The 1,153,433-nt window shown below is 45.4% G+C and overlaps 3 protein-coding genes across 6 annotated transcripts in view; 1 reads left to right on the forward strand and 2 right to left on the reverse strand.

Moving 5' to 3' along the window:
* Window positions 1-272,878: 272,878 nt before the first annotated feature.
* On the reverse strand, window positions 272,879-929,656 carry MRPL11 (mitochondrial ribosomal protein L11). Of its 2 annotated transcripts, none has more exons than XM_069207960.1 (6): window positions 929,570-929,656; window positions 876,446-876,576; window positions 401,378-401,473; window positions 365,638-365,731; window positions 299,995-300,154; window positions 272,879-273,656 (listed from the first exon to the last, which is right to left on the reverse strand). In XM_069207960.1, the coding sequence occupies exons 2-6, from the start codon at window positions 876,566-876,568 to the stop codon at window positions 273,536-273,538; spliced, it is 594 nt and encodes a 197-aa protein (XP_069064061.1). In that variant the 5' UTR covers window positions 876,569-876,576; window positions 929,570-929,656; the 3' UTR covers window positions 272,879-273,535. The 2 variants fall into 2 exon arrangements, with proteins under 2 accessions (XP_069064061.1, XP_069064060.1); XM_069207959.1 differs by lacking the exon at window positions 929,570-929,656 and adding an exon at window positions 929,362-929,407 and having other exon boundaries at window positions 273,395-273,656.
* On the forward strand, window positions 755,981-816,445 carry LOC138259953 (transmembrane protein 121-like). Of its 2 annotated transcripts, XM_069207958.1 has the most exons (4): window positions 756,159-756,709; window positions 758,938-759,104; window positions 761,183-761,266; window positions 814,343-816,445. In XM_069207958.1, the coding sequence occupies exon 4, from the start codon at window positions 814,469-814,471 to the stop codon at window positions 815,429-815,431; it is 963 nt and encodes a 320-aa protein (XP_069064059.1). In that variant the 5' UTR covers window positions 756,159-756,709; window positions 758,938-759,104; window positions 761,183-761,266; window positions 814,343-814,468; the 3' UTR covers window positions 815,432-816,445. The 2 variants fall into 2 exon arrangements, with proteins under 2 accessions (XP_069064058.1, XP_069064059.1); XM_069207957.1 differs by lacking the exon at window positions 761,183-761,266 and having other exon boundaries at window positions 755,981-756,709.
* Window positions 929,657-1,097,502: 167,846 nt separating the features above from the next.
* Window positions 1,097,503-1,153,433, reverse strand: part of LOC138259955 (actin-related protein 2-like) — a 110,637-nt gene continuing 54,706 nt past the window's right edge. For both annotated transcript variants that reach the window (XM_069207961.1, XM_069207962.1), the window contains exons 5-9: window positions 1,135,417-1,135,553; window positions 1,134,876-1,135,025; window positions 1,113,991-1,114,136; window positions 1,112,977-1,113,109; window positions 1,097,503-1,101,211 (exon numbers count right to left, since the gene is read on the reverse strand). In XM_069207961.1, coding sequence (XP_069064062.1) covers window positions 1,101,041-1,101,211; window positions 1,112,977-1,113,109; window positions 1,113,991-1,114,136; window positions 1,134,876-1,135,025; window positions 1,135,417-1,135,553 — 737 coding nt within the window. In that variant the 3' untranslated portion in view covers window positions 1,097,503-1,101,040. The remainder of the gene's footprint in view (window positions 1,101,212-1,112,976; window positions 1,113,110-1,113,990; window positions 1,114,137-1,134,875; window positions 1,135,026-1,135,416; window positions 1,135,554-1,153,433) is intronic.

Consider the following 1,153,433-nt stretch of genomic DNA (forward strand, 5'->3'; position numbering starts at 1 on the left):
ATGATGGAAGATAAGTAGGGATGAGAAGTAGGGATGATGGATGAGAAGCAGGGATGATGGATGAAAAGTAGGGATGATGTATTATGGATGAGAAGTATGGATGATGGATGATGGATTAGAAGTAGGGATGATGGATGAGAAGTAGGGATGATGAGAAGTAGGTTTTATGTATGATGGAAGAGAAGCTGGGATGATGGATGTGAAGTAGGGATGATGTATGATGGATGAGAAGTAGGGATGATGGATGAGAAGCGGGGATAAGAAGCAGGGATGAGGAGTGAGGAATGAGGATGTCCTAAAATGGATGCCGTACGCCCATTAGTAAGATGACAAAAGTTTAAAGACAGGGATTTCCTTTAACTGCAATCCGTTTCTCTCTGCAGGTGTTTTCCTTCTCTGTCAAAAACGGAGCGAACACGAAATCCACAATCCACCTGGGACGTCCATTATTCCCCAATGAGGACAAAAAACAGTTCACTACTGCTTTAACTTGCCAGATGTAAGCTTGATGCTGGAGCTGCGTATGATGACAGCCCTGCCCCTTTGGAAAAAAATTCATTTTCTTCAAGAAACAATTATTTTATTCTTAGAGCTGTAGGGCAGTACAATTGGGCCTGTGCTAATGTCCTGGGCAGGATATGAAGGTTTGTGTAACTGTGATTCTGTGCCTTGCTTCAATGCTAAATAGCTCAATAATTGGAGCAAATAGGCCCAAGGTAGCTGTATAGAACTGTCAAGAGACAGACTGACCCCACCCCCACATATGAGTGCATTCTGAGTAGTGCAGTCTCACTTTTAACATTGAATGAACTGACTATAACATGACAGCATGTGAAGTGCTACTGGTCAAAAGCCATGGATGACATGAAGGGTCTTAACAGCTACAATCTTTAATAGTTGTATATTTCCTTTGGGAGCACACTCCCAAGCACTACAGCAGATATCACCAGCTGTAGGAAAGTACCATCTTGCCTGGCATGTTACCCCCATTTTTCACTGTATATATGTTGTTTTAGTTGTATGTGTCACTGGGACCCTGGTAACCCAGGGCCCCAGTTCTCATAAGTGTGCCTGAATGTGTTACCTGTGTAGTGACTAACTGTCTCACTGAGGCTCTGCTAATCAGAACCTCAGTGGTTATGCTCTCTCATTTCTTTCCAAATTGTCACTGACAGGCTAGTGACCATTTTTACCAATTTACATTGGCTTACTGGAACACCCTTATAATTCCCTAGTATATGGTACTGAGGTACCCAGGGTATTGGGATTCCAGGAGATCCCTATGGGCTGGAGCATTTCTTTTGCCACCCATAGGGAGCTCTGACAATTCTTACACAGGCCTGCCACTGCAGCCTGAGTGAAATAACGTCCACGTTATTTCACAGCCATTTTACACTGCACTTAAGTAACTTATAAGTCACCTATATGTCTAACCTTTACCTGGTAAAGGTTAGGTGCAAAGTTACTTAGTGTGAGGGCACCCTGGCACTAGCCAAGGTGCCCCCACATTGTTCAGAGCCAATTCACTGAACTTTGTGAGTGCGGGGACACCATTACACGCGTGCACTACATATAGGTCACTACCTATATGTAGCTTCACCATGGTAACTCCGAATATGGCCATGTAACATGTCTATGATCATGGAATTGCCCCCTCTATGCCATCCTGGCATTGTTGGTACAATTCCATGATCCCAGTGGTCTGTAGCACAGACCCTGGTACTGCCAGACTGCCCTTCCTGGGGTTTCACTGCAGCTGCTGCTGCTGCCAACCCCTCAGACAGGCAGCTGCCCTCCTGGGGTCTAGCCAGGCCTGGCCCAGGATGGCAGAACAAAGAACTTCCTCTGAGAGAGGGTGTGACACCCTCTCCCTTTGGAAAATGGTGTGAAGGCAGGGGAGGAGTAGCCTCCCCCAGCCTCTGGAAATGCTTTGTTGGGCACAGATGTGCCCAATTCTGCATAAGCCAGTCTACACCGGTTCAGGGACCCCTTAGCCCCTGCTCTGGCGCGAAACTGGACAAAGGAAAGGGGAGTGACCACTCCCCTGACCTGCACCTCCCCTGGGAGGTGTCCAGAGCTCCTCCAGTGTGCTCCAGACCTCTGCCATCTTGGAAACAGAGGTGCTGCTGGCACACTGGACTGCTCTGAGTGGCCAGTGCCACCAGGTGACGTCAGAGACTCCTTGTGATAGGCTCCTTCAGGTGTTAGTAGCCTTTCCTCTCTCCTAGGTAGCCAAACCCTCTTTTCTGGCTATTTAGGGTCTCTGTCTCTGGGGAAACTTTAGATAACGAATGCATGAGCTCAGCCGAGTTCCTCTGCATCTCCCTCTTCACCTTCTGATAAGGAATCGACCGCTGACCGCGCTGGAAGCCTGCAAACCTGCAACATAGTAGCAAAGACGACTACTGCAACTCTGTAACGCTGATCCTGCCGCCTTCTCGACTGTTTTCCTGCTTGTGCATGCTGTGGGGGTAGCCTGCCTCCTCTCTGCACCAGAAGCTCCGAAGAAATCTCCCGTGGGTCGACGGAATCTTCCCCCTGCAACCGCAGGCACCAAAAAGCTGCATTACCGGTCCCTTGGGTCTCCTCTCAGCACGACGAGCGAGGTCCCTCGAATCCAGCGATGCTGTCCAAGTGACCCCCACAGTCCAGTGACTCTTCAGCCCAAGTTTGGTGGAGGTAAGTCCTTGCCTCACCTCGCTGGGCTGCATTACTGGGAACCGCGACTTTGCAGCTACTCCGGCCCCTGTGCACTTCTGGCGGAAATCCTTCGTGCACAGCCAAGCCTGGGTCCACGGCACTCTAACCTGCATTGCACGACTTTCTAAGTTGGTCTCCGGCGACGTGGGACTCCTTTGTGCAACTTTGGCGAGCACCGTTTCACGCATCCTCGTAGTGCCTGTTTCTGGCACTTCTCCGGGTGCTACCTGCTTCAGTGAGGGCTCTTTGTCTTGCTCGACGTCCCTTCTCTCTGCAGGTCCAATTTGCGACCTCCTGGTCCCTCCTGGGCCCCAGCAGCGTCCAAAAACGCCAAACGCATAATTTGCGTGTAGCAAGGCTTGTTGGCGTCCTTCCGGCGGGAAAACACTTCTACACGACTCTCAAAGGCGAGAGGGATCCGTCCACCAAAGGGGAAGTCTCTAGCCCTTTTCGTTCCTGCAGAAACCTCAGCTTCTTCTGTCCAGTCGAAGCTTCTTTGCACCCGCAGCTGGCATTTCCTGGGCATCTGCCCCTCTCCGACTTGCTTGTGACTTTTGGACTTGGTCCCCTTGTTCCACAGGTACCCTAGATTGGAAATCCACAGTTGTTGGATTGCTGGTTTGTGTCTTTCCTGCATTATTCCTCTAACACGACTCTTTTGTCCTTATGGGAACTTTGGTGCACTTTGCACTCACTTTTCAGGGTCTTGGGGAGGGTTATTTTTCTAACTCTCACTATTTTCTAATAGTCCCAGCGACCCTCTACAAGGTCACATAGGTTTGGGGTCCATTCGTGGTTCGCATTCCACTTTTGGAGTATATGGTTTGTGTTGCCCCTATCCCTATGTTTCCCCATAGCATCCTATTGTAACTATACATTGTTTGCACTGTTTTCTAAGACTATACTGCATATTTTTGCTATTGTGTATATATATCTTGTGTATATTTCCTATCCTCTCACTGAGGGTACACTCTAAGATACTTTGGCATATTGTCATAAAAATAAAGTACCTTTATTTTTAGTATAACTGTGTATTGTGTTTTCTTATGATATTGTGCATATGACACTAAGTGGTACTGTAGTAGCTTCACACGTCTCCTAGTTCAGCCTAAGCTGCTCTGCTAAGCTACCATTATCTATCAGCCTAAGCTGCTAGACACCCTAAACACTAATAAGGGATAACTGGGCCTGGTGCAAGGTGCAAGTACCCCTTGGTACTCACTACAAGCCAGTCCAGCCTCCTACTTTGGTTGTGCAGTGGTGGGATAAGTGCTTGAGACTACTTACCACTCTTGTCATTGTACTTTTCATAAGAGAAAAATATACAAAACAAGGTCAGTGTATATACACATAGCCAAAAAGTTTTGCATTTCCTCTTTTCACTCTTTTCTAAGTGCTGAAAAGTACTTCTAAACTTTCAAAAAGTTCTTAAAAGTTTAAAAAGTTTTTTCTGTCTTTCCAAAAAGTTCTGAAAACTTTTTTCTCTTTTTCTATCACTTTAACTCTCTCTAAAAAATGTCTGGCACAGGAAAAAATGTTGAACTGTCCAAACTTGCATATGATCACCTTAGCTGGAAAGGAGCAAGGAGTCTCTGCATAGAGAGAGGTTTGAGAGTAGGGAAGAATCCTTCCTTAGAACTGTTAATTAATATGCTTAGAGTACAGGATAAGGCCATAAGTGCCCAATCTGTAGAAAAAGTAGCTAATGGTTCTCAATCTGATCCAGGGACTCCCCCAGGAAAAGGTTCAGGAAAGAAACTTCTCAGCCTGCCCATTACTAGACAGTCTAGCATAGTTGGTACAGAGGTTGAATCACACCATACTAATGGTGTGCTCTCACATTATACTGGTAGCCAAGCTGTTAGGGTGCCCTCTGTAAGGGAGAGGTCTTCTTCTGTTCATTCCCATCATACCTCTGTATCTAGAAATGTCCCTCCCACCCACCCTGATGACAGATTGTTAGAAAGGGAGCTCAATAGATTGAGAGTGGAACAAACCAGACTGAAGCTCAAGAAGCAACAGCTGGATTTGGATAGACAGTCTTTAGAAATAGAGAGGGAAAGACAGAAGTTGGGTTTAGAAACCCATGGTGGCAGCAGCAGTATTCCCCATAGTAATCCTGCAAAAGAGCATGATTCCAGGAATCTGCACAAGATAGTTCCCCCTTATAAGGAGGGGGATGACATTAACAAGTGGTTTGCTGCACTTGAGAGGGCCTGTGCTGTACAGGATGTCCCTCAAAAGCAGTGGGCTGCTATCCTATGGCTATCATTTAGTGGAAAAGGTAGGGATAGGCTCCTTACAGTGAAAGAAAATGATGCCAATAATTTCCAAGTTCTTAAGAATGCACTCCTGGATGGTTATGGCTTAACCACTGAACAGTACAGGATAAAGTTCAGAGAGACCAAAAAGGAGTCTTCACAAGACTGGGTTGATTTCATTGACCAGGCAGTGAAGGCCTTGGAGGGGTGGTTACATGGCAGTAAAGTTACTGATTATAACAGCCTGTATAACTTAATCCTGAGAGAGCATATTCTTAATAATTGTGTGTCTGATTTGTTGCACCAGTACTTGGTGGACTCTGATCTGACCTCTCCCCAAGAATTGGGAAAGAAGGCAGACAAATGGGTCAGAACAAGAGTGAACAGAAAAGTTCATACAGGGGGTGACAAAGATGGCAACAAAAAGAAGGATGGTAAGTCTTCTGACAAGGGTGGGGACAAATCTAAAAATGAGTCTTCATCAGGCCCACAAAAACACTCTGGTGGGGGTGGTGGGCCCAAATCCTTCTTTAATCAGAACAAGGAAAAGAAACCATGGTGCTATTTATGTAAAATAAAAGGCCATTGGACAACAGATCCCAGTTGTCCAAAGAAAGGCACCACAGCTCCTACCACTACAACCCCTACTGCTACACCTAGTGTCCCTACTAATAGCAGTGGTGGTGGGAGCAAACCTACTAATAGCCAATCCAAGGGAGTAGCTGGGCTCACTTTTGGTAATTTAGTTGGGGTTGGTCTGATTAGGGAGACCACAGAGGCTACTTTAGTCTCTGAAGGGGCTATTGATTTAGCCACTTTGGTTGCTTGCCCCCATAACTTGGAGAAGTACAAGCAACTAACCCTAATAAATGGTGTTGAGGTCCAGGCCTACAGGGACACAGGTGCCAGTGTCACAATGGTGATTGAGAAACTGGTGCACCCTGAACAACACATACTTGGACACCAGTACCAAGTAACCGATGCTCACAACATAACACAAAGCCACCCCATGGCTGTTGTAAATCTCAACTGGGGGGGGGTAACTGGTCCAAAGAAAGTTGTGGTAGCTTCAGATTTACCTGTAGACTGTCTATTAGGGAATGATTTGGAGACCTCAGCTTGGTCAGATGTGGAGTTGGAGGCCCATGCAGCAATGCTGGGCATCCCAGGGCATATTTTTGCTTTGACAAGGGCTCAGGCCAAAAAGCAAAAAGGACAGGGAAGCTTGGATCCTGGAACAATGGACCAAGTGCTCCCTAAAGCTAGGGCTAGTAGAAGCAAACCACTTCCTACTATCCCTCCCTCTACAGTGGATTCTACTTCTGAGGAAGAAGAATTCCCTCCTGTGCAGAACCTACACCAGAGGAGCTAGAAGCAGACACTGCTGAGCTTTTGGGTGAAGGGGGGCCTGCCAGAGAGGAGCTGAGTGTGGCACAGCAAACCTGTCCCACATTAGAGGGTCTCAGACAGCAAGCTGTCAAACAGGCTAATGGGGATGTCAGTGACTCTCACAGAGTTTACTGGGAGGACAACCTCTTGTACACTGAGCATAGGGATCCTAAACCTGGAGCTGCCAGGAGATTAGTGATTCCTCAGGAGTACAGAAAGTTCCTCCTAACACTGGCACATGACATTCCCTTAGCTGGGCACCTGGGTCAAATGAAAACTTGGGACAGATTGGTACCATTGTTTCATTGGCCAAGGATGTCTGAGGACACAAAGGAATTTTGTAAGTCCTGTGAAACCTGTCAAGCCAGTGGCAAGACAGGTGGCACTCCAAAGGCACCCCTTATCCCACTGCCTGTGGTTGGGGTTCCCTTTGAAAGGGTAGGGGTTGACATAGTTGGCCCCCTTGACCCTCCTACTGCTTCAGGCAATAGGTTTATCTTGGTGGTAGTGGACCATGCCACAAGATATCCTGAAGCTATTCCTTTAAGGACCACTACAGCTCCTGCAGTGGCAAAGGCCCTCCTAGGAATATTTTCCAGGGTGGGCTTCCCAAAGGAAGTAGTATCAGACAGAGGAAGCAATTTCATGTCTGCATACTTAAAGGCCATGTGGAAGGAGTGTGGTGTAACTTACAAGTTCACAACACCCTATCATCCACAAACAAATGGACTGGTGGAGAGATTTAATAAAACTCTCAAAGGCATGATTATGGGACTCCCTGAAAAACTCCGCAGGAGATGGGATATCCTTCTACCATGCCTCCTTTTTGCCTACAGGGAGGTACCCCAGAAAGGAGTGGGCTTCAGCCCCTTTGAACTTCTTTTTGGACACCCTGTTAGGGGTCCACTCACACTTGTAAAGGAGGGTTGGGAACAACCTTTAAAAGCTCCTAAGCAGGACATTGTGGATTATGTACTTGGCCTCAGATCAAGGATGGCTGAGTACATGAAAAAGGCCAGTAAAAACCTTCAGGCCAGCCAAGAGCTCCAGAAGCAATGGCATGATCAGAAGGCTGTTTTGGTTCAGTACCAACCAGGGCAGAAAGTGTGGGTCTTGGAGCCTGTGGCCCCAAGAGCACTCCAAGATAAATGGAGTGGACCCCACACAATTGTTGAAAAGAAGGGTGAAGTCACCTACTTGGTTGACTTAGGCACTGCCAGGAGTCCCCTTAGGGTGCTCCATGTCAACCGCCTGAAACCCTACTATGACAGGGCTGATCTCACCCTGCTCATGGCAACAGATGAGGGACAGGAAGAAGACAGTGATCCTCTACCTGATCTCTTCTCTTCCACAGAACAAGATGCTCTTGTGGAAGGTGTAGTTTTGGCTGATTGTCTTACTGCTGAGCAGAAAGATAATTGCATAAATCTCCTAGGACAATTTTCAGAACTCTTCTCTACTGTGCCAGGCACCACTTCTTGGTGTGAGCACACTATAGATACTGGAGACAGTTTACCTGTCAAAAGTAAGATCTATAGGCAGCCTGGCCATGTCAGGGACTGCATAAAGCAAGAAGTTCAGAAAATGTTGGAACTAGGAGTGGTTGAGCACTCTGACAGTCCATGGGCTTCTCCTGTGGTACTGGTACCAAAACCCAATTCTAAAGATGGAAAGAAGGAAATGAGGTTTTGTGTAGACTATAGAGGTCTCAACTTGGTAACCAAAACTGATGCTCACCCTATACCCAGGGCAGATGAGCTTATAGATACACTGGCATCTGCCAAGTATCTAAGCACTTTTGATTTGACTGCAGGGTATTGGCAGATCAAATTGTCAGAAGATGCTAAACCTAAGACTGCATTTTCTACCATTGGAGGACATTACCAGTTTACTGTAATGCCTTTTGGTTTGAAAAATGCACCTGCCACTTTTCAGAGGTTGGTGAACACAGTCCTGCAAGGGCTGGAAGCTTTCAGTGCAGCATATTTGGATGATATAGCTGTCTTTAGCTCCAGCTGGGATGATCACCTGGTCCACCTTTGGAAAGTTTTGGAGGCCCTGCAAAAAGCAGGCCTCACTATCAAGGCTTCAAAGTGCCAGATAGGGCAGGGTAAGGTGGTTTATCTGGGACACCTTGTTGGTGGGGAACAGATTGCACCACTTCAGGGGAAAATCCAAACTATTATTGATTGGGTTCCCCCTACCACTCATACTCAGGTGAGAGCCTTCCTAGGCCTCACTGGGTATTACAGGAGGTTCATTAAGAACTATGGCTCCATTGCAGCCCCTCTTAATGACCTCACATCCAAGAAAATGCCTAAAAAGGTATTATGGACAGCAAACTGTCAGAAAGCTTTTGAGGAGCTGAAGCAGGCCATGTGCTCTGCACCTGTCCTGAAAAGCCCTTGTTACTCTAAAAAAATTCTATGTCCAAACTGATGCATCTGAATTAGGAGTAGGGGCAGTCCTATCACAACTTAATTCTGAGGGCCAGGATCAACCTGTTGCTTTTATTAGTAGAAGGTTGACCCCTAGAGAAAAGCGTTGGTCTGCCATTGAGAGGGAGGCCTTTGCTGTGGTCTGGGCTCTGAAGAAGTTGAGGCCATACCTGTTTGGCACTCACTTCATTGTTCAGACAGACCACAAACCTCTACTTTGGCTAAAACAAATGAAAGGTGAAAATCCAAAATTGTTGAGGTGGTCCATATCCCTACAGGGAATGGACTATACAGTGGAACATAGACCTGGGAGTAGCCACTCCAATGCAGATGGACTCTCCAGATATTTCCACTTAGACAATGAAGACTCATCAGGTAATGGCTAGTCTTATTGTCCTTCGTTTGGGGGGGGGTTGTGTAGGAAAGTACCATCTTGCCTGGCATGTTACCCCCATTTTTCACTGTATATATGTTGTTTTAGTTGTATGTGTCACTGGGACCCTGGTAACCCAGGGCCCCAGTGCTCATAAGTGTGCCTGAATGTGTTACCTGTGTAGTGACTAACTGTCTCACTGAGGCTCTGCTAATCAGAACCTCAGTGGTTATGCTCTCTCATTTCTTTCCAAATTGTCACTGACAGGCTAGTGACCATTTTTACCAATTTACATTGGCTTACTGGAACACCCTTATAATTCCCTAGTATATGGTACTGAGGTACCCAGGGTATTGGGGTTCCAGGAGATCCCTATGGGCTGCAGCATTTCTTTTGCCACCCATAGGGAGCTCTGACAATTCTTACACAGGCCTGCCACTGCAGCCTGAGTGAAATAACGTCCACGTTATTTCACAGCCATTTTACACTGCACTTAAGTAACTTATAAGTCACCTATATGTCTAACCTTTACCTGGTAAAGGTTAGGTGCAAAGTTACTTAGTGTGAGGGCACCCTGGCACTAGCCAAGGTGCCCCCACATTGTTCAGAGCCAATTCACTGAACTTTGTGAGTGCGGGGACACCATTACACGCGTGCACTACATATAGGTCACTACCTATATGTAGCTTCACCATGGTAACTCCGAATATGGCCATGTAACATGTCTATGATCATGGAATTGCCCCCTCTATGCCATCCTGGCATTGTTGGTACAATTCCATGATCCCAGTGGTCTGTAGCACAGACCCTGGTACTGCCAGACTGCCCTTCCTGGGGTTTCACTGCAGCTGCTGCTGCTGCCAACCCCTCAGACAGGCAGCTGCCCTCCTGGGGTCCAGCCAGGCCTGGCCCAGGATGGCAGAACAAAGAACTTCCTCTGAGAGAGGGTGTGACACCCTCTCCCTTTGGAAAATGGTGTGAAAGCAGGGGAGGAGTAGCCTCCCCCAGCCTCTGGAAATGCTTTGTTGGGCACAGATGTGCCCAATTCTGCATAAGCCAGTCTACACCGGTTCAGGGACCCCTTAGCCCCTGCTCTGGCGCGAAACTGGACAAAGGAAAGGGGAGTGACCACTCCCCTGACCTGCACCTCCCCTGGGAGGTGTCCAGAGCTCCTCCAGTGTGCTCCAGACCTCTGCCATCTTGGAAACAGAGGTGCTGCTGGCACACTGGACTGCTCTGAGTGGCCAGTGCCACCAGGTGACGTCAGAGACTCCTTGTGATAGGCTCCTTCAGGTGTTAGTAGCCTTTCCTCTCTCCTAGGTAGCCAAACCCTCTTTTCTGGCTATTTAGGGTCTCTGTCTCTGGGGAAACTTTAGATAACGAATGCATGAGCTCAGCCGAGTTCCTCTGCATCTCCCTCTTCACCTTCTGATAAGGAATCGACCGCTGACCGCGCTGGAAGCCTGCAAACCTGCAACATAGTAGCAAAGACGACTACTGCAACTCTGTAACGCTGATCCTGCCGCCTTCTCGACTGTTTTCCTGCTTGTGCATGCTGTGGGGGTAGCCTGCCTCCTCTCTGCACCAGAAGCTCCGAAGAAATCTCCCGTGGGTCGACGGAATCTTCCCCCTGCAACCGCAGGCACCAAAAAGCTGCATTACTGGTCCCTTGGGTCTCCTCTCAGCACGACGAGCGAGGTCCCTCGAATCCAGCGACGCTGTCCAAGTGACCCCCACAGTCCAGTGACTCTTCAGCCCAAGTTTGGTGGAGGTAAGTCCTTGCCTCACCTCGCTGGGCTGCATTACTGGGAACCGCGACTTTGCAGCTACTCCGGCCCCTGTGCACTTCCGGCGGAAATCCTTTGTGCACAGCCAAGCCTGGGTCCACGGCACTCTAACCTGCATTGCACGACTTTCTAAGTTGGTCTCCGGCGACGTGGGACTCCTTTGTGCAACTTTGGCGAGCACCGTTTCACGCATCCTCGTAGTGCCTGTTTCTGGCACTTCTCCGGGTGCTACCTGCTTCAGTGAGGGCTCTTTGTCTTGCTCGACGTCCCCTCTCTCTGCAGGTCCAATTTGCGACCTCCTGGTCCCTCCTGGGCCCCAGCAGCGTCCAAAAACGCCAAACGCACGATTTGCGTGTAGCAAGGCTTGTTGGCGTCCTTCCGGCGGGAAAACACTTCTGCACGACTCTCCAAGGCGAGAGGGATCCGTCCACCAAAGGGGAAGTCTCTAGCCCTTTTCGTTCCTGCAGAAACCTCAGCTTCTTCTGTCCAGTTGAAGCTTCTTTGCACCCGCAGCTGGCATTTCCTGGGCATCTGCCCCTCTCCGACTTGCTTGTGACTTTTGGACTTGGTCTCCTTGTTCCACAGGTACCCTAGATTGGAAATCCACAGTTGTTGCATTGCTGGTTTGTGTCTTTCCTGCATTATTCCTCTAACACGACTCTTTTGTCCTTAGGGGAACTTTGGTGCACTTTGCACTCACTTTTCAGGGTCTTGGGGAGGGTTATTTTTCTAACTCTCACTATTTTCTAATAGTCCCAGCGACCCTCTACAAGGTCACATAGGTTTGGGGTCCATTCGTGGTTCGCATTCCACTTTTGGAGTATATGGTTTGTGTTGCCCCTATCCCTATGTTTCCCCATTGCATCCTATTGTAACTATACATTGTTTGCACTGTTTTCTAAGACTATACTGCATATTTTTGCTATTGTGTATATATATCTTGTGTATATTTCCTATCCTCTCACTGAGGGTACACTCTAAGATACTTTGGCATATTGTCATAAAAATAAAGTACCTTTATTTTTAGTATAACTGTGTATTGTGTTTTCTTATGATATTGTGCATATGACACTAAGTGGTACTGTAGTAGCTTCACACGTCTCCTAGTTCAGCCTAAGCTGCTCTGCTAAGCTACCATTATCTATCAGCCTAAGCTGCTAGACACCCTATACACTAATAAGGGATAACTGGGCCTGGTGCAAGGTGCAAGTACCCCTTGGTACTCACTACAAGCCAGTCCAGCCTCCTACACCAGCCCTCTTAGGAACAAATCGATTTCCTAATGAGAAGAACATGTACTTACACCTCCACCACATAAAAAGTCAAGATTTGCATTGTTAGACCTGGCATCCAAGCGTGGTTCCCCTATCTTTTTGCCTATGCTTCCTGTAGTTTTGACTGTGTGCTGGACTTTGTTTTTTCTGGGTTTGGTACTCTGGGCACTCTGCCACTGCTGACCAGTGATAAGGTGCAAGTGGTTTTTAGTGTAAATTGTATTGGTGATTGGCTTTCCCATGATTGGCATTTTTGGTTTACTACTAAGTCCCTAGTAAAGTGCACTAGAGGTGCCTAGGGCCTGTAAATCAAATGTTACTAGTGGGCCTGCAGCACTGATTGGGCCAGGTCAGGGCAAGGCAGGATCTTGTCAACAACAGAGACTTTCCCTTGAAGTTTTTCTACTTCAAAGGCAGAAATGGGTGCAAGTACTGAACCCCAAACCCCAGTCTTTTAGAATACTTCTGGATCAAGAGGAGCCTCTGTCAAGGAGAAGAGCTGAAGAGCTAGAAGAGGAGTACTGCCCCTTTGCTGTGTGTGCTTTGCTGGGTGGGTTGGCCTGCAGTTGCTGCTTCTGCCTTAGAGAGGACAAGGACTGGGCTTTGCTGTGTATCCTGCTTGTGAAGTTTCTCCAAGCGCTTGGACTGAGCTTGCCTCATGTTAAGAAGTCTTGGGGACAGTAAAGGCTTCACCTACCATCCTAACTCAACAGGCAGTGCCTATTCCAGTTTCCAGGCCCTTGGGAGAGAAAGCTGGTTAAACATCAAGAAAAACCAAGAGCACCGAAGCCAGCGACGCCACCTCCAATGAAGCCGTAGTCCCCATTGGAATGTAACGACCCCGACTGACATCCCAAGCCTGACATCGCCGCAGCCCCACTGATGTCTCGTGAGTTTGTGAGTCCAGAGTACCGTGTCACCTACATCTGTGACACCCAACTCTGCCATGGCCCCTGCAGTCCCATGGCATGACCGTGACCCCGTTAGGTCATCCAACCGTGTCTTGGCCCACCAGACATCAACCTCACCGAAGTGTAAGGACACAACGCTTCGCACCGATGCCACCTCATCTCCACTGCGCTGCAGCAAGGACCCGACGCTTTGCACCAACGCCTCTGCTCCACTGCTCTGTAGCTGCACCGGATCCAGTGACACCTCGCTTCCCCGACTACATGCACCGGCTTGTTTCTTCACTTTCAAAAAGTAGGGTACCTGGGGGTCCATGCGACTCCGGGACCGGCGACATTGGCATCAGATTGTTGGGAATGACTCCATTACAACATCATGATAACACCAAATTGAAGCATTTGTGTTTCCAAGTGCTATATTGAAGTTTAATTTTTGAAAATTCATAACTTTGCTTGTGTATGTTGGATGTTTGTCGTTTTGGTCTTGTTTACTCAGATACATTTTGGCTCTTTTTCCAAACTGTTGTTGAGTGCTTTTGTGGTGTTTTCACTGTTTTTCTGTGTGTGTTGGTACAAATACTTTACACATTGCCTCTGAGATAAGACTGACTGCTTGTGCTAAGCTACCACGGGGATGAGCAGGGTTTATCTGAGCTGTGTATCTCCATTACACTGACTAGAGTGATGTCCTTGCATGGACAGAGTGCAGACTGACTGCCAACCAGAGACCCCATTTCTAACACTCATCATTTCTATAAGTCCTCATATAACATAACTCAAAAATAACTTACTAACTTGAGGGTGAAGGTTCAGCTGAACACTGTAAATACATTTACTTACAAATTAATTAGCAACTCCTATGCCCAAGTGGCACAACTTAATTAATAATTTATACATATTAGTGAGTCAGTAATGTATGAACACTATTTAAGAAATGTTGTACTTTACAACAGATTGTTCCCATTTTTAGGGTGTTGCAACACATCTTCCTCTCTAGATACTCTTTCCTCATTCACTGACACTGCTCTCTTACCCATGCACACAGTATTCTTTTCAACATCATCATCCATCAGCCAAAGTTGATTATTTCTTTTACCTCACTACAGCCAGGTCCTTCACCTCTATCACTTATAGTTTTTCTGCAACATTTAGTCAATTTGCTAAAATGCCAAACTTTACCATCCTAAAGTTTGGCTGAATTATTATAAGTCTCCATTACTCTTTCAGGTCCAATACATCTGCTACTACCTTTCTCCATTTTCCTCTAACGTTTGACCTTCACATAGTCACCAACGATCAATTTTACCTCTCTCACACCATATTTACTATCATATTGTCTTTAGTACATGTTCCTTGTTTTACTAATGTTCTCTATAGTTGTTTCCCATGATACTTCTTATTGCCTCTTTTCACTCTTCAAGGCTTAATTAACCTTTGTTACAGGATCTCTTCCGATCTATAATTTAAAAGGAGAAAACCCTGTAACTGTAGGCATGATGCAGTAAACCCAAATTAATTTGGTCACCTGCAATCTCCAATCTTTTTGACTTTTAATAGCCAATTGTTTTATCTCAACCAGTCCAATATTAAAGCGCTCCACAGCACCATTTCCTGCAGGATGATATAAAGACGTACGTTTCCAAATAATGGTATTGCTTGTTAAAAAAGCACTCTGAAACTCCTTTGTAATAAATTGTGGACCGTTGTCACTTAATATTGTTTTCAGTATACCTTCTCTCTAAAACAGATGATCTAAAAACATTACTATACTAGTGGACTCCACTCTCTCCATTACTCTTATTCCAGGCCATTTCGAAAATACACCTACTAAAACAACAATGTACTGTGCTGCACCAGAACAATCTTGTATCCGTCCCAGAATGGCTTCACTCAGGGCTTCCCATGGATTGTCTGGGCACTGTCATTGAGATAATGGTGGATGAATTGTTTTCAAACTACTATCTGCATGTAGACATTCCACACACTCTTGTACTAAGTTTTCAAATCCTTTGTAAAATCCTGGCCACCAGTAATGTAATTTGACCATACTTTTACATTCTACGAAACCTGAGTGTCCCTCATGGGATATTTCCAACACTCTCCGTCTCAAATTGTATGGTGGTACCACTTTCACTCCTCTGAGAAGGAACCTATCACCTTCTAAATGTTACTTCTCTGGAAATCCCTTCAACATGAAATCTTTAACTAGTGTCAAGGTTAAATCTGCTGCATACCATTCCTTCCATTGTTCCCTAGTTATGATGTCAGTTTTGATTTCTTCAAAGATTTGTAGCACAGACATCTTCTGGCAGTCATCCTTCATGCAGGGCACTTCTGAAGGAGCTCTACTTAACCCCTTCGCTGCCTGGCCTGTTGCCCCTCAGGTGCCAGGCCTTTTTTTTGGCAATTTGGGTCAGTTTGCGCTTAGGCTCTCATAACTTTTTGTCCACATAAGCTAACCACGCCAAATTTGTGTCCTTTTTCCCCAACATCCTATGGATTCTAGTGGTACCCAGAGTTGGTGGGTTCCCCTGAAGGAGACCAAGAAATTAGCCAAAATTCAGCAGAAATGTCATTTTTTTCTAAAGAAAATCGAAAAAAAGGACTGCAGGAGAAGGCTTGTGGTTTGTTCCCTGAAAATGGCATCAACAAAGGGTTTGCAGTGCTACAATTACCATCTTCTGAGCTTTCAGGAACAGGAAGACTTGAATCAGAAAACCACATTTCTCAACACAATTTTGGCATTTTACTGGGACATGCCCCATTTTTACTATTTTTTGTGCTTTTAGCCTCTGTCCAGTTAGTGACAGAAATGGGTGTGAAACTAATGCTGGATCCCAGAAAACTAAACATTTCTGAAAAGCAGACACATTCTGAATTCAGCAAGGGGTCATTTGTGTAGATCCTGCAAGGAGTTCCTACAGAAAATTACAGCTAAAACAAAAAAATATTGAAATTGAGGTGAAAAAACTAGCCATTTTTCTCCAAGTTTTACTCTGTAACTTTTTCTTGCGATGTTAGATTTTTTAAAGCAATATACTGTTACATCTGCTGGACTCTTCTGGTTGTGGGGATATATAGGGCTTGTAGTTTCATCAAGAAGTCTAGGTACCCAGAGCCAATAAATGAGCTGCACCTTGCAATGGGTTTTTATTGTATACCAGGTAAACAGCAATTCATTTGGTGAAATATAAAGAGTGAAAAATAGGTATTAAGAAAACCTTTGTATTTCCAAAGTGAGCACAAGATTAGGTGCTGAGAAGCAATGGTTATTTGCACATCTCTGAATTCTGGGGTCCTCATACTTGCAAGTGAATTACGTGGCATTTCTCAAATAGATGTCTTTTTCACACACTGTCTTACATTTGGAAGGACAAAATGTAGAGAAAGACCAGGGCCAATAACACTTGTTCCAACAAGTCTCCCCATAAAAATGGTACCTCACCTGCATGGGTAGGCCTAATGCCCCCGACAGGAAACGCAACATGGAACATCACATTTTTACATTGAAAACTGACATGTTTTTTGGAAAGTGCCTAGCTGTGGATTTTGATCTCTAGCTCAGCCTGAACCAAGGAAAACCTACCAAACCTGTGTATTTCTGAAAACTAGACACCTAGAGGAATCCAGGCTGGGGTGCCTTGTAGGGCTCTCACCAGCTTCTGTTACCCAGAATCCTTTGCAAACCTCAAACTTTGGCCAAAAAAACACTTTTTCATCACATTTCGGTGACAGAAAGTTCTGGAATCTGAGAGGAGCCACAAATTTCCTTCCACCCAGCATTCCTCCAAGTCTCCCGATAAATATGGTACCTCACTTCTGTGGGTAGGCCTAGTGCCCACAACAGGAAATGCCCCAAAACACAACGTGGACACATCACATTTTCCCAAAGAAAACAGCGCTTTTTTTTGCAAAGTGCCTAGCTGTGGATTTTGGCCCCTAGCTCAGCCGGCACCTAAGTAAACCTACCAAACCTGTGCATTTTTGAAAACTAGATACCTAGAAAATCCAAGATGGGGTGACTTGTGGGGCTCTCACCAGGTTCTGTTACCCAGAATCCTTTGCAAACCTCAAAATTTGGCCAAAAAAACACTTTCTCCTCATATTTCGGTGACAGAAAGTTCTGGAATCTGAGAGGAGCCACAAATTTCCTCCCATACAGCATTCCCCCAAGTCCCTCAATAAAAATGGTACCTCACTTGTGTGGGTAGGCCTAGTGTTAGCAACAAGAAATGCCCCAAAATACAACATGGACACATCATATTTTCCCACAGAAAACAGAGCTGTTTTTGAAGTGCCTAGCTGTGGCTTTTGGCCTCTAGCTCAGCCGGCACTGAGGAAAACCTACCAAACCCAAACATTTCTGAAAACTAGATACCTGAGGGAGTCCAGGGAGGTGTGACTTGCCTGGATCCCCCAGTGTTTTCTTACCCCTGAATCCTCAGCAAACCTCAAATGTAGCTAAAACAAATCACACTTTTCCCACATTTCTGTGTGGGATCACCACACCGGGACAAATTTCATACCACCCAATGTCCCCTCAGTCTCCCAGTAAAAATTATACCTCACTTGTGTAGGTGGGCCAAGTGCCTGTGACAGGGAAGAGCCAGAAACATGTCAAAGTTGAGGGGGACCAAAGGGGGTCCAAAAGGGCAGTTTGAAAAAAAACATTTTTAGGCTGCCAAGTGGGGCAGAATTATTATCGGTATAGATGAGAAAATGCTGGGTGGTAGGAATTTTGTGGATTCCTGTAGATTCTGCAAGGTTCCATCACAAAAATGTGGGGAAAATGTGTGATTTCCAGCAAAATTGGAGGTTTGCAGGGCATTGTGGGTAAGAAAATGGTGTGGGGTGCATGTGAAGCACACCACCCTGGACTCACCCAGATGTTTAGTTTTCAGATGTGTCTAGGTCTTGTGGATTTTTCTACATTGCAGCGCCCCAAAGTCCAAAAAGTGCAGCCCTCACCATTCCAAGTGGGACGATTTTGAGAGTTAGCCAAGCTCTAAGGGCTCAAATGTAAAACCAAAACCCAAAATAATCAAAAGTTCTCCTACTTGCCATGTGATAAGATGTTTTAGTGTGCAGGGGAGAGCTGAAAGACTGTTACCCCCTTCAGTTGGGGTGGGGGCATAACCATGCCCATACTGGTTGGTAGCCACCACCCCACTATTTATTTTTATTTTTTATTCCCTGACATCTAGTAGGTTTTCTGCCCCTCCCCCTGGGAGTGGATTGGGGGTAATTGCCCCATCTGCCTACCGTTGGGCAGAACAACCTTGGCCCCATTTATTTGGGGTGAGGGTATGGCCATACCCCCACTCTTCTAAAAAAAAATAAAAAATCTTCCCTGGTCTCTGGTGGGCATTCTGCCCTCACTGGGGGAAGATGGGCCTTCCAAAAATAGGCCGATCTGCCCTCAATGGGGGCAGATATGGCCAACAGTAATGTGCACCTAGGGGGAGCGACCCTTGCCCCCCCCCAAACAAAACACACACACCAATCCCTGGTGCCTAAGTGGTTTCTTCCCCCAGGGGGCAGAAATGGGCTAAAATAAATTTGTCCTCCCAGGGGAGCGACCCTTGCGTGAAATTGGTGCAAAAAAAAATCTCTGGTGCCTAGTGGTTTCAGCCCCCTTGGGGGCAGATCGTCCTAATAAAATTAGGCTGATGGCCTAAAGACTATTTGCCCCAGAGGAGCTGAGCTTCCAGCGCGGTGGAGGCAGCCTCTGATGAGATCAGCGCACGATCACGCGCTGACGTCATCAGACGGCACAGGGGGGTCAGGGAGGGGTAGGGGTTGAAAGGGAAGCGATTCCCCTTCCATCCCTGCCCAGGGGAGTGGGTGCTTGGCTGTCGGGGGGAGCGCTAGCACTCCCCCGAGGGCCGATAGCAGGACGTAAAGGTTACATCCTCAGGACCCGAGCGATGCAATCGAGGACGTAACTGTCACGTCCTGGGCACCCAAGGGGTTAAGAAATCAACTACTTTGTTTTTTGTGCCAGGTAAATATTGTCCCTTGTCAGTACAATCTAATAGTCACAAGGACAATCTGACTAATCTGGGTATTGCTTTTTCCATCCCTCCAGTAGTAAGTATTTTAGTCAGACTCTGACTCTGACTGTACGAACTGGAAAATTTGAACCCCACACATAGTGGCTATACTTTTCAATTCCCCATACACAATCTATCATCTCTCTTTCATTATTAGAGAACTTTTCTTCTGCTAATGTAAGAACATGGGAAGCACAAGAAATAGTATATTCTTGATTATCTTCTCCAATTTGAGATAGAACTACTCCCAACCCTCTTTCACTTGCATCAGTTGTTACAATAGTTGTAGCTCTAGAGTCAAAGCCTTGTAATGGTAAAGCTGTACAAATGTCCTTTTGTATGCTCTCAAAGCTCCCTTACAATTTGAAATTGCATTCAAATGTATTCGATTTTGATTAATTAGTTGTCTAATGCCATACGTTTTTGCTGCATTTTTTGGGGCAAACGTTGCATAAAATTCAGAAAACCATAAGAAGAACCTTACTTCATCCTTAGAATTAGGAGAGGGTACATTCCGTATGGCATTTATCATTTCTTTCTTTGGAAATATGCCTGCCTCTTAATTCTCAAGCCCTAGGTACGTAATAGATTTTTCTGCAAAATGACACAATCTTCTGCACTCAATACACTGTTATTTTAGACATTCAGTATGCTTCTCACTCTTAGGTCATGTTCCTCCCTATTCTTCCCCATGATCAATATATCATCTTGAAAGACCATGACCCTTGGATGGTTTTGCAAATCTGAAACATGAAGTGTTGAAAGACTGCTGCCACAGACAGAGGCCCAAATGGCATCCATTTGTACTGGTAGCAGCCCAATGGGATTATGAACACTGTCAATCCCTTGGTTTTAGGATGTTATGGTATTTGGAGAAACACTGACTTCAGGTCGAGGGATGTAAACCATTTCACCCCTTTTGTCATTGCAAGCATTTCGCTAATTTTGGGAAGAGGAAACTTATCTATAATAATGTTCTGATTTGGACTCCTCAGATCAATACATAATCTCACTTTCCCATTGGCTCTGTGAGCCACCACTAGCTTTGCCATCCACTGGCCTCCACACTTTCTATGATTCATTCTCTTCCTAATTTGTCTAACTTTTCTGTGACCTAGTCTTTTATACATAGTTGTATATTCCTAACTTTATATGACACTGGTTCGTAATATTCCTTCACCCTGATCTTGTGCTGGAGACCCTTTGACTCTCCAACTTTCACTGAAAATACATTGGGATACTCATCCTTTATTTTCTGTGAAACAATCTAACAATAGAACTTGCCTGGGGCTATTGGGGTCCAATATAATTCCTAACTTCCTCTGATTCTTCCATCCCTATATTGAGGGTCCTTTTTTGTCATAAACAGGTTCCCCATAGCTTTCCGTCCTCTGAATTCAAATTTGACCACTCTATAATCCTCCATTGGAATCGATTCCCCTTTGAAGTTTTCAGGATCGATATCCGAGTATAGTATTTTTTGTCATAAAACCCTTTTGAATTTGTACTCCCCTAATACTCAATTCACTATGGTGTACAGAGATCCTGAATCTGTGAATATGTCTACTGTGACACATCCTAAGGTGACAGAACATAAAGGCTTAGGTGTCACATTCGACTCTAATGTCAAGATGTTGACTCTACACACAAAACACAGGTTTTTTCTTCATTGGTTTCACTTTCAGATGAAGTATACTGTTCAGTAAGCATTATCATCTAAGAGTCAATATTTTTCCCTTTCCTTCAGCATACTTTTGCATAATGTCCCATTAGGCTACAAAATGAACATTTCTGTTTCCACGTTGGACATCTTTTGTCTTTGGCAAAATGGCCTTTCCTTCCACACTTTTAGCACACTCCTCGGTATTCTCGTGTGTTCTTTTCCATACTGTTACTCTTTTACTGTAAAACTTGTTTTTCCTCTTTTTTCTTGGTATTAGACGAGTCGATTTTGCAAACATTATCTTTTTTTCTCCACTGTACAGCCACAGCTTTTGTGCATCTCTTTGATGATTCCACTTCCTTAGTACTTGCTATGGCTTCTTCCATATACCCACATTGCATGTAAATTGCCAAATCTGCAAGATATCACCAGTTTTTTAAATTCTCCAACATATTCTTCTATGGAGTCTTGAGCCCCTTGCTTTCTTTGAAAAAAATTAAAGCAATCAATGGATATGCACACAGATAGTGAAAAATGATTATCTAAATCCTCAATGGTGTTTTAAATACATCACTTTCTGCAGACGGGCATCGATTTTTTTTCCATTTGTTCATATATTCTCAGCCCTTCTGGTCTGTAGGTATGTAGTAATATTCTATTTTCCCTATTAGGCGTCAACTCTTCTCCCACATCATCTTCAACTGTGGCAATGAAATTTAAAAAATACGCTGTCCATTGTAGGCATTTCATAATGGGCTCTCCTGTACCTGGTAAAAATAGTTGTGGTGGAGGGAGGATTACTGTTGGAGCACACATATCCTTTTATTAAGTCTGAAGGATAACACACCTTTTAGAATATAAAACAGTCTTTAGGGAATTAAAAACTTCAAGTTCAATGAGTAAATATACATTTGTCGCGTATAACACAGTGTGTCTCACATATAGGCCCTCATTATGACCCTGGCGGTTGGCGGTAATATGGTGGAAAGTACTGCCAACAGGCTGGTGGTTCCACCATATTATGACATTGGCGGTTTGGTTGAAGCCAAACCGCCAATGTAACACAGAAACCGCCACGGCGGTAATGGCCGCCAGGCTGGAGATATCAATCTACAGCCCGACAGCTGTCACTGTACTGCCTGCAGGATTATGACCCTGCCTACTGCCATGGTTTCCGTGGCTCCCGTACCACCACAAAAACCATGGCGTTAGTCACTATCAGTGAAAGGGAATCCCTTCCCTGTCACTGGTAGAGGTCTTCCCCACCCCTACTCCCTCCCCAGATTCCCCCTACCCAGCCTTCCTCTCCAACCCCCCCTCCATTCACGCCCCCTTTACACACACACACACTCATACACACACCCATTCCCACATTCATCCATGCATGCATACATTCATTCACACACACATCAGCACACACTTTCATACATACACGCAGACACGCATTCACAGAACACAACATACACGCACTGACACCTCCATACATGCACACACATTCAACACGGAACACACACCCGCATACACACACGCACAAACATTCACACACACCCCCACACACACACACAACACCACCAATCCCCTCCCCTATCGGAGCACCCACTTACATGTGTTTAGGGGGTCCTCCGGCAGGAGACAGGACGGGGCACTGCTGCTACCAGCAGCGTCTGCCAGCAGAACACCGCCAGGCCGGATTATGGGTCATAATACGGCTGGCGACAGTCTACTGGCGTGGCGCTTTTGGTTGCAGAAGCGCCACCTTACCGCCATCCGCTGGCAAGGCCACTGCCAGATTTCTGACGGAAATCTGGCTGTGGTCATAATACGGCGGACGGCTGGCAGCCACGGCGACGATCTTTTGGCGGCCGTCGCCGCCACTCCTCGAATCTTCTCACAATGAAGTAACTGCTTTGTGGGTCCTTCGAGATCTTGTAAAAATCATTGCCAAATTCTGTAGTTTGCTTCTTCAGTAATCAATACCTTTTCTTTTGTTATAATAGAGTTTATTGGTGAAATTACAAGGTGAGGTATTACACTTTTTCTCCACAATTCTGCCCACCTCACCAACTCCTCTCAACTGTTCCCCATCTTCCCCTTGTCATTGCATTGTAGATCCTTAGAATGTGATGAACTAGGACACCACACAAGCATGCAAAGTGCTATATATTTTTGTTATATATCCAAGGCCGGCTAACTATGTCACCTAGGATGTAGCTCAGCTATAAGCAGGAAGTAGTGCTTAAGTTTGTCCAGGATGATAGCAGTTGTTGTGATGTTATGTATTATGATGTCACTCCAGAATGTATATTTATTGAAGGGGTTAAGAACATTGTGGAGAGTTCAAGGGAAGGCAGCACTGCGGCGTGAGTTGTCCGATGTACTCTCTCCTGTTGAGGACAGATGCATCTACAATAAACGCTGTTTAAGATATTATACGGTGTACAGCTCATAATTACAGATTTTGGCGATGAGCTGACCCCGACACCGAACCTACGCGATCTCCCAATGGCATTTAGGAGTTTGCCGACTGCTGCAAACCAAGGGAGTGGATGCATCTCTCCACTGGTTCTGGAGGGGGCTTTGTGCCCAGTGATGCTGCACCTGGGGTGTGGCAGTTCCCATTCCCTCACCTGGGTGTCTGAGGCACGAGATTTTCAGGGAACAGGTAGCATGATAATCCATGGAGGCCGAGCCACACTCCAAACTGTGGCGACTTAGGCTGCAAACTGCTGGTAGTGCCAGTGCTGGTGGTGGTGCCTCATGTGGTGTGTGCAGGGTCCATTACGTCTCCTCCAGCCTCAGACGGCTGCCCACTGGAGATGCTGCTGATGTCCGATGTAGTGGCACTGGCTGGGCACGTGGCGGTGCAAATGGCGGTGCAGGTGGCGGTGTCTGCGGCGGTGTCTGCTGCGGAGATGCTGCCGGTGCTGCCCGTGGTGCAGGTGTCTGTAGAGGTGGAGGGAGACACCAGGCCATCTCCAGCAGTCTCGGACGGCTGCCCACTGGGGGTGATGCTGGTGACTGTAGTTGTGGCAGCGGCGGTGATGATGGCAGGGCAGATGGCGGTGCAGGTGGTGGTTGTTGTGCAGTGCTTGCCGTGGTACAGGTTGCTGGCCTGTCAGGAGAAATGGTGGTCACCAGTCTCTCACCAGGAGGCTCTGTCCCCTGAGGTGACTTGCCCTTTCTTTTGTGTCCCTTTCCCACCTTGGTAGTCGCTGCTGGTACCCTGGCACTGTCCTCTTTGGTTTTGGATGAGGCCTTGCTGGGTGGGTGGTGCGTCTTTTCCCTGCTGCATGCCGGCCCCTTCCTTACCTTGGCAGGTGGCGGAATCAGGTGGTCCTTAGCTTCGGTAGGTGGCACACTGGCAGCCCTGACGGGTGCCCCCTTCGATCCTCTCGGACTTGCAGGGACCACATCGGACGCCGATTTGGTGGCTGAGGTGCTGGGCTGGGATCTAGACATCTTGGCCCTAGGGGAAGGACGGAGGGAGGTGTAGGGAAGAGGTCAGTGTTAGCCAGGAAAAGTTTCTTTGACACACTGGGACGGGAAGATAGAGGGAGTGTGGGAGTGGAGGAAGAGGTAGTGGTTGTAGGAGGTGTACGTCTGCTGAGTTTGGGTGAAGGTGCATGGGCTGGTGGCTGTTGTGAGGTGGATGGCTGTTGAGTGGGTGTGTGCCTGCGTTTGTGTACTTTGGGAGGAGGGCTCGCAGACACACTGGGAGAGGACACAGGGGACGTGTGCATGGTTGAGGGGGTAGTGATTGCACATGAGGGGTGTGTTGTGATGGGCGTGCTGGTGATGGAGGCAGTGGCTGATGATGTAGTGCATGCAGGTGTGAGTGGAGACGATACTGGGAGGGAGGTGGACGAAGAGGAGGAGGGGGACACAGTGGAGGAAGTGGATGTTGGTATGTGTGCATGGGTATGGTGCTTGTGTGAGTGCCTATGGGAAGATGTGTGGTGCTTATGTTTTCCTGAACCACTTTTATGTGTTGATGTGTGTGCATGCTGGTCTGAAGGTGTGCTTGGGATAGGCTGAGGTAGAGGGGATTAGGGCTGGGTAGTGGAAGTTGGAGGGTGGAGGCTGGACACAGGGACAATGGTTGTCATCAGTGCTGAGGCCAGAGCCTGAAATGCTCTCTGTTGGGCCACCACACCAGAATGAATGTCCTCCAGGTATACATTTGTTTGTTGCAAATTCCTCTCGACACCCTGGATGGCATTCAGAATGGTTGACTGCCCAACAGTGAGGGATCTCAGGAGGTTAATAGCCTCCTCACTGAGGGCAGCAGGGCTGACTGGGGCAGCAACACCACTACCGTTGGCGTACACAACACACACTGAGCTGCCCTATGCACTAGGCCATGCCCAACCACTTACTAAAGTAGTCACCAGCCCATGGGGTACAATGCCTAACGCCAGCACCTGCACACCTGACACCCACAGGACCCTGCCCTGTAGTAGTTGGCCACTTGTACCATTGGAGTAGGGGTGCTTCAGAGCCTGCAGACAAGGGACCTACCCTGGCATGATCGCCCTGGCCTAGCCACACCCACATCCCCTGCCCAGCTAGTTCGTAAAGCGCGCAAAGTCAGCTTTCTGAAACGGTACTCACCCCCTTGTGGCTGCTGTGATTCCCTCAAGCGCCCATCCAACTCCGGATAGGCCACCGGCAGGATGCGGAACATCAGGGGGGTCATGGTGCGATGCGCACCCCCTCCACGTTGGGAGGCCAGCCCCAGCTGGGCCTCCACCGTCTTCTTGGTCCAGCGGTGCAGGTCCTCCCATCTCTTGCGGCAGTGGGTGCTCTGCCTGTGATAGACCCCCAGGGTCTGCACCTCCTTGGCGATGGCACGCCAAATACCCTTCTTCTGGTGGGCGCTGACCTAGAGGAAAAAGAAAGCGGAAAATGTAATTACTCACCCGTCTGGACGGTCATACTCATTGCCCACCAGTTCCCACCCATGCCCTGATGCACATACACTGGCCACCTCTCATGCAACATTCAGGCCAGGATGCCTCAGCCCCTCCCCCTACATGTGGTTTACATACACAGCACTCCCTACATTCATGGCCCACACATCATGCTCATAGTGTACTCACCTGTTTGTCTGGAGGACTGTAGGGTAACGTATACTGGGGAAGACCCCACCCACCAGTTTCTACAACTCCTCCGCAGTGAAGGCAGGGGCCTTTTCCCCAGACACTCTAGCCATTGTCGCTTCCAGACTCAGGTCACAGCAGCACTTGCAGTGTAGGTCCTCTCCTGATGATGGTCAGGTAGCAAGTGAGTGAATAGCTAGAAAATGGCAGTGACGTCCGCGGCGGTGAGTACCGTCACCGCTGGCGTACATCGCCAATGGCTCCTGGAACCCATAGGACCCAATCATAACCAATGCGGAGTTGCGCGGTGATCTTCGACCGCCTACCGCGACGCTGCACAACGCCAGCGCAGTTACCTCATTTCCCCTTGTCCCTCGTCACAGGTCAGGCAGACGCCATTTCGGGGGGCCACATGGCATGGCTCCTAACTGCACCACAGCACATATTGGCACATATACTGACTCTAGATTACACACACTGCTTCTGTGACATTAATGCAAACACAGTTGTGCTATCTATGTGGGAAATGACCTTCTGCTCACCGTTCTCTTCCATAGGCTACAACCACTGAGGCAGATCATGAGATGGCGGCATCCTCCGGTGTGCAGACCCCTGGTGGACCTGTCGACAATGGAGGACAGACACATTATAATCACATACAGACTTGATCGTGCCACAATCCAAGAACTGTGTGCCCAATTGGAGCCTGACCTGATGTCAGCTATCTGCCACCCCACCGGAATCCCCCCTCTGGTGCAGGTCCTGTCAGTGCTCCATTTCCTGGCAAGTGGCACCTTTCAAACTACAGTGGCCATGGCATCAGGAATGTCTCAGCCAATGTTCTCTAATGTGTTGACCAGAGTGTTGTCTGCCCTGCTGAAACACATGCGCAGCTACATCATGTTCCCCCAGGTGGAGGATTTGGGCCACAGTGAAAGCTGACTTCTATGCCCTAGAACATATCCACAACATCATTAGTGCCATTGATGGTACACCTGTGGCATTTGTTCCCCCTCCCGCAGAAATTAACAGGTCTACAGGAATAGAAAAAGCTATAATTCGATGAATGTGCAAATGGTGTGTTTGGCAGACCAGTACATCTCCCATGTGAATGCCAAATATCCTGGCTCTGTGCATGACCCCTATATCTTGAGAAATAGCAGCATCCCTTATGTGATGGCCCAACTCCAGAGACACCGGGTGTGGCTAATAGGTGAGGCCAAGGTCCCAACACAGTATATGTAGGTGTCTGGGTATGGGGTTGTCCCTAAGGGTTAGTTTGTGTCTCACTATTGTCCCTCAATATTTACAGGTGACTCTGGTTACCCCAACCTGTCATGGCTACTGACCCCAGTGAGGAATGCCAGGACAAGGGCAGAAGAACGTTACAATGAGGCACATGGGTGAACAAGGGGGATAATTGAGCGGACCTTCGGCCTCCTGAAGGCCAGGTTCCGGTGCCTCCATCTGACAGGTGGATCCCTGTACTACTCACCGAAGAAGGTGTGCCAGATCATCGTGGCATGCTGTATGTTGCACAACCTGGCATTGAGACGCCAGGTGCCTTTCCTGCTGGAGGATGAGCCTGGTGATGGTCTTGCGGCAGCGGTGGAGCCTGTGGACAGTGAGAAAGAGGAGGCAGATGAAGAAATGTGGACAACATTATCCAGTAGTGCTTCCAGTGACACACAGGTAAGTGACTGTAACTCCTCTTCACATTTCAGTATACTTTAGGACATTGTAAATGGCATCCTCTAACTCTCTGTGTATGGCCACTAACTGTTCCCTTTGGGTTTCCTTTTTTCAGATCTGTGTAAGCCATTCTGGCTTCTGCTATGTCTACTGCTGCCCACCAACTGTCATATATTGCTATAAATCAATGAACATGGACGTTGCAATGCTTTGAGAATGTTGTAAAAATACATCTTTCCAATCATTACTCTGAATCAAGTATAGTTTATATTTCAATGGTGTTTATTTTTTGTGCTAAATAGTTTGGGGGTAGGGGCAAGGGGCTGGTGTGATGGTGGACGACGGTCCATGGTACAGTCCAGTCTCTTGGTATCACAGGTGCATTGTCCAATGGGGCATAGGAAGGGGAGTAATGGCAGTTCAAGGTGGAAAGGGGAACAGAGTGGGACAGAACGGTGACAATCAGGAGAGTCCTTTTTCCTGGCGGGGGTCTTGGCAATGTTTTCTGTCTTCTGCCTGGATCGCAGGGACCGTTTGCCGGGTGGTTCTCCTTCTGCAGGGGGTGGGGTGCTGGTGGGTAGTGGGTCCTGTGGCGGGCCCCCTGTCCACTAGCGCCAGCGGAGGTGGAAGGCTGTTCCTCGGTTTGGCTAGTGTCAGGGGCCCTTTGTTGTGCCACTGCCTCCCTCATGGTCTTGCCCATGTCAGCCAGCACCCCTGCAATGGTGATCAAGATGGTGTAGATGTTTTTTAGGCCATCCCTGATCCCCAGGTGCTGTCCCTCCTGCAGCCGCTGGTCTCCTGCAACTTGGCCAGTACCGTGCCCATGGTCTCCTGGGAATGGTGGTATGGTCCCATGATGTTTGAGAGTGCCTCATGGAGGGTTGGTTCCCTTGGCCTGTCCTCCCCCTGTCACACAGCAGTCCTCCCAGCGAACCTGTTGTCCTGTGCCTCTGTCCCCTGAACTGAGTGCCCACTGCCACTGACCTCAGGTGCCTGCTCGTCCTGGGTTAGTGGGGTTGCCTGGGGTCCCTGTAGTGGTGGACACACTGCTGATTGACGTGTCCTGGAGACAGTGGCATGGGCCCGCTGGGTGGGTGCTGTGGTGGTGTTTCCTGAGGGGGGAGGCTCTGTGGTGGGTTGGGACTGTGGCAGGGGAACCAACTGTCCAGACGTCCCAGATGGGCCAGGTTGGTCATCGTGATTCAGGCCTGCAGAGCTGCTGTCCTCACTGTGGGCCTCTTCTGTGGGGGGACTGGATGTAGCTGGCACCTCCTCTCTGGTGACGTTGAGTAGGGGTCCTCTTGGGATGCAAATGCATTGTTATTGCACCTGTGTGTGCCATCTTGTGTGATGGGTGTGTTTCCTTATATAATAGTGGTTTCCCTCTCGCATTGGCCTTGTGTGATTGCTGATTCTGTGGGCTGGGTGAGTCTCTCTACTGGGCATGCTGTGGCGATGGGTGTCCATGCATTGGTGTTGCATGCAGGGTTTGGTATTGGGATGTGTGGGTTGTGATGGTGGGGTAGATGTGAGGTGATGGAGTGATGGGAGTGAGGGTGAGGGTGGGGATATGTGATGGAATGCAGGTAGGGGGATGAAAGTAGTAAAGTTTTGCCTTACCAGAGTCCAGTCCTCCTGCTACTCCTGCAAGGCCCTCAGGATGCATGATCGCCAAGACTTGCTCCTCCCATGTTGTTAGTTGTGGGGGAGGAGGTGGGGGTCCACCGCCAGTCCTCTGTACAGCAATCTGGTGTCCTGAAACTACGGAACGCACCTTCCCCCGTAGGTCATTCCACCTCTTCCTGATGTCCTCCCTGGTTCTTGGATGCTGTCCCACGGCGTTGGCCCTGTCCACGATTCTCCACCATAACTCCATCTTCCTTGCAATAGATGTCTGCTGCACCTGTGATCCGAATAGCTGTGGCTCTCTACCCGGATGATTTCCTCCACCATGACCCTTAGCTCCTCCTCAGAAAACCTGGGGTGTCTTTGAGGTGCCATGGATGTGCTGTGAGTGATATGTGTGAGGTGATATGTGTGGTGATGTGTTGGGATGTATACTGTAATGTGCATGGATGGTGTATGAGTGATGGTGTTCTGTGCCTCTGTTGGGTGTGTGCTGTTTGCTTGTCTCTCTGTGCTTGGTCTCTTTTTTTCATTGAAAGGGTTGTGGGTAATGTGGGTGTGTGTTTTGTATTGGATTGGGTGTGTGGGTGTGGTGTGTGTATGTATGTCAGGTGTGTGTATTTTGAATTGTCCAATGTGGTGTAGTTTTGTAAGTGTGTGTATTTTGAGCACCGCGGTATGTACCACCAATGGTTTACCGTGGTTGAAAGACCGCCGCGTTGATTCGTGGGATGTGATACTGTGGGCATATTCCTGTTGGGGTAACGGTGTGGGTTTTGGTACTGCCAGTTTATCACTGACCTTTGGTGTGGCGGACTTGTCTGGGTGTCTGTATTGTGGCGATATCCTCTGTGTGGGTCTTAATACCCATGGCGGATTACCGCCGCCGGCACGGTATCTTGGTGGCTGTCGGCACAGCAGTAAGCGGGATTTACTGCCATGGTTGTAATGAGGGCCATAGTGTCAAAATATATACTCAGCTTAGGTGACTGTTTGACTATATATTTTCTCAGTTTGAGGTAAAGTGTTAGTAGGAACATATGTTCCTACATAAAAAGCAATAGGGCTTGTAATATAATTGGATTGTAACAGGTACATTTTGTATATTTATTGAGGAAATGAATAAAAAAACAGTTTGATTACAATTTGATGTTTCTATTGTAGATCAACCCTGTGTGAGAACTTTGCTTCCTTTTAAAAAATGATGTCACCAGTGGGGGTCCTGAAGAAGGTGGGAGCGGGAAATGTGATCCACCAAAATGCTGTGTCCACATTTTTTTAAATGTCTCATAATTAGAATTCCGCTACTCGAAAAAATAAATATGTAGCAGTTACATGCTTGAAATGCGGTACAAAATATTTATGGTGAGTATGTTGAGTGGATGTTGTTAAAACCTGGATACTAGTTCTCTGTTTTTTATTTTATGAATAGTTTGAAAACACAGTGGAAAAGAACTGTATTTTTTTAACAAACAATTTTTATTGATTTTTGAACAAAACAAAGCAAAACAAAAGCCAAGCCAGGCATTCAGCATACAAAGAACAAAATCACATTGGTGTTATCGTTCCACACAGCAATCCATAGCGTTGTGCATATGTTCCATTGTCGAACAGCTCATACCCACTGGCCACAGCAAAGCAAGGGGCTGCCATGATCCAAGAAATCAAGACATCTCCCCTACAAATCTCAACCCTATGTAAGCTCATAGGAGCACAATTCTTTGTGAAGGAGCCAAGACCTAGATGTGGAGGGTTCCATCTGAATCCCTCTATGATCTTCCCAGGCCTTCCATATTGGAACATGTTTGTGAGGGCAGCCTCTTGCTTGATGAATTGGGCGTTCCAGGCCCATACAAAAAGCCATGCCCTTAGCCCAGCCCTCTCTAGAGGGGGGCATCAACACTTTCCACACCCTCGCGATATCTCTTTTATCCACCATCAGGCCCAACCAAAGTAGCGCGTTTTGGTATCTGTTGCCCCCCACATCTGTGACATGCAGCATGACCATCTTCGGGACTCCATCCAAGCACAGATCCCAAGGTCCACAGCACATCCTCCAAAAAGTGTGAAAGTGCAGGGAAAGCCCAAAAATGTGTGTACCAGATCCCCATTGTCATGGCTGTGGCTTACGTAATGCCCAGAACCAATGAGACCCACACATGAGTGTCATGTCTGAGTGAGGTATGTGTGGTGAAGTATTTTAAGCTGAATGAGGTGGAATTGTGAGGATATCACAGCCTCCTTCAGGGCTGCCACTGCCTCCCTCCAGTCCTCATTATCCGACTGACCTAGGTTTCTTGACCAAATCATCCTCACCTTCTCCATGGGGTCTGATTGTTGGTGTAACAGTGTTTGGTAGATAGCCAACAATTTATGTGCACTGACATTGGTCAACAGAATCTTCACCTGCAAAGGGTAATAGGACGGAATCTCAGTGTCTAGCAATATATATGGGGTGCGGGCATGTCAGAGGCGGAGGTAGCAAAAGAATTGTAAATGGTAGAGTTGAAACTCCATCTGCAAAAATAGGTCTTAAGGGACCCCTTCTTGAGGTCGTCCTCAAGTGTTGTGATGCCAATAGCATCCCACTTGGTGAACCAAGTGAAGTGCTACCACTTGAGACATTCTTGTCCTTCACCACAATAGGACCTGTAGTGTCAGCCTGCCAACCCATCCAACAGCTTTTGTGGCTTCCCTTAATGTAGCTAGCGTCACTTGTGTGGGGCCCAACATGTTGCATGATCCTTTGCCACCATACAGAAGGTGTAGGAGACTGTTGAGTCCAATGTATACTGGATCTCCAGCCCCCTCAAACCACCAGTCATGGATCACCAACAGGTGTGCTGCCCTATATTATACCAGAAAGTCTGAGGTATCACCACCCTCGAAAATAGGTCTGCAGCATTTTGCAAGATCTATCTGGGGTGCTCCACCATTCCATAAGAATTCCTGCAAGAGGGTATTCGAACTTTCAAAGAATGGTTCGTTACCAGGATGGGGAAATTCTGAAGTAGGTACAATAATCATGCAGGGATACCATCTTGAAGATCGCTGAACGACTGAGCAGAAGCAGAGGAAGGGATTTCCAGAATCTAACATCACTAGCCAGTTGAGAGAATAGTTTATGGTCACATATCTGGGTATTGTCTTCTATTATGTAAACCCCAAGGCATTGAAACCCCGGCAACAATACACAGAGCTTCAAAGTCCACAGCATTGCAGCTGTGGGACGAGAGACAGTATAGACTGCCGACTTATCCTTGCTACAAAGAAGGCCTGAGTAAGACCCAAAGATATCTAGAATTTGTAGCGCTTATGGCCCAGAGTTGGGGAGGTCATCAAGGAAAAGCAACACATCATCATCATATAGCGAGATTCTGTTGTCCACCATTGATGACCATTGGAAGCCACAGAACAGTATATCCACTCTCACCCACCCAGCTAAGTGATCTATTGCTAATGCAAAATGCAATGGGGAAGACGGGCAACCCTGCTGGGTGCCCCTCTAGATGGGAAATTACTCCCAGTCTTACCCTGGCATGAAGTTGAGTATATAATGGTCAAATATATAGAAGGATTATATTCTTAATTAAAAATAAAATAATTGTTGATAACTTGGATAAGGTTAGTGATTATTTGATGTACAGTGAGAAAGTTTTTTTCCTTGTCTTACTCCTACTGTACAATCCTTCGAAACAATGCAGTCAGTTGTCTAGTTGTAGATGGCATTTGCGAATTATGAAAAGAGTTGGACGAGCCACAAAAGGCTTGAGCCAGATGCATGGCCATGAATCAGGTTGAGGTCCTCATGGACTCTCAAGCCCAAACGAGCAGAGAATCTCAAAGCCCATAACCATCATCCCACCACCTGTGCTCCAGATGTGGTGCCAGCCAGCTGCAAGGTGCCAATGTCTTTCTGCATTTCTTATGACACCATGGGGGAATCAAATGGGCTAGTCATAAATATGTGATGAGAGCTTGATAAGATGTAATCCATAGCCACTCCTAACTAGTCCATCAACAGCTACCAAAACTCTCAGTTGGTCATCAAGAATATAAAAAGCCTGATCAGCTCATCTGAACCACTGTATGTTTGCTATTGAGCACTGCACTTTTACTTTGCTTCTGTTAAGACTGTCATAAAGAATTGAAACTGCTCCAGATGAAATCTTCTAGTCATGTATTTACCATCACACTTCCAGTCAGCTGAGGGGCATAAATGTGACAGTTGGAATGTTCAGGTGACAGGGGCATTACATCATCAATGGAGGGAAGCCACCATAGGAAAAAGGATGGCGGGGGAAAGCAGAAAGGGGAAAAAAATGTTTTAGATAAATAAAATACAACACACCTCCTTATCAAAGGGAACATAACAAAATGGCTTAGTTCTTAACCAATATATACAAAAAAAGGAGTTATCTAATGATACCTAACTACAAGATGATGAGAAAACGGTAAGAATGGAATTACTGCATTCCAATGCAGAAAAGAGAACATTTGTGAAGAAAGAAGATAGTGAATCAATCAGCTCACGAAGAAGTCCTTGTGCCACGTAGGTGTGCACAACGTATTCTCCTCAATCAATTCCCTATCTCTATTTTGCTTTCTGTCACCACAGGAACTTGATCGGGTAGTAAAGGACGAAAGCTGGTGGTACACCTAGAAATCTTATCCATTCCCCATGTTTGTCCATTTTCTAGAGTGATGGCATTCCTACCCACAGTTTTAGTTTTCATATGGTGGGAAAAACTGTTAACTTTCACAATTCTCTTTTCTGCCAAATTTACTTTTAGCCATTCTCCAATCTGCAAGTTAAGGTTGTTGACACATTTTTGACAATTATATTTTTTCCTGCATTTGTTTTAGTGAGTGCTTATTCTTTGCATAATGTCTTGCCTGTTCACATTGACAAAAGTATTCCCTGTACCTCATGAGGCTGACATCTTTGTTCTCGGCTTCCTCCCCTTCAGCGAAATGAACAGCGATACACGATAGTGGTGCTATAGGCCCAGATGGTGTCTTGTATAACCTTGGCTATTGGAAATGCATTTACTCTGCATGCAATTTTTTAATAACTAATTAACACGATCAATCAACCCATTCGCCGCTGGACAATACAGTGCCGTTATGAGATGTTTTATGGACATTTCATTAAGAAACTCTTGCATCTGTTGAGAGGTGACCTGCACCCCATTATCTGTAATGTCGGTCTCTGGTATGCCTTCATCGCAAAATGTACTTCTCAATAAATTGATCGAGGTGTGTGTGGTGATATTGTGGACAAATTTGGTAACTATGCAACGCATATGATAATCAACTAAAACCGACTATATCTAGTGCCAGTTTTGACCATAGTATACTTGGGACCTCAACTGGTGACAAGGGAGGCACTCTGGTTTTAAGGGTTTTGTCACTGCTTTCACAGTCTCCACAACCCTTCACCCCATTCTCAACCATGGTGTCAATGTTGGACCACCAGTACTCTGACCTAACTTTATTATTCTTGAGACTACACCCAAGATGGCCCTCATGAGGAAGGTCAATTATTTTCTCTCTCATTCCACAAGGAGGGATTGTTTTTTTTCTCCTCAAGGAATGAATTCTCCAGAATCGCTCAGTTCTAGCCTTGCTTCCCAATATTTTACAATGGAGCTGGGCAACTTATTCTTATCAGTGGGCCAACCCTTGTGAATGTGCATGATCAGACTCATCATTTCCTCATTGTTTTTTGTTTCCACTCACTGAAATTTATTCTGGTTGTTTTTACCTCTAGTAAAAATCCCTCAGATGTTTCTTCTTGATTCCCTATATCAATGTTAAGAGGACAGCATGAAAAGTAATCTGCAACTACATTCTGTAAACCAGAAACATCAAGTTCTAACTTTCTAGTACTAGAATCCTAGAAGAGATTCTCAGTGTAGTTCTCTCCGATCCTTTGGTAGTGAATGCAAAAATCAGGGGTCTGTTCTAATGGGTAATGGTATTCCCCATAGGAAAAATGTAAAGTGTTTGACAGCCCAGTAGCATGTCAGAGCCTCCCTTTCTATTACTGAGATTCTGGGTTATTCTCCTTATAGTGCTTTGGAAGCAAACACAACTATCTGTTCAACACCATCTATCTTTTGAGCTAGTGTTGCCCCTATTCCTTTGTTGCTGGAATATGTGGTGATGTGTGTGGGCCAATTAGGATCACATTTTCCTAAGGGCGGAGCTCTTGTAATAGTAGACTGTATGCAGTCAACTGCTTTTTGACAGTTCTCCTCCTATACATATGGAACTTTGATATTATGTAGGCTGCATAAGAGTTCTACAATTATTGCAAAATTTTTGAAAAACTTAGAATAGAAGTCTGTTAACCTGAGGAATGACCTAAGCTCTTTCTTATTGGAAGGCACTGGAGCTTTATTGCTTCTACCTAGTAGTACTTTGGTTTGATCTCTTCGTGCGCAATGGTGTGTCCCAGGTACTCAACTGCTCTCATTCCTGTATGGCACTTTTCTTTCTTAATATTTAGGCCTGCATCACTAAGCCTAGAATTCTTCGAGAGTGATGTTGTGGTTTTCTTCAGCGGTGCCATAGATTAGAATGCTGCCCTGAAGGCACATGGTGTGCTGAGCCCCTCACAGTAGATGTTGCATGATTCTTTGGAAAACAGCCACCACTGACACAAGACGGAAAGAATGCGCTTGTATTGGAAGGCCCCCAGGGGTGTGATGAAATATGTCAGATTTCTCGATTGGGGGGTCTAACTTTACCTGATGACACGAGGCAGAGCGGTCTAGAACACTAAAGAAGGAAGCATCCTCAATCAATGTGAGCACCTCGTAAATAGGGGGCAACTTGTGTCTGTCAACAAAAATGTTGGAGTTATGGTCACACAAATCGACACAAAGTTAGATTTGCTATTTGGTACACTTGTGGGCAATTACTATTGTGGCCAGCCATTGTGAACTTTCTATCACACCCTGGCTTAATAATTTTTCCAATTCTTTTTTTAGGGTTGTGTGCAACAATAAAGTTATGGGTTTTACTTTATGTACTACAGGTCAGGCATTAGGTTTTAGATGAATGTGATGTTGGTAATATTTCAGTAACCCTTTTGTATCCAAAAACACCTCTGAAAATTAATTGCACACTTCTTCTCCACACACTGTAGGATTTACAAGCAGAACAGGTTCTAATCTGTTTGTGGTCAGCTTCATTCCTAATTCTTTTTTATGCTTCCACCCAAGCAGATTCAACCCTTTTTCTGTTACGTAACCCCCTGGGTTGATGTCTGGTCTTTCTAGTTCTTCGCTGCAACCTCGAAACATACTTTTAAAAGAATTCTTACCTAAAAGTGTATATGGGGAACAGGAATCCACAAACACAGTAATAGGCTCATTATCTAATGATGGAAATTTCACATCTTTTCCCTCCTCTTTTGCTTGAAATACAAACTTCTTTTCTTCCTGATCATCTGGTCCTACCATGTGTATTTGTTTGTTCTGTGAGTCTCTGTATAGTATCACATAATGTAAATTTTCCACATTTTCTGCATGTAGAATCACAAACTTTACACCATACATTGTTTGCTTAGTGTTGTGTACTCTCACAACGGTAACATTTCAGTCTTTCATTGGAAACGCTTGTCCTCGGGGGTTCATCTGTTCTGTTTCTTGAAGGATTTCCTTGCTTTTTCATCCAATTGACATCACTGGTATGATGCTGAGTATATGTATTTACTTTTATTTCCTCATGCATTCAGCCAAGTGTTCCATTCCTAAGCAATGTCAATAGCTTGTTTCAGGGGTGGGGTTTTAGCCAGTAGTTTTTCTTGCACCCTGGAATCGTTGGTGCATCACACCAACTGATCTCTGATCAATGGATCTGTTAATACACCAAAGTTGAACATATTGGACAATCCCTTGAGTACTGCACCGTATGTTTGCACTTTATCTACCTTGCCTTGTACTCTTGTAAACAATTTATGCCTCTCCAACACTACATTGCTTTTTTTCCCAAAATTTTCCTAAAGCTTATTAAATGTAGCATGACATACATCCAATTGTGTGTCTGAATCATCATCATTTTTCATCATCCTCTTGCTAGAATAAACTTTCATAATTTTTCCATCCTTCTATTCCTAAATTATGAAATAAAATATGTTGCTTTCTTAACGGAGAAAATGTTTCCCCTCCTAAGGCTATTAAATAAGATCCAAAAAGTCTTGTCCACTGTTTCCAAGGGAAAGCATGGTCCCTTTCCTCATTTAAAAATGATGGGCAACACACTTCCAGTCAGCTGAGTGGCATAAAGGTGACAGCTGGAATGTTCAGGTGACAAAGGCATTATATGATCAGGGGAGGGATGCAACCACAGGGAAAGATAGGAAGAGGGGAAGCAGAAAGGGGGGAAACATCTTAGAGAAGTAGATACAAGAACTTTAACTCTGCACAAGACCATTGTTTTGCTTTCTGTTACTGGGGTGTTCAACATGTTCTGTGTCTGCTTTTTTGCTAGGTATGTGAAGCAAGTGATGCAAAATAAAAAATAAACTAACTACTTTCCCTTATTTTAGTACTTTTTCTGTGAAACAATCTTGTGTCGGCTCACTCTTTTTTTCTAACCAACTTTTATTGGGTATTTTAACAACAATGTCACATAACAGGAAGACATGCCCCAGATTCTCTTTTACAATTCTAGTGCGGATATACGAATAGACAGATCCATAACAATTCTCAAGTAAGTACTGATTACAGTCACACAAGTCCCAGCCATCTATCCCACATCTTATGGTACTTGCCCTCACAGCCCCTTGCCTGATAAATGGGTCTCTCCACTTGGGCACACCAGTCTACTCCCCTCTTCCACATTTGCACCAATGGGGGAGTCTTAGAGGGCCAGAGTCTAGCAATGTCTCTCTTTGCAATTAATAGGGCCGTGCCCACTAGTGTTCAGATCGCTCTGGAGTTTCCGACCCCCTCCATCACCCCCAGCAGGGCCATCTTGGGGGAGGAGGCCAGTGAGAGGTCTAACAGTGTGGAGAGTTCATTTAGGATTTTGCACAGTACTGTTGGATCAGAGGGCAGGACCACACCACATGGAAGAAGTCCGTTGGTGAGTATGCGCACCGGTTACAGCAAGGGTCCAGTTTGACCCGGGCCCGGAAAAGCCTGGCCGGGGTCAGGTAGGCACGGTGCAGGTAGTAGGTCTGCGCCATGCACAGTCTAGTCGAGATTTTAAGGACTTGCGGTGCCATCAGTGCGCCCCACCAGTTGTCGTCATCTAGGGGACCAATCCAGGATTCCCAGCGAGCCTACAGGGGTTGAGCGGACGGTGAGGTATTTAACAAAAGTGTGCAGTAGATTCGAGAAATTCCCCCGGCTCCCAGGGCCCCTATCATCACCTTGGCCTCAAGAGGGCTAAATTCGGGGAGGGGGGTTGCCATCACCAATGTACGTTCTCAACATGTGCCTGAGGTGCAGGAATTTATGAAATTGTGTCTGGGCCAGGGCATTTGTTTCTTGAAGTTGCTGAAAGGACATTATGTGCGGGTTTTTCCAGATATCGCTTACCGTTGTTATACCTATGCTGTCCCATTTCGAAAACCATTCTAAGCTGGCAGCCTCCCATAACCATTGTCCGCCATAGGGGGGTAAGTTGTAGGATTCGGTCCCACCAACCCGTCAGTTTCTGGGTGATCCTCCAACCATGGAAGACCTGGCTAGTGATTTCAGGGATGGTCTTAGGGATGGGGCTTCCATTTAGCATATTCATGAGGCGTGGGAACCCCATCGTGGATAGCTCAAGACGATAGGTTGGGTCATACCACCCCCCAGTAAGCCATTCATTGATGACAAGCAGTCAGGCAGCTAAATAGTACCAGTAGAGGTTGGACATGGCTAAGCCACCATCGTATACATCACGTTGGCATGTTTCCATGATAAGCGCCACTGGCCATCTTGCCATACAAAGGAGCGAGCCATGTTATCCATCTGTCGGAACCACTGGTGAGGGAGCCAGAGGGGAATGTTTTGGAGAATATAGAAAAATCGGGGTAAAATGAGCATTTTGTAAAGGGCAATACGATCCATCACATTGAGCGGCAGCGTCTGCCAGCGCCCCAACTCCGCCTTCACTTTTCGGGTAAAAGGGGTGAAGTTAAGGGCCCATGTTAAGTTTGGTTCGAGCACCACCTTTAAGCCCAAATACGTGAAACTTACGCGGCAGATGGGGATGGTCTGCTGCCAATCAATTTGGTCATGAAACTCCAATAGCGGGACCAGGAGGGATTTCTTGAAGATCACATTAAGGTCCGAGGCCTCCCCAAATATGCACGACAACTGAAGGCATCTGGGTCCGCTCGGCTTTGGCCATGACAGTTAGAGTAGAACATCTACATATAGCACGATGTGGTCCTCCTCTCCCCCCCTTCGCCACCCCTGTATGAAGGGGTCTCTACAGATCAACTGTGCAAGCTGCTCAGTGGCGAGGGCGAAGAGGAGAGGGGACAGAGGACAACTCTGCCTTGCACCCCCTCCCATTGTGGAACACCTCAGAAAATCTCCTGTTCACCGAGACATGGGCAGTAGGCGCCCGGTATTAGAGGCGGACCATGTGTCGAAAGGGGCCTCCCAATCCCACCCTGCGAAGGACACCATCTAGGTAACCCCAATCTACTGTGTCAAACTCCTTCTCAAAATCAATAAGGAGGACGGCCAATGGGGAGCGGAGCTTGTGTTTTTGTGCCAGGGCAATGTACGGCCTCCGTAAACAGGTCCTAGTGCTGCAGGTGGGCATGAAGCCACATTGAACGGGATTGATCAAGTGTCGTAGGGTTGTCTTTAGGCGGGCGGCCAATATGTGAGCGAAGATCTTAATTTTGCCGTTTATAAGTGATATCGGTCGATAATCTGCACATGATGTAGAGGGGGGCTGAGACTTGGGCAGCAACACTATCGTGGCCTGGTCCAAGTCTCGGGGGAAGGCACCTCTCTCCAATGCCTCTGTATGAAGGCCATGCAGACGTGGCAGCAAAAGGTCTCGTAATTTTGTATAATATTCTGCAGGGTACCCGTCCGGGCCTGGGGTCTTCCTTGGTCCAGGCTCGTGATAGCCTCCCCAATTTCCTCAAGTCCTCCACTGACTGTAGCCGGGAGGATCGTCATGTCTACCTCATTTAAGAGTGACATTTGCTGCTCAACCGTGGGTCTGGGCATTGCCATGTAGAGGGTGGAATAATACTGGGCAAACCTATTCGCTATGTCCTGCGGGCCGTAGAGATAGACCCCAGATCATCTAATATTTCCGGGATCACGTGCCCCATCCACGGTCTAGTCGCCAGCCAGTAGAGAAGTTTACTGTTTTTGACCCTCCAGCCATAGATCTGGGCCTGGGAGGCCCGCCAAATCTGCTTCACGCTCTAGCTGAAGTGCCCGGGTATCCCTGTGACATGACCCGGACCCGTCTCCTCTCTGCTGCCATCTCAGTAGGCCCTTGGCATGGCCACGAATTGTTACCTTGCCCGCGGACCAAAGTGTGATGTGTGATTGGACCGAGTCCTCATTGTCTTGGAAGCAATGATTGATCTTGTCAAGGAGATCAGTGTAATATGACTCATCTTGCAAAAACCAGGCTTTGATCTGCCATAGGGGCAAGGCACAAGAAATGTCTCCTGTGCACATCAGATGTAGGGCCCATGGTGTCTAGGGACGGGTCTAAGACCGCATTCATATGCCTGCCGAGGAAAGTGGGCCCACAGGAATTTGAGTCAGTAATGTGGTAAGGGTGTGGAAAAATGTATCTAGTTCTGTTGGAGGGGCATATACACTGAGTAAATTAATGTTGTGACCATCTACCCTGCCCGCCAGTGCCACAAATCTTCCCTGTGGGTCTGACCATTTCTGTTGCACTATAAGGGGATAGTCGCGGTGTAGGAATATCACCATCCCCTGGCTCCCCTGGCATATCCTGAGTGGTATACCCGGTCAAAACCATAGCGGGCCAGAAATGGGCAGGTGGCTCCCATCAAGTGTGTCTCTTGGAGGGGTAGGACTGAGGGACGGAGGCGTTGGGCCTGGTGCAGTACAGCTGTTCGCTTAATGTAATCCAGGAGACCATTGACGTTCCATGAGATTATATTAGTGGAACCATGTGGCATTAAGGAAAGAGGGAACTCCACACTCGTTCATGCCATGGAGGGTTTGGGATGTTCACCCAAAGGACCTATATTGAAAGAGGTCTTGTGTGTACCTAGTGCCTGAGGTGTTCATAGGCACCCTCCCGCCTGTGAAATCAAGGTGTAGAGAACAATAAACAAACAAAAACATAGCAATGCAATCGTGCAGCGATATAACCCTCCCAACTCCCCCCTCCCTATACTTCCCCTCCCAACTTGAAGAAGCATCTGTCGCTGCAAAATCCCCAAAAGAACCAAAAGGAAAGGAGTAGGAAAAAAACCGAGTCTCTGTTGGCATGGAGTGGTGGACCCCTCCCGTGGATTGGATCACATATATATGCTGCTGGTGGGCGCACGCAGAGCCCGCTAGTCCGGTGTCAGATGTTCAGATAGGAGGGGTTTGGCTCAGTCTATCCGGTTCCTCCAGAGGCTGCTGCCCTGGAGTCATCGACTCCTGGGAGGTGCCCTGCCGCTTCGTGGTGACGGGAAGGGGAGGCCCTCTCCAAGGGATCGCGAGGTCCTCCGGGACCTGAATCTCCTGAAACAGGAGCCAGCCCGAGGGTCCCCAGAAAAGCCTGGCTCCCACACTGACTTCTTGAGGGCACTGGCAGTTGTTCGGTCGGAGAGAGGAGGAGCCCCCCGCATCTCCCCAAAGCGGGTGTTACTCCGTGGCCCATTCACATGCCACCTCCGGTGAATTGAAGAAATAGATTCTACCAGCATGCTGCACCTGAAGTTGAGTCAGGAACAGGAGCATATATTTCAGATGCAGCGCCTTTAGTTTCTGCTTGAACTGTTCATAAGAGTACCTTTTGGATTGGACCTCCCGGGAGTAGTCTGGAAATGTCAATATCTTCACGTTTTGGTATCGGATTTCCGGATGGACTCTAGCCTCACGAAGGATGGCATCGCTGTCTCCATAGCTGAGGAAGCGAGCAATAAACGCCCACAGTGGTGCCCCATGAAGGGCCTGGCGAGATGTCCCAATGCGCCCATTCAATGGCAAACCAGGGGGACAGTTTGTCCTGGGGCATCCATGATTTATGCCATTCTTCAAGAAAGACAGCAGGCCAGGGCCCTCGGAGGACTCCAGGAACCCCACAAAGTGCAGGCTATTCCACCTTCAGTGGTTTTCAGCATCATTAGTGCGTTGTTGCAATTTGTGGGTGTGCGTTAGGAGGCAGGACACCTTTGTCTTAAGGTCGCGGACCTCATCTTTCACTGTAGAAACACACGTTTCCGCTTCCGTAAGCCACGCCGATGCATTTTTGAGGTCTTGCCTCAACAGTGACATGTCAACTATTACCTCCTTTATTTTAGTTTCAACCACTGCCTGGGATGACTGTATGGCCTGGAGGATCTTATCAGTATCGCCATTGCTGCTCTCCACCCGGGCAGCATCTCCAGATGCATCTCTCCCGGGACCCCCCGTCTGGACAGGGAATTTGTCAATGCAGGGCTGGGAGGACATTGGCTTCACCTGCTTGTCTCTCCCCATGGCGTTAGGAAGGCAAGTAACAGATACAGTAACTGGTGCAGTGATTCTCCACAGTTACTGCGAGGATCAATGTCTTAGCGGAGGGTCCCCGGGGCGACTCTGCAATCACTCCCCGTCAGTCAGCAATGGGCCGCACTCTCATCAGATGCCCACGGACGTCGGGCACCTCCAGACGCAGGCGCAGGCTGGGCAAAGTGCTCTGTCTCTAGGGGCGTGGGGCACCTCTGGTGGTCGCCTATATGCTGTATTTTTTGCATGGTGACTCTTGTCTTGGCTTGGCTCATCTTAGGCTCATAGACACAATTCAGGCCTTTGTCTTGGCTCTGACCCATCTCTTTCTATGAATTTCCTGGCTCACCCACCTATAGCAATGACATATCTTGTCTGAAGCTATCCTTTCTTAACTATGGAGAGCCGCTCACATGGATCACTGCCTGCTGTCTAAATCCGGCCAATGAGTCTATTGACTGGGCACATTAGGTATCTTCCCAAACTGGAAACACAGTAGGGTCATAACTGAGGGTCAAATCATAAACATGATAATTGGTTGCAGAGATTTAAATAGGGATCATGTCAATCTTTTGAATGTAAATCAGCTCTAATGGCATTCGATTGAAAATGGTGTAATTCAAGGTATATAAATACATTTCCCTGTGCCTTAACTGTCTGAAATATCTGATATAATGCACACTGCTAATCCCAGCATGGTCAGTGTTAGAGGAGATGCAAGTTTTAGCTTGGATTTAAGACTCTAGGAAAGGCCAGACAACCAGGTGTGGAGAGGAAAGAGCAAGATAGTGTTCCAGGTACATTAAACTCTTTACAAGCCTGATGTAAAAAAAACTTTGCGGTCCTCAACCCTACCATTTATAAAACCACAAGGCTGGCAAGTGCAAAATAGTGTTTTGCGATGTACTAATCCCATTTTGTGAATTGGAAAAGTCTTTTCAACACACACAAAGGGGATTCTGTGATTCATTCCAAATCAGAATTAGGAGGGGGTGTAAAAAGGATGTTACCTGATAATTGCAAGACACAATAACATGTAGTAGTGATTTGTGACACTTGAGGTCGCACGCCATTAATCAGAAATTGACACGTTTAGGGATGGTATCTAGGGCCAGATGCAGGAAACGATTAGCGAGTCGCAAACGGCAAAAATTGCCGTTTGCGACTCGCTAATCGCATTTCCCGATGCAGAAATGCATATTGCGAGTCGGAACCGACTCGCAATATGCATTTCAGAATCGCAAATAGGAAGGGGTGTTCCCTTCCTATTTGCGATTCGGAGTGGCATGCAATACCATTTGCGACCGCATATGCGGTCGCAAATGGTATCGCAGTTACCATCCACTTCAAGTGGATGGTAACCCACTCGCAAATTGGAAGGGGTCCCCATGGGACCCCTTCCCCTTTGCGAATGGACCCAAAACCATTTTTTCAGGGCAGGTAGTGGTCCAAGGGACCACTACCTGCCCTGAAAAAATACCGAAACTAAAGGTTTCGGGTTTTTTTTTAAGTGCAGCTCGTTTTCCTTTAAGGAAAACGGGCTACACTTAAAAAAAAAAACTGCTTTATTGATAAAGCAGTCACGAACATGGAGGTCTGCTGACGACAGCAGGCCTCCATGTTTGCGAGTGCTTAGACTCGCTATGGGGCCGCAATTTGCGACCCACCTCATTAATATTAATGAGGTGGGTCTTTGCGACCCAATAGCGACTCGCAGACGGTGTCTGAGACACCGTTCTGCATACCAATTTGCGAGTTGCAAATTGCGAGTCGCAGGGACTCGCAATTTGCAAGTCGCAAATTGGCATTTTCCTACATCTGGCCCCTAGTTCTTAACTGTTTCCATGGACAGCTTCCCTTTGTGAACCTTGCCGGGCATCCTTAGAGGAGCAAACGTTGGTTCCTGGAGCACTGCATCGTCACCTGATCATTTACCAAATGGAAACATGTTTGAAAACATTACCTAACAGTGTAAGGAACACAGGCTGCATTTTATTTTAAGAATTGCTTGATAGCGCAGCGGCTGTCAGACCTTATGTGATAAAAATAAAAAGAGCTTCAAGAAGAACCACTGAAAAATGGGCTTTGGCTCTATCCAAATGTTGACTGCTGTGAGTACAGAATATGATTAGGCAGAAATTGGGGGGTTCTGCTGAACGAGTGCTTGCACTGCCCTCTTATTGGCTTAAGGATTGCCCACACCCCCGTAATATGGCTGCTGTGTTAAAATAATGATGCGGTATCATGCATAGAGACACCCTCCACGATGCTTCAATCCTTCTCGCAAAGACAGTTTTACCCTCACTGGGGGTCATTCTGACCCTGGCGGTAAAACCCGCCAGGGCCAACGACCGCGGGAGCACCGCCAACAGGCTGGCGGTGCTCCCTTGGGCATTCTGACCGCGGCGGTACAGCCGCGGTCAGAAACGGAAAACCGGCGGTGTACCGCCGGTTTTCCGCTGCCATGGGGATTCCGACCCCCATACCGCCATCCTGTTCCTGGCGGTTTTGGCCGCCAGGCACAGGATGGCGGTATGGGGTGTCGTGGGGCCCCTGGGGGCCCCTGCAGTGCCCATGCCAATGGCATGGGCACTGCAGGGGCCCCCGTAACAGGGCCCCACCAAGATTTTCAGTGTCTGCCATGCAGACACTGAAAATCGCGACGGGTGCAACTGCACCCGTCGCACCCCTTCCACTCCGCCGGCTCCATTCGGAGCCGGCATCCTCATGGAAGGGTGTTTCCCGCTGGGCTGGCGGGCGGCCTTCTGGCGGTCGCCCGCCAGCCCAGCGGGAAACCCAGAATACCCGCAGCGGTCTTTTGACCGCGCAGCGGTATTCTGGCGGTCCCAGCCAGGCCGGCGGCTTCCGCCGCCGGCCGGGGTCAGAATGACCCCCACTGTGTTGTGTGAGGCAGTATCAGTGTGGCTGGTTCAACGCAGCATTATCTTTCCTTAGTTCTTTCTAGTCGGTTGCATAATTTCAAAAAAGTGTTCCCTGCTATCCGAAACATGCGGTTCCTTTATGTCATTAAACGCTCTTTACATTGGTACTGGAGGGACTGTAAGCCCCATCATGCTCAGAACTGCCATGCTGACGTCACTACCCAACTAGCCATGCATGCCAGCATTTTCAGAGAGCACTGACTTATTTCTGACTCTAAGCTGGGGTGGTGTGTGGGGGGGGGGGTGTTGAGCCTTTGTTTAAACTAATGTATGTGTATAAGAGCAACAATAAAATAAAGTCGAGATAATTTTAGTGATTAATGTCCCTGTTGGAAGGAAATCGGAGTTTGTTTCTACTGGAAGGTTTGACTCATCATAAAGTAGCAGCGAGGGTTAATGTGCCTGGTGCAAAGAACGTGTCCCATCCAGATCACAAAGCTGAGTGTGAGTTAACTATGAGTACCTCTATAAAAACATGAAATGGGTGCCAGAAAGGGGCTGTGGAAAGATGAGGGGCTCTGTTGAAGTCTGGTGGTGAGAGAATTCGTGAAGAAGTAGGTCATGGGGGTGCCGAAAAAGAATGTCGCACTGGGCGCCATCAGCACCAAAGCCGGCCGTGTGTGCACACGTGTAAGGTTGGCTGTTCACTGGGGTTTGTGTGAAGATAGACGTTATTAAAAGATACCCAGTGACACCTTGTCCCTACTCGAAACTTTTATCAAACTCAGAAGGACAAATGGCTAAATCGATTCTAAGCTCCTGGCATGGAAATTTCCCATTATTTACTGTTGTCTTCAACGTGCCTTATGTTAAAGAAAACTTCGCGTTTTCATGAAAATGCAGACAGAATTTTCGCAGATAGCCCGCTAATCAGAGCAGGGAAGACGAGCCTTTTGGCATAAGCAGTTGGTCCTTTGTGTATTTTTGAAGTCAGGAAATATGGCTTTGAGACATACATTTTTTCTGTGGAAGCTGAGGTGAACATAGTTTCTTCCTTGTGGTTTGTCTAGCTGACATTGTGGCATAGCACGCTACCGCTGAGGTTTCTTGTCATAGGCTGTTGCCAATGGCACCACTTACGTCACTGCTGGTATGTAATTCTGAAGCCTCTTAAATGTCCTATGCTGCCATCAAAATCATTTATCGTAATTTCGCAAAAATTTGAACAGCAGAACACTGGGGTATTTCGAGCGCATTTTCAGTTCTACGTGCTTCAATTTCTCACCCTTTTGGACGTATCTATTTATGCATATTATTGACCTGACCTCATGCCTCTGCCTAATTTTATTAGTTTAGTTTATCATGAGATTTGTATAATTCACAAATTACTTAATATATATATATACAGTATATATATATATATATATATATATTTTTTTTTTTTTTTCACTTTCTCTCCAAAATGTCAAAGGACAGCACCGTTTAATGGTCTTCGGAGTGCTATCCTCTTTTGATGTTTCGAAGAGAAAGTTATATATATATATATATATATATATATATATTGAAAATCACTGTAAAAAACAAAGGTTACAGGGACGTCATAGTTAGCTTCTGAATTAACTCGTACAAAACCATAGAAATTCAGCTGTTATAGTCGTAGTTATTTCAAGTAACTAGAACTCGCTCCCTAAGGTAACTATCACTCTCCCCATGCCATGCACAGTTTTCCTATCAATAACTTTATTGCAAATGTTGCAGTGATAATATCAAAGATACCACAGAAGATGTCATCAGTGATACAGTATGTGGAGTAATTAGCTATGCATGGCGAGGACGCAAGTTATAGTTACCTTAGGGTGCGAGTTATTAAGTAACTTTAGGCAATGAGTTATAGTTTTCCTAACAGAAGTGTAACTATAACTATGACTGCTGAATCTATATGGTTTTGTGTGGGTAAAAAGTGAGCCTAACTATACGGTACCTGTAGCCTACGTTTTTTTCAGTGAAAAAATATATATTTCAAACAAGATCTTTGTCAATGTGCAAAGAAAAGCTCTAGTTTAGTCATCAAATTATTAAGATAGTTATACAAATAGCATTGCACATCTATTTAAAGGACATTAAATGGCCAAAGGTCTAAATTTCAGATTGTGGAACAGGGACACATGGGCTGAAATCCCAGCTTTTTCCACTTGCGTGATCCTAGGAATAATCATTTACCTTGCTGTGCTCTATTTTCCTTAACTCACAAAAATGGGAACAGATGTGATTTCGTTCACAGAATGGGCACCACAAAAAGTAAAAAAAATGCTTTTGTGGAGCACACCAAAAACTGAATTGTCCACGGACAGCCTCAAGGCAACCTCATTTAAAGATGCTGTCATTCAGGTCTTATTTGAATACTTTTCAATGGAATTACATAGATAGCATAAAATAAGCACATGCACTTAATTAATCGCACCTTTGTGCACTGTGAGTCATAATATATTGAAGACTAGTGCACATATGAGATAAACGGGTTGAGAAGTAAAATATGCATTGTGTTGCAACATGTATATAGCACTTACTGATCCTAAGTGGGGGACTGATCTGCCTGCCTGCATGCTACTCCATGTAGGACATGTGGTTGGAAGGAGTCATTTTATTTTTTTGCTCCTGTCTGGGAAGTGTTTCCATGTCATGCGTGATGACTGCCAAGGTGCAGTTATCGTGTTTTGGGACACAGAGCTTAGCAGTGTGGTGGATGAAGAGGTGTGAAAGACAGGCATGTACTTTATGGTTTTCAATAAGCTGGCAGTTTTGAGAAGCTCTGTCGGTTCCTTCATTGCATTTATGTTCATCGTTTACTTAGCTGTTTGCACTGAGTTTTCCAGTCGGAGATATTTTATTTAAAAGTCGGCCTCGCTTTTGGTTCCAAAGTATCTTGAGGCAGACCTAGGGGCTGCAGTGCTCAACTCTAAGTTTCAGGTATTTCAGCTGTCACTGCCATGGCCTTGTTTGGATGCCTGACTTGAATAGTGCAACCTCACTGACCGTTCCAAAACACCATAGCCAATGTCTGGAGCTTACTCTGACAGGCTGCTGCCCTCCCACTATTTTAGCTACACACAGTACCAAAGTGCCCTCCCTGCTTCAGACACTCAGAGACTCTTTGGCCAACTTCAACGTGCATGTAGTTCTGTGAAATTGTTAGTGCGTAACACTTTATCAACCCCTTCGCTGCCAGGCCTTTTCCCCTCAGGTGCCAGGCCTTTTCCCCTCAAGTGCCAGGCCTTTTTTGGCTATTTGGGGCAGTTCGCGCTTAGGCCCTCATAACGTTTTATCCACATAAGCTACCCACGCCAAACTTGTGTCCTTTTTTTCAAACATCCTAGGGTTTCTACAGGTACCCAGAGTTTGTGGGTTCCCCTGAAGGAGACCAAGAAATTAGACAAATTACAGCGAAAACATTGTTTTAAAAAAAAAAAGGGAAAAAAGGGCTGCAGAAGAAGGCTTGTGTTTTTTCCCCTGAAAATTGCATCAGCAAAGGGTTTGCAGTACTACAATCACCATCTTCCCAGATTTCAGGAACAGGCAGACTTGAATCAGAAAACACAATTTTCAACACCACAATTATGGCATTTTACTGGGACATACCCCATTTTTACTGTTTTTTGTGCTTTCAGCCTCCTTCCAGTTAGTGACAGAAATGGGTGTGAAACCAATGCTAGATCCCAGAAAGCTAAACATTTCTGAAAATTAGACAAAATTCTGAATTCAGCAAGGGGTAATTTGTGTACATCCTACAAGGGTTTCCTACAGAAAATAACAGCTGAAATGAAAAAATATTGAAATTGAGGTGAAAAACAGTCATTTTTTCCACGTATTACTCTGTAACTTTTTCCTGTGATGTCAGATTTTTGAAAGCAATATACTGTTACTTCTGATGGACTCTTCTGGTTGCGGGGATATATAGGGCTTGTAGGTTCATCAAGAACCCTAGGTACCCAGAACTAATAAATGAGCTGCACCTTGCAATGGGTTTTCATTCTATACCAGGTATGCAGCAATTCATTTGCTGAAATATAAAGAGTGAAAAATAGGTATCAAGAAAACCTTTGTATTTCCAACATGGGCACACGATAAGGTATTGAGAAGCAGTGGTTATTTACACATCTCTGAATTCACATTCAGAGCACATACTACTATGTGAATTACAGGGCATTTCTCAAATAGATGTCTTTTTCACACACTGTCTTAAATTTGGAAGGAAAAAATTTAGAGAAAGACAAGGGGCAATAACACTTTTTTTGCTATTCTGTGATCCCCCAAGTCTCCCGATAAAAATGGAACCTCACTTGCGTGGGTAGGCCTAATGCTCGCGACAGGAAACGCAACATGGAACATCACATTTTTACATTGAAATCTGATGTGTTTTTTGCAAAGGGCCTAGCTGTAGATTTTGGCCTGTAGTTCAGCCGGCACCTAGGGAAACCTACCAAACCTGCGCATTTCTGAAACTAGACACCTAGGGGAATCCACGATGGGGTGACTTGTGGAGCTCTCACCAGGTTCTGTTACCCACAATCCTTTGCAAACCTCAAAACGTGGCTAAAAAACACTTTTTTCCTCACAATTCAGTGACAGAAAGTTCTGGAATCTGAGAAGAGCCACAAATTTCCTTCCACCCAGTGTTTTCCCAAGTCTCCCGATAGAAATGGTACCTCACTTGTGTGGGTAGGCCTAGCGCCCGCAACAGGAAATGCCCCAAAACACAACATGGACACATCACATTTTCCCAAAGAAAACAGAGCTGTTTTTTGCAAAGTGCCTAGCTGTGGATTTTGGCCTCTAGTTCAGCCGGCACCTAGGGAAACCTAGCAAACCTGCAAATTTTTTAAAACTAAACACCTAGGGGAATCCACAATGGGGTGACTTATGGGGCTCTCACCAGGTTCTGTTACTCAGAATCCTTTGCAAACTTCAAAATGTGGCCCAAAAAACACTTTTTCATCACATTTTGGTGACAGAAAATCTGAAAGGAGCCACAAATTTCCTTCCACCCAGCGTTCCCCCAAGTCTCCCGATAAAAATGGTACCTCATTTGTGTGGGTAGGCCTAGCGCCCCGACAGGAAATGCCCCAAAACACAACGTGGACACATCACATTTTCCCAAAGAAAACAGCAGTTTTTTGCAAAGTGCCTAGCTGTAGATTTTGGCCTCTAGTCCAGCCGGCACCTAGGGAAACCTAGCAAACCTGCGCATTTTTTAAAACGAAACACCTAGGGGAATCCAAGATGGGGTAACTTATGGGGCTCTCATCAGGTTCTGTGACTCAGAATCCTTTGCAAACCTCAAAATTTGGCCCAAAAATCACTTTATCCTCAAATTTCGGTGACTGAAAGTTCTAGAATCTGAGAGGAGCCACACATTTCCTTCCACCCAGAGTTTCCCCAAGTCTCCCGATAAAAATGGTGCCTCACTTGTGTAGGTAGGCCTAGCGCCCATGACAGGAAATGCCCCAAAACATGACGTGGACACATCACATTGTCCCAAAGAAAACTGACCTGTTTTTTGCAAAGTGCCTAGCTGTGGATTTTAGCCTCTAGCTCAGCCGGCACCTAGGGAAACCTAGCAAACCTGCACAATATTGAAAACTAGACACCTAGGGGAATCCAAGATGGGGTGACTTGTGGGGCTCTCACCAGGTTCTGTTACCCAGAATCCTTTGCAAACCTCAAAATTTGGCCAAAAAAACACTTTTTCCTCACATTTTGGTGACAGAAAGCTCTGGAATCTGAGAGGAGCCACAAATTTCCTTCCACCCAGCATTCCCCCAAGTCTCCCGATAAAAATGGTACCTCACTTGTGTGGGTAGGCCTAGCGCCCGCGACAGGAAATGCCCCAAAAACCAATGTGGACACATCACATTTTCCCAAAGAAAACAGACCTGTTTTTTTGCAAAGTGCCTAGCTGTGTATTTTGGCCTCTAGCTCAGCCTCCACCTAGGGAAACCTAGCAAACCTGCGCATTTTTGAAAACTAGACACCTAGGGGAATCCAAGATGGGGTGATTTGTGGGGCTCTCACCAGGTTCTGTTGCAAACCTCACAATTTGGCAAAAAAAACACTTTTTCATCAAACTTCGGTGACAGAAAGTTCTGGAATCTGAGAGGAGCCACAAATTTCGTTCCACCCAGCGTTCCTCCTAGTCTACCGATAAAAATGGTACCTCACTTGAGTGGGTAGGCCTAGTGCTCGCGACAGGAAATGCCTCAAAACACTATCTGGACACATCAAAATTATCAAATACAAAACTACCTGTTTTTGTGGGGGCACCTGCTTTTTTTGGTCCTGGACTCAGCAGCCATCTAGGGAAACCTACCAAACCCAGACATTTCTGAAAACTAGACACCCAAGGGAGTCCAGGGAGGTGTGACTTGCGTGGATCTCCCACTGTTTTCTTACCTAGAATCCTTACCAAACCTCAAATTTAGCTAAAAAAACACATTTTCCACATTTCTGTGTGGGATCACCAACCTGGGACAAAATTCCTACCACCCAACGTTCCCCTCAGTCTCCCAGTAAAAATTATACCTCACTTGTGTAGGTGGGCCAAGTGCCTGTGACAGGGAAGAGCCGAAGACATGTTGAAATTGAGGGGGAACCAAAGCGAGTCCAAAAGGGCAGTTTGAAAAATCATTTTAGGCTGACAAGTGCAGCAGAATTGTTATTGGTATAGATGAGACAATGTTGGGTGGTAGGAATTTTGTGCATACATGCAGATTCCGGAAGGGTCCATCACAAAAAATTGTGGGGGAAATGTGTGATTTCCAGCAAATTTGGAGGTTTGCAGGCCATTGTGGGTAAGAAAATGGTGTGGGGTGCATGTGAAGCACACCACCCTGGAATTAACCCAGATGTTTAGTTTTCAGATGTGTCTATGTCTTGTGGATTTTTCTACTTGGCAGCGTCCCTATGTCAAAAAAGTGCAGCCCTCACCATTCCAAGTGGGACGATTTTGAGAGTTACCAAGCTCGCATGGCCCAAATGTAAATCCAAAACCCAAAATAATCAAATGTCCTCTTGCTTGCTGTGGGATAAGATGTTTTAGTGTGCGAGGGAGAGTGGAAAGACTGTTGGGGTGGGGCATAACCAGGCTCATACTGGTTGGTAGCCACCACCCCACAATTTTTTTTTTATTCCCTGGCATCTAATAGACTTTCTGCCCCCCCCCAGGGTGTGGATAGGGGGTAATTGCCCAATCTGCCCACTGGTGGGCAGAACATCTTTGGCCCCATTTATTTGGGCTTGAGTTATGGCCATACCCACACCCTCTTATTTTGAAAAAAAATTCTTACCTGGTCTCTGGTGGGCTTTCCTTGGGGGGCAGATGGGCCTTCCAAAAATGGGCCGATCTGACCCCAACGGGGGCAGATATGGCCAACAGTACTGTGCCCCGATGGAGAGCGACCCTTGCCCAAAGGGCTGCCCCTCCAAACTAAACACACACATACACACACACACCAATCCCTGGTGTCTAGTGGTTTCTGCCTCCCTTGGGGACAGTTTTGCCTAAGAAAAATGGGCCGATCTGCCTCCAAGGGGGGCAGAAATGGTCTAAATACAATTTCCCCCCCAGGGGAGCGCCCCTTACCTAAGGAGTCACTAACTATACATAAAAACGTAAAGTAAATAAAAATGTATATATATCCCTGGTGCCTACTGGTTTCTGCCCCACCTGGTGGCAGATCGGCCTAATTATTTGAGGTCGATCTGCCCCCGGGGGGCAGAAATGGCCTAAAAATAAATTGACTCCCTGGGAGCACTCTTTTTATTCGTAAGTATTGATAAAAAATTCCCTGGTGTCTAGTGGTTTCTGCCCTGGGGGGGCAGAAATGGCCTAAAAATAATTTGGCCCTCTGGGATCGACCCTTGCCTAAGGGGTTGCTCCCCACACATAAAAAAATAAAAATAAACCAAAAAAACTATCCATGGTGTCGAGGGGTTTTCTGCCCCCCTGGGGGGCAGATCGGCCTAATTATATTAGGCCGATCTGCCCCTGGGGGGGAAATGGCCTAAAAATGATTTGCACCCATGGGGAGGGTCCCTTGCCCAAGGGGCTGCTCCCCTTATTGGAATCTACAAAAAAAAATGCCTGGTGTCTAGAAGGCATTTCTGCTTCCCGATCGCATCGCTATTGGGCAGCAGAAATGCTTTGAGAGACATGTAAGGAAAGGTCTTTCCTTTCATGTCCCTCCCGCCCCACCTCCCGGTCGGAAGAGCAATGCTTTCCGAGGTGACCTCTGATGAGGTCAGTGCCGACGTCATCAGACGCAACGGGGGGAGGATGGGTGGGGTCCGGGTAGAAAGGGAAGCGATTCCCCTTCCAACCCTGCCCGGGGGGATGGGAGGGAGGCCCTCGGGGAGTGCGCCAGCGCTTCCCCTGAGGGCCGGGTGCAGGATGTAACAGTTACGTCCTGGTCACACGAGCGGTGCTGCCCAGGACTTAACCGTTACGTCCCAGGCACCCTAGGGTTTAAGTAAACTACAAGGAGACGCGTATAGGCTGATGGACCGTTTGACTGCGCTTCGAGTAGTTCCCACCATGTGACCCCTTACCACAACAAATCAATAACAATAACAATCAATGACATCAATAATTAACATGAGCCAGTAATTTTCACACACCACGACCTCACAGCCATGAATAACCATACCTTTATGTAAAAGTTAGAATGTTTATTTCCCTATATTAACAACGCTAATGTCATGTAACTTGGTCTCAAATCAAATGATACACATTCAAAAAACAATACTGGCTGCCCAAAGCATTGAAAGAATCGCAACCTAATCAAAGCTTGAGCCACTATGCAATCTAAAGTTCCAGTGCAAATTAAGTGGCAGTTGGTACCTAGAACCAAAAGCAAATAGACATAATAATCAGTAACATCGTCTTATACCTGACCTCAGTATGGTTCAGCAAAATGTGACAGTCTTCGTTAATAGGACATCAGTTCGGTCAGCAAGACATCAGGATTCAGCATTATAGTTCAGAACAGCAAAGTCTCTTCATGCAGTTCGGAAAAAAAAAAATCTTTAAATGCTCAAGAAGACTGGGGGGGAATGGCCTCTCAGGACCGCTAGGAAGAAAAATAGCTAATGGCCTCTCTCCTCTCGGTGCAGTCTGGCTAAGTTAGGTTTCCCAATATTACTTCCCACGTCCATATTGGTCAAAGAATCGCATGTTTGCATTTAGTCCAATTAAAATAGACCCACAAATATAAATTTTTACTAGTAGAGGGTTCACATGTCAATGATTGGCTCCTCTTTTGTTTGGCTTGTCAGGTATCAATATTGTTGCATTGTATACTCCAGTCAGTGCATCCATTGTCTTCTCCTGGGAAGGTCAGTCTTACACATACTACCTTAAACAATGTATCCCTAGCTAGTACAACATCTTCTAGCAAGCAGTTCTCATGAGTAAGAATTTCAGCTACGAGCACTTGGTCAGTACAGTGTAAAATCACAATTTAATTCTCTAAGCAGCCATTTTATAAGTAGCCAGAAAAAGCAGCTTGACATGAGGCCGTGCAACACAGCCCAAGACCTCGCAAAGTTAAGGCCTATGATTAATAGAGCTAATACATTATACATAACCCTTAATATGACATATTACTACTTTAATCAAACATAAGCTCAACATTTTACATTACTAAGCTATTAATATGTATACTTTGTGAACAATGGTGGCCACTCAGGTGGGCGCACCTTCAAATGCGTGCATTAATTTTCTAAGTTAATTCATTTTCTATGAAAATTCAACACTCAGAGTACATGAATATTCATTGGTAAAATTCACCTTTAACAAGATCTACAATCAATCAATGAGACTTGAGTGCCGCAATGGTGTGTTCTATTGCGTGGCTGTACTCGGGGGCCACTGTAATTATGACCCAAAGGGGAACAAAATTATGCAGCAAGGTTGACTAAATTGTGCAGGAAGAAAAGATAAATCATGCGGCGTAATTTGGCCAATTTTCTGTAATACAGCATTATTTGGCATATTTGCAGGTTAACACTTTCTAGGCAAAGGTTTCACCTCGCTAGTACCGCCCTCACGCCCAAATAGCAAAAAAAGGTGGCCTGTCAACCTTTGTGAAGGGTCTTACACTGCACAGAAACACACGTTGTTGCGTTTTTAGGAACGTTCAATCTTTTTAAATTAGAAACATTCTTTTTGGCTGAAAACTGCAGATTATGCAGCAGATGATGTATTATGCGCCAAAATGCAGCAAATACAAAATTTTGCGGAAAACTCAGTGGCAGCAAAATCACATAATTCCACTGGCCCGGCTAGACAGCCATTACCACCTCTGGAGGCAGTTTGTCACATTAACAATGTCACAAAGGCCAGCTAAATGCTCATGTATAAATGCGGCCTTCGCTCATCCTGCACTTCATAATGATGGATTCGAATTTCCACCTACATTACAGTAATTGTTTTCACCGTTTAAGGGCAGAGGTGTAACAGCTGCCCGTGCGTAGATAACAGTTTTGCTGAAAGCAAGAGCAGTGTTTTAAGACCACGCCAACTCCTTTCATTCTGTGTGGGAGGCGTTGTCCAGTTGTGAGTGGTAGGAAAATTCACAGTGTCCTGTTAATCCCGGTACAAAAATACCACTTGGAATGAGTTCTAGAGTGGAAGCAAACCCAATTAACATTTCAAATCAGAGTCGCTTTCTGTGTTTTCCATTAAAGGTGCCGCCTCAGGCCCGGTTCCAGGAATATGTATCTGGATGGGCCAAGGGTGCGTTTGGGTGGGCCAATGTGTGCCAAATTTTCAACAATTCTGGAGGTAGCCTGAAATCTGGGCTCTGGTGCCACTGCACCTGCTGCGTCACTGGCAGGTAAACCCTTGCCTCTCCTCTTTCCCAACACACACCTCCCCACTGCAGCTTGCCTCAGACATGAGCTAAGGTCACAACCGGGCTGTTTTCTTTTCACTGGCATGTCTCAGACAGTCGAAAAATAAGGAAAACATCTAAAGGTGGTGTATTTCTCCCTATCAGTAGACAAGTAAAACAACTATTTTTAAAAAAATGCACTATAAAATATATTCCACAGGTTTCTCGTCGACCCCCTGTCTGATAATTAAAGTAAACAAAAGTGAAAAAAATCATATTTGCGGGCATGGAGGAAGCACTTAACGTGCTTTCGCTCTGGCATCTTTTGCTGTTACTGGGAGGGCCAAAGGTCATGTTGGGTGGGACTGGCCCACCCACTACAACCGGACCTGTGCCACCTAATACCTGTTTCAGAGTATTTTGGTTTATAACACTACAAGATGGATGCCAAATCAGTTCAGATCAACACAATTAAATGGAGTGGTGGCTCCTCCATAAGTTTGGAAGAGCAGCAGCTGTAAACCTTTCGCCAAAAAACGATCACTATGTTTATGATCGTTTTTTGGGAAAAGGGGCAGGGCCACGGGGTGACGTGGACTGAGGGAGAGTGCACTCCCCCTTAGAGCGCATGTGTGTTTGGCCGCCGTCTCGGGCACAGGGCTTTCTACTGCCCAGCAACACAGTTGCTGGCCTGCAGAGAGCCTGTACAGGCTCCCAGTCTGCCTGGTAGTACCCTGGCTGGGCACTCCCAGCCAATCCTGACGCTGCTTTGAGCAGCGTCAGGATGGGCCACAGGGCAGGCTGGGAGCCTGTGCCTGCAGTCAACGAGGGACAGAGGAGCGGTGCGCGGCGGAGGAGGTAAGTGTTTTTTTTTTGTTTTTTTTAAATAATTTTTTATTTATTATAATTCTCGCCCCCCTCCCCCTTCTGTGTGTGCCGCCCGCCCCTGCTGCTTAGGGCGAGCCTCGACTGATTAAATGTCCTCAGTGGTAAACAATGCCTCCTTTTTGGAAACACATATTACCACTGTACTGTGAAGGCGGTGTTGTAGCACTGGTATTGTGTGATAGTATTGTGCATGTTTGAGGAGACGGATTGCATGGTACAAGATTAAAATAATACCACAGCAACCCATCATGTTAATATAAGAAAACACCACAATAACACCTTAAGCAAAACAACATGAACCATACTTTATAAAACAATAAACCCAAATTTTACAACCCAGTACACTACAAGTATGGATCAACAAATGAACAACACGGCAGCACACTACAACATAACAAAACAGAACAACACCACAAAACAGCAAAATAACATAACAGTACACACTTACAGCACACCTCTTCAACACATCAAAATAAACACAATAAAAACAACATACCCAGCATCACTCCAACAAAAATATAAAGCACCACAAAAATATTTTTTTTATTGGTGTAGGTATTGTGCTAGATTGGTTTATTGTTTGGGCTAATTTTTTTCAGGACATCATTCAGCCCCAAACCATTGCCTAGATTCTGGCAGGACTTATTTTATGTGCCAACCAGAGGTAATGAAATAATTCATTATGACTGGTAGGCCGTCTTTCTTTTTTTTTGATAAACCATTTTTATTAGTTTTATGTGAAATGTGAAACAGCTTGACAGGCCAATAAGTCACTGATCTATACAGCACAGATAACATGGTACAACATCGATCATCACAAGGTACTCTACTGCTCTTACAGGAACCACTGCCTCCAATGCCAGTTCATATAAGTCCCCTTACTGTAAACCCAGACCTCTTGCCCCATTCCAGCTCCCCTATACCTTTGTATATTTTGCCAGGGGCCCTCGTACCTCTGTGACCAATTTTTCCTGTTGCTCACACCAGTCCACTCCCTGATGCCATCTTGTGACCGAGGGAGCGGTCTCAGCCTTCCAGTTTGCTGCGATGTCCCGTTTAGCCACCAAACAGGCCATCCCCACAAATGCTCTCTGCGCTCTGCTGGACCCCACCCCATCAAGGACCCCTAAGAGAGCCAGCAAGGGAGCCATGTCAATCTCCCCCTGTATAACTCTTGAGATTTCCACCAGTACCGCCCTCCAATAACAGGCTATCTGGGGGCAGGCCCATACCATATGAAAGAAGTCTGCCCTGGGCGTTGCACAACGAGGACAATCCGCATGGGGCAGCAGGCCCGCTTTACACATCTGGTCAGGCGTGAGGTATGCTGTGTGAAGGAAATATATCTGCATCACTCGGAGTCTGGAAGTCGTAGCTAGGGACCGTGGAGCCATCAACGCCTCCCTCCAGTCTCCCTCATCAATCGGTCCCACCCATTGCTCCCATCGTTCTCAGAGTTTGTCAGGCACCTGGGTGGTGTTACTAATCCGTAAGTGGTAAATGCATGACACCTCCCCACCTAGCGCGCCCATCGTAACCTTGGCCTCCATGGGGCTGAATTCGGGGAGTTCTGTCCCTGTCTGAATGTGAGTCTGCAACGCATGTCTAAGCTGTAGGAACTTGTGGAATTGGGAATTATGTAGTTCATAGTGCTCCTGAAGCTCTTGAAACGATCGCATGCGGGAGCCGATCCAGACGCCCCAAGTTGGGAGATACATGTGAGGTCCCATTTATTGAATCCACACACCGCGGAGACCTCTCCAAGCCAACGGCCCTGCCGCTGCGGAGTCTGCTGGGAAAGGCAACACCACCACCCCATTTTCTTCTGTATGGTTCTCCACCCCACCAACACCACCGAGTCACCTCCGAAATACTTTGTGGCAGAGGGTCCCCCTACAATCTCCCAAGCAATCCAGAGAAGACCATCGTCAAAAGCTCCAGCTGATACGCCGGGTCCAACATCCCCCCCAACCAGTCATGGATAAACAATAGCTGCATGGCCAAGTGGTAGAAGTAGAGGTTGGACATTCCCAGCCCCCCCTCATAAACGTCCCCTTGACAGGTACGGAACGCAAATCGGGGGCGCGAACCGTGCCACAAGAAGCGCTGTGCCCCCGCCTCCATCTCATTAAACCACTTTCTAGGAATATGATGTGGAAAATTTTGAAGGATGTAGAGTAGCCGGAGAAGCACCATCATTTTATACAGCACAATTCTGCCCAAAATGTTGAGGGGGAGCGATTGCCAACGCTGGAGATCCTCCCTGACTCTGCGGGTCAACGGTCTTACATTGAGGGACCACGCCAACTCTCGTAAGAGTGACACGTGTATCCCAAGATACAGGAAGCTATTGCGACAGAGGGGGATATCCTGCTGCCAGTCATAGCTATCTCTACCTGGGCTCCGCGGGACCAGAAGGGACTTACTAGGATTCACCAGTAGGCCCGACGCATCAGCAAAGAGCCCTAGAAGTTGCAGCACCCGCGGCCCGCTTCTAGCAGGGTTGGCCAGAAACACCAGTACATCAACCGCACATAGTGCAATGCAACCTTCCCGTCCGGTGGGCCAGGCCCACCCATCGATCAAGGGATCCTCCCTAATCAGCTTTGCCAATAGCTCCATCACTAGGGAGAATAACAGCGGGGAAAGAGGGCAACCCTGACGAGTTCCCCTCCGGATGGGGAACACATCTGACACTACTCCATTCATATGCACCCGTGCCGTAGGGCCAGAGTAGAGGAGCCCCACCAGGGCCTGAAATCGTGGGCCAAACCCTGCCCTCTCCAGCCCCACCCTTGGAGATAAGAACAGTCCACTGTGTCAAAGGCTTTCTCGAAATCCACAAGAAGAAGTGCCAGCCGGGGGGTCAGGAGGGCCCCATTGGCCAGCGCCACGTGCAGCCGCCTGATGCAATGCCTAGTGCCCCTATTTGGAATGAAACCACATTGGTCCGGATGCACCAGTGAGGGCAGCACCTTACGTAGTCTAGCCGTGAGAACTGTAGAGAAAATCTTAACCCCAGTGTTGAGTAGTGAAATTGGCCGACACTCGACAGCGGGTTCGACTTGGGGATTACTACAATCGTTGCTTGATCAAGCTCTGGCGGAAATCCCCCAGTCTTTTCTGCCTCCACAAACAGGGCTAGCAGGTGCGGGCGAGTACGTCTCGAAACTTATGATAGAGCTCAGCTGGAAACCCGTCGGGCCCGGAGTTTTAGCCACCGCTAACTCGGCTTTGGCAGCCCCAACCTCCTCCACACTCACCGGCTCGTCCATTTCCCGTCTGGCGGCCGTCGAAATGTTAGGGAAGGACACTTCATAAAAATAGCGGAGCGTTTCTCTCCGCCAACGGTCTGGGGCGTTCCTCATATAATCTCTCATAATAGTCAGCTATCTCGCAAGGCGAGCTGGATACCGCCCGACTCAGTGACGAGCTCCGGGACAATCCTCCCATCCAGAGGACCAGCTGCCAGCCAGTGCAGCAGCTTGCCATTCTTATCTCCCCACCCGTACACTCGGGCCACTGACGCTCGCCACATGTGCTTTGCTGTCTCAAGCGTTGCATGTTTGATCTCCTGCCGGATGAGAAGGAGCTGAAGTACTTCATTGTCGGCCTCAGCAAGCCGGCCCTCCAGGCGCCCCGCCTGGGCCTCCAAGACTGACACCGCCTGATTACGCACCTGTTCCTTCACACGAAGAAGGTGATTTGCGTGCCCTCGACGGGTAGCCTTACAGGCAGCCCAAAGAATACCCGGGGACGACACTGAATCAAAGTTGGCAGAGAAGTACTCTGATAAACGTTCGCCTATAGCCTGTACATATTCGTCATCCTGTAAAAACCACGCATTAAGCCACCACAGCGGGCGGCGTCCTGCCTCAATATCATCTAGTCATAGCAAGAGCGGCGCATGATCCGAGACCCTGCGCGGAAGCATTTCCACACCCGCAACCCAAGAAGCATCAAGGGCCGGAACCAGAAAGAGGTCTATCCTGGCGTGTGTGTGGTGTGCTGCCGATGTGTAGGTGTTGCACCGCAGCCGCGGATGCCAAGTTCTCCAGATATCACAGAGACCCAAGCACTCCACCCAGCTGCGCAGCCCCGAGGCTCTGACTGACCGACTTGAGGACAGGGGCCCCATGACATCCAGCTTCGGGTTTAGCACTGAATTTAAGTCTCCGGCCAGAATAGTCAGCCCCGGGGGGGAGACCTACCACCACATCCCAAAGGGTCACAAGAAAGCTTTGCAACGCCCCGGGGGGGCATAGACACTAAGGGGCATATTTATACTCTGTTTGCGCCGAATGTACGTTAAAGATTTTGACGCACATTCACCGCAAACCATGCACCATATATAAACTTTGTCGCCAGAGCCCGCGGACGTCAAAATTCCTCTGTGTGCGTCATTTTTTGGATGTGGGAAACTGCCTTGCATTAATGACATGCAAGGAAGGCGTTCCCGCCCAAAAAATGACTTTAAGGCCTGTGTGCCTTATTTATACACCTGCGTCATTTTGAAGCACAGGAGGGGGCGGGCCTTAAAAAACAGCGCACAGCCTGATGTGCGCCGTTTTTTAACGCCTGGGTCAGGGCAGGCGTTAAGGGACCTGTGGGCTCACTTCTGTGGTCTCTGACCATGGAAGAAGTCCAGAGGTGCTCTTCCCTGCCCCCAGGGACACCCCCTGCCATCCTCGCCCACCCCTGGAGGACACCCATGGATGGGGGGACCCATCCCAGGTAAGTACAGGTAAGTTGAGTTAAGTATTTTTTTATATTTTTTTAAGTGTCATAGGGGGGCCTAATTTGGGCCCACCTACATGCCACTTTGCCCAATGACCATGCCCAGGAGACAGAAGTACCCTGGGCATGGCCATTCGGCAAGGGGGCATGACTCCTGTCTTTGCTAAGACAGCAATCATTTCAATGGGGGTTGTGCGTAAAAAAATGGCGCAAGTCCGGGTTGAGGCATGATTTTTGCCTCAAACCTGACTTGCACCATTTTTTGACGCACAACCCCCATTTTCCCCTACGCCGGGGCTGCCTGGTTTGAGTCTTTTTTTTAAACTCTGACCAGTCCACAGCGCCAGCTAATGTCATTCCTTAAATAGGGCCCCCGCATGGTGCGTAGGAATGGCGGAAGCCGGCGGTAAACTTTTTGACACAAACCAGCGCCGGCACTGGTTTGCGTCAAAAAGTATAAATATGGGCCTAAGGATGTTGAAAGGGCGACCCCTCACCAAACCAGTGACCACCACATAACGGCCTTGAGGGTCCAAGCAAGAGGTAGCCACCACCATCGCCAGCAAACGGTGCAGTAGAATGGCCGCCCCCGTGAGCCCCTGGTAAAGCTTGCATGGTAAACCCTGTTGTATCCTCCTCTCAGCAGCACAGGGCATCGAGTGCCAAGCAGGTGAGTCTCCTGCAATAGGACCACAGATGGTGCAAAACGACGGAGGGTGCCAAACACCTCTGTGCGCTTAATTCTATCTAGGAGACCGTTAACATTCCAGGATAATACTCTTGTGGCAGTTCCTGACATGGACAAAAGAACAAGAACAGTGCGTTACCTGTGCCCACCCAACCCTTCCATTGTAACCTGTCAAGCCGACCCTGAAACAAAGAGATACCTTGCATCAACCTTAGCACAAAACTGCTAAACAACCCAATAACTCACCCCAACTGCCCCCCTCCCCATACTTCCACCCCAGAAGCATCTGTCGCCCCAAACAACAGGAACTGACTATCTACAGTGAACGTGGAATGGTGGACCCCTCCATTTGAGTCGGAGCTCTACATTGTGGCCTGCTCTATCCCTCGCCGCACCTCCGCGACGGAAACGCCCGCCCATACCTCCCCAAAGAGCCGAAGTTCCCGGAGTGAAAGTCAAGAAAGCAGGGGAGATTGGCTCAAGCGCTCCTCCTCCACCGCTCGATTCGGCCTCTTCTCCTCGGGCCATCCAACACCGCCCCTCCGCTATCGGGGGCCAACTCCTGTCGCACCTTCTCTGCCGAGGCTCAACGGAGGCCACTCCTCCCCCTCCGGCGGGACTGAGTCCGCCTGCGGCCCCCCTCAGGCCCGAGGGGCCTGCTCTGTCCGTCCCCGGCAAATCACCCCTCAGCTCGGGATGCTCTCCTCGAGTCACCCGGTGCTCCTCCATGAGCCACATCCCACGCCGCCTCTGGCGAGTCAAAGAAGAAGGATTTCCCATCAATTATAACTTTCAGCCTCGCAGGGAAGAGGAGCATGTACGTCAGCTGCACAGCCCGCAGTTTCTGCTTGACTCCTTCATACGAACGGCATCAGGCCTGCACCTCATGGGTATAGTCTGGGAATACAAGGATCCTATGGTTGTCCCAGTGGAGATCTGCCTGGGCTCTAGCCTCGCGAAGGACACCATCCCGATCTTTAAAGTTCAAGAAACGGGCTATCATCGGCCTCCCCCGGCGGTGGCGGTGGCGTCAAAGCCCTATGGGCACATTCTATGGCAAACCAAGGGGAAAGCCGCTGATCCGGGACCCATGAACAAATCCAACGCTCCAAGAAGTCAATTGAAGAACTTGCTTCCACGCCCTCCGGGAAGCCCACGAACCATAAGTTATTACGTCTGGAGCGATTTTCTGCATCTTCAGCTCTACGGTGTAGCTCACCGGTACAGGTCTGAAGTTGGGCGACCCTGATCTTAAGGTCCGCAATCTCATCCTCAGTCTGTGACACATGGTCCTCAACCTCCTTGATGTGACTCACTGCCTTTCGCAGGTCCTGGCGGAGGAGACCCACATCCTCTTTCACTTCACCGACCTTGGTTTCCACCGCTAGCTGTGAGGCCTGGATCACCTGCAGGATCACATTCACACCCCCGGCCTCTGTTTCAGTCTCTGGGACTCCCAATGCCCTACAGGAGCCCCGTGTAGTAAATTGGTCTATGCGCTGCTGCGATGCCGGCGGCTGCTTGCCCGCTTTGTCTCTCCCCATCTCAGTCCGGGGTTTAGGGCAACACCACGATGGCTGGTCTCACCTCATCAACGTGGTCCCAAGAGAGTTCTAATTTTGGTCCCCAGCAGCACTCTCCAATCTCCTAGGATATCGCAACGCAGGCAGACAATGTACAGCACCTCACCCCTGGGGGCGTCGACACAGCCCCGCGCACCGGCCCTGCAGGCGTCCTCCACGGCCTGGGCAAACTCACTCGCCCCTCCAGGTTCGACCGCCGTCCTCCACTCCAGAGGCCGATCCCAAAGCCATCCACCTCACACCACACCCCTCCAGGATCTCTGCCTCCACACCTGTAGCTCTCCGAGGGTCGCCTCCGACTGCGCACTGCCCTCAATCACACTTTCTTGGCGGGGGCGGGAGAGAAACATCCCAGGTCACCTCCAGACATCCTTGAGGGCACCCTACCGGGCACTCCGTCACCTTGTCTCTCACTGCCAGTCCCACACTGATCAGTCTTTGCCTCCTTAGGGCCTTTCCTGGTCCCGTGCCATTTCGCCGCCTCTCAGGAGGTCCATGACCACCTCAGGTGTTCTTCAGGCACTCCTGGGGCCTTCACCGCCGCAGGGCCCTGCCTCCGTAGCCGCCACCGCTGCTGCACCAGCCGCCCGAGCTCCTTCCGCGGCACTGACCACTCCTTGGGCCCAGGCTGATCCTCCTCCCTCAGAGGCCCTCACCCCCAAATCCACTGCGTGAGGCCCGGCAGGTCAGGGGGCCCACAACTCATCTGCCGATTCTGCAACTTCAGGGGGGGGAGGGCACCAACAGGATCCAGGCCCGGGCGCGGGAGCGTCCAATTTCCTCTCCACTCTGCGCCCTACCCCACCCCGGCTACTCAGATCCCTCGCCACGGCCCGGAGGGTCCCAGCCACTGAGTCTCTCGTCCACCCAGCGCAGCTCACCTGCTCTCCTGTAGGGGCCGCCCCAGCTCCAGGTACCCCTCCTAGAGTCTTGGCACTCTCCTCAGCCCGAGGCCTCACCGCAGCCCGCTCCGCCCACGCAGCCGCTTCCAGGCCATGAGATCGGCCCCAGGCTGCAGGGCCCTTCCTCCGCCCCACCGCCGCCTTCCGGCCCAGATTCGGGCCCCCCGCTTCCTCCTCGCTCTCCAGCATCCCACTGGCAGGAATGGGGGCACGAGGACGGCAGGCCTCGCACCGGCGGATGACGGAGGGGTCCGGAGCACTCCTAGAGTGCGACCGCTATCTTGACGCCGGTGACCACGCCCCTGCAGGCCGTCTTTCTACTATTGCAGTTTGCTCCAGAAAAAAATCATATTAGTTTCCAGCACAAAATGTTGGAGATGAGGTCAGTCATTATTCAATAAATGCTTTATTGTTACATGGAGCATGATACATTGGTTGGTAAAGTACTTGTTTGAGTTTTAATATGTGCTTCAAACTCTTAAAACACTGCTCTTGTTTTAAACAAAACAGTTATCAACGCACAGGCAGCTGTTGCCCCTCTGCCCCTAAATGGGAAAAAAGTACTGTAATGCAAGTGGATATTCAAATCAACCATTATAAAGAAGTGCATGATGAGTGAAGGCCCACACTTATACATGAGTATATGGCTGGCCTTTGTGACATTGTTAATGAGTTTGGATATCTGTGAGAACGCTTTTCAATATGCACATTGGGGATCGGAGGGCATGAGAAGGCTGCATGTGATATTTTCTCTATGAACTATGGCTAGTCTGCCATGTATGCTATCCTCTTTCTCTCTCCATGGAATTCGATATCCTGAGGGGCCTGCATATAGATGAAAGGTGAACTATCATGTATATAAATTTGTAATCTGTCATCGAACATCAGTGGACTGGAGCACAGGACCAGCTTCACTACAGCCACTCAAATTGAAGCTCTGGTTACATTAGCCTTTACACAGGGGCCCTCCATCCTGTGATATCAGCATTGAAATCTGAAGACGAACTTTGTGGGACCCCGATGGCACTGAGCTTACCCCACACAAATTCTTCTTCTCCGGTGTCAGAGATAGTTGCCTCTTCAACTTCTCTTGCTGCTCCTCATCAACTCAGGACATTGGAGCTGGGGGCAGTCCCTCGCATCACTGCCACTACTGAGTCTGGCTCTCCTACTTTATCTGCCATTTACAATCTCTTACAACAGCATAGAGAGAAGTATTGCAAGAACTCTTTCATACTCAAAACTGCACAATAAAAGATGCAAAATTGTTTTGTGGAATCTTTCAGGAAGTATGGATATTCTCTACACGCTTCTTGGCAATGTTGAGACAACTCAGACGGCACTGCAGGCAATCATGGGGGAAGTCAAATTATCCTCCCTGCAGCACAAATCCCTGTTGCTTACTCTCTCTTCCAGGGTTGAAGACTTGGAGAACAGATCTTGCCAGGATAATGTCAGGCCCTTGATATTCCTGAAGGAGCTGAGGGTAATTATCCCCAAGGGTATATTGTCTGTCTTTTCAGGGAGTCCTTTCCTGTCCCAACCAATTGAGACATGGACAGTATGATCTAAAGGGCTAATCGCTTTCTGTTTCTCCCACCCAAATGCAGAGGAGGATGAGGAGCTGGATGAGGTGGTATTGGACCAAACCTTACAGGAGAGTCTTGGACTGCTACATGTGGAGGAGGGAAGCAACATCCTTCCGGTGGTTGTGATTGCACCCCAACCAGGGAGCAATGTGTCATCCAGAGGCCTGTCACCAGAGGAGTTGGAGGACAGGAGGGGGGGCAGAAAGTGAAAATTGGAACATGCAAAATTGAAATTGGAGAAAGAGAAAGCTGAGGCTGAGAGAGCCTTAGAGGGGAAGAGTCTAGTCATAGAGGAAAGGAGAATGACCCATGAGCTACATCTAAAAGAATTGGACATCAGATCTAAGCAAGTAGAGTCAATTGGTGTAAGCATTACCCCAGTGCCCTCTGGGGACAAGAGGGTCCACATTTTAAAGGGTCTTGTGTCTGACTTTGTGGTGGTAGATGACATAGATAGATCATTTGAGGCTTATGAGATTGCTCTGCAGATTCACAGGGTCCATGAGGGTGTCTGGGGGGCTAGCCTGTGGAGGTACCTCCGTAGTGAAGGGGAGGGTAACCTGACTGGCCCTAGATGTGGGTGACATGATGAGGTATCCCCCATGAAAGAAGCCCTGATCAGGAAATTTAGTTTGACCCCCAGAGAAGTACAGTCAGAAGCTATCCCAACCAACCTGGGTGGAGTGTGTTGATGTCTTTAGCAAGTCACTGGATGGTTGAGTGAAGGGCAGTTAAGTGTTATATCATCAAGAGCTGTATAACTTCATTGCAAAGGAGCACATGTTCAGTCTTTGCTTTCTAAATCTGTGCCAAAACCTTGTTGACAGTAAACTGTCTGACCCCATGGACCTTACTAAGGAGTCAGACCACTGGGTCAGCAATAGGAGCCACACGAAGTATCTGGGAGATCACCACAAGGATGGGTAGGGTCCTCACCAGAAGAAGGAGAAGGGGAGAAAAACAAAATCAGGGGGTTCTGTAAAGATCCATAAATAATTATTTGGGTCATGTCCCTTATTGAGAAGAAAACAAGATGGTTCCATGACAGTAGGTCTGAGGGGAAGGCACTCCCTAAGTGTTACGAGTTTCAGAAGGAAGGACACAGCCCCCCACCAGTAGGCAGTCATGGAGATTGGCTAGTGTAGCGCTTGGGGTGGAGTTGTCTCAGATAGTATGGGGACAGCGTAGAGGTAACCGTAGTGTCTCAAGGTAGTGGATAAATGATGCAGAGAACCCACTTGCCTAGTAAAACTAAGAGCTACAGGCAATGGGTCACCATTAATGGGCACAGGGTGGGGGCCTTGAAAGACACTGGGGCCAGTATGACAACCATCTAGTCTCATCTGCCGGCCTTGGAGAAGGGAGTCCCTAATGTGTTTCACCAAGTTGTTGGCAACCATGAGAGGTACTACTCAGTGGCTCTGGTTCCTTTTGAATGGGGGAAGGGTCTCAGGTTCCTTGAGGGTATCTGTGAGTCTGATCATGCCCATGGATTGTCTGCTTGGCAAATACCTGGAGCATACCACCTAGAAGGATTGATTGGTTGATTGATTGACTGAAGGAGGTGGAACTCAGGTGCCACTTGAAGATGTTAGGTTTGCCTGAGTGGGTATGCCAGACCACATGGTCCATGGCAGTGCAAAAGGGTGGTCAGAAGAAACTGGAGCCTGGAAGAATAGCCTAGGGTTCTGCCAAGAAAAGGAAACACAAGGGGTGTGGGAAACCCACTCCTGACACTCCCACGATCTTGGAGGAGGCTGACCATGAGGGCGACACTGCAGAACCTACTGGGGAGGATGTGACTGAACTGGGGAGCCTGCCTTAAATGTCGAACAGACAGCAGGGGAGGTCTCCCCAGGGAGGAGTTATACAGGGTGCACAGGGAATGACCTACTCTTATGGGTCTGTGGCAACAGGCTGAGACCCAGGCTGCTGGTGGCGGCGCTGGCAAACACATCATTTGCTGGGAGAATGGTTTCTGTATATTAAGCCTTAGGCTACAGAGTCTGGTACAACCCATGTGTTGGTGGTACCCCAGTGCTACAGGGCCTTCCTAATGGGGCAGGCTCATGATGTTCCCCTGGCAGGTCAATTGGGGCAGGACAAGACCTTTTACAGGCTTGTCACCCACTTTTACTGGCCTCAAATGAGGAAGGCCTCAGATGCGTTCTGTAGGACCTCTCCTACCTGCCAGTTGAGTGACAAGACAGGGGGAAGTGCAAGGCCCCCTACAACTTTCTCCTGTTATTGGCACTCGCTTTGAAAAAGTGGCCATCAACATGTTTGGGCCTCTGGACCCCAAGATAGCCATGGGCAACAGGTCTGTACTGGTTTTAGTGAATCATGCCAATCAGTACTAGGAAGGTGTGCCTCTAAGGACTGTGCCTGCACACATGGTGGGCAGGGCACTGAAGAGGTCTTTAACCATGTGGATTTCCCCGAGGACAGAGGTACCAACTTCATGTCAGGGAACATGAAAGCCATGTAGAAAGAGTGTGGGGTGACCTACAAATTCTCCACTCTTTACCACCCACAAACTAATGGGCTCTTAAAAGGTTCAACAGGAGCCTAAATTGTACGATTATGGGTCTATCAGAACCTATGAGTCGTAAGTGGGACGTCCTCCTGCCATGACTTTTGTTTGAGTACAGGGAGGTACCGCAGAAGAAGGTTGGCTTCAGCCCCTTTCAACTTCTGTGTGGGCTAGCTGTAAGAGGACCTCTTAGTCTGGTGAAGGAAAGCTGTCAGCAAATGCCTGAGAAGGCCCATCAGGATGTGGTCAACTGTATGCTGGCACTCTGCAACTAGACAACGCGCTTTGGGAAACTCTTACAGGAGAATCTGGAAGCCAGCCAGGAGGACATGAACATTGTGTATGACCAGGATGCCACGCTGACTGAGTTTCAGTCAGGCCAAAACGTGTGCGTGATGGAGCATGTGTAGCCCAGGGCCCTGTAGGACCACTGGTCTGGGCCTTGTGAGGTTAAGGAGCACACAAGTAATGTCACCTACCTGATGGACCTCAAGGCTCAAAGGAACGCTTTGAGGGTCCAGCATGTTAATCTCCTCAGGCCCCACTTCGAGAGGTCTGAGTTTACCATGCTCCTGGTTACTGACCATCGGGTGGAAGATGAGAGTGAACATCTCTCTGACCTCCTATCTGCCAAGGAGCAAGATGGGTCAGTGGAGGGTGTCAGCCTCTCTTCTACACTGACCCTAGACCAACAGAGAGACTGCTGCCATTTGCTGGGGCAGTTTGCCTCTTTATTCTCAGTTACCCCAGGACTCACTAAATGGTGCAACTACAATATTGATGCTGAGGACAGCACACCTGTGAAAAATAAAATGTACAGGTTACCTGACAAAGTGAGGGCAAGAATCAAAGAGGAGGTCTCCAAGATGCTGGTATTAGGAGTTATTAAGCCCTCAAACAGTCCTTGGTCCAGGCCAGTGTTCTTGGTCCCCAAGGCTGCCCCTCCTGGTGTCACACCTGAAATTAAGCTCTGCGTGGACTACTGTGGACTCAATGTGGTCACCAAGACTGATGCGCACCCCATCCCCAGAGCTGTTGAGCTCACAGATCAGCTTGGAGCTGTCACGTTCCTCACAAAGTTTGACTTAACATCTAGCACTGGCAAACTGCCTTGCCCGAGGGGGGCCAAAGAGAGGTCTGCATTCTCTACCCCAAAGGGCACTTCCAGTTCTGGGTGATGACCTTTGGATTGAAGAAGGCTCCTGCTGCCTTCCAGAGGTTGGTCAAACAGGTCCTGGCTAGGGTGGAGATCTTCAGCGCCACCTACCTAGATGCAGCTGTGGCTGCCGCATATGTCAAAAGGGGGCGGGGTGGACGACAGGGGAAACAGGGAAAAAAAGAAAACCCACCTACCAGTTCTCCATGTCGTCCCCGCCTCCCACTGCATCCTGCTGCCTTGCTTGCTCCTCTTCTTCTGCTGTCCCAGCATTCACTGGGACACTACCTCAGGCTCCCCAGCATCCCTGGTACTGCTTTCATGCTAAACATAGCATGAAAGCAGTGTCAGGATAGGTCTGAGTGGCTTGGACTGCCGACCAGACAGAAGCCTGGGGTATGTGCTGTTTCTCCAGCCCAGCTGTATATATAGCTGGGTTGGAGAAACCTAAGCGTGCATGTGTGTTTGGTCGGCCTCAGATGGCTAGCCAAACACACATGCACACTTAGTGCACTCTCCCCTCCCCCCTCCTGTGGCCCAGCCTTGCCCCGCCTCTACACACTGCTTGCTGAGCCAGTAGATGAAAAATGATGAAAAATAAAACGTTTTATTTTTCATAAGCTGGCTCCGCTAGGGGTGGCAACACCCCTCTGCCACTGTGGATGAGATGCCCCTGCCTAGATGACATTGCATTCTTCAGTTCTTGCTGGGAGGACCTGTGCCACCTCAAGAAAGTGCTTCAGGCTCTGCAGAGTGCAGGCATGACTATGAAAGCCAGTAATTGCCATGTAGGGCAGGGTTCAGTTCTCTACTTGGGTCACCAAGTAGGAGGTGGCAAGGTGCAGCCCCCTGGCCAAAACTGAAACCATTCTGGCTTGGGATCCCCCAAGCCCCAGACAGAGGTGAGAGCCTTTCTAGGCTTCACTGACTATTACAGGAGATTTGTCAAGGTATATGGCACCATTGTCGTCCCTTTGACAGAGCTGATTTCCAGGTAGCAGACATGTCTAGAGGTCAGGATCGAGGCATGCCAGAAAGATTTTGACACCCTGAAGGAGGCCTTCTGCATAGCACTCACGCTCAAGGCTCCTGACCTATCCCAAGAATTCATTGTGCAGACACTTGAGAGCATGGCATAGGGGCAGTGCTCTCATAGCTAAATGGAGAGGGTCTAGATCAGCCTGTGGCCTTCATCAGTAGGAGTCTACTCCTCAGGGAACAGGGGTGGAGCTCAATAGGAAGCGAAGCCTTTGCTCTGACGTGGGGTCTGAAGAAGCTGAGACTTTACCTGTTTGGTACTCACTTCTGGGTTCAGATAGACCACAGGCCCCTCTAATGGTGAATGCAGATGAGGGGTGAGAATCCCAGGCTGTTGAAGTGGTCCATCTCCCTACAGGGAATGGATTTTACAGTGAAGCACAGTTCTGGACCAGTCCACTCCAATGCTGATGGTCTCTCCAGGTTCTTCTGCGTTAGTGAAGAGAACTCCCAAGAGACTGGGTAGCTCTCTCCACTTGCAGCTGGGGTGGTGGGGGCACGTGTTAGACCTGTCATCCTTGGTGTGGTTTCCCCTAACTGTTTTGCCTTCTGACCTCCTGTTTTGCTGACCTCCTTTTTGCTGGCTTTAGGAATCTGGGCACTTTACCACTGCTAATCAGTTCTAAAGTTCATGTGCTCTCAGCTCAAAACCCTGTAACATTGGCTTATCCACAAGTGGCATACTTAATTTACCTATAAGTTCTTAGTAAAGTGCACTATCTGTACCCAGGGCCAGTAAGCTAAATGCTACTGGTGGGCCTGCAGCACTGATTGTGCTTCCCACTCCAGTAGCCCTACAAACAGGACTCAGGCCTGCCATTGCAGAACCTGTGTGTGCAATTTTAAACCACACACATAAGGTAACCTCTTGCCCGACCCAAACCGTTATTTTTAATACATTTAAGACACCCCTACAGTAGGCCTCACACAGCCAAGGGTAGTGTACAGTGTACTTTTAAGGTTTACATGTCCTGGTAGTAAAACGCTCTTAAATTCATTTTTCACTACTGCAAGGCAAATCACTCTGATAGGATAATATTGGGATTGCCTTATTACATTTTATAAGTGTCATTTTCTCTTGGGAACAGATGGGACACCAAAGTTTGGAGTCTCTGGAATCACAATTAAAATTCACAACTTATGGTGAAGTTGGATTTTAAGTTGTAATTCTGAAAATGTCACTTTTTCTAAATTTGCCACTTACTTACTTTAACCATCTGATGCCTTCTGCCTATCTCTGAATACACGTCTAAGTGGGTAACAGCTGGGCTGTTGTACATTCCCTCCAGAAAACCATACACAAAGAGAGGTTAGGTATGTCTGATGGACCATACACAGCCTGATGGGCCATCTGGGGCAGGATCGGAAGGGAGACCTGAACCGTATACCTGAATAGGCTGTGTCCTGATCCCTCTGTAGTGAGTCTGGAGCCAGGGCTGGAATGCAGGAACTCTGTGCACTTCAAAGGCCTCTCTTTGAAGTATCCCCACTTCAGAGGCACCACTGGGTAGAAGAACTGGACCTTAGGACCCATCAACTCAGTACACTTCTGAACCTGTGGATAATCTGCCAAGAAGAAGTGCTGCTGTGCTTCTGAAAGGACTGTCACTCTGCTGGACTACTGTTCTGCTGTGTTGACCTGCTGCCCTCCTTGCCTGGTAGTGGGAATGACTGGACCTGAATCTTTCCAACCAAGAACAAAGTGACTCCAAAGGACTGCTAACTTGCCTCCTGTTCTTCTAAGGGACACAAAATACTTCAAACTCACCTGCTACCACTCTTGGACCATCTCAACCTCCTCCAGCCACCCAAGAGGCACCTCTCCAGTCCTGGGCCCCTTGGAAGTGGTTTTTGGCTCCTGAAATCAAGCTTTTGGGCTCTGTGAACGTGCCCGCTCGTGCCAGAATTGTGCCACTTGTCCAAAGAATCAGGGTGAGCCGCAGCAAGTTTGTCTCTTCGCACAGCAAGCATTGCCGCTTGCGACCGTGACGTTCGAGACCGCCCATCTGCGATGCCTGCCCGGTGTGCAGACCACTACCAGCAATGCTTTCCTTGCTCCTGTCAAACTTTTTCCCCATGAATGGGACATTCCTTGAGAAGGTAAATCTTCAGCGGAAGTTGTCTGGGACTGTTTCCGAACTGCTCTCCATCGCAGTTGGCCTGAACGTTTGGATTTAACCCCGTCTAGCGAGACCAGACAAGCCCAGTTGGCGCTTTATGATTATAAGCACTAAGACCCATATTTATACTTTTTTAGCGCCGCATTTGCGCCGCTTTTTGACGCAATAACGGTGCAAACTTACAAGATACAATTGTATTTGGCAAAGTTGCGCCGCTTTTGCTTAAAAAAATGACGCAAATGCGTCGCAAAAAAAGTATAAATATGGGCCTAATTTTTGTTTATTCTTTAAAGATTCATACCTAGAACTCTACTTATTTGATTTTTGTCATGTTGGTCTTGTTTTGTTCATAAAATAAGCTCTATTTTCGGAGTTGTTTGTGGTATTTTTCACTGTGTTACTGTTTGAAGTGTTGCACAAATACTTTGCACATTCCCTCATAAGTTAGGCCTGCCTGCTCTGTGCCAAGCTATCAGAGAGTGGGCACGGGTTAATTTATGGTGTGTATCTGACTCACCCTGACTAGGATTGTGGTTCCTGTAGGGAAAGGGTGTATACCATTGTCAACCAGAAACCCAGTTTCTAATATGGGGCTACAATCTGGCTAATGGAGCCTACTACTTTGCGGGTCAACTATGAGGGTCAAATTTACTTTAGTTTTGATGCTGTGAAGGTTGTAGAGCTGTTGCAAAATAGGCATCCGGTAAAATGATGATATATTGTCTGATCTGTTTCTATTGGCTGGCCACCGATTTTTCTCTAATGGACTTCTCGAGCAGACATAGGACCTATAATATGTCTAATGTGAGCAATAATGGTGCTCTTTCTGCTATATCTATTTTCTCCCTTATATCCGCTAGTAGCTTAAAATCAAGCGAGAGTGGGGAGCTTGTCTTCCTCTCTGTCTTTGTTCTCATTTTCTCATTTTGGTTTATTTTCAAATTTCTAGTTTATCTTTAACGTCTATCTTTTTTTCCTTTTGTACCCTTGGCTTGGGGGCTCTTTGGCACGGCTTAACTCTCCATGGCTACTTACAGGTTTGGATTTTTTTGTGCTTTGGGGGGAGTGCAGAATGGCCCATGCTTGGGGCTTTGGCTTGAGGGGTGTGGATTCTTTTGGGGTGGAGCTGATGGGAGAGTTCCTTAAGGGGGATTAGGCCACGGTGTCTGCATGTTTTTTTTGCAATAAAATGAGAATCAAAAGCTGGGAAGGGTTTGCAGGAAGAAAATTGGAGGAAAAAATGTCTTGTGACTACAGATGGTGGTCATCTGTGGAGTTGGAGACTGCTTCTTAGTATTTTGCGGGTGCGTCAGGTCTCGGACAGACTGCGACAACATCTAACTTTGTTGATAGTCATGATCAGCATATACACATCCTCTCTTGGAATGTGAATGGCACTAAGGTGCCACATAAACACAAATTAACAAGGGAAGAATTACATTATTTATGCCTGTATATTGTCTGCTTGCAGGATACCCACCTCTCCAGGATGCAAATCTTGGTTCTCTGTACCACTTGTTTTACTACTGCTCAGAGAGAAGTAGCTCTTTTGGCATAGGGAAAGAGCTGGGCAATTGTGGGGTATAGCATGGATCCGAATGGTCATTGGCTCATCACAAGAAATATCCAGCAGAATGTTCAATTTACTTTAAGTATAGCTGGCAGTCCTAATGGGGATGACCTAATGGTTTTCAATTGTCTTTTGGCCGATTTACATCAATGGATTTACCTTCTACTCAGCCCCTCATAACTCACTTTCATGAATCAATATGTTCCTAGTCAGCCATTCTTTGTTTTCACTTCTTAATATTCAGCTGAATCTGAGGGGAATCTCTGATCATAACTCATTGTCTCTTCTATCGGCCCGGTATCTGGACTTTTGACAGGAGACGTCTTCTTGATGAAAGGATGATGTAAGGGTACCTGCATTGGTGCTGCAGCACACTGTGTGCCAGCACAGGGAAAATACAGGATTGTGTTGTAGTGTTAAGTACAGTGCATTCCTGCCTTTTCCCTATCACTCAGCACTGGGCTGCATGATTTTTTAATAAATATGCCCCCTAATTTCAACGGATGGAGCAGAGCAAGGTGGAGGCTCACATACTTTCTTCCCTTGGCTCTGTTGAACAGCACTTGGCACAGAACTTAATGAATCAGAACTGGAGGATGTTCGCATTATTTTTAAATCAGCTTGCAACCTTTCAGGCTGCCCTCGGAGAGACTACAGGAAAGGTTGGTTTGGAAAATTCAAGCTAAGCAACTAACCACCTTTGAGAACAATAAAGAGAGGGGTGAATACTTTCCTTTAGGGTTAAGGATCGAGCTATTGCAAATATCATTGAAAAAATCCTTACCAATAAGGGAGATCAAGTTAACAATCATGAGCTTATACAGGAAGAATTCCACTGGTTCTCCCAAAGGCTCTATTGTAAGGATGAGATTACATCCATAGATGGTATACATCCATAGATGGTATTAATCAATTTATTGGGATGTATTACCATTGGGAATTGACTGGACCACAGTGGTCCAGCTTGGAGGACCCAATTACTCTGCTCAAAGTTGAGGCCACAGTCAGCCAACTGGCGAGTGAAAAGCCTCTGGTATGGACCCAATCCCTCTTGAATTTTATGTGATTTTTTTGCATGTTATTGTATCTCTCCTCTGTGATCTCTTTAATTCCTTCGAATCTGTTGGACAGGTCCCTGAATCTTAGCCAGAGACTAACATTGTTATCTTCCACAAGAAAGCGACAGGTCCCCTGCTGTGCAGCTCCTATCACTCAATTTCATTGTTTAACACCAACTCCAAGTTCTATACTAGGGTCTTGACCAACAGATTATCCTCTGTGATCTCCTGCTTGGTTGATGCAAATCAGCATGAGTTTATACCAGGACGAGACACCACCACGCATCTTAATACGGCAGTCACTGTTCTTAAAGTTGGGTCAACGGATGAGGGCCCAGTCAGAATGATAATGCTCCATGCAGAAAAAGCATTTGACCGGGTTATCTGGTCATTTCTCTGAGTAATTATGGGTGCTTCTAAATGTGGCCCCTGGTTTATGACTAGGATTCAGCAATTGTACAAATGCCTGAAGGCTAGGGTTTTTCTCTTGGGTAATCTCTCGGACCCCATAACGAATACTAGGGGTACCCAGCAGGGGTGTCCTCTCTCAACACAGCTCTTCAAACTCTATTTTGATCCTTACATCTAGGCTTTGTAAATAACTGCCTCATCTCAGAAATATGCTACTAAATGCCACTCTCGACAACGCATACACCTACCTGGGTAACAACTCTAGTCTGCCTCTGCAGGTTTATGAGAACTTCTTAAAGTGCTGGGAGGGCTCTAAACATCTTACATTGGGGCAATTAGATAAGGGCGGTTTTCTTCTCTCATATGAAACTCTTCAGCAACGCTGTTCTCTCCCCGGTGTTGGATTCTTTTGATATTTACAGCTTTGATACATCCTTGGTAGTCTGAAAACAGATGATATCTGCTGCTGTTCAAGCAGCTTCTTGGATTACCTTGAGAGGCCCCCTCATAAGAAAATATCAGCTTCACCTATAGAATGATTCCTTTGGCCGAGGTTGGGCGGAGGGCTGATCCCTTTCAACTTAAGCAAAATGTAAGTTAAATAAGCATCTTAAGGTGGAGGTAACTTTGGACTGCATCAGGCGCACTAATTTTCTTGCACAGAGTGTTTTAAATGTTCCTATTCCCACTTCTGTTTCAACTGGACACAACTGGACAAGACCTGCCGCTGCTGCTGCCCCTGGACAACGGAGAACCACCGTCACCAGACTCAAAGGTAGGGATTTTGTATCACCGGTGTACGTTGTGTGGTTACTGCATATGAGCTCAGGACCACTGCAGTCAAATGCTTGTCACAGTAATTCTTTTGATATACCTGTGACATATATATGTCGGGAAAACATGCCTCAGAGATTGATGAGGACACACCGGTACAAGAAACATATCGATCACATACACAATTGTTACTTTGGTGTCAGTATTCATTGCCAAATGAATGCTGGCACCACATTAACGAGGACATCACACTTGTCACATTGTCACTTGTCTATGTGTGCACATTGCAAGAGGACCTTTACCTGTAATGTTGTGCTTCCAGTAATGTATGTGAGTCACTACATGTATGTGTGCGTGTGTGTGTGTGAGATTGGTTTGGCTGGATGAGGTGGCGAGAACTGGAATGGGTGATGTGGTTGTGTCAGTATGTATGCCACCTGCATATGTGTCTAATGTATATGTTTGGTTGGGTGTTGTGTTGCTGTGAGCAACATTCAGGTGTGTGATGTGTTCTGGTTGTTGTGATGGGTGTAGCTGTGCTTTTGTGTGAGCATGTTTGTGTAGATGAGTGTGTAGTTGTGTTGGTTGTGTTGTGTGTGAGTTTAGTGTCCATAGTGTGTGTATGTTGTGTCATGGATATATGGCAATGTGTGTTTTTGGCATATACATGTTGTTGTAGAATGGAAATGGATAACAGTGTTTATGAAGTGATTTGTGTAGTGTGTTGTGCAGGCGGACACATATGGCTAAAGTACAGTGTGTGTGTGTGTGTGTGTGTGTGTAGGAGGCTGGCCTCGTTTGTAGTGGGTACCTTAGGTACTTACACATTATCTCAGGTCCTGTTATCCCTTATTAGTGAAGTAGCAGTGTTCTAGCAGCTTAGGCTGATAGAGGTAGCTATAGTAGAGCATCTTAGGCTGAACTAGGAGACATGCAAAGCTCATGCAATACCTCTTATAGTTACACAGTACCTATACACAAGTTTTAAGAGGAACTCCTTATTGGGGTTCTTCCCAACCTGTAAACTCCTCCTAATACAGAGACCCCTCAAACTTTTAAAGGTAAGATTCTCATATGTTATTTTCACAACTCTAGAGGTAGCTTCTACAGAAGACATATTGAAAGAGAAAAAGTTTTGGAAAGTGAGTAAACAGTTAGTAGAATAACAGAGCTAACTATTTAGAGAAAAGAAGAAAACATTTCAGAACTTTGTAAAAACTTTTGCAAAGTTTAAAGAACTTTTTAGAAAGTTAGAAAATTACTTCTAGTTATATACTATGTATGCTCCAAGTATTGGAGCAAGCTTTTCTAGTGAAAAGCACAAGTAACAAAATGGTAAAGCAATTACAAGTACTTATCCCACTGCTGCACCACCAATGTAGGAGGGTGGCCTGGTTTGTAGTGGGTACCTGGTTTGTAGTGGGTACCATGTCCAGTTGTCCCTTATTAGTGAAGTAGTAGTGTTGTAGCAGCTTAGGCTGATAGAGGTAGCTATAGCAGAGCAGCTTAGGCTGAACTAGGAGACATGCAAAGCTCATGCAATACCACTGATAGTTACACAGTACTTATACACAAGTAAAGACAATACTCAGTGTTACCAAAACTAAAGGTAGTTCATTTGGATGACACCGTACCAAAAATATCTTAGAGGCAATACTCCTTCTGGAGGTAAGTATTATACACAATATATACACTAGACACCAAAATAAGGTAAGTAATTAGACATAGGATAGTGCAAACAATGGTAAATGCTAAAGAATGCAATGGGAGAAAATAGGTCTAGGGGCAACACAAACCATATACTAAGAATGTGGAATGCGAATCACGAATTCCCTCCTAGACAAGTGTCATGTGTGCAAAATTGCTGGGAGAGTAAGAGTACAGTAAAGGTAAGTAAATTACCCCACCCCAGAGCCCAGAGAAGCAGGAGTAAAGTACTGCAAGTTTCCTTAGGACACACTATACCTCGTGATATGGATTATTGCAGTAACCAACCAAGTCTGCAAACAACAACTGCTGGATTCCTGGACCTGAAGACCTGCAAAAGAAGGAACCAAGTCCAGAAGTTGAAAGAAGTTCCTGGAAGGACAGGAGCCCCTGCCAACCCAGAAGAGGGTTAAAAAAGAATAGTCCACGGTTGGACGAAGACTGCAGGAATGCACCCTAGGAAGATGCCAGCGGGTCCCTGCATGATGCAAAGGATGTCCCAAGACATGAAGATGGATGCAGATGTGACTTCGTGTTGGAATTCGCCAACAAGCTTTGGCTACGACAAAGTTGTATTTTGCATCAAAATGGCACTGGCTGGACCCAGGAGGGACCTGTGGGCCTCAACTCTGTGTGAGGAGGAAGAGGGGGCTCTCAGCACTTTAGAGAGCCCTCAGGATGCCAGGCAGCACCCACAGGAGCCCCAGGACATGAGGACAAAGGAGGTGCAAAATGAGGTTGGTTCAGCACTGCAAAGAAGGGTCCCACGCCGCCAGAGGTCAACTCAGCTAATTGAGCGTCGCAGGATAGAGTGCTGGGGACCTGGGCCAAGCTGTTTTGCAAACAGTGCACAGAGGCCTCAGGAGGTGAAGAAGACATGGTGCACCGGGGTACTGTCGCTCTCAGGGAAGGTAAGGTCTTACCTCCTCCAAACTGCATCAGCAGAACCTCAGGAAAGTCTGTGTCAATAGGGTCCACCCTCTGTGTTTCTAGGAGCACGCTCGTTGCTGTGAGAGGAGTCCAGGAGAAGCGGTCGTCGAATTGGAAGGTGCCTGCGTGAGCAGGGGAGTGACTCCATCACCCCACGGGAGATTTCTTTGGCCCTTCTGGTGCAGGATGAAGACAGGGAAACTGTTGCAGTTGCTGGCTGGAGCTGAAGTTGCAGAAGAAAAGTATTCCTTGTGGATATTTTGTTGCTGTTACAGCGGTTCCTGGATCAGGCCACGGTTGATCCGAGGTCAGAGGATGAAGTAGTAGTTGCAGAGGATTCCTGCTGGAAACTTGCAAGTAGAATCTGAAGAGAACTCACAGGAGAGACCCTAAATAGCCCTGAGAGGGGGATTGGCTACCTTATCAGGTAAGGACCTATCAGGAGGAGTCTCTCACGTCACCTGCTGGCACTGGCCACTCAGAGCCATCCAGAGTGCCCCCACACCTTGCAAAGCAAGATGGCTGGAGTTTGGGACACACTGGAGGAGCTCTGGGCACCACCCCTAGGGTGGTGATGGACAGGGGAGTGGTCACTGCCCTTACCTTTGTCCAGTTTTGTGCTAGAGCAGGGGACAAAGGGCCCCTGAACTGGTGTAGACTGGCTTATGCAAGGAGGGCACCATCTGTGCCCTTCAAAGCATTTCCAGAGGCTCTGGAAGGCTACCCCTCCCAAGACTATAATGCCTATTTCCAAAGGTAGAGGTTGTAACACCCCCCTCCCAAAGGAAATGCATTGGTCTGCCTTCCTGGGACTGAGCTGCTCAGACCACAGGAGGGCAAAAACCCATCTGTGAGGTGGCAGCAGCTGGAGCTGCAGTGGAAACTGGCAATTCTGGGGGTCGATGGTGGAGCCCCCAGGATGCATGGGATTAGCCCCCCAATACCAGATTTGCAATGGGGGGACAACTCCATGATCCTAGACACTTCACATCGCCATATTCGGAGTTACCATTGTGAAGCTACATATAGGTATTGACCTACATGTCGTGCACACGTGTAATTGTATCCCTGCACTCACAAAGTCTGGGGAATTGTCCTGGACAGCGTGGGGGCACCTTTGCTAGTGCAAGGGTGCCCTCACACTTAGTAACTCTGCACCTAGCCTTCAGTAAATGAAGGTTAGACATATAGGTGACTTATAAGTTACTTAAGTGCAGTGAAAATGGCTGTGAAATAGTGTGGGCACTATTTCCCTCAGGCTGCAATGGAAGTCCTGAAGAAAGGTTTGTCTGAGCTCCTTACAGGTGGCAAAAGAATTGCTGCAGCCCATAAGGATCTCCCAGAACCCCAATGCCCTGGGTACCTAGGTACCAAATACTAGGGAATTATAAGGAGGGGGGTCCAGAGTGCCAATTGGAATTGGAATAGGAAGTCACTAAACTATAGAGACTAATTTGGAAGTGGAGAGAGCATAAGCACTGGAGATCTGGTTAGCAGAACTTCAGTGACACAGTTAAGCACTACTGACAACACACACATTAGGCCACAAACTATGAGCACTGGGGTCCTGGCTAGCAGGATCCCAGTGAGACAGGCAAAACACACTGACAAATAGGGTTTTAACTATGAGCACTGGGGTCCTGGCTAGCAGAATCCCAGTAAGGCAGTAAAACACACTGACACACTCACAAACAGGCCAAAAGTGGCGGTAACCATGCTAGAAAGAGGCTACTTTCTCACAGTCAAAAACATCCACAAACGCAAAGTATATGACCCATGGGCCCTTAGCGTGAATTCCAACTTCGCACTTACCTCAATGCTGATTTTCAGCTAAATCGACGCATAAAGGTGATGGGGCAGAAAAAAGACGCACATAGGTCATGCGTCTAAAATACTCATGCAAATGTCACATGCATCGAATAAATACACGCATAACAAAAAACTTGACACATGGTGACAGGAAGTGATGTAATAGGAAATCCTGTTTACAGGCATGGTACAGTGGGTGTACTTTCACTTTCTCTTAAAAGTGTGTGCCTCTTTTGACGATGTGTTTGTGTCCTGGAGTTGGTGGTGTGTTTTTGCTCAGTATTGTATCTTGTGGTGTCCCTCCTGTTGTGTTTTTCATATTTTTGACTGTAGTTTTTCCCAGTGTCACTAAATTTGTGTGTTTTTTGTCTAGCATTGTACTTGTACTGTGGGGTATCTCTCCGGATAGCTGATAAGTTGGGTTAGGTGGGATTCATTTTTTTGCCTTAAGTTTCCTTTTTATTCAGTTTTTCATTTATATATTTTTTTTGTCAAACTATATCTGGTATTTATATCTGGTAGGGGAGGTTGACAAGGATGGGAGAGAAGTAGTTGGGAGACTTCGTGTGGCTGGTAGGCCACTACCTACCATTCATTTTGAAGATGGGGGGCCATGTAATCCAAGGTTACTGGACAGAGGCGAGGTGGCTGCGGCGGGGCAAGGTGCTCCACCACCTGAAGAGGATGTTTAGCAGCACTCGCAACAAGCACCTGCTCAGGCATCGCTAAGCATATCTGGTGGCCAGGGAGCAGGATCTGCTTGACCATCTTGGTGTGGTGATCAGTGGCCCTGTTGGTGAGTCTCCCATTGGCATACTATTTACTGTTCACCGCTCTTGAATGACAGTAGCAGATGTGTTGGAGTGCTGCATGCAATGCTTGTGGACAAGTTGCATGCAACCAGAATAAAGCGTAACTGCACCAATCTAGACATTGAGTACACATGTCCTACCATTTTACAAATGTAGGTCAGATGTCTGGTGAGTCATGCACAACCATCACTAAGTCACACATTTCAAGGGCCCTGGCAACACCTGTGCCCCATACGCCAAGACACCGCCAGCATACCATGTTCAACTGGATAGTGTCAACAAAGTAGGACAATCCATACATAGCGCTACAATGTCATCATTTCACACACATAATCCCTGCTAATATGTTAACAAAGGGGGCTTACCCACCTTAGGGGGCACTGGCAATGGGGCATTTGATACCATCAGACAACTTTGCCACATCAGTCATGGATTACGCATGATCATTGCAGACTAATAATTGAGCCGCATGTCCATCACAAAGTGCCTCTGGGTGCCTTGCAGGAGAGGCCAGAATACCTGAGTCAATTGTGTCATGTATTTGTCACCCAACTCCCCCTCATACCATGGAGTTCCATCTTCTATAGATTGGCCACATATGGTTGTTGCAGGGTGTAGCACTACATGAGTCTCAAGCCCAGTGTAAGTGTGCAGATGTATGGCTCTCACTCACCTGAGTGTCAGTGTCATTGTGAGTTTGCAGAGGTGTGTCTGTGGCACTGTTTTACACCAGGATAACTAGCTCACTCCACTAAAATAGTACGCACTGTAATGTGTTGTCCACTAGTAGTGACAGTGCTATGACACTAAGCTTGGTTTTCCATCCGTATCTTACAGGTGAACCTGCCCCCTACACTATCGGAGAAGTGGCAAGATTTGAGGACCCAGATGTATCCAGTAAGTATGATAATGTCTGCCCTGTGTAGTAATTGAGAGTTTGGTGTGAGTGAGTCATGTGTGTTGCACACAATGCTAGAAGTGACGAGCTGGCAAATGATCAAATATCAAAGTAGGCTGGATGGTGACATAATGTCCCATTTAAGGGTTCCCCATGCACGAGCAGAGAGTCATATCTTGTGAGATTTGTGGTGCTCAATGGGCAGCATTGTTTAAACAAGGTGATGACAAGCCACGTGTAGGCCCATATGTGACTAAGAAGTGCACAGCTGTGAGAATATAGGCACGGAGACATACTGTCATTCTCACAACACACTGATGCATAATTTTGTTCACAATTTGGTGCATCCCTGTATTATAATGCATATGTAGGACTGGGTGGGCAGTTGTCCCCAGCATGGTGATCCATATTTTCTATTCCATTTACGTGACACTTGTGTGGAATGTAATAGGCGTGAATGCAAGTCAGGGCCAAACGGGTGCTGGCATGGACATGAGTGTGTAAGGAAGATCAGGTATTGTGTCTACACCTGGACACATGAATGTAGATGTGATAGACCAATGGATACCAGCGTCCTAGTTGGCATCAATCTTAACATATGGTCCACTCCCTGAGTTCATGTATGAGTGGGCATGCCTTGGTAGATGACCTGGACAGTTGAGATGATGGATTGCATGGCCATCCCCCCGAGGCACAGGGGGAGAGGAACAACAAATCTGTAGGTAGATGTGATACTCACAGTGTATGTGACAGTCATATTGATCAGGCTTGCATGTGTACCTATCAACACAGACCCCTTATGGTTACCAACTGCATCCCATACTCCCAATAACATATTCAAGTTACTGGTTATGTATGCTTGAAAATTGACACAGATGATGAGGAATATTGGCCCTGATCTATGTGAAGTTGATGCTGCCTTCGCATTGTTACACATGGCACAAAATCAATGCACACCTAATTTAGTTTTGTTACAAATCTTGTGCGTTGCTTTGGTGTCAATGAAATAATGCTAAGGCAGCATTGTCGTATTTATCTGGGCCATTACTTTATCCGGAATGTGAGTTGGAGTGCATATGCAATTAGATGTAGAGTGTAAGCTAATAATCTGCACATAATCCACACAATGCTGACACTGATGGTTGCCTGTCTCAATTTAACAGCTGCCAACATGAACAATGAGGAACTGCAGGCATTTCAGAAGAGAGCAGTCCGCTATAGGCACATCCAGGTAGTACAATCTGGGTTCTGGAGGATGGTACGTCGCTATCGCAGGGAGCGATCCACTGGGGAAAGGCGGGCATTCACCCAAGGGGGACCCACACTGGCCACACAGAGAGGACCAAGCTCCACAGCTGTGCAGGGAGCACAGGTGCCACCATCACTACTTCCCCAGGTGCTACACCATCAACATCTGTGCTGACACTGATGGTTGCCTGTCTCAATTTAACAGCTGCCAACATGAACATTGAGGAACTGCAGGCATTTCAGAAGAGAGCAGTCGCTATAGGCACATCCTGGTAGTAGAATCTGGGTTCTGGAGAATGGTACGTCGCTGTCACAGGGAGCGATCCACCGGGGAAAGGCGGGCATTCACCCAAGGGGGACCCACACTGGCCACACAGAGAGGACCAAGCTACACAGCTGTGCAGGGAGCACAGTTGCCACCATCACTACAGCCCCAGGTGCTACACCATCAACATCTGTGCCACAGCCCACCCCACCTGCTGCCATGGACATGAATGTTATGAAGGAGCTACAGAGGGATGTAATACTGGTCCTTAAAAAGTTGGACAGTCTGGAGAAGGAGGTAGAGAAAAACACTAAGAGACTGAAGTTCATAAAAAAAACCTCAAGAGGGCCAATCTGTAATTGGCTTAATGATTGTCACCCCCAGTTCTGCCCTCTCCCTTCTCATTTGTTTTAATGTTTTATAGTGGGTTTTAGGGGGTTAGTGTCAGGTTAGATTAGGTTAGTAGTTTAGTTAGGATAAGTAGGTTTGGGGGGGTGGGTTTTCTACTTCTTACATGTTACTTTGTGGGTGGGTGGGTGGGGGGTAATGTTGGGGCATTTGTTTTTTGTATTAAAAAATAAATACCAAAGAAATATATCTTTGTTTAGATATAGGTATATGTGTATTTAGTATATGTTGTCCTGCATGTTTCTCGTAATATAAAGGGGGTGGGGGTCCAATGTTTAGAGTGTGTTGTTAAATGTGTTAGGTAAGTGTAGCATAGGGTAGTTAGGGTCAGTTGTTGTTAGGATAGGTTAGGTTAGGATAAGTGTTACTCATTCTTCTTAGTTTAGTTTACTTCTAATTAAAAATATTTACGTACTCCCTTACTTCATGTGTCATATGCTTGGGTCTCAGGGTCTTCCCATGAGTGTACAGTGAAAACTGTATGTTGGCCTAGGGGTTCCGTTCTGCCTCCAAATCCCTCTCTTGACATGTTCATCACATTCTTACAACTGAGCTGTTACATTGGCAGCTATAATATATCTACTTGTCTATGCATCTGCCATCTAGGGTACCCACCACTCAAGGTGACTATGTTAACTTTGTATTGGACAAGTAAGTGTGGTAGTTCAGCTGTCATTGTTTGGGTCCTGTGTAGGAATGTTGGGCACTGACAACAGCCTACATTTCATATCTATCCTGCTAAACTGGCCAGTGCCAATTACAAATTAGGTTAAGTCCCTCTGTTTCACACCAATGTGTTCTACTGGTACTCCCAGCTGACAATATTGCCCGAGAACTGTTTCACAGCCTTCCTGCTGTATGTATTGGGTGAGGCATACATGTGTTCAACATTTTTTGACATACTCAGTGAATTGCTTGTAGGGGATGAGACCAGCATCCGCGTTCATCATGTAGGTACCTTGTGCGTAGATTTGTGCCCCCATATTCCTGCTCTCTTGTACTGACACTCTGTGACTAAACACATGTTACACACATCACAATTCCTAAGTGTAGTAGATGTGTCACAATACACAAATACATGCTGGTTGTGTCGGTGGTGTTTACTTACAAGTGTCGTAGTGCAATTTTTATAATATCCAGGTCTGTGACCCCATCAATGAAATCCATCCAATTGTGACACAACACAAGTCCAGGGTTGGGGACATGTCATGGGACATGCTTGGGTAAAGTGTCATTCAGTGCAGGGGAACATGAATTGCCAATTGAAAAGTGAGAGACAATTGCAGTCCATAGCAGCAAGGTTAACAGTATGTCGCAGAAGAGTGCATATCTACAACTGTGCTATCACTGGCATGATGTCAAGCACAGGACAAAGTAAAATCACTGCCAATGTGGCATGGGCTGGTGCTACCGGGAACTCCTACAGGTGAAGATGATCTGTTCCACATCTTCATCCTCCGAAGTGTGTGGTGTCTACTCTGCCATTGATGGTGGTGGTGGGGAGGTAGTGGGGGCCACACACACTTCAGTGGTTGGAATTGTGGACTCCCAGTTCCCAGCAGCTGCCATCTGTGGAACTACATATAGCATCACTGCAGCAAGGAGGAGCTGCTAACTTTTTAGGATAGCAGCAACATCCCTGTGGTAGGCAGCAATGTCTGCCCTGAGGGAGGCCACTCCCCGGTGCACGAAGTCCAGCTTGTCCTCAATCCCACTGCTGCCAGTCTGGGAGGGCAGTTGTTGTGGCCTCTCCCTCATGGCAGCAGCTATGTCCCTCAGACACTGCTGGCCTCCAAGCATTGGGGAGTGTGTGCCTCATTTCTCTGTTGTCTGTTCAGTGGCCGTAACGATGCATGTGCGCGTACCCTCTAGGCTGGCTGCCATAGTTTGGATCCCCACCCGCACCTCCTTGGCTAGCTCCCTCTGAACTCCTACCACTGTCCTCTTAAAAAGCTGGTCCCTGGGTCCTCGGAGTCCTCAGCTGTGTCGGTGCTGGCAGGTCATACTATTGGGGTGTTGGGTGGGACCTCTGGAATGGCCGCTACATTAATATTCCTCCTTGGGACTGGAGGTAGTGTCGGGGGGGATATGAGGACTTCTTGGAGGGTCTCTTGGCTGATGGTTGTCAGATGGTCATCCAGGTCATCGGGATACTCCAGGACAGGCAGATCCACAGGAGAGCAATCATCCTCTGCAATGAGATGGTGTAAAATCAGTCTATCTGTGTTTTGGCAGTTGATATGTCACGTCACTGACTTGCCATTGGAGGCTCATTGTCATCTTTGTACCCAAACATTGTTCCTGTACATAATGTTTGCAGTCTATCAGCCCTATGCCTGACCTCCGTGTCACATGAAGAGAAGCCCAGTTGGCGTAATTGGCTACGTCATATCTTCTAGGTGTGATGTATATCCTGCTTTGTGGCTTGACACCATCTTGCCATTGTCAACCCTCCCTATGCATCCATTTGCATGGTGAGGCCTTGCAATGGGTGTTGCTGTGCTCATGCCACAACACCACACATGGCAATTTCCCCCTGTCCCAGTCATACATGTTTCACATACACCCATGAGGTGCTGAGAACTTGTACCACCCCAGGGATGGCATTGCCAGGACACTATGCTCTTGTTACCATTGATAGCTCTTCATGTTGATGTTTGTGTATGTGTGCTACATTGCATAGCATTCATGGACTTAGCAGAGTTCAATGTCATCTTCGGTCTGTGCAGCTCTCCTTGCACTATGAAACATGAGATGCAGCATGGTGGCATTGCAGCTAATTTGACACAGGCACAGGGGTTGACCCAGGGATGGCCAGCATGGGTATAAGATTTCTGCTGTGTACTTCATTATGTATGTGACAGTGCCTGATGTTCAATGAGTCTATGAACATAGCCAGTTAACAGGAGTTGATCTCATGTCAGGGCCTAAAGCTAGTTTGATGGTGATTGTGCAGGTAGTCATACTGGTCTCTCATTTCAAGTGCGTCAGTCCTATGGGCACCTAAATGCCATTGTCTAATTGACCAGCCCCAGCAGCACAGGTGGTAGTGCCAACTGTTGTCAATGGGGAATGCCCCATGGGCCAATGGCGTGGCACTGGCAGGTTTCCAGCAGCTTACAGACTGGCAATGCCAGCTGTCCTGTGACACCAGACCAGTATTACGTTCAACACTAAACTCCAGGTCTGTTTCCGCATTTCCACCAGACTTTGCATGGTGGTGAAAGTCCCATGCAAAGGTTGGTGGTGATGTGGTGTGGTGTGACCCTGGGTGCCCCTGCACAGCCAATGCACCTGGCATGGGCAGTGCAGGGGGCCCCATGCCCTAGCCCTTTCCACTGCCTGATTTGCATGGCTAAGTGCAGCATGTCCTGTCACACCCAATGCACCCCAAAACTGGCACTGACTATATTTGATCCAGCAACAATGTTGTACTAACTGCCCCACAGAGCTACCATGAGCAGACAGTTTTCCAGCTGCCATCCCAATGTGTGACTCATACTGCCAACCGCAAAGGGTACACTGCACTGGCAGTCTTCCCAACACCAGACTTGCCCATGCACCACCCCCCACCCGTCAATGTGGAATTATACACCATTATGTTCACAGTCATACCCCATGTGTTATTTGAGTGTGTTTATTTCCCCATTTATATGTGTCCCACATGGTTGTGTCAGAGTAGTTGTGGGCTCAGCCTGTGACTGTTGTGACCTACTGTTTATTATCTGTGGTGCATATTATCTGTAGTGGCACATTTCTGTTCAGCATCAAGATGTGTGGTTCAACACTACAGCAGTTTAGTTGGTCTGGGTAGTGGCATGTTACCAATGATACAGGACCAGCCTGCTATTCCCCCAGCGCCTGTTCAGTTCATTGTTCCCTGCACCCAGGGGGCATCCTGACTGCATGAAGGAGTGGTGGCTGCCTTATGTGGATGTGTTGTCAATGTGCGGGGTGGTGGTGCTACTGGCCCATGTCTGGGTACTGTTGGGACAGTTGCAATGACTTGTGTGCTGTGAGATGCAGCACACATGTTATTGGGCAATGAGGCAAGGCAGTTGCAAGGTGTTACTGCAAGGGACACCACCATGATGTTACCCCAGGAATGGTATTGATTGACTACCTAGTCTCTGAAGTCTTGGTCGTGTTGGTAGGGTTGATATGACTATATGCAAGGGATGTTGTGATGACACAACCAGAGACACAGTGATTATACATGCCATCCATCCCATGTGCTGCATATGTACATGTAAGTATTTAGGCCTGGTGATCAACATATGTCCAGGTTGTGTATGTGTTATGGCGCATGGCCTTACCAAGGTGTAGGTACATGTGTAGCTTACGTCAGCATTGTGCAACTCGCTTCATATGCAATGTGTCCCTCTGCACTCCTTTGACATGCATTGTGTGTGTCCTATGTGCCTCCCCTTTCTTGCACTTGACATTTTAGCATCAATTTCCCCCATACAACTTACCCTGCATTTGTGGTGTTTCCTGGTAGTCTGCACTGTACTGCGATTCTTGTGATGACTTCCTCCAGGATAACCGCTGAAACCATCTCCTCCATCTCGTTGCCGTCCTCTTGTGGTGCTGGACTCCCACCTCCAGTCTGAGATACTGCCTTCCTGTTCCTTGCCTTTTTTACCTTTGTCCTTCGCTTGAAGTCATGCCAGCGTTTCTTCCACTCTGTTACGGTTCTCTTGACCTCTGCCACACTGTTGATCTTGTCTACTATTTGCTGCCAAATTGCCTCTCTCCTTCACATTGGCAATTTTTAGGTGACGAAGAGTTGATTTTGATGCTCCGTCACCTCTCTCACCAGTATTTCATGCTCTTTCACAATGAAACAACACTTTCGCTTCTTCTTGTCCCTCCCCTGGGTCTTGTCTGTGTCCTCCTGACTGGTTCCTGGTTGATTGGGGTGTCCCTGGGGTCTCTCCTGGCTTCCTGGGTCCATTTTGGCACACCTCTGCACTGTTTTCTCCGTTAGCGTCTGTATTTAATGCTATTGTGGGCAAAAATGGTGCATTTCCGTTTTGCTACATGTTTACATGTCATAAAACTCATTAGAGTTGTTTTTCCTTTAACATAATTTTGCCTTACAACAAGGGGCAATGGTTAACATCGGGAAATATGATTCTGAACTATCTTTAGTGCCACCCAGCGTCTTAATATAAATATGGCACCCAGGTGGCGTTAAATAATGGTGCTAGTCGGCTCTATACTTTTTGACACAAAACTGTGTTAGCACAGTTTTGCTTCAAAAAGTATAAATCAGGGCCTATGTTTTTAATTTTTTTCATACTGGAACAAGCCCAAGTAAGCACTGTTTAGGACAACTGACATTTATAAAAAAAATCCAACTTTTGCTTAGTTATTACTCTATAAACAAGCTATTATTACATATTATATTGTACTGCCCACCAGAGCTGGGATTGCTTGTGTTTGATAAAAAAAGACATGTTATGGACTGTGTAAAAGACAACAACACTTCTTCATAAGTTTCTATAATAAACCTCCGTTTGCCACCGGCTTTCTTAAAAAAAATACAGCCATCACACTTGAGAAAAAAGTCTTTATGCCACTGTTGAGCTTAATGGGTGTCATGTGAGCAGAACATGTGAAGCTCATTCTGATGGGTGAGGTGCCTCCACCAGACGGCTCATAAAAGCCTGGGGCCCTGGTTCAAGTGCCCTCTTGGCCAATGCTCCAAAGAGCCTCAAGGCTAGTCCCGCAGCAGTACCTTTATGGTACTTTCTTTAGGTCAACAGTCTGTGGGGACACTGCCATGTACAGAAAGTTAGAGGCATTCATGGGATTGTGGGATTTGGCATTAAGGTTTCTGCATAGATGGAATGTGAACGGTGCTTTTATGCAGATTTTTATAGGGCAAACGTGGCTGAAAGGTATTAGAGCACGTTACATGCGCATCAGTTACGTTACACAAGGTCACAGTGCTTGAAGTCGAAATATAGAAATGCTGATACTCACCATCCCAGAGTTCCTGTTTGTTCCTAAGAAGGGCTGGTACTCTCCTTTCAGAAATATTGCATCAAAGCTGAGGAGTGCTGGTACTCTCCCTTTCAAATGAAAGAGAAGGAGTTGCTCAGAAGCAGATGGCTAGTGCCTGCCCATTTAAAGCACTGAGGGGCATATTGATGAGAAAGTGACACAGCGCAGCAAGTCTCCTTGCTGCGCTGTGTGACAGGGAAGGGGCAGAATGTACCATCTTTAAAAGAATCCCCCTCATTCCTTCCTTTTTCCTTGTGCTGGTGCCTTTTTGGCTTCCTAACGCCAACGCAGGCAATCTCGCACCATGGTGCAAGGGTGCCACCGTTGTAGGGAGGATTGTTTTTGAGCAATAAGGGGAATCTTCCTACACAAAAAGAATTCCCTGAGGCACTTTCCTCTCTCAGCACACATGGAACGCGGAAAAAAGAGGAGAAATAAAGCTATTTCTCCTCGTTATGCCTTACCTGGAGAGGCGTAGATTTTTGCTGCATTTCCAGGTCTACCACTTTTGGTAAATCTGGGAATGTGTCAAATCCATGGGGGTTGCGTGGGAACACCCACACAACACAGATGGAACGCCTTCCTGGGGCAGAGCAATGCAACGTAGTGATTTGCACCATATTTTATTACTCTGGATTTATCAAGCCACTCAGGGCCACCCAAGGTGGCATTGCGTAGATTGATAAATCGAATTATGGAGTTGCATCATGCATGCCCCATGTTGTGTGTTGCAAGAGTGACGAAACCCCTCTCATAAATTTGCTCAAGTGTGAAAAACCATCCCTCAATCAGAAACAGTGAAATGAAGGACTGGGATTTTCAAGTTTCTTTCATAAGTTTTCAAGTTTCTTTCATAAGTTCCATCCATAAAAGAATGTCAACAAATAACAGATGGGCTTCTACACAAGAAAGGGGGCTGAGGCTGAAGAACTGTTAAGAAGCATTGCAGGAGAGAGGAGAGGGCAAGAGACATCTGCAGAAAAATAGAGGCAAGGGAACTGTAGGTGGAGAGTTGGCTGGGAGAGCTGCCAGAAAGATGAGAGAGGTGCAGGCGAATTGAGCCAGCTGGGAGAGTTGCCAGAGATGTAAGCTAGAGAGCTGCAGAAGAGAGGCAGTGAAGCATAAGAGGGAGAGGCAACTGGGAGGGATGCCGGAAATATGAGGGGGTTTAGAAGGTGCTGCTAGGGAGGGTCAATGGAGGCAGTGACATAGCAAGGGCACCATGTGCCCTAGTACAAACAAAGAAAACGCCCCTTATCCCCTGGTTTGGTACTAAAAACAGCCACTAATTGAGGTGAAGTGGCTTTGATGGGAAGGTAAGTGGGACAGATGAGGGAGAAGGGAAAGCGACAGGAGATGTGAAAGGGCAAGAGACTACCTTAGAAGAAGAAAAGCGGGCGGAAGGCAAAACGATGAGGAGTCAACCTACTGGAGAAGTGAGGGTGACAAGTAGGAAATTAAAGAACAGCAGCAGGGCAGGAGAGAGAGACCCAAACTCAGGTAAAGGCGCCCAAGAAGAGTGGTCAGGGAGGGCTGCCTAAGAGCTGAGAAGTCCACGGAGAGCTTCAGGAAAGTGACATGAAGAACTGCAAGTGAGAAGAAAGGAGAGAGAAGCAAGAGAAGTGAGCGTGAGGCAGCCTCAGGGGGAAGATAGAGAAGGGAGTGGACAGTAAATAAATGGAAACAGAGGGTGAAAGGATAGGAGTGGACTGCAGGAGGAAAAGTGCCCGGGGAGCTCCAAGTCAGATGAAAGAGAGGAAGAGCTTCATGTGAATTAGAAGACAGAGATGTAGGAGGTGAGATTGAGAATGGAACGTACTAGGCGAGTGAGAGAAAAAGGTAAATCGAAGGTGAATAGATTAAAGAGCATAATGGAGGTATTTTAGAGGGAAATGTCAGATTAGAGAGAGAATTCCAGAGGCGGAAAAATAAAGGGCTTCAGGTAAAGTGAAGTATTAGAAAGCTGGAGAGAAGTGAGAAGAAAGCCTGTCAGTGAGAGTTGAAAGTGAGAAGATCTGGGACACTATGGTGCACTGAATGTCATTGGAACAATGGGAGAAGGAGGGTATTGTTCAGGTATTTCACAACACACGTCAGGGTGCGCCTTTAGAGCCAAGCATTGACAAACCCAATAGGTCTCACCTTTGGGATATATTGACTTAGCCAATAGTGCAAGCCATGCTGCACAGTATCCTGGATAATTTGCAATATAACATTTAGGAAAAAAAACAGAAAGCCTACGACACGACCGGCTGCCATTTTCAATGTGCACGAATGAAGCATGCGCATGCCTACAAAATGACTCAAGCATTTTTTTTTTCATTTTGTTTGCTTATCTGAGTTGGATCGGCAAACATTTAAAAAAAGGTAGTTTGGGTCTGGGGAAGCAACATGGATGGGCAGAGAAAGCAATAAAGACAGCAGGAGGAGGGTGAAGCAACAAGGAGAACTGGGTCGCAAACAACACGGAGACTCGAGGGCTTGTGTGGGTCGGGGAGCAAATGGATGAGAGTGGGCAACGTGGAACTTGTGGGGAGAATCACACAGGTGAAGAAGAATTGTGGTTCGCGGGGGGGATAAGCATTCAAGGGCGGTGGAGCAGCACACAAGAAGGACAACAGCAACACAAGCACAGCAGAGGGGAAAACGTATACTAGGAATGCTGCTGGAAAAGACGTGCACTCTAGTTGAGTGCTCAGAAAAAAAAGTAGTACCCGACAAAAGTAATGAGTCTATTCTCCAAGGGCGGGTCAAACACATGAAGGGGAAGAGAAATCTGCACATCTTAACAAATATGAAGCTTGCAAATGCGAGCGACAGTGAAGCCAGCCAATCGTTAGCAATGGTGAGCTCTAAGCCCACTGGAAACTAACAAAATATTTTACAAGCAACATCGCATGAGCTGTCTGAGGCAAGACCTAAAAATGAACATCAACGTGGCACTCCGCTGTAGTGGTTAATGATGGGAGCAGTAGAATGAGGAGGGAGAAAGTGCTAATATGTTAAAGTAAGAAATGGAGGGTAAGACTGCGTGGCACTCCGCTATAGTGGTTAATGATGGGAGCAGTAGAATGAGGAGGGAGAAAGTGCTAATATGTTAAAGTAAGAAATGGAGGGTAAGACTGCGTGGCACTCCGCTATAGTGGTTAATGATGGGAGCAGTAGAATGAGGAGGGAGAAAGTGCTAATATGTTAAAGTAAGAAATGGAGGGTAAGACTGCGTGGCACTCCGCTATAGTGGTTAATGGTGGAAGCAGTAGAAAGAGGAGAAAGAAAGTGATAATATGTGAAAGTAAGATATGGACGGTAAGACTGAGAAAGGGAGAGGCAGCACATTAAGCTTGGGAGGTGGGAAAATAAAAAGGAAGGAGAGGAGAGACGGAAAAATAGTGGGAGAGCTGGTTTTATGAAAGAGAGGCCTTTGTCCATTTGTAGGTGTGGACTGTGTAAATGAAATGATCTTCAAGCACTTCCTGCTCCTCCACGTGAATGATGGAGGGTGCTTGTGAGAAGTGGGGGAAGTGGGGTGGCAGAGTGGCATTTCGGGATGTGTTGCTCAAAAAGTAATAGAATGCAGGGTAGGGTATCAACTGATGGAGGTGGGGGGGTCATCATTCTGATTTCCGTTAGGTGCTGTGGAAAAAATACTACATTCTTGTCCTCTAGTAGCCATCAGTCGTGGCTCTTGATGGTCGAAAGGGGTGGGGTGGTGCAGGGGGATGGGGCAGGAAGAACAACAAACAATTAATAAATAAAACACTTACCTGATGCACTACCGACGCCTCGGCCGCACCACTCCTCGATCCTCGTCACAGCAGGAACAGGCTCCCAGCATGCCCTGCTGCCAATCCTAGCGCTGCTTTTATGCTGCTGGCAGCATGAAAGCAGTGTTAGGATTGGCCGGAGCCACTCTGCCTCGGAGCACCAAGCTCCGAGGCAGAGTGGGGGGCCTCTGTGTGCTGTGTCCAACCCAGCACTGTTCAACCGACAACACAGTGATGGGTTGGAGAAAGCCCAGTGCACATGTGTGTTTGGCCGGTCTGAGACAGCGGGCCAAACATACATGCATACTGAGGGGATTATTGTGCATTCCCCCTTCATCCCTGTCATCGCATGTGGCCCCACCCACTGAAGAATTAAAACAATAATAAAGATAGGGGCTTATTTATAGGCCCCTGTCGCCACCTTGTGCCACATTAACGTCATTTATTTTGATGATATGCGGCCCAATGAGGCCAAAATCCCCGCACCGTATTTACAGTGTGGCGCAAAGTATGCATTGCGCCACTCTGTAACCCATTGCGCTACATTATGCCTGCGCCAGGCATAATTTATGCAAAGGGGAGTTCCCCCGTTAGGGGAGCCAGAAAAATCGCATAAGGAAATCTCTGAGATTTCCTTACACCATTTATTACGGCACTTTTAACGCCTGCTCAAGAGCAGGTGTTAAAAAGGGGCTTCCATTCTTTAGAATGGGCCCATCTGTACTCTGAAGGAATAGCACCAATATTTTGGCGCTACTCCTGCAAAGTACATCAATAGCGTCATAAAAATTTACACTATTGCCCTGTACCCTGCGCCATGGTGCGCCGTATTTTAAATAAGGCGCACACATGGTGGGGGTACGGCGTGTTAAAGGGCGCAAGGAAAGTGGCGCGGCACTCGGTGCGGTGCCACTTTCCATAAATCTGCCCCATAGTTTGTTATCGTTTTTATTTTTGGGTTTGCAGCTGCAGCTGCTGGCAGGGACGCAACACTCCTCCGCCTTAGCGGAGGAGCCGCCGCTGGTGGCCATCCCTGGAATATAATGGCAGAGTGCATGTAAGTTTCACCCTGAACACCAAAGGCTGCATCAAGAACTTTAATGATTGTACCTAGGAACATTGGGCAATATTTATCCATGTGAGTCAAGATTAAATGACAGCACTTGCAATTTTAAAAAATTGATGGAAAGTAGGTATTTGGAGATAGGTTTTTTTCAACTGCAAGGAATGAAGTGGCATTTGGGGACAAGGTGGTATTTGCAGAAAATGGGAAACAAACTGCTGGACTAAAATCTGAGTGATTATTCATGCCGAGTTAAGTACATATGTGGCTGAAAGTATGGCACACTTTCCTTGGTTCAGAGGGCACTTTGCTGCTACGACAGCGAGCTTATGACTCATGTGGAACATTTCATGATCTATATTGACAGCTTTTATGACAATAATATCACTATATATAGCTGATGTCCCAGGCCTGAAATTGTACGGTTGCTGTAACGTAAGGGGTAAGTCAGCTTTTATGAAGCTGTAACGTTTTGTGTCACTCGAATGATAGATAGCTCTGTGTCTGTAAATTTAAGATCTGTCCATAGTGTGACCAGCTCTGCTTTCTGAGGCCTGAGAGTCCAAGATAAGTGAAACATTTTCCTTTCCCAGTCTGCCCAGACCGAGTAGATTTTCAGCAATAATATTTGCGTGTTAATTGGGTGGAATGAAAATAAGTGAAAATGATTGAAACATGACCATGGGACGTTATTTAATTGTCTGTGAAACCAGAGAGAAATAATGCTGTAAAATGTATTATTTGGTCCCTTTTTTTAAAATAAAATAATTTATAATTTTCATACAAGGATGCTAAACAACACTATCCAACACAACAATGATGACAGTCGCAATTACTCGACACAATCCATCAGAACATGCCTCGGGCCATTCGAAATTGCCCGTTGAACCCGTGGCTTTCTAGAACTATGGATAAAGCCACAAAAGGTTGGCTTTTTGCTAGTAGAAATGTCTGGAAAAAATTGAGTGAATGAATGTTGCACCCAGCTATCGTACAAATAAAAATATAGGAATAAAGCAACATGATGATACATAACATTCTGGAAGCTGAGGGCTGGGGCTCTTTTCTGAACAGATAAAATCAACAGACCTTAACGTGTAACCTCAATGAAGATTTTTATGAAAAAGGGCGCAATGATGGAGTTTTTGCTGGAAGTGGTGAACGTAAAATGAACGCAATGCAAAATAATGCATGGTAGACATTTTTGGAAAAGGGGCTATTATTTTCTGTTCATATTTAAGTAAGTCTCTGTACACGTGCATCTTTACTTTATGAGCTATAAAAGGCGTAAATCAAAAATGTATTCACAACTGTGAAATGAACCAAATGAATGCTTAAGGGTGATTAATGAAAAGAGTGCGCATTGAAGAGAGGTTAAGGTGTCTAACCAGTAGCTACATCCTAAACAAAAAACAATAAATCAGAAATTACAATGACATTGTGTCAACAATGTTAAAATGTCAAGGAATGTCAAAATATAATGCCCTTCATGTAAGCCTCACCAAACAATGCAGGCGATGAAAAAAAGCACGAACGCCAATGGCTGAAGAAGTTTACCAAAGTTCATTATCTCTCTGGGGACATCTTAGGGTACGTTTTTGAGGCATGGGTTCAACACGCAGCTGAAGACAGACCTAAAAGTGATGAGTACATTTTCCTAACTAGTGTGTATATAAAGGCCTTCCAGCTGATCTCTCTAAATGTTATTTAACAGTGGTGCAACGGTTAGTAATATTTAATCTATCTCGGTTTCCCAAACAATGCATAAAGTTAAGTTTCTTTTGTTTATTGCAGATCTTTCTATTTTAAGTTTTCAAATTCTCTCTTCACCTGTAGCTGCATTTAAAAATAATTACAAAATAAATGTAAAACGAAGACACATCGCAGTTTAATGTAGCACTGCAAAACTGGTAGAGCAAACCGCTTGGTAAAACTTTCCTAATTGAGTTTAAATGTGAGAACTGCTGATTGCAGGGGAAACTGTTCCGGCTCTGCACGGGTTGGTTCTGAATGCTGAGGGGCGGGGTTTTGTGTGGGGATTAGCAAATCAGCATAGTGGCCTTCATCACAAGAATGTTGAGAATAGATTTGTGGCATCCTTCCTCCCAAAATTAAAATGCCACCTCTATTGGTAATTTGTGGAGGTTGGAAAACTATTACATTCCACCTTTGCTCTGAGAAACCACTAACAAATGGTTAATTGGTGGGGGAAATAAAATGCATTGAACATTTTAGGACTGTTTCTCACCAGGGGAACTCCCCAGCTTAGATATAATGACATTTCTGTGATAGAAGAGAAAGTGGAAATAATGAATCCTTGCAGCCCATGTGAATTCATTTGCTTTAAATTGGGAATGGCTGGCCCTCGTATGAAGGGGCAATGTGTCTTAATACATGTACAGTCCATGGAAGACACTAAATACAATACTTAATGTTTATGGCATGAAATAAATAATTACAAGTTACCTTCATATATGCACAAAAATCAACTCAAGAAGAATATACGAGTGACAAAGACGTAAATATCACTCTTTAATGGGGCTTTGTTAGCTGTTGTTTGTGAATATCTTAAATGCACATTTCGTAGTGTACTGCTTCCTGTTTCTTCTTATATTAATTGTAGGTAGTGTGGTTCCCTGGAAACTACTAGGGGGCGTTTTCCAAGAATCCTCCTGTCAGGCTCAAGTGCACTGAGTTTTCCATAGACACCAGAGGGTCACTCCATTGATATTCTCCCCCAAGCAAGGCTGCTCAGTGCTTGCCTCTTAAGCGGTGTTTGTGGAATTGATTGCACTCCCTTGAGAGTGAGGAACCCGGGAGAAAAGGATGGATTATGCCTTGGGAGAAACCTTTAAACGTGGGCTCCCCAGCCTGACATTGTGGGAAGAAAATCAACGTCTAATTGGAAGAACCTACACTGCCATTTTGTTAACATTTCTTCAGAAGCTGAAGGGCAAGATACCTAACACTGTGTGCTCTTCTCGTCTTTTCTTCTTTCCCTCTCATCAGAGGCAGGCAAGGCAGGTGACTGAAAAAAGATCCGGCCATGTGGGCTACAGAGGTGACTGCTGATCGACATTGCTTTTGCCTTGCAGTTGGAGTCAGACCTGTTTTCTCCCTAATCGTGTGTAGGTGAATAAGACCTCATCCTCATTCCATCTTTGGATCATACTTTAGCAGATCCCCATGAAGTAAGTCTTACTTGACTAGACATCAATCTGCGAAATTACTAAAAGTGTGCAAAGAGCTTATTATTTAATATACGTTTTGCAAACATTCCTAATTATTGTCCTTCCCATTGTTTCTAGAAACTTGCTCTTTTGCTATGTCTATCTCCCGATTTTAGCATCCCCCACAAACCAGCAATAGTTCCGTAGGAGCCTTAGCTGGCATCGAAAATGGATGTGCCATTTTTTCACAAGTTAACCTAAACTGACTTTCTTTCTGATCTTGGTTTCCACAACACTGTAAAAGGGATGCAAAAATCCTGATTTTCACGAGAAAACTCACCAGCAATGAGTTTCAAAACTTATGGCTTCTAAACACAGTGGGGGTCATTCTGACCCTGGCGGTCGGTGATAAAGCGGCGGCCAACCCGCCAACAGGCCGGCGGACAAAAAAATGCAATTCTGACCCTGGCGGGAACCGCCAACACAGCCCGCCGCATTAACACTCCGACCGCCACGGCGGAACAAACAAACAGCGCGGCGGTCACCGCCAACAGCCAGGCGGCAGACAATGTACCGCCCACCCTATCACGACCCACCAATCCGCCACCTTTTCCGGGGCGGGAGCCCCGCCGATAAAAACACGGCGGAAACAGACATTTCCAATGGAAAACGCTCACCTCGAGACACTCCACGCGGAATCCGGACAGCATGGAACCCGAATTGAACATCATACCTGCTCTCGTCTACCTGCTCATCTACCACGAGTACGAACTCCGGCGCAGACGTCAACGGTGAGTACTGCACCTACGACACACGGGAGGGGGGAGGAAGAAAGGTTATGGGCATACACATATGCGACCCCCCCACCCCCCCAATATGTACACACCAATGCAGAGCAGGAAGTCACAGTGACACCACACAAAGACCCTTTAAAAATACAATGACACAACCAAATTTGGAATAAATTTTCATGTACAAAAAAAGCACCTGGAAATAAGTGAGCAACCGTGAAAAATATTTACAAAAAACAAAAAGATATACACATCAGTGTATCACTGAAGTAACAAGTCCTGCACATCCTACGAATCTAACATGTCCGTGGGCCAAGGTTCTGCGAAACAAGGGCAAAGCCCACACACGAGACCTGAGTCCTTTGGAGAGAACACTGCAGGGGCATGTGATGTCAAAACTACAGGCACCTCAGGGGGAAGGGAAGGGGGGGCCACCACAGCCACATGAGTCCACGACGCCAGATCCACGAGGAGCCACCATGCCCACTGTACCATCCTGGGGAGTGCAAAGCCACAGTCTCTCAAGTCTCTGCAGTGGGTGGGTTGCCCACTGGACCATCCTGGGGAGTGCAAAGCCACAGTCTCTCAATGTCTCTACAGTGGGTGGGTTGCCCACTGTACCATCCTGGGGAGTGCAAAGCCACAGTCTCTCAATGTCTCTACAGTGGGTGGGTTGCCCACTGTACCATCCTGGGGAGTGCAAAGCCACAGTCTCTCAATGTCTCTGCAGTGGGTGGGTTGCCCACTGGACCATCCTGGGGAGTGCAAAGCCACAGTCTCTCAAGTCTCTGCAGTGGGTGGGTTGCCCACTGGACCATCCTGGGGAGTGCAAAGCCACAGTCTCTCAATGTCTCTACAGTGGGTGGGTTGCCCACTGTACCATCCTGGGGAGTGCAAAGCCACAGTCTCCAATGTCTCTACAGTGGGTGGGTTGCCCACTGTACCATCCTGGGGAGTGCAAAGCCACAGTCTCTCAATGTCTCTACAGTGGGTGGATTGCCCACTGGACCATCCTGGGGAGTGCAAAGCCACAGTCTCTCAAGTCTCTGCAGTGGGTGGGTTGCCCACTGGACCATCCTGGGGAGTGCAAAGCCACAGTCTCTCAATGTCTCTACAGTGGGTGGGTTGCCCACTGTACCATCCTGGGGAGTGCAAAGCCACAGTCTCTCAATGTCTCTACAGTGGGTGGGTTGCCCACTGGACCATCCTGGGGAGTGCAAAGCCACAGTCTCTCAATGTCTCTACAGTGGGTGGATTGCCCACTGGACCATCCTGGGGAGTGCAAAGCCACAGTCTCTCAATGTCTCTGCAGTGGGTGGGTTGCCCACTGGACCATCCTGGGGAGTGCAAAGCCACAGTCTCTCAAGTCTCTGCAGTGGGTGGGTTGCCCACTGGACCATCCTGGGGAGTGCAAAGCCACAGTCTCTCAATGTCTCTACAGTGGGTGGGTTGCCCACTGTACCATCCTGGGGAGTGCAAAGCCACAGTCTCCAATGTCTCTACAGTGGGTGGGTTGCCCACTGTACCATCCTGGGGAGTGCAAAGCCACAGTCTCTCAATGTCTCTACAGTGGGTGGATTGCCCACTGGACCATCCTGGGGAGTGCAAAGCCACAGTCTCTCAAGTCTCTACAGTGGGTGGATTGCCCACTGGACCATCCTGGGGAGTGCAAAGCCACAGTCTCTCAAGTCTCTACAGTGGGTGGATTGTCCACTGTGCCATCCTGGGGAGTGCAAAGCCACAGTCTCTCAGGTGGATTACAGAGTCCACTGGTCAAGGAGGAGGCATGGTGGACACAGTGAACCATAAACAGTGCCTGAGACGGCGGGACCCAGCGCAGCGGTGCATGACATGGCGATGTCCAGCGGAGCGGTGCTTGACAGGAAGGGTCCAGCGGAGCGGTGCTTGACAGGAAGGGCCCAGCAGAGCGGTGCTTGACAGGAAGGGCCCAGCGGAGCGGTGCTTGAGACGGCGGGGCCCTGTTCAGCGGTACCTGTCTTCACGGCGGGGCCCTGTTCAGCGGTGCTCTTCTGCACGGTGGGGCCCTGTTCAGCGGTACCTGTCTTCACGGCGGGGCCCTGTTCAGCGGGACCTGTCTTCACGGCGGGGCCCTGTTCAGCGGTACCTGTCTTCACGGCGGGGCCCTGTTCCGCGGTACCTGTCTTCACGGCGGGGCCCTGTTCAGCGGTACCTGTCTTCACGGCGGGGCCCTGTTCAGCGGTACCTGTCTTCACGGCGGGGACCTGTTCAGCGGTGCTCTTCTGCACGGCGGGCCCTGTTCAGCGGTACCTGTCTTCACGGCGGGGCCCTGTTCAGCGGTACCTGTCTTCACGGCGGGGCCCTGTTCAGCGGTACCTGTCTTCACGGCGGGGCCCTGTTCAGCGGTACCTGTCTTCACGGCGGGGCCCTGTTCAGCGGTACCTGTCTTCACGGCGGGGCCCTGTTCAGCGGTGCCCTTCTGCACGGCGGGGCCCTGTTCAGCGGTACCTGTCTTCACGGCGGGGCCCTGTTCAGCAGTACCTGTCTTCACGGCGGGGCCCTGTTCAGCGGTACCTGTCTTCACGGCGGGGCCCTGTTCAGCGGTACCTGTCTTCACGGCGGGGCACTGTTCAGCGGTACCTGTCTTCACGGCGGGGCCCTGTTCAGCGGTGCTCTTCTGCACGGCGGGACCCTGTTCAGCGGTACCTGTCTTCACGGCGGGGCCCTGTTCAGCGGTACCTGTCTTCACGGCGGGGCCCTGTTCAGCGGTACCTGTCTTCACGGCGGGGCCCTGTTCAGCGGTACCTGTCTTCACGGCGGGGCCCTGTTCAGCGGTGCTCTTGCAGTATGTCAAGGGAGTCATACCTGGCCTGGACACCCTGCTCACTCGCCCTCCGACCGTGCTGTGTCAGGCCCCTTCGGGGAGTGAGTCCTGGGCCCTTTGGTGTCGTCCCTTGCAGCCGGGATGGGGCTTGTGGGGCCCTCCTGCTCCGCGCTCCTGGTGGTTGTCCTCTCCGCCCTGCTGTCTTTCCGCTCCTTAGATGGGGCTCTCGGGCCCTTGCCTCCCCTGGCTGCTGTGGCCGGTGAAGTGGCCAGAGTCACCTCCTTGGGGGCAGCCGTCTCTGTCCGCTCACGGCGGCCCTTCAATTTCCGGGTCCTCTTGCCTGGGGGGGGGCTGGCTGTCCCCTTGCTGCTCACCGAAGTGTTACTGCCGCCAAAGGGTGGACTCCACATGCCATGCACCACTTGCACTGTAGAAGTTGGGCTGGTGGTGGCTGAGGTGCCCTTGGGACTTTTCCCAGTTGGAGGGGGTTGGTCGGGGGAGGGAAAGAGGTCAAAACTGGAGAGGTAATTTTTCTTGGGACCAAGGTAAGGGGTAGGAGTAGTGGTGAGAGAAGTGGAGGAACAGGATGTGGTTGTATGAGAGCCAGGTGTGCTGTCCTTGGGTGCAGGTGACTGGGACGTAGGCTGTGGTGAGGTGGTTGGCTGTTGTTTGGGTGTCTGCCTGCGTTTATGTGTCTTGGAAGAGGGGGTGACAGACACAGTGGGAGAGGACACAGGGGACGTGTAAATGCCAGTGGGGGTGGTGACTGCAGGTGTGCGGACTGTAGTGGAGGGTTTGGTGGTGGTGGAAGAACTGGCTGATGTTGGGGTGCATGCAGGTGTGAGTGTAGACGTCACAGGGAGGGAGGAGGGAGACGAGGAGGACGGGGACACAGAGGTGGTAGTGACTGTTGATATGTCTGCATCTGTGTGTTGCTTGGGTGAATGCTTGTGTTTTCTGTGGTGCTTATGTTTGGATGAGCTGGCCTTGGGTGTTGAGGTGTGTGCAGGCTGGTCTGATGGTGTGGATGGGATAGGTTGAGGTACAGGAGACAGAGAAAGGGTGGAGGCAGATAGAAGAGGGAGACTGGAGACAGGGACAATGGCTGCCGTCAGTGCTGAGGCCAGAGCAGTGAAAGCTCGTTGATGGGCAGCCTGACCCGAATGAATGCCCTCCAGGTAGGCATTGCTCCGATGCACCTCCCTTTCCACCCCCTGGATGGCATTCAGAAGGGTAGTCTGCCCAACAATGACCGTCCTCACCAGGTCAATGAGCTCCGCACTGAGGGCAGCAGGGGTAACAGAGGCAGGGGCTGAGGTGCCTGGGGCGAAGGAGACGCGCGCCTTCCTGGCCGAGCGGCCACGGAGCGAAGACTGAGGGGCTGCTGGGAGGGCGGTGCTGGTGCGCTGGGTGGCGGCTGTACCTGTTGTTGCGGGGGGCACAGATGGTGCCGCCACCGCTAGGGAGCTCCCAAACGAGGACGTGTCCGTGTCGCTGGTGTCTCCACCGGCCCCCGTTGTGGTGCTCCCCTCGCCCTCCGGATCACTGGTGCCCTCGGTGTCTGTGTCAGTGCCCACCGGGGCCTGGTGACCTGCAGCTCCCTCCTGCTCCGACGCCAAATCTCCTCCGCCTGATGATGCTAAAACACAAGAAGACAAAGATTTAGGGTGGGGGGAGAAATGAAACAAAGTTGAGTGCATGCCTTAGCAATCCCCTTTCCGGAGAGGACAGACACAGGTGCCTCGTGCACTAAGTCGCGAACTTGGGGTACACTACTCAGTACTTCTGACTAGGCAAACAGGTCTAGGGACAACACATGCGCACATGTGTGATGCTGGAGCATGGGTAGCTGCACTTGGCACCCTACAGAGGTGGGGGGCGGGGGCACAGGGCCATGCCTAAGGGAGCGGACTACACTACAGAGAGCGCCCTGGCCTAATGTCACCCACAGCCCTCCTCCCCCACCCAGACGCCTCCAATGCGCATACAGATAGGAGAATGTGCGGATACTCACACCCTTGTGTCTGCTGTGCTGTCCTCAAGCGCCCATCCAAATTAGGGTAGGCCACCGCCAGGATCCGGGACATCAGGGGGGTCATGGTGCGACTGGCACCCCTCCTAGGTCGGGAGGCCATCCCCAGCAGTGTTTCTGCGGTCTTCCTCGTTCCGCGGCGGATGTCCTCCCACCTCTTGCGGCAGTGGGTGCCCCGTCTGTTGTGCACCCCCAAGTTCCGGACTTCCTTGGCGATGGCACGCCAAATATCGATTTTCTGGTGGGCGGTTACCTGTTTGACATGTACAGGGTGGGAAAGAGAAACCGTCACATATCTGCATGTTTGGAGTACATGCCCCCCCCTCCCCAACCTTGTCATGGTTCCCATTCTCTCATCTGTCGTGCGTTGCACTCCTCATTCCCGCCACACCCCACCAACTTACATCCCCCCCCCCTCCACACAGGCATAACCCATTCAATGTGCACTGAGTGTACTCACCTGTTGGTCTGGAGGACCGTAGAGTAGCGCATACTGGGGGAGGACCCCGTCCACGAGCTTCTCCAACTCTTCTGAACTGAAGGCGGGGGCCCTTTCACCAGTAGCAGCAGCCATTGTCACTTCCAGACCGAGTTCACAGCAGCACTTGCAGTATAGGTCCTCTCCTGTGGATGATCAGGTCTCGAATGATTGAGCAGATAGAAAATGGCGGTCACGCCCGCGGCGGTGCGTACCGCGGCGGTGTGTCCCGCGACCGCCGGCGCACATCGTCATTGGCTCCTGAAACCCATAGGCTTCAATGTTAACCAATGCGTCTTCTCACAGCGGTCTTCGACCGCCTACCGCCACGGTGTGCCCCGCCAGCGCAGTGACCTCACATCCCATTGTCCCACTTCACAGGTCAGGCATCGGCCATTTCAAGGGCCCACATGGCTTAATTTCTAATGCGTCACACAGGCCTAGGCCTTGCAATGGCACACATACAAACATATCAAACCATACATTTACCTGTACTGTGTAAACTGTGTTGTATGTACCTGTGAGTGGATTGACTCTGTACTCCATATTCTCCTTCCTAGGCACCGTCCGCTGGGACTAGCGATGAGAAGGAGGAATCCTCGCGTGTACCGGCCGCTGGTGGACCTGTCCACAATGGAAGAACGCAACATAATACTACGATACCGACTTGACTGAGCCTCCATCCATGAACTGTGTGCCCAGCTGGAGCCAGCCCTGATGTCCCCCATCCGCCAACCCACAGGAATTCCCCCTCTAGTGCAGGTTCTGTCTGTCCTCCATTTCTTTGCAACTGGCTCATTCCAGACAACAGTGGCCATGTCATCTGGGATGTCTCAGCCTATGTTTTCCAAGATCTTATCCAGAGTGTTGTCTGCCCTGATGAAACTCATGCGGAGCTACATCATTTTCCCAGAGGAGGGTGATTTGCCTACAGTGAAAGCTGATTTCTATGCCCTTGGACACATCCCCAACATCATTGGTGCAATTGATGGGATCCATGTGGCTTTAGTCCCCCCAAATGACGATGAACAGGTGTACAGGAACAGGAAGAATTACCATTCAATGAATATCCAGGTGGTCTGTTTGGCTGACCAGTACATCTCCCATGTAAATGCCAAGTTCCCAGGGTCAGTGCATGACGCGTATGTTATGCGAAATAGCAGCATTCCCTATGTGATGGAACAGCTACAGAGACAGCGTGTGTGGCTAATAGGTGACTCTGGTTACCCCAACCTGCCGTGGCTATTGACCCCAGTGAGGAATCCCAGGACCAGGGCAGAAGAACGGTACAATGAGGCCCATGGGCGTACTAGGAGGGTGATTGAGCGAACCTTTGGGCTCCTGAAGGCCAGGTTTAGGTGCCTTCATATGACAGGTGGATCCCTAATGTACTCACCAAAGAAGGTGTGCCATATCATCGTGGCGCGCTGTATGCTCCACAACCTAGCTATGCGACGCCAGGTGCCTTTCCTGCAGGAGGATGGTCCAGATGGTGGTGTTGTAGCAGCTGTGGAGCCTGTGGAGAGTGAAGAGGAGGAAGACTCTGAGGACGACACAGACAATAGGGACAGAGTGATACAACAGTATTTCCAGTAACACACAGGTAAGAATCACCCACGCCATTTCACAATTGCTTATAGCCTCCTGCATCTGTACTTTCTGTAGTTCCCCACAGATGTTTTTCATAAATGTTTGCCTTTCCCTTCCCTTCTCAGTGCTGTCTGACTCAGTACCTGACTTCTGCTTGGTTCGCCCATGAAATACAGCGTATTGACATTGGTATGTTGTCATGACTAATTGACAGAACAGAAATTGAACAGTAATATGTAATACATTTGTTAATAATACAGCATGACTCAAAACAGATTTGTGTGCAAAATGTGATTTATTTACAGTGCTAGATATCGGTACATGTGATTCTAAGGGTGATGGGTGGGGGTGGAGGAATATCCATGGCAGAGTCCAGTTCTCAGTCTCACAGGTGCATTGTCCTTTTTCCTGTGGAAGGATGGAGCATAGGCAGTTCATGGTTGGACAGGGTGGCAATGTGGGACAGTGGGAAGACTTGAGGGGGTATGTCCTGCTGGCGGGGGTCTTGACATCCTACTCTGTCTTTTTTTTTGGTCTCAGGCTCCTCTTACGGGGTGGTTGTTCTTCAGCAGGAGGTGGGGTTCTGGGGGGCTGTCGAGGTGTTGGGACCTCCTGTCCACTAGCGCAGGCGGAGGTGGTAGGCTGTTCCTGGTCCGGGCTAGTGACAGGGGCCCTGTGTGGTGCACCATGGTCCCGCAACGCGTCCTCTATCCTGTGGAGGGCCAGGACGATGGTCCCCATTGCGGTCCCGATGATTCTCAGCTCCTCCCTGAACCCCATGTAGCGTTCCTCCTGCTGTGCCTGGATCTCAGTGAACCTGGCCAGTACCGTCGCCATCGTTTCTTGGGAGTGGTGGTATGCCCCCATGAGGGTGGTGAGGGCCTCTTGGAGAGTGGGTTCTCTGGGCCTCTCCTCCCCCCCCTGTCGCACAGCAGCCCTCCGAGCTGCCCGGTTTCCCCCGGCCTCTGTCCCCTGGACGGTGTGCCCGCTACCACTGCCCCCAGGTCCCTGTTGTTGTTGGGGTGTTGGGTTAGCCTGGGTGCCCTGTAGTGGCAGACACACCGCTGATTGAGCTGTCCTAGAGACAGAGGCATGGGCCCGCTGGGTGGGAGCTGTGCTGGTGTTGGCAGAGGGGGTCGGGTCTGGTGTGGCCTGTGGCTGCCTGAGGGGAACCGACTGCCCAGAGGTCCCCGATAGTCCGGGCTGGTCATCAGGTTCACTGTCGACAGAGCTGCTATCCTCAGTGTGGGCCTGTTCCGGTGGTGGGATGGACACTTCTGGACCCTCCTGGCTGGTGTGTTGTCGTTCGGGTCCTGCATGGGGTAAGAGAGTTTGGTTATTGTTTCTGTGTGTGCAATAGCGTGCGTGTTATGGGTGCCCTTGTCCCCCAGTGCAGGCATTCCCTTGAGGGAGGTGTTGTGAGGGTAGTTAGTGGGGGGGGGGTTAGTGCAGTGGTCATGCTTAGGTGATGGGTGCCCATGATTTGTGTTGGCATGCAGGAGTTGGTGTTGGGATGGGTGGGTTGTGCTGGTGAGACATTGTCAGGGAGGATGTGTGCTGGGGGGTTGGGAGTGAGGGTGGGGGTGTGGGTTGGCATGCTGGTGGGGTGGGGGGGATATAGTAGTTGAGATTGGACTTACCAGAGTCCATTCCTCCGGCTACTCCTGCGAGGCCCTGAGGATGCAGGATGTTCAAGACGTCTTGCTCCCACGATGTGAATTCGGGAGGGGTGGGTGGGGGTCCGCCGCCAGTCTTCTGGACCGCAATGTTGTGCCTGGAGACCATCGATCGGACCTTCCCCCGTAGGTCGTTCCATCTTTTGCGGATGTCCTCCCTATTCCTGGGATGCTGTCCCACCGCGTTGACCCTGTCCACGATCCGCTGCCATAGCTCCGCCTTCCTAGCGATACTGGTGTGCTGCACCTGCGAGCCGAAGAGCTGGGGTTCCACTCTTAGGATTTCCTCCACCATGACCCGGAGTTCTTGGTCCGAAAAGCGTGGGTGCCTTTGGGGTGCCATGGGGTGGTGTGGGTGAGGTGTGGGGTGGTGTATGTGATGATAAGTATGTTGGTGAGTGGTGCTTTGTGCTACTATGTGGTGTGTGTGATGGTGTAGTGTGCCTCAGTGTGTCTTGCTATGGATTGTCTGCTGTGTCTCTCTCTCCTTCTCTCAGTAATTATGGTCGCAGGGGTTTGTGGGTGATGTGGGTGTGTGTTTTATAGTTGGTTGATTGTGTGGGAGTGGTGTGTGTATGTGTATCAGGTGTGTGTATTTCAAATTGTCCAATGTGGCTGTGTTTTGGTGCTGTGTGTGTATTCTGACCGCAGCGGTGTGTAGCGCCAATGGAATACCGCGTTTGAATGACCGCCGTGTGGATTCGTGGGTCGTAATGGCATGGGCGTATTTCTGTTGGCATGACGGTGGAGGTTTGGTCATCTCCAGTTTCTCGCTGCCCGCTGATGTGGCGGGCTGCAGTGGAGGACGGATTTTTGGAGGTTTGGCCGTTGTGGGTCAGAATGACCGTGGCGGTTAACCGCGGCCGCGGCGGTGTTATGGCGGTCTTCTGACCGGCGGTAAGGGCCTTTTACCGCCGAGGTCAGAATGACCCCCAGTATTTCTATGAACAATAGAAGCTTGCAAGAGAAAAAAAGTGCAGCAAACCTTGAACTCTCCTAGAAACTGGTATCTATGCATGTCTGCATGATTTGAACTCCCTTGAAATTGGTATCTATGTTTGTCTGCATATATTTATACAATATATCTATTCCAGGAACCTTGCCAAAAGGCAGTAGAGTGATGTATAGGGTCATAGACAAGCATGAAGTAAATGAGTGACAGGAGAAGCTACTTTGTGGATAGTTTATGCATTGTCAGGCAGTGTTCTTCAAAGAGGTGAGTCTTCAACTCTTTCCTAAATTGGAGCAGTGTTGAAGTGGTTCTGATGGATACTGGGATATTGCAGATTCTAGGTGCATGGAAGGAAAAAGCTTGCTGTCTTGTTTTTACTTTTATACACTTCTTAGTCTGCAGTCTGATGGTGCCCAGGCTGCAGGGGTGTTGAGAACCACCAGAGATGGTGAACTTGACTGCAAGATAAGTGGGGCTGCCGGTTGTGATGGCTTTCTATATGATGCAGCTGGGTTTGAAGATTGTGTGGGCCGGCAAGGACAATCAATGGAGTTTCATCAAGATTGCATAAATCCAAGAAAACAGTATTTGCTTCTATTGGCCAACCTTGTTCTCCACTTCATCCTTTTTCAACAAATCCCTCCACTTGGTTGTAGGCATGTTTTCTCCAATGTGCGTGCACATTCAATAGTTATTTCAAGTAAAAAAAAAAAGAAAATAGGTCAGGGTAGGGTCACTCTGAGCCCTAGCTTTGATCTCACAATCGGTTGGGTGGTTACAGGGGTTGGCCGCAGGACCATGTGGCCATGTGCACAGCACAGGGCTGGGTGGTTATAATGGTAGGCTGAAGGCCCTGTGGCTAACCCATGCTGCTCACGACCAAAGGCTGTGCCTAGTGCAGGTTGGGTGGTTATAGCGGCTTGCCCGCAGAGCCTGGCTGCAGGTGGTGGTTGAATTAACGTATAGTAACTAAAATAACTTTACAGTTAAAAAACATTGAAATTCACAGAAAAAACAAAGGTTACAGGGATGTTAATAATGTTCTGAATTTACTTGTACAGAACCATAAAACAAATCAGCAGTTAGAGTTACTTCAAGTAAGGTGGCCTTGAAGTAAGGTGGCCCTGCATGGCCTGATAAATCAAATTATGGAGTTGCATCACACGTGGCCCACGTTCTGTGTTGCAAGAGTTTCGCAACCCCTCGCATAAATATGCCCAAGTGTAAAGAAACACCCCTCATTCGGAAACAGTGACATCAAGGAGTGGGATTTTCAGGTTTCTTTCCTTAGTTTTCAAGTTTCTTTTATGAGTTTCTTTCATAAAAAAATATCAACAAATAACAGCTGGGCTGCTACACAATAGAAGGGACTGAGACTGGAGAACTGTTAAGAAGCATTGCAGGAGAGAGGAGAGGGCAAGAGACATCTGCAGAAAAAGAGAGGCAAGGGAACTGTAGGTGGAGAGTTGGCTGGGAGAGCTGCCAGAAAGATGAGAGAGATGCAGCCGAATTGAGCCAACTGGGAGAGTTGCCAGAGATGTAAGCTAGAGAGCTGCAGGAGAGAGGCAGTGAAGCATAAGAGGGAGAGGCAACTGGGAGGGATGCTGGAGATGTAAAATTGAGAGGTGCAGAACAGAGGCAGGGAAGCACAATGTGGAGAGGCAAGTGGGAGGGGTGCCTGGAAAGATGAGAGGGTTAAGGAGGTGCTGCAAGGGAGGGTCATGGAAGGCAGTGACATAGCAAGGGCATCATGTGCTCTAACACATGCAAATAACAGGCCCTGTATCCCTTTGTTTGGTACTAAAACAGTCACTAATTGAGGTGAAGTGGCTTTGATGGGTAGGTAAGTGGGACAGATAAGGGAGGAGGGAAAGCGACAGGAGATTTGAAAGGGCAAAAGACAACCTAAGAAGTAGGGAAGCGGGGTGAAGGCAAAACGGTGATGAGCGAAAACTACTGGAGAAGTGAGAAGGTGACAAATAGGAAGTTACAGAACGGCAGCTGGAGAGAGAGATTCAGACTCGGGAAAGGCGCACCAGAAGAGTGGTAAGGGAGGGCTCGTGCGAGCTGAGAAGTCCATGGAGAGCTTCGGGAAAGTGACATGAAGAGCTGCAAGTGAGAAAAAAGGAGATAGAAGCAGGAGACGTGAGGGTGAGGGCAGCCTTAGGGGAGGATGGGGAAGGGAGTTTAAACTAAAGAAGTGGAAACAGAGCTGAGGAAGGGTGAAAGGATAAGAGTGGACTGCAGGAGAAAAAGTGCCTGGGGAGCTCCAAGTCAGATGAAAGAGAGGAAGAGCTTCATGTGAATTAGAAGACAGAGATGTAGGAGGTGAGATTGAGAATGCACTGCTTGGGGAGTGAGAGAAATGGGTAAATGAAAGGTGAATTAATTAAAGAGAGCAATGGAGGAATCCTAGACGGAAATGTAAGAATGGAGAGGATTTAAGAGGCAGAGGAAAAGGGGGCTTTGGGTAGAATGAAGGATTGGAAAGCTGGAGAGAAGTGAGAAAAAAGCCTGTCAGAGAGATTTGAAAGTAAGAAGATCTTGGATTCAGGTGCACTGAATGCCATTGGACAATTGGAGAAGGAGTGTATTGTTCAGGTATTTCAAACACATTTCAGTGTGTGCCTTTAGAGCCAATCATTGGCAAACTCAATAGGTCTCATCTTTGGGCTATATTGGCTTCGCCAATAGTTCTAGACAGGTTGCACAGTATCCTCAATGCTTTGCAGTATAACATTTGAAAGAAAAACAGAAAGCCTACGACACGACCGGCTGCCATTTTCTAGGTGCACTAATGAAGCATGTGCATGCCTTCAAAATGACTCAAGCATTTTTTTTCATTTTGTTTGCTCATCTGAGTTGGATCGGTAAAAAAAAGGTAGTTTGGGTCTGGGGAAGCAACATGGATGGGCAGAGAAAGAAAAAAAGACAGCAGGAGGAAGGGTGAAGCAACATGGAGAACTGGGTTATAAGCAACATGGAGAACTGGGGTCAGGTAACAGAAGGGACAAGCAACAGAGGAGGCACTTGGGGCTATAGGAAAGAAACATGGAGGGCGCTTGGGAAATTAAGATGGAGTGCTTGTGTGGGTGGGGGAGCTAATGGATGAGAGTGTGCCACGTGGAACTTGGGGGGATAATCACACAGGTGAAGAAGAATTGTGATGGGGGGGCACACAAGGGCGGTGGAGCAGCACACAAGAAGGGCAACAGCATCACGAGTGTGGCAGAGAGGAAAACATTTACTATGAATGTTGCTCGAAAAGACCTGCACTCAAGTTGAGAGCTTAGAAAAAAGAAAAGAGTAGCACCCAAAAATGGAGCAGTAATGCACAAGTAATGCGCCCATTCTCCAAAGGAGGGACAAACACATGAAAGGGGAAGTGAAAGCTTCACATGGTAACATATCTGACGCTTGCAAATGGGAGTGACAATGAAGCCAGCCAATCGTAAGCCATGCTGGGCTCTAAGCCCTCTGGAAACTAAAAAATATCTTGCAAGCGACATCGCATGAGCTGTCTGAGGCAAGACCTAAAAATGAGCATCAACGTGGCACTCCGCTGTAGTGGTTAATGATGGGAGCAGTAGAATGAGGAGGGAGAAAGTGCTAATGTGTGAAAGTAAGAAATGGAGGGTAAGATTGAAAAAGGGAGAGGCAGCTCATTAAGAGATGGAGGTGGGAAGGAAGGAGAGACGGAAAGATATTGGAAGAGCTGGTTTTATGGAAGAGACTGAGGGAGAGATCCAGTGCGGCTCCTCCGCTAGGGCAGAGGAGCGTCGCCTGCCATCCCCCCTCCCCCCGCCAGCAGCTGCAAACCTTTTACCAAAAAACTATAATAAACTATGGTGGTCATTACAACCCTGGCGGACGGTGTTAAAGCGGCGGTAAAACCGCCAACAGGCCGGTGGTAAAAAAATTGCAATTACGACTGTGGCAGAAACCGCCAACAAAGACAGCCACTTTAACACTCCGACCGCCACGGCGGTACAAACAAACAGCGCGGCGGTCACCGCCAACAGACAGGCGGGAGACAATGTACCGCTCACACTATTATGACAGGCCAATTCACCGCGGATAAAAACACTGCAGAAACAGGAATTTCGAAGGGAAAACGCTCACATCTACACACCCCACGAGGAACGAGGACACCATGGACCCGGAACTCCAAATTCTCCCTGCGATAGTCTTCTTGCTCCTCTACCAGGAGCACGAATGCCGGCGGCGAAGACCACGGTGAGTACTGCACCTATGACACAGGGGAGGGGGGAGGCAAAAATACAGGGACACACATACGCAACACCCCCACCCTCACCCACTACAACACACACAAATGCATATCAATACATCACAGTTACACCCCCCAAACCCCCTGGAAGAATGCAAAGACAATAGAAAATTAGTGTAACCATTGTAATATATTAAAAACAAGTAGGCAGAAATATATATATATACACCATGTACAAAATAAATACCAAGCATAGTAGTCCAGGTAGTGCACTAAGATAGTCCGTGGAACACTGGGACCACACGGTATGGGCGAGGCCAACACAAGATCCCCGACCATGATGGAGAGAACACTGCAGGGGCATCAGATACCAAGAAAACAGGCACCACAGGGGGAGGGAAAGGGGGGCACCTCAGCCACTTGAGTGCACGATGCCAAATCCACGAGGGGGCCACATGCCCATTGTTCCATCCTGGGGAGTGCAACGCCACAGTCTCACAAGTCTCTACACTGGGTGGTCTGCCCACTGTTCAATCCTGGGGAGTGCAAAGCCACAGTCTCTCAAGTCTCTACAATGGGTGGTCTGCCCACTGTTCAATCCTGGTGAGTGCAAAGTCACAGTCTCTCAATTCTCTACAGTGGGTGGTCTGCCCACTGTTCAATCCTGGGGAATGCAAAGCCACAGTCTCACAAGTGGATGACAGTCTCCACTGGTTCTGGAGGGGGCATGGTGCCCAGAGTGCTTCATCCTGTTAAGGACAGAGGTAGTGGATGATAGTCTCCACTGGTACTGGAGGGGGCATGGTGCCCAGCGTGCATCATTCACCCCGTGACGGACTCACTTGCGTCAGTGCCCCTGCCGCTCATGGGCTAGCGGTGCTTGAGATGGCGGTGCCCTGTTCAGCGGTGCTTGAGATTGCCGTGCCCTGTTCAGCAGTGCTTGAGATGGCGGTGCCCTGTTCAGGGGTGCTTCAGATGGCGGTGCCCTGTTCAGCGGTGCTTCAGATGGCGGTCCCCATTGCAGGGTCTCAGCCGCTGGCGGTCCTTCATGGCCCAGCGGGGCTGGCGGGTCTTCATGGCCCAACGGGCCTTTTCCTGGCGGTCCTTCATGGTCCAACGGGCCTTTTGCTGGCGGTCCTTCATGGCCCAGCGGGCCTTTTGCTGGCGGTCCTTCATGGCCCGGCTGGGCTTGTCTGGCGGTGGCCTCCTGGGCAGCTGGGCTGGTGCTGGTGGTGGCCTCCTGGGCAGCTGGGCTGGTGCTGGCGGTGGCCTCCTGGGCAGCGGGGATGATGGCGGTCTTCTCCGCCATGGAGCTCTTCCCAGACTTGCCGGGTTTCTTGTGGCCCTTCCCCACCTTGGAAGGTGTCACAGCTGACTCCACACTGCCAACGGGACCCCTGGGAGCGGCTTTGGTGGCTGGAGTCTTCTCCCTCTCTCGCCGGGCACTGCCCATCTTCTGATGCTTCACAGGTGGGGACTGTCTGTGCTGTGGCTCCGTGCCACACTGGCTGCCCTGGTGGCCGGTGCACTCCACATTCCGGTGACTACAGGCACCGCTGGTCCCGGAGATGTTGTGGCTGAGGTGCTAGTTCGGGACCTATGCGACGGACGGGTGGGGGAGGTGTGGGAAAGAGGTCAAGGTTGGACAGGAAAAGTTTTTTGGACACACTGGGACGGGTAGCTGGAGGAGGTTTGGGAGTGGAGGAAGAGGTGGTGGTTGTAGGAGGTGTACGTTTGGTGACTTTGGGTTAAGGTGCATGCGCTGGAGGCTGTCGCGAGGTGGATGACTGTTGGGTGGGTGTGTGCCTGCGTTTGTGTATCTTGGGAGGGGGCGTCATAGACACACTGGGAGAGGACACAGGGGACGTGTGAATGGTAGTGGGGTTGGTGACTGCACGTGAGCGGCGTGTGGTGGTGGGTGTGCTGGAGAGGGACGTAGTGGCTGTAGAGGTAGTGCATGCAGGTCTGAGTGTAGATGAGACTGGGAGGGAGGAGGGAGACGAGGAGGAGGGGGACACAGTGGAGGCAGTGGATGTTGTTGTGTCTGCATGTGTGTGATGCTTGCGTGAGTGCCTGTGGGATGTGTGGTGCTTCCCTTGTGTGTTGACGTGTGTGCATTTTGGTCTGTAGGTGTGCTTGGGATAGGCTGAGGTAAGGGGATTGGGTCAGAGTGGAGGAAGTTGGAGGGGGGAGGCTAGAGACAGGGACAATGGCTGCCATCAGTGCTGAGGCCAGAGTCTGAAAAGCTCGGTGAAGGGCCGCCTGACCAGAATGAATGCCCTCCAGTAATCCATTTGTTTGTTGCAACTGCCTCTCTACACCCTGGATGGCATTCAAAAGGGTAGACTGCCCAACAGTGAGGGGCCTGAGGAGGTCAATGGCCTCCTCACTGAGGGCAGCAGGGGTGACTGGGGCAGGGCCTGAGGTGCCTGGGGCGAAGGTGATGCCCACCCTCCTGGGTGAGCGGGCACGGGGCAAAGGCTGAGGGGCTGCTGGGAGGGCAGTGTTGGTACGGGGGTGGAGGCTGTACCTGTAGATGTGGGGGGCACAGATGTTGCCGCCACCACAAGGGAGCTCCCATCAGAGGACGAGTCAGTCTCGCTGGTGTCAGCTCCTGTCCCCGCCGTGGAGCTCCCCTCGCTCTCCGTCCCACTGGTGAATTCAGACTCCATAGGGCCGCCCTCCAGGGCCATGTGAGATGCAGCTCCCTTGTGCTCCGGTGCCACTGCTCCTCCGCCTGATGGTGCTAATGCACACAAGAACAGGGAGACCACAAAAAAGGGGGGGAGACAGAAGAAAGACATGTTGAGTGCATGCATTACCGCTACCGTTGGCGGACACAACAGACACAGAAGCCTCCTGCACTACGCCGTGCTCTTGGGCTCCACTGTTCAATTTCTGGGAAATGGCCGACAAGGCTATGGACGACATCTGCACACATAGATGACACAGGGGCATGACTAGCTGTACTTGGCACTCTACAGAGGTGGGCTGGTGTGCCACATAGCCTGACATACGGAGGGGCCTTGCCTACGGAAATCGCCCTGGCCTAGGGAAACCCACAGCCCACCTCCCCCACCCAGACCCCTCCACTGCACGCAAAGTCAGCAGAATGAGAGTGTACTCACCCCCTTGTGGCTGCTGTGATGCCCTCAAGTGCCCATCCAACTCCGGGTACGCCACCGCCAGGATCCTGAACATCAGGGGGGTCATGGTGCGACGGGCACCCCTCCCACGTTGGGAGGCCAACCCCAGCTGAGCCTCTGCCGTCTTCTTGCTCCAGCGGCGAATGTCCTCCCATCTTTTCCAGCAGTGGGTGCTCCGTCTGTGGTAGACCTCCAGGGTCCGGACGTCCTTGGCGATGGCACGCCAAATATCTTTCTTCTGGTGGGCACTGACCTACATGAAATGTACAGGGAAAAAGAGAAGTTATTACCAACTGCACCGTCGAAGTGATTGGCCCCCATCCCTACCCTTGCCATGTGGCACATGCATTCACCGTCTTTCATGCACGCAGCACTCTCCCCCCTTCCTTCTTACATCCAGCCCTCTCCACACAGGCATAGCCCATACAACATGCTCCCTGTGTACTTACCTGTTTGTCTGGAGGACCGTAGAGTAGCGTGTACTGGGGGAGGACCCCATCCACGAGTTTCTCCAACTCTTCCGATGTGAAGGCAGGGGCCCTTTCCCCAGACACTCGTGCCATTGTCTCTTCAAGACCGAGGTCACAGCAGCACTTGCAGTGTAGGTCCTCTCCTGTCGAAGATCAGGTATTGAGGGATTGAACAGATAGAAAATGGCGGTCACGTCCGCGGCGGTGCGTACCGTCACCGCCGGCGTTACATCGCCATTGGCTCCTGGGACCCATAGGGTCCAATGTTAACCAATGCAGCATTTGCGCCGCGGTCTTCGACAGCCTACCGCGACCGTGTACAACGCCAGCGCAGTTACCTCACATCCCATTGTCTCACTTTACAGGTCAGGCAGCCGCCATTTCAGGGGCCCACATGGCTTCATTTCCAACTGGGTCACTCATACATAGGCCCAGACTCAACAGACATACAGGCCACCTTTTGTGTATGATAGGTGTTCTGTGTAAACTGTGGGTACGTACCTCTGAGTTGTTTGACTCTGTGCTCCTTCATAGGCACCGTCCGCTGGGACATGTGAGGAGATGGCGGCATCCTCCGGTGTACCGACCGTTGGTGGACCTGTCGACAATGGAGGAGCGACATTTCATTATCACATACAGGCTTGACCGTGCCACAATCCAGGAACTGTGTACCCAGTTGGAGCCAGACCTGATGTCAGCAATCCGCCATCCCACAGGAATCCCCCCTCAAGTGCAGGTGCTGTCAGTGCTCCATTTCCTTGCAAGTGGTTCCTTTCAGACAACAGTGGCCATGGAATCAGGGATGTCCCAGCCTATGTTTTCCAACGTATTGTCCAGAGTGTTGTCTGCCCTTCTGAAACACATGCGGAGCTACATCGTTTTCCCTCAGATGGAGGATTAGCCTACAGTGAAAGGGGATTTCTATGCCCTGGGACACATCCCCAACATCATAGGTGCCATTGATGGGACACATGTGGCTTTGGTACCCCCCACAGGAGTGAACAGCTGTACAGAAACCGGAAGAGTTATCATTTGATGAATGTACAGATGGTATGTTTGGCAGACCAGTACATCTCCCATGTGAATGCCAAGTTCCCTGGCTCAGTGCATGACCCCTGCATCCTGCGGAATAGCAGCATCCCTTATGTGATGGGTCGACTCCAGAGGCACCGTGTGCTGCTATTAGGTGAGCACCTGGAAGCAAGTCAGTGGGAATGGTTGTGTGGGTCTGGGGATATCCCTCCAGGTTAGTGCGTGTCTAACAGTTGTCCCTCGCCATTTGCAGGTGACTCTGGTTACCCCAACCTGTCATGGCTACTGACCCAGTAAGGAATCCCAGGACAAGGGCAGAGGAACGCTACAATGAGGCCCATGGGCGAACTAGGAGGGTGATCGAGCGGACCTTCGGCCTCCTGAAGGCCAGGTTCAGGTGCCTTCATATGACAGGTGGATCCCTATTCTACTCACTAAAGAAGGTGTGCGAGATCATCGTGGCCTGCTGTATGCTTCATAACTTGGCTTTGCGACAACAGGTGCCTTTTCTGCAGGAGGATGGTCCAGATGGCGGTGTTGTTGCAGCTCTGGAGCCTGTGGACAGTGAAGACGAGGAAGCAGGGGAAGGAGACATGCACAACAGGGACTCAGTGATTCAGCAATATTTCCAGTGAGACACAGGTAAGAATGTAAACCTGCCTACTACATGTACTTTAACACTACTACCTCTCTACTGTGTGTCGTTTTCACCCAGTGTATGGTCACTGAGTTGTCACTTTCCCTTATGATTTCACAGATGTGGGTCCCACTGTGTGACATCTGCTTAGATTCCTCATGGACTAGAGCTGTGTGACATAGGTATGTTGACATTAAACTTGAAAGAGCATTTTGTCACTGTAATTGCTAATACACTATTTCGAAATCACAGACAGACTCCAGATTGTTTTGTGCTTTAAGTGTGTTTATTTAAGTGCTCAATATTGGAGGGGGTAGTGAAATAGTGAGGGGTGATGGCGGAGGAATGTCCATTGCAGAGTCCAGTCTATTAGTCTCACAGGTGCATTGCCCATATGGGCATAGGAAGTGGAGTTGGGACAGTTTCAGTATGGACAGGGTGACAAAGTGGGACAGTAGGATGACAATCAGAGTGGTCTCATTTCTTGGCGGGAGTCTTGGCATCGTGCCCTGTCCTTGTCCTGGGTCTCAGGGACGTTTGCGGGGTGGTTCTCCCTCTGCAGGGGTGGGGTGCTGGTGTGGTGGTCCTGTGGCGGGGCGTCCTGTCCACTAGCACCGGCGGAGGTGGTGGGCAGTTCATCGTCCATGCTAGTGTCAGGGGCCCCTTGTAGTGCCACAGTGTCCCTTCTGGTGTTCACAAGTTCCTTCTGCACCCCTACGATGGTGCCCAGGGTGGAGCTGATGGTTCTGAGTTCCTCCCTGAAGCCCATATACTGTTCCTCCTGCAGGCGCTGGGTCTCCTGGAACTTGGCCAGTACCGTTGCCATCGTCTCATGGGAGTGGTGGTAGGCTCCCATGATGGAGGAGAGGGCCTTGTGGAGAGTGGGTTCCCTTGGCCTGTCCGTCCCCTGTCGCACAGCAGACCTCCCAGTTCCCCTGTGTTCCTGGGCCTCCGTCCCCTGGACCGTGTGCCCACTACCACTGCCCCAGGTCCCTGTTGTTGTTGGGGTGGTGGGTTATCCTGGGTTCCCTGTAGTGGTGGACACACCGCTGATTGACGTGTCCTGGGGACGGAGGTATGGGCCCGCTGGGTGGGTGCTGTGCTGGTGTTTCCAGAGGGTGGAAGGTCTGTGGTGGCCTGTGACTGGGTGATGAGAACCGACTGTCCCGAGGCCCCCGATGGGCCAGGCTGGTCATCTAGATCCAGTTGGACAGAGGTGCTGTCATCACTGTGGGCCTCTTCTGTTGGTGGTGTGGACATGTGGGGACCCTCCTGTTCGGTGACATTGGGTAGGGGTCCTGCAGGGGTATAAAAGGAAGGTTATTACATCTGTGTGTGTCATGGTGTGCAATGGGTGGGTGAGCGTGTACCCCAGTGCTTGCATTCCTGTGTGAGACCTTGTGTGAGGATGGTTTAGGGGGTTGTATGGGTATGTGCAGTGGGCATGGTTTAGTGATGGGTGTCCATGCTTTGTTGTTGCATGCAGGGCTTGGTGTTGGGATGGGTGGTTTGTGATGTTGGGACATATGTGAGGAGTTGGGGTGCTGGGGGTGAGGGTATGTGATAGCATGCAGGTAGGGTGGGGGTTGTAATAGTTAAGATTTGACTTACCAGAGTCCATTCCTCCACCTACTCCTGCGAGGCCCTCAGGATGCAGAATCTCCAAGACCTGCTCCTCCCATGTTGTTAGTTGTGGGGGAGGAGGTGGGGGTCCGCCGCCAGTCCGCTGAACTGGCAGGTGGTGTCTTGAGACCACGGAACGCACCTTCCCCCGTAGGTCGTTCCACCGCTTCCTGATGTCCTCCCGATTTCTTGGGTGCTGTCCCACTGCATTGACCCTGTCCACTATTCTTCACCATAGCTCCATCTTCCTTGCAATGGAGGTGTGCTGCACCTGTGCTTCGAATAGCTGTGGCTCTACCCGGATGATTTCCTCCACCATGACCCTGAGCTCCTCCTCCAAGAACCTGGGGTGTCTTTGCCGTGCCATGGGGTGGTGGAGGTGATGTGTGGGGTGGAGTGTGTGGTGATAAGTGTGCTGATATGTAGTGGTGTGTTGTGTGAGGTGCGTGGAAGTTCTGTGAGTGATGGTGTTGTGTGCCTGTGGATGCTGTTGTTCTTGCTGGTGCTCTCTCTCTGGCCTTCTTTCGGAATTTTTTGTCATGGGTTTTGTGGGTGTTTTGGTGGTGTGTGTTTTAAATTGTATTGGGCGTGTGGGAGTGGTGTGTGTCTGTGTATCAGGTGTGTGTATTTCGAATTCTCCAATGTGGCTGTGTTTTGTAAATGTGTGTGTATTTTGAGCGCAGCGGTGTGAACCGCCAATGGAATACTGCGGTTAAAAGACCGCCGCATGGATTCGTGTGTCGTGATAGTGTGGGCATATTTCTGTTGGCGTGACGGTGGAGGTTTTGTTTTCGCCAGTTTATCACTGACCTTTGGTGTGGCGGACTTGTGTGGGTGTCTGAATTTTGGCAGATTCCGAAATGTGGGTCATAATAGCTGTGGCGGAATTCCGCGGCTGCGGCGGCGTGTTGGTGGTCTTCTGCACGGCGATAAGCGGCTTTAACCGCCAATGTTGTAATGACCGCCTATGTTTCTTATCGTTTGTGGTAAAAAGGGCAGTGCCACAGACGGTGCGAGCCCTGAGGGGGAGTGTACAGCACTCCCAACTCCTCCTCACTGTGCATGTATGTTGGATGGCCAAACACACATGCACAGTAGGCTCTCTCCAGCCCAGTTGCTGGGCTGGAGAGAGCAGACCTGGGAGCACCCTGGCTGGGCACGCCCAGCCAATCCTGACACTGCTGTGATCAGCATCAGGATTGGCCTCAGGGCAGGCTGAGAGCCTGTGTCTGCAGTCTATCTGGAGGCGAGAGGAGCAGCGTGGTAACGGCAGTGGCAGCAATGATTTAGGTATGTTTTTTTTAAAATAAATAATCCTCCAACCCGGGTGCACGCCGCCTCGCCTCTCATTTTTATTGGGAGAGATGTATGTGTCCACTTGTAAGGTGTGGAGTGTGTAAATGGAAAGATTTTCAAGCGCTACCTGTTCCTCCATATGAATGATGGAGGGTGCTTGTGAGTAGTGGGCGAGGCAGAGTGGCAGAGTGGCACTTGCGGGTGGTGGGGTTGGTCAAACAGTAATAGGAAGCAGAGTATGGTATTAACTGATGGATGTGAGAGGTGATGATCCTGATTTCCATTAGGTGCTGTGGAAAAATTACTACATTCCTGTCCTTTGGTGGCCATCCCTGGAATATAATGGCAGAGTGCATGTAAGTTTCATCCAGGACACGTAAGGCTGCATCAAGAACTTTAATGATTGTACCTAGGAACATTGGGCAATCTTTATCCATGTGAGTCAAGAATAAATGGCAGCACTTGCAATTTAAAAAAATTGATGGAAAGTAGGTATTTGGAGATAGGTTTTTTTCAACTGCAAGGAATGAAGTGGCATTTGGGGACAAGGCTGTATTTGCAGAAAATGGGAAACAAACTGCTGGACTAAAATCTGAGTGATTATTCATGCCGAGTTAAGTACATATGTGGCTGAAAGTATGTCACAATCTCCTTGGTTCAGAGGGCACTTTGCTGCTACGACAGCGAGCTTATGACTCATGTGGAACATTTCATGATCTATATTGACAGCTTTTATGACAATAATATCACTATATATAGCTGATGTCCCAGGCCTGAAATTGTACGGTTGCTGTAACGTAAGGGGTAAGTCAGCTTTTATGAAGCTGTAACGTTTTGTGTCACTCGAATGATAGATAGCTCTGTGTCTGTAAATTTAAGATCTGTCCATAGTGTGACCAGCTCTGCTTTCTGAGGCCTGAGAGTCCAAGATAAGTGAAACATTTTCCTTTCCCAGTCTGCCCAGACCGAGTAGATTTTCAGCAATAATGTTTGCGTGATAATTGGGCGGAATGAAAATAAGTGACAATTAGTGAAACATGACCATGGGACGTTATTTAATTGTCTGTGAAACCAGAGAGAAAAAATGCTGTAAAATGCTTTATTTGGTCCCAGTATTTACATTTTTTTAAAATAATTTTCATATAAGGGTGCTAAACAACACTACCGAACAAAACAATGATGACAGTCGGACTTACTCGACAGAATCCATCAGGACATGCCTCGGGCTATTCAGAATTGCCCGTTCAACCCGTGGCTATTTAGAACCACTGACAAAGCCACAAGGGTTAGCTTTTTGCTAGTGGAAGTGTTTGGTAAAAATGAGTTACAATATTGCATCCAGCTATCGTACAAATAAAAATATAGGACTAAAGTAACATGTTGTCATATAACAATATGGAAGCTGAGGGCTAGGCCTCTTTTCTGAACAGATAAAATTAACAGACATTATTCTGTAACCTCAATGAAGATTTTTATGAAAAAGGAGGCAATGATGGAGTTTTTGCTGAAAGTGGTGAACGTAAAATGAACGTAATGCAAAATAATGCATGGTAGAATTTTTTGGAAAAAAGCTATTATTTTCTTTTTACATTTAAGAAAGTCTTAGTACACGTGCATCTTTACTTTATGAACTATAAAAGGTGTAAATCCAATATGTATTCACAACTGGAAAATGAACCAAATGAATGTTTAAGGGCGATTAATAAAAAGAGTGTGCCTTGAAGAGAGGCTAAGGTATCTAACCAGTAACTACTTCCTAAACAGAAAACAATAAATCAGAAAATACAATGACATTGTGTCAGCCATGTTAAAATATTAAAGAACTAACACTGGGTCTTAAGCTATAGCACATCTGCAGTCTCCCCTCTCATCCAAACCTAATGAGTGTATAAAAGAGACAACATAACTATATTCAAAATACAATAACCTTTATGTAAGCCTACCCAAACATTGCAGGCGATGAAAAAAAGCATGAACGCCAATGGCTGATGAGGCTTTACCAAAGTTCTTTATCTCTCTGGGGACATCTTGGGGTACGTTTTTGAGGCATGGGTTCAACACGCAGCTACAGCCAGACCTAAAAATGATGAGTATATTTTCCTAACTAGTGTGTATATAAAGGCCTTCCAGCTGATCTCTCTAAATGTTATTTGACAATGGTGCAAGGATTATTAATATTTAATCTATCTGCATTTCCCAAACCGTGCATCAAGTTAAGTTTCTGTTGTTTATTGCAGATATTTCTATTTTACGTTTTCTAATTCTCTCTTCACCTGTAACTGCATTTATAAATAATTACAAAATAAATGAAAAACGAAGACATCACATTTTAATGTAGGACTGCAAACCTGGTAGAGCAAACCGCTTGGTAAAACTTTCCTAATTGAGTTTAAATGTGAGAACTGCTGATTGCAGGGGAAACTGTTCCGGCTATGCACGGGTTGGTTCTGAATGCTGAGGGGCGGGGTTTTGTGTGGGGATTAGCAAATCAGCACAGTGGCCTTCATCACAAGAATGTTGAGAATAGATTTGTGGCATCCTTCCTCCCAAAATTAAAATGCCACATGGATTGGTAATTTCTGGAGGTTGGAAAACTATTACATTCCACCTTTGCTCTGAGAAACCACTAACAAATGGTTAATTAGTGGGGGAAATAAAATGCATTGAACATTTTAGGACTGTTTCTCACCAGGGGAACTCCCCAGCTTAGATATAATGACATTTCTGTGATAGAGGAGAAAGTGGAAATAATGAATCCTTGCAGGTCATGTAATTCCATTTGCTTTAAAATGGCTGGCCCTCGTATGAAGGGGCAATGTGTCTTAATACATGTACAGTCCATGGAAGACATTAAATACAATACTTAATGTTTATGGCATGAAATAAATAATTACAAGTTACCTTCATATATGCACAAAAATCGATTCAAGAAGAATATACGAGTGACAAAGACGTAAATATCACTCTTTAATGGGGCTTTGTTAGCCGTTGTTTGTGAATATCTTAAATGCACATTTCGTAGTGTACTGCTTCCTGTTTCTTCCTATATTAATTGTACGTAGTGTGGTTCCCTGGAAACAGCTAGGGGGCTGTTTACCAAGAATCCTCCTGTCAGGCTCAAGTGCACTGAGTTTTCCATAGACACCAGAGGGTCACTCCATTGATATTCTCCCCCAAGCAAGGCTGCTCAGTGCTTGCCTCTTAAGAGGTGTTTGTGGAATTGATTGCACTCCCTTGAGAGTGAGGAACCCGGGAGAAAAGGATGGATGGTGCCTTGGAGAAACCTTTAAATGTGGGCTCCCCAGCCTGACATTGTGGGGAAGAAAATCAACGTCTAATTGGAAGAACCTACACTGCCATTTTGTTCACATTTCTTCAGAAGCTGAAGGTAAAGATACCTAACACTGTGTGCTCTTCTCGTCTTTTCTTCTTTCCCTCTCATCAGAGGCAGGCAAGGCAGGTGACTGAAAAAAGATCCGGCCATGTGGGCTACAGAGGTGACTGCTGATCGACATTGCTTTTGACTTGCAGTTGGAGTCAGACTTGTTTTCTCCCTAATCGTGTGTAGGTGAATAAGACCTCATCCTCATTCCATCTTTGGATCATACTTTAGCAGATCCCCATGAAGTAAGTCTTACTTGACTAGACATCAATCTGCGAAATTACTAAAAGTGTGCGAAGAGCTTATTATTTAAGAAAAGACTTCTGTACATTCTTAATTATTGTCCTTCCCATTGTTTCTAGAAACTTGGGGCCAGATGTAGCAAAGGGTTTTACCCAATCTGTGTCTATGGGGAAATGTGTTCATACATATGGCCCCAACTCTTTTGCTATGTCTAGTCCCGATTTTAGCTTCCCCACAAACTAGCAATAGTTCCATAAGAGCCTTAGCTGGCATCGAAAATGGATGTGCCATTTTTTCACAAGTTAACCTAAAATTGCTTTCTCTCTGATATTTTTTTCCGCAACATTGTAAAAGTGATGTAAGAATCCTGATTTTCACAAGAAAACACACATGCAAGGAGATTCCCAGTCTACGGGTTTTAAGCATAGCATTTGTAAGAATAGAAATCTTGCAAGAGAAAAAAAGCTTTGCAAACTTCTAACTCCCATAGAAACTGGTATCTATGCATGTCTGCATGATCTGAACTCAACTAGAAATTGGTATCCAAGTATGTCTGCATATATGTAAACAATATTTTTATCTCAGAAACCTCGCCAAAAGGCACCAGAGTTCTGTATAGGGTCATAGACCAGCATAAAGTAAACGAGTGACGGGAGAAGCTACTTTGTGGACAATTAATGCATTGGCAGGCAGTGTTCTTGAAAGAGGTGAGTCTTCAACTCTTTCCTAAACTGGAGCAGTGTTGAAGTGGTTCTGATGGATACTGGGATATTGCAGATTCTAGGTGCATGGAAGGAAAAAGCTTGCTGTCTTGTTTTTTTCTTTTATACAATTCTTAGTCTGCAGTCTGATGGTGTCCAGGCTGCAGGGGTGTCAAGAACCACCAGAGATGGTGAACTTGACTGCAAGATAAGTGTGGTTGCTGGTTGTGATGGCTTTCTACATGATGCAGCTATGTTTTAAAATTGTGCGGCCCAATCAATGGAGTTTTGTCAAGATTGCGTAAATCCAAAAAAAAAGGTTAGCTTCTATTGGACAACCTTCTTCTCCACTTCATCCTCCTCAAGAAATTCCTTCATGAAAGTATGGTCACTCTGAGCCCTAGCCTTAGTCTAGGGCTTCTGTACAGACCCTGGCATGGCTAATAATCATTTTTCAAACAGAATCGCGGATAAATCTGCAGATTCAGATCCGCAGATTTTTACAAGATATTTTTTTTAATATGGCATCCTTCTCTTTTATTTGGCATCTAGATGGGCCAAGTGCCGGGGGAATTGGGTGATTGAAAAAGGAGGGGTGGGCACATGGGTTCCCCCTCCTAGGGCTTATTTTAGCCCCGGAGACCACCACTTCCCTGAGGCGATTATCCAAAAATGTGCAGGGGGCCGTGCAGCTCCCTCACGGCCCTGGGACCACCAACACCCTGGGGCAAACTCTTTATTTAAAATGGGGGAGGCTCCTATGCCCTGCCAACAGTCCCGGGGACCGCAACCTCCCTGGGGCTAAATACAGAATTTGTACGGGGGCCCACGCGATCACCCCCGCAGCCCTGGATACCGCCACCTTCCCAGTGCAATTTGCTGAAATGGAAGGGGGGGCATGTGCCCCCACCCCGCAGTCCGGGGAACCGCCACCTCCCTGGGGATGAAAATAATATTGTAAAGGGGGTCTGTCATGAAACCCGTCCCTGGGGACCACCACCACGTCCCCGGGCCAAAGTTAAATGTTGGATGGGCGACGCACGGCCCCATTTGTGGAGCCAATAATGGCTCTGGGGACCGTGACCCTGGGGGACAGCTCCCGCTATGTCTGGGAGTGCCCACCCCAGGATATAGCTGTTTGCTCTAATTTGGTGGGAGCTTTGACAGTTCTTGCCAAGTCAGAGCAAACACTCTGCTTCTAGGGGGCGATAGCTGCCAAAGTGCTCTCACCTGCTTGAAGCAGAGGTTTCATCTTTTTCACTGGCCTTGTGGTTCCCTCCGCAATCCCATTGCACACTGGGTGCCCTGAGGGACACCCAGGACAGATGACCTGGGTGCCCTCGGGGGCACACAGAACAGCTGGCCAGGCCCGGGGCCGTAATTAATGTGGGGAGGGGGGTCTTGCAGCCCCCTCCTCTATTTGTTTTTTTGGCCATGCCCTGGGGAACGGGATATGGGCCCTGTGGCCAAGTGTGCCGCACGGGGTTGGGTGTTACAGTGGTAGGCTGCCCGGACTGGCCACAGGCCAGGCCCTCTGGCCAACCCCTGCTGCGCACAACCAAAGGCCGTGTGTGGTGCAGGGTTGGATGGTTATAGGGACTTGCCCACAGGGCCTCGCTGCAGGCGGTGGTTGGATTAACATATAGTAATTTAAATTACTTTACAGTAAAAAAAACATAGAAATTCAGAGGGAAAAAACAAAGTTTATGGGGACGTTATAGTTAGGGAATAGAATTAAAAAAACATAGAAATTAAAAAAAACTAAGGTTACAGGGATGCTATTTATGTTCCGAATTTACTTGTACAAAACCATAAAAATTCAGCAGTTATAGTTAGAGTTAACTTCAAGTAACTTCAGGTAACTATAACTCGCGCCCTTGCCATGCACTCCTAATTACCCCAGATATTACAGTGCTCATGACAATTTCAACAGTGTTATTGAAAATATAAATGAAGCATTAGCAGTTAAATTAATGAAGAAAAAACAGTGTGTGGTGGGGGTGCGAATTATAGTTACTTGAAATAACTCTAACTGTAAGTCCTGAATTTCTATGGCTTTGGATGAGTAAATTCAGAACATAACTATAACGTCCTGTTTTTTTCAGTGAATATATCTATATATATAAATATATATATAAAGAGATGGTCAAGGTGAAAATCTGAAATAGTTTAAAAAAAACATGCAGGGCTTCTCGACTTGGTTTGGATCAAGCAAGGAACATTCACATTCATTGATTCGAATCCAATTCTTGCATTGGGCACCTTCAAAATTTGTTGAAAACATGGTTGTTCTTTCTGTCTGAAATGACCCTTTAAGGTTGAGTGTCAGCAAGAACAAACTAATTCTTGCGTTGTCACTATGCACTTATGCACTGAGGGTTTTATTTATGAGAGGCCGTGCTGCTGGAGCATCACTTTTTCTGATGCAAACCTCTCACTATTGCTAACGCAGGTGTTTTAATTCAAATGTATTAATGAGTGTTTTGTACTTTGAATAATGAGTTTATGTAGAAAATGAATGATGTAGAAAAATAATCCACGCATTTGAAAATGTGATCTCGAAGAATGGCCACCAGTGTTCATGAAATGTACTAATTAATGATTAATACTTATGAAATATTGAATATGCACTAGACTAATGTAGTAATATGTTATATTAAGGGTTATGAAATGCACTCTAGCTTTATTCAATTGTAGGCCTTAGCTTAGCGAGTGTCAGCCTATTTTGCCAGGCCTCACGCAGAAGCTGTATTTCTTAGCGGTTAATAAAAATGCTGACAGAGTGAATTAAAATGTGAAATGTCCATTGTCTTGCTAAAAGTGCTTAACAGAAGCTTTTCATGAGAACTGACTGCAAGGAGATGATGTTCCTGCTAGTGTAACAACTTATGCGTAATGTGTGTGAGATGTACTTTCCCAGGACGAGAACAATGAAGACACTGACTGGAGCTGAAGATGTAACAATATTGTTACCTGATGAGCCGGATGATGAGGACATCGTAATTGAACCAATCAACTGCATGTGACTAGAGAAATAATAGAATTCATAGATTTGGTATAGAATTATTATTGGCTAAATTGTGAACGTATGATTAACTGACCAATAGGGAATTAAGGGATAGTTTAGGTGACTTTGATATAACGAGACGGAGGAGATTTTTCAGAATTAGCCAGGAGAATTATTCAGACATTGAGAGAAGAAGATACTTTAGGAGAGATTTGAGATTCAGGCCCGTATTGATACTTTTTTTAGCGCCGCATTTGCGCCGCTTTTTGACGCAAAATGGCGCAAACCTACAAAATACAATGGTATTTTGCAAGTTTGCGCCGTTTTTGCGTCAAAAAACGACGCAAATGCGGCGCAAAAAAAGTATAAATACGGGCCTCATTCTGTCATTGGGCTCATACTCTCTGACTGAGAGCCTGATGCTTTGCTGATCGACTGATGACCTGAGGACGAAGGCTGATTCTGCTTTGCTGCCCCAAACCGTGGATAGGTAGATATGATGAAAAGTGACTGTTACGCATTTTATGCCTTTTCTTTCTAGGTACCAACTGCGCTGTTTTTGACAGATCCATAGTTAGATGGTTTTCTAAATTTGTGTTTCTAAATTGTTTTTCTTGAAGTCCAACAGGCTGATGCTAATCTGACGTTTAGGTAAGGGACCTCACAAATGACTGTCAATTACAGGGACTAATAATTGATAAATTACCTTGCTGAGTTTCATGTATGCTATAACTTTGTCGCAGCTGACTCTGCTATTGATTTGCACTGTAGCTCTAGAATGTGTTATGGTTCAAGCTTTGATTAGATTGCGTTTTTTCCGCTGCTTTGGACAACCAGTATTGCTCTTATATGTGTTTCATTTGATTTTGAGATCAGTCTACCTGACTTTAGCATTGTTAATATAAGGGAAATAAACTTACTAAACTTTTGCTAAAGGTGTGGTTATTCATGTCTGAAAGGTCATGGTACGTAACATTTAGTGACTCCATTAATTATTGATTGTATTGATTAGTAATGATTGTTGATTATCGTGTATTGATTATTGATTATGTACTGGAGCTATGGAAAGAACTTCTTAATTATGAGTCAAAAGGTTCATCGACCTGTTCCGCGTCCCCTTGTAAGTTTACTTATTAAGCTGTGACGTGCTAACACTATTTCTACGAGGCACTTTGTGTGGCTTTGAATGACCTTATAGATATAGAGTAAGACAAAGAAGCACAAGTCGCTGCGTTACCTTATTTTGCACCAGGGAGGCTGTCCATGGGCATTGCAGTGGATTTTTCCACCGCAACACTCATGGGTTTCGACTCTGTCCAAGATTTACTTAATCACATAAACCTCGGGAAGTGTCAAAACCTTACACCTCCACAGGATAGAGGTAACAAGGAGAATTATTTGTATTTCTCCTCATTTTTCACCTTTCCATGGGTATCTGCGTGCAGTACAAATACAAAACGTCTCTTGGGATTGTTTTTGTGCAATCCTTAATGCAATGCAGACACCCTTGCTCCATGGTACAAGGGTGTCTGTGTTGGTGCTAGGCAGCCAACTGTGCACCAGCGCTGGGGGAAAGGACAGGAATACAGGGAGTGCAGAATTATTAGGCAAGTTGTATTTTTGAGGATTAATTTTATTATTGAACAACAACCATGTTCTCAATGAACCCAAAAAACTCATTAATATCAAAACTGAATATTTTTGGAAGTAGTTTTTAGTTTGTTTTTAGTTTTAGCTATGTTAGGGGGATATCTGTGTGTGCAGGTGACTATCACTGTGCATAATTATTAGGCAACTTAACAAAAAAAAATATATACCCATTTCAATTATTTATCATTACCAGTGAAACCAATATAACATCTCAACATTCACAAATATACATTTCTGACATTCAAAAACAAAACAAAAACAAATCAGTGACCAATATAGCCACCTTTCTTTGCAAGGACACTCAAAAGCCTGCCATCCATGGATTCTGTCAGTGTTTTGATCTGTTCACCATCAACATTGCGTGCAGCAGCAACCACAGCCTCCCAGACACTGTTCAGAGAGGTGTACTGTTTTCCCTCCTTGTAAATCTCACATTTGATGATGGACCACAGGTTCTCAATGGGGTTCAGATCAGGTGAACAAGGAGGCCATGTCATTAGATTTCCTTCTTTTATACCCTTTCTTGCCAGCCACGCTGTGGAGTACTTGGACACGTGTGATGGAGCATTGTCCTGCATGAAAATCATGTTTTTCTTGAAGGATGCAGACTTCTTCCTGTACCACTGCTTGACGAAGGTGTCTTCCAGGAACTGGCAGTAGGACTGGGAGTTGAGCTTGACTCCATCCTCAACCCGAAAAGGCCCCACAAGCTCATCTTTGATGATACCAGCCCAAACCAGTACTCCACCTCCACCTTGCTGGCGTCTGAGTCGGACTGGAGCTCTCTGCCCTTTACCAATCCAGCCACGGGCCCATCCATCTGGCCCATCAAGACTCACTCTCATTTCATCAGTCCATAAAACCTTATAAAAATCAGTCTTGAGATATTTCTTGGCCCAGTCTTGACGTTTCAGCTTGTGTGTCTTGTTCAGTGGTGGTCGTCTTTCAGCCTTTCTTACCTTGGCCATGTCTCTGAGTATTGCACACCTTGTGCTTTTGGGCACTCCAGTGATGTTGCAGCTCTGAAATATGGCCAAACTGGTGGCAAGTGGCATCGTGGCAGCTGCACGCTTGACTTTTCTCAGTTCATGGGCAGTTATTTTGCGCCTTGGTTTTTCCACACGCTTCTTGCGACCCTGTTGACTATTTTGAATGAAACGCTTGATTGTTCGATGATCACGCTTCAGAAGCTTTGCAATTTTAAGAGTGCTGCATCCCTCTGCAAGATATCTCACTATTTTTGACTTTTCTGAGCCTGTCAAGTCCTTCTTTTGACCCATTTTGCCAAAGGAAAGGAAGTTGCCTAATAATTATGCACACCTGATATAGGGTGTTGATGTCATTAGACCACACCCCTTCTCATTACAGAGATGCACATCACCTAATATGCTTAATTGGTAGTAGGCTTTCGAGCCTATACAGCTTGGAGTAAGACAACATGCATAAAGAGGATGATGTGGTGAAAATACTCATTTGCCTAATAATTCTGCACTCCCTGTACACTGCATTGCATAAATAAAATATAGTGCATTCTTGTCCTTCACATTGGCTTAGGGCAGCGATCAAGAATACTTGCTGCGCTGCCCTACACCATTTCTCCATAAATAGCCCACTCCCCACCAGTGACAACACCATGTTTGTAAAGCAAAGAGAAAATTGAGTCACTCAAAGAAGGATGGGGATGTCTCTCCTTAAAAAATCCTGCTAACATATCTAATATGAATATATTTTGAAGCACACATACGCAAATCTGTAAAGCACAGTTGAGACAACATAACTACACAAAGTTAACCTCACAGAATGAAAACATGAAGTAAACTGACTTAGGGCAGCGATCTTATTTTTCTGCAGCAGATATGTCCTGAGTTCAAAAGAGGAAAAACAAACACATTGGAAAGACGGAGGGTGATAAAGATTTAAAAAGTCACAAAAGAAGAAGGGAGGAACCTTCAAGGGTGAGATAAAGGGACAGGGAGTATCAGGTAGTGGATTAAAGAGGAACGAAGTGGATTTAAGACTATCAGCCTTGGTATTAGGTGCACTGACATTTGATTGCACTGGCCGCAGGCTTCTGAGCAGAACTTCAGCTACTGTCACTTGTTCTTGTACAAATTAAGCACCGGCAGTAAGGCTTGAATTTGGTAGCTCGGAAACTTCGGAACTTCTCATAAACAGACATGTGAACCACAATAAGGGCCTTGAAACAAAACTCTAGAGCTAATAGGCAGCCAGTGAAGGGATCAATGCCCTAGGGAAATGTGGTTGATCTAGAAGTGTCAGTAAATGAGATAAAGTAATAGTTTGGACCACCTACAAACACTGAAGAGTCTTGTCCGAGCCAACAGATACATTGGATTTCCGTAGTCCGGTCTAGAGTGAACCAGATCATTTATTACTGCTGCCTGGGGGGGGGTTAGGGGGGGGGGGGGTTGAGGGGGGGTTAAGAAAATAAAACATAGAGTTTGTCTGAAAATCCAGAATTGAGTAAAGAAACGTTTGCCAGTTGCCCGACAGGATAGATCGGAATCTATGAGCACAGCCAGTTGCAGACGACCCTCGACAGAGCAGGAGGAAGTCACATTACGGGCTGTACGAAAGCATCCATCTAGCAGGCAGGGTCAGGCATGGTGATCGAATTCTCTGTTTTGACTGGATTTCATTCCAAGACGTTGGTGGACATCTATCAGCACACGGTTGACTTAATTGGTTGACCGGACACTGGGCCATTTGGATGAGAAAGACCAGGATTGCGTTGTTTGTCATCTGTGTAAGGTGAGGGCCACATAGAACAAACAAGAACAGAGGCAAGACAAAGCCATCTGGCACACCATAGCTTAAGGGTTTCTCTGATACACATGTAAGCAGGATTGCTACACTTGTGAACTATTCTTTCCCATACTGGCCATAGCTTTAGGCAGAATGTTGTGAAGGATGGTGTTGAAGGCCACTGACAGGTCTTAAGGATGCCACCTTCATCTGCTAATCTTGTAATGTTGTTGAGGCAGAACGCCTTAGGCAGTCTTGTGACCTGTTCGGAAAACGTCTTGACAATTGTCCAGCAGGCCATCCTCATCAGAAGAAGGTTGCTGCTGTCACAGGATCATTTTTTTCAGACGTTTTACCTAGAATGGCGAGGGGAAGGTGCGGTAAAGCTTGTTTCAATGTATTCAAAAAAGTGGTTTGACTACTGACAATTTTCATGTTTCTAGGAAGATGTACACTGCTTCAGTAGCCTAAAAAGAGCGAATAATTCATCCTTAACCGTTGGAAACACAGGATTCTTAAATTAGGCAGGACCTCATGACAAGAACTTTAAGAAGCTTCTTAACCAGGAGTGGGTAGAAACGTATTGGGCTAAACAGACTCTTAGCACCAGGCAAGGCAGATTAAAGTGAGGTGGGATCAGCCAGAGAAAATACAAATACATTGTTGAAAGTGGACTGAAATGTATATTAAGGATAGTCATGCTAAACAGGTTCCTTAATTCCCTTGCCTTCTATGTCACAGAATTACATGTGCACCGCCATAAAACAACGACAAACTCAGCCGTCTGTTCTTATATTTGTGCACCTTGTAGGTGCTGTAGACTTCATACTTTGCCATAGCATCTCAACCACCCATGCTTTCTTGCTATTTATGGACAATCAGTGTACACGTGTCGACTGGAGGGAGGTGTTTCTGTGAAACAGAAATATGTGTATTGATCATAAATTAATATTACTCATTAAAACATGTTTGTAAATTACTCTTTATATATTATTCACTTAATCTAGGAAATCGCTAACTGTGGGGAAAAGAGCAGATCATAGCGATGGCTATAAAAGAAAGAAAATGTAACCACCTGCTTTCAGTTTGCTGTGTTGTAAGTAACATTCTGTGCACTATCCTGCCATCTGGTGTTTGGTCGAGAATATTAAAAATTGTTTACTTTCAAAGACTGCGATTCGGTTTGAAGAATGACTCCTGCTTACGTAGCCGAAACCCACAATCATACATGCTGACATTTTCAAACTGGAAAGTGGGAGATTTTGGAAAAACAAGTAAATGTATTTTCCTCATTGGCTTTTATTGAAGCAGTGGCATTTGTAGTGGGAGAGAGTCCCAAAATAAAGCCATTTTCGACTCAGAAATCTGGGTCAAGTAAGCACAATACATCAGCACACAGACTCCATCGTAGATTATTGTTTTTTTCACCCATCTAAATAGATGTCTGTTTCTGTATGTAAAGTTAAAACACATAACTGTTAGGTAAAGTTATTTAGGGTTCCATGTACTTTCCAAATACAGGAAAGGTATGTGGAATGTTTGAATTTAAAAAATGGCATGATGCAAACATTTGGTTACAGGTAAGTAATAGTATTTGTGGCATGCGTCGTTGTAAATTGTATACTGTGACCAACTTAAAACCAGTGCCCAATCTTCTGAAGCAGACAGAAGGCATAGATGGCTGCAGTTAATAATATTTTCAGAACCGATTGGTCCATTTCGGTTTCTTTTCTTGCAGGACTGTCCACACAGTAATCTTTGCTGAACGTACAGAAGACCACGATGCTGCCCTGCAAACATCCACCAGTAGTATATTGCCTAGGAAATCCACAGAGGCACCTTTCGTTTATATGGAATAAGCCCGAGATGCCTGCGCATGCATGCACTGCAAATCTGAATGTACAACACAATTCCAAGTAATGCCCACTTTTGAATTAGGTTTTCCTTAAGTGCTTTATTTTGCATGAAGTTTTAGTTGAGGCAATGCAATACACGTCTGCAAAACTAGTGATTGTAGTGCCCATTCTGCTCTGACTGGTTATGGTTAAATGGGTCTAGGGTCCAGGTCTACAAGGTATGGATTCCTAATCCAGGGGTGCAAGGACATAGGGGCATATTTACAAGGAACCGATGCATCGATCACTATGTGCCAGCTTCCTTGCATCAGCCTGCACCCTCCTAACAATGCCACATCAGTGCTGTATTTACAATACAGTGCACTATGGTGCACACTAGCATCAACATTTCTGATGCTATTGTGGTGCTTTGTGGTGCTTTGCTGGACTAGTGCCAAAAATAATTGACCTGAGTCTGGCAAAGCTCAAGGAGGCCAAAAGGAAATAGCCTAGTGTCGCTTTAATGTCTGCCCTGGGAAGGGGTTAAAAATGACGCTAGAATGACGCAGTGAAATCTTGTAAATTGCACTGCGCCATTATTTTGGGCCTCGTTGTGGGAGAACAGCTCCCTTGCATACATTATACCTGATGCAGGTATAATGTGGCACAAGGGTTTACAAAGTGGCGACATGCTAGCATTGTGCCACTTTGTATATATGGCGCAGGTGAGGGCCTGTTTAGTGTTACCGTAGCGTAAAGAAAATGATGCTTCGGCAGGGTTAAAGGGTGCAAGGGGCTTGTAAATATGCCCTTTAGCTCAGTGCACCATCACTGAGTAAGGAAGTTCAGTTGCTGCAGCCCCACATGAACCATTGAGCATTTATGCAGGTGTGGTGTTTGTGCTTTCTGAGTTGCTAACAGTTTCTTAAAGGATTCAGAGGTGCAGTGGTAATTCAAGCACAATTTCGTTCTTAGATGTGTTTATTTCAACAGTTTCATCCTGTTACTTGGTACGCTCCTGTTCGTAATTCATCAGCCATCTTCTAACAAATGTTGTATGATTAGAGGGGTAAAAGCCAGTCCCAGAGTTTGTATCAGCAAATCCTCTGGATTTGGACCTCTACAATGACCATTAGTGATTCCTTAAAACACTCAGGAGTGAAAGGGCCTGTGTTGCATATTCATTTTTGTTAACTTTGCTGGATAAAGTGCTTACAGGCCTATTAACGTTGTGTAGAGGGAGGTGTTCTCCTCTGGGGTCAAGGCAGCTGGAATGACTGTGGGTGCTGAAGACTAACAATACACTTAGCATTATCAGTGCCTTTCTTGATCTTTTCTAGCGCCTCATTTGCCTGTGAGGAGTAAAGGTGACCATCGAGTCCTAAATATCTCCGCCCATTGGCAAGAAACAGTGAAGGTACTAATTATAAAAATTGTTTACATATGCTCGGGACATTTTTGAATGTGTAGCTTTTGATGCATCCCCATGTGTACAAACTTTGAACACCAAGACAAAGCAGCTTTGTCTACTTCAGGAAGAACCTGCCATTGTCCCTTGCCTCCTTCCCTTGTCCGGTGGAAGTTACCTCACTAAAGACTTTTTTCACAAAGCCATTTGCACATGTAAATCTGCCTTATGCATGCAAATGGCTTGATTTATAAATTCAGTGTATTCATTAAATTTGACCTCACACTCCTTAATGTTTTATTCTCAGGTAATATTCGCCAAAATAGTGTAATCCTACGCATGAATCAATTCCATTCAAGATGTAGGGAGTGGGTGCTCCAGGGTGATGCCTCGCGGTTGAGGGTGAGAATACTCACTAACTGGAGAATTTGTGCATATTCTAAAGATGTTCTCCAACCCCTTTCCAACCGAGAAATGGTCAGAGATTTACTCTTGTTCATTACAGAAATACATTTTTCTAGTGTGAGAAGTGGAACTGTAACCCCACAAAATTGTTACGTTGTAGGGAAAGGGGCTTCTTCAAGGGTAAAAACATTTTCCATATGCTGCAAAAAATGACACTGTCCAAAACTAATTGCATTTCAGTAGACGTAGCTATACAAAACATAACATTTTCCGGCAAGAAATGTAAATAGACAGGTGAGGTGAGGTGAAAACAGGAATTCACAATTGGAATCTTGAAGCACGTCTTAAAGCTGCAATCAATAACACTTTCTGGTCCTACCTCAGAAAGGCTTTGGGAATACCCAAAAATGAAAACTCCTCACACACTCGAGAGTGGAACTCTGCAAGTACAGATTTACCACTTTTTGGAGCATCATGACCCTTTGTGTCCACAGAGCGCGAGCTTGACAGGGTTCCAAAACCAGTCGTGGGCCACTGGCTATTATCAGTAAATGGTTATCATCAATCACATTCTGGCTCTTCGATTCTTCTGGTGTCCAAAGAACTAAGGGGCATATTTACAAGAAAGTGGCGCATTGGTCTCAATGCACCACTTTTCTTACGTTCCTAACAACACCATGGTTGCGCCACATTTACAATATGGCACACCATGGCGGTCGTTACCTTAACAGTGTCAACATTTTTAGTTCTGTTGTGGGGCTTTGCTGCACTAGTGGCAAAAATGTTGGCTCTAGTGCAGCAAAGCACAGGGAGGTCCATAGGCCAATACTGGAGCGTCACTTTAATGTCTGGCTTGGGCAGGCACAAAAAATGAAAAAAAAATGACACAGTGAAATCTTGTAAATTTTACTGCGTCTTTTTTTCAGGCCTCCTTGCGGGGGAACGCCTCCCTTGCATATATTATGTCTAGCACAGGCATAATGTGGTGCAAGAGGTTGCAAGCATTGTGCTACTTTGTAAATATGACCCGGGGAATGGCCTCCTTAATGCTGCCTAAGCGTCAAAAAGAATGATGCTGGGGCGGAGCAAGGCACCTGTAGGGGCTTGAAAATATGCTCCTAAGTGGCTTTGTGGTCCGAAAAACAGCCATTTGCAAAAATAGCTGTTTTCGCAGTCACAAATCTACGGGATTGATATGTAGTCGCAAACTAGAAGCAGTCTTTGAAGTGAAGCTTCCACTTTGTGAATGTGTGCTGTTAGCTCTGGGAGAAACAAACAGCATTCCAGGGAACTGGTGTGTGCCCAACCCCTGTCACTCACAGCATGTTTTTTTTTCATTTATTTTTCATTTTTGCACCTGGCCCTTTGAGCAACAAAGGCTGCAATAAAAACAAGCATTGGCAAATCCAATAAGTCTCCCCTATACACAAGCTATTGGCTTTGGCAATGTATTTTGCCATGTTGTACACCAGTATGGCTGCTGTTAAGCATGTCTAAAAGCTAGTAGCATGGAGTGTCAATGTGGAGTGGGGGAGTAGAGTGTTGTAGAGTGGATTTTTTTGAGTGTGGTAGAGAGGAGTAGGGGGAGTAGAGTGCTGTTGTCATGACCAACTCGCAGTCTGTGTCTGTGACCCACAGGAAGTGTGGCGGAATTCTTGTTTTTGTAAGTTCTGCCTTGGCCCAAATAGGGGTGACCCTTTCTGGTAGCCACGGTGCTGCTGACGGAGAGAACACCAAAGGCAGTCCGTTCCCTCCAGAAGGAGTCCCCGAGGGAAAAAAAAACCAAGGGGGAAAAAACATCAACAAGAGGGAACTCCTGAAACAAAAACAAAAATAAAAGAAAATCAAAAGGAAAGGAAAAGATGACCAGGAAAAAGCTGGAACAAAATCAGAGTTTCAATATCTGATGCAGAGAAACAGGAGCAAAGACCACCACCAAATAGGAAGTGTTGCAGTGCAAAGAGAAAAAGAATCACACACGTTATATACCCCAGGAACAGAAAGTAACCGACAGGAAGTAAAAGGTGCCATCTTGAATTCGGATCCAGTGTTAGAATGCTATAGAAAAACACCATAGTGAATAGGGAACCAGTGCATGCAGGGATAAAAGAAAGCATGCTGGAAAAAGAAAAAGAAACATGGGTAAAACAGTAAGTATACAATGAGCAGAAACAAGCAACAGGAAAGAAGAGAAGAATAAAAAGAGGTGAGTGGGAGGAGCAGGATCTACTGGGGAAGTGCCACACTAAAGAAAAAACGAGGCCCCATGCCCAATTTGGGGCCTCGACAAATGTAAGAAAGGCTCAGGACGCATCGCGTCCGGCTGCTGCGCGCCACGTCCCGAGCCGAACATTGGGCTCGCGGGTCGGACCGCCGCACGACAGTTGTTGAGCACCAGGTAGTAGAGTTCAGTGGTTCAGTAGCAGAGAGTTTGTAGAGTGGAGTGGGGTGGGATGGGGGAGTGGGTTGGAGTGGATTGAGGTAGTGAGGTAGATTGAATTGGAGTAGAGTGGGGTGGAATGGATTGGATTGGGGTAGAGTGGGGTGGATTCAGTGGAGTGGGTGGATTGGTCTGAGATGGATTGGACTGGAGTGGGGTGGGTTGAAATGGGGTGAAGTGGATTGAATTGGGGTAGATTTGAGTGGGGCAGGTTAGATTAGATTAGTGTGGGAGGCTTGGATTGGAGTGATGAGGCTGGGATGGATAGGATTGGGGTAGGGTGGATTGAATTGGAGTGGAATGGATTTGATTGGTCTGGAGTGGGGTGGATTTGATTGGAATGGGATGCAGTGGGGTAGATTGGATTGAACTGGAGTCGGGTGTATTGGATTGGAATGTGGTGGATTGGAGTCAATGGATTTTAGTGGGGTGTATTGGATTGGAGTGAGAGGATTGGATTGGGGTGGATTGGATTGTAGTAGGGTGGTATGGATTGGAGTTGGGTGGATTAGAGTGGGGTGAATTTGATGGATTGAATAGGCATAGGGTGGACTGAACTGGGATGGAGAGAGGTGGGGTGGATTGGATTCGGATAGTGTGAGATGGATTCAAGTGAGTGGGGTGGATTGGAATGGAGTGGAATAGATTGGAATGGTGTGTGTTGGATTGGATTGGGATGCATTGAATGGGGTAGATTGTAGAGGAGTGGATTGCATTGAGGTGTGGTGGGTTGGAGTTGGGTGGGGTGGATGGATTGGATTGTAGTGGGGCAGACTTAACCAAGATGGAGTGGACTGGGTTGGGGAGGGGTGGATTGTAGTGGGGTGGATTGTAGAGGGGTGGGGGTATTGGTGTGGGGTGGATTGGAGTGGAGTAGGCTGAATGGGTTGGATTTGAGTGGGGTGTACTGAACTGGGATGGGGTGGGGTGTGGTGTGGTGGATTTTATTGGGATTGAGTGTGGTGATTGGAGTAGAGTGGGGTGGATTGGAGTGGGGTGAAGTGGAGTGGATTGAAATTGGTGGAGTGGATTGAGGTGGGGTGCACTGGAGGGGGGGATTGGAGTGGGGTGGGATGGATTGGACTGGGTAGGTTGGATTGGGTAGTGGTGGGTTGGATTGTGGTGGGGTGGGGAAGGGTGGATGGATTGTATTGAGTTGAGGTGGACTGCTTTGAGGTGAGGTTGATTGGATTGGCGTAGGGTGGACTGGATTGGGGTGGATTGGATAGGGGTGGATCTGATTAGGGTGGGGTGGGGTGGGGTGGATTGGAGTGAGATGGATTAGATTGAGTGGGGTTGATTGGATTGAGGGGAGTGGATTAGGGTGCGGTGGCCTAGGGTGGGGTGGATTAGATAGAGTGTGGTTGATTGCATTGGCATGGATTGGATAGGAGTTGGTGGATTAGATTGGATTAGAGTAGAGTGGAATGGAGTGAGGTGGATTGGGACGAGTATGCGGCATAACAGCCAGAGCTGCTGACTTTGTCACTAGGGAACCAGGTTTGAGTCTCTGCGTCAGCTCCAACTCCAGTGATTCTGGGCAAATCACTTAATCTCCTGTGCCTACCAACAATGAATGTGTCCTTGTGTATGTAACTGGTGCTCATGTGAAGTGCTCCAATACCTTCGGGTTAAATTCATGCTATAAACAACTGCAAAAAATACAAATTTGGAATGGGGTGGTTTGGATTGGTGTAGGGTGGATTAATTAAAGAGGGGGTGAATGGATTAGACTGAGATAGATTAATGTGGTTTGGAGTGGGGTAGATTGGACTGGAGTATGGTGGATTAATGTGGATTGGATTGGACTGGATTGGGGTGGATTAGATTAAACTGGAGTGGGTGGGTTGGATTGGATTGGAGTGAGTGGATTGGATTGGGGTGGATTGGATTGTAGTAGGGTGAATTGGATTTAGTGGAGTGGAATAGGTTGTGTTTGCTTAGGGTGGGGTGGATTGGATTGAGTGTGGTGGATTAGATTGGCATGGATTGGATAGAGGTTAGTGGATTGGATTGTAATAGGGTGGGTGGATTGGAGTGGATTGTGGTGAATTGGACTGGAGTGGGGTGGGTGGGGTGGATTGGATTGGAGTGGAGTGGATTGGGTTGGAGTGAGGTGGATTGGGGAGAGGATGTGGCAGAGCTGCTGACTTTGTCACCAGAGAACCAGGTTCGCGTCTCTGCGTCAGCTCAGCATCCTGTGTTTCTGGGCAAATCACTTAGGCCCTCATTATGACATTGGCAGTAAATCCCACTTACCGACATGCTGACTGCCGTCAACTTACCGCCACCGCGGAGGATATCCATTCATCACATTATGACACACATACACCAATCCGTCAGTATTCAGCCACATACACATATCCGCCAGCCCAAAGGTCAGTGATAAACTGGCAGTATCAAAACCCACACCATTACGCCAACAGAACAATGCCCATCACATTATGACCCACGAATCACCACGGCGGACATTCAACAGCGGTAAACAATTGGCGGTACATACCGTCGCGCTCAAAATGGACACACACAAACAAAACAACACCACATTGGACAATTCAAACAACACACACCTGACACCCATACACACAACACACCCACCCACCTACACCACTATAAAACACACACACACATTACCCACAACCCTTTACCATTACAAACAATTGCCACCAGAGAGACAGCAAGACTACAGACACAACCAGAGCCACACACTACTCACACCTATACACCACTCACGCACCCCAAATCACACACCCCAACACATTACCCCACACACCCTCACCTACACACCTCAGACAACACTCTTGGCACGACAAAGACACTCCCGCTTCACAAAGGAGGCGCTAAGGGTCATGGTGGAAGAAATCATCAGGGTAAAGCCACAGCTATTTGGAGCACTGGTGCAGCAGATATTGATAGCTAGGAATATGGAACTATCGTGGAGAATCGTGGACAGGGTCAACGCCATGGGACAGCACCCAAGAACTAGGGATGACATCCGGAAGAGGTGGATCGACCAATTGGGGACGGTACGTTCTATTGCAGCAAGACACCAACTCGATGTACAGAGGACTGGCGGTAGACCCCCACCTCCTCCCCCACAACTAACAGCACGGGCCAGAGTAGGAGGAGGACTGGACTCTGGTAAGTCAATTCTCTACTACTATCACCCCCCTACCTTCATGCCATCACATACCCTCACCCTCACTCCCATCATTCCACCACTACCCACACATCCCACCATCACATCTCACTCATCCCAATGCCAAGCCCTGCATGCTCTACCAATGCATAAACACCACTCACAGCCCTGCATGGACACTCATTACTAAAGCATGCTGTCAACATCTGGGAAGAGCGCGCTCTACGGGCGACTGGAATGCAAAAACTCACCACTTATGAGATAACGTAATTCATGCATTATGTTGATATGCTGTTGTTTAACTTTTTGCATTGCTGAGTTTAATCCTGAAGACTTATATTCAAGGTGCTTGTAAATACTGTTAATTTGCAATGTATTACTGCAGGCTTTCACAGTGTGTCAGGGTGTGGTCCCTTTCCAGCGCCTTCTTGAAATTTCCTCTGCAGCATGACTGGGTGTGGTTTGTGCGCTGGGCCAAGACTCTATATAAGGGAGCCAGCCCAGCTCCACGTGCTCACTATTCAGAGGTCCCGGTGCAGAGCAGCAGCAACTTCCTGAGCTCCGGTTCCGGAGGCCTACTTTGATCTTCCAGGCCTTGCCCTTTCACTTTGTTTGGTGATCCTTGATCAGGGCAGTAAGACAGAGGTTGGCTGGGTCCCCGATCCCGTTCTCGAAGGTTTTCGAGTTCTTGGGCCTAACATGCATGATAAAACATTTTGACTCTTGTGTGCGAGAATATGCGCTTGGCGTTTCATGGCATTTACATGCTGACACTCAAATCGGCAAGACGTGCAATTCATTTCTTGTGCTTAATTCGTGTTATTCATTGTGCGCTACCATTTTATGGCATTTACAGGGTAGCATTCGAATCGGCAAAATGCGCGATTCATTTCTTGTGCTTAACTCATGTTATTCATTGTGCGCTACCATTTCATGGCATTTACAAACTCTTGTGGAAATCCGCAATGTGCGCAATTCATGTTCCTGCATTCTAAGAAACTAAAGTGCTAAAATTCTAGACGGTATATTGTGTGTGCATAATAAGTTACTTAAAGACAATTCCTATGGTGTTATAGAATTCATTTGGATTATTTTCTTGTCCTCATGCAAAAGACTATGCTTGAATTTGAAAACGTAATTCTAGAAGGTTCTGATGTTTCTAATTCATGTGTAACATTTCATTGAGAGGTTCATTGAACAGTTGTATTAATCCTTCTTGATTCCTCCACAGGTAACCAGACATCTTGAGGCCTTGCTATTCAGTTCATGCTTAAGTCTTCCATGTTTCCTCAGTCTAAGTATTATTTCATGTTCCGAGTATCACTGAACTCTAGACTCAACAGAGTGTTATTTCATGTTCCGAGTATCACTGAACTCTAGACTCAACAGAGTGTTATTTCATGTTCCGAGTATCACAGAACTCTGGACTCAACAGAGTGTTATTTCATGTTCCGAGTATCACTGAACTCTCGACTCAACAGAGTGTTATTTCATGTTCCGAGTATCACAGAACTCTAGACTCAACAGAGTGTTATTTCATGTTTCGAGTATCACTGAACTCTAGACACAACAGAGTGTTATTTCATGTTCCGAGTATCACAGAATTCTAGACTCAATAGAGTATTATTTCATGTTCCAAGTATCATTGAACCTTAGATTCAACAGAGAGTTTTTATGAATCTAAATGTGGTTTGATTCTGATGTTGTTTTGTTTATCCTTTTGTTTCCTACAGGTCTCCTTCCCAGCTGCTCCCTTCCTAATCCCCTTTTCCCCACTTGGACTCTCTTCGACTCTGTGACATTCTAATCAGAGTATTGGAGCTGTCTTGTGGTGGACATGTTGGGAATGTGCGCAGACCCCGAGGATCTGGTGACTCTGACAGAATAGTGAGCCCACAAATTATTATCCTCCTGGTTTGCGTGTGTTCTCAGCATGGTTACACTGGACGAGCTAGTCAAGGTTATTACGCAGCCCCAAGCAGAGGTAGTGTCATCAAGGGATATAACAGCCAACTTAGCTGAGAGAGTGAGTCAGTTGCAGGAAAGAGTGGGAAAGATTGAGCAGGGTCCTTTGGGTGCGGGTTGGCCTGGTCCTCCTCCTCAAGGTACAAGAGGTCACCCTCCAACTAACATTTCTCTCAACGTTCCCTCAGCCATCCCTCTGGCTCCTCCGGAACGGTTCTCAGGTGATCCTTTGAAAGCGCAATCCTTTCTGATGCAAGTAGAATTGCACTTTACCTGTCGACCAAGTGTTTTCCCTGATGCCCAATCCAGGGTGGCCTTCTTGTTATCATACCTGACTGGGGACGCAGCCACCTGGGCAATTCTTCTTGTGCGTAAAGACAGTCCCCTGCTTTATAATTGGAGAAATTTTGTTTGTGAGTTTGAACAAGTATTTGATCGTAGAACTGTGACATTGTCAACAGATCGTGAATTATTAGACTTGCGACAAGGTAACCAGGATTTAATGTCATATTTAGCCAACTTTAATCGGCTGGTAGCCAAGACATCCTGGCCTGAAGAAAAGCAAGCGGCCTTGTTCTACAAGGGACTCAAAGAGGAGTTAAAAGATATTCTAGCTCAAATAGACCCGCAGCCTACAGAATGTCAAGACCTGATAAACCTGGTTTTGAGACTGGGTCATCGTTTAGCAGAACGAAGGGGAACACGCAAAAAAACGGAGAAATATTCCTGGCGTGTTCATGATAACAGAGAATCACAAGCTCAAGAAGTGAACAATGAGGAACCAATGGAAATTGGAACTATCAGACGGTCCTTAATGACTGCCAAGAAAGACCTACGTCAGAAAAGGAGACAATGTTTGTATTGTGGCCAGGAAGGTCATTTTGTTAAAGAGTGTCCAATAAAACCAAAGAGCAGATTGGCTGCTGCCAAAAAGGTTGAGACAAAACTAAAATCCCCTGAGTGCAAGGAAGGTTTAGGGGGTTATTACAACTTTGGAGGAGGTGTTAATCCGTCCCAAAAGTGACGGTAAAGTGACGGATATACCACCAGCCGTATTACGAGTTCCATAGGATATAATGGACTCGTAATACAGCTGGTAGTATATCCGTCACTTTACCGTCACGTTTGGGATGGATTAACACCTCCTCCAAAGTTGTGATAACCCCCTAAGTAGTGGGAGTTACCTCAGACCTTTCTCAGCAAGAGACACCACCGTTAAGAAAATCATGGTATTTGAAATTGGATCTAGAAATTCAAGTAGAAGGACACACCTACCTAAGAGAAGCTTTAGTGGACTCAGGTGCTACTGAGAATTTCATAGACACTCAATTGGTGGAAGCATGGGGGATCCCGTGTGAGAAAAAGAAAACACTGGGGTTAGTGAAGACCGCAGATGGTAAACTCCTGACTGGAAGTCCAGTGACTCTACAGACCCTGCCCTTGTCAATAACTTGTGATGGACAAACTTATGACACTAAACACGTTGTGTTAGTAACCTTTGATGTTATTCATGCTCCTCAGTATGAAATCATCCTCGGAATGCCCTGGTTGAGTCATCATAATCCTCAGATAGAGTGTTAGGAGAAAGATAATATTACAATCATCCCTTTCTGAGACAAGATGTCTTAAAACGTTGAATGTTCTCAATCTGAGGGAATCTCCATTAGCTATAGTTGCTACCAAGGAAATGACATTGCCTTCACAAAGCGTATCATGTACTGGTGTGGAGGGGGCAAGGAAGAACGGAGAGCCCTTCTTGTGGTCCCCAAAAGCTGATAAAGCCTTTTCGATTTCAAAGGAAGTCTTTTCCAGTACTCCTATCCTGACTCGTTCAGGGGCTGAAAGTTTCATTGTCACAGAAAACTGTCTCCAGACATCCAGTGGTACAGATCCTCAACAAGCCCACACAACCAAGGATGCTGAAAAAGATGACTTCTCCACCGTCCCAGTCTTGACTCATCCTGATCTTGACCATCCAGTCACAGTAGAAACAGGTGCTCCATATGGAACAAGTGGTGGCATGTTATCGCACCGCAATAAAGAGAGACAAAAGCATGCAGAGCATTACGGCAAGAAACACTGTGAAGGACCTCAATATAAAACAGATGATAGAATGAGGCTTTCTACACAACATATTGACTTCAAGAAAAGACACATGTTTAGTCCCAAGTTCACCAGTCCTTACACCGTCTTTCAACAAGGCAACCCAATAACCTATGAACTGCAGCTCTCTCGGAAAGATTATGGTCCTAAGAGAGACTCATGGGACTCCGCTTTAGACATTCATGCTCTACGATTAGTGAGCCGTTTTCATCGCCTAAAACCAGACAAACCAGGTCCTAGGGCGACTGGAATGCAAAGACTCAGCACTTACGAGATAACGTAATTCATGCAGAGTTTAATCCTGAAGACTTATATTCAAGGTGCTTGTAAATACTGTTCATTTGCAATGTATTGCTGCAGGCTTTCAGACTGTGTCAGGGTGTGGTCCCTTTCCAGGGCCTTCTAGAAACTTCCTTTGCAGCATGACTGGGTGTGGTTTGTGGGCTGGGCCAAGACTCTACATAAGGGAGCCAGCCCAGCTCCACGTGCTCACTATTCAGAAGTCCCGGTGCAGAGCAGCAGCAACTTCCTGAGCTCCTGTTCCGGAGGCCTACTTTGATCTTCCAGGCCTTGCCCTTTCACTTTGTTTGGTGATCCTTGATCAGCGCGCTAAGGCGGAGGTCGGGCTGGGCCCCCGATCCCGTTCTCGAAGGTTTTCGAGTTCTTGGGCCTAATTTGCATGATAAAACATTTTCACTCTTGTGGGCGAGAATGTGCGCTTGGTGTTTCATGGCATTTACATGCTGACACTCAAATCAGCAAGACGCGCAATTCATTTCTTGTGCTTAATTCATGTTATTCATTGTGCGCTACCATTTTATGGCATTTACAGGGTAGCGTTCGAATTGGCAAAACACCCGATTCATTTCTTATGCTTAATTCACGTTATTCACTGTGCGCTACCATTTCATGGCATTCACATGGTGGCATTCGAACCGGCAAGACGCGCAATTAATTTCTTGTGCTTAATTCATGTTATTCATTGTGCACTACCATTTCATGGCATTCACATGGTGGCATTCGAATCGGCAAGACGCGCAATTCATTCCTTCTTATTAATTCATGAATATTCACTGTGCGCTACCATTTCATGGCGTTCGCAAGGTAGCATTTGAATCGGCAAAACGCGCGATTCATTTCTTGCGCTGAATTCATGTTATTCACTGTGCGCTACCATTTGATGGCATTCACATGGTGGCCTTCGAATCGGCAAGACGCGCAATTCATTCCTCCGGATTAATTCATGAATATTCAGTGTGCGCTACCATTTCATGGCGTTCGCAAGGTAGCATTCGAATCGGCAAAACGCGCAATTCATTTCTTGTGCTTAATTCATGAAATTCATTGTGTGTTACTATTTCCTGGCATTTACGTGGTGACATTCGAATCGGCAAGACGCGCAATTCATTTCTTGTGCTTAATTCATGTTATTCATTGTACGCTACCATTTCATGGCATTCACATGGTGGCATTCGAATCGGCAAAACGCACGATTCATTTCCTGTGCTTAATTCATGTTATTCACTGTGCGCTACCATTTCATGGCATTCACATGGTGGCATTCGAATCGGCAAGACGCGCAATTCATTTCTTGTGCTTAATTCATGTTATTCAATGTGCACTACCATTTCATGGCATTCACATGGTGGCATTCGAAATTGGCAAGACAAAAGATTCATTTCTTGTGCTGAATTCATGTTATTCACTGTGCGCTACCATTTCATGGCATTCACATGGTGGCCTGCGAATCGTCAAGACGCGCGATTCATTCCTTCTGATTAATTCATGAATATTCAGTGTGCGCTACCATTTCATGGCGTTCGCAAGGTAGCATTCTAATCAGCAAAACGCGTGATTAATTTCTTGTGCTTAATTCATGAAATTCATTGTGTGTTACCATTTCCTGGCATTTACGTGGTGACATTCGAATCAGCAAGACGCGCAATTCATTTCTTGTGCTTAATTCATGTTATTCATTGTGCACTACCATTTCATGGCATTCACATGGTGGCATTCGAATCGGCTAGCCGCAGGATTCATTTCTTGGGCTGAACTCATGTTACTCATGGCGCACTACCATTTCACAACATTCACATGGTGGCAATCGAATCAGCAAGACACGCAATTCATTTCTTGTGCTTAATCCATGTTGTTCATTGTGCGCAACCATTTCATGGCATTTACAAACTCTTGTGGAAATCCGCAATGTGCGCAATTCATGTTCCTGCATTCTAAGAAACTAAAGTGCTAAAATTCTAGACGTTATATTGTGTGTGCATAATAAGTTCCTTAAGTACAATTCCTATGGTGTTATAGAATTCCTTCAGATTATTTTCTTCACAGGTAACCAGACATCTTGAGGCCTAGCTATTTAGTTCATGCTTAACTCATACATGTTTCCTCAGTCTAAGTATTATTTTATGTTCCGAGTATCACTGAAATCTAGACTCAACAGAGTGTTATTTCATGCTCCGAGTATCACAGAACTCTAGACTCAACAGTGTTATTTCATGTTCCGAGTATCACTGACCTCTGGACTCAACAGAGTGTTATTTCATATTCGGAGTATCACAGAACTCTAGACTCAATAGAGTATTATTTCATGTTCCAAGTATCATTGAACCCTAGATTCAACAGAGAGTTTTTATTAATCTAAATGTGGTTTGATTCTAATGTTGTTTTGTTTAACCTTTTGTTTCCTACAGGTCTCCTTCCCAGCTGTTCCCTTCCTAATCCCCTTTTCCCCACTTGGACTCTCTTCGACTCTGTGACATTCTAATCAGAGTATTGGAGCTGTCTTGTGGTGGACATGTTGGGAATGTGCGCAGACCCCGAGGATCTGGTGACTCTGACAGAATAGTGAGCCCACAAATTATTATCCTCCTGGTTTGCGTGTGTTCTCAGCATGGTTACACTGGACGAGCTAGTCAAGGTTATTACGCAGCTCCAAGCAGAGGTAGTGTCATCAAGGGATATAACAGCCAACTTAGCTGAGAGAGTGAGTCAGTTGCAGGAAAGAGTGGGAAAGATTGAGCAGGGTCCTTTGGGTGCGGGTTGGCCTGGTCCTCCTCCTCAAGGTACAAGAGGTCACCCTCCAACTAACATTTCTCTCAACGTTCCCTCAGCCATCCCTCTGGCTCCTCCGGAACGGTTCTCAGGTGATCCTTTGAAAGCGCAATCCTTTCTGATGCAAGTAGAATTGCACTTTACCTGTTGACCAAGTGTTTTCCCTGATGCCCAATCCAGGGTGGCCTTCTTGTTATCATACCTGACTTGGGACGCAGCCACCTGGGCAATTCCTCTTGTGCGTAAAGACAGTCCCCTGCTTTATAATTGGAGAAATTTTGTTTGTGAGTTTGAACAAGTATTTGATCGTAGAACTGTGACATTGTCAACAGATCGTGAATTATTAGACTTGCGACAAGGTAACCAGGATTTAATGTCATATTTAGCCAACTTTAATCGGCTGGTAGCCAAGACATCCTGGCCTAAAGAAAAGCAAGCGGCCTTGTTCTACAAGGGACTCAAAGAGGAGTTAAAAGATATTCTAGCTCAAATAGACCCGCAGCCTACAGACTGTCAAGACCTGATAAACCTGGTTTTGAGACTGGGTCATCGTTTAGCAGAACGAAGGGGAACACGCAAAAAAACGGAGAAATATTCCTGGCGTGTTCATGATAACAGAGAATCACAAGTTCAAGAAGAGAACAATGAGGAACCAATGGAAATTGGAACTATCAGACGGTCCTTAATGACTGCCAAGAAAGACCTACGTCAGAAAAGGAGACAATGTTTGTATTGTGGCCAGGAAGGTCATTTTGTTAAAGAGTGTCCAATAAAACCAAAGAGCAGATTGGCTGCTGCCAAAAAGGTTGAGACAAAACTAAAATCCCCTGAGTGCAAGGAAGGTTTAGGGGGTTATTACAACTTTGGAGGAGGTGTTAATCCATCCCAAAAGTGACGGAAAAGTGACAGATATACCACCAGCCGTATTACGAGTTCCATAGGATATAATGGACTCGTAATACAGCTGGTAGTATATCCGTCACTTTACCGTCACTTTTGGGATGGATTAACACCTCCTCCAAAGTTGTGATAACCCCCTAAGTAGTGGGAGTTACCTCAGACCTTTCTCAGCAAGAGACACCACCGTTAAGAAAATCATGGTATTTGAAATTGGATCTAGAAATTCAAGTAGAAGGACACACCTACCTAAGAGAAGCCTTAGTGGACTCAGGTGCTACTGAGAATTTCATAGACACTCAATTGGTGAAAGCATGGGGGATCCCGTGTGAGAAAAAGAAAACACTGGGGTTAGTGGAGACCGCAGATGGCAAACTCCTGACTGGAAGTCCAGTGACTCTACAGACCCTGCCCTTGTCAATAACTTGTGATGGACAAACTTATGACACTAAGGGCCGTATTTATACTCTGGTTGCGCCGAATTTGCGTCGTTTTTTTCGACGCAAATTCGACGCTAAACTAACGCCAACTAACGCCATATTTATACTATGGCGTTAGAGGCGAATAGCGCCAAAGTTCCCGGAATGTGCGTCATTTTTTAGCGTGAACCCCTTCCTTGCGTTAATGATATGCAAGGGAGGCGTTCCCGTCTAAAAAATGACTCCCAGGCCTTTACGTGGTATTTATACTCCCGGGCAAAAGAGACGCCCGGGAGTGGGCGTGGCTAAAAACGGCGCATTTGCGCCGCTTTTTAACGCCTGGGTCAGGCATGGCGTTAAGGGACAAGTGGGCTCAAAATGAGCCCAGAGTGCCCTCCCCTACCCCCAGGGACCCCCCCTGCCACCCTTGCCCACCCCAGGAGGACACCCAAGGATGGAGGGACCCACCCCAGGGACATTCAGGTAAGTATTTTTTTATTTTTTTTTAATAATTTTTTTTGGAATAGGGGGGCCTGATTTGTGCCCCCCTACATGCCACTATGCCCAATGACCATGCCCAGGGGACAGAAGTCCCCTGGGCATGGCCATTGGGCAAGGGGGCATGACTCCTATCTTTACAATGATAGGAGTCATGTTGATGGGGGATGGGCGTCGAAAATAAATGGCGCAAGTCGGGTTACGACGATTTTTTCGACGTAACCTGACTTGCCCCATTTTAAGACGCCCATGCGCCATTTTCCCCCTACGCCGGCGCTGCCTGGTGTACGTGGTTTTTCTCGCGCACACCAGGCAGCGCCGGTCTGCTTGCGCCGGCTAACGCCATTCAATAAATACGGCGCCCGCATGGCGCTTCAGAATGGCGTTAGCCGGCGCAAAACTTTTTGACGCTAAACTGCGTTAGCGCAGTTTAGCGTCAAAAAGTATAAATATGGGCCTAAACACGTTGTGTTAGTAACCTTTGATGTTATTCATGCTCCTCAGTATGAAATCATCCTCGGAATGCCCTGGTTGAGTCACCATAATCCTCAGATAGAGTGTTAGGAGAAAGATAATATTACAATCATCCCTTTCTGAGACAAGATGTCTTAAAACGTTGAATGTTCTCAATCTGAGGGAATCTCCGTTAGCTAGAGTTGCTACCAAGGAAATGACATTGCCTTCACAAAGCGTATCATGTACTGGTGTGGAGGGGGCAAGGAAGAACGGAGAGCCCTTCTTGTGGTCCCCAAAAGCTGATAAAGCCTTTTCGATTTCAAAGGAAGTCTTTTCCAGTACTCCTATCCTGACTCGTTCAGGGGCTGAAAGTTTCATTGTCACAGAAAACTGTCTCCAGACATCCAGTGGTACAGATCCTCAACAAGTCCACACAACCAAGGATGCTGAAAAAGATGACTTCTCCACCGTCCCAGTCTTGACTCATCCTGATCTTGACCATCCAGTCACAGTAGAAACAGGTGCTCCATATGGAACAAGTGGTGGCATGTTATCGCACCGCAATAAAGACAGACAAAAGCATGCAGAGCATTACGGCAAGAAACACTGTGAAGGACCTCAATATAAAACAGATGATAGAATGAGGCTTTCTACACAACATACTGACTTCAAGAAAAGACACATGTTTAGTCCCAAGTTCACCAGTCCTTACACCGTCTTTCAACAAGGCAACCCAATAACCTATGAACTGCAGCTCTCTCGGAAAGATTATGGTCCTAAGAGAGACTCATGGGACTCCGCTTTAGACATTCATGCTCTACGATTAGTGAGCCGTTTTCATCGCCTAAAACCAGACAAACCAGGTCCTAGGGCGACTGGAATGCAAAGACTCAGCACTTACGAGATAACGTAATTCATGCAGATTTTAATCCTGAAGACTTATATTCAAGGTGCTTGTAAATACTGTTCATCTGCAATGTATTGCTGCAGGCTTTCAGAGTGTGTCAGGGTGTGGTCCCTTTCCAGGGCCTTCTAGAAACTTCCTTTGCAGCATGACTGGGTGTGGTTTGTGGGCTGGGCCAAGACTCTACATAAGGGAGCCAGCCCAGCTCCACGTGCTCACTATTCAGAGGTCCCGGTGCAGAGCAGCAGCAACTTCCTGAGCTCCTGTTCCGGAGGCCTACTTTGATCTTCCAGGCCTTGCCCTTTCACTTTGTTTGGTGATCCTTGATCAGCGCGGTAAGGCGGAGGTCGGGCTGGGCCCCCGATCCCGTTCTCGAAGGTTTTCGAGTTCTTGGGCCTAATTTGCATGATAAAACATTTTCACTCTTGTGGGCGAGAATGTGCGCTTGGTGTTTCATGGCATTTACATGCTGACACTCGAATCAGCAAGACGCGCAATTCATTTCTTGTGCTTAATTCATGTTATTCATTGTGCGCTACCATTTTATGGCATTTACAGGGTAGCGTTCAAATTGGCAAAACACCCGATTCATTTCTTATGCTTAATTCACGTTATTCACTGTGCGCTACCATTTCATGGCATTCACATGGTGGCATTCGAACCGGCAAGACGCGCAATTAATTTCTTGTGCTTAATTCATGTTATTCATTGTGCACTACCATTTCATGGCATTCACATGGTGGCATTCGAATCGGCAAGACGCGCAATTCATTCCTTCTTATTAATTCATGAATATTCAGTGTGCGCTACCATTTCATGGCGTTCGCAAGGTAGCATTTGAATCGGCAAAACGCGCGATTCATTTCTTGCGCTGAATTCATGTTATTCACTGTGCGCTACCATTTGATGGCATTCACATGGTGGCCTTCGAATCGGCAAGACGCGCAATTCATTCCTTCGGATTAATTCATGAATATTCAGTGTGCGCTACCATTTCATGGCGTTCGCAAGGTAGCATTCGAATCGGCAAAACGCGCAATTAATTTCTTGTGCTTAATTCATGAAATTCATTGTGTGTTACTATTTCCTGGCATTTACGTGGTGACATTCGAATCGGCAAGACGCGCAATTCATTTCTTGTGCTTAATTCATGTTATTCATTGTACGCTACCATTTCATGGCATTCACATGGTGGAATTCGAATCGGCAAAACGCACGATTCATTTCCTGTGCTTAATTCATGTTATTCACTGTGCGCTACCATTTCATGGCATTCACATGGTGGCATTCGAATCGGCAAGACGCGCAATTCATTTCTTGTGCTTAATTCATGTTATTCATTGTGCACTACCATTTCATGGCATTCACATGGTGGCATTCGAAATTGGCAAGACGAACGATTCATTTCTTGTGCTGAATTCATGTTATTCACTGTGCGCTACCATTTCATGGCATTCACATGGTGGCCTGCGAATCGGCAAGACGCGCGATTCATTCCTTCTGATTAATTCATGAATATTCAGTGTGCGCTACCATTTCATGGCGTTCGCAAGGTAGCATTCTAATCAGCAAAACGCGTGATTAATTTCTTGTGCTTAATTCATGAAATTCATTGTGTGTTACCATTTCCTGGCATTTACGTGGTGACATTCGAATCGGCAAGAGGCGTGATTCATTTCTTGTGCTTAATTCATGTTATTCATTGTGCGCTACCATTTCATGGCATTCACATGGTGGCATTCGAATCGGTTAGCCGCAGGATTCATTTCTTGGGCTGAACTCATTTGACTCATGGCGCACCACCATTTCACAACATTCACATGGTGGCAATCGAATCAGCAAGACAAGCAATTCATTTCTTGTGCTTAATCCATGTTGTTCATTGTGCGCAACCATTTCATGGCATTTACAAACTCTTGTGGAAATGCGCAATGTGCGCAATTCATGTTCCTGCATTCTAAGAAACTAAAGTGCTAAAATTCTAGACGTTATATTGTGTGTGCATAATAAGTTCCTTAAGTACAATTCCTATGGTGTTATAGAATTCCTTCAGATTATTTTCTTCACAGGTAACCAGACATCTTGAGGCCTAGCTATTTAGTTCATGCTTAAGTCATACATGTTTCCTCAGTCTAAGTATTATTTTATGTTCCGAATATCACTGAAATCTAGACTCAACAGAGTGTTATTTCATGCTCCGAGTATCACAGAACTCTAGACTCAACAGAGTGTTATTTCATGTTCCGAGTATCACTGACCTCTGGACTCAACAGGGTGTTATTTCATATTCGGAGTATCACAGAACTCTAGACTCAACAGAGTATTATTTCATGTTTCGAGTATCACTGAACTCTAGACACAACAGAGTGTTATTTCATGTTCCGAGTATCATTGAACCCTAGATTCAACAGAGAGTTTTTATGAATCTAAATGTGGTTTGATTCTGATGTTGTGTTGTTTAACCTCTTGTTACCTATAGGTCTCCTTCCCAGCTGTTCCCTTCCTAATCCCCTTCTCCCCACTTGGACTCTTTTCGACTCTGTGACATTCTAATCAGAGTATTGGAGCTGTCTTGTGGTGGACATGTTGGGAACGTGCGCAGACCCCGAGGATCTGGTGACTCTAACACATGCACACTATAGAGAAATAGCTATGCCACCATACACCAACGTACACAAGTGAAAGCTGCCAGGGAAAATACAACCAAAGAGGGCAAGCCATGGATGCACAATATGTAAGACACAGAAACCATAACACATAATTTACATCCCCACAGGTACCCCAGCCAATGTCAGCGGAGAGGAGGTGCCAGCAATATCCAGTCCCCCAACAGAAGAGGCCCACAGTGATGACAGAAACTCTGGTCTTCAGGATCTGGATGACCAACCTGGCCCATCAGGGACCTCTGGACAGCTGGTTACCCAGGCCCAGTTGCACACCACCACATAACCTCTCCATCTGGAAACACCACCACAGCACCCACCAAGCGTTCCCATACCTCTGTCCACAGGACACGTCAATCAGCAGAGTGTCAACCTCTACAGGGAACCCAGGGCACACCTCAAACCCATGACAATCAGGGGCCTGGGGTCAGTGGCAGTGGGCACACGGTTCATGGGACAGAGGCACAGGCCACCAGGGACACTGGGAGGACTGCTGTGCGCCAGGGGGAGGACAGGCCCAGGAACCGACTCTCCAGGAGGCACTTGCAGAGATCCTGGGAGCATATCAACATTCCCAGGACACAATGGGCCAGATCCTGGACAATGTGCAGGAGAACAGGCGGCTGCAGGAGGGACAGTACAAGGGGATCAGGGAGGTCTTGCAGGTCATCAACAACAACCTGATCTCCATAGCAGGGGTGTGGCAGACATGGCCAATATTATGAGGGAGGCATTCACACAACAGCGGGCCCCTGCCACTAGCCAGACATCTGAACAGCCTTCCACCTCCGCTGCAGCTAGTGGACAGGAGGCCCCGTCACAGGACTCATAGGCCACCAGCACCCCTCCCCCTGCACAAGGAGAACCACCCCACAAACTTTCCCTGCGATCTAGACAGAAGCCAGAGACACTTGCCAAGACCCGTGCCAGGAAATGAGCCTCTCCTGAGTGTCACCCTTGTGTCCCACTCAGTCACCCTGTCTACCTTGAAGTCATTGCTCCCCTTCCTATGTCCCCTTGGACAATGCACCTGTGCTACAAGCAGACTGGAACAATACCCTGGACTTTCCTCCATCATCACCCCTTCCCCTTGCACTTGCCCCTCAATATTTTAGTACTTCAATAAACACTCTTGGAAAAAGAAAAATTTGTAGTATGTCAAATTTTTCAAGTATGTATTCATTTTAACATGTACAATCATTGCAATTCAACTGAACAGAAAATGAGCATAGATTAATGACCTGTAGCTGGCTGCAGTGATTACACCAGGAGCATATGTGAGGTCACCGACATCTGCAAAATGAATAACCAAAGGGTACAGTAAGTGGGTATAGAAGTGGGAAATAACAGCATGCCAGTGCCATAGATATTCAAAGAAATGTCATTGAAATGTGAAGTAACACTGTCTTACCTGTGTGTCATTGGAAGTATTATCTGATCACTGATGTTCTGTTGTCCTCATCCTCATCCTCTGCCTCCTCATCCTCACTGTCCGCAGGGTCCACTGCTGCCACACGGAAATCACCAGCCTCCTCCTCATGCAGAAAAGGCACATGGTGTCTCAGGGCAAGGTTGCGCAACATGCAGCACACCACTACTATCTGGCAGACATTCTTGGGTGAGTAGCACAGGGATCCACCTGTTAGATGAAGGCATTGGAACTCATACACCAACAGCTACTGGGTGGGAACCAGGGCTCACCTATTAGCCACACCCTGTGCCTCTGTAGTTGGGCAATCACATTTGGGATGCCTCTATTCTTCAGGACAAAGTCATCATGCACCAACCCTGGATACTTAGCATTGACGTGGGAGATGTACTGGTCCGCCAAACACACCATATGTACATTCATAGAGTGGAAACTCTTCCGATTTCTGAACACCTGTTCATTCTGACGGAGGAGGGGAGGAACAAATGCAAAATGTGTTCCATCAATTGCCCCAATTATGTTGGGGATATGTCCCATTGCATAGAACTCAGCCTTCACTGTGGCCAAATCATCAACCTGTGGAAATACAATGTAGCTGCACATGTGTTTAATCAGGGCAGACAACACTCTTGTTAGAACTATTGAGAACATTGGCTGTCACATTCCTGCTACCAAGCCCACTGTCACTTGAAAAGAACCATTTGTCAGGAAATGGAGCACTGATAGAACTTGCACAAGAGGGGGGAGCAGATATCATGCCAGGCTCCAATTGGGCACAGAGCTCTGTGATTGTGGCTCTGTCAAGTCTATAGGTGAGGATAATGTGCCTGTCCTTCATTGTGGCCAAGTACACCAGGGGTCTGTACACAGGGGTATGTCCCCATCTCCTATTCATCCGCACCGGTAGTAATCCATGGGGCAAAAGAGTGAGGAGCTGGTCACAAAATGAACAATGGGGCTACAACAGAAGTTTGCATGCTGTTAACTTGTAATGGGTAAGTGTGGTTTGTACAGTATGCCCTAATTTCACCAGTGATGCAGCAATTATCCAAGGCCTGCTCCCCCACTGAAATGGCGTCCGCCTATCCTGTGTGGAGGGACAGGTGAAAGTGAGGTAATTCCACTGACGTTGTGTGCCGTTGCGGGAGGCGGTCGGGTACCGCCGTGCAACTCCTCATTGGTCAACATTGGGCCCCATGGGTTACAGTGGCCAATGGTGACACTACTGCAGAGGTCCCCTGGTGGCTAGGGTTCAGAAGGGATAATCTTGCTACCTAGCTCGTAGGCATCCACAACTGGCCAGGGCTGGGTGTGTCCCAGGTGTGCTGCATTTGGCGGTGTGTGCCCCTCCCCATGCCTGATAACTATTTCTATGGTAGTGCTATGGCATATTGCATAGGGCTGTTCACTCTGTGTGAGAGTGCTGTGTACGCCAACGGTGGTGTTGGTGCAGCCATTGACCAAGTGTATCCTTTGTCTCTTCCCCCCCATTTTTGTTTTGTCACCCTGTCCTTATTTGCATTAGCATCATCTGGTGGAGGAGCAGAGGCACTGGCGACGGAGGGAGCTACATCCCACAGGACCTAGGAGGCAGAGTCCAACGACAGTGAGGGCACCAGTGGGACGGAGGGCGAGGGGAGCACTTTGGCGTAGACTGGAGGGGACAGTTCTGACACAGATACCTCCTCCGATGGAAGCTCCCTGGTGGTGGCAGACACCTGTGTGACCACCCCAGCTACAGGTACAGCCACCACCCCCGTACCAGCATCGCCCTCCCAGCAGCTCCTCAGCGAGTTGCCTGTGCCACCTCAAGCAGGAGGGTGGGCATCGCCTTCGCCCCAGGCACATCAGGCACTGCCCCAATTAGCCCTGCTGCCCTGAGTGAGGAGGCTATTGGCCTCCTGAGATCCATCTCTGTAGGGCACTCAACCATTGTGAATGCCATCCAGGGGCAGGCAGCCCAGATGCAACAGACTAATGCATTCCTGGAGGGCACATCCACTATTTCCACTGTCTCACCCTCCTCCTCCTCCTCCTCCTCCTCCTCCTCCTCCTTCTCCTCCACCTCCCTCCCAGTTCCGTCTACACTCACACATGCATGCACTACATTATATCCACTACCAGCATAATCACCACACCAAGCAGAACACACACTTCACTGGCAGACACCTCCACAACAGCCATGCACATGTCCCCTCTGTCCTTTCCCACTGTGTCTGTCTCCCCACCTCCTGAGGTACACAAATGCAAGCACTCAGACACCCAAAAGCCATCCACCTCTCAACAGCATACAGCTCATGCACCTGCACTCAAAATCAGCAGACATACACCTCCAAAAACCACTCCCTCTTCCTCCACTCCCATTCCTTCTTGCTCTTCCCGCCCCAATGTCCCAAAAAAACTGTTCCTATCCACCACTGACCTCTTCCTTACCCCTCCCCCCGTCCTGCACATATGGCCAGGGTGGGAAGAACCCAGACAAGCACCTTAGCCACCCAGTCCATGGGCCCAGTCGTCACCACACCCACTCGTGGTGGTAAAGGATCCAGGCCACATGTTCTGAAGGTGAAGGAGCCTGCACCAGGCAGCCTCAAGGGAAAGGAGTCTGCCCCAGCTGCCAGAAAGAGCAAGGAGCCTGCCCCAGCAGGCAAGAATGGAAAGGAGCCTAACCCAGCTGCCAGAAAGAGCAAGGAGCCTGCCCCAGCAGCTGCTAAGAAGGTAAAGGAGCCTGCCCCAGCTGCCAGAAAGAGCTAGGAGCCTGCCCCAGCAGCTGCTAAGAAGGTAAAGGAGCCAGCCCGGGCTGCCAGGAAGAGAAAGGAGCCTACACCAGCAGGCAGGAACAGCAAGGGGACTGGGGCAGGAACTGTGACAGAACCCCCACCACCAACCATGGTGGTGCAGCCATCCAAGGTTGCAGGGGATGGGCAGGAGCCCCCCCCCCAGCAGAACCACCACCTCCAGTGGGCAGCCATCCGAGGTTGCAGGGGATGGACAGGAGCCACCAACCCCCCCCCCACCCCAGCAGCACCACCACCTCCATTGAGCAGCCGTCGCCGACAGCGGACGGTATGTAATCCTGCCTCCATGGGCTGCTGTGTGGCCTGGTCCCTGCAAATCCAGTGGGTATGACACCCGCCTGAGAGTCTGTGACCTTGCACTCCCTAGGATCAAGAGCACAGGGCACAAGGCCCCCTCCAGAACAAGTGAGTAAGACACCTACATAGCCAAGACACCCCAGGATCAGGAGCACAGGGCTCGAGGCCTCCTCCAGAACCAGTGGGTAAGACACCCACATAGAAAAGACACCCCAGGATCAAGAGCACAGGGCACTAGGCCCCCTCCAGAACCAGTGATCAAGTCACCCACTCAAGAGACTGTGGCCTTGCAATCCCCAGGATCAAGCACAGGGCATGTTTCCCCCTCCAGAGCAAGTCACCCACTCAAAAGACTGTGGCCTTGCACTCCCCAGGACCAAGTACAGGGCATGTTGCCACCTCAAGAACCAGTGGTCTTGTTCCATCTCCCTGCTGAAGTGCCCCCCAGTCCCCTGTCCCTCTGAGGTTCCTGCCTATTTACAATCTGATGCCCCTGCAGTGTTCTCTCCGTATTGATGCAGGTGACATGTGTGGCCTTGGACTTTGGCCTGTGGCCATTTGGCCTATGAACATTGTGGACTGGCTTTGTCCCTTTTTGTGTACATTTGTATATATCTATTCTCTTGCCTAATTTTTTTTTTTTATGTGTTGCTCTCATTACATCCACTTTTTCTAAATTATTTTGTCCTTGCATTTTTCATCAGTTACAGGGTAAAAATGTTTTAGTAATGCAGCTGACGGTGTATGGTGTTGGGGGGGCATGTGTGAGTCACTGTCGTTTTCCTCCCTCCCTCATGTGCTAGGTGGCTGTGCTCAGCGTCGTCGTCTTTGCCGGCATTGATGTTCATGGTGGAGCAGCACTTAGAAGATCATGGGGAAGACATGCAGCTCGGGCTCCATGGTGGGGTGACTGTTCCCTGTGTCTCCAATGGTGAGTCCGTTCCCCTCTGAGGTCTGTTTCCGCCAGGCTTTTGATGTCATTGGTACCGCCCCGGAAAAGGTGGCGGTTTGCTGTGTCTTAATATGGTGGGCGGAACATTGACTTCCGCATGGCTGTAGGCGGCTACCACCGTGGTGCCTGTTGTTTCTGCCCTGGCAGTCGGTGTGGTATATTGGCTGTCTATTGGAGATCTTTCTGCCATGGTCATATTTTGGCGGTAATTACCGCTGGCCTGTTGGCGGAATTACTGCCACTTTAACACCAACTGTCAGGGTTGTAATGAGGGCCTTTATCTCCTGTGCCTAGAAAAAATGAATGTGCCCTTGTGTAATGTAACTGGTGCTCATGTAAAGTCCTCCAGTACCTTCTGGTTAAGTTCACACTATATACAACTGCAAAATATACAAATCTGGAATAGTGTGGTTTGGATTGACGTGGGGTGGATTAATTAGAGATGGGTGGACTGGATTGGAGTGGGGTAGGTTAAGGTTGTTTGGAGTGGGGTGGATTGGACTGGAGTATGGTGGATTAATGTGGATTTGATTAGACTGGAATGGGGTGGATAAAATGGGATTGTATTGGAGTGGGATGGATTACGGGTGAGGGTGGATTGGATTAAAGTGAGGTAGACTGGGTAGCAGCAGACTTGTTTGTAGTGGCTGGATTGGGTTGGACTAGTGTAGGGTGGGCTGGATTGAAGTGGAGTGCATCAGACTGGAGTGGAGTGAATTGGACCGGAGTGGGGTTGATTGGACTGGAGTTGGGTAGATTGGACTGGAGTGAATTGGGGTGGGGTGGATTGAACTGGTGTGAGGTGTACTGAATTAGAGTGGGGTAGACTCGACTGGGGTGGATTGGATTGGTATGGGGTGGACTGGATTGGAGTGGGTGGATTGTGGTGGATTGGAGTGGGGTGAATTCGGGTGGATTGGGGTGGTTTGGAATGTGGTGAGGTGGATTGGATTGGAGTGGGGCACATTGTTTTGGATTGGAGTGGGTTAGTTGGGATTGGAGTGGGGCCGGGTGGAGTGGGGCAGGTTGTTTTAGATTAAAGTGGGGCAAATCAGAGTGGTGCAGATTGAAATGGATTAGAGTGAGGCAGTTTGTTTTGTATTGGAGAGGGGCAGACTGGAGTGGGACAGATTGTTTGGATTGGAGTGGGGCAGATTGTTTTGGATTGGAGTGGGGCAGACTGGAGTGGGGCAGAATGTATTACAGTGGACTAGAGTGGGATAGATTGGATTGGAGTGGGGTGGATTTGGTTGCTGTGGGGTGGATTGGATGGGATTGGGGTAGATTGAAGTGGGTGGAGTGAAGATGGAGTGGGGTGGATTTTATTGGAGTGAGGTGGATTGGATTCGAGTGGGGCATATTGTTTTGGATTGGAGCGCAGCAGATTGCGGTGGGACATATTGTTTTGGATTGGGGCAGATCGGAGTGGGAAAACTGTTTTGGATTGAAGTGGGGCAGATTGTTTTGGACAGGAGTGGTGCAGATTTGAGTGGGGTAGATGTGAGTGGGGCATATTTTTTTGTATTGGAATGGGGCATGTCGTTAGGATTGGACTGGGGCAGATTGGATTGGGGCAGATGAGTAGGCCAATTGTTTTGGATTGGAGTGGGGCAGATTGTTTTGGAGTGGTGCAGATTGTTTTGGATTGGAGTGAGGTGAACTGCAAAGTGTCAGAATAGATTGGGGTGGGTTGGACTGGGGTGGGTTGGAGTGGATTGGACAGGGGTGAGTGCTTTGGAGTGGGGTGGGTTGGTGTGAGGTGGGGTGGGGTGGATTTGGGGTGGATTGGAGTAGGGCGGATTGGAGTGCGGGATTGAGGTGTACTGCACAATTGTGTGTTAAAGTATCATTTGAGAAATTACACATAATAAAGAAACAATGGGCCATATTTATACTTTTTGACGCAAAACTGCGCTAACGCAGTTTTGTGTCAAAAACATTAGCGCCGGCTAACGCCAATCTGAAGCGCCATGAGGGCGCCGTATTTATTCAATGACGTTAGCCGGCGGCGCTGCCTGGTGTGTGTGAAAAAAAAATGACGTACACCAGGCAGCGCCGGCGTAGGGGAATATGGAGCTTGGGCACCAAAAAATGGGGCAAGTCAGGCTGAGGCAAATTTTTCGCCTCAACCCGATTTGCGCCATTTTTTTCGACTCCCAACCCCCATTGAAATGACTCCTGTCTTAGCAAAGACAGGAGTCATGCCCCCTTGCCCAATGGCCATGCCCAGGGGACTTCTGTCCCCTGGGCATGGTCATTGGGCATAGTGGCATGTAGGGGGGCACAAATCAGACCCCCTATGCCACCCAAAAAAAATTATTATTACTTACCTGAACTTACCTTATGTTCCCTGGGATGGCTCCCTCCATCCTTAGGCGTCCTCCTGGGGTGGGCAAGGGTGACAGGGAGGGTCCCTGGGGGCATGGGAGGGCACCTCTGGGCTCCTTCCGAGCCCACAGGTCCCTTAATGCCTGCCCTGACCAGGCGCTAAAAAACAACGCAAAAGCGGCTGGACGTAATTTTTTTTGACCCGCCCACTCCCGGGCGTGAGTTTTGCCCGGGAGTGTAAATACGGCGCACATGCCTCGGAGTAAATTTTTTAGACGGGAATGCCTACCTTGCATATCATTAACGCAAAGTAGGTGTCCACGCTAAAAAATGACGCAAACTCCATGGACTTTGGCGCTAGACGCGTCTAACGCCAAAGTATAAATATGGAGTTAGTTTTGCGTCGGAATTGCGTAAAAAAAAATGACGCAATTCCGGCACAATCAGAGTATAAATATGCCCTAATGTTGCTTTGAAATGTTTAGAACCAGATAACCGTCATCTTTTGAGAATAGTGCTCACAAGCAAACACAAAAGAAAACATGAGTGCAAAGTGAGAAAAGGCGACTTGGCAAAATGAAAGAAAGTTAGCTATAAAAAATAAAACTTTGCAATTTTGTTTGTCCTGCTGGCCACGTTTTTGCCAGTCACAAGCCTTCTCTTTGTAGGGCACTAGAACTTAAAAAGAACACAATAGTACCTCAATCACTTCGTGAGCAGCGGACAGGCACTGATTAAGATCCACACAGAGGAATGGAAATGATGCTTGGCCTGCAGTGACAAATTACAAGACTGTAAAGAAGAGAGCCACGCAAGCCGACAAAAGGAAAGTGACAAAGCGGCTCCAATTACTTTACTGTACACAACAGAGTATTGCAAATGAGGCGCATACGCTAGTGCATGCACTCGCAGGCTCGAACCTAAAGAGGCATTCTGCAAATGCGCTCAAAGGGTTCTATCCCACATTTGATGCCCATTAAGTGGAATTTGCAAACAGAATCCGGCCTTATTAATATGAATGGAACATGATTTTGAAAATCATACTGAGCGATCATTTTGCACTGCAAAACACAGCAAACAGATTACAACAGCCGTCACAATGCAAAATAAAAATTGGTTTGCCCAGCAGTCGGTATGCAAAAAACAGCGGTGCCTTACAAACCGACTTTGGTACATAGGCCATCTGGTCCAGTTCTAGACAAGATTGTTTTAGTTCCCTGCTAAATCCATCTCTAGAACCGCTGAATTTGCTCTTTTTTAGGAAAGAGACTGAATGTGATAGAAAAGGCAAGAGAAAGGTATGGATGACCTGCTGGCGCGATAGAGAAACGGAATAGCATAGTGTGAGAGGGACAGAGAAAAACAGAGCACTACCATGGGGATGCATAGTTTTACCAACAACAGTTCGGATTCAAATTAGGTATTTTCCACTTCTGGCCTCTTGCTGCCCTCTCCTGGAAATATTCAGCAAAGGCAATCTGAATTCAACAAGAGTATGGCACCACATCAACAACCATTGATCAACTATTCCAGCAAAGGTAAGACGAGAGTACAATAATTTCAGAGACGCTGGAGACGTGTATCACTAGTATCGTTTTAAATGTGCTGGTATTGTCAGGTACCGAGTACCTGCACTTCTTTAATTTTAAAGGTCGAGTACCAGCTCAGAAGAGATACAATCATCCACGATATCAAATAGGTATCATTGGATAGTGAATATCAAGATTAAATTCTTACATTCCAAACAATGCTCGAAATAAATGGTAATGGTGACTGGAAGTAACTTGTTTTAATAAATGAAAGATGCCGTCCTAAAAAACTGCAATTATTTCAGGCAGGTACAGAGGATCGTGTTAAAAAGATGAGCAAAACAGTAGAAGTGACTCTGCGAAGTGATGGGCTGATATACAAACTTATTTTGTGTTAACAAATGGTGCAATTCAGAAACATGACCGCCCAGTCAACCCCGAGCCAGAAGGACATGGTCAGGCAGGCCTTGAGACCCAGGCCTGAAGCAGCTGATTGACAGATCACAGGTGGGGTGACATGTATCCCATAGACCAACGGTACTCAAAGTACGGCCCGCGGGCCGCCAGCGGCCCCACGGACCTAGCTTGGCGGCCCGCGAAACGCACACCAAACGCCACATCATAATGGCAGCAGTATGTAAACATAGAAGAGGGCCGCGGGAGAATGCTCCCACGGCCCTCCTCTATGTTTACATACGGCGGCCATTGTTTATGGCGTTGCCCTGACGATCCTGGAAGCCAAAGCCCCATAAAAGTCAGCGCTTGCAGCTAACTTTTATGGGGCTTTGGTCGTCTGCTTCCTGTCACCGGCTCCACGTCTGCTGCCCGCCTGCCTGCTGTTCCACATTTGTGGCATCTTTACAGTGCTTTGAGTCAGGTAAGGCTCTTTGGTTTTTTATTTATTTGTTTTTAATGTAGTGTGTGTTACTGGGGTAGGCCTGAGAGCAGATTGCGCTGTGTGTGTGCGCTGTGTGTGTGTGTTACTGGGGTAGGGGTGAGAGCAGATGGCGCTGTGTGTGTGCGCGCTGTGTGTGTTACTGGGGTAGGGGTGAGAGCAGATGGCGCTGTGTGCAGATGGCGCTGTGTGTGTTACTGGGGTAGGGGTGGGAGCAGATGGCGCTGTGTGCAGATGGCGCAGTGTGTGTTACTGGGGTAGGGGTGAGAGCAGATGGCGCTGTGTGTGTTACTGGGGTAGGGGTGGGAGCAGATGGCGCTGTGTGCAGATGGCGCAGTGTGTGTTACTGGGGTAGGGGTGAGAGCAGATGGCGCTGTATGTGTTACTGGGGTAGGGGTGGGAGCAGATGGCGCTGTGTGCAGATGGCGCAGTGTGTGTTACTGGGGTAGGGGTGAGAGCAGATGGCGCTGTGTGTGTTACTGGGGTAGGGGTGAGAGCAGATGGCGCTGTGTGTGCGCGCTGTGTGTGTTACTGGGGTAGGGGTCAGAGCAGATGGCGCTGTATGTGTGCGCGCTGTGTGTGTTACTGGGGTAGGGGTGAGAGCAGATGGCGCTGTATGTGTGCGCGCTGTGTGTGTTACTGGGGTAGGGGCATTGTTTTGAAAAAGGGGGTGGGGTGGTTGTTCCCCCTCTAAGCCCCGCCCCCTCTAAGCCCCGCCCCCCGCTGTCACTTCAGTGCGGCCCTCGGCCGCAAACCATACTGCAATTTTGGCCCCCGAGAAAAAGTTTGTGAGTACCCATGCCATAGACCAATGCACAAAACAGGAAAACCCAGATCAATTCCCCAAATAGGCTGCAATACCACAAAGTTCCTATGAAATTGGCCCCAATAAAATACATTTTGCCAGAGGTGTACGTGTTCCCAAAACACCATAAAGTTAGATGCCACATAAGGTTAGGGACACACAGCTAGTCAGAACACAGCACACACACTGCACACAGTGATCACGCGCTCCCCATGCCGGACATCTGGACATGTTACCTACTGGCCCACACTATGTCCTTGAAAGGTCGAGACCCATCGGGTCGGATTTATATCCTTGTGACTAGGCCTGGATCCCTTTTTTCAAAGAATGTATTTAATTGTTTTATTGCGCCTCAAGACAATGTATAAAAAGATGTTCAAATCTCTGTAACTTTGAGAGACAGTCATCAGACTGCGACTCTGTATTGCGCTCTCCCGGCCGTTGCGTTTAATTAAGCAGACTTTTCCTGCTTTGCCAAATGCCTCTTGTCTTTCATTTATTTAAGGTAAATCTGCATACAAGCAACATAGTTACTTATGCTGTGGCTAAGCTGTTCTATAACAGAATAACCTACTGGTCATCTGCCAATTCTCAAAAAGTGGAAAACTAAATAATTAACACACACAGCAGGTTTCTAATACTGAGTGACAGCAGTGAGGCATTCAAGGTGGGGATGTGGAATATAATCCATGAGAGAATGGTGTCCGATATTGTACATTCATCAACTCATACACACACAGATTAATCTCTGTGAGTTAAGCACCCAGCCAGGCTTCTGTCTGTTACCTTCATCTTTCTCAAGGCTTAATTGTACATCCTCTTTGAAGAAGAGAAGCTTGTACTAGTCACCCCTGCTGAGTCTGTTCTGCAGAGAATGGAAGATTGTACTTGCTGTCTTCAGTGAGAGAGGGAATGCTGCTATGCTACTGCCATGCTTACGTCTTGTGTATGGAAGCAAATCTTGTACTGCTGATGTCCGAATTGTATGTGTCATCTGATGGGGAAAGCTTATGCTGCTGCGGCCCTATCTGTAGCTGTCCTCTGTAGGAAGAAAACGTGTACTGTTTCTGCCCAAGCAGTACCAGTTCATTGAAAAAGGGTGTTTTCACTACTGTTGCTCCATCATATGCAAAAACAAAATGTTAGAATTTGGGTCTTGAGTGGGCAGAGGTATGCACCCTGTCCAAGTAGGGACCACAATCCTAATCAGGGTAACTCAGCTACACAGCCTCTATTAACCTGTGCTCAACCTCTGGTAGCTTGGCACTGAGCAGTCAGGCTTAACTTAAGAGGCAATATGTAAAGTATTTGTGCAACACTCAGTTACAGTAACACAATATAAGACACCACAAAAAGACTCCACATAGTTTAGAAAAATAGAAAATATTCATCTGAGGAACAGAAGACCAAAACGACAAAGATACAATTAATAGATCCTGAGATATGCAATTTTAAAGATTCAGATGAAAATAGCGCATAGCAGCGCAAAGTGCCAACAGTGGTTATCTGGCCATGCTGGACTAGGACAAAGTCACACATTCAGGCCAACTGTGATAGAGCGTGGGCCAGCTACAGGGACCCACTTGGGTCCACTGAACACAGTAACTTAAATCCTGGTGCACGGTCTGCAAGGTGTTCCTTTGCGGGGCTTTACATTGCTTCACAGCAGTTCTGATGCAAACCACAGAAGGCTGAGCTCCTTAGGCCCACTTTCAAGGGTTAAGGACTGGGGTGGCACCGCCTGGCAGGGTAGACTCACAGATGGCAGAGTCCAGATGTTGTAGCAGCTGAGTTGTAGTCAGTCTTTGCTGTCCCTGAAATTGCAGGAGAGCAGGCTGCAAGCTAACAAGACCTTGGAGAATCTTGGGTTCAAGGATGTAGAGAGCAGGTCCAGTCCTTCTCACTGCAAGCAAGAAGCAGCAGGCAGAAGGCCAACATAGCAAAGCAAGTAGCAAAGTGGCAGTCCCTACTAAAGCACAGCACATAGCAAGCAGTAGGCCAACAAAGCAAGTGGCAGTCTCTCCTGGCAGCACAGCAGTCCTTCTTCCTGGCAGAATGCCCTTCGTTTCAGTAGAGTTCCAATTTGGTGGAGTTTGGGGTCCAGTACTTATACCTAAATGTGCCTTTGAAGTGGGGGAGACTTCAAAGAGGCCTTTGAAGATCACAAGGTCCCTACACTTCCTTCCCTTACTCCGGACACTCTGCAGGGAGTTCTGCAGCCCTTTGTGTAAGGAGAGGCATTGTCCTATTCAGGTGTGAGCAGTGCTAAGCTCCACCCACCATCAAGCCCGTTAATGCCCCATTAAGTCACACCTAAGCTCCCATTGTGTGTGACTGTCTAGAGGGAGTGCACAAAGCCCAGCTGTTACCAACCTCAGATGTGTATTCAGAGACAGGCAGAGGCACAGAATGGTTAAAGTAAGAAAATGCCAATTTTCTAAAAGTGGCGTTTTCACACTTACAATTTAAAATCCAATTGCACCATAAGTTATGATTTTAAATTGAATCCAGAGATGCCAAACTCCAAATGTCTATCTTTTCCCAATTGGAAGTTACACTTGAAGGCTCCTTCAAGGTAACCCCAATGTTAACCTATAAAGAGATAGGCCTTGCAGTGGTGAAAAATGAATGTAATAGTTTTTCACTACCAGGACATGTTAAACCTAAAAGCACATGTCCACATTTGTAAATACACTGCACCCTGCCCTTGGGGCTAACTAGGGCCTACCTTAGGGGTGACGTGTGATGTGTGATAGAAACAAAGGTTTGGGCCTGGCAAGTGGGTGCACTTGCAAGTCGAAATGGGAGTTTAAAACTGCACACATAGGCTCTGCAGTGGCGGGCCTGAGGCATGTTTGAAAGGCTACTGTAGTACATGGCACAATCAGTGCTGCAGGCCCACTAGTAGCATGTAATTCACAGGCCCTGGGCACCTACATTGCACTGTACTAAGGTCTTACAAGTAAATTAAATATACCAATTGTGGAGAAGCCAGGGTTACCATGTTTGGAGTACAGAGTACCTGCACTTTAGCACTGGTCAGCAGTGGTAAAGTGCCCAGAATCCTAAAAGCCATCAAAAATAAAGTTAGAAAAGGAGGAGGAAGGCAAAAATATCTGGGGATGACCCTGCAGAAAAAGCAATTTCCAACATAAAGTATATATTAAATGCTCTTGCATAACATGCTCTATGAACCATGTGCTGTTTGACATTATTTGATATGTGATACTAGCACCTATTGTTCTAAGAAAGGCATCTGCCCCATTCAGGGCATCATGTTGATGGAAAAGAGAAGCACAGTCCTTTGCTCCTCCCTCCTGTTTTTAATCTTGTGATGGAGAGACTCCAGTAAACATGTTCTAACCTTGCCAAAAAATGTTTATATAGGTTTAACAGTTTAAAAAAGGGAGACCATAGATGTCAACATAAGGGACATAACCTCACCCAAACTTGGATCCCATAAATAGGAAACTGGACAACAAGTAAACAGTAGTACTCTTAGATATTTCCCAGTGCTAGATGTGGAACTCACAATACAATGTACAACCTGCTGATAAAGCAGTGAGTAATCTGAAGCAACCACCCCCTTATCTCTAACAATATCAGTCTGCTTCATGCACAGCTATACCTAGAACAATTACCAATAAAGCTATTGACATTCATTGCCAATCTCATCACACTCAAGTCCCACCAAGCTACTTGATTACCACTGAGTCCTGTAACAGGATTGAAGCAACAGAAGTGAAAGCTTCCCAAAGGCATTCCTAGACTAACAACCCTCAAGACCTCAACATGCTGTAACCATCAATCAAAGACCTCCATGGCTCAACTAATACTGAACTCAGAAATCAGAGCACTACAATGACAATGGAAGAAATTGTTTAATCAAAATGATATGCCTCTAATGTCACACGAGGAACCACAAATCATCACTAGAGATGAAAAAGGAGACAGGTTTGGCCACGGGCAAGATGGCCATTTCTTTCTGAAGCTCTGTGGGGCCCCCATCTACTACAGACATATACACCCACAAATGACTTCCTTTTCCTACTACCTTTGGCTGTGAGAGGAAGAGATGAGGAGAGGAGAAATGCCTTTTGAGGGGTCATGTATCCTCCAGAACAGAGGTTTTATTGGCCAGTCCTACCCCTGACACATGCTCCATCCGACTTGTTTGGTAGTGAATAAGGCGGCAGTAATGGGAAATAGCAGATCTGCCACATAGTGTACAGAAACAGCTTGTGGTGTGTTGTTTGGCCCACTGTGGCACCTGTTGCTTTAACTGACTTCCACCAAGGATCCCTATGACCCCATGGCCTGCGGGCATGCTACAATCCCACTGCCGCCTTACCTATGTGCTATGACCACGTAGCAATGTCCTGTGGGTGACCAGTCTCCTGATAGCAGACTTTGCAAAGACCTGTCATTGTTCTTTGTTCCTGCTGGTGCAGAAACCTGAGCGCCAGAGATGCTGTGTCCCAATTGAAGGCTTTTTGTAGCATTCCAATCCTTATCTGCTTGAGATGACCTGTTTTAGCATTGTTCATATGTCGATATGCCTCGAATTTGAACAAGGTACACTTTGTACGATCACCTGGCTTGTCACTCCCCAATATTGCTCTCTCTACTATGAGTCAAACTACTTACATCCATATTCGACTCTTGCATATGATCATACTCATCCTTCACTGTGATTAGATTGGATTACATTGATCGACTGTTACACATATCTTGAATTGGTCCTATCACTTTTTCAAACTCACCTGGGTTACAGCTCCCAAAACACTTGGTTTACAGTCACAGACCAGATTATGGGCCTGATTTAGAGTTTGGCAGAAGGGTTACTCCGTCACAAACGCAAAGGATATCCAGTTCGCCATATTACAATTTTTATAGGCTATAATGGAATTTTAATCAAGCAGATGGGATATCAGTCACATTTGTGACGGAGTAACCACCTCCACCAAACTCTAAATCAGGCCCTAAGGGCGTCATTTAGAACTCGGTGGAGGGGTTATTCCATCACAACGGTCACATCCGTCACCGTTGTGATGCAGTAGCCCGTCCTCCAAATCCTAAATCAGGCCCATAGTCTTCAGATGACATTGTGTAGATTCCTTTCACCAGAGAGGATCTTTCTTTGACTGCTCACGGAGATATTTGTTTTACCGATCGTCCTCCAATGGAAGACTGCACTCCATTTTACCACCAACCCATTCATGGATGCCTCTATACTCTGCAGCATCTACCTGAATACCGCCTACATGGTGTTAACTCAAAAAGAGGGCCTGTACTATGTCATTACGATAGACTAAATGTACCTGAGGAACCCCCTTTTGGACTTCAGTTTCCTCCCAGGGCTAAAATGTTTTTATAAATATTCTTCTGATTCTTGGACTCCCTTCTGATAGGACGTACCCTGGGCACAATTCTGGGGTACATGCGGATGGACGGCATCTGCCCACTACTTACACATGGTGGACACTGTCCACCCCACCACGACGTTTGGCCCCCAGTAAAATATGGTGAATTCCGCCCGATGTAGCAGGACACTTTCAGCAGCTCCTGCACGTAGTGTGCTTTCGTTCGTTCTAAGTAGAAACATGCAGGATGGGAAAGGGTTTTCTTATTTTAAATTCCTGCTGGTCCAGGACAAAGGCTGAAAGGCCTCCTTTTGTTTCATTATCCTGGCTAGAAGCTGTTGGGAGCCTCACACCGAGCTGAAATTGAGGAAACAAAGACACACAGCTTGTTATCACTTCACAGGTACTTAACCGAGGCAGGTTTTCAGTCCATGTATATAAGAGATATGCATGCAGTGCAAGAACATCTGATGTGTTGGTCTGTCCCAGCATTTGCACAAATAACTATTCAAATACCACTATTTTGCTTTATTTCTTTTATAGAGCAACTCATCCCAATGCAGGGTGTCTGAGTGCTTTACATCATACGTATAAACTATTCATTGACAAGAAATTACATTTGTGCAAATCAATGTACAGGATGTGTTACATAATACATTAAGGTATTATTATTACAAGGTGTAGGAGTCACATGTCCTTCATAGCTCACTGTGCCATAATAGAAGCGTTACAAGTTGTGAACTGCAAGTTACAAAAGGATCTGTGTTAAAAGCACTAACCCACTTACCTATCTACATAAAATAAAAAAAGTAAAGCAAAGATCTCTCCAGCAAACGTGTTAGCCCACAGAGCTATCTTACCATTATTATTATTCCCCGAAGTTTACTGAGCACACAAAGATATCTGCAGCAGGTGCCTTAACCCTATAGGATATTATAAAATGCAAATTTTGCAACCAGCTAACCAGAACTGATTTGCTGCCACATTTCTCTGCAAAATCTGACCTGTTAAATCGCGCAATGCACTCAAATGTAGTCGTGGTAGAACTGCTATACCTGTGACTGAGGTGCTAAGATCTGCTGCCACTTCCTGTATGGTCATGGGTTGTGATGCCAAGTGCTATGTCACACACCATGATCTCATGTGCCATGATGTCAGTTGCATACTGCCTAACTTGATGAGTCCCCCACTTCTGTTTTTTTTAAGACTTGTGCCCTGGACGTGACATATGGAATACAGTGTTTACTGCCAGTGAAAATTGCACCTAAGAATGCACAAATGTGGCCATCTTTTATAATTTATAGAGCATTGAGGAGTTCATGTCGCACTGGGGCTCCACCACTTCATTGAAAGCTACAAAGGTGTACATCCTCGGACAATGGAAAGCTGAATTGTTTCACCTCCAAGTGAATTGCTAGCTAAATTGATATGTAAGGCCTCCCACAAGAGATTAGTTTACCAGCTACAGGAATAAAATGGTCGGTTGTTTAATGAAATATACCCAATTGACTCTGGTATTGTGTATGTGGTTGCTACTGTTCATTGATGAGAGCACAAAGGATTCCATGAAAGAAAATTCAACCTCTCTCACTCCCCAATATCACAAATACCTTGGTTGTTTTTAGTTATTTTGTTCTGCATTTACTTTCCTCACGTGGCTTGGTTAAATATCAGAAAACCTCATTGGCCCAATCTTAAGGAATAGCATCTCATTCGTGTGAATGCCGCAGACACCTCTTTCATTCACTATCTCACTCTGGTATTTGCCTCTTGTGTATAGCTTCCGATTCTCGCTATTCTCCAAGCCCTTTCGACCCCCATTATCTTCCCAGCCCATGCTTTCCCCTAACGGCGGTCTTTGTCCCCTCTCTGCTGTTGGACTATGCTTTCTGATTTATATTTGTGTGAGCAGATAGCATCTATATGCTTATTCTATGCTCTGTACTACCTTTAAAATGTAAATTAAAAATGCGTAAAAACAATGCACAAGAGAAAAATACTCCATAGTTTTCATCAAATCAGAAATGTCAAATTGCCGTCCAGAGAATCACAAAGAAAGCTCCTGGAGTGCCCAGCTACCAAGACCCTCACTCAAGCTTCTGCAAAGCCAACTTAGACTGTCTCATCCCAAAAGCAGAGATGTGACATAACCTCTTGAGAAAGACACTCAGAAACCCCTCCACAGATCACAATTAAGAAAAACAACTTCTATAGGCAGACAATTGAAACATGGCTCCATCGAAACAACTTTCCATCTCCCAATTTATGGACTGGTCTAAGAGAGCCTTCGGCTGAGTCCTTGGCGGACCCCTGCCTTCCTAAAGCCCTCAAGGACATTGAGGAAACACTGCCATCCCAGCAAGAAACATCATCATCAATTCCTTTACCTCAAGCACCAACCCGGGACCTCAAGACTCCATGCACCACTCGCATCAAAAAGAAAAACTTCGATCCATCAGACCCAACCAGCTATCGTCATGTCTCCAAGGGCCTGTTCTTAGAAAAACTCATTGAAAGAAAAGCCTTCATTAGGCTCTCCAGCGTCACTGAGAAAAACAACCTATTCTCTGACAACCAAAGTACTGACCACCCCACAGAGGAAAACAACCTATTCTCCGACAACCAAAGTACTTTCCACCATGTTAAAGTGATTGGATCCAGCTCGTTCTCCATCTGGGCTTTGTAGCGCTCATGGCAGACCTCTCCTTAACAAAAAGAAATCTCAGACTGAAGAGCAAGAAAACGGTTTGGAGGCGCAGGCAATGACATGCACCTGAAAACAGCAGTAAATGAGAGTAGAGGAGCAGAACAGATGGGCAGAGGCGAGAGGTCCAATCATACAAATGGAGCACTGTTTTCAGGGCCGGCTTTAGGGCAGTGCGACTGGTGCAGCTGCACCTGGCACTGATTTTGGCTGGGTTGAAACATAACTTAAGGGTTTAAAAGCATGTGAACTTCATGAATTGCCTTGTGTGTCCAGCAGTTTGAATTTATCATATCGCTACCGACCTAGATGTCACAACTATGTCTAAAGGAATCCAAATTTCATCTTACTTGCTATGGGGATGATATAAGTCCAAGAGGAGGCACAGAGAAAGTTGGGATTTTAGGGGTAAAGCCAATGCCTAGATGGGCCAGTCCTCATCCCATTAAAAAAAAAATATCATTGGCATCCAGTGGGCTGTCTACCCCAAGGCAGATTCAATGTAAATCCCACAATCTTCTGCCCAGGATGGTGAAAAGACTGTTGGGGCTTTAGGGGTATGAGAACTGATGAGGGATGGCCCTCCACCCTGATCTTTTTTTGTGAGCACCGGAGGGTTTACTGGTCTTCCTGCCCTTCCCGGACTAGGAGCAGATTTGAGTTAAACTACCCCAATCAGCAGACAGACTGTTAGGCATCCCCCATCCTGGCAACCATATTGTGGGCAGTCCTCCCTCAATAGCCCCTCTGGGGAGGAAGGGGCAGAAAGACTTGCATTTCTTTTTAACTGCTTACCCACCTACTTGAACCACCACCTAAACTTCCATCAGCCCCCAGACACCTCTGCTCCACTTCCTTTTCTCTAACCCTCACCCACCCACCCATATAACGTAGCAGATGCTGAGGTTGCTCCTTCTCCTGCCTAGTAGTGAAGACAAGGAATGAGCTACCCTTTCATCTCTGGATCTCCCCATCTCTTCCAGAGTTCCGAACGTTCCTGAAGACATGGCTATTAGGCTTACTGGACCCTACTAGTGCCTCGAAACCCTCATGGGTAAGAAGACGCACTTTACAATTCTACTGATTGATTGATTGTTTTTAATTGGGGTAATACTTGCCCCTACCTGGAGGAGAGGGCACTCCCATCCCCTCCCTGGTGCCCAGTGGTTAGATCCCTTATAGGGGATCATTGTACTATGGTGATCCCTAAGCAGGAATCCACTAGGAAGAGGTACACTTTGAAATGGCTATTCTCACCTTACCAGCAATAATTCTACCTTTTGGATCGGTGCTCGGGGGGCAGTGTTTAGGGGTGCTGAAATATGACTATTGAGCACTGATCAAAATTAAACTAGTTATGCTAATGCTGCAGACTGGTTTCATTTTCAATCAGTGTTACATCAGGAGGATGATTGATTAAAATAATATTCTCAAGACCTGGAAGAAGTGTTCGCTTCGCATACAACATTTTATGAAAAGAAAATCTTTCTGGGGCAGGGACCACAAGGATTTTCTCGCTGAATGCGAAGGAAAAGGCATTCAGGCCTTCCGCATTCCAGGGGTAATATGGATGATGTGACTTACACATTCTCTGCAGTGAAGGCACTTAAGACATATACAAAAACACATCACAAAGGCTTGGGTAGGGATTGCCACCCGAAATTGAGAAGCCAATCTGTAAGGAAATGCCTCCTTGGCATGGTTACCCCCTGACTTTTTGCCTTTGCTGATGCTATGTTTTGAATTGAAAGTGTGCTGAGGCCTGCTAACCAGGCCCCAGCACCAGTGTTCTTTCCCTAACCTGTACTTTTGATTCCACAATTGGCACACCCTGGCATCCAGATAAGTCCCTTGTAACTGGTACCTCTGGTACCAAGGGCCCTGATGCCAGGGAAGGTCTCTAAGGGCTGCAGCATGTATTATGCCACCCTAGAGACCCCTCACCCAGCACAGACACACTGCTTACCAGCTTGTGTGTGCTAGTGAGAACAAAATGAGTAAGTCGACATGGCACTCCCCTCAGGGTGCCATGCCAGCCAATCACTGCCTATGCAGTATAGGTAAGACACCCCTCTAGCAGGCCTTACAGCCCTAAGGCAGGGTGCACTATACCATAGGTGAGGGTACCAGTGCATGAGCACTGTGCCCCTACAGTGTCTAAGCAAAACCTTAGACATTGTAAGTGCAGAGTAGCCATAAGAGTATACGGTCTGGGAGTCTGTTTTACACGAACTCCACAGCACCATAATGGCTACACTGAAAACTGGGAAGTTTGGTATCAAACTTCTCAGCACAATAAATGCACACTGATGCCAGTGTACATTTTATTGTAAAATACACCACAGAGGGCACCTTAGAGGTGCCCCCTGAAACTTAACCGACTATCTGTGTAGGCTGACTGGTTCCAGCAGCCTGCCACACTAGAGACATGTTGCTGGCCCCATGGGGAGAGTGCCTTTGTCACTCTGAGGCCAGTAACAAAGCCTGCACTGGGTGGAGATGCTAACACCTCCCCCAGGCAGGAGCTGTAACACCTGGCGGTGAGCCTCAAAGGCTCACCCCTTTGTCACAGCACCGCAGGACACTCCAGCTAGTGGAGTTGCCCGCCCCCTCCGGCCCCGGCCCCCACTTTTGGCGGCAAGGCCGGAGAAAATAATGAGAATAACAAGGAGGAGTCACTGGCCAGTCAGGACAGCCCCTAAGGTGTCCTGAGCTGAGGTGACTCTAACTTTTAGAAATCCTCCATCTTGCAGATGGAGGATTCCCCCAATAGGATTAGGGATGTGACCCCCTCCCCTTGGTAGGAGGCACAAAGAGGGTGTACTCACCCTCAGGGCTAGTAGCCATTGGCTACTAACCCCCCAGACCTAAACACGCCCTTAAATTTAGTATTTAAGGGCTCTCCCTGAACCTAGAAACTAGATTCCTGCAACAACAAGAAGAAGGACTGCCTAGCTGAAAACCCCTGCAGAGGAAGACCAGAAGACAACAACTGCCTTGGCTCCAGAAACTCACCGGCCTGTCTCCTGCCTTCCAAAGAACTCTGCTCCAGCGACGCCTTCCAAAGGGACCAGCGACCTCTGCATCCTCTGAGGACTGCCCTGCTTCGACGACGACAAGAAACTCCCGAGGACAGCGGACCTGCTCCAAAAAGACTGCAACTTTATCCAAAGGAGCAGCTTTAAAGAACCCTGCAATCTCCCCGCAAGAAGCGTGAGACTTGCAACACTGCACCCGGCGACCCCGACTCGGCTGGTGGAGAACCAACACCTCAGGGAGGACCCCCGGACTACTCTACGACTGTGAGTACCAAAACCTGTCCCCCCTGAGCCACCACAGCGCCGCCTGCAGAGGGAATCCCGAGGCTTCCCCTGACCGCGACTCTCTGAAACCTAAGTCCCGACGCCTGGAAAAGACCCTGCACCCGCAGCCCCCAGGACCTGAAGGACCGGACTTTCACTGCAGAAGTGACCCCCAGGAGTCCCTCTCCCTTGCCCAAGTGGAGGTTTCCCCGAGGAAGCCCCCCCTTGCCTGCCTGCAGCGCTGAAGAGATCCCTTGATCTCTCATTGACTTCCATTGCGAACCCGACGCTTGTTCTAACACTGCACCCGGCCGCCCCCGCGCCGCTGAGGGTGAAATTTCTGTGTGGGCTTGTGTCCCCCCCGGTGCCCTACAAAACCCCCCTGGTCTGCCCCCCGAGGACGCGGGTACTTACCTGCTGGCAGACTGGAACCGGGGCACCCCCTTCTCTCCATTGGAGCCTATGCGTTTTGGGCACCACTTTGAACTCTGCACCTGACCGGCCCTGAGCTGCTGGTGTGGTAACTTTGGGGTTGCTCTGAACCCCCAACGGTGGGCTACCTTGGACCAAGAACTGAACCCTGTAAGTGTCTTACTTACCTGGTAAAACTAACAAAAACTTACCTCCCCCCAGGAACTGTGAAAATTGCACTGTGTCCACTTTTAAAATAGCTATTTGTGAATAACTTGAAAAGTATACATGCAATTGAAATGATTCAAAGTTCCTAATGTACTTACCTGCAATACCTTTCAAACAAGATATTACATGTTAAATTTGAACCTGTGGTTCTTAAAATAAACTAAGAAAATATATTTTTCTATAACAAAACCTATTGGCTGGATTTGTCTCTGAGTGTGTGTACCTCATTTATTGTCTATGTGTATGTACAACAAATGCTTAACACTACTCCTTGGATAAGCCTACTGCTCGACCACACTACCACAAAATAGAGCATTAGTATTATCTCTTTTTACCACTATTTTACCTCTAAGGGGAACCCTTGGACTCTGTGCATGCTATTCCTTACTTTGAAGTAGCACATACAGAGCCAACTTCCTACATTGGTGGATCAGCGGTGGGGTACAAGACTTTGCATTTGCTGGACTACTCAGCCAATACCTGATCACACGACAAATTCCAAAATTGTCATTAGAAATTGATTTTTGCAATTTGAAAAGTTTTCTAAATTCTTAAAAGTCCTGCTAGGGCCTTGTGTTAGTCCCTGTTAGCATTTTCTTTTAGAGTTTAAAAGTTTGGTAAAAGTTTGAATTAGATTCTAGAACTAGTTTTAGTTTCTTAAAAAGTATTCCAACTTTTAGAAGCATAATGTCTAATACAGATGTGAATGTGGTGGAACTCGACACCACACCTTACCTCCATCTACAGATGAGAGAGCTAAGGTCACTCTGTAAACTAAAGAAAATAGCAATGGGCTCCAGACCTTCCAAACTACAGCTCCAGGAGCTGTTGGCAGAGTTTGAAAGAGCCAACCCCTCTGAGGATGGCAACACAGAGGATGATGATAGTGACTTGGAGGGTGATTCCCCCCCACCAGTCCTATCTAGAGAGAACAGGGCTTCTCAAGCCCTGACTCCACAAATAATAGTCAGAGATGCTGGTTCCCTCACAGGAGGGACCAACAACTCTAAAATCACTGAGGATAACCCCAGTGAAGAGGACATCCAGTTAGCCAGGATGGCCAAAAGATTGGCTTTGGAAAGACAGATCCTAGCCATAGAAAGGGAAAGACAAGAGATGGGCCTAGGACCCATCAATGGTGGCAGCAACATAACTAGGGTCAGAGATTCTCCTGACATGTTGAAAATCCCCAAAGGGATTGTAACTAAATATGAAGATGGTGATGACATCACCAAATGGTTCACAGCTTTTGAGAGGGCTTGTGAAACCAGAAAAGTGAACAAATCTCACTGGGGTGCTCTCCTTTGGGAAATGTTCACAGGAAAGTGTAGGGATAGACTCCTCACACTCTCTAAAAAAGATGCAGAATCTTATGACCTCATGAAGGGTACCCTGATTGAGGGCTTTGGATTCTCCACTGAGGAGTATAGGATTAGATTCAGGGGGGCTCAAAAATCCTCGAGCCAGACCTGGGTTGACTTTGTAGACTACTCAGTAAAAACACTAGATGGTTGGATTCAAGGAAATTGTGTAAATGATTATGATGGGCTGTACAATTTATTTGTGAAAGAACACCTATTAAGTAATTGTTTCAATGATAAACTGCATCAGCATCTGGTGGACCTAGGACCAATTTCTCCCCAAGAATTGGGAAAGAAGACGGACCATTGGGTCAAGACTAGGGTGTCCAAAACTTCCACAGGGGGTGACCAAAAGAAAGGGGTCACAAAACCTCCCCAGGGGAAAGATGGTGAGACAGCCAAAAATAAAAATAGTAAAGAGTCTTCTACAGGCCCCCAAAAACCTGCACAGGAGGGTGGGCCCAGGGCCTCTTCACAAAACAATCCTGGGTACAAGGGTAAAAACTTTGATCCCAAAAAGGCCTGGTGTCGAAACTGTAGTCAGTCTGGACACCAAACTGGAGACAAGGCCTGTCCCAAGAAAGATACCACTTCTAACTCCCATCCAGCTAAAACTGGAATGGCCAGTCTCCAAGTGGGATCAACAGTGTGCCCAGAGCAAATCAGGTGTCACACTGAAGCTACATTAGTCTCTGAGGGTGGGGTGGATTTAGCCACACTGGCTGCCTGGCCCCCTAACATGCAAAAATACAGGCAGCAGCTCTTAATTAATGGGACAAGTGTAGAGGGCCTGAGGGATACAGGTGCCAGTGTCACTATGGTGACAGAGAAACTGTTTTCCCCTGGCCAATACCTGACTGGACAAACCTATCCAGTCACCAATGCTGACAATCAGACTAAAGTACATCCCATGGCTATGGTAACTTTAGAGTGGGGAGGGGTCAATGGCCTGAAACAGGTGGTGGTCTCCTCAAATATCCCAGTAGACTGTTTGCTTGGAAATGACCTGGAGTCCTCAGCATGGGCTGAGGTAGAACTGAAAACCCATGCAGCCATGCTGGGTATCCCTGAACTGGTGTGTGTCAAGACTAGGGCACAGTGCAAGGCACAGGGTGAAAAAGTAGAGCTGGAGTCTGGAAAAATGGCCCAGCCTACCAAGAGACAAGGAAAGTCAGCTGGGAAACCAGCTGCAACACAACACCAAAAAGAGAACCTCTCTTCTCAGGAAGAAGTTCTGCCCTCTGAGGGAACTGAGCCTATGGAGCTGGAACCTTATCAGGTTGAGCTCTTGGGCCCAGGGGGACCCTCAGGGGAAGAGTTGTGTAAGGGACAAGAAACCTGTCCCTCTCTTGAAGACCTTAGGCAGCAAGCTGCTGAAGAGTCCAAAGGCAAGAAAAATGGAACACATAGGGTCTATTGGGAAGATGGACTCCTGTACACTGAGGCAAGAGATCCCAAACCTGGTGCCACTAGGAGAGTGGTAGTGCCTCAGGGTTTCAGAGAGTTTATTCTGACCTTAGCCCATGATATTCCCCTTGCTGGGCATTTGGGACAAACCAAGACGTGGGAGAGGTTAGTCAACCACTTCTACTGGCCCAATATGTCCCAGAAGGTTAAGGAGTTTTGCCTCTCCTGCCCCACCTGTCAAGCCAGTGGTAAGACAGGTGGGCATCCAAAGGCCCCCCTCATTCCACTTCCAGTGGTGGGGGTCCCCTTTGAAAGAGTGGGTGTGGACATAGTTGGTCCACTAGAACCTCCCACAGCCTCAGGAAATATGTACATCCTAGTAGTAGTGGATCATGCTACTAGGTATCCTGAAGCTATTCCCCTTAGGTCGACTACTGCCCCTGCAGTAGCCAAGGCCCTCATTGGTATCTTTACCAGAGTGGGTTTCCCTAAGGAGGTGGTGTCTGACAGAGGTACCAACTTCATGTCAGCATACCTAAAACACATGTGGAATGAGTGTGGAGTGACTTACAAATTCACTACACCATATCATCCACAAACTAATGGCCTTGTTGAGAGATTCAACAAGACATTAAAGGGCATGATCATGGGGCTCCCAGAAAAACTCAAAAGGAGATGGGATGTCCTCCTGCCATGTCTGCTTTTCGCTTACAGAGAGGTGCCTCAGAAGGGAGTAGGATTCTCACCCTTTGAACTTCTGTTTGGCCACCCTGTAAGGGGACCACTTGCTCTTGTTAAAAAAGGCTGGGAGAGACCTCTTCATGAGCCTAAACAAGACATAGTGGACTATGTACTTGGCCTTCGCTCTAGGATGGCAGAGTACATGGAAAAGGCAAGTAAAAACCTTGAGGCCAGCCAACAACTCCAGAAGTTGTGGTATGACCAAAAGGCTGCACTGGTTGAATTTCAACCAGGGCAGAAAGTCTGGGTTCTGGAGCCTGTGGCTCCCAGGGCACTTCAGGACAAATGGAGTGGCCCTTACCCAGTACTAGAAAGGAAGAGTCAGGTCACCTACCTGGTGGACCTGGGCACCAGCAGGAGCCCCAAGAGGGTGATCCATGTGAACCGCCTTAAGCTCTTCCATGACAGGGCTGATGTAAATCTGTTGATGGTAACAGACGAGGACCAGGAAGCTGAGAGTGAACCTCTCCCTGATCTCCTCTCATCAGACCCTAAAGATGGCTCAGTAGATGGAGTGATCTACTCAGACACCCTCTCTAGCCAGCAGCAGTCTGACTGCAGGAAGGTCCTGCAGCAGTTTGCTGAACTCTTTTCCCTAACCCCTGGTCAGACACACCTGTGTACCCATGATGTGGACACAGGAGACATGTCAAAAACAAAATATTTAGACAGTCTGACCAAGTTAAGGAAAGCATCAAGGTGGAAGTCCACAAGATGCTGGAATTGGGAGTAATTGAGTACTCTGACAGCCCCTGGGCTAGCCCAGTGGTCTTAGTCCCCAAACCTCACACCAAAGAAGGAAAGAGAGAGATGAGGTTTTGTGTGGACTACAGAGGTCTCAACTCTGTCACCAAGACAGATGCTCATCCCATTCCTAGAGCTGATGAGCTAATAGACAAATTAGGGGCTGCCAAATTCTTAAGTACCTTTGACTTAACAGCAGGGTACTGGCAAATCAAAATGGCCCCTGGAGCAAAAGAAAAGACAGCATTCTCCACACCTGATGGGCATTATCAGTTCACTGTTATGCCCTTTGGTTTAAAGAAATCCCCTGCCACCTTCCAAAGGTTGGTGAATCAAGTCCTTGCTGGGCTGGAATCCTTTAGTGCAGCTTATCTTGATGATATTGCTGTCTTCAGCTCCACCTGGCAGGATCACCTGGTCCACCTGAAGAAGGTTTTGAAGGCTCTGCAATCTGCAGGCCTCTCTATCAAGGCATCCAAATGCCAGATAGGGCAGGGAACTGTGGTTTACTTGGGACACCTTGTAGGTGGAGGCCAAGTTCAGCCACTCCAGCCTAAGATCCAGACTATTCTGGACTGGGCAGCTCCAAAAACCCAGACTCAAGTCAGGGCATTCCTTGGCTTGACTGGGTACTACAGGAGGTTTGTGAAGGGATATGGATCCATTGTGACAGCCCTCACAGAACTCACCTCCAAGAAAATGCCCAAGAAAGTAAACTGGACTGTAGAATGCCAACAGGCCTTTGACACCCTGAAACAAGCTATGTGCACAGCACCAGTTCTAAAAGCTCCAGATTACTCCAAGCAGTTCATTGTGCAAACAGATGCCTCTGAACATGGGATAGGGGCAGTTTTGTCCCAAACAAATGATGATGGCCTTGACCAGCCTGTTGCTTTCATTAGCAGGAGGTTACTCCCCAGGGAGCAGCGTTGGAGTGCCATTGAGAGGGAGGCCTTTGCTGTGGTTTGGTCCCTGAAGAAGCTGAGACCATACCTCTTTGGTACTCACTTCCTAGTTCAGACTGACCAGAGACCTCTCAGATGGCTGATGCAAATGAAAGGTGAAAATCCAAAACTGTTGAGGTGGTCCATCTCCCTACAGGGAATGGACTTTATAGTGGAACACAGACCTGGGACTGCCCATGCCAATGCAGATGGCCTTTCCAGGTTCTTCCACTTAGAAAATGAAGACTCTCTTGGGAAAGGTTAGTCTCATCCTCTTTCGTTTGGGGGGGGGTTGTGTAAGGAAATGCCTCCTTGGCATGGTTACCCCCTGACTTTTTGCCTTTGCTGATGCTATGTTTTGAATTGAAAGTGTGCTGAGGCCTGCTAACCAGGCCCCAGCACCAGTGTTCTTTCCCTAACCTGTACTTTTGATTCCACAATTGGCACACCCTGGCATCCAGATAAGTCCCTTGTAACTGGTACCTCTGGTACCAAGGGCCCTGATGCCAGGGAAGGTCTCTAAGGGCTGCAGCATGTATTATGCCACCCTAGAGACCCCTCACCCAGCACAGACACACTGCTTACCAGCTTGTGTGTGCTAGTGAGAACAAAATGAGTAAGTCGACATGGCACTCCCCTCAGGGTGCCATGCCAGCCTCTCACTGCCTATGCAGTATAGGTAAGACACCCCTCTAGCAGGCCTTACAGCCCTAAGGCAGGGTGCACTATACCATAGGTGAGGATACCAGTGCATGAGCACTGTGCCCCTACAGTGTCTAAGCAAAACCTTAGACATTGTAAGTGCAGAGTAGCCATAAGAGTATACGGTCTGGGAGTCTGTTTTACACGAACTCCACAGCACCATAATGGCTACACTGAAAACTGGGAAGTTTGGTATCAAACTTCTCAGCACAATAAATGCACACTGATGCCAGTGTACATTTTATTGTAAAATACACCACAGAGGGCACCTTAGAGGTGCCCCCTGAAACTTAACCGACTATCTGTGTAGGCTGACTGGTTCCAGCAGCCTGCCACACTAGAGACATGTTGCTGGCCCCATGGGGAGAGTGCCTTTGTCACTCTGAGGCCAGTAACAAAGCCTGCACTGGGTGGAGATGCTAACACCTCCCCCAGGCAGGAGCTGTAACACCTGGCGGTGAGCCTCAAAGGCTCACCCCTTTGTCACAGCACCGCAGGACACTCCAGCTAGTGGAGTTGCCCGCCCCCTCCGGCCCCGGCCCCCACTTTTGGCGGCAAGGCCGGAGAAAATAATGAGAATAACAAGGAGGAGTCACTGGCCAGTCAGGACAGCCCCTAAGGTGTCCTGAGCTGAGGTGACTCTAACTTTTAGAAATCCTCCATCTTGCAGATGGAGGATTCCCCCAATAGGATTAGGGATGTGACCCCCTCCCCTTGGGAGGAGGCACAAAGAGGGTGTACTCACCCTCAGGGCTAGTAGCCATTGGCTACTAACCCCCCAGACCTAAACACGCCCTTAAATTTAGTATTTAAGGGCTCTCCCTCAACCTAGAAACTAGATTCCTGCAACAACAAGAAGAAGGACTGCCTAGCTGAAAACCCCTGCAGAGGAAGACCAGAAGACAACAACTGCCTTGGCTCCAGAAACTCACCGGCCTGTCTCCTGCCTTCCAAAGAACTCTGCTCCAGCGACGCCTTCCAAAGGGACCAGCGACCTCTGCATCCTCTGAGGACTGCCCTGCTTCGACGACGACAAGAAACTCCCGAGGACAGCGGACCTGCTCCAAAAAGACTGCAACTTTATCCAAAGGAGCAGCTTTAAAGAACCCTGCAATCTCCCCGCAAGAAGCGTGAGACTTGCAACACTGCACCCGGCGACCCCGACTCGGCTGGTGGAGAACCAACACCTCAGGGAGGACCCCCGGACTACTCTACGACTGTGAGTACCAAAACCTGTCCCCCCTGAGCCCCCACAGCGCCGCCTGCAGAGGGAATCCCGAGGCTTCCCCTGACCGCGACTCTCTGAAACCTAAGTCCCGACGCCTGGAAAAGACCCTGCACCCGCAGCCCCCAGGACCTGAAGGACCGGACTTTCACTGCAGAAGTGACCCCCAGGAGTCCCTCTCCCTTGCCCAAGTGGAGGTTTCCCCGAGGAAGCCCCCCCTTGCCTGCCTGCAGCGCTGAAGAGATCCCTTGATCTCTCATTGACTTCCATTGCGAACCCGATGCTTGTTCTAACACTGCACCCGGCCGCCCCCGCGCCGCTGAGGGTGAAATTTCTGTGTGGGCTTGTGTCCCCCCCGGTGCCCTACAAAACCCCCCTGGTCTGCCCCCCGAGGACGCGGGTACTTACCTGCTGGCAGACTGGAACCGGGGCACCCCCTTCTCTCCATTGGAGCCTATGCGTTTTGGGCACCACTTTGAACTCTGCACCTGACCGGCCCTGAGCTGCTGGTGTGGTAACTTTGGGGTTGCTCTGAACCCCCAACGGTGGGCTACCTTGGACCAAGAACTGAACCCTGTAAGTGTCTTACTTACCTGGTAAAACTAACAAAAACTTACCTCCCCCCAGGAACTGTGAAAATTGCACTGTGTCCACTTTTAAAATAGCTATTTGTGAATAACTTGAAAAGTATACATGCAATTGAAATGATTCAAAGTTCCTAATGTACTTACCTGCAATACCTTTCAAACAAGATATTACATGTTAAATTTGAACCTGTGGTTCTTAAAATAAACTAAGAAAATATATTTTTCTATAACAAAACCTATTGGCTGGATTTGTCTCTGAGTGTGTGTACCTCATTTATTGTCTATGTGTATGTACAACAAATGCTTAACACTACTCCTTGGATAAGCCTACTGCTCGACCACACTACCACAAAATAGAGCATTAGTATTATCTCTTTTTACCACTATTTTACCTCTAAGGGGAACCCTTGGACTCTGTGCATGCTATTCCTTACTTTGAAGTAGCACATACAGAGCCAACTTCCTACACAATCCCTTTGCAAAAGAAGCACAATGATAGGCATGTGAGGACAAAATAGTAGACTTACTCAACACTAAGACCCCAAAGGAACTCAAGGTGAGGAGCAAGTAGATGACTGCTCCAAGTACATAAGCCCTAGTAAGGCAGACTAAAAAAGAAAGGCAAGCATGGAATTTGAAAGACAAGAGTGAAACTTGAGACTGAACGTAGTAGAGCAAATACAAGGAACTTCATAGATGTAGCAAGCATGCAGGGCAAACTATGAAGTTAAAGTGGAAAATGGCAAGGTAAGAAAGGCACAAGAATACTAGAAGTTTTAAAAAGAAAGGCAGGGGAAAAGCAGGATAATAAATATATCAGGAAGAGCAGAAGGACCCTAGAAACTTTAACAAGCATGACATGGGGTGTAAACTAGAGACTATAAGAAGGGAAAAATGTCTACAGTCAGACAAAACAAGGCAATTGGGGTTTAGATACAGGAGCTTAGGACAGAAACACAAGGAATACACAGAGGGGACAACTTAATTAAAGAAACTGTGAAATAAGAAAAGAAGCAAAGGGAACTGATAGCAGGGACAAATAATCAATAGGAAGCCAATTAGAGATAGTATGTGGGAGCTGCAGCTGACTAAAGACTAAAGACAATATGATGTGCAAACAAAGTGCAGTGAAAGGGCAGGGAGAAATCTGCAGCAAGTTGCACAGGACACTAGCCAGTGGCAGCCTGTGATTTTAGCAGGGAGTGGGGTGGACGGGACACATGCACACATACACGCTCACTCACACCATACATTCATACACACATCCACATACACACACACATCCATTCACAACACTCACTCTCAAGTATTCATACATACATGCATAAACTCACCAAATGGTAAAACAATCTCACCTACCTGCACAACTCTGCCTCAGAGATCCCAGGAGGGTCGAGACTGCTGCCTTCTCTCATTGACTGACTTATGTCAGCTAATGTGGGGGGGTCAGCTGTTCATACTTCCTCACAGAGTAGGATGGGGGCAGGGAGAGTTTCTGATCAAACCTGACTCGACTGATTGAGTTCGCCCAAAAACTCCGCTAGCCCCACCTGCGGAGTGGAGCTCGCCATGTGCGCTCTGCAGCCCAGGTATGGGCCGAACAGCGCAAGCACAGACTGTACACACTCACTCAACCAACGTCAACAGAGCTGCTTGCTGGCAGCTCTGGAATGGATTCTGGGTGCAGGCGACAGAGGGAGACAGAGAACAAGGCCACGGCGCGGGCAACAAGGACACCCTGGGAGAACCCAGGTAAGACCTTGTTTTTTCTTAGGTGCACACTGGTGCACAAGAGGCCTGAAAGGGCAGCTTGCACTGCCTACGGACGGTCCTCTTCTGAATGCGCCCAATCTCGGAAGTGCTAAGCAGGGTCGGGCTGGCTAACCACGGCCAACCCTCCTTAGCGCTTCCAAGACAGGGCGCATTCTGGAGAGGGTGCCACTCCGTGGCATAAGGAACTCCCCCTCCACGGAATTCTACAGAGTTTTTTATCAACTCCACGGAATTTCGCAGAGTGGAACTCTGTCAACTCCACCCAGGCCTACTTTTCATGAGGGGGATGTCGTCGAGGTGCTTTGTCAGGTTTGCCAGGCTGAAGAGGTCACGCCCACAGGAGCTATGACATCTTCAGCCTGACATGTTCAGCTCAGGCAGCCAGGAGCCTGCGCATCTAGCTCTTGGCTGCCTTACCTGAAAATATAGAGTGTCTGTCAGGCCAACCTTTGCTCAGCCTTACAGACACTCTGCTTTTTGGGCAAAAGGTGAGGGTGTGTGGCCCTGCCTCCCATTAGGATGGGCTGCAGTTGACACTAGTTCAGAAACAATAAAGCAGGAATTGGTCAGCAAACAGCAAACAAGAGTTCAGTTACATTGAGGTTCCTCAACCAATGCATGACTACCGAAGACTTCAGAAGTGGCAATTTACAAGCCATTCCATTCAGCAGCAAACCTAAGATGGAGTCACATGATTTGGCAGTACAAATCTGGTCCAAGGCATTTGTAATCCCATTCTCTCAGATAAAAACAAGTTTGAGGACTAGCACTATTTGCAGATTACATAGTAGTTACTGGGTTCTCATCAATGTGTGTCCTGTGATTTAGTCAATGGAAGGAAATGTTTTACAATATGTTCGAGGCTACTGTTGCATGCAGACAGAAAACATACAAGGGTTTTGGGTACGTTTTACAGTTGTTTCCAGGCTGCAGCCTCAACGTGCCTCCAAGACTCTCTGTATCATAACACTGAGATAACCTGAAGGCTAAAGTCAATAGAATTGGAGTTACCACCCTCCTGCTCCTAGACTTGCCTACTACCTTAGGCACAGTTCAACACCCCTACGTCGTTCTGAGACTGGATGAAACATGCATCCTTGGAACACCCCTTAACTGAATCTCCTTTTTCTCTGATTCTCTGAATAATGAACCATCATTTCTCACTCCAATTCGCACATCAGCTTATTTCCACCTTGACTCAGGGGTACTTAAGGCTCAATTATCTCTCAATTTCTCTTCAGAATCGACCTCAGCCCACTACCAGGCCTCTTTAGTCCTTTAACTTATCTTGTTACAACTTTGATGCACAGATCACGTGGGGGGCATAGCTGGAACAGCCAAGATGGCAGATGCAAACTCTTAGAGCTCTGCTCATTCACCTGTGTAATCATGCAACACCTGGGCTGAGCCTCCTTCCCAGCGCACTGGGGACCCACCACAGATGCGGGGACGACTGTCAATCTCAGTTTGGGATGGCGGTGGCACAAATTAGACCCCCAAGCACTGTGCGAAATGGAGCCACCAACGTCCCCCCTGGCTCCCGAACCACATGGGGAGTACAACACCCTGACCCGGCAGAGACTGAGAGATCAGGTGCTCTGATCCTTTTCCCTCTCAACAGCACTGGAGCCTGCTAGAGGAGCAGATGCGGCTGGGAGGGGAGCTCCTGAGGAGAGGCACTTGAAAAGCAGAGAGGGCGGCCCGGGCCACGTGAGTTGCCATGCACGATCTCCACTTGGGCACCTGGACTAATTCCTCGGCCCTCCGCGTCCCTGCAGTTGATTTCACCAAAGTCCCACAGGAAGCCCGAGAACTATGCAGTTGGGCCAAGCCAGATAGGAGAAAACTCTTTCGTGCCACCCTGCTTCCGGAGATCGATGTTTGCATCGGGGCCCAGACAGCTGCCAGCCCAGCATCCCAGCGCATCACACAGGAAGATAAGTGTTGCTGCAGGGCCCAAAGCCGCCACGGACCACAGACGCTGCCCTGACATGGGGCAAAACTCATCACCTCCATGACTTCAAATCACAGGTGAGTCACAATCCCCTTTCTGCCTCTCAGCACAGCAGTGTGTCGGAGCGCCTTGCCGCACCCCCACTCGAGGCCTACTGATCTACCCCTTGCTCCGAATCGGCACTCTCATCAGTGTGAGCTGGAGTGGGCCGGAGCACAAGAGAGCAGATTCCCAGAAAAAGAGAAAGGTGAGCAGGCTCTTCAGTGCTCAGGGGGGCCTCCCTTCCTCGACTTGTCAAATGTTAATGCCAGTACCATAACTCACCAGCACCTCAGTGCATTGTTGGGAGGTAAACAGTCAGAGTACCCTGACATTCCCTAACCTGGACCACACTGAAGGCTGTTGCTATCCACTGCTCCACACTTCCTCTCCCCACTGGCACTCAGATCGGGAGCGCGGGCAGAGGGAGATTACAACACTGCATCTGCCTATGCTCCTACAAGTGACACCCACCAAAGAACAGTGCCAAAGACACATGGGCTTGACCACTCTTCCAACTCACAATTGGCGTTTGGATCAGAGAAAGCACAGAGGGGACTATCCTAGGAGACAACAGGACCCTCCCTACAGTCTATTTCCACACTGGATCTCTGTCAGCCCCCTCACTGGACAGGTGTGCCTACACGCTTGCCACTTTCCTTGGCCACCTAAGACTTCTAATACAACCTGGATGCCCGTATTCAAGGAAGCCTTTACGTAGCGACGTAGTGACTGTGACCCATCTTCTTCTTCCATTGTGACCTACCTTGCACCATGGGTAGACTCCGCTCGGCCACACCGAGCCCCTCCTTCACAGACGCGGCCCCTCCATCTACCATTCCTGATATGCCACAGGCAGGTGCTGCCTCAACAATATCCACTTCTGATAAACTTGTTCAGGTCCTAGCAGCCATTGAACACTCCTGCATTTCAGTTGAGACAGGGCTTGGTACATTGGCCACTGAACTCAGTTTCTTTTGTGATGACCACCAGAAACTGTCAAACAAGGTCGACAACAGCGAAAAAACATCAACCACCTAACAGCCCACCGTAACAGACAACAAGCACACTATCCAGGATCTACAGGACGGAGTACGCAGCCTGGAGGAGAGTTCAGAAAACATTGAGGGACAATCCTAGAGGGCCTCCCTGAGGGAGTGGAAGCCTAAAACCCAATCACTTACCTGGAGACCTGGTTCAAGAAATGTACTCCTAGTCAGACCTCACACCCTTCTTCACACTTGAAAGGGTGCACTATGTACCTGCTCGGAGACCCTTCTGGGTACCCCCACACCCAACAGTGTTGAAACGTCTCCACTTCAAAGACCGAGACACCATCCTTAGAGCAGACCGATATCATGGCCCCCTCCGAGTGGAGGTTAAAGTGGTTATGTTGTTTCTTGATTACACAAGGGTGGTACAACTCCAGTGAGCCTCTTTTCTAGAGATCAAGAAACACTTGTGTCAATTGGAGGTCCAGAACTCACTTCTCTTCCCAGGACATTTAAAAAACTTATTTGAAGATGTTTCACACTTATTCAACAATCACAAGGATGCATGGGACTGGGCGGACCAACACTATGGCACAAATCCCCCACTCTGCTCACCCACAACACCCCCAAACCACGTAAAAACTGACAAGGCAAGACGTCAAAGCATTCCATGGCATGTTCCTGTCTGATGCCTCTCCTGGAATATGTCATAGAAAACAAACAGCAGGCTTTAGAGGCGGCGGTGGCTGTGGGAGCCACCACAGTGGACATGAACTACGATAATGGCCCACACATCTTCACCACAGATGATGGAACTAACCACTCTGAAAACTCCCAAGGGTGCTCCCGCACCCCACCAAGTGTGACTCAACAAACTGCAGGCACGCTAATGTGGCTGCCTTATTCAGTACTCATATTCTTTGGGAAGGTTGTATTTTGCATGTTTTTCAAACTTAGCTTCAATGCAATGGTGAGTTGTTGAAAGTGACTGTTTTCTCACCATGCGTCACTCTCTCTATTTCCATCTGACAGCATGCATACAAAATGCACACTAATTAACCCCTTACCCGCCATGGACGCAATGGTTACGTCCGTGGATGCAGCGCTCAGGTGCCACGGATGTAACCATTACGCCCTGGAACCAGCCCTCAGGGGAAGTGCTGGCGCTCCCCTGAGGGCCTCCCCCCACCCCGCAGGGCTGGAAGAGGAATCGCTTCTCCTACCCCTTCCACCCCGACACCCTTCCCTAGTGACATCTGATGACGCTGACCTCATCAGAGGTCAACTCCTGTTGCGCTGCCGGGGGCAGATCAGCCTATATTAATTAGGCCGATCTGCCCCTAGCGGGGTCAGAAGCCACTAGACACCAGGGATTTTTTTTCATTTATATTGATAAGGGGAACGACCCCTTAGGCAAGGCTCGCTCCATAGTGGAGGAAATTGTTTTTAGGCCATTTATCAGCCTATTTCAATTAGGCTGATCTGTCCCGGGGGAGGTGACAGAAACCACTTATGCACCAGGGATTGGTGTGTGTGTATGTGTGTGTTTTGTTTGGGGGGCAGCCCCTTGGGCAAGGGTCGCTCCCCATGGGGGCACATTATTGTTGGCCATATTGGCTTATTTTTGGAAGGCCTTCCTGCCCCCAAGCGGGGTGGGGTCGGAAAGCCCACCAGAGACGAGGGGAGATTTTTTTTTTCAAAATAAGAGGGCCATACCCCCACCCCAAATAAATGGGGTCAAAGTTTTTCTGCCCACCAGTGGGCAGATGGGGCAAATACCCCCTATCCACACCCTGGGGGGGGGGGCAGAAAGTCTACTAGAGGCCAGGGAATTAAAAAACAAATAGTGGGGTAGTAGCTACCAACCAGTATGGGCCTAGTTATGCCCCCACCCCAACTGAACGGGGTAACAGTCTTTCAGCTCTCCCCCCAAGCAAGTGGACTTTTGATTATTTTGGGTTTTGCTTTTACATTTGTGCCATGAGAGCTTGGATAACTCTCAAAATCGTCCCACTTGGAATGGTAAGGTCTGCACTTTTTGGACTTTGAGACGCTGCCAGGTAGAAAAATCCAAAAGACCTAGACACATCTCAAAACTAAACATCTGGGTGAGTCCAGGGTGGTGTGTATCACATGCACCCGGCACCATTTTCCTATGCACAATGCCCTGCAAACCTCCAACTTTGCTGGAAATCACACATTTGTTCCCAATTTTTGTGATGGAACCTTCCAGAATCTGTACGAATGCACAAATTCCTACCACCCAGCATTGTCTCATCTATACTGATAAAAATTCTGCCCCACTTGTCAGCCTAAAAATGTTTTTTTTCAAACTGCCCTTTTGGACCCACTTTGGTTCCCTCTCAATTTCAACATGTTTTTGGCTCTTCCCTGACACAGGCACTTGGCCCACCTACACACGTGAGGCATAATGTTTACCGGGAAACTGAGGGGAACGTTGGAGGGTAGGAAATATGCCCCGGTGCGGTGATCCCACACAGAAATGTGGGAAACATTTGATTTTGTAGCTAGGAGGTTTGCTGAGGATTCTGGGTAAGAAAACACTGGGGGACCCACGCAAGTCACACCTTGCTGGACTCCCTCGGGTGTCTAGTTTTCAGAAATGTTTAGGTTTGGTAGGTTTCACTGTATGGCTGCTGAGCCCAGGACCAAAAACGCAGGTACCCCCCGCAAAAACAGGTAGTTTTGTATTTGATCATTTTGATGTGTCCTGATATAATATTGGGGCATTTCCTTTCGCGGGCACTGGGCCTATCCACACAAGTGGGGTACCATTTGTATCAGGAGGCTTGGGGGAATGCTGGGTGGAAGGAAATTTGTGTCTCCTCTTACATTCCAGAACTTTCTGTCACCGAAATGTGAGGAAAAAGTGTTTTTTGGCCAAATTGTGAGGTTTGCAAAGGATTCTGGGTAACAGAACCTGGAGAGAGCCCCACAAGGCCCCCCCAGCTTGGATTCCCCTAGGTGTCTGGTTCTCAAAATCCACAGCTTGGCACTTTGCAAAAAACAGCTCTGTTTTCTTTGGAAAATTGGATGTGTCCATGTTGTGTTTTGGGGCATTTCCTGTCGCGAGCACTAGGTCTAACCACACAAGTGAGGTACCATTTTTATCAGGAGACTTGGGGGAACACTGGGTGGAAGGAAATTTGTGGCTCCTCTCAGATTCCAGAACTTTCTGTCACCAAAATGTGAGGAAAAAGTGTTTTTTGGCCAAATTTTGAGGTTTGCAAAGGATTCTGGGTAACAGAACGTGGTGAGAGCCACACAAGGCACCCCATCTTGGATTCCCCTAGGTGTCTAGTTTAAAAAAATGTACAGGTTTGGTAGGTTTCCTTAGGTGCCGACTGAGCTACAGGCTAAAATCCACAGCTAGGCACTTTCCAAAAAACAGCTCTGTTTTCTTTGGGAAAATGTGATGTGTCCATGTTGTGTTTTGGGGCATTTCCTGTTGCTGGAGCTAGGCCTATCCACACAGGTGAGGTACCATTGTTATCGTGAGACTTGGGGAAACGCTGGGTGGAAGGAAATTTGTGGCTCCTCTCACATTCTAGAACTTTCTGTCACCGAAATGTGAGGAAAAAGTGTTTTTTTGGCCAAATTTTGAGGTTTGCAAAGGATTCTGGGTAACAGAACCTGGTGGGAGCCCACAAGTTACCACATCCTGGATTCCTCTAGGTGTCTAGTTTTAAAAAATGCACAGGTTTGGTAGGTTTCCTTAGGTGCCGGCTGAGCTAGAGGCCAACTCTTCCATGTACAAGACCGCTTCCAAGGATTATTCCCACAGACAGCGTGCCTAATTTTAGACCTGGAACCCTATTTGATTTGTTTTGAATTTGATACCCTAAAGTGCCCTAATTCTTTCACGTGCTCAGCTGTCTGGGAGAAGGCCCAAGATTTCAAGGCTACCTACACTAAACCAGACGCTCCATCTCAGCCTCCTTCACAGTCTACCAGGGAACAAGACAGGGATGCCCTCTGTCACCCCTGTTGTTTGGCCTTGTGATGGAGCCCCTAGCCATGTCTCAGGACGAAGGGTTGCAACTGGGGCATATCACTGGAAGACAGGACCCACTGAGTATCCTTCTATGTGGATGATCTATTGATCTATCTTCATTATGTCACAGGTGCTCATACTTGAATATGTGATATCCTGTTGCCATTTGCTGGAGCCACTAGGCTATGAATGAACTGGGAAATGTCAACTATCTACCCTCCTAATGTAGCCCAACACAAACAACCAGTCCATCTGGGGGCACCCCCTAGCTTGCCACGTATCTAGGGATAGGTTATATCACACTCTCGAAGACTAGTATGAATTTAATTTCTGTGTAATATTATCGGTATCAGAGCACAAACCCGGTTCTGGCAATCACTTCCCATGGCCCTCATTGGGCGAATAGCTCTATCAAAAATTATCCTGGTAACCCAACTCCTCTACTACTTTGCAAATCTTCCAGTTGTCTCACCTCGCACCTTCTTCCAGGAATTGAATACCCTAATGGGAAGCTTAAACTGTGGCACTTCGAGACAGAGTGGCCCTTTGGAAGCTAAAACTAACAATTCATCAGGAAAGACTGGACGCACCATCTTTCGTAGCTTATTATTTTGCAGCTCAGTTACAATGGCTTTCCCGATGGACAGCCAGATGATACATATGGGCGAGACTAGCAGCGAAACAGGAATCCTTCCTTTGGCCACAATACGGGGTCTCTAGCTCCCCAAGTATACACCCCTGATGCCCCGTCACTACCCCGTCACTACAGGTTAGCGTGGCCCAAAACTGTATCACCCACACATTCTGTTTAGCTGAAGGGGTATCCACATATGCACCAGCATCCTCACTGATCGGTCTCCCGCAGTTCCCTGGCACTTATACACATGGAACTTCCCCTGACTTCCCTGAGGCACACATGGGAGGACATGTGCAAACAGCCCGTACCTCCAAACTGGGTGGCTCTGTTACTGGAATTCAACTAACACAGGAAGTCAGTTGACAAGCCCCCATAGCCACAGTGCACTGCCCCTCCCTCTAGCCTGAGATCCAGACTAATCTCTACAAAGCAAACCATCATGACAAGTTTGCTCAGTATAGATCTCTCTCATTGCCCTTTGCAACCCCCCCTTGTTCTCTCCTCATTTCACCTCAATTGCCACTATGCCTCGCTGTCCCCCCATCCTCAGTTTGATCCCAACCAGTTACTTAAGAATGTTATTTGTTTTATCTTGAGCATTCAACATCCTCCAGATGACAAGACATACAGTCACTCTTTCTTCTTTGCTCATAGACTTTTTTTTGACGTGCAGTGTGATACATAAGTGTTGTTGTATTATTCTAGCTAAATGCAGTAAAAATGATTTAAAAAAGGATGCACAGATTATGTTCAAGCCGGAAATCCCCTCTGACCTAGATCATTAAATTTGCAAATGGATGTAGAGGGGCTATTTGAAACTCAATGTATCCAAATGTAGATCTTCACCTGGGGAGGATGGAAAAACTACTAGCCCACCACCATTTTGTGGCTTGAACTCAGCCTTGGTCTAGCGGTGCCATACCTAGAAGTGATCATGAACTCCAGTGTATTATTTGTCTCTAAGGTGAACCAAGCACCCAGCAGCTCCTTCTAAGCCATGCCAACCTTTTGACGATCTTGCCACACCTGTGCTTCCAACAGGAGGAGGATTATGTTTGGGCACCACATCAACTTGATGAATCAATCATACTACTTAAAGTGGCTGACACACAAATCGACTTTACATGGCATAATACTCAGCTTTTCCATCGACTCCAAGTCACATCCACAGAAGAACCCAAACCAATCTCCCTCACAAGGATGTAATACACAAAGACATGTGCAGCTATTTCTTAATGCCTTTGCACCAAACTATGCCTAAGCACAGCTAGACTGAGATCCATCCCGGACACACAACAATCAGGTGTACAGGTCTTTGTATGGATGCTATATGGGAATATGAGAGCTGTCCATGAACAGTCAACATGTGAAAGCACAATCACATAAGTACTAGTGGTCAGAAGGAATACCAATGGTGATTAGGCGCAGTACTCTCTAACAAACAGCTCTCTTTATCTGCCTATTGCACTCCAGGTCAGTTTGGGATTAGAAGCCATCTCATGGAATCACTATAAAGGACAACCACGGCCAACTCCTGATTCTCAGTATTCAGAAGCACTGTAGTGTAGACACTGGCAGCACTGATCCTGTTCCCAAAGGATCTAGATTTCAATTCGGTAATCCTGTTTCTGGAGCATTCCACAATCACAGCAGAAATCTATAGAATAAAAGAGCATTCGGTTCAACACCTGGAGCAGCACAAATGTGGTATAAGTATTCTAGGCGCACTGCTCTGATTTTATATACTTCGTGCTCTGAAAAAAAAAATAAGAGTTGAGAAAAGAGGTAACGTGATGAACAATTAAACATTTAACGCATTTCAAAATGAATGACAATGATAGGGAAAAGAGATGATACACATCATGAACAATTAAACAATCAGGCCGAGATTTACAACGAGCTAGTGAGATTTACTAAGTTACGCAAAGCTACCTTGCGTGGCTCTGCGTGGCCGGGTACATACAGAGCAAAGCAAGTTAGCGCAAATCTCTGCCTTGCATTACTCTGTATTGGGAAGGCATTCCATGTGTTGAGCATGGGCATTCCTATGCATTCACCCATAGATTTTGGCACATTCCCAGATTTACAAAGACTGGTAGACCTGGGAATGTGTCAAAATGGTACACGTTACCAAGTGATGCATAGCCAAAAGAAATATCTTTATTTCCGTTTGTTATTTCTTCTATGTATGCTGCATTATGTAGCAAACGTAGAATGAGGACAATGTGTCAAAGGATTGTTTATGTGCAGGAAGGTGTCCCTTTCTGCATGAAAGCTATCCCGACTGTAACACAGGCGGCACCCTTGCACCATGGAACAAGGGTGCCTGCATTGGCGCTAGGCAGCACTCACTGCTCCAGCACAGGGAAAGAGCAGGAATGCATTATATCATAGTAGAAATCAGACATTCCTGGTCTCTCCCTGTCAGTTGCCTTGCTGTGCTGCATGACTTTATAATTAATCTGCCCCTTGGTGTGTTACACATGGTTAGGATTTTAGCATTGATCCTCAATTTGTAGTCCTAAAATTGACCACCTCTGAAGTAAGAGGAAAGAGAGTTTTTTGAGTTCCTCTTACTTTATGGAACCTCAGAGTTAGATTTTGTTGACTGAAATTCTAATTGTAATACCTCTGATGGCTAAAAACATGTTGGGAAAGATAACTGTCAGCAATGAGAGCAATTGTATAAAAGTCTGAAAAGGAATATTAGGTGAATTTTACAGTGTTTTGTGATTTCTTGCAGAACCAAGGGACAAGGTTCTAAGAGGTCCTTATCTTTCAGCCAGTATCATAGGAATCTATTTCTCAGGCAATAGCTCTATACTTGTACATGGAATATAGCATTTCAACTAAAGTATTCCGGCTACTCTCTTAGTACAACTTGATTCATAAGTCTGTCTCTGCCTATTCAGGCCTCCTTCACGGCTGTCCCTTCCCTTTACCGGCCAGTTACATGTATCTGACCAAGTCGAAATTCCGGCCTTCAAAGCAAGCGGTTTCGGTATTTACTGAAGATGGTGTCACTATGGAGAATCCTACTATTCCGGAGGAATCACGTGCAGACAACAGATAAACAAATGCAGCAACACTATAAAAGCATTTCCGCTGGCCAACATGCATGGCCAGCGGAACACCTCCACATTGGCCACATTCCACAACCCACAGCACAAATATTGCACAGCCCCACCAAATATAGCACCTCAGAAATAATGGCTTCTTCTCATGCAGTGCAGAAACACACTCATCATGCCAAACACAGCAGCATCAGGGAGCTGCCATGATACAACATAGATATGGCATGGGTGGCAGCTGTGTAACCAGGAAAAGTTGCAGCACAGGCAGCAGCAGCGCAACCTTCTCTTGTCCTTGAGAGCCTTGAAGACCTTAAAGTAAGTAAGCAATATGACAAGGGAAGAGGAGGCACACCAGGAAAGATGAAGTGAGTGGTCTCAAATTCATAAAGCTCCACGTAGAGTATTGCGTCCAGGACCTGATGACTGAAATAGAGGCATCAACTGCTTTAATGAGTAGACGAGGATTAAGGTTAGATAAAATCCTGCAGAGTGATCTCAGGTGGAGGAAGTATGTGAACATGACCTTCGAAACACGTCTTCCCAGAGATTTTCTATAATCATTGTTCACACAGAAAGATTCAGGGTCAATTACATTAAAACTTGATAGGGAGCAGGTGCAAGGACTTCTTGTTTCTAAAATGTGATTTGAGCACTTTAAAAAACATGATTAAATGTGCTGTGAAGTTCTGAGTACTTTGGAGTACCTGCACCAGGTATAATGTATGCAAGGGGGCGTTCCGATGCAGGGAGGCCTAAAATGGGGAGATGGGGATATAGATGGGTGGGAGATGAGGGCTAGATGGGGATAGATGGGGAGATATATGGGGGAGGTGGGGGAGATGGGGAGATAGATGGAGGAGATGGGGGGATAGATGGGGGAGATGGGAGATATATGTGGGGTGATGGGGGATAGATGTGCGGTGATGGCGGATAGATGGGGAAATAGAAGGGGGAGTTGGGGATAGATGGGGTGAGGGGGGATTGATAGGGTGATGGGGGATAGATGGGGGGATGGGGGAAAGATGGGGGAGTTGGGGGATAGACGGGGAGATGGGGGATAGATGGGGGATAGATGGGTGAGATAGGGGTTAGATGGGGAGATAGATGGGGGAAGATGGGGAGGTAGATGGAGACGGGAGATAGATGGGTGGGGGATGGGTTATAGATGGGGGAGCTGGGGGGATAGATGGGGCAGATGGGGGATAGATGGGTGAGAACGTAGGAGATAGATGTGGGAGGTGGGGGATAGATGGGTGAGAGATGGGGAGATAGATGGGGAGATGGGGAGAGATGGGGAAGATAGGTGGGTGGGAGATGGGGGATAGATGGGGAGGTAGATGGGGGTGGGGTAATGAGGCGCTAGATGGGGAGATGGGGGATAGATGGGGAAATTTGGGATAGATGGGGTGATGGGGGATAGCTTGGGGAGATGGGGGATAGATGGGGAGATGGGAGATATATGGGGGAGATGGGGAGTTAGATGGGGTGATGGGGGATAGATGGGGGAGGTGGGGAGATAGCTGGGTGGGGGATGGGGGAGAGATGGGGATAGATAGGGGAGATAGATGGGGATAGATGGGGAGATGGGGATAGATGGGGAGATAGATGGAGGAGGTGGGGAGATAGATGGGGAGATGGGGGATAGATGGGGACCTGGGGGAATAGATGGGGGATAGATGGTGGGAGAGGGATGGGGAGATGGGGGATAGATGGGGTAGATGGGGGCTAGATGGGGAGATGGGGGAGTTGGGGGGATAGATGGGGCAGATGGGAGAGATGGGGATAGATGAGGGAGATGGGGAGATAGATGGAGGAGATGGGGAGATAGATGGGGAGATAGGGGATAGATGGGGAGCTGGGGGATAGATGGGGGATTGGGATAGATGGGGGAGATGGTGGGAGAGAGATGGGGAGATGGGGATAGACGGGGTACACGGGGATAGGTAGGTAGATAGGGGAGTTTGGGGGATAGATGGGGTAGATGGGAAGATGGGGGAGATGGGGGATGGATGGGGGAGATTGGGGATGGATGGGGAAATGGGGCAGATGGGGGATAGATGGGGTTATAGATGGGGTGAGATGGGGAGAGATAGGGAAATGAGGGATAGATGGGGGAGATGGTGGGATAGATGGGGAGATAGATTGAGTGAGACGGGGATAGATGCGGGGTGATGGGGATAGATGGGAGATGGGGATATAGATGGGTGGGAGATGGGGTATAGATGTGGGAGATGGGGGATAGATGGGGAGATGGGGGAATAGATGGGGGATAGATCGGGGGTGATGGAGGATAGATGGGGTGATGGGGGATAGATGGGTAGGAGATGGGTATAGATTGGAGGACAGATGGGGGATAGATGGGGAGATGGGGAGAGATGGGGATAGATGGGGAGATGGGGGAACAGATGGGGTGATGGGGGATAGATGAGGGTGATGGGGGATAGATGGGGTATGGGATAGATGCGGGGTGATGGGGGATAGATGCATGCTGATGCGGTGATAGATGGGGAGATTTGGGATAGATGGGGTGATGGGGATAGATGGGAGGATAGATGGGGAGGTGGGGGGATAGATGGGGGAGTTGGGGGATAGATGGGGATAGATGGGGAGCTGGGGGAGATAGATGGGGAGAGATGGGAAGATGGGGAGATAGATGGGGAGATAGATGGGTGGGAGAGGAGGATAGATGGGGAGATGGGGGTATAGATGATGAGATGGTGGGAGATAGATGGGGAGATGGGGATAGATAGGTGGGAGATGGGAGAGACAGATGGGGAGTGATGGGAGATAGAAGGGGAGATGGGGATAGATGGGGATATGGGGAGATAGATGGGTGGGATATGGGGGAGAAATGGGGAGATGGGAATAGATGGGGAGATGTGGAATAGATGGGGAGGTAAATGGGGATAAATGGGGAGATAGATGGGAGATAGGGAAATAGATGGGGAGATGGGGGATAGGTGGGGTGATGGGGATAAATGGGGAGATGGGGATAGATGGGGAGATGGGGGAGTTGGAGGATAGATGGGGAGATGGGGATAGATGGGGGATAGATGGGGAGATGGGGATAGATGAGGGAAATGGGGGAGATGGGGAGATGGGGATAGATGGGGAGATGGGGAGATAGATGGGGTGGATGGAGGGATAGATGGGGAGATGGGGGATAGATGGGGTGATGGGTGGATAGATAGGGTGATGGGGGAGTTGGGGGATAATTGGGGAGATGGGGATGGTGGGGGAGATGGGGATATAGATGGGTGGGAGATGGGGGCTAGATGGGGAGATGGGGGATAGATGGGGAGATAGATGGGGAGGTGGGGGATATGGGGAGATAGATGGGGAGATGGGGGATAGATGGGGAGATGGGAGATAGATGTGGGGTGATGGGGGATAGATGCGGGGTGATGGCGGATAGATGGGGAAATAGAAGGGGGAGATGGGGAGAGATGGGGTGAGGGGGAATTGATAGGGTGATGGGGGATAGATGGGGAGATGGGGGAAAGATGGGGGAGTTGGGGGGATAGATGGGGGATAGATGGGTGAGTTGGGGATAGATGGGGAGATAGATGGGGAAGATGGACACGGGGAGATAGATGGGTGGGAGATGGGTTATAGATGGGGGAGCTGGGGGATAGATGGGGAGATGGGGGTAATTGGGTGAGATCGTAGGAGATAGATGGGAGGTGGGGGGTAGATGTGTGAGAGATGGGGGAGATAGATGGGGAGAGATGGGGAGATTGGGAGAGATAGATGGGTGGGAGATGGGGGATAGATGGGGAGAAGGGGATAGGTGGGGAGGTAGATGGGGGTGGGGTAATGGGGCACTAGATGGGGAGTTGGGGGATAGATGGGGAAATTGGGGATAGATGTGGTGATGGGGGATAGCTTGGGGAGATGGGGGTTAGATGGGGAGATGGAGGGGATGGGAGATAGATGGGGAGATAGATGGGGTGATGGGGGATAAATGGGGAGGTGGGGAGATAGATGGGTAGGGGATGGGGAGATAGATGGGGATAGATAGGGGAGATAGATAGGGGAGATAGATAGGGGAGATAGATGGGGAGATGGGGGATAGATGGGGATAGATGGGGAGATAGGGAGACAGATGGAGGAGGTGGGGAGATAGATGGGGAGATGGGGGATAGATGGGGAGCTGGGGGAACAAATGGGGATAGATGGGGAGATGGTGGGAGAGGGATGGGGATAGACATGGTAGATGGGGGCTAGATGGGGGAGTTGGGGGGATAGATGGGAGAGATGGGGATAGATGAGGGAGATGGGGAGATAGATGGAGGTGATGGGGATAGATGCATGGTGATGCGGGGATAGATGGGGGGATGGGGGATAGATGGGGAGCTGGGGGGATAGATGGGGAGATAAGGGAGTTTGGGGGATAGATGGGGAGATGGGGGTAGATGGGGAGATGGGGGATATGGGGGATAGATGAGGGAGATGGGGATAGATGGGGAAATGGGGCAGATGGGGAGAAAGATGGGGGAGATGAGGAGAAAGATGGGGGATAGATGGGGGATAGATGGGGGAGATGGGGATGGATGGGGTTATAGATGGGGATAGATAGGTAGATGAGGGATAGATAGGGAATGGTGGGATAGATGGGGAGATAGACTGAGTGAGATGGGGGATAGATGTGGGGTGATAGGGATAGATGGGGAGATGGGGAGATAGATGGGTGGGATATGGGGGAGAAATGGGGAGATGGGGATAGATGAGGAGATGTGGAATAGATGGGGAGCTAAATGGGGATAGATGGGGAGATAAATGGGGAGATAGGGAAATAGATGGGGAGATGGGGGATAGGTGGGGTGATGGGGGATAGATGGGTAGGAGATGGGTATAGATTGGAGGACAGATGGGGGATAGATGGGGAGATGGGGAGAGATGGGGATAGATGGGGAGATGGGGGAACAGATGGGGTGATGGGGGATAGATGAGGGTGATGTGGGATAGATGGGGTATGGGATAGATGCGGGGTGATGGGGGATAGATGCATGCTGATGCGGTGATAGATGGGGAGATTTGGGATAGATGGGGTGATGGGGATAGATGGGAGGATAGATGGGGGAGGTGGGGGGATAGATGGGGGAGTTGGGGGATAGATGGGGAGCTGGGGGAGATAGATGGGGAGAGATGGGAAGATGGGGAGATAGATGGGGAGATAGATGGGTGGGAGAGGAGGATAGATGGGGAGATGGGGGTATAGATGATGAGATGGTGGGAGATAGATGGGGAGATGGGGATATATAGGTGGGAGATGGGAGAGACAGATGGGGAGTGATGGGAGATAGAAGGGGAGATGGGGATAGATGGGGATATGGGGAGATAGATGGGTGGGATATGGGGGAGAAATGGGGAGATGGGAATAGATGGGGAGATGTGGAATAGATGGGGAGGTAAATGGGGATAAATGGGGAGATAGATGGGGAGATAGGGAAATAGATGGGGAGATGGGGGATAGGTGGGGTGATGGGGATAAATGGGGAGATGGGGATAGATGGGGAGATGGGGGAGTTGGAGGATAGATGGGGAGATGGGGATAGATGGGGGATAGATGGGGAGATGGGGGATAGATGAGGGAAATGGGGGAGATGGGGAGAAAGATGGGGAGATGGGGATAGATGGGGAGATGTTGAGATATATGGGGTGGATGGAGGGATAGATGGGGAGATGGGGGATAGATGGGGTGATGGGTGGATAGATAGGGTGATGGGGGAGTTGGGGGATAATTGGGGAGATGGGGATGGTGGGGGAGATGGGGATATAGATGGGTGGGCGATGGGGGCTAGATGGGGAGATGGGGGATAGATGGGGAGATAGATGGGGAGGTGGGGGATATGGGGAGATAGATGGGGGGATAGATGGGGAGATGGGAGATAGATGTGGGGTGATGGGGGATAGATGCGGGGTGATGGCGGATAGATGGGGAGATGTGGAATAGATGAGGAGCTCAATGGGGATAGATGGGGATGGGGAAATAGAAGGGGAGATGGGGAGAGATGGGGTGAGGGGGGATTGATAGGGTGATGGGGGATAGATGGGGAGATGGGGAAAGATGGGGGAGTTGGGGGGATAGATGGGGGATAGATGGGTGAGTTGGGGATAGATGGGAAGATAGATGGGGAAGATGGGGAGGTAGATGGACACGGGGAGATAGATGGGTGGGAGATGGGTTATAGATGGGGGAGCTGGGGGGATAGATGGGGAGATGGGGGTAATTGGGTGAGATCGTAGGAGATAGATGGGGAGGTGGGGGGTTAGATGTGTGAGAGATGGGGGAGATAGATGGGGAGATAGATGGGGAGAGATGGGGAGATGGGGAGAGATGGGGAAGATAGATGGGTGGGAGATGGGGGATAGATGGGGAGAAGGGGGATAGGTGGGGAGGTAGATGGGGGTGGGGTAATGGGGCACTAGATGGGGAGTTGGGGGATAGATGGGGAAATTGGGGATAGATGTGGTGATGGGGGATAGCTTAAGAAGATGGGGGATAGATGGGGAGATGGAGGGGATGGGAGATAGATGGGGAGATAGATGGGGTGATGGGGGATAGATGGGGAGGTGGGGATAGACAGGGGAGATAGATAGGGGAGATAGATGGGGAGATGGGGGATAGATGGGGAGATGGGGATAGATGGGGAGATAGGGAGACAGATGGAGGAGGTGGGGAGATAGATGGGGAGATTGGGGATAGATAGGGAGCTGGGGGAACAAATGGGGGATAGATGGGGAGATGGTGGGAGAGGGATGGGGATAGACATGGTAGATGGGGGCTAGAGGGGGGAGTTGGGGGGATAGATGGGAGAGATGGGGATAGATGAAGGAGATGGGGAGATAGATGGAGGTGATGGGGATAGATGCATGGTGATGCGGGGATAGATGGGGGGATGGGGGATAGATGGGGAGCTGGGGGTATAGATGGGAGATAAGGGAGTTTGGGGGATAGATGGGGAGATGGGGGTAGATGGGGATATGGGGGATATGGGTGATAGATGAGGGAGATGGGGATAGATGGGGAAATGGGGCAGATGGGGAAAAAGATGGGGGAGATGAGGAGAAAGATGGGGGATAGATGGAGGAGATGGGGATGGATGGGGTTATAGATGGGGTGAGATGGGGATAGATAGGTAGATGAGGGATAGATGGGGAATGGTGGGATAGATGGGGATATAGACTGAGTGAGATGGGGGATAGATGTGGAGTGCTAGGGATAGATGGGGAGATGGGGAGATAGATGGGTGGGATATGGGGGAGAAATGGGGAGATGGGGAGATGTGGAATAGATGGGGAGCTAAATGGGGATAGATGGGGAGATAAATGGGGAGATAGGGAAATAGATGGGGAGATGGGGGATAGGTGGGGTGATGGGGGATAAATGGGGAGATGGGGATAGATGGGAAGATGGGGGAGTTGGAGGATAGATGGGGAGATGGGGTAGATAGGGGATAGATGGGGAGATGGGGGATAGATGAGGGAAATGGGGGAGATGGGGAGAAAGATGGGGAGATGGGGATAGATGGGGAGATGGTGAGATAGATGGGGTGGATGGAGGGATAGATGGTGAGATGGGGGATAGATGGGGTGATGGGTGGATAGATAGGGTGATGGGGGAGTTGGGGGGATAATTGGGGAGATGGGGGATAGATGGGGATGGTGGGGGAGATGGGGATATAGATGGGTGGGAGATGGGGGCTAGATGGGGAGATGGGGGATAGATGGGGAGATAGATGGGGAGGTGGGGGATATGGGGAGATGGGGGTAGATGGGGAGATGGGGGATATGGGGGATAGATGAGGGAGATGGGGATAGATGGGGAAATGGGGCAGATGGGGAGAAAGATGGGGGAGATGAGGAGAAAGATGGGGGATAGATGAGGGATAGATGGGGAGATGGGGATGGATGGGGTTATAGATGGGGTGAGATGGGGATAGATAGGTAGATGAGGGAGAGATGGGGAATGGTGGGATAGATGGGGAGATAGACTGAGTGAGATGGGGGATAGATGTGGGGTGATAGGGATAAATGGGGAGATGGGGAGATAGATGGGTGGGATATGGGGGAGAAATGGGGAGATGGGGATAGATGGGGAGATGTGGAATAGATGGGGAGCTAAATGGGGATAGATGGGGAGATAGGGAAATAGATGGGGAGATGGGGGATAGGTGGGGTGATGGGGGATAAATGGGGAGATGGGGATAGATGGGGAGATGGGGGAGTTGGAGGATAGATGGGGAGATGGGGTAGATGGGGGATAGATGGGGAGATGGGGGATAGATGAGGGAAATGGGGGAGATGGGGAGAAAGATGGGGAGATGGGAATAGATGGGGAGATGGTGAGATAGATGGGGTGGATGGAGGGATAGATGGGGAGATGGGGGATAGATGGGGTGATGGGTGGATAGATAGGGTGATGGGGGGGTTGGGGGGATAATTGGGGAGATGGGGGATAGATGGGGATGGTGGGGGAGATGGGGATATAGATGGGTGGGAGATGGGGGCTAGATGGGGAGATGGGGGATAGATGGGGAGATAGATGGGGAGGTGGGGGATATGGGGAGATAGATGGGGGAGATGGGGGGATAGACGGGGGAGATGGGAGATTGATGTGGGGTGATGGAGGATAGATGCGGGGTGATGGCGGATAGATGGGGAAATAAAAGGGGAGATGGGGATAGATGGGGTGAGGGGGGATTGATAGGGTGATGGGGGATAGATGGGGAGATGGGGGAAAGATGGGGGAGTTGGGGGGATAGACTGGGAGATGGGGGATAGATGGGTGAGTTGGGGATAGATGGGGAGATAGATGGGGAAGGTGGGGAGGTAGATGGCGACGGGAAGATAGATGGGTGGGAGATGGGTTATAGATGGGGAGCTGGGGGGATAGATGGGGAGATGGGGTGATTGGTGAGATTGTAGGAGATAGATGGGGATGTGGGGGATAGATGTGTGAGAGATGGGGGAGATAGATGGGGAGAGATGGGGAGATGGGGCGATGAGGAGAGATGGGGAAGATAGATGGGTGGGAGATGGGGGATAGATGGGGAGAAGGGGGATAGGTGGGGAGGTAGATGGGGGTGGGGTAATGGGGCGCTAGATGGGGAGATGGGGATAGATGGGGAAATTGGGGATAGATGTGGTGATGGGGGATAGTTTGGGGAGATGGGGGATAGATGGGGAGATGGAGGGGATGGGAGATAGATGGGGAGATGGGGAGATAGATGGGGTGATGGGGGATAGATGGGGAGGTGGGGAGATGGATGGGTAGGGGATGGGGAGATAGATGGGGAGATGGGGATAGATAGGGGAGATAGATAGGGGAGATAGATGGGGAGATGGGGGATAGATGGGGAGATGGGGATAGATGGGGAGATGGGGAGATAGATGGAGGAGGTGGGGAGATAGATGGGGAGATGGGGGATAGATGGGGAGCTGGGGAACAAATGGGGATAGATGGGGAGATGGTGAGAGAGGGATGGGAGATGGGGATAGGTAGGGTAGATGGGGGCTAGATGGGGGAGTTGGGGGGATAGATGGGAGAGATGGGGATAGATGAGGGAGATGGTGCGATAGATGGAGGTGATGGGGATAGATGCATGGTGATGCGGGGATAGATGGGAGAGATGGGGGATAGATGGGGAGCTGGGGGGATAGATGGGGAGATGGGGATAGATGGGGGAGATGGTGGGAGAGAGATGGGGAGATGGGAATAGACGGGGTAGACGGGATAGATGGGGAGATAGGGGAGGTTGGGGGATAGATGGGGAGATGGGTGTAGATGGAGAGATGGGGGACATGGGGATAGATGGGGGAGATGGGGATAGATGGGGAAATGGGGCAGATGGGGAGAAAGATGGGGGAGATGAGGAGAAAGATGGGGGATAGATGGGGGATAGATGGGGGAGATGGGGATAGATGGGGTTATAGATGGGGTGAGATGGGGATAGATAGGGAGATGAGGGATAGATGGGGAGATGGTGGGATAGATGGGGAGATAGACTGAGTGAGATGGGGATAGATGCGGGGTGATGGGGATAGATGGGAGATGGGGATATAGATGGGTGGGAGATGGGGGATAGATGTGGGAGATGGGGGATAGATGGGGGAATAGATGGGGATAGATCGGGTGATGGGGGATAGATGGGGTGATGGGGGATAGATGGGTAGGAGATGGGGATAGATAGGAGGACAGATGGGGGATAGATGGGGGAGATGGGGAGAGATAGGGAGATGAGGGATAGATGGGGAGATGGTGGGATAGATGGGGAGATAGATTGAGTGAGATGGGGGATAGATGCGGGGTGATGGGGATAGATGGGAGATGGGGATATAGATGGGTGGGAGATGGGGGATGGATGGGGGCGATGGGGGATAGATAGGGGAGATGGGGGAATATATGGGGATAGATCGGGGGTGATGGGGGAAAGGTGGGTAGGAGATGGGGATAGATTGGAGGACAGATGGGGATAGATGGGGGAGATGGGGAGAGATGGGGATAGATGGGGAGATGGGGGAACAGATGGGATGATGGGGGATAGATGAGGGTGATGGGGGATGGGATAGATGCAGGGTGATTGGGGGATAGATGCATGGTGATACGGGGATAGATGGGGGAGATTTGGGATAGGTGGGGTGATGGTGATAGATGGGAGGATAGATGGGGGAGGTGGGGGGATAGATGTGGGAGTTGGGGGATAGATGGGGATAGATGGGGAGATGGTGGGGAGATGGGGATAGATGGGGAGCTGGGGGAGATAGATGGGAGAGATGGGAAGATGGGGAGAGATGGGGAGCTGGGGGAGATAGATGGGGAGAGATCGGAAGATGGGGAGATAGATGAGGGAGATAGATGGGTGGGAGAGGGGGATAGATGGGGAGCTGGGGGTATAGATGGGGAGAGATTGGGAGATAGAAGGGGAGATGGGGATAGATGGGGGAGATTGGGAGATAGATGGGTGGGATATGGGAGAGAAATGGGGAGATGGGGATAGATGGGGAGATGTGGAAAAGATGGGGAGCTAAATGGGGATAGATGGGGAGATAGGGAAATAGATGGGGAGATGGGGGATAGGTGGGGTGATGGGGGGATAAATGGGGAGATGGGGATAGAAGGGAGAGTTGGTGGATAGATGGGGAGATGGGGATAGAAGGGGGAGATTGGGGATAGATGAGGGAAATGGGGAGATGGAGAGAAAGATGGGGAGATGGGGATAAATGGGGAGATGGTGAGATAGATGGGGTGGATGGAGGGATAGATGGGGATAGATGGGGTGCTGGGTGGATAGATAGGGTGATGGGTGAGTTGGGGGGATAGATGGGGAGATGGGGGATAGATGGGGGCTGATGGGGGAGACGGGGATATAGATGGGTGGGAGATGGCGGCTAGATGGGGAGATGGGGATAGATGGGGAGATAGATGGGGAGATGGGGGAGATAGATGGGGAGGTGGGGGGATATATGGGGTGATGGGTGGATAGATAGGGTGATGGGGGAGTTGGGGGGATAATTGGGGAGATGGGGGATAGATGGGGATGGTGGGGGAGATGGGGATATAGATGGGTGGGAGATGGGGGCTAGATGGGGAGATGGGGGATAGATGGGGAGATAGATAGGGAGGTGGGGGATATGGGGAGATAGATGGGGGAGATGGGGGGATAGACGGGGGAGATGGGAGATGGATGTGGGGTGATGGAGGATAGATGCGGGGTGATGGCGGATAGATGGGAAAATAGAAGGGGAGATGGGGATAGATGGGGTGAGGGGGGATTGATAGGGTGATGGGGGATAGATGGGGAGATGGGGGAAAGATGGGGGAGTTGGGGGGATAGACGGGGAGATGGGGGATACATGGGTGAGTTGGGGATAGATGGGGAGATAGATGGGGAAGATGGGGAGGTAGATGGAGACGGGGAGATAGATGGGTGGGAGATGGGTTATAGATGGGGAGCTGGGGGGATAGATGGGGAGATGGGGTAATTGGTGAGATCGTAGGAGATAGATGGGGAGGTGGGGGATAGATGTGTGAGAGATGGGGGAGATAGATGGGGAGAGATGGGGAGATGGGGCAATGAGGAGAGATGGGGAAGATAGATGGGTGGGAGATGGGGGATAGATGGGGAGAAGGGGGATAGGTGGGGAGGTAGATGGGGGTGGGGTAATGGGGCGCTAGATGGGGAGATGGGGATAGATGGGGAAATTGGGGATAGATGTGGTGATGGGGGATAGCTTGGGGAGATGGGGGATAGATGGGGAGATGGAGGGGATGGGAGATAGATGGGGAGATGGGGAGATAGATGGGGTGATGGGGGATAGATGGGGAGGTGGGGAGATGGATGGGTAGGGGATGGGGAGATGGGGATAGATAGGGGAGATAGATAGGGGAAATAGATGGGGAGATGGGGGATAGATGGGGAGATGGGGATAGATGCGGAGATGGGGAGATAGATGGAGGAGGTGGGGAGATAGATGGGGAGATGGGGGATAGATGGGGAGCTGGGGAACAAATGGGGGATAGATGGGGAGATGGTGAGAGAGGGATGGGAGATGGGGATAGGTAGGGTAGATGGGGGCTAGATGGGGGAGTTGGGGGGATAGATGGGAGAGATGGGGATAGATGAGGGAGATGGTGCGATAGATGGAGGTGATGGGGATAGATGCATGGTGATGCAGGGATAGATGGGGGATAGATGGGGAGCTGGGGGGATAGATGGGGAGATGGGGATAGATGGGGGAGATGGTGGGAGAGAGATGGGGAGATGGGAATAGACGGGGTAGACGGGGATAGATGGGGAGATAGGGGAGGTTGGGGGATAGATGGGGAGATGGGTGTAGATGGGGAGATGGGGGACATGGGGGATAGATGGGGGAGATGGGGATAGATGGGGAAATGGGGCAGATGGGGAGAAAGATGGGGGAGATGAGGAGAAAGATGGGGATAGATGGGGGAGATGGGGATAGATGGGTTATAGATGGGGTGAGATGGGGATAGATAGGGAGATGAGGGATAGATGGGGAGATGGTGGGATAGATGGGGAGATAGACTGAGTGAGATGGGGATAGATGCGGGGTGATGGGGATAGATGGGAGATGGGGATATAGATGGGTGGGAGATGGGGGATAGATGTGGGAGATGGGGGATAGATGGGGGAATAGATGGGGATAGATCGGGTGATGGGGATAGATGGGGTGATGGGGGATAGATGGGTAGGAGATGGGGATAGATAGGAGGACAGATGGGGGATAGATGGGGGAGATGGGGAGAGATAGGGAGATGAGGGATAGATGAGGGAGATGGTGGGATAGATGGGGAGATAGATTGAGTGAGATGGGGGATAGATGCGGGGTGATGGGGATAGATGGGGGATTGGGATATAGATGGGTGGGAGATGGGGGATGGATGGGGAGATGGGGGATAGATGGGGGAGATGGGAGAATATATGGGGATAGATCGGGGGTGATGGGGGAAAGGTGGGTAGGAGATGGGGATAGATTGGAGGACAGATGGGGATAGATGGGGGAGATGGGGAGAGATGGGGATAGATGGGGAGATGGGGGAACAGATGGGGTGATGGGGGATAGATGAGGGTGATGGGGGATGGGATAGATGCAGGGTGATTGGGGGATAGATGCATGGTGATGCGGGGATAGATGGGGGAGATTTGGGATAGGTGGGGTGATGGGGATAGATGGGAGGATAGATGGGGGAGGTGGGGGGATAGATGTGGGAGTTGGGGGATAGATGGGGAGCTGGGGGAGATAGATGGGAGAGATGGGAAGATGGGGAGAGATGGGGAGCTGGGGGAGATAGATGGGGAGAGATCGGAAGATGGGGAGATAGATGGGGGAGATAGATGGGTAGGAGAGGGGGATAGATGGGGAGCTGGGGGAGATAGATGGGAGAGATGGGAAGATGGGGAGAGATGGGGAGCTGGGGGAGATAGATGGGGAGAAATCGGAAGATGGGGAGATAGATGGGGGAGATAGATGGGTAGGAGAGGGGGATAGATGGGGAGCTGGGGGTATAGATGGGGAGAGATTGGGAGATAGAAGGGGATATGGGGATAGATGGGGGAGATGGGGAGATAGATGGGTGGGATATGGGAGAGAAATGGGGAGATGGGGATAAATGGGGAGATGGGGAATAGATGGGGAGCTAAATGGGGATAGATGGGGAGATAGGGAATTAGATGGGGAGATGGGGGATAGGTGGGGTGATGGGGGGATAAATGGGGAGATGGGGATAGAAGGGAGAGTTGGAGGATAGATGGGGGATGGGGATAGAAGGGGGAGATGGGGGATAGATGAGGGAAATGGGGAGATGGGGAGAAAGATGGGGAGATGGGGATAGATGGGGAGATGGTGAGATAGATGGGGTGGATGGAGGGAGAGATGGGGTTAGATGGGGTGCTGGGTGGATAGATAGGGTGATGGGTGAGTTGGGGGGATAGATGGGGAGATGGGGGATGATGGGGGAGATGGGGATATAGATGGGTGGGAGATGGCGGCTAGATGGGGAGATGGGGATAGATGGGGAGATAGATGGGGAGATGGGGGAGATAGATGGGGAGGCGGGGGATATATGGGGAGATGGGAGATAGATGTGGGGTGATAGGGATAGATGCAGGGTGATGGCGGATAGATGGGGAAATAGAAGGAGGAGATGGGGATAGATGCGGGGTGATGGCGGATAGATGGGGAAATAGAAGGAGGTTGATGGTGATAGATGGGGGAGATAGATGGGGAGATGGGGATAGATGGGTGCGAGATGGGAGAGATAAATGGGGAGAGATGGGAGAGATAGATGGGGAGAGATGGGGAGATGGGGATAGATGGGGGAGATGGGGAGATAGATGGGTGGGATATGGGGGAGAAATGGGGAGATGGGATAGATGGGGAGATGTGGAATAGATGGGGAGATGTGGAATAGATGGGGAACTAAATGGGGATAGATGGGGAGATAGATGGGAAGATAGGGAAATAGATGGGGAGATTGGGGATAGGTGGGGTGATAGGGGGATAAATGGGGAGATGGGGATAGATGAGGGAAATGGGGGAGATGGGGAGAAAGATGGGGAGATGGGGATAGATGGGGAGATAGATGGGGTGGATGGAGGGATAGATGGGGAGATGGGGGATAGATGGGGTGATGGATAGATAGGGTGATGGGGAAGTTGGGGGATAGATGGGGATATGGGGGATAGATGGGGGATGGTGGGGGGGATGGGGAATAGATGGGTGGGAGATGGGGATAGATGGGGAGATGGGGGAGATAGATGGGGATATATATAAGGGTGAAGGGGAGATAGATGGGTGGGAGATGGGTTATAGATGGGGGAGCAGGGGGCGGGATAGATGGGTGATGGGGGATAGATGGTTTTCCACAAAAAACTAAAGACTAAACACACCAGATTTGTTTATAGGCTGCTGGGGTAATGTATTCATTTTCAAAGTCTGTAATGCCCAATTTAACTGAGTTATAGTTTGCATATGAGTCTCCACTTGGTGTGGAACATTCAAATCTTCTCTTAAAAGACTGAGTGCAGGATAAATTATTGTTGAAATAGTGTATACCTGCTTTGAAATTGTTCCGAAACCATTGTCAATACCTTTATATACTTTATATGCAGGCTGCTTTATTTCTTTCTGCAGCTTCTCTTTCAAAATATGCTTGTCCCTCTTTAATAAAAGTATATGTCAAGGTGGATATGAATTGCTCATCTTTAGTAAAATGTGGGCATAGAAGAAAAACACTTACATCCATGTCTTCACTAAGTTTTGACAGATGTCCTTTCACAGCACATAAACTGGAATGAGTTAACCATCTGTACCAACACTGTACATGGTTACTGTCATAGGGAATGTATGTTCCATCAAGGGTTGGGTCTGTTTGCTACAGGACCAGCAGCTATGGAAAAAATCTGAATCTATTGGTCACTGGGTTAATTCCATCTGAGTTCAATATATTTAAATTATAAGTCTCGTTCTGTATCATTTCAGTTAGTTCACTATCAGTAATGTTCTCATTTGATTTTCTGACAGAAAATTGAGGTACGTTATTTTTTGGTAAACAACTGTATTTTTAAATCTGTAAAATGCAAAGTTCAGCCTGTTGTTTGCTGTATTGTTTTGTTTCAAAATGTAACTTCTCTGGGAATATGTATTCTCTAAACAAATCAAATCAAATCATTAGCATTTATAAAGCGCGCTACTCACCCGTGCGGGTCTCAAGGTGCTAGGGACAAAGGGGGTGGTTATCGCTGCTCGAACAGCCAGGTCTTTAGGAGTCTCCGGAAAGCGGAGTGGTCCTGGGTGGTCCTGAGGCTGGTGGGGAGGGAGTTCCAGGTCTTGGCCGCCAGGAAGGAGAAAGATCTCCCACCCGCCGTGGAGCGTCGGATGCGAGGGACGGCGGCGAGTGCGAGGCCAGAGGAGCGGAGGGGGCGGGTGGGGACGTAGAAGTTGAGGCGTCTGTTGAGGTATTCCAGTCCCTTGTCGTGGAGGGCTTTGTGTGCGTGGGTGAGAAGTCGGAAGGTGATCCTTTTGCTGACTGGGAGCCAATGCAGGTGTCTCAGGTGTGCGGAGATGTGGCTGCTGCAGAGATTCTATGCCATTAAACTGCCAAAATAAAATTCCCTACACACGTTTCTCATTTATATTGTCTTTCTAGTACTCACAACCTTGCTCTGCAATCGAATCAATGAACGATGTAGAATATATCTGTGATTGGTGATCAGTAGTGTTTTGAGTTTCTTTGATATTCGAGAATAATAAAAGGTAAATGGGTAAGACCTGTCATCATTATTAAAATAAGTAAATCTTGTTTGACAACCTCTAGGACTATTCGAGGGTTGGGGTTGACATTGCTCCAGCTGTGTACAATTATATACTTTTTGGTGGCAGTTTGATCTATGCATGTAATGGTATCCATGATGATGAACACAAAACAACTCCTAATGACTTTTTGCATTTAAATAGAGATCTTCGCTGTGTGAGGAGGCATATGAAAATTTAACTGACAGCATGTATCTCCCATTTCTGTTGGCCCCATGATCTGAGAAGGAACTATCTCCCAAACAATACAGTCCAGCACAGGATACACAGCAATGTTCACATCAAGATAATCCCATTGTGCTCTGTGAGAAGAACAAGGTTGCAATTTCTGAACCACAGAAAATGGCACTGCTTTATTAGGAATTTAATTCCCTTGTACCTAAAGTAAAATTATGATCAGCATAGTAATCCACATTAGGAATAAGAATTAGCAATCGAGATATATGACCATAGTGGAAAAATGTATTTGTCACAGAACCAACTGCAATCAAGAAGCCATCTGTAGTATTGATTGAGAAGGGATGTCTATTTCTCTTCTTTGAAAATCTGCAAGAGTCATTCTCGTACAACACAATTTCTTGTAGTTGTATAATTTCAAATGATGTACGTTCTTTAGGTGGTTCATAATAATCCATTATTGTAGAAGTTTTAAATGCTGATGCTGCCCATCAGGTCCACTTGATGAAGTTGGCACATGGTGTAAAGTTGGGGACATAGAAGACTTATCAAGGAATGGGGTTGAAGATTTCAGCACAGCTATACTCTCCTTGGGGTAGTTCCTCCAGAATTGGGAGAGGATGTGTTGAGCTACTCCAAAGGCACCTTGTTGTAGATGGGGATCGGTTGAACATAATTAGCCACATAGTGCTTTTTGTTGTGATTAATTGACACCTTCCTCTTCTTTTTTGCACCAGGAAGCAGCAGTAAGATTACCGTTCATGTGCCTTCTACCCTAAGATTTGGAACAGGACACCATTCAGATGGTCCAAAGACTTTCTTTCCATGGATCTTTTGCTGAACTAGCTATTCCTCTTTGGGCAGTCACCCGTCAGTTGCTTTAGAAACTTTATCTTTGCTAGTGGCAGGTTTAGAGTTCTTCACATGTTGGAAAATTGAGTTCTCACTCCTTGAAGAATCTGAAACAGATTCAAACAGGAAATCAGATGTTCTCAACTGTGCCACCTTTTCAGGGACTTTGAGGTCAGGCACATACGTTTGTACTCTAAAGAGCAGCTTGCAAGGAGTGTGATACTCATCTTGACAAATTATTTAGTGTGCTATGAACCCCATAAAGGGCATATAGCCAAGTTAATCCTGTATCCATTACCAAAGCAGTCAAGGCTTACTTAAGTGTACCATTTGATGCCAGGCAGAAAGGTGTTACTATATTAGTCATACCCACAAAGCAGAAATAGCTTCCTTAAACACCTTAGTGAGAATGCATGGGTATTGTCTGAATGAAAGTTATGAACTGCTCCTTTTACTACTAGGCACTGCAAGTATTTTATGGCCATTCAAGCAGTGACATTTTTATGTGGCCAAAACCAAAGGAGTCTACAGTGTGAATTAATCACAATCAATATAGTTATAATGATTAAGACCCAAAATTCTTGTGCATATTTTCCCCTGCATTCTTCATGTAGTAAAGAGGAAGATTCTTGCATTATTATGTCCTCACGACAAGGTGGATCCCTTATGAAAACTTGAGGCCAGTCATCCCCTGATAGGATATCGTAGGCATCTGACAAATGAGGCCAAAATATAGCTTTAATTTTGCACACTACAGCATCTTCAATTTTTCTTTCTCCTTCATAAACCCTGCCTTGAGGATTTACACATCCATCTGCTATCTCGACCTATATGTACTGCTTAGTTGGAGTCACCATAGACTGCTATTGGAAAGTATGGCAAACTATTATCACGTCTGCTGCACTTTCCAGAAATGCCTCTGCCCAAGTTCCATTAAGGAGAAGCAGCCATAGTTTGTAGGGCATGTGTTTTTGCTAAACCAGCTACTTTCCTTTTCTTACGATGATTCTTCAAAACAACCCTTTCTCTTCCTTCTTTATGCTAACTTGAACTTCAAGTGTTGATTCACTTGTCAGCTTGCTGTAATTGTCCTTTCTCCAACTCAGTCTGTCCATGCCTCACTGTCCTTTTACTACCCTTCGGGGTCCTGTAAAGAACAGGAAGAACGGCTGTCAAAACACTGATACTAATCTGTTTGTCGGATTTTACCACAGTGCTTCAAATTACGTCCTTCCCTACTGGACTTCTGTCTTGGTGGAGATCCAGTTCTGTTTTTTGTTTCACCTTCCTCTTTTTATTAGACTTCAGTTATATTTTCACCTTAAAGGAGCCCTCAGTCTATTTTTTTACTTTGAGTTATGTTTTTGTGGCTCAAGGACCTAAGGATCCTGTCCCACAGAGGTGTAAATTTCTGTCAATCTTTAGAAGCTCTTGTTCTTAGTCTGTAATGGGATTACCGGTCAGCTTCTGGCGAACTACCAGAACTGCAGCTTTTCCATCAATAATACTAAGAACTATAAAGGAAAGTGGCTCAAAATTACCTTTTAACATAGATCCTAAATCACATGTAGGTAAGGCTCCATCTTCATTTTATATTTGTTTCAACACCTAGGGTGCCACAGCTAATGAGGGTTTGCTATATGTAGTAGTATCAATATTCACAAATATTGTTCTCCAAGTAGTACACTCTTCTACAGGTGGTATCCTTTCAAGTGAAACACACATATTTAACATCCTATTTCTAACCTGAGGATTTATGCTGGTTAGTTTTGCAAGCAATACAAAACAGAATCTCAAATTGTTTTGTGTGCGCTTTGCCCATAATGACATTAATAGTTTGTGGTCTAAAGATTTTCACCGCAGATCGCAGGATGCTCTTGCTGTGGAGGACTGGAAACAGATTTTCTCATACGGGTCTACAGTAAAACATACTTTTGAAGGCACCTATGAATGCCCACTATCTGGTTTGGTAATTCTCTTACTTCTGTAACTGTCGGATTTATTACATCAGGATACAGTGTATACCCAGCTAATTTTGGCAAGGTAGCCCCTTCGTTGCTCAAGGCACCCAGTCTAATATTTTGAACTACATGGCCACCAAACCATGATTGATATTCGTGATAGCCTAACAGGATGTCTAACTCATGATAGGGTTCATACAAATTTCCCATATTGGAGCCACAGCATCAAACCCCACCCAAGAGTAAAATATTTAAGCTGCATGTGCATTTACAACAAAAGTTACTTCACCCCTTGTGGTAGGGAAACCCCTAAAAAAGAGATGTTGTGTGACTGGAGCACTGAAATGTATCCCTTTCGGAACAGATTGCACCAATATAAAACAGATTCAAACTTTTATTTTGCAAACACATATTAAGTTTTCTTTTTTTCGAGGGAATAAAAATAACATTAAATACAACAGTGCTCCTTTACAAATGTATTATATGTTAATGTGTAATGTTGCAAAACAAAGCATTCAAATTTCAATATTACATTTTCTAGCTGCAGAAGTGTGAAATCCTTCCGTATTTAACATTTTGCTCAGCAATAAAATGTTTCATGCGTAGCTTATTTTTAAAAACATTATGGTGTTGCCTCTTTTTGTACAAATAACCAATAACCAAGGGGTAACTGACAAGCCAGCTTTTAATCAAGCCGTTCTGCAATTCTTCAATTCTCAAAGCTGGGAAGAGGGGGAAGAAAACAGCAGGAGAGAGCTGAGGACACCAGGCCCATTTTTGGTAGTTTCTCACAGGGTGTGGGAGTCTCCTTTCTAGCTTTCTTCCACCATCCACAGCAGGCTACTACTTTTCTGCGTCATGGTAGAAGGAGGAGTATCAGTCTCTGTTAATTATATATTTCTGTTAAATAAGTCATTATTGCATCCCATGCCCTTGTGTTGTCCAGTTTGCCACTTCTTCTCCTCACCCCTCAAAGCAGTGTGCTACTTTCATATCCGGACCATTTAATAAGATGTGTTTTCCACGCCAAAAAGCTATGGCCCACTGTTGATTCCATGTATCGTTATCTTCCGAACTAATGCTAAATCAATAAACAGTTGTTATATTGTGATTTTAGGGTTGGGAGGAAAGATCTAGGAGGTACACTGCAGGCGTAGCTAGTAAAGCTTTATGTGTGATGTCCTTCAGGAAGGTTACAATGGCTGGCCAATTTGTCTGCATCAGAGGGCATGACCATAATATATGGTTTAAGCTTTCCCCAACGGCCAGGCACCACCATGGGCATTTCGGCTGTGCACTTGGAAACAATCTGCTTATTCTTTCTTTAGTGAGGTATGCCCTAAGCAGAACATAAAAATGTATAAGTTTGAAACATGCACTGGAAGAAACTTTGTGAGCAGTTTCCAGAAACCTCAGCCAGTCCGCCACTTCAATAGGTGTAAGTATGTCGCCTGCCCATTTGTCTTTAAGGTAAACCAGTGGGATACTCATGTAAACTCGGCGCCTTAGTGTGGGGAACTTGTAAGGCCCTGACGATGTAAGGATAGTGTGAAGTTCCGGATGAATTTAAGGGTCCGAATTTGTGTCCTTTCATATTTTTTGAATGTTTGCTGCCAGTGACCTGTAGAGTAAATGGCTGATTTTAGATTGCCCACTGGCAATCCAAATTGTGCATCAAGTCATAATAGGAGAGAAGGCAACATTCCTCGAAACAAATTCATTTTTTGTCTATTCCACTAGCCTGCCATTGATGAGGTCCTCAGCCGCCTGTGTTTATCAAGGTTTTCAGATCATGGAATGGAAGTTCTGGCGAATAGGAATAGGTGTTTGTGTTATATGTAGGGCCCTAATCCAACAATATTTCCACACCATCATGCACCCCTGAGTAGCACGGTTCTTTTTGTTAGGGTATAATATTAACTGCAGTAGAAGGTCAAAACACTGCCCATTGCCTTGGCAGCATTGTTTCCGGCGGTGTGAGTTGCAACTTACCTGATAACTGTAGCTGAGCTAAGTAATAGGTTTCCATATCAGGTGCTGCAAGGGCACTTGCTACATATGACAATTGCAATTTAGATAGTGTTACTCTATTCCAACTCAGGTTCCATATAAGCTCTCTAAACTACTTGCCAATTTCCCTGAAGTAGCAACTAGCTATCACCACAGGTAGTGTGGTGAAGAAATATAGAAGTCGAGGTAGCACAGTTATTTTAGTGATTTCCACTTTCTCTGCCACTAATACTGGCATAGGTTTCCAGAAGGCCACTCTGTTCCTCAACACAGTCACTGCTATACTTATATTTAATTAAAAAATGTTTTGATCAATAAAGATGGATCCCCAAGTATTTAATTGCTATCTGTTCCCATTTAAGTCTAATGGTGGACTGAGGTGAGACATCGCTCTGCCATGGCTGGCGTACGATTAACACATTGCAAACCCCCCATAGATTACCAAACTCATTTAAAGGCTGAATAAATGGATCTATATCAATCAATCTATTATTAAGAACCAGTAATATATCATCAGCATACATTGGCAAATAATGAGTTTCATGCCATGATGCAATGCTCCCTGTCTGGTCCTGCATGCCAAAGGCTCCACTGCCAGGGCAAACAGCAGTGGCAACAGTGGGCAACTCTATCGAGTCGCCTGTTGGACCAAATACATTTCAGAGATAACACGACTGGCCCTAATCCTTGCCATCAGAGAAGTGTATAGTAATTTAGGCCCATATTTATACTTTTTGATGCAAAACTGCGCCAACGCAGTTTTGCGTCAAAAAAATTAGTGCCGGCTAACGCCATTCTGAAGTGCCATGCGGGCGCCGTATTTATTGAATGACGTTAGCCGGCGTTAGCCACCGGCGCTGTCCGGTGTGCGTTAAAAAAAACGACGTACACCAGGCAGCGCCGGCGTAGGGGGAAAATGGCGTATGGGCGTCCAGAAATGGTGCAAGTCAGGCTGAGGCAAAAAAATCGCCACAACCCGATTTGCGCCATTTTTTTACGACGCCCATCCCCCATAGAAATGACTCCTGTCTTAGCAAAGACAGGAGTCATGCCCCCTTGCCCAATGGCCATGCCCAGGGGACTTCTGTCCCCTGGGCATGGTCATTGGGCATAGTGGCATGTAGGGGGGCACAAATCAGGCCCCCCTATGCCACCAAAAAAAAAATATATATATATACTTACCTGGACTTACCTTAATGTCCCTGGGGTGGGTCCCTCCATCCTTGGGTGTCCTCCTGGGGTGGGCAAGGGTGGCAGGGGGTGTCCCTGGGGGCAGGGGAGGGCACCTCTGGGCTCATTCTGAGCCCACAGGTCCCTTAACGCCTGCCCTGACCCAGGCGCTAAAATCCGGCGCAAATGTGGGTTTTTTAGTCCCGCCCACTCCCGGGCGTCATTTTTGCCCGGGAGTATAAATACGACGCATATGCATCGCAGTCATTTTTTAAGACGGGAACGCCTACCTTGCATATCATTAACGCAAGGAAGGTGTTCACGCAAAAAAATGACGCTAACTCCATGAACTTTGGCGCTAGACGCGTCTAACGCCAAAGTATAAATATGGAGTTAGTTTTGCGTCGAAAAAAACGACGCAAATTTGGCGCAAACGGAGTATAAATATGCCCCTTAGTTTATGCAGTGAAGCCAATTTCCAGTTCCATCCTCTCCATAACAGTTTATAAATATAGGCATTTAAAGGTGTTGAACGTTTCTCTACATCAATTGATAAGACCATGGTATTCTCTGACAAATCCTTATATTAATGTCCGTGTTGGGGCTTGAGATAAATCCCATTTATACGGTAAGCCTTTGTGGTGAGTATTCTACTCAAAATCAACATTTAACATAGCAAGGGCCCAATATGCTGTTACCTATTCACGGTTCCTGCCAGGTTTATGTAATGGGACCACAGATGCCTCCCTGGTTGTCTGGGCAAAAACCTCTTCTCTTCAGCTACTATCCACTAGTTCTGGGACCAGCTGGTAGCATACAATTCCATTTGACATTATCTTCATGGCAGCCTTGATCTCCTCTATGGTGATCTCTTCCCCCAGTGAATCAGAGTCCACTTGCGGCAGCTGTAGTAGTTCTAGACCCTCATTTAAATATAGCTGCTAATGGTACTGCAGAAAATGTTAGTTAATTTCCATATATGGGTAGATTCTGTTGCCACTATTGGATATCAGGCCTCGTATTGGTGTGCCTCTGATGCGCAGATTCGGCCACCAGGCCAAGAATATTCCAGCCTTTTCCCTCTCCTCGAGTGCTCTAGTCATGTATTCTCCATAGGCGAAGCATCGTAAACATTTTACCTTTTCTGCCCGTTTCTCTTCAGAAGTTAGTGTGGGTGAACGGATGGATTTTCAGGTCTGTTCTTGTCCAGTCTTCTAGTGGTTCATTCTTTTTCAGTGACTTCCTGCACTAAAATTGGGCGTGTCCCACTACCGCTGAGATACACCTCCACTAAATCACTACCTTAAAGGCCTCCAGCTAAATTAGACCAGAGGAGGCTGTTCCTTTGTTGTCAATGAAATATTCCTGGATCCCTTCACTAATCATCACTTTGAAGGCCTGGTCTTCTAAGGCTTCTATTTTTAATTGCAAATTAGGGTTAGCAGTTCATAGTGTACCGACCCTGGTCAAACTGGATGACTTTAGAAGCCATCCCAGAGTAATTGGATAATCTGCAAAGTACTTTAGAAGTCATTTTCTTGTCGTCAGACATCATCAAGCTCTTGAAGTCATCAACAAAGTTTAGCAACTCTGCCTGATGATTTCAGAATTACTTTAAAATGACTGTCTGATTACTTCACAGGATGTGATTGCTCCTGATGACTTAAAGATGCTTATTTGATGCTTTTGAAAGCACAGTTATAGTCATTAACATAAAATTAATCGCTCTGATTTACTGATTACTTTAAGAAAATGCTCTTAATTTTGGTGTCATTTTTGTCCAAAAAGTTAAACCTGTTGCATGATTTCAGAACTATTTGCTAATTACTGTACCATAATCACCATTTAGATATTACATTTGATTTCTAGTACATGTAAATATGCGTAAAATTAGCTTTAGAAAACAGTCAGTAAGAAGAGTCACAAGTTATTTTTTTCAAGAATCCATTGAAATAAAGAGCAATATATAATATTAATAATGATGTACGTCTGCCACTAAAGGCAGAGGTGCTCGAATTAAGCAGCACTCGAGTAGAAAATTCTGGCTACATTATTTACCAGGAGAAAGGTGAATTATATTGTGGATTATGTAACCAAAAAGACATATTATGCTGCACAGCATGAGAGCTGTCCTTTTAACTAGTGGATAGTAAATTAGCGAATTTGGACAACCAAGCAAGTTTAAGGAGTGTGAAGCAAAAACAGGCCAGTTAAGTTGTCCTTTATCATCACATCGAGTAACAATTTCACCTGCTGTGAGGTTCTATTGGTAGTTTGACAGCTATCCCTTGTCAGAGGACCTATCCCATATACCCTGATTATACCCTAAACCCACCCATCCTGCTCCATAAGATTCCCCTCCTCCGGAGGAAAGTTGCTTTCTTTGAGCCACCCGCCCTAATTAGTATGAGGTTGCGCCCCTATGCCTTTATCTCCACGCTATGCACAGTCACCTACAGTACTGTGCAATGTCAAGCGATTGGGCATCAGGGTGCAGGCTGCCGGTGGGATACTCTCCTCCTCTGCGAAGTAAGGCAAAGCCAGTTATTTGCATCCACCTTTCGGGCGGGGAAACTGTTGCAAAGAGTAAACCTTCTATCTCATTTATAACACAGAGAGGTATGAATACAAAGTGTACTCCGGCGCTTTTGAAAAATATACTCTCAGTATATACTGTTTGAAATGTTGTTCCCCAAAATGTAATGATTTTTTGCATTGTAGAACAGGATTAGTATTGTTATCAGTATTGTGCTTCTCGCATCCACAGTAAACAATTTGTCTAAATCATATAAAAAGTTGCACTTAACTTTCAATGCCTTCCTACAGCACGAGGGTGCTTCTCCTTCCTCACTCTAACCCCCACTGCTCACTAATGCCATCTCCACTCCCCACTTGGTGCCCCTCCCTGACCCCCCCCCCCATTCCTGCACCATCAGCCGCTCCCATTTACCACCTGCAGCAAGTGGTAAATGGGAGCGATAATCTACAATAGGGAATTATGTGTCATTTGAACTTGAGAGAATCCAGTTTGTATGGTTATTCCTCATTTCATAACAAAACCGAAAGAACCAACAAACAGTGAGGGGGGAAATAGTGCTCTGGCAGGAGAAGAGTGAGGCTACATTGTATTTTGAGTAAACAAGCATGCATGTTTTTTTGCTTGTGTGCTTGGACATCTGCATGTTCTTAGCTAACACCATGTTGCACTCTGGGATTTTGAGTGAAAAGTGAAACTACAAATCCCAGACTGCAATCGACTATTGGATGTGCACCCCAACTCCTTCACTGCATCTTGGTTGCAGTACAAATCATCTGGTCCATGTTTTGGGTGTCCATTCAGAGACTTAGAATTTATAACTTCAAGTCCCAGAATGCAAAGCAAAACGTAGGGCCTGAGTGAGGTTTTGGTACTCATGGAAACAAAACTAAAGTGCTCATTAGATCTGTGCATGCCAGCTAGTGATCTCATTTGCCTGCAACAGCTGACCTAAGAAATGTGGGAGTGGCATTCATGAAACGTAACCTGTTGAGGCATTGTTGACACGCATTTCCGGGGGCATCGGAAGTGACGTCATTTCTGATCGTCGTGCAATCGTTAGGGCAAAACTGTGTGGGCCAGCAAGATTATGTAGGATATTTACAAGAGTGAACATGGCTCTCCCTCAACCACTTTGTAGTTTATTTCAGCTTTCTTCAACGCTTCCTGTCCGTTTGCTTGTTGGTGGGCGAGAAATCTTTTCAGGAGCAAGACATTGGATTAGTAGTTTCTCATGTAATTGCGGACGTGTTTTCGTTGGTTCTGGAAGGTCTTTGTTTAAATTAGCCCTTTAATGAAAAATGCTTACGACAGCGAAAACTGCCGTTTGGTCATTTTTAAGCACTGCCTGGGTCTAGCATTAAAGGATAAGAAAACATTTTTTTATTTAAATAAATCTGAATGCTATCCATTTTTGAACGAATACACTGCATCCGCATTGCCCTGCAGCATGATTTAGAGAACTATCTTGCTGCATTTGTAGAAAACAAAAATCTGCATTTTAGCCCCCAGGTTAACCTTTACTTGTGCACCACGCAAATTAAAAAAGGACTTTCTGGGGAAAGAAATAACTGACCAGTCCTGCAAGAAGAAGATTCACCCACAGTCTGTAATTGGTAGGCTACGGAGCCCGTGCATAACATACAGAAAACTTGGGGTATTTAAAGCAAAACACTAGCCTCAGTGATGAGATCCATCTCCGTGTGAGGCTTCAGATTTACACTTTAAACGGCTGCAGCATCTAAAGGGTGATTTGTATGTAGTTAACACCATGTTCTTTTAGGGGGCGTTAGTCTCTGAGGCACTGAAGGCCCTCTGCTACATTCTCTATTGTGTTATTTAGTTGGCACAGCGCGCACTTTGGTCTGGGCAAGGATGAATGGACATGGTTTTTGCTCTGCTGCGGCTTCAGGGTTCATTCTATAACACGGAGGAGTTGCATATATCGAAACGCCGTTCCTGCAACGTTTACTGAATTGTTTAGCATTGCACAGTTTGATATTAGTAGATTTATACTCTGTTCACCCAACGAGCGTATTTGATATTTGCATTTTGTTATATTCGAATTGATGACCATTTAGTTGCTTGCATAACTGGTACCGAAACCTCCTTTCGGTACCAGTTAAGTCAGCACCTAAACTGAACTATAATGCCACTCTGGTATGCTTTTCATGGACAGTGCCAACACCTTTATTATGTTCTCAGACGTCTAATGGAACACTCTGATCGCTTGTTGGCATATTTTAACCGCGGGCATTAGCATAAGATGCAGTTTACAAATTCCCCAAGAAGCAGCAAAGTATAAATCAGTAGTACTGGAGAAAATGTTATAAGATTTTAACATTTTGAGGAGGTGAGGTGTCACACAATCCCTCTTGAAGTGCTTGCGTTGTCCCATTGAATGTAACCTAATCTTATTAACTTCAATATTCTTTTTTTTTTTTGTATGGACAACAGCCATCCTCTGTAATATGAAATGCTGGTACTGTCTGTTTACTAGTATTTCAGTTCGGCTGAAAGTTATCAGTAATGCACCAACAATATATCACTGATACTACTTGCAGTTGAAATGTCTTGAAAATCTTGGAAGTCCTATACTGCTGCACTTAAGAAATATAGATACTGTCTCGTTAATGTCTTGCTGAAAGTGAAGATATTGTCCCATTAAAAGTACGGAAACCCGTTGACAAGGAGAAGGCTAAGTCAGATAGTTAAGTTGAAACCTTGATAGTACAGATTTCTGCAGTAGGAGCATATTCCCATCAAGGTATATTCCCCAACAGACTAGTGCTTCATTCCATCCACCACTCTTTTGGTCCCATATTTATTACAGGTGACTTGTATTAATGTATCCATCCCACCCTTTACGTTTTAAGTCGAAGCCTATCAGGCAGCAGAGCTGTCTCATTGCTGAGGATATCTTGGGGACATTCAGAAAGGTTCCCTAGGAATGCATTCCTCCCATTGCTTACCATTGGCTTTGTGGTTTGTAACTCCCATCTGCTTGCTTTCTATTTGCTGGCTTTATTTGTTATAGGTTGTCCAGTTTGAGCTAGTCTCTCCTGTGAAGCATAGCCTATTTACTGTATTTTTCCATGAGTGCTCGCTTTCTGTAAACACGCCCTTAAATTTTGTTCTTATCTTGGCACATTTGCTGTGCATTCAGATGTCAGGCTTTGTCCTAAGAGGGAGCTTGGTGTTTACTTTTCTTTCGCTGGGCTTAAAGTGAGAGGATTTGTGTGATAATCTTGATGGATGCTGAGGGTGGGAAAGGGAAGGTTTTTCTAACACACAGCAAAATTTAAATGTCTAAATGAACTGTGCAAATATTACAGAATGTATCAGAAATAGGAAGCAGGAATGAAGTACAGTTATTTTGTTGTTGAAGCGTGGTGAAACCAATATTTGAATACAATTAAAACAAATCAATAGACTAGGTGATGCCATTTCCACACATGATCATTTGTGTGCTGCATAGTTTTCATCAATAAAAATGTATGTTCAAACGTAATGGTCATTTCAATTGAAAATGTGTTGTCTATAATGGCAGTGCACTACCACTCTCTGTCCCGCTCTCCAGCCCTCCACTTCTATCCACTCTGCCGCTTAATTCTGCAACTTTCTAGGCCACTCTACACCACTCCACAACATTCCACTCCACCCCACTCCATTGTATGGCATTTTATTCTGCTCTACATCCCTCCGCTGTGTGCCCATCCACTCTACTCTTATCCACAACACTCTACGACCCTCCACTATACACCACTCCACTCAATGCCACTCTACATAGTTTTCATCAATAAAACTGTATGTTCAAATGTAATGGTCATTTCAATTGAAAATGTGTTGCATGTAATGGCAGTGCGCTACCACACCATGCATACTCCACTCTGCACCACTCTGTCCCACTCTAAAACCCTCCACATGTCTCCACTTTGGCGCTTCACTCTGGGCCACTCTAGAACAGTCCATGCTACTTTGCTCCACTCTACGCCACTCTGTGCCACTCCATTCTGCAACACTCTAGGCCGCTTTACACCACTCCATAACAATCCACTCTGATACTTTATTCCACTCTATGCCACTCCATTGTATGAGATTTTACTCTGCTCTACATCTCTCTGCTGTGTGCCTGTCCACTCGACCCTCCACTATACACAGCTCCACTCTGTGACGTCATGACAATCTACTTTACGCCACTCTGACAATCCACTCCACTCTACGGCATGGCACTACACTCCAGTCTGACACTTTATTCTGTTCTGCTCCACTCTGACACTCCACATTACTCCACTCCACGCCAATCTGATGCTCCTCTCTATGCCCCTCTACTCCACTCAGTGAACACCCTCCGCCACTCTACGACACTACTCCACCTTATGCTACACTATGACACTCTACTCCACTATATGCTGCTCTACAACACTCTACTCCAGTCTACTCAATTTCTTCTATGCCAATTTATTCCACTTTGACACTGTACTCCACTCTGTGCCACTTTACGCCCCTCACTATATGCTTAACACACTCTCTATCAACTCTGTTCCTCCACTCTCTCAATATACTTTTTACCCCACTTCTCAGACAACCTAATTTCTTTACCACTCTGTGCTTCCACATCTTTGCTCCCTTTCCCTACCTCAATTTGTTTGCTAACTAACCCCTCTTTGTGCAGATCACTGTTTTGTTTCCAAGTCATCCCACTATATCTCACCTGCATCTACTTCACCTCTCTCAGCTTTACCTCTATGTAACAAACTTCTCTCTCCATTCTTTTATAACACACCTTCCTCTAGCCTACTTTCGACTAGGAGAGTATGATATTTGCACAATTTTCTTTTGAGTGATTATGTGAAATTTCAAGAAAATTATATGAAATGCAAACCTGTCATTCATTTTTTGACACAAGTGTAGTGCAAAGGTTCAGACAGTGCGCGTAATTTAAATTTCACCCAAGCCTGCTTTTGACCCACCTCCCTTTCTAGCCCCACCAACTAACCCAATTTTTTACCTTGCCTTGACTACCCTGCTTCTCCATCTCTCTCTACCACTGTTTCCTCTACTCCATCTGTCTCACTAATGTACTGTTTTCTTCTTCCCTCACTTTCTCTACCCTTACATAACCTTTCACGTCAGCACATCCTTCGCTATTTCCACTGACCCTCTTTGCCTCATCTTTTTATGAAGCTCTCTAGCTCACCCCTGTGTATACCTTTCTACCTCACAACACACTACCTCACCCATTCTTTCCTCTCCCACTTCTTCAAATTAATCTTTTCCTTGCTTCACCTCTGTATCTACTTCACTGTTTTTCTACTTCTCATCCCTCCTATTTGTCGCACCTCTATCTACCCTTCTTTCTGCTCTCTATACCCGTCTTTTTGTAGCTCTGTTTATTTATTTTGCCCCACCTCTACCATACTACTTTTGCTATACCTTGCATGTCTTCATACGTGTCTCACTACATCACCTCAATATTAGTTTAACTCTAACTCTGTGCCTCTACCTCTCTCTGTTTTACCTTTTTGTAGCTTATCTCTCGCTCTTCCTCATCACTTGGTGTACTCTACCCCATGTCCGATCTCTAAATTTCAGCCTCAACGTCTCTAGCTTTCTCAACCTCGCTGTAAAACCTTAGCTATTTCTCTTCCTGTCTTTCTCTACCTACATTTTTCTACACACTGTTTTTTTTTCCTGCCTTTTTTCCATTTCTATCTCGGGTACAGCTCTACCCCCCACCTCTTGCAATATCTTTCTCTTTATCTCATTCTTCAAGGTTGCGTCCCTTTCCATTCCTCTCACTGAGAAGAGTCGGAAACGACTGACTAGCCCGAGAAGTGTACACATAGAAAGTGGATAGGGGCTACAAGGTAGGTAATTAAGGCTACCATTTCATGCACAATATGAATATATCTGATCTTGAAATTATATATGAAACCTCTGAATTCACCAAGTTATCCTTATAGTGCCTTTTTTCAAGAACATCTTCAGAGTGTTGGGCAGCAGCAATTTAAATAGTAAAGTAAGTTTTTAAAAATTGGTGACTGCATGATTGTGCAGTTGTGGGGATGCTGTGACAGCCATTCTATCATGAAACATGTTTGCGTGATTATATCTGCAAGTGTATGACTGGTCCCGTTGTTTTTTCCCTATTGCTTTTTTTGTATTGGCAAACAAGCAAGCTTTATTTGTTTCAGGCAATGCAGATCATCATCTGCAATGGCCTTTGCAAAGCCAAAAGACCAGGTAGCACCATTGAACACCTGGACCTATTGACTTTGCCAATACATATTTATACTTGTGATCATTCTGTTTGTGTTAGAAAGGATGTAGCAAGTTGAAAGTGCAAATGGAAACAGTTATCATACCTCTGAAGAGTGATTTCAAGGCAATTGTTATTTTCCAATTACCTTATATGCAGTACAGGTGCACAAATATACAAATCACCAATGTAAACCCATTAAAAATACATTAACATGAGTGAAAATTAAGGTGCTGTAAATATTAGTGTACTTACATCCACATGCACACCTTAGGAGCCAAAATAGCTTGTTATCTTAAAACAAATTTTAAAAAAGGGGTGGGATGCTTAAACTTTTGCCTCCTCTGTAACGGTAACTATTTGTAGACAGTAAAGCTCTATCACAGCTTAGCATTTTTTCAAGGAAATATCTGTTGAATCTCCGAGTGTACTTTATTTTTGGGAAAGTCTATATTGACATGTCTATCTTATGCACTTTTATCTTCAACAATAAAGACTTTACCTCTGTCTCACTGGCAGTTTCCCTTTTTCGGCAATCCCATACAGGTAGTTGGCATCTTTGTTGTGTATTTTGACCCTGATTTTGAAGCTAAATGATTTTTAAAGCCACAAAACACTATTTTCAGGACAAAATCTAGTTGTCTCCCAGTCACTTCTTCAAATCCAAGATGAAAGACGAAACCATATCATCACCACACAGTGTCATAAAAATATTTCCTTTTCAAAACTTTACCCTTTTCCCTGCTAGTTACTGTACACCATTCCACCAAGTTATGATACACTCAACAACTGTTTCCAAACCCAGAGGTATTATGGAACATGATCCACCTTCAACTAATACAACAAACTTCAGTCTGCTCGCACGACTATTAACGTGGATGTGAACATTATTCCTCGCTGCACAGGCCATTTACAAACAAGGATGTTGGTGACCATAAGGTAAGCCGATATAAATGAGTGTGAGTGTGTTAGTTTAATATTGTATAGCATTAAGCCTGTGCAAAGCATCTCCTATATTTATTTTCAGTGATTCATTAGAAAGCAGTTCTAATGAATCTGTCTATTAATTGTATCGACTTTTTGCATGGTAAAAATATGAAAGGGAAAAATGCTTACTCTGCACACTTAGTCTATGTTTTATGTTTTCTTTTTCGGCTCATACAGTTCTTGCCAGTTGTTTCAAAATGAGGAAACATCAATTTTTCATTCTTGCAATTAAAACTCATTTGTTTTCGCTTTTAGGAACTGGTCTTTGGAAGACGAGAGAATGACTCCTTACTAGATAAGCAAAGGATATATTTTAAGAAGGGGTTAATGTGAACTCATTGTTACGGCCCTTTAACACAGTGTCCAAATGTACATCCGTGTTACCCTGCCCGTCTGTTCAGGTTCACCGAATGTGCGACCTACGAAACTCTCTTATTTTTATTTCATTGTAACACAGTTAAGAGGGACATGCAGAAATGGCTGTTGATTGTCCATCTTGCATTTTCAGGCAGAACAATTCACTTTGAGCATTTCAAGAGAAGTAAAGAATGAAAGGAAGTCAGAAAAATGAAGTGGATCATTTGTGCTACTAAAGGTGACTTGCTTTATTTCCTCTATATTTTGTGCACATTATTATCTCAAATAATTCCTTCACATTGTTAAGTTTGTAAATGATAATTCGATTTCCTGCAAAAGGAAGCTGTACACTGAAGGCTTGTAGATATCTTTTTGGCATGGCTACTATATATTTCTGAACACAGGTGATTCCTACTGACTTACTTACGCTGTTTAAAAATGTCATTAAATCAGCTTTCACTTACTTGCATTTAATTTTTAAATACTGGTAAAGTTACATGATAGCATGTGTAATAATACTTTGTGTTTAGCTGCAGGCTGATCTGTAAAAGCAACAGAGGATTGCTATAATAACTACCAATTCGGAAATGTCCTTATAGAAAAAAGCACATTACCTTGGTTCCTCAAGCATTGAAAGACTGCTAGGGACGCTGCAAGATTTTGCCTCAGTGGTTTAAGTGAAATCATTTTTTTCACCAAAGCAAGCATGATGCATGTATTTCAAAGCATTGAGTTCAACACTAAGCAGAGTTTGGAATGCACCCTAATGTCTTCTCTTTAGAAAAACGGATCAACACCAAAAAATAAAGCTTGCCAATTGACTCTCTGGCTACCCCTGAAACCTCTGGACTGATTTCCTTAATCTACAACTTACTCCATCACACTTAAAGTTTGAAAATAAATGATAATGACGATGGAGAAGTTAACTTCATGGCTGCTCTCTTAATCCCCCCAGCCTCCCCCCCCACACACACACACACTCTTCATTGTTCCTCTCAGAAGTACACTCATTGTTAAATTATCATATCTTGTAACAATACTTAAATTATCTCAATGTATGAGGTAAAGGGCTGTACAGCTTTTTGAAGTCAGACTGGTCCTATACATTTTTTTTAATACATTTCAGGAGAACTGTATTAATCTTTGCTTTTGTTTTTCTATCAGTGTATGAAATGTGTGCAAGATCAACAACACACCGTAAGGAACAAAAGAGCTAGAAGGATGACGCTTGTTTTAAAGATCCTGCAATGCTGAAACACCCGAAAAGCAACATCCTACTTTGTAACCACACATGAAATTGTCTTTGTTGATCTTTTTCTAGTTGTACTTCCTGTGCTATTTTCTGCAGTATCTTTTGGACAAGTATGTTGCCAATAAAACAAACATCTACATGTTGACAAGCCATTTTAGTACCCATTTTGTGTCATAAAATATTTTCAGTCTTTTGCCACAGGCCACACTATTTAAAAAAAAAAAAAAAAAAGAAACCTGTACCTCAACTGAGGACAAAGAAAATGAGTGTCACTCAAGCTGAAGGCTGCTTTAGAAGGCAAAGTCCGGCATTCTTGCAACACCTACTGTGCTTAGATTCTTTTCATACAGCAGTCCACTTTTTAGCGTACAGATTCTTTGTTATTTATAATTCAGTCTGTTGTGAAAATTAGGTTTTATTACATCCAATTACTATTTTCTTTAGTATAGAGAGGTGTAAAGTGATGAGTCTGAGATGGTATTCCTGAATGAATTAGTGTAAGCAAACTATATGTCAATGACAAAAGTGTGTAATTATCTCAAGTAGTTATACAGCCAAAACTATTTTGCACATTCAGGGGTTATCCACAGCCATCCAAAACTTTTAATCCTTGCTCATCAAGAGGTTATCCCGAATCGTCCTTGAGTACTCCACAATCATCCTGAAGTTGTCATGAAATCATCCTAGAGTAATCCACCACACTCATTCTGAAGTTGTCCTGGAATCATCCTGTAGTAACCAGCACTCATCCTCAAGTTGTCAGCTGGTATTCCTGGAGTAGTAGTAGATCATCATGTATATTCAAAGGAAGTAATCAGAACAACATCCTAGAGTAGTTTTTGTGATGACTCTAGGGTCATCTCATTTAAATATTTCGCCCTATACACAAACTTCAGGATGGTTTGGGATGACTTCCCCAGATAATTACAGTCTACTGCAGGATGGAGTCATCTGATTACTTTAGAATTACTCTAGGACAATCTTCCTTTTTGACTTGGGGGCTGGCGTGGCCAATGCCCAGACATGGCAAAGGTGTAGTCAGAGGGCTCCCCTGCCATAATCCAGCCATAATCGTGCCCTAACTGCACCATCGGCAGCCTAGCCAGGGGAGACAGCACCAGGCGACACTACTGCTTGCAGGAGTGTCACAGTGAAGGGGCAAGAAACGTAGCTGCGGCTTTGGCAGCTAGCTGTTCGGAGAACGCATCTTGCAAACAAAATGGCGGGCACTGGCTGGCCTTGAGTAGGTGAACAGGAGCATTCACTCGGACGACATAGGCGACACCATCCGCCAGCGCCGCTACTGCTGTATGTGACCTGCCGTACCAGAGGGGAGACGTGAAAGCATGACGGCCTGGAGTTCTGAATGAGCCGATCGCACATGCTCCAGCAGCAGTGTGGACCGACCAAGATGGTGAGCGATGGTTGGTGACTGGTGGCTGGCCCCGAGGAAGAAGACAAGAGGTGAGCTCCCTGGAGCCCCGATGGGCGCACTTGTTGAGCAGCGCAGAAGGAAGTGGCAGCACCCGACCCGGCACCTAGCGTGAAGTGAAAGGTGTGAAGTGCATCTCTCGCCCAGCTGCCAGGCAGGAGAAAGGATCGGTTTGGGAGTGAGCAGCATAAGTAGTAAGCAGCCATTCCTCTGTATCTGACTTCTCCTCACTGACTACCGCCCCTCACTTCACTCTTCCTTACTCCCCAAGATCACAACAGGGTGACCTGATCATAATGGCCCCAATTAGCCGGGACTGAAGACTCAGAGTGGATGAGGTGTAAGACGAGACAGCCGGGGATAACTGACGGTGAGGCCAGGCCCCTGCAGAGAGTTGGCCTGGGTGTAGTGCCCTGGTGTGTGCAGCTGGCACGATGTTCCGGTGGCCCTCAGGTTTAGAAGACAGGGTTGCCTGGGACCCGAGGCTCTTTTGACTGTAAACTCGAGCAGGGCTGGAGCTCGGAATATGTGGGCTGGAGCAGATTTTCTAAAATTGGAACAGGGGTCCTACACTAATAACACAAGGGCTCTCTCCCTCACTCCATCCCGGGTGCTATCGCTTGTTGGTGAAGATCAAGGAGCGAACCAAGACCAAAAATGACAAGCTGGCTCTTCCTGCATGCCCCCACTTTCATCCATCAGATGGCTCCCCAGCCAAGACACCAGAGATTGACATAACCTCATCTGATTCAACAGCACCTATGGACAAACTAGACTGGATTCTGCAAGAAATATGGGAATTGCGAATGGTCATGAAGCAAAGACTGGGGGCCATTACCATTGATGTAAGTCTATTGAAAGATGACCACCGCAAACTGTCTGATGGGGTCAAAGCTATTGAACTATCACTCTCGACATAGTCCCCTGGACATGGGAAACTTACAGCGCAGGTGGCCCAGCTGCAACTCCAGGTGGATCTTCTACAGGATCGGGCAGAGGGTGCAGAGGGTAGAACCCGCCACAACAATGTATGCATCATTGGATTCCACAAGGTTGCACACATCACCCAGTTTGTGGAAGACTTGCCCTGAACAGTGGTAGCTCTCACTGGTCTCTCGGACATGTTTGTGTTCCTGAAAGCCTGAGAGGGTTCCTACCTGGAAACAAAATCCCTGAGCTCCCCCGAGACCCAAAGTGGTCAAAATCCTTAACATTAAGCCCCAAGATACTCTGTTGCAAGCTACCAAGAAATAAGCCTGGAAGAAAAAGCAAGGGTCTCCCTCTTCCGAGACTATACCATTGCTGTACAGCGCAAAACGACCTCTTTCCAGGAAGTCAAGAGGCAACTTCAAGCTGAGGGCCTCATGAATACGCTTCTCTTTCCGTTCAAACTTGAAGTGCTACATGACCAACAAGCCCATTTCGTGCGGCCCCAGAGAGGGAACAGAAAGGCCCAGCACCACTGAAGGCGAAGCGTATGCAGGGAAGGCAGAGGCATGGCACGATGGTCCAGACTGGCAACACCAAACAGCCGGGAGGGGGGGGGGGACTCCTTCCTCCCAACAAGTGCTGGAGGGTCAACTGGTGGCTATCCGGTTTGTGACCACCCTTTGGACCCCGTGCCAGCCCAGAAGCTCCAGCTTGCCCCAGGACAGTGCCTCAGACTTGGAAAAGAATGTGAGTGTGGCGCTGTTTCCAAAGGTTACTCCACAAACTGCGGTTGACCTTTGAGAGGGAGCCATGCTGCATCTATTGTCCAGGGCTGCGTGTGTCTGAGGGTGATGCAAACTACCACCTTGCACTGCCCCATCGCATATGCTTCCTTGCTCTCCACATGAACAGACACCCTCAAACAATTCTGCTTGCTGATGCCTTTCAGATATGTCAATCTATTTTTCACTGGCCAGGTGAAAGGAGTGACTTGATACAGCACTGATCCATTATTTTAGCTTTACTTTGTATTGGTTCAGGGCCCAGGGACGGGTAGTTTCTTGAACAGTCTCTAGTCTATGCTGCGTTACAGCAACACAAAGGACAGGTTTGACTGCTTGCACCCCTATAGCAGGTGCACCTGGTTTATGATGTTTGTATTGTTAATATTTTTTTACAGGTTTGGTCAAACAATGGAAAATCAATGGACCGAGTATTGGTGGACTGTTTTATCCTGTTTGATTGTGTCACCTACGATAATACGGAGGGGGTAATATTGATTGGTGTCCTGAGCCCTGCAGTACATGCAGATACAACGGTACACAAATGGCATCAGTAACTAAATTGTATAACTTGGTAACATGTAATGTACAGGGTATGGGATCCATACAAAATAGAAACAGAATACACGCCCAACTGCATAGGCACCAGGCACAGATCACCTTTTTTTAGGAAACGCACCTGCTGTCCTCTTAGGCTAAGTAAATTGCACAAGCATTGGCGGTGCCAATTGCTCCACACTTCCTACTCAGCCTATTCATGAGGGGCAGCAATCTGGATCCAGGCAGGGAAGCCATTTGGGGTCCAGGACTCAAGGGTGGATGCACAGGTCCAATAAGAGTTAGTGCAGGGTGACCTCAATGGGGGGGGGGGTAATCATGTTGGGGAGTATCTACACCCCCCTCCCCCACTCCCAGGGACCAAGCCAGCCTGCCAACCCCGAATGTTGAAACAGTGGTTGGGGATTGTGTGATGTGTGGTATGGTCGTAAAGAAGGCATGAGATAATACTCCTTTTATTCAAACCCAGGTGCACCGCATTCACGATTAGACCGATTTTTATGTTCAGCACACCTTCAACCAAGTGTCACTCACACCACCTGCCTGAGAAGACCAGATCGGATCAAACCCCTCTACAGATCTCACTAGCATGGGGCAAGTACCAGCGCCAATTCCCACATGGAGACTCCAGCCTTGCTTGTTAGAAGACACTGTACTCCGGAACCCCCTAGCAACTGCTGTTAACACATACATCACGGACAGTGTTGGCACTGCTTCCTCACCCATCGTGGAATGGAAGGCTTTCAAGGTAGTGGTGATCAGGGTCCATTAATACAGTGGTGTGGGCTAGGAAGGTGACCCTTCAAGACCCGGAGAAAGTAGAGGACACCCTAGGGCCCCTTGAGCTGGCCGTGTCTGATCATGCAGATATGGGGTCCTAGTTGCAGGAAGCTAGGGTGCAATACACAGAATTGCTGGATAGCCTCCAGGTAGTGGATTATTGCCTGTACACATAGAGGGTGTACACGCAGGTGGACAGATCGGGCACACTCCTGGCACACTTAAAACTTCCAGATCTCTCCACTCCCGCCGATCCTAGTGGTTGACACCCCGGCCCTGGGCGTGTTGGTAACTCAATTTGAGATTAATAAACAATTTGAGATTATTACACAAGAGTTATACTCCACACACCCCACTCCTGACCTGTAGGAAGTACTCAGGTTTCTTCAGGGGACACAAATCTCTAGGGTCCTGGCTACTGACAGTGAGGTCCTCCCTGATTCTATTACAGCGAATTAAATCAAAGGATCCCTGAAAGAGCTGCCACACAATAAAATACCAAGGTCCGATGGACTCCTGGTGGAGTTTTATTCCACGTACTCCACTCAATTAATCCCGCAATTTGGAAAGCACATCCTCTGTCTGTAGCTGGATGGCTAGCCCTTAGCAAAATGTGATGTTACTGCACCTCTTATAAATTTACCAGTCATAGTACCTGCAGGGATCTGACACCTGAACACCATACTGACAGTTCCGATGTAGGTGTAGGGGTCCGCAGAGTCAGTGTAGTGAAACTGCAACTACCAACTGATAAGGAAGGCAAGGGAGCCCAGACTTCAAGCTGTATCATATAGCCGGGAAAGTGCGTTGGTTGGCGTACTGGCTCGCTGGTCACAACATGTCTGAAATAAATCATACTAAGGCTCAGCTGGAGCGCGGTCAGATACACTGCCTGCTGTGCCCTAATTCCCCAATGCTGCCTGCACACACGTTGTTTTTGTGCACTGCGTTGACATATTGGAAACTAGTGACAAAATATACATCAGTTCGGGCAATTTACACAACCAATACACCCTTACGTGGCCTTCCTACCGCCTCATGCACATTAATGAGAGATAGACTTGAACCATGGGAACAAGAAGGAATCACTATGGTAGGGATCTGTTTGCGGAGGGCTCTCTCATGACACACCAGGACTTTATACACACACACATAACCTCCTGGACTCCCTGTTCCTCACTCATGCTAGTATCCTTTGATATGTGCATAAATATTGGGCAGAAGACGGTCGTGAGCTACCGACTCATGAGCTACTCCAGGTGTTACACACGATGGGGCATGGTCGGCAGCTAGTTTGGTGGCTATACAGGGGGCTCCGGGTCTACCTCATGATGCCACTTACGTCCTTTAGAGAAAAGTGGGAGGCAGACTTAACTAGGGTACTTTCGGACAAGGAATGGGCATGTATGCTAGAATACCCCAACAAAGTGTCTTGCAGCTCGCGATTCAAATGTATTCAATTTGCCATTCTACACAGGGCATACTTACCACCTTGCATAATCAAGCAGGTGTACCCCACTGCGTCCTTGATTTATCCCCATTGCAGGTTGGAGAGGGCAGCCCAGCTCCACATGCTGCGAGCCTGCTCACAACTTATACACAATTAGGCTGGAATGGCGAGAGCACTAGGTGAAGTCATAGGTCAAGCTCATTGGGATAACACTGAACACTGTATACTAGGACTGCCCAAGAGACCTAAACACCTTCTCACTAAATGCTGGAAGTCCCCATTGGCTCTAAAACTAGACAACTGGATGGAGGAGGTCCAGTGCTGGGGTCTTGCAGAACTTTTGGCCCTCAGACGGGAGGAGTACAGGGGGCTCCACAAATTGCCCATGTCCATGGAGTGGTGTATGCTGTTGGAGGGCTTTAAGGCACAAGAGCCCGTACTCCCTGAGGAGACACTGACTGACAGCGAGGTTGTCCACATTGGTCTGCCCCTGATTGCACTCTTGGGGGTCTGTGTCCTGCAGAGGCTCTAATACCACCGCTTCAACCAGGTCCATATGTGGACTGCACCACACTTGCGTGTACACGTCCCCCTTCCTGTTCCGAGTGGCGGCTCCTAGGTGACAGAGTGGGGGTTTTTGTTATGGTTTTGAATCCAGGTGGTGGGGTTAATTATGTTGCTGAATCTTTCTTTGCCTTCTCACATTGGCTCAGCTGAGAATGGACTTGAATGCCACACTCATGACACTTTAAACATACCATTGACTCCAACTATTTGTATTCATTTTCTACTTGACAGTCATTGTCCTGTAATGCCCACTGCTTATAGAATGCATTGTTTGTTAAAATAAAAAATAAAAAGGCAGTTCAAAGTGTGCCCCATACTAGCGTCATCAGAAGGGGATTGTGATCAGACACTATCCTGGTCAGGTACTCACTTTGGGTCATCTGTGTCATCTCTGTGTGGGTATGTTGGGTGAACAGAGAAATGTGTCCAAATTGACATGGAGTTCATGTAATGCTGAAAAGTATAACCAATCTGTTCCACTAGTGTACATCTCTCTCAAGGTATCAATAAATTCCCACTATGCCTGCCTTTCCTCAAATCTCTTAGCCATTCTAACAGTAGGAGAATCCAGCAAAGGAAGATGTGATCTGTCCGGATTCATATAAGTATCCCCTTGTAAAACCTGAGTATTCTGTGTAACATAGTTGACCTTCCTATCTCTTCTGCAGTAGCTCCGCCTCAGAGGCAAGAAAGTAGGCTTTTTGTAATAGGGATATATGTATCCACCTTTGTTTTAGATTAGGCTGTATTTTATCTATTAATTAAACTATAAAGGCATTGTAATAACATATGAAGTGCTTAATAGCTGATGGCAGTTCTTGGAGAATGGATTGGTCTCCCCCAGGACCCCTATGTATTATATTCATCCCCATAAGAGGACCAGCGCCTTAGCCCTCACCCCATATATGGCTGGTCAAGCTCTGCCGTACACTTAAAACAACGGAAACAAACAAAACTCTTCTTCCCACAGATGGTAAGACACGGTCCATCATCCAAACTGTGCTGCTAGGTATAAGCTTGAAAAGTCTGAAGCGCTCAAAATTCTCATTATAAAAGTGGAGTATCGCATGTAGCATCTTGTCCTCCAGGACAGACCATAGCGCAACCCTGTTATTGTATAGTAACACAAGTATGTTATATATCCAGTCACACCTTGATATTACAATTTGCAAACAGAAGGAGACCGTATTAAGGGCCAATAACCAACAAACACAAATGCAAACTTGCTTGCCGATCTGGGAGTATATCTGGGGTCTGGATTGCACTTTCAGATGTCTGTCTGAGGATCACTATCTTTATCAATACTTGTAGTGTCTTCTAGTATTGTTTCCACCCCAGGAGATCCACTCCTCAATCTCACTGCTGTTGCCACCACTCCCTCCTTGTCCTTATGAACCTGGGCCTGTGAGAGATGACCCCATCTCATAGACCTGTTCCTGGAGCAGACACTCTGCTTTGGTCTCTGTAGCTGTGGGTATGCACTGTCTGAATCCAGAGCTATTGTGGGTCTATACGGTCCCAGCCTTGGTGTGAGTTGGTGAAAATTTAGTGCCAGACTATGTAACCATTCCCAGTCATTGGTAAACAGCACACCATACTTGATCTCCATCATGCATAATAGTTTTATAGTTTCTAAAACAATTCCCTCTATCTTTGCTGCAATTGTGAAGTCATTACTTTGTGATTTACAACCCCATCTCACCTTTCTCACAGACTTGTTGGAGCATGCAGTCTTGATCACAATAATGTAGTGGGTGGGCTATGAATGTACTTGCTGGTGCTGCAAGCAGGGGAGGCCTAACCAATACTCTGTATGCTCTACCTAGGTGCAATTATCTGTTTGCACCAGGTATTTAGATAGGTGACCATACAATGGTCCTCCCTGTGTTCAGGGAGGCCAATGGTCCTGGTGTTATTTATTCTGGCCCTTCCTTCGGTGTCTTTAGCTCTGTATTCTAGAAATCGCAATCCTTCCATGACCTTCTTCGTTTGCCTATGTTGGTCTCCAGGGGCTGGCTGCAACTCAGTAATAACATGCTTTGTTCTAGTTTTTCTATCATCCGTTTTGCAACGGTTATCTCGCCGAAGTCTGATATCTGCTACTACTGCATGTATTTTTTGTCAAGGGCATCTTAGAGTCCTTTATAGCAACTGGTAAAACGTCCAGTTTATCCATCCATCTATCCCCTCTCCCCCTACATGCCATGCAGCGGTTTCTTTAGGCATATCTGTAAGCCCTGCCACAGGCGGCTCCAAAGAACTGTCCTTAATCTTGGTGTGCCTGCCCATGTTGCTGCAGGTGGGAGAGTGCAGAATTTGTAACCAAAGAGAAAGCGCTAACCTCCTCTTGTGGAGTTCAATGTACTATACACAGAGAGATGCAAGACAAAGGAGCACCAACAACACTGGCAAATAACCCTTGACAGTGCCCACTACATATCCTCTGAGCTAAAGAGTGGAAGCTGCAGAACCTGTAACAATCGCACCTGCAAGAGATCTGCATTGTTGTCCGCACACAAAGAGACCAAACTGTTCCACCTATCAGAATATACACATTTGGTTGGAGGGTAACAAGCTGACCAGATGACTTCCACCACCTCTGTCGGCAGCTGAAAGGAGCTTAGATGCCGCTGTTCAATCTCCAGGCATAAAGGTGGAGGCTCTGAAGATTAGGATGTAGAACCAATCTCATCCCCTCCTGAGGGAAAGACAAAGCAGGGGTCACACAGAGAGGCACCGAGTGTTTGCATACGACACCCTTCTCAGTCAGTCTGGAGCGATGTGGATGACTTGGGCCTGGTCTTGGAGAATCTTCATCAGAACTTGAGCAATCAAGGGTATGGAGAACAACACATAGTGAAGCAGAAAGTTCCACCTTGTTTTCCAAGGCTCACCACTATGAATACCGGAGGGTGCAGAGATGCTGGCATTTGTTTTCAAATATTATTATTCCATTTGTTCAATCTACATATTAGAAATCATAAGATACTGTTAACTTGTACATGTCTATGGAGAAGCACAATCCATATAAAAACAAATCTCATACACTGCCAACACACAGAACTACATGTTAGACATGCTACAACGAGCAAACTACTGATCCATATTCACCTGGTGATGAAGTGTGTTTTATTGTGTTATATAAACTCTAATGACTAGACAATATTCACGGTGAGCACCCATCATGCAGGAATTGTAACTTTTTAGTAAGTAATTGCCACAGTTCAAGATCTTTTTCCAGTGTTTCGTCCTATCTTTTTCATGTGTATCTCTGCTGACACACACCTTTCTCCTATGTCTTCTTCCAGTTATAGACTTATGGACTTTGACAGTGGATAGCCAAACATCTCTGTGCTAAGAGAAGCATGTAATACATTTCTGCTTCATTTTATTCTTAGATTTTCTTGCTGCCACCCCCAACAGACATCTTTGTGGGCTGTTGCGTAGCTTTAGTCGGAAGCCTTCACATCCATCATGTATGTATTAAAGGACAGCCCAACGTCAAGTGGAGATACATAACTGCACGGCTAATGCTTGAGGCAGTTATGGGGCTTTGTGGGGTCTATCTTGTGCAGCATTACACGAGTTTTATTTATATATATATATATATTTTTTTTTTTTCAAAAAATGGTGAAATGCAATCACACACCAAGGGCTGCACAATATCCAAACAAGCTCGTAAAATGTAGAGTCAAAAACCACTTGTATGTAATCTCAACGGCTCCAATTTATTGAAAAAAGTTCAAATGCAGGTTAAAATCACACCGCATGAAAAAGTATAATTAATAAGAGGCACAATGAAAGGGTCTCTAATGTGCCCACCAAGAACAAACACACGCTGTCCCAACCAGATGTTGACGCGTTTCGGCAATAGCCTTCAACTGGACATTGGCAGACATTTTTACACCCAACTATTTAAACCCTATAGTCCTTCTTTATTATTGACTACATAACTAAAAAGGAAGTGCAAACAGAGCGGCCATTTTGTAACATAACAGTTTTAGATTTCAAAAGTAGAAAATAGTGACCCTGTGCTTGGATGGGATATGAACTCTTAAATGTAACGTTATGTATTTCTTTTATGTTATAATACAACATCACATTTATGATATAATCACTTGTGAATGCATAAATAGATATGTTTTCCCAGGTGATAATTATTAAATACGAGGAGGAAAACACCCCATATACATATTTTTTTCTCCTTTTTCTCTCTCTCTAATATCAAAGTATTGTCCACTTTTTGCTTGACAATTTCAAAAGCATAATATATAAATAGATAGATAGATAAATATGCGTACTATAAATTAGTTACAATACAATCAATCTATATACAAGCTATAAATAAATGGAATAATTCCAGTCAATTTATGTCAAAGAATAACAATAAAAGATATATAAAAAGGACAAATATATAGATAATAGATATTAATAACCAAAATTTTATACAATTTATGCTGACATATAAATATCTCAATTAGTCTTAATGACAGTATTAAATTCAATTATGAATAAATAGTTACACAATTCATAAAAATGGTAAGAAGGTCCTCTAGATATCAATATGATGTCAACAGAAAAAATTATCATTATATCCATGACGCAGGCAAAGATACCATTAATCTTGGAATTAAGAAATTATAAAAAGAACCCATCAAATTCAACAACAGGGATATGTATGTACAAACCGCTAAAGCATCCCTCAAACGTTCGTAATACAGTGCAAAAGTAGTAAAATGAGTGTAAAACAATTAAGGAAATTGATAATGTGATGTATAAAATAACAAAATAAACTGAGTCCTAATCTATATATAGACAGAAGAAACATGAAAGTGTTGTTGCTGGATCTTTAATGATTAGATATTCTATCTTGGAGGCATTATGCTTTAAAACATTTTCTGCCATCCACTTTCGAATGATAAGGACCAAGGGTGAATTTGTGGGCATAGGTGTAACATTGCTGAATCTTGAATCCCTAAACTGATGCACATCAAAAATCACCTGGGTATCATCTGCATACATCTAGAAATTAACTGTATTGCCCTCCAGCAGTTTAGCTACTATTAAACAGTAAAGAGGATGAAATAGAACCTTGTGGGACCTCGCATTTCATGATTACAGGTTCTGATTCAAAAGGTCTCTGTACAACAGATTGAGTTTGATTTTTAAGAAGGATGTGAACCACTTTCGTGACTGGTGAGTACAGCCTAGTTCCTACAAACGCAGTAGCAGTAAAGCATGATTGATTTCATCAAAAGCAGCAGCGAGATCTAAAAGGACTGGGACAGCGGTCTCATCCCTTTTTGCTTTCTAAGAGCATCCAGCACAGAGGCAATTAACATCGCTGCGCAGGACTACATTGTGCCCTGTGACTGAAGGCTGCCATTGCCACTACTTTTGGATTCAACATCTGTCATAATATGTCCTGAAGCAGGCTTAGCGTCATTATGCCCGGTTTCACTCGGCACCTGTACAACAGTCGCCGCGGAGGCGCTTCCACTCATTTTCTCATCCACTTACTAGTCTCTGAGATCATCATACTGTATATTTATACGAAGGAGAGATTCTACCGGCAGATTCGACCCTTCAGCTGGGTTATTGGTTAGTCTCCTATTTCCTACGTTCGTGTGATTCCTTCATTACTGCCTGTGTTTGTGTGCCCTGCCTCTTGAACTCTGAGGCCGCGCGCCAAACATCGGTTTCTATGTCTTACACTTAATAAATAAATTAATACAATATTGCGTTTAGTTGTGGGGCTGCACTCCACGACCCGAGGCGAGCTCAGGAGGCGACAACTGCTATATCATGTCCTGTACTGATTGCCACATCGGGAGTGGCGTGTGCTGATGGGTAATTGGCTGTATGCATGTAAACTTTTTTTTTTTTTTTACTTTCATTTAATGTTATCTGCTGCAGACTGGAAAATTAATGTCGAAATCAGTATCACTGCTCTGATTTCTGCAGGAAATGACCCAATGCGGAGACTTGTTCCACAGACATATTTTGCCAGATATGACCAGGGGGATGTTACCCCTGTTTGTCAGAATCGAGAATTCCATGCAACTCAGAGTGACGGCTAAAGTGTTGCCATACAGCTGACACTTGTGTCCTGCAATGAGTTGGCGAGTGGATGGATGAATGTGAATGGACCGATGGGTGAACAGGTGGGTTGATAGATGACGGAATGTACAGGTGGGTAAATGGCTAAGGACACGTGGGTAGGTTAAGTTATGGGCGTATGCCTGAAATGGTTAGTGAGAGGGTGAATTGGTGAGTCGTTGGATAAATATGTGCGCCCGATTGCTTTAACACGGAGTCGTGTACTCAACACGAATGGGAGTCACAGCGTTAGTGGTGTTAAAACAAGGTCAAGAAAAGTCACTGGATTCTTATCTTGTGGCGAACTTCTGGCATAGGAGGTTATGTCAGATCGCTCGTGCAAGGAAGAATGCTTCTTAAAGCATCAGAGTCACACTAACCCAGGGCTGTGTTTTGGTTCTGCAAAGGTAGTGCTGTGCATTCGGGCTCTCTTGGTGAGAGGTTGGTGGGGAATCTTTATTCTGCACACGCTTGCATTTGAAACAGAAAACTACATTATACGGAGCATAAATATGGAACATAAATGCAGCTTACTACACACTACACACAAAAGATTTGGACCAGGAGACCCCAGTCGCCACCAGCCACGCACTGCTCCCATCCACACGATTGAGTTTGTGCCTGTGGGGGCTTACTGCCCGGTACAGTCTCTTCGCCTGTTAGGTTACCATGGCTGCAGAGGCAGAGATCATGAGCAGGTGACTAGTAACGTGCCTGTCCGCAAACAAGAGATGTGAAAATTGCACGTAAGACTACTTTGTGAATGGGGATGCAATTTATGATGCAACGTGCGTACTAATTGTTCCATCGGAAATTTCCCATTCACATGGGGTTGCAAAAATAACCTGCCTGAAGGCATCATCACCTCAGCATTTCTGGGGGGAGAGCCCCGTATCGCGTTACAAAGCGCCGACACTCTCCCGCAGCGTGGGATCATTACCGCAGCATTTCTGGGGGGCCTACAAGCCCCAAAAGTCAACACACTAGAAGGTGCTTCGGCAGAGGTGGGTGGGTGGGTGGGGGGGGGGGGGGGGGGCACGGGGGAGGAGCCTCCTATTGCGCTACAGAGCGGTGACGCTCTTATGCAGCCTGGGATGCCCGAGGGCCATGCCCAGGCTAAGGACAGCCCCGTCCTGCGCCCGTCAGCGACAGGAAGAGGCAGAGCAGCGCCACTCCTCTATCATTTTCCAGGTGTTGATCAAATACCATGTCGCGAAGTGTTAGTAGGAACACCAAGTACTGTGAGTAAGGGAAGGCTCTCATTATATGGAAGAGGAAGGTGATAGAGATTACAAAGGGCACTGGGCTTGAGCATAAGTCTGCCAAATGTCACAGGGGTGAAAACTGTACCCCCAACAGACATGGATAATCTCATCAAAGAAGTTGAGAATGGGATAAACAAAAGGAAAAAGCAGATCAGGAGAAAAAGGTTAGCAACAACACCACCTGCCCGAAAACACATCTAATATCAACTACTGAGACCCCTGTAGCTCCACACCATTTAAAATTCAGTTGCCCAGACATCTCTAAAGTTCAGACAGCTATAGTCAATGATCTCTTTAATTGCATTCCACTTGCCAGTTCAAAATGCACATATCCTTCATCCACTATTATGATGGTAGCATCAGTGGTTGCAAGTTCAGGTGACACTGATTTGTTGGTTAATGAACTGAGAAGAGAACGTGCAGAAATTAAGCCAATTATACAGGTAACGAATCAAAGAGTTTTGGGGCTCCATTAGCTGAATGCAAGGATATTGGGTCACTTTAGAGCCCATTTGTCTTTATGCTGTGAGGCACAGGAGTGTCGTAGATCATGCCATAAAAAAGGGGGGTGAGCGTTGTATTGATAGAACAAGACCGGATGACAAGATCGCTCCACATGCCTTGGTTGCTAATAGCCATAGATGCAGTAATGACCAAAGTAGAGCTGTGAAAGAAAACAGGCAAACAAGTCTGCCCACGACACACACGTTTGACGACTAGTGCAAGATACTAACTTTTATTGTCCAGGTACCCAAATTATTCTTCACTTTCACAAACAGAATGTAGATGCTCGCTATTTCCACCTCGATATCCCTTTAACATTCAGAATAATCCTCAGTTGGCTACCAACCTGAAGCCTATGTCCCCCTCTTGGCCAGTAAAGCAGCCCACAATCTATACGATCAATGTTCTGAGACTAAAATTAGGCCAATCAAAATCACTTGAATTTCTGGTAAACAAGGTGACAGACTGAATACGTTTCCATCGCCAATGTGCCTCTGTTGTTTATTCTGATATTGCTTCCACCCAACTTTTACCAACTCACAGTGAAAATTGTGACTCAATTAAGGTAACACTGAGAAACTCTTCAATAGTAGATTGTCTGTTGGCAAGGGATGCTCGAACATATCCACCGATTGGCTCCAAGATAAAATTAAAAAACACCCTGGGTATGCAAATCAACGCACCAATGCATAGCCACACCCAGTGTTCCCTGCAAGCTCAGGATCAAAGTATTTCTAACCATGTGGGTAAAGTCATTACCCCAGCACAATTGGCTACACCTCCAACTAAGGGCGTTGAGTCATCCAATCTAAACAAAGTAGAATGACTGGGTGGCGTTTTATGCCTCTCTTGCTACCCATACTCACACATTCCACCACCTTTCCCAGTGACTGAATGTGCATCTACAAATGCTGGTGGTGACCATGATGTATCCATGCATGATTGTATTTCCCCCAACGTAATTTCTACTCTTGTTACTTCACATTGTAAGCCCTCATCAAACCAAGAAAATGTAGGTATTTTCCAAAAGGGGATCTCCGATTCACCCCAGCAGTTTCATAACACAACAGCTTTGTATGACCACCCTATTCCACTCAAATTTGTTACACATAATCCTGTAGTAGCTAGTATAGAGCAATTTCATTCAGGCCTTGTCCATATAAAAGCAGTAAGTGCTCATCCATTTTCTTTGTTATCGTGGAATGTAGCCGGTTTATGGGGAAAAGTTTTGGATCAGGAATGGGGTTATTTATTAGCCCATTCGATGTTGCTCTGCTATAAGGGACATAGGTACTGGAAAAACTCTTCAGGCAAGGGTATACACACATTAGTATTGAAGTAGTTCCATCCAGAGCAGGCGGCCTTTCCGGTGGTGTATTGATTTGGGTAAAAAAAAGATGTCTAACATCATTATAAAAAGAATAGAGATTGGCAGTAATGACATCATATGTCTGTCCCTCAGTGGAAGAAATTGGCATAGTGTAAGAGTGAATAACATATATAACCACACCAGAAGTACAAACAAGGAATCCCCTATGCTAAATGTGCTTGCACAGCATCTTAATGATTGCACAGATACATCTCCCATTGTGAGTGCTGGAGATTTCACAACTACATTTGAGCCCTTAGAGGGGCTTGACAAAATCACTGAAATTGAGGCTGAAGCAAAGGGGATCCAAAAGCTGGGGGACGACCACTTAGACATTGGTTGCAATGCGGTGGCTGACCAGGATTTATTACAATAACCTTTGGGTTGAGGGCTTGCAACAGCAGATTTAGGTCAGATAGTTTCCTAGCCCCGACCTCTGCAAGAGGAGATTGTCAAAGTAGGATTGCCTGTGTTATTTTGGATTTCAACCTCTGGCATCTTGTGTCAGACTTCAACATTCTCACTAGGATAGTGACCACAATGCACTCAAACTAACAATGAAAGCTAACCTACCCACATTAAATGCAGATCTGGGCATGCATTCAGAGACGGTGCTAACATTAGCAAACAGGAAAGCCGTAAAATGGTCCGAACTGAGCCTTAAACCTGATCTGCTAATACAGGTCTTTGGTGCCCTGAATACAGTTTTTGGTCCCTTGGTAAACCATCCATTAATTTAAATTCCCCATGGTAATTTGCACAGTGAGTTATTTAATGGGAGCAGAAAAAGGTAGAAATGTCTGTGAAAGGAGAGAAGACATACTGGCATTAGAGGATCCTGGGACTTCCTGCCAAGAGAATCATATGGGTGTCAATGGTACTTAACAGTAAGAAATGCACATTCATCCACAAAATCTCAAGCGGTTTTGATTAAATATTTTGCCGGGAACCATTTTAAATCTGTGTTATCTGAGATCAGAAACACAGGTCATGTTTCTACTTTAGGGGGAGGCTCCCAAGAGTTGTTGGAAGTATGGAGAGGGAAACTTTGGACCCTTTTGGAACCCCCTGGTGCGATTTGCCCTCAGCTTTCCTCCTCTCCATGTATGTTCCGCCCGAGGGGCTGAGCTTTGCAAGCTCAGGTGAGGAGTCCAGGTCTGAAGATGGCCTTCCTTTAAGTACGGAAAAATCGGCCGATGAACAGCTCAACAGTGAGCAGCTTGCAGTACCTGGCTTAACTGACTGGAGACCCTAAGATGGGAATCAAGGGACTTTGCCTACGTCAGCTGCAAATATTGATTCTCCATTACGAGGCCCTTTACCAATGTTGAATGTCCTCCTGCTAATTCAGAAAACATTAAATGAGCTGTTTGAAGCTTCTCTTGCTGCAAATAAGTCCACGAGAAAAGAGGCTGGACTGTTAAAAGAGATTTTGTTAGAATTAAAAGCAATTAATTCTTGTATGCCCTCGTTGGTAAGACCAGTACTTTCCCAATCTGTAAGGAGGTACCACTGGGTCAAGGGGGACAGGATTGTCCATCTGTTTAGGTATCTAAAAGGCCTATGCGAGTGAAGGTTGATGGAACCATGGGTGGGGTACACACTGGCATTTAGGTCAATTAAAGGGGAAGAATGGAAGGAGCTTGAGATCAAGGCCTTCTACTGTAAAGCCCAGACCAACACACACTCAACCAGTGCTGCTTGCCCCCTTAGAGAGGCAGCAATCGATCAGACGGGTGGGTGTAGAGAAGAAGGGGGGTGTTAAAAAGAGTTAAAAGTAGAGTCTGATGGGTCCTACAAAAGCCAAGGAGGGTATAAGTGCTAAAAGCAGACATAATGCTAGACAAGGTACTAAGAGAATAAAGCTTTTCTGCCAGGGTGTAAGGAGTTCAAAGAAATCTGAAGGCCAAGTACTGCAAACCTCGTGGCATACAGATGAAGATTCAGTCCAAGAGAGGGTATATTCTACACGTAGTGTACCTAGGGTAAAATAAATTTTTCGGGCGGTGACCCGAAAAATGAAAAAAACTAGCAAATGGAAACCATTAAATAGGTCAAGTATTATGTCAGCATTCTCATCTTGTAAGGTACTGATGGAGGTTGCGTCTCAAGATATTGAGTATGTAGCCTTCATCCAGTCCAGAGCAGGTAGAGTAGTAATGAAAATTCGTTTTAGCTCTATCGTTTTTGTAGATCTGGTATTATAGGCTAGTGATGCTCTTAATAATCTAGGATTAAAAATACTGCAGGCAATTGAGGTGGAACCTCTCAGGTCAGAACATCCCCCACTGGTAAACCATGCAGGCATAAATAAGGAACAACTAAATCTGATGATAGGTATGAAGTAAGCTCGCCCCAACCCTGGGTGGTGGGGTTTAATCGTGGTACCCTAAGCGTAACTTTTCAGTTTTAGCCAACAGACTGTGTGATAGATCAGCTGCCTCTAAATAATCGGTTTGCATGCTTAAGTTTTGATAGAGTGACCATTCCTTTGGAGGAGAAGTACATTAAGTAGTTGCCACACCCACTAGCTGGGGGGTTGTCTCCTGGAATGTACATGGATTGGGGAACTTGATAAGATCGGCAGACTTCACACAACTATAGTAGGAGAATGAGATAATTTGTTTCCAGGACACTTGTATGGTAGGTGGTATATTCCATCACAGTTGCTATTTGCAGTTAGTTACAGGTTCAGGCGAGTGCAAGGTGAAGTGATGATACTAGTCTCAACCAAATGTTGTAACGGGGTAAGAATTATTGAAACAAGTGGTGATTGGCTTCTACTTTGTTCACTGGATCTTCATGATGGTTGCTTATGTCAAATATGGTTATTGTAGCAAATGTATATACATAGATCAAGAGGTAACGCCGAATGAGGTGTGGGAGGTGTTCCAGAAGGACCTGGGGGCTTTGACAGAGCGCTCGGGGAGTCCTCCGATTCTCCTTCTAAGGGACTTCAACCTTCGTCTCGTTGATACCAGGGCCCCAGACTTATTAGAGTATGTAGGAATCCCCAATGCAATTTTCCACAAATATGTTCAATCCAAGTTTGAAGGGGAAATTACATGTTCTCTTTTTGAGCTAGGGTTTATATGCTTAAAGGGCAGTTTTAAGGGAGATTCACCAACAGCCCAAACTTTTTTGTACGGGAACCAGCAGTGTCCAATTGATTGATATATATATATACACAGTCATGGTTCTTTGCTCTTTGCATGGAATTTAGGGTGTAGGGTATAAGGGGTAGTGATCGCTGGGGTCTAAAAATGGACATAGCGACAGCACCAAAACCCAGGGAGCGAGTGATACCGATGGTAGTAGATTTTCCAAAAAACCTGCAACGAGGATAGATGAAGTATATATGGACCAACTGATGCAGTATCAATTTACTCACAAGATGGGCCATGGTAGGGCTGTGGAGAAATCAATCTTGGTATTGTATTTTAAAACCACTGCAGAGGCAGTTGACAGCTTGATACCAGTAGTGAGGCGATGTACCAAGAAAGTAAACAAGCATTTGCAATGAAATGGGTCTCACATTTGCTCGAGTTAGAGCTATTAGCGTTGTAAATTCCTGGACTTTTCTTGGCACTTCAATTGAAAATGAAAAGTAAAACAGTTGACATAAGCATGATTCAAAGTGTCATGGCCAGCATGAACCTAAAGGAGAGGCACAAAAAGAAAATATCTCACAGTGAAACGTATCGGCAACCGTGCAATTATTCATGTAACAATGGCAGTCTGCAAGGTGATAACAAACCAGCCTGAAGGCAGGACACATGTATAGCATTTACTAATGATAACAAATGATTTTTGAAAGGCAAGCCCACAAACGAATGAAAGTGATGGGCATGAGGTGGGCGTGGTTAAAAGCCCACAATACTTACAACAGGTCAAAGCGCTTGCATGCTCGACCTAAAGGGGATCTATCTTATCACCCTTCTAAGCAGCAGTATCTTGATGTGGATTATGTAGCTAACAGAAAGGAGCTAAGGAAGGAAGGAAGGGTGAGTCTCTCTAAGAAAACCCCAAATTTTCCAAAAGGGTTGTGATAATGCAGCCTCACCAGCAAGAAGTATGGTCCCAGAAACTGACTGGGTAACCTTTCCAAGTGCTATTTATAGGGCTAGAGAGACAATAGCAAGAGGAAATTGGCCAAATGTGGGGGAGGAAGCTTTGAAGTCCTTTTCTGTTCATTCCTTAGCCAAGTTGATAAACTCCCTAAATTTAATAAGAGCAGCAGGACCAGATAATTTGCCAGATATTGTGGTTAAGTCAAACCTGATGTGGTGGGAAGTTTCTTTCAAATGTTTTTATAGCCATAATCAGGACAGGTGCATTCCCATCCAGCTGGAAGGGAGCAGTAATCAAACCAGTATATAAAAAAGGTGAGAGGAATGAACCAGGGAACTATCGTTTGATAAGCCTGCTGGATATAGGTGCTAAACTGTACTCCAAGGTCATCCGTATCTCCCTGAAGAATTGGAATGAGAGCAACAGAATCGTACCAATGGAACAGGGGTGGTTTAAGCCCAGGCACTCAACTACAGATCAATGTTTTAGTTTGTGGGCTCTGGGGCAGAAGGCGAATGAAACAACTGGGAGTTTATTTTGATGTTTTGTTGATTTTAGCTCAGCTTTTGATGTGGGAGATCGGAGTATTCTCTGGCTAAATTAAGGCAGCAGAAAATCCCCCAATGCCTATTTGTGATCCTGCAGGAGTTGTACTCGGAAAACTGGGCCCAAGTGGAACATGATTTGGAAGGGGTACTTTCAGGATAAATACCTTTAGGTAATGGATTAAGGCAGGGTGTGTTTTGGCACCAACGCTGTTCTCCTTGTTCCTAGCCAACCTTCTGGTGGTCTTGGGGGCAACTCAGTCCTGCTCACCTAAAATAAGAGATAGACATGTGCCATGCCTACTCTATGCAGATGATTTGGCAATTTTGGATTTCACCCAAGTACGCTTACAGAGAAAGCTGATTAGGTTTAATAATTATTGTTTAGCTAATAAAGTAAAGGTGAATTTGGAAAAAAACAAATACAAATTCCCTTTGGGAAAAATGCCAGATCGTATAAATAGCTGTTACATAACGGTAGGGTTGAGGTGGTATCATCCTACAAGTATCTTGGTATGGTATTTACAAGACACTTGAGCTGGGCCCTTCATAAACAACTGGTAGAGATGCAAGGAGTAGCAACGATTGGGAGCTTAGTCTGTTTTAAAAATGCCTCTAGGGACCCCTCTTGGTCGTCACTCCTGACAGCTCATATTGCAATGGTCCCTACTTTATGGGGTAGGGGTATTGTCTCTAAGCCCACAGGGAAGTTGGGAGAAATGTGAGAGTAAGTGTTTGAAAAAACTGTTAGCCCTTGCAGAGTGCAAAGAGTCAGGTAATAAGACTGGAAGGAGATTTGCAGGCGCGGAAATAGTTAGCTTATAAAGCAACTCTGCAATTTTGGGACAAACTCTGGTCCTCAGAGGGACAGAAGATATCAGCCTTATGTGCTGCTGAGATAGGAAAGAGCGAGTTAAGGTGGGCGGTGCAGGTCAGAAGAAGGTTGGCAGCTATTGTGGGCGCCTTAACAATGGAAGAATTTAAGATAACAGAGGCCTCCCATCTTTCGAAAGCTGAATTTAAAATGGCCTGCAGAAGAGAGTTTAGATTGGCTGACATGGAGTATGTAGGGATCAGGCCCTCCGCCAAGTATATGGTAGAGTCATGAGAAAATAGAAGGGCAGTACCGTACTTATCAGTGTTGCCAAATGCCCAGCTATGCTCAGCCCTTTTAAAATTTCCGTTGGGCTTGAACTTCAGTTATTTAAAGGCTAAAACATTTGCAGCCTTTTTAGATGCAGAGAATATTTGCACATGTGGATTGTGGTATCAAAATTTCAATGTTCATCTGGTGATTGATTGTCGTTATTTTATCAGCATTTACCGTTCGATTTTGAAGCCATTGTTTATAAGATATGATAGAAATCAACGAAAGAGGCATTTGCACTTCTGTTGAATATGGACTTTTCAGATGTCGCATGCGCCCTGGCAAACTTTTTAAAAATTTGTTTGGACCAGTGATGATAGAGGATTGGTTTTGAATGTTAGACATCTTAAGGCCGGGGTGCTTGGGAAAAACTGTTTTATGTATTAAACATTGAGTATTTGAATTATAACATGTATTAAGAAGTATGGAGGAGGGGTAGTGGTGCGGGGGGGTAAATTAATTGATTTTACCTGTATATACGTTTTAAAGACTGTGTCTAAACATTAAACATTGACATACTGGAGGTCTGGACGTAAGTATCACCAAAACAAAAATAATGGTGTTTAAACCACATAGATCATTTAAAGGGGGGTGGGTGGGTTCACCTAATGAGTAAAAAATACAAATTGCACAAAAGTTCGATAAACTTGTTACCTGGAAGACTCAAATAATGAAATCTGAAATGTCTCTACTGCATACTGCTTCTGCAGTGATCAAGCGGTACAAAGCTACCACCCCAAAATCAGTCTCCCCACTAATTGAAATATATAGGGCTGAGGTTCAAACCTTGGTTTGGTAACTAAAGAAAATAGCCTTTTAGTTTGTCCAAAAGTACTACACCTGTCCCTTTATTTTTTGAAACCGTGCTTAAAAGGATTGGTGACTTGGCCAAGCTATAACCACTCCTCTTTTGGGTGTGGTCTACCCCTGAACTATTGTCTTATAGGATTACTCAGGGGGAGGTAATGAGTATAGGAAAAAGCATTCTCATTCATGGATTTTTGCACATTACATCCGAAATCAGCAATATAGGCCTGAGTGTGTATTGGAGTAACTCCTCCTTGATAAACAAGAACACAAACATTACTGTTAGAGATGCTTTTTGGAAAAATAAGATTGATTCATACCATCACAATGCTGAACCTGGAGGATTGGCTGATAAATTCCTTCAATTCAAACCTGTACCATCGTACATGAATGAGTACTTATCACCATTGGCTCGCACACTGTATATAAAATTAAGGCTGGGTATACTGCTGGTAAACAAATCTACTTGCAAATGGAAGACAATTTAACCTAAATCGCCAAACTGCGTATTATGTAATTGTTCGACTGAGGATGCTGAGCACCTACACTTTTTTGCCCGGCTTATGCAAAACCAAGATGTTCCTAGATTAGGACAATTAATATCACACTGGGTGTGAGACACTTTAGAGAAGCACACTGAATTTTTCAGACAGACTATAGTCTCCCTATTGTTCTTAGTCTACTTACTTGCAATTAGGCGAGTTAGAAAACCATTGGGATTAGGAATTCACTAAAAGAGCTTGTTATTGTGTTTTTTCGTATGCTGCTATTATAAGGGAAATTTTACGAATACTTACTTATATATGATTTAGCTAGCAATTTTTACTTTTGGATTTATAGTGCAATATAATGAATTGGACATTCAAATATATTTATGTGATTAGGTAGCCACTTACATGCAGTTTGGCAGTTATAATTCTATTAAGATTATTGCTCTAGTAATTTATTACCATTTTTCTTTAACACATTTTATGTAGATTTCCATTATTAGGCAACTTTATTTTATGAATTTCTGTCTGTACACTATCCAGCTAGAAATATTTTGAGCTTATATCTTGAATGTATTAATTGAAATAGTGTTATGACTATGCAAATGTGTAAGAAATGTTTTTAATGTTTGATATTGTATGATGTGTTTTATGGGCTTACTCTCGAAATAAACATTTTCAATTGAACCTGCCTGATGAATATTAACTAGGCAGGCCCCCTATTTTCCACACTCTGCAGTTGGCTATGAATGCACAGATGGTGGCCTGCAAGGGACAGCAGATTTCAATCCACGTGTTCGCACTCCGAAGAGGGAAACTTAAAAAAAAAAAAAAAAACAGCCCACTTCCTTGAGAGAAGAGGTGCTGGTTTCAAAAGAGTACATTAAAAAATATATTTGGGGGGAGCATCCAGAGGGGTAATCCACTGTCTGATGGCCCAGGTTTGGATGAGAATAGTGGCCGAATAGGTGTAATAAGAGGCGCATCTTCTTGATAAATGTGTGAATATAGGGGTCGCCACCCCGGCTGATCAGGAAGTGAAGGGACAACCCAATTAGGGTGCAATACTATATACAAAAGGGAAGGTAGGGCCTTCCCTTTGATTCTTTACACATAGTATATGTTAGGGATTCTTCTAGAGCCCCGAAGAATCCGTGCAATAAGTTCATGGCTAATAAGAGGCAGAAACATGTTGGCAAACCAGAGGGATGTGAGGGACATGGTACCCAAAAGCATCCAATAAGTGTACTCTACAGTATTTTTATTTGTACCCAAGGTACCACCTATTAAAGGCAATCCATGTGGTATACCTTAAGGTATTTTTACATTAGAACTAGATCCCGAGATATTATCCAGATTATAATATCTTAAGAACTCCCTCAACAATTGTGAGGTTGAGTCCGAACTGGCAGTACCGTCTTACCAGGGTGGGATGAGGTGGCCAATGCTGAAGCATGCCACATTACGTGGGTAAGACCACCTCATCCGCTATCTTTAAGATTCTACGATGGACTAAGCATATAGGATATTCACACTTGTGTAGAGAGAGGAATAAAGAACCCCACTCTTTCACAATAAGCCACGCCATGTCCTTTTGTTGTTGTGCAGTTCTAGGAGGCAACGCAGAGAATGAAGCCTCCATTTCTCCCCTTGTGATAGCAGTGCTTTCCCCTCCACCCTTTCATAATTTCAGCCTGAAACAATTCTAAGAAGGGGGAAGCTTTCCTTGGGGATAGCCTCCCATTTTCAAATCAGATACCATGACAACTCAGCTGTTGGCATCTGATCAATGGGTTCAAGCAGCAATTGAGGTGACAAACCACTGATGCACCCCTTTGCCTTTCTCAGTTAAGAGGGGGACGTCCTGTTTGTGCCCTCTACCGGTGATTTCTAAGAACCTTTTGCAACTTGGAAGTGTTTTTCAACATCTCAAAACATTGCTTCACAGCCACCCTGCGATTTTGCGAATTGCAAGGTTTATTACTACAAAACAGTGTTGTATATCAAGCTTCAAGTTCAGTGTCCCACAGCAGGACATATGCCAGCACAACCCACTACACAAACACAGAAAACCCTCTCTACCACTATGCTGACCTATGAAATAACCATTAACGTATGGATTTAGATGGCTGCAGTGATCAAGCAGCAGTAACACCAGGAGTGGGTATTGCGATAGGTTTATGAGTTGTAGGTTGGGGTAAGGCATATGTTATTTAACCTGGAAGCATCTGTTCGTGGCATGTAATGCTGCAGATTCACATGCTTTGCATACTCCTTCCATCTAGTGTTGGGTTTGGATGTGTGCAAGTTGTTTTTCTTCAAAGAAGTCTTTCGAGTTACAAGGTAGAGTGACTCATCCTCTTGATGATAATGCCAATGGGCAATGACTCCATTGTTAGATTGTTTTTCAGCATGTGGGTTAAAATGGAGTGTGGAGTAAGTGTAAGTACTTAGATGGACATGTGAATATAAAGTTAAAACTGCAACGGCGGCAGGTGGCCGGGGAGGAGGGTGGGCGCATGTGAATCTACAGCACTACATGCCAGAAACAGAGCAGTGGCTAACCCGTGGGTGTTGCAGTTGTCTAGGAAATTGTAAGTAGCATAGCCTGACCTACATTGGCTTGTTGACATGCTAAAACATCAACACAATAATGTTTAATGAAGGTGTTTGGTGTGGACCATGTAGCTGCTTTGCATATGTCATCTATTGAAATGTTTCCTAAGAAAGCTGTTGATGATTCTTTTTTTTCTAGTAGAATATGCTCTAGGAGGTGTAGGTAGAGTTCTTTTGGCTTTAGCATAACATTGTTGAATGCACTTAACTATCCATCTGGCTATGCCTGATTTGGATATAGGCCTTCCTTTATGGGGAGGGGAAACACAACAACTATTTTTTTTTAGTTTTCCTGAAAGTTTTAGTTCTATTGAAGTAGAACATAAGGGCCCTTCTATCCTCTAACATGTGGAGAGCCCTCTCAGCAACGGAATCTAGTTGTTGGAAAAAAACATGGTAACTCAATTGATCGGGTAAGGTGAAAATCAGAGACAAATTTAGAAAGGATTTTGGGGTTGGTGCATAAAACCACTTTGCATTGATGGAGCTGGAAGAAAGGTTCTTCCAAGTTTAAAGCTTGGAGCTCACAAACACGTCTAAGTGAGGTAACAACAATTAAAAATCACACCTTTCAAGAGTGGTACTGAAGAGGGCATGTATGCAGGGGCTCAAATGGAGGGTCCAGAAACTGTGTAAGAACAATGGTAAGGTTCCATGAGGGTGCAGATGGGACCCATGGTGGATTAACTCTTTTGAGCCCCTCCATGAAGGCTTTAATGACTGGTATTTTAAATAAAGAGATGTGTTGTCTATTCTGTAAATTGGCAACCATTGCAGTGAGATGTAATCTAATAGATGTGAATGCTAGTCCAGATGTTTTGTTAATGAACCAATTAGCAGACAATGTCTTGTACATTAGCTTTGAAAGGATCCATATGTTTTGAATGACAGTAACAGACAAACTTTTTCCATTTTGCTATGTAGCATGCCCGGGTGGTAGGCCTATGGGCTTCTTTAAGGATGGTCATACACCCAGGTAGTCGATTAAGTTAACCAAACTCTTCTACCTCAGGAGCCAGATCACTAAGTAGACAGCTTTGGGATTTGGGTGTCTGAATTATCCATGGTTCTGAGTTATATGGTCAGGCCTGTCCTGGGGAGCTTCTTGTGGGGGAACTGCAGAGAGGTCCAGTAAAGTTGTGAACCAGGGCTGATCATTTTGAGAGATGTTTGCCTGAGCTTTTAAAACTGAAATGGAAGAAGAGGGAGAGGAGAGGAGAAAAAGTGTAGGCAAATATCCCTGACCAATACATCCACTGTGTGTTGCATTTGGATAGTGGGTGTGGGAACCTAGAGGTGAAGTATGGGCATTTTGCATTTCTGTGGTTGCAAAAAGGTCTATTGGAGGGACAACACCCCACCCCCCCCAATCTGTGGACATACGGGAGGAAGACTTGGGGGTGGAGTTCCCACTTGTAGACGTGTTACTGAATCCTACTGAGAAGGTCTGCAAAATAATTGTCTGTGTCCGGGAGATATTCCGCTAACAGGTGAATGTTGTGATGTAGAGCCCATCTCCAAATGGTCTGTGATAGACAAGATAATTGTGGAGGCCCTGCCTCCTCCTGTTTTTGTAAATAGTACATGGCTGTCATATAGTCCATCCGCGTTAGGACAACCTTGTGAATGAGGTGAGGTAGGAATACTTTCAATGGTAGGTGAACAGCAGGAAGCTCTAGGTAGTTGATGTGGAGACCCTGGTTTTTGGAGTGTCAGAGACCCTGTACGGTGAGATACTTCAGATGTGCACCCCAACCTGTAAGTGATGCTTCCGTGGTGGCAGAGATGTGAGGAACAGGGTCGTGAAAAGGCTGCCCTTTCAAGAGATTTTGGTATTCCACCATTGCAGAGAGTGATGAGTTTAGCGGTCTATCAACACTAGATCCTCTAAATGACCTGTGACTGAGACCAATGTTGGGGTAGTATGATGCATTATAGCAACTAAGAGGCACATGCCTGACCTCACTGAGTTGTTGATTTGCCTGAAATTGAGGAAATAGTGTCTGAAAATGCTGGACTGTTGCAGAATTGGGATAAGTTAATCTTATCTGCGTGTTCAGAATAGCCCCTAGATATAGATGAACCTGTAGAGGATGTAGATGAGACTTGGGGCGTTGATGGTGAATCCCACACAGTGAAGCAGATCTATTGTAATCTGAGTGTGTGACACTATTTGTGAGTGTTGACTTTGATAAGCCAACGTCCAGATATGGAACCACTTAGACTTTTTCTCTGCGTAGATGGACCGCTACCACAGCTAGACACTTGGTGAATACTGGGGGTGCAGTAGTCACCCTGAAAGGAAGGACTTTGAACTGATAATGTTTGCAGTCCACCACAGACTTATGATATGCGCGATAAGCTGGGTATATTGGTATGAGAAAATAGGTGTCCTTTAGGCCTAGTTTAGTGATATAGTCACCCAGTTGGAGAAGTGGGATCACGTCTTACAAGGTGACCATATGAAAGTGCTCATTTACTCATTTAGTTGCCTTAGACTTGTATTGGCACCAAAAATCTGTCCCTTTAGGGAATTAGGAAGTATAGAGAGTATACCCCTAAGACATGGTGTTGAAGAGGGAGGGGCCCTGTAGCTCTTTTGAGAAGAGCTTGGACTTCCTATTTAAGCAATATTTGATGCTCCAGTGTTAGCCAGTGAGCGTGAGGTGAAATGCTGGGAGGTGTGGTAGTGAGCTCCAGACAATAGCCATGTTGGATACAACACCCACTGATCTGATGTTATTGATTGGTATGTGGGTAGCAAATCTGTAATTGACCCCAACAGGTATTATATAGTCAGGGGAGGAGAGGGAAGTCATTGTGTGGTGGTGGGTGTTCCACTGTGCGGGGAAGCACCCAGACTTTACCTTCGGCATTGCTGCCCCTGTATGAACCACTGAGGTACCTCTTGGAGAAGAGTATAGGCTGTGACTATGTTGGTAAGAGGTGGAGACGTCAGAAGAGGTGACTTTGGAGCCTCCATGTAAGCTAAAGCTGCGAAAGGAGCCACAGGGAGTAGATATTTCAAGGGCCCCCATTACGTTTGCCGTCTTTTTTAATGTTCTCCAGAATCTGGTCAACCTGGGGACCAAAGAGATGTTCTTTGTCAAATGGTACATTAAGTAGATTCTGTTGCACCTTTGGTTTAAACCCAGAAATATGTAGCCATGCATGGCATCTAAGCAAAATGCTGGTACTGATGCCTCGAGCTACATTATCAGCAGAATCCATCGCACAGCGTATGGAGGTTTTGATATTAGCTTGCCTTCTGACACAAGTTCTTGTACTCTCTTTTTGTGTTCTTCTGGGAGATACTGGAGGAGGTTCTTCATTTCATCCCAGTGAGCATGATGGTATCAAGCAAGCACACCCATTGAGTTGAAAATACACCAATGATTGGCAGATTGTGCAACAACCCTTTTCCTCACCAATACACTTGCTCTCTTTGTCAGGTGGCGGGCGACTCTGCTAGCTAGTGAATTGGCAGACTTACCAGCATTGGTAATCGCTAGGGAGTCTGGTGGTACTTGTCCCCTGATATAAACAGAATCTGAGGGTGAGGGTGTATATTTTTTATTGACCCTAGGAGTTATTACTGTAGGGTATTTAAAACGTTCCTCAGTGTGATGTAACATGCCTTTAAGTGTGGGTAAATAATGAGCGGTCATATGTGTGTGTGTGTGAAAGGGTCTCTAAGAGGAAATCCTCTTCTAAAGGTTCTGTGTGAAGCTGTACATCATGAAAAGCAGCAGCCCTACCTATTAAGTCCTAACATGCTGTTGGATTGTCAGGAGAAGAGTGAGGGGCAGTATATAAATCCGTGTCAGTGCCCGCTGGAGGGTCAATATCATAGATGTCCCAGGGGTTGGTGTGTGGTTGTGTCTAAAAGGTGTCATGCCCTGCACTGTGCCCACCTGTATAATATTCTGGGGTTCCATGAGGTGAGATACTAGGTGATCTCCAACAGACTGTGGTGGATAAAGTGAGTGTGGTGGTGGCAGTTGTGGTGGTGGAGGTGGTGGAAGAGGCAAAGGGCTAGTCGCTTGGCCCAATTACTTCCTCTGTTTTGGTGGTACTGGAGAGTAAAGAGCCTACTGGAAAGACAACTGTATTTTCGATGGTGGAGGAATTGGAGCTGAAGGCTTGGTGAGAATATGGCTGGTATAAGATTGGATGTGGATCTGTTTCTGTCAAGCATCCAGCTTCTTTTGCAGGCTGTGGAGTATAGGCTCATCTGGCTTGCTAGAATCAGGTCTCAGAGCTAGCTTTGGGGCTTTCGGATCTGATCCATGGCTCTGTTTCGGCACCGAAGTTGTACTCGCTGACTATGCGGTGGACGTCAACAATTGCCTCAGCACCAACAGTCTGCTCGGCACTGAGGTGCTTAACATCAAAGGCTTAGGTTGGTGTGACACCGAGTCAGAGTGCGGGGCATCTGAAACAGTCGCTTGGTGGCAAACATGGGCAAAGGGCAGTGGTGGACCGAGGGCTTCTTGATCAGAAGGGGCTATGTGGCTCTTAGAGTGCTGTATTGAGTGACAGGGCGTACCGTACTCATTGACTGTTGTGTAACTTCCTGTATCCTTAAGTCGACTTTGAGCGCGGAGTCGGAACTGCCCTCAGGAGAGAACGCCTCATCCTCTGCAACAATGCTTCAGGGTTTTCTTGATCTTTGCCAATGTCTTCATGGCTGAAGATGTCAGGAGTGTCCTCGATGCTTCTCCATTGCATTTCAAGTCAACGTGCTCAATGGTCTCAGAGGGTTTTCTTGGAGCAGAAAGATCGACAAGCTGCACAATCTGCCTCCACAGGTTAAAGACCGGTTGTAAGTCGGTCTGGAGATATTTAGTGTGACAGTGAGGGCAGAAATGGACGGGTGTCCATTTCATCAGGGCATTCTCTGTGGTACCTGACAGAGACCGAGGAGGATAGCCCAGGAGGGCAAGGTCCTATATGGGCCGCAGTCAAAGTGGGTTCCAACGATCGATGGAGCTGTTTCCCTAAACGTAGAATAAGACAGCGTGATCGAAACAATACTGAACGAACAAAGAAATAGTACCATACCTGTCTGGTACTGGAATGTAAGCATACACATCCGAACACGACAGCAGAAAGAAAACAATCTAACAATGGAGTTGATGCCCATGTGCATTATCACAGGAGTCACTCTACCTTGTGACTTAAAACACTTCTTCGAAGAAAAACAACTTGCACCCATCCAGACCCAACACTAGATGGCAGGAGTACTCAAAGCATGTGCATCTACAGCTACACATGCTTTGAACATGTTTTTGTCTTCTTAACCAGTTGTGGATATGAGTGCTTTGACGGCTTGTATTAAATTATTACAAGACAATGAGATAGAAAGTGGAATCCAATGGAAGGTTTGCTATATCTGCATTTGGCTGCACCAGCTGCTCCAATTTCAACAAGGCTGGACCTTCTTCTGAAGGAACAATTTGCACACAACGTGTGCAATTGAGGACTCTTTGTACAATTAAAAATGGACCTCATCTTCTTATCCATTCCTGCAATACCAATGCAACAGGGTGCTCATACTGCTGGCAACGCGTCAGTATGTCAAAAACACCAAAAATTAGCTCTTTTAATCTTTCTCCTCTGACCGTACAATGAAACTGCATCTGCATCAACATCTGTCTTTCAAAATCAAATTCAGAACCAAATCAAGTACAGGTTTTACAATTATTTAATTATTTTAAATATTACCAAATTATTTAAGACATTTCATTTGGTGTGTATATATATATATATATATATATATATATCTATATATATCTATATATATATATCTATATATATATATCTATATATATATATATATATATATATATAAAAATGTATGTATGGGATATTTGTGTAGCACAAACATGACCCATAGTTAATGAGTGAATAAAGTGTTAGCTTGGTTCTCAGAGCGAATGTGGACTTTTACTGCGTCTTGATGTAATGTTCTTTAAAGAGATGATGTTCAGTTCTTTCCTAAATGATAGCAGGGTGGTGGACATTGTTCCAGAATCTGTGCACATTGATGAATAAGGTGTGTTGATTTTTCAGTTTTACACTTCATCTCCAGTCTGATGGTGTTTAAGCTGCAAGTGTTATGGAGTCACCGGAGATGTGAGCTTGTCAAATACGTGGGAATGCTTGTCTTGATAGATCTGTAGATGATCCGGGTTATTTTGAAGATAACGAAGTTCACCAAATGGAGCCCATGGAATTACATCAAGTGGGTTAAATTTCTTCAGGTTCTTTGTAGGTTTGTTGTAGTGCTATGGTGTGTAAAATGAGTCTTACTGACTGCATGGGGTAATCCCAAAGGGGGTTGGTGGGAGGCCCAGATATCCCTATTTGCGGACAATGTCCTCCTATAAGTCACAAAACCTTGCAACTCTATAGATAGACTGTTGCATATCTTCCATCTTTTGGGGGCGTTCTCTGGCTATCAAATAAACTGGGAGAAGTCTTGAGTCTTTCCTTTAACCAGCAACGGAATGACTCTACTGTCAAAGTGTATGGCTCCATTGACTAGTGAGATATTTCCCTATTTGGGAATTTATGTGACAAGGAACCCGGCAGAGTTCCTACGAAAGAACCTCTATACGCAACTAGTAGTGTCTCTGCACTGATGTCACACATTGGAGGAGGAGGCTCCTGCTTTCTTTGATGGGCCGAGTTGCCCTCTTTAAAATGATGACCTTACCCCGCCTGCTATAGTACTACAAAACGCCCCATTAAAGGTGCCTCCAGACTTTTTTATTTTTTATTTTTTTACAAAGATCAATGGTGAGATACGCAAGCTCTTATGGGACGGAGGTGGCCCCGCATATCCCTTAGTTAGCTGCAAAGGGGAGTATTCGATGGGGGTATAGCAGTCCCAAATATACAGATGTACTACTGGGCGGCCCAACTACTTTCGGTTACTGATTGGGTGTTCGCCGATCTGGAGGAACCAGCTTACAGGATTGACAGGGAGGCAATGGGAGATGGGGGGTACACCCCAGTGTTATACTCCAGGAAAAAGGAAGACCTTCTCCCACCTCATACGCAAGCAACAGTAAGAGCATGAAGAGAATCCACCAAATTCTTAGGATGGGGAGGCACACTAACTATGACTCCACTCTGGAATAGCGACTAATCAAATGAACTCTGTACTCTGAAGGGTTTCCATAAATGGGGATTACTCGGTATTGACCACTTAGGAGAAATATGGAGGCGTGGGCGTTAATTTCTTCTAGAGGACTTACAGGAGGAATACGAGATGGGAACCTCAGAAAGCTTCAAATATCTCCAATTGGGCCATGCACTTAAGAAGTATCTACATGTGGGGGACCGATTACCCGAATGCTACCCAGTAGAGGACAGCTTACTACTAGACCCTAGGCCCGAAAAGGCAATCTCCCTAATCTACAGAAAACGAATGAATAATTCCCTGACCCCTGGCATTCTCTCTTCAAGACATGGGAGGGCGACGTAAGCACGATAGAGGACGAGGATTGGCAGGAAGCCCTCCGAAGTCCGAGGGAAGTGGCAATTCGTGCTAGACTCCGCCTCATTCAACTTAGAATCCTTCACACATCATACATCGCCAGATCCCTCCGGCATTGCATGGGCCACAGTGATTTAGACCTGTAAAGAAGAGGGTGTGGCAGGGTGGAGTCATTTTTTCATATCTTGTGGGACTGCCCCGTAATACAACAGTTCTTTTAAAAAGGTAGTCCATATCATGGCCCAAGTCACGGGCCTCATGATCCCATGGGAGGCTAGGCGGTTGATGTTGCACATATCAGGGGAGGAAGCATGGCCAAGGCATCAGAACATGTGGCTGATGTTGGCGGCGGGGGTGGCCAAAAGAGATATAGCAAGAGCCTTGGGAGCATCCAGGCCACTGGGCCTTCACACCTAGGAGGAAACATGGATTGGTGCCATCACGCGGAATGGATTATCTATCAGAGTCGGGGGTGCCCACGAAAATTCAACAAGATATGGTCCCAAGGGAGTACATTAGAGGCTTGTGAGGGGACATTAGATGATGGACGAAGGGGCTGCATCAGGTCGGGCATGATACTTTCATTAGGGTATCGCTGAGGCACTGTTAGAGTTAGATAGGCTTATTTTCTAATGGGGTTTCATTTTCATGATTTGGTTTTTGACAATGACAAGGTTTTGACTTTGCAAACTCTTGCTTCTGATCAATGTTCATATTCTGTGATTGAAATTGTTTCCAATGTATTATGCTGAGTAAAGGTTTAAAAAAATAATTAAAAAAACAGTTCTTAAGTCGGTCTTTAAGATGAAATTGAATCACTTTGGTAGAGACAGCTGGTATCAGACGGTCTTGTTTTGCTTCATTTTGTGATGCAAGAGGGTGAGGTCACTGTTCGGAAAGAAACTAAATGAGTTGGCACTGGGTCTAAATTTCGGGTTTTAATTTGTGTATATTCATCTTATTCTGTCAGGTTCGGAATAGCTGCATCTTGTTGGTCTTGGCAAATAATAGAAATTCAGTTTTTCTAGGGTTAAGCTTCGGTTAAGTGTTGAACACGCAAGTCAGGAGCAGAGGATATATTCGTTAAGTTGCGTGTCAACAGCATATTGGTGAATTTTGATGTTATCAACAAGTAGAGTTCAAAATGGCTCCATGGAGAGGCCGAAGGAGACAGGAGATAGGGTACAAGATAGAGCACTGTGGCGCAACTGGAGGTGCACATAAAAAATAACTGGTGTTGGTTACTTAGGAGGATCAGTGAAGGACTTTGGCAGTTAATCCCATTGAAGACTTCATAATGTAGGTAGGGTTGGGATGGCCAATGGTGTTTCCCCATGAACAAATTCCCCACATGCACGAAGGCAACTCCACGAATGATACGGCTATGCTGACAATCACCAGAAGTACATCACATTACACACCACAACAAAGGAAAACTTAAAAACTCAGGTAATGTCATTCTTATGCACTACTAAGGCAGGCGACTTCAGTCAGAAACTATATGCAGGACAAGGCTGATGAGACTTTTCTTGCATGCATTCTAGGTTTCATTGTATCAAATGACAATACTACAAACCTCATTATACCTAAATCAGAGTCTTTCCATGTGGACTTCCTTTCCTCCTCTGGGTAGGTAATGAAGATTCTAAAACTGTCATGTTGCACCCCGTTTGACATACTTTTTTTCCTTAAAATAATGACTTTTTCCCAGCAGGAGGCCATGCTTAAAATCACACCTGATCATACGATGGCTCTTGCTTCGAGGACAGATTTTTAGGATGCATACATCAACTTAGTCTGAGACAGAACACACATGGTCATATTCAGTATACTCGCAAAACTCATAACCACACATTCAACATTAGCTTGAGATTCCATATTCCATATAACAGCACTTTTCACTAAACAATATCGCCACTCACCATAGTTGTAAACACACATTCATGCTTCATATGGTTATTCTTAAGCCTCACATTTGAACGTTTAAACCCTTCATGTGCACTACACGCCAAAACAGCCACATAGCCACAGCACCCTAATCACCCGCCTCCGCTCCACCGGGATCCAAGGCCAGGCCCTGGACTGGATCGCCTCCTTCCTCTCAAACCGTTCCCAAAGAGTTTACCTCCCTCCGTTTCGCTCAGAACCCACCGAGCTCATCTGCGGCGTACCCCAAGGCTCATCACTCAGCCCGACACTCTTCAATGTCTACATGAGCCCCCTCGCCAACATCGTACGCAAGCACGACATCATCATCACCTCCTACGCCGACGACACCCAACTTATACTCTCCCTCACCAAGGACCCCGCCAGCGCCAAGACCAACCTACAAGAGGGTATGAAGGACGTTGCAGATTGGATGAGGCTCAGCCGCCTAAAGCTGAACTCTGAAAAAACGGAAGTCCTCATCCTCGGCAACACCCCGTCTGCCTGGGACGACTCCTGGTGGCCCACGGCCCTCGGCACCGCACCGACCCCCACAGACCACGCCCGCAACCTCGGCTTCATCTTGGACCCTCTTCTCACCATGACCAAGCAAGTCAACGCCGTGTCCTCCGCCTGCTTCCTCACCCTCCGCATGCTCCGCAAGATCTTCCGCTGGATCCCCGCCGACACCAGAAAAACCGTGACCCACGCCCTCGTCACGAGCCGCCTGGACTACGGCAACACCCTCTACGCCGGGACCACAGCCAAACTCCAAAATCGCCTGCAACGCATTCAAAACGCCTCGGCCCACCTCATCCTCGACATACCCCGCAGCAGCCACATCTCCGCACACCTGAGACACCTGCATTGGCTCCCAGTCAGCAAAAGGATCACCTTCCGACTTCTCACCCACGCACACAAAGCCCTCCACGACAAGGGACCGGAATACCTCAACAGACGCCTCAGCTTCTACTTCCCCACCCGCCTCCTCCGCTCCTCTGGCCTCGCACTAGCTGCTGTCCCTCGCATCCGCCGCTCCATGGCGGGTGGGAGATCTTTCTCCTTCCTGGCGGCCAAGACCTGGAACTCCCTCCCCACCAGCCTCAGGACCACCCAGGACCACTCCGCTTTCCGGAGACTCCTAAAGACCTGGCTGTTCGAACAGCGATAACCCCCCCCCTTTTTCCCCTAGCGCCTTGAGACCCGCACGGGTGAGCAGCGCGCTTTATAAATGTTAATGATGATAATGAGTTGGCCAAACACTACCCAATAGCACTGTCATGCAAAACAGTAGCACACATTGTAGAACCAATTCAATAAATCTTATATAAATACGCTGCGACCCCCTCCCTCCCCCCCCCATACTCCCGCCCCCAGGTGCATAACATTGTTTTTGATACATAGATAGAGGACACCATACCATGGTACATCAATAAAGATGAGTCCTGTAGCACACCAACCCATCCACATAGGACCATAGAACTCATTCCCAACATGCAGTTGATAGCCTGGGCTTTAAGTTGAAAAACTGTGTTGGGGCAGGGGGCCTCAATGGGGGGGAATCTGTGTATAAGGGCGTGGCTTAAACATGTAAGATAAAAATCTCTGCTGCCTCTTTCTATTATTGCATCCAAACATATAATAGAACATCTGGCATGCACTTAAAACAAGGCCAGACTCTTGGCTTTATTAATAGTTGTTAGCTGCAGAAGATGAATGAGTAATGACGACTTTGTGGTACATAATAGTGAAAACTCAGTAGTTATGAGTGTGAAATAGCTATACGACTCCATTATAAACGTTCAATAAAACTCCTCGTAAAATAGTTTTATTTAATGTGGGCTTGGGAAATGTCTAGACCCTGGCGATACTTGGGAGCGGCTGCCCAAGCAGCAGCTTTATCCCTGCAGACCTGTTGACTTTGGAGCCTGAGTTCTCCCAGCTGCGGATCCCCATGGCGTGCACTTTCGGGTCACTAGCAGATAATCGTATCCTATCTTCTGACAAGCTCCTTTATGGCAGCATGCACTCCTGGGTTACATCAAAGACTGGCGATGGCTTGTAGTGATAGCCGGTAGTGCGCCTTAGTGAAAAGTTTTTTCACGCCCCGCGTGAGGGCAAAAACGAAGAGCCGGATAGGGAACCGTCTCGGCACCTGTGTGTGTTTTTTTTTTTTTTTTAATTGTATGAACTGCTCTAAGCACCGGCAGGACACAGCCACGCGAAGCCATGTTTGTAGCCTTCACAATTCCACACAAAATTGTGCAGAGTTAGAGATGCCTCTACGAAGGCTTTCGCCCATGTTAAATTAGCCACATGTGTCACTGTGGTATGTTTCCATGCTTCTTTTGCTGGGTGACCTCCGTGCAACCCTACCTATCCACCGTCTAATGTATTCAATTTGATCTCATGCATTGGTAATGTCAAGATATAACCAGGGAGGTAAAATACTCCATTTCAGTGCAAAAAGATATAAATTCCAGGAACAGTGACATAGACTGATAGGTTCTTCATCCTGGATATCATGGAAGGATTCTCAAAGAAGCTTCAGCTGCTGCCGCCTGATACCAACAACCTCTGATGTGAGTTATTCAAGGGCAAATCAGAAATAACTTTGAAAATGTGTCAGTTTTACAGTTTATTGCTCCCGCTCGTCATTTTTATAGTGGGTTTCATGTCTTTTTTATTCTTTGTGCAGTAATGAAAGCATTTTGCTTTTAGCAGTCTAATGTTCGTACTTTGCATTAACTTATCGGGAGGGGCGCTTGTTTCTCGAGGGATCTTTGTATGTTAGATGAAGGTAGATCAAAGCATGGACTAAGACAGAGAGAGGCAACAGACTGTGATACGGTGGCTAGCTGATTACAACAGCACTGTGCGCAAAGACGACAATTACATCAATGGCTAGAGGACAGGGATTGCACATTACGGCTAGCTATGGCATCACTATGGCTAGCTGACTGACATCTTAGCTAGCAGGCAATGACATCACTAAAATAGCTGACTGACATCATGTTGGATAGCGCCCCTTGAAAGCCCTACGACTAGCTAGCTAGGACACCTTTTTGTCTAGTACACAGCAGCACTACAGATAGCTAGCTATAACAGAACCATGTCTAGTTGACTATTACCGCACTACTTCTAAGTATGAAATCTCCTTGTCTTGCTGACAAAGACATCACTATGGCTGGCTGACAATCCTACCTCAATGGATAACTGGTAACACAATCACTTTGGCTAGCGGGCAATGATAGCAAACTAAGGCAAGATGACTATGAAATCACTATGGCCAGCTGTGACATTGTTAAGGATAGCTGACAATGACTACTTGGCTATGGACAAAGACAGCTATATTGACAGGTGACTATGAAGTACACTGGCTAACAGCACTTTGGATATGCGACTATTGCAGCACAATGGCTCTGTGACAGCCCCATATGGCTTTTGTATGGCTAAAAGACTAAGATTACAATAGTGGCTCCCACATTGAAGTTCTAGCTTCTACAGTGTTTGTTGTTGTGGAAGCCCAGTCTCTCAACCACAGAAACAATCATCCAAAGGTGTTACAGAAACTGAATAGAATGGTAAAAATATACCAAAAACATTAACAACACAACTCAAACAGCATGTATGCATGTGAAAATGAACATAGACTGAAATGTTACCTCAATTTCTTACATAACCACACCTCAGCCTGGCTTTTGATGGTTTTTGTTTAGGTTTCATATAATGTGAATTGTGTTCTGCTACTAAGTGCAATGAAAAAGATATAATATTTTTTTAAGCCAGCCCTTTTTGGGATCCGAGTTTGCTTGGACACTCACATACATATGAATCTGCAATCAGGAGAGAAAACATACCACATTTCATTTATGAAAATTTATTGTCGAGTTTTAAGCCCTTCTCCTCCCTAAGAGTTTTTAGGCTTATTTCAGCCTGTTGTCAGTTACGTGGGTGACTGTCATTTACTAAACCATGGATGATTAGATGAAGTGGTGGTGCTCTGCCATGTAAAATAGCCGCTGCCAGTTGGATATTAGGGATGACGAGTCCTTTACTAACACAAAGTACAACACCAATGTTAGGTAGGCTTTTTCTTCTACAAATGGGGTCCCCATTACCTGGTTAAACAACACCACAGTACCTACAAATTCATCTGTGGACATGAACATTGGATTTTGACAATTTACAGTGCAAATGAAGTTCTTCAGTGGTCTGATACTGATTTAGAGGGGAAATCAACATTTCTGTGGCATTCTGCTTCACCAAATAATTCCAGGAACACAGATCCATTCTTATCCAGAGTAGAGGACTGCCCAAATAGTGTCAGTAGTAGGTCTTATATTGTCTTCGAAACGTGGACCTTTAAAAAAACATTCCAAAACGCCTCCTGTTTTTAAAATGTGTCGAGCTAGTATTTGGAAATCAGAATGTACAAGAGAACAACACAAAATGCAGCACCGAGTGGTAGAGGAGCAACTCCCATCTGCTGCTAGTAGACGATGAGTACCAACACCACCATTATTTCTTCTTCCCGGATGCTGAAACCTCTGCTGCCGCAGCCTCAGCAGCTGCTGCTGCTTGAGCTTGCAACTCCACTTCTCTTGCCGCCAGGAACGCCTGGTACTCCTCTGCAGACAAGCTGTGGGAGAAGAAGATATGTATTACTGACCAACAGGAAGAACCCACCTGGCAACATGGGCAATGCTGAGGGCTCTAAACTGTGATCCTGTTGCAAGACTCCTTACAACAGAACTGGGTCTACCTCACTAGTGGTGTCAGAAATGGGATGCTGGCTTTGTAGTGAACCCCCTAAATTCACATTGAAAATGTTTTTTATGGCTACCTTCGAAAAATGAGGGAAAGCATCTCCAGGATGCCTGCTTCCTTCTAACCACAAATAGAGTATTTCTGTTAAGGTCAGGACATACAGGAAACATATGAAGCTATGCAGGTGGCTATAAAAACGGATTAAAAAATCATGTTCATAAAATATTCAGTATCTTTTCAAAAGGGAAAATAAAGTGTGAGGGCTTCATGAACCTCCGAGGATTACTTGTGACAACAAGCACTGGAAAATGCTACAGAGCTTGCCCCTGGGACCGATCGGAATTGCCAATGGCTTTCCATGATGTTGTACTGGGGAGTGGGCTAGCAGAGGGTTTAGGGGAGTAAGCAAAGTACTATTTCTCTATACTGTGCAACATTGGTAAAAAAAAAAAAAAAAAAAGAGAGAAATTAAAGGTGTGATGACACGTTTGGTGGTGTCATTCAGCTGGCATGTGCCTACAACATCACATGCGCGCACCAGGGGAGTGATTTGGGTGTCACTTACTTTGTTCTTGCCAGTAAGTCAAATTTTGTTTATTAGACCTTAGTTTCTAAACATATCCAACAATTAGGCGAGATATAAAAATATAAATACATGTGGTACAATAAAACTATCCAGTGATATAAACTACAATAAAACCGGTCCACCCTCATAAACAGGGGAGCAAATTCTAGCCACTAAGAAATTCAGTTCTGTCATTTACATAATTCATCACAATGTCCTTAAAAGCCTCATTCATATTAATGCTTCCTTTAAAGCTCATCAATACCTCCCCAGCGCATACATTACGTCAATGGGAAACGGGCTTTACAATGTGAATTACCACACTATGCTTTTACTATGCATCATTTTACAATGCAAATTATTGCCATGCATGCCTTTACACTGCATGGAAAAGTCTATTTAAGGTAAGTATAAATGTTTGTGTGTATATATGAATATATATATATATATACACACACGCAATGTTTCAGGTTGGGGTAGGGATTTAGGAATGCACAGGGGTATAGGGTGGTAAGGGTATTTTTAGGGATTAGGGGTGTGTAAGGGTATTGCGTGGTATGGGTGTTTTTATGGATTGGGGGTAAGGGTACTAGGTGGTAGGGGTGTTTTAGGGATTAAGGGGAGGTAAGGGAATTGGGTGATAAGGTTATTTTCAGGTTTAGGGTGGGTAGGGGAACTGTGTGGTAAGGGTATTTTTTAGGGTTTAGGGGTGGGTAAGTGTATTTGGGTGGTAAGGGTGGTTTTAGGGTTGAAGGGTGGGGAAAGAAATTGGGTGGTAAGGATATTTTTAGGGTTGGTAAGGGTACTGGTGGTAAGGGAAATAAAAAAAAAAAAGAGCATTAAGGGGGTCTTGTACACACATATATATATATATATATATATATATAGAGAGAGAGAGAGAGAGAGAGAGAGAGTACTTTATAATTTATATATAGATAAAACTTACTTCATTTTATATCATATATAAAACACTTACATTAATAATACCTTCCTTAAACAGACTTTAATGCGTGGTAAAGGCATATGTGTGGTAAAAAATGTTTGGTAAAGGCATGCGCGGTTTTGGCCGTGTTGTAATGTCATACAACTGTCTCAAAAAAAGATTTCCATTGTACTAAAAAACAAACAATCTAATAAAATAGGGATGGTGTTACAGTTCATATTTAAACAACAATTACAAATGCTATTGCTATTTAAATAATCTCTCTTAGCAGAGGAGTAAATCAAACCTGCCACTGTTAGCATTTAGATGCGGTTATAAACCAATCCTAGAGCTGCATTTGGCAACGAATCTAAGTAACGAAACGCTTCATCATTCCTCTAGGACGGTCTCAAAAAGTGTTCAGATATCTTGGCTCTCAAATATCATGTATCGTCATCCCATTCAGTATTTTTACCTAATTTCTGAAGCTCACCATGGCTTATCCTCGGTATATTATTAGCATTTAGTGATATTGTCAGCTTATTGCAAATTCCAGAGTGTTTTCCTGAGCGATTTGGCCCAGTTAAAATTCACTAAAGTCAATCTCCCTTTGACACAATGTGGAGACCTTTAAATAAGTACCTTGCTCTATCCCATTCCAGAATTTGATCACCTCGGCAAAGGCTAGATAGCTTCACTCTTTTAGGCCCGTTTCCATCCTTACACCTTGGATCATGGAGGAAGGAGGTAAATGGAAAAGTTGACTTTGCTTTTTTAATTAATGATCCAAGAAGGTGGACACCACTTTGATAGATAATCAAAAAAATGAAGAGCGTTAAAAAAGACTCGAAGTCGGGGCAAAGGAGTAGAAGGTTGGACAGGTGAGTGGCAGGAAGAATGGAAAAGACGACTCATGGAGAAAGCAACACTGTGGGTGAGTGAAGAGAGCAATGCACTATGGATGAGTAAGAAGCACACAATAGAGTAAATGGGAGGGGAAGAACAAGAAGGAACATGGGGAGAAGCACTTGAGAGAGCGAGCAGGAAACAAGGGTGCCAAACACGGGGAGAGATGGTGTAGCACAAGAGCGAGAGAACAACACATAGCATGGTTGTGGTGACAGAAGTACACATGAGAGAAAACAATGTGTGGAGGCATTTTGGTGAGCACGCAAGGAAGGCGACAGCTGGAAAACACATGCACTGTCATGGAGTGCTTAATCAATACGAAAGGGTCACTAAAAGTGAGCAGTGGGAGAACATTGATACCCTGGTTACCCCACCTAGTTTTTTTTTTTTGTAAACATATTTTATTGTAGTTTCATTCAGGTAAACATAGTATAGCACCATACAATACAGAATGATCCTATTATCTAATGCCTAATGCCAGTCTGAATCCTGGTAATTCGATCCCCCCCAACCTCCCTTCCCTCCCCCTTTAGGTGAGTCATCGTTGTCGTAGCTACAGTGCACCTAGATGTGTGTTGTCCGGGATATGAGCTTACATACCCTATATCTGAGGTTGAAGACCTCTCTATACTCTCATATCTCCTGAGCTTACAGTCGTAAGTGAAGTTCCCTATTGGTGGCGTACAGGGGTGGCTCGGGTATCTATCCAACTGCCCCTACATCAGAGGTGGGGTCCGCTCGGATTTCCTCCCTAAGGGCCTCCAACACTATTTCCCAGCCCTGCGCCACTTCTGGTGGTCTCAGCCTTCTCCTGGCCTCCCCATGAAGAACCCTCCCCTCACACTCCGCCCACCTGGTCAATTCCCTTGTCCACTGGGGTATTTTTGGACCTACTGGGTTCTTCCAAGACATTGCAATTTCCCTTTTTGCCAACGTATAGGCCAAGTCCTGGAACTTGTTACTGACCTTGTGCTTGGCAGAGTGTGTGAACCAACCTAGCAGGCAGTGGATGTCCCTTTCAATAGCTGTGGCCACTATTCTGTATACCATCGTCCAAAATGTCGACACTTGAGGGCAATCCCAAAACATATGTTTAAATTCCACTCCCATCAGTCCACATCACGGGCACCTACTGATCCAGCCGGGAGTAAGGTATGCTCAGTGTAGTACATAAAAGTTAATAAGCTTGAATATGGTATTTCGGGTTGATTTGGGAATTCCCTCCAGTATGCGTCCCCAGTCCGTATCAGAGATCTCAGTTCCAAGTCCTCTTCCCATAACAATTTAAGTTGGGTCAAGGGTAGGGACCTGTCAGCTTTAATCCTGCTATATAGATTTGACACTGCTTTATCTTTGCCCGAGGATGTCGCCAAGTATGTACATGTTGCTTGAGCTGGGGATTCGTCCATTCCTCCCCACCAATGCTTACGAATACTGGCCGCAATGGCAGCATACAAGTGACCTCTTGGCAACTCGAATTCTGCTCTGAGGGCATCAAAGGGTATTAATGTCCCCTCTTTAAACAATGTTCCTACTGTCTGAATTCCCACCTCCACCCAAGTCTGAAGTCCCCCCAACCGCCACGATGCGTCAGGGCCTGCAATTACTGTAGAGGGAGTTCCGGGGAATATGGAGTTTTTATTTTGATTTTGCGAAGGAAACTTTTCCAATAGTGAGTCAGAATTTTAAGTTCTGGGGGATCACGTCTCCCATCTCCCGGGCATCCCAGCAGCACCTCAAATATCCTAGCCCCTATAGGGGTGGACAGATGTAGTCTTGCCTCCGGGTCTGCTCTACCTGCATTCCGTTGTGCCAACCACTGGAGCTGCGCTGCTAAGTAGTAAGCTTCAAAATCCGGCACCGCTAGCCCACCGTCCGTGGACTGCCTCTGTAATTTAACCAAGGCCACCGTCCACCGCCCCATAGAAATGTGACAGCCATTGATTCAAGCTCTTTAAATATGGCCTTAGGTATCCACACCGGGAGTACAGTAAAATGGTATAGTAGTCATGGTAGCACTATCATTTTAAGGATCGCTATTCTTCCTGCTACAGATAGAGGCAATGTTTGCCAAAAGGCCATACTGGACCTTATTGATCTCAGTGAGCCCCCCACGTTACACTCCAGGATATACTGTGAATCGTGAAAGATCTTAACCCCTAAGTAGGGAAGGCAGCTCGGGACCCACCTGACCGCTCCCAGTCCCAGCGGAGGCGCCAACGATACTCTCAAAGGGAACAATCCAGTTTTATCCCAGTTCACTCCTAATCCAGAGAGTCTACCGAACTGAGCGAGCATCTGCTGTGCTCGTGGCAGATCTCTTTGTACATCTTCCAAAAATATCAGTAGATCATCTGCATATAAGGCTATTTGATGTCTTTCCCCGCCCACTAGTATTCCAGGACCTCCTCCACTGTTTCTTGCCATCGCCGCCAGTGGTTCCATTGCAATCGCAAACAGCAATGGTGACAGAGGGCATCCCTGTCTAGTGCCCCGCCCAACCACATAACTTCGGGATATTGTCCGGCCGGTACGCACCCTGGTAGTGGGTTTGGTATACAACAGTCTTACCCAAGCAATGTACTCTGGCCCAAGTTTGAGCCGGGCCATCACCGCATAAAGAAAATCCCATTCTAGACTGTCGAAGGCTTTCTCTATGTCCACTGTTAGGACCCCAGCTGCTGAGCCATCTACTTCCTGATCCCTCATGACTGCTACTAATCTGCATATGTTATCCGCCGTATTCCGCCCCGGGAACAAATCCCGCCTGATCTGGGTGTATTAGGGTTGTCATAAATGGGAGCAGTCTAGTAGCTAAGATCTTACTGAGGATCTTATAATCCAGATTCAGCATAGAAAGAGGCCTGTATGCCCCGTCTCAGTGTGATTTTTCCCAGCTTTTAGCAGGGGTATTATTATTGCTTCCTGCGCAGATGCTGGTAGTACTCCCTGCTTCTTCGCTGCCCAATACAGGATTTCCAACCACGGAACTAACGAGTCTATGTATGTGGCATAGAATTCTACAGGGAAACCATCCGTCCCTGGTGTTTAACACCCTCGCTAGATCCCCAATGGCCTTCTTGAGTTCCGTCTGTGCAATAGCCCCACCCAGCTGCTCAGCAACTTCTAGTGATAGCGATTTACGTTGCATCTGGGATAAATACTGCTCAGTAGCCTATCTGTCATATTGGAGTCTGCTTGACTATAGTCGTTCGTAATGGGTCATAAAGTGTGTATTGATTTGTTCCTGGTCATATATCTGCTCCCCTTGTTCTGAAATCATGTCAAGTATGGTTGAGTTCCTATGAGGGTGTGACACCAGCCATGCTAACATCCGACCCGCACTATCGCTTTCCCTGTGTGCTCTAGTGAGGTAATTTCTGTAATCAAAGCATCGGAGCCGCTCCACACACACACTGCCACTGTTACTCTAAGCTCTAATAAGGAGTTTTGCATAAGTGGGTTTTCAGGTCTAGTTTTTTCTGCTTCTCTCAGTCTAGTCTCTGCCAGCTCAGTGTCTCTAAGAAGGGTCCTACGCGCCCCCACTGCTCCCGCTATGCATCTCCCCCTTGTCACTACTTTAAATGCATCCCACTCAGTCAGGAGATCACTAGTTGAGCCCTCATTATCCTTGAAGTATTGGGTGATATGTTGCCTCAGCTCCCCCTGAAAGCATACATCTTCTAATGATTCTGGTTTCAGTCTCCAGGTGGGGATGTGAGGCAGGGGTGAACCCCATCTCAGAGAGAGCTGAAGAGGATTATGATCGGATACGGTGCGGGCCAGATACTCAGCATTAGTTACAAGCAGAAAGGTCTCCGGGGTGCAAAAAAACACATCCAGTCTGACATGGAGCTCGTGTAAGTAAGAAAAGTATGAGTAGTCCCTAACTAAGGGGTGCAACCGTCGCCATGCATCTATTAATCCACAATTTGTTTGCCAGGACGAAAATTGTCATGCCACTCATCGTAGGGGAGTCGTGCAACGGGGGATGCAAGCGGTCCATAGTGAGGCTTGCCACGCAGTTAAAACGCCCCTAACACTAAAGGGCATTGCAAATAAGTATCCTGAAGGCCTGATACGCGAATGAAGAACTCGCCCAGGTCTGAATTCGGTGCGTATACATTAATTAGTGCTAACTCTCTGCCCTCTAACCGACCCCTAATAGCCACAAAGCGACCTTCCGGATCTATAACTGTCCAGTAGCTGAAATGGGGCCCTTATCCAAATTAGCTTCCCTCTCGCAAATGCTGAGTATGTGGTGTAGTATGCCTGTCATCTCCAACGCTTTTGTAGTGCCTTCCCTTCTGTGTGAGTTAAATGCGTTTCCTGAAGCTCTGCAATCTGAATTCCCCGCCTCTGTAGGTATAAAAAAAAAACTTGTATCTCTTGGACATCGTGTGCATACCCCTTATGTTCCACGACAGGAGTTTGTATGTATCTAATGCAGCCATTTCAACGACTCCCCTTTCTTCCATATTAAGCTCCCCATTATGTGCTCCTCTGAGATTAAGATCTTTGTTCTCTCAGGGTGTCTCTGCAGCTCTATTGTACTTACGCTCCATGACTCACCTAACCCTTTAGATTGGCCCAAACAAATAACATCCCAACTCCCCTTCCCCAGGACAAAAGTATGAACGTCTCTCATCCAAACTCAATTATTATTTCAACTAGTCTATCGAAGCGGGGGTACTGCTAGTACGACATAGGAGAGTGCCAGCGCGCCAACCTCCTCCCTCGGGCTACCAGTCTTCGCATGGAATTGTGGACCCAGCTTCTTCCATTTTGGGGGGTCTTTCCAACACCGAAGTGTCGCGCCTTCAGTACCGACAGTCATATTTGCAACAGTGCAGAAGATTTTCCTGGCCCCTTCCAGCTTTTGCTGTTATAGCTCCAATATGTGTTCCTCAGATGATACAGTCCGAAGTGCCCGGAGTCACATCTGGGCCGGACCTGTCCGACATGCGCGATGATAACGATTCCTGATCCAAGCCTGATAGTTCTAGTTCATTATTTATCCGTGATGGGGCTCCAAGTTCTGAGTCATTCAGCGAGGCGGCTGCCTCCATTGCTTTTTGTCTTTCCTTTTGAATATTAGTATGGGACGGGCTACTCACTGACCAGGGATTGGTCTGTCGCCTTCCCCTTTGCCGTTCCGTAAGGGGGCCCTCCGCCTGGAGCCCGCCCTGTATTGGTATTTGCAGGTCCAGCCATTGCCATACCTCTTCAGCCGTAGTAAAGAACTGTGTGCCCTCTTTAGTCGCTACTCTGAGTCTTGCAGGAAATAGCATCCCATATTGGAGCCCTAGTTGGCGCAGTTTTTGTTTAGCCTCTCGGAAAGAGGCCCTCTGTCTCTGCACCTCCCGAGAGAAGTCAGGGAAGATGCGAACCGTATGATTATCCACCTTGCAGTCTCAGTTTTTCCTGCTTTGGCTCAGCAAGTAGTCTCTGTCTTTGTAATGAAGAAGTCTGGATACTATCGGTCTCGGGGGGACCCCTGGAACTCTTTCGATTGCAAAGAAAGGAGAGAGTCCTTCTTCTGCCACTTTTTCTTTTAGCCATGTCTCTAGGAATTCCACCAGACCGCTCCTACCTGCACTTTTAGGCATGCCAATCACCCGGATGTTATTTCTCCTTGATCTGTTTTCAGCGTCCTTCGCTCGTAGTTCCAGTTCCCGGATTCGCCGTTCCGTCTGTTGTGTCTTTTTAGTGGTATCTTTGACCTCTGGCAGTGCGTCCTTTAGCTGCCTATCTGTAGTGTTAACCTTTTCCGCTAAGCGGCGGTGGTCGTCCCTGAGTATAGTGAGGTCTGTGGCCAGGGCACTAATTTTTCCTTCCAGTGCCACTCAAGAAGCTGTTATGGCCCGCATCACGTCCTGAAGTGTCGGGTCAATGCACTGTTCTTCGGGAGAAGTGTTCTTAGGTCCTAGCTGCTCGGTCATCTCTTCCGTGCTATTCCCACTTCTTTGTTTCCCGTCTCTCTTCCGGCAAGTCCGACCCATCTTCTGGGGCACCTTCCTGGTCCCTCTTGTCGTTATGGGTCTGACTGTCTCTGCCCCCAATTTGTTATGGATTTCTGTGTGAGAGATTTGGCCAGTGCTGTTGAAAAGGATGTGTTGCGTTTCCAGTCAGTTACCCCGCCATTGGGGTTGCCTCCCTTCTTCAGGTGGGGAAGCTCGTGTCTCCTGTGCTTTCCTATTCCAGCCCGTGGCTTCCACTGGGCCCTCCTCCTGGCCCGAGCAGCAGCTTTTCTTTAGTGGGATAAAGGTTTCTCTTCTTTCCTGGCCAGGCTTCCTCAACATCTGTCGCAACAGATGCCCCGTCGTGCCACTCTTCATGTTTCTCTCCAGCCCTCTGAGTTTTCAATCTTAGCTCCATGGGTCCCCTCTCACCGCTGCACCGTTGCCACGCTTTCGTCTAAAAGTCCCACCGGTAACCAAGTCAGGGGTCGAATCGACCCGGATCGGTGTCTGGGGGGGGGGGGGGGGGGGTTACAAGGGGGGGGAGGGGTCTCCCCTCCTCTGGTTCTCCACCAGAGGGCCCTCAGTCCAGGCCGGGCAGTCACTGTAGGGGCCGGGGATCTCTGCTGCCGATCCCTCTCGCTGCCGTCTTTTCCCTCGCCTCACCTCAGACTTCTTTCCTCGCCGGGTCCCCGTCTCCGGGTGTATGGAGCCCAGTGCTCCTCCTCCGCTGCCATATACTTTTAATGTGTGACAGGGAGTATTTTATTCCTCATAATACATAGTCACAGACTCACCCTTCCCATAAACATCTTAAATTATTAGTCTTACTCTTTCATGTTCTTCAGAAACCAGAAGAACAAAAGCTGAATCTCTACTGAGAGATGAAAAACAACAGAAAGCAGTTAGTATTTTTTGCAAAAATATAAAACAGTTTGATGTAAGGCAGGTTAAAGAAAAAGCAGGGATTCTATCTTTCCTTCAATGACCTACTGCGTGGGAAAAATACATGTTATAAATATCTCCTTTCTGCTGATCACTTTTTTTTTTTTTTTTTTTAGAAAGAAAGGTCAGTGACTGCTTTCTTAGTTTAAACCGAGCCTTTAATTATGCCCAATGACCTACTTTTCACCCTGCCTGCTGGCTATGGCAGCCAGCAATGTGACATCAGATCTTAACAGCAATAATCATAGCTACAGCATTAGGTCAAAGCCATGGCGCAGCTGTTTGGTGGCAAAGACATACTGGGGGCATGCTGAAAGCTTACCCAGAAATGCATTCCGTTCTTTTCATGCAATTGTTTTTTTTTGCCTTGTTACTTACAGTTAGTTTCTTTCTATTTGCTCACTCTGTTTGTGTTAGCCCATTCACCAAGTCTTTGTCTCTTACCAACTCAATTGGCTTCTCTATTTTTGTCACAAGTGACTGCTTTGCAGGGACTCTTTAGGTCGAGCGTAAGCTTTCGACCTCGTGTAATACTTTTAGTATACTTCTTATAGCTTAAAGCAATTTCATTTGTTGGTTGCAGTGTCCTTTAAAAAAAATCTTGCTCGCTAGTGGTCAGTTCTGCCATTTTCTCCCTCCTTTTTCTGTTTCAGAGCAGTGACAACCTACCGAATTATTCCACTTTGGTTTCTTTATTTGTTGCTGTGACAGACTATTTTTGGTATATCTTTGGTGCTGCATTTTCGCTGTGGGTGTTTTAGGCTGGAAGCTGCCTGTAGTTTATTTCAGCATCACGTTCCTTCCATCTCCTCTCATGTCTCGGACATTTGTTTTGGCTTTACTTCAGTGCTGTCCTTGTTTACCTCTGGCTCCTAAAACAAGCTTATTTTACAAAAGAAACACCCGGACATTTAGCTCACTGCTCACGAAAGCCAAAATATGCCCTTTCTGGTAGAATGCAACTAAACCTAGAAGCAATGATGTGAAACTTGCATAGCCTTGCATCGCATCTCGAGCCCCTCCCTGCCAGCACTCACGATATTGCGCACAGTGCACTGCTTATCTCCTTTACTGGGGCCATAAATCTTCTCAGGCGTCTCTGGCAAGAATGCTTACAAGACTTTTCCTTCTGTTAAAATAAAAATAAAATACTTTTCCAATGTTATTTTCCAATTTCTGTTCAGAGGTTTAGACAACGTGAGGTAGTGCAGTCATCATCTCGTTTCTCCTTGTGTTTCTGATGTCAGTAGCCACCAGTGACCACCAAAACATGGCAGGAAAAGACAATTATGAGAAAGGGTTGACCAATTTATGTGGCAAGAAAAGTCCAGTTCTGAATTTGCAATGCCAATAGCTCTAACTTGAGAAAGCGCGAGACCTCCTCCATTGCAAATACTTGTTTAAACTTCCCTGAAGCAATTCAAGAGTCAACGCACGTTGTATCCACTGTCTCCCTTGTATGCTTCTCACCATCTGGCCCCTGCTCTCCATGTCGCTCTTAAGCACAGTGTGCTTCTGTGCAACCCCCATTCTCCGTGTCAATGCTTAGTTCGGCTGCTTATGTGCCAGCCCCAACTGGGCCCATAATGCTCTCTCTAGAGTGCTTCGGTTTTCATTTTCTAAATAGGGAGAACTCAGCCAAATGGATCCTGGAGCACTTTATTCGGAGCACCAGTTACAGTGCACACAGTCACATTCATTTAGTAGGCACGGGAAGATTAAGTGATGTGATCAGAATCACAGGTTGTCGAGCTAATGCTGGGACTCGAGCCTGGTTCACCAGTTCCAAAGTCAGTAGCCCTGGTCGTAAGGCCACATCTTCTGTTCTGCACTGCACCAGCGTATTCGAGCTAAGTCAATAGGTCTTTCAACACAGACCCATTTACTTTGCCAATATTTGACGTATTTTTGCCGTGAGGATGTTGGTGACCAATGTAGTGTGACTGGCCAGGTCTAAGGTTTCTGGACCTGGGTGATATAAGGTCTTTGTTGATGCTAGTCCTGCAATGCTTTCAAGATGTCTTCGTAGCTTTTCTACAGTAATAGCTTCAAACTAAAAATAAGAAAAAGCTCTGCTCTAGTTTTAGGAGTGCGCGTTATCTCTGCCTCACTGAAAGCAAGGGATGGCTCCACGCAGTGCTGTTGCAGAACGTGTCTGTTCTAATTATTGTTTCCATATATTTCTGTAGTGCTTCATATCCATGTGTGGAGACTGAGGCTTCCATGTGGAGTCATCTACTTCGCATGCTGGGTGAGTTTTACAAGCTCTTTTGAGTGCAAGAATATGGGGCGCTTTGTTGGTTTCCCAGGCAAATACTTTCCAGAAAACCTTACACTACTGAAACTCATTTAACACTGTCACCCGATAGCTTTTGGTTAGGCTCTTGTTTCAAAACAACTGCAAAATTTCTGAGATCAAAAATGATGTTTAATTCCTCATAAAACACTTTTTCTATTTTTCTTTAGCTGTAAACATTTTTGTTTAGATGTATACTGCAGAGAGTGGAGAGGCTGTACAAGCACTCCGGTGGGGTACCGAGCCACCAAAATGCTGTGTATCCACATAAAGCCTTAATTTACATACTCATTAGGATTCACAGTGGCCTCAGCACGGACCAGAACCTTTGCACACAATACAGCTCCTGCAGGAATTCCAGTTGAAGTGGCACATTTCCACACAACACCTGCAACAGACATGGAACATTTGTCTACACTCCACCTACAGCTGAGATGGTACACTTTTCAAGACACCATATTTAGTAGAGGTGGAACACGGGTCAAACAGAACCTATGGGAAAGGTGGTACACTGGGCTGATGAACCTGTCCTCAACCAAGTGCAGCAGAGGAGATGCACCTATCCACAAAAAACCTGCAAAAGGTGGTACATTGTTGACACAGCTGCTGCGGTAGAGATAGTCCACCTGGCCACACATTTTGTTTCAGAGCTACATACTTTACACATGAAGCACTTATGACAAAGATTATACACCGGTCCACATTGCACCTACAACAGTACCAACATCTGTCCTTGGCACACCTGTAGCAGTGACGGTATACTTCTGTACAGGCCACATACAACAGAAGTGGTACATCTGCTTATACACCCTCTACAGCAGAGGTGGTATACCTGTCCATACGTCCTCTACCTCAGATATGGTATACCAGTCCACATACTCCTTATGGCAGAGATGGTACACCAGTCAATATATCCCCTACAACAGCGGTGATACATCTGTCCACACATCACCCATGGCAGAGGTGGAATGCCTGTCCAAACAGCACATACAACTGAAATGGTACATCAGCTCGGAATAGGTGGTACACCTCTTCAAATAGCACCTACAACATAACTGGTCCAGCTGCCCACATATCCCCTGTGGCAGAGGCACTACACCTGTCCACTCATCCTCAAAGGCAAAGGAGGTACTCCTGCCCACAAAGCACCTACAATAAATGTGACAAATCTACTCGCACATCCCCTACAACCGAGGTGCTTCACATGTCCACACAGCTTCTGCAGCAGTTTAACGATCTTCAGAAATCTACAAAAACAACCAGTGATGAGAAAAGGAGAAAAGAAAAGGGGAAAGGAAAGTACGAACACATCACTGAAGAGGGCATCTTATAAAATATTACCACAGGATTCACTTTGTTTGAACATTAAACATCACTAATAGGCCAGTCATTCTCCTTCCGTCTAATGTCCACTCCGGGGAAGTGCTGAATATACTCTAATTTGGGTTCAGCGCTGAGCTCTTTCTTACAGGTTCACTTTATTCCAGCTGAACCAGTTCAGATGTGTACACCAGGCTTGCACGTAGCCTTCTATGTAAGTGCTAGAAACCTGCAATAAGGAACACAGCTTATCCTTGTGGTTTAAAGGTAAGAATGTATATGCTAAAAGGATACAGGAGGCTGGCTATTTAACTTTCTCGCATTCCTGAACCTGCGCGCTCCATGTTTATCCTCCTACCACTCCCCTCTCCCTTGGTATTCATGATTGCTTTAAAAAATAAAATAAACTCCCTTCCCAGGCTTCTCTCTCTTGCTCTCTCAGCATATTGATCTGCTCCTTCTGCCCAGTGATCCGTTGTTGCTCTCCATCCATCTTGTTGGATTATTATTTTCCTAACTTTTCTTTTATGTTTTTTTTTTTTAGGATCCCGCCAGCTGCAACTTACTACAGCGCCCTTAAAGATAATGTGCATGGTTCACCATTTTTATTGGGGTTGAGCCTGCGTCGCATGCGCTTGGGCATGCATTTCGCTAAGCGAGACGCTTTAGGAATTAAAAAGGGCTCGGAGCCCTGTCCAAGTCATGTCAGTGTCTTTCACTGGCTCGTGGGCTTGCCTGTTAGAATATGCTTGAATTCATTAGTGGAAGGCATGCATACGTCATGCCTTTTCCGGTGGATAGCCCTCCTCGAGCGCATCGACCAAGTACAGAAAACATGCGAGGCTCGCTTTTTTCCATCTGGCTCGTGCACTACTTTTTCTCTATTTTCCAGCGCGAACTCGCTTGGCAGAAGTCGAGTGCTTTACATAATATCGACCCTGTTACACAGTTAATTGCACTTTTTCCGGTTACGTACATAAATGCACTTTTGCCGATAGGTTTCATTACGAGTGAAAAGTCGGGTTAGGAGTTTACAACGCTATCAGCTCTAACACGAGCAAACGTGAGACCCGTTGCATTGCAAATGCTTGTTTAGTTTACCTCTCCAAGAAGGTTATCAATCTTTTAATGGTAAATTGCAAATAAAAAAATGACTCCAGCGTCACAATGTATGTGCATGCATGCTTGGCAATGCACATGCTTCTTGACCCAGAGCTTCTTGGCTTTTTTTGTCAATGCTTTTCAGCAACGGTAATACCATTCTTTTCTTTTCGCCGATGAAGAATAGCATCGGAAATAAGAACTGGCAAAGCCAAAATGTTTGCTAATTCTTTTCAAAAGGGGGATCTATTGGCTCTGCCAATACTTGTTTATTACAGGCAACTAGAGACTTCACAAGACTCCTGTATTAAGGACAGAAGAGATGGGGTTTTATTCAGGGATTCCAGGCGCCCATGTATTGTAATAAGGTTAATTACTTCACCTCTGAAGAGAGATGTGCACAACCTCGATCTGCACAGCAACATAACTGTAGGGAGATGACAGGAACAAGCTGCTGCTCAGCGGGCTTGAGGACAAAATACAGCCCATACCTGAAATCAACAACCCAATAATTTTCAATCGTGAAATTAGTTTACGCATTCTATAGGTCATTGATCTTTACTTCAATACATACTGAAGCGCAGCTGCATGAAACATAAGTATACCATTCTAGTCATCAGGCAAGACATTTCCTACAGAGGCTACACTACAACTCCACACCACTATGGAGTAGTGTATTACCTGTCCACCAAAAGCGCTCCAGCACCTCTTCAGGGGTGTGAAGGGCTGTGCGAACGTAACTACAATATTATAAATTACAATAAGGACTTCCTCAAAATGGGACGGATAAGGGATATTTAAAATGAAGAAATGTCAGTGTATCTGCGGAATCTACTTCAAGTTTAGCTTTAACCTTCTCCCCTGGCCTATTATTCCTTCGGAAGTGAAGGGTCCCTTATATGTCGCATCATGTGGTGAAGAGCTGCTGAATCAAAAAGAGATTTTTTTAATGAAACGCTCTCAAAAATACTTTCTTGCATTCTCATTACATAATACATAGATGAATACATTAATATAATTAGTTACATAAGCAAAAAAAGCTACATTGAGATTACAAAAAAAAATCTTTACGTTTGGGAGGGAGAGGAAAGCAAAGGAAAAGAGGAGAGAAGAAAACAGTTCAAGACGCATGATCAAGGATATTTTCTCAAAGTGCTACATCTTTGGACAGAAGCATGGCTGGACCCAAAACTTCACTGGCTCCTCCACAGGTCATACCGGGATACACCCCACCCCACTCCAATTTACCCCACTCACTCCAATCCATCACACTCAACTTCAATCCTCCTACTCTATCTCAATCCAATCTAATTCACCACACTTGAATCCGCCTCAATCCCATCCAACTCACCCCATTTCGAACTGCCCCACTCCAATCCACACTACACCACTCAATCCACCCCATTCTACCCCAATCGAATCCAACCCACTCCAATCCAATCCACCCAACTACCTCAACCCACTCCACCCTATTCCACCCCACTCCAATCTACAACACTTTGCCACTGAACCACTTAACTATCCCCCGCTACTCAACAAAACTACTCCTCCTACTCTACTACGTTCCAGCAAATCCACTCTATGACACTCTATTCTCCCACTCCAAACCACTAACCTTTAGCCACGCTGAACAGCAGCCACACTGGAGAACAAGGCAATACACATTGCCAAAGCCAATAGCTCTTGGATAGGTCTGGCTAGCAGCACAGGTGTTTGCAACCTTCCATTTCCAATGTACAGAGTAGGCACTGGGTAAGCCCCCTTCAAGCACTGCCTTCTTTTTTGTAGTACCAATGATGTGTTGAATCCAGGTAAGACTACTGCAATACTGTTCTCTTGGATTGCCAAAGATATTTAAAAAAAAAAAAAAATCAGAACTCTGTGATCAGAGCTGATTTCTTGCTCAAAAACCATATTTGTTCAGTAGTACGATGTACATACTGGTTACCTGTGAATGAGCACTGTGAGCTTAAAACACTGCGCGCTGCATGCAGCACATTGTACAGGATTTGAATTTCTGCAAACATAAACTAGCCAACAGACATCTGTTAGCTCTTCATTGTCCGAACTTCAAGGACAGATAGTAATTCAATGATTGAGTATTTATAGGTGGCACTCATACTTGAAGTTAAAGACAAAACAACCATTTGCAATGCAATAGGTCTCGCATTTTGTTAGGTTAGAGCTATTGGCATTGGAAATTCAGAACGGGACTTTTCTCAACACAAATTGGTCAACCCCTTCTCATAATTTTGTATTTTCTGCCATGTTTTGGTGGTCACTGGCAGCAACTGAGATCAGAAATCACAAGCCCTTGAGGAGAGACGAGAAGATCACTTAACTACTGCGAGTTGTGTAAACATCTGCACAATATTTCAAAAATAAGGCTGGAAAGTATTTTATTTTTATTTTAACAGAATGAAAAGTCTTGCAAGAGTTCTTGCCTCACATTTCAACAAAGCTCTAATGAAGTTAACAATATCACAGCAGCCTGAAAACATTTATGATCCCAATAAAGGGAATAAGCAATCCCATGCGTGTAATGTCCTGAGTGCTGGAAGGGAGGGGCCCTGGAGAGAGAGAGACTCAGATGTGAGGCTAAGCAATTTTCACATCATTGCTTCTAGGTTTAGCTACATTCGACTAGAAAGGGCATATTGTGGCTTTTGTGAGCAGTGAGATAAAGGACTGGGTGTTTCTTTTGTAAAATAAGCTTGTTTTTGGAGCCAGAGGTAAACTAGGACAGCACTGGTTTAAAGTCAAAGCAAATGTCAACGACATAGGAGGAGGTGGGAGGAACAGAGTGCTGCAAAAGAACACAGGCAGCTACCAGATGAAGCACCAAAGAAATACCAAAAATAGGTTGTCACAGCAACAGATAAAGAAACCAAAGTGGAATAATCAAGTAGTTAAACATTGCTCTGAAACAGAAAAGGGAGGGGGAAAAGGCAGAACTGATCACTAGTGAGCAAGAACTTTTAAAGAACACTGCAACCAACAAACAAAGTGGCTTTAAGCCATTAGAAGTATACTAAAAGTGTACTCTAGGTCGAACACTTACGCTCAACCTAAAAAGGAATTGGTCATCACGAGAGATCCACAGAACTGAAAATTATTGGCTCTTCAGACCAAACGTAAAAAACATTTTTTTCTTAATTTAATACAATTCACTTGCACTGCAGTTTTCCCATAAGCAAATATACAGAGGTAGACTTATTCATGAGAAAATTGAATTCACAAAAGTTTGGTAGGACTATGCCTGGAAACCTGCAATTGTTGCAGCTTTCCTGGCCTAGTTCTATAAACTGTTCTGAATTCCTAAAATTGGTAAATCTGCACCAATGCAAGGTCACAGACCTGCACTTTCATGTCTTTCCATTAAAATACTTTACATGAATCCTCCCTTATTTGCATCCAAACTATTCACATGCATCACCCATTTTTTTTTTAATGATGCTTTAGATAAGTTATTTTAGTAAACGTGTCTCAGACCTTCGTTTTTGTCAAATTGCACATACTTTTTTGCTAAATTTTATTTTGAAAGTAAATAGATTGTACAATAGTTTAGCAAAACTATCAGCGTTGTTGTCCTTTTTTTCCTAACCTTACTGAATGTTTTTGATATATTGTTTACTTACAAATTAAAAGAACCTGTCTTGCTTCCATTCTTATGCATATGATATAGAAGCATTCTGGAAGCATTATAAATAGCCGCAAATTTTATCGTAAACAGTCATTGATGAAAGTTGGGCTTACAGCTCACTGCATCTTTTGAATAATTAACTCGAACAGCCAATTAGTATTCTCATAAGAGGTGTAATCTATTAGGGCGAGATGGAGGTTGAACTGTTCAGCCACTGATACACAACTTACTTATTACTTCAGTATGCCTGTGCGTATATCTGGCATAATTTCTTTACAGCAGACTTTCAAATCTTTACGATCAAATATAGCTACTTTTTTTTGTTTTTTTGGTGTCGTTTTTTTCCATCTATTTTACTATTTGATGATACTTTATTTTACAATCCCATGTATGTCATATGTTAATACCTTATTAGTTCAGTGGAGCATAAACACACCAATATCACATTCTCCTTTTACATGATCATTCCGTTAGTAACTGATTTCTAAAAACAGATTTAAGATTTACAGCTCTTTTATACACAAAGCTTTTTTCATGACACAACTCTTCTATTTTTGTCCCATTGAAGGTACCAAGACCGTTTTTTCTTTTATTTTGTTTCTTCCTTTTAATTCATTTAGTCTCCTGGCTTGTTACTAGCCATTTAAAAAGGTAAATTACTCCTAACGTATTGGTTTCTGATGCAGCATGTTTCAGCCTCTTCCTTGAGACTACAAGTTGATGAGGTGTTCCTCATTACAAAATGATCCTATGGACATGTACCTAAACAGTTAAAGAACTGTTGTACAAACAACCCCTTTCATACTGTCAGAATCATGAATCTTATAGCATACTAGGATATTGCTGACTACAAGGGCATTTGCTTATCTTACCCTGCGGGGCTGAAATGTAAAATAAATAATTGTTTTATTCAAATGTTCCCAGTTTATGAAATGTGTCACACGTGTTTTGCTTTTCACCTCTAACCTCAGCTTCTCTTTGGAAGTCTCTAGTATTTATTGTACCTTTTGAGGTAAAGCTCACCAATGTTTTTTTCTTTTTTTCCTTTACGGAGGTCTCCTCCCTCATGACATTGCATTGTTTCTGGCTTAACATCTTTCTTTTTTGGAAGCTCAGGGTCTCGTGTCCACCCCATAACCATATTATACACTATTTAACAATCACAGTGTCTCCTCTGCATGTTTGTTTTGCCCAGAGGACAAGTAGAACGAACCACTAGCAGCACAAACTGTTTGGCTGCCATTTTAACATGCCACAGCATGGTTGTCTGCTGCAAAGGCAGGTTACCGGTGACATCAAAAAATCATTTTCGGGAAAAGGTGCAAGGAATATATTGCATCTCGACACTGTCCAGACTGGTTTAAAGGAAATGTCATATTTGCAAATTAATTATACATATTGTACATATTGCAACATCTGTGGGACACTGTCTGATAATATGGGAACGGACTAAATAAAATATCATGTTTGGAAATACTGCACAACCCGTACAACTGTAAGATTGAGCTGGAAAACAAAAATAAAATAGATCAAGCAATAGAAGCCAATGATTGGAAAAAGCTCAACCAAAGCCCCATGTAGGAGTGGAGAATACAATATGCTTGCCATGTATAGCAGAAGTGTCATATGTCAAACTAAAAAATGAAAACTATTTATGGTCACTTGGGTCAATGACCGCCCACAGCCTTCGGCTCAACATTCTGATGTCTTCTGCAAAAGCCATCATGTCAGTCATTTTTCCCCAAGTTGGAGCCTAAACCTTCCCAGAATAGTAACGTTACCATAGGACCAGGAATCGTGGAACTGATTGCGTACTTATTTAAGGGTTTTACAGGGCATAGCTCCATCAAGCATTATTGGATTGCTTTACATAAAAATATCAATGCACAGAATCATTAAACAGTAACTTTCAGCATGATCTTCGGTAGGAATGCGTTCTTTTCTCTGGCTTCCACAAGATCCTGTTCACAGAGTTTAGAAAGAAAAGTCAAGGCTATTCCTGAAGACTCGTGCGGATAAAGTTAAGCCTTCTTTTTCCCTCGTGACCATGGCTTTGGGGTGCCCTGAAAAAGAGAAAGATGGTGGTACAAACTCTGCTCCTTGAGTGTGATGCATGGCCTGGCTTTGATGGCTTCTAGCGTCATTGCGCTTTTAGTGTGCTTTGACCAGCCGATTCCGAATACAATAGGAGGCCGCTTGCAAGATATACTGCAAGTACAGGACGTAGCACGGAGCTCCCTTCACTGTGATTCATACCGGAGACTCGCTAGTTGGAGGCATGAGAAGCAGTAAATATTCTTTTGGAGTACACTCGGTTTTTAAATTAGAGTGTCTGGACAGAAGAAATCAATCACACTAATCTTACAAAAGACCCTGGCGCATAGGGACAGGCACCCACAAAAGAAGCAGAAGTGTAGGTATCAATATCTTGCATAGAAAAACAAAGACGGGTCTGTTCCTCCATCAGCAGCCAGGACAGGACGGTACCGTGGCAGCCTTCTACAAATCATACGCTTCTGTAGCTGTATCTCAGTAGGAGTTCCTTGCTGGGCTCGCGAGGCGTTTATTCATAAACGGATTTATGGGTCTGGGAAAGAGTAGAATTTCCATTTTGCTCCGGCTTTTAAAGAATTTCAGACTGATTTCTAGGCGGTTTTACTCCAGCAGTGCTTAGTTCACACCTAATAGTGAGTAACTACCGTATGTGGTGAGTAGATGAGAGAGAGAAAGCCCCCAATTATCACCTGAAAAAAACTGAAAATTACTGCAGACATTTTCTAATACAAAAAAGATCCCAGGGGAAAAGTGAGAGCTCTTTTGGAACTCCTAACAGTCAGCAAAAAAGTAAGAACTGAATAGCACAACAACCAAATAGCTACGTATTGGAATGGGCATCGGTGAAGGACGGCAAATGAAACTGAGGAGGAGACATGGGATACTCATGCACCATTAGGCTGATTGGACAATATTGACACAGATGCTGACTGGCTCAAGGGATGGAAAGCCACTGTGAGGATGATGAACAAACGTGCCTGTCCTCAAGGCCACGTCAGACTTGGATACTGAGGGGGAGGTCAGGCTAACCCCGAAGATAGAAGATTAAAGTAGGCAAATATAACAGAATGTTGGACGCACATACGGAGAGGAGGGGGCAAAAGAAGACTATCAGAAGAACGGGCAGTGTCTCCAAAGAGATCACGGACACAAACGATCTTCTCTTTAGGGCTCAAGAGGGCAGATTACTAGATCAAACTGCGACACTGGTTAAATGTAACATAGATCACTCACTTGTATCGTTACATAATCCACAAAATGAAAAACAGAATACTACAAGAAAGGTTAACAGAGACGAAATTGAGAATGTTGATTTTAGCACATATTTTGCCTAACAGAAAGGTGATTGGCTCTGTATGATAAAGATGATGCCTATTTTCACGTGCAGTTAAATTCTCAATTACGTTTTCTCAGTTTTCATTTGGAGATTACACCTCATCAGTTGAGTTTTTCTATGAAGTGATCTTCATGTGCATGCATGCTAGCTGTAAATATCTGGATACAAGGAATATTTATTTCCTTTATGTTAGCTGGCTTGTAAATGAGGTCCAACTAACATGCAAAAGCTACACATTTATTGCAGACCGCAGTATGTCAAAGGAAGCAGTGTCTGGTTTTGTATGTGTAAAAGTGTTGTCCCTGTCCATAAACAAGCTATTATTTTTCTGGATCATTTTGAACACAGGTACATTTTTCCTTTTGATTCAGAAGTCTGTTCCAGGGAGGGGTGTCTGACCGCAAGTAGTATCCAATCTCTGTTATGACGTGGCATCATTCATTTTTCTAGATCTGAATGCACAGATATGGTGCAATCCAACCAACACACGACTTTCAATATCCAGGAAAGCTATGAAGCGCTGACTTCAGGGTAGCCTGGGTATTAAATAGTAATGTCAATTCATATATAACCCTTCTGTCCCACACTAATACCATAACATGCAGCAGCCAACTATAGCTTAACCATCTTACACTCACAAAATACATAATTCTGTGGGGCTAGTTCATCATCCAGTACTGTAGTAGCCCATACAAATACCACTGCCAACTGAAGGTGCATTGAATAACTAAAGAGCTGTCGCATACTGCTGGCAAACCGGATTTGATCAACCACTGCAAGTCCCAACTAGCTTCATACTATGTACGCTCCTTTACATCACAGAATGACACTCAGACATGGAATGATAGTAACAAAGCCAATCCCAGCAGATTACATCACCATTTCACTTTACAACCATGCCTGCTCAGCACCAAAAATGCTAAACAAAACATTAGGTTGGACAATCCAGTGCAGTAACCAGCTAAGTGTCAATCATCATAGGACCATAAAGGGACCTGCAGAACTGCTCCAAGCTGCCAGCCTTTTGGAAACCATAAACTGTGAGCCTCTTTCTCACAAAACTTCATCTACCACACTGCAAAGTGCCTTATCCCATTACACGATGACTACACCTCCCTGGTCATCACGCACAACATGGGAACACTTCCCACACAGGAACAAACAAGCATTGGCAATGCCAATTGGTCAGGCTTATGAATGCACTGCCAGGCCAGACCTAAATATTGACTGACCTATTCCCATCTGTTCTGATGCCACAGGAAAACATCTGAATCATCTAGTTATCTAAGACACCTTAATAGCATCACAGTGTCATGGGTTGTGCCCCGAAATTTCAACCTCAGGCAACTGGATAAACACAATGAACACAGCTGTTATGTTAAAAGAATTTTTAAAGCACTCGGCTGCCCCAGGAGAGGGGCTTTCCGGTGCTGATCACTTATGTGATAAATGCAGCAAAAGTATGCTAGTGCATCGTAGCAGAAAACTGATGCAGCCTCAGCTGAGAACAGCTAGGTCTAACTGCTTCCGAAAGCTCAAGTGCTTTTGGATCTTTCTTAACTGAAGAGGCAGAGTTTCATAAGGCCAGCGCAAGAACTCAAGGGGAGATCCCTCCCATTCTGGCTCTACTCACGTCTGCCCAGCATAAAGTTCTTGTAGACAAATATGGTGCATCAAGGAATGAAACCGGGTGCCCCCTGCTTGTAAAGAATCTGTTTAGAATTACATAGAGCTTTGACCTGCATACGCTTCTCGATGGGCAGCTAATGAAGCCTGCCAAGGAGTCAAGAAATGGAGCAGAATCTGGGGAGCGGAAAGAGTAATTTGCAGCTGCATTCGGGACAACTTGTGGCTGTTTCAAGAAAGATATTTTATCACCCAAATATAGAATGTTACAACAATCCAGGCGTGAGATAAGGCACTGTAAAATCAATTGGCGACTTGTTGAGTAAAAAAAATAATCCCATAATGGATTTGTTACTTCTCAAGGTGCCACAGCATGAGCCAGCTAGGATTCTGATTTGAGTTTCGTAAGATAGCAAGACATACAGCCACATGCCAAGATTTTTTACCACAGATTTGGGTGGGAGGGGATGGGGGGGGGGGAGGGGGGCTTAAGTATAGGGGACCTAGAGCTTGTGTCCATGAATGATCTCCCCAAAGTTGGGTGTGCCTGACCAACAGAAGGATCTCACTTTTATCAGCATTCATCTTTAAGCAGTTGTCATAAATACAGCTGTTGACAGCCATTACACAATTTTGTAAATTAGCTCTACAATCTCTCGACTCTGCAGGTAGGTAACTGAGTGTCGTCAGCATAGGACACCAGTGAGATGCAAAACGAGTTCACCACATCAGCTAATGTTCAGACAGACATTAAAATGAGTAAGACTTGGTGCAGAACACTGGGAAATACTGTGGAAAAGTGCTCTTCGAGATGAAGGAAAGGGCAAGATAGCACTGAAAAAGACTGGTCTCCTACACAGGAGGTAAATCAAGTCAGGGCTTTGCCACATACCCCCAATTCATGGAGTTGGCGTAGCAGCACAGCATGGGAGACTATGTCAAAGGCGCTCTAAAGTGTACGTGATCAGTGCCTCAGAGCTGCCAGCGTCTGCAGGTGCAGTACTATACAGATGCCTTCAATCATTCTGTAAAGGATCTAAGCGTTGGATCTGCTCTAGGAAATTAGTCAGAAGGTTATTCACATATTTCTCCACTACCTTAGATAAAACTGGCAGCAGGGAGATGGGGCAATCATTTTTTGGTTGGGCAGCATCGAGTGAAGGTTCTTTCAAAATAGGAATGACCTTGACATGATGTTTCCACGGCTCGCTTAGAGGAAGACTGGCCAGTTCCAAAAAGACAGGTTTAATGTTCTCCTGAAGTTTTAAAATATACTCTGGGTTTAACGGGTCACCTGGAGATCCTGATTTAACATGGTGCATCAAGATAGAGATAGAATCGCCATCAAGCAGGGTCAGCTCTTCCTTCTGTCATTTGTGAATGATGAACCGTGATATCATAAGAGACTGGCTCTTCTATTTCATCATTTGTCTTAAATTATATTAACTTTGTTAACAAAATTATCTGCAAGTTTATTGCAGTGACTAATTGATGCTTCCACCAGACCAGGAGGGGCCGCTGGCTTAATCAAGTTGTTAACAATGGAGTGGATTTCATAAGGATTTCTGCTGTTTTTAATTTTATCTGCAAATAGGCATGCCTTTATGACCTTTTTATAAAGGATTTTAATGGCTCCAGTGTACATTTTTTCTTTTTTGTTGCGAAGACATCATATGTTTTTCTCCAAGCACGCTCAAGTGTTTTACAACTTTTTTTCCTGTATTAGTGTTTTGTTGAACCAGGCTGCTGAAGGCTCCTTTCCCGCTCTACATGGTCTAAGAGGAATAAAGTTATCCAGGGCCAAAGTGAGCGATGCCTTAGTCCTAGACTCCGCATGTGAAGAGGGCAAGTACCTTTTTTGGAAGTACACAACTTCTGCCCAATCAAAACATGTACTCCTGGTCCCAAAACGTGGCTAACATAATTGTCTGGCAACAGCCTCGCTGTCAAGCTAGACCATAAAAACAAAGACAACACCCTTCCAACCACACCCTACATAGCATAGCTTGCTGCCTATGCAGGCAATCACTTCATTGCCTCACCTAGGAGTATGTAGATCTATAGAAATGCTGCAGTCCAATGCATTACAATGCTAGCCTCATAATTGCTTTTATTGCTGCTTTACTCAGCGTCAAGCTGCCTTTAAGCAAGCTAGCTTCTAATAAATAAAATGACAGGACAGCTAGTGTTGGGTGTGGATCATCTGAAGACCTACTAAAAGAGTGGCTAACACAAAAAGAGAGTAGATATTAAATGAAGAAAATAAATGTGAGATTAGCAAGAACAGAACAGAGTTATTGGGAGACAGCCAGCCTACCTGGAAGGAAGTGGGATCCCGCACCTCATTCACAAGGCATAACATAGCGAACAGGACTCTACAGTGGTCCTTTGAAAACCCATTTGGCACGTCTGGGGTGCAGGCAGTCGAGATTTATCCCCCCCTTCACCATCTTACTTGCTCTTTCTTTTTCCCCACTTTCTTTCCTCTCTTTCACCTACTATGCTATTGCTCACTTCACCTTTTCCTATATTATATGCTCTGCTGTCTATCTTAACATTTAAGGTTTTAGGCTATCTCCCATTTGCTTTATAATGTATACATTTCTGAACGTAATGAATGATGTAAGTATGTCCTTTATTGAGGTAGTGGATTGGCTATCGCCGTAATTTTCCTCATAATCAACACCTGTAACTCAACTCTTGGTGCGAGTGACCAATTTCCTGAGAGTGCTTGTTGGTGAGCTGCATTTAACAAGGACAATACAGATGGTATGAATAAAAGCACATCTGATTGGTTTGCAGCTTCACAGTAGGATTGGACATCATACCAGTTGGGAATAAGGAGAGATGCTCAGCTGTCACTGTGCCTTCACATATGGATGGATGGCTCCTGATTGGTAGGTTATACCATATACCCGAGAAAGGGGCAATCTCGCAAACAGCTCTCTGGTGCTCTGTGCCTGGATGACTGGAGTTGCACCTCCCCATTTTAGGGAGCCTACATTACAAAGGTGACATAGGGATTTATGGGATTGAAGAGCCCTGACTCAATCCCTTCAAGATCGTCTAGCAGTTCTTGTCTGACAGATAGCTGTTGGCCCTTCTCTTACCCCCAGAAAACCATCCATCAACCTGATAGGGTCTACTGCCATGTCTAGCTTCTTCAATCTCATCTCCTCTCAGGGGCCCTGTAGCAGCCCCCACTAGGGCTTACAATGAAAATGTTCACTCACATCTAGCGTGCCAGGGCTATAAAGCGGTGATGCAGCTCTGCAAACTGCTAATCAAGAGCCGTGCTAGAAGCTTGAAAAAAACAATTTACCTGAGGGAAGCAGAGGGGTGGGGTGTTAAAGTAGGTGGATACAGTGGTGGGTTTTCAAAATGGGTGAACACACGTCCTGAATGCGTTTGCCAAGGAAGTATCAGTTGGCAGTCGCACATTGCTCCAGTACTTGCCATGTTCATCACCAAGCATCAGCAAACAGCTGTTGTACTGCGACATATCCTGTGTCACCTCCTTTCTGGCACTTACTCGTTCACTACTTTGATGCCTAGGGAGCGGGCACTGCCCACAATCGACTTGACCATGTTCTCTGGCGAGACGTCACGAAGCACCAAGTTCTCATCCTTCAGCTTGACCATGGCAATCTCGTACACCTGCTTCAGGGTAACCATCCCAGCCACTTCGTGCCCTAGAGGAAAGACAAAAGAAAAATAGGTCACTTCTTTAAACTGAACAAAGAACCAGATGCTTAGAGATTCTGCGCTTTAGAGAACCTTGCCCGTAATGCTACTGGCCGAGGTACTGTGCAAGTGAGTACATTTCCTATGTCACTGCCGGTAGTGGCTTTTTGGGACTACTGGGGAAGGATTTGGTAAATTACATCCATTTAAGGAAGTTATAGGCATCTATATCACTAAACCTACCGTCATATTTGTCTCAGAGGACATAGGTTTTGGGAGTTTTACTGGTGATGCCAGCGGCAGAATGACCAAGATACTTTCATGTTAATACCTTTAAGTGTTAGCTACTCAGGCAGTGTCTGGAATCCTTTCTGGCACTAAGGAACTGAAACCTGGGTGGTGTCTGGGGGTAAGCAACCACTGGTCGAAAAACGAATACTGGAAACTTTCAAGTAGAACAATAAAAGATAGAGAGAGCTCACTCCAAAAGCAACTTTGGAATTTCACTGCCACGACAAGCACGACAATAGAGAATGTTAAACTGGCTTAACAAATATGAGGGCCAATACCAGATTTCAGATCAAGTGACTGAATTATACCTAATGAGAAATATAGACCAATTATTCGACTCGCACACTCCCCACAACCCTGTACACCTGTCATTTACAGTCTTTTTGCCAAGACTAAGTGTAATCCGAGTGCCAGGGTTGCGACTTGGCAAAAACCACGATGAATATGACTATTGTGGAAATAAACAACCTTTAATGCAGAGCTGTGGCTTCTCAGTCTAGATCATGGATGACCAAAGCAGGTCGAAGAGGGTTGGTTCCCCACCACTTTTTCAGGATATTCACCTAAACTACATTTGCACATATATATATTTACATACAATGAGCTCATTTACATGGGTAGCCTGACATAATCCCCTGGACTCTCACGAGACACCTCTGCTCTAGAACAATTTTAATCTGTAAACGTGCATTTTTTGTCGCAGGCTGGTTAAGGAGAGATAAATTCCACGGACATCAACGCTCTAAATGTAAATAAACTGCACTGGATTAGGGAAGCATTAACCTGAGTGAGTGCCTTAGTCAGAGGATCCCCAAGTGCAAATTCCATGACCAGGAATATGGACAGTGAACAACTGCTGCAAGCAACCTTTTGGGCTGAAGGTGGCCTAATATGTGTGCTATGGTAATTTTAGGCAGATGCTGGGCTCAACTGAAAATTATTTAAAAATAGATTTTTAGGTTAAGTCTTGCTTCCAAAATTTGGGACCTAATTTCAGGAAGTATTGTCTTTGATTTGTTCACATCGGGAGAGCAAAGAAGAGATTATGGCAACAATTTTATTTAAGAACTATAGATTACCCAATTGTTTGTGAGGAAAATACAGGATACTTTCTATAAGGTTATCAAACTAATTCCAAGATGGCCAGGAAACTGGAGGGTGAAATACCAGGCAAGGAGTTACTGATTCTGATCAGTCCCGCCACTTCAGTTAAAAGCCATTCTGAGTGACAGGACCCCAAATGAGGAATACAATGCAGATCATGGCATTCCCAGGCATTTTGTCACATGTGGTCCCCCTATTCTGACCAGATGCATTCCCGTGACCGGTAAAACCTTGACTCATGGGGACTAGTAACTCACATAACCACGGCTGTAATCTGGACTTTGAAGGAGAGGTATGTATCAAAGAGCATCCCTAAATTTTTAGCAACCTCTGTAGGAGGAGGTGGAGAGGTACAGTTTCCTGGCCACACCCCTATCCAGCCCGTCAGTGGGTTGGCACCAAACAATAAAATCTCTGCTTCCTCCGGGTTGCATTGGAGTAGACTGGTCTTGAGTCATCCCATTACTGCTATTAGGCAAGCAGAACATTTTGACCTGGAATCTGACATACATTCATCATAGGTCAGCAGAAGCTGAATCTCGTCTGCGTAGGACACCACTTGGACATCCAACGATTCAATAAGGTATGCCAGTTGCGCATGTAGATATTAAAAATAGTGGGGCTCAGAGACGTGTCCTGAGGTACGCCACAGAGTAAGATTTTAGCCACATTGCCCATTCTCTATGCCATGGTAGGAACTCAACCGAGCTAGCGCAGGCCCCTTCATCCCAATGGCGGTCAAGCGCTGCAACAGGATCTCATGAGAGACCGTGTTGAGTGCTGCAGAGAGATCCAGTAAAATTAAGACCGCGTTCTGACCAGTGTCAAGCGCAAATATGATGGAGTCTGTTATCTCCGTAAGCGCTATCTCCGTGCTGTGGGGAGCCCTAAAGCCAGACTGTGACGGATGGAGCAGACTAAAGGTCTTCATAAAAAGGTATTCAGGTGGCTGTTAATATTCTTAATTATCTTCCAGACCCCTGAGAGCACAGATATTGGTCAAGAATTAGCAAGGTTTTCAGGATCCGCGTTAGGCTTCTTGAGAAGGGGGAAGACATTTGTCCTTTTCCAAGAGGTGAGGACTATCCCAGAATTAAATGAGGTAGTAAAAAGCTACCGATAGATGGGGCTTAGGAAAGTCCCTAGTTGCCTCCCAATTTGAGGGGGGAAGAGAGTCAGAGGGGAGCCTGATTTACTCTTGCCCAAAAGGTCTGTTAATTCACAGTCATTGGGTGGTAGAAACTGAGACAAACTGCCCTGTACTGGTGGCATACATGTAGAATATCTTAATCACAAAGGGAGAGGATGGGAGTGAAAGAACACCACCCATACTTTCTCCCCTGGAAACTGAAACCAATACACAAGAAGTATGTGGTATCTTATAGGTGCAAAGTAAATGTAATTTAATTTAATTTGCCCTATGCTATTTAAGTCTCCCGAACTATGGAAGGTGAGGAGAATTTTTCTTTACAGACCAGGTGGTCTCACACGCTATATAGTGTCATGCTTCATCATATGACCACCTAGCCCCATCCAGGTAGGATAATACCACCAGGACGGACTCAACCTCGTAGTTAAAAAAAAAACTTGGAGAGAGTGCAGAGATAAAGGTTATCTGGATAGTGATACGATCCAGTTGTGCTAAAGACAGACTAAAAACACCTAATCAATCACCTGTATGATAGCTCACCTTTATTAGTGGTGATTGCTGGTGAGATTAAAAAGACGAAGTGGGACGCTTCTACAGAGTAATGGCTCTAAGAGTCACCTACTATTAAAACGGCCTTTTAAATAGTAGGTTTTTAGTCTGTCTTTAGCACAACTGGATCACATCACTATCCTGTGGACCCTGGGGTGATCCATTCCTGACGCAGGTACTAGGTACCGGCACTCAGTGGGGTTGCATTTTTATCAGGACAGGTGGAGAAACACTGCGTGGTAGGAGTTTTGTGGATCCCAGTATATTCCTGTAGTTTGTGTGACATAATTGCAAGAAAAATTAGAGTTTTTAATTCAATATTTCACATTTGCAAGGTATTCTGGGTAAGAAAACTTTGAGGAATCTACACAAGCCACACCTCTGTGGACTCCCACGGATGTCTAGTTTCCAGAAATGTCTGGGTTTGGTAGGTTTCCCTATATGGCTGCCGAGTCTACGACCAAAAATTCAGGTGCCTGCCTTACTAAACCAGGTTGTTTTGTGATAGATAATGTTTCCAAAATACGATTTGGGCAGTGGAATTTGGGGCTGAAGTAAATTGAGGAGTTCCCAAGAGAGCACTCCCTCTGTGTTTGCAGCCGCATGCACCTGCTCTCTAGGTTGGGCTAACCCGCTATTGTCCAGCTGCACAGACTGTGCTTGCGAAGGGACAGCACAACTGTCCTCATCACCTCCCTCAGAATCACTGGAAGAGTTGTCGGATGGGAATCCTCCAACTGAAAGAACATTAGCCTGTGTAGACGGTCACAAAATTGTTGGTGGGTGCGTGTGTGATGCGTGCAACAGTAAAGTTCACCTTACCTTTGCTTCTTCCCTCAATCAGCACATTCTCACAAGTCACTCAAAAAAAAAAAAAAAGACACACTATTACTTCACCTTGTCACATACCAATCATCACAGTCTTTAGCCCCTCTAGGGCCTGGTCCAACAATCCTTATTGGTGCTCCCACTCTCATGACCTCCTCCTCGGAGGGCCTCACTACCACCCAGCAAAAGTGCCCTTCATCTCTCCCTAACCCCCCTCGCAAATACATTTCATTTGTATCATAGCGCAGGTAATGGCTGGCTGTAGTAATCCACTCAGCTATTCACATATAATAAAGTTTTGATCTTTGCAGTAGGCATACAAACCTTCTGCACTACTTTATGGCATCAAAACTGCCACTAGACAAACGTCAGAGCCTCTTCAAGCAGAAACATAATCACAAGAGTTATTCAACTTTTTTATTGCTGCCTAAAAGCTACAGTTGAAACGCGTCAGTTTAATTATGTGCATGGTTTTGAAGACGGAAGCTGCAACAGAACTGGTGGTGAATATATATATATATATATATATATATATATATATATATATATATGGAGATCACTTTTATATGTGGGTTTGGTTTCCCTGGGGGCCTATCGAAGCCCCCAGGGAAAACACACAGGCATTGACAAAAGTGATCTCCGTATGTATATCTATCTATCTATCTATATATATATATATATATATATATACATATATATATATATATATATACATACATCTATATAGATCTATCTATATATAGATCTATATATATTTTCTAATAGCTGTATGTTTTCCCTGGGGGGGGCATAGTGCCCCTCAGGGAAACCATACAGCTATTTAAAAAATTGAAATAAGTGCCCCCACAGGGGGGTCAGCCCTGCTCACAGGCGATCCCCTGTCAATTTCATTTGCTTAAAAAAATATTTGTAAACATTTTTTAATCCCTAAGGAGGAGTGATGCTGCCCCCCACCCCACCACAGGTAAACTCACTTTTATTTTTTTTTAAATGTCAGGGATGAAATCCCACTTGTCTAGTGGGGTTTCCTGGCCTGGGATCGCAGCGCGGCCGTGATCCAGGGCGAGGAGACCGTTTCAGGAAGGCTCATTTGAAAGGGGAGAATCTCCCCTTTCAAACAGGAGCCTTCCCGAACGATTGGAGGGGGGGGGGGGGGGGGGGGAGGGGGGGGAGGCCAGTTTGGGCCTATTATCCCCACCAGTAGGAAGCGGCCTTACCTGCTGCTTCCTGCTCTGGTGGTGAAAACAAGTGTGTTGTTGGCGTACTGACCTCACAAAGGGGCTTGGAGACACGGAAGCTCTTCTGTGTCTCCTGATGGTGGGTTAAATAAAAAATAGTACTGATGCACCAGAAGACTTTCAGACCCCTCCCTGGTGTCTGCCACTGGTCGTGACCCGCACACATGGGGTTAAGAAAAGTGAAGTCACCTGCTGTATGTCATATCGGTTTATTTTGAAAAATTACAACAAAGGCTTTAGGCTTTACATACTTATTGTGAACGTCAATAAGCCTTTAATGGTGTGCTGATATTACACTGTGTCAATGACTACAGGCTGACATTTTGTTCAAGGATTTCCTTTCACAGATCATGGAGTAGAAGATTTGTAATGTGATAATTATGGTTGGTGGACATTCTTTTAGTTTTTCATTTTCTTTTCTTTAATTTAGAGTGTCCTACAGCTTCACAGTTAGTTCTATTGGGCTGTTTACTTACTCTCATTTCATTTGCAGTTTGCTGCACCATGCTGTCACTGTTTCTAAACTGGGTGATCATCTTGAAATGGTTTAGTTCATAGTGTATTACTGTTTTACGGTTTCAAGATGGCCTTGACGTTTAGAAGCATTATTTTGACCACCTTCAATCAGTACAACAGTGATCCATATATGCTTTACTTTAAAGATGACCACCACAGGACAAGTTACTTACCTTTAGTAACTCCTTTTCTGGTAGAGACTATATCTAGCTGCAGATTCCTTACCTTTGAATTCTCCCCAGGCATCAAACTGGATCTGAGAGATTTTTGTGAGTATTACCCCTGCGTGCTGGTAGGCGGTGTTGATCGTCTCTGCGTCCGTCCGCATCAGAAATGATGTTGCAGTTCCTATATGGGCGCCATCCAGGTGCGCCAACATCAGTTTCTTTTCACAACTTTCCATGCCAGAAGCGCAGAGCCATGAAGAGCACCGACCACTGGTGTGTCAAAACTAGGGCCCTGAGAGGGAAGTCCCAGTAAGGAATCTGCAGCAAGACAGTCTCTTCCAGATAAAGTGTCACCAAAGTTAAGTAACATGTCCATCTGATAGAGACTAATAGCTGCAGATTCCTTACCTCTGAATAGATACCCAAGCAATAGCCTCCCCAGAGGTGGGTCTGCGACAAATTTCAAACAAGAAAGTCCTGCAGGAACAAACACTGCTGCCTGACAGATGCCCAGGACCAGAACTCCATGTGCTAATGCAGAGGTTGCAGTTTTGCTCTGGTAGAATGAGCGCACAAACCCTCTGGGTTGCCTTTTTACCAGTGCCTAGCAAATCCTAATGCAGAGTACAACCCATCTGGAGATGGTCTGCTTCTGCTCTGCCCTACCTTTCTTTGCACCCACATAACCTAGAAAGAGTTGGTCATCCACCTGGTACTCTTATGTATGATCAAGGTACAACACCAACTCTCTTTTTGTGTTCAGACGGTGGAATCTCTACCTTTCCTTAGAAAATTGTGGGGTGTGTAAAAAGCAGGCAAGGTGATGGACTGGCCTACATGAAAAGGAGTGACCACTTTTGGCAGAAAAGACACTCCTGTGCGAATAGATTCAGAGATAAGGCAGCTTATATGCTAGGGCCTGCAACCTACTAACTCTGGGGGCAGATGTAATTGCCACAAGGAAGGCTGTTTTCAATGTGAGAAGCCTGAGAGGACAATTGTGGAGGGGGTTAGAAGGTTAGACCTAAATTCAGATCCCATTGGGGCATAATAAATGGGGAAGCAGGGGAGAGATGAGTGAGACCTTTGCGGAACCTACGAATAATAGGAAACTTAAACAAGGAGGGTTGATCAGGCAACCACAACAAAAGCAGAAATAGCAAACAAATACCCCTCAGGAGTTCCCAAAGCAGAGCCCTGCTGGGCAAGGGAAATAATGAACAATAGAACGTCAGAGACAGGGGCACAAACGGGGTCAACAGACCTGTCTGTGCATACTATCACAAACTATTTACAATGACAGGTGTTGACTGTTTTGGTGGAGGGTCGCCTGGCTGCCAAGATTATGTTACAAACTTCAGGAGGAAAGTCAAACGCTATCAACTGTGCTGCGAAATCTCCAGGCGAAAGTGGACAGGTTCAGGTGAAGAACCCTCCCCCCTGCTGCACCAGAAGATCCTCCCAACGAAAAGAGTCTCTGAGCAACTGCCGCACTGGAATCGCAGAGTGCAAAACTGCTAACATTGCGAGTTCTAGGCAGAGGCGGACAGATCTAACCAAGGCCCTTCCAATTGCTGAATGGGATTTTTTGCAACCTCTGGACAGACACGCCATTCGTTATACGCTAGGTATTCTTGGGTGAGTTCATCCTCTCTGGTGTTCAGAGAGCCTGCCAGGTGCTGAACCATCAGGAATATGCCCTGCTGTTCTAGCCACGTCCAGAGACACAGAGCCTCCTGACAAAGGGTCCATGGTCCCACCCAACACTGTTTGTTGCAGTACCACATGGCAGTGCAGTCGCCCTTGAACACATGCACCAACTTTCCCTTGATAGAGGGAAGAAAGGCTTTCAATGCTAGTCGGATCACCCATAGCTCCAGCAAGTTGATGTGGAGTCACGCTTCCACCGGAGACCAAACTCCTCTGATCTCCACCTCTCACAGATGGCCACCCCATCCCAGCAGTGATGCATCTGTCACTACTGTGAGTTATGGTTGGAGAAGGGGGAGCCTATGCCTCTGGCTCAATAGTGGTTTGCTAACCACCACTGCAGCTCTTTCACAGTTACCACCGAGATCTGGACCATATCAGAGAGATTCCCTTATGGTGTACCCACTGGTACTTCAGATCCCACTGCAGAGTCTGCATATGTCATCTGGTATGTGTCACCAGCAGGATGCAGTAGGCCATGAGGCCCAGCAGCCTCAGTCATTCTCACCGAAATCCAGGATAGAGGATGAAAAATCCATATCATAGCCTGAATATTCTGGAGTCACTGCTCGGGAGGATAAGCCTGAAAGTGAACTGCATCCAAAACAGCTCCAATGAAAGGGAGCGCCTGAGAGGGGGTCAGTGTGACTTCAGCACATTTATAGTGAACCCCAGTGAATGCAGGAAGACCGCGTGGCGGTGGGGGAAGACCCCTGTGATAGGAGATGACTTATACACCTGATCTCCGCATATGAGTTGTAACCACCACCATCACATTGGTGAACATATGCGGGGGCTGGCAAGGTCACAGGGGAGCACAGTGCACTGAAAGTGAGGTGGCCCACCACCATGAACAGCAAGTAACGTCTGTGGGCAGGCAGGATGGGGATATGAAAATGATCATCTTACAAGTCCAACACTATCATTCAGTCTCCTGGGTACAGGGCAGACGAGACCTGAGCAAACATGAGCATCCTGAACTTAGGATAGGGCAAAGACCCTTGTCCTTTCTGGGGACAGAAATTAGTGGGAATGGCAACCATAGCCTACTTCTGGTACTGGAACCATTTCTATGGCTCCCTTGGCCAACTTCCTTGTGCAGAGGGGTCAAATGATCCTACGTCATCTGGTCATAAGATGGTGGCATAGATAGAGGGGCAGTCTAGAAGGGGAGGGAGTAGCCCCTTCGGACTATCTGCAAAACTGTCTGAAGTAATTACCAGTGGAACAGGTGATGGCGAATGATGACTAGAGGGGGGGTGGGGGGGGCAGAGTAGTAGGGTTTAGCGACGGCTGCAGTGGGATGGGGGAGGCAACTTGACCAGAACGCTGGTCACCAGACCCATGAGGTTGATGGGTCAAGTGCCCTTGGCTCCACAGAGGCTGGATGGGAATTGGCGTGGTTAGTAGCCCCTTCCATAGCCAGAAAAAGAGGGAGAGGCAGAAAGGGGGGCGAGGGGCAGCAGTGAGGCCAAAGGACCTGGCCGTAGCACAATAATCCTTGAAGAACTCGAGCACTGAGTCTGTCTTGACTCCGAAAAGACGGGTGCCATCGAAGGGCATGTGTATCAGAGAAGCTTGGACATCCCCCAAAAAGCCAGACATCTCCATCAGCCAGGCGTGGCGCCTCAGGACCACTGCTGTAGAAACTGCTCTACCTAGTCAGTTGGTCATGTCCAGTCCGCAACGGATCGTGGACATCCTTGCGTCTCTCCCGTCGGCAACAGCTTTAGAGAGTACAGCCTGGGCCTCCTCTGGACCTGTGGCTGCACCTGCACAACTGTATCCCACAACGTGTGTGAATAACGGCACAAAAGACATGTGGTGTACACTGACCACAATGCAAGGCTGGCGGAAGTAAACTTCCTCCTCCCAAATAAATTCAACATTTTGGATTCCCTATCTATGGGAGTGGTGGGCAACACGCCTGGGAGGTAGAGGCTTGTACCACCTAGCTCTCAGGGGAACGGTGCTGAGTTAGGAAACTTGGGTAACCAGGTGTGGGGCAATGGTGGCGGGCAATCATCCTATTCACAGGAGCCCCTGTTCTAGGTTTGGACCAGGTACCCTGAAGAATGTCAGTGAGGGCATCATTGAATGGGAGCAGGGGTTTTGAGGTGGAAGCTCCCAGTTTCAATACCTCTGTCAAGAGATTAGTCTTGACAGCCACTTGGAGTAGCTGAAGGTCCAGAACCTCAGCCGCCCTCCTCACCACCACTGCATAAGAAGCTCCCTCCTCCATAGCCACGGTAAGGGGGGAAAGCATGACAGCATCTGGAGATATGTCCAATTTATTGGCTTCACCCAAGTTCTTATGCAAGCCCATTTATCATTCATATGGCTGGCACTATAAAGGGTCCAGCGAACCTTCCCATTCTTCTGAGGTTTAGCCCACTGTAATAGGGCTCAGGATCCAAACAAGGAGGAAAGCTCCTGCTGGTGCTGGAGTCGGGCGACGTCCATCCAGCTCTGTGTTGGATTCAGGTATTACAATGGGGATTGTGCCGTAAGCATCAAAATTGGGACCAGTACCAGGGAAGGTCGACGTTGTAAGATCGCCGCTGGTCTGGATCCAGGACTGGATACTTGGGAGACCATCAGTGCAGAGGCTGAAGCCGCCAGCGCAGAACCCAATGGGGCTCTCTCAGACCCCTCAGGCCTGAAAGCATTTCAGTAGCATCGGACTTCCCAAAAATGAGGCACATGGCCACAGAAAACCTTCTGAGATGGGCATGGGTCATCCAGATAAAGTGGAAATTTGGGGAGTCACAGAGTCGGCCATGCACAGGTTTCCAAAGAACAAGGTCTAGAATAACAATGCTCCGTTGTTGCATCGGCTGATGGACGAGAAGAAGTTGAAGAATGCTTCTCACTTTTTTTCTTGTGCCTTCACTTACCTGATCGCCCGAGGACTTTGAGTGGGCCGAAGATGACTTCGGACTCTGCGACTGGTCCTAGGACCTTCCGCTCAACCAAGACTTTGACCTGCGCCATCAGCTTTAGGGGCCGTTACCTCAAAGCCTTCGGAAGCATGGACTGGCACTCGGAGCACAACTTCGGGTTGTGGTCGTGCTCCAGACACCACAAGCACACGAGATACGAATTTGCCATGGACCTCGTCTGATGACAGGAGCCGCAGGGCTTGACACCCGTCTTTCTAGAAGACATCCCTCGACAAACCAGGAGAAAGTTCTTAAAAAAAAGAATTCAACAAAATTTAGAAAATGACCACTCAAAAAGTGACTGAAGGGTAGCTCTCTTCGGATCATTGTTGGCTTCCAGGGAAAGAAAACAAATGAAGTTGGCACAACTGGGTGAAAGCTATATAGAAACCACTATGTCATTTCTGGCGCGGAAGACCCGACGATTGAGCCGATCACCACCACCTAATGGCGTGCAGGGGTACGGCTCACGAAAATCTTTCAGATCCAGTCTAACAACTGGGGAGCATTCAAAGGTAAGGGATCTGTAGCTAGAAGTCTCAATCAGATTGTGATGTTTACTGAGTGGTCATCTTGGAACGATATTGTAGTGCAAATGTATTATTGTTTTTGCCATTCTAAGATGGCCAACAAATTGTTTTTAAACGGGGCATCAATGTTGAAACTTTAGAACAACTACACAGTATGTACAATAGGGAAAAACATTTAATTTTATTTTTGTATCACAACCGTATGCACACCAAGTTAAGGTAGTGGCAACATTTATTTTTCTACTGTTATTGTTGCATATGCTCATTGAGTTTGTGTTTCTTTTTTGTGGACGGGTATGGGGGTGAAAGCAAGAATGAGTACACAGCTTGCTGAATGGATTTCTAAGTCCAAGGATGGGTGACAGAGTGCAAACAGGATAACCTTTTGACTGAAGAAGCACTTTCAGTGCCCTACTGGCATTTCACTTGTTTGCCCCAAATTAATATACTATTTTTGGTAGAATGTATTTCGTGGAAACACCTTGCTTCATCAGAGAAGTTTTCTTTTTGGCGCTATGATAAAGCAAGCACAATTCTTTATTTCGAAATTCAACGTTTCTTGTGATCGTGCAATTGACTTTTACACCAGATGCTTCAATATCAGTACTGGCATCTCACGAACCTCTGTAGGGGCTCCAGGCGGGACAGGGTATTCCCCCTCAATAGTAAAGTTGCACCTTTATACTAGTAAAATTTATTGCAACCAATAATACTCACAAACAGTAATATAGTTTGCCATACGCTGAATCACCTCCGTAGTCTACTGAGGAATCTGTAACCATCTAAGAACAGATAAGTTCTTTTCCAAACCTTTCCTGCATCTTTAACACTGGAGTAAGAAGCACATTCAATTCTTCACTTGATTCTCACCAGTGTCGGGCTCCACAAAGCTACTTGGATCTCAAAAAATGAGGAACAGAATAGTAGTTTTCTTTCTCTTATAAGCATACCTGATACCGTCCACTGCCCTTATGTATGCAGTGAATACATATTTCCAATTCCTTGTGCTAATTATTGGGTCTCAGGGGTAACACGAGACTAGGAGGCAGTTTCGAGTTATCCATTCTAAAAACATAAGAATACATTGATTCAAAAATTCAACACAATGACAAGAAAGGACACACTGGTAAACATGTTTGCACCTGATCAGGGTGCACTGCCTATCAAGAGGACCCACAATTCCTTTCTAATGCTCAAGCACTGTCCGCACCGACACAATGCACGTTCTTCCACGAATCAGAATGTGGTAGTAGTCTCTAAGACTCTTTTACTGAATTAATCAGACCAAGGCAAGTCACATTCTCGAAAAGGAGAAAACACAATTGTTATCACACATGTAGTAAGGGTATGACAAAACTGCTTGATAAATCCACTGTACAGCTCAGTAGCACAAGCATTGCACTTCCTACTTCTAGCACTGCCAGAAGCTTTGCAGCACAGACAAAGTTTATGTGAGGCCCGCAGTAATTTTCATATAAGGGACATCTCGTCCTATTAAAAAAACACAAACATGTTTTTTAGGAAAAGACTTTACTTGACCATGAAGCTCCAGTGTTTGGTGACACCAAGTGCTGCAGACACCATTCTGCCTCACCATGACTGAACTGTAAAAGCCTGCATTTTCATTCAATGCGTTTTGCATTCGAAGCGCGGTACCCAGGAAACACAGTGTTGTGGACCACCATTCCTTGTGACTAGGGGTGTGAGAAACCTGTATTTTGCTGCAGCGTATTTATGCCAAAATTAAGCGAAACGCATTTCACACTAAACAAAAATACCGAACGGTCTGTTTGGGTAAAAAATTCAAATGTACATTTTTATTCAAGTTGATTTCTGGTTGCTTGCGTTCAAAACAATGCAAAACACAATCAGATTTGTAGTTTTTGACTCAAAAATGGCCAGAACTGTAGTTGTGTGCTCACAAATCACCCAAATGGTGTACTTGGGGGAAACGTCCAACTGAAATGCCACTTGTGTTCAAAAATTACTTGAACGGATCTCTGCAAGTTAAAATTTCCACCCTAAACTAAGCAACATGGCGTAATCATTGTAATTTTGCAAACATTTCATTATGCGAAATTACTGAAATTACGTCCCCATATTTAATATTTCACGCAGGCCTACTTGTAATAGCCCTGCATAGCTCTCTCCCTTAGTATGAGCATGCCACATCACTGTGCCAGCATGCAGGAATGGACAAATACGAACACAGCAAAACTATAAAAATATTAGATAGTTGTAGAGACGACTTCTTTTTGGGGACAGATAAGCTTAACAGCATTCATTATGCTTTATATTAGAACTAGACTATGCCAGCTGGCTTGTGGTGACTCAGCTGCTCAGGAAGAAAAAAAGTCAATTTTATGTTTCTAGGGAAACAGTTAAGAAGGTGATCAGATATAGTACATATTCAAAAGGCACTTTACATTACTAAAGCCTATGCAGCTGGCTTTGTGAATGTGAAGTATCAATTTGCAATGCACGGAAGTGCACTGCAAATTACCCAGTACAGGGTTATTTTATCACTTCTTGTTTTAAATCCTGCAACACGTTTATATTACTGAAACATGAGAATGCTGATCAATCACAACCTGATAACCCATGATGTCAGAGTGAGATAAGTTACCACTTTATTATCAATAACCAGAGACCCTATTATAAAAAGAATAGTCACTCCTTTGCGTCCCTGCTGCAAAAATGCTATATAGGTTTATTGGAAGACTTCTCTCTGTGGTTGGAAGTACAGACAAGCTTGGAGTCCATTAAAAGCACTAAGATTACAGACATTATCGTCCATGGAAAGTGAAATGTCCATTCAAAGCAATCAATGGGCAAGCGCTGATTCACGTTATGTAAATCGCTACGCCACGTTACACTGACAGACGTGTCCTGCGCCCAGCCTTTCCGTAGACACGTGCGAGATGCTTTCTCCTGAAGTAATGTTTAGAGTGGCGCTGACTTGAAACGCGTGCATTAGCACGAGGAACTTGCTGACACTCCGTCACCGCTCTCCGTCCTACTGCCCGGGTCCTATTGGTATTTTACTGCCAGTTCACTAGCACTTGCCTGACTCGGACCTGCAGGCAGAAATAGCGGCAGCAGACACGTGAAGTCCCCCTAGCACACGGCTGTAACAGGAAAGGAATCAGAAACATATTTCGTCTTTCCCCAACCCCGGGTGGTCCCACTTTAGCTGCTTGTATCTTGCTGAAGCCACCTGTCTTCCCTCCTCTAATCCACACCATCCGCAAAGTACCTCGCCAGCTCCCCGGCCCTCCCTCGGTTTATGTCTAAGACCAGGATCCCCTTCTTGCCGCTCTGTACACTGAACAAGGGCTGTGCGAAGGGGTCTCTGAAAGGCAAACATTTGCTACATGACGATTCGTCCATGTTGTCCTTGTGACTTCCATTTTGACCCTGCGAGCTGACTTGGCCACTTGCTTTCTAATTCCCCTTTGTATGTACGAATGTGCACGGAAGATTTCAATTTCAGGAAAAACATGATGACGAGTTCCTGCTTGGACTCCGCTGAAGCTCTTCTGCACCGCACCACCACCACATCGGCTCACATGATCAGCAGAGGCCAGGGACATCTCTAGTGGGCCACGGTAGAATGTCCTTCTCACTGCTCTGCACACTGAACATTAGCTGGATGCTTGATCATAAAATAACAAGGCGCCAAGGGTGGCAGGACAGGAGGTGTGGCACACGAGGAAGTATTTAGTGACATTAATAGGAAGGAATGCAGGGTTTAATTTGTGGTTGTTGTTTCAGGTGCTAAGCACCGACACTTATGTTTGAGGGCCCGGCCTCATTTTTCTGCCTCAAACATTTCCTGTGAGCAAAATACAGATATGGGGAAAGAGAGTGGAAGTGAAAAACGAAAAAGCATCACAAAGGGAGAAAACAGAAACTGCAAGACTGAGCTGAAAGGGCAGGGAGTGGCTGTAAATGGATCGAAGCGGCCCGAGATGGCTTCAGGATTAGCTGCCTCAGTATTCCTTGCTCGCACCTTTAATTGCAGGAGTTTAAGAGGAAGGCTTTGGGCACCGGCACATTTTAATTTACAAATTAAGCACTGAAGGAAGGTGATGTCAAGCAAGCCCTAGACTATTATGGGAAAGGTAGCACTACTGCTCCCATGTAGTACTTAGTCTAAGAAAGGAAAGCCTGTTTTGCTTTTCCACAGCGTGGTGAGGAAAAGAAGGCTGCGTTCAGTTTGGCTGAACTAACATTTTCTCTGAGGTAAACAAGTTTCTCTGAGGTGATCATTCGAATGAATCACTCCTTACTCTCAAACACTGACCCAAACTGCGTCAAAACTCCTTCTACTATATATTTTCTCAACTCTTAGTTTTTTTCTTAAATCTTATTTTCGTTTTTTTTAAACACCACAACGTGTGACATTCAAAAGACTTTCTCGCAACCTGGGAACACAATCTTTCACACCCTTTAAACACTGTAAACTCTTCAATCCAACTTCTGGATGCTTCTCTCAATGAAACCTGCTTTTTGACATGTGCAAAATGTCATAATCACAGCCAATCACAACCATCAATCCACCACTATTAGTTACCTTGATGTCTCTTGCTTTTGACAAGGTGAGAGTCTCACTTTACTTGCACCTATAACCCCTTTGGTTGTTTGTGGCAAGATCCTTAGATGGTTGTCTTCTCATTTATCCATTTACTATATTCTGTTTGCTGGTAGTCATGTGCTCCCCTCCAGTTATTTGTCCCATCATATCCTTCTTTTATCACTATATACTGCTGCTCTAGATGACATTTCTTCTTTGGATTCTCGTGACACCTCCACGTGTCACCCACTTCGTCTTGTTCCCATAGTTATCTTCCTAACTTTAACACTAAATGGTTCTACGTTCCATCATGGTGAACTCTTCAAAAACAGAGAAATACTTTAAAGACCTCAAATGTTCTAAACAATATACCTAGACCTAACAATTACATAACCCTACGGCTCAGACCTTTTTCATTTGCATGCAATGTTGGGGTGACCTTCAATTCCAAACTTAGACTTCACAAATTAATTAATTCTACTGCAATGGCCTCCAGATTCCAAATGCCCACACCTACCATTTACAAAGCAAAAAAAACCTAAAACTTGTTTTTAAAACGGACTACTTTAATAGTCTCCTCGTTGGTCAAACTGTATTCATTCTTCCCCAGAGACTTAATGTAGAATATGAGTTAAATGCAAATAATCCCCTCATTGTTTCTCTATGTCTTGGCCACCATCCAACAAACAATAACTTCACAACATTCTTCCATGTAACCAGCCACAACATTCATGTAATTATGTACTGTATTTTACCTAGGTCTTTTGTATAGCATTCCCGGCAGAAATGCTAAATCTTCTCAATAAACAATACACTTGCCCATCTGTGCTTGTTCAACAAGGAAAGGATCACTGACCTTCTCCCTGCAGCCTCTTCAACAAGATAGGCCTCTCACCTGAAGGCCTATGTGCTGCTCACCTTATGGATACAGTTCCATCTTTAGGACCATGTCCTTATCCACCTCCTGAGCTCTTACTCTCCACAAAATGACATTTCAGTGCTCCACCGCGTACCCTGTGGTGTTTCCTCCACCCCAAAACAAAAGATATCCCTCACTAAACTTGTGCAGCTAATTCAATCCTGCACACTATTTTGCTCCTCCACTCTGACACCTGCATTCATATTTCCCACTCTGGTCCTGTGCTTCTTCTCTACGGAGCTCTGCACTGTGCCTACCCACTGAACTGCCCGTCCTATCCCTCCATACCAGTATACCAACCTTAACTGAGCAGATGATATCCAGTTAATTCTTAAACTGAAAAAGATCCCTCATCCTGAAACTGTAAACTAGGTGACAATGTCTGAGGCTACTGGATGATAAAAATCAACAACTTTTTTGTAGTTTTATACAGCACAAACACAACCCAAAGGTATTGCAGTGCTTGACATGAGCACCAGTTACATTACATATGGACACACTCATTTTTGTTGTTTTTTTAGGCACAGGGGGATTTAGTGATTTGTCCGGGATCATAGGGTGTTGAGCCAATGCTGAGACTAACCTGGCTCCCAAGTTCTAAAGTCAGCAGCTCTGGACATTATGCCATGTCCTTTCCCCTTAAAACAATACATCTACATTGAAGCTCCTAACATGCAGATATATGAACAACTATGCTCTTTTGATTATCTGGTGATAAGAACTGGGACAACCACAAGCAAATTCAAGAGAAGTAAAGAGACCGTGGACTTATCATGGATTCAGCCTAGGAAAACCTCAAGTTAACCAAGTAACCCTCCATCCTCCACTATGCAAAACGGAAAGGAATAGGAGAATCACACTTCTCAGCGACAATACTAACCCCAGCTGAAAGAACTGAAATACCACCAATCCTGCAATAATATATTCAAGTACCCACAAAAAACAAGTATTGGCAAAGCCAACAGGTCACACTTGAAGCTCATTGGCTTTGTCAATAGTTTTTAGCTTCACTGTACAGCATTCCTGGCTAAATAAAAAAGCCTATGATGCAACCGTTTGTGTCAATTTTTAGATGCACCGCACATGTACATGCTTACTTTTATTTGCCAATCCGAGTTAAATCAGTTAATAAAAAGAAAAACACGTGTGAAAGTATTTTTGAAGTGGAAGGGAGCAAGATGGAGGAACCACGTGTGGGGGCTGAACCGCAGAGTTCAACACGGATGGCATGGGTGGTTATGCGAAGCAACAGGTAACAGAATAAGGACGCAGGGGGTAGGAACACTAGATTGCAGGTGGGAGAAGAAGCAATGGTCACCAGAAAAGGAGGAATCAGGAGGAGGAATCAGGAGGAGGAAAGCAACACAAAAAGCAGGAGGAGGGAAGCAACACAAAAAGCAGGGGGTTAGAAGCAACACGAAAGGTGGGGGGTTAGAAGCAACACGAAAGGTGGGGGTGGTGAGGAGAAGTAACAGGCGAGACAGCAAGGTGAAGCATGTGGGGGAGAAGCACTTGGGTGAAAAAGCAAGTGGGGGAGGACACAAGAGCGAGCACAACAGAGGGTCAGGGAGAAGCACACAGGCAACAGTGACAGAGTGTTAAGGGACAGAGGTAGACAAGGGAGACAGCTGGAAAACATGTGCACTCCCATGGAGTGCTTTACCAAAAAGAAAAAAAGTAGCACTTGAAAACAAAGCAATGAAGCCAGCCACTTGAAAGGGATGGTAAAGAATCTATGGCCCATGGGAGTGACAACTACAAGACTAACAAAGCTAGGACATGAATAAGAAGTAGGAATTCTGCGACCCATCAGTGGGCCCTGACCCACAATTCAGGAAACGCTGCTTTAGAAAAACATTCATCCACACAATTAACATCATTATGGACTGTGCAAGACTGACGTCACGTAGATCACAAACAGAAAGAAAACTAGTACCTGCATGCATGTTAATGTTATTAGCAGAGTGAAAAGAACCATTAACTCAAGATTATTAAAATAACAGCCTCACATCAAAATGGAATCCTTCCCCACCACCTTGGACCATCCTACTTCTGGACGCTGTGGTGCTTCCAGTTGGACCATGCTGAGCTTTCAATGCCATACTCCCCACAGACCCTATGCAGCTCTCTTTAAATGATCTCGAGTTGCCCCTCTACAAATCTGGACCATGTGCTACTCTCCAAAGGAACTTGCACTGCTTCTTCTCCTTCGGACTTGTGCTACAGTCTGCTTCTGATTGCTGCATGCTGCATTGCATGACTAAACTTGGGGCTGTGTGCTGCTACTCCTCCAGATCATGCTCTGCTGCTTCTACACACCCTACCTTGCAACTCCTGGTCCCATACACTGCGCAGTTCCAACCACACTTTCCAGTGCTGCTACTCCTGTTCTAGATTTCTTCTGAGCTTTTTACAGTTGCCCCTCCTGGACCCTGCGTTTTGCACTCATCCACCTGGACCCTCCATTGCCGCACCAGCTCCCTACCTGCGGAGCTCCCCCTTGGACCCAATTCGGCCTGGAAGAAAGCGACTTGAAGTGGAATCAAGACTAGGCATTGTTGGTGTGCTGCAACCCTGATATTCTGCACCATCAAAGGCAAACTCATTAGACAACCACTGACAAGCAGCTAGAACTGTCATTGGCTGACAGCCTTTTGGCAATGTTTGTTTTGACATGAATTTTGCAAAAACTCTAATGCGCCCTTGCCAATCTAAAAAAAACAAAATATTGGCTAAAAGCGATATTTTTGGTGGCATGACACAAGGTGATGTACAGCACACTCAGTAATTAACAGATACTCGCTGCTCGCCTTTTATTCAATGAATGGAACATGGAAGAAAACTGAATAAATACCCTCCTATGATGGGCACTCGAGAAGATAGACACGCTAACTAAATCATTATTGTTTTGACACATTTTGAGTTAGATTTCAATTATAATGGAATCACAAATTAACACTTGAGCGGACATGAAATTCGTCTTTCTTTTTCCATTTTCAGGCTCTGAACGATTGCGCAAGGGAGCTCCTTTCATCTTCTTAACCATGATGCAAGCTAACCATTGCACTGATATAGGTCTCTTGCCCACCACGTGAATTTAGTTAATACATTACTGTGTTTCAACATTACATTTCAATATGACTGCTTCGGCATCTAATTACTGCTAATTAATACACCGAGGTCTACTTATGGATAAGCCAACGTGATTACTAATTTACAATTCAATATTAGTGATTTTGCCACTGTTGTCAGCTACCTTAATGTGCACTGTTAAGATGTATTGATTAATTCGAGTTTTTTCTCGACTTTGAAGTACACCCTTTGCTCTAAATAATGATGGCTACATCTGCTGCCTGTAGTCTACTGACAAGAATGCCAATATTTGATTACAGGAGACCAGGGTTCAATTCCAAGCTTTCCACACTCTGCGATGCTAGAAAAGGACTTCAATGTTCGTGTGCCTCAAATAATATATTTGCCAGCGCTTGAGTGTTTAGAAATTCGTTAAATAGTGGTATCAGGAACTATATAAAAACAGACATTTACACCAGCTGATTAACAGTTCATGGTTACCTCTTTTAACAAATGTTAAATTTAATTAAGAATTATGCATTGGGTTATTTCTGGAGTTTTTTCTGTTTTAATATTTTTTTACACTGATGAACCAATTTAACAACTATACCTTCCAATTCTTGAGTGCTTAATCCTGGTAAATCCTCGTAAAACTCGATGTGAAACAAGCACTGGCAAAATCAACAATCTAATGACAATCTAATTTTTGGGATCCATTGCCATGGCATTGGGTTTTAGCCATGGTACACCGCATCCTTGACGCAGTGCAGGAAGCTGAAGAATACACAAAAAAAAGAAGTTTGATGTGTAGGGCCATTTCCTTTTCTAGGCGCTCGCACCACTCATGAATGCACCTACTAAATAATGCAGCCATTATTTAATTTTTAGTTACTGATCGAGTTGAATCGATAACTAAAACAGAAAAAAAGTCAGGCTTGTCCACGGGAAAATAAAAGGGCAGATGTGGGCTGGCAGGGAAGAACAAGCACTGGCATAGCTAGTAGGTTTCGCCTATGCCAGACCTATTTGCGTTGTCAGTGTCTTTTAAAGGTGTTACACCAGGGGCGTAGGAGACAATACATTTCTGGGGGGGACAGGGACAGCCTTGGGGACTTTCAATCAACCCTATACAAATCGCTCGTAGTTTACGAACTGCAGGCTCCGATAAATATACACAATCATATATATTGGAAGTGAAATAGGGAGAAAGGAAGGCATGTTTTCACAGTCTGAAAGTATCTTTAATTGTTATTTACATTCACAAAGTAATTACCGTATTTATCGGCGTATAACACACACTTTTTCTCCCTGAAAATAGGGGGCAAATGATGTGTGCATGTTATACGCCGATATAATGTTAAGTTTTTTTTTCTGAAATGTCCTCTTAAAATGAGGTGCGTGTTATACACCGGTGCGTGTTATACGCCGATAAATACGGTAGCTAAAATGTGAAAACAACATGTTGATTAACCTTGCATCTTCATGCACCAAGCAAATAAAGGTAAGAGGATAAAAAGGAAGAACATACCCTTTGCGCCCCACACCCACCATGCTCTTCGCCTCATGCCAATTGGAACCGCACTGGAGATATCAAAAGCAATTACGTACAAGAGTTGTAAACTGTGCTCGGAAACCATAGTTCTAATAACACTTCTACTCCTGTGTGTGATCTTGGGCAGCTCAGCTCCACATCAGTCATAACTAGAAGCATTTCAACTGAAGAAGCTCTTGCAGTTACAGGCTATATAAACATGGATTCTCTAATCTCTGTATAAACTGCAGTCACTAATTTCTCTAGAAACGGCTGTTTGTGATGCACCAAGTCACTGCGTGTAAAGAAAAGACATTCACTGATTATAAAGAAAAGACATCGGAAAATGACTATGATAGGGTTATTAAAGTTGAGTTCTGACATTACAATGCCTTCTGCCAGAGCTAGCAGCCAAGGTAAAAGGCAGACCAGGTCACAGAGCATAATTATTGCAGCTGTTTAAAGCAAAAAATGGAATGTTGCTTTTCTTTCTTCTGCTCTACTTTCATATCTTTGAATGTCAGAAGCTATGCACTGAGGTTTTAAGTGGTTTGTGGGAAAGTTGGTGGTGGCACCATGTATTATATGGGGTAAAATACCCCCTGCGTACATAAGGATATTGCAAGTCACCTTGAAGTTCATACCTTATAAACAAGCATTGGCATAGCCAATAGGTCTCGCCTATGCAAGTTCTATTGCCTTTGCCAATGTGTTTTAGCCACGCTGTACACTAGTGAGACTACTATTCAGCATGGCTCAAAGTTAATGGCATAAAGGAGAATGATGTGTCATAGACTGGTGTGGTGTAGTGTCATGGAGTAAGTAGAGTGTCCTAAAATGGAGCAGTAAACTAACTTTAAAGGAACATAATAAAATGCAACACCACTCCCATAAACAATGATATTAAAGTAGTATGCAAATGGATTGTTTCATACATTTATTCAATCACAATATAAAAGATCAAATGTAGTGGGAAAACATCAACAGGGGAAATCGAGAAAGACTGGTATTCGGGCATTACACAAGTTATCTGGATGACCCAATGTCACCAATTACAAGAAAAATTTAAAAAGTAACCTATATAGTACAGTGGTTTAGAGGAGGCTGGCCTGGTTTGTATTGGGTACCTATGGTACTTACACCTTATACCAGGTCCAGTTATCCCTTATTAGTGAAATGTAGGCAGTGTCTAGAAGCCAGGCTCTCTAGGGGTAGCTGTAGCCGAGGCTTATCTAGGAGACGTGCAAAGCTCATGCAATACCACTGTAGTCACACAGCACTCACACACATGAAAGAAAATACTCGGTGTTACAAAAATAAAGGTACTTTATTTTAGTGACACAAATGCCAAAAATACCATAGAGACTATACTCCCTTAGGAGGTAAGTAATACACCAATTATATACACTAGTATGCAGCAATAGCAATAAAAAGTTAGAAAAGTGCAATTAGTGAAAATCAAAATGGTTAGAAATGGGCCTAGGGTAAACACAAACCATATACTAAGAAGGTAGAATGCGAATGTCGGTTTCCCACCTAGACAAGTGTGGTGTGTAGAGGGGCGCTGGGAGTATTAGAAAACACCAAAGGTAAGTAATAGAACCCACCTCAGAGCCCAGGAAAGCAGGAGTAAATGACAGTAACTTTCCTAGAACACACAAGAACACGAGAAAGAAGATAATGCAAGAACCAGAAGATACTTCAAGACACAAAGGGTGGATTCCTGGACCTAAAGACCTGTGGAAGAATGGGACTAGGTCCAAGAAGCACAGAAGAGTCCAGGGAGGACAGGAACCCCTGCTAACCCGAATCAAGGTGCAAAAGAAGAACCACTGGTGAAGAACAACAGTCAGTACTGCACCCAAGAAGATGGATGCGTGTTCCTGGTTGGTGCAGATGATATCCCACACTGGATGGATGATTGCAGTCTGGTTGCGTCGCTGGATTCTGCCAACAAACCTTGGCACACGCAAAGCTCACAGTTAGCGGAAAATGGCACTGCCTGGGACCAGGAGGGACCTGGTGGACTCTACCCAGGAGGAGGAGTCAGATGGGGCTCTCAGCAACTCAGAGAGCCCACAGAAGACCAGCCAGTGCACACAGGAGTCCTCCAGCACAGGGACAAAGGAGTTGCAAAAGGAGGCCCACGCAGCACAAAAACAAAAGATCCCACACCGCCAGAGAACCGCTCAGGAAGTTGTGCATTGCCGGAAGGAGTGCTGGGGGCCAGAGTTACATTGTGCACAAAGAATTTCATAGAAGGATGCCAACAAGCCTTGGCAACTGAAAAACACGTGGTGAACAGGGTTACTGTCTTGCGTGGGAAGGCAAGCTCTTACCTCCACCAAAGTTGGACAGTAGGACGTCAGGACCATCGGGACCACTTCAGTCCACCACCCGTGATGTAGGATCCATGCAACTCAACAGGAGAGGGGACCCAAGCAGATGGTCGTCGTTGAAGAGAGGTGCCTGCTGAAGCAGGGGAGTGACTCCTTCACTCCAAGGGAGATTCGTTCATTCTTCTGATGCAGGCTGAAGACAGCCTGTCCTCTGAGGATGCACGACCGGGAAACAGTTGCATATGCTGGCAAGAGCTGAAGATACAATGTTGCAGAAGTCGTCTTTGCTTCGTTGTTGCAGTTTGTGGAGTTCCTGGAGGGTCCAGATGCAGTTTCTTCAGTGAGAAGGTGAAGTAAAGGCTGCAGAGGATTTCTGCTGGAGTCTTGCAATCCGAATCTGAAGAACCTCCCAAAGGAGAGACCCTAAATAGCCATGAAAGGGGCATTGGTCAGCTAAACAGGTAAGCACCTATCAGGGGACAGCTCAGACACCACCTGCTGGCACTGCCCACTCAGATGCTCCCAGAGTTTGCTGCCAACTTGGAATCCAAGATGGCAAAACACAGGGACCCTCTGGAGGAGCTCTGAGCACCACACCTGGGGTGGTGATGGACAGGGGAGTGGTCACTCCCCTTTCCTTTGTCCAGTTTCGTGCCAGAGCAGGGACAGGGGGTACCTGAACCGGTGTAGACTGGATTATGCAAGGAGGGCACCAAATGTGCCCTTCAAAGCATTTCCAGTGGCCTGGGGAAGGAAGCTACCCCTCCCAAGCCTGTATCTCCTATTTCCAAAGGGAGAGGGTGTAACACCCCTCTCCCAAAGGAAATCCTTTGTTCTGCCTTCATGGGCTTGAGCTTCTCAAGCAACAGGAGGGCAGAAACCTGTCCGAGAGGTGGCAGCAGCTGGGCCTGCCTGGAAAACCTCAGAAGGCTGGAATGGCAATACTGGGGGTCCTCTAAGGAGCCCCCAGAGTGCATAAAATCATACAACCAATGCTTGCAAAAGCCTTGGGTTATGATTCCAACATGTTTGATACTAAACATACCTATGTTCCGAGTTACCATTATGTAGCTGGGAATAGGTAGTGACCTATTTCAAGTACATGTGTAAAATGGCATCCTGCACTCAGGAAGTCTGGGAAAATGGTCCTGGAGGTTGTGGGGGCACCTCTGCTAGTGCAGGGGTGCCCTCACACACAGTTACTCTGCACCCTGCCCTCAGGGCTGGAGGGCCTGCTATAGGGGTGACTTATAAGTGACCTGGTGCAGTGCAACTGGCAGTGAAAGGGTGCATGCACCTTTTCACACAGGCTGCAATAGCAGTCCTGCAGAAGCCTTTGCATGGGCTCCCTATGGGTGGCAAAAGAAATGCTGCAGCCCATATGGATCTCCTGGAACCCCAATGCCCTGGGTACTTAAGTACCATATACTAGGGACTTATGAGGGGGCACCAATATGCCAATTTTGGGTGAAATACTGGGTTACCAGTATGCAAAAACCATAATTTAAGGGAGAGAGCATAACTACTGGGGTCCTGATTAGCAGGATCCCAGTAGACACACGCAAACACACTGGCAAACAGGCCAAATGTGGGGGTAACCAAGCTAGAAAGAGGCTACTTTCCTACAAGGTTAGCATCCACAACAATGATTTACAAGCTTTTATACACCGACTTTTACATGAATGACTCAAATAGTGAATCAGTAAGTCATTAGCTCATAGTGCTTATGCTCATGCCAACTTATGTACAATATCACAAATTCAAGTCAAGGTACTTTGCCGACAATATTTTGATCCCCTAGACAAGTATCAGGATCATCCTAAGCCTTCGTTAAGCTGGAGTTAAAAGGGTTACAGAGTGCTTGTAACCATAACGGCGAAGATAAATCGGACTCACGTCTCATATGAGTGAGAAGGCAATCAATGGAGATCTGAGTCTCTAATCAAGCGCCAATGCCATAAAGTAGTATTAGAGTGGAGTAGTGTCACAGTGTAATAGAGTGGAGTGGCAGAGTGTCGTAGAGTGGAAAGGCATAAAGAAGAGTGAACTGGAGTAGAGTGAAGTAAAGTAACGTGAACTAGCATAGAGAAAGTTGGGTAGAGTGTTGTTGAGCACAGTACATTGTTGTATATTGGAGTGGCGTAGAGGGTTGTGCAGTGGCATTGAGCAGAGTGTCGTAGATTGAAGTGGCATAGAGTGGTGTGGAGTGGCATACAGTGGAGTAAAGTGGAATGGAGTGGCGTATAGGGAGTTGTGTAGGGAGTTACAGAGTGGAGAAAGTGTTAGAGTTTAATAGAATAGAGTGTCAGAGTCTAGTATCATGGAGTGTAATGTCAGAGCAAAGTGTCAGAGTGGAGTTGGGTGGTCTAGAGTGAAGTGGCATAGAGTACAGTGGTGCAAACTAGATTGGTGTAGAGTGTAGTGGTATAGAGTGCATTGGTTTTGAGTAAAGTGGTGCAGAGTGCATTGGCGAATACTGCACTGGTTTAGCGTACAGTGCAGTAGCGTAGAGTGGTGAAGAGTAGAGGGGAGCACAGAATAGATTGCAGTGGTTCAGAGTACTGTGTCATAGAGTGATGCGGTGCATGGTAGAGTGGAGTGGTGCAAGGTAGAGTAGACTAGTGTAGGGTGCAGTGGTGGAGTGCAGTGATGCAGAGTAGAGGGGCATAGAGTGCAGTGGCATATAGTACGCTGGTGTAGAGTGCAGTAGAGTGGCATATAGTTGAGCGGTGCAGAGTAGAGTGCCGTGGTGCAGAGTAGAGAGGAGTATAGTTCAGTGGCAGAGTGCAGTGTTGCAGAGTAGAGTGTCATAAAGGGCAGTGGTGTAGAGTGGCATAGAATGCATTGGTTTAGAGTGCAGTGATGTAGATTGATGCAGAGTAGAGAAGAGTGGCTTAGAGTACAGTGGTGCAGAGTAGAATAGAGATGCATAGAGTGCAGTGGCATGGAAGTAGATTGCTGCAGGGTACAGCATAGTGGTGAAGAGTAGATTGTTGCAGAGTGGAGCATAGTGAAGTAGAGTGCAGTAGCATAGAGCAGTGCAGAGCAGATTGGAGTGGTGCAGGGTACATTGGCGTGGTGCAAGATAGATTAGACTGGCATAGCAGAGTAGAGTTGCGTAGATTGCAGTGGCATAGAGATGATTTCAAAGTAGAGTGAAGTGCCCTACAGTGGAGTGGTGTAGAGTAGATTACAGTGCAGTGGTGCAGAAAAGAGTGCAGTGGGACAGAGCACAGTGGCATTGAGTGCAGTGGTGCAGAGTAGAGTGGCGTGGAGTTCAGTGGCAGAAAGTGCAATGTTGCAGATTAGAGGGTCGCAGAGTACAGTGGTGTATTGTAGAGTGACAGAGTGCAGTTGCATAGAGTGCTGTGGTGCAGAGTACAGTGGCATTGAAAGCAGTGGAATAGAGTGCTGTGGTGCAGAGTAGATTGGCATAGAGTGCAGTGGGATAGAGTGCATTGGTTTTGAGTAAAGTGGTGAATAGTGCACTGGCAGAGTGCAGGGGTGTAGTGTACAATGGTTAGAGTAGAATAGCATAGATTGCAGTGGTGTAGAGTGGAGTGGTACAGCATAGATTGCAGTGGCGTAGAGTGGCACAGAGTGGAGAAAAGTGGTGTAGGGTGCAGTGGCATAGGGTAGATTGTTTCAGAGTAGAGTGAAGAAAAGATATAGAAAAGATAATATATTTCAATATGCTGAAGTATGTAACGATAACAACAACATAAATAATAACGCTAGGCATAACGGCCCAAAATGAAATATGGCTTCTCCCTGTTAGCCACGCTGTAATCAAGCACTTCATTACCTAGAAAACAAAACATTAAACATAAATGTTAGAAAAATATACCCTTCTAATAGCTAAATTGTTGTGTAAAAATGTAAAATCTGGGCTCATTCTCGACTTCACTGTTTCACCAACTGGTGTGATCTTAGGCAAATACAAATATTGTGTTTCACAGAGTCTCCTTTCTAGCCTGCAGGCATCACGGTGAGTGGGACTCTGTTCTCTCTTTAGATCTTCCTCATTGGTTTGCAGCTCCTCTTGAAGGCATCCTGCAGTGCTCCTCTTCAAGGCAGCAGGTGACAGTAATCATCCAAAACTCTTTTCTCCTCCTGTGCCCTTTGTTCTTATGAGCACCCTTAGAACAGGACAAAAGGGCAGAGGGCGCAGGGGGCCTCCTGACTCACCTTCATTTGGTTACCATCAGCTTGGAGGGTTTGTCTGTACAGGGCTATCATAAGTAGCGCTCTTGTGCGCTAATGGCCCTCTGAATGACAGATGTGAGAGGGGAAATTATTGTGTCCCCTTGTCCCCCCCACCTTCGTCCCCCGTGTCCCCCACCCTCCAAAATCTGGGGGGGATACATCCCCCGCGTCCCCCACACTTCCTACGCCCATGTGTTACACAGCAACATGAGCTGCTGTGCAACATAGTTTAAAGTAAATAAAAGCAAAGCGCTGTGGTGCGGCCATCATTGACCCCAGCATAGTGCTTTGTTTTTACTTACTTTAAGCCATGTTATACAGCCACTTGTGCTGCGGGCAGCTTCTTTAAAAAACACATTGATAATGACAATTGGTCTAGCACAGGCGGAACCTATTGGCTTTGCTGTACTGAAAAGTGCAGGTATTCTCCCGTTATAATTAAAGAATCGGAGATACTCAGTACAGGACAGTCCCCGCCCATTTAAAACACTGCACGGAGGCACCAAATAAAATAAAGCACGCACAAAAACTTTGATAAAGAGAAACTGCTTACAATGTCGGACTGTAACCAAACACATTTATATGCTTTTAGGCCTGTCTGCAATACTTAATTCTGAAAATACATCTAGATCATAGATCTAATGTAGCGGAACATTAAGGAGAACAATAGAACATATCAAATTCAGTCATCAGCCAAATATTTAAGATAGGGTATGATTATTACAACATTACAACTTTACCAAGAAAAGGACGCCAAAGAAGTATAATATAGATAGGAAGGTGGTGAGATACATTTAACTGCATGTAGTTATATGTGTTTGGTGTGCTTTTACATGTGTGTGTGTGTGTGTGTGCGCATATGCTAGCAGGGGTGGGGTAAGGAGAGACTAGATACCAGTGAACACAATTTGCATTGTCTTATGTACACAGCTGCTTCTGAGGAGACATTTATAGCAGTTCAAAAGTGGCTGCTCACACTTCCTCACCCCTTGGAACGCCTCTTACATGTTTGAAGAGCACCATCAATCAATCAAGGATTTGTAGAGCGTGGCTATTCACCCATTGGGTCTCATGCACTGTTTGTGGGTGTGGTGCTCAGTCGAAGAGCCAGGTCTTGAGGTCCTTCTTGAAGTGCTTAAGTGATGCAGTCTGTCCGAGCTTGAGCGGTAGCGTGTTCCACGTCCAGGCTGCTAGGTAGGAGAAGGATCTTCTTCCTGCTGTGTTTTTCCAGATCTTGGGGACGGCTGCAAGGGCAAGCTGGGTGGAACGGAGACGTCTGTTGGATACGTAGAAGGCGATGCAGTGGTTGAGGTATGCCAGTCCTATGTTGTGCAGTGCCTTGTAGGTGTGGATCAGGAGTTTGTATGTGATGCTCTTGTTGACTGGAAGCCAGTGTAGGTCTCTGAGGTGGGAGGAGATGTGGCTGTGTCGGGGGATATCCAGGATGGGTCTGGCTGCTGCATTCTGGATTCTTTGTAGTCTTGATTAAAGTTTCTTGAAAGTTTCTAGAGTACGTTGACGAAGTCCAGTTTGCCAGTGACGAGTGCGTGGGTAACTGTCTTCCTTGTGTTGGAGGGAATCCACTTGAAAATCTTCTGCAGGAGTCAGGGAAGTGTAGAAGCATGATGAAGAGATGGCGTTTACTTGGCGCAACAGGGACAGAGAGAAACCCAGGATGATGCCCCGGTTGCATGCATGGTCCGCAGTGGCGTTGCCCAGTGCGGTGGCCCACCTGGAATCGTTCCAGGTGGAATGGGTGGAGCTGATTATGAGGATCTCTGTCTTGTCAGAGTTGAGCTTGCAGCAGCTGGCTTCCATCCAGGCGGCAACTGCTCTCATCCCATTGTGGAAATTTCTCTTGGTGTTTGCAGAGTCCTTGGACAGTGAGAGGATCCGCTGGGTATCGTCAGCGATGGAGACTATGTTTAGCCCATGCTGATTGATGATCTTGGCAAGAGGGGTCATGTAGATGTTGAAAAGTGTTGCGCTGAGTGAAGATCCTTGGAGAACTCCGCAGCCTGTGTCTTTGGGCTCTGACGTGAAGGGCAGTAGTCTGAAACTCTGTTCTTCCGGTGAGGAAGGACCTGATTCAATCCAGTGCTTTATCTCGGATACAGGCATCATGTAGTTTGTAGCAGAGGGTTGAGTGGGAGACGGTGCCAAAACGCAGGTGAGAGGTCAAGGAGGATGAGTGCGGCCATGCCTCCGTGGTCTATTATGATGCGTATGTTGTCAGTGGCTTGGGATGGGTCTAGGATTTGGTCTGTCTCGAGGAATTGAGTGAGTTGCTGGTTGAAGGCCTTCTCCGTTACCTTGGCTGGGAAAGGGAGCAGAGAGATCGGTCTGGTTTTTTTTCAGCTCCCTCGGGTCAGTGGTGAGTTTCCTGAGCAGCAGGTTGATCTCAGAGTGCTTCAAGTCTGATGGGTAGGTGGCAGTCTTGAAGGATCGGTTGATAGTTCGGCACAGCTCTGGTGCTATGGTGGCACTGGCCAGGTTGAAGATATGATGAGGGCACGGATCCGAGCGTGCTCCCGAGTGGATGGAGTTCATCAGTCTTTGGGTGTCCTCTTTGGTGATGTGTGTCCAGGAGTTCAGGATCTGGTGAGGTACTAGGTCCATGGTGGTGAGCGATTCTGGTGGGCTTTGGTTCCTAAAGCCTTCATAAATGTCCTGGATTTTCTAGTTAAAGAAGTTGGCAAGGTCGTTGCAGGGTCTTGGGAGGGAGGGATGGATGAGGTGTCTGTCCCAGGGTTCGTGAACTGCATTTCAGGCAGCAGCTTCTCAGCTGGTGACGCCACGAAGGACATGTGATGTGTGATTGTCCAAGGTAAAACTGCGTCAATGTTTGTACTTAATAGCCCCATGATTGCAGAATTGTGTGAGGGGTTATTATAAGGCACCATTGATATGCCTTTGCGAGAGCTGAATGTGCCAGCCCTCTTATCTGCAGCTGTCTCCGATGTCAGGATTTCTGACTGTAAGTGTGATATAATCACAACAAAAAGCTGTTTCGGTAACCCCAATGTCAGAGTGCTGCCAGTGTCTGGCTTTCCTGCTGCCAAGGGTACAAGCTTCGGACACAGCCTGTGTGGAAGAAAATGCTTCTATGTGCTGTGTCTTTTTGTTTGTCTTCACAATGAAACTCTTCTCCACCCGCTATGTAATGCTTGCTGCAGGCAGTATCTGTAATTATCTGGCATTTACAAAAGCGAGCTCTGCTGGTGATTGCTTCCACAGATGGATCATTCCTACTAGTCGTAAGGAGTGCTCATTCGTAAATGCCAAAGGAAGTAGCTTCACAGTCAGGTAGCCAGTGGAAGGACACAGGAAGTGAAAGCAGATGAAGTGCTGGCCAATCAGAAGCACGTAAATTAGAGCGATGTTGGACTAAGTCAATGGTAAGATCAGGTAAATAAGGGGCGGTTTCTAAGCCCCATATAATACTTTTTAATCACAAAAGATTTTGCAAGCAGGCAAAAGTAAAGGGGAAGTAAACTACAAAACAAGAGGAGCAGAGAAGCACACGGTGAGACAAGGCAACATGGGGGAGCACAGAAGCACATGGCAAGATAGAGCAACATAGAGACTGGGGTGGGAGCACAGAAGCACATAATGAGACAGAGCAACAAGGACACCAGGTGTGGGAGCAGAGAGGCATACAGCGAGCGAAATAGTGAAGACGGCTGCACAGCAGAATACAGTGAGACAGAGCAATATGAAGATAGGGCAGAGAAGCACACAGTAAGAAAGAGCCACACGGAAATGGGGAAGTAGAGAAGCACACAAGCGAAGCAGCCTGAAAACGTATGCACTCTAGTAAGAGTGCTTAACCTAAAAGAAAAAAATAGTAGCAATAAAAAATGAGCACTGTAAGGACACAGTAATGCATCTATTCATTGGAAGAGGGACAACTCACAATGGGGAAGTAAAGCCCGCACAATCCATCGAATAGGAACCAAATGAAAGTGATAACAAAGCCAATCAATGGTGAACAATGGCCAGGGTCTAAGCCCACTGTAGCAAAATGTCTCACAACAGAAAACACATGCACTGTCTTAGGCGAGACCTTAGAAGACATTTACACAAAGCTAAGAGACAGGAAAATTAGTTACTTACCTGTAACTGCAGTTCTCCAGTATTGGTATCTTTCATAGATTCACATGCTTGAATCATCCCCGTCGTCGAGGTGGGAGCCTCACGGTAAACTTAAATATATAAAAAGCAGTAAGTCAGTAAAAGTAAAACCAGTAGGCCCTAGTAGGCCTCATAGGGTATTTTACAGTCTATCCACTTTGTTTTGTGAAAAGACCCCAACTTGAGTATCAACCAATCAGGATTCAGCCCCTCCCAAACACTCCCAACAGAGGCTGAATTCCCTCAGATTTTCTAGTAGGAGTGTGAAGTTTAATATCTGTATAATAGGGGAGCCTCTGAGGGGAGGAGGGTGGGTCGCATGTGAATCTATGAAAGATACCAATACTGGAGAACTGCAGTTACAGGTAAGTAACTAATTTTCTTCTCCAGTATTGGATCTTTCATAGATTCACATGCTTGAATCAGAGTAACGAGCAGTAATGTTTTCTTACTTACTGAATTACATTGACTGTAATTCCATCTTAATTCTATACGTGATGTGATTCACATTAGTTCAGTTTTAAATATGCACTTACATATAATTATATTTATATTCATAAACATCCGAATATAAGAGCAATAACAGGTGTGTGGCAAGAAATCCTGACACAATTTATGCTATTATTATGGAGAATACGACACGTTAAACCGTATAAGAAAATGAACCATTAATGACCATACCTCGAGTGTGGTGGTGGGATGTGTAAGAGGCTCACCTTAACGAAATAGATGCCTCAGCACTGCTTGTCCCACTGCTGTATCGACCTGGTTAGTCTCCTCTAGACAGTAATGTCTTGTAAATGTGTGTTGGCTGGACCATGTCGCTGCTCTACAGATGCTATGTAGTGGTACACCTGCAAAGAGTGCAGCTGAAGTGGCTACCGATCTTGTAGAGTGGGCTCTCACCCTGGTGTGGAGCGGCTTTCCTGCTTTTGAATGGCAGAATTGAATCGCCAGGCCAATCCATCTTGCTAAAGTCTGTTTGGACACCGCGTGTCCCTTCTTTGTTCCGCCGAATGCTACAAATAATTGATCCGACTGGCGGATGGCCTGAGTTTTCTGTAGATAAAACTTTAAACATCTTTTAATATCGAGAGAATGTAATGTTTTTTCCGCCACTGTTTGCGGATTTGGAAAAAAAGTTTTTAAGATGACTGGTTCATTTAAATGAAATGTTGAGGGAACTTTCGGAATGAATTTAGGATTTGTCCGCAGGATGACACCTGAGTTTGTAAACTGGAGGAACGGCTGTTTGATGGTGAACGCCTGAATGTCACTGACTCTTTTTGCCGAAGTAAGAGCTAACAGTAACGCTGTTTTCCATGCGAGGAATTTTAGGTCAGCTTTGTGGATCGGCTCAAAAGGAGCTTTCATGAGCTGCATCAACACAACATTCAATGACCATAGAGGCGGAGGTTTCCTAATTGGCGGGAAGACCCGAAAAAGGCCCTTCATAAATTGTTTGACAATTCTTGTGGAACACAAAGAGTGTCTGTCTGGTGATCTGCGGTATCTGGAAATTGGTGCCAGATGTACCCGTATGGAAGAATATGCAAGTCCTGATTTTGCCAGGAGCAGGAGATATGGAAGTATCTGTTCCGGAGTAGAAGATAAAGGATGTATATTTTCCGCTGCACACCAAACACAAAACCGTTTCCATTTAAGTCTATAGGTTTTGTTGGTAGTGTCAGCTCTAGCTTTTGCTAAGATGTCTCTACACTCTGGGGAAATTTTGAGATTTAAGTATTCATTGTGTTCAGGAGCCAAGCCGACAAATGAAGAGACGACGGATGTGGGTGTGTGACTTGTCCCTGGTGCATCGTTAAAAGAGTCGGACTCTGTCTGAGTGGTAGATGTGGTCGTTCGGAGAGCATGAGGAGCTCCGTATACCATATTTGTCTGGGCCATCTGGGAGCTATGAGTAGAAGTCGACACCCCTCCGTCTTCATTTTTCTGATGACTCTCGGAATGAGCGGGATCGGAGGAAAAGCGTAGGCATAAACTCCTGACCATCTCATCGAAAACGCATTCCCCCACGAATCTTTTTGGGGAAGCCAACTTGTGTAGAACTGGCATTTCTTGTTCTCGAGAGTGGCAAATAGGTCTAAGTTTGGTTTGCCCCATAATAGAAACAGGCCATTGAGAGTTTTCTGGTCTAGCTCCCACTCGTGATAAGGAATCACTGTCCTGCTCAGGGTGTCTGCTAGAACATTGATCTGTCCTGGCACATGCTCCGCTTTTAGTGAAATATTGTGTTTGATGGCCCATGTCCAAATTTGTTGGGCTAGCTGCGAGAGTTGTAGGGATCTTGTGCCTCCTTTCTTGTTTAGATAAAACATGCTGGTCATGTTGTCCGTCCGGATTAAGACGCTTGAACATTGTATCTTTGGCAAGAAAGCTTTTAGAGCTAAGTGTATTGCTTTGAGTTCTAGATAATTGATGTGGAGCTGGCTCTCTTGCTGATTCCAGATTCCGCTGATTTGCAGGTCCTGGCAGTGTGCACCCCATCCTTCGAGAGAGGCATCCGTTGTTACTATGTAACTTGGTGTTTGAAGAAGAAAAGACAGCCCTTTTGAGAAATTGGTTGGAGTCGCCCACCACCTCATAGTGTTCTTCATTAGAGGCGTTATGCGAATCTTGTCTTCGAAGGAGCCGTGGACCTGTGTCCATTGTATGTCCAATTGCTCTTGCAGGGGTCGCATATGGAGCCTGCAATCTGGGACTAGCGGAATGCACAATGATATCATTCCGAGCAATGATTTGTAGATGCGGACTGAAACGAACTTTTTTCTGGATAGGTTGTCTGCCAAAGAGGTTAACTTTTGTTTCCTCTCGTGTGATGGGTACGCTTTGCTGCGTACTGTGTCCAAAATTGCTCCCAAGAAACTCAATTCTTGTTTGGGGTATATCTGAGATTTCTGGTAGTTGACTACAAACCCCAGGCTGTGTAACAATTGAAGGCAATAGGAAATATGATTTGTTACTTGGAATTTTGAGGGTGCCTTTATAAGCCAGTCGTCCAGGTAAGGGAAGACCTGGATACCTGACTGGCAAAGATGTGCTGCTACTGGAGCTAACATTTTTGTGAAGATTCTGGGGGCTGATTTGAGACCGAATGGTAGAACCCGGAATTGGAGGTGCATACTTCCTACCCTGAACCTTAAAAATTTGCGATGTTTGCGATATATGGGGATATGAAAATAAGCATCCTGGAGGTCTAGGGATGCCATCCAATCTCCCGTGTTTAAGAGACGCAGGACATCCTGCAACGTTACCATCCTGAACGATTGTTTCTTTAGAAACTTGTTTAGTGCTCTCAAGTCCAGGATGGGGCGCCAGTCTCCTGAGGGTTTCTTTAGAAGGAAAAACCGGGAGTAGAATCCTTTGTTCTTTTGAGATAAAGGGACTGGTTCTATTGCTCCTTTTGTTAGCATTATTCTTACTTCCCTGAGAAGTTGGTTCAACCTCGGAGGCGGTGTACCCGATGGAGGGACACTCGGTGGTGTTTGCATGAATTCCAGAGTATGACCTCTGGTCACTACATCTAGTACCCATCTGTCCGATGTTATAGCCTTCCACTTGGGGAAATAAGAATTGATGCGACCTCCGACCTTCAATATTGATTGGGGAGGTGTTGAGATTATCCGCTGGTCATTGCTTTCTGCCTGTATCTCTTCCTCGGGCAGCTCCTCTTCCTCTAGCCGGATGTTTGTAAGCTGCGGCTGGTGGTAATCGATAATGCTGCTGTTGTTGATGGTGCTGATGTCCTGGTCCTGTGGAGGAAGATGGATATTGTGACCTGTATTGTTGGTATCCACCTCGAAAGGAGTAATTACCTCTACCCCTTGCTCCACGAAAAGGTAGTTTTTTATACTGCAGGGTACCTAGGGATTTTGCTGTATCGGTATCCGTCTTGATAGCCTGCAGCATGTCGTCGACATGTTTGCCAAACAAACTCTCTCCATCGAAGGGCATGTCGAGAACACGAGTCTGGACTTCTGGTCTGAATGAAGTAGCTTTAAGCCACCCTTGTCTGCGCAGGACTGCTGCTCCAGCTAATTGTCGAAAGCCAGTGAGGGAAATATCTATTGCACTGTCTATTATCTCTGCGAAGACCCTTTCTCCCTCCTGCAAGACCTTTTTAGCTTCCACCTTGAGATCTTCTGGCAGTGAATCTACAAAAGCGGACATGTCTGCCCACATCTGGCGATCGTACCTTCCCAGGATGGCGAGGGAATTGGCCGCCTTGACCGTTACTGCAGCAACCGAGGAGAATTTCTTACCGATATTGTCTAGTCTCCTTCCCTCTTTGTCTGGGGGAGACGCAATAGGCGTAGAGGGGTTTTTGGTTCGTCGTTGAGCCGCCTGTGATATAACCGAGTCAGGTTTCGGCTGTGAGACTAAACAGGCCGGAGAATCATCTGGGGCCTTGTATTTTTTCTCTAGCCTTGGCATTTGTGAAGGCACTGTTGCTGGGTTTTTCATTGCCTTCAAACCCTCCTGCCATAAGAAATCCACAATCGGTATGGCTCTTACAGATCTCTTTGATGGCTCTTTAAAGTCATACAAAAAACACTCAGTTTCATGGGAAACAATTGCCAGGCCAAAACGTTTCGCCGCTCTCTCTATGATATTATGGAAACCTCCTATGTCTTCTGGAGGAGAATCCACTGGAGCTGCTGGAGGTGGAGATGGTGTGGGAACGAGATAATCGTCCCATTCACTAGCCGCTGAATCTGCTAGCTCGCCCTCTTCCCTTTCGTCGTCCGACGAGAGGTAAGCTTCCGGAGCTTGGCTAGTTACAGGTCTACTAGCCTGTGGCTTTTCGGAAACATTAGTAGTTTGAGCTTGCTGGTAACTCTGAGGTCTAGGTGGTGTGGACTGAGTTGACGGTGGGAACCTTTTATAGTAGTCCTTCAACATATGTTGTAAATCTGTCACTAATGTGCTAGGCATAGCTAGTGGCGATGGTTGGTTTGCCTGTGGATAAGATGTTGAAGCATAACTATGCTGGTAATGTTGATCCTCTTCTTCATCAAACTCTTGACATTTGACATTTAGTTGGGACGGGCTACTAGCTGCCCCAAACATTCCTTGATCCTCATCATCATCATCGTCTAAAAGATGTTGCGGTGGGTATGGCAGCACTTTACTTGGTGATGTATGCATCGGCAAAATGTCAGATGGCTTGTCCCCTATATTAATAAGGGAAAGTGGTAAGAATCTGGTGGAGTCCTCATGATGGTATGAGGAATGATCTGGTGAAATGTCCAAAGGTTTGTAAACTGTTAATGCTGTGGTGATCGTCGGTTCCATAGTCGACGGTTCCCTCGTCGACGGTTCCCTCGTCGACGGTACTGTCGTCAACGGTACTGTCGTCAACGGTACTGTCGTCAACGGGTCTTTCGTCGACGCTTCCGTCCATGACTGCGTCTTTGTCAATGGGTCCTTAGTCGACGGTCCCTTCGTCGACGGGTATTTTACCGACGACGGTCGCTTCGCCGACGTATCTTGCGTAGATGGGAGTGCCCTGGATGATTTGTGAACCCAGGAGGCCTCCGCTGTCGACGCTGTGGTTGCCGACGAAGCTCTTTTGAAGATTTTTGCAGTAATAATCGTCGTCGATGACAACGGCGACGACGTCATAATCATCGGTGAGGATGGTGTTGTGAACGTCGACGATACCGTGGTCGCTGTTACCGTCGACACTGTCGTCAACGGGGCAGTCGTCGACGGTTGTTTTTTCACCAAAAAGAGTTTTTCTGTCTCTTTTTGTGGTGACAGAGACAGGGATGGTTTCTTTGAGGTGCTTTTCCGGTGTAACGGCGTAGTAGGTTCTGAATGAACCTTTTTTGGTCCATGTTTAACTGCCTCTTCAGTTAAGACTTGTTTTGTCTTTTTGTGCATTTTTCTTGGTGGTTCATCCGCACCTCTATCTCTCTCACCTGTTCTTTTCTGAGGGCGAGAAGTTTGTGGTGACTCTTCGCTGTCTGATGAAGGATGCTCTAAGGCTTTCTGTTTTTGCAGCCATAAGAGAAGTCTACCCTCTCGGTCTTTGAGGGTTTTTTGACTAAAGGTGCGACAGATTTTGCAGTCTCTCACCTTATGATCTGGATGAAGGCAGTAAATACACTTCTTGTGGGGGTCATCAATATGTAGTCTCTTCTTCCCACAGTTGTCACAGTCTCTGAACAGACCCTTCTTTGCCTTTTCAGACATAGTAAAGTTGTAACTAGTTTCCTGAGAGAAAAAACAATCTTCAGTCAGAAAATAGGAAAAAAACTGAGCAGAGCTCAGGGAGACTCCCTTCACACGACGTGCGGTAGAAAATCTGAGGGAATTCAGCCTCTGTTGGGAGTGTTTGGGAGGGGCTGAATCCTGATTGGTTGATACTCAAGTTTGGGTCTTTTCACAAAACAAAGTGGATAGACTGTAAAATACCCTATGAGGCCTACTAGGGCCTACTGGTTTTACTTTTACTGACTTACTGCTTTTTATATATTTAAGTTTACCGTGAGGCTCCCACCTCGACGACGGGGATGATTCAAGCATGTGAATCTATGAAAGATCCAATACTGGAGAAGTCATGGTTACCCCCGATAAACGTTTTTAATGTCATTAATATTATTATTAATTGCTTGTGGTTTTCTCTTTGTTAACATTTTTGACCCTGATAGACAATTTAACAATATTTTCACACTTATCCCATAGACTACCAGCTTTTGCAATCTTACCTTTGAAAATACACTCTCGTAGATCTGTCTTCAGGTGGAATAAAGATCACATTTGTCTCCACAAGTGATAGTTTTCCTAACAAGGGATATCACTTCTTTGCTAATTCGGTTTACAGTTATTGTGAAACATTAGAAATTTTAAATAACATTTACACAGGTAGAGAAATCGCATCCCATCCAAGAAACATAAGTGTTAAATGGCCTAGCCCTTCTGATCAAATTCCCTTTTCATGGCAGATTTTCAGTCACTCTTGATAACAGCCCTTAAAGACCAAGCCCCTTCCCACACTAAAATCTACTTCTGGACCAATTCTTGTTCATGGTCATGAATCTAATTCAGCCCTTGGATCACACCATTTTGCAACAGAGTACAGCGGTCACCTCATCACCAATCTTCTGACAATGCAGAGAAAAATAGTTTTTATCTAGAGGAACATGTATTGAATCCTGACCTTTTCAGGGTTTCAAGTAATCAGCCCCTCAAATATCACCACATTTTGATGGTTCTCAAGGCCAACTACTCCAATGGGCTCTGATTCCTTCCCTAATGTCCATTATTTCATTCTCAATATATCTGCGTGTTCAACTCAGACCAATAAGCTCAACAGAAGCACCGATATCTAATAAACTTTGTGGGGAAAGTATTAAATGCCCCCCTACCCTCATTATGGTCCATTATTTCAGAGGCTTCCTTGAAGAAGATACTCTGTTATCCAATGTGGAACAGGACTGAATACTCTAGAATACTCAAACATGGCAAGTCACTCCAAATTGGGGTGTTTACCTATACATAGTGATGCAACTATTTCATGTCAATTTGGGGTGCAAACTAAATCATATACACACAAAGAGATGTAACTATCACTCCTTAGCGAACAAATTATCAAGTATCTGTTTTTCAGTGATGCTTATCAGTTCATTTCAGTATATCTGAAGCAAGACAATGGAAATCACAGCCACCACATGTGTATTTGAATCTACACCACATTAGTGATAAACCATGTATGCTATTATTGTCCTTCATTGTGAGTGTATGACTAGAGGGAGGTGCCCTCGCCATGCATAGGATACAAGAATAACCTGAAAAAAGGATAAATTAGTAAAATGAGCTGATGCCAAAACACTGGCATGATCAACATTTACCACGCTACAATGCAGCAGCTCACACATCTCACGTGGCACACAGAAAAGGTGCGAGTTTGCAGTGTTTTCTCAGCTTTGGAGTGCATATATGTATGATTTTCAAGTAAGTGTCATATTTGTCAGTGCTTGCTTGAAGGCTTATCCATGCCACAACTGGTCAGGTATGACGATCTGAGCACCTCACTTTGATGTATGGAAAGCATGTAGGATTAGGCAGGGATAAGAGCAGTCCTGATGAAGCCCGTCAAACCTTTGGGCGATACAGAAGACTGAAATACGTTGGCTATAAAGCTTGGATTGATGATTCATTGTTTTCATATGTAATCCACATGACTTGTTATTAACCATATCCAGGGCACTCAGCTATTAAAAGGGAAAACCTCATGGTTATTTCTAGGAAATACAGTAAAGGAAATTTAAACAGGGGTCCCTAATCTAATATGGAGAGTGATCAAGGGCACTAAAAGAAGAGTAAAACACACAACACTCTCACATCCGAATCTCACATATGAATTAATCCAATATTAGTACATATTCTAAACAGAAAAATCATTTTATTAATATACACTAAGAAATCAAGAAAAAATAACAACTACACATATATAAAGAAACAATTCCCCCCCACATACCAAACCTGAAACTCAATCAGGTTTGAACCCTGCATCGGGGCAATGGTGTCAGGGCATTCCCCTTGGCACTTCAGTCACTGCTCTTAATAGGTTCTCTACAGGCACCAAGTCAGGCTTCCTTTTTTTTGTGTTCCTGCAGTATGAGTTGTCTGTGTGGCCGCAATGACCACTCCAAGGTCCCCAAGTGTTCTATCCCTTGGCCCCCAGCTAGTGCACAGCCTTGCAGCAGTCCCTCATGTCCCATTATTACCTCTGTGTCAACTCTCCTGCCACATTCCCCAGGAGGGAGGCGTGGCTGGTCAGGAAGCATGTGCCTGCTGTGCTGAGGTTCGGGCCAGGAACGCCATGCTGGTGACCTCCCCCGGGGTCCCACTGCCACTCCAGTCCTCATGAAATCTGCTGCAGCTCCATCAGCCTGTAATGCCCAACAGTGTCTTGGCTCTCTGGCCTTGCTGTTCAAGTCTGAGAGCCCAATCCAGTGCCTCGCCCCTCCGCAGCTTAGGAATCGGCACGCTGGAGACATAAGTGATGGAGGCACTCCAAGCCTGTGAGAAAGTCGTCCTTTTAGCCCTGTTCACCCATTTGTTTGTGACCGATACTGGTGGGAAATTACTCTGACTGTGCCCTCCATTCTGCTAACCAGGCCCATGCACATGCTCTGAATAAAAAGGTATATGTAAATAGGTATAATTACAATTGGCAATGACAGACCCCTGTAAGTTCCTAATATATACTAAAGCAAGGGGGATTCAAACTACCGTAAGTCCCTAGTAGATAATAGGGCAGGGAGGGTTAGATGCCCAGTAGATTCCCTGCACTGGAATGTGCATTACTGTGTTGTCTGCTGTCATTTTTAAAGGCACCCCTGCTTTTCTTTAAAAGAAAATATATGCAAATTCGACTTTGGAATTAAAGGTACTTCTAAAATGTTACTTTACATTATTTATTTTTATTTTTTACACATGTCACTTCTACGGTCTCCCTTAGTGCCATGGAACTATAAGCATGAACATTATAAAAGACTCTTTATATGCCCTGGTGAGGGAAAAACTACCCATTTCATTTCCCCCCTTGTAGATACTTAGCTCCGTAGGTTAAAATTGGAATATTTTACATACTGTTTAGAAGAAGCTAGACATGTCCTTCAAGGACTAAAAGGACTGGCTATGATAAATTTAACAATGGCAAGTTGTTGGATTTATCATAACTAATATAGAAAAAAAAGTTACAGGGCATTCTTTTCTCTGAGCCAAAATCCAGCTTCCTAGCACCCTCTCCTGACAGGTCAGCCTTAATAGCCTTAGCCAAGCCGCTTTGATGCGGTGATAAGTGGCCTGCATGGAGCAGATGTTATCTGGTGGGGGACCTCTGCAGCTGCAGAGCACATGCCAGCAAGGGAGCTGGGTGAATCAAACTGGGCTTCAAAGAGAACAGGGCAGTAAGGAATGCCAGACAGGCCTACCCCCGCATCCTGAACCCCTTGGCCAGATTGCACGTTCAAGAACAGAATTGGCAGAAGGTCTTGAGGGGGGGTGTTAATGAAATGAGCTTCACCAGTAGGTTGGTTTAGCCAGGTCATGCTCTCCTGAAGAGGAATCCTCCAACTTGAGTTTTTAAAGTTGCAGTGCTTTGTGGGAGAAGAATATGCCACATTTTGGAGGAAGCTGTCATGCTTTTGGGTGGCAGGTTGCACCTCATTGGATAGGGGTGCCCCCCTGATCGTCGCCCCCAGACCATTGAATAAATATGTGAGAGCTACATAGCAACTCAGATCTGCTGCCTGAAACTAGAAGGAGAAGGACTGCCCGATGGAACCCTGGTCTGCACCCCAAAGGTCTGCTCTCTGAAGGACTGCTCCTATTGCACACTGGGAACTACAGCCCTGAGGACTTTGCCTTTCTTATAAAAGGGTTGAGCGGACTCCCTGAAAGAAACAGGTTAACAGAGTTTCCTTGCACAATCTCCTTTAAGAAGTCCCCAGCCTGCAGTGCGTCCAGTGGACTTTTACGGATTTAGCCAGGTGCACTGTGGGAACTGTAGTTCTAAACTTGCAAGAACCATCCTAGAACCTCTAGACCCTTGGATTTGTGTTTTGGGCACTTTGAACCCTCAAGGGGAACTTCAGGAAGAAGTTCCATAAGTGTGGAGCAACTTTTGGAAAAGGCTCTATATGTTGACCGGCTTGACGTTGAGAGTCAAGCGGACTACTTTCAATTGCGACCCAGCCTGAATTTCAGGTTTGTCCTGCTGAAAGCTCCGGAGCTCTAGACTTCCAGGATTTGACCGGGGCCTCGCGGAGAAGCAACCTGACAACGTTGCATCGAAATGGGCTTGCTGGAGGGGACCGCACGACATTGGGAGAAAATCATCCAGAAAAGTTTCCAAGTTCGAAGGTGAAACTTTGACCAAGGTCTACCACTCAGTGTATCTGAGCATGGCTCCATCACAGTCAGCCTCAGTTTGTGACTTGGTCCTGGTCAAGCACAACCAGATGTCCCCGGTTGGCGCTATTCGTATTTAGACACTAGAAAACATTTATTTTTAATGTAATCTTCACAATTTCATATCACTACTTATTTAATGTACTGGTATATTTAGATGCTTTTCATACCTGTCTTCCGAGTTAAGCCTGTCTGCTTGGTTGCAGCCTGCTACCAAGGGTTGAGCCAGGGGCTAATGTATAGAGACCTGGACTGGACTTTATATTGCGTTGGTGCCCTTATTGCTAGTGGTAGGTATATACTTACCAATACCCATAATTCCTCTTTCAGCAAAGCCTCACTGCAGTCTCATCAACCCTCTCACAGGGTCCCAAAGTCCTGCTGCTTTCACTAGCCCTGACAGAGGACCCCCAACCATCCCACGGCCACCATTTTGCTAAATGGTTAAGCCACCTCTGCAGCAGGACGTCTCTTGGCTCCTGGCTCTTCAGAGTGTCCTCGCTCACCCCACACTGCTGCAGGCAACTCTACAGAACCAGTACACGCCATTTGGTGCAGTAGATTCTATGTCAGGACTAGAGGCTCGGATTAGATTTTCTCCTTCTTTTACTGACTGATTACAGCAGCCAATCAAATAACATTAAAACAAAAAAACATTGATGTCCATGATGCTTTACAATATTATCACATGTCCCAATCATAGCCCAGGACCCCAATCTATGCAAGTCATGACCCCAAATGTAATTTCCTCTTTATTTGCTGCTCTGCAGCAGATAAGTACTCGATAATTCATATACCACTATTATCACTTCTATTGCCTATATTGATGTTATCTTGTGAAGCGATTCAGCTCGCAATGTTTGTTTATCTTACCGCTCTCCGGGCACTTCGTTTTGACATCAGCTTTTTCTACCGATTCTGGCCTTTCGTGGAGTGGGAGCGGACTACACTTCACTTCCGTAGTCCTATTTTTGTTTTTACTCCACACATCATGTTTTACGAGACATTTTGTTTCCACAGTGTTTCTCTGAGAAGCCAGCTCGTTTCTCTTGTGATGCGACCTTGAGGAAGCGCACTGGTCTGCTGTTTCTGTGCACCCTATACGCCCTTCTGCCTAAAGTTCAGGGCTGTAATAATTGTATGGGCTCTGCCTAGAGTGTGTTTTACCCAGGTTGCCTCCCTCCACATTTTATGGGCCTGTTTAGCCTGGTAGGGGTTTTTACACTCCCCCCTATATTGATCTCTCCTGCCTATTATTAATATAACAAAACAATTATATATCAGGAGAATGGCTCAATGAGATGAGAATGAGTCAGGATATTACCCTGAAGATGCTGATAATCACCTTTAAATGAACCTGGTTGAAGCCCTAGATTGTAGAGTCCAACAGTCGGTTAACGATGCCCTAGTTAGGGCTTTGGGACCTTTTTCTGGTCAGCTCCTCGGTTTCACTTGTACCAAGGGTTTAATGCCGGAGCCTCAGACGCAAGGCGAAGGATCTAAGTCTAAAGATAAAGGGAAAGGACTTGATTCTGCGTCTGTGGACGCCCATGATGATGCTTTTGAAAAACTTCACCGCAAAAGAACCAGCGAGCATAACTATAGTGTCAGAAAAGACTTGGATTTCCTCTTTGGAGAAAGATACATCCTCAGAGGACTCTGATGACTCTGATAAACCGGGTCCCAGTAAGAAACCTAAGAAACAAGTTTCCCCCCCAAAGTTCCTCCATCCCAGAGCATCCAATTGGATTCCACCTCAGGAAGTGGTAAGTATGTGCAATTTCACAAACGCAAGAGCTTTGATAAAGAGATCAGGTCCCGCCTCAGGATGGAATGTCCTACACCAGATCTAGAAGACAAGGTTGTGGAGACTCCAGAAGTTAACCCCACTATGGTGACAATTATGAAGAAATACGCCAGGGACCCTAAAAAAGGGCCTGGACAGGTTGTGCCGTAACTGCCACGACAAGCTGTTAGACATTTCTGGTCCTCTAACTAAAATCCTGGAGCTTGCTTTCCATTCCAAAGAATCAGGGACACAGGTGGACACTAACATTTTAATTGGTTGGGCGCAAAGGGCCATATGTCAGCTTGGTAATACCAATTGTGCTATTTCATCAGAACGTAGAAGGTCTATCCTCATGCGTATCGACCCCAAATTAAACAACCTAGCCACCTCAGAAGCAGGCCCTTTGGCCAACGGAGTACTCTTTGGGGCGTCTCATCAAAGAATTAGCAAAATTCTGTTCTACCTATTCCTCCCTCGACAAGGCCCAGATGTCACTTAAAAAGGTTTTCAAAAGAGGCCTTATTCTCATGGCTGGCCATTATGGAGGGCCAATGCCCGGCCGATGATCTTACTCAAGTCCTCATAACTACTATCCGAGAGAAATAGGAAGTTGGTATGGAGAGCCTTTGGACACCACCTTCCATCCCACTCGCTCCAGAGGAGGGCATTCCAGATTCCGTAGATGGTCCCGCCGGGGACAACAGGGAGTAATCCAGGACGCTGGATATTCCGGTAAGAATTATATTCACATTCTCAGGTGCTATTGGGTGGCAGAGTAGGATTGTTCCTAGACAAATGGAAACAGATTTCAGGAGACCCATGGGTTCTTCAGATGGTGCTAGGCTTCTGACTGGAGTTTTTCAGTACCCCGAAGCAATTGCAGCCCCCCGCCAATCTATTTTTCCCAAGCAGATCAGTCTTTTATAGACTTAGAGATTCAAGCCCTGCTTGACAAATTGGCAGTAAGTTTTCCCTCCCCTCACACTTTCGGTTTTATCAGCCCCATTTTCCTAGTAGACAAGAAGGGTGGAGGTCATCGCCTTGTGCTAAAACTAAAAGACTTCAATCATTGGATTTTGTACAGGCACTTCAAAATGGAAGGAATACACATGTTGAGAGACATTTTATTAGAAGGCGACTGGATGGTCCGGCTGGACCGCAAGGACGCCTATCTCTCGATTTTTCCTCCCCACGGGAGATATTTACATTTCCTATGGAGGGGTCACTGCCTGGAGGTCAGTTGTCTCCCCTTCAGCCTGTCGTCAGCCCACTGGTGCTTCACCAAGTTGATAAGACCAGCGGTGGAATCACTTCGAGCCCGAGGGGTACGTTTGATAATTTTATCTGGATGACATATTATTGATGGCTCGAGATGCACAAACTTTCCTGAGTCATTTAGAGTGGAGTGTTCAGCTCTTACAGGATCTGGGATTTCTTATCAATGTGCAGAAGTCACTATTGAGTCCTTCCCAGGTGATAGACTTCCTGGGTTTCCAAATAGGTTCAGTCCGGTCACATCTTATTCTTCCTTCTAAGAAGATTTGCAGCATCGAGAGAGAATTGAGGTCTGCATTAGCCAGTCAGTTATTGCCATTTTTCGACCCCACTTCACTATCGTGCTCTTCAGAGACTAAAACTCCAACACCTTGTGGAGGGCCTGACTTACTCGGAACAGATTCCGTTATCCGACGAAGTAAGGATGGAACTTCATTGGTGGCTAGAGCATATGGATGCCTGGAAGGGCAAAGCCATTTTCGGATCTTATCCAGATGTAGTGATCGAACGGGATGCTAGTCAGTGGGGCTGGGGGTCTCGTTGCGGCTCGATGGCGACGGGGGAGCGATGGTTGAGATCGGAACGGAGTTGCCACATAAATTGTTTAGAGCTTCTAGCAGCTCATTTGCCGTTAAGAGTCTCTCACCTCAGAAGACAGACTGTGTATATTATTGAAGATTGACAATATATCAGCAGTCAGATATGTCAACAAATTGGGGGACGGGGGCAATCCAGGATTCTGGCAGAAATTGCCAAGGAATTCGGGCATTATTGCCTCAGCCATCATCTGGTTATCATGGCGGATTACCTGCCAGGTTCTCAGAATACCATAGCGGATTGGAATTCCAGGTATCTGAGGGATTCCAGCAATTGAAAACTGGATCCGGTACTTTTTCACCAGATATCTTTGCATCACATCTCAATTTTCAGATACTGAAGTTTTTCAGCTGGCGTCCGGACCCTCTGGCGACAGATGCCTTTCTCCAAGACTGGACTCAGTATCGGGGGTATGCTTTTCCCCGGTTCATGATGATTCCCAGGGTTCTGTCTCACACACGGCAACAGAAGGTGGAGATTGTTCTTGTGACCCCATTCTGGAGAGTCCGGCTGTAGCTCACCGTAGCTCTGTTTTTAGCATGTGCTTCCCTGCTTCTCATTCTTCTTCGTCAGAATCTTCTGATGAGTCCGGAAGGCCTTCAACATCTGTTGGTCCTGTCAGAGCAACTGCTGTTAATGGTCTGGATGGTTTCAGGTCAATATGGAATTCCAGAGGCATTTCGCAGCAAGCTGCAGATTTCATCAAACAAGCATGGGCGGCAGGACCTCATAAGCGGTATGCCTCAGCCTGGCAGAGATAGAGTAGTTGGTGTGACGTGCAGGGTTTCGATCCCGTGTGGTCGGACATTGACTTGATTGTGAATTTCTTAGCTGAACTCGTAGGTTCAGGATTGGCTTACAGAACAGACAATTTCAGGTCTGACATTTCTGCTGGTCATGAGCCGACTGAAAGTAAGCCTGTAGGGGAACATTCTCTGGTTTGCAAGGTAATGAAAGGAATTTGCATGTCGAATCCTCCTCTGGCCCGATATTCTTCCCTATGGGAATTGGCCTTCTAATAGTTATCTTTCTAGAAAACAGAACTCTGCAAAACTATGTTGCTCTGCCTCATCTCTTGTAAAAGAGCATTACGGCACTGGATTTAAGCAGGGAGAGTTTACTCTCCAGAGGGTGTTACCTTTAACATCACAAAAAGGACGAAAACTAATTGCAGGTTGGTAACGTATCCGATGTTTCCTGAAAAGCCACAATTGTGTGTCGTTCAATGTTTGAAAGCATATGAAATTGCCACTGAAGAAATCAGACAAGATTCTAGGGGTCAATTATTAATTTCTTTACAGAAACCTTTTAAACCAGTGTCGCCCGCTACTTTATCTAGATGAATGAAATGAGCGATGAGTGAAGCTGGAATAGATACATCAAAATTTGGGGCTCACTCGGCCTGTGGAGCCATGGCTTCCAAGACATATGCTCTAGGTTCTCGTCTGGAGGACATTATGAGGGCAGCAGACTGGTCTTCTGAGTCTACGTTTCATAAATTCTATCAGAAACCTGTTGTTGATGTGGAGACTGTGGTAATTGCTTTAAACGAGCATAATCAGAGCCTCCGGTCCTGACAGAATAAAAAAAAATTCTAGTTTATGCATCAACGAATTTTCAATTCTATTAAGGACACGGAGGTGAGGATTATACCCCCATAGTTCTTTATGACACTTATTAAGGTCTAGTGCTAAGTTTTTTTTGTGATTTATTGTTAAAAATGTTTATGAATTTGCCCTCACTGGACGTATGGATTTTGCATACAGACATTTGGATAAATGTATATTCTTTACATTAAGGAGGATATTACCTTCAATTTTGTCATTTTAGGGTCTGATCAGAACACACCATGAATGATGAATTTCCCGATCTTTCAGCTTTCGGAGAGGTCAGATCTATGGGCTTCGGTTCTGCTGGAAAGGATCCTGCTCCTTCTGGTTATGGCTCCTGTTGAGCTTGGCTTGCGGTTTCTGGGACTTCTAATCTAGTTGATTTTGAAAAGTTTAATCTGTAAGGAGCTGCATTTCTGATATGTTTTTGGTATTTAACTGACGTTTAAAAGAAAGAGAAAGTGACATTTGGGGGTCATGACTTATATAGGCTGGATCCTGGGCTATGATTGGGACATGTGATAATATTGTAAAGCATCATAGGTATTGTTTTTTTTAATTTGTTTTATGATATTTGATTAGCTGCTGTGTTGAGTCAGTAAAAGAAAGAGAAAGCATAATCTGAGCCTCCGGTCCTGACATACGATCTACTGCACCAAATGGCGTATACTGGTTCTGTTGAATTGTCTGCAGCATTGTGGGGGTGAGTGAGGACACCCTGAAGAGCCAGGAGCCAAGAGACGTCCTGCTGTAGAGGTGGCTCAATCATTTAACAAAATGGCGGCTGTGGAATGGTTGGTGGTCCTCCGTCAGGGCGAGTGAAAGCAGCAGGACTTGGGGATCCTGTGAGAGGGTTGATGAGACTGCAGTGAGGCTTTGCTGAAAGGGGGATTATGGGTATGGGTAAGTATATACCTACCACTAGCAATAAGGGCACCAACGCAATTTAAAGAGAAAGCATAATCCTCGCTTCCGTATCCTTAATAGAATTGAAAATTCTTGACGCGTAAGCTAGAATTTTTTTTTTTTATTCCCATGTGATGGCAAGATATTGACAGGATTAATGTCAGGCCTCCGGAACTCGCAGGTTTTACGGCTACTGGGCAGTCTTGCTGGCCTCACCCCATGAAATTACCATTTGTAACTAAAATAATGCGTTTTAAGGCCCAATTGTCATGCAGAATCTTTGTTGTTGCTTTATTGTTATGTTTTTGTATATTTTAAGGCTGTCTTTAAAAGCATAAATATTATTAAAGTAAAACAATGCAACATGCTGACACCAAAGCATTATTGTTTAATATATTACATCTCCACAGGTTTTAGGGAATTAACTTAACTAGTGTTGGTAGCATCCTGGTACGAAATGTACTACCAGCACATTCTTAACTATCATAATTTTCCTCTCTTGAAAACACGGTTTAAGCTGTGAACTTCTCAGCTTACTAATAAGCCGTCAAATAAGAAAAAGTGGTTCAGGCCAAGCAACGTTTATGCCTCTGTAAACAAGGTCCAGATACCAACCATTTAGAAAATGGACGCTTGCCTCAGAGTCAAACCATTTTGTGCTCAAAGGAGGCCATTATCTGGGTGCCTGAAGTAGCACTTGTTTGTGACCCTTAAAAGGTCACTTCCATCCTCTCCAGATCAGATTTTTTATTTCATAGATCCAATAAAGATTGGTGTAAGACCTAGAACATGTTTCACATGATAAAAACGGAGCCCTTAAGAGACACTGGCTAAGAGACTTTCAGGTGTGGTCGGAAATTAGTCAGTGAGGACCAGAAAGGGTTTATTCCTGGAAGACAACTATGTGATAGACCTTACCACTTCATTCAAGTCCTCTTTAGCATTAGTAACATTTGACATGGCTAATTGTTTTCGCCATGTAACCTGGGGTTACCTATGAGCATGTCTAAAATGTTTCGGGATTCCCACAGACTTTTAGACTCAACTGAAGCCCTGTATCTTAATTCATTGGTGAGGGTTCAGATAAACAATCATCCGACAGATTGACAGATATATTTTTTTTCATCAAAAGAGTCACAGGGCAGGGACGCCCACTTTCAACTAAACTTTTTATTTAATTAATAGAGCCCCTAGCCCAGGAAATAAGTGATCAGAAGAAAATAGTTCCTTTTGAGTTTCAGGGGCTTAGGAAAAATTTTGTATTTTAGACTTGATAATCTAGACAAAGCAACTTGAGGCAATCATTCGGACACCATTTAGCTAACACCTTTGGTGTTTCACAGCAGGATCGTTCACTTGCCATCGCTGTTTTCTCACCTGCAACCTAAGACCCCCTGCTGTCACAGAATTCCACGCCATGACCCTACCCTGCCGACTGGCAACCGCAGAACCACTCCAATGCCTTGTGATCTTTTCCAGATCGCACTGCAAATGCCACCGAAGTTTGGGGCACCATCTCCACCCTTGCCCCCGAAGTAACCTTTGTCATGGAGACCTGGCTCAACCCCTCCTCTACCCCCGACATCACCGCTGTGACACCCAATGAATACAAGATGACACACAGGGACCACACCAACAAACACAGAGGTGGCATCGTCATCATCAACAAAGAATCAATCTGCTGCACCACCACTGAAGATGACAAAATACTAACCTTAGAACTACGGAATTTCCAACTTAACACCAACGACAAAGCAACTTTTTAAGGCACCCTCACCTACAAAGCCCCAGGATCATGCACCAGACTCAGCAACGCCATCCCAGACTTCACTGCTCCACTCACCATCAAATCCAAGCTGGGACCTCAACTGCCACTTGGACAACCCCAGAGACATTGACTCTGTCAACCTCTTGGAACCAATGGACAACATTGGCCTCACTCAGTTGGTCACAAAACCCATACACAGAGCAGGACACACACTGGATGCTATCTTCACGTCCAGCAACATAGTCAAACACAGCCACGCTATGTAACTCACCTGGACCGACCACTCCATCGTCCACTTCTCCATCACAGGATCACCACCCACCACCCCTAACTCTCCTAACACCTCTTTCCACAACTGGAGCAAAGTGACACAGCCCCAGTGGATGGACGCCCTCAACACCACCCAGCCTGACGCCACAACCAACCTGAAGCATGTAGTCGAGAACTTCAACACCTAGATCACCAATGTCGCCGACCAAGTTGCCCCCATCAAACCAGCCAAAACTTGCAGAGCCACAAACAAGCCAGCTGGTACACACCAGAACTCAGCACAATAAAATGTGAATGCTAACCACTGGAGAGAAGATGGAGCATCATCAGAGATGATAAAGACCAAGCCACTTTTAAGGCAGCCCTCAAGAAATATCGCCAACGACTCAAAGACTTGAAAAAGGATGCCCATTAAGACCCATTAAAGCTAGCAGCAACCACACCACTCTTCACCATCGCCAAAGAGTTCGCCTGCCTAACAGACACCAAGAACACGATCCTTCTATCACAGGAAGTCCACGATGTTCCAGCGAATCACTTCCACAAGATAGTCACCATCTACAAGAGCTTTGAGCCCCAAACCCACTGACCTTCTCAACCTCCTCACTCCAACGGAAGCCTCCCCCGACCAACATCTCACCGCATGGGAACAGCTTACCACACCAGACATGACAGCCATCATGAACTCCATCCACTCGGGAGCAACCACCGACGCCTGCCCCCACAGCCTCTTTAACCTAGAGAGCAACCAGATCACCAACCAGCTCACCACCATCCTCAACATATCCATCCACCTTTCCCAATGCATGGAAACACGCAGAGATCAGACCTCTCCTCAAGAAATTCTACTCAGACCCCCAGCGAACTCCAGAACTATAGCCCCATCTCACTGCTCCCATTTCCCACCAAAGTCCTGAAGAAGGCTATCAACCATCAGCTCACTTAACACCTGGAGTATAACAACCTGCTAGACTCCTCCGCAATTCGGTTTCCGAGCCATAGCACCAAGGCCACCCTGATCACCACCACAGATTATATTTGACCCTGCTCAACAGAGAAGAATCGGTCACCCTGATCTTTCTCGACTTATCCGCAGCCTTCAACACCGTTTCGCACCACACACTCATCAAGAGAATGGACTGGATCGGAATCCAGGGAGACACACAATAGATTGCATCTTTCCTCAAGGATGCACACAGAAAATCAGCCTCCCCTCCTCACCTCAGAACCCCCGACCACTGTTTGCGGCATCTCTCAAGGATCATTCCTCAGCCCCACCCTCTTATAGGACCCCTCAGGCCAACATCATCAGAACTCGCAATATCAGGATGTCTTACGCCGACGATACCCAGCTCATCCTCTCGTTCTCAGCAGACCCCACCACCACCAAGATCAACTTCCACAACTTCATGAAGAACATCACTGCTTGGATTAAGGACAACTGTCTGAAGCTCAACACAGACAAGACCAAAGTGCTCATCATTGGCAACCAGGCCTCCTTCTGCAATGACGCGTGGTGGCCCACTGAACTAGGACCCACCCCACACCCAAGAACCACACCCGCATCCTCGGCATCATCCTGGACAGTAAACTCACCATGAAACAACGGATCAACACAGTCGCCTCTGCCTACTTCCACACTGCGCATGCTCTGAAGAATCTTCAAATGGCTCCCCACAAGCACAAGAAAAACAGTCATGCAAGCCATAATCACCTGCCGCCTGGACTACGGCAACGCACTGTACGTAAGAACCAAAACCGAACTCATGAGAAGGCTCCAGATGATGCAGAATTCAGCGGCCAGACTGATACTCAACCTGCCCAAACGGACCCATATCACCCAAAACCTGAGGAACCTCCACTGGGCCCCTGCCCAGAAAAGATGCCATTTCAAACTACTGACATACCTACAAAGCCCTCCACGACCAAAGACGAGCACGCATGAACAACTGCCTGCGCTCCTACCAACCAACCAGAAACCTGCGATCCGACTCTCTTGCACAAGTACCGCACATCCACCGGAGCCACATTGGAGAGGCCGCTCCTTCTCCCACCTCGCCGCCAAGTCCTGGAGCGCCCTGCCTCTCCAACTACGAACATCACCCACGCTGACAGACTTCAGGAAGAGACTCAAGACCTGGCTTTTCAACTAAGACCAGCAAACCAGTGCCTAGATCCCCTCACGGGTAACAAGCCATGCTTCATAATAATGTTTGATTAATTGATTGGTACCTATCAGGGTACTCCATTAACCATGATAAAACTGAGAAGTTACCTAGAACATTGAGAACATCAGTAGACCAGATAACAAGAGGATGAGATATTTGGACATCCACATAGACAAGATTGATCATAGTGCTATTGAAAATGTAATAAGGGTAGCAAGTGATATAAGAAAAAAAACTATTGAAAAAATGGCAGAACTGTGCGCAATCAATTCACGGAAGGGTCAATGTATTCAAAATGTGTATTTTCCTCAAATTTACACTTTTATTTACCAGTATCCCATTACACTTTAACACAACCATCCTCCAAAAGATACAGAGCAATAGCAATAGTTTTTTTGTATGGACTTCCAAGAAAGGCAGAATAGCTTTGAAATAGCTAAGGTGCAGACTAAAATAGGGAGGCCTGCAATTTCCAGGTATGCAATTGTATTGCTGGGTCTTGCAGTTGAAAATATTTAGAACTTCTCGGCAAATAAAACATGTTTCGACTAATAAGCCAAATGATGGATAGCTCCCCTAAATGCTTAAAAAAAAAAATAGACTCAAGGTCTTAGAGGGCAGGGCCACAATATGGTGTAAAGTCGGTGCGAGATGCGACTATGCACTTATGCAGACTACAGTGACTATGCACCTATATGGGATTATTGGGAACCTCTCCCTCAAACTTAAAATGTTAGGGTCACTTACTAGGCGAAAATGGCCTGCAACTGTGGGATCACCCATGCTCCAGGACTAGGGGCAAATTATTTAAATTCTAGTACCCACAGCTCTCTTCATGGTATGCTACATATGGAGGGGAGTGGAACAAGGCAGAAGAATATGAAAGAGATCTGCATACACCTGTTGAAATTAAAAAGGAATTGCAAAGTGGTGTGGACTCCCATGCAAAGCTGAAGATCAAAAGAGTCCCCAGCTTCCAAGATATCAAAGGTAGAATGCATTCTTGTCGAATAAAGACTCGGAAGAATTATGGGAAGTATTTTTTAACATTCTTTTTTACACTGTCAATCCTGATAATCTCAGCTCAGCAAAAGACTTATTGGACTCCAAGCAAGATGGTGAAATGGGTGAAAAACCCACAAAGTGTAATGTAAGAAACATGGAAACCTCAACGCAGATAAACATTTTTGTGAACTGGCCAGCCCTAAAACCATTCTGGAATGCGTAAGCAGAATATCAGCAGCTACCAATCATCAATTCGATGTAAGCCCAACCTTACTTCTTTTCAGCGTGTGTAATAAGGACGATAACAAACAAGACTACAGTGAGGTTAAATTAATATTTTACCTAATGATGATTGCTAGACACCTAATCTGTAAAACAGCAGATTGATTCTAATCCTCCACAGGTTAGAAAGTGGATTAAAGAGCTAGAAAGAACTTCTAAGCAGGACAGCGCTCACTTCAGGAGGAAGAAAACACAATTTTGGAAACAGGTACAAAGCTGGTTGGAGTCAAATCTATAAATTCTGACTGGTCCAATACTTTACACCAGGATTCTGTATGAAATTTGGAAGGGAGGCCTTGAAGTAGGACACAGACCCCAGAGTTCCTGTAGATCTTTTCCATAACTCTGTGGAGAATCAACAGCTATGCTACACACAAGAACTGGCCCTCTGACCTCGACATAGTGAGTTCATTATGGCATCAACTGACAGAAGGTGATGAGTGCTTTAGCATTTTATTTCTTTTATAGATAGAGAAAGACAGAGGTGTATTGATACTTGGTTAAGGTTGCTGACAGTGCTCTCCGGTTCAAGAAGGGAAGGACATTTAGCAATCATCAAATAAGAAACAAAACTCAAAAAAATGTTTTTTTTTCTAAAACGTCTTCCTAATCTTTAATCGGTTGTCTACTAATATTTGCCCATAATATGGATTTCAGGGTGCGCAAGGCGGGAGACAGCAAGTGGATTGCCTTTTAAAATATAGCAGACAATGATTTAACTCATCACAACATTGTTCAGCAGCAAAAGCATCGGCTGCCACATCACAGCCCCCGAATACTAACATGGCTTCACTGACTCTTGATCGCCTGTCCCCCACCTCCCTCATAGGTTATTTATAAATTCTGTGGTGCTGGAATTCTCTAAGTTCTTACCCATCTGTTTGACTGGGATCCATTCACAACTGCTACTCGCTCCATGGGCAATTCAAGTAAAAAGAAACAATTTTACAGATTGCCCCTTTGCTCGTCACCACAGTTTTCAATTCTACTTGAGTTTTAGCACAACATGAATACATCCGTAAGTTTACAAAAGATTTCCAGTTGTCGTCAATGGTTTCTACAGAGCTGTAAATGTTCTTGCGAATAACACCACATCTTTTGCGAAGATCAGCTTGGGAAGACTTTCTACTCCGGAAGAGGACATTCCACAGTGCTCATCTAAAGGAAACAAGCTAATAATTCATGCACAAACAGATGAGTAGGGTAAGGGAAAACCCTATCTCATCACAGCGCATACAAGAAAGGAACCAGCCAACAGCCTTTTAAGTCCTTGATTCAGCCTTGCTTAAGGTCCAGCATTCAAGAGCTAGATAGCAAGGCGTTAGTTATCTGTACCCACCTAGGAAACAAGCAGTTCCGAAGACAGCTTTGATCCATCAAACTAAAACCATGCTTACGAGGGAAGGAGAAACAAATTGTTAGAACAATGTTATTGCTATCCAGTTAAATTTATTTGTACTCTTTTGGCCAATGGCCTTTTGTGCAGAGAAAATAGTGCATAAGTAAACTAGCATTGGGAAAGCCAAGTGGTCTCGCCTTTGGGACGTATTGCCTTTGGCAAAATTGTGCATCCCTGATGCTGTGCAATAAGGCTAAATAAAAAAGTCCATTGCGTCATTTTGTCGGACTACCCACCAGCATGCATGTGCCTACAAAATAAAGTGGCAGCCTCATCATGGGAGATAGCTCCCATGGTAAGAGAAGCATTTTACTTTCAATTTTCAAAAAGAAAATCTCGCTTCTGGATTTTCTTTTTGAAAAAAAAAAAAAAAAGTTTGATGGATGTCTCGGTCATATTGGTGTAGCATTATACCAAACTTTAAACAGCAGTGACAGGAGCTGGCATGATGGCCGATCACGCCAATGCCTGGAACTAACGGCGGACATTTCTAAATTTGGCGGGAGTATTAGTCTCGGCCTGGTGAAGACAATAGAGATTACTTTGCCCGCCAAAAGATTAATCAGGCCCTAAATCACTAGTTTAAGACAAATATATATATAGGTCTGAAAATAAATGTTGGCAATTTCGTAAAACAATGTAAATAAAAATATAACAGAAGGGCACGGATTACCTGTCACAAGGTCTGTAAAGAGAACTGGAAATGGCTGCTTTTGTGTTAAAACTCTCTCAAGTGTGAGGCTGTTTAATATGCCAGTGGATAAATGCACGTCAGGAGACTGTTCTTGCAGGCATTCTGTTTTCCTTCCACTGGGGGTCTTCCTCTGCTAAGCTATAGTGCTCAAGCTATGTCTCTTCCTGTAGACTCAAAGCCATAAATGATCTGCTATGGGGAAAGGTCGCCGAGAACTAAAGAGGGGCAGAAAACGGTGTTGACCTATAGGGAAAAGGCTGCTGACAAGGGGGGGACAAGAAAACATTTTCCAGCTATGATGGAAAGGCTGCTGTGAATAGGAGCAGGAGAACGGTGTATTGCTAAGGGAAAAAGGTGAGTTGAGAAGAGGGATGGGAAAACGTTTCTCAGTTATGAGAGAAAGGCTGCTGAGAGGAGAAACATGAGGAAACTGCCTCGCTGAGGAAAAGGTCTGGTAGGAATAGGGAGCGGAAAACATTTTCCAGCTGTGGGAAAAGGTGATGAGAAGAGAGACAGGAAGGTTGGTAAGGGGGAGTTAGGGATAGGGTGGGGGAGGGGATGGGTTGGCATGTATTTTAATACATGGTTAGGGACGAATGAGTCTAGTTTTGACCAGATTTTTTTTTTTCTTTTAAGGGGTTCTCAGGCAAAATGAACCCCGTACCCTCAGGCGTGGACTGAGAGTTCGGAAAGGTCTTTCCATTCTGAGAGAAAAGCTTTACGACCGATTGAAAACAAGTGTGGCCCATGAAATATGTCCTTCAATGTCCAGACAGCGATATGTTTCAGAAGGGAGGGTACCTAATGCAACAGAGGCAAGATCAGGGGTCCAGCTTACCTGTAGGATCTGTGAGATGGTAGTTCCAAGATTGGATCAGAATGTCTTAGAAAAGGTGGATTCGATGAGCATGTATTGAACGTCTCCTGTCTCTTTCTCGCAACTCCAGCATTTGTCAGAGTCATTAGGACCACGTTTATAAAATTTGGAAGGGGTCCACTGGGCCCTGCATGCAGTCCATTGCCTGCATTATATTAAGGAATGTGTAATCTTGTAGTTGTTAGGTCAGACCAGGTAGCTGACCACTTAAGTATTATGTTCTGTGTGTTGTTTGTGATGCTCAAGACGAATCCCCATTTGCTGTGTAAAGATTTAGTGAGGGAGGCGGCAGAACAGAGTAGAATATAGATGCTGTGTGCCCCCCTTAGCAATGCTCTTTAGTGTGTTTGGGAGGTAGTTTGTTCTTGGGGTATATGTTTGGCGATGATGAATTCGATCTTAGAAAGTGGTGGAAGTCTATTTCCTCAAGGTCAAATTTAGATTTGAAATATGAGAATGGTATAGGATCGGTTGGAGATCCCAGATCCCCTACTAATTAAATGCCTTTCTGCACCCAGTTCTATAAGAATAACTTTTTCCTCCCTGATTTGACATCATCGTTATGCCACATCGAGGCTAGGATGGAATATCAAGTTGTATTCGGTTGTTGTCAATTTTTTGAAGTGGCTGTGCTGGGGGCAATATTTGAGGACTGATCCATGCTGATGTTCTTGGTGGTATTGAAGGAAATGTAGGAGAGAGGTAGGGCTAGATTGTTTTTTATAGTCAACCAAATAGGAGGTACGGAATTAAGCAAGGGGAACTAGAAGAATCCTTGTCTCACTAGATATGTAGTTTGGTATCTATGGTAGTCTGGGAGGTTTAGGCCTCTAAGTTTCTTTGGAAGTCGCAGTTTTTTTTAGAGCGATTCTCGTTTTTTCTAATGCCACAATAAATCGTTGAGCAGGCGATCTATCTAAGTAAAAAAAAGGTGTCGACAGATGGAGTGGCGACATGCTAACAAGGAAACTGATGAGAGGAGATTTCATCATTTTGATGGTTCCAATACACCCCCACCATGTGATGAATTTGGAGACCATTTATCCAGTATACCTTTAATTTTGCCTAGGGTTGTGTTTTTGTTGTGGTCAAAGAATTCTCTAAGAATTTGGCTGAACCAAATGCCCAGGTATTTTATTTTGTTCGGCCTGCATTTGTGGCTGTGCTCCCCAATAACTGAGCTACTGCAGTGGGCATTCAGAGGTAGGACCTCCGTTTTGGCCTTATTAGGAGTTTAACCTGAGATTTTGGGCGTATTCATTTATAGTTGACATCATGATGAGTATGGCAGAGTGAGCTTGACTTGCAAAAAAGAATGTTGTCTGCATACGCAGCCACTTTTCAAGGGCCTCCAGAAAATGGGATACCGGGTATAGAGTGGTTCCCTCTAATGTGTATAAGAATTGGTTCTGTGGTGAGTAGAAAGACTAGAAGGAAGAGAAGGCACTCCTGTCTAGTGTCTTGTTGTAGACTGAAGCTGTCTGTCAGGATTCCATCCTTCTAGCCTTAAGTTTCTTATATAGAGTGAGAAACATTCTGGAAAGGTTTGGACTGAGATTGAACGCAGTAAAAGCAGCAAACGTAAAAGCCCACAAGACCTTGATGAAGGGTTTTTTGGCATCTAATGCAATCATGCAGGTTGGTTGGTTGAGATACATGACTAAATAGTATAATATTGTTGGCGCTGAACCTACCTTAAATAAATCCAGATTATGATGGGTGTAGGGTGGGTTTCACTCTGAGGGCAAGGATTTTCATGCATATTTTGCATTAAATGTTTATTTAGGAAATTGGGCTGAAGTTCTTGGGGTCAGAGTAGTCTTTACCTTCTCTGAGGATGACTATTTTAGTGGCTTCTGCAGCAGTACCAGTGACTTGTTACAGGAAATGTAGAATATATACACAAAAGTATAATGCAACAGGCATTGGCAGAAAGCGCTATGCAGGTGTATGAAATAAAAGATCACTGCAGGCCCAAACCCAATGCTGACCGGAACAAGGTGAAGAGTTCAGTAGAGGACACTGAAATGGGTCACTTGAAGGGGTCACAGTTATAAGCTAGCTCGTGTTTAACAACATGTAGGTATTTGTGATTTTAAGTATACAGGCTCACTGGCATGTACTTTGTGTTTTTCAAATAGATTGTAAATCTAATTAGACTATGAGTCCAGGAAATCTAATCAGCTTAGACTAGACAGAAGGTTTAGGGTAACTATGATAGGGCACACATGGTATTAAAATTGTATTTGCTGCAGACATGTATGTTTTCAAGAGTGAAGAATGCTTAGTTTGTTGAGCATTGTTAAAGCCCACAAGTGAAGAATGTGTTTAATATCTCTATCTTGTAATAAAGCATTCTATGATTTTGTATATAAGAAGCTGTCTGTGCCACAACAACTGAAGACCGGCTGCCTGCTGTGTGAGGAGAGTCGATCTCCCTGTTGTAACAGTCAAGGACGGTCTTTTCACTGCTGAAGAAGAGTTTTTTTTTTCTCCATTTTTAAGTTTTTATTTACCCTGCAACAGCCTAATCCAGTGGAAGAGAAGTGAGGGAAGAGATCTTCCAGGAGTCTGATGAGGGAGGGCCTCCAGGGTGGTAGAAGGAGACAGGGAAGCCATCAGGCCATGGTGTCTTCCTAGCTTTAAGTAATTTGATTGTGTGTGTAATCTCACATTAGGCAATGGGTTTTTCGAGTAAGGTTTGTTTTGTAAGAGGTGTGGTTACTTTTAAAGTAAATGTTGCAGTAAAAGTGTCTAAAAGCGCAGTGGACGTCCCCTCCCCATCCAGCATCCACAGCCTCCTCTTCCATTGATCCTTCTTCTTTCTATCTTTTTTCTTTCTATCCTCTAATCTTTCCTTTTCCTTTCTTTCAACATATCTTGATACTACCCTGGGGTTACCCACCACATACTACCCTGCCAATATTCTCATCACACTTTAATCATCAATAGCACTCATTACCTCAAATACTATGATTCAACATTACTATGATATATGACAGCACTATGTTACCTTGGCACTACAACTCTATAGCAACTTGTGATGTACCCTCTCTGAGCCATTATGCAACTGTTCCTTTTTCACCTGTACTACCATATAATCTTTGGCTTTAATTATTTAAATACAATTCATTTTGAAATTAGGAGAGACAGGAAAACAGAGTCTAGCTCAGGGATCTCCACCCTTTTCTAAGATAGGAGCCACCGTTATTGAATTAAAATCATCCTGAGCTACTAAAATGAATAGTGTTCGTGATGACATCAGAAACGCTTACACAGTGGACACCATATGCATGGTACAAGCTGTGATCACCTCAGTTCATCAGGCATAGTTGGCAACAGTTATGTAAACAGGCACTGGCAATGCCAAAGGGTATGGCTTTAAAGTAATGTAGTATGATAATGTGGAGCATTACAGGTAAATAGCATGAGAATAGGAATGTATTTGTGTCATAGCAAAGACCTTTAGAATAATATTGCTGTATGTTACAAGGTCAGGTGACAGTTACACTGTCAACCGAAACCTTAAAAATTCAAGTTAGTTATTGACTGCCCTTCTCCTATTTGTGCTGCTGCCAGAGAAAATCAATATAAATTATCCAGTTATCTAAGACGTTAAGATCATTCCAATGTCATGTGTATGCTCCTGAAAGTTCAAGCTTAGGCAGATGGATAAATAAACAAATTCATCACAGCTGTGTGGAGGGCAACCATTATTTTGTGGAAGCACACAATGTCTGCCCAGTCGAAACATGTACTGCTGGCTCCTAACGTGTGCGGAGATAAAGCTCCTCTCTAGTAATGCTCACATAATTGTATCACAACAGTTATGCTGTGAAGTGTTGTCAATGTGGAATACCTCTATGTGGGTACTACATAAAAGCCACTGCTGCAATACCCTCGAATAATTGTCACTGCATGATTTTTCACTCAAATATCAGCATCAAATATATTTTGGAAATTCGACCATGTTTCTTGAAATATCAGTTTACTAAGATCTGAGAGTACATGCATTTTCATCTCTAATATACACTTTGCAATTTTGGTATATAAACAATTGAATGAAACAAAAATCTCTAATTTAGTAGGCTGCCCTGCACACAGGACAGCCACTTATAGGTAGCTGGAGAGCAACCAGTATCTCACGAGTTACTCATTGGAGAAGCCTGCTCTAGCTACAAAGGGAAACAGAAAAGGTTCCAATCCATACAAGAAAGACTGCTGAGAAGAGGGGCAGGATAACTACTAAGCAGAGCAAATGATCATAAATCCAGCTGTGGCTGTAAAGCTGTTGATCGTAGGGACAGGGAAACGGTGACAAGCTTGGGAAGAAAGACCCTTGGGAAGAGAGTTGGAAAGTGAAGATTGCTAAACGTCTGAGGAGGGGAGAGAGAAATGAGTATCCTAATTAGACAAAAGCTGCTGACAGTGAAAAGTTATGCTTCTGTGTCTGAAAAATAGTATAGACTCCTAAAGTTGGTCAAAGACTGCTTGGATCCGAGAATAGTTGTGCTATATGGGAAAGACTTTAAAAGAGGCGCAGGAGAATTAGTTGCCTACAAGAAATGGCAAAGAAAGCAAGTGTGCTTGCATTCTGAGTTCTAACTAAACATTAAAAAAAGCCTACACTAATAAGAAAATTATAGTTTTAAAAATCGAAAAGAATCTAATCTGGGTACAAAATAGATAAACTGGGGAATAATTAGCATAAGTGGTACGCCATGACGTCAAGTGGTGTGATGTCACAGAAAACAATGTCAGAACCTCAATTTAAAGGTAATCATAGTTACCTTCAGTGTTGTAATAATGACTACATTTGAAGTAGAATCTCAGGACGATAATTCTCACCATCACCAGGCTAGTCAGTGACAACAAAGGATGACAGGTGAATCTTTGACAATCACAGCTGGCTCACGAAACATACCGAGGCACCAGGTAAAGGAGGTGGGAACAATGAGAAGGAAGAAGCCATTGGAAGGGGAATGGAGGTAAAAGGGAGAATAAAACACAAAGATCTGAATCAAGGGTTGCTACTGGATATATTAATCTTAATATATGTACAGAGCTTACTTGTCATATTGAAAAACTGCAGTTTTTACAGAGTGAACAAAAGGTGCCTGGTGTATATTTAAACATCTATTTTGTGTTCCTGCATTTTATTCCATCTGGTGTGGTTAACCTTTATAAAAGCACAAAAGGTTGCCCGTTTCTTATCCTTAATGAACTTCACTCTTAACCACTTTCTGGGCTGCTATCTTGGTTAAGGAGGATGTTGCTTCAGGGTTAAAAATGCTTGGTGAGGCCACGTTGCAAGTGAATGCTATTTGACAGAACAATTACAGTACTGGGACCCTATGAGGTGCAGTGGTAGTAAATGGGTCACATTTGAGCCTTTTTCTGCCTCAAGCTAAGGGCGGCGATGTCCATTCTCCAAAATTCTCCAAAATTAGTAGGGGGGGACTTTTTCCACCGCAGATTTTTGCCCTGAATGTTATGTGTCCGTGTACAACTGAGAGATAAAGATGTAGCATACACTGCACATTGCACTGCAAGAACCCAAAAGGAGGTGGAGGGATACACCAAATAGCCAACAGCATGAGCTGGGACAGCAATGCGCCTCTTGGCGGAGCCAAAGTCCACTCCGTGTGTTCTAAAGAATTGATAACAATAGGACAAGAAGACAGCGGTGATCTCAAGCCCTGGAACAAGGCTGCTGAAAAGAAGGCCGGGAGACAAGTGCCTTGCCAAGGGAGAAAGGCTACTGAAAAGACGGACAAAAGAAAGAATAAGTGCCCTGCTATGGAGAAATGTCTACTAAGAAGGACAAGAGACTGTGTCTTGCTAAGAAATGTTACGAAAAGAGAGGGGAAAGTGGTGCCTTCCTACTGGGGAAAGGCTGCTGAAAGGAGAAATGCTAACTCCGATTCCCAACTTTCTTTGGTAGATTCTATATATATTTATTTGTGGAATCTTTAGAAATGATTTTTATGTATGGGGCACACTTGGAGCCACCGATAAAACTAATGGGGTCACCTACAATGGACGAACATGAAGTGTGTTTACATTCACATTTATTATATATTTATCTACTAATAACTTTATACCTTTCACTTTTATATTTCTTTTTTTCCGTCATTTCTCATTCAATCCTTTTACTTTTTTTAAATTGCTACCAAATCTCCTTTTCTTTACATCTCCATTTTCTTTCCGTTACTTCCCCTACAGGCCTACATCCTCCTGCACTCTTTGCTAACAGCCCGCATCCTGCTATCATTTTTTTTCTTGTTAAGGGTTCTTTGCTTTTCTAGGCTGGTACTGGGGCTCAAGGTAGGAAAGCATGGGTGAATGAGACTTCTTCTTCTTATTCTCTGTGGTATGTTTTCACCCGGCTAGTAGGTTCACTGTGGCCCCCGTAATCTGACTCCGTGTCTTCCTGGTCCCAGAGTTCCTCACTACTGCGGCCTGGATTCAAAATATAAGTGACAGTCTTGTATTACTGCCGTTTTATTCAGCAGTTTTGTTTTGCAGTGAAAGTAACAACTCCTAATTTGCTTGTCACATCTTCAAAGTAAATGGATGGTTTAAAATACAGTATCAGCAGTGTTTCACCATTCTGTGCATTTTAAATAGGTTTTGAGGCGTTTTATTTACTGATTTGTTTCCCATAGCGTAATCAATGTGACTGTGTAGTTTTTAATGCTTTGGGGTATTTAATATGTCATGATTTAACGTGCCTCTGTTATATCTTACGTCACTAAAACGTTTTTTCCTGCATTATAGCATATAAAAGTACTTCCAGATAGATACAGAGGGTCTATCAGTTGTACCAAAAAAGCACCTTAAATAAGCACTTATCAATGCAGTGCTATAATGTGCATATTATTGCCAACGCTTCTTTGTTAAAGAAATATACTTTTTTTTTAATTTTGAAGAGACTGATCATATTTTTTATTAAATGGCGCAGAAGCCCGTCCTTCGGGGTGTGGAGGTTCACCTGTGGCACAAGAAGTCACTGTAAATGTAGTAGCACACCCATGATAATGGGCTGCATTGCTAAACACTTATAAGGTCTCAAAGGCGAGACCTTCGGGCTATGCCAATGCTTATTTCAGAGCTGTTATCACCACTGTAGATGCAGACGCCTGTCTGTCGGGGTCATGCTCTGTGTGCTACAGTAAAAGCGTGTCCGAGTAAATGTCAGGTTTTTATCAGTGGTTGATGCTGAACGTTAACTAGTCTCTAAGCACTTCTGGGTCTGGCAGGCAGCTGAACTAAGACATTTAGCCCGGATCACACAGTGGAACACAAAATTAGAATTCAGATTCCAAAGTCACAACAAACTCTGAGACTTGGTTGATTAAGGTTAGATCTGGGAGATCCAGATCACGGACAGGTTTTCAAAATATATTAAGACATAAATTGAATGTACACCCCAAAAAAATATCAGATTTTTTGGAGGGGAGCACTCCATAAAAGTGTATGTGTTTGTAGGCTACCTCACTGTTCCGCACTGCATTGTTGTTTGCCCCATCTCACCCCACTACACCCACCTGTGATGTGCGTGACTTTCCCCGAGCTGCATTGTTGCCTGACCCATCATTCTACCCCTGCCATTGCTTCCCAGACCCCGCCTCCCCTCATCATTGGTTGGCTGTTCCACTGCTCCTCTACCTGTCAAAGCTGGCCCCATTCACTCACCCCCTCCACGTTGCTGCTTGCTCTCTCTCCCGACCTCCCTCCCTTGTTGTTGCTTGCTCTGACCCCCACACCCTACCATTAACAAGAAAACAAAAAACAATAAGATGGGGCCAGCACAGACCGAGTCATAGCACTTTCTCCCTTTTAACCATGCTGCTGTACAACATGGCTAAAACACATTGTTAACGTCAATAGCCCTCGAATAGGCGTGACCAATTAGTTTTAACAGTGCTCGTTTATGAAATCTCTTCTTCCCTCAGCATCATGCCCCAAAGCTGGGCAAAGCTCTAACCTAGGTTTCAATTTTCCCTTCACCAGTGTTTAATTTCTGTGAATGGTGAACACCACTAGCAGGCCGCACTCAGATTCATCTCAAACATGGCAGACTCAGCACACCTCCTCACCTGTTTGTGATGCTCCTTTTTCAATACCTGCCACCATTTTGAGGAAATAAGAGACCGGTGGTTGGTTTATTTTCATCTCGTAGGTTCTGTCACCCTGCAACCGAAAGCACAAGAAAAATAGAGAATTTTCAGTTTTTGTCATGATTTTGAAGCTACTTCCCAAATCGCTAACTTTAGCCTTGGAACTTGGCTGGGGGACAGAGTCATTGTTGGACATCTAAGTGTTACCTCTACGTAGCAGGCGAATCCAAGTCTCAACATTTTACCTTTCCCAGGTTCTTTAGAAAAACTACCCTCGAGTTTGAGCAATAATAAATACTATTAATTCTCAGCACTAACAGACCATTTGGGCTGGGTCGTGTAATACAGTATTAACCAATATTACAATGAAAGCAGGTATCATACTTTAAATAAACACTGAAAAAGGTGTAAACGTTTTTGGCTGGTAAATCTGGTCTTTAATGTAAAATCAGACCAGCCTTTAATTCAGTTACCAAAAGAATATCACTGATGCAAACCAGCCAGTCAGCAGTTTCAAATCAGGTTTCAGCTATATGTAATGGTTTCTATATACTGCTTTTTTAAAGTACTAACCTAGCGAGGGACCACTGGATGAATGGGTGACTTTTGGGCCTTGAACTATGCCAAAGGAAAGAAGGGAGGGAGGAGAGATCGTGTTCAGTAGTGTGATGTGGGAAACATGATTCATTTGGCCTGCCTAAAACATATCCATGGTTCCCGTTGACGGATGCTGCATAGATAGAGGAGGTCTGCGTCCTGGTTTGCAGAGAATATTAAAGTATCCAGAGAAACCCAACACTTGCAACATAGAGGAGCCAGCCGGTACATACCATTTACATGAAGCAAATGACTAGGTAGCACAGCAAAAGCAGACCGAGCACCAATGGTCTGTTTTTATTTTATAGTGGTGAGGAACACACTGGTCTTCTCAGATATTCCTTTCTCAACAAGTTATATTGATGTACACTGACACCAAAAAATGAGATATTACTGCCCATCGCTCTGAATGAATACATTTTAATCTCTGCAGTGGCTTCAGTCTGCTAAAGTGACCCTTCCACATTTGCTCTATCTAAATGTAGGTCTCCTTTTTGTAACAAAAGAAAAATATGGTGAAGAGGAAAATCCAAATTATTAACAGGGATGCAGTGGGTGAAGGTGACAAAACATGCTCGGTGCTCTCTTCTAGGTGATACAGACGTAATAATAGCTGTCAAAGTGCATATCCAAAACAAGGGCTGCAAGGCCAGTAACAAATGACCAGTGGAAATAGGGCCCATAACTGTCAACGTTTCAATCCGTTGAGCGATGAGGATGGTCCCGTTATCCACTTAAGTTTCTGTAAGAGCCCGAACGTTAGATGGTAAAAGCTTAAAAACACTCGGGATAAAAATATAGTAGATACATTTGAAAAATCTGGAATAGGAGAAGTCAGTATCAGAAAATGTTCCAAATAAAGATCTGACGACAGCAGGTACTTGAGTGTAAAGGAAGAGAAGCTCCTACAAAAGGTGGAAGGCCTGCAGACCATGGTGTGCTCCAAGTGGAAGGTCCAAACCGTTATTGAGAAGCAGGAGCATTAGGGATAGAACAGGGACTGCCCCGCTTAGTTGGTCCAGGGCTCGTTGCTCGTCTGAGCTCTCTTGTGGACTGCTGATCAGCAGTTCCTTGCTACCCATCGCACTTCTTTCCAAGGCACACTTTCAAGCAGAACTCTCCCTATTCTAGCCTCACAAGCACCTGCTGCATCCTGGACTCTCCACTTGGAGCACACCATGGTCCTCGAGGAACAGTTAAGTGTAGGATGGGAAGTTGTTTTCCTCTGAAGATAAAGTGGCTCAACCGAAAGGGATGGGGGAGAGCGCTGCACATTCAGATTAAGGTCTTATTTTGGTTTTGAGGTTCAAAGAACTTTGGGAAACATTAGACGTCACAAAACAAATTCCCAGAACAGATACAGCATCACTCGGTGACAAAAGTAATAGCAGGAAGCCTAGGGGAAGGGGTTTATTAGGATGGGTTTTCCTCACAAACAGTAAATTGGTAAATCCCATGGTTGACCTACTCAAGAAGCTTCACAAAACACTTCCTGTTTGCCTGAAGGCTATGAAGCAAGCTGCCCATGCGTTCCCTTCTGCATCAGGTGCCTGTCACTACAAGTGAGAAAGCCATTTTTGTGCCTTTGGTTAAGAAGAGATTTTTAGACCCTGGAAACAACCTGCTTGCAGGAGAAAGTTGTTCCAAGCCTGTGTCCTTCCGAGTTGTGAAATCCTGACTAATGACAGGTGCTGCCTTGCTGAAAGAAACTTTCACAAAGGAGCCAGACTGCTGTGGTGGCTAGGCGAAGCCTGTGCTTGGAGTCAGTTCATCAGACACACTAAGGAAAGGGGCGGTTTAATTAACTGGTATTAGCCTTAAAGAAATCTATAATCAGTACAGGTTTTTTTTTTTAGTTTAATTCTGCAAACCATATCACTAAGACACAAAGACTATTTGTATTGAACGCATGTTCGAGCTAAGCCCGCCTGTCAAACAATGAGAAGTGACCATTTGACGTACCTGAATTCAGTTGACGACATCTGCACTACATTTCCTGAAGCAACAGACTTCACCAACACCCGAATAACCAGTTCAACTCTCCCTCGATAAGTTTCCCCCACCCCTGGCCTAAGCCACAGTTCAACACTGACTTGCCAAAGCTTACCTGCTGCTGAGTCACTTTGAGCTGATAGCTGGCAACTGAGTGCCGTTTACTTCAGTTGTATAACCAGATGACTCTATAGTTTGGAATAGTGGTGCTTAATATTGTTGAACCAGACCTTCAACAATGCATCTTGCGCATTCAAACTTTCTCATCATGAATTCAGCACGACTTCAAAAGGTGAGGCAGAATGGTTTGACCAATTACTTTAAATAAAACTGAACTTGAATCTTGAAATGTTCTTCAAATATGTTTATTCTTGGTGACTTTTCACGTTTAATATCCCATTTTCACATGGTCTGTGACTAGCCTTGCCTTATTACACTTTGTTGTCTCTAAGTGATTAGTTCGAATGTTTAAATTATTCCGATTTTAACTGTATTTATATTTGACACCTTGCTACTTAGCCCATGCAACCAAGAGTGAGCCAAGGATTCCTCAGAAAAACTAGGTTAAAACTGTGGATCACACTGTTTGGGTTTTGTGGAAATTCAGTCATTGACCACATCAAGAATATGGCCTCTCTCATCCCCAGATCAACGTTCTGATTGTTTGAAGGGTAGTTCTTTCTTTCTCACCAATTCAGGAAGAAATACTTGATTTTAATATTACCCGAAATCAATTACAGAATATCTTTTGACATCATTCTATGAACACAGTAAAGCAACCCTTTAAAAAGGAAAGCTTGCTTACTGTGCAACCCACTGTGTTTTAAGCAATCTTCTTTAAGATCTGAATACTAATTCACTGTACCACACTAAGTCAATGTATAGTGGCTTATGGTACAAAGGGATCCACTGTTCCAAAATTGTACCCAACATTTTTTGCACCATTTTGTCAGTTGTCTCCCACAGTTTTCCTGCTTTCTTAAAAACAAAATAGAAAAAAAGAAAGAAAATGAGCCCCTGCTTGCCTGAAACAAAAGAGATCTGGCCTCTTAAAGGAAACAACATTTTTTATTTGTATTTCGTTTTACAGCTTGACGGAGAGGTATGGGTATGCCGTTGACATTACATCAAATTAGAGGCTCTGCAGCAGGTAGTCAGGTGATCCCAACAGATGAGGAAGGCACGCCAAACAGGAAAACTGCTCTAAAATTCTGACCTCTGCTTGTTACCCTTGTAATTCTTTGGGAGTGACGGAGGTGGAGGGCGAGGGACGGGGAGTAAAGACTAACTGAGTAACAGAATAGACTGCAGTCAGGTTTCCTGTGCGAGGTAAAGGGCATGTTAAGGTTTCCTTTCCCCAACACCAATAGAAGGAGTGGAGATGGAAGACTAAAAGTGGGGTTGGTTTCCACTCCAGGTGTATGTATGAGTTTCAAAAAAGGGAGTTGGTTGCCAAAGACATGAAATCTTTAGGATGCAAATCTTTACCCTACCCAGGTTAACTCACAGGCTATGGAAATAGGGGAACTGTGCAAGGTTCCTCTTCCAGAGACAAAGTATGAGCGAGAGAAAAAGGCTGCACCACTGGGGGAAAAGTGAGTGATTTCACCAGTGAGCTGCGGAGGTGAATGAGAGGTAGGTTCACACAAGAGCACTCACCCCCTAAGTAAAGGTATGTTAAACGAGGCACAGTCAACCCCTACCTTCAGGAGTGCCGGATTAGGAAATGTTAAGCAAAGTAGGAATGAATGATTGCTGTAGAACGTCACGGCTAGCCCGTTTACATATCTGTAACATGGTAACTGTGAATTAAACAAACTGCATTATTTGTAGATGTGTGTGATAAAAGAAGAGGTAATTCCATACAATTGAAGAGAAGCAAGGGAGAAAAGAAAAGGAAAAATGGATGCTGATAATCTGCTATTCGAAATATTCAAATCACAAGTGTGAGGAATTTGGAGAGTCTTTAAGATAACCATTTTTTTTAATCTTAACTGCCTCTTGTCCAGTAGAAACATTCCTTTCATTCTCTTTTCCAGCAAGACATTGGATAACAGGTTTCCATTTTGAGACTGCAGATGAGTAGGACGGGTGGGAAGGGGTCAATTCCCTGTTATGCATTTTTTAAAGATTTCTGGTTATTCTTTGCAGCTTCTTCTTGTTAAGAATAATAGGTTCATAATGTTAACTATGAATGCCAAAAAAATGACTGCATGTTATAAATCAATTGACCCAAGATGAATATAGGATAAAGGAAACAAATATGTTTCTGGATTGCATGGTTTCTTGTTTTTGTTACAGTACTGGGATTCGGATTCTCTTCGGAAGGATTAACTGAAAGAAAAATAGTTGTGTGTTAACCATTAGATTGCTTCTGGTATGTTGATTTAATATTGCACTAATGCATTGGATGTTCAGACCTGCAGAGAGATAACCTTTAAACAAGGGAACTGCATTAATGTTTAGGTTGTGACTTATTAGGAAAAGTGTATGCCTGTGCGTACTTTATTGAGAATAGGGGAATTGCAAGCCAGCGAGCTAAGGTTTCCTAAAGATGCATGTATTCATTTATGCTCCAGTTATAGGTTGCTTTAAACTGCAAGCAGCGCCTCCTCTGGCGTTATGTTCTTCTTAAATAATTTTCTCTTTGCTGTGTGTAAATTATTGAAAGCTGTCTAAACTTACCCGTCTCCCTGAAAACAGCTTTGTTATCTGCCTCACACATTATGCGGAGTCATTTGTGTCAAGTGTCCAAAAATGAAGTGTTAGTGTTGTTGCGTTTTTCAGTTTTTTTATTTTTTTTATTAAGCCTGCATTAATTTGCCGGTTGTTTTGGACTGGGATGGACAAATAGCCTGTTAAATACACCGAATGAACATTGTATCACAAATAATAATAATAATAATGGTTTAGCCTCAAGATAGTTTTACCATCTACACTTGGTGATAAGTTGAAAGCTTGTATCTGCGAGGTGAAAAAATACTTCAAGTGACTAAAGTAGAAACTATTTGATCTCTAAGTGACATCTCCTGCATTACAATTAAATCAGCACAAAAACCCTGCGAGGCGATGATGGTATGGGTGGTCATTGCGAAAGATGATTGTTTCCTTGCATGATTACACCCTTAAGTAAAATTACATGTTTAATGACTTGGTGAAATATAAGTGTTTACGCCTCCCCACTGTTGGTCGATATTTTGTGTGTTCTTGTATTTATGATTGCATATTTTTTCCTTTTCAATGGATATTACATTGCTTTGCATCATTTGATGTCATAAATGATTTTTCCCTGAAGATATCTATTTTATCATTGCAACTGAAGCATTGGACAAAATAAACAGATATAACTGTTCCCTGAAAATGATTATATATATAAATTTTACCCAGTAGCGGTCCCCGCCCAGGACTTATAGTTAGGATCGTGTTGCCATAGGCAAAGCATTTTTTGGCTTGCTTATAACTGACGCAGTTTGATGAATCTTCACGAAAAGGGCTTGGGGGGGTCAATAAGCCTTTTCCCCTATTAGTTTTGCCACAGGGTATTTAAACAACTACAGTCCAAATGGCTGAATGGATTTGCACGAAATGAAGCTAGATCTTGGTCCAGAAAGTGAGCTCTTTTGTGATTTGGTGTAAACCTGTTTAGTCGTTTTTGAAAATTAAGTGCTGGGACAGAAAAGATCTCTGCACTGTAAAAGACATGTGGCCCGGTCCTGCGTGCCCAACTGCACTGCTGCCCGGGGTAAACATGGATCATGAGTATGCCCTGACATAGGCCTGACTCACAGATTGCCGTCTTGTTGGACCGGGAGGGGCACCCAAAGCGCTATGCTCATAGTGGTGGTAGGTTTTTGCCTTCACTGGCCATTAAGCTGCACAAGCGTGATGGTGGCAGCATTCCATTTAATTATCAGTAGAAGTGAACAGATCCTTTTTACCCTGTGTCACTGTAGGGAGGCCTACCGGCTCCCTCATCTTCTTAAAAGTTCTGATGCTGTGTGTTTAACTCACCCTTGGCATATAAGAGGTAAATGTGGAGCACTGTGCAGCAACTCTGTGCTGGTTGTATGTGTGCTTGGGAAAGGTACAGTACAGGGATAGGATAGTAGAGTGTAGTACATGTTGGATTAGTGCATGTGCTTAGTGTATGTATGCCTACGGAGAATACACTAGCTGAGAGATGTATTGCTGTGCAATGCATGTGCACTTGAAGCATGTGCTGGGCGAAGCACAATACATGAATGGTGAAGTGCTGTGCAGTGCATACATGGTGAGTGTGTGTGCTGGCAGTGTGTGTGGTTGCCAATAGCACACTCTGGTACCATGCAAAAAAACGACAGTACTGAGCAGTGCACATAGACTGAAAGTGCATGCTGAATGAATGTGTGTCTGAAGTGACATAATGCATGGAGGTAACAGTACTGGATAGTATGTGTGCTGTGAAAGTACACTGAGTGCCTGCAATGTTAGCTTACATGGAGGACCCTGGGTTCCATTTTGGGAAGCCAGGTATCCCCCAGACAGAGTTGGGTATTGCTGCATTCCTGTGAGTTGGGTGGGTCACACACTAGAGCAGAGGTCTTCAAACTGGGGGGCGGGCCCCCCTAGGGGGGCCTCAAGTGTTCCTGGGGGGGGGCGCCAAACACTGGCCAAAAGAAATATTATATAGATAACATGCCTTTGTTTTAAGCAGAGGCACGTTATTGCAGGTTTAAAAAGGTAACAGTACTTCACTGCAATGTTTAAATAGGTTTAGACATATATAAACATTGCCATCTTTCTAAAATAATAGTGAAAAATTCTGAGGGGGGGCCCAAAGATTTTTATTTTTCAACTGGGGGGGCGCAGCATTAAAACGTTTGAAGACCACTGCACTAGAGGAAAGTAAGGGAGAGACTTCTCAATCACCCTTCAAAAGGTTGCTTTTTGAGACAGTGACAGATCACAAGGAGGGGGCCTGGACACACCCCAGGAAGGAGATGAAGCTAGTAAGGGAATCATAAAGAGTAGGACTGGAAGCCTAGGATTAACCTTCTGATGCACATTCCACTGTGGCTGATATCCAGGTATGAACTCTGGTCACTCACATCTACTGTGTTGTGGGTCTATCAACCTCAGAGTCTTTCCTGCTGAACAGACAGCCTTTCGATAGGAAAGAGAAGAATGTACACTTTGAAAAAAAAGCAGAACCTCCCTACTTGAGATGCCAACATTTGTCATCTGCCAAGTAGCTAGATGGGCTGTGTAAGAAGAGTAAGCTCTGCAAAACTTAGGCCTTTGACCAGGACTGAGGACAAAGGCCTGCTAGCTTCCCTGCTGGTTGAGGGAACATCATCCCTGGAAGCCAAGATCACCTACCCTTGAGTACCTGCACCTGACTGCTTTCCATTGTGCCCTATGAGGAAGAGAAGAGGGTAGTAGGGAGTAAGGTTCAGTGGGGGGCCTTACCGAGAGGACTCCCTGAGCAAGATGTGTGGAAACAGCTGTGCACTGATGGAGTTGTTGTCTGTGTACAGAAGCAATCTGGCCCCCCTGTATGCCAAGAGAGGGCCGCCATGATCTGAGCCATGTGGCGAGCGCCACGTGGGAGATTCCAGGCACGCATTGCCTTGTGGAGGTGGCCCCCTTGTGCCAGAGGGGGCTACAGTTGAACTATTTGTTGCCAAAAGAGTCAAGACTTGTTAACGCTTTAATCAACGACTCTGTTTTCAGGAGAGTCCAGCATGGTGAGGCCGAGTGTAGCAGATAAGTCTGAGCCTCATCAAAGAGTTTTGCCGCAACCGTGTGCCAGAAGGGGTTGCCAGTACTTACAATTCCTGAAGTTTGGGTCGACACCCGGAGGGAATATTGTGGATGTGACCAGTGGGTCAAGTACACACACCAAGATCTGCGCCTGACTGATTCCCTGAAGACCACGAAGGACGTTGCCTGAGACATTTACCCTCACTATGCTCCAGTCAAGAGCCGGAGAATTGAATCCATGAGAGGGGAAGAGTGACTTACCTCGTCTTCAAGGAGCAAAAGCAGCTCCAACCGCTGAGACACAACTGGCAGGGTGGCTCAAGGGAGACAGCCTGTTCTTGCCAGGTGCTGCTGTGTGTACCGCGTGCAGTCTAACTTCATCGAACAGGATTCAGATTTGTGAGTGCCAGTAGAGAGAACACTCACTGCACCATTGAAGGTTTCCATACTGGTGGAGCGGGTAAGTCTAGAATTGGACCTCTGGGACCTGGGGGCCTTTCCACTAATGCTGCTGCGGCACCATATACACGTTTGACTAAATTCCTGAAGAGTCAAAGGGGAACTCTTGAGTACAGCCCATTAGTGAGCATCCCCTGGATGCAGCCACCAGTGAATGGGGAATAACCCGACCACTTTATAAGAAAGAGAGGGGAAGAGAGATTTGCTTGCCAACTACTGAGCTCCAACCTCAAAAGGATTGTGTTATTGCTCATGGAAGTTGTTATTCATTTGAATGGGTAGAGTTAGAAATAAAATACTTATTTTTCTTATAAAAGTGAGTATTGGACTGGACATTGATTTATTGTTCGTACGGTGTGCACTTTTATTTATGAGTCATGTTCACTAACTTGTAGCTACACTTCACCCCCTGAGGGAGCCTTTGACTGCTCGTCCACAGCTACCACAGAGTCATGTGCAGAAGGGGTTCTTTACCCAGTTGATCACTATCCATAGTAGGTTAGACCCCAAGACATCAGCAGCAAAAAGCCTCAACCACTATGGTAGTGCACAGTAACCCCTAAGTGCTCTGTGGCCCTCTGAAAGGTTTTCTGACACTAAGCCTCAAAAACATTGTATATTTCACGCCATGGACCAGACAGATCTCAAGATGACATCAACCACTCATCCCCTTGTCATAGAAAAAAGGTAATAAAACGACACAAGGGGGCAGGGTAGGATACTTTGCACCCCAAGGCCTAAAGGTGGTAGGACCAAAAACATATATGTGGTGGATTTGAGCCAAGGGAGCCACCTGGGGCCCTGAGGCTCCCCCTATGGTGCTCAACAAAAAATGAGCTGGGAATGACCCAGGTGGGCACCTGGGTGCCTACTTAAGAAACAAAGGTCAGCTCCTGCCAGTATCCCCAGTGGGTGCTGGCTGTGGAGCCCATAGGGACCACGGGGCCCTAGGACTCCGCCTACAGCTACCAAACAACATTTAAGATGTGTGTATCCCAGGTGGGCACTGGGTCACCCACAAAAATAAAAACATTTTAAAAGTGAGTAATAAAACAGTGGCCAAAGCCACTCATTTATTATTCACAGTTAAGGCAAGGAGCATGCCATAATGCCCTACAGCTTTAAAAAATATATATATTTTCTTGCTAGTGGTGCCCCTTGAAGAGGCATGTTTTCTGTCAAAAGGGCAACCCTATATGCCTACGGGGACCAGGGTCAATACTAACTGTGTAAACAGAGTATACCATGTGTCTCTTTCTATCATGTGCCCCCTTCTCTTCCACTACTATGGGGAGACCACCAATCAATGTATTAATTTAGCAGGCCAGTGATTAGTTCTCACTTGGGTTGCATATATAAAAGTACTTAGACAGAGAGGGTTTCTGTTGCTGTTATGTATTATCATCTAATATATATGTGCAAATGACAGTATAACTAATATCAACAAAGTGCAGATGATGCAGTACTTAAGTGAGTGCATGAATACATAAAATACATACAAAAGACACCATAGGTATTCTCCTTGGTTCATTACATATTTGTTTTTTTTTTTAACACGCATGTGCGTACAATATTGCATAATGTAGATTACATGTTTTGAATATATATATATATATGAAAGGGGTTTGGTTTGAGATATATATATATATATATATATATATATATATATATATATATATATGATTTGCACTGATCAATGATGCATGTTTGGATGATTTGTGGTTCCAGAGTGGGGTTCTTGGCTCTTTCATGAGCACCTACCTCAAATGGTCCCAAAGTGTTTGATTTATTTTTAGCTCTACAAGTGCTTGTCTAGATAACTTAAGTGTGCAGAACAACAGGGAGAGTCAGGTAAGGTTTTGAAAGGCAATCATTTTGCAGATTCTGTAGCTTGCCATTCTGCAGTGAATGCCTTTCGAGGCAGTTATATTTTCAGCTGTGACAGTCCCCAATGTGTCACAAAGTTTGACTAAATAAGAATTAGAGGAAAGTGTAGATCCGGAAGAGAAGAATACAGTGAAAAAGAGGTTACAGGCGAAATCAAAGAGGACTGTGAGTGGATGTGAAAAGAAAAGTGATGTCTCCCAGAGGAGAGGAGAGAAGTAGAAAACAAGCATTTGCCTAAGATAATCAAGTACATGAGAGTCCTTAACAGAGTATAAAAGAATATACTAGACATTACCTGAAATTTAGCGAAAATGGGGGTGTTGAGGGTCCAATATGATATAAATTTCAAAAGAGTATGCTTCACTACTAACACGTCCTGCCTTGAGCCTCTGGTGTGACAGAGTAGATGTTTTGTATAGCAAATAAGGGGGACAGAAACATAGGTGATAGTAATTGCACACACTTTTAATAACCCTGCAGGGTAAGTGATTCAGATAGATAGTGCTTTGACTATGTTTCAAGTTTGTGGGAGAAAGGTTACTTTTCACTGTCAGTCAAGTGGGGTGAATCTTGTTATTTGGCTTTGGTGTTGACCAAACTAACCAATTGAAAACACTCACTTTTCTTTATTGCCAGAGGAGGTACGCAGGAGAAGATACCATTGAAATTTTTTTTAAGCAATGGTCCATCCCCTATACGGCTAGCTTCAAATAGCATGAAAACTTGCTCAATTAATTGGGAAATAGGCAAATGACACAGCTATTGCCCTTTCAAATATTAAAGATGAAACGGTAGCTATTCATAGTGTAGATAAACAAAACAAAATAGCTTTGGATCTTATGCTAAGACGGGGGTAGTGTGCAGGGTCATTTATACCCAAAGCTGCACTTATATCCCAGATGCAACAATGTGCAGGACCTTATATTTGATATCTCAAAAGTGTCCCATAAGGTAAATGCTGTGGAAGCCTGACTGGATGGGAAACCGGGGAAAACAGCTATTAGGTATAATAAGTTTGAAAGTAGGGGTATTTCTTTGATTGCAATATTAATGTGTTTTGGCTAAGGCTTATTTTCCATATGGCTTGATTTTTTAACAAGATGAATGGCAAAACAGTGATGGTAAGGGCAGGCTGGAGGAAGGTGAGAAAAAGAAGAGTAGTAAGTAGGCGTTGCGGATTGAGCTACGGATTAAATGACACTGCATGGCTTAAAATGGAGAAGTGCTGGCACCTTGCCAAGAAATTTGAGTGTGAAAGTCTAGATCACATTTGCAACATGACTGACTCCATCTTGTTTCATATCATTTGCTCACATTAGCTGTTTACAGGAGCACAAAGTAGGGAAAACACTGGGAAATTATAACAAGGCATTTCGTCAGTCTCTGCATTCCTCTCTCATAAGAACGTTAGTGAGTACAGGCTGCACTGATTCCCTCCTGTCACACATATGTGCTTTGAGGGTGAACTTATGATGGGACGAATGTTTCATATCTCGTCGTCCTTATCAACTGTGTCAGGCTGAACTATCACATTATTGAAGAATGCATTTCTCTGTAAGCACTGTCTGAAAAAAGCTGTTGCTTGATTCAGGGTATATTTGTCCATGGTTTGTAATGAACAGTTAGACCTACAGTAAGCCGAGCTTGGCTTAATATGGTCCGTTCAGCTGAAATAAATGCTTCGCTCTCAAAGAATATCCGGTTACAGAGTATTTATTTGGATTGGGCTTTAGCATTACCATGCATTTTGTTTCCTTCCTTGCAAAAGTTTTTGTGATCCCCAGCCCCAAGCTACCCTCCACACAGGAAGGACACTTTGTGACACCATTGGTCACTTCACCCTGTGCACTTGAGAGCTTCCCCAACTGTCTTTGCCAGGATGGTGGCAAGTTTTTGATGGTGAAGAAACTTACACTATGCCATCCCTTAACAATTCATTTTTAAAAACGCATTTGGGCCTGGGTTAAACGTCCCTTTCTGACAGGACAAAGGGAGGCACAATGCCATGCGGCAATTAGGACTTTAATGTGTGCGCACCAACTTGTTAAAAATGTATGACTTGACCTCGCAGGCCCACCGCTTAATGGTCAGAATTTTAAAACAAAACGGTGCTGAAATGAGCTAAGAAGGGTGGCAAAATGCCAAGCAGTCTGTCGTCGCGTGCGGGCTACAGAAAGCTGTCAACGCTAAGGTTGCTCACAGCTCAATAGACCTTCACCTAGGCTCGCAAATGGTGTTATTCTAGCTTCTATCCAACAGTTCTGGCTTATGTATTTGTTAACAAGATTGAAACAGCTACTATTTTCTCTTTTTTTTGGCAGTTGTATGGAACCCCCAAGAAGAACATTGTGGATTCCAGTCAGTGCTTATTTTGTAAATAAAAAAGTGCTGGTGCCCAAAGCTTTTCCCTGAAACACGCCGCTGCTGTGTTTAAAAGTGCGAGCACTAAATGCCGAGGCACCGTAATTCTAAAGCCATCCCGGGCCTCTATAATCCATTTAGCGGCTCTCCCTGCCGCTTCAGCTCACTCTTGGAGCTTTCTATTTTCTCCCTTTGTGACGACTTCCTGTCTTTCGTTCCTCCTTCTTTCCCATATGTGTCTTTTGATCGCAGTAAATGCTCGGGGAAGAAAAATAAGTGCCGGCCCTCAGAAATACGTGCCGGTGCCCCGCACCGGAAACCACCGGCTCAAATTAAGCACCGATTCCAGTGTTTAGGAACTTAAACAATACTTTGAATAAGGACTCACGCCGGTGCTATACTACCCACATTCTATGCTTACAATAGGCCAGGAACATCTGGTTGGTATGGACACATCTTGCAGTGGAGAAGAAAAGAAAATGGTTCTGAATTGTTAGGCTGTTTATTCTAAACTGTCTCAGGGCAAAATCAATTTGAGTTTACAGCATTCCAGCATAGAGTGATATGTTTGAAATGGCTTTTAATCTAGCGATAATACAATATTTTCCCCTATTATTGCATTTGATAATACTATACATTTTATGTGATTATGTACTTCGTTAATTTCATATGAAATTGTTTTTAATTTTGAAGACGTTTTATGAAAGTAATCATTCTAAAAAAAACTTCAGGTAATGCATGACTGCTTGAAAACGCAGCATCCCTGGACTTTAAAAATAACTGTTAACCACTGGCTGTGCTCGCTCAAGCAGCAGCAAAGCAGTCAATAGTTTTTCAACACAGAAAGGATTCATAGAAGCCACTGTTCTGCTATGTAACCAAGCACTGCCAAAGCCAATAGCTCTAGATTTTGTATGATAAAAACGGTTCTTGGCATCGTTCACTAATACTCAATACATTGCAGCATAGGCAGCTGAAGTGCAAACTTCACAAATACAGACCTAACATGTATATATATTGCAGTGTAAAAAGAACAATGATGTATGATGGTGTGTGTACTGGTTTGGTTGTTGTGATGGTATCTGTGTTACTGTGAATGCATGATGGAGTGACAAGGCCACACGGCAGTACAGAAGCAATCAGTAGAACTAAATGGCCTTTATAATCACATATTCAGGGAGAACAGTATGTATGTATTTATGTAGAATTTCTATAACACAAACCTAGCCAGATGCAGTACAGCGGTGGACAGGTTCAAAGACACGGAAGCCACAAACAAGTGATTTGCGAGGTACCTGGTTTGTGAACTATTTCTGCATCATAATGCAGAGTTCTTTAAAGAAGTGATTCTTCAATTCTTCTGAACTGGAGCAGGGCATGCAGTCCTCATGGATACAGGGATATTGTTTCAGATGCTGGCTGCATAGCTGGAAAAGGCCTATTGTTTTTTTTCTCTGTGTTTTTAAAGCTTTTTTGTCTCCTTTCTGATGGTGTCTGAGCTGCGGGTGTGCCAAGAGCCACAAGAGATGGTGATCTTATCTGCCAGATATGTCGGGATGCAGATCAAGATGGTCATGTAAATGATGCAGCTGATTTTGAAGATGTGTGAGCCTGCAAGGGTATCCAGTAGAATGCCACCTGGATGGGAGTGAAGAAAACGTTATTTAACTTTGGTAACACTCCTTCTGGTGGATACTCTAACTGCAGATTCCTCACATTTAGACTATTCCCCAAATGCAAATGGATCCAAATGTTTTTGCACAGTTCCCCTGTGCTTCACTAGACGGCATCCTTTGGCTCTGCGTTGGCCTTATTCCACACTGGAAGTGATGGAGAGGAACCGCAAATATGTACCACCCCTGCACGTTGACATCAATTTCTGAATTGAAACTTCCTGCATCTCAGGCACGAAGCACAAAACAATTGAAGGTACCAGTGTGCAAATTTCTAATTTTGAACCTTTATAGATAGTTACAAGCGGCCACTGCAGATAATAGGGAAGCTGGATAGTGGGGTGTAATCTGCCCTTAAAAAGGGTATCCACCAGAAGGAGTTACTGAAGATAAATAGCTTGTTCTTCTGATGGATACTTCTAACTGCAGATTCCACACCTTTACAATAAATGCCAAAGCAGTACCTCACAAAGGTGGAGAGTCTGTGGTGTGTGCTAAGATCTAAATAAGTGCCGGAGCGAGGGGGCGGAGCTAGCCAGCCAGCAAGATGGCTGACACTCCGTGAGGCTCTGCTCCGGCGGGGGCCCAATTTACTGATTTACCCGACCAGGACGGAGCTGGCCGAGCAGTGACGCGGTGGGAGGGCGCCTGAGATCGGCGTCGCCCCCTCGCTGTGGCGAGCGGAGACAGATCGGTGGCATGGGAGGAAGAGCCGGCCTCCTCGTGGCACGGCGTGGTCCCAGCCGCCGCGCCGGACGCGGGCCGCTTCACGCTGTCCCCGGGGAGTCCTGGAGGGCTCCTGGGGCTGCGCTCATTGAGGCGAGCGGGGGGACCTGATCGGCAGTGGTGTCGCGCCGCGGCCCCCCCCCCCCCTTCGCGATTGGTGGTTCCTTTTTCGGCCGAGATCGCGCCTGTGCTGCGGAGCTGGTTGCTGCGCGGCCTGGAGGACCGTGTGCTGAGTGGCTGAGGAGCCGCCTGTTGTTGGGGGGAGGCCTGGAGCGGCAGAGGCAGCCTCTGTTGGGGCCACACACTGGTACCAGGGGTTTTGGGGGGCCGTTCGGGTCAGACCACGGCCTCCCCCCCCTCCCCTGGTTGGAGTTGGATGGCCTCGCGGCCGGCTGCTGATGGCTGGCCTGAAGTTGCCGAGATTGACACGGAAAGCGCAGCGGAGTGGCAGTTTGGCGTGATCTGGCCCCTGTGCCTTGGGCCTGTCTCCTAGAGGTCAGTGGGGCTGCGGTGCCCCTTTAGTGTAAATACTGTTCGAACTGCTGGTGTGGCGAAGCTGGGTGTGCGACCTGGAGGACCGGAGCCAGACGGGGCTGACTGGTAGAAGCCTGGTGGAATTTGCGTGAGTGAACTGTATACCTGACTCCCTTTCTTCAACTTATACGGAAGTTGGCGATATATATTTGGCAAAGACCTATTGTTTGAGTGATGGGGAAGGCGGAGCAGAAGCAAGCTAATCTCTCATTTGAGGGGGGGTCCGACGGTTGGGGAGTGCACCTGCTGCTCAGTCGGAGGAGTATGCGACGGATGGGGAGCCATCGGATGGATCGGTCAAGGTTATGTTTCTGGACTTAAAAACCAGCCTGGCTGGCATAGACGGGAAACTAGACCACATGACAGAGCAACATGATCGCATTAAGACTCGGTGGACGAGCATGACTCCCGCCTTGACCAGTTGGAGGTGCGTACTTCCGGGCTGGAGGACGCACAGCGAGGTGAGAGTGAGCAGTTGCTGCGCATGGAGAGGGTGCTGGAGGCCATCCGGGCTAAAAATGAAGATTTGGAGGCCCGATCGCCGGAATAACCTTAGGCTGATAGGTCTCCCCGAATCCACAGACCTGGGCAGAATGGAGGATTTTGTTGAGGGAATGCTGTCCGACCTCTTCCCCGGTCAGTTGTCTCGAATGCTGGTGGTGGAGAGAGCGCATAGATCGTGGGGGCTGCGGCCCCCGCCTGGAACTCCCCCGAGGCCTATCATCCGGCTCCTTAACTATCGGGATCGAGACACGATTCTGCGACTGGCCAGGGATCGCCGCCCGGTGGTCTATAAAAACACTGAACTGAACTTTTTCCCGGACTACACCCCTGGTGTTCAGGCGGCACGCAGGGCGTTTTTGCCGGCAAAGCGCTTTCTGGCCCAAACGGCTGCTAGGTTTTCGCTCATATACCCGGCGAAGCTAAAGGTACAACATGGCGGGTCTCTTCAATTCTTCACGGATCCGAAGCTGGCGGCGAGATATGCTAAGTCTCTCCCACGGAGGTCTGAGGCGGCGCCTGCGGAGGATCGTGCTGCTGAGCGGGAGTCGCTGAGTGACAATGACTGATTGACATGGACGCCTTCTAGCAGAAAATGTGCCGCTGCATTTGGCTGTGAGATAATTTTGTGCCGCTCGTCCTGAAGACACTCTTTTTGCGTTGGGCCCCCTGCCTGCCCTCCCTGCCGTCATTTGGTGGGTTGGGCGGTTAGCTTCCACCCTCTGGATGAGTCCTCACTATTTACATGTTTGGGTACCTGTGGTTTTCGGGGGGAGGGCTATGTATTCAACCCGTTTTGTGGGTCTGTGTGGGTGGGGGGTGGTGGGGATGTTGGGATTGTTGCAATACGTGATTTTCTATTTTTCTTTCTGTGTTTTGTGGATGGGGGAGTCTGGCCAGGAGGGAGGAGCGATAGAATTCTGCTGTATGTCTACTGAGGAGTGGGGATGACGCCGATGAGAGCGTCTGATTCGTTGTTTAACATGGAAAGTGCGCAGCTTGAATGACAGACGAAAATTGCGCCTTATGTCGGCCTATGTTAAGAGGCAGAGTATAGATATATGCATGCTACAGGAGACGCATCTAGTGGAGAATACTTTGCATTACTTAAAGGCGGGATGAATTGCAGAGTGTCACGGTTCTGTGTACTCGCGTTATGCTAGAGGCGTAGCGATCTTGATACGAAAAGGGTTACAGTGGCGTACCCGTAAGGTGATTGTTGATCCACTGGGGCGATATGTTCTGCTTAGTGGGGTATTGATGGACAAGCCGTGCCGCCTCGCGTCGGTGTATGGACCGAATACGGATGACCTGGAGTTTTTAGTGAGGTCTGGCGATTGATTGAGTCTCTGGGGGAAGGAGCTGTGATATGGGGAGGAGACTTCAATGTGACCCTTGATCCTATTCTTGAAAGAGAAAGTGCGGCTCGGGTGCAGCGCACCGCTGCTGCTCACGTCCTGTCTGCAGTTATGGAGGATGCGTCGTTGGTGGACCTGTGGCGGTCAGGGAGGGCACTTGTGTAAATTATGCGCATAATAGTTGGTCGCGCCTTGATCGCTGGATAGGCTCACGTGATGTGGCTTTATGGACCCGCTCGGTTGACCATTTGGCGCTTACGCTGTCGGACCACTCCCCGGTGCGGGTGGAGGTGGAGATACCTGGTGGGCCTGCTCAGACCTATGCTTGGAGGCTGACGCTCGGGGCACTTAGAGATGAGGTGTTCCGTGAGGAGTTGCGCCGCGACATCAACCTTTATTTCGAACAGAATGCGGGCTCGGTGGCTGTGGGAAGCCTTTAAGGTGGTTGTACGCGGAATATGCATTTCAAAGCAACACGGTGTACTACGTGCGCTGCGTCGTGAGTTGACTGACTTGGAGGGCCAGATTGTGGATCTGGAGACCCGGCTGGTGTCAGACTGGTCGGGAGATACATTGCCGGCCCTGCGGACTGCGGTCTCCGCGTATAAGGAGGCGTCTCTGAGGGAATTACATTTCTTAGGGGCCAGGCGCTATGGAGAGGGTGACTAAGCTGGGCGCACCTTGGTGAGTTTACTCCGCATGCCATGGGCTAGCAGCTACGGGACTGAGATGGATGATCCGAGTGGGGAGCGAGTTATGGGTACGTCTGAGGTTTTGAAGGTCTTCACTACCTTTTTTCTGGATCTTTATTCTACCCCCTCCGCGATTCCCGTGGAGGTGATTCAGAGATATTTCTCAGACATTAGTCTCTTCTGGTTTGACAGGGTGCATAGGGAATATTTGGATGTTCCCTTCACTACTGAAGAGGTAAAGGCTGCAATTCGGAGCCTTCCGGGAGACAAGGCCACTGGGTTGGATGGGTTGACTCCGGCGTTTTACAAAGAATATGCTGACCTCTTGACTGGCTGGCCAATTATGGTAAAGCCATGGCGTGGCTAGAAGATAGAATTAGAGCATTGGCTTTCATTACCATTGTCTCTGACTGGGCGGATTGCGATGGCAAAGATGATTGTACTGCCAAAATGTTTGTACTTGTTTATCAACCTCCTGCTGGTGCTTACGGTCAGTTTTTTGCAGCACCTTCGTTCTGCGCTGATCCGGTTGGTATGGGCGGGGGGTCAACCTCGCATAGCCTGGAAAACACTAGTGCTGCCATTTGAGATGGTAGGACTCGCGGCCTCTGATTTGGAGCTATATTATTACTGTGCGCAGGCCCAGTTTGCGTATTATTGGATCAGGCCGATCCGTTATTTGCCGCACCTAGCTCCTGAAAGTGACACGGTGTGGCCTGACGGACTTGAACGAGTGTTGGGCAGCCTGGACAGGGCTCGGCCTCGAGGCATAGATACAGTGGCTTCCACGGTCCGGGCCTGGTCAAACCTACTGAAGCGTTCTGGAATGAATGTACCGTTTGCGCCGTCCATGCATGTGGCGGCTGCAGGGGATGGAGTGATGTTTCGGGACTCACAGCTCCGGAGTTTCCTTCAAGCCTTTGATTTTACAACCCTGGATGATTGGTTCGTTGAGGACAGACTGATGTCCCCCGAGGAGGTCCTGGGCGATAGACCTGTCACTGCGCTCTACCGCTTTTACATGTTGCGGATATGCGCCATGCTGCGCGTTCGCTTCTCCGGCTCGCCTGCAGCCCCTGCGACCTGCCGCGCGCTGGAGGTGCTGTGGAGTGCGCGGTCACCTAAGAGGCTTATAACAAAGCTGTATGGTTGTGTGCAGGAGGAGAAGACGGGGCTGTCAGTAAGGGTGAAGTGGGCGGAGGATGTGGGGGAGAACATTGCAGAGGATGCCTGGAGAGCGTGTTGAACTCATATGAAGGAGCTGTCACCCAACTACAGGCTACGCCTTATACACTACAAGTTTTTACACCGTCTGTATTATACCCCTCGATGTCTGTGTGCTATGGGGCTGCGGGCAGATGACACCCGTGCGAGATGCCGGGCCCCTGCTGCTGGTTTTCTGCACTTGGCGTGGGCCTGTCTGGAAGTTTATGCCTACTGGAGGACGGCTTTCTGTGCACTTTGAGATGTTTGGACATGAGATTTCTCCGTCACCTTTGATGGCGCTGCTGGGTGAGATGAGTGGAGTGCAGACTGCGATGCAACGCCTGGCTGGCATGATGTTGCTGCTGGCTAAGCGCAGAGTGGCAATTTGCTGGGGTCGGGCTCGGTCTCCTCGGGTCTCGGATTGGCTGCGGGATGCTGCGTTATGTCAGGAGCAGTTAACAAATTATTGGGAGCGGATGCCGGCTGGCTCTAGGCCACGGGATATCTGGGCGCCTCTGCGAACATACCTTGAATCCGAGTCTGTCTGAAGAGTCTGCCACGGATGGGTATCTTGATGTATCGAGTGCTGTCCCCGCTTCTATAGGTTGTAGTCATGTGGAACGGCTGTTGAGAAAATTGTTTGCTCCTCCCGGCTTTTTCTTCCTTATCTCTATTCTATTTTTTTTGTTTTTTTTTGTTGAGATTTTTGTTTTTCCCCTCTCTGCCTTATATGTTTAGAGACTGGCCCTTGGGCTTGACGGCCTGCTGAGCTCGCTTGGCAGGGGACTGCTGACATACAAACATTGGACACCTCTTTTCGGGCTCACTCAGCTTGAACGTTAAGAACTCTTGAGACTCGAGACATGGAGAATGCTTGGAGTGCCGAGGATCCACTATGACTTAACCGTTTTTGGGTTACAACTGTAAGGGCAGAAGAGGGAATTTTATATTGTTGCTATATGTTGTTTATATAAATCTATAAATAAATAATAAAAATAATAAAAAATAAGTGCCGGAGCAAATGGGTGAAATACCCTTCTCATCAAACCTGACTGTCAAGGCAACAGTGCTTCATGAACATGTGTACTGACACATGTCATGGACTGGCAGACGTAAAAAAATGGCACACTGCATTCAAAATTTGTGGTAGCCGCCTTGCCCCAGGTGGAATGAACATTCAGTCTTCTGGAGACTTCTTCTTGGCAAGTGCATAGCAGAACATGATGCAAAGGACTATCCACTTTACTAAATTACACTTCTGTTCGGCCTACCTTACTTAGCTGTGGAAAACCCACCAAAAAGCTGGTGGTGCAGCTGATGGTCTTTGGTTTGATCGATGTAAGAGCTCAAAGCTCTTCGGGAGTCCAGTCGACAGAGACTACCCCCTTCCTTTGAGGGTTGAGGACAGGCAAAAAAACACTCTGATGAATTTTCCAATGTGAAAAGGAGTTTCAACTTTTGGCAAAAAGCATGCCATGGTCCTCAAGATCAGTCTACACAGAAGAAAAGACCATGTTGGTGGATTGCAACAAGAGAACCTATAGCTATTCAAATGACAAGCTGAAGTGATTGCAATGAAGAAGATGGTTTTGAGAGCCGATAGCCATAATGAGCAGCTAGACACTGGCCGGAAGGGAGTACACAAGCAACATCAGGGCCAAGTTAGGGTCCCACTGCAGCATCACAAATGGTAAAGATCCACCAGGTGTTTCACCAAATCGGGAGATTTCCTGTAGCTCGAGCCAACAACACTGACCTCTTCGGACAGGCCCCAGGACCGCTCTCTGTCCTACTTGCTGCAGTACCACATGGCAGTGGGGCTGCCCATGAGAACCTGCACTGGCATTCCCTTGATGGATGGCAAGAAGGCCTTCAAAGCAAAGCAGTTGGTCCACTGTTCCATCAGATTTATGCGGAGCTGACTTTCAGCCAGGGACCAAAGTCCTTCGATCTCTACCGCTCTGAGATGATTCCTCAACCAGGCTGCACCACTAGCTCTGGGTGGGGAAGGGAGAGGGGTTTGCAGCTGGTCAGATCAGCCAACACTACTTATCTTATGCAGTCTCCTCTGAAACCTGGATGACATCCAACAAAGTTTCATTTGTGATGTCCACATAGACTTCAGATCCCAATACAGACCCCATATATGCCACATGGCGAGGTGGACAAACAGGATGCATAAAGCCAGCAGGCCAAGAAGCTCTCATGGAGATCCTGGATCAAGGGAGAAACATTAGGATTGGAGCTGTACAACCCTATCTAGATTGCTAGTGAGCACTGCTGGGAAATCTTCCAGGTCCAGACTGGTGCTTGGGGAATATTCTAAAGGTGATGAGTCTGCGGTTAGAAGTACCCATCATGAGATGGAAGTCTTCAGGCCCTGGCCTAAAAAATGATGTAAGAGACTTTGGGCCATATGTACCAACAAATTTTCCCAGACACAGAATGGGTAAAACCCTTTCCTACATCTGGCCCTATGTGTCACATTTCAAAATAAATCATGAAAATGTGAGCAGTACCTTTCCAATGGCCCACCCATTCATAAAATAGAAACACTTAAAAAGTGGCACCAATAAAGGCCAATTTCACACACTAAGGTTTCAGTCACTGGATGACGAGCAGTATTAGCGCTAAAAGAGATTTTTTTTAAATAAACAAATCGCTGAGCCACAACAGTTTACCTTCTAAACCACTTAGTAGTTCCACTAGTAACAATATTATTTGTGGTAGATGGTGCTTGCTTACAAAATATTTATTCTTTGCAGCTCTAAGAATAGCAGGTGTTACCAATACCAAAGTGAATGGTAAACCAACAACCCCAGAAGTATATGAAGGTTAGCTGGTACAAGATCTCAGAGAGCCAATGAATAGACACCCTCACCACAACACCTCCCACCCTCACACTGCAGGCAACCTATAAAAGGTGGTCAAGCACTGCTCTGCCTGGATCACAGACTGCACCGACAGTCGCCCTCCAGCAAACCCACCAAGCCCAAAAGGACCTCCAGCAAGCCAGTTGGTACACAACAGAACTGAGAACTATGAAGCACACCTGCAAACGACTTGCAAGGAAATGGTGTACCAGCATGGAGCCCACAGACTGAACAACATTCAAAACTGCCCTCAACGAATACCACCAACTCCTGAAAATGACCAAAAGAAGCGCCCTGCCACACCGAATCGAAGCAGGCTCCAACCACAGCAGGGAACTCTTCAACATTGTCAGAGAATTCTCCAGCTCCTCAGCCACTGAAAACATCATCACTCCTGCACAGGAAGTCTGTGACTCTCTTGCGGACTTCTTCCATGACAAGATCTCCACCATCTACAAGAATTTCAATTCCCAACCCATGACTTCCTTAGCAATTTCAACCCCACGAATGAAAACATGACCACCTACTCTCCATCTTGGACCAGCTCACCACAACCATCATGATCTCCATCCAATCAGGAGCACCTACGAACCCCTGCCCTTGCCACATCTTCAACTTTGTGAGCAAGACGATCAGCAGCGAGCTAAGTGCCATCCTCATTGCATCCATCACCATGGTCACATTCCCCGAAGAATGGAAGTACACAAAAGTCAAGCTGTTACTCAAGAAACCATCCACCAACCTCAAGAACTACCATCCCACCTTTCTGCTCCCCTTTCCCGCTAAAGTCCTTGAAAAGGCCATTAAATGCCAACTCACAGAAGACCTGGAGAACAACAAATCTTCTGGACACTTTACAATCCAGATTCCTCACCAATCACAGCACCGAAACCGTCCTGATTGCAGCCACGGAAAACATCAGATCACGCCTCGATCAAAGAAAAATGGCAGCCCTGATCCTCTTAGACCTCTCAGCAGCGCATGACATCTTATCACACCACACCCTGGTCAAAAGGCATCATAACCTTGGAATCCAAGGAGACGCCCTCAAGTGGATCACTTCTTCCTCACAGGTAGAACCCAGATAGTCCGCCTTACGCTGTTCACCTCAGAACTTAACACCATATGCTGCGACTCTCAAGGTTCATTCCTCAGCCCCAACCTATACAGCACCTACATGACTCACCTGGCCAAAGACATCCAATCAAATGGACTGAACATCCTATCCTATGCTGATGACATCCAGCTCTCATCCTCTTAGTATCAAAAGAACCCTACGCCACACTGACCAACTTCTGCAGGTGCATGACAAACACCGATGACTGGATGAGAGACAACTGCCTACAATTCAACACTGACAAGAAGGAACAGATGATCTTCAGAAACAACACATCCTCATGAAACGACACCTGGTGGCTCCCCCCACCAACTCAACCGACCATGTCCACAACCTCAGCATTATCCTGGACAGTAAGCTCACCATAAAAAACAGACCAAACAAAGTTTCTTTTGTCTACTTCCTAACCCTTCGCATGCTCTGCAAACCTTTCAAGTGGCTCCCCATTGACACCAGATGCTCCGTAACACGAGCTCTGGTCCCCAGCCAACTAGATTACAGCAACATACTCTACATAGGAATCACATCTCACCTCCTCAAAAGATTGCAAATTATACAGAACTCAGTGGCCAGACTCATCATAGAACTCCCTAAATGGACCCACATCACCCCCTGTCTCAAGACGCTCCACTGGCTCCCCAATCAGAAGAACTGCTAACCAGGGAGGAGCGAGCATCAACCACGACTGAACTTCCACCTACCATCCAGACACCTGTGCTTTGTCTCCTTCTGCCTTTGCCCCGCCACCCGTCACAGAAACAGTGGAGGTCGCTTCTTCTCCTACCTTACTGCGAAGTCTTGGAACGGCCTCCCACTTCACTGAAGGAACTCCCCATCTCTGCTGTAATTCAGGAAAGGACTCAAGACCTGGTGGTTTGACTAGCTCCCTGCAGCAGTATTCTTAGCACCAAGATACCCTCACAGGTGATTAGCTGTGCTATAAAAATTCTGATTGATTGATTGATTGATCCAAGCCACTCCCCAGGATGGGAACCTGTTACTGTAATCTGGACACAAATCGCTGAAGTTTGCGCGTGATCCCATGGTTATGTATACCATCCGCATTGAAAGCACATGCTTCTAGACAATGGATCTTGAGTACACCTGGTCGGAAGTTTAGCATATTCCATGACAGGTATTCCATCCCAGAATGTTGTAGACCCAGGTGGGAGCCTGATTCCAAGACCTCCAACTGAATGTATCCCATTCAGGTAGAAGTCCTGACTAGCAATAAGACAGAGTGGCTGGGAAGAGGGGGCAAGTTCCCAGCACTGCAAGGTGGAGTTGAAGTGGAGGTGAGGATGTGGAAGTGACATGATCTGGGTGACTGGTATTAAACAGGACAAAGATGGAGGGCAGGGCGAAGAAGAAAGAACCATCGCCAAAGCTGTAAGAAAGGCGCACATGTGAAGGGAATTCTGCAATTCACTGCTTTGCCTTTTGTGAATGCCTGGTCTTAACCCTTTTCTTCAGGCCTCCTTCCACTACTCCCTTATGATTCCCCCCCTTCCTTCTCCAGCTTTTCTTACTTTCTGCAAGCATCTTGTTCTCTCTTACTGCAGTCTTCATGTCACTTCTCATCGCAGTTGCCCTCCATCTCTCATCTACAGAGCTACCCACCTTTTGCTTCCTGCTGGCTCACTTGTCTCTTCTTCCATCTGGAGGCTTTCACCCACGTTCCTGCAGATCTCCTTGGAGGCCATTTCCCCTTCTACGCTTTGCTTTGAAGACAGGATCCTCTGTTCACTGGTTCCCCAAGTTTAAGATAAGCTTCGATCCCTTCCCTTTACACTCTTTGGACATTTCGACTCTTGGTGGAGAACCATTAATTTTTCCATCACCAGGAGTCTTGTATGGAACAATTCTTTTAAGCAGGTTTATTCCATTTAAAAAAAATGTTTGTCGCTCTTCAGTTCTCCGGTTCCATCAATCACAACAGCACAGGACCCATCTGACAGTGTCTTAGTCTTATGTTTTAAGTGGAAACTTGGCACTTCCTTCGAATGCCAGCATATTCCTGCACCAGACTCAGCTTGGCTGATCCAGCTACAATTTGTGAGCAATTCCCTGTCAGGGCAGGCACACCCTTCGTGCGTTCTAGCAAACAAGGCATGCAGGCAGCATCTTCCAGCTCTTCCAGGGATACTGCCACTACGAGGCCATTCTAGAGGGAGAGGCACTATACAAATGATGAACAACAACAGTCAAACCACACAAAATTAGCAAAAATAAGGCAGCATGCTGCAGATTGCATGACATAAAATGAAAGCCTAAAACTGACCTTGAATTTCAAAAGGTAGAAAGTTGGCAACATTGTTACATTCACAAAAGGTATCGTTTCAGTAAAACGACGCCTTGCAAATTACCTGTCATGTGTCTGCAGTGTCTAAGAATCATGTAATCTGGCCCTCGCCTCATGAAATTGTTCTATTTTCAAAGCACTGGTGACAGCCTGATAACTTTAATCTTGCTACAAAATTGAGCTGCAGCAGGGGCTAACACCAAAATATTCATCGCTGGCCCATAAATGCAGCACTTAAATGCAGATTGATTTCCAGGCGAAATGGGTTTTTGGATTAGGTCCCCTTTTACCCAAAAATGTAGGTAACTTCACTAACTATTGGGCCCAGGTGAAATTTTAATTATGCGTGTATGAAAAATTCACATTATGTGAACTTCACAAAATTTGTGAAACTCTGCTTTACACATTATCAAGTCACTTTTTTTACACGTTTTTACACTTTTTTTTTTTTTTTTTTACACGTTTGAGCAGAATTGTCTCTCGGGGTGACATTTTTCTACTTGAACAAGTCTCTTGACTAATTTATGAAGGCATGTCCATGCGTGAAAATACCACATGAGACTCGCAACCCGTATTTATGTAATTCACATAATGAATGCAAACTTTTGCGACTCTCGCATGCCTACCGAGATCCACAGAAGCACCCCTTTGAATCTGAAAAGTTGGGTTTCATTTCTTTGCCTGCATAACTTCTTGGTTTAAGGTTGCTTAGCAACCATTCTTTTCAGGAGAGACATTACCTCCCGTCCCTCCCTCGCCTTCCTTTTCACCAATGAAGCCTCCCGCCTCCCCCCTAGACCCTCCCTTTCCCTTTTAAAACCCCCCCACCCTTATCCCCTCCTGTTCTTTTGTCTAGCCCACACTAGACGTTTTTCTTTTCCCTTTCTTACCTGCACAGCGGGGCCTGGAGGTCTTCGATGGAGGCACTCCTCGGGACGCGGAGCTCCGCGGGGAGTGCCACGGCTGGTCGCGTCTTTGACGAGCAGCAGGGCTGCTCGAGAGATGTGTACTAGGGGCCGGCTGACGGGGTCAGCCGGCCCTCTGTGGCTGGGGCGTCGGTTTCCGAGTTTCCACGCCGCGGAGCCGCGGGGAAATGAGGGAATTCGATTGTGTGAAGGCTCTTCAGGTAGGACCGGCGTTCTGCCCGTGGTTTTTATGATTTTTGCCAAAGAATTTGACCTTTTGGGGGATTGGTGGAGCCCTGTTGGGGGAGGACCAGGTTCCTATATATAGGGTAGTATTTTGGGTGAGAGTCAGTGTTATTTGGTGATTTACCATGCCTAAAGTTCCAGCGAAAAGACGTAGAATTGTCTCTTCTTCCTCCTCGGAGGAGGGGGGTGAGGCTAGCGTTGCTACTCCTGAGAGCTCTCAGTTACCGAGCAGGGGTTCTCCCCTCATGTCCAGAGAGGAAGTGTGATTGAGGTGGCTGTTACCAGGGCACTGCAAGCAGGAGTGACCAGGACTGGTCAATCTAAGCTTGCGCACTCTTCAGTAGTGGCAAGAAAGTCCTCATCGGAGAGTGAGGATGAGGCCCCATCGACGTCATCTGGGGGGAAATATGTTTCCAGAGAAGAAATGTGGGAAGTGATGGCACATGTTCGGGACAATTTGGGTTTCCCAGTGTTTCAACCTACAAACTCGGATTCTCATTTATTTCCTCAATATCAGACACCTTCGAAGTTTGCCATGCCTTTTCAGGGACCTGTGAAGGATATGGTGTTTCGTGAGTGGAAGGATGTGGATAAGGCTCAGGTTCCACGATTCCTTCAGAAACTTTACTTGCTTGAGGGGGAGGAGGTTTTGCCTCCTTCGGTACGCCTGGATTCAATTTTGGCTACTCTGATTGGCAAAATGGCAGTCAATCCGGAGGATTGTGTGCCTACGGATGCCACGGACCGTAATGTGGATTCAGGTCTTAAAAGGGCTTTTGCTGCAGAGAATCTGGCGTTGAGGGCAGGGATTTTTTCTGCTTATGCGTCACAGTCGTTGGTTCAAGACTTTGATAAGCTGGCAGTGGCTGTACAGGAAGGGGCGGAATGTTCAGAGCTCCTGGCTGGAATGGAGCAGCAGGCAAGATTGTTGGCTGATGTGTCTTCAGACGTGGTCCGTACTTCGGCTCTGGCATCTGGGGCTTTGATTGGGGCTCGTAGGTCCCTCTGGTTGCGTTCCTGGAAGGCTGACCCAGGGGAAAAGGCGGCCTTGTTGAGACTGCCGTTTGAAGGTCGTAGCTTGTTTGGTGAACAATTGCCATCCATGCTTTCCAAGGCATTTAAAGAGCGGAAGCATGCCTTGCCTTATAAAGGGGGTTTTTCTTTGAGTAAAGGGTGGAAGAAGCATTCCCGGTCTTCTCCTAATAAGGATGCTAAATCCTTTTCATTTAGGAAACGGCGTTTTCAGCCGCGTTTTTCGCCTAAGAAGTCTGCTCCTGCGACCCGGGGTGGTTTCAAGAAGGGGTCCTGACAATCACTGTGGGCCTGGCAGAGGGCCGGTTGGGGGAAGACTGAGTCACTTTCTTTCGGCTTGGAAGGACAGTATAACCGATCATTGGGTACTAGACATTGTGGCCAATGGTTATGTCATAGATTTTGTGGTGGTTCCTCCAGATTCAGGGGTACGTCCCACACCTCTGCCTTCAGGGGGGTCACGGAGAAGAGCATTATTGGACGGAGTGCGGGACTTACTGGTCAAGGGGGCCATTTCCCACGTTCCACTAGACGAACGGGGTCAGAGCACTTATTCGGTCTTGTTTCTTGTGCAGAAAGTTTCAGGGGGATTTCGACCGGTGCTCAATCTGAAGGAGGTGAATACCTGGATCAGGACAGTGCATTTCCGCATGCTGTCCATTCAGACTATTTTTCCATTGGTCAGGCAAGGGGACTTTATGGTGTCACTGGATCTGCAGGATGCTTACCTACACGTGCCTGTGGCAAGATCTTCTCAAAAGTTCCTGAGGTTTGCTGTGGGTCAGGACCATTATCAGTTTTGCGTTATACCTTTCGGTCTAAAATCTTCTCCTCGAATTTTCTCAAAGGTGCTGGCCCCTCTGGTGGCTTTGCTTCATTCAGAAGGGGTGTTTCTGCATCCTTATCTGGACGACATTTTGATTCATGCCCAATCACGAGACCTGTTGCAGAGGCAGGTGGCCCAAGTTCTGGGGGTCCTGCAAAACCACGGGTTTTTAATCAATTGGGGAAAGTCAGACTTAGTGCCGTCCCAGGATCTGTTTTTTCTGGGGGCTCGGTTTCAGACTCTTCTAGGTTTGGTGTCTGTGTCAGAAAAAAGGTTGGGTGTACTCCAGGCTTTGGTAAAGAAGGTATTGTTGCTGTCTGCTCCCCGAGCTCTTCTATGGTTGCGTCTGCAGGGTCATTTGGCGTCGGTGATATTTCTGGTTCCTTGGGCACGTTTCCATCTCCTGTGCTTGATGACATGGTTCCTGAGAAGTTGGGTGCCAGGGTCCGGGTCTTTGAAGGACATGGTTCCAGGGTCCGGATTGATTCGCAGAGAGAGAGTTGCAATGGTGGTTGGATGCAGACCACCTGAGGGTGGGGGTTTCTTTATCGCCTCTGAGACCTGTGGTGATGACGACGGATGCCAGCCTCTCCGGTTGGGGTGCATGGATGGGGTCGGCTCAGATTCAGGGGTTTTGGTCCCCTCGGGAGGCGAGTCGGTCGTCGAATTGGCACGAATTGAGGGCAATATTCCTGGCTCTGGTCCATTTCCAGGGTTCCCTGAGGGGAGCGGTGGTTCTGGTTCGCACAGACAACTTAGTGGCCAAGGCTTATGTCAATCGGCAAGGGGGGACCAGGTCGAGGGCTCTGTTCAATCTGGCCAGGGAGATTTTTGTGTGGGCTCAGGAGTGGGTTCCTTCTCTCAGGGCTACGTACATTCGGGGGGTGGTCAATGTTCGGGCGGATCTGCTGAGCAGGGTGATTCCTTCCTCTCAACTTTTCTCCCTCCGGAAGTCTCTGTTTCAGCGTCTGGTTCGGCTTTGGGGTCTTCCAGTGCTGGATGTGTTTGCGTCCGCAGAGAATGCGAAAGTGGATCGCTTCTGCTCCCGGTTTCGGTGTCCCCAAGCATTTGAGGTGGACGGGATGTCATGTCCTTGGCCACAGGGCCTTTTGTATGCGTTCCCTCCTTTTCAACTACTCAGGGCGTTTCTGTTACGGGTAAGGGATCTGGGGTCCAGGGTTATCCTAATTGCGCCACTTTGGCCGAGGGCAAATCGGTTCCCGTTGTTGAGGCTGATGGCGGACGGGAGGATGTGGCCTCTGCCTCTTTGTCCGTCTCCCCTGGAGTTTCCCTGCCTCCCAGTGGGGTCATTGAGGAGGTTACACTTGACGGCCTGGAAGTTGAACGACGGGGATTGACAGGTCTGGGGGTGCCTGTGGCTTTGAGTTCTACCTTACTGGCTTCAAGGAGACGTTCCACTTTACTTTCTTATGGTAGACAGTGGAAGGTGTTTTCGTCTTGGTGCTTAAGTCGCGAGTTGGATCCTACCTCCGCTTCTATCTTTGAGGTGATGCAGTTCCTGCAAGACGGTGCTCATTTAGGGTTGTCAGTGGCATCTCTAGGGTACAGTGGGCGGCTATTCAGGCTTTCAGAGGACCATGGCGTAATCTTCAGGATGAAGGGCGCTTGATGCCTAGATTTTTTCAAGGGCTTATTAATTTATTTCCTCGCCCGGTACGTTCTTTTCCTTCATGGGATCTTTCCTTGGTTTTGGATGTGTTGACGGATGCCCCTTTTGAACCATTGGGGGACTGTGATTTGCACCATCTATCTTTGAAGACGTTCTTTTTGGTAGCCATTACTTCGGCTCGTCGGTTAGGGGAATTGGGGGCATTGGCTTGTTCCTTTCCTTTTTGTAAGATTTTTCCCGATAGGGTGGTTCTGGTTCCGGTGCCTTCTTTTATTCCGAAAGTCAATTCTTCGTTCCATTCGCGGCAGGAGGTCATCCTTCCTTCATTTTGTCCGAATCCCTCCTCAAGGGAGGAGGTCCGGTTGCATTCGTTGGATGTACGCAGGGTTTTGTTGGAGTATCTGCGGGTGGTGGCTCCTTTTCGTAAGGGGGATTCACTGTTTGTTAATTTTGGTCCGGCACGCAAAGGTGAGAAACCTTCCACGGCTTCCTTGAGTCAGTGGGTAAGATCTTGAATTCTGTTGGCCTATTCCTTGAAAGAGGTGGTTCCTCCTCAAGGGATTCAGAGGAGATCTACCAGAGGCATGGCGGCTACGGTGGCGGAGCTTCAGGGGACTTCTGTGGTGGAAATTTGCAGGGCCGCCACTTGGGCTTCTCCTTCGACGTTTGTGCGTCATTACAGGCTGTCAGACTTGGGTAGTTTGGAGTCGGTGTTGGGTCACCGGGTCTTATCCTCTATGAGATAATATCCTGCACCAAGATCACCCCAAATATTAAATAAAGGTCTTGCAACTCGAGGTCCGTCTCCTGTGTGTTTTCTTGCTATGTCTCATTGGTGAAAAGGAAGGCGAGGGAGGGACGGGAGGTAATGCTTCCATTTTCTTACGATAATGGCATTACTCCTAGTCCTACTCCCTCGCCTTCCTTTTCCGTTCCCTCCCACCCTCCCGGTACGGACTGTCCGAGTTGTGGCTTGGGCTTGGTTTTTGTACAGGAGGGGATAAGGGTGGGGGGGGGGGGGGGTTTTAAAAGGGAAAGGGAGGGTCTAGGGGGGAGGCGGGAGGCCTCATTGGTGAAAAGGAAGGCGAGGGAGTAGGACTAGGAGTAATGCCATTATTGTAAGAAAATGGAAGCAATAGCCCTTAATTGAAAAAAAGGTGTCAAAGAAACACACAATTTTCCTTTTCTCCCCTCCACGCTGCTAGATAACTTTCACCTGGTACTTATTCATGGGAGGCATCCCTGATCTACTCCCATTGAAGCCATTGGCATTAGCTCCTGAAAAGACCAATTTGGCCATTCCTTCCTAAACCTAAAGCCAGTTCAGGAGGCTGGGCCACAGGACAGTGGTGCCGCATAACTGTATCCGACCATGCAGACAAGCAAGCAGAAGAGGGCGGGGAGAAGAAAAGATGTGACGAGAAGAAACAAAGGCAATGTAAAGCGGAAGAACCTCCGGACACTGAAGCCGAGGACGGAGAGGAAAGCTAATGCCGGTGTAGCACACAGCCGCCTGGTGGAAGCCAGAAAACGAAGACTGAGGAGAGAAGCAAGTGAGTGTTGGCTCTGGTTAGGTTGTACACATGCACAGCCAGCCACCGCGAGAGGTGATGAGACCAAAAGCACCCCAACTTCAGGTGCTTCCAGGGAGTAGTCCTGCCACCTTTGAGCTCACAGAGCCACTGCTAAATTACATTATTACCTTTGTGATAATTTAATTTGTCAGTGTTCATGCAAATACGACTTTCGTGTTTACATTCATGAAGTCTGCAGGTCAGCCATCTCTCCTATCTCCCAGGGTTCTGATGGCAGGAGGAAGAAGTGGTGGGAGCTGAAGGACGATCCAGCTACAGAGTTGTTTAAAAACGTAATAATACTCCAAGGTTAGATGTCTAAATTGAGTACGTGAGGAGTGTAACTTCAGACCCCTAACACAGGCCGAATCCTTTTTATTTAGCAGACATACTGCACATTCCTCTGGTTGCACAGTAGATCTGCTAAAATAAGTCTGTCAGAGGGCACATTAGTGCACCCCTGAGGCCAATGTGGAGTTACACAGAGCAGACGAGCTGGACCCCTAGCACAGTTCCAGCTTCGAATAGGGCTATGCTTCCGTTCCTATCAAGAAGCTGGGAGAGAGCTTGAGGTGGGTCTAGGAATATGGCTTGCGCTTCCCAATGTCCAGTGCCTCAGTCCTGCTCTACTGGTGCTGTGGAGGCTCTGAATTGCTAGCAAAGGAAGAAAGGTAAGTAAAAAAAAAAAAAAAAATTAGGTGGTGTTTTTTCTCTGCATGTGAGCACCAAGGATGCCCACTGCATTCACTGGCTCCATGTAACATGCCTCCAACACTGACTCTTGCACTTTAAGTGCCCCACATTCTTTCCCCACCTCTCACATATTCCAGGAACTGACACTCTCCAGTCACCATTTGTACCTCCCATACCTCAGCCACCAACCCTGCATGCCTTCCCTTCCTCTGCCTGCATACCTCATGTGCCCTGACATCCAACCATGTGCCCAGTTACTTAGCAGAATCTACTCCCTGCATACTTGCCCCGTGGATTACAAGTTCCAAACAAATTTGCTCCATAGTAACTCAACATATAATAAAAAGCTCCTTGCCCTTAGACCTCTTGCATACTGTGCCTCACGTACCAAAGACACTCCGGTGACCCCAAATGCGAGACATACAGCTAGTATTTCCCTCACATATATCTTATAAAATCTATCCACTTCCCCAACTCACTCCTATTCAACAATCACTGTTTTCAGGCTGAGTGCACTAAAATCTCACTTGTATGACTTTCACAACATACTCCTCTCACACACACACTTGAAATGCATTCCTACACACACACACAAACCCTTTTCAAGCACTAAGGATGCCCACCACATTCACTGGCCCCATGTAACATGCTTTCAACACTGACCACTTGCACTTTAAGTGCCCCACATACTTTCCCCAAGTCTCTCATATTCCAGGAACTGACAATCTCCAGTCACCATACCTCAGCCACCAACCCTGCATGCCTTATCTTCCTCTGCCACTGTCTGCATACCTCATGTGCCCTGACATTCAACCATGTACCTAGTTACTTAGCTCATTCAGTCCGCACTTCTTATCCACCCAAGACACGCATCCCATGCAGGCCAACTACTCCCGTTAGCACGCTGCCGTAGGTTTTGCTGGTTTACCCCAGGAGCCTCAGCCAGCCTAGTCTTTATTTCTTTCAAACACGATGTATGCCTGCGTGTCTGAGGCACTAAACGGCATTTCTCACACACTAGACAACAGTCATGTGCACTTAATGCATCTCAAGCAGAGGCTGGGATGAGATATCTGGATTGCATGAGTGTTTTGGATTTTGCATGCCTCAGGGGACCTAGACACTTGCAAACCAAAAACCGACACTCACTGCAAACACCAAAGACAACTGCACCATGCATCTTGCATAATGGCCACGTTTACCTTAAGTGCCCCAGTTATGTGCCTTTTACGTCTGACACTTGTCCCACACACTAACATTCCCCAAAACAGTCAGTGCACCTGACAACTTATACTTCCAAAACACTTGCCAACATGTTGTATGTGTCCAATATTCCGCCTGCATTCCTGGTCATTTTGTCTGCATATACTCAGCCATTCCATATGCCTTATGTGACCTAGGCAGGTCTTCCCTTCAACCTATGCAGCTCACGGGACCTCAGACATTTTCCCTTTTGGTCACACATACCTCACATCTCAATAGACTCATCTTGCAAAACCAGCGTGCCTCAAGCGGTCATATTCGCCTCATGACCAGGACAATGACCACAGGCCTCAAATGCCTAAGATATTTCCTCACACAGCCAAGACCCCTGCTTTGCACGATTGATGCAACCCAGCCACTTACCCTGTGAGCCTCACATGAGCCTGCACTTGCCATGCACGTGTCACCAGACATCCACACTATACCTCTTCCACAACAAACATGATGTACCCAAAACACCTCCCTTTTGTGACACACAAAGAGCAAACACTGAAACATGAGCAGCGAATGCCCCATACACTTTCATTGCACCAACTCAGCTACTTATATTTGCCTCTGGTACGCCAGACTTTAGCCCTACACACTAAGCAAGTTACAAAAACATTTTCACTAAATGCTTCACTTTCTCCACACAGAGCACGCACTGCCACACTCATTCACAACCACTCATCTCGTCCCTCTCCATTAATCACTTACCACATTTATCTAGAACTCCTCACACAATGCTTTAAAATCACATAACCATCACTTATCCAACACCGCTCAACAGCAGATCGTTTTATCGCTTAAGCAAATTCATACTCCCCGTGGTGATAGGAGTTAGCAGGATCAGGGCTTCCATGCTCTGTTTTCCTACCAATACTCCAGTCTACTTAAATTCTAGTTTAAGACATCTGAACTGAAAAATGACAATCAAAGAAAATGCCCTGGAGTAACTGAATGAATTAATAAAGATGTCTTCTAATCATCCTGGAGTAATCAACCCCCCTTCCCATCCTGTTATGGAATCATCTTTCAGATCTATCACGTTTTCCAGTAAGGCAATCAGAACCCAATATCAGAGTAATATTTGTGATGACTTGAAAATCATCTCATTTAATCATTTTGCAATGACAGAACCAAATGTCCCTACATCTAGCCAGAGATTATGTCATCAACTCACTTGTTAACGTAGTTAGAAAACTTTCCTTGTCGATTTTGGGCAGCCCATCCTGTTTGTTTTGCTGCAAGACACTCTGAAAGCCCTACTACACTCAAGAATTTACAACTGCCCATTACTTTCTGTAGAGCTTCTGTCCAGACTACATACTGAAAAACATTTTTCAATATAATTTTTACCGATCTGTTATTCGGCCCCCATGTTCTGCAAATTTAAAGTGTTGTAAGAGCGAAGCACTTCTTCAGGGCACCCCGTTTCTACGGAAACCTGCCTAGGTAACTAAAAAAAACCAAATGAATATCCATATCTTCCCTAGGATCTCCACTCACTTCTCGCAAACTTCTTCTCGAGGTAGAGAAAAAAACTCTCACCTTCACATAGATCTTGACTGGCAGCGGGATGCCCTCCTTGATGTCTTTAGTCTTCTCGTTAAATTCCTTGCAGAACTGAGCAATGGGAATACCTTTCTGTGGAGACAAAGAAAAGACAACAGTAAGTGGAATGGGGAATCAATGACCAGGGTATTTCAATTGCTTAACATGTAAAGTGCAACGATTTTGGTCTCTGAAACACTGCAAGAAAATTGTTTTATGGCAGACAAGGACCAAAGAAAAAAAAATCCACTCATTGAATTAACAGTTCAGAAATTTGACGCAGTAGTTGGGCAGGGTAGCTTTTCTTGCAGTATACCAATGGAAGGGAGTTTAAAATTATCTATCTGATGTTGAAGACTCTCTGTGGAAAATAGCAATACTCAGTGAGCTTTGGATCAGTCTATTGGTTACCACATGTTACTATATTTTGCTTGCTTTTTATTAGATGGCTTTACTTTCTTTTGTTTTTGTCTTTTCCCTAGATGGTGTTTTATTTCCCATTTGTTTTTTAGGGTCGAGCGCGCAAGTGCTCTAGCCTGTTGTATTCTCCATGTGGGCTTTTAACCACGCCCATGTCACACTCATCACTGTCATTGGTTTGTGGGCTTGCCTTTTAAAATTCGCTTGGTTCCATTTGTGAATAGTATGCATACGGCATGCCTTTTTGCGGTGTTTAGCCCTCCTCAAGCGCACCGGCCAACCACTGAAAAAATATGATGCTCCTTGATTTCCGCATGGCTTCTGGACTACTTTTTCTTTCCTACACAGCGTGATCGCGCTTGTTTAAAAAATAAATGCATTTGTAAAGTTTCCCCATCCACACCCCCGCCCACCCTCAAGATTTGCAGCGGCCGCTGCTGCACATATGCATTGCCACACGTCCTCTAGTTTACAACGCTAATAGCTCTAACTTGAGCAAACGCTAGACCCATTGCATTGTAAATACTTGTTCAAGTTGCTGTTATAAATTGCTTAAGTGACATTGTTGCAGCATGCCATCTGAGTTTGTGGTCGGGTGATGATTTCTTCTTGCTGCCATCACCAAAACTAAAGGTAAAATTCGTAGCACAACTAAATGGCTTGTATTTTATGAATAATGATCACTTGTAAAAACAGCTACATCAGATGTTTTTTTAATTTAACATTTTTATTGAAAGCATATGGTGGTTACATTTTGGTTGCAGCCTGATCTTTTTTTTATTTTTATGGTTTAATATTGCAATGAAAAAGATAAATACATAAATGAATAAATTAAATGACCACTGCACCAGCATGCCAAGGGCAGATCTATTGACTTTGCCAAGGCGTGTTTTCTATTTTTGCTGATACTCAAAAGCATCGGACAAAAGCGTTGGCTAAACAAATAGGCCCATGCTTGTTCCGGATGCCTGAAATGTAAGATTTCTGGGAAACATAGTTCTTTTAAGCCTGCTGCGCTGATCTAAAATGAGCCATTTTGAAGAAGGCCCTTTTACATTCCAAATGGTGGGATCAGTAAGGTGGGTATTAACTGACATATGTGAGTACCAAAGGATGAAACATCCCAAGTAATAGATAAGCACTAATATCATGAACGGTTCATTTTGGTGATAATTTTGTGTGAGGAGCTGACTGTTGCGGACTAAACGCGATTGAATGCCAGCAAAAACAGAAAGAGTTGTGAGACAACAGTGCCTATTAGTGACATCAGAAGAAGTTTACACCTACTGTTCAACAGGCATCATATGCTGCTTAATATCCTGAGGTACAGTTATCATATGCCAGGTACAGCCAAATGTGATCAGCCACAAAAATATGCCCCTAGGTGTTGTAATCCTCCGCCAGTATAACTTTAAGTACTCCGATACTGCTACTTACGCCAAGTACAGCCTCATCTAACAAACTGCAGCCATTTTGTTCCCAATTATTTTCTAATTCTGGTATAGTCATGAAATAGCCCACCAGAGTCATCATGTGCCATTCCACCACAAGCCCATACACAGCCTCCAAAAGAAAAACAGTTGTACATGGAGAAATAAAAAAAGGATGAGACTAGAATAAAGAACCCACAAAGGCACAGGAAAAATAAGAGGTTGACATAACCAGGATGAGAAACAAACAGAAGGGCAATCCAACACTAAATGGAGACTAAAAACCGACAGGCGAAGGCACAAAAAAAAGCTGCAGGGGCACAGTTCTGCTGCCGGTAGGCACACGGGCACACTGGAGTGGGCTGGTTGTCTTCATTTCGTCTGCCATTATTGCTATCCACCTGTGGCGACATGGAGAAGAAACGATGAGGCTGCCACTTTGAATTCTCCCACAGTCCCGGGCAGCTCGCATGCTGGGTCCAATTACTGAACAATTCTGTGCAATAATGGCAGGAGTTTCGATGTCACATCAGGCACTGGGCACTGCACAGGCCCGTCAAAAATGTGTACCTTAATGTCAGTCCCTCTATTGCCTCTAAGAAGGCGCCATGGACGACGGTAAATGTCCTTCACCACAAGAGGCCAGGGTGAGGGCTAATTTTCCCATATTTAAACTCTGTCAGCAAGCAAGTACATAGCTGCTGTTTAGGTTTCGGATAAGCAGATTATGTCACATTTTAGTGATGTAGTGTTAGTTTGTAGAAGGCAAATGTGTCGTTCATCTCAGCTTCTTATTGTAGGCAAAATTTATCCCACACAACTCAGTCAATGCACCTCAGCCATACAACAGACAAACCTTTCCAGCATTGTGACCCCTACACAGCTTAGTCAATACACCTTGGCCATGAAGCTAAATTGGCCCTTCCAGCATTGTGACCATAACGTAGCTCTGTGAAAGAACCCCATATTAACCTGCATAACTTCCTATTCAGCAGAGAAACCTAAACAAAACTCTGCCAGTATACCTCAAGCCAGCCAGCAGCACCCTTGCCATTTAAGAAACTACTCAGAGCTCTGTTAGGGCTCCTCAATCCTGATCAGCTGTGCTCTTCTCATTCAAGATCCACCCAAACAAGGCTTTATTGGCCCTCTCAATCCCTTTGCTGCCCGGCCTTTTTCCCCTCAGGTGCCAGGCCTTTTTTTGGCTATTTGGGGCAGTTCGCACTTAGGCCCTCATAACTTTTTGTCCACATAAGCTACCCATGTCAAATTTGCGCCCTTTCCCCCCCTCCCCCCCCCAACATCCTAGGGATTCCAGAGGTACCTAGAGTTTGTGGGTTCCCCTGGAGGAGACCGATAAAATAGCCAAAATACAGCGAAAATTTCATTTAAACAAAATGGGAAAAAGAGGGCTGCAGAAAAAGGTTGTGTTTTTTCCCCCCTGAAAATGGCCTCAACAAATGGTTTGCGGTGCTAAAATCACCATCCTTCCAGCTTTCAGGAACAGGCAGACTTAAGTCAGAAAACACAATTTTTCAACATAATGTTTGGCATTTTACTGGGACATACCCCGTTTTTACTATTTTTTGTGCTTTCAGCCCCCTTCCAGTTAGTGACAGAAATGGGTGTGAAACCAATGCTGGATCCCGGACAGCTAAACAGTTCTGAAAAGTAAACAAAATTCTGAATTCAGCAAGGGGTCATTTGTGTACATCCTTCAAGGTTTTCCTACAGAAAATAATAGCTAAGATAAAACAAATATTGAAACGAGGTGAAAAAAAGCCATTTCTTTCCACATTTTCTTCCATAACTTTTTCCAGCTATGGCAGATTTTTGAAAGCAACATACCTTTACGTCTGATTCGTTCTTCTGGTTGCGGGGATATATAGGGCTTGTAGGTTCCTCAAGAACCCTAGGTACCCAGAGCCAATAAAGTAGCTGCACCTTGCAATGGGTTTTCATTGTATACCGGGTATACAGCAATTAATTTGGTGAAATATAAAGAGTGAAAAATAGGTATCAAGGAAACCTTTGTATTTTCAAAATGGGCACAAGATACGGTGTTGAGAAGCAGTGGGTATTTGCACATCTCTGAATTCCGGGGTCCCCATACTAGCATGTGAATTACAGGGCATTTCTCAAATAGAAGTCTTTTACACATTGTCTTACATTTGGAAGGGAAAATAGTAGAGAAAGACAAGGGGCAATAACACTTGTTCTTCTATTCTGTGTTCCCCCAAGTCTCCCGATAAAAATGGTACCTCACTTTTGTGGGTAGGCCTAATGCCCGCAATAGGAAACACCCCAAAACGCAACATGGACACATAAAATTTTTCCATTGACAACTGACATGTTTTTTGGAGAGTGAATAGCTGTTGATTTTGGCCTCTAGTTCAGGCTGCACCTAGGAAAACCTACCAAACCGGTGCATTTTTGAAAACTAGACATCTAGGAGAACCCAGAATGGGATAACCTGTGGCGCTCTCACCAGGTTCTGTTACCCAGAATCCTTTGCAAACCTCAAAATTTGGCCCCCAAAAAAACTTTTTCCTCACATTTTGGTGATAGAAAGTTCTGGAATCTGAGAGGAGCCACAAATTTCCTTCCAACCAGCATTCCCCCATGTTTCCCGATAAAAATGGTACCTCACTTGTGTGGGTAGGCCTAATGCCCACGACAGGAAATGCCCCAAAACACTACGTGGACACATCAAAATGATCAAATACAAAACTACCTGTTTAGCGGGGTGAGGGGGGCGCCTGTGTTTGTGGTCCTGGGCTAACCAGCCACCTAGGGAAACCAGCCAAACCCAGACATTTCTGAAAACTAGACACCTGAGGGAGTCCAGGGAGGTGTGACTTGCATGGATCTTCCAGTGTTTTCTTACCCAGGATCCTCAGAAAAACTCAAATTTAGATTTAAAAAAAAAAAAATCCCCACATTTCTGTGTGGGATCACCGCACCAGCACAAATTTCCTACCACCCAATCTTTCCCTCTGTCTCCCAATAAAAACGATACCTCCCTTGTGTAGGTGGGTCAAGTGCCTGTGACAGGGAAGAGCCAAAAACATGTCGAAAATTGAGGGGGAACCAAAAGGGGTCCAAAACGTTTTTAGGCTGACAAGTGGGGCGGAATTGCTATCGGTATAGATGCTACAATGCTGGGTGGTAGGAATATTGTGGATTCCTGCAGATTCCTGAAGGTTCCATCACAAAATGTGGGGAAATGTGTGATTTCAATCAAAGTTGGAGGTTTGCAGAGGGCTGAGGGTAAGAAAATGGTGTGGGGTGCATGTGAAGCACACCACCCTGGACTCATTCAGATGTCTAGTTTTCAGATGGATCTAGATCTCGTAGATTTTTCTACATGGCAGCGTCCCAATGTCCAAAAAGTGCAGCCCTCACCATTCCAGGTGGGACGATTTTGAGAGTTAGACAAGCTTTCATGGCCCAAACGTAAACCAAAACCCAAAATAATCAAACGTCCTCTTGCTTGCTGTTGAGATAAGATCTTTTAGTGTGCAGGGGAAGAGCTGTAAGACTGTTACCCCCGTCAGTTGCGGTGGGGGCATAACCATGCCCATAACGGTTGGTAGCCACCACCCCACTATTTATTTTTATTTTTTATTCCCTGGCATTTAGTAGGCTCTCTGCCCCCCGGTGGAGCGGATCAGGGATAATTGCCCCATTAGCTGACCATGGAGCAGAACAACTTTATCCCCTTTTATTTGGGGAGCAGCATGGCCATACCCCCACCCTATTTTCTGGCAGAAATGGCCGACAGTAATGTGCCCCCCAATGAGGAGCAACCCTTGCCCAAGGGGCTGCCCCCGCAAACAAAACACACACACACCAATCCCTGGTGCATTAGTGGTTTTTGCCCTAATACAAATAGGCCTAAAATAAATTCCCCCCCTGGCGAGTGACCCTTTCCTAAGGGGTCACTCCCCATCTGTAAAAAAAAAAAAAAAAAAAAAAAAAACATTATCCCTGGTGTCTAGTGGGTTCTGCACCCCTGGGGGCAGATCAGCCTAATTAAAATAGGCCGATCTGCCCCCAGGGGTCAGAAAAGGCATCATAAAAAATTGTACGCATGGGGAGCGACCTTTGCTCAAGGAGTCGCTCCCCTCCTGTCAATTACAAAACACAAATCCCTGGTTTCTAGTGGGCATTTCTGCAGCCCGATCACTTCACAATCGGGTTGCAGAAATGTTCAGACAGACATGAAAGGAAAGGCCTTTCCTTCCCTTTCATGTCCTCTGCCAGCCCCCATCCCCCGATTGGAAGAGAAATGCTTTGTATGCCTCTTTCAATCGAGGGCGGCCTCTGATGAGGTCAGCACGCGATTTCTCACTAACATCATCAGACATCACTGGGAGAGGGCGGAGGGGTGCAGGGGTGGAAAGGGAAGCGATTCCTCTTCCATCCCTGCCTCGGCCCATGGGGGGTGGGCCCATGGGCCGGTCCCAGGACGTAACGGTTACGTCCTTGGCACCCGTGAGGTGCAGCCAAGGACGTAACCGTGACATCTCTGGCATCTAAGGGGTTAATGCAGAGGCACAGATGCGGTTGATCTCCTGGAAGATCCTCACACAGTTATCCCAATGCACATCAACAAGGGCCTGCTATTCCTGTACAAAGATCCTCAATACACTGGTCTTGATCTGAAGCACCTATCCCATCTCAGAACTTGTTCCTTAAATCGGTATTGAAATGTTTTTCTCTTGGAAACGCTTTCCAGGAGCCTGACTGCAAATTTGAGTTCCTATGCACTTCCTTCATGGTGCTATTTAACTATTGGTGTTCATTCACTAACCTCAAACCAAGACTGGGAGGGAAAAAATGTGTTACTTACCTGTAACTCGTTCTCCAGTATTGGTATCTTTCATAGATTCACATGCTTGAATCATTACCCCTCGTCGAGGTGGGAGTTCTATGGTACCTTCTAAAGCACTAGAAGTAATATATACAGCTTATAATGGCAAAAGTCATTGACTAATAGCTTATCTACATAATTTATAAAGAACCAAACTCCAGCCAATAGCACCCTCCAGAACACTCACTGCAGGCACATCTTCTCTCAGATTTTCAAGCACTAGTGGGAAATAGTCATCCCTTAAAAGGAGAGCCTCTTTTGGAACGACGGTGCGTTTCGTGTGAATCTATTAAAGATACCAATAATGGAGAATGAGAGTTACAGGTAAATAACAAATTTTTTCTCCAGTATAGGATCTTTCATAGATTCACATGCTTGAATCAGATTAGTTAGCAATTACATCATATATGTCTTTATATAGAAATACCACATGTTATAACAGCGGATGGAATGTAGAAATATACATATATCATCATGCAAGGCTCACCTTACCGTAAAAGAAAGCAAAGCATTGCTTGTCCCACAGCTCCATCACTGTGTTATGATTAGGGTTCCTGGTTTTATGGTATATATTTTGTTTTTTTTTTAAGATTTCCGTCTACATTTATCCATATTTATTTTTTGGCTATTTTATTGCTATGTATCCGTATTTATTTTATGCTTTGACAATAAATGGAGTTGTAAAATGGTATATTTCCACTTTTATTTAACTGATAAACATGCACTCATACTTTGATGCCTGTCGCGCTTTGGAAAATTAAGCAGCCAAGTATAACAAAACACTACACCTACAAGTGAATATTAGTAGTATATTTATATATGTTAACACATGCTTGTATTTAAGGGAATCTCATCCTGTTTTTAAATCCCCATGGCATCTACCTGCTTAGCAGTTGTTCTGGAATTCATGACTGACAACAAGGAGTGTCACTTATAAGAACAGGAAATAGATTGTTTTCTGTCTGTATTTATCTGTAAAAATCAGTAAAAATCAGTAAAAATGGAAAACTGGAAGCCTTAGTTATGATTAGACCAGGCAATAATGTTGAGTAAATGTATTTCTATTTTTCCTTGTCGCTGCAGGGCATATGCTCTCGATAGGCACTCCTGCAAACAGGGTTGTTGTTGTACAGAGTGATCTAGTGGAGTGCGCCTTAGCCTTTTCCCTCAAAGGCCTACCAGCCCTAGAGTGACAAAAGTGAATATCTGTATATATCCATCTTGCTATGCTTGCCTTGGAAACCAGACCTCTATTGGTATGGTTTCCACATGCGATGAACATTTGATCTGTAGTCCGTAGTTGTTTTTTTACAAAGCAAATAAAACATTAAGCATCTCTTTGCATCTAGTGTATGCAGAGTTCCTTCTTTGGGCCACTGCGTTGCCTCTGTTGTAATCTTAGGAATGAACTTGGGATTAGTTCTTAGAATCACAGTGTTAATCTTAAACTGTAAGAAAGGCTCCTTTATAATGAATGCTTGAATCTCACTCACTTTTCTGGCTGATTTCAAAGCTACATGTAAGGCTATGTTCCATGTTAGGAATTTGAGTTCTGCCTTGTGAATAGGCTCGAAAGGGATATTCATTTACTGTGAGAGAACTGTGTTAAGTTGCCAGCTTGGAGGAGGCAACCCTATTAGAGAGAATACTCTGAATAAATCTTTAAGAAATTGTATGATCAGTCTCTCAGACCATAACAAACGGGATCCAGAAGTCCTTCGGTATCTTGAAATGGCCGCCCAGTGTACTTTAATAGAAGCATGCACCAGGCCTGATTTATCCAAACAGAGTAGGTATGACAAGACCAGTTGTGGAGGTGATAATATAGAGTGAATCTCTGATTGCAGGACCTGTTCTGGAGGTGATAGTATAAGGTGTATCTTTGACCTCTGGCACAATAAGAAGCACCGCTTCCATAATAGCCAATATGTTTTGTTAGTGTTATTCGCTCTGTCCCTCCTAAGGATATCTCTGCAGTCCTGTGGGATATCTAGATGTTGAAGCTCACTGTATTCCGAAGCCAGGCCAATGAGTCATTCTGAGGCTTCAGCTAAATGTGATTCTCTCTGACAGCAGCAGAAGTTCTGTGAACCAATGTAGTCTGGGCCACCATGGAGCTAGTACTATCATCCAACAGGGTTCCCTCTTTATTTTCTTAGAAGCCAGAATATGATAGGGAAAAACATATACAAAGATCCCTGACCATCTGATCAAAAATGTAATCTGCCATGATCCTTTTTTTTAAACACATTTTTATTGCTTTTCTGATATCCATATTCATGCATGATACAACTTTAGCTCATTAGTAAGGAGTTATTTATGTTTTCTTTTAGATTCCAATTCTGATAACTAGCACATCTTAACATTACTATTCGTCCATCAGTTCACAGTTACATACAAGCATTCTAGTTTGCCCTTAGCCAATTTCAGTCAACATTTTGTAACATTTTCTTCAAGAACTTTGTAACATTCAAACCCCATAACTCCCCCAACCCATCCCTCAGGAAGGTCCTAAGTGTAACACCGCTCGTAGCTATCATATTAGGTGATGCCAGTTATTAGTATATGATGTCCCTGGTAACCCATTTAGCGGGAAATCCATGTGTGATAGTAGATTTGTTCCAAGACCCCTTATTGGGTCTTCCCAAACCACTCTCGGGTGTGGCCTGATACATTTTTAGTGTTGGGCTTAATCATCAGTACACTCATGGGGGATTCTGTCCGTCAGTTCTCTGGATCTAACAAGGCATCTGCTAAGGCCTCTCATGCCCTTGCCTCCTCAATTGTGTTCCACCCCTTTTTAGCTTCTCGGAGCCTAACGTCTGATTCGTAGCCCGCCCATTTGTTCAATTAATTTCTCCAGGTGGCTATGCAAGGGCCTCTCTGACTCTTCCAGTTTCAGGCTATTTCTCTCTTTCCAAGGATATATGTTAAATCCTGAAACCGGCTGGTAATCTTATTCTTAGGTGTCTGGGGGAACCTGCTCAGCAGACAGCGGTCCGCCAAACATGGGATCTCTCTCTCTTTTTCTCTCTCTACAATGTTTGACAGCATCTCTGTGATTCCCCTCCAGAAGCCAGATAATACTGGGCACTCCCAGAACATGTGAAAAAATGCGGCACATTCTTTGTTACAGTGTGGGCATTTAGCCGTGTTTATCCGATATATCTTGTTTATTTTCTCCGATGTAAGGTATGCCTTATGCAGAACATAGAAATTAATTAGCTTGAACCGAGCATTTCTAGTGGCCTTCGCTATGTTGTGTTGGATGTTATCCCGATCCTTGTCCCGATTGGTTTAACAAGGTCTGCCTCCGATCTGGCTTTTAGGCCAGCCAAAGGTCCTATTACTTCCCCTCGCAATCTCCTATAGAGGGAGGTTACCGCCTTCACTGTCCCCGATGCCACTACTAAATATTGACAACTAGGCAACTGGCGGGGTTCCACTACTCCAGCTCCCCAATGTTGTCTAATAGCCATCGTAACTGCTCTATGCATAAGAAAGTGACCTCGAGGTAGATCGTTTTGGGTACTACATTCCTCAAACGAAAGGAGCAGCCCATTGTCAGAGTGTCCCCACTGTATTAGCCCCCGCGTCCTGCCATGCTGATAGAGCTCTCCAAGACCCCTGTGAGGGAGCTCCTCCAGGAATCCAGTGGGAGGTCTGGAGAATACTGGGACTTTGTCTGCATCTTCCAGAGATGTTGCGACAAACACTGGTGCAGAACTTGAAAATGCAAATATGAGTTGTTCCCGCCACCAGCAACTGGGAGCCGGAGTACTGCCCTGATCAATCGCGCAGGTCAGGAACCAAGAGGTGGATCGGTGTACCTGGTGTCAGCCTTCTAGCTAACCATTTTGTGAACCGTTGCAACTCGGCTGCTAAGTAGTAAGCTTTAAACTCTGGTACCGCTAAGCCTCCCTCATTTGTCAGTCTCTGCAGTGCAGCCAGGGCCACCCATTGCCACCTTGGACCCCATGTGAAACTCATGACTATCTTATCAGTGTCCCTGGAGTACACCCTTGGTACCCAGAGGGGCAGCATCGTAAAATAACAGTCTGGGGAGCACCACCATTTTTAAAAGAGCCACTCCCCCCGCCACCGGGATCGGTAGTGTGGACCAGAAAGATGTGCTCACTCTCAGGGCTATAATGGCCCTTCCCAAATTACCATCCAGTAGATCTTTGGTGTGATGGTATATATGGACCCCTAAATATGGCAGAGTCCAGGGTTGCCAGACCAGAGGTCCCACCTCTTCTGGGGTGCCTGGACCGCCTGTACAGGGAACAGACACGACTTGCTCCAATTAACTTGGAGTCCTGATAGTGACCCATATCTCTCCAACATATAGCAGGCCCCGGCCAGGCCATTCCCGGAGGAAAAAGAGCATATCATCTGCATAGAGTGCAATATATTGTTCTCTGCCATTCCCCTCTAGACCTCAGTCCGCTGTTACCGTTCGGGCCCAGCATGCTAATGGCTCTGTAGCCAAAGCAAACAATGGGGAAGGAGAGGCCACCCCTGTCTAGTGCCCCTCTCCACTTTATAAATCTCAGTTATCTGCCGCCCCATTGCCGCCGTTGGTTCTGTGTAGAGTGTGCGGGTCCAGAAGATAAATGCCTCCCTGACACCCAGGCGCTCTAGGCTGTCAAAGGCCTTTTCTATGTCTACCGCTAGAACTACAGCTGCCTTCCTTTCAAAGCTACTGGTTCCCAATATTGTGCAGAGGCGCCGTACATTGTGGGCTGTCCTCCTCCCTGGGATGAATCCCGCTTGGTCTACATGGACCAGGAGAGGCAACAGTTGTGTTGCTAGGACCCTGGCGTAGTATTTTATAATCTGTATTTAACATTGATAGCGGCAGATAAGAGCCTTTATCGCTGGGCGCTTTGCCTGGTTTCAGTAAGGGTACAATCCCTGGTGGATTGTGGCAGTAAGCCGATGTTCTTTGCCGTATTAAACATATCAGCCAGTTTAGGGGCCAGGTTTTCTGCATATGTGGCATAAAGCTCAATTGGGAACTCATCTGTTGACAGGTTTTTATTTCGGGCCATGATTTTAATTGTTGCCCTAATTTCGGATACTGTGATTTCAGCCCCCAGAGCCTCGGCTTGCATTGGTGACAATCTCCTATTACGGTCAGTGGAAGGTCCGTCTGCGCTCTATAAAGCTGCACGTAATACTGATAAAATACCATATTTATATCTTTCTGCCGATCCATCCTCGGCTTCAATCTCTACTACAACCGATCCTCACTTGGTTGGGTTTGCCAACCAGACCATTATTGGGCCTGTACGGTCTCTCTCAGCATGGGTCCGTATCATATAGTTTCAGTGATCAAAACATTGTAAACTTTCAACTTTGGCTGCCACTTCCTCCTTTGCAGTTAGGAGCTCCTGTTGCAGCTACAGATGACGAGAGGGTCACCTCTCACTCTCCCGGAGTAGATCCTCGGACGCTAGGACCTCCTGCAGCAGGATTCTACTAATTTCCGAGACGCACTTAAGCTTACCACTGTTTTAAATGCATCCCATTCTGATAATGGATATTCAGCCGTTACAGTGTTATCAAAGTAATGGGTTATGGCAGAGCCAGTTGCATCCTGTAACACCGGATATTCTAGGTTCTTGTAAGGAAATGCCTCCTTGGCATGGTTACCCCCTGACTTTTTGCCTTTGCTGATGCTAAGTTTTTATTTGAAAATGTGCTGAGGCCTGCTAACCAGGCCCCAGCACCAGTGTTCTTTCCCTAACCTGTACTTTTGTTTCCACAATTGGCACAACCTGGCATCCAGGTAAGTCCCTTGTAACTGGTACCAAGGGCCCTGATGCCAGGGAAAGTCTCTAAGGGCTGCAGCATATCTTATGCCACCCTGGGGACCCCTCACTCAGCCCAGACACACTGCTTGCCAGCTTGTGTGTGCTAGTGGGGATAAAAAGACTAAGTCGACATGACACTCCCCTCAGGGTGCCATGCCAACCTCACACTGCCTATGAAGTATAGATAAGTCACCCCCCTAGCAGGCCTTACAGCCCTAAGGCAGGGTGCACTATACCAGAGGTGAGGGCATAAGTGCATGAGCACTATGCCCCTACAGTGTAAGCAAAACCTAGACATTGTAAGTGCAGGGTAGCCATAAGACTATATGGTCTGGGAGTCTGTCATGCACGAACTCCACAGCACCGTAATGGCTACACTGAAAGCTGGGAAGTTTGGTATCAAACTTCTCAGCACAATAAATGCACACTGATGCCAGTGTACATTTTATTGTAACATACACCCCAGAGGGCACCTTAGAGGTGCCACCTGAAACCTTAACCGACTACCTGTGTAGGCTGACTGGTTTTAGCAGCCTGCCACACACCAGACATGTTGCTGGCCACATGGGGAGAGTGCCTTTGTCACTCTGTGGCTAGTAACAAAGCCTGTACTGGGTGGAGGTGCTTCACACCTCCCCCTGCAGGAACTGTAACACCTGGCGGTGAGCCTCAAAGGCTCACCCCCTTTGTTACAGCACCCCAGGGCACTCCAGCTAGTGGAGTTGCCCACCCCCTCCGACCACGGCCCCACTTTTGGCGGCAAGGCCGGAGGAGATAATGAGAAAAACAAGGAGGAGTCGCTGGCCAGTCAGGACAGCCCCTAAGGTGTCCTGAGCTGAGGTCACGCTAACTTTTAGAAATCCTCCATCTTGCATATGGAGGATTCCCCCAATAGGATTAGGGATGTGACCCCCTAACCTCAGGGAGGAGGCACAAAGAGGGTGTACCCACCCTCAGGGCTAGTAGCCATTGGCTACTAACCCCCTAGACCTAAACACGCCCTTAAATTTAGTATTTAAGGGCTCCCCAGAACCTAGGAACTCAGATTCCTGCAACCTATGAAGAAGAGGACTGCTAATCTGAAAAACCCTGCAGAGAAGACGGAGACACCAACTGCTTTGGCCCCAGCTCTACCGGCCTGTCTCCCCACTTCTAAAGACACTGCTCCAGCGACACTTTCCACAGGGACCAACGACCTCTGAAGCCTCAGAGGACTGCCCTGCATCTAGAAGGACCAAGAACTCCCGAGAACAGCGGCTCTGTTCACCAAAGACTGCAACTTTGCAACAAAGAAGCAACTTTTAAACACGCGTTTACCGCCGGAAGCGTGAGACTTGGCACTCTGCACCCGACGCCCCCGGCTCGACTTGTGGAGAACAATCACTTCAGGGAGGACTCCCCGGCGACTGCGAGACCGTGAGTAGCCAGAGTTGACCCCCCTGACTCCCCACAGCGACCCCTGCAGAAGGAATCCAGAGGCTCCCCCTGACCGCGACTGCCTGCTTCAAAGACCCAACACCTGGTAAAGGCACTGCATCCGCAGCCCCCAGGACCTAAAGGATCCGACCTCCAGTGCAGGAGCGACCCCAGGTGGCCCTCTCCCTTGCCCAGGTGGTGACTACCCCAAGGAGCCCCCCCCTTGCCTGCCTGCATCGCTGAAGAGACCCCTTGGTCTCCCATAGCTTTCTATTACAAACCCGACGCGTGCTTGCACACTGCACCCGGCTGCCCCCGTGCTGCTGAGGGTGTACTTTCTGTGTGGACTTGTGTCCCCCCCGGTGCCCTACAAAACCCCCCTGGTCTGCCCTCCGAAGACACGGGTACTCCATTGAAGCCTATGCGTTTTGGGCACCACTTTGACCTCTGCACCTGACCGGCCCTGAGCTGCTGGTGTGGAAACTTTGGGGTTGCTCTGAACCCCCAATGGTGGGCTACCTTGGACCCAAACTTGAACCCCGTAGGTGGTTTACTTACCTGCAAAAACTAACAAATTCTTACTCCCCCCAGGAACTGTTGAAAATTGCACTGTCTAGTTTTAAAATAGCTATATGTGATTTATGTGAAAACTGTATATGCTATTTTGCTAATTCAAAGTTCCTAAAGTACCTACCTGCAATACCTTTCATTTGAAGTATTACATGTAAATCTTGAACCTGTGGTTCTTAAAATAAACTAAGAAAATATATTTTTCTATACAAAAACCTATTGGCCTGGAATTGTCTTTGAGTGTGTGTTCCTCATTTATTGACTGTGTGTGTACAACAAATGCTTAACACTACTCCTTTGATAAGCCTACTGCTCGACCACACTACCACAAAACAGAGCATTAGAATGATCTCTTTTTGCCACTATCTTACCTCGAAGGGGAACCCTTGGACTCTGTGCATACTATTCCTTACTTTGAAATAGTGCATACAGATTGGTGGATCAGCGGTGGGATACAAGACTTTGCAATTGCTGGACTACTCAGCCAATACCTGATCACACGACTAAATTCCATAAATTGTCATTAGAAACTGATTTTTGAAATTTGAGCTATTTATCAACATTTTTAAAAGTCCTGCTAGGGCCTTGTGTTAGTCCCTGTTAGCATTTCTTTTAGAGTTTAAAAGTTTTGTGAAAGTTTGAATTAAGTTCTAGAGATAGTTTTAGATTCTATAAAGTATTCCAGCTTTTAGAAACATAATGTCTAATGCAGAAGAGAGAGTGATGGAACTCGACCTCACACCTTACCGCCATCTTAGGATGAGGGAGCTAAGGTCAATCTGCAAACTAAAAAATATCAAAGCTGGCATAAACCCTTCCAAAGTACAGCTCCAGGAGCTGCTGGCAGAGTTTGCCAAAGCCAACCCCTCTGAGGATGACCTCCCAGAGGATGAAGCTAGTGACTTGGAGTAGAGTTTCTCCCCCCCCCCCCCCCAGTCCTGTCCTAATTAGGGAGATCAGGACCCCTCAAGCCATGTCTCCAAATGTGATAGTCGGAGATGCTGCTTCCCTCACAGGAGGGTCCAGCACCTCTGTAATCACTGAGGATAGCCTCAGTGAAGATGACCTCCTGCTAGCCAGGATGGCCAAAAGATTGGCTTTAGAGAGACAGCTCCTAGCCATAGAAAGGGAAAGACAAGAGAAGGGTTTTGGTCCCATACATGGTGGCAGCAACATAAATAGGGTCAGAGATTCTCCTGACATGTTGAAAATTCCTAAAGGGATTGGAACTAAATATGAAGATGGTGATGACATCACCAAATGGTTCACAGCTTTTGAGAGGGCTTGTGCAACCAGAAAAGTAAACAGATCTCACTGGGGTGCTCTCCTTTGGGAAATGTTCACTGGAAAGTGTAGGGATAGACTCCTCACACACTCTGGAAAAGATGCAGAATCCTAGGACCTCATGAAGGCTACCCTGATTGAGGGCTTTGGATTCTCCACTGAGGAGTATAGAATTAGGTTCAGGGGGGCTCAAAAATCCTCGAGCTAGACCTGGGTTGATTTTGTGGACTACTCCGTGAAAACACTGGATGGTTGGATTCAAGGCAGTGGTGTAAATGATTATGATGGGCTGTACAATTTATTTGTGAAAGAACACCTATTAAGTAATTGTTCAAATGATAAACTGCATCAGCATCTGGTAGACCTAGGACCAATTTCTCCCCAAGAATTGGAAAAGAAGGCGGACCATTGGGTCAAGACTAGGGTGACCAAGACTTCCACAGGGGGTGACCAAAAGAAAGGGGTCCCAAAGCCTCCCCAGGGGAAGAGTGTTGAGACATCCAAAGGGAAAAATAGTAAAGAGTCTTCTACAGGCCCCCAAAAATCTGCACAGGAGGGTGGGCCCAGAGCCTATTCACAATCCAATTTTGGGTACAAGGGTAAAAACTTTGATCCCAAAAAGGCCTGGTGACGTAGCTGTAATCGGCCTGGACACCAAACTGGAGACAAGGCCTGTCCCAAGAAAGGTTCCACTTCTAACTCTACTCCAGCTAACACTGGAATGGCCAGTCTCCAAGTGGGATCAACAGTGTGCCCAGAGCAAATCAGGTGTCACACTGCAGCTACATTAGTCTCTGAGGGTGGGGTGGATTTAGCCACACTGGCTGCCTGGCCCCCTAACATGCAAAAATACAGGCAGCAGCTCTTAATTAATTGGACAAGTGTAGAAGGCCTGAGGGATACAGGTGCCAGTGTCACCATGGTGACAGAGAAACTGGTTTCCCCTGGTCAATACCTGGCTGGACAAACTTATCCAGTCACCAACGCTGACAAACAGACTAAAGTACATCCCATGGCTATGGTAACGTTAGAGTGGGGAGGGGTCAATGGCCTGAAACAGGTGGTGGTCTCCTCAAATATCCCTGTAGACTGTTTGCTTGGAAATGACCTGGAGTCCTCAGCATGGGCTGAGGTAGAACTGAAAACCCATGCAGCCATGCTAGGTATCCCTGAACTGGTGTGTGTCAAGACAAGGGCACAGTGCAAGGCTCAGGGTGAAAAAGTAGTGTTGGAGCCTGGAAAAAGGGCCCAACCTACCAAGAGAAAAGGAAAGACAACTGGGGAACCAGTTGCAACACAACAGGAAAAAGAGAACCTCTCTTCTCAGGAAGATGTTCTGCCCTCTGAGGGAACTGAGCCTATGGAGTTAGGACCTTATCAGGTTGAGCTCCTAGGCCCAGGGAGACCCTCAAGGGAACAGTTGTGTAAGGGACAAGAAACCTGTCCCTCTCTTGAAGGCCTTAGGCAGCAAGCTGCTGAAGAGTCCAATGGAAAGAAAACAGGAACACATAGGGTCTATTGGGAAGATGGACTCCTTTACACTGAGGCAAGAGATCCCAAACCTGGTGCCACTAGGAGAGTGGTAGTGCCTCAGGAGGTTAGGGAGTTCATTCTGACCTTAGCCCATGATATTCCTCTTGCTGGGCATTTGGGACAGACCAAGACGTGGGAGAGACTAGTCAACCACTTCTATTGGCACAACATGTCCCAGAAGGTCAAGGAGTTTTGTGTCTCGTGTGCCACCTGTCAAGCCAGTGGTAAGACAGGTGGACACCCAAAGGCCCCCCTCATTCCACTTCCAGTGGTGGGGGTCCCCTTTGAAAGAGTGGATGTGGACATAGTGGGTCCACTTGAACCTCCCATCGCCTCAGGGAACCTATACATACTAGTAGTAGTGGATCATGCTACTAGATACCCTGAAGCAATTCCCCTTAGGTCGACTACTGCCCCTGCAGTAGCCAAGGCACTCATTGGTATCTTTATCAGAGTGTGTTTTCCTAAGGAGGTGGTGTCTGACAGAGGTACCAACTTCCTGTCAGCATACATGAAACACATGTGGAATGAGTGTGGGGTGACTTACAAATTCACCACACCATACCATCCACAAACCAATGGTCTTGTTGAGAGATTCAACAAAACATTGAAAGGCATGATCATGGGGCTCCCTGAAAAACTCAAAAGGAGATGGGATGTCCTCTTGTCATGTCTGCTTTTCGCTTACAGAGAGGTGCCTCAGAAGGGAGTAGGGTTTTCACCCTTTGAACGTCTGTTTGGCCACCCTGTAAAGGGACCACTAGCTCTTGTGAAAGAAGGCTGGGAGAGACCGCTTCATGAGCCTAAGCAAGATATAGTGGACTATGTACTTGGCCTACGTTCAAGGATGGCAGAGTACATGGAAAAGGCAAGTAAAAACCTTGAGGCCAGCCAACAGCTCTAGAAGTTTTGGTATGACCAAAAGGTTGCAATGGTTGAATTTCAACCAGGGCAGAAAGTCTGGGTTTTGGAGCCTGTGGCTCCCAGGGCACTTCAGGACAAATGGAGTGGCCCTTACTCAGGGCTAGAAAGGAAGAGTCAGGTCACCTACCTGGTGGACCTAGGCACTAGCAGGACCCCCAAGAGGGTGATCCATGTGAACCGCCTTAAGCTCTTCCATTACAGGGCTGATGTGAATCTGTTGATGGTAACAGATGAGGACCAGGAAGCTGAGGGTGAACCTCTCCCTGATCTCCTCTCCACAGACCCCAAAGATGGTTCAGTAGATGGAGTGATCTATTCAGACACCCTCTCTGGCCAACAACAATCTGACTGTAGGAAGGTCCTACAACAGTTTTCTGAGCTCTTTTCCCTAACTCCTGGTCACACACACCTGTGTACCCATGATGTGGACACAGGAGACAGCATGCCTGTCAAAAACAAAATATTCAGACAGTCTGACCAAGTTAAGGAAAGCATCAAAGTGGAAGTCCACAAGATGCTGGAATTGGGAGTGATTGAGCACTCTGACAGCCCCTGGGCTAGCCCAGTGGTCTTAGTCCCCAAACCTCACACCAAAGATGGAAAGAGAGAGATGAGGTTTTGTGTGGACTACAGAGGACTTAATTCTGTCACCAAGACAGATGCCCATCCCATTCCAAGGGCTGATGAACTGATTGACAAATTAGGTGCTGCCAAATTCTTAAATACCTTTGACTTAACAGCAGGGTACTGGCAAATCAGAATGGCACCAGGAGCAAAAGAAAAGACTGCATTCTCCACACCTGATGGGCATTATCAGTTTACTGTTATGCCCTTTGGTTTAAAGAATGCCCCTGCCACCTTCCAAAGGTTGGTGAATCAAGTCCTTGCTGGCTTGGAGTCCTTTAGTGCAGCTTATCTTGACGATATTGATGTCTTTAGCTCCAGCTGGCAGGATCACCCTGTCCACCTGAAGAAGGTTTTGAAGGCTCTGCAATCTGCAGGCCTCTCTATCAAGGCATCCAAATGTCAGATAGAGCAGGGAACTGTGGTTTACTTGGGTCACCTTGTAGGTGGAGGCCAAGTTCAGCCACTCCAGCCTAAGATCCAGACTATTCTGGACTGGGCAGCTCCAAATACCCAGACTCAAGTCAGGGCATTCCTTGACTTGACTGGGTATTACAGGAGGTTTGTGAAGGGATGTGGATCCATAGTGACAGCCCTCACAGAACTTACCTCCCAAAAAATGCCCAAGAAAGTAAACTGGACTGTAGAATGCCAACAGGCCTTTGACACCCTGAAAGAAGCAATGTGCACAGCACCAGTTCATAAAGCTCCAGATTACTCCAAGCAGTTCATTGTGCAGACAGATGCCTCTGAACATGGGATAGGGGCAGTTATGTCCCAATAAAATGATGATGGCCTTGACCAGCCTGTTGCTTTCATTAGCAGGAGGTTACTCCCCAGGGAGCAGCGTTGGAGTGCCATTGAGAGGGAGGCCTTTGCTGTGGTTTGGTCCGTGAAGAAGCTGAGACCATACCTCTTTGGTACTCACTTTGTAGTTCATACTGACCACAGACCTCTCAGATGGCTGATGCAAATGAAAGGTGAAAATCCAAAACTGTTGAGGTGGTCCATCTCCCTACAGGGAATGGACTTTATAGTGGAACACAGACCTGGGACTGCCCATGCCAATGCAGATGGGCTTTCCAGGTTCTTCCACTTAGAAAATGAAGACTCTCTTGGGAAAGGTTAGTCTCATCCTCTTTCGTTTGGGGGGAGGGGTTGTGTAAGGAAATGCCTCCTTGGCATGGTTACCCCCTTACTTTTTGCCTTTGCTGATGCTATGTTTTGATTTGAAAGTGTGCTAAGGCCTGCTAACCAGGCCCCAGCACCAGTGTTCTTTCCCTAACCTGTACTTTTGTTTCCACAATTGGCACACCCTGGCATCCAGGTAAGTCCCTTGTAACTGGTACCCCTGGTACCAAGGGCCCTGATGCCAGGGAAGGTCTCTAAGGGCTGCAGCATATCTTATGCCACCCTGGGGACCCCTCCCTCAGCACAGACACACTGCTTGCCAGCTTGTGTGTGCTAGTGGTGATAAAAAGACTAAGTCGACATGGCACTCCCCTCAGGGTGCCATGCCAACCTCACACTGCCTATGAAGTAAAGATAAGTCACCCCTCTAGCAGGCCTTACAGCCCTAAGGCAGGGTGCACTATACCATAGGTGAGGGCATAAGTGCATGAGCACTATGCCCCTACAGTGTCTAAGCAAAACCTTAGACATTGTAAGTACAGGGTAGCCATAAGAGTATATGGTCTGGGAGTCTGTCATGCACGAACTCCATAGCACCGTAATGGCTACACTGAAAACTGTGAAGTTTGGTATCAAACTTCTCAGCACTATAAATGCACACTGATGCCAGTGTACATTTTATTGTAACATACACCCCAGAGGGCACCTTAGAGGTGCCCCCTGAAACCTTAACCGACTACCAGTATAGGCTGACTGGTTTTAGCAGCCTGCCACACACCAGACATATTGCTGGCCACATGGGGAGAGTGCCTTTGTCACTCTGTGGCTAGTAACAAAGCCTGTACTGGGTGGAGGTGCTTCACACCTCCCCCTGCAGGAACTGTAACACCTGGCGGTGAGCCTCAAAGGCTCACCCCCTTTGTTACAGCACCCCAGGGCACTCCAGCTAGTGGAGTTGCCCGCCCCCTCTGGCCACGGCCCCACTTTTGGCGGCAAGGCCGGAGGAGATAATGAGAAAAACAAGGAGGAGTCACTGGCCAGTCAGGACAGCCCCTAAGGTGTCCTGAGCTGAGGTGACTAACTTTGAGAAATCCTCCATCTTGTAGATGGAGGATTCCCCCAATAGGATTAGGGATGTGCCCCCCTCCCCTCAGGGAGGAGGCACAAAGAGGGTGTACCCACTCTCAGGGCTAGTAGCCATTGGCTACTAACCCCCCAGACCTAAACACGCCCTTAAATTTAGTATTTAAGGGCTCCCCATAACCTAGGAACTCAGATTCCTGCAACCTAAGAAGAGGACTGCTAAGCTGAAAACCCCTGCAGAGAAGACTGAGACACCAACTGCTTTGGCCCCAGCTCTACCGGCCTGTCTCCCCACTTCTAAAGACACTGCTCCAGCGACGCTTTCCACAGGGACCAGCGACCTCTGAAGCCTCAAAGGACTGCCCTGCATCTAGAAGGACCAAGAACTCCCGAGGACAGCGGCTCTGTTCACCAAAGACTGCAACTTTGCAACAAAGAAGCAACTTTGAAACAACACGCGTTTCCCGCCGGAAGCATGAGACTTGGCACTCTGCACCCGATGCACCCGGCTCGACTTGTGGAGAACAATCACTTCAGGGAGGACTGCGAGGCCGTGAGTAGCCAGAGTTGACCCCCCTGAGCCCCCACAGCGACGCCTGCAGAGGGAATCCCGAGCCTCCCCCTGACCCCGACTGCCTGCTTCAAAGACCCGACACCTGGTAAAGGCACTGCATCCGCAGCCCCCAGGACCTGAAGGATCCGACCTCCAGTGCAGGAGCGACCCCCAGGTGGCCCTCTCCCTTGCCCAGGTGGTGGCTACCCAGAGGAGACCCCCCCCCTGCCTGCATCGCTGAAGAGACCCCTTGGTCTCCCATTGCTTTCTATTACAAACCCAACGCGTGTTTGCACACTGCACCCGGCGGCCCCCCTGCTGCTGAGGGTGTACTTTCTGTGTGGATTTGTGTCCCCCCCGGTGCCCTACAGAACACCCCTGGTCTGCCCTCCGAAGACGCAGGTACTTACCTGCTGGCAGACTGGAACCGGGGCACCCCCTTCTCCATTGAAGCCTATGGGTTTTGGGCACCACTTTGACCTCTGCACCTGACTGTCCCTGAGCTGCTGGTGTGGTAACTTTGGGGTTGCTCTGAACCCCCAACAGTGGGCTACCTTGGACCCAAACTTGAACCCCATAGGTGGTTTACTTACCTGCAAAAACTAACAAACTCTTACTCCCCCCAGGAACTGTTGAAAATTGCACTGTCTAGTTTTAAAATAGCTATATGTGATTTATGTGAAAACTGTATATGCTATTTTGCTAATTCAAAGTTCCTAAAGTACCTACCTGCAATACCTTTCATTTGAAGTATTACATGTAAATCTTGAACCTGTGGTTCTTGAAATAAACTAAGAAAATATATTTTTCTATACAAAAACCTATTGGGCTGGAATTGTCTCTGAGTGTGTGTTCCTCATTTATTGCCTGTGTGTGTACAACAAATGCTTAACACTACTCCTTTGATAAGCCTACTGCTCGACCACACTACCACAAAATAGAGCATTAGAATTATCTCTTTTTGCCACTATCTTACCTCTAAGGGGAACCCTTGGACTCTGTGCATACTATTCCTTACTTTGAAATAGTGCATACAGAGCCAACTTCCTACAGTTCTCCAGCTGCAAACGCCACGTTGGTATGTTAGTGTGTTTATAGCCCCATTTATTTAGGATATAGCAACATAGGGTTATGATCTGATATAGTACAGGATAGATATTCTGTCGTGGATATCTTGGCATGTACATCTGGGGAACATAGAGTAGTATCTAATCTCACATGCAAGTCATATATGGTGGAATGAAAAGAAAGGTCTCGGTCGTTGTGATGGTGCAGCATCCAGGAGTCTAGAATCCCCCATTCAGTCTGTCAACTCGAGAAGAAACTAGCTATTTGCTTGGTCTGTGTGCCTGGAAGGGGTGGATGTGATCTGTCCAGCGCGAGGTCCGCAACACAATTATATTCTCCTCCAAATACCACAGAACCCATTAAATGGGGTGCCAATACTCTGGATAGGTCTGTAAAGAATTTTATTTGATCTGCATTGGGGCCCTATATGCTACCCAGTACTATATCTCAGGCATCTAAACAGCCCATCACCACCACCACATATCGATCCTCTGGATCTATCATATGGCCCTTATGTTGAAAAGGTACCCGCACCTGGATCCAGATCAGCACTCCTCTTGCTTAAGCGGAGTATATAGTGTAGTAAAGTTTTCCTCGCCACGTGCCCTGTAATATCAACCGTTCCATTGTTGTTAGGTGTGTTTCCTGTAGGAGGGCAATCTGTGATCCTATCCATTGAAGATAGGAGTGGACTTTGTATTTCTTAGGCATGGTTTGCATCCCCTTGATTTTGTAAGCAACTAACTTATAAGTTGTGGTATCTGCCATGTGAAGTCTTATTCACCCTAGCACCTCCTTATTGAGTTGTGCCCAGCTCCATTCAGGGTATTTGCATCGCTCAGCTACTATGATCATATTAATTTATCTGAGGACAACCAGCTCCTCAAACCTCCCTGACTGAGAACTAACCCTATAACAGCCCCTTCTCAGGACAAGTAGGACTGCCCCCCCTCATCCAAACAATAACACTTACTTTAATATTGGTGGGAGTGCCCACCAACTAACTTGGGAGGGTGGTCTCAGGCACTAAGTTGTGCTCCGCCTGGCTCCTCCCCCACCACCCGGCATTAGTAACGAATAGTGGCTCTCCAGTCCCAGTCTATTAGCTGCATTCATTCGAGCTCATCCATGCAACTCATCCGTTGGCTAGTACAAAACACAATTCATAAGCAATATCCTGCTGCTGTCGTAGTTTAACTCTTGCTCTAGGCAAGACTGCTGGTTCAAGTATGACAGTACTTATGTTTGTGGGCGACTGTGCCAATCCTACAACAGATCGCAACTGTCATCCTAACCCGCCTGGCTCACAAGTAGCACCTCACCAAGGACCCAAACAGTAAAAGGTTATTTGTGGCAGCCTTAACACATGGACTCAAGAGTGTGACATCTCAGGGAGTGTCGTGGTTAATCGGAGGGTACCCTTTTCTCAGATGAACAACATGTCTCAATCAAACACAGGCAATGAAGAAGCTGCAGTAAGGTTTCAATAAGTTTTATTAAACTGAACTGCAATCTACGATAAAATGCATGGGCTGCAATGATTGGGATAATGAATAATGCAAGAAATAAAATGGTAAAGACAAGAGTAATTAATACAAAGACCCTCACCATCTTGCAATGATATGAAATGACAAAGTATGAGAAGTCCTAAAACGCTATTATGATGTACCTAATCTCTAACCTAAAAGAGGTTGGGGCGAGCCTTGAGAGCTGTGTAAGGCTGTAATAGGTTGTCTAATTTACCAAGAGATGCCCCTATCTCTATGGGAAAAGTGTTGAGGAAAAAAGATGGAGTAGCTGGAGCAGCGGAGGGTGGCGAGATGAACTCTGAAAGGTTAGTGCACCGAGCGGGAGAGTCCCAGCAGGACCCCAAGCTGAAAGACATCCTTCAGGCTATCACGTCTACTAGGAAGGTCAGGGGTGTGGAATTTATTAAAATATCTACTTATCCAGTGGACAGGTTGCTTCTCAAATCTACTTGTCCTGTAAAAAGATCTACTTGTCCCTTTGGTGCCATGTAGTGTGGCGACAAATTATGGCAGCAGTCTCATTATGTAAGTGCTCTGATAATAGCCTCTCTGATTATGCCAGGGCTACTACCATAGTAGGGCTTGAATACTTGCAGTTTCAATCCCTACTGTAGCAATTTCCTTATTTTGCCACCTTTCTGCAGATCTGCATACTGGGGCTGGAGGAAGCAGTAAGCAATAGTTCTAGGGCTGGAATGCCTTTGAGTCTGCAAACCTACTAACCTGCATGTTTTAAAGATTTTTACCAGCTTCTCTCTAATATTTTCCCATAATAAGAAAGGTTGGACATTTACTCCTGACAATGGCAGAATTAGAACTTCTTCCAGGGTTGGGAAGAAAGTGGCTGGAGGGAAAATTAACTTGCAAATGCTCAATAGATTTTTACATGAGCAAATCTGCACATCGTATTTACCCATGCTAAAATACAGTTCACAAATATTTTATAGGGTACGACATATACCATGGGTGCACTGTTGTGACTTTCTTTAAGAATTTGGGGCCACATGTAGGTAGGTTCAGATTTGCGACCTGCAAATTGCGAGTCGCAAATCCGAATGTAGGATGGTGTCCCTGACACCATCTGTGATTCGCAAGGGTTTCGCAAATGCCCACCTCATGAACAATCATGAGGTGGGTCGCAATTTGCGACCCCCTCGCGAATGGCGGCCCTCACAGGGATGGTGGCCTGCTGGAGACAGCAGACCACCATGTCTGTGACTGCTTTTCAATTTTGTAATGCTTTTTTTGTAATGCAGCCCGTTTTCCTTAAAGGAAAACGAGATGCATAACAAAAATGAAAAATTAAACGTTTTCGTTTCATTTTTTCAGAGCAGGCAGTGGTCCACAGGACCACTGCCTGCTCTGAAAAAATGTTTACAGTGACATTCACAATGGGGAAGGGGTCCCATGGGGATCCCTTCCCTTTTGCGAAAGTGTTAGCGCCCATTAGAAATGGGTGCAAACTGCGATTGGTTTGCGCCCGCGTTCACGGTCACAAAACAATCCTACATTGCACTGCGAGTTGCAATTAGGAAGGGAACACCCCTTACTAATTGCAAGTCGCAAACCCGTTTTGCGATTCGGTAACCAGGTTACTGAATCGCAAAACTGGGTTTGTGCATCGCAGTGTGCTTTTTGCATGTCGCAAACAGCGAAAGTCGCTGTTTGCGACATGCAAAAAGCTACCTACATGTGGGTCTTGGTCCCTAATTAGGTCTAGTGTTAACAAAGACATTTTGTTTTTATTAAACTTCTATTTCTCTCTCTTTCGGCTGGCTTTACTGTGAGTGATCGCATTCTGCTCTTCCACAAGGAGCATATTGCCACACAAAGTAGTTTTGTTCAGTGTCAGGAACTACAGTGGCAATCAGTGACGTAACTAAACTGGAGGGTGCCCCTTTGTAAAGAACATGGAGGAGCCCCCTCTCCAGACTCACTCAGGGCAGGTGCTGTGCTAAAGGGGCCCCTGGAGGGCAGCTGCGGGGCCTTTGTTATGCCGCTGGTGTGCTTTTAGAGAGTTCAAAAACTTTTTGGGGGGGGTTTGCCAGTGTTTGTTACAATGTTGAGGGCCTGGTAGCTCCCACAATAATAAAGTGTTACAAAAGCCATGTCAAAACAAGACACGCATTGATGAAACTAAAAGACTTATAAAAATATGTCAGATCAGTTGGCTTTGTCAGTGTTTGTTTATTTTGATGCTTCCCATAATCGTGTTGAAAATGGTTACACTGATTTTCCATTAGAAATATTTTTAGGAAATACTAGCATGCATCAACACATTTTACTAAATGACACTTAATTTGCATATAATCAGAGAGCATTCTGGGAGCATTATACTTAGCCTCATAGCCTAAACTTTTCAAACATGTGGATACATGTTTTTTTTTTTGTACTGGAACCAACGTCAGTAGTGAAGTGTGACCTTAAAACATTTATTTACAGCACTCACCCTAATAATGAAGGCTTTCAAATAATGAACCATAAATACAAGTTTGAACAGCATTATCTTCTGGAAACACATTACCTCAACTGCAGAGAGTTCCACTCTCTGTAATCAGGCAGCCAAAGGGTTTGTGCTGCAGGGGGTTGGGTCTACTTGTCCCAAGGACAAAATAAACATAAAAACTTGTTGCCCTTGACCCCAAACAAGATGTCCTGGGCGTCGGGCGATAGGAATTCCACATCCCTGAAGGTGCTTGAAACTAAGATTGACATGCTAAGAGCAGACCTCAGTATTCTCAAGGATGATCATCCGCGCATGGCCGAGAGAGTTACCATGACGAAAAGAACACTGATGGCGCTCCACCTCAATGTAACTTCATTACAGGCCAGATTGACCCGGAGGGAGGACAGCGTGAATAGGTCCTGGAGCAACAATATCATGTGCTATCCTAAATGGAGAGATGGCTGCGAGAGGAGACAGCACCAGAGGTGCACTTTGGAGCGGGCACATGGGGTCCCTGCTAAGCCACCACAACCTGGGATGCCCCTGAGGCCTATTGTAGCCTGCCTCTTACACTTCAGAGACTGTGATCACATATTGGCAAGGGCGCAAACAAAGAATGCAATAACAGTGGGTAATCATAAGGTGATGCTTTTTCCATACTTTATCTAAAGCCACACAAAAGCAGAGGGCATCATTTGCAGAGGCAAAGGCTAGACTACGGCAGCTAAATATGAAATATGCCATGTTGTTTCCTGCACACCTTCGGGTCTCCACGTCTGAAGGGACACACTTTTTTCAGACCCCCCGGGAGGTATGGGACTGGCTGAATCTACAAACTGGGCCAAGCCATAAACTTCTTTGGGAGGCAAGCTAGCTGAGGAAGAAGAAACAAAAGAAAAAAGAGGTGCCATAGAGGAGGCACCAACTGAGGCGGGGGGGGCCGGGGGGGGTCGGCAGAGAGCAGTGGAGACAGTAGCGGCGATGAGTAGTTGGAGGAGAGGGGAAACCAGTCCAACTGCGGAGAAGACAGCTAGCGAGATCACCCTATCTAGTGGAGCTAGTGCCTCAGCCCACTCAGAGGATGAATTATCCACAGTCACCCCCAAAACAGCAGATGCATTATTTTGAGAACAGTAAAGAAAAGTGATGGGGGGCTATGTTGCTTAGCAGCTTTCAAAGAAAGAAGTGCCCACTAACTATTAACTTGAGTGGGGATATCAAGTAAAACCTGACTGCTTAGCAGTGTAGTGAATCCTAGCGTGTTTTAATGGGAAACAGGAGTTAGCTTAGCCTTTGGCTTACAGACTCGTGCCCAGTCACCTAGTGACTTTTACCCTACTTAGCTTGCTCTGTTTTAGCGCATTTATTTAACTATATCTTTTAAGATGGCTGTCTTGTTTTTAGTTAGACCTATGTTTTAGTTTCACGTTATCAGTGCCACCGTGCTAAAGCATCCATATCAAGCTACAAAGATAAGCAAACTGAAGGTATTCACATTAGGTACTTTGCCTCTTCACACCTTCGAGGGAACTGTTTATATAAATTACCGTCTCGTTGAGATCCCTAACTCCTCTCCTGCCGCTTTCTGAGTTGGTGTACCCTTGACGAATTCTACGGAGTTGTGTAAGGGCCACACACCAATCTCTTGGTCATATCTGCTCACCCAGCTGTGATGTTTACTATCTCGTCTGGGACTGTCCTTCTTACTGACTCCCGCTACACATTTTTAGTGTTAGCTAGGAGGGCCCAATTCCACTTTGTTCCACCTCAGGCGTGGATATGTTCAGGTGGGTCCTACCAGATTGCACTGGTTTAAGCCTCCTTTCATATGCACTGCACTTTATTCATCTTAATTCTCGTCTATTAGGAGGCACCGCAATATTTTCCCCCCGGCCTTGGAACTTCCTGTGTCCCGCTGTGTCCTTAATCTGGGTCAAGAAGGCGGACTTGGCCTTCCGGTGAGCCCAGTCATTGCTCAGCGATGCGCATAGGTATGCTGGCTTCCTTCTATGCACCTTGCATAATGCAATGAGATGTGCTCGCCCCAAGTCTATGCTATTTCGGGATACACCAACTCTATACCTATATGTGCTGTACCTCAGTCTCCACCGGTGTAGCTTCCCCCTGGTACTATTGTGCTAGTTGTCCTTTCTGCTCAGATCTGCAGATATGTTCCTTGGTGCTCCACTCATGACGGGGTCGCCACCATCTCAGGCCCACTTCATATCAGGTGGGCGAGAGCCCCTCACCTCGTTCAGGTTGCCAAGGGTGCCAGTGCTACACTGCCACCCGTTCATCGCAAGTCACTGCTCAATCCCCCCCACAGCTGCGGAAGCTCGGTATGTCTTCTCACCTTGACAGCACTGTAGGCATTCTCCTGTACTCGGCCTCCCTACTGGGCACCTCTCAGGCAGGCCGCTGCTTTCTGGTGGCTCCGGGTGGGCAACCAGGGTCGTTCAAATCATGCCTCCCAAGGATGCAAATTTGCTTCCTCCAGCCTGAGGTCATTATTCGTGTCCCAACTCGGTCAGGGTTTCTTGCTTGTTGGGTGCCACCATCTTGTGTTGGTCCGCGGTTCCTGTGCTAGGCCTCTGGAAACGGAGGAGATCATAGGCTAAATTCCCCCTGCATTGTTTTCGGCTGCTCCAACAGGGGTTTCATTTAATCAGGGAAGATTACCGGTAACCCAGGTACTGGTAAAGTTTCAGTTTTTTACGGATACCAAGGGATGTAGGATCGCTGGGCGGGAGTCCGGAGGGATGCGTCTCACTACATCGGTCGCTAGCCACCCCCCTCCACACACCCCCCTTCTTGAGGGCCCCAGCTTGAGTAAAACAAGCATTTTCAGTTCTCTTGAGATGCAAAGAGATCTAACTTTGGTTTCTTCACTGTTGGAAGATAGTGTTCAGAATGGATTGATTTAGTTCTCAATTGAGGCAGCTCTGACTTGTTCTGCTTAAAGTATCCACCAAACTTAATTTTGTTAAATCCTGGAAAATGTTCTGCTTGTAGTGTTAACTTATGCACCAAAGCCTATTTCCATATTTCGGTCGCCTCCTGTGATAGGATCTGATAACTTGTGCCGCCCTGTTTATTCAGGTAGTGCTTACAGGTTGTGTTGTCTATTAGTATCAACACTGAAGATCCTTTTAGTCTCAGCAAGAATGATTTAGGGATCATTTCCCATTGATTTGGAGATGCTGCAAATGGGCTCCTCAACTTTCTAAAGAAGCAACTGTCATATGACATATTCAGGAATTAGGGACAAGAACAGGAGCCCTGATTAAAGATTGCCAGAGTTTATTCACCAAGGAAAAGTGTTTATCATACGTGGTGTGAGTTTGATTATATTGTTAAATGAGTCTTCTATCTGAACCCATTGTGCTTCTAATCCCTCCTGGAAGAGTTTTATCTTTAGACTGGCACAAGGCACCAGTAAAATGGCCAATGACAACATGTTGAGAAGTGATTTGAGAAGGCGAATGGAAATGGACTTTCTTTTTGATCATTTTTGTGCCACCTTCATTTAGTCTTTCTTCTGACAAGAATGCATTGCCCTTCAATGTATTTAGAACTACTTCCAGAAAAGTTATCTTTGTTGAGGGACAAAGGAGGAGCTTTTAGTAACTGACTGTTAGGCCTAAGGATTGGAACGTTTGTAGACAGGTCATTGTAGCATTTGACGCTTGTCAGGCAGATGGCGCTTTTATCAGCCAGTCGTCACAGTAGGAAAGACCTGGAGGCCTTTTTTGTCTCAAGTGGGCTACCACTGGAGCGTGACACTTCATAAATATCCGGGGAGCTGATCTGAGACCAAATGGAGCACTTTTAATTGGTAGTGTGCGCTGGCGCCGTAAATCTGAGAAATGTGTGATGTTTCAGTGTATAGGGACATGGAAATAAGCATCCTGCAGAACTAGGCTTGTTATATAGTCTCCATGATTGATGAGGTACAGGATTTCTTAATTTTTTGAAGGGTGATCATATGAACAAATTGCTTTTTCATGTATTTGTTCAATTTCCTGGGGTCCAGAATGGGTAGCCATTCTCCTGATTTCTTCTTTATGAGGAAAAAACAAGAATTGAAGCCCATTCCTTGCTGAGAATGTGGGACTTTCTCTATGGCACCCTTGCATAGTATTGCTAGCACTTCTTTCCATAGTAGATAGAGATGAGGTGGGTGCCCTTGTTTTGGTGGAGTGGTAGGCAGAATCTGGGTGAACTCTAACATGTGACCACACATGAAAAGATCCAGGACCCATTTGTTTGAAGCTATTCTCTGCCATTGATGGGGAAATTTTGAAATCTTTGTTCCCAAGGAACAGTATGCAGTAGGGGGTGTTTGTTTGCATTCTCTGCTTTCTCCTTGGTGGTTGTTTGGAGCAGGCTGCAGCAAGTGGTGCCCTATATGGTTGGTGTTGCTGGTAAGCCGGCAGAAAGAGTTGCTGATAATTTTCCTCCTCAATATGAGTATGTGCCTCTTCCGTGGGCCCTTTTAAAAGGTGTTTTTCAGAACTGTAATGTGCCCAACAATCTTGCGGTGTCAGTATCCGCTTTGATTGCTTGTAGGGCGTTATTGAAGTGCTTGCCAAATAGAGCTTCACAATCGTATGGTGTATCTAGTATTTTTGTGTGCACCTTCGGTCTAAATGTTGTGGCCTTAAACCAACCATGGCATCGAAGGACTGCTGATCTTGCCAGATGCCTGAATCCTATTAAAGCTGTGTTCACATATCAATCTATGATTTCCGATGATGATCTTTCTCCCTCCTGCAGAAGCTTTTTTGATTCTGCCCCTTTCTCTTCCAGCAGGAAATCTATAAATGAGGCAACGTCTGACCAGATGTGGTGATCATATCTGCCCAGCACTGCCAGCGAGTTGGCTGCTCGTACTATAGTATCTGACATAGACGAGAACTTCTTCCCAGTGTTATAGAGGCATCTGCCTTCTTTATCGGAAGGAGTTAATATTTGAGTGGAAGGGTACTTTGAGCGGTGCTGTGCATCTTGTGTGATGACAGAGTTTGGTTTCCGAAGTCCAACCAAAAGCGCTTGCGAGTCTTCGGAAGCTTTACACTTATCGATTCTTGAAGAAACCGCTGGGACCGTGGCCTGAGTCTTCATGATCTTTATTCCTTCCTTCCTTCCAGATGTTATTGACAATTGAGATTGCCCTTACAGCTTTTCTAGTTTGTTCCTTAAAATCATATAGAAAACAACCTGATTGTTTGATTGTTATTTGGAGTTGGAAGCATTTGGCCGCTCTCTGAGCGGAGGTAAGGGAGCTTGGAGGAGATAATTGTCGCATTCATTTGATACAGAGTGATTATCCAGGTTTTTACCTTTCTCTCCACCGTCTTCTGAAGAGGATGAGTCTTCCCAAAGATGCATGACAATATTTGACACCAGGTTCATTCTTGAAGTGGCAAGGTTTGAGTGATCTTGACATAGAAGATTATGGACACATCGGAAAGGATGTTGACCTTGCAGGTTCAAGGGAACGTTTCTAGTAGTCCTGCAACATGTCCTGCAGCTCTTGAATTACTGCCACAGGAACCTGAACCATGGCTTCTGAGGCTGGAGCGTAATGGTAAAATTGTTCCACATATTGTCTAGTCTTCTCTAGAAATTGTTACTTTTCATAGATATGCTCATAATAGTCCCCTTCATTTTCTTCTTGAAACTTGACATTAAGTTCTGAGGGACTCTGAGCTGTACCAAATAGTCCATCATTATTCTTATCAGACTTCTAATAGATGAAATGGAGGCAAGGGTGTCACCTTGCTACTCAAAGAATGCTTTGGGTGCAAAATGTATTTGAATGATTTGCCTACCGTCAACGGTGTTGTTGATGGTATTATCTACAATGTTATTGTCAGTTCCAGTGTAGTGTGTAACATAGGTGTTTTCTTCGTCAGAGCTTTGGTCATCGTCGACATTTTTATTGCCGGTTGTGCCATGGATGGTCTTGTTGACGAGGTCTTTGCCAACGGTGTTGGCAAGGTGCTCTTTGAAATGGTTGTCTTCGTCGACTGGGCGGTAATAGGCTCTGCGTAGGATTTCTCAAGAAATTTATGCCATGGCTGAAGAGGGGTTAGAATGCTCTGATCAAGTGGCCTCTGATCATTTTTTTTTTCCGTCTGTATGAGAAGTGCCCTTTGAAGACTCATTTAGAATCTTTTTTTATGGCTCTTCTGTGCACTTCTGGTGACCCTTGGTGCAACCTCTCCCTTTTCCTCTACCTCTCCAGTAAGATGACCGAATTCTCACGGTCCTCCTCCTCAGAAATGACAGCTGTTTTAGATTTAAGTTTTTGTAACCACAGCAACAGCCTCCTTTCTCTGTCTTTAAGGGGTTTTAGTTAAAAAAGTCAGACAGATGTTACAGTCATTTACTTTGTAGGCAGGGTGAAGGTGGTAGATACATTCCTTGTGAGGGTCTTCAGAGTGAATCTTTTCTTTCCAAAGGTTCTTTAGGGTCTGAACAGTCTTTTCCGATGGTTCTGACATGTTAGTGCCAGGTGTTGAGAAATGAAAATAGCATAAGTACTGTGGATGATGCAAATCAGGGTGTGGCTGAAGAAACAGAGCAGAACTCAGGAATACTTCCTTTCAAACAATGGGCGGTAGAAAATCTGAGGGAAGATGCCTGTGCTGGGAGTGTTATGCAGGGTGCTATCGCCTGGAGTTTTTTTTTTTTTTTTTTTTAATGATGTGGATTACCTATTAAAGTCTATTTATATTGCCATTATAAGCTGTGTAATTACTTCTACTGCTTTGGGAGGTACCGTGAGACTCCCACCTCGATGGCAGGGGGAGATTTATGCATGTGAGTATATGAAAGATCCAATATTGGAGAACTATGAGAACATCTCAATCTTGGTGAAGCAGCCCCTGCTTTTCTAGGGAGGGAGCAAACTTGTGCACTAAGCATTGTGCACTCGGCCACAATACAAGCTGTCTGAAAATGTTTTCACACATAATTTAACAGCATTTGCGACCCATTTTTGCACTGCATTATAATGGTGTGCTAATTTTGCCTAGGATAAGAAAAGACGGCATAGCCTACGCACCTAAACTACTTTACAGTTGCTCTCTGAAAACCAAGATGGAATAGTGACATGTGTAAAACAGCCGCTTTTGGGCATGAAATCCATAACTGTCCTGCCAAAATGACTTGCCTTTCTGTATGAAAATTACAACGTGCAGGTCCAAGTATGCCTTTTTTTTTTTTTTTTTTTTTTTTTTTTTAAACTAACTGGTGAACTTTGGCCTTGAATTGTAAACAAATAATTTTGTGTGCGAAATATGCCTACGTTTCTTCGCAAACGCACATTTTGCACACCCATGTAATGGCATTAGGCGCTGTGCTCAAATGTGGTTCGTTATGTGTCACATTTGCATACTGTATAAGATCTGGAAGTAAGAAAGGAGGCTGCGGCGACACCCACAGTCTTTTTCACTTACAAATTTCCATCTTTATTCCTGCGCCAAAGCAAACCTCCCCCTTCGTGGGTTTGTCAAAAACAGTGTTCCCTCTGTGAGGTATCAAAAATCACACCCTGCTCTCTGTCTCCTCACTTCCTGCCATGGCATGTCAACTCACTATTAGCGGGTGACGGACTGTGAACTGTCAAAACATCCCACGTGCGCCATCTGTAAACCTGAAAGAGACTACCAGTGATAGAAGTCATTTTAAGATCTCACTCCAAGAAGGAGCGCACGACTTTGCTACAAATTTATAATTACAAATAGTGCTGTAATACCATACTTTTTCCTGCACAAATAGTTAACTAAGTAAAACCAGACCTGCAACATTCAGAGTTTTACAGAGCAGGGGGAAACTGCGAGATAATAAACATGGAATGGAGAGATAATACCACAGGTTGAAAATCCAGCACCATGAGGTATTATTATATAAGACTTCAAACGGTGCGGTATTATTTTCTTAAATAACAGTGCTATGAGACCCTAAAGACCCCTTTGTGACTACTTGTTAAGCAAAACATGGCATCTGCAGGGATAAAAGAGACAAAAAATGGCTTACAGAGATAATTTCCTGTGGAGTATGACATCCCAAAGGGGGTTCTGCAACTGCAGTGCTACTATTTCTATACGGTTCCAGTAGGTCTGAAAGTTCCAAACGAGCCAGATAGAGTGCATTTCACTCATTGAATCTATAGATTAAGGCCCATGTCAGAGTACCTTCTGTTAATATATCCCTAGAACCGTTAGAGCCCGATTCATATAAGAATATATAAAAAATATTCGGAAGTTTACTCTTGTTGGACCACTCCTGTATTTTGAGTAAGTTTCCAATCTTGATGTAATTTAGAAACAAATTTAAGAGTATGCCCAGATTTCAAGGTATGTCATAGAATACTGGAGTATACAAATGCGTATCTGTTTCAGTATGCAGAGTTATAAGGGATGTACAAGTCCACGTGAAGAAAGTTGGCACAAAAAAACGCATTTACAGCTTCTTTCTTCACATGGAATCACATTACCCTTCTGCACCATCAATCTGTGGGAGATTTTCTTTCTCAAATTAAGACTGATGACACATTTACTTCTGATGATGATAATTATCACAACTGAAAGTACTTTAGGAGAACGAGTTTTCCATGCTAACTACCTGGGATTTCTACAAACCCTAGATTCGATGCTCACATATTATTAGATTGGTTTTTGGGGTGAGAAAAGTGGTCCATCCTTTTTTTTCTCTACTCCCAATAACCACGCAGCGTTATAGACATTCCCAGCACTTACCTGATTTAAAAAAGCAAAACATAAGTGTCTTTACCCAAAGCTCAAACAATGTGCAAAAGTGTCTTCCAATCACAGACGAATTACAAACAGTATGTCAGCGCACAGTGGTTCATAAAGGACCACCTTGCATTCTACATTTATGTTGGTAAACTGGGCCTCAAAAATAGGGATGTGATTGGAATCAGCTGCCACCAGCACAAATTAACCAGTGGACTTCCCACCTTCTCTCGGCTGGGCAGCCCCAGTTAGGAATCACTGAGCCCCTCAGCTCACTTACTGAACTACAGGTCCCAAGCTCTGGACGTCCAGCCCAAAGAGTGAACTAGTACTTTTGAATGTACATAGGTTACAGGCAGTGGTGGTTTCTTTCGAGGGAGGGGTAGCGTTGCCCCCCTCCACGAGCTGCGTAGGAAAATATACAATGACAATGATCAGATTTAATTGCCATTTTATTTTTTCCCCCACAGCGCGCACCAGCCCAAAAACATGCTGGGCATTTTCTCTGCTGTCGGCAACTGAGGACTGACTGCTTCCGGCAGTAGAGGACTGGAGCAGTCCCTGGCAGTTTCGCTCCAAAGAGCACGTCATTTTGGCTGGCTGCTTTGCGTCGGCCAAGTGACCTACGCACTTTGAAGCTCTCCACTCAGCTGTGTAAGTCAGCTGGTTGGAGACCAGACACAGGCCTTCATGGCCTAAAGGTGCGTCCAGCCAAGATGCTCCATCCAATCCAGCACTTCTTTCACGCTGGTAAACAGCATGATAGCAGCATCTGGATTGGTTCGGGGGAGCTCTACCAGCATCTGAGAGCAGAAGCACACAGAGGAAGACGTGCATCCTGTGGGTAAGTACCCTTTAAAAAAAATGTGTAATGTTGGTCTAATGCCTGTGAGTAATGTTATGTAAGTGTATAGTTCGTGTTCGTGTAGTGTTTGTGTTATAGTGTTATTTGGGATTTAGGGCGGAGGAGTTGTGTACATTGGTGTTTTTGAGGGACGGGGTGTTTTTTATTTTGCGATGTGGTGCGGCACTTCACTCACCCCACCACTTTAAAAAGTTACAAGCCGCCGCTGGTTACATGCATAACTAGATGCCTGTGCATAAATGTAGTCACCTTTTCGGTACTTCTCTTGAAACCCATTCTTCTTAGCCCTCTAAGATAATGACTATTAAAGCAATATATTTATAAGATTCTAGAAAAAATGTGATACATGTTTGTGTGTCTAATTTAATGCACAGTGTAACTTAAAGCCTGATTTGATGTAGGCACAATTATTTGTATAAGTTTTGTTGGTTAAACAAAATTTCCTCAGCATCAATTTTCCTTTACGCACAGCTATTGACACCAGCCCACACAGGCGTTACTCGGTGGCCCTACAATTTTTTTTAGATTGTCAAGTTAAAGATAGTGGGCTTGTGCTGAACTCGGAACATCAGGATGGAGGAAATTAGGCTGTATCTCCTCGGTAAAATTAAGGAAAATCTAATTTTGCATGCTTGAGGACTTGAGCACATACATTTCACCAGGTAAGACATGGCTTAATATGTCTATGGTATCAGTTCAGAAACACAAATCTCTACTGTAATGGTGTGACCGTTCAACACCACTGCAATGGCAATTCTAGGTGCAGCTGCACTGCATCGGGATACTGCAACTCTTAATGAGGACTACAAGAACAATTTGGATACAGGGCAGATATAAACTGAGATACAATTCTCTCCAAACATGCAAACTTTAATTCACCCTGAATTCACCATTTTTTTCTAAGGAAATTATCCAAACATAGGATTTCCCATTTGTAACTTCTTTAAAAACATTTTTTTTAAAGCTACAAAGTAACACAGGAGCTTTTTTTCTTTTCTTAGTTGCTGACTCGAGTTGGACCAGTAATTAAAATGAAAATAAGTTTATTTAAGCAGTGGGGGAATGGAAGCAAAACAGTGGAGGGCGGGGAAAAACAGCTACGCAACATAGAGGATGGTGGGGGTTGAATTCTGAAAGAACACGGGCAGATGCTATAACAATAGGGGAGAGCTGGAAGTGATGCAAAAGCAACACAGTACTTACTGGTGGGTGGGGAATCAATGGGTATAAGCACACCGACGAGCAAAAGACGCAGGGAGAAGCAGTTGGGCAACAGAGAGCAACGTGGAGTGCACGGGGAGAGACGTATTTGAGGGAGACAGCTGCAAAACAAATGCACTCTAATGGAGTGCTTCAAACAAAAAAGTAGAGCTTGAAAAGCAGTGGAAGAATCAATGCAAGCCATTGTAAAAGATTCTAAAGAGATGGTGTTCCATGGGAGGGACAAACACAAGATTGACAAGCCGTGACACTACAGGGAGTGCAGAATTATTAGGCAAATGAGTATTTTGACCACATCATCCTCTTTATGCATGTTGTCTTACTCCAAGCTGTATAGGCTCGAAAGCCTACTACCAATTAAGCATATTAGGTGATGTGCATCTCTGTAATGAGAAGGGGTGTGGTCTAATGACATCAACACCCTATATCAGGTGTGCATAATTATTAGGCAACTTCCTTTCCTTTGGCAAAATGGGTCAAAAGAAGGACTTGACAGTCTCAGAAAAGTAAAAAATAGTGAGATATCTTGCAGAGGGATGCAGCACTCTTAAAATTGCATAGCTTCTGAAGCGTGATCATCGAACAATCAAGCGTTTCATTCAAAATAGTCAACAGGGTCGCAAGAAGCGTGTGGAAAAACCAAGGCGCAAAATAAGTGCCCATGAACTGAGAAAAGTCAAGCGTGCAGCTGCCACGATGCCACTTGCCACCAGTTTGGCCATATTTCAGAGCTGCAACATCACTGGAGTGCCCAAAAGCACAAGATGTGCAATACTCAGAGACATGGCCAAGGTAAGAAAGGCTGAAAGACGACCACCACTGAACAAGACACACAAGCTGAAACGTCAAGACTGGGCCAAGAAATATCTCAAGACTGATTTTTCTAAGGTTTTATGGACTGATGAAATGAGAGTGAGTCTTGATGGGCCAGATGGATGGGCCCGTGGCTGGATTGGTAAAGGGCAGAGAGCTCCAGTCCGACTCAGACGCCAGCAAGGTGGAGGTGGAGTACTGGTTTGGGCTGGTATCATCAAAGATGAGCTTGTGGGGCCTTTTCGGGTTGAGGATGGAGTCAAGCTCAACTCCCAGTCCTACTGCCACTTCCTGGAAGACACCTTCTTCAAGCAGTGGTACAGGAAGAAGTCTGCATCCTTCAAGAAAAACATGATTTTCATGCAGGACAATGCTCCATCACACGCGTCCAAGTACTCCACAGCGTGGCTGGCAAGAAAGGGTATAAAAGAAGGAAATCTAATGACATGGCCTCCTTGTTCACCTGATCTGAACCCCATTGAGAACCTGTGGTCCATCATCAAATGTGAGATTTACAAGGAGGGAAAACAGTACACCTCTCTGAACAGTGTCTGGGAGGCTGTGGTTGCTGCTGCACGCAATGTTGATGGTGAACAGATCAAAACACTGACAGAATCCATGGATGACAGGCTTTTGAGTGTCCTTGCAAAGAAAGGTGGCTATATTGGTCACTGATTTGTTTTTGTTTTGTTTTTGAATGTCAGAAATGTATATTTGTGAATGTTGAGATGTTATATTGGTTTCACTGGTAATAATAAATAATTGAAATGGGTATATATTTGTTTTTTGTTAAGTTGCCTAATAATTATGGACAGTAATAGTCACCTGCACACACAGATATCCCCCTAACATAGCTAAAACTAAAAACAAACTAAAAACTACTTCCAAAAATATTCAGCTTTGATATTAATGAGTTTTTTGGGTTCATTGAGAACATGGTTGTTCAATAATAAAATTAATCCTCAAAAATACAACTTGCCTAATAATTCTGCACTCCCTGTAATATAAGCAGGCAAATTAAAGTTACAAGGAAAGCCAACCAATAATAAACAATGGGCGGGCTTTCTGCTCCTCTGGGTTCTTGTTACGCCACAAGATGCCTCGCAACGTCCACTGTTTAGGTATCTAGAACACTCAACCTCTCTAGCAGCAAATAAAGCAAATGTTTTTGGCTTGTGTACAGTTACAAGACTCTCTATCGTCACAGTGCAGCTCAGCTTAGCGGTAGTACAGGCACAATCTTCTTTCAAAAATAGGACCGTTTCAAAATGAAACGGACACGTGGTACAATCTACACGAGTACAAGGTTCTCTAACAAAGATTGGGCAGCAGCAATCAAAAAGGTCACGGTCTCAAAGAAAATGTAAAAATGTCCAAAATACACACAGAAAAACTTTTATTTTTGACTGACAAACACACACAAATATACAAAAACAGAATCAGTGAAAGCTCTCATCACACAAAAATAAAGTATAGACATGGACAGTACATGCTTCCAACAAACAAGCAGACCAGGTAAGGCAAAAGAGCAGCAATGCAAGCAACAACACTACAGACACCGCATGAGTAACAAGCATGTAATATCCCCCACTGGACTAGTATTTATCCTACTGCCATATCTGTGAGCTAGAACTACTCTGTTCAGTCTGCAACGGCTCCGAGCTGCTGGAATCACCAACTATCTAGTTATTTGAAGCATGGCCGGCTGCTACACCCATCCCAATCTGGGTTTCATCCCCATTTCATTATGGAGACCTCCCTGGTGGAAGTGACTGATACAATCAAGTTAGCGGTGGATCACGGGAAGCAAGTCACATTGATTCTCCTTGATCTCGCAGCAGCTTCCGATATGGTGTCTCATTTGATTCTCTTGCACAGCCTGGAAACCAATGGGGTAGATGGATCAACACTGGCCTAGTTTTGTTCCTTTCAAACTGTCTGAAGCCATTCGGTTTGGATGGCCCTGTTTATTTCTGATCCCAAACCATTAAAGCTGGGTGTCTCTCAGGGCTCTGACCTTAGCCCAAAGCTACTTGAGATTTACATGTCTCCCAACCCCTCAACTACCTTTGCAACATTGATGGAGTCTTTTGGCATTAAGATTGTATTTTAAGCTGATGACATTCCGCTTCTTCTACCATGGACAAGAACACACCCAATGCTCTTGGTAGATTTAAGTCATGTCTGATGGCTGTTTTCCACTGGAGGCGGCTCAGCAATCTTCAGTGCAATGGTAACAAAACAGGGATTTTCCTATTTGGCTCACCACCCCCATTTTGGGATGGTGACTGCTGCGAGTCATATAGTGTCTAAAAAGCCCCCTGGTGTCTAATTTGGGAGTGAAATTTGATAATTTTGCTGGATTTCACCTCCAGGAGTTGGGCACAGTGAGCTCATGTGTTGGTCTTTTAAAATCTATAAAGGTATTTTTGTACTTACTACTGTTTGAGACTCAGAAAATAGTCCTTCGTGCTCTCAATACCTTGCAGCTAGATGAAGCCAAGACTCTTTACTGGTACCTTCCAGCTTACAAGCTAACAAGACTTCAGCTGATTCAGAATGCCAATGCTTGGCTTCTACTGAACTTCCCCAGAGGGTCTCATATGCATCATCAGTGCCAGCTTTAGGGCGACCTGGATTTGGGGGCGCTGACCTCAGGGGGGTACTGTGTTTAGCAATAACTTTGAAACTTGCTATTAAAAAGTACCTCCTGAAACGTTTGTGTCCAGCCTTCAGGAAGCAATTCAAATATCAACATATCTCTTGTGATTAATGTTCCTGCTAGTGTGAGAGGTGGGAGTTTTGTCTAGTGGCAGCTTTGACGCGTCAAAGTAGCGTAGAGGGTTAATGTGCCTACTGCAAAGAACAGAACCATATTTTATGTGGACAGCTGAGTGGATTAGTAAAGCCAGCCTTTACAACCACTTTTAAAACAAATGAATGTATGTGAAAAGGAGGCTATGGAGAGACGGGGGCACATTTGTCAGGTGTTAGTGAGAAAATCTGAGGAGGTGGTCATGGGGTGGGGAGGGCACCAAAAAGACTGTGCACAGGGTGCCACCAGCGCTAAAGCCGACCCTGTGCATCATCATCTTAAGGAGCTTTACTGGTTGCCAGTTAAGGAGAGGATCTGGCCCAAAAGAGATCACTACCAGACTGGCCCTGCAACTCTGGCCAACAGGAGGACTCCATACCATCCGATGAGAACTCTTCGCTCCTCTAATGCCCTTTTGGCTGTGGTTCCACGATTTAAAAGGAAAAGATGGGGAGGCTCTTACTTTTCATATTTTAACACCACAGCTTGGAATGCCCTCCCTTTACATCTATGGGCTACAACAGACGAGCCCTACTTTAAGTAAAATTTGAAAACTTTGCTATTTCTCTCAGCAAATCTGCAGAATGATCTTGGCTTGATGGGTCATTTAGTCCGCTTAGCGCCTAGACACTGAGTGGCTGCGCAATTCATAAATTTTTTATATTATTTTTATTATAGAACTGCACCATATAGGAGTAAAAAACAAAAAACAAAGTTGCTTACCTGTAACAAGGGTTTGCACCCTGAAGCTCTTCTAGATTCACATGCTGTGCATATTCCACCATCTACTGGTTGGAGTTAGTTCAACTTGTTCTAACCTGTGTGGTGTGTGCACCCACAAATGGGCTCTTCTTTTGTACTTTAAGTAAGCTGCACAGTGTTGGGAATTGCTGCTTTAGAAAGTTGATATAGATTACAACTTACTATTATATTTATAATATTACTATATTGCAATTGGATCTGTTTGAACGTCAGTACACTGCCACATCTTACTGATCTAACACCATTGGATGTAGAAATATGGTCCAGATTTCATTTTTGCAGTAGGGTATGAGTGGCTTTATATATACTTTACTGCAGTAGAATTAGTTTGATTTTATGTGTGCTGTACTGTATAGCTAGTTATACGTGAGTCTTGAGTTTTTATAGAAAGATAATTTTTTGTTTTGTTAATAACGTTTGCACCGTTTGACAAATCTTCATGAAACTTTAAAAAAAAAAAAAAAGTCTAGGGCAGTCCATACAGGGTAAAACATCCACCCCTGTCCCCACAATTCAGGTTGTTGTGGATCTGCTGGTGCAAGCCTGATCTCTGTGTGCTCCTGTTGGACTTAATCCACACACACCCGATTGTTTTTTTAAGTCGAGTGGTAGCCCATTTTTGTGCTCTTGCAGCTGTGTTGCAACACAGGAAATGTTTGATTTTTCATTTCACTAAAATATGTCGCCCTTTAATCATTCCTCCCATAACTCTGGTGCCTTAGTATAAGACACTGTAATGGAGTAGAAACCTTTAAGTAGTGTTGTTATGCGAGTCCCAGACTTGTTTTGTTGTTTGCCGGACCCCAAGTACGTTTTATTATTAACTATGTTTTGCATGACCACAACTTTGTTCTGATGAGGAGTAATATTGGGGACCACGGTGTATATTTGAAGCAGTGGTTGTCTTTATTATAAAAAGATTAGCATTTAAGTATAGCATGTACGTGGTATGCAATCCTAAGGACCCTTGTGCTTTGCTCTGCTGTCTGGAAGGTATTCTCAACCCTGCTGGGTACCAGCAGAACATATAATTAAATTATGATGTGAACATGTTTTCATTCCTGGATGTTTGTCCCTAAGCTACGCCCTTATGGGAGGACAATAGTGCCCTAATTTTGAAGCCTTTTGTGAAACTACGTGCAAAAACTGAAAACAGTGAGTATATTTTTCATTCTGTTTAGTTGAAAAGCAATGTAAAAGGCTTTCTGGGTAGGGATTGTATTGGTACTGTCTGGTAATCAGATCTTTAGAGATTTATTTTCTGAGAATGTGTTGTAAAGTAGAGAACATGGCCCTTAATTCGGGATCATAAATTGGAGACATGCTGAAAAAGTGTACTACTGTAGGATGGGGTTTATCAAGGTTTCGTGTTGAAAGTAAGTCCTTAAAAAAGTATTTTTTCCAGTACAACAGGAGTAAAGAGCAAGAGCACCTATAGCATATGCACCATTACGTGTTCCAACAAGTTGTAGTATGGCTGTGATGATACTCAATGTGGAAACAGCCCTGATTTATCCTAATGTAGAGTGTGTCCGACGCAGGTCCTGCTTACTCATGTTCCCTTTTCCGTGAGTGTAACACCTGTAAGTGATCAATGGTTAATTTCATAAACATAAAATGTTATATATATTTTTTTTTAATAAGTATACTCTTAGCACCTCTTTTCAGAAATTATTTTGAGCAACCTCTTCTTTTACATGATTTTGACTTTAAAGAATGTGTGAAGCCACTCCATGTTTTTTTTTTAGCAAACCATGGAGTCAGGTAACTGCACCGTCTATAATTTTACATTTTAGGAATTGTGGTGTGGTTTAAATGACACGCCACCAAATATATGCACCTTTGCAATTGTTAATGGGAGTTTGACGAAGTGTTTGACCTCAACAGTGTCCCCTGAGCAAAAGCATGCTGTTTCCATCCCTTTTAAATCACAACATACTGTATATATTATTTTAAAAAAAATTCTCCACATCGTATTATTTTCTATTTATTTTGTAAGTCTAGAGGGTTGAAATAATTCCGGAATGCAGAACCACAATTGCCATTAGCCTTATATAAAGTTGTGCAGTCCCTCTTAACGTGTCACCTGTCATGAGTTCAGTAAAATGGCAAATGTTAGTGTAAGCAATAAAGGCAAATGCATTGCTACTCTAACAATAGCCAACAGGTCTCGCCTTTATTTATTTATTTTATGCATTTTTTTAAAAAGTATTTAGCAATGCAGCACAGTGAACCTTTATCAAAATAAACTGTTTGGGACCTTATATGTATTTAGCCATGCAGCACATTAAAACTAATGCCAAGTGTATGAAGGAATGCACATAGTTTATGTTCTGATAGACTGTAATGGTCAGAATATCCCTCAGAGGGCACCACAATAAACACAGCATTTGAAAGAAGCAGGGAAGTGTAACCATATAGTCAACCCCTAGATGGCATAACCACATGAAAAGAAAAGAGCCGAGAGCCATATAGTCAAACCCTAGCAAGCATAGTGCATTACACATTTTCAGGCCAAGCAGGCCTGTTGGAATATTACTACAAACAAGGCCCTTCGAACACAAACTATTAACAGCTGTAAAGCAAAAGCCCCAGTCATGAGAGAGCTTAAAAAGACATTGAATGGTGGGAGAGGTTGTGATTTTGGGGTTCCCCTAAACTAGTGTGGGAACCCAGAAGATGAGCTGGACAGAAACAGCATGTCATGCTGAACGTTTTGGTGGTGGTCCCATTGTCCGAGGACCACTACAGGTTACTGAGTAATGGTTAAAAATGTATTGTAAGAGGAATGCCCCACAAAGCATTATGGAACGAGTTTCGAGAAAGCAGTGAATATTGTAATATCTCTCCCACTGTTTGGGGAGCGCAGTATTGAGGGTTTCCCTTGTGTTTTTTCTATTTAAAAGTTGCCAGTCTGTATATTTCTCAACTGCTAAATTTGGGAAGAATTGAGGAATGGGGCTGCAAAGTTAACCAGTGCTCAAGTAAAGCGCTCCAATATTCCAGTCGAGTTTGCGCTATATAAGTAAATAAAAAAGAATCCCTCTCCAGGTTGCAGCCTTTGTTGGGTGCAGACACGCAAAGAAACAGCGAGATGCTAGAGGAAGAAAGAGCATGCCACGAGAGCAAAGTGGAGCGGCAAAAGAAATAAGCATTTGCAATGCAATAGGTCTCACATTTGCTTGAGTTAGAGCTATTGGAGTTGTAAAGGCATAACTGGACTTTTTTGCCACAAATTGGACAATCCTGCCACATAATACCAGTGGCTCTGCATATAACTAAAGCACTTCTATTTACCTTCTTCCTCAATCTTCAGCAAAAAATGACAATAAGCCATTATTTATTATATTTTCATATTATTATTTTGGTGTCCCCCCAATGTAGAGTGGGGACCCAGAGATGACCTAGACAGTAAAAACGCAAATCATGCGGTGAGTTATGGGCAAAAATGTTTTGTAAAAGGAATGCCCCACAAAGTATTTTGGGGCAAGTTTCTAAGGACAGCGGATATTGTAGGATCTTGACTGTAATGCTCAGAATAGCCAGTAGAGGGCACCACTATAAAAATAACATTTGTAAGAAACATGGTCATGTAACCATATAGTCACCCCCTAAAGGGCATAACCACACAAATACTGAATGGTACAACGTAATGCAGTGTAACCATATATTCAGTACTTAGAGGACATAGTCCATTACACATTTTTGGGCCTAGGAGGCCAACTAGAATAATATTACAAACAAGGCCTTCAAAACACAGACTATGCCCGGCTGTAAAACAAATGTTCCAGCAATGAGAGAACTTAAGAAGCCACTGCTTGGTGGTTGGAGGGGGGGTTACTATTTTACAGTCCACCCAAACCTAGTGTGTAGACGAGGGATGACCTAGACAGAGCGTGTTGTGCTGAAACTTTTGATGGTAGTCCCATTGTCCTAGGACCACCACTCAGTGAGTTATGGGCAAAAATGTTTTTTAAAAGGAATGCCACGAAAAGCATTATGGGGCAAGTTTCAGAGTGCAGTAAATATTGTAGAATCTTGCCTGTAACACTCAGAACAGCCGCCAGAGGACACCATAATGAAAATAGCATTTGTAAGAAACCCAGTCATGTAACCCGATAGTCAGCTCCTAGACGGCATAACTACATGAAAACAGAATTGCAGAAAGTAATGCAGTGTAACCATATATGTAACCCCTAGAGGGCATGCCGCCTTACACATTTTCAGGCCTAGCATGCCTACTGCAATACTATTACAAACAAGGCCCTTAAAACACAAACAACTCTTAGCTTTAAAACAAAGTTCCAGCCATAAGACAGCTTAAAAAGACACTGAATGTTGGGATATATACAGAAAAACAAATTATATACACACAGATATATATACATACACACTAAACAACTCATCAGAATGAGCCCTTAAGACACTGGAGATGTGGAGATGCACAAACGCACAGACCTGGTGAACGAGGGGCACCACCCAGTGCTTAATTCGATCCAGTGGTTGCCAGTAGGCAGACATTTACTCCAAGCAGGAGAGGGAAAAACACACAAAGGGGAAAGATGAAGGAATAAAAAAAATGGAAAACTCACGAAGGAAGAAAGCAGGAACCCACAAAAGAGGGCTAAAAGGACACAATGGGGGTCATTCAGACCCCGGCGGGCGCCGCCCGCCTGGAGGGAACCGCCATATGGCTGCTCCGAGGTCGAAAGACCGCGGAGGCCATTCTGGCTTTCCCGCTGGGCTGGCGGGCGACCCCTTCCCACGAGGAAGCCGGCTCCGAATGGAGCCGCCGGAGTGGGAAGGTGCGACGGGTGCAGTTGCACCCGTCTCGAATTCCAGTGTCTGCTGAGCAGACACTGGAATTCAAAGTGGGGCCCTCTTACGGGGGCCCCACGACACCCCTCACCGCCATCCTGTTCCTGGCGGTCGGAACCGCCAGGAACAGGATGGCGGTGAGGGGGTCGGAATCCCCCATGGTGGCGCAGCAAGCTGCGCCGCCATGGGGGATTCCCAGGGCAGCGGAAAACCGGCGGGAGACCGCCGGTTTTCCTGGTCTGACCGCGGCCAAACCGCCGCGGTCAGAATGCCCTGCAGGGCACCGCCAGCCTGTTGGCGGTGCTCCCGCATCCCTGGCCCCGGCGGTCCTTGACCGCCGGGGTCGGAATGACCCCCAAAGTGTCTGGAAGTGGATTAAAGAGGCCATGGGTGGATTCAAGAAAACGCAACCTTGCTATTCGGAGCGTTGACATTTAATAGCTCCGGAGTGTAATTATGTTGTATGGTATGGATTTATGTGGAGTGGCTTCGATTGGAACTATGTGTAATGAAGTTGAATTATATTTTGTGGGTTGCAATTATGTGATGTGGAGTGGAATTATGTGGGTTTGAGTGGAACTGTGTGGCTTTGAATTGTTATGCTTGAATTGAGTGGCGTTGAGTGGAGCTATGTGTATTGGAATTATGTGGATAGGTATTATATGGTATTGTGTGTAGTGGAATTATGTTGAGTGGGATTGTGCCTCATGGAGGGTAATCATGTGGAGGGATATGTGTTGTGGAAAGGCGTGAAGAGGTTTTATGTGCGTGACATTGAATTATATAGCATGATGTGGAATTTTGCGGTGAGTATTGGATGTATGTGGTGTGTAGTGGAATTGTGTGGCTTGGTGTGAAATTATTTGGTGTGGAGTGGAATTGTGTGGACTGGAATTATGTTGAGTGGTGTGGAATTTTCTGGAGTTGAATTGTGTTTTGTTGCGTTTGACAAGGGCCAGTAAAAGCAAGTCAAAATTAGTAAAATATAAGCGGGGATAGTACTTCTGACAATTATATATAGGAATCTGCAATTGGTGAATGGCCATTAAGGCACATACATTTTATAGCACATAAAATCATATAAATCCCATGTAAAAACAATGCTATAAGTACAAGTGTGTGTTTAATAGTAAAATCAATCCGGGCTTAGGAATACAAAACGGAGCATGACGTGCACAGAGTGCCAGCTAGCAACAGGACATCATAAATATAATTTGGAACATACTGATGCAGAATCAACCATTTAAATGTTTGCAGCATTTTGATAAATTTGCAAAAAACGGTGCTCTAAAAGGCTGATAGAGCATCAGAAATTACAAGCCCTTGGGAGAGACGAGATGACTGCAGTACCTCGCTTTGTGTAAGCACCTGAACAGAAATTGGAAAATGAGGTTGGAAAAGTATTTTCTTTTTATTTAAGCAGAATGAAAAGGCTTGCAAGCATTCTTGCCACGCATTTCAACGAGCAGAAAAGCCTGAGAAGATATACGGCCCATGGCCCCAATAAAGGAGATAAACAATGTCCTATGTGCAATGTTGTGAGTGCTGGCAGGGAAGGGCCATGGAGAGAGAGAGAGAGAATCGAGATGTGATGCGAGGCTAAGCATAATTGCTCCTAGGTTCATCTACATTCTACCAGAAAGGGCATATTGTGACTTTCCTGGGCAGTGAGCTAAACGACTGGGTGTTTCTTTTGTAAAATAATCTTATTTTGTGAGCCAGAGGTAAATGAGGATAGCACTGGAATAAAAGCCAAACAAATGTCAGCGACATGGGAAGAGATGGGAGGAACGGAATGCTGCAATAACACGCAGGCAGCTACCAGCCTAAAATACCCACAGTAAAAGGGGGGCACCAAAGAAATAACAAAAATACTATGTCACAGCAACAGATAAAGAAACCAAAAGTGGAATAATATAGTAGCCGGTCACTGCTCTGAAACAGAAAAAGTAGGGGGAAAAAGGCAGAATTGACCACCAGAGAGCAAGAATTTTTAAAGGACACTGCAACCAGCAAATGAAATTGTTTTAAGCCAAAGGAAGAATACTAAAAGTATACAAGAGGTCGAACGCTTACGCTCAGCCTAAAAAGTAGTGCACTGACACTAACTTACATGGCCAATCGTGCAATAATCCATGTAAGATGGTCCGTCTCCAGGGCAGAAATAAAAAAGCCTCAAGGTAGGACAAACCTAAAGCATTTACCTAACCAAAGGAATTTTGAAAGGCAGACCAAGGAACGAATGAAAGTGATGGGCGTAGTGAAAGCCCACAGAATAAATTACAGCACATCAAGGGGCAGCGCATGCGCGCTACCTAAGCTCAAACTAAATATTGAAATTGGTCCTTTTCGGGCCCTATAATCATGTCCTTACTTTTAGTGGCAAAAACACGATCGATGACTGAACAATGAATCCGAAAGACAGTTATCTAATCGACATCAGCAATTTTGTTTGCGTTATATTTTGCATTTACTTAATGTTGCATTCCCTAGGAATATTAGCTAACTCCAGGGTGTTGTTTTTCTGTACTTGCTGGGTAGCATATTACTCTTTTATAAGGCACACTTTGAAATGAGTCATCTTCACATGTTTAGAACGAGCCAAGATTGAGAGCTCGAGTTAAAGCTGAAGGCAATGCAAATTGCTTCACTGTGCCTGTTGGAGGTCAAAAGGGCAAAATTTGTTTGCAATAATGGTCATCCAGTCCTTGGCCTCTTTGCAGAGCACACAGAGCAAAGGTCATGTATTCCAGTTGAAACTGTAATTCTTTGCAAATGTGTTCAAGGGGTACTGACAAGGCTAAAGTAAAAGAAAATGAAGTGCTTATAGGAGAGAGGTTCGTTGAGTGTTTGGGTGTGGTGAAGAGAAGTAGATGTGCTTACAGGTAAGTGCAAGCGCTCTGTGTTTTGCAGGGTAAAGAAAAAGATGAGAGGAAGTGCATTCATGAGAGTGAAAAGAGGGTGATGAAGAGAAAATAGACGAGGTCTAAAATATTCTGCTGCAGATAGGGGGAGAAAAAGGTCTAAATGAGTAAACATAAAATTGGGGTGATTGAGACACTTAAGCCCACTACCGCTTCCACAGGCCTCAGTAATGTTTAAAACAGTCTAGCAATTTCAAAATGTAAACATTTACAATATTGATTATTTATACTAAAATCATGGTTGGTACTCATCTTAAACAGCTAACAGCCATTGACAAAGCCAACAGTCCCGGCTAGTATGTGTATGTCAGGTGTTGTGTTATATATTTCACTGCGTTTATGCTGTGTGCATAGGACGCACCTCTTTTGGAGACCCTGCAGCCTCCCACATTTATTTCACCCCACTTAAATCCTGTCTGAGGCCGCCAGCATGCTCTTGCATCATCACACTGTATTTAGATTTTTTTTTAAATGTTTGATTTATCAAGTATGAGGTTAAAAAAAGATAGGAACTATCGGCTATGATCATGGTCACGCATGACATTTACCTGGTGTTAATATGCTCATTTGCACGTTTGTTTCAAGTGCAAATCACATGACTCTCACCGGTCACAATTCCCATGTTCCTTCTCCCCGCAGGTTGTACTCGCCATATCACTGATTGATTGATTGATAGATGTCATTTGGAATCATTGAGAAACATTTAAGGACTGGTACGTTTAAATTCTGTTGTAACCAGTGGTCGAAGTGAGCAGAATTGGAGGAGCATGTCGTGCCCCTACTTTAATTTATGAAAACATTTTCCCCTACTTTTCATGAAAAGACAACCGTCCCGGGACAGTAAACTTTGATTGTGCAAACAATTGTTCATTCAGGGAGTCTCCTGTGCTGTGCGGCTGAGGTATGGGCAGGCAGCATAACAATGAACAAGCCTTCTTCCCAGGGTGCTTCCTGGCCGAAAGAAATGCAAATATGCACAGTTGGTTAATCTACAAATGTAAAGGTGTCTTGGGAGTTGGTGCTGGTTTAATTGATCGAATCACATTACGCTTTGTGATGGCAAAGATGTATTCTTTTCGACTGGTAGAGCAAGGGAGTTACACCAGCTGAGCTGTGAAGTGTATGCTCTTCAGGACAGCTAAATAAAAAAAAAAATTATGTACAGTCTGGTTATTACTAAAACCTATATTTCGAAAGCACCATTTTATCTGAAACTTGTTTGCACACTTTGTAGCAGCCTGTCTTATATATACTATGAGTAATGCAAGTTTAACTAAATGACTTACACATTCCCAGTGCTTTCTGTCACAGGCTGGGCACCATAACAGTAACAGTACACAAGCCACAATTATGTATTGCACCAAACAGGATTTTATTCTGTGGATTTCTGGTTACACCCAGATCTCTCAGTGCATTAACTCAGAGGTTTAATAATCCACAATAGTGCACTTACTACTGATTAACCTAACTTTTTAATTTTTTTTTCATTTAATCCATTAGTATATATGTAGCTACCTGAAGGAGACTATTTAGTTTTTTTAGCCACACTTTGACCCCGCCCCACATTCATTGACCCCGCCTCTATTGCATGCAACATCACAGTTCACATACTTTTTTTTTTTTTTTTTTAAATGCACCTCGACCGCTGGGTGTAACAAGCAAACATCTGTGACACAGGGAGACTGTAGGTTGTTCAGCAGGTGATGGATGGTTTTTCAGGGTGAACACTAGTTATAAACAGACATAAAATCTCTGCCTGCACAACTGATTTGAGACCCACACTATATGATAAGACAAGGGGTGTCCAGAATACGCGCCTCAAAGTGTGTACATACTGCGGAAAGTCAGAGGCCTTGTAGGGTTTCTCTTACAAAAGTCACATTAACTAGAAGGCAATCAATAACCCCGGCTTGTCCGGAGGTGCGCTTTGCACACCTTGGAGCGGGCAGCCACGTCAGACTGATGTCCCACCTAGGGTGACCACCCGCCTGTAATTTTCACAGACTTCCTGTAATTTAGCCCGACCATCCGTTGTCTGAGATGAAAGGCTTAACGGACAGCATTTGTCTGTGATTTTGGCCCATCAGCTAAAGAGCAATTCAGTTTCACCAGCTGGATTGAAAGGCAGGGAGTCTCATGTGCTTTGATCCCAAGAGAGGGGCGGATAGATAAGAAACAGGCCTTCTTGCCTGGGCGTCTCCCTCCCAAAAGAAATGCCAATGTGCCCAACTAGTGAATCTGCAAATATAAAGGGGCTTGGAAACCTGTATTGACTTTAATGGAAGGAGTCACTTGAAGCTCTTTGATGGCAAAGATATTTTCTTTTGGAGAGGTACTGTAAGGGTGTTACAAGCCGAGCTGTGAAATGTGGGGTAGTAATGGAAAGTTATAAAAAATGTTTGCACTAGGTATAATCTATATGTTATTGAAATCTGTATTTCAGAAGGGCTTTTTTTTATTTAACGGAAATGTATTTGCACATTTTGTAGCAGCCTATATTATGATGTGTGTAATGCATGTTTAAAATAAGGGCTTACACATTCATAGTTCTTTCAGGGACCTTGGTACCTCATTGTACTAACAAACATTGGCAAAGCCAATAGGCATTGTTGATGCAAGAGTTATCGACTTTGCCAATGTGTTTTAGCCATGTTATAGACCAGAGTGGCTTCTGTTCAGCATGGCTAAAAGTTAGCAGCATAGAGGAGAGTGTCGCGGAGTGTCACAGAGTGGAATGGCAAAGAGTGGAGTAGAGGCCTGTAGAGTGGAATGGCAGAGTGTGTCACGTTTAGGAGTGGCAACTTGTGGAATCGCTTAGAGTGGCATACAGTGGGGTGGCATGCAATAGAGTTGACTGGTGTAGAATGCTGCAGAATTTAGTGGTGTAGAGTGAAATGACATTGAATGCAGCAGCATAGAATTCAGCGACGTACATTGTAGTGTCATAGAATGCAGAGGCATAGATGAGTGGTGTATAGTTACGTGGAGTAGAGCAGAGTAGCGTAACGTGGCATAGAGTACAGCAGCGTAGAGTAGAGTGGTGTGGTGTACAACAGAGTGGCAGAGTATGCAGTAGTGTAGAGTGGAGTATAGTGTAGTGGCATAGAGTGCAGAGTGGCGTAGAGTAGCACAGAGTGGTGCAGAGTAGAGTATAGTCCTGTAGAGTGCAGTGGCACAGAGTGGAGGGATTCAGAGTAGAGTGGAGGGATTCAGAGTAGAGTGGCATTGAGTGCAGTGGCATAGAGAGCAGTGGTGTAGACTGTATTGGCATAGAATGCAATAGTACAGAGTGGAGTGGTGTAGAGTACAGTGGCAGAGAGTGCAATGTTGCTCAGAAGAGTCCGTGCAGAGGTGTAGAGTGGCAGAGTAAAGTGGCGCAAATTAGAGTCAGGGGTGTGGAATTTATTAAAATATCTACTTGTCCAGGGGACAGGTTGCTTCTCAAATCTACTTGTCCTGTAAAAAGATCTACTTGTCCCTTTGGTGCCATGTAGTGTGGCGACAAATTATGGCAGCAATTAATAGCCTCTCTGATTATGCCAGGGCTACTACCATAGTAGGGCTTGAATACTTGGAGTTTCAATCCCTACTGTAGAAATGTCCTTATTTTGCCACCTTTCTGCAGATCTGCATACTGGGGCTGGAGAAAGCAGTAAGCAATAGTTCCAGGGCTGGAATGCCTTTGAGTCTGCAAAACTACTAACGTGCATGTTTTAAAGATTTTTACCAGCTTCTCTCTAATATTTTCCCATAATAAGAAAGGTTGGACATTTACTCCTGACAATGGCAGAATTAGAACTTCTTCCAGGGTTGGGAAGAAAGTGGCTGGAGGGAAAATGAACTTGCAAATGCTCAACAGATTTTCACATGAGCAAATCTACATATCGTATTTACCCACGCTAAAATACAGTTCACAAATATTTTATAGGGGTACGACATATACCATGGGTGCACTTTTGTGACTTTCTTTAAGAATTTGGGGCCACAAGTAGGTAGGTTCAGATTTGTGACCTGCAAATTGCGAGTCGCAAATCCGAATGTAGGATGGTGTCCTTGACACCATCTGTGATTCGCAAGGGCTTCGCAAATGCCCACATCATGAATAATCATGAGGTGGGTCGCAATTTGCGACCCCCTCACGAATGGTGGCCTGCTGGAGACAGCAGACCACCATGTCTGTGACTGCTTTTCAATAAAGCAGTTTTTTTTGTAATGCAGCCCGTTTTCCTTAAAGGACAACGAGATGCATAACAAAAACGAAAAAGGAAACGTTTTCGTTTCATTTTTTCAGAGCAGGCAGTGGTCCACAGGACCACTGCTTGCTCTGAAAAAATGTTTACAGTGACATTCACAATGGGAAAGGGGTCCCATGGGGATCCCTTCCCTTTTGCGAAAGTGTTGGCACCCATTTGAAATGGGTGCAAACTGCGATTGGTTTGCGCCCGCGTTCACGGTCACAAAACAATCCTACATTGCACTGCGAGTTGCAATTAGGAAGGGAACACCCCTTACTAATTGCGAGTCGCAAACCCGTTTTGTGATTCGGTAACCAGGTTACTGAATCGCAAAACTGGGTTTGTGCATCGCAATGTGCTTTTTGCACGTCGCAAACAGCGAAGGTCGCTGTTTGCGACATGCAAAAAGCTACCTACATGTGGGTCTTGGTCCCTAATTAGGTCTGGTGTTAACAAAGACATTTTGTTTTTATTAAACTTCTATTTCTCTCTCTTTCGGCTGGCTTTAGTGTGAGTGATCGCATTCTGCTCTTCCACAAGGAGCATATTGCCACACAAAGTAGTTTTGTTCAGTGTCAGGAACTACAGTGGCAATCAGTGACGTAACGAAACTGGAGGGTGCCCCTTTGCAAAGAACATGGAGGAGCCCCCTCTCCAGACTCACTCAGGGCAGGTGCTGTGCTGACGGGGCCCCCTGGAGGGCGGCTGCGGGGCCTTTGTTATGCCGCTGGTGGCAACGTGTGCTTTAAGAGTTCAAAAACTTTTTGGGGGGGTTTTGCCAATGTTTGTTACAATGTTGAGGGCCTGGTAGCTCCCACAACAATAAAGTGTTACAAAAGCCATGTCAAAACAAGACACGCATTGATGAAACTAAAAGACTTATAAAAATATGTCAGATCAGTTGGCTTTGTCAGTGTTTGTTTATTTTCATGCTTCCCATAATCGTGTTGAAAATGGTTACACTGATTTTCCAATAGAAATATTTTTTGGAAATACTAGCATGCATCAACACATTTTACTAAATGACACTTCATTTGCATATAATCAGAGAGCATTCTGGGAGCATTATACTTAGCCTCTTAGCCTAAACTTTTCAAACATGTGTGTACACGTTTTCTTTTTTTTGTACTGGAACCAACGTCAGTAGTGAAGTGTGACCTTAAAACATTTATTTACAGCACGCACCCTAATAATGAAGGCTTTCAAATAATGAACCATAAGTACAAGTTCGAACAGCATTATCCTTTGGAAACACATTACCTCAACTGCAGAGAGTTCAACTCTCTGTAAACAGGCAGCCAAAGGGTTTGTGCTGCAGGGGGTTGGGCCTACTTGTCCCAAGGACAAAGTAAACATAAAAACTTGTTGCCCTTGACCCCAAACAAGATGTCCCGGGCGTCGGGCGATAGGAATTCCACATCCCTGTAGAGTGCAGTGGGCCACAGTGCGGTTGTTTAGAGTGCATTGGCATAGAGTGCAGTGGTTTAGTGTGCAGTGGCTTAGAGTGGCATGGGGCAGAGTAGAGTGGCATACAGTGCAGTGGAGTAGAATGGAGTACAGTTGAGTGCAGAGAGTACAGTAGTGTAGAGTGGTGCAGTGGCATAGAGTGCAGAGTAGACTCGATTGGCATAGAGTGCAGTGGCGTGGAGTAGTGTAGGGTGGTGCAGAGTAGAGTATAGTGCTGTAGAGTGCAGTGGTACAGAGTGGAGTTATACAGAGTAGAGTGGCATAGAGTGTAGTGGCAGAGTGTATTGGTGCACGATACAGTAGTGCAAAGTAGAGTGACACTGTTCTCTGCACCACTTCATTCATTGTACCCTAAACCAAAGTTCAGTGGTGTACAGTGGAGTAGATTGAGATAAAAAGCAGTGGCATAGAGTACAGTGGTGTGGAGCAGAGTTCAGTGGCGCATAGTGCAGTTGTTTTAGAGTGCATTGGCGTAGAGAGTATTGAAGTAAAGTGCAGCAGTTTAGAGTACAATGAGGCAGAGTAGCATAGAGTGCAGTAGCATAGAGTAGATTGTTTCAGAGTAGGGTGCAGTGGCATAAGAGGAGAAGTGCAGGGTAGAGTGTAGTTGCATGTAGTGGCATAGTGTGTGATGGCATAGAGTAAAGTGGTGTAGAGTGCCACGGCATAGAGTGCAGTGGTGCAGACTAGATTAGAGTAACGTACAGTGTATTGATGTAAAGTGCAGGAGCATAGAGTTGAGTGTTACAGTGCAGTAGCATAGTGTGTATTGGCAAAGAGTGCAGTGGCGTACAGTGCAGTGTTGCAGAGTGGAGTTGTTTGGAGTAGATTGCTGTGGCTTAGACTGGAGTGGTATAGCGCGCAGAGTGCAGTAGTGTAGAGAGGCGTAAAGTGCACTGGCATAGAGTAGAGTGGTACAGAGTAGAGTAAAGGGGTAGTGTGAAGTGGCATAGAGTGCAGTGGCAGAGTGGAAAATAGTACAGTGTCCCAGAATGCAGTGGCATGAAGTGGTGAAGAGTGGTGCAGAGTAGGGCACAGTGGTGTGGAGTGGTACAGAGTGGAGTATGCATGGTGTGGTAGCACACTAACATTATAGACAACCCTTTTTTGATTGAAATGACCATTACATTTGCACTGACACACTGCCTTTCAAATAAAACTATACAGTGCACATACAATGATGTGTGGTAACTTCATCACCTAGTGTAATGATTTATTTTAATCATATTAAGGTATTTGTTTCCAGCACAGTTCAGAATTAACAAAAATATGCTTCATTTGTATTCCTAATTCTGATATATTATGAAATCCTTGCACAGCTCATTTAAATGTTGTCATGTGAAAGAAAAAACTCTTTTCTACCCCCACTATCCAGCAAGTTTGTTGCATAAATCTTCTCACTTTGAAGTCAGGGAAAGAAAAGTAAACACCAAGTTCCCACCAAAGACAGAGCCTGACATCTGACCTTGCACTGCAAATGTGAAAAGAACAAGATTTACAGGCCTGGGAAGAGACAGACGCAAGCTGGGTAGCCTAAAACAAATAAAGCCAGCTAATTGAAAGCAACTAAATGTGAGTGACAAGCCACAAAGCCAATGGCAAGCAACGGGCAGAATGCATTCCAAAGGACGTCCAGTATTTTAGTCCGGTCCTGATCTTGCAGAGGTTTGACCACATGAATCTTCCAGGTAGTATGATGAGAAGCCCTGGAGTGGAATCCATGTTGCAGGAAAGGTCTGTACAAACATCTTCTCAGTTTGCTGCCAGTCCCTATGGTGTAGAGCTTCTGGCACACCTCGTGTAGGGTTAGTGCTAGGTGGCAGACATGAAATAGGGCATTTATTGATTGTTTAAGGTGTTTGTAAGGAGTTGATCCGGGTAAAGATGGTAGTCTACCACAAGGGTTTGGAAATCTAGTATCTCGCCATCCAGAAACAAATCCCCCAATTTTAAGACACCTGCAGCCTGCCACTGACAGAGTTGCTCTTAGCACAGCCGTCCTGTGCAAGTAGGAAGGCCTAACAAAGGTAGTGCAGGAGCACAGGGTTTCTTTCTGTCAGTGACTTTACGGGTTCTAGCAAGTCAAGAGAAAGCTCTGCATGATAACCACAGATGGTGTTCCGTAGAATGGTAATTAGGTAACAATGATTATTGCAGTAAGCCCTCCATAAAGTCTTTACTTATAAACTTCATCTTATGCGGGCAGGAAGCCAGCGAGTTACTGGTTGGACCTGTGCAGCTAAATAATAGCATTCTTAGTCCAAAAGGCATAACCCACCCCTAGTCACAGGGGGCTTTGGAGTGGAAAGAGCTACCCGACGGCGCCCCAGCAACCAAATCTGATGTGTGGTGTGTCTGAAGAAGGAATTCATGATGAGAAGGTAACGGTTTGCAAAATAATCGGGGTAGCACACCATCTTTAGTGCCACGTGGCCCACTACAGAAAGCAAAAGAGAAGACCAAAAAGCAAACTGGGCTCGGAGGGACCGTGACGCTCTGCCATCCATCCTGCAAATCAGTGAATGGTAGATATTAATCTCCAGGTATTGAAAGGTAACTGTTCAGTTCAGTCTGAGATCTAATAGCATATAAAGGGGAACACAGTACCATATGTTAAAGAAACACTAATTACCTTTTTAAATCTTTCTCATGTTCTTACATTTTGTTTGTGCAATTTACATCCCAAATATTTTAACTATTCTATGTGTACTTGACACTTAGGGCTAAGACAGATCACTGGATTAACTTTTGCTCAATTTCAAATCTATTTAAGACATGGGCAAAGTGGGCAATTGCCTTGCACAGCATTGCAAGGAGTCTGGCACCTGCTCACCATTCACAAGCATGAACAGCGGAGCATTGCACCAGAAAGGTTTGCCAGGGTGGGTTGGTGCTGTTTGTTCAACTACTTGACTGTGCCTCTTCTGTTTCTGTCTTGTCTGCAGAGACATCTCTCCTGGTACGCAATACCTTCTGATAGTCTTTGTGAAACCATCTTGCCTGATTTTAGGAATTGCCCCACCCTGTTCTTCTCTTCCTTATTTATCCAGTTCTTAGCAAGCACCCTTTGAATCAGTTGCTGTGGATTTCCCATTTCATCTCGATTTCATCCTCCTCTTTTATTATCTTTGATTGATAGTCCGGGCTCCCAGTACTGAGATAAGTGTAGAGTCCCGGACATACAGTCTAGTGCTGTGAGGCTACAGACAAGTTGGGGGTACCTCACATCCTGACATTAGGTGTGAGACTGTCGCCCATACCATTTGCTCTGCCTCATTAAATTATTTTTAGGTTGAAAGGCCATTGGAAGTTGAGGTGAGCCAGATGTTTTTGTTCAACTCGTTTAAACTAGCATAAGGTTACTTACTTCAGTGTTTCCCAAACTATTTGCCATGGGTTTTAAAATGTTTAGAAACCTAATCAAAATGGTGCTTTCCCTCCAAGAAAAATTGGGTAGATTTGGGTATGGGTGATGGGCTTGACACAGTCCTGAAGGGCATTAAGTTATTACTAAACAAGGTCCTAATGTGAGATGTGAATGTAGCATACCCAGAGGCAATCATGTAAAGACCATAGTGAATAAAACGTGCTATGCAAAAAAAGAGTAAATAAATGCACTGATAACAGGGTATGGCCTCTCTTGGATGTGTCTGTAAAACCGATGTTTGCTCTTGAATTTTTGTCCTGAATTTTGACCCTTTGTCCTGAATGTTTGTCCTGAATGTTGCCCCTTGTCCTGAATGTTTTACAGTTCTGTCCAGAATTTGCATCCATGCCAGGTGGTCACCCTAGTGCCACCCCAAATCACATGCTGATGCCAGAAGGCACGTCGTCTCTTTGGCACTTGAACTATCATAACAGAAAGCAGTTTTCAAGCCTGAAACGATGAGTAATCCAGAAAGTAGTAATGTAATCATGTGAAGATGCACTGCACAGTCCCCTTGAATGTAGCTCGGACCTTTTTCCCTCCTCCCCTAGTGTTACAAGGGAAAATCTCACACAGGTGAACCAGAGCTATCCTTCAAAATAAATAATGCATTCAAACTGAAGTTCCAGAATTCATACTACACACATAAATAGCTCATTTTTCGCAGAGAACAGCATGCGTCCCAGACAGATGAAAGGCTGAGGAATGGGAATGACAGGTTCCCCTGAGAGAGTGCGCTACTACACAGCACTGTGCTGCGAGCACAGGGAAAACAGAAAGATCACAGGAAGACCACATGTAAGCACGTTGAATTAGAACAGAAAAATAGAAAAAGAAATCGACTAATCTCAGAAAGGGTAATACTATTCTGGGCCAAAACGGAAGGCCTAAATTTATATAGCAAGCCACGTACATTAAATATGATCAGCAAAGCCAATAGGTCTGGGTTAAATGTGTTTTGGAGCAGAAACACAGCTTTAGGACATTGAAACCAGGGAGCGAACGACGAGCAGGGAGACGGACGTCACAGGTGGGATGAATCGAATGGAAAGGAGGCAGATTGTTGGGGGAAGCAATGGTAGCATAGAGAACGAATGAGGAAGAGGAAGTGATGGCGGGGGAGAGAAAGCTCTGGAGTCTGGGTTGGGGAGTGATGGCGCTGGAAAGGGAGACAAAGGGTAGCAAGTGGGGAGGTTGAATTGATGGAAGGAAGGATTAGCAGGAAATAAAGCGCGGAGCAAGTGATCTCTGGGGAGAAAATGGGTGGGGCCAGTGAGGCAGAGAGGGTGAGGAAGAGCTAGAGAGAGAAGAAATGTCAAGAGAGAAATAGGAGAGAGGGACAGGCAGGCAGGAGCGAGACACAGTAAAAAAGCTTATAAGCCAAGAGAAAGGATTGGAATGGGATGCAAAATAAGCCCAGGTACCCTAAAAAAGTGGCCCATATTTGCGGATTGAGCCATTTCACAGAACACTGCTTGAGTGTTTAAAGTATTATGAAAAGAAGGGGTAAGGTTGTCTCATAGAGGCATGTTTTGTTAACTTCACAGAGGAAAAAACAATAAATAAAATGCTGCCAGGACTCTTTGTGCATGGATTAGTTCACACTGGTGAACCACACCTGAATATAATTGAGGCCACTTCTGCGCAGGCCCCTGCCCTGCCCCTGGCTGCACAATCTGCATATATTAATGTACCGGCACAGCGAGAGACTGGGGAAGATCCCTCCGCCCCCATCCTTGCTGAAAGCGAGGTAATATCTGCCTCCGGTTAGGCCGCTGTGACCAGCAGACAGCCCAAATCGGCCTCCACGCTGCCCAGAAACGCGTCCCACAGCTGCAATTCAGATACCAGCCCACTGCCCAAGCGCCCGCCTTACCAATCCAACCATGCCAACAGACCCAATTCAGGCTGGAGACTCCTGACTTTTTAAACCACAAATGTCCTAAATGTAGCTGTCTGTCTATTCTGGAATGAAGGGGATAAAGCATGATCCCGGATCAGGGAGCTTATTCCGAGCCAGATTCGGGACCCATCTGGATCCAGTGAAATAGGACTATTTGCCCTGGTGTAATTTGCCAGTACTGGGACACAATTCAGCAGTGCCCGCACGTTGTCTGCTTTCTGCTCAGCGCAGTAGTGTGCAGGCAGCGAGGGGGCTTTTTTCGTTTTACTTTCGAGCTGGGAACAAAACAAAGGCTGAATTTAAAAGGCCATAAGCATACTTGTATGGTAGCAATCTGGAGCTTAACACCAAGATGCCAATGTAATGGAGGTAAACAAAGTCACACAACTGGTTATGAACTTCACAAGTACAAAGAGAAACTACGATTTGGAGGCAAGCTTTTCACTTTGTTCAATCCCTAGGTGTAAGAGATTTGCATGCACTGTATGACTAGCCATACGAATATTTACACAAACAATTTAAACAGCACTTACTTTTTTTTTATGTAAATCTTTTATAGTGCGACGCGCCCCAATGTAGGGTGCCAGAGTGCTTTACATCTCACACACACACACAAATTATACACTGTGTATATCAATGTACAGGATGTTACATAAGACAATAAGGGTTTCAAAGTAGGAGTCACACATTGTCTTTACTGGTAGGGATTATATGTTAAGAATGAATGGCCTTGAGAAACACAGTCATGATTTAAAACATAACAGTGCTTGGGGTTGGCTATACCAGTAAGACTTTATTACTACCCAAGAAATTTTAGCACCCTTATAAATAACTGAGTGAAAATCGTGCATGCAGGTCCCAGATGTGGGTTCACAGGTCTCTATGCAGTATTAAAAGGTATGCAATTTATCAACTGCAAGTAGTAAAAGCATCTTTGTGTTAACAGCCAAAACCCATTTACCCATCTACATAAAATAAAAATCTGTCATCTCTATGTTACACAGTGTGCTTTGCAGGAAACACATTAACCCTCTATTCTACTTTAAGAGTCAAAACACACCTATCTCCAGCAAGTGCACTAACCACCACAGTCTGTCACCATTATTACTATTCCCCGAGATTTACTGGCCATGCAAAGCTCTCTGCTGCACGTGCCTTAACCCCATAAGATATTTTAAAATGTATCCTCTGTAACCAACTGAACCTGAACAGATTTACTGTCACTTTATCCTTGTTGCCAATTTATTTGTGGCACAGTTTAAAAAAAAAAAAAAATACCTGTATAAGTTGACTGTCATACTGCTTTTATGACTCCGCTACTCGTGACTCCACCCCCTTTTGGTTGCCACACATTGACCCACAATTTAAGGGGTTCCTTGAGTAAAATGTTTCCAATTGCAGCACAACTCCCAGTTTCTTGTTTAAAACTGTATGAATGTGTGAAAAAAGGAACAATGGGGGGGAAGAGGAGCAAGACATGGGAGGGAGTAAGTTACAGGTGACACACTGCAGAAGCCCTAGCACAGAAGGATACTATGAGAACAGCCCGCAGACAGCACAATATTTGGGGCCTGTTAGTTACAAGGAAGTAGTGAGTGAGGACTAATTGCTCACAAGGAGCGCAAAAAGGGTTTCACAGAGGATGTTCTGCAAATGCCATGTCTGGAGGGGTGACTTGATAGTGCTGGCATGGTAGCCTGTAGGAAGCAAGCCTGCGGTAAGGAGACACACCAGAAAAAGGGTGAACGACAGAAGCGTGATGAAGACAGAGCAGCGGGAAGGGGTGAGAAAGATCACACAGGAGCATACATATCACAGAAGTGAGAGTGGTGGGACAGAACAGTGGGAGGCCTGTTACGTTAAAATAGTGCACACGCCCTTCAATGCGAGCACTCCATTGGAGAAGGAAATTTATACCTGAACTTACAATAGCAAGAGATGAGAGAAATGATCCTCCGTGCTGAGCCAACATGTGATTAACAAAGCCGCAATGCAATGCCTGAAAGAGGTTGATCTAAAAAGCCAGTGGTTTAAAGCAGTGCTTGATTTGTGCTTGTTGTTCCCAGCGCTGAGCACCAGCACCTATTTTTGATGGCGTAGCGCTTAGTCTTCTGCCTCAAGCATTTGCTGCGAGCAAAGGACACATTTGGGAAAGACTAAGGAAGAGAAAAACGAAAAAGCGTCACAATGAGAGAAAGCAGAAAGCTGCAAGAGTGAGCTGAAGGGGCAGGGAGTGACTTTATATGGATTGAAGAGGCCCGAGATGGCTTTGGGATTATGCTGCCCCAGTATTCCGTGTTCGCACATTTAATTGCAGCAGCCACATGTTTAAGAGGAGGGTTTTGGGCACTGGCAGCTTTTCATTTACAAATTAGGCACTGGTTTAAAGGGACCAACTGGATATTGCAGAAGTCCATCCTTAGCTCTCAAACGACTGAAAAATGGAAGACCTCTCCACCCCCTCGACCTGGAAGATGATAGTGTAAGGGGTGGAAGTGGTTGAGAGGTTTTGAAGGAGCAGCAGCGACAAAAGACAAAGGAGACTAGATCTGCTGCTGCAGGTGAAGGTGGCCCTTGCATCTGCCTCTGGCACAAAGTGAGCATTACATATCTTAAGGTTTAGTTAGGAGGTTTGCTTATTCTGATTAGCTCAGGAGCTGAAAAGAAGTTGCCCTGGTGAGACTGGCCAGCAACTCATGTAACCCAGTGTTAGGGTAAAGCACCCCCCAACATGGGGGAGTGCGGCCCATTAGGGGGACAGGGCCTCTGAGCCCGACACTCCCCTTACACACCGGTGGTGCGAGTGACTCGCCAAGGACTTCCTCCCTCGCGCCTCATGAGGCGTGAGGGCGGAAGTACAAACAGAGGAATCGTATCGGCTGCGTTGGCTGCTAGCCGGTTCCAGCCACTGCATGCCGCTGCGGGGCTATTTAAGAGCCCCACCCAAGAAGGCTCATCCTTTTCCAGACGCGGCGGCTGGACCTTGCCTGGGCCCGCAGTTGTGCCACCCACCCTCTCCTTAATTTAGGTTGCAAAGAAAGGTTCAAGCGGAAATTGAGGTATTAAAGTGACCAGAAACAACAGGGGTGTCCCCAAGGTTGGGGCCCCGGGAGGACACCAGGGATGGGATCCTGAAGTTCTGAGCCAACCTGCAGATGTACACACCAGATCAAGGGGTAAGGGAGCACAGATCGCTGGAGGGGGCCATGGGGCTCCAGCTCTTGGCCGCCCCGTTACACCCCAAGACTTATTGTGGTGTTTGGAGGGGGGGGGGGTGGAACCCTGAGCGTGAGGAAAAGGAACTGTGTAGTCAGGGAAACCGCCCCTCCTAAGGATACAAGTGAGATATGGGTCACTTGTGTTGTCCAATGGTGGTTCAGGACAGGGCGGGATCCTGTCAGAAAATATTTTTGGTCACTAATTTGGTATCTCATGACTTGTAAATATTTGTGTAATGTTTTTATGAAAATGATTTATGACTTTATGCTATAAGAATACAAAGTTGTGTTAATAAAAAACTTCTTCCACCAAGTAAGATTGTCGGTTTGCGTATAGCTGGTGGGGGGAGTGGACTGACTGGAGGCCTCCGGGTCCTAGCAATAGCAGCATTTGTCCAGCAGTGCCTAGTTTGCAGGGACAAGGCTTTTTTGTTCATTCTAATGTGGACCCTCTTTTGAAATTTCATTTCAGTAGGGTGTTGGAGCAGGCTATTCAGTATGTTTTTACCGATCCAGCTGACATCAACTCCCAACTCCTTTAATACAGGAGCACCACATATAAAGCAGAGTTGGTTCTAGAACTAGGGCAGGTTAAAAAATATATACTAAGATGGAGATCTAGATGTTATAAGCAATATATGTGCCCAAATTTAATTTAAGCCCTCCTACTTATCACTGCCATGTAAATATGAGTGTCTTGTTGACGATGTTGTCAAAGCTGTTCCATTTGCATTAAGTCTTATGGTTCCAGATCCTGAAATTTAGGTTGTCAGCACTTCCTTTGTCTGACAAACAGCAGTTGCTTTTTTTTGACAGATGACTTGAAAGTAAGCTACGGAGATGGGCATTTGTGCAGTGTTTTTATGTCCTCAGTCTCCGTCTTGGGCAGATAACTGAGAAGAATCGTAGCAAAGGGCTTACACCACAAACTCTCTTAATCTTGACCACAGGCGGTAATGACTTGGCACATCATAGCAGAAGAAACCTAATGAATCTTCATATAACAGACATTTCTTGTTTAGACATCAGGGTGCTTGGGGTGGTGAACGCATGGTTCAACATCATCCTTGAGGGGGACTGGAAGCATAGGTCTTCTCCAAAAGGGTTGGATGAATCAATTAAGTGTCTAAACAGATATTTGCTAAGCCCATTATTTCAAGTCATTTAAAATCCATCTCCCAAGGCTGTGGGAGGGGCAGCAATGATTCCATTGTAAAGGTGTCCAATTATCAGAGTTGGGCCCTGGTTGTTTATAGACTTGTTGATTTTGTTTGGAGCGCGAGTAAGGACTCCATGCAGAAGAAGAGAGGGGAGACCAATTAGTAGACAATGGTCTGTCTGTGGCAGGGTAGACTCAGTTGGTAAGGGCACAGGGAGAAGCATTTTCCTCTTTACATCTAATGGTTCTCATTTTCCCCATGATTTGGGCTTTGGAGCCCTAATTGTGGTGTAGCTCTGGAACTTACTGAATTAGTTAGTGATGGAACCTCCTCGCTCGTGAAGTCAGGTTCAGTAAGCAACCCACAGTCCTGCCATTCTTAAAGCATTGCAAGGGAGAAATTGGCATTCTCTCCAGAAAAACACAGGCCATTGAAGGGCATGCATACCCTTCAGAGTGGCCAGCACATTGCTCAAAAAGCCCATTGTGTGCATCTAGGCATGGCGGCCTAGTGTGCGAGTAGTGCCCATGGACCTTACCTCGGTATTCATGCCACACTACAGGATCTATTTTGAAGCATCCATACTATCACTGACCAAATACAGAAATATGCTTCTTTGTGAGTTTTGATAGGCTTTCAATCACCAGTTTGCCTATTTTTCATAAGGCAGTAAGACTTGCCAACATTTCTGAAGCTGACCTACTGGATCTGGCAATCTGCATTGGACTGCTGGGCCCAGGAAGACATTTACCCTGAGCAGGCAATACAGTTCATGTATGCCTTATTACATGGGAGCAGAAGCTCTGCAACTGAAAAAGTATCTGGCAAGATTTCTGTCAAAATGTTAGATTTTGGGATATCGGAGGGCAGCTGCAGTCCCAGAGTTTCTGCAGCTTTACGCACACAGTGGTATAAAAGGGTACTACCTCTTTTGGGGTGTAAGGGGGTAATGAATGTCTCTATTGCTTAATTCGAACTGGTTGGTACAGATGCGGTCTACCAGCACTCGTTTTCAGGAACCAGGAGTTACTTTACATCTTCAGACTTTGACCCAGAACAACAGAGGGAAAGGCAGAGAATAGAGACAGGAGTGGGTAAAGAATGACTGGGAACAGTGACAAAGGGAGAAGCAGAAATGAAAAAGAACCTTCAAAAGTGGGATAAAGGGCCAAGGAGTATTTGGTAGTGTTTGAATCAGAATTCAATAATGCGTTTATTTAGACAAATTGTACATAAAACCTTACAAAAGACAATTTATCTATACAGTAAACAATCTCAAAGTCATCAAAATGTATCACTGATAGTGTTGAAAGTGGCTTAAGGTGGAATAAAGGCTAGGTAGTCTTGTTATTCAGCAACTATGACACTCAGCAGCACCATGTGAGCTACTGAAGAAAACTTTGAGAACTAGCACAGATTCTTCTAAAATTAAGCATTTCATATCCTCTTCCTGTTAGGTATCTAGATCACTGTATGTCAAGATAAAAGCCAGAATCAGAGTAAGAAGGAAGCAAATCGTTGGCCTCAGAAGTCTCTGTTGTGCACCCATTATTGCCATCAAGCATGGTTATAGCCTCTGAAGCAGAGCCGAATAACTCCTTAATACAGGCATATTTTTGGGGTCCTAGATAGTGACTAACTCATGGCAAGTTTTGATCTTCTCTAGTGCCTTGTGGATAACTTCAGTCAACTTCTGGGATGATGTTGTGAATGACCGTTGACTGACAGAGGAAAAGGAGCATGGAACCGTTCCCTTTCTTGGTAATGAAGTTGGCGACTATAGTGGCTTTGGGTTGGGAGACTTTGATTTGGAACCATCAAGGTTGTCCAGCATGAATGGCTTAAAACACTTTCACGGAGTGGTCCGGGATACCGAGCTAACCTAAAGATGTCCAACATGGCCTGAGGAAGGCTTCATCATCAACCTGTCTCTTAATGGTCACATTGTTGACATTCTAAAACACACTCAAAAAACATAAAAAACGTTTTCTCCTTTTACAAAGGTAATACCGCTGCATATTCCCAGACTATCTCTATGCTTTTATCTATAATTGGCTATGTCAACTCAATCTTAGATGGTACTACACACCACAACAATATCATCTACAGACAAAAAATAAATACATACAATTGACCACATCTCACCAAAGTCTAGGTGATTTCACTGGCCCTACTGACGACCAGAATACAGTTCAAAATTGTCTGCATAGCTTGCAAAGCAACATATCAGAAATGACATCTACCTGACTACCTTTTGCACTTTCTAATGGCTACAGTCTACAGAACTAAAACCTCCTTACTAGAATCCCCTAAGTTCAAACCAAGCACAGACCGGATCTTTCAGGGAGCGTCAACAAGCTTATGTTACTCTCTACCAACCCACCAAAGACAACAACCCGACTTCCTCTATTAAGAAGGGGCTTAAAATGCTCCTCTTCACATAACACGTAAACTAAGTGTCTAATAGATTCTAAACGATATCTTATGTCCCCTTGTTCTTGCACTGAACCCTGCACCTTACCAATGCCCTTGGACATTTCTTGTTAACATCCAGTTCCCCCCACCCTATTTTCAAACATCAGCACAGCGATTCTATCACTGATTACACATAAACGAACACATTTTCCTGCGTTGTTAAAACTGCAAAGCATGCTAATGCTGACTGGAGAGGCAGCACTACGTAAAACATTCCAATAAATTAATAAATAGTATTGAACCGTAAGGAGTTGATTCACTTCGTTGTGAGAACAAGAATCTAAGCAGCCGAACTAATGGAAAGGAAAGGGAATTCATAAGCGTGTGGCTAGACATGATAGCAAAAACCTGGTTGCTTTTCATACACAACTTCCTTTCCACCAACAGTGAATCAATGAAAACAGAAGCTGGTTTTGAAATAATACTGTGATGAACCAATACTCCATTTCTGAAGCATTAAGCTAGCAGTACAATCACAGGGCTCTGACAATTGCACACGGGAGTGAAAGCCTCTATTCTATATTATCTCCAAAAGGATTTGACAGTTGAATACCCATTGCACCCATGAAGTGAAATCTAACTGCAGCATTCAAGGGAAAAATCAATTTTCTTCTTCCCCTGGTTCACCAGGTGAACTAAGTCACAAGACTTTCTCTATACCATGCAAACCAAAGTAGCAAATATACTCACAGGGCCCTCCACTCTAGACAGACGCCCAGGCTGACCACCTCTTACAAAAAAAACAAAGCCATTGTTGAAAGCTCTTCTACTTGAAAGAAACTAAATTATATATTTTCTTCCAGACAAAGAAAAGAAATAACCAAGAAAACTAGAAATTCAGGAAGAAAGCAAAGACTGGGCTCTTACCAAATGATCATGCAGGAGTACACGCCCAATAAACAGATCCAATAATCCCAAAAAGAATAATGAACATCCGATGTCGCCAGACCATACAAGAACTAGAAACTACTTCCTCACAAACGTTGTAGGCAACACCATATTGCAACATTCCTTCACTGTACTGCATCACAACAAGTTTTGGCAAAGCCAATAGGTCTGGAATTCACTGAACGTATTTTATCTTTGCCAGTATAACTTTTGTCATTGTTTTTAGTTTTTATAAAAATTTATTGAGAGAAGCTGCTTTACACTCACTACAATTCATTGGCACAGTAGCCCCTGGTTCCGAAGTGAACTACTTAATGTGTGGATGCGCTTCTGGTGAAAGAAAAGAACGCCGACAGTAATGTTGGTCAACAGCTGAAGTGGGCCAGCACTTTTTCCCATACTATAGGCTTTAGTGGGTAGAAGAAATATTATAATGACTCGAACAGACCAATAGATACTGAGGGCTACCTGAACCCCCTACAAGCCTTATAAGTATATTATATAAATTAATGTATGACATACTCAATCTTAATAAAATTAAACAGTCTTGCTTAACACCAGATGTAAAAAAGTGAATCAACATGATCCAGTGATTCAACAAGTGGAATTCAACAATACACACCAGAAGGCTGCCCACATATGTGACACTCAGAACACACAACCTTCCAACCAGACATGGCAATAACAATGATCAAGTATTAAATTTGTCACTTCCTTTTGCCCCTTATACACAAAAAAAGCACACCAATAGCTTACATAATAACAAGACAACCATATTCATCGTCCATGACACCAGACACTTCCCAATTTGGCTGCACTGTCGTCCGCGATACCCGTCGGCCTATGTGCTTCAGTGCCTCACAAAGCACTATGTAAATACAACTACAGTACAATACAATAAAAAAATTATGCCACAATAATGTATATTTTCATTTTATTACCTTAAATAAAGTGGACAGAGGAAACAATAGGGGAGGCATACAGAATGAGGGACAGACAAAAACTAAAGAGGGCGAATTGGAGCCAGAGGATCGGCAGAAACGGGTAACTCCAGAGAAGAGAAGAGAGAGATCAAAGTAAAGAAGAAGATATGGCCAGGGAAGGCTGAAAGATTAAAGAGGACGAAGCAAGACAGCGAGAGAAAGAGGGAAGGAAAGGGAGCAAATTATTAACGTGGGAAGGGATAGAGACATTAAGAAAATGTAAGTTAGAGACTGCGAAATGGAAGAAAGGTAAAATAGAAAAGCAAATAAGTCACCGTAAGCTGGAGAATAGTCTAGAACCTTCTAATTTTTTGTAACCTCACCTTTGCCACATGACCAAATCTCTAAAACTAACTGTGCCTCAGATTCCTTGTATGTTAAGATGATAAGTTCTCAGAAAAGTAATAATTATATTCTACATCAAAATAAATATTGCGTAACCCAATAGTTTTCGTATTTTCGTTCTAAAAAGGTTTTATCAAGCTTTACTAACACACAGTACAGAGAGCACCAGTGCAAGACTTCCCTCAAACATAGAACAGGTACAACTCAAGAGAGCAAGCAACACATACACCACACACGCACCCTCACAGTGCAAGAATCCCTCACATGACAGGCACAATACTAACATGCAGGTATAGCAGGACCACTGCAAAAGGGCATGCACAAGGTGCAACAAACAGAGGAAGCACCCACTCTCGCCCCAACCCCACAGGTACAGTGGAGACAGCAAAGGATCTCCTGTGGCCATCTTCTGCAGGACACCAGGAGATGTCCTAGGGGGAGTTTATGTTGCAGAAGCTCAGTACTTCTGTATTGTCCCTGTTGAGTTTCAGGCAGATGTCCTTCTTCCAATTCATGACACTGGCTATGCAGCGGTGGAAGTTAGTCATGATGGTGACAGTGTCTTTGGACCAGGAGAGGATGAGTTGTGTGGCATCAGCGTAAGAGATGATGTTGAGTCCTTAGGATCTGACGATGTGGGCCAGTGGTGTCATGTTGGTATTGAAGAGGGTGGGGAAGAGTGATGATCCTTGGGGGACTCCACTGTTGATCCCCTTGGGTGCAGACGAGAAAAGTGGAAGGCAAACCTGTTTATGCTCTGCGGTGAAGAAGAAGCCGATCCATCTGAGGGCGGTTCCTTCGACTCCAATGTTGTGCAGTCTGCAATAAGCATGTGGTAGGAGACAACAAAGAGATCTATGAGAACTAGTGTGGCTGTCCCCCATGGTCAAGGAGGGCCCAGATGTTATCAGTGGCTGTGATCAAGGCTGTTTCTGTGCTGTGGTTGCTGCGGAAGTCAGATTGGGAGTTGTCCAGGGGGTTGATTTGTATCAGGAAGGTTGAGTGTTACTGGCTGATGGTCTTTTCAATGACTTTGGCTGGGAAAGGTAGCAAGGGAGATGGTTCTGTAGTTATTGATATTGCTGGGGTTAGTTGATAGTTTTTTTCAGACAGGCGTTTGCCTCTGCATGCTTCCAGTCTTCAAGGAAGGCGGTTGTGGTCAGGGAGGTGTTGATTAGGATGATGAGTTCTTGGCTGGTTCTGATTGCTCCAAAGTTAAAGATCTGGTGGTCAGTGGAGGGCCCCCCTGAGTGTATCAATTTCATGATGGTGGTGGATTCTTCAGTGGTGAGGTGGTTTCTGGAGGACAGCTTGCAAGCAAGCAAAACAATTATAGTACTCATTAGTAAGGCGTAGAAAGTCGGAAGCTTTCTCTAACTTCCTGTCCTGTGACAATTTTCCTGCAATATTGCTACAATATTTTCTATTCAGCAAACCTACAGCACCAGGACACCAAAACAAACAGATAGGTCGCCAGATTTATACTGTGAATTCATCAGGAAAATAAAGAAAAATAGGAGTTGGAGAAGGAGCCAGATGCTAATATGATTATATTTAAAAAATCATTGGAAAAGCCAATGGGTTTGTAGTTGGCTGCCAGCATTTTGGCTTTGGGAATGCTTTTTCAGCTTAGTCATGGATTTTGCTAAACTTTATCGATGAGGGAGCTGCTTGGCCCTCATCAATCTAAAAAACATTGGCTAAAACCATTATGTGCTTTGGGTATTAAACCCACACGCTGCTGTAGGGGGCTCCTGGCACTTTAGGGAACTGCTTTATGTGCGGATGTGCTTCTTGGGAAGGGGCAGAAAGCTGTCACTCGCATCGAAGTTAGCCAGAGGTGTGTACATGTTACTTTACAAAACCAAAAGGTAAAAGCCAGACCATAAAACAGACTGCAAGTGAATCTGCAAAACACAATTAGTCATCTTTTACTTCAGTTTGAACAGTCTCCACCCAACTCTCCACCTTTTCTTACTGTTTAATAATGCATGGAAAGTGGGGCAGGGCACTTGGAAAGGGAAGCAAGGAAGCCTGTACGGGCATACAAACGGACACTGCGACGGGAGGAGACCGACAACGGGACAAGGAAACAATTACAAGGACACTGGGCAGTGAGAGGAGGACACAAGAGGGCATACACACTGCACACAAGGACAGTGAGACGCAGAGAAGGATACTCGGACCGGGTGGCGTGCATAGTGGAGTAAGATGACACAGATATCGGTACTGGTCGCTGACACACACTGACACAAGGAGTAGCTGACAACGGGACCAGGAAACATAGAAACCTGTGTATAACAAAGCTCAAAAATGTCATATAACCAGACACAGTCCTCGGTGGCTAGAGGCGAAGTTATTGTTTTTCGTGCTTTATAAACACCACCTAACAGTAATAACTTTCTTATGTCTGCCTCTTTTTGAATCCATTACATTTTTTTCACTTCACCGCCTCCGCAGAAATGCTTTTTCAGGTATCAAATATTCATTCTGTGAAATATGTACGCTTTCATTGCTTTTGCTGAACCTCTCCTCTCCCATCCATAATTTTTTTTTCAAATGCGACTTTTTCACAGACGCATCGGCCTGGAGCTCTTTGAACACCATCATTAGCGTTTCATTTCTGTGCTTGGATTTGCTGCTGTGACCATAATTACAGAGAGTGGAAAAAACACAAGCACGAAACGCTGTACAAAGTGCCATGAGGCTGGCGGCAGCTCCCTGGCACCTCGGGTGGCTGATGAACATACAGGGCGGCAGCAGCAGGCCCAGCTGCAGAGCCCTTCCTTGAACAGCGGGGGGGGGGGGGGGAGGGGAGGGGGGGCAGAAGAGGCAGCTGTGACCCTGAGAGGCGCCCCCCGCGCTCTTCTCTCCAGCAAAAGACAATACACAGCACCTCGTTCGCTTTTCTGTTTCCCGCTCCCCTTTTGTGTTCCTTCCCGCTCTATTGCCTGTTCCCTTCGTCCATTTTCTACGCCCCCTCAGTGCGATAGAGTAGCCTTAAGGAGGCATATGCCCTACAAGGCCATGTTCCTTTTCCTTCTCTCCACTTAACTGCTCCATCAAGGGGCGTAACAAACGACCCCGTATCCCCCGGGGTGTGGGGGGCGCCTCCATGGGGCCCCCTCAGCACAGCTCCTGGTCGGAATCCGGAGGGGGCCTCTCTATTCTCTTTAAAGGGGGCCCCCTCCAGTTTCCTTACGCCACTGGCTCCATCAGTACCCATCGTGCCACCCCTTTCTGTTCTATGCCCGCGCAGCACTTGGAGATGGTCTTATGGTAGCCATCCTTGCTATACAAGCCACCTCCGTGCGGCTGGATGCGGGCAGAGGGGAGTTTAAGAGGTCTTTTAGACCCTGGAGGACAGCTCACCGACCCGGCATGGCGGCGGAGGCCATGCTTCCGCTAGAATAGAGGTGCACAGGCCCCTATATTTAGATTCCACTCTTACAGGCGGGGATCTCTGCTCCTTCAGCGAAGAATAAGACAACGCTATGTTTTATGTGACCACTAGCCAAAGATTTGTTGTTTCCTAGGAATCGAACTCGTAAAGCAGATGTTTGTTTCTTGAAAATAAAAAAAGACCTCGACGCACAGGGAGGTTCCTCTATGCAAATTGTGGCCATTGTGCTTTCCATCACCGGGCCATCATGCTTGGCATGGTGGCCATGAAGGGAAATGACTGATCACTGCCCTTCCATAAACAGGCAGGAAGGCCTCATACCAACCTGATAGCCCAGTGCTGAACAAGCCATCAGGTCAAAGTTTGATGTCAGCAAAGCTAGTGTACGCTCCGCTGATATAAATACAGAGCAGCCCTCGACTGTAAGTAGACTTGCACATGCATGTCACGGAATATGTGGCATATGTGGCAGGGACTGAAAGAATCCATGCATATATGCACCCTATTGTCTTTGCTGGTCAATGAACATCATATGAGACAAACCTGGCTATAGAACCTTGACTTCTTTGTAATGTTTGCAGATTTAGGCAAGCACTGAAACTCTGGAGCCAGTTCTTGTTATTTAATTTGGACTCTGGAATGAACGCCTGCTGTACAGGCACACTAAGGATATGCATACAAAGCAAGCTCCAAAGGATGGAGAGGGTCCAAAGCACTAGCTTCCTGTATAGACTGCCTGATTAGTTAATATAAAGGGACTTTACCGGAGGACATGGACCCAAGTCCTCCTAGAGTACAAGTATATGAAGACTGGTTGTGGGAAAGTCCCTCAAAGAAAGTTTTGCCGAAAAGTCCAAATCCTTTAAATTGGATGAAATAATAAAGCGAACAAGATTACATCAAAATTGATCCACTGATTCCATATTTATTATTTTGTTGTTTTTGTAGGTGGAACTAATTATTTCCAAAGTAGATAGCATCAATAATAAGTCCAGAGCAACGGTACAAAAGAATCAGCCAACACATGTTTCGCCCCAATTGGTGCGTAAGCCGGGGCTTTCTCAAGGCATTCAGGTAGGGCACAGCAATGCAAAACAAAACCAATTTGTTGTGTAAAATAGTCAGGTGTGTTCTTAATCTAAGCAAAACAATAGCAAACCCAAAAACACGTCCGTTTCCATATAAATATAAACATTTATATAAATAAATATGCCTTGAGAAAGCCCCGGCTTACGCGCCAATTGGGGCGAAACATGTGTTGGCTGATTCTTTTGTACCGTTGCTCTGGACTTATTATTGATGCTATCTACTTTGGAAATAATTAGTTCCACCTACAAAAACAACAAAATAATAGATATGGAATCAGTGGATCAATTTTGATGTAATCTTGTTCGCTTTATTATTTCATCCAATTTAAAGGATTTGGACTTTTCGGCAAAACTTTCTTTGAGGGACTTTCCCACAACCAGTCTTCATACACTAAGGATATGCACCTGAGCAACTTTTACTTTTTGCTCCTTTCCTTAAGGCTGGAATTGTGCCTGCAACTACAGGACAAGGCAGACAGTGATGCTCCTCCTTGGCTGTGAGGAACAAAGCTGGGCGGCTAGCAACGGAAAGGAGAAGCCTTGACCAAGACATCCAGAGCCAACTTCGAGCTGAGACTTGGATGGACAACCAATTTTAGAAGCCCGCCTGTTCAAGGGCACAATGTTCTATCGTTCAGATGACCGAGACCGACCCTGAAAGGCATTTGTGATATTAGAATTGCAAAGAAAGTCGGTGACAATGTGTCGGAGTCACCAAAGAATGGCACTTACTGGTAAAAATGCACAGGTTTGCTCTACTTGTGCTCTGAAGATCGAGAGTGAGCACCTGGGCTCTTGGTCAAATGATGGATAGCGAGTGTCCCTTTAAAGAGGTCTGATTAACCCTCGTGACTTTGGTGTGCTACCATCTTCTGTCATTTTTTCTAAAAGTCACTCACTACATACTAGGCTGTGTCTCTGTTTTCTGGCTTATGATTTCAGCCTGCTGCAAGTCATACAGTGGACTGTCACCTCACCGTTTAGGCCTATGCACATGGAGAGTGCTTTTTTTTGTGTTAACATTTACTGCACTCCAGGCCTTGTTGTGTGAGTAACAGGGTCTCCGAGTCAGGTGGCTCTAGGTTGCGATCACACCGTCCCAGCAGCAGCTCCAGATGGATAGTTCAATCATGGAGGGAATATACAATTTTGTACTGCACTGCATAGAGACAAGTGGCTTATCCTGAGGCCATACTTTGGCACAAGAGGTCTCGAGCTGAAATGCACCAGAACAGCAGAAAGGATAGTTATCCTACCACGCCTTCTAGGCACAATGTATGGTCTTGCTAGTTTGTCAGGACCATTAGGTCATATGGTGATGTATCGGTCTTTTGTTTTCTCCACTACCTATGCTATGTGGGAATGATGTTCAGTCAGAAGCTAGGAGTCTGTAATGGCACTAGTCTGGCAGCAGCAGCCAAGGGACGATGCCATCACGAAGGGAGCAAACAATAGCAATTTTTACTGGCACATGCTGAATAAAGGCAGAGGACGGGACAGATGAGCTAGGCCTGTGAACTTCAAAAGGTTAATGCGCTTGTTGAATCCTACCAGAATACAATTGATATTTTTCTTTATAAATCACTGTCTCTCAAGTAGCGGCTGGGCTGGCGAGACGGTCTGGGCTGGATGAAAAAAAGAGGAAAGTATATAAACTGGTTATTGTAAAACTCTAGACAGTATCGGACTGTCCCGAAAGCTTAACAAAGAGGTCCCTTGAAAGGTGGGGGATCTGGGCCACAGCCCACTTTCCCTATGTCTTAAAATATCTGTGTGTGTGACTGGTTGGAATGGATGAAACAGGTGCAACTGAATGTACAGCTGAGACCTATCTTCAAAGGGATAGAGGCTCAATTCACAGACAAGGAATTGTATAGGAGTGAATGACCTAGGGGATTTGTTCATCCAGATTTTCTTATAAATGTAGGATTGTTTTGAACAAGGAAGGGGCATTTGGACGGTAACCCCTACACATGATGAAGAAAGGATCATGTTCTTTCTCGTAGTAGTCCCAATGCACGTGTTTCTTGGCACTTGTTAGAGTTATAACTTTTAGCAGGAAGGGAAATTACTCCATGCGAGAGCGATTTGCTACAGAAGACAGGAATCGTCCATTTGCTCGAAGCTTAATGTGTGATAAGTGGCTTAGCCATCGTTTTTTGCGTGGAAGTGAAACTGTAGGACTCAAACAATGCACTCTCAATTGCCACTGTACTTTTCCAGACTATAGTCTTTGTAAAGCCGAATTTAGCTGCGTGATTGCTCGCAAGTGAGCTTGTCCATGTTGGAGAACACTTAATTCTTGTTTAAGAATGTCAAGGGCTGAAGACATTATGTTAAAGAATACACTTTTTGAGAGAGCGTTTGTATACATTTGTCTACAACTTTAAATGTCATTTGTAAAATTTCCCCGTCAGCATTTGAAACAGAAAGTGTTCATTCTAGCTAAATATACACAAATGAACTACACTTCTTGCATCTCAAAATTATTTCATACGGGAAAATAACCCTGGCCAGATATACTGGATTGCTTATGGTAAATATCAATTAATGATTTACTGGCCTCCTAACAAATTGTATCCCATATTTATGATCCAAGACCATAGGAAAGAGCGTAAAATGAAATGGTAATTAATAGCATACGACCAACCAACAGCAAATAAGCAATACGGCTAGTATTGGCAATCAACATAGGCAGAGCCACTGCCACTATCATGTTCCTGTTACACATGCACACTGAAATCATAAGCCAGAAAACAGTAGAGACACAGCCTAGTAAGCAGTGAGTGACTTCTAGAGAAAATAACAGAAGGTGGTAACGCACCATATCCTTGGGAAGACGGCCACAGGCTAAAGCCACGGCCCTTTCCAAAAGTAGTACTCCATACCACCACCCACAGAGTAACAGGGACATCATTCCTAACATCGGAGTGCTCACAACATAGAATCGCTAGTGCCTGCAGCAACTAGACATCATAAGCACATCAGCAATAAAGAGGGTGTGCACGCCCTATTTTGCTTGCATCCTTCCAGGCGTGGTGAAGGATGTGCAGGTCAGCTCAGACAAAACTCATGCTGCTCCCAAGTCTGGGGCTTTCTTTCAATCTTAGCATTCGCACAGTGCTAATTAACAAGTGATCACAAGTGAGAAGCAGTGCTAATAATTCTATGAAAAAAAAAAAAAAAAAACAGAAGCCAGGAGGAACAAGAACCTCAAATCCTGGTCTTAAAATGCGCTCATGGCAAAAGGAGAAACTGCTAGGGAAAAGAGGATCATGTTTGGCAACGATAACGTCATATACTATATAGATATAGTTATAATGGCTTACAGCAAGCTCTCTATATTCTTTGGTCTGTTACGTCATTCACATTTTTCTTCCACCCACTACGGCACACAACATGAGGCGATGGGTCATCCCTCTCCATCCATTAGCGAAATTCACTCTGAGTGATTACATTTGGCTGTTTCACAAGCAGCACTTCGGCCCACAAAGTTGTTAGTTCCCTTCAGTGCCAAAGACTACTATGGCAATACATGCATTTCGAGACCAAAAAACTACATTTACTTTTTGCCGCTGTTTTATTTTGTACTGGCAGGGGCCCTGCTGCTTTCCTGATAATATAGTTTCACAAAATAAGAACTGAAAAAGCCAAAAGACTGAGAGTCAAAGTCAGACCAACTGGCTTTGCCAATTATTATTTGGCACATGGTATATTTTGCCCTGTCACAATCTTGGCATCGTTGGCTTATTCTGCAACAACTTTGTTGAAGTGTTTGTGGTTTTTAGTCCTAAAAATGATTTGTTTATGTAACTATATATATATATTTTTTTTAACTGGGTCACATATTATATTTTTTGTCTGGTTTACTCTTATTGGCTGAGTGCCTCAGAAAAAAAAATCTATGCCGTACACAAACAAAATAAACATTGATCTGCATCTTCCTCTGGCTTACAGTATGTCAACAGAATTCGTCAGTTTGTCAATGGACGGACTGATACGGCATCACAATTAAGGCATTAGTCAACTAATGGAAAACATGCAAGCAGTACCCCAATAACTCAGATTATTTCCACTGATTCTGCCTCCACAGTCCGAGACTGCTGCACCCATTGCACTTTACTTTGCCTGTCAACAATATACTTGAGGAAACCAAGGCTCTAGTGCCAAAACCTGGCAGAAGTGCACTGTTGGACCTGGCACTTTTTGCAGGGTCATCACAAACATTTTGCCTTCCTCCTCCTATTTTTCTGACCTGTTTTTGTTAACTCTAGAACTTTGGGCACTTTATCACTGCTGATCAGTGCTAAAGTGCATGTGCTCCCCCCTCCTACACTTGGTATGATTGGCATACACCTGATTGGCTTACTTAATTTTCCTGTAAGTCCAGTGTACAATGATATCCCTATACCCGGGGCCAGTAAATTAAATGCTACAAGTGGGCCTGCAGCACAGCTTGCGCCACTCACAGAGGTAACATTTTAATCCTGTCTCAGGCCTGACACCGCAGGGCCTGCGAGCACAGTTTACTGCCACATTGGCTTAGCATCTAAATTTACTTGCCAGGCCTGGAACTCCCCTTTTACTAAATATAGGTCACCTCTAAGGTAGGCCCTAGATAGCCCTATGGGCAGGGTGCTGTGTAGGTAACAGGTAGGACATGTGCCCTGTTTTGTGGCCTCTCCTAGAAGTGACAAACAGCCTATTTGGTTTCTCATTGCTGTGAGTGCTGCCTGTCTTATAGGAGTGCATTGGGAATGCCCTTTTATATGGCTAAGTGGAATTTTCTGCTTTAAGAAGGGTGGCGTAGGCATGCTTAGTGTGTTTGGAATGGTAGTGAAAAATCGGGCCTACTGGTGTAGGTGCATTTTACATTACTATATTAGAAAAGCCACTTTGAGAAAGTGGACATTTCTCTGTGATTATAACTCTGGGGCTTTTGCAGTTTGACTCAAGTCCATGTCTAGGGTAGAGTGACAGCTGGGCTTTGTGCATACTTTCCAGACAGCAATCACACAGAGGGTGGAGGAGTAATTGGAGTACATCTGCAAACTGAGTTGTCTTCCTCGGCTGGGAGAGGTAGAGGTGGGGCGCACTTACATTTGTATAGCCTGTGCCCTGCCCTGACCCAAAGGGATTGTTTACTTCCTACTGATGTCTGGAGCCAGTGTGGAGGAGAAGGAGCATTTCTAGAACTGGATAGAGCCGGTTGGAACCTTCTCCTCACTTCTAGAGGCTGGGCAAACTGAGTATAAGAATAGGGCTTGTTCCCAATGTACAGGGAGAACAGAGAACACACAAGACAGAACACTGGTGGACTGGACACTAGGTGCTGCTGCAGGGACTCGCCAGGAACAGCCTTAGGACTGCTCTGCTGTGGGACTGACGTGTGACCTGCTAGGTTCACTAGGACTGCTGCTGCTTTCTTCTGGACCTGTTTGCTGGCCTGCTTGCAGGATCCCTGCAGCCTTGTGCCCCCACAGCTGTCTCCAGGGGATGGGTGGTGTTCCCCTCTTTACTCCCGCAACTACATTCCTCTAGTGCTGGTTTCCTTTCATGGGTAGAGTAGGGCACGAGTGCCGTGCTCCTTGCTGCACTGTCCCAGCTCATGAAGAGCGCTTTATTTTTTGGTCGGCTTTGAGGTGCAGTGAGTGCCCCTGCATCACCAGGGTGGTGCTATGCCCCCCCCCCCGACTCACACCCCCCAACCAACCCACCTCAGGCAGGAGAAACAAAGAAGAGCTGTCGGCAGCCTCTCATCGAGTGCAGACGAGGCCCTCACTCCATAGTGCCCCGGGGCACAAGCAGGCACTCACTCATACCATCTGGGCTGTCTGGACGGTCGCACTCTGCCTCGCTTGTCCCACTTGGTGCAGCTATTGTACCATCACTTCCACAGCCCAGAATAGTGGATTGCCTGTTGAGGGGTGGACAGTAGAAGAGTGCCATGCCTTTGTTTCCCACACAGGACCTGAGGATCTGGAGCTGAGCAGTGGTGATGGTGAGTGGTCGCAGCTCACCCTCTTCTTGAATTGTGTGCAGGGGAGCCTAGGGAGGGTTCCCCTCTCCATTCCCTGCTGGGGGTAAGCCCCTTGATTTCTTTTGGGGGCCAGAGCTGGATCGCCAGGAGATGCTGCACCACATACTTGCGGGCATCGGCCACCCCACTTTCAAAGTATTGCCCTGGCAAGTTCACAGAGGGCTTCTCCGCATTCCAATACCCCTGGGGGAATTTTAGCTCTGTAATTACTGTGGTACGAGACATAACCTTGACAGAGGCACCCAGGGTGGTAAGGAGCACAGGAGCTCCTGTATCAGATGAGGTGCCTCTGTTTCAGCGCCCATCTTGCACAAGGAAGCACAGATGCACTGTGGCTCCCAGGCAGGAGGGTCCTAACAATTACCTAATGCTCTGCATTCCCCTGATGTGTTTGATGCCTGCACGCTCCATGCATGCTATGTTCTATGTCCTGAAGTAACTGGGTATACTATCCTGTTATGTGGTGATACTTATCCTTTCATGGTCTACAGTACATGCATTGGGAGGGAAGGTTTTATGATAACATATGCATGGGGAGTAATGGTTGTGTATGGAGTAGTGATGATGGAGCGTTCATGTGCTCGTTACTTTTATCAGCATGCATGATAATATTTTATATAACTAATGCAATAAGGGAATGTTTTACTCTATGTGCATTCATGATCATAATGATGACCTGGCAACTGCTTGTCTGCAGAATACTAGTAATCCATGTGATGATCTGACCATTGCCTGTGTAGCAGGGTACTACTGACATGTCGTTTTTGGTCAAATTATGTTTTGTGCAATATAGTTTATTTTTGTATAACCTGTTGTGGAGTTTTCTTTATGGTGTATATATTGTGTCACTAGTGTTGTGTGTGTTGTGCAAACGCTTTACACATTGCCTCTGGGATAAGCCTGACTGCTCGTGCCAAGCAACCAAGGGGGTGAGCAAGGGTTATCTTGGGTGTGTAGCTCTCTTGCCCTGACTAGAGTGGTGGTCCCTTCCTGGCTGAAGTACCTGCACTAACCAACCAGAAACCCCATTTCTAACATGCATGAAGAAAGGAGGCAATGAAAGAGGGCGAGACCGTGGATCAAACAGGTCATAAGGTGGGTGACTCTGGGTCTGGCAATAGCCTTTGGCAGGCAGAGGCAGCAAAATGTCTGAGATACTAGTAGAGGGGCATGAACTGGTGCATGGTGGTCGAAAGGGTGGTGAGAACAGGGGCTGTCCCAAGAAATGGGAAAGCATTTGGGGTAAATGGAATGATTACTGAAGGGGCTGGTGTGCCTCCCTACCACTAGAGAATCAGACTAGTTCTAATCAATAAAGGTGTAGTGCCGATTTACTATTTTCAGGTTGGGTGAGGGAAAGAGAAAACGTGCCCAGTGTATATTACAATTTATTAGAAGATTGTGCATTCAGAATAACAAGGTGTTGTGTGTTAACCTTTCTTGCTTAAATAAAAGATCTTTAAAAAAAAAAAAGATCATGAAGGAGGCAGGATGCTAAGAAATAGAATAGCGAACCTGTGGCGTAACACAAAATGATGGCCATCCTCTGCAAATTGTTAAGAGAGACTTGTTTGTCTCTCATATCTAAAATAAATGTATTAGGCCTTGTGTTGAACGGGGCCTTTCTGAAGAGTTGGGCGGGACCTGAAAGGCCGCCCCACCACCACCCCGTGTTGCAAAGGCTTGCGCTATGCCCCTGCAGCGAACTGGGAAATCATTTTTCATACTGTTTAGATGAACTAACAAGCTATCTTCAAGCGTCCGGCACACAGCAGAGTTGATGAGATCATTGGTAAACAACAAAGCGAGGGAACTCAACATCACATCTTTTGCATAACAAATCTGACGAGCCATTCTATAGTTAAACAGAAATTAAGCTATCGTATGTGTGTACCACCTATTACACTAACGCACATGAAAGAAGAGATCTACTGCAATACAGGGCTACAGGCGACACGCCATAAGTGCCAGTAATTGTGCGACCACCAAGCAAGATAGCCTCCGGCCCTCACACTAGAGGGGTATTAAAAAAGAGAAATAATTGGGCTACAGTAGGCCCCTGACACCTACGGGCCCCGCTGCCTTTGATGGCTACGGCCCAGGTATGTGTGACGTACGAACAGACTGTTTATCAGCATGGAAATATGTCGAGCACGCCCACCTGAGCAAACCACCAGCAGACCTCTCGAGTGTTCATTTTCATGTGCAGTCACAGCTACGACACGCACTGTGTCCAACGCTCCCTCTCTTGTGGCTTGAATCTGATTAACTGCTTTTACTGGTGAGACGTGAGGAAGGGGGATGACTTATAAAAATCACCCTGTGAGGGTAATAGCAGCTGCCATTCTCATTACCGGCATCAACAGCGGATTTACAACTGTGGCCTTAACGAGCCTTCGGATGTGCGCTTAACGAGCCATTGTGGCGTGTTATTCACAGCGCCGCCGGTGAGAAGGCCCACCGCGCGGCCCCCGGACCATGGCAATGAGTGGGCGCACAGACACAGGAGGGCGCATGACAGACCATAGTAAGTACATAATTTGTGCCAGTGGTTGCAGGTGGTGGGAAACCGCACACATTTGCATTTATACAGAGCTTGCTTCCCCTGGGTAGGCACTGAAGAGCTACTTTTGCTTGGCAGCATGGCTACGGAGCCATAAGGTTATTGGTTAATCCAGTGGTTATTGGTTGCAGATGTTTATCTGCTGCTGTTTGTTATTGGGACTAGCCTTGTTCTCTCAAGGAAGCCATTCCATGCAATCACTTAGCTTCTTTGTGGTAGCTTAAATTAATAGGAATTAGATGTGATCTAAGAGTAGGTATGAAACTTCATGCAAATGCTGGGAAGAATGGATGGGCAACAGCATGCAGCACTATGGTGTCAAAGGAGTAAATTGTGATCAATGGGTTGAGGAGTCGGTAATGAGCAGAAATCCAACAATAGAGAGAGGCAGACAGACAGCCGCATAAAGCAGGCTACACTCGGAGAGAGAAAGGGTCATTAGATACAACAGAAGAACAGAGAACAATCGCTAGCGTGAAGTCAAGATACATTTTCCCTGCGTGATTTTAGGAATACAGAGGAAGCTTTTTGAGACACCAGGCAACCTGAGGATGCAAAACTGGCGAAAGACACGACATTACTTGCATGAGAGACAGAACTGAGCACTGTGGCATTTGTATGGTGCTTACTAGCCCCAGCTGTTGTGTCCAAGCACCAAGCCACTCACAGATTATGGTATATGTAAATACCTACCCAACAATGAAAACTTTTTGCAAAGTGAATGGTGTCAGTGAGTGATCTTGGAGGAGCTTAAGTGTCTAGTTCTAGTGCTTTAAATTCAGACGCGTGGGTAGGTGGGTTTGTGATATGCTGTGGAATGCTGGAGGGTTAAGAGTGGAATGCAGAAAACAATGAAATGCACAGATGGGCAGGTTTGTGATATGTGGTGCTCCGAATAATTAAGGTGCCAGGGGAAGAAGGAAACTGTGAATGATGGGTAATATGTGGAAACTATAGGGGAGAGTAAGAAGAGGTTTGTGATTTCTGAAGTGAAAGCATATGAAGAGGAAAGACAGTATTGGAGTTCAGATTTAATGCAGAGAACGAGTGTGGCAAGAGAGGAGAGAAAGGACTTTCCAGAGTGACTGGGCAAAGCTTACAAACTCCCATCAACTTGGACCCAAACAACTAACAACTACAGGCCAATCTCCACCATAGCTTTCCTTGGCCTTTATGGGTAAGAGCCGATATTCTGCAGAACTAGGAATTCATGCAAGAAAACCATTTATTCTGACTAGCAAACAGGATCCAGCCCAACAAGTGATATCAAAACAGCCCTAATGCAATGGAATTTGGGACGACCTAAAACGTAGTTGACAAAAACGATGTAGTTGCATTCCGGATATTTTTGCAGATGTGACAGTTGCCCACAGCAACCTTAACTAAGATTTAAAGAACTTTAAATGCCATACCGCACGTAAGAACCTTCTCCTAAGCAATAAAACCACTTCCTACTCGAGAAGAAACAGATTCCGAACATGAAAAGTAATGATACAGGTTCTACACAGTTAAACTTGTTTGCTCTTTTTTGGGGGTCCGGGAATTAGTGTTCATCATCAGATTTGACCCTGAGGATGAGAGAAAGAGGAAGTGAAAAAAACAGAGGTGAAAGAAAAACAGTGACAAAAGGGGAAAGTGGGGAAAAAAAAAAAAAAAAAGACATTGCAAGAGAGCGATAAAGAGACAGTAAGCAGTGGAAGAATGAGGCATCTGATCGAATCAGTGGTAGCCAGCTTTGGATTTCAGCAACAGGTTCACAAGGAAATCTTTGACTTTTCTTTGTAAAATACCCTATAATGTGGAAGTTGTGTTACTTATAACAAGGTGGTTGAGCTGGGTAAGAAAAATGACTTGTACATTTGATGAAACTCTGCAATGTACTTTATTTGCTATCATAAAAATATAATTTATATGGTAGCATTTTATTTTTTTAGATCATATCTCAAACAAGAGATCGTCATAAACTTTATAGTACAAGTAGTTGCCAACCACTGTGCAACCAAGTAATTTGAAGCGGTACAACAAAGTTAAAAAAAGCACTTACAATAAGAAGCAGTGAAAACAAGGGTGGGTAATGCCAATAGGACTGGCTTATGAATGAAATTGCTTTTTGTGGAGCAGATGGGTTTAGGAACTCAAACACATGCACTGTCAATCACCTATGCACTTATGCATCCACTGACTCATTCTTGCATTCACCCTCTGATACAATAAAACATACACAAACTCAACAATGTATGCAAGATATATTAAAGTAATACAAATAGAAACAAGCATTAGCAAAGCCAATAGGTTTCACCTATGTAAGAGCTATTGGTTTTGCCAATGTATTCAGCCACATTGTACACCAGCGTGGCTACTGTTCAGCATGACAAAAAGTTAGTGGCGTACAGGAGAGTGGCGTGGAGTGTCAGAGTGGAATAGTGAAGAGTAGAGTAGGGTGTTGTATAGTGAAGTTGTAATAATATTTGTGTTCTGACCACTGACTCGACATTGCACTTAGCCTAGCAGCACACGGTCACATTAGTGACCGCCAACTTCATTTTGCCTATTGGCTTTATTTCAGCATTAGCCACCGCCACGGTAAAAGCTGCAAGTATTTTTCCATGCTCATGTTATACAATGTGCTCATGTTTTTATTCTGCGTGTTTCCGTGTTCTTTCTGACCAAGGGCTTAGGCTGATAAGAATGTACTAGGACGGCAGGAAATGGTTTTGTTTTGAAAGAGGGCACCTTGGGATTTTGGCCAATTCCCAACGTGTTCTTTTCACAGCAGACCTAAAGTAATAAGCATTTTTTTAAAATAATAAACTTATGGAGTGTGAGTTTCTAGAATTCGCCTCTCTCATTTATTCAAAGTATATAAGAGGCTGAGACCAGATGGACCGGGGAGTGACTCCGATCTCGAACATGCTCAGGACGCTGAGGTGTCATCCTTCCCATGAGGCTACTTGATCTCTCTCGCTCCACGATCGATTCTGGGATCTGGCAGTCTGATGCTGATAAGGAGGGAGATGACACAGATTACCCATTCCTCATGGTGGTGCATTTTTAATTTATTATTTGCTTTGCATTGTCAAATAGATACACATATTTGCTGTGTATATTGCAGTGGAGAATCATCTGAACATGTTTTAATTTCATTGCTGTGACCAAATTTAAACGTGTGCTTTCAGCATGCTAATCTCCTCTACGAACCTTGCAGAGTGAATTAATAAATGTCTTCTTTAGACTAAGCAGCGCATTCCAGAGATTTTAGTCATTGCATGTGTGTTTCATCTCGGTCATTATTGAAGCAAAACAAATGTGTCACAGAGGGTTCTCTGTTGAAATGGCATGGAGTGGAGTTGCGTTGAGTGGCGTACAGTGGGGTGACTTAGAATACAGTGTACCAGTGTAGAGTGCAATGGCGTAGAGTGTTACAAAGCATAGTGGCATACAGTGCAGCGGCAAACAATTCAGAGTTGTACAATATAGTGTCGTAGAATGCAGTGGCATAGATTAGAGCGTTGTATACTAGTGTGTAGTGGCGTGCAGTGGCATGGTGCAGAGTAGAGTGGCGTAGAGAATACAGTGGCATAGAGTGCAGCAGAGTACCACAGACTGCAGTAGCGTAGAGTGGTGCAGAGTAGAGTGCCACAGTGCCATAGAGTGCGGTTGCATGGAGTAGAGTGCTGTGGAGTGATTCAGAGTAGTGTGGCATAGAGTGCACTGGCACAGAATGCTGGAGTGCTGAGTAGAGTGGGGTAGAGTTCAATGGCGTAGAGTGCATTGTTGCAGAATAGAGTGTCAGAGTGGCATACAGAACAGTAACAGAGTACAGTGATGCAGAGTAGAGTGCAGTGGTGTAGAGTATAGTGGTTTAGAGCAGAGCGACGTAGAGTGCAGTGGCATAGAGTAGATTGGTTTAGAGCAGAGTGGACTGGTGCAGTGTAGAGTGCAGTGGCAGAGGGTGCAGTGCAGATTAGAGTGCTGTACAGTAGATTGACACAGAGTGCAGAGGGATAGAGTTGAGTGGTACAGAGTACAGTGCACTTGCATAGTGTAGCGGTGTAGAGTGCAGAGTGACAGAGTAGAGTGGAGTTGTGCAGAGTAGAGTAGCTGAGCCTGGAGGAGCATAGAGTGCAGTGGAGAACAGAGAAGTGGTACAGAGCAAATTGGCATAGAGTGCAATGGCATAGAGTGGAGTGGTGTAGAGAAGAGAGGCGTGGAGTGGTGATGAGTGGATTAGAGTGCAGTGGTGTAAAGTGGAGAGGTGCAGAGTACAGTGCAGAGGCATGGAGGGGTGCAGAGTTGAGTGAAGTGGCGTACAGTGGAGTATGTATGATGTGGTAGCACCATGCCATTACAGACAACACATTTTCATTGGAAATGACTGTTACATTTACACAGGCATGCAGGTTTACTAATACTTGCACAGTTCATTTAAATGCTGTTGTGTGCTAGAAAAAAACCCACAAGATTGCTACATAAATACTATCACATTTAAATGGGAGAAATACAAGTAAACACCAAGCTACCTATGAAGACAGAGCCTGACATTTGACCTCTTTCTCTGAATGCACAGCAAATGCCACAAGATAGGAACAATGTTTATAGGCCTGTTTACAGAAAGGAGCACTGGTTTAAGAACTGGAGGAGATGCAGTTAGAAAAGGCTTTGCTCTTTGGGAGGAACAAGCTCACTCTGGCCAGCTTAAAACAAATAAAGCCAGCAGACAGAAATGCAGAAAAGTTGAGTTACACACCACACAGCCAATGGTAAGCAACAGACAGAAAGCATTCATAGGAAAGCTTTATGAATATCCCCAAGATGTCTTTAGCAAACTAGACAGCTGTGCTGTCTAGTAGGCTTCGACCTAAAAAGGAAACATGCCTCTGCCTTACACAGATAACCTAAACTAAATTAAACACTAAAACTAAACACAACTAAACTAAACATCTCAGCAGATGTCTGTCTTCAGTGGCATTGTACAGTTTGTTGTTGTTTTTTAAGTTCTAGCATGACCGTCATGCTTAGAATCAATGTTTTGGTCATCTTGGAATGTTAAATAAGGACAGACTATGGACAACAGCATTCCATAATGGTCTCCTCCGTTCAAGGAAGTGGCTCTGCAGGATACAGCACACAGCAGATGAACTCAGCAGCAAGCAAGAAGCCAGTTAGCAATGATTGTGAAGCAGTTTTATCTCCTTAGGAAAAATAAACAGAGGAGAAGCAAAAGAATGAAAGAGGAACTATAAAAGGAGAAAACTGAAAACTAAAGGGCTTGGCCACCTGCCTGGACTCAAGCACACTCATTTTCAGGGGGATGTGCATGTGATCAGACAATGCTGCATTTACAGGACAAGAAACACAATACCTGATGTGGGCTGCCCTATTACCTCATGCAGTACGCTGTCCTGGATGGATGAGGAATGTAAATTGACACCCTGACATATGAACTGCAAAAGAAGGCTGTCCTCAAATCACTCTAGGCATCTATATGGATATTTATTTACATATGGAGGTACACAAGTTTTAAGACATTTTTTGTTACAAGATTCTGCCAGAAACTAAGCCTGGCGGGCCTTCCGATGTTATTCTAGCAACTGGCAAGAATTATTGCAGATCGAATCTTCTACCCCCTAGGGCTTGTCAAAAAGGTAACTAACACTAAAATCCTTTCCTAAAAATGAAATCCGTGAGATTTCAAGAAATAAAATACCTGACTGCAGGATTTAATGGGGTGCAAAACAAGCCACCCTTAAAGGCATATTAGCTTTAACATGTGTTAAACAGTAAATAAATCAGACATACTACTTTTGTGCTAACTTTTCTTAACAGACAGGTCAGACCTAATCAATGTGCCATAACTTTTCCTAGTGAACCTCTAAGGCTTACAGCCTTTACCTTTGACTTCTCAATTTGACCAGTACCAGCCTACCGAAGTGTGCTGAAGCAGACTACCATCATCCATGTAGCTATAAAATTACACATATGTCCAAAACTACTGTTGGCAAAACATTATACAACTCCCTTTCAATAGGGCCCTGCAAGTTTTGTTACAGTGAAAGTCTTCTACCCCCAGGGTTTGTGAGTGGCTGACCAGCATCAAAACCATTGCTTACTATGGTAATCTGTGACATTAAACGTAACAAAATACCAGTTGATTGCATGTAACAAAGTAGGATATTAACCCACGAGTAACGGCGTATAAAATAAATCAGACTTACTGCCTTTGCTTTTCCACATAAACAGACCAGACCAGGGGCATATAGCATAGTTTTTCCCAACATCATTCAGACCTATAGATGTTATTTTTGGCTTATTACCATAAGCAACTCAGACCTACTGTACTGAGTGTAAGCTTTCCCATAAGGGAATCATAAGGCATACATTCATAAATTTACAAGTGTTTACAAAACAATACTTAGCAAGGTAAAATACTCTCTCTCCTAAGAGGGTCTAATAAGAATTCAACAGAGTGCAAGACATTTATGTCCACGGTTTGTCGGAGGATGTAACCAACACCAAAATCCTTGCCAACTACAGTAATCTAAGAGATTTCATGTAACAAAATATCTGTCCAAAGGCTTTAATTCAAGGCACAAACAATGCACCCTCAAAAGCATATTGACCTTAAAATACGCTCAGGAGTGTGGAATTTAATAAAATATCTACTTGCCCATGGGGCAGGTTACTTCTTAAATGTACTTGTCTTGTAAAAAAAAATGTATTTGTCCTTTTGGTGCCATGTTGTGCGGTGACAAATTATGGCAGCACTATCATTATGTAGGATCTCCAATAACACTATAACCAATTCAGGTCTATTCAAATGTACTTCTGTCATGCATGAAGTTATAAAGTAACAAAACTGTAAAAAGTAATATAAAAAATAAATAAATAAAAAATACAGTTCGCAAAACAATATTCAACCCCTTTCTCAGGCCTAACTAGAAACATTACATTGGAATCCTCCAGAGTTTGTCAGAATGGGTGGCAACATAAAACCCTTTTCCTACTACAGTAATCTGGGAGATAACATGTAAGAAAATAACTGTGTTCAATACCAACCCACCAACTTTAACAAATGCTTTTCACAATAAATAGGCTAGGCCTATATTAGACTTAATTTTCCCAATGCACCAATCAGGTCTATAGCTTGTGACCATAACGAAAACAGGCCTATTGTTTTGATCATAAGCCTTCCTACAAGGCAACCCATCTGGTACACAGTCATAACATTAGAAAAGGTAAAATAAAAAAGTTACAATTGGCTAGACAAATTTCTATCTCTCCTAAAAGGGCCAAACAAGGATTCTCATAAAGCAAATCTGAATCCATGGTTTGTCCCAGGAGTAACCAACACCAAAATCCTTGCCTGTTACAGTAATCTGTAAGATTCCATGTAACAAAGTCTTTCTGTGCATGCTTTCATACAAGTCATAACAATACATCTATAAATGGATTAATGCAAACAAATGTCTTCACAGTAAATATGTCAGGACGGTTGCCTTAATTATAACATTTCATATTAAACAGAGCAGGCCTATAGCCATGATTGATGGCTTGCCATCATAACTAACCCAGTCTTGCTGTACGGAGTATAATCTTTGCAACAACCCAAGCAGTACAAGCATACAGTGGAAGCTCACTACTTTGGCCCAAAATATCCTTTAAAAAGGAATTCCCAAATCTGGGTGGATATGCGCTCCTTTGTAGTACTCTGAAAGCTTTTGTTGTTGATGACATAGGGGCTGATTATGAGTACTAAGGTCTTGGGACCGCCATACCGTCTTTGGGGGTCCGACCACCCAATTACAATCAGTGAGGTCGGATTTATTTATGTCAGATGGATTTCTGGGTGGGCTTTCTGACTTACAAGCCCAAAGTCACATTCTCACTGATCACACAAACTAGGAATTGTTTTTTCACACTGGTTTCTGCTCAGCTGAGATAGTATGAGGCTACTAGAGATAAGAATGAATACCATCAGGGAGAGGATGGGGTCTAAGTATAGTACTGACAGCTAGGGAGGAGTAATTGTTAGCATTACTACAAGTATTTTCATAAGCTTCTTTTGGTGTCCGTAGACAGGCAGTATTTCTCTTACACAAGTATGAAAGATATAAAGTGTCAGGCTTCTTGTTGCTGCTGTCTGATCCTACGTTTCTGCTTTTCTGACACTACCCTTTCCCCTCTTTTCAACCGACCTCAATCCACAGCGACCATTCAGGTGGCATATACTGTGTGGTAACATGCAGAGTTACACCCTGCATGCATGACGAGATTCCCTGGCGCTCCTCCTTTCATCCTTGTGGGGTAATCTCCTTGAAATATATGAGTACATTGTATCATTGTTAGCAGTTCTCAAGGCAGCTCGAGTGCAGGCTTTTCTCTCCTCCAGGCATATGTTGTGCATGTGTGTACATGTGAGGGGTTGGGTTAATGCATACCTGGCTTCGGATTTCTGTAACTGTTCCTCCAAAGCATGGCCATCCTTCTTCACCCATGTAAGGCTTTCCCTAATCATTTTTGCAAGAGACAGTCACTGGTGTACGTTCCTTTTCTTAACCTACAGCTATGAAAGGCTATTTTGCCTTTGTGTCCTTCCACTCCTCCGCCCCAAGCACGTATCCTCGTCGAACACATATCGATCACTTTGGGTTCAGAACGGACAAACTTGGTACATGGGCTGCAGCGAGGAGAATGCCAGCAACAATTGTCCCCAATCAAAGTTCAAACCAAGCTCTTTTCCTGAGTAGAAGTGGATTGCTGTCTAACTGCTCAAAAAACGGATAACATGCTAGTCTCTTGAAGACAGTAGTTGAAAGAGCATCTCACACTTGAACCACATACAGGGAGTGCAGAATTATTAGGCAAGTTGTATTTTTGAGGATTAATTTTATTATTGAACAACAACCATGTTCTCAATGAACCCAAAAAACTCATTAATATCAAAGCTGAATATTTTTGGAAGTAGTTTTTAGTTTGATTTTAGTTTTAGCTATGTTAGGGGGATATCTGTGTGTGCAGGTGACTATTACTGTGCATAATTATTAGGCAACTTAACAAAAAAAAATATATACCCATTTCAATTATTTATTATTACCAGTGAAACCAATATAACATCTCAACATTCACAAATATACATTTCTGACATTCAAAAACAAAACAAAAACAAATCAGTGACCAATATAGCCACCTTTCTTTGCAAGGACACTCAAAAGCCTGCCATCCATGGATTCTGTCAGTGTTTTGATCTGTTCACCATCAACATTGCGTGCAGCAGCAACCACAGCCTCCCAGACACTGTTCAGAGAGGTGTACTGTTTTCCCTCCTTGTAAATCTCACATTTGATGATGGACCACAGGTTCTCAATGGGGTTCAGATCAGGTGAACAAGGAGGCCATGTCATTAGATTTCCTTCTTTTATACCCTTTCTTGCCAGCCACGCTGTGGAGTACTTGGACGCGTGTGATGGAGCATTGTCCTGCATGAAAATCATGTTTTTCTTGAAGGATGCAGACTTCTTCCTGTACCACTGCTTGAAGAAGGTGTCTTCCAGGAACTGGCAGTAGGACTGGGAGTTGAGCTTGACTCCATCCTCAACCCGAAAAGGCCCCACAAGCTCATCTTTGATGATACCAGCCCAAACCAGTACTCCACCTCCTCCTTGCTGGCGTCTGAGTCGGACTGCAGCTCTCTGCCCTTTACCAATCCAGCCACGGGCCCATCCATCTGGCCCATCAAGACTCACTCTCATTTCATCAGTCCATAAAACCTTAGAAAAATCAGTCTTGAGATATTTCTTGGCCCAGTCTTGACGTTTCAGCTTGTGTGTCTTGTTCAGTGGTGGTCGTCTTTCAGCCTTTCTTACCTTGGCCATGTCTCTGAGTATTGCACACCTTGTGCTTTTGGGCACTCCAGTGATGTTGCAGCTCTGAAATATGGCCAAACTGGTGGCAAGTGGCATCGTGGCAGCTGCACGCTTGACTTTTCTCAGTTCATGGGCAGTTATTTTGCGCCTTGGTTTTTCCACACACTTCTTGCGACCCTGTTGACTATTTTGAATGAAACGCTTGATTGTTTGATGATCACGCTTCAGAAGCTTTGCAATTTTAAGAGTGCTGCATCCCTCTGCAAGATATCTCACTATTTTTGACTTTTCTGAGCCTGTCAAGTCCTTCTTTTGACCCATTTTGCCAAAGGAAAGGAAGTTGCCTAATAATTATGCACACCTGATAGAGGGTGTTGATGTCATTAGACCACACCCCTTCTCATTACAGAGATGCACATCACCTAATATGCTTAATTGGTAGTAGGCTTTCGAGCCTATACAGCTTGGAGTAAGACAACATGCATAAAGAGGATGATGTGGTCAAAATACTCATTTGCCTAATAATTCTGCACTCCCTGTATAAGCTGCTGCATCAAAAATATTTTTGGAGATGCATGCTGTCGGTCCTGCTTCTTACTGCCACTTCTCAGACGAAATTTGGAAAATTCAGGCTAAAGAGACTCTCTGAAGGAGCAGAGGCACCGTGTGCACGAAGAACCTGCCACAAGAACAAGGATGCCAGTCCATCCTGCCCCAGAGACTGTTGATTCTGCTGTCAGAGCCAAGGTCAAGGAGGGTTGAGACGTAGGTCCAAAAGACCAAAAGATGACAGTGAAGTCTGTTGAGCTGACCAGAAGGTACTCTTCCTCACGAGTTTACTGCCTTTCACTGAAGGAAGAAAGCTGATGAACCCCAAATCCTGCTCAAAAGCCACTTTACTAATGCCACCCGTCAGGACATCAAGCTTCTGCTAGAGAGTCTCCTGGTGAATGCAGTGTTGTCCTATCCCAGTTTTAAGGTCTTGAAGTTGACTTTTAACCCAAATGTACTCAGTCTGAGCAAAACCTATTGAAGTACCTTTAACATGCAGACTACTGTGCCAAGCCTGGCAGGTCTATCACTGATTGACATAGTAATTTAGAAAAAACATAAAAAATATTAACTCGCACAAAGTCAATCCTCTTCGGATAACACTGCCCCATGTAAAGTAAATTTGGAAGTGCACATAGCTGCTTTGTTTTGTCACACATGAACTGTTGACATAAGTAGACAACAATTAAAGACCGGTATTTCTGGTTTTCACTCTAGTAGTTCACTTTGAACCTAAATACAATGCCAAAGTTCTAACTACAACCTCAGTGCAAGCCTTGACTGCTCAAACACAGCTACCTCAAGAAAGTCCATAAAACCGAGGAAATCGTCACTAACTATTGCCAGAAATACTAAACCCTGTCCTGGGTAAGGAAAGAGAGAAAATATTATCTTTAATGGGGTTACCCAGCACTCCCACCGAAAAGCAAATAATAAAACAAAGTAAGTCGTCGCTACCCATTGTCAGCAATACTGTACCCTGTCCTAGTGTTACCCAGTACTGTCTATTTGTCCGAAGATCTGGAGAAAAAGCTACAGGTTCCTTGTTACAAGTGCCATTTGTTTTGCAGAGTGGGGCAGGTTGTAGAACGCGTTAGCAAGAGCACTGCTATCTTTTTATGGCACTTGCATGACTTTGTGATGTGCTGAAAGACATTCCTAGGTAGTATTGTCATTATCTCATAATGTAATTCAGAGGTCAGGGTAATCTCTCTCCGTTTCTACTTCAAGGAGGCTGTCATTTTTTCAGATTTTTCTTGATTTTGACCAGCCCTTCCTACCTTCTTTGAAGTGGAGTAGAATCTTCCAACTGCAAGAAGAACAACATTTTCTTCTCCAGTTAAGATTGTGCTTTGTAAGCCTTAAGTATTCAAATCTTCGACATGTAGAAAAGTTCACCTTGAAAAGGATACCTACCTCCTAATGGTTTTTAATGGCGGTTTCTCTATTGTCAGCATCTGGAGTTGAACAAACATTGAGGAACATTTCACCAACAAAATGAAGAAAAGTAAAAGGTCAAACGTTTAGCTGGCGTAGGACCACTTGTATCAAAGACTGCCCCTGTAAGCTGATAGGTCAAAGTAATGTAAAATACGTGTTCATATCCAGTACCTCTACAATACAAATGCTCTCTGGACTCAAAGACCCTCTGACTCACTGAAGACGTGCTGCACTGCTTTGTTTTTCACTGTTCACAATTTTCTGTGGTCAGACTTATTTAGGATGCTTTTTTAAACTGTCATTTTGGTTGATACTGTGTATGACAGCTAGTGTATCCAAATATCCCATGAAATAGACGCACATCGTCTGAAAGCTCCAGTGCTGTTCCGAGAACTTTCTTGGACACTTTATGTATTTCACTGCATAGTATAATAAAAAAATAAGATGGCGAGAAAAATACAGCACTGATGCCAATCAAAGACTGTGGGCCCTTTTTGAATATTTAATATAACACCACTAATATAGAACTATAAAAAAAGAAAAACTTCAAAGGTAGGCATACATTTTTCAGCGTCCCGAAAATATCTTTACACCACGGCCTACCTTTCACAAGGCGATACCAGTGCCCTGTTTTTCTCTATTCAGTTCTTCACACGACACGAGGGGCACAAGTACACACAATCCACTTTGGACACAACAATGGACCAAGGCTAGCACTGTACAAGGAGCAGTGAGTTACTCTAAGGCTGTACAACATTGTGCACTGCTAACAGACAAATCTAAATGTCTCTGGAGACTTCTAATTTGATGGTGGTTGTCTGCTCCGATTGCAAAGGTTGTCACTTACTCTCCAATGTCTGGGTTAGCATCTTGATTTAAAGTACCTTAAATGACATTTGTGCTTCGATCTGTAGTCTTCCTTTATTATGCCCAGACAGTGACTCTGCTTACACCTCGGCAGTTAGAGACTATTAACCCTTTCAGTGCAGACATCAAACAGTGGCCAACGCCCGCAAAAAGAGATAAAACACCCCATGGGGAAATAAAATTAGTTTAGAAAGTATATTTTTCCCTGATTGGGGTTGTGGAGGGAGGTAGGGGCAGGGGACGTAATCACGCCCAAGAGGAGAGCTCGATCATGCCCCCCCAAAGGGAAAAGAAAACGGTGGACATACTTTTTTTTTTTTTTTTTTTTATTTGAATTTTTTTAATTTTAAAAGTATGTTTTCTTCTGGGGAGCCCAATCAAGCCTGGTTAGGGAAAAACTAAATGGTGGGCATTTTTCTTCTGGTATTTCGAAGGTTCAAGTACCTTGGGAACTCGGTCAACCCCTCTGCTTTTCTTTTTTTAAACATATATATAATTATGTAACGATTTTCCCCAGGGGGGTGCATGATTGCGGCCCAAAGAAGGGTGCGATTGCACCCCCCAGGGAAAAAATGGCAGCCATTAGTTTCTGTTGTTTGGGCTGGGGGGACACCCCACAGGCAAATGTGCTGATCTTCCTCATCTTTTGTGGGGAGCTTCGTTGCCGCAAGGTGGCACACAGTGCGCCCGATCACAGAAAGGGCATAACTGCGCCATTTCTCTGAACTACATGTCCCATGAATTATGTTGTAGTACTGCGTATTTGGCATGTTGAAGAAATGCTTTTATTTATTTATTTTTTAGTGTCTTTAAAGAACCTGCCGCAGCATTGATGAACTAAGCACGTTTTGCTTTTTTGCTTTTACAATTTTTTCACACACATCTCACAGCCATGCCCACCCACACCATGATAAGCTAAGTGCTTTTGCACGTTGTGTGTGTGTATCAGATGTGTGTGACAACAAAGGCAGACTGATGTATAACTATATTTCTGCTTTCTAAGTAGAACAGTGTTTTAGAAGGAAGATTTTATACAGGTTTTAGACAGTCAACCCAGAAGGCGTATCTGTGAATGACTGCTGCCCAGGTCTTAATTTGAGTTATAAATGACATCTCTGAGGTAGGATCAGATACTGAGACAGCACATGAGGGAGAAGAAAATGGAGCAGAAACTGGAAGATTTTATTCGGTCAGCGGAGTTCCATCTGATGCCTCGTCTACCAGTTATTCTAAGGAACATGGTCTGGGCAGTTTTGATGTCCATTCAGAAGCACAATCTGTGCAGTGGAGAAACTGTAGTAGGGTAGATTGAACAGAGAACAGGCACATGCAGCAGCAAGTACAGACTGGGTGCTCTCTTGGCTGTCTCCCAATTTAGTGCAGCACAAATTTCCCAGTTCAAAGCAGACCCTGGATGTAAAGCCGATACAGTCATTTTTTGCCTGTTGCCCAAGTCCATTTCTTTTTGGCTGTCGACTTACTTGAAGAAATATTGCACCAAACAAACCTGTGTGCCGACCAGTTTCTGAGGGAACGTGGAGGCACTCATAGGCCTCATTCTAGGGTACAATGGTGGATTCCTACTTCACTTGGGGATTTGAAGATATTTCTGGGTCTTACACTTAAAATGAGATAGTGAATAAACCAAGCATACAGTCATAATGATATATTTTGACAGTTTGGGTAACACCCAGCCTTGCACCAGTCGTGAGCAGAGATCCGTTTTTGCTATTGCAGTGCATGGTGCATTTCAATGATATTTCTGCTGTGGAACCATCAAGACCATGACAGGTTGCTCAAACTTCAGCCTGCTGTGGTTTCCAGAGATTTCTGGAAAGAATATAGCCATTGAAGAGTCCTTGATTCTGTTTAAAGGGTGGCTGCTGTTCAAGCAGTACAAAAAGGGCAAACAATATTGTTATGACATTAAAATGTACACGCTGTGTGAGAGTTCTCCATATAGCCAGAGGGTAACAATTTGTATGGGAACTATGTTCAACCACTCCTTCATAAAAGTTATCACCTTTATGTGGACAACTTCTATAAGGGAGTAGAGATGTTCAGCAAGCTGTACAAAGCTGGCACTGTGGCATGCAGTAAAGTTAGATGTTGCTGTAAAGGAAAGGATTCCCACAGGAGCTTGTTTGTAGGAATCTCCAAAAACCCCATAGCACTGAGTTGTGTTCCAACAAACTGCTTGCAGCCAAATTCTCCAAAAGGCAGGACCTGTATGTGCTCCCAGCAATCCATGATGAAAGAACTTCCTTGGTCATGGTTTGGGATCAGTTGGTCAAAGTTCACAAGCCCATCTGCATACGCGAGTACAAGTATATGGGCAGAGTGGATAAGAACGACCAGATGCTTCAGCCATACAAAGCGAGTCTTAAAACTTGCACATGGTATAAGAACCTGTTTACCCACCAGATCCTTGGCAACACACAAAGCTTTTACTGATTACCGTCAGACCACCACAGGAAGACTGATGTCTTTCCTCGACTTTCGGTTCACAATTAATGTCTTACTGTTAGTTTTTGAAGTGCAGAAACAACTCCTTATTTTTTTGAGAACTGAACAAAGTACCGGGTGGTGTAACATGCAGCGATCCCACTCACTTTCATAATGCCCAGCAAAACTTGAATGTGCGTAAAAGGTAAGATCACTCATTTATTTACATTTTGTGTTGAAAATTTTGGAATCTGTTTCGATCCACAAATTGACAACCACCAAGCGTCTCAGCATAAAAATAGAACGCAATTTTTGTGGGGAGCCTAGCGCCATGATAGGAAAGGGCACAAAAGGCAGCATGGACACATCACATTGTTTCACTTAAAAATCACCCTGTTTCACAATGGGTAGCTATGGAGTTTGGGTTTTGTCTGTGCCGTTACTGAAGGAAACCTACCAAACCTGCACATTTCTGAAAACGAGACACCCGGCGGGGACTTTGCAAAGTCGAACTTTGGCTAAAAACACACATTTTCTTTACATTTCTGTTTGACAAAGATGCATAACCCGGGGTGGGGGGTAGATCCACACATTTCCTACTGCTCAGAGTTCCTACACATCTTCCAAAAAGAATGGTACCTCACTTGTGTAGGTTGGCCAAGAGACTGCGACACAAAAGGCCCTAAAGTTCTACTTGGAGAGGTCAGCTGTGTTTTTGGGTCTGTGCTCGGCCGCTACCTATGAAAACCTACCAACCACAGACATTTTTGAAAACTAGACACCCAGAGGATTCCAGGGTGGTGTGCCTTGCATTAATCCCACAAGGTTATCTTACCCATAATGCCCTGCAAACTTCAAACTTTGCCTAAAAGCACACAGTTTCCATACATTTCTGTGATGGAAACTTCCTCAATCAGCAGGTATCCATAAAATTACGGTCACCAAGCTTTACCGCACTTGTCCTGATAAAAATGCAGCCCCTTCTGTGGCCATGGGCTTAGTGCCCTCAATGGGAACGTATGGCATGATCTATTCTTGTTGCAGGCACTAGTCCCAACCACGCAAACGATGCAGAGTTTTTATCTTGAGATTTTGGTTGAATGTCAAGTGACAGGAAATTTGTGAACTCCTGCTGATTCCAAATGTTTCCATCATAGAAACATGAGGAAAATATGTGTTTTTAGTGAACATTTGAAGTTTGCTAGGGCTTCTGAGTAAAATAACCTGATGAGTCATGGAAGTTATGCCACCCTGGATTCTCCTGGGTGTCTAGTTTTGAAAAATATGCAGGTTTGGTGGGTTTCCCTAGGTGCTGGCTGAGCTAGCGCCCACAATGCACAACTAACAAAATAGCAAAAAAAGTTTTGTTTTCAGAGGAAATAGTTGATATGTACATGTTACATTTTAGACCATTTCCGGTTGCAGGGGCTAGGCCTACCCATACGGGGGGGGGGGGGGAAGGGGGAATTCTTATCAGGCGACTTGGGAGAATGCTGGGTGTTCGGACATTCATGGCACCCAGCAGATTACAAAATCTTCCATCCCTGGAATGTGAGGAGATATGTGTTTTAGCCAAGGGCTTCTGGGTAAAAATGTCATTTTAGATTAGGGGTAAAAATGCCTTGTTAGGACCACAGAAGTCACCCAGGTGGTCTAGTTTTCAAAAATGTCTACATACGGTATGTTTTTGGGTTATGTGGCTGAGCTTGGCCCAAAATCCACAGCTACAGTTAAAAACATTCTGCTGGGTAAAAAAGAATGCGTCCAGGTCGCATTTTGGGGTGTATAGTGTGTTGTCTGTGCTACAGTCCAACCACATAAGTGGGTTACCATTTATATCAGAAGAGTTACTTAGAATAGTAGAACATTTATTACCAGTTGCATTTCTTTGCATTTTAGACTTCCAAATGTACAAGTGATAAACACTGAAAGACCATTGTAAGGTGCAGATCCGTTGCTGGCTCTGGGTCCCTTGGGTTCTTGGATACTCTGAAAACCCTACATATCCACGGGATAAGAAGAGTAGTGAACGTACCGGGGCACTGCTTTTGAAATCGGCCATTGTGACAAGAAGTTACAGATGAAAATTTTGTCACAAGTGTGTGTGTGTGTGTGGGGGGGGGGGTTTCCTATCAGTTTTCATATTATTTTATTTCAAGATTTACTTTCTTTGGGAAATCTTTGAGGGTTCTACACAATTGACCCCTTGCTGAATTCTGACGTTTATTAACTTTTCAGAAATGTATAGCTTGTGAAATGACCAATGGGCGGCACACCAGCTTCCAACACAAACTGGAAGAAGGCTGAAAGTACAGAAACGTCGAAAAATGGCTACCTCTTAGCTAAATGCCAAAGCTGTGGTGAAATTATGGGTTTTCCATACAAAGCAAAATTAAATAGGAAGAAGGTCATAGGAAATCAGCGCTCACAGTGAATCATCACATCAAGAATAAACCAAAATTATAGCACGGTGCTCCTGGCAAGAGGATCTACCTCCCTCCTCTAGTGTTTCCGCAACCAAACAGTGATAAACAGATGTCCTGGCACTCATGAATCGAAACTCAATCCTTCATATATGTTTTTAGTCCAAGCTTATTGTTTAGTGCAAATGGCAGCAAAATATCAATCGGACTGGGATTTGTGAGCAAAAAAACTCAATTTAATCTTGAAATATGAAGTCCATCAGAGCAACAATAGCCGTCTTTGGAACCAATATCCATAATGCAACAACAGCCAACACGTGTTTCGTCCTATGAGATAATTACTCTCAAAGACTTCATCAGTGGTTTAAAAAAAAATTCTAAGAACTTGTAAATCCAAATCATCAGACTTACTCTGGGTATCCTTGTTTTGCCATATCAAACGTATGTTGAATACTCAAAAACCGTAGTGTGTAAAGCAACTATCAATTAAGAAATAACATCCTCAGAGGACCGCGTTCAATTCATCATGCAGTGCTTCTGTGTCAAGTTTGTCAAAGCAATACGGTTTTTGAGTATTCAATATACGTTTGATATGGCAAAATAAGGATACAAATTTTTGTGAAAGCCCTGATGAAGTCTTTGAGAGTAATTATCTCATAGGACGAAACACGTGTTGGCTGTTGTTGCATTATGGATATGAGTTTACCATGCAGTTCTGCATATTCCTGACAGCTGTGAAGATTGCGATTTTAGCACAGCAAATCTTTTGTTGGTGCCAATTTTAGAGAAAAAAAACAACACTTTTTCTTGAGCCTTTTCTTTTCCAAAAACACCATTATTTAGCTATATTTTGTATATATTTTTCCCCTAGGAGAATCCACAACCACTTGGTACCTTTAGAGTCATCATGATGTTTGAAAAAAGGATGCAAATATGGTGTGAACACACCTTGAGTGCAAAAGACGATATGCTGTGAACTACTCCAAACAGCCAAAAAAAGGGCTCTGCATTGTAGTGAAAGACCTCAGCAGTGAAGGCATTAAAGGGTGAAATGAGGAGGTGGTCCTTCTTGTTGGTTTGCAGGTAAGGACATCTTCTTCTTGAAGACCATAGCATGAATCTTCAAGGGGGTAGGCCTTGCTTACAGGCCATATGATTGAAATGGATGTAGATAGGCTTGGATATGCAGAACTTGAGTAAGCAGGACATAACTATGGCTCAGTCACCATCATGAATGAGGAATCAGTCACCATTAAGCTGCCATCTTATGATGGCTAGTGAAAACCCATGAGAAACCACAAATGCATTAGTTGTCAAGCTAGCAGAAATAACACCATTTATGGCTCTAAAGTTATGTACTAAGATAGCAGAGCAAGGAACCCGTCACCTGCTCTATGGCAATTACACAGCGTCTCTAATGGTCTAGTGGGAAAAGCAGTAAAAGCCTTTCAGACAGGAAGGTAAATAACACCTTATCGAAACCCACTCCCACACCAGGAGGATTATAACAAGAATCTCATTGATGCAATTATCACCAGTTTCCTCCATTTGTGGAGCCCCTCGACTCTCAAATATGTGTTTTCTCTCTCTAATCTGATTTAATCCACTCCATGTCTCCTTTTCCACAAAACACATTTTAAAGATACAGTAGCACTTCAATTTACTGCACCTACTCTCTAGAACATACTTCCCACTCACTTCTTTAGTATTTTAGACTGTCTTCTGATTGCTTCTCTTGACATTCATCACCTCACAAACTCACAGTTATACATAAAGCATTGCTTTGTGTTGCTCTATAACGTAAAGTAATGTATACTGGATCTACAGCATGCCAACCTATCACTGAAATAACGAACAGATAACAACTTCAAATAGTAGTCAACTGTGCCTGCCATTATTCAGTTTAGCGCTGGTAAGCACCCCAAGGTTGCTGGTGGTACAATCGATCTAACACCTACAGACAGAAAACACAGAGATCGCCACCTATGACGATAGCAGAGCTGCTGTGAAAGAGGGTCATACTCAACAAACGCAGCATTTGTTACACGAGCAAGAATGAGATTCATCTACAAACTGCACTATCAGAGATGCAAGAGGGACTCACTACCCTTGTTACACTATGCATTCCTCAAAGACTGTATTTCGTATTTGCAATAGATAGTAGAACATGGAATGGTGGAGAAGAACACAGGCAAGAAAACACTGAGGGGAGTGAAGAATACAAAGGCAAGCACAGGACGTAAGGCTGTGTGGGAGACGCCCGCAGGTGAAAGCCACATGGAGCGTAGCAGAGGGGCAAGGAGAAGCACATGAGGGGCACAGCTGGCAAACACATGCATTCTCCTGGACTGTTAACCAAAAATAACAAGCATTTGCAATGCACTAGGGTCTCGCATTTGTCGGAGTTACAGCTGTTCACAGTTGTAAACTCCCAACCGGATTTTCCTTGCATAAAATAAAAAAAAAAAAAAAAACAGCGCGATCGTGCTGCTACAGTTCACACTAATAATACCCATCGGCAAAAGTGCAATTAACTGAGTAACAAGGTCGATAGTATAAGAAGTGCTCTACTTCTGCGCTGCGAAAACGGAGATAAAGTAGTCCACAAACCCAGCGAGCCTCGCATGTTTTCTGTACTTGGTCGCTACGCTCGAGGAGGGCTGACCACCGGAAAAGGCATGACGTATGCGTGCCTTCCACTAATCAAAGAAGCGGATTCTAACAGGCAAGCCAACTTGCCAATGAAAGACACTGACGTGACGTCGACAGGGCTCCGAGCCCTTTTCTAATACCTAAAGCGTCTCGCTAGCGATACGCATGCGCAAGCGCATGCAACGCAGGCTCGACCCTAAAAAAGGAGTGCCTGAAAAGTAAGCAGTGGAAAGACAGAAGTAATGAGGTCATCATCTAGGAGGGGGAAAAAACACAAGAAGAGGAATGAGAGCCCACACAACCGGTCTTCAAAGCAGGATTAACTGTGTTCGTAGGTTGTTTTATTAAAAGCATGCCACGTAACACGATGGAGGGAAGTTTAATTATTACCACTGCAAATTAAACTGTAAATGTGAAACAAATATGAAAATATGAATCCGCCCAGTGAGCACGCACACTAGGATTCACAGCAACATCCTACCATAGAGTTCTTTCTCAACATTCACATAGTGATTTTCATAAAAGAGGACGAAAGGTCGATAGATATGACATGTAAAGGTTTCTTAGTCTTTGATATGTTTTAGCTTTACTAGATACTTAGATTCAGGCAAGAAAAAGCTACTCAAGAATAACAAAAGCATACCGAGGCCACAACTTTCCATGAAAACATAAATTAAGTAGTGAGTTGAAAGTTGTTGTTAAAAAATTATAAGCTTCATGAACTGAGAGGCATGTTGAGTGACTGGGGGGTGGGTTAGGGTAAGGCGATTATGGTGGTGGCAAGGATGGCAGTGGTGAGGGGGACTGTGGATATGGTGGTGGTTAGAATCGTGGTAGGGGTAAGGTGGTGATAATTAGGTTAGTAGTGGTGGCTATGATGGTTTTGGTTAGTTTAGGGTAGTGATATAAGGTTATTTAGGATGGTGGTGGTTAGGGTGCTGGTGGCAGTGGATAGAGAGGTGGTAGTGGTTAGGATGGTGGAAGGAGAGTGGTGGTATGGGTAGGGTGGTGCTGCATGTAGGTGAGGTTGTAGTAGTAGGTTGGGGTGAGTGTTAGGATAGTGGTTAAAATATGGTGGAGGTTAGGGTGGTGGTTGTTAGGGTAGGATGGTGGTTAGTGTAGGGAGGTGGTGGTTATGATGTTTAGAGTGGCTGTAATAGGGTGTTAGGGGGAGGTAGAGTGGCAGTGGTTGGTATAGGTGCTGAGTGAAGGTGGCCCTCTGGTGTGACTACGTATGTCTAAACAAATGTGTGAGAGTTTGTTTAGATGTTTATGATCCCCCATATCCCCAAATATAATCAATGTTTTTCCTAAAGCCTAAATGAAATTTCATTTAAACAGGCAAATGGAAACATTGACAAATGCAGCCTAAGAGATAGGATAATTCGCAGATGACGTATTCTTTCGCAAAATTTTGAAAGACAAGACATGAAGTGCCATAAGGCCTGTTATTGACAGATGTGCCATTTGTGTCACCAGACTCCGGATTTAGCTCCTTATCCCGCTCAATGACGCCAGGGAGCATTTATCATTTGCCTCGCCAGCCCAATTCCCTGCATGCATCAGCCTGCTTACACTATGGATCAGCAGCACATTGCTTTGGGGACTTATAGTCACATGAATACCTTTTTAAATGATCAATTTCACATTTGTGGAGATAGAGTGCTGCTTATTGAAAAGCCAGTTCTGTCTCAAGGGTCCACACATTTTTGTCCCTGCTTGGCAGCTACAGATTGGGGTACATGAATGTTTTGATTTTTGGGAAATCAAACCTATGGGTTTGTAGGTGATGAGGCAGTGAGCTGCTTTTGGGCTGTCACTGGTAGCTAAGGGGCAGAGTGTGACCATGAATTTTCCAATTCTGTGACCCCAACAAAGACAACATGTGCAAGCTCGGCTGATACAAACTTCACATGATGTTTTTGTTTTATTATGTAAAGTGGTATTAGCTTCAATAGGGTCAACTCAGTGACTTTGTCACACATCCCTTTTGGTACAAAATAAGGGACAGAAGATTGGAAGGGGGAAAAGCAACAACACAGAGCAGGGTGCAAATACCTGCATTCTTATGGCGTTTCACATCTAAAATATTTAAAAAGTACCTCAGAAAGCGTGTAAGCAGTGGAAGGAACCTAGGTGCCGCAAGGAAGCTGTACCTGGGAAATGCTTTAAGTAGAGACAAACACTTAAAAGGAAGTGAAGCTTGCACCGCTGACCTAAGTGAAACAAGGAAATGGGAGAGGATGAAGCCAACCAATGGTAAGCAATGGGTGGACTCTAAGCCTCCTATAAGTAAACAAAATATCTCGCAAGCAACAGTGCATGCGCTGTCTCAGGCTAGACTTAGAAAATATGGCATGGGACTACGCAGGGAGAAAAGCAGCAGCCTCACTGCAGGAACCTGGCTGATGGAAGGCATGTGTCAGGGAGTTTCCTGCAGTGAGAATATCCTAGAATAAAAAAATAAAAAAAACACAAAATAATTAACATATACGACTAGCCCATCTTAAAGCAAGGTTTCTGTGTGTAAATATTAGACTGTGGCGGGCAGATAACTCATGTCTTCTAATTTATGTATTTATTGGTTAAGCTGTTAAGCTTTTACAATTTCTATACAATGAAACGAGTTCAAAAGCATGCTGGATCTGCCAATTCTGGTCATGACCAAAGCATGTATTTAAAGTTGACACATTCATAATGTCCAGTTATGATCGGAGAGCCATAGGCCGTTCACATTCACATCTTGATTGATTGTGACAACAAAATTAGTTTCCTAGGGAAACAATTGCTCTGCCAGTATATCACTTGCTGCTCCTTTCCGTTGAAACAAAATAGCTGCAAAGGTAAAAGGGAATCAAAATCATGCTTCCTGTACAATGCTTGGCCTGTGGCACCACAACTACATTATCACTGCTCTAAAATGTTTGCACTGACTTCATTATAAAGAAGGGTGGATTTAAAAACTATGTAACTGTCCCCAAAGCTCCACAACAGTACTGAAGTTATTTAAGAACTTCTTACACAACAATTCTTCCAAAACACTGGAGTCATTTTCTCTGAACTGACTGATAATTAGCCCACCAAGTACAGCATTTTATTCAATCAATCAATCAATCATTAAATTTATAAAGCGCGCTATGTACCCGTTAGGGTTTCGAGGCGCTTGGGGGGGGGGGGGGTGGGAGAGGGGGGGTAGCTGCTATCGTTCGAGGAGCCATGTCTTGAGGAGTCTCCTGAAGGTGAGGAGGTCCTGGGTCTGGCGTAGTGAGGTTGGGAGCGAGTTCCAGGTCTTGGCGGCGAGGTAGGAGAAGGATCTGCCGCCAGAGGTCTTGCGCTGGATTCGGGGGACGATGGCGAGGGCAAGGTTGGCAGAGCGTAGTTGGCGTGAGGGAACGTAGAAGTTGAGTCTGGTGTTCAGGTAGGTGGGTCCGGTGTCGTGTAGTGCCTTGTGGGTGAGGAGTTTAAAGGTGATCCTCTTGTCCACGGGGAGCCAGTGGAGGTCCTTCAGGTGGTGGGAGATGTGACATCGGCGGGGTATGTCGAGGATCAGGCGGGCGGATGCGTTCTGGATGCGTTGAAGTCGTTTGATGTCTTTTGTTGGGATGCCTGTGTAGAGTGCGTTGCCGAGGTCGAGTCTGCTACTGACGAGGGCTTGGGTCACCATCTTTCTGGTTCCTGTTGGAATCCACTTGAAGATCCTGCGGAGCATGCGGAGGGTGTTAAAACAGGAAGAGGAGACAGCGTTGACCTGTTTGGACATGGTGAGAGCGGAGTCGAGGATGAAGCCGAGGTTACGTGCGTGGCTGGCTGGGGTGGGTGGGGGGCCCAGGGCGGTGGGCCACCAAGAGTCGTTCCAGGCCGAGGGGGTGCGACCGAGGATGAGGACTTCCGTCTTGTCGGAGTGGAGTTTCAGGCGGCTGTTGCTCATCCATTCGGCAATGGATTTCAGTCCCTCGTGGAGGTTGGCTTTGGCGGTGAGAGGATCTTTGGTCAGGGAGAGGACGAGCTGGGTGTCGTCGGCGTAGGAGAGGATGCTGAGGTTGTGCTGGCGGGCCAGTTGTGCGAGGGGGGCCATGTAGATATTGAACAGCGTTGGGCTTAGTGAGGAGCCTTGGGGGACGCCGCAGATGAGGTTGGTGGCTTTGGAGTGGAAGGGTGAGAGTCGGACTCTCTGGGTTCTGTTGGAGAGAAAATAGGAGATCCAGTTGGGGGCTTTGTCTTGGATACCGGCTTCGTGGAGGCGATTTAGTAGGGTGCGGTGGCAGACCGTGTCGAAGGCAGCGGAGAGGTCTAGGAGGATGAGGGCTGAGGTTTCGCCGTTGTCCATTTGTTGTCTGATGTCATCTGTGGCGGCGAGGAGTGCAGTCTCTGTGCTGTGGTTGCGTCTGAAACCGGATTGGGAAGGGTCTAGGATGGAGTTGTCTTCGAGGTAGTGGGAGAGCTGTGCGTTGACGATCTTCTCGATGACTTTCGCTGGGAAAGGGAGGTGGGAGATCGGACGGAAGTTTTTGAGGTCGTTGAGGTCAGCCTTCAGTTTCTTGAGGAGGGGTTGGATTTCTGCATGCTTCCAGCTGTCCGGGAAGGTAGCGGTGTTGAAGGAAAGGTTGATAATCTTGCGGAGTTTGGGGGCGATGGTGACGTCGGCTTTGTTGAAAACGTGATGTGGGAAGGGGTCAGAGGGAGATCCTGAGTGGATGGAGTTCATGGTCTTTAGGGTTTCGGCGTCGTCTACTTGGGTCCAGGTGGTGATGCGGTCGGCGTGGGAGGAGTTGTTGGGGGTGGGGTCTGGCGGAGGTGTGGTGTTGAAGCTGTCGTGGATGGCTGCGATTTTCTGGTAGAAGAAGGTCGAGAGGTCGTCGCAGAGTTTCTGGGATGGAGGGACGTCGTTGGGGTTGGAGAGTTCCTTCACGATGCAGAAGAGTTCCTTGCAGTCGTGAGCATTGTTGTTAAGGCATTCTGTGAAGTGGGAGCGTTTGGTGAGTCGGATCCGTTGGTGGTGTTCGCGGTTGGCTTCCTTGAGGGTAGCAAGGTTGTCGGGTGTGCGCTCGAGGATCCATTTTTTCTTGAGTTTCTGGCAGGTGCGTTTGGAGGTGGTCAGTTCATCTGTGAACCAGGCTGTTTTTTTCTTTTCTTGGTTGACGGTGGGTCTCTTGAGTGGTGCTAGGATGTTGGCGCAGTTGAGGATCCATTGTTGGAGGTTGATAGCGGCGGAGTCCGGGTCGGTGGGGTCGGGTGGTGGGTTTTTGGCGAGGGTGCTGGCTAGTTGATCTTCGGTGACTTTTCCCCAGCGGCGGTAAGGCGGTAGAGGGGTGCGGTGGTGTTCGGTGTTTTTCTTGAACGTGAAGTGGACGCAGGGGTGGTCGGTCCAGTGGAGTTCGGAGGTGTGGCTGAATGAGATGTGGTTGCTTGCAGTGAAGAGTGGGTCAAGGGTGTGGCCGGCGATGTGGGTGGGTGTGTTGACCAGTTGACGGAGTCCGAGGTTGGAGGTCAGTGATGCGGTGTTGGCATCATTGATGTTCTCCAGGTGGAAGTTAAGGTCTCCCAGGAGGATGTAGTCTGAAGAGGCGAGGGCGTGGGTGCTTGCGAGGTCGGAGATGGTGTCGCTGAAGGGGGCTCTTGGTCCTGGAGGATGGTATATGAGGGTTCCTCTGAGGGTAGTGTTGGGGTCCGTGTGAATCTGGAAGTGGAGGTGTTCGGCTGTCTTGAGGGTGTCGTCCGTGTGGGTGTGGATCTTGAGGGTAGATTTGTGGGCGATGGCTATTCCTCCGCCGATTCCGTTGGTGCGATCTCTTCTGGTGATCTTGTAGCCGTCAGGGATGGCGATGGCGATGGCGATGGCGATGTCTGGGGCCGAGGAGTCGTTCCACCAGGTTTCGGTTAGGAAGGCTACGTCTGGGGCGGCGGTGTCGAGCAGGTCCCAGAGCTCAATGGCGTGCTTTCGTGCGGAGCGTGTGTTGAGGAGGATGCAGTGCAGGTGGTTTGTGTTGGTTGTTGCTGGCTTCGTTGTTCTGTTGCAGGTGAAGTTGCAGGTGCGGCAGGAAAAAGGTCCTTTGGTGTGCTTCGGGGTGGCCTGGAAGCATTCTGTGGAGGAGCCAGGGTTGAGGGCGAGGAGTTCGCTGGCCGATAGCGAAGGCTGGGGGTGCGGGGGGCGTGCGGACCAGGGGGGGGTGGCGCTGGGCGCGGTCCATGCGCGGACGGGCGAAGACGTGCTTGCCTCTGGTGCGCCTCCGGCGCGCCAGAGGCGCAGATGCGCAGCGCCAGCCATTAAGACGGGAGGGGGGATGGAGGAGCAGCTGGGAGGGAGCGGCGAATGGGGGCGCGAGGGGGGCGGGGCCGCAGGGAGGCAGCGGCAAGGGGAGATCAGCAAGGGGGAGCGCCCAAGGGGATTTTTTTTTTGCAGAGGAACTTGAAATTTTCTGGGAACTGCCTTTAAATTGTACTTTTCCTCAAGCCGCAAGTCAAGGAGGAAACTTGGAAAGGGCAAGGTCGGAACACAACCCTCTCCCAATCAGGTCTACGGCTGTGAAATGTTGCTCTTAGCCCCGTACGAGTTGGGAACTCTCAGAAAATCCTGCTCCCATAATCTGCAGATGTAAGAGCTATAATGATGATGTAATGTTCAGATGCCCAGAACCAACTAAGACTTCCTCCTTCAGCCGATCATGACCAGTGATTGGATCCAAGGAAACTTCTCATTTGATCTTCAGTTAGGTACTATAAAAGAAAGGGAATAAGACATTCCTTAGAGGTTCAACCAAATCATTTGACTACTACAAGAGAAGTCCAGGCGGAAGGTGGCGTACCTCATACCTTCTCTGAGGAGGCTGAACCAAAGTATGCTAAGCTTTACAAACAGCACATACATCCAATTTTTCATCTTCACGAAGCAGTGGCATAAGCAATAGCAATCTTACAATATGTTTCAGTAGTCCAATCCTCTCAGACTCCACCTCTCCATACCCTTATTAAAGATGCTATGAATTATGAGACAACACAGGTCTAGAACATTCCTCGCTTGGCTGAGTGGAAAAGGTTTTCAGTTTTCAAAGGAAAAAGTTGGTGAGACAGTAGTCTATTATTTTATGTTTCCGTGATTATGGAAGATGGCCTGAACAGTGCAAGAATGGTTTGGCTAAAGCGGACTAAATGGTAGGGGGAAAACATATATGTTATCATCCTACTGTAACCTGCATAGTTTAATTCTCAAACTGCGGATACGTTTTATTGTTCTGGGATTGAGGCGCATACTCCAAAGACTCACACTCACTTGTAGATTTTTTAAATTAATTTGAAAGTTCAATAAATAATGAACGTGTGACATTGCAGCCTTTTCAAGCTGTGACCGCCCTCACAAGCAAGCTTGTGGTAAGTTGGTTGGCATACAGTTGAAAAAGGGAGGAAGGAAAGTGTATAAGAGATCTGTATGTAATCATCACTGAGAGGACTTAAAACTGATGCACTGATTGAGTAAACAGAAGAAATTCTTAGGAGCATGTGAGAGCCAATGAGAATGGAGGGGGTTTTCAAAGATTTCTCTAGAGGAAGCAATTTTTAGCCATTGTGCTGTTGTACAAGTTACTTACCTTCCGTAACGAAATATCTGGTAGAGACATATTCTAGTTACAGATTCCTTACCTTAGAATTTTCCCCAGGTGTCAGACTGGATCCGGAGATTTTTCTTCGAGCAATACCCTTGGGCGTCGCTTGTTGGCATCAGTCGACTCCGCAGGCGTCATAGTCGCCGTGATAACATCGGGAGTAGTACATAGACGCCGCCCTCGTGCAGTGGCGTCAGTTTCTTTTAACAACTTTCCACGCCAGAGTGCAGAGCCGCTAGGAACACTGAGATTGGTGCACCAGAGCGAAGGACCTGAAAGAGGGGAATTCCTGTCCCTAGAAATCAGTTTACAAGCGGGGAGGATGCGTGGGCGGTAAGGAATCTGCAACTAGAATACGCCTCTACCAGATATTTCATTACCGAAGGTAAGAAACTTGTACATCTGATAGAGACTTCTAGTTGCAGATTCCTTACCTTAGACTAGATACCCAAGCAATGCCATCCTCGGTGGTGGGCTGCGAACCAAGATCATACTAGAAAGTCCTGCAGGACAGAATGACCAAAGTAGCCGTCTCGACAGACTTGACTATCCAGGCAGTAATGCTTAGCAAACGTGTGCAGGGATGCCCACGTAGCTGACTGACAGATATCCAGGACAGGAATTACGCGTGCTAACGCAGTGGAAGCAGTAGTTGCTCTGGTAGAATGAGCACACAAGCCTTCAGGAGGTTGCTTTTTAGCCAAAGCGTAGCACAGTTTGATGCAAAGAAGCACCCATCGAGAGATGGTACGCTTTTGCACCGCCTTCCCTTTCTTCAAACACACATAGCCAACAAAGAGTTGATCGTCCACCCAGAAATCTGCAGTACGATTGAGGTAGAACGCCAACACTCTTTTTGGGTCCAGAAGGTGGAGTCTCTCCTCCTCATGGGAAGGATGTGGGGGTCCGTAGAAGGTAGGCAAAGTGATGGACTGGCCTACATGAAATGGTGTAACCACCTTAGGAAGAAAGGAAGCTCTAGTGCGTAACACCACTTTGTCAGGGTGTACAGACAAGTATGGAGGCTTTGAAGAAAGGGCCTGAAGCTCACTCACCCTGCGAGCAGAGGTGATAGCGACCAGAAAGACAGTTTTGAATGTGAGGAGCCGCAAGAGACAATTATGCATTGGCTCAAAGGGGGTACACATCAAGTAAGTAAGTAAGTAAGTACAATATAAAGATCCCACTGAGGCATGACAAACTGAGTGGGAGGAAATAAGTGGGTGAGTCCTTTTAAGAACCTACTCACAATAGGAGATTTAAAGAGTGAGGGCTGATCAGGAAGCCTAAGAAAGACGGAAATGGCAGTCAAATACCCTTTAAGGGTGCCCAAAGCAGAGCCCTGCTGGGCTAAAGAAAGAATGAACAGAAGAACCTCTGACAGAGGGGCAGAAAGGGGGTCCACAGATTTGTTGGTACACCATGCCACAAATTTGACAGGTGTATACAGTTTTAGTCGACGGATGCCTGGATGCAAAGATAACATTGCAGACTTCGGGTGGAAGGAAAAATGCCGTCAACTGTTGCCGCTCAATCTCCACGCATGAAGGCGGAGGTTGGACAGGTTCGGGTGGAGAACCGTCCCCTGCTGCTGCGACAGAAGATCTGCCCGAAGAGGCAGTCTGAGTGGAGGATCGATGGACATGCTCAATAGCTCTGAATACCACACTCCTCAAGCCCAGTCCGGAGCCACCAAGATAAGCTGGGCCCGGTCGTACTTGATTTTCTTGAGAATTCTGGGCAGAAGAGGGATAGGCGGGAAGGCGTAAAGGAGGCCGGAGCTCCACTCGAGACGAAAAGTGTCTCAGAGTGAGTGCCGCCTTGTAAACTCCACCGTGCAAAACAGCTGACATTGCGCATTCTCTACGGAAGCGAACAGATATAGCCAAGGCTCTTCCCACTTGAGAAAAAGACCTTGCGTCACCTCCGGGTGGAGATGCCATTCATGATCTACTGTGCGTCGGCGGCTGAGTTTGTCCACTCTGCCGTTGAGAGGGCCCACCAGATGTTGAACCATAAGGGTAATGCTCTGATGTTCCGGCCATGTCCAGAGGCATAGTGCCTCCTGACAAAGGGTCCAGGACCCTACCCCGCCTTGTTTGTTGGAGTACCACATGGCGGTAGTGTTGTACGTGAACACCTGCACCACTTTCCCTTTGAGAGAGGGAAAGAATGCTTTCAACAAAAGCCTGATCGCCCAGAGCTCCAGCATATTTATGTGGAGTCCCGACTCCGCCGGAGACCAGAGGCCTCTGATCTCCGCCTCCCCCATGTGGCCGCCCCAACCCAGAAGTGACGCATCTATCACGATAGAGAGATCCTGTTGGGGAAGGGAGAGAGATCTGCCGTTGACCTAATCTGGATTCAAAAGCCACCAGTCCCCTCCGAGATCTGGAATATGCCAGAAAGATTTCCCGGATGCTGCGCCCACTGGAACTCCAGGTCCCACTGCAGAGCCCGCATATGCCATCTGGCATGTGTTACTAGCAGGATGCAGGAGGCCATGAGGCCCAGCAGCCTCAGAGTCAGTCTCACCGAAACCCAAGAGCGAGGCTGAAAGATCGGAATCATAGCCTGAATGTATTGGACTCGCTTGTCGGGAGGATAAGCCCGAAATTGCACTGTGTGCAGAACAGCTCCAATGAAAGGGAGCGTCTGAGAGGGAGTCAGGTGTGACTTCTGCACGTTTATAGTGACCCCTGCTGGTGGAGGAGGTTCGCCGTAATCTGAAGGTGGTAGATGACTGTCTGCGGTGAAGGGACCTTCAACAGCCGGTCATCGAGGTAGGAGAAGACTGAGACCCCTAACCTGTGCAGATGAGCTGCAACCACCACCATCGCTTTCGTGAACACCCGAGGGGCGCTGGTAAGGCCGAAAAGAAGCACGGTAAACTGAAAGTGCTCGTGACCTACCACGAATCGTAGGCAACGTCTGTGCAGAAGCAGGATGGGGATGTGGAAATAAGCGTCCTGCAAGTCCAACACTGCCATCCAGTCTCCTGGGTCCAAGGCAGAAAGAACCTGAGCCAGGGTGAGCATTTTGAATTTCTCCTTCTTGAGGAAGAAGTTCAGGTCCTGAAGGTTCAGGATAGGACGTAAGCCCTTGTCCTTCTTTGGTATCAGAAAGTAGCGGGAATAACAACCACGACCTACCTCTGGCACAGGTACCCTTTCTATAGCTCCCTTGGCCAAGAGAGCCAAGACTTCCTGGCGGCGAAGCACCAAATGATCCACCGGAAGATGATGGAAGGATGGTGGCATGTGTGGTGGTGCAGATTCGAAAGGGAGGGAGTAGCCCTTCCGAATGATCTGCAAAACCCACCCGTCCGAGGTGATATGTTCCCAGTGGGGCAGGTGATGGCGGATCCTGCCACAAACTGGGTGGGAGTGAGGGGACGGACTAGGAGGGTTTGGAGGCTGCAGCAGGGGCAGAGGTGGACTGGACAGACCTCTGGTTCCCTGTCCCACGGCCACGTGGGATTCCGCGTCCTCGGCCATACATAGGCTGTCCAGCATGCGTGGCACAGTAGCTGCGTAGAGGACGCGACAGGGCGCCCCTACTGTGTCCACGAAAGGGACGAAAAGCAGACTGTGGTGGGCGTGTGGCAGAGGAAAGACCAAGGGACCGAGCCGTAGCCCGGGAGTCCTGGAATCTCTTCAAGGCAGAGTCCACTTTGTCTCTGAAGAGATGGGTGCCAACAAAGGGCATGTCCATGAGTGACTGTTGGACATCCCCCGAGAAGCCAGAAGTGCGTAACCAGGCATGGCGGCGTAAGGCCACTGTCGTCGCAACTGATCTGCCCAGAGAGTTGGTCGTATCCAGCCCACAACGGATCGTGAACTTTGAGGTGTCTCTCCCATCTTTCACTGCTTGGGAGACGATAGCACGGGCCTCCTCTGGTATCTGCAGCAGGACCTGCGCAACCATATCCCACAGGGAGTGGGTTTAACGGCCCAAAAGACATGCAGTGTTCATAGACCGCAGTGCGAGGCTGGAGGAAGAAAACAACTTCTTGCCAAATTGTTCCAGCCTTTTGGATTGGGTGCGGAAGGGAACACGCCAGAAGAAGAGGAAGCCTGGATTACAAGACTCTCAGGCGTAGGGTGTTGGGACAGGAATTTTGGGTCGTTCGGCGTGGGCCAATGGCGGCGAGCGACAGTCCTGTTCACAGGAGCCCCTGTGTTGGGTTTGGACCTTGTACCCAAAAGGACTTTGGTGAGGGCTGAAGCACCTCTGTCAGGAGATTTGACCTGACTTCCACAGTAGGTAGCTCAAGGCCGCGGACCTCAGCTTCCCTACTGACCACCATACTGTAAGTAGCTCCATCCGCCGTAGCTATGGTAGGAGCAGACAGCATGCCAGCGTCAGAAGTATCCAGACCACTGGCTTCGCCCAAATCCTGTGCCTGGTCCATAGCAGTGTCATCCTGGTATTCATAAGGGTCCAGGGACCCCTCCAATTCCTCCCCGTATTCGTACCTGTTGTATTCTATTCAAAGGAATCTTAGTGGGCTGCTTAGCAACTGGGAGGAAACTGGAATGTTATGATTAGATTGTAAGGCAGGGAGTTGTTGATAAGACCTGCCAGGGTTGGATGTGTATTTCTTATCTGAAGAATAAAGAAGAAAAAGAAGCATCTGTGGTGCAGCGATTTCTTTACAGTGGCGACGAAGGATGGGATCATAAGGAATAAGACGTGGACCAACCCTGGCAGCGGTGTACTGTGACTGGTGGTGCGAGAAAGCGGTGATCTTAATGACCATAAATTGAATGGTGGATTTTGTGATGGATTCTGAACTCGGTTTGTCAAGTTGACCGAGTTGTGGAGGTAGCGCGTTTTTTTTTCTTTCTTAAAGAAAAAAAAAAGAAGAAAAAAGTTTGTGCTGTTGGGTTGGCATTTTGAATGAGGCACTTACCTGAAGAGTCTCGCGGACGCTGCCCAGAGAGTCCTCGTGCTGCATCCACACTGTGGATGATATCCGGTTTCAGTTAGATGTGACGTCAGCGGTGTTTGCGGCAAAACAAGGGAAACCTCTTGTAGAAAGAGATCGAAGCAACAGTAAAAACATAACAACTGTAACATATTGCCTTCGACTTTTAACTTTGCAGCGCTTTCAACTTTCAACTCTGCAGTGCTATATTTTAGTTTACTCAACGGTGACAACGGTGACTACTTTATTTATGTTAATTCTTTTTTTTTCTCTTCTCTCATCATATTTCATTAGTTTTTTAGATTATTTATGGGATTATTTATGCTCATAATAGTTAAATAACTTACGTAGCAGACATGCAGTCGATTGCACCACCACCTATATTTTTGAGCATGCCTGGCGAACCAACCATGTCATGGGAAGATTGGAGGGAAGCGTTTGAAACATATTTAGAGGCTTTGGGAGGTGCCATTTGTACGGACAAAAGGAAGTTGGCTTTGTTAAAACACAATTTGGGTGTGGAAGGTAGAAAGATTTTGAAAACGTTGCCATTTGCAAATTTTGTAACGAATAACGATGGAAGGTCTGAGGATGAGGAGAATGACAGTGAGGACGATGTGTATATGATGGACATTGGGGGTGTTGGAGGAGCATTTTAGCAAGAAAGTAAGCATTGTTGTAGAACGCCACACATTTTTTTCTAGGACCCAAGCGTCTCATGAATCGGTCGATCAATTTGTGTGTGCGTTACGTACGCTGGCTTTATCGCGTAGATTTAAAGACTTGCATGAAGAAATTATTAGAGATCAATTAATAAATCGTACATGTTGTTTGAAAATTCAGGAAAAGTTGTTAAATTTAAAAGATCCATCTTTGGAGGAGGCCATAGCAGTGGCTAAACGTGTTGAAAACACATCTAGGTATGTTAAGGAGTTAAGTAGAAATGATACCGAGGCTGCACTAGTACAAGCTGTAAATTCTGTGAAAATCAGCAAAAATACGACTGTAATGGATGAAAGAAAGAAATGTTTTAAATGTGGAAGCATAAAACATCTGGCACCCTCGATGAATTGTTCTGCAAGAGAGGCTAAGTGTTTCAAGTGCGACAGAAGGGGACATTTTTCGAAAATGTGTAATCAGAAAAAAAGTACTTACAACAGAAGAAATGTAAATTGTTTACAAGATGGTAATCAAGGACAACAATCGTATTCTAACGGTCAGATGTTGTGTTCCGGTGAGGAAGTGGATAACCATTTTGAAATTTTAATGCTTAATGTTTTATCCATGGAGACTGCTTATAAACCTCCTAAGTGTGCGATAAGCATAAATGGTGTGGTGATAAACGTGTGGGCTGACTCATGTTCACCTTATACCATAATTGACAAAGCAACGTGGAAAGCAGTGGAGGGTGGCGACTTGGCTAAAGCGGAAGTGGATTTGGTGGGTTATGGAGGCAACAAAATTTCTGTGTTGGGATATTTTCAAGGGGAGGTGTTATTTAATCAAAGACAGGCAATATGTGATGTGTATGTGGTTGAAAATGGTCGATGTTTGTTAGGATGGAATGAACAAAGAACGCTGAAGATTGTGTTGGATCCAAATAGTGAAAGACAGGTTTTGTCAGTAGGGGAAGAGAGTTCAGAAAAATGGAGTAAGAAGTTTCCAAATCTTTTCAATAGCGAGTTAGGTTGTTTGCAGAAGTTCCAACATCGCATTGTCCTGAAAAGTGGGGCTGTTCCCAGTGTACATAAGGTCAGGAGTCTGCCGGTTGTTCTGAGAGATGCATTAAAAATTGAATTATCTAGATTATTGAGTTTGGGTGTGATTGAGAGAATTGAAGTGTCGGAATGGTTGAGTCCAGTGGTTTTGGCCCGCAAACCTAATGGCAAGATTAGAATGTGTGTAGATTTGAGGGACCTTAACAGTAATATATGGGTAGACAGACATCCTATTCCTAATATTAATGAACTATTGAGTGGTATTCAAGGGGGAAAGGTGTACTCAACCCTAGATTTATCCAGTGCGTACCACCAAATAATGTTGCACCCAGAGTCCAGGCATCTCACGTCGTTTATAACGCCTGAGGGAGCTTTCAGATTTGTGCGCATGCCGTTTGGGCTTGCGACTGCCTCAGCTGTTTTCCAAAGGGTTATGCAAAATCTACTGGGTGGTGTAAAGGGTGTGAGGTTTTTTCAGGATGATGTGCTAGTATGGGCAAAGGATTTAAAAGAGCATGATACCATTCTGGAGAAAGTATGCCATATTCTTGAGAATGCAGGTTTGACTGTTGAGGCTAGCAAATGTAAATTTGCATGTCACAGTGTTGAGTATTTGGGCCATACTATTTCATGGAAGGGTAGAACGCCCAAGGTTAATCTTATGGAAGCAATTGAGCGGGCACCTAGTCCAGTTAACAAAGATCAACTGAGATCATTTCTTGGATTAGCGGAATATTATGCTAAGTTTGTGAGGAATTTCCCTGACATAGCATATCCTTTAAGAGTGTTAATGAAAAAAAATCAAAAATATATCTGGTCGGATGAGTGCCAACAAGCGTTTGATAAATTGAAGAAAAACATTATAGAAGCAGTTGAATTAAACCCTTTTGTGGCTCATTATCACACTATAATAACAACGGATGCAAGCATGTACGGGTTGGGTGCGGTACTAATGCAAGTGCATAATGGAAAGGAACGTGTGGTAGCGTTCGCTTCACGTACATTGAAGGGAGCGGAAACAACGTACTCTGCTGTAGAAAAAGAAGCTCTTGCTTGTTGGTGGGGCATCACGTACTTTAAAAACTATGTGTGGGGTAGAAGTTTTGAATTACGTACAGACCACAAACCGCTTGTGGACACTTTCACTACTGCAGGTGCAAGTCGTGCTTCTTCTAGGATTGCCAAGTGGTTATATAGGTTACAGGAATACACTTTCACAGTAAAATACTTGCCTGGTATAATGAATGTAAATGCGGACTGTTTGTCGAGGTTGCCATTAGAAAATGTATGTGGAGAAGAAGAGGAAGAATGGGTTGTGGCTGACCTGCAAGACATCAAGACAAAGGCTATCAGTGAGGAAGTTTGGAAGGCGGCGGTTCAGGAGGATACTGAACTTCAGGCAATAATAAGGAATTTGCATAAGTGTTGGTCTGAATTGGGTGATGAAACTAGTATGTTTTCAAATTTCAAAAGTGTGTGGTCTGAGTTGTCATTACAGAGTAATTTACTTAGGAGAGGTGATAGGTTGGTAGTGCCACATAAGTTGAGGCAGACTGTTTTAGAGATTCTACATGAGGGACATGGTGGTATGTCGGGTATGAAGAGGAAAGCCAGGGAAGATTTTTGGTGGCCAGGCATGGACAAAGAGGTTGAAAGATTTGTTAGGAATTGTGTAAGCTGTGCTTGTAGTGACAAAACACACGTGTGTGAGAGGACACCTGTCATTCCTGTACCTTTTCCTGTTAAACCATGGCAAAAGATAGCAATAGATGTGTGTGGCCCGTTTGATTTTGGTGATGGTGGAAAGTTTTATGCCATGGTTATGGTAGATTACCACTCCAAATGCCCAGAAGTTAGTATCGTCAAAGACACTAAAGCTGGAGTGGTGATTGAATTTTGTGAGGAAATTTGGAAAAGGGAAGGTTATCCCGAGGAGGTGGTGACTGACAATGGGACACAATTTACTTGGTTTGAGTTTGAGGACTATTTAACATTGTGTGGAGTAAACCATGTGAGGACAGCTGTGGCACATCCAAGAGAGAATGGGTTAGTAGAAAGGTTTAACAGAGTGTTGTGTGACAATATTCAACTGTCAATTCAGACTGGTTTGTGTTGGAGGACTGAAGTGAAAAACATGCTATGAAATTATCGGACGACTCCGCATTCGACGACGCGAGAAGCCCCGTTTGTTTTGTTGAAGGGAAGGAAACCGTGTACCAAAGCTGTTCCTGGTTGGATGGGGAAAGCTGGTAAAAAACGTGTAAGTGTAAGGAATCTTGCATTTAGGGTGGAGGGGGTGCAAGAGAAGTATGAGAGAAGTATGACGAAAGTGTATTGGGAAAACCGAAGGAATGTGTGGTTGCAGTTGGGGACTGGGTGCGAACCAGAGTATGGCATGGTGGCAGGAAGGGTTTGTCAAAGTGGTCAGAACCAAAAATGGTTGGGGGAGTGAAGTGTTATAGTGTGGTTTTAAGCGACGGTAAAAGATGGAATATGGCTGATGTCAGATGCAGTGAAATGGAAGTAGCTGAGTGGAAGAAGCAGGTTGGTGTGGCCGTGGTGTTGAGGAGTCAAGAGGTGTGAGAAGGTCACAGAGAGTATTCAAGAAACCAGAATATATGAAAGATTATTATACAGAGTAGTTGTGTTTACGTGTTTTCTTGTGTTAGTTTATGTTATTTATTGTTTTTTTCTTGTTGTTTTTAGATAATTTTGTTATTGTAAGAAGGGAGATATGTTGTATTCTATTCAAAGGAATCTTAGTGGGCTGCTTAGCAACTGGGAGGAAACTGGAATGTTATGATTAGATTGTAAGGCAGGGAGTTGTTGATAAGACCTGCCAGGGTTGGATGTGTATTTCTTATCTGAAGAATAAAGAAGAAAAAGAAGCATCTGTGGTGCAGCGATTTCTTTACAGTACCCATAGGAAAAAGGGTCCGAATCCGACCTCTGGCAAATATGGCCCACCGAAGCAGATGCCGCTCTGACTCCAAGTCATCGGGGATAAGAATTGGGTCGACGTCGATAGTGGGCACTACCTACGTCGGGAGCGTCGACAATCGACCTGGCACCAGGGAAGGTCTCGAAGGTGCGACCCGCGTCTGTGCAGATGCGCAGGCGAACTCTGTGGCCGGGGCCGAAGCCACCGGTGCGGAACCCGAAGGCCTCTCAGCCAAACCCCTTGGGCCCAAAGCTGCTGTATCGGGGTCGGCCCGCCCAAAGTTGAGGCGCATGACCTCGTAAAATTCCTTTAGTTGGGCGGGGGCCGCTCCGGCTCCAGGAAACTCGGGGAAGCGCGGAGTCGACCCAGACGTGGGCTCCGAGGACGAAGGCCTAGTGCGTGGACGCTCATCCCGTGTCGCGTCGGCCGAGCGGCGGGGTGAAGTCGGAGAGTGATGGGACTTCTTCGACTTCTTCTTCTTACCTTGACCTGAGGATTTCGAAAAAGACGAGTGGTGATGACCGATCTCAAGACCTTCCTCAAAACAGCCGTATTCAGAGAAAAAATAGCCAGGGTAGCGCTCTCCGGATCAGCGCGTGGCGCGGAAAGAAAAGAACTGACGTCACTGCGTGGGGAGGCGTCTTATGTACTACTCCAGACGTCATCACGGCGACCACAACACCTACAGAGTCGACCGTCGCCACCTACCGACGCGCAAGGGTATTGCTCGAAGACAAATCTCCAGATCCAGTCTGACGCCTGGGGAGAAAATTCTAAGGTAAGGAATCTGCAACTAGAAGTCTCTATCAGATTGCATTGTCAGAGGGAACTAGTTCCATTTTTTTATGTGAGCTTGAATTTTTGGTTGGTGGATTGCCGGGTTGTTTTATCTGACATTTATGACTGCTAGGCAGTGTTGAGGTCATCCTCAGATGCATCATCGACCCTAGCTCCAGGATGCCACGTGCATAGTACAAAGCACTCTGGATTTGACCGCAGGCTCTTTCAGGAGCCAGAGCAATGCTTTTACAGTTGGGATTATGTGATTTTCTATTCTAAATAAAGCCTAAAGTCAACGGGCAAATTGTATGCAAAACCTAAAATGGGGCTTCGCGTCCACTCCTTGCTCATGATTCAATGATTTTCTTCTTTACCTGCATTCCTTAATAATTTCATGGCTTCCTCTCGATTTTTAGGTCTCGTCTTCAACAGTGTATGGGGTCTCACAAGAGAAATTGTATACAACAAAGGGCTTGTAGCCTGCTCATTGCTTAACATTTCTTGGCTTTATTGTCACTCATGCTGCCTTCTAACTGGCACTTCTTTGAGCTGGAGCATGGACCTGCTTCAGCTTGATTGCTGCCCTTCCGCTGTTCGTGCTGTGACCGAGGTGCTACCTTTATTTTTTCTTCTTTCTGTTATCCTGGCTGAACCTCTTCTTTTACTTTACTACGCCACAAGCACTTCTTAGAAGCACTTTTCTTCTTTGAAACTGAGGTTTGTTTGAGACAATAGACATTATCTGCTTTTACTGTGACAACAGATGTTATCTGCTTCAAAAAGTATTTTCACTAAGACATGGACATCGGTGCAATTGCTTTCTTTATGTGATAGCATTTTTTGCTTAATATCATATTTTTTGTGCATAGGGAGATTAACTGATTTGCTCAGAATCACAGGGGGGTTGTTCTGAGATCTAACAAACATTGGCAAAGCTACAGTCGCCTTTGAGACTATTGGTTCTGCCAGTGGCTTTTGTTCATGGTGTACACCATGTCGATTGCCGATTCTGCAATGATTTGTAGCCATGCTGTATAGCAACATGGCTCAAAATAATAACAACAATCATTGGCAAAGCCAAAAGGTCTTGCCTATACAAGAGTTACTGGCTTGGCAACGTGTTTTTGCCATGCTGTACACCAATGTGGCTGTTGTTCAGCACTGCTAAAAGTTGGAGGCATGAAGTGCCAGAGTGGATTGCGGGAGTAGTGTAAGAGAAGATATGTTGGAGTACAGTATTATGGAGTAGACGCAGTAGAGTGTAGTAGAGTTGAATAGAGGGGAGTAGAGGAGTGGTTTAACAGCAGAGTGGAGTGATGTAGAGTGGAGTGGTAGAGAGTGAAGTGGAGTAGAGTGCAATAGGGTGGAGTGGATTGAAGTGGACTGAGGTAGTCTGGTGGAATGGATTGAGGTATAGTGGATTGGGAGGAGTGGGGTGGATTGGAGAGGGTGGGCTGGATGTGGTGGATTGAAATGAGCTGAGGTGGATTGGGGTGATTGGAGTGGGGTAGATTTGATTGGATTGAAGTGGGTGTATTGAATTGGAGAGATAGGACTGGGGTGGAATGGACTGGGGTTGGGTGGATAGGAATGGGTTGAACTGCAGTGGGGTGGAGTGCAGTGGGTGGATTAGATGGACTGCAGTAGGGTGGACAAGACTGAACTGGAGTGGGGGTGGAATGGACTGGGGTGGACTCTAGTGGGTAAACTGGAATAGAGTGGGGTGGAGTGAGGTGGGCTGGATGGATTGGAGAGGGATGGACTGAACTGGGGGGATTGGATTGGGATAGAGTGCGGTGGACTGAGGCGGGGTGGATTGGATGGACTTAACTGTGGTGGGGTGGACTGGAGTGGGGAAGAGTGGGATAGATTGTTGTGGGGTGGACTAGAAGGGGTGGAATGGACTGGAGTGGTGTGGACTGAAATGGGTTGGGTGTATTGGATTGTGTGGGAGGAATGGAGTGGGGTGTATTGGGGTGGGGTGCATTGGACTGAGGCGGGCTTGACTGGGGTGGGTTATATTGGGGTGGATTGGACTGGAGGGGGGGTGGGGTGAATTGGATTATGGGGTGAATTGGATTGAGTGGGTTGAAATGGGTGGACAGGAGTGGGGTGGAATGGAGTGAGGAGGAATGGATTAAAGTATGGCGGTGTGGACTGGAGTTGTGTGGACTGCTGTGGGGTGGATTGGAGTAGGGTTGCTTGGATTGGGATAGGGTGGGGTGGGGTAGGGTGGATTGGAGTGAGATGGAATTTTGGAGTGGGGCTGATTGTTTTGAATTCTAGTGGGTCAGATTAGAGTGGAGCAGATTGGAGTTGGGGAGATGATTCTGGATTGAAGTGGAGCAGATTGGAGTTGGGTAGATTGTTTTGGATTAGAGTGGGGCAGATTGCAGTGGGCCATATTGTTTTTGATTTAAAAGGGGTGGTTTGGAGTTGGGCGGATTGAAGTGACGCAGGTTGCTTTCCACTGAAGTGAGGGAGAGTGAAGTGTGGCAGATTGGACTGAGCGATTTGGAGTGGAGCAGACTGTTTAGGATTGGAGTGGGATGGACTGGAGTGGAGCAGACTGGAGAGGAGCAGACTAAATTAGGCAGATTGTTTTGGATTGGGGCAAACTGCTGTGGATTGTGGTGGGGCAGATTGGGATTGGAGTGGGGCAGACCATTTTCGAATGGAATAGGGCAGCTTGTTTTGGATTGAGTGGGGCAGACTGTTTTGGACTGAGTGGAGCAGATTGTTTTGGACTTGAGTGTGGAAGACTGGAGTGGGCAGAATGGGAAGGGGGCGATCGTTTTGGATTGGAGTGGGGAAGACTGATTCGGAATGGAGTGGGGCAGATTGTTTTGGACTGAAGTTGGGCAGACTGGAGTGGCGAAGAGTGGAGTGGTGCAGACTGTTTTGGATTTGAGGAGTGTGGATTGGAGTGGGGCAGACTGGAGCAGGGCAGATTTGTTTTGGACAGGAGTGGGGCAGATTGTTTTAGATTGCACTGAAACAGACTGGAGTGTTGTGGATTGTTCTGGTTTGGAGTGGGGCAGATTGTTTGGGACTGCTGTACAACAGATTGGAGTGTGGCAGATTGTTTTGTATTTGAGTGAAGCAAATGGTTTTGGATTGGAGTGAGGCATTATTTTGGAGTGGGGCATTATTTTGGATTGGGGCGGGACAGATTAAAGTAGGGCAGATTGTTTTGGATTGGAGTAAAGCACATTGTTTTGGTTTGAAGGGCCTTTTTTTTTTTTTTTAGACGAGTGGGGTAGACTGTTTTAGATTGGTGTGGGGGAGATTGTTATGGATTATCTTGGAGCAGATTGGAGTGGGGTGGATAGGAGTGGTACAGATTGCTTGGGTTTGGAATGGGCAGATTGGAGTGGGGCAGTTTGCTTTAGAGCCTCATTACGAGTAGGGCGGTCGGACCACCTGACTGCCAAATTGGCAGTCCTGAAAAGACCGCCATGCTGGCAGTATGTGAGACCATCCTATTACAAGTTATACAGGCAGGACCGCCGACTGCCAAGCAAAAATGGCAGACCGCCAGCGGCGTGGCAGCCTGGATATAGGTGGTCCGACCTCCAGCGCCGACAGCACCCCGTAAGCAACCACCAAGCATATTACAAGCACAAAATAGCCCTGGCAGACCCTTCGTGGCGGTCAGCTAATGGTAGTCCGTACCACTGCGGTTTGCAGTCAACAAAATAATAGACAACTGCACATTGGATGAATTTAAAAAAAGCACACCTGATACACATTGCCACAGTAGATACACCTATAAAGGATACTATAAAACACACCTCTTCACAGAACACAATCCTATGCATTTCCATAGCAGTACAAAAAAACCAGAGCACCTTATTTCCCAAACACTTCATAGATTAGGCACTCTCTTTGTTAACTATTCCATAGACACCCTGCACACACTTTTGCCCTTTCACACCCATTTGCACTTCCCCTGTTTAGTAAGTCACTGTCACCAGTTTTTTTTTGTTCCGCCATGCCAGGTTCTAAAAATCCCCATTTTTCTGAAGATGAGTTAAGAGTCATGGTGGATGAAAAGTTAAGAGTAGAGCCACAATTGTATGGAACACAAGTCCAGCATACTCCTCTCAGTAGGAAAATCGAAATGTGGGACAGGATAGTCAAAGGAGTGAATGCTGTAGGCGCCACCCTGCACACAAAGGAGGACATTACGAAGTGGTGGAACAACCTCAGGGGAAAGGTCCCTTCCCTGGTCTCCAGACCCAAGCTGTAGGCCAAGAAGACTGGCGGTGGCCCTCCCGGTGCCCCATTACATCTCTTTCCCTGGGAGGAGAATATAGCCATCCTGCATACTAAGGACTTGACAGAAATACCTGAGGGAGTAGAGTCTGGTAAGTTGCAACACAAAAATATGTCACCAAAACGTCATGTCATTCATGCTCACATCTTATCCTTTTGCCACTGTCTTGTTCATGTACACTACTAACATTCAATATACAGAGTATCTGAGAATAAACACTGTCAAACTGTATTGTTGGACCCAACAGCACGGCTTCCAGGGCCCATCACAAGCCATAAATTGAAATGGGGCCTGCAAGTCTTTCAATATACAATAATAACAGGACTCATGGTATGTCTCAACTGGTAAATGTATGACCAAACCTAAATGCAGTCTGCATACAGATATGTAATATCCAACATTTGTATAGTGTGTGTGTAGTACAAAGAGTTACGTGACTGCAACACCAGACCAGTGTTCACTCATACACATACCCTTGTTTTGTAACTCTCAATTGAAGTGTACTCATCTGGGAGGATAACATTTGTACAGTGTGTGAACTAGAGAGAGTGACTGGACTGCAACTCCCAGGAAGAACTGTTCCCCTGAATCCACACACGAGACCAGAAAACACTTGGCAACTCTCATTTGAAATGTACGCATCTGGGACTGATCAAGCACAAAGCATGCCTAAATCACAGACGCATCTGTCAACATAGCTGCATTTTGACTTGCTAATCTAGGATGAAATATTTGAGGACAGGAATGGCACCTTGCCCAGTGCGTATAACAAGTATTCATAAGGCCTCAAGGTGCATCACCAGATTTTAGTGGCAGCAGACAGATTCACACTCACTAGGCACATGATGACTCCAGTCACGTATACTATAAAGTCCTGGGTCTGCCTGCATCACACTCAACTAGGCCTCCTAATGGGCAAAGCCATTTCTTGCCTAGCCACCATTTTGCCTGCACTGGTTTCAAGATGTCATTTTTCAGGCCATCCTTCCAAGTGCTAATGATCTGCACATTTCAGCAGCAGCTCAAGTCTAAATGGACATGCTTCACATGCCATGTCAATACACCCAAAATGGTCACTTGCCTCAATTGCGTTAAGTGCAACTTCAACTTTGCAGAAGGTCTCTGCTTACTGTAAAACTAAACCGTTGGAGGTAGATGTACAATAAAACCAGTACCATTTTACGTTTTACAAGAGCTTACAGAAGAGACAGCCACTAACCCCTTGGACGAAGCCCTCAGTGAAGAAGACACTCCTGGAAGTCTGGACGTGGAGGATGGTTCTGGCCCATCTGGGGAACTTGGTCAGACAGCAACAGTGAGTCTTACTGTCGCCACAACGTTACCTCCCAGTCGGGTTGCCTCAACATCACAGGCAACCATCCACCCCCCAACCTGTGTCCCTAGCACAGTGCAGTGTCTACAATCTCATGACCCACAGTCCTGGATCCTCAGTTGCAGTGCAGCACTTCTGACAGTGAGGATCAAGGAACAAGTTGGACAGGGCATCTTGTGGCAAGGGCAAAGGCCCTTGGGGGTAGGATGCATGGAAGGGATGCTGTGGGCCAGCGAGGTGAGGTCACTGCGGCTGCTGTCAGCCAGGACACCATCGGCCACATCTTTGGGGTCTATCAGAAGTCCCAAGGTGATGGGCCAGGTGTTGACTGAACTCCGGGAAATCAAGCAGCTACAGAGGGACATGCACAGAGACATGTCGGAACTGATGGAGGACTGCAATACCAACATGGACTCCCTAACAGGGGTGCTGATGGACATTCACAACTCCCTGAGCAGATCTTTTCAACAACAATCTACCCCTTCCCTTGGCTCATCAACACCAGGCACATCCAAATTGGTGTCAGCCACTGGAAGGGAAGCCCTGCCAGAATCAGCCCCAGATACCCAAGCCTCTGTAGCAGCAGATCAAACCCTCCACATCCACCCCGCAAGCAGGGCATCCAGCAAAGAATCCAGGAGGTGCGGATGGCAAGACACCCACCACTACCAGCAAGTGAACTCTCCCTAAAGAACCTCCTATGTGTGCCACCCATTAACCCTGTTGACTGATCCTGAACCACCTACCTGTTTCAATGGGAGGAGTGCTCTGGACTTTGGACTGCCAATGGTGTGGCATCTACTCCAATGATTTCATCCACCTTGATTTTATCCACCTTGACTGGCCCCTTCACTTTACATATTTTGTTTCTTTCTGTCCAATCTTTATTTTCTGCATTAGCATTGTAATACATTCACCCATCACAAACTCATTGTATGCTTGCTTAATATTCATATTTCGCTTTGTAGACGTGTAATACCCTGTGAACAATACGAGGAAGACATAAGCTACTTGTGGGAGCAGGCATATGTTATAGGTACACAGTGTCCAGATCAAGATTACAACTTTACACACCAACACATTAGTTAGTACAAATGCCTGGCCAAACCAAAAATGTCATTCTAGTGTACAGAAAATGGGCTGTCAATATGTCTGGACCTTTAGAAACAAGAATGTGTGACTCACACTGAGTCAAAATACGTACGTCAAGGTACAGACTCTCAGACCATAGAAAGAAGGGATTTGTCCGACATTGTCCTGTAGAAGAAGCAAACATTAAGGTGGTTGAGGTCCGCATGCTTGAGCCTTATCACATACAACACCAAAGTAACCCAACATCACATAATTCAATATACAGATAGATGGCAGTACAACCATTCCTCATCACAGGCCCATCATAAGCCAATGCTCATGCATATGGTGGTATGACACAAAAATATGTCAGTGATGTGGCACAGGCACTGTGGCCTGTAATGATGAAACACATCTACAGCTAGATACAGGTCATACAAAAAGAGTGGTTAGCCAACATGAAGGAAAAATGACTTGGTCAAAAGCTAGAACTACATATTTTCCGATCACATGATGACACAAATGATGCATCAGGCCCGCCACAACATACAAAGCAAGTGCAATGTGCACTTCTTAACCTCCACCCACCCCTACTGTGCAAACGGTCTTGGTAAAGGTCTCATATACATATCCAAACTCTGCAACCTACATTACCTGGAACAGTCCTTGCCGACTTTGTATGTCAGAACAGCATCAGATACCTGCTAATGTCACAACTCTGAAATGCCAACATGTAGATGCCATGCTGATGGTACCTGTAAAAAGAACAAAACAAGGAGTAAAGACTTGAAACCAATGACAAGTTACATAGCAAGCAACTGGAAAGGAAAGTACATTGCAAGGAAACGGACACAAAAAAAGAAACATCATTAAGGTGGGGGATTTGTCGAAAGCTATCTTGTCAAGCAGCCTGTGGCTGATTATTGCTGAGTATTAGCTCCCTAGCTGCTTCTAAAACACTCAACTCCACACATTCTCACCACTACAGTTCATCGTACAGTCACAGAAATCACATGACATACTTACACTTCCGAAAAGTAGTTGCTGATGAGATCGTCCTGCGGGTCAGCTCCTTTCTCTTCACCCAGTCATCCTCACTTGCATTTCAGGAGTCTCATCCGGTGGCACTGCAGGCTCCCCCTCTCCTGGGATGTACAGATATTCCTCCACAGGGAAATGTTGTGGAGGATGCAGCATGCCACAGTGATCTGACACTTTCCCAAGTGAGTAGGGGAGGGCTCCACTAGTCCGGTCAAGACAGAAAAATCTGGCCTTCAGGAACTCAAAAGCCCGCTCCACTGGCCGCCTTGTTCTTCTATGGACCTCATTGAAGCAGAGTTCCGCTGGTGTAGTTGGATTCCTCAGTGGCGTCAACAACCAAGGACGGTTTGGAAATGCGGAGTCTGCTGCCAAGGAATGGGACATTCCTTGCAACAAGGAGTCGCTCACTTAACGATAGGAGCACCTGACATTACACACACACACACACACACACACACACACACAATCAGGACAGCAGGACTTACCAATCAGCCAGGTCCTCTCTGGGTGCAGTTGTGACATCAGCTAGGGTATGGTGCTGTTAGGCCTGGCATCTTTTGGTGCGTTTCCCCGGTCTTTTTTGCCTTCTGACCTCCTGTTTTAATGGTTTGCTGCACTCTGTTTTTGCTAGTTTATTGTCTCTGCGCACTTTACTGCTACTGATCAGTGCTAAAGAGCAAGGGATCCCTATGTAAACTGTATTGGTGATTGGCTTATCCCTAATTGGCATATTTGATTTACTAGTAGTAGTGGGCCTGCAGCACTGATGGTGCCACCCACATGAGTAGCCCTGTAAACATGGCCCAGACCTGCCACTGCAGTTTTTTCATGTGCAGTTTTAAACTGACAAGTCTACCTGGCAAGTGTACTCACTTGCTAGGCCCAAACCTTCCATTTTTGTACATGTAAGGCACCCCTAAAGTAAACCCTAGGTAGCCCCATGGGCAGGGTGCAGTGTATGTTAAAGGTAGGACACCTACTGATGTGTTTTACATGTTCTGACAGTGAAATGCTGCCAAATTCGTTTTTCACTGTTGCAAGGCATATATATATATCTATCTCTCTCATAGGTTAACATAGGGGCTGCCTTTAAATATCTTTTAAGTGCAGTTTCCCATTGGGGGCAGATAGAGATGTGGAGTTTGCGGTCTCTGAACTCACAATTAAAAAATACACCTTTTGGTAAAGTTGATTTTAAGGTTGTCAGTTTGAAAATGCCACTTTTAGAAAGAGGGCATTTCCTTGCTTAACCATTCTTTGCCCTGCCTGCCTTTGTATTCCACATCTGGATCAGACTGACAGTTGGGCTGGTGTGATTTCCCTCTAGACAGTAACACAAAAGGAGCTGGGGTGTAGCCTGTATATTCTGATCAGTTTTCTGGGCTGGAATGGGGAGGGAGGAGCCGACACTTAAACATGTGCCTGTCCTCACACAATGCAGTCCCCAACCCCCTGGTGTGCGTCTGGGGCCAAGCCTTGGCAAGGCAGGATCTTGTCAACAACAGAGACTTTCCTTTAAAGTTTGCCTACTTCAAAGGCAGAAAGGAGTATAAGTAATGGACCCAAAACCCCAGACTTTTAGAATACTTCTGGATCATGAGGAACCTCTGCCAAGGAGAAGAGCTGAAGAGCTGGATTAGGAGTACTGCCCCTTTGCTGTGTGTGCCTTGCTGGGTTGGCTTACAGTTGCTGCTTCTGCCATAAACAGGGCAAAGACTGGACTTTGCTGTCTATCCTGCTTGTGAAGTTTCCCCAAGGGTTTGGAGTAGAGCTTGCCTCTGCTGGAAGTCCCAGGGATATTAAAGACTTAAGCTTCATCTGCCTACAGCACTGGGAACATCCTCCCTCTCCCAGGGTACCTATGTGTGACAAGACATAATTTGTAACATTAGTCCGTGTGTCCACAGTAACATACAAGATGCATACCAACAATATCAGGTGACAAGCATTTCTGACTGGATAGACATGACAGTACACATCACAGCTGGCAACTACACAAGGGTCACACGTGACCCCCATGATTTTCAACACGTATGTAGATAACATGGATTTAGACAAAACTCAAAGATGTGGTACACAATTGCCCTTAGAAATGTGAATGTACATTCCGGCCACCAAAACAACCGTCAGCAGCGGTGGCCCGTGGACCGCTGTTAAATGCCATCTGTGCCCTGCAACAAACTACAATTGGTGGTTAAATAGTAGGATCAACATGATAAGACAGAATAAGGATGTTTGTGATGCAAGAAAACATATACTCAATGTGTGGAGCAGTTTATAAACCCAAAACAGTATTTCAGGCCGACAAAATGGCAGATGCCAGACCTGCTCCACTGGACATTAGGAACCGCCCAGGGCCGTTGCCAGAAGTCAGCAGGGCGGTAGGCGGTTCCAACCGTAGCGGACACAGCCACAGGCTAACATTGTTGCCTGTGGCGATTGTGGGCCAATGGCTGTGCCCACTGGCGGTGACGACCGCATATGCGGCGGAAATGACTGCCATGTTGTGCAAATTCACTTACTTGACTCCAGACACTGCTGCCAGCAACAACTCCATGACCTGAGCTGCAGTATGCCGCTTCTCGGAGCAATCGTGGCACGTCCAACAGGTGATAGGGCCCTGCCTTCTCTCCAAAGGAACTGGAGAGGCTAGTTGATGCTGTCCAACCCCTGTATGGACAGCTCTATGGCTCACCAGAGGAGCAGGTAAGAATCTCATAGCACAATTGATACTGTTCAACACCATCCTTTCCCTCCTCACAAGCTACGATGTGCCTCAGTGTGCCGGTTAGACTTCTTGTGTGCCTGTTGTTGCAATCTGTGTGGAATCAGTAGGATGTACCTGGTACAGGTGTTGGTGGCCAGTATTGTATATTATGTTCATTCACATGATTATTCATGTGTGATGCTTTTGGGGTACTAGATCCTCCAAGGGTTGGCTGCACATAACTAGGTGAGGAGACTTTACTGCCATCCACTGCCACCTTTTACTTTACAGTGTTTGTAAATGTTAGACAACATGTATGTGCATGACAGCATGAGCTGTGTATGGATTTTGTATGAGTCATTTGAGGGTCTTGTAAGCAATGTGAATAGTAGCACAGATCTTTCACCCCACATCTGGCCTTGCCAAACTGTAGTCAGGAAGGCATATCCTGACTCACTCAGCCCTTCAGGTTGCCACACACACCACAAGCCAAAGTGCTCATGGCCACATGATGAACTGTCATTCATGGAAGTGATGGAAATGGAGTGACATGTAGGTTCTCTATGTTAAGTCTGCAGAGACCATGGCCTGTCAAATGTATCTCCCAGTATGGGACACAGTCCATACTGTCCACTGTGGCTGTGCAACTGTAGCACTGTGTCCACTCCCTGTACACCAGCAGATCCTGGCATGTGGCCAATACGTGGCTCAGTCCACGGACTAGATTAGGAATGGGTACTGAGGTACATCCATGAACTAGTCCATATGTGCATTTAGTATCATTGTCAGTGTGTGTCTATGACTCATGACAGGTCTCTTACTTCCACAGCTCTGTTGTCATCTTCATAGAAGTCATATTGTCCTGTACAGGCTTACCAGGCTGATGATAGTCCCACAGTCCAGACAGTGTGTTGATTCCTGTGAGACCATGGAATGCAAGTCAGTAGCTTGGTCACATAGCAGAAATTGTACAAAGCATACTTTTGTATGTTGGATGTCATCTCTGTGGGATAGACACATATGTCCAAAGGAGTGTTCTGTGGTACAGGTACATACCCCAGAACCCACATCCTGAAATGGCATGAGTTTGCATTTAGTAGGCCACATGTCTACACATGTGCAAGGAAGGCACTTTCTGTACCTACCACGCAAGCCACTTCAATGTCACTCAAGGGTAAGGGCGAAGTCTGTACTATGGAAGTTGCCTGTAGGGACTGTATGCAGCGAGTCAATCTCATAGTGTGCATATGTGTTGGCCCAGTCAGGCCTCAGGAGCTTACTCTTCAGAAGCCACATATGTGTCACACATCACAGTACATGGTGCTAGAGCATGGGCTACCTGATGTTAGTAGGCCTGCTTAGTCCTTGCACCCTGAGCAGAGTGGTGGGTTAGCCTTCAGATGGAAAGTGTGTAGTTATGTCCCTGTACTTATGGGCTTGTGTGATTTACACTTGTGGTGTGTTTATCAATTTAAAACTTTTGGCTTGGTGTTTCTGATGTGGGTGACTCAAACATTTCTGCCAAAACCTGGAATTGTAATCTCTTGACTTGTCTTTTGCATCAATGCAGGTCAACGCCCATCAGAAGAAGGAGATATGGAGCACCATCGCCCAGAAGGGGTGGACCCTGGGGGTCTACACCTGGCAAAGCACCCACTGTCGTAAGAGGTGGGAGGACCTCAGTTGTTTTGCCTGGAAGGTCATGGAGATCTAACTAGGGGCGCACGTCAGACCATGACCCGCCTAATGTCATGCATCCTGGCGATGGCATACCCAGACCTTGATGGGCATTTGAGGGGGGCACAGTTGCCACCAGGGGGTGAGTACAGGGCATTATCCTGCCTGTCACATTGCCATGTTAATGTGTTAGGTTCTGACATCTCCCCCTTGCGATTAGGGATGTGCCATGTGTGATACTGTAGATGAGTGACTGTTTGTGTAGATATGTAATGTGGTGCATACTGATGTGCCTTGCCTATTGGCCCAAGGACCTAGGACACAAATGTGTACAATCCACAAACAATTGGCGCTCCAGGGCCAACATATAGCTGTGTACATTGATCAATCAAGTACTGTTTGTTGTTGTTGTGCTGAGAGTAAATTCTATGCAACAGACCACTGCTCCTCAGTGTTACAGGCCAAAGGAAAGGAAGTGATGGATCACTGTCCTCAGCCATGTGTCTGGTTAAATGAGTATATTGGCATCTGTCACCCAGAGGCTACTTGTCCTCAGCGTGTGACAGGTGCTAGTGCAATACTACTGTCTGTAGTGTGAAGACGGGCATTATACATATGACAGAGCATACATTGTTCTTTGGGTGCAGCTACATGTCTATATTTCCCCTAGGTAAGTAGGAAATGTCGATGATTTGTGTGCCATCACTGTTGCCAACATTCCTTGTGCCTACATGTTGGCATGTGTCCCTTTCTCTTTTGACAAAATGTGCATCTACTGTTTTATGCATGGTCTACCTGTGTTCATGGGATGATTCCTGTATTCCCTCACATATATGTGCATGTCAACCTGGGTGTGGAATAGGACATTTGCAATGGGGGTACATTTCATGTGGTGCCACAGACAAGAGTGTGTCATCATTGATTCTTGGCTCACACATACCCTCAGTCGTCACTGCATGTTATTTGGCATGTCCAACTGCAGTAGCAGTGAGGGACAAGACGTGTAGGACTAGAATTTTTAGCCACAATGTGCATTTCTGGCCATTGATGTGGCATCATGTTGCAGTGCACTGCACAGGTGTAATGGGGAAGTTGTTTTTTTTCCCTTTACTGCTGGGTATGCATCATGCAATGACTTGCAGTTATGTTGTAATCACATGTGGTTGGGTACAACCATTCATCCACAGACATCTGGGTTTGCAGGACCAAAGTGGAGACTGCATTGTAGCTTCCCACTGGGCAACATGTTGAGGGCATTTGAGGGGTACTTGCAAATCTCTGCATCTCTCCAACAAAAAAAGCCTAATGGCTTCTACTGATGCAATCAGAGTATGTCATTGTAAGGGGTACTAGACATTAGTTGTGATTTCCCAGGGGCTTGCTGATTCATTGTACTGTTGATTTTAGGGACATATCTCCCTGACAATTTGCACATGATGTTCACAGTGTACATTTCCATGGCAAATGAGTGGCCTACTGGAGCAACATTAGTACTACCTCCATGACTCCACTGGGACAAATTAAATTTATGCATTGAGGATATCTTTCCAGTGGGACATGAGTATTTCCATGTCACCTTCTCCAGGTTATTGTTCTGTTGTCAGCAGCATGGCATGTTCTAGGAGCATAATTTCTTATTGTTGTATCATTGTGTATGTGAAAAAATGTCTGCATGACTGTGTGGGATCTGTGGGAACGCAGTTGGCATTGCCCTACTATTGTATGTCAACAGGTAACTGAGGTATGCTCCATGAGGCACAGCATTGAAGGGGATGTGGTCACCTACTTGTTAAATGGTTACTGTGATTGCACAACATCAGCCATGACATTGTAGTTGTCTGAGAGTCTGATTTTCCTGTGGGCAACTGTTGAGAGTTCACTTTGCACGCATGCATATGACTTGGTACATATGTAGGGAGCACTTTGGCGGAGTGTGTTGCTGGGACCCACGTGACATCATGGTAATGTTTGCTAATCAGAGCTGCTGTTCAAGTGTGATCAGGGACATGGGATGACCCTATTTCTCTTTATATTTGCAGCATCCGCGTAGGCAAGTGAAGGAGATAGGGCACAGTTAAGAGGGGAAGCATTTGGCCACAGTATCTCCAGTCAAGACACCACCAACACAGAGGGACCCAGTGTCCCGGAGGGTTAGGGGAGTGCAACGGAGGAGACGGGATCTACATAATTATCATCAGATTTTTCCTCCAGTGACCACTCCCTAGTGGTGGCAGTCCCATCAGGACATACTTCAGTACCATCCTTGTCCACCAGCCCCAGTTCTATTGCCACCCTCCATGTTGCTCCGGACCCAGCTGGCCATGCCCGCTCAACAAAGAGGGTGGGCATCTCCTTTGCCGCAGGCACCTCCACCCCAGCCCCTGTTACCTCTGATGTCCTGAGTGAGGAGGCTATTGACCTGAGGAGTATCTCTATGGGTCAGACTGCCACTGTGAATGCCATCCACAGGTTGGCCAGCCAACTTATGCACACCAATGCTTTCCTGGAAGGCATTTATAGTGCCAGGTCTGGCCTACTGAGATCTTTTCAAGCTCTGGCCTCCCCAATGACAGTCCCACCCCACATTACACCCCCCCACCACCCTCTTCCCAATCCAAATCCCACATTCCCCTACCTATCCCAAACATAGACACATCTGCATGCACCCATCGCCACACGCACAAGCAGAACACAAAAACAAACACCACAAAACATACCGGCACGCAAGCACTCAACATACATCTACACACAAAATCATCCACCACTGCCCCAGACAGCCCCACTTGCCCACGCACCACATCAAGCATACCCACAGGCACCATGACAACAGGCAGTGAAACACCCACCAAACAGACCATACCCACAAACACCACTCCAACAGACACAGACATCCACCATACCTGCAGACACCACCTCAGACACACAAACATCCATCACTACAAGTAAACCTGAAGACACAACCCCAACAAACACACACACATCCACCACTATCACATCACCTCCACCTCCCAGCCCCCGAAGACATGCAAACGCCCGCACTCGCACACACAACAGACACCACCGAAACATAAGCATATACCACACACACACCCACCCAAGACATCAACACCGACACATCAGACAACCACTCTCTCAACCTCCAAATCCCCAACCCCTTCTGATGACCATCCCAGTGTTGCAAAGGAAAGTTTCCTTTTTTAACTTCCCCTTTCCTCTCCACCCCCGGTCCCAAACGCAAATGGCTAGGACCCACATTCCGACCCATTCCTTACACATCCAAGTCCTCCCCTGTCACACCTGCCCCCCCCCCCTTGCAAGCATCCATACCCCTACCGCCCTCCCACCAAGAAGAACACCACCTCTCCTAAGAAACAGTCCACCCCTCCCAAACACACCCATCCTGAGGTGCCTGCCTGCCCATTTAATGCCCCTTCCTTTGGAGGTTCTCTTGCAGTAATAGGAGTCAAGTGTAGGCACAGTACTGCGCACTGAAAATCTTCTGGACTGGCCAATGGCTTTTAATCTTTTGCATTTTGTTTCTGAAAAAACCTAAACAGTTGTTTTTTGGGTACACGCTTGTTCTGCAATTCTCATGATCGGTTGCATCCACGGCAGGGTGAATTTTGTGCCCCTTTGATGGGCAGCAGCAAAACATGTGTAATGGGCTCCATGGCAGCACAGGACGTATAAAGCTGCCTGCAGGTGAGTTGCTTCCTTTATACTCTCCATTTCCGCCTGCTGGGACCTGGTGGTTTGAGCGCCATGGTCACATTGGCGGTGTGCAACCTCATAATGTGTCTGGCGGAAACACAGTCTCCGCCAGCCTGTTTGTGCTGCCTCGTAACTGCGGCGGAATACACTGCTTGGCGGTGCTAGTGGCACTGCGGCGGTCTTTGCTCCATAGGCCCACATGACTTGTAATACAACGGTCCGACTGCAAAGCCGATGGCGGTTGGATCACCACCGCCAAACTAGTAATGAGGCCCTTGGATTGGAGTAGGGCAGATAGTTTTGAACTGGAACTGGGCAGACTGCTTTGGACTGGAGTGGGGTTTGGTGGAGTGGGGCAGATTGTTTTGGATTGCAATGGGCAGATTGTTTTGGATTGGAAAGCGGGAAATGGTTATGGACTGGAGTAAATCAGATTGGAGTGGGGCATGGTTTTGGATTGGGGCAGGACAGATTGAAGTAGGGCAGATTGTTATGGAGTGGGCAGATTGTTTTGGATTGGAGTGGGGCAGGTGTGAGTGGGGCAGATTCTTTTTTTAGACGAGTAGGTCAGATTGGAATGGGGCAGACTGTTTTAAATTAAAATGGGTAAGATGGTTTTGGATTGGAGTGGGCAGATTGTTTTGGATTGGAGTGCAGCAGATTTTAGTGGGGTAGTTTTATTTTAGATTGAAATGGGGCCGATTGTTTTGGATTGGAGTGGGGCAGATTGCTTTGGATTGGATTGGGGCACATTATGTTGTATTGAGTGTGGCAGACTGGTGTGGAGTACTTATTTATTTTTTAGATTGGAGAGTGGCAGATTGTTTGGGACTGGAGTGGGGCCGATTGGAGGGGGACTGATTGTTCTCTATCGGAATCGAGCAGATTGGAGTGCAGCAGATAGTTTGGCATTGAGTGGGGCAGGTTGGAGTGGAGCATATTGATTTTGATTTGAGGTGGGCAGATTGGAGTGGGGCTGATTGTTTTGGATTGAGTGTGACAGACTGTTTAGGATTGCAGTGGGGCAAACTGGAGAGGGCAGACTGGAATCGAGCAGATCGTTTTTCATTGAATGGGGCAGATTGTTTTTCACTGGAATGCAGCAGATTGTTCTTTATTGGAGTGGGACAAATTGTTTTGGATTGGAGTGGGAAGGGTTCGGAGAATTGGAGTGTGGCGAATTGGGGTGAGAAGTTTGGTTTGGAGTGGGGTAGATTGGATTGGATTAGTCCAGGACAGTGGTTCCCAACCAGTGGTCCGGGGACCCCTGGGGATCTGCGCAGTATCCTCAGGGGGTCCGCGACTGCTTAGAAAATTAAATAATATTATCAGATTAGGCCCCAGCTTTCAGTAATGACTCAGTTGGGGGTCCCCAGATTCCAGTAATGATTCAGTGTGGGGTTCCTGGGGTCCAGTAATGATAAAGTGGGGGTCCACAGAAGTCAAAAGGTTGGAAACCACTGGTCTAGAGTACACGCAATTAAGTGGGGTGGGCTGAGTATGCTGGATTGGTGTGGAGTTCAGTGTGGTGGATTGGTGTGGAGTTCAGTGTGGTGAAATGTTGTGGATTCAGTGGGGCTGACTGGACCAGAGTAGGGTGAAATGGGGATGAACTGCACGATTACACATTAAAGCATTTTGGAAATTACACATAAGAAACAATGTTGCTTTGCAATATTTAGGACAAGATAAAGGTCATCTTTTGTTGAGAACGGCACCCACGAGAAAAGACAAAACATGAGTGCAAAGTGAGTAAAGAAGACTTGGCAAAATAAAATAAAAGATTTAACTACAGAAATTAAAACCCTGCAATTTTGTTTGTCTTGCTGGGCACGTTTTTTGCCAGTCACATGCCATCTGTTTGCAGGGCCCTAGAAGTTAAAAAGAAACTCCTAAATCACGTTGGGAGCAGTGGGTGCGCACTGATTAACCAGTGCTTGGTACCTGCTCCACAGACAGGAACAGAAATGATGCTTAGCCTGCAGTGACGATTTGTGAGGCTGTAAAGAAGAGTGCCAAGCAATCCAACAAATGGTAGGCAGGCTTGAAGCCCTTGTTGGTCAACAAAGGAGTCTTGCAAGCGAGACGCATGCACTAGCGTATGCTCTCGCGAGTCAACCCTAAAAAAGACTACAGTGCATTCAGAGCCAACACAATTGAAAAATAAAAAGCCCAATAGGCCTGGCTGTGTTGTTGTGCCTTTTTTAATTAGTTTTAGCCACACTATAAAGCATCTGCGCTGCTGTACAGCATGGCTACTAAACAATGTTCCCGTATGGGGAGACTACAGGCTTTGCAAATGTTGTGTTGTCCCTCCAGGAGGAGCATTTCTATCATACTGTGTTTTTCACTGCTCAAGCTACATCGCTGCAGTGTGTAGACACAGTAGTCATCTTGCAATGGATTGCCTTTTCTTAAAGCATAACAAAAAGCATTCTATGAAGAGTGGATGCACAAACACACCTGAGTATGTGTGTACAAACACAGCAGCCATCTTGAAATGGCTTTTGTTATGCTTTATGAAAAACACTTCAAGAAGTCTATCGAGACACGTGCATGCATGACTGGTCATATTACAATGCTTTTTGCCACAATCTAAGGAGAAACCAAAATGAGTACTGGCCAAGACAATATGTCTGTGCCCCACTGCCACAGGTGAGACTTACTAGCTTTGCTAATGCTTATTTATACTAGAGTGTCATTTCGCCAAATCCTGTTTATAGAATGAACTAGATGTCCACTTAGGAGGGTGATTTACATGTATAAAAATGCAGGTATTATGTATCAGATGGGACAAATAACAAAACAAAGAAATCAGGAAAACAATCTGCTGTCTTGCATCAGACAAGGTTTGTTGGAGGAGGGAGTTACTGCACTGAAAATTGAGGCTCTGTAAAAATTACAGATAAATTAGAAAGTTAACTGTCTATAGGAAATATATAGCAGTATGTGACAGTATTAAGATCAACCATTTATGTAGGATGCACAGCTATCACTTCAGCCCTTTTCAGTTCAGTAATAGTTGTCTTCATTACCTAGCTCTTCGGTACTCACTGTATCAATCTCAGAAGGACAGAAGGCTGGCCTGACCCGACTAGATTTCAAGTTTATCATCAGCACATTTTCACTCACGTCTGTTGCAAGAGTTCCAGCAAGTGAGATCAGTTAAGTCCCTCAAGTGTTTTCATATAGAACACACCGATTCCTTCTTGAAAATTGGACAAGCTGTAAAAATGTGAAAACACGCTGAAGAGTTAATCGTTACCACGAAAAAAAAGGTCAGCCTTGTTTGGTGTAATTAAAAGGCTTATTGCGATCAATTACTTTCTACTGTGTGTAGGGAAAGCGATGCTTTGTTGAAGCGTACTGCAGCGAACAATCAAAAGCTACTCGAAAAGTCAATTTTCTTTTAAGGCTATGTGAGGGGAAATTGTGGTTCTGCTGTAATAGAAACCCGCGGAGATGAACGAAGGTGATGCAGCTCTTCTAATGAATTTTAACGCGGATCATTTTCCCTAATTTTAATCGCCATAACATTTTGATGTTTTGCTTTATTTGCGTCCGCCCCTTGACAGCCGTGGCATTTTGCTGAAATTAGATTGTACGTGGCTCACTGGGAGAGAATTTAAAGGTAGAACCTCTTTCTGCTACAGTATTTTTTTTTAGGTTTCATCATAGACATGTTAAGATGTTTTGAGGACCACACGTTGCCAGTACTTGGTCAGCCACTGACTTTACTGGGATTTTCATAATTCACCCTTTCTTGGATTGGATTGGCTGTCCACCACGGCATTTGTGGGTGGTTAAATTACCACATTTGTGTTCCTTCTGTATTTTGGTGATGGCCTGTAATCCTTTCGTTACAGAGCAAAAACAACAAGCCCTACGGTGTTTGATTCAGAGTCATTGAGAGTTCTTCTATGTATTTACTAACATGATGAAATTTGATTGCTGATTTTTGGCTTTTTCAAGTCTCGCCTACAGACAGCTTAGCTGTCTGTTCTCAAAGGCCTATAGGGAACATTACTAACTACTACAGTTGACTTTATACCATTGGTTGGCTTTCTGGTCAATCACATTTGCTTGTTTCACATTCAATGGCTTTCTTTCCTCTTCTTCTGTTTGTCCTTAACCTGGAACATCGTTTATTTTCTTCTTTTACCAACCGTTCATTGAATGACTTGTATATTTCCACTGCTTACATTCAGGGAACTACTTTTTTCATTCTCTACCAGTACTTTTTCTTTTACCACTTCAGGGAAGTGCATGTGTTTTCTTGTTATCTCACTCGTGTGTTCCTTCCGCACTGAAGTCCCCCTGCGCTCTCCGTGTTGTTCTCCTTCCCTGCAGGTCTGTTGCTTCTCCTGTACCGTCCCCCCCCCCCCACACTCTCCATGTTGCTCCCCCCACAATTATTTTATGCTTCTCTTGCCCTTTCCCAAGCCAGTTTCTTTTAAAATTATTTTCCCCTTTCTTACACAGCTGATTTGTTGCTTTCCACCCACTCCTCCCTCTGTGCACCAACAACACTTTGCCTGCTCTGCCGTGGCTCTCTTCTGCCATCTGTTTTTCTTGTGGCTCAGCCTGGCAGCTGCAATCTGCTGCTACGCCACTCTTTTCCTCCATCTTGGAGTGGTAAATGGAAAAAAACCCTGTTGTTGCATTCTGATGCATTTGTGGGAGCAACATACACAAAGTTGCCCCACTCTTACCAAACACCTCCACTAGCAAAATCCCAGAACTACTGACTTTACCAATTCTTGTTTAAAGGTGAGAAAAGTGTTCAGATCATTCACCCAAGGTTTTTTTATTTGCATTCTGAGAATTGTAGTGCTGGTTTTATTGATAATGCCCTTTAATGCATCTAAAAAGTGAATAACAAATGTTGATTGTAGAGTACTGGGTAACCTAAATATCATCTAAAAAATATCACTAAAAAATAACGTTCTGGTCCATACATTTTTGAACGTATAAAATACAGTTTAAGAATATTGCTGTGTTTAAATCGGTTTTAAGTTGAATATATTGATATAATAATTTTAGGTGTCAGTATTTTCATTGTAATTATTATACTTTTTTTTAAATATACTGTATTTTTGGGGGTAGTCCGGAGTGGCATTTTATTTAAATGTATTTAAAAATATTTAATTCATTGCTATGTTTTAGCATGATTATTTTAATATATGTATTATGTTTATTTGATTGGATTTAAAAAATATATATTTGTATAATATTTTAATTACGGTAATTATGTTTTTTAATTTGAATTTATAGGATTTTTTGATACTTCTAATAAAATGTATGTACATTTGAAAAATTAGCGATATATTGTAATTTAAAAACCATTATCTATAATACTTAAAAACGTAAAGTATTCATTAAAACTATTTTTGATATGTTAATTTCAATATTTAAATCAGGATAGATATATGTGTTGACAATATATGTTTCTTAATGTTATGTTATTGTTAATATATCTTTTTCATATATTTAAAAAATGTTAAATTATTGATCTATTTTTAAGCATTTTTATAATGTTTATATATAATCTAGAACTCAAACCTAAATTAGATTGTTAAATCTTATTACAATATTCAAAATAAATTACTTATAAATTGATATTTAGTTAAAAAACAAACCATAACTTTTTTGCCGATACTCTGTTCTACAACGTTTTTGGCACAACATTTTTGTAATACACTTATAAAGTATGTACACTGTAGTTTTGTAGACAATATTTTTTCGCAATATTAGTGCAATCCGGTATTCTTGTTGTGGATAGTTTGTCATGTATCACATCTGGAAAAAACCTATCTATTCTCCCACTACAACACCATGGGACTCAGAGACACTAATTCTCTTGACTTCACACCTTTAATTAAATTGCGTCCTTTCTCCTTTTTCTATTATTAATACTTCCTACAATATTAAGGCAACCAACACTCTTCATGCCCTACTTCATCACTCACCACAAGATAGGCCAAGGCATAATTGAAGAGGACTAAATTACACCAGACAATTACCAGTTCTTCCCAGAACTAATGCCACCGAATTACAGCTGCAAAATACAGAAGTGTTTTAACACAATTTGAATGGTTTGTGTAATTTATATAAAGTTAATGTTATCTCTGAAATTCACACTAGTGAACACCAAATGCATTCCAAGGAACATTGCACTATCCCTTTTCTTCCCTCATAATTCGCTAGTTTTACTAAAGGTTCCTGGATACCCACAGGTCAATCCCCACCACAACAGAGGACCACATTAAATAACCATCTTCAAACATGATCCTTCTTAAAATCCCTCTTACTCGTATATTGAGACTTCCAACATCTGGACAGACTCAACCACACCCAGTCCAAGTGAGGCACTCCTAAATAACATCGCTATGTACCTCTTCAACTTCCTGTGCAGAGTAAAGGGCACTGCCAGGAAGCATACACCACAGACTTGTCAAAAACGAGTCATCCCAATGCAGTGCTTGTCCGAACATCACCTTATTTTGATCTCGTCGACCAACCCAGAGCTTCACCTAGATGCACTTCCATTCTGCACTCTACACAGGTAGGATCCAAAAATAAGCCCTTCTTTGAAGAATTCAAGATCACACTCCCAACTTCCTCTATACACATCTCTTCTCCTATGTCTCTTGCTAATACGCTTCAAACAACAAAATATTAACATTAAAACAGCAAACACAGTCTGCTCCTTCTTGATAACTACTACCACCCACACAACCTATCACTGTTACACCTTAAACTCTCAGGCCAAAAATACAATGCTGCCGCTTGGAAAAAAAAACTAAAACCAACTCTGACAAGATTAAATTCAAATCAACCACTTGTCTTCAGTTCTGCGCCAATTCTTTCAAGACATATGACCCTCACCTTCACTAAACTCCTCTTCAGAATCCCCCAGCTTGAGGAAATCACACCCCTTAGACTGGGCTTTGCTGGCCCTCCAAAGCCTTGCAAAATGGTCACCAGTTTCCAAAAGAGATTTGATTGAAAGTAGTGTATTCGACAGAAAGTGAATGGCCATGATTCAGAGATGTTTGTTCTTTAAAGTGAGTACACCAGCCAAGAGCACCTGAGCATGAATTACAGCTATATCTCTGCAACAAGGCCCTACAGCACTGGCCCAGACTGCCCTGCTCAATCAGACCCAAACTCGCAGTTACATCAAGTTTGCCAAGATTGCTGCTTCTCCATAAATGTACCCAAGTAATAGGATGATCTGCTTGTCAACTCTAAGGTCTGCCAGCCCTTGATATCCCTCCGTAAAGCCATAGAGAGCCAAGCCTTCCCACACTAGGCTTGGAATCAATCAGCCCTTTGCTCCAGGACGACTACAAAGGCCTTCCCTGACACCACTTTTACTTCCTCACACTGCAGGCCAAATAGAACTGTTTACCACCTACATAAGCCTCTTAAACCAACAAGTCTCAGGTATTTGCCAAGTTAATTGAGTCTGCAATGTATTACCTACAAGTAACCAATACATATGATCTTTTTGTATGTCCATAATCTGAATCACTGAAGCCAATGTGTCTGTGGTTCACAACGGAAACGCAAATCCCCACACCTTTGATTCTGAGGTGAAACCTCTTGATATAGGGCGGCAGGGTGGAATTCTACTGCTCCTTCACATGGCTGTCACTTTAGTGTGGCATGCAGGCTTCCTAGGAAATTATGCTTGCGCCGAGCAATGTTTTGAAGTGTTTTAGCAAGCAGAGAAAGGCCTTGACAAGCTGTGTTCCGCATGAAAGGGAGCCATTTAATGCAGTTTCCATGTTTGACATAAAAATCCAGCAGGATTGTAATTAGTGTGTGTTTTCGGCTCAGGCCCCACTCATGCAGAGAAGTAAGAGTGCGGAGGGAGGTCCAATACCTCTCTATTGCCTCCATGCTTGTGAATATACTGCCACAGAAAATAACAGGGGAAGAAGACATTTAAAAATATGGCTTATTCCACTAACAGAACTAGGTATGTCAGGTAATTTGTTGATTAAGAAGTCCACCCTATGCGTTATAAGTGGATGCTATCCTGTGTTTCAAGTGGAAGGGCATATGGTTGGAGTGGTTAATTTCTTTTAAGAACTGTTTTGTATTAGTTTGATCAGGTTTGTGTGATCTTGGCTTTCCCACTAAAAAACGCTGTGATTTAAAACGTGTGCAAGTGGCATTACATGAACTGAGTAAATTTAGCTGGGGCCTTAGTGGTCAAGAAAGGCAAGCAGTATTATTAGATACCCTGCCATGTCTAGAGACTGGCCCGAATAGATTAGAGTGATACTGGAAAACCTTCCGATCTCTATAGGGAGTGCTAAATCCAGTGGAAAGTCCGCTGGCAGAATTTCGATTAGCATATGGTGGGTTCCCCTCCAGATTTAGCACCTTGTCCTGATAACGATACATTTTCCTTCATTTTTCAATGGTGGAGCAAAGACACCATGAACAATCATGCAAACCAGAAGAATGGGCTATATTAAGGTTGCAGGAGGCCCCGGTGCACTTCTGATAGCTAGCTGTACTATGGATAACTACACCCAGTGCTTTCAATGGAAATATAGAAGAAGAGGTATCCACTGTGCCCGTTTGCTCCCGGGAAGTGACGGTGCTCTCCCATTAAATGTATTGCAGTAGCGCTGAGAAGTGCACCTAGTCTCCCCTTTAAAATTAAAGATGGGCAGGGACTCCGTGCCGAACAGTACCTGCCCATTTAAACCATAGACGGCGCCCCTGTTAAGGAGTTCTAAACGAGGCCTTGGGTTTTCTGCATTATTTCATTGAACGACTTCAACATCTTTTGGATCAAGGATATGTTGGGAAAAAGAGACATAAAAAACCGTTGGGATGAAGTTAAAGCGTCAGTTCCAGGCGCCGGACAGCGCAGAAGCACCATGGCCGTGCAGTACATTCCCCAGAGGAGCAGGCGCCTGATTCACAGTCAACGCTGCGGCAAGGTTCTCCGACTTAATGGATACTCATTACTGTGTGTTATTCGCTACACGTTGTCCTCTCTGTATATAATTACCGTATTCGAGCAACTTTTTTTCTGCCTCGTCAAAGAACATGACCTTTAAATTCCTTCTGTGCTTGGCTAAGTCATATATGTGAAAGAAATGAGTGTGGACTGAAGTGGTTTAACAGAAGCATGCGGTCTCTGAGAAAAGAGAGGAGTGCGTGTATGAGACAGAGGAAGTGGAGAGCAGGAAAGAGGAAGGGGAGGGACGAAGGAGCGGTCAGCTGCTGAGAGGAAGAGGAGAAGGGGAAGAGGAGACTGGGTGTGCCTTTCTCTCACGAGACGCATTACTGGAGATTAAATGATAAAATTAGTTAACCACGATACACCACTAGACCATCACTGGAAATGCTAAGTTTATATAGTCAGGAGCACAATGTTATGTGGTGGCCATTTGTTTAGCACATGGTGTGTACAATTCGTATGGCTTGTAATTCTCAAGTGGGTGGGAGTCTTTCTACATGGTTCTGCAATCATCACTGCAGACCTGAGTCTGGGTGGTCTTGTAGTACAATGAGAGAGTGTTCTGCCTGCACCTTGTTTAGGGGACAATGTCTTATTCATTTAGCTGAGGGCGCAGATTATTAGTGTTGGGAAGGTGTGGCTAGAGGATTTACCGACTGCTCACACATTTCATTGCAATATACCAGGCCTTCTTCCAAAGTCGGTAACATGCTCATTGCTAAAAAGTTAGAGCTACTCAAGGCACAGTGTAGCCTCCACTATCGAACAGCTGCTGTGTGTGTGTGTGTGTGTGTGGTGTAGAATAGGAACAAATATAAATAAAACCTCCACGAATCCTCACCCTCTGTCTCAGGGCACCTCCTCCTCTCCCTAAATCACACTAACCAGGTTCTGAAATTCAAAATCAAGGACAAATCCCTTCAACTCAGTCCGGTAGCGTCAGTTTCACCAACTTCCAGACTAAACAAGCTAAGCTTGGAAGATCAACTTATAACATGACATGATTAAGATATATGTTTGTGTTATTGTAGTGGTGACATAGTGGTGAAAGAAACTTGATTTGTTTCTAATGCTGACATCACAGTTGGCACCACTGCGCCATCTTCAAAATACTAACAAAGAAAAGACCTTGTGTAGAGATTGTGGTGTGGCTCTCATCAATAAAGAATTATTGATATGCTGTTAGGCTCCTGATTCAAACTTCTTGCCATTTCACCAGATAACAGTGCAGATTTCTCCTTGTCCGAATTACTCCTCCATCTTTATCATTAAAATATAGCCAAACTGGGAAATGACTGCACGTTATGCACAACCTCTCAAACAAGTTAATATGCAGTGAAAAAAATTAGAATATGTTCTCCCAAATGGTTTTAGTCATCGCCTACTTGGCGGATCTTGCACTAAAACTCCTCCTCATGTGTGACATTAATACCCAAGATGAGAGGGCAGAATCGAAATCTTGGTCAGTTCAGTCCTTGATCTCTTTCCCTACAATGTCTGAACACAGCCAAACTATAAAGAAACCCATTTGTAAAGCAGTTGCCATTGGCCAAATTCCATGAAACATTTTACAGCAAAAACTATCAACCCGCATCAGAAAAAACCCAAGTGGAAACATAGTACTGCATTACATGTTACTACCTATGTATTTTTTTTTTTTTTTTTACATTACATGTTTATTTTGGTGCAGGTAATACAAAAACATTTTTTTTCATCAAAACAGTGGAATTACTTCTTTAAAGGGCAATATAAGCAGTGACCACCAAGAATGGTGGATTTAACACACCACGAAAGCACAGTGTTTTCTTCATTTGGTTCATTCTTAGAATATACTGACACAACATTTGAATTTTCAGGTTCTGTGCCATCTCAACTGGTCAAAGGATAAAGTGTCCGAATGCAACAATGCAACTTAACTGGGAAGGGGTTCAGGTGAAGCAAGAACTTAAATAAAATGCAGCGGTCCTTCAGCTGGCTTCCTAAAGACGAAAAAAACGATAGCCTGTTGCTGTACTCCCTCTCGTTTTCCGTAGGTCATGTTCTGATAATCCACCCACTAGATATATATATATACACACACACACACACACGCATACAGCCCCGGAAAGGTTCCCATGCTACGCTTCCGGGTGCATTTCCCATGCCGTCCGTAACCGCACAATATTTCCTCCAATGTCTGAAAACCTGGACCACTTCAACACTCCAAGTATCTGTCCGGCTCAAAACCGGGCAGCACAGCCAGATTCCAAATCAACCAGAATTGTTTTCTTTACATTCTCCAGTGGCGTAAAGAAATAAAACTGTGGCAACGTGTTTCAGCCAGATCCTTCAACTGGCCAGTGGTCCAGGTTTTAAGACATTAGAGTGTGTATATATATATATATATATATATATATAATATTTATTTATTTTTAAGTTATTTATTTTTAGATCAGAAGATGAAAGAAAGAGCGATGTTGTACCCCCATCTCCGATAGATAAAGAAATCCAAAGTCAGAATGCATGGGCACACGTCCTATGATGCTTCAGCTTGCAAAAAAAAAAAAAAAAAAAAAAATGGTCCCTGTGTCCTATAAAGGAACAATATTTCTTAAACAAGACTTTCTGAATGGTAAATGTAGCTTTCATTAACTTTACAAGAAAGAGAAAAGCTACTGTCGTGGAGTGCACTACGTTTTTAAGTGTCAAAAACCAAAAGAAAATCTGCAAGATCTCTCAAACTGCAATGCCTCATCCATAATAATTTGCTAATTATTCAATATGTTCCTCCTGCCGTCCTTTTCCTTCAGAAATGAATCGAGCCGAGTGGTGAAGTCAGTCGTGCATGTTGCTGTCATGTTCGTTTTCCCTTTGCTCATTATGGAGGAAGATTTTTTTTCTCAAACTAGACATGCTCTAGAGAACGCAACTGCCCTTACTTCGCTTCATGAGTGTTGCAAATCCATCACAAAGTAATTATTTTGCAGCAAAATATAATTTACAGTAGTGATATGAAGTGGAATGTGACGTGAAAAAAAAAAAATCAGTATCGCATGCTCGTGGGCTGATCATAGACAGGGTCGGACTGGCCTATAAGGCAATAAGGAAGTGCCCGATGGGCTGGTCTGACAGGTCAGTGTGTGTACTGTTTTTTTGGCAGTTTGTGGGCCCGTTTTATAGCCAGGTTGGCCGGTTTTCACTGTTGACCTCCTTGCTGTCACTACAAACAGGACTTTAAATACAAAAACGTGAAGTCTGCCATAACCTTGCAAAATACCTATACAGCTAGTCTTTTACACGTTAAAAACTGGCCTGAATTGCACATGTGGACCACTTTTATAGCCATATTGTTCGGTCATGGGGACACTTATTTTAGTGCCCGGGCCGATTCTTTGTCCCAGTCCGATCCTGATCGTAGGCTATTCCGCCCAGTTTAATAATAGCGCACGTGCACTCCCAACAGGCAGAGTTCATTAACAATACCTAGTGACTCTCGCTAAGTCACTAGAATAAACAACGGCAAAACCAAAAGGACTCGCCTTTCAGCTTTGCCTATGTCGATCTATTGGCTGTTCCAAAATGGTTTAGTCTATGCATTTCGGCATTGACAAAAACAGTCAAATACGTTTTATTCCAATGCTGAACAGCACCAAAAAAAGAAAAAAAAAATGTATGATGAAACATTTCCCACACAGGATCAAAACAAAAATAACCTTCCTCCGACCACGTAGTCTGTCCGGTGCAGGGTGCAACCTATTTAGGCAGTGCCTCGGGGCCCACAGATGGGTATTAAGCACTACACAAGTGTTACAGTACCAAACAAAATACACAAGACACAACGGTTCCGTGGCCACTGCATTCCTAAAGTGTGGTGGTCATTTAATTGTTTTTTTTTTTTAGTGTTACTGTATGGCGACACCGAACTTGGAATAGATTATTTAAAAAAAAAAAAAAAAAAAAAGGGCACCAAAGCACATTTTTTTCTAAAAAGCAGTGGTTTTGCAGTAAATTGCAGCCAGGTGCGAGACCCTCCAAAAATATATATAAAAAAAAGGGTGGGGGAGTGGATGGGGCAGCAGTAGAGGGGGCAGGTGGAGGGCTGGAGTGAGCGATGGGAGCAGAGGGTGAAGGAAGAAAGGTGCTGAGTGAGGGAGACATTTAAAAAATGAATTAAAAAACCTAAGCAGGTAGGGTTGGGGCAGGAAAAGTTCCAGACAGGTAGGAAAAGGAGAGCAATACTGACAGGAGGGGGCATGGGGGAGAAGCACCCAAATGTGAGGGGCACAACATACAGATGAGCTTGAGAGAGTAGCAACACAGAGTGCAGGGTGGATTTCAGTGTTAAAGCAGCACATCATGAACAAGAAAACACATGCACTGCATGGAGTGATGAAATAAAAATAAAAACATAGCCCCTGAATGTAAGCAATGGAAGGCTACATATTCCCATTTGAAAGAATAGAAAAAAAACTGTGCTAAGAGATGTGACAAGCACAAGAAGAGGAAAGAAAGTCATTGTTAATATGCAAGCAAATGAGACTAATGAGAAAGCCAATCACTGGTAAGTAATGGGTAGACCGAAGGCCCTTTGTAAGCATTTGTATTGCCAAAAAGAAGTCTTCGACAACAGACTGCTAAAAGCTATCTGTAGGGGAGACCAAAACAAGAAGCCTTCAAACAGGACCCGAGGTGCTTCATTATAAGCATACAGTTGGCCTACGGAAGGCTGGTGACAGCATATGCCAGCCACAGCTTGACTTTTGGTACCCCACACTGCCCTTGTTCAGCCCCTGGTCTCAGTGGATACAAAAAGCCACCATCAGTGAAATTCATAATGTCGCTCCCTCTACCCAGGATTTTTCCATAAATGATATCCATTGCTCCTTGATATAGTTGGAAGACTAAATCCTGCACTTAAGCAGCTACTCATTACACATGGAAGGAGTTAGTTTGCAGTGCCTAACACGAGTACCTGACCACTTTAGGAACTAGCACAAGAAGCAACTGGAATCCTAAAATACAGCTTGAAAACGAGGCACAGGAAGGTACAGCAAATATTTGTCGCAGCATTTGGTCACTTCTAGCCTGCATATTAACAAAGTACTAAGCAGCTGAAAGACAGGCAGCTGAGTAGAAACAGTGGTGAGAAGAGCACGAAATTCATGCAAGGTGATGCAATTTATCCTAGAAAGAAGATGCAAGCCATTAAAAAAAATGCACGCAGGGTAAGGGGTAACCTCACTCACTAAAACCCGAAGAAATATAAATATTTCAACATATATCAATTAAAATGCAAAAACTGGAAATAGTCATAAAAAATAAATATGTATGCCAACGCAGATATGGAAAGTAAATGCATTCAAAATTAATGAAACCAAATGAACTACGAAAGGAAAATTGATTGAGAAGTTGTAATATTACTGTGCCGGATGGAGCACTTGTAATGGACTGAGTTGCTGCTGCCATACTATGTTTCTACAACTACCTGCAATAATTTGCAAAGCTTTAACTCCGACTGATAGTGCATCGAAAAGTAGTTTAGGGTTGTAGCTGTACTTAATATCATTTGAGGTAGTCAGGGTACTCGATATGTGGTAAGAGAAGAGCAAGTATTGCTGATATTGTGTTAGATGATAACAGAAAATATTTCAATTTCTCGAGAAAGGGCGAATTTTAATGTATTAGTTGGAAAGGTGTGCTCCAGTATAGAAGATGTAAAATGACGACTGCCAATTTTAGCTCAGTGGACTAATGCATCACGGCAGGGATCTGTGAGACCTCATAGCCACAGGTTTGAATCCCATACAAGCAGAAGCTATTATTCCAAATGGTATGAACGTGGTTTATGTAGAACTGCCAGAAAACAATCTGCACAGTATCAATGAATACTATGGCCTGAAAGACTTATTTGAAACAAGCAATAGGTCGGATTAAGATACCAATGCTGGCATAAAAGTGCAGATTGAGCTATAGTAAAGAAACTGGAGTGTGCAACTATATACAACGTGAAGCAACAGCGCATTAGTTGATACTATACAGGATGCTTAAATGATCGTTTTTGCATTGGGATCAATTATTTCCGTTTGTATTCTATTAAAAAGGTTCCTGGTGGATTGGTGGGTTGCCCTATTGTAGTTTAATTTGTAAAGGGTCGAATCCGGACAGGTTCACTCAGTCTTTCATACGTCTGAGCTCGGTAAAGTGACTACTATTGAGCTGGGATCACAATAAACAGCTTTTATTTCAGTGCAAAGATACCCATCATGGTAAACCAGCACTTTGTAAACACACGTAACGTTAGTCCTATGATAAAGATATTTCTGAAGGCAGATTCTGCACCATAGAAGAATGCTCCAATGGAAGGTTTGGCTTTTCCTCCGAAAAGTAGGGTAATTTTACGCCACCAACAACGTTAAATGACAGCCTGTATCCCTCCAGCAATGCCTTACCTGGTGTCCACCCCTTATACTGACCTTCTAGTGGCAGCTTAAGGTGCCGACTGCAGTGTCAGCACCAGAATCAGATCAAGAGCTTACCAGGGGGAATCAAAGGCAAACCCTGGGTTATAAATTCCCAGCTTTATATTGTCTATATAGATGGTACAAATAAATGCGTCCCTTTAATTCCCGTTGAGAATGTTCTCATTTGGAAAGTCGTTTCTGCATGAGAATGGCTCCTTAACGAGGACTGGGCTCAATGAGTTTCCCCTACTAGTACCAAAGTCCTCGACGGCTCAAAAGCACCAATGAGAAGAGAAATGAGGCTGCTGTCAGACTCACTACGGTTTGCAGTAGGATAGGTTTCAAATGTAATCTGTTACATATTTCAATATGCTGCAGTTACTGATTTCGAGAAATCAATTGCCTTGCCTTTCTATCCACATCCGGTGCATTTGGATTCATGCAGTTCAGGCGCTTCACTCTTTGGTTTGCGTTTGTTTCAAGTGCAACTTAAAATCCATCTCGAAGGCACTGACCCATCCTGCCAGGTCCAGACTGAAATGCACATATATTTTATTTATCTACCGAAAATGCATTTGCTGGTAATTTTTATGTACAAATATAATGAACGCCCATTTTGTTTTCATGTATTCAAAATCTGAGGAACAAGTGCAACAAATTAAACAAGAATGTTTGTGCCAGATACACGAGAATGCGCGGCCACGTCTAAATTGTTCGCAAGATTACACTACTTGAATATCGTTAAATGCTTAGTGCCAGAGAGCCAGGTTCTTACAGGCACAACCTCTACAGGGATACAAAAAATAATTCTTAATAAGAAAACGATTGACATTCGTTCTAGGTGCGTATATAGGGCCTTCAACTAGCACGACCTTATGGAGCCATTCACGCCAGAGAAGCCATGTTTCCGCTTCAGACTGCGGCTGACTATCCTAGTTTCGAACCCGGAGCCGCCACCAGTGTCAGCCTGACACACCGGCCCTTCAACTGCCTTTGCACTGGACTAAGATATACCTCAGCTCGTTCCTCGCGCCACACCGCAATGATACTTAACTGGTGAGCATCTAACGGCCACCCCAGCCCCTGCGGTGATCACTTTATTAACGGCGTCTGCGGACGAAGGCGCCTGTCCTGCCGCCACGCGCTGCAAACGACCTTCCGCCCTTCGTCTTGGCTGGAAGACTTTATGGCGTCGTTAAAAGGTGGTGATTTCGCCTGAGAAAGAAGCCCGCCTCAAAACTGACCCCCTCGTTCCTCCTCTTAAACCGCATTCTCAGCAGCAAAGCTCAGTTGTCTAGCCAAAGTGAGAGCGCTTCTGCAGAAAAAGCCAAGAATGTGAGCAAACCATTGCGAAGGGTAGTCCGATGAGAAGCCTGTTGAATAAAAAAAAACATTGGGAGAAATCTTGACCTTCACAGATGCAGATTCTATGCCAGGGCCACTTAGGAAACCTAGTCGCACAATGTTCTAAAACCCCATCTATAACGTAAGCAAGGGTTCTGCACGTTAAAGACGCTACAAAACTACACATGGAAGTAAATTGGAATACAGGCAACGGAGGTTTTACAGGCACACAAGGTAGTGAAGAGCGAACTACGCTATTCTGAGGCAGTTCAACAAAAATACGACTCCATCTTGAAAGGGTTCTTGATTTTTTAATTGCCAAGATTTGTGCTAGGTAGAGCCAAGCCTTCTACTTCAAGCTGGCAAATATACTGCATGCACTTTTCTTAATGAAGTTTACATAAAGAACAACCTTGCGCGTATCAATCTTATGTGTCTGGAAATATGCAGAATGTGTTTTTTTATTTTTTTTGGTAGACCGAAACAGTTGCATGAAATATTGTGCTACGGGCACGGAATAAGCACGTGTGAACGTTATGGGATAATGAAGCATTTGTGTGCAAGTGATATGGTGATAAATATGGTGAGGGGTGCATATTGTGATGGTCCTGTATAGTATATTTATTCCCATGTGTGCTGTTCTGTTATTGGCCAATGTTTTGGGGACCAAAAGATCGGAGCAGTTTCCTGGTTGCTAAGGTTTTACTGTCTGTTGATTACATTTGATGTTTTGACCCAAGGTTTTACCTTCGATTTAGTCACATTATTTGGAGTAAAATCCTTCAGCAGGTACAGGCTTGGAGCTGTGGCCGGGCACAACTCCCTTTCACCTGATTACTATGAGGTCCTGCTTACCTTGTTTTCAGCAAAGCAAAACTCTCAGAGTGGGATGAACCTGGTTTGCTTGCGCTCCTCTGGTGTGACCATTTTGGGCAAACCTCTTTACCTTGACTCTGCCTCCCCAGGTGGAAAATTAACTTCCACCTTTCCAATTTTCTCCAGTGCATGGAAAGTTCCTTCTGTTGAGTCCTCCTAACTCCTCGGGGCTTGCTTTGAGGCACCAGCTTTCTTTCCAGCCATATCTCTTGAAGGGTCCAGAGGCTTCTGGTCAGCCGTGCAATCTTAGAGTAAAGAGTCCTTGTTTTTTGTACCCCTGAAGCAGGCAAAGACGAGCCTAACTACTAGACCCTTGGAGAGCAGCTCCAGGCCCTGAATGCATAAGGACTGAGAAGTTATTCAGTCCTTGAGCAGGTTCTCTTCTACCTGAAGGTGGTAAGAGTCCTCTTCCAGCATTGCCTCCTTCTTCAAATTGAGTGTTCTGTGGTCCAGGAAGGGGTTTATGTGCCAGATTTATCTTGTGCACTAGCTTATAATTAGAGAAAATCTGCCACCCAATCATAACTATTTTCTGGCAGCCTCACCTCCCTTTTTGTATCACTTCCTCTTTGCTCTACAGTAAAATCACCCAGGTGCTGCTTTTCACCACAGTGCCCTTCTGCCACCAGGAAAGTTAGTCTTCTGCTCCTTGGCCACTCCCCTACTTAGATAACCTCCCCTTCCACCTGGCATTCTCCAAATGCGTTCTCTCGCCCACCGTGAATCAAGCCTGGCGGTCTAGGAGGGTCAGTAAATGAACAAGAGAAGACCTCCTTGGCTCTCCCAATCAAAAGGGGCAGTGATTATGACTGTCTTTTGTTCTGCCAACTGTTCCTGTCCACTCCCTGATAGCCAATTGTTGCTAAGTAAGCATCTCCTTTGCCCTCCTGGACTCAGATGCAGACTACTCTCTTCTAAGCCAGGGATTTTAAGCCTTCTAGCTAAAGATGTGTTTTCAAGGTATGCAGGTGCATTAAGTGGCAGAACTATATTTAAGCCAGTTCTGACTCCTGCAAGCTAAGGTACTTTTTTATAAAGTTAATTTTCAACTCCGGTTATAAAAATTTGATTTCACCATTAAGTCATATTTTGAAAATTAAGTTGGAAATAACTTTGAAGAAGCTAGCATGCATTTTCCCCAGACAGACATAAAACACAATATTTTATTATCTTTGAGGTCTTTTGTATGGAAAATGTAGCTGGACCTATGCAGTGTATGGCGTTTAGGCCCCTCTAGTCGCTGTGAGGGAACACTTTGTAAATATGGAGTGGGCCAATATATATATATTGAGCACCCTACCCTGTGAGCTTAAAAGGTACATTTTAGGGTTTTAGGGGTGGTTTATTAAGATATGTAAACTAGATGTTCCTCAATGGCAAAGGTACCGTCCCTTGCTAAGCATTGCTGCAGTGCCCTAACGTTGCAGCCCAGCTAGAGCACAGCAGTGTCCCTGGCAGACATATCTTTGCCATACAGGTGCGTGGTGTAAATCCACACTGCAAGTCACAAGACATATAACCTTCAATGTCATAAGTGGATTGTAAGCACAATCTACAATGGACTTATAAGGGCATTAAATAGGCCAAAGAAGGAATTCTAAGCGTCCAGGACATGTTTTTTAAGAGGGCGGGACGGGATCACAGGTACTCTACTGTTTAGCCACCAAAATCAGAGAGAATAAAATGGGGAGATCACAGCAAAAGCTCTTTTAGGCAGCATGAATCCCATTAAATGCTACTGTTCTGCATGAAGTTGTGGGGACCAAGGAAGGGCTAAAGAAAAACAAGGGGTTTTGCAAATCCTGCAAAGAATGGAGAATATGAGACTGAAGAAAGGCAACAGAAGTTCCTTCACGTGCTAAAAATACATCTCATCAGTAACAGCATCCAAGCAGAGCAAAATGCACCTGCCGTCATCATGACCAAAGCCATAAATCCTCATCATCGGGTTCCTACCACCATCCATCACTTGAGCTGATAATTTGCCACCTTTGCTGGCAGCCTCTGAGAAGAAAGAGCTGCTTTGAGGAATTCTGCACCACTTCATTTCTAGATTGAAGGTTTTTGCAAGAGGAGTAGTCAATCTTGTGGGGGGGACTCCGAAGGAGGCTCTGCGGGGAACAAATCTGCTGGTTGTGAAGCTTTACAAAGGTCAAGAGGGAGATGGGCTACAGTAGATTACTATTTTGACTTCTGAAGTTTAAAAATGCAAATGTGAGGGATATTTTAACATGCTTGGCACAAGTCTTGGTTGGAGGTCGCAGAGGGAACATTTGAGGGTATACTTCAGAGGTATTTTTAAATTCCTTGGTCAGAAGTTTGAAATTACAGATGGATAAGGGTTTAGGGAAGGCATGCCTGAGGAAACAGGGCCTACTCTTCCATGCCTTACTGCAAGTTTTACCTGTCAGAATACAGGTATGAGTCAACTGTGCTGAAGTCTGAACATCTGGAGTGAGGTGCTTGGGGAAGGGTCAGCAGTGGTACAGGGCACATATGAACATTAGGAAAGAAACAGATGGGAGCACCCTGCCTCACACTCCAGCATGCAGTCAGCCCCATTGCATCATGGTAAATGCAGTACAAGTCCGTTTTTACTCCATAAAGTAGTCTGTAGTTTTTCACCTTAGTGAAATCGGCTGTGGAGGGGGCTGCACATTACCCCTCCTCCGTTTATTGAAGGCTGGGACCTGGGGATGGGGCTCCTGGGGCCGAGAGTGGCCTGGGGTTGGTGGACCGCGCGCCCCCCTTCATGGAATTATAGTGGGCCTGGGGGATAGGATACCCGGGGCCGAAATCCGTGCAGCCCTCTCCCCACAATGCACATTTAACCAATGAGGTAGCACTCAATAACTAACACAAAAAAGTGCACCAGTTGGATAGAAAGTTTGTGTAAACTGCAGACTCTTGTTGGTTAAACGAGCAGGTGAGCGGCCGTTCTGGCCATGATGCTCATTTCACAGAAATTAAACCTCAACAAGAAGCACTTACAAATATGAACACAGCAGGTGCCCCAGTTGAAGCTCCAGTTCTTGAAAGGTCAAATGATCCTAACTCCTGAGCTTGGTGAGGCCCAGGCAAGTGTGCTTACTCAGCAGTTACATGCTGAACAAGCATTTTCATTGCAACGGGTGTCGCATTTGTTCGAGTTAGAGCTATTAGCGTTGTAAAGCAAAAAAAACACAGCGCAATCACGCTATGTAAAATGCAGCCCGATCGCGCTGCGTGGAAAACAAACAGATAAAGTAGTCTGGACTCCAGGCTGAAAACATCAAGCCTCGTATGTTTTTCGTACTTTACCGGTGCTGTGTAGGTGGGCTACACACAGGAAAAGGCATGACGTATGCATGCCTTTCACAAATGAAAGCAAGCGGATTTTAAAAGGCAAGCCCACAAACCAATGTAAGTGACTGATGTGGCATGGGAGTGGCTTTAAGCCCACAGAGAGATTACAGAATGGACGGAGCACTTTGTGCTCGCCCATAAAAATGATCTGAAATCATTTGTGAAGGTGAATGCATCTTCTATCTATTGGAGCACAATCAGACACTCTCACACCCAAACACTCTCAGAGCCACTCTCATACCAAGAGACACCCTCTCACACATTCTCAAACCCAGAGAAACTGGTCCTGCTGCCAACTCCTGCTATGCATGGCCAAAGGCCATGCGCAGCGTGTGTTTGGGTGGAATGGGGTGGGGTGCGTAGCTGCAGGCCAGTCTTTGTGTCCAAGCCCCGCCGCACATGGATGAAGGTTGGATGGTTATAGGAGGATGGCCGCAGGCACTGCGTGGATTGGATTAAGGTATAGTAATGAAAATTACTTTACGTTACAAAGAAACAAAAAGTCACTGAAAAGAAACAAAGACGTTTTAGTAAGGCTCAGATTTCACTTGCGCAAAACCATTTAAATTCAGCAGTTATAGTTAGGGTTATTTCAAGTAACTATAACTTGAGGCCTAAGGTAAGTATAACTCGCGCCCTCGCCATGCACTGCTAATTACCCCAGATATTACAGCACTCCTGACAACTTTTATTACGTGAATAAAACTATCAATGAAACATTAGAAGATAAATTATAGAAGAAAAAACTGTGCACGGCAGGGGGTGCAAGTTACAGTTACCTTAGGAGGCAGGTTATAGTTGCTTGAAATAACTAACTATAACTGCTGAATTTCAATGCTTTTATATGAGTGAAATCTGAGAATAACTATAACTTCCTGTCTGCAGGTACATTAGGGATGAAGACCCCACTCCATCCTATCAAATGTGTTGACTGTTAATATTAAGACAAGTAGAGTAAGACATCACAGGAGGCTAAACACAGGAAGCCTTGAGAGACTACCTGCATATTGTATGTAGGATTAGGAGCAAAAGGAGCAGAGGATAACTTGAAGAACTCAAATAGAAAGTTCCCCGTGATTTTTAGAAATGTCGGGTTCGGCAGCAGGGAATAGGAAGACAGATCAAATAGAAGTTGAATTTGGAGGAGGTCTCCTTTAACCATTAATGTTTATGGTAAAGCAGGTGTAGGCATTGGGAAGAAAGTCAACTCTAGTGAAAAAAACTGCTAGAAGCGACACCCCTTTAGCTGCATATGTTTTGATAGAAATTATAAGAAAGTAACTAAGCAGACAGTTTAAGAAGTTTGTGACTTTTGGCATCTGTGGAGGAAGCAGTGAGTAAGGAGTCTGGGGTGAGAAACTTACTCTCCTGGAGTTTTCTCGACATTTATTGCCTTTGCTCAAGCAGCAAGTATAAAGAGTGGATCGCAAGGACTCCTCTGCTCTAGCCTGCCACAATGTTCTGGCTGGTACATGTAGAAAATCACGTGAACGGTGGCTTTTGAAAACACTGCTCAGAGACCCGGTCTCGAAAATGCCCACCTTTGGTTTGAGTTTTCTGTGCAACAAATGCTGAAAGCCTCCACTATCCTGGCAGGGTAATTTTGAACAGAAAGTTGGACGTTTTGTCAGAAAGTCCTTTACCATCTTCTGCTTCAGTGAACAGCTTCAAAAGCTTTAAACATTACATTATAGAAGCCAAGACAGCACAGCTTGGGTGAATCGCTTGATAGCTGCCAGTCACAGTCCAGATGAAACATCGAGGGAAGAGGGGGAAGGAAAGAACTGGCATAACATCTAAATCTGCTAACTGCAGAACAGACAGGATATCCGAGATAATTTACCCCACATTACTCTGGTTCAAAATCTACCCCACATTAGACTGGTTCAAATAACAAGTAACTAAACTGGTCAAGCCAATTTTGCTCTTCGTCTTTGTAAAGGCCTCGAGCTGTAAGGGTGGTGGTAGAGGTGGCAAAGTCAAGTCCTAACAGTTGTAGCCATATTGTTAATTTTACAACGTCAGACTTTTAGTGTTAACTTTGCCCCTTCTGACGCTCTGAAGTGGTTGGGAATAGACTGACAGGCAGTGGGTGGAAAAGGTAAAGTGAGCATGTTTGTGAGGGTTGAGACGCTTCTGTGCCGCGCTACAGGTTGTGTTCTAACGCATTCAGCAGTGAGCAGGTCCTCCTGGGGCACCTATGCTTGCATAGCAGTAACTGTCACAGGAAGATTAAAGCTGGTACTCTTATAATTCTCTGTGTACTTAGAAAGTTTAAGTACCGGCCACAGCTCATAATATTTAGTCAATGCAATATAGGTTCCTCGATAAATGGATTAGGTGGATGAGGAGGAAGGAGTCTGGAGCAAAGCACAGATGAGGCTGGGAGCCACAGTTTTATACTAGTAACATTAAAAGGTGGTTTCATATAGCTAGTCCATGTGGTAAATTATGTTTTAAGTGCTACCCAATGCCAGATCCGACTTATCCTAAGAGAAATACCAGGTTCCTGAAACTTCGGAGGTGTTTCCGTAAACCAACCACTCTTCATTAGCCTTCCCTGTGGGTCTCAAGACAGTCCTGGGGTAAATAGCATTTCAGGAAACTGCCATTATTGCACCTATTAAGCAACACGTCGGTTCGAGAGCTACTGTTCTCTTCACCTGATATAATGTCAGAGGGCTGTCACACATGACTTTAGAGACGGTGTTCGATTAGTGTGACCGAGATAACATGGAACTACACCGAGACATCTATCTGTATATTCACCCATAAATTCAAATCAGAAGGAAGGAAGAAAACATGTATTCAAAGTGATGCAAGGTTAGATGCCAAGATTGGGGACTGAAGTTTAATTTATTGAAAAGCAGTGTGGACCATAATGCCTTCTCTGACATTTGACATTTGTTTAAACTGTGATGTAAGGACATATACTGTCTAGAGTGAGATCCTTCATATCCTCTAGGCATTTCCAAAGATTTGAGCTCATCATATCCTCAGCCATACAGTTGAAAATGTGAGAGTCCTCCTTCTATTAGCCACATCACAGCAGCAGTGTGCCTTGTTTACCAACTGTCTTGCCAATTCTTTTTTGCTGGTGCTGTGCTGGTTCCATAAAAAACAAGCATTTACAATGCAGTGGGTCTCACGTTTGCTCGAGGTGGAGCTATTAGTGTTGTAAATTCCTAACTGGACTTTTGTTGCCACATAAATTGAAAATTAAAACAGCTGACATAAACAAGTCAATTGAAAGCGCCATGGCCGTCATGAGCGTGAGCGCAAGAGTTACTGGCTCCCTGCGTGAATGTCTAGAAAGAATTGTGGCTGGGAGGAAAAGCAAACTGAAACCGGAGGAAGGGCCATCACACGCTGTACCAGGAGGAACTGTGACGTAATGTGATGGCCAACAAAAATGTTCACTTAGTGAGGGAACGCATCACTCAAAGGAGGGACATTTCACAAAATGCACCACTAAAAATGAAGCATTTAAAACAAGCACAACAAAGAGTGAATAGCAAGATTGGGCGTCGTTAAAAACCCACAGAGTGATTACAACAGGCCAGAGCACTTGCACGCTCGACCCTAAAATAAAAAAAAAAGACAACGTGTCAACACCATTCCACTGGCATGAATGTGCATTATTATCTATGAGTATGTATGCACCATAACACATGAGTCATCACAAATCTACATGCCAATGGAATGATGCAGGCACCGTTTTATTTTATTTTTTATTTACCAATCCAAGACGGCAGGGGCCACCTTGGATTGGTAAATAAGAAAAAGAATTACATTTTTTTACCATGAAAGTTCTTTTTGGAATAGAGAGTGGCCCAGAAGCAAACAGCAGTTGTTGAGCCCTCCCAACAGAAAAATAAATAAATAAAATTAATGTACTTATCGCAAGGGTGGGAGAACAGTGGAGGAGCAGATGGGTGGTATGTGGGGGAGGAAAACAAAAAAGAAGCAGGCAGTGGCAAGAGAGCAATAGGAGAGTGACTTTAGGTTGTGCTTCTGCTTGGCAGCAAAAGACAGCTGTCGGGTCCTCAAAAAAAAAAAAAATTATAGCTTGAAGCATTTGTTTTATCACAAAGGGTAGTGTAGCAACAGAAGGGGTAGGTAAAGAGTAAACAACAGGGAAGAGGTGAGTATTTGAACTGGGAAGCAGCACATGAGAGCACAACAAAACACACGCACTCTCATGGAGTGCTAATGAAAAAGAAAATGAAAATGTCACTTACCCAGTGTACATCTGTTCGTGGCATTAGTCGCTGCAGATTCACATGTTTAGCACAGTCCGCTGCCTGGTGTTGGGCTCGGAGTATTACAAGTTGTTTTTCTTCGAAGAAGTCTTTTTTGGTCACGGGACCGAAGGACTCCTCCTTCTTCGGCTCCATTGCGCATGGGCGTCGACTCCATCTTAGATTGTTTTCCCCGCAGAGGGTGAGGATGGAGTTGTTTGCTATAAATAGTGCCCATGCAATGGAGTGAATACGTATGTACATAAAAGGTTTATAATAATTATTTACAAATGTACAAATGTTTAAGAGTTAAGATTTACTTCTAAACGGCTACAGGCTTCCCGGGGAGGCGGGAGGGCACATGTGAATCTGCAGCGACTAATGCCACGAACAGATGTACACTGGGTAAGTGACATTTTCAGTTCGATGGCATATGTTGCTGCAGATACACATGTTTAGCATAGATTATAAAGCAGTTACCTCCCCTAAAAGCGGTGGTTTAGCCGGTAGGAGTTGAAGTAGTTTGGAATAATGTTCTTAGTACAGCTTGGCCCACTGTAGCTTGTTGTGCATTTAGTACGTCTACACAGTAGTGTTTAGTAAATGTATGAGGCGTAGACCAGGTTGCAGCCTTACATATTTCGCTCATAGGAATGTTTCCTAGAAAGGCCATTGTAGCACCTTTCTTTCTGGTTGAGTGTGCCTTTGGTGTAATAGGCAATTCTCTCTTGGCTTTAAGATAGCATGTTTGAATACATCTGACTATCCATCTAGCAATGCCTTGTTTAGAGATTGGATTTCCTATGTGTGGTTTTTGAAAAGCTATGAACAGTTGTTTTGTTTTCCTGATTAGCTTTGTTCTGTCAATGTAGTACATTATTGCTCTTTTGATGTCTAATGTATGTAGTGCCCTTTCAGCCACGGAATCTGGCTGTGGGAAGAACACTGGTAATTCTACTGTTTGATTTAAATGGAATGGTGAGATGACTTTTGGTAGAAATTTTGGATTTGTTCTTAGAACTATTTTATTTTTGTGTATTTGAATAAATGGTTCTTGTATGGTAAATGCCTGTATTTCACTTACCCTTCTGAGGGATGTGATTGCAATGAGAAATGCGACTTTCCACGTTAGATATTGCATTTCACAGGAATGCATGGGTTCGAAAGGTGGACCCATGAGTCTTGTTAAGACGATGTTAAGGTTCCATGAAGGAACTGGTGGTGTTCTTGGTGGTATAATTCTTTTTAGTCCTTCCATGAATGCTTTAATAACTGGTATTCTAAATAGAGACGATGAATGAGTAGTTTGTAGGTAAGCAGATATTGCTGCGAGGTGTATTTTTATAGATGAAAAAGCGAGGTTTGCTTTTTGCAAATGTAGTAAGTATCCCACTATGTCCTTTGTAGAGGCATGCAATGGTTGGATTTGATTGGTATGGCAGTAGCAAACAAATCTTTTCCACTTAGATGCATAGCAGTGTCTAGTGGAAGCTTTTCTAGCTTGTTTTATGACCTCCATACATACTTGTGTGAGGTCTAAGTGTCCGAATTCTAGGATTTCAGGAGCCAAATTGCTAGATTCAATGATGCTGGGTTTGGATGCCTGATCTGTTGTTTGTGTTGTGTTAACAGATCTGGTCTGTTGGGTAGTTTGACATGCGGTACTAGTGAAAAGTCTAGTAGAGTTGTGTACCAAGGTTGTCTTGCCCATGTGGGTGCTATTAGTATGAGTTTGAGTTGGTTTTGACTCAACTTGTTTACTAGATATGGAAGAAGAGGGAGAGGGGGAAAAGCGTATGCAAATATCCCTGACCAACTCATCCATAGAGCATTGCCTTGTGATTCGCGGTGTGGGTACCTGGATGCGAAGTTTTGGCATTTTGCGTTTTCTTTTGTTGCGAACAAATCTATCTGGGGTGTTCCCCAAATTTGAAAGTATTTGTTCAGAATTTGGGGGTGAATTTCCCATTCGTGGACTTGTTGGTGGTATGCGAAAGGTTGTCTGCTAGTTGGTTTTGGATCCCTGGAATAAATTGTGCTATTAGGCGAATGTTGTTGTGAATCGCCCACTGCCATATTTTTTGTGTTAGGAGGCACAATTGTGTTGAGTGTGTTCCTCCTTGTTTGTTTAAATAATACATTGTTGTCATGTTGTCTGTTTTGACAAGAATGTATTTGTGTGTTATTATGGGTTGAAAGGCTTTTAACGCTAGAAATACTGCTAACAGTTCTAGGTAATTGATATGAAATTTTGTTTGGTGTACATCCCATTGTCCTTGAATGCTGTGGTGGTTGAGGTGTGCTCCCCACCCTGTCATGGAAGCATCTGTTGTTATAACGTATTGAGGCACTGGGTCCTGAAATGTCCGCCCTTTGTTTAAATTGTTGCTGTTCCACCATAGAAGCGAGAGGTATGTTTGGCGGTCTACCAACACCAGATCTTGAAGTTGACCCTGTGCCTGTGACCATTGTGATGCTAGGCACTGTTGTAAGGGGCGCATGTGTAGTCTTGCGTTTGGGACAATGGCTATGCATGATGACATCATGCCTAGGAGTTTTAGCACCAATTTTGCTTGTATTTTTTGGTTTGGAAACATAGCACTTATTACTTTGTGGAATGCTTGCACTCTTTGTGGACTTGGAGTGGCAATTCCTTTTGATGTGTTGATGGTTGCTCCTAGATATTGTTGTGTCTGACACGGTTCGAGGTGTGATTTTGTATAGTTGATGGAGAAACCCAGTTTGTGAAGGGTTTGTATGACATATGTGGTGTCGTTTGTGCACTTTTTTACTGTATTGGTCTTGATTAGCCAATCGTCCAGGTAGGGAAACACGTGTATCTGTTGTCTTCTGATATGTGCTGCTACTACTGCTAGACATTTTGTGAACACTCTTGGTGCAGTTGTTATTCCGAATGGTAAGACTTTGAATTGGTAATGTATTCCTTTGAATACGAACCTTAGGTACTTTCTGTGAGAAGGGTGTATCGGTATGTGAAAGTACGCATCTTTTAGGTCTAATGTGGTCATGTAATCCTGCTGTTTGAGCAGTGGAATGATGTCTTGTAGTGTGACCATGTGGAAGTGGTCTGATATGATGTAGGTATTTAGTGTCCTGAGATCTAATATTGGTCTTAATGTTTTGTCTTTTTTTGGAATTAGAAAGTACAGGGAGTAAACTCCTGTGTTTTTTTGTTGTACTGGTACTAGCTCTATTGCATCCTTTTGCAGTAGTGCTTGAACTTCTAGTCCTAAAAGTTCTAAATGTTGTGGTGACATTTTGCGTGTTTTTGGAGGGATGTTTGGTGGGAATGTGTGGAATTCTATGCAATATCCATGTTGGATTATTGCTAATACCCAATTGTCTGTTGTAATCTGTTGCCAAGATTGGTAGAATTGGCTTAGTCTTCCCCCCCACTGGTGTTGAGTGAAGGGGTTGTGTGACTTGAAAGTCACTGTTTAGGTGGAGGTGTTTTTGGAGTTTGGAATCTTCCCCTACTCCTTGGGAATTGACCCCCTCTATATCCCCTGAAACCTCCCCTTTGGAATGAACCCTGATATGGTGTGGTTCTTGTTTGTTGGCTGGTGGTGTCTGTGGGTTGGCCACGAAACCCCCCTCTAAATGGTGTTTTTCTAAAAGAGCCTCTGCTCTGCGGGGAGTAGAGTGCGCCCATGGCTTTGGCCGTGTCTGTGTCCTTTTTAAGTTTTTCAATGGCTGTGTCCACTTCAGAGCCAAAAAGTTGTTTCTCGTTGAAGGGCATATTAAGGACAGCCTGCTGGATTTCAGGTTTGAAGCCTGAAGTGCGTAGCCAAGCGTGTCTCCTTATGGTGACAGCAGTGTTGACTGTTCTTGCTGCAGTATCGGCTGCGTCTAGTGAAGAGCGGATTTGATTGTTTGAGATCGTTTGTCCCTCTTCAACTATTTGCTGCGCCCTTTTTTGGTATTCCTGGGGAAGATGGTCTACGAGAAGTTGCATCTCGTCCCAGTGTGCGCGGTCATATCTGGCCAGCAGCGCTTGTGAATTTGCGATGCGCCACTGGTTGGCTGCCTGTGATGCTACTCTTTTTCCCGCCGCATCAAATTTTCGGCTTTCTTTGTCCGGAGGTGGGGCGCCGCCAGATGTATGTGAATTTGCTCTCTTGCGAGCTGCCCCTACTACCACGGAGTCAGGTGGTAACTGCGAAGTAATAAACACTGGGTCTGTGGGTGGTGGTTTGTATTTTTTATCCACCCTTGGGGTGATGGCTCTTGATTTTACGGGCTCTTCAAAAATTTGTTTTGCGTGCCGTAACATCCCTGGTAGCATTGGGAGACATTGATATTGGCTGTGTGTAGCCGAGAGGGTGTTAAATAAAAAATCATCCTCTATAGGATCGGAATGTAGTTGGACATTGTGGAATTCTGCTGCCCTAGCCACCAGTTGCGAGTATGAGGTACTGTCCTCTGGCGGTGACGGCTTTGTGGGGTATGACTCGGGATCATTGTCCGGCACTGGGGTGTCATACAGGTCCCAAGCGTCTTGATCCTGATCGTCATGACTTATGGTAGTTTGCGCTGGTGAGTGCATTTGTGGCGGTGTTTGTGCCGGCGATGCCTGTGGTGGAGAGGGCGGAGGCGTGACTTTTTTAACCACTTTGGCTTGTGGTTGTGCGTCATCCTTTGGAAGTCCGATCCTTCTTTTCCTCGTTATTGGGGGAAGGGTTGATATCTTCCGTGTCTTGCTGGATGTACAGTCTCTTTTGTGTGTAGTCCGACTCTACACTTTGGAGCTCTTGTCCAAATCTGTGCATTTGGCCACTTATTCCTTGTTCCTCTGAGTAGGATGAAGGTGTGGTATTTTTCGGCGCAGAGAGAGAATCTTTTTTCGGTTTCGGCACCGACAGAATTTTTGTTCCTTTCGGCACGGATTCTCGGTGCCGATGTTTTTCGGTGCCGGTATCTTGTTTTTGTCTCTCGGAGCCGCTTTCTCGGCTCCGAGGTTGCTCCATGGCGGTCCCTCGACCGGAGTCGGGTGTCTTCGCTATGGGCGTGCCCTTTTTCGGCGCCTTTGACGGGTCGCCTGTTTTATGGGTCGAGCCATGGCCTGTTGGCAGTGGCGTCCCCTGGGCTTTCGGTTTGTCGATGGATTTACTTTTCGACGTCTTACTCACAGTTTGTTGCGGTTGTTCGACGTCGGAGTCTCCGGATTCTGATTCCGGAACCGAGAATGTTTCCTCTTCCTCGTCGAAACGTTGTTTTGTCGGCGTGGACGCCATTTGTTGACGCCTGGCTCTTCGGTCCCGGAGTGTTTTTCTGGACCGGAAGGCTCGACAGGCTTCACAGGTATCCTCCTTGTGCTCGGGGGACAAGCACAAGTTACAGACCAAGTGCTGATCTGTATAAGGATACTTACTGTGACATTTTGGGCAGAAACGAAACGGGGTCCGTTCCATCGGCTTCGATGTCGCACGCGGTCGGGCCGACCAGGCCCCGATGGGGGATCGAAACTACCCCAAAGTCTTCCGATGATCGGTGTCGATGTACCTAACTATCCCGATACCGAACGGAACAATACCGACGCTTTCTTCCGAGATTCTGACTAACTTTCCGAACCGAAACACGGAGCGAAAAGGAATACGTCCGAACCCGACAGCGAAAAAAAACAATCTAAGATGGAGTCGACGCCCATGCGCAATGGAGCCGAAGAAGGAGGAGTCCTTCGGTCCCGTGACCAAAAAAGACTTCTTCGAAGAAAAACAACTTGTAATACTCCGAGCCCAACACCAGGCAGCGGACTGTGCTAAACATGTGTATCTGCAGCAACATATGCCATCGAACACATATTTCCAAAAATGTGAGCACAGTAATGTTAGAAGTCCACCTATCAAAGAATGGTAAAGAGGCTATGTTCATGAGGAGAAAAACACAAGAGGCAGGCAAGTCATGAAATAAGCAAATTAGACAGACAACAAAGCCAAACAAAGGTAGGCAATGGGCAGGTATTAAGCCCACTTCAAGTTTTTGGTATGGTCCACAATCTGGTTTCACCAACAAAATGCTATAAGCTGTCTATAGGTGAGACTTACAAAAATAAAGTGCTGCATGCCGGCACTTTATGAAAAGCGCTAAGACTGCACATACAATGCTGTGAATCAGAGATTTAGAAGCCTGCTGCACTAATATAGACGTTTAACGAAAAGAACCAGAAATGGAAATTAATTTCGGCACCCTTAAATATGATTCCGGTTTTGATACGTTTTCTTAAATCTACCAGGGATTTTTGTGCTTTAAGTTAATGACATTTTAATCCTATTGTACATTTCCTTCTCCACTGTACATGGTGTACTGAACCAGGAAAAATGACACAGATAGTTGGAAAGTGCGCAGGTCTAGGCTTAGACCGAGCTGGGCTGAGATGATGCACGACTCGTCTCCCAGGAGGTGCAGGTGGTGTGCACCTTTGTAGCCCGGGGGCCTGTCAGTTTTATAATTTACCATTTATGCATCCACAGGCCTCCGACGTCCTTGAGGCAGACCCAGCTCCCTGCAGAGAACTTGTGAGGACAGCTCTCGCAGAGAGAGAAATGAGGTCCTCGCAGGGCCGCGGGACCAAGCGGTTCAGGGCTATCTCGGAGCCAAATCTGCTTCATGTGAACGGCTTTGACATCTTGTAGACATATATACATATGCATGCGCCCGTGAGTAAACATGTATCCGAAAAAGATACCCACTGTCTCAATGACAACGCGCCGCAGATTTAATTTTTTCCCTCTGTTTAGCTGGCTGCTCCCCATCATTTTTAATTTACCATCATTGCGGTTAAATTTGCTCAAGGGCAAAAGATTTTTTCTGTACAGAAATAAAGCAAAAAACTCTCGAGGTGCGAAAAATTTGGGCGAAAAACTGTGGTGAAAATCCACCCGGTAATAACTGACGCCTATCAGGAAAGATCGTTACTCACCAAGGATGAATCATGAGTGCGTGTTAGGATCCCTGCCTTTCAGTTTATTTGTCCGGCAAACCTTTGGTCATGGAAGGTAAAGAACAAACATTTTGTTTCAAACTCAGCCCCTCTACAGTAGGCAGATTATATTTACTAAACAACTGCACAATAGCAAGACTCCAGAGATCTCTTGTCAACCTCTAGGCAATTAGATTGGAGTTGGCAAATTAGCTGTGAATATTTCCACTACAAAGACAATAATCCTTTATCCCCAGTCCTGAAGGATAAGTTGATACGTTTGGATACACCATTTCTGGAGGATACTCTAGCTGCAGATCTTCACCTCAGCCAATCTTAACCAGGCACCAGACTATATCCAGAAAAGTTAAAACTGAACTCCTGTACCAGCGGGCGAAACCACAACTCCAGAGTCTCTCCTGATGTGACTCCACAGTGCTGTATTTTGCAATAAGTTGGCTCGGACGTCAGTGCCTGCCCTTTATTTCATGCATCCTGCGGCAGAATAAGAGACTGACAAAAGTGCCAGAAAAATCATGCCGTAAAAATACCTTGGAATCCAATTAAATATACAATACTTCTCAGAGCATGGAGGCAGGTGAGTCGCAGGTAAACAAAGTATCCATCAGGAATACTATTTTCGAAGGCTATTTATTCTTTGGATGTATATTTCTACCAGCAGATTCCTGAACGCGTGCATTGATGCTAAGGCAACAAACTTCAGGAGGGCACTACCACCAGCAGATATGGTACACCAGGAGCACAGCTCTTGCAGACCACATTGACGCTGGCACATACAGTAGCAAGGAAATCTCCACCATCATCAAAGATTGCACAGCGACTCCAGCAACATCACTCCCTCACAAGACATTCGCAACAAGCTCTTTGAATTCTTCTGCAACCAAATCACCTCTTTATGTAGCAATTTCAACCCTCAATCGGACCCCATCCCTGCTGTAGCTCAACTTCCCATCATGGCCGAAGAATGAACCATGACTTCATGGACTGCCATCATCTCTGCTAAAACTGCTGCTACCATGAGAACCTTAGTTTGGGGGTCCCATCTGACCTTTGCCACCACTGTGCTTCACCAACAAACTCCTACCAATCAGAAAAGCACCAACACTCATGCCCACCACCTTTACTGACTCAGCCCGATTCTTTGACACCAGGAACCACGCCCGTTGCGTCCTTGCTCAAAAAATTAAACGCTGACCCAGCATTTTCTTCAAGTATGGACCCATCTACCTCCTACTATACACAGCCAAAGTCTTAAGAAACTAATCACCCAATTCTTCACCGTTCATCTCAGCAACCACCAGCTTGTTAAAACGCTACGCTGTCGGGATTTAAACCAAACCACAGTACAGAAAAAACACTCATCACCACCACACACAGCATCCGCATGATCCTTGACAGATGGCACAGAAGCCCCCATTTTCCTAGAACTTTCTGCAGCATTTGACATGGTCTCAAGCCCCATCCTCACCAGACACCTGCTTGAGGATGGCACCAAAGGATCCCCTTTTGGGTGAACCTTCTCTTTCATAACGCAGAAACACAAGCCATCATTAGGCACGTTACTCATTGGAAGCCCACAAACTCATTTCTGGAGCGCGTCAAGGTTCATCGCTCAGCCTCACTCTCTTCAACACATACATGATCCCTCTGGTCAATGTCATCCATGCACATGACATCAACATCTTCTCCTATGCCAATGACACACAACTCATGCTTTCCCTCTTGGACAAAAACCCCTAACACAAGAAACAAGTTCACTGCTTCCACTACTAAAGTCGCTAACTGGACTAAAGCCAATTGTGCCAAAGTAGTCATCTCACTGCAAGAACATTTCACCTTGGGACTCCACCTGGTGGTTTGTCAAACTCAGACCAATACCGTACGCCCACGTCAAAGACCTCCGAATCATCATCAACAGAAAATAGGACATAATCACACAAGGCAATACCGTCACTGCATCCTGCTTCTACACCCTGAAGATGCAGCGGAAGATCTGGAAAACTGTCCCCAAGCAGCACCAGAAACTCACACCTTTGTCACCAGGACGTTAGACTATAGGAATTTCCTCTACACTGGGATCACCATGTAACTCACTGGAACACTATAAACCATCCAGAACTCTGCAGCCAGACTCATCCTCAATGTCCCACACAGAGCTCACATCACACCACACCTCAAGGAGCTCCACTGTCTCACAATACACAAACTTGCTCATTTAAAACTAATTTAAATCTCCTCACAGGCACATCCAAGGCACTAAAGAACCTAGGTCCTACGGAACTGAACACTCGCAGCTCCTTCCATCAACCACTCAGACACCTTCGTAGGACTCCTACTTAAACACATCACAGACAATCACAAAACCATATCAAGAGGATGGGTGTTCTTTTACATTTCACCCACAGTGTGGAATGACCTCTCCCTTCACATCTAAGCCTCCTCCTCTTCTTGAATTCAACAAGAGGTTGAAGACACGGCCTTACGATTAACAAACCTACCTCTAGCAGGGCTAGGTACACACACCTGATGAGACTTGTAAAGTTCTACCGGACATCAAAGGTCTTCAGGTTTTGAAGGAAAGTTGCTGATGGAAATTGAAGGAAAGTGTGAATAAAGTTGGACTGTATCACTTTTTGATCAAACGAAACAGAATGCAAAAATACTTTAAGGTGTTATCTGGCACTGTACTGTTGAGAATCAATTAAAGAAAGTTGAGTTACTCCAAAAGAAAGGACTTTGAAATATGTGCTATGGGAGTTACATAAACTGTGGTTCACTGTTGTTGTGGCTAATCTTTCCTTTGCATCAGTGGTAGATAACCTGTGTCAGTGAATGCAGCAGTCATAAAGTGATGGACTATTTTCTAATTACCAAATCGTTTTGGCTTGCTTAATGACTGGAAAGGAACTGACCTTCCAAAAAGAGGTAATCCTAGGTGGCAGACATGGAGTTAAAAAACAGAATAAACAGTAGCGGGAGAAGTGTGTGCCATACCTTAAGAGTGTCTCTTACAGCAACATAAAACCATGCCCCAATTCAATGAATGCCTTTAACCAGGACGCAGAAAGGGGCCAAATTTGTGTAGATGGAAACAAAGGCCAGCACAGAGGGAAAACCTGAGAAATGATACTCCAGAGCCCTAATTTCCCTAGCTCAAAGGGACACTACTATGATTGATGATACAACATGGCTCAGCAAACAGTCTGGTGCATTTGAAACTATGGACAAGGGCATTCGTGAGCCTTCAACAGCTGTAAGAAGACATGAGGCATACACACAGTTATGGGTGAGGACCTGAAATTGAACTTAGAACAGAACAAAACCTAACTCTTCAGTTTAGGAAACTGAAGAATCAAGAATATGTATAGAAGGAAGACCAAACAGAGCCAAACCACGGACAACACCTCAGTCAGGAAAACAATGGGCTGCACCAATGTTTGGAACCACATAAGACCCTCCTACAAGAGAGGTGCTCCATTCCAGGGTAGGTATAGCCAGCTACAGCCGCCTCCTAGAATCTAGAAACTGTGAAGTACAGACAGAGTAATATAAAAGAGCAGTTTAGCAAAAGGGCCCTGAAACCAGGAATGAATCTCCCCTGCACAGTCCAAAGGCCATAGCAGGCCATACGGACAATGTAAAAAGGAGAACCATCTTTTCTGGTCTCCACGAGAAGGCATTTAAAATAGCCTGAAAGGAGAAGCTGAGGATAACGAAGATGAAAGCCACTACTTCTTAGCCCCAGTACCTCTTGAAGGCACAGCTCCAAACCCTGTAGTCATGGGTAGGTAGATACAGCTGATGACCAGGGGAAACTGATGGCAGTGTTTGAAAAGCAGCAGCCCCATAAGACCTTTGACTCCCCTATGATGTCCTTGAGACACAATGATAGTGGATGCCAAATTTCATTAAAAGGTGTTGGGGCATCTAATAGTAATATCACCCAGGGTGAGTAAGGAATCTTTGACAAACAGGTGAGAGCCACCATAGGCAGTATCCACCATATTTTCCTTAACATCTCCTTGAAGGTCCATGGAGCTTAATCATGTATGGCGATGAAGGACCTTGGTAGTGCCCATAGACCTGGTCACTTTGTCGAAGACCGTATCTATGAAGCCAGCTGCAAAACCATACTGAGCTATTTCAGCGAACAAACTCTTCTTTTAATCTGTCAAAAAGAGAAACACCAACCATGCATTTCCTAAAGAGCATGGGAGTCACGCACTACAGGAGGAAAGAGCCAGCCTCCCCAAAGAAAACAATTTCTTTCTCATCAACACAATCTACAGAAATTCTCTATCTGATGAAGAAGAGAAAGTGGGACCACCACAAACAGCCATAACTTTAGCAGCTTCTAGCCCTAGATGGATGAGAGGAAAAACCTATTCGGTTATCTTGGGCTGGTCAAGAAGAATAAGCGATGTCACAGTGGTCGACTCAAGCAGAAGCCTTGTCAACCCTAAGTATGTATTAGGTTCTAGCCACATTTCATAAAAAGTAAAGGAGGGATCAGTCTAGAGTACTTAGGTCAAAATCTAAGACTCAATCTCCACAATGGGTAAAAGTAAATCTAGCACCTCAGTTGCTTTGTCCAAGACTATCCTGAAAGACTTTAAGTCCTCTGGAGGGGCTCCTGGGGAGCAACTGGAGACAAACGTAGCGTAAGTGGTGAAATCCCTGAGGTTCCTAGAAACCCAAAAGAGGGACCTTTGTGAAATCTGCATAGGAATGGAGAGAGTCTGCATCAATAGTGACCATGTAGACACACAAGCCCTTGGTGGAGGACTGAGCAGGCACATTGGAAGTCCTAGATATGATCGCTCAACATGTCCCAAAAATAGATCACACAGGGGGCTGGTATTTGTGCCAAAATTAAAATATAACGAAAAGCCTTCAGTGGCAAATTAATGGCATTCTAAGCAGCATTAGAATTACTGGTGGGTAAATCGGCCCTGGGGAAGGGGCTGCTGACAAAGGCCCAATCTAAGGGCACACTGGAAGAAGCCACAGAAGACGCAAAATAGCAAGCAAAGCCTGGGTTGAAAGCCACTACTTCTGAGGGCCAGGATCAGGAGCTGGAAAATCCAGGTGTAGAGCCAGCAGTGCTGGATGCAGAGCTGTAACGGAGCTGGGCACCAATGTCTGACTCATGTCCACCAAAGACAGACATGGTGCCAAACATTACTTTGAATCTGGGAATAGACCTACCAACCAAACCCGTCCTGTAATCCGTATAGACATTGAGATGAAAACGAGTACTCTGCCTGTTCTGTCCTGGACCTCAAACAAAAAGACTTCCTTTGAAGAACCAATCCTCTTTACCTATTCTAGAAGAACTGATGATGTGTCTGACAAACAAGTTACTTACCTTCGGTAACGCATTATCTGGTAGAGACTATCTAGCTGCAGATTCCTTATCTTTGAATTTCCCCAGGTGTCAGACTGGATCCGGAAACTTTTGTTTGAGAAATACCCTTGCGCACGCTGTCGGGAGGCTCCATTCGCATCAGCGCTGATGTCGCCGGAAGTGATGTCACAGTCACCTATATAGGCACCACCCAGGTGCGCAGGCGTCCGTTACTTTAATCACAACTTTCCACACCAGGAGCGCAGAGCAAAAACTGGTGCATTTGTTTGTCCAAATTAGGGCCCTGAAAAGGGATTACCCTTTCCCTAGCAAATAATCCTCAGAGCAGGGAGGCATGGGCAAGTGTAAGGAGTCTGCAGCTAGATATATTCTCTACCAGATAATGCCTTACTGAAGATAAGTAACTTGCTCATCTATAGAGACTTCTGGCTGCGGTGTGCACTGGTGCAAATCACTACCTTATCAGGAAACACTTTGAGATATGCAGGCCTGGATGACAAGGCCTGTATCTCACTCACCCTCCAGGCAGATGTTATTTGATGGCAAGCAGCCGGAACGGACAATAGTGCAGTGGCTCGAAAGGAGCACACATGAGGTCTGTGAGAGCTAGATTAAGATCCTGTTGAGGCATGATAAATGGTGTAGGGGAAACAAATGTACAAGCCCTTTTAGAAACCTATTTACAATAGGTGACTTAAATAAAGAAGGTTGGTCAGGCAGCCGCTGAAAAGCAAATAGAGCAGATAGAGAGCCCTTAATAGTGTCCGGAGCCGGGCAAGATACAGAATGAAAAGAAGAACCTCAGAGAGAGAAGCAGAAAGAGGATCTATAGATTTTCTTGTACAGTATTTTACAAACTTTTGCCAATGACAGGCGTATACAGTTTTGGTGGAGGAACGTCTACTGCCAGAATAATATTACAGACTTCAGGAGGAAGGTCGAATGCTGTCAACTGCCGCCGCTCAATCTCCACACATGAAGGCACAGAGGTGACAGATTCAGGTGGAGGACCCTCCTCTGCTGCTGTACCAGAAGATACTCCCAGAAGGGCAGCTTGATTGGAGGATTGATGCTCATTTTCAGAAGCTCGGGATACCAGACTCTCCATGGCCAGTCTGGAGCTACAAGGATTACTTGGTTCCAGTCGCTCTTGATCTTCTTGAGAACTCTGAGCATGAGTGGTATGGGCAGAAACCTCCACTCACAACAAAAAGCATCGCCAAGCAATTGCCGCCTTGGAAACTCCATTGCGGAATACTGCTGACATTGTGTGTTCTCTTCGGAGGCGAATAGATCTAAACAAGGCTCTCCCCTCTGCTGAAAGAGTCCTTGTACCACCTCTAGATGGAGACACCACTCGAGATCCACTAGGCATCGACGGCTGAGATCATTCACCCTAGTGTTCAGAGATCCTGCCAGGTGTTGAACCACCAGGGTTATGCCCTGCTGTTCGAGCTTGTCCAGAGACGCAAGGCTTCTTAACAAGCCCACTCCGCCCTGTTTATGCAGTACCACATGGCGGTGGTGCTGTCCGTGAACACCTGCACTAACTTCCCCTTAACAGAGGGAAGAACTGCCTTTAATGCTACTTGGATTGGCTGGAGCTCCAACATGTTGACATGGAGTCTGGATTCCACTGGATGGCCGCCTCATCCCAGAAGAGAAGCATATGTCACTACGGTAAGGTCTGGTTGGGGAACGGAGAGGAGTCTGCCTATCCTGGACTCACTGCTTGGGAGGATAAGCCTGAAACTGCATTGTGTCCAGATCAGCACCTATGAAAGGGAGCGTCTGAGGTGGAGTCACCCCAGAAACCCCAGCGAATGCAGGTGGTTTGACGTAGTCTGGAGGTGGGAAACAACTGCCTGCGGCGACCTTGCCTTCAACAGCCAGTCGTTGAGGTAAGGGAAGACTGAAACCCCTGACCTGTGCAGATAAGCTGCAACCACCGCCATCACCTTGTTGAACACCTGAGAGGCACTGGTAAGGCCAAATGGCAGCACCGTTTACTGAAAGTGTTCCTGGCCTACCTTGAACAGCAGGTAACACCTGTGGGCCGGCAGGATGGGAATATGAAAATGTGTATCCTGTAAGACCAGCACTTCCAACCATTCTTCTAGGTCAGACAAGACCTAAGCCAACTTGAGGATCTTGAACTTCTTCTTGAGGAAGAGATTTACAGTCCTTAGGTCTAGAATAGGGAAAAGGCGCTTTTTCTTCTTGGGTATCAGAAAGTAGCGGGAATAACAACCACTGCCTACTTCTGGAATCGGGACCCTTTCTATGGCTCGCTCGGACTGGAGAGCCATAACTTCCTCTCTGAGTACAGACAAATGATCCTCTGTCAGCCATTCAAATTTAGGCGGTATTGGGGGGGGGAGGAAAAGATTGGAAAGGTAGGGCATAGCCCTTCCTGATGATCTGCAGCACCCATGCTCCAATGTGATGGATTGCCAGTGGAGGAGATGATGGTGCATTCTCCCTCCAGCTGGGCAAGCATGGTCCTACTGAACCAAACTTGGAAGTCTTTGAGGCTGGGGGCTGGGTGGCGGACGACTTCAGACTTCCAGACCCTCTAGGTCTGAAGGCACCACACGCACCTCCTCGAATACCCTGGGGTGGTTGCACAGGACAGTGTCTGGCACAGGGCTGGTGCTGTGCCACGTTCCTTCTGTAGCCCCAAAAAGGGAGTGGGGAGGCAGACAGTGGACGAGAGGTCGCGAGAGACCCAAAGATTTGGCCCCAGCCTGATTTTACTGAAAGTGCTGCAGCGTAGAGTATGCCTTCTCCCCAAACAAGCAAGTCCCATCCAGGGCATGTCTATCAGGTTTGCTTGGACATCCCCCGAAAAAACAGATGTTCTCAGCCATGCATGATGCCTTAAGGACACTGTGACCGAAACTGCTCTGCCTAGCGAGTCAGTCGTATTTAAGCCAGCCCAAATGGTGAACCTCGCTGCATCCCTCCTGTCTTTTACTGCTTGGAAGAGTATCGCCCCGCCCTTGCGCAACCGTATCCCAAATGGTGTGTGAGAAACGGCCCAATAAGCATGAGGTTCACCGAACTCAGTGCCAGGCTGCTGGAAGAAGACACCTTCTTCCAAAGATGGTACACTCTCTCGATGTCAGCAAGAGATCATCCTACTTACAGGAGTCCCTGTGCTGGGCTTGGACCAACAACTTTAGTAAGTGTTTCGTTAAAGGGCAGAAAGGGTTAGGAAGAAGAAGCCCCAGGCTGAAGCACTTCTGTTGAGAAGTTTGTCTTGACAGCCACTGACAGCAGTTCGAGGTTGAGGAACTCTGCTGCCTTAGGCCACCCCCCACTGCATAGGAAGCTCTCTCCCCCGTAGCCACAGTAGGGGGAGAAAGCAAGCCAGTATCTGGAGAGGTGTCAAGTCCACTGGCCTCACCTAGCTACTCATACCAGTCCAAAGATCTCTCCAACTGTTGTTCTAAAGGGTCCAGTGATTCCTCCCAATCTTCTTCCAAGCCTGGCTGTGAAAAATAAGGCTCAGGCAACGATCTGGCACCTGTGGGTGTTGTGGTTGGCAGAATAGGCATTGTGAGACTCTGTTCCAGCTCCAGATCGTCAGTAATCAGAATGGGGGCTGGCGCCACCGGTGCGTGCCAGAAGCGCCAGGAGCATTAGCATCAGGACTGGTGCCAGAGAAGGTCACCTGGGTACGACCAGCACTGGTGTCCAGATCTGGAGTCGGATCCAGAAGATCCCATCGGAGCAGAGGCTGAAACCACCGACGTTGAACCGGATCAGGCCTCCTTCCACCCTATGGGGCCGGAAAGCACGCCAGAGGGCTCGGCCTGCTCGAATATGCAACCAATGACCTTGTGAAATTCCTTAATCTGAGCAGGTGCCTATCTGCCACCCAGAAGCGGGGGAAGGTGTGGAGTCTAACTGAGCAACAGCTTCGCAGAACCCTGCCAGGAATGCAATGCTTTCCATTTGTCGCTCGACGGACGGGGTGAAGTCAAAGTCCTCTCTGACATCTTTTTATGCCTCTCCCCAGAGTGTCCCAAGGACCTCGATTGTGATGAAGAGGACTTAGGGTTCCTGGAGTGGTCCCGCAACCTCCTTCTCGAATGGGACCGAGGCCTCAGAGGAGTTGCACGAGCCGATGCCGTCGACTGCCTGGCTGCAGGCAGCTTTCGTCCCTCAAAGCCTTCGGCGCCATGGCCTGGCAGTCCGAGCGCGACTTGGAGTTGTGGTAGTGCTCAAGGCACCAGAGGCAAATGAGATGGGGATTCGTAACTGATATTGCAGTGACAGGTGCCACACATTTTGAACCCTGCCTTCTTAAATGACATCCTCTACACAATGAAGAAAAAAACCTTGACAAAACTTCAAAAAAAGGAAAAGGCCTGTCAAAAAGTGACAGAGGGGTAGCTCTCTCTGGATCTGCACTAACTAGCGCAATGAGAAAGGAATTGACACTCGCGTGCCTGAGTGGCGCCTATAAAGGTGACCGGGAAGTCACTTCCAGCACCAACAACACCACGTAGAGCTGAATGGAACCACCCGACGGCGAGCACAGGAGTATTGCTCGAGCCAAAGTTTCTGGATCCAGTCTGATGCCTGGGGAAATTCAAAGGTAGGTTATCTGCAGCTAGAAGTCTCTATCAGATAGTGCTGCTCACTGTGTCCTCCAGTACCATAAGGAATTCCCACCCAGTCTTCGATCGAGGCAAATGGAAACAGTTTCAAACAGCACCAGACCCAAAGGCGCATATAGAGTCTGAATCTCATGGGCATCTATTGTAAGAGCTTGAGGAAGACCCTCTGCAATGGCAGGAGTGACACATGGCCAGACACAATATATATATATTTTTTTTTAATTGGAATGAAGTGCAACTATAGAAAAATGTCTAAGGGCAACAAATAAAAATGTAACTGATGTCAGTGCACTAGGGTGGCGCCATATAAGACTGTGACGTCACATCCAGGGAGGCACTAGAGTCGAGCCAGAGCCAAAATTCATCATACCAGCACGGAGAGCTATTAAACTTTTCCAGATCCAGTATGGTGTCTAGAGGTGGTTCACGAGGAGAAGAATCTGAAGGTAGAAATATCCGCCAGAAAGTTAGAAACACAAGTCCTTAATAACACTCACACAGATTGTTCGCTCACCTATAACTAGCTTGTTTTTGGGTTTGGTAGTGCGGCCGTCATTGGAGGCATCTAACGGTAATTAAAAATATGCGTCCTCTTTGATCATTAGAAACTATGCATCAAACTAGTCAGCCCAGTTGGTTAGCCCCGTTCTTTAAATGCTTTATGAAAAATGTTTCCCGCAGTTGATTTATGCATCGGAAATTCGGTATTCAGAGATGTTAGATAAAACTGTTCAAGTTCCTCAAATCATGTTTTGTGACATTTTTTTCAACATAGTTTCAGATTGCATTGTAGTTTGCCTCCAGACCAAAGTTGAATTAGCCTTTAAGACCAAGAAGTAGTTTAGTGCTTGATCTGGGAAGAGATTTACAGACTATCTGCCAGAATGGGAACCCCCCACAGTATTGTTATGGAGGCCCCTTTGAATGAACTAATAATGGATAGTAACTGCCTCTAGGATATTTGGATGTTCAGATTTTAAACAGGTGCTGAAGCAGAATGACAACTTTTATAAGTCAGATTTTTATTTTTGCTCTCTCAAGAACTACTATGGATACATATGAAGACTGTGTAAATTACCAATCTATGTCACAGGGTCATTCTTAACTTACATAAACCACATGCTTAGTCGCCTAAGATTTCACCTTCGTCCTCTAACAGAATTTAGTTTTTTTCTCGATTAGCTCCTTTTTCTTTAACAAAGGATGTTGGCTGTGTGGGTTCAGAAAACAGCCCTGCACATATCTGCTTCTATGCAATGGTTAAAGAACACAAGCAATGGCTTGGACTAGCTTGAAAAAGGATGGTTGGCATACTTGCTGATAGCTATATATTAGTGCGAAGGAGCTTACTTTGATCTGGTAGGTTGTAAAATGTCTACATTTTGCCCTACACATGATTGGCATGGACCAAACTTATGCATTAAAGATGGTTGCCTCGAATTCAGTGCTTCCAAAACATTTTTGAACCATCACCTACTTTTTAGTATGACAAACGTTTATTACCCACCTACCTTTAATGGAGATGAGGTAGGTGATTTTTTTAATGTAACTAAAATATCGTGAGGTAGTGCACTGTTTACAGAACGCATATTTTCAATTGAAATGGTCACTAAATTTGCACAGACATACAGTTAACTGATGCACCAATATTGCACACAAACGATAATGTGAAAACAGGGCGTCAGTAAATATTTATTATTGCTTCATTTCCTCATTAAAGTGTCTTGATTTGTTCTGATCCTATTAAGTTATTTGCTTCCATCACACTTCACAATTTCAAAAAATGTGCCTTATTTTTGCTTTCCTAGCTGCTAAATGTGTACAGTTAATTTGCAGGCATTTAGATTTTGTTATGTGTAAGGCAAAACAAATCCTAAAGCCTTTCCTTGCATACTTCATGTATGGCGGCAAGACTGTCAAATAATTCGTTTTATTTTTCTTTCTCTCACTGTAATGTGAGAGGAGTTTATAAACACCTTTCCCCATGTTAAAAAATAAGCAGCAGAAGAGAGCTTGAAATTTGACCTCAGCAAAGCACAGTTAAACACAGAATGTGAAGGCATCATTATTTATTGCTTAGACTTTCGGAATCCAACACCAAAAGTCGTCTCATGAACTACAGTTTTGGTAAACACTGCTGTAATCTGTCTTTTTCTTTTTGCAATTTAGGTGCCAATCATGTTTCTCAGTGTGAAAGGTTGTTGATTTTAACCTATTTCTAGTCTATTACAGGTGCCATCAATCTTTCATGAACTGAACTCTTACCTCTTCACTTTTAATTGATAATTTTACATTCTCATTTGTAACAAGGCTTTGCGATTTCGTATTAAGCTTGTAGTTATTCAGATACATCTGACTTAATTAAAACAATCTAGTTAGTTTAAAGTAACTCTGGATAATAATAATCACCTTTTACTCCTTATGTAAACAGTTTGGTGCAGCCATCTGGGCCTCACCCACCATAAACTCACAGCTCATTAAAAGTGACATACTTATCTACTGATCACACATCTCCGCAAAACCGAGTCAAACTCGGACTCTGACAGAAACCTTTAAAAATCACACCCTGTCTACTGAATGCCATATTAATTGTGGACTGTGCGCTATGCAATTGCGCGTCAACAAAAATAACACTAGGAATCTAGCTTGTTCTGGGTGAGCTAGTGGAAATATCAAGTTTTTAAATAAAGGCAGGAGCACGGGGTGGTGCTCTGGGCTGAAAGGGTGCTTGCAAATTCTATCAGAGAATGACTGATTGGTAATCACAATGGGAGTACTGGATGAAAACTGAGAGGGTTATGACTCTCATGACTCCAAGACGTCACAGACAATGTTTCCAGTCCAGAACTCTCCACCTACGAGTTATCAAATGTCTTACTCTAATTAGGTTAATAAAAGCAATCACAGTCCTTTAAAAAAAAAAAAAAAATAGCCATCCTGCTCAGCGGCCACGCTGCTACAAAGCATGGCTACAAATCACTGCCAAAGTCGGCAATGCCCAGGCTGCACAGGATTTAAAAAATGCAAGACCTGCTGGCTTTGACAATGCCTTTTCTTTTTTTTTTTTTTTTAAAGAATGGTTTTGGGAGGGGAGGTTTATTCTGGTATTAGAAGTGATTTGTAAACACTGTACATTTTAATATGATATAATTGTTGTAACGTTTTTGAGGGAGGCTGTATTTTTTTGTGGAAGTATTTGAATTTGTGAGTTGATTGAATGTGAATTTTGGAATGATGGCTAAACGTGAGCAGATATATATTGGATCCAATTGGGGAACCAAAGATTGCAATGTGAATCAAACGAAAGCAGATGTTAATTATTGATATTGCATTGTGATCAGAGGTCTATCTGACAATGGTGACGCATGTTCAGTGCCCTTGAGGCCTAGCTATCTATTAAAGGTTAATAATGAATGTTAACCTCATCCATGTAGAGATTTTAAGCACAGGTTCTGAGTTAAGCATTGTGTGCTTAAATTAAAAAAAGATTTCATGGGCAGGAGATGAGGCTTAATGGACAAACCAGTCTTCCTTAAACAGGGGAACCTGGTTTGAGACCTGGAGCCAGCATAACATCCCTGTAGCTCTGAGCAAATCAGTTCATATCTCCATGCGTGAAAAAGGAAACAAATATGAGAGTGGTTCCCAACCTTTTGACTTATGTGGACTCCCAATTTATCATTGCTGGATCCCAGGGACCCCCCCAATCAGTCATTACTGAAAGATGAGGACCTAATCTGTTAATATGATTTAATTTTCTAAGTGGTCGCAGATCCCCTGAAGAGGCTTCACGGAACCACATGGGTTTCCGGACCATAGGTTTGGGACTACTGAAATATGAAATGTAGAAAAAAAATCCTACCACATAATAAAAAAGCCATTGCGTCCATGTCCAAGTCTAGATGAAAATACATTTGGAAGCAATAACATTGATTATCACAATAAACATCCGTTTCAAAGGTGAAAAGGGCTTTTTGGAAGTGTGTGTGGAATAGAAGAACATAACTACCAATGGCAAGAGGTTCAACAAGGACAGGGAAAGAAGGGAAAATAAAAACTGTGCCTCATTCACAGCACAATCAGTGGAAGGACAGCAATCAAGGTGAAGAAGTCTGTACTTGCTCCACGCTCCAGCGCAAACAAGAGGAAGTGAAGCCGGCACCCCTGGACAATTAGAAGGCAGCAAAATAAAGTGACATTAAGGCCAATGAATGGCATGCAATAGGCAGGTTGCAAGCACCTTGTTGTATACAGTATTTCTTGCAAGCAAGAGCTAAAAATGCAGGTGAGACCTAAAAACAGGATTGCAGGTGAGGTGATTACTATAAACCACAGGAATGTGGGTGAGGCAGCCAGTAGCAGATGTGCTCTGTCTACCTAAACACCTGTGTACCTAAAAAAACAGAGAAGCCAAAAAAAAAAAAAAAATCACAAGTGATCTTTCACTATGGCTACACGTTTGTGCGTAAAGTAGACAGGCGTGGAGTGAGTGGAGTGTCAGAGAGCAGAGTGGCGTAGAGTGGGGCTGAGTAGTGTCAGAATGGAATAGTGTGGAGTAGTCCAGAGTGAAGTGGAGGGAAGTGTCATGACATTCAGAGTGCAGTGGAGGTTGGTGGGGCATAATGGAATCCCATGGAGCAGAGAAGTGTATAGGAGAGTAGAATGCTGTGGAGTAGAATGCCATGGAGAAAAGTGGAGTAGACTGGAATAGAGTGGTATAGAGTGGAGTGGTGCGGTGTAGGGTGGTAAAGAGTAAAGGGGAGTAGAGTAGCAGGTTATAGAGTGGAGTAGTGTTATAGAGTGGGATGGCATCAAGTGATGCAGAGTGGAGTAGTGTAGAGTGGAGTCATGTGCAGTGGCGTAGAGTGGCACAAAGGGAGTTGTGTAGAGTAGAGTAGCACAGAGTGGATTGGGGTGTCTTAGAGTGGAGGGACATAGAGAGGAGTGAAGTGTCTGAGTGGAGTGCTACAGAGCAGAGCAGAGTTTTATATGTTGAATAGTGTGTCAGAGTGGCCTAGAGTGAATAGAGTGGCGTGGCATAGAGTGAAGGAGTGTAGAGTGCAGTATGCATAGTGTGGCAGCACACTGCTATTACAGCTAACATATTTTCAATCAAAATGACCATTGCATTTGCACAGACATACAGTTTAAACACCTGTTTACACAAAGCAAGCACTTGTGGAAAAATACAGTAAACAGGCTATGCTCCACAGGGGGGACAAGGACATGCTGGGCAGTCTACAACACATAAAGCCAGCAAGCAGAGAGCAAGCAAATGTGAGTTACAAAGCCAATGGTAATCAATAGACATAATGCATTTTTAGGTCAGCTTTCAGAATGTCTCCAAGAAGTCTTCAGCAGCCAGACAGCTGTGCTGTCTGGCAAGCTTCAACCTACAAAATGTGCACTGTCACTACCTGCAGTGTGCACTTTGAGGAGGCAAGTACAGGTGGCGTGAAATACAGGGCATATTATTTTACTACTCTAAAAAAGACGGCAAATATTAAAACTATTAAAAAATTTAAATTTTTATGCAATAAGAGAGAGAACTTCTCTTAAGCAACCCTGCCTGAGCAAGTAGCGGGACATTTCCTGTAGGCTGTTTATCATTCACAAAGTCAGCACAATCCTCTAACAGGGCTGTCGAAATGGGATAAAATAAAAAATAAGAGCTATCTACCCACCTTTCAATGTTAATGGCACTTGGCTCGAAAACGCAAGTAGTATATCACAAACGTCTGGCACTGCTGCAACATTGCTACATACCCTCAGGCCAGCGCCAAGGAAGCGGATGCCAAGAGTGTGCCTTCCAGGCCGCTGCATGGATATGACAGACTGGGGTACCAGCGGGAGGAGTTGCTCCTCTGACTACACAAACTACTGTTACTTGGGGGCAGAGGCGTAGCTACCATGGGTGTAGTGGGTGCAGCTGCACCAGAGCCCACTGAACCATTGTAATTGCTGCATATTACTATTCTAGCGACAAAGGCACAATTTTCCTTTCTTGCAACAGGGCCTATGGCATCCTATGGGCTAGGGGAAGCAGCATCCACCCATGCCTTGCCCTTTTGTACCCCGTTACTTTGCTTCTACCCCTAGCCTAGGGAGGGTGTGAAAAGTTATTTTGTTAACCAAGAGAAGGCCCCCCTCCCCAACCCCATCCCCCGCAGATACAGACTACTGGCTAACCTGCAAACTGCACTATTTCCCACTTTTCCTGCATTTATCTTCTAGCATAGATTTTTCCCCACAAACTGGTAAGATTTCTTCGTTGCTGCTTAAAATGGATGCGCCGTTTTCTCCCAAGTTAACATTAAAAAAGTTTTCCTCGCCCTCCTCTCTGTCACTTTCTCACGCTCCTTCTCACTTTCTCACCCCTTTGCTGCAATTCTTTGTCTTGTGCACTTCTTGCTTCTCCACATCCTCATTAGTCTTCCATTCTGCCCTTAACATCAACACAGTTCATCTTCCAGATCTTCTTCTCTATGCTGTGGCTATTATTGCCTCTGGCAACTCGGACCTAAGGACATGAAGTCACTACCACAATTGCTTTACAGTGGCTAAATTGATAAGTCCTTCAGATTGTTCACTGCACCCTTGCGAAGAGCCATAGAAGTACAAAAAAGTAGACACAAGATAAATGAAATAGGTCTTCTACGCTTCAACGCTGGTACTGGATCCATCATCTCAGCATCCACGGCACCAGACCAGATCTCAAGATGGCTATGGAAAGATATGGGACCCCACACGTCCCTGCAACCGAATATTTAAAAGATCTCTTTACATCACTACATGTGACAAAATACACTGAGCGAAGAGATTAGTAAAAGTAATCTCCTTCTACTGTCTACATTGTCAACTATCAGTAAACAAACGTAAAAATAAAAATAAATGCTTTTTCCGACAACCTTCAAATCGGATGGTTATCTTATTTTACCTCAACACTGCTTCGGCCACGAAAAGTCTACATTTTTAAAAGATAAGTTAAGTGATTGTTCAAATGAGGGTTACTTAGTAAACTTTGTTTAGTAATCATATTCTCAAGATTTACGGGAATTGCGGTCCTGTAAAGAAACACGCTGCACAGCCCCCAGTTTCAGGAGTTAAGAGAATTGTAGTAGACCAGTAATTCAACATGGCTCTTAGAGTTCTCCTTCTTTTTTGTGGTTTCCATGTCTTGCTCTGTCCCGAGAAACAAACCAGCAAATAAAAGGCTGTTAAGGTATGAATGTTGGGACCAAATAAAGATGGCATGGTCTCGAGGGTGAAATGCATCTGGCATTACATGTGGCATTTTGGTAATGGACAGCTCCTACCTGCCTAAACCGACCCAACAAAAAGCCGACAAACAAAAAATCTACAAAGCCGCCCGGCTGCCAGAAGGCAGCAAAAAAAAAAAAAAAAAGAAGAGTACACAAATTCCTGTCATGGTGGCAACATCAAAGCGGAAATGAGATACAAGGGTCCTTTTTGATCAAATCCAACACATGCTTAGTGGATTTGGCGGGGACGCAGTAGAGTAGATTGGCACAGGGTGGAGAACTGTAGGATAGTGAATCTCAGAGAGAGGAGTACAGTGTTGCAGAGTCGAGCGGAGTATCGTAGAATGGAGTGAAGTATAGTGGCGTAGAGGGAGTTGCATAGAGCATTGCAGAGTTGAGTAATGTAGAGTGGGATAGTGTGTTGTGGAGTGGAGTGGCAGAGTGGAGAAGAGTGTCTGAGTGGAGCAGAGGTTAAATGTGAAGAACATGGGGGAAGTGTCAGAGTGGAGTACACTGGACTAGAGTGAAGTGGCATAAAGTACAGTGGTGCAGAGTAGATTGGCGAGAGTCCACTGGCATACAGTTAAGTGACGAAGAGTGGTGCTGAGTAGATTGCAGTGGCATAGACTGTTATGGCATGGAGTAGAGTGATGGCTGGAGGGCAATGATGTAAAATAGATTGTTTCAGAGTGGAGTGAAGTAGCATAGACTGGAGTGGTGCACAGGAGAATAGAGTGGTACAGGGCAGACTGCAGAGGTATAGAGTAGGTAGAGCGCTGTACAGTGGTATGGACTACATTAGAAAAGAGTGCATTGTCTTGGAGAGAACTGGCGGAGTGTAGAGTGGTGCAGAGTACAGTGGTGCAGTGGCAAAGACTGCAGTGGTGCATAGTAGAGTGCAGTAGAATGCACTGGCAGAGTTGAGTGGTGTACAGTAAAGAGGTTTAGAGAGAAGTGGCGGAGAGTGCAGTGCCACTAAGTGCAGTGGTGCACAGAAGTGGAGCAGAGTGGACTGGCCTAGAATGCAGGGAATAGAGTACAGTGGTACAAAGTGCAGTGCCGAAGAATGCAGTGGTGCATAATAGAGTAGGGTAGAGTCCACTGGCATAGAGTAGAGAGGTGCAAAGTGAAGTGGTATAGAGTACAGTGAAGCACAGTGGATTAGAGTTGTGTAGAGTGGATTGCGCAGACTGTAGTGGCTTCGAGTGCAGTAGGGTGACGCAGAGTGGTGCAGAGTATAATGCCGTGGCACAGAGTAGTGTGGTGCAGAATAGAGCGACACTGAGTTTAGGGGCAGAGTGTGCAGTGTTGCAGAGTGGAATGTGGTAGAGAGCAATGGTTTAGAGTAGAGTGGCATAGAGTGAATTGGTGTAGAGTGCAATAGGTCAGAGTGGTGCAGAGTAAAGTGACATGGAGCGCAATGCTGTAGCTGCGTAGAGTGTTGCAGAGTACAGTATAGTGGCGGACAGTACAGTAGTAAAGGGTAAATTGGCATAAAGTGTAGTGGCATAGAGTAATGGTTTTGAGTAAAGCAGTGTGAAGTGCTTTGGTGTTGAGTGATGCAGATGGCAGTGGTGCGGAGTGGAGTCAAGTGGCAGAGTACAGTAGTGTAGACTAAAGAGTAGAGTGGCACAGAGTTCAGTGGTGTAGAGCGGTGCAGAGTACAGTAGCATAAAGTGATGCAGAGTATAGTGCCATAGAGAGCAGTGATGTAGAGTGCAGTAGTGCAGAGTAGAGTGGCGTACATTTCAGTTTCAGACAGTACAGTGGTGCAGAATAGTGACGGTGTGCAGTGGTGTAGAGTGGAGTAAAGTGGCGTAGAGTACAGTGATGCAGAGTAGAATGCAGTGGCGCAGAGAGCACTGACAGAGTGCACTGGCGTAGAGTACAGTGGTTAAGAGTAGAGGGGCATACAGTGGACTGGCACAGAGTGGAGTACAGTGGCATAGAGTGAAGTGGCTTAGAGTAGATAGTTTCTTAGTGGAGTGAAGTTGCATAAGGCAGAGTGGTGCAGGGTACAGTGCAGTTGCGTAGAGTGGCAAAGAGTGTAATGGCTTAAAGTGGTGTAGAGTGCAGTGGCAGAGTGCAGTGGTGCAGAGTAGATTAGAGCAGCGTGCAGTTGACTGGCATAGCAAGAAAGGGCATAGAGTTGAGTGTTAGAGTAAAGTGCATTGCATAGAGGGTATTGGCACAGGGTGCAGTGGCGAAGGGTGCATTGGCATAGTGTAGAGTAGAGAGGTTCTGTGTGAAGTTGCATAGCATGCAGTGGAGCAGAGTGGAGTGGAGCACAGTGGAGCGGTCAGGGGCAGTTCCACCATAAGAATGGAGGAGCGTTGCCCCGCCTGCTGTGATCGCAGCAGGAAAACAAATGAAAATGCATAATAATGCCATTTTATTATCCCCATGCTCGCGCTGTGTACAGCACGAACGTGAGGGGGTTGGCAGGGCAGTGTAGGGGCTGAATCCTGCAATTGCGGGAACACTGCTGCCCCTTACAATGCACATGTTGGGTTTGCTGGCTGTATAGCTACGGCCAGCCAGACATGCACACTGTAGACCAGGAAATCCCAGGGCTGTCAATATGTAAGGGGATTGCTGGCACAAGCCCCGAGCCTCAAAATGAGTGCTGGGTTGGCCTGCTTCCACCAACCCGGAGCTGCTCTCATGCTGAAAACAGCATGAAAGTAGCTCCATGATTAGTTGGATTTGGATTACCACTAAGCAGGAAGGAAGTCCTCCTATTCCTGCTCTTGTCTGCCGGGGAAGAAGTCCCACACAGGGGTGGGGGAGCTGCAAATATGTGAGTTTGGTACCATCGCACCCCACCATATTTTTCTCCTGCAGGCCACTCCTGGCAGTGGTGTGGAGAGGTGCAGAATAAAATGGAGTGGCGTAGCACATTGAAAGGACCATCACATTTGCAGAGACATACACTTTTACTCATAAAACTATACAGTGCATAGAAGAAAATGGGTGGAAATTGCATCACCTGGTTTAATGATTTGTTTTGATCATATTAAAGTATTTGCTCCCAACACACTTCAGAAATAACAAAAACTGTGCTTCATTTGGGTGTTTGTAAATCTGATATCTATATGTAGATTCCTGACACTGTTTGTTTGCCGTTGAGCTCGCAAATTAAAGGAAGAAAATAAGGGCACAACTTCGGAGTGCGTTTTTTTTTTGTAAATTCAAAGAGAATTAGTGAAAGAATGTGTGTGTATGTATATATATATATATATATATATAAAAATTGTGGCTGTGTTAGAAATTGGGTCTTTGGCTGGCAGTCAGGTTACCCCCTGTCCAAGCAAGGACCCACACTCTAGTCAGGGTAAAAGAGAATCACCCTCAGCTAACCCCTGCTTACCCCCTTGGTAGCTTGGCACGAGCAGTAGGCTTAACCTCAGAGTGCTAGATGTAAAGTATTTGTACCAACACACACAGTAACTTAATGAAAACATTATAAAATTACAACACAGGTATAGAACAATAGAAAATATTTCTCTAAACAAAACAAGACCAAAACGACAAAAATCCACAATACACAAGTCAAGTTATCAATTAAAAAGTAAAAAGAGTCTCCATGTAGTTTTAAACACAACGCTAACACTGTTAGTGTGAAAATGTACCTTGGGTGCGTCAAAAATAACCCGGCACGGCCGAGTGTGAGTCAAAAAGGGCTTGCGATGCGTCGATTTCACTCATGAGTGAGACCTTGCATCGTTTCTCCATTAGTCGGGTCAGCATGTGTTTCTTCTCTCTGCCGGAGAGCGATGCGTTGATCCAGTCAGCACTCTCGGGTCTGGGTTTTACACGCCCAGAGGTGTTTGCGTCAGAAATTCAGCCGCACGATGGTACGAAAACCATGCAGCGCAGGTTGCGATCTCACCAGCCTCTGTCAGCAATGCTGCGCGTTGTTTCTCCAGCTGCGGGCATCGATCTTCCAGTCGCATTGCAGGCGAGCATCGATTTTCAGTCTCTAAGCTGGCGGCGCGTTGATTTTTCAGCCGCAGATGTGTTGATCTTTTCCCCGCACGGCGGTCTGTGCGTGGATTTCTCACTCTTGGGCTGCCAGCTTCTTTCAGGGACCCAGGAACTGGATGGGCACCACTTGGCAGAGTAGGAGTCTCTCCAGTGACTCCAGATGCTGGCAGAGAGAAGTCTTTGTTGCCCCTGAGACTTCAAACAGGAGGCAAGCTCTAAATCAAGCCCTTGGAGAGTTCTTCACAAGAAGGAAGGCAACACAAAGTCCAGTCTTTGTCCTCTAGCACAGGCAAAAGCAGCAACTGCAGAAGGGTTCCACAAAGCACAGTCACAGGCAGGGCAGCTCTTCTTCCTCAGCTCTTCTCCAGGCAGAGGTTCCTCTTGGTTTCCAGAAGTGTTCTAAAGTCTCTGGTTTTGGGTGCCCTTCTTATACCCATTTTGCCCTTTGAAGTAGGCCTACTTCAAAGGAAAGTCTCTCTTGATTGTGAAATCCTACCTTGCCCAGGCCAGGCCCTAGACACACACCAGGGGGTTGGAGACTGCATTGTGTGAGGGCAGGCACAGCCCTTTCAGGTGTGAGTGACCACTCCTCCCCTCCCTCCTAGCACAGATGGCTCATCAGGAAATGCAGACTACACCCCAGCTCCCTGTGTCACTGTCTAGTTAGAGGTGCAACCAGCCCAACTGTCAAACTGACCCAGACAGGGAATCCACAAACAGGCAGTCACAGAAATGGTTTAAGCGAGAAAATGCTCACTTTCTAAGACTGGCATTTTCAAACACACAATCTTAAAATCAACTTTACTAAAAGATGTATTTTTAAATTGTGAGCTCAGAGACCCCAAACTCCAGATGTCTAACCGCTCCCAAAGGGAATCTACACTTTAATCAGATTTAAATGTAGCCCCCATGTTAACCTATGAGAGGGACAGGCCTTGCAACAGTGAAAAATGAATTTAGCAATATTTCACTGTCGGGACATATAAAACACATTACCATATGTCCTACCTTAACCTAGGTAACCCTTGGGGCTACCTGGGGTCTACCTTAGGGGTGTCTTACATGTAAGAAAAGGGAAGGTTTAGGCCTGGCAGGTGGGTACAGTTGCAAAGTCGAATTTATAGTTAAAAACTGCACACACACACACACACACACACACACACACACACACACACACACAGACACACACACACTGCAGTGGCAGGCCTTAGACATGATTACAGAGCTACTTAAGTAGGTGGCACAACCAGTGCTGCAGGCACACTAGTAGCCTTTGGTTTACAGGTCCTGGGCACCTCTAGTGCACTTTACAAGGGACTTATTAGTAAATCAAATATGCCAATCATGGATCAACCAATTACATACACATTTTGTACAGGAGCACTTGCCCTTTAGCACTGGTCAGCAGTGGTAAAGTGCCCAGAGTAACAAAAACAGCGAAAACCGAGTCCAGCACACATCATCAACCTGGGAAACAGAGGCAAGAAGTTAAGGGAGACCACGCCAATGATGTAAAGTCTAACGGGGTGGACAAAGGAAAACCAGACACAGCAAAGGATTATCAGTAGCTGGTCAAAAGAAGCTGTTTGAGAGTTTCTGAAAAAAAATCCACGAAATGTTTAAAGACAAACATGCAAAGGCCAGGACTTTTTATTGCTAGTTTTCAAAACTAACACCTTCAAGGTTATCCAAGGACCTACAGCACCCAGTGAGTGCCCCCCTCAATTCCTCCCTTTCAGCTAAATCCCCCTTCTGGAGGAGCCAATGGTCTCCTTGCTGGGAAACGTCCAGAACAACTAGTCGAGAAAAACAATGTCATTTACATTGCAAGAGAAACAACGCTTGCCGTAACAACACAGGGCTTTTTCTGTGCCTTAACAACGCACATGCGTGGTTAGGCATAGAAAAGGGGAGAGTGCATCAGGAAGGGACACTGTGAGGTAAGTGGGGTTCATGCAGGGTTGGGGGAGATGGGCCATTTTTTTTAAGGGGCCGGAAGTCGGGGTAGTTATGTTTTTTAGGGCGGGGATTGGGGTAGTTATGTTTATAGGGCAGGTAGGGAGGGTAGGGATAGTTATGTTTTCAGGGCAGGTGGTGGGGTAGGGTAGTAGTGTTTTTCGGGCAGGGGTCGGGTAGTTGTGTTTTTAGGGCAGGTGGTGCAATTTTTTTTAAGGGGTGGGTGGTGGGGGGTCGGGGTAGTTATGTTTTTAGGGCGGGTCAGGAGGGCGAGTTAGTAGTGTTTTTAGGACAAGGGTCAGGTAGTTATGTTTTTTAGGGTGGGTGGTGCCATTTTATTTTTATTTTTAAGGGGAGAGGTGAGGGGTCGGAGTAGTTATGTTTTTAAGGTGGGTGGTGGGGATCGGGGTAGTTCTGTTTTTTTCGGGCATGTGGGGGGTTGGCGTAATTATGTTTTTAGGACAGGTGGTTTTAGGGAGTTCTAAAGGCAAGCTTGGTAAAGGCATGCGTGGAAACAACGCGGTCATTGTTCTGACCGCATTATTCAGGCATGCGTGGTTTTCGTAATAGTTGTTCCATCATACATTCCTCCTTGCTTCAAGATGGAGATGAACATAGTATTCCATATGGCTGCAGTATCACAAGTGCCACAAAAAGTAACCGTATCATGTACTTCTTCTCCACCTGAAATGTGTCAGAAAACACTAATGCAGTGGTGCCCAAAATTAGGCCTCCGGCTTTCAGTAATGGCTAAGTGTGGGGGGGGTACCCCGATTCCAATAATGATTGTGTGTGGGGGGGGAGGGGGGAGTGTCCCCCCAGGTTCCTGTAATGATAAATCTTTGTGTTGTGTCTTAAGTCAGTCTCTACATTTGGACGTTTCCCAAGGAGGCATAAACCGGAATGTCCTACAAGACTTAAAATACAGTATTCAGCCTTTTCACCTCTACAAAATATACACAAGAACATTACAATTCCGTCCAATTAGTAAGTACGTTTTATTGCGTGGTCAATAAAAACCGCTACAAAAAATGTTCATCCAATTTAGCAATGTTTACAAAACAAAATCTAAAAAGGCTCGGTAGAGGTCACAATAATGCAAAGCCAAAGATGTGATGTAACAGCCAGATAAAACCATTAATTAAAGATAAATGCTTTTTGATTAACTGATTTGTATATGTGCAAAACAACATTCAAATAAAATGTCCGCTTAATTGTGTGAACCACTTAGACTCTTGAATCAGAGCCTGCCTGCAAGCATCTAATTGTAAGCTGTTGAAGTGTGTTCAAAGACATTGTCCACGCCCATCTATCAGAGCAATTCGGTCTAATTATTGCCCATGCAAATTTTGCACAAGACCTTCTACTAAGTTGGTTAGCTGCTATGGACATTTCCTGGTGCGTAATGGTATAGTTACGTTTTGATTTCAATGAAAATAATAGAAGCATGCACTAATAATTATAATATAAATATTAAATAACCACTTAAATCAAATTGGCCTACCTTATTTTACACGCAAAGTCGATACCCATTGAGCTATCAGACAATTTATTCAGCCCTATAAAAGCAAAGCTTATCCAATTCCGCCTTTAAGGGCTAATCACAAACACTTCACAATGTTACTATCATTTCAGAAATAGCACGTGCTAACTGGAATCAATAGTAGCTCATTAAAAACAACATTTTCATAGAACATACCACACTGCTGATCTCTTAGAATTCAGGCTCCTGGTTGGTCGGAAACAGGCAGCAAGAGGTGAAATCTAGTCAGTGAGATAAAAATCTCACTGGACAAATATAGAAACTCGTTACACAAATGTACACGAAGGCGCGTTAAAATAACCCTGTGGGTAATTGCTCGCCAGTGCAAACAGCCCGATCGCAAATACCACTTAATATCTACTTTGTTTTAAAAGGTTGCTTCTCCAAGACTTGCAAAATATTTATATAGGCTCTTTCTACAAGTACACGGTCATATCCGATTTAATTCATCCCCATTTACGGTACCCGATATTTCTAAGTACACATATATCATACAAACATTCCATCAAAAACTCTGTATTTTAAAACAAGATAATAAAAGCATACTACTGGTTCAATCTAACAATACAGAAGAGCCTATTAAGAACCGCCTTTGTTTGCTGACATGTATAATTCTACTGCAGTATCTTGAATATATTTTAGTGCAAGTGTTATAAATATATAAAATATGCTGTACGTGCAGCAGACTGCTCCTTTCAAGTTATTGAAAGATGCTATAAGCTACAGAATTCTTCACCCTGCCATCCACAATTCCTTCAGACCTAAACATAGTGGATGGGGAGTGAAATCAAATAGAGATTTTACCATGCACATTGTGTGGAAAAATGTCTCGTTCAGACGCATGCAACTCTGGTTCAGACTGGCACCGCCTAATGAGAATAGTATCTCTTAAAATAACAGAGATAGTGTGGCTGAGCACAGGGTTTCTTTTAGATAGTTGGAGAGGTTCTTGAGAAATATAAGGCAGCTCAACACAGAAGATGGCTGTATCGAAAGTTAGCCTTGAAAATTAAAAAACATAAAATACTCTATTAACTGAAATATATAGATAAATGAAACATAACTAGTTTTCTGTATGCAAATCAGAATATGAGACAGCGGATCGCATCCTGTGGTCTGCAAAGTCTCCTCAGGGAGTTCGTGGCTGCTTAGAAAATTAACTAATATTAACCGATTAATACAGTGTATATAGATCAAGTGGCTAAATGTACAACTGAAAATTTTAAACGTACTGTTTAACTTGAAATTGGAGACTAAAAATTAAATTAGTAACTTCAAATCTATTCATGGGAGCAGTGCAGGTTTGAAACAGAACATAGTATGGATGATGTGTGGTTTCAACTGAATTCCAAATAAAATTAAAATTTGTATTTCTTTATTTTATTTGTTCACAAATTAAATAAAATGTGTTATAATTTTTGTATGTGCTTGATAGAACGCTTGTTTCTGTATTTTTTGTGTGTTGTTTTGCAGTTCAAATGATCACCAATGTTTAGGCCTGGGTCCCCGGCTTCCAGAAATGACTCAGTGGAGAGTCTCTGGATTCCTAATAATGATTCAGTGGTGTTGGGGGGTAGGGGAGGTCCCCCGGCTTCCAGTAATGATAAAGTGCTGGTCCACACAAGTTAAGAGGTTGGGAACCACTGATTTAAGAGACAGACATATGGTTGGTTGTATTTAATAGGGCAAGGGAAGAACCAATTCTAAAAGGTTGGGTGTTGATGTTGTCAACAAACATGGAATACAGAACCTTGTATTCATGGCCCTCACAGTAAGAACACTGGCAAAGCAGGCCTGCAATAAAATAATGCAAGGTGGGGTTTTCACAACACATAAGATTGAGCCAGGAATGCTTGCAGAACACACCAGTGAGCACTAAATCTTGATGGACTTCCAAGAGGAAGTCTTCTCTGGACATACCTGGAGAGTCACTGGGTGCTGTGAGAAAATCCCCCTTGTTCCATGGACATTCCTATCTTTTGCTGAATGGTATAGCTGGCTGTGTTTTCGATTCTTAATATTGTCACCCTGAAGTAAGTCTCTTAGCATGAAAAGTAGGGTGCATGGTATTTGAAATTGAGACATTTAGAAATGTAATGTTGCCGCTGTCCCTACAGTGACAAGCCACAAAAACTATTTTCACTAAGGAAGGCTCTGGCTGTTTTATGAGGAAATATTAGTACAGATTAAAGTATTAATTAAGCTATCTTGGGTTTGAAACCTTCTAGAGAATGATTCAATCACTATTTTTAATATTTATTAAAAATCCAAACTGACAGTAAAGTTAGATTTTTTTTATAAGTATTTAGTAAAAGTATCTTTTAGAATGTTACCTTGCTCCTGCCTAAAACTTCAGGAGGCTAAATTCCAATAGCTCTCCAGCAGCTGGCGCAGCTTGTGCTTAACTTTAAATGTGTGTGTAAATATGTTCCAGAGCAGAAACAATGGACTCGTCCTAGAGATGGAATTTTCTTCCACTTGTAGGAAGACCAGTTAGGATAGACCGAGGAGCTTAATTAACTTGTAAAGCGGCTTACCACTTCATAAGTAAATGGAAGGAGGGATCTGGGAAAGCCAAACCTTTGTTCCCCAGCCAGGCTGTCTAAAAACACAGGGGGGGGGAGCTACTCCGAGAACTAGTGACCATAAAGGAGGGGGGGTATTCTTTTCCCTAGGCACACACATCTGTGCAGGCACACAGACTTTGCACAAGGAAGAAAAGGTTTCCCCATCTTCAGTTTTAGACGCAGGGTGGATTAGGGGATTGTTCGCAGTATGGCAAACAAGAACTGCTGAAAAAGTGGGTAGATTTCCCCTGGACATTTTTACCCCATTGATTAAGGAGGAGCCAGAGGCCTCTCTCACCCACCTGCTAGGGGCCAACCATAAATGTAGTATCCCAAGGCACCCTCCTTGGACTACTTTCTGGACCTGTGGAATAACAGAGTGAGAACTACACCTGCTGTTAGTGGAACACATCCTCAGATACAGCCTGCAAACTTGCCCCACAAAAGTATTTTGACTTCCATTTCAGACACTATGTTCTAAGGAAAAAATCTTTGACCAAGGCAAACCAGCGTGGCAAATCCGACCAGTGTGCCATGAGGGTCGGCCTGAAATTGTGCCTAGGTCCCGGTCACCCCTGAACAGTGAGTACTGATTGGCATTTTACTTTTCTTTGGTGCTTCTTCCCTTAAATCTTTAAAAAAATCATATCTCTGGAAGCCCTTACCAGATTTTTGACATTTTGGTGACATTTTGCGTAGTCATTTTTTTCAAAGTTTTATACACTGCAATTCTTTTTATTGTTTTCAACATTTAACTGTTTTGGTACTTCTTAATGCTTTACACCTTTACTTTAAGTTATGACTGTGTGCCTTGTGTCCTAGCTACCAGGCTTTGAGCTCAGATTTAAATTACTGAAACCTTAGTCTGGACTCAGGATAGAAGCGTTATTCCCTTTGATGGACTATCATTCACCTCAATTGAAAATACACGTTTACAATGGTCTAATGTCCAATGTTTAGGAAAAGGGGAAACCCTTTCTTTGTGTTAGATGTTATCATATACAAATAAAATGATTTACCGTAAGTTTTCACATCATAAACCTCTTTCACCATGCACTGAGCTATGTGGATACGGCTCACAGATTATTTCCTTGCCCTCTGATCCCAGAAGCCATATGTTAGAAATAGGGTTCCTGGTTGGCTAGGGTAGGCACTTAAGCCAGGCAGGGACCACCACTCTAGTCAGGGCTAGGGAGTTACACACTAAAGAGAACCCCTGCTCACCCCCTTGGTGGCATGGCACGAGCAGTCAGGCTTATGCTTTATCCCAGAGGCAATGTGTAAAGCGTTTGCACAACACACACAACACGTGACACAATAAATACACCACAAAGAAACACAACAGCAAGTGATATATAAATAAACTGCATTGCACAAAACATCATTAGACCAAATATGACATATAATAGTAATACCCTGCTAAACAAGCAGTTGTTGGAACATCACAAAGATTACCAATCTTCTGTGAAAGCAAGCAGTACTCAGATAAACATAAAGGTTACTACTATTCTGCAACTCAAGCAGTAGTCAGGTCATCTTTATCACCAAAATGCATGTCATAATGACCACAATATCATAAATGGCAAAACATTATCAGGCATGCAGGTAACAGAAACATTTTTGTGCTGCCCATGTCCTAAGAAACACACCCTCCAAATGTGCAGAAGCAGATCCTAGAATGGGCCCACTCTCCTACCCAGGAAACAGCAACATAATAAATCCTTTCTGGTCATACACTGCAGCATATAAACATATGAGGGCCTAAGTAGGCCAGGGGATTGTAGACCACGAGGCAATCCCTGAAGACCCCTTCCACGCAAAGGGGCCAGCACATCTGTGCTTCCTTTAGATAATATGCGATGAGGGACAAACCCACCACATCCGGTAGCAGAGTTCTTGCACTCCTACTTCCTAGAATGTGACACTAGAAAGAGGGCTGGATGGCCCCCACCCTTCCAGCCGGGATCCTGCCCCCACCCCGAGCATTGTAGCTCCAACAAAGAGGGGACTCACCCTTGAACAGAGTCAAGACAGATTCGAATATGGCTGGGTCCAAACTGTGGTGGCATGGTGAGCAAAGGGATGATGGATTAAACCCAGATCTGTGATTGGGGGTGAGGGTCTGAAAAGTTTCAACACTCCATCCATCATCCCTTTGTGTTGCTGAAGTTGCCCTAAGTCGGAAGGGTATGCCCAGATGTGGGTCCCGTGCTCACTGTGCCACTGGATTAAAACTAGCCGGGCTGATGAAGTGTGATACCCTAAAACCGGTCCCAGGATGTTTGTTTCTGGTCCATGGAGGACCTGGCTTGGCAGTTCAGGCTGGACTGTTCCCATGAGGAGCAGGGTCAAGACTGATTTGCATAAGGATGGGTCCAAGCTGGAGTGGTGTGGTGAGCAAAACAACAATGGATTAAAACCATATCTTTGCGACTGTGGGGTGAATGTTTGTATTTTCAGCATTCCGTCCATTATCTGCTCTTCTTTTTACTTTTAGACAGTATGCATTTTCTTGCTTAAACCATTCTGTGACTCTGCCTGTTTGTGGATTCCACGTCTGGGTCAGGCTGACCGTTGGGCTGAATCTCCTCTAGAGAGTGGCACAAAGGGGAGCTGGGTGTAGCCTGAATATCCTGATGAGTCATCTGGGCTAGCGCAGAGGGAGAATTGGTCACTTACACCTGAATGGGCTGTGCCTGCCCTCACACAATGCAGCCTACAACCCCCTGGTGTGTGTCTGGGGCCTGGCCTGGGCAAGGTGAGATACTGGAAACAACAGAGACTTTCTTTGAAGTTGGGCAACTTCAAAGGCAGAAAGGGTTATAAATATTGGACCCAAAACCCCAGAGTTTAGATTTCTTCAAGATTTGTTTCTGGAACCAAGAGGAACCTCTGCCAAAGAGAAGAGCTAAAGAGAAGTGCTGCCCTTGGCTGTGACTGTGCTTTGTTGGGCTATCCTGCAGTTGCTGCTTCTGCCTGTGAAAGGGGACAAAGACTGGACTTTGTGGTATATTCCTGCTAGAGAAGGATCTCCAAGGGCTTGGACTGAGCTTGCGCCGTGTTCTGAAATCTCAGGGCCATCAAAGACTTCCTCTGCCAGCACCTGGACTCTGTGCTGAGACTCCTGCCCTGCCAAGTGGTGCCTAATCCAGTCCCTGGGCCCCTGAAAGGAGACTCTGGTAGAAAAACCAACAAAAACCAAGTAAACAAAATTCAGATGACTCCGGACTGACGCCGCTGTCGAAACCTGTGACACCGCCTGCAACCAAAGCCATGGTCCTCGCTGGAGTGTGACGATCCTGCAGGCCCGACACTGCTGCAGCCTCACTGAAGTCTACGACTCTGTGGAGGTCGCCGCACCTCATCGTGACCCTCGGATACCAACTCCACTGGAAGTGCGCGGATCCAACGTTTCACACCCACTACGCCTCACCTCCATCGCTCCACAACAAGGACCAGATGCCTCTACGTGACAACTCCACTCCTTAGCTCTGCGGCACGAGAACGGATGCTGCCTCGGACCCAGCGACCCCGCGATACCCGACTCCGTGCACCGGCTTGTCTCCTCATTTTCACAAGGTACTGTACCTGAGGGTCCGTGTGACTCCGTGATCGGCATAATTGGCATCAGATTGTTGAGAACGACCATCACGACACCATCATAAAACCAATTCGAAGCATTGATGTTTTTAAGCGCTATATTGAAGTTTAATCTTTAAAAAAAAAATCATAACTTTGCCTGTGTATGTTGGATTTTTGTTGTTTTGGTTTGGTTTTGTTTTGTGTAGATAAATATCGGCCGTTTTTCTAACCTGGTGTTGAGTCATTTTGCAGTGTTTTCACTGTATTACTGTGTGTATTGGTACAAATACTTTACACATTGTCTCTGGGTTAAGCCTTTCTGCTTGTGCCAAGCTACCAAGGGGGTGGAACGGGGGTTAACCGGGTGTGTTTCTCCTTTGCCCTGACTAGAGTGAGGGTCCTTGCTTGGACAGTGGGTAACCTGACTGCAAACCAAAGCCCCATTTCTAACACCTACCTTTCACATACACAGCACCCTACCCATAGGGCTATCTAGGGCCTACCTTAGAGGTGACATATGTAGTGAAAGGAGAGTTCCAGGGCTGGCAAGTTAATGTAGATGCTCTCTGTAAAAATAAGCAGTAGTCAGGTAAACATATAAGTTACTGGTATTCTGCAACACAAGCTTTATGTAGTAAAAAGGGAGTTTAGGCCTTGGAAGTAGTTGGACTTGCCAAGTCAATGTGGCAGTAAACTGCGCATGCAGGCTCTGCGGTCGCAGGCCTGAGACAGGTTTGAAAGGTTACTTCTGTGGGTGGCGCAAGCAGTGCTGCAGGCCCACTAGTAGCAGTTAATTTCCAGGCCCTGTGTATAGGGATACCACTGTACAAGGGACTTATATGCAATTTGTAAGCCAATCATACCAAGTTTAGAAGGGAGAGCTCATGCACTTTGAGCACTTTACCACTGCTGGTCAGTGCTAGAGTCCTGAAGTCAACAAAAAGGGGTCAGACAAAATACGAGGAGGAAGGTAAAAAGGTTGGGGACGACCCTGTAAAAAGGGCTGGGTCCAACACCATATATGCCATCTTAACTTACGACTTGGTGCCCCATCACTGAGGTCTGGGATTCACTTCCAATCACTGAGATCTGAGGACAAAGTTAACCCTCCGGAAGAAGTAAAGAGGTGAGGAAAGTTATCAGTGGTGTAACACAGAATGAGAAAGCCTCCGTGCAGAATGTGGTAAAAGGCACCAGAGACTCACAAATGTCAGAAAAATGCACAGGCTTTATGCTGCATGAGGCACCCTAAAGGGTGGGTGACCATCTGCGCCACAGCAGCTACAAGTGTCAGTAATCGTCTGGTGCGCTGTGACTTATTCAGCCCTTTGCAGGCTGGAATGGATTAGTGATTCACAACAAGCGGGGTCACGACCTCAACCACATCCAGTCCAAGGCACTGCTCTAACGCATCCTGATGTGGAGCCACCCAGTTGGCGGTTCTTAGGTCACGTGAGATGCGGAAGTCTTTGTTGACATTTTATGACAGCGTACAGAGCCGCGCTTGCTTGACAACAGATCCGGGTCCCGTACAGCAGCATCTCAGGCATTTTCTCCCATCTCCCTGCAATTCCAGTCTCCTTTGTTTCCTGCGCTCATTAAAAGTGCCTCTATCCGGGACTTTCTGCTTATACATTAGTGCTCGAGAAATCCAGCATTGCTCCCTCAGGTTGTGCATTTGATTTGTTAACTATATGGTTGCGGTGTACGTTTACTGCGAGGCTGATTTTCTCAAGCCTTATTGCCAAGAGCTTATCATTTGATGTTCATCAAACTCCAAGTACCCTGATGCCACTTAATACTGAGCGCTTCAATGGTATGCTTAGTGGCTTATTTTTTGTTTTCCATGGTTGATATGTATATGGTTGTATGTATGGAAAGGGCTATGGTGTGAGAGTGATTGTGTCCCCTGCATTTTCAAGTTGGACTTGCCTCATGCTGGGATTTGACTTAAATCAGAGCACAAGAAGGATTCTAGGAATCTTAAGAGCTTTGACTGTATCCTGAACCCTACTACCAGTCACCTTCCTTGAGTTTGTTGCATCAGTCATACTTCCCAGAGAAGGACGTCAAGAACCGGCACACACCTATATGTTCCTGAAACACCACTCACTGTACACAAGTTCTGGGATTATGTGAGATCCAGAGGTAGTGATTCTTCATCAGGTAGACGACACTAGAGTTGCAGCTAGCACTCCAGAGGGCAGCCAAGAGGAGATCCTGGGTGTACAGTCGAGCAGTTTTCTCTTCCCCCACTTCCCTTGTCTTCTCCGATTCCCTCTTAGTGCTTCCTGCTCATCAGGGTTAGTGCAGGGAGGAAGCAGAAGATTCCACTTCGAAATATAGCTCTTGCTGGGTACAACGTATTCAGGTCAGTGCTGCTTGGTTTTCTACATACTGCTGAGCTGCCCGACAGCAAGGCCCCATTCTATGCCCCTCAGAGATATAACAAAGTAGTTGTTGGAGGGCATCATTTTCTAATAACCTCCCTACAGTCAGCTGCCACCACCCTAGGCTGGCAACAGAGTTCTGCATTTATCAAAAGATATAGGTTGCCTCATTTCTGGCTGGAGAGGCATCTTCAAACTTGTGGAGACACCTTTGACTAATCTGAAACCTTCTAAAAACTCTACCTTACCCTCTTTACCCACTACCGCCTTTCTTCCAAGGTCGATGTTTTCAGGAAATTCCTAGAGTGTTTTATTTATCATGTAAACAGATGAGGAATACGTGTTATAACCTAAAGGAAGGAGCATAACTAGCATGTGAACATTACACACCAGAAGGAAACCTTTGGTGTTTATTCCTGCCTAGCCGTACAGGATGAGCAAGCTTTCATCATACATGTCAAGAAAAGTTCCTAAAAGCAGAGCATATCTGTCTAATTGAAGAGTCTGACAGAACCACAGCAGACAGCACTTTACAACCTCAATTGTCATAATTGGGAAGCCTGGACAAAGTAGCTGAGGAACACTACAGTCCTCGCCTAATCAGAATAAATTCTGGCTTTCAGAATGAACCTGTGCCTAATGCCGCACAAAATGCAATTTTCGGGAATTTACGAGCACTGACCACAGTATTAATAAAGAAATATGCCCTACTCTGAGACGGAGATTCCTTTTCTTCTCCAACTTTCAATCTCCATCTTCATATATCCATCCCTTCCGTATTCCATCTATCCACCCTTCCTTAGGTCTGCCCTATTTTCCGGTTTCAGACACGACTTCACAGAACTCTTCTCCCTACCGTCCTTTGCATTCCACCCTTCAGATTTATATTCTACCTTCCCCACGCTTTCAAATCCCTCGTCCCCTACAGACCTTTCTTCTTCCTCTCGAGTTTCTTACTTGCCCCTTCCCTCAAGGTCCTCAATTCCGTTATGTGTTGAGACGTCAAATGACATTGGCGTAACACAACCTTCAGCCTCTCGCCTTTGTCCCTCAGGGACCCTCTGCGGTACACAGCGAGGGGGATCCCGCCCCGGCTCCCTCAGCAGCGCCACGGCTGGAGCCGCACCGCCTGGCGTTTAATTAAAAGCCGTTTCCAGCAGCGCTTTTCCGCAGAGCAGAAGTTGGGGCGTCGCTGGGCCCAGCGCTGCCTCTGCTTCACGAGCCGCCGCTGGGCCCTGAGCCCTGGCACGAGGCCCGGGGTAGGCCCGGGGGAAGCAGGTAATGAGGCAGAGGACTCCACAAACAGATGCACGGCGGGAGATGGGGTCGGGCCAGTGGAGCGCGGGGCGGCAGGCATGGCGGGAGAAGAGCTGGCCGGGTTCACTGGGGCCAGGCGCTTAGCAGGTGCGAGCAGAGGAAGCCTTTGAGATCCCTGTGGTGTAATGCGGCAGGCGACACGGTAAACAATCATTATTTCAGAGACCAGCCAAGGCGTCGGTACTGAGGACGGGGAGAATGCGTACGGCGATGTCTGTTAGCATTACTGAGGCGAAACTGAGCCTTTCTTTCAACTGCATCGGGGGGGAGATCTTACGGCGTTAATATATGGCTCACGTTTACGGGCTAAGCGACTTACTCATCACCTCTTGGCCAAGGTACCACAGTTGTGCCCAGCAGCACCCCCTGGAATTCTTCCTGCAGACAGTTCTTGTCTACGACACCACTGGTAATACATTATTTATAACCATTCACACGTAGTTCGAGCAATACACCACCACATCCTGACCAGCGGCAAGTCCTATTATAGCGCAGACTGAGGTACAGTGCGCCTCTATCTGTTCATACACCGTTCCTGGCGAAATCCTTTACTGAGTGAAGCTTGGCCAAAATTGAAGAGGCAGTAGGATTTCTAAATCAGATTACACATCTAAATAACCATTATAAAAATACATTTACCTAAACATATCTTCGTGCGCAAAGAATTTCAGTCAAAAGCACACATTGGACGTAGATGCCTGGAAACCCAAACGCTACCTGAAGTCATGCAAAGGACAACCACACCCCCCCAACTGAATAGATCAAATGACGATGCCATCAGCAAAAGCGTACATACACGTAATGCTCCGCTCAGGCCCATAACAACGCATTATCAACCAATATACAGAACAATTCATCACTAATCAAGTTATTCTTATATCGCCGACCACTATGCAACATAACGCGAACCAACCGACACAACGACCTAATCTAAACTCGCCGACCACTACTGAATGTATAACTCGCGTCTAGACCACAAAAAACAACCAGTCAGAAAACACTTTTGTAAATGGATGCCCAAGTATCGTAAATAAAACCCAGATATTTTACAGGGCCAGGTCGGCGTCAGATGACTTAGTTACCCTATAATTCCACACGGCAGGGAGATATTAGGCTCCCAAACTGTTCCTCCAATTATATTGATCGTACAGCCTCAGACAGCAGAGCTACCTCTCGTGTTAGTCAGCCCTTACATTCCCATGCTTCAGACAGCAGAGCAAGTGCCCCGGTTACACTAAATATTGCTTTCCAATTACCCTTGCCAGATGTTACACAGAGGCTTCATCCTCGAGACCTCCCTTTCTGCTGTACAAGAGGCTTTATTCTCATCCACCCCGTCTACCTCAATCATTGCCTGTGACAATACACTCCTCAGCCTTTCTCCCTCTGCCGGCTGCAGTCAGCTCATCCCACAGCTCCAGACCCATAAAGCGGCGGCAGATGGATGGCCATCCATCGCCTTTCATTAGGCCGCAGCATCCCTCACTTTTACAGCCTTTGTACAGGGCCCAGTAGGGGGCACGGAGAGAGGCAGCCGGGCAGTTGTACATCTAGTCTGACACGATGGCATGCAAACAGGACAAAGACCAGCATCTCAAAGTGGCGTCCAACCACTGCTGAGCGTGGTGGCCCCGAGGGGACCAAAAGGCTGGAGGGCCCATGTGGGGTTGGCATCGGAGAAGTGTGTTTGGGCATGAGTAGAGCTGCAGATGTAAAAATCAGACACTGACATTTTGGGCATATGGTAATTTGTTGGGTCAGAGGGAATCCCTGCCCGAGCCCCCATGTTTTACAACTCACCCCCTTAACCCACAAAGCTGCTGCCTTCCTTGGCTTGTCACCTGCAACAACAGGGCAGTGGTTATATCGAGTCGACCGGGTGAAGCACCACAAACCACCAAGTGAGAGGGTTCATTTTTACGCGACGCAAACTACCGTGTCTGTGACAGAGACATTGAATCCTTGATGCATGTCGTTTGCTGAGATGACGCCCGTTAAAAACCCATTTTAACGCCACTGGGATTTGGACTTGTTGGGGACCGCCCTACACTGCACAGCAACCCGAAATACAAGGTTACTCTTTTTGTAAAACATAACATTTTTACATCCACTGGGCATAAACACTACATTACTTGAGGGTCTCCAATGTCTTGGAGAAGAGATTTAATGTGTAGTTTGCGTACCGTAGATAACTTTAATAGCGTTTTAAGCCACTCTATTTTCGACGACTTCATTTTTTTTATTTTTTTTATCATGTTCCGCTTAGTATGTTAAATAAGTGTCAATAATGATAAACGATAGGATAAAAAGACGGCTAAACGCTGCTATGAGTGTTTTCGCTTCACAGCGCTAGAGCTCAGTGGCCAAAGTTTGCCGGCTAGGCAAAGAGAGTTTAAGCAACCACCTCTAATATTATAGAACCACGAGGGTATCACTGCGCTTAAGCAAGCCGATGAGGGCAAGGGTGGGGCGCTTTGACAATAACATCGCCCTCACCCTGTTTTCGTAAACGTCAACAACAGCGGAGGGAAACTGAGTGGAGCGACAAAGAATATTCATGTAAAAGGAACATGCGGTCCATTCGAGTTCTTGGAAACGCGCGTTGACTCGGTGAAGTCGGATCGACCTGTTCTGCCATGTACTACTCAAGGCTGAGACATAAGGCACCGACCGCATGCCTGCTGCGCAGCAAGCCCTCCCCGCAAAGTAAAATTCATGCTGTAACCAGAACGCCCCCATTTCGACCTTTAACAAAGTGCTCATTCTGAGAATCCAGAATACAGAAACATTCTCCGCTTGTTAGGAGAGCAGTGCACTCACTCTAAGAGCCTTGGAGCTAACGAGACCCCTATTCACAGAGGCATGTATGCAGGCAGCATTAACATTCCTCTTAAGAACTCGGGGCTTATTGCAAGTTCCCTGTCAGCAAGGAGGTACCACGATCAGAATTAATTCCAGCCTCTCAGCGTGAGTTAAAAGGGGCCACAAATAAAGCGCCATGGAATGGGGAATAACCTACCAGACCCAGAATTTCCGGACATTCTTACATAGGTGCACCTCTACTGGTTGGGGTCATTTACCATCTTTTCCGAGGAGATGATGGGTGTCAGCGAAGGCCCTGGTCAGGCCTCTAACTATTCCCGGCTGGCTGGGCGAACGCTGTCAGACAGACAGACACGTTTATTTAGCCTCATCTGAGATCAACAATATTGACATAACTAAAAAGGTGAAAACTTAATTACTACAGTTTCCTTCAAGTTAAAAAGGGGTAAAAAAAACGATTAAAAAATGTATGCAGGTTGTGAGACAAATTCGCTGTCCACCATCCCAGTGGTGCCAATGGGCCCAGACTGGGCACTGGCCGAGCCTCTGCCCACTGTCCCTCTCCTGCGCCAGTTTACAGACTACTAATCTGCTTTTGGCAAAACGCAGCCTAACGTTTCTGGACAGGTCAATTTGGTGTCTGAAGCCCCAGTCCACTTGTAGTTTTCCAGAACAATATTCCCACCCAACAACTTCCTAGGTTGCCCCCCTAGACAACTCATAATAGGGTCCTCATTATTGTAATTGTATTTATATAGCACTTACTTCCCCTGACAAGCCTGGAACATGCATTTTATAGGAGTTTCTACTATTGGAAATTTCCCCTTTTATGTCAAACCTTAAAGAATGATTATTGGAGATATCCCTTTGAATGTGATGGCGGACTTCAGAATGTCTCTAATATGTACCCTACACCCATGTGGCCTTTGCATTTATTCTTTTCAATTTTTATGGTTAATACTAAATTCTCACAGATATCTTGTTCAACGTCTTCAATATTGTTCACTCTCACGTTTATACCCAGCTTAGTACTGTTACATACTGTTTGAAAGTGTCCAATCTTTTTACGTTTTCAAATTTTTTTCTCATTCTTGGACAACCTAGAAAGTTACTCATGTGTTTTAATACCACATCTATTTTTACATTTGTTTATAAAGATGTTTACAGTTAACAACAGAGTTCCGAAAGTCCAAAAGACCTAGCTATTCGGCTAATCAACTGGATGCTGCCAGCGCCTGGATACCCTCATAGGTGACAAGTAGTGCTCTACAAATCCATTGATTGACCATGCTGTTCCCCACCACCCACTTTGCCCCATGTCATTCCACGCCTCTACCTATGTTCTTTACCTCCAACCACGTTCCCAAAAAAAAAAAAAATGCTTTCCCGAGTTGGATTGTCAAATAATAAGAAAAAAATGCATTTTGTAGGTGACATGGTAGGCTTTTATTTAAATGTAACCTTGCTGTACACCATCAGAGATGCTGTACAGAATGCCTTAAATATATTGGAAAAGCCAATAGGTCCCAAAGATAAGTTCTATTGGCTTTGTCTATGCTTGTTCTGATAGTCCGTTCTATCTGCCTGTTCAACATGTTCCATACGGCCTTAAATGACAGCCCTATCACCTTCCAATGAAATCCATAAAATGTCACATGGGCATGTCTCCGTATCTGTCTGTAACTGTGTAGACTCAGAGCGCATTACCTGTGCAACTCATGCTACAATCTTTGCAATTAAATCTCCCACGGGCACACCTTCAAGAGCTGTGGCCTTTTGAACAATGCTCGAATGAAGCCAAAAGGTTTAATTCTGCAGAATCCTTGCAAAATCACTGCCACTCCCTATCTCAAAAAGCTATCAGTGGAGTTCCCAGGCTTATGGCTTAGTGAGTGATGATTGTGCTAGGAGTCTCATATTCCATTATCAGCAATGAGTTTCATAAGGGAAACTCACCTAAAGGAAAAGGGTGTATGCTAAATACTTATGCAGAAGAAGAAATAGATGCCTGATTCCTATAATTCATATACGTACAAATGGCTTTCAACTATTTTGTGACCTTAGCCTAGTGGACTACACCACTACAGACCATGTTATTTGACTATTTAGAGAGACACTCTGTTCACCCCTCTGGTAACTTAACCCCCAAACGTTTAGCCTCACATCCACACACTGTCAACACATATGACCCACTCTTGGACAAAAATATGTAGACATATAAATACATACCTGGTAATTGTATATGTTTTGATCTAATATTGTCACTCAGGAGTTTTGGTGACATCATAAACCACGAAGCTGAAGGGAAAGTGGTTTGTAAATGTCAGGAAATCCTCAAATTGCCAATATAAAACCATATTAAGTTACCAGTTATGTATTTTGCTACATTACATTTTTATTTCTGTGTAGGTAACTTTAAAGAGTTTTTTTCAAAGAGGGAAATGTTTATTGAAAAGAGTAATTAAGTACTAGACTGTACCATGGTTACCTCAAGACAACACCCTTTGCGTTTAAAAAAACCCTATTTTATCTATGGAAGGGAGGGATTGTTGGGGTATTTCTCTCAAGGTACAGCTAAACAGTGGATATTAATTAGAATGCTTCAGCTTTTCTGTGCCTTTTGTGAATATAATGTTGATAAAATAAAGGACAGAGATCAAGGCTTGTAGAATTGTGCTCTTCTGTGATGTTTACAGCATGATTATGGAATTACCACAGCTGCCACATATTTCCTAAAACTTCAGCACAAGACGTACTGCAGTAGTTTCACAATGTTTAGTGAAATTGTGCAAAAGTACTGCAGCAACAGATCTGACTAAGTTTAATGGCTTTGAATTTAAAAAAAATGCTTACCATATTTAATTGAACTACTCCAAAAGCTTAGTCTCTGCATCATAATGTGTAATCCTGCCAAATGTCATGTAAATCCATTCAGCCATTTTTGTGCTACATAAAATATAATAGTATATGGAAAATGCATTGGTGGAAAAAAATGCATTTTGAGACCCCCTTTTAGTTCTGCACCCCCCTTTACAATTCCCACAAAAATTGACAATCTCAAAATGTAGATATTGCTTGTAGGTCTGGAAATATTTGTGGAGATCCGTCAAAAAGGTGGAACGTTATTAAGGAGGTAATATCCAGGGAATTCCTATGTTTGGAAATACTAACTGTAACTATAGAGCGGCAATCAGTTTAAATGTGATTTTTGTCTTTTTATCTATTGTATTTATTATGTATTTGTTTACTGGTTTACAAAATCATGTGACCATAAATGTGTCTTTTAGTTGTTCATGTGGTAATTCTGAAATTTTACATATACAAATTTAATTTACTTTCTAGGCTTCCTTGCTACTTTTAGAAGGATTGTGCTACATATGAATCCCAAAGTGAATGAAAGCCAAATATTGTTCCAAAAATTAAGATTATTTTTTCCCAATGGTCAATTACCATGTCCTCCATGTAGTAGTTTATGTAGCTAACAGCTATGTCTCTTTTCCATTTTGTTGCAGAGGAATACGTAAGGAAGATGTTTTTTGTTTAGCTTGTTGGGCACAGCTTTATTTTGTGAGCCAGACAGCATGCAAATAAATCTTATATAGATTGAGATGCATTTTATTTGTTATGTATAGGTTTCCATTAGCATGTGACCATAAATGGGTCTTTCAGTTTTTCATGTAGTAAATCTGAAACTTTACATTTGCAGTTAGGTTGAATTTTTTTGGCTTCCTTTATTAGTATTGTGCTACAAGATATTACTAAGTCGAAAACCTTATAACTTAACATTTTCTTACTATACTTACCTGCAGAACCCACAGAATCATCTGTGCCCCCTAATATGTAGTACTGCCAAATTTCATGAAAAATCCAGCAGACGTTTTTTGCGCTATTAAGAAGCACAAAAGTCTATGGAAAATGCATTGGATTTGAAGCCTGTTTTAGAACCCCACTTTTTTCTTGGCACCCTCTTGACCAAACACCACAAAACTTTCAGCCCTCCCAAAATGAAACAGTGGCAGCAGGTCTGCAAAGTTTCACATACATTCTTCAAATGGGTGAAAAGTTATAGAGGGACAAATATCAGAAAAATCCCCATCTCTCGTCACCCTAACTATTAGAACTACAGAGTGGCCACCGCCACTCAGATACATATATTATCACTGAAAAACACAAAGGTTACAGGGACATTATAGTTTGGAAATACAATAAAAATAAAAAAAAACCTTAGAAATTCAATTAAAAAAAAAAAAAAAAAGTTAAAGGGACATTATAATTAGGTTCAGATTTTACATGCACAAAACCATAGAAATTCAGCTGTTCGAGTTATTTCAGGTAAGTATAACATGCCCTAAGGTAACTAACTCGCGCCTTCACCATGCACAGTTTTCTCATCAATAATTTTACTGCAAATGTTAGTGATATTATCTATGATGTCATAGAAGATGTCATGAGTAATATAATATCTGGGATAATTGAAAGTGCATGATAAGGGAGCAAGTTATCGTTATCATAGGGCATGAGTCAATATAACCTTTGTTTTTTTCAGCAAATTTTAGGGTTTTATTAAACTTTAAGTAAGATGCCCACTGCAATGCACGGTGGGGGGACCTGATAAAGCAGGGACTGGGCTGGCATTGTGCTGCTCCCACCGAAGCCTGCCGCTCCGGTCTCCTCTTCTCTTTGCCATTCATTGTCCAAGTCTATGCCCCTGTCACCCATTACAGTCCTGTGTGGCCCTTGTTCTGCCACTGTATTTCCCGCCTGCCTTGAACAGTTAGCTTGCTGCCCCATCCACCTCTGCCCTACCCTCTGTTATCTGAGTCCATGCACCCCCCCCCCTAGTCTAGTCTACTGGATTTGTATAGCGCATGACTACCAGACAGGTTTCCCAGCGCTGGTAACCTAATGGTCGGCTCCAAGAGACAGTGCCAAAAACTAGGACTAGAATAGGCAGGTTTTCAATTTATTCCTAAAATTACTTTCAGAGTTCTCCCATCTGCACTGCATGGTCTAATGTGCTGGCATTGCCCTCCATTTAGCTTTATGTCCCGGCTCACTCCTCCTGCCCTCCATTGCCCAATTCTATATCTCATCATTGCCCTCCTGCTTAGCACGTGTGCTTAGCTTGCTGCCCCTCCCCTCCTTCCTCCTGCCCTTTGATGTTTATTTCCATGCTCCTTCTCCCTCCCTATAGCCCACCATGTTCCATGGACCTGCCACTGCCCCTCGTATCTACTCTGAGTGCTCTCTTGAGATGCCCCTCCCACTGCCCAGCATGGTCAGGTTGCTGCTGCTTGTCCCTGAAACCTCCACCCTCCCTGTCTGAGTTCCATGCCCCATCCCCTCCCTCCTGTCAATAGCTGTGAAGCTCCTTACCCTGCCCTCTCTTGTCTGTATCCAATCTCTATCCCATTCTTCTGTCCACCATGGCCTCTGTGCTGCCACTAACCCTCCTGCTTGCCATGCATGGTCTTTTTTCCTGCCACAGCCCCTCCCACCTGCCGTATGGTTAGCTTGCTGCCCGACCCACTCCCATCTTCACTCTGTATGCCAATATAGTCTCACTGTTGCCCTTCATGGTGTGTTAGGCTTCCAGTGTCCATCCCACCAGCCCTCCATGGTCAGCTTGCTGCTCCTCCTTGCCCCCTTGACACTGCCCTCCGTTTTCCATATGCAGGCTCCTAACCCCTCCCTTTTGCCTTGTCTGAACTGCTGTTGTGCCTTTCCCTCCTCCCCTTCATAGTCTTTTATGCTGCAACTGTCCCTCATGTCTGTCTGGTATGGTCAGTTTGCTGCCCTTCCCTCTTTCTCCTCTGCTGTCCATATGCATGGTCTTGTCCCTCTCCCTACTACTTTTCATGGTCTGTTGTGCTGCACTGCCGTCCCGCTTGGTCTGTGTGGTGTATTGTCCTGCTGCAACCCCTGATACCTGCCCTGCAAGGCCAATTTGATGCCTCTGCCTATCTCCCTCCTGCCCTCTGTTACCCGACTCCATGTCCCTACCCAATTCCTCCACCCTCCGTGATTCTATGTACAATACTTACCAACATTGTAACTTGGTAAGAGGGAGATTTTGTAAAAAAAAACATGGAGAATTGAATTTCCCTGTCGACTTACATTGAAAAAGAGGAGATTTTAGGCAGGAGACAGAAAACATAAGGTCGTTTTGGGCTTTAAAAAAAATCAAGAGTCTCCTGCCTGAATCGGGTTTGTTGGCATGTATGGTTGTACTGTCACTTCCTCTTCCTTCTGCCCTAAATGGTCTGTTATATTGCCACCGCCTCTCTTGCCTGTCCTGCATGGTTGGTTTATTGCCCTTGCCCCCCTTTCCCCTGCCCTCCATGGTCCATTGTGCTGCCACTGCCCCTCCTTCCTGCCCAGTGTTGTCAATTTATTGACTTTGAACGCTCCTCCCTGCCCTCAATTATCCAAGTCTATGCCCCTGACCTCTGCCTCCCCACAGTATTCTAATGAAGAACTAGACTGCTAATAGTCTATACTTATTACAAAAGTGTGGCACGCCTGATGTCATCTTGATTTGATCAAAACTAAACTAAAGCATTTCCTTTAAAAATTATAAAAATGAGAAGGTCTTATTCCCATAGAAATTATGGTTAGTGCGCTAAAAAACTAAAATGGAGACATATTTTCTGAGTTCTCAAACAGCGACGAAGCACTTTTAAATTATTTGTTTCCTTATTTGCTTTTATCCAGTTGATCACCTGATTATTTGTTGCATTTAGGGAAGAGGATGTGATGTTACAGCCAGAGCTGCAGACTTTGCAACTGGGGAACCAAGTTTGAGTTTCAGCATCAGCTTAGCATCTTGTGATTGTAGGCAAATCACTTAATCTCCCCATTTACTGCAGTATCCTTAGTAGAAAAAGCTTTCAGCTTTCTATTCTGATTCCATCAAGATGGGGTACCGATGTGCCACACTTTAGTACACTTTAAAAAAAAATCTATTTCCTAACTATAACGTCCCTGTAACTGTTGTTTTTTTCAGGGAAAATTAGGTCAGAACTTCTGTTGAAAAGCCATATATGGGGGCCTGGAGGACATACCCCCTGGCCCACACCTTTAGAGAGCTCCATGTTAGGTCCTTCCTTACTTTGCGAACTTTGTACAGAATTTGGGGGCTACACTTGCCATTTAGGTGTGTCAAGTTTGAGGTCTTGATTTTAAGTCTGCATCCTATAGATACCCTTCAGCTCTGTTCAAAATATAAAAAAAAAACATTAGCTCTTCATTGAATTTAGTTTAGGATTGAGCTGGGATCAGGATACAGAAACATGTGGCAGGTTGGAAGTCCGATGGAGTATAATATGAAAAACCCCAGAAATTCCCTGAAAAAAACCAGTTAAACTTAAGTAATGGTTAGGATTGGTTTTAAGAACAATGTTTTTTATATTCACTTAAACCACCACGATTATAGTACAGTTTTAGTTGACATTAAAATGGAAAAACACAATAAATCACAGCTTATAATTAAATTGGCAAACTATAACTTAGACCACTGCATTGAAAACCACAACTTGCACCTCAAATGCAGTGCTTATAACAACATCACAATATTTATAACAATGAGCAACACTTAGAAACACTATATCATTAAATAAGAGAGTCAAACCAAGCAAGCATTGGCAAATCTATTAGGTCTTGCCTTTGTGACCTTTTGGCTTTGCCAATCGTTTTCAGTGGTGGTGTACAACATGAGTACTCGCAAAAGTTTCCACAGTGGCCAAAATAGTAGAGCCTGTGGTACGGCTGAGCCAGCAGGGTGGGGGTCAGGGGAGAGTTATATGTAAAGTGGGAGTTGGTGCAGTGAAGCATGTACATGGCGTGGACTGAGAGTTGTGGACTTATTTTGATGGTTTTATTATATACTGCCCTGTAACTTATGCCCCTATTCTTTAGAAGCGGGACAGATTTTACAATAATGTGTTGTACCACTGATACTCAAAGTATGGCCCGGGGGCCGAGGCCCCCCTGACCTTTACATGCGGACCCAAGGTCAAAGGCAGCAGTGGGCTGAATCAGCGCTAATATTGAGCAAGAAATTAAACAAACAAGCAAGCATTTATGTAAAGATTAACTGAAATTAAAGAAAGGAAGTAACTAGGTTATCCTGCACTGTTTATCTTTAGAAACACCTTTATTTTTAACGCACTATTGTAAAAATATGATAAAATCCACTCAAAATTCAGAAAGTATATTTCATTTAAATATAAAACCGTTTCACCTTCCTACTTCACATTTTATCAGTGCATTGAGAACTATTTTTTTTTTTAAGCAATAGTTTATAAACATGAATTTACATTATTTTTCCCCCACCCTGAAAACAGTGTCAATAGTGAGCTAAGATGGATGTCAACTGTTAAGTGCACCCTGTGGGTTTGGTTCCTGTTATACACAAGCAACATTATAGTTTATTAAATCAAACACAGGAGAAGGTTTTACACATTCCACATCTTGAAGTCATGTATTTTGACATCCTTTTGTATGCGATAATGAAGAAAAAAAGGGAAAGTGGAACAAAACAATTGCCCAGGATCACTCAATTTGATCAAGTTAGGAATTCAGAATTAATTCTAGTTTGCAGCTGTTATGTGTTTCGCTTCCCATACACCCACTTTCTGGCACCACTCCCTGGAACTTTCTCCTCATGAGTGCCACATTGCTGGCATCAATGCGGCCCTCGTCACATCATAGACAAAAAATGTTGGCCCCAGGGAAAATGTTTGTGAGTACCCCTGTGTTATACTGTATGTTAGTCGCTGTCCATCAACAGCACCCTGGGATATGCTTTCCGTTTGCTATTACTATCTTTAATTTAATGAGTCATGTTTGAAAAGGAAGCAACTTGATTATTCCATTGGAATGAAATAGAAACTTAGGCACCACAATCTCCTTATTCATTTTGTCTATGACAAATCCATCATGCTTTATCGAGGCTTGCAATTTAAGTGTTTCTGGTAAAAGGAGCTTATTAGGTGGCTCTTCTAATTCTATGCTTAATAATCTTTACTTTGCTGATTATAAATTCAAACATCAGCCATTTTAACGTTAGCTTCAGTACAAAAGCTACCATTCTCAAAAGTCCATGGGGTACTACAACAATAACAACCAAACATGTAATGGCAGTCCCAACATAGTCCATGATCACTGACCATGCTGCCTCAAGCTGCCGCAGATAAGTGTTGCTCTCTTCTCTTAGGTTTATGGGACTGTTAAGTCGTTTTCTGCTCGTATTCTTGCATACCGACGAATTTAAACACATTCAGCTAGTACTGTTTTGGTTTTGTCGTCAACTTGTTGTTTTATTGGAAGGGTTTTCCCCTCTCAGCCGTGGGAGCACTCCTGCACTCCTTACGCGGCAGTGTGAATTGTTTCAGGATGCTGGTTGCTGCGGGCCCTCCGATCACCACGTGGCATTGTTGTGCTCATCTAGAGCTGCACCCCCCTACCCACCACCCCCCGCCCTTCAACACATGTCTGTCAATTTCCTTCAGATCGGGAGAGGTGTGCCGCAAGAGCTGCCTGGAGTCTTCCCCGAGGCTGGGGACCTACTTCCAAGGGTATATGTGGTCTGTAATAACGTGATTTTTCCGCATTAGCGATCAACAAGAGTGTGTATTGTAGTCCAGTTTGAAAGCGCCCTGCGGGGTCTTTGTTACATAAATTAGGCCGTGCGGGCCTCTTGGGACACTCTGTGGGCCGGTATTAACCCATCACATAATGCCCTGTGGGATCGTATTATCTTTTTTACTGGCCGTGCTGGCAGTACAGGGGACAGTGTCCCAGACTTACCCTCTAGATACTTCAGGTGTGGTGTCCCGAGGGCCTTACCCCACATATATTGGAGGCCTCCGGTCTACCCAAAACCTACTGTACACCCTAATGCCACATTAGACAGTCCACTTGTCACCAAAACTTGACGCCCCTCCCTTGGAGCTTATGTAATCCTCGGACAGTATGTACGTTGAGGAGGAGAAGCTGTCCTTCCTCCCCTACCTAGGACGATGGCTTTTAGGAGTGCATTGATGTCTCTATTCATAGGGTGGTTGCAGAGGCTATGTCCCCCATCGAACAACGCCTATACAGGCAGGTACGAGGACTTCATGGGTCTGGTGACAAAAGATCTTAGACAATGCAGAGGAGGTCAAGGTCTCATTGATTTAGCTGGAAGTCCTCTCAGGCTGGGCGCAGAGGGCCATCAAATCTTAGGGAATGCAAACTGTGCCTTGTCCACTGAGTGTTGCCACTCTCTACTCATTAAGGTGGACCCTTCATTTGGGGACCTGATGTCTTCAGAGGCAGGGCTGGGGGAACAGGCCTCTTCTGCAGCCCCTTCATTAAGGAGCTGAGAAGTTTGTGGCGACCTTCCCATCCCTTAACAAGACCCAAACGTCTATCAGAAGGATTTTTAATCCTCAAGTTTTCCAAGGGGCTGGTCATTGTAGGAGCCACTCGGCCAGCCGCTTCTCCTCTCAACTCAACTCCTCTCCCAGGGACAAGGCTCCAGGACCGGGCAGTACCAAGATCAGTCCCGCTTTGTGACTTTTGTCCCACCACAGGCCAGCGATTCTGCAGCAGAGGCTGCTCCGGAGGACAAGCCACCAACAGCTCCAATAACAGTGAGTGTTCACTCTTCTTCCCAGCTAAGAGTAGGGAGGCATCTGGCAAATGTTTTTGCACAGGTGTTTCCTACAACAGATGCATGTGTTTTTCAGACATTTCAGGGCTTTCAAATCGAATTCTATGTGTCACCCCAGCAGGTGGCGCCTCCTTGACCGATAACCTTTTCCTTAATGGACTGCTACTTCACAAATGAGGAGATCAAGGCCCGCCTACACAAAAGGGCCATCTGCCTAACTATTCCACACCCCAACAGGTTCATAAGCAAGATCTTCTTGGTCAACAAATGAGACAGAGGCCAATGACCCGTGATAAACTTCAAGGAGTGCAACGAATGGTTAGTGTACTGCCACTTCAAGATGGAAGGGGCCCACCCACTGTGGGATGTATTTCAGCCATTTGACCGGATGGTGCATCTTGACCTAAAGGATGCTTACATGACTGTTCTGATCTTTCATTCTCACTGACACTTCCTCCAGGTCTGCTGGTGAGACCATGCATTCAAATTTACCACTCTTCCCTTCAGCCTGTCTTCACCAACTTGGTGCTTCTTGAAGGTCCTCAAATTGGTGGTAGATCACCTGCACGTGCAGAGGATGAGAATCATAATTTACCTAGATGGCATGCTCCTAACGAGTAAGTGTCTAGGATGCTATCTATACAACTGCAGACAATGATAAACCTCTTGGTGGGTCTAGGGTTTGTGATCGACGAGCGCAAGCTTGCAGACAAAAGAGTTCCTGGGGTGTGTGACCGACTCCTCAACAGCCACCTTGCATCTTCCATCTCAGAAGATGGCAAAGATGTGGCACAAACTAAAGCAAACCCTTTTCCAGACAATACACCTCCCTACAACAACTAGCATGTCTAGTGGTGCTCCAGTTGTCTTCCATTCAGACGATCTTTCCAGGGCCTTTGCACTATTGTGTGCTGCAATGCCTAAAGATCCATCACTTGTGGAAATAGCTTACGTATTTCTAGTTGCTGCCCTTGTCGAAAGAGGAGGCCTGTAAAGGGACAGCGATCTTTGGATCCAGTCCAGACCTGATCAAAGATTCCAATGCCATCAGATCAGGCTAGGCCACACGCTGTGGGGAACTCTCCACAGGCAGAAGCTAATCACATAACAAATAGCATTTTCACATCAATTGCATGGACCTCCTCGCAGGGTCCTTTGTGGTTCGATGTTGGACCAGGGAAAGCATTCAGTCTTGTGTCCTGCTCAAAATGGACAACTGATCAGTGGTGCGTTACATCAACAGCTCGAAAGTCTTGTTGGACCTGGTGAAAAATTTCTGGCAACTCTGCCTGGAAAATCGGATCTCGTTCACAGCCGGGTATCTGCCCAGCAGGGCGAACCAGGTGGCAAACTAGCACTCCTGTCACCTCCATGACTTGAGTCTCTGGAAGCTGGACTTGGGGGTTTTCTCAACGATCTCGGATAGGTGGGGTCTGTTCTCAGCAGACTTGTTCGCCTCATGCCTGGACCATCAAGTAGCCAGATTCTTCAGCTGGAGGCCGCAAACCCAGGCGGCGGCAACAGGCGCATTCCCTCAAGACTGGACTCTGGAGAAGGGATATGTATTCTCCCCATTCTCACTGATCATAAGAGTTTCAGCCCAAGTACAGAAGGAACTAGAGGAAGTCATATTGGTGACTCTTTGGAGGTCAAATATGGTTCCCAGTTCTGATGGAACTTTTTTGGGATTCTTCAATCCTTCTCCACCTGTTTCTCCTCCTTAATCCGAATCAATTGTCTCACTGACTGGTGATTGAAGGTTCTCTCCCTCCATTTTAATTTGTAATGCCTGTGCACACACTTAATGTTATTGCTTTTGATTACGTCACTGAGTGCTGTTTGATTATTTCACTACGACATCGGAGTGTGTCCCTGTATGGTTTTCAGCAAGCCCTATTCAAGTCCTTTATAATGTTCATATGAGATGTGAATTACAGATTGTAATACAGTCATCTAAAAGGGGAAGGGAGCATGCTGCCTCGCATCCCAGCACAGTTCACCCCTTTGCATTCTGGTAAATGCAGTGAGCTTACTTCAAAGTTGCTGCAGTTTTTCACCAAAAGTGATTCAGGTACTGCACGTGTTTCTGACACATGTTTCTTGGTTTAGCCCTTCTTCAGGAGAGAGCAGAAGTGGTAGAAAGCAGAGAAAAGGCATCTGGGGTTGCTGAAATGCTGCCCAAGTCCTCACAGGTCATAGTACCACTCCACAGGCACACAGGTGCATCCCAGGTGAGTCGGTCAGCTCGTTGGCTCAAGGGAGCCTTTTAAACATAAGGGAGGGGGGAAGCATACTGCCTCTCATCCCAGCACAGTTTACCACATTGCGTTCTGGTAAATGCAGTATGCTTACATCAGAGTTGCTGTAGTTTTCCACCAAAGTTGGTGCAGGTACTGCTGTTATATCCAAACATGTTTCTGGGCTTAGCCCTTCATCGGAAGAGAGCAGAAGTGGTAGAGAGTAGAGAAAAGCCACCTGGGGTTGTTGAAATGCTACCCAAGTCCTCAAAGGTCATAGTACCACTTCACAGGAACATAATTGCATCTGCGGTGAGCTTATCAGCTTGATGACTCAAAGGAGCCTTTTAAACACAAGGCGGGGGGCACAATGGCTCATCACAGCACAGTAATCTACATAAAAGCTTCACTGATAAAGACTAATCTCTCTTTCAAATGAATAAACAGAAATTGATCAGACAACACAGTTTGACATTTCACCTCTGTCTTTGAATGCACAGCAATCGTGCCAAGACAAACACAAAATCTCAAACACTTTTTATTGCTCATTCACTTCTGAACTCCAGGCTGGTCGCAGGCATGCCTGAACACATAGTATTAGAGAGAAGTAGAATCAGGCATACAGAAAGTCTCCAAGGAAAAAAGAACTGTTTGAACATAGCCGAAAGGAATGTGGACAGAAACTTGAAGTGGCCTGCCACCAGTGATGGGTTGAATATTAAATTATCCTTGTCGTCAAAAGCGTAGTAACACCTTCAGGATAGGAAGCATTTTCATAGACATTTTGTCTGTTTATTACAAACCACAGAGTTGCAACAGTTGCTCTGTAAACTAGCATACAATGGAGACAGCTGAAATCACAAGCACTTTCAAAGAGGTCCTCTTTAAAATGAAAAGTTATTGGAAAGCAAGCACTTGTGTAAGAATACAAGGAGCCAGTCAAGGGGTGTTCAAGAGGCTATGCTTCACAGGAGGGGCAAAGACATGCTGGATTACCCAAAATAAATAAAGCCAGTGATACAACACAAGCAAATGTGAGTTACAAATCACAAAGTCAATGGCAAACAATGGGCAGAATGCATTTCTAGGTAAGCTTTCAGCATGCTCCCAATACGTCTGTCCAACCAGACAGGCTTCAAACTAAAAATACTATATTCATAGTTGTACTGAGCTAAAGTGATATGTTACCACAATTGTAACTTTGATTATGTCATTTGTAGTTGCTTATGTCACATCAAGGGTGAGGCCATGAGCATTGCACTTGGTGGGCAATTTATGGTTTGTGTGGCTTTGGTATGAAGTTTGGTTGTCAGAGCTAAACATAACTAGTGAATGTCAGTAGCTTTTTTTTTTTTTTTTTTGTAACTTGCCTGTTCTTTAACTGTATTTTTTAGTCTATGTGCTAAATCTTGATTTGAGTTTGTGTAAATTCTAGATAAAGCGTATTTAATGACTGGATAATAACAACTATGGATATTTGGGGGTAAAAAAATGCAGATTAGGTTACTTAAGGGGTTAATAACTGCCACCTACAAATAGCATAGTAAACTGTAATACATATTTATGACTGAAATGGACTGGGCTCATGTGACAAAAAAGCAGAATGTTCCTATGCAATCTTTAAAGAGCACATCCTCCTTTCTGAGGTCCAGTTGTCTTAAAATTGATCAGAGTGGTGCAGCGGACATAAACCACTTTCTACAAAATGGTTCCTGAAATGCAGAAATTGTTCAGCATGCAAAATGTGGGGGGAACGTCTACTTTCTAACAGCATCTTCAATACAATCATGATTATACCGCTGTTGAAGTCATAACGGGCCAGTTTGCTTTTTACATTATTTTCTTCAAAAGTTGTACTCTCATGGTCCACACCATGTTTCTCAGCTTTTAAGAGGAAAAATCTGTGATGGTGTCTCCATTCTTGATACGTTAGCCTTGCTTTTCTCTGGCAACTTATTAACTAAGCTTTGACAAAGCTGATAGGTAGCGTCTATAAAAGAGCTATTGGCTTTGACAACGTGTTTTGCTATGTTGTACAGCAGCGTGGCTGCTGTTCAGCATGGCTAAAAAAGTTAGTGGTGTGGAGTGGGGGAGTGTCGTAGAGTTTATTTTCTGGAGTGGAGTAGGGGGGAGTAGAGTGTTGAAGAACTGAGTAGAGGGGAGTAGAGTTCAGTGGCAGAGAGTGTCAGAGTGGATTGTGGTGGAATAGGGTGAAGTGGGTTGGAGTGAATTGAGTAGTGGGGTGGACTGGGCCAGAGTACAGAGGGGTGGATTGAGTGGAGCGAGTGGATTGGTGTGGGGCTGATTGGAGTGTGGACTGAAATGGGGCGAGTTGGACTGTATTGGGGTTTATTCAAGTGGGATGGATTAGACTGGATTGGGGTGGGTTGTTTGGATTTCAGTGACAGAGCTTGGATAGGGTGGATTGGATTGGAGTGAGGTGGATGGGATTGGACTAGAGGCGATTGTAATGGAGTGGGGTGGATTAGACGGGACTAGAGTTAATTGTAATGGAGTGGGGTGGATTGGATTTACTAGATTGAAGTGGAGTGGATGGGAGTAGGGTGGGAAGAATTGGATTGGGGAGGGGTGGATTGGAGTGGGGTGGGCTGGATGGACTGGAGTGGAGTGGGGTAGGGTGGACTGGGATAGTGTGTGGTAGACTGGAGTGGGTTAGGTGCAGTTCAGTTTGATTGGATGGAATCGGGGGACTGGAGTGGGGTATATTGGATTGGAGTGGGGTGGATTGGAGCTGGGTGGACTGGAATAGGGTAGAATAGAGTGGATTGGCGTGGGGTGGATTTGACTGGAGTGAAGTGGGATGGATTGGATTGGAGTGCAATGGACTGAACTGGGATGGGGTGGATTGGATTGGGGTAGAGTGGGGCAGATTGGAGAAGAGTAGGGTGTTTTGGATTAGAGTAAGGTGGACTGGAATAGCGTGGAGTGGATTGAAATGGGATGGGGTGGGGTGGATTTGAGTAGGTGGATTGGAGTGGGGTGAATTGCATAGAGGTGGGGTGGATTGGGATGGCATGGGGTGGATTAGGTTGGCGGGTGGATTTGAGTGGAGCGGACTGGAGTGGATCAGATTGGGATGAAGTGGATTGGACTAAAGTGGATTAGACTGAGTAGGGGGGTGGATTGGATTGGAGTGGGTGGACTGGAATGGATTGGAGCGGGGTGGATTGGGGAGTGGGGGGTCGACTGGAGAGAGTGTATTGGATTGGGGTGGTGTGGATTTGAGTGGGGTGAATTGCACTGAGGCTCATGTGGATTGGATTGGTGTGGGGCGAGTTGGATTGCCATGTTATGTGGACTGGAGTGGGGTGAACAGGAGTCGGGTGGATCGGATTAGGGTGGATTGGAGTGAAGTGGATTGGACTGAGTGGGATGTACTGTGTTGAGTGGGGTGGGTTGGATTCGGATGAGTGGATTTGTGTAGGGTGAATCAATTGGAGAGGGTTGAACTGGATTAGAGTGGGATAGATTAAGGTGGTTTGGAGAGGGGTGGATTAAACTGGAGTAGGATGGATTAATGTGGACTGGATTAGACTGGAGTGGGCTGGATTAAAGTGGATTCTACCAGAGGGGGCTGGATTGGAGTGGTGTGGGTGGATTGGGGTGAGGCAGATTGAGTTGCAGTGGAATTGATTGAAGTGGGGGGGATGTGGGTGGGTTGGATTGGAGTAGGGTGGGTTGGACTGGAGTGGGGTGGGATGGATTGTGTGCAGGTTGGAGTGGGGATGGATCAGACTGGAGTAGGGTGGATTAGACTGGAGTAGGGTGGATCGGACTGGAGGCGGGTGAGGTGGATTTGATTTGGGTGAGGTGTAATGGATTGGAGTGGGGTAGCCTGGCCTGGATTAGGGTTGATTGGATTGGTGTGGGGAGGACTGGGTTGGTGTGGTGTTGGTGTATTTAAGTGGGAAAGATTGTTTTGGATTGGAGTGGGTTATTTTGGATTGGAGTGTGGCACGGTGGAGTGGGGCAAGTTATTTTGGGTTAAAGTGGGGCAGATTGAAATGAATTGCAATGGAGCAGATTGTTTTGGATTGGAGTGGGTCAAACTGTTTCAGATTGGAGTGGGGTAGATTGTTTTGGATTAGAGTGGGGCAGACCTGATTGGGGCAGATTGTACTAAGGTGGGTTGTAATGGGGTGGATTGGGTTGGTATGGGTGCACTGGATTGGAGTGGGGTGAATTGGGATGGAGTGGGTTGGACTGGACTGGAGTTAGGTAGATTAGACAGGAGTAGGACGTGTTTGTTTGGATTGGTGTGGGTCGGACTGGAGTGGGACAGATTGTTTTAGATTTGAGTGGAGCAAATTGTTTTGGATTGGACTTCAGCAGAATGGAGTGGAGCCGATTGGAGTGAGACAGATTGTTTTGGACTTGAGTGGGGCAGATTGGTGTGGGGAGGATTGGAGAGCGACAGATTGCTTTGGATTGGAGCGGGCAGATTGTTTTGGATTAAAGTGAGGCAGATTGCAATCCAAAACTAATGCCCCACTCCAATACAAAACAATTTTCCCCACTCCAATCCACCTCATTCCAGAGAGGCGGATTGCTCTGGACTGGAGTGCAGCAGGCAGATTGTTTTAGACTGGGGCAGACATTTGTGGATTGGAGTGGATGAAAGTGGGGCATATTGTTTTGGACTGGAGTGGGGCATACTGTTTTGGATTGGAGTCGGGCAGGTTTTTGTTTCGGACTGAAGTGGTGCAGATGGTTTTGGATTGGAGTGGGGCGAACTGGAGTGACGCAGATTAGAATGGGGTGGGTTGGGAGGATTGGAGTGGGGTAGATTGGATTAGGGTGGAGTGGAGTGGAATGGATTGGGGTGAGTGGACTGGAGTGGGGAGGATTGGGGTGAGGTGGGGAAGATTGACAAAAGAAAACATGAGTGCAAAGTGATGAAGGAAGACTTGGCAAAAGAAATAAGATATACAAATGTGCAATTGTGTTTGTCCTGCTGGACACATTTTTGCCAGTCACAAGATTTCCGTTTGCAAGGCACTAGAAGTTAAAAATAACAGAGTACCTCAATCACGTTGGGAGCAGCGGACAGCCACTGATTAGGTTGAATCAATCAGTGCTTGGTCCCGTCTCCACACAGAGGAACCGAAATGATGCTTGGACTGTAGTGACAAATTACGAGCCTGTAAAGAAGAGTGACATGGAAGCTAACAAACAGCATGTGATAGGTTGGCTTCCAAACCCTTTACTGTACACAACAATTTCTCGCATGCTAGACCCTCATCCTAGCGCATGCATTTGGAGGCTCGACCCTAAAAACGTGGTTCATTAGTGCCATGAACCTGCTTAGAACTCTGATTAGGGATGCTATTTTCTACCTGTTGTGACATGCCTTGTGAGAACAATATGAATCATGAGGTGATGGAAATATTTTCACAGTGGGGTTACTGAATTCTTGATTTTAAAGTACAGTGCAGTATTTATTCAGGTTATCAAAATTCCAATGCACTCGAGACTGGGAGTGCTGTGCACCCATTGTCCCTTGGCCACCTGTACGAAAGTCAGAATGATAATATTCATCACTCACTCCTCCTCCTGGCCTCCTTCACATGCATAGTGAGACACAGACTACACCAGGAGATTAAACAGAGATGCATAATGCTTTCACTGGCTTTGCATCCAGTTTTGCAACTAGCTGTAAAAGACCTTTACTGACGTCTATGAGGGGTAGAATTTAAACACCCAATAACCTCACACTACTGGAGTCCCTCCACTTAACACACAGACAACTCATATCAGTCTAAGCCAAGTACTATATTACCATCATCACTGAATTGACAAACAAAAGCAGAGCATTCTTGAAACCAACAGCACACTCAAAACAACCTGCATAAACCTCTTATTCAACACTCCACATTCAAGTGCAATGCTACCAACCACTTCTTCAATGAAAAAAAAAATACAGAAGATACAACAGTACCTCAGCAACACCAAACAGAGTTCTCCTCTGACCCCACCCACTGCTCCTTGCTCATGGCACAATGGTCCTTCTCAAACCACTGACTCTCAAAGCCTTGTCAACATCCTAAATGTCACAATGTATGAGACGAACGAGTTACTTACCTTCGGTAACGACTTTTCTGGTGGATACATTAGCTACCTGTGGATTCCTCACCTAATGAATACTCCCATGGCGCCAGTATTCGACGGAAATCTTCTTCCCAGCTTCTGCACGTCGACGAGGACGTCACATTAGCCCACGCGACGCCGTCTGACGTCATACAGGCAATAAGAGGTACTCGCCGACATCAGTACCAACATTTTTTACGTGCATGAGAACAATATCCCTATGCAATGAGAGATCAAGGCAACATCTGATAACATTGTAAAGTACACAACATTTCAATGAAAAGGCTATAGATTTAATAGATCTCTTGTTTCTTTCTAAAACAAAACATTCATATAAATCAAATATGTATATACGCAAGGAAATATATATGTACATGAACAAGTATCCATAAATACAAAATCTATTACAGCCCCAAAGACCAAGAGGAGCACATTCAAGGATTACTTGGTGAGACCAAAAAGGCAACGGGGAGGCGGGTGGGACCGTGAGGAATCCACAGGTAGCTAATGTATCCACCAGAAAAGTCGTTACCGAAGGTAAGTAACTCGTTCTTCTGATGGATACAACTACCTGTGGATTCCTCACCTAATGAATAGAGTCCCAAAGCAGTACCACGCCCAGTGGTGGGTGCCTGTATGGTCAAACCAAGAAATCCTGCAGCACTGACCGTGCAAAATGGCCGTCCCTTCTGACCTCTGAGTCCAAGCAGTAATGCTTCGCAAAAGTGTGAAGGGACGACCAAGTTGCGGCCTTGCAGATGTCGACCACAGGAACACCCCTAGCCAAGGCCGAAGTGGCCGACTTAGCTCTGGTGGAATGAGCTCTAATACCATCAGGAGGATCCTTCTTTGCTAAAGAGTAACAAATTTTAATGCAAAGAACAACCCACCTGGAGAGTGTTCTCTTGTGGACTGCCTTTCCTCTCCTCTTGCCCACGTATCCGATGAACAGCTGGTCCTCCAGCCTGAAATCCTTCGTTCTATCAATGTAGAAACTCAACGCCCTCTTTGGGTCCAATCAATGCAGTCTCTCTTCCTCCTTCGAAGGATGAGGCGGAGGATAGAACATGGACAAAGTAATTGTCTGGGCCAAATGGAATGGTGAAACAACCTTCGGGAGGAAAGCAGCCTTGGTCCTCAACACCACCTTATCCCCATAAAAAGCTATATAAGGAGGTTTTACCGATAAGGCCTGCAACTCACTCACTCTCCTTGCAGATGTTATAGCCACCAGGAAGACTGTTTTAATAACTAAGTACCTTAAGGGACAAGAATGCATAGGCTCGAAAGGGGACCCCATAAGGAAAGTCAGGACCAAGGACAAATCCCATTGAGGCATAACGAATGGTTTTGGAGGATATTTATTTAGAAGACCTTTCAAGAATCGAAGAACAATAGGGGATTTAAATAACAAAGGTTGGTCTGGAAGACAAATGAAGGCTGACAAGGCAGACAAATAACCTTTAATAGTAGCCACTGCACAACCTTCTTGCGCTAGTGACAAAGCAAATGACAAAACATCTGACAGATGAGCATGTAAGGGATCAATCTATCTCTCTCCACACCACATAACAAATTTAGACCACCTATTAGCGTAGATAGATTTAGTGGAGTGTCGCCTGGCCGCTAATATAACATCTACTACATCAGGCGGGAGAGAGAAGGAACTCAGATTGCCCCGTTCAATCTCCAGGCATGTAGGTGCAGACTCTAGAGGTTGGGGTGTAAAACCTGCCCCTGCGACTGCGAGAGGAGGTCTGCCCTGAGAGGGAGACGGAGTGGAGGGCACAGCGAGAGTTGGAGAAGGTCGGAATACCACACCCTCCTTGGCCAATCCGGAGCTATTAAGATGACTTGAGCCCGGACTTGGCGAATTTTCCTCAATACTCGAGGAATCAAGGGTATGGGGGGGAAACGCGTAAAGCAACTGGTCGCACCAGGTTATCTGAAACGCGTCCCCCAACGCTCCCTGCACCGGATACTGGAGGCTGCAGAAAAACGGACAGTGCGCGTTCTCCCGAGTGGCAAACAGATCTATCCGAGGAAACCCCCACATCTGGAAGATTAAACGGACTTGATCTGGATGGAGACGCCACTCGTGGTCGGCCGAGAAATGTCGACTGAGACTGTCCGCACGTACATTCAAGACCCTGGCCAGATGATTTGCTACCAAGCAAATCTGATGGTCCTTTGCCCAGGACCATAGTCGAAGAGCTTCTCTGCAGAGAAGGTACGACCCTACTCCTCCCTGTTTGTTTATGTACCACATCGCTGTAGTATTGTCCGTCAGGACCTGAACCGACTGACCACGAAGGGATGGGAGGAAGGCCTTGAGAGCCAGACGTACACCCGCAACTCCAGGACCTTGAGGACTGGAACTACCGCTCCATTTCGAAACATTGGAACCAACTCCTGAATATCTTGAATCCGCTGAGGCGGAGGAAAGGCTCGATTCAATGTTGTATCCAGTACTGCCCCTATGAACAGGAGGCGCTGAGAAGGCTCCAGGTGAGATTTGGGCACGTTCACCGAAAAGCCCAGGTCGAACAACAACTGGGTTGTTGACTGCAGATGAAGCGACACAAGCTCCGGGGACTTGGCTTTGATCAACCAGTCGTCCAAGTAAGGGAATACTGCTATCCCCTTCCTTCTGAGCTCTGCCGCAACCACCGACATCACCTTTGTGAAGACTCGAGGTGCTGAAGTAAGACCAAACGGGAGGACCGCAAACTGATAGTGCTGCGACCCTACCACAAACCGGAGATACTTCCTGTGCGACTTGAGTATCGGGATATGAAAATAAGCATCCTGCAAGTCGACAGACACCATCCAATCTCCCTTGTTCAACGCCAAAAGCACCTGAGCTAGGGTCAGCATCTTGAACTTTTCCTGTTTGAGGAACCAATTCAAGATCCTCAGATCCAGGATTGGTCTCAACCGACCATCCTTCTTGGGAATCAGGAAGTACCTTGAGTAACAACCTCGACCCCTTTTCTGCTCTGGGACCAACTCCACCGCGCCCTTTGAAAGGTGGACTTGAACCTCCTGTTCTAACAACAGGAGGTGTTCTTCTGAACAATAAGATGGGCGGGGCGGGATGGGGGGGCGGAAACTCCCGAAAGGGAAGGGTGTAGCCTTTTCCCACAATGCTGATAACCCAAGTGTCCGATGTAATAGTCTCCCACTTGTGGAGAAAATGCCGTAACCTTCCCCCTACAGGAGAGGAGTGAGTGGGAAATGGTGGAAGCCTAAGGCTGCTTTCCCTGCTGCACCCCTCCAGAGGACGAGGAAGAGGCAGAGTGCTGCTGAGAGGCTCCCCTGGTGCGGGCCCTACCCCTCCCTCTAAATGATCTATAGGGGAGGGAAGAGGTGGGTTGCTGGAATTTCCCCCGAAAGGAAGAGGAGGAAGAGCCACGTCCAAATCCACGAAACCTCCTGAAAAATCTGGAGGAGGTAGAAGAAGGGGCTTGTAGTCCTAATGATTTGGCTGTGGCCCTGCTTTCTTTGAACCTCTCCAGGGCCAAATCCGCCTTGGCCCCAAACAGTTTGTCCCCATCAAACAGGAGGTCCAACAGGGTTGACTGCACGTCTGCAGAGAACCCTGAGTTGCGGAGCCAGGCCTGTCTCCTTGCCACCACAGCCGTGCCCATCGCCCTAGCCACCGAGTCGGTCGTGTCCAGCCCAGACTGGATAATCTGGGTTGCGGCAGCCTGGGCATCCGAGACAATGTTCAAAAGTCCCTGGGGAAGCTCCGTATATGAAGATGATATGTCGTCCATAAGAGCATGGATGTATCTCCCCAGAATGCAAGTTGCGTTGGTGGCCTTCAATGCCATACTGCAAGACGAAAATATCTTCTTAGACTGCACGTCCAACTTTTTGGAGTCCCTGTCCCCTGGTACCGTCGGGAAAGATCCAGGCGCTGACCTAGAGGAACAGGAGGCTTGCACCACCAAGCTCTCCGGCGTAGGGTGTCTAGACAGAAAGCCAGGGTCACATGGCGCAGCCCGATATCTCCTGGCCACAGCCCTATGAACAGCTGAGGAAGATACTGGCTTCTTCCACACCTCTAACACCAGATCAAGCAAAGCCTCATTGAATGGCAAAAGAGGCTCTGCTGCAGCAGAGGCAGGATGTAGTACCTCAGTCAGCAAATTCTGCTTCGCCTCTGCCACCGGCAAAGGCAAGTCCAGAAAGTTAGCTGCCTTTCTTACCACAGCGTGAAAGGTAGCAGCCTCCTCCATATACTCCCCTGGAGATGATAGGTCCCACTCAGGGGAAGTATCCAGCCCACTGGCTGTATCCAGACCATGAAGTCCATCACCAGAGTCCTCAACCTCTCCTTCCTCCAAGACTCGTTGATACTCTTGCTCTTCCAAAAGACGGAGAGCACGCCTTCTCGAGTGCAGTCTTTCTTCGATACGCGGAGTCGACATGGCCTCCGCCGAAGTCGAGGATTGGCGCCGATCTCTGGAACCATCCGACGCCATGTCCGGCGCCACAGGCAGCTTCGGCGCCGAAGTCGGAGCCGGACGAAGAAAGTCACGTCTTGGAGTCTCAGATGGACCCGCCGGGGTCACAGGACGAAATCCTGAAGTCGACGGGATGGAAATCTCTGGGGCCAAAACCTCTGGAGCCACCGGAGCGGCCACCGGCGCCGACTCCGGCGCCGAGCCCACATTCCCTAAAGGGAGAAAGGGCATAAAGGGTGCCAGCCGTAGAGGCGCAGGACCACCCAAGGAAAAAGCCAACAGCCCCGAAGAACCAGCCGGAGCACCGCCTGGAGCCATCTGTTGGAAGATGGTATACATCGCATTCAGAAATGCGGTATTATCGGCTCCAGGGGCCAGAAAAGCCGGATACTGGGGTGCCTGGATCGAAGGCGACCCCGACGCCAGCCTCGACGTCTGTGACGCCGGAGAAAACACCTGAGGCTGCGTCACCTCATTCACAGAAGCCTGACCAGGCGAAGTCGGTGACGCCGGAGATGGCAACGGCGTCGATGGAAGACTTGGGAGGTCAGTCCCACGGTCACGCCACATCCAACGCCGAGCCGAAGGCGACCTCGAACGAGACTCCTTGCTGGAATGGCGCCGTGAATCCCTACGGCGCCGGGAGTCTCGATGACGCCGATGAGACCTTGGCGAAGAAGACTTCTTATGATGTTTTTTCTCTTTCCTTTTCGACTTCGCCATGAATAGTTTAGCCTCACGTTCTTTCAGGGCCTTCGGATTCATGTGCTGACATGAATCACATGTTGCGACGTCGTGGTCGGAGCTTAAACACCATAAACAGTCGGAGTGAGGATCAGTAACAGACATCTTGCCTCCACACTCTCGACAGGGCTTGAAACCCGGCTTCCTCTGAGACATAATTACCACAGAGAAAATCCACGCAGCAGAAAATACACTAACTATGAAAGTAACAGTAGCTCCCTCGAAGATAACCGTTTCGAATGCACGGAAAAAAGGGAACTGACGTCGGCACGTCCGCGAGGACCTCTTATTGTCTGTATGACGTCAGACGGTGTCGCGTGGGCTAATGTGACGTCCTCGTCGATGTGCAGAAGCTGGGAAGAAGATTTCCGTCGAATGCTGGCGCCATGGGAGTATTCATTAGGTGAGGAATCCACAGGTAGTTGTATCCATCAGAATAGGTCTTTCCCTCAGCCTACATCAAAAACGTCTCTGGAAAGATCCATGACCCCTGCTCAGCTTCAGTAACACCCTCTCTGAAACTCCCAATACAGGACACATCCTCACACTCTTGCAGAAACTTACTAGACCCTCATTATCTTGCCTATTACCAGCCCTTTCTTGATTTACCCTTGATTGGCAGCATCATCGAAAAATCAATCTAAACACAACTTCAAGATGGCATAAGCACCAAACATCTCAGGCAGAACTATCAATCAGCTTCAGATCAAACTGCATCAGGTAAACAGCCACATTACAAATCACAGCTGATAACCTACTGATCACAGTTAAAGTTGACCCAGGCATCCTCATACTACTGAACCTCTCAGCTACCATCAACACTTTGACCACTCCACACTGGTCCACGCCTTTAAGTCTCAAATGGGATTCATAAGAAGCATTCTTCACTGGTAATCTTCCTACCTATTACACCAACACCAGTTTGTTCACAAAGGCACATTTAGGTTCCAGGAGATCCTGATCATCTACAGACTCTCCCAAGATTTCATCTTCAACCTATACATGGAGACTCTTGCAGCTCTATTTCCAGATATCACGAAAAATGATCAATAGGCCAACAATACACCACTGTATTTGAAGGTGGCCACTGCCCTACACATCCAGCGTCTCAAACACATATTTCACAAATAGCCAACAAAACCAAGATTGTCTGGTATCAGCTCTCTGCTAAAGAAAGTGAAACCATTGCTCGTAGAAAGCGACTTTGTAACTTCTGTTTAAGCATTCGTACTCTAGCACCTGGATGGCGCAGATACCTTTCTCTGCAGCCACCCAGACTCTACACTGGACCCTTGAGGTTTTCCTACACAAAACATCAAACCTCATACAAGGCCTCAAAACAGAATACTAGATCACCCTACCCTGATGTTAGTCTACTGACTGCCCTTGTAATCCTGCACCTTGTTTAAAACCTGCTTTATCTGCATTTGCCTTCGTTAGCAGACCCCTAGCTTAGATTATGTAATGGGGTGGAAACGTAATCAGCCTTACTCTTGGTCACTCACAGTTGCACACCAGACTTCACTCTTGGAGACCATCCTAGTGTAAGCAGGTGCACGACGGAAGTTCATACTTCATCAATGTCCCTGTAAGATTGAACAGAGAGCGAGAAACTGCAGAATGTCTGCATTTGGGGATGAGGAGAAAGTATTATCTTGTATCAATCAATCAATCAATCATTTCATTTGTAAAGCGCACTATGTACCCGTCAGGGTTTCGAGGCGCTGGGGGGGGGGGGGGGTGAGCTGTTAGCGGTCGAAGAGCCAGGTCTTGAGGAGTCTCCTGAAGGTGAGGATGTCCTGGGTCTGGCGTAGTGAGGTGGGGAGAGAGTTCCAGGTCTTGGCGGCGAGGAAGGAGAAGGATCTGCCGCCGGAGGTCTTGCGCTGGATCCTGGGGACGATGCGAGGGCGAGATTGGCAGAGCGGAGTTGACGAGTGGGGGCGTAAAAGTGGAGTCTGGAGTTGAGGTAGGTAGGTCCGGTGTTGTGTAGAGCCTTGTGAGCGTGGGTGAGGAGTTTAAAGGTGATCCTCTTGTCCACGGGGAGCCAGTGGAGGTCCTTCAGGTGAGGGGAGATGTGACATCGGCGGGGTATGTCGAGGATCAGGCGGGCGGATGCATTTTGGATACGCTGGAGTCGTTTGATGTCTTTTGTTCGGATGCCTGTGTAGAGTGCGTTGCCGTAGTCAAGTCTGCTACTGACGAGGGCTTGGGTCACCGTCTTTCTGGTTCCTGTTGGGATCCACTTGAACATTCTGCGTAGCATTCGAAGGGTGTTGAAGCAGGAAGAGGAGACGGCGCTGACCTGTTTGGACATGGTGAGGGTATGTCAAGTTCCAGCCAACGCCTGGGACTGAAAACAACTGCGATAATATTAAGTGAGAAAAGGTACACCAGAGACATTGCAGAGTCTTCAAGTAGATAGTCTGAGAAGTAGGTGGACCGTTTCACAGTGAGGAACACATGCCTGTCTGTTGTCTATTGACATTATCATGTTTTTGATCGTACCTCGGATTGGGGATTAGGAATTCTTGTCCTATTTGAAATCTATGACATTCTAATTGTATTTAAATCCATATGGTTTCTCTTTGTTAACACCTACTTCAGCTTGTGTTTCAAATGTTTGTAAAATAATGAGCTATCAAGTTAGTGCAGGAGAGTCATATTTGTTGTTTATTAACGCATAATCATGTTTTCTTGAGTTCAGCTTCCAAAATTAGTATCCCAATTCTAACAAGCAATTCTTTGCTAAAATTGTTATCCTCGAATGTTTGCAACCCGCAAATGTTGGCAACTTTTTGGGGGGATTTATGGGTTTATTTTTATCTGAATCTAAGGATGTCTCAGAGTCTGCCCGCCCACAGAAGGGAAGCCCAGACTCCTGCTCTTTAAACAAGCGAGGGTTGCTTGACCTTTCAGTCAGACTGGCAGGGAGCTTGTGGTTCCCTAGGCTACAGAGGGCCATGCCAGGCAGAATTTGACAAGCGATGGGATGAGTGAGTGACAGAGTGGGAGATGAGGCAAGCTGATTAAATCCTCATTTTCTATTTCAATTCTGCCGTGTTGCTAATTATTTTTAGTGTGCGAGCAGCACACCTGACTACAGCAACTCTATTGCTGTCTTCAATCTCAGGAACTTTATACTGTTTCGTATGCTATTTATTGCACATGGCTTAGATATTGCGCACGCTAGTGTTGGTACAGTCTCCAGGTCGGAATCAGGTGTGAACTAGTGAAGCAGTTTGTGTGAGTTAGTTTTTGCAATAGATAGTGGCTTGGATCGTGCACAGGAAGTGGGTTTTAGTTCAAGCACAACTATGCAGTTAGTTTCCAGGTGAAATTAGTGCTTTCTTCAGTCTTTTAACTGTGCCCTCTGCATAAGGAGGTGGTATCGTTTCTGGGATTGAAAGAGGAGGCCAATATCGGGGGATATTTTATTTTGCGTGTTTAGCTTTGAATCGCAATAGTAAAAAAAAAAAAATCACTTGTTAAATGGTGTTGGTCAAAGGGTAAAGAGAAAACTAATGGAGGGTTGAATGTACCCGATGGATACATTTCGTCTTAAAAGTTACTTGTCTTTGATTCAAAATATTTCCCCCTCCTGAAAACAATCTGCTGGTGTCCGAGAGGCAGGCTGGCGATTTTGAGGATTTTTAATTAGCTGCAAATTCTGAAATGTTATGTAGGCCCCGTGGGGGATAGTGAGATTGTCAGATATACAAAGGTAGAGTATTACTAGGTGAGCTCGAAGGAGGACAACAACAAAAAACGCACAATATTACAATAAAAGAAGGACGATTAAAGAATAAGCTTGCACTAGTTAAACACTTTAAATAACAAGAATCAAAGATGATAAACCTTAAAGAAAGAAAGAAACCTTAGTTAGCCATAAACCATTTTTAAGCCTGGAAACAAGACAAAATACAGATGTACCATAAAAAAGTAACTAATAAAAAATCATCTACCCACAAGCCACACTAATAACTGAAACAAGATTGAGCAAATCAACTAACGTTGGCCTACGGCCTTTAATAGTTATATTATGAAAGTGCAAATGTAATGAAAAAAAGAAAATAATTGACAACCAAAGGAAAAATAAATGTCAAATGTGTGGCAGACAACGTTACAATACCAATCATGTACAAATCGTAAACATAAAGCAAGTATTGGCAAAGCCAATAAGTACAGCATTGAAAGGCAGCTTTATCATTGCATGTTTTCCAGTGTCTGGCACTACTTTGTGATTTGATGTGCCTTGGCCATGTGCCCTTTCTTCACGTTCACCCCACATTTTTGGTCTTTTTGCTAAACACAGTTTTTGCTGGCTATAGAACTCTGTGCAGTTTACTCCTGCCAATGCTACCCAATGTAGACTTGTGCTCCTCCTTCCAGCATGGTATAATGGTACAACCCTTATTGACATATTTAACCTACATACAAGTCCCCCAATGTACCCTGGCCTGAAAGTTAAATGTCACCCATGTGCAGGTGTAAAACTGTATATTCAACTCCTTTTGACATACATAAACACTTTTTACTTTTTTAAATAATAATACACCACTCAAATGGGATTCACTTCCCATTAAGGCAGGGTGGAAGATATGTAGGATTAGGACATGTAAACATTCATCGTTAAACATGTCCTTACAGAGAAAAAGCCCCAAAAGTATATTTTCACTTTCAGGGTTAGCTGTCCCATAGAAAAGCACTGGGAACCAAAGTTCAATAAATGTTGTCTCTACCTAAGTAGAAGTGTTTCAGGAAAGCCATTAAAAAAGTTACAAATGCAATTTAATAGTAAAGTCGCTTGCCTAAAGCTTTTAAGGCCTTTCAGTGCCTTCCAACTATCACTTTGTAGCTGATGGTTTTATTTTGGTGAGGTGTGAATTGCTCCCAGGAGCAGCCAATAGGCTGACCTGAATGAACAGAGATTACTCCTGTAAACCTGACAGAATATGCATGGAAGGCTGGAAGGATCTTGTTTGACATTTAAGTTTCAAGATCTGCAGGAGTGCCACATTCTGCCTGACAGGTTTGCTGGGATATTTCATATGTAACTTGGGATGCACTTCAAAGAGGCTTCCCCTACACAGGCAAGTATTAACTGACACTTAGGCAGTGCTCTTCTTTTGTCCAGTCAGGCCCCAATCACAGTGGGACTCTGACATTACAGTTTTACAGCCTGTTTGACAAGTCTGCTGCTATTACATATAATATATGGGGAGCCCCCCAACGTGGAAAACAAAATGCCTAAACACATTGTGTATATTTACTGTCTGGTTGCTGAATGCTCAGCTTTTATTTTTCCAGACTTCAGTCTTGGAGTTTGTTGGCGGTAGAGGGACCGCCTACAAATTGGCTTGCATTGGATGTGGGAAGACACCAGGAATACCATAGTAAACTCCCCACACACACTTGCAGCTCTCGGTACAATTTGTCTGAAAAGTAGTCAAGGAAGGTACAGTTAGCCAATGGGTCAAAAGTACCTGGGTTAAGGTGTGCCCAAGCGTCATTCGCACTCACTAGCTTGTGACAGGTAAAACTGTGGTACCATCAGACACCAACTTCAGAACAATTTCTGGTCCTGCAAAAAAAGAACTGAAGAGGACAGGACCTGCTGCCTGTGACCTAAGAGGAGCCATGGGGAACTGGACCCTCTCCTTCTTGTACCCCGGAAACAGGACATAAAATGCATAAGGCTGACCTGCTCCTGAGGATGATCAGAAGAGGACTGAACCTGCTGCCTGCAACCAGGTAAGAGCCCTGGAGGACTGGACGTGCTTGCTTTCTTGTATCAAGCACAAATAAGTGGACTCTAAGTGTCATAAAGCTGACCTCCTATCAGAGCTACAAGGACATAAGCTTCAAGAGGCCTTTTTCTGCAACTGCCCAGCTGACCAGAGGCAACTGGACCTGGACTCTTGTTGGCATCTGCCTGCCACCCAGTAAGTCCCCCTTGGGGACTTTAAATGTGTACTCTTTTGGTGCATTGGGACTTGAAGGAATAAAGTCAGAAGATAAAATCTCTGAGTAGGATGAACCTGGTTACAGTTTCTGACCCGCACTACATCACAGTCAGCTTCAAATTGTGCCTAGGTCCTGTTCTACTGCACCCATTGACTATCATTGGCACGTTGTGCTTCCAGGAGCCATTTCTAGTTAAAACTTTCAAAATTCATATCTCCGGATCCACTATTACATTTCGGTAATTTTTTTTTTTTTTTAAATTTTACTCCATTTTTTTTTTAATTTTACTTTTCAACCTTAGTAACAGTTTAAGCCTGCAGGCTCTGTGCCGTAACTGCCAGGGGTCTGAGCTCAGGTTTATTTTGTGACTTCAGTGGTTCACCTGACAGGAATTGCGATTATTACTTGATTTAGATCGTCTCTCCACTCAAATAATAACCCAGTTTCCTACATAATGTGCTCTTTGTGAAAGGGCAGAACGTTATTCATGAAGGCGTTAGCCAATGGACAAAATGGGCTGACCTACTGCCCCACAATATATGCCCCAGAAGATAAATGTAAATGACACAGCAACAGACCAATGGATGAAAAGGGCTATTAGTAAGTATATTATAAATATAACAGGGGTGTGGAATTTATTAAAATATCTACTTGTCCAGGGGACAGGTTGCTTCTCAAATCTACTTGTCCTGTAAAAAGATCTACTTGTCCCTTTGGTGCCATGTAGTGTGGCGACAAATTATGGCAATTAATAGCCTCTCTGATTATGCCAGGGCTACTACCATAGTAGGGCTTGAATACTTGGAGTTTCAATCCCTACTGTAGAAATGTCCTTATTTTGCCACCTTTCTGCAGATCTGCATACTGGGGCTGGAGGAAGCAGTAAGCAATAGTTCCAGGGCTGGAATGCCTTTGAGTCTGCAAACCTACTAACCTGCATGTTTGAAAGATTTTTACCAGCTTCTCTCTAATATTTTCCCATAATAAGAAAGGTTGGACATTTACTCCTGACAATGGCAGAATTAGAACTTCTTCCAGGGTTGGGAAGAAAGTGGCTGGAGGGAAAATGAACTTGCAAATGCTCAATAGATTTTCACATGAGCAAATCTACACATCGTATTTACCCACGCTAAAATACAGTTCACAAATATTTTATAGGGGTACGACATATACCATGGGTGCACTTTTGTGACTTTCTTTAAGAATTTGGGGCCACAAGTAGGTAGGTTCAGATTTGTGACCTGCAAATTGCGAGTCGCAAATCCGAATGTAGGATGGTGTCCTTGACACCATCTGTGATTCGCAAGGGCTTCGCAAATGCCCACATCATGAATAATCATGAGGTGGGTCGCAATTTGCGAACCCCTCACGAATGGTGGCCTGCTGGAGACAGCAGACCACCATGTCTGTGACTGCTTTTCAATAAAGCAGTTTTTTTTGTAATGCAGCCCGTTTTCCTTAAAGGACAACGAGATGCATAACAAAAACGAAAAATGAAACGTTTTCGTTTCATTTTTTCAGAGCAGGCAGTGGTCCACAGGACCACTGCTTGCTCTGAAAAAATGTTTACAGTGACATTCACAATGGGAAAGGGGTCCCATGGGGATCCCTTCCCTTTTGCGAAAGTGTTAGCACCCATTTGAAATGGGTGCAAACTGCGATTGGTTTGCGCCCGCGGTCACAAAACAATCCTACATTGCACTGCGAGTTGCAATTAGGAAGGGAACACCCCTTACTAATTGCGAGTCGCAAACCCGTTTTGTGATTCGGTAACCAGGTTACTGAATCGCAAAACTGGGTTTGTGCATCGCAATGTGCTTTTTGCACGTCGCAAACAGCGAAAGTCTCTGTTTGCGACATGCAAAAAGCTACCTACATGTGGGTCTTGGTCCCTAATTAGGTCTGGTGTTAACAAAGACATTTTGTTTTTATTAAACTTCTATTTCTCTCTCTTTCGGCTGGCTTTAGTGTGAGTGATCGCATTCTGTTCTTCCACAAGGAGCATATTGCCACACAAAGTAGTTTTGTTCAGTGTCAGGAACTACAGTGGCAATCAGTGACGTAACGAAACTGGAGGGTGCCCCTTTGCAAAGAACATGGAGGAGCCCCCTCTCCAGACTCACTCAGGGCAGGTGCTGTGCTGACGGGGCCCCCTGGAGGGCGGCTGCGGGGCCTTTGTTATGCCGCTGGTGGCAACGTGTGCGTTAAGAGTTCAAAAACTTTTTGGGGGGGTTTTGCCAATGTTTTTTACAATGTTGAGGGCCTGGTAGCTCCCACAACAATAAAGTGTTACAAAAGCCATGTCAAAACAAGACACGCATTGATGAAACTAAAAGACTTATAAAAATATGTCAGATCAGTTGGCTTTGTCAGTGTTTGTTTATTTTCATGCTTCCCATAATCGTGTTGAAAATGGTTACACTGATTTTCCATTAGAAATATTTTTTGGAAATACTAGCATGCATCAACACATTTTACTAAATGACACTTCATTTGCATATAATCAGAGAGCATTCTGGGAGCATTATACTTAGCCTCTTAGCCTAAACTTTTCAAACATGTGTGTACACGTTTTCTTTTTTTTGTACTGGAACCAACGTCAGTAGTGAAGTGTGACCTTAAAACATTTATTTACAGCACCCACCCTAATAATGAAGGCTTTCAAATAATGAACCATAAATACAAGTTCGAACAGCATTATCCTTTGGAAACACATTACCTCAACTGCAGAGAGTTCAACTCTCTGTAAACAGGCAGCCAAAGGGTTTGTGCTGCAGGGGGTTGGGCCTACTTGTCCCAAGGACAAAGTAAACATAAAAACTTGTTGCCCTTGACCCCAAACAAGATGTCCCGGGCGATAGGAATTCCACATCCCTGTATAATTTTAGTAAAATGAAAAGGTCATACCTAACAGCAGAAAAAAAAAGGTACACCTGTGTATATATATATATATATATATATATTTTTTTTTTTTGTTTGTTTATTGAAAAAACAAAGGTTAAAGCTTAGTTATAGTTAGGAAAACATTTTCCCTGTACAAACCAGGTTTAAACTATATAGAATTTAAAAATTCCAAAGTTATAGTTATAAAACTTTCATTTGCAATTTATCCACCACCTTCAACTTATTATAAGTAGCAGAGCTTGTTACAAACACTTTTCCGCTCGCTAACTAGACAACACTAACTATAACTTGCCACTCTACCATGCACTGTGTGGTGACAAATAATGCCATTTGAGAAATTATAAATATTGTTACAAATGCTATAATTTCACATGCTACAAGTGTTTACACCCTTGCATATTGCATCAGAGCATGGAAAACGCATGAGTTATATAGAATGTAGTGCGGCGAGTGAGGTGACAACTGTGTTAAGAGGTGCACAACATAGTAATTTGAAGGTGGTGCATAAATTATACATTTAAGTTCTAATTATAACTTTACTATTTTTAGTGTTTATATATTTTAAGTTGGGTTTTTATAGAAGGAATGCATAATGTATTTCTACCTATAAATTATACTTAACCTTTGTTTTTTTTCATTGTATGTTAAAGGTTCTTATTTTTTTAAATAAAAATGTGATTCAAATCGCAGTGTGAAGTGTCACTGATTGGAGTGTCGTGGAGTGTAGTACAGTACAGTGAAGAAGAGTGTTGTAACTTCTAGTGTCTTAGAGTAGAGTATTGCAGTGTAGAATAGAGTGGAGTCGAGTCGAGTCGAGTGGACAGACGTAGCGTACGGAGGAGTAAAGTGTTATACAGTGGTGTGGCGTGGTGCGTTGTATCATGGAGTGGAATAGCGTGGAGTGGTGTGTTGTACAGTGTAGTGGTGTGCCAAACAGTAGAGCTGAGTGTTGTTAAGTGTAGTGTCACCAACTGTAGTGTCATGAAATGGAGTGTGGAGTGTCATCGAGTGGTGTCGTAGAGTAGCATAGTGTAGCACAGTGCTGCAGAATGTAGTGGCATAGAGTGGACTTCCAGTGGAGTAAAATGTTATAGTTCAGCGTTTGAGTGCAGTGTTGTGCAGTAGAGTATCATTATTGGTAAGAACACCGTGCATGGTAGCATGGCGAGTTATAGTTAGTGTTGTCTGGTAAGCAAGCTGTATGTGTGAATGAAGTCCACTACTTCTAATAATTTGAAGTATAACTATGATTTTAGACTTTTTAATGTTTGTTTAGTTTAAACTTGGTTTCTACAGGGAAAATAAGTTTTCCTAACTAAGCTTTAATCTTTGTTTTTTTATTGAATTTCATTGTTTAAAAAAAAAAAAAAAAAAAAAAAAAAATATATATATATATATATATATATATATATATATATAAAAATATTAATGTGTTTCAATTCACAGAGTCCAGTGTTGCATGCAGAAAATGTTATGTGGAGTGTTGTACAATACAGTGGAATTGAGCAGACTAGAGTGTAGTAGTGAATCGTATAGTTTAGTAAAGTTTTATATAGTATAGTGGTATGCTGTCTCATAGTACAGCCAAGTTCCATAGGCTGGAGCAGATAGTTGTACAGTGGAATGGCGTGTCGAACAGTAGAGCAGTGCAATTGTGTGTCAGAGTGGAGTATCGTCAAGTAGAGTGTCAGAGTACAGTGAAGGAGAGTGTTGTAGAGTGGAGTATTGTAGAGAGAAGATGAGGGGTGTGTCAATGAGTGTCATACAGTATACTACAGTGGCGTAAAGGTGATGGGCATAGAGGCATAGAGTGTATGTTGGACCTGCCCCTTTTTACAGGGTCATCCCCTAACTTTTTGCCTTCCTCCTCCTATTTTCTCTGATCCTTTTCATCAACGTTAGGACTCTGGGCACTTTGCCAGTGCTAAAGTGCATGTGATGTCACTTCTAAACTTGGTATGATTGGCTTACACCTAATTGGCACATTTAATTTACCTGTAAGACCCTTGTACAATGGTATCCCTATACCCAGGGCCTGTAATTTAAATGCTACCAGTGGGCTTGCAGCGCAGCTTGCACCATCCACAGAAGTAGCCTTTCAAACCTATCTCAGGCCTGCCACCTCAGAGCCTGCATGCACAGTTACTGCCACATTGACTTGGCAAGTCCAACTACTTCCAGGGCCTAAGCTCCCTGTTTACTACATAAATCTTGTGTTGCAGAATACCAGTAACCTATATGTTTACCTGACTACTGCTTACTTTCGCAGAGTACTAGTAACCTGTGTGATGTTCTGACAACTTTGTGTAGCAGGGTATTACTGATATATGTCGTGTTTGGTCTAATGATGTTTTACACAAATCACTTTTTTTTTCATATTACTTGTTGTTGTGTTTCCTTCGTGGTATATTTATTGTGTCACTTGTGTTGTGAGTGTTGTGCAGACGCTTTACACATTGCCTCTGGGATAAGCCTGACTGCTCGTGCCAAGCTACTAAGGGGGTGAGCAGGGTTTACTTTGGGTGTGTAACTCCCTCATCCTGTCTAGAGTCGTGGGTTCTGCCTGGCTTACGTGCATACCATGACCAGCCAGAAACGCCATTTCTAACTGTGTATTACAGTGTTGCACAATGGAGTAGAGTTCCAGACAGTGCAGGGATGTAGAGAGGGCTATAGTACAGTGGCATTGAGTGAGCTAAAGTGTAGTAGGACAGAGAACATCTGACTGGAGTACACTGGTGTAGGGTAGTGTAGAGTGAAGTAAAGTGTCAGAGTGGAGCAGCATGTCGTAGACTGGGGTGGAGTGGCATAGCATACAGTAAAGTTTCATAAATTGGAGTACTGTGTTGTACAGTAGGGTGTAGTGAGGTGATGTACAGTGTTGGAAAGTGATGTAGACTACTGCAGAGTGGCATACAGTCTACTTGATATTTGTAAAGTGGAGTGGTGTACTGTACAGTATAGAGTAGAGTGTGGTACAGTTGACTGGCATACAGTGTTATAGAGTTCATTGACATTAAGTGGTGTACAGTGTAGTAGTAGAGCAGAGTGGAGTACTGTGTCAGATTAGAGTGGAGCAAAGTGGGGTGCAGTGGCATAGAAAGGGTTGTGTGCAGTGTTGTATGGTGAGCTAGAGTATCGTAGAGTGGAGTGTTGTACAGTGGCATGCAGTATATTACAGTGTTATTCAGTGGTGTGAAAGAGTATAGCGAGGAGTAATGTGTCAGCATACAGTGTAGTAGAGTGGTGTTGCATTAAGTACAGTAGTGTCTGAAACAATGGAGCTACCTGGAGTGGATTGTTGTATAGTAGCATAGTGTGAGGTAAAGTCTAGTACAGTAGAGTCAAGTGGAGTGGTGTAACGTGGTGTGGAGTAAAGTAGAATGGGGTGTACCGATATGTCAATGAGTAGTGTGGCGTGGAGTGTACTGGCGTAGTGTAGGTAGTAAAGTGTTATAAACTGGACTGGGGTCTCGTAAGGTAGACTGGAGTGCTGTGCTGTACAGAAAAGTCTCATATAGTGGAATACAGTGTTCTACATTGGAGTGTAAGGGCACAGAGTGGAGTATAGTGTTGGACAGCGGAGTGTACAGGGGATAAAGAGGAGTAAAATGTCGAAGAGTACAACAAAGTGTGACAGACTTTTATGGAGTGGAGTTATACAGAGTGGAAGAGTACGTCACACAATGAAGCAGAGTAGAGTGGCATACACTGTAGTGGAGCAGCATACAATGGAATAATGTACAGTGGCATACTGTACAGTCAAGTGTAGAAGAGTGGAATGTCAAAGTGGAACAGCGTAGAGTGGACTGGTGTACAGTGGAGTGGTGTAGAGGGGAGTATGGTACAGTGGATTCGCGGAAAGGAGGTTGGCATACAATACAGTGGCATAGCGTAAAGTTGAGGAAGCTGTTATAAATTGGAGTGGTGTCTCAAAGTAGAGTGGAGTGCAGCGTTGAAAGCTGTTGTAGAGTGGAATACAGCGTTGTACAATACAGTATGCAGGCATTGAGTTGAGTGCAAATTGGGACAACGGAGTGTACGGGGACAGAGTGGAGTAGAGTCTAGTCAAGTGGCACAGAATACAGGGAGTGCAGAATTATTAGGCAAGTTGTATTTTTGAGGATTAATTTTATTATTGAACAACAACCATGTTCTCAATGAACCCAAAAAACTCATAAATATCAAAGCTGAATATTTTTGGAAGTAGTTTTTAGTTTGTTTTTAGTTTTAGCTATGTTAGGGGGATATCTGTGTGTGCAGGTGACTATTACTGTGCATAATTATTAGGCAACTTAACATAAAACAAATATATACCCATTTCAATTATTTATTATTACCAGTGAAACCAATATAACATCTCAACATTCACAAATATACATTTCTGACATTCAAAAACAAAACAAAAACAAATCAGTGACCAATATAGCCACCTTTCTTTGCAAGGACACTCAAAAGCCTGCCATCCATGGATTCTGTCAGTGTTTTGATCTGTTCACCATCAACATTGCGTGCAGCAGCAACCACAGCCTCCCAGACACTGTTCAGAGAGGTGTACTGTTTTCCCTCCTTGTAAATCTCACATTTGATGATGGACCACAGGTTCTCAATGGGGTTCAGATCAGGTGAACAAGGAGGCCATGTCATTAGATTTCCTTCTTTTATACCCTTTCTTGCCAGCCACGCTGTGGAGTACTTGGACGCGTGTGATGGAGCATTGCCCTGCATGAAAATCATGTTTTTCTTGAAGGATGCAGACTTCTTCCTGTACCACTGCTTGAAGAAGGTGTCTTCCAGGAACTGGCAGTAGGACTGGGAGTTGAGCTTGACTCCATCCTCAACCCGAAAAGGCCCCACAAGCTCATCTTTGATGATACCAGCCCAAACCAGTACTCCACCTCCACCTTGCTGGCGTCTGAGTCGGACTGGAGCTCTCTGCCCTTTACCAATCCAGCCATGGGCCTATCCATCTGGCCCATCAAGACTCACTCTCATTTCATCAGTCCATAAAACCTTAGAAAAATCAGTCTTGAGATATTTCTTGGCCCAGTCTTGACGTTTCAGCTTGTGTGTCTTGTTCAGTGGTTGTCGTCTTTCAGCCTTTCTTACCTTGGCCATGTCTCTGAGTATTGCACACCTTGTGCTTTTGGGCACTCCAGTGATGTTGCAGCTCTGAAATATGGCCAAACTGGTGGCAAGTGGCATCGTGGCAGCTGCACGCTTGACTTTTCTCAGTTCATGGGCAGTTATTTTGCGCCTTGGTTTTTCCACACGCTTCTTGCGACCCTGTTGACTATTTTGAATGAAACCCTTGATTGTTCGATGATCACGCTTCAGAAGCTTTGCAATTTTAAGAGTGCTGCATCCCTCTGCAAGATATCTCTCTATTTTTGACTTTTCTGAGCCTGTCAAGTCCTTCTTTTGACCCATTTTGCCAAAGGAAAGGAAGTTGCCTAATAATTATGCACACCTGATATAGGGTGTTGATGTCATTAGACCACACCCCTTCTCATTACAGAGATGCACATCACCTAATATGCTTAATTGGTAGTAGGCTTTTGAGCCTATACAGCTTGGAGTAAGACAACATGCATGAAGAGGATGATGTGGTCAAAATACTCATTTGCCTAATAATTCTGCACTCCCTGTATAGTAGAGTTACATACAGTGGAGAAGAGTACACTGGAGTGGAGTAGAGTGGAATAGCGTATAGTGGAGTGGCAAAGTGAAATAGCTTACAGTGGAGTAGCGAAGACAGGAGCAGTGTACAGTGGAGTATAGTCTAATGATGTATAGTGTAGTAATAAAGTGCAGTGGTGTAAAGTTTAGTAGCGTACAGAGGAGTGGAGTACAGTGAAGTGGTTTAGACAGAAGTGGTTTATTGTGGGGTGGGATGGAGTGTAATAGCATACAGTGGCGTGGCATACAGTGGAGTGAGGTAGAGTGGAATATCATACAATAGAGGGATAAATATTGAAGTTTAGTACAGTGTAATAGCATAAAATGGAGTGGTGTACAGTGGAATAGCAGAGTGGAGTACACTCGAGTAGCTAGTATAGAACAGCGTAGAGTACAATAGCGCAGAGTAGAATATTGCGGAGTAGAATAGTGTTGGGTAGAATAGTGCAGAGTGCAAAGGCATAGAGTGGAGTGGCATACACTGGAGTGGTGTATAATGGGGTAGAGTGAAATAGCATATAGTGGCGTGGAGTGGCATCCAAAGGACTAGCACAGAATGGATTGGCAAAGAGTGGAGTGGTATACACTGGAGTGGTGCAGGGTAGAGTAGCGTATAGTGGAGAGACATACAGTGGAAAAGCGCAGAGTGAAGTGGTGTACAGTAGAGTGGCAGACTAGAATAGCGTATAGTGGAGTTGCGTACAGTGCAGTGGCTTACACTGGAATTGGATAGAGTGTAAAAGCGTACATTGAAGTGGCATCCGAAGGAATACCACACAATGGAGTAGGGTACAGTGGAGTGGCATAGAGTGGAGTACCACAGTGGAGTGGCATAGAATGAAGTGCCTATAATGTAATAGCATGAAGAAGACTGGCGTAGAGTGGAGTTGTGAACAGTGTACCGAGTGGAGTGGCATAAAGCGAAGTGTTGTTCATTGGAATGGTGCTAATGTAACAGTGTACAGTGGAGTGACATAATGGAGAATGCAGACTGGAGTGGCATGGAGTAGAGTGTACTAGCATACAATGGAGTGCCCTACACTTGAGTGGAGTCCAATCAAATAGCACAAAATGAAGTGGTGTAGAGTGGAGTAGCATACAGTGGGGTGGAATACAGTGGAATAGCCTACAGTGGAGTGTTGTAGAGTGGAGTAATATACGGTAGAATGGCATAAAGTGGAATAGTGTATAGCATCCTATGAAGTGGCATACTGTGGAGTGATGTGGCCTGGAGTGACATACAGTGGCACCGAGTACATTGTAATAGTGTGGTGGCATAGAGTAGGGTAGGTTTGAATAGTGTACAGTGGAGTGCCTACAGTGATGAGGCATACACATGTAGGTGAAATTTAGCAGCGATATAGAGTATGTTGAGCAGAGTAACGCAAAACAGCAAATTGCACTGCCTTGCTTTTCCCAAGATTTACCAATCAACAAAGGGTGGCACATGGTGTACTTTCCTTCCTTTGTAAATCATATTTAAGTATTGCATTGTCCATGTGACACCATGAGTGATGTAAGGGTATCACAATCCAATAACACAGCTAGACCGTAGTTATATTTTGGGCCATGGTATGCCATGATAACTTTGCAGTACACCATGGTACATGGCGATGACAAGCCAGTATATAATTGTGTAATGGCTGTTTTGTTAGAATGAAAAGGCAGCCATATTGTTTTTACTACACCTTGGCTGTGTTCAGTGATAGGCCATTAGATACAGGTAAGTAGTAGGCCCCTACCTATTACCACTTTATTATGGACAATGGGTAGGGACATTTATTTATATTTTTTTAATATATTTTTAAATACATTTACAGCCATGTATGCAGTAGTTTCACAAACTTTAGTGAATGTCTGTGAAGGAACCACTGTGACCGATGTCACTAAGTTTAAATGCCTTATAATTTAAAAACAAATACTTACCCTACACTTAACTGAAGTACCAAAAAAGCATAATCTCTGCACCATAATGTATAATCCTGCCAAATTTCAAGTAAATGAATTGAGTTGTTTTCGTACAACATCAAATACAATAGTCTATGGAAAATGCCATTGTGGAAAGCTTATCTTTGCACCCTCTTAATGATTCACAACAAAAAGTTACATCATCTAAAAATGAAGAAAATGCTATATCGCTGGAATGTTTTGTGGCGTTTCATCAAATGGTTGGAAATTTATTAGGGTGGTAATATCTGTGGAATTCTTATCATAGAGAATACTAACTATAAGTACACAGTGATAATCAGTTAAATGTGATCTCTTTTTATCCATTATGTTTTTAATGTATTTGTTTATTGGATTCATAACCTTGTGTTCGTTAACATGTCTTTTAGTTATTCATACTGTACGCCTGAAACTCTGCATATGCAGACTAGTTTATTTTTGGACTTCCCTGATACTTTTATTAGGATTGTGCTACATACAAAGGCCAAAGTGAATGAAAGGCAATCATTATTCTTGAGATATTTTTTTTCCTGGTGACCAATTATCATGTCCTCCAAATAGTTTGTGTGGCTAACTGCTAGTGAAATTTGTCATGTTGTTGCACACGGGTCCATAAGAAAGATTATTTTAGTTTTTCCTGTTGGGACACTTATTTTGTGAGCCAGAAAGCATGCAAAGAAAACTTATGTATATTAAGATGCATTCCATTTGCTATATGTTTGTTTTTATAGGTTTCAGTTAGCATGAGACCGTATAGGGGTCTTTCATTTGTTTCAGGAAGTAAACCTTAAACTTTACATATGACCTCTAGTTTACTGTTTGGGCGTCCTTGCTACTTTTAGTAGTATTTTGCTACAAGATATCACTAAGTTGAAATACCTTATAACTTAATATTAACTTTCTCTACTTATCTATATTCCACCCAAAAGCATCATACATGTCCTAATATGTAATACTGCCAAATATCATAAAAATCCAGCTGACGGTTCTTGCGCTATGTGAAATAGAAGTGCCTTGTGGAAAATGCATTGCATTGGAAGCCCGTTTTGCGACCCCTCATTTTTCTTTGCATCCTGTTGAACAAACGCTGCAAAACTTTCAGTCCTCCGAAAATGAAACAGGAGCAGTAGCTCTGCAAAGTTTAGTGGGGGGGGATCAGTCAAGCAGGGGCTGAGAGAAAAGTATTTTGACCATTCATTTTTCCATAAAAACTTCAGAGACATCATAATGGCTGAGCGGATTTACAACAAATTTGGCAGAGAGCTAGATATTTATCCACAAAGAGTGCTTTTGTGATTTGGTGTAAATCTGCTTGATCGTTTTTATATAATTAATGTTCAGAAGAATTATATATTTAATACAACAAAGGATCCGTGGAACTGACATGCCACGGTGATATCAGACCAGGTACAACCATAGCAACAAGGTGGTGGCTGCAGCCATCTTACGGCTCAGGACTGAGTCCTGAGTCCTACAAAAAAACGCTAAAAAATTATAATTTAAAAAAAGATACGGGGGCAAAGGGCCAAAAATGTTTATATATTAAAGAAAAATGCCACAAATTTGCAGAGGATCCATAGGATTAATAAAAAGTACCCTGTAGCGGGGGGGTTGCTGTTCAGGGGGAGGAGGGCACGTAGCCTCCCTCCCCTAGAAGCCTCAGGGACTGCTACCTGTGCCAATATTTTAATAAAGGGGATGGGGGCCATGACCCTCCTCCACAAGCCTAAAAACTCCCTGGGGCCTCCTTCCCTCAGGACGCCAACTTGATAAGGGGGTGGGGTGATTGGCTTTCCCTCCAAAAGCCTAATAGAGGCCCCAAAATCTGTCAGCCTGTGGGTGCCCCACTTAAAAACAAATTAATAAAAATGCTGGAGCCTGCAGGAGTCAGCATGGCCCGGAGCTATCTCGCTGCCCTAGGAAAATTAAAACTAAGTGCAAGCTCCTGCACAACCCAGTGAAATGGGGCCGCTTGCAGGGAGTCGGAGGGGTCACGGGGGCTCCCCCAGGCCCTTCTCTAGAAAAACAAAACATTGGTGTCCCAGGTAGGACTAAAACATCAAGAAAAATAATGTTAAAAAAGTGAGTACTAAATGATCGACCACAGCACTCATTTACTATTCATCACTCCTTCAAGGAGAGCCTCATAATGCCCTGCAAGGCTATTTACAAATTTTTGTGTTTGGTGATCTTCCTAGTAGGGGCAGGGGTACCGTAAAGCATTTTTGGTAATGTGGGGGCTGCAGGAAGTTTTACAGCCCCAATCCCCCATCCCACAGCAACATTCGAAAATTAAACAGTACGCCTCCTGGGTCATTGAATACTCTTTTTTTTTTTTTTTTTTTTTTTTTAAAGTACACCAAAGTGCAGTACCCTCTGGAAGCTGGTTATATGGCTGCATTTCCTATAGCCAGAAGATCTACTAGAAAGAAGCAAGGTGTTCTTGTGGTTGTTTTTATGATCGCATTTTTGGGCTAAGAGATGTTAAAAGAAAGACTCAGACAAATGTTTTATTTTAAAAGATATATATATATATATATATATATATATATATATATATATATATATCTATATATATATTCCTCTATTTACCTTCACATTTTGATGCACAAAGTATAAAATTAAAAACAACTTAAATAAACTTTTTTAGCAAATCAATATTAATAAACCTTGCATTGTGTGAATTATTGAACTATAACTGATTAAAATTAATGGTGTTTTTGCCATGCACTGATAGTTATCCCACATAGTACATCACATCTTGTAATCGTTTGTCAATTATGTCATAATTTCACTGTAACATTTGCAATTAAATTACTGATGAGGTAACTGTGCAGGCAGGGGCACGAGTTATGCTCAACTCAGAGTACGAGTATAGTTACTAGCAATAACTGTAATTGGTGAATTTCATTTTTTTTTAAACCTCTAAACGGCATGTTTTAACTGACATCTTCACCTAACTGTAACGTCGCAATAACCTTTATTTTTTTTAAAGTGAAAAAATAAATATATATTACCTACTGTTGGTCGCCAGTAGGTAGTTATAGTTAGGACCATGTTTTTGACTTGTCTATATCTTTGGCACAGTTTGACAGATCTTCACGAAATTTTCCAAAAAAGGGCCCTGGTGATGCTCACTGCACAATTACAGTTTTGGGGTGATATATCAATCAGGGACAGAGTAAAAAAAAGGGAGGGGGGTCAAACAAAGTTGTTTTCCATATTAATGTCTATAGGACTTTTAGACAACTAGAGCCCGAACTGCTGGACAGAATTACACCAAATTTGGCAGAAAGATACCTTTCGGTAGGCAGATTGTGCTTTTGGTATTTTGGTGTAAATCCATTCAGTAGTTTACAAGAAATTAAGGAAAATCCGAATTTGTACATCTCTGGCCGCGAATAAATCGTGACTATTCAGGAAGTTTCAGAAATGCGCATGCTAATAGAAGCAATGTAATTGGCTGGTCACAACTGGCTAGAAAGTTGTGGCTACCATTGTATGTTATGGGAGAGGGTCTCCATGGTTGAAAATCGAAATGATAAATGGTATAAATGGTCTAAGTGGAGGTTCCCCGACCCCAGGGGTGTGATATAGGGGTGTTTAAGGGTCCATTTATGGATTTAAAATGTTTTTCTTCACTACGTGCGATATTCTCGAATACCCTTGAATATTCAAGGTTATTCTCGAATATTCAAGGTTATTCTCAAATATGCAAAATATGTTTAAAAAAACAATCACTCATTCATACATTAATTTATTCACTCATACATGCACTCAGAGGCTCATGCGCCCACTCACACACCCATACTCACAGATCCACTGATAGTGCAGGCCCTGTGGCCAACCCTCGCTGCGCAGAGCCTAAGGCCGTTCACGGGCTCGGTGGTGCGCACGGCAGTGGTTGGATTAACGTATCATGAATTAAAATGACTTTACATTTTTAAAAAACATAGAAACATCTAAAAAAACAGAAATTCATTGAAAAACTAAAAAACAAAGGTTTTATGTATATATAGAAATGCAAAGGCTTCACGAACCCTCCCAATCTTGTGCTGAGATCTGGTTGGCTGCCAATACTTCAACCAGGAAGTGTTGGCATCCATCTTGGGACTCAGCTTCAGCCGAGTACCTGAAAAAAGATAAGAAAAAAAAAGAAAAGGATATACATATATACACAATCATTGAAAAAATCTAAATGTTACAGGGACATTATAGCTAACGTTTTACCCTTACAAAACCATAGATATTCTCCAGTTATAGTTATATTGATAGTTATACTTATTTTAAGAAACTATAACTCATTGCCCAAAGTTACTTTCCAGCAGTTATAGTTTCTTCAGATAGGTATAACTGTAACTATAACTAGAACTGCTGAATTTCTATGGATTTCTATGGGTAAAACATCAACCTAACTTTAACGTCCCTGTAACCTTTGTTTTTTTCAGTGAATGTCTGTTTTTTTTTTTTTTTTTTTTAACACACACCTGAATATTTGTGTCAGGTTGCAGAATGCCGATCAGGGCTTTGTTTTTCCCCAGGAATCGAGGATGATCCTCAAATCTGCTGATTGTCCCAAAAAAAAAAGGGGGGCACATTTTTGCCCATAAGAGGTCCCTAAGCGACCCCTCCGTGTGTCCTGTGGGGTCAGGATACCACTATCCTGATCCCTTATATTTTTACACTGTTTTTTTCTCACTGCCCAGTCAAAGCAAAAACGAAAACGGTGGCCGCGCCTTTTTTGTCAGGTTGCGGCCAGCAAATCAGGGCCTTGCTTTTCCTCTTAATCCACAGAGATCTGAGGAGGCTACAATGAGAATCCAGGAAGGATCCAAGGAGGATCTGTGTCCCTATATACCCAAATGTGGTTTTCATGTAATAACTAGAAAGAAAACTACTGAAAAGATTTACACTAAATCACAATAAGGTCGCTTTCTGGACCAATAGGTAGCTTTCTGCCAAATTTGGTACAAATACGTTGTGTGGTTCGATCGCTATGCCTGTTCAAAATATCTATAGAAATTAACAAGAAGAAAACATGTTTAAACCCCACCCCCTCCTCATTTTCTTGGCCCCCGCTTGTTTGATGGCTCACCCCAAAACCTTCCAGGGAGCAGCTGATGTGAGCATGGTACTTTTTGAGAAACTTTTGTGAAGATTTGTCAACCAGCGCCAAAGATATTGGCCAGTAAAAGCGCCTATGTGTGTGTGTGTGTATATATATATATATATATATATATATATATATATATACACACACACACACACATAATAATAATAATAATAATAATAATAATAATAATGTAATATGGCTGGAAGGGGGGGTTAATGATCCATAAACTAAAGTCGTAAATCCTTTTTTTCTACCTCAAGATCAATGACCCAGAGGTTTAAAAAATAAAAAATAAATGTGGTTTTGAAATACACAGACAGCTGAAGTTTGTGCATGAAATCACACAGAAGCAGAAAGGAAAAGAAAACTTTTTTTCTGGCAGTTGAAGAGACAAGGCAGCAGAGCGGATGCTCTCAACGGAATAGCTGTTAAGCACTTAACAAGTTTGTGAGCATGAAGAGCGCCTCTCGGTACATGAAGAGACTTTGTTGGAAGTCGAGCAGCTGCGGGAACTGGGTCACTGATAAGATAGAACTAGAGCTTTCAGCCCACTTCAGACATCGAACATTAGTTTCCCTTTTCCACGGTAAAGGTCAGTCATCTGCTGCTCAGATTTCGCCAGTGCAATTATTGCCAGGAGGGGCAATAGGTCACGAATTCTTGGTACGGAGGGTGTAAAGGTTTGGGGAGGACGCCAAACAAGCACTTACAGGCCCACCTACACTTACCCTCCCCTACGCAGTTGGTCTCGAGAGAGACAGTCATCGGACTAGCCTACATAACAAGTAATTGCAATGCAATGGGTCTCGTTTTTGCTCGAGTTAGAGCTATCAGCGTTGTAAATTCCTAACTGGACTTTTCTTGCCACATAAATTGAAAATGAAAAGTAAAACTGTTGACATAAGTCAGCCGATTCAAAGCGCCACGGCCGCATTGAGCCTGAGCGCGAAGGAGACACACGAAAGGGAAAAGAAGTTTGCTCACAGTCAAACGTACGGGCAAACATGCAATTATCCATGTAAAAGGGTCGATGGCCAAGGGGGTAACAAAACCACTCCAAGGAGGGACAAACAAAGCATTTACCAATGATAACAAAGGATTTTTAAAGGCAAGCCCATGAGGGAGTGATAGTGATGGGCGTGTGGTGGACCTGGTTAAAAGCCCAGAGATAGATTACAACACGTCAAGCTTGCTTGACCCCAAAAAATGGAAAGAGATTTAAACGTAGGTATGTGCTTCTGTAAGCAGTGACGTAGCAAGAATACATTGGGCCCTAATACAGCCGAGGAAACTGGGCAGTTCCATTCTCACTTTGGGCACTATTTGACAGTCACAGCTGCAGCCTAAGACCCCTCACAGCCCTGGGCTCCAGTGTCTGCATCCGATGCACCTCTGATCGTTATAATACCTGTCCGTGAAAAGCAGGATGCACAGCAGGGATGGACTGAGGGCAAAGACACAAAAATAATGGGGCTGGAGAGGCGCACCATGGCTCTAATGCCCAGCCCTCATGAGTCACAGTAGCACCCGAATCATCGAATACACTATAACAGAACTCAACCAAAAAAATTACATGGAAAGACCTGTGGCTCTTTAAAACTCTGAAAAAACGTTCAGTGTTTGTTCAAATGTTGCATTTGTAATTCACATTTGTATTTCCAATGAATAAATGTCTTCACGCAGTAACAATTAATGCAATTAATAGTTTTTAAGCAAACTCACGATGAGTTTGATAATGGCTCTGCGACATGACAGAAATAAGAGAAAATCACATTTTGGTGTGCACTATGTTAACGTTATGTGATTCATAACAATACTGCAGTTTAAGGTATCGTATATGAACCAAAAAAGTTATGGCTTGGCAACTTTTTTTTTTTTTTTTTTTTTAATATAATGCTCACTAAAGACTATTTTACTTCTGGGTACCTTCAAATACTGCAGACAAAGAAAACGAGTCAAAGGTGTGAAGTAGGTTGTCTAGAATTTGACAATATGTGCTGCTGAGAAAGCCAGGACTGTAGTCCAGTTTCCTAGCCACAATATCTGCAGTTCGGTGATAGTTTATTGCTTATGATTCTCTTATCGCTAGGAAAAGCATGCACTAGCAAAGCACATAGGTCTAGAACTGGCTGCTAGTCTTTTGGCTTTGTCAATGCTCTTGTTTCATCCTGTTTTCTGCAAAATGTTCTTTAATGTAAAACTGCCAAGCTTTCAAAAAAAAAAAAAAAAAAACTGCCAGGCCCTCATCAATCTAAAGAACAAATGTCTAAAAGCACAAAAATATTTTCTGTCTCAAAAGCAACCCGTTATCATGAATGAATGATGAATGAACCAGCATTTATAAAGTGTGACATTCACCATTACAGGCATCGTGACGCTATAATGAGCACAGTCAAAATAAATACTAGCAGTTCTTGGGCAAGATGAAACATGCATCTCTGTCATATCGTCAGCTTACTTTGGGAAGAGCCAGGCTTTTAGGTATTTCCTAAAACTGGAGAGATTCCTATTGGCCCTAAGTTCCGCTGGTGATTTGTTCCATAGCTGGCTGGCTCTGATCTTAAAAGACCTCCCTCGCCCCTTGACCTTTTTATATTTTTGTCTCTGAATCAGGTTTGCTGTGACTTATCGTATTTTTCTCTTTGGCCTACAGAAGTCAAACTTCTTTTGCAGCAGTATTGGTCCCTTTCCATTTACCGCCTCGTGGACTATGCAAAGAGACTTGAATAAGATTTGTTTCTACTGAGGTAGCCAGTGTAATGCATTCAGGGCTGCTGATGCAGAGTCCATTCTAGTTTTGGTCAGGACCAGTTTACTTGCAAGTTTTTGTACCTTGTAAAGTCTGTTAAGATATAGCAGTGCTCCCAGCAACAATTTGTTGCAATAGTCCAGTCTACTTAAAATCGTCCCTTAGGCCGCCACCTTGCGCGCTGACTGAGGCAGCAGGGGGACAATTTTCTTCATATTTCTCAAAAGCCCAAAACTGGTCACTACTGTTTTATTTATATGCGTTTCTAAAGTGAGTCTTTTAACCTTGTAAATATTTGCCCAGGGCCAATAATTCTTATGGAGTTCCCCGGAGTGAATGGAGGGGAAGCACTGGAGGAATTCCATTTTACCGTCATTACATCTTAGGTAGATATTTTTTAGCCAATTGGCCATCTCTTGTATGCAGAGCTGAAAATGATCTCTTGACTTGCGGTTGCTCTTCTCATAGGATACCATCAGTTGGTACATCTGTTCATGGCATGTTCTGCTGCAGATTACATATTTCAGCCATTGGTATATTTCCTACGAAGGCCATTGTAGCACCTTTCTTCCTTGTGGAATGTGCTTTAGGAGCAACTAAGAGTTGTCTTTTAGCTTTAAGGTAACATGTTTGGATGCATCTTACTATCCATCTTGCTAAACCTTGTTCTGAAATGAGGTTACCAGTATGAGTTTTTTGAAAAGCTACACATAGCTGTTTAGTTTTTCTGAATGGTTTTGTTCTATCTATGTAGTACATTAGAGCTCTTTTAATGTCTAATGTATGTAGAGCTCTTTCTGCCACAGAATCTGGCTGTGGGAAGAAGACTGGTAGTTCCATTGTTTGATTGATATGAAAAGGTGATTATACTTTAGGAAGAAATTTAGGGTTAGTTTGTAGAACGACTTTATGTTTGTGTACTTGTATGAACGGTTCTTCAATAGTGAAAGCTTGAATTTCACTAACTCTTCGCAATTATGTAATTGCGACTAGGAAGGCAACCTTCCATGTTAAGAATTGCATTTGACATGAGTGCATAGGTTCAAATGGTGGGCCCATAAGTCGCGTAAGCACTATGTTTAAATTCCATGAAGGAACTGGAGGTGTTCTGGGTAGAATGATGCCTTTTAAGCCTTCCATGAAGGCTTTGATAACAGATACTCTAAATAAAGAGCTGTGCTGTATATTTTGCAAATATGTGGAAATTGCAGTGAGATGTATTTTTATGGAAGAGAATGCTAAATTTGATTTTTGTAAATGAAGTAAATAGCATTCAATATCTTGTATTGATGCTGAAAGAATGGCAATTTGTTTAGATTGACAGTGATATACAAATCATTTCCATTTGTTGGCATAGCACTGTCTAGTAGTGGGTTTTCTTGCTTGCTTAATTACTTCCATACATTCAGTTGGTAGTTGTAAATACCCAAGTTCTATGACCTCAGGAGCCAAATCGCTAGATTGAGTGTGTTGGGATTTGGGTGCCTGATCTGCCCTTTGTTTTGTGTCAACAGATCTGGTCTGTTTGGGAGTTTGAAGTGTGGTACTACTGACAGGTCTAATAGTGTTGGGTACCACACCTGAAGTGCCCACGTTTGCGCTATGAGTATCAGATTGAGCGTGTTTTGTTGACTAGAAATGGAATAAGTGGGAGAGGGGGAAAAGCGTAAGCAAATATCCCTGACCAATTGATCCATAGAGCATTGCCCTTGGATAGGGGATGTGGGTATCTGGATGCGAAGTTTTGGCATTTTGCGTTTTCGCTGGTGGCGAACAGACCTATGTCTGGTGTTCCCCACTGTTGAAAGTATTTTTGAAGTACTTGAGGGTGAATCTCCCACTCGTGTGTCTGTTGATGATTTCTGCTGAAAACATCTGTTAATTGGTTGTGTATCCCTGGAATGTATTGTGCTACCAGGTGAATTTGGTTGTGTAGTGCCCATTTCCAATTTTTTTGAGTTAGGAGGGAGAGTTGGGACGAATGTGTCCCTCCATGTTTGTTTAGGTAATACATGGTGGTCATGACATTCTTGTGAATAAGGAGAGGCTAAGGAGAGTAATTGTTGAGGTGAGCTCCCCAACCAATCATTGATGAATCTGTTGTAATTATGGTCTGAGACACAGGGTCTTGAAATGGCTGCCCTTTGTTTAGATTTGTGGAATTCCACCACTGAGGGACATGTATGTTTGGTGGTCTATCAAAACACTAGATCTTGAAGCTGACCCTGTGCGTGTGACCATTGTTGTGCAAGACACTGTTGCAAGGGCCGAATGTTTAGTCTTGCATGTGGAACAATTGAAATACATCATGCCATCATACCTAATACTTTCATGACAAATTTGACACTGTACTATTGATCTGTCTGTATTTGTGCTATTATATTCTGGAATGCTTGTATTCTCTGCGTATTTGGACTTGCAAGCGCTTTTTGGGTATTTGGTATTGCCTCTAAATACCGTTGTATTTGCGCAGGCTGTAGTTGTGACTTTTGGTAATTTATTGAGAACGCTATCATGTGCAGGCTTTGTATTACATAATGCGCATGGTTTTGACACTGCGTATGACCATTTGATTTTATTAGCCAATCGTCTAGATATGGAAAGACATGTATGTGTTGTCTTTTTAGGTAGGCTGCGACTACTGCTAGGCACTTTGTGAATTCCCTTGGAGCTGTTGTTTTTCCAAAGGGTAACACCTTGAACTGATAGTGCTTTCCTTGAATGACAAACCTGAGATATTTTCTGTGCGCAGGATTGATGGGTATATGAAAATACGCATCTTTGAGGTCTAATGTTGCCATGAAATCGTGTTGCTAAAGTAGTGGGATAACATCCTGTAGGGTTCCCATATGAAAGTGTTCTGACAGGATGTAAAGATTGAGGGTTCTGAGATCTAATATTGGCCTTAGGATGCCATCCTTTTTGGGAATGATGAAATACAGTGAGTAAACTCACGTCCCTACTTGATTTTGTGGCACGGCTTCTATTGCTTGTTTGAGTAATAGAGATTTGACTTCTTCCTGTAACAGAGTGATATGGTCTGTGAATATAGCCCGTGTGGTTTTGGTGGAATGTTTGGTGGAGTTTGTCTCAATTCTAGGCAATAGCCATTGCGGATAATTGATAATACCCAGTTGTCTGTGATAATTGTTTAGCCAATTGTTGTGGAACTTTTGCAGTCTTCCTCCCACAGGGGAGGTGTGGATTGGAAAGGAATGGCACAACCACTGTTTACTTTGTTATGAGGCTTGTTTTGGTGTTTGATATTTGCCCGTCTCCTGGTACTGGCCTCTATAAGTGCTTTTGAAACCACCTCGTTGGTAGTGAGGTTGGTAGGCCGGCTTTGGCTCGGATATGGATGCCTCTGCAGTATGGGCTCTAAATCCACCTCTAAACTGGGGTTTGCGAAAGGCTTTTGCGGTGTCTGAATCCTTCCGCATTTTTTCTATAGCAGTGTCGACCTCTGGGCCGAAAAACTGTTTCTTGTTGAATGGCATATTCAACACTGCCTGTTGGATTTCAGGTTTGAATCCTGAGGACCTAAGCCATGCATGCCTCCTTATGGTTACAGCAGTGTTGATGCTTCTGGCCGCTGTATCTGCTGAGTCTAGGGCAGACCTAATCTGATTGTAAGTGATGGCTTGGCCTTCCTCCACTATCTGCTGTTCCCTCTTTTGCTGTTATTTGGGGAGATGCTGGATTATATCTTTCACCTCATCCCAATGGGCCCTGTCATATCTAGCCAACAACGCCTGTGAGTTGGCTATTCTCCATTGATTGGCTGCCTGAGATGCCACAATCTTCCCTGCAGCATCAAACTTCCTACTCTCTTTGTCTGGCAGGGGTGCATCACCTGACAACTGCGAGTTTGCCCTCTTCCTGGAAGCGCTTATCACTACTGAGTCTGGAGGTAGTTGCAGGGTAATATAGACAGGATCGGAAGGAGGTGGCTTATATTTCTTCTTGACTCTAAGAGTCATTATTCTTGCCTTTATAGGCTTGCTAAATATTTGGTCAGCATGCCGGGGAGCATAGGGAGAGACTGATATGTTGCATGCGTGGAGGAGAGTGTATTAAATAAGAAATCATCCTCTAATGGCTCAGTGTGCATGGTGACATTATGATATGTTGCCGCCCTAGCTATCACTTGAGTGTAGCCTGTACTATCCTCTGGTGGTGAAGGCTTAGAGGGATAGCAATCTGGGTTATTGTCCAGAATGGGGTCTGGCTCATAAAGAACCCATGAATCCACATTGTCCTGTTGCGAATCGAATGAGTGTGATGGTTGCTACATAGGTGTAGGACTGGTAGGAGGAGAGATATGTAGATGTGGAGAGTGAGGAGGAGACTGAGGAGGAGAAAATTGAGGAGGTGGAGGTCCCTCCTTTGTTTTTGGCACTTTAGCTGGCAGCTGTGTAGTGTCCAATTCCTCCTGAAAGACTAATTTCCTCTTTGGTTTTGGAGGAGGTGCAGTTAAAATTCTGCCAGTTTCTTTATGGATATAAATCCTGGCTTGGCTTTCATCAATTACTTCCATGACTGGTTGCATTTGTGAGTCCTCGTCAGTAGATTTATGGCTTTCTCTAAGTGTTTTTGAAAGTCCATGCTCCTCAGTATAACTAGGTATTTTAGTTTCCGAAGCTGGCTTCTTCGGTATCAAAAAAGATGGGGTTGAGGATGGTCTCAGCTCCGAAAATGATTTTCGAGATTTGGACTCGGAAGAGCGGTGTTTGCTCGGTTCGGAGACAGAGCTTCGGCTCGAGTCCGATGTCTTCGGAGGGGTGGCCTTCTTCGGTGCCGAGCTGGTGGGTTGGTCACCAAGTGTCTTCTTTTGGGTCAAGCCAAGTCCTTCCGGCAGTAGCGTCCCTAAGGCCTTATGTTTGGGCTTAGATGGTACAGGGGCAGGCGTACTCACGTGCTGTCCTGCCATGAACGGTCTGTCCTCCTCAGAATCCCGGTTGGAGTCGGATCCTCGAACGGAGACTGCGGTCTGCATGATTTCTTCCTCTTTGATGTTGAGATGTTCGGAGCTTTTTGATGCCATCTCGAGTCTCCATGCTCTTCTGTCCCGGAGTGTTTTCCGACCGGAAGGATCTGCAGGCCTCGCAATTTTCTTCCCGATGGTCGGGGAAAGGCAGAGATTACAGATGAGGTGTTGGTCTGTATAAGGGAATTAGTGTGGCACCGAGGACAGAATCGGAATGGAGTCCGATCCATGAGGCTTCCACGCAGTCGGCCGGACCAGGCCTGAGTTGGGCACACGCGCCCCGAAGGGCGAATAGAGATGTTTGCTTCGACAGTACGGAAGTGTTGATCGAAGGTGTAACGCGATCGAAACAATACCGACAAGAAGTGAAGCATTTTCAAGCTTTTCCGAATCTAACTATCGGAGCGAAAGGAAACACATCCGAACTCGATGGCGGAAAGAAAACAGTCTAACATGGAGTCGATGCCCATGCGCAATGGAGCCGAAGAGGAGGAGTCACTCGATCCCATGACTTGAAAACACTTCTTCGAAGAAAAACAACTTGTAACACTCCGAGCCCAACACTAGATGGCAGACGTATGCATAGCATGTGTATCTGCAGCTACACATGCCATCGAACATATATATATAATAGAATGGGGCTCGATGCTGAGCGCTGTGGTACCCCTTCTTCCTTTTTCTTGAACGCAGAGCGAAAAGGAGGGGTAAAGATTGCTTGTTATCTGTTCGTCAAGAAGGACTCAAACCATTGCAGACATCTGCCCTCCACTCCTATTTATTTGAGTCTCTGCAGAATTATTGGATGGTTGACAGTGTCAAATGCCGCAGATAGGTCTAACAAAATTAGTACGGTCATCTGACCTCCACTGCCAAACCTCAATCCGACCAGCACCCTAATCAGCGCTGACTCGGTTCCGTGGGCTGGGCGGAAGCCATTTTGTTTGGCTTCCAGAATAGGATTATTCTCCAGAAATTCTAGCAATATTTTACTCATATATTATTCCACTATCTTTGAGGAACAGGGAAGAAGGGATATTGGACAACAGTTGCCCATTTCCTTTTGATCAGCTGAAGTTTTGTTTCCCTAGTAGTAGAGTTACTAAAGCTTTTTTCCATGTCTAAGGTACTAAGCCAGTTTCCAACGATTAGTTGCTTATTTTCAACAGGCAGGGGGAAGGTTCCTCTTCCCTATCTTTCCAGACATGCGTGGGCAGTGGATCCAATAAGGAGGAGACACACCACACTAGGCATCTAAAATCATCCTCTTGTATTGGTTCAAGTCTGGCTTTGATTTCTACTGGAAGGGCCATATGTGCTCTCGCTGCTCTTATCGACTGAACCAAGCTGCTAGATGTCATATTAATATCTGCTAGGATGCATCGGATTTTATCAGGAAGATATTTTGAGGGCTTATTGCATAATTCCCGCGAGGTCGAGATAGGTTGAGTTGTACACGACGGTTTAGTTAAGTTGCTAACCACACAAAAAATATTTTCGGGTTTATTAGTTGCTTCAACTACAATTTTGGAGTCATAATCTTGCCTAGCTTTCCTAATTTGTCTTTTATGGCCCTTAAGTGTAGACATTAACTGCAATTTATTAGAATGAAGATATGCCTAATGCCAAAGTCGTTCGAGTTTCCTACAGCGACTTTTTCTCATTCCCAAAACTTCTGTGTAGCAGGGCTAAGATGGTCTGTTGTGCACGGTCGTCATTTTTTCAGGAAGGACTGCATCTAGAACCTGTTTTATATGATCATGAAGGGTATTGTAGTTCTCATCTGCTGACCTCTCTGCCTGAAAGCAGTTCAGGCTATCAAATAATAGCCTTCTGACTTATTTAGTTTATACCATGGTCTGCCACTGGACCGTTGTTTAGCCCTCAGCTCTCCTGGTTCTGTGTCAGGCCACTCCAAGATAAAGGAGATGAGTGCATGGTCTGTCCAGCCTAATGGAGTAGGTGTTGCTGACTACATTAGTGGAAGCAAATATCATATATAGAGTGTGCCCACCTAGATGTGTAGGTCCCACTACTAATTGTTTTAGACCCAGGGCGTCACAGCCAGCCAAGAATTCCCTTTCCAGTGCCCGGGAAGAGTCTTCCTCCAGACATTGAAATCACCCTGCACAATAAAGTTGGTATGGGAGAGGGCAAGATTAGAGACCAGTTGCATAAAGGGCTGTAGGAAGCTGTTTAACAGGCCATGTGGCCTAGAGCACAGAAGGCCTGATACTATTGCCTTATTCTTCATTCTGATGGTAAAGCCAAGTGACTCGCTCCCTCGTACTTGATCAATTTGGAGAAGGCCGACGCCCATATGTCCTTAAAAATAATAGCCACTCTGCCACCTCTTTTCTGCTGTCTAGGTTGGTGTACTACTATGAAACACATAGGACAAGTAAGGCTGAGATCCAGTTCTGGGTCTGGGGGAATCCAGCCCTCAGTAATGAAAAGAATGTCCCATCTGTTGGTTTCTAAGAGAAGTCTAAGCTCCGAAGAGTGTTTAATCAGGGAGCGGGCATTAACTAACTCACAGTTGAATGCCCTCCCCTTCACTTTTAAGGTGGGGAGACATTTGTTAATAACGTGGTGCCCATCATTACTCCCCTGACACTCGGTGAATAGGATGAGGTCATACTTGTGAAAAATTGCCTCTCTTCTCACCTAAATCCCCATCTTGAGACTCTTTTCCTCCACTTCCCAAACCGGCAGCATGGCTGGCGCTCTTCGTGGGCAGTGCGCAGACAAGGACAGACGGGCTTGCCTTTGGTGTGCCTTCAGCGCGCTGTCTGCATGCTGGCTGCACGCGTCCGCTACGAGATCTCATCACCATGCCGATTTTATGCCTCCCCAACTTAAGCCCACATGGGAGCTAGACCGCTCACCGCCAAACGGCAATGGTGGCCATGACGCAGCTAGTGCCTCTCAGGTAGAAGGCCAAAAAATTACATTCAGTAATTCTAAGCACAATTTCAGTGATGCACACTAAAATGTAAAAACTCCCTATATTAAAAATTGAAACAGTAAAAAGTGCTTTTAAAACTACCAGCAGGTGCCAGTAGTCCCAGACATTTAAAGGGACTACTTTGTGCGTGGATGCACAGAATGCGGTCACTCACAGTGAAGTTAGGCAATGACTATGGTAGGCCGATCCACTGCCCTATTCTCTATGTCGTGGTAGGTCGAAAAAAATGTCAATGACACAGTAACAAAAGGAATGGATGATGAGGGGTGGCTGTAAGCCCATTGAAATTAGAGTATTAGGCGTATAATTTTTATATAATCAAGATGTCTTGGCTACTGCAGACCAAAAAAGCATTGGCAAAGCCAATAAGTCTGGCTTTAATGTACCAACAAATGTAAACAGAAGCATTCATAAATGCTTTCTGCATGCATTGTATGCACAAATGTTGTTAATCACATTACAGTTTGTCTGAACACTGCTTTTGCACAGCGGAAAAAAGAACGTAATGTGAAAAACAGGATAGTTGAGTTTATTTTTGAGACTGAGAATAATCCCACTTGCATTTTAATGGAAACACTTCCTGGAAGGTGAAATGATGCATCATCAGCTGATAGCATGAGGTGAGAGTGTAATATTAATTTGCGTGGAGCCAAGCCAAAGTTCACTCTATGCAGATTTCAAATATTTGCTAAAAATATATTATCCTGACACCTGTGTTGTCAACCCAGACCTAAAAAGGACGTTTACCTTGCCTACTTAGGCCTTTATCATGAAAAAATTTAATTGTCATGCACTAATATCTGATGTGTTTTGTCATCAACGGCACAGTACTTTTGAGGTCATTTAGAATAAGTGGGGTGCTGTAAAAAATCCTGTTAAATGTGTGGAAAGTGGTTTTTAGTACATTCAATGCTTTTCAGTGCCTATTAGTAATAGAGCTCAACCAAAAAGCTGGTGTTAATTTTACACAGATAATTGTGGAAACAGAGCCAGAATTAATGAATGCATATTTACCTCTCAATCCGCAGTAATGTAATGAAACTGGATGTGGTAATAGTATTACTGAGTTGTGGTATGATAGAAAAACATCCAACATTCAGTAAATGGCTTCAGAAATGTGGTGGTGCTCTTTCTCCCAAATGGCAATGCAGAACAGCTCCACTGCACGTTAACAGCAGAATGTAGTCCTGAAAGTGCTTCCACTGATGCCCTAAAACACTAACTTTTTAAAGAGGTTCGCTTTTCCAGGTTGCTCAGTGCCACTAAAGGGCCTTATTAATATGTTCCTGATATCACTGATAACTTGTACCCGTGTTACAATATTGTCGAAGCACTGATAACTGTGGGGTGAAATATGGCAATATAAACAACAGGGTTCACATTTGGGACCTTGAGGGTTGCCTTCGAAATTAGGAATTATCATAGTAATCAGCAATTTAATTCACACTTTTTCCCAGTATTTCAACCTCAGTCTCCTATGGCTTTCAGCGGGCAAATGCCTTGAGTGAGTGTTAAGGATTAGTGAGGGGCTTTTAGGTTTTTGGGAAAGCTAGCATTAAGGAGCAATATGGAGTTTTGAAAGGTAGCAAAGGTTTTCAAGGGTTTTTAGGGTTCAAGGAATGGTAAGGTTAAGGGACAGCTAGGATTTTTAAGGTTCAGTAATGGGCAGCATTCAGGGACAGTCAGTCGCTTTAGGGTTCAGGGAAGAGTAGTGGTAAGAGATAGTATATGGTTTTAAGGTTCAGGAAAGTGTAGTCTTAGTGCTAGTAGGGAGTTTTTAGGAAAGGTAACATTAAAGCGCAGTAAGGGGTTTTTAGGGTTCAGTAATCTGTAGAGTTAAGGGATATCCAAGGGGTTTGTAGGATTCAGGAAAGGGTACAATGAAGGCTATTAATAGTTTTTTCAGGGTTGGGCGAAGGGTGGTGTTAAGGGCTAGTAAGACATTTTTAGGGGTTAGAGAAGGAAAGCGTTAAGGGGTAGAGTTTTTAGGTTTCAGAGTTGAGTAGCCTTAGGGTAGTAATGATTTTTATGATTCAAGGAAGATAATGTTAAGGGGTAGATAGGATTTCAGGGTTCAACGATGGGTAGCAAAGTGATAGCAAAAGGTTGGCAGGGTTCAGGAAAGGATAGCCTTAATGGGTTGTAAGGGGCTTTCAGGGGACCAGGGAAGGGTAGCTTTAAGGGGCAGTAAGAGGTTTTGAGGTAAAGGAATGAGTAGCAGTAAGGGGTAGTAAGGTGTTTGTAGGGTTCCGGAAGGGTAGTATTAGGGGTTTGCAGGGTTCACAAAAGGGTATCATTAAGGGATAGTACTGTGTTTTTAGGGTCCAGGGAAGGGTAGTGCTAACAGATGGCTAGCGCGAAGGAATACCTTCTTCAGAGAAGGGTAGCATTAAAGGGCCGTATGGGTCTTTGGGTACAGGGAAGGGTAGCTGAAAGGGGTACAAAGTGTTTAAGAAATTTGGATTGGTAGCATTAAGAGGTATTATGGATTGGTAAGGCCCAGGGGTGGCTACTGTTGAGGGGTAACAGGCTTTTAAGGTTCAAGAAAGGGTATGATTTGGGAGTAGCTACGGTTTTCAGGTATCTAGGATGGCTATTATTAAGGGACATTAAGGTGTTTGTAGGGTTTCAGTGAATAATAGTAAAAGGATTTTGTAGGGTTCCTAGAAGGGTAGCATTATGGGGCAGTAACCCGTTTTTTGGGGGGTCTAGGGAGGGTAGCCTTAAGGGGTTGTTATGTGCAGGAATGGGTAGTATTAAAGGATAGTAAGGGGTTTGTAGGTTTCAGGGGAAGGGCAGGGTTAAGGGGGTATCAAGGGGGGGTTTAGGGTTCTGGGATGGGTAGCTTTAAGGAATAGTAAGGTTTTCCAGCTCCGGGAAGGGTAGCATTAAGAAATAGTATGGGGATTTTAGGGTTGTGGAAATGGTACCAAAAGTGGTAGTAAGGGTTTTTAGAGTTCTGAGTTGGGTGGCGGTAAGGGGTACTAAAGATTTGTATGGTAAATGGAAGTGGGGTGGTAAGAGGTAGTAAGAGTTTTTAGGGTTCCGCGATGTATAGCATCAAAGGATAGCAACAGGTTTTTACGGTACAGGAAAGGTAGCTTAAAGGGATAACCAAGAGGGTTCAGGGAAAGACAGCATTTACTGAGATTAAGTGTTTTTTAGGGTTCAGGGAAGGACAGCATTAGGGGGTAGCAATGACTGTAGCAGTCTGGGAATAGTAGGGTTAAGGGTAATAAGGACCTTTGTTAGGATTCATGGATGGGTAATTTTAAATTATAGTATATTAAATAACTAAATTAATTTTATTAATTAAATTATTAAAAAAATATTAGTAATGCATTTTTGAATAAACAATCAATTACGATTAATAATAAATTACCTTTTAGTAGCAGAGTAGCCTCTTGAGCCTATGAATCTTAAAACAAGGGTTTAGAAAGAAAACCACCCTTCTCTCGAGAATGCTAAGTTGATGATGAAAACGGAATGGAGACTGGCTGGGAGTAGAATACAGCAACACATTCCTCCTCCCATCTGTGCTGTTACCACAGAAAAACGAACAACATAATTATCATTCTTTAGGAGACATATATGTATTGCAGTGAATATGTTTGACCTAAAGATTAAAAATCTGTTGTAACAGAATAGCTAGAGTTGATACAGAGTTCTGGCTCAGGCAGCTTGACAAACAAATAATTAGAGATCTTGAGGGACAGCACTATTTCTGTGGAAGCACACATCTTCTCATTCAATATATGTACACCTGGCCACTAACACATGGGTGGAGCCAAAGCCCTTCTCCATAGTATTCCTGAAAGCTCATTTTTAGGTTGATCACGTAAGGACAGGTGACAGCTACGCTGTCAACCCTGACGTAGAACACTGGATTGCATGTATTTGACTTTAAAAACTAAATAGGCACAATGTGTTTAGTAGATCTAACTTGCAAAGTATAGCAATGACATGATCATCATCATAGATAGCGAGGCACTGGCCACTGTGTGGACCATAGAAAATTTCAAGACATATGTAAAGGGATTGAATGTGATTTTACAATTGAACCATAAACCATTGCTCGGAGTATTGCAGCCACGAGGTGCAAGTAATGTGTCAGTACATTTTGCCAAGGTGGTAGCCTTATTATTTTAACCTAATATCTGTCCATTTAAAGCCTAAAAAAGTACCAGTAGTTCCACTGTAAGACTCCAATAGCCTCTGTTATTTCTTTTTGAGTACCCTAAACTATATTGTTTTTGATATGAGTATGTATGGAGAACTAGAATCTCTTACAAATTTTACATCATGTCCAGCTTTTCTGTAGTTAACATCACTTACAACCAAACCTACATCTTTTGCAGCCTCATTAGCATCATCCCGCTTAAGCTGTCATTCATTCAAGCCTGGCACATTTGTCCCACAAATTAACGGTAATACAAAGGTTGAGTTAATTTGCCTAACCCAGTATTGCAGGTCCAACCTTGGTCACATCAACACTGCCTCGTAAAACTTTTTCTGCCCGCATATATATTATTACATCAGTAGTGTTCTCTTGAGAGCCTATAGCAGTGGTTCCCAACCTGTGGTCTGTGAAGCCTTCTCACGGGATTTGCGACTGCTTAGATAATTTTAAACTATTAACGGATGAGGTCCCCAGCTTTCAATAATGGCTCAGCTGGGAGTCCCCAGATTCCAATAATGATTCAGTGGGGGTCCCCGTGTCTCTGTAATGATAAAGTGGGGGTCCACAGAAGTCAAAAGATTGGGAACCAATGGCCTATAGGGTTTATATCGTTCGATTCCAACGTGGCCCTTTCGTAATTTTCCTCCAAATATCCTGTGGGATAATAGTGAACAAAGAACCAGAATATGGCATGAGATCGACCAAGTCTTTGTTTAGGAAGAAAGTAGCCTGGCAATCTTAGGGACCACTACCGCTGCAGGAGCTGAAATATCACACGAGTTACTATTTGTACCAGACTCGAGCACAATCACTTACTCAGCTGAAACCTAGACTTCTTTGTAGAGCTCAGAATTTATTGCAGTCTGGACAAACTAACATTAGCAATGATTGGAAGACCGAAGTTCTACAGAACGAAAACAGAGTACTCAATTCTCAGTCTTGGTAGACATGATGATGGCAAATTCTGAGTACCTGGATCAGTATGCGACCACAATGTCTAGAGGGTAATAACATTTCAAGACTGCACGATGCACCCTTGCAGGACCCATTCAGCGGCAGTGGAACTGCTGTTTGTCAGAAGTGTTTCTGACAGACTCGCAGATGAGAGAGGCATATATCATCACTATGCCTTCACTCAAAACTGTGTAGATATTGTGTGTTCTGGGACATCTCATTGTGAACTAGAGCAAAAGAGAACAGGATGGTGGCCATTATCAGGGAAGAAGGAGGAAGGCCACACGGTCAAGCTGGCACTTGACAGAGTGTTTATGAGCAATCAGGGTAGTCGCACCGGATGTCTTACTTTTGCTGCTGTGTAGTACCACAGCCACGGTGGGAAGGAAATGTTGCACTGAGTCTGACAGAATGCGGACTCTATTACTGCAGTCTCATAAAATATGACTGGCTGGCTAAAGCACTGGTGGGTTATACAAAGAAAGGGAATCACAAGGCCCACCTACTAGTATGACCACAGGCGACAATTTCAGCATCATATACAGTGATACACTACAGCCACACTGGAATTTGGCTCCAGAGTGCACCTCGGAATCAGCTCCAATGCCTGCCGCACACACTTATGCAACTGCATCACTGCTTTCACCAACCTTATCACAGCTTTACACACCTCACAGCTTCTTGAAAGGCTGGTGTATGTGCGCTGTTTTGGTAATGGGAGGTGAACTCTTTGCCAATGCGGAGTCGGCAAGAAACAGCAAAATGCCATCACTCTTGCCTTCCACCCTAAAGACTATCCAGTGGGTTGATCTAATGTGAATGACTGCCTTTAGCAAAGCAATGGCTGGTGGGAATGACTCCAAGCCTCATTGAGAATGTTTAGTGTGCAAGTATTGCTGTATGTGTTATTTTGATTACTAGATGATGCCAGATGGTTGAAGCTATCAGGGAAGACTGTACAGATCGAGCCTGGATGTTCCCAACAAAGTAATGGATTTCAAAAAACTTTGTAGTTGCCAAAAATGAACTGCCTTTTTTTAAAACTAATCCTTCCACCTTCTTTCTTGCTGCCTTTGTCGTATTTCTAATTAATTTGTGCTGGCCTCTCCGCTAACGTGTAAATAATGGGTCTCGAGTTAGAGCTATTTGCTTTGTAAATTCCTAACTGGACTTTTCTTGCCACACAAACGGAAGATAAAAAGTAAAACAGATGGCACAAGCGAGTCGATGCCAATGCGGTAACAAAACCGCTGCAAGGAGGGACAAAGGTAAAGCATTTAACAACGAAAACAAAGGATTTTTGAAAGGCAAACCCATAAGCAAGTGACAATGGTGGGCGTGCCGTGGTCGTGGTTAAAACCCCAGATACACACCAACACGTCGGAAAAGTAGGGCTTGCACGCTGCTATTCTCGACCTGAAATTGTGAAATGTAAGCCTGCTCATCATACATGTAGGAGCTAAATGGCTCTTCCCCTCTATCCGTTAGTAGGAAATAATTCTATAAAACGCAAACAAGAAGTAAACACTGGAGGATTTTCTGAACTTAACAAACCATGAGACGGAAATATGAAAAGGTAAGGTCTGCAAAAATGAAATTAAAAAACGCAATAGTCTGACGTACAATATCAATTTCTGTGCAGCAGAATCCCCTAATTCATGCTGCGATATCCTGGGCGGTCTGGGGAGAAACGAATCTTTTTTCACTCCAGTCTTAAACAGCCTTTCTTCATGACTGCCTGACAGAAGACTAGAACCCGCAGTGCCCAACATTTATATTCTAGACTGTAAAACCACCAGGAAAATATGCTTTATTGTTGTTTCTTTCCTATTTCGAATGCTTTGCTTGGGCATGATTTATGAGCACGGATCTGCCTCTCCCCGCGAGTTCTCATTACCAGCACAGGCACCCTTAAGTGACTTATGGTAAACTCTGCTCAGTCTGAATTCGACGCCACAGTAAAAGTCCTGTTTACTGCAGCTGATTAGACGGTGCTTTTTTCTGAAGACGGCATTTTCTTTTGACAATTCCTTGACATATTTCATTGCACCACAGGTGCAAAATCAAACCTCCTAAACAGTGAAAAATGGTCATGACATTATAAAAAGACAGAGCTCTGTGTAGGCGGCACTGCTTTTGGAAAACAAAGGCGGGTCAATTAAAAAATCATGCCGGAAACTGATCCCATAATGGCTTCAGTAAACACTTTCTGGTGTCAGAAAATGAGAGAAGTAGTGATGAAGAGAACGAGATGGTGAGATAGAGAGAAGGACAAGAGGGAAAGGGCAATGATTGGCAAAAGGATCATGATGGACAGACGAAGACGCAGAAGGAGGGACGCAAAAATGTAGGGGGAAGCATGGGCAGAAGCATAAGAATGGCTAAAATGATTAAGTAAGAGGAGGCAAAAGGCGATGAACAGGCAGGACAGTGGTGAGTACAAGGACAATGAGGGCACCTTTTGTGATAGAATTATAATGGGCTGAAAAATAAGGAGAGGGATGGACAGAAGGAGAAGGGGCAAAAGCACAAGAATGGTCAGAAGGACAAAGATCGGTAGAAAAAAGAATACCGGAGAGGCGGAAAAGTAAGGAGCAGCATGGGCAGAACAAGAAGAATGGCTAGAATGATAAAGTAATATAACGCTGGAAGAGTAGAAAGTGTGGAAGAACAGGGCTGTTTGAAGAATAACGATCTTGTAGAAGGATAAGGAATATGACAGGCTGAAGGGTGAGGTGAAGGAAACCACAAGGCCTAAGAACGGGCAAAAGAATAATGATAAGCAGAAGGACATGGCACAAGAGCGGTAGAAGGGTATGGTAAAGCGTGGACATGCATACGGCATGGATATAATGAAAAGGTGAAAGAAGGCAGGCGAAGACTGGGTAGAAGAATAAGGATGGACAGAAGGATAAAAAGAAGGATGGACAGAAAGAAGAAAAAATAAAAGGCAAAGAGAAAAAATATGATAGGCTGGAGAATAAAGAGAAGTACGATGGAAAGAGAAGTATGGAACGAAGGAGAAGAATAAGCAGAAGGACATGAATGGGTAAAATCATAGGATGATATGATGGAGCGTGGACAGAAGCACAGAATGAGTAGAAGAAGAAGGATGGACAGAAGTATAGGGAAGGGTGTGGGTCAGACGAATAATAAGGGAAGAGATGGATAGAACATTAAAGAAAGCTGGGAAGGAGGTTAGGTGAAAGAATTGATTGGAACATAATGTTTGAGGTGAGTCAAATAATAAACTGAACAATGAATTTCTAAAAAAAGCAGAAGAATTGCTGCAAAGGGTATATTTTATTCATAGAGCACATATTTGCAGAGCTTCTTGCCTCTGGACATTGGCACGCCAGTAAAACCTACAGGTCAAAGATTAAAGGAGCATTCTAAAAGAGAAAGGAATACTTACTGCATAACCACAGGCCCAGGTGCTTCCTAAAGGTGGACAAATTGGGGTCAGAGCGCATACTATGGGCCAGTAAGTGCCAACGCTTGGGTGCATCAGTGGGAAAGAAGCAACCGCCACATGTCAATTTAGGCACTTGGTGGAGAAAGTGATTAATTTAATATAATTTGCAGTTGGGTTGTTACTGTGTAAATCTGGAGGCCTAGAAATCTGGTGATGAAGAGACCAACGTACAGGGGAGATGTGATCAAACTTGTCTGCTTCCAAGATCAACTGGACAGCATGGTTTTGCACCAGCTGCAGACATTGAAGGAGGTTTAGAGTGAGGAGAGATGGAAGAAATTGCTATAGTCATGTCTTGATTGTAGGAGGATATTTACCACTGTAAATGTGAGTGTGGATCGATGAAGGAGGGCTCATTCTCAAAATCTGAAGTTTCATACAATAGATTGTGGCCACTTAAGGCACTTGAAAATCTAAGGACTGCACAAGGTCCAGGGTGACTCCTATTGCGAGATCCAGTGGCGTGACCATTACCAGCTGAGGCTACACCAAAGCTTAGAGAAGGGCTAGGTTAGCAGAATCTGCCTTTATGGGATGAATTTAAAGAAAAGATGTTAACATCCACCATTGCGAAATGGCAAAACATTCTGCATTGGGTGTGTCTTGCAGGGAAGAGGTGTAAAAGTCAGAAGATAATGAGGGTGCCATCTGCACAGATGTAAAACAGGCCCCATTTAGATTTTTTTGTCTTGTTGGGTAGTTGCATATATAAGTTGAAAAAGATTAGGGTTAGAATTGATCCTTGTGGGACACCACGACGCAACTCTCTAGGTGTAGGAAAAAGAGAAGCATGATCAATTGGGCTCTATCAGTAAAATAGTCTTGATCGAAGTCTGAGTCGTGATCAAGATCCTGGCTTCAACTAGCAACTTAGTAAATACCCTGCTGTCAATGATGTTGAAAGTGGTCAACAGAAAAAGCATGATCTGTACTCCATCATCACCTCCAGAGAACAGCCGAAGATCGGCAAATATGGACACCACCACTAATTTGGTGCTCTTGCCTGGGTGAAATCCATCTCAGAAATAAAGCAGTTTGTTCTGCTCTACAAGCCTTTGCCACTTCGCATGTGGGGAAGTTTTTCTATAATTTTCTATAGGCATAGTAAGAGAGAAATGGGATCGAAGTTGCCCGTGTCATCGAGGTACAATGAGGGTTTGTTTGTGCAAGGGCTTCACAATCACGGACTTACAGGCACTGAAAAATGCCATGGGGGGCCTGTGAGCAGTTAAAAAGTGTGAGGAGATGGGTCATAAATGCAGGATAAAGCAATTTGATAAATCGTACAGGTCAAGGGTCCTTGGGTGAACCTAAGGGATGACTGCTGGGTATAATGTCAGATTAGATGTGTATCAGGGGCTGAAAAACGTCCATCTGGACAGCTCTGGCGGCAGGGGTTTAGTTAAAGGGAACAAACTGAAGGGGTAGTGTGTGCAAACTAGTAATAATATTGCTGATTTGTTTTCATTTTCTCTATAAAGAAATGAGGCAGATTGCCACACTACTGTTGCTGGGATGTCAAGAGACTGAACTGAAAAGCTAATGGTGACTGAAGGTAGCAAAAATATGTAACAGTTATTGGAAAGATTAGGAGCCTGCTTCAGTAGTTCTGATACATATGTTTTCCTGACCCTCGTTTAACTCTTAAAAACAGATGGAAAAGAGATACAAGAAGAACAGTAACAGGATGGGCACAAGAGAGAAGGACAGTAAAAGGATGTGCACAAGATACACATGGCAGAGAACCAAAGAGTTGCAGCACCAGGTGCTAAGTCTCGAAGACAGGAGTAGAGTACAAAACAGCAACAACATTTTTTTTTTGAAACAGGTAGGAAAGTGTGGAAAACATACATGTCTGGTACTGGGTACTCAACAAACATTTTTAAACAGCGACAGAAGAAGCATTTGGTACTGTCAACAGGCGGGTTTGAACTCACACAAGTTAATAATGAGAGTAAGATGAGGCATAAGAGTATTGAGATACTGAATCCTACATCAGTACCTCACAAACATTTTAGAACCACAACCAATTTTTATAACGCAAAACTTTTGCGACGCACCTACCTTTAATGGATACGAGGCGTGCGATTTTTTTATGTAACTAAAACACTGTGTGGTAGTGCACTGCCATTTAAGGGCATGATACCTTCAATTAAAATGGACATCAAATCTGCACATAGTTTTACCGATAAAACGAAATTGCACACAAATGATAATGTGTGGAAGTCGAGTTTCAGTGAATATTTATCATTTGTGCATCAACCAGTAAAGTGTCCTGATTCGGTATGATCCAACTAAAGTCTTTGTTTCCATTATACTTCTGAATTACCAAAAATCACACTTCATTTTTGCGTTCCTAAGTGCTGAATGCGGACAATATATTTGCACGGATTTACAAACAATGACATCCTACAGCCTTTCCTTTCACACTATGTGTACCTTATCAAGATTGTCACAATTCATTTAACTTTTCTTTCTCTGACTGCAAAGTCGGAAGAGTTTGTGTACACCAATCCCCATGTTGAAGAATTTAGCAGCAATTCATCAGAACATGTAGCTTGAAATTTGACCTCTGTCTTTGAAGCACAGAAAATATGACAAGATAAACATAATTTAAAAGCACCTTTATTTATTGCATTGACTTTTGTAACCCACCAAAAATCAGCATATGACTCCTCAGTGGATCACGGCCCACCGTTTCAGAAACACTGCCTAAATGTGTCTAAGAATCTGCTGCCGTGAACAAGGGAGTCTTCCCTATTTATCGCCCATAAAGACGATGCAGAGGAAAACCAGCAAGAAGAAAATAAACATCCATAAAGAGATATAGATTATCTACTCAGCATAATGCACCCATACCAGTTCCTATTCAAGTCGTAAGTGTATGTTGAGTGAAGAAATGTGTGTGCATTTTACCCTGCGTGAGATCTTGAGTTTTTTTTAAACGTCCACAGAGACTGGCACATGGTTGAAACCTCTCCTGACATACTATTTCGGAAGCTAAATATTATGACTACTGTCACAGATTCCCCACACTCCTAATGTCTGTGTCTTGTTAATAAACCAGCACCTGTGCAATCTTAATTTGTTGGGGTGCTCAGAGTTTTCTAGTTGTCGATGGAGTTCACACAACCTTTATGCTCTACAGACAGCTTTTAGCTGTTTGTGACAACACACTGTGGACAATACCAATACTTAATGTGGGCTTTGGGCCATCACATTAATTATCGCCGGTTGGCTTTCATGTCGATCTCAGTAATTTGCTTCTTAGTAGATGGCTTCCTCTTCTTGTGTTTGTCCCTACCCAAGAAGACAGCTTCTCTAGCGTTCGTGTGCTTGGATCACTGGTTTTCTTCAACTCCCATTCAGGTAACCACTTTTTCATTTCCTTTCAGCACGCCATAGAAGTGCATCTGTTATCTCGCTCTCTCACTCATGTCCAGCATGCCCCTCTAAATAATCGTCTTAAATGCAGTTGTTGCTCCCTCCGACTCATACTCAGTTTGTCCGTTGCTCCCCCAACACCTCCCTGTCTGGCTTTTTTTTTTTGCATTTTAAGTTTCATCTAATCCCTGCCTCAGTCTAGTTCATCATTCCCCCAATCCCTTCCATCCAGTCTTTGCATTCTTTAAAAAAATGTTTTGGAGGGCACGGCAGCTGCACTTTTGTTCTGGTTACTCCTTTTACAAACCATGCTTTTGCACGTTTTAGTTTTTTTATATATATTTTATTTACTGCTCCAAGATTGGCATCAGCCTTCGTTAACAGAAATATTTTAAAAAATGGTGGCCCAGACATGAAGCTTGCTTACATACAATCAGGGCCACTGGACTTATGTTATGGGGAGGGCCAAATTGGGCAGCAGGGTTGACTAAATTATGCAGAAAGAAAAGGCAGATTATGCAGGGCTTTTGTGATAGTTTACTTCCTTATTTTGTCATTTTTACACAAGTTAAGTGTGTGGGCAAAGATTTTACCCCACTGGTACCAGTTAAAACTCAAATACAGCAATAAGCAACATATAGGGGACCAGTCACGCTTTGCAAAAGGCCTTCCACTGGGCAGCAGCAGGTGGCTCCATGTTTTAAGTAAGATTTGATCCGCTTAAGCTAGAAACAACATTTTTTTTTAAAATCTGCAGATGATGCAGGAGATGATGGATTATATGGTAAATGCAGCAATCAATAATCATGGAAAAACTGTAATGGCTGCAAAATTGCATATTTCCAATAACCCTGCGCATGTCCCAAGCTGGACTGCCATAAATGCGTACTCGTCATCCTTCTTTTTTCATTTTATTCGCTGATGATGTACAGCACCGATAAAAAAACATTTGTCCTGATTCACTGGCAAAGCCAACAGGACTGCATTGCAGCCAAAAGATGAGACCTACTGGTTTTTCCAATGCTTGTTCCAGATGTGTTCTCTGGTGCAATAACGACCCAGTTTCATATAGGATATTTTAAGAAGCAAAGGTTATTTGCATGATACCCTTAGCCACTGTACTACAAAACGCTTGTTTGTCGCATGAAAGAACAAGTATGAACTTTATATCAGAGCCAGAGCATAATAGTGAGAATTAAGGGAAGGCATACAAAGACTGGCAGTTCACGGTAAAACCAACATCACTTGATCGTTCTTGAGACCCATTTCCACAGCGAGGTCCGCATTCAGATATGGATGGATCTGATAGTTTTCACTTTCTTTTTTTGATCACAGGTGATCAACGGAGATCCTAAGGCTAAATCCATGATAGGTAATCAGGATTTGGTGTTAAAAACAAAAAACAAAAAAAAACAGGTACAATAAGAAAACGAAACGGGACATATTTATACAGACCGTGGCTATCTGGAAAATGTCGACATGCTATGTGCAAATGCAAGGATTCATCAGACCCGGTTAAGACACTTAAACACTGCCAAGGCAATCCCGCTAAACACTTGGGTCAGTGGCACTTAACTATCTGTATGACAGTTTTACAGCTGCTTTGGTAAAGATTTTTTTAAAGTAGAATTCGGAGTTTAGTTGGTAAAATAAATGACACGAGTGAAGGAACAGGAGCCATTTTTTTTCTTAAAATCCCGCTGCCATTAATGACGAATGTTGGGGGTTGCCTGGTCATGATTCCATCTCTTCGCTCCTTCTACCCCCTCAGCCACTTTCTTCTGATCTCGCTCGTTCGTGTTTTTTAAAGCCCTGCTTCCTCCGTTCCAGTGGTTTCCCTTCTTTCTGCTCCTCGTCCTTTCTCCTGTTTCAGACTTTATCATCTTGCTCTGGTTACAAGTCTGATGATGAAGAATAAGTTCCGGTCTTAAAAAGAGTGCTGATGCTAATACATGCAACCACCTGCACAAGTCATACACCAGAGAAGTTCCTGATCGAGATCAGGGTTTGACCTTCCAGGCAAACTACATGAAGCCACTGCAACACCTTTGCACTCATATCATTCCGAGACTGATTTGCATCTCAAAGCACATTGGTTGACAAAAAAACTTTACAGATCAGTAAAACTGATGATGATTTATTTCAGTGCACTGATCAGAATGGACGATGCCGACCATCTCTCTTCGTTATCCTTACAGAGAAGATTCCCAGGAGTGTAATGTTTTCAAATCCCTGGCGTTACTACCTCTTACGCAAATCTGAGGCCGCCAACGGGCGATCAAAGGGAATGGAAAGAATGTCTTAGACCCAGGAATTCAGCACTCTAACACATTCTGTTCTTTTCAGGAGTGGCGGAGTGAGCGCCCATAGTATACAAAAGGACCCTCCAGGATCCAGTACGGTACAGTGGACAACATTCTTGTCCGTAGTGCCTCACAAATTCAGTAAAGTGGAAGCATCCTTGACAGTGCCACACAAAGGATCAGAGAACGGAGCTTTAATGTACAGAGCGCATACTTGAGACACAAGCTATCCCACAGGTTTTACAAAGCCAATATCATGGGTCTGTATGTTAAGCAGAAGACTAGTGCTTCTGTTTGCTTCGGTTAGACAAAATCAGTTTAGATTGTATGCTCTAAACATGAAATACCATCCAGCACAATGAATCTACTTCTCCAGAAAGTCTCAGGCAGGACCACGTGGTCTCATGTGGTGAGACCTTGAGGCTGGAAGTCACAAATTACTCCTCAAAAAAATAATAGGCATCTCATAATTCTCATGACAAGATTCACCTTTGAAAAAAATCATCCTTCCCGCTTCCTTTCCTAACCTAACAATAGAAGTATGTAGAGCTTAGGATGGATACAAATACTAGAGAAGCATACATCTTGTTGTTTTGTGATGAGTACATTCAAGAAGTACCGTTTCCTCCTAGGCCACATAGCTCAATTAGTGTTTCGCCATTTCTTAGACTGGCTGGCCACCCTGAGATGACCAGGAAAGGGACCAAACTCCAAGATTAATACATCCCAGACATTTAGCTACCTTAAGAGGCTAGGATTGGAGAATTATTTCATGGTAAACTCATTTTTAGCAAATATCAACATACTAAACGTTGCTGCTAATGTGTTTTACCTACATTTTAGATTTACTAATTTGTTAATTATTTAGTCTGCACATATTGACTATGCACACACGTGGATATACCTGCCTTATAACGGTAAAAACTGGGCATGTGATAATGCAACTGACCTATAATAATGTTACTTGGACATGTAGCTGTTTCTGGAAAATTAAATCAGTACCCGCATACAAGGCTGTATTTGTCTTTAACTGGCTTGGCCTCTGTCCGCCTCCGACTTGTGGGTAGTGTTTGGGAATACATTTTTAAAATGCCCTGTAGCTTAACTACTGGAGTAAGGATTCTGACGCTAGAGCTTCTTGGTCAGATTTTATATCATGAGAGGTCTGGAAATATCAACATCATGCGATCATCCTTCTTAAACACACTAAAGAGGTTGGGTGAGCTCCCAGTTCAAAGATGAGCTCGCAGGCACTAATAGCACTCTCGTCCGGAGCGTTCACAGACATAGCTCTTCTCTCAAACATGAAATCATGTTCAAATATTATTTGTAACAGATTTCCAAGATTCATAGTCCAGAATTGTCAGAGGGTTTTGCGCTACTGTCTTCGCACACTAGGGAGCATCATAAGATTGAAATCCTTCGAATCTGGCCTCATTTATGCATCCGCAAAGCGGTTCAGTCTAACCAAAATATATGTAAATTGCAACCATTTACATTCATAGTATGCAAATCCAAATCATGCATATTCTTGCTGCATTTATTGAGAAATCGAGTCGCTCATCAGAAAGAGAATAATAAAGTTGTGTATTACAGGATTATAGAGTCATGAGATAAATGTTTGGAAGACTGAAGAGCTATAACAGAAGAAATGTGCAAGGTGGAATAGAAGGGTGTAGTTTGGAAGGACTAAGTGTAGAAGGAGAGAAGGAAGAATGAGTGAATTAAGAGGAAAGTGAAATTATGAAAGATTGGTATAAAGGGATAAGAAAGTGTGGAATTATTGACATAATTAGTGTATGAATGTAAACTGGTGAATTAAGTGTAGGTGGATTGATGAAAGAAATTTATGATGTGAAGGATAAGGGGGTTGAAGGATGAAGGGTGGGAGGAATTAATGTGGAAAGGTGAAAGCGTAGTGGAAAGGGCGAAATAAGGTAGGGTGTAACTTGGAAGAAAAGAAAGGAACGCGGAAGGAAAAAGAATTACAGTTTGATGAAAGTTGATAAGATTACCTTGGAAACAGGCATAAGGGAGGAAGGCTGGAGGATGGGCAAGTAATAGAAGCGAGGATGTAGAGATGTAAAAGGGCATGCGAAGAAGGAATAATGGCATGGAAGAGAGCACAGAGGTCTCAATCAATCAAACAATCAATCATAGCATTTGTAAAGTGCACTACTCACCCGTGAGGGTCTCAAGGCACAGGGGAAAGGGGGGGGGGGGGTTTTGATGCCAATGCTCGAACAGCTAGGTCTTGAGGAGTCTCCTGAAGGTTAGCAGGTCCTGTGTCTGTTGCAGGTGGATAGGAAGGGTGTTCCATGTCTTGGCGGCAAGGTGGGAGAAAGAATTGCTACCGGCGGTCGTTCTATGGATGCGTGGAACGGTGGTGAGGGCAAGGTCAGTGCAGCAAAGCTGGCGGGTCGGGTGTAGCAGGTGAGTCATCTGTTGAGGTATTCTGGTCTGACGTTGTGCAGTGCTTCGTGAGCGTGGGTGAGGAGCTTGAACGTGATTCTCTTGTTGACGGGGAGCCAGTGCAGGTCTCAGGTGGGCTGTGATGTGGCTGTGGTGGGGGTTGTCCAGGATGAGGCATGCAGAGGCATTCTGAAAGCGTTGCAGTCTTTTCTGGAGCTTGGCCGTGGTTCCTGCGTAGAGGGCGTTGCCATAGTCCAGTCTGCTGCTTACGAGGGCTTGGGTGACCGTCCTTCTGGTTCTGGTGGCGATCCATCTGTAGATCTTCTGAAGCATGCGGAGGGTGTTGAAGCAGGAGGAAGAGACGGTGTTGACTTGCTGGGTCACTGATAGCAGTAAGTCCAGGATGAACCCCAGGTTGCGTGCGTGGTCGGTGGTTGTCGGTGCGGTTCCCAGTGTGGCAGGCCACCAGGAGTCGTCCCAGGTGGAGGGGGTGGAGCCAAGGATGAGGACCTCAGTCTTGTCAGAGTTCAGTTTCAGGCAGCTGTTCTTTATCCATTCAGCAATGTCCTTCATTCAGGTTGATTTTGGCGGTGGTGGGGTCTTTGGTGAGGGATAGGATCATCGGCGTATAAGACAGTGTTGAGGTCGCGTGATCGGACGATGTTTGCGAGCGGTGTCATGTAAACGTTAAAGAGGGTCAGGCTGAGAGATGACCCTCGGGGTACGCCGCAGATGATCTTGGTGGCTTCAGAGTGGAATGAAGGGTCGCAGAGTCTGGGTCCTGCAGGTGAGGAAGGAGGTGATTGAGTCCAGGGCTCTGTCGCGGATCCCTCCGTCGTTGGGGCATGTGTGGTGGCAGACTGTGTCGAATGCAGCAAAGAGGTCCAGGAGGATGAGGGCTGCGTATTCGCCGTTGTCAAGTAGGGTCCTGATGTCGCTGGCGGCGATGAGGGCAGTTTCGGTGCTGTGGTTGATGCAGAATCCAGATTGGGACGAGTCCAGAGTGTTGTTCTTCTCCAAGAAGTGGGTCAGTTGACTGCTGACAATCTTCTTGATGAGTTTTGCCGGGAAGGGAAGCAGGGAGATGGGCCAGAAATTCTTGATGTCCTTTGGGTCAGTCTTGGGTTTCTTGAGGAGGACGTTGATCTTGGCACGCTTCCAGCTCTCCTGGAAGGTTGAAGGAGCTTTTGCTGATCTTCTGGAGTTGGGGTGCGATGGCAGAGCTCATTTTGTTGAAGATCTGGTGAGGGCCGGGGTCGGATGGTGAGCCGGAGTGGATGGTGTTCATGATTTTGATGGGGTATTCATCGTTGACGTGTGGCCAGGAGAGCATGAGGTTGGAGTGGCTGGGGGGCAGTGAGTCTGTGGTGTCGGTGGTTGACTGGGGGTGGTGGGTCTGGGTATTGAAGCGGTCATGGATGTCTGCGATCTTGAGGTAGAAGAAGGTGGCAAGGGAGTCCCAGAGGTCTTACAATGGCGGATGCCATTGGAACCGGGGTTGGAGAGTTCTTTCACAATGTTGAAGAGCTCCTTATAGCTGTGTGCGTTGTTGTCGATGCATTCTTTGAAGGAGGTTCTTTTGGAGGTTTGGATGAGTTTGTGGTGTCTGGGGATTACGTTCTTGAGGGCTGTGTGGTTGTCCGGGGTCTGTTCTTGGCGCCACTTCTTCTCGAGTCTTCGGCATGTTTGCTTGGATTCTTGGAGGTCGGCGGTGAACCAGATGGCCTTACTGACTGTTCGTCTGTTTGAAGGTTTCTTGATCGAGGGGAGAGTGTTGGCACAGTGCCTGAGTTTGCAGGCGGCTGTGTCGGTGGTGTCGATTGTTGGGTTCCGGGAGAGGGTGGTGATCAGCTGGTCTTCGGTGACTTTGTTCCAGCTGCAGCGGGGAATCCACTGTGGATGGTGGTGTGTTGTGGGTTTCCTGAAGGTGAAGTGGATGCAGCGGTGGTTGTTTCAGTGGAGTTCGGTGGTGTGACTGAAGGAAACGTGTTTGCTGGCGGAGAAGATGGGGTCGAGTGTGTCCCCTTCGGAGTGGGTTTGTGTCGTGACGAGCTGTTTGAGTCTGAGGATGTGGAGCAGAGAGGTGGAGTTGTTGTCGGTGTTCGAGGTGAAAGTTCAGGTCCCCAAGGAGTATGTAGTATGTGGATGCGAGGGTGTGCGTGCTGATGTTGGTGATGGAGTCGCTGAACTGCTGTCAGGGTCCGGGGGGTCTGTAGGCGAGGGTCCCTCTGAGGGTGGTGTTTGGATCAGTGTGGATCTGGAAGTGTAGGTGTTCGGCAGCGCTGAGGGTGTCTTCGGTACTGGTCATGATTCTGAGGGTATTCCTGTGTACGATGGTGATGCCTCCTCCTGGTCTGTTGCTTCAGTCCCAACTGTTGATCTTGTAGCCGTCCGAGGTGGCTATGGTGATGTCAGGTGCCGAGGAGGGGTTGTAGGAAGCTGGCTCTGTATGTGCTATTTCAAAGTAAGGAATAGCATGCACAGAGTCCAAGGGTTCCCCTTAGAGGTAAAATAGTGGTAAAAATAGATAATACTAATGCTCTATTTTGTGGTAGTGTGGTCGAGCAGTAGGCTTATCCAAGGAGTAGTGTTAAGCATTTGTTGTACATACACATAGACAATAAATGAGGTACACACACTCAGAGACAAATCCAGCCAATAGGTTTTTATATAGAAAAATATCTTTTCTTAGTTTATTTTAAGAACCACAGGTTCAAATTCTACATGTAATATCTCATTCGAAAGGTATTGCAGGTAAGTACTTTAGGAACTTCAAATCATAAAAATTGCATGTATACTTTTCAAGTTATTGACAAATAGCTGTTTTAAAAGTGGACACTTAGTGCAATTTTCACAGTTCCTGGGGGAGGTAAGTTTTTGTTAGTTTTACCAGGTAAGTAAGACACTTACAGGGTTCAGTTCTTGGTCCAAGGTAGCCCACCGTTGGGGGTTCAGAGCAACCCCAAAGTCACCACACCAGCAGCTCAGGGCCGGTCAGGTGCAGAGTTCAAAGTGGTGCCCAAAACGCATAGGCTAGAATGGAGAGAAGGGGGTGCCCCGGTTCCGGTCTGCTTGCAGGTAAGTACCCGCGTCTTCGGAGGGCAGACCAGGGGGGTTTTGTAGGGCACCGGGGGGACACAAGTCCACACAGAAATTTCACCCTCAGCAGCGCGGGGGCGGCCGGGTGCAGTGTAGGAACAGGCGTCGGGTTCGCAATGTTAGTCTATGAGAGATCTCGGGATCTCTTCAGCGCTGCAGGCAGGCAAGGGGGGGATTCCTCGGGGAAACCTCCACTTGGGCAAGGGAGAGGGACTCCTGGGGGTCACTTCTCCCGTGAAAGTCCGGTCCTTCAGGTCCTGGGGGCTGCGGGTGCAGGGTCTCTCCCAGGCGTCGGGACTTTAGGTTCAAAGAGTCGCGGTCAGGGGAAGCCTCGGGATTCCCTCTGCAGGCGGCGCTGTGGGGGCTCAGGGGGGACAGGTTTTGGTACTCACAGTATCAGAGTAGTCCTGGGGTCCCTCCTGAGGTGTCGGATCTCCACCAGCCGAGTCGGGGTCGCCGGGTGCAGTGTTGCAAGTCTCACGCTTCTTGCGGGGAGCTTGCAGGGTTCTTTAAAGCTGCTGGAAACAAAGTTGCAGCTTTTCTTGGAGCAGGTCCGCTGTCCTCGGGAGTTTCTTGTCTTTTCGAAGCAGGGGCAGTCCTCAGAGGATGTCGAGGTCGCTGGTCCCTTTGGAAGGCGTCGCTGGAGCAGGATCTTTGGAAGGCAGGAGACAGGCCGGTGAGTTTCTGGAGCCAAGGCAGTTGTCGTCTTCTGGTCTTCCTCTGCAGGGGTTTTCAGCTAGGCAGTCCTTCTTCTTGTAGTTGCAGGAATCTAATTTTCTAGGGTTCAGGGTAGCCCTTAAATACTAAATTTAAGGGCGTGTTTAGGTCTGGGGGGTTAGTAGCCAATGGCTACTAGCCCTGAGGGTGGGTACACCCTCTTTGTGCCTCCTCCCAAGGGGAGGGGGTCACAATCCTAACCCTATTGGGGGAATCCTCCATCTGCAAGATGGAGGATTTCTAAAAGTTAGAGTCACCTCAGCTCAGGACACCTTAGGGGCTGTCCTGACTGGCCAGTGACTCCTCCTTGTTATTCTCATTATTTTCTCCGGCCTTGCCGCCAAAAGTGGGGCCTGGCCGGAGGGGGCGGGCAACTCCACTAGCTGGAGTGTCCTGCTGGGTTGGCACAAAGGAGGTGAGCCTTTGAGGCTCACCGCCAGGTGTGACAATTCCTGCCTGGGAGAGGTGTTAGCATCTCCACCCAGTGCAGGCTTTGTTACTGGCCTCAGAGTGACAAAGGCACTCTCCCCATGGGGCCAGCAACATGTCTCGGTTTGTGGCAGGCTGCTAAAACTAGTCAGCCTACACAGATAGTCGGTTAAGTTTCAGGGGGCACCTCTAAGGTGCCCTCTGTGGTGTATTTTACAATAAAATGTACACTGGCATCAGTGTGCATTTATTGTGCTGAGAAGTTTGATACCAAACTTCCCAGTTTTCAGTGTAGCCATTATGGTGCTGTGGAGTTCGTGTTTGACAGACTCCCAGACCATATACTCTTATGGCTACCCTGCACTTACAATGTCTAAGGTTTTGTTTAGACACTGTAGGGGTACCATGCTCATGCACTGGTACCCTCACCTATGGTATAGTGCACCCTGCCTTAGGGCTGTAAGGCCTGCTAGAGGGGTGTCTTACCTATACTGCATAGGCAGTGAGAGGCTGGCATGGCACCCTGAGGGGAGTGCCATGTCGACTTACTCGTTTTGTCCTCACTAGCACACACAAGCTGGTAAGCAGTGTGTCTGTGCTGAGTGAGAGGTCTCCAGGGTGGCATAAGACATGCTGCAGCCCTTAGAGACCTTCCTTGGCATCAGGGCCCTTGGTACTAGAAGTACCAGTTACAAGGGACTTATCTGGATGCCAGGGTCTGCCAATTGTGGATACAATGGTACATTTTAGGTGAAAGAACACTGGTGCTGGGGCCTGGTTAGCAGGGTCCTAGCACACTTCTCAGTCAAGTCAGCATCAGTATCAGGCAAAAAGTGGGGGGTAACTGCAACAGGGAGCCATTTCTTTACACAAGCCCCCCCCAGCCCACAGGCCAGGAGACTCAGCCAACGCTGGAAGAGTCTTCCTAGTCTGTCAGGCGAGGAAGAGTAGAGGAAATGGCTGGTTTGTTGCAGGGCCTACTCTGCCTTACATCCTCCTGTTCAGGTCATTCCCTCTGGAGAACTGACCCACTTCCACAGTGATAGGACCTAGTCTGAACTGCCTCTTGTCTGTGCTTTTTATGTCTTCACCCATTCTTTCTATTTTGAGGTCCGAGGTATCCACCTCTGCTAATCTTATCTTAGCCAGGGTCACCCCTAGCTTACCCAAAGAGGTTACCCAGAGCTGGAGTAACCCCACCATGACCAACAGGGTCAGGGGGCCTAACTTGTTAGTTGGCATGGGGTCAGACCACCATGCCAAGGATAGTGCAGCCATAAAGGCTAACACCCAGCAGAGGCCACTGACAGCTGTCAGTGCCCAGAACCACACCTTTAGCTCTTCACCTACAAGGGAAGGGGCTAAGTTACAGGCTTCTTTGGGTTCAGGGTGCCTGTCTGCTGTATTAGAGTGGGGGGTTACCACATCTTGTAGTAAACACCCTTCTTCCACTCTTTCTTCTGTTAGCTGAGGAGCCACCCACTCAGGCTTAACAGTTGCCTGACTAGCCAGGACTTCTTGTGGGTCAGGTTGGACTTTATCAGAGCCATTTTTGGAGTTCTCCCCTACTGGAGCAGAATCTCCTTGGCTTGCTGGGACCTTGGCTAAAGGTTGTCCACCTTTCCTACTCTGTTTTCTTTTCTTCTTCTTCTGGGGCCTGCTTGCATTTACTGCAGAGGCAGGACTTCCAGAATCCTTGGGAGAGGACTGGCACTGGACCAGTTCCTCTCTTGAGCTCTGACTAATCTCTGGGTAGTCATTTCCAAGGAGACAATCAAGGGGGAGGTCTGTACTGACTACTACCCTTCTCCAGCTAAGAGTGCCACCCACTTCTATGGGCACTAAAGCCACAGGCCTCTTAGTGACCCTGTCTAGGCTAACTCTTACCCTGGCAGTCTCACCTGGGATGTACTGGTTTGAGAGCACCAGCCTGTCATGCACAATAGTGTGACTGGCACAAGTGTCTCTCAGGGCAGTGGTTGGGATTCCATTCACCAGTAGGTGGTGGAAGTGTCTACTTCCCTCTGGAATCTCCAACTCACCTGTTGGGCCCTGTTTCCAGTTGAAGGCTAGGAAGACCTCCTCATCTGAGGAGTCATCTCCCATGGCTACACTGGTTACCCCAGGAATTTTGTTCTGGGGTTTGTTTTTGGGACAAGAAGTGTCCTTGGTGTGGTGCCCAGACTGTTTACAGTTGTGGCACCATGCCTTAGTGGCATCCCAGTTCTTACCCTGGTACCCACCTTTGTTTTGGGTTGTGTCCTGGGGCCCACCCACCTGTTCTGGTTTTTGGGGGCCTACAGAGGACTCTTTTTCTTGGTTTCTAGTGTTACCCACTTTCTCCTGGGGAGTTTTTGTAACCCCTTTCTTTTGGTCACCCCCAGTGGAAGTTTTGGTTACCCTAGTCTTGACCCAGTGGTCTGCCTTCTTTCCCAATTCTTGGGGAGAAATTGGACCTAGGTCTACCAGATACTGATGCAACTTTTCATTGAAGCAGTTACTTAAAATGTGTTCTTTCATAAACAAATTATAAAGCCCAACATAGTCACACACTTCATTTCCAGTTAACCAACCATCTAGTGTTTTTACTGAGTAGTCTACAAAATCCACCCAGGTCTGGCTCGAGGATTTTTGAGCCCCCCTGAACCTAATTCTATACTCCTCAGTGGAGAATCCAAAGCCCTCAATCAGGGTACCCTTCATGAGGTCATAAGATTCTGCATCTTTTCCAGAGAGTGTGAGGAGTCTATCCCTACACTTTCCAGTGAACATTTCCCAAAGGAGAGCACCCCAGTGAGATCTGTTCACTTTTCTGGTTACACAAGCCCTCTCAAAAGCTGTGAACCATTTGGTGATGTCATCACCATCTTCATATTTTGTTACAATCCCTTTGGGGATTTTTAGGATGTCAGGAGAATCTCTGACCCTATTTAAGTTGCTGCCACCATTGATGGGACCTAGGCCCATCTCTTTTCTTTCCCTCTCTATGGCTAGGATCTGTCTTTCCAAAGCCAATCTTTTGGCCATCCTGGCTAACTGGATGTCCTCTTCACTGGGGCTATCCTCAGTGATTTCAGAGGTGTTGGTCTCTCCTGTGAGGGAACCAGCATCTCTGACTATTATTTTAGGAGTCAGGGTTTGAGGGACCCTGTTCTCCCTAGATAGGACTGGTAGGGGGGAATTTTCCTCCAAGTCACTATCCTCTTCCTCTGAGTTGCCACCCTCAGAGGGGTTGGCCTTTTCAAACTCTGCCAAAAGCTCCTGGAGCTGTATTTTGGTAGGTTTGGGGCCTATTGTTATTTTCTTTATTTTACAGAGTGACCTTAGCTCCCTCATCTTAAGATGGAGGTAAGGTGTGGTGTCGAGTTCCACCACAGTCACATCTGTGCTAGACATTTTGCTTCTAAAAGTTGGAATACTTTTTAAGAATCTACAACTGGTTCTAGAATCTAATTCAAACTTTTACAAACTTTTAAACTCTAAAAGACAATGCTAAACAGGGACTTAACACACAAGGCCCTAGCAGGACTTTTAAGAATTTAGAAAAATTTCAAATTGCAAAAATGAATTTCTAATGACAATTTTGGAATTTGTCGTGTGATCAGGTATTGGCTGAGTAGTCCAGCAAATGCAAAGTCTTGTACCCCACCGCTGATCCACCAATGTAGGAAGCTGGCTCTGTATGTGCTATTTCAAAGTAAGGAATAGCATGCACAGAGTCCAAGGGTTCCCCTTAGAGGTAAAATAGTGGTAAAAATAGATAATACTAATGCTCTATTTTGTGGTAGTGTGGTCGAGCAGTAGGCTTATCCAAGGAGTAGTGTTAAGCATTTGTTGTACATACACATAGACAATAAATGAGGTACACACACTCAGAGACAAATCCAGCCAATAGGTTTTTATATAGAAAAATATCTTTTCTTAGTTTATTTTAAGAACCACAGGTTCAAATTCTACATGTAATATCTCATTCGAAAGGTATTGCAGGTAAGTACTTTAGGAACTTCAAATCATAAAAATTGCATGTATACTTTTCAAGTTATTGACAAATAGCTGTTTTAAAAGTGGACACTTAGTGCAATTTTCACAGTTCCTGGGGGAGGTAAGTTTTTGTTAGTTTTACCAGGTAAGTAAGACACTTACAGGGTTCAGTTCTTGGTCCAAGGTAGCCCACCGTTGGGGGTTCAGAGCAACCCCAAAGTCACCACACCAGCAGCTCAGGGCCGGTCAGGTGCAGAGTTCAAAGTGGTGCCCAAAACGCATAGGCTAGAATGGAGAGAAGGGGGTGCCCCGGTTCCGGTCTGCTTGCAGGTAAGTACCCGCGTCTTCGGAGGGCAGACCAGGGGGGTTTTGTAGGGCACCGGGGGGGACACAAGTCCACACAGAAATTTCACCCTCAGCAGCGCGGGGGCGCCCGGGTGCAGTGTAGGAACAGGCGTCGGGTTCGCAATGTTAGTCTATGAGAGATCTCGGGATCTCTTCAGCGCTGCAGGCAGGCAAGGGGGGGATTCCTCGGGGAAACCTCCACTTGGGCAAGGGAGAGGGACTCCTGGGGGTCACTTCTCCCGTGAAAGTCCGGTCCTTCAGGTCCTGGGGGCTGCGGGTGCAGGGTCTCTCCCAGGCGTCGGGACTTTAGGTTCAAAGAGTCGCGGTCAGGGGAAGCCTCGGGATTCCCTCTGCAGGCGGCGCTGTGGGGGCTCAGGGGGGACAGGTTTTGGTACTCACAGTATCAGAGTAGTCCTGGGGTCCCTCCTGAGGTGTCGGATCTCCACCAGCCGAGTCGGGGTCGCCGGGTGCAGTGTTGCAAGTCTCACGCTTCTTGCGGGGAGCTTGCAGGGTTCTTTAAAGCTGCTGGAAACAAAGTTGCAGCTTTTCTTGGAGCAGGTCCGCTGTCCTCGGGAGTTTCTTGTCTTTTCGAAGCAGGGGCAGTCCTCAGAGGATGTCGAGGTCGCTGGTCCCTTTGGAAGGCGTCGCTGGAGCAGGATCTTTGGAAGGCAGGAGACAGGCCGGTGAGTTTCTGGAGCCAAGGCAGTTGTCGTCTTCTGGTCTTCCTCTGCAGGGGTTTTCAGCTAGGCAGTCCTTCTTCTTGTAGTTGCAGGAATCTAATTTTCTAGGGTTCAGGGTAGCCCTTAAATACTAAATTTAAGGGCGTGTTTAGGTCTGGGGGGTTAGTAGCCAATGGCTACTAGCCCTGAGGGTGGGTACACCCTCTTTGTGCCTCCTCCCAAGGGGAGGGGGTCACAATCCTAACCCTATTGGGGGAATCCTCCATCTGCAAGATGGAGGATTTCTAAAAGTTAGAGTCACCTCAGCTCAGGACACCTTAGGGGCTGTCCTGACTGGCCAGTGACTCCTCCTTGTTATTCTCATTATTTTCTCCGGCCTTGCCGCCAAAAGTGGGGCCTGGCCGGAGGGGGCGGGCAACTCCACTAGCTGGAGTGTCCTGCTGGGTTGACACAAAGGAGGTGAGCCTTTGAGGCTCACCGCCAGGTGTGACAATTCCTGCCTGGGAGAGGTGTTAGCATCTCCACCCAGTGCAGGCTTTGTTACTGGCCTCAGAGTGACAAAGGCACTCTCCCCATGGGGCCAGCAACATGTCTCGGTTTGTGGCAGGCTGCTAAAACTAGTCAGCCTACACAGATAGTCGGTTAAGTTTCAGGGGGCACCTCTAAGGTGCCCTCTGTGGTGTATTTTACAATAAAATGTACACTGGCATCAGTGTGCATTTATTGTGCTGAGAAGTTTGATACCAAACTTCCCAGTTTTCAGTGTAGCCATTATGGTGCTGTGGAGTTCGTGTTTGACAGACTCCCAGACCATATACTCTTATGGCTACCCTGCACTTACAATGTCTAAGGTTTTGTTTAGACACTGTAGGGGTACCATGCTCATGCACTGGTACCCTCACCTATGGTATAGTGCACCCTGCCTTAGGGCTGTAAGGCCTGCTAGAGGGGTGTCTTACCTATACTGCATAGGCAGTGAGAGGCTGGCATGGCACCCTGAGGGGAGTGCCATGTCGACTTACTCGTTTTGTCCTCACTAGCACACACAAGCTGGTAAGCAGTGTGTCTGTGCTGAGTGAGAGGTCTCCAGGGTGGCATAAGACATGCTGCAGCCCTTAGAGACCTTCCTTGGCATCAGGGCCCTTGGTACTAGAAGTACCAGTTACAAGGGACTTATCTGGATGCCAGGGTCTGCCAATTGTGGATACAATGGTACATTTTAGGTGAAAGAACACTGGTGCTGGGGCCTGGTTAGCAGGGTCCTAGCACACTTCTCAGTCAAGTCAGCATCAGTATCAGGCAAAAAGTGGGGGGTAACTGCAACAGGGAGCCATTTCTTTACAGGGGTTCATCCAGGTCTTGGTCAGGAAGGCAACATCTGGGAAGGCTGAGTCGAGTAGGTTCCAGAGTTCGAAGGCGTGTTTGTGGGCGGAGCGGGTGTTGAGTAGGATGCATCTGAGAAGGTTGCGTCCTGCCCTGGCGGGCGGGTTGCTGGCATGGAGGCTGGTGAAGGTGTAGCTTCGGCAGGAGAAGGGTCCGCGGGTGAGCCTCGGGGTGGCCTGGTGGCAGGTGGATGAGTGGCCGGAGTCGAGTGCAGGGAGGGTGGTGGCGTTGTAATGCATTGCAGCGCTGGGGGGAGCAAGAACCAGGGGTTCCGGCACGGGGCACGGTCCAGGTGCGGACTGGCTTGCCGTAGGCGTGCCAGCTGCGACGCCATCATTCAGTTACGAGGGGGTAGAGGAGAGGACAGCTGGAAGGTGGGAGAAAGGGTGGAAAACGGCATGAAAAGGGGGGGCGGGCCGCAGGGGCAGCAGCGGCGGGGATACAGCGCGAAAGAGGAGGGGGTTGGGGCCGCAGGGGCAGCAGCAGCAGGGAAGAGAGATGGGAGAGAGAGATAGGGAGAGAGAGAGAGATAGGGAGAGAGAGAGCGGAGTGGGAGGAGAAAGAAACGCAGAGAGCGAAAGACAAAAAGAACACAAAAGGGACAGAACATGGAAGGAAAAGCACACAGAGTGAAACAGAGGCAAAGGAGGAAAAAGAAGGAGAGGCAGAGGACAGCCTAGTAGAAGAGCAGAGCTCTCCCACTGGACACCAGGGAAGAGGCGTACGCAGAAGCCTGTAGGTCGAGGAGGGCCTCGAACTCCTGACAGAGGTCAGAGTTCAGAGGAACGAAGGGCTCTACTTGCCAGTGGAGCTACGTGGAGGTAGAGCTGTTCACTGACTAGGTGAAGACCCCGAATATTGAAAGTGGAAGCACAAGATGGGTGGAAGGAGTTACTGGATAGAGGAAGGGAAGAGTGGAATTACACCTGGTACAAGCATAGAAGATGAGTAAGTAGAATGAGGGAAAAGAAGTCTGTAAAAGATGGAAGGACAGAAAACTATAACAAGCATTTTCAATGCAATAGGTCTTGCACTTGTGAGAATTAGAGCTATTGATGGTGTAAATGACCATGTCTTTTACCCATGTGTTTTGGTTTGGAGTGTAGAGGATGTATGCCAGGTGCCACAACCACCTTATCAGGCCTGTCGCTGCAGGAGAGAGGACACAATAAGGTCGCCATCTTGGGAATGCTTTTGCCTCATTCGTACAGACTGGCTATGATACCCTAGAGATGCAACCCTTTCTTGTGCGTTTACTTAAACTTTTACAGCACCAAACAAGCCACAAATAGGCACCTCTGTGGCATTTAACCCAGAGGGGCTCAAAAGAATTAAGAGCAAAGAAAAGGGGGCAGCCATATATTTGTGTGTGTTAAACTTTTAAATGAATTATTCCTCTACATTTGTAATGGTAATTCCAGGCTGACTTTTAAAAACACTGACTATATACAAAGAGAATAACAGCTTAACTGCAAATTAATTATAGTGATTTTGTTAAGAATGGCACCTGCCTGCTTTGCAGCGCTATAAAATGGCAGAACTTGTAATACCATGTGCTATATAAAAAAAAGAGCTATTCCCAGACTGCCCCAATACACACCAGATAAAGAACCCTAGGGAAGAGGATGTGGTGTAAGGGCAGAGCTGCTGACTTTGGAGCTGAGGAACACTGTTGGAGTCTCAGCGTTGGCTCAACATCCTGTGATTCTGGGCAAATCACTTAATCATTTTTGGTAGCAAGGGGCGGTTGTGTTCTTGTGCAATGTAATTAGTGCTCATATAAAGCGCTGTAATACCTTTCTATAGACGATACAGAAAAAGAGGAATGCAGCAGGCTCATGAAAAACGCACCAATCCCTGTGAGTTCCTAACTATCCACAACAGAGGTGAAAGGGGTAATTAATTCAAATATCAACAGTGTGCAGCACAACCAAAGCTCCTGCTGAAAAAGAAGCTTGACGGGTGCAAAGAACCCTGATAATGAAAAACTATAATGGCGGTGCACCACCAGGTAAACAGGAGTATAAATATGATATACAAAAAGTCCAAATCTCCTAAGATAAGAGTGAAATAAATCTTCTTTATTGTTTATTTGTTTCCTTCCAAATCCAAAGCATATTTTCGCAATTATCTTGTTACAACATTATAATGACAGCCAACGCGTTTCTCCCTTTACCATAGAGCTTCTTCAGGGCTAAGTGTAATCCAGTTGGTGAATAAATCGAATATTCTTAAAGACATGTAGCTAGAATGCCGGAGTACGTTCAAAATATCGAGCGAGTAGTGTTTATGGCCATTAACCCAGTAGATGGCTAGTAATGGTGAAAGGAATACGGCGATACCACGCCGACCTTACTTATCATTTGTAGCTGACATGTCTAAGAATATTGCCAGAGCACTTTGGGACCGAAGGGAGGAACTGCGGTGAGGAACGCAGGGGTAACCGCAAGGTGGGCCAGGGTTCATCTATGTGATACTTGAGCTCTCGGGTTTTGTCATCTGGGACAGCGGTGAGTCTGATCCGACGGCCCCATGGGGCCGTCGCAAGGTGGGCCGGGGCTCGCCTAGGTGGGCAAAAGTGAGGTGTGAAGCCCGACACGAGCTGCATGACAGCGCCCCTCGCCCCAGCACCTCGGTGTAGCCCATAGCGGGGCCCCGTGAGGACACATGGAAGGCTGAAAATGGAAACACAGTCATCCCAAGGAGAAAGGTGAAGCAGAATGAACAGCGCCACCACCAAAATGCCGCAAATGAAAGGAAATGTTATCTAGTAAAGCCTCTTGAATACAGGTAAATTAGATGATATAAAGTGCTACTTTTCTTGTTGAGGAGCAGCATACAAAAGAGGATGATTGTTCAACGCATGGACCTTTTATCTTTTGCTATGGTGTTCTGAATTATTATACTATGGTGTAATGTACTGTAAAGTGCTGCAGGAGTGGCAGTAAAAGGACTAATGCATAATGGAGGCCTCCGGTCCTGTAATGAAATTTGTAGGGCGCATGGTTACTCCAAACGGACTGTCCCCAAGCTAGACTTCCAAGAAACCTGCAGGTGAGCCATGCAACGCTCAATGCACTCACTTGTTTGAAAAAAATTTTTTTTAAGTTTTCTTTTTCTTTTTAAGGAAGATGATTTCCGAACGTTCCAGTCTCAACTCCAGCAGGAGGGAATTCTATAGTTTAGCAGTCAGATATCTAAAGGAGCTACCACACAAGCGTGCTCTCGTTACCTTGGGGACCGCAAGCTGTTCCAGAGGATCTAAGGGACTCATTGGGAAGTTATTGTTTAATCCGGGTGAAAAGAAATTGCAGACCTTTCTGATTCAGGATTTTCTGGCAAAAGCATAGTGCTTTGAATGAGATTCTTTCCTTTATATGTAGCCAATGCAGTTTAGAGAGCATTCAACCAGTACAAGAATACCTGGGGATGTCCAAAAGCAACCTACTGCCGCATTTTGAACTTTCTGAAGCTTTTTTAAACTAACCTGAAAAACCCCAAGATATAGCAAATTGTAAAAGTCCAATCTGGACACCAAAGGAGCCTTGACAACGGTATTTTTCACTGACTCAGGCAGGAGAGACCCACTAACTTTCTAAGCATTTTTAGACACCAACGCAGGTTCTAACCAGGGCAGAGATCTGGCTATCAGGTCTTGGTTTGCGGGTCGATGTTGGACGTAGATCATCTGGCCACCAGGCGGAGGACGATATTGAGGGCTGATTTCCTACCACCATGACTTCTGTTTTTTCAGCACTGAGTCTAAGGCAGCTAAGATCCATCCATTCGGCTAAACCCACCAGGCAGGATCTAAAGCTGGCCACAGTGGTGCCTTCATCCTCTGCCAGAGTGATGATTAACTGCGTGTCATCGGAGTATGACACAATCTTGACACCATGATGCTCACTCACCTCAGTAAGACGCAACATATAGACAGAAAAGGGTTGGACTCAAGGCAGAACCTTGTGGCACACCCTGCCTTACAGGAAGAATCTCAGAGGTACATGGCTGCTCTAGCACTGGAAAGGAGAGGTTCTGAAGAAAATCTGCCAGCGCAACTTTTAAAATGTGACCCTAGTATATCTGGAGGGTGAAAGACAGTTAAGCATGAAATCAAGAAACATCAAAAGCCCGGGAGTCTAATCACTTTCAATGAGAGCTCCCTGAGGATATTCATGATGTCCCACCCGCAGTGCACATTAAACACAAACTCTAGTAGCACAACACTCACAAGGTTTCTAACCATTGAACTGGCCAAGCATTTGCCGCTTCAGCTGTGCAGCCATACATATAAAGTTATACACTTAATTCACCCTTCACCAACAGCGAAGACATAACTCAACTCCTGACACCATTATGTTCACAAAAAACTAAGTCAATCAGATGATGAACATTTGGCACCTAACAATAAACTCAACTCCTCCCACCAACCTAAATATCAACAAATCAGAAAATGTTAACTTACAGTTACCACACTAATAAGCACATAGTAATCGTGGTAATTTACCAAACCATATACAGGGCTAAGTTACATTGAATCGTCGTCACAGTTAATTGGCAACTGGACACCCAGCAGTATGAAGCCAACAACAATATCGTTCTGTACACACATCCAAGCACATAATGCTCCACCCAGGTCCTTAACATAGTCAAAGGGGTCACTACCAAATAGAATTCATCACTAACCGAAACCTAGTCCAGGATAACTTCGCTGTCAGACACAACATAACTCACCTGTAAACTATACAAACACAGAGCCAAACGGAAGTAATAAAGCACTGACTTTATCCAATAAGTACTCGGGAACTGTACGGGTCGCCCTAAATGGCAGTAAAACACTTGAGAAATTCACACAGCACATAGCGAGGAAGAGTGTCCTCTGACTTAGGACCCTCAACCCACGCCCACACACCCTTTCCATTTCACACTCTTTGCCTCTAATGTGCAGCAAACCGATGTCCATCTGTCAGGGAGACAGATGTTGCAGGCCAGGCGGTCATTTGCTGCCTGTCCGGTGACTGATGGCGCTTAATCCACTGTGTTTTAGCCGTCCAAACACAGTAGCGAGTGAAAGAAAAGAACAGTGAATTAAGAGATGACATTTGTTGCACGGATACAGATTGCGTGCAGTGGAGAGAGAAGAGAGCACTCTATCCAGCAGGTGAGAAGTAAAAAGAGGACGGTCGACAAGAGGACGCCAGGGGAAGGCAAGTCGTTGTTTTTGCAGTATTCACTGCCGCGGTGGCCCATAAACTGCTCTCCTGTGCGAAACGCCTGGTGTGCAGAGTATCCATCTGGTACCGGCCTTCTAGGGGCTGCGATCTCAATTACTGGTAAAGAAGCTGTATTAAAAAAAATATTTATACGTTTATGCAGCCCCGTGTCTGCACGAGTCTGAGCGTCAGGACCATGGAGAACTTCCAGCAAGATGCCAATTGTCCTAAGCAGCAGCTATAGATTGGTTTGATTTACATCTGGTCACAGAAAATACAACCAAGTGGAATATGGTGCCTGCCACACCACTACAAACGAGAAGGTGAAACAAGCAGACAGAAACCAACTGGAAACACGGCATGGCGTTACAGCTAAGTTAAGAGGATACATGCCCTGCACACCTACCGAGAAATTAACTTCCAGCGACAGCAAGCGAAGAAAGCACAGTGGAATTCTGTTACACTATAAATGACTATTGTCATAACACTGCATTCACCAATGCGTATTTGTCCACTAAATGTACATTTTAGCATTGTTTCCCTCCTTCCATTTCCAACTTTCTTCTTTCCTATGCCCTTCCATTCTTTTCCTCCATCCCTTTCCCCTTGTTGCCTGGGTCCATAGGTTGTTCCATAGAACGTTCAGAGGTTGATGTTCTGTTTGCCGTTAACGACGCTTATTCTGCAATACCGATCTATTTGTATGAGGACCAATCCCTTGATGAAAGGACTGAATAAAGCGTTCTCTAATTCAACTCATCTCCTGCCTCAAATTATTACAGATTGTGATGACAAGGATTGGGATTTTCTACCAGCTAGCCACTGCTCACTGACACCGCAATTTCCCTAGTGAGTCCTTATGCGGGTGTGCTTCCCTCAGAATCCATGTGGAGCACCTCTCCCAACAGCGTGCCATTACCCCAACTACACCCGCACTGGACATCACCGCAAGGTGGAACTGAAGACCGCCCTCATTTGAACTTCCACGCCCAGCTACCTCCTATCTACACAGCACCACCTTCTCCCAACAACAACGCCACCTTAGCTTCATTCCCGGGTTTCCAACCCTCTCTTTAGTGTGGCAGGCCATTTTAGATCCCATATCTGTTAATCAAAGTTTGTGTTTCAACAATGGGAAAACTGAAGGTTGTGTAGGGGGGACAGGGTGTTACAGGTTCCCGTCTGCTTTCTTAGTTAAAGTTGCTACTTTAACATGCTTCTCAAAATGTGCTACCCCCTTTCTCAGTCCTAAACTAGAATGTATTCCCATACGTACCACCACTGACTGTAGACCAGTGGTCTCCAAACATTTAATGCCGCCCCCCCAGTAGAAAAATAAAAATCATTGCCCCCCTCAGAATTTTTCACAATTATTTTATAAAGATGGCAATGTTTAAATATGTCTAGACCTATTTAAACATTGCAGTTAAGTACTGTTGCCTTTTTAAAAGGGCAATTACATGTTTTTGCTTAAAATAAAGGCATTTTATCTGTATAATGCTCCCCAGTTTGAAGACCTCTGCTGTAGACTATTCAACTAACCTCCTCTTTAGAGTACGTCTTATCTGAACTCCCACTCACCAGTCATGTGTCAGTGGTTCATTTCATCTTTACAAACTTTTCCCTACAGATCGTGCTTTCCTTGTGGTCAATACCCTAATCTCAGCATCACTATTTACACATACACATATGCATATATATATATATATATTTTTTTTTCTTCCTTTCAACAAAATAAAGGAGAACGTCCGCTGGAATGATAAAAATGGAAAGAAGTTTCTCATCTACGTAAGTGGAATAGACGCCAAATGGATGCCAGTGGAAATAAAAAAAAATGCAACCTTTTACATCTTCTGGGATCTGAAGGGCAGGAAGAGTTCAGATCACGTCCTAAAATTGAGGCACCTGATGGTGAGGAAGATTTTGATGAGCTTGAGGAGACGATGCTGAGGCTAGAGGAAAAGTTAAACCGACTGTCTGTAAAACACTAAAAAAGTTTAATTTCAACACAACGTTCCGAAGGAAGAACAAGAGATTTGGCAAATTATTAACCTCACTAAGAAGCCTTTCCAGATTGTACAATTTTGGTGCCACATTAGACGAGATGGTCAAGAACCACCTGATCGTAGATATGAACTGCAAGCAATTTCAAAAGCATCTCTGGGTAATGGGTGACCCTGACACTAGATGAAGTGAATTTATCTGCCAACGTCATAGAACAAACTATGTCATGGGTTAAGAAAGTAAATGAAGATAAGCAAAACAAAAAAAGAAATGGTAAAGTATGCTTCACCAATAGTAAATCACATAATGAAGAGGAAAATTAGAAAACAATACATTTGTTACAGATGTACAAGCAGTTTGCACGTGGCAAACTATAAGAAAAAAAACCTCTATGCTACAAAAAGTTAAGAAGTTTATTGGCTGAATATGTAAGAGCCGTGATGTATTATGGAAACTTTATACATATCTTTCTATATTTTGTGGAAACCGCTGTTATCAAAAACAGGTCTGCCAAAATCAAGACTTCTGTGGCAAGAAAAGGAGTATGCATACTTGGTTGTTGGAATTACCGAGGATCTCTTGAAATAACCCTCAATTCATGTGCTTTGGATCCTGTGTTATCTGTCACAGAGGAGAATACTGATCAGAAAATTAAAAGCATTCTTCCTAAAGTGTTTCATGAAAGCATAGGTAAATTAAGAGGGTTGTCCCATTGGATACATTTAAAGAGAAACGTAATCTCAGTAAAAATAAAAGCTCAGAAATGTCCCTTTCAGTGTTAGCAAGGATCTCCAATTACTTCTGGGAAATCTTCAGAGAGAAGGTATCATTGAAGAAACCGAAACCTGAGATTGGATTTCACCAATTGTTCTGCCGTAAATGCAAACATCACCACAGACAGTCATTCGTTGTCCAAGATAAACTACCGCCTAACAATGTTGGGTGGTTCATCTGTCCTTTCCAAATATGATCTATGCAGTGAATTGCATCAGATATAATGTGCTGAGGAATCAGAACCACTCTTCACCTTTTTACTCCCTTTGGAGTGTTCCAATACAGAAGACCTTTTGCCTTAGCCTCAGCAGCATCTGTGCTCCATCCTATGATGCATCACATCTTTAAAGACATGGATGCTAACATCCACTGTTTTCAAGACAACATGTTGGTCTTTGCAAAAAACATGACTTGACCATCTGAACGTTCTACTAGAAGTGTGCAAGAAACTGTCCATGGAACGATTGGTAGTGTGTCCACACAAATGCAATTTGTTCAACAGGCAGGGTGAATACCTTGGTCATACCATCTCTAGAAAAGTTGCGACTCTCAAAGCATCATTGGTGGATGCCATAAGAGAAGCACCTACAATGGACGATAAAGAGAAATTAAGATCCTTCCTCAGCATATGTGAATACTATTGAAAATCTGTCTGAAACTGTGCTACATTATTGGGACATCTCAAAAAGCTGTTGCATAAAGACTCAGATTTTCTAAATGTCGCCTTTCAGTCCATCATGAATCAAATTGTTAAGGCTTCTACATTTCAACCCTATATAAGTGAGAAACACTTCATCATCACTGCTGAAGCTAGCGGCTATGGATTGGTGCCTGTGCTTACTCAAAGGTATGGGAAAAGTCGATGGACAGTGGCGTCCACATCAAAGATAATAAATGACAGAGACATTATTTTGTCATCTTGAGTGAACTCCTTGCATGTGTATGGGCTCTCAATCATTTAAGATATTTTATAAGGGAAAATAGATTTTCTCTTCATACAGGTCAGAAGCCCTCTCACCTAGATGTTATCCCCAATAGGAGGTAAGAGCAATACTGTTCAAGTAAAAGGTTGATTTCATTTTACTGGGACAAAGCAGACAGAAACATTCTCTACATGGTAACAGAAGTGCTCCCCTGTCTTGAATGCCCAACTGTACTGATGTCTGGATCCCTAATAATATTTTTTATTGTCACAGGCAATCACAATCACGCAGTTGCTCTATGACATAAGCCTGTCTCATGGATTGTGGTCTTGGTGGACCAGGAGGAGCGCCAACGAGCGCTACATTCTTTGTGGTGCAAGTCTACTGCCTTCCTTACGAGTTAGGTGGCAGCATACAGTATAGTGATCATAAGGAGTGAACAGGGCCATTTTAACCTGTTTCCCTGGAATGAGACCTACAGGCTCAGTCACTAAAGGTAAGCTGCTATGTACTCCACTTACCCTTGGCCTACATCAAACCAATGTGAAGTGCTGCTCATCATAGAGGGTGTACCTGCACTGGTTGTATGTATGCCTGGGGAGGGTACAATACAGGGATAATGCTGTTCTGAGCAGTGTGTGCATGGTGAATGCATGTGCTGGATAGATTTGTGCCTATGAGTGGTACAGTACCTGAAGGATGTAGAGCTGTGCACCGCATGCAGGATAAATGCACGTGCTGGGTGTATGTGTTCTTGAGTGGTACAATAAATGAAGGATGCAGTGTGTGCATGTAAAATGCATGTGCTGGATGCATGTGTGCCTCTGAGAGGCACAGTACATGGAGGATTCAGTACTAGTCACTGCGTGTATACTGTGTATACATAAACTGGGTGTATGTGTGCATGATACAATACATGGCAGGGCCGTGGGTTTCAATTCAGGAGGCCCAGGCCTGCCTGGTGAAACATGGAGAGAGTAGAAAGAGATCCCCCAAGACAGATTCGTTTATTGCTGCAAGCTGGGTGGGTGCACCCAGGGGAGGGAAGGACAAGGCCTCCTCTGTACACTTCAAAGTGTGCTCTTTGATTCAGTGAGAGGTCACAAGGAAGGGGCTTGGGCACATCTCAGGAAGGTGATGGGGTTGATAAGAGAATCATAAAGAGTTGGGATGGGGCCCTGGACTAACATTTTGATGCACTTATCACTTTGGTCGAAATCCAGGTGTGAAGTCACTCCCGTGGCCAGTGTGGTAGAGTTATCAGCTTTGGAGATCTTCTGCCGAGACAGACTGCTTTTCACGAGAAAGAGAGAGTAGAGGAGTGGACACTTCAAAAGGAGCAGAATCCCAACACAAAACATCCAAGGATCAACCACTAAATCTCATTTGGTGCCTGGAAATGGACAATAAGAAGTGGAGGTTGAGATCCCAAAAATGGTCATCTGTGAAGCAGCCAGATACTGTGTGATGGGGGGAGTTTTACAAGGCTTCTGTCTGTATTGAAGAGTGGGGAAAAGGTGTAGGAGGCTGGCCTGGTTTGTGGTGGGCACCTAAGGTACTTACACCTTATAGCAGGTCCAGGTATCCGTTATTAGTGTCATGTAGGCAGTGTTCTAGCAGCTTAGGCTGTCTAGAGGCAGCTGTAGCAGAACAGCTTAGGCTGAACTAGGAGACATGCAAAGCTACTGCAATACCACTATAGTTACACAGTAGTTATACACACTAGAAAGACAATACTCAGTGTTACTAAAAATAAAGGTACTTTATTTTAGTGACGCAAGCCCAAAAATATCTTAGACGCAATAATCCTTCTGGAGGTAAGTATTATACACAATATATAAACTAGTAACTAAAATCAGGTAAGTAAACAGTAGTAGAATAGTACAAACAGTAGAAAATAAAATAGATTGCAATGGGCCTAGGGGCAACACAAACCATATATTAAAATAGTGGAATGCGAATGCGGAATTCCCCCCTAGGCAAGTGTTGTGTGTAGAGGGGCGCTGGGAGTGTAAGAAAACACCAAAGGTAAGCAGAGTTCCCCAACCCAGAGCCCAGGAAAGCAGGAGTAAAGTACAGCAAGTTTCCCCAGGACACACTACAAGTCGTGATAAAGGATTTTGCAAGAACCAAGCAAGACTGGAAGCAACAAACGATGGATTCCTGGACCTGAAGACCTGTGGAGAGAGGAGACCAGGTCAAGAAGTCGCAGAAGAGTCAAGGAAGGTCAAGAGCCCCTGCCAACCTAGAAAAAGGTGCAAAAGCGGATTCTCCGGTCAGAAGAAAAGTACAGAAGTGCACCAAAGAAGATGGCTGCGGGTTCCTGCATGGTGCAGGAGATGTCCCACGTTGAGTTGTTGGATGCAGGCTGTTTGCATCGCTGGATTCCTCCAACAAGCCTTGGCTCAAGCAAGTATGCGGTTTGCATAAAAAAGGAGCTGTCTGGACCCAGGAGGGACCTGGTAGTCTCAACTCGGACTGAGGAGATGGGGGGGGGGCTCTCAGCACTTCAGAGAGCCCTCAGAAGACCAGGCAGCACCCACAAGAGTCCCAGAACACAAGGACAAAGATGCAAAGTGTGGTCGTTGCAGCACTACACTGTAAGGTCCAACGCCACCGGAGAACAACTCCGAGCTCTGCGTCGCAGGAAGGAGTGCTGGGGACCTGGGCCATGCTGTGCATGAAGATCTTTTGGAAGAATTGAACAGAAGCCCAAGGAGCTGCAGAAAACGCAGTGCAGAAGCTCTTACCTCCACCAAATTTGGACAGCTGGACCTTTGGGCTATCTGGGTCACTTTGGTCCACCACCTGTGTTCCAGAGAGCACACTCGTCGTAAGGAGAGGAGTCCCAGAGTACCAGTTGTCGTCGCAGAAGGGTGCCTGAAGAAGCAGGGAAGTGACTCATTCACTCCACGGGAGATTCCTTCGGTTCTTCTGATGCAGGGCGAAGACAGGCAGTCCTCAGAGCGTGCACACCTGGGAAACTGTTGCAAATGCTGGCTGGAGCTGAAGTTACAGGTCACATGAGTCCTCCTGGATACTTTGTTGCAGTTATAGCGGTTCCTGGAGCAGTCTGCGGTTGATCCGACGGTCAGAAGCTGAAGCAGAGGATGCAGAGGAGTCCTGGAGAAATCTTCCAAACTGAATCTGCGGAAAGACCCAGAGGAGAGACCGTAAATAGCCCTGAGAGGGGGATTGGCTACCTACCCAGGTATGCACCTATCAGGAGGGGTCCCAGACGTCACTTGCTGGCACTGGCCACTCAGAGGTCTCCAGAGGGTCCCCATACCTTGAAATCCAAGATGGCTAATGTGAGGGACACTCTGGAGGAGCTCTGGGCACCACCCCTGCGTTGGTGATGGACAGGGGAGTGGTCACTCCCCTTTCCTTTGTCCAGTTTCGTGCTAGAGCGGGGACTGGGGGTCCCTGAACCAGTGGAGACTGGATTATGCAAGAAGGGCACAATTTGTGCTTTTCAAAGCATTTCTAGAGGCTCTGGGAGGCTACCTCACCCATGCCTGTAACACCTATTTCCAATGGGGTAGGGTGGAACACCCCTCTCCTAAAGGAAATGCATTGTTCTCCCTTCCTTGGATTGAGCTGCTCAATCCCCAGGAGGGCAGTAACCTGTCTGTGAGGTGGCAGCAGCTGGGGCTGCAGAGGAAACCTCAGAGAGCTAGTTTGGCAGTACTGTGGGTCCATGGTGGAGCCCCGAGGGTGCATGGGATTGGCCCCCAATACCAGATTTGGAGTTGCCATAGTGAAGCTACATATATGTATTGACATATATGTAGTGCACGCTTATAATGGTGTCCTCACACTCACAAACTCCGGGGAATTGGCCATGGACAACGTGGGGGCAACCTTTGCTAGTGCAACGGTGCCATCACACACAGTAACTTTGCACCTACCCTTTAGTAAATGAAGGTTAGGCATATAGGTGACTTATAAGTTACTTAGTGCATTGTAAAATGGCTGTGAAATAGTGTGTGCACTATTTCACTCAGGCTGCACTGGCAGTCCTGATGAAAGGTTTGTATGAGCTCCTTATGGGTGGCAAAAGAAATGCTGCAGCCCATAAGGATCTCCTGGAACCCCAATGGTACCATATACTAGGGACTTATAAGAGGTCCAGTGTGCCAATCAGAATTGAAATATGGAGTCACTAAAGTGGAGTGACAAATTTGGTAAGTAGAGAGAGCATAAGCACTGCAGTTCTGGTTAGCAGAACTTCAGTGACACAGTCAAGCATACTGACAACACATACAGGCCACAAATTATGAGCACTGGGGTCCTGGCTAGCAGGATCCCAGTGAGACAGGCAAAACACACTGACAAAACAGGCAGAAATTGGGGGTAACATGCGAAGAAAGATGGTACTTTCCTACACAGGGCCTGCCAGTCTCCCTGCAGGGTGGGGGAACATCACCCAGGGAATCCAAGACTACCTGCCCAGAAGCCTGGACCACCTGCGCCTGCCTACTTGCCAAGACTAGTGTAGCCTGTGAGGAACAGGAGAGCATTGGAGGAAAAACAGTCCAACGGGGAGTGCTTTTGAGTGGACACCCTGTTCGAGGTGTGAGGAAACAGCTGCTGCACCCATCGGGTGGTTGCCCATGTGCAGGACAGTGTCACAACCCTGGTATGCCAGGAGAGGGCCGCCTTCAAATTAGCTGTATGTTGTGCTGCACTGATCAGTCCCAAGCTGGTGCATAGTAGTGAGGCAGCGATCCCATATGCCAGGAGGGAGCGGTGTGAAGAAGACTGTTGGGCTATAACAGCCGAAGACTTGTGCAGTTGCGTGCAGGTTACCTAAAGATGAAAGGAAGGGCAGCAGTGGAAAAGACTGCCATATGGTAGGAGATGAAGCCTTGTGCTGTAACATGGAGATGACTCTGTATGAGAGGAGGGGCCGTCTTGGGAAAGACTGCTGTGCAGTAAGGGCCCCCAATGCAGTAGCAAGGCTATGACCCTGTATTCCAGGAGAGGCTCCTTGGAGATCTTTGCGAAGCTAATCATGCTGGAGCCTGTAGACAGTGAGTCGGCCAGACCCCGTATGTCGGAGGGGATCACTGGGAGCACCAAAGACTGCACCTTGGTCTCCAACCACCCCTCACTGGAAAAGGTAGGATACTGTGAAAGCACCTGTGCACCTTCACCAAGGCAAAGACCCAAGACAGAATCATCGAAGCCACAACACCGGGAGCCAAAGAACACTCACCCCACAGAAGGAACTCCAGAAAGCCTCCAGTCACTTCAGGAGCACAACCACAAGTGAGAGACTCCGCACCCACTGAGTGCAGCCACCTGAGCCGCATGCGGCCAGCTTACGTGAACTTGGACACAGCTGCTGTGAGCGCCCGTGGATGGGGCGCACTCAGGAACTCCAGTGAACACTTTACACTGCTGCAGGAAAGAATGGTTTTGGGCCTTTTGCCCTCATGGAACTTGCTGCTTATTTAGCACGATAGCCTTGGAACACTCTGGACTCTAAAGTTATGTAGTGGACTACTGAGACTAGGACTACTAGTGGGGCATACCCTGGATGTTACGAAAAGTGAAAAGGAAATAACCACAATTGTTAATGCGTGGAGTGAGTGGGACAGGGAACCACTAGAGAAACACTATAGTCTTTACCGCACTGTGTAATTGTTTGTTGGTGTCAAATATTTCCTTTGTGGTTATCAGTAGAAATCAAATACTTTTTTTGTCACAGAACTGCAAATCTGGCTGGGCAATTATTTATTGCTGAGTTTTGAGCCAGTGTTCACTATCCTGCATCAATAACCACACCCCCTTGAGGATATACTGGACTGCTGAACGATGGACTGCTTCAACCATGCATTCCACTGCAGTCAAGTACAGAAGGGGTACTTGGCCCAGTTGCACAGTGCATCAATCAGGATTGCAAGTCTTGCCAGAAGTGGAAGGAAGGAAGGTGCCTGAACTGCTGCTGTAGCGAAGAGAGAGAGACAGACAGGCCAGAGAGCCAGAGGTGGGGCTCGAAGATAGCCACAGAGGAAGCGGACAGCAATCACGCCAACCACGGTACCTGCAAACACGACTGCATGCTGTTCCCGGCCCATTGCACCTGTGCCTGTACATATGCCGGCCACACGTTCACCTGTCCCTGACCCAGGACCGGCCCTGATCCCCTGGCCCAGAAATTCCCCCGCTGATGCAACTACCGGGCTGTGTGCCTGCTGGGGCTGGTCCCAGGCCCCTCCCTGCTCCCCTCGCTCCACATGCCCACTGCTTCCTTGCTCCCTCCAGTCTGCTATCTGCTCAGTGCAGGAGTGCGCAAGGGGGAGGGGGGGGGGGGGAGGTGTCAGGGAACCCGTGGAGCCAGCAGAGGTAACCAAGTGGCACACTAGGTGAACCCAGTTAACCCCTGGCCAGGCCTCCGACGAGTGTTTAGGGGTCAGTGAGCATGAGGTGGTTAGAGGTTGGGGGCCTCTGGTGAAGGGAGACCGTGAGGTGGTCAGAAGATGGAGGCCTGGGAGGCACAGGGCAGAGTCAGGCTACCTGCGCCAGCAAAGAACTGCCAAAAGACTGCCAAAAGGCTAAGACACCAACTAAGGTCAACATATTGAAAATCGAGGGCAGACTAATCTTAACTCACTCCTGCTTCCTCCTCCAACCTCCTACCTGCTATCAGTCGACAATTGGCCCTGCTGCCGCTCTGGAACCCAGAGTCCTAACAAGTGCGGCAGCTCCAGAAGCTGCTGCGAGCGCCTGCCCCAGCACCTTGTGGAAGTGGCTTGGGCACCACTGAGTGTGGCTTGCAGGGTCCCTCGTGAGCCCCACTCGCCTAGGCCCATCTTTCCACATAAGCAGGCCAAACCTGCATGCACCAACATCACTAACGTCACAGCAGACAAAAGGACACCAAAGGCAATGAGGTCGGGGAAGCTGCGGAAATCCCTAGCGCAGCCTAGTAAGAAAAAGAGAGCACTCCCCTGGTGGACGTCCAGCCAGTGGACATACAGCCAGTGGACATACAGCCAACGGTGCTCAAACAGGTCAGATGGGTCCTGCAGCAAGGGCAGCAGCAATCGCTGGCCAACCCCAAAAAACTAAATTCTAGTAGCTGAAAAACAGAGGAGCTGCCATTTATTCTTCTACTCCCCAGGCCACCAGTCTCCTGTCCCACTAACAACTCTTGAGATAATCAGAGCCGAACACAAATCTGTATCTCCGATTCCTAATGATAATTTTGGAACTCCCCAGCAAGCGGCCTCCATGGCATCCCAGGAGCTGGAGCTAATATCTATCGGCACAATAATTGGACTTACAACTGGCTCTGCCCTATATAAAGCCAGCAGCAAAACCACTCTAGGAAGGACCAACATAAGTGACAGAAGTAACTCTCAAACAACTGTGCATGGAAAAAAGACCACAGATACGGGCAATGAAGTAGGGGTGGTGACGAAAGAAGAGATACTGGAAGATCTGACATGTCAGGAGCGCAAAATGATGAGGACGAACCCACTCAGCCTAACTCACTCCCCCAGGCAGGGGGACTAAGTCCAGACTGCCAATACACCAGTCCGGGAAAGATGGGGCACGAGCAGACTAAGATAAGCACAAGAAAGATCTCACTGCACAAAAAGAATGAGCAAATTGGAGTACCACTGGCACTTTCTACAAACAAGGGTGGCACAGACTTCAACAAGGCGGAGAACGGCAAGGCTGAAGCTGATCCCTACACAGGGGCTGACTTCAACAACCTAACACAGGAAGAATGGAACGAGCTCCTCGCTTCATGCTTGTTGTAAAAAGAAAAGGAGTGCTAAGCTGCACATCAACAGCCTTGCACTCTGGCCTTTCACCACAACCTTGGTGGACCCTTGACAGCAGCAGAGGATTCCCCAAGGCAGGGGCTGAAGACAGCTCCTGGCCATTAGCGCTCAGGACCATCCAGTCGATGGCCGATGCACTCAGCTAAGATGGATGTGAAAGTGGAGATTTTGAGCTCAGTAGCAATCTATGTGGCTAGCATAGACAAGTGCATCATCAACCCTAATGACTTCATCAAAAGGGCGTAAGAAGTGACTAATGACCTCGCTCCAAGATGCTGCTGTTCTGCAACTTTAGACAAATTAAGCCAGCTACCAAGTATACAAGGGAGCGTAATAAAAGAGCTGAAATACAAGAAGGGTGCACACACTACCTCCACACAACCACAAGGAGGCTACAACAATGTACACGGTGACAAATCCGACAGTTAGTCCAAAATCAAGGGTACTCTACCTGGAGAAGCGGCCTCAAACGGCCAGGACCCCTCCCCTCTGAGGAAAACCCCCAAAACCACCAGGTAGGGAAGGAGAGCATCACTGAGTAAAACTAAGCCAATCGTAGGCAAAAAGAAGTACAGCAACACTACACACCAAGGAAAAAAGGCAAGTCCAAAAAGACTCTGCAGAAGGAATCACACAACAAAAACTACCCCAAAACCGCATGATTGGAAACCTACCTGACATCAAACCAAACAGCCCATGGATGTAACACCCGGGCAACGCCTCACTAACCAGCAACAAGGCAGCCCCAGAGATGATTCACCTCGCAGGGCATTAAACGGAGCCACCTACAGTAAACCCCACTGAGGCCAAGCATCCAATGGGGAAGACCAGCAGCTCTGAGGCGGTCCCAGAGACCAGAAACCAGCTCCAAGGGGGCTCACTGCTTGAAACTAAGTGGCAGGACATCCCAGCTCAGGGAGTCCGCTCAACTGGGCAGTGGACATCGGATGGCAGCCAAGAGGTGATGGAACGCAAGGCCCCACACCTCAGAGAGGAGTACAAATGCTTAACCCACCCATGAACGAATTACCACAGGCTTAGGAGCCATAACAGCTCTCCTCAAATGAAGATGTGAGGTGGCCTGCAACCGCCCTTCAGCAAGAACCTCCACCCCTGGTCAGGAGGATGACCCGATTTGGCTCCAATGCAACTTCCTTAAACCACCCCTCAGACAAGATTTATACCCTGCTGTCCTCAACCACGGAGGATATAAATTCCAACACAAAATAGGGCCCCACTGAGTACACCCCAGGGCAGGGACAGTGCCGCACAATTCTATTCCACCCAGAATATCGATCACTAGGCAAAACAGACATCCTCAATCGGGGAAACATACTAAAACTCCTACGGTAGATTCCAGGCCATACCAACTTCATCTCAGATATGATTGAATCCGTAAAATTCATAGAGTGAGGGCCAAGGAAAGCAAATGAATCAACCAAAGTCATCCAGCAGTCCGCCACACTAGCTGGGGCAGTTCTTAAGGAAAGCAAACACTTCAAGAAGTGGGGAATAATCCTGGAAGGGGTAGAAGAGCCCAGATATACATAACCTCTCCGGCCACGAAAAAGCGCATTGGATGAGAAAAGAAGGTTGCCTGCGGCTCCCCACACAGTCCTTGGGAACAGACTACAACACCACAGGAGGTGCTTGTTCCACACATCACACAAGGAAACAGAAGGACGGCAATGAGAGAGACGATTGTGGGTAGTCTGAATCTTCAACCAGATGCAAGATAGAAACAATCTCCGTCCCAGGGAGTAAGGAGGCTCACAACAGCCACCGCTTAAAGCTCTGCTCTTGGAATATCCATGGCCTAAAAGACAAACTGCAAGACCCTGACACACTCAACTATCTTCAGGGAGTCTTCGTCATCACTCTACAAGAAACTTGGGCCCTGGAACCATTCCCCATCCCGGGCTACTCCTATACCCTCCTACCTGTTCTCAAGGAAGGCAAATTTGGCCGCGGGAAAGGTGGCCTGCGGGTGTACCTGTCAACTGCTCTAAAGGCCAGCTGCAAGATGCTCTCTTCTGACGCCGACAAATTCCTCACTGTGCACCTGTCCTATCTGCACAGAAGGGAGAAGCAAGGGCTAATCCTAGTCAACATATATATGCCACTGAGACAGAAAAATCAGGAGGAAATGTCAAAATTTCTTGTGGACCACATCACTCAAGTGGCTGGCTCTCACCCACTCCTTCCACTACTAGTAACAGGGGACTTTAACATGAACCTGTTAGGAGGATCAGAAACTAACAAGGTAATTGAAGCCCAGGAACACCAGTTGCCTATCCCAGAATAACCACTGACTAACAAAGGCAAAAAGAAGCAATATAGGCACAGCCTTACTAGTCACTCTGCGCACTTAGGTCTCAGAGCGCTAAACAGCTGATTTAGCAAACAGACCCTTCCCCCTTACCTTTCCATGCCGCAAATGGAAACTCACTAATCGATTTCACCTGGGTCTCCCTATCACTGATGCAAATGGTCTCTTCCTTCAAACCGGGTATAAGGTCCGAAAGCGATCACCTACCACAGGAAGTGGTTCTCACTTCGACCCTAGCCTTACATATGATCAATATGGAACCTATCGGCTCCGAACACCTGTGCTAGCTGAAAAGAATCAAATGGACAGCTACTTCTCTAGCTTCCCTGGCCAAAGAAGTAGACAAGCATTTGAAAACCTCCCAAAGAAGAGAAGGGTCAGTCAAGGACAAATGAGAGGCGTTTATTCACTTATACACCCAGCTATTTGCCAGAAATTCCCCAGCTATTAGGTGCCAAACCCCACAAGTCACAAAGAAGTACTATATCTTGCACAGTTTGAAACAGCTAAAGAGGAATGCCAATTAAGCACTCCGGCTGGTCTGTCGGTTTTCCCACCAAGAATGCCACCTCACTGAACTGAAGCAAGCAAAAGAAAGCGGAAACAGGGTGTATGGGAAACCAGGAGGTTACACAGAGAAATTTTGGGCCCAACTCATCTGTGACATCCAACACAAAATGCCAGCAAATTCTCGGTACTGTAAATGCCTGGAAAAACCCCAAAGGTCCAGTCCTGGACTCAAACATATCGGAGGCGGATTGGGCATTTGTTTTTTTTTGTTTTAGACTTTGTTTTCAGCAAATGAAAGGCTAAAAGGATCATGCTATCATCAGAGGTTTAACTAGCCCCATCCAGTTCGATAATCCAGTCGCCTGTAACATCAGTAATGTGGGCAGCAAACTTGTCATCTCCCGAGCAGGAATCCAACAGCTAATAGTCAAAGGGAGAAACACAGGAGCCCCGGCCCAAATGGGGTTCCTCAGGCCATCTATAAACTAGATGCGCCCAAGTAGGCCGAAGTCATGGACCCCCTCTTCAACCACGTCCTGGCCAGAAAACCAATCCTGGAAGTGATCCATAATCTCTCCAATATACAAAGGCGGCGACAAGTCGGACAATTACCAACTGATTGCACTTATATACAATGAAGCTAAGTACTACACCAGCGCTCTTCTTGAACACCTGGTCTACTGGGCCGGTCAAGAATCAATAATTCCCTAAACCAAAACAGGGATTACCAGTAACTCAGGAACGGACACCAACATTCTAGATCTATCTCTCATAATAAATTCCTCAAAGACTGCAAAACTCTACCTCTACTCCATTGACTTAAAAGAAGCCTTCGACAGCATCAATCGAAGTAGACTCTGGGAGAAACTTAAAAGCTGGCAAATCCCACAGCAACTCCAGAAAGCCATTGAGACCCTGTACACCAGCACGTGGGTTAGGATTAAACTGGGCAATGGATCAAACTATCTAGGATGATTCCAACAACAAGAAGACTAAAACAGGGCTGTGTCTTGGCCCCTATGTTATCCAATCTCTTCATTGTTGACTTTTCAACAGTGCTCTCTTCTATCAACTACCCCGCACCACGATTGGGGAAGAAGCAACTGTTGAACCTTCTATATGCAGATGACGTTGTGCAACTCAGCAGAACAAGGGTAGGCATGAGTCTCTTGAGTGCCACGGAAGACTACTCCCTCGAGAACAGGCTTCAAATCAGCCACAAAAAATAAAATCATGATAATAGGCAAGAGATCCCTGAAGAGGGTACAACTTGGGGGCTAAGTGTGAGCACGCTTGAAGACACAGCAACTTACTAATATCTAGGCCTCCTGTTTGACTATCATGGTACCCTTCTTAAATATAAAGAAGAAATAAGACAGAAGGGTGTTGCGCTCTCCACAGGACTACGGACATTGTCAACAAAACTGAACAAGCACACGCTAAGCCCACTGCTAGAAATAACAAGAGCTAAGGTGGTCCCCATGTTCGCTTACGGCAGTATTGCACTTCGCGGTAGAGACACAAAGGTCTTGGACATTATAGTATTGAGAATCTAAAGGCAAATGTTCAAGCTTCCAAGGTATACATCACCTGTACAGATAAGGCTGGAGTTTGGTTTACTCAAACAGTCTCTAGCAAGAAGCGCAGCTTTTATCAACTTTCTTCATAAAACAAGGATTGCAGCCATGATCACCATAAATCATGACATTTGGGAAAACATAACGATGAAGACATGCTCACTGGCACAAAAATACCTTGACAACTCAATCGGAGGACAACCATAAACTTTTCAAAACCTTCGCCAAAAAAAAACGTTTTTGTCCCTCACTGAAGACAAACAGCCCTCGAGAAAAGACACCACGCCTGGCTAGTTTTAAACAGTTATAAGGCCCTAGCTCCCCAGCCATATGTGGGAGAATTTTGAACCTTCAGCATCAAGAGGAAGTTCTTGTTCAATCGCTTGGGTGGGGTCCCCCCAGTAGGAATACATGAGAGTCCATGGTGACAGCCCGCAAAAGACTGACTTTTTGCTGGCTCTGCGGGTCAGCACTCAAAACGGTGCCCCATACGTTATGTTTGTGCTCCAGGACCCTAAAGGAGAGCGGAAGACTTCTGAGACAGCTGTGGGTTCATCTGGGAGTCCATTCATGCAGACATGCAACTGTAATCTGCCTTAATTCTGCCAACCAAAAACTGATAGCCCATACAGTGAGATACCTGGAAGGTGTGGAGCGCGCCCTGGCTGAGGCAATCATGGCTGACAACAAGACATAGTAACAAGCATTTTGCCAGGGGGCAAAAAAATAACCATTCAGTATTAAATGACACTTATCTATTGAATGGGATACAAGTGTAATGGTTTTACTCAATGGGTTTCTCATAAGAATAATGGTTTGATTTTATGCGTTTCTATTGTGCTTAAGTGCAATGGTTTTCATTAACTAGGTGCAGCGATAATATTTGATTTGATATTTGATTTTGATAGCTACTTAGAGTCCATAGAAGAATGGGCCCCAGACATCCGGGGTAAAAGGCCTCAACCCCCTACGGTTGGGACCAGTAGCCCCTGTGTGCCCCATGGCTCTTTGAAAGGCGTTCTGACATGTGCATGTGCTGGGGTATATTAACTAACTAGCTGATTGTTTATCCACGCTACCGTGGATGAATCCAGAGTCTGATAGTTTTGTGGATGATGAGCTGGAGGTAGTTGCATGTGTTAGTGAGGTGTGTGCTGTAACCAGAGAAAGTGTGAATGAGGACAAAAGCAATTTGAAGATGAGGAGGACGAACCACTAAGTCTGGTCCATAAGTACGTGAGTGAGTGATGGCCTGAGGTTAAAAACGTAAGGATTTCTTTAAGTCTTTCCATTCTTTCGCGCAGATAATGAATGAACGTTTTCTTAAGGACAGTGTACACTTAGCTTTGATTGAAAGGGCTCCCCTTACAGTAGCCATTAGTTGTAGACCTTAAATGTATAGAATCTACCTTAACTATCACAGGCTAGACCTCTTTCTACCCGTTGAAGGGCAAAGAACCCATCTCATCCATTTGTCCCTGGGTGCTCAAATCCAGTGTTATGAAATGTGAGGAAAGCACAGATGAAGTTCTACAGAAGGTGCAACATAACCAAATAAAGTCCAAAATAAAGTATTATGTGCAACAAAAAGTGATTGATCCCAAAATTAATGTAGGATATCTAGTTTGGATCTGCATTCCTAGATTAGTTTAAGAAAAGGGGAACCAGTGAATTATACAAACTCATCAAGGTGGTCAAGATTAATAAGAGAAGTGTCATAACTCAAGATGGCAAATGTTGTAGGCTTAACACAGCATTTAAACTTTAAATTAACTGGTATCCACAGTGCAATGAAGTTCCCAGGGAAGAAGTATCATGTGATGAACATGATTATATAGTTCCCCACACTACAAGGGGAATACCATTGCAGAATCTGAAAAATGTAACCTTCTCTGAACCTGTAACTCCCAAGGGGAATGAGACCCTATCTCCACAACCCGAGTTCTATATTTCTTCTGCACCAGCTGCGGAACCCCGAGAAGAGTACTTAGCTGGATCCTCACAATCTAGGCTTGGGACAATGGTTGAACATGTCAAATATGTTCCCTTGTGAGACTTCCATCCTGGAAAGTTTTTCAAAATTACTGATCTGTGTTTACATTTGGCGAAGGGAGATGTGTTGCATCATTAATGACTACTGTTACATTATCGCATTGCAAAGTGCATTAGTCTTCTAAATGTACATTTTTCTCATTGTTTGCCTCGTGCCCTCTCCTCCCCCTTCATCCTATCCTTCCTTATGCCCTTCCAGTCCTTTCCTTCCCTCCACCTGTTGATGGGTCCATTGTTTCAACAAAAGGATGTTGAGACTGACGCTATGTTTGCCAATCTCCTGGTGTGAGGATTGAACAAAGCGCTCTGTGTTTTAACTCACCTCATATCCTGCCTAAGAAGCCTGTGTTTACTAAGCCCCTCATTATGATATTGATGGTCTTTTTGGAAGACTGCTGTGCTGGTGGCTGCCAAAAGACCACAGATGTATTACGAGTCAGAGACTGAAGACAGCCAGATTGCAGCCACAAAGTCAACACCACCAGGCCGAAGGCGGAAGAGAGGCAGTTCCACCGACAGCACCGCCACACCGCAAGGGCTCCGCTTGTAGTGTTACGAGCAGTAATATGGCAAAGCGGTCCTTGCACAGCAATGCAGCATTGGCAGCGCCAACATCCACCCCCTCCCGGATGACCACCTCGACGTGGGTTGCTGGGCCACCCAGACAGGTAGGTGGAGCAACTAAAAGCGGGGGAGCCTGTGGCAGGTGCATATATATATATGTGTGTGTGTGTGTGTGTGTGTGTGTGTGTGTGTGTGTGTGTGTGTGTGTGAGCATGTGAGTGTGCGCGTCGGAATGGGTGTCCGTGCGTGTGTGACTGTATGCATGCGTGGAGAGGGAAGTGTGTGAATGAATGCAGAGGGGGATGTGTATGTATATGAATGCGGAGGGGTGTGGGTGTGTGTATGAATGCCGAGGGGTTGGGGGTGTATGTGAGAGCAAGTAGGGGTGCAGATATGTCAGTGTGACAGCGAGTGGGGGTGCATGAATGTCAGTGTGAGAGCGAGTGGGGGTGCGTGTATGTCAGTGTGAGAGCGAGTGGGTATGTTTGTATGTATGTGTGCGGTCGGGTGTGTGTGTCTGTCTGTAAGTGTGCAGTCGGATGAGGGTGTCTGCAAGTGTGCCGTTGGGCGAGGGGGAGTTTGCAAGTTTGTGGACGGGTGGGGGTGAGTGTGCCGGTGACAGGAATGGGGATTCCTGTCGCCGGGTGAGTTACCACCAGGGTTTTCGTGGCGGTCGCGGCTGGAGGTTTGCTGCCTCCTAATACAGCTGGCGGTCTTGAGCCTGCCACCGGCCTGGAGGAGCTCACCGCGGCAGTCCGACCAGACCGGCAGGCCTGGCGGCGTTGTGGCGGTGTGGCTTCGGCCAAACAGCAAGACTCATAATGCAGCAGTCTTTACCGCTGGGTCCGCAACGGTTAGACGACCACTGCGAGTGTGGCGGTCATGAGACCACCACACTCGCAAACAGGCCCTAAATGTCTTGCTTTGACTAGGAAAAGGCTGTGCTCAGAAAAAAACGTACTGCCCAAGGCCCACATAGCAGACATTTCTTGACAAGAGATATTATTATTTGCACCTGAATCTATTTTTCCCAGATGCTCGATATGCTAGAACTCAGGGTCCACACAAGCAATAAATCAGAGGTAATGTTAATTTCAGTGTATTATAAAATCATGTGCACATTTCATCACAGTTGTTCTATATGTCTATGATAAGCCATAACAACTAATATCTCAGATTATTCATGGACACAAGCATTGTCCTTACTTGTTATGTGCATTACTAGCATACAACATAGCTAATAAGTAATGTTTTCATGCAAGCAACATGTCAGTCAGCCACTCTGTATTTTTAAAACTGAACATCTCAATTATACAGAGCTATACAATCAAAACCCACAGCCAGGACATTTATATTCATATTATAAGCATGCCTACCTATCCTGTACAACCAAATGTCAGGTCCCAGGTCACAGGCACCCAGCGGGGCCTTGTAAATCTGATTGATTAGGCTTCCACATCTAAACTAGCCTTCCATGATGGCTGTTCAGATGTGCTAAGCAAAGCTAACTTTATGGCACTGAGGACAGTTTGACTCAAAAGGACATAAAGCCGACTATCTTCATTTACTAATGTGCAAAAGCTTTCCAAGCATGTTCGTGTAGGTGACGTGTACTATCTACAAGCATGTAGAGTATCTGCCAATGAATTGGAAATAAGACCGGGTAGGCAAATATACAGCTTCCTAATTCACTTCATCTATTGTATTGTTTGCTAAACCTCATGCCATGGAAACCAGCAGCATCATAACATTTCTCTAGCAGGTGAATGCATCTGCAAAACACCAATCGTAAAAGAATTCCTGTATCTAACTCTCAAAGATACATATTTATGACTGTGCTTCACACTCAATTGAAAATGTGTGCTACACCTCAGACCGAAACAACACTCCATTACAGTCCATGATACATTTGCTGCTTCATCTATCGTGCAACACATTCCTCATTTTTAGACCCAGTTTGGGGAATGGGAGAGGCAGAAGGCAAATGGGGAAAACTGGACCCAAACCGTGGTGAAAGAGGTTGTTTGCAACTGGTGACCGAGGGTCTATCCTACTGTGGCTCTGAAAACTAGGTCAAGTACAACCCTTTACCCACCTGGCTCTCAGGGTAGGGAAAGGAAACAGTCAAAGCTCTAATCAACAATCAACCAACAGACACAGTGAAGCACAAGGTGCTATGCTCTCTTCTTTACATTAGTCTCCTAGTATCCCCCTTGCAAGGCAATGTATACCTGGGGTTAGGTCCCCGCTCTCAGCCAGCAGGCAGGCTCAAAGCACTTCATGGAGACCCTTAGCTCCTCCAGAAGAAAGTGCACATTTCAGTTGAAGTCCCCTCACATCAGGAAAACTGGCTGTCAGGTGGCCACCAGCCCGGATTGCAGTTTTTCTGTGGAGCGCTTCCTTAATTGATCAAGAAGAATTCAAGACTAGAACAAAAAGTGTGGTGGTTCAGATCACACTTTTATAAATATTCATCAGACATGGATGTAGATCCACTGCCCAAGGTTTCAGAAGAAGGTTGGGTTGTATTTCTTCAAACATCATTCTTTCCAGACACAGCATTTGTACAAAGCGATGGCTCCAACAGCAGGTAGCAATGAGGCTGGCTCCATGCAGGTATATCCACAAAAGGACACAATAAAGTGTGAGATATTAGCACCTCCCTGTTATCAGACTTATTAAAGTAATCATACTGAGAAAATGGCCAGGACTTGCATAGAAACTGCCTCTCTCAGTAACAAAAACTCTAGTCACAGCATTTACCCTACCATCTACCAAACGGCAGTGCTCAGAAGGATCCAATCAGCAGCCCTTTACTAACAAGGTATATGTTCCACTTCTAGAAGTAGCACAGTCTCCATTCCTCTTTAATTATCTGGATCGCCACCCTCCAACTGCAGAAAACTAGGCAATACACTTTCATGTCTGACATAAGCTCTCTTCTGCCATCCTGAGCCATGCTAAAACCAGAGACATCCATTACTGATCCCACTGGCCCCGATACCGAGACTCATACAATAGAGCCATGCTACCAAATGTGCTACATACTCACCGGATATAACCCCTTGACAAACATACAAAAAGTCAGTGCACGGTTCTGATTTTCACCGAACAGAAGAATTTTATACAACAGAAGCTGGTGGGTTTGCCTCCCCATAAGACGGAGGTCTCCAATCTGTGGGGCGTGACCCCCAGGAGGGGTTTGGAGTCCTGGGCAGGGAGGGGGTCGCGCATTTCCTAGCCTCACCCGATCATTAAAATGCTTCAGCTGAACTTTCCTTTAGGGAGTCTCCTGTGCTGTGAAACAAAACCGCAAAGACAGCTAACGGCGCCTTCGTGTCAGGGCGCCTGCTTCCTGAATAAATGCAAATGTGAGTTACGAGATCATCAGCAACTGTAAAGGATGCTTGGGAGCCAGTTCTGCCTTTAATTGACCTAATCACTCGAAGCTTTGTGATGACAAACATTTATTCTTTTTGAGTGATAATGCAAAGAGTGAACAACTGTGCAGTGAAGTGTGTGCTTTTAATTACAATCCTATTTACATAACGCTTACTTCACCTGTAGGTGTTGAAGGGACAGCTATTAAAAAAAAAAAATGGTACTGCATATGCTCTGGTATTACTTAAATCATATTTTGGAAGCACCGTTTTATTTGAAATCTTTTTGTAGTGGCCCATATTATACTGTATCTATTGCAAGTATAAAATATTGCCTTATATATTCACAGTGCTTTCTGTCACAGCCTGTGACCTAGTGGCACTAAAAATATACAAGTCACCATTCTCCACTGCACCAACCAAGATTTAATTCTGTTGCTCTCCTGTTACACAGACCTCTGCAGTGCATTAACTAATAGAGGTTTCATAATACACTACAGTGCATTACCCAATGAGTAACAACGTTCTTGTACATATTTTTGATTTAAGCTGACTGTTATTTTATATGTAGCTACCTGATGGTACAAGACCTAAAAACCTACAGAATATTTTGGGGCTTATTTATGAGAGGCTTGTGCTTCCAAGCATCACTTTTTTTGACACGGAGATGGTACAAGCCTCTCAACCATACCTATCAGGCGACGCAAAGCCACCCTGCGTGGCTTTGTATGGCCTCGTACAAATGGAGTAAGGCAAAGCAGCGCAAGCCGCAGCTTGCTTTACTCTGTGTCAAGGAGGTGATCTAAGGGGGTTGTGGCGAGTCTTCCCACGCAACATCCATGGATTTTGATGCTGCCCCAGATTTACAAAATCACGTAAACTGGAGCAGTGCTAAAACCTTACACCTCCCAGAGCAGGCATAATGAGGAGAAATGTTTTCATTTCACATCATTTTTTTCCTCTTTCCATGTGTGCTGCATTCTTCAGCACATATAGAAAGAGAAAAATGCCTCTCAGAATTGTTTTTGTGCCCGAAGACGCCAAGGGAGCCATAGAGCGGGTTCCTATGTCAGAAGAGGCAGTGGTTGCTATCCCTGCTACTTTCTGATACCCAAAAAGAACAAAGGTCTTCAGCCTATCCTAGACCTCTGAACCCTCAATATCTTCCTCAAAGAGGAGAAATTCAAGATGCTCACATTAGCTAAGGTCTTGTTTGCCCTAGACCAAGGAGACTGGATGGCAGCGTTGGACTTACAGGACATGTATTTCCATCTTCCCATCCTGCATGCCCACAGACGTTACCTGGGGTTTATAGTAGGCCATAAGCACTTTCAGTTCACTGTGCTCCCCTTTGACCTTACCTACGCCCCTGGGATGTTGACAAGGTGATGCCGGTGGTTGCAGCACATCTGTGATTAGGGGTGTCAATCTTTTCCTATCTCGATGACTGGCTGTTGGAGGCAGGCTTGCCCCAGGCTGCCATCTCCTAACTCCCGACTATGGCTGGGGTTCACTGTAAATGTGCCGAAGTTGCACCTGATTTCCTCTCAGATGCTCCCTTTCATCAGAGTTGTTCTGGACACAGTGCAGTCTTGGTCTTATCCTCATAAGCAGCGAGTCCAGAATATTCAGGATATGATACCAATGTTTCAGCCTTTATTCTGGATTTTGAGGAGAATGATTCTGAAGCTGCTGGGCCTCATGGACTCCTGCAACCTTCTGGTGCTGCATGCCAGATGGCATATGCGGGCTCTGCATAGGGACCTGAAGTTCCCTTGGGTGCAGAATCAGGGGAATCTTTCCAACAAGGTCCAGATCTCAGAGGAAACTGCGCAAGATGTGTAGTGGTGGATAACAAACTGCGACTGGGTCAGATCCAACCAAATCTCAGTTGTGAGAGTTGCATCACTCCTGTAATGGGGTGGCCATCTGGGACAGGTGGAGATCAGAGGACTCTGGTAGAATCTGGATGGACTCCATATCAACTTGCTGGATCTTCGAGCAATCCGACTGGCATTGAAAGCCTTTCTACCCTCTACCAAAGGAAGGCTGGTGCAGGTGTTCACAGACAACACCATTGTCATGTTGTACTGCAACAAACAGGGAGGGTGGGGTCATGGACCCTTCATCAAGGGACTCTGTCTCTGGACAAGGCAGAAACAGCAGGGAATATCCCTGGTAGTTTAGCACCCAGCAGTTACTCTGAACGCCAGAGCCGACAAACTCAGCCGCCAATGTCTGGCAGATCACAAGTGGCATCTCTATCCGGAGGTGGTGCAAGTTCTCTTTCAGAAGTGGGGAGAGCCTTAATTAGATATGTTGGCCTCGGCCTAGAATGTGCAATGTCAGCAGTTTTGTGCGTTTGTGTTTCCAAGGCGCCAATTGCTCAGAGACACTTTTCGTCTATAGTGGAACTCAGGTCTCCTTTATGCCTTTTTTGCCCATGCCACTCTTTCCCAGAGTTCAAGAAAATCAGGAACGACCAGGCCCAAGTGACCCTTCTGGCTCCAGACTGGACACAGAGAGTCTGGTATTCCAAGCGTCTGCAATTGAGCATCGATACTCTGATCAGGCTGCCCCTTCACAAGGATCTTCTGTCGCAGCAGCAGGAGAGGGTCTTCCACCGGAACCTGTCAACTCTCTGCCTTCTTGTGTGGAGATTGAGCGGCGACAGAGGACAGCTTTTAACCTTCTTCCCAAAGTCTATAATGTCATTCTGGCAGCCAGGGGTTACTCTACCAAGACCGTATATGCCTGCCGATGGAAGAAATATGCAATATATTGTACAGAGAAATCTATCAACTCTTTTTCTGCTTCTCTATTTGATGTCCTTTTTATTCTCTCCAATGTCCATCAGGGCTCTGCTTTGTGTACTCTTTAGGGTTACCTTTCTTCTCAGTCTGCCTTCTTGCAGCTACTAACCTCCTTATTTAACTCCCCTACTGTGAACAGATTCCTCAAAGGACTTGCATATATGTTCCCCCCTTCTGCTTTTATTATGCCTCCAGTCTGACCTTAATCTGGCCCTCAATTTTCTGATGTGCGCTCCCTTTGAGCCTTTACACAATTTTCCCTTCGAAAGCTCACAATCAAATTAGCTCTTCTCATGGCAATAACATCTGCCCAGAGGGTGGGTGAGCTGCAGGCTTTGTCATCCAAGCCTCCTTGTTTGTTTTTCTGGACAAAGTGGTACTTCGCACTATGATCTCTTGCCTCCTGAAAGTGGTGACATAATTTCATGTAGGTCAATCTGTCACCTAGCCCACTTTCTAAGCTCCTCCACATCCCTCCAAAGAAGAGGGGCGAGACCACCGTCTGAACCCAAAAAGATCGTTGTGATTTTACCTTGACCGCACAAGGAACAAAAGAGTTCCAGGTGGAGACCAACTCTTCGTTGGTTATGTTGAGACTAAGAATGGTTAGACAGTGAAGAAGTGAACCATCCCCCCATGGGTCATTCTCTGCATCATGTTACGCACTGGCCGAGAAGCAATCCCCTGATAGCTTGTTGGCTCATTCCACCAGAGCCAAAGCTGCAACCACTGCCATAGCACGTGAAGTCCCAGTTCTGGACACGTTTACTAAACACTACTGGCCTGCAAGTGATCCACATCATTGTCCACACATCATGCAACAAAGTTGCCCCATCTGTCGGAATGGACTAACTTAGTGAAGGGGCAATTCGCAGATAAGATGATTTTTACCATCGCTGATGGCAGCTGAAAGGAACTGAGTGGTCCCTGCTAAATCTCCAAGCATACAGAGGGAGGTCTTGGAGACTGGGGTGCAGAACTAGTCCCTCCGACTGGGAGAGAAGGTACAGCTGAATGGAAGGCGAAGCAGGTGACACATGGAGAAGCATAGAAGGTCTGCGTACCACACTCTTTCAGCCAATCCTAGGCTACGTGAATGACTCTGGACCAGTCTTGGTGCATCTTCCTCAGAACTCAAGGAAACAGAGCTATAGGAGGGAAACCAGTAAGGCAGATGAAAGTGCCACCTCAATGGAAACAAATCCCCCAAGGCTTCCCTCAATGTATAATGGAAGGTAAAGAACTGCAGACATTGAGCATTTTCTGAGGAAGAGAATAAGTCCACATGATGAGTGCCCTACTAGATGAAGATATCCTGGACTACCTCGAGCAGAAGACGCCATTTGTGATTGAAAAAATTACACCGTCTCAGGCTGTTGGCTCTGACATTTAGAGACCCCCCCCCCCCCCCAACTCAGTGATTGCAAGTCAGCCATATCCCTTGGTAGTGTGCTCAAGACCACATTCTCAATGCTTCCAGGGAAAGGAGCTGAGACCCTAAGCATCCTTGTTTGCTGACATACCACATCATTGTTGTATTGTCAAGATCTGGACAGACTGACCCAACAATGGAGGGGCAGAAGGCCGTGAGCACCAGCCAAATTGTCTGCAATTCTAGCACGTTGATGTAAAGCACCTACTCAGGAGACCAGAGACCTCTGGTGTTCCAGATGAGCACCCCACAGGAAGGTGGAAGCATCTGGCACTACCATAGACACAGCCGGAGGAGGAGTGAAGGTCATCACACGCATCAGGTTTGCCTTGTTCCCCCACCCAGCCACTTCTGCCACATCGTCAGGGGAGATGACGATGGTGTCTAACAGATCTCCCCTGTACTGGAAAGAGAAGGCACCACAAGAGGGCCCTCGTGTGCCAATGTGCGTATAGGACTAGAAGAATGCAGGAAGACAGCAGACCTAGGAATCGCAGGACTCTCGGGACTGACATTTTTGCACCTGGTTGAAAGAAAGGATTAACCACCAGGATGTCCAAGACTCTCTGTGAAAGCAGGAAGGCGCAGAGAAGGTTGGTGTCCAACCCCGACCCTATGAACTGGAGTCTTTGGGAGGGCCACAGGTGAGTTTTAGGCTAGCTGATCGAAAAGCCCAGGTGAAACAGCAAAGATGCCACTGACTGCAGATAGCACAACACCAACTCTAGCGAACTGGCTTTTAGAAGCCAGCCATCAAGGTACAGAAAACATGGGGAAGTCTGTCTGTCTGAGATGGGCAGCCACCCCCACCATCACATTTGTGTGGACTTGAGATGCTGATGTCAATCCAAAGGGTAGTACTGCAAATTGGTAGTGCGTTGAACCCACCAAAACAGAGTATCTCTTAAGAGGCAGCAGGATAGGGGTGTGGATTACACATCCTTCAGGTCTAGTGACACAATGAAATTGGTAAGCTCCAAGATCAGTAGAAATTGAGTTAGGGTCAGCATTCTTTAACTTTTCCTTTTTGAAAAAAGTTCAGAACCTGAGAACCAGGATAGGGTGCAGACCCATCATCCTTTTTTGGGCACCAGGAGGTAACATGCATAAGAACCATGGGCCTTTTCCTTCTCTGGCACTAACTCTACGGATCCTTTACAAAGGAGAGCTGCCATATCCTCCTGCAGTACAGCCAAATGGTAGGGATCTGGAAATGAGGGAGGGGATGTGGAATGGGAGGCAAAACCTGTAGGAATGGGAGAGAGCAACCCTTTTCTACAATTTGTAAAACCGACTGGTCTGAAAAGATGGCCTTCCAGGCTGACAGAAAACAGGACACCCTTACTCCAATAGGTTGCCCAAGAGGTTGAAGAAGTGAACTAGGCATGTTTTCCTTGTGGAGCGGGAGAGGAGAAGGAAGAGGAAGAAGGTTGCAAGGTACGTCCTCAGCCTTTTCCCTTATCATGCTTCAGTACTGTCTAACAAGTGGGTTCTGCTGCAGTGGGAGTGATGTTTGGTACTGCAAGAGACAAAAGGAGAAGCCTCTTTCAAAGCCTCAAAAATGACAAAAGGGCCTGTAATCTTGGAGATGGAGACTGTAGGACTAGGTACGGCAGTGGCCTTGTAGGTCCTGTATCTCCACAGTGTAGAGTCGGCTTTGTCCCCAAAGAGACCAACCCTGTTGAATTTAAGATCCTTTAAATTAGCTTGGACATCTGAAGAGAAATTAGATATCCTAAGCCAAGCAATGCATTTCACCAAGATAGAGGTGCCACACTTGAGCTACTGAATCCACTATATCCAATACAGATTTTATAATGTGTTGCAAAACATTCTGGACATCCACAATCACTTCTTGAAAATGTTCTTTCATATCAGGAGGAGCATAGGAAACAATTACTTGTGTCATGTCCCATAACATGGTTGTAGCAAGCGAGCCGGCATTTAGCGTCGAGTGACCATGCTTCCTGCTGAAAATATTTATTTCCCCAAGCCTCCATGCGATTTGACTCCCTGTCAGAAGGGACCATGTGAAAAGTACCACCAAACTTTGTTGCAGAACTAGAAGCTTGTTTAGCCAGGCTTTCAGGAGAGGGGTGGGAGGACAAGAAGGCCCGATCACCAGGTGCAGAATGATAACAGCGGGTCACTAGACAATTTACTCCAGATGATGAGGTAAGTTTCTCCCATGCCGCAAGCACAAGGTCCAACAAAGCATAATTGAAAAGAGAGAAGTGACTTGGCTGAGGTAGCAAAGGGAAGAAGAACCTCAGTGAGGACATTTGTTTTGGTTTCAGTGGCAGCCAATTTAAGGTCAAAGCACCCCAGCAGCCTTCAGCAACACTTTGGGTAGTGAGACAACCTCAGGCATATGTGGCCCAGTGTGGTAATCCATGGCAAGCTCAGGCAAGGTGTCTAAAACACATGCAGATGACAGGCCTTCGATATCCAGCGAGTCTTGGCCTAGCTTGTCCTCAGAGAAATACTCCGTAGGATCGGAGTCAGTCTCGAAAATTTATTGGAGGAGTGCTTTGTACACTTCCTCTTCCAGAAGCCTCTGGGCCTCTAGACAAGAGTGAACTCGTGGCTTGATGTCACGTTGTGATGCGAGTGGTGCTGTATCCAGGGCAGGAGCAGTGGTGGAGGAGTTGGAGGGGATATCAACGCTGTCCATGGCGCCCATTGAGGTACTATGAAGCGAACTGCGGGACCTAAGCAGTATGGCATCAGCTCCGCAGGGCATAAAGAGTGGAAAACACTGCAGCTCTGTTGGGCCCACGAGGGCTCCAGATGGCGTGGACGCTATCGTGAAAATCGCATACACAGCTTTGAGAAACTCTGCTGGACCTACACTTGGCTCTTGGAAGTCAGGAAGCACCGGGGCTGGCACAGCAGGAGACAAATGCATTGGTACTGGAGGTCGATTCGTAGCTGGTTCCATGGGGGAAGCCGGGTTGCACAGAGGATCCTCTGAGGGAGAAAGGATAAGCTCCGGCTCCGAGAACTAGAGCCCTGTTGGAGATGGAGATTAATGAGGTGACCCTCCTTGAGGCCACTTCTTGTCCTTTTTCTTGATTTTTTATCTCTTCCTACCAGATGGCATTGATGAAGAACAGGAGTCATGAGATCATTTACGGTGATATGGGTCATCCTATGACCAGGCCAAAAAAACACTGGACTCAAGCTTTTTGATAGCCTTTGAATTCATGCTGTGTTATAAGGAACATGATGTAGTGTCATGGTCAGATCCTCAACACCAGAAGCAGATGCCATGGGACCTGTGATGGGCATGTGTCCCTCACCATCCCTATAGAGTTTGATTCCAGACTTCTTAGGGGGGAGTCATTCTGCTTTGGTACTGCTTGAGATGAATTTATGGAGAACAGATTTTCCTGAGAGGTGAAGCTCAAGAACCACACCAAAGGCATGGAAAAAATGGAACTGATATTAGTGCAGGAAGGCAGGCGTTTTATGGCTTTGGTGGTGTCACCTGATGTTATTTTTGTTGCAAACTGAGTCCACCACCCTCTGCTGGCAACATCATAGCTTTGAAGTTTCCGGATCTGGTCTGACTCCTGGTGGTGTTCTACAGGTGAGGAATCAGCAGGTAGGTGTAGCCATCAGAAATCAACTTATGAGCTGTCAAGATACACACATTCTTGTCTCAAATTCACCCTTTTCAATTTACTTATACATATATTCAGACAACCAAGAAAAAGCTTCTAATTTAGAATGCTGAGCTGCACCAGGAAGGCTAATTACAGATAGGTGGAAACTATCAGTAGCTCACGAGCTATTTTTTGGAGAAGCATGGTCTACCCCTTCTTAAAACAGGTACTAAAATTTACCCAACACTCCTGAGCAGGCGCCCAAGGGATAATTTTGAATCAGTTGGTGCCTATCGCACAGAATTATGGAAACCACCAACCCAGTTACCCAGGTCTATTGGGGGAAAAAAGGTGCCATTTGGTTTCGAAAACTTGAGAAAGACAAATACTACTGCACTTTTAAAATGGGTCCACATTCCAAAAAACACAAAAGAGCCTTCATGGGACACATCTACGTTTTATGCATTAGTAATCTCTTGTGTCAAATCACTTGCCAACCAATCGAATCAAATACTTCATATGCTGACTGCCTTTATTTTGTTCCTTTTTCACTACTACACTTACCTACAAATATCTGGAAATCCTCTGCAGACGGCCTTTGGATTACCCCAAATCTATCTAAACTAATCTGCTAGGGGTTTACCCTAAGCTGACTAATCATACCATTTCCCTTCTGACACAATATTTTCAAATGAAGAGAGGGAGATTGTCGCTAAATCAATACCTCTTTGTCGTGTGAAACTTTAGCTTTGATATTTATTTTTAGGCTACTTTCTTCAAACTCAACTAATGCACTTTTTAAATCTGCCATAGGGATATATCTTATATGTTTTACTAATCTTATTTTCCTGGGAAGGAAAGTTTAAGGTGCTGTATTTTATGTAGGAGTGCTGAAAGGGTTTCACTACTCAGGGACAGGGCTTTCTTGCCCTGTGCATCTGTTTAGAAGCTGTAATGATGGCCAACCATTTCATAAGTACAAAATAAGGGAAATGCATCCATAAAGGTTCCATCACTACTAACAACCCTTCTTATCCCGACTTCAAGTCCATTCCCCCACCTCCCCTTTCCTGACATGGATATCTGAGCGATTCGCTTCACAGCATAATGTACAGCGTAGGGTTCTTCAGAATAGATTCTAGGCTGCAAAAGAATCCATCTGTGTGCTGCCCAGTTTGCCCTAATCTAATCAGGACTTTAACCTCATTACCGTTAAGAAAGTTTGGGAGTGGCTAAATGAGCAAACATACTAACCCACTGTCTACTTATCATTAATATTACCCGATGAATTTACCAGGAAAACTTATGAAAATGATTTTTAATAGGACACTTACGTGAACTAAAGAGGACACACCTTAATTAGGAAAACACAAGCAACACCAAACCTATTTCAGTCTGTAGATTCCTAGAGCACAGGGACATACCACTTACACTTAGGACATTAATCAGAAAACATAAATATAATAGATAGAATGCCTGAATTAATCTAGGTCACTGGTAATTACTTTGGGCTGCATTACATGCTACTGTTTTACCCTCACTGTGCCACTCCAGACAAGAAGCAACCATATGCAAATCAGCATGTGGCTTGTTCCAATAGGAAGAGTGCAACCCAAACTACCAGGTCACATTCCCTCTGAATGGGAATATAAGCAGCACCAGACTGATTTCGACCATGAAGTGTGCAATCGGTGAGGTGCAGCTTGGCCCCTATGACACCTGGAGCTTTTTAGGTCACAGCTTACCAGACACTGCAGCTAAGTGCGATGTCCAATATCCAAAGGGTATGGTCAGATGTGGCTCACATGCCGTAGGTCTTAAGATGGATCTCACTGATGAGGCCCAACAATGCTGAAACTGCTCTTGTGCAGCACATGTGCCCGTCTGGACTTGGCCAGGTAGATCTTGTTGGATTATTCTTAGTGAAGTAGGAACTAACCTGATGTACATTTGCGTGATCATTGTGAGGAAAGGTACGGTGGGCAAAAAAAGGCTGGAATGCTGATCGAGTAATTACCAGTCCCCAAGATTAAAATACGCAATACACTTGATATTTAGCTTTTATGAGTGAGACTCTACTCTATTACTCATATCAGTTGCATGATGTCAATCCCAGGGTATTAAGCAGTTATGGAAAGCATTCTATGAAAAGTCTTACCCATTTACATTTTAATGAACTACAGTCCTAATAACTATGTTCTCAATGCAATAGAGGCAAAATAGATATCCAAAAGAATTAAACATGTTTTTGATAATACTATTTTAAAAAGTGGTTCTAAAAGAATCAAAAACTAGGTTTGTTAAAGTTGGGCCTGAGTTAGGGCTTTTTGAGTGCATGCCCATAAAAACTCGTCAGGAATGTTTTTCGATATTAAGACTGAGAATAATAAAACAGAACATGTAAAATAAGTATTATTCATGTCTTCCTAAAGGTTTCTCAATAGCCATGTCTTTTTTATGATACGGTGTGTACTTGCGCTTATCACAGTATCATAAATACAAACACCTGGCCCTATTCAACTCGCTGTACTGATCCAGATTCCATTAACTAGAAATATATCATTTAAGGACTACACATTGTGGGTCACTATTATCTGGGGCATCCCTTCTAACAATATTTTACCATTACATGAAATTTCAGCAACATGGCCTTCAGATCTTCCATATACTGCAAGGATGTTCCTCCCATCCCAAATACATGGTAATCATTCCACCTCTGAGACAGTTCAATATGGAGCAGCCTTCATTTTCTCTGACTTCTTACCAACGGCTTTATACAAGAAGCCCTTCATTCACACTAGGGTATGTAACACAACGAACAAGTATAGTCAACTCATCCTTGACCTCTACTACATGTCTAAAGATGAAAAGAGAGGTTAGGCGATCAGACACAACTTCAGTGTCAGTCAACTGATCAGGATGCAACACACAGACAAGCAACGCACATAGATCAGATGGTACTGTAGAGGACACAAACTGGGTAAAGAAGACACAATGCTGAGTGTAGCAGAAATGACAAACCAAGCAAGCACTTACCAAGGTTAAAACAGAATGTGCATTTTCGCTCTAAGATTGAACTTGTGGAGGTCACTGCAGGTACTCATTTACAATATTAAATGACCCACATAGGGTTTTTAGGAAACTGTGAAGGGTTTTCTACTATATCCTCTTAATCCCACCTCCTCAATTTGTTAATTTGTTTGCATCAGGGGAAAGTGCAAGGAAAACCAAGATCTAGAAATGAATTATTCAGTAGGCAACGGGATCGAGCTTGGCAAGTAAATTTACAGTGACCTCAGAGAGCAGTAACGAGGGAGAAGTTGCAGAGAGAATGCATTTGCCTCTAAAAATGTTTTTTAAAACTGTATCGAGAGGCCTCTCCTGTTGAAAGCTTCAGCTTGACATTCAAGCAGCTCTTAAATGATGCGGGTACCTTTCTTAGAAGGTCAAAAGCAACTATTCATTCACAAGAGTAAAATCCCATTTCAATGTATGTTATTCTCCTGCAAAATGTTGGACATTAAACAGGCTGACTTCTTAAGGATACACATGCTGGCAAAGCCAATGGGTCTGGCTGACAGTGTTTTGGATTTGTCAATGCTTGCTTCGATTCCTCATGGTTTTTGTAATATTTGCAATACTTTATTATCGGAGCAACTTCTGGGTCATTGTCGATATTAAAAACTACACACAATAAAAGTAGAAATATTTTTGGGTCTCAAAAACATGTATTGCCACAACAGCCCAAGTGAGTTTTTTGAACTACCTTGTGTGAGGATGCACTGCTCCTTGTAAACGAGCAGAATGCTGTTACTCACAGAAGTGATCTAATGGCTGGAATAGCTGACCAACTGCCCACGCCTTAATGGGCAGAAGACAAATGATCTGAAAAACACAATAGACTAATGGGTGACAAAAAAACGCTTTACATAATAAAAGTGCATGTGTGCGAGAGGCATAGTGAGTGTGAGTGCGTGTGTGAGAGGTGAATGTGAGTGCGTGTGAGAGATTTTGTGAGCACCTACCAAAAACACAATTGTTTGGCAAAGTATTGCACAGACCATTCAGGTCATGCTTTTGAATCTCGTTGAGTTGACATGGACTGGAAAACGCGAGAAGACATCACATCCTCCCTCTCTGATGATAGAAAGAGGACTATGGGGCAGGACCCACATGTCCACTGTAGCAGAGAGAATTTGTCAGTTGTAACACTGCCTTCGTTTTACTACCTGCATTTCTGTGGTGTTTTCCTCGATTGTGGCTGGTTCTATAGTATACCTTAGTGTGCATCTCTGGGATGGCACCTTTACAGTATTGTACTTTCAGGGACAATTGCCTGCTATATTTTATGTGCTGGAGACACTCTATTCAACATCTGATGGATTATTTGAATGCTAATTCGAAGAACCAGAAAAATTAAAACTGGTGAGAGGACTCTGTGAGCTAATGTCCAAGCTAGAATGCAATGCAGGGCTCGAAAAATCTACTGGACCACTCCACTCCCTATGCCAAGTTTTATTTTATGAGGTCGAGCTATTTTTAGATTCCACTTGACCCTTCTGGCAGTGGACAATGAATAGGTGTTCTGTTCAGTTAGAAACTGAATTAGCCATTAAGATGCCTTTAAACCTTATGCTTGTTACATTTGCTCTTTGTTCAGAGACAGAGGTCAAAAGTAAGTTTGTCTTCTTACAATGCAAATACTTTTTCTTGTGACTGCAGAGTTCCAGGATTTTGTAAGGTGAACTGTCTGATCTTTTGGTATCTGGTTTTTCCTAACCCACAACATTAATATAACCAAGTCAACTTTACAAACATTTCAAAATATATATTTCAGTAGCTGTGAAAGACCATTTTTTGTACTTCTGAGTGATGGAAAAAAAATATTTTAATAGAATGAAAAAAAGTCAGAACACTACTTGGTGATGTGCAAATAATACATTTTCGGAAACACAATTTTCACAGATTGTTAATACACTATATAGTTTTATCAGCAAAGCTGCAAAGTTAGTGGGGAGGTTTTTGGACAGTTCTTGTAAGTTTCCTATCTGTAAATGACAGTATGCTACCACTTCCTGCTTTAGTAATGTATGTATTAAAAGTGAGTATTTAAACAAACCGAGAAACGCTCCTGCCCTGCTAGCAAAGCTATTAATAAAGTAAGAGGCAAGTCATGCATGGAACATGCGTACCCCTATTTGTGGGCTAGATTTATTATACATGAAACAAATGATTTGTGTATTTAATCAAACAAGAAAGGATTTTCTTCATAACCATAAGGTTGCACAGACATGAAATACGCACATACAGAAATACAGAAAATGTGTAGAGCTGTTATTTTTAGAAAGTTAAAGAATTGGAAAAGTATTTTCAATTTAGCCTCCAGTCGAGTCCACATTTCCTTATCTACAGCAATGGAAAACCTGTGCCTTGAAAGTGGGCCTTGTTTGACACTACTTCCTCATAATCGCTCCAGACATTCGTTATATTTCACTTCTATGTCTGCAGAGTGGAAACATCAGTGCATGATCCTATCAGTCATTAAAATGGCCCTCACAGCACTTGTGCTAGATTTGCAAAATCTCTTGTAATTAAAAACAAACCCCCAAAAAAATAATGTTTAAATGGGCTTACAGTCCGCTCAGTTACTGATTGTTGGCTCCCTTGTCGCTCGGGTTTCCTTGCTTTTTAGTGGTTATTCTGTGTCATTTCCTGTAGAGTTCTGTCTTTTCTGTGGAGTTTGGACCAAGTACTTATTTCTTTTTAAGTCTTAATCCACTTTTTTTGGTTGCTGGAACTCATTTTTTCTTTGTAATCAAGGTATTTTTGGCTCCATGTATTTTTGTAGCAGCACTGTTTCAGAACATTATTTTGGTTTAACTGAACCTTCCTATGCTGTTTTTTCACCCACGCAGTGATGTCACAATGACTCACCTACCCCCATACATGGAAAAATCACTTCCCCTTTTTTCAACGTTTTTGTAGCACAAACTGGACCTGAAAATATTGGAGTGGTTTACTTAGGCACCGACTATTTTACAACAAGTCATATACAGTTTTTTTGGCATGGGGAGATCAAACAACTGGCCCAAAATCACGAGAGGTTGAACCAACACTGAGATTCGAACATTCCCCAGCTCCTAAATCAGGAGCTCTTGCAGTTACGCCACATCCTCATATTCGATATTCATCCTGCTTTTGTAAACCATGGATAAGTTCAGGTACTTTATACTGAAAATGTATGTTTTTATAAACATGTTTGCTAATCTGCACAGGGAATCCCATCAAGTACTTAATTTTTCTTAAAGGCGCTTGCAGCACGCCAGACCAATAACTAAACCTCTAGGTGAGTTGATCCTTGAACGCAAACCATCAGCTATCTGGTATTTACATGTCAGCAATGAGGTCCGCCTCTTTTTTTTTTTAAACCTCTTTGTGTCCCTCAGCTGCATCGATGTGCAGTACAGGGACACACGAAAAGATCCACAGGTGAGGCTTTATTTAGCTTTCATGTATCCCGAGACCCTTTCATGGGCTGGTTGGCAAGGTTCAAGAAGGCAGTTCTATTACTCCTCCTAACGGGCGGAGGAGCATTTTACCGCCTAAAGAGCGCAACAGGGAACACACAGAATAATTAAATGGTGATTACCATTGTATTAATCTGTGTGCTGCAGTGCTGACCCAAGATGCAGTTACAGCACGTGAGGGTTTGGTCAGGGCTGTGATAGAAGCATGAGGACTGCTGCCACTGCGCATGTTGGATAAGCCAGCGGTCTACAGCAGGCCTATCAGACAAGCGCACTGTAGACCCAGCAATAACAGTGGTATTCCAGGGCTGTGCCAGCAATCCCCCACCCTCAAAATGAGCGCAGGGTTAGCCTGCCCCAACAAATCCTGGAGCTGTGCACATGATGAAAACAGCATAAGAGCAGCTACTATGTACTATGGGAGTGTGGGGGCTGGGAATGACTGCCTCCCTCCACCAAATCTCCAGGTTTTCATTAACCAAGAGAAGCTTTAGGGACAGTCATGTAAGGATGACGCAATACATAATAATGCTTGCATTTCAGTGAAATGTACTTTTTTGCTGTTTTATATAGCGTGAACTCGACCTGAAGGTATTTGAGTGCTTTACATGAACACCAGTTACTGTACACATTAAGGCCCTCATTTTGACTCTGGCGGTCTTTTGACCACCAGGGTAAATGTGGCGGTCCCACCGCCAACAGGCTGGCGGTGCAGACTGCCACATCTCCACTCGTGCCGCCATGGCGGTCAGAACCACGGGCCAGAGATGATCATCTCCGACCCGGCGGTCCACAGAAGACCACCAGCAGTATTAGGAGCCGACTTTCCACTGTGGTTTCTGCAGCAGTAGCACTGCCACAAAAACCATGGCGGAAAGGCTACCGGTGACAGGAGATTTCTCCCCTGTCACCGGTAAATGATTACTCTCCCCAGCAATCACTATGCCCCCCCTCTACCCTACTTCACCCACAGCACCTCCCCCCCATCCCACCTTCAGGCACAGCGCCCCCCTCCCCATGCATACATGCACACAGACACCCACACGCACCACGCATACACACATTCACCCACACTTACATAAACGCATTTATTCACACGCATAAACATGCATTCAGAGCAACATCCATACACGCATTCAAGCATGCATACTCACACCCATCCAAACATGCATATTCACACGCAGACAAACACGCATTCACAACACTCACACGCACTCACTTCAACATTCAGACACACACTCACTTCAACATTCATACACGCACACACACATACATACAGAAACGCACTCACTTCTACATTCAGACATGCATACACGCATTCATACACACAACATCCCCCACACACACACACATCCCCCACCCTCCCACTCCCCTCCCCTGTCGGACAAACATCTTACCTGTTCCCGGTAGAAGGTTGTCTGGCAGGAAACAGGAAGGGGCACTTCCACCACCAGGCTGTACGGGCGGTGTCCTCCTGGCGGGCAGGGCTGGTGGCGGAACCGCCAGAGCACCTCCACCTGCTGGCACGACTACTGCTGGATTTCCACCCAAAGTGTGGCAGAAATCCGGCAGGACCCAGGATATGGTGGGCGGAAGACCGCCAGCACTGGCGGTCTTCGGGCACCCGCGGCTTTGGCAGTCTTCAAGGAAGACAGCCAAAGTCGTAATGAGGGCCTACGTTTTTGTAGGCGCAGGGAGATGAAGTGATTTACCCAGAATTATAGGATGTGGAGCCGAGGCTTGAACCTATGTTCAGCAGGTCCGCAGAAGGCAGCACTACCCATTACGCCACATCCTCTCTCCATCTGTTTGGTGTGTTTTTCAGGACAGAGCCAAGGGAACAGAATTCCCTCCATAAAGAAGCTCACATAGAAGTTAGTTTCTTCACTGGAGGAAAAAGTTAAAAATATTAATGTGAAATGACTTTACACAATGAGTCCTCCCATCCGTAATTTAATAGGGTACTTAAAAATAAAATAAAAAAAGAGTAAAAGGTTAAAAAGGGAACTATGGTTGATTCTTCATTCATTTGATACACACCACTCCTCTCACCCTCCTCCATTGTGCTGCTTTACCCCACCAACTTTGACTTAAAATGAATTGTGCTGTGTCAATCGTGTTGGCAGCTCAACAGCTGTTCCATCACTTCTTAAAATCATGTGTGAGGGGGATTTCAAATCAATTTGAAAAGGGGAATGATCCCACATGTGCCCTCTACGCATGTGCACGTATTGTGGAGTTTAGGGGAAAGGAGATCCCATCGCTAATCTGCTTCGGTCTGTTTTCTTTTTTTTTTTGCACTGGTCTATAATCAAAGTGCTCCGTGCTTTCTTGGGAATAGGTGAAGGTTTTTCTTTATTGCACCAAGCTCTAGGGTGGAGGGAGAGAGAATACAGTGGAATGTACCATGTTACCCAAAGAGGCAAAGAGAATTGTTTACTGCTATTGCATTTTGTTATATATAGGAGGAATGGAGTTTGAGATTAGGAAACTAAAAAACTGAGATAGAGAGAATAATTTCTGTTGTAAAGATTTCAGGGGAGCCCAAAAAGACTGCCGCCAAAGTACACCATATTTCCCTAAAAAGGAGACAAGGGTAAGTACGCTCCTGTTGGGCTACTTGTACTGATTCCCATTGCACATTTTAACTGCGCATTTTTATGTAAGGGAGCCCGGAGCGGTCTTTTCCATTCTATTGCACTTATCCACAGGTAAAGTACCGAATGCTTTCCTGCAATTTATCAAAAAAGTGCAACTGCTTCTCTAAAAGGATAAAATATTTTAGGGACAGGAAATTGAAATAAGAACAAATTCGTTTATATTGGATTTATTTGCGGGAGCTCAACTCTAATTCTATTGCACCAATCCACAGAAAAAAGTGCTTTCCTTGATTTATTATGAAAGTGCAATATGCTTTACAATGATTCAAGACTCTTTTAATAGAAGGATAATCCTCCAATTTCTCCATATCCGAACCTCTATTCTCCAACCATTTGGGGTAAAGATGTTGATGTTTAAAGTCATCCGAATCACCTCCCTCTGTCCAACCCATGCAGTATTCGTCTTTCCAATGCTCTATATAGATTTATTCACATCTGATTGGTCATTACGCTTCATTACATAAATCAAGCATGATGATTAAGGCCACTTAATAGCTTCATCTTGACATGCATCTCAGTTCCAAAGGTGAGAATCAATTTAGACTCCTGTCTTATCTGTTCCTTTTCTCTGTCACCTCCTCAGGGTGTGAGTTCACATGCCTCATCCCATAATACGTGAACCTCATAGGGATTGCTATACATATTTAAATTACACAGTGGCAGTCTCCAAAGTGTGGTTATAGTTAAGACCTAGTTACCACAGGAAATTGATTTTTTGTTTTGCTAGTAACTTTGGGGCCATGTGATGAATCTTCACAGAACTTTCCAAAAAAAGTTCATACACCTCAGCTCCTTCCTGGAAAGTTTTGCAGTGTCCCATCAAGCGTGAGCAGAGAAAAGGGGGGAGGGGGGCCCAAACGTTTTTTCTATGCAATTTCCATAGTGATTTTTGAACAGCGCTACAGCTAAAATGGCTTAACGGAATTACACCAAATTGGGCAGAAAGCTAGATCTTTACCCAGGGAAGTGTGCTTTTTTTGATTTGGTGTGAATCCATTTCAGTAGTTTTCGAAATTAAGGTTCAAAATTTTTAGATACCTGGATGGCTGGGAGTCCTGGGGGCACTCAACTTCAAATAATAGAGCAATCTGATTGGCCGAGTGTATTTATATTCCCCAGTCGGCCAAAATAAGCTCCTGCGACTCATGCAGGAGCTTGCGCTATGTTTGGCTGGCTGCAACATGAAGAGAAAAGTTGGAGCCACCATTACGGGACAAATGGACTTAGTCACCATGCCTTGAAAATTAAAAAAAATAAAAAAGTGTAAGACCCCTTGGACCCGTCTGTTTTTTCAATATATATATTACATACTGGCAGTCGCCAGTAGGTAATTATAGTTAGGACCTAATTTCCATAGACAACTGTTTTTTTAAAATTTTGCCATTAACTTGGGTGCCATTTGACGAACCTTCATGAAATTTTCAACAGCAGTGAAAGAACTGGGGTGCACCAAAGCATGTTTCCCCATGCAATTTCCTATAGGTATGTTGAACAAGACTACAGCCCGAACCGCTGAACGGAAGCACACCAAATTTGGCAGAAAGGTAGATCTTGTTCCAGAAAGATCTTTGTGATCTGGTATAAATCTGTTGAGTAATTCTTGCATTATTAAAGAAAAAGTGAAATATAGATATCTAGGGACAGGGACCCCCTGCAGATTCAAGATATTTCATGCTGAGCTCTGATGGGCAGCCAACACTTCAACCAAGAAGTATTGCCAGCCATTCTGGGACTCTGACTCAGCTGAGTACACACACACAAAAAAAAAAAAAAAAAAAAAAGGAGAAGGGGACAGGGTAGGAATACCCTGACTCCCTAGGCCAGGCCAGGCACAAAAAGCTTATTTTTTTTTTTTTTTCAATTTTGCTGCGATAATCACAGAGAATCCGCCAATCTGTGCAAAAAAAAAAAAAAAAAACGAACAAGTGAGGTCTCCCATGTTTGTTTAAACCTCAGCTCCGGGGCTGGCCAGACCCCCCCTTCTCATGGCCGATTTCAGGCCCAGAGACCGCCACCTACCTGGGGCAGGCCAATGTTCATTAAGGGGGAGGGGGTCGGGCAGCCCCCTTCCCACCTCCTCGGGCCAGGCTTATTTTTAGAAAGGGAGGGGGCTGTGAGGACCACCCTCCTTCCAGTCCTTTTTGGGCCCAGGGACCACCCTCTCCCTGGGGTCAAGACATTTCCACAAGGAGGATGGAAGGCCACACAGCTCTCCGGGCCTTTTTTGGCCCTGGGGACCACAACCTTGCCAGGGCAGACCTATGTTGTCAAGAAGGGAGCACCCTCTCCCTTGGGTCAAGACATTTCCGCCACTTTCCCTGGAGCAAGTCTGTGCAATGTTATAGGAGGGGCCGCATGGCCCTCCTCTTAAAGCCATTCATGTCCCTGGGGACTGCATCCCCCCGCCCCCACCAAGGGCCTGCTTCCTTGTCCCAAGGTGCACAACCTTGGGACATAGATGTTTACTTTCACTTGGCAGGAACTCTGACAGCTCCTACCAAGAGCAATCAGTAAGTTCGCTCCCAGCAGGCGGGAGCATGAAAACTGCTCCTGCCCTCTGAGTGCAGACTTTTCATCTGTTTCCCTGCCCGCTGGCAATGTGTGTGTGAATGGGTATTTGAGTTACTGTGTAGGTGTGTGAGTGGGTTTGCAGGTGCGTGAGTGGCTAGGTGTATAGGACTGTGAGTGGGTGTATATGTTTTTTTAATTAGGATCTGGATCCACGGATCACCCGAAACTCGTGCCCCAAGGTAACTCACGCTCTCGCCATGCACTGCTAATTACCCCACAAATTACAGCACTCATGACATCTTTGATAATTTATGTCACTGCAACATCTGCAGTAAAATTTTTGATCAGCTAACTGTGCATGGTGATGGTGCGAGTTATAGTTACTTGAGATAACTAAAATAGGAGAATTTCTATGGTTTGGTACTTTTAAAATGTGAGCCTAACTAGAACGACCATGTAACCTTTGTTTTTCTAAGTGAAAAAAAAAAAATATATATATATATATATATATATATATATATATATATATATATATATATATATATATATATATATAGAGAGAGAGATGTATAGATACACACACACACAAATATATACATACATGCACACCGAGAATAGGAAGCTACTGACTGGAGAAGAAAAAAAAAAAAAAAAAGAGCATATACATATATATTAAACTCATGATAGCTTTGTTCTTCTTTCCGATTCCAAACTGTTCGTCACCGAAGGTAACACAATTCTGAGGGAGATTTGTTTACATGTCTTTATAGAGAATATCTCTGAGCAGAGATGTTTAGTGGTAAATGCTGTTGACATTATATACTCCCCTAGTTGTTTGGTCAACTCCCTCACTATGGTCCTGCTCTGTATAGGTAAGTTGATGACTTAGCACTAGCTGTTGTTTTTTTTTTTTTTTTTTTTAATCTTTCGGGTCATCTGTTGATTTCTTCCATAGCAGGCTGATCACTGCATGCTTCAGAGGGTCAGCAAAACTGGCAACACTGGTATCTCGGCCTCGAGAAAAATGGCTATGATTTCCTCGTTCAAGCCCCCAAATAAAAACAAGCATTTTCAATGCAACGGGTCTCGCGTTTGTTCGAATTAGTTATTAGCGTTGTAAAGCAAAAAAAAACATGCAGCGTGATTGCGCTATGTAAAATGCAGCGCGATCGCGCTGCATGGAAAATAAACAGATAAAGTAGTCCGGACCCCAGGCTGAAAACATCGAGCCTCTTAGGTTTTTGGTACTTTACCGGTGCTGTGTAGGTGGGCTAAACACCGGAAAAAGCATGACGTATGCATGCCTTTCACAAATGAAAGCAAGTGGATTTTAAAAGGCAGGCCCACGAACCAATGTAAATGACTGACGTGGCATGGGCGTGGTTTAAAGCCCAAAGAGAGATAACAGAATGGACTGAGTGCTTTGCGCTCGCCCATAAAGAAACAAAAAAGGCTAATATGTGAATTCTACAGGAGAGTCTCACTGACGTTTAATAAATTAAATTCAAGTCATTTCATATTTCACTTCATTATAAGCTTGTTGCACAATTGATTGAAATCACTGTAAAGTATGCTAGTAAATAACGATTTACCTGACCTTACAGAAGCTATAAATAGATTAATCAAACGGCAGGGAATAGGCATCAATGGATCTAATATCAACACAATACAAAAAAAAAAAAAAAAAAAATCAATCAACAATTTACAGGTCTGGACAGTACCAAATTCATACATTTTAAAAAGCACCAGGGTAATTGTGGGTAGCTGTCACTTGAACAAGCAACGCAAGCTTATGGCCATTCCATCAGTCTCCGACAAATAAAAGGTTGTCTTCGAGCATCAGACAAATCCTGACAAATGCAATAACAGATTAGCTGGAGTCCCTTCCCAACCAACTCCCCCCCCCCCCCCCCTGCCCTTAGCAGAGCATAAATGGCATTGTATGTTTTCCTCATCCTCTGTCTGGCCAGATCATCGTCCCAATATTTGATAAAGGCAGATTCTGAGTCAGCAAGCATATGCTTACATTCTAAGCTCTTGCGCAGATACTAATATTTCTGTGGGTCTTTATAGACCTAGGTGTGAGGAGACTGAGTGATCCACTACCTGACGTTACTGATAAAATGAGATCTGCTCTGTTTCCTTCATAACCAGTCCTTTAAATTGGGGTTGTGGCAGGAATATCGAAATATCTCCTTGGTGCAATTATGATTTTTTTCAGAAATTCAATATAAAACCCAATTTGAGAGAAGGAACCTGGAGCTGTCAGAAGTTGACGGAATTCTTATTTGATGCTGAAAATCTCCGTATAAAAGAAAACAATACTTTTAAATCTTACATAATACCTGGAAACATGTTGCCAAAGCAGAACTGATCTCAAATGGAAGTACAGGTTTGGCGTTTTCTGCAAGGGGTGACGTGTTAGCCATACTCTAGCACTCGTGTGCATTTGCCTACCTTGCACCTGCCCCGTTGCGTCAACTACTCTTACCTACAAGACCCTTCCACTTTTCAGAGATCCATGGAGAGAGAGAACATTTTACACACGGGTAGACCCTTGAAATGCTTGCAAGCTACAGGCTTTTGCAAGACGACACAGATGTAGAACTGTACCCATGCTAGTTCTACCTGTGAATCAGAAAAGTTCACTCAGTAATAGAGGCTGGCCAGGGGTATGCCACATAAGGTTATAGGCTGACACAGAGTTCCCAGATGAGTGTCAAACCAGTGGCAACTGGCCATTCCTAGCCTCCAACTTATCTACTAAAGGACAGAGTGCCCAATTTGTTCCGACTATAGAGAGGACTTGCCCTCATACTTGTATAATTATCCTCTACAAGTATTCCACAATGAGCTGCACTCTCCGAACCGCACAGACCTTAGACTTTCATCCTTCCCAAGTTGCAAAAGTGAGTTCCATTGAGCTGGGAAATAACTAAACTACTGAAAGTGCCAGGAGATAGGTTTCTAACTAACAAGTATCCACATAGGACCTGGAAAAAATCCTTTACATTACCAGATGGGATACTTCATGATTAATACTGTTTTTGGGGGGGGGGGGGGGGGGGGGTGCATTGCAGGGACATCCAGTTTAATGTGTTCATTATAAGGAGGTAGAACCATACGCACCCTTTTCAGCTCTAGCCACCCCAACCTCCTCCTCGCGTATTTCCATTAAAATGAGCATACCAGCGTTCAGCTCTCATTTCCAAGTCTGGGTTTTGACAGCGCAGTTATCAAGCAGAGCTACTGCTCATAATGTATATGGGGTAGGCTTTGTGTCTACCCCTTGAAACCACTGGCTTCTTGTGCCAGGCTCTTCCAGTCATTGGTCTGAGCAGTGCAGATTTTTTTCTCACCTAAAGCAATTGGATACATTCTTCCACCCTCATTCAGGTGCTTGCATTGAATTGCATGAAGGACTACATCATAATTATAGTTCTGCCTGCTCCTTCCGACTCCCTTCCGTGTGTCTCGTTCTCGCGCTCTAACGATGTATACATTAGCAAAAGAGAGTCTAATCTACTGAGTTTACCAGTGCTCGTTTTTGATGTGCCTCGTCATTACCTGTGTTTTCCCCAGATACTCCATTATTTCTTCACTCTTTGCCCTGGTTGACGCCTTACCCTTTTCACTACTGCCCCGTGTTCAGTGAGGTGGAAATTAAAACCAGTTTATTATTTAAATTTTTATTTCGGTTTCTGCTTTAAAACAATTTAAATTACAACTCCCCCTACTCCAAACTTGTGATACGGTTCGGCGTGTTTTTTTTTTTTATTGTTTCCCCCATCAGACCCTGGATTGAATGTTCATGGAGCATCTTTTCGTTACTCTGAACATCAATCAATTCAGCAAATCGGGAATTCGTATTTTTCCTCACGAACTGGGTAAATACCAAGTTACACTTTCATTAGAATTAGCCGTGCCCAAGGAGACAGCTCATTGTGTGGTGCTGCCATGTTTCCTAATCGGCACTCAGAGCTTTAGAGCCGAATTCAAAGCAAACAAAAATCATATTCCTTTCTCCTCGCTCAACTAAACTAGAGTTTCCCTTTCTTCTTCCATCTTCTTCGTGCGCATCGGCACACTACAGCAGCCTTTTTGTGACATAGGCACTAAACTTTAAGGGAAGTGAGACAGAAGGAGTGTACGGGGGAGAAGGGAAAAAGCATAGAAACGCAGAAAGAAAACAAAAGAAACAGGATGATGCCAAGAAAGAAAATGAGTGTAAGAGAGAAGAGCAAGGACGAGAGTGAAAGGTATAAACGAGGGAAGGGAATGCATAAGATGAAATTCGTGAAAAGTGGAAGAAAGAACACCTGGAAAGAAGGATGGTACAGGCTGAGCAGAGCGAGGGCTAGAGGGGGGGAATGAGAAATCAATTCCAACAGAGGTCGGGGACCCACAGGGTTTCACTGGCACTAGGGCACTACAGCAGAATCGAAATGAAAGGAGAGGATAGGGAAGAAGGGGGCAGCGTGGGCAATGGCCGTGGGAGCATGGCAGGCAAAGCAAAACGACGGACTAGAGTTGAGTTACGGAGCACAAGCCGACACCTCTAAAAATACCTCACAGAAATGATTTTATAATGCACAGAGAAGGCAATATTCTTCAGCTACAAGGTAAAATAGAGAACAATTTGGCGACATCTAACCCAGATGTTATGAAAAATGGGTACCGCCCCCTATCTGCTCCTGGATGCCTTGTGCTCACATGGGAGGAGAGAAGGGAATTGGGAGCTCAAAAATCAATTGAAACCTATTAAATTTGAGGAATCCCAATCAGCGGACTTACGATATAACTGCAGACACCAATCACCCGCCACGACCACCCGATCCTACACCATGTATAACAAGGTGGCTTCTCGTTCTATATCCAAAACTGCGTGCCCAGTATACAAGCCACGCTGAGGCTTCCTGAGTTGGATTCTGCACCGTGGGTACCACAGAGTGGAGTCTTGCACATCCTCTGTGTTCCGGCTGGGGTAAAGACTCTGGCAGTTTGTCAGATGGAACCGGAGCTATACTAACATGTATGCTCCCGGTGAGGCTTATGAAGTATAACTAAGGCCCAAGTCTTACCATGTAAATAGCAATTTAGAAGTTAAGTAAAAGCTATTGTTTGTCCTTGTCAGAATCTGGGCTTTGATACTTCACCTTATCATTCTGCTTTAAAAAATCCATCTGAACTCACTCAAGCTTAAGAATTACTATCTTATAGCTGCGATTCCCTTTGTCAGTAAACTTTTTGAGAAAGTGGTTAGATCCTACTAAACTTGCACTTTAACAAATTTAACATTGTAGTCCCACAAAACCAGGCCTGACCCTGATTTGGACTGAAAAGCCCTTACTTAATATATGAATATTTTGTTAAAGGCAGCAGATGCGATTCATTTTGCTAGGTTCCTTTCACATCTCTACTGCATGTATGTGTTTGAATGCAAAACACACCCTGGGGGTATTTACAGATACATTACTTCCGTGTGTGTGGTCCAATACGGAAAACGCAGCTAATATTGAGCCTACAGCACTGTACAAAGTCAAAGCTCAATTTTAATCTGCATGTCTCCAAGGACCCTCCTCTGACCCATGTGTTCTCAATGTCTACATGAAGCCTACACAATCTTACCAGAGACCAAAATCTGTCATCCAAATCATAGGTGGACTTTGCCCAAACACTACTTAGAATGAAGAAGTGGATCTGTCACAAGAATGAAGTAGTCAGAAAAGTTTCCTACCTCAAAGCATGTATGATGCAAAGCTGAAAGGAGCTAAATGCATCAAAGGCAGAAGGCTTCTTCCTTGACACTGCTACTCGGTATGCTTAGACTACATATTTCAACTGAACCTCTCAGATCTCTAATTATCAGGTATTACAGGAGAACAGGACTACAAATTTGTGGGTCATATTAGATGAGGTTGTCATTGAGTGACATCAGTAAGAGCATGTGGAAGACCTACCATTTAACCATAATCGCAGCTTAAAAGGTGGCTGAGATAAAGCCAAGTGACCTTCGCCATATCACCAAAGGCAGAGTTGTCCATTGGGACAGACTATACTACTAGCATAAACAAAGGAGCAGCCAAAGAAAATCTGGACAAGCATCAGAATGTGGATATCTGAAACCTGGTAGGATTTTGTAAACAAATAATGTATTGTAGCTCGTCATGCATGCATCAGTTTAGGACCTGGCAAGACTTAAGGAGCTGAGGAAGGATTTTACTCTTGGATCACTCTGCAATATTCGATTGAGTCAACCATAATATTGTGTTCGACCTTATGAGATCTCTGAGATCAAAGGAGCAGGCACTAGCTTGGTTTGCCACCTTTTTGACCAGGTATGCATGCCTTCATTCGGCTGCACAGAGATTTCACCAACTTGCGATTTCCCTCATAGCACCACTCGACCACCACATCCTAATTTCTACTTCCAGCCCCACCTTGACTTAATTCAGTCCTTTGTACTTAACTCTCTTGCCTTTGTAGATGACACCCAACTGCTTCTAAAAAATGACCTTAATCCTCTAAATCCATAACATGGCTTAAATGGTGCAAGTAGGGATTCCGCAAGGGATGTCCTGTAACTTTTTTTTAACTAAATGTTTAGAACACGGAAGTGCTGATTACAAGAGGAGACCCTGAGCTTTGGTCCCTTAGTTCTGGCCAAGAAACCACGTGTCCCAGTTAAATACATGAAAAATTTGAGAGTGATGCTCACTCAGAAACTGCTGTTCGTGCAACTAGATATGTTCGCCCAATTTTTGACACCTGTGTCTTTTCCGTCTAGACTACTGTAATGTCATATCTGGGCCAACCAGAAAGTACCATTGCTAAACAGCAACCCCTTCAGAACACGTGTGTCAGTAAGGTGATGTTAGGTGGGTTTCAGAAAGTCCGACCACTTCTCTTATGCAAGACACTTTCTGGGTACAAATAAAAAAATACAATCTTACGGAAGACACTATGCCTCGTCAACAGCACCTATCTCAAGACTGAACCTGCCTTTTTATCCACTGTGGTGCCTCCTCCCAACCCCACCCCCACCCCTGCCACCTCCACCGGCCCAGGGAGACAGCTACAATCAAGCTCAGCCATGCCACTGAACATTTCCAAGGTTAAATGGACAGGGGAAGGCAGGAGTGACTTTCAGTCCTATGTCTCAGGCTCTGGAATAAATGGTCTCTGAGACTTTGAGTCACCTCAAACTTTAATGTCTATAAATGTGCAGTAAGCATGTAACAATATGCGCAACAGTCGACAAGCCCCCAAGGTCCTCCGAGCCATAGATACAGCATTTGACTTCTGCTTTAGGTTGGCTCGCCTTTTGTGGTCACTTTAATTCTGTCCTCGTTTACGTTTCTACCACCAAGATGCCTAATAGGAAATAAAAATAATCACAATGATGATGCTAATGATTATTATTATAACACCACCATTGAAGAACAGGACAGGAGAACGTAAGAGGTGAAAGAGAAAAAAAAACTGAACTGGAGGACAGAACGAAGTGAGTCTGTGAAAGAGATGGCGAGCCAAACTCTGAAAACGGCTGGACTCAGCACTACAAAAGATTGTACAAAGGCCATGAATATCAAACTCACAGGTTAATTTGGTGTTCTGTACAAAATCTGGAGGTAATTCTCCGCAGCAGTAATATCACTGTTCAGGTGTACACCACAAATGGTATTCTTCACAAGTAAGTGGGAAACACTGTCTAATACATATTTTCTTACTTACTGTGTACTTGCCAAGTGTTACTACCCAACTTTCCCTGCTCATTGCCACAGCATTTCTGTGGAGCAGAATTATTAAATCTTACACAAGACCGGATTCTAAATGAATTTCCTGCAAGCAGGTCTCCAGACTTAAGTGTGACTTACTCTTGAAGTTTCAAATTTAAGAGATACTTGTTAAGGAAATACATTCTGTGAATCGGGCATGTTTTAATGCAAAACTCAAAACCTGTACGTATGGGAAAACGTATTTGGGCTGCTACACACATCACCTGTTTGAGTCCAGTTCTGAATTAGCACCTTAATTTTGCATCGCAAAGGGGGATCATAGGTAAACACCTTCGATTCAGTTTCTTTCATTGCTATAATATAGCCACATTTACCATTAGAATGGTGTAACTGGCCTTCACAGCACAATTTTAGAGTAATCTCGGTATGGGCTATGCACAAGGAGCATCGTGCCTTGGTGGCATGGGTATGGCAGGTAAAAAGGGGATGTCACTTTTCGCTGATACATGTGCGCCATGCTGTCAGTTATCAGTAACGTAGCCCACTTGTTGACCCTGGTCCTGCACCATCCCCATGACCACTTCAATGGACTATAGGTATTCCCCTGGCAGTGAGGAGTGGCCCTGTATGATTCATATTGCCTAGGCCAACTGTATGGTTTACAAATATACCCCACAGACCATACCTGTTCTACCTTTAGGTAAACAATAAAGGTGTCTTTAAATGTGGATTATATCTTCTCATTTGCAGTGCATTCTTGTCTTTTGACAAATTGGTGCTTGTTCTTTTAAGATGGAGACTGATATTTACTTTTCTTCCCTTGACTGCAAAGTGGAAGGATTTTGTAAACTGAATTTTATGACAAGACCAGAGGCTCCTATTATGCTTTCTTTTCCTGCTTTATTTCAACAGCAGCCAAGAGAGAACACCAATCCCAGAGGTTTGCGAAACAGGCAACCAATGGGAGGACTAGAATAACAAGTATGCCAATCACAACGCTATGCACTATAAGATATACCAATCCTGACTGCAAGCAGTCCTCTTTTCTTGCTGCTTGCAGTCCAGATAAGTATATCTTTTAGTACTTGTTAAAATATTTCTCCGTATTGGTGTCTATTTACACTGTTTTAATATTAAATTCAATGGTTATTCGTAGCTGTTGTTGTAAGCGTGTTGGTGCCTGTATTCATTAAGTGTCTTATTCCTTTTTATTAACGCGCGCGAAGCGTTCCTCAGGTATTTTCCCCAACTCGTGTAGCCGTGCTAACGTTCCATTGTGAACGCCGGCTGACGCGAGTCTCAGCTCACCGGCATTCTTCCTTCGCTCCGTTCCTGAGCGCTTCAATTCCAAAGCGCTCTTCAACATTTTCAAGTTTTAGTTCCTCCGCCGCGTCGGACGGGCAAATCATCACTTCAAACTGTCCCGGTTCATCCAGGTTTATTTATTTATCGACGCGGCCACTTCCTATTAAGGCGTGGTCTTCGCGTTTCTGCCTCTCGGTTGGCAGTTTCTGGGTGAGTCATAGTTTTTCCCTTCTCTCAAGCCCTCCTCCTCAGATTTTAACCCCTTATTTACCTGTTTTTTGCTGTTTCCCCACAGCAAATTGGATTTCTCAGACTTTTTCTCCACAAATTAAGACTCCGAAGAGGCTTTTTCTTCTAATTTAAATAATGTTATACAGTCTTCAGTTAAAAAAGCAGTTTCTGCTTCTATGGTTAAAATTTCAAAACAAATTCAAAATACTGTGTCTTCCTTTCTCTCCCAATCACATTTGGCCAAAGCGCAAAGCCGGGGAGGCTTCTACTTCTTTACAGGCACACGCCTCTTCTGCGCTGACGGACAGTGAGTCAAACTCACTCAGGATAGAGGGCGAAGATCCTCACAGGCCTCCTATGTCGGAGGGGAATAATTCTATGGGTACAAAAAGTAAAGCAAAAACTAAAAAACTTACCCAAAACCCATAAAATTGTGATTGAGGATATCAAAGACACAGACGATGATGGGGGTGACATTGACTCTAACACAGAAAATGAGGACACTAACACCTCAGATTTCTGGATTGGGCCTCCGCCCAAAAAGACAAAATCAGAATCAGCTGATCAAGCTCACTTTCTCCTGATAGATTCTGATGGCAATCCCATGTTCGATCCTAGTCTAATTCAGCACCTTAATTCTACCGAATGGCTCCCTTCTGAGCATGTTTCTAACTATATTTTAGCCAAATTACGTCTTCCCCTAGATAAGCAAGTATGGGCCAAATTACGTTCGAGTGTCCCAGACCCTCCCTTCCCCTACACATCACCGCCACTCCCTCTATAGATCCCTCCTTACTAACCTTTTTCTCTAAATTCGGGAAAGATCACCGCAAAGGAGTAGATAGAGCATGAGCCCTATGACAGGATAAAGTTCTTGATTTGGTCGGTCCCACAGCCCACATTTTTGATTTAGCAGAATCTGCCCAAATCAATGACGAATCCATAGATCCTGAGGAATTGTCCCTCTGGATTCAGAGAGCCTTTTGTTTACTGGGCAACGCAAACTCGGCTATGAAGCATGAACGTCGAAAAGGACTCTTACTTAAACTAGATCGTAAGCTAGCAAATTTGGCAGCTAAGGACCCTGGATCCAAGGCCGAAGGCTTGCTCTTTGGGGACTCGTTTATCAAAGAGTTAAGTAAATACGTTACCACCTTTGCCTCAATAGACAAAGCACAACAGTCCCTTAAAAAGGTTTTCAACTCACGGGTTTTTGCCAGGGCCGGTAGAGGAAGAGGCCGGCTCCACCGGCCGGTCCTTCAGAAATCAAGGTTTCAGAGGCTCTTACAGTTACCAACAACAAGAGTTTTGACTGCAATTCTACCCCCAACGTTCCAGAGGGTTCAGAGGTAGGAACCAACGCAAGTCCTATAACAACTCACGTAAGCCAATTTTCTGGCCATCTTTCTGTAGGGGGTTGCCTAAAGTTTTTCTTCACAAATGGACAGAGATTACCCCAGACCCTTGGGTTCTCAATACCGTCAAAGGCTATTTAATAGAGTTTTACGAGACTTCTTACCAACCTTCTCCCCTTCCTCCTCTCATTTTTGCAAAAGAGATGACAAATCTCACACCTTCCGAGATTCAAGATCTACTTCGAAAACGAGCTATCCAACCAGCTCGTCCTCCTCCATCCAGTTTTATAAGCCCCTTGTTTTTAGTAATCAAGAAAAACAAAAAGGTCAGACCAGTCATCAGCCTCAGACAATTCAATCAATTTGTTGTTTATCGACATTTCAAGATGGAAACAATTCTTCATCTAAGGGACTCGCTTCTTCTGAACGGCTGGATGGTCCGCCTGTACCTTCAGGACGCCTACCTAACAGTACCCATTCACTATTCTCACAGAAAGTATCTTCAGTTTCAATGGCAACATCAATTCTATCAATTCACTTGCCTACCATTTGGCCTTTCATCGGGCCCCTTGGTGCTTCACCAAGTTAATGAAACCTATTGTAGCCCTGCTCCGGTCTCAAGGTTTTAGATTAATAATCTACCTAGACGATATCCTTCTTATGCATCAAGACATCTCCATTCTCCAGTCTCAACTGTCCTTCATCATATCCCTCCTTTCAGATCTAGGCTTTATAATCAACAACGCAAAGTCGATCTTTACTCCATCACAAACCATAGAGTTCCTAGGTTTTCTAGTCAACTCCTCTCAAGGCCTGTTACAACTCCCGGATTCAAAAATAAAAAGCATCAAATCAGAGATAACCCTATCTTTACAGCAGACTTCTCTCTCCCTAAGGTCTCTAGCAAGGATTGTAGGTCTTCTTTCTTCTTCAATACAGGCAATATTTCCAGGCCCTCTTCACTATCGGGCTCTGCAGAGATTAAAGATCCGTCATCTGCGCAAAGGTCTTGCCTATTCAGATTTCATCCCCTTCGATCTAGAATCCCGTACAGAACTTCAATGGTCACTAGACCACTTAGAAGCCTGGAACGGCAGGACCATCTTTGCCTCAGCCCCAGATCTGGTCTTAGAATCCGATGCAAGCCAAACAGGTTGGGGCGCAAGGTGTGGTCAAATATCGACTGGAGGCACACGGTCTCTTCAGGAGTCTTCATCGCACATCAACTATTTAGAGATGCTTGCAGGCTCCTTTGCGATCAGAAGCTTCACCAAAAACAGAGTCCACTGTTCTGTGCTTCTACGCATGGACAACCTCACGGCAGTCAAATATATCAACCATTTAGGCAGTACCAAATCCAAACCACTAGCAGAACTAACCAAAAATTTCTGGGAATTCTGCCTGCACCTAAAAATTTAGGTTCGAACAGAATACTTACCAGGTTCCCTCAATTCAGTAGCAGATTGGTATTCGCGTCATCTCTCCGACTCCAGCGACTGGAAACTTCACTCTTCGGTCTTCAATTCTCTTCATCGCAAATGGGGTCCTTTCCACATAGATCTCTTCACATCCCGTCTAAATACTCAGCTTCCGCACTTTTTAAGCTGGAGACCAGATCCTCAAGCTTTAGCGACCGACGCCTTTCTGCAACAGTGGCCCCATTCAATAAACTATGCCTTTCCCCCCTTCATCATGATAAACAGAGTACTCACTCATCTCAGACGTCAAAAAGCCACAGTGGTAGTAGTTGTTCCGTTCTGGCAATCTCAAGTGTGGTACCCTACCCTTCTCGAACTATCAATCGACTTTCCAGTAATTCTACCCTCCTTTCCTTCTCTCCTTCTCAATCCACAAGGTCTTCCCCATGACCTCATAATCAACAAATCCCTTCTACTATCTGCCTGGAAAGTTTCAGGTCTTCCTCATCTTATCCAGGAATTTCACTTGAGGCTTCAACCTACATCAACAATTCCTGGTCTCCAGGCACTGAAAAGGCTTACAAATCAGCCTGGTCCATCTGGTCTAGCGGGTGATCCCTTTTCAGCAGATCTCAGCTTGATAGCAAATTTCCTTGCCTCACAGGCTAGTGTAGGCAAATCGTACAGAACCATTAACCTATATAGGTCAGCCATCTCCCTCCATCATCCTTTCATAAACGGCAAACCCGTCAGGGAACATCCTATCATTTGCCGTCTTTTGAAAGGGGGAAAATTCTCTAACCCTCCCATTCCCAAATATACAGCTCTATGGGATGTAAACCTTGTTTTACAAATGTTCCTCTCCTGGCAGGATAATAACCTACTGTCCTTAAAAATGCTTTCAGCTAAACTAACAATGCTACTTTGCTTGGTTTCTATTAAACGTTTGTCTGATGTTAAAGCTTTGGATATTTCAGCTCGTCACTTTACTCCTACAGGTGTCTTATTCAATGGGTCTCGTCGTACTAAAACCAATATTACTTCCGTTTTCTATCTGTTCTTCCCTAATTATCCAAAATTATGTGTAGGAAACTGTTTGAAGATTTATGAACAAAAGACTGCCGACCTTAGAACATCGTCTACCTCCCAACTGTTAATCTCCTTCAGAAAACCTTACAAACCGTATCTTCTCCCACCTTGGCCGCTGGGTCAAATGGGTAATGTCATTAGCTGGCATGGATACCTCTAAATTTGGTGCCCATTAGGCTAGAGGAGCTATGGCGTCAAAAGCCTTTTGGGCTGGTTCTCGTTTGGAGGATATTCTAAGATCGGCAGATTGGTCAAATGATTTTATTTTTCGCACATTTTATTGTAAACTTGTTGATACAGCAACTTCTGTAGTAATTAACATGCTTTGAACAAGCATAATAGGAGCCTCCGGTCTTGTCATAAAATGTAGATTTTCCAAGTAGTTTATGATGGAAAGTCTTAATTTTATTAAAGACACGGAGGCGAGTATTATCCCACCTCTTGCTCTACTAATGTTGTTTTATTTTCCCACCCTTTTAGTTACTACCAACGTTCCAGCGTCCACTCCGAACTAAATCATCGGAGGCCATTTCTACTCAGAATGTTCCTTCATTCCAAACATTTCCGCATCTGGATTCCGCTGTCAACCATCCTTTCAAGTGTTACTCCTCATCTACTATGGACACAATATAAGACTTTTTCGCATTTGTTCTCGCAATATATTTAGTTTGTTGTATTTTACCTTCATTTAAATCATTTTCTTGACCGTCTCGCAGTCGAAAAGAGGGCTGCTTGCAGTCAGGATTGGTATATCTTATAGTGCATAGCGTTGTGATCGGCTATCTTGTTATTCTAGTCCTCCCATTGGTTGCCAGATCCCAATATGTTCAAAGGTAATGGATTTTAACTGTTTAGTAAGGGTGCAAACGTTAGTGTCCACAAGGGAAATGGCCAGTCACTGGAGGGATACCCCAAAGGGATTGTCGACTGGGTTGTTCTACGGTTGGGCGAGGTCTGGTATGAACCAATAGGTCTTTGATATTGGTGGTACGTTTAAAAGCGAATAAAGGCTTGGAGATTTGTTTTCCTCCACTACATAGAATAGCACATCTCTTTTTCATATTGGGATCTGGCGACTGGATAAACATACCAATTGCAACACCAAGAATTGTGTGTACATGATTACCTTCCCATGTGAGCTACAGTATATAGGAATGACCACTAGACCAGTGAAACTCAGGATAAATGAACATCGTAGCAACATCAGATGTGGCTGTGTTACTACTAAACTGTCCCAACATTTTCTAGAGATTGCACACAGCCCAGATGATATGTGGTGGGTGGTCCTTCAAATAGACCCACACAGGACTGCCAACTCCCTCTTCAAGCTAGAGCAACGATGGGTGTTTAAGCTTCGCACTCATATCCAGGGACTCAACGATGACATCCCGTGGACCAGCTTTACTAGCTAACTTTACCAATTTTCAATAGATACTACTTCTCTCTCGCACAGAGAGAACTAGCAGCTTGTCTACTCCCCGTGTTTACTGTGGTGATCTCCTTCCCCTGCTCAGTCTAGTCTCTATGTAATAATCTGGCTTTTCCTGTAACACCATTGAGATACAGGTGTATCAGCCCTTTAAATTCGACATAAGAACTTTGTTACCGCTCTGATTCCTGATCATGCCTTGCTAAGAATTCTGTGTCGTGTATAACCCCTTTTTTATTTTTATGCCCCTCTAGGGCATGTTAACACGACCCTTTGTTTATTTTTACTACCTTCTGTGAACAACGGTCATGTGACTACCACGTGACTTCACGCGCATAGGCCACTCCCCTCACTTTCGCTTCCGGGTTGGAGGATTTATTATCCCCGGTTTATGACGCCAGTGCAATATTCAGGACGCGCGGACCCGGGTAGGTTCCCACACTGGTCCCGGCATCACTTGCAGTAAGTGCTGATCGTAACTCTAATTTCTATGGGCTGCGACCGTTTCTCCCGTTATCCTTCGACTCAGCCTCCGTACCGTGAATTACGGTATTGACTGCCTTGAATCTATCTCGTCTATCGCAGCGTCACCACTGGGAATACGCCCTGGGGTTTTTCTCTTTCTTTTGGGGTCCGTGTCTCATGGCAGCTTTCCTTACCTTGGAGTCCCATACCCCCTGCTAACTTGTAATCACCGGCATAGACATTTCATCCCGTCTTTGTCGGTCAACGTGTGAGACACACACTTGCAAACGGCAGTCCCATAGCATTATCACTTGGATTTATAGCACATCTCTCTAGAGTATATGATATGTGATTTTTAAATGTTATGATCCATGGACAACCGTACAGTATGTAATAGCACTCTGTTTTCTGGAATATTTTCGGAATGTTTGAGCCTGATTGGTCTATGCCTACATTAACTCATTAGATGTGGTGTAACAAGACTTAACCTGACTACAATCTGCAGTGATCACAATGTTCTCTTGTTTATGTGGTTGTGCTTCCTCATTTAGACTTGCATCTGTGCCCGACCATTGGTTCACGTGGTCCTATGGAGCACATTTCCCTAATGCGGGTGGTAAGCTCTATTTACATATATCTACATGCACTTTTTCACTTGCCAGCACGGACACTGTGTTACACGACTTCACGTTTTTAGCACGTCTTTTTTTAATGTCTTGCTTTATCCCGTTCAACAATTAATTGATTTGTTTCATTTCCAGGGCTCTAGTTAGGAAACATATGTACCTGACTAATGTAAGTGATTTGATACCTGTTCCATATTTTTGCAGCTACCTGTAATACTGGTACTCCGATTAAGAAGACACATTAGTCCCTCTTGACTAGGAGATATAGTTAGTCAATCTTGGTCCTGACGAAGCATCGAGGACCCATATGGGCCACTAGGATGCGAAACATGTTGACCCACGAAAAGGGTTGGTTCGAAAATTGTCCAAACCTCCCTTCCACTCTTAGATTCCAATAGAGTGATTGATCATTATTTCTATTTCACTCGCTTGACTACACGTTTTTCTTTTAATCTTGGTCCCTACCTTCCAACTGGTTCAATAAATTATTTACCCATTGGAGGTTGTGAGAGCCTATTTTATCTATTTTTTTCTCTTTTGATCTCCTACATATTTTTCTCCCCCCACTCAACTCTGGGGTCATGGCACCATCATTGTAAAAGATCTCCGGCAAAGAGCCCCCCCATTTGGGGTGGAGCCCGTCAGACATTGCAGCGCCGGTCTGATGAGGAGCTGTACCGATGATGAAGCATGACATCCTTTCGGATGTGTGAGGTTATTTGCTCCTATAATTTAGGACCCCCTTTTGTGTTTTCCTTTCTTTTTACTGGAACAGTGTTTTGATATTTTTCTATAGCTTCATTTGGGGACATACACTGGACCATAATACCCCTTTATCCCTCTCTTTGTGAATTTAATAAAAAGAAGACTTTCCATCATAACCTACTTGGAAAATCTACATTATGGGACAATCTTACTAGTGTACAGTAAGCAAGGGAAAGATATAGTACTTCAATGTTTTTCTAACACACAAAATGTAATCTTGTAAATAAACTACGTTATTTCAAAAAATTATCTGCAGTTAGGTAAGCAGAAATTAAGCATATTTTTGATGGAAACAAGTATTTTAATACGATCAAAACAAATCAAGACATTACTTGGTGAAGAGCAAACGATAGCTATTTGTTGAAATTCTATGTGTTTGTGTTCTATATAGTTGTAATCAGTTAAACTACATGTCTGTGCAAACTTAGTAGCAATTTCAATGAAACAATATGCATCTGTAACCAGCAGTGTGCCACCAACACCAGGGTTTATTAATATATTTGCAAAAGTGTGCTCCACATTGCACGACTGGCTACATACTACACCTTTATCACTCCCCTGGTGACTGGGGCGTGACACATTTACTACACTTGCTCTTTGCGTGACAGTTAGATTTACAAGAATCCCTTCAATAATGTAACACTGATAGCAGCACTCCCAATCTGAAAATTGTGCCACCATCACGGTCTCAAAATGAAGTGTATGGGGCATTTTGTCTATCTGGCTAGGGATCACAAATAAAAAGTGAGTGGCAGGTGTCAAAATGCGGTAGGAAAATGGGGGCGGCTCAGTTTCCACCACATCAAGAAGCGTCTAAAGTGAACTAGAATAAGCTGTGAAGGAAACAGTGCTAATGATTTTCCTTATAAAATAAAGAAAAAAGCGGAGCAACTGAAGTAACGCATCTGAAAACAATAAGCTGTAGAGGAAGAGAAGTGCAATAGAAACATGATGCTCTGACGAGATGAGGTTTTCAGGCAGAGTCCCCCACATTAACTTCCTCGCCAGCCGTGGCCTCCAGCCCAGCACCCCATGGAGCCCTAGGCTCGGGAGTGTGCAACACTTCACTGCTTCAACAATCCCGGGGGCAGAAGGGCTGTGAGGTGAGAGGAGTAGCGGGGTGTGAGGCGGGAACCTATCCTCCTGCCGCCGTGCACTGTGATTACTCAGGCTCGTGTATCCTGTCTCCGCTCTGCGACACGCGCGCTCTCCCTCCACAGTAGTAAGCGGGGGCGGGGGTGGGCAGGGGAAGCGACGAGAGCGGGGGATAAGAGACGGATTACCAGTGAAGCCTGGGCACACTGGCACCGCTGGAACTACGCGTGCCAGGCTGCGTTTTCCCGGGCAGGACCGGCGGTCATTAGCAGGGGGCGTGTTTCCGGAGAGGCAGAGACGTGGAAAGCGCCGCGGGGCTTTACTTCCATTCACCGAGCTGATCTGATTCGGCGCAGGCACACCTTGCCACGCTGGATTGGGCGCTACGGAGACGTTTGATGGTGAGGAGAACTGATAGTTCGCTTTAAGGAGCTGCATTCGTCGTTTAACAGCCTTGCTCCCAGTGTTAGGGCTGCACACCCGGTGTCCTCTCCAGGGGGCGGTGCCAGCTTCTGAGGCGGTGCGGACACGGACGGCTGGGGGGCTAGGGGCTCACCCGGTCCTACTGGCGGGGAGCCGGGTTCCCCTGGGGTTCTGCATTCGGAGAAACGCTCTAGAGAGCAGCGGCGGCAGCGTCCAGCGGGAGAGCGCGGGGTTCAGCGCCGAGGGCAGGAAATGGAGCGAGCTTCGGGGAGCCAGCGTTCCGGGATGGAGATGAAGTCGGAGGAGTCCTGGTAAGCGGGCATGGAGTGTAAACCATTTACTGGCAATGAGCGACAGCCTGGACTAGTACGCGCAAGCGAACCTGTGCAAGCTGTGCTGAAAGTTGAAATCTGAGAGTGGAATTTGAAAGGTGGAGATCACACACGCACCTGGGTGATAGAGTGAGACATGTGGCGTAACTAAACTCGAGCCCTCCCCCACCCGCCGCTACATGGAGTGCCCGTTAGAGTGCGAGAAACCCGAGAGAGAAATCAAAATATTGTAGAGGATAAGACAGCTTGGAGACATCAGGAGAGACCTTGTTTTTTTCAACCCTCCATCTCCCACTGGTGTGTCAAAGACCTCTCCTGAAGCGGCCGAAGACCTAACGGAAGTAGTACAAAACATTTAAGACAAATTAATAAACACTCATGACTGCACCAGATACCAGAGCCCACGGGCGTCAATTTATCAAAATGCAAGAGGTAACAGAAGTAACAGCATGCGCCCTTTGACCTCCACTTTCACCCACAGACACATACTTTGTCATACACACGAATTTACATTTACACACACACTCTCACAAATACACTCACCCGCAAGCACACACACAACATATATTTTAAAGCATGTTTACTTAACTCACCGGCCATGGGAAGGCATATTCACATTTTTATTATACTAATAGTGAAAAATATTTTGTGATTACTTTAGTGTAATCAAACATTGATTTGAAAACAAAGAGCGAGGAGCCCCCACTGACGTCCACAAGGACGATCTGGTACTGAATTTGCCGCCTCTGAAGTCAGGGATCGCAAAGCAGTGTCAGGGGTCGCAAGGGGCAAGGCAGGGGTCGCAGCTGCAACCCCTGGCGACCCCTAAATGACGTCCATGCCAGAGCCCCGCAGAGGCAACCTGGTAAAAAGAGGCAGCTTGTGTGAGAAAGCACTGAAAGGAAGAGTGAAAGAGAAGCTAAGTAGGAGACACAGACCCATGTGAGTGCCAACCAGTCAAAGATCGTCTGGGCGAGACAGAGCAAAAGAAAGCCTAGAAAGAGAATACCCAGACGAGTGGGCAAAAGGTTAGGGGGAGCGTGGGGACTGGGGACGTGTGCGCTGCGGACTCGTACACACAAAACAACAAAGGTATATCAGTGTCAGAGGAATGGGAGTTTAAGAGTGAGGAGGATAAAAGCCAGAAGCTAGTAATAATTGTGATGAGAATATTTATATAGCGCGCACTACCCCGGACGAAGCGTCGAAGCGCTTTGATGAAAGAAAGAAGGGGCGCGTGCATGTAGTCTGTAAGGTCTCCGAAGAGGCATGAGCAGCCTAGCATAGAATAGGGGAACCAAGTTCGAGTCCCGGCCTCGGCTCAACATCCTATGATTCTCGCCAAATCGCGTACTTATTCCGTGACCTGTGCTTTCAATGGGCAGGTACTGTCCTGTACTGAGTACCTGCACTTCTTGAATTTGAAAGTGAATACCTGCACTTTTCAGCATTTTTGCAATACATTTAATGGGACACTACTGACACTTCTCTGGAGCAAGCAGGTAACATTTCAATTTAAAGCACTGCCCGTGACTAAAAAACTGCCCTTATGTAATGGAACCTGGTGCTCAGGAAAAGCGCTCCATAAAACTACAAACGGAGAGCGAGAGAACACCAAGCAAAGAAGAGGAGGGCGTACATACCACCACCAGCAGGAGAAGTGACTCCCGTGAGACCCGAGAGAAAGGAGCGCACGTTTAAGTCACGCATACAGAGTAGAAGGGTTCAGCAAAGAGCATCCGAAGAAGGGGATTGCTGAGTTACAGGGAGCTAGGAGTAGGAAGGAAAGGGTCAGGAGAGCAGAAGGAGAGGGGAAGGCAGGAAAGGCCGAGAAGAGAGAGAAAGATGGCGAAGACCCCAAGAGTGATAAAACTGGAAAGAGACGGGAGAAAGGATGGCGGCTAAAAAGTACAGATCTTGAGGCAAGCGAAGGAGAGGGCAAAAGAAGAATAGCAATGGCTGAAAGGACAGAGACGAAGAGGACTCGAAGCAAAAGCGAAATGAATGTGCAGGAGTCGATCATTGGTTGCAGAGACAAACCCAAGGGAAGGGTGGAAGTGTAAGGAGAGGAGGAGGAGGAGTACGGGATTTAACAAGAGGAGTATGTGAGATTGAGCGTGCTGCTGTGATGGGCAGGCCATGGTAGAGGGAGAGGTGCAACCTTTCGCTCATCTTCACTTAACAAAAGTTTTTGTTTTTTTCCACAGATGGTGGGTCCTCCTTTGTAGCCACTCGCCCATTACAGACCGGTCCTTATAATACAATACATTAAGGGATGACGTGAAAGGCCGAGGAGAACCGAGACAGGAGAGCCGATGCTATGGATGAAGCCCTGGTTTGAAGTTAAGAGCCCTGGAAGGCGCTAGCCGTGCAGGTAAATCTAGGGAGCGGGAGTCTTGTAGGACGGCCTACATCTACGATACCACTTATACAACCCCATAGGTTGTCCTCTAACGGCTCGATTGCAAGCCAAAGGTAAGGTTATGGGTGTGCAGGGGCATACAGAACTCGCCAGAGATCACACAGGGCGTCAGTTGTCAGCTGCATCTAGAGTCCACACATGTCTCTATGCTATCTAGTCATTGTCTTTCATGGGAAACCCCTAATGCATTCTGGGAAGTGGTCTTAGATTGGTTCACTTAAGCAAATGTGATTCACATACGGGAACCAGATTTGTAAAAAAAAAAAAAAAAAAGGAAGGTATAGGAAGCAGTTAATGTAAGAAAAATGGTGACAAACATGGCTGGGCATGGAAATGACACTTTAACAAGGGATTTTGCGACAGTGCGTTAATTCAGAGAACAAAGCATTAGTCCAAGTTTTGTAAAGCACACAAAACGTATAATTGCACTGGTGTATGGGGACGCGGTATTTGCACTGTATACACACATACCTGAAGGGGCAAACACAAAAAAAGGAGAACTGTGTGTTTGTGTGCCTGTGAGAGCAAAATAGGGAGTGATCTGAAAAGGGAGTACACGACCCACCACAGATTAGACCGGACCTGTCACTTTTTTCCACACAGCAGCTGGAGTTCTCCTCAAGAGAGCTCTCATCCACACCAAAGATCATCATGCACCTCAAGGGGCGTGGACAGGTCAGCACAGAAGCTCTTCTCACTTGTACACAATCCTGAGTTGTCCCTTCCTCTCTGCTCAACAGTGCTTTATTGCTTCACAGCTAACTAACACTAAGTGTAAATGTGTATAGGGTACAGATATAGGATCCGCAACAAAAGTGAACTGTGACCAGACCTGCGTCTGGTTTGCTAACATTGCTGGATTTACTGCACATCACAAAAACCCATGAGACAAAGTCTGGAGGTACCAGTGGACCAGACACCAGCAGGTAGTAGTGGGAAGCGGAGGGAGAACGTGTCTCAACTAATTTTTTTACTATACGAATAATACTTTGCTTAGTTATTCACGGATGCAGATTAACAACCATTATGAGTGGAGTCCGAAGGATGCCTGAGACAAGGCACTGGAGTAAGTGCTGCAAGGATGAAAGGCACATCGAAGCTCTGCCAGCTGCTCCAGTTTCTATAACCAGTCACTTTAGCTATCTTAATCTATTGGCAATACAAAACAAAGAGTGCAACATTGACGTATGTTCTCAATGACATCTATTGTGTTAAGTTAGGTGCAAGCATATGGAGAGCTGGTCTAAGCAAGCTACGTAGATGTCATGGGTGGAGGATGCAGATTAAAAAGCACTTAAAGAACAATATCGGGATCCCATCTGGAATACAGATGCAGACTGAAAAGGGGCAGAAATAAATCTATCTTTTTTAAAACCTGACTTTAAAGAAATTCAAAATGTACAAAGACAAACAAAATGTAAGGAAACATCTGTTTCTGAAGATTTAGAAGGGAAAGAGATGTTTCTGCCACTGTTAATGACTGCAAGCTGACCCAAAGTCTTCATCAGAAATTCACTTTTTGACCTGAAAAAGCTATGCAGACATGCAATACGGAGAACGGAGGTTGGAACCTTTGGCTGTGTCCAATGGATGGGCTTGGAATATACTGCATGTCTAAAAATAACACTTCATTGCTATTGCAATGTGAAAACAACAGGATAAATTGACTGGTATGCGTGGGATCTGTCTCTATTCAGCTCCACTCTTCAAACAGCCTTTCGCTCCCTTATTGTATATTACAGGGGGTATTTATGAAGTGTAGGCCCTACTGTCAGAGGTCAGTGGAGATCTGCAAATAGCAATTAGGAAATATATCCATCATGTGAAAGACAGAGAGGAAATAGAAAGATGGTGTAGCGGTGCAAGAAGAAGCAGTGAATTTTAGGTTTCTCTATAAATGGCAATAATTAGAGAGACAGACTTGTACGTTTTGTCTTGATTAACTATGTAAACCAGAAATGTAACTGGAGTCTCTTCTTGCATTCCTTTACAATCTCAACTTAATTATCGTTTATTTACCTTTTGATTAGCACAAATGCAGTCCGCATTTCGCCCCTGAGTTTGAGTGGAGGAGGATTACAAAGGCACATTTGTACAATTATCAGTTAAGCGAGGTAAGGCAAGGTATCGTTATTTGCTCGGGCCAGGGAAAGTGCGTGGTCAAACACTTTGTGACTATTAGGGAGTGGTCTTCAGTGCTTTAAGTGCGATTCTAAAGTTGGGGGGGGGTTGCTAAAAGGGGCATGACCAAAGACGTATAACAGGAACCTTTTCCAAGGGGTTTGGCCTGTGTATTTAAGGGCATGGCTGAAAACATGTCAATTAAAGTTTTGTGTTTCATACAGCATGCCTCCTGACCAGTATTTCCATTATTGCATAAAAGGTCACGCACCCAAAGGTATACGCCTAAAACAAGACAGACCTATTGTTTTTTCCAGTACTTGTTCCTATGGTGCTGTTAATGTTTTGATAACGGTGTGCCTCTTTAAAACACTATCATCGAATCACAATTACAGCCAGCACATATGTGAAATTGCACCGTGCACTCTGCAGAGAGACCAAGAAGTGGATGTGCACATAGTCTGAACACTTTATAGCCAACAGACATTGTATGAAACTTGCACTTCCTTTAGCCTCAGCTCCAGAGCTCTCAATCATGCCTCAATATAAATACCTATCCACAAATGAAACTCAATCCGGCACCCAGTGGAGACTTGGGCTACAGTATGCTATTCAATAGTCATATGCTGCATTCAAAAACTTAAGAAATTCAAGAACTGGAAAACTGGAAAAGGCATGCACTATTAGCTTATGCAACATAAAAGTAAAACACAGGAAATAAAAACAAGAAGTGCATCACTAATATGGAGCATCTCGAGGATCTTTACAATCATTGTTGAGAAATCGATCATTGCTTTATCTGTTAAAATTAAGGACATGAATTTAGGGCCTGAAAGGGAACCATTTGAAGCAGCTCACTTAAAACTCTGCTTCTCGGAGTAAGGAAGAGTGGGCAATGCGTGAGGTTAGGAACAAACACTTCAAAATTAATTCTCTACAGAATGCCCATAATGGAAGCATGTGGACCTACACAGGACCCTAAAATGTGGTCAAATGCGTGGAAGGGAATTCGAATTCAATATCTTGGCAGCTTGCAACCTAGCCAGTAAGACAGACATCACTCCCTCTCGCCCACAGGGCCAATAATTCATCCCCCTGCAAACACAGGGTTGCTGCTCATCATCTTCTGACCATTGCTCAATGTAAATCCCTAGTCTGATGATTCTTACCCTCTGCTGATCTTGAGCTTCTTCACACAGTCTGCTCATCCTAAGTTCCTTAGTACTCCTTCGTGCCACAATGTATCTATCTTTCTGCTCCCTTCGCTACTTCTCCTCATCGATTGCCATCTCTGAACTGTTCCTCCTCACCCATGGCTCACTCCCATCTTCTCAACATCCGTTCCATTTCAATGTCTTCCATGCTGCTCTCTACTCAGCTCCCCTCTCCTACTAACCCCTTGCCTACCCACTGTTCACCATTCTAGTCCACCTAGAGTCATTTCCTTTTCAATCCTGTTCAGAAACACCTTCTTGGTTTCTGAAAGCTTAGGCCCACTTCCAACAGGTGGCTGCCTTCAAGCTGGCCGTTGACATGAAGCCCCTTAAGCATTCTGCTCCTGCCCTTGAACAGCACAGCTGCTTATGGGCCAAGCAGTGCAGGAAGATCAGAAAAATAATACCCAGGCCTCATTTCAGATTCACTGGCTGCAGCAAGAACTGGGTGAATTTAAAGGATCGGAATAATTTAACTTGCAAATAATTAGGTTCTTCCCACTGGGACACCCTTTTTGGACCAGGTTTTTAAGTGGTCCTGACAAGGCTATCTCAGAGCCATTCTGCCACAATGTCAAACAAAAGCACTCATTTCCATTTCATAGTGAAAACAAAAAGAATAACGTGTGCAGAGAGTAAACAGACTACAGCACCCGTCCACACAAGATCATCCATTCATAATCCTCACTGATCAGCAATACAGCACCATCACGCACCACAGTAGATCCCTTACTCACGTTCTCACTCCAGCCTCCACAATAGATTCTGTTCGTAACACACAGACCTTCTCAGAGTGACCCATTATACAGTCTCAAAAAAAGATATCCATCAACCGACAGGCTTGCCTACCCCTCTCTTCAAGCACCTTTCATGCCAAAATCGGACTAACATATCAAAAACTCACTAATATCAAAAACAAACTCCAGAAAGCCGAATGAACGTGGAGACAGCTAGCTCGTCTTACTTTGCACAATAAAAATGGACTTCCAAAGAATTCCTTCTAGCCACCTCAACACACAGAATCACTCCTTTAAAAAACAAAACAAAAAAAACGGTACTTTGTCACCAAACAAATAGTTCCAAACCTTCCCATGGCCCTTTTCTAAACCCCCTCTCAAGCACTAAACACAAACAGTCACAATGCAGCTCTCAACAAACTCTGGCAATTGGAGAAAAACGACCAACCTTCAAAATCAGGAAAAGTTATTGCACTGTAACAACTGAGCAGAAGCCCTCTCAAAACTGACAACAAAACAACCCTGAAGAAAAAAACAGGACAGGTTCTTACTTGCCTCTCCACTGAGTCCAAAGACAGACACCAAAGGACATCATCAGAAATAAATCTTACAGAATATCACCAAGGAACACTAAACCAGCTGAGGAAGGTACTGACATTTTGGTCCTGACAATCGTCTCACGGACCAGTCCTTAAAAGAGGGAGCACGTTTAGTCACCCTCTAACCAGCATTTGTCACAAACCTGATCAACAACTAACACATTAAATGTAAGTAAAAGATCTATCAACTATTAAAATACTACAGTAGTTTGGGCGTCTAGAGGCTATATCTGTGTCCAAAGTGCATTCACGTGTTCAAATCCCTGCGGGGTTGACTCAGCGATCCAGTTTTCCCAGGTCGATATAATGGGTACAATTGATTTGGGCAGTAATAACACCTATTATTTCAGAGCAGGAGACAATTTGGTCTGCTGTGTTCTGTATGATAAATCGATATTACATTTACTCACATGCCCAGAGAGCGTGAAGGACTCGTGGGCAGCTCCGTCGTACCATCTCACTGTGCTGTGGGCTTCCAGGCGCCTCCTCTTAGCCCCAGAGCCTCTGTAGCATCAACCAGTCCCTCTAGCTTTTGTTTTTTCCCTTAATAATTACACCATTTGCATAATGTTCTAAATCGAGCGGGGGAATCACCCTCAAAGTAAAACGAGGGCAAATAAATCCGGATTATACAGAGACAATGGTAAAATCCTTTCCACCATACGCGAGCAGAGCACTCAACCCGAGCATGCTGGGATTTGGACCCCGCCGAGGGGCCCGAGTAGGCAGCACTGGAGCGGGACACTCCTGCTAAGGACACGAGGGGCTGCGCCTGTCAGCAGTGCTGGCGGATTAGGCACTGATTGCTGCAGAGGGAGCTCTCGCGGGAGGCGCGCGATTAAACAGAGCCTTAGACCGTTTAATTGTTTCTGTGCTGAGCACAAGCGACAGCTTTCGAGTGCGCGAGACAACGGAGAAAGAAAGGCGAGAAGCACGAGGAAAGCAAAGGAGAGGGAGGAAGCACTGGAGAGACGCGATGGAAGCGAAGAGAGGGGAAACAAAGGAGACAGTGAAGGAAAGGGCAGGTGAAGCACAGAAGAAACGCGGTGGAAGCAAAGGAGAAACCAAGGAAGCATGAAGCAAAGGCGAGAGCGGAGGCCCAGGTCAGCGAGACGGAGAAGTCAAACAGGGGGAGGTGAAAGGAAACAAAAGTAAGAGGAATTAAAGAAACGGAGACACTGAGTAGAGGAAGAAAAGAAGACACTGAGTAGAGAGAAAGAAAAAAGCATGTAAGCGAGGAAGCAAGGTAGAGAGGCAGTGGAGGCAAAGAAGAGAAAGGAGACAGGAAGAAAATGCGTGAGAACCCAAGGAGAGAGATGGACAGCAAAGGGGAACGAGCGCAGGAGAAAGTGGACCAAGTAAAAGTATGAAACGGCTACAGGTTGCAAAGTGGATAAAGGAGTGCAACTTGCAGGGGCAGGAGGAAAGCAGACGAGTAAATGGAAGTAAAGAAGAAAAAAAACAAGACAAGGCATTGGAAAGAGACTGGCAGCAGAGGAGAGAAGGCAGAGGAGAAGCTAGCACCACTGGAGCAAATGATTTGAAGAGAGGGAACAACTGCAAGAGAAAGGATATATATGGGAAGAGAATGAAAAGAAAAAGGAACTAAAGAACAGTGAAGAGGTAAAAGGGAGAGGAAGCAAGGGACAGAACGGAAGGCGAGAGAGGGTGTACACAGCATTTATCCCGACAAATCAAGGGGCAGAGTAAGCACCTGGGTCTGGGGCGATGTAAAGTAGAGACTGTTAGTTAAAGGAAGAAAACGAGATAAGGGATGTAAATGAGAGCAAGAGGAAAGAAGGAAAATGTGAGAACAGTAGAGTCTGAAATAAAAGATAGTGAAAGGAAACGAGGACACGGGGTAAACAAGAAAGCGGAAATTCGGGAGAGAAAGAAAGCTAACAGGAGAAAGGATAATGGACCCAAAGCAGAAAGGGTGGATAACAAATGAGGAAGCAACTAAGAAAGAAAAAGATAGTTGCAAAGAAGCGAACCAAGAAAGTAAGAAATGTGTATCAAATTAATGAGAAAGAGGGTGAAGAATTGAGATTGGAAAGGAATAATGAAGGGCACTAGGTCTGTGAATGATGAAGGAGCCTTTGTCCTCCGCGCAGGTCAAAGGCACAGGAATTGGGTGTCAATTGGAGTGTTTAGTAAGCTGTATGCATTAAACAAAACAATTGAATACAGTGAAGTGCACGGAAGTTAATCTGCTGCCCTTGACTTCTGTTATTGCTCCCACGTTGAGATGCTTGCTCACAGGAGCAGAAGGCCTAGAACTACTGCTGGGCGAGCCACTGAAAGCTTGGTCGAGGCTGGAACAAGATGCCTCGCTTTGGGTCCAGCTCGAGGTCCTCTTAGATCATCAAGTCGAGGTTTCACTGGAGGCAACGTGGCCTTGTGGCTGCAGCTGCCAACCATGCAACATGGGGAACTAGTTTTGAATTCGGGAAACCTCCTGTGCCGGGAAAAAAAAATAAAAAAATTGTCTTTTGTGAAGGGCTTTAATGTCTTGGGGCAAAGTGTGCACCTGTTGAAACTGCCAAAAATAAAATGTGAATCCTTTTTTTCACACAAGCTATAATTGGGTTATCCGATAATTTTGCAAGTGAACTTTTTTTCTGTAAGAGATACCCAGATAGCGGCTGAATTATACAGATTTAAAGTGGAAAGTCCGGGATCGCTCTCGGCTTCGCTGCTAGACCAGATTGTGCGATCGTAGCCAAATACTATTTCACCAAACCTTCTTTGTGTTCATTATCACATACGAAAGCACCTTCAAATACATGAGTTCATGATGTGTGCTGACCAAAAAATCTCCTGTTTCATTTAACAGGCTATAACGTCGCTCTATCATTAAAACCAATCTAGACCACCTGCGGGGTGCATATCATGTTTTAAAGCTCTCTGTTTTGATAAGATATTTCTCAATGTGGGAGATATAGCCTGGTGTACTACGGTGAAACACTAAGGTGTGTTAAACATTACACAAAAAAATTCAAGGTACTTTATCATATTCTAGCATGACTTTTGGTGCATGATTGACAAGACTAATATTTTCAGTGCTAAGTCACGCAGAACCAACAGTTCAGACTCTAAAAAATACCCGGGCACCATGCTAAAGCTAAACTCAACCTCCTAAAAGGAAACGCGTTTTCAGGCAGGGGAGCGGAAGTGTCACATCAGAAGCATGTTAAACAAGGCTGCGCCATAGCCGCCTCCTCCGCACATGGGCACAGTAGTCTCGCCCATTAGATGTTCGACAAGCCACCAGAGAAAAGCTTTTAATGGAAGAAATACCGGTGCACAGAGAACGGGAAAAGTGCTCTAATCAGCGGCGCTCCAGGGGGATCAGATCCAGAGATATCTCAGCGAAAGGCACGTGCGGGCAGCTCCGGAAACCGCGCCATCGGAGAGTCAATGCGGGCACGAGACAGGTCTAATGTGCGTCAATGTTCTCCAAGGCCAGGTCTGACGCATCGGCCCAAGGGGACGGGTTTGTGTCTATTATTACCCACCCAACCCGGGACCAGGGCGCGGAGCGCCATGGGAAACTAGGAAGACAACCCCATAAAGAGGGTGGGGAAACGGGTTTCTGCCCCAAGCGAGGCCATATAGCCAGGCCTGGCCATCACCAACCCCAAATGAAAATATATATATATATTTTTAACTAGATGGGGGTCGTGTTTATTGTATAGTGGTGCCTGCAACACTGATTGCTGTTTGGAGAAAGCCAAGTCAAAATCAAAAGAGGGTAATTAATTGTTGTTATTCTTCAAGGAGAGTACAGTCTGATACTGTAATTAAGTCTGTTTTCTTGAGTTATCTTGGTCCAAAACGTGGGCAAGGAAAACTGGCTTTTAACTGAGAGGTGTTGGAGATGTTTTTGTAGAGTTATTTGTAATTGTTAACATTCAACCAAAACACAAAAAATTCACGGTGCGGTCCAAAACTATTCCAAGCAGAAACAAATACTCCAAATCACTTCAAATAATGCGCACTATTCTAAAAACTAATAATTTAAAAACAAACACATTAACAGTATAAAAAAAAAATCCGACCTTAAAACATTTGATTTTATTCTCCTGACTTTACAGTACTTAAAGCAAAAATGCCCTCTACAGAAAACATGGTGCGGGTAAAGAAGATACACAAGTTATGCGTGCAAGTGTTGACCGAGTGCTTAAATGGTTATCCCATGTCTAATTTTTATCCTCCAGAAATAGACATGATTCAGGGGTGTCAAACCAATGGATAAAAAAGACGGGATACGTTTTCTTCCTAACAATCCGATATTTGGGGAAATATTTTTAACCAAACACAAAAATGCCCAAAGTAACGGAGAATGACACCAATACAATTCTACTGTTGCTAGGTGCCTTTAACTTTACCGTCACTCTTAAATGACTGGTACTCTGCCACAAAGGCTTTCATTTTCCCGTTCCAGCATGACGCATTTATTTGAATCAAGTCTCACTCCCATTGCCATTTGTATATATCAGTGGTTGCTTTGAATTTATGTACATTCAGTCCTGCTCACCAATGAAAAGGTATTTCATTCAGAAGTGTACTCTGCCATTAAAGTTTCATTTATAACACAACCACGCGCTGGGTTGAGGAGCGGCCTGTCCTTTATAAACCACTGTATTTACAAGCTGTTGGTTGTTTTTTGAAGCAGCCATCTTCTCTCATAAAAAATCCATTAAGCCTTGCAAAAATGAGACTGATTTCAAAATATCTATGCAGCAGTTTGTGGCTTCCCTGTACTCTCTCTTCCAGGAAGTTGTTGGTGGCCCTCTTTACAAGATTTATAAGATTTGTATAACCAGAGAAATAGCTTTGAAGGATATTTAACCTTCTTGCAAAATGCTACTGACCAGACAATTTCAGTTAAGAAGATGAAAAGCATGCACTTGGGCACATCAACAGGTTTCCCAAACTGTACCCAAGATGTGCTCGCCTTGTACATCCGTGTGTGTCCTTATCTGATCATCTCTATGTACCTCCTAAAGCACCCAATCCTTTGCCTGTGAACTGGGCATTATCCTGTGCTAATCACAAAAACAAAGTACACTGTTCCAAGAGAGAAGCAGGGAAACCTAAATCTTTAAGGGCAAGAGCCCTCACACATCCCAACGGATGTCATGCTTCATCATCGGGAATGCTCCTCATCAGACCGGCACTGCAATGTCTGACGGGATCCCCGAAAGGGGGCTCTTTGCCGGAGTTCTTTAGTAGTGACTGCCGTAATAGATGTTATAGGAGAAGTTGTATTTAGGTCCTGATGAAGCGTCAATGGACCCGGCTGGACCACTAGACGCAAAACATGTTGACCCATGATTAGAGGTTCTATGATAATTTCCGGCCTCCCATTTTTTCAGAAAGTGACTGAGCATGATTCCTCAAACGTCACTTTCAACTTGTTTTTAACCTTGGCCTACACCTTATACTAGCTGAATAAATTGCTGATGTTGTTTGAGGTTTAGAGGCAATTTTAGATTTTCCCTCTCCTGTTTATTTAGTGTCTGCAGATAGGCATTGTCCACAGTATATTCTTTTACGGCAGTCACTACTAAAGAACTCCGGCAAAGAGCCCCCTTTCGGGGAGCCCGTCAGACATTGCAGGGTCGGTCTGACGAGGAGCATTCCCGATGATGAAGCATGACATCCATTGGGATGTGTGAGGGCTCTTGCTCCTAAAGATTTAGGTTTCCCTGCTTCTCTCTCTTGGAACAATGTACGTTATGTTCTTGTGATTAACTATATTGGGAGATTGTACACTGGACCATTAATCTCCCTGTCCGTTTCTTTGTCGTTTAAACATTATCCTGTGCTCCCTGCAGACTTTGGCCCTCATTTCTAGTCTGGCGGTACATGGACCACCAGACTTGCGGTGGCACTCGGATTGCCGCTGAAAGGGATGGTCCGACCATCCTATTAGGACCTTGGCGGAGCTGCCATGGTCTGGCCGCCGGCACTGCCAGGTTGCCGACAGCCTGGTGGTGCTCAGACCTCTAGGGCAGCACTGCCCTGGCAATTATGAGTCCCTGTTCTGCTAGCTTATGCATGGCGGTAGCCCCAACATGCAAAGGCTGGCGGAAAGGGGGTGCCGGGGACCCCATGGGGGCCCCTGCACTGCCTATGCACTTGGTATGGGCAGTGCAGGGGCCCCTATGGACAGCCCTGTCGCACATTTCACTGGCCGAATTACGGGCAGTGAAAAGCAGGACGGGTGCTGTCGCACCAGACGCACCACCACATTGCCACCGGCTCAATTATGAACCAGCATCAATGTTAAGGCCCTGTTCGCCGCTGGGCCGGCGGGTAGAAACACCCTTATCGCTATTGAATCCCCAATATTTATGGCAGTAATGGTATTCAAACAACACGTTATTTCAGTGCTTTAACATATGTCCCCATTTTAGAACCCAAATGGTGCCTTAGTTAATTCAGTACCCAACAAACCAAATCCTGTGCACATAACTCAAAAGAAGACATCCATATGAATTTCCTTATGTATGGCAAACGGTATGCAGTCATTACCCCATAGTCTTTAACCCCCAGCACGTTACCCCACAGGTATGTACCCAGCATGTCCCTTTTTGGTACTTCAACTCACTGCACTCTACTACAGAAGTAAGCATTTTTTTATTTAACATATATATTTACAATTATTAGGTAATTTAAGGGCTAAGAGATGGATAAGTAAAGGTAGGTAAGAGTTTTTTTAGGGCTTGCAGTTGGCAAGTAGTAAGGGAGGTTAGGGATTTTTAGGCTTCAGGGGGGTAGTGGTAAAATGAGTTAACTGGTGGGCTACCTCAAAACATCTCTCTTACTGTCACTCACTTTTCACTGCATGTGTTGTAAAGCCCTACATTGTATTACAAAGCATTGTAAAGGTCAAAGTGTATTAATGCCCATGAGGTAAAGGCATGCAGCATAGAGACTTGTGTTGTAAATTATGATATTCTAGGCTAACTGCCAATTTGCCTATTCAGTATGTTCTATGGTTTTTACACTGTGAATTTTTAGGACAACTGCTTTAACAGCTGGTTTGTGATAAGATGTTATTTTATATCATGCAGAGTAGCATCTGGACTTCTGGTTGTGGTCAGAGTGGGAGAGTTAAAAATTAGCATGGTAAATTATGAATACCGGTGTGGGATTACGTAATTTAGCTACACTAAAAAGGACGCAACATCTGTCCAAACTAAAGATTTTAAACATGACTTTCAGATAACATACAGCTTTTTTCAGAAATCAAATCAGCCTACAAAAATGTGTCAATGGCACTGTTTTGGAACCTACAGCCTGCAAGTTACACATGCATCTCTGCACACAGGTCACCTTAACTATGTTACTATGTTTAGAGACGGTTACCATCGGGCACCAACATCTCAAGTACACACCTTAACTCTCTGGAATATCTTCCCTTAGATCTGAACTACAAGTCAGGAATGTTCACCATCTCTGACTGTTTTCCACAGGATCGATGGCAATACAAAATAAAATATTGCTAGATTTGGTTACCACTATTCTACACTGCAATACTATTCCTTTAGAGACCATCTAACGTAATTGGTGGGTACATTTTTCATATTCACCTATTATGATCATGTTGTTACCAGGGGCCATGCCCTCCCAAAGCATACACTTCTGGCAATGGGCCTGATTCCAAGGAGCAGACCGGAGATCATTAAAACCCTAGTGATGGAAAAGGGATGAGCGATCATAAAAACTAACAAGGCTTGGATAGTGACATTACGAACAATCAGAGTGGACTAGCATGAACAAATGTGTTACCATGACCAATGTAAGAGTGGAGGAAGCTGATCACAAAACTAAACTTAGAGAGGGGTGGGGATCATACCCAATCTAAAGAGTGGGTCTTGGGATCATGCTGACCCTAGGAAAATGGAATGTGGACATTACAGTTAACATTAGGAAAAGAGACTGAAACTATAATAACCAATCTAAGCATTCGGTGAGAGAGTCCGAGAAGATTCCAAAGCAAAACAAAAATTACCAGATTAAGAACAAGCAGTAGCAAAGCCAATATGTTTTGCCTCTGCAAGAACCATTGGCTTTGTCATTTTTTTGCACATGTTGCACAGCAACACGAGCTTCTGTCCAAAATAAAAAAAAAAAAAAAAAAAAAAAATTTAAAAAGTGACGCGGCCCGCGCTGGCCAAGTCACATTCCATTTTTACCCCTTTAAGCAATGTTGCACAGCAGCCCATGCAGCTGTTCCATATGTGTCAAAATTGTGAAAGGATACTGGCCGCAGCTAGGAAGCTGTACTTGTTCCTTGCTCCACAGCGGAGATGCACACAAAGATCAAGGAAGAAGCAGAGGTGGGGAGGCTCTGACCAATAAGTATCAAGGAGATAAGAGTGACATCAGAGCCAGCCAATAACAAGTTACGGATGGGCTTTAAGAGACCGTTTTAAGTTTTTTTGTTGTTGTGTACAAGAGATTTCCTAAGCGCTGCTCAAGCCATGTTCAGGCAAAATCTAAAAAGGAAGGTAAGCATAAAAAAAGGCAGAGGCAGGAAAATGTAAACACTCTTTTTAGAATTAAACATAAGAAACTAAATGAGAGGCCTTCCGAGTATTAACTGGAGCCAAGTAAGCAGGAATATTAGCATGAAAAGCAAGAGATAGAGAAGAAAAGGACATTTAGGAATCATCTGCTTAAAAATTATTTTCCGCACTCAAACAGGCCTCATCTGCTCATTATTTTTCCATAGTATAAATGTATCCTCAAAAAACAGGAAACAAACTCCGCAAAGGATAGCTTTTTCCCATAAAGTCTCAGTAATTAACTGGGGAATCAACAATTGGTACCAGAAAGAAACAGACACACTATGCAAAAAAAATCATCTCAGGTAGCACAGGCCTAATCACAAACCCATAATAGAAGTAAACTCCCCTACTCATCTCCTCCCCTTCTGACTCACTTTCCCAATGGATGAAACAAGACAAGCGGATCATAAAATAATGAAGACCTTTAAAAAAGTGACTGCTCATGCTTGCAACTATCAAGTTCAAAACAGATTTATGAACCCAACAGTGAAAGGCTACAAAATACCATCCTCTGTTTGGTATACAGTCTAGCAACATCTGCTTTAAAATGTCAATGCACAAGAGCAATGCTTTGTTCATTCAACATTTCAGGAAAGGAGATCTGCTAGTAAATCTAAAAACCCATACTGAAGAGAGGACCTGGGGCCAGATGCAGGAAACTGTTTGCGAGTCGCAAACCGGAGTTTCCTGTGCAGAAATGCATTTTGCGAGTTGGGACCGACTCGCAAAATGCATTTCTGAATCGCAAATAGGAAGGGGTGTTCCCTTCCTATTTGCGATTCGCAGTGGTATGCAATTCCATTTGCGACCGCGTATGCGGTCGCAAATGGAGTCGCAGTTACCATCCACTTGAAGTGGATGGTAACCCACTCGCAAATTGGAAGGGGTCCCCATGGGACCCCTTCCCCTTTGTGAATGGACCACAAAATATTTTTTCAGGGCAGGCAGTGGTCCAAGGGACCACTACCTACCCTGAAAAAATTCCGAAACTAAAGGTTTCAGATTTTTTTTTTTAAGTGCAGCTCGTTTTCCTTTAAGGAAAACGGGTTACACTTAAAAAAGAAAAACTGCTTTATTGATAAAGCAGTCACGAACATGGAGGTCTGCTGACTACAGCAGGCCTCCATGTTAGCGAGTGCCCATAGTCGCTATGGGGCCACAATTTGCGACCCACCTCATTAATATTAATGAGGTGGGTCTTTGCGACCCCATAGCGACTCGCAGACGGTGTCTGAGACACCGTTCTGCATTGCAAATTGCGAGTTGCAATTTGCGAGTCGCTTGGACTCGCAAATTGCAACTCGCAATTTGCAATATTGCTACATCTGGCCCAAGGTGCTTGGCGCTCTAACAATCCTACGGAAGGCTAGCATTTTCAAAATCAGACCCATAGTGCAAAACCACAATAATACTCTTGTTCATGTGGCTTCCTCTCAACAAACTATGCTCCTTTAAACAATTTATGGAATTTCGGCATTTTATTAAAAAACATAATCCCCAATGACAATCTCTAAAGTGCCATCCATCATCACATCTTGCCTTCTATAAAAATGTTGGATTGGTGTAGGTTCCTCTCAATATATGAAACTACTTAAAATCCTAGAACAACATTAAACTAACAGTCTAGGTTGATGAGGTAATTCCAGCCAGTACCATAAAAGCTCCTTTCAGCATATTTATCTATAAATGGAAATATAACTTGCTCCCGCCATGGTACGTTTTCTTTATAATGCCTTCCAACTAACAACAATACAAAAGAAAGTAAACACAAACTCTGATTTGATCATTAACTACCATTCAAAAAGCCAACACCTTTTCTAAGGCAAAACTATATGTATCGTCACTCAACTGTCCAAAAATGTCACAAATAATTTCCAGGTGATGCATCAATCAGAATACTGCACAGGATAAAGCAACGAACACACACATAAAAAAACTGAACATTTTCTGTGTACTTAAAGAGGGAAACATGTATCTCCTCAAGCTTTTGGATCTCTTAGCAGCCTTAGCATTGACAGTAGAAGGGAAGCACACAATGCTATTTGATTTGTTTATGGTGGCAATGAGAATTCTGATGGAGATCAAGGAGTCATTATCCATAGGTGAACAAAGACAACACCTAAGGACATCAAGCACCCCAGAACTTGCCTCTTCTAGATTAAATCCTGGATGGCCAGAAACTGCAGTCGAAACCATATACCAAACATCCACCACATCTATAGTCAAAATCTCTAGGTTTAGTCCTGGACTAACACCTAAACCTTAACCTCAGAGGAAATAGATTAAATGAGCAAAGTTACAGTTGAAGATTATCACAAATCTCAAAGATTTCATCCCTCCTACGGACTACAGATCTGTGATGCATTCAATTAAACATGCCATCTTAAAACCTGATCATTCTTAAAGAGAACCTGCCGTCTACAGCAGCTGTCATGACAAGAAACTAAACAATGGTATCCCATTACTTTCAATGTCACAAACACATGAAAGCCCACTGCACAATAAAATTCAACACTGCTGGGCTCGGTTACAAAACTATACAGCTCTGCTATTGCATACCTAACTAAACAATTAATAGTCTTGGTGAGACTCAAATTCTAAGGCACAAAAAGATACTAATCTCAGAATTCCAAAACTGAGGATTAGGCGACCACTCACACAATTCCTCCCAGAATCTGCCAGCACAATTTGTCCTTCACAAACAACCTATCGAGCAAATCTTAGGAAATCAGAACATCCCACATTCATCTCCGCACACCTTCTCTCCCCTTACATGGACTTACTTGTGTATCCAACTCTTCATTCCTTCCACTATTGCACCTTTTGTTCTCTTGAATCTAATTTGTTCTATGTTCATTATGATTTTCTGGAAATAGCTGGACACTTTTGGCCTTTATCAACATAATATCAATAAAATAATTTGAGACCTATTAAGACAAAAGATGTACTGCATAACCGAAATATATATAAAACATCTAACACATCGCTGAAAATGTATCATGATCTTAATGGCTGGACTTTGGCAATGCAGTCCTGAGGGTATGCCACAGCTTTACTCAATTCATTGAACGCCTCATTGCTGCCACTAGGAGACTCATATCTTGATAGAAAAAATACTATCATGTCTCCTAGACCCCTCCGCATTACACTGGCTTTCTAGTGAGGCAAGAACTAAGTTCGAACTAGAATCCCTTACACTTTAGCATGTGCTCGTAACCTCAGGGACCTACTCATTGTCTGTAATGCTGTAGGAGGACTACCTCGCAAGAATGCACTCCTCGATTCAGAATCTCCAATGCTCCCCGCCAGTGGTTCCCAACCTGTGGTCCGGGGACCCCTGGAGGTCCGCGAAGCCTTTTCAGGGGGTCCGCGACTGCTTAGAAAATTAAATACATATTTGGTACCCAGCTGTCACTAATGACTAAGTGAGGGGTCCCCAGATTCCAATAATGATTGAGTGGGGGTGCCCGGGTTCCAGTAATGATGAAGTGGGGGTCCACAGAAGTCAAAAGGTTGGGTACAACTGCTCCACGCCAATAATTTTCAGGGCCTGCCCCCACCTTTTGGAACTCTTTCCCTAGCTAAAGACTCATCTATTTAGATTAGATCTTCCAATGTGGAGCCTCCTCCCACAACACATTACCTGCATATTTATTTGTGTGAGTTTGTCTAGGCAGTGAAGATTAAATGTGGTAGTTATTACCTTCAACAGCACTCATTCTTTCGGTAAGAACAAGCGAGAGAAATAAAAAGGGCCACAGTCGACAGCCCCCCAATACATGAGCACATCTGTATGTGAAATAATAAAGCGATTTTTTTTCCACTCAAAGCATGTTAGTAACACAATATGGGTGACTGAAGTGAAGGATGGAGGTGGCTTGAGAAATGGTTATATAAGTCTTGCAAATAAAAAAAATGCCTTTTCCTTCGATACTGTGCTTTGCCGTGGGCAATGTGAATAATAAAAACTAGCGAAGCTCAAGGCAAGATGCCTGTCCTCCTCCGTCTAAAATGTGCAGGGATTTAGCAAATGGCCCGAAAGCACCGCCTAAGTTCCAGTAGCTTTATTTCTCTTCTCTTATAAAAAGTGGGTCAGCAGCAGGGCTTTTGAAATCAAGTGATTTATGTTTTTATTATAGGTAGGGTATGCGTAAGAAAAGAAATCTGCCTGTATACAGACAGAACCTTTCTTCTTGGCCCAGAAGGAATTCCTATTCACTGTAATTTTATCATAAGATGGCTCCCTGTGCAATTTTCACATCTCTTTATGAACACTTTACTCCAGAATACTAGCTAAGCACTGAAGCAAGCACAGAGTTCTCAACGGCCTTGGGAGCCACTTTTAAAACGGGTGGATCACAAGTAAGCATTCTGGAACAAACAAAAAAACATGAGAAAAATGTCACGCTTGGGGTTACTTGCAAATTGTGTTATGGGTTAGTGCATAACCACAGCTAACTATTTCCTCGAGCTACTCTTGTGTTCACAAAACACATGCTTAGTCTTATTCTTTTAAAAATAGATGAGGTTTTCCAAACAAGTGCGAGAAAAAAGAGCTGAAAGAAGCTAGTCTAGACATAAGAGTAGGGTTGTTTTAAGGTTCCCATATCCTCTCCAAGGTAACCTGCTAGCACAGACCAATGCAGGAGCAAGAATGCTGTACAATATCAAGTACAGTAGTAGGTACAATGGCAGTGTTCATGGAGTTGGCATATTAGTAGCTAAGTGTGATCAGTAAGGAGAACCTTGCTCACTGCAACACTGTCAATGGATGCTAAGCTGTGCAAATCAGTGCCACAGTTCTTACCGTATTAGATATTGCTTGAATAACTAGATTTCAGTTTATTTCCATAAAAGATCAGGTCTGTAGCTAATCATAATTGTCAGTGAAATAGGTAAAGAGAAAGTTACCTATACCAATAGTTTTGCCGCTCACATCTAGTCCAGAAGTTTATGTTTTAAGCTGTTGAGTGTTTGTGAGTCTATGATCAACTGTAATGTCCCCAGTGCAGTGAGATTGCGTCAGCTCGTTTTTAGGTCGAACCTACCCGGTAAAAGATCTCGTCACCTTATCAAGAACTTACAGTGGGCTTAAAGCCTGCCATTTGCTTACCGTGGGTTGGCTTTGTCACATTCATTTACTTGATTTTTATATGATGGCTTGCCTTGTCTGTTTTGTGCGTGTCTCTACCCTTGAGTATAGACTCTCGAGTACTTCCACTACTCACTTTAAGGGAAATACTTCTTAAGCACTCATTGAAAGTGATTTTGCTTTCCAGCTGTCTCCCTCTTGTTCTTCTCTCCCTCCGCACTATTGTGCTCTCTTCTGCATGTGTGCTTTTTTCTACCCCCATCTACTGTTGTTCTTATCCATGTGCTTCATCCTTTGCCATCATGTTGTTCTCTTCCTTTTGGGAGTCTACTAAGCCCTTCTTGGCACTCCCTCGCCTGTGAGCTTCTTTACCCTTACTCCCACTCCGCATTCGCTCCTCTTGCTATCACCTTCCCCAGTTGCATTTTTTTTAAATGTAATGTTTTTTTGGGGGGGAGGGGGGCTAGAATAACATTGCTGCTGGCCCTTCCGCTTTAGAAATAACAAAGGCTCAGGTCTTTCTATTGCATCAGTGCTGAAATGACAGTCACGCACTGGAGGGAGGGGGGAATGCAAAACGCAGGGGGGACCTTTATCTGGGGGAGACATTCCTCACCCCTGCGGAGGCTCGTGAGGCTTTTGCGGTGGGGTGCGGGCAACTCTTGTAGTATGCTAAGATAGCATGTACTGCGAAGGAGTTTTGGACTGACTTTCCCAACACACCCAAGCGAACGGAAATTCTACATCTATTAATCACATCAGGAGTGGCATGACATATGGTGATCCTTCTGTATAAAGCGTTTAAGGTGGACATAGCTCGAACGGACTCTGTAGCACACAAAGCGTGGTGAGAGGATCTAGCATCACCAAAGAAGGACGGGGAGTGGAATCAGACATATGCGTTGGCTAAGGCGTCTCCTGCAAAGCCAGGTTCAAGTTGGCACATTTCAACAATGAGTTGTTTTTTTTTGTTTTTTTTTTACACTTGGCATGGGAGTGTCCCGTGGTCTACGCATACTGGGCAAATGTGGGAGCACAGCTGTAGGCAAAGTGGAGAGTTGACTGCTGCTTCAGATTGGACTCCAACAAAACCGAAGTACTCTTCTTTGGAAAGAACACCACTGTTTGGGACCACTGCTGGTGTCCGGAAGAACTTGGACCCACTCCCACACCGACTGACCACGCTCGTAACCTCTGCATAATCATGGACAGCCAACTGACCATGAAACAATAGGTCAACCAGTCGCCTCCTCCTGTTTCCACACCCCTTGCATGCTACACAAGATCTTCAGATGGATCCCAGTAAACACCAGAAATATAGTCGCACAAGGACACGTCACCAGCTGCCTTGACTACGGCAACATGCTCTACACTGGTATCCTCTCCCAGGTTCTCAGAAGACTCCAGACAATACAAAACGCAGCAGCCAGACTCGTCCTGGACCTCCCCAAGCGTACCCCCATCACTCCTCACCTCAGGAAACTGCACTGGCTCACTGTCCAGAAAAGATGCCAGTTCAAGACATACACATGCCTGCAAAGCCTCCCACAAACTGGGACCATCCTACATCAACCACCGGCTGTACTTCCATCTTCCCTCAAGACACCTGCGCTCTTCTTCACTCGCCATCAGGCATGTCCCCGACATCCATTGCAGCAGCGGCCACGCCTTCTCCTTCATTGCCACCAAAATCTGGAATGACCTACCCCTCCGAATGGCACTCTCTCTGGCAGTCTTCAGAAAGCAACTCAAGCGCTGGCTTTTCGATGCAGACGCAGCACCCAGATACCTCCAGGGGTGATAGTGTGCGCTTCACAAATTACTGATTGATTGAGGTGTCACCCGAGGACTGTCTGCTGGAAATTGTCAGTAGGCTGGGGGATCGGGGTGGTTTTTGGAACTGGTCATGGTGCTGGTCAAGCAAGGGGTAGTTATTGGGTGGTTGGGTAACAGGCCCCCATTACTTGACGCTTGAGCTGTGGATGAAGGATGTTACAGAGTAGGCACTATCCGAGAAAGCACACATCAAACTTAACAGACAGGATGCCAAACTGTAGGATAATTTGGAGGCTTGGGCAGGGTTGTTGGAAACTTTAAGGAGGGAAATGGGTGGGGTCAGTGGCAGTGAAACGCGGACACAGGGGTCTGTAACGCAGCCTCACAGAGCGAATGATGGAAGAGAATGTGGAGGCTATGGGCCAAGCTTGAAGGCTCTGAAGAATAGAATCCGGGAAGGGCCGAAGAGATCACGGACTCCGGTCCCTCGTGCTAGAGAGGCTGGATGAGTCACTGGCAAATGACTGTTACTATATTGTATCCTTAGGCACACAGGAGCTGGACTGGGGGACTGCCAGGATTATGACTGGAGGGACGGGAACAAACAGCACCCTCCTTAACATTACAGGTGGGATAGTCATGCACACTAAGCACATGTACCATTTCAGGTTCTCTTTTCTGTTTTTCTTCTATAAGGTACAATGCATAGGCAATATTAAAAAAAAAAAAAAATGTGCAAATGGACATGTGATGTTTGACTGATCCACAAAAGTGGGATTGTTGTACCAAATTTACCAATAAAAAAATAGAAGTATAAAAAAAAGAAATAATTATTTTGCACTGACTAATTTTCATTCACCGATCCACCTTGGATCGGCATAGAAAAAAATTAAATGGCTCTGTGAGAAATTGGGTTGTTGGTTGAGGGGAATGAAACGATACTCAAACAACCATAATCCTAATCAGGTTGAACCACATAAAATCACTAAACTAATCTGTGATTAACCTTCTGGTAACTTGGCACAAAGGCAGTCAGGCTCTACTCGGAGGTAATGCATTTATTCAGCACACAAACAGAAATTAAGTGAAAACACCAGACAAGAAAAATCCCACACCAATTTAGAAAAATAGAACAACATGTATTAAATGACACCAAAATAACAAAAATTGAATTAGAAGAACCGGGTATATGCCATTTTCCTTGGGTAAAAATACTGCTTCAAAGCATAAAGTGCCAACTGTGGTTATCTAGTTGCATCAGACAGGGACAATGTCACAACTTCAGGTCAACAGCGATGGAGTGCGGGCATGATACATGGACCAGGTTAGGCCCGCTGAAAATTGTACCTCATGCTCTGGATGTGGGGTGTTGTACTGCACAGCAGTGGTTCCGAGGAGTGATGCAGGACCCTGCATCAAGATGTGGCGTCCGTTCAGATAAGCGATGCAGAGTCCTGCAACAGGTCACATTGTGTTGTGCTGCCATCACTTTTGATGAGGCGCTGCAAGGCAAGGTACCCATCAAGTTGCATTGTGCTGCAAAAGTTCTGATGAGGAGTTGTAAGGCGCCTGAATCAGGTTGTTTCGCGCTGCATCAGTTCTGACGGTGACCACAGATGGGCTGGCAGAGAACATTCATCCCTGCTTCCAAGGGTTCAAGACTAGGGAGGGTTAGGACTCACAGCAGTAAGACTGCAGGTTGCTTTGGAGCTTGTTGGGTCCCTTTAACTAAGAAAAGGAGGCCAGCCAACTAGTCCTTGGAGTCACTCTGGTGGATCTGGTTCCAAGGTTCATGTCCACGCCCTCAACCTCAGGTAGCAGGACAGCAGAGCAGTCCCTCTTGTAGGAAAGAAGCAGGGCAGCAAAGCTGTAGAGCAGCTGGGCAGTCCTTCTTACAACAAATCAGCAGACCAGTCCTTCCGATTCTTCCACAGGTACAGAGGTGATCTGGAGTGGGTCGGAGGGTCCCTTTTTTTTTATACCTGGTGCCCACTTTAAAGTGGAAGAAGCTTCTAGAGTGCCCAGCCAGCAGAGGTATCCAAAATATCCTGTCTCCCTGCCCTGGTCCTAAACTTTCTGGGGGGCACAATAGGCTAGTGTGTAGTCCTTTGTGTGCGAGCTGGGCTAGAGCCTTTAAAGAGCAAGCATAGTACGTGACAATTCTGTCACCCCATTAATCCAGGATGGCCCATACAGCCAACACCCAGACCCTCGAGTGTGATGTTGTCTGGGAGGAATACACAAAGACCAAGAACACCTAGTTAGGACAAGAAAATGGCAACTTTTTAAAAGTCGCATTTTCAGAGTTGTGACTTAAATACGACTTTACCATTAAAAGGGTTTTTAACTACAAGTCCTCAAACACCAAACAGGACATTCCTACCTGCTCCCAAAACAAAAGTGATCACGTACCAAATGTAATTAGGTAGCCCACTGTTATCCTACGGGAGAGTTAGGCCTCACACTAATGAAAAATGAGCTCAGGAGTACTTCTCTACCAGTACATGTAAAACTTCAAAATACATGTCTAACTTTTTAAATGCACTGCGCCCTGCACTTTGGGCTTTTTAGGGCTTACCCTTGAAGTGGCTTATATGTATTAAAAAGGAAGGCATATGTCTGGCAAATGTTTTATTTTGCCTGGTCGAAATCACAGTTTAAATCTGCACCTATTGGCTGCAATGGCAGCACTGATATATTTTAAAATGCTAGTTAAGTAGGTGCCACCCTCAGTGCTGCATTTACTTTTCCAGCCCTGGATACATGTAGTACTGGTTTACTAGGAATTTCCAATTTCACTATGTTTAGAGGCGAGAATACAAGCACTTCAGCACTAGTTAGAGTCCTAAAGGCCAACAAAAATGGGTTCAGAATAACCAGAGGGATGAAGTTAAAATGTTAGGAGTGACTTTGTGGAGAGGGCAAAGTCCAACATGCTCCCATGTCATTCGCATACAACATGACACATGTATGAGCATACAAAATGACGCAGTGGCCACAGCAGCGTTACTAATCATTTTTCTTCTTTTCTTCATGTTGTACAAATCCAATGCTGTAAGATATGAACAAAAGGCGTTGGCACAGCCAATAGTTTTCCCAGAGGCTCGAAGGGTGGGGGCCAGTTTTGTCATGGAGGGACGGTAGGAAGCTGGCCTGGTGGGTAGCTTAGGTACTTACACTGTATACCGGGTACAGGTATCCCCTATTAGTGTAGTGTAGGCAGTGTCTAAAAGCCAGGCTCTCTAGAGGTAGCTGTGGATGAGCAGCCAGGGCATATCTAGGAGACATGCAAAGCTCATGCAATACCACTGTAGTCACACAAAGAAAACACTCAGTGTTACAAAAATAAAGGTACGTCATTTCAGTGACACGATTATCAAAAAGTACTAGAGATGCAACCCTCCAATAGGAGGTAATCAACACGCTGGAAATGTACACTGGTAAACAGAGATAGGCATAAATAGCAATAAAAAACAGTGCAAACAGCAATAGGCAATAGTGACCCTAAGGGGAGCCCAAACCATATAGTAAAAAAAAAAATGGAATGCGGATGCAGGACCAACACTTAGGTAAGTGGAATGTGTAGAGGGGAGCTGGGGGAGCTAGGAAACTCCAAAGGCAAGTACCACAGTGCCCCCCCCCCCCCCCTACCTGCGACCAGGAAGAAAGGAGTAAGTTACTGGATTTTCCCCAAACCACTCAAATGGACATAAGGACTAAAAAGAAGATAATGCAACACCCAGACAAGGCTGCAAGAAAGCAACAGTGGATTCCTGGAGAGGATGACCTGGAACAGAAGGGGACCAAGTCCAGAATTTGCAGGAGTGGCCAGTGGCGGCAGGACCTACTACCCACCAGTCTGTGCTTTCAGGAGTTGGTCGACAGTAGGATGAAGATGGTCAGCAATGCAGCCCTGGAGTCAGTGAAGAGCTCCTGGAGGATGCAGACGGCCTTCCAAGCCGGATGGAAGATTGTAGTCTGTCTGTGCCGTGGAAAAGCCACCAACATGCCTTGGCAAAGGCGAGAGTCGCTGTAAATGAAAAGGGGAGCTGCTGGGACCAGCAAGGTCCTGAAGGTTCCAACCAATCGGGGGAGTCTCAGGGGGACCCTCAGCGATGCAGAGAGTGCACAGAACAACAGGCAGCCCCCAGAGGAGACCCAATGGAAGAGGACCGAGGAGTCGCAGAGGAGCCCACGAAGCACAACTGAAGAAGGATCCCACACTGCAGAAGCTCGCAGAGGGCCGTGCTTCGCAGGGAACAGTGCTAAGGGCTGGGGCTACACAGAGCCTGAAGATCCCTTGGAGATACCAACACGCCTTGGCAGCTGCAAGAGACGGGGTGCACGGAGGTACGTGTCCTGCATGGGAAGGCAAGGACTTACCTCCACCGAAGTTGGACAGCTGGCAGAGAGGACCAAAAGGACTACTCCAGACCACCACCTGTGATGCAGGATCCATGCAGCTCAGGATGAGAGGAGATCAATGCAGCCAATCATCGTTTCTGTTGGTGCCTGCGGATGCAGGGGAGTGACCCCTTCACTCCAAGGGAGATTCCTTCTTCCTTCTCGTGCAAACTGAAGACTTGCCGCCCTTAGAGGATGCACAGCCGGGGAAATGTTGCTGAAGCAGAAAGGAGCTGTGGAAACAATGCTACAAGCACAGTCTTCATCGTAGATGCACATTGTCGGTTCCTGGAGGGTCCAGTCGCAGTTCCAGTGGCTTGAAGTCAAAGTAGAGGCTGCAGAGTACTCCTGCTGGAATCTTGCAAGCCGAATATGAGGAGAGAGACCCAACAGAGAGACCCTAAATAGCCCTGGAAGAGAGATTCGTCATCTAGCCAGGTGACCCCCTAGCAGGAGGGGACTCTGACTTCACCTGCCTGACCTGGCCACACAGATGCTCCAAGAGGCCTCTGCCCACCTTGGATTGAAGATGGCAGCCTCAAGGGACCCTCTGGAGGAGCTCTGGGCACCACCCTTGGGGTGGTGATGGACAGGGGAATGGTCACTCCCCTTTCCATTGTCCAGGTTTGCGCCAGATCAGAGACTGGAGGTCCCTGAGACGGTGCAAATGTGCCCTTGAAAGCATAACAGTGGCTTGGGGAGGCTACCTCTCCCAAGCCATGTAACACCCATTTCCAAAGGGAGAGGGTGTTACCTGTTCTGCCTGCCTGGGCTTGAGCTTATCAAGCAGCAGGAGGGCAGAAACCTGCCTGAGGGGTGGCAGCAGCTTGGGCTGCCTGGAAATCCCCAGAAAGCTGGTAGGAGCAATTCCGGGGATCCTCTAAGGAGTCCCCAGAGTGCATGGAATTATACTTGGAGTACTGGCATCAGTACGGGGGCATGATTCCAACATGTTTGATACCAAACATGCCTAGGTTCGGAGTTACTATTATGTAGCTGGACATAGGTGGTGACCTGTGTTCAGTACACGCGTTTAATGGTGTCCCTGCACTCATGACATCCACGAAAAAAATGGAGCTGGAGTTCATGGGGGCACCTCTGCTCATGCAGGGGTGCCCACACACACAGCCCTCTGGGCTAGGAGGGCCTACCATAGGAGTGACTTGCAGTGACCTGCAGTGAAAAGGGGGCATGCACCCTTTCACGCAGGCTACAATGGCAAGCCTGCAGAGGTTTTGCATGGGCTCCCATGGGTGGCATAATACATGCTGCAGCCCAGAGTGTTATGTTATGTTGTAGGAACTTGTAAAATGCATGGCTACCCGTAGGCCTCCCAGTGCTAATCACAGCCCAGAAAGACACAGACTGAGGGAAAAGCTTTAAAGCAGCCAGGTTTTGAGTAAACGTCAGAAGGTAAGTTCATGGCTAGTTCATCGAAGGCCATGCGGAATAAAATTCCACAATTTGGCTTTGAGATAAGCCATAGACCTTCCGCCCCATTTGGATTGTTTTACTCTGAGGATTGAGGGTAGTGCGGCTGATGAGAACCTGAGCTGTCTGATGGGCTTATGGAAAGAATCAAGGAGCCTTAAAAAGGGGGGCCTTTACTGTATAGTGTCTTGTGGATACAACATGTTTTAAACTGTATATGTTGTTCCACTGGGATCCAATGTAGAGAAGAAATGGACGATTTGGTAGATTAATGCCTGGGTTTGTCAAAGAGGAGACGGGCAGTGGTGTTATGCACCACCTGTAGCTTCTTTTTCACATATTTCGGGGTCCCAAGATACAAGACATTACCATAATCTAAATGAGAAATAATGAGCACCTGGATGATAAGTATTTTCCCAATGGGTGGAAGTATTTTAAACACCTTACTTAGGAGCCTGAATGTACCAAAGCAAGTGGGAAAAGTTTTCAACCTGGTGATCCATTGTAAGCCAAGGATCAAGCCAAACCCCTAGACTCTTGATATATTCCTTGGGAGGCGGCAAAATCCCCTAGAGGGATGAAGAATATTGTTGCCTTCAAGGAAATTTGAGAGTTGCCCATTAACGTGTTTTTCAATTATTTTAGGAGATCGGCCTATAATTAGTGAACACGGTTGCGTCAAGATTAGGTATTTTCAGCAGGGGTTTAACTATAGCATGTCTCCACTGGTCTGGAAGAGTGCTACTAGACAGCGAAGAGTTCAACAGGTCGGTCAAAACTGGGGCTATGACAGAAGACACTAGGGCCAGTATTGAAGGGGGAGCAGGATCTAGTGAGGAGCCAGACTTGAGGGTAGAGAGTAATTTAGAGACCAGGTCCAAGGAGAGAGGTGAAAACTGTGAAAGCACTGCAGAACAGTTAATACGCTCCTCTCCAGGGGCTTGAGAACAGAGGGTACCAATCGGGAAGGCCGAATAAATATCTGAAAGTTTTTGCTGGGAAGGTGATGCAAGATTGTTGCTGTGTTCTTGGGAGGCTTCAACAAGTTCACTGTGAGAGTGGGGTTAAGCAATTTCTTTGAGTAGATGAAAAATCTTTTTAGGAGAGTTAGAGCTCTGTTCTATTTTGGTAGCATAATATGTACATGGAGCTAATTTACTTTCAGCATGAAAAAATCTAATGGCTATCCTATATTCTTCTTTCAGAGAAATATCTTAGGATTTTTTCCATCTTCTTTCCAGGTGTCTGGATTCCCTCTTATGTTGGAGAAGATGGGAGGAGAACCAAGGGGCGCCTTTTTTCAGACGACCCCCAGACCTAGTTGTGTAAAGAAGAAGAGTGTCTAAGCATCTGATGATTCAGATTCAATTGTTAAATGAATCTAAGGGACAGGTCTCATTCTCCAGTATGGAGGGTTTCAAACTCTCCAAAGTGCTGATCCAGTCACTAGTTATAAGTGCGTGCCAGCGCCTATTAGATTGGGTTATAATTTGTGAAGATCTACCTGTGGCAGAGGTGGACAAATTAAGGGAAATTAAGAAGTGGTCTGACCAGGCCTCCTGGTGCCCCAATGCCCTGGGTACCAATTACTAGGAGCTTACATGGTGGCACCAGTATGCCAATTGCGGAGTGTAAAAACCATGAACAACTGAATTTAGGGAAAGGGAGCACAGTCACTGGTGTCCTGGTTAGCAGGATCCCAATGAACACAGTCAAAAACACACTGATAAGTGGGGGTAACCATGCCAAAAATAGGGGACTTTCCTACAGGGACGATTTTGTTATTGAGGGCCGATTTTACAGTGGGCTCCCCCACAACCAGCGGCAGCAAATGTCAAGGGGGTGGGATGGACAATGGGAACAGGGGAGGAAAAAAAAAAAAATGCTTATCTTTCCCATTGTTTCCACCTTTCCGCCTCAGTCGTCGCTCCTCTTCTTGGGACACCAGCACAGGCTCCCCAGCAATCCGAGCGCTGCTTTCATGTTGAACCTAGCATGCCCTGTGGGTATGTGCAGTTTCTCCAGCCCGGCTGTGTAGCACAGCCAGGCTGGAGAAATCTAAGTGTGCATGTATGGTTGGCCAGCCGAAACACACATGGGCACTTAGGTGAACTCTATCCTCCACCCATCCCCGCCCTTCCCTGCGCTGCTGGTTGAACCAGCAGATAAAAAATAAACCTATAGTGTAACTATTGTTTTATTTTTCATCTCCTGGCCCTTGGCCAGGGAGGCGAAGCTCTTCCGTCAATGCCAAAGAGTCGCCTCCCACTCACCAGCCTGCCGAGGGGTAGTTGGCTATGGCATCAATGTTGCACTCGGACCAAACTAAAACTGTTGTCCCTCTTTCATCACTGCAACGCTAGCCGTCATGAAAAAAAAAGACTGGCACTGGGCCTCAGCGCTCGGTCACACTGTCGCAGATGGCAGAGCCTACAGCAAGTGGAGCTGAGCGCCAGTCTGAACCCGTCCAGGAGCAGTCCACAGTCAAGCAGGCAGAAGTGTTGTTATGAGATGTGGGGTCTCACCCTTTATGACAAAATTATTGTTGGACTTCATCCACTGTCCAGATGGTAGTCTCTGCCACATGGACGAACGAGGGGGAAAGAACAGTTTAAACATGGCTTTAATTTATGTTTTTTATTGGAGCCCAACTTCCTACTACCACCTCTACTGCAGGTGGTGGGGACTGGCTGCGTGCTTCTTATGTTGTGGTGCACCAGTTGGCATGCACACTTCTATCAGAAAGAGAATGCATGCTGTTCAGGGTAATAAAAGAAGCTTGCTACAAGGGGAGGCAGTTTGACGTTAGAGGCATCGGCAGGTTTTACTTTTGGGACAGAAATACTGTGTTACAGGCCATAGCAGTACGCAGATGACAGATTCACACAGTATGCACAAACCACTACCCAACAAGTGTGACGAGTGCAGCATGCACAGTCTGAATTATTCTTCAACCTGCAGTAGCATAGGAGTGATGAATGTGTCTATGTGACCAGGCCCGCAGTAGCAAGTGTCATGGGCAGTCTTGACTGCTCAGTGTTATTAAGTTGACACCCAAGAGCCATTCTACCTGTCCAGGACTTAAAGCTGGCCAGCCGCCCGTCAGAAAAAACTATGTCAAGTAGTAGTGCATGGTCAATAGGACTGTGGTAATGTGATCTGACTGGTGAACAATGAATGGTATGCAGGCAAGCGGCTGTCAGCATCCCCATCATGAATGGATGTTTTTTTCCTGAAGAATCACGACTACACTCAACTGTTCTACGCTTTGGAAGTTCGAGTGTGGTGTACTTAACTATTTTTTGTAACATCTCCAACTGTACACTTTTCGGTGCATAGGTCTAGGCAGATCTGTAAGGTAACAGAGGAAGCATAACTACACAACTTAGGGAAGTTGGGGGAGTCGAAAGTGCCAGTCTCATAGCCAAGAATCTATTCCATTTTCTTTACAGCAGATGACCGATTAGGCCCCATGCTCGATTAAGGCCACTGCTGGCGACTGCCTTACGGCACTACGGCGCCATGCTGCCACTAGGCAGCCCAAGACTACAACAAATGGTCTATTATTAAGTCTTGGTGCTAGGGTAAAGGGCGTTTCTGCAAGGCAAAATATTTTGTCGTCTAAAATTCGAAAATCACTGCATCAGTGCACAGGACACTGCGATGCCGGACACACTGCTGACCTTCTATTGCCTCGTCTGAGAGCAGGGAAAGTCAAGCTGGTTGAGTTGTCTATTAAAAATACATTTACGTCACTCATTCATCGACCGCCATGCACATAAAACACGGTAGTGACTGGAGGGACTTCGTAGAATTACTCCTGCCCCGCCTGCTCCCCCCTTTCGTCTGTGTTCTCTCGTCTGATCTCCAGCAAGCGAGCACCGCCGGCCCCGGAACATAAAGCACACCGACATATTGGGAGCATCAGTCTTTCGGAACAGAGGGCCCCCGGCGCCTTCCTTGGCGCGGTCAGTGATCCATTCCTCTCACTACAATGAGGATACTTTGACAGCCGCGCGGGCCAAGAAATGCCAGCGGCTCCGTCAGACATGCTAATGCCGGGAAGGTCCTTCTGATGGAGTGAGTGTTTGCATACCAACCCCCCCAAACCGCCTCGACTCTTCTTTTTCCTTTCCATTCACTCTTCTCGTTTCCGCCACCTTGCACTTCCGTTCTTGTGCCCCGTAATCTGGCCTTGGAACCAGGACACAACTTGCAGTCGCACTTCACGGGTTGTGGGTGGGTGTAGGGTCTAGAATGTCTCCACACAACTTGTGGCCAGGGTGTTCTAGCATTTATAATTTTTATATTCGATCCCCACCGGTGAACGCCGTACAGAACAAGCCTCCTTAGTTACCCTTCCGCATACCAACCCTCTCTGCGCCGAAAGGGCCAGGATGGTTTTTTAGTTCTGTTTTTTAAGCAAATTTAGCCCTGGTCTCAGTGCCACTGAAAGTAATTACACTATATTACACAAGGATTGACAACACCAATAAGTCCTGCCTTCTGGGCCTATTGACTTTGACAATGCTGTTCGCCGATGCTGTAAGCATCGTCAGAAGGCATTTTTTTACCCATACCGTACGGTATTGAGCAAAAGGGGAGAGGGAAAAAGCAGCACACAAGAAAGAGAGCAACACTGGGGAGGGAGGCGAAGGGAGAAGCCCACGAGGGGGGAAGAGAACACAGAGCGTGGGGAGGGGGCTTTAGGAGGAGGGAGGAGCACATCAGAGAAACAGAGCAGCACAGAAGTGAGAGGACAACACGTGGATGGTAGGTATGTGCCGGGGAAGAAGCACACGAAGGAGAGAACTGGAGAACACACGCACTCTCATGGAATGCTTAATCCCCCTCCCCCCAAAAAAAGACCAGTGGAAGGATACATATTGCCAGTCAAAAAGGATGGTAAAGCGTGCGTGCTCCAGGCGAGGGACAAACACAAGCGGGGGACAGCAAGTTATAAAATTAGGAGCACATAAATGAGTAACAATAAACCGAATCTAAAGTAAGCAATGGCTGGTAAGCGCACAAAGTATTTTTCAACCAGTCAGCCTGCGCTGTACGGAAGGCAAGACCTAACAAGCATTGACAAAGCCAATAGGCCTTTCCTATAAAAAAGCTATTGGCTTGGCAATGTGCTTTTGCCTTGTTCACCAGTATGGCTGCTGTTCTGCATGGGTAAACGTTTGGGCGTGAAGTGTCAGACTGGAGTGGGGGAGCAGTGATCTGGAGTGGATTTGTTGGAGTGGAGTGTAGTAGAGTGTCACAGAGCTGAGCAGTTGGGAGTAGAGTTCAGTGGCAGAGAGTATTGTGGAGTGCAGTGTTGTAGAGTGATGTGGAGTGGGTTAGAACAGGGTGGAGTGGCCTGAGGTAGTCTGGTGGTTTGGATTGGAGCAGAGTGGGGTGGACTGGAATGGGCTGACTGGATGGAGTGGATTAGAGTGGGATCGACTGAAATGGGTGGGGTGGAGTGGGACACATTGTTCTGGATTGGAGTGGGTCAGATTGTTGTGGAGTGGTGCAGGTTTGAGATGGGCAGGTTGTTTTGGATGGGAGTGGGGCAGATTGGACTGCATGTTGTTTTGGATTGGTGTGGGGCAGATTGTGGGGAAGACTGTTCTGGATTGGAGTGGTTCAGATTGTTTTGGATTGAGTAGGGCAGATTGGAGCCGGGGCAGATTGCTTTGGACTGGAGTGGGGCAGATTGTTCTGAATTGACATGGGGCAGACTGGTGTGGGGCAGATTGTTTGGGATTGGCGTGGGACAGATTGCTTTGGATTGGAGTAAGGCAGACTTGAGTGGGGCAGACGAGGGTGGGGAGGGAGGATTGGAATGGAGTGGATTGGGGTGAGTAGTTTGGTCTGGAGTGTAGTGCGTTGGATTTGTCTGGGGTGAAATGGACTGAGTGGGGTGGATTGGTGTAGGGGGAGGTGAGGTAGATTGTAATTAATTGGAGTGGAGCGGATTGGATTGAGTGGGGTGGATTGGGGTGTACTGCACAATTATGTGTTAAAGCATTATTTCAGAAATTACACACAAGAAATGTACAATGTTGTTTGCAATATTTAGAACAAAATAAATGTCATCTTTTGAGAACAACGCCCACCAGCAAAAACAAAACAGTACACAAGTGCAAAGTGAGAAAAGAATACTTGGCAAAATAACAGAAAAAAAGAGTTAACTACAGGAAATAAAACTTGGCCATTTTGTTTGTCCTGCTGGGCAGGTTTTTGTCAGTCATACGCCTTCTGTTTGCAGGGACTTAGAAGTTAAAAAGAAGTACTTCAATCCTGAAGGGAGCAGCGGACCGGCACTGATAACTATGAATCAATCAGTTCTTGGTCCTTGCCCCAAGCCCCACATACAGGAATGGAAATGCTTGCCCTGCAGTGACAAATTACGAGGCTTTAAAGAAGAGTGCCATGCAAGCCAACAAATGGTAGGCAACAGGCGGGCTCTGAGCCCTTTTCAGTTAACAACAGTATCTCTAGCACCGGCTCTTGCAAGCTGGACCATAAAAGCACGCAACTCTGAAGCAACTTGTATATGACAAAACTGGTCTCAGTCCAAGTAGGCTTTATTTCTGATCCTGATCATAATTTTTCTATGGGCCTTAAATTAGTGAATGAAAATGTCACTTACCCAGTGTACATCTGTTCGTGGCATCAGTCGCAGTAGATTCGCATGTTCTGCAATAGCTCGCCATCTGGTGTTGGGCCGGAGTGTTACAAGTTGTTTTTCTTCGAAGAAGTCTTTCGAGTCACAGGACCGAGTGACTCCTCCTTTTGTCTCCATTGCGCATGGGCGTCGACTCCATCCTCGATTGTTTTTCCCCGCAGAGGGTGAGGTAGGAGTTGAATTGTAGTAATAGTGCCCATGCAATGGAGTGACTAAGTATGCACTTATTTAAGGTTGAGATGATACATATATAAATAATTGAAGGTAACTTCCAAACTGCTACAGGCTCCCGGGGAGGCGGGTGGGCACATGCGAATCTACTGCGACTGATGCCACGAACAGATGTACACTGGGTAAGTGACATTTTCAGTTCGATGGCATCTGTCGCTGTAGATACGCATGTTCTGCAATAGACTAGTAAGCAGTTATTTCCCCAAAAGCGGTGGATCAGCCTGTAGGAGTGGAAGTAGTCTGAAATAATGTCCTTAATACAGCTTGACCTACTGTGGCTTGTTGTGCGGATAACACGTCTACACAGTAGTGCTTGGTGAATGTGTGAGGCGTAGACCATGTGGCTGCCTTACATATTTCTTGCATTGGGATGTTTCCTAGAAAGGCCATGGTAGCACCTTTCTTTCTGGTTGAGTGTGCCCTTGGTGTAATGGGCAGCTGTCGTTTAGCTTTAAGGTAGCAGATTTGGATGCATTTAACTATCCATCTGGCTATACCTTGTTTTGAAATTGGGTTTCCTGCATGAGGTTTTTGAAATGCAATAAAGAGTTGTTTAGTCTTTCTGATGTTCTTTGTTCTGTCGATGTAATACATTAATGCTCTTTTGACATCTAATGTATGTAGTGCCCTTTCAGCTACGGTATCTGGCTGTGGAAAGAACACCGGAAGTTCCACTGTTTGATTTAGATGGAACGGTGAAATAACCTTTGGCAAAAATTTAGGATTGGTCCTTAGGACGACTTTATTTTTGTGTAGTTGTATAAAAGGTTCCTGTATAGTAAACGCCTGAATCTCGCTTACTCTTCTCAGGGAAGTAATGGCGATGAGAAATGCCACCTTCCAGGTTAGGAACTGTATGTCGCAGGAGTGCATGGGTTCAAAAGGTGGACCCATAAGTCTAGTTAGGACAACATTTAGGTTCCATGAAGGAACAGGTAGTGTTCTTGGTGGTATAATTCTCCTAAGGCCCTCCATGAATGCTTTAATGACTGGTATTTTATATAGGGAAGTTGAATAGGTAGTCTGCAGGTATGCAGATATTGCTGCAAGGTGAATCTTAATGGAAGAGAAAGCTAGGTTAGATTTTTGTAAGTGAAGCAAGTAACCCACTACATGTTCTGGAGTTGTGTGTAATGGTTGTATTTGATTAATATGGCAGTAGCAAACAAACCTCTTCCATTTACTTGCATAGCAGTGCCTGGTGGATGGCCTTCTTGCTTGTTTTATGACTTCCATACATTCTTGGGTAAGTTGTAAGTGCCCGAATTCTAGGATTTCAGGAGCCAGATTGCTAGATTCAGCGATGCTGGATCTGGGTGTCTGATCTTTTGGTTGTGCTGTGTCAACAGATCTGGCCTGTTGGGCAATTTGATGCAGGGTACCACTGATAGGTCTAGCAGCGTTGTGTACCAGGGTTGCCTTGCCCAAGTTGGTGCTATCAATATGAGTTTGAGTTTGCTTTGACTGAGTTTGTTTACCAGGTAAGGAAGGAGAGGGAGAGGAGGAAAAGCGTAAGCAAATATCCCTGACCAGTTCATCCATAGGGCATTGCCTTGGGATTGCTTGTGTGGGTATCTGGATGCGAAGTTTTGGCATTTTGCGTTCTCCCTTGTCGCAAACAAGTCTATCTGAGGTGTTCCCCAGAGTTTGAAATAAGTGTTCAGTATTTGGGGGTGAATTTCCCATTCGTGGACCTGTTGGTGATCTCGAGAGAGATTGTCTGCGAGTTGATTTTGTATCCCTGGTATAAACTGTGCAATTAGGCGAATTTGGTTGTGAATTGCCCAATGCCAAATTTTTTGTGCTAATAGGCTTAACTGCGTGGAGTGCGTCCCTCCCTGCTTGTTTAGATAATACATTGTTGTCATGTTGTCTGTTTTGACGAGAATGTATTTGTGAACTATTATTGGTTGGAAAGCTTTTAGTGCTTGAAAAACTGCAAGAAGTTCTAGGTGATTGATATGCAGTTTTGTTTGATGTACGTTCCATTGTCCTTGTATGCTGTATTGATCGAGGTGTGCTCCCCACCCTGTCATGGAAGCATCTGTTGTTATTACGTATTGTGGCACTGGGTCTTGGAAAGGCCGCCCCTTGTTTAAATTTATGTTGTTCCACCACAGAAGCGAGAGGTAAGTTTGGCGGTCTATTAACACCAGATATAGAAGGTGACCCTGTGCTTGAGACCACTGTGATGCTAGGCATTGTTGTAAGGGCCTCATGTGCAGTCTTGCGTTTGGGACAATGGCTATGCATGATGACATCATGCCTAGGAGTTGTAATACCATCTTTGCTTGTATCTTTTGTGTTGGATACATGCGTTGTATGATGGTGTTGAAATTTTGAATTCTTTGTGGACTTGGAGTGGCTACTCCTTTTGATGTGTCTATTATGGCTCCCAGGTATTGTTGTACCTTGCGTGGCCGAATTTTGGATTTTGTGAAATTGACGGTGAACCCTAGTTTGAAGAGGGTTTGTATGATATGATTTGTGTGATTTGAGCACTCTATTAACGAATGGGCCTTGATTAGCCAGTCGTCTAGATATGGGAACACATGTATTTGCTGCCTTCTGATGTGTGCAGCGACTACCGCTAGACATTTGGTAAAGACTCTTGGTGCGGTTGTTAATCCGAAAGGCAGTACCTTGAATTGGTAATGTATTCCTTTGAATACAAACCTTAGGTATTTCCTGTGCGATGGGTGAATTGGTATATGGAAATAAGCATCCTTGAGGTCTAAAGTTGCCATGTAGTCGTGCAGCTTTAGCAATGGCAATACTTCTTGTAGTGTGACCATGTGGAAGTGGTCTGATTTGATGAAAGTGTTGACTACTCTGAGGTCTAGGATTGGTCTCAGTGTTTTGTCCTTCTTTGGTATCAGAAAGTACAGTGAGTAAACTCCTGTGTTTATTTGTGTGTTTGGCACTAATTCGATTGCATTCTTTTGCAATAGTACCTGCACTTCTATCTCTAGGAGATTGGAATGGTGTGTTGTTAAATTTTGTGCTTTTGGTGGTATGTTTGGAGGGAACTGTAGAAATTCTATGCAGTAACCATGTTGGATAATTGCTAGAACCCAAGTGTCTGTAGTGATTTTCTCCCATGCTCTGTAATAATGACCTATTCGTCCCCCCACTGGTGTTGTGTGGAGGGGGTGAGTGACATGTGAGTCACTGTTTAGTAGTAGGGGTTTTGGGGCTTTGGAATCTTCCTCTATTTCTAGGGAATTGCCCTCCTCTATATTGTCCCCGAAAACCTCCTCTATACTGTCCTTGGTAACTGGACGGTGTGGCTTGTGAGGTGCTGGCTTGTGTGCTTTGACCCCGAAACCCCCCTCGAAAGGGCGTTTTACGGAATGAGCTGTAATTCCCTCTGCTCTGCGGGGAGTAGAGTGCGCCCATGGCTTTGGCAGTGTCCGTATCTTTTTTGAGTTTCTCAATCGCTGTGTCCACTTCTGGACCGAACAGTTCTTTTTCATTAAAAGGCATATTGAGAACTGCTTGTTGAATCTCTGGTTTAAATCCAGACGTTCGGAGCCATGCATGCCTTCTGATAGTTACAGATGTATTAATTGTCCGTGCAGCTGTATCTGCAGCGTCCATGGAGGAGCGGATCTGGTTGTTGGAGATGGCTTGTCCCTCCTCAACCACTTGTTTTGCCCTATTTTGGAAGTCTTTGGGCAGATGTTCGATGAGATGTTGCATCTCGTCCCAGTGGGCTCTGTCATAGCGCGCAAGTAGTGCCTGGGAGTTCGCGATGCGCCACTGGTTTGCAGCTTGTGCTGCGACTCTCTTACCAGCTGCATCAAACTTGCGGCTTTCTTTATCTGGGGGTGGTGCATCTCCAGATGTGTGAGAGTTGGCCCTTTTCCTAGCTGCTCCTACAACAACAGAGTCTGGTGGCAGCTGTGTTGTGATGAAAGCTGGGTCCGTAGGAGGCGCCTTGTACTTTTTTTCCACCCTTGGTGTGATTGCCCTACTTTTGACCGGGTCCTTAAATATGTCTTTTGCGTGCCGGAGCATACCAGGGAGCATAGGCAGGCTTTGGTAGGAGCTGTGGGTGGAGGAGAGTGTGTTGAACAAGAAATCATCCTCGACCTGTTCTGAGTGGAGGCTTACGTTGTGAAATTGTGCTGCTCTAGCCACCACCTGAGAGTACGCGGTGCTGTCTTCTGGTGGAGATGGTTTTGTAGGGTATGCCTCTGGGCTGTTATCTGACACTGGGGCGTCGTATAGGTCCCATGCGTCCTGGTCTTGGTCACCCTGGCTCATGGTGGTGTGAGCTGGGGAGTGTGATGGCGTTTGTGCTGGTGAAACGTTAATCACGGGCGGAGGAGAGGGTGGTGGTGTAACTCTTTTCACCACTTTTGGTTGTGGTGCTTGTTCCGTCTGGAACTCCAACCTTCTCTTTCTCCTAATGGGGGGAAGGGTGCTTATTTTTCCTGTCCCCTGCTGAATGAAAATACGTTTTTGCGTATGGTCCGCATCAGTTGCTTGTAGCTCTTCCTCAAACCTATGCTTCTGCATTTGGGAGGTTAGCGAGTGCTCTTCTGTATAAGAGCCTGAAGCTGGGTCGCTTGCAGTTTGTTTCGGCATCGAAACTTTGTCTGCGTGTTTTTTCGGCTCCGAGGTGACTTTTTTCCTTTTCGGGGCCGAAACCTCTCGGCGTCGATCTGTTTCGGTGCCGCTGTCTCGGCGTCGAGCCGTGTCCACACCGGCATCTCGGTGTCGAGGCTTGTCTCCAGCACTTTCTCGGTCCCGAGAAGGCTGCGTGCCGGTGTCTCGACCGGAGTCGGACGATCTCGGCACCGTTTGGGCCTTTTTCGGTGCCGACGGTCGGTCACCGATTTTATGGGTTGAGCCATGGCCTGGTGGCAGTGGCGTCCCCTGGGCCTTGTAAATGTTTCTTTGTGTGGTTTTCGACGTCTTACTCACGGTTTGTGTATCGTCGAATCCTTCGGAGTCTGAGTCTTGGATCGAGAAGGTACCTTCCTCTTCCTGTTCCTCGAACTCCCGTCGGGCTGTCGGTGCGGACGCCATTTGAAGTCTTCTGGCTCGACGGTCTCGGAGTGTTTTTCGGGACCGGAACGCACGACAGGCCTCGCAGGTGTCTTCGCTGTGCTCAGGTGACAGGCACAGGTTGCAGACCAAGTGTTGGTCTGTGTAGGGGTATTTATTGTGGCATTTGGGGCAGAAACGGAACGGGGTCCGTTCCATCGGCGTTCTTCAGCACGCGGTCGGGCCGACCAGGCCCCGACGGAGGATCGAAAAACTACCCCGAAGGGCACCGGAGCTCTTCGATCTTCGATGCGGTGTTGAATCTAAGTATGCCGATCCCGAACGCAACAATACCGACGAAAATCTTCCGAAATTAACTATTTTTTCTGTTCCGAAACTCGGAGCGACAGGAACACGTCCGAACCCGATGGCGGAAAAAAAACAATCGAGGATGGAGTCGACGCCCATGCGCAATGGAGACAAAAGGAGGAGTCACTCGGTCCTGTGACTCGAAAGACTTCTTCGAAGAAAAACAACTTGTAACACTCCGGCCCAACACCAGATGGCGAGCTATTGCAGAACATGCGTATCTACAGCGACAGATGCCATCGAACATAATGTTTTGATCAATATATTTATGCCATGGCAGTGAAATGAAATGTGACCTAATAACACGTTGAGTCGCACTTTCCACTGAAAAGGCATTTTTTGAATTTCCAAGAATTTTAACCCCATGGATGGACCTGCACACAATTTGGCAGCCTCTTAGGACAGTCAGTAAGCGTCCAGAATCCAAATTCCAACAAGTTTAGTGCAAGTTGCAAAGAGGTGAAGGGGGAATGTCAGCAAGCATGTTTTAAAAATCTTGTATTTTCTCACTTGCGCATTCAGCCAAAAAAGCTGAATATTTTACACCAAAACTGTCAAGAAACTAAACATCTAATCACAAAGAGTGCTTATGTCGTGTGTAATTCCCTACGATCGTTTTTTGGGATATAAGCATTTAAAAATGTGCCAGGTGGAATTGAAAAGGTTAACAGTTATATATCGCTGCAGTTTAAAGAAATGATTCAGTGATAAGTGACTCCTGTCACATTTGAATTTTCTGGCAAATGTGACTGGCTAGAGAAGGGGGTTCGTAGAACTTTTTTGCCATCTTGAAAACTGCAAAACTATTCCAAAATTGCAAATTTCGAGCAATGGAAACAAATATTCCACAGCAGTTGGCGGACATCATGAGAGGTATCTGACCGCACGTGAGTGCTGGGTGTCTGGGTGGGAATCCAGAGGTGTGGAAAACTCAAGTATATCAATATGCAGTTACAGGAGCCACCATTTAAACAAGAGGATTTGACCACCACTTTGTGAAAAAATTGTGACCAAGATAACGTTTGCAAGTTTCTAATGGGTTTGTAGAGAAAGAAAAAAAAAAAAGTGTCTGAAAAGGTAGGCAGAGAACTGGTGAGAGGCAGAGAAAAATGACACAGGGTAAGTGCTATAGATCATTGGCAGCTGGGGTTGGACAACCATAATAAGCTGAGGGCAGAGCCTGGACATAGGCAAGGCCCTGTGGCTAACCACTGCTGTGCACAGCCATATGCAGAGGTATAAGTGCAACTACAGTGGGTTGGGTGTAAGGCCTAACCATGTTAGGCCCTGCTGCCAATCCCTGTGGTGCACGGCCTAAGGTGTTCATCACGTGCAGCAAGTTGGGCACCAGGCCTGGCAGTAGACCAGTTCTGGTGACCAACCTGCAGTGCATATGGCCAAAAGCTGTGGACAGCGGGCCAGGAACAAACTGATTTATAAAAAAAATAAAAAGTTTGACTGTTTTTTAGAGAGTATTTGAGCTATGGTCTGGCTAAAACATGCAAGACCACTGAAATTTAGTATGCAATGTGCACACCATAACTCCCATCACCTGCCATGCACAAAACACCGATTTGTAAATGGCACTGGGAAAAAGTAGGTATGGTCAGGTCAGAGGTTCCATGCCTATAACCCACCCCTGCCTGTGCACAGCTGAAAGTCATGTGTAGCAGTGGTAGACAGCCAATTAGTATACTGGGCACGTAGCCTGGCCCTTAGGCCAGGCTTTGCAGGTAACCTCCACTGCATATGTGGCCGGGTATGCCATTACAGAATACGGATGTAGTACATCATCATAAAACCCAGTAAGTAAATTAAAAAACATAGCCAATGTAAAGTTAGGTTTGGTTATAACCAGAGCCACAGGCATTATGAGATTGTGCGGCCATTGCAATTTTTGCATAGTTACAGATTTGCCACATAATCCATCATATGTTGCATAATCTGCAGATTTATTAGGAAAAACATTTATTTATAGCTCATACTGTTCAAAAGTTACTAAAAGTGCTGCTGCCCGTGTTGCAGCATAGTGAAAGGCCCTTTGCAAAACTGGACTGGTCACCTTTTTGGCGCTTATTGCTATAATAATATTACAAAGTGTGCCACATAATTTGGCCCTCTCATGACGTGTAATTCCAGTGGCCATGGTTATAACACATTAACACACATTTAAAAAAAAACCTCTGAAAATCATTTAAAATAACACAATTACATTCAGCTGTACCTGCCACAAATCTCAAGGGGAGGAGTGGGTGAGTGCGAGGTGTAAGAAAATAATAATAAAAAAAAAAGTTCCTTCATGTACGACTCCGGGCACCTCGCACACCACACCTCTTCTGGTGTTCTGGTGTCCCAGCATTCACTGGGACATCAGCATAGACTCCCCAGTAACCCTGGCGCTGCTCCCGTGCTAAACTGACTGGGAGTCTGTGCAATTTCTCCAACCAGACTGTGTACACAGCTAGATTGGAGAAACCTAAGTGTGCATGTGTGTTTGGCTGGCCTGAGATGGCCGGCCAAACATTTGCACTTAAAGTGCAGAGACTCCTCTCCCTCTCCCTCTCCCCTCTCCCCCCTGCTGTGGCCTGCCCTGCACTTGCTGATGGCTGAGCCAGTAACGATAATTAAATGTTGTTTAATTTGACAGCTTCTGGCTCTTAACCGGGGGGGGCGACTCTTTGTCTTTGCAAATGAGCCGTCCCTGATTAAAACTAAGCAATGGTTGTCAAACAAACCTAACAAGCATTGGCAGTACCACTATGTGTTGCTTAAACAAAGTATCTCTTCAGTCACAGGTGGGTTTAGGAACTCAAATAGAAGTTATACATACACTATGCCATGTCCACCACCTCATTACTGAATACGCCCACTTGTCCACCCACAAACAACACACACAAACTCAACAAGCATATATGCAAGATAAATTACAAAACGTAGAAAAAAGAAAACATACTGCCATCTAAAGATGGGGGCATATGCGCGCAATAAAAAATAAAATCATGCATAGCAACAAATGTTCATCTAGCAATAGTACTGCATACAATGTGTTATTATTTTAAAGTTCCAGTATGACAGTCACATTTAGAAGTGGTGTGTTAGCCATCCTGGATCAATAAAACAACGTAACACTATGCACAATATCAAGCTAAGATGGCTTGTCAGTTTACAACACACTTGGCAGACATTTTGGAATGGTATTGTGCCTAATGAATCATTGCTGCACCAATCCAAGTTGGCCAACATAATTCTTCTAAATGTGAGGTACATCTTTGAATGGTAAAACAACGATTCACCATGGACACAGCGTGGCTGCTCAGCTCAGAAGCAATGACTGCATGTGGTGCAACAAGCAACCTGCTAGCTCTGTCCCAGGAGCTGCTGGATGGTTTAAAAATACAAAATAAAAAAAGGAGGAAGAAAGAAATTACGTGGACCTCTACAAGAGAAGAAATGTAATACTAAAGGAGTGGCCCCATATTGTAGCAAAATACCCATTTACAGTCTTTAACACCGTCCAATGACAATCCACCCTGAAAGGCCTACAGCTTTTACATATCCTTTAATAAATACACCAGGCCTACAGCCTTTCTAGCAACCTTTCATAACATTCAGATAAGACTTATGGCCCCGACATAACTTTTTCCAAACAACTAATCACACCTATAGCTTTTAAAGCAGTTTCACGTTGTTAGGCCTGCTTCATTGATAAACTTTCCAGCAAAGGGCCCCTCAGGAGTACAGTCGAAGTTATAACCAATTGCAAAATTACAGTTGGAAAAACAATATACAACTCCTCTAAAAAGGGGATAACAAGGACTTTAACAGTGAAAACAATCCACCCTTAAAGACTATTAGCTTTAACAAAAGCTTCTCACAATAAATAAGTCAGACCTATTGCCTTTGTTACATTTCAGAAGAAGCAGATCAGATCTATGGCTTCGGTCATTACTTCCCTAAAAACCAGCGACGCCTACAGCCTTTGTTACTGACTTGTGCCATAACTTACTAAGGCCTTGTGTATGAAGTGTAATAATTCCCACAAGGTAATCATTAGGCATACAATCATAAAATTAACAAGCATTTGCAATGCAATACGTCGCGCATATTTCAAACAAATTAATTGTCATCTTTTGACAACAGCGCCTACAAGCAAAAACAAACAAATAAAAACATGAGTGGAAACTGAGAAAAGGCGACTTAAAACAAAATAAAGTTAGCTTTGAAAAAGAAAACTTTGTGATTTTGTTTGTCCTGCTGGGCACGTTTTTGCCAGTCGCTTGCCTTCTGTTTGCAGGGCACTGGAAGTTAGAACAAAATAGTACCTCAATTACGTAGGGAGTAGCGGACAGGCACTAATTAAGTGGAAATCAATTAGTGCTTCATCCCTGCTCCACACAGAGGAATGGAAATGATGCCAGACATGCCTTGACAAATGACGAGGCTGTAAGGAAGAGTGCCATGCAAACCAACAAATGGTGAGCATCAGGCGGGCTCCAAGCCCTTTAGTGAATACAACAGCGTCTCACATACAAGACGCATGCACAAGCGCATGTACTCTGTCTCGACCCTAAAAATTTATACAATATTACAGTTTGCAAAACATTATACAACACATCTTAAGAGTGCTAGCAAGGGTTATCAAAGTGAAAATCTTCTACCTCCAGGGGTTGTCTACAGTAATCTGCCAGTTTCAATGTGACAAAATACCTGTCTACAGGCTGTATTATAGCATAATGACAGCCCATTCATGATGGCTTACTGGCTTTAGAATATGTGTTACACAATAAATAAGTCAGGCCCACTGTCTTTGGCATCCTTTTTTATAATAACCAGATCAGACCTTCGGAACCTGAAGTACCATTTTCCAGTGAAGCATTCAGGAGCAATAGCCGTTATCAATGGCTTGTCACCATAACCAATTAGGGCCTACTGTATTACACACAGGCTTTCGATCAAGACAACTTTGCAGCATTCAGTCATAAACTTACAAATATGGAATAAAGTGCAGTTCACAAAACAGTATAAAACTGTTAGAGGATCAATACGGATTATCAAAGTGAAAATATTCAACCCCATCGATTGTCAGAAGGGGTGACCCACACCAAAGTCTATGCCTGCTACGGTAACCTGTGACATCCCGTGTGTAAAAAGAAACTGGATAAATATTTGGGGTGGATAACTACCCACTTAAAAGAATAATCACAACCCTTGATGGGGTGATTCCAAAAAGTCAATAAATTAACCTGAGCTTATTATGGGACAGAGCAGACCGGCTTAATTTAGGGCAATATGCAACATTTTTATGCAGTATCAAAAAAGTAATAAAGTCGAAATAAAAGCAATTAAGGGGCATATGTACAAAAGTATTTTTCTGAAGACGGAAATGGCCAGATTTGAATAATCGGGCCGTTACTGCTGCAAAAATGCTTTACCCATATGTACGTAGCACAAATTGGGATTTAGTAACATGTTCAGTAATTGGAAGGGGTGTGTTTAGGGCATCCATTCCAAATACAAAATTGCAGTGCCAAGCATGAATGTTTTGCGACTAAATTATGGTTGCAAAATGACACCTCAAGGGTGGTAGTAGCCATTTACAAATGGGAAAGAGTCCGCACATGAACCCTTTCCCTTTGTGAATGTTGATACAAATATTTAAGAGCAGGCAGTGGTGCAAGGGACCAATGCCTACTCTTCAAAAATGACACTAACTTTTAATTTTATTTCTTGAAATGCGTCATGTTTTCCCTTAAGGAAAACATGCTTCATTAAAAAAGAAAAAAGAAAAAAAAAAAAAAAAAAAGGACTGCCACCATCCCTGTGATGGCAACAATTCCTAAAGGGTCGCAATTGGTGACCTACCTCATTAGTATTAATGAGGTAGGTCTATTGCGCCCCCATTAGAAATTGCTAGTACTAGCGTGTACGTTTTTGTACATTAAGAATTGCGATTTCCTAATTGCGATTTGCAAAGAATAGCAATCAGGAACTTGTAAATCCCTAAATTTGGTACATATGGTCAAAAAATCCCAAACACAATTAGAGTAACAGAGTAAAAGTTAATAAACAAAGGGACACAGAAATTATAAAAATCCAATACGATGAACCAGTGATATGAATGATTATTTTTTTTTTTTTAAGTATGAATGCCAAAAAAGCATAAAGTGTTAATAATAGTCGATGGTGGTGGTAGGAAGGGACCAAACGGCAATTTGAGGATGGTTGCAATAGAAAGCTGGTCGGCTAAACCTACTAGGTTCATCTTAGTCACACAATTTTCCTTCTGACTAGTTCTTAAATCCAAATCCACCAAAGGAATACATTTCTAAGCCCCCCTCCCTCCCAGGACCTCAGGGGAGGTACTTAGAGATACACAGAGTGTTGGGCAGAGGCCAACAGCAGTCCAAATTTAGGTCCATTTGCCAGTGGTCAGCTGGGCAGTTGATGGAAAGGCCTCTTGTAGCATGTTGTATCCCTGTAACTTGAGGAGTTCAGCCTTATGACCACTGGAGTCCACTTTTTTGTCCTAGGTACAAAAGAGATGAGGTTGTTCCTTAGGGCTCCTCTCAGGTCACAGACCGTGGGTCCAGTCTCCTGCTGTTCTTCCGCAAGTCCAGAAGTGTTCTGAAGTGAGTACCTGGATGTGCTACATTTATGCTTCATATAGCCCCGTAGGCAGGATTGACTTGTTGCTACACCCTAACCAATGTGAGGTAAAGTTCCAGGGGTGAACCATATACCCACATTTTTGGTATTTTCAAAATGGCGAATGTTTCCTGCCACACTGAATATAGGCTCTGAGGGCTGGGGGTATGTGCGTGGAGCGTACTATGGTGTTTCTAGCATCCTCATTATCAAACACTAAAGTCCAGCTAGGATTACCCACAATACATCCAGAGAGAAGTCTGATGGTACAAAACAGGGTTCATCAGCAACCAGTCAATGGATGCACAAGAACTATTTTGCCATTCTGGTATGCCACCAGTGATATATGTAAAACCAAGACTGACATCTGGTGAGACAATGCATGGTTCTTCAGCACCCAGACAATGGCTACACAAGATCTGTCTTGGCATCCTGTCCTCTGCCTTTCGAATGCAGCCCTAAAGTGATGTATGTCAACCCAGCACACCTATTAAGAGTGACTTGACACTCAATCAGGATTTGACACTAACGTCAAAGAGGGTGCCCACAGCCCTCACCCTTAATATTCTGTGAGGTTCAGAGGAGTCACCCCTGCCCATTCAGATCAGCCAACTGATTGCTCCTGGGAGGCATATCACATGTTTTTCATACCTATTCAAATGGTAATACCTGGCAGGAAGAAGCCTGTGAGCAAATTCAAATAAGCCCCCAGAAAAAGCAGCCAGGGAAAAGGTAACTTTCTAAAACATACTTTTCCTTAATGTTTATTAAAAATCTGACTTCACCACTCAGTTGTATTTTTAAAATCTATTAAAATAGTTTTTGATTTTTTTTCTAGCTAGTCCCACTCCCAAAATAGAGTATCGGGATTTTAATCTGTACTCTGGATTTTTACAAAGACAGCTAGGCCTGCTACTGTGAAAAATAACTTTTGGGTGCTAGTCACTGTGAGGATATGTTAACATTCAATTTATACATGTCCTATTTTTAAATATCATGCATTCTGCCTTGTGTAGTAAAAGGCGTACCTAGGGCTGACTTACTATTATACAAGAGGGAGGTTTTTAGTGTTTATTTTGACAGGTCAAATTGAAGTTTTACACCGCAACAGTCAGGCTAGACTGGATGACCTGAAGCCATGATTTAAATGGCACTGTAGTGGATGGCACAATAGGCGCTGGAACATTTAACTTGCAGGCCTGCGGTACACTTTGTACCATATACTAGGGACTTATAGGTATCTTAAATATAACAATTACGAATATGCCTTGTTTTAAAGGGGAGTATAGGCACTTTCCTACTGGTTAGCAGAGGTTAAGTGGAGAAAGTTCTACAGCCAGCAAAAACATAGGGTGAAGCAAAAGGCAAAAATCAGGGGTGGCCATGCAGAAAAGGTGGATTTCCTACAAATACACATCTACAGCAATGTGTAAAAGCCATCTATCCTTAAAGATCAACTGTACAGAGTATAAGTTTCTCGAAAGCAATCAGGGATAGAGTCATAAAATTACAAATCTGCACAAAATTACAATTAGAAAAACAATCTAAAGTCCTTGTGGCGAAGGCATAATACAGATCCTCACCAGGCAAATCTTCTACTCAGGACCTTACAGAGTGTGTAACAAACAATAAAACTGCTGCCTATTATGTTAATCTGCGAGAATCAATGTACCATAATGCCGTTCTATAGGATTTAACCACGGTGTGGAATTTCTATAGCCCAACACCCAGGACATATTGCTTGGGGCCAAGGAAAGCAGTTTTTCATGTTTATTTTGTCCTTGGGACAAGTATGCCCAACCCCGTGCAGCACAAACCTTTTGGCTGCAGGTTTACAGTACATTTTGAATCAGGGAAGGGTACTGTGTGTGTGTGTCCATATGGTACTGCTGTTCAAACTTGTATTTATAGTTCATTAATGCAAAGCCTATATTTTTAGGCTATGCGTTCTAAGGAAATCATTTAAGCTCGGACTGCACTACTGACAGTGGTTCCAGTATAAAAATGTGTACACACATTTGCAAAGTTTAACAATATGATGCTATGTAGAATGCTCTGTTTCGGTGCAAATGTTTAGAGAAGCTGGTAATCAAGACTGATGATTTGTTGCTTTTAAAGTCAAATGTTCTAAAAAAAAATTCAACTGGGGAAAAAAAAGTTTTGCTCAACTACAGTGACATTTTTGGTACTACTTATTTCAAGCATCATTTAGTAAAACGTGTTGATGTGTGCTAGGATTTGCAATAAATATTCATAATGTAAAAATCAGTGTCACAAGTTTCAACAAGTTTATGGGAAGCATGAAAATAAACACGCACCGGCAAAGCAAACAGGTCGACATCAGTGGTCAGCCTTTTGTTTTGTCAATGCGAGTCTTGTTTGTTTTGACATGGTTTTTGTAAAACTTTATTTTTGTGCGATCTCTCAGACCATAACAATCATTACAAACATTGGCAAAAAGCAAAAAAAACTTTTTGGTTTAAAAAGCAGACATTTCCACCATAGGTCGTGGTACTGAATAAAATTACTTTGTGTGCTGATATGCTTCTTGTGAAAGAGCAGAATGAGTTCACTCACAGTGGGGCCCGCCGATAGATAGGATTTTAATACAAATTAAAAGTCTTGGTTAACACCAGATCTAACAATGGGCCCATATCTTAAAGCAAATCACAAAAATGCATCCATAGTATATGTCCTTGCATTAGTGAAGATTTACGCCTTTCATGAATTCACAGAAGTTTGCAAGGAAATTGTACTCCTAGAAAATATTTATGAACTGCATTTTAGCATGAGGTAAAAATAGATGTGTAGATTTGTTCACACAAAAATCTGTTGAGTATTTACAAGTTCACTTTCCCGTCAACCATGTGTTCCCCCAAACCTGGAAGAAGGTTTACTCCTGCCCTTGTCAGGAGTAAATTTCCAACCTCTCTCACTATTGGAAAGGATTAAAGAAGAGCTTGTGAAAACCCTAAAAACATGCAGGTTAGGTTTGCACAGACTCAAAAGGACATTAAAAACCCTGAAACTATTGCTTTCCACTACCTTCAGGGCCAGTATGTAGATTTACCGAAAGGTGGCTATATAGTGGAATTGCTAGTCTACAAACTTTGCTATGGTCTGACCCTTACATAATCAGAGGGGCTATTATCAGAGCTCTTATATAATGAAATTGCTGCCATAATTTGCTGCCGCACTACATGGCACTATAAGGGCCACTGGATTTTGTTTTTACAGGACAAGTAGATTTATGAAGCAATCTGTCCCACGGACAAGTAGATATTTTATTAAATTCCACACCCCTGATTTAACACGGTGTAACAATCAATTGTTAAAGGTCTATTGACATTAACATCTGCTGTTCACAACAATCAAGACAGGCATACTAATTTTGTCATACATTTTCATAATAGACAGATATGACATTTGGCACTCGACCATGAACCAATAAAGAGAATAGTCCTTATGTGCTTGTTCTCATCACCATTTCATGCCCAGTGTGTGGAGCGCAACCTTCCCGCAAATAAATAAATCAGGCATAGCCATAAAATTGCAATTATGACGAAACATACAGGTGGCAATGCAAAATGTAACCCTTTTCCAAGATATCCTAAAAAGTATGATCTCTGTGGAAACCTTCTAATCTTCTACCCTGTAGGTTTGCCTAGTGAGTAAACAATATAAAAACCCTTGTCTATTACAGTAACCTGTGAGAATGTATCAAATGAAATACCCATCACCAGGTTTTAACCCAGTGAAATAACAATCTTCTCTTAAATACCTATTGGTTTCAATATGTTTTCAACAATTAATGTGTCAGGCCTACTGTCTTTATTGTACCTTTCAGGGGCGGCTCCTTCGCTATGGCAGAGGAGCGTTTGTCTCACCCCGCCAGCAGCAGCAAAACTTTTACAAGAAAACAATAATAAACTATGTTTATTATCGTTTTCTTGTCAAAGGGGTGGGGCCATGGGCGAGGACAGAGAGGGAGGGTGGAGTGCACAGCACCCCCGCTCAGTGTGCATGTTTGTTTGGCCGGCTGTCTCAAGCACTAGGCTCTAGACAGCAGGCAGAGACTTCCACTCTGCCTTGGAGCGCCCTGGCTGGGTGTTCCGTCCAATCCTAATGCTGCTTTCATGCTGCCAGCAGCATGAAAGCAGCGTTAGGACTGGACAAAGGGCAGGCTGGAAGCCTCTGCCTGTAGTGGAGAAGCAGACAAAAGGTATGTTTAAAAAAATCTATATATATATTTTTTTTTTCCCACTTCGGTCCCCCCAACCCCACCCCCCCCTCCCCCACACACAACAGCTAAATTTTAGTGGTCTTCCAGTTTTGTCTTTTAACTAGAACATCCTTGTAACTGTGCCTGATGGTACAAACATATAATACATAAAGGGTAACTAGATAATATGTTATATTATTGCCGCTAGGGGTTTTGATGGCATCATACTCAATGTAGCTTAAGGCCAAGTGTTTTGTACATATTGCCAGAACCCCAAAATAGCAATATGGGACCATTTTACACACTCTTCATTGTGTACTTTTATAGTACATGTTTGAAAAAGCTGCTTTCATCTAATTGCATCCAACATTGGACACAGATTGGAATCACAATGCGTATTTATGCTTTGTTTACATTTCATGAGCACCTTTTTAACCCTAAGAGAGGAAAATGGTTAGGATCAGTGGATTTGTGCAATTCAGTAGCTGCAGATTTTAATACATAAATATAGATTCACTGCAACTGTTACATAATATGCATATGTCCCAAAAACAACATGGTATGGGTCAAATTCCTATGTATAATACTGTCAGAGAAGTGTCATAGAACAGACCTGTTTTGACACAATTTATTTCTCCGTGGTGAATATTGTAGAGCACTGCAGAGTGGTTTGGCGGCTTTACATCTCTCTCTCCCTCTTTCACTCACTCTCTCTCTCTCGTACTCAAAGTACCGCCCAGGGGCCGCATGTAGCCACCCGGTCCACTGCAGCACTAGGCTACTGTTTACTCTACTCAGCTCTAACGTTAGAAATTATGTTAAATAAACAGGGAAGCAATTATTTAAGGTTATTTGAAGTTAATGAAATGAAATACCTAGGGTGTCCTGCAACACTTCACTTTAGAAACTGCTTCATATTTCATTTTTAAATAAATCTTTGCAGCAAGTGTGTAAAGTATGACAGTCTGTTCAAAATTCAAAAAATTTATTTTATTAACATTCAGAACGGTTTTACCTTAACACACAAGAATGTATCAGTGCAGTGAGAAGTATTATTTTTAAAGCGATATTTTTTAAACATGAATTTAGAAACATTCATTCAACCCCTGAGCCCGACCCCAACCTCCCACCCTGACAAAGCCAATAGTGAACTAACAGGCAAGTGAGGTATATGCCCTCTCTGGGTGACCCGGGTTCCATTATACATGAACCACATTATAATTTGTTATATCAAACACAGAAGGTTTTATACCAAGCACTTTTTGAAGGCACGTATTTTTGAGGTCCTCATATGTGATAATGCGAAAAAAAAAGAGGGAAAGTGAAATAAAACAATTGCCTAGGATCACACAATTTAGTTAAGTGGATAAGCCGGGATTAATCCCTAGTTTTTGGTTCACATTGTACAATTCAGACAATAGATATATTTGTTTTGTTTCCCCTACACCCACCTTACCGCCAATTCCCCCTCTCATGACCCCCACCCTGTTGGCATCAGTGCGGCCCTCGGTCACATCACAGACCAACAGTTGTGGCCCCTGGGAACATGTTTTTGAGTACCCATGCTCAAGGCCATTCATGCCCTCCTTCCTTTCATACTCTCCTGCGGTAGATTGTCCCTCGCCCTTTCAGTTTCCACTCTTAAAAATGTCCAATTTCCTGCTCCCACCTCTACAGCTCAATTTCTAATCGCTTTTCCTCCCTCACACAGCCGGTTTCATTCAATCTGCGGCCCTATATCTCTGAGGGTTCTCTGTGTGTTACTTCCCCACAAAGCTCTTTAATGGCTTGCTATATTTGGTCACCTTCTCACATAGCCTCTCTCCATTGCATTCTTCACAACCAACTTTCTCCACAATCCCTCAGTCTTCCCAACACCAGTCCTCTCATTCTTAAAATTCTATCTTCTTTCCTTTGATCTTCCTTATTCCTTCTCCTTAGCTCGTTATACCCCACCTTGCACCCCTGTAGTCTTCATCCTTTTGCGCCAAGGGCCTGGTGGCATTAGTGCATTTTTCAAATGAATTGAATTTACCCTACCCAAACTAAAATTCCTGGTGACTATTTCACAGTAAATAAATTACACTATGAAGGAAAACAAGTTGAAAAAACGTATTCCTTTACAATTATGGGTGCTTTGTCTGTTCGGCTTGAATATCACATTTCATTTTTACTGTTAAAACATGTCACGCAAAAGGAGCGCGGTTGTGACCCAAGCTACATCCCAAACATCACAAACAATCCCCCCAAACTGGGTAGAGCATCATAATTTCGTCAGGCAAAAAATATAGCAAAAAGAGGTTAGAAGGTATGGTACCCTTACCCCACTAACGTAATGTACTGAGGTAAAATAAAAACTAAACCTAGCTAAAACAAAAAACATTTAAAATACGTGAAAACATTGTTCAGAGATACAAACTTGACACATGGAACCACCTATTCTTTCACCTTTACTCTTTTCCTCTTCTGCTTGTCATGCTTCTTGCCTAGTCCATACTAAATTTTTCAATTACTGCCTTTCCTTCTTTCCCCAATAGTTTCTCTACTAATCCTTAACAAGCATGCTTTTCTGTTAGTTTTCCAAATGATCTCCTTTTTCCCGGCGTTTTCCTGTTCTACCCACTTCCTCTCCACCTTTTGTTTTGCCCCTTATCTAGGTCTCTGTCCTCACATCTTCACATATTCTCTCACCTGATCCCCTCACACTTTTAATCTCACTTCAGCTTCCCTCGTCTTCTCAAGTACCTCTGTTAAAAACATAACCTCTCTCCAAATTTGTCATCATCTCCTGCTCATCTATTTTCCAGTATACCATCCAAAACGACTCACGTGCTGCTTTTTCACTCACCTCACATTCCCGACTACCTCTCCTTTTACTGTTCATACCTCTTCCCACACCAAATCTCCAGCAATGAAAAACACAAAATAGCACAGTCCTTCTGGGAAATAAATAACAGTTCGTGCTTTAGAGGCCAAAGCCACTTGGAGCTCTCCTAATAAACAAGCACTTTGCTGTTCAAGGCTTTTCAGAAGTGCGATCACTTCCAAGTTATGTTGTGCTGGGGAAAAAGAAGTGTGGAACTCTAAGCAAACAGAGCAAGGCAAAACACCAAACGTTTAGCGAGAGCAGTGCCAGTGCCAAGGCATAGATCTGGTCTGGCCTAAGAACCAAAGCACGAGCTGAGCAATTGAAACACCAGTCATGTCTGCTAGACACATTTCCCTTTCCTATTCTGCATTTAATTAAAACTACAAGCCCACTGTAAGTAGTAGAAAAGATGTACATTTCATATTTTATCCCTGCTCATGCAATTTTATAGCACCTACATTATTCATAACAACGCTTGAGTTTTTTAAATTTATTTTACTGATCTGCATAATGGAGAGGGAGAGAGGACGAAGCCCTGGATCATTTCTGGCTCCAAGAGCAGAGGCAGAGCCACACCTTTCGCTTGCTTTGGCTCACCCACCTGTTTTATAGGCACATGAAAGTCCGAGACTAGACTCTAAAACTAGGCTATTTGTACAACACGCTACGTAAGATACAACATTCTATCAACATCTCCTTTTACCAAACATCACCACAAAGCAACACATCACTGAACACTGCAGAGCCACTAAACTCACCTCATCAAACATGGAAGCACATGACAACTCACCCAGTAGGCACCGAACCCACAGTACACACCTCACAGGAAACAAATTCAGCTCCACATGGGATCACACCAAACAATAACCTACCATAAAAGGTCTTAACATCAGACACTTACCCAAAAAATAATATCCATGTGAACACAATCCACAATCTATAGTACATCAAGCCACAAAGAAACCACACTGCAGTTCAGCACACACATACCAAATCAGAACCATGTCCACATCTCATGAGTAATTCCTGTCCTGCCCTCAACACCATACCATTTAACAGATTACATCACACCGAATCTAAAGAGCATACATCTTGTAGCACACCCTTGTCACAATATATCACTCCTAGGCAATTAAAGACTAGCCCCCAAAATTGATCCTTCTCACCATAAAAGGCTACTTGCAGACTGACTAAAATCCAAGTTAGAACATCTTCCTCCAGAGAATCCTTAGATCTAAGCTACCTTCATCTGAATCCCATGCGGTACACTTTCATTTAGAACCTGGCCATTAGCTTGGGATTGGGAACTTAATTTAGAGAAGCGATCACTTGGATTCATTTTTGGCCACCAGGGAGAGAGCTTTTCCCCAAGTGCATACCTCTTGATACACAATGCTCACTGTTCACTTCAACTCTCTAGATATCTTTTAGTTGTTACATTTCTGCATGCCCACTATGCCTCAGAGTGCTCTGAAGTATCCATAGGGTGGCATGTTACTGCTATATGTCATCCTAACACAAAAACACATTCAACATCAGACTACCATCATCTCAAAATCCCAAAGGGAAAACCATACGTACTTCACACTGCTACCAACACAACTTCAATGAACAGAACAGAATCACCTTGGTTATATCAAAAGTTCATATCATCCTAGACCTTGCTCCTGCAGTCTGTTTGATTACGATATGTGACTACAGCTATTAAAGATGGTTCATATGGCACAAACTTGCCAAGCATGAAAGAGAAAGGGCCAGGACAGATACAATCCACAGTAACGAGAAGCCATAACATAGGAAGTCTCCAAGAGCAGGGACCAATGAACAAATGGGCTCCAGCTTGTAGCAGACTCAAGGAGGAAGAGATATGCATGGTAGGGAGATATGGGAATTGGGAAGGAAGCAGTGCCTATAGTTAACATGGGCAAAACAATCTAACACAAGAACAAAGACTGTGGAAAAACGAGCATTAGCAAAGCCAATATCTCATGTCCTTAGGACTTATTGGCTTTGCCAGAAGTTTTTAGTGATGCTGTACAGCATCGGCAATGTTGTGCAGTATGGCTAAAGGAATTTTAAAAAACACCTTTGACGAGCACAGCGTTGGACACCCATGAATGCGCCCACAAAATGACACAGGCCCTTTTTCTTCCTTTTTATATACCGACCTGTGTTGGAACATGTAAAAACAGTTTTTTTGGAAGCAAGTTGACGGGCAAACATTACAGAGGATGAGGTGAAGCACCATGGCAGGCACGGGTGGGAGGAAGGCAACATAAAGGGGCAGGCGAACAAAAGCAAACGGTCAAGAGCGAGTGAAACGTGGTGGGTGAGGTGATAAAAGCAAATAAGTGAGAGAGGCAGCAATATGGAGCTGGGGTAGATTCACACATGTTAGAAAGCAACACATGGGAGAAGCACAGGCCACAAGCGTAAACAAAAGGGCCTGGGAGAAGCACATGGCTAGTGAAGCAAGAGCAGCAAAGTGCTGCAGAAGGGGGAAGAGAAGTAGAGAGATACACACAGGGGGTAGCTGAAAAACACCTCCATTCTAGTGGAGAGTCTAACCAAAAAGAAAAAAGTAGGGCCTGAAAAGTGAGCAGCAGTAGGACACAATTAACGTGACCATCCTCCATGAAGGGAAAAACACAAGAAAAATAAATAAAGCCCACACAAGCTAAAGAATAAGAAAGACTTAAACAAATGAGAGTGGCAATAAAGCAATTCAATGGGCAGGGGCTCTAAGCCCACTGTAAGCTGACAATAGATTGCGCTGTCTGGTAGGCGAGACCTAATGAACTACAGCCCACTGAATCAGGATACATGTCAAAGATCAGGTTCCTGTTCAAAGAATGGAAAAGGTCGTCACAACTGCTTTGGTCCACCAGTCCCTATAAGTGAGAAAAAGCACATATGTGCAAAATACAAACTTTCTTCAAACTTTCCCCTTGACACCCCTCTGTACCGATCCAACTATGATGTGAATAAGACTTCTTCCATCCACATCTAAGGACCCACAAAAGAAGCATTAGCTACTCAAAATTTTCACTGTTTGGTGAATAGCCAATCTAGGGACTAACAGACGCTGGGGGGGGGGGGGGTCCCCTCTTTATGTTTTAAGGACTTTGTATACTTGGCATTTGTTTACAGATAGGGGTCATTACAGCACAAGATCCACACCCTTGACCTTCAACTAACGTATTTTTTCGTTGTCCTTGCAGATTCCTCAGACTTGAAGAAGTTGCCTGGCCTAGGTGGAACATCTTGAAAGACATAGCCTTTTGGAAGTAGATTGTCCATTCCTTATCTAGAGACCCTTGATAAAGAAGAACCTGAAGCCTGATACTATGGCACCACCTACCACTCCAGCCAATAAGCCCCACGTCTTCATGTCTGCTATTGTCATCATGTCCACCATGGCAGCTCTGGATGTCTATTTGGCAGAGCAGAACATTGGCCCCAGAAAGATCGGGGTGGGTGTCATGGTCCTTGTGGGAGACCTGTGTTTTCTGGTAGTCCTAAGGTACGTGGCTGTTTGGGTTGGGGCTGAAGTGAAGACCGCCCAACGTGGCTATGCCATGATCCTCTGGTTCCTCTTCATCTTTGTGCTGGAGATCAAGCTTTATTTCATCTACCAGAACTACAAGGTTGACAAGAGGGTACCGGACCCACTAGCGAGGAAGACACTGACTCTGCTCTTATCCATCTGCATCCCCTCACTCTATGTAATTTTGGTCGCTACTGATCACATGGAGTATGTACAGGTTTTCCGCAAGAAGGAGGACTTACGGAACCGTCTCTTTTGGGTAGTCATTGACCTACTAGACATCCTGGAGATCCAGGCCAACCTGTGGGAGCTGCAGAAAAAAGGGCTACCTCTGTGGGTGGAGGGGCTCATGTTCTTCTACTGCTACAGCCTCCTATTAATCCTGCCCTGCATTTCCCTGAGCGAGATCAGCATGCAAGGGGAGCACATCGCACCACACAAGATGATGCTGTACCCAGTCCTGAGTCTGGTGACCATCAACATTGTGACTCTATTTATCCGTGGGGGGAACATGCTGCTCTACCAGGACCAGCGGGTCTCATCTGTCTTTATGGGCAAGAATATTTTAGCCATCTTTATCAAGGCCTGCACTGTGCTGCAATACCACAGACGCATGGCCGGTGCCAGCGGGGAAGAAACCTCCCCACACTCTTCTTCAACACCACATCACACCCCACATGCATCTCTGCCCACACCTCGACATAACATGTCCCTCGGTCCTGGACACACAGAGGATCCTCCACAGGGACTATTTCACTTCTAGGGATAATGGAGGTAGTAGGAATGCAAAGAAAGTGAAACTACACTCAATACTGAAGAGCATAAGAGATTCTGCCTTCAGTGTTGTTGAGCAAAATCATTCAAACGGGGGAAGACGGTAGCATAGGTGAGTGGAGGTCAAGAAACCGCCATCAGAACAGCATGGAGTCACAAGTGCCTGTTCTAATCAATCACATTTTCATACATATTGTTTGACTAAGTAACCTGGAACACTTTTGAAGCTTGATGTCATGACTATGGCACAATCTCTAATTAAGCACTAATTCCTAAGCCCTTACTGCCAAATCACTGCTCGCTTTGTTCCGTTATCTGGTAACCACCGCCATGGCTCTTGCATCCACTCAAAACTAAGCTTCCTCCCCTTGTTGCTCTATTTGTTCCTTTGAAACTTTTGTACCTAAACTTGTGAGGTATGTACCAGCACATAGCTAAAAGTACCGCTATGACTTCTATATCATTGTCAGCTTAGTTCGGACAATCTTCTATTAACAGTGAAGAAACGCACTCTACTTAAGACCAGCACATCTTACTATTAAGATCTCAATCAACTGCAGATTTTGCAACATTTAATATGACAGACCTCACATTCTGCAATTAATTCACAAACGTTTCTCTTTTTTGGCAAACAGTACTTAATAATGTATAATATCTTCCTTACTACACTCCTTCTTTCATGGATCTGTTTAGGTGCCTCACTTAGCAATCCTAGTGCAATCAAACATCGACAGGCACCACATATACCAATGGAGGAGGACAACATTGATCTTGGGTTCTGTCGACCGTGTTCTCTGGTCGACTAAATTCTTTACTCTATCGCCTTTGCTAATGACAGTAAACACTACAAGAAACACCAACAGAGAAGAAGCGCAAGATCACAAATTGGGGAATGGTTGTGGGTGGAAAGCGGTGGCTCACGAAATCCTTGTTGCATTTGGTTATGTTCACCAATTTTTTTTTTTTTGATTTGTGAAAAACATTAAAGAACATTTGACTAAAAGTGCTTTTTAACTGCATGGAACTGGGAGTTCTTGTTTACCAGAAAGGGAATGAGGGTGGGCACACCACACAGTGGTTGGCATTTGGGATAGCTCAAGGCTACATGACTTTCTGGCTCGAGGCACAGGGACAGTGGTGCCTGCCAGTAGGCTGATTGGAAAGCTGTTTCAGAAAGCATATGATTACGACCATCTTTCGATATTTTTCTCCCACACTCTTCTCTAGGCATCATTCTACTTTTAATTAAAAAAAAAAAACGAATACTTTTATAGGTTTAAAAATAAATTACATTGATATGTAACAGCGTGTCATGTCTCTTTGGATGAAAAAAAACTCTTCAGCAAGTAGAAATGAATAACTCAGACATAAGTAAAATCACCTAGGGTGGATATACGAGACAATGGGCTTCACCATTGGTCCTTCACTCCACAGCACGTTCCTTTGAACATGCCATTAAGCAACTAAATGAACACACTTTCAATACCTGGGACCATGGACTAGGACATAAACATGTCAGGTGATCATACAGTAGTAAAAAGAAGAGTTATGCAAAAGGTGAAAGTCAGAAATGTATAGTCAGATTTGAATATTCAGCTGCAGCTGGTATGCTGCAGCTGCTTCTGGCTTGATGAATGAGGATTTACCTACCTTAATCTTGTGGCTTATAATATATTGGCATTGACATCAAGGGCACCCCTCCGCTAAGGCGGAGGAGCATCGCCCCGCTGGATTTTCCAAAAAGGAAAAAGAAATTATAACGTACACTACGTTATTATCATTTTATGTTTCCTTGGAGTACGCGGCGGGGCTGGGCTGGAGGGTTATTCACCACAATAAGTGCATATTTGCTTGCCGGCCGTGCTGGGGGGCAAAACTGGCAAGCGCACTTTGCATGGTCTCCACCCAGCTGCATTGCACAGCCGAGTTTGGAACATTCCCAGGTTACCATTCATAGTCTGAGCGGCAAACCAGGCCACTCAGACCAATCACAATGCTACTGTCATGCTGGTGACAGCGGCGTTGTGGCTGGCTGGGAGCCTCTGCAGCCGGGAAGAGGAAGACGATGGAAGGGAGACAAACGCATCTCCCCTTGAAGTTAAGTGTTTTTGTTTATTTCACTTTTTTTTTTTTTTGACCCCCATCCCCCTGCCCCCTCGTCCCATTGCACCCTGTCCCACCACGGTACCCCGTTCAGTTTCAGCCACCACCGATTGACATAATGATTAACAGAGTGTTTCCTCAAAGCATGTGAAACACTCCTTTTTGCCATAGCCACTAGGCAGACGTTTGTGAGCATGAACCTTTTTCACTCGAGTATAGTACATCCCTTTTCTTATATGCCTACCTCAATACCACCTCGTGACTAATCATACTGTAATGTCACATACACTAGAAAAATACCCACCATATGATCTTGCTACCTTCCTTCTGGCAGTCTACTGGCACACTTAAGTGGGGTGTGAAAATGTTCGGGTCCAGTTCATTATCCCTTCTCAGAAACCGTGAAATCAAGATAAGCAAGTCACAGAGGATTAGTCTAAGGCTTGCAGTCCTGAACTGTCAAGTCCCCTCGAGTCCATCCTACAAAGAGTTAGTCACTGTTGGTTCAGGAGGAGAATTCTTTTCGACATTCCCCAAAGAGCCAGAGCACTGTTCACAATTCTGAACCAGTCGTCACTGGCACCAACGACGCTGTTTACCTTTTTTTTTTTTTTTAATCTGTTTATTGAACAAGGTGCAAAAACTTGTAACACATTACAATTAGTACAGAAGAATATGCAGCATCTTTGCTTGTATATATTCACCAATATGTTTGAGCTCTAGGCTGCGTAATCGACATTAACTTTACTAATATACATCGAGAAGGAAAGGAAAAATAAAGAAAAGAAAGAACTGTGAGATATATAACTATAGTCACTCGGATTGTAGTTTTTATGTATGCGTACGTAGTGACGTTATAGGTAATGAGGGTAGCATTAAAGCACTTGGGGAGAGGAGGTGTACATCTAATGTGTGTCCAAGCGTTAATAACAGGAGAAAGGTTTGAGTGGGTCCGGCTTGTTCGGGTTAGCTCAGTGCGGTTCTCAGTGAGTGCATTGAGGGCCATGCAATTGTTTTTTTCTTGGTTTATGTGTTAATTAATTATGAGAGTCTCAACGCTTTTAGCGTGGAAGTAGTAGGGGTTCATGGGGGGGGGGGGGGAGGGGGGGGGGACAAGTCATCTCTGATTTCTATTTTTACTACATAGTTGTCCCATATTTCAACTCCCTCTTGTGGCTGGCCCCTTTGTTGTAGTTGTCTTAATGTGTATGCTTTTGCTTGTGTGCGACTGTGTAAGTCGCGAAGCCAAGCTGAGTAAGGAGAGGTTTGAGGGGCCTTCCAATGTATGGCGATCAAGCGCTTGTATACCACAAATGCTAGATCTATAAATCTGTGTAAGTGTTTATCACCTTTGGGGCGTCGGCGTATTCCCAGTAAGCATGATTCCGGGGAAAGAGTGAGTGTATGGTCAGCGATTTCTGATGTAGTTTCTGTGATTCTCTGCCAGCTTGCATGTATTGAGTGACATTCCCAGATCAGGTGAAAAAAGTTAGCTGAGTGTGTGGCGCATCTAGGGCATTCTGATTTAGCGCCAGGGTAGATCCTGTTTATGCGGGCTGGGGATAAGTAGGTTTTAGGAATATAGTTAAATTGAGTGTATCTTAGCCTGGTGTTGCGAGATACCGTTTTGACTGTGGCGAGGGCAGCTTCCCAAGTTTTTGGGGAGATTGGTGCAGCGAGGGCGGTGTCCCAACAGGATTTAGCTGGGGATAAGTCTGTGCGGGCGTTTGCTAATAGGGCTTTATATATTATTAAGATAATGCCTTTGGCTTTACCTATAGTTAGGAGTACTGTAAGTAAGAGGGATTCGTTGGGTTCAATATGATTGCTACCCCAGAGATTGCGTAGAAGTTTGATGATGGCACCATGTATTAAGAATGCTCCAGCTTGCATCTTCCCAGCAGCCACCTGTTCTGTGAAAGTGGCTGTATTGGAGTTAGAGTATAAGTCTCCCACGTTTAACGTTTTAGTTACTCGTATATCATGATGTAGTGATAGGTCCTGTACCTTCGGTATTTGAGATGGGGGTATTGAGGGAGAATAAGGGGGGAGATTGGTTCTGCCCTGGATGTATCTTTTCCAGCAGAATTTAGCTACGGCTAGTATTGGAGATCTATTTAGGGGGTGGGAGGAGCCAGCCAATAATGTCGTTAGGATTGTTTGTGGTGTTGTGTGTGCTTTCAGCGCTACGTATTCTGGGGAGGTTGGATTGTTGAGCCATGAAGCTATCCACTGCAGCTGAGCAGCTGCATAATATAATTCCAGGTTTGGCATACCTAGTCCACCCTATACTTGTGGGTGTTGTGTGACTGATAGCGCTACCCTTCGTCTATCTCTGCCCCATAATAGATCAGTCAGGAGGGAGTGTAATTTTTGGAAGAATGTGCGAAATAATGACAGCGGAAGGGCCGTGAAATAGTATAGGAAATGCAGCAGGATTAGCATTTTAGCTATGGCAGTCCGGCCCATAGGGGATAGTGGGAGCGAGCTCCAGAATGACATGGAGCCACGGGTAGATCTGATCAGTCGGTCCAGATTACCCTCCTTTAGGTCCATCATAGAATGGTAAACCTGTATGCCTAGATATTTAAAAGTTGAGAGAGACCAAGGGAGTTGATATTGGGGTAATCTCCTGTGTTGTTCAGTTGGTGTAGGAGCGAGGGGGAAGATGCATGATTTGGACCAGTTTATGTGTAATCCGGAGGCCAGTGGAAAGCTGTCTAATATTTGCATTATCTCTGCGACAGATGTAGAGTGTTTACAAAGGTATATTAAGGCATCATCAGCGTATAAAGACACAATGTGGTATGAGTCAAATTCTGGAATGCCCCATTTATGAGCATTACTGCGGAGTTTAATTGCTAATGGTTCCATTGCTATAGCAAATAAATCGGGGAGAGAGCGGGCAGCCCTGCCGGGTACCCCTACCTATGGGAAATTCTTCAGAGATAATTTGTCCAGATTTAACTCGGGCTATGGGTTTGCGATATAGTGTCTTAATCCAATTTATGAAGCCACGTTGAAATCCGAATGCCTCTAATGTACGGTAGAGATAGTCCCAGCTGAGTGTGTCAAAGGCTTTTTGTATGTCCAGGGACATAGCCACTGCCTCCTCCTCAACAGTGCCGTGCATCAAGCGAATTAGTCTTCTGATGTTTAAGAAAGTATTTCTACCTGGTATAAATCCAGATTGATCTGGGTGTATTAAGCTCGGTAAGTAAGGGAGTAGTCTGTTTGCTAGGATCTTCCCTAGGAGTTTACAGTCAGAGTTGAGGAGAGAGAGAGGTCTATATGATCTGACGTCTAGGGGATCTCGGCCTGGTTTTGGGAGCACGACTATTAGTACTTCACGCATGGAGTCTGGAGTTGCTTTCTGTTGTGGGCTTCGTTGAACACCTCAAGGAGTGGTTGCAGAAGGTGATTGGGTTGTGAGTTAAAGTATTCCGCTGGCAGACCATCCGGGCCTGGGGCTTTGTTACGTGCCATTTGAGAAAGGGCCAAACGTAGTTCTTCTATAGTGACAGGGCCGACTAACATTTCTGTGTTGCTTATTATGTCCGGATTTTGGGGGATCATTGTTAATAATGCAGACAGTTGTTGTTCAGTGGGGGAGGCTGTAGGTTGGTATAAAGTGCGGTAATACTTATGGAAGGCTCTATTGATTTCGACCTGCGTGTTAATGACAAGGCCTGTGTGTAGTTTAATCGCACCTATAGGTGATGACTACATAGGTTGGCGAACATTTTTCCAGATCTATCCCCCTCTGCGTGTTGTCGTGCCTGATAGTGTCTGTAATCGTGTTTACATAGTCTGGTGTCTGCGTTCCTGTAACTGGCTCTAAGAGCACTCAGTGTTTCCAGGGAGGATATATTCATGGAGACCTCCACTTCAGTCTTACGTAGCTTGATTTCAAGCTCTTGTAGCTCTTTAATAAGTACTTTTGACTCCCACAGTGGCCGCCAGACAGTGGCCCCGAATCACAGCTTTGTGAGCAACCCATTCGATAGCACGCGTTGAGGCGGTATCCTTATTTGATGTGAAGTAGTTTGATAAGCATCTGGATATCTCTTCTTGGAAGGGGGGAGGATCTGTGAGGGCTTCTGGTTGTAAGCGCCAGGTTGGGATGCGAGCATACATACATCCCCAAAATAGTGTGGCGTGTAATGTGTTATGGTCCGAGATGGTGCGTGCGAGATATTTTGACGTGTTTATTTTATGTAGTATGTCAGGTGTAGCGAATAACATATCTATTCTGGTGTGGAGTTTATGTACTGATGATTAGTAGGAGTATTCGCGATGCATGGGGTGTCCCGCTCTCCAAATTTCTTTCAGACCGTTATTAGCGGCCCATTATACTAGGTCGGTGGAGGTACGTCTGGCTGGGGCGGAGGATAATGTGGGAGTTGAGCGGTCCATATGTATATCTAGTACTGAGTTAAAATCACCGCCCCATATGCTGGCCTCGGATGGGTCTCTGAGTTTGCTGTTGTTAAGCGCCCACAGAAACTCTTGTTGCCCTGTGTTGGGGGTATATAGAGCGATTAATGCTAAGGGGTAACCGTCTAGGACCCCTTCCAGTATCACATATCGTCCGTGTGTGTCGTTTTGCATTCGGGACATTACGAATGGGACCCCTGGTGCTACCCAGATCACCACCCCAGGCGCAAAGGTCGAAAAGGTAGTGCCATATAATTGTCCCCGCCATTTTGCATGTAGGCTTTCTAGTGAGGACCCATTAAGGTGAGTCTCCTGTAGCATGGCGATGTGTATCTGATGACGCCTGAGGTATGCATGAATCTGTTGCCATTTGTGTGAGGAAGCCATGCCCCTAACGTTCCATGTGATTATTTGGTATTGTGGGGTGTTATGTTGAGAATGAGGGGTCATGATGTGTACGCTGTTTTCTTGAGCTTGGTAGATGCACTGCCCCATGAGTTATGCATACCCATGATTTCCTCACTTGTACTTTATGGATAGGCAATAGCTGGCTATGGTATTGCCTACTATGTATGTGTTGGGAGTACAATTGTAGCACCAGTTACTGTGATCCTGAACTACATTTCGTGTCCAAAGTGGATCTAGTTTGGTGACATAAAAAACATTAACTATGTAAAACATGAACTGTGCATACAACACGGCCGATGGAGTGCCAGTGTCTGCCATCATGGAGAACCAGTCCGTATGGAGCGGGGGGGGGGTGCTTCGGGTGCATGTGCTTAAGTCGGTAGGACTCCCAGCCCATAGCACTCTTGTTCCTGATGTGTCCGCATGGGGGTCTCCGGCGGCTGTAGGACTGTGGTTTAGGTTAATAATAAGGCTTGGTTGTACACCGCTTGGGTCCGAACAACCAAGCAAGATGGTCAGATTTCACTGAGAAGGAGCATGTCCCAGGTTGTGGAGATATTCTAGGGCTGCATGATTAACAAATGTCGTCTGCTGTGCGTGGCGTGAGATTAGGGCCGCGGTTGGAGTCTGTTGAGTCCTATTGTGCATCATGGTCGAGCTCTACTTCATTTTGGGTAGATAGAGAAGTTGGGGATGTGTTTACAAAACGCGTTGTGGCCTGCAGTAGTGAGGAGCGCTCTGCTTGAACCTGTTCGGGTGAGGGCTTAGTGTCTTGTTTTCTGCGGGGTTTGCACCTATACTTTGGGGATGACCATTTTTCCTTTGAGTTACTTTGGTTTGTCTGGTCGGTAAGGCCTTTGGCGTGCAGCCAGGTCCAAGCATCCTCTGGGGCAGTGAAGAAGAGAGTGCAGGTTTTGTCCTGTATACGCAGTTTTGTAGGGAACAGCAGAGCGTCCTTAATGTTGTGTTCTCGCAGTCTTTCTTTCACCCTGAAGAAGGAGTTACGTTTCTTTTGTACTTCCGCAGTGAAGTCTGGGCAAGCCGTGATCTCTGCATTTTCGTACCAATTGCAGGATGAGGTCTCTATCGCGGTAGTTAAGGAATCTTGCAATGAGCGGGCGAGGCGGAGCGCCCGGAGGGGGGGTGGGGGTCTTCCAGGCACCCTGTGTGCACGCTCCACAGAGAAGAATTTCGGGATTTCATTTTGTAGTATTGTACCCATTAGCCATTGTTCAGTTAATAATTCTGTGCTGGGGCCTTCAGCCCGTTCCGGAAAACCCACGAAGCAAATGTTCCGTCGTGATCTGCCCTCCGCATCCTCGGCCCTGCGCTTCAGGGCTTCGACCTCAGTTGTTACTGTCGTCAATTGCAATTGGAGGTCCTTTATCGAAGGTGCTATCATAGATACATCCTCTTCCAGCGTTGTTACTCTTTCCGCGAGGGCATGTTGGTCCGTGCGAAGGAGATGGACATCTTCCATGACCGATCCTATTTTTGCTTCTAGTGCGATTCTGGTGTCTAGGATGGCTTGCAGTATTTTTTCGAATTGCGTTGTATGAGTTTGTAAGGTTACCTCCAGCTTCTGTAGTGCTTGATATGTAACTGAGGGTTCCGGAGGTGGAGCTGATTCGTCTGCGTTCATGTTTCCTGGTGGTGCCCGTGGAGTCTTTGGCTTGCCCATTTGTGGTCTTAGTTTGGCTCGGATTAATTAAGTAGAGCTATCGTATTGTCTGCAAGTCAATCTGTGGACTTTATTGATTATATTTACCAGTGGTATCTGGCTCAGTTGCGCTCTGGGGGGCGACGATCAAAGGCTGTAGTATGAGGTTAATATAAATATGCGAGCTGTTAGTTTTGCGAGAGTGAGGGCAGTGTCCCAGTTTACAGGAGCTTGAACGCAAGGCGAATATTGCTGTTTTTGAGCGACAACTTGTATTTTTGATCGAATACTAGCTAATTCCCTTGTGCCTTAAACTTAAGAGCACGACGTGTGCAGTATCCAGGTCTAGCACCAGTGATGTTAACCTGATGCAGTTGAGCGATACTTGTTCGGTTGGGCAATTTTGCTTTGTTTTGTAGCGGGCTGTTGTTGTAGAGTGCGGCTGGCTGAAGACGATTGCTGTGCGCAGAGCAGTTCTACTACGGGGAGAACGATATTAAGGAGCAGCTGTTGTGTTTTCCGGATACTTATGTGCGGCCTGGACCACTCCGAGGGGCCCCGCGACCCGATCTATGTCGCCGGAGGGGCACAGAGCATCACTCTGTGGGGAGTAAAGTGTTTCCAAGCGTTGGGCAGCTGATATGCCTCTCTATGGGAGCTGTATAAGCACCCCGGTCTGTAGAACGGGTGGGACGATATTTCTATTGGTTACTGTGGGCAGCGCTCCCCATTGGGCGTAATGTCAGTTTGTTAGAATATCTAAACGGCTGCTTGCCGTTTGGGGTCGCGCGTGTCCGTCGGGGCGGGGTCCCTTGGGCCCAAGGGACCGATGCAGAGAAGCCCACCGCCGCAGTCCGCGTCCGCTATATTTGATGGATGAGGCCCAGCAGCCAGGGAGGTCTCCAAGGCTGCTTCCCTCCGCTGGGCCCTCACCTGCTTTACGGCCGCGAGCCTGACTCCTCCAACTCAGGGCCACGGGTGTACGCGCAGCTCTCGACCACGCCTCTGCTCCGGTTGTTGCACGGGGGCCGCTGGTTCCATCGTCGCGTGCGGCCGGAGTTCCCCGACGCAGCGCCCGACTGCACTTTATATTCATTGCTTTTTATGAATGATGACTGAATGATTATGAAATTAATTAGGACGGACATTGGAGCAGCTCATAGCATCCAGTGGATACAGACAGCCAGTATGTACAGATGTATTAATAATCCTAGGGAGCCACAGGTGAGTAACCCACGGACATGCACTGGGGAAAGCGTAGTCACAATAACTGTTCTTTAGGAGCTACCATGGAGTGGTAAATTGTGGTGAACTAGTTACAGGTGGTCATGGAAAATAAACACTGCCAACATCAATAGGTTTTACCTGTGTAACATGTATTGGCTTTGTCAATGTTTTAAGGAGGAAAGGATCTCGAAACAAACTAGCTGCTTTTCTGACTGGACAAGTACTTCAGTTTCAAAAATTGCTAAAAATGTTGTTGAACCTAAAGGATAATCATGAAGTAATTCCTTGCATTTGCCACCATTGTTCAGCAACACCACGCAAATAGGCAAAGTTAAGGAATTCAAGCAAAGGAGTCAAAGTAGGACCCTAAACAGTTCTATCACTCTCTCCATTTCGGCCCCTGCACACATGTGGGCACGGGAATGTGAAAATACTGTCATGATGGGACCTCGTGGGCACATAGACTAATGTTGTACTACCTGTCCTCTCTATCAGCGATCCTCTTCAGCAAAGGCCGCTTCAATGAACTCCTAATCTTGTGCTCATTACTGGCCTCAAGGCGCAATGATTGTCCGTCTTGAAGCCGCTGAAACTGGCGTGAGTATGGCCTAAGTATAACACTGAGATTCAGGGAAAATTGCTGCTTTGCCTTGATGCCGAACTGTTTAACTGTGTTTAATGCAAATATGCCAAAATAAGCTGTAGATTCTGTGGTGTTGTACTGTTTCAAGTATGTTACCTTATGCACCACCCATACATCAATCGCATTCTGTATGTGGGCACCATGCAGCTCTGCCTACAACATGACCCTGCTGCAGGAAGAATGAATTTTCTCTGAGAAGACATAATACCTTGTGAAGGGCGCACAACTGTGCAGGGAAATTCACAAGATAACGGCCCAGGATTCCTAAAGGGAGGTGTGAAGAGGTTGTTGATAGCATTGGTAATAACACTAGCCACAGCGAGACCCTATACAGATCAGCTCAACTTCTGGATGATGGAGTGTTCGACAGACCTTGGATCTACATACCATTAATGAAACTCCACCATCACAATTTTCTGACACAGAGATCAAACAAACAGCTTGATGTTGAGTTACAAGACTTTTCACAGTGAGACAAGAAGCTACTTTTCTAAAACGTCATTTAATTCAACAATTGTACAGGAGGCTCTCTTGGAGGCAAGTTTTTTTACTGGTGCTCTTTCAGAGATAGTGGGCAAGGTGGATATAAGGGGTAACATGTGCCAGTCACAGAGGAGATAATGTGAACTAATGTAGGGACGCTGCCTCTGCCCTCCTCATACTCCCGCCAATGGCCTTCCAACTTCTTAGTGCTAGAAAAACCATGTATAAAACAACGGGGATGGGGTTTATGAAACAAAGGGCAGTAGGTGGAGGGAAAGGAATAAGGTGAAGCAACACTTCGAAGTTGCGGGGAGGAGGTAAGAGTGGGAGACAAACTTCAGACATGCACTCTTCGAGAGTAAAAATGCATGTCCAAAAGTTTTGTAACACTTTTTTTTAAAATGAAGTACCAGCTGGAGCCTGTGCAGGCGAAACCTTTTATTTGAGCGCATGAATCTTTACCCTAAAATTTGGAATCCGGTTGCGTCTATTGCTTAATTTACATAAGTATTGTCATTTTCACGCATTCCGCGCTGCTGCAGTGCACACAAAATTAAAGCGGCATTCAATAATTGGGAGGGGGGGGCTGGTCTAAAAACAACAAAATGAGAGGATGGGGTTGGTTTTGAAAAAAACAACAGAGTGGGAGGAAGGCGGCGGGGAAGGCGGATACCTGCAGGAGCCTGCAGTGGAAGACACTGGCCACTACAGCAGTTCATGGTCCCGGCTCCATGTCAGGACGAATACTCAAGCCCAGGAGCAAGATGCAAGCCCTGGGCAATAGGAAGCAAGGAAACAAGAATGACGTAGGAAACCAGCCAATGGTAAGTAGAGCTAAGTAATAGGCGAGCTCCAAGCCCCTTTTAATATATATATTAAAAAAAAAAAATTAGGGGGGGTGGAATTCAGGAGATTTTGCATGCGCTGCACAGGCCAAAGCTATGTGTAGAGATCACCCAGGAATGGCATGATAGCAGCCCACAACCAGCATGGAAACAGCAGTCATTAAAATGATTTAAAGACTTGCTTCATAAATATACTGTGGGATCCACCCAGAAATGCCAGAGAAGCAGCTGCACAGAATGCCCTGGGGATATGCAGGCAACCTATATGATCTTAAGGGTCCATTTATGGCAACTCAGTGTACTCGACAAGTACACACAGAAGAAATGTAGACATAGTTAATGCTGTTTAAAGCCCAGAAGCGATTGAGCACCAATCTACAGTCAGACCTGCTGACAGCCAGCCACGGGCCGAAGGTCAAAATTAAACGTGCACACCCATTAAGAATCTAGACAAAAGGAGACACACACATTAAAGAGGCTAAGGCCCAATGGCCAGTTAATATACAGAACATTCAACTATGTCATTACTTAATTTTAAGTGTCAGATATCATCAGCCTTTGAGTGCTAGGGACATCCCAGGAGTAATGGGGGGGCAGCCAAGTGCATGCACTTATTACAGGCAGGCATAGCGAGTCCCGTGGTTCCTTCAGCAGCAACAGGCGCACCAAAACCACACTGGTTTCAGTCATTCCCTACACATGCTACCTATTGTCCATCCTGGAGTAAAAGAGGAACAACTCAGGTACGCACTTGTCACAGCAAACCAGCTTAAACTCGCCATCCAGGCGCAATAAGGGGAAACCCAGAAGTGTACTGGTTACAGTTTGCCATAGTATAAATGAGAAGCATCCCAAGAGATGTCGTAGAGACAGCAATCATAAATGCTCAGTACAGGCAGTCAAGGAGCAAAAATGAAGCAACACAAAGACAGATCCTAGAACAGTGCTTTCCAAACTTTTTCGACCTACGACCCAATAGTTAATAGTACAAATTTTCACAACCCACCTAGCTTTAATGGACATGAGGTGGTCGATTTTTGAATGCAACTAAAGCATTGTGTGGTAGCACATTGTCATATGTAGACAGTATATTTTCTATTGAAATAGCCACTAAATTTGCACATAGTTTTACTGATAAAACTAGAATGCAAACAAATGATAATCTGAGGAAGTTGGGTTTCAGTGAATATTTATCAATTATGCATCACCAAGTAAAGTGTTTTGATTTGTTCTGAGCCTATTGAAAAGTGTTTCCATCACTCTTCCGAATTACAAAAAAATGTGTCTCATTTTCGCTTTTCTAACTGCTGAACGTGTAAAATTCATATAAATGTATTCACGTTTTGTGTATTACCGAAAATGACATCCTACAGCCTTTCCAGTCACACAACCTGTACCCCAGCAAGACATCACATAATTCATATAGCCTTGGTAAACGTGATGATATAGGCCCATGTGATGCCAAACAATAATAAATTATATGCTACGGTTTAAGAGGGTCACACAAAAACAACTGAAATATTTCTTGTCTGAGACCCCAAATATTCTCAAGATGGCACTGGTTTAGAGAGACAGAGTTAGAGGTAGTGGTAGGCAGAGAGGAAGAAAAGTAAAGATAGAGAAATAGAATAGTAGAGGACAACTAGAAAGAAAGCTCAGTTTTCAAGCGGACCCCCAAATAAGGATGGGGCTTTGGTTTTTAACCCACTTTCCCCATGCTTTAAAACCCTGTGAGGAGTGACAGACAAGCAACCCAAGATATGGAGGAGGCTGTCTTTGAAAGTCATCTGAGCCAGTCACTGAGCAAAAGAGAAGCATCTCACAGGCATGTGCCGGAGATATAGAACACTGGTAAATTCTCTGCAGAACCCAACCAGGAGTTACCAAAGAGAAGTCACATTGTATGCACTAGATGAATGCCAGGGTGGTTTGGTGGAGGCTGAAATGTGTGGGTTTTGTAAGAGAAGTTGGTGGTCAAGTATGCTGAACCAAAGGTCCTGAGTGAGAGCGGTTGTTGCAATGTCTTTCACTGATTTGAATAACCACTGATTACATTTGTTCAGGGATCAACTGTGTACAAAATTCAAACGGGTCAGTGGCCAAAGGCAAAAAAGCAGATTCCTGTGGATAAGCAAAGTCCAGGGTGAAACGTTAACAACTTTCTCCAGGAGGTGGAACTAAAATGGGGTGTGGAATGATTGGTGAAGCTGATCTTACTGATGATGTTATGAAAACGCATGTGTGGCATGCTGGTAGAGGGAGATGGATAACCATAGGTGCCTGTTATTGTCAAAGCAAGGTGGCCGTGAGGTCGGGAGTGAATATGATAACAGAGGGTGCAGCCACAAGGTCAATGTGTGGTAGGGAATCAGAAATATCAATTTTGGAAGAGCTGAGGATGGATGATGTTACTTTCCCAGCAAGCATCTATTCAGGGCAGGTAGCGCTGTAGATTCACATGCTCTGCATACTCCTGACATCTAGTGTTCGGTACAGAGTGTTCCAAGTTGTCTTCGAAGAAGTGTTCAGAGTCAAAGGATCGAGTGACTTCTCCTCTGTGATAGTGCACATAGGCATCAACTCCTTTATTGGATTGTTTTCCGGCAGACTGGTGAGAAAGAAGTGCAAGAGAAGTATAGAGAAATATGTCCATGTAAATCTAACTACATTTTTACAAATATAATGTAACTGCAACAGCCACAGGAGGCAGGAGGGTGCGTGTGAATCTATAGCACTACATGCCACAAACAGATGCTCACTGGGTAAGTAACATTTTACGTTCAATGGCATGTGTCGCTGTAGATACAAGTGCTCTGCATAGACTTTTAAGCAGTCCCTCCATAAAAGCGGTAGCTGGCCCGTGGGAGTTGCAGTTGACTGGAAAAGTGTTTGTAGCACAGCTTGACCAACATTGGCTTGCTGACATGCTAGTACATCCACTTAGTAATGGTTTGTGAATGATTTTGGCGTAGACCATGTAGCTGCCTTACAAATGTCACCCATAGGGATATTTCCAAGAAAAGCCACAGTGGCACCTTTTTCCTAGTATAATGTGCTCTAGGAGTAACAGGTAACAGTCTCATTGCTTTAGCATAACAAGCCTGTATCCTGGATACTCATCTAGCTATGCGGGTTTTGGATATTGGACTGCCTTTGTGGTGGTAGTGAAAAGGCTACAAAGAGCTGCTTAGTTTTTCTAAACTCTTTGGTTCTGTCAGTGTAAAACATGAGTGCTCTTTAGACATCTAGAGTGTGTGGACAGTTCTTTCTGCAACAGAGTCAGGATGTGGAAAGTCAACTTGTAGCTCCAAGGATTGGTTTATGTGGAATTGTGAAACCACTTTAGAAAGGAGCTTCAGGTTTGTGCGAAGGACCACCTTGTCTCTATGAATCTGGAAAAATGGTTCTTCAAAGGTTAGTGCTTGGAGCTCACTGACATGCCAGAGTGATGTGATGGCAACTAAGAAGCTACCTTTCAAGAAATGTATTAAAGAGGATATGAATGAAATGGCTCAAAAAAGGGCCCATGAGCCTGGTGAGCACAATGCTGAGGTGCCAGGATGGTGCAGGGGGTACCCTGGGTGGATTGACCTTTTTAAGTCCTTCCATGAAAGCCCTGAATGACTGGGATTCTGAACAAATAACTATGTTGTCTGTTCTGTGGATAAAACCCTATAAAACGCTATAGTTGCGAGATGTAGACTAATGGAAGTGTAAGCTAGATTTGCTTTTTGTAAATGAAGCAGATAACAAATGATCTCCTGAACAGTAGTTTTCATGAGGTCAATATGTTTAGGTTGACAGCCGCAACAAAAAAAAAATGTCTCCATTTTGCAGCATAATATGCTCTAGTTGTGGGTATATGGGCCTCCCTGAGAATGTCCATACATTCTGAAGGCAATCCTAAATAACCAAACTCTATGACCTCAGCAGCCATTTCACAAGATTGATTGTCTGATTTGCCCTCGATTTTGAGTGAGAAGGTCTGGCCTGTTGGGGAGCTTCTTGTGGGGGACTACTGAAAGGTCAAAGTGTGGTGAATCAGTTGACGTCTTCAAGGATCATGGTGAGAGAAGTTTGCCTGATCTTCTGAACCAGAAATGGAATGAAAGGGAGAGGTAGAAAAGCCTAAGCAAATATACCCAACCAGTTCATCCATAGAGCATTGCCCTTGGATCAAGGGTGTAGCGAAAAAGGTTTATCTGAGGAGTTCCCCACTTTGCAAAGTTTGGTTGAAGGACTTGTGGGTGGAGTTCCCATTCGTGGACTTGTTGCTGCATCCTGTTGGGCAATTCTGCAAAGTCGATTTCTGTCCCTGGGAGATACTCTGCTACCAGGTGGATGTGGCAGTGGAGAGCCCACTTCCATATTGTCTGCGAGAACTGTGACAACTGGGGGAGACCATGTCCCCCCTGGTTTCTGTAGATATAACATGGCTAACGAATCAAAAAATAGTATACACACAGTTCCAAAACACAAAGGGGTTTCTTTCAAGATAATGGTTCTGAATAAAATGGAAATTAATATATTTGAAGCAAGAGCCCTCACTCACCTTCCGGTGACATGCTTCATCATAGGGCTATGCTCCTCGTCAGGCCGGCGCTGCAATGTCTGACGGGCCCCACAAAGGGGCGCTTTGCCAGAGATCTTTTGAGAATAATGCACAACCGGTCAAAAGTAATGTGAGGATTGGTATTAGTGTTTAAAAATGCCTAGAGCTAAAAATTGCTATTTATTATGGTACTAATACCTCTGACATGGTTAAAAACGCCAAAAGGGGATATGGTAAAATAATGTCTACACTCCCCAAGTGACAAGAAAAAATATAATCACTAAATACCACAGTGAAGAATAGTAAAGGTAAACACAGTGTCCCCTGTGTTACTCTGATAGGTCAACATGTTTCTCGCTGTTTAGTCAATAAATGATCTTGTGCGATTCGTCAGGACCTGGTCACGTACCTAATCCTTTAAGTAGTTAGAACCCATACTAGGGAAATCAGAAACCCTCCAAATTTTAAAGGTAGGGCCTCATCGGGGAAATCATCAGGCTTGAGAAATCCATTCAGGTTTCTAGGTAGATCAGCCAACTGCGGTAAACCTACGTGTCCTGAGTTCCGGCAACCATTATCTTGAAAGAAACCCCTTTGTGTTTTGGAACTGTGTGTATGCTATTTTTTGATTCGTTAATTATTGGGAGCCATACACACAGGACCAGGAGTTTTTCCCTCTGAATCTCCCACTTATGACCCTCCTTGGTGTTGTTTGATGATATAACATGGCTGTCATGTTGTCCGTGCGGACTATGACAAACTTGTGAGATATGTGATGAAGAAATTCTTTCAGGGCTAGAAAAACTGCCTGAAGCTCAGGGTAAATGATGTGTAGGGATTGGTGACTGATATCCCAGAAGCCCTGTACTCTGAGGCCTTGGAGGTGAGCGTAAGAATTGAGTTGTTGGAAATTGTGTGCCCCTCAGCAACTACTTGTTGCCCTCTTTTCTGGTGCTCATCTGGTAGAAATTGGAGGAGCTCCTTCATTTCATCCCAGTGAGCTTGATCATATTTGCGAGTTGGCGATACGCCAATGATTGGCCTCATGCGCAGCAACCCTTTTGCCCGCAGCATCAATTTTCTTACTCTCCTTCTCTGGAGAAGGGGAGTCTCCAGTGACCTGACTGTTGGCAGGTTTCCACGCTGCGGTGGCATCAATTGAGTCGGCAAGGACCTACGATCTAATATATATTAGGTCAGAGAGAGCTAGTTTTTATTTTTTGACAACGCTAGGATAACCCTAAAGTGGACCGGTTCCTTAAAAAAATGTGTTAGTGTGACCAAGCATGCCAGGGAGCATTGGGAAGAGCTGAATATCCCTCGGTGTAGAGGTTAGTGTATCGAACAGAAAGCCCTGCTCGATAGGGTCCTTGTGTGACTCCATATCATGGAATGCAGCTGTTCGTACCACTACTTGTTAGTAGGAAGTAGTGTCCTCTGGTGGTGAGGGGCGTGCAGGGTAGAGGTCTGGGTCGTTAGACGGGATGGGGATCAGGGTTATGTTGAAACCCATCCAAATCTTCCCCAGTAAATAAAGGGGATCACTGAGGAGTGTAATCTCCCTGTGTATGTGAAGCAGGAGAATGTGGAGGTGGAGAAGGTGGAAGGGAAGAAGGGCAAGGAGGAGCTGGAGAAGGAGGATGTGTGGAGGAAGAGCTGGTGGAGAAGGTCTATGAGTGGGCTGGTGGCCTTGTCCTTGGTTTTCCTCTTCTGTGGTGGAGGAGTGTCCAAAGTTTCCTAAAAGAACAGCTTCCTCTTCAAAAGTACAGGAGGTGAAGTGATAATGCGTCCTGTACCCTCCTGAATTTGGAGGTGGCACTAATAACGGACTATGGCCTCCAATATAGGCTCCAAAGGAGAAGGGGTAGCAGAAGACTGGCTGAAGCCTCTGTGGTCTGAAGATTTTGGCTACATGTGCTTTCGTCACCAAAGGTTTCAGTCAGTGCAATTTTGTAGACACAGAAGTGGAGGCTATGGGTGTTCAGCTTGGATCAAAACGGAAACAACCTCTTAGTCCGATGTGACAGAGGTTGAAGCCAAGGACGATGGATTGGTCTTGGCTGATGTTTTCGGAGCTGGGCCAGAGGGTAGGGCAGCTGAAGCAGTTTTCCGGTTTCAATCATGGCCTGGTGGCAGTGGCGAACCAGCAATCTACAGAATGGGCCTCTTAGCAGTTTTGTGGTGAGCAGGAGGGGTGTCTGTACTCACACTTGTCGCCGAGGTGATTTCAGGGCTCTCGATATCTGACTGATGTCAGGGTCACAGGAGTCCTGGATGAAAAGGGCTTCCGCTTCCTGCAAAGGTTCCTCCTGTGCTTGTTCCTCTCCAAAGAGCACGGGGTCGGTGCCCAGACAGACGATCCGAAGCAAGCGCTAAGGTGGAAAAGTGTGAGCAAAAACAATACTGTTGAAAGAAGGTAAGACAGAGGAAAGATTTAGAACTGGAATGAGTTGAAAGACCGAGTGAAGACACACACGCCCAAACACGAAGGCAGAAAGAAAACAATTTAACAAAGGAGTCAATGCCAATGCACACTATCACCGAGAGGAGTCGCCGCTCAATCCCATGGCTCAGAACACTTTGTTTTTTAAGAAAAACAACTTGCACCACTCCGAACCAAACACTATATGGTAGGAGTATGCAGAGCATGTGCATCTACAGTCAATGCCATCAAACACATCATTACAGGAAGATCTGAAGCAAATGGCACATCATCCCTTTTGTTTGAAGTTAAGTACTATTTGGATGCCTGTATAATTTCCTGAACTTAGTTACAAAGTAAAGAAGCACTATATAGTTTTAAGGGGGTATACTATACAAAAGCAAGATTGACAGAGCCAAGGAGAATCAGTGGAAGTGGACATAGGCCACTGCTGCCACGACAAGAAGAGAAAAAGTGTACAGTAGGCGTCAGAGGAGGAGATCCCATACTCTGTCTTAAAACCAATAACTAAAGGGCAACGGGGTCATGTGGCCCCACTCCTTAAGCCTTCATAGGTCCCTGGAGCTCCAGCCCTTCCCTGGGCGCAGAGGGATTTGTTTAAAAGGGAGGTAGGGGAGGAGGAGAGAAGGAGGTGCACGATCCCCCTTCACGAGCCTCATCAGACCCCAGAGACCCCCATCCCCTTGGGCTGTGCATTTATTTTAAAGGATAGGGGGTGCTGCTCAGCCCCTGCCCCTGGACCACAATCCCCAGAGCCTTACTTATTTAAAGGGAAGGAAACCACGCTGCCCCTGCCCCAAGCCTGTTATGGTTGTGCAGACCTCATCTTCCTGGGCCTTCATTATTTTACATTTAGTGCTCCAGTGCCCACCCAGGGCACCCCCTACACACAACTTTGGGAGACGCATTGTTCTGCCCGGCAGGAGAAGCTGTTTATGCTGCTCACTCTAGGCGGGAGCAATCTATTTCTCTTGCGCATCAATGTGGGTAGGAAAACAAATAATCTTAAATGTGCTCCAAGCAGGAGGAGCGTTTTTAAAGCTCCGGTCTGCTGGGAGCATATTTGGTTTGCTCCTGTTTAGCTGAAGATTCATAAATGTTCCTATCAGATGGGAGCAAACACATGTTTCCCTGCCTGTACCCGTGTGCACAGGGAAATCACTGTTTCCCAGCAGTTTGCTCCCATGGACAGAGCAAGTGAGCCGGCCCCAAGGGATAGGGTCCCCAGGACCATTAAAGCCTCAGGAAGGGGTGCTGCATGGCTCACCTCCCTTTTAAATTTATCTGCACCCGGGGAATGGGGTCTCTGGTCTTTGAAGGTTCGGGAGGGGTGCTGCAGGGCATCTCCCTTTTTTTGGTATCCTTAACCTGCCCCCTTGTGTTTTTTTTTTTTTTTTCTTTTTTTTTTTAACTTCAGGACAAGATCTAGCTTCCTGTCGAATCTGGTATAATTCTGTTCAGCAGTTTTTGCAGTGGAAGTTCTTCAAAAAGTCTAAGAAAATTGCATGGGGATTTTGCGTTTTGGGGGGGGGGGGGGGGGCTTTTTGCCTCTTTCCCCGCTTGACGATTCACCCCAAAACTTTCCATGCACTAACTAGTCAAAAAGTAGAACCATTTTGGAAAGTTTTGTGAAAATTCGCGGGGCCAAAGGTATTAGCAACACAAAAAACACATTTCCTGTGGGAAAGTAGAAATGTTGGCCCAACTATAAATACCCAGTGGCTACCGTCAACATGGTAAAATATACATACATACATATATGTATATTCACAAACAAACACCAGGGTAAAATATACATACATACATATGTATATTCACAAACAAACACACAAATATATACATAAACACACACGCCTTTACATACATACAAAGAATGCAAAACATTTTTAAAAAACACAAGCGCTTGTTTTTGTGAAGCGCCCGGGTGGGCCAGGTCCCGTGGGTATGTTTATGCCCCTGGGACTGCCACAGCCCCGGAGCTCAATTTAAATAAAAAGAATGAATCCAGGGAGGGGCACCTCCCCGGGGCTAACCAAATAATTAATGCGGGAGGGCCGAGCGCACCAGGTCCGACAAATCCACAGGGAGCTGTCGGTTTCCGAATTATATTTTCCACAGCTGGCACAAATCAACTCCATAATGTGATTCACAACACGTACTACTGTGGTCAATTCAACAGTCAAGCAATCATCTAAAAACTCCAAATTTGGGGGAGGAAAGGAGACACGGATCCGCAAATTAAAATCACGCAAAATAATAAATCTAACGTTATTTCACTGTATCAATGCAATTTTTCTTCTGCTGTAAGGGTAGAACTAATAATATTTAAAAAAGTTACCATGAACGGTCCATCAGTCAGGAACAGTAAGATTTCCTGCCATGTTGATGGGATATACTGCAGTAGGGCTCTGTGACCGGAAACTTGAATTTGAACATGAGGAAAAAAATGCTGTCAACAGCAAACACCAGGCGGCCTTTAGCAGCGCGCTCCGCCCATTTAGAAAAGCAACGGAGGCTGACATTCTTCAGAGAATTATTAATCAAAGCTGGCATTACATGGACAAGAGACGTAATCAGTCCTCTTCAGCATAATTGAGGAATAAATATTACAGAGACGGTCATTCAATTTACACGACAAGCGTGTTCACTACAAACAATACATCTAATTACAGCAAGTAACGCTTTTTTATTTTTATGTGCTTTTCATTATTTATGATTTTTAGCTTACTGCTGAAGGATGCCCATTCTGTTTACATATTTTTGTCGCTTATTTTCGCACAAACTGCTTTGTCTTCAGATTTATGGCAATCAGCGGTAATATTAGAACAGAAAGAGCCAAGAGAGTAGTAGCTGAGGGAGGCACAAAAAGAAAGCAGCATTTTCGAAATAGGTTCTTGAAGTTCTATAGCTTACGGAAATCTGGATGTGCAGTACTCATTAAGGTATATATGCTTTTAAGGAAGCTGAACGTGTTAATGGGAAACGGTGAATTAGAGTACACTCCGGCATTCCGGCCAGGAAGTGCAAATAAATCTAAGGTGTAAACTCTGTTCAAGGGTTCAAGCCTAATTTACACCTCCTTGGGCCATTAGAGCCACTTCGAAGGAGTGTGTAAAAAAAGAATATTGTAGAGTCAGAAACAACAGATTGTGCATAGACTACAATTTTGGAATAAAGGGAGACGGGGGTTCTGAACGCCAGATTTGGCTTTAATACAGCAGCAGAAGGCTGAGAAGTTTTTGGGCAGGCTTGGGAGAAATAATTGCCATTTACCTTTAAACCATTAGCAGGACTTAGTTTTTGGGAAGTGCGTTTTCAGTGGCGGTCACAAGCAGAACTTTCCCTGCAATTAAAGATAGGCTGCTTTTTTTTTTTTTTTTGGACAGGGGTAGGGGGAACACCACCAGGCACGTATACGAATCAAGATGGAGGCCTGATGTAAAATTAAAAAAAGTGCTCTCTGGCTTCAAACTGGCTCATGGCATATAGTATACCTTTTAGGTTATTACGAGGTGGCGTGGTGCACCTGTACTTAGGCTGACGTGGATATAGCTGGGTCAACGGAGGTGGCATGGTAGGCAAACAAATGCTGGGGTGGCCCCGGGCGGTTTCCAGTGACCGGCACAAGGTGATGGCAGAGCGGTTTGCCTTTGTATTTGAAACCTCCTTGGGAACTGAAGGTATACCTAGGGCCGGCCTTAGGGCGGTGCGGCGGCACCGGGTGCTGACCTCAGGGGGCGCTGTGTTTAGCAATAACTAACGAAACTTGCGATTTAAAAGCACCTGCTGAAAAGTTTATTGTGCATCCAGTCTTCATAAAACAATTAAAATGTCAAGCTACCTCTTGTGCCTAATGTTCTGGTTAGCGAGAGAGATCGGATGTTTGTCTAGCGGCAGCTTTGACTCGCCATGAAGTAGCTAGAGGGTTAATGTGCCTGCTGCAAAGAACAGAATTATATTGTATGTGGATAGCGGAGTTGATTAGTAAAGTCAGCCTTTACCAGAGCTTTAAAACTAATGATGTATGTGAAAGGGGGGCTATGGAGCGATGACTGGCACATTTGCCAGGTGGTAGTGAGTGATCTGAGGAGGTGGTCAATGGGTGGGGTTGGGGGAGCAAACCAATAAAAGACTGTCGCATAGGGCGCCACCAACGCTAAAGGTGGCCCTGGGTATACCCTATCCACAACATGTATGACCAGGAGTTATCGGGTGAAGATACCGATGCAGGTTTTGGGCAATGTGTTGGGATGCTTCAGCTCGTGGCTACTACAGATGCGAGCCCATTTTATACCTCCCAATGGGTCGAAATAAGAGCGTTCGCTCAGTGCGAGCACATGTGCCGCCATCTGCCGCACAACACGGGTCTCTCCCGGCTGCTGCACGGGCACAATAAGGAGAAAGGGGGAACCCGAGCAACTGTATCTCTAATCTGTTTATCCACAGAGAGAACACAATAACATCCTCCGGGCAGCAATCTGGTATAGAAACGAAAAAGCCTAAGGATAATCGCCACACTTGTATAACGGAAACAAGTCTTTTGTTCAAAGGCTAAAAACACAGAATGCCTCCAGGATCCAGGGAAGTGCTGTGCCCACTGTGCAAAGTACTCTACCAGCAAGCCCACACGCTGATCGATCGACGCAGGTGCGGGACTCCAGAGCAATACCAGGGCCATGCATTTACAGGACAAAAGCTTCCAGTGTCTTTCGTTTCACCGAGCTTCGACCAACCTGCTGCACGCTCTTCTTACAGCTTCACGGAAAATGAAAAAAAACCTCCTATACATCGAAGCACAGAAAAATCAATCACAGCTAAAGTACTCAATTCCGTGCGAGTCACAAACAACAAAGAGTCATTGGTCCATTAAAAAGGAAACTTGGGGCTAGAGTTATCTTTGACTATGACGAGTCCAGGGTGATAGCGAAAGCTCATTTCTAGGAATTTTGTGATCATGTTTAGACCATTGCAACTCTACTGTAACTCAGGCGGAGGACGCGTAATTTGGATGCGGTGAACATATCTCATCGTTCTGGGTCCACACGCGGAGGGGGTTGATGGGGGACCTGTGGAACATGCACTTGAGCAGGGCATAAGTCCGAAAAAAGAAGTGGGGGGACTAACCAAGTTAGGTAATATGCAAGTGATCTAATGGAGCGTGAGGTTGCATGTGGAATCACAGGAAGTGGCATCACAACCACTGACCTCTCAGGAACTGACATCACAAGAAGTGACATCAGATCTTAAGACCTCAAAGATATGTTTAGCAGGTCTATCATGAGTACATGTGTGCGCATTACAATATTTAGCAAATGAGATTTTGCGTCAGGGTTGTACCAAAAAATTGACACAACCTTGACATAAAATCTGGGCCTCAACTTTAACATTTATTTTCTAAAACTCTGCCAAAAACTTACTGGCAACAAGGAGAAACGTGGAAGTAAATCTGTTCTGCTTAATTGATTGCTAACTCTGCATTTTAAAATACCTTATGGGGGATAAGGCACCTGCTACAGAAAACTTTGTGTGGCAACTAAATCACAGGGAATAATAGTAAAATAACTCCGGGGTTAACATTTTTGCTGGAGAGACCTGTGTTTGGCTAGTCCCAGATTTGAATCAATGTAGTGTAGAGGGTTAATATACCTCCTTCAAAGCACATTATGTAACACACAGATAACAGATTTTTATTTTATAAATGGGTTAGTGGATGCCTGCTTTAACACAAAGATCCCTTTGTTACTTGCAGTTTATAAAATTGTAATCCTATTTTTTTGTTGGAATCCATTTATTCAAGTTTTTCCAAGTTATACAATGCAATAGCATAGCAAATGGTGGGTAACACAATATGCAGTGGAGATCGTGATGACGTGCTACCTTAACAATATAATGCAACGATTGTGCAACGCCAATAACACAGGTGAATCACAATAGTAAGTACATACCAAAGGGTCCATATGTTTTGAGAAGCACTAGAGCTTAGCTCCGAGAACAGAACATGTGACCACAATGCGTATATTCTCACAAGGAATGGGATGTCTGTATGGCAACCACTGCAGTGAAATTAGGAAAGGTGGGTCGTTTATGAGATTATAACTGACATTGGAAACAGATTCATATAGTTTGATAAACATATATTATTAAGATCTAAACAAAACATCTTAACAGACCCCACGGTATAACTACCCGTCACTCATCCCACTTTCTGTCACGTTCGACAGTTGCTATGTGAAGCATTCAACGCTAGCAAAATCAAAAAGAGTGTACGTGAGGGGCATTGTAATGGGCATAATAAGCAACATCAGCCCCCAGCCGCTGTCTGTGAGTCAGATGACTCCAGTACTATGTCAGGGCCTCTGCCTGTTGCGAGTGAATGATTAGACTACATAGCAGACAAAACAGTGTGCTAGTCAGTAGCTCAGGGATATTTTCTTAGTCCAATTGTGTCCTCTTTATGTAGGGCTACACTTTCCGCTTGTGCCTAGTTGAGCATTGAGCACTCCCAAGCTGCGGCCGGTGGAGGTTCCCGGGATTTCCATCTGCTGGTAATGAGTCATTTAGCCACAATGAAACCTAAATCTAGGAAGCAGAAGGTTGCCCTATGTTTCTTCTCCTGCGGAACAATCCCAAGAAAACATTTTCCACTTATGTAGGTCTGGACTTTCAGTGCAATATGTGTGTAAGCAGGTGCAGGACCAGAGCATGTGAAGTAAGTCAGTATCCACATGAGCAATGCAAGTAAGCCACATCCTCCCTATGATAAAACATTTATATACAAAGCAAGCCGGGTAGTGGTGGCAAGTAAGATGAACTTACCCAAATGTGATGACAGTATGAATGTGGCGTTTTAGATGGAAAACTGTAGGTGCAGTGCGGTTGAGTACACTCAACTACCCTAGAGCGTATTTTGGTGTTCAGAACAAACACTTAAAGATAATAACAGACACTGCAGCACTCAGAAAGTATATATATATATATATATATATATATATATATATATATATATATATATATATATATATATATATATATAAATAAATCAGTCTTTCAGTTGAAAACAGTTGCGAAATGATCCTTTATTAGAAGGCATCAGCATAGGTCCATCGAGTGATCAACGTTCCTTAACCACAGCCATCATACTCAGTTGGATGAACATCTTTGCATAAGCAAGCCAACACGTGTTTCGTCACAACAAGTGACTTTTTCAAGGCTGCAAGGTATATACAAACAGTTATGGGAATAAATACCCTATCAAAGAACGTTTGAGGATGATAGCATGTTAAAATGGAGTGTGAGAGTACAAATGATGAATCATGCGTCAACTGAGGAGAAAAGGTGGTAAGTTGCCCATATGCCAATAAGAAAGGGAAGTAGTGAGAGAGATGATTGTAAAAACACACCTATTATATAAGCAAGAAAGTCAAAGAACCCAGTGTCAGCATACCCTGAGTGACATAACAGTAGTGATGGCATAGGAAAAGTGATACAATATTTTATTTGTATTAAAACCCCATTACCAACATCAGGGAGTTACCTAGAAATGGTGATAGTGTATCATAGCTGAGAAATGAGGAAAAGCATACCTCAAAGCAAAGGCGCGGTCCGGAAAGTACCAAATGTATGTAGAAAGAAGATAACCATATTTCTGAAGGATATTCTATGTGTAACTCTTTCATGGTAGTCACAAGAAAGAAAAGTGGCAGTTATGTGAGACCATAAGTCTCAAATCTGTGAGGGAACAAAATTCCAGGTAAGATTTGAAACCGTAAAATATCTATAAAGTATACAAAGTTTATAAAAGACATGCAGGAGTGGTGGGGGACTAAATGTGAACTAATTAAGATATATAGTTGGCAAGTGTTATATAACTAGTAAGCACAAGTATCTTAAAGTGCAAAAAATAGGGTTAAATGTACATGGAAAATGTTTTAAAAATGATTAGCACAAGTATCTAGGAGTGCAAAAAATAATAGTGAACCTAGTAACCGATCGACAAATGAAGTGAGGGCTATTGGTGTAATCATATATTGTAGGGAACAAATAAAGGGCAAAAGTAGACACATTATGGAGTAAACAGATAAAGGGCTTTCCATTAAAAATAACTGAAAGCACGAGCCAGGAAGCTGTGCCTCAAAAATGCTGTAATGCCGGTATGAAATACGAGCGCCAGTAATAAAGGTAAAGCGGTCTGTCTTAGAACGAAAACGTTTATGGAGAAACCAAACAGAAAATGTGTTTAAGTTACCCAACCTCAGAGTCCATGCAGAGGAAGATAAAACGGTCTGTCTTAAAGCTAAAGTCCACGTAGAAAACACAAATAATATGTTAATACGTTAGCGTACTTTGAAGTACATGCCGAGGAAAGTGCCCGCGTGGAGATGAGTAAGAGAATGTCGGCCATGTTGATGAGCCATTTTAAAGGGCTCTGTGGGCATGGACATAGAAAAGGGGGTGGGGGAGCAGAATGAGGGAAGTCCGAAATGGCAGCCCTTTTGGAGTGTAGTGGATGTAAATTGAAAAGAAACGAACAAACAAAGGAAAGAAGGTACTTCTTGATTTATGTCAAATAATTAGCATGCCATGTACTACATGTGGATGAGCGTGCTAGCATTAAGATATATATTAAAATATCGGCCATATCAAATGAGATCCATGAATAAAGAAAAAAGGCGGAAATGGTGAAAGAGAAACAAATATCCTAATCATATATAAAGTATAGTTAAGCATGTGTGTTAAATGGTGAAAATATTGAGGTGTTTAAAGAAGGGAAAGTCAACGGGAAGATGAGAAGTGACAGACCGTTTTACCTTTATTACTGCCGCTCAATTAAAATCTATTTATGTCTGCTGGTGTGAGATAAGCACAATGTACTATGTAAAGCTGAATAGGCCTGAAGCGGGCATTGCGTGGCAGTGTTGCAGGCCTTCCAGTAGGGCAGCTCATTCCTTTTCAGTGCAAGAGCGTGTTAAATCCACCCAGCAGTGAAGGAAAGGAAGGAGCTGTGGATAAGTGGAGAAGCGGAGTGAATCAGTGAACCAGCCTTTCAGGCGCCTGGCCCTTCCCATCAAATGCAAGTATTGGATCCTGAGATGTACGCGTGGTTCTGCGGTCATGTCCCCTCCAGTGGCATCCCAGCGTAGCAGGTAATGAGTTATGGAGCAAAAATTGTCTCGAGTTAGCCCATCCTTCTCCATTAACATCGCATACGTTGCCAGTGCACCATTTCTATATAGGTCCCCTAGTGTGTGCACACCTGCTGCATGCCATGTTGTCATTCAGCTATAGTTGTAGGCCCCTAGGCCAAGGTGTTTCCAACAGTGCCAGGCTGAGCAGACTGAGGATAGAGCCTTCTTACTTGCACCCTGCGGATTCCCAGGGCACAGCGGCACGAGCAGCCCTGTCAGCACCTAGTGCTGACAGGCTCCGCAATCCATTACAGCCAGTTCAGCAAAAGAAGGGCAGCGTCGGGAGCAAGAGTAGCTGTCCAGGGGGTTATGTTCCATGTAAGTTTAGTGGGAGAGACTAGCGGCAGGCACAAGCAGCTTTTAAGTGTGTGTGTTCCTGAAAGGCAGGCACAGCCGCCCCCGGGCGGCCGCATACCAGGCTCGAGTAACAGGCACAGAAGCGTCCTACAGTTGTGTAGCTAATCAGTTTTCAGGATACCAGGGGCGGTGCATCTTCTTTAGAAATGCCCTACTTGCCTTGATCTCGGGGCTATGCTTCTCACAATCAGCTCAGCCCCACACAGACTCATCTCAGCTCAAGCCGGGAGCGGGCAGCAGCGGTGCTCCAATGTAAAGGCCCGCCCGCACCTCAGCAGGCTAGCTGCTAACAGGTTCAATCAATAGTGGGTAGCTGCAGGGGGGGCAGCGCAACGTCGCTCCAGTCCGAGCCAAAGCTCAATAATGCCAAATCATGCGTACTCTTCCAAGGGCCACAACCAATCTGTCACAGAGAGGCTATGGGGATCTGCAACTCACCAGCTGCATGCAAGTACGCCGCCTCAGTCTGCTCTCTCAGCCTCAATGCACTCCCCGTCCAGTCTCACCGGGACCCACAAGCACACTTCACCCACAGTGCACCCCAGCACGCCACCGCACAAGCCCACAGCTAACACTGTAACAGGGGCTCACTTTCCCCTCCTCCACTGCTACAAGCCAACAGCTCGAGGCCTCCAAACAGCATCACTGCCTCAAGGCCCGTGGATCAGGTCCTGAGTCGCTGCGGATCAGGTCCTTATTCCCTGCAGGCGTGGGCAAGAGCTCCTTTTCCGTATATCCTAGGGCAGCAATTTTATCCTTTATAGCAGGGGGGCGGTCGGGAAAGGTACAGGGGCTGGTTTATACTTGTGGGTGGTGGGCCCCCCGCAGGATAAACGCCGGATAATCTGGGTGAATAGCGAAGCTTGCCTAGAGCATGTCTGCCATGATGGCTGTGCAAGTCAGGCCACATTTGTTATCCTTCTAATATAGCACAGTGAGCTATGAAGGATATGTGGCTCCTACACCTTGTAACCTTCACTGTCTTATTTAACTCGCCCTGTACATTAATTGACACACAAATGATTTATTGTCAATGCACTATATGTACATGTGATGTAAAGTGCTCACACCCTGCATTGGGATGAGTAGCATTATAGCACTATAAAAGAAATAAACAAAATAGTGGTATGCCTTTCTGAAGTACCTGTGAAGAGATAATCTGTGTGGCTTTGTTACCCATCTGTTGCATTTAGGTGTGAAAAGGCTCTAAGCCAGGATACTCCTGATGGACCCCTTAACTGTGCCCTTTGTTATGGGCCAAGCCGGAATATGATAAGTCCCCTTACTGTCTGCACATTGCTGCTGGGAACAAAAGAAGACAACGTGCAAGCACTGCTGAATGTGTACCAATGTCTGAAAATTACACCGGGACAAGTTTAACATATCTCTGTGGGGCCCAAACTCTTGGCAGGGTATACAGCGTCCACCCTGTAAAAAAAAAAAACTGGGGAGATGCTGTCTACCCACGTGTTCCCTCAACTAGATCCCTGCACCTGAGACTTTTCCCATTTGTTTAACAGTGGGGACTGACGTAGAATCGCTTTGGTGACAGCTTCAGCACCCACTACTCATCAACGATGTCAGCAGGCTGTGCGATCCGTTAACGTCACCCACCAATCAGACGAGGCTTCCATGATTGCCCATTGGAGAAACGGGTAAGAAGAGTTGGGAGTTCTGTGGAAAGTGTAAAGCCTACTTGCAGTGTGGGCAGCACTGCTACACTTCGGGAGTAAGATCAGCCCTAAGAGCTCCCTGAAGGCAGCCCACCATTTATGGTTCAAATAAACTAGAGTAGTGGGCTGGAGCTGCCAAGCGTGGCAAAGGGACCAAGCAGCAGGAGGCTAACTGGCAGAGGCTTCTATTCCTCTCCATAGCTTTCTGCTGCAAGGGGTACTTGGGACATTGCGACAAACCTGGTTCTGCTAACTGGCAGAAGCAAGAGTGGGCAGCCGGGGAGGGTGTTGTCTCCGAGCCCCCGTAGTGAGGTCCAAGCCCTCTTGCTTCAGTTAATGAGGGTTTGTGAGTCTGTGGCATGTTTTCAGTGCAGTTCACCATGTTTTGCGGACACCTGTTAGAGACAAATCCTAGTATCATGAGTTACTGACTGTTTTGGAATACTGTGTTAATTAGTTATTAATATGAACTCTGCAAATTTTTGTTACTCCTTTAGATTTCTCTCATTAGGGCTGGGTGAGCCCCTTTGGATTGCTATGGTTCTTTGTTTTGTCTCGCGGGTGTGGCTCTGTGCAATAGAAAACTGCGGGGTCAGACTATTTCATATCAAACCTCTATTATGGAGCAGCCAGTGTCCACTGCAGCCTCTCAAGAGTCTTCAAGAACTATTTCCATCCTTAAGAGGAGAATTATTCTGGACCTTTCTCTCCCTCTTGAGAGTAGAAATCTTGGGAAACAGAGGATAGACGTCAGTGATTTGGCCTGGCCTGGCCTCTGAAGGAGGTAATGTTACAATATATGATTTAAAAACTTCATCTCGAAGATGGCGACGGATGAGATGTGGGATTTAGTCTCTCTGCCCCTGCCTAACTATCAAACTATTGCTGCGGACAGCACCCGGACTGCCTGTTGAGATTGTTACTGGATGGGGGGAGAATTGGTGCAGCAGGAGCACACTAGGGAGCAGCTGGAGAGGCCTGGGACGAGCAGGGGAGAGGGGTCGACCACACCCCAGGACTAACAACCTGCCTCTGGGCCTGGGCGGTCGCTGGCCCGCAATGGAAGCAGCTGGTACCTTCTAGGGGAGCGCAACGGACAAGCACGACTACGGTGGCCGCTACCTGCTTCTAGCCTGGGCCCCACAGTGGGCCTGCTCAGCCACAGGCACCCTCGGCGGCTGGGGCATCCCCGCGGCCTTGACCAGCCCAGAGCTGGGGCAGAGCGGGGCGGACGTTGAGGTCAGCCCCGATATCTACGGGCGAAGACAGAAGAAGACACGAGCTCCTATCGATCGCGGGCCATTCAATAGGAGCTTTCGTGGTGGCCCATCCCAGCCTGCGGGGGTTAATTACGGTGCAGACCCTGACTGTCCTGGTGCCCGAGAGCAGGGCGAGCTCTGCGCCCGGAGGGTCACTGGGCCACAGGTAGGAAGCAACCCCCTCCTGGATCCACGTTGCACCTGTTTAGAACCCACCACCAACAACGCTGACTGTGCACCCCCAGTGGCCCAGCTGGAGGAACACATGCAGTGGGACATAGCTACGGCCTGGCCCTCCTTCCCGGCCTTTCCCACACTTAACATTGCGGGCTGCCTGTAGGGTCCTCGCAACGTGTGTGACTTGGTGCGATGGGGGCCCCCTGCTTGAATTAGTGCATTGCTGCAAACTAGAGGGGTTCGCACTGACCCAAAGCCACTTCTTTACCACGGAGGCCTGGATTTTGACAAATTGTGCTGGTGAGACGTGGAACCTCCTCCCGGCTAACTGGGACTTTGGTGGGACCCTTGCCACGAGATCTGTGGTAGTGCTGACAGCGTTGTATAAAGATCTGTGTGGTGTGCTGTCTGGCAGAGTGTGCCGAAAATATGGCTTCAGACTAAAAGGGACAGATCCTTGCTGGATATGCTGACAAAGACAATTGGGACCCCCAAGAGATGGGAGGAGTCCAGCACGCTGGACATGGAGGAACCGGAGGGCCCAGTAACGCATACCTTCTTGGAGGCCTTGTTCTCCTCGTTGCGAGAGGCCCTATAGGCGTTTAAGAGATGCATTGCCTCGGATCTACAGGGGGTATGCCGAGACCTGGACGAGGTGGAAGAAAGTCACGAGGCTCGAACGGAAGGATGATGACCGACGAAGAACTTGAGTGGATGCAACAAGAAATCCTTCGCCTTCAAGAGGAACAAATCAAGCTCCAGGCCCATGTTGATGATTTTGAAAACCGCTTTAGGCGGAATAACATTCACATATGGGATGGAAGGATCTGACCTTGAAGCTTATGTGACAGCCCTATTTGGCTCCATATTGGGGGATGCAATGCCTTCGGCCATGAAGCTTGACCGATGCCAATGAGTGAGGCTGCCGGCGTGCCCCCTCCCCCTGGTGTGTGTACACGACCTGGGCCTAAAAGAAAGCATCCTCCGCAGGGCACACAAGTTCCAGCCCTTCCACTTCAGAGATCCACTCCTCCCATCTATACCTGGACCTTCTAGCCGTCACACTCTACAGAAATGACGGGACATTAGACTGGTAATAGCTCACTTGCAGAACACTTGGATCTCTTACTCGTGGGGGCATCTTTCAGGATCATCTTCCGCTAGAACGGCTAACTGCGTCAACTGTGATCCCTGCGCAGTACTGGGCATAGAGTCACCTGAGGTGGTGGAGGTCTCGATGAGGTCTCAGCTGCAGGGCCAACCAAAACACCACCGGAAGCATAAACAGAAACCTCCAGTAACACACCTCCCGATCAGGCCACTATGGCACTTGAGAGAGAGGCAGTGCTAGCCACTTGTCTGTCGACTCAGGCCAAGCAGCTGTCTCATGACTAGGGGCCCGGTACAGATTCTTATTACGGGTAGGCAGGCCAGACGTCAGTGGGGATAGTGAGTGAACTATTGTTCAAAGTGCTGGACTCTCCCACTTTGGTAGGATGAAGCTGTATCTGCTTCGAACTGGTGAAGTTGGCCCTCACAGCCTAGTGGGGCCTATTCCTTTTTGTGAACCAGCTGCTGTTTTTAACTTATTTACTCGGTTACCAGTTATAAGGGTTAAGTGCTTTTGTGGTATTAGTTTATGACCTATCCCTGTGCTTTTACCACACTCTCCACACAATGACAAGACGGGCCTTTGAAGACGACAAGGATCTTTGAAGAAACCAGCACTGGCAAACAGGGCCCCTCTTCACTCTTATTTCAACATTATTGCAAGATGGATCTAAAATCATCAGTCCTAATGTGTGGAGACTCAATAGCCCAACCAAGCGCCTAGCTGTCCTTTCCCTCCTACAGCAGACTAAAGCAGATGTGTGCCTCCTAGAAAAAACACACTTGCTCTTGAAAAACAAGCACAGAATGCACTCACGATGGCTCCCCAAGCAGCTTTGGTTCTGTGGCACATTCAAGAGAGGTGTGGTGGCTATAATCTTTTCCTGGGGATTTCGGGCTTCGGTACTGTCAACTCTTGTGGAGATCAAGGGATGTATGATTGCAATTCGCATTTGATACGGGACGTTTATGCCGAAATTAGTGAATATTTATGTCCCAAATGAGCAACAGGAGACCTTTCTGACTTTATCACTCACCCCAATCCTGCAGACCCTGGACGAGGCTATATTAGTGGGGGGAGACTTTTACTTAGCTATGGACTGGACCCTAGATAGGTCAAGGCAACGATTCAGCCAGACGTGCGCTCTCTCTACAGCAGGTCACCAGTGGCTTGCCGACTGTGGCCTATAGGACGTCTGGCGGGGACTCCATCTCACAGCCAGAGACTTCACTTTGTACTCTGCGGCCCATAAAAGGTATGCGCGAATTGACTATTTTCTAGCCTCTTCCCCCTTAACAAGCTTGATTACTGAGGCTGACAACGCGCCACAGTCCTTGTCAGATCATGCACCGATATATATTTGTCACTTCAACTCCCCTCCGTTCGGACAACAAAGCCTCCCTGGTGACTTAGGGATAACGTGCTACACTCGCGGACTAATGTCACCGCTCTTAGACAGTTGGTTACATCGTATTTAAAATTGAATGATACAAATGATATGCCCCTAGCGTCTGCTTGGGAAACCCTGAAATTAGTAATCCAAGCGGAACTGATTGTGATGGCGGCAGGGGACAAACGATGCAGACGGGAGAAACGAATGGCCCTAGAAACTGAGGTAGCGGCTCTGGAGACTATTTATAAGCGCACTGGCACGCAGAAAGTGTAGAGGGATTTGGGAAAGACTAGACTCTACCTTAAGAGCCTAGATCTGGACCGGGCCAAATATGCCATACTGCGCCTCAAGCATAATTTCTACCTGAGCAATAACTGCAGAGGTCGGATGCTGGTGCATCACTTGTGCATCAAAACCCACGCCGGGGTAGTGAAGGCAATCCGAACTCGGCCCACTACTATGACAGAGATGGCAATCTCTTCTTATCCTTGGACTCTCCAGGTGCTGACTTATTAGCGCATCTTGAGGCTAGTGCCCTCACACTGCTGCTGGAGGTGAAGGCCGCAGCTCTCGATGCCTTCATTCACGTTGAGGAAGTCATCTCAACAATAGCTCACATGAAAGCCATGAAAGCCCCCGGACCGCTTTACTTCCCAGTTTTATAAAATCCTCTGCCATGTGTTAGTGCCACTCCTGACCCGACAGTTTAACTCTTTCGCTGAAGCAGGTGAGATCACATATAGCATGATGGAGGCCACTATTTCCATCATCCCGAAGCCGGGCTAAGATCCCTCCGTATATGGCTCATATCAGCAGATTTAATTATTGAATACAGACGTAAAGTTTTTTACTAGTGTTCTAGCTGCTCGCCTCAATCCCCTAATGCCTTCCCCGATTGATCCTGACCAGGCAGGGTTCATACCAACCCGGCAAGCGAGTGACAATACCAAGCATATCCTGCACTCCATAAATAAGGTACAGCGATCACGGCAGGAAACGCTTCTACTATCCATAGACGTGGAAAAAGTCTTTGATCGTGTGCTCTGGCCCTATCTCTTCGCCACACTACGGTGATTTAACTTTGGAGCCCAATTTTGCAAATGGATTGGGAGTATATATAGTGCTCCCAGGGCATCTGTGAAGGTTAAAAGGTACACGGTCCTTGCCCATCCCAATCCAGAGGGGAACTCAACAGGGCTGCCCCCTGTCCCGCTTCTCTTTGCGCTCTTTCGAAAAATGGATCGTCCTTAAGACTGGTGACCGACGAGTGGTCTTGGACTTATATCATTTTCTTGGAGGGATCAGCCGTTCACTAAGACCAAAAGTTAGCTGCACTGGGAAACTGAATTTGGCAGACCTTTCTCGACTAAAGACTGGACCAATTTGCACTACAGAGTGCACCACACAGCACACAACATAGCAGGGACTGAAAGGGCCTATAAGATAGCATTCTGCTGGTACCTTATCCTCCCCTAGAGAATACAGAAGTGGGCAACAACTACAACTTACAGACTGTTGGAGGAGCTGTTGCAACACTCTACATTACTGCATCTATTATGGCACTGCCCCAAGCTCACCAGATTCTGGGACCAGGTTCTTGATGTTATTGATTGAGGCTTTGAGACACCATACCAGGATTTTCAGCCTATACGATCTTAGGACTTCCTAACATGCTGACTTACCCGCTGCGCTCCTGTAAGGGTCAACAGATGGCACTGGCCTTCAACACTGCTCATTAGGTCATACTCTCCCATTGGGTCACCCCTCACATGATGGTTGCACAGGCCATGGTTTACTTTGGGAATGGATAAACTATCATTTGCCATAGACCTGGACCACTCTAGATACACTGACTTGTGGGCCCCTTTTATTAACCTGCTTTCGCATAAACTTTGCAAGCTAACTTGCCCGACAAACCTCTGTTTAAAAAATTGTTGTACAGCTATTTGATTAAATCGTCACTGTCAAATTTGAGTAAGGAACACCTCCTTGCCAATTATATGAATGACATCAATGAAGCAGAAGAGTTTTATAACCCTTTGGGGCATAATTAAAATAGTATGCTCTTGAGAAATCTGATCTCTGCATGAAGGACTTGCTCTCCTGGGATCAACTCTTAATGAATTATGCTTTAATCCTGGAACGTAGGAACTTTTTTTTTTTACCAACCAGGTGACAACGTGCGGCAACTTCAAATAGTGGAATCTCCAATTTCTAATATGATGACTTTGATCCACTCAGCCTTATCTTCAATGTTGAAAGTAACCAATAAACTAGTAACAGTCCAAGAGCATTCTTTGTTAATGCTTTAATCCATTTAAAAGCACTTACGGATAAGTCATCAAGTAACTGTAAATCGGACTCTAAAGATATTTTGTCTCTTAGGACCAGTTAGCCTCAGGTCAATAGGTCTGTTTGGGGGGGATAAATTGCCCTCCTCAAGACCTTCTTTTTTGCATAATGACCTAGGGACAATTGAGATTTAGGGTTCTAGCGATCATGATAAAGTCAAATTATATGGTCTCCTTGTCCCCCCGTTAAGAGTTCCAGGCCTCAGAAAATGGGTGATCTGAATCTTGGGGTAAACTCCTGTCACATGGGTGTGGGTTAACTAAGTTTAAATTAAGCAATGAAAGAGATAATCCCATTCAGGTTGTTAGCAGAAGATCAGATAAAAAGAATGGCCTTCTTAAAAATAGATGAATGTGTGGAATCCAAGTGTTAGCAAAAGAGAATACAAGCTAAAAAGTACATATGATAAAAAAGAAAGCGGGGAGGAAAATTAAGTTTCCCAAACTCCCAGAGTCAGTTGTGTCAGAGGAAAGGAGAATTCCTACTCAAGAGGTCTCCAGAACTCCTATGTCTTTTCAGGACAACACTTTTATGACAGGTGATATTATAAGCTATGATGTGTTTCCATCTTGTTTTGTAAACTTGGTGGGAGATGGTAGTGGGAATATTGGTGGTGGGTATAACTCTGATGTTTTTGAAGCTAGGTTAGAGCAACATTTTAATTTCAATCGAAATTATGTCATGTTCTCCCTAAAAACTGAGTTAGGATTAAGGAATGGTGAGCAGGCTATCCCGCAGCAAACCTTGATCTCTGGAGTCCACTCATGTATTCTAAAATACGACTGGTTTCGTACATCACATAACGACTCCTACCTGAATTGTCAGGCTGTATTATATATATATATATATATATATATATATATATATATATATACACACAGGGAGTGCAGAATTATTAGGCAAATGAGTATTTTGACCACATCATCCTCTTTATGCATGTTGTCTTACTCCAAGCTGTATAGGCTCGAAAGCCTACTACCAATTAAGCATATTAGGTGATGTGCATCTCTGTAATGAGAAGGGGTGTGGTCTAATGACATCAACACCCTATATCAGGTGTGCATAATTATTAGGCAACTTCCTTTCCTTTGGCAAAATGGGTCAAAAGAAGGACTTGACAGGCTCAGAAAAGTCAAAAATAGTGAGATATCTTGCAGAGGGATGCAGCACTCTTAAAATTGCAAAGCTTCTGAAGCGTGATCATCGAACAATCAAGCGTTTCATTCAAAATAGTCAACAGGGTCGCAAGAAGCGTGTGGAAAAACCAAGGCGCAAAATAACTGCCCATGAACTGAGAAAAGTCAAGCGTGCAGCTGCCACGATGCCACTTGCCACCAGTTTGGCCATATTTCAGAGCTGCAACATCACTGGAGTGCCCAAAAGCACAAGGTGTGCAATACTCAGAGACATGGCCAAGGTAAGAAAGGCTGAAAGACGACCACCACTGAACAAGACACACAAGCTGAAACGTCAAGACTGGGCCAAGAAATATCTCAAGACTGATTTTTCTAAGGTTTTATGGACTGATGAAATGAGAGTGAGTCTTGATGGGCCAGATGGATGGGCCCGTGGCTGGATTGGTAATGGGCAGAGAGCTCCAGTCCGACTCAGACGCCAGCAAGGTGGAGGTGGAGTACTGGTTTGGGCTGGTATCATCAAAGATGAGCTTGTGGGGCCTTTTCGGGTTGAGGATGGAGTCAAGCTCAACTCCCAGTCCTACTGCCAGTTCCTGGAAGACACCTTCTTCAAGCAGTGGTACAGGAAGAAGTCTGCATCCTTCAAGAAAAACATGATTTTCATGCAGGACAATGCTCCATCACACGCGTCCAAGTACTCCACAGCGTGGCTGGCAAGAAAGGGTATAAAAGAAGGAAATCTAATGACATGGCCTCCTTGTTCACCTGATCTGAACCCCATTGAGAACCTGTGGTCCATCATCAAATGTGAGATTTACAAGGAGGGAAAACAGTACACCTCTCAGAACAGTGTCTGGGAGGCTGTGGTTGCTGCTGCACGCAATGTTGATGGTGAACAGATCAAAACACTGACAGAATCCATGGATGGCAGGCTTTTGAGTGTCCTTGCAAAGAAAGGTGGCTATATTGGTCACTGATTTGTTTTTGTTTTGTATTTGAATGTCAGAAATGTATATTTGTGAATGTTGAGATGTTATATTGGTTTCACTGGTAATAATAAATAATTGAAATGGGTATATATTTTTTTTTGTTAAGTTGCCTAATAATTATGCACAGTAATAGTCACCTGCACACACAGATATCCCCCTCACATAGCTAAAACTAAAAACAAACTAAAAACTACTTCCAAATATATTCAGCTTTGATATTAATGAGTTTTTTGGGTTCATTGAGAACATGGTTGTTGTTCAATAATAAAATTAATCCTCAAAAATACAACTTGCCTAATAATTCTGCACTCCCTGTGTGTATATATATATATATATATATATATATATATATATATATATATATATATATATATACATACATACACATACATACACACACACACACACACACCTCTTTGTATTGATTTTAATAAACAGAACCATCAAAAGCAGTACAGTGCAGTGCGCATCAATACAAGGATGACATACTGGTTTTCCTTTAAACCTATTGGTCAGATTCCTGTAAAATAAAGCAGTCACATATGCATGTATAAGAATCTATAATACCCACTACAGTGAGCAGGACATTCCCCCTGCACCCCCAGGAAGGATGCACCCGAGACCAAATCGTACACATCTTAAGAATTACGTAAACACAATCTAACCACAGTTGGTCGTTGTTCCTTTAAGCATCACATATATCATACCATCAGTCATCCTCATCCGTGCTCCCTTCTGGGCTCGACTTCTCCACACCGGAGAAGCGCTTCAGTAATGTCCCCTGCACACTCACATCCGTGAGTGCCCCTTCCCCTCTCCACGTCATGCGCAGATGTTGTTCTACAGCAGCCCCGCATTCCATCAAGTCTTGAATCCAGCAGGAGACAGCCGGGCACTGGGAGCTCATCCAACCAATGGCCACCCTATGTTTGGCCAACAATAAGGCCAGTTGTGTGAGTTTGGATATTCCTACCCCAGGGCCTCTTTACCACTCCTAGAAGGCATGTCACAGGTGACACCTCGAGCCCTAGTCCCGTTACTTTCTCCACTTTACACACCACCTCCTGCCAGAACTGATACACCAACAGACAGGACCATGCCAAATGAAGAAAAGAAGCATCCAACAGGCCACATTTAAGACAACTCGCCCCCCTTGCTTGGTCAATCTGAGCCGATCAGGTGTAATGTACGTTTTGTGCACAAAGTTAAAGTGTAATAGTTTGAACCTGTTGTTACATGACATAGAACGCACTAGTGATAATGCCACTGCCCAATCCGCATCCTCCATGGGCTCTCCAAAATCACGCTCCCATACCATGCGCGCTACACTTGTAGGACCAGATTGGTCCTCCCGAAGGGCCTATAAAACAGAGTGATCAGATGGGCATCATCACCCCAGTTCAATAGTCCATTCAACACAGACGATGCTTTAGGGGCCAACGGAAATTAACACCAGATCTCCTTGGCCACACTCTCCATTTTGGCATATTGCAAGAACTGCCCTGGACCCAGTCCGAATGTATCCAGAGCATCTAAGAATGAGATAAATTCTCCGTTGGGATCTAAATCTCCCGCCACTGCACATCCTCCCAATCTCCAGGCTTCCATTGACATTAAGGCATCCAAATCCCTAAAGGGGGCTAAGTCTCAGATCTTTAACTCTCTATCAAACAGGGCATGTTTGAGAACTTTCTTGACCGCCTCCTCCCATATCTAAGCAGTAGTTCTAACCAGATATGGTACATCGGACTCAGACCAGCCACCCGACATTAGTAAATTAACGCGGATGCGTCTTCCTGCCTAACAATCCTACAAACAATCTCTTCTCCCAGTTGTCCGAGTCTCATCTACTTCGCAGCGTGCTATAGGTGGCTGCATAGTAGTAATTTCTAATATTCGGGATTGCCAATCCTCCCTCCTCTAACCCCCTCTGCAACGTTGACAATGCCACCCTGCTACGCCGCCCAGCCCATACCAACGAGATCAGCAAGCTATCCAGTCGATTAATAAGTCGGGCAGGCAGCTGGAACAGTGAGTTCTGAACCGGATATAGACACCTTGGCAAGAATACCATCTTGGCTACAGCCGCTCTCCCCATTATCGAGAGAGGTAGTTTATTCCAGAATAGAACCGACCGCTCAAGACTGGACATCACTCGTTCCACGTTGTGTTTTTCATGGGCCGCCACGGTTTGAGTCACCCAAATCCCCAAATATCTAAAGCTTTCAATCGCCCATCGGAGCACCTCCCTCGGTAACTCCTACAGCGAGACACCAAAGAGAGAACTCAATGGATACAGAAGTGAATTCTTCCTGTTCACTCGAAGACGGGACACAGGTCCAAAAGCCTCCAACAGCTGCAACAGCGCAGGTACCGAAACGCCGGGTTTACGAAGATACACCAGTGCCTCATCCACATATAAAGAGACAGTAGGTGAGGCCTACCCCACTCGGATACCCCTGGGCTCCAGCTCCCCTCGAATCCAGATAGCCAGTGGCTCCACAGCTAAAGCAAATAGAAGCGGAGAAAGCGGACAGCCCTGCCTAGATCCCCTGCCAATCTTCCACACTTCTGATAACTCTCCCCCCTACTTGAACACGTGCAACGGGTGCAGTATTTAACAGTTGCACCCACGCACAGAATTGTGGGCCAAACCCCATAGCCCGCAGCACCGCTAGTAGGCATCCCCATTCCACTGTGTCGAAGGCTTTCTCGAGGTCCAATGACACTAGTGCCAGCTCATCCTCCCCATCCGCAGTGTCATGCAGCACATGCACCAGCAATGTAAATTATAGGCCGTGCTGCGACCCGGAATAAAACCACATTGGTCTTCATGCACCAAACTCCGAATTACTCCTCGAAGCCTAGTGGCTAATATTTTGCAAAGGACCTTCACATCACTATTCAACATAGTAAGCGGGAGATAGGAGGAGAGATCACCCGGATCCCCCCCCCCAAGGTTTAAGCAAACAAACAAACAATGCCCTGGCGCATTGTTTCCGCAGGATGCCACGCTGTCTCGGCTCTTCAAACACACCAACAATTTCTTCTGCAATAGTAGGGGAAACGATTGATATAGCTCAATCGGAAACCCATCACTCCCCGGCGATTTAGATTGACAGCCTCCATCGCCTCGCTCACCTCCTCTACCGTTATGGCTGATTCAAGAGCCTTCCTGCATTCCGGCTCTAAACGCGGCATCTGCATGAGCTGTAGAAACCCTGCCAATTCCTCATCTGGGACTACCGTACCCGCTCGCGATACTCTCTGCAGATGCTCTACCAATACCTTGCGTATGTCATCTCATCTTTGGCATTCCTAATATACACAATGGGGGTGGGGGATGCTCCACTTCTCTTTTCAGAAACCATGCCAATAATTTGCCCGACTTATCCCCCTTCCTATTCAAGCGCTGTCTATATGCTTGAAGTATAACCTTGCTTAATGTATCTCAGCAGTTGTTCACCATCTTGTACAGCCGAAGTTGTTCCCTCTCAGCCTCCTGCGTAAGTGGTGTCTGACCCTGCAATGCCGCCAACTTGTCCTCCCATTCAGTTAGTTCTTGCTCCATTTGTTTACGCCCCCCACAAGCAGTACCAATAAACACCCCCCTCACAACTGCTTTCACCGCCTCCCATTCCGTACCTCTAGAATCCGTAGTGGACCAATTTAGGTCCAAATAGTCCTGGATAGCCACCGCCACCTTATCACGACATCTAGCATCCCCCAGAAAGCCCACAGGCATCCTTCAACTACGTTTTAGCTCTGTATTTTCAGGCCCCCACTGCAGCTGCATGGTCAGACAAAAATCTACCCAGATGACCAACGTCCAAAATCTGTGATGAGTTCAGGCCACCCAGGAGAAACCGATCAAGCCTACTATGTATGTTATGTGTCTTAGAGTGACATGTATACTCCCTGCCCTCCGGGTGTAGTACCCTGCATGCATCCCATAGCCCAAAATTATGCTTTACCTCAGCGAGGGATCTCATCGTCAGTGGTTTAGTCCCCAATCTGGGCAGGAGGCGATCCCTTTCGCCATTCAGGATGCAGTTATAATCACCTGCCGAAAATAAGAGGCGCATCCATCCCATCCCCTATAGTCTCAGGGATACTATCATAAAAGGAGGGATCATCCACATTAGGTGCATAAATATCCAGAATGGTGAGGGGCTCCCTGTCTAGCGTGCCTTGCACAACCACATACCTCCCCTCAACATCCACCTCACTGTATATATGAGTTAAGGGAACCCCCAGGGGCAATCCATATCATCACCCCTTTCGCATAAGAAGAGAAAGATGAGGAGAGCATCTGACCCGCCACTTCTTCACCAACTTTTGAGTTTCCTCCTCAGTCATATTCGTTTCCTGGAGACAGGCTATTTGGACCTTATGACGTTTCAAAAAGAAATGCACCCCATACCGTGTGGTGCAATTCTTCAGCCCCCTGATGTTCCACATCAGTATATTAATTTGCCATCCCATACCAAATAGGTTTTCCCCTCCAGTCCCACCTACCCCTCATCCCTTCCCTCCCTACAAGGGAGTTAAACAGAGTGAAAGCCCATTCCATCTCCTGCAAACACACATGCACTGCTATTGAAACCTACAACCATCCACGCAACGGGCCAACCAAACAACCCAACTCCCTAGTTCCCACCCCAGGTGAACAGTAATTCAAACACATCAAACCATACTGTAGATCCATACATATGATTGCTGCCAGGACAACAGCCTAACCCCCAACTCCCCAGCTACAAGATCCTACCACTACTGTGGAGTGGCCACCCCCCACCCTGACCACAACAGTTATGTCGTTGAGTACCTATGCATAGAACGCAGAAAACGGCTTGCGCCCCCCATCATACAACTTAAGTGCAAATTTAAAGTTTAACCTTCCTTGAAATTGAAATATAGCATATTCTTTTATAAAATGGGCACAGATATTTAACTGTTTTCAGGATTAGTGTTCACAATGATCCTAGTACATCTCTTACTCCCCATTTCCTAGCGAGTCCACGTAGTCCTTCTTACCTCACCTGGGAAGGTAAAGTCCCTTACGACCAATTTGACTGCTAGTAAACTAAATGGACTCAGACAAGTAAAGCAGAAAGTAAACTATGTGGCTAATAATTACCTTTTTGGCGTTGCAGGATAACACCTGGTCCTGGCTCCCCATTGTGCTTGCCAGTAATAATTGTTCCTCCTAATACCTTGTGGACCATTATACAGCTGTAAAACATCTGGGCTTGGGTAATATTTATTAAGGTTCTATTATTAATTTTTTCCCTCACTGTCTGATTTTCAAAAGGTCCTACAAAAGCTATTTGCTAAGTATCGAAAATAAATTGTACTTGTGTCTGGAGAATTTCAACCTCAGCATAAAGGACAATGGGATTCTCTGAATCAGATGCCCTTTGGGGTCCTCTGGCTCCCATTTTCCAAATAACTTGGGATTGTTCCTCTCAATTGTTAACTTGGGTGTTGGAGTTAAATTTGGCTCTGATAAGCTGAATGATTAGATCATCCTTTTATTCATATTTTCACCTGGCAATGAGGCTTGCAGCGCTCTGATTATATTTTGATGAAATATCGGGGCTTTAATATTATCATTAATTTCGAAATATGCCCCAACTAATAGAGTGATCATTAACAACTTTATGTTACACTTGATCTTAATGAGGTTAAAATGAGGAATACTAAGATATCTAGCTTTGAATTAGGAACTCAGTCAGATCGTTTATATGTTTGGAAATACGCGGAGAGGGATATACTAACAAATTGGGTGTATGACACTTTAAAAGCCCTTCCTGAAAAATCAACGTCAATGCTTTCAAACTTATTTTGATTTCATGGTGGGACTTCTCTACAACTAGGTCAGAAGCACCCAGAGTGGCTAAAAATGTGTCAAATTATCTATCTATCCTTAGATCTAGTACATATACCAAGCTTGAATGGGAAAACATTAAAAACAATCAAGAGACAAACCTTTGGCTTGATCTTCAATCTGCTGTTATTCATCGCAATGTGTGTACATTTTGGTTTTTGATTGCAAAAAGTCAAGGTAGGGATACTCAAAAACACTGATCCAGGTAGATGAAGGTTGTTGGCGCTTTTAATACGGAGAGCTATATTTGTCAACTACCATCGATCTTCCTGACCCAAAATTGTTATTTCACACTAGAAGTTCTGGCTATCTTGAATTTTCCCTGTGTGAAATTGCTAATGTTATTTTAGAACTTAACAAAAGTCGAACACAGGGACCGGATGGAATGCCAGCCTGCCTTGTTAAGCAGATCATTTCTTATGGGCTGGAATTCTGAAGCCATTATTTGATTATGGTTTGAAGACAGATGTAATTCCGAAGTCTTGGCAAGGTAGTAATATCATTCACATTTATTTAAAAAAAATAAAAAAGTAGATCATAATCTCCCAAAACATTATCGTCCAATAGCACTTTTAGACGTTAATTTCTTTGGTGAAAGCAGTCCTGCACCTGTCTACTGAACAGTCAGACTTTCCTAAGGCTTGTTCCACAATAGATAATATTGCAGTTTATTAGATATGATGATATATGCAGAGCAAGAAGTATGTGAAATTTCAGAAAAAGAAGATATATGTGGCATATGCTGATTTCAGTAGTATCTGCTGATTCCGTAGATAGACAAACACTTGGCATAAACGTATTAGATTTGGTTTGATTTCCCAGAATCACTGATATCTCTTCTTTCGAATAATTGGTTGAAAGTACTTTTGGGTACCGGTAATGAATACTCTTAAAATTTCTGTAAACGATGGCCTTAAACACGGTTGTATAAGAACCCTTTTGTTATTTTCCATATACTTGTATGATTTACCATCACTTTTAAGCCAGGGTGTTACAGGCCCCCCTAAATGTGGATCTAGGGAACTTTATTGTAAATTGCTATTTGGCAGGAACATTTGAGGCATAGTAAAGGGGTTTTCACACTTAAGACCTGATATCCTGTCTGTTGTATTACAAGTTCCATTTTATCCTATGGAACCTGTAAAAAGGTGGGCAGGATATCCGTCAAGTTTCTGACAGAGTATTCCATCCGCCAAGGTCATTATCAGGCCCTTAATAATGTTAATTCCTATAACCCTAGAGAGATGTAATTGAATAGTGATGAGGTGCCAACGTGCAAGAGTAGTGGTGTTTTAATGTTCTGTTTTAAACAGGCTGCTAAATTAGATTTTTATGAAGCTTTGCAACATTGTTTACAGACAAAACTACTGCACTTGAGCAGTACCTTTGTAAGTTGTGGTGAGATGTAATTTTATTTAAAGGCCAATCCATATCCCTCTGTATGAATATTCTTTAATGAAATTCAGGTTCAGCCAAATACAGATTGGTGAAAATGTTTGGCTTAAAAAGGAGGGGCCATTCTCTCATCCTGGCTGATAATAATGTGGTGCTGACAGACAGGATATGAATCATGCTTTATTATTTTACCCATCCTTTACATCTTCAGAGAAAATTTACTAATACAACTATTTCTAAATATTTTAAAGCTACACGCGAGGAAGCACTTTATCTGTTGTTTAACCCTCCCTCTGTGAATGTCTGTTATCGTCTGAAGTTCTTTTGATCTTCTCTTGAATTATGATTTGTTTAGAATTATTATCTTTATTTTATTGTGTCACTTTCGAGTGAACATATATTTAAATAGTGAGGCACTGCATTACCTTGTGGATTTTTAAAAATTTGTATTGCACTTATGTCTTTTTATCTATGTGTTGGTAAAGGTGTCTTCTGCTTCAAAGCTTTTTATTGATTAAATAAATATCAACTAATTAATTGTTAGCAAATGGAACCCAGCCTACCTAATGATATGTACCTAAATAAGGTCACACTTAAATCATTCACCTGCGGCTCAGAGGACAAGACACTGGCAACAAACCATCTAACATAGGAACGTCTGCTCTCACTACAAAATAAACCAGTGCTCACAAATTAGTCAAAATGGCACAGTGATCAAAAACAGAGAGCAGAATGAAGCAGAGTGTAGTACAGCTGAGTGACAGAATGAAGTAGAGTGTCGTAGTGTGGAGTGGCTCGGAGTGGAGTAAAGTGGCATAGAGTGGGGTAGAGGGAGTTGCATACAGTGGAGTAGAGTATTGTGGCATAGAGTGAAGCAGATTGTCAGAGTGGAGTGGCAGATTGGAGTAGAGTGTCATACCATGGAGTGGCAGAGTGTTGTGTAGTAGAGTGGAGTGGCATAGTGTGTTGTGGACTATACTGGAGGAGTAGACTGGAGTAGAGTTGAGCGGAAGGGTATAGGGTAGAATAGTGTCAGATTGGAGTGTTGTAGAGTGGATTAGAGTCACTGAGAGGAGAGGCATAGAGTGTCGTTGAGTGGCATTCAGTAGAGTAGATTGTCAGAATAGAGCGGGAGAGAGTGGAGTAGAGTAATTAGGGGGTGCAATAGCTGCAATGTTTACAATGAAGACTGCATAAAAAATAAAAAATAAAAGACTCCAGGCAGTAAAAGAAAAGCTTCACACTGGCAAAGACATATTTATATCCTTTGCTTCTGTGTTTAAAATAGCTGCTTCTTTGGTGCAGCATAGTTCTCACGCCCGAGCAGAGAGCCAACTGCACAACAGTGCGGTCCATTAACTGGCCCAGGCCCTCAGATTCATTTTTGCAACTTCCAAAAATGAAGGTCTTAAGGAGGAGAGGATTAGCAAAGTGGCGAAGAGGAGACTGCAGGGTGCTAGCAGTCTGATGCGGGAGAGACCGGTGCCCCTAAGAAGAGAGAAGAGTATCCGAGGCAAGCTGTACTGGATATATGCTTGCAGTATCTGAGTGGATCCATCTATTTTTTCATTTATTTATTTATCGCATTTCTTGATAATTTTAGCTGCAATTTGTTTGATTTGCATTTTATTCAAGCTACGTCATTGCCATCTCGTGGTGACCCTGTTTTTTTAGGTAGTACTATACTATGCTTTTAGTCTTTGGAAAGCTGGTGTAATAATCAAAAGAGTGATTGCAAGGTAAGGGCAGACATTTAATCGAGTGTTTTAGAGCCCAATGACTCGAGGAGTTCTACTTTCGCTGCTTACTTTTTAGTATAACAAGCACTGTTGTGTGTTTGAATACCAACCGAATAAATTGAGGCATTCATCCTCTGATGTTGGTAAACTAAATAGCAATAAGCCAGGTCAAAGAATAACTTTTTTTACAGTGAAGGGAAATGCAAAAGACTGCAGCAATTAGCACCTTTTAAAATACAAATTATTATTCAGCGCCATTGCCAGATGACAACTTAGATAAAGCAATGATGCCACTAAAAAGCATACCGAACTAAAGGTGCAAGCGAGTGCTCTGTGTCTGTCCTAATCCATATAAATTGAGCTGCCATTTTTCTTTCTGTCCTCTTGCATCACGAATTGCTTCACATCCCTACTGAATCCCTTCGCCACAAATTGAAACGCCTTCAAGTTTGTGTTTTTCACACAAAAAAAAAAACATTCTCTTCGGTTTTACCCCTTGCCGCCACTAAAATGTAATTTACATTACAATGAAATCAAACAGTAATGCTGTCAGGTACATAGCTAAAAGAATTAGGCAAGCTAAGGCACTACATGCTTGGGACCGTCATCAGGACAACAGAGCACTAAATTTGCTTAGTGTGGGACACCTGTGCTACTTCAGTTCCTCCTTTCGGAGGCTGTCCAGAAGCACCTTTTCACAGCTGATAGTCGCATCATTTTGGGCTGAAAGAAAACTGAGGAGAACTTGCCAGGCCGCTTGAAGGAACTTGCCTCAGCTAATCCATGCACCACACCGTCCTGCTCCTAATACCTTCTTTGCTCTGTCATCGGACTGGTAAAAATGAGAACTCATAGTGCCTCTGAGTAGCTGGTCATAAGACACGGGACTGAGTCCTAAAGCGCGACAATTCCAAAGAAAATAGGATTTCTGGAAATCCTATACTGTCGTGGTTGGCGTGACCTATTCTCTAGAATATTAACCCAAAAAACATTTATAAATAGACACTCAAATACTTTAAAGAAGGATATTTCAATGTGCAATGCTCTGATGGAATGGTTTCCATTGATTTTAAATAATTGCGAGTAAAATTACATGCAGCAATAATGCCGCAAAAAGTGCAAATGCATGCTGCAAAATGTTCATATTTGTGCCGCAAAATGTGCTAATCTATGCTGTAATTCCCTTGGGGGCAGGGGGTCTGCACAGTGTTGTGGAGTGGCATGGACTGGTGGAGTGGAATAGAGTGTTGTAGAGTGTCAAAGAGGGGAGTGGCGTACAGTGTGGTAAAGTGGCATAGAGGGAGTTGCATAGAGTGAACTAGATTGTTATAGAGTAGCCCAGAGTAGAATAGAGTGTTGTAGAGCATAGCAGCATTCGGTGGAGTGTTGTAGGGCAGAGTGGATTATAGTGGAGTAGAGTGTTGTAGAGTGGAGTGGCATTTAGTGTCAGAGTGGACTGGTGTGGATTGGCGTAATGTAGTAGTGTGTCAAAGTCGATTGGAGTAAAGTGGTGCGAACTCAGCTGCGTAGAGGTCAGTGATGTAGAGAGGCGTAGAGTGGAGTGGCATTGAGTGGACTGCAGTAAAGTGTCAAAGTGGAGTGTCAGAGTGTTGTGTCAGAGTGTTGTGGCGTGTCAGAGTGTTGTGGCGTACAGTGGAGGGGCCTAGAGTGGCGTGTCGCAGAGTGGCATGTCAGAGTAGAGTGGTTTGCCACAATGTAGAGTGGCATAAAGCGGAGTGGCACAGAGTGGAGTGGTGAGTCACAGAAAAGAGTAGAGTGGCATGCCATAAAGTGTCTAAGAGTGGTCTGACATAGAATAGTGGTCTGTTGCGGTGTAGAGTGGAGTTCAGTGAAATAGAGTCAAATATGCACGGTGCAGGGCTCGCACTGCTATTACAGCCAAAACATTTTCAATTAAAATCACCATTACATAGGCACAGACACACAGTTTTACTGATAAAAGTGTACAGCTCTCAAACGATAATGTGTGGAAATATCATTACCTAGTGTATTTGTTTTGATTGTATTAAAATATTCATTGTCACTACACTTCAGAATTACAAAAAAGGTGCTTCATTTGTGCTTTTCCAATTTTCATTTACAGAGGTTTAAATGTGGTTGTGTGCCCGCCATTTTACCTCTGTCTTTGAATGCACAGCAAATGTGACAGATAAGAGCAAGATTTAAAGGTCTATTTACAGAAAGCCAGCACTCCTGGAGAATACAGTACGTAGGATGTGCTCTATGGGAAGGCATAAACTAAAGCTGGACAGCCTTAAAAAAAAATACAAAAGCCAGCAAATAGAAAGCAAGCCAAGAATAAGTATTTGGTGGTATGTATTCCCAGGGAAGCTTTCAGAATGACCACAAGAAGTTGTTTGCAAACCAGACGGCTGCACTTTGACCTAAAAAGATGCTCTAGAATAACAGGGTAAGTGGCAGTGGCGGAGATTAATTTAAGCATTTCATCATTTCTTTTAAGGTTTTGTTGCCTTAATAAGTCAAGTAGCTGGAAATTATTGAACAGTGAAATTCAAAAGATGAAATTCTGCACTGATCCTCTGCTTCATGTATGGATTCTAAAGAGAACAGTCAAAGTGCTTGCAAGGGGTCTGGTGAAAATCCAGACTGAGGAGTCTGTTAGCCTCTCAAAGCTATCCCAGGGAGAGGTTAAACGAGTCGTGCTAAGACATCTTACTTCAGAATATTCCTGTTATCCAACGTAGGGACTGGTGGGAAAATAATGTGATAGGTGATTTTGTTCTGTCATACTATTAGATTTGCCTTGCTCCGTTGAGTCCGTGTCCGAGAATGGCTTCTCTGCTGTACCTGAAGCTCACTTTTTCCAACTCCTACGCAGCAACGTTTATAAAAAAAAAAATGCAACTTGCATGCAGCGAAAAGGCCAACTGAGTCTCAACCAATGGTACTGGGAGAAACAAAATCACTAGGAGATAAGGTTATAATTACTAATCAAATTGCACAATGATACCACCTAGGCTTTGTAAATGTGAATAAATTTGAAATTATAGGGTAAAAATTACATTGGTATCTGTTAAAAATGGGGTCTCTGGATGACACTCAGGCTGCCCTCCCGTCCAAGCAGGGACCCTCACTCTAGTCAGGGTAAGGGAGATACACAGCTCAGATAACCCCTGCTCACCTCTTTGGTAGCTTGGCACAAGCAGTAAAGCTTATCTCAGAGGCAATGTGTGAAGTGTAAAGTATTTGTACAAACACACACAGTAACACAGTGAAAACACCACAAAAGGTCAACACCAGTTTAGATAAATAGCCAATATTTATCTAAATCAAATAAGACCAAAACGACAAAAATCCAACATACAAAAGCAAAGTTATGAATTTCGGAAGATTAAACTTGAATATAGCGCTTAGAAACACAAATGATTCAGTTTAGAGTCATTGCGGCATCGTGACTGAGTTGTTCCCAACAATCTCACACTAATGGCACTGGTCAATGAGTCACCTGGACCCCCAGGTACAGTACCTTTAGTAACGAAGAAAAAAGCAAGTGCGCGGCGTTGGTTCCTTACTGCAGACAAGGGGAGGTGATGCAGCGTTGGTTCCTTACAATCTGGAAGGGTTGCTGTCAAGACGCGGTTAGATGATCTCACATGGTCGCAGGGACGCCAAGGGGCTGCTGGTACCATGGCAGAGTCAGGTGTCACAGACGTTGGTGACAAGCACTCAAGTCTCACTAAGTCATGGGACATCAGCAGGGCTGCAGCAGCATCAGACCTGCGATGTCGGCAGGATCGTAACACTCCAGCGGGGGCCACGGCCTCGGTTGCAGGCGATGTCATGGTCTCAAGCAGCAGAGTCGGTCTGGGCATCGTCCAGAGTTAGTGCACTGGTTTTTCTTGTGCTTCAACCAGCTTTCACTACCAGAGACTGGAACAGGCACCACCTGGCGAATTAGGATCCACAGTAAGTAGACCCAGAGGCTGGTAAGTGAAGTCTCTGCTGTGCCTGAGACTTCTTAAAGGGAGGCAAGCTCAGTCCAAGCCTTGGAGACACTTCATCAGCAGGATTGTAGAAAGCAGAGTCAAGTCCTTTCCCTCTTAGGCAGAAGTAGCAGCGGCAGGCCAGCACAGCAAAGCAACAGCAGAAAATCGGGTCCTCCTGAAGCATCAAGCTCTTCAGTTTGGCAGAGGTTCCTCTTGGTCCAGAAGTGATCTGACAATCTGGGGTTTTGGGCCCACTGCTTATACTAATTTCTGAATTTGACGTAAGCAAACCTCAAAGGATAGTATCTGTTACTTACAAGATCCTGCCTTGCCAAGGCCTGGCCCCAGACACACTCCAGGGGGTTGGGGTCTCCACTGTGTGAGGACAGGCACAGCCTTTTCAGGTGTGTAAGCTCCTCCCTCCCAAACAATAGCCCAGGAGACTCATTGGGATATGTAGGACACACCCCAGCTTCCTTTGTGTCACTGTATTTTTAAATTGTGAGTTCAGAGACCCCAAACCCCATCTCTACCTGCTCCCAATGGGAAACTGCACTTAAAAGATATTTAAAGGCAGTCCTCATGTTAATGTATGAGAGAGATAGGATTTGCAACAGTGAAAACAGAGTTTGGCAGTATTTTACTGTCAGGACATGTAAAACACATCAGTACATGTCCTACCTTTAACATACACTGCCACCCTGCCCATGGGCCCACCTTAGGGGTGACTTACATGTAGTAAAAGGCAAGGTTTGGGCCTGGCAAGTGGGTACACTTGCCAGGTCGAATTGGTAGTTTACAACTGCACACACACACACACTGCAGTGGCAGGTCGGAGCCATGTTTACAGGGACATTCACGTGGGTGGCACAATCAGTGCTACGGGCGCACTAGTAGCATTTGATTTACATGCCCTGGGCACCTCTAGTACACTTTACTAGGGACTTACTTGTAAATCAAAATATGCCAATCAGGGTTGAACCAATCAACACAATTTAGACAGAGAGCATATGCACTTTAGCACTGGTTAGCAGTGGCAAAGTGCCCAGAGTGGGATGACCCTGCAAAAGGGGCCAGGTCCAACAGTATCCCTATCTTGATGTTGGTAGCAGCACAAGCATAAAGAACAGAATCTATTAAGGAAGGTTAGTGGCCTCAAAGCACTGGTATAGTAGGACTCATAAAAAGTAAACATTATGAGCAAAAAACACAAAGGCATATGCTAGAGTCTAGCATATCGCTTCACCTTTCAGAAATAAAAATAAATGTTGAAAAGCTCCCGCCTTCCCATTAACGTTTACATTCTGACCTTTGTATTTCGTTTATTTGTAAATTAAATAAAATAATAATGTTGCCATTTGTCTGTTTGATGTATGCTTGTTTCCGTCTTTGTGTAGTTTGTTTTAGGTTCCAATTGTAGAAGTTGATTAGTCATTGTTCCTCGACTTCCAATAGTGGCAGGGATGAGGAATTCCTATCGCCCGAAGCCCGGGACATATTGTTTGGGGTCAAAGGCAACAAGTTTTCATGTTTATTTTGTCCTTGGGACAAGTAGGCTCAACCCCCTGCAGCACAAACCTTTGGCTGCCAGTTTACAGACAAGGGTCTGCAGTTGAGGTAATATGTGCATCCATATGTTAATACTGTTCGAACTTTTATTTATGGTTCATTAATTAAAAGCCGCCTTCATTATTAGGGTAAGCTCTGTCAAACATTTTAAGGTCACTCTGCACTAGACAGTGGTTTCAGTAAAAAAAAAAAAAATGTAAAGTGTAAACACATGTTTGAAATGTTTAACAATATGAGGCTAAGTATAATGCTTCCAGAATGCTCTCTGGTTAGATGCAAATGTTTGCACAGGCTTGACAGCAAGAGATGATTCTTTGCTTTCAAAATAAAATGTTCAGAAAAAAATGCAAGTAGGAAAAAAAAACGTTTCGCTACTATGAAACTTTAGGTGCTTTTTCTTTGAAGTGTCTTTTAGTAAACGCTGTTGGTGCATGCTAGTATTTCCAAAAACTATTCCAAATGGAAAATCAGTGTAACCATTTTCAACAAGATTATGGGAAGCATGAAAATAAATAAGCGCTGGCAAAGCCAACCAATGACATTTTTTGGGAGTCTTTTGATTCCGTCGATGCGTGCTTTGTTCTGATATGGCTTTTGTAAAACGTTATTGTTGTGGGAGCTGCCAGGCCCTCACCATTGTAACAAACACTGGCAAACAGGAAAAAAGTTTTTGATCTCAAATAGCACACATTGCCACCAGTGACGTAACAAAGGCCCCACAGCCAACTCCAGGGGGGCCCCTCAGCACAGCACCCTCCCTGAATGAGTTTGGAGGTGGGCCTTCAAAGTTCTTTGCAGGGGGGTCCCCTCCAGTTTTGGTACGCCACTGATTGCCACAGTGGTTCCTGGCACTGAACAAAACTACTTTGTATTTTCTCTTTCACAAGGAGCATATTGGCACACAATCACACACAGGAAAGCCAGCCGGTAGGTAGAGAAATAGAAGTTTAATACAAATAAAATGTCTTTGTTAATGCCAGACCTAATTAGGGACCCAATTCTTAAAGAAAGTCACAAAAGTGCATCCATGTTATATGTCTTTGAATTAGTGGCTTTCATGAATTCACAAGAACATACAGAAGTAGACCAGGAGATTGTACTCCTAGAAAAATTGTGTGAACTGTATTTTAGCAGAAGAAATATGCAGGTGTAGATTTGCTCATGTGAAAATCTATTGAGCGTTTACAAGTTCACTTTCCTTCCACCCACTTTTTTCCCAACCCTGGAAGAACTACTACTTCTGCCCTTGACAGTAAATTTCCAACCTTTCCCATTATAGCAAACTTTTAAAGAAGAGCTGGAGAAAATCCTTAAAACATTCAAGTTAGTAGGATTTCCAGACTCAAAGGCTTTCCAGGCCCTGGATCTATTGCTTAAGGTTTCCTCCAGCCCCAGTATGTAGATACGAGGAAAGGTGGAAAAAATAAGGAAATTGCTATAATAGGGATTGAAGATGCAAATATTGAAGCCCTACTATAGTAGTAGCCCTGGCATATTCAGACAGGCTATTATCACAGCTCTTAAATAATGAGATCGCTGCCATAATTTGTCACCGCTCTACATGGCACTGAAGAGACCGGAAGATTTTTGTACAGAACAAGCAGATTTAAGAAGCAACCTGTCCTATGCACAAGTAGATATTTTATAAAATTCCAAACCACTGAGTGGGTTCACTGGTGTCCACAGAAGTCAGACCCTTAAACACAGAGGACCTAGACAACTGTAAAAGCTGTTAATTAACCCTTATTGCTTCTTGCAGAGCAGACTAAATATATATCCACAACAGTAGGTTTCGTCACAACAATAACATTTTAAATTTTAGGGCTTACCACATTTTCAAACAGATTTTTTTTTAATCTATAGATCACCATGAAGAAGAAAATTAGTAATGTTATGTTTCTGGTTACTTTCTAATATTTACAGGCACTACTGTGTTGTCTACACACACACACACACACACACACCCACACCTTTCCATACACTCAGGGAACTGTTTTATCCTGTGTTACCTACGCAAGATCAACTGCACTGTGAATTTCCAATATATAAATCACCATTTTTAAAGTGCACAACATTGAAATCGACTCTAGGCATTAAGATAATGATTAAAACCTTACTCAAAGCTCATTCTCTCCTCTGAAGGATGAACATTTGAGCTGTTCCTACTGCAAACTGAAATAGTCATTGCAGATTGAACTCATTGAATTTCCTGTGAACCTTGATACCTGCCTTCCTGCTTCTCTCTAGTCCCCTTAAAGGTTTGCTCTCTTTTCCAGTTGTCCGAACATACTGTACAATCTATGGTAACAATTAAAACAGTTTGCCTACATATATGCACAGACTACCCGAGGGCTGAAAGGAAAGCCTGTCTGCACTTAAAGCCTTCTTCTTGAAAAGCTGACCAATTATGGGCTGCCCCTCTCCACATTTTGAGTTCAAAACTACAATGACATCTTGGGAGAACAAAGCAAAAAAACTCTTTGGTGTCGCCCTTTAGAGCAACGAAGATTCACCCTTTCATAACAACCTAAAGATGGCTAGAGAGACGTGAAACAGAGGCTCCAGGACAAGCTATCTCACATTGACAAAAGAGATACAGCGGAATTGTGTAATAATGATGGAACAATCCTGACCACAAAAAGGTGCACAAAAACTACATAAAATATAAAAATATAACCACACTGGGTATCGTCTTCGGGAACTCATCTTCAGGACGCAGGCTCCCAAACTGCAGAAACTCCAAGACCCCACCAATGGGTCTTTCCTATGTTTCATACCTTTAACATGTCAAGAACCAAACTATGTAAGTTCTACTGAAGTTCACCCCATTTGCTTTAATTGCCTTCTTTAACTTTTATGATACGTTCTAGCAGGCTGGCATTATGATTCCAAGAAGTAAGATAAATAGTCCCAGTGAAAGCGCTACTTTCTCTTCCTCTTAGAAACTAGTGCCTGAAACTTAGCAACATATTGTCTTCATAACCCTGCAGTCTTTTTTAAGGTACATAGAACCTTACTGTATCCTACAATTATCTAGAAAGTCATAGCCCCTGATGTAGTGTTAATTCTGCTTCTCGTTGATAACCAGTCACACTTCTGAGTCTTTGAAAACATCCAAAATCTGGTCACTGTGCCATGAAGAAATGCTCTACAAGTGTGCCAGACAAGCTGGTTCCAACTGTACCGTCATTCTCTAAGAAAGACTAAATAGTTTTACTTCCAAGTTCATGAAGCACTAACTCCAGTACTCTTTTGACTAACGTACCATATAGTATCTCTTTTTTGTGAATCAATTAGTCCTCTGAATACTCTGATGGTTAGGCAAATCTACACGGTGAGGATCGTAGTGTATCATATATCTGTCTGTGTGACCTTGCAGCGTAATACTCTCACAAAACCATCTTGGGTTCAGTTAGGCTTGTTTCCAAAACCCTTAGCGTAACCCTGGGTAGCTGTGGCCTCAAGCAGTAAAGCTTAAACAAAGGAACTATTGTAAAGCAATTAGTAACAAACAACAAAATAAAGTCACACAACACAAAAGCAATCAAGCACCAATATTTAAAAATAGATTATAATTTTATTAATTTATAGATCTCAAGATGAGCAAAATCCACTGGAGGGTTTTGTAGATCGAGATTTTTAAAGAAAATGTAAATTTAAGTATTTTAGTCCAAAGTGCCAACAGCATTGGTAACCATAAAATTTACAAACGTTTCTGAAATTTGAAAGCGTTGTGTTCAGCTATTCCGGCCTGGACAAGGCAACCAATTCCAAGAGGAAGAAGGTCTTGGTGGGGGGCGGGAGGCAATAAGGAGGTTTTGGACAGTTGCTTAGTCACCAAAGCAGTCTCAAATCCAGTTCCACACTTTACATCAAGACCTTCAATGGAGTGGTCCTGATGCTGGGGATGCTGAAAGATGCTCTGGATGCTGTGAGGTCCACGGGATGCTTCCTGGGGTTATTCCGCGGTGCACAAGTAAGGTGGAGGAGATATTTTGGCCACAGGGCTCAGAGTCACAAAGTCCTATTTGAGCCAGGAGAGGTCCAGCTGCAGCTGGTCTTCTGATCAACAGACACCGTGGGTCCAGCGATATCCCTTGGTGAGGGCTAGTGTCCATCTCTGGTACCCAATCCACACACTGATGCATCTCCCGAGCCCGGCAGACACAGGTGCAACTTTTGTGTCCAGAGCGGAGGGCTTCCGAATTCCTTGTGAGTGGGTACTGGCTGGCCAAAATGAGCGACTTCAACTTTTATGGCCATGGTGTTGGACCAGGATGTCAGTTGACGGACATTTGGAGTCACACCTTTGGTCTGGGGTTCAGGAGCACAGGCAAAGTCCTCTTTGCTAGCCCAAGGAGCAGCAGGTGCAGTATAGCAGTTGGTGCAGTCTCTTGCCAGCTCCAGGGGTCAGGAGAGCAGTTCTGTCTTCAGTCTTGGTCTTCTCTCCAGTCTAGATGTGATCTGACATTTTGGGTGCCAGAGGTGCCGTATTTTTGCACAGAAAATGCCCTGGAGGGATGATGCAGTCACTAGCCAATAGAGCTACCAGGATCCCTCTCACCTTATGTCACCTTCCAGCTATGTGTGGCATTGAGCAATCCCAGAGTGCATTATTCCGCACACGCCCAAGAGGTCTGAATACTTCCTTTGATGTTAGGAGCTTGGTAGCACACCCTATAGATGTGGCTACCTGTGGGCTACACACTCATAAAAAAGGTTTGACAAGTGATTTCCCCTCTCTGTCCCCACTAGCAGCCCGTCTATCGGACAAAGGGCCTGCCCTACACAAGTGCGATGGCCATTTGCCCACTAAAGGCAATTTCCCCTTTGAAGCTCGCCTTTGTGGCCAACGCCCTGTTTGGCTTCCTGCATGGGGGAGGTATCACCTCTCTCTGTGGCTGGTCTCTATTGTTCCTGACCCTGGGAGTCGTTCACACCACTCCCCATGATGAAAGAAGGATGTCTGGTGGCCAGCAACTGTGAAAGACCACCGGATAACCTGGGCAACTGAGTGGCAAATTTCTAACAGTTTCCCTTCCTGAAAAGTGACATTAAATTTGGCTTGGGCATCAAGTCGGGGTTTATGCCACGAATAATCTGATATCTTGTAATAATCATTTTAGTAGTACCATTCAGAAGTTAGCATAACTGAGATGTCAGTCTAACTCTGTATTAGCAAATGGGACTACTAACCTTTCCACATCAAAAACAACAATTTGAAGTTTTGCTATGATGACATACTAAAGTATATGACCTAACTACTAATACACAGCTCCTTGCCTTGGGGCTCAACAGGCCTTCCTTATGGGAGGCTTACATATATTGTTAATGGAAGTGGGGGCTTACCCACTGATTTAAATGACAGAAGTCGAACTAGCAGTTTTAAAACTTTTCTACCAGGCTGCAGTAGCAGGTGGGGAGCCATTTTGTGCTGTCACACCGAGGATGGCATAATCAGTGCCGGAGCCCTGGGTGGACACTCCAACTTACATGCCCTACTAACCTTGGAACGGTTAACATATACTAGGGACCAATAACTAATTCAGCTTATGCCAATTTGGGGGTAGCCAACTCAACCAACATTTTGTGATGGGTTGAAATACAAGCCTAACTGAAGGTACTGAGAATTGGACGGTAGGCCTCAGTGCACTCTCAGAACGAAAAACCAGCAGCATCAGTCCAAAATCTTAGGGCTGATAATGCACAAAGAGGCATTTCCTTACATACATCTTGGAATCTGACCATTCATTGTAGAATCCGTTGGACCTAAGTCAATTTGAGACTGCTGCCCATATTTCCCAGAATGTAAAGCACTCTTCATCCTTAATCTCCCACACAAAACTCACATCACACTGCACCTCAGGGAGCCCCACTGGATCCCGATACATAAACACACTCATTTCAAAGACACACATTTAAGGCACTATAAAACTTAGACCCCACCTACCAAAAGAGTGGCATCTCTTCCACCAACCACCCAGATACCTCTGCTTTGCAGGACTCATAATCGCACACATCCCATGCACACACATAACCAGATCACAAGGACGGGTGTTTTCTTACATCTCTCCTAAATCCTGGAACAACTCCTACTCCACATCAGAGCCTCTGCCTCTCTTCTTGAATTTCGCAAGAAGGTGAAGACCTGGCTTTTCAATTAACCAACCTTCCAAAGACAGGAGTTATGCACACAAACCTGCTCTGCACATAACTCTTATTATAGGATTATTATTCTTCCTAATAGCTGTAACATTTACATTTTGTATTTAACAGCCAGTTTTTTCCGCATATGAGCAAACTTAAATGCATGATCCACATCAGGATCCAAGCCCCCATTATAATCCAGACCCACTATGATTGCAACATCATCCTGGTTTGGGTCACAATAGAAACTAAGATTAACGTCTACCTTTTATGACCAATCATCCCTCTAAGCTGCGTATCACAGAAGAGAAAAAAAAAAAAGCTTAAAGAGATCACCAGCCCATATCAATTTTTTAACCATTCCTTACACTCACAAGTCACCCACCCAAAAAAATAACCATTTTCTGACTCCACCAGGCAGCCACTAATAGATGCACTCTTCTGAAGTTGATTTGATGCAAATGTAGGGGACGCTGCACAAAATGGTTTAAACATTTAGGTTTATACACAATTATTGTACTTTAGAAGGTTGGTTTATTAAGGGTGTGCATAAATTCTATGACCATATCTAAATACTCATTATTCAATGCTTGCATTAGGTGGTACACATATCTCCGAGTAGGTATGCTTACACCAATGTTACATTCTAGGTGTCATGGATCACATGGGCACCTTCAAATCTAAAGCGCAGGCAATATATGTACATTTTATCATCTTTCATCACTAATGTGTCACTATCAATCCACCTAGGGAGCCAATAAGGTGGCTTCAGTTGCTTTAATTTATGTGATTGCTTTATTCATCCACTATCATGTGCTCCCACTAGGCATATAATAAATGCAGAACATGTAAATATACAAGGGAAGGCGGCAGACAGAATGCTGGAGGAAAACCACAAAAGGAGAAGACCCAGTTGTAGAAGCATCTTCATATCAAGTTATGACCTTCTGTAGACCCTATCCAAAGAGGCCCAGCTGAGTCTTTCTTTTAGAGATAGATATAAACTATGGACACGTTCTACTACAGTTATTATTGTTCATTATGTCGTGAGATGAATGCTAGTTATGCTCTGTCTAGCAGCTTTCGGTTTCCTTTTGTCCTGGTATATATTCCTCTGGCTTTACTGTTTTCACTGAGCTTGATCAAAAATGTGTCCTGATGAAAAACCCTCCCTATTGCAGTGCAAGACCGAGATTGGGGGACAATACGTTGCTTCAAAATCGTTTTTCACAATTGTCAATGCAAATTGAAGTACTTCAGATTTAGATAATCATAGTATGTAAAACAATGTTGTTCTGACTTCATATTACTATTGTAATTATTACACACAAGCACATATTTGACAATACTGCCACTACAACGGTTTTTATACCACTACATGCTCAGACACCAGTTGTTCTGAGATGCTAGAAGGCGTATTCAACTAAGTTGAGGAAGTACAAAGTTCCTGGGTAACCACTACATGAAATATTTCCATTGCGTAGATAACATAGAAATCTGACATAGCTAATGGATTTCAGGACTTGTGTTGATCACAGATGCTCTAAAGTGTTAGCAAACTTCGAAATACAATTTACCACTAGAAAAATTCTGAAAGCTAAACAAAAGGGCAACCTTGCATCTGCAGGATTAAGAAAGCTGTTAACGGGCAGAATATTATGAGAGGGTCTTCTTATTGAATGAACTAAAAAGGCTGGCTCAGCTCACGTTCTCCGAGTTTCAAATACTCTGTCGTGGCCTTGATAGATGTACTGCTCTTGAACCTACGAACAACTTCACCTACTACTCAACTTGGAAAAAGACGTTAAGTGGCGGCATTTCAGTCTGATGTTGTCAAAAGCCAGAAAGGCACCATCGGGTCTTACCTGTCCGAGAATCGGCCCTAAAGGAGGCCCAGGAGCCGCTTGTCCTGACCGCACAATGGCACGAATCACGCCACCCAAGTCGGCCTTCTTCACGGCTTTCACTGCTCTGGAAGCTTTTGACATTTTGCCACCTGCAAGTGAAAAAAAAAAAGATTTAAGAAATGGAAAGACATGAGGAAAGACTACTCTGAACCAGAAGCATGTAGGAATTGGATGATGGGGGTGATTCTGCAGGTATCCGAACGTGCATTTTGCAGATAACACTTTGCTTTCTGGAGGCAGTGCATTAGGGAATTTAACTATATACCAATCTAAGGTAGGAGTATCACCAATCCACTTGATTCTCACCGTGTATCCTGCTCTCAGGCTTAGCTTGCCACATTTAAATTTCACCAATTAAATTATGGATTTGTGACCTTGTTACAACATGTATGGTATATCATCAGTTCTCAAATCAATGTATACTTTCTATAGTCAGACTCGTTTAAAATGGGTTTCCAAATTTTTTACAGCAGCGAGTGCAGGTTTCAGTGGGATATTACAGTGGTGAAGGTATTTCTCAGTAGATGTCATAGGCGTGAGGGTAGCTCTTAGTGTGATGTCTTTGCTATAATGCACCCGTTCTAAGGTTCCTTAAGTAAGGGCTGCACCGAGCATCAGTACCCAGGGTCAAGAGGTGAAGGGATGCAAGCTAGGTCATTCATTCACCTGGATTTGGATAGTCCGTGGAACTAAAACTGGTTCTGTGTAGTACAGATGCGTTTTTTCGCAGGCTCCAAGTACGATTTCACGGTTGTTTGATCATCTCCAACTGTATTGTCACACTGCTGTATCCAGCTCTCACTGCTATTTCACCACAGTATTGGCAGTCGCCCCTGTGAGGGCCTAGTACTGACAGTAGCCTGTAGTCGGAGTGGAGCAGGAGGACATCTCAATACAATACTTCTGAAGTCATGACAGATCGCAGTTTGTACTCACTGTAGTGAGGGCAGATCACAGTGAGAAATCAGTCCTCTAATGTCTTTAGCGATTATTAAGCCATTAAATTAATTTTAACTTCCGCTGTCATGTCATAAGAGTAGCAGGCTCAACCTGTGTGATAACTTCACTCAGGCCTTCATAAGAGAGGGGCCACTGATATGAGCCACTATTTCCCACCCCCAGAGTTAACAATAACTAACTCCAGAGCAGAGATGAATCAGGCTCATTACAAGTTGTTCCATAAGGGTTGACTAAAGGGGAATCTGTAATTTTTGGTTTATCACAGTGGTAATTCATTTTTGCCCGAGACTAACCTGCATATTTCAGTAGGATAAATATCTGTGTGAGAGTAAATAGATCTACTGAGTTCCATGGAGATCTCATAATTCGGATGGGGCTGTAATTAAATGGCAGCTCAGAAGGATGGTCTAAGAGAAGGACCCAATGAAATATTCCTAGCGTAAGGGAAGCCATCAATGTGAAATAGCATTTAGTAGAAAGTTTTGATAAACACAATTGACTCCCGATGGTAGGAATGCAGGTAGTTTTACCTTATTCTCCCTGGTCTTCTAAAAGATCTTACTAATTTTCTACAGTGCGTAAATGTTAGACCTGACAGCCTTAGGGTGGTCACCCCTAACTTTTTGCCTGCCTCCCTCCACTTTTTGGACACTGTTTTTGCTGGCTTTTAGATTCTGCGCACTTTACCACTGCTAACCAGTGCTAAAGTGCATATGCTCTCTCCCTTAAAACATGGTAACCTTGAATCATACCTGATTGACTATTTAATGGACTTATAAGTCCCTAGTAATGTGCACTCTCTGTGCCTAGGGCCTGTAGATTAAATGCTACTAGTGGGCCTGCAGCACTGGTTGTGCCAACCACTTAAGTAGCCCCTTTTCCTTGTCTCAGGCCTGCCACTGCAAGGCCTGTGTGTGCAGTTTCACTGTCACCTCGACTTGGCATTTAAAAGTACTTGCCAAGCCTAAACCTCCCCTTTCTCCACATATAAGTCACCTCTAATGTGTGCCCTAGGTAACCCCTAGAGCAGGGTGCTGTGTGGGTGAAAGGCAGGACATGTACCTGTGTAGTTTACATGTCCTGGTAGTGTAAAACTCCTAAATTCGTTGTTGCACTACTGTGAGGCCTGCTCCCTTCATAGGCTAACATTGGGGCTACCCTCATACAGTATTGAAGTGTTAGCTGCTGATCTGAAAGGAGTGGGAAGGTCATATTTAGTATGGCCAGAATGGTAATATAAAATCCTGCCGACTGGTGAAGTTGGATTTAATATTACTATTCTAGAAATGCCACTTTTAGAAAGTGAGCATTTCTTTGCACTTAAATCTTTCTGTGCCTTACAATCCACGTCTGGCTGGGCTTAGTTGACAGCTCCTTGTGCATACACTCAGACACACCCCAAACACAGGGTACTCAGCCTCACTTGCATACATCTGCATTTTGAATGGGTCTTCCTGGGCTGGGAGGGTGGAGGGCCTGCTCTCACACAAAGGACTGCCACACCCCCTACTGGGACCCTGGCAGACAGGATTGAACTGAAAGGGGACCTGGTGCACTTCTTAGCCACTCTTTGAAGTCGCCCCCACTTCAAAGGCACATTTGGGTATAAAACAGGGCCTCTGCCCTACCTCATCAGACACTTGCTGGAGAAGAAACCTGAACCAGAAACTACATCCTGCCAAGAAGAACTGCCTGGCTGCTCAAAGGACTCACCTGTCTGCTTTCTACAAAGGACTGCTGCCTTGCTGTTGGCCTGCTGCCTTGCTGAACTCTTGTCTGGCTATGAAAGTGCTCTCCAAGGGCTTGGATAGAGCTTGCCTCCTGTTCCCTGAAGTCTCAGGACCAAAAAGACTTCTCTTTTTTCACTTGGACGCTCCGTGCGCCGAAATTTTTGACGCACAGCTTGTTCCGCGGCGAGAAAAACGCCGCACACCGACGCTGATCGACGCGACGCCTTCAGGACGACCGGAACTTCGACGCACGGCTTCGCAAGGACAACGCCGCCCGACCTCCAGAGGAGAAATCGACGCGACGCCTGCCGTGAGATCGAAATTTCGACGCGCAGCCCCTCAGAACGACGCGCAGCCGGAAAACAAGCAGGAAAATTCACGCACAGACCCGGGACATCTGGTAATCCCCGCGATCCACAGCAAGAGACTGTCCGCGCACCGGAAAACGACACACGACTTCCCCGCGTGAAAAATAACGACGCCAGTCCGTGTGTGCTGGGGAGAAATCGACGCACATACCCTTTTTCCACGCATCTCTTCTTCTGTGGCCCTCTGAGGAGATTTTCCACTCCAAACCAGGTACTTTGTGCTTGAGAGAGACTTTGTTTGCTTTTTAAAGACTTAAGATACTTTATATCACTTTTCAGTGATATCTCTACAAATTCACATTGCAACTTTATTCGTTTTGACCTACAATTATCCTGATAAATATTATATATTTTTCTAAACACTGTGTGGTGTATTTTTGTGGTGCTATATGGTGGTATTGTATGATTTATTGCACAGAAACTTTACACATTGCCTTCTAAGTTAAGCCTGACTGCTCGTGCCAAGCTACCAGAGGGTGGGCACAGGATAATCTTGGATTGTGTGTGACTTACCCTGACTAGAGTGAGGGCTTTTGCTTGGACAGGGGGTAACCTGACTGCCAACCAAAAACCCCAGTTCTAACATTGGTGATCAGCGGTGAGGATAGGACTTGTATTTGTGTAGTGACATACAGTAGCTAAGTATTTCACTACATACCCACAGTTGAAGGTCAAATTGATTTTTATCTCTTTTTGCTAAATTTCGTTTTTTTTTCTTCCTGACAATTTTCAAAAACTAAATCCTCACTCAACATGTCTCTGACTGGGTCTCAAATGGGAGACTTTGACCTAGTCCTGTTGGATACATATAAGGTCAAACAGCTAAGAGGGTTCTGCAGGGCAATGAGGGTATCCACCCAAGGGGCCTCCAAAAAGGAGGACTTTCAAGTGGCGCTGAGGGCCTGGGCAGAAGCCCATTTAGAAGAGGATGATGAGGAAGAGGAGCCAGAAAATGGCCCTTCAGAGAATTTGTTGCTATCTGTGGATGATGTTACCACTGCAATTGTGCCCCCTTCCAGACCAGGGAGCAGTGTCTCTGTGCAAAGCCTGACCGCAGAGGAAAGGAGAGAGGAAAGGGAGTTCCAATTGCAAATGGCAAAACTGAAAATTGAGGCTCAACAGGAGGAAAGAAGGGCTGAGAGAGAAGCCAAGCAAGCGGAGGCTGAAAGAGCAGCCAAACAAATTGAAGCTGAAAGAGAAGCCAAACGAGCTGAAGCTGAAAGAACAGCCAAACAGGTGGAAGCTGAGAGAGCTTTGGCTGAAAAGAAACTATTGTTGGCTCATGAACTGAGTCTCAAGGAGCTGGAGATCAAGGCGAGACAGTCTGAATCCAGCAATAATGGTGGCAGCATACAGACAGGACCTGCTGGAGAAAAGAAGGTTCGTATACCCAAAAATGTGGTGCCCAGTTTTGTGGTGGGAGATGACAGATAAATGGTTAGCTGCTTATGAAGTTGCACTAAGGGCTCATGAGGTTCCTGAAGGGCAATGGGGGGTAGTTATGTGGGGTTATGTACCGCCATTGGGGAGGGACACACTTCTCACATTGGATCAACCTGATCAAAACACATACCCACTTCAGAAAGCCACTTTACTTGCCAAGTTTGGGCTGGACCCTGAGGGATACCGTCAGAGGTTCAGGGACAGCACCAAACAAACCACACAAACATGGGTAGATTTCTTTGACTTTTCCAGTAAGGCACTGAATGGATGGGTGCGGGGCAACAAAGTAGATGATTATAAAGGGTTATATGACTTGATTCTGAGAGAGCATATGCTTAATACTACTTTTACAAAGTTGTGCCACCACTTAGTGGATAGTAAGCTGACTGATCCCAGGAAGCTTGCTGAGGAGGCGGACCTCTGGGTAAGCACCAGAGTGTCCAAGAAGGTACCTGGGGGGGGGGGGGGCACCCACAAAGGTGGTCAGGGTTCCTAACAGAAGAAAGAGGGGGGAGATAAACTTACAGATAAGGAACTCTCCAAAGGCCCCCAAAAGAATTCCCAGGGAGGGGGTGGCAACCATTCCTTTTCTAGATTTGAGAAAAAGCCAGGGACATATGATAGGTCAGGGAAATCCAACCCCAAATGCATGGAGTGTTACCAGTATGGTCACTATAAAGGCGACCCCCAGTGCTCCAAGAGAGCACCGTCCAATACTGGACAGACACCTGGGTTGACTAGTGTAGTGCTCGGGGGAGATGGACCCAGATAGCTTTGGGGAACAGGTAGAGATTTCCCTAGTGTCCCTGGGAGAAGGAGAAATGGTGCCCAAAGCCCACATGCCCCAAAATACTTCCAAGTACAGGCAGTGGGTCACCATTGATGGGCAGAAGGTGGAGGCTCTGCGTGACACAGGAGCCAGTATGACTACTATCAAGAGTCAGCTGGTGTCAACAGAGCAGATAGTCCCTAATACATTCCACCAGGTCATAGTCGCTGACAATCGTGAGAGTCACCTACCGGTGGCTCTGGTTGGGGGGGGGGGGGAATGGGGGGGGGGGGGTGGGGGTCTCTGGTACTCTGAAAGTAGCTGTGAGTCCTGCCATGCCTGTAGAATGTCTGTTAGGCAATGATCTTGAGCATACTGCTTGGAAAGAAGTGGAGCTCAGATCTCACCTGGAGATGTTAGGGTTACCTGAGTGGGTCTGCATGACCACACGGTCCATGGCTGACCGAGATGGAAGTCAAGGGCTTCTGGGGCCTGGAACAATGGCCCAGAGAGCTGCCAAGAGGAGGGGCAAGGGGCGCGGAAACCGGTCCCAGAAGTTCCCGCAGTGGTTGACGGGGCTCCTAAGGAGGAGGCTCCCGAGCCAACTGGGGAAGACATTGCCACCCTAGGTGACCTACCGGAGCTTGCTGGCTGGCAAGTTGAGGGTGGACCCACCAGGGAGGAATTCTGCAAGGCGCAGAAAGAATGTCCCACTCTAGAGGGTCTGAGGAAGCAAGCCTCAGACCAGGCGGCAGGTGAAGCCTCTGGCGATCACCACATATATTGGGAGAATGATCTCCTCTACAGTGAGCCTAAGGTTCCGGCCTTTGGGGCAGCGCGTACGCTGGTGGTGCCTCAGTGTTACCGAACCTTCCTACTGGGTCTGGCTCACGACATTCCCCTAGCAGGACATTTGGGGCAAGGCAAGACCTTTGACAGGCTTGTCACCCACTTTTATTGGCCCAGAATGAGGACAAACTCAGATAAGTTCTGTAGATCTTGTCCTACCTGCCAGGCCAGTGGTAAAGCAGGGAAAAGGGTTAAAACCCCCCTAATCCCACTTCCTGTCGTTGGCACCCCCTTTGAAAGGGTGGGCATCGACATTGTTGGTCCATTGGACCCCAAAACTGCCTTAGGCAACAGATTCATCCTGGTTTTGGTGGGCCATGCCACCCGTTACCCAGAGGCAATCCCTCTAAGGACCATAACTGCACCGGTGGTGACCAGAACTCTGATGGGAATATTTACCCGTGTGGGATTCCCGAAGGAGATAGTGTCTGACAGAGGCACTAACTTCATGTCTGCATACATGAAGTCTCTGTGGAATGCGTGTGGTGTAACCTACAAGTTCACCACACCCTATCACCCCCAATCTAATGGTCTTGTGGAGAGATTCAACAAGACCTTGAAAGGCATGATTGGTGGCCTACCTGAGGCCATGAGGCGTAAGTGGGACATCCTCTTACCATGCCTTCTCTTTGCTTACCGAGAGGTCCCCCAGAGGGGGGTGGGGTTCAGTCCCTTTGAGCTTCTCTATGGGTACCCTGTCAGGGGACCCTTAAGCATTGTCAAGGAGGGGTTGGAGAGAGCGCCAAAGGCACCCCCTCAGGATGTGGTCAGCTACATGTTGGCCTTCCGCAACCAGATGACCCGCTTCTGGAAAGAGGCCCAAAGTAACCTTGAGGCCAGTCAAGAGGTAATGAAACGCTGGTATGACCAGAAGGCCACCCTGGTAGAGTTTCAACCTGGAGACAAAGTGTGGGTAATGGAGCCAGAAGAGCCTAGAGCTCTCCAGGACCGCTGGTCTGGCCCATTTGAAGTAAAGGAGCGGAAAGGGGAGGCCACTTACCTAGTGGACCTCCAAACCCCTAGGAACCCCCTAAGGGTGCTCCATGTCAACCGGCTAAAGGCTCATATTGAGAGGTCTGAGGTCAACATGCTTCTGGTCACAGACGAAGGAATGGAAGAGGAGAGTGAACCTCTCGCCGACCTCCTCTCTGCCCAAGAAGGTGATGGGTCAGTGAAAGGGGTCATCCTCTCTGACTCCCTGACTCTAAACCAGAAAGGAGGCTGCTATGAGCTGTTGGAGCAGTTCTCCCCCCGTTCTCCCTTACTCCTGGACTGACCCACCTCTGTGTTCATGACATTGACACCAGTGACAGTCTCCCTGTGAAGAACAAAATGTACAGGTTATCGGATAAGGTGAAAGCCAGCATCAAGGAGGAGGTCTCCAAGATGTTAGCTTTAAGGGTTATCGAGAAATCCAGTAGTCCCTGGGCCAGCCCAGTGGTGTTGGTCCCTAAGGCTACTGCCCCAGGTGCGAAGCCAGAACTTCGGTTCTGTGTGGACTACCGGGGTCTCAACTCAGTCACCCGGACTGATGCTCACCCCATCCCCCGAGCTGATGAGCTCGTTGACAGGCTGGGCGCTGCGAAGTTCCTGAGTACATTTGATCTTACTTCAGGGTACTGGCAGATCGCCCTGACTGAGGGGGCTAAAGAGAGATCCGCATTTTCAACCCCTGATGGCCATTACCAGTTCCGGGTGATGCCATTTGGGTTGAAAAATGCCCCCGCTACCTTCCAACGGTTGGTTAACGGGGTCCTAGCTGGCAAGGATGCCTTCTGTGCAGCCTACCTGGATGACATAGCTGTCTACAGTTCCAGCTGGGAGGAACACCTGCTCCACCTCAAGGAGGTGCTTCAGGCCCTGCAACAGGCAGGCCTGACCATCAAGGCTAGTAAGTGCCAGATTGGGCAGGGTTCCGTGGTGTACTTGGGACACCTAGTGGGTGGTGGCAAGGTGCAGCCACTCCAGGCCAAGATTGAAACTATCAAGGCCTGGCAACCACCTAGAACTCAGACTGAGGTGAGAGCCTTTTTAGGCCTCACCGGATACTACCGCAGATTTGTTAAGGGCTATGGTACCATTGTGTCACCCTTGACAGAACTCACTTCCAAGAAACAACCTAGGTTGGTGAATTGGACAGAGGCTTGTCAGAAAGCCTTTGACTCCCTGAAGGAAGCCATGTGCACGGCCCCCGTGCTCAAGGCCCCTGACTACTCCCAGGAATTTATTGTGCAGACAGACGCTTCAGAGCATGGCATAGGGGCGGTCCTAGCACAGCTAAATGAGGAGGGCCTAGACCAACCAGTAGTCTTTATTAGCAGAAGGCTATTACCACGGGAACAGAGGTGGAGTGCTATTGAAAGAGAAGCTTTTGCTGTGGTCTGGGCACTGAAGAAGCTAAGACCCTAACTGTTTGGGACTCACTTCCGGGTTCAGACAGACCACAGGCCCCTCAGATGGCTCATGTAGATGATGGGTGAGAATCCAAAACTCTTGAGGTGGTCCATTTCCCTACAGGGGATGGACTTTACGGTGGAACATCGCCACGGGGTTGACCACGCCAATGCTGATGGTCTCTCCAGATACTTCCGCCTTAGCGATGAGAGCTCCCAGGAGGTCGGGTAGCTCTCCCCACTTTCAGCTGGGGGGGGGGGGGGGACGACGACACATGTTAGACCCAACAGCCTTATGGTGGTCACCCCTAACTTTTTGCCTGCCTCCCTCCACTTTTTGGACACTGTTTTTGCTGGCTTTTAGACGCTGCGCACTTTACCACTGCTAACCAGTGCTAAAGTGCATATGCTCTCTCCCTTAAAACATGGTAACCTTGAATCATACCTGATTGGACTATTTAATTTACTTATAAGTCCCTAGTAATGTGCACTCTCTGTGCCTAGGGCCTGTAGATTAAATGCTACTAGTGGGCCTGCAGCACTGGTTGTGCCAACCACTTAAGTAGCCCCTTTTCCTTGTCTCAGGCCTGCCACTGCAAGGCCTGTGTGTGCAGTTTCACTGTCACCTCGACTTGGCATTTAAAAGTACTTGCCAAGCCTAAACCTCCCCTTTATCCACATATAAGTCACCTCTAATGGGTGCCCTAGGTAACCCCTAGAGCAGGGTGCTGTGTGGGTGAAAGGCAGGACATGTACCTGTGTAGTTTACATGTCCTGGTAGTGTAAAACTCCTAAATTCGTTTTTGCACTACTGTGAGGCCTGCTCCCTTCATAGGCTAACATTTGGGCTACCCTCATACAGTATTGAAGTGGTAGCTGCTGATCTGAAAGGAGTAGGAAGGTCATATTTAGTATGACCAGAATGGTAATATAAAATCCTGCCGACTGGTGAAGTTGGATTTAATATTACTATTCTAGAAATGCCACTTTTAGAAAGTGAGCATTTCTTTGCACTTAAATCTTTCTGTGCCTTACAATCCACGTCTGGCTGGGCTTAGTTGACAGCTCCTTGTGCATTCACTCAGACACACCCCAAACACAGGGTACTCAGCCTCACTTGCATACATCTGCATTTTGAATGGGTCTTCCTGGGCTGGGAGGGTGGAGGGCCTGCTCTCACACAAAGGACTGCCACACCCCCTACTGGGACCCTGGCAGACAGGATTGAACTGAAAGGGGACCTGGTGCACTTCTTAGCCACTCTTTGAAGTCGCCCCCACTTCAAAGGCACATTTGGGTATAAAACAGGGCCTCTGCCCTACCTCATCAGACACTTGCTGGAGAAGAAACCTGAACCAGAAACTACATCCTGCCAAGAAGAACTGCCTGGCTGCTCAAAGGACTCACCTGTCTGCTTTCTACAAAGGACTGCTGCCTTGCTGTTGGCCTGCTGCCTTGCTGAACTCTTGTCTGGCTATGAAAGTGCTCTCCAAGGGCTTGGATAGAGCTTGCCTCCTGTTCCCTGAAGTCTCAGGACCAAAAAGACTTCTCGCTTTCACTTGGACGCTCCGTGCGCCGACATTTTCGACGCACAGCTTGTTCCGCGGAGAGAAAAATGCCGCACACCGACGCTGATCGGCGCGACGCCTTCGGGACAACCGGAACTTCGACGCACGGCTTCGCAAGGACAACGCCGCCCGACCTCCAGAGGAGAAATCGACGCGACGCCTGCCGTGAGATCGAAATTTCGACACGCAGCCCCGCAGAACGACGCGCAGCCGGAAAACAAGCAGGAAAATCCGTGCACAGACCTGGGACATCTGGTAATCCCCGCGATCCACAGCAAGAGACTGTTCGCGTGCCGGAAAACGACACACGACTTCCCCGCGTGAAAAATAACGACGCCAGTCCGTGTGTGCTGGGGAGAAATCGACGCACACACCCTTTTTCCACGCATCTCTTCTTCTGTGGCCCTCTGAGGAGATTTTCCACTCCAAACCAGGTACTTTGTGCTTGAAAGAGACTTTGTTTGCTTTTTAAAGACTTAAGATACTTTATATCACTTTTCAGTGATATCTCTACAAATTCACATTGCAACTTTATTCGTTTTGACCTACAATTATCCTGATAAATATTATATATTTTTCTAAACACTGTGTGGTGTATTTTTGTGGTGCTATATGGTGGTATTGTATGATTTATTGCACAAATACTTTACACATTGCCTTCTAAGTTAAGCCTGACTGCTCGTGCCAAGCTACCAGAGGGTGGGCACAGGATAATCTTGGATTGTGTGTGACTTACACTGACTAGAGTGAGGGCTTTTGCTTGGACATGGGGGTAACCTGACTGCCAACCAAAAACCCCAGTTCTAACAGTAAATATATACTAATAATACAGCAAGGCAACTTTGGACTAATCAATACACAATTCATTATAAACAGTTTGATTCTAATGGTAGAGAAAATTGCTGAATTTTTTTTTCTCAGCAGGATTTCCTGAAATACCTTACAAATTTTTACAAAATTACACTTTGAAGGCGAAATGTGGTTTGCCGGTACCTCGATGTTTTTTTCTGCACACTTTGAGTAAAAGACTCGTGTGATATCAGCAGGAGACTGCTTCAAGCAAAAAAAAAAAAGTCTTAGAGATATTTCTGTGCAAACGTATCTTAAGTGTGCAAAAATTCTAAGAAATTGCTTTTTAGGGAATTTCAGGAATTTCTCGCAGGAAGAAATACGAGAATTACGCTAATTTTAGTAGCATATTTTGAAATTACCCCCAGGCCTATTTTCCTGTGTAACAATCAGACAAACCTTTGTAAAACAGCACGTTATTGGGACAAAAACATTCATAGTAAAAGCAAGCTAAACCTAAAAGATTATAGTGTTTTAAGCTCCACAGCTGAAAATCTAAATTGCTTATGTTACAACACCTTGAGCCCTTCAGCGACTGCAGCCTGTGCAAGGACTCAATCATTAAAATATCACTGCCTGAAAGTGTCATGCCAAGACTTTGACAGACGTGGAGATAAAATTTGTAAAAGTAGTTATTCTTTTGTAAATTATTTTTAATGTGGGCATCGTAATACACTTGAAAATGACTGCATTAGAGGAGTACATGACAAATACACAATCGATGGAATTCAATATAATCCAACTATTATATATAAAAACATTTCCATCTGTGATCAGCATTAGAATACAGAATGAGAATATAATCTAACGGCTAAAAAGCATTGGGTTCAGGTGTAGCACATCTCACACCTGGAAGGATAGTCACAACACTGTAGAAAATGCCACAATTTCCTGGTGCTAATGCAAAGAAAGCAATGTAAGACTTTTTCAAAAACATTAGTTCTATTGAGAACCCCTATTGGTGCAAGAATCCAAAAATCTTCAGGAGCAGGTACATGACAAGGTTATCTATGATCCGCCAACTATCCAAAATAAAAAAAAATGAATAGTAATGAAACATTCCTGGTGCCAAAATAATAAACTAAACATTGCACATCATAGTGTGATAAAGTAAATTGCATTAAAGAGCCCTTAAATATTCACAGTCAAGACTTGCACTAGGTAACTTTATGATTGAGAGAAATCAAAATAACACCAAAAAAAAAAAAAAGTCTGAAAATGACTGGTTATGGTCACCATTAGAGACCCTAAAACACATGAAGTCGCTAAAGGAAACAAGTATGCATTTGAAAGATGGGGTAATAACTGGTAATATTTTCGTTTTTATTATTTAAAACTAAACTTTCCTTAACTTATTTTAGTGAATATATACACACACATGCAGTTACTTCAAGAAGCTGTTAAAAAAAGATTTTTTCCATCAGCCATTAAATAGCTCTTGTGCCGAGAATTTTACTGACCTGCCCTTGGAGAAAAAAAGCATCAACTGTCGCCCTCCCCCACCTGGGTTTTTATTATACTAGTAAACCCTACTTCAACTTAAGCGGCTGCTAGCAGGGTCCTCTAATCCAAGCCCAAATCTACTACCACCAGAAAGCTGCTGTGTGCTCAGTCCCAGCTTCTCAGGGAGGAAGAACAGGGACAGCTGCGGCAACCCCTACAGTGGCAAGACCAGTGTAAAGTGGCAGGAATCGGAGAAAGCCCAGAACAGGCTGTTCGAGGTTCCATAGGCAATATCTCGGTAGCAAAGGCAAAGATACCACAGCCAAAACAATGGTTATGGGACTGGTGAGTGCTTGCGTGAGTTCTCTTGTTCACCACTATCACTGCTGCGCCACCATTGTCCAGTTGTCAAGAGGTGCTCACAAAGACCAAAGGAGCCCTACATCCTAGTTTGCAATTTCCTGAGGGCAGGTATGAACAGTGAAAGTGTCCAGGGCAGACAACAGAAACAATAGGTGTGAAGTTTGGGTTGAATTCTGCCTCATCCGTCTAAAGCAGCAGATGTAGATATAATATGCAACAATATTGCTTCAGGAGTCATCAACTCATGTAATCCATTGGAAAACCATTTTTTGTTTAGCCAATTACTGTTTAAGAAATCTACACAAAAACCTTTTAAAAATGGAATTTATTTTTGATCAACCTTGAAAGTTTCTTTCAGATCGGTCGAGATGGGTAGGGAATAAAAAAGTGATTTCTGCACAACCACCCGTAGGAAGGTTTGAGAAGAGCTTTAGAAAAACACATGCAATGATATTGTCAGACATTCTCTCCAGAACATAACCAGAGAATGGGTTCTGTAGACCCTCCAGCACCAAGAATGTAATCAAGTTACCAACATGAGACAAAGAACCCAGTGGACTGCAGCCACCACATGGCCCATTCAGAAGTGTAGGAATAAGGAGCATAGAAGGTAAAAATCAGTCCTGTAAGATGCAGAGGAGTACTTAGTGGACCGCAAGCCCTCATTCATCAGGAAAAGGCACACTCAAGAATTCACACTAAGAATGTATTTACTGTTGCAGTGATATAATATAAAGAATAGTATATATAACAGGCAGAACAACAGGTAATACTCCATCATTATGACGGCAACTTAGGATTGGTTTCCCAACCTCCACCTTCCCTCGGATAACTAAACTTATTGTAGAAACAAAAGGGTCTTATTCGGATTTCATAGATAGGTTTGCAGCACCCGAAAATCTTTTTCAAACAACAGAAGTTGTGTTCAATAAGAAGGCTGCTGTTATTCCTGTATCTGCACCACAGCAACTATTTTGCCCTCGAGCAGGCAGATGATCTTGTTGAAAGGTTCAATGTGATTTGTCTGTACCCCTAAAAAGGAATTGTGTTTACAGATACTATTTAGCTAACAACGCTTCAATGTAGCTTGTATACACCGTCTTGAACATGCTTGAATATTACAAAAATACACAATCAATTAAGAGGCTTTTCTGGCCTTTCGCCTACTTCTGTTCTGTTTTACACGGTTTACTGTTCTAGAACTGAGAAATTAAGAGATAAAATTCGATGAAACCTTGTTAACTACCAAGACTAAAACAGAACACTAAAAAATTAGGTTATGTTAGAACAAAACATTAATAATACATTCAGGCAAGCTAAATCATCACACTTGACTAAACATATATTTTGATATAGGTGTAGATGTTTTCAGCTTGAAAGTTTTACAAAAAAGTGCGTCTGGTCAAATTCTATGTGGATCTTCGGTATTAGATATCAGGCACACAAACTTGTTTTGATAATGTAAAAGGAGATGACTGACAGAGGCTGTTATGGATTCCTTTCCTGCTATAAAGATTCATAAACTCCCACCAGACTAGTTTAAGAGCGCTGGCAGTTGGAAGCAAAAAAACACTGGTGTGAACACTCTGACTTCCACGAGCATGCACGTCAGGACACTTTAAAACAAAAACAAAAAATCTATCAAGTGATTAGGAAGCATCTAACAAAAAATTGGTTTGCACACAGAATTGCAGCCCTCAAACACACACACACACACACACACACACAGCGATACATTTCATAAAAATACATACATCACAAATACTAGTGGTTCACAGACATAAAATACTTAAGATCAGGTTTGCACAATTTTTCTTTATGCTTGAATAATTTGTGTAATGTCAAGTTCTGGAAATTGCGTATTACGTCAAACATTTTGCACAATGTTTGGTGCAGAGAAATAGTTCAAGCAAACAAATTTCTTGCAGGAGACAAGCCCGAGCATAAAATGTGTTGCGAGCTACTGAGCTGCCTCAATATAGCCCTCTCAAAGCCAAACTCCACATGGGCCAACTAGGAAAGGGAGCATTAATCTGTATCTATCACACATTAGTAATTATTGTCCTCGAAAAATTCGCACCCTTTAAACAGAAATTGGAGGAATTGACAGGTCTCCTAGAGGACATAGGATGGCACAATGCCTGGATGCCTCCCCTAGAAACTATCCAACTACATTACCTGCACATCTCTATTTTACACCCAAATGTCTGTGGTATGCCAGGAGGATTCCCCAACTCACCTACTTCCAATGCACTCATGCGGATGCAAATTTCTTACAAATTGTATGGACCTGCCCCTAGATAATGGGCTTCTGGCGAGTAATTAACAAGATGCGGTCTCAGCACATGCAATGTGTAGTTAATAGATATGTTACGCAGCTGTACTAAATGCAGTAGACAGCACGTCTTTCATTAACACACTTGTGCCTCCAGGGCTCCTCAAAAAAAAAAAAAAAAAAAAAAGGGGCTTGCTGTCCTACTTTGTCCTCTCTTCTCAACCTTTCCTTGTGAAAATGATGAAACTTGTTAGCCAAAAATGACAAAATTGCTCTTTTTATACAAACAATTATTTACCCCAGAGTAGGTTTCATGAGCGAGGAAGTGGACTGATCCAAGGAGTACTACAAAAGAAAGTTTATGCACGAGATTGGGCAGACAGAGTAAGCAACCGCAACAATCCCAATTTTTAAATACACATATTTCTCTCAAATAAATGTATAGATTGCTTCTTGTCTCCTTTTCATCACTTTGAAGCTGTAACCTGCCAAAGGTGCTGTGACAGACTTCGATGAAGCTTATCACTGTGATGAACTGTGCCATCGGTTTCTAATCTCGGCCATCATGAATGGTTAGGAGGGCTGTCAACACCCCTTTCCCTAATCAAGCAAAGATGGTGAAAGGGGAAACCCCCCTAATCTGAATGCCACTCTCTCCCCCATGCCATTTTGCGACATGGATGGACGTGGAGGAAGGACATGGCTTAATAAAAAGGGATTGTGAACTCATAGACCACAGCCAGAGCACAGCAACTAAAATTAAAAATATACTTGTTTTTTTTCAATTGTCCGTTAGTAAGTTTGATCATCAAATTCTTAAGTGAATTCACATTTCCCCCACCCTAAAGGCGAAAAAGGTACAGGGAAGTTTTCATCTAGGAGGGTGCTGCTGCTCTTGAAAGGAAGTGTGGAGGATGCAACATACTAGCCACTGCTATGTTTTTCAGTAAACAGATCTTTAAGGTAATCATTCACACAGTCAACAGAAGATTACTTCTTCGCTCCATTTCTTCACTAAGCTAGTTGAGAAAAGGCTGGTTAATCATTTTAACATAGTTTCCTTACTGTCTATCTTTCTCAATATGTATATACTTATGCTGGGACAGGGCAGTCTCATAAGAAATCCCAGAAGATGTGCTGCCACTAGAACTTACTCTTTCATTTACCTTTGTCCTCACCATTCAACCCACGTGGGCTCCAAGCTCGTTACACTAATATCACTATGGGCAGTCTGTGCTGCATAATAGCATAAAAAAGTAACTTGCGTAGGTTCACTTAGTTAGATTTTTGCTGTCCAGTTTGTGACTTTGATGCTGTTAATTTTTGTGTACAGAACACCTATAAAGATTGGCTCTTCTGATCCATACAGTCAAGTACAGCGGTACCAAATACTTTTTCCAAATTAAAGCACAATCTTTGTGAATGGCCACCATGAAAGACATATTGACCTTGTGACGCCCAGTGCAGTTGGTATCATCAGGCATTATCTCCCTATCACATAGCATCATCTCTCTATAAAAGTGGGTATTCTGAAGAGGCACAGTTAGAACATCTAATCACTTCTGCTGTTTCCCAGTAGGTTAACTCACAGTTGAATAATCGTTAGACCACCCAGGAGGCTCCTCATGCAACATGTGTTAACAGGTCTTCCACATGTGCACACAAAGGGACTCTCTCTTCTGATCCCAAGACAACCACAATATATATTGTTGTGATGGAGGTGGCCAAATTCCAATCTTCAATGATGTTCATGGTTTGTTTCTAATGTGGTTAAGTGGGCTTTGCCATGCTTATGAAGAACTTGCTCCTTCCAGGTGGCTAATTGAACGTCTGGTGTCCCCTTCCCTATGAACCACTCAAGGACAAAGTTCTCCAGGTCCACAAAGGAACCCATCACAAGCCCAGCACGCCTAACATTGAAACCTTCCAAAGCAGGTGTCAAGATCACCAACAACGTTCTAGACACATGGGTCCTTAAACTGTGGACACCCTCTGTGTATCAAGGTCCTATGCCTGCTCAGAAGGTCCGTGATTTAGGTATTCTATTTGTTTAATGGCTTATCCTTAAATTCTCACATTTTCGTTGAAGTGAGTAGTTATATTCTTTAACTACGTGTTCTCTGGAAAACAGTTCTATCATCGTTATCTATGGCTCATGAAATCATCAAAAAGTAATGTCATTATCCACTCTAATAGATTACCTCAATTCAGTTTCTTGGGTCTTACTACAAAAAATCTACTAAAACCTCAATATATACAAACTGCCACAGACAGTTCATAAATTTGAATCCCTCTTTGCTAAATAAACATGCACCTAGGCTTCCTGTCAAAAAGAGAACTCCCCCCAAGGGTATTTGCATTTTGCATGGAATCTTTTATTCTCCTCGACCAACGAATACAGCACAGCATTTTACTAGGTACTCCACTAATCTCAGGCTTACATCTGTAGCAGCTAAATGTTTAATTGCTCCCAAGTTTAAATATTCCAAATGGGGTGAAAATCCTTCAGGGCCCTTGGCTCGAAAATATTTTCATCTTAGGAATTCACCATTTCTTTGTTCCTTTGAGAAAAACTTAAAATCTTGGCTGTATGAACATGAGTTACAGGAGTTTTCACTTTCTCAGTTTGCAACCTCTGCCTCTTAGCACCAAAGTTCCCAAGTGGATACACAGTACGTGCATCAAGGGGCCCTAAGGAGGACTACAGCAAGCAGGGGACACTATGGCTCTTCCCGCCAGGACACAGATGTTCTGATGGACTCGTGCTCTTCATGTAAAGGCCCTCACCCTCCCGCAGCGCGGGACATGCATCAAGGGGTTCTAAAGGGGACAACCGCAACAAGGGGGCAGAGACTTCCCGCCAAGAGGCGGATGTTCAGAGTGGCTCCAGCACCTCATGTAAAGGCTTTCACCCTTCCGCAGCGTGGGATGCATGAGACACGCCGGACCCCGCCAGGGCAAAGCCAAGATAAGGCAGGGCAAGGCCAGTCCTGGATTTTGGCTCATCTTTGCTGTCAAACCAACGTGATCTGTAACGAAGAGCCCTAATATACATCGGCTAATGTAATTGTTAAATGTCTTTTTCACCGCCAGGTAACAGTTGATCGGCTAGTGCTTTATCCTATTGCTCCGTTTGCTTTTTGTTTACTTTGGGAAAAAGGAAAGTCGTGACTAGCCCTTTGGGTGCTTCGGTTCAATCAAACCACCCAAACCACCAAAGCACATGGCCAAAAACTGCATTTCTAGTGAGATCGACTCACTCAAGAAGTTGAAAGCATGTTGAAAACCAGTGGCCCCAAAAAAAGCAGAGCTCCTAAAGGAGGTAAGGTGGCAGATATCTTTACGAGAAACCCCATGGCAAATTTAATTCGAACTGACTCGGACCCCTCCCATACTTACAGCACTCTAGGACACCCCCAACTGCCCCTACCAAGTTAACTATTCCCGATCCTACAGGAAATGCAGAGGGCAAGCCTGAGCCTGATCAAATCACTGCCAATGTCAAATGCACAAATAGATTTGAGATTCTGCAATTGGTTAACCCGGTAAAAATGATCAACCTCAAATCCATGCCTTATATCCTCCCAGCGTCTCTCTTGCACTTGGACACAACCCTTCAACCATGGAAGATGCTCTCTCTCTTATTAAGCTATTGAGGAATGAAGTTAACAACTTAAAATTAGCGATCCTTGATATTAAGATTACTCTTGCAAAAATACCAGGGGCAAAGATCTCTCCTCCTCCTGTGCCACCTTCAGGATCTAAGTGGTTCTCGACCACTACTTCATGTCCTGGGGCCACTATTGGTGAATGGATGTCCCTTGTAATGGGCCGAGTGGTGCTGTAGCAGTTGCCGAACATCTAAGCACCCATCCTGGTACCAGGTACAGGCCAATTAGACACTGATATAGCAGCACTCTGTAAAACATTTCCAAAAAGCTCAATCTGATCATAGGGCCATGACCTCTACTTTCTTGTCCTGTGCAAGGGTATGGCACCCATCGGCATAATACTATGGCTGCTCAGCAAACATTTTGCCAAGAAGCTCCCTTAAAAAGATTCTCTCATCTTCCATGCTCTTTGGCGGCCCATTCTGTCTTCATGATTAATGTTCTTAAATTGAAAAATAGCCCCCGTGAGGGCAGTCTCTCATTAAAGAACAAGATCCTACATTGGATCAGAAATGTTAGGCATTGCCACTCAATCATCTACTCCGATATTGTGTGTGTAGGGTGTTTTCCTTTGCAGGAGGGGCAGCAGAACTATATTGAGGTTAAACTTGTAGCCCAGGAGTTGGTGGATGGTTTGATTGCTTTGGACTTGCACACTTCCCCTTCCACAGGGAAAGAAATTAATTTCAAACTGAGGCACCCTGGTGATGAGTCTGGGAGGACAGAGGATCCGGGTAACACCCTCTTAGTATCTGGCACGGCTTCTAGACCTAGATCCCCTCTCGGGCACTTCCCTGATGGTGACAGTGGTGAGACAGAGATTGGATGACTATGCAACTTTGTGGCTTCTGGGGGGGCGAAATGGGGGCAGGTGGAAAGCGTTCCGTTGGCGTTAGACTTTAACTTACAAACCCGCCTAAGCCCGGTGAGATAAATGCCACTCCTCTTAGAGGGTAGACCTCCTCGTCTCATCCCATTACTCTCGAGACCCATGAAACTCCATTGGATGGTCTGATTTCCAAACAAACTAACACCTGTCTTGCTCAAAAGCTACAACCCAGTATACAGTTAGTCAGCTGGAACATAGCAGGAATTAAATCGAAGCTCCATGATCCTGTGTGGGGGGTATTTCATTAACAAATGCCAAATTGGTCTTTTTCAAGAAACCTGGGAGGTAGATACAGTTCACAGGCAGGGGTATGCAACATGCTCTATTGAAGCCATAGTGAAATGAGTTGAATAATCACACTGTTCGCATTTTGCTTGAAGAAAGAGAAGTATTTAATTGAAGATAAAACGTCAAAATAATCACCCCAGTACAGTGCGAGCTGTAATCCACTTTCCAGCTCCAACCGATTTTCTTGCCCTCCCGCAACATTCTAAAAACCCTCATACACACGCACACGGAAACTAAAAGGGGAAAACAGACTAGAAATACATCGCAAGATACTACATTTAGTTTTTCTTTAAAAAAAAAAAAAAAAAAAAAAACACAGAAATGATAATACTTCCTTATCGGTACCTCAAAGCTAGATTTTGGTTACTAAAACTTCTCCCCCAGTTCCTGACGGTATCTCAAAGGAAGATTATGAGTTCTAACACTTCTCCCAATCAGCGTTTCACACAACATTGAACCAGCATCCATGTGAACTTCTGTATTTGCCACATTACGCCTTTGTAACATCGAGAACCTCTGTGACCTCACATTCTGTCGATTGTCACTCTGTGGGTCACTACCCAACACATATTTGGTGCCCCTTGCAATTTTGGCCACTTTCCCCACATGCCAACAGTTCCATCCATTCATGCAAATATCATTGCCATACACTTTGTCCACCCTTAATGGTTCAGAAAACTTTGGATCCGCCTTCTTGACACACCCCGGCAATTTGACCCAAACCCAGTCACCAACAACAAACCGGACACTCTTAACATTTCTGTTCCTATCGTAATATATTTTTGGCTGTCTTGAGCAGACTCAACATTAGAACAAACTTTAATGTTGATTTCTTCCTTACACGTTGAGTGTTTCAGAATTTTGGAGAGACAAGCTGGTCTAGACAAAGTTGCAGGTTTCCCTCCTCTAAGAGCTTCAAATGGGGATACTCCTGTGCTTGAATGGGGTGCTGTCCTGTAAAACCACAACATGCTTTGAACAGCAGCTTCAATCACACACCCCTTAGCTGAAGCCCATTGCAAGCATTCCCCAACCACACGATTCAAACATTCCACTAAACCATTGGTTTGTGGCTGGTAAAGTGAACTTTTAAAATGTTTAATTGCACACCCGCTCAGAAAATCCTCTACCTCAGAAGATACAAATTGCTCCCCATTGTCGAACACAATTTCTATAGGAAACCCTTCATCCAAGAAAATCTCTTTTAGGAAAGGCACCACAGATTTAGGATCAGCCTCACCTACGAATTTTACATTTGGCCATTTGGAATAATAATCCACCATAACATAAGCATACCGTAACTTAGGTGGAAGAGAATTGAAAAGCCCCATTAAATCAATGCCAACCTTTTCCAATGGACCCGGGGGACACTCAATAGGTATCAATAGAGAAGTTGATGTCTTCAGTGACTTGTCACATGTAGCACAAACTGCGCAAACTAAAGCATCAATGTGTTTGTCCATTTGGGGCCATCAATAGTATTCTCTCACTCTCCTTTTGGTAAGTGTGGAGCCCAGATGCCCTTCATGTGCTTTTTCCAAAATGACACTTCTAACAGATCCGGGAGGAACTATCATTCCTCAATAGCACCCCGTCCTCATTAGTTAAATCATCCATCATCTTAAAAAAAGGTGGAGAACCTAAATCTAAACTTCTCATGAGGCCAACCTTCCTTGACGTAAATCATGACTTTAGACAGAAGGGCATCATTAGTAGAAGATTGTTTCCATTGCGCCTCTGAAAACGATCCCATCTGTTCCAACTTGATAGCAGCAATGAAACAATCTTCATCTTGAGTAAAGTCTTTGCTTTCATCTTTTTCATCAACCGGATGCCTGGAGAGATAATCTGCTCTCCTATTTTTCCCACCAGAAATGTGTAGAACAGAAAAAACAAACTGTAATAATCTGGCTGCAAATCTTGCAATCCTTGGTGTGCTACTTCTAAACATTGGTCCCACTGAGTACTGAAACTAAAGGTTTATGGTCGGTTTGCAACAAAAAATGTCTTCCCCACAGATAGCATTTAAACTTTTCAATGGCCCACCAACATGCCAACAATTCTTTATCACTGAATAGTGTATTTCATTTGGTCTAAGAACTCTAGATGCAAAACCAATGGTATATTACTGCTAACCATTGGTCTGGGTTAAAACTGCTCCCACTTCAAATTTGCTAGCAAAAGCCGTCAAACAACATTTTGGATTTGGGTCATACGGTTGAAACACATTTTCCTTACTTACTTAATTCTTGTTTAACTCTGTTGAAAGCTTCTGCACACTCGGTATCCCACCTAAGTTCTGTATTGTTTTTCAGCAAATTCGAAATTGGTCTGACCAAAATAGCAAAATTCTCAAAATGTTGAATAGAACTCAGAGCCCCAGAAAAGACTTGATACCCACTTTGTCCTGGGGTGCAGGAGCTTTCACAATCGCCACTACTAGACCAGGTTTAGGATGCAAACCTTCTGCCATAATAACATGACCCAAGTATTCCACCGATGTTTGAAAAAACTGACATTTTATATCTTTTTAAAACAACCCCTGCTTCATCAAACACGTTCAAAACCTGACCCAAAATCACATCATGTTTATGACGATCACTCGCATGAATCAAAACGTCATCTTGAAAGACACACCTTTTTAATGTCTTGAAGTAAAGTAGCCATTATTCTTTGAAAGACTGATCCTGCAGATGCCAACCTAAACGGCATACGGGAGTACTGATAAGTTCCATAGGAGATACAAACACAGTATATTGACGTGAATCAGGTGTCATTTCCACTTGGTGGTAGGCAGAAGCCAAGTCAAGTTTTGTGAAAACTTTTGCCCCAGCTATGCAATAAAGCCTTTCACTGAATTTTGGCAGGGGACGTGAGTCTACCCAGAGCTCTCTGTTGAGAGCCCTCAAGTCGATGCACACCTTCAACTCTATGTCGTTCTTCTTTGCTACCACCAACGGAGACAACCATAATGAGGACTCAACAGGTTCAATGATACCTTTCAAATGTAACCCCAACAACTCTTTTTCTAGCTCATCTTTGACACTGAATGGTACACCTCTCAACTTTTGCTTCATGGGAATGGCACTGACCTTTATTTTGTGCTTAAAACCTTTTATTTTGCCCTATTCTCCCCAAAACAACTTTAGGAAACTCATTAAGCAAATTTTCAATATCAGTGGAATCTCTTATTACTGTAACATGCTCACACGTACCAGGACGTAACACCATTGCGAAAAGGCCTTGATGAAACCACCCCAAGGTATTCAACCCTTTGACCGCCACATATACCTTTCCATAAATCCGTTGCCCCCTGAATGCAAGAATGTCTTAAAAAAAAAAAAAACAGAAGATCAATCCTTTCTCCTTCATAAGAAACAGGTGATCTGTCAGGTGGACTCAGTTTACACGTATCCCAATTTTGTTCAAACAGTTCCTGAGTACTCATAGTGATTCTGGCCCCAGAATCTAGTAAGAACCTTATGTGTTTCTCACCAACATGTACCAAAATGTATGATCAACACAGCGTACTGGATTTCCACTTTTTACATTACCATCGTCAATAGCTAACACCATGTCTTGCATGTCATTCATCAAATCACCCATGCCGTGGTCACACTCTTCAACCACATCATTAAAATTCGAGTTTTTACACCTGATGCTTTGACATACTTTGGCAAAATGACCAATATTCCCACACAGTCTGCAAAGAACATTTTTCACCGGACACAATTTACCACTTTTCTGATGTACCTAAGCCTGAAACATTACATTACTTTGTGTAAAAAAAAAAATTGTTTGATATGTTCCCCACTACTAGATAACATCTTAGTCATTTTACGTTTGTCATTCCCTCTTTGAACCACATTAACTCGATCCCTGTGTACATGTTCCAATTCCTAGCAGATCTAATCGCTGTTTCAATGCTCTTGGCGACTCTAATCGTATCACTTAATGATGGGTCTCCCATGGACAATAACTATTGTTTTAATGGATTTATCAGAACTGTGACAAATAAATTGATCCTGAATTAACTGATCTGTAAAAGCCTCAAAACACTCTGATTATAGTTTCCTTAATGCAGAAATGTATGTATGTACGTACATCTTCTCCACTCTTCTGTTGCCTCCTGAAGAACTTATGTCTTGCTACCACCAAACTAGGTGGAGCATCAAATTTGGTGCCCACTTTTTTTTTTTTAAACACTTCTTCAAATTCGTCTAGTTCTTCTCACTCTTCCATTTGAACTTCCAGTAGATGTTTGAAAACTCACCTGCCTTCAAAACCCAGGGAATGCAGTAACAAAAACTTCTTCCTTTCAGCCCTGAATCTTGAAGCACCAATGGCACCTAAATATGTCTCAAAAGCATTATACCACTGCTTCCATGGTATAGCTGGTTCACCTGATGCTTCTAAGAAAGGAGGTGGAGGGTTCACAGTTTGCATGCTCAAAACTGAAACAGAACTCACACTGAACCCGAAGACTAGAGCTGCTTCTGTAATATTAATGTTAAACCTGTAGTCTGGAGCTGATTCTGTAATAATATCCCTGAACCTGTAGACTGGAACTGCGAACAGGTAAAATATTCAATGTGAAAGAGGACTGTCAAAATGAAACAAACTGGTTCTGAAAAGTGATGTTTGAAGTATCACTGGAGAAACTTAAAGATGTGGTGCAATCCACAGGACTACCAGGTAAAAGAACACAGACAGCATACTAAAGTACGTATAGATGTTTTTCTTGGTGTAAAAACACGTTAGACGGTTATTTCAAGTTCAGGATAACACATAACAGCTTCGTAGCTTTAAGATGACCACCAAGTTTACATATGAATGAAGACAGTTTCTTCATTCACAACCCGACCACGTCATTATGTGGAGAGAAAAAAAACCAGACGGAATAAATCCAGAGAAGCGTAGCACAGGCTCCAACAACTTCATCCTGACACATTAGAACAGCCAAAAAAGCGAGGCCTCCACAACAGTTAACGCCTCACAGGGTTTTGATCTCCATGTAGGCATGAGCTCCACGACGATGTTGCCAGGTAAGATTACTTGCTGGGGTGATTCAGCTTGTCGCTAAGTGAAATGAGCTGAATAATCACACCGTTCACGTTTTTCTTGAAGAAAGACGTATTTAATTGACGATAAAACGTCAAAATAAATCACCCCAGCACCGTGCGAGCTGTCATCCGCTTTCCAGCTTCAACCGATTTTCTTGCCCTTCCGCAACATTCTAAAAACCCTCATACACACGCAAGTGGCAACTAAAAAGGGAAAAAAGACTAGAAATACATTGCATGATACTACACATAGCTTCTACAGCAGGCAGGCCTTCGGGTGGTCTTACTGTATGGGTCAAAACAGCCCTTGACTGTCTAGTCAAGTTCGTCAATACTAATTGTGCAGACCTCCTAGCACTTACACTGGTACCCAAGTCAAGGACCCCCCCCCCCCCCCCAACCTTCTGGTCAATGTATATAATAGATCTACCCCCTTTAACAAAATATCCCCAAATCTAATATCCCTATCTGCACTCTTAAAAGTTTATGAAAGCAAAATCCTTGTAATTATTGCAGGTGATTTTAATACTTCCTTCGAGACCTGTCCTCCTCTTCTTGAGCTGTTTAGGGAAGAAGACAAATGTTGGGGGATCCCAGCCTATTCTGGCCATAAAAAACATGCGAGGATGAGTTCTGCTGCTCTTTAGATAGACTTATCTGTGGCTTATGGTTTAAGAGTGTGCAATGGATGCTCTATATCTGATCTGGGGTATAAACCAACTTTTAGAAGGGGAGATTATAAAAGTAATATTAATGATGTTTTACTGGATTTTAGCTTCTGGAACAAGTTGGTAGACATGGATGTCAACCATTGCCTGAAAAGTGATGATTTCCCTCTTGTACTTACCATAGTGGGGTCCCAAGTGAAGGATCTCTCCCAGGCTACAACCCCTACTTCTTTGAAACTACCCTAACTTATAATAGGTGCAATGTGAAGTGGCTGGATATTCGCGATGTGCAGCATATAAAAGGTGGATATTTACTTATGAACAAGTGAAGCCCCGGCAATATTCATTGAACAGGACTGCACTCTTTCCCACATATGATCACATACACAGTGATCTGTCCTCTGAAAAACAACTTTGAAAAAAGGGATCAAACCCCATAAAAAAAATAAAAAAAACTTTCCAAACTACATGACTGGTTTGATCACCGCTGTAAAGTGGGCAAAACTAGTCTGATGAAAGCTCTTAAAAGTAATATCAAGGCAGATATTATTATTATTGCAAGGAGGAAGATGTATAGCAAAGTTATTAAAGACAGCAAGGCTAATTGGGAAGCCAGGACATGGGAAGATATGATGGAAGTAGCAAGAGAAGAATAGCAGAATATTTTAGCAACCAGTGACACACAGGGGACGCAGAGTTCATGCTTCTCCCGAATGCATGTTTCTGCAGGGGAATTGCAAAAACATGTTACCGCTCTTTATGCTGAGTTTGAACTTACTGATAATGACCAGGGGTTTATAGTTCCTATCTAGGACAAGGGAAGCGACCCCGTGGTCTTCACACAAAGACATTCTTGATACACTTGGTGCACAAAAAGAGGGGAAGGCCTCTGGTCCCGAAAGAATCCTTGCTGATATGTTTCGATCTGAACCATTACTATGGGGCCCTGTCTTTCCAATGAGAAAAGTGCCCCCATACTGGCTTCTTGGAGAGGGGCAGAGGTCATACCCATTTTTAGGTCGAGCATTTGGGACCGCTTGTATATACTTTAGTATATACTTCTTTGTGGGCTCCCTGGTTTTTAATTGGTTTGTTTCAGTATACTTAAAAAAAATCCTTGCATGCTATGGGCAATCCTTCCTCATTGCCCCTTCTTTACATCAGTTGTACACTCCCCTGGAGTATTGCCTCAGTACTTGTACCCTCCCACTTGTGCCACTGTAGCACCTGCTTAAGGACTACTTTTTTCTTAGTCTAAGAGCATTGACCAGAGCAGTGGATGTTTTCAGTTGCTCCACTCAGTTTCTGTAAACAGGGCTGAAAATCATGTTTTTCTTTTGTTACATGTGCTGTGCTTTCAAAGACAGAGGTCAAATATTAGGGGTTGTTTTGTGAGGGTGCCTGTTTCCGCCACCTGCCGCTGTGCAAAGACAACTGTGACCACAGCTATTTACACTGCACAAAGAAAATCGCTACTGTTACAATTTTTAATTATATTGCCATAATTTAAGATGGCGACCGCACATTATGCGCAATTATGTCATTAACGTCATGGCAAGGCTGTCTCTTTTCTTTCGCCTTTGCTTGTTTCTATTTGCTCGCTTCTTGGAAATGCAACTGACTTGGTGGTAATTAAAAAATAACTCAGAAGTAGGACCTATATCCATGTCCTTAACATTACAAACAAAAACATGGCTCAATTTTTGAACAATGAATGTAAACAACCGTTAATGTGATTCAAGTGAGCGATTTAATTGCTGTTTATACTTCAGGCTAAGTTGATCCTGCTTTACCTAAGAGTGTTTGCAGTTTCCAGGATGTTGTATTTGTATATATATATATTTTTTTTGTGTAGCTTACTCTTGAAAAGGGAACATACTTTGAACTGAATGGCTTCTGGGTGTTTATGACACGCCAGGAAAAAAAGCTCTTGATTTAAGGCTAAAGGCAGTGTGAGTTTCTTAGAGTGCCTGTAAGTGGGTCAAAAAGGTATTCAGAATACATAGCCATCCAATCCTTGCCACTAGGTTTTCACATTGAAAATTGAAAGAAGTACGGCATGGATCCTTCGAGAAGCGGGACCAAGGGGTACATGCTGTTCTGAGCATTACTTTAGCAACACAAAAGAGTGCTGAAGAATGCAAACACTCAACCCCAGTCACAGATCTGGGTTTAATCCATTGTTCACCATGCCACACCAGTTTGGACCCAGCCATATGCAAATCAGTCTTGAACCTGTTCCTCATAGGAACAGTCCAGCCCGAACTGCCAGGCCCTCCCTTGACCTGAAACAAGCATCCTAGGACCAGTTTCAGGGTATCACCCTTCATCAGCCAGGCTAGCTTGAATCCAGTGGCACCATGAGCAAGGGACCCACGTCTGGGCATACCATTCCCACTTAGGGCAACTTTAGCAACACAAAAGGATGATGGGCGGAGTGCTGAACAATGCAAACACTCAACCCCAGTCACAGATCTGGGTTTAATCCATTGTTCTTTTGTTCACCATGCCACCCCAGTTTGGACCCAGCCACACGCAAATCAGTCTTGACCCTGTTCCTAATAGGAACAGTCCAGCCCGAACTGGCAGGCCAGGTTCTCCCTGGACCAGAAACAAGCATCCTGGGACCGGTTTCAGGGTATCATCCTTCATCAGCCAGGCTAGCTTGAATCCAGTGGCAAAGTGAGCATTACAGCCAAGATATTATGACATAACAAATAATGGCAATATTTTCATTTTTTGTTGCAGGTAGAGGAAGAAGGTAAATAGAAGTGCTTTAGTTATATGCAGGCCCACTGGAATTATGTGGCAGAGAGGACCAAATTATGCGGCAGGGTTGACCAATTTATGTGGCAAGAAAAAACCAGTTATGCATTTACAACGCAAATAGGTCTAACTCAAGCAAATGCGGGACCTATTGCATGGCAAATGCTTGTTAAAAAGGGCAACAGGCAAGATCCAAGGAACTACCGCCCCATAAGTCTCAAAGACAGTGTTAAAAAAAGCACAAGCAAACAAATATTGACTAAGCTCTGGGCATGTATAAGGTCAAATAATGTCCTGTCGTACCTCTAGGATAGGTTTAACTCTAACATAAGCACAGCAGACCAGAAACTGGAAACCAATCTATACTGAACCGGGATCATTATTTGCTGATTTTGACGATCTTCATAGGGCATTTAACTTTGTCCCTAGGAATAAGTTAAGAGAGGTCCTAGGGAAAATCAGAGTCACAGTTGGCCTCTTATCCATGATCCAACAGCTATACTCGGGGTACCTAGCCAGGCTCAGGTGGGGCCCTGGCACAGAAGTGCCGCTATCCCTATTCAGTGAGGTTTTTGCCAGGGATGCATACGGGCACCCACCCTATTCTTGTTTTTCACTGACGGGAGAATTTCTTATCTTAGGGACTACCAGAAGGACTCCCCTATAATGGCAGGGTCTAAAGTGCCAGCCCTGCCCTTCACCGATGACACTCTTCTTCTCTCTAAAACACTGCAGGAATTAAATACTCTTCGGCGGACATTTGCTTTATTTTGCAAGAACCACGGCCTGGAAATCAACAGCAGTAAAACAAAGATTATGGTATTCAGTCACCAGTAGAGAACTAGAGGAAATCTGGTTCTGGAGGGAGCTAGATTATAAAGGGTGGTTGAGTTTGATTACCTGGGTTTGAGTCTTAGTGACTCCCACAAATGGCAGGCCCAGATCGCAAAAAGATTCCCGATGCTTAAGCAAAGAGCTGAGTCCATGCTTAGACTTGCTAACAGCTAATTGCTAATAGCTTCACATTTGATCTCGCTAGCAGTAGAGATCTACAAGTCTAAAGCCTGTGGGGTGGCATTACATGGGGCAGATTGTGGGGTTATACCAACCTTGATTTTCTGGATCTTGGCGATTATTCTTCCATCAAATCCCTGCTAAGTTTACTCAAAAGTGTCACTATACTACCCTGGAGGCTAGATTTAAATCTTAGATATATCTCTGATGTAGCTCGTCTGAAACCTATTCTGTATTGGACAAGACTATGGACCACAGAGAAATTGGCCCCATACAGAAACTACATAAGGGAGATAGCCGATAATCGCTTAGCTTCCATGATCCCCTAGGTTTCCCCATGTAAAAACTTGGGTGTTCAGGCTGGGTCTTCCAGATTATTGGCTGAACCCCTTTTCCATAGCGAAAAATGCTCGGGGAATTGTGAAATTTAATAATTGGAATACTGTTTTCTGTAGAAAAATCTCTGCTGTACCTTTGGGCAGCCTGGCCGAGTCCTTCTTATTCTTCAAGTGTGACTTTCTGTTTGAAAAATGTATGGACTATGTGAGCTAGGGATACTTCTGTTAGCTGCTTTCACTATCACATTGAACAAATGCATTGAAGGTCTAACAGTTTATGCCCCATGGGTTGTGCAAGTGTTGAAAATGAGGAACATGTTTTGTTCTTCTGCAGTGCTTATGCAAAACAGCGTGCATGCTGGAAAGCTCCCCTTTGCAGGCTTCTTCATCTTGAAAATTGGCATATATCCTTGACAATTTGCAAATCAGACAACAGGTCCAGTGTTGTATATACTCCGTTTCCAATTTTCGGTGCTCGATTTGGCATGTCAGACTGAAGTTTGTCAGGGCTAATGGATCCTAGGAAGGCATTCCATAGAGGTTTTATAGCTTTCCTGGAACACATTTTTATCGTTTTAAACTTTGTTTTTTATCCACTTCAGCAACAGTAATTCTTCTGTTAGGATCTCTAATCCAGGTTGCATGTCTAGATGCCTGGATGACATAGTAGACCCTTCTATAGCTATTATTGGCTACAGCTATTGTTTATCTCATCTCTAGTAATGCCCTGTCAGTCCATTAAGCTGTGAAAATCCCCCGGATTGCTGAAATGTGGAGTCCGCTAGGGTAACCTACGGTCTTTTAAAACCTGCGGACAGCACATTAGACCCTAACAACGTTTTGCCATGGGATGATCCATTGTGATTTTATATTTATCTTACTGAGAATGTCTTTTATTATGCTTTTATCCTATTTAATGTACTATTTTGTACTTGTCTGGCTCTGTTGTGCCAAAAGAAAGTTGATTGTTTGATACACAGTATTACTGTCAAATATGTCACAATAGATCCATTATTCTCTAACTAAACCACCTGAAGGAGAGAGTGATAGTAGCACTAGTAGCAATGGCAGTGGGCAATGCCAGTCTGGTCAAGAAAAATAAAATGGACATCACTTTTATTTAACAGATTAAGAACGGACAACTCCCCATTAGAAACTCTTGAAAACTGCCTTCAATAACACAATCTACTGATACAGGGCCAGGAAGATGGTAATCTAACTTTATATTTAAACAACAGCATTACTTTCATAGCCCCAAAAAGTGACAGCCTTTATCCATAAAAAATAGAGTTCCAATGGTGTTTGCTTTCATAAAAGAGAAGCTGGCAACAGAATAACCACTTATAAATGGAATACCGCTATAACCGAATCATGGTCAATTAGTACAGTAACATGTTTCCTTGACTATTAATTTTTACAGTGAACCTGGGTTAGCCGCTAATGTATCTTACTTTACAGTTCTTCAATCTGTGGGTGCCTGATTAGGCCTGTATGCACTTTTTAAGCTAGCACAATACTGCTTAGATCACCATTATTTGCCTACAAGTAGCACACACAATTTCCAGTTTTTCTCTTGCTTTCATCGAGGGTAGATCTCTTTTGGGTTGGACATTTGGTTTGAATAGAAACGTAAAGCAAAGAGAAACCAGTGCGAACATATTTTTCAAGTTGCAAACAACTTTAAGGAGAATGGTTGGATGCACTCTAAAAGGAAGATCTAACCTAGTACAACGCCAAAAACTCATACATTCAAAACAAGCAATTCAATGCAGCACCACATTCAAATCCACATACTGCAATTATTTTCAATGAATCACAGAGAAGATGTTCTTTGGACAGCATGGCCAGGCATTTGCTGTCTGCATATATTTGGTGCTTCTAAGGCCTCTGGGTAAGGCACCCATCTCGGAACGAGTACATGATTATGCATCCCAGTACAGCACTATGCTACGAAAGACAGAATGTAAACTGTGCCCCGGGGTGTATAAAAAAAATTCTAGCTATTGCGTCAAGAATTTTCAATTCGATTAAGGACACGGAGGCGAGGATTATGCTTCGCTTCTCTTTACTGACTTAAACACAGCAGCCAAAGAGTTAAACATGAAAAACTACAACTCCCATAAACGCCTGTAGTCCAGACAGCCCAATCCCAGGCTAGCCTCAGCTATAAGTGTCACCATAACAACAACGACTCCTCTTTCTTTGCGAAGACGAACCAAACTCCAGCTCTTCTAAAACCTGCAGGGAAACATGCCAACGAAGACTCTCCGATCATAGACCTTTGACGTCCGAGGAAAGGGGAACTCAATCGCCTTTAGTAACTGCACCTAAAGGAAACAGAACAAACCAGTAGTGGTCTGGGAAAGAACCAATAAACCTCAAGGGGGGGAAACATATTAACATATTTCAAAGACATAATATGCAATTGACAATAATCATCACAGTTTATATTACGAGATTGTATCGTTTAACGGGTGGGATAATCCTCGCCTCCGTGTCCTTAATAGAATTGAAAATTCTTGACGCGCTAGAATAAAACAAATTCTAGCTATGTGAGGAACGGAGGCTTCGGATTATGCTAGTTTAAAGCTGATTTACCACAGTAGATACTATATCAACAGTAGGTTTATGATAAAAAAAAACTTTAAACGTATTGTCTGAAGACCAATCAACCGCTGCCATAATATCTTTCATTCTGGAGCCCGCTCCAAAAGATTTGGAAGCCATGGCTCCCCGAATGGAGTGAGCCCCAAACATAGAGGTATCAATACCTGCTTCTCCCAACAACCACTTAACCCATCTGGCCAAAGTGGCTGCTGAGACAGGACCGTAAGGTTTCTGCAAGGAAATCAACAATTGACCACCCGAATCTCTGCGGGATTCTCTCGTACAGCTTTCATAAGCTTTCAAACATTGCACCATACACAATTTCTGATTATGCGCGAAAGCTGGATAGGCAATACATCTAGATGCAGTTTTAGTACGCTTTGAAATTGTGAAAGAAACTCACGTAGGAGTAAATACTCTACCAGTCAAATCCAAGGCTTTAACGTCAGAAACGCGTCTGCATGAGATAAGGCATAACAAAACCGTTAATTTAGCGGACAATTGCTTGCGTGACAAATCGTCATTACATGGCCAAGCCCTAAGGAAATGAAGAACAATATTAACATCCCACAAAACCGTATATCGCGAATGAGGGGGATTAACCATCCGAATACCCCAAAGGATCTTCTAAATCAATGGGTGTTCGCAAACCGGTTTACCATCTACATGGGGATGACCTGCCGAAATAGCAGACCTAAAGTTATTAACCGTCCTGTAAGCGAGCCCCTGCGTTGCTAACTCAGAAAGAAAATTAGCAATCATGGAAATTTGGGACCCCAAGGGATCAATACTCCGTTCACTGCACCAACCCATCCATCTCTTCCAAGATGCTTCATATCGCTTATGGGTGGAAGGAGCCCAGGATTGGGACAAAAAGAACAAAGCTTCCCCTGAAACTCCTGGCACTTGCCACCGTCTCCGGAAAGTCTCCATGCCATGAGGCTCAGTTGATTCTGTATTACCATCGGGTGAGGGGGCCCCCATGGGATCCCGAAGGAGAGACAGGAACAATGGCAGAAGAACTGGCAAGGCACAGGTTAGTGACATTGCTATCGGAAACCAAGCCTGAGCTTTCCCAAGGGGTGTCACTAAAATGATGTCGGCCCACTGCCTCTTTACTTGAGCAAGGACTCTCTGAATCATTGAAAAAGGGGGAAAGCATAAAGGAGGTGCTGAGACCAATCTTGAAGAAAAGCGTCCGTTCCCATTGCCAACAGATCCGGTCTCCAACTGTAAAACTTCTGTAGTTGCGTATTGAGCCGGGAGGCAAACAAGTCTGTCACACAAGGCCCCCATCTCTCTCTGAGTTTCCGAAAAATCAGTCGGTGCAGCATCCAATCGCTGCTGTCCCTCAAAAATCGTGAGTTCCAGTCCGCTACCAAATTGGAGCGACCCGGAAGGTATTCCGCTATAACATGAATCTGGTTCTGAAGACAAAAATCCCAAAAGTCCCAGGCAATCTCCGCCAACAGGTGAGACCTGGTCCCCACCAGACGATTGATGTATTGTATCACCAAAATTCTGTCCATTCTCAAAAGAATGCAACAGCTGGCTTTGTTGAGGGAAAGAGACTGAATTGCAAACGCTCCAGCTAGGAGCTCCAAGCAGTTGATGTGGAGCCTCAACTCCTCAGAGGACCACCGTCCTCCCGTCTCCACCGAGCCACAACGAGTTCCCCAGCCCCAACGGCTGGCATCCGACTCTATGACAATCTCCGGAGAGGAGGCAAAAATGGCTCTGCCATTCCACACCTCCATATGACTCAGCCACCAGACGATCTCCGTCTTGGCCTCCTCTGACAGCGGAATCTGGTCCGTATAGGACAGGCCCTTGCGCAGATGTAAAATCTTCAGGCGCTTGAGAGCTCTGTAATGTAATTGGCCTGGAAAAATCGCTTGAATGGAAGAGGCTAGGAGCCCCACCAACCGGGCTAAGATCCGTAACGATATAGTCGGAGAGACAAGGGCTTTCCGTAACTCTTTCTTGATAGAAGTCCGCTTTGCCAAGGGTAATTTCAGTTGAGCTAGCACTGAATCCACCTGAAACCCTAACAATTCTATACATTGCGACGGACTTGTCACAGACTTCTCGCTGTTGACCAAGAAACCTAGGCCTTGAAGGATCTGAATTGACCAAGAGAGATGTCTTAGGACCAATTCTTTGAACTGAGCCATGAGCAACAGGTCGTCGAGATAAATGATGAGGCGCAAGCCTCTCTCTCTCAGAAATTGGGCTACCGGACGGAGAAGTTTCGTGAAACACCATGGGGCCGAAGACAGGCCAAAGGGAAGGACCTTGAACTCGAACCATTGGTGTTTCCATTGAAACTGAAGAAAACGCCGATGAGGGGCGAAAATAGGCACTGACAGATAAGCGTCCTTGAGGTCTAAACGCACTACCCAATCTCTTTCTTGAAGCAAATCGCGTAACATGTGGATTCCTTCCATCTTGAAATGACGGTAGACTAGCCACTGGTTGAAGTCCTTCAAATTCAACACTAGGCAAAAACCCTTTTCTTGGGAACGAGAAAAATCGTGCTGACGAACCCGTTTGTCTGGGGCATAGAGGGGACAATTGCTTCTTTGAGAAGGAGGCTGTCGATTTCTGCGTCTATAAAACTGCTTTCTGCTAGGGAAAAATGGAGGGGGAGCGGGGAACGTCCCTGGATCGGAGTGGAGTAAAAATCCAACTTGTACCCTCGGACTGTCTGCAGTACCCAAGAGTCCTGAGATATGTGAGCCCATGCATGAGCGTGTCGCTCTAATCTTCCCCCAAGAATCACTTCTGAAAAATGAATAATTCTCACCTGAATTAGTGGAGTCTTGAGAGCGATCGGCTCCTCGACCTCTGAAGCCGTGGCCACGGCCTCTTCTACCTCTGGATGGGTAGAAACCGGAGGATTGATAGTATCCTTGACATATGGGGGCATAGTTGGTGGAGGTCTGTTGGGAACCACGGCCTGACGCACGACCTCGGTAGCGTCAGGCCCTGGTAAAAAGGACACCAGTGAACATCCGTTTCATGGAAGATTGGGCTTTGTCCAGGTCCGTGAGCGTAGAGACGTATTTACCCATATCTTTAACAAATTTCTCTCCAAAGAGGAGACCATTGGCCAAAGGACCCGGCTCAGAGGGGGCAAGGTCTGCCAATTTTGGGTCAATTCTCATGAGAAAATACTTTTTTCGTTCGGTAGACATGGCGCAGTTTGCGTTTCCGAGAAGGCAAATGGCCCGTTGGGCCCATTCCATTATCGTCTGAGGATCAAACATAGAATTAGATTCCTTGGCCTGGACCGCCAATTCCAGGATTTTAGTAATGGGGCCGGCCGGTCCAACATCTTGTCTTGACATCCTTTCCAGGCACAGTCAAGCCCTTTTTTGGGGTCCTTCGTACATTTTTTCAAGAAGGTTGCTACACTGGGATACAGTTCCGGGGTGTCAGCCACCTTGCCCTGTAGAGAGGGTCGAGGGCATTCTGATCGCAGAGTACTGTGAATATCTTTGTCAAATCCTTTGCGTAACCTGTCCTGGACATAATGGGCCACTTCAGCACAAGGAACCCAATCAGTGGATCTAGGATGAACAATGTTCTCTGGGTCAAAAAGTAAATTCCCATGAGGGAAAACTTCCTCCGCAGCATAGTGTTTAGCTTTCCGCTTGCGTTTGCCTCCTATTTTGGGTTCAGATAAGTCGGAATCTGAGTGAGACTCAGAGGACTGAGAAAATTCTCCAGGTGTCCCCGAGGGGGGAATGAAATTGCCAGAGGGAGGTTGAAGATCCGACCTATACTCGTGATCATTGATCACCGCTGATACCATCTGGGCTAGAATTTCCGCTGATGACAGCTGAGCCAACGAGCTCTTACTGGGTAAACCAGTATCTCTGGGTGTAGGGTCTCTAGCCCCTGATCCAGTGGGAATACGCCCCATCAACTCTCTCCGTCCATATCGGACTAAGGGCGCCGTAAAAGGTTTCAGGGCTTTAATTAAGGCCTGGTTAACAGAGTCTTGAACATGGTGCCCAAGAGCCTGATCCAATCTCTCTTCCATCTGCTCAGGGAAGGGAGCTTCCACTTCCTCTTGGTAATATTCCTCCTCCCCAGCAAAATAAGCCATGGCAGGAAAACAGATAGAGTTCAAGGGGGGAGGAGGCCCCAGCAGGTTATCCAAATGTATTTATAGGCTATATAAATCAAATCTCAGTCGGCCAAAATCACGTGGAGGGAGCACCTGCTAACCTCCTAGGCCCAGCCTTAAACGTTTATCCGCCTCGGCGGGCGTTCTGGGGGCAGAGATCCTTCTTTCCCCTAACGCGCGCTGCACAAGCTGAGAGACTGAAAGAGCACGCAGCTCGGACTCGTGCAGGCGCGAGGGGGGAGGATCAATGTGGGAAATAGAGAGCGGACTGCTCTCTTCAGCCAGCGCTGGATCGGTCTCCAGGGAGACCGAGTAAATAAGGGCAGAGCCGCGGCCGGCAAAACCCCTTGAAGTAATTGCGGCGCGCGATCAGAGGCAGCCTCAAACAAGCCCCAGAACGCGCGTCAGAAGATGAAGGGCGAGTGACGAATCGTCCGAAGCCCAACCAGCGCCGTTCAGCCCCGCTCCCCCGGCCAGAATAAAGAAAATCGCATACAATTAAAAATTACAATAGTAAAGACAAAACGGGACTTAAATTCTGCTGCGCAGCAGCAAAGAAAGAGGAGTCGTCGTGGTTATGGTGACACATAGCTGAGGCTAACCTGGGATTGGGCAGCCTGGACTACAGACGTTTATGGGAGTTGTAGTTTTTCATGTTTAACTCTTTGGCTGCTGTGTTTAAGTCAGTAAAGGAAGAAAAGCATAATCCGAAGCCTCCGTTCCTGACATAAAATTGTTGTGGAGGCTAGACCTCTCTTTGATTAACTGTTAAAACAAAAAAAAACACACAAGAAACGCCTAGACCATTTCCCTAGAAAGAATGGTAAGACATAATAGTAAAGCTTCACTGTAGAACATATTCATGAAATATTCAAATATTTTAAAAGCACAAAGACATGTAAAAAGTGATTAAATAATGTAGTACTACTACAACTACAATGCACTGACAGATATGAAAGGCTATGCCCCTTTAGAGGCATATAGCACAAATACGTGAAATATCTTTGAATGCAATGCAATGATAGAAGCAAGGAACACATCTAAGTAGCCTGAGATGACCATTAGCAGCCATACCCACATTGCCCTTCTTGCACCAAAGTGATAAATTATATCAGATTCTTCCTACAGGTTTCTTGGCATCATTGCCACTTCAAAACAGGCATTGGCAAAGCTATGCGAGAGGTAGCTATTAGCTTTGTCAATGTTCTTTACCCACATTGTACAGCAGCAAGGCTTCTGTCCAGGGTGGCTGAAATAAAAAATAAATTAAAAAAAAAGTACTATGACGAGGCAGTGTCATATTGCTGTTCTCTTATTGCTGGCAAGGTAGGAGGCAACACAGAGGGAGGGAAGTAGGAGGCAACACAGAGGGAGGGAAGCGGGAGACAACATGGAGGGAGGGACGGAGAGGAAGGCAACAGAGGGAGGGGGTGGAAGAAAACACGGAGTAAGGGAGGGTGGCAAGATGTAACAGGAGGGAGAGTCTGGGTGTTTGCACAGAGAATAGAGGGCGGGAAGGAGGAGATGGGGCAAGCAGACGGACAACGGTGGGAGAGAAGGGCTGGAAGCAAGCAGACTTACAGCACTGGTTCGTGGACAGGAGGAACATGGGAGACCGCATTTACACGAGGGAGACAGGTAAAAAACACACTCCTAGACCACCTAAACACAAATACAAATTTACCGCCTAAACAGTACTTGTCATGCAGAACCCAATTTAAACAAGTCTTTTTATACTTATTTTTTTTAGACTATCACCAATCCATCATGCTTCTCATTTGTCAATCAATCAATCAAATAATTTCTTAAGCGCACTACTCACTCTGTAGGGTCTCAAGGCGCTTGGGGGGGGTGGGGGGGTTAATGCTCGAAAGGTTTTTAGGTGCTTTCTGAAGGTTAGGAGGTCCTGGGTCTTGCATAGGTTGGTGGGGAGGGAGTTCTAGGTCTTGGCAGCGAGGTGGGAGAAGATCTGCCGCTCGAGGTGGTGCGTTTGATGCGGGGGACTGTAGCGAGGGTGAGGTCTGCGGAGCGGAGCTGTCGAGTTGGTATGTGAAAGTTGACTCGGTCGTTGAGGTAGGCCGGTCCAGTGTCGTGGAGGGCTTTGTGAGCGTGGACAAGGATTTTGAAAATGATCCTTTTGTTGATGGGCAATCAGTGTAGGGATCCGAGGTGGGTGGAGATGTGTTCGTGGCGAGGGAGGTTGAGGATGAGACGTGTTTCTCTGAAGCTTGGCTGTGGTCCCTACATAGAGGGAGTTGCCGTAGTCCAGTCTGCTGCTTATGAGGGCGTGGCTGACCGTTCTTCTTGTTTCTAAAGGGATCCATTTGAAAGTCTTGCGTAGCATGCGAAGGGTGTTGAAGCAGGAGGATGATATGGCATTGATTTGCTGGGTCATGGAGAGAGACGAGTCCAGTATGATGCCAAGGTTGTGTGCTTGGGCGGTCGGTGTTGGGGGTGGTCCGAGAGTGTTGGGTCACCAAGAGACGTTCCATGCTGCCTTGTTGGGGCCGAAGATGATGATCTCTGTTTTGTCTGAGTTCAATTTGAGGTGGCTTGCTGACATCCAGTTGGCGATGTCGAGGAGTCTGGCATGCAGGTTAATCTTGGCGGTGGCTGGGTTCCTATTGAGGGAGATGATGAGCTGGGTGTCGTCAGCGTATGAAATGATGGTGATGCCGTGTGGGCGGAGGGTGTTGGCGAGAGGAGCCATGTAGATGTTGAAGAGGGTGGGGCTGAGGGAGGATCCTTGGGTGACCCCACAGATGATCTTGGTGGTTGTAGACCAGAAAGGAGGAAGGCGAAAGATTTGGGTTCTTTCGGAGAGGAAGGAGGTGAGCCAGTCCAGGGCTTTGTGGTGAATTCCAGCGTCGAAAAGGCGTGCGCTGAGGGTTTGGTGGCATACAGTGTCAAAAGCTGCAGAGAGGTTTAGGAGGATGAGGGCGAAGGTCTCGCCCTTGTCCAATCTGGTCCTGATGTCGTCTGTGCAGACGATGAGGGCGGTCTGTGCTGTGGTTCTTGCGGAATCCAGACTGGGAGATGTTGTTAATTCTAGGAAGTGAGACAGTTGTATGTTTAGTATCTTCTCCATGACCTTTGCGGGGAAGGGGAGAAGAGAGATGGGTCGGTAGTTTGTGAGGTCTTCAGGGTCTGCTTTGGGTTTTTTGAGAAGAGCGTTGACTTCTGCGTGAGGTTCCGGTGTTGAAGGAACTGTTGATGATGGCCTGGAGCTCGGGAGCGATGATTTGGCTGGCCTTGCTGAAGATGTGGTAGGGGCCAGGTTCAGTTGGGGAGCCTGAGTGGATGGAGCTCATGGTTTTGCCGATTTCGTCGTAGTTGGTGGGGGTCCAGGTGTTCAGTAGGTTGGTGCGGCAGGGTGTTGGTTGTATCGGTGGTGGTGATGGTGGGTGCTGATGATGTGAAGCTGTCGTGTATGTCTGCGATTTTGAGGTGGAAGTAGTTGGCGAGGGAGTTTCAGAGGTCTTGGGAGTGTGGGGGGGGGGGGGGTGCGGCGATGGTGCAGGATTTGGGTTTGGCGAGTTTTGATGATGGCAAAAAGTTCCTTGCTGTTGTGTGTGTTGTTGTCTATGCGTTCTTTGTAGAAGGACCGTTTGGTGGCCCAGATGAGTTGGTGGTGTTTGCGCATGGTTGTTTTGAGGGCGGAGAAGTTGCTCATTGAGGGTTCTTGGTGCCAGGCTCTCTCAATTTTTCTGCATTCTCGTTTGGAAGACTGAAGTTCTGTGGTGAACCAGGGGGCGGTCTTGATGGTGCGGGTATTGTTGTTTGTTTTCAAAGGGGCGAGGGAGTCTGTGCAAGGTTCTAGCCATTGTGTGAGGTTGAGGGCGGCGGTGTTGGGGTCGTTGGTGATGGGAGGTGGAACTTGTGCGAAGTTAGAGATCAGTTGTTCTTTGGAGATCTTGTTCCTCTTGCGGTAGGGTGTAGTGTGTTGTTGGTGGTGGGTTTCATGAAGGAGAAGTGGACGCAGTGGCGGTCAGTCCAGTGGAGTTCGGTGGTGTGAGTGAAGGTGATGTGACTGCTGGAGGTGAAGATGCTATCTAGCGTGTGTCCCGCTGAGTGGGTGGCTTTGTCACAGATAAAAAGGTTAGGGATAAATATAGATCACAATGCGTTAGTGCAACTTTGCTCTAAGCAGCAAAAAGCATGTTGCTGCTGGGTTTTAAAATGTATGTAATAATTAACAGTTCATCCATAATCAAAAATTCGAGAATCTGAAAACTGATCTTTAACAGATAACAGAGCTGCAAGAAAAGAAAAAAAAACAGATGCTAAACCTTTGGACATTGCAGCCACTTCCACACTGTCACAAACCCCATTCAACAGAAAACAATAAGCTGCTCAGTAGAAATAAAGAGAATGTGGTTAATACAAAAATAATATGTCAAAAAAACAAAACAAAAATAGGTTAGATTTTCCAATTCAAGATAGGGTTAAAACCCCTAACAGGTGTTATTTTGTTTTCAACACAAATCGATACTCAGAAGCTCCTTGGTGGACCAAAATACACAACTTGTTTATTATGGAGTTTCGGAAGCAACCTTAACAATGCCAAATCTATATAATGAATGACAATGTGGTCTACGCCATCACTGACAACGCAACACATGGCAATAAGATCAATAATAAGATGAAAATTAAATCAATGCTTGCACATCGAGTCTTCAATAGGAGTACATTTTTACCTGCATATTAAGTGTGCCCCACAACTATTCCACCATACAAAATAGTTCATTTCTCATATTGCCTTTCATCAAATGCTTTACTTGTGTATTAAACTGATTAAGTATCAACTGATGGCTGCATCCTGCAGTGATTCCTTCCCATCACAAGACTCCCCCATTTACCAATTGGGTTGAACATTTCTTCTAAATCTTTTTTTTTCCCCATTTTCAGGAAACAAGTTCCCCTGTCTTGCAATGGCAGGCTCAAGATTTCTCTTCATGTTGCAGCCAGCCAATCCGAGCACTAGCCCCATCAGGAAATCATGTAATTTTATTATTTGAAGTCAAATGCTTGCGGGAGTACCTCATACCCAACTGTTCAGATATCTATACATTTTTTACCTTAATTTTTGAAAAACTATTGAACGGATTTACACCACACCAAAAAAACGCATGATTTCTGGGTAAATATCTAGTTTTCTGCCAAATTTGGTGTAATTCTGTTCAGGCGTTTTGGCTGTAGCACTGTTCAGAACGTGAATGGGGAAATTGCATTTTCGAACCCACCATTTTCCTAATCCCCTGCTTAACAGATCACCAAGTAACATTCTGGAAAGGAGCTTCAGCACCAAAGTTATTAGTAAACCAAAACATTAAGTAGTTGCTATGGTAACTATGTGGCATACACATACATATACGTACACACACACACACATATATATATATATATATATACATACATACACACATACATATACACACACACACACACACACCTCAAAAAATACTGTACTGCCATTTGCAAACTCTGTTTTACGTTACATCCTTGTCTTTCCACTTGTAATGGTTGATTTATAAATTTGGATTGTATTTGCTGAGCAATACATTTCGATCGATTAACAAATTAGTGATTTCTGCTACAGTCATAAAGACAGGTGTTTCTTAACTCTCTCAATTTTGCAGTTTTGGATTAGAAACATTAACTTGTGATGGTAGACAAACAGCTGTAAAGAGACTTAGATGGGGTCACATTCAACACTACTAGATTGTTCTCTATTAACCCTTTCACTGCTAGGCCTTTTCCCCCCCCTCAGGAGCCTGGCTTTTTTTTGGGCTATTTGGGGCAGTTCGCGCTTAGGCCCTCATAACATTTTGTCCACATAAGCTACCCACGCCAAATTTGCGTCCTTTTTTTCCCCAACGTCCTAGGGATTTTAGAGGTACCCAGAGTTTGTGAGTTCCCCTGAAGGAGACCAACAAATTAGCTAAAATACAGCAAAAATTTCGTTTTTTTCAAACAAACGGGAAAAAAGGGCTGCAGAAGGCGGCTTGTAGTTTTTATTCTGAAAATGGCATCAACAAAGGGTAAAATCACCAACTTCCTAGCTTTCAGGAACCGGCAGATTTGAATCAGACAACGACATTTTTCAACACAATTTTGGCATTTTACTGGGACGTATCACATTTTTACAATTTTTTGTGCTTTTAGCTTCCTTCCAGTTAGTGACAGAAATGGGGGTGAAACCAATGCTGGATCCAGGACAGCTAAACATTTCTGAAAAGTAGACAACATTCTGAATTCACGAGGGGTCATTTGTGTAGATCCTACAAGGTGTTCCTACAGAAAATAACAGCTGAAATAAAAATATATTGAAATTGAGGTGAAAAAAACTGCAATTTTTCTTCACGTTTTACTCTCTAAATTTTTACTGCGATGTAAGATTACTTAAAGCAATATACTGTTCCGTCTGCTGGACTTTTTTAGTTGTGGGGATATATAGGGCTTGTAGGTTCATCAATAACCCTAGGTACCCAGAGCCAATAAATGAGCTGCACCTAACAATGGGTTTTCATTCTATATCGGGTATGCAGCAATTAATTTGGTGAAATATAAAGAGTGAAAAATAGACATCAAGAAAACCTTTGTATTTCCAAAATGGCACAAGATAAGGTGTTGAGAAGCAGTGATTATTTACTCATCTCTGAATCCTGGGGACCCTATACTAGCATGTGAATTACAGGACATTTCTCAAATAGATGTCTTTTTTACACACTGTCTTACATTTGTAAAGAAAAAATTGTAGAGAAACACAAGGGGCATCAACACTTGGTCTGCTATTCTGTATTCCCCCAAGTCTCCCGATAAAAATGGTACCTCACTTGCGTGGCTAGGCCTAATGCACACGACAGGACACCCAACATGGACACATCACAATTTCCCAAAGAAAACAGAGCTGTTTTTTGCAAAGTGCCTAGCTGTGGATTTTGGCCTCTAGCTCAGCCAATACCTAGGGAAACCTACCACACCTGTGCACTTTTGAAAACTAGACACCTGGGGGAATCAGGATGGGCTGACCTGTGGGGCTCTCAACAGGTTCTGTTACCCAAAATCCTTTGGAAACCTCAAAATTTGGCCAAAAAAAACCTTTTTCCTCACATTTCGGTGACAGAAAGTTCTGGACTCTGAGAGGAGCTACACATTTCCTTCCACCCAGCGTTCTCCCAAGTCTCCCCATAAAAATGGTACCTCTCTTGTGTGGGTAGGCCTAGTGCCCATGAAAGGAAATGCCCCAAAACACTATGTGGACACATCAAAATTATCAAATACTAATATGCCTGTTTTTGCGGAGGTGAAGACCTGCGTTTTTGGTCCTGGGCTCAGCAGCCATATAGGGAAACCTACCAAACCCAAACATTTCTGAAAACTAGACACCCGAGGTAATCCATGGAGGTGTGACTTGCGTGGATCCCCCAATGTTTTCTTACCCAGAATCCTCAGCAAACCTCAAATGTAGGTTAAAAAAAACAAAACAAAAAAAAAAATACTTTTTTGCCACATTTTTGAGTGGGATCACTGCACTGGGACAAATTTCCTACCACCAAACGTTCCCCTCAGTCTCCCGGTAAAAATGATACCTCATTTGTGTAGGTGGCCGAGTGCCTGTGACAGGGAAGAACCAATAACATATACAAATTGAGGGGGCATCAAAGCAAGTGCAAAATGGCAGTTTGAAAAAAAAAAAAAAATCGGTATAGATGAGACAATGCTGGGTGGTAGGAATTTTGTGGATTCATGCAGAGTCCGGAAGGTTCCATCACAAAAATGTGGGGAAAATGTGTGATTACCAGCAAAGTTGGAGGTTTGCAGGGCATTGTGGGTAAGAAAATGGTGCGGGTGCATGTGAAGTACACCACCCTGGACTCACCCAGATGTTCAGTTTTCAGATGTGTCTAGGGCTTGTGGATTTTTCTACATGGCAGCGTCCCAAAATCTAAAAAGTGGAGCCCTCACCATTCCAAGTGGGACAATCTTGAGAGTTAGCCAAGCTCTCATGGCCCAAATGTAAAACCAAAAACCAAAATAATCAAATCTCCCCTTGCTTGCCGTGGGAGAAGATGTTTTAGTGCGCGGGGGGAACTGAAAGACTTACCTCCTTCTGTTGGGGTGGGGGCATAACCAGGCCAATACTGATTGGTAGACACCATCCCACTATTTATTTTTTTATTACCTGGCATCTAGTAGACCTTCTGCCCCCCCAGGGTGTGGATCAGGGGTAATTGCCCCTTCTGCCCACTGGTGAGCAGAACAACTTTGGCCCCATTTATTTGGTGTGGCGGTATGGCCATACCCCCTCCCTCTTATTTTGAAAAAATAAAATTCTTCCCTGGTCTCAGGTGGGCTTTCTGCCCCCCGTGGGGGCAGACAAGCCTTCCAAAAATAGGCCGATCTGCCCCAAGGGGGGCAGATATGGCCAACAGTAACGTGCCCCCATGGGGGGCGACCCCTGCCCAAGGGGCTGCCCCCCCCAAACAAAACACACACCAATTCCTGATGCCTAAGTGGTTTCTGCCCCTCCCCCCGGGGGCAGAAATGGCCTAAAATATATTTGCTCCCCAGGGGAATGATTCTTGCCTAAGGGGTCGCTCGTCTTACGTGAAATTGACACACACAAAAAATCCCTGGTGTCAAGTGGTTTCTGCCCCCTTTGGGGGACAGATAGACCTAACAGACCTAAAATAGGCCGAGGGGGGCAGAAATGGCCTAAAGACAATTTGCCCCCCAGGGGAACAACCCTTGCCTAAGGGGTCGCTCCCCACATATAAAAAAAAAAAAAATAAACAAAAGAAATCCCTGGTGTCTAGGGTTTTCTGCCGTCCCCTGGGGAAGATCGGCCTAATTATAATATGGCCTAACATATTTTGCCACCAAGGGGAGCAGCCATTGCCCAAGGGGGCGCTCCCCTTATGTATAAACATAAATACAAAATTCCCTGGTGTCTAGTGGTTTCTGCCCCCGATGGGCAGATTGGCCAAATAAAAATAGGCCGATCTGTTCCCAAGAGGGGGGGGGGGGGGGGGGGGGGGGGGGGGGGGGCAGAAATGGCCTAAAAGTAAATTTGTCCCGAAGGGCAAAATGTATCTCTGGTGCCTAGCAGTTTCTGCCCCTCTGGGAGCAATTCGCCCTAATTATGATATTGCCTAAAAATAAACTGACTGACCCTGCTCCGCGTCACTTTGTGGAGTTTTTCGAAACTCCACGCGGAGTACAATTCTTCACCCTTCCCTATTCATAATATCTCCTGTCATCTCCCAGGAGTTCATTTTGTCCGTGGTCATCTTCCACCTCTACATGGAGCCGGTTCATGTTCTTCTCACAGATAACAGCATCACAATTCACCAATATGCAACTCTATTGGACAGACTTCTCTTTATCAGATATCCAATGCTTCAAACATTGTCAGCACATGATGCACCATCCTGGCGCTCAACCCAAGAAAGGCAAAATTCATGTTAATTGCCAAGAATTATAAACAGGAAACAGTACACACTTGTCTTAATATAAACTTTGACGGTTTTGAACACCAACTTTCACTAAATGATAAGTCACCTGGATTCACCCTAGACAGCAACCTCACCCTCAAGGACACATTTCCAAAACACAAAGAGGCTTTGAACTAGCTCCCTCTTCTAAAAACAGTGGAACAGTTTGTTTCAGAAAGTGACTTCAGAGCTGCTAGTCGAGCCCTCATACTGTTGAGCCTGGATGGTGATAATAACCTACTCCCCTGCCTTCCCTACTCAACACTGGCACCCACAATGGGGCCATACATGCTGCAGCCTATTTCATGTCTCTTCAAAATCAGCTGCATGTTCTGTTATGTCGATTTGTATAGAGCACTAATCATCCGTGAGTATCCAGGGCCTTGGGTGGGTATATAGGTGTGTTCCCCCCTCTGTGTTTAATGGAAAAGTCAGTACTTCCGCTTCTTGTTTAACTCAAGAAGTGAAGAGGAAGCTCCGATGTGTTGGGGAGATTGTTCCATGTTTTGGGTGAGGTGTAGGAGAAAGAACGACCTCCTGATCTGCTTGTGTGGATTTGGGGGGGGGGGGGGGAGAGCAAGGGAGAGTGAGGCACAACCTAGGTGTCTGGTGGGCTAGTGAAAGTGTATGCAGTTGTTTAGGGTCTTGTGTTGTTTAAGGATTTGTGTGTGAGAGAGAAGTTTGAATAGGCTGCGCTTGTGAGTGGGTAGCCAGTGAAACTTTGTAAGTTGCAGTGTGATGTGAAAGTGGCACAGGAGGCTGATTATGAGTCTTGCAGAGGTGTTCTGGATGGTCTGGAGACTTTTGTTTGGAGATTCTGGTGTGGAGAGAGTTGCTGTAGTTCATCCTGCTGGAGAAGTGTGCTTTTGTGATAGTCCATCTGGTGTTGTGTGGCAAACATTTAAAGATCTTTCACAGCATGCATGAGATGTGAAACAGGAGATGCTCACTGTGTTGACTTGTGGTGTAATGTGAGTTTGCTGTCTAGAATGATTCCTACATTTACTGCATGGTCTGTGGGTGTTGGTCCTAGCTTTGACTGCTACCGGGTGGTGTCCAATGGGTGGGGCATGTTGCCAAAGACCAGTACCTTTGTCTTGTTAAAGATGCAATTCAGGCAGTTGATTAACATCCAGTCTGCTAACATGGACATGCAGTTGTTGAGTTAGTTCTGGTGCTGGTTGTTTTGTCCATCAGGGAAAAGATTAGTTGGGTGCCACTGGCGTAGGAGATGACGGTGATGTCTTGTGATTGGATGATATTGGCAAGCGGTGTCATGTATATGCTAAGAAGGTTGGGGCTGAGGCACGAACCTTGTTGGACTCCACATATCAGGTTCTTGGTCACTGATGTGCAGGTTGGTATTCTGACTCTTTGGGTTCTTTCTGTGAGAAATCAGACCCATTTGAGGGAAGATCTTTGTATGCTAGTCCTGTGCAGTCTTCTGGTGAGGGTATTGTGTGAGACAGTTTTTAAGGCGGCTCCTTGGTCGAAGATGATGCAAATGTTATTGTTGGTGGCCACAATGAGTGCTGTGGTTCTTTTTGAATCCTGATTGGGTGTTGCCCAGAAAACAGTGCAGCTTGATATGGGTTGCGAGTTGCTTGGTGATAGCCTTTTCAAACACTTTGGCTGGATAGGGAAGCAAGGAGTGGGCTAGGTAGTTGCTCAGTTGATTTGGGTCAGCTGTAGGCTCCTTGAGTAGGGCATTGATTTCAGCAAGTTTTCATTCATTCGGGAAACTGGCTGTGATGGAGGGTCAGGGTGGTGCTCATTGGTGATGTTTTCAGGTTGTAGATGTGGTGGGGGCAAGGGTCAGTTGGGGCCCCAGCGTGGATGGTTTGCATAATTGCTGCAGTGTTGTTTATGGTGAGGGCTGTCCATTCAGTCAGTAGGGCCATCTTGGTGGTGGGTAGGTTGACAAAGAGTTCTTTAGGGTCAGGTTGGTGTATATGTTTGCAATTTTGTTGTGGAAGAAGTTGGACAGGATGAGGCAGAGATGTTGGGGCATAGTAATGCTGTTTGCGGTGGCTGAAGGCGATCAAGAAAATCCTCTTAGAGTTTCTGAAGCTTCCTTCAATGCGATCCACTAGCACTTTGTTCTTGGTGTCTCTTATTTGCTGGTGATAGCGTCTGAGCACAGCCTTGTAAGTGGTTCTGTTGGCAGTGTCATGACTGACTCATCATTTCTTTTCTAGCTGCTTACAATGTAGCTTGGTGTCTGGGAAGTCTTTGTATCTCAGGAGTCTTCAGAACTAGCCTGACTGTTCTACTTTGCTTGGTTAGTTTGAAGGGTGTGAGGGAGTCTGTGCAATTCTTGATCCACTTATTGAAGTTGATAATGTCCTTGTTGAGCTTGTATGTTGGACATGCTAAGGGCACTGAGACAGTCTGCTTCTGTGATTTTGCCCCACCTGTGGTTTAGAATGCTGAATTATTTGTGAGGTTGACTCAAAGTGTGTTGATTCGGAAGTGGATATAGGACTGGTCAGTCCATGTGAGCAGCATGGTGGGGTTATATTTAATGCTGTCTCGGGTGGTGAAGATGGGGTTTACAGTGTGTCCTGCTGTGTATATTGGTTCTGATATGAGCAGAATGAGTCGGCTGTTGCCTTCCGATTTTGCCCAGGCTTTCGAGGAGTACTGTGGAGCAGCGATCCTTTTCAACTTCCAGATGGACATTGAGGTCACCAAGGAGTATGTAGGCTCTGGTCTATGGTGAGTGGGATGGAAAAGTCAATGACAAGGTTGGTAAAGGTGGCTGGTGGTCCGGGCGTCCAGTAGGTGGGGGTTCAATTGAGGGTGAAGTTTTTGGTGATTTGCAGCTTGAAGTGCAGGTGTTCCATGAGTGAGGTGACTTTTCTGTGGATGTGGTACATTTGATGGATTCCTTGAAAATGATAGCGACTTCTCCTCCGGGAGTGTGAGGGCATTCTTGTCGGGTGCTCTTGTAGCCCGCTGGGACAGCCATGCCGATGTCAGGAGCCAATGTGGAATGGAGCCAGGTCTCAGCGAAGAAGAGGATGTCTGGTGTGGCACTGCTCAACAGGTTTCATATTTTGGTTGCATATTTACTGAGCAATTGTGTGTTGAAAAGCATTCAAGCGAGTGGGTGTTGACATGTGAGTTTGCTATGGCGTGTTGTGTTGGGTGTGGCTGGTGGAGGCATTATTGGTGTTTGCATGGGGTGTGTCAGTGGGTAGCTGCAGGAGAATCAGCAGTGAATGCAAATGAAAGCTCCTACCCTAGAGTGAGGCACGATAGCAGTTGGAGAAACACCGCCCTGGGTTGAGCGACCTAAGGAGAGTTGGAGAGTATTGCTAAGCGGTGATCAGACCAGGCTTTCTGCCACTGAGCACAGTCCAAGCCAGACAGTCCCAGAAGGGGGAGGAGCATGGGAGAGTGGTTGGCGGGGTTGCCTTTGCAGGAAGAAAAAGCTGGAAAGCTGCAGGAGCAGTTGAGGGGGCTGCAGGACATGCAACAGAAGCTTGAGCAGGGGGAGGAAGCACAAGCTGAACAGACAAAAGTGGTGAAAAAAGTAGAGGCTCAGGGTGAAAAGGAGCAGAAACGTGATAATAGTTGGAAAGAGGCTCAAAAGCAAGGCACAAGCGGTGAAAATAGCATAAACTCAAAGTAAACCAAAAAAAAAAAAACAGATGCAAGGCACTAGCAGGAAAGAGGCTCAAAAGCAACAGTAAAAAGAGGTTTGAGAAATGTAAAGAGGCTTGGGAAGCAAGAAGAGACTTGATGAAGAAAGCAGACCCCCGAGAAATGAAAAGAGCAGAAGAAACAGGAGAAGAGCTGAAGCGAGGGGGTGAGGCAGGAACCTCAGGCGGAGAAGCCAGGACTAAAAGGGTCTAGACCGTTGGGAGGACCAGTCACAGTTAAGTGGGTAGAGGGGCTAAGCCTGGGCATCTGCTAAATGGGGTAATACAGCTGCCGCTATTGGTTAGGTCCTGGGGGAAAGAAGCATGGGGTGGCGTTGGGCGGGGCCAGTCTTCACAGGAAGGCAGGAAAGCAAAAGTAGCTGGTAAGCAGCTGGGGGAGGAAGGAGGCGTGAAATGCATGGGAGGAGGGGCAGCAGAAAATGCAATAGTGGCCTGAGCGGACAAAAGGGCACACAAGCTGAACAGGAACAACATTGATAAAAAGAGCAGATACTCAGGGGGTGAAAAAGAGAGGGAGTGAGGTAATAGTTAAAAAGACTCTGAAAAGCAATGCACAAAAGTGGTGAAAGAGCAGAGGCTCAGAGCGTGAAAAAGAACACATGTGCGGCAGTAGTCGAAAAAGAGGCTGGAAAGCAAGATGTAAAGCTGGAGTGAAAAATGTGAAAAGAGGCTTGAGAAGTGTGAAGAGTGTAAAGAGCCTTGAGAAGCGAGAGGAGACTTGAAGGTGAAAGCAGACAGGAGACATGGAAGGAGCAGAAGAGAGAGAAGAAGGGCTAAAGTGAGGGGCGAGGTGGGTGCCCCAGGCGGAAGAAGCTGGGTCCGAAAGGACCTAGACTGGTTGGAAGACCAGTCATAGGTAAGTGGGCGGGGGGGGGGTACTCGGCCTGGGCATCTGCTCACTGGGGTCACGCAGCGGCCGCCAAAATTTAGGCCATAGGCGGGGAGGACCATGGGATAACAATGGGTAGGACAGGTCTGCGCAGGAAGTACAGGCAGGAATTGCACAGAAGGGGGGAGGGGGCTGCAGGGAGTACAACAGATGCCTGAGCGGGGGAAAGGATGCACAAGTTGAACAGGCACAAAAGTGGTGAAACGATCCAAGGCTCAGAGGGTAAAAAAAAGAGCAGAAGCAATGCAATATTTGAAAATAGGCTCAAAAGCAAGGCACAAAAGTGGTGAAAAGAGCAGAGTCTCAGAAGGTGAAAAAGGATAGATGGAGGCAGTAAAGATGCTTAAAAGCAAGAGTTAAAGGTGTGAAAAGAGGCTTGAGAAGTGAGAAGAGACATGAAAGAAAAAAAAGACAAGAGATGGAAGGAGCAGAGAAGAGAAAGGAAGATGAAGCGAGGGATGAAGTGGGAGCCTCCGTCAGAAAATGCCAGGTCCGAAGGGGCCTAGACTGGTCGGAGGATAAGTTACAGATAAGGGTGGAGGAAGAGGGGGCCTAGGCACCTGCTCATTTACACAGCCACCATGACCAGCACCCCTGTTGATCTTGCAGACAAGTCCCCATCTCCAGTGGTTCTCAGAAATGTAAAAAGGAAAAACAAGGCAGCAGACATTTTTCAGGATCTGGAATATCACTGTGTCCATCAGGATTGCCCCAACACTGCTCCAATTTATAAATTAATTGAAGATGCACCTCTTAAAAAATGCACATCTCAGTGCATTAACTATCGACAAACCAGCCATTTCTTCTATCCATCTGAATTTCTTTGTCCTTGACTCTTGAAGGCTCTGCCATCTTTTGGTTAGGTGTGCACTATAGAAATACTACATACATGCCAAGAAATCGAAGAGGTTTTTGCATTTCCATCACTGGAGCTTATGATTTAGCATATTTTTAACAGGGGCTAATTCAAAATAAACAACTTATATGATGGATGGTCTGATCTCCAAAGCCACTTTCGGATACTGAATGCAATTTGTTTAGGCAATACATTTGCAGTGTTGAGAAAGCACACCAGCAATGTTAACAATGATAAAAAATAATAATGGGTGGGGTGGTCCTGCATGTACATAATGGAGACAACCCGCTTGCTGGTTTTGAGTAAGAACCATTCAGATGGACCTAGTTTCAAGCCAGAACAGTTCCATGCCAACCCCTTTAACTCAGCTAGACTCTGTCCTGGTGCCGAGAATTAAACACCTGCTGCAGGGCCATCAGACGTGCACTATAAACACACATTATCCTCAACAAGATTCATAGGCGATATAGAACTCATTTACCTTTCCAGTATTGCTAAAATGTCTCAATACAATGACAAATAGTAATTCATTTTGTACCAGTTGTGTCTTGGATGAAAGCAGTTGCAAATCAAATGAAACACAATTCATACTTTACTGCACACCCAAAAGCCTCTTTAAAAAAAATTCCACAAAGACACAGCCTGTTCCTTCCCAATTTTGAAGTGAGCTTTCAAAGTGTATTTGATATTCTCAAATCCTCGATGTAATTGTAAGTTATACAAAGTAAGGCAATGTTAGTCTCAGTGTGTTATTTACGGACGTCATAGGTGGCTGTTCATGTACCCACTTATGCAATGGACCATTCATGCAGCACGCAATATAAACTATTTTTTTCACTCAATCGGAGTTTATTACCGGCAAGTTGAACCAATTTTATGAACTTTAACAATAAGAGTAAAAAATGTACTACATAGAACAATACAATATCTACGTTATGCCCGTCATTTTTTCCATGCGCAGTTGGAGTTGTTGGAGAGCTTCATATGAGAACCAGTTACATTACACAAGGACAAATTAATTTTTGTTTTTATAGGCAAGGGGAGATTAAGTGATTTGCCCAGAATCACAGGATAGTAAGCCAAGTCCGCGACTTGAACCTGACTCCCCAGTTCCAAAGTCGGCAGCTCTGGCAGTTAGAACACATCCTCTTACTGTTCACCATGACATTGTCCTCAATCACAGCTCAAAATAGCCCTCTTTTGTACCCATAAGATGCTTATTCAGAAGCAAAGGGGTGACCTGGTGCAGGACATACACTATCACGTGCACCAACCTGCTCTCGTTTACGTCGGACGTTCACCACACAACACTCTTTTGCATTCCTTGCAGCCCTTACCAAACGCCAGTAAGCCCAACACACTTTTATCCAACATGCCAACGTTGACAAAGCATACTTTGAAAGACTAAAAAGCACGCGGTGGCTGGGGGTGTATATTCCCCATTTAAATTACCGCAAATTCAGAATGGAGAAAACTAAATTAAAGCCATTTTGGGCCGTTAACCGGGAATCTCACCCTTGCATCGGGTCACTTGGCATGTATCCATTATACCCTCACGTGCGACCTATAAATATGCTTCCGTTTGAACAAAAGTCATACTTTTAGTTATACTGAGGTGCAAAGCCAGTTTATTGTTTTTTGCCATTTTTGGTCTTAAAAAACAAGAAATAACTAGAGCGAGACAACCATCTCTTATTACGATGATTACATGTTCGCTACTTACCCTGTCTATTAAGTCAGCCTAATATGCAGTCGTCCGTCTTCGATCTCTTTTAACCAATGCCATTTGTACATTATGATAACACTTCCGGGCCTCATAACAGCCAATCCCACTGTTGAACATAATCCGTGGGCTGTCTTTCAGTGGGCGGTACAGATCAGGTGTAAAATGATTTAAGATTGGAGAGTTTGAAATACTGCAGCCAATCCTAGAGCGCTTTACAGCATTCTAAAATGGTGATTGGCGGTGGCATTCTCGCACGCCTATCTCTCAGCTGTCCTCCTATAGGCTGTGTAGGGCGCTTTCTTTTGGGCGGTCAGGGGTTAGCAGATGTTTTACCTAAGGTGACCCTGTGTGGCGTCGGCGGGGGTGTTCTGGTTAGTTTGCACAGTACACCTTATGCTGCGGCTAGTGCCTTTCGTTCTGGATGGGAGGAGAGCAAGAGTCGCCAGAGAAATAACATACTCCTTCGCTTTCAAAAATTTTCCCCGATTGAGCCAGTCGTGCGATCCCGACCCCTACTAGAAGGGCCAGATGGAACTGTTCTTTAAAGCAACATATCCGTTTGCCTTTCTTTCCCTCTCGTTTCTCCTTTTCATTTTTTGCGCTTTGTACATTTCCTTTGTACCCGAGCTCGAATTCCATTTGCCCTGCACCTATGGTTTTCCCCCATTGCAATGTACTTGGGCACTAAACATTTTTGGTTAATTTGTCAGCTGGTGGGGGAGCTATTCAGTTCTTATTTTCACTAAAACTTCACTTAACATGCCGTTAGTTTTTTTGGGGAGTCTCATCCTGTCAGGGAGTTGTCTAGAGCCTATTGCTCAAAGACCAGTGCAATGGAGGGCAACAAACGGTCTTATGTTGTTATCGTTTCACAAATGCTTAAGTGAAGCTATGATTTAGGTGCAGTTTTTGTCATTTTTTTCAACCCCAATATGTACAATTTAGGCATACGCTCTCAATGTCATCTATAGCTGCCTGTGTGGCATAATTACAGTGATAACGATTTAAATAGCTCTTACTAATTTTTTTATTTATTTATTTTCTTTTGTAGTGCTACTCATCCCACTGTAGAATGTTAATCAACTTTATATCATATACAATATGCAGAGATAACGAAGCATACAAGTGTGTAAATTAATGCACAGGAAATGTAATAAGACAATGAGGGCTACAAGGTCTAAGAGTCACTTGTCATCTATACTTCTTGGTATTAAAACACAAAATCAGTATATAAAACAACACAATGGTTGGGGTTTCATATACTAATACAACTTTAATACTACCTAAAAGGTCCCTTTTTAGCAATCTTATAATAATGTTAACTTGAGGAAAAAATAAGGTTTTAAATCTGTGTCTTGAAGCTTGCCATAAACCCCTTGATGCTGGTTCATGGATCACTGTGCTATAAGAATCAGGTGTGCAACGCCCATTGGGCTAAAGGGGCTTCAACCTTCCCCATTGTGGTTACATCCAGGGTGAAGCTTTGTCGGTGCTTGTCTCTGCCTTGACAGGGTACTGCTTGGGAAGCCAGCATCCAACTATGAGAAAACATTTTCTGTGTTTTTCAGGAGACACGTTTACCTTTTCCTTCAGCTGGATAGTGCCTTCAAAGGACGGGTGGCGGTCACCAATAGTAATAAAATACTAGTTCACAGACCCCATGGTGGCGACTTTCACTGTGAATGGCATGCGCATTAGCATTCCTGATTGAGACAATGATGTCCCATTATCATTGTGATTAAGGAGGAAGCATTTGCACTTGAAAAGCAATCCCTACCAAGGCAGTACCTGGCTGTACCAGACATAGGGCAAATTCGAGGATGGATGGGTGGGGTTTGCTTTTGTTACTTAGAGGGGGGCACAGTTTTGTAGCAGCACAGCAGTATTAAAAGCACTGCAGAGTTCCTTGTATACCCAGCAGCTTTCAGGCAACAATAAACATGGTAAGATAACTCTGGTGATTCATGTACCTGCTGGAGAGAGATCAGAGTTTTGCCAACCAGTATGGATGACGTGAATCCTAAACCTTTATAGTCACCTTTGTCTTATATAACATTTTCTATACACTGATTTGACATGTATGGTTCATTGTTTTTGTATGTGTGTTTGATGTAAAGTGCTCCAACACTCTACGCGGGTAAGAGAGGCACTATAATACCTGTGAAGGAGGTACTATGGAGAGGTGAGAGGAGGGTGATGGTGAGGGAATTACTGAAGAGCCCCAATAAAGATAGTCGTATCCGGGTGCTCTGTAAGGTCACCATTTACTATGCTTTAAACACTAAAGCAATTGAATGTATAATGAAAAATGTGTTGTAGAATGCAGTATTTTTGACATTTTTTTAAAAAAAATTGTTAGTGGGTTGGAAGGGGGAAGCCTCATTTTAGTGGTCAGTCTCACTCACTATGTACTCTGTGGAGGCTAGTCTCTCAAATTTTGCTTTGGGTTCCTAGTCCAGCCCTGACCCTGTTCCCAACCTGACTGTTAACCTGAGTCCTTCCAGGCAAAGAAGGTACAAATGATATTGTATGTAGGGCTGCTAAGATTATGCGATTGTGCAGCTGCAGCATTTCTCGCATAACCATGGACTTATTGCATTTGTCACATAATCCATCTTCTGCTGTATGATCTGTAGATGTTAACAAAAAATAAAATCTGTTTCTAGCTCAAATTTTTCTAAGTTACTAAATATGCAGCAACAAATGTTATTAGGCAGTGTAAGACCCTTTGCAAACCTTGACTGGTCACCTATCTGTTGCTTATTGCTATATATATATATATATATATTTTTTTACTGGTATTAAAGAGGTGCAACGTATGCCCAGACAGTGCTATTAAGTGTAAAAATGACAAAATAATAAAGTGATAGTGTTTCACATTATGCCACGTAATTTGCCATTTCTTGCCACATAATTTACTCAATCCTGCAGCATAAATTTGTCCTCCTCTGTCGCATAATTCTAGTGGCCCAATTGTTTATAATGTAGATTTTTCAGATAAATTATGATGGAAAGTCTTCATTTTATTAAAGACACAGAGGCGAGTATTATGCTTTTTGTTTCCTGCTTTATTTTGAATAGCAGCTGCGGTCAAGAAAGTTAACCAAACCCAGAAGTTTAGCAAAACAAGCTACCAATGGGAAACAGTGAGATACATATGACCAATCAAAACACGGTACACGTAAAGAAATACCAAACTTGACTGCAAGCAGCTCTCTTTTCTTCTGCAAGAAAGTCATGAATAAGATTGAAAATTTTAAAATATACAAGCAATTATATAAATGGCTAACATTAAAGAGAACAGATCTTGAATCCAATCCAAAGGTAATGCAGTATCAGTCTTGTGAAAAGGAAGATGGAAAGAATCCTTGGGCAGCACTGGAGGAGAGAAATCCTGTCCCATAACGGATGTTGATCGAAGAGGGTTGTTATGAGGTAGTTGGTGTAGCATTTGTAGAAACTAAAGGGAGGGAAGAAACAAACATTATTATAGTAGATGAGCAGTGGGATAATACTTGCCTCTGTGTCTTTAATAAAATGAAGACTTTCCATCATACTTTATTTGGAAAATCTACATTTTATGTCAAGACCGGAGGCTTCTATTATGCTTGTTTAAAGCATGTCAATTACAACTGGAGATGCAGTATTAATAGGTTTACAATTGAAAGTACGAAAGGTAACATAATTTGACCAATCTGCTGATCTCAGAATGTCTTCTAGACGAGAACCCGCCTAGAAGGCTTTCAACGCCATTGCACTCCGGGAGGAATGGGCTCCAAATTTGGACGTATCAATTCCAGCAAGGGACATGATACATTTGACCCAACGAGCAAAGGTGGGGGAAGAAACTGGTTTATGGGTTTTCCTGAAAGAAATTAAGTTGGGTGGCCGAAGACGTTCTGAGATCAATAGTCTTTTGTTCATAAACCTTTGAACAGTTACCAACACACAATTTTGGATACTTGGGGAAGAAAGGGTAGAACACAGAAGAGATATTGGTTTTAGTACGTCTTGAAACGTTAAAGAGAACACCTGTAGGAGTAAAATGGCGAGAAGATATATCAAGAGCTCTGACATCTGAAAGACGTTTGATAGCAACTAAACACAATAACTTTGTCAGTTTAGCAGAAAGCATTTTGAGAGACCACAGGCAATTATCCTGCCAAGATAAAAGCATTTGTAAAACAAGGTTAGCATCCCACAAGACACTATATTTGGGTAGAGGAGGATTGGAAAACTTTACTCCCTTTAACAGACGGCAAAAGAGAGGATGTTCGCCAACCGGTTTACTGTTGATAAAAGGGTGATGTAGGGAGATATCTGAACTATAGAGGTGGATAGACCTGTAAGATTTACCAGAACTAGTCTGAGAAGCAAGAAAGTTAGCTATTAAGATGATATCTGCTGAAAAGGGATTACTAGATTTTCTCAAACACCAGCAGAATTGTATGCCTTAGATGTACCTGGGGCCCATGAGTTGTTGATATAGGCTGAAGCTTCAAACACAATTCCTGGATAGGAAATTGAAGACCTGTAACTTTCCAGGCTGACAGAAGGAAGGATTTGTTGAGAATCAGGTTGTGGGGAAGACCGTGGGGTTTGAGAAGGAGAGTGTGAAAGGAGGGGAGGAGTACTCGGAAATCCATTGATAATTCGAGGAGGGGAGGGAACCAGACTTGGGACTGCCAAAATGGCACCTCTAGAACTACGGTAACCATCTGACGACGTACTTGGGCAAGAATTCTGTTGATCATGATGAATGTTGGGAAGGCAAAATGTGTTGAGTTTGACCAATCTTGGAGGAAAGCATCTGTTGCTAAAGCTTGAGGATCCGGTCTCCAGCTGAAGAATTGGGGAAGTTGTGTGTTCAGATGAGCCACAAAGAGATCTATATGGAGAGGACCCCATTTGTAGTAAAGTAAGTAGAAGGCCGATGGATGAAGTTTCTAATCGCTGTAATCTAGAAGATGTCGCAAGTACCAATCTTCTACTGAATTGAGAGAACCTGGCAGATATTCTGCCTGAACTGAGATTTTCAGATGGAGGCAAAATTCCCAGAAACATTTGGCCAGTTCAGCCAAAGGTTTGGATCTGGTACCGCCTAGATGATTTATGTATTTGACTGCCGTGAGGTTGTCCATGCGGAGAAGTACTGAAAAGTGGACTTTGTTTTTGGTAAAGCTTCTGATCGCAAAGGAGCCTGCAAGCATCTCTAAACAATTGATGTGCAATGAAGACTCCTGTGGAGACCATGTGCCTCTAGTCGATATTTGACCACAATTTGCGACCCAACCTGTTAGGCCTGCATCGGATTCTAATACAAGATCTGGGGCTGATGCAAAGATAGTCTTGCTGTTCCAAGCGTCTAGGTGGTCTAACCACAATTGAAGTTCTGTACGGGATTCTTGATCGTGGAGGATAGAATCTGAATAAGCAAGACCCTTGTGCAGATGTCGGATCTTCAATCTATGGAGGGCGTGATAATGAAGGGGACCCGGGAAGATCGCTTGAATCGAGAGGAAAGAAGACCTACAAGCCTTGCAAGAGACTTTAGGGAGAGAGAAGTCTGCCGTAAAGAGTGGATTATTTCTGATTTTATGGATTTTATTTTTGATTCCGGTAATTAAAGGGTGCTGTAACCGGACGGTTCCGGACGCCGATATACAAAATACCACGACGGCCGCGATTGACGGCCCCCAACACACTCGAGGGAGACGCCACCCTATGACGTCAGACGCCTTCGGCGTCTGGGCGGAAACTGAAAGAAAAGACGGACCAAGAGGAAACGGGGAAAAGAAGACGGAAGAAGACTCTCGCCGAACGCGACCAGGAGAAAAGGACGCTCGGACGCCGGAGACCGAGAGGAAGGAAATCGTCGAAGGAGCAGAGGATCGGAGGGAGAAGGAAAGCCTCAGGGGCCCTCCCGCCCCATCAGTGAGAAGCCGGGAGACTGCGAAAGCGCCGGCCGCATCCCCGGAGGGGCGTGGCCAACTCAGGTACGTTCGTACCACAGCTGGGGTATTACGAGAGGGTGGCTGTTGGGAACAGGGGGGGACAAGGGAAAGAGAGGGAGATCCTGCAAGGAAGGGGAGACCATCTAGCAGAAGATCCTAAAAGTAAACCTAACCGCACCAAGGTACCGACAGCCAGAAGACTTCTAGACAGAAAGGAATGCCGGAGAACACCTATAAATAGAACCACAAACTAGAGAACTGTTGTATCCTCACCTCCCTTCACTTATGCCTATTCCCCCACCACCCTACTAACCTTATATCCTTACAATATATATATCCCACTTACCTGTTTTGTTGTCCTTCTTCTATTTTTGTTTCGGAGAGCCTGGCCCACTGACGTAGAGGAAGATCGGAGACCTTCCCAAAGCTGGACCCGGCCACTTGTGGACTATCACTCACAACCCTGAAAGAAAAGAAAAAGGGAACTTTGTTAATTTTCTTTTGGACTACAGGTGCTTTATCCTTGTGAACCAGGAACATAGGATAAAAGGCGACACCCATAAAACCGAAGCACAAATAAATTAACTAAACCCTCACCTTCTGCGCCTGTCACCTTATTCCAATATCCCTTTCATTTGTTTCGGGATAAAGAACCCATTACAGTGGTGTCAGAAGTGGGATATTGGAACAACGACAGGTAACCTAAGACGATGGAGGGTACCCCTACCCTATCAGAGATGATGCAGCAGCTAGCCGCAGGGCAGAGACATCTGCAAGTAGTGTGGGAAGAGCAGCAAAAGGAGGCTAAAGTGGAAAGGGAGGCCCTACAAAGCGCTCTTAAAAGTCAGGCCACTATCATGGCCAACAATCAGTTGGTCCATGAGACTGCAATCAAAAACCTCACGGACACTATTGCCGCCACCCGGGAACATCCGAACGTTCCCAGTTCGGTCCTGCAGCGATACCAGGAGGGCGAAGACCCGGATGCCTTTTTCACCAATTTCGAGCGGGTTCCTACTTCCGCCACCTGGCCCCAGGATAGATGGGGCCAATATATCGCCCCGTTATTAACAGGAACTCTCCAAGCGGCTTATCAAGCTGTAAACCCAGGCGGAACGACACCCTATCAGGATATTAAGAAGAGTATCCTGGAGCGAGTGGGGTTTGATACAGAACACTACCGGGTCCGGTTTAGGAAAGCCAAATGGGGGCCCTCCGAGAATCCCCGGGCCCTGTATTTCCGGATTAAGGACTTGGGACTCAAATGGCTAGGTCCCATCGGGACCAATAGGGAGGATATCATTGAGATTATTCTCTTAGAACAGTATCTAGACGCCCTACCTACCAATACCCGTAATTGGATTAAGCAACACCCAAGTCCAGATACAAACACCACTATTGAATTAGCCTGTGCCTTTCACCGCTCCCTCGAGTTCAAAATCCCTCCCGTACGGCCAACCCTTAACCCCATCTGACAGAACCCCGGACCCTCCCCATCCCTAGGACGAAAACCAACCGAGGATCCGGGGAAAATGCGAGGACTAGAGAGACCCTATACCCAACAACCACAGTGTTTTAGCTGTGGAGAGTGGGGACATATCGCCCGGGTATGCCCGCTGAAAACGGAAAAATCCGAACCGATGGAAATAGGAGTCACTAGGGGGAGAGTCTTCTATACAGGGGGAAAGGAGACCCGATACAGGAAGAGACTTGTTATCAATGGCAGAACCACAGTGGCACTTATCGACTCAGGTTGCAGTCAGTCTGTGATACGTGCTGATTTACTGGAAAAAAAAACCTTTACTCCCGGACTTACAGTATCCATATGTTGTATTCATGGAGATACGAGAGAATACCCCCTGATCTGGACGACCCTGTCCTGGGATGGAAAAGAAGTCCCATAAGGATGGGGGTGGTAGAACGGTTAGTCGAAGAAGCTATCATAGGAACCGACTTCCCTGACTTTTCGGAGCTTCTTGACAGTACAAAAGACTCTGAGGACATGAGTGTATGGTGGAAAAGAGCTCCCTTTTCTAGTACAACTATAACCCCACCGGTGGTTAGATACAGACCCTCCCGAAAGGAAAAAAGAGAAAATAGAAAAGTCTACGCCCAAGGAAACATGAGTCCAAATCGGGTAATTACAAAGGTCCTTACCCTTACTGACCTTCCCCCATTCCGTAGTTGTCAGAGAGAAGACCCGAGTTTGGTCCATGCCTGGAAAAGTGCACGACCCCGGAAACCCCAAGACAAAGGCCCTCCTTTCACCATAATTAAAAACCTCTTATACCGTGTCACTGGTAATAACCAAGAAGAAAAGAAACAGCTATTAGTTCCCGAACCTTATAGACCACAAGTCCTACACCTAGCCCATAGCCAGCCGGGGGGGGGGTCACAATGGAAGAGAGAAAACAGAGGAGTATCTGTTGAGGAAATTCTACTGGCCGGGGGTCTTTTCACAAATTAGGAGGTTCTGTCAACAATGTCCTAAATGTCAAATGATTGATCCAGGTCCCAAAGGAAGGGCTCCCCTGCAACCGCTTCCCATAATAGACATCCCCTTTTCAAGAATAGGAATGGACATTGTAGGCCCTCTCCTACCTTCTTCTAGGGGATACCGTTACATACTAGTATTAGTAGATTATGCCACTAGATACCCAGAAGCCATCCCACTCAGCACTATTAACTCCAAGAGCGTAGCCCATGCCATGATAGGGTTCTTCTCCCGAATAGGCTTTCCCCGAGAAATCTTAACAGACCAAGGTACCCAGTTCATGTCCACCTTGATGTCACAAATATGTCAGCTTCTGGGGATCAAACAGTTGCGGACAGCGGTTTATCATCCTCAAACGGATGGTTTGGTGGAAAGGTATAACCGTACTCTGAAAACTCTGTTAAAGAAATCTATTTCAGAGACAGGTAAGGACTGGGATAGAAAACTCCCATTAGTGTTATACGCTATCAGGACCCATGAGCAAGCCTCCACGGGCCATAGTCCATTTGAATTATTGTTCGGACGACAACCCAGGACCTTGCTAGATATGGCTGCAGAGTTATGGGAAGAGGAGGATGGAGAAAAATCCCTCTTAGAATATACCCAGGAGTTAAAATCCAACATCCAAAATGTGTGGGAGAACGTAAGGGAACATATGGAGAAGGCCCAAGAAAAGCAGAAAAGATATTACGACAGGAATACCCAATTAAGGACCTTTTCCCTAGGTGATAGGGTATTAGTGCTTCTCCCCAGTTCAGACAACAAGCTGCTGGCAAAGTGGCAGGGACCCTATAAAGTGATAGGGGTAGTAACACCAGTGACCTATAAGGTCCAGCTCACAGACAATTCCAACCGGTCACAGATCTTTCATGTTAATCTATTAAAAAAGTGGGAAGAGCCACAGGGAGAACCAACCAGGGGTTGCCTAGTTAACACCGTTAAGGAACTGGAGATAGGGTGGTGTCCCACTGAACATCCTAGCAGAAACGAGGTGCCTCCCATAAACAGCGAAATCTCAATCCAACAGAGGGGGCAGTTAACCCAGCTCCTCCATGATCAGGCCCATGTATTCTCCGTGATACCAGGCCGGACCAAGTTAGTACACCATCAAATCATAACCCCACCTGGCAAGGTCATACGGTTACGACCATATCGTATCCCTGAAGCTAGAAAGATCCTGGTAGAAAACGAAATAGAAAAGATGTTAGACCTAGGTATTATAGAGCCTTCCCAGAGTCCCTGGTGTTCACCGGTGGTATTAGTACCAAAACCAGATGGGTCTATTCGTTTCTGTATTGACTTTAGACAAGTCAATTCTATATCCCAGTTTGACACATATCCTCTTCCACGGGTGGACGAACTATTAGAGAAGTTAGGAAAAGCTAAGTACATGTCTACACTCGACTTGACCAAAGGCTACTGGCAGATTCCTTTGACGCCAGAAGATAAAGAGAAAACGGCCTTCTCTACTCCTTCGGGACTATATCATTTTAATGTTCTCCCTTTCGGGTTACATGGGGCACCCGCCACCTTCCAGCGTCTCATCGATACCATTCTACGACCTCATACCAGGTACGCTGCCGCGTATCTGGATGATATCGTTATCCACAGCGAGACTTGGGAGGACCACTTGACACATTTAAACAACATCTTTACAGCATTGCGAGGGGCTGGATTAACAGCCAACGCCTCCAAAAGCCGGTTGGCATTCAATGAGATCTCGTATCTAGGATATCATATAGGGAAAGGTATACTCAAACCACAAATGAATAAAGTTGAAGCCATCCTACGCGTAGAGACACCCACGACGAAAAAGGAGGTCCGGTCATTCTTAGGCTTGGTAGGGTATTATCGAAGATTTATACCCCATTATTCCACCGTGGCCGCTCCCCTAACCGATCTCTTGAGGAAAGGTCAGCCCAAAAATATCACGAATTTAAACCCAGTACAATCCCGTAGTTACCATACCCTACAAAGATATCTCACTACCCAACCAATTTTAAAATGTCCTGACTTCACTGTCCCCTTTCACCTCCAAACGGATGCCTCAGACGTGGGCCTGGGGGCCGTACTTTTCCAGAAAGATGAGAGAGACATTAGTCACCCCGTGGTCTTTATTAGTCGTAAACTTTTTCCCAGGGAGCAAAAATATCCCATTATAGAGCGAGAATGTCTCGCCATCAAGTGGGCGATTGAAAGCCTCCAATACTACCTCCTAGGAAGGTCCTTTCTATTATATACGGATCACGCCCCCCTCACCTGGCTCTCAAGATATAAAGATACTAACAGTCGCATATTGAGATGGTTTATGGAGCTTCAACCTTTCTCCTTCCAGGTTTGCCATCTCCCTGGTGATCTTATGGGACAAGCTGACTATTTATCCCGGTTTCCGGGACCTTTGGGGCTCGAACAGCCCCATTCAAGGGAGGGGATGTGTAACCGGACGGTTCCGGACGCCGATATACAAAATACCACGACGGCCGCGATTGACGGCCCCCAACACACTCGAGGGAGACGCCACCCTATGACGTCAGACGCCTTCGGCGTCTGGGCGGAAACTGAAAGAAAAGACGGACCAAGAGGAAACGGGGAAAAGAAGACGGAAGAAGACTCTCGCCGAACGCGACCAGGAGAAAAGGACGCTCGGACGCCGGAGACCGAGAGGAAGGAAATCGTCGAAGGAGCAGAGGATCGGAGGGAGAAGGAAAGCCTCAGGGGCCCTCCCGCCCCCGTCAGTGAGAAGCCGGGAGACTGCGAAAGCGCCGGCCGCGCCCCCGGAGGGGCGTGGCCAACTCAGGTACGTTCGTACCACAGCTGGGGTATTACGAGAGGGTGGCTGTTGGGAACAGGGGGGGACAAGGGAAAGAGAGGGAGATCCTGCAAGGAAGGGGAGACCATCTAGCAGAAGATCCTAAAAGTAAACCTAACCGCACCAAGGTACCGACAGCCAGAAGACTTCTAGACAGAAAGGAATGCCGGAGAACACCTATAAATAGAACCACAAACTAGAGAACTGTTGTATCCTCACCTCCCTTCACTTATGCCTATTCCCCCACCACCCTAGTAACCTTATATCCTTACAATATATATATCCCACTTACCTGTTTTGTTGTCCTTCTTCTATTTTTGTTTCCGAGAGCCTGGCCCACTGACGTAGAGGAAGATCGGAGACCTTCCCAAAGCTGGACCCGGCCACTTGTGGACTATCACTCACAACCCTGAAAGAAAAGAAAAAGGGAACTTTGTTAATTTTCTTTTGGACTACAGGTGCTTTATCCTTGTGAACCAGGAACATAGGATAAAAGGCGACACCCATAAAACCGAAGCACAAATAAATTAACTAAACCCTCTGCGCCTGTCACCTTATTCCAATATCCCTTTCATTTGTTTCGGGATAAAGAACCCATTACAGGTGCCTTGAGTAGAATTTACGAGAAATCCTAGAAACTCTGTGGATTGGGAAGGTACTAGGACAGATTGTGAGGTGTTGATTATGAAACCCAAGTCCGACATAAGCGAAGATGTGTAAGAAAGCTGATTGAGAAGAATTTTCACATTTTGATGCATGAGAAGGTTGTCATCTAGGTAAATGATCAATCTGATACCTTGGGCTCTGAGGTGAGCAACCACCGGTTTCATAAACTTGGTGAAACACCAAGGGGCTGAAGAAAGCCCGAAAGGAAGACAAGTGAATTGATAGGTTTGGTGTTGCCATTGGAACTGAAGAAATTTCCTGTGAGCATGGTGGATAGGCACAGTCAGATAAGCGTCTTGGAGATCTCGACGAACCATCCAATCGTTCAGTAGAAGAGAGTCTCTGAGATGCAGAATCGTCTCCATTTTGAAGCGGCGATATACAACAAATTGGTTGAATTGGTTAAGGTTTATAACTGGTCTGATCTTTTGTTTTTCTTGACAACTGGAAATATGGAACTTAAAAATCCTGACTGGTGAAGATGAGAAAGCTGAATGGCGTGTTTGTGAAGCAGAGTCTGGATTTCTCAGGAAGTTAGAGCTGACATGTCTGTGGAGAATTTTAGAAGGGGGGGAACAGACATTTGAAAAGGAATGTCGTAAAATTCTATGGAATAACCTTGAACTGTGTTGAGGACCCAAGGGTCTGAAGTAATAGCCTTCCACCTGTGGAAAAAGAATTTTAGACGACCCCCTACTGAGAGAAGGCCAGAATGTGGGCTTACCTGAGGGTAAAATTGAGGTCGGAATTCTTGTTGGGATGAGTTATAGGAGCCTCTGTAGCCTTGGTATCTTGCGAAACAGCCGGTAAAGCGAATCCTTCCTCTACAGGCCCAGTCAAAAACCCAGGCGTTAAAGACTTTTTTGAGAGATTGTTGTGCTTTGTCTAGCGACACAAACTATGTGACGTATTTACTTAATTCCTTAATAAAGGAATCTCCAAATAATAAGCCGTCAGCTTTGGAGCCTGGGTCCATTACAGCAAGGTTGGCAAGTTTGGAGTCCAATTTGAGAAGGAGACCTTTACGCCTCTCATGAGTCGTAGCGAAATTTGCATTCCCAAGTAAACAGAAAGCTTGTTGAATCCAAAGTGAAAGTTCTTCAGGATCAATTGACTCATTATTTAACCTGGCGGACTCTCCCATATAAAAAATGCGAGCTAAAGGACCCATGATATCCAATAATTTGTCTTTGACAGACTGACCAACCCTATCAACACCTTTACGCTGGTCTTTTCCGAACTTGGAGAAGAAGGTAATCATGGAAGGATCGATGGAGGGAGTAGAAGTAATGTGGAGTGGGAGAGAAGGTCTGGGACTTTCAGAGCGAAGTTTGGCACGCACTTGTTTATGAAGCAGAAGGCATAGCTTGGCTGTAATATAATCTGCGATATGCTCTGAAGGAGGCCATTCTGTAGAATTAGGATGGTGGATTAGTTTGGGATCGAACATGGGATTCCGTTCAGCGTCCAGAATAGGAATGGAGGATAGAGGGTCTCCTGGAGCCAATAATGTATGCTTTTTGGTAGGAGGACCAATCCAAAAGTCGGAATTGCTATTGTTATCCGTATCTTTATCAGAATCAGTGTCATCCATGTCATCATCAGTATCTTTTATATTATCAGTCACAATCTTGTGAGCAGAGAGTAAATGTTTTGTTTTCGCCTTGCTCTTAGAGCCCAAGTTTTCCCCTCCTTATTAGGAGGCATGTGAGGAACTTCGTCCTTCGTCCTGTGTGAGGCAGACTCACTAGTCAAAAGTGCAGAGGATACATTAATATGAATATCTTGAGAAGCCTCCATGGCTTTGCGCTTTCTGCTTTCCCCCGCAGATAGGGCCAAATGAGATTGTTATAAGCAGGATGACACAGTATTTTCCAGCTGTTTAGATATTTTAGACATAGAGGCAGAAACCGCCTTTGCAACTGAGGATTGAATACATTTGTTTAAATTATCTGAAAAATCCTCATTGTTTTAATTATTTTCCTTAAACAAAAGAGAAAAAATCCACTGTAAAGAGAGGGAAATGTCAAAACTGGCAAAAACGGGGTTAAAATTGATGGGGGAGGTCCCAGGGTTAAGGGGCGTGTAACAGAGGAAAAATCCTGCCAACCGGTATGGAGAGAACGAAGGCTGCGCCTCCTGAGGTGATGTGAGCAGAAAAACGGGGCCCAGAGACGTTGGACGAAGAACCCAGTCTAAAAATAGCTGGGCGCTGAAGCGGCATGTGAGGAACAGATAGAGTGCGGTAAGTGCGTAGCTAACGGTCGCGTCCACCGCAACAAGCAGAATTGGGTGGGGGGGGGAGGTCCCAGCAACGATGAAAATGTAGAAACGCACTCGGGCGAGTATACGCGAGTAAAATATAAAAAAATAAATAATTACAATTAATTCGAAAAGCAATGTACTCAAAGAAATATATACTTATCTTGACTGCGAGAAGCAAGAAAAGAGGGCTGCTTGCAGTCAAGTTTGGTATTTCTTTACATGTATTGCATTTTGATTGGTCATATGTATCTCATTGTTTCCCATTGGTAGCTTGTTTTCCTAACCTGGGATTGGTTAACGTTCTTGACTGCACCTGCTATTCAAAATAAAGCAGGAAACGAAAAGCATAATAGGAACCTCCGGTCTTGACATAAAATTGAATTTTTATAGCGCTTACCACCCTTAACAAGGGGAGCAAGCTCTATATATATATTGCACTAAAAGGGGATAACATGTTTTTCTTTTTTTGAAATGGTATTGCAGTGATTCAGTGTCATCACACTAACATTCCAAACAAAGGTAGCAGAGAAGAGCAGCCTGTCACAGTGCTTTTCTACCTCATGATTGCAGTCTAGCTCAGTTTGGGTCTGGCGGAACATGTGCACCACAGTAGGGACAAACATGGCTTGCCATATTCCACTGCGATTTATCAAGAGCTGCTGGATGCCGACCTCACACACCACCTCAAAGAACAGTGTGTGTGCTTCTTGCCCTGGGTACTTCTTAGCTGATCATGTAATGGACTGACAAGTGGATCTACATGACACTGTGCATGGACAGCACCTGGCAAATCTCTCTGCCACAGCAGATGGAGCTCACACTGCCTTCTTCTACCCTATGCCAACTTCAATCTGGCAAATTAGTTCTGTCCATTAATGCGCCTTCTGCTGAGACACAGTACAAATACTTGACCTTGTTTGAATGTCTGCCTGAAAAGCGTTTTTTAAAGCTCAAGCTTAGTTCCAGATGCAACAGTTAGTACAAGTGAGGAACTCTGCGAGGTTGAGTGAGAATGACATCTGGGTGAATACACTAAACCAACCCCTTTCCCCATTAAAGTAATGCAGTAGCATGAGGACACATCACTTGGTTTTGAGAATTAAACATTCTCGGGCCATATTTATTTTCCTAAAGATACAAAAATACAATTTCTTGATATTGACACACTTCAAAGTATTCATTTCATGTATATTAAACATCCATTTCAATACACAGCTAGATATAACATTTTCTGTCTGAAATTCTCAAAATCATGGCTTCCCATGGGGTTGGCACTTCAAGTTTCATCCCCCAAAAAATGTGATTTGGTACCCCAAATTTCCTCTATGACCCCTACTTAGTAATCGACAAGGTGAGCTAATTCACTTTCTAATACCAGGGAAGCCCCCTTGGGTCAGTCAGTAAGTGGGACCCTAAACCATTCCGGAGCATCCCAGAATTAGATACCCCTGGCTCCCTTGGAAGATGTACCTCAGTAACTCGCCATATCTTGGTCCCCTGGTGCTAGATCATCTCCTAAATCACCTCTAGACATTGTTAAAGAAGCACTTATTGGCAGCCAAAATATAGTTACTGTACCGTGCAAATTGTAACTGACTGCAGACCGCTGACCCACTTCTCCTCTATAGGGTAATAATTGTAGCCAACTCCAGCATTGATCAGACCTTATAGGTCTCCTATTTTCAAAGGCTTTGTTGCCTGATCTCTGGCTCCTACTGAAAGTTTGAATTTTCACATACAATGGCAAGAACTGCCATTGGCCACCACCTTCCCCCACTCACATTGGCCCCTTCCTACATGCCAGTGGCACATTGAACCTCCTTTGTTCATATTAGTTCTTTGTCTTTTGCTCTTCTGCCCAGGTCCACTTTTTCCTACCCATTTACTGAAGTGTATGTTTACTTTTACCACATCGTCCATAGGTAGTCACCTGGGCTTCAGCACTGTTTATACTTTCAAACTACTCTCTGTCCCTATAGTCACACTCTCCATATACTACTCCTTTTTTTCTGCTCCCAGGAACGCAAAACTGAAGTTGGTTGCTCTTCTAGAGAGAATAGGTCTCAGTCATAATTAGACCCCATCCTATTGAAGAGTGGAGCACATTCACAGATAGAGGTGACCTTTTTTCCACAGTTTTATATAACACAAACTCCACTGGAAGGTAATAGGGCACTTTAGAGGAGCAACAGTGGCATTACACAAGGTCACATTATTTTTTTAGGCATTGGCAGATTAAGGCACTTTCCCAGATGTATAGCCGTGGCGAGACTTGATCCTGGTTTCTCAGTTCCACAGGCGGCAGCTCTGGCCATAACAATACGTCTGAGTCTCTGCATACATAGTCCGGAATGCCTGCACAGATACAGCATAGTTCGTGCAAGGATGGAGATGAGCTCCCCCAGATATAATGTTGAGTTTCTTTGCAGACATTTTATTTCTAGCGCTGAACGGGAGCAGAGTCCCTCTATACATTTAGCTGAGCCCCTACACACGGAGCCGTGTTGATTCATACATTATGTTGAGCAAGTTCACTGGCAGAGTTCAGCTCCTCCAGCACTAATTTCTGCATCGTAAAAGTTGAACTTTTATGGGGATTTAGATACCAGTCACCAGCTCCTAAACTGTGGGAGTGGTTAGTGTCTGTCATAGCCTGTCTCTGTAAGGGTGTCAGGAGGAGAATGCAGGAGGGAGTGTGAGAATGAAAAAGAAGGGACTGAGAAAATAAATTGTGAAAAAAGAGCAGCAATGACAAGAAAGAGATTAGTAAAAGAGAAGAGAGAGAACATATAAGACAGTAACGAAGGGTGAAAGAGGAAAAAGAAATGAGAGGCGAATGTGAATGAGATGGTAAGAGGAGAGAAAACGTTTTTTTTTCTCAAACTAAGCACTGTGTGGGGGTGAAGCTGCTGCACATATAATATACTGTCAGTACCTGCTACTTTCACTCTGCGGACTTCTATCAATGGATATAACTCATGCTATTGCCCTGCTTCTTCAGGACATCATGCACAATGCGGTCATTCACTGTCAGTCCTGCTGCTATCACCTCTCTGGCCTTCATTGAAGTAGGCAAACCCCAGATGGATGGATGTGTGAAGGATAAAGCCTGTATGAGTAGGTAAACTTCAAGGATACAGGAAAAGAGATTTCCTTCAGCAGCCTCCGGCTCCAATCATGGTTCCCTCAGCAGACAAAAGGTCTAAGCACTCCCCTAGATTGCTTAGCTATTCCTTTCATCTTCGTGCAAGAGATCATCGGCACCTATACAGGTAGGCGAACATGAGCTTTTTACTGGCTGGTGGTGCCATCTTGTTGGAGCTACAGCATTCAAGTTTGAAGGGCCACATGTTCAAGGGGCAGGCTCGTATCTCCCCACATACATGTGTCTATGGCCCAGGTCTTGTTATCCACATATCACTCATTCTAATCCTGAAGCAGTGTGTCTTGTGCTGTTGATGCTGACTATAACAAGATGTAATCTATTTTTTTACACAGCTTTGGCTCCTTCATAAACAAGGCTGACAAGATTATTCACCAACATGAATTTCTGGTGTAGCATACACATATTTAAGTTTTGGCATCTTTAGCCAACCCTCTTTCTTTTGGAGAAAAAGAAAATGTGGCTGGGTGCAAATTTGGCCTTTCCAGGTACCTGTATTTTTGTGAAAGATATTAAACCTGCAACTCTCAAACAGAAACTGGCTTTGTAGTATAGTAATTTGCAATACTGGTGTATTCTTGTCAGAACAGTGGATAGCTATTTCACAAAGGATTGTAGTGCTAAAGACTGAAAAAAGATTCATGACCCCTCTGTATACTAGATTAAATGACAGAAAATACCCCAGTGAAAAAAATATTCAACATCTGGTCCATGATCGCTGATCCACCCTGATGGGTACAAAGGGGATACATCACTATTAATAAATCATTACATTTTTTAGATCTACATAAATATTTATGTTATATATCACTTTATACTTTAACCTATAGTGCATATGCACATTTATAAACCTGAACATTAAACGAAAAACTAGTAATCAAGGTGTAAACCCTTTATAATACCTTCATACCATAATAATTTGCATTCAGACTACTCACTAGACATCACAAAGAACATAGCATAATGCCCATAGCAAAACATCAAAATAATATGTGTTCTCAAGGATTGGTGAGGGTAAACTTTGGGAGCATTTTCAACTCTTAACCTTTTTTGGAATGTTTTATTACATCAACTAAGGAAGAAGTTGTGGAGTAGTGACTAAGTTAACAAGGGGACGTAGTTTTGAACCCAGCTTAGCAGTTGACCTAATATTGTGCATTTATGGGCAAATCACTTAATCTCTGATGATGCCTTAATTAAATGTAACTGTGGGTAATTCAAAGATTTAAGCCCTCACTTGATGTATGCAATCTTGATTCGGCTTCCATCACTCCTCATTATATACAGTGCTCTGTTGCTCCCCAACTAAGTCTGTGCTATAACAATATAAACACATCACTCCTCACAATATACAGTGCTCCGGTGCTCCCAAGCCAAGTCTGTGGTATAACAATATAAGCACATAGGTTTTTACATTGTGAAGTAATCCGGCTTACTCCGCTCTGTGAATGCGCCATTTTGTAAAACTCTTTGTGGCCCCCCCCCCTTCATTTTGTGACATTCAGAGAGCAGTCCCATTGTTAGAAATGGGGTTTCTGTTTGGCTAGGGTATGCATCTCAGCCAGGGAGAACCCACTACTCTAGTCATGGTGCTGGAGTTACAAACCCAAGATAACCCCTGCTCACCCCCTTGGTAGCTTGGCACAAACAGTCTGGCTTATCCCAGAGGTCATGTGTAAAGGGTTTGCACAACACACGTGACACAATAAATACATCACAAAGGAAACACAACAACAACAAGTTATATTAACCCCTTCGCTGCCAGGCCTTTTCCCCCTCCTGTGCCAGGCCTTTTTTTTGGCTATTTGGGGCAGTTCACACTTAGGCCCTCATAACTTTTTGTCCACATAAGCTAGCCAAGCCACATTTGCATCCTTTTTTCCCAACATCCTAGGGATTCTATAGGTACCCAGACTTTGTGGGTTCCCCTGAAGGAGGCCAAGAAATTAGCCAAAATACAGTGAAAATTTAGTTTAAAAAAAAAAAATGGGAAAAAGTGGCTGCAGAAGAAGGCTTGTGGTTTTTCCCCTGAAAATGGCATCAACAAAGGGTTTGCGGTGCTAAAATCACCAGCTTCCCAGCTTTCAGGCAGACTTGAATCAGAAAACCCAATTTTTCAACACAATTTTGGCATTTTACTGGGACATACCCCATTTTTACGATTATTTTTTGCTTTCAGCCTCCTTCCAGTCAGTGACAGAAATGGGCGTGAAACCAAAGCTGGATCCCAGAAACCTAAACATTTCTGTAAATTAGACAAAATTCTGAATTCAGCAAGGGGTAATTTGTGTAGATCCTACAAGGGGTTTCTACAGAAAATAACAACTGAATGTTTATTGAAATTGAGGTGAAAAAAACAGCAATTTTTCTTGAAAGCAATATACCGTTACGTCTGCTGGACTCTTCTGGTTGCGGGGATATATAGGGCGTGTAGGTTCATCAAGAACTCTAGGTACCCAGAGCCAATAAATGAGCTGCACCCTGCAGTGGGTTTTCATTCTATACCGGGTATACAGCAATTCATTTGCTGAAATATAAAGAGTGTAAAAGAGCTATCAAGAAAACCTTTGTATTTCCAAAATGGGCACAAGATAAGGTGTTGAGGAGCAGTGGTTATTTGCACATCTCTGAATTCCGGGGTGACCATACTAGCATGTGAATTACAGGGCATTTCTCAAATAGACGTCTTTTTTACACACTCTCTTATATTTGGAAGGAAAAAATGTAGAGAAAGACAAGGGGCAATAACACTTGTTTTGTTATTCTATGTTCCCCCAAGTCTCCCGATAAAAATGATACCTCACTTGTGTGGGTAGGCCTAGCGCCCGTGACAGGAAATGCCCCAAAACACAACGTGGACACATCACATTTTTTGACAGAAAACAGAGGTGTTTTTTGCAAAGTGCCTACCTGTAGATTTTGGCCTCTCGCTCAGCCGGCACCTAGGGAAACCTACCAAACTTGGCATTTTTGAAAACTAGAGACCTAGCGGAATCCAAGATGGGGTGACTTGTGGGGCTCTGACCAGGTTCTGTTACCCAGAATCCTTTGCAAACCTCCAAATTTGGCTAAAAAAACACATTTTCCTCACATTTCGGTGACAGAAAGTTCTGGAATCTGAGAGGAGCCACAAATTTCCTTCCACCCAGCGTTCCCCCAAGTCTCCCGATAAAAATGATACCTCACTTGTGTGGGTAGGCCTAGCGCCCGCGACAGGAAATGCCCCAAAGCGCAACGTGGACACATCCACATTTTTGGAAGAAAACAGAGGTGTTTTTTGCGAAGTGCCTACCTGTAGATTTTGGTCTCTAGCTCAGCCGGCACCTAGGGAAACCTACCAAACCTGTGCATTTCTGAAAACTAGAGACCTAGGGGAATCCAAGATAGGGTGACTTGCGGGGCACGGACCAGGTTCTGTTACTCAGAATCCTTTGCAAACCTCAAAATTTGGCTAAAAAAACACATGTTCCTCATATTTCTGTGGCAGAAAGTTCTGGAATCTGAGAGGAGCCACAAATTTCCTTCCACCCAGCGTTCCCCCAAGTGTCCCGATAGAAATGATACCTCACTTGTGTGGGTAGGCCTAGCGCCCGCGACAGGAAACGCCCCAAAGCGCAACGTGGACACATCCACATTTTTGGAAGAAAACAGAGGTGTTTTTTGCAAAGTGCCTACCTGTAGATTTTGGCCTCTAGCTCAGCCGGCACCTAGGGAAACCTACCAAACCTGTGCATTTCTGAAAACTAGAGACCTAGGGGAATCCAAGATGGGGTGACTTGCGGGGCTCAGACCAGGTTCTGTTACCCAGAATCCTTTGAAAATCTCAACATTTGGCTAAAAAAACACATGTTCCTCACATTTCTGTGGCAGAAAGTTCTGGAATCTGAGAGGAGCCACAAATTTCCTTCCACCCAGCGTTCCCCCAAGTCTCCCAATAAAAATGATACCTCACTTGTGTGGGTAGGTCTAGCGCCCGCGACAGGAAACGCCCCAAAGCGCAACGTGGACACATCCAAATTTTTTGAAGAAAACAGAGGTGTTTTTTGCGAAGTGCCTACCTGTAGATTTTGGCCTCTAGCTCAGCCGGCACCTAGGGAAACCTACCAAACCTGTGCATTTCTGAAAACTAGAGACCTAGGGGAATCCAAGATGGGGTGACTTGCGGGGCTCGGACCAGGTTCTGTTACCCAGAATCCTTTGCAAACCTCAAAATGTGGCTAAAAAAACACATGTTCCTCACATTTCTGTGGCAGAAAGTTCTGGAATCTGAGAGGAGCAACAAATTTCCTTCCACCCAGCGTTCCCCCAAGTCTCCCGATAAAAATGATACCTCACTTGTGTGGGTAGGTCTAGCGCCCGCGACAGGAAACGCCCCAAAGCGCAACGTGGACACATCCAAATTTTTGGAAGAAAACAGAGGTGTTTTTTGCGAAGTGCCTACCTGTAGATTTTGGCCTCTAGCTCAGCCGGCACCTAGGGAAACCTACCAAACCTGTGCATTTCTGAAAAGTAGAGACCTAGGGGAATCCAAGGAGGGGTGACTTGCGGGGCTCGGACCAGGTTCTGTTACCCAGAATCCTTTGCAAACCTCAAAATGTGGCTAAAAAAACACATGTTCCTCACATTTCTGTGGCAGAAAGTTCTGGAATCTGAGAGGAGCCACAAATTTCCTTCCACCCAGCGTTCCCCCAAGTCTCCCGATAAAAATGATACCTCACTTGTGTGGGTAGGCCTAGCGCCCGCGACAGGAAATGCCCCAAAGCGCAACGTGGACACATCCAAATTTTTGGAAGAAAACAGAGGTGTTTTTTGCGAAGTGCCTACCTGTAGATTTTGGTCTCTAGCTCAGCCGGCACCTAGGGAAACCTACCAAACCTGTGCATTTCTGAAAACTAGAGACCTAGGGGAATGCAAGATGGGGTGACTTGCGGGGCTCGGACCAGGTTCTGTTACCCAGAATCCTTTGCAAACCTCAAAATTTGGCTAAAAAAACACATGTTCCTCATATTTCTGTGGCAGAAAGTTCTGGAATCTGAGAGGAGCCACAAATTTCCTTCCACCTAGCGTTCCCCCAAGTGTCCCGATAGAAATGATACCTCACTTGTGTGGGTAGGCCTAGCGCCCGCGACAGGAAACGCCCCAAAGCGCAACATGGACACATCCAAATTTTTGGAAGAAAACAGAGGTGTTTTTTGCAAAGTGCCTACCTGTAGATTTTGGCCTCTAGCTCAGCCGGCACCTAGGGAAACCTACCAAACCTGTGCATTTCTGAAAACTAGAGACCTAGGGGAATCCAAGATGGGGTGACTTGCGGGGCTCTGACCAGGTTCTGTTACCCAGAATCCTTTGAAAATCTCAACATTTGGCTAAAAAAACACATGTTCCTCACATTTCTGTGGCAGAAAGTTCCGGGAATCTGAGAGAAGCCACAAATTTCCTTCCACCCAGCGTTCCCCCAAGTCTCCCAATAAAAATGATACCTCACTTGTGTGGGTAGGTCTAGCGCCCGTGACAGGAAACGCCCCAAAGCGCAACGTGGACACTTCCAAATTTTTGGAAGAAAACAGAGGTGTTTTTTGCGAAGTGCCTACCTGTAGATTTTGGCCTCTAGCTCAGCCGGCACCTAGGGAAACCTACCAAACCTGTGCATTTCTGAAAACTAGAGACCTAGGGGAATCCAAGATGGGGTGACTTGCGGGGCTCGGACCAGGTTCTGTTACCCAGAATCCTTTGCAAACCTCAAAATTTGGCTAAAAAAACACATGTTCCTCACATTCCTGTGGCAGAAAGTTCTGGAATCTGAGAGGAGCCACAAATTTCCTTCCACCCAGCATTCCCCCAAGTCTCCCGATAAAAATGATACCTCACTTGTGTGGGTAGGTCTAGCGCCCGTGACAGGAAACGCCCCAAAGCGCAACGTGGACACATCCAAATTTTTGGAAGAAAACAGAGGTGTTTTTTGCGAAGTGCCTACCTGTAGATTTTGGCCTCTAGCTCAGCCGGCACCTAGGGAAACCTACCAAACCTGTGCATTTCTGAAAACTAGAGTCCTAGAGGAATCCAAGGAGGGGTGACTTGTGGGGCTCGGACCAGGTTCTGTTACCCAGAATCCTTTGCAAACCTCAAAATGTGGCTAAAAAAACACATGTTCCTCACATTTCTGTGGCAGAAAGTTCTGGAATCTGAGAGGAGCAACAAATTTCCTTCCACCCAGCGTTCCCCCAAGTCTCCCGATAAAAATGATACCTCACTTGTGTGGGTAGGTCTAGCGCCCGCGACAGGAAACGCCCCAAAGCGCAACGTGGACACATCCAAATTTTGGGAAGAAAACAGAGGTGTTTTTTGCGAAGTGCCTACCTGTAGATTTTGGCCTCTAGCTCAGCCGGCACCTAGGGAAACCTACCAAACCTGTGCATTTCTGAAAACTAGAGACCTAGGGGAATCCAAGGAGGGGTGACTTGCGGGGCTCGGACCAGGTTCTGTTACCCAGAATCCTTTGCAAACCTCAAAATTTGGCTAAAAAAACACATGTTCCTCACATTTCTGTGGCAGAAAGTTCTGGAATCTGAGAGGAGCCACAAATTTCCTTCCACCCAGCATTCCCCCAAGTCTCCCGATAAAAATGATACCTCACTTGTGTGGGTAGGTCTAGCGCCCGTGACAGGAAACGCCCCAAAGCGCAACGTGGACACATCCAAATTTTTGGAAGAAAACAGAGGTGTTTTTTGCAAAGTGCCTACCTGTAGATTTTGGCCTCTAGCTCAGCCAGCACCTAGGGAAACCTACCAAACCTGTGCATTTCTGAAAACTAGAGACCTAGGGGAATCCAAGGAGGGGTGACTTGTGGGGCTCGGACCAGGTTCTGTTACCCAGAATCCTTTGCAAACCTCAAAATGTGGCTAAAAAAACACATGTTCCTCACATTTCTGTGGCAGAAAGTTCTGGAATCTGAGAGGAGCCACAAATTTCCTTCCACCCAGCGTTCCCCCAAGTGTCCCGATAGAAATGATACCTCACTTGTGTGGGTAGGCCTAGCGCCCGCGACAGGAAACGCCCCAAAGCGCAACGTGGACACATCCAAATTTTTGGAAGAAAACAGAGGTGTTTTTTGCAAAGTGCCTACCTGTAGATTTTGGCCTCTAGCTCAGCCGGCACCTAGGGAAACCTACCAAACCTGTGCATTTCTGAAAACTAGAGACCTAGGGGAATCCAAGATGGGGTGACTTGCGGGGCTCGGACCAGGTTCTGTTACCCAGAATCCTTTGCAAACCTCAAAATTTGGCTAAAAAAACACATGTTCCTCACATTTCTGTGGCAGAAAGTTCTGGAATCTGAGAGGAGCCACAAATTTCCTTCCACCCAGCGTTCCCACAAGTCTCCCGATAAAAATGATACCTCACTTGTGTGGGTAGGCCTAGCGCCCGCGACAGGAAATGCCCCAAAGCGCAACGTGGACACATCCAAATTTTTGGAAGAAAACAGAGGTGTTTTTTGCGAAGTGCCTACCTGTAGATTTTGGTCTCTAGCTCAGCCGGCACCTAGGGAAACCTACCAAACCTGTGCATTTCTGAAAACTAGAGACCTAGGGGAATGCAAGATGGGGTGACTTGCGGGGCTCGGACCAGGTTCTGTTACCCAGAATCCTTTGAAAATCTCAACATTTGGCTAAAAAAACACATGTTCCTCACATTTCTGTGGCAGAAAGTTCCGGGAATCTGAGAGGAGCCACAAATTTCCTTCCACCCAGCGTTCCCCCAAGTCTCCCAATAAAAATGATACCTAACTTGTGTGGGTAGGTCTATCGCCCGTGACAGGAAACGCCCCAAAGCGCAACGTGGACACATCCAAATTTTTGGAAGAAAACAGAGGTGTTTTTTGCGAAGTGCCTACCTGTAGATTTTGGCCTCTAGCTCAGCCGGCACCTAGGGAAACCTACCAAACCTGTGCATTTCTGAAAACTAGAGACCTAGGGGAATCCAAGATGGGGTGATTTGCGGGGCTCGGACCAGGTTCTGTTACCCAGAATCCTTTGCAAACCTCAAAAGTTGGCTAAAAAAACACATGTTCCTCACATTTCTGTGGCAGAAAGTTCTGGAATCTGAGAGGAGCCACAAATTTCCTTCCACCCAGCATTCCCCCAAGTCTCCCGATAAAAATGATACCTCACTTGTGTGGGTAGGTCTAGCGCCCGTGACAGGAAACGCCCCAAAGCGCAACGTGGACACATCCAAATTTTTGGAAGAAAACAGAGGTGTTTTTTGCAAAGTGCCTACCTGTAGATTTTGGCCTCTAGCTCAGCCGGCACCTAGGGAAACATACCAAACCTGTGCATTTCTGAAAACTAGAGACCTAGGGGAATCCAAGGAGGGGTGACTTGTGGGGCTCGGACCAGGTTCTGTTACCCAGAATCCTTTGCAAACCTCAAAATGTGGCTAAAAAAACACATGTTCCTCACATTTCTGTGGCAGAAAGTTCTGGAATCTGAGAGGAGCAACAAATTTCCTTCCACCCAGCGTTCCCCCAAGTCTCCCGATAAAAATGATACCTCACTTGTGTGGGTAGGTCTAGCGCCCGCGACAGGAAACGCCCCAAAGCGCAACGTGGACACATCCAAATTTTTGGAAGAAAACAGAGGTGTTTTTTGCGAAGTGCCTACCTGTAGATTTTGGCCTCTAGCTCAGCCGGCACCTAGGGAAACCTACCAAACCTGTGCATTTCTGAAAACTAGAGACCTAGGGGAATCCAAGATGGGGTGATTTGCGGGGCTCGGACCAGGTTCTGTTACCCAGAATCCTTTGCAAACCTCAAAATTTGGCTAAAAAAACACATGTTCCTCACATTTCTGTGGCAGAAAGTTCTGGAATCTGAGAGGAGCCACAAATTTCCTTCCTCCCAGCGTTCCCCCAAGTCTCCCGATAAAAATGATACCTCACTTGTGTGGGTAGGCCTAGCGCCCGCGACAGGAAACGCCCCAAAGCGCAACGTGGACACATCCAAATTTTTGGAAGAAAACAGAGGTGTTTTTTGCGAAGTGCCTACCTGTAGATTTTGGCCTCTAGCTCAGCCGGCACCTAGGGAAACCTACCAAACCTGTGCATTTCTGAAAACTAGAGACCTAGGGGAATCCAAGGAGGGGTGACTTGCGGCGCTCGGACCAGGTTCTGTTACCCAGAATCCTTTGCAAACCTCAAAATTTGGCTAAAAAAACACATGTTCCTCACATTTCTGTGGCAGAAAGTTCTGGAATCTGAGAGGAGCCACAAATTTCCTTCCACCCAGCGTTCCCCCAAGTCTCCTGATAAAAATGATACCTCACTTGTGTGGGTAGGCCTAGCGCCCGTGACAGGAAATGCCCCAAAGCGCAACGTGGACACATACAAATTTTTGGAAGAAAACAGAGGTGTTTTTTGCGAAGTGCCTACCTGTAGATTTTGGTCTCTAGCTCAGCCGGCACCTAGGGAAACCTACCAAACCTGTGCATTTCTGAAAACTAGAGACCTAGGGGAATCCAAGATGGGGTGACTTGCGGGGCTCGGACCAGGTTCTGTTACCCAGAATCCTTTGCAAACCTCAAAATTTGGCTAAAAAAACACATGTTCCTCACATTTCTGTGGCAGAAAGTTCTGGAATCTGAGAGGAGCCACAAATTTCCTTCCACCCAGCGTTCCCCCAAGTCTCCCGATAAAAATGATACCTCACTTGTGTGGGTAGGCCTAGCGCCCGCGACAGGAAATGCCCCAAAGCGCAACGTGGACACATCCAAATTTTTGGAAGAAAACAGAGGTGTTTTTTGCGAAGTGCCTACCTGTAGATTTTGGTCTCTAGCTCAGCCGGCACCTAGGGAAACCTACCAAACCTGTGCATTTCTGAAAACTAGAGACCTAGGGGAATCCAAGATGGGGTGACTTGCGGGGCTCAGACCAGGTTCTGTTACCCAGAATCCTTTGAAAATCTCAACATTTGGCTAAAAAAACACATGTTCCTCACATTTCTGTGGCAGAAAGTTCTGGAATCTGAGAGGAGCCACAAATTTCCTTCCACCCAGCGTTCCCCCAAGTCTCCCAATAAAAATGATACCTCACTTGTGTGGGTAGGTCTAGCGCCCGCGACAGGAAACGCCCCAAAGCGCAACGTGGACACATCCAAATTTTTGGAAGAAAACAGAGGTGTTTTTTGCGAAGTGCCTACCTGTAGATTTTGGCCTCTAGCTCAGCCGGCACCTAGGGAAACCTACCAAACCTGTGCATTTCTGAAAACTAGAGACCTAGGGGAATCCAAGATGGGGTGACTTGCGGGGCTCGGACCAGGTTCTGTTACCCAGAATCCTTTGCAAACCTCAAAATTTGGCTAAAAAAACACATGTTCCTCACATTTCTGTGGCAGAAAGTTCTGGAATCTGATAGGAGCCACAAATTTCCTTCCACCCAGCGTTCCCCCAAGTCTCCCGATAAAAATGATACCTCACTTGTGTGGGTAGGCCTAGCGCCCGCGACAGGAAACACCCCAAAGCGCAACGTGGACACATCCAAATTTTTGGAAGAAAACAGAGGTGTTTTTTGCGAAGTGCCTACCTGTAGATTTTGGCCTCTAGCTCAGCCGGCACCTAGGGAAACCTACCAAACCTGTGCATTTCTAAAAACTAGAGACCTAGGGGAATCCAAGGAGGGGTGACTTGTGGGGCTCGGACCAGGTTCTGTTACCCAGAATCCTTTGCAAACCTCAAAATTTGGCTAAAATAACACATGTTCCTCACATTTCTGTGGCAGAAAGTTCTGGAATCTGAGAGGAGCCACAAATTTCCTTCCACCCAGCGTTCCCCCAAGTCTCCCGATAAAAATGATACCTCACTTGTGTGGGTAGGCCTAGCGCCCGCAACAGGAAATGCCCCAAAGCGCAACGTGGACACATCCAAATTTTTGGAAGAAAACAGAGGTGTTTTTTGCGAAGTGCCTACCTGTAGATTTTGGCCTCTAGCTCAGCCGGCACCTAGGGAAACCTACCAAACCTGTGCATTTCTGAAAACTAGAGACCTAGGGGAATCCAAGATGGGGTGACTTGCGGGGCTCGGACCAGGTTCTGTTACCCAGAATCCTTTGCAAACCTCAAAATTTGGCTAAAAAAACACATGTTCCTCTTATTTCTGTGGCAGAAAGTTCTGGAATCTGAGAGGAGCCACAAATTTCCTTCCACCCAGCGTTCCCCCAAGTGTCTCGATAGAAATGATACCTCACTTGTGTGGGTAGGCCTAGCGCCCGCGACAGGAAACGCCCCAAAGCGCAACGTGGACACATCCAAATTTTTGGAAGAAAACAGAGGTGTTTTTTGCAAAGTGCCTACCTGTAGATTTTGGCCTCTAGCTCAGCCGGCACCTAGGGAAACCTACCAAACCTGTGCATTTCTGAAAACTAGAGACTTAGGGGAATCCAAGATGGGGTGACTTGCGGGGCTCAGACCAGGTTCTGTTACCCAGAATCCTTTGAAAATCTCAACATTTGGCTAAAAAAACACATGTTCCTCATATTTCTGTGGCAGAAAGTTCTGGAATGTGAGAGGAGCCACAAATTTCCTTCCACCCAGCGTTCCCCCAAGTCTCCCAATAAAAATGATACCTCACTTGTGTGGGTAGGTCTAGCGCCCGCGACAGGAAACGCCCCAAAGCGCAACGTGGACACATCCAAATTTTTGGAAGAAAACAGAGGTGTTTTTTGCGAAGTGCCTACCTGTAGATTTTGGCCTCTAGCTCAGCCGGCACCTAGGGAAACCTACCAAACCTGTGCATTTCTGAAAACTAGAGACCTAGGGGAATCCAAGATGGGGTGACTTGCGGGGCTCGGACCAGGTTCTGTTACCCAGAATCCTTTGCAAACCTCAAAATGTGGCTAAAAAAACACATGTTCCTCACATTTCTGTGGCAGAAAGTTCTGGAATCTGAGAGGAGCAACACATTTCCTTCCACCCAGAGTTCCCCCAAGTCTCCCGATAAAAATGATACCTCACTTGTGTGGGTAGGTCTAGCGCCCGCGACAGGAAACGCCCCAAAGTGCAACGTGGACACATCCACATTTTTGGAAGAAAACAGAGGTGTTTTTTGCGAAGTGCCTACCTGTAGATTTTGGCCTCTAGCTCAGCCGGCACCTAGGGAAACCTACCAACCCTGTGCATTTCTGAAAACTAGAGACCTAGGGGAATCCAAGATGGGGTGACTTGCGGGGCTCGGACCAGGTTCTGTTACCCAGAATCCTTTGCAAACCTCAAAATTTGGCTAAAAAAACACATGTTCCTCACATTTCTGTGGCAGAAAGTTCTGGAATCTGAGAGGAGCCACAAATTTCCTTCCACCCAGCGTTCCCCCAAGTCTCCCGATAAAAATGATACCTCACTTGTGTGGGTAGGCCTAGCGCCCGCGACAGGAAACGCCCCCAAAGCGCAATGTGGGCACATCCAAATTTTTGGAAGAAAACAGAGGTTTTTTTTGCGAAGTGCCTACCTGTAGATTTTGGCCTCTAGCTCAGCCGGCACCTAGGGAAACCTACCAAACCTGTGCATTTCTGAAAACTAGAGACCTAGGGGAATCCAAGATGGGGTGACTTGCGGGGCTCAGACCAGGTTCTGTTACCTAGAATCCTTTGAAAATCTCAACATTTGGCTAAAAAAACACATGTTCCTCACATTTCTGTGGCAGAAAGTTCTGGAATCTGAGAGGAGCCACAAATTTCCTTCCACCCAGCGTTCCCCCAAGTCTCCCAATAAAAATGATACCTCACTTGTGTGGGTAGGTCTAGCGCCCGCGACAGGAAACGCCCCAAAGCGCAACGTGGACACATCCAAATTTTTGGAAGAAAACAGGTGTTTTTTGCGAAGTGCCTACCTGTAGATTTTGGCCTCTAGCTCAGCCGGCACCTAGGGAAACCTACCAAACCTGTGCATTTCTGAAAACTAGAGACCTAGGGGAATCCAAGATGGGGTGACTTGCGGGGCTCGGACCAGGTTCTGTTACCCAGAATCCTTTGCAAACCTCAAAATTTGGCTAAAAAAACACATGTTCCTCACATTTCTGTGGCAGAAAGTTCTGGAATCTGAGAGGAGCCACAAATTTCCTTCCACCCAGCGTTCCCCCAAGTCTCCCGATAAAAATGATACCTCACTTGTGTGGGTAGGCCTAGCGCCCGCGACAGGAAACGCCCCAAAGCGCAACGTGGACACATCCAAATTTTTGGAAGAAAACAGAGGTGTTTTTTTTGCGAAGTGCCTACCTGTAGATTTTGGCCTCTAGCTCAGCCGGCACCTAGGGAAACCTACCAAACCTGTGCATTTCTGAAAACTAGAGACCTAGGGGAATCCAAGGAGGGGTGACTTGTGGGGCTCGGACCAGGTTCTGTTACCCAGAATCCTTTGCAAACCTCAAAATGTGGCTAAAAAAACACATGTTCCTCACATTTCTGTGGCAGAAAGTTCTGGAATCTGAGAGGAGCCACAAATTTCCTTCCACCCAGCGTTCCCCCAAGTCTCCCGATAAAAATGATACCTCACTTGTGTGGGTAGGCCTAGCGCCCGCAACAGGAAATGCCCCAAAGCGCAACGTGGACACATCCAAATTTTTGGAAGAAAACAGAGGTGTTTTTTGCGAAGTGCCTACCTGTAGATTTTGGCCTCTAGCTCAGCCGGCACCTAGGGAAACCTACCAAACCTGTGCATTTCTGAAAACTAGAGACCTAGGGGAATCCAAGATGGGGTGACTTGCGGGGCTCGGACCAGGTTCTGTTACCCAGAATCCTTTGCAAACTTCAAAATTTGGCTAAAAAAACACATGTTCCTCTTATTTCTGTGGCAGAAAGTTCTGGAATCTGAGAGGAGCCACAAATTTCCTTCCACCCAGCGTTCCCCCAAGTGTCTCGATAGAAATGATACCTCACTTGTGTGGGTAGGCCTAGCGCCCGCGACAGGAAACGCCCCAAAGCGCAACGTGGACACATCCAAATTTTTGGAAGAAAACAGAGGTGTTTTTTGCAAAGTGCCTACCTGTAGATTTTGGCCTCTAGCTCAGCCGGCACCTAGGCAAACCTACCAAACCTGTGCATTTCTGAAAACTAGAGACCTAGGGGAATCCAAGGAGGGGTGACTTGTGGGGCTCGGACCAGGTTCTGTTACCCAGAATCCTTTGCAAACCTCAAAATTTGGCTAAAAAAACACATGTTCCTCACATTTCTGTGGCAGAAAATTCTGGAATCTGAGAGGAGCCACAAATTTCCTTCCACCCAGCGTTCCCCCAAGTCTCCCGATAAAAATGATACCTCACTTGTGTGGGTAGGCCTAGCGCCCGCAACAGGAAATGCCCCAAAGCGCAACGTGGACACATCCAAATTTTTGGAAGAAAACAGAGGTGTTTTTTGCGAAGTGCCTACCTGTAGATTTTGGCCTCTAGCTCAGCCGGCACCTAGGGAAACCTACCAAACCTGTGCATTTCTGAAAACTAGAGACCTAGGGGAATCCAAGATGGGGTGACTTGCGGGGCTCGGACCAGGTTCTGTTACCCAGAATCCTTTGCAAACCTCAACATTTGGCTAAAAAAACACATGTTCCTCTTATTTCTGTGGCAGAAAGTTCTGGAATCTGAGAGGAGCCACAAATTTCCTTCCACCCAGCGTTCCCCCAAGTGTCTCGATAGAAATGATACCTCACTTGTGTGGGTAGGCCTAGCGCCCGCGACAGGAAACGCCCCAAAGCGCAACGTGGACACATCCAAATTTTTGGAAGAAAACAGAGGTGTTTTTTGCAAAGTGCCTACCTGTAGATTTTGGCCTCTAGCTCAGCCGGCACCTAGGGAAACCTACCAAACCTGTGCATTTCTGAAAACTAGAGACTTGGGGGAATCCAAGATGGGGTGACTTGCGGGGCTCAGACCAGGTTCTGTTACCCAGAATCCTTTGAAAATCTCAACATTTGGCTAAAAAAACACATGTTCCTCACATTTCTGTGGCAGAAAGTTCTGGAATCTGAGAGGAGCCACAAATTTCCTTCCACCCAGCGTTCCCCCAAGTCTCCCAATAAAAATGATACCTCACTTGTGTGGGTAGGTCTAGCGCCCGCGACAGGAAACGCCCCAAAGCGCAACGTGGACACATCCAAATTTTTGGAAGAAAACAGAGGTGTTTTTTGCAAAGTGCCTACCTGTAGATTTTGGCCTCTAGCTCAGCCGGCGCCTAGGGAAACCTACCAAACCTGTGCATTTCTGAAAACTAGAGACCTAGGGGAATCCAAGATGGGGTGACTTGCGGGGCTCGGACCAGGTTCTGTTACCCAGAATCCTTTGCAAACCTCAAAATTTGGCTAAAAAAACACATGTTCCTCACATTTCTGTGGCAGAAAGTTCTGGAATCTGAGAGGAGCCACAAATTTCCTTCCACCCAGCGTTCCCCAAAGTCTCCCGATAAAAATGATACCTCACTTGTGTGGGTAGGCCTAGCGCCCGCGACAGGAAACGCCCCAAAGCGCAATGTGGACACATCCACATTTTTGGAAGAAAACAGAGGTTTTTTTTGCGAAGTGCCTACCTGTAGATTTTGGCCTCTAGCTCAGCCGGCACCTAGGGAAACCTACCACACCTCTGCATTTCTGAAAACTAGAGACCTAGGGGAATCCAAGGAGGGGTGACTTGTGGGGTTCGGACCAGGTTCTGTTACCCAGAATCCTTTGCAAACCTCAAAATGTGGCTAAAAAAACACATGTTCCTCACATTTCTGTGGCAGAAAGTTCTGGAATCTGAGAGGAGCAACACATTTCCTTCCACCCAGAGTTCCCCCAAGTCTCCCGATAAAAATGATACCTCACTTGTGTGGGTAGGTCTAGCGCCCGCGACAGGAAACGCCCCAAAGTGCAACGTGGACACATCCAAATTTTTGGAAGAAAACAGAGGTGTTTTTTGCGAAGTGCCTACCTGTAGATTTTGGCCTCTAGCTCAGCCGGCACCTAGGGAAACCTACCAAACCTGTGCATTTCTGAAAACTAGAGACCTAGGGGAATCCAAGATGGGGTGACTTGCGGGGCTCGGACCAGGTTCTGTTACCCAGAATCCTTTGCAAACCTCAAAATTTGGCTAAAAAAACACATGTTCCTCACATTTCTGTGGCAGAAAGTTCTGGAATCTGAGAGGAGCCACAAATTTCCTTCCACCCAGCGTTCCCCCAAGTCTCCCGATAAAAATGATACCTCACTTGTGTGGGTAGGCCTAGCGCCCGCGACAGGAAACGCCCCAAAGCGCAATGTGGACACATCCAAATTTTTGGAAGAAAACAGAGGTTTTTTTTGCGAAGTGCCTACCTGTAGATTTTGGCCTCTAGCTCAGCCGGCACCTAGGGAAACCTACCAAACCTGTGCATTTCTGAAAACTAGAGACCTAGGGGAATCCAAGATGGGGTGACTTGCGGGGCTCAGACCAGGTTCTGTTACCCAGAATCCTTTGAAAATCTCAACATTTGTCTAAAAAAACACATGTTCCTCACATTTCTGTGGCAGAAAGTTCTGGACTCTGAGAGGAGCAACACATTTCCTTCCACCCAGAGTTCCCCCAAGTCTCCCGATAAAAATGATACCTCACTTGTGTGGGTAGGTCTAGCGCCCGCGACAGGAAACGCCCCAAAGTGCAACGTGGACACATCCAAATTTTTGGAAGAAAACAGAGGTGTTTTTTACGAAGTGCCTACCTGTAGATTTTGGCCTCTAGCTCAGCCGGCACCTAGGGAAACCTACCAAACCTGTGCATTTCTGAAAACTAGAGACCTAGGGGAATCCAAGATGGGGTGACTTGCGGGGCTCGGACCAGGTTCTGTTACCCAGAATCCTTTGCAAACTTCAAAATTTGGCTAAAAAAACACATGTTCCTCTTATTTCTGTGGCAGAAAGTTCTGGAATCTGAGAGGAGCCACAAATTTCCTTCCACCCAGCGTTCCCCCAAGTGTCTCGATAGAAATGATACCTCACTTGTGTGGGTAGGCCTAGCGCCCGCGACAGGAAACGCCCCAAAGTGCAACGTGGACACATCCAAATTTTTGGAAGAAAACAGAGGTGTTTTTTGCGAAGTGCCTACCTGTAGATTTTGGCCTCTAGCTCAGCCGGCACCTAGGGAAACCTACCAAACCTGTGCATTTCTGAAAACTAGAGACCTAGGGGAATCCAAGATGGGGTGACTTGCGGGGCTCGGACCAGGTTCTGTTACCCAGAATCCTTTGCAAACCTCAAAATTTGGCTAAAAAAACACATGTTCCTCAAATTTCTGTGGCAGAAAGTTCTGGAATCTGAGAGGAGCCACAAATTTCCTTCCACCCAGCGTTCCCCCAAGTCTCCCGATAAAAATGATACCTCACTTGTGTGGGTAGGCCTAGCGCCCGCGACAGGAAACGCCCCAAAGCGCAATGTGGGCACATCCAAATTTTTGGAAGAAAACAGAGGTTTTTTTTGCGAAGTGCCTACCTGTAGATTTTGGCCTCTAGCTCAGCCGGCACCTAGAGAAACCTACCAAACCTGTGCATTTCTGAAAACTAGAGACCTAGGGGAATCCAAGATGGGGTGACTTGCGGGGCTCAGACCAGGTTCTGTTACCTAGAATCCTTTGAAAATCTCAACATTTGGCTAAAAAAACACATGTTCCTCACATTTCTGTGGCAGAAAGTTCTGGAATCTGAGAGGAGCCACAAATTTCCTTCCACCCAGCGTTCCCCCAAGTCTCCCAATAAAAATGATACCTCACTTGTGTGGGTAGGTCTAGCGCCCGCGACAGGAAACGCCCCAAAGCGCAACGTGGACACATCCAAATTTTTGGAAGAAAACAGAGGTGTTTTTTGCGAAGTGCCTACCTGTAGATTTTGGCCTCTAGCTCAGCCGGCACCTAGGGAAACCTACCAAACCTGTGCATTTCTGAAAACTAGAGACCTAGGGGAATCCAAGATGGGGTGACTTGCGGGGCTCGGACCAGGTTCTGTTACCCAGAATCCTTTGCAAACCTCAAAATTTGGCTAAAAAAACACATGTTCCTCACATTTCTGTGGCAGAAAGTTCTGGAATCTGAGAGGAGCCACAAATTTCCTTCCACCCAGCGTTCCCCCAAGTCTCCCGATAAAAATGATACCTCACTTGTGTGGGTAGGCCTAGCGCCCGCGACAGGAAACGCCCCAAAGCGCAACGTGGACACATCCAAATTTTTGGAAGAAAACAGAGGTGTTTTTTTTGCGAAGTGCCTACCTGTAGATTTTGGCCTCTAGCTCAGCCGGCACCTAGGGAAACCTACCAAACCTGTGCATTTCTGAAAACTAGAGACCTAGGGGAATCCAAGGAGGGGTGACTTGTGGGGCTCGGACCAGGTTCTGTTACCCAGAATCCTTTGCAAACCTCAAAATTTGGCTAAAAAAACACATGTTCCTCACATTTCTGTGGCAGAAAGTTCTGGAATCTGAGAGGAGCCACAAATTTCCTTCCACCCAGCGTTCCCCCAAGTCTCCCGATAAAAATGATACCTCACTTGTGTGGGTAGGCCTAGCGCCCGCAACAGGAAATGCCCCAAAGCGCAACGTGGACACATCCAAATTTTTGGAAGAAAACAGAGGTGTTTTTTGCGAAGTGCCTACCTGTAGATTTTGGCCTCTAGCTCAGCCGGCACCTAGGGAAACCTACCAAACCTGTGCATTTCTGAAAACTAGAGACCTAGGGGAATCCAAGATGGGGTGACTTGCGGGGCTCGGACCAGGTTCTGTTACCCAGAATCCTTTGCAAACTTCAAAATTTGGCTAAAAAAACACATGTTCCTCTTATTTCTGTGGCAGAAAGTTCTGGAATCTGAGAGGAGCCACAAATTTCCTTCCACCCAGCGTTCCCCCAAGTGTCTCGATAGAAATGATACCTCACTTGTGTGGGTAGGCCTAGCGCCCGCGACAGGAAACGCCCCAAAGCGCAACGTGGACACATCCAAATTTTTGGAAGAAAACAGAGGTGTTTTTTGCAAAGTGCCTACCTGTAGATTTTGGCCTCTAGCTCAGCCGGCACCTAGGCAAACCTACCAAACCTGTGCATTTCTGAAAACTAGAGACCTAGGGGAATCCAAGGAGGGGTGACTTGCGGGGCTCGGACCAGGTTCTGTTACCCAGAATCCTTTGCAAACCTCAAAATTTGGCTAAAAAAACACATGTTCCTCACATTTCTGTGGCAGAAAGTTCTGGAATCTGAGAGGAGCCACAAATTTCCTTCCACCCAGCGTTCCCCCAAGTCTCCCGATAAAAATGATACCTCACTTGTGTGGGTAGGCCTAGCGCCCGCAACAGGAAATGCCCCAAAGCGCAACATAGACACATCCAAATTTTTGGAAGAAAACAGAGGTGTTTTTTGCGAAGTGCCTACCTGTAGATTTTGGCCTCTAGCTCAGCCGGCACCTAGGGAAACCTACCAAACCTCTGCATTTCTGAAAACTAGAGACCTAGGGGAATCCAAGATGGGGTGACTTGCGGGGCTCGGACCAGGTTCTGTTACCCAGAATCCTTTGCAAACCTCAACATTTGGCTAAAAAAACACATGTTCCTCTTATTTCTGTGGCAGAAAGTTCTGGAATCTGAGAGGAGCCACAAATTTCCTTCCACCCAGCGTTCCCCCAAGTGTCTCGATAGAAATGATACCTCACTTGTGTGGGTAGGCCTAGCGCCCGCAACAGGAAACGCCCCAAAGCGCAACGTGGACACATCCAAATTTTTGGAAGAAAACAGAGGTGTTTTTTGCAAAGTGCCTACCTGTAGATTTTGGCCTCTAGCTCAGCCGGCACCTAGGGAAACCTACCAAACCTGTGCATTTCTGAAAACTAGAGACTTGGGGGAATCCAAGATGGGGTGACTTGCGGGGCTCAGACCAGGTTCTGTTACCCAGAATCCTTTGAAAATCTCAACATTTGGCTAAAAAAACACATGTTCCTCACATTTCTGTGGCAGAAAGTTCTGGAATCTGAGAGGAGCCACAAATTTCCTTCCACCCAGCGTTCCCCCAAGTCTCCCAATAAAAATGATACCTCACTTGTGTGGGTAGGTCTAGCGCCCGCGACAGGAAACGCCCCAAAGCGCAACGTGGACACATCCAAATTTTTGGAAGAAAACAGAGGTGTTTTTTGCGAAGTGCCTACCTGTAGATTTTGGCCTCTAGCTCAGCCGGCGCCTAGGGAAACCTACCAAACCTGTGCATTTCTGAAAACTAGAGACCTAGGGGAATCCAAGATGGGGTGACTTGCGGGGCTCGGACCAGGTTCTGTTACCCAGAATCCTTTGCAAACCTCAAAATTTGGCTAAAAAAACACATGTTCCTCACATTTCTGTGGCAGAAAGTTCTGGAATCTGAGAGGAGCCACAAATTTCCTTCCACCCAGCGTTCCCCAAAGTCTCCCGATAAAAATGATACCTCACTTGTGTGGGTAGGCCTAGCGCCCGCGACAGGAAACGCCCCAAAGCGCAATGTGGACACATCCACATTTTTGGAAGAAAACAGAGGTTTTTTTTGCGAAGTGCCTACCTGTAGATTTTGGCCTCTAGCTCAGCCGGCACCTAGGGAAACCTACCACACCTCTGCATTTCTGAAAACTAGAGACCTAGGGGAATCCAAGGAGGGGTGACTTGTGGGGTTCGGACCAGGTTCTGTTACCCAGAATCCTTTGCAAACCTCAAAATGTGGCTAAAAAAACACATGTTCCTCACATTTCTGTGGCAGAAAGTTCTGGAATCTGAGAGGAGCAACACATTTCCTTCCACCCAGAGTTCCCCCAAGTCTCCCGATAAAAATGATACCTCACTTGTGTGGGTAGGTCTAGCGCCCGCGACAGGAAACGCCCCAAAGTGCAACGTGGACACATCCAAATTTTAGGAAGAAAACAGAGGTGTTTTTTGCGAAGTGCCTACCTGTAGATTTTGGCCTCTAGCTCAGCCGGCACCTAGGGAAACCTACCACACCTGTGCATTTCTGAAAACTAGAGACCTAGGGGAATCCAAGATGGGGTGACTTGCGGGGCTCGGACCAGGTTCTGTTACCCAGAATCCTTTGCAAACCTCAAAATTTGGCTAAAAAAACACATGTTCCTCACATTTCTGTGGCAGAAAGTTCTGGAATCTGAGAGGAGCCACAAATTTCCTTCCACCCAGCGTTCCCCCAAGTCTCCCGATAAAAATGATACCTCACTTGTGTGGGTAGGCCTAGCGCCCGCGACAGGAAACGCCCCAAAGCGCAATGTGGACACATCCAAATTTTTGGAAGAAAACAGAGGTTTTTTTTGCGAAGTGCCTACCTGTAGATTTTGGCCTCTAGCTCAGCCGGCACCTAGGGAAACCTACCAAACCTGTGCATTTCTGAAAACTAGAGACTTAGGGGAATCCAAGATGGGGTGACTTGCGGGGCTCAGACCAGGTTCTGTTACCCAGAATCCTTTGAAAATCTCAACATTTGGCTAAAAAAACACATGTTCCTCACATTTCTGTGGCAGAAAGTTCTGGAATCTGAGAGGAGCCACAAATTTCCTTCCACCCAGCGTTCCCCCAAGTCTCCCAATAAAAATGATACCTCACTTGTGTGGGTAGGTCTAGCGCCCGCGACAGGAAACGCCCCAAAGCGCAACGTGGACACATCCAAATTTTTGGAAGAAAACAGAGGTGTTTTTTGCGAAGTGCCTACCTGTAGATTTTGGCCTCTAGCTCAGCCGGCACCTAGGGAAACCTACCAAACCTGTGCATTTCTGAAAACTAGAGACCTAGGGGAATCCAAGATGGGGTGACTTGCGGGGCTCGGACCAGGTTCTGTTACCCAGAATCCTTTGCAAACCTCAAAATTTGGCTAAAAAAACACATGTTCCTCTTATTTCTGTGGCAGAAAGTTCTGGAATCTGAGAGGAGCCACAAATTTCCTTCCACCCAGCGTTCCCCCAAGTCTCCCGATAAAAATGATACCTCACTTGTGTGGGTAGGCCTAGCGCCCGCGACAGGAAACGCCCCAAAGCGCAACGTGGACACATCCAAATTTTTGGAAGAAAACAGAGGTGTTTTTTGCGAAGTGCCTACCTGTAGATTTTGGCCTGTAGCTCAGCCGGCACCTAGGGAAACCTACCAAACCTGTGCATTTCTAAAAACTAGAGACCTAGGGGAATCCAAGGAGGGGTGACTTGTGGGGCTCGGACCAGGTTCTGTTACCCAGAATCCTTTGCAAACCTCAAAATTTGGCTAAAATAACACATGTTCCTCACATTTCTGTGGCAGAAAGTTCTGGAATCTGAGAGGAGCCACAAATTTCCTTCCACCCAGCGTTCCCCCAAGTCTCCCGATAAAAATGATACCTCACTTGTGTGGGTAGGCCTAGCGCCCGCGACAGGAAACGCCCCAAAGCGCAACGTGGACACATCCACATTTTTGGAAGAAAACAGAGGTGTTTTTTGCGAAGTGCCTACCTGTAGATTTTGGCCTCTAGCTCAGCCGGCACCTAGGGAAACCTACCAAACCTGTGCATTTCTGAAAACTAGAGACCTAGGGGAATCCAAGATGGGGTGACTTGCGGGGCTCGGACCAGGTTCTGTTACCCAGAATCCTTTGCAAACCTCAAAATTTGGATAAAAAAACACATGTTCCTCTTATTTCTGTGGCAGAAAGTTCTGGAATCTGAGAGGAGCCACAAATTTCCTTCCACCCAGCGTTCCCCCAAGTGTCTCGATAGAAATGATACCTCACTTGTGTGGGTAGGCCTAGCGCCCGCGACAGTAAACGCCCCAAAGCGCAACGTGGACACATCCAAATTTTTGGAAGAAAACAGAGGTGTTTTTTGCAAAGTGCCTACCTGTAGATTTTGGCCTCTAGCTCAGCCGGCACCTAGGGAAACCTACCAAACCTGTGCATTTCTGAAAACTAGAGACCTAGGGCAATCCAAGATGGGGTGACTTGCGGGGCTCAGACCAGGTTCTGTTACCCAGAATGCTTTGAAAATCTCAACATTTGTCTAAAAAAACACATGTTCCTCACATTTCTGTGGCAGAAAGTTCTGGACTCTGAGAGGAGCAACACATTTCCTTCCACCCAGAGTTCCCCCAAGTCTCCCGATAAAAATGATACCTCACTTGTGTGGGTAGGTCTAGCGCCCGCGACAGGAAACGCCCCAAAGTGCAACGTGGACACATCCAAATTTTTGGAAGAAAACAGAGGTGTTTTTTGCGAAGTGCCTACCTGTAGATTTTGGCCTCTAGCTCATCCGGCACCTAGGGAAACCTACCAAACCTGTGCATTTCTGAAAACTAGAGACCTAGGGGAATCCAAGATGGGGTGACTTGCGGGGCTCGGACCAGGTTCTGTTACCCAGAATCCTTTGCAAACTTCAAAATTTGGCTAAAAAAACACATGTTCCTCTTATTTCTGTGGCAGAAAGTTCTGGAATCTGAGAGGAGCCACAAATTTCCTTCCACCCAGCGTTCCCCCAAGTGTTTCGATAGAAATGATACCTCACTTGTGTGGGTAGGCCTAGCGCCCGCGACAGGAAACGCCCCAAAGCGCAACGTGGACACATCCAAATTTTTGGAAGAAAACAGAGGTGTTTTTTGCAAAGTGCCTACCTGTAGATTTTGGCCTCTAGCTCAGCCGGCACCTAGGGAAACCTACCAAACCTGTGCATTTCTGAAAACTAGAGACTTAGGGGAATCCAAGATGGGGTGACTTGCGGGGCTCAGACCAGGTTCTGTTACCCAGAATCCTTTGAAAATCTCAACATTTGGCTAAAAAAACACATGTTCCTCACATTTCTGTGGCAGAAAGTTCTGGAATCTGAGAGGAGCCACAAATTTCCTTCCACCCAGCGTTCCCCCAAGTCTCCCAATAAAAATGATACCTCACTTGTGTGGGTAGGTCTAGCGCCCGCGACAGGAAACGCCCCAAAGCGCAACGTGGACACATCCAAATTTTTGGAAGAAAACAGAGGTGTTTTTTGCGAAGTGCCTACCTGTAGATTTTGGCCTCTAGCTCAGCCGGCACCTAGGGAAACCTACCAAACCTGTGCATTTCTGAAAACTAGAGACCTAGGGGAATCCAAGATGGGGTGACTTGCGGGGCTCGGACCAGGTTCTGTTACCCAGAATCCTTTGCAAACCTCAAAATTTGGCTAAAAAAACACATGTTCCTCACATTTCTGTGGCAGAAAGTTCTGGAATCTGAGAGGAGCCACAAATTTCCTTCCACCCAGCGTTCCCCCAAGTGTTCCGATAAAAATGATACCTCACTTGTGTGGGTAGGCCTAGCGCCCGCGACAGGAAACGCCCCAAAGCGCAACGTGGACACATCCAAATTTTTGGAAGAAAACAGAGGTGTTTTTTGCGAAGTGCCTACCTGTAGATTTTGGCCTCTAGCTCAGCCGGCACCTAGGGAAACCTACCAAACCTGTGCATTTCTAAAAACTAGAGACCTAGGGGAATCCAAGGAGGGGTGACTTGTGGGGCTCGGACCAGGTTCTGTTACCCAGAATCCTTTGCAAACCTCAAAATTTGGCTAAAATAACACATGTTCCTCACATTTCTGTGGCAGAAAGTTCTGGAATCTGAGAGGAGCCACAAATTTCCTTCCACCCAGCGTTCCCCCAAGTCTCCCGATAAAAATGATACCTCACTTGTGTGGGTAGGCCTAGCGCCCGCAACAGGAAATGCCCCAAAGCGCAACGTGGACACATCCAAATTTTTGGAAGAAAACAGAGGTGTTTTTTGCGAAGTGCCTACCTGTAGATTTTGGCCTCTAGCTCAGCCGGCACCTAGGGAAACCTACCAAACCTGTGCATTTCTGAAAACTAGAGACCTAGGGGAATCCAAGATGGGGTGACTTGCGGGGCTCGGACCAGGTTCTGTTACCCAGAATCCTTTGCAAACCTCAAAATTTGGATAAAAAAACACATGTTCCTCTTATTTCTGTGGCAGAAAGTTCTGGAATCTGAGAGGAGCCACAAATTTCCTTCCACCCAGCGTTCCCCCAAGTGTCTCGATAGAAATGATACCTCACTTGTGTGGGTAGGCCTAGCGCCCGCGACAGTAAACGCCCCAAAGCGCAACGTGGACACATCCAAATTTTTGGAAGAAAACAGAGGTGTTTTTTGCAAAGTGCCTACCTGTAGATTTTGGCCTCTAGCTCAGCCGGCACCTAGGGAAACCTACCAAACCTGTGCATTTCTGAAAACTAGAGACTTAGGGGAATCCAAGATGGGGTGACTTGCGGGGCTCAGACCAGGTTCTGTTACCCAGAATCCTTTGAAAATCTCAACATTTGTCTAAAAAAACACATGTTCCTCACATTTCTGTGGCAGAAAGTTCTGGAATCTGAGAGGAGCAACACATTTCCTTCCACCCAGAGTTCCCCCAAGTCTCCCGATAAAAATGATACCTCACTTGTGTGGGTAGGTCTAGCGCCCGCGACAGGAAACGCCCCAAAGTGCAACGTGGACACATCCAAATTTTTGGAAGAAAACAGAGGTGTTTTTTGCGAAGTGCCTACCTGTAGATTTTGGCCTCTAGCTCAGCCGGCACCTAGGGAAACCTACCAAACCTGTGCATTTCTGAAAACTAGAGACCTAGGGGAATCCAAGATGGGGTGACTTGCGGGGCTCGGACCAGGTTCTGTTACCCAGAATCCCTTGCAAACTTCAAAATTTGGCTAAAAAAACACATGTTCCTCTTATTTCTGTGGCAGAAAGTTCTGGAATCTGAGAGGAGCCACAAATTTCCTTCCACCCAGCGTTCCCCCAAGTGTCTCGATAGAAATGATACCTCACTTGTGTGGGTAGGCCTAGCGCCCGCGACAGGAAACGCCCCAAAGCGCAACGTGGACACATCCAAATTTTTGGAAGAAAACAGAGGTGTTTTTTGCAAAGTGCCTACCTGTAGATTTTGGCCTCTAGCTCAGCCGGCACCTAGGGAAACCTACCAAACCTGTGCATTTCTGAAAACTAGAGACTTAGGGGAATCCAAGATGGGGTGACTTGCGGGGCTCTGACCAGGTTCTGTTACCCAGAATCCTTTGAAAATCTCAACATTTGGCTAAAAAAACACATGTTCCTCACATTTCTGTGGCAGAAAGTTCTGGAATCTGAGAGGAGCCACAAATTTCCTTCCACCCAGCGTTCCCCCAAGTCTCCCAATAAAAATGATACCTCACTTGTGTGGGTAGGTCTAGCGCCCGCGACAGGAAACGCCCCAAAGCGCAACGTGGACACATCCAAATTTTTGGAAGAAAACAGAGGTGTTTTTTGCGAAGTGCCTACCTGTAGATTTTGGCCTCTAGCTCAGCCGGCACCTAGGGAAACCTACCAAACCTGTGCATTTCTGAAAACTAGAGACCTAGGGGAATCCAAGATGGGGTGACTTGCAGGGCTCGGACCAGGTTCTGTTACCCAGAATCCTTTGCAAACCTCAAAATTTGGCTAAAAAAACACATGTTCCTCACATTTCTGTGGCAGAAAGTTCTGGAATCTGAGAGGAGCCACAAATTTCCTTCCACCCAGCGTTCCCCCAAGTCTCCCGATAAAAATGATACCTCACTTGTGTGGGTAGGCCTAGCGCCCGCGACAGGAAACGCCCCAAAGCGCAACGTGGACACATCCAAATTTTTGGAAGAAAACAGAGGTGTTTTTTGCGAAGTGCCTACCTGTAGATTTTGGCCTCTAGCTCAGCCGGCACCTAGGGAAACCTACCAAACCTGTGCATTTCTAAAAACTAGAGACCTAGGGGAATCCAAGGAGGGGTGACTTGTGGGGCTCGGACCAGGTTCTGTTACCCAGAATCCTTTGCAAACCTCAAAATTTGGCTAAAATAACACATGTTCCTCACATTTCTGTGGCAGAAAGTTCTGGAATCTGAGAGGAGCCACAAATTTCCTTCCACCCAGCGTTCCCCCAAGTCTCCCGATAAAAATGATACCTCACTTGTGTGGGTAGGCCTAGCGCCCGCAACAGGAAATGCCCCAAAGCGCAACGTGGACACATCCAAATTTTTGGAAGAAAACAGAGGTGTTTTTTGCGAAGTGCCTACCTGTAGATTTTGGCCTCTAGCTCAGCCGGCACCTAGGGAAACCTACCAAACCTGTGCATTTCTGAAAACTAGAGACCTAGGGGAATCCAAGATGGGGTGACTTGCGGGGCTCGGACCAGGTTCTGTTACCCAGAATCCTTTGCAAACCTCAAAATTTGGATAAAAAAACACATGTTCCTCTTATTTCTGTGGCAGAAAGTTCTGGAATCTGAGAGGAGCCACAAATTTCCTTCCACCCAGCGTTCCCCCATGTGTCTCGATAGAAATGATACCTCACTTGTGTGGGTAGGCCTAGCGCCCGCGACAGGAAACGCCCCAAAGCGCAACGTGGACACATCCAAATTTTTGGAAGAAAACAGAGGTGTTTTTTGCAAAGTGCCTACCTGTAGATTTTGGCCTCTAGCTCAGCCGGCACCTAGGGAAACCTACCAAACCTGTGCATTTCTGAAAACTAGAGACTTAGGGGAATCCAAGATGGGGTGACTTGCGGGGCTCAGACCAGGTTCTGTTACCCAGAATCCTTTGAAAATCTCAACATTTGGCTAAAAAAACACATGTTCCTCACATTTCTGTGGCAGAAAGTTCTGGAATCTGAGAGGAGCCACAAATTTCCTTCCACCCAGCGTTCCCCCAAGTCTCCCAATAAAAATGATACCTCACTTGTGTGGGTAGGTCTAGCGCCCGCGACAGGAAACGCCCCAAAGCGCAACGTGGACACATCCAAATTTTGGGAAGAAAAATGAGGTGTTTTTTGCGAAGTGCCTACCTGTAGATTTTGGCCTCTAGCTCAGCCGGCACCTAGGGAAACCTACCAAACCTGTGCATTTCTGAAAACTAGAGACCTAGGGGAATCCAAGATGGGGTGACTTGCGGGGCTCAGACCAGGTTCTGTTACCCAGAATCCTTTGAAAATCTCAACATTTGGCTAAAAAAACACATGTTCCTCACATTTCTGTGGCAGAAAGTTCTGGAATCTGAGAGGAGCCACAAATTTCCTTCCACCCAGCGTTCCCCCAAGTCTCCCGATAAAAATGATACCTCACTTGTGTGGGTAGGCCTAGCGCCCGCGACAGGAAACGCCCCAAAGCGCAACGTGGACACATCCAAATTTTTGGAAGAAAACAGAGGTGTTTTTTGCGAAGTGCCTACCTGTAGATTTTGGCCTCTAGCTCAGCCGGCACCTAGGGAAACCTACCAAACCTGTGCATTTCTGAAAACTAGAGACCTAGGGGAATCCAAGGAGGGGTGACTTGTGGGGCTCGGACCAGGTTCTGTTACCCAGAATCCTTTGCAAACCTCAAAATTTGGCTAAAAAAACACATGTTCCTCACATTTCTGTGGCAGAAAGTTCTGGAATCTGAGAGGAGCCACAAATTTCCTTCCACACAGCGTTCCCCCAAGTCTCCCAATAAAAATGATACCTCACTTGTGTGGGTAGGTCTAGCGCCCGCGACAGGAAACGCCCCAAAGCGCAACGTGGACACATCCAAATTTTTGGAAGAAAACAGAGGTGTTTTTTGCGAAGTGCCTACCTGTAGATTTTGGCCTCTAGCTCAGCCGGCACCTAGGGAAACCTACCAAACCTGTGCATTTCTGAAAACTAGAGACCTAGGGGAATCCAAGATGGGGTGACTTGCGGGGCTCGGACCAGGTTCTGTTACCCAGAATCCTTTGCAAACTTCAAAATTTGGCTAAAAAAACACATGTTCCTCTTATTTCTGTGGCAGAAAGTTCTGGAATCTGAGAGGAGCCACAAATTTCCTTCCACCCAGCGTTCCCCCAACTGTCTCGATAGAAATGATACCTCACTTGTGTGGGTAGGCCTAGCGCCCGCGACAGGAAACGCCCCAAAGCGCAACGTGGACACATCCAAATTTTTGGAAGAAAACAGAGGTGTTTTTTGCAAAGTGCCTACCTGTACATTTTGGCCTCTAGCTCAGCCGGCACCTAGGGAAACCTACCAAACCTGTGCATTTCTGAAAACTAGAGACTTAGGGGAATCCAAGATGGGGTGACTTGCGGGGCTCAGACCAGGTTCTGTTACCCAGAATCCTTTGAAAATCTCAACATTTGGCTAAAAAAACACATGTTCCTCACATTTCTGTGGCAGAAAGTTCTGGAATGTGAGAGGAGCCACAAATTTCCTTCCACCCAGCGTTCCCCCAAGTCTCCCAATAAAAATGATACCTCACTTGTGTGGGTAGGTCTAGCGCCCGCGACAGGAAACGCCCCAAAGCGCAACGTGGACACATCCAAATTTTTGGAAGAAAACAGAGGTGTTTTTTGCGAAGTGCCTACCTGTAGATTTTGGCCTCTAGCTCAGCCGGCACCTAGGGAAACCTACCAAACCTGTGCATTTCTGAAAACTAGAGACCTAGGGGAATCCAAGATGGGGTGACTTGCGGGGCTCGGACCAGGTTCTGTTACCCAGAATCCTTTGCAAACCTCAAAATTTGGCTAAAAAAACACATGTTCCTCACATTTCTGTGGCAGAAAGTTCTGGAATCTGAGAGGAGCCACAAATTTCCTTCCACCCAGCGTTCCCCCAAGTCTCCCGATAAAAATGATACCTCACTTGTGTGGGTAGGCCTAGCGCCTGCGACAGGAAACACCCCAAAGCGCAATGTGGACACATCCAAATTTTTGGAAGAAAACAGAGTTTTTTTTTTTTGCGAAGTGCCTGCCTGTAGATTTTGGCCTCTAGCTCAGCCGGCACCTATGGAAACCTACCACACCTCTGCATTTCTGAAAACTAGAGACCTAGGGGAATCCAAGGAGGGGTGACTTGTGGGGCTCGGACCAGGTTCTGTTACCCAGAATCCTTTGCAAACCTCAAAATGTGGCTAAAAAAACACATGTTCCTCACATTTCTGTGGCAGAAATTTCTGGAATCTGAGAGGAGCAACAAATTTCCTTCCACCCAGCGTTCCCCCAAGTCTCCCGATAAAAATGATACCTCACTTGTGTGGGTAGGTCTAGCGCCCGCGACAGGAAACGCCCCAAAGCGCAACGTGGACACATCCAAATTTTTGGAAGAAAACAGAGGTGTTTTTTGCGAAGTGCCTACCTGTAGATTTTGGCCTCTAGCTCAGCCGGCACCTAGGGAAACCTACCAAACCTGTGCATTTCTGAAAACTAGAGACCTAGGGGAATCCAAGATGGGGTGATTTGCGGGGCTCGGACCAGGTTCTGTTACCCAGAATCCTTTGCAAACCTCAAAATTTGGCTAAAAAAACACATGTTCCTCACATTTCTGTGGCAGAAAGTTCTGGAATCTGAGAGGAGCCACAAATTTCCTTCCTCCCAGCGTTCCCCCAAGTCTCCCGATAAAAATGATACCTCACTTGTGTGGGTAGGCCTAGCGCCCGCGACAGGAAACACCCTAAAGCGCAACGTGGACACATCCAAATTTTTGGAAGAAAACAGAGGTGTTTTTTGCGAAGTGCCTACCTGTAGATTTTGGCCTCTAGCTCAGCCGGCACCTAGGGAAACCTACCAAACCTCTGCATTTCTGAAAACTAGAGACCTAGGGGAATCCAAGATGGGGTGACTTGCGGGGCTCGGACCAGGTTCTGTTACCCAGAATCCTTTGCAAACCTCAAAATTTGGCTAAAAAAACACATGTTCCTCACATTTCTGTGGCAGAAAGTTCTGGAATCTGAGAGGAGCCACAAATTTCCTTCCACCCAGCGTTCCCCCAAGTCTCCCGATAAAAATGATACCTCACTTGTGTGGGTAGGCCTAGCGCCTGCGACAGGAAACACCCCAAAGCGCAATGTGGACACATCCAAATTTTTGGAAGAAAACAGAGGTTTTTTTTGCGAAGTGCCTGCCTGTAGATTTTGGCCTCTAGCTCAGCCGGCACCTAGGGAAACCTACCACACCTCTGCATTTCTGAAAACTAGAGACCTAGGGGAATCCAAGGAGGGGTGACTTGTGGGGCTCGGACCAGGTTCTGTTACCCAGAATCCTTTGCAAACCTCAAAATGTGGCTAAAAAAACACATGTTCCTCACATTTCTGTGGCAGAAAGTTCTGGAATCTGAGAGGAGCCACAAATTTCCTTCCTCCCAGCGTTCCCCCAAGTCTCCCGATAAAAATGATACCTCACTTGTGTGGGTAGGCCTAGCGCCCGCGACAGGAAACGCCCTAAAGCGCAACGTGGACACATCCAAATTTTTGGAAGAAAACAGAGGTGTTTTTTGCGAAGTGCCTACCTGTAGATTTTGGCCTCTAGCTCAGCCGGCACCTAGGAACACCTACCAAACCTCTGCATTTCTGAAAACTAGAGACTTAGGGGAATCCAAGGAGGGGTGACTTGCGGGGCTCGGACCAGGTTCTGTTACCCAGAATCCTTTGCAAACCTCAAAATGTGGCTAAAAAAACACATGTTCCTCACATTTCTGTGGCAGAAAGTTCTGGAATCTGAGAGGAGCCACAAATTTCCTTCCACCCAGCGTTCACCGAAGTCTCTCGATAAAAATGGTACCTCACTTCTGTGGGTAGGCCTAGCGCCCACGAAAGGAAATGGCCCAAAACACAACGTGGACACAACATATTTTTTCACAGAAAACAGAGGTGTTTTTTGCAAAGTGCCTACCTGTGGAGTTTGGCCTCTAGCTCAGCCGGCCCCGGGAGGGGGGGGGGCAGAAATGGCCTAAAATAAATTCCCCCCCCCAACCCCCCCCCCGGGAGCGACCCTTGCCTACGGGGTCGCTCCCCCTGCGTGACATTGGCGCCAAAAAACAAATCCCAGGTGCCTAGTGGTTTCTGCCCCCTTGGGGGCAGATTGACCTAAAATCGGCCAATCTGCCCCCAAGGGGGGCAGAAATGGCCTAAATACAATTTGCCCCCCAGGGGAGCGACCCATCTCTGAAAAAACAAACAAAGAAAAAAAAACACAAAAAAAAAAATTCCCCTGGCCCCTAGAGGTTTCTGCCCCCCCCTGGGGGCAGATCGGCTTAATAATAGGTGGATCTGCCCCCAGGGGGGGCAGAAATGGCCTAAAATAAATTTGCCCCCCCAGGGAGCGACCCTTGCCTAAGGGGTCGCTCCCCTTGCGTGAAATTCACGCAAAGAAAAAACTCCCTGGTGTCTAGTGGTTTCTGCCCCCCTGGGGGCAGATTGGCCTCATCAAAATAGGCCAATCTGCCCCCAAGGGGGGCAGAAATGGCCTAAATATAATTTTCCTCCAAGGGGAGCGACCCTTGCCTAAGGGGTCGCTCCCCACCTAAAAAAAGAAAATGAAACATAAAAAAAAAAGAAAAAAAAAGAAAATGGTCCCTGGTGCCTAGAGGTTTCTGCCCCCCCTGGGGGCAGAAAAGGCCTTCCCGAAAAAATGCCCCCCATGGGAGCGACCCTTGCCCAAGGGGTCGCTCCCTTATGACAATTTCAGAAAAAAAAAAAAAATCCCTGGTGTCTAGTGGGGTTTCAAAAGCCGGATTGCAAGCAATCCGGCTTTTGAAACCCTCGGAGAGACTTCAAAGGGAAGGAAATACTTTTCCTTCCCTTTGAAGCCCCTCCGGGCCTCCCCCAGTGATTGAAAGAGAAATGCTTTTGCAGCACGATTGGGGAGGCCCCTGTGACAAATCAGCGCGCGCTCGCGCGCTGACGTCACGGGGGGGGGTCGGGGTGGAAGGGGAAGGTCTTCCCCTTCCATCCCCGCCTTGGGGGGGGAGGGGGGTGCCAAGTTCCCCTGTGCCATGGACGAGATGATCTCGTCCAAGGCACAGGGGAACTGTAGCCTTGGACGAGATCATCTCATCCAAGGCACAGAACAGGTTAATTGTTTTTGCTAATAGAAGACACCTTCCCAATAAGGCTTCAGTACTTTCTTTTTTGAGTGTTGTTAATTCTGAATTTTTTACTAATGAATATTCATGTGTTGAATTTGCATAGAAAATGAGTTAACGTAGAAAAATAATGCATGCATTGGAAATTGTGCCTACTTGAGTGACCACCAATATTCACAAAGTGTACTTATTAACAGCTTATTAATGTAAAATGTTGGGCTTATGTTTGGATTAATGCAGTAGTATGTCATATTTATGGTTATGTATTATGTATTTGCTTTATTAATCATAAGCCTTAATTTAGCGATGTCTTGGGCCTAGTTGCTCGGCCTCATGTCAAGCTGCATTGTTTAGGTGCATTATAAAATGGCTGCTTGGAGAATTAAATAGTGATTTTCCGCTGCATTGACTAAATGCTAGTAGCTGAAATTATTTCCCATGAGAACCGCTATGCTGTACCAGCTAGGGATACATTGTATAACTTATTGTGTGTAAAGACGACCTTCCCAGGAGAAGACAATGGATGCACTGACTGGAGTTTAAGCTGATACAATTTCGTTACCTGACAAGCCCAACGACGGGAACTGGGGAAGAGGAACCAGTCATCAACATGAAAGAGATTTTGCTTTCCTGAACTTTAATGCTGAATTCCGATGCCTTGCTGACCGAATTGATGTCCAATTGACGAAGACCGTCACAGCTTGCTGAACCATACTGAGGCAAGGTATAAAACGATGTTATTGATTGTTATGTCTATTTGCTTTTGACCCTAGGTACCAACCGCTAATTTTGATAGAGCGTGTGGAAATTAATGACTCTTATGATTGTCGATGCTATTGATTGTTATTGCTATTGATTGGTATTAGTATGGGGTCTCATGGTGGGAACTACTGTAGGCACAGTCAAAAGGTCCATCAACCTACAAACGCGTCTCTTTATAAATTAATGTCAATTAACCAAGACCTAACCAAGTAAGGTCAAATGTGCTAACACAGATGGTAGCAGAGTGTGATGGTTAGTCTCCTTAAGAGCCCATCATAAGGGCCCGGTACATAGTTTGTCTCTTTAAGAGCCTGTCATAAAGTTCAGAGATAGGTAGAAGAGTATTTGGCCCCAGAGAAGGTAAGCAAGAAATACCAAGTTTTCCAAGAGATGCTAGTGGGGGTAATGGTTAGTGTCCTACAAAGAGCAAAGTAATCCACAGATTTAGTGAGAGAAAATGTTGAAAGTTTGGATTTTTCAGATTCGATGATACAAAGCGGAGAGAAAATGTGCCCTAAGTACTTAGAAAGACTTTCCCAGAACCTTGGAGCTTGCCAGTGATTGTTTGAGGATGTTCCCGGCGTTCTAGTTACAGTGTGAATGAAGTAGGTTTTGCGCTTGCACAGCTTATGCAAATCGGAGGTGAATTGTGATGTCTGTGAGGGTTTAGGGAGTGTGCGTACTCCAAATGAAGTTGTAGAAGGAGTGTGCATACTCCGAAGTGTGAGAGTAGGGAAGTCGTCGAACTTCACATGTGTTTGGTGCTTTGTGATAAAAAATTGTCCACGTGGTTGTTGGTATATGGATCCTGTGTGGTCTAAGACTCCGGAGTAAATTCAGAAAAGTGTATGAGACACTTGGTTTTTGTTGCAATTTGTCTTGTTTAATAGGTCCATCTTGCTTGATCGACAAGTCGGAGTGTGAGTCAAAGTGAGTGAAATCATTTTTCAACTGAGACCTGGCGAGTCCTATGTGCACCAGGACAGACCCACTGACCAGTTGAGAGTGAAATTTGCGGTTCAAATTTTGCTTGCGAATCAGGGAAACTGAGAAAGAAGGAGTAGTTGCTAGAGTAAAACTCTGTCAGTGAAAAATCTGTAAGGTTTTTGAAGAGATTGTGTTACCCTACCTGTAGTAAACGTACAAATTGGGTTTTGATTTTGTTTAGTGCTCGCAATAATTTTGCATTAGTCTAGTGTGAATCTGAGGTTAGGAGGACAACCCTCAAGACTTTGTCAGCCGCAGTACGTGTGAGTGTGACATTATTGGAGCCACGCTGGGATAGGTTGGTTAGTGAGAAGGGTCGCACACGGATTGGCAGACAACCGTGAAGTGTAATTGGTCAAGAAGGTTGGTGAAGAGGATTCTGGGATTAAAAGTCACCTCCTGATTTGATTTAGAATAACATAAAGGTCTCAGAAATGAAAAATTTCAAAGCTTTAAAGAGTGCCTTATGGGGATATTCATACATTACAACGAGTATAGGAGATATTGCACCGCCAGAAGGTAAACCAATTTACATTGTGATCGAAGAAAAGGGTGCAGCGCCATGTCTTTGGCTGAAACAATGGTCCGAAGTGACAGAGAAAGATGGGAGTTTAGCGTTTCCTGCACACAGAACATTTAATTTGAGGAGCCTAGAGAATTTGAGGAGGGTGCTGTATGACTTGAAACCTCCTCCGAGACCAGCATTGTTCGAGGCATTAACAATCTGGGAATTAGTAGCCAGACAGCAACAGCAACAGACGTTTTAGAGGAGAATGAGAAAGGCAGTGAAGACACTAGCGGAGGCTAGATGGGACAGCGATAAGAAATTTTGGAGAACCGAGACTTTACAAGGGATTAAATTGTTCCTGTAATTACTCAGGATAACGAGAGAGACGGAAGAAAAGCCACCAGAAAGACAAACAGAAGCCCTTCCGAGAGTAGGGCACAGGGATCAAAGGGGTCTATGAGACCTTTTACACTTGAGGAAGAGTCAGATGATGATGAGTTTATTTTACAATTATTGAGAAATCGCCCCCACCAAATGCAGCACAAGAGAGTGGTCTGAACACTAGTGTAAACCCTTCAGCAGCACCAACACAGGTTAACGTGATGAGTCCAGTACAGATTAATCCTAGCCTGACACAGAGCCCAATGCAGACCAGTCTTAATCTGCCTACTACACCGGTAGCACAAAACCAGATGCCACAGCCAACTGCGTCAAGAATTTACCCTGAAATACCTATTGTGGAAACTACCACAAACTTAATAGTGCCAACCGAACAGGTTTTTGCAAAACCCACATTGGTTCAGACAGATACAACTCCACTCTTACTGCCTCAAATGCAGTCACAAGTAATGCCAAAGTTCACTCCTATAACAGGGACACAGGTGTATTGATGAGTTAGAGTACAGGAATTACGCACCCACAGAACCCGAATGTCAGACCAAGCCCAGATGCTGTATCTATCACCATTCGCCCAATTGTACATTTGTTTGCACAGGAAAATAACAGTACAAATGGACAGGGAGTCCTGAGTCAGAATTCAGTGAGGGGAGGACTCAGTGAGAATACTCGAATAGTCTCTCCTGTGGGACAGACCTTTGATGGAACAGGATCATTGCTAGATATTAGTCCGTTCGAGTTCCTCCGGGTACCGGAACAGGGTCAAACATCAGTCATAGCCTGAAATTACTGACACCGCAGTCTCCAAATCTAGTTGTGCATCCATTGCAAAGTACCCAACCCAACAACATTTTGCTGCAAGGTTTGACTGCCCAACAATTGACTGAATGGTTAGATAAGCTGAATACCCTGCAGAGTGCTCCTAGGGGAGACAAGTACTTGAACTACACAAGGCTAGGGATGGAAGCGGGTGAGCTCATTGAAGGGACCATGGGTGTGAACAGACTTGAATCTTACACTGAAGCAGAATTGAGATACTTGTGCCCGAAAATTACAAGGGAATTGGGAAATGTGCATCAAAAGCTAGCAGATTTGGCAAAGAAGTACGGCATAGAAATAGAGAAGACAAAACATCTGAAGAGGAGTTACAGGTTAGATTTTGACACAAAAGATTTTGAACACATGAGATCTGCAGGAATGAAGGCACACTTTGGGGAGTTACTCCAACGTGTCCAGACATGGGGAGCATTAGACAAGTGGGAAGGCAGATAGGTAAAGAAGAGAGATAAAAGAAAAAGGGATTCTGCAAATCTTACTGCAAATGTGCAGCAGGGTGAGAATGCAGTGAAAAGTTTACCAATGGGGAGATTCAAGGAGGGAATTTTGTTCATGTTCCTTGGAGCAGAAGTGACATTCTATTCTTTACAAATGACTATCCCAGGTTGAGGGAGAAACCAGTAGAATGATACCAGCAGACAGACAGGTTTGTGAAACTTACAAAATGCCTGTGGGAAGACTTGAACACTCTATTAGAGGTAGTAGTTCTGGCTGATTTATGGATGGAGTGCAAGAGGAGTATAGATTGGCCGACAAAAGAACCAGAGAGAGATCTGACTACAAGTGCACGATGAGGTAATGAAATACTACTAAAAAGTGATTGAAATTTTGAAAACGAGAATTTCACCCAAAAACATTGACTGGCAGAGAATAGACAGGACAGCTGAGGAAGCAAAGGAGTTGATACATGCCTATTATGAGAGATTGTTGCAGGCGCTTAAGCATTACAGTGGTACAGAAACAATTGAGCCGAAAGACATGATTCACTTTGTGCTTAGATTTGTGGAAGGATTGAGACCTGAAATTAGCCGGATGATTAAAAGTCATTTGATTTGCTGGCAAGCAAAGCCGGTCGCTGAGGTATTGCAGTATGCAAAGTACTGTAGTGACCAGATTGAGTTGAGGCAGAGGAAGCTGAAAGAAAAGGCGATGGTGATGCAGATTAGAGTGGCACAAACAGGGATGCAGGGAAAGTTTCCACAACACCAGCAGCAGCAGGTAAATGTGGTATTTCAAAATCAGACGAGAGGCAGAGTTCGCGGAGGAATTGGAAATGCAAACTGTAGTCCCGATTTGGGTCCTGCAGTGGTTCAGAATGATATAAAGCAATGAAGAGATTGTTGCCTTGTCATTCTTGCGGAGAAACCGGGCATTGGAAGCGGGAGTGTCCGATGATGGAACAGGAAGGTGTTCAGCAAACAAGTGACATCAATTTGTTCCAAAATATGAGAGGACCGAGAATGAGAGGTCATAATCTAAATTTCCAAAACAATGTGAATCAGATGCAGAATTTTCAACCCATGCAGCAGGTACAAATGCCACGTATGCAGATGACACAGTCACAGCAAATGCAACAGCAGGTTCAAATGATACCTAGACAGCAACTCCAAATACCTCAAGCCCCAATGGAACAGCAGCAGGTGATGCTTCCTCAACAGGTCACAGGTCAAAGGCTTAACCAGAGTAATAACACAGTACACCAATTCCCGTTACGCAGTGAGAATGGAAGAAATGATGATTGGGTGAGTGAGAGTTTGGATGAAGAGGAATATGTGATTTCAGCTTCCTTGGAGGTAGATCAGAAAGGTCTATATGTGAATGGAAAAGTAATAGGTTGTAAAGTTTTCTTCTTGGTTGGCACAGGAGCTACACGCGCTACAGTAAGAATTACAGAAGTTTCAAACCTGCCCCTTTCACGAAAAACGGTCCAGATTGTAGGAGTAGCAAATCAATATTTGACCAATCCAATTACAGAACTGGTTCAGGTTAAAATTGGCAACTTTAAAGGATTACACAAATTCGTAATCTATGATTAAAGTCCAGTATCCCTATTGGGAAGAGACTTGCTGTGTAAAACAAGATGCTCGATTACATGCTCAAATTATGGAATCGAGATACATACTAACAGTGATAATGAGGATGACCCAGCTTCAGAGACAGAGTGTGAAATAATAAATGAGGAGTACCCACGATTAGCTTCTTTCCAGTTTTTACAGCGAAGGATCTTCCTTCTGACTTACAAGGAGCAGTTAAAGAGAGAGTGTGGGATCTGACAGGGAAAGACATTGGCCTGATAAAGGGAGTTGAGCCAGTTAAAGTTCTGGTAGAGCTGAACAAAAATTTTCCCTAGATTTCCCAGTACCACATATCACAGGACATCATTCAGAAGGTTGCTTCCATAATTGCAGAATTTGTAAACCAAGGGGGCTTGAAAGAAGTGTTGAGCAGTCCATGTAATTCACCGATAATGGAATTGAAAAATCCCTGCGTGAAAGTTTGGATTGTCCAGGACCTGAGAAAAATAAATGACATTGTAATCAAATGTTGCCCTGTAGAGCCAAATCCAGCCATGATTTTGTTTCAGATTCCATGTGATACTGAATGGTTCACAGTCATAGACTTGTCACAAGCCTTCTTTTCTGTGCCTCTTCATGAGTATGGCCAATTTCTCTGGTGTTTCAAATTTTTGGATCATGTTTACTGTTGGTGTAGCATTGCTTAAGGGTTTTCACAACCACCTTCCAAATTCAACCAGATCTTGAAAAAGAACCTGCAGTCATTGGAAATACCTTTCCAATCAACATTGGTACAGTACATTGATGATTTGTTGATTGCATCCAAAGCGAGGGAACAGTGTATGACACGATTGACTTACTGAATCGTTTGGGAAAGAATGGTCATATGGGGGGGGATTCTGACCCCGGCGGTCCTTGACCGCCGGGGCCAGGGTTGGCGGGAGCACCGCCAACAGGGTGGCGGTGCCCCGCAGGGCATTCTGACCGCGGCGGTTTGGCCGCGGTCAGATGCGGAAAACCGGCGGTCTCCCGCCGGTTTTCCGCTGCCCTGGGAATCCCCTGTGGCGGCGCAGCTTGCTGCGCCGCCACGGGGGATTCTGACAGCCCATACCGCCGGTTCTCCCGCCAGGAACAGGATGGCGGTATGGGTTGTCGTGGGGCCCCTGGGTGCCCCACTTTGTATTTCAGTGTCTGCATTGCAGACACTGAAATACGCGACGGGTGCCACTGCACCCGTCGCACCTTCCCACTCCGCCGGCTCAATTCTGAGCCGGCGTCCTCGTGGGAAGGGGGTTTTACACTGGGCTGGCGGGCGGCCTTTTGGTGGTCGCCCGCCAGCCCAGTGTAAAACTAAGAATAGCCGCAGCGGTCTAACGACCGCGGTGCGCTATTCTGGAGGGAGGAAGTCTGGCGGGCGGCCATGAGGGCCATAGTGTCTCCAGTTAAACTGCAATACTGTCAGAAAGAAGTGAAAAACTTGGGTCACCAGATTGAGAAGGGAATAGGGAAAATATCCATAGAAAGGGTCACAGCCATGAGCAGATGAATCCCCCAGCCACACAGAGAGATGTCAGGATGTTTTTAGGGTTGGTAGGCTACTGTGGCTATGGATTCCCAATTTTTCAGTCATTTCCAAGCCATTGCAGAAGCTGACTCACAAAGAAGTCACTGATCCCCTAGTGTTAGACTAGGCTTGTATGAAAGCATTTTCTGAATTGAGAGATAGTTTGCGCAAAGCTTTAGGAATGGCCGACTACACTAAGCCCTTCACGTTGTTTTGTCATGAGCATTGTCTGTCTTGACTCAAGTCCATGGAAGTGCAAACCGCCCAGTAGCATATTTTTAAGCTACCTTGGACCCGGTTGCAGCAGCTTTACCAGGCTGTTTACATGCAGTTGCAGCAGTTGGGCAGAGCCCCACACAGTGTGAAGGCATTGTGATGGGACATCCCCTGACTATTATGGTCCCTCACTCCATTGCAGTTTTACTTAACAGGACCAGGACGCAATACTTGACAGGTGCCAGCTTGACTCGCTACGAGACGAGCATCTTGGGGTCACCTAATGTGTTATTGAAAAGTTGTACAGTGCTTAACCTGGCAACCTTACTCCCACATGAAAATGTTGAAATTGAAAAATTGGAAGATATTGAACATGATTGTCTTGAAGTAACTGATGTGTGCACAAAGAGATCTGATATTAGAGATATCAGTTTGGAAGAAAATTACCAAATTTTCTTTGTTGATGGTTCCTATCTAAGGGACAATACGGAAATAATGAGAGCAGGATATGCTGTGTGCTAAATTTCTAGCATACTTGAAGCGTCCATGCTTCAAGGACTATACCCTACACAGGTGGCAGAACTGATAGCCCTTACTAGAGCATGCCATGTTTCTGCATAGATTAAAGTTACCATCTATACGGATAGCCAGTATGGATTTGGAATAGTGCATGATTTTGCCCAGTTGTGGTCACAGAGAAGTTTCCTGACCTCTTCTGGTTCGCGGTAAGAAATGGTGAGAGAATTCAAGAGTTATTGCAAGCCATTCAAATGCCTGAAAAGATTGCCGTGATGAAATGCAGTGCACATCTGAAATTGCAAGATTTTGTGTCAATGGGAAATGGATTTGCGGATCAAGTCACAAGGTTTTGTGCATTGAACTGTATATCATTCAAGGATAAATGGGAATTGTTACCTGAAGAAGATGAGACATGTCCAAGCTATGCATTGCATGCTATAGATCCGTTGGAGTAGCTGAGAACATTGCAAAATAATGTTGACTGGGAGGAAAAACGGCCATGGGTCAAAATGAAATCTGTACAGTGACAGGATGAACTGTGGGTTTCAGAAGAGGGTCAGTTGGTTTTGCCGAACAGTTTGTTGACTCAAATGGCTAGATATTATCATGGTCAAGCACTTGCTGGGAGGGATGCCATGATTTGATCCAAAATTTAGACAAGTTGCTGACGCAATTTGCCATTGTTGTGTCATTTGTCAACAAATGAACGTGGGAAAAGGACAGTGGTCAATTTGAGCCACATTGGAAGAGCAGAAGGTCCATTCAGCAGAATTCAGATGGATTTTATTGAGATGCCGGTGTGTGGAGGATTGAGATATGTGTTGGTGTGTGTCTGCATCTTTAGTCACTAGGTTGAAGATTATCCTACACAAAGAAATGACAGCCTCACAATAGTTAAATTACTGCTTATATAACTGATACCACATTTTGGGTTTCCGATCTCTTTAGAATCAGATAGAAGAAGTCACTTCAGCAATGAAGTAATTAAAATACTATGTTCAGCCTTAAACAGTGAGCAGAAGTTGCATTGTAGTTACTGCCCTGAAGCATCAGGACTTTTGGAACAGATGAATGGTACCTTGAAATCAAGAATGGCGAAAATGTGTGCGTCCACGAATCTGAAATGGTCAGATGCACTACTGTTTGTTCTGATGACAATAAGAAACATACCGACAGGAAGACAGGATTGTCACCGCATGAGATCCTCACGGGCAGAGCGATGAGGTTGCCAGCGCTTCTTGCAAATGCTCTCGTGAACATAACAGATGATGTGGTGTTGGACTACTGCAGTGGTCTGGCTGATGTAGTTTGCTCTTTCTCTCATCAGGTAGAAGCCACCACACTGCAACAGCCTCAAGACCAAGGACACAACCTGAGAGCTGGTGACAGGGTTGTGATCTGAAAACATAAGAGGAAGACATGTCTGGAGCCTCTGTGGAAAGACCCTTTCCAGGTAGTTCTGATCACTACCACAGCTATGAGGTGTGCTGGAGTTCCAAAATGGATCTACGCAAGCCATACGAGAAAAGTGGTATGTCGTCTGGACAATGAAGAGGAGTTGTTGAGAGTACAAACAACAACCAGACCTACCTCAGAGCTGGAAAGAGGAATTGAGACAGGATCTGTGCAAATTAAGAACGTTTCAGTCACTCCTGTGAGAGGCGAAAGAGAAGACCTACAGGAGAGTGACAGTGAGCCAATTTCAATTAAGGCTGCAGGAGAGTCTTGTCAGAGGGGGGGCTCTCCCAAAAGGAGATGATTTTGAGAGACAAACAGAGTAAATACCAGACCCCGCGGGGGATGGAGTTGAGTTGGATCAAAGCCAATAAGGTCTGACTCTGTACTGCCATTTGATAAGTTTTGTTTTGACCAATGACTTTGTGTTTCACCACTGCGCATATTAGTTGCTCAATGTTCACCAGTAGCACATGGTATGTTTTGTTCAGTTTAGCCGCCTATGGGCTTTGACATTGCATTAGCCATTACATTCTGTATTCTGCCTATTGGCTTTGACATGCTGTATCCAGTCTAGCCGCCTATTGGCTTTGACATTGCATTCCTATTGGCTTTGACATGATGTATTCAATTTAGCTGCCTATTGACTTTGACATTCTATTAGATATTCTGCCTATTGGCTTTGACATGATATCATATATTACATTTTGTATTCAGCTCCGCTGCCTATTGGCTTTGACATGATATTATACATTACATTTTGTATTCAGCTCCGCTGCCTATTGGCTTTGACATGATATTATACATTGCATTTTATATTCAGCTCAGCTGCCTATTGGCTTTGACATGACACTAGACATTGCATTTGATATTTAGGTTAGCTGCCCATTGCCTTTAACGTGGAGTTAGACATTGCAGTTGAGAATCCAAGCTGTATTTTTCCAAGCTGTGTTTTTGCACCAGAGAACCAAGATGTTTTTCTCACAGTAGACTAGACATGATAAGAGAGAGTACATGGGTGTTGTTTTTTCTTCGCTTGAGCTTGGGAACAGGAGTAGTCCTGGAGACCTGGCCAGTCTCCAAAAGGCTTGCTCAGTTTCCCAGGTCTGAGAGGAGGGGGCACACCTTTGTAACAAATGTAACAGGCTGCAGAGGGTCAGATTCGAATCTGCCGGATCTCGTGCTGGAGCTTGGCGCCAGCTGCCAGCAATCCCGTGTGGGTAGATGAATCTCTCTTTCTCGCGGCTGACAGGGGTCATCAGCTTGCAGACCTTAGAAAGATGAAGCTGTAGATAGTTCCCACACGGTGAAGTATTTGTTTTGCTTTGCATTCAATATCTTATAAATATAACCTGCTGTGTATATTATATTTTGTTTGATTAACGCGGACTTGAAAGCTACTAATTCGTCATACATAAAAATTGGGGTTGGGGAAGAATTAACAACAATAAAAGTCTTCTTTGACCTCACAAGTGCATTTCTGTTGTGTTATGTTAGTGCTTAGAAACTAGATAAGAGGAAAGCACTACAGACTCCTCCTGTACCAGTCGCAGGTTCGTCAAGAGAAAATCCTGTAGAGCAAGAATAAGTCTCAAGTTCAACACTGAAAAGAACACTGGCAAAGGGTCCACTGAAAGGAGATAAGTGGCCGGAGTCACAAGCACAGAGAAAGGAAGCAATTTGTATGACAACGATTGAGGAAGAAGTAGACACAACAAGAAGAGAAGATGAGTGAGGGAGAATTGAATGGAGATCAAAAGTTGAAAAGAAAGAGAATAGCAAGACAAAGGTAAGCTGATTCTGAATGGGCGTATGCAACAACAAGTGAATGGCAAAGAGAATTTTAGTTTTTTTGTTTTATTGAGACAATCCAGGTCAATATTTTGGCACTGGAAAGAAACTAATGAACTGAACTGTTGGGAAAAGTACAAAGAAAAAAAAGAGACTGTTGAAAGTAACTGGAAAAGACTTTTGAATACCTGATTTGACAAGATAAGCTGATTTGACAAGTCGCTAAACCAATTTTTGACAACCTTATTGATTCTGACAAAGGGCCCTGGAAGTGAGACTGAAAGCTGTAAATAATCGCTGAAAGAAGATTGAAGATTTTGTTTTTTATTTTGCTGCATAAGTCACTATTTTTTTCTTTTACTTTCTGATTCTTTACAGATTATGAGTAACCTTAGCCAGCAGGGTAGGAAGAATAGGTGCTGTAATTACATGAGTATTGGTTTGGCAATTGTGTGCGTGGTATTTTGTTTGATATCGATTGTGGGAATGACTGTTCTTGACAAGAGTAAAGCAAACCATACTTCAGCTTTAGAGACAACTACCGCACTCACAGAAATAGAGAAGTTTAGGTTAGATGAGAAGCATCTACACATAGATAATGCACAGGGAGAACTTTCTTCTAATGTTTTAGATGTTGAGTATGTTGAGACGATGGATGCAATAGATAGTTATGTTTGTACGCAGATTCCTTCATCAGTCCAAGAAGGAGTTACCTATCATAGTTTGCCCCTCACTTATGGGATAAGTTGTAGTCTGTTACTAACAAGATTCTGTAACCAGGAGTACATTCAATATATCTGTTCAAACCACGAGGATTCTTTGAACCTACATTAACTTTTGGCACAGCATTGGCACACTAGAATAACTTGACATGCTTGCTTACACCACTAGAAAAGAGCTTCTTAGATCAGATAGATGACAGGAGAAAGGTATTAAAGGATAAGTCAGAAAAGGGTTTAGAGAAAAGGACTTTTAGAAATGATTACGCATTTAGTGAAATAGAAACACAAGGGAAGTTAGCTTTAGATGCACAACATGTAGGAAAACTTTGTGTATATAGGCCTAAATCTAGTACTGACACTTGTGGGAACGAGTGAATGTAATCATGTGTTTTTTTTCAGAGTAAATGGACATTTATGTTGAATGGACAGGATCCAGCGAATCCTGGTATATATTATATCTGTGGACTAAATGCTTATTACCGTCTTCCAAGAGGATGGTATGGCATATGTTATTTGGGGATAGTTTTCCCAAAGATATTCCAACTTGAGGACTTGAAAAGATTACTGAAATCGACCAAGTTACATCACACTAAACAAAAGAGAGAGTCTCCTTCTGGTTTAGTGGGTGATGTATCTGGAGCAATGATTCCTTCAGTAGGAGTTGTTCTGAATTCTATAAAGATTCGAAAGTCGTCTACTATTGTGAATAATATGTTGACAAATGTTTCAGGAGCCATGATCCTAATGGATACAGAAATGGCTGCAGTAAGATCTATGACTCTTCAGAACCGCCTTCCGTTAGACATTCTTTTAGCAATGGATGGCGAAGTTTGCAAAATGCATAATTCGAAGCATTGCTGCTCATATATTCCTGATAATAGCAAATAAATTAGATGCTTACTAACTAATTTGACTTATGAAAGTGCTGATTTGAAAGAATTTAAAGAACGAGGTGTTTGGGAAAAAGTTGGCAAAGGATTTGCTTCTGTGGGAAATTGGCTCAGCAACATTGGGAAAGGGATAATATTGAAAATAATACAAGGGATTTTGATTATTGTGATTTGCATAATTGGAGCATGGGGATTATGTAAATTGTGTGGCATGATTAAATTAAAGAAAATGAATAATGATCAGAGGAGGAAAGAAATGAAAAGGGAAAATTTAGTTAGGGAAAATTTGAATAGGGAACGATGATCAAGAGGGCTAGAGATGACAAGTTTTAGATGAAGCAGAAATTTTTTATGGAAAGATGTAGATGTGATGACATATTTAGTCCTCAGAGGAGGGATTGTTAACGCTGAATTTTTACTAATGAATATTCATGTATTCTGAGTGTTGAATTTGTGTAGAAAATGAGTTAACGTAGAGAATACACACATTTTAACTTGTGCCTATTTGAGTGACCAGCAATAATCACAAAGTCTACTTATTAACAGCTTACTAATGTAAAATGTCGAGCTTATGTTTGGATTAATGTAGTAGTATGTCATATTTACGGTTATGTATTATGTATTTGCTTTATTAATCATAGACCTTAATTCAGAGAGGTCTTGGGCCTAGTTGCATGGCCTCCTGTCAAGCTGCATTGCTGAGACGAATTCTAAAATGGCTGCTTACAGAATTGAATTGTGATTTTCCACTGCATTGACCAAATGCTAATAGCTGAAATTCTTTCCCATGAGAACTGCTTGATAGAATATGCTGTACTAGCTAGGGATACATTGTATAACTTAATGTGTGTAAAGACGACCTTCCCAGGAGAAGACAATGGATGCACTGATTGGAGTATAAGCTGATACAAATTAGTTACCTGACAAGCCCAATGACAGGAACAGTAGAAGAAAAGCCAATCATCAACGTGAACCGTGGACTAGTACAATTCTTAGATTTGAGGTTCTACTTTCATTGGACTAAACGTAAATGTACGATTCTTTGACCAATAGCAGCGTGAGAAGTAGTTTTGGGAAATCTAACTTAGCCACAGCACCGAGATAAGAGAGGCCATTCTCCCCATTCTTCTTGAGTGTTTAGATATTATTCTTTTCCGAACTACATGAAGAGACTTTGCTTTCCTGAATTTTAATGCTGAATTCCAACGCCTTGCTGACTGAACTGGTGTCCTATTGTCAAAGACTGTCACATCTTGCTGAACCATACTGAGGCAAGGTATAAGACACATTTATTGATATATCTATTTGCTTTTGTCCCTAGGTACCAACCTCTGATGTTGATAGAGCCATAGTTAAATGTTTTTTAAATTTATGTTAACCAAATTGTTTTGCATGAAGCCCAAACATGCTATTCTAATCTGAAAGTTAGTTAGGGTACTCACTGATGATGTTGGCTACAAGTAATAACAGTTGATGTCTTTTCTTTGCTGAATCTAAATTTGTGCCATTTCTCTCGTGCAGTTATTCTTGCTATTAATTTGTACTGTAACCTTAGAATGTGTAGTGGTCCAAGATTTGATTAAATTGCAATTCTTTAGGAGATTTGGGCAGCTCGTATTGGATCTGTATGCTTATCATTTGATTTTGAGACTAAGGGGGTCATTCCGACCCCGGTGGGCGGCGAGCGCCGCCCGCCGGGTGGAAACCGCCCAAAGACCGCACCGCGGTCAAATGACCGCGGGGGTCATTTCAACTTTCCTGCTGGGCCGGCGGGCGATCTCCAAAAGATCGCCCGCCGGCCCAGCGGGAAAGCCCCTGCAAAGAGGAAGCCGGCAGGGGTGCGACGGGTGCAGTGGCACCCGTCGCGATTTTCACTGTCTGCTAAGCAGACAGTGAAAATCTTTGTGGGGCCCTGTTAGGGGGCCCCTGCACTGCCCATGCCAGTGGCATGGGCGGTGCAGGGGCCCCCAGGGGCCCCACAACATCCGTTCCCGCCAGCCTCTTCCTGACGGTGTAAACCGCCAGGAACAGGCTGGCGGGAAGGGGGTCAGAATCCCCATGGTGGCGCTGCAAGCAGCGCCGCCATGGAGGATTCCCTGGGCCAGGGGAAAACCGGCGGGAAACCGCCGGTTCCCCTTTTCTGACCGCGGCTTTACCGCCGCGGTCAGAATGGCCCGGGAAGCACCGCCAGCCTGTTGGCGGTGCTTCCTCTGCCCTCCACCCTGGCGGTTTGAAACCGCCAGGGTCGGAATGAGGGCCTAAGTTACGTAATATTAGTATTGTTAATATAGGGAAATAAACATTCTAACTTTTACATAAAGGTGTGGTTATTCATGGCCGTGAGGTCATGACATGTGGAAATTACTGACTCTTATGATTGTCAGTGCTATTGATTGTTATTGCTATTGATTTGTATTGGTACAGGGTCTCATGGTGGGAACTACTCTAAGGGCAGTCAAAAGGTCCATCGACCTACAAATGCGTCCCCTTATAAATTAATGTAAATTCACCAAATAAGGTCAGATGCGCTAACAGAGACACTAATGCACACATGCATGTAACTCTCTGTACCAACCATCTTGCAGATATCCAATGCTCACAGGTATGGTGAATACTCTTACATCACCAGCAGCGCTTAGTGACTGAGTGGACATTATTGGCAAATCCAATAGATCTGGCTGTAATGTTCTGATGCATAAAAATACAGACAAGTAAAAATTATGTTTTCACGTGCTAGCACATTAAACCCAGATATATCGGCAATGTGTGCTCTCGTACTGGCTCTGAGGACATTTCGACCCACATTCCATGACGTGGTAGATCCACCAATGCGGCTTGAAGCACTAGCCCACCGCCCCCCAAGTTTGGGTCTAGTTGCACCCCTGATAAGAATGATAGTAACTTATGAACTGCAAGTAACCAACAGATCTCATGAACAAAGGCAGTAACCCTCTGAGCTATCAACATAAAATACAAATCTATGATCTGTCTGGTACACGTTGTGCATTGCAGTAGGCACATTAGTCCTATATTATTGTTAATGGTATCACCTGAAAGGTACTAGGCACAGAAATATCTCTGCTGCAGTTACCCTAATTCTATACTATAATTTAAAATGCAGCCTATTTTGATGAGTTAAGTAAGCCAGAGTCGGTTTACTGCCTCATTGGTACTTGTATGTTTTTTTGCAGTTGATGGTCAATCTCTGCTTTTCATTGCTCTGCCTCTTCTGACTGCACCCACTTTCTGCAGCCATACATTGACGATAAATGTATAGTACCACTCCATAGTGGATCCCTGCTCGTGGATCATTCCAGGAGACACAAATCCATCGCTATTGTCTAATTGTCACCTTTGCTGTCACATCAACAACCACAATAGCAAAGTTCTTTTCCTCCATCTCCATTCCTGTTCTTCCCCCATCTTATTTTCACCTCACTACCCCAATTCATAGTGTAAGGTGCACCCCCTTTCAAATCCACCCTGAATATCTCACAGGCTTACTCAAATTCTATGCAAACTCGTTATCCAGTCAGGCTCCAGATATTGTTGTCCATATTTTTGTCTAATGACCCAGCCATTCATTTTCACTAATAACTTCTATCTCACAAGAATCCTCTTCTCCGCAACCTTTTCAGGTAACCAATAATAGTGGGTGCTTTATTGAAAATGTTAGGATACAAATTGCCCTGTCCTCTTAATTTCCAAGTTTTGGAAGAAAATACTGACAACAGATGGCATGCCATTCAATCATCAAAAGATATTTTTGCAACAAAAAAAACATTGGGTAGTAGATTATTATTTGTTCGCTTTTTGTTCTGTCACGATGAACAGAATTTGCTCTCTAATAATAACATTATACTAGAGGTTAGCAGTCAGATTTTCACTGCATCACATTCTGATGGCATAGGGAACTCCATAGCACCGTTAAACTCATGAAAAGACTCCAGATGATCCATAACTCAGCAGCCAGACTGATCCTCAGCCTGCCTAAGAGGACCCACATCACCCAGCACCTGAAAGATTAACACTGGCTCCCCAACCATAAAAGATGTCAATTCAAGCTCCTGACCCATACCTACAAATCCCTCCACAACTAAGGATCGGTCTACATGAACCACCGCCTAAGGTTCCATCTACCTCCTAGGAACCTCCGCGCACCCAGCGCTCGCTCAGCAACCATGCATCAGACGCTGCTGCAGTGGAGGTCGCTCGTTCTACCTCACCGCCAAGTCCTGGAATGCCTTCCCCATCCACCTTCGCACTTCACCTTCGCTGACCCCCTTCAGAAAGGGGCTCAAAACCTGGCTCTTCGACTGACGCACCAGCACAGCGCCTGGATAACCGCTCAGGTGACAAGCAGCACTTCATAAATACAATATGATTGATTGATTGATTCTAGGGCCAACTGCTAAAGCTGCTCCTTGAACTTTATGAGCTCACGTGATGCCATGTGCTGTGCAGATATTCTAGAACTGTGACTTGGGCTGTGGAAGCCACCTGCATTGTTTGACAAACTCACAGTATTACTTATCTTGCTTCTTTGTAACAAACATGACAAAAAATGTAAATAGTCAATACAACTGGAATAGAAACAATATACCTGTTACACACAAAACCCACAACATATGAAATTGTGAATTCCCACACAACTGCCTTACTCTGTAACCCTCCTATAGCTTATCACACAATGCTTTACTGTTCAACCCCCATTCTGTTTCTCTCATGTTTTCGCCTCCTGATTCTCTCCTCTCACTCCGACCTCTTTCCTCAACTCTGCAATGGTTATCATCATGAATGAACCACGTCTTTCTGCTCTTCTCTCCTGCACCCCAGTCACTGCTTTAGTTCTTGTCTTTCTTTATGAGAGAAAGTTCTAGTTTCCTCCTGTTCATATTCTGCCCATTGCTCAATACCCCATATCCTTGCACACTATCCTCCTTGAATGGTTCAGACAACTTAATCACCTTGTCTTCTCTCATCTTTCACCAAGTCACCAGATTGCTTCCACCGATTTCCAGTACTAACTTTTGCCATTTTATGGTCATTCCTCTCTTGCCCAACTAGTGCGGTAGCAACTTCATCTTCGCTGTCCTACCTCTCATCCTCTAAAATGACGTCACTCCAGTTACACTATTCCTTATCATACATAAAGCTCATACCATTTGGTCCTTCTCCTCCCTCACATTCACTCTTCCTGTCAACACTATCTTTGACAAAGTGATTGGTGTGTTCCACAATGTGTTTGTCCTACGGATTACACAAGAAAGTTCTCACATGCTTAATCCCATGTGACTTTAAGTAGTTTTGTCCCAAGCTGGAAGTGAGGTGCATGTCAATATTTGTCTCCACACAACAGGTAACCTTGTCTCCGAATCCCCCTTTACAGTAGTCTGATGACTGTCTCAATATTAATATTTCTTACTAACTCCACCTCTTAACCACCTCAACCATACATCCACCATGACTACCTCAAGCCAGAGTCCTCTAAGTAATATGTAGGCCCAATAAAGTCAAACAAACCTTCCGCCAAGGCACCTTCGAAGACTCTTACTGCCCCTTGCACCCTCCACCTACCTTTAATTTAATGTCTTCTCACTTTCCAGTAATAAACTACATTTCTCGATCCAGTCATTCACATCATCATTCATACCCACTTAACAAAATGGTTCCTATCAACATCTCTTCCTTAATGTCTGGCCCTTGTCCTTAATGAGCCAATGCTATCAGCTTCCTCCTATTCCCCTACAGTGGGTTAAATCTCCCCTCACCCCCCTTAAAATCTAAAGCTTCACCTTGTCAAAATGCTGAAGGCCGTGAACTAGAGCACCCTCATAATTCCACCATGTCTTTATGCAGTTCATTACTTGTTACAAGACACAGTATGCCCGTGCAGCCTCTCTCCACTCTTTTCAAATTTCTGACTCTAAGGCATCCTGCGCATTCCCTGCTATGGACTCCGCAAGGTTCCATTTCACTGAGTCCATGTCCACTTCTCCCACTTCAGCGGCACCTTTGATAATTAACTAATTAGCACATTCTTCCATCCTGCAACATATTCCATCTCCTACATGAATTCTTGCAATCTGGAGGCAACTCATGCTAACCTCACCAAGCCTAGTCCTGCCGACCCTTATATTCTAGACCCACTATTATTCAGCTAGCTTCATAAACAGTCACAAATTATATTTTCATTAGGTTGACATCATCAGTCTAATTTACTTCACAATATCCTCCTTGGGCTTCACTCCAAGGCCAAAAATGGTGTACCCTACATATTAAATTTCTTCCAAGAGAGATTGCCATTTCCCTTTACATAACATGAGACTCATGACTTGTACAATTTCCAGCATTTCTTCCAGATTGTGTTTATGATCATAAATTGTTGCTCCACATAGCTGGATGTCATCCTGGAAGAAGCAAACATTTTTCAGGACTTTGAAAAGGCCATTAATTTTTTGCTGGATGAGGGCTGCATCCCAAAGGGAAGCTTGGTGACTTGGAGTACACCCATCATGGTTAGGAACGCCGTCAGAGTCTAGGCTTCGGTGTGTTGTCAAATCTGGTGGTAGGCTGATTTTAAATTAAATTAAACCTTGGGATTTTTTTTGTGTTATTTAACAACAGGATCTTCTCTTTGATATTTGGCACTGGGGAACTACCCTACATTATATTTAATTGAAAGTCCTAGCATAAACACAGAATGTCAACTGTTCACTCAATGTTTTCCATTATTTTTGTGGTGACAGTGAAAAGTGATAGTAAGGCTTACACTACCCGTGATACCCTTTTTTCCATGTCCACCAGCATGTTCTTGACATCCTCCAGACACCCAGTAGCACACTCCTCGTTCTGTGCCTTGTTGATATAGCTACCTCCTTTACCTTCATTTTATACATGTATCTCTTCATTGTGCCAATCCTATCCTCAAAGATGTCACGTACTTATCCAGGACATTGTCAAAATGTTCACCCCCCTGAAATACTAGTGCTTGCTCAGCAGATCATCGATGTGACAAAATAAGATCATATTGTTGGGAAAAACCTATAATGGCCATCCTCTTGTGGACAACATGCAATTTAGCTGCTGCTCTCATTCCCTAAAACTAGCCCACATAAAGGCTACTTATATTTTCTTCCCTACCCCACCCCACTTTCCCCGGTAACCATTTGGATGCACGTAATTTGTTTACACGGCACTGGCCATGTCTCCTTGAATAATGTTTTTGAAGTAATTTTATTTATGAGTCCTGGACCCATCATCAAATCTATCTCTTTGTCATTGTCAAGAAAGCTAATCTTAGGTTAGTTTTCTATGCATCTTTTTCCATACTTTCCATGCACAAAATTCTGTCATCTTCTTCTCCTGCCTCTTCTCCATAGGCTTCCTAAGCCTTATTTGAATCGTTACAGACTCTAGCTAGTTGACCTCTCCTGCCTCATTCGCCCAATCCTTGTCTTGTGCTAAAATACATTTCATGTGCTGTACTGCCACATCTCTAACATTCTCTAAAATTGATTTTACTCTACATTCCCCCTTCATCCTAAAAGACAAACCTTTTCGGACACCACTCTTATCCTTCGACTCTCCCTCACTGGATCCCTTACTACTAATCACTAGTGTTGACATCATCTGCATTCCACTTGTTTAATTTTTCTCATGCAAAAGTCAGATTCTTCTACAATTTAGTCACACTAGTGGCTTCTTGTAATGTTGCATTTCTGCCCATCCCCCAAAACACAGTCTTTCCTGCATCATCTTGTTACACTGAACAATACAGTGGTCTCTTATCATTTATTCTGTCAAGTCACCTAAGTATTATTTGATGGCTTGTTCTCTCAGCCTTGCAATAAGCTGATCCACCATTTCTTGGCTTTTTTTGATTTGAGTGTAAAATGTATACATTTGCTTTGCTATAGTCAAAGAGTTTTCAAAGCGTATGCCTAACGTTTTCTTTGCCTTTTCATACACATCTTCAATTGCTTCATTGTTGGGACCTAATGGAACTGAAAAAATGTAAAAACATGTCCTTCTTTCCTTAGGGCATTCCCTTATAACACTCACATCCATTCAGTATAAAATCCAGCTTATCTAGTTCCTCTAAGTTTCTCTAAGTCATTCTCAAATATATTGATCCATTCCTCAGACCCTATTTATGGGGGACCTGTTTGTGTTGGAAATTTTGGTGAAGACATTAAAGTTCCCCTTCAAAAATATAGCACTGCTCCCAATATTAGCAATACTAAAAAGGCATATTCCTTTGATCACACTAACCCTTATTTACCAAAGAAGATGTAGTCAAGTGTTGCTTAGAATGCAAGCTAACTAGACCTTTTGTCAAGAATTTTGGTCCCTAAATTTGATTTGTCCAGAATGTATATCCTTAAATTTGACCCTTAGGGTCCTTATTCCGAGTATGGAGGTCTATAGGACCGCTGAACCCACGGTGGCGGTCAGACCGCCGCACTGCTGCCACAATCATGGACCAACGGCAGGGCGGCAGAGGTTGGAGTCGTGGTCAGCCACAGAGGTGTTGAGTTCAGCACCACCGTGCTGATCACAAGTCTTGTGTCCATCACCGCCATGAAAAGGCTGGCAGAAAGCCAGTGCTGGGGACCACGGGGAGGACCCTGCACAACCCATGCCCATGGCATTCCAAAGGTGCTGTTGTGCCACAGTATTGGTGGTGCTGTGTCACTGCTTCCATTGGGCTGACCGGTGAAAATGTCGTAATATGATGTTTCTGCTGGTCAGTCAGGTGGAAACATCGTAATACAACTGGCTGGGGGGGAGGCCGTCAAAGTCGTATTAAGGCCCTTAGTCCAGAATTTTTACAATTTTTGTCCAGAATTTGATTCCATTCCGGATAGTCACCCTATCCTGGCATGATGTTCCAGAAAATTCACCAGGTTTAATGTTTTTATAGAAGGTTCAAGTAAGTGCAGTTATTTTAAAGTCAAATGGAAAGCCAGGCAGTACAGCTTATCTTACCAGCTTTGTCATATCTAATTGAAGTTTGCTGATCATAGGACTTACCTCAGAGGTCTGATAGATGAAAAAAATGCTTCTGCTTTCGTTTTGGCCCTGACCAACTTCAGAACCAAAGGCAAAGAGAGGTAATAGGAAAGCTAGTTTAGAGCTGATTGACATGTATGAACAACCATAGCTACTGCCTGGGAAAGGATCACCTCGAGATCTTAAGTGACTTATCAGCCAGTTGTGAGTCAACACTTCATGCTGAATACACAGGGTGTTTGCATGCTGTGATGCATCCTCCTGTAGTGTATGGGGTACATTATGGACTGACCCCGGTGAAAAGACAGACTCTGGCATACTCAGAGTGTTAGTTTCTGAAAAATGATAAATGTGTTTTTCTTGAGTGGTGTCGTGGCCTATGTGATACCCTATTGAGTCTTGACTCGCGTTGCAGTCCCTCGCTTACTGTTACACTAACATTGTAAGTATGGGATCATGAAATGCAACAGTGCTATTGGCCAAAACGTTAAGCATTTTTTAGGTATGGCACAGAGTCACATGGCACATTTAGAGCTGCAGCCCAATTAAATATGAAGTGTTCGGACACAGCACAGGTCATTTTCAGGGAGGGTGTCTAGGTAAGGGTTGAAAGTCCATCCAGTGACAGCAGTGGTGTAAGTTGCTTCGGACCAAATTATTGAAGTTAGGTGAGTCTCTCAGGCATAGGCCAAGGGGCAATGCAGGTAACAAAACAGAAACAAAATGAAAAACCAAGGCAGTAACAGCAGAGAGGAAGACCCAGGAAAATAAAAGAAGAAATGATGGCAAGGGAAGAAAAATTAAAACAAAACCAAATGACTGTAGCCCAAGATAGGAGTTGGACCTGGCCCTCGCTGCAGGGTCACACCCAAACCTTTGGCCTTCTTTCCTGTTGTGTTGCAGAATTAGTTTTTTGTTGCTTTTAGGACTCTGCACACTTTACCACTGCTAATCAGTGATAAAGTTCTTGCACTCGCCCCTCTAATCATGGTAAAGTTTGCTTACACCCATTTGGCACATAATTTACTTGTATGTCTCTAGTAAAGTGGTATCACATGTACCCGGGCCTGTAACTTAAATGCTACTAGTGGGCCTGCAGCACTTATTGTACCAGTCACTTACCTAACCTTTTTAAATATATCTCAGGTCTGCCATTGCAACCTGTATGCACTTTGAAACTGCCATTTTTGCTTGGACTTGGCAAAACAAGATAAACTTCCTTTTTAATACATATGTCATCCCCAGGCTAGGCCAGAAACACCTAATGGGGCAGGGTGCAGTCTATTTAATAAGTTTAACATTTCCTGATAGTGAAAAAATCCTAAATTAGTTTTTCCCTACTGAAAGGCCTACCTTCCCAATAGGCTAACAGGGATTATCATATTACATTTAATAAGTGCTACATTTTAATAGGAACAGTTAGGAATGTCAAGTTTGGTCGAAATAAATTGTAATGTAAAACCCCTTTTATGAAGAAGTCATGTTTTAAGTCACAGTTCTGAAAATGCCACTTTTAGAAAGTTGGCATTATCTTGTCCTAACCATATGGTGCCTGCATCATTGGATCACATGACTTGGTGTAGTTAACAGTTGGCCTTTGTGTATTCCTCCCAGACACAAAGGTGACCTTGGTGTTGTCAGGATGGGCCATCTAGTTCGGATAAGATTGGCGGAGCTGTCACCTGCCTCATTTATACTTCAAGAGGAGCACACTCAGAAAGGGCTTCACACTAGTGATTTATGACCCTATATCCATTGGAACCCTGGAAGGAAAGAAATTCCAGAACCAGATATGGAGATAAATCTAGAAGTTTCTCCCACTTCAAAGCTGGCACTAGGTATAAACAGTAGACCGTCAGATCCACTCTTTGATTACTTCTGGACCTGAGGAAGACTCTGCTGCCCTGCTGTTGGAAGGACTTACCAGATATCCTGCTTTAAGGACTGCTCTGCTTCCTGAGGAAAGAAGATTGGACCTGCTCCTTGAAACCAGAACCACCAGAGTGTCTCCAAGGTCGAGCTGACAGTCCCTCTGTTCTCAGCTAGAGGGACATAACAAGCTTCAGAGACCTGTAGGTGCCTAGCTGCCCAAACTCAACTGGACCTGCTTGTGCCCTGCTGCTGGCCCCTGCTGGAGTGAGTCCTGATCCCCAAAAGGTTCCCCCTGGTCCTAGACCCTTGGCTGGCATCAGTATGTACTCCTCCAGGACCAGCTGTGGGTTCCCTGATAACTGACTCAGCATGATTCAACTTAGCGCATTTTGATGCAGGACCTAGCAGCTCCTGATCAGTGGCCTCATCGAAACCGATGCAGCGCTAGGCATCTCAACGCATGACCGTGCATCGCAGCACTTCACAACTCTTGATCAGTGGCCACATCGGGGCTGATACAGGACCTTGCATCTTGCAGCTCTTGTTCAGTGGCCTCATGGAACCATAGCAGCATGACACAACTTGATGCAGAACCTCTCATCTCAAGCCATGTACAACCAGGTACATTAACAAGCGGGCCAAACTCAGTCCTGTACCCAGCTTGTGATCCATTGCGGTTGCCTTGAACTTGTGACTTTGTCCCTCGGTTCAGCACTACCTACTGCAAGTTCTGCTTTTGCCACCATTTTTACCTAAGACTTTTAAATTGCGAATCTCCATTTCTACTGATTGCACTTCTGGTTTGTTTGCATCATTTTATCCATTAAAATGTGTTCTCTTTCTAGATTGATATGGGATTTTTCTTGTTGTGATTTCACTTCATTGCTGTTTGAGGGCTGCATAAATACTTTAGCCTGACTGCTTTCATGCCAAGCTGCCAGAGGGTTAAGCACAGGTTAATTTAGTGACATTTGTGGTTCACCCTGACAAGAAATGTGGTTGTTGTTTGAGAAAGGGTTAACACCCTCCTATTACCCCCACCAATCAATAACCCAGTTTCACACAATTGGGAAATAGCACCACTAAGCAGCACCGTAACTAGAGCACAAATACCGTAGTTTATCAGTGACCAGTGGCCAGCTGAAATACATGATGCATCAAAGAAGAAAATCTGCTAGTACTCTCCTTAAGATGGAAAAAACGATGCCCCTCTTTGTGACTTGCAAGATGTAGCAAAGAACACGGGTAGTGAGGGGCTTATTAATCAACTGCATGATTACTTTAGAAACATTCAAGTATACAAATACAAGCAAGGCTTGGAAAAATTATGGACCAATATCCAGTGGATGTTGTTGTGTCTGCATGGGCATGGTGCTTGTGTGAGTGCCTGTGGGATGTGTGGTGCTTATGTTTGCCTGAGCCACTTTTGTGTGTTGATGTGTGTGCATGCTGGTCTGATGGTGTGCTTGGGATAGGCTGAGGTAGAGGGGATTGGGTCTGGGTAGTGGAAGTTGGAGGTGTGAGGCTGGACACAGGGACAATGGCTGCCATCAGTGCTGAGGTAAGAGCCTGAAATGCTCTCTGTTGGGCCGCCACGTCAGAATGAATGCCCTCCAGGTCTGCATTTGTCTGCTGCAAATGCCTCTTGACACCCTGGATGGCATTCAGAATGGTTGACTGCCCAACAGTGAGGGATCTCAGGAGGTCAATAGCCTCCTCACTGAGGGCAGCAGGGCTGACTGGGGTAGGGCCTGAGGTGCCTGGGGCGAAGGAGATGCCCACCCTCTGGGGTGAGCGGGCACGGGAAACACGCTGAGGGGCTGCTGGAAGGGCAGTGCTGATAGGGGGGGTGGCGGCTGTAACTGTTGTTGGAGTGGGCACAGAGGTGCCCGCCATCGCAAGGAAGCTCCCATCAGAGGAGCTGTCGCTGGTGTCCCCTCCTGTCCCCATCGTGGAGCTCCCCTCGCCCTCCGTCCCACTGGTGCCTTCAGACTCCATACATTCACCCTCCTGGGCAATGTGGGATGCAGCTCCCTCCGTCTCCGTGGCCTCTGCTCCTCCGCCAGATGATGCTAATGCACACAAGGTCAGGGTGACAAAACAAATAGGGGGAGAAAGGCAGAGGAGACACATGGTCAATGCCAGCAACACCACTACCGTTGGCAGACACAACACACAGAGAACAGCCCTATGCACTAGCAGTTAGTGGAAAAAAACACCTGCCCATGGGGGACTATGCCTAACCCCATTTGCTGCACACCTGGAACCCACAGGAGGCTGACTAGTTGTAGATGGCCACTACCACTATTAGGGTTGGAGTGCCACAGAGCCTGCCTAACAAGGGACCTACTGTACCAAGTTCGCCCTGGCCTAGGGGAACCCACAGCCCACATTCCCCACCCAGACACCCCGTAAAGCGCGCAGAGTCAGCTGAATGAGACTGTACTCACCCCCTTGTGGCTGCTGTGATGCCCTCAAGCACCCATCCAACTCCGGATATGCCACCGCCAGGATCCGGAACATCAGGGGGGTCATGGTGCGACGGACACCCATTCCACGTTGGGAGGCCGTCCCCAGCTGGGCCTCCGCCATCTTCTTGCTCCAGCGGCGCAAGTCCTCCCATCTCTTGCGGCACTGAGTGCTCCGTCTATGATAGACCCCCAGGGACCGCACTTCCTTGGTGATGCCACGCCAAATACCCTTCTTCTGGTGGGCGCTGATCTAGAGGAAAGGTAAAGGATGAGAGGAGATTACTCTCCTGTCTGGTTCGTCATACTCATTGTCCACCACTTCCCACCCATGCCCTGACACACATACACTCACCATCCTCTCATGCAGGCCTCAGTCCCCCCATGTAATCTTCCATCCACACCACTCCATACATTCATGTCCCACGCATCATGCTCACATTGTACTCACCTATTTGTCTGGAGGACGGTAGAGTAGCGTGTACTGGGGGAGGACCCCATCCACTAGTCTCTCCAACTCCTCCGAAGTGAAGGCAGGGGCCTATTCTCCAGACACTCGAGCCATTGTCGATTCCAGATTGAGGTCACAGCAGCACTTGCTGTGTAGGTCCTCTCCTGTTGAAGGTCAGGTATCAAGTGAGTGAACAGATAGAAAATGGCGGTCACGTCCACGGTGGTGCGTACTGTCACCGCCGGCGTACATTGTCATTGGCTCCTGGAACCCATAGGGCCCAATGATAACCAATGCTGAATTGCGTGGCGGTCTTCGACCGCCTATCGCGACGCTGCACAACGCCAGCGCAGTTACCTCATTTCCCCATGTCCCTCCTTACAGGTCAGGCAGCCGCCATTTCAGGGTGGCACATGGCATGGCACCTAACTGCGTCACAGCACATTTGGGCAGAAATACGGACAGACAACGCCACACACGGATTTACTCACATTACTGCAAAAACAATTGTGCAACCTATGTGGTACATGACCCTCTGCTCACCATTCTCCTCCATAGGGCACATCCGCTGGGGCAGATGATGAGATGCCATCCTCCTCCAGTGTACAGACCCCTGGTGGACCTGTCGGCCATGGAAGACAGACACATCATTATCAGCTACATACTTAATCGTGCCACAATCCAAGAACTGTGTGCCCAATTGGAGTCAGACCTGATGTCAGCTATCCGCCATCCCACAGGTATCCCCCCTCTAGTGCAGGTTCTGTCAGTGCTCCATTTCCTGGCAAGTGGTTCCTTTCAAACAACAGTGGCCATGGCATCATGGATGTTTCGGACAATGTTCTCTAACGTGTTGACCAGAGTGTTGTCTGCCCTGCTGAAACACGTGCGCAGCTACATCGTTTTCCCCCAGGTGGAGGATTTGGCCTCAGTGAAAGCTGACTTCTTTGCCCTGGGACATATCCCCAACATCATTGGTGCCAATGATGGTACACATGTGGCATTTGTCCCCCCCCGCAGGAATGAACAGGTGTACAGAAATCAAAAAAGCTACCATTCAATGAATGTGCAGATGGTGTGTTTGGCAGACTAGTACATCTCTCATGTGAATGGCAAGTATCCTGGCTCTGTGCATGACGCTTACATTTTTAGGAATAGCAGCATCCCTTATGTGATGGGCCAACTCCAGAGGCACCGAGTGTGGCTAATAGGTGAGCCCAAGGTCACCACACAGAATGAATAGGTGTCTGGGTATGGGGTAGTCCCTAACGGTTGTTGTATGTCTAACAGATATCCCTCGACATTTGCAGGTGACTCTGGTTACCCCAGCCTCTCATGGCTATTGACCCCAGTGAGGAATGCCAGGACAAGGGCAAAGGAATGCTACAATGAGGCACATGGGTGAACTTGGTGTATTATTGAGCAGCCTTTTGGCCTCCTAAAGGCCAGATTCCGGTGCCTCCATCTAACAGGTGGCTCCCTATACTACTCACCAGAGAAGGTGTGCCAGATAATCTTGGCACGCTGCATGTTGCACAAACTGGCTTTGTGACACCAGGTGCCTTTTCTGCAAGAGGTTGGTCCTGATGATGGTCTTGTGGCAGCTGTGGAGCCTGTGGACAGTGAGGAAGAGGAGGCAGAGGAAGAAGATATTGACAACCGAAACAACATCATCATGCAGTACTTCCAGTGAGACACAGGTAAGAGACTGGCACAGCTCATCTGATATCTGACTACTGTAGGACATTGTATAAGTCAGCGTTTTAACCTCTGTGTATGGACCCTGACAGTTCACTTTGGCGTTCCTTTTCACAGATCTGGGTACCTCATTCTGCCCTCTTCTATGTTTACTGCTGCCCAACCACTGTAAAACATTGCTATGTGCAAATGAACATTTACATTGATATTTGTCAAAGGAATTCTAATAATACATTTGTGAAAGTACATACTTATTCCAGATTGTTTTGTGATTCAAGGGTGTTTATTTAAGTGCTAATAAGTAGAGGGGGATGTGCAATGGGCTGGGGTGATGGTGGAGGAATGTCCAGGATAGAGTCCAGTCTATTTGTATCACAGGTGCATTGTCCAAGGGGTCATAGGAAGGGGTGTGATGCCAGTTCAAGGTGGACAGGGTGACATAGTGGGATAGAGGGGTTACAATCAGGAGAGTCCTATTTCCTGGCGGGGTCTTGGCAATGTTCTCTGTCTTGTGCCTGGATCACAGGGACCGTTTGCCGGGTGATTCTCCTTCTGCAGGGGGTGGCGTGCTGGTGGCCTATTGGTCCTGTGGCGGGACCTCCTGTCCACTAGCGCCGGCGGACGTGGATGGCTGTTCATCATTTGGGCTGGTGTCAGTGGCCTGGTGGTATGCCACTGTCTCCCTCATGTTGTTGGCCATGTCTGCCAGCACCCCTGCAATGGTGACCAGGGTGGTGTTAATGGGCTTCAAGCCCTCCCTGATCCCCAGGTACTGTTCCTCCTGCAGCCGCTAGGTCTCCTGAAACTTGGCCAGTACTGTGCCCATGGTCTCCTGGGAATGGTGGTATGCTCCCATGATCTTTGATAGTGCCTGGTGGAGGGTCGGTTCCCTGGGCCTGTCCTCCCCATCGCACAGCAGTCCTCCCAGCTTCACTGTTATCCTGTGCCTCTGTCACCTAAACCGTGTGCCCACTGCCACTGACCCCAGGTCCATGATCGTCCTGTGTTAGTGGGTTTGCCTGGGGTCCCTGTAGTGGTGGACACACTGCTGATTGACGTGTCCTGGAGACAGTGGCATAGGCCCGCTGGGTGGGTGGTGTGGTGGTGTTTCCTGAGGGGGAAAGTTCTGTGATGGTTTGGGACTGTGGCAGGGGATCCAACTGTCCAGAGGTCCCTGATGGGCCGGGCTGGTCATCTTGATCCAGGCATCCAGAGCTGCTGTTGTCACTGTGGGCCTCTTCTGTGGGGGAGACTGGATATGGCTGGCACCTCCTGTCCAGTGACATTGTGTAGGGGTCCTGTTGGGGTGTAAATGCATTGTTATTGTATCTGTGTGTACCATCTTGTGCAATGGGTGTGTTTCCCTCTATTACTGTACTTGCAATATCGCCTTGGCCCTTGTGTGAGTGGTGATTGTGTGCCCTGGGTGAGTCTCTCCCTTGGACATGCTTTGGTGATGGGTGTCCATGCAGGTCTGTGATGGGGTTCCATGCATTGTTGTCACACGCAGGGCTTGGTATTGGGATGGGTGGGTTGTGATAGTGAGTATATGTGAGGTGTTGGGGTGATGGGGGCGAGGGTAGGGTTCGGGGTTTGCGATGGCATGGAGGTAGGGTGGGGGGGATATCATAGTTGAGATATAACTTACCAGAGTTCAGTCCTCCTGCTACTCCTGCGAGGCCCTCAGGATGCATGATCGGATCGCCAAGACTTGCTCCTCCCATGTTGTGGGGGAGGAGGTGGGGGTCCACCGCCAGTCGTCTGTACGATTATCTGGTGTCTGGATACCACGGAACGTACCTTCCCCCATAGGTCGTTCCACCTCTTCCTGATGTCATCCCGTGTTCTTGGATGCTGTCCCACTGCGTTGACCCTGTCGACAATTCTCCGCCATAGCTCCATCTTCCTTGCAATGGATGTCTGCTGCACCTGTGATCCGAATAGCTGTGGCTCTACCCGGATGATTTCCTCCACCATGACCCTGAGCTCCTCCTCAGAAAACCTGGGGTGTCTTTGAGGTGCCACGATGTGGTGTGAGTGATGTGTGAGGGGATGTTAGGTGTGATGTGTGGGGTGATGTTTTGGAGTGTGTGGTGTTTTGGGCATGGATGGTGTATGAGTGATGGTGTTGTGTGCCTCTGGATGCTGGTGTTGTCTTAGCTTTTCTGTCTCTCTGCTTCTTCCAAAAATGTCGTTGTAAGGGGTTGTGGGTAACGTGGGTGTTTTATATTGGATTGGGTGTGTGGGCGTGGTGTGTGTATGTGTGTCAGGTGTGTGTATTTTTAATTGTCCAATGTGGTAGTGTTTTGTAAATGTGTGTGTATTTTGAGTGCGACGGTGTGTACCGCCAATGGTTTACCGCAGTTGAATGACCGCTGCATTGATTTGTGCGTCGAGATAGTGTGGGCGTATTCCTGTTGGCGTGACGGTGTGGGTTTTGGTACCGCCAGTTTATCCCTGACCTTTGGTGTGGCGGACTTGTGTGAGTGTCTGTATTGTGGAGGATTTCTAAGTGTGGGTCATAATACCCATAGCGAATTTCCACCGCGGACACGGTATGTTGGTGGCAGTCAGCACTGCGGTCAGCGGACTTTACTGCCAGGGTTGTAATGAGAGCTTAAATATTTCTACCACAAATAAAAACCCAACACATAACAAAAAGATCAATGACCATAATATTGATATATATAAAAGCATCAGTCATTAATTTCAATAAATTAAAAATGCAAACAAAAATAAGAAATATCTACATTATATATTTAGTGTAATATGGCAACATAAAATAATAAACTGTAAAATATGTAAAATGAACACACATAACTTTAACATAACATTTTTATAGAGCACTACGAAAGAAACAGTAATTCGCTCTACCCAAATAAAGTACATAAAAAACAAACAGCAAAAAGATTTGCTAATAACAAACTTTGTAACAGTTAATAAATTCCAGCACATTAGCAATTAAAAAGCTATATAAAAAAGCCACACAAATCTTAAAGAAATTGTTTTAAAAAACAAATCTGCACTTTAGAAAGACAAAAGGAGTAAGATTCTCACATCACAAGAAAAGAACAACTCCAAAGACTTATTTATTGAATTAAATAAATTAAACTTAGTTATTTTACTAAACAAAAACTAAAAATGATTAATGTAGCTAAGAACTTAATATTTAAATTTTTTTCATGTTCCATAAATACAGATAAATAAAACAAATGATAAAGTAGACAGCACTGAAAACAGTCTAATACATATTTGAGGATAAAATACCAGAATTACAAATATAAAAAATAAGAAAAATGTAATAAGTTATTAACAAATCATTAACAACTTCTCTTTTAAAAAGTAAAAAAAACAATACTTTAAAATGAAAACTAAATTAATTTTTCACCACGTAAAACGAATACTACAATTTTTAGGTCTCGCCTAGATAAAGCATATACTGTGTCTTAAATAACTTTTGTGTTCTATCATTAGGCCTAGAGACTGCCCATTGCTTACCATTGGTAGGCTTCATTATCCCTCTCAATAAATTTGCTTCTTATTGGTCAACTTTTTAGGTTCTTTCTTCTTCCTGTGTTTGTCCCTTCCCTAGAGCATTGATACATTACTTGGGTCCTTCCCCTGCTCATTTTTGGAGGTGCTACTTTTTTCTTTGTGTTTAAGCACTCTACTAAAGTGTGTATTTTCCAGCTGCCTCTTTTGTGTACATCTCCCCAATCCCCTATCTACTTCCCACCACCCACCCTCCTCACTCCTTTGTTGTCCGTGTTGCTTACCATCACCCGCCCTAATTCACTTATTTGTTGTCTGCCGTTGCTTGCCCCCATCTGCCCTCCTTCCCTCCTTTGTTTTCCATTTTGCTTTCCCTCACCCTGACCCAGACTCCCTCATTCTGTTGTTGTCCGTTTCATGCTCGTCAACAGCCCGATTGTGTACAAAATGCCTAAAACATTCACAAAGCCAAAACCTTGTGTAGGCGAGACTAGTTGGCTTTGCTAATGTGTTTGTTTTCCCCAACAATTAACAAGAAACGGCAGTGGCAAAAACCACATAAACCAACAAATAATTAAAGTACTGTTTCTAAAAATCACCAAAAACATCTACTTTGTAATTATAAACATACAAATATATTTTGTAAAATAATTACCCAGTAAAATACCTAATAATTTATTTAAAGAATGCTATGAGTCTCTGTATTCTGCCAACCCAGCTTCCCCCCGACCTCTGTACGGAGTTCCTCCAGGACCTCCGACTCCCGCGCCTGACTAGAGAGGATCGCACCCAACTGACAGGGTCGATAACGGAGCAAGAAATATCCCAGGCTATAAGGGAGATGCCTTACAATAAGTGATGGATTGCCAATAGAATTCTATTCTGTATTTATATCTCAGCTCGCTCCACAATTGGTACTGATGTACAAGGCAGCACTAGAATGCAAGGAACTCCCCGTAACCTCAAGCCAGGCGCTGGTCACCTCATTATTAAAACCCGGCCGGGAGCCTACTAAGCTTACCTTTTATAGTCCATTATCGATATTAACCACTGATTATAAAATACTCAGCAAAGTCCTTGCACAGAGACTTCTCCCATACGTTCCTCAGTTGATTGACAAGGATCAATGTGGGTTTATACCTCGTAGGAGACACACCAGCGGACCTCATGCCATCCCAATATTAAAGTTTTAAACAGGATGACCTCCCCCACTAATTGTCACATCCCCCCCCCCCCCCCCTCTTGAAACAACACAGACACGGCCAGTCAACTGAAAAGAACATTAGACAGGCCATGGCAAGTTTGGAGGGGTGGGGGGTTAGAAGGTTGTTTAAAGTAAAGTTACTTAGCACCAGACAATGCCCTATGTCGTCATACCTAGGGTTGTAGCACAACTACATCAGTGATGGTAAATAATTGCTCAATACGTAGTCGTGTATCGAATAAGAAAATGGACGTTTCTGTAACATCACGCTTTATTGGCTAGTGGAAAACGTGTAAGCGATCTCTCATGGGGAGACAAGCATAGGATATAACAGCAAAGATTTCAAACGCTAACTGCTAACAATTATGTAAATAGCAGAGAATATAAGTTTAATGGATCCACCTTTTGCTAAGTTTTATCAATTTAACCGTAATTCCTATTGCTTGCTTTAAACATGTTTGGCTGACAACAAAACATAGATAGTTATACAGCATCATTATAATAAGGAATAGACACTATTTACAGATGTATGGAGCTGTTTTAATACAATGTACCATCAGTGCTGCTACATGTTTCATACTAATAAAAATATGTTCGAAAAAAATAATAATAATTTATTAATAATCTAATAGCGTATTAACCACATATAAAATGTCTGACAGAGCCACATACACAATATTTCTGGAAAAAATCATTATAATTAAACCACGTGGGAAATATGTACAGCAAAAAAATCTCAACCGGTGAGGGAACACATTGGAAATGTACAAAATAATGATCTGTTTCTTATTATGGGAAGGTAACTAAAAAAGTGAGATTGTTGAACACTTTAGAGAGCATAGTTGTAGGAAAGTGGTGTATAATGTGGTGTGGGGGGGTAGTCCTCACCATGTAATACTCACAGTACCGCAGAGAGGGTCCTAAGATTCACACTAGTAAATCCTTAACTTAGTCCTAGTTGTGTGGCAAATAGTAGTGAGGCTTTACTTAGAGGGAAATGTGTTAAGCATTTCACTACACAAACATGGACAATAAGTAATTGAGAAAACTCGAAAGAAATCCGACACCAAATTATAAACATAGAGATTATTTTTATATACATTTAGACACTAAAATGAAAAGTATAGGTTTGGGAGAACCGGAGATATCGATTTAGAAGCAATAGAAAAATCACTGCAGAAATGGCATTTAAACACTGCATTAAAGTCAATGGGAAAATGTAATATATTGCAAAATGCACTTAAAAGACGAGTTGCATGGAACCCTTGTGAGGTTAAGCAGGTGCAGTCTCTGAGACCAGATCACAACAGTCAGCAGTTTTACCTGGCCGATGAAGTCCGAACACAAAGTTGTCCTGGCTGTCCATGGTGCTGAACAGGACTTGGATTGAAGTCAATGGCAGGGATGTCACTGGTGGCAAACAACCACTTGGGGGTCGAGCTGCGGGGAAACCTTGCAAGATTAAGTTAGTACAGGCCCTAGGACCAGGTCACAACAGTCAGTTCACTTTGACAAGGTCTGTGGAGTCAAACTGCAGAGTTGTCCTGGCTGTCTCTGGTGCTGAACGAGGCTTGTGCTAGTGCTGATTTTACCACTGGCACAATGATGTGACAAGAAGATGCAAAATTTCAGCTGGGGCTGGGTTGCAGATATCTGATATAGGTTGCACATTGTCCCCTGCATTTGCAGCATCGAGTGAAGGGATTAGTTACAGGACTGGCAACTAATAAAATATGCCTTGGCAGCGGTAAGGGTGCCAGAATCCTTTGGGAAGTTACCGAGGTCCAAGGGAGTGAGGTAAGGGCCTGAAACTTGGAGGCATGCTGGACAATGACTCACAGAATTCACTGGACTATATGGTTTTCAACTATGCCACGGTGGGCTTGGTGGTCTGTGAAATGTTGGATTTGCCAGTTTGCAGGAGACTAGTGCCACTAGTCCAAGGGAGACTGAAGGTGCTTCTGGCTTCCACATGTGTCCCTCTGGTCATGAGTGACTGCTTTCAGCTGAGGACAAAAATTGATCATGCAGTTCCCAGTCTGTTGCATCAGGGACAGTTTCCCTCTTTTGCTCTGAAGTAGTGGGTAGAGTCCGATTGTCGGTGATGTAGAGCTTCTTCTGGTCCTTCTTTGAAGTTGGTTGATCAAATCTGAGGTTCTGGTGACAGAAACTAGTGGCTAATGGGCAGCTACCTCTTACAGCTAATCTGCCTGAGGTGACCATATCCCCTGCGACAGGTCACCTTTAGCTACCCAGAACCCTCTATTATGCCACTCCTAAGATGCCAGAAACTAAAACTTAGAGCATAGACCGGGCTCCTTACCCTAAAGGTGAGGTCAGCCTGCTGAGTGTGGGGGTCCAGCATACCTAATTTACCTCCTGTCCATGAGCAAATGTGCCTGGGGGCGAGGGGAGGGCTGTTTCCTCGCTGGAGGACAGCGCTGATGGCTATCAGGGGCAGGGAAGCCTTTGAAGCACACTGCCCTGAAGGCTCTTTTCACTAGCCCTACTGAAGGGTGGGAGGTGTGACATCCTTTCTGCCTTATCCCTTTGTTCTGGCCTCTTGGAGTGTCCAGGCTGCTTGGCAGGAGGTCAAAACTCTGTCTTGGTGTCAACAAACGTGGATAAAGGGAGGGCTGCTCGGCCTGGGCACATAGGAAAGTGGCAAATAGATGGGCAACTGCTAGTGTACCGCCTGGCTACATTCCAGCTGTCCTGTGACGCAAGAATCGTGTTGGGGAGAGAAGGCATGTTGGTCGACATCAAACTCAAGTTTTCTAGGTGGTACCATAATGGATGTAGCAGCCCTGGTCAACCGGGGCTTAAGTCCCATGTTATCCTTTGGATCACCCTGTACTTAGTGTACATTAATGGAAAGGACGCTATAGAGACACAGAAGCTTGTGCTTATATGTCTGCACCTTAAATATAATGTATCCTGCCTCCTGGGTAGCAGAGGCCCACCTTAGGTGTGACTGGCGTATATGTAATACAGGGAATGGGGCTGTGCCACCCTTGGTGAGAGCACAGCTAAACTTGAGCAGTTTCCACCACTCTGGCAGTCTGCAATGGAAGGCCTGCCACCAGTACTTTGGGAGGGTCACCCAGGGTGGCACACACTTGTGCTTCAGTTCTTGGGGCTCCTTTACCACCTTTGCCCTGGATACCATCTACTAGGGCCTTTTAAGGGGGTAAAGTCTTGCCAATCAGGTAATCAGCACGTCGACATAGCAATTTAAGGAAAGAGTACAGGCACTGATGCCTGGAAAGAAAGCTTCCAGTTCACTAACAGAGTCATACACATCAGTATTGGAGGCAAAACGTAGGGGGTGACCATGCAAAAAGCGGCACTTTCCTACAATAGTCATCCCCCAACATTACCAAAATGGAAGTAAGAAATATACTGCAACTTCTCAGGGAAGGTAGTGTGGGTTCACAAGAGACTACTGGTACAATTTAAAAATATATCATCCCCATCCTTCCTGATTATGCTACAAGTCAGCTCCCTGCAATTTGCAATTTAAAAAGATTCCTTGCCAATACTTGAAAAGCAACCAGAGATACACCTGCTGTTCCAAAAGAGGATATAAATATAACCTTACGCACAAAAATGAGACTTTCCTTTTAAATGACAATGGTAACAATTAGAGAAGAATAACTATGTATGTTACAATAACCTACAAAAACTCATTTAGAACAACACATCGGTGATAGACAGATATAAATTGTGCCCCTTACCATTCCAACACATCTACACATTCGATACAAAACACCTATCCCCTTTGCATATGTTTCTTTCTTACAACGCAAAAATTGCAACATCCCAAGAACTATTATATGGATTAAATTCCGAAGCAAAAAATTACAATTCACAAAAAATAGCTATGGCTTAGAGCAAGCAAAGATTTCTACCTTTTAAAAAATATATTCACATACATCCCTTCAAGAGTGTTACTAATACTTTAATCAAGCTATCTCTAGACAACTGTAAAAACTGGTGTTAAATGTAGAATATTCCAGAAATGCATACCTGTCCTCTGAAATTAAAGCAACTCATTGTTTAGCACTTGTCCCTGTATGCACAGTATCAAAACATTACAACCTATTAAAAGAATCACTTGACTATCAAAGACATGAACAAAATACAACTCCCCATATGGACTATTTTGAAGGGGCTCATGTTGGCAGACTGTACTTTTGTAGTCACAGATGCCATCCCAAGTATCCTATACCATGGTGGTACTTCTGCAACAGAGAGTCCCACAGCACAACAGGCAAAAGTCAAAGCAGTGGAAAGGTAGCACAATTCCTTTCAAGGAACCATGGGATGAAGCCACTTTACAATATTACAAGTTTGGAAATTTAACAAAAGGAAAAAGGCTATCAACAACTGAGAACAGAACAGGCTCTAACCCAATTAAATGCTAACGTTTCAGAATCAATCAAAGAAATGCACAACATGTTGCAAAGCAAAGCCCAGCTCTTTGCTAACAATAAAGGACTACCCTACCTAAATTCTATAGCAAGAACGTTATTTTAGACAAACCAATCCAAATAGCCCCCCAAAACTACCCTAAACAAACCTATAGACAACTAAACAATGTATTTGTATGTCTCGGCAGGAGGTGGAGGACATGGCTTCTTTGATTCCTGTGACTTTTCCTTGTCTCTGTACAAATATAAGGAAATCACTGCTAAAATCACGAGGGCTCCTTAGCCATCCACCAGCGTTAGGTTCTTGCAGCAAAACCTAGACACCCTGCGATATTGAATTCTACAAGATGGAAAGTTGTTCAGAAACTTTGGAGGGAGGTACTTACTCAGCACTGGGAGATGTTGGCACAGGCGGCTAAATTGAAAAATAGAACATGTGTTTGGTCCACAGTCACCGAACTTAGACGCAAACATAGTGCAGTCACTTCCGTTTCCTGCCAGATCTCCAGTACTACATGGGAGGCTTATTTTACTAATATCTTCGCAGCTCCAGCAAGTTTGATGAAGATCTTGCCCTTGTAGGTGAATATAAGATCCATCTGGACAAAGTGGTTGGTGCTATGAATTCAAGTGTCACTGGTAAGGCACCTGGCCCAGATGTTGTCGCGATTGACCTTATTAAGTACTGTGTGGATTTTTGGGCTCCCCTGCTAACCAACGTTTTTAATAACCTGCCTCTGTCTTCTCTTCCTCCCTCATGGTATACATAAGTTATAGTCCCCATTTTTTAAAAAGGAGTCTGCTCTCTACTGGGCTCATATAGACTGAGTCCCCTGGTTAACACCACAGTAAAAATCCTGATGAGGGTTATTTATAATAGAATCAGGGAATGGATTAACACAGAGGCAGTTCTCTACTCCTGGCAATATGGGTTCAGAAGTAAATTGGGTACCATCGAACAGTGCCTAAACTTAAATCATGTGCTGGGGAAATATACCATTGCCAAAATAACTCCACTCTATTTGGGTTTTATGATCCTTTCCTCAGCCTTTGACTGTGTTTACAGATCTTAGCTGTGGCACTTGCTTATTTCACAGAGGATGGACGTTGCCTTGACACATTTCTTGGCCTATTTGCACACTGATATGAATGCGAGAATTAGGGTTAGCAGTCAAGCAGTTCGGCAAGGGTGCGTTAGCCTCTTTACTTTCTGTGCTGAATATCAATGAGCTTTACCCCATTTTAAACAGTGTCAGGCAGGACCTACCTAAAATTAAAGGAGCTCTCTTACCTACTCTTCTGTATGTGGATGATGCAGTGCTTATGGCACAGACTCTTCGAACGCTGCGTCTTCTGGTCCATGCTTTGGTAGATTTTATGGCCACCTTAGACCTGCACACCAACTTTTTTAAATCTTACATTATGGGGTGCGGTCCTAAAAGCATGCAGCTTATTGGTCTTTTATTTAGTACTACCCAGTTAAATTGCACTACGACCTTTTGCTATTTAGGGGTTACCTTTTCTTCCCCTGGGTCTTGGACTCCTAATATTGTGCAGCGCAGAGATAAATTGTCAAGTGCAATAGGCTCACTATGTAGTTTTCGCTAACCTGCGAGTTGTGGCTTGCTTGGTCCTTTGTTACAAATTTATAGCTCTCAGTGTACCTCTGCCGCACTCTACAAGACACAAATTTGGGGAACAGCTGATTGCATGGCCCTACAGTGGGAAAAAACCATTTTTGTAGATTACTTCTCGCAGCTCCTAACTCTTCTTCCAGCTTTATTTGTCATAAAGAGCTCAACCTAATCTTTTGGGAAGATCTTATTAGTGTGTGACCGGCACTTTTATGGTTGGCAGTTTGGAAAAATGAGCAGGCAAGCTTGACTAGAGATATTATTGTGGATTGCTTATTGTGTGACAGAGGGATGTGCTTTCCTTGGCTAACCTCTGTTAAATCCGCCTATTGCCAAATTGGTTTGACACAGGTTTTTATGGAACCTGAACTTTGAAATACCTTAGTAAGAAGCAGCTTTTCTAGTGCCTCGTATACCTAATTATAACTGTGCTAAAACGATAGAGGTAGTGAAATGTTCTTGACCATCAAACATGCTAATTTGTGAATAACTTGAGTATTATAAACGGCAAATCCTGGAACTCCTACTATGGAAAGACCTAAGCTCACATATTCTGATTTAAATAACTGAATTTCGGAATCACAGTCTTCGCCTAATTGAACTGCTTCCCTTGTGTGTTGATTATGTAATACGGAGTGAAATGGAAACATCATAAGTCCCAATGGTGTAAAAGCACATGGTCCTCGGGTTATATTGGCAGGAATGTACGTATAGGTGGTGTTTCCACAAGACAACAACCACCCCACCGGTAATTTGACGTACTTGATGTGACTATGGGCTACATGTACAAAGCTTAAAAATTGCGAGTCGGAAATAGCGACTGTCCTGCCATTTGATAAGTTTTGTTTTGACCAATGACTTTGTGTTTCACCACTGCGCATATTAGTTGCTCAATGTTCACCAGTAGCACATGGTATGTTCTGTATTCAGTTGAGCCGCCTATGGGCTTTGACATTGCATTAGTCATTACATTCTGTATTCTGCCTATTGGCTTTGACATGCTGTATCCAGTCTAGCCGCCTATTGGCTTTGACATTGCATTCCTATTGGCTTTGACATGATATTATACATTGCATTTTGTATTCAGCTCAGCTGCCTATGGGCTTTGACATGATATTATACATTGCATTTTATATTCAGCTCAGCTGCCTATTGGCTTTGACATGATATTATACATTGCATTTTGTATTCAGCTCCGCTGCCTATTGGCTTTGACATGACACTAGACATTGCATTTGATATTTAGGTTAGCTGCCTATTGCCTTTAACATGACATTGCATTTGATATTTAGGTTAGCTGCCCATTGCCTTTAACGTGGAGTTAGACATTGCAGTTGAGAATCCAAGCTGTATTTTTCCAAGCTGTGTTTTTGCACCAGATGAACCAAGATGTTTTGCTCTCACAGTAGACTAGACCTGATAAGAGAGGGTACATGGGCGTTGTTTTTCCTCGCTTGAGCTTGGGAACAGGAGTAGTCTTGGAGACCTGGCCAGTCTCCAAAAGGCTTGCTCAGTTTCCCAGGTCTGAGAGGAGGGGGCACACCTTTGTAACGAATGTAACAGGCTGCAGAGAGTGAGATTCGAATCTGCCGGACCTCGTGCTGGAGCTTGGCGCCAGCTGCCAGCATCCCGTGTGGGTAGATGAAACTCTTTCTCGCGGCTGACAGGGGTCATCAGCTTGCAGACCTTAGAAAGATGTAGCTGTAAATAGTTCCTACACGGTGAAGTATTTGTTTTGCTTTGCATTCAATATCTTATAAATATAACCTGCTGTGTATATTGCAAACTGATATATTTTGTTTGATTAACGCAAACTGGAAAGCTACTAATTCGTCATTCATATAACAACAATAAAAGTCTTCTTTGACCTCAGAAGTGCATTTCTGTTGTGTTATGTTAGTGCTTAGAAACTAAATAAGAGGAAAGCACTACAATTGGTACCAGGAGTGGGGTGTCGGTCATTAAGAGGTGATTAAGGGGGTTTGACGAGTTAGTAGATTTCTAAGTGCATACTTTAAAAGTGTAATTGTTTTTTTTGTTGTTTGGAGAATTACAGAAATTGTTTTCTGTTTGGGGAATCACAGAAGCACGGCAGACCATGTCTGAGAATACATGTGTTGATGAACTGCCTGATGGTGCTAAGAAAAACTGTGAATTGTTTTCTGTTTGGGGAATTACAGAAGAAAATGCATGTGTAGCTAAAAGGCCTGATAATGCTTTGAGAAATAATTCCCGTTGTATATATGTAGAAAACGTGTCTTTTGGAAGTAATGATGACAGAAAGGTCTGGATACCTTTATCTGCTTACAGAGAAATGCAGGAGAAATGTAGGCAGTTGGAACATGAAAATAGGAATTTACGTGAGCAAATTAGCCCGACTGAAAGTTATAAAAAGGCTGTTTTTGAAGAATCTTTCTTGTCCCATTCCAGTAATGAGGGGGTTAAGACAGCTCCGAGCTGCACTGAGTTTTCGTGTGAGCCAGGGTTTTTGGCAGCCAAAATGGACGAGAGAGACCAGAATGTGATTTACGAGTTACCGTTGCAAAATGCACAAGTAAAACGAAAGATTTTAGAGCAAGAGCCGACTTTCATTAGCTTGTTTGATTTTTGGAAAAAGAATAGCCCTCATTTGAGAGAAATCCTAACACTTTTGTATATGGTCACTGTGAAAAATTATATGCAGCTGCGCGCTTGTGATTTGGCAAATGAAATAATGCAGACTTTAGGTTTCTGCGCAGTGCAAGAAGGAAATACTTATGTACATGTAAATCAAGAACAAGGGAAGAAAATACTGCCCCTAGCTAGAATCATACAATGGATCTGGTACTTGCAAGACAGGGCTAGAGTACCACAGGTAAAAGAATCATCAATGAAATTGTGTGCACCATTTGAATTCGTGTCCACTGAAGATAAAAAGCATGTTTGTTTTACTAATGATTCATTGACTGAAATGTTGTTTTCTGGCACAGGAGAAGGAATGGAGTTGTATAATGTGTGTCAGATTTTAAAGCAAGAGCTACGTGAGATGTGTCATTTTTACGCTGATTTTTCGTTTATTGCTGATGTTTTAGCTGTTTGTTTTTACAAATGGCTTGTACCTAACTGGTTCAATTACCTTGCAGATGTTAATGAGAAAAATTCAGAGAGAGAAGTGTACACCCAGAATTCTGCCTTAGTGGGGATGGCTAAGTGGGTGCCCCAGAAATGTGAACAGCTGAGAGAAAAAGCCACTTACAGGTGGGCAGAGATGAGAGAGATGCACATTCCCCTAGATTTGATAAAAAACTGTGCAGCACGCACAAAAGCAATCTGTCATGCAAGCAGTCACAGAGCAGTTGGGGAGAGGAACGTTACCAGAACAGAAATGGCAAATTGATCAGGTTTTAGGGAGAGTGATTGCTGCAGATTACCAAGGAAAAATCGAAATTATGCTGATACCTAGAAAAGAATTTGATTCATTGATACAAATTGGAGACAGAATGGCCCAAATTGACAAAAGTGCAGTGAATGGAGGTTTGGTAAAGAATGAGTCTGCCCCAGCCCTTCTGACAGTGCAAGAAAAGGGAAGCTGTGGTGCAGCAGATAAAAACCTCAGTGCTGATGTGTGGGCTGAAGCCCCAAGTGACCCTCCAGAACCTGCAGAGAATATAACAAAGGGCCTCAAAAACGTCCTGCTGATTATAAAACAGGGAAAGAAAGAGGAAGGGTGCAGTTTAAATGAAAAATGTTATTTGCAAGAAAAGTCATACTTGTTTCTTTTGCAGATCCTACCACGTTTCGCCACTGTCCCTGAGTGTGCTGTGTGGTCCCCCTTCCGGTGTGTGCGTGTGGGGTCGGGGAAGGGACCGAATCCCCAACCTGAACCTGGCTGAGTAAAGTGCCAGCACCATGGATCCATTTTGCGCAAACTGCGCCTTCAGTTCAAGTTCAACTTGTTTGCTGTGTTTTTTTTTTTTTCCCTCTCGTATGGAACTCTGACTTTTGCTTATCTTCCAGCAAACCTTTCAGGTGGACCGTGCACCTTTACATGAGCAGAACTCATGCCACATCAAATTGCTAACACTGTTGAATTAGAGACTCATTCAGAGAAAAAAAAAAAAAAAAAAATTGCCCAGTCTTTTCTATGTAGATGTATCTGATGTGAAAGGTTATGAGATCAATGTGTTAATTCACTTCTATTGCTTTACAGGGATTGCTTTGATCATAATGTTTTTTTTTGTGCTGATGTTTTTTTTTTTTGTTTGAAATATGAGATATGTGAAACAAAAATTCATTGGTCAAAGGGTGGAATGTCCTGCCATTTGATAAGTTTTGTTTTGACCAATGACTTTGTGTTTCACCACTGCGCATATTAGTTGCTCAATGTTCACCAGTAGCACATGGTATGTTCTGTATTCAGTTGAGCCGCCTATGGGCTTTGACATTGCATTAGTCATTACATTCTGTATTCTGCCTATTGGCTTTGACATGCTGTATCCAGTCTAGCCGCCTATTGGCTTTGACATTGCATTCCTATTGGCTTTGACATGATATTATACATTGCATTTTGTATTCAGCTCAGCTGCCTATGGGCTTTGACATGATATTATACATTGCATTTTATATTCAGCTCAGCTGCCTATTGGCTTTGACATGATATTATACATTGCATTTTGTATTCAGCTCCGCTGCCTATTGGCTTTGACATGACACTAGACATTGCATTTGATATTTAGGTTAGCTGCCTATTGCCTTTAACATGACATTGCATTTGATATTTAGGTTAGCTGCCCATTGCCTTTAACGTGGAGTTAGACATTGCAGTTGAGAATCCAAGCTGTATTTTTCCAAGCTGTGTTTTTGCACCAGATGAACCAAGATGTTTTGCTCTCACAGTAGACTAGACCTGATAAGAGAGGGTACATGGGCGTTGTTTTTCCTCGCTTGAGCTTGGGAACAGGAGTAGTCTTGGAGACCTGGCCAGTCTCCAAAAGGCTTGCTCAGTTTCCCAGGTCTGAGAGGAGGGGGCACACCTTTGTAACGAATGTAACAGGCTGCAGAGAGTGAGATTCGAATCTGCCGGACCTCGTGCTGGAGCTTGGCGCCAGCTGCCAGCATCCCGTGTGGGTAGATGAAACTCTTTCTCGCGGCTGACAGGGGTCATCAGCTTGCAGACCTTAGAAAGATGTAGCTGTAAATAGTTCCTACACGGTGAAGTATTTGTTTTGCTTTGCATTCAATATCTTATAAATATAACCTGCTGTGTATATTGCAAACTGATATATTTTGTTTGATTAACGCGGACTGGAAAGCTACTAATTCGTCATTCATATAACAACAATAAAAGTCTTCTTTGACCTCAGAAGTGCATTTCTGTTGTGTTATGTTAGTGCTTAGAAACTAAATAAGAGGAAAGCACTACAGCGACTCAATGCAAATCGCTATTTCTGACTTGCAAAACGGGATGTAAGAAAAAATTGCAATTCCATTTTGCGATTCGGTGCCGAGTCGCATTGCAATTTGAGAAATCACAAATTGAGATTTCCTAAATTGCACATGGGTGTGTCACAGTGTCACAAATTGCGACTGTGTCACAATTAGCGAACTGTTGCAAAAGAAAAGAGAAAACACACTTACTGGTGCTGTTTGATGACATCAGAACCAGGAAGTACCCTCCCCCCATGGAACTGGGAGGAGTCTAGCCAGCACAGACAGCAGAGGCACACCCAGCTGAGAGGAGGAACTGCAGCCATGGCAACTCAAACTAAGGAGGCAACCACTGCAGGGAGGAAGAGAAAGCTCAAATTCTCTGATAAGGAGTTGGAGGTCCTGACTGAGGAGTGCTGCCTACACCATGAGGTCCTGTTTGGCAAGGCAGCAAATGAGTGTCCCTGACACACAAAAAATAGAAGATTTGGCTGGACATACAGAGCAAGATCAATGCAATAGGAGTCAGCCATGACACCATCGAGAAGGTTTGCAAAAGGTGGTACGACCTCAGGTCCAGAACCAAAGAAAGGGTGGCAGAGCGGATGAGGGAGGCGCACGGAACAGGTGGAGGACCATCCACAGTACCACCTCCTACAGCTATAGAAAGCATGGTGGAGACCACTCTGGAGCCAGAGGTGTCGTAGGAATTGGGAACCGGGACAGTTCAGCACCTGGAACCTCCAAAAGTAAGTAGCAAATCTCACTTATTTACACCATTCAAGGCACCATGCACACAACCACAGTCCACAAAAGCATTCATTGTCCAAATTTGTTCCATGCCTGTATTGCAACCTCAAGGACAGTGTATTATGGGCAATGTAGTACAGTAGTCCAACTGTTTAGGAATATTTATTTTGATACGCCAAACATCAGAGAGGCACTGACAGTGTATCCTCTCTGTCCCACAGGCCTCCCTCAAGTATCCACCGATGACCCTAGTGTGCAGGGAGATGATGATGCCACCATGACAGCAGACGAGGCAGTCAGCATATCTGCAGGGGAGTGCAGTACCACACTGATTGTCCACCATGCACGTGAGACCACCGAAGAGACAGATGTGGAAAACTGAGGCAGGAAACCTGACACTGGGGCCACAGATGGGTGTGAGTCGGCTACTGGGAACAGCTGGGTCTGGGCGGAGTCGTCGAACACAGGATGCAGGTGAGGAGGATGTTACAACTGAACAATTCCTTGGACTAGAGGCATCTCTACTGAGCAGTCACCACCTGCAAAATAAACAAATGCAGATGATGAACCGGAACCTGCACAGACTGCAACAGACCCTCACACAGGTTTTTGCCAATGTTGAATCACAATTTTCCAACATGAACACTAACACGGTAAACCTCACCACCGCCATCAATGAACTGTGTAGGGAAATGGTTGCGGATCGGTGCCATGCAAGGTGCAGAGAGCGCAACACTGCTGTACGTTTGGAACGGCTCAGTCAGTCCATTGGCCACCTAGCCACCACAACTACCTGCCTGTCAAGGCGCACTGTCACGCTACAGGTGGAACTAGGCCATTTTGCCAGAGATGTGGCAAGGGGACTAAGGCGCCTCAGTGCTTCAGTTGACCTCATACATACCTGCCAGGCAGCAAGAGGTATTGGTGACACTCCTCAGAACAGCGAGGACATCTCAAGCGTAAGCAGCGTTTTTGCCTCATATGCACGCATCCTGCATGGTAGCAGTACCCGCCAGACATCAGGGGACCAACCAGGCACGGGCCATGGTGGGTGTAGCCGTAGGAGGCTGTGATGTTGTCTCCACCGGGTTTAGCCTGAGGCACATGATATTACTGTGTCAGACTTTGTTACATTTTACTTCTTTAATGCTAGCTAAACGTCAACATTTAAATAATACACTCCTGACATTAAAGGAATTCTTTTTTGCACAACCTGCCTTTGTGTGTCTTACATTTGTGAGTGCGGTAACGGTTGCCACGTACCTGCTAAAGTAGTGAGTTGCAATGTGGTCCCGTCTCCGTCTGCCCTCCAGTGCAATGCTACCATCCCCAGGCTGTTGTTGTGGTGGCTCTTGCTCCTCATCCTCTGAATCTGTGTCATCTAGGGTGAGATGTAGACCACGTTTGGGTGCTATGTTGTGTAGGATGGCACATGTCTCCACAATCTTGCATGCAGTCTCTGGGGCATACTGGAGTGCACCTCCACTTTTGTGCAGGCATCGAAAACGTGACTTTAACATGCCAAAGGTCCTCTCAATGACGGTTCTGGTTGCCGATGTCCAATGTTGTAGCGCCTCTCATTCTGATTGGCAGGTGTTAGATATGGGGTGAGTATCCATGGCCTCAGAGCATATGCACTGTCACCTGTGGAACAAAACAGCAGATATGAGCATGGCTTCACATGGTTATGCAGTGACATGTATTTATGACATCAGTGTGTACTACACAGTACCTAATAAATATCCTTCACCAAACTCCCCACGTTCTAGGCATTGGTGTATCCCACTGTGCCTGAATATGTACGCATCATGTGTGCTCTCTGGAAATTTTGCCACTATATCAGTTATTACATTATGGGCATCACATACCACCTGGATGTTGAGTGAGTGAGTACAATTCCTATTGCGGAACACTAATTCCATATTTGCAGGTGGGCAAATGGGTATATGTGTCCCGTCCACACACACTATTACATGGGGAAAGTTTGCAATTCTGTAGAAGTCCAATTTGGTGTTGTGCATTTCCTCCTCATTCCTGGGTAGGTATATGTATCTGGACATCTGTGTGAGTATGGCATCTAAGAACGTCGAAAGAAATCGCGACAGGGCACTTTGGGACACCCCACCAGCAACTGCAATCACCCCTTGGTAGCTACCCGAGGCCAAGAGGTGCAGTGAGCAGAGCACTTGCACATGTGTGGGGATGGAGCAGCTGCGCAAGGTCTGGCGTTCTAGCTGAGGTTTCAGCAGTTCAATAATCTCTAAGATAACTGCGCTGCTCAGTCTGTATTTGTCATATTTTTCCTCCTCAGTTTGTTGAAATGTGGTCTGCTTGGTTCTGTATATCCTCTCCTGTCTTCGCCTCCTCCTCCTCTGCTGGGCAGCCTGGACTTGCCTCCTCCATGCAATCACATAGAGTGCAGCCATTTTGAGTAACCCAGATGCCTTCTGGGTCTGCTTTTATACTTTGGTTCTGGTTACCACCTTTTTGGAATCAGTGCTAATCTGGGTGTGCAAAACTGGCTTTTTGCGACTATTCACAATTTGCGACTGCATTGTACATGCGGTTTGCGACTTGCAAATTTTGATTTCTTAATTGCGGGTCACAATCACGAGTCGCAAATTTTTGCAATTCGGTAGTTGGTCGCATCGCTATTTGGGACTCTGAAATGGCATTGGAACATACCCTTTTGCTTTTTGGATTGTCGCAAATAGCGCTGCGACCAATTTGCGAGTCGCAAAACGTACGTACATGTAGCCCTTGGTTCTTACAAGACATGATATTGTTGACATTTCTACACATTTTATAGTTCATTTGCTGACATAGTACTCGTTGTTCCCACTGGATCTCTTGAGGAGACACCGTTGTCATTTCAAGACATATTTGAGCACATTTTCTGATCTTGTGAGTGTTGCATGTTAAGTTGTAGCAGACATCACCGGCAGTAATATTGTAAGAAATCACGTTTGTTAGATTATCCCATTTTTCACCCATTGTCTTGTGGCAAAGCCAGCAGTATTCATGGGGTGTAAAGTTTGTCAACACGTCACTTTCTTTCACCGCTCCATCCTTGTTGGTGGCATTAAAGATTTGCAGCAAAAAGCTGGCAGGAGTCGGTATGGCAAGTAACCAAGTAGATATTACATCAGCGGTACTTTTCATTTTCATCATGCAGAAAATCTGAATACTTAAGCACAGTTTGTGCCAGCTAAGTCCATACATTATGACATGGGTGCAGCAGAGATGTCGATCGGTACTGTCGGTCAATCATGTCAGGGCTGGGGGCTTTTGGTCCCTCCCAACCCACTTGCACACACCAATTTACCTTTGAAATTTGACCCATCACTGACACTTGCAGTGGGACTCCATAATGCAACATTAACAAGTCCAGTGTTTTGATGGTGCTGAATTGAGTAGCAGGTTTACATGGAAAAGCAGTCAGATATCCAGTATAAGTCAGTAGCGACTCGCAGGCCGCAAAAGGGGTGGGGCGGGGAGGCCCAGGAGGGGGGAAGAGGGAGGGAATAAACATTTTTTTTTTAAATCACTTACCTTCTCCGCCGCTTCTCTGTCCCTCGACGCTCTGTGCTGCAGGCACAGGCTCCCAGCCTGCCCTGCGCCAATCCTGATGACGCTCAGAGCAGCGTCAGGATTGGCTGGGTGCGCCCAGCCAGGGTGCTCCTAGGCAGACTGTGAGCCTGTGCAGGCTCTCTCTGGCCCAGCAACTGTGTCTCTGCCCACCTGTTAGTGGCCTTCTCTCCCAGATGTCCACATTTTTGGTGCACCCATTTAGCCATGCCAATCAAGCCAGAATCCTATGTTGCCACTTCTGCCTCTGAGATTTTGTCTTTGTCTTCTGCAAAGGAATTGAAAAATTGTTCTAGTGAATCAGTGGAATAGTGGGCATTTACATGATATACAGTAATGGTACTTTACTCTAGCATTTCCCAAATTTCCTGCCACAATTCTTTGTCCCACACCTCCTTGGAATGTATTTGCCAGTTATGTGCATGCCACATGGGAAGACAGGTGGCTAACCCATTAGCAGTGGGCCAAGAATCAGTATAAATGTGATATGTCCCAGGAAGTTCCTATTTTAAAGCTTGATACACAGCATACAATTCTGCGTATTGACTACTTTTCCCTTCTCCTGTAGTGGAAAGCAGCTTCTTGGTTACTGGGCTATACAACACTGCCTTCCAATGTCGTTTGCCCCCCACCTACATGGCTAATCCATTGGTGAATCTTACATGCTTCCTATCCTCGGGGGACAAGGATTTGAATAGTTCACCCCACCTTAAAGGTGACTTGTTTACCTCTGGCACCTCCTGCATCTTCTCATCATCCTGCATGGGGGCCTGTGCCACCTGTCCATGAAGGGCCGCTGTTCCTGCTGGTCCTACTCGGGCCCTGTCCTGTATGTACCATTTCCACTTAACGACACTTGCTTCCTGTGCATGTCCTATCTGGTGAGCTTTAGGTGAACTCACTACCCACTGCATTACCGGGATCTCAGGTCTGAAAATCACTGCATGCCCTAAGGTCATTTGCTCAATATCCACTAGAGCCCAGTAGCATGCTAGTAAATGTTTCACAAAGGAAGTATATCGCTCTCTAGCATCTGGTAGCTTTTTGGTCCAAAAACCCTGGGGCACCCTCTTTCTTCCCTGTTTTTGCCACATACTCCAATTTGCATATTGCCCCTGAAAGGTTACATGTAACTCAATGTCCCTTTCCTGTACTGGCCATAAATCTAACTCCTGTTGAATCACTTCCTTTACCAATTGGAACGCATACTGCTGCCGCTCTCCACATTGAAACTCATGTTTCTTTTGAGTCACTTTGTACAAAGGGACCAAAATCTGACTCAAGTGAGGGATATGCTGTCTCCAAAAACCAAACAATCCAATGAATCCCTGAGTCTCCTGCTTATTGCGGGCGTGGCAAACTCTTGTATCTTTTTGACTTGCCTGCGGCAACACCTCCCAATGTCCCTGATTCTACTTAATTCCTAGAAACATCACATTTTGAGAGGGTCCTTGCATCTTATCTGGATTGATCAGCCACCTTTTGCTTTGCAAATGTTCCACAACCCTGTCCAACTGAGTTTGCACCAGTTCTTGCATTTCTCCCTGAATCATCACATCATTAATATAATGAGACAACTGCTCCTGTGGAATGACAGGTATTTCATCCAGGTGTTCTGCCACCAATCAGTGACAGATGGTGGGGCTGTGTACATACCCCATAGGTAAAGATAACATCTCAAATTGTCTTCAGGACCACGAGAAAGCAAATTGCTCCTGACTCTCAGGGGTTAATGGTATGGAGAAGAAAGCTTAGACATATCAATGGTTGCATATCAGGTCGCTTTATGTTTTTGTATCTTTTCAATGAAAGTGATGGTGTTGGGGACTGCATTAGTCAAAGAGGGAGTATATTTGCTCAATTCTAGATAATCAATCGTCATTCTATACCACCTATCCAATTTGTGTACAGGCCACAAAGGATTGTTCCACTCAGTGGTGACTGGGGCCACCACACCTGCCTCTATCAAATCCTGTATAGTCTTAGATATCTCCTTATGCCCTCTTGGGATTCGGTACTGTTTCAAATGAACCACCTTCGTGGCTGGGTGTACCTTCAATGGGAGTATCTTCAGATAACCCATCCTCACAGCTGCCGCTAAAATGTATAGCTTTCCTCCAAATTGATAACAATCATCATCCAAATACAAAGCCATCCCCTTCAGAATGTCAGTTCCCAGTATATACTCTAGGAGGTGCATAATCAAATCAGTGTATTCTCTATTTGGCGTTCTCCCTATTTTCACTTGAATGTTAGTCTGCACAGCCGGGTTTGCTTTACACCCAACCCTGTGATGGTGTAGTGCTGACCTGTAAACTTTTTCGGATTTCCATATATTAAAGAGGCCTCTGCTCTGGTGTCTACCAAGGCCAGAACATTTTGAACATTTTTATTCTTCCAGTGAATTTCTAAATCAATATGGGGTCTATTATCTTTGGGAACCCTTCCCTGTACCGGAGTTTGGCCTACTTCCTAATCTAATTTAAACCTGGCGGCTTTTGCCCAAGTCAAGTCCATATATATGCTCTCATATCTGTGAGGAGATTCCTTCCCTTCTCTGTTTTCCTCAGTCAACCAGTGAGTATTCAAATCTTCCTCCTCCTTCCCCCTCAGATACATTTTTTCTCCTTTTCTTTTCCTTCCTCCTGCATCTGTGACTTGCCCAAATTAACTCAGTTGTTATCCTGCTTATTCACCTTTCAGCCCGGCCTTTGCTTACGTTACATCTCCACAGACTTTTGGTATCTATCCCATCTATCTGTTCTTTGTTGACACCATCCTTCAGCAATGCCATAAACATATCTCTCCTAGATACTCTGTCATCTGTGCAACCTTCAGACCTCAAAGGTCTCTCAGATTTCATCCAATCTCCAAGCTTTACTAAATCAAGAACTGCCTCCAGCACATCCTTTAAGGGATTACCTGTTCGATTGATTAATACGGTCATTATCACGTTTGTAGGCTAGAGGAGCGAACCAAATTATTTTGTTTTGCAATGATACAGAGGGCGATCTGTCCAACAGATGGTGAGCATCACCTAGGAAAATAAAAGTTTTAATTCCCTCCACCTTAATTCTCTGCATTGCATCTCTTAATGTATATCAAGGCTTAACTTTTTGTGGACAGTCTGACTCTGTAGGATACTTCTGATTGCACCAAATTACTGCCAACTGCAGTAGGGTAATCTGTTGATTACCCTGATAGCCCCTAAACTACTCCTGTACCATGGAATCAGTGCTAAGTATGCAAAACTTCAGTGAGCTTCCACATTCTAGCATCACTCCAGGTGCTCCTGCGTCAAATAATCGCACTATCCTTGTAAGTAATGTTTCGCCAGATCTCTTTCTAAATCTGATCTGTCTGTGACATCATTTATCTCGCAAAACATCACTTACATCGCGGTGAATGCAACGAAATGCATTTACCACAATCCATTTACAACGCATATGCATTTACCACGCATGGCTTTACCACGCATGCCTTTACCACAAATATACCATTACCATGCATGTCTTTACAACGAATTTCGTTGTAAAGGCATGAATGGTAAAGGTGTATGCGTGGTAAAGGTTTTAAAGGTAGGTACAGGTAAGTATTAAGTGGGTTGAGTGATATATATATATATATATATATATATATATATATATATATATATAGTGTTTAGGGTGGGTAACAGTTATTGGTGGTAATTGCATTTTTAGGTTTTAGGATGGGTGTGGGTTTTGGGGTGTTAAGGGCATTTTTTGATTTTAGGGTAGGCATGGGTTATGAGGTGGTAGGGGTATTTTTAGGTTTTAGGGTGGGTATGAGTTTTGGGGTGGTAAGAGCATTTGTAGGTTTTAGGCTGGGCATGGGCTTTGGGGTGGTAAGGGTATTTTTAGGTTTTAGGGTGGGTATGGGTTTTGGGGTGGTAAGGGCATTTTTAGGTTTTAGGGTGGGTATGGGTTTTGGGGTGGTAAGGGCATTTTTAGGTTTTAGGGTGGGTATGTGGGATATGGGGTGGTAAGGGCATTTTTAGGTTTTAGGGTGGGTATGGCTTTTTTGGGTGGGAGGGCATTTTTAGGATTTAGGGTGGGCATGGGTTTTGGGGGTGGTAAGGTTATTTTTAGGTTTTAGGGTGGGTATGGTTTTGGGGTGTTAAGGTTATTTTGAGGTTTTAGGGTGGGTATGGGTTTTGGGGTTGTAAAGGCATTTTTAGGTTTTATGGTGCATATGGGGTTTTGGGGTGGTAAAGCATTTTTAGGTTTAAGGGTGGGTATGGGTTTTTGGGTGGGAAAGGCATTTTTAGGTTTGCACGTTGGGTACGGGTTTTGGGGTGGTAAGGCCTTTTTTAGGTTTTAGGGTGGGCATGGGTTTTGGGGTGGTAAGGGTATTTTTAGGTTTTAGGGTGGGTATGGGGTCTGGGGTGGCATGGGGTGTTTAGGTTTTCGGGTGGGAATGGGTTTTGGGGTGGTAAGGGTATTTTTAGATTTTAGAGTGGTTATGGGTTTTTGGGTGGAAAGGTGTGTATATATATATACACACACACACACACACATATATGTATATATACATATATTTAAAATGTATGGTGTACTTACCTCTAGTTTTTACCGTGCATATGCCTTTACTATGACATTTTCATGGTAAAGACATTTGTGGTAAAAGCATATGCATTGTAAAAACATTTTGTGGTAAGTGCATGCGTGGTAATGACTATGTATTGTACTTACCGCGTTGTAAAGGCATGCGTTGTAAGTGCATATGTTGTTCCATCATACATCCATTTATCTCCTGAAATGTATAATCCTCTAGAGAATCCATGGCTGCTCCCCAGGGTATTGAGGTCCATGCTGTAACTTTTGTCTGTGTATTGGCTGTGCATAAATCATTTTCTGTTTGTCTGCCTTTCCCTGACCATCACTATTTTTACAGGGCTCTTTGCCAGAATCAGAAAAATCAGTGGAATCCCAAATATTTGCATCCCAAGCGTTCAGATTCCAGTGTAGCCCTGCTTTAGCAGTGGCTAAATGAACTTTCTTTTTATTAACTCTTCACTTGTGCTTTTTGTATTTATACTGAGCAACGCGCACTGCAGCCTTCTCTGCCACGGACTGGTAAGTATCACCTTATCTGCAGTAATTTATTCTGACGTGACAGCATGATTAAGTTATTCTTGGCTTCAACTAGCTGCCTCTCCAATTGTTGATTTTCGTGTTCTAACTGAATATATTTTCCATGCATTTTTCTATAAACAGATAACAGGATCCAGCCCGTCTGCCTAAGAGAGCTAATTCCCACCCCTTATCTATGGGGACTTTTTGCAGACAATTTAATTCCTTGGTTGGTTCAGCATTGATAAGACGTGCCCCAGTTCTCACTTAATCCCACACCACATGCCCATTCATTTGCAAGAGCATTGTACGAAACGTTTTCCCACCCTGGTATGTCATTTGGCACCAGGGAAATGGCCTTTGATTTTTTGCCAAACATTTCCACTTTTGAATCTTTTATTTAAAAAATCCTGCAGAGTGACACCAAGTTGTGTTGCTCTACTTTAAACTAAGAGGAAACAATGCCAAAGAATGCATCACTCTTAGGTGGTCATTACAACCCTGGCGGTCGGTGTTAAAGCGGCGGTAAAACCGCCAACAGGCTGGTGGTAAAGAATTTGGAATTATGACTCCGACCGCCACGGAGGTACAGACAAACAGCGCGGCGGTCACCGCCAACAGACAGGCGGAGGACAATGTACCACCCACAGTATCACAACAGGCCAATCCACCACCTTTTCCGGGGCGGATTCACCGCGGATAAAAACACGGCAGAAACAGCCATTTCAAAGGGAAAACGCCCACCTCTACACACCCCACGAGGAATGACGACACCATGGAGCCGGAACTCCATGTTCTCCCTGCGATAGTCTTCCTACTCCTATACGAGGATCAACAACGCCGGCGGCGAAGACCGCGGTGAGTACTGCACCTACGACATACGGGAGGGGGAGGGAAAAACACAGGGACACACACAACCAACATCACAACCCCCACCCGACCCTCACCCACTACAACACACACACCAACGCATATCCAAACATTACATTAACCACCCCCAACCCCCCCGGAAGAATGCAAAGACAAAAGGAAATGAGTTGAACCATTGTAATATATCAAAATACAGTAACCAAATATATACATATATATATATATACACATTAAACAAAATATTCACCACGATTAGTAGTGCAGGTAATGCACCATTCATTGGGACCATTCATTGGGTCCCATTTCATTCATTGGGACCATTCTTTTTGGGACCACTGGGCCCAAAATGCATGGGCGGGGCCCACACTAGATACCTGATCAAAACGGAGAGAACACTGCAGTGGCATCAGATAGAAATACAACAGGCACCTCAGGGGGAAGGCAAGGGGGGGCACCTCAGCCGGATGAGTGCACCACGCCAGATCCACGAGGGGGCTCCATGCCCATTGATGTATCCTGGGGAGTGCAAAGCCACAGTCTCTCAAGTCTCTACAGTGGGTGGTTTGCCCACTGTACCATCCTGGGGAGTGCAAAGCCACAGTCTCTCAAGTCTCTACAGTGGGTGGTTTGCCCACTGTACCATCCTGGGGAGTGCAAAGCCACAGTCTCTCAAGTCTCTACAGTGGGTGGCTTGCCTACTGTACCAACCTGGGGAGTGCAAAGCCACAGTCTCTCAAGTCTCTACAGTGGGTGGTTTGCCCACTGTACCATCCTGGGGAGTGCAAAGCCACAGTCTCTCAAGTCTCTACAGTGAGTGGTTTGCCCACTGCCATATCCTGGGGAGTGCAAAGCCACAGTCTCTCAAGTCTCTCCAGTGGGTGGTTTGCCCACTGTACCATCCTGGGGAGTGCAAAGCCACAGTCTCTCAAGTGGATAACAGTCTCCACTGGTTCTGGAGGGGGACTGGTGCCCAGAGTGCTTCATCCTGTGCAGGACAGACGGAGTGGATGCCTGTCTCCACTGGTTCTGGAGTGGGACTGGTGCCCAGAGTGCTTCATCCTGTGCAGGACAGGCGGAGTGGATGCATGTCTCCACTGGTTCTGGAGGGGGACTGGTGCCCAGAGTGCAGCACTCACCCCGTGACGGTCCCAGTTGCGTCACTGCCCCTGCCGCTAATGGGCTAGCGGTGCCCACCTTGGCGGTCTTTGCCGTGTTCGGCGGTGCTTGAGTTGGCAGTTTCTGACCTGTTCAGCGGTGCTTGCCCTGTTCAGCGGTGCATTCCATGGCGGTCTTTGCCCTGTTCAGCGGTGCTTGAGTTGGCAGTTTCTGACCTGTTCAGCGGTGCATTCCATGGCGGTCTTTGCCCTGTTCAGCGGTGCTTGAGTTGGCAGTTTCTGACCTGTTCAGCGGTGCTTGCCCTGTTCAGCGGTGCATTCCATGGCGGTCTTTGCCCTGTTCAGCGGTGCTTGAGTTGGCAGTTTCTGACCTGTTCAGCGGTGCTTTCCCTGTTCAGCGGTGCATTCCATGGCGGTCTTTGCCCTGTTCAGCGGTGCTTGCCATGGCGGTCTTTGCCTTGTTCAGCGGTGCTTGCCCTGTTCAGTGGTGCTTGCCATGGCGGCCTTTGCCTTGTTCAGCAGTCCCTGGACTGTTCAGTGGTGCTTGCCAAGGCGGTCCTTCATTGCCCAGCAGGCCTGGGGCTGGAGGTCCTTCATGGGTCAGCTAGGCTGTGGCTTGCGGGGCCCTCCTGGCCAGTGACGATTGGGCTGGACTCCTGGGCAGTGACTCTGGCGGTGGCCTCCTGGCCAGTGACGATTGGGCTGGCCTCCTGGGCAGTGACTCTGGCGGTGGCCTCCTGGCCAGTGACGATTGGGCTGGCCTCCTGGGCAGTGACTCCGGCGGTGGCCTCCTGGCCAGTGACGATTGGGCTGGCGGTGGCCTCCTGGGCAGCGGGGATGATGGCAGTCTTCTCCGCCGTGCTGCTCCTCCCAGACTTTGGAGATTTCTTCTGCCCCTTCTCCACCTTGGGAGGAGTCACAGCTGAGTCGACACTACCCCCGGGACCCTTGTGAGCGGCTTTGCTGGCTGGAGTCTTCCCCCTCTCCCGCCGGGCACTGTCCAACTTCTGGTGCTTCACAGGGGGGGGGACTGGCTGTGCTGTGGCTCCGTGCCACTCTGGCTGGCCTGGTGGCCGGTGCACACCACATACCTGTAACAGGCACCCCTGGTCCCGGCGATTTTTAGGCTGAGGTGCTAGTACGGGACCTATGAGTTGGAGGGGGGGTGGGAAAGAGGTCAAGGTTGGCCAGGAAAAGTTTCTTAGGAACACTGCGACGGGTAGCTGGAGGGGGTTTGGGAGTGGAGGAAGAGGTAGTGGTTGTAGGAGGTGTACGTTTGGTGACTTTGGGTGAAGGTGCATGCGCTGGAGGCTGTCGTGAGGTGGATGGCTGTTGGGTGGGTGTGTGCCTGCGTTTGTGTATCTTCGGAGGGGGTGTCACAGACACACTGGGAGAGGACACAGGGGACGTGTAAATGGGAGTGGGGGTGGTGACTGCACGTGAGCGGGGTGTGGTGGTGGGTGTGCTGGTGCGGGACGTAGTGGCTGTAGCGGTAGTGCATGCAGGTGAGAGTGTAGACGAGACTGGGAGGGAGGAGGGAGACGACGACGAGGGGGACGCAGTGGAGGCAGTGGATGTTGGTGTGTCTGTATGTGTGAGATGCTTGCGTGAGTGCCTGTGGGATGTGTGGTGCTTATGTTTGCCTGAGCTTCCCTTGTGTGGTGAGGTGTGTGCAGGCTGGTCTGATGGTGTGCTTGGGATAGGCTGGGGTACAGGGGATTGGGTCTGGGTGGAGGAAGTTGGAGGGGGGAGGCTAGAGACAGGGACAATGGCTGCCATCAGTGCTGAGGCCAGAGTTTGCAGGGTTCGATGAAGGGCAGCCTGACCAGAATGAATGCCCTCCAGGAATGCATTTGTGTGTTGCAATTCCCTTTCTACACCCTAGATGGCATTCAAAATGGTAGACTGCCCAACAGTGAGGGACCTGAGGAGGTCAATGGCCTCCTAACTGAGGGCAGCAGAGGTGACAGGGGCAGGGGCTGAGGTGCCTGGGGCGAAGGTGATGCCCACCCTCCTGGGTGAGCGGGCACGGGGCGAAGGCTGAGGGGCTGCTGGGAGGGCGGTGCTGGTAGGGGGGGTGGCGGCTGTACCTGTAGAAGTGGGGGGCACAGATTTTGCCACCACCACAAGGGAGCTCCCATCGGAGGACGAGTCTGTGTCGCTGGTTGCTGATCCTGTCCCCGCCGTGAAGCTCCTCTCGCCCTCCGTCCCACTGGGCCATGTGGGATGCAGCTCCCTCGTGCTCTGGTGCCACTGTACCTCCGCCTGATGATGCTGAAGCACACAAGAACAAGGAGACCACAAAAAGGGGGGATGACAGAAGAAAGACAGGTTGAGTGCACGGCTTACCGCTACCGTTGGCGGACAATACAGACACAGCAGCCCCCTGCACTACGTCGCGCTGTTGGGCTCTACAGATGCTATTCCTGGGATATGTCCTACATGGCTATGGTCGACATCTGCACACATAGATGACACAGGGGCATGTATACTTGTACTTGGCACTCTACAGAGGTGGGGTGGGGTGCCACATGTCCTGCATTACGGAGGGGCCTAGCCTATGGAACTCGCCCTGGCCTAGGGAAACCCACAGCCCTCCTCCCCCACCCAGACACCTTCACTGCGCGCAAAGTCCGCTGAATGATGTTGTACTCACCCCCTTGTGTCTGCTGTGATGCACTTAAGCGCCCATCCAACTCAGGGTAGGCCACCGCCAGGATCCGGAACATCAGGGGGGCCATGGTTCGACGGGCACCCCTCCCACATTGGGAGGCCATCCCCAGCTGAGCCTCCGCCGTCTTCTTGCTCCAGCGGCAAACGTCCTCCCATCTTTTCCGGCAGTGGGTGCTCCGTCTGTGGTGGACCCCCAGGGTCCGGACGTCCTTGGCGATGGCACGCCAAATATCCTTCTTCTGGTGGGCGCATGACATGTACAGGGGAAGAAGAGAAGTCATTACCAACTGCACCGTCGAAGTGAGTGACCCACATCCCTACCCTTGCCATATGGCACATGCATTCACAGTCCTTCATGCACGCAGAACTGTGCCCCCTTCATTCTTACAACCAGCCCTCTCCACACAGGCATAGCCCATACAACGTGCTCCCTGTGTACTTACCTGTTGGTCTGGAGGACCGTAGAGTAGCGTGTACTGGGGGAGGACCCTGTCCACGAGCTTCTCCAACTCCTCTGCAGTGAAGGCAGGGGCCCTTTCCCCAGACGAACGAGCCATTGTCTCTTCCAGACCGAGGTCACAGCAGCACTTGCAGTGTAGGTCCTCTCCTGTCGAAGATCAGGTATTGAGTGATTGAACAGATAGAAAATGGCGGTCACGTCCACGGCGGTGGGTACCATCACCGCCGGCATACATCGTCATTGGCTCCTGGGACCCATAGGGTCCAATGTTAACCAATGCAGCATTGCGCCGCGGTCTTCGACCGCCTACCGCGACGGTGTACAACGCCAGCGTAGTTACCTCACATCCCATTGTCCCACTTTAGAGGTCAGGCAGCCGCCATTTCAGGGGCCCACATGGCCTCATTACCAACTGCGTCACACAGACCTAGGCCTTGTCACTCAACACAAATACAGGCCAGATTTTGTGTATGAATGGTGTTCTGTGTAGACTGTGGGTACATACCTCTGAGTTGTTTGACTCTGTGGTCGCTGTTGTCATTCCTAGGCACCGTCTGCTGGGACATGTGAGGAGATGGCGGAATCCTCCGGTGTACCGACCTCTGGTGGACCTGTCGACAATGGAGGAAAGACATTTGATCATCACCTAGAGGTTTGACCGTGCCACAATCCAGGAACTGTGTGCCCAGTTGGAGCCAGACCTGATGTCAGCAATCCGCCATCCCACAGGGATCCCCCGTCAAGTGCAGGTGCTATCAGTGCTCCATTTCCTTGCAAGTGGGTCATTTCAAACAACAGTGGCCATGGCATCAGGGATGTCCCAGCCTATGTTTTCCAACATGTTGTCCAGAGTGTTGTCTGCCCTGCTGAAACACATGCGGAGCTACATCGTTTTCCCACAGGTGGAGGATTTTCCTACAGTTAAAGGTGATTTCTATGCCCTTAGACATATCCCCAACATCATAGGGGCCATTGATGGGACCCATGTAGCTCTGGTCCCCCCCACAGGAGTGAACAGGTGTACAGGAACCGGAAGAGTTATCATTCGATGAATGTACAGATGGTATGTTTGGCAGACCAGTACATCTCCCAGGTAAATGCTATGTTCCCAGGCTCTGTGCATGACGCCTACATCCTGCGGAATAGCAGCATCCCTTCTGTGATGGGTCAACTCCAGAGGCACCGGGTGTGGCTATTAGGGGACTCTGGTTACCCCAACCTGTCATGGCTACTGACCCCAGTGAGGAATCCCAGGACCAGGGCAGAGGAACGCTACAATGAGGCCCATGGGCGGACTAGGAGGGTGATCTAATGCACCTTCGGCCTCCTGAAGGCCAGGTTCAGGTGCCTCCATATGACAGGTGGTTCCCTATTCTACTCACCAAGGAAGGTGTGCCAGATCATCGTGGCCTGCTGTATGCTTCACAACTTGGCTTTGCGACGACAGGTGCCTTTTCTGCAGGAGGATGGTCCAGATGACGGTGTTGTGGCAGCTGTGGAGCCTGTGGACAGTGATGAGGAGGAAGCAGAGGAAGAAGACATTGACAACAGGGACTCAGTTATCCAGCAATATTTCCAGTGACACACAGGTGAGAACACATTCCTGCCTACTACAAGTACTTTCACACTTCTACCTCTATCCTGTCTGTCGATTTCACCCAGTATATGGTAACTGAGTTGTACATTTCCCTTACGGTTTCACAGGTGTGGTTTCCAACGTGTGTCATCTGCTTAGATTCCTCATGGACTTGAGATGTGTGACATAGGTATGTTGACATTACATTTGAAAACGCATTTTGTCACTGTCATTGCTAATACACATTTTCGAAATCACAGACTGACTCCAGATTGTTTTGTGGTTCAAGGGTGTTTATTGAAGTGCTCAATATTGGAGGAGGGTTGTAAAATGGTGAGGGGTGATGGTGAAGGAATGTCCATGGCAGAGTCCAGTCTATTAGTCTCACAGGTGCATTGCCCATATGGGCATAGGAAGTGGAGCTGGCACAGTTCCAATATGGACAGGGTTACAAAGTGGGACAGTAGGATGACAATCAGGGTGGTCTCATTTCTTGGCGGGGGTCTTGGCATCGTGCTCTGTCTTGTTCCTGGATCTCAGGGACCGTTTGTGGGGTGGTTCTCCATCTACAAGGGGTGGGGTGCTGGTGTGGTGGTCCTGTGGTGGGGCGTCCTGTCCCCTAGCGCCGGTGGAGGTGGTGGGCAGTTTATCGTCCATGCTAGTGTCAGGGGCCCCTTGGAGTGCCACAGTGTCCCTCCTGGTGTTCAGTATTTCCTTCAGCACCCCTACGATGGTGCCCAGGGCGGAGCTGATGGTTCTGAGTTCCTCCCTGAACCCCAAATACTGTTCCTCCTGCAGCCGCTGGGTCTCCTGAAACTTGGCCAGTACCGTTGCCATCGTCTCCTGGGAGTGGTGGTATGCTCCCATGATGGAGGAGAGGGCCTCGTGGAGAGTGGGTTCCCTAGGCCTGTCCGCCCCCTGTCGCACAGCAGCCCTCCCAGTTCCCCTGTGTTCCTGTGCCTCCGTCCCCTGGACCCTGTGCCCACTACCACTGCCCCCAGGTCCCTGTTGTTGTTGGGGTGGTGGGTTATCCTGGGTTCCCTGTAGTGGTGGACACACAGCTGATTGACGTGTCCTGGGGACGGAGGTATGGGCCCACTGGGTGGGTGCTGTGCTGGTGTTACCAGAGGGTGGAAGGTCTGTGGTGGCCTGTGACTGGGTGTGGGGAACCGACTGTCCCGAGGCCCACGATGGTCCGGGCTGGTCATCTGGATCCAGTTGGGCAGAGCTGCTGTCATCACTGTGGGCCTCTTCTGTGGGTGGGGTGGAGATGTTTGGACCCTCCTGTCTGGTGACATTGGGTAGTGGTCCTGCAGGGGTATAAAAGCATGATTATTGCATCTGTGTGTGTCATGGTGGGCAATGGGTGAGTGAGCGTGTACCCCAGTGCTAGCATTCCTGTGTGGGGGCTTGTGTGATGATGGTTGAGGGGGGTGTTATGGGTATGTGCAGTGGGCATGCTTTAGTGATGGGTGTCCATGCTTTGTTGTGTCATGCAGGGCTTGGTGTTGGGATGGGTGGTTTGTGTTATTAGTACATTTGTGAGGAGTTGGAGTGATAGGGGAGGGGGAGAGGGTGGGGGTCTGTGATAGCATGCAGGTAGGGTGGGGGATATGATAGTTAAGATTTGACTTACTAGAGTCCATTCCTCCACCGACTCCTGCGAGGCCCTCAGGATGCAGAATAGTCAAGCCCTGCTCCTCCCATGTTGTTAGTTGTGGGGGAGGAGGTGGGGGTCAGCCGCCAGTCCGCTGTACTGCGATGTTGTGTCTTGAGACCACGGAACGCACCTTCCCCCGTAGGTCGTTCCACCTCTTCCTGATGTCGTCCCGATTTCTTGGGTGCTGTCCCACTGCGTTGACCCTGTCGACAATTCTTCGCCATAGCTCCATCTTCCTAGCTATGGAGGTTTGCTGCACCTGTGATCCAAATAGCTGTGGCTCTACCCGTACGATTTCCTCCACCATGACCCTGAGCTCCTCCTCAGAGAACCTGGGGTGTCTTTGCCGTGCCATGGGGTGGTGTAGGTGATGTGTGGGGTGTGTATGTGGTGATAAGTGTGGTGATATGTAGTGGTGTGTGCTGTTTTGTGCGTGGAAGTAGTGTGGGTGATGGTGTTGTGTGCCTGTGGCTGCTAGTTTGTGGATGGTGGTGTCTCTCTCTGGCCTTCTTTCTGAATTTTTGGTCGTAGGGGTTTGTGGGTGATGTGGGTGTGTGTTTTATATCGTATTGGGTGTGTGGGAGTGGTGTCTGTATGTGTATCAGGTGTGTGTATTTTGAATTGTCCAATGTGGCTGTGTTTTGTAAGAGTGTGTGTATTTTGAGCGCGGCGGTGTGTACCGCCAATGGAATACCGCAATTGAAAGACCGCCGTGTGGATTCGTGGGTCACGATAGCATGGGCGTATTTCTGTTGGCGTGACGGTGGAGGTTTTGTTTTCGCCAGTTTATCACTGACCTTTGGTGTGGCTTACTTGTGTGGGTGTCTGAATTTTGTCGGATTTCAGGATGTGGGTCGTAATAGCTGTGGCGGAATTCCGCGGCGGTGTGTTGGGGGTCTTCTGCACGGTGGTAAGCGGCTTTTACCGCCAATGTTGTAATGACCCCCTTAGTCTCTTAGTCTGAGTAATGTATTTATTAATGCACTTCCCAGATATCAAATAAAAGCACACGAAAATATGAACTTGAGCATTTAACTTGAAGCAGTGAAACAAGTACATATACCAAAATACTCACAGCAGTTAAACAATGACAGGCAGAAAATGTGCAATACATCAACAGTGAATATATGCAGTGAATATATATATATATATAGTCAAGCTAAATAATTAAGAATTAAAATGCATTACCATGGGGCTTTAATCCTTCATCCTTGCCAGCATCAAGCCAAGGAACCTTGAACAGCTGAGGCAGGAGGTCTTCCCAACATTGGATTTTTTTCCCTGAACAGTGCATACACTTTGAGGAGAGCACCTTCTACCTCAGCGCCAAGTTTCCTCACCTTATATACCTTAATCGAACTCAAGAGGAAGATTCTGGCAATCCCCTTCTCCCTTCGGTTATGAAATTCAAACGCGGGCTGCACTCAGTCTGCATCCAAAACATGCAAAGGAATGGGCCCTGCCCCAATACACATTTCAGAGACAGATGAAAACATTCCCAGCCCGAGACTCTTTTATCATGTATACCTTCCATATCCCCCATGTTTTGTTCCAATACGGTGCTGGTGAGAAAAACGCAAACAAGTTATGGGTGGAAACCAAGCTCGGTATAGAAAAACCCTGCGCCGCAGCTGTGACTGCAACTGGAGCTAAGCACAAAATGGAGTCAGTGGTCAAATACACATAGCATTACGCCTGTCTGTCATGGTCTTCAGATGAGAGGAGGGAGCATCGTCATTCGAGGGCTGGCTCTGCAGCTGAGCCTGCGCGAGCTCTGCCCCTACCCGACTTTCTGGGAGTCAGAGCGACCCCCGTCCAACTCCATGAGTTCAATAAGGCCATGCACCTCATATTTGGGCAGCCCATACCCACTGGTGTGCTTTTGGGTCCTGCAGGTTTGGGGGTGAGCCCTAAAGGTTCCCCACTGGTGGGTCCACCCTCCACACTAGTCAGGCCCCTTGGATCCATGGATGGATCTGAGCCAGCACCGTTTTTACCACCTCGACCTTCCCCAGTGCTGGTCCCAGTGCCGGTGCCCTCTGGCAGCGCTATCCCCATTCTCATCCATAAATCAAACTCAGGTCTGGAGCCATGTCATTTGGTGCCGACTTCAGTGCTGTCTGGAGCCGTGCTCTCCAGATCAGAGCCTGAGCCCTATTACTATAGGCTAAGAGGGTTGGGAGGGGACACAGGACCCTGAAGAATACTAGCCCCTAGATCCAAGTGCACACCGGTGTGAGGAGTAGGCCGAGGTCAGTGGACTGGACATCTCCCCAGATACTGGCATGCTTCTCCCACCATCGTGGCTATGGAGATGGGAGTATCATTTGCTATGATAGTTATAAAGACAGCTGGTCCTTCAGTTGCCCTCAGTGGCATTCAAGTTCAATGTCTTGATAGAGTTGCTTCAGCCTGGAGTGACCTTCTCCAAACTGCTTCTCCATTTTAATGATCCCTTACAGACACCCTGCTTGGGATTTGGTCCAAGCCCAGCACAGGCGCTCCTGGGAATAGGACAATTGCCCACCGCCATTGCGCCGTTCCAAGAGACCTCCAGTTTCTCACACTTCACCCTATCCCAGAGAGCTTGGTTGTCCATGCCTCCACCTCCTACATAAATCTTGGCACATTCCCATCCACACCACCAGATTGGGAATCCAAGAGGTGGGAAACCTAAGTGAAGAACACATTTTCTCCCACCAGCCTGTCACTGCGGTTCGTGAACACTGCGTGCCTTTTGGGTCGTTACTCTCATGCTCTACGGGATTTGGTTGCACAGGTGCTGCCAATAGTTCCGGAGAAGGCCTGGGCCATAATTTTCCAAGCTGTTGCTGATGGGAGAGATGCAGCTATGTTTACAATGAGATGTGGACTGGATACCACTGACTCGCTGGGCAGAGCGGTTTCATCAACAGTGGTCTTACGGTGCAACACCTGGATGAGGACAACTGGCTTTTAAGGGGATTGCCAAGCCTCTCTTATGGACATGCCCTTTGATTGCTCCTGTTTTTTCAGAGACAAGGCGGTCCTTTGATTAGGCTGCCCCATTGGGAGGATCTTCTGTCGCAACAACAGGGGTTCTTCATTGGAACCTGTCAATGTTCTGCCTTCATGTGTGGAGATTGAGCGGTGACAGTTGAAAGCTTTCAACTTTCCGCCCAAATTCTGGAATGTGATATTGGCAGCCAAGCTTTCCTCTACCAGGACTGTATACGCCTGCCATTTGGGCAAGTTTGTGGCATGATGTGCAGAGAAAAAGGTTGACCCTCTTTTTGTTCGCCTCTCTCAAGTCCTTCTCTTTATCCTTTCTATTGCCCAGCAGGGCTATGCTTTGGGTACCCTAAAGTGCTACCTTTCTGCCATCTCAGCCTTTCTGCAGTTGCCAGATCAGCCATAACTCTTCAAATCCCCTGTTATGACTAGGTCTGAAAGGTTGGCAACATATGTATCTGTTTTTGCCCTTCGTCATGCCTCAGTTGGACCTTAATTTAGTCTTCACTTTTCTGATATACACTCCCTTTGAGCTATTCCACAGCTTTCCTCCCAGGGTCCTTACCATCAAGACCGCCTTCCTGGTGGCAATAACATCTGCCCAGACAGTCAGGGAGATTCAGGCTTTGTCACCCAGGCCTATATACCTGAACATCCACCCAGACAGTTCTTCACACTAGAGCTACTTTTCTGATGAAAATGAGCACTCTTTCATGTAGGCCAATTCATCACCCTGCCTACATTTTGCTCTCCGCCACATCCTTCCAAAAAAAAGGAGTGACTTTACCATCTGGACCCAAAAAGGGCATTGTCGTTCTACCTTGACCACACTAGAAAAGGGAAATGCTTTGCAGAAACAGTCTCATGGTGGATCGTGATCTGCATTAAGATCTGCTGTGCATTAGCCGAGAAACAACCCTTCAAGGGTTTGCTAGTGCATTACACTAGTGCCAAGTCTGCGGTCATTATTTTAGCACGCAGCGCTCCAGTCCTGGACATCTGCCAGGCAGCAACATTGGCCTATCTGCACACGTTCACCAAGCACTACAGCCTGTACAGACAGATCCGTTGGGATGGGCACTTTGCCATTTCAGTCCTGCAGGCCTACTGTGAATATGTTTTGCAGCCCCACCTCCGGGGAGGTATTGCCAGGATATCTATTCTAAGATAAGGAATCAGCGGCTAGAAGTCTGTATCAAATGAACAAGTTATTTACCTTTGGTAACTCCTTACCTGGTAGAGAGTTTACCTAGCCACAGATTCCTTACTGACCCATCCATCCTTCCCGCTGTGCAAACCGAATTCTAGGGTCAGGACTGTTCCCATTTTCAGGACCCTAGTTTTCCATATCCGTGATCAGTGTTCTTTGTGGCTTCGTGCTCCTTGCATAGAAAGTCTCAAAAACAACCTGACATCAGCGCACTGAGGTGGTGCCCATAAAGGTGGAACTGACAACGACAAAGACACCACGTGGAGTCAAACGATGCCACCTACTGGCGAGCAGGGGTTCTTCTCACACAAAATATCCAGGTCCTGTCTGACGCCTGGGGATAAATCTAAGGTAAGGAGTACGCAGCTTGATTGTCTCTACCAGATAAGGTTTTATTCAAGGTAAGTAACATATTCATCAAGTTCTGATTACATTTATTACATTGCCTTTTGGCATTCCAGAAAGGGTGGGATCGTGGAGAAGACATGTTGATGGATCAAGCCACAGATCAAGCCACATTGCAATTTACCCTGTGGTGTGATTTTTATGCTGCTATTTGAGCTAAATTTATCATACCTTTGTTAAGAAATATGAATTTTACACAGGCTGGCACCGACCTCTCTATAAATGTTATCTTCTGAGTAGACTGTTATTTTATTGCCCATTTTTGTATATGGTGCTGTAAGAAAAAGATCTTTAATGGATGTTTGAATGATTTATTTTACGTGCTTTTATGGTCTATGATTAGATCAAAATAATATTATTTTGATGATAATGTTTTTGATCCTATCATACCGTAAATATTTCAAAAATTATTTTTCACCAAACTAGTTAAAATCAGGGCTTCTACCTTCTTCATCTTAACACCAAGTAGCCAGTTTCCTCATAGTGCACAATAGCAGAACATCTAGGCCTGTGGCCTTCAAACTTTTTAATGCTGTGCCTTCCCTTGTGTGAAGCAATTTCATCAGGTAACGTCCAGAATTGCAAGCATATTGGTAAAATTGGTAGTTCATAATATATTTAGCAATGCTAACATTACAGTTATGATTTGGTATCCTTCTAAAAAAGGCAATGAAATACATGATTGCCAACATGCTATGGGCAGGCTGCCCCTAACGTGTAAAAGTGATCTTTTTTGTCAGAAATGAGAGAGGGACCTTGAAGGTTAATTACCCTCCCCTGTCTACCGAACGTCTATCACGAGCCAGCACATGAGTGGCTTACTGCCACTCTTTTTTTCAGCAAAAACACAACACTGTTTTCGGCTTGGAAGATGACCCATTCAAGAGGAGAAGGAGCAGGTTGGGATCAGTCACGACTATGAATGCCTTCCCATACAAGTAGATGTGAAAATGCCGACACCCCCAGTGGATGGCGATTGCTTCTTGTTCTATCTGGAAGTGCCATTGCTCTATGGGTGTCAAGGTTCTGCTGGCATACGCAATGGGCACCCACTCTCTGCAGTCCTGTTTTTGGGTTAACACAGCCTCTAGAGCCGTGGGGCTGGCATCAACTGCCAGCTGAGATTCTCGTTACGGGTCGAAAAATGCCAAGGTGATATTGGCTAGGAGGGCTTCCTTCATGTTCTCGAATGCCCGCTCTTGCTCCGGGCCCCATGCCCAAGGATGGTTGGTTTTGGTCAAATCTCACAGCGGGTCAGTGAGGTCAGAAAGGTTTTCCAAGAAAGGCTTGCAGTAGGTGACAATTCCTAAAAAGCTCCTGAACCTGGTGACAGAGGTTAGGGTGGGTGCTGCTTGAATGTCCTTCACCTTGGCGGGATCCGGGCTGATGCCCTGCTCAGAGAACCTGTACCCAAAGCAGATATCTCTCTTCAGGAACTTGCACTTTTCACAATGGAAGGTCAATCCACGGTCTTTGAGTCTCACGAACACTGCCCAGAGGTGCCCCTGGTGACTCTACAGCCTGGGTGTATGCACTAGAATATCATTGCTGACATTCAGGCCTCCAGGCAGTCCTTGCAGGACGTCCTTGATCGTGTGCTGGAACACTTCTGCAGTGCTGGATATGCCGAAGTTCAGTGGGTGGACCTCCAGAGGCCGGTGTGCATTGAGAACGTGTTGATGGGCCAGGATTCAGGGTGCAGCGTGACCCGAGGTCCATCTTGGAGAGCCATTTGGACCCTGAGAGCTCCCCAATGATGTTGTCAATGATCGGGTAAAGTCTCTCTCTCTCTCTCTTGATAGCTTGATTGGGCAGTCGCATGTCTACACAGATGCAAACTGCATTGGGTTGCTAGGGTTTCTTTGCTACCACTATCTTGGATACCCACGGAGTGGGCCGTGACACCTTCTCTATGATCCCGGCTTGCCCAAGGAGTTGCAGCTCACATTCCACATGCAGGCGCAGGTGGAAGGTTCCCCGTCAGTACTTGAGTGCAACGGGGGCCACTGATTTGTCAATATGCAGCTTGAGGGCTGGGCCTTTCAGGCATCCAATGGCCCTGAAAAGCACTTCAAGCTCCGTGCTGAGGTCCCCAAGCTGCTGACATGCACGCCAAATGCAAACTGTGCCATCTTCAGGTTTTGCGCGGTCTAGCAGCTGAGCAGGAACCCTGACCCTCCGTGGGACACGAATATCTTGGTCGTGAGTCAGACTTCTTGATGTGCAACCTCGGCTGTGAAGACACCATTTATCGGCAGGGGCTCGGCGTTCCCGATAGCGTACATTTGCACTTGTGAGGTCTTAAGGTGTCGCAGGTTAGGTAAGCTGCGGCATACCTCCGCGGCCTTAAGGTTGATCGAGGCGCCGGTGTCTATCAGCGCTGGAAGCGAATGCCCACGCACAACTACTTGGCACATGGAGAACCGCCGGCTGTTGGCTTTCCCCTTGTCCACCGCCCTATGTGGACCATCTTGTGGTCTTCATCCATGTCACTGTCAGATGAAGTGGAGGGGAGTGCCGCTATTGCTTTGATTGCTTTCTTGGGTACAGTTGGCGCTGCCCTCCGCGACAAGCGGCAGACCCTAGAGAAATGGCTCAGCTTCCCACATACACTGTAGGTCTTTCCTTTTGCCAGGCAGCTGCCTGTGTGTGGCAGGAGAACCCAGCATCGTGTGCATAACTTGTCTCTCGGTTTTACTTTGGTGAGTTCGATCTGGGCCTTGGCTGTCTCCGCAAACACAGCTTTGATGGGTTCTGCCTTGACGTGGGTGTCTGTTCCATGTGTGCAGCCGGTGCTTGGGACAACTCCTTCGAGCGACCTTGGGTGAGGGTGTCCCTCATGTTCATGTTGGACTCCTGCAGGTTGCACTCGTGAAGTTTTGGGGACATGCACCCTTGGATGAACTGGACTCTGACTTCCTCCTCCTCATCTGGTAGGGTGCATGTGATGACTAACCTTTTCAGGCGTGCATAGAAGATATCTACCGACCTGTTTGGTGTTTGGCGCACTTGGCGCAGCAGGAACCGTTCATAATCTGAGTTGGCGTGTGACTCAAAATGCGCCATGATACCGTCTTTCAGCGTGGAAGGGCAGCATGTGAGGGGCCACTTCTGCCACTGATTTGGAAATCTTGTGAATGTCTGCCACTCCTAGATGAAAGAGTAGTGGCCCTTTTCTACTGTCTTTGACTTCTAGGGCCTTGAAAAAGGTTTTGAGGTGCTCAGTCCAGGCTTTCCATCTAGCCGCTTGCGTGGGGGGCAGTGATTGTAAAAGGCTCCAGGGCAGAATTGAAATGGTGAGGGGGTGGAAAATTGTTGCTGTAGCAGTAGGATTGAGTAGCATGGGGTGGTCACTGTGTCTTTGAACCCCGCCCTCCAACTGTGTTGTGCAGCAAGGGAAGGTAGTACCTTTTATTTTCCTTTTCCTTCCTCTTGCCCCTTCTGGCCGAGTAAGACTCTTGTTGGTGGTTGGCGTGCTCCCGCTCCCTTTCCTCACAGCGTAGGACCTTCGGTGCGCCTCTCCGGATAAACCACATGCCTGGCGGGAAGCACCGTTCACGGCCCGTCTGCGGCTGGGGCTTGGCCAGCGTGGCGAAGCGTGGCCTTCAGCTGGGGTTCAACAGGCGGTGGGGCCGGAGCATTCAGCCGGAATATTGCCTCAAACCTCTTCTTGTGTGGCCTTCAGCACAGGCCGCGGTTGCAAGGTGGTGAGCAGCGCTAGCTGGATTGGCCTCCAGTCATGTAGGTCCGCCAGTAGCATCGCGGCAGGCGCTGTCTCACCTGCACCACCCCTGTGTGGCAGCAGGTTGACAGGTGGTGCACGGAGGCTGCGAGGCCCACTCTCGTCGCCAGTGTAGTGTAGGCCCTGGTGGGTAGTTGGCCCCAGAAACGACACAGGACACTGAGCGTTACAGCAGCATACTTTATTCACCTGGGTGCTGCACGTGATTGCCGTGCGTGCCTTTTCATTCACATTTTATAACTTCGGGCCTGTCATACAGGCTCGACCATGTGCAGCTCAATTGCAGGGAGGAGGGCTTTTCCCCCCTTATATCATACTCCATATTGGCTTGCCCTGCCCAGGGCAAACACTACACCTATGTAAATAGACGTTATTTGTTTGCAACATGTCATAGCTCTTTGCTCAATTTATTCCTTAGGGTGTTACAAAATCTTCCAGCAAACCCAAGAAGCGCCATAAGAAGACTCAGTCTTCATTAAGACGCTACTCGAGTTCATTCATTAACTCCCTTGTGCTTTATCTTCGAATCGCCCTTGTGAATTGCAGACCTTGAAGAAAGTACAGTAAGTTGTACTTCACATAGTAATAAGTTTTAACCATGCAGAATGCTACTTGTTTGAGAATATATTAAATTGATAAAAATCACACCTTGGTTGCACTCAAGGCAGCAATTCACAATTCTACAACAATTCCTGCACCAGTTTTTGTTTTGCTGAGTAGCTAAAACAATAGGTGACTATAAGGGAGTCCAATGTAGGTCCAGGAAACTCGAATTCATGCTAGATTTTTTTGTCATCCACATAAAAATGTACTTATAGTGAGTTGACAGATTATTTATGTAATTAGTGCGTAGTTAGAATAATCTTAAATTATGCTGTGACAATCTGGTCCTATATTGGAAACCCCTCTTTGCCACATATTTTTTTAAAGACACAGCAATTCAACAGGTGCCAATTGTCACTGACTAACACAAGGAAATGTTAGGACGGGGGAGAGGGAGAGAGAGAGTGTATGGAAGTAGAAAATGGGCAGAATGTTTCACAGGAACATTTATTTTAAGCGTACATCTTTGTCGTAAAAACTTTACACACTCAAATGATCTACCAAATAGGAGGCACGAGATGGAATTATTATAGTTAAGTTCACAAGCAAGTTGTTTCTTAGTCACTTCAGAATCACACAGTGTTTATGCCCAGTTTTACTATTCCAAGCTGTAATATTGTCCTTGAGAGGAAGATAAGGGCGCATTGACTCCCATTTCAAGTCTCTTTTTTGGATGTGTCCAGATGCTGTCTAGTGCTTCACTAAAGACCTACAGTGCTTATGTAATAGTTTTTACATTGTGGTTATATGTTCGGTCAGCCGTTTTTTTACCGTAACTGCACCATACAAAATTTTAAAGTAAAGCATACATCTCTCAGCACAATACTGAAAGTACAATAAGATAAACATAGATAAAATAAATATGTCAGCAGAACAATACAAATTACTCGGGGAAGAAGGTGCACAAGCTCCTAAAGTGCATATAATCCATTCGAAAAGGCGTTTAGAAACCGTATTGATTCAACAATAATCAAACAATCTTGTTCTCTTTTAGTCCTCAGTGTTGCTGTCTGTATCCAAGTCTCAGCAGAAACTCAATTACCTTGAATATGTTCACCGAGTTGTAAAGTAGCTGGGTAATATACTTTTGTGAGCTTTGTGTGTTTGTGTTGTAGGCACATATCCATTATATCTTCAATGTGCTGTAGGTGAAGCAGATTCAGAGATTTGGTTTGGCAATATCATTTGATTTGTGACTAAAATTAAGCAACATTGCAGATGTGCAAATCATGCCCCCAAACACCTCCAAAGGGTTAATGTACAATATTAGACTGAGTACCCTTCTCCAAGTCATCGTGGACAGCGTTTCCAGTCCAGCTGGCTTCTTCTTCGTTCTCAGTTCCTTGCTTTATTTTGACCATCTTCTGATGGCTTCACTTCCTCTTCGTTTGTGATCCCCTCCCCTGGAGCATGGCCCAAGTACTTCTTTGCTCTTGCATGCTCACCCCTTCGGACCTACTTTTTTCTTTTAGTTAAACTACTCTCTAAGAGTGCATGTGTTTGCGGAACGTGTCTCTCCCCACCCCGTTCCAGGTTGTTGCTTGCATCTGCCTCCTCGTGCATTGTTGCTGTTGCCTCTTAGTTGCTTTCCTATTCCCTTCTGCGCTGTTTCTTGCCCGCCATTGTTTGCGCTATCCCCTCCCATATTGTGTTGCTTGCCACATACACCCCCTGCATTATGTTGCCTGTCCTGTCCCCTCCATCCCCTCCTGCGTTGTAGCTTGCCCTGTCCCACTTTCGTGCTATGTTCCTTGTCCCACTGGCAGGAAAAAAAACGCTATGAGGCAACCAGCATTTTTTTCTGATTTTTAGCCATGCTACATGTACAACGTGGCTTAAGATATTTGCAAAGCCTGTAGCTCTCGCACAAGTGAGACATATTGGCTTAGAAAATGCTTGTTTTTTGTATGCCACAAAAATTCAGAGAGCAATTACAGGCGCGGCCGCTAGATGGCAGGATTAGACAATGCACGGAAACAGAAGTCCCCAGCTGTTCGAAACCAGTCAGAAGATGACGAGAAAGACCAGGGATACTTACTGGAGCAGGAAACAGGTTACCGGTACTATTTGTGTTTAAACTAACTGTAGCCGAAAACTCAATCATGACTTTACAAAAAAAACTTCACCGACATTACTATATACACATTTCTATTCAAATATATTGTTTGGATTTCCAATTTGATCCCTTCACTTCTAAAAATGCCACTGGATGGCTTAAACACTAGATTGATGTAGGATCATTGCGCAGCCTGGAGGCAGTTAAAAATCTCAAAGGGGACAGGAATGGAAGATTCATAGACTACGAGGAGGGAGTGATTTCCTGAAGAAAGCGGCAATTCTAATGACCCTTTCTCACAAACCTCAGTCCTGCCATTCTTGCAGCAGTTAAGACAGGAGGCCATAAACGGCAATTCCTCAATGCAGAGAGCAATTGTGAATGAGAGGATAGGCTTCACGATTTTGTGATCTACCATGAGACAGCGTGACACGGTCCAGTTAAAAGGACTTTCTAATCTTTTATATAGTTTCTAACCGGTAGGTTGGTGTTTGCTAAGTGATGACAACCCTTCTCCCGGAAGGCGTAGGCAAGAAATTGGTTGGCTGTTGAGGTGAGCCAGAACCCACCCCAAGGGATGGCTTTGGTGGAGACAGCCAAGAAGGCTGGAGGTAATAGTCAGAGGCTATGCAGTTCTTGTTGGCCAGACCGCTCAACAAGGGACTAAGCTGGAGTAGCCATTTGGTATTTGGTTGGAAATAAAAGGTGTCCATGGTGAGAGATGGTTTAGTGAGCCGTAGTAACTAGGAACAATTTCATCATCTTACCATTACTTGCTTGGCAGTTTGAATGAATGTATGTATTTTGCAATAATTTGGCGAGAAGTCAGAATTTCATTTAGTTTCCTTCTAGAATCTTGGTGCAGAACTACACAACTTCTTCTTGGTGCTAGGTCTGTTTCTAGCACAGACTTTCAGGTTGTCATATGATAGGTTTGGAAATTAGATAAAAAAACATAAGCTGAATTGTGCTGCATGTCAATCAGCTCTAGTTCTGCTAACACCACTCTCATGCCAATAATTTCAACAACTTCAATATTTCGTGCACTCACCATTCAGGGGTTTTCATCTGCCTGAACAGAGGGGTGAGTGCTCTGAATTGAGAACACTGCATTTTGACCCCCCAAGAAATTCCCTCAAGACGTTTTGTAAAGTGGGTGAAGTCAGCATCATCCAGTTGTTCTTTGACCAGCACAAGCTTACTTACAAATGAGTAGTTACTATTCATCATATAACACACAAGCTGTTGTGTGCCTTGTAGCATCAGAGAGCACTAAAGTGTGTGAATATATCTGGAAGAAAATGGAGCATTTCACATCCTTTAGTTCTGGGAATGATTGACCTCTGCTGTTTACAAAGTGTTCCGTTTTAGGAAGCAAAGCGATGAACCTCTCTGGAACATAGCCATTGCACTTCAGTGTGCATCAAGAGGTCTGTATTTTCATCTTCGGAATCCTGTAGAATTGCTTTAAAAAGTCTATGGTTAAGGGCTTTAGCCACAAATAAAATTAACAATTTTTCACTGCATGTTTTAGGACATTATTCAGTACTCCTTGTTTTAATTTTGCACACAGAATTTCTTGATGAATAATGCAGTGGTAATGTATGACAGCCTGTTCAGTGAGCTTCTTTTTACCAGAGATACAAAGCCTCTGTCATGGCCTTCCACGGCTGGAGATTGTTTAATGGTATGTGATGTGTTTCAAAGAAGTTACAGATGGTGTCCAGTATACCTTCTCCTCTTGTGTGTCCTTGCATTAGCAGAAGGCACATGAGCTTTTCTTTTGGATGAATTGATTGGTCCAAATATCTCACCCAAACTAATAAACGGCCCACATCACCTATATCTGTTGACTCAACTATGGCAATGCCCGAGGACGGTGATTCTCTGATTGCTTTGATCACCTGCTCCTGGACATTTTCACCCATTGCCTCTATTCTATGCCACAAGTAGAATATGATAGCTGTAATGTGCTGATTTCCTTTAAAATACTAGCTTTATTAATGTAGTTTAAAAAAAAAAAAGATTTTGGCTGCTGGAATGAAACATTTCTTCACCAGCTCTGCCTTCCTGAATGATTTCTTATGTTTTTCCAGAAAGTAGCATATTTTGAACAATGCTTCTGTAACAACCTCATATTCCTTCATCTGGCAAAGGAAGAGCTTCTGCTGGGAAAGAAGAGATTGCTTTAATTATGCCACTTCTGCAGATCACAGTTTTTAGTTCAATAGGAAGTTCTGTGTATATCTTGAGTGTTGGGTTTTGTAGTGCCACTCCAGGTTATATATGTTAATGACATTTACTTCCACTTTGCAAAGCAAACAGGTGTCTTTCTCTATTGGACATTTAACAAAAATAACTCTAACCATGCTGCCCGGAATGCTCTGTGTTAACTCTGGATGGATCTGGGTCGTTAGAAAGGCTTGGTAACTAGACCGTAGGCCATTGCAGAGCTTTCCAGCTGGTGTATCACTGTGCAATAAGTAACAAGGACCAGAAATAAGATTTTCTGCCTCACGATTGATGAGCCGACATAGCCTCACGACTGATGGACCAACACCTTCTCACGTCAAAAAGACCACTACGTCAGCTCATGACAAAAGGACTGGCACCTTGGGTCACGACAAATTGACCAACAATGTGTCTTAACCACAGTCCTCTGTGAGCAACAGCAAAGCAATGTTATTTGTTTAAACATACAAAGTGATGTGCAAAAAGCGAGGCATGCACAATGTGATTAAACATTTAATTTTTAAAAAACATGTTGGCCTTGGTCCATGCAAAGAGATCAATGAAGCATATTATAAAAAGGATTTCTTGTAATTATGCTTACAACTTACCAGGTATCCAAGTTTGATGGCTAAAAGGTACCTCACTTGACTACATCTAGGTTTGTCTGCCCACCCCAGAAGTGACAGCATCAAACAGTGCCAAATTATAAGGCGCAAAAACGAGTGATGATGATACCAACAAATGGTAAGTAATTGGCGCACTAAAGGTCCCTTTTTAGAGCATTTTTTAAAACATGCAATGGATCACCTAGCAACTGCCATCTTGACCTAAAATAAGTGAAGATCACAAACGGAAATCAACTGTGGACGAAAATAATGCCAGAAAACCATACTACTACAGGGCTGCAGCATATTTTAATGGTGATAGATAAGTATTCAAAGCAAAACACAACTGGGGTGGCATGGTCAGCAAAAGAACAATGGATTAAACCCAGATCTGTGACTGGGGGCGAGTGTTTGCATTGTTCAGCACTCCGTCCATCATCCTTTTGTGTTACTAAAGTTGCCCTAAATGGGAAGGGTATGCCCAGACGTGGGTCCCTTGTTCACTGTGCCACTGGATTCAAGCTAGCCTGGCTGATGAAGGGTGAAACCCTGAAACCGGTCCCAGGATGCTTGTTTCCGGTCGAAGGAGGACCTGGCTTGGCAGTTCGGGCTGGACTGTTCCCATGAGGAACAGGGTCAAGACTGATTTGCATATGGCTGGGTCCTAACTGGGGTGGCATGGTGAGCAAAAGAATGATGGATTAAACCCAGATTTGTGACTGGGGGTGAGTGTTTGCATTGTTCAGCACTCCGTCCATCAATCTTTTATTTTACTAAAGTTGCCCGAAGTGGGAAGAGCATGCCCAGACGTGGGTCCCTTGCTCACTGTGCCACTGGATTCAAGCTAGCCTGGCTGATGAAGGGTGAAACCCTGAAACCGGCCCCAGGATGCTTGTTTCCGGTCCAGGGAGGACCTGGCTTGGCAGTTCGGGCTGGACTGTTCCCATGAGGAACAGGGTCAAGATTGATTTGCATATGGCTGGGTCCTAACTGGGGTGGCATGGTGAGCAAAAGAATGATGGATTAAACCCTGATCTGTGACTGGGGGCGAGTGTTTGCATTGCATTGTTCAGCACTTCGTCCATCATCCTTTTGTGTTACCAAAGTTGCCCTAAGTGGGAAGAGCATGCCCAGACGTGGGTCCCTTGCTCACTGTGCCTCTGGATTCAAGCTAGCCTGGCTGATGAAAGGTGAAACCCTGAAACCGGTCCCAGGATGCTTGTTTCCGGTCCAGGGAGGACCTGGCTTGGCCGATCGGGCTGGACTGTTCCCATGAGGAACAGGGTCAAGACTGATTTGCATATGGCTGGGTCCTAACTGGGGAGGCATGGTGAGCAAAAGAATAATGGATTAGACCCAGATCTGTGACTGGGGGCGAGTGTTTGCATTGTTCAGCACTCCATCATCCTTTTGTCTACCAGACGCGGCATTGCCATCTTTCCCAGATAAGAATACTAGATAATTGTTCAAGGGGGGTGGCGGATATATATAAATATATTCACTGGAAAAAAACAAAGGTTACAGGGACGTTATAGTTAGGTTCTGAATTTACTCATACAAAACCATAGAAATTCAACAGTTAGAGTTACTTCAATTAACTATAACTCGCGCCCTAAGATAACTATAACTCATGCCTTTGAGGTGCAGTTTTCCTATCCATAACCATATTGTAAGTGTTGCAGTAATAATATCAAAGATGCCATAGAAGAGGATATAATATGTGGAGTAATTAGCTATGCATGGTGAAGGTGCGAGTTATAGTTACCTTAGGGTGCGAGTTATAGTTACTTGAAATAACTAACTATAACTGCGGAATTTCTTTTGTTTTTTTACAAGTAAATTACCTAACTATAACGTACCTGTAACCTTTGTTTTTTCCAGTGAACTTCTATGTTTTTTTAAAAGTAAAGTAATTTTAGTTACTGTCCGTTAATCCAACCACCCCGGTGGTGGTTAGCTACAGGGTCTTTCTCTGTCAGTGGATCTGTGAGTGGGCGCATGAGTGTCTGAGGGGGCCTGAAAGTGGGTGTGAGTCTATGAGTGGGTGCATGAATCTCTGAGTGCATGTATGAGTGAGTGAATGAGTGCATGAATGAGTCTGAATGCTTTTTTTTCCATATCCTCGAATATTCAAAGATATTGAGCATGATGAAGAAAAATCATTTGTGACCCTAAAACACCCCTATATCACACACTTGGGGTCAGGGTACCTCCACCATGTGCCCTTATACCACTTATTTCTATTTTTAGCCCAAGGGACCCACTCCGATAACACAAAATGGCAGACAAAACATTCTAGTCAGGGTTTGGTCAACCAATAACAGCGCTTCTATGCACGCATCTGCGAAGCTTCACGAATACTCACGACCAGAGATATACCATTTTTTTCCCTTTAATATCTCCAAAACTACTAGACAGATTTACACTAAATAAGCAAAAGCACAATCTGCGTACCGAAAATTAGCTTTCTGCCAAATTTGGGGTAATTCCGTCTAGCGTTTTGGGTTGTAGTCATGTCTAAAGGTCCTGTGGGAATTAACATGGGAAACCCAACTTTTTTTGACCCCCTCCGTTTTCTCTGCCCACACAGCACACTTTTTTTTTTAGAAAATTTGGTGAATGTTAGAAATGGGGTTTTTGGTTGGCAGTCAGGTTGCCCTCTGTCCAAGCAAGAACCCTCACTCTAGTCAGGGTAAGTCACACACAATCCAAAATCAGCCTGTGCTCACCCTCCGGTAGCTTGGCACGAGCAGTCAGGCTTAACTTAGAAGGCAATGTGTAAAGCATTTGTGCAATAAATCATACAATACCATAATATAACACCACAAAAATACACCACACAGTGTTTAGAAAAATATATAATATTTATCTGGGTATTTGCAGGTCAAAACGATCAAAGTTGCAATATGAATTTGTAAAGATATCACTGAAAAGTGATATAAAGTGTCTTAAGTCTTTAAAGAGCAAATAAAGTGTCTTTCAAGCACAAAGTACCTGGTTTCTGGTGGGAAATCTCCTCAGAGGGCCACAGGAGAAGAGATACGTGGAAAAATGGTGTGTGCGTCGATTTCTCCCCAGCACACACAGACTTGCGTCGTTATTTTTCACGCGGGGAAGTCGTGCATCGTTTTCCGGCGTGCGGACAGTATCTTTCTGTGGATCGCGGGGATTACCAGATGGCCCGGGTCTGTGCGTGGATTTTCCTGCTTGTTTTCCGGCTGCGCGTCGTTCTGCGGGGCTGCGCGTCGAAGTTTCGATCTCACTGCAGGCGTCCCGTCGATTTCTCCTTGGAAGTCGTGCGGCGTTGTCCTTGCGAGGCCGTGCGTCAAAGTTTTGGTCTCATGGCAGGCGTCGTGTCGATTTCTCCTTGGAAGTCGTGCGGCGTTGTCCTTGCGAGGCCGTGTGTCAAAGTTTCGAGCTCACGGTAGGCGTCGCGTCAATTTCTCCTTAGAAGTCGGGCGGCGTTGTCCTTGCGAGGCCGTGCGTCAAAGTTTCGGTCGTCCCGAAGGCGTCGCATTGATCAGCGTCAGTGTGAGGCGTTTTTCTTGCTGCAGAGCAAGCTGTGCGTCTAAAATTTCGGCGCATGGAGCGTCCAAGTGAAAGCGAGAAGTCTTTTTGGTCCTGAGACTTCAGGGAACAGGAGGCAAGCTCTATCCAAGCCCTTGGAGAGCACTTTTACAGCCAGACAAGAGTTCAGCAAGGCAGCAGGCCAACAGCAAGGCAGCAGTCCTTTGTAGAAAAGCAGACAGGTGAGTCCTTTGAGCAGCCAGGCAGTTCTTCTTGGCAGGATGTAGTTTCTGGTTCAGGTTTCTTCTCCAGCAAGTGTCTGATGAGGTAGGGCAGAGGCCCTGTTTTATACTAAGTTGTGCCTTTGAAGTGGGGGTGACTTCAAAGAGTGTCTAAGAAATGCACCAAGCCCCCTTTCAGTTCAATCCTGTCTGCCAGAGTCCCAGTAGGGGGTGTGGCAGTCCTTTGTGTGAGGGCAGGCCCTCCACCCTCCCAGCCCAGGAAGACCCATTCAAAATGCAGATGTATGCAAGTGAGGCTGAGTACCCTGTGTTTGGGGTGTGTCTGAGTGAATGCACAAGGAGCTGTCAACTAAACCTACCCAGACGTGGATTGAAGGGCACAACAAGATTTTAGTGCAAAGAAATGCTCACTTTCTAAAAGTGGCATTTCTAGAATAGTAATATTAAATCCGACTTCACCAGTCAGCAGGACTTTATATTACCATTCTGGCCATACTAAATATGACCTTCCTGCTCCTTTCAGATCAGCAGCTGCTACTTCAACAGTGTATGAGGGCAGCCCCAATGTTAGCCTATGAAGGGAGCAGGCCTCACAGTAGTGTAAAAACGAATTTAGGAGTTTTACACTACTAGGACATATAACTACACAGGTACATGTCCTTCCTTTTACCTACACAGCACCCTGCTCTAGGGGTTACCTAGGGCACACATTAGGGATGACTTATATGTAGAAAAAGGGGAGTTCTAGGCTTGGCAAGTACTTTTAAATGCCAAGTCGAAGTGGCAGTGAAACTGCATACACAAGCCTTGCAATGGCAGGCCTGAGACAGGGTTAAGGGGCTACTGAAGTGGGTGGCACAACCAGTGCTGCGGGCCCTCTAGCAGCATTTAATCTACCGGCCCTAGGCACATATAGTGCACTCTACTAGGGACTTATAAGTAAATTAAATAGCCAATCATGGATAAACCAATCAATAGTACCATTTACACAGAGAGCATATGCACTTTAGCACTGGTTAGCAGTGGTAAAGTGCCCAGAGGTCAAAAGCCAACAACACAGGTCAGAAAAAATAGGAGGAAGGAGGCAAAAAGTTTGGGGATGACCCTGTCAAAAAGCCAGGTCCAACATGACCCCCCACCAGCCTAAAGCCAGGGGAGAACAATCACTATCCTGATGTACTTCCCTGTTTGAGGCGACAGAACAAGGACCCAGGCCCACAACAGCAGGGGCATGCTCCAGTTCTTCGCCTTCCTGACTCCAATTGGATCCCTCTGTCCATACTCTCAGGGCCCACTAAGCCTACCCATGGGGAACCTTTCTCCTTACCTGCGGATCCCATCTGTGCAGCACCTAACCTTACTTTGCTCACAGATGTATCCCAGGAGCAGGATAGGACCACCATGACCAACACAGTGGTGTTGCCCACTCTACCCCCGGGGTGTGACACTTGTCCCCTCCCCAGGGATAACTCTGTCCACCCGGACAGCAAGCCACAGTGGTTACTGACAGCTGCCAGGGATAAGAGCCAGGCCCTAGGCCTCTCAAAGCTCTCCCACCATTGTGGCTGTGGAGAGTGGGGGCGGTAGCCCCAGGTGCTGGGCACCCTTTAACCACTCTCCCTTCCACCAGGTCAGGGATGACAGCCTGAACCTGGTCCTCCCCTCTGGGGCTCTGTACCCTCCCTCCTGGAGCGGTACCCCCAGAGTCCAACATGGTCAGGGTGCTTATAGAAGTCGCCCTGTACCATTCCTCCACCAGTGCAGGGCTGTTAACCTGCAACTGGCCCTCCAACCTGGGGTCTGTACCTTCAGGTTGGACTAGGGCCCGGGGTGAGGCTTCCCTCCCCCTCGCCTCCCTTCTGGGGTCCAGCACCCTCCAACTAGGATTGGCCTCCTCAGAAGACAACATGGTAGGGGCACTGTTATCAGTAGCCCCTCCCTCCAGGTCCGGGGGGACACCCTGAACCTGGTCTTCCAGCCCAGGGTCTGTACCCTCAGACTGGATCACTGCCTTGCATACCAGGACTTTCTGGGAGGCACACCTACCCCCCCCACCAGGTCAGAGTTTAACCTCTGCACCTGATCATTCAACTCAGAGTCACCACCCTGAAGTTGAACAATTGCCTGGCACGCCAGGACTTCCTGGAGGGCACACTGACCCTCCACCAGGTCAGAGTTTAACCTCTGAACTTGGCCATCCAACTCAGAGTCACCACCCTGAAGTTGAACAATTGCCTGGCACGCCAGGACTTCCTGGAGGGCACACTGACCCTCCACCAGGTCAGAGTTTAACCTCTGAACTTGGCCATCCAACTCAGAGTTACCACCCTGAAGTTGAACAATTGTCTGGCACGCCTGTTCTTCCTGTAGGGCACACTGACCCACCACCAGGTCAGAGTTTAACCTCTGAACCTGGTTCTCCAACCTAGGGTCACCACCCTGAGGTTGGGCAACTGCCTGGCACACCAGGACTTTCTGGGAGGCACACCTACCTCCCACCAGGTCAGAGGTTAACCTCTGAACCTGGTTCTCCAACCCAAGGTCACCACCCTGAGGTTGAACAATTGCCTGGCACGCCAGGACTTTCTGGAGGGCACACCTACCCCCCACCAGGTCAGAGTTTAACCTCTGAACCCGGTTATCCAACCCAGAGTCAGCACCCTGAGGTTGGACAACTGCCTGGTACACCAGGACTTTCTGGGGGGCACACCTACCCCCCACCAGGTCAGAGTTTAACCTCTGAACCCGGTTATCCAACCCAGAGTCAACACCCTGAGGTTGGACAACTGCCTGGCAAAGCAGGACTTCCTGGGAGGCACACTTACCTCCCTCCAGGTCAGAGGTTAACCTCTGAACCTGGGTATCCAACCCAGAGTCACCACCCTGAGGTTGAACCATTGCCTGGCATACCAGGACTTTCTGGGGGGCACACCTACCCCCCAACAGGTCAGAGTTTATCCCCTGAACCTGGTTAGCCAACCCAGAGTCACCACCCTGAGGTTGAACCATTGCCTGGCAGGCCAGGACTTCCAGGGAGGTACACCTACCTCCCACCAGGTCAAAGCTTAACCTCTGAGCCTGGTTCTCCAACCCAGGGTCACCACCCTGAGGTTGGGCAATTGCCTGGCACACCAGGACTTTCTGGGAGGCACACCTACCTCCCACCAGGTCAGAGTTTAACCTCTGAAACTGGCCATCCAACCCAGAGTCAACACCCTGAGGTTGGACAACTGTCTGGCACGCCAGGACTTTCTGGGGGGCACACCTACCCCCCACCAGGTCAGAGTTTAACCTCTGAACCTGGCCATCCAACCCAGAGTCAACACCCTGAGGTTGGACAATTGCCTGGTACAGCAGGACTTCTTGGGAGGCACACCTACCTCCCACCAGGTCAGAGTTTAACCTCTGAACCTGGGTGTCCAACCCAGAGTCACCACCCTGAGGTTGAATCTTTGCCTGGCATACCAGGACTTCCTGGGGGGCATTCTCACCCCCCACAAGGGACATACCGTCCCCAAGGGCCACACAAGAATCTGGTTGGCACAGGTCTCCCGACCTCTGCCCATCCGGCAGAGTCTGGGTTTCCCCCAAACCAGAAACGGTTTCACCTGGGTCATTCCTGGGGGGCTCTGCTCTCAGAGCTGACCCCTGACTCTCAAGGTCCTCCACTGGGGTCTGCAACCCCCTCTCAACCCTATGTCTGGACTTCTGCACCCCCTCACTAGGAGGGGTACTGGCAGACACCAGAACTGTTGGGATGCTGGCTACAGTCACCCCCCCAAGTTCTTCTGACACTGCGGGGCTTCCCTCAAAAGGTGGCCCTACGGTACAGGCTAGGCTTCCCTCCTGGTGTTCCCTCATGTAACCCTCTAGGACCTGGGACCTACCTGGGACACTACAATCCTTTCCCACCTCACTCGGTTGGGAACCACCTAGACCACTCCCTTCAGGAGCACCCCCAAATGCCTCTTCAGACTCTCTGGTACTCACCCAGAAGTCTGCCTCCATTGTAAGTTCCCTGGGGTCAGAGAACTCACACTCCACCTGGTGTTGGCGTAGCTCTGGAAAATAAGGACCAGACATATGCTCTCCAGCAATTACATCACTCTGCCCTTCACATGTATTAACCATAGTACCCTTCACCCAACCACCCAGTAACTCAGCCTTGGAAAAGCACTCTACATCACCCTCCTGAGACTGGTGAGACAGTATCTGTCTGTCCCTGACACTCAACCCATACTCTTCTGGGATGTCTCTACACTCTATATCCAGGACGTCCACCAGGGGAGAACCCTTTTCTCTGTCACTCTCTGCTAGAGTCAGTAAAGTGTCCCTCCCCCCAGTAGGAATATGACTCCCTGTGCCAGTTCCCCAATCCTTCTCAGGGACCCTGTGCATAATGGGAACTACCTCATACCCTTGAACCACCTGGGGTGTGTCAACTCCCTTCTTCAAGTTGGGCACCACATCTGTGGGCTTGTGCCCTTCTTCAGCAGTACTTGATGAAAGATTTTTGCTGCCACCATCTGAACTGGACTCAGCCCTTCCGGCCTCCAGTTTCAGCTCTTTGCAGCTCAGCTCTTGAGCTGCAATCTTTTCTTCTTCCAGGGCTAAGAGACTTGCTGCCTCAGCCCTTTCAAGAAACTCATCTAGCTCTTCCATCCACCGTGCTTGAGCTATGAACCATTCATCTCTCTCTGGGTCTCTTTCCTCATCTGAGTAGTCTTCCTCCTCATGTGAGCAGTCTTCCTCCTCATGTGAGTAGTCCTCCTCCTCATCTGAGGGGTACTTAGTAATTTGGTTTCTTGCTGCCTCTCTCTCTGCCCATCTTTCTTCCCCCCAGACTATGTAGGCATGTAGCATTTCCATCTTAGTAGATCTCCTTGATACAGGAAGGCCCCATTTTCTGCAAAGCCTCCTTAGGTCAGCCTTAGTGAGGTGGTCAGTAGGCACAAAGAATGAGTAGGTAAGCAATCTCATTGCTGACAAAGTCTTACTGGCAAAAACCAAAATCCAAAGTCCAAAATATCAATAGTATATCCAGGAGGACATCAGAGAACCAAAAGCCAAAAAAGATGAAAAATCAAGTTGACCTTCAACTGTGGGTAGGTAGTGAAATACTTAGCTACTGTATGTCACTGCACAAACACAAGTCCTATCCTCACCGCTGATCACCAATGTTAGAAATGGGGTTTTTGGTTGGCAGTCAGGTAGCCCTCTGTGCAAGCAAGAACCCTCACTCTAGTCAGAGTAAGTCACACACAATCCAAAATCAGCCTGTGCTCACCCTCCGGTAGCTTGGCACGAGCAGTCAGGCTTAACTTAGAAGGCAATGTGTAAAGTATTTGTGCAATAAATCATACAATACCATAATATAACACCACAAAAATACACCACACAGTGTTTAGAAAAATATATAATATTTATCTGGGTATTTGCAGGTCAAAACGATCAAAGTTGCAATATGAATTTGTAAAGATATCACTGAAAAATGATATAAAGTGTCTTAAGTCTTTAAAGAGCAAATAAAGTGTCTTTCAAGCACAAAGTACCTGGTTTCTGGTGGGAAATCTCCTCAGAGGGCCACAGGAGAAGAGATACGTGGAAAAATGGTGTATGCGTCGATTTCTCCCCAGCACACACAGACTTGCGTCGTTATTTTTCACGCGGGGAAGTCGTGCGTCGTTTTCCGGCGCGCGGACAGTCTCTTTCTGTGGATCGCGGGGATTACCAGATGGCCCGGGTCTGTGCGTGGATTTTCCTGCTTGTTTTCTGGCTGAGCATCGTTCTGCGGGGCTACGCGTCGAAGTTTCGATCTCACGGCAGGCATCGCGTCGATTTCTCCTTGGAAGTCGTGCGGCGTTGTCCTTGCGAGGCCGTGCGTCAAAGTTTCGAGCTCATGGTAGGCGTCGCGTCGATTTCTCCTTAGAAGTCGGCCGGCGTTGTCCTTGCGAGGCCGTGCGTCAAAGTTTTGGTCGTCACGAAGGCGTCGCGTCGATCAGCGTCGGTGTGCGGCGTTTTTCTTGCCGCAGAGTAAGCTGTGCGTCGAAAATTTCGGCGCACGGAGCGTCCAAGTGAAAGCGAGAAGTCTTTTTGGTCCTGACACTTCAGGGAACAGGAGGCAAGCTCTATCCAAGCCCTTGGAGAGCACTTTTACAGCCAGACAAGAGTTCAGCAAGGCAGCAGGCCAACAGCAAGGCAGCAGTCCTTTGTAGAAAAGCAGACAGGTGAGTCCTTTGAGCAGCCAGGCAGTTCTTCTTGGCAGGATGTAGTTTCTGGTTCAGGTTTCTCCTCCAGCAAGTGTCTGATGAGGTAGGGCAGAGGCCCTGTTTTATACTAAGTTGTGCCTTTGAAGTGGGGGTGACTTCAAAGAGTGTCTAAGAAATGCACCAAGCCCCCTTTCAGTTCAATCCTGTCTGCCAGAGTCCCAGTAGGGGGTGTGGCAGTCCTTTGTGTGAGGGCAGGCCCTCCACCCTCCCAGCCCAGGAAGACCCATTCAAAATGCAGATGTATGCAAGTGAGGCTGAGTACCCTGTGTTTGGGGTGTGTCTGAGTGAATGCACAAGGAGCTGTCAACTAAACCTACCCAGACGTGGATTGAAGGGCACAACAAGATTTTAGTGGAAAGAAATGCTCACTTTCTAAAAGTGGCATTTCTAGAATAGTAATATTAAATCCGACTTCACCAGTCAGCAGGACTTTATATTACCTGTAAGGAAATGCCTCCTTGGCATGGTTGCCCCCTGACTTTTTGCCTTTGCTGATGCTATGTTTACAATTGAAAGTGTGCTGAGGCCTGCTAACCAGGCCCCAGCACCAGTGTTCTTTCCCTAACCTGTACTTTTGTATCCACAATTGGCAGACCCTGGCATCCAGATAAGTCCCTTGTAACTGGTACTTCTAGTACCAAGGGCCCTGATGCCAAGGAAGGTCTCTAAGGGCTGCAGCATGTCTTATGCCACCCTGGAGACCTCTCACTCAGCACAGACACACTGCTTGCCAGCTTGTGTGTGCTAGTGAGGACAAAACGAGTAAGTCGACATGGCACTCCCCTCAGGGTGCCATGCCAGCCTCTCACTGCCTATGCAGTATAGGTAAGACACCCCTCTAGCAGGCCTTACAGCCCTAAGGCAGGGTGCACTATACCATAGGTGAGGGTACCAGTGCATGAGCATGGTACCCCTACAGTGTCTAAACAAAACCTTAGACATTGTAAGTGCAGGGTAGCCATAAGAGTATATGGTCTGGGAGTCTGTCAAACACGAACTCCACAGCACCATAATGGCTACACTGAAAACTGGGAAGTTTGGTATCAAACTTCTCAGCACAATAAATGCACACTGATGCCAGTGTACATTTTATTGCAAAATACACCCCAGAGGGCACCTTAGAGGTGCCCCCTGAAACTTAACCGACTGTCTGTGTAGGCTGACTAGTTCCAGCAGCCTGCCACACCAGAGACATGTTGCTGGCCCCATGGGGAGAGTGCCTTTGTCACTCTGAGGCCAGTAACAAAGCCTGCACTGGGTGGAGATGCTAACACCTCCCCCAGGCAGGAGCTGTAACACCTGGCGGTGAGCCTCAAAGGCTCACCCCTTTGTCACAGCCCAGCAGGGCACTCCAGCTTAGTGGAGTTGCCCGCCCCCTCCGGCCACGGCCCCCACTTTTGGCGGCAAGGCTGGAGGGAACAAAGAAAGCAACAAGGAGGAGTCACTGGCCAGTCAGGACAGCCCCTAAGGTGTCCTGAGCTGAGGTGACTCTGACTTTTAGAAATCCTCCATCTTGCAGATGGAGGATTCCCCCAATAGGGTTAGGATTGTGACCCCCTCCCCTTGGGAGGAGGCACAAAGAGGGTGTACCCACCCTCAGGGCTAGTAGCCATTGGCTACTAACCCCCCAGACCTAAACACGCCCTTAAATTTAGTATTTAAGGGCTACCCTGAACCCTAGAAAATTAGATTCCTGCAACTACAAGAAGAAGGACTGCCTAGCTGAAAACCCCTGCAGAGGAAGACCAGAAGACGACAACTGCCTTGGCTCCAGAAACTCACCGGCCTGTCTCCTGCCTTCCAAAGATCCTGCTCCAGCGACGCCTTCCAAAGGGACCAGCGACCTCGACATCCTCTGAGGACTGCCCCTGCTTCGAAAAGACAAGAAACTCCCGAGGACAGCGGACCTGATCCAAGAAAGGCTGCAACTTTGTTTCCAGCAGCTTTGAAAGAACCCTGCAAGCTCCCCGCAAGAAGCGTGAGACTTGCAACACTGCACCCGGCGACCCCGACTCGGCTGGTGGAGATCCAACACCTCAGGAGGGACCCCAGGACTACTCTGATACTGTGAGTACCAAAACCTGTCCCCCCTGAGCCCCCACAGCGCCGCCTGCAGAGGGAATCCCGAGGCTTCCCCTGACCGCGACTCTTTGAATCCAAAGTCCCGACGCCTGGGAGAGACCCTGCACCCGCAGCCCCCAGGACCTGAAGGACCGGACTTTCACTGGAGAAGTGACCCCCAGGAGTCCCTCTCCCTTACCCAAGTGGAGGTTTCCCCGAGGAATCCCCCCCTTGCCTGCCTGCAGCGCTGAAGAGATCCCGAGATCTCTCATAGACTAACATTGCGAACCCGACGCCTGTTCCTACACTGCACCCGGCCGCCCCCGCGCTGCTGAGGGTGAAATTTCTGTGTGGACTTGTGTCCCCCCCGGTGCCCTACAAAACCCCCCTGGTCTGCCCTCCGAAGACGCGGGTACTTACCTGCAAGCAGACCGGAACCGGGGCACCCCCTTCTCTCCATTCTAGCCTATGTGTTTTGGGCACCACTTTGAACTCTGCACCTGACCGGCCCTGAGCTGCTGGTGTGGTGACTTTGGGGTTGCTCTGAACCCCCAACGGTGGGCTACCTTGGACCAAGAACTGAACCCTGTAAGTGTCTTACTTACCTGGTAAAACTAACCAAAACTTACCTCCCCTAGGAACTGTGAAAATTGCACTAAGTGTCCACTTTTAAAACAGCTATTTGTCAATAACTTGAAAAGTATACATGCAATTTTTATGATTTAAAGTTCCTAAAGTACTTACCTGCAATACCTTTCAAATGAGATATTACATGTAGAATTTGAACCTGTGGTTCTTAAAATAAACTAAGAAAATATATTTTTCTATACAAAAACCTATTGGCTGGATTTGTCTCTGAGTGTGTGTACCTCATTTATTGTCTATGTGTATGTACAACAAATGCTTAACACTACTCCTTGGATAAGCCTACTGCTCGACCACACTACCACAAAATAGAGCATTAGTATTATCTATTTTTACCACTATTTTACCTCTAAGGGGAACCCTTGGACTCTGTGCATGCTATTCCTTACTTTGAAATAGCACATACAGAGCCAACTTCCTACATTACCATTCAGGCCTTACTAAATATGACCTTCCTGCTCCTTTCAGATCAGCAGCTGCCACTTCAACAGTGTATGAGGGCAGCCCCAATGTTAGCCTATGAAGGGAGCAGGCCTCACAGTAGTGTAAAAACGAATTTAGGAGTTTTACACTACCAGGACATATAACTACACAGGTACATGTCCTGCCTTTTACCTACACAGCACCCTGCTCTAGGGGTTACCTAGGGCACACATTAGGGATGACTTATATGTAGAAAAAGGGGAGTTCTAGGCTTGGCAAGTACTTTTAAATGCCAAGTCAAAGTGGCAGTGAAACTGCACACACAGGCCTTGCAATGGCAGGCCTGAGACAGGGTTAAGGGGCTACTGAAGTGGGTGGCACAACCAGTGCTGCGGGCCCACTAGCAGTATTTAATCTACCGGCCCTAGGCACATATAGTGCACTCTACTAGGGACTTATAAGTAAATTAAATAGCCAATCATGGATAAACCAATCAATAGTACCATTTACACAGAGAGCATATGCACTTTAGCACTGGTTAGCAGTGGTAAAGTGCCCAGAGGTCAAAAGCCAACAACACAGGTCAGAAAAAATAGGAGGAAGGAGGCAAAAAGTTTGGGGATGACCCTGTCAAAAAGCCAGGTCCAACAGTGAAGATTCGTCAAACCATGCCAAAGATATAGGCAAGTCATAAAACACTTTTTATATGGAAACATGGTCCTAACCTTAACTATCTATCTCTCTCTCTCTCTCTCTCTCTGTACACATATATATATATATATATATATATATATATATATATATATATATATATATATATATATATACATACACAAACACACACACACACACACGTGCGCACAGAGAGTTTTGGGGTGATTCGTGAAGCAGGGGTCGAGGAAAAGCGGAAGGGTTAAAAAAAAAAAAAAGTTGTGTTTCCTATGTTAATTCCCTTAGGACCTTTAGACATGTCAACAGCCTGAACCACTGGAAGAAATTACACAAAATTTAGCAGAAAGCTAACTTTCGGTAGTGTAGGAAAGTAGCCTCTTTCTAGCATGGTTATCCCCATTTCTGGCCTGTTTGCCAATGTGTTTTGACTGTGTGACTGTGTCACTGGGATCCTGCTAATCAGGACCCCAGTGCTTATGGTTTGTGGCCTACTTGTCAGTCTGTTTCACTGTTTTTGTCAGTGTGCTTAACTGTTTCACTGGAGTCCTGCTAACCAGAACTCAAGTGCTTATGCTCTCTCTAGTTCCAAAATTGTCCTTACATACTGGTAACCCAGTATTTCACTCCAAACTGGCATACTGGCACTCCTTTATAAGTCCCTAGTAAATGGTACCTAATTACCCAGGGCATTGGGGTTCCAGGGGATCCTTATGGGCTTAAGCATTTCTTTTGACACCCATAAGGAGCCATACAAAGACTTCTACAGGACCCCCATTGCAGCCTGTGTGAAATACTGCATGCTCTATTTCACAGCCATTTTTCAATGCACCAGGTCACTTTTAAGTCACCTATATGTCAGGCCTACAGACCCTGAAGGCTAGGTGCAAAGTACCTGTGTATGAGGGCACCCCTGCACTAGCAGAGGTTTCCCACGTCGTCCAGGCCCATTTTTCCGGGCTTCGTGAGTGCGGGGATGCCATTTTAAGTGTGCACTGCACATAGATCAATACCTATGTACAGCTTCACAATGGTAACTCTGAATATGGCCATGTAAGGTGCCTAACAACTGTACCCCAATACTGATTCCAGTATTGGTTTTACAATTCCATGCACCCTGGGGGCTCCACTATTGACCCCAGTACTGCCATGCCAGCTTTCTGAGGTTATTACTGCAGCCCCAGCTGCTGCCACCTCACAGACAGGCTTCTGCCCTCCTGGGGCTTGCGCAGCTCAATCCTAAGAAGGCAGAACAATGCATTTCCTTTAGGAGAGGGGTGTTACACCCTCTCCCTTTAGAAATAGGTGTTAAAGGCATGGGAGGGGTATCCTCCCATAGTCTCTGGAAATGCTTTGAAGGGCACAGATGGTGCCCTCCTTACATAATCCAGTCTACACCTGTTCAGGGGCCCCCAGTCCCTGCTCTGGCACGAAACTGGACAAAGGAAAGGGGAGTGACCAGTCCCCTGTCCATCACCACCCCTCATGTAGTGCCCAGAGCTCCTCCAGAGCGTCCCTGGGTTCTGCCAACTTGTTTTCAGGATGGTCAGGGAACTCTGGGAGCATCTGAGTGGCCGGTGCCAGCACATGACATCAGATACCCCTCCTGATAGGTGCTTACCTGGTTAGGTGACCAATCCCCCTTTCAGGGCTATTTAGGGTCTCTCCTCTGGGTGTTTCCTCTGCATCCTTTATTTCATCTTCTACTGATGGATCAACCGCTGGCTGCTCCAGCAACTCTACAAAATTTCAACAAAGAAGCTAAGACGACTTCTGCAACATTGTATCTTCAGATCCTGCCAGCAACTGGAAAAGGTTCCAGGTCGTGCACCCTCCGAGGACTGCCTGTCTTCAGCCTGCACCAGAAGAACCGAAGGAATCTCCTGTGGAGTGACGGAGTCACTGCCCTGCTTCAGCAGGCACCTCCCTGCAGCGACGACCGGTGGATTGGGTCCCCTCTTGTAGGAGGCTGGACTGGCTTGTAGTGAGTACCAAGGGGTACTTGCAACCTTGCACCAGGCCCAGTTATCCCTTATTAGTGTATAGGGTGTCTAGCAGCTTAGGCTGATAGATAATGGTAGCTTAGCAGAGCAGCTTAGGCTGAACTAGGAGACGTGTGAAGCTACTACAGTACCACTTAGTGTCATATGCACAATATCATAAGAAAACACAATACACAGTTATACTAAAAATAAAGGTACTTTATTTTTATGACAATATGCCAAAGTATCTTAGAGTGTACCCTCAGTGAGAGGATAGGAAATATACACAAGATATATATACACAATAGCAAAAATATGCAGTATAGTCTTAGAAAACAGTGCAAACTATGTATAGTTACAATAGGATGCAATGGGGAAACATAGGGATGGGGGCAACACAAACCATATACTCCAAAAGTGGAATGCGAACCACGAATGGACCCCAAACCTATGTGACCTTGTAGAGGGTCGCTGGGACTATTAGAAAATAGTGAGAGTTAGAAAAATAACCCTCCCCAAGACCCTGAAAAGTGAGTGCAAAGTGCACTAAAGTTCCCCTAGGGACAAAGAAGTCGTGTTAGAGGAATAATGCAGGAAAGACACAAACCAGCAATGCAACAACTGTGGATTTCCAATCTAGGGTACCTGTGGAACAAGGGGACCAAGTCCAAAAGTCACAAGCAAGTCGGAGATGGGCAGATGCCCAGGAAATGCCAGCTGCGGGTGCAAAGAAGCTTCTACTGGACAGAAGAAGCTGAGGTTTCTGCAGGAACAAAAAGGGCTAGAGACTTCCCCTTTGGTGGACGGATCCCTCTCGCCGTGGAGAGTCACGCAGAAGTGTTTTCCCGCCGAAAGAACGCCAACAAGCCTTGCTAGCTGCAAATCGTGCGGTTAGCGTTTTTGGACGCTGCTGAGGCCCAGGAGGGACCAGGAGGTCGCAAATTGGACCAGCAGAGAGAGGGGACGTCGAGCAGGACAAGGAGCCCTCTCTGAAGCAGGAGCACCCGGAGAAGTGCCAGAAACAGGCACTACGAGGATGCGTGAAACGGTGCTTGCCGAAGTTGCACAAAGGAGTCCCACGTCGCCGGAGACCAACTTAGAAAGTCGTGCAATGCAGGTTAGAGTGCCGTGGACCCAGGCTTGGCTGTGCACAAAGGATTTCCGCCGGAAGTGCACAGGGGCCGGAGTAGCTGCAAAAGTCGCGGTTCCCAGCAATGCAGCCCAGGGAGGTGAGGCAAGGACTTACCTCCACCAAACTTGGACTGAAGAGTCACTGGACTGTGGGGGTCACTTGGACAGAGTCGCTGGATTCGAGGGACCTCGCTCGTCGTGCTGAGAGGAGACCCAAGGGACCGGTAATGCAGCTTTTTGGTGCCTGCGGTTGCAGGGGGAAGATTCCGTCGACCCACGGGAGATTTCTTCGGAGCTTATGGTGCAGAGAGGAGGCAGACTACCCCCACAGCATGCACAAGCAGGAAAACAGTCGAGAAGGCGGCAGGATCAGCGTTACAGGGTTGCAGTAGTCGTCTTTGCTACTTTGTTGCAGTGTTGCAGGCTTCCAGCGCGGTCAGCAGTCGATTCCTTGGCAGAAGGTGAAGAGAGAGATGCAGAGGAACTCGGATGAGCTCTTGCATTCGTTATCTAAAGTTTCCCCAGAGACAGAGACCCTAAATAGCCAGAAAAGAGGGTTTGGCTACCTAGGAGAGAGGATAGGCTACTAACACCTGAAGGAGCCTATCAGAAGGAGTCTCTGACGTCACCTGGTGGCACTGGCCACTCAGAGCAGTCCATTGTGCCAGCAGCACCTCTGTTTCCAAGATGGCAGAGGTCTGGAGCACACTGGAGGAGCTCTGGACACCTCCCAGGGGAGGTGCAGGTCAGGGGAGTGGTCACTCCCCTTTCCTTTGTCCAGTTTCGCGCCAGAGCAGGGCTAAGGGGTCCCCTGAACCGGTGTAGACTGGCTTATGCAGAATTGGGCATCTCTGTGCCCAACAAAGTATTTCCAGAGGCTGGGGGAGGCTACTCCTCCCCTGCCTTCACACCATTTTCCAAAGGGAAAGGGTGTCACACCCTCTCTCAGAGGAAGTTCTTTGTTCTGCCATCCTGGGCCAGGCCTGGCTGGACCCCAGGAGGGCAGATGCCTGTCTGAGGGGTTGGCAGCAGCAGCAGCTGCAGTGAAACCCCAGGAAGGGCAGTTTGGCAGTACCAGGGTCTGTGCTACAGACCACTGGGATCATGGGATTGTGCCAACTATGCCAGGATGGCATAGAGGGGGCAATTCCATGATCATAGACATGTTACATGGCCATATTCGGAGTTACCATTGTGAAGCCACATATAGGTAGTGACCTATATGTAGTGCACGCGTGTAATGGTGTCCCCGCACTCACAAAGTTCAGGGAATTGGCTCTGAACCATGTGGGGGCACCTTGGCTAGTGCCAGGGTGCCCACACACTAAGTAACTTTGCACCTAACCTTTACCAGGTAAAGGTTAGACATATAGGTGACTTAAAAGTTACTTAAGTGCAGTGTAAAATGGCTGTGAAATAACGTGGACGTTATTTCACTCAGGCTGCAGTGGCAGACCTGTGTAAGAATTGTCAGAGCTCCCTATGGATGGCAAAAGAAATGCTGCAGCCCATAGGGATCTCCTGGAACCCCAATACCCTGGGTACCTCAGTACCATATACTAGGGAATTATAAGGGTGTTCCAGTAAGCCAATGTAAATTGGTAAAATTGGTCACTAGCCTGTTAGTGACAATTTGAATGAAATGAGAGAGCATAACCACTGAGGTTCTGGTTAGCAGAGCCTCAGTGAGACAGTTAGGCACCACACAGGGAACACATACATATAGGCCACAACCTTATGAGCACTGGGGTCCTGACTAGCAGGGTCCCAGTGACACATAACAAACATACTGAAAACATAGGGTTTTCACTATGAGCACTGGGCCCTGGCTAGCAGGATCCCAGTGAGACAGTGAAAACACCCTGACATACACTCACAAACAGGCCAAAAGTGGGGGTAACAATGCTAGAAAGAGGCTACTTTCTCACACCTCTCTCGACAACAGGCGTGAATCGAGCGACACGGGTGGTGGACTAAAGTGACTCCGACAGTCCCAACGTCCAGCTGTCTAAATTTGGTGGAGGCAAAAGCTTGCCTCTCCACGCAAGTCAGAACCCCCATGCACCACGTGGCTTGTAGTTGCCAAGGCTTGTGTGCGACCTTCCAAGAGGATCTTTGTGCACAGCACAGCTTAGGCCTGCAGCACTCCATCCTGTGATACACAGCTTCCTGAGTGGTTCTCCGGAGGCGTGGGCCTCCATTTGCACCTTCTTTGTCCCTGTGCTGTGGTACTCCTGTGCGCGCTGCCTGGTCTTCTGAGGGCTCTCTCAGTTGCAGAGAGCCCCCTCTGTCTCCCTCTCCTGGGTAGAGGCCACCAGGTTCCTCCTGGTCCCGGGCAGTACCATTTTCCGCTAACCACAAGCTTAGCGTGTGACAAGGCTTGTTGGTGGAATCCAGCGACGCAAACCAGACTGCATTCATCCATCCGGCATGGGAAATCTTCTGCACCAACCAGGAAACTGCATCTGTCTTCTTTGGTGCAATTCTGACTTTGTCTTCTCACAGGTCGTTCTTCTTTTGCACCTTCAACTGGGTTAGCCGGGGCTCCTGTTCTTCCTTGACTCTTTAGCGCTTCTTGGACTTGGTCCCCTTTTTCCACAGGTCTTCATGTCCAGGAATCCATCATTGGTATCTTGCAGTCTCTTCTAGTTCTTGCATTATCTTCTATCACAACTTCTAGTGTGTTTTAGGAAACTTGCTGTGTTTTACCCCTGCTTTCCTGGGCTCGGGTGTGGTATTTTACTTTCCTTTGGTGTTTTCTTACACTCCCAGCACCCCTCTACACACTACACTTGCCTAGGTGGGAAACCAACTTTCGCATTCCAATATTTTAGTATATGGTTTGTGTTCCCCTTAGGCCTATTGCAACCTATTGTGATTTTCAATATTTGCACTATTTTCTGACTGTTTACTTACCTGTTTTTGGTTACTAGTGTATATATTGTGTAATTTACTTACCTCCTAAGGGAGTATAGTCTCCAAAGTATTTTTGGCCTTGTGTCACTAAAATAAAGTACCTTTATTTTTGGTAACACCGAGTATTGTCTTTCATGTGTGTGAGTACTGTGTGACTGTAGTGATATTGCAAGAGCTTTGCATGTCTCATATTTCAGCCTTGGCTGCTCTGCCTACAGCTACGTCCTTGACAGCCTGGCTTCTAGAAACTCAATACATTTCACTAATAAGGGATAACTGGACCTGGTATAAGGTGTAAGTACCTGTGGTACCAACTACAAACCAGGCCAGCCTACTACAGGTAGGCAGATTGATTTTTTGCTTATTTGGTGTAAGTCCGTTCAGTAGATTTTGAGAAACTTAGGGAAATCCAGATTTGTATATCTCTGGCCGTAAAATATTTGAGAAAAATACGAGCTTGTGCAGGGAAATACACAGCTCTGATTGGCTGCCAACACTTCGACCAGGAAGTGTTGATAGCCATGTTGCGACTCGGCTTCAGCTGAGTCCCAGAATAAAATGCAAAAAAGAAAAAGAAAAGGGGGCAGGGTACAGACACCCTGACCCCTTAGCTCTGGTGGTGGGTAGGTCCCAGAACAGAGGGACCCCCAAAGCAAAAAGCATTTTTGAAAAAATGTTGTCGCAAAATCACAATATTCACAGCAAAAAAACAAAAACAACAAATGTGGGCTCCTCCACTTGTTTTTTTATAAGCCCCCAAGTGGGCCAGGTACCAGGGGCATTGATAATTTTCAATGGTGGGGGGCCTCATAGCCCCCCACAGCCCTAGGGAACACCACCTCCTTGGGTGAATTGTGGGTGGGAGGTCAATCGGCCTTTCCCACAGCCCTAGGTACCACCATCTCCCCAGAGCAAAGCTCTGATTGTTTGCAGGGGTGGGCGGTGCCCCCCTGCACCCTGGGGCATATATTGTATTCTGTGCGAGGAAGCCACGTACCCCCTCCTCCCCGCAGCCCCAGGGACCACCACCTCCCTAGGACTATATTTATATTGTGTGCCTGGGGTGCCACTACCCCCCAAGGCAAAGAGTTGATAAAGTGAAGGGGGTCCGTTTTGGACCCCTTGTATCCCCAGGAAACACTACTTCCCTGGGGCTAGGTGCCGCTGTCAAAAAGCTGAGTTTTTATCACTGTTTCCTGCATGCAGGTATGCGTGCAGGAAACAGAGAGGAAAAATTTGCTTCAGCAACCACAGATATGCTGTTGAAGGCAGCTCTGTGGTTGCTGAAGCAATAGGACCCCGGGGGAGGCTTTGAGTGTCCCCCTCCCCCGTGGTCCCACATAGCCCATAATGGGCAGATCATAAAATATTTAAAAAACATGTAGAGACTGCAGGATAGCCCTTGAGGGCTCCCATGCGATCGCCAGTTGGCCGATAAAGGGCTAAAAAAAAATATACGTTAAAAAAAACACAATAGCTCAGAGTGAAGATCACAGACCTCCAGACTGAATGTTAAAGGTACGAGTCCAGCTGGACTTGTTTGCCTCTTATTTTTGTTTAAAGTAAAAATATTTAAGGCTCATGTGAAAGGTCATCTTACTTTTTTTAAATGATAAATACATTTTTCTTTTTAAATTGTGCAGTAATCAATCAATCAATCAAAAAAAATTGTAGAGCGCGCTACTCACCCGTGAGGGTCTCAAGGCGCTGGAAGGGGGAAATCAGGGGGGGCAGGGAGGGTCACTGATCAAACACCATGTCCTGAGGTTTTTTCTGAAGACCATGAGGTCTTTGGTTTTGCGAAGGTTGGTGGGGAGGGAGTTCCAGGTTTTGGGGGCGAGGTAGGAGAAGGACCTGCCTCCTGTGGTGGTGCGTTGGATGCGAGGGACTGTGGCTAGGGCGAGGTCGGCTGATCGGAGGTTGCGTGTGGGGAGCCAGTGAAGGGATTTGAGGTGTGGTGAGATTCGATTGTGGCGGGGGAGGCCAAGGACGAGGCGTGCAACTGTGTTCTGGATTCTCTGGAGTTGCGTTTGAGTTTGAGTGTGGTGCCGGCATAGAGGGCGTTACCGTAGTACAGTCTGCTGCTGATGAGTGTTTGGGTGACTGTCTTCCTGGTTTCTGGGGGAATCCATTTGAAGGATTTTTTTTAGAGTGTGGAGTGTGTGGAAGCAGGAGGAGGTTAGAGCATTGATTTGCTGTCTCATGGAGAGGGAGGGGTCTAGGATGATGCCGAGGTTGCGTGCGTGGTTTGCGGGGGTGGGTGCGGGGCCTAGGGCGGTGGGCCACGAGGAGTCGTCCCTTTTGGTTTTGTTGGGGCCAAAGATAATGATCTCGGTTTTGTTTGATTTGAGCTTGAAGTGGTTAGTGGTCATCCAGTTGGCGGTGTCGAGGAGAGCAGCGTGTAGGTTGGTTTTGGCAGTGGTGGGGTTGCGGGTGAGGGAGAGGATGAGTTGGGTGTCATCTGCATAGGAGAGGATAGTGATTTTGTGTGCTCGGAGGATGTTGGCTAGGGGGACCATGTAGATGTTGAAGAGTGTGCGGCTGAGGGAGGACCCTTTGGGGACTCCGCAGGTGATCTTGGTAGTGTTGGAGTGGAAGGGTGGAAGGTGGACTCTCTGGGTCCGGTCGGTGAGGGAGGAAGTGAGCCAGTCTAAGGCTTTGTGGCGAATTCCTATGTTGTGGAGGTGTGTGCGGAGTGTGTGGTGGCAGACGGTGTCAAAGGCTGCAGAGAGGTCTAGGAGGATGAGTGCGACGGTCTTGCCTTTGTCGACTTTGGTCCTGATGTCGTCAGTGCATGCGATGAGGGTGGTTTCTGTGCTGTGGTTTTTGCGGAACCCCGATTGTGAGGGGTCAAGAGTGTTGTTTGCTTAGAGGAAGTGGGATAGGCGGGCGTTGACTAATTTCTCTGCAACCTTGGTGGGAAAATGGAGGAGGGAGATGGGGCGGTAGTTGGAGAGGATCTCCGGGTCAGCTTTTTTTTTTTTTTTTTTTTAGGAGAACGATTATTTCCGCGTGCTTCCAGGGGTTTGGGTAGGTGGCGGAGTCGAAAGAGGAGTTGATTATGTTGTAGAGTATGGGGGCGATGGTTGGGCTAGCTTTGTTGTAGATGCGATGTGGGCAGGCATCGGAGGGGGAACCGGAGTGGATGGAGTTCATGTTTTTTTTGGTTTCTTCGTGTGTGGTGGGGGTCCAGGTGGAGAGTGTGGTGGGGGGGTCATGAGTGGGAGTTGGGTTGGGTGTGTGGTGGGTGTGTGTGGTATGAAGCTGTTGTGGTTGTCCAGGATTTTGTGGAGGAAGTGGTTAGAAAGGGCGTCACATAGGGGCTGTGTGTGTGTGTGTGGGGTCTATGTTGCTGGCTGGCTATAGAAATATCTCATTCTAAGTATATCATACATCAAAGCCTAAAAAGTCTATCTCTCACTCTCTTTCTCTCTGTCTCAATCTTTTTCCCACTCACACACTCAGACACTTACGCACCCACTCATGCACCCACTCACTCAGACCCTTGTGCACCCACTCACAGCCCGTCAGACCCTCATGCATCCACTCTCAAACCCACTCAGTTATGCACCCACTCCCAGACCCACTCAGACTCTCACAGACCCACTGATACCCTCATGCACCCACTCACAGACCCACACACACTAAAACACTAATGTATGCCCTCCCACCCCCAGACGCTCTCACAGCCACTCTCACCCCAGATGCACCCTCTCACACCTTTTCTGACACACACAGAGGCCGCTGCCAACTTCTGCCACGCACTGCCAAAGGACTATACACAACATGGAATGGGTAGTTAGGGGATTTGCAGGCTGCAGCCCAGCCCTTGCGGGCAACCCCTGCTGCGCAGAAGCAAATGCCATGCACGATGCAAGGATGGTTGCTTATGGGGGGTTGGCCTCAGGGCCCTGTGGCCAACTGCCGCCACCCACGGCCAAAGGCCCTGTGCAACAGTGGTTGGATTAACATACAGTAATGAAAATTAGTATACCTTAAAAAACATAGAAATTCACTGAAAAAAAACAAAGGTTACAGGGATGTTATAGTTAGAAAATAGAATTTTAAAAAACTTAGAAATTCACTTAAAAAAACAATTGTTACAGGGACGTGATAGTTAGGCTCACATTCAAAATGTACGAAACAATAGATATTCACCAGATATATTTAGAGTTACCTCAAGTAACTATAAGTCATGCCCTAAGGTAACTATAACTTGTGCCCTTGCCATGCATTGATAATTACCCCACAAATTATGGCACTCTTGACATCTTTGATAACATCATTGATAATATCAATGTAAAATTTGCATGATAATATCAATGTAAAATTTGCAGTAGCATTTTTACCAAACAAACCGCATGGCAAGAATGCAAGTTAGTTACCGTAGGGCATGAGTTATAGTTACTTGAGGTAACTAACTATAACTGGTGAATTTCTATGGTTTCGTACATTTAAAATGTGAACCTAACTATAATGTCCTTGTAACCTTTGTTTTTTTTCAGTGAATATATATATACACACACACACACTTCTTGGCATAGCAATATTCCAGCAGTTGTTTTCCTCATCCTCACAGTTTCACATTGAAGCACACATAAATGGAATACCTGACCACTGCTATTTATGTGCTCTGCAGAGACAGTACAAGGATTGGATGAGCATGTATTCTAAACCCATTTATGACCCACTGATGGGTGCTGTGGGAGGTTTGCTTTGCTTTAGGCCTGAACTTTACAGTTCTCAACTGTGCCCTGTTATAAACATCTGCACAGAACCTGAACACACACAGACATGGAGGCAGCTCTTTTTTTTTTTTACAGTACAGCACATAAGAGTAATAATTTGCATAAAAATAACTACAGAAATACAACATACTAGAAAAAATAAACCACAAGGAATTCAAGAGTGAATAAAATGTGAAAAAATAAAAACAACAACATGTCTGCTCCAAGGCTTCGCCCTTTGTGCCAGTCAGGCCCCATGGATCTGGAGCGCAGTCTGGAGCGCGACCCAGACCTTCCTCGGTGTCCACTCCATTGCCGCCATCCTCATCGTTATTCCAGACTCCAGCGCCGACTGGGTAAATGATTCCCAGAGCAGAGCCAGTGGCTTATTTGTTTGATAGGCCTGGAGCGGGAGACAAATGGATGGGGTCTTTGGACCTTTATGATTACCAGCCCCACGATGAGAAACAGGACAACAGGTACAAGGAACTGGTGGAGTCTAGCGGGTTAGACACCTCAGCTGACACTGGTCTGGTCTCTTTTACCGTGACTACAGAGGAGGGAGCCTATTTTGCAATGGTGGTGCATAGGGCATCTGTGGTCTTGGACCTTCTGTTTCCCACAGCGGCAGTCAAGACAAACATCTTAATGGAAGTGCTTCAGATGGGAGTCATCCCTTCTGAGCCCCTACTCCTATTCATTGAAGCCTTTACAGATGCCCTACTCAGGGCCTGGTCTAAGCCCTGCACAGCAGCTACTGTGTATAGGAGGATTGCCCACCACTATCCCCTGCTCCTGGGGACTCCAGTGTCCTTACCAGCACCCCACCCCGGAGAGCTTGGTGGTCCAAGTCTCCACGTCCAGAATTACCACTCCACTGGACAAAGAATCCAAGAAACTGGATAACTTTGGCAAGAAATTCTCTTCAGCCAGCCTAGCAGTCCAGTCAATGAACACTGCATGCCTATTGGGCTATTTTAATGCAGTATGGGACTTGGTTCGCAAGTGCTGCCTATGGTCTTGGAAGAGGCCCAAGCCATACTCACCCAGGCTTTTGCCAATGGGTGGGTGAGATGCAGCTATGTTCATTATTAGTTGCGGGCTCAACACAACAAATCGCTGGACAGATCGATTTCATCGCCGGAGGCCGTGCGGCACCAGGCCTGGCTGGGGACAACTGGCTTTTTAGGTAGTGTCCAGGCTTCCCTCATGGACATGCCCTTTGATGGCTCTCGTCTTTTTGGAGAAAAGGCAGACTCAGCGCTAGAGTGCTTTAAAGATAGCAGAGCTTCAGCCAGGTCCTGGGGCTTGTCAAATACTCATCACCCCCAGTCCACCATTTGTGGCAACGGGAGGGGCCTCCTACCATTTCCATACCCACCCAGCCACCACTGCCAACAGGCTTCCTAGCATTTTATTTAGGCCAAGGACACAGGTCCCACTAACCATGTGGGACAATTAGGCAGCGGTCATGTCAGTCCACCACTCCCCGGCAGTCGCTACCTCCAAGCCTCTTTAGGTAGCCCTCCGACCATCTTGGGCTCCCAGTGGGAAGCAGGTTACACCATCAACAGCCCCGCTGGCAGTCAGTGACATCAAACTTATGGGTCCTACACATCATCCAAAAGGGCAACTCTCTCCCCTTTTTGACTACCCTGCCGCCCATGCCACTCATGATCGACTGAGTGAGGACCATTTCTCCCTTGCTCTGTCAAGAAGTGCAGGCTCTCTTCGCTGCAGAAAAGGAGCCTCCATCAGAAGTAGGTCCCATCCTACATGCCCACAGGCCTTATTTGCAGGTCGCAGTGGGACAAGAGCGCTTTAAGTTTGTCATGCTCCCGTTTTGCATTACCAAGCAGGAAAATGTCCTGCACCCCTGCCAAGTCCAGGAGCACAGATCCAGGGTCCACAACCTCACCCTGCACTATTTGCAGCAGACCTCTTACTGCTAAGCGCTCTATAGCGTTTGCAGTAAAGTGCCTACTGCTGCCTCCTGTTTGCCCCTCCCCACTGCTTCCTGGCTTGTTGTTTTCAGGCCTCTGCAGACTCACAGCACTTTCCCCGCTCTTTCTGCTCCCCGCATCTGTTCTCGCTCTATTCCCTCTCATGCCCCCTGCACCCCTCACCCTCCAGGACCTACTTAATGGCAGTCGCCGCGCATCCACGCATAGCACACACTGCATCAAAGGGAAGCCTGTCTGTGCCTGGACCACACCCAGCACCAGGATCCCTGGTACAACTACCATCTGCTGCTTTTCTGCAGATGAGCTTCTGGTCCTTACCCCCGGACACCAAGACGCTTGCTGCTGCACGGCCTCCCTGTTCTCCGCCAAAGGACCCTTGTCTTGCTGCCACTGCCGCTTCTCCTGCCTCACAGGACCACCTACCCACACAGGACCCTTCCACTACCTCCCAGAAGACCACCACCAACCAGGAACCGTCACATTGCATCCTGCTCAACGCCGACTCCCTGAGCAAACACACCACAAGAATCTGGGACATCATCACCACCCTCACCCCAAACATCGTCTTCATCACAAAACATGGCTCAACCTCGACATTGTCACCCCCGATGGATACGAGATGATACACTGGGACTGCCCCAAACACGGCGGCGGAATCACCATAATCTTCAAGGGAACCATCCAATGCTCCATCATGAACGACAACCCACGCCTGTCATGGAGCACCTTAACTTCCTACTACCACACATCAACCCCAAGTCAACCATAAAGGGCACCCTCGCATACAGACCACCAGAACCCCGACCAGCTTTCTGGGATGCCATCAGCAACATCATCCCCCTCACCATCGAGTCTCTCCACTACATGCTGCTTGGCGACCTCAACTTCCACATCGAAGACCCAAGGACTCCAACTCCATATCTCTACTGGAGAACCGCAACATCATCAGACTCACCTAACTAGTCTCCAAACCCACCTACATAGCCTGACACACCCTCAACACCATCTTCTACTCCATTGACAGACTCAAATTCACCCACACCACTGAACTCTCCTGGACTGACCACAAGACCCAAGCATCAAAGTGCTACCCACTGCAGCCGGGGAAAAGTAACTGAGAGCCAATGGACAGAGGCTCTTAGCACCACACCACCGGACACATCATCCAACCTCAGCCAGGCCATCCACAACTTCTCTGCCTGGATCAGCAAATGCGCTGACAAAGTCGCCCCTCTGAAACTGGTAAAATCCAACAGAATGTAAAAACAAGCCAGCTGGTATACCTGGAGCTCCGAGCCACCAAGTGTAACTGTCTTCTACTCAAGAACCCTCTGACAGAGCCGCAAACAGAACAGCACTCAGCGACTACCACCGGCACACTGAGGAGGCCAAACGAACAGTTATAACTGACTTCATTGATGCCGCAACCAACCACAACATGGAACTCATCAAGATCATCAAGGATTTCTCCAACCTAACGCCACAGAAAACACAGTATACCCCTCCCAACAACTTGGCAACTCACTATCAAACTACTTCCACAGCAACATTACCAATATCTACAACTTTGACCCTCAACCTTCTTGGATCAGACCTGACAACCTCATCAAACCAATGAACCCCAGCCCAGCCATAACCGCCTGGTCCTCACTCGACATCCAGACTACTGCTACCATCATGTCCTCCGTCCTTTGGGGGCACCCACCGACTCCTGCTCCCACCATCTCTTCAACCTTGGTTCCAACTTAATCAGCTCCGAACTAACCAATCTCAACATTTCCATTTCCACAGCATTCTTCCCAGATTGATGGAAGCACGCAGACATCAGACCCCTGCTAAAGAAGCCCTCAGCCGACTCCAGAGACCTCAAGAACTACTGGCCAATCTCCCTGCACGCATAACTAGCCAAAATACTTGTGAAGGCGAACAGACAGCTCACAGACGACTTAGAACAGAACCACCTACTTGATGCATCATAATCTGGTTTCCAGGCTGACCATAGCACCGAGACCCCACTCATCGCCCCGACAGACAACATCAGAACTCTCTTCAACCAAGGAGAAACAGTGGCACTCATTTTCCTCGACCTGTCTGCAGCATTTGACACCGTCGCCCACCACATCCTCGTCGACAGACTCCACAACATCGGAATTCAACAACAAGCCTTCAAGTGGATCACCTCTTTCCTCTCAGGACGCACCCAGAGCATCAGCCTACCTCCGCTCTGAAGAATACTACATGTGGCATGCCCCAAGGATCGCTAAGCCCCATGCTGTTCAACATCTGCATGACCTCCATTGTGGACATCATCAGAGCTCACGGACTCAACATCATCTCCTACGCCAATGACACCTAACTTGTCCTTTTCCTCGCAAAAGACCCCTCTAACACTAAAGCCAACTTCCACAATGCCATAACCAATGTAGCCCATTGGATGAGAAACAGCTGCCTCAAATTGAACTCCAACAAAACAGAGGTTTGGAAAAAACACTTTCGCTTGGGACCACAGCTGGTGGTCAGAAGAACTCCGACCCACTCCACATCGACTGATCATGCTCGCAACCTTGGCATAATCTTGTACAGCCAACTGATAATGAAACAACAAGCCAATGCAGTCACCTCCTCCCATTTCCACACCATCCGCATGCCCTGCCAGATCTTCAGATGGATCCCAGTAAACACCAGAAAGACAGTTGCACAGGCCCTTTCACCAGCCGCCTCGACTACGGCAACATGCTCAACACTGGCCAGCTCCTCAGAAGACTCCAGATAATATAGAAAGTGCCAGACAGACTCATCCTTGACCTCCGCAAGCATACCCACATTGCTCCTTACCTCAGGAAACTCCACTGGTTCCCTGTCCAGAAAAGATGCCAGTTCAAGACGATCACACACGCCCTCAAAGCTCTCCTCAAACTGGGACCATCCTACACCAACCACTGGGTGAACTTCCATCTTCCACCGTGAGACACCTGCACTCCTCTTCACTCCCACAAGTCCCCCGCATCCATCACACCCGTAGGGGAGGCCCTGCATTCTCCTACGTCACCACCAAAGCCTGAAATAACCTTCCCCTCCTCATCCGAACAGCACCCTCCCTGGCAGACCTCGGAAAGCAACTCAAGACCTGGCTTTTCGAAGCAGACACAGCAACCTCAGCACCCAGATACCCCTAGAGGTGATAGTATTGCACTTTCAAATGTTTATTGATTGATTGACCCCGTGACGGTGTTGTCCGTAACATCTGAACCAGCCTTTCTTTGATGGAGCAAAGGAAGGTTTTCAATTTCAAATAGATCGCTCTCAGCTTCAGAAGTTGATATGAAGTGGAGATTCCCCTGGAGACCATCGTCCTGATCTCCACCTCTCCAAGATGCCGCCCCAACACAAAACCGATGCATTAGTTACCACTGTGAGCTCTGGGTGGGGGAAGGGTAAGGGGTCTGCCACTCACCCAATCTCGGTTAGTCACCCACCACTGGAGGTCTTTTGCAGTCTTCTTCAAAATCTTGAGCAGGTCAGTGAAGTTCCCCTGGTACTGCACCCACTGGGACTACAGAGCTTGCCTGTACTATCTGGCAAGCAGTCCTTGCAGGATGAAGGAGGCGATGGGGCTCAACAGCCTTAGTCAGGCTCAATGAAATCCAGGATTGAAGCTGAAACACCGGGATCATAGTCTGAATAACCTGGGCACTGCCCTCCAGAGGGTAGGGGCAGAACTGCACTGTATCCAAAATTGTACCGATGAAAGGGAGTGTCTGAGGAGTCAGGTGTGACTTTGACCCGTTAATAATGAACCCCAACAAGTGCAAAAGGTTTGCTGTAAGTGAAGGTGGTTAACTACTGCCTAGGACAAGCCCACCTTTAGCAGCCAGCACTTGAGGTAAGGGAAGACTGGAACCCCTGACCGTTGGAGATGAGCAGCAACCACCACCATCACTTTTCTGAACACCCGAGGATGCTGCTGAGGTTGAAAGGGAACTGAAAGTGCTCTTGGCCCACTGTGTACTGTAGATAATTCCTGTGAGCCCACAGAGCGGGGGCTGAAAATAAGCTTCCTTCAAGTCCACCCCTACTACCCAGTGTCTAGGGCAGACAAGACCTTAACTAAGGTGAACATTTTGAATTTATCTTTCCTTAGAAAGGCGTTGAGATGGAGGCAGATCTGGGATAGGATGAAGTCCTCTGTCATTGTTTGGCACCTACAGTTGCAGGCATCCTCTCAATGGCTGCTTTAGCCAAAAAGGCCTGCTCTTCCTGGCAGTGCAAAGAGAGGTCGTCCTCCGTCTGACCTCTTGAGATGGTGGTGGAAGGGTTTCCATGCATGAGAGGGTGTACCCCTACCGCACAATCTGAAGCACCCACTTGTCTGAAGTAATAGCAGACCTGTGGGATAGGTATAGCTGATCCTGCTACCAATGAGATGGCTGTGTGGAACGGAGGGTATACGAAAGGGGCTTAGAGGCTGTGGCTGCTGGAGGGGTGGGGGTTCACACAGCTTGTTGGACCTGACTTCCTAATCATCTTTGGGGTCCTCGACCCCATCCATGCCAGAACCAGTGGCTACAGCTGGTAGAGCAAACGCCCATAGGTGCCAAAGATGCAGTAGAGGAGAAACAACTGCTAAAGAGATCAGGCAGGCAAGGAAAGCCCAAAAGATCAGGTACTGACTCCGCTTTCTCAAAAGTGATGAGCACCGTCAGTCTTATTGCAAAAGAGGCAGGATCCATTGAAGAGCATGTCATTGAAGAAACCTTGGACGTTCCCCGTAAGCCCTTTGGACCACAACCAGGTATGGTCACTCAGCACCACTGCGGAGGCCATGGCACCACCTGGGGAGTCAGTTGTGTCCAGCTCACACTTAATGGCCAACTTTGCTACATACTGACCAACCAGGGCCTGGTTGAAGACGGTTTGTCCCTCCTTGGGAAGCAGCTGCGCTACTGAGTCCTACAAGGCATAGGAATAATGGCCCAAGAGGTACGTGGTGTTCACCAATCGCAAGGGTAGACTTGTGGGAGAAAAGGCTTCCCAAATATTTCTAGTCTCTTAGTGGTGAAGGATGCAATTTTCTCCAAAACTGGGCCCAGAGGAAATATCATGCCTGTCTGTCGATGTGTCCAGCTCACAGACATCTCCCAGCTCCTCACAACAGTTCTCAGGTGGATCAGTGTCTTCCTTCATAGAGCGAAACCCTTCCCTCTCATCTCACCTGGAGGAAAGGGCTATCAAGTAACAGTAAGTCCAGGGGCTAGTAGGGAATGGACTTCACCGGCAACAACGTTGAACGGCATCAAGGGAGTGTTGGTTCAGAGTCCGGGATGAGGATGGATTTGTCTTCGGAGAGCAGTAGCACTGGAATGGAGGAAGATGGGTTGGAAGAAGGCACCCGTGGCAGCATCAGATCAGACTCATGGGTGAATACAGAGGGCCCAGCTGGCATCAGGGCAGTCCTGCCGGCTGTAACCCTTCCAGGACTCCTTGCAGTTTCTTGGGCCCTGAGGCACTTCAGAGGGAGCAGGTGCCCAAACGTGATATGCACGGCAGCGTAAAGTTCTTTGAGTTGGGCAGGTCTCTCTCCGGGAAACTCAGGGGAGCATGGAGCAGGCCCATGCACTAGCTCTGTATGTGGAGTGCAGGAGTGAGGCCTAGAAGTACATTCATTGGAGGACCAAATTGAACAACACCTCAGTGATTTGTGCTTTTTTGACCTACCTGACTTGGAGAAGTTTTTGAGCGCAAAGATGACCGTCCGCAGAAATGGTGCAGAATGTTCTGACAAGCTTCCAAAAGCTTCACCGCCTGCTTGTGAATCGCCTTGGTATACATAGATTTGCACTCGGCACAGGCCTTGGAATCGTGACTCAACCCCAGGCACCAGAGACAGACCAGGTGGGAATCGGACACAAACATCTGTCTGTGACATACCCCACAAGGCTTAACCCCAGTAGGTTTAGAAGGGCGTGTGTCTATCACACCAGGAGCAATAACTCAAAAAAGGTCATCACAAAGTCAAAAAGGATGGTAAAAAAACGACCAAAGCTGGTCGAAGCTATTGGTAAAGAAAGAAAGGAACGGATGTCACTGCAACAGGATACTGCTTATACGGGCACTACAAAGTCACTTCCAAAGCAGAACTGATCTACATCACCAAGCTGTGCGCAAAGGTACTGCTTAAGATTTTCTGGATCCAAACTGACGCCTGACGAATATTCTAAGGTGATGACTATGCGATTAGAAGTTTCCATCAGAATTAACTGATTTTTCAATTTGATTTTGTAGCCCTAGATTTCTGGGGTGGTTTAATTATGCAGGTTCATAAAGAGTGCAGTTTCCTTATATAAATGCCAGTGGCTGTCTTACACTTCAGGGGGGCGTCTGGGGATACCAGAGGACACAGGAGCTTGAGCCAGGAAATGACAGGCCACTTCTATGCACTTTCGTACAGTGGGCTACAGAATATTTTACTCAGAGTTGAGTGAATTAATTCTCTGGGGACATTGAACACTATGCTAGCAGTATGGAGGAACATTTAAAAGTATCAATGCCATCCCAGAACAATTTTCCTGCTTACTCATTCCAAATCAATTGTGCTTCTTCTAGTGTGCTTTTCAGTCTGAAAATTCAGTAAGGTATGTTGGGAGTTCTGAAAGGTAAAGACTGGTCAATAGACCGATTCAACCCTGTTTTATTTACTGCTCCAAGTGGCCTCCACCATGCTGTAACAGTAAAGTTAAAGCAAAAAAGACCCACCACATCCATAGGTGCACATATTCATGGTGAAGCATGTGTGCACATATCAAATGATGCAGCTGCCAGCAACATCACGAGGCGTTCGCATTATTGCGCCTCTTTTTTTTCTTTTTTCTTTTGGCTGATGATGCACACCATTGACAAAAAGCACTGGCAAAGCCAAAAGGTCACAAAGACACCACTAATTGGCTATTACCAATGCTTGTTTACTATGTGTCTTAGCTTCTAATTCCTCTCTCCTACCACGTTGAAGTGACTGAGGTGACATGCAGGCAATATCTTATTATAAAGCAATCAATATTTTGTGTAGCTGGCCTACAGATTATTTCATGATTCATTTTAGAGATGCATTGTGTCATTTGTTCTTTTACCCAACACGGTCTACAACCTTTTATGTGAATCATAAGTGCAATACATACATATAGAATTAGTATCTCCCAAACATTATAAAGGTAAAAAGAGTAGCTTTGTGATTTAGGGAAAAGTCCTCACAATCAACTGTGTGGACACAAATAGCGTCTAACCCTAGTCAGAAAAAGAGCAACTTGCGGCCACTAGAACAAATCAAAAAACTGCTATAATTAAAAATAGGAGAAAAGTGCTGGTCCCCAACGGTATTCCATATGCACTTTGTTTAAATCAACCCCTGCTTCTGGTCAAACTTGTTCACCCAACTCTTTAATGAATGCACACTCTTTCAAACAATTCAGACTCATGGCATGGATCAATCCTGCAGCCAATACATAAAAAGAGGGATACTACAGATAGCTCAACTACAGACTGATAGGCTTGTTGGTTGCAGAAGCAAAATATTTTGCAAACTATATATTACAAGAACAATAAGAATGATTAGCTTCCGAAGGGGCATGGGGATCAATCAAAACATACCCATCTTTTCAGTTCTAATTGGCAAAACAATGGTGTAAACCAGTTTTATAGATCTTAAATCAGTCTTTGACATAGTCTCAAGCCACCGACTATGGGCAAAACTTTCTAAATGGTCGCTCCCTCTAAGCATGCTGAAGGCTGTCCAACTCTTATTCACAGACACATGGGCCAGAAACATAATTGGAAATCCACACCTCAGATGGCCTCAAACAGCGATGGATTCTGGCTCCTAACCTAAGATCTAACAGATACCATGAACAAAGTAAAATGAAATCCACCAAAGCTAGCTCAAACGCATTTTTCTACTCTACAATGATGTAGATGATACCTTACTAATGAGCAGAACCCCGAATGGCTTACAGAGACTACTGAACATAATAGTAATCTATTGTACACATAACAATCTGGAAATCAATTTGGAGAAAACTACAATCATGACGGTAGTGTAGAAAATATAAAAATAAGGACCCTCATTCATCAATAACAGTAAGATTGAATTTGCGAGACCATAAAGATAGCTGGACATAATCTTGGACCATTGCACCTGTTTCCTAGAGCATAAAGCTTTTCTGAAAACATAAACGAACAGTCTGACATATGCATCCAAACTGTTGTAATCCAAATTAGAGGGTCTTTCACTAGAACCGCTTCTGAAAATTATTAAAAGCAGGTTCGAACCAGCTTTAAAATATGGTCTGGCGGCACTTTCAAGCAATAGTGCCTGTTTTCTGAACATCGCAATCGCCAAAAAAAATAAAAAAAATAAAGCAGGGCCATGTTCTGCCTCCCATTGAACTTCCCTCAGGGTCAGATCCTTCTGGGATTTGGGCACCGATATACCATAGATTGTTCAAAAACATAAAAATAGGTGAGCTAAGTTCCCCCTTGACATGCCCGTGAGAAATGCATTTTTTAGATGAAAAACATGAAAAAATACCTATTGGTAACATGACAAGCCCGATCACCTGGAAACTTTTGTGTGGCCTACCCTGCACAAATACTGTCTATAGGAATAAACAGCATTACAACATTATGTTTCATTTAATACATGTTTTTACTTTTTCAGAGAGATCTTTAAAAAAAACAATGGGTAAAGCCCAACAAACTGCAGGCAAAAACACAACTGTTGCGTGTATGGAGTTTGTTGGACCTGGCTCTTTTTGAGGGTTATCCCCAAACCTTTTGCCTTCTTCCTCCTAATTTGACCAACCCGTTTTTGTTGGCTCTGGGACTTTGGGCACCTTACCACTGCTAACCAGTGCTAAAATGCATATGCCCTCTGTCTAACATGTATTGATGATTGGTTTCGCCATGATCAACATATTTGATTTACTGGTAAGTCCCATGCATAGTGCACCAGGTATATCCAGGGCCTGTAAATCAAATGCTCCAACTGGGCTTCTGCGCCTGATTGTGCCACCCACGAGTAGCTCTTTAAACATGTCTGTCAGTGTATGCAGTTTTAAACTGCCAGCCCCCGGTCCAAACCTTCCCTTTCACTACAAATAAATCACCCCTAAAGTAGGCCCTAGGTAACCCCATGAGCAAGGTGCAGTGTATTTAAAAGGTAGGACATGTACTGGTGTGTTTTACATGTCTTGCACCTATACAATGCCTCAGCTCAAAACGATCTGCACGAAGTTCAAATGTCCTTTAAAAGGCCTCACTAGGAAGGAGGAGCTGCAAAAGGTGCTGATGGTCTGGTTGGCAGCCAAAAAGGCTGACGAGCACAGGGAGGATGGGAATGATGTTGTGGAGGAGGAACTAAGTCTGCACCTGGTATGGCTGGAGGAACCAGCATCGCCTGTGGACAGAGGGCAGCCTCATTGTGGAAGAGCTCCCTCCAGAGCTGGCAGCAATGTTTCCTCTCCAGGTCTGTCTCCAGAGGAGCTGAAGAATAGGCGGAGAGCCAAGAAGCTCGGGTTGGAGCTGGTAAAGCTTAGGTTGAAGCAGGAGTGAGAAAAAGCTTTGGAAGAAATGAAACTGACTCTTGAGGAGGAGGAAGTTCTTTCAGCACAGAAGCTCATTCTGATGGAGCTAGAAGTCATGGAGGCCGAGTTCAGCTCAGATGGTGGCAGCAAAAATACCATATCCAGGATTGAAGAAAAGGTCCACATAACCATAGACTTGGTTTCTAGGGAGGGTATTACATACCCCAGTAGGCTCAGGCATATGAGGTAGCTCCAGAGGTGGGCAGGGTCCCTGAGGAGGCTTGGGGAACTGGCACCGGGAGTCATTTTCCTAGTGATGGGAGGGACACTATACTGGCTCTGGAAGGGAGTGACAGGGGGAGCTGTAACCCCACAGAGGAAGACCTGGTTAGGGAATATGGAGTCACCCCAGAGGAGGGTAGGTTGAGTTTGAAGGGCAGTCAGATACTGTCTCACCAGATGGAAGACGTTGGGTACTTTTTCAAGGCACTGGTTGGTTGGGGTAAAGATAGTATGGTTAACATATATGAGGGACTGTACAATTTCATTGCTGGTAAGCATATGTTCAGTCACAGTCTTCCAGAGCTATGCCAACCCTTGGTGGAGTGAGAGTTCTCTGACCCCAGGGAACTTGCACTGGAGGCAGACCTCTGGGTGAGTGCCAGAGGGTCTGAACAGGTATCAGGTTTTCCCCATCAGTGAAGGGGGTTACACTACCCCACACAGATCCCAGTGTAGAAAGGGAGAGAAGGGCCCCATGTCCTTTCCAAGAGTAGGAGAAGGGGTGGGAGTGGGCAGAGGCCCAAGGTGCTGTGTCTTCAGCCCCAGTGCTTGGATTGCTGTTACAGGGGGCACAGGCAGGAGGACCTGGTATGTAACAGGAGACCAACCACTGATGGGAGTCCCATAGTGTCAGGGGAACATGGGGGGAATGGGAGAGGCTGTCACCAGCGCCCCCACTTGTTCTGGTGTCTGGCAGCACCACTCTAGACAGGAGGGCGCAGAAGCCCAGATGGAGAGGTGAGAGGGGGAGACAGGCCCCAGGGGGAGGACCAGTGGGTCAGAGGTTGCCCGCTGTAAGGTCAGGGCACCCCAGGATTGACCATTGTGACTTCACTCTTGGTTTGGGAGGGCTTGATGGCGGATGGAAAGGGTTCAGGAGACCTGCATCAGTCAGACTCTCACACAACACATGAGGAATGGGTTTCCCTGGGTGGGGGGGCAGTGGAGGGGAGGGCTGTACTCCCCCAGAAGGGTACAGATCCTGGGTTGGGGGACCAGTTTCAGGTTAGCACCCCTGAACTGGTGGTAGAATTGTATAGCACGGCTGCAACAGGCACAATGACAGTTATGGATTCTGGGAATACCACTCCCAAAAGGAGGGTCCAGAGCCCTGAGAACAGGAGCAAGAGGGGTGTGGACTCACCCCTGACTTCTGTCCGGACTAAGGGTACAGTCCCTGGGCTAAAGGACCAGTCTTGGGATACCACCTCTGAACTGGTGGGAGGGAGAGTGGACAAAGTGTGCCAGTCACCTGGGGCTACCGACCCCTCCACTCAATGAAACCACACAGGTTAGAGAACCCTGGAAGGGCTGAGGCTTGGCTCTCATCACTGAGTTTTCAGTGGCCACTGTTGGTTGCTGTCCTTGTGGACAGAGTTGCCCTTGGGTTGAGGAGCAGGAGTCACACCCTGAGGGTGTATTAGGCCACACCACTATGTTGGCCATGGTGGAACTGTCTGCCTAGTGGAACACATCTGTGAGCAAAGTAAAATTAGGTGCTTCACAGATTGGGTCCGCAGGTGGAGCGAAGGATTCCCCAAGGGTTAGCTTAGTGGGCCCTGAGATTATGGACAGAGCAATCCAATTGGGTTCTGCACAGCATAGAACTGAAACGCGCCCCTGCTGTTGCGTGCCAGGGTCCATGTTCTATCGCCTTTAGCAGGGAAGTCCATCAAGGCATTGATTGGTTTACCCCGACTTTAAGCTGGAAGAGGGTTGTGCTGGGCGTGGCCCTTTTTGCAGAGTTATCCCCAAACGTTTTACCTTCTTCCTCCTATTTTGTCTGACCTATTTTTGTTGGCTATAGGACTTTGGGCACTTTCAACACTGCTAACCAGTGCTAAAGCGCATATGCTTTCTGGCTAAAATGTATTGGTGATTGGTTTCTCCACGATTGGCATATTTGATGTACTAATAAGTCCCTAGTAAAGTTCATTATATGTGCCCAGGGGCTGTAAATTAAATGCTACTAGTGGGCCTGCAGCACTGATTGTGCCACCCACACGAGTAGCCCAGTAATCATGTCTTAGACCTGCCACCGCAGTGTCTGTGTGAAGTTTTGCACTGCTATGTCGACCTGGCAAGTACACACTTGCCAACCCAAACCTTCCCTTTTACTACATGTAAGATAACTCAAAGGTAGGCCTAAAGCAGCCCCATGGGCATGGTGCAGTGTATTTAAAAGGTAGGATTTCTTTTTCAGTATTGCAAGGCCTATCGCTCCCACAGGGTAACATGGGGAAAGCCATGAAATATCTTTCAAGTGTAATTTCCTATTGGGAGAAGATAGAGATGTGGAGTTTGGAGTTTCTGAACTCATAATTTAAAAATGCATCTTTTGGTGAAGTTTGAATTGTAAGTTTGAAAATGGCACTTTTAGAAAATGGGCATTTTCTTGCTTAGCCATTCTGTGCCTTTGCAAGTCTGCTGAATACATGTCTGGGTCTGGATGACAGTTGGGCTATTTGTGTATTCACTGAAGACAGTCACACAAAGGGAGCTCAGGAGTGCCCTGCATATCCTGATGGCCTATCAACAGGCTGATGGGTCTTCCTGAGCCAGAGTGGTGGGAGGAGCTGACACTAGCACTTGAGTAGGGCTGTGTCTGTTCTCACACAAAGCAGTCTCCAACCGCCTGGAGTGTGTCTGGGGCTGAGGCAGGGAAGGGCAGGATCGTGTGCACTACTAAGACTTCTCTTTGAAGATTTCCTACTTCAAAGACAGAAATGGGTACAAGTACTGGATCTCTGACACCAAATAGTTAGAACACTTCTGGACTGAGGACATTATGCCAGGAAGAAAAGCTAGATGCTGTAGGAGGGACTGCCACACTGCCCGTTACATTGTTGTGCTGGCCTGCTGCTTCTGTCCCGGTAGTGAAAGGACTGGACTTTGCTTTCTACATTCTGCTTTCCAAGGTTCTCCAAGGCCTTGAACTGAGCTTGCCTCCTGTTAAGAAGTCTCAGGGTCATCAACGACTTCACCTACTAGCGATTGGGCCCTCTTGCTTTGAGTCCCGACCTGCCAAGTGGTGCCAGATCCAGTTCTTGGACCCTTGAAAGTGAGCTCTGGTGCAACCAAGAAGAAAATAGGTAGATTCACTCCAAAGCGACTTCGGAACTGGCGCCGCTCTCAGACTCTGCGCTGCTGCCTGCACCGGAGCCATGGTCGCCGCTGAGTACAACACTGGCCCGATGCTACTACAGCGCCTCCAAAGTCCCGCAACAGCATGAGTCCCGTGTCCCTGACATCCGTGACACCCAACTCAGACAGCGCGGCAGCACCTGTGACCTTGTAGTGTGATCGTGAAACTGCAAAGTGAATGCTTCGTATCTTGACCTGCTGGATTCATCAATCTCGCCTTGTTGTAAGGCACAGCCACCTCGCCACCGACTGCGCATCACCTCCCCTACAACCGTAAGGAACCGACGCCTCACCTCCCCTGCCTAGCAATAAGGAAATGATGCCTCACCTCCCCGGTAGCAGTAAGAAACCAACGCCACACCAGCTTCAGCGAAGCCTCCCTGACTCAACATCTTTCTTTCCTCATTGTTTTCCAAGGTACTGTACCCAGGGTCCGTGCCACTCCATAACCGGCTCGCACTCCCTCACGAGTGGCTTTGCACTGTTGGAAGCAAATCCGTCAAGATGCTGTGATTGCCCCAGTTGAAGCTATTGTGTTTCTAAGCTCTATACTATGATTTAATCTTTGAAAACTCGTATCTTTACTTGAGTATGTTGGATTTTTTTCATTTTCGTCTTGTTTTACTCAGATAAATATTGGCTATTTTTCTAAACTGGTGTGGAGTAGTTTTGTGGTGTTTTCACTGTGTCCCTGTGTGTCGGTACAAATACTTTACACATTGCCTCCGAGCTAAGCCTGACTGCTCGTCCCAAGCTACCAAGGGGGTGAGCAGAGGTTACCTTAGCTGTGTGCCTCCTTTACCGTGACTTGAGTGAGGGTCCCTGCTTGGACAGGGTGCATACCACTGTCAACTAGAGACCCAATTACTAACAGAGTTCCTCCTGTGAAATTAGATTGGTGCCTAGTTATACTAGGATTTCTTTGTGTGCGGAGTTTGTTCTTGGTCATAAACAAATCCAGAAGCCAAAAATTAAACTTATTTGCTATCCTTTTATTCAACTACAAACAACTATTCATTGACTAAGCAACTCCCCTCACCAGGTGTTTTCTTAATTTCACTTAGTGCTCAAAATACACTGAGATCTGTCATATCATTAATTTGCTAAGTGTAAATTCTCCTTCAGCCGAGACTGTTTCAAATGATCCTGCATCAAAAAAAGAATATCAAGATGATCTTACCAAGCCCAATTTGGGGTTACTCCCAGTCTCAGTCTTTGAAGAAGAGTTTTTACTGCCTTAGCCCCTCAATGTTAATTAGGTTTCCTTCATTTTCTCCATAGCATGACATTTACTGGTGATAGGATTTGGTTTTACCTTTAATTTATATATTCACAATTGTAATAGTATTAGTGATTAGAGATTTTGTTTGATGGCCCTACTCCCTTATTTTCATTTTTAACACATAGGTTTCTTAAAAGCTTATGTTTATCTTTAGGTAATTCGGATATGACCTTAGATTCAAAATGCCTATTTATTATGTACCTGTAAAACTGCACCAAGTAATATAGGTTTTTTTAATTTTATTTTGAACGTGTACTATTTTGTTATATTTCCCATAGATGATCTACTCAATCTTTATTTTGTATCAAACTACATTTATCTGTGGTATAATTGTTTAACACAAGGAGTGACAAAATGTTATATGATAATGACCATACCGGTTGCCCATGGAGGTAAGTGATGTATGATACTACAGAAAGTAGTATATGGGAACTGGAACTGAGTGATGCCAAATGCTGCTGGGCCACTGTTTGATTCAGTTATGGTTTTCATGAAAAATCATTACAAATATTTATTAAAAAGAGAATCTACACAATTTACGTCTGCCATACATTTAAAGACATGTGGATGTTAGGATGCAGCGAAGCGATCATGTCTCTTGAAACTGGCAACCTCTCGCCGGATTCCGTACATTTCCAAATGGTCATCAGAAGGAACGGTCTTCCACAATATTTTAATGGTCCCATGTCAGTAATAGCCTGAGTGACATAATGATAACAGAAATTATTTAGATACAGTAAACAATTTAGTGGAACTCTGTAAACCACCAGTTACCAACATTTCAACCCTGGAGCAGTAACTGCCGCGTTGTGAAACTTATGGTGTAACCAGTAAACGTAGAAAACAGAAGCAAAACATAATACTGAGACGAGAAACAGAGGAGGACTGGAAAACTACAAGTAAAAAAAAAAAATTAAAAAAAAAAAAGAGACGCCACATCAAAAACAACAAAAATGGAGCCACAGTTTAAAAAGCCATCTTTTTATTCCCGTTACCCAGTGCAGAGTTTGCAGTACAGAGACTTCTGTGTCTTAATGAGTGGCGGGCCAGGATCAGTTTCTGCTAGTTACAGTCTGCTCTACAATTGTTCTAAATTTTAAACAGGGGCAGAGAGAAGAAACAACATACGGCCAAAAAACATATGTAAACCTCGTTGAAGTGATGAGAAAATGTTAAGTTGGGAGGTTGAAGCCACCATAGGAAAAAAAATTTGAAGGAAATAACAAACCAAACCCCCTTCATCAGCCGCCAACCAATCAGGCATGGAAGAACTCGATCTCCGCTTTGGTGCCTGAGGCAGTATTTGCTTAAAAAAAAAACCACAAAAAAAAATAAACACATCTTGGTATTTTAACCGTTTTGCTCCACCTCCGATTATCTTTGGAATGCCTCCAAAACACATACTAAGCCAGTCTTTGCCAAATGCCATGTTTTTGCTTCACTAACCGTATCTCGGTTATAGGCCCTGTGCACAGCTTTATATTTGTGTACCTTTTCGTCAAAATCTATTTTTACATGGTTTCTGAGAAACTGCTTTTATTTGGTACCACCTCACTTTATCCAATACTGCGAGTCTTCATACACCATATTTGAGAAACAATTCTTTCATCTAGCTTGTGAGACAAAATCAGTACTGGAAGGGGGACACACAGAGTACATACCTTTGCATCTATTCAGAGATGACAATGTATTCTACTCACCCCAGACAAAGTTCATGAAAAGTTTCCATTTTGTACTACATAATGTTAAATGGCTGAAGTTAAGCAAGTTAAAAAAAATCACCTATTTTTAATGTCGACCTCTGTATTTCACTCAGTAGCACAAATGGGGTATGACCATTACAAACTATCATGACAGATTAACCAAACATGATGCTCTCCTGATCAAAAAAACGTTTTACGCACTTCTGAAAGTCACTGTCCCAGTTCACTTAGCATTCTATGAAAGAGCTTTACAAATAAAAGAGTTTTTAAGAGGCTTACAGATATAAATGCAAACAAAACACAGCAGGATTCTCAAAGAATTCTGGCTTGAACAAGGAGAAGGCTAGGTAATATTTTCATATCGTTGGCTAATGTGTACTATTACTAGACAGCGGGAAGAAGCAGGACACACAGTATGCAACTCCAGACGCCTTGCGATGACAGGCCCTAACCAATAAAATGTGTTTTTCTCTACACATTCACTTTGTGGCAATAAAACATATCAGACAGACACATTAGAAAAATCTCTAACTAGTATGGCGACTTAGCTAACCAGACAATCACCCGCTGGTAGCAACTGCAATATTCTTATATAGCTGAGCAATTTGGTGTGCTAACAGAACAGAAGTCTTTATTCAAGCATGGGCCCGTTTCATCAGTACCGGATTGATCAATTTCAGAAACGTCTCGTATACTTAAGAAGCCCCTCTTTTTATACCTACTTATGGGAAACAAAGCTATAATCAGATAAAGTTTCCCAAGCATGGTCGAGGGGCCAGGGAATAAAAAACTTCAAACTGTTCCTTTTCCTCGTGACCTGAAAATACCATGGTAGACATTCATCCACATACTCTGACGAGAATCAAAAGGGTTATAATTTTATATACCCATCTCTGTATTAAAAGAATAAAGTCCCCAGGAACATTTAAAGAGACCTTGTTAATTGGGCTGGCAAAATCATTTCCCCCCACAAAAGTTTGCAAAATGTATGCATTTTTGCAAAATGCCCACATAAGATCACTCAAGATCAGGTCAGACTGATTGATTCAAAGAGAAAATGCCTCAGGCCACGAGTTTAAGGTTTCTGCAAGATGTTTAGTTCACACACCAGTGTCCACAGAGTTAAAATTAAGTGAAATTCCACACACCCAAAAAATATTTTTTAAACGTCTGAAATTCACGTAATTTCATCTGCAAAACGAACATTTTAACTGAAACGACCTGTTTCATAATATCATAATACCAATGAGACGTGTGTGTGCGCGAGAGTGCACGCGCACACATACACACACACACAAACACAGCTGAAAGAAAAGCCCTATATTTAACTGTTAATGATTTCTGAAGGTGCCCTCGAAGCAAGAGTGTGTTCCAACTAAATAATCTTGGGGAATGTTTATTTAAGCTTGTGTCTGCAAGAACAACAGTTACAGGATAAACATAGGTGCCTCACTGGTATCATGGTTTCCTCACAAAGGCTAGTCGAGTATTCATTTCTTCACCAGTAACAGTTAAAAGCCTGGAGAGAATGGCAAGTTGCCAGCCCAAAGGTGATCTTGGGGGACCTTGAAACTGCAGTCCCAAGTAAAGATCAATCAATGCAACAAAATGTACCAGCTTTTCTTAGTTTACTCCTGCACCCTTTGAAAGAGGGTATGAATCCACAGATGAAGTCAACCTACCAGGAACAGACACCGCAGCACCAACGATACTGACAAAAGATTGCAGAGCAATCAAGTTCCATCAAACAACATGATGCCACTGTATGTGCATTGTAGTCAACAACAACTGATGCAGTACACGACATGAGTTTTAAAAAGAAGTGATGCTTCATCAGAAGCATTATCGATCATCAAAGGCACTGGTCACAATAAAGGGCTGAAAGGATGCATTACCACCGAAGAAGCAAATCCAACTACAGAAAGCCAGACCAAGTGGAGAAATCACAATGGAAATAGTACAGTAGGTGAAATAGCATTAGTTGCATTCTTGACCAGAAGAGAGGTCACTTCAGATGAATCAGTAAGTCAGATAATTATAAATGTTCAGTAAAGAGAGGTCCTCAATGACAAATCAACAGGAAGTGATGTCACAACTGAAAGAATAGGGTAGGAAGAGATGTCACTGTGTGCACTCATTAATGAAAGAGATTGCTTTGAAGTTTAACCTAGGTTGAACACATGATCTCTTAAGAAAGCCAACAGCATGTGAAACCACAGTTGGAAAGCCTTGAGAGTAAGTGACTTACTTGCAGTTACATTCGTAACAAGGGGTGATAATTTGTTTGATAAAGCGCCGACAGAAGGCGAGATCTGAGAAAGTGCACATTTTATTGAAGATAAATCATTAGTAAGTAATGCCATAGAAATTCCCTGCTGATTATTGTTCAACTGGGAACAATGAAATCACAACTTTAAGGCAGAAGATTACATGTATCCACCTCTGAAGAAAATCGTACAGGGCTGGAGTCAGAAGGCCTCCAGATTTCTAAAGTCATACCCACTGGTTCGTCTTAAGAAGCACAGTCAAAACCTTAGATCTCAAGATGCACGGTTTGCGGGTCAGCTATTAGCAACCCACGTTGACTGGGCATCCATCCTGCAAGTCCGCTAATGGAAAGGAAGCACAGAGCGAATGCTAAACAGTAATATTGGTCCATTTGTTCAGAAGTGCTCTTTTTCTTTGATGCAGGAGAGGAGCATGATGCATAGAACAGGTTTTCCCGATGCTGCCAATGTTTCCTTGTATCCTTTTGTGGAGTCGGGCAGGGGAGGGCAAGAAACAGAAATTCCACTCTTTCCTATCGAACCGTTACACCAAGTTTCTCAAGGATGCGGACTCCTTTCTCCAGGTACTCTTGTCGAGTCATCCAGAAGCTGTCCTTGTCCTTCATAATGTCGGCCAGAACTGCCCCGCCCAAAAACACCATGTGCTTCCGGCGTGGTGGATCCTCGATTCGGATCTTGAATTTCTAGAGCAAGAAAATCACAACAGGACAATGAGTGCAAAAGAAAGTAGAGAGCAGATCAGAGCTCAGAAAGAAAGCATTCATGGCATTCAACATTACTTTTCCAGGCAAGTGTCTTTCACAAAATTACACATTTCGCATAAACTTTGTAAAAATACTCTTGAAGCCTTGAAAATTGTTGTGTAAAGTTGACCCCTTGTGACATTGAAGAGAATGTAGATTGAGTCAATGTGATCGTTAGATATTTTGTCCAGCAGTTGTGAAAGAGAATCTTAATTCTTCTTGTTTTTCCACCTCGTGGCAGTCTTAATAGGACACGACTAAATAGGAACACACATCAAACTCCAAAACAAGTGTCACAGCTAAGTAGCCTTCTTTTGCTGCCCAAAGCTATCACAGACCAACTGTATGAATAAATGAAAATTATTTTGTATATCACAAAACAGAAACAGGTATGTGCCAATTTTTGCTATATTCATTTCCAGGCTGCTCAGTTAACGTCAGGGACTAGCTCGGTAAACTGTGCCCCCTCGCTCTCTGCAACTTCTCTCTCCTACTCACCACATCAGCTCTCCTGCTCCCATTCTCGTACCATATACATTTTTGCTGCCTTTCCACATATTCCCTTAACTTTCCCGTAATTCGCTGTATGTTTCCTAAGGCTGTTCATCATATGCACAGCATTTTTAATTGCACTCTGCTTGAAACAGTTTATTCTATACTATCCCGGGAAACAAGCAACACAGACAGTGTTCCCTTTTGGCTTCTAATTGTCAGATGCTAAAACAAAAGTACTTCGGAAGACTCAAATACTGTTACCTCAGAGTGACGGATTTTTGAACCAAACACAATGTCTATCAAAGAAATTGAGATGATGTAAAACCACAAGGCAGCCTGGGATACCTATGTTTTATTTGGAGGTGCAATATAGCGTCTCAGAAAACAGGCAGTACAAATTCATCATAATGGATTAGATACCCCTTGCACATCGTATAACATGACACAACGACAGTAAATAGTATATTCACATCAACTATTTCATAAAGACAAAACAAAACTCACATTTTTCCAAATCTCACCCATAAAAGGTTTCCAGAACTGAACTACCTGATCGCTAATTTACAACAAAAAGTTCCACAGTTTGGAAAAATTCGTCATACTCCCGACCTTGCAGAGACTCTCTAGCCCCAACCCATTTTATTTTTTCGATGCACTCCAAATAAATGGGCAACAGGCTTGGATCTCCATCTCTGTAGCAGCAACAATCACGCCACCAAGATAAACAACCGTTTCTGGTGTCTCACCGGAATGCCCATCAAGGGGCAATAGCCTAAAAGTGTAAGCATAGGGATCTGGGGAATTTGTATCTAAAATCTAAAAATACTTCCCAAACCATACCCAATTTACTACAATTCAAATAATGTGTGACCAATCTCCACTGTTGACCATATAACACCTAAAACATTGGTCAGAACATTCTCTGTTATTTGACTTAAAATATGAGGAGTCCTATATTTTAACCATTTTGTAAAGAATTGTGCACTTCTTTTAAAAAACTCTTGTAACATCTTATATCTTACGTTTTTTTTAAAGGGATTCGTTTAATCTTCAAATATCTCTAATTTGATTTTATTTTAACATCATGTCTAACAGATCATTCTGCAAAAGGCTGTGTACACTACACGTTTTACTAAACCTAAATGCTTATTGTGAAAATTACTATAACTTAAGCTTGGGAGAGCCAAGCCTTCTTCCTTTGTGCTCCTATATAAAATGCTTAGTGCTGTTCTCGGGCTGGAGTTGTGTCATAGAAAGTACTGCAGCAAATATTATAAATATTGGACCAACAATTTTATTAAAGCTACACTTCCAATTAGCATAAAGAGGAGTGGAGTCCATTTAGTTAATATTATTTTAACTTTAAACAAAAGAGGCTTATAAATAATATACAAATCCCCCAAATCGTGTGTATAAAGAAAACTCTTGGACTTGGTATTTACACAATTCCAGAACTCTGGCAAAAATTCCTCAACCGAACAATTACGTAAAATAATGTAAACCAATGTCTGTCTTAGATTTCTTAACTCCTAAATTTGAAATGCCAAGATCATTTCAAATACTCTCTCCTGCACTTCATTTTTCGGGGTCAGCAATACCATAATGCCGTTGGCATGTAGCTTAATTTTAGCTATTTGAGGAACGAATGCCTTAACTGCTTTGTCGTTCTGGAAAGCCAAGGCTAATGTTTCAATAAAAAAGGCCTCACCTTGTCCCATGCTGGCCCTTAAATTTGCTACTTTCTAATGAATTTAAAATCTGTTTGGCTTCAGTCTGTAGTACATTTTCTTTACAAGGCCCATGGGCTGGGCACAGAATCCAAATCTCTCTAGTATGCACAAAAGAGTTTCACAGACCATGAGCTTAAACACCTCTTCTGCGTCCAGTAAAAAAATTGCAACCGGAATCTGATTCGTAGCAAACATGTCTAGAACTTCTAATACATATTTAGTGTTTGTACAAAGCTGTTGACCCACAATAAAACAATTTTGGTCCTTACGGCTAAGTTTAAATGCTACTTTATTAAATCATTGTTGCCACCTTCATTATGATTTTATAATCTGTAGTTAGAACTGTGACTGGATGATAGGAATTGGAGTCAATTGGGTCTTTGCCTTTTTAAAGAAAACTAACCACATTCCCTAGATTTAAAAAAAAATACAAAAAATAAATAAAAAGACGGTGGCGGCAGGCAATTCACTTTTTAAAATCGAATTAGTGACTTCCAGCAAATAGGTATTTAGAATTTCTCGAAAAGTTTTATCAAATGCAGAGGGAAACCCGTCTGGACTACATACTTTTCCACCAGAAAGGCTTTTTACCATTCCTACAGTTCTTTCAGGGGAAAAGGCTGTCAGAATAAGATCTAAAAAATGTATTTGATTCAGACACATCAACTTTAGGAGAGAGACTATACATATCTCAAAAATGATCTAAAGCAAACAGTATTAATTTTTTCCTCAGATGTACAGCATGGCCCTGTTCTAGGACATGTCACAGAAACTAACAGAATTATTTCAAAACCCATTCCTGTGCATGCCAAGCTATAAACCTGCCTCCACAGTTACTCTCTTTATAAATCTTTTGCAAATGAGTGGGATTTTGTACATAATTCTTAACTATGTAGTGCTTCTCCAAGGGCCATTTTCTCTTTTTCGAGGGCTCTCCTATTCTCATCTGACCCATGCGCTAAGAATCTAGACTACTCAGTTAACCTGATTCTCCAATCTAATTTCTTCCTCTTTCAGAGCTTTAAATTTAACTATATCTCTAGAAATCACTGAAGCCCGTAAGGTTTCATGGCGTCCTATACCATATTAACTGCAGCAGTACCCTTGTTTCTCTCAAAAAAGCTTTTAATCTCCACTTATATGGACCAATCCAGCTTTCATCTCCCAGACCAACTTTATTAAAAGCCCATCTTTGCTTCCAAATGGGAAGGTTATGCCCAGACGTGGGCCCTGTGCTCAGTGTGCCACTGGATTCAAGCTAGCCTGGCTGATGGGAGGTGATACCCGAAACCCATCCCAGGATGCTGGTTTCCAGTCAAGGATGGACCTGGCCTGGCAGATCGGGCTGACTGTTCCCATTGGGTGCAGGGTCAAGACTGATTTGCATATGGCTTGGTCCAAACTGGGGTGGCATGGTGTGCACAAAAATGATGGATTTAACCAAGATCTGTGACTGGGGGTGAATGTTTAACAATGTTCAGCATTCCATCCATCATCTTTTTGAGCATCTTTGGTTCTTGGGAACCTGATCCCTACCAATTGTCTCGAAGTTCTAATGCGGAATAGTCAGAAAACCCATTCTGTAACATATTTACTTGCTTGAACTTAACTGTGATTCAGATCAGAAAATAATAAATACAAGTAGCTGTTTTAGATCTGGCCGAAAAGCAAATGTACTGTTTTTTAATAGGGGAAAGATGCTCTGCAAGGATCTACCAGCCCACAGATTCTTTCATATTCTCCAAGACGTTTTGCAGCCTTTGTTTTTTGCTGTTTCTTTTAACTCATTGTGGTATGTAGATCCATTCCTGAAAAAATATTACAATCTCCTCCTACTATTATTTCTCTATCTATCGAGGATAATGATTGGAACAGCCTGTCTAACAGAGTTGAAATGGTCTTCTTTCGTTGCATATAAGTTAACTAATGTTAATCACAACAAATTAAATGTACAATTGACCAAACACCAATTCCATGTCCACTTGTCATATATGTATCTTGACTTTATCAATTTTATTGAATATACGTTGCCACCCTTCTGTGTGCAGCATAACACCCCCCAAACCACGTTTAAAAGCAGCCCAGGTTTTAAACATATATAACCGGTTAAGGGGACTACATGATTCCGGCAAGGAAACCACTGTTGGCATGTTGCTTTTTATCCAGGATGCCATTTTTTCCTCCCATTATTTAATTGGTCAATGTTTATTGAAAACAACCTCATCATATCACCTTCCCAGGAAAAAACCCTGCTGGCGCTCCGCGGGCCCATACCTTCCATGTATTGAGGCAGTGCAACCACGGCCTACACAAACCTTCCTATGTGCAAACATGCAATTCAGCACCAAAAATACATACATATTTTTTAAATGCCCCACCAAACAGTAACTAGAATGCTTGAAGTGCCCACATAAACCTCTGTAGTGCAAAGACACAGTACGCCTTCGTAAAGTGCATAGTTCACGCAATTCCAAAAGAAAACATTATCTAAAGTGCATATTCTACCTAGTGCATAATACTAATAATGCACTTATGCCTCTACAACCCCGAACTTGGGTACCCTGCAAGGTTCCGAAGCCTACCTCTCAAAAATCTCGTGATGAACCACTAGTGTTTTACTCCTTTTTCTCCTGTTTCCCCATCACTCCATTCTGCCACCTGCCCCCTCTTCCTCTGACTGCTATCGCAGGAGCCCCACCTTACCTCCTGCTCCAAGCACCCCTCTCCCCAAGCCCGTGGGCAGTCAACACCTTTACAAGGTGTTGTGTCGTTCCAGTTCCTGGACACACAGGCCCCTCCCCACCTTCGCTTCCTAGCACACTCCATCAAACAGTTGTATTTAACCTGTACCTAGACCAAAACAATGGGGAAAATGTCCTGCCGCTGCAGAATCTGGGATTCCTGGATGCAGACCCAACCTCACTGTTACATTTCAAACTGCCAGTAACTGTTCTGAATCCAACAGCTAAATGGGAGAAGTATCAAAAAGATTCGGTCAGACAGAGCGAGGCTTTATCAGTGGCTACACACCGTTCACATCCCATCCTTAATAACACAGAACAGATGGAAGACTAATATTTGCACCCCATAAAGTGATCTTTAAATGTGTGGTTGATGGTATCAATAGACATCCATCCTAGTAGCGATTTAATTAATATCAGCATTTCATTAATATGCTTGTTGCCACCATAGTCTCTAATTTCTTTAACACCAAACCCTGCACTAATAGTGTAAATGACATACTACAACTTACTGCTAATAACATTTAGGCAAATGCTTTCCCTATTTCATCTGAATAATTTAATCGGCATATCAATTCAAATTATATTATTTTGAACATTAGGTGTTTTTCAAGTATGCTTTCTGCTGTCTTAACAATTCTGGAAAACTCTTCATGAATGACAGAAAACTACTGCATCATATCAGTGCCATCACAATGCACGCTGGAAGAACAGTTTGTGTTATTTACATACCTGCATGACTTCCATGTGATGAATTACTGCAGAACGTAGGCCCACGTACGGTTCCTCAAAGCTGTTAATCCCAATACTATAGAGAAATCTGGATATGAGACCCATCGTGTATGTCTGGATTTTAAACCCATCATGCAGCTTCCTTTTGATCCAACAGGAACAGGAGCTGTACGTCTCCACTCCTCAATTGGAATGGGCGAACACCATTCGAAGCCACACTGGTCTCAATACAATGATGCTATTGGTTTGCTCATGCACATCTTAATAAGGATACACCGCCCTGCTAGCACTGGCAGTGGGAAACCGAGGGAATCCACTTCCCAGTATGTGCAGCCAAACCTGGTGCTGTGGAGGAACTCATGCTTCCAATAAACATACTGATGGATACTGCAGCCTACAGATTCCTCGCCTTAAAATACACCCCAGGTGCCATACTGAATTTTTCAGCAATGCTCTTGTGCACAAGGTGGTGCCAGGAAGTCAGCAGTGGCTCCACACTGCTCAGGAAGAAGAGGCATATAAGCGCAACCCCTGCACACTGACCTCAGTTCCTTTCTTTATCTTCTGCTATAGATCCGAAGCACTCCACCCACTTTCGTCAGTCTTTTGATGTTTTGTAAACATTCCCAACCAGTGTGCTAGGGAACAATGTCCCAGCCTAACATAACAGGCTTCAAGACATGCTACGATTACAAAAAACATGTATCGGTCACAGACCTGTACAAGGTGAGTCTGTCAACAATTTGGTTTTGGAACAAAATTCATAGTTGTGTGGCTAGTGAGCCCTTAAGCGCCCAAAGGTGATCCAGGAGGTGAATCTGTATGGCACGGAACATATTCAGTGGAGACTTTTACATAAGTCTCACTCCCATTCCAGGTCATGGTCCCAGTCTGGCTCTTGGGGCTGTTCTTGTGAAAGGTCTACCTTGTCGTCAAAGTCTTCAAGTAAGCCCAAAGCAAAGTCTAAACGCAAACAAAAAAAAGTGATGGACTTGACACCATCCCACAACTGCATGTCTAAGGAGAAGGTGCAAAGCCATCATGATGTTAGTAGGTCTTCTCTTGGGTCCCTGCGCCCAAACTCATTTTCCCAGCTGACCCTAGAGCACTTAGAGCTACCCTAACCATCATCGACGGCATAAAATCGAGCCTATCAAAGTGGTCATGCTGCAGATCTTCAGCACTTTACCAGCTTCCTCTAGTGTGCCTTTGGCTCCATGGATCCAAAGGGGCCTCTGGTCGTGTTACTGGCAGAGGGCCTACCCCGGCACCAACTGACCCTGTAGGACCAGCTCCGATCCAGTACCAGCTCCAGTACAAAAGTGTACTCCAGTGTGTGGATCTGAACTAGGCTGTCACTTGTCGACGCCGGAAGAGGATCGCATTCTGATCTCGATGTTGAACTATGAAATTACTAAAGTGTTAACTGGTCATCTTACAGACTGATTCTGTGTGGATGCCACTTCAGGGCAATTGCAACACCAGAGGTTCCATTACTTTTTCAACTCTCACTGGACAAGGTACAACACAGATAAGGATGATAACGGTGGGGTGGGGGATGGTGATCTTTCACCTCATTATGATGGCAGGATTTATAAAGTTGCAATAGGCCTCATAAGGGACTGGACTCGCCATTTGGACCACCGACTGAGCAGAGTGGGTCACTTACGGCTGTTGTTCAGTTGGCAGATGAATTCCTGGAATTACAGATGCCCTATGCTGAGACCAAGACTAAACTCCTTACAGAAATTCTACAGCCTGGTTATGCAACATCAAACCCTTGCTCTCCTTCTACGAGGCGCTCACTGATACTTTAATGTACACCTGGTAAAAGCCCTATGACTGCCTACCAGTGAATGAGGTGCTGCTCGGGCGTCTTAGTCCCGTACCTGGCAACCCCGATTTGCTCACTAAACATCCTACTCCAGAAAGCCTGGTTGTTCAGGCTTCAACCAGAAAAGATAACCCTAATTCTTCCCCATTGGCAGCACAGGGTGGCTGAGATATTTGGGAAACAAATGTACTTTTCGGACAAGGCTGCACTGAGATGGGTCAATGCAGTCCATTTGTTGGGATGTTATATACATGTCCTCTTTGACACGGCCAAAGTGATCTTGCCAGCAGTCCTGGAAGACCTTGGGGCCTCTCTGGCTCCAATAAATCATGGTGGACAGAAAGCGGGCAAGTATGTAATTTGTACTGCCCTAGATACTACGGACTGCCCAGAGAAGGTGGCGGGCAATACGATTATTCTCTGATGCCACGAGTGAATGAGTTCCATGGGGAGTTTCTGGAGATGTGCATCTCGAGAATCTGATCTTTGATGGCTCAAGCCTTTTCGGCGAAAAATCTGGTTTTGCCCTGCTATATTTTAAGGACAGAAGGGCCAGGGCACACTCTTTAGGACTGTTGTCCCCCAGCATCAGTTTAAGAAATTTAGGGGCTACTCCAGGAGGCTGATAGATAGCTTCAATTGCCCCAAACCCTTGCAACAATCAACACAGTCCTTTTGAGGCAGAGGATCTGGCAGTCATCAGGCAATTCAGAAGGGGCACCAGTCCTACTATTCCTACTACCCAGCGCTAAGAGGATTTAAACCTCCTTAGTTTGCCCTTAGCAGCTCAACACCCTTCTGAGGGTAGGGGCGAGTTACAAAAGCCCAGGATCCAGTCTTCCCTCCCAGGATGGAGATCCATTGCATCAAACAGATGGGTCATACAGTTCAGTATGGTCATGCCCCACCTTTTATGTTTGCTCCAACATATCTTTCCCCTGCATCCAATCGACTTTCAGAGGAGCACATCTTCATTCTGCTGCAGGAGTTTCTCTGCAAAGGTGCTGTAGGAAGGGCTGTTCCGAACTCAAAAAGATGAGAGGGTTGTTACTCTTCATATTGCCTAGTGCCGGAGAAAAGACGAGGACCTCTGGCCTATATGGGACCTTTCAACTCTGAATACCTTTCAGCAGAAGGACAAATTCAAAATGCTCACGTTTGCGTAGATATTGGGCGTGCTTGATCTGGAGGTTGGATTGTTTGGGGGGGAGAGAACACACAGGACCCACATTTTAATATACCCCTTCTGCATTCCCACAGGTTCTACCTGTGGGTTAAGGTTCTGCCAGGAGTATTTCCATTTTGCAGTGTTCCACTTTCGCCTCACCTGTGCCCCTCAAGTGTTAACAAAAGTGATAGCAGTGGTTGCGGCACAACTTTGGAAGCAGGGTTTATTAGTTGTCTCCTACTTCAAAGACTGGGTGTTGAAGGTGGTGTAATTACAGTCCATCGTAGACCACCTCTAGAACACAACAGCACCTTTTACATCATTGGTGTTCATTGTCAACAAAGTGAAGTCACGCCTGACTCCTTAGCAGAGGTTGCAATTCACTGGGGCTATTCCACACAGGATACAAATCAAGGCCTTCCCTCCATCGAGAGCCCAGGACTTTCAGGATATGATCCTGATGTTTCAGCCTTGGTACTGGATCTCAGTTAAGGATCGTTTTGAGGTTTTGTGGCATCTTAAACTCCTGCATCACCCCGGCAGACAACATCAAGTGCCACATTCCAGCTTCTGCAAAGGAAATGGATGCACCAGTAAGGCCAATCCCAAGGAAATCTGATGGATGCCATCCAGATTTCGAATGAGTTTGCTCACAACCTGCATTGGTGACTGCTCAAAAACAGCTGGACCAGCAGCAGGGCCCTCTCCCTCTCCCTCCAGAGCCAACATTGGTGACAGAAGTGTCCCTGCTGGGTTGGGGAGATCATCTTTTAGATGGTAGACACAAGGGACTCTGGTTGTAGCCCAGCCTCACATCAATCACCAATTTGTTGTAGGTTCAGATCATTTGTCTGGCATTGGAGCCATCCGACTAAAGGGAGCTGGTGCAGGTTCTTATAGACATCACCACTATATGGTACTGCAACAAACAGGGCAAAGTGGGGTCCTGTTTTGGAGGCTCTGCTCCTCGAGAGCTGGCTGGAGCATCATGGTATTGTCCTGGTCACGAACCCCTGTGCAGGATCCATGAATGCCAAGGCTGATAATCTCAGCAGATGGTGTCCGATGAATCACAAATAGAATTTACACCCCAAGGATGTGCAGGACATCTTCCAACTGCAGAGAAAATCCTGGCTAGATCTTTACGTTACAGTCAAGAATGTGCAGTGTCAATAATTTTGTGCGATGAAGTTTCTGCAAAGACATTTGCTAGCAGATGCATTCTAGATGGAATGGAACACTAGACTCCTGTACACTTTCCCACCCCGCTCTATTCGGTCCCAAGATCTGTAAAAAAAATAAGGGATGACATGACCCAAGTCATTCTAGTGGTTCTGGATTGTGCTAAGAGAGGGGTACCCAGAATTTCTGGTTATGAGCATCAGCCCACAGATTCGGCTCCCACTTTGAGAGGATTTCCAGTCACAGCAGCAGGGCAGGGTCCTTCACCAAAACCTTCACAATCTACACCTCCATTCATGGATATTGAAGGGCAGCAGTTAATTGTGTATGATCTGCTGCTGGAAGTAGTGGAGATCAACCTCGCTGCCAGAAATTCCTTCACAGCATCCTTTTATGTCAGGTGCAAGGAGAAATTTGTGGCCTGGTGAGGAGTTTGCAAGAGAGACGCTTTACAAGCTAAACTGTTGGACTTTCTCCTATTTGTTTTGTCTTTGGCCCAGCAAGTCTTTTCAACTGGCACTCTTAAAGGTTATTTCTCAGCCCATTCGGCCCTTCTACATTTGCCGGCTCAAACGTGCTTGTTTAAATCACCTGTTGTGATGCAGTTTTTTATGTGTCTCATCCAAGGAGTGAATACCAGCGACAGTTAGTGCAACAACCGTAGACCACCATTTTTTCCAGATAAACAGGGGCTGAGGACTCAGTCACAGCATTCTTTCACAATGGGTAATCCATCACCATCCAAGTGCTCTTTGCACTCCCCACCCATCAAACAAAGAGAGCAGATTTCATCATCTGGAGCCCAAAAGGGCTTTAAGCTTTTATACAACAATAAGCCTTTTTTTGGGGTTCCTCTGGGCGAAAAAAGGGAAGGCTGTGCAGAAGATGAACTGATCAAGGTAGATAGTTCTCTGCATCAGGATCTGCTATGCATTAGCCAAGAAGCGGTCCCCCGAAAGGTCTAGGAAGCCAATCATGCTAACAGAGCTAAGATCTCTACCACTGCATTTGTGTACAGAGTGCCTGTCCTTGATATCTGGCAGGCTATAACCTGGGCAGTGGGCATCGATTCAAACACTCACAAAGCACTACTGCTTTGACCACTATGTCTGGAGTGAAGGGCATTTTGCCCAGTCAATTCTACTGGGCTTTTTGGTTTGGGCCACTCCACAGACCCTCTACTTTTGGCACGTCTTTGGTATCTATTCTAAATCGAGGAACCTGTGGTATCTATCAGAAGAACAAGTTATTTACCTTCAGTATTGTTCTTTTTGGTGCATATGCCAACTGCAGATTCCTCACTGCCTGTCCACCTCTCTATTCTGCTGAGCTGCCTCTTTGACACAAAAGGGGTCAGACTTATTAGGCACACAAAACTCTGGATGTACAATCTACTAGGCCACCAAAGACTGTTCCAAAGGCCAAGACAGAAAGGTCAGAATGGACATTGAGCAACAACTCTCTTATTACACTCAGAGGAGCGAGAGCAAACTTTCCTATTAAAACCAACACTCTACCTTCAGTTGATCATGGACGAATCCCACAATGACTCCTAGTTAACTAGGCATATTACAGACCCTTTCAGTAACATGTTTAGACTGTCTGTAGCCATCTCTGTAATAGTGTCCAGATCTGTGAGTGAATACTGTTTGTTATAACAATCATGTACAGAACCACTAAGATTGTTCAAATGGCAGACCCTTTAAAACTGGCCAGGCATGGTCCAGAGGATTCTACTGCCCAAAGCAAAAATGTAGGACTTTTTTGTGATCCTAAAACAGATTGGTATTATAAGTTGTGAAGCAAGAATTTTTTCCACTTACTGAAAGTTTCTCCACATCGCCTTTGAGGACCCGCTCCAGGTAAAGCTGTTTGATTTCTCGTTCCAAACGAGAGGGCAGACCCGGGTACATGGTGGATCCACCAGAGAGCACAATGTGCTTATAAAACTCTGATCTGCAATAAAAGAGGCAAAACATTACTCCAGTCCCATAAATACACCCCACCACAGATGAAATGTGGATTTGCATACAATGTGTTGCTTATTGCTGAAGGGAATTGCTGACCTAACTGACAGAGGATCTTTACCAAATAATTTAAAGCAGCAATAATACTTTTTGGTGTTCTCTCTACACAGAGTAGACTGCTTTGATCACTTTGTAATACCGATACATTCATTAATCACCCTATGGGAATTTGTATAACACGGGTTTAGACACATTTTCTCGGAGGCAGAGATTCTGACAATAGAAAAATTCTCCACAGCTCCAGTTTGTTCCTCTCAGTGGAAGTAATCCCTGGAATAACTCATGGAGCCTAGCCATTCTTGAATAAAAGTGTGCAAGTAATTTTCTTATTAGAGCCTTATTTAGACATCACTACTCATCTGTAATGAGAAAATTAAATAACTGCTATTCTGCAATAGTTTTACAATTGATTTGCAGATGCAGGGTTGAAAAGCTGGTCTTTGATCACGCATCAAAGCAAGCAGGAGACCTGGTTTAAAAAAAAACGGAGGAGTGGTAATGATGTGGCCATATCTTATATGAATAAAAGACACCTCTCAGTAAGTAACATCGATACCGGAAGTCAATTTGGAGTTTGGTGACCTCCTAACTCAGGCTTGGGCCATGTTCCTCAATACAGTCATAAAACTCGGTCACTTGTAGCATCCTCATAATATAAAATAGGGACTATCCTATATATATCAGCACATGGCTAATATAAACATTCCTCTTCTGCTGTGCCATGCCACTCACTGTAGAAGTCCTTCTACCCATTAACATCATCCTCCTGAGTAAGTGCCAATGGAAGAGACGACCACATTTTTTTTTTACCTGGTATCAATATCAGCAGCTTGGATGGTGTTGAAGAGCAATTCAGCCACACCAACCCCTTCCACATTGATGAGGTGAGGCTGGAACAGAGCTTCTGGCGCTTCAAAACGTTCACCTCCCACTTTGATCACTCGTCCATCTGGGAGCTAAAAGAAAGCGAGAAAGAATCAGCATTAGCCACATTCCACTGCATAGAAAGATAAACATACTTCTGAGTGAAACTTCAGTCATTTACCACTGTCACTCTCACGCAGCTAGGCACGTTTCTCTGCAAAACCATGCTTTTTTGCGCCAGAAAAAAGTTGCAAGATATGAAAATAAAGCATGAGCTACATCAAACTGTGTGCCGTTTTCTGAAGAGAGGAGGTAGGGAAGGCTCTGTCCACAAACCAGCCACATATCTGTTTTTCCGTAAATAAGATTGTGAAAAAATGAGTGAGTGTACAACGGTGTGCGAGGGTGGGTGGGGGTACATAAAACACTGAGGGGGTACATAAAAGACTGTGGCCATTTTGGCTCAAACTCAACAAACCTGAAATTTGCCAGCGTCTATCACTCACACCACCTGCCTTGTTTTGGTCTCGGTAGTCAGTTTTTCTATCCTATGCCTTTTTGAAATCAGTGTTTTGTTTTGTGCTTTCTGCATGGTGGGCAACTTCAGCTATGGCATGCATTGTGTGGGCTGCATATCTTAACTGGTGAATTTCAGTGCTTTTGTTAATTTGAGTCAGAATCCTAACTCAACCTTTAACCATTTTTTATGAATTTCTTGGGGTTTAAGTAACACACGTAATTTCAACTCCCCCCGCCCCTCCCCGCTTTGTGCAGCGGGGGATGGATGTGTATCTTATGCTGGGGGGGTCATATCCTGCAGATATCCCAGGACGGCAGCCATCCCTCGCTGCGCATACGGGGTGCACAAAGCTTGGCTTTAGGCGAGGCCCCCTTTTTTTCCCATTTTTTGTAAATACAGAACGTAGATTGGTACCACGCACAAACCCAGGCAAACGTCAAGCCTGGGTGGCACAAACCCTGAGACCTATAGCTCTTCTCGGGCCCAGCATTCAAAAAAAGAAGACCCAAGATAAATTTTTCTCTTGCAGTCAGCCAATCAGCACTCGAATCTACAGTACCAAACTTCCTCTTCATGACAACTGGCATTACCAACTTTAATTGAACCTGCCAACGGATTGCCACGTTTCGTAAAATCCGTCCATGGTGTCCAAAAAAAGTTATAGGCAAGTCAATAAAATGCATAGCCAAAGGAAAGTGCGGCTGAACCATAAATACACAGCCGAGGCTGCCCCTGTGTAGCGTACTTAACCAATCTATCTATACATATATCATGCACACACAGCTGGCAATGTGGGACTGTCCTGCTAGTCACAGCAGTTGCTAAACTCAGTTTCAAGGCTCAAAGCTATAACTCCCATGGCTCTCACCGAACAAGTTTGGGACTTAAGACTAAAGATATATATTACCTAGTGGCGGTCGCCACTAGGTAATTATAGTTAGGACCTAGTTTCTACAGAAAAAGTGTTTATTTTTTGCTAATAACTTTGGCGCAGTTTGATTAATCCTCACAAAATGTTCTAAAAAAATAATACGACTCTCACTTCAGAGTCTGTCTGGAAAGTTTCGGGGTGATCCGTCAGCCGGGGGCTGAACAAGGGGGGTGGGGGGGGAGAGGAGGGGAGGTTCCCAAAATGCTTTTGCCCTATGCATTTTTCCATAGGGATTTTAAACAGGAAATGTGCTTAAACTTGATGGAATTACACCAGATTCGGCCGAAAGGTAGCTCTTGTCCAGCAAGTGACCCTTTTTTTGTTATTAGGTGTAAATCTGTTCAGTAGTTTTCGAGAAATTATTGAAAAAACTAATTTGGATATATGGAGACGCAAAGGCTCCATGAACCATCCAGTCTCATGCTGATATCTGATTGGCTGCCAACCCTTCAACAAGAAGTGTTGGCAGTCATGTTAGGACTTATCAACCGCCCCTCCTAGCCCCCGCAGCCCTGGGGGCTGACACCTCCCTGGGCCGAATGTCTAATTAAATGCCGGGGGTCCACCTGGCCCTCCTGCAGCCCTGGGGACTGCCATCTCCCTGGGTAGAATGTCTAATTTGTTGCAGGGGGGGAGGGGCAGGGGCACCACCTCCCTGGGCCAAAATACAATCTGTATGCAGGGGGTGCATGTGGCCCTCCCTGCAGCCCCAGAGACCGCCACCTCCCCACGGCTAAATACATTAAGAATGTGGGGAGAGCGCGGCCCTCCCCCATCGCACACACAGGGATAGCCACCTCCCCTGGGCAAAATACAATCTGTATAGGGGGGGCGTGTGCAGCCCCCACCCCCATAGCCACGAGGACCACCACCTACCAGGGGCTGTTTAAGTTGAAGGGGGACATAGTTGGCCCTGGGGACCGCCCCCAGGACATAGCTGTTTGTTCTGACTTGGCAGAATTAAGGAATGCTTAACTCCACAGAGGAGATTTTTAAGCAGCAAGTTAAATACAGGGTAATAACACCAAGGAAGTATTCAAAATAGAATACTTGTCCATTGGATGCACCATACATCAAGGGTCAAGTTCCTCCCGAATCCTTGGTACCCCTTCAACAAACACGGAAAGTAAAAAATATGATGTGGCAGGAAAATGTGTTGCTGCACAAGCAGCTAATCAACTCCTCATAGCTAATTCAGTAGGCTTACTTTAATGCTATAATAGAGCCCAAGGGAACGATATGCAAGAGCTACTGCAACATCTTCCTGAACAATATTGCTAAAGAGGGACTCAATTGGTGAAGGATGGCAAAATGATTTCCAATGCCACCATTCAGTGTGCAGTAAATTCCCCCGATACCAGTGCAAATTAAGTCAATACCAGTATTATTAGGCACCATGCATGGCTTAGAGAATCGTGCTTTAAGGCTGATGTACAACAACATTTACTCAATCTACCATTTGATGGTCAATATTTATTTGGACCACAAGTAGATGAGTTGTTAGAGAAAATGTAAAAATGTACAGACAGCAAAAGCCATGGGTGCCCTACAAACTTTCAATCATAGAGGCTCCTTTCGGAGGGGACAGTATAGAGGTGCAGCAAGACCTGCCACATCTACAGACTCAGGCAATACACAATAACAACAATGCTCATACCAGTCCCAGTATACCAGGGGCTACAGACCAGATTATAAAAATATTAGAGGCTGTGCTTTCGCCTCCAAAACCACCACTCCTACTAAGCAATGACAAACGAAGCCTCCCCTCTCAACATATAACACCAGGTGGGAGAAGGCTACAACAGTGCTAAAACTAGACACAACTTATCAGTTGGTCCTTTTCAACATCAAGGACAGGTACTAACTTGAACAGCAAAATCTAATATCCAACCTTCACAAGTGAATCCTTTCTTAGGCGCAATACTAAACTCAATTACAGCCAAAGCCTATCTGAGTCCAGAAAGGGTGAAAAAGTTCCAGTTAGCGTTGCCTCTGTTTTAACCACATCATCATATTAGTGAAGACTCTCGAATGATGAGTATTCTCGGAATGATGGCGTCATGCATATTGATAGTACTAAACGCCTGACTAAATATGTGCCCCCTTCAACGCACTCTTCATTCACAATGCACTCTAGTGGAGGGGCATCTACAGGATCTAGTGTTGGAAGGGCCATCAACATCGCCCTCTGCAGTGGTGGAACAGCAGCAATCTGTTGCAGGGTTAGCTATTCAAAGCCCCAATTCCAGAAATCATCATTACAACAGATGACTCCCTACAGGACTGGGTGGCACATAGGCAGAACCTCACAGTACGCGGTTCATGGTCACCAACTCAGAAACCCTTTCACATCAATCATCAAGAACTTCTAGCAATTCAACTACCTCTAAAAGTTTTTCTGAACCATCTTCACAACAAATTAGTCCTGGTCCGTACAGATAACATCATTGCAGTGCATTATATTAAAAAATAGGAGCCACACACTCCCAACAGTTTTCCCTCATAGCACAGCACACATGGCATTGGGCCATACATCACAAAATCTAACTTCTAGCAGAATACCTATCTTGAGTGGATAACAACTTCACAGATATGCTCAGCAGGTATACGAGTAGGAAATCGACATAACACTCGTACTTCAAACCATGGGGAACCCCAGAGATAGACCTCTTTCCAACACAACAGACACAAAATACCAAAGCTTCACCTCCAGGTTTCCTCAGTCGCACTAATTTCAAGCCACAGAACTGACTCTAAGCTACCTGCCTTAACGTATGACAGAGTTTCAGGAAAGCACCTGTGCCTTCTGCCCCACTGATCTAAAAGGCCAAATTCCAGCCAAACCTGCGCAGGAGATGCAGATTGCGATAGATGAAAGATCCTCTTACAAATCTTGATAACAAACCTGTTTAGCAGACATAAGCCTCTGTCCAACATAACTTTGTGACCATGGGACAGAGAGGGAGTAATATTTGCTCTCAAAACTTCCATTAAAGGGAGCAAGTTGGGCCCTCTAAGGATTTTAAGTAGTTTGGAAAAAGCCACCTGCAAGGCCACAACTTTAACTTCAATCTCCTTCCTCTGCCTACCAAAGCTGCCCCTGGCATCAAAATGCACCCCTAAATATTTATAGGAGTGGTCTGAAATAAGTTTACTGCTCTTTTAATACCAGTGGTTTCCTAAAGCCCTTTTCTCCCAAAAGAAACCACTTTTGTTTTTAGCAGATTTACTTCCAGATAAGTCACAGCTGTATAAAGTGCAAGTTGGTTAAGCAACCGTTGTAGGCCAACCCTGGTGTGGCTAAACATTGCCAAATCATCAGCGTGGAGCGAATGGCTTAACCGAGGACCACCGATCATAGAGGGGTGAGAGTTAACAGCGTCAAGAGCAGGTGACAGGTCTGCAACAAACAGATTAAAAAGCAAGGGGGCAAGCATGCATCCCTGCTTCACACCACGAAAGGTGGAACTTTTCCTGGCAAGGGAGCAGCCATCTCTTAATTTAATGCAGACTCAGGTGTCTGTGTGTAATTGTATAATAGTCCCCAGGAGCACAGATGGAATTCCCCAATTTTGTAGCTTGACCCACAGGGAACTCCTTGGGACCCGGTCAAAAGCTGCCTTAAAATCAACAAAAAAACAATGCAGCACAGAGCCTAATGAGTTTGCTTTGTCTATCAAAATAGATAAGGCTAATAGGTTTGTAGATGTACCCGATACAGCAGAGAACCCCGTTTGGCATTTAGGAATTAGGCCCTTCAACTCAGCCCAAGACCAAAGAACTTCTAGCAAATGACCAGAATTGTGAAGCAATGCTATCAGCCTAAAATTGGCTGGATCAGACCTTGAGCCACTTTTGTGCAATGGATGAATTATAGCACCACACCAAGGCTCTGGAATTCCTGAGGACAAGATCCAATAATCAAAAAGGCTTGCAAGGTGATCTGCCCAAAAAGATATATCCTGTTTAAACAGCATCTGCGGAAGGCCATTGGGAACTGGAGCTCTTTCCTGTTTTGCCCTGGAAAGAATACAAAGACGGGGCGTGGAAAAGTTAATAACTTCTAATTGAAGGGGCAGGGGCACTGACGACTGAGGCTGAAATTTGATCAGTGCTACTGTAGAGGGGTGGACCCCGACACCCGACTGGTTCTCTTCAGACGTACTTATTGAGTAATATCTGGCCAAAAAGGAGGTCCAGTCACCTTCTGAGATATTAACTGTACCCAGCCCCCCTTGATTCGTTGATAGATAGTTAATAAGGAACCAACATTTTATTGAGTTAGAGTCCTTACTGGTGCTTATACGTTTTGCCCAAAATAAATTAGAGAGTGTCTGATTTTCTTCATAAACAGCCTTCCTATAACCTTTTTGCAATTCCTTAAACTTGATTAACAGTGTCTTGGAGTCAGGACTCTTCCTGATTGCCCTAGCAGCTTAATTGCAACCTTTCTTTAAGTTTCCCTTAAGATGAAGAACTGCATGGATGAAATACTACTTCTTACAGGTTGATGAAACCTTGGCCATAAAAAGGAGACACAGTTGTCCCATAACTTAATTGGAGACACAGAGCCTATCATGTCAGGGTCAAAGAAGTTAACACACTCAACCATTGCTGCACCACTAGAAGAAAAGCTACATTTTATATGCTTGAAAGACTCATTGCAAACGCCACCACCCATGGCCCAAGCCACAGCATGGTGATGAAAGCTGGATTTGATAGTTACAGTCTGAAGGCAATGGTCACTCTCACACTAAGTGGATATCGAAAACTTTTTGATAAAGGGGAACAATTCCATATTACAAATAGTGTAATCCAAGTAAGAATAGGTTCGCCCATTTAATCTCATCTAACACACTAGACTCATGGGACCAACCTATGGACCACTTCTTTCTTGTGATCTACAGTTCCTCACATGGTATGTAGTTCTTTTGGTAGCTATCACATCCCTTAGAAGAATAAGTGAACTCCAAGTGCTCACACTGGGAGAACTTTCTTCTAAATATATCCAACTAAGTTAGGACTTCGGACTAACCCGAAGTTCTTCCCAAAAGTGGTGCTCACTTTCCATGCAAACCCAACAATACACCTACCAGTTTTTTTCCCTAAACCAGGCTCTGAAGCAGAAAGAGCTCTCCACAGATGTTAAAAGAGCATTGATGTTTTACATAGAGAGAACTAGACCTTTTCGGAAAATGCAACCACTATTTGTTGCATTTGCATAACCAAAGTAAGGTTCCCCTTTATCCAAAGCGTGAATAGTCAGATGGACAGTTAGATGTATTGAGACTTGCTATCGCTATGGAAAACGAGCACTACCTATAACTCCAAGAGCTCACTCTACATGTAAAAAAGGAGCTTCAATGGCTTTTTTGGGAAACATCCCACTAGCAGATATTTGTAAGGAATCTACCTGGAATAACACACATACATTGACAAAACACCATTGTGGTGATGTCTTGGCTAATCAACAGGCTAGAGTGGGTCAAACTGCATATACAAAACACCTTTTCAAACTTCTACGTCAACCACTAGCTGACAACCGCTTTGGAGAGCTCTGCTTTACATTCGATGTCAAGCATCTCTATCTACGTCAAACACATGCTGTGAATGGAAAATGTCACTTACCATGTAAGCATCAATTCATAGTGTGTATTGCCGTAGATTCATATGCACTCACCCTCCTCCCCATATGCTACTGATTGACATACATACTTCTTTTTTTAATATTTTAATTAATCCTGATCTATCTAACAAAGGAGAGGATGATCATGCGAAACAGAGACTATAGAAGGAGTCACTAGACCTCATGACTTGAACATTTTAGAAGAAAAACAAGTTGCAGATGTCCGAGCCCAACACTAAATGGCAGGAGTATGCTGAGAATATGAATCTACAGGACTACACGCTACGAAAAGATGCTTAAATTGCAACATATTCCTTCACCCTCAGCCACAAAGGTCCTCTCTTCCCACTAGCGCTAAGTGGAATAAGCAAGTGCACAGCTGGCATATCTTTTAGTCAGTCATCTCCCTCCAAGTTTCTCCTTTCCCCTCCTCCAGTACATTTGTTAGAGACAGGTAAGTTGGAAGAGCCTGCTTGCCCTTGTAGTGTTAAAAGCCCATCTGGTGACATCATCTGTGAAACATGGAAGAGACTAACAGAAATGGAATACAAAGGCATACCACAACTGATCATAATCCCACAGGCTGGTGTATTAAGAGCTGATGAAGAACCCATGAAGACAGCCTACAAACTGCAAGCTAGTGAGCGGTCACAATGAACAACAATGTCTCTGCAGACAGAGACATAAGGAGCAGGGAAACATAAGGATAAAAGCACATGATCTGACTGCATTACATGCCAAATAACAAGAATACACAGATGTGCAGTGCAATGGAAGGTCACAGACCACAACACTCCATCCCTCCAACAGCACAGTCCTCTCATGGAGAATGAATCATCTCCAAAGTTTCAAACAGCAGCAAGAATCTGTAGAAACTGAGCATGTTACATTAACAAAAAGCTTGCAAGATAACATAAGAGGCCTCTGGATGTACTAAAAAATAAAGTTTTGCAACGTTAATCATTTTCTGGATTCACATGCTGTTAGACCTGACCGCCTCTAGGATTGTCTTCCCTCAAACATTTTGGCCTACTAACCTACTGTTGCTGAAATTTGGTTTTGTTGGCTTTAGGACTCTGTGCATTTACAACTGCTAACCAGTGCTAAGGTGCTTGTCCTCACTCCTTAAAACATGGCAAAATTGGTCTACACGTTTGACACATTTCATTTACTTCGAAATCCCTAGTAATGTGGTGCAACGTGTACCCCAGGGCAAGTAAATTAAATGCAGACTTCACAAACTCAACACCCAGTTCCACAAGCTTTCTCAAGAGACTGAACTCAGTCCTGTATCCAGCTCGTGCTCCGTCGTAGTCAGCCTGAACTTGAGAACTGGGAGCAAGTCTACCGCAACCAGATAACCATGGTTGGCACTTTTTGCTTCTTGGTGCTTGATTTTCACAAATCCTTTAAAATTGTGTATCTTCAGTTCTACTAACTGGATTTTTGTAATTTTGGTGTTTATTAATTTATTAATTAATTTATTTGTAATTAATTTATTACATTTTGCTCTATTTTTCTAGTTTGGGGATTTTTCTTGTATTTGTATTTTACAAATTGCTTCCAAGTTAAGCCTAATTGCTTTTGTGCCAAGCTACCAGAGAATTGAGCACAAGTTAATTTGAGGTTTGCTTATGTTTCACCATGACAAGAGTTGTGGTTGCTGTTTGAGTAGGGTTTCAGATCCCTCAAGCAGTAATCAAACTGTCTACAAGCAACTCCTCTTGGAAAAGGTATCCGGCATCTTGAAGCCCTCGTCTGCCACAGCCTGAAAGATTCACCCTGCTGGAGATTTTCAGCTTCCAAAAAAGAGACTACGTGTGAATGTTGAAATCTTTATTGTGACTTTGTCCAGCGGCTTCCTGGCGACAACGCCTCCTTCTCGGACAAAGCCTCTGCCTTGCCCCACTGAGCTTTACCTACTAAAAAATGTTCTTCAAACTTTGTTCTACTTCCAATGGTAAGGGGAGACCGGGAGCCAATCTGCATGTATCAGAACCACACTCCCTTGCAGTTAACGCGACTAGAAGTCCATGGTTGGTGCTCTTATCTTGTAGGCACTAGTTCCTATTAAAAACGTTAAAAACAAAAATCATAACTCCAGTTCTACTGACTGGATTGTCATTTTGGTGTCAAATTATTTATTACATTTTTCTCTAATCTCACTTTAGGGGGATTTTAACCATGCCCATGTTACATCAGTCACTTTCATTGGTTTGTGGGCTTGCCTTTTAAAATTCGCTTGTTTTCATTGGTGAAAGGCATGCAATGCCTTTTCCCAAGATTAGCCCTCCTCGAGAGCACCGGTAAACTACTAGAAACATACGAGGCTCCATGTTTTCCATATGGTTTCTAGACTACTTTTTCTCAACACGATTGCACCTGTTTTTTTTTTTCTCTTTTGTGGCAAGAAAAGTCTGGTTAGGAGTTTACAATGCTAATAGCTCTAACTTGATGTAATGCGAGACCCGTTGCATTGCAAATGCTTGTTTTTAATTGGTGTGGGATTTTCCTAGGGTTTGGTTCTCGTTTTATCCATGTTTCAGTGCTGCATATATACTTTATAAATTGGCTCCAAGTTCAGCCTGCCTGCTTTTGCGCTAAGCTACCAGATTGCTAAGCACAGGTTAAGTAAGTGACTTTTGTTATTCACCCTGACAGATTGTGAAGAGGCTTCACCACCCCAATCATAAACCCATTTTCCTATACATGCTGTGCATACATTCCACCATATAGTGGATAAGTACAGAATCATATTTCTTCTCCAAGCCACCCCCCCCCCCGGGTGTTGTCGATCCTCTCCCCTGTGTGACGTCAGATGTGCCCCTTGGAAGTTCCTGTGCGTGATTGCCATCTTCAAATTCTTTTTTCTGCTGTTTAGTCTGGAAGTACAACAGAGGAGCTCTGAAGAATTGTACAAAGTGGCGGGAAAACACTGGAGATCAATAGAGGCCAAAATAGGCTGAACAGCAGAGGATGGGAGCCTTCTCAGCCCTGAAAAGGGATCCTACCTGCGAACACCACATGGTCAGAAAACGCAGAGGAATGAATCAGCAAGGGAACATTGAGAACACCCCTTATAAATTTAAGTTTGCGTAGAGGGATCCACATGAGGTTTGCAACTTGTGTCTCTGAAGCACCACAGTGCCAAGACTGAGGCCTGCACAGGATACGTCCCGAAGATGTCAACAGCAAGACTCATCCATTTTCTGGGACACCACACCATGGCCGACACAACTGCGAAAACAAGAGTCCGTTAAGGACCTGGGCCTCTCCAGCGAGGAAGAAGATAAGAATGTTTGAGGAAGCCGAGAAGGCAAATGAAGGCGAGACTGAGGAATGTGTCATCAAAAAGCCTGAGGCCGTGAGGAGGGCGGCGAGGTGTGCCAAAAAGAAGTATCGGCAAAAGGTACCAAAGACCGCCTATGTGTTATTGTCGAAAACATATATGGCTGAAGGTTGGCATATATAAAAAGAGCCGCAAGGGTCCCAAACCAAAGGACACCTATGGAGGTGAGCTTTCAAACCAACCCTCAAAGCCATCAGGCACACAAGAGGAAGCGAAAGGACAAGGGGCCGAAAACCAAAGAGCTAATGGCTTCAAAAAGGAAGGTGTCGTAGACTGAAGCCAAACAATGGCTGCTTAGAAAACTAGCAAACAAAACATCAGATCATCAAATTGTGAATTCAGAGACCCCAAACTCCAGGTTTCTATCTGTTCTCAAAGGGGTTCTGAACTTTAATAATATTTAAAGGCAGCCCTCATGTTAACCTATGAGAGAGATAGGCCTTGCAACAGTGAATATTGAATTTAGCAGTACTTCACTGTTAGGACATATAACACACATCGGTACATGTCCCACCTTTAAGAGACACTGCACCCTGCCACTGGGGCTACCTAGGGCCTCCCTTAAGGGTGCCTTACATCTATAAAAATGGAAGGTTTAGGCCTGGCAAGTGGGTACACTTGCCAAGTCGAATTGGCAGTTTAAAACTGCACACACAGATACAGACACTGCAATGGCAGGTCTGGGACAGGTTTATAGGGCTACTCAAGTGGGTGGCACAGCCAGTGCTGTAGGCCCGCTAGTAGCATTTGCCTAAGAGGCCCAGGGCACCTCTAGTGCACTTTACAAGGGACTTACTAGTAAATCAAATACAAAACATTCATTTTATCACAGAAGGAAAAGTGTACCTGCCTATGCTACCCAGCATTCTGGACAGGATAAGGATTTCTTTTAGGATCCAGCCACATGAAGGACTTTAGCCCCACCCACCCCACGCCAAGTAGACAACATTTATAAACATTCCAAAAACCTCAATACATCAAGGGAAATGTGCCAGTGTATTCGATAATCAATGCAGCAGCTAGGAAAAGGAACAATGCACCAGCATCAGCCAAATCACACCAGAGGAGCACCTAAATATATTGAGTTTTGATTTTAATTCATAATCAATCTGGAACTGCAAATTGAATAAAATGCATGAACTATATATTAACTTTATTAAGACAAAAGGCTTCTAGAATTATTTGAATTATTGCAGTGGAAGTCAAGAGCTACACTTCCCCCTCCTTAGGGACCAATTTTTTTGTTATATACACAGAAAAGAAAGCAGCCATATGGAACAAACCAAGCGACAGGAACAATAGCACAGGAACAATAGCACAGAACGTAAAGTTTCTTGCCTGTAGGTGTAGCTTTGCAGCTTGAAGATTTTCTGGATTCGCATTCTGTGCATTATTCTGCCATCTAGTGGGAGAGACTGGATTTTCTACTATTTTCCCAAGATTTTAGTCCATCTTTTCTTACTACTTTTGTTTACTGGTGGGCGTCGACTAACCTCCATTTGGTGTCTCCTTGTGACATTGCCTCACTTCCTCCACATGTCTCCACCCCCATTCGCCATCTTCAGATTCTCTTTTACTTTTTTCTTTTTCTTCTGTCTTCCCCACCTTCTTGGCGGAGGTCGGCGGGTCGCTTGAGAATCCAGAAAATCTTCAAGCTGAAAAACTACACCTACAGGTAAGAAAATGTACCTTTTGCGGGTTGAATCTTATCTGGATTAACATGCTTTGCATTGATTTTATAGCAGTTCCTACTACTGTGTTGGTTGGGATGAAGATGGGTATTGATTTGTAAATAGATGCTTTAACACCCTTTGTCCCGCTTGAGCTTCCTTGTTCATTTGACTATCAATGCAATAATGTTTTGTAAAGGTGTGCACTGATGCCCAAGTTGCTGCCATAGATATTTCTTGTATAGGGGTGTTTGACATAGTCAATGGTAGCTCCTTTCTTCTGTGAGGAGTGTGCTCCCGGTGATCTAGGTAATGCCCCCCCGCATTTAAGTGGCATAACTGAATCAATTGTGCAACCCATCTTGCAACAGTGTTCTCTGACACTGCCCTTGCCAACACTACAAATAATTGTTGAGTTTTCTTTAAAGGCCTTGTGCTTTCAATGTAATACATGAAGCAACACCTTGCATCTAAAGTAGGTAGAGTTCTTTCCGCTTGTTGTTTGGATTTTGAAAGAAACTGGGAACTTGAATGGATTGGTTAATATGAAACTGTGAAACCACTTTTGGTATGGAATGTGAATCTATTCTCATGACAATTCTGTCTGTGAATATGAAAATAGGGTTCTTGAATAGTGAGAGCCTTTAACTCACTGACCCTGCGTAAGGATGCTATAGCTACTAGAAACGCAGGTTTCAGTGTTAACATTTGCAGAGCTGCTTTGTTTAAAGTCTGACATGGATTTTTCATGAGTTGTGTAATAACTCAATTTAGATTCCAAGTAGGCACTGGAACCCTCCTTGGAGATGCTATCCTCTTTGCTTCTTCTAAAAACATTTTCACCACTGGTGCTTGTTCCTATTTGACCTTTTGCATAAGCCACTCTAGCGGCCAGATGAACTCTCAAAGAAGCTTAAGGCAGCCACTCTTGTAACAGATGTGTTAAATAATTTTAAACTGTATTTCTTTTGGGATTCTTTTGTTCAATTTATTTCTCACACAACAAAGTGTAAATATTTTCCATTTTGCCATATAACACTTCCTTGTTATTTGTTTTCTAGCCACTCCTAGTACTTCTAATGTATCTTCTGGCAACCTTATGCGATCGAATTCTAAGTCTTCAGGAGCCACGATGTTAATCTGAAATATTTTGGTTTACATTGACAGTATATCCTGTTTTCTTGGTAGAGCCAGACAATTTCCTTGAGCCAACTGAACTATTTCTGAGTATTACGTTTGTCTTTCCCATTGAGGGACTACTTAAATCAGCATCATGTGGCTCCTCTTGCATTTGTTGATCACTCTGTGTAGCAGTGGTACAGGTGAAAAAGGTGTAAGCAAATGTCCCTGACCGGTTTATTGAAAGGGCATTCCCCTGAGATTGATGGTGTGATTGCCTGGATGCAACGTTTTGGTATTTTGCATTCCAGGGTGTTGAAAACAGGTCTATTGATTGTGTTCTCCATTTTTTTTTAAATGCCTTGTACTACCTTCTGCTTTAGTTCCTATTTGTGCAAGCATGAAGTCTGTCTCCTTAATTTGTCTGCCGTGCAATTCTCCTTCCCTGGTAGATTAGCTGTTTCAATATCTATGTTTCTTTGAACTGCCCAAATCCAAATTCGAGGGGGGTGGGGATTGAGTCCCTCCCTGTTTGTTGATGTAAAACATTGTTGTTGTGTTCTCTGTTTCAATTAAAAATCGTCTGTACAAGAATGTGTTGCTGAAATGCTTCCATTCCAGGAAAAAACATTTTAACTCAAGCCAATTTATGTTTTGTCCTGCATCCTGATTGTTCCAGATTTCTCTTATTTTCAGCGAGCCCATGAGTGCTGTTGATCCAAGCCATTTCTTCCTGAACCTTTAGTGTGACAACCACTAGATCTTCCCAACTTCCTGACCCTCGGGACCATTGATTCCGAAGCAATTCCTGGATTGGTCTCATGTGCATAAGGGATTATAGGAATGATCCTAATAACTTCCCCACAGTCCTCGCTGTAAGAGCTTGTCCCTTCTGGTAACAGAGTTTCGTACAAGAGACTGGGTCCTCTTCTTGGTGGGGAATACTTTCCCTTGAATGGAATGGAATCTTGCTCCCAAGGACAACTTCTCCTGTTCTGAAGATGACTTCTCTATGTTCAACTAAAAACCTAGAGAGTTGGTATGTGCAAATATGCATCCTTTAAACCTATAGTCGCCATGTAGTCCCCTTCCTGAAGTTGAGGAATAACTTCTTGCAAAGTTGTTGATGCCAAAGTTTCTTTTGGTTTCTGTACAGACTATGAGCCTTGATGGCTTGATTCTGAGTCGGAACCCTTCAACGAGGAATCTGCGTCTTTAGGCTTTCCGATGACAAGTTTTTTTGGGGCTTTGTCTCCACCGTAAACCCCTTTGAAGGCTCCGTGGGACTCCCTTTCGTGGGTCTTATCGGTGGACGATGATCGTTTCGACGCTGAGGACTCCTTTTGATGCCACGAGTCTGAGTTTTTAGACTCATCTGTTTTAATGGCAGTTTGGGACTCTCTTACCTACTTCTGGCTCTTTTTCGGTGTTTCTTCTCCAACCTCCAAAATGTCTTGATCCCCTTCTGAAGTTCTTCTTTGGTGCCCTCTGTGACATTTTCCTCATCCTTGCTTGAAAGGCCCAGATATCAAAGCGATTGTGACGATTTTTGACCCTGAAGTGTGTGGTATGCCATTCTCTGCTTTTGTCTCCCCCTCAGCGTCTTCGGCACGAAAATGGAGCAGGCGTTTCAATATTCGCTCTAGAGGTCGACGGGAAGACATACTCCACCATGGATGCTTGTCTTTTTGGGCATATTTATGGTGGCAATTTTTAAAGAACTTAAACAGCTTATTTTCCATCATGCCACGCAGGACGCCCACTGTATGGGCATTCTCGACGATCTGTCGAAATACACTTCAATCTTCCTTTCGTTCTCCTTCTCCAAATAGTCAATGAATAAATTTTCAGAGTTGTTCGAATTTCCTCACAGTTTTCACTGTAATTCTTCCAAGTTCCTTGTTAAGTTAAAGACTTCTACATGAAAACATCCAGACCCAATGGCAGAAGAGAACAATATGAAGATGGCGAATGGGTGTGGAGACATCCGGAGCAAGTGAGGCAACATCACAAGGAGACACCAAATGGAGGTTCCGTCGAAGCCCACCAACAAACAAAAGTAGAAAGAGAAGATGGACTAAACATTTGTGAAAATAGTAGAAAAACCGGCCTCAACCGCTAGATGGCAGAATAATGCACAGCATGTGAATAGAGTTAAGATTCACGCTGCAAAACGTTCCTTTAGCAAACACTGTCGCTTTAACATGTTTCCACTCTCACAGACTCAATGGCGCAGCACATAAAACACAAACAGCAATATTAAACATCCAAGCCGACATGGAAAAGGAAGCAGGCATATGAGACAAACCAAGCACAGGAACAATGTCGCTCCTAATGTGTAGCGGACTGGTCACCCATTCAAACCAAAATAAATGAGTGACGGAAACAATAGCGCTCCGAATGTGTGATGGACATTCAACCACTGAAACAAAAATAAAAAAGAAGCCCAAAAACAATGGCTAAAAAATGGCCGCTGGGTAGGTAAACATAGTTGGCCAGTGCTCTCAGGAAGGGCTAAACAACGGAAAAGGCATGATGTATGCATGCCCCTGATGAATGGGGATAATGCAAAATGGAGTGACTATGATGCCAGCAAATGGGAAGGCTATGAGTGGGCTGAAGCAAACAATGTAGATGCAGCATGTCTCAATTCAAGACAGCACATGAGTGCTGTCTAAAGCTGAGATCTGAAAAGACAATGAAACCACAAAAGCAATCGGTGCATTACAGTTCAGGGGATCTTTCGAGAGAGGAGGCATACCCACTAGGAGACCAGCAGGCAGGGGATGATTGTCACCAATCTCCCAAGACCAGGGATGTTCCTCCAAGAGTTAAGGCCCCTCAGACAACTGATGCTAAATATAATAAAGCATGTTTACAACAGAACTCATCAAGAAACCGCCTCCCACCACCCCAAAGAGTAGACCATTAAGGGAGCAAGAGCTCATACAACTGTGGCAGGAGGTAAAAGAGCTCATCGAAAAATGAGCCATAGAAAAAGTCCCACAGCGAAATGTCGGAAAAATGCAACGCTTAGACCAATACTAGGTCTCATATATTTTAACAAATTTATATGAACACAACACTTAAAGATGACAATCCTGCAAGGAGTAATCCCACTGCTAAGTAAAGAAGACTACCTGGTCACCACAGACCTAACGAATGCCTACCTACACATACCAATGAACAAAGGGAACAGACAATACCTCAGATTTATCTTAAACGAGGTACACTACCAGTTCAAAGTTCTACCCTTCAGCATAAAATTGGCACCAAGGGAGTTCACATAATTCATTGTGGCAGTAGCCACACAGCAGAGACAATTATTCAGGTCTTCTCCACATTACAACAGCTGAGATTCACCATAAAACAAGAGAAATCATCTCCACACCCAGAGCAGGAGTAAGTATTCTTGGGAGTGACACTGGACTGAAAGACAGCAAATGCCTTCCCAATACACAAGAAAGCAAACGCAATAACAGAGCAAGCTTGCTTCTACAAGAAGGGCTAGTCTCCGACAGCGAGGGCAATTATGAAACTAATGGTAATGATGACATCTTCCATGCCACTCATGCTCCAGGCCAATCTACACATGCAACAAAATGGTGACAAGCCACTTGGAGGATCTAGTGGTTGTCACTGCAAAGGTTCAGAAATAAATAAAGTGGTGTAACACAAGGAATGTAACAATAGGGAGACCTTTCAAGCTACCAAATCTCACTGTGACTTTAACAATGGATGCATCCCACAAGGGATGGTCTCTAGAGCCCTGGAAATACAGTGAAACACTTATGTACTGGAAATGAAAACAGTCTTCCTAGCAATAAAAGCATTCCTGGTGCATGTAAAAAGTCAGACAGTGCTGATTCAGATGGACAACATGACAACTATGTTCTACCCCAACAAACAAAGGGGAAAACTTATTATAACTCTCCTAATTAGCACAGGAGATTTGGATATGGACACTCCAACAGAACACAACTGTGGGGGTGATACACTTTGCAGGAGAACAGAACACCAAAGCAGACAGACTAAGCTGACAAGCAAACTCTTCCCATGGCTGGGAACTAAAACAAGAGGTGTTTGGACAATGTTTTCATGATATGGGGCACATAAATCATAGACTTGTTTGCAGGCCCGGAAAATGCAGAATGCCAAGACTTCTTGTCCAGATACCCACACCACCAGTCCTAGGGGAATGCCCTGAGCATAAACTGGTCAGGGACATCTGCATTCGCCTTTTCATCAATTCCCCTGGCTTCAAAGAGAGCTGGACAAATTCAAACAGTCAAATAGGTCACACATATTCATCACCCCAACAGTGAGTGAGACAGATGTGATACTCAAATCTACTAAAGATGTCTAGAGGACAGATCATAGCCATAAGGGCTTCACAAGACTATCTAACAATGCAGAACAAGATTATATGTTTCCCTGAACCAGCCACGCTCAACCTAGCAAGCTGGCTCCTGAACACTTCGTGTTCACCCACCTCCAGCTTCCTCTCAAGACAATGGAAATCTTCAGGGAGGAAAAAAGACGGAGTTTACAAAAGTGCGATACGGCTAAGTGAACTGTCTGACACTATGTACAAGGCAGAACTAAAACTTCTAACTCTAAAGACTGCCCTGTTAACAGAAATCATGTAATTTTGCAGAATGAGCAACAAACAAGTGCTCACCATCCTTGAGCTCTACCCACAAATCCACAAGGACAAGGCGGTACTAAGAACAAATCCTTGGTTCCTACCAAAGGTAGTATCACAGTTCCACCAGAGAATTCAACTACCAGCATTCTTACAGGATCCCAAGACTCAGACTGAAAAGGTGCTGCACACCTTGTATGTGCGAAGAGCGATAAAAACACCTACAAGAGAGACAAACACTAAGAAAGGGGAACAACTCTGTGTCTCCTTTGCAAGGCCAAACAAGGGCACACCAATAAAGAGGGTAATCATTGCTTGATGGATAGTGTAGTGGAGACAATCTAAACCTGTTACACAAAGTGCACTGAACCTTTTCTCTACACAGCCCAGGGGACATTCCACAAGGAAGAAAGGAGCAACCCTGGCCTTCCTAGCAAACACGCCTATCAATGACATCTGCATCCACACATTCAGAAAACACTGCTGCGTTAGCATCCAGATAAGCAAGGAAGCACACATGGGATAAAGAGTACTGCAACACCTATTTGTACACTCTAGCCCATCTCAGCCTGACCTCCCCAAGCAGACCAATACTGCTACGAAATAAAAAAGGATTCATGTTGCACAATGAAATGGTTGCTTACCAGTTGGAGTAGTTTTGCAGCTTGAAAAGTTTTCTGGATTCACATGCCACCCACCTGCCTTCCCAGAAACATGATGGGACAAACAGGCAAGTTCAACAACACACTGAGGAAATGAAAGATTCCAACTACTAAAGCCACCAAGGGGAAAAAAAGATTCTGAAGATGGCGACTACACACAGGAACTTCTGGGTGCACGTTTGACATCACATAAGTGATGGAGTTACCACAAAAGGGTTGTTGACAACACCCAATAAGTAAATGAAGAGAAAGAGAAGAAACAAAATTCTGGATCCAGACACTAGATGGTGGAATATATGCACAACATGTGAATCTAATAAACTCTTCAAGCTGCAAAACTACTCCTACTGGTAACTACCCAGTTCGATATGTCTTCATTCTGCCACACTAGACTTTAAAAAATATTGGTAGCATTTATTGTAACTTGGTTCTTCATAAAATAACACTTCATCTACTCTAATGACAACACCGCCTTCTGTTTTCAACACTCATGACAAATGTCTTGTGTGACTGCAGTCTGACACTACTATGTGGGTGGATTAAAACCCTCAAGTGAAATAGCACCCATAAAATGCCTTAAGGTAATGTCAATTGCACAAAAGTTCAAAGATGTAATAAATGTAAAGACTATTAATCCATATGAAATAAATAGAGACAAATCCCACATCGAAAATGCTAACAAAAAGTTTATGCATGTGATTTTAATAAGTGTCACATTTGAACGCATTAGATTTCTGTGCTATAAAGAAAACCTCCTAGTAAATTGCCATGGAGTGTCAAAGGAGAAATAATGTACTCAAAACACACTTTTAGTTTCTAAGAATGCATTTAAATGTAGTTGGTTGCGTAAAGCTTGGGGAGAAAAAGTGAGGGTTTTCACAATGGGTGTGAAGGAGAAAATGGAGAGACAATGGAGGCAGTTACTGTTGTATTTCGCGAAAAATCAGTACATGAACAAGGATTCTAAGTTTGTGAAAGTAAGAAGAGATGAGCTTTGTAGATGTTTAGCAACTGACTGCAAACTGAGACCCCATCAGAAAAGGGTACAATGAGAAGCCAAATGAGGAAATGTGGTGACCAACGTGAAGACTAGAAAGAAGAAGAAAGGAAGATTGAAGATAGAATTCAGCAGATGTTATATTTATGGGGTGAGGTAGGCCGATCATCAAAATTACTGAGTAGGACTGGCTGATGGAGCAGAAAAAAAAGCCAGTTGACAGCTGTCCCTGTTATTCCCAGGGTGGGGGCCTTGTGTTGGTGCAAAGGTTAGATACACGGTTTCTTAGTATAATGCAGTTAAGAGTACCGAAGGCAGAGAAAAGGTAGCTCAGAGAGTGGAAGGGTGGAGCCAGACCCGGACTGGAAACAATCTTCCTGAGACCAGTTTCAGGGTATCACCCTTCATCAGCCAGGCTAGCTTGAATTCAGTGGCACAGTGAGCACGGGACCCAGTCTAGGCATGCTTGTTTCTGGTCCAGGGAAGACCTGGCTTGGCAGTTTGGGCTGGACTGTTGCCATGGGGAACAGGGTCATAAATGATTTGCATATGATATGGCTGGGTCCAAACTGGGGCAAAAAAAAAAAAACTATTAAGCTCAGATCTTTGTGACTGAGGGATAAAAAACAAAGTAGTTTGTTAAAGGGCATGGCTCTGAATCGTTTGGTTAAAGTTTCATCTCATTATAATCAGATATTGGGTGGTTAAGAAAGTAGCAAAGTAGAGTTCATAGAATAAGTTACTGATTTGCTGGACAGCATCTAAGTGGTAACATGTTTAAGATGCTTTTAAATGATAGGCAGATAATCAACATCTTTTAATTCAGAAGAATAAAGACTGTATGGTAGTTTTTCCTATAAAATAATTGGCAATGTTGTTGCAAACGTGTAACATAAGAAGTAACTTCAACATACTAACCTTCAGGAGAAACCTGAAAAGACATCCATTCAGAAGTCCTGAATGTTCTGGTCTCTAATGGCATCACATCATGGCTATTTCCATCGTCGCTTTCTGTGCTATTGTCATGCTCAAGTTACTTGCGAAGCGATCCTTGCGCTTATAGCCATCTATATAATTGTGCATCCTTACAAAAGTAGCTAGGAAAAATAGCAAGACAAGATCCTAATATTGAATGGATTTAAGCACTTCCGGAAAAAAAGTCTGGGTGTGCCACTGAGAGGAAAGAAGGCCCTACTCTCAACGGAATGGGCTTCCGAATGTCTCAGAGAGAAAGGTACTGTGCATGGAGCTTCATGCTGGTAAAGGTTCAGGTTTGTGGGGTGGCGATCAAAAGACCACTGGTATCACTCACCGTATAGGATTCCACTAGCACCGTAGTCTCCTGAGCTAGTTTCTGCTCTTGCTCGATGTTATATCCCACGTAGCACAGCTTTTCCTTCATCATCCTCACTGTCTCAAAGTCAGCCGAATGGTTAAATGCATATCCTCTCAGGAGCAGAAGCTATTTGATGAGCCCAAGAGAAAAGGGGTAGAGCAGAAGAAAAGAAGAAAGATTGCCATGACATGATAAGTTTACAAATATGAAAAAAAAGCCAGACAAAAAAGCAAAAGAGTAAGTGGCAGAGGGTGGTAAGGATTAGAAAGGAACACAAAACAACAGAATAATGGTAAAAAGGAAACAAAAGGGGAAGAAACAAAAAACAGAAAGTTTAGCATGGGTGTTCTTTCCTTTCTTGCTTCTCTTCAACTTACACATAGAATATAAACACCCAAAGAGCATACAAAGAACAACATCCCATACACACGTACAAAATTGTAGATAACACCTCCACTGTACTCAGTTTTAAGTTGGTTGTTCACTTTGTCACACTGTAGAAGAAAGCACACCCCACCTTGATGAGATAGCGTGTAATGTCTCTGCCGGCAATGTCCAAGCGACGGGTAAGATGAGGCAATGAGAAGCCCTCATAGACGGGGCAGATGTGGGTCACGCCATCTCCCGAGTCCACAACTACCCCAGTGAGCAGACCTGATGGTGGACAAGAATGGCATTTAGCAAGAGAACATCAAGGTATGCACACAAGTCTAGATATAGATAGTCATAAAAACAAACACTACAGTGCCATACAACTCAATCACAACCAGCAGTACAGACAGGTTCACAGGAGAAAAACCGGCCATAAGGCTAGCTCTGCCACAGGACCCCATCTGTCAACCCCAGGGTTCCCACTTGCTCACACTGGGTCTCAGTTACCTAAGCTTTCATTGTTAGTGCTTATAACTTGTATGGTATAAACAAACCTAGATTTGTGTGCTGAGGCTGTGCCGTCTTCCGTTGTGTGCCTGACAATGTTTCTCCTATATGCTGAAAATGCACTAGTAATGCTGACTAGTGTAGTTCAAAAGGAGAACAGACCATGCGTTAAAATGTAATGAATAATCAGTTCATTAATTTTAATAACAGTAAAAATAAAGCAAGGGCAAAGTTTGAGTTTATTTAGTCATGTAGCACAACTAGGTCTACATATGGGAAGACAGAATGGGCCTGCTGGACTTCATCTGCCATTACAATCTAGTATCACTTTTAATACAAAGCACTGACACCCAGACTTGGTGAATTACCTTCTCTTACAGTTAGCCCTCAGCTGCAACTTCCAATAAACTTGGCTGCTTTACAGAAATTCTATTAAAAAATATCTATCAGTAGCAATGCAAAACTCGTTGCCTGATGTCAAATCCTCCAATTTCTTAAGGAAATGCTAATTCAGTGAAAATGAAAAACTGAATTTTATATGCCGTTGGTTTAGGAAGGTGTGGTGAATGAAAGCTATAAAGTCCACAGCATAAACAAGCTTGAAAGACAGCTTTATTACCAGCGCGACCTAGCGTCCAGCCACTCCGGAGAGCACAGGTTCAACTGCCAACTCCCGAATGTTCAGACGCTTGCGTTCGCAGGAACGCGCTAAGAATACATACACATAACATTATCCTCTTCCCTTCACATTAAATAACTAATAAAGGATGCTAAGAAAACTTATATTGTAATTATAAAAAGAGAACACATAAGAAAAACAGAGAACATCTATGGCAAACCAGTAGTTACATCATTATATAATCCTTCAAATAATTAGGACATTTCCGAGTCCTCATCGGTTGTTCACGAACAGCAACATTTGTTTGATTCTTCCCCTCTTGATTTGTACTGGTACCTTGTGACTCACAACCCTCAGTTTCATGACCAGAACCATGCCTTACACCAGAAGTAGACACTTCCTCTCCTCCCCAGAAGAAAGAGCTAGAACATTCTTCCTCCCCCCGACTTAAATCACACTCACCACCCCTCTGGTACAAGGCTACATTCCTCACATTCCACTTCTCTCCTCCTTCGAACTCAACATGAAATTTTCCCACCTTCCTCACACAAAACGGCCCCCTAAATTTAGAAACACCCCCCTTCAGTCTACCAGACTTGACTTTGACCCAATCTCCAACCCTCAATCCATGCTTGTGTTGAGAGGGTACAGAAGTCTTGCATCCACCAGATGCAACCCACTCTTGAAGCCAAGAAGGAATCAATTTAGTCCCCACCGATCGTCCCCTCATCACTCGAAAAGGAGAGCTACCAGTAGCATTATGAATCGTGGAACGATAAGCTCGTACAACATCAATTATCATTTTCCGCACACAACAATGATTAGCCAGAGCTAGTTGTATAGTACCTGTTGATTCTTTCAACTATTCCATTACCCTGTGGATAATATAGGGACGTCCTGGTATGACGCACTCCACAATTCTTCAAAAATAAACACATCTCATTTGAAGTCAATTGAGTGCCATTGTCTGTAATAAGAACCGTGGGAATACCTTCCTCCATAAAAATATCCTCCAAAACCTTTATGGTTGTGGTCGTGGTGATATCACGTACAAATCTCACCACTAACCATCTTGAGTGCACATCTATCACCACCACTGCGAAACGCATTTGAAGCGGAAGTTCCAATAGTGGACCGATAAAATCCAAACAAATTGTGTGCCAAGGTTTGCCTGGATCCTCAATATGCCCTTCCACCCTGCCCACACCAACTTTCAACCTTTTTTCACTCTCCTTACACAGCCTACACTGCTCCACCCAACACTTAACCTGACCATCTAAGCCTGGCCACCAAAAAAACTCCTTCAACCTCCTACTTGTCATTCCCTGACCCAAGTGACCCTCATGAGCCAGAGAAAATAATTTAAACCTCAACCCAATTGGTGGAATAAAACGCTCACCCCGCATCAATACACTCTCCCCACAAAACGACAATTCATCCAACACATCCAAAAATGGCCTCACAGACAGTGGAAGAGAACTCCCTCTTCTAACCCCTAAAGAAACTAACTTAAAAACACATTTCAGACAATCATCCATAGCCATCTCATGTTTCCATTCTTCCAAGGTGAATGTACCTAAACCCCACTCTACCACATCACCAATGGAGGCCACAGCATCATCAGTATCACAACACCTTATCGATTGAGAATCAACTCCCTCCCAATCAATAGACAACCTAGACAGGCAATCCGCCTGAACATTTTTCCAACCTTGAATATACTCCACACGATACAAATATTCTTGTAATCTAGCAGAAAGTCTGGCCAACCTCGCTGACCCCTTTCCCACACCACCAGCAGACAGTATCCTTAACAGTGGTTTGTGATCACTCCTTAGAGTAAACTCCAATCCCCACAAATATGTTCTAAAGTACTCTGTTCCCCAGACAGCCGCCAAGGCCTCACGTTCAATAACAGAATAGTTACGTTCTGTCATGGTCAAAGTTCGAGACGCAAACGCCACCGTTTTTTCACCCTTACCATGCATTTGTGACAACACCGCTCCCAACCCTGTGCTACTGGCATCCACAGTCAAAATAGAGCGCATATTAATATCAAAAGCTGTTAAGATACCAGCTCCACAAATTTCTTCTTTGATCCCATTAAAACACAACGCCTGCTCATCCGACCAACAAAACTTACTTCCCTTCCTCAACAATTTCCGAAGATCCTCAGTTTTGCTTGCAAACTTATCTACAAATTTAGAGTAATATTCCACAAGACCCAAAAAGGACCTCAACTGTTCCTTATCAGTCGGAGCTGGTGCCAACTTAATAGCTTCTAATAAGCTTTTCTTTGGCTTGATACTCCCATTCGAAATCGAGTACCCTAGGTAGTCAATTTCTTCTACCAGAAAGGTGCACTTCTCTTTATTCAAGCTCAGACCAGCCTCATCAATAATCTTAAGAACTTTTCGGAGTGTAATGTTGTGTTCACCAACTGTTTCCCCCATCACTAGCACATCGTCCTGGAAAAATAATACTCCTTTAACATCCCCAAACAATTTAGCCATCATTCGCTGAAACACACTTGCAGCAGATGCCAAACCAAAAGGCATGCGGGTAAATTGAAAAGTACCTTCTGGAGTGATAAACGCCGTAATATGTTTGGATTCAGAATGAAGCCTAATCTGATGATAGGCACTTCTCAAATCTAATTTTGAGAAAAACATACCATCCTTAACTGAGGTTAACAGCTCATTAATATTTGGCAAAGGATAGACATCCACCACAACATTCTGGTTGACAGACCTCAAATCCACACACAACCTCACATTGCCATCTGACTTCCGTGTAATAACAACTGGAGAAACCCATGGAGAAACCTCCACAGGTTCGATGATACCCTCTTTCAACATGTTGCTTATTACTTTCTTGACTTCATCCCTGACAACAAATGGTATTTTACGAACCTTGTGTTGAGTAGGGTAAGCATCATCCTTCAAGATAATCTTATGTACATAACCTTTTAAACATCCCAACTCTTTCTTAAAAACATTACCAGCCCCCTTTAATATATCATCCAACTGTATGTTATCTATCAACAAAACCTGATTGGATGTCCTGGGACTGATAACTATGTTGAGATCAAATTGATGCATCCAACCTAGGATGGGTGGACCTTCAACTGCCACATAGATTTTCCCAATAACCTTTCTATCCTTGAATTGAATTTCTTTTAACATATATCCCAGCAGTTGAATTTCCACACCTTGATACCCACCAGGGGATATATCTTTTGGCAACAATTCTTCCTTCGCCCACCAACATTTAAAGAGACTCTCAGGGATTATGGTGTACAAAGAACCAGAATCCACCATGAGATTCACTTGAATATCCCCAATATAGAATTGAGCCATTGGTCTAGAGCATCTACGGTCACTCACACACACACTCGGAATCCTTCCATCCTCAATTGCTAATATCCTGTCCTCACAAGTTGATTCACAACAGTCTTCCACAATATTTATGCTCGGTTTCAACTCCTTAACAAATCGGTTACCTTCCCTGCACACACGAGCATAATGCCCCCTGCGACCACATTTGCGACATTCCTTATTGATAGCAAAACATTTCTTGGAATCTCCCAAGTGTAAAGTACTGCCACACCGAAAACACTCCTTTCCTTTGCTTTTAGTACCCCCCACTTTCTTTGGTACAGTTCCAAGTTCCTGTTGAGATCCAGTAGACTCGCTTGATAAAACCATAACTTCTCCAGTTTTCTCTTTCCTTTCTATTTCTTTTATACAACGCCTCGATTCTTCAATAACTTTCGCAAGGTCAATCGCTTCTTGCAAGGTGGGATCCTTTGCCGCCCACAACCTCTCCTGAATCCTTTTATCACGGCACTGAACGATAAGTTGATAACGTATCAGTTCATCTGTCATAGTACCAAACCTACATTTGACTGATAATTCCCTCAGCCTGGACACAAAATCGTCAATAGACTCATGAAAATCCTGGGGTTGCGTATAGAATTTATACCTAACTAGTACCAAATTGGTTTCCTTAGCAAACCTATTCTCCAACCGTTTAATGGCCTCTTTAAAAACATCATCCATAGGCTGTCCATTTGGTCCCATGGAAGGAGGAAGATATTTAAAAATCCTTTGACCCTCACACCCCAAAGTACTTAAAAGAATAGCTTTCTTCCTTAGAGAAGAAAAACCTTGTCCATCCAACGCTACAATATAATTCTCCAACATTTCTATCCAATCTTCCCAAGGAAGAGTTGGAACTCCTGGAAGTGGAAGGAATAATGGTGGCGGAGAAATATTTGCCTGGGTAGCCATGGGTCCCTGTAGTGCAAGCTCCTTTCCTTCAACCTGTGTTCCTGAATAAATCAAAGGATTTCCCTGTTTGTTGCCAAGTAGACGCTAAGGCTCAACAAAGTAAAGAGCGTCTAAAATTTCACGTCGCTAGAATGCTGTCACATTACCGGCCAAAATGCAGAGTGTCTAAATTTGCCACGGAGACACCAACACTCTGACAGGCTGCCGGCCGATGTGCGAAGCGCTCCTGGTTGCCTAGGAGACGCTGACACACTTGCCGGCCCATAAATAAGAAATGCCGTAGGAGCGCAGTAATCAGCCCCTTCCACAGTATCCAGCAAGAAGAAACAGACGAAAGTATGGCCAAAATGACCCCAAATCCGTGTTCTCGCACCTTCAAGCTGCTTCTTTGAGACACCGCTGCTGAAAGCCGCCGCCAGGCAAAACAGGATCCTCACGACCAGCCGCTACCAACAACCGGAACAAAAGAACAGCAGAAATAGAATCCAGGGCTGACCTAGGTCGCGCAAAACTCTCGTCGCCAAACTGTGGTGAATGAAAGCTATAAAGTCCACAGCATAAACAAGCTTGAAAGACAGCTTTATTACCAGCGCGACCTAGCGTCCAGCCACTCCGGAGAGCACAGGTTCAACTGCCAACTCCCGAATGTTCAGACGCTTGCGTTCGCAGGAACGCGCTAAGAATACATACACATAACAGAAGGTGAAGGTCATTAAATAGTGGGTCCTTCAGAGCCAGCATCTTCCTGCAGAAATTGGAAAATTTTCAATAATGCCACAGGTCTCATCCAGCGGCGGTTCCTCCCGTAAGGTGGAGGTGCATCGCCCCACCGATTTATGCATAGTGACGAAAGGGAAAAATACATGGTATTATCATTTTACTCTCAAGCACAGTTAGGGCAGGGCAGAAGAAGGGCTATGTGCACATAAGTGCGCATGACGCTTTGGCCGGCCGTGTTGGGCCAGTCAAACACTCTTGCGCACTTTGCATTTCTTCACCCGGCTGTATTGAACAGCCGGGAGGAGAAAGTGCACAGGGGCCAGACGCCCTGTCTGAGCACCGAAGCAGGCTGCTCAGACCATTCAAGACGCTGCTGTCATGCTTCTGACAACAGCTTCCTGATTGGAGGGAAGTCTGTAAGCCTGTGTGCTTCCAGAAGTCCGAGGAGGATGGAGAGATGGAACTGTCTCTCCCATCATAAAAGGTACATTTTTTTAAATTGTATTTTATTTTTTAAATACCCCCGCCACCCCTGTTGACAAAAGGCTGCCACTGGTCTCATCTCTTTCATGACTACTCTTCCACATCCAGGTGTGCTCATTAGGATATCTTTTAGATTTGTTCCACGTTAACCCACAAGCCAATGACACCCAAATCTATTTTTGTTTAGAAAGCAGGTCTGAGAAGCGGGTCAACATTTTCATGACCGTGTATCATTCTGGGTGTAGGCAATACCCTCGTCTGAACGGAGATATAACAGAAATCTGCAGAATGGGAGGTCATGAATAGTCCTCTCTGTCATTCAAAAGGTCCACCAGTCTAGGAGCACCACCTTCCACCACACTTAAAGTCAACAATATGGGAGTCCATTGAACTCTGATCAATCTTTCAATTACCAGGGAAACATGGTGGTCAAAGGAAACAACTTGGATCCTTTTACTCATCCAAAATGGCCACCAGGTGGAACTGACAAGATGCCACGTGATGGCCGGTCTTGACTATTGTACATTGTAATAATTGGGCTTGAAAGAAACTCTATGGGCATCAAAGTCTCCAGAACCAAACAGCCAGAGTTGGTCCAATTTTACACTGGTATGACCACATGAAACAAGCCTTAAAAACTGTCTACCAGCCTCCAGCAGATGCAGCAATAAAAATTAAAGTCTTCTGTACCATGTACAAAGATTTCCAAGCTAAAGGCCCAGGATTCTTGTGGAATCTGGCCACTCTCCAAGTGCTCAATAGAAACATTAAACCATAATTTCTCAAGCACAGTAATCATGGAGGCAGATCCCTGGGAACTCAGGCACCCTAACTGTGGAAATAATAGAACAGCAAAAAAACGATGGATTTAGGCCCAGATCACTGTACTGGGGGTGAATGTTTGACAATGTTCAGCATTCCGTCCATCACTTGTTGTTTTTGCTTTGTCGCCCTAAGTGGGAAGGGTATGCCCAGACGTGGGTCCCGTGCTTCCCATGCCACTGGATTCAAGCTAGCCTGGCTGATGAGGGGTGAAACCCCGAAACCGGTCACAGGATGCTTGTTTCCAGTCCAGGGAAGACCTGGCCTAGCAGTTCGGGCTGGACTGTTCCCATGGGGAACAGGGTCAAGACTGATGTGCATATGGCTGGGTCCAAACTGGAATGGCATGGGCAGCAAAAAAACGATGGATTTAGGCCCAGATCACTGTTCTGGGGGTTGAATGTTTGACAATGTTCAGCATTCCGTCCATCACTTGTTGTTTTTGCTTTGTCGCCCTAAGTGGGAAGGGTATGCCCAGACGTGGGTCCCGTGCTTCCCATGCCACTGGATTCAAGCTAGCCTGGCTGATGAGGGGTGAAACCCCGAAACCAGTCCCAGGATGCTTGTTTCCAGTCCAGGGAAGACCTGGCCTAGCAGTTCGGGCTGGACTGTAGGGTCAAGACTGATTTGCATATGGCTGGGTCCAAACTGGAATGGCATGGGCAGCAAAAAAACTATGGATTTAGGCCCAGATCACAGTACTGGGGGTGAATGTTTGACAATGTTCAGCATTCCGTCCATCACTTGTTGTTTTTGCTTTGTCGCCCTAAGTGGGAAGGGTATGCCCAGACGTGGGTCCCGTGCTTCCCATGCCACTGGATTCAAGCTAGCCTGGCTGATGAGGGGTGAAACCCCGAAACCGGTCAACAGGGTCAAGACTGATTTGCATATGGCTGGGTCCAAACTGGAATGGCATGGGCAGCAAAAAAACGATGGATTTAGGCCCAGATCACTGTACTGGGGGTGAATGTTTGACAATGTTCAGCATTCCGTCCATCACTTGTTGTTTTTGCTTTGTCGCCCTAAGTGGGAAGGGTATGCCCAGACGTGGGTCCCGTGCTTCCCATACCACTGGATTCAAGCTAGCCTGGCTGATGAGGGATGAAACCCCGAAACCGGTCCCAGGATGCTTGTTTCCAGTCCAGGGAAGACCTGGCCTAGCAGTTCGGGCTGGACTGTTCCCATGGGGAACAGGGTCAAGACTGATTTGCATATGGCTGGGTCCAAACTGGAATGGCATGGGCAGCAAAAAAACGATGGATTTAGGCCCAGATCACTGTACTGGGGGTGAATGTTTGACAATGTTCAGCATTCCGTCCATCACTTGTTGTTTTTGCCAAATAATAGAACCTGTCAATCCGGATAGAACCAAACTACCACAAATTCTGGGAAAGTCCTCAAAATGTAACTCTTTCAGTGTGTCTGTAACAAGACGCCACATCAAACGAGCGATATTTGGAAAACACTGAGCCAAGACTGTACCATCATTATTGCACACAACCTGCCCCTTGCCTGCATTTCATATTTGTGCCTGCTCCCGCTTCTTTCAAGGCACTAGAATGAATAACAAAGTACAGTGTAAAAAAAACATCTGAAGTAAATAATAAGTAGTAACACGAACTCTAAATCTGCCTAAGTTCCTCCTGGAAAAACCTGCCTTAGACTTGTCTTATTGGTATGAACTGAAACTGAAAGGAAAACGTTACCCTGTAACCATCTGTTCAAAGCCCATAGTGCTGTAGATGTAAATATCGGACAATGGGCCGGACATTTTGCAACTTGTTTTCTTTGAAGAATATTGAGTTACAAAACCTGTAGTGACTCTACTCTTGGTCCACAGAGCCCCAGCACACTGACTCCACCTCAGATTGTGTTCTGTTCAGCAAGTGGAGAACAGTATTGAAAACAGAGTGATGTGCATAATAATGGGGAGAAAAGGACGTATTAACATCAGCGGTCATCACAGCCAGTGGATGCATATGAATCTACAGTGTTACATGTTACAAAAAGAGGGTTATAGGGAAACATTTTCCGCATGTAGCATAAGCGATTGTAGAGAGACACGCTCTGTAGAGACTACAAAGCAGTTCCTCCACAAACTGGTGCAGACCGTGCAGGTAATGTAGATGTTTGAAAGTGTTCTTTGGCCAGCTGAGACAAATAAAGCCTGTTGACATGCAAGAATGTCTATACAATAGTGCTTGGTTAAGATGTGCTGAATCGACCACGCAGTCTTGCAGATATCAGTTACAGGTATATTACCCATAAAGGCTAGGGTAGCCCTCTTCTTGCATTTAAAGTATGCTCTAGGAGCATGCACAGCAAGTCTGCATCTCTCAGTGCCTGCTTTAGAGATAACATGACCCCTCTGGGGCTTGGCGAAGGTCACAAAAAGTTGACAGGATTTCCGATAAGGTTTCGACTAGTAATATAACACATGAATGCCGTCTTAACATCTAGAGCGAAGAGCCCTTTCCGCTATACACACTGTTCCTGGGAAAAAGACAGGCAAGCTCAATAGTTGGGGTTCCTATTAGAAAGTGAGACACCTTTAGGGAGAAATTTGGGGTTGGTATAAACCCTTTCGCAGCACGGCCTTTTCCCCTCCCTGGGTAAGCCTTTTTTGGGCTAGCGCTTTAGGCCTCCATACCTTTTTGGCCACATAAGCTATCCACATGAAATGTGTGCACACCTTTTTTTAATCAACATACTGGGGTTTCTAAGGTACTCAGATTTTGTGTATCCCCCTGGAGGGCACTGAGAAATTAGACAAAATATAGCTATGTTTTGTTTTTGGGTAAAATGGGGAAAAAAAGTGCTGCAGAAAAAGTTTATATTTTTTCCTTGTAAATGGTAGCCATGAAAGATTTGCAGTGCCAAAATCACAATCTTCCCAGGTTTATCAGGAACAGGCAGACTTGATTCAGAAAAACAAATTTTTTAACTATGTTTTGGCTTTTTACTGGCAGACAGCCCATTTTTTCTCATTTTTGTGCTTTCAACCGTCTTCCAGTTTGTGGTAGAAACGGGTATGAAACCCATGGTGGATCCCGGTATACATTTCTGAAAACTAGACACAATTCTGAACTTAGGTAGAGGTAATTTGTTTAGATACTTCAAGGTTTTCCCAAAGAAACCAAGTGTTGAAATAAAAAAATATTGAAAATTAGTAGGAAAATACTGCCAAGTGACTTTATTTGAAACTTCTCATCATAATAGCTGATTTGCAAATGCTGTATATCATTATATCTGCCAGACCCTTCTGGTTGCGGGGATATATAGGGTTTGTGGGTTTTCCAAGAACTCAAGATACCCAGAGCCAATAACTGAGCTGCACCCTGCAATGGTTTTTTCATTGTGTGCCAGATATAGAGAAATTTATATGGTAAAATATAAATAGTGAAAAATTGGTAGCAAGGAAACCTATGTATTTTCCAAATGAGCACAAGATATGGAGTTTAAAAGCAGGGGTATTTGCACATCTCAAATGTGTGGGTCCCCATACTCACATGTGAATTAGAGGGTATTTCCCAAAATGACTTCTTTCTTGCACATTGTCTTTCATTTGCAAGGTGCAAATGCAGAGAAATACAATTGGTAAGACACTTATTCTACTATTATGCTCTGGTCCCCTAAGCCTCCTAATAAAAATGGTACCTCACTTGTGTGGTTAGGCCTAGTGCTCACAACAGGAAACGGACAAAAATGCAACATGGACACATCACATTTTTTCACTGAAAACAGACTTGCTTTTTTTGCGATGTGCCTAGCTGTCGATTCTGGGTACTAGGTCAGCCAGCACCAAGAGATACCTAGCAAACCTGTACATTTTAAAAAATTAGACACCTAGGGGAATCCAGGATGGGTTGACTTGCATGGTTCTCACCAGGTTGTGCTAACCAGAATCCGTTGAAAACCTCAAACCCTGACAAAAAGAAAACAAACAAAACCTTTTTCCCAACATTTCTGTGCTGGAATCTGCAGAGAACCACACACTTCCTTCCACTAAGCATTCCCCTAAGTCTTCCGGTAAAAATGATATCTCATTTGTGTGGGTAAACCTAGTGGCAGTGACAGGAAACTGCACAAAACACAACGTGGATACATAAAATTTTTGCCTGCAAAACACCAGTTTTTTTGCAAAGTATGTAGCTGTGGTTTTTGGGCTCTTGCTCAGCTGGAACCTAGGGAAACCTAGCACACCCATACATTTTTTTAATCTAGACACGTAGGGAAATCCAGGATGAGGCGACTTGCATGGCTCTTAATGGGTTGTTTTACCAATTATTCCTTGCAAACCTCAAACTTTGAAAAAAAAAAAAAATTCCTTACATTTCTGTGATGGCAAGTCCTGGATTCTGAGGGGAGATACAAACTTCCTTCCACCCAGCATTCCCCAAAGGATGGGGTGACTAGCATGGATTCTACAGGGTTTTTTTCACCCACAATGCCCTGCAAGCCTCAAACCGTGCCTGAAATCATGCTTCCTTACATTTCTTTGATGGTAAGTTCCAGAATGTGCCGGAATCCACAAATCTCCTACCACCCACCATTGCCCCACTTGTGCCAATAAAAATGCTTATCCACTTGTGTGGCTGAGCCTAGTGCCAGTGACAGGAACGGATCAATGGGAGACCTTGCATGGCAACTCCTATTGACCTCGGTTGGATCCATTCCTGTCGCTGGCACTAGGCCCGACCACACAAGGGGGCAGCATTTTTTATCAGCAGACCTGAGTCACAGAAATGTGAGGAAAATGTAGGTTTTTAGTCAATGTTTGAAATTTGCAGAGCACTGTGGGTAAGAAAATTGTGTGGGATGTATGCCTCCAACTGCCCCTCGGGAGGGAAGAAATACCTTCTCTTTTTTGGGGGAGGAGGGCATGGACATGCCCATGCTGGGCAGTCCTTACACATAAAAAGTAATCCCTGGTGTCCAATGGTCTTTCTGCCTCCCCCCCAGGGAGAAGGCAGATGGGGTGGAATTGGCCCAATCTGACCTCCCAGGGGAGGCAGAAAGACTGTTTCCATTTGGTGGGAGGCATGGTCATGCCCATACTAGGCAGCCCCCATCCTTACAATGTATACACAAGTAATTCCTGGTGTTTAGTAGCCTTTCTGCCCTCCCATCCCCCCTCAGAATGGGCAGCTGAGAGTAATCGCCCCTATCTACCTCTTGGGGTAAAGGGGGGGGGGGGCAAAAGACTGGAATATTTATTATTTTAGAGGGTAGCACAAGCCCTTTCCAAGGGGCTGCTCCACCCTTCCTGGTGTCTAATGAGTGGATTTCTGCTTTGGGATTGCCAAGCAGAGATCCACTACAGAAAGGGTACCATTGGAAAGCAGAGATTATTCCCTTTCCATTGATACCTCCCCTTTATGAATCTGTGCTCAGGTGTCTGAGGCAGCCCACAGAGCACCAATGCACTGGAAATGAAATGAGTTGATCGCCTCATTTCACTTTCATTTTCACTGAAATTATGTCAGCGTGCCATGCACCCTCATAGTCGTTTTAGTCAAAAAAATGAAATAGCCTTGAGTGCTGGGGAAGCTCTTCCTCATCTTCCAAGGCTATTTTCAGTTGAAGGAAATCCCTCTGGTGCCTGCACAAGAGGAATTTCATTCCTCGTTTGCAAGTATGGCTCAGAGCCATCCTTGGCACACGAGCACTGTGGCTGAGGACAGCTCTGAACAGTCCTCAGCACCAAACAGGTTAAGAACTACCCTATGTTTGTGCACCTGGAAGAATGCTTCTTGTAAGAGCCAAGAGTGCAAAAAAGTATCCGAGTGAGGTGACTGCAACTCACTCGGATGCAACTAGGAAGGCCACCTTCTGGGCCAGGAACCGTGGATCACCTAATGGTAGGGAATCTAAGGGAGGACCACGAGTTAAGTGAGGAACACATTCAGTTTCCACACTGGTGCAGGTGGCGTTTCTGGAGATTTTACCCTCCTTAGACCCTCCATAAAGGCCTTAATGACCTACCCTTTGAAAGGAGCTCAGTGCTCCCTGTTCTGTAAGTATGCTGCAACTGCGGTTACGTTTAAGCCAATAGAAGTGTAAGCAAGGTCTGCCTTGTATAGGTGTAGAAGGTAACAGATAATCTCTTGCACAGAAACCTCAAAGTGGTCTAACTGTTTTGAGATACAGTAGTGTATCAATTCACCTGGGGACCGAACAGATACTCAACATCAATGCTCAACATCAAAAGGGACATTCAAGAGGTTTTAATGCACCTTGAAACTCTGATACACTGAGCCAGGCATGCCTGAGGGGAGACTGCAGGGGTTAATCTCTTCAACAGCAGTATCCACTGCATTGAGGGCCGAATTTAAATTATCGTTGCTGATGATTTTGCCCTTAGCAACTAGCTCCTGTCCTTTTCTGTGGTGCTGGCTGGCTTATTGTATTACCATGGCAAACTGTTGGTTTTGCCTTGGCAGAGTAGAGTTCGAAGTCTGGTCTAGGAGGTAGAATATGTAGTCTTCCCCCTCCAGGGGATGAAGGACTCATTATAAGGGTCCTGCGGGGAATACGGGCCCCCAGGATCCGAACCAGTGAACTGTGGGTCGGAGGCAGGGGATTGTGGGGAAAGCAGTGGTGATGGAAGTGTGAGAATGGATGTTTTCTGGCAGCAGAGTACCTGACCATCCTAGAGGTGGGTCGACTCAAGAGGTCAGGCATGTTTCATCTTCGAAGACTAGTCTTCTGTATCTGGATAAGCCCTGGCGGCATGGCAAGGATCTGGCTTGGGTACAGATGTATAAACAGTTTCAACTGCTCTGCATTGAGAACCTTGGGCAGTTTTTATAAGATCAATCACTTAGTGGTGTCCGATTTCACTGAGGGTTGCCTTGGCGTCTATTTCAGCTTTGACTGCAGCTGTGTTGACACTGTTTGATGCCCTAGGATAGGGCCTTCTTTGACGTTGTCCCAGTTTCTCGAGTCGAGGACATCCTTTCAGGAGGATTCTGGATTCTATGGCTCACCTGAGGGCTCTAAACCCGACTTCCACCTGAGCTGTGCTCTGCCTCTGTTGAAGGGTGTTTCATGGCTCAAGTCTGACCTTAAGGCATTGGGGAGTGGACCTGTTCATCTGGCCTAAGGCTGACATTTCTTTCACAGCAGGCTCTAGGAACTCTTCCTCCTCAGTGTCGGAAGCCTCCAAGAAGGTGGCCTCTGCACTCGCTCCCTCCAGGCCTGCTGGAATGCTGGTGGGCCTGACTTCTTCATCAGCATAGGCAGATCTTCGGTCCTAATAATATCCGCCATCTCAGCTGACGCTTGTATTTTCTTCCTGTACTGAAGGGTCTTCCCATAGCAAAAAAGCACAGCAAGCATCACTGGAGGTGGTCTTGCAACCTGGTGAGAGGCACCAATTGCATACACAGTGCTGGTCGCTCCAGGCATATTTGGTGTTGCACCTAGGGTACATTTGGAAGAGTTCCACACCCTCACCCTCAGTGCAGTCTTCAGAGAACGACCAAGAAGACTCAAAAATGTGTCGAGGGACAGTGCCAGAGGGCATGATGCATCAAAGGATAACTGTCAGTGACCGTTGGATCCGAAGTCCTGGAGTCACCAGCAAAATTTCTCACAGCACAAAAATGTTGTTTTCACTGTAGGGTTTAAAGGGAGATTAGCTGATGTGGAATATATCACTCCCAGAACAGCATTCCCAAACTTCGGATCCCAATGCAAGAAAACAATCTGAGGTGGAGCCAGTGTGCTAGTGTATTTTGGAATAAGGGTGGAGTCACAACAGGTGTTGTGACTCAACAGTCTCCGTAGGAAAAAAAGGTGCAAACTTCCATGCACTGCCTTAGAGGGCAGAAGTATGCTGAGCATGTGTATTTACAGCCACATTTGCTACAATCAGCATGTCATGAGTTGTCTCTTTTGGGGTCAAGGCAGAGGCAATGGAAAAAGACAATAGAATCCCTGGATGAAGAGTATGAGCATTTTTTAGAGTATGGGGACAGGTCATGTAGCAGAGGAGGCTAAGTACATATTTCCAGACACACTCTTGTGTTCTTTAACTGTACTGCATCCCATTGGTTTTGGATAAGTTTCACTTTCCTCCTTCCCAGATTGACAGACGACAATCAAATCCTCAAACTATAGGGCAATGTGTGCTATTTACCAAGTCTCAGAGGTCAGGGGTAAGTATTTCTTTTAAATCCGCAAGTGCTGATGGAGCAACAACGCCACCAGAAAAGGCAATTATAATGTAAAATTCATACACAAAACTAGTGTGAAGACCAATACTGTCAGAAAAATATCAAAACTTAAAATACGCCTGATAGAAATACTGTGTCTTAGATGCCATCAACACAAATATTGCTCCTTTGGATTCAGCAACATAACATCTCTATTGTATGGGACAATATTTTTGTAAACAATATTTAGGATACAAAAATTCTGTCAGAAAATATTTTTCCTCATGCTCGTGTGACATACATATTATAAAGTATACAATATTAAAATGCATATCCTAAATTAAAAGTCTTTTAATTCTGTATCAATGTGTCCCTTGCTATCACTTGTCAAATCTGAATACTACATCCCTGGGAGGTGTCTGTGTTATTTAAGACTGCACTACTATGGAATCTGTGAAAATGTAATGCTGTGTCCTACCCTTAGTCAACCACAGAACACTCCGTATAGGCTTTTTAGATCTACTGCTCCATCATCATCACCATAATAATATGTGCTGCTTTAGCTATCAAGTGGTCAAATGTCACATATAGTTCCTCTGGTCATCTTGGTTACAGTTTTGCCTTTCTTGTGAGATGTGTAGGTTCAAGAGTGAACTAGTTTAGGGATGGTGGCTGATGGACAATGGCTCGCTAGCTGGGCATTCGCATGTCTGTAGCCACCTGCCTTACTAGATAGTACAACACATCATATTGTTTTGCTTTGTACTTCTTGAAACTCCAATTTTATCAAACCCTGGCAGATCTTGCTAGCAGTCTATCGTTTGATAAGTATATTTCCATTTACTGTTTATCCAATTATTTTATACATCTGGTTCTAAATAAACATTGAAAAGCCCATGCTCTGCTACCGTACACTTTTCTTTCCTGGCAGCATGTACAGTAGACCTCTTAAAAACAGTCAACAACAGCAGGTAGTGAGCTGTCACTGCGTCTGACAACAGTACGGGGGTTGGAGAAGGCCTCTGATCCAACAGAGGAGACTGTGGCAAACAGATTTCAGGGGAATACAGAGCAGGAAGGGGGGAATGCAGAATTGTGGAAATCACTCCAATTGGCAAGTGCCCCCGAAGGGTTCATCAGGTCTCACAATTCTCTTGAGGTTCCTAGGACCAGAAGGGAATGCGGCCCAAAAGCTCTATTTAAGAGCAGTCATTGTAAATCAAACCAGCACGTAACATGTTTCCCCCCAAAAAGAAACATTGTTTAAACTTCCAGAAGTATTATACAAAGATCTGAGAAACTAAGGCTTTAAAGTGGGAAATGGGTGTTTGGTGCTCAAGGATTAGACTATAACTGTGGGAGTGGATTGCTTTATTGGCTCTGCCTTTACACGGGATTGGCAGAAGAATTTTCAAGGTTGAAAAGCTAAAACTAATTTAAAATACAAGTAGGTTGGAGTAGATTTCTTTTTGGAGAAAATAACAGAATGGGAGAGGCAAGCAGGGGAAGGTGCCATTTTAAAATTAGGCGAGCATTTTGGAAGGAGTTCAAAGGGGGTGTGGTGGTGTAACAATAGTGCCATGGCTATCATGCAAGCCAGGAAAATGACCACTCCTGCCTGCAGATCGGTAGTAAAAAAAAAAAGAAAGAACAGGCATAGTGTGGGATGCAGTACATTCCTCTACACCTTAGGTCGCAGAGCCAGTGCACCACCAGTAACAGCTGCACTCCTGAGGAGCGCCCCCGGGAGAGTTTCTTCCAAAACATGTATAATTTCGCCCAGTAACACCCCCGACTAGTGGAGTAAACTAGTAGCACCTGCTAAACTGATATGTGCAAAGGGGGTAGCATGAATACCTGCCAAAAAGTTACCGTTTTAAGATCACGCCTAGTTACAAATGCAATACAAGGCTGTCACACAGGGCAGTGCTGTTATTGGAAAGCTTAACCAAGGCTAACTAAGTCGTGCCATGGGAGTGCCACCAGGGACTAAACCATAGGCGATGCCTCAATGCAGGCAAAGGAGCGTCACCACTCTGCTGAAAGTGAAAGGAAACATGAAAAATAGAATGAAAATAAAACACATTTATTACCATTTTATTTTCCATTCTGGCAGCAGTGGAGTCTGAGAGGGTAGGACCAGCAGCAGAGAGGAACAGAGAGCACTGTACTTCAGTTTAAAGTGTGCGTGTCACTTTGACCGGCTGTTTGCAACGACCAGCCTGACACGTGCCCTTTAAATATGCCAACCCGAGCCGTCTCAGAAAGCTGGCCGGAGGGTACATACAGGCCTCTAGGGCCTGAAGCAGCATCGCAGCAGGAACCTCCTGCCAATCATGTGCTGGTACTAGTTTCCCCACTCCGCCATCGCCATATGTTCCTTGACCCACTGCATTGTTATAATCATGCAGTCTATTGCAGTTTGCCTGCGGAGCCACCGCTCTCAATCAGGATAGAGTATGCCCAACTGCACCCTACAAATGAAGTGCTGACCCAATCCAAAGACAGAATTGCTCTCAGGACTTGCTTTGCGCACCTTAGAACACAAGGAAACCACATA

Source organism: Pleurodeles waltl, chromosome 9 (assembly GCF_031143425.1).
Source record: "Pleurodeles waltl isolate 20211129_DDA chromosome 9, aPleWal1.hap1.20221129, whole genome shotgun sequence".
Taxonomy (NCBI): Eukaryota; Metazoa; Chordata; class Amphibia; order Caudata; family Salamandridae; genus Pleurodeles; species Pleurodeles waltl.

What these genes read in the sequence shown, in the direction of transcription:
- LOC138259953 (XM_069207957.1), top strand. Translation starts at nt 814,469, where the DNA reads ATGGCACCACCTACCACTCCAGCCAATAAGCCCCACGTCTTCATGTCT.
- MRPL11 (XM_069207959.1), bottom strand. Translation starts at nt 929,392, where the DNA reads ATGGATACATGCCAAGTGACCCGATGCAAGG. An exon ending in CCAAGTGACCCGATGCAAGG is followed by an intron (nt 876,577 to 929,361) that starts GTGAGATTCCCG and finishes TTTCACTTGCAG; the next exon opens with GTGGCAAAATGTCAAAAGCT. An exon ending in CAGTCAAGATCTATGTGAAG is followed by an intron (nt 365,732 to 401,377) that starts GTGAGAGTTTTT and finishes TTTCGGTTGCAG; the next exon opens with GGTGACAGAACCTACGAGAT.